The sequence below is a fragment of the Rhodnius prolixus genome, unplaced genomic scaffold (genome assembly GCF_049639745.1).
Source record: "Rhodnius prolixus isolate KJV_2025 unplaced genomic scaffold, Rpr scaffold_6, whole genome shotgun sequence".
NCBI classification, from domain to species: Eukaryota; Metazoa; Arthropoda; class Insecta; order Hemiptera; family Reduviidae; genus Rhodnius; species Rhodnius prolixus.
This window is the reverse complement of record NW_027411634.1, coordinates 12,105,993-13,259,425: the sequence shown is the minus strand read 5'-3', so window position 1 is coordinate 13,259,425 and position 1,153,433 is coordinate 12,105,993. Positions and strand designations below refer to the sequence as shown.

The following is a 1,153,433-nucleotide window of genomic DNA, read 5'->3' as shown; positions in this document are numbered from 1 at the left end:
TATTTTAGGAATAATGCCGAGCCCTGCTTGTGGCTTTCCTGCTTCGTAACACCCCTTAAGACAAATAAATTACACTGAAATGAACACAGTGTTCAGGAAATGAACACATTGATTTGCATAGTATGCATTAATCCGCTATGCTCCACAGCATCAATGATTTCATCTTTAAAGCATTTTCTTTTCAATCATTTTCTCTGCTTTCAGATTTCCATCTGTCTTCAAAAATTTGAAACATCAGATTTGTGCTGGAAAAATTTAAACATGTGAGGTTTTGTAAAGTTGATGTTGTTTGCTACGTTGACAACATCGCTAGACATATATTACGAGATTTTGGCATATTTTCACAACATAGTTGCGTAAATTTATATCATGCAGTAAAAATACATCAACGCCATTTATAAAACAAAAAAATGTATGGAAGATATCTACATTTTTTAACCAATTATTTAAAGAAAAAGAGAAAAAAACGGTCAAAGTTGGGTGTTTTTCAACGTTACGCTTTTTCGTGCAGTTTTTGACGATCAACCCTTATACAACTGTCCTATTTCATCTTAACTATAATAATAATTAATCAACAAACTTTCAAATAGATAATTAATAATCAGAAATAAATTAACGAATTGCAATAACTGATTGTAATTAAAAATAAGTGAAAGCAACAGGAGAACCGCCAGTGTTCTGCTTGAGCAAAGATCATCTAAATTTAGGACAATGTGATGAATTTAGTTACTGTAATGGAGCTCACTTATACAGTCTAAATAGTGAGTGAACGAAAATTAATGACCAATAATTTGTCGCAGTACATAATAATTGATACAAATGATTTTTTAATTAACTGTCTTGAAGAATGTTTGTATTGGTTAATTTTAGATGAAGTACGCAAGGGTCTATACACAAGATGATGTATGAACTGATTATTATGAAGAAAAAAGATAAAATATACTTTACAAAATATCTAGTTTGAAGAATATACATACAAATATTATAAAAATGTGTATAACATAAAAAAAGGTGCGGTTTATGACCTCATTTTATTCTATTCGTTCATCGACCAAAAACAAATACAGAGTAAAAAAATGAATAAATAAATGCCAAAGCAGGCACAGATATTTTTGATGAAATAAGTTTGATATTAGGGTGTGGACAAGTACATTATCCGCAAAATTATCACCTACGGAACTTTGATTTCTTCCTACTTTTTTGGTGAAAGAAGGAGTTCCGCAGGGCAGTATTTTGGGACCTATTTTATGTTTACAATTTACACGGCTGAACTTCCTTTTCATCCTAGAACAGGAACTTTGACCTTTACTGATGATACTGCTACCCTCTCTTTTCCTCTCGGGCCTATTATCGGCCACTAGATACCTTCAAGAAGGATCTGTCTTTAATGGAAAAGTGGTGCAAACAAGGGAAAAGTGAGGTTGAAGGAATGAAAATTTATTCATACCACTTTTTAAGCTTCAGCACTCTACTGGTCCTGGAGTTAATTTCAAGGCTACGTTGCTTCCTACTTCTGACAGAGTACGCTATCTTGGATATATGGACAAACTAATTTGGAATCCTCACACTAGACAGAAAAGAATGGAGACTAACAGATCATTTCATCAGGTGTACTATAACAGAGATCTAAATTTACTTTGAAATAAACTTGACTACGACTTACATGGATGATAGAATTGAAGGTTCCACTAGAGTTCCCAGTCTTTACTGAATCCCATCCTCACAATCAAAAATCCTTCGTAAAATCCCCAGTTATCCTTGTTATGCATCCAATAAAACCCTAAATAGTGATCTATCCAATCTCTTCGTATCTGATCTGATTCCGCTATCCCTGATTCCACCACTCCTAATCCTATCATCCACAATCCTCTTGAACAACAGCTTTCAAGCCTAACCTTTCCCAACGCTCCCATTAAGACGACTGAAGCGCCAGTGGTTCCAACGCCATGAAGTGACACTACTGGTTATCTTCTTCAAATTCCTCTCATGTCATTCAATTCGAGTCACTTTTACTTGTAAATTTAAAAACAAAAATTACACATTAGTAAAATAATTTTCATCTTATGCTAGTTTATTGGTTGCTTTTTCTAGACTGGTATATCGTTGCACGTATTTTGAATACAACTATTAAATCTGGCCTTCCTTTAGGACAAAAGTTGAAATATTGTAGGAAAGGGTAGCAAAAAATGCTAACAAAAAATCATACCTAAAGGAATAAGTTTCGATGGAAGATAATTTTGAGGTTTTTGAATTCAAAAACTGTTTGTATTCTTAATACAAAATGTTGATTTTTTCAGTATAAATCTAGTAAAGGAAAATTAAAAGTATTAGCTAAACCAAAATCCATCCTTATTGCAGCTCAGACGGGCCATTTTACTTTCCATAATTCAAATTAGGTTCAACGAAACGTTTATTAATTTTTGCTATTGGTGAAAAATGAACTCTATCAACAAATGTTCACCATTGAAATTTTTCCATAAACTCTGCTCCGACTGTACTATTTTTTCTTCTCGTTTAATTTCAACGAAGAAACGAACAGAACTGCATTTGCTTCAATTCAATGTTATAGAACAATTTTCAGTAATAACTGGTGTTTAAAAGTAATGCCTATTTTTCTAGGCTCGTTTTGCGACCAACTACCAAATTAGGTGCCGTGAACGGAGGCAACTAGCTAACGTACTTTATTGCAAATTAACCATTAAATAAAATCCAAGGTCTAGACCGGAAATCGAACCCAGTACCATTTCTTAGCTTTGCGGGCCTCGCCTGTAACCGCTCGGCTAACGTGGCGCCTAAAAAGAAAGGTGCCTAATATTTGCAGATTTTTTTGATATTTTATTTTCTTTCTATGTTACGTTTAGTGTATTGGTGAAATTTATTAAGTGTATACCCACACTTGTTCTGCGATAGCTGTCGTTTCTTTGAATCGATCTTTTACTGTAATAAATGTAAAATTTTCGTTATCTATTCAGTCTTATCAGTAGAGGTGAAGAAATATAAGACTGTTAAAGGAAATAGTGATGAAGAGGTATGACTGGAAGTAGAGGTGGGAGCCGAAGGAGACAATAGCGAGGACAGTACAAGCAAAGAGAGGAAAGGTGTACGCCGTGGTGTTGTCTGGTTACATTATCTCCTGGGACAGGACTCTAAGAGAGAGGAGGTGGTAAGCCCGGTTTCACCATAAATGGTCTGGTCATTCACAACTCTCTTGCCGGTTATGTTATAAACCGCACGTCCATCTATCTGCGGTCTGAGTGTGCATTTCGCATTCTCCGTCTAACAATCATCCCACACACGTACACTTCGTTTAACTCAATGAAATCTCTCTCTCTTTTTTTATTATTATTATTATAAATACATTCTCATTTAGCAAGACTAAACGAAGACAACAGTCGCAGAACCAACATCAGCAACTGCACGTCTCAGACTGTCAGTGTACAAATTAATAATTTAATATTCATCAGTCCTTTTTGAAATGTTAATTACTTCTTTCTAATAAAAAGAGAAATGTAATTGATTGCTACTATTAGTTCAGTACAGACAATCAGTTCGAAGCGGTAAGATTAAATGAAAAATTGTACACTGTTAAATCTATTTCTTTAATTTACAAATACAAATCGTACGTAAATTAGTGGGACTAAAAGATGCGTTTGTGTTAAGAAAGATTTTTGCAGATCTTTACCTCTAAACTTTTCCGCATAATGAGCTTATACCAATCTTTACTTTCGATTCTTGTCATTCTCTTGATGACCACAGGAACTACATTAACTTATTGTTGCCGGTAATATTCCGGAAGTTCAACTGTGAGTTGGTATTTAGACAACTTATCAGTCACCTTTTGAACTACATTGAGGCGTTGGGGGAATGCAGTGTTTAAATTATTGTCTTGCGTTTTTTTTTTTATATCAAAAAAGACTAAATCCTCTCTGTTTTCTTTTTATTATTATTTTATTGTAATTTTAGGCGCGTCCAAAACTTAGATGATAGCGCCCTAACCATTTTTCAGTTTACTACAAACTTCCTTAGTGTTCGTTACGTTTCAGACCACACTATCCCCAGAGTTGTTAAAAGCTATTGGCGTACAAGGAACTTAAGAAAAGTCTTAGAAAATGCTTATATTTTCTTGGACTTCAAATTAAGGCGATTATTCCGCTAAAACTAAAATGGTTCCATAAGGTAGTGAGTTAGCCTTCCTTAGGTTCTATTTCCAGACTCACGAAATGAATAAAGCTATTGTGGTTGCAAAGTCCCTACCTCGTTCTAGTTTATCTAGAGTCATGATGTGTGAAGTGCCAGCGGAACAAGATACTCCAGTGCCGGTGGTATCGCTCCTCAACACCAAGTTAAAAGCTGCTATGAAGGATAATATCTATAGGCTGGCAGCTGGATTTGAGCCGAGATCTCCCCGGCTATTATTATTTAGCTCGATATTTATAATGAATATTAATCCAAGGGAAGGGCACCAACAATTGTGTCCAATGCCCCTCTGCGTACGCAGTTGCCATCTTGAGCTGGTATGTTACGGGTACAGTAATAGATAAAATCGGATAACAACTTTAAAGGAAGGTAATTCTCAGCCAGGCACTCTTCAAATTCCAAACTATCTTGAAATGAATAAGTGTTTCCTTCTTTACTTACTTTTACATACACAAAAAAAGAGTCGTATTCGTACCCTTTATGCACAAAAGTCTCATTAAAACACAGTGTCGGTCCAGAAAAAGAGCCAGGAGCCAGATAGATGTCCTTGTACTAGATAGAATCAGCTTAAACAAAATAAAAATAAATAAAAGGAAAGCTAGCCTAGATAAATCAAACAATCGATATTGATCAATCGTTATTAATATTCTACTATATCTAAGAGTACGACTTTGCTTGCATATTGTCGTAAGTGGGAATAAGTGAATATAATTTAAGGAATTGAAAGAGAAATGGATCGACATAGTTACGATGACAGTGCCTATGATCCAATTATGTGTGCAGAGAAGGTATTTATATGAGAAATGATACGAGGTGTGGCTACTAAATAACGAGACTGATGCTGCTACAGAAGAACTATGCATGTGCCAAATCCTAACCACCGACAGCTTTGCAGCGTAAAGCCTTCTCTTTCGATTGCAGCGTCTCATGTGTTTGTAGAGAAATCTGTCTGACCGGAACCGTCGTTTGTGTAAGAGGTGTTAGTTTCGTTTTGCCGAAAACATGATACTACACATGTAGTAGAGCAATGAATTGCCGTGAAATTTCACATGAAACTGGGTAAAATCGCTACTGAAACTTATCTTTTTGTTAAAAGAAGTTTATGGCGATGAATGTTTACCACGTGCGCAAGTTTTTGAGTGGTTCAAACGTTTCCAAGATGGCCGAGAAGACGTCGGAGATGATGACCGCCCGGGTAGCCCTTCCACGTCCAAAACTGATGAAAATATCGATTATAATTAATCAACATTACTACCATGAGGTGCTTGCTCAACTCCGTGAAAGAATAAGGAAAAAAACGACCCGATTTGTAGAAGAACAAGTCATGGGTTCTCTATCAAGACAACGCGCCAACTCACACTGCATTGTCTGTCAAGAACAGTTTCTAGCCAAGTACAACATCCCAGTTTTAGGCCATCCGCCTTATTTGTTTGACCTGGCCCCATGTGACTTTTATCTGTTCCCTAAAGTTAAATCTGCATTAAAAGGAACACAATTTCAGCCCGTTGAAGCTGTGAAAGAAAAAGCGGCACGCGTCATGCAGGAGCTCATAGAAAAAGACTTCCAGCACTGTTTCGAACAATGGTAAATTCGCATGGAGCGTTGTAGTGTTAGGGGAGGAGTGTATATTGAAGGTGATAATACCTAAATATGTATAAATTTAAAATAAAATGTTTTACAGCACTATTGCTGACACCTCGTAGATCAAAGGGAGAGACTGAAGTATGGAGATTATGTTGACTTCTTCTTGATGTGTAAGCTGTAAAAACAGCATAGGTAAGCATAGATTCTGTCAGTTTCAGCGATTCATCATCCTACTTTCAGGTTTTGAACTCATCTTCAGAGAATTCTGTTTTCTTCCCTTGAACTATAACCCTCAAACATTTCTCCCAAAAGTCTTCAACTTCTGACAAACTAACCACAAATTTTCTTAAGCATATTTTCTTAAGGCGAAAGTTGTTTCTGGAGAGTTTTTCTTCATATTCTTAATTAATAGCAAGAACTACACTGACACATGTAAGGTGGATTCATTACATAAACTTAAGAGCCAATATTTAGAAAAGTCATTTCAAGAAAGGAAGTTACTTAAAAACTAATCTAAATGCGAGTATAACTAATAAATAAATCCGTTAGTAAACAAATTAAGTAACTCTGGCCAAAATAGGGAACTGTCACCTTAGGGTGTAGAACAATAATATTAATTGTACCTGAAACAACCACTACAAAGACCTGCACACCTGTTTTCTACCTGTTTTTTTATGTATATATATGTATATCGTACAGTTTTTTACCATTTTAATTTCTAATTGTATAATGTATAAATTTAAAATAAACTCTATATACTTTTTTAAATATAAAGATGTCAGTTAACGTCAATAAATTATTTTTTGTAGATAATCGATAAGTTTAGTAAATTAATTCATATTATATTTCTAAACATATCCGTTTTATTTAGATTTACTTTTAATTTATGCCAAACTACATTCTGTTATTCGTTTAAATAAAATTTATTTTAGGCAAATAAGGTATTTATATATGTTTTTTAGTTTAAATATATACAGATATCTACGTATATATTATGCATAGATAAAAGACAAATACTCTTAACTAACTCATCAAAAAATTGAAATTTGGCACAAAGTTTTCCTGTTCTGTCCTAAGGATACATTAAGAACCGGTTTTTGAAAATTCTATTCTGTTCTTGTGAATCATAAAGCTGAAGATTTTCGATAAGAGAAAATACTCTATTCACTTTATGTTTCAACAACAGAACCTGTTGCCTAAACAAAAAATAAATGGATGTTTGATTAATTCGAAGTTTGCCCGAGACATTGGTAATAAAGCAATGTGTGGTTAAAACGTTGGCTCTTTCTCCTAAATAATCTGTAATAGGTTTACATTAAATTAATGAATTTAAATTAATAATAAAATGAATTAGTTGTTTTCTCAACTAAGGTAAGAAAGGATTCCAAAAATTATTGATTATTTGAAATTATTATTCCATGAAAAGCACAATTTTAATTTTCTAAATTAAAAGCTGACCTCCGGCAAACGGTTCTACCTTCGTTATTTGACTGGGAGTAAAAACTGTGTTAAGATTCTCAGAGGAATCAGCTTCATATGGCTTCCAAGGTGTAGATGTCCTGCACAGCGATTGCATGGCTTTCCTCCATCTTGAGGTTGCTTAGAAGTTGGGCCATGTTTCCTGTAATATAGTAAATCTTCAGCTTTGGTTTCAGAGTTAATGTTTAGTCCTTGCTAAAAGTATTTTTATTTGAAGTATAAAATCTCTTTTTATCCAGCTATGGAAGCATTTACATCCACAATATCTCGATTTCATTTTTTAAAAAGATATTGAGGATTACGTATAAGGAAAAACTACCTTATTTATCACCACTCTTGCATAGAGACTTGATTGGTTTGTGATTCCACATTTTCTATACAAACAGTTTCTGATGATGCTTGAAAAAGCGAATGAATAAGGCAAAACTTGGTAGCGCAAATCTTGTTACTTTTGGAGCATTGATATGGCGACGTTTAGTCGAACGTTTTGTGAAGAAAAAATGTCCCTTTTTGTGGTTAAATGCCGGCTGCAGGTACTAAATTTTTATCTTTTATTTTTATGCGTTTTATGCGTTGTTTAAGTTATAGTAGTCGCGAGGTTATTTAACTAGTTAGGTGAGGGATTTCGTTTTAAAAACCTCCCACAGTGTGCGGAATTAAAATCAGACAATGACGTTTACACCCGTCGAACGCAGGGCAAAAACAACCAAAAGTTTACAATAGTCGTAATAGTCACTGCAAGCGACTTTTTCTGCAATCTCTGAGGGGCTTACAGATTACAGAGCAATTCTGGGCTCATTCAAAAATCTTGCACCGCTTCACTTTTGCATTGCTCTAGTTAACTAGAGATGCAAGAGCTTTTACAAGGAAGAAAAGAGCTTTGAATTCTGTGCAAAATGAAATCATGCTCGTACTGAGGTCTGAACCTCTATCTAAAAGGTAAAAACGGCATTGCACAAGGGTTGAGAGCTTCTATTTGTGTGCGTAATTCCCCAATCTCTAATGCGGAGACCAAACATGTACCAACCACTTATCATTTGGCTGACTCCCACCGCAGTTCTATTGGTAAGATAAAGGAAACATCCCACCAAATAATATTCTTATTGTATTTTATTAAAATTTCGAGTTTTTATGGTTAATGGCAATTTTATACATTATGACTAACAGGTTAATTAGAAGTGGAGTCATTTCCTCTGCTTATCGCCCCCATTGAATTAAAGACACGTAAATGAAATTTAAATTTTGTCTACAATTTTCTAGTCTGAAAGAAATTCGACCCAAACACCAAGCAATAAGAAGAAACAAGTCGCCAGTAAAAATGCTTTAAAATTTTGCATAACTTGAATCACTTATGTAATAAAGTGTTACAAAATCATTCAGGAAATTTCATGAATTCAAAATACCATTTCAAAATTTTATTGAGATCAAATAGGTTTTAGATTATTTAATAAAACTCCAAATAAAGCATTATTTAGAAAATATTGACTAAAAAGGAAAATCTTTATGGCCTCTAAAAATAATTAAATAAAAATAAAACAGCTGATTTGTGATGATAATTTTAAGCAGAAGAAGAAGGTAAGCGTTACAAATTCGTAACTCTATTTATATGTAATTTTCAACTTTTTATTAGGCATATTAACGATTTATATAATACGAGAACAGTTTAAAAACATAAACATCTTTATTCCATTAATAAAGTTGTTATTCGTTTAAAAATATTGGAAACTGAGAAAGAGGACAACATCTTCAAATTGTCGATATATAATAAAGACGACAATAAACCGGTCTAAAGACAGACCAAGACCACTTTTCAATATGTTAAATCATTATACACCTAATTCAAGACAACTGAGACAGAGATTTTGAAAGTAAATAAATAAAAATTGTCACCAATATTCTAATAATACTGTCCTAAATACATATAATATTTTGTGAATGTAGCCAGTAGCCAGAAAACTCTCCTACTAAAACTAATGTATTTTTTATGTATATATTTATATTACTTACATACATAATATCTATCTGTATATTTATACACTCAATCAGTTAATTTTTTTTCTTTTTTAATTTATTTAATTGGTTGACTGGAAATCAAAATCGAAATATTTTTTTACTTTTATTAAAATTTATTAGCCTGTCCGAATAATTTAGATCAATTTATTAATCATTTTGGATAATTAATATTCTTTCCTCCTTCAGAATAATTTAATTCATTTCAAAAATACCTTAACTGGAGACGTTAAAGTAAGATTTCTCATTAAGACAAAACTGTATTACGTTATAAGTGAATGCAAGAAAAAATCTTTCAGTCTATGCTTTAAAGAATCCTGAGGAATTACCTTGTCTTGGCATATCATTTCCAAAATTAGAACCATGGATGTCCAAATCTTTGATGGCTGTAATAAACGTAAGTAGCGAAGAAACAGGAAACTGAAATGCAATTGAGGAAATATAGAACAGCTTCTTGGAAGACTACTAGGTGGGATTTGGCTTAAACCAGGAGTTTCTTTTAGAGGGCCGACTTCAAATTAGTCTTTATTTCCTCTAAAGACTTCTTGATTAATCTGTTATTTCTTTTAATTGCCATTAAACTATTTTTATCATTTTATTTTAATGATTTTTAATTGTATTATCAAGATTTAATGAGTTCCTTTATTATTGCTAGGCAGAACTCTACAACACCCATCCAGTCTAAGAAATTATAAAAAATGAACCTAACAAGATTCTAGAGTTCAGCATCCTCGTCTAGCATCAGATAACTTCCCAGATATCTAAATCTTTCTTGGGTAATGGCATCTAAACCAGTTAGAAAGTGTTTGGAAGTTTCCTCCATCTTTCCATAGTATCATCAGGTACCATCAAGTTCCAGGCCTCTGAGTTTGTGAGAAAACCCATCACTTTAAAACCTTGATAACAGAAGCCTGAAAGTTCCCCACCCAAACGTCTCACCCTCAACGTTTCCTAGATTTCCAAGGATAGATTCCCATATCAAAGAGAACCAAACTTGCCAGGAAATTTCTAGAAAAGGAGAGAGGATCCGGTATCAAACATAAAATTCTTATTGTTGCATGCATTCATCTCCGAAAAGCTCTCTCCAAATATTATTAAATTGACTCCAAATTAAATGTTCCAAGATGGCTGTGCACATCTACAACCCAGATGACCGACTAGAATGTATAGGGAATCCCAGAAACCAGGAAGAAGAACGATTGAGATAACCTACTCTTGCTAGCAGACCTAATTTCCTCAAAGAAAAAGTATTCCGTCCCAAAAAATTGGTACCCAACAGAAAGAAAGGTAAGCTAACCAATTGGGTAGAGCACCGAAAAGCTTTACACCTCTTCCTCCAAGAAAGTGTACTTCCACTACTGCCACCTGATATTTATATTCAAAAGAAAACCTCCCAAGTATTTGTTATCTAAGAAAGGCTTACTCCAAGTTGGCTCTCGGTACCAAGGAGGAACTTTCTTCGAACCAGACATTCCAACCATTTAGGCTAACATGATCTTTGGATAGAGCTATGGCAGTGCTATAAAGAGAGAAGAGTAGCAGAGTACGATGTCTTGCTTCCTAATACCGCATACATTCTTCTGTTTCCCAAAATGTTTTGGGGATGACTTTCTTCAACTAGCAATCTTATACATTCCCTTATACATTCCGTCTCTTTAGCCTGCCCCGCGGGAAAGTTGCCTAGGATTGACGATCAAGGGGTAGAGATCGGATTAGAGATCTAAGTACGAATCCTTAAAATATTTCTGAGATTGGACTTACTCGGTCTACAGTAGGAAAGAACTATTGATACCAATGTGACTTCAAGTTTAGAAGCTAGCAGTAGATGAAGGATAATAAGTGAAAATAAACAAATAAATAGTAATTTTATGAGCTCTAAGTATTAACACAACAATCAGAAGGACTAATTTAAACAAAAACCAAAAAAAAACTACATTTAAAATAAACCCAAGAACTATAATTCTAATCAAACATGGTCTCATAAAGTTGTAGCATTAACATAAAAAAAAATATATATATTGCATTCTATGCAACAACAAAAATTACAAGCTTATATCACATGTTCAGTGTTGTAATGGCAGTGAAGGAGGAGTACAGCAATAAAAATAACAGAAGATTATTTTCCCAATGTGAACAAGAGTCACTAAATTCTAAAACGGAAAGCTAGTCAAGGATGCGTGGGTCGTAATACCGCAGCACCAAGGTACGATCCGTGTCTGCAAGATCCGCAAGCAGCTGTGCAAGTTGCCACCACAAACAACTGACCATTATATATTTCTCTTCTTCGGCGTAATCTCTACTTTTATTGTTTCTTTCTATTCGTAGAACATTGTTTTACATGTGCTTTAAACTCTACTAGAAGTGGTTTTGATTATATTAATTAGATAGGTAATTATTTAGATTTGTGAAGTGAAAAAGTTTTTAAAAGCACTTGTTTTGGAATCCACTTTCAGAATTCAAGTTAGAAATATATTTCTTTAACAAAAAAACATTACTATGAAGTTGCTTATAAATATCAGAATAAATAATGCTGTTAAGGTGCCATAAAAGAAAAGATAAACCAAATTGCAAAGCTGAATAACATGGAAAGAGGTAGAAATATTTCAAAACAGGAGTAAAAAATTCTACCATCAATTACAAAATAATTACACTGCCATTTCAATTGTTATATGATTTAAACGTTGGCGTTATGTACATTTATCCAAAATAATTACATTCTTTAATTCATCTTATACTATTGAGGAGTTCCAACAACATCACACTGTTATTTATGATTAGCCACGCAACTATTTATTTATTTATTAGTGTTTTTAAAATCAAATGAGATCGTTGATTAGAATATTTACAATGGTTATTTGTAGTTCTCAAATTATTATTGAAAGTCAGATCGTGGGATTTTAATTCATTGCATTCATTATATTGTTCCCTTTCCACTAATATTCATGCATTCTGGTATTTAGATGCGGAAGAATAAATTCAATCTTTTTACTTTCACTCTTATCCCTTCAAAACAATGAACTTAGCAGTTTTTTTTTAATTTTGGGTTTTCAACGGTAATTAAAGTTTATATATCCCTTGAATAGTTTTTGAAAAAAAATGGTTTGGGTGTCAGTCTGTTTTTAGTAGCCAGTTGACGACTCAAAAACAGATATTCAAGTGCGATCTAAAAAGAATTATTATAGCTATCTTTAGTGCCTGTGTTTTTGAATAGAAGTATGTCAGAAAGAGTATTTAAATATCTGCTGATGGTGTTCGATAAAACGAAATCATTCAACAATATCTGCAAGTCTTATGAGAAAATTTTGGGCGTCAGTTTGAGTATTGCACTAAAACGGTTTCAGTGATGACTTATTATAAATTTTTACCTCTAAGTTCCGAAGAATTCTCAAGCACGCATTCAGGAAAAACCACTAACAATCCTTGATAGAACGTTCAAGTAGCCTTAACATTACTTACCAGGACTTGATAGCCTATAGTGCCGACTGCTTTGAACCGAAAAGATTACGGCTCTGGAATAGACTAACCCCCGTCTTTGATCTCATCACATAACCTACTTGCTGCATTTGAAATTTTCGCTAAGTTTATCGGGATAAAAATAAAAAAAAACCTAGGATTGGTTCCGCATATTCTGCAGTAGTAGGGGTCGCCAAAATTTTTTGATCATGGACCCCTATATAATTTTTGCAAGCAAGACACCCAGTGGTGTCACTTCAGTAACATGCTTTGCTATACTGCTCTCACCTTATCCTTATACATACTTATCTCACGATAAGAGTAGATCACGAGGCCATCTTCTCTTCAATCTCCTTAGAGGATTACTGGTAATGTGGTGGAAGATAGGTGTTCTATGAGAGGGTTAGGATGAGCTGCTGTAGAGGAATGAAATTTGAGAAAACGAGTGTTAGCAAGATCTGTAATGAAAGGGATTTTGAGGTTATTGTGGATAGTGAGGTTAGAACGGAGCGTTAAGAAGTTTTCGAAGTATTTTTTGACTGTAATGCCTGGAGGCGTAGTGAGTTGGAACGCTTAGTCGATCCCCTATACTTCGATGCCATATGACCAAATAGATCGCAGTAACCGTAGATATAAGAGTCTTTTGTTATGTAGGTTAAGTTTCGAACGTTTTTCAAACATTCGAGGGTTGGAAAAATATCTTAATGTTGAAATTTAAATACCTTAATATTTATTAAATAATAAGTAATTATAAATTAGTAAAGTAACTACAGTATTGCTTCTTAATTAATGAGATTGGTGTGCCTGGTGTTTCTTTGCAAGATTCGCTATATTGGGTTCGAAATTGTTATTCCTTCGACCCCCTGGCTCAGATCGACCCCTACTTTTGTTAAATAGACCCCTGGGGGTCTATATAGACAACTTTGGCGACCTCTGACATAGTGACTTCTGATTTTGGCTGTCCTTGTTACCTATTCTCCTAGACTGAACAGATCCAATTCTAAATTGATTTTTTAAAATTATATATCACAGTTTATTTTCTTTCACGATGGATTGATTAAATTGGCTATCTGCTTTTTCTCTCATTCTGATCTTACAAATAAATTTTTTTTAAAAACTATTAATTTGAATATAAATAAAATTGAAATAAAACATTCTATAAAAAATGCAAATTATTCATGTATAAAGAATATAATATGAATGTATATTATTAGTGTTGGGAAGGGCGTCAGGGAAGAAATGTTTGGAATGAGAATACAGGAGACGAATGTAGTGAATGTGTGGTGCATTACGTGGGAGGACGAGTATCCGTTGGTGGATGTAAACCTGAACATTTGTATGAGTGTGTAGAGCTGCATGTCTACTCGTGGTTTTTAGTTCTCTGTTTGTGAGTTAAATCCGAGAAAGTTGTTGTTAGGCGGTTATTGAAGACTATCACACCTTGTCCGACAACAAACTGAACGTCTAATAGTCTGAGAGATTGTCTGGCTGTAGTTGTGTCCATCGAAGAGCAAACTCATTGTATCAAATGCCATGTAATATATAAGTAAGCGCGACGCTGATAGCATTAAAATGTTTTCCCGTATTTCTAATTTAAAAAAAAAGAACCTAATCACCCGTAACAGCGACAAAACAAATATTCAATTATTTTCAACATTAACAAATAAAAAATTAAACGAACTAAATTGTAAAAAAAAAGACAATAGACTATATTATTTAACTGTCGCGTTGGTGAATGTCGTCTGGCTTTATTTGCAAATATTATCTTTTAGTTCGACCAGTTTTTATCTAAGAATTTAAAGTTCGTTGTGCAATGGCGGTAAATAAGTCTTAGGCGACCCTGTTTTCATCCGCAGGAACATAACTTGCTAAGCTAGCGAAACATACCGTTTATTAGACTGTTCTACGTCCATTGATGACTATTTTTTCTGAAACCTGGATTTTAAATATGGCACTGATGGGCACAGACTGAAGTTCTGAGAGATAAAGTGCTTGAGGACGATAGATAGCCCAATAAAGAAAGAAGATTTAGGAAAAATTTAGGAGTATGAAAATTAGTACTTGGATCAGCTGTGGAAAAGAGAAATTAAGGAAGGCTGAGATGGCTGGGGAACCTACGTAGGTTCCATAATTGAGGTACGCGTAAGCTTGCTGAGACATTCTTGGGAAAAAAGTTTCATAGTTCTTTCGCCTAAGATGGCTCCAGGATGTGGTGGATGACTAGGTCAGGATTGATTGGAGAGCAAAAATGAGAAGGATTGCTGAAGATTAATTGCAATCCTCCTTGGTAGCCTCTGTTTTCCTGGACAGAATAGCCATTGAAAAGAAGAAGAGACAAGAAAGCTCTTAGCTCTTTCATTTCTGTTAGTTACTAGCATTACTACCATTATTATTATATCTATGAATTGAATTACCAGGTCTCGAAAATAATTAAGAAGCATTAAAAATAATAGTTCTCATAACTGCAGATGGCAGAAAAGTAACCCGGTTCCTCAAGAGCAAAGCTAGCTTTCCTGTTCCTCTCTGACCAGCAGAAATTGATCTTTTGGTTCGTCTTGATATAGATCTGCAAAGAATCTAAGAAGCGGATTTTTATTTATCAAAATTCAAAAACAATAGAAAAACTTTACTGTTACTCCAAACGGATCCCAATGGCTCTGATGTTGGAATCAGTTTACAAAATGAAAAAACAAAAAAAGTTGACATATTTATATGTCATTTTTGTTATATATTTGCTATTTTCTTTTCTTTCATATGATTGTTAAAACATTTGTATTTTATTTTTATGTGCAGAACCTGAACAAGGTAAAATTAGCCGAAAAATTGTTAAAATAAGAAGTATTTTAACAATTTATGATCGCTTCTCAGTAACTAATAAATATTTCTTCAAGATATTATGGTCACTAAGTTAACATTTAATTATTTATTCCTTAATTAAAACAAAGGATTTTTAAAATCTTAATTTAACTAGACAGTTTAAAAAATGAAAGCAAAAGAGATAGCTTGCTAGTTGAAGAACATGCAAAGTGATTTAATAATAACCATACATAAAAAATCACATTGGAATATAATAGGAAATTATGAAAGAGGACATCGCTAACGCCTATAAATTCAAGAATGTATGAATGAAAGAGGAAATTTTAAAAATAAATTAAAAAAAAGAATAGATAAAGAATGGTCAGGAATCAGTGAATTGTTTGAAGGGTGCAGAGAAGTATTGTGAGAATTTTGAGACAGTATTAGTTAAAGAGATATGTGATGGTAAAAATCTCTTATATTAGACAGTGTTTGTATGGGGAGATAGGAATTCAAGGTAGGGCCTCAGCGTGTTTTGTGTGGGAAGAACCAGCTATTGGGTACACATTTCAAAATAGGTCTCCCGATCTAGCGAACTACTCTTTTTAAAAGTTTTATATTGAGGCATAAATATATTTCCATCTTGGACCAAATTAATATTTTCTATTTATATAAATCAATTACAAACAATCTAAGTAGAATCGGGTAGCATTTAATTTATGTAAGTTTAGTATTACTGTCTGTAATTTTGTTCAGCTTTCTTGGAAGTCGAACTAAATAATGTACAGAACTGCCAGAAAGTGGTGCTTTCCCAAATCAGACCTAAGTAGACTGTAATACATTCGTGAGGTTCCGCAAAATACGTTTAAACAGTCAATCATTTCCTAAGGATATCATTTCTACTTTCATATACAACAACTTACCAGTAAAAAAACATTATTAGTTTTGATTTTATAAGAAGTTCGTGCTTTCTGAAGTGCCTATTTCCGTCAGCTGTAAGATTTAAATAGTTACATATTGTTGGTGTAAATTTAAAACAAAGAGATTTTGTTGGAAGAGAAATTATCCAGGAGGATTTCTTCAAGTTTTCAAGTGATTTTGTTAAGAACAACAAGAGCCGACTGTTCATGCATTTTTTCATAAAAATGTATTTATGGGGTACAGAAGAAGGTAAGTTATCTTCTAAAATACTGTTCCAGATTTAGCATAGTTATTATTTTCCCCAAATATTGGTAGCAATTTGTATTTAATGAAAAGTCTTTACTATAGGAATAAATTGTAGCATGAATATCTTATGTAAATGGGATTGACGACCTTCCATTTTATATTAATTAAATAAATTTTAATTAAATTAAAAAAGTACATATTAAAAAATAAAATCCAATAAGACAAAGTAAAAGCCTCCAAAATTTTTAAATACAAATCTATGTGATTATTGAATAATAAATTGGAATTTGTATAATTAGAGAAGACCAAATAAACAAACACCTGTCCTTTACAAATATAGTATAAAGTTCCAAAAATTTATTAATTGAGCCATGAAATTAAACTATTTCCTGGCTGTTTACCAAAACAGAAAAATAGTGGTTTAGTTTACAAATTATTTGCTTCATTAGTTATAATTCATAACTTATATCTATCAATTCTAAAAAAATTGTTGGATAAGGTAACAAAAAATCTATTTCGTCCTAGTATTTATTTAAGATTCCCATGGAGTCTCAAATATAGCTTATTTAGTTTTATTTTTTAATGAATTGAAATTTAGTGAAATAGGGAATTTTTTTCCAGATAATTTGAGAAATTGTAATAATTAGGGTAACGAATAAAATTTGCTTTAATGAGTAAAGTATTGAAAACTTTAGACAATATCTTTGGAAACGCAATAAAAAAGTAGGTTGCCGGGCAAATCTTAGCCCATTCAATTACTACTATTCAAAAGTCTGATAATTTAACATTTGCATGTATTAGAAATTTAATTTAGTTGCATAAATTTCTCATTACCAAGAATGGTGAACTACGAATAACAGCTTTAGAAAAAAAATCGATACCACAGATTGATTTTCTTTCATTTTTACAATATTTATTATTTAATTTTTACATTACAATTTTTAATTCTTTACATACTAAAACTGTTATTAGAAACAATTTGCTTTATGCTTTGAAAAGAGAGCTTATTTTTCGAAGTGCAGGCTATAAAAATTCAACGATTAATTCGTTTAAAAAAAATTAAATATTGCTTGATAAGTCTTATTTTTCTCCTTGTCTGTAAAAAAATTATTTATATATAAATCAATCGATACGATGGCTCCCCAAAGCTAAGGTGTACTGAGTACTGGGTTAAATTTGTATTTATTTCATGTGTTAATAAGTACGAATTTAAAGTACAATTATGTAAGCTATCTGCCTCTATCCATGTCACCTAATCAGTATATGACCCAAGTTACCAGTAAAAGGTGAATAAAACCCGCCAGAAATAAATAATAAATTGATAACATACTAAAAACACAATCTAGTGCCAAGAGTAGCTAAAAAAGAAGCAATGGGAATTCCTTAAGTACGGCTGTATTTCATTTATATACTATCTTTATTATTTATTTAAATTTATTCCGTCTTTTTGTGAGATAAAAGTCAGTTTCCTTAAAAGTGTTTAAACCAGGAGTGGCATGAACTGTCTTCTCTACAGTTTATAACCATCAGTTAGAGCAAAGAGCAGTTGTAGTTTTACTGATTATTTTAATTGCCCTTTGTTGTAGTTGATACATCAAATGTCTTACTTTACTAAAAAAAAATAGCATGAATAGCACAAACTAAAACAAAATGTCGTATCAATCTTGGAACGTAAACACCTACTTGAAGCGAATAAGGGCTAAACAATTAAAGGAAAAATAATAACAAAAAAAGATAAGATTCAATAATTAGATAGGAATAGTAAATAAAAGAACTCGAATAACAAACTGACCTAGAAAATACATAAACACATTAGAAAAAAAAAACAAAATGTAAAACAATCATTAAATACGGTAGTTATTAATCAATCTATCTATGTAAAAACAGTGTTGAAATAATTATATAAAATTATATACACAGTAGTATAATGCTGTATAATTATTTTGCATTTACCAATGTGTTAGTATATTATTTTTTATTTAATTTTATTTTTATAATAAAACATGTGTATTACAATAAAAATAGAAAGGCAATGAGAAAAATCAACTGGTAATTATTATCTTTATACCATTTTAGTTTTTTAAATTTCTCGTAAATTATACAAGTGATATTTGTAGGTAGCAGTTTTATTGTGTTAGAATGGATACATATACTGGTTTAAATTAAGTGAAACAGAAGTAGACCAATGTTTTATTGTAAAATTTTATTCATATAATCTTTAGGAGCCAAAAATCAAAGTGTAATAAATTTAATTTACAGTATATCTGTTCTGTATTTTGTGTGTATGAGAATGAGTTCGCATGTGTATGCGAAAGAGATCTTTTCGTACAAAAAGTATCTTTGAATGTGCACACTTGTGCTCGTTTGTCTGAGTGTTATTCGTATTGATTTTTCATGCAGGAATGTACCTGTATCCCCGCTATCTTATGATAGCATTGCAATCATAAAGAGACATAGTGAGACCAGTTGCAATTGTATGATATACAATGTACCGTTTTCTCGACAGTCATTTTTGCATAATACCTTCTCTAGTCAATTCGAGACTGTCAGACGACACATATCGCATTAGTTAAAAAAAAACGCAAGAAGCGACAGCCAGAGACCCGCAAGTTGCACGGAGAGTAACAATTAATTTTCAAGATTGTTTCCTTGTGCTGCAAATGCTTGAAAGCCTCATTAACACTGCTGAAAGCTTATCATGTAAAATCATCAAGGAAACAAACATTATAAAGGTTGAAAGTACCTAGCTGGACATGAAAATGTTTGCATCCAGCTGGAGGTAAAATAGAGGCTCCTCTTAGGAAAGGACACTTTTCCATCATTGCATTGTACATCTAACCTAAGGTTAATGTGCATTAAGGATATTCTGCAAGTGAAGACAAAATAAAACAATAACTTGAGAAAAAAAACAATTATATTTAAGAAAGTAGACAAGCTAGGTACGAAAGGAAGGCACAGCCAATAACCAAGTGCTACTATCTTGAGACAGTATTTGTAACTAATTCTCTTTACATGGCCGTCCAAGCTTTCTATCAACTGAGGATATAATTAGAAAAAATTAATTCCAATAAGTTAAACTTTGTTATCATTCACAGCTGTGAGAGAAATTGAAGCATTCGACTCAGATTTACAATAGTAAGTTTTTACCTGAAATAAACTAGTATAAGTTAGATTAAATACTTTGAATGTGGAAAAGAAATCAAAATGACAGTACTTTCCAAGTGAGCTTTAAATGGGGATTTCTTTAATTTGCCCTTCTTGTGTTGCTTAAGATCCTTAAAGCTTTTAAAGAAAAATAACTGAATGCAACGCTATAACCTATTTTTAATGAAAGAGATTAATGAAGAGGAAGAACGGTTCAGAAACACTACCCCAATTATCTCTGAGTTTTAAAGAAAATTTATTGAACTTGAAATGCCAACTTCAATTCTCTTTCAATTCAGTCATTGAATAATGTTTTAAGGTTGCTTTTTTTATTACTTACAATTTTCTAAATAATTATTCAGGATTTTTTACTGAGAGCTTGCTTAACGATTCTTCCTAGTTTGAATTTATCAGAAAGAAATAGACGTACCTTGGTTTGCTTCTAAGGAGAGTAATTTCGGGTGGCACGACCGTAAGACATTTTTTTTCTTTCAAAAAATTTTTAAATATGGGACTCAGATATATGCAGTGACTTTTTGACCTCTTGAGCCGGTGTATTAAGACTGAACAGAAGGAATGTTGATTTCAACTGCTTGCTGGGTGAAAAAGAAATATTTTCTTACAGACACATTTTCCTTTAACTGTATATGATAAACAAGAATAATTATTAGTAGTTGTCGGGTCAAGTTCTATCCGAAGTCACTCTGGACTAACAGAGTTATTTTAACTAGTGCTGAATGATAAAAATTAGGTCGCAAAAAATCAAACTGTAAAAACTAAGGTGGAAGTAGGTTTGTCTTCCAGTATGACCACAAAATTAATAACTTTTGGATCTCCACAGATACATATACTAAAGAAAACAACAACAAAACTAGCCAAGTCTAGGACAAAAGCCAGATCCCGAAGTTCAATGCAAAAAAAGTTGACTTTTAGAGGAAACTTCTAAGGATGTTGTTCATTTACCTCCAATCTAATCAGTATAACGTTTCGAAACCTTATATTCTTTCACAACCAACCTGGGTCGTGAGTGTATATTTCTGCCTTACAAATTATATACTAAAAGTGTTTGACAGGGGCACGTGTTTGTTTGAAAACGACTTCTTAAACCACAAAACCCAGTTAATGTTTCAACCAAACCAGAGTCTGAGAGATTATTTAATATAGTGACTTCCTATATTATTATTATTTACACTGTTTGAGCTATACTTAGCATTTTAGAATGGCGAAAACATTTTAACCTATCTATAGAGATTAATGTGATTAGAAAGATTGCTATCTAGAACCATGCCACCTGGTTTAAAACTTATAAAAGGGCGAGAGGCAATTAATTTTCCAACTTTTCGGCAAACCTCTTATTTCCCGAAATCTACATATTTTCTACCACCAAGGCTTGTAGAACATTTTTTACTTTAATCTCCTAAACAATACCATCATATTGAGGCACAAAATTTAAGTGTCTTCAGCCAGTTTAATTGGTAGATTCATGGCAGGTTGATTTTAAAAGTAAAGTGCTGAAAAGCAATAATCACAAATACAGTAATATTTGCATCTAAGCAAATGTAAATCTCGATTAGCAAAATATATCTTTGTTAAAATAGAAACAAAGACACAAATAAACGAGAGGTAATCAAGATTATATATTCAGGTGAAACAGTGGGAGGGTCGCCTTACCCTCTAAGAAAAAATACAATTTCTGTTTTGTGTAACACATAGACTACTAGGTCAAGGATTCGGTTCATTACTAAATTATCGAGCAATGAAGTTGCGTGAACAAACATAAATAGATCACATATTGATCGGATATTTTATTTAAATTATATCGTTTCATAAAAATAAATAATTAATTTACTGACCTAAAATACGAATCGAAGTAAGTATATTTAAAAAATATAATAATAGATCAGGGAATGCGAGTAAAATATACAAATTTGAATAAAGGGAATATCACGAACACTTTTCAGTTCGAATTAAAGAGTCAATTGTTAGGCGTTCAAGCAGAACTTAACGTACATACTCATTGAAGTGACTTCATTATTAACTTCTTCAGTCTTCTTTCTTCTCCGAAGTTTGTAAAACTGATCAAAGTTTAATATTTTAATGACAGAAGGTCATTTTAATTATATTTCTATTGAATTATTTATCAGTTAGAAAGGTTGTTACATTTGAAAGTTTTTTGATATTTATTAGAACCTGAAAATACTTTGTTTCCTCTTGAAGATCTTAGGCCTCTAAGAACTGCTGTTTATTAGTCTGAAGATCTAAGCCATAAGTCTAAATCGGTTTCAGTAGAAGATTGTACAATATCCGTACTTTGTTTGACAGTAATAGTTTGGATAGGCATTTAAGTAGTCTATTCAGAAAGTAATTATGTTTTTAGTTCAAGTTGTTTAAATACATTAAGTGTTTAATGTATTAAACAGAACTAGAAAAAAAATTAATACATTTCACTTATATGAGTAGTAACATTAATATAGAAATTAATGATTGATATTATGAGAAAATAACGTATAAAGGAACGTGTATGTGGCTACTTTCTCGCTAAAAATTTCTAGTTTTTATAGTCATTTCGTAAAATGATGACACCAATAAATATTTCGAAATTCGTTTGAGAATTCTAAAACGCAAAAACTATCAAGCTTGCGGATTTTTCAACGTATTTATAATGTTGCTCAATTGTCTACAAATTATCACATAATTAGAAGGTATTCTTTGGCTTCTTTATGAACTTTCTATGCACGATTCCAACTTTTTCAAGATATTTGCCAGTTACTTTGTTAATTAAGTTTTCTAAAGTTGAAATTACGATCCACTGTCTGGTAGTGCTAGATATTGCTGCTATTAATCACATAAATAACATGTGTGTACATAAGTCTTGGCCTGTCATTGGCCAAGTCTCTCTGGAAACCCTAGTATCTTTTTCTATCACTACCAAACTATCTAAGGATGAACTTGCGAAGGAAGAATGTACTAGATCTCCTTTTCTGTAAATTAAGATGTTGTTGAGGTCCTGACCTAACTTACAATTCATCTCAACTTACGATTCTCATCAGAGGTAATATTCATCGAGGTTTTTGTAGCTAATCAACCTTGGAACTGATCCCAAAAGTGCTGTATGGCGCTCGGTCTTACATATTCCTGGCATCTAGATTGATAACTTTGGAAAAATGGTGGACGGAGCCACGGAGGTAAGGAGGAAAGATGTGCACCTCACCACTTTACGAACAGTGCTAAAATACTCTTAAATGTCTGATTATCTGATTTATCTATTTCGCCTTTGATGATGGAGTAGAACGCTCTTCAAAGCTGAATTAAATATGTTGTGAACAAATCACCAATCTGAAAACTGAAAATAAAGAAATTTCACTAATTAAAAACTAGTTTTTACTTTAGTTTCTCACATTCCGGAAGAATGAACAACATGACTTAATAGTTTCATTTTAAATGTCACATAAGTGTCAGGACTATTGATTGAAAAAAATAATCCAAGAAAAGACGTGAAAAAAAAGAAGAAACATAAATAGAATGTAACTTATTAATAACAAAAGGTTCTATTTGTCTAAAAATAGTAAGAGTACTAGGTTGACATTTCTTCATACTGTACTTCATACGTATGCCACTCAATTAATCTATTATTTAATAGGAACTTAGTTTTGGTTTCGGATAAGTAATATTGACCATAAAAGTTTCCATGGTTAAACAAAATAAAACTTAAAAACAAGTTAGAGTTTGTTATGGTAATAGCAAGAAAGTAAACTTTTTACATTCACTTAATAATTGAGTGGATTAATAAAAGAGTGGATTTCTATAAGCTAGAGACACTGTGAGGTTATCGGACGGTTTCAAGGCAATAGAAGAGGGGCTAATGAAAGGATATCTCGGTAAGCCTAGAATAGTAGATAACAATCTTTCATAGAAATATAGAGCAATATTATTGTTCTACAAAAAAAAAGTTTAATCAATTCTAGAGTCGTAATTTTCTAAGATATCCAGACGGATGCCATACTGCATGAGTAAACATTCTGTTATATTCTTCACAAGGAAGTGATTCCCATTTATTCTCAAAGAACATAAATCATTTATAACAAAGCAAAATGACTCATTGTGGTGCGGTTCACAAATTGACAATTCACAAATAGACGTAGCAATGCTGGTTGAAATCCTCAGGGGAAAGACTGCCAAAAAAGTTTATCATTAGCACACGAGTAAGTTTACTATCTCACTATTCTAACAAGGAAAAGGTGGCCCTTTGGAACGTCTTAAACTTCTTGATGCAGTCCTAGTAAACAGGCACATCCATCGCATGAACCTGTCAACGGATAGTCTGTTCAGAAACAAAATGATATGGCACTTATTGAGTATGAAGGGCTGACAGTTCCGAGATTTCAGTGAAGAACTACTAGTGCTTCTAAGCTGTACCCAGGGACGTTATTGCAGAATACTTCTATCTAATTAAAGAGACAGGACTAGAAAGAGAGGGCAGCAGTTTGAGGGTGCTATAAACAGATCTTATATGTCGCGCTGGAGTCGCTTAATGACCCTTATAGAAGAATCTAATCTAACCTATCTTATCAGCAGTTTTTAGATCTGAGAATTCTGGTTTACAATGCTAAAAACAGATTGATTCATGTTTCTAGACAGAATTGGGAAAGTTAAGGAAAGGTAACCTTATCTTATTGCTGGAATTTCTAATAATAATGTAAACATAGATTCATTTAACATACTATTGAAAAACTAAATTTTTCTTGTATAACTTCTATGATTCAATCCTCAACCCTCATAAGTCTACCCTATTACTCTAAACAAGTTTGTGCCCTTCATAAGGGAAAATCAGTACTGAAATAAACTATACTTGAACATAAATTCGGAAAAACAATGAAAAATCCATTTGAAAATCATACAAAAAGTGATCATTTTTAACAACAATTTATTTCAGTTTTTATTTAAAAAATATTGCTCCAAAAAGGAGGTTCTATTATTGGGTAAGTATAACCTAGGTACTGTAAAACCTTCAATTGTGTTAACTAAATTTCTATAATACATATTTACATTGAAATACTGTTTAGTTTTTTAAACTCTTATTTTGTACCTAATTATTTCAAAGTCTAATGATATCGATTAAGATAGAAACATGTGTATTTGGAATGTTTATCAGATATGTTTTACAATATTATGAGAAACATGTTGATTGCATATTGGGAGACAATGAAATAAAACTTGTTCTGTTTATTGTTCTATTGTCTAGGTAACCAACCACAAGTATGGGGGAGGTATGCGCGCGCTAAAAAGAAATATACCGATTGATAGATATGGACAGAGAATGTCGCTTCGCATCAAAAATGTATATACTAGCTGTTAATGCCTTTCTATCTGACAAATTAAATTGTTGGAGCTAGCTTATCACACTTGGAAGTCTTCTGTCTGTATGAAACTCTTCAAATTTAAAGCATCATTATCATCATAAACATTTAAGCAGTATTTCCCAGGTTGGTTGGCTTTTCTACAACATAATAATAACACCAAAAGCTCTCATTTCTTTCAATGTTTTTCTTTTTATATTTTTTACATTGTGGCGTTTAAATGTTACAAAAATCTGGAACACTGATTAGGTAATTGTTCCCACAAAAGTGCCAAATATTTGAGATTGTTTTTTAGAATACTAAAACCATTTAAAACCTGGTATGAAATGCTCTAAAAATTTTTGTCATAGTGGCAGTTCCGTTACAAATATTGATTGATTGACTCTGAGGGTCAGATTGAGAGAGAGAAATACTCTAAAGTTCATCAACCAAAACCTCCAAAATAATTTTCCTTCTAAAATTTTTAAGTAACATAACGTCAAATCGAAAATATATTAAGAATTATTACCTGTATTTGTACAAAACATTTTTGTTAATTTCTTCACGAAATTCATCCTTTGGTACAAGAAGTAAGTATATTCTATGTACTTACTTGTTGTGATGAAATTCAATTTCAGAAATCTAACATTTGTGGATGGATTAAAACAAAACAAAACAAAAAAAATGGAAAAACAAAATTATATAAGGTTAATAAACTGTCTGTTCTGGGAGAAAATTTTAGTTTGGGACAAAAGCATTTAAAATTTAAATTGGCGTTCATAAGTCTATAGAGGAGCTGGTTATTAAAATGCCCAAATTCTTCACTCGCCATATACTTCAAATTATTGATATCTATAAAACAACAAACCATTTTCATTTAATGAATTAAATACCAATACTTCCATAACTTGAAACTTCTTAAGTGAGATAAAAATTAACTTATTCCAAAACATTTTCGATTCAAAATTTATTTATTTTTAAACAAATGATTAAATTAAAATTCACAGCCTCTCAAATAATAAAAATAAATAAATAAAAACTCAAACAAGATATTTTCAAAAAATAATCAACAAATTTACCAATACTTTTTAAGCTTCAATGCTTACTTTATTTCAATATTCAAACAATTTAATTTAAAATAGATTAATGTACAAAAATTTTAGTTAATTAAGCTATTTTTTAAAAATGAATATAATTTTCACATGCCCACAAATAACCTGGAACATTTAGTATGTACAAATATTTTTAGTTCCTCAAAACACCACAACCTGTACCAATTTATTTTCTGTTCCTTCTAAAATTAATGAGTTCTCTCCCTCACCATTCACTACGGTCTCTCTTTCATTTATTGGTTCTACAAACAAATGAATAAAAAAAAAATTGAATTATTTATGGCGTTAAAAGTAACAATGATTTCTAGAGATAAACTAGTGGAGAAGTTACCCAGTATTATCCTATGAAACACACTGCCCATCTAGTCACTTTTTTCATTAGAGAGGCCATCACGAAGACAGTATTTTTTAAGACAGTTTTGAAGTAAGATTTTTAACTTAGAGTATGATCATGAGATTGCGTGTTGATATGAAAATTCCCTTTATCTTGTTTTGGCGACTTAGATGATAAAAGGAACGTTAATATATTTATGTTTAGTTGGTTAAGAAACTACAAAAGGAGCGAAAATTGTGGGTCGAAGTATTTTTATTTGGGTTCTGCGAAGATTGGTTCGTTTGGTTGAAGCCTTGTGCACTGTTACATGAGTTTTAAAATTGATGTATAAATTATTCTTTTGTAGTAAAAAAAAAAAATGGTTTGGACCTATCGTTTAAGAGTTAAAATAAATGTATTTTTTTTTTCTTAAGTCTTTTGGAAGTTGCAACATTTTTTGAAATTCAAAACTGTAGTAAATGAAAACATAATTTATCTGTTTGCTTTGTTTTTATATTTATATAAAAGAGAATTTGTAATTGTATAGGTAAGTGCCAACAATTGCGATTAGTAATTAGTGATAATAGAACAGAAGCTATCCTATTTTATTGTTATATGACCAATAACGAGTTGATGATATTCCCATCATAGCTCCTTAAATTTGATTTAAGAGTAGATATCCGCGGGTGCTGATTAGTTTTTTTTTTTAGAGCAAAATCACAAAATCGAACAAGTAATAATGAATAAAAAAATCAATTTAGTGCAGAAGTTACTCAGTTCTGGAAGTCAAAATTACTTATCATTGAATAATTTGTAAATTTTTAAATAATCAAAAATACATTACGGCAATCAGGTAGGAAATTCATGTATAAAGTAAAATAACCTCCTACTTAACATGTCTATCAATCTACAAATTTAGTTAATTCGTTATCACTATTCTTATTGTCAATTCTTTCAAGATATTATTGTAACCAAAAATTGTATTTCCTATTAAAGCTTCAAATCTAATTTAACTTAAACTACTCTAATAATGATTAATTTAAAATAAAATCTTTTTTGCAGTATGGTGATATAGACAAAGGAAACTGCAAAGTTTGTTTAACTAATGAGCAATGCAGGCATGCAATATTTCCCAGAATATCAAGCAGAGCCGTCAATTGAAAAGTCAAGATGTTTTTAGTAAATCAAAGACGTAACAAGAGATATTTAAGTAAGTTATTTATTTATTTAATTTAGATATTTGAACGTCCTTTTCAGTTTTGCGAATTAACTAGTTCTGCAACCATTTTAAGGAAAGTACTGAATAGAAGGTTCAAACAAATTCTTGCTTATCTACCTTATCTATTTCAGTTGAATTTAAATTGCGATTCATTCGACGGAAAACATTATTACAATCTATTTCCTTGACAGGCTGTAAACTGAGCCAAAGAGGTTCACTATTTTGGTTCTAAGGCATTTTCTTGTGATTTACTGAATTATTTTGCTTATTAATTTCCAAAGACTGGAATACCAACCTTCATAACATATATGCAATGTTAACTCACTGCAGTTTTAAACCAGATTTAATTTTTTTATATACATATATATATATTTAGCATTATTTAACATTGTGCACAGTGTAAGTTAAACAATTGTAGCCAATATATATGTACTCCATTTGGCTCTTAAGGGAAGACGAGTAATAAAGTTGCAAACGATTCTAATCTGGAGTCAGGATGCAACAGGCAAGTAAGAAAATATTGCGTTCAAACCAACTTAAGTTTCATCTTCTTCTTTTTCAAAGAAGAAGAATGGATTCTACAATCCACTAATTGATCAAGTCTTTTAAAGGAGCTTTCACCAGTTATCCCGATCCTCTGAAACTGCTTTTCAGTCCCAGTAAAATTCTAGTAACTTCTTCAAATACATCGAATCCAACAAACTTAGGCGCCCTCTTTGCAGGTTACCTTTTGTTTATGTTTTCTTTTAAAAAGATTGCCTTGTGTTTTATTACATTTCTTCGTTGCTTATTCTCGCTAAATGGCCAGCCCATTTTAGTATTTCCATTCTAATTGTTTTAACGTCGACCAGTTCTTTAAACAGTCAGTACAGATCCCGGTTGTACATCTCCGACTGCAATTCTGGCGAACTTATTACTCCACGTCTAAGATAGTAACAAGTTCACAGTTGTACATATATTTCAAATGAAAATTAAAATGTACCAATCATTCATTTTGGTTTGTAGGCCCTTTAACAATTGAATAGGAATACTATTCAAGTATTTGTGGTCGAATAATTTAATTTTTTTTAATCTCCTAATTACCACAAAGTGGCAAAAGCCTTCGTTGTTCTAGTTATAAAGTATACAGCAATAAATAATAAAATTTATTTTTAATAACATAAAATTGTAGATAATATTATTGAATATTTGTAAGTACAGTCCTAAAAATGTATTATGACAAAGATGTATTTTTATTTATTCTATTTTCTAAAAAATACGTTGCAGCTTTTTTTATTTTATTTTTTAAAAGAAAGTTAAATGAGAAAAACTTTGAAAAACCCTTCCAAATAATCCCAAAAAGAATGTGATAAATGCTTTTCTTTTCTTTTTTAAGGTGAGACTGAAATGGAGAAAACATCAAGAAGTTCTTCAGGTGGGAGCAAAATAAATCGTGTCGGTGTAATGGAGCAGTGTAACCAGGAAGAGACCATCCAAGTGGAACCCGTTCCTGAGATTGAGACTACTCAGGTGGAAACCATCAGTGAACAATCATTTGGATCAGGTAAATATTTGTACACAGTTCAACAGGTAGTATTTATCTTTCATAAGTCACAAGTTAATTTTATGCTAACGTATATTGAACAAGTTTTATTTAATCAGTCTCGACGTAGATCTTATTGATAAACATTTTGCGTGTTTAACTCTTAGTTTTAATAGAAGTTTCTGAACGAATAGAACAGGGCTCCTGGAATAAGTAAGATCCGTGAAAGGTCTCGTTGCAAATTAAATAAATTCACGTCAATATCCAGATAATTAAATCTTTCGAAAATTTCAGAAGTTACTTCGTAAAGAATTCAGCACTCTCTTTGCCATTGTATTCTTGATAATAAAATGAACTTAAAGCAATAACCTTTATCTAATAGCCAGAGTTTTTGCTTCTAGAATTATACAAAAGAAATTAATTTTTTTCCCCCTATTACTTGACTTCTTTATCAAAATTTATCATATAGTATTCTGATATTAATCAGTTAAAATGAAAACGCTAAAGTATTTTAAATTTCTCAGCCTCCTAAATTTTGTTAGTTGTCATGTCTCAATTTACTCATAAATGATTTGGAAGCGTATTGTGTCAGATTCAAGAACATCATCGAATGTCGCATAAAACTGAAGTCCTTGGCGTATCACAATAGCGTTTCGCTACTGTGACATAGAGAAACACCTGCAGGTCTGTTAAGAAGGGAGACCTTTCTGCAATATTTTGTTAATATGTCCGTGGTGCCTTAATTATTAATCAAAAAAATAATGTAATCAAATTATTGATATGGATGGTGAAGCACGATAGACCAAAAGAAAAGAGAAAGGAGGTGAATACGGGGAAATTTCTTTTACTTGAAGAGAGGCTAAATTAAAGAGGTGACTTTAAAAACTTCAAAAGAAAGAATACCGAACACATTAATAGTTCTCTAGCGAATCCCAGTTTGCTGCAGGCCATTGTGATGAATAAACATAAATAGAAAAGAAAAATTATCTGAAGAGAAGGCTCTAAGGTTTAGCTTTAGAAACCATTAGGACGTGCCCAGGATGCGAATCGAAAGAATATTAAGAATACCCTTTTTTCAGTCAACGTTGGGGGTGCATTCGAGGAGGAGGTAAAAAAATGCCTTGGAAAAAGTGGCAGGGTTGGAGAAAGTGGAAATTGATAAGGTATTAAACAGGCTGTGTAGGCACTGTAAGAGGGTTTCCTATCATTCTCTCCGGATCCTTTCACCTCACAGAAAGAAGTGTTTGGGATATAAACAGGGCATCAAAATTGCCTGATTGAGTTGAAATCGTCAAAATTCATTATTATCAAGAAATTGTGAAAATTTCAAATTAATAAGCTGATTATTCTGTAATGTTGCAATTTTTAGGTATGATTTTGTTTACAAACTAAATGGGAGCTATTTCCAGAATTACAGATTATTTACTTGAAAAGAACATATAGCAGAAACATGAAAATATTATTATTAAGTGCAGAGAAATTTATGCAAATAATACCTCCAAATAATGAAAAGAGATTACTAGTCAAGAAAATAAGTGATATTAAAATATTGGACTTGTAGGTTCTTACCAATAATTCACTGCAAACGTAAACAAAAACTTACAAAAAAGTAAAACCTCAACAATAATGATTTAACTATTCCATCTGACTCATAAAAACAACATGCAACATTTAAAAAAGAAAAAAACGAAGAATACATAATTTAACCTGATAAAATGTGACATAAATGACAAGGTCATCGTTAAATGTTTTCTACAAAGGATAACTAGAAAACCAAATCAATAATTATTAATATATAATGTCCGTATGTTAAAAATGTCAAATCAGAGAGTGATGTTAAGGAAGAAGTATCGATATGGAAAGAACTTATCTCTCTGGCCGTTACTGGATATTAATTACAGTGCAGGTACCTTCTGTTTTTGTTTACTTTATTCTACTTATTTATTCCTGACCAAAGCATGTTTGGTTCCATTAAAGTATATTAACATTGTTAATAAATAATTTGATTGTCGTAACGTACTGAACTTAACAAGACTTACAAAACTCCTGGCTATATTAACGTTAAAAAGTAGCATTACAGAATAAATGAAGGTTGTTGTTTTTTTTTAGCCCTTCTTGGGCCGATTTGGAGTTTCCGACTCAAAACAATCGAACATAAACAAAATCCAGTCTCTAAACTTCGATAATGATCTGTGTTAACTACTTATGAAGATCTCCGCATTCTATTTATATCTGAACTCTCAAAATTTCGACCAAATTCCACCAAAACCTTTCTTTGAGCTCTAATCCTCTTTCAGTTGAATAATAGAGTTTATCACTAAATAATGGCCATGCACGGTTCTCAGTATTGTATGTACATAATCACATTTACTTATCATGCTCTTGCGCAGTAGTAAATATTCAATAAAAGCATAAAAAAACAACATAAAGAAAACACTGTTATTATTCTGCCATAAAATATGCTGTAAGATATTACACTTTAGATGAAAACAGTCCTTAAGTTTCATTTGGTCGTTTCTCTAAGATGTTCAGGTCCAATCTTGCACAAGTACATGACATTACTTCTATTTTTAGGGATTAATGGAAATATTCGGGTGTTCATTTGCTTTTTTCTAGCAATTCTTTCTTCGAAAAAGAGCTGCAAAAATGTGTAATTTAAATGATGAAGTTTTAATGTTAATTACTGTCTTTCAAGATCCAAATCTGCCACCCTAATCGGCCATTACTGAAGTATCATCCCTCTTGCAGAAGTTTACACGATTAATAATAACTTATACTGTATTGCTTAAGCATTCGGAAAAAAATTACAGATGCTTGAAATTTCATACTTCATCAGAAACTAGAAAACAAATGTTCAAATTCAGTAATAGAACTCTTACTCAATAAAAAGTGGCCAAATTACTGTAACAAAATTGGTTTAGCTAAATTATGGAAAATAGTATATTAGGCATTTTGGTATTGATACTCTTTGAGAATACAGTCATTTGTTTCTTTAATATTGGATCTGGCAATTAAAACTAAATTACCATTAAATTAAATTTTGGGAATATAAAGCAAAACAATTATAATTTTTAAATAAATCCTCTGAACTAACAACAAGGCGAATAATGTCTGATTTCAGGATTTACTTGAATTGTCAATTAATTTTCGTTCAGATTCTGATATTTTTGCTTAGTTTCAATAGATTGAAACAAATACTTTTTTATAAGTATTATTATTTGCGTTTTGAGTCGGAGATAATGCATTCAGCTCTCATAAGCAACCCAAGCGTCAATGTCGATACTACAAATTCTGCGCAGGTAAAAATCGTCTGTTCACCAACGAACCCAACCTTACCATATTTTGTAATATAAAATCATTTTTGCTCACCTAATTACTCATAAACACATTTATTTTGATTCTTTTATTCCTCTTCATTGTCCCTTTACATGTAAAGCCTTTTATATCAGATTGGCTTTACCCCCTACTTCTAATCACTATTTCTGCTGGTACAGTCTCTTCTATATACTTTAGACCTAGCATTATTATGTTTAAAGTCTTGCTCAGTATTACAAGCGAAGGCAAAACCTTTTAAGGTTTGCTCTGAGGAAAGATAGCCGTCAAACATTTAGAAAAACTACTTCTTGCTGATTAATCAGTAAAGTTGCTTAACATTTTTTAACAGCATGACGAAATTGTCAATAATTAATAATAGCCATTAGCACAAACTGATTCTCAGCAAAATTATAGTTACAAGGCAAGCGCATGTTGATAAATTGTACTATTAACCCAGTAATAAAAGTAGACCGCATAGATCTAACGCTGATCTAAACTCTTTTTTTTAATAAGGTCAATTGTTGTTTTTATAAATAAACACTATTAAACATAAATTGGACTCATTCTTCTGTGGTGTAAATACTGAAAACGTTGCAGTTTATTTGTGATTGTCACCTGTTGATAAAAGTAGTCTAGCTGTAATCTCTACTGGAATAGAGTCTCAAAATATAATCTACTTGCATATCCATGCATTGTGTTGTTTTTCTTAGTTTTCTGTTGTTTATTCTTTTATATTATTTTGTATCGTTATTTAATATAATAAACACACATTATTATTATTATTATTATTATTATTATTATTTTAAGCTACTAGCAGACCCTTTTAATGGAAGAGAGAATAGAAAAATTTTCCTTCATAACATGAGAGATTGTTTGGGATATATGCAGATTAGGTTAAATGTCTTTAGAGAAGACTGTGATCTTAGCTTTTCCACTTTTAGGATTGCTGAGATCTTGGCTCGCCTTAGGGTTTAATTTTTACCTTACCTGATACTTCTATTTTACCCTTACAGCCTATCTTCAGTGGATTGTTATATAAATAATCCATTTTCTAAGACTTGGCAATATGTATTAGACAAAATTAAACAATATTTAAGTGGTATGATACATTATTTAATTCATGAAAATAAAAGAGAAATTGATAAAGAGGTGCTGAATCGGGTGGGTGTAGCCAATAAAGCCTATGGTTTGATCAGGAATGCTGTGGTCGGTAAAAGAGAGGTCAGCAAAAAAGTGAAAATGACCGTCTTCAAGACCGTGTACTTATCTCTCCTTCAGTATGGGACAGAATCCTGGACTATGCTGGATAAGCATGCAAGCTGGGTTACAGCTGCCGAAATGAGATTTCTCCGTCAGGTCGAAGGGAAAACTAAGCGTGATAAAATTAGAAATGAAACAATAAGGAGCAGCTTAGAGGTACAACTCTTCGTAACCAAGTTGGAGAATCGACAGTTGGGGTGGTTTGGCCACGTCTGCAGGAGAAGTGGAGAGGAGAAGATTAGGTGCTTGGTGGAGGCCAAATCTGAAGGCCGCAGACCAAGATTGGGCTATTTGGATTACATCGGGCGATTGGCACAAAAGCGAGGTCGGACTAGGTCTTCTATCCAAAAATTGGCAAACAACAGGGAAGAATACATCCGTTGGCCTAAGCTATCTAAAGCTCGACGCTGGAAGGCATAAGAGCTAAGACAAAGAAGAAGAAAGAAACAAAAGAGATTTGGCTTATCGTAAGAAAAGTCAGAGCTACTTGCTGTTTCTGTTAAAAATTTGCAGCATAGCATTGTTTCTTAAATTTAAAAAGGCTTTTGGCATCTCTTACCAATAATTCTGAAATACTTCTATTGGTACAAGGTTAAAATAAATACAGGAAAATCTAAGTTCATTTTCGTTTTATTATTATTGATAGCAAAGCTTTTTCATTTATTGAATAGAGAATCTAAATTTAAAGACCTAAACCAAAAATATTTATCTATTTGATCATATTAAAACGGTGTTATTATGTGCACCTTCATTTCAGTGCAGTTCAGTTTTGGGTGTAAAACAAAGTCTTGAAACTACATAGAGGGATTTTTTTTTTTTTTTTTTTTTTTTGAGATTTATGCTGAATGCATTCAGGTTAATGCCACCAAGTTCAGGGAACTACCATAATATCTACGAAGTGTTGCACAAACTTTTGGAAACAATTTTTCATCAACAAAATATAATTATATAAATACTTACTAACACTTGTAGTAACTAGGTTTTTGTACTTTTTGCCCAGACATGGATGGTTTGTTTTTAATTATTTTAAATTGCTAATATTAGTTCAGTTTGAGATGAAAATTTTCGTTCATCTGGTTCTCTATTTAGTTTATTTCTCATTAAGTAAATATGCAAATAGTTATAAATAAAATACAATAAAAACTTGAGACCAATTCTTTTGTCAAGGACATTAACTGCATTAATATTAATTTTTGAATATTTTTAAATTTTTTTCCTCTGAAAAATATCTAAATTAATAAACAATTGCATTTCCATCATTAATAGCGCTTAATTTTTTGCTTGAAAATTTTCTATTTAAACAAAATATGCCAAAACGGAATCTGACTAAAGATTTAAGTATTCCTTAAGAAGTTGATAACCCAGATACGGTAAAAACACTCGATCAATATTTTAATTAATAAATAAGAGAGTGAAAAATTCGATAATTTGCCACTGTGCGGAATAATTGCAATACGAGGCAGTACAGTATTTTTCTTATTGTAACGTCCTCATTCCAGCAATTATTTTTCTACTTTATCCAAATTCAATTAAACATTCACAGGGAAAAACTCCGTAAACGAACTATGTCCTTGAAATTTACCTCATAAATTTAATATAAATAATTCAAATGTGTCAAGATTTGTTTTGTAATAACCAATAGATACCACCTACTTGTAGGTGTAGAATATATGTAGAAATATATATACTGAATCAGTTTAGGTGATAACGTCACATATCATTATAGATTTTTTATTACAAAATTGCACAGATATTTTTTTTTTATTTGGATTAGAAAACTGTTTTAAAATAAAAATAAACAATAAATGTATTATTAAAACTAGTTAAATGAACGTACCGTACAGTTAATGATAAAGACAATTGAGCCGTTTATTATGAAAGTGGGGCAAGTCCATTTTTGAAAAAAATGAAGATAATGGTAATTATAGATAAAACTTAGTATGATCTTTTTATCTGTAAACAATTTAGAGTCAAAAAAAATTCAGAATCCTAATATTTGGGAGATGGAAGTTTTAGCTCTTAACAATATTGTAAATATGTTTAATTTGAAAATGGTGCAAGTCCATCTTAGGTTGAAATTATTTAACCGTACAGCAAAATTTAACTCCGGTTGCTGTATGGTGAAGCAAATGTGATGGTATCTATCTTTGATATTGGTAATCGGTGATTGTACAATATTTCATAAAATTTATTATTATTTAATAATAATAAGTACATATTAATTTTGTGTTTCGATAATAACACCAACATCGAGAAATCTTAGTACTATTAGCTCTGAAAAACTGTAAATTGTATAACATTCGACTTATATTGTTGGCAATCAAGTAAGTTGTGTTGTTTTGTGCTCGGTGTACGAAAAAAGTTTCATTATTTGAAAATTAATTACGGATTGTGGTTTATATTATAAAAAGAAAAAAATGGCTGAAACCGATTATAACGGTAATTATAACTCTGATGCATCTAAAAGTGAATTTGGTAGGTAACAAAAATACTTTTCTGGGTAATAACGCCATTTCAATAAAATCCTCATTTGCAAGTAATTTTATTATGTTTGTAGAAATAAGACCCATCAGAATGAGAATCAGAATCTGAATACGAAGGCAATTCGGACCAAAATGATTCAAAAAAAGAAGAATAGTTGAACTATTGATTAGTATTTTGTTTTTATTGTTAAAAAAAGACTTGCTACGACTGAAATATTATCCATTTAAATCAACGATTACAATAATTCATTAATATTGAAAGTGAGGCAAGTCCATTTAGTGATAATATAACCTTCATTTTTCTTAGCCAGCACTATAAACACGATTGGATTATAAACTTACATTATCTAACACCACAAAATAAAAAAAATATGTCTATTAATATTCACCAATATTTTTAAATTTATTGAACGGCAAAACCTTAAATATCTCGAAATAACAAAAAATGGACTTGCCCCACTTTCAAAATAAAGGCACCTAAATATTTTTAAAATTTATGAACTTCTCATTTGGTCACAGATAATTTTATAAATGACAGGATTTTAAGACCCCCATTGTAAGGAATTATTTTAAATCAACACTTTATTTACCTAGTAAGAGATAGAAAGAAGAATTAAGCTGTAAGGTGCTCTTTTATTCAATAAGGTTTTATGTCCAATTACCGAATTCAATCCTAATAATGAACCGGGGCTGAAATCCATACTTTACTATTAGTATTTTTCAGCAAATGAAGATTTAGATTTACAAAGATCTCCAACTAAGGCTCTCACAGCTATTATGCTCATTAATACTGCACCAAACCTGCTTCTAATTAGGTTAATTTGAGATATGCTACTATATCTGCCGTCATATTTTAGTTAAGATTGGGTAGAAAGTGTCCTCAATGTTTGCTGATTAAAAGTGGTTCTGGATACGAAAATTATCATAGAATGTACCAAAGCTGATGCGTATAACGAAACAGCCTTAGATAAATGATAAAGGAACTCCATAATATGTTGGAATTATGGGAAGAAAAATTGCAAATAAGATTGATGGCCTTCGATAAAAATATATTTTAAAAAAAAAGTATTATTGAAGTTCCACGGATACCAAATTAGGTAGTTTATCGTAAACTAGCTTGAAATATGTGAATTATTATCGCTGCTGGCCGAAAAAAAAAACGTGGTATTTTGGTCTTCAAAGATTCTGATATTAATCCTCCAAATTTCGCTGATCAGACTGCCAGTCTCAGTGCAGTATCTTGGTCTTGAGTATATCACTGACATTCAACAGACTAATGCCCTTTTTTAATATCTTAAATCAAATATTCTAAACTTAACCTTAAGAAAACGAGAATAGTGTACCAAATAATGGTAAAAATTGATTCTGAAATCACGTAAAAATGGCGTTTGTTTCTAACGCTATTCAAGTTATCAGTAGCATGTCTAGACACCACCAGAGACACTTTAATGCTTTGTATTCAGTTCCACCAAACCTTTAGTGTCCCAAATAATATTTCCTGTAAAAAAAACTCTTAATCTGTCGACAGCCACTTACCTCCATCCAAGCCTCTATGTCTCCCAAAGCTTTCACTTTCAGATAATACCAACATGAAAATGATTCGAGATTTACAAGGCTAGTTTGGTTCCACAGAATGGAATCTTCTCACGAAAATCCATCAACTCTTTCGTTACCCTCAATCCCTGTATGTCCAGAGGTCCAGAAGAGAACTAAACCATCCTTTCATCAGGGCAAGATTACCCCTGACATCTGCATTCTCTCATGAGCTTAGGATAATACGATGATCGTTAAATCATGAAAAGACTTCAATATTGATTAAAATTGTAGTATTTACCCAAATGAAAAATTATAATTTTGCGAAATCTTCTTTGGAGACGGTACACATAAAGATTATTGTCAATATTTGATAATATTTTTTATTTATAGATTAAACAAATACAGGCAAAAATTTTCCAAATAAAACATGCTAAGTCAGCAATGACTAGTGATGGGCTATTTGAGCGGACTCGTTCCATTGGAACGAGTCCGATGGTGGAACGAGTTGATTCAAATCCCTATTTTTAAAAAAAGTGATTCCGCCCCGCCCCAAAAAATTTAGGCAAATAAAAATGAAAATGAGGCAGCAGAAGGTTTGGAACGATTAAACATAAGAACAAATGTCACGCAATTTATTATATTATTATATCATTAAATGTTAGCTTTCCCAGTTAATAACAAAACTATATTTCTTTAACACACATTGAGTACTATCCCTAATTTCCAATTGCTCTGATAAATATAAAATTAACAACGTAATACAAATATTAACACAAAAATAGGCTAGTCAAATATAAATTAAAGCAATGCAGTTTTGTCATTATCTAGCTTGACCACTAGAAGACTGGAGTTAACTTACTTCAAGAGTATTCAAGGTAGAGAAACGGAAATGGGTAGGAAATTATTCCATAAAAATTCTAACCCTTCAAAATTATAATTACTCATAATATTTATTAACTAAGAATTGAATATCAAGCTTTTAAAATATTATCTTATTGTTTTACAAAAAGAAAAAGCTGTGTGCTTAATCTTAAACTTAGCGCTGGACACTCTTACTCTCATCTTCATTGGCGTAAGCTTGAACGTGTACATGTCAGCTAGACGGTCAAAGTAAAACTGGGCCAAAATTTAGTATTACCTAACTGGTTTACTTAGTGTAGTATCCCTCCCACTCTATCACCTATTTCACAAACATTCATCGATTGAAAATATTTTTTAGTTAAATATTCGTTTCATTGGAATACAAAAAACATTATAACGCTTTCTTAAGATGATTTGAATTTTTAAAATTTGTTTTTGTCCATTACTCTTATAAAATACGAAGAATTTCAAATAAAATATAATATACAAACACAGAATGATCTAGTGTGCAGGTGGAGTCAGTCGTAGTTACCATGACAACGGAACCGTTAAACGACTCCGGCCCAGCTCTAGCATTTTCATTGGTTAAATCCACTGGAGTTGGTGGAGTCGAATCCGGAGTGATTTAAATCCTTTTGAAACCGGACTCGTTCCATTTTTTCGTTCACTGAATCTAGCCAATAGAAATTGCTGGAGCTGGAACCGGAGTTGTTTAACGGTTCCATTGCTATGGTAACGAGGACTGACTCCACCTGCATACTAGATCATTGTGTTTGTATATTATATTTTATTTGAAATTCTTCGTATTATATAAGAGTAATGGACAAAAACAAATTTTAAAAATTAAAATCATCTTAAGAAAGCGTTATAATGTTTTTTGTATTCAAATAAAACGAATATTTAACTAAAAATTATTTCCAATCGATGAATGTTTGTGAAATTGGTGATAGAGTGGGAGGGATACTACACTAAGTAAACCAATTAGGTAATACTAAATTTTGGCTCAGTGTTACTTTGACTGTCTCACGGTCATGTACACGGTTAAACTTACCCAATGAAGATAAGAATAAGAGTGTCCAGCGCTATGTTAAAGATTAAGCACACAGCTTTTTCTTTTCGTAAGATAATAAGATAATATTTTTAAAGCTTGATATACAAGTCCTAGTAAATAAATATTTCTTTATTTATGAGTAATTATCATTTTGCTTGAAGGGTTAGAATTTTTTTTATGGGAATAATTTCCTACCCATTTCCGTTTCTCTACCTTGGATCCTCTTGAAGCACGTTAACTCCAGTCTTCCAGTGGTCAAGCTAGATAATGACTAAACAGCATTGCTTTAATTTTTATAATTGACTAGTCTATTTTTATGTTAATTTTTGTGTTACGTTGTTAATTTTATATTTATCAGTGCAATTGGAAATTAGGGATAGTACTCAATGTGTGTTAAAGAAATATAGTTTTGTTATTAACTGGGAAAGCTAACATTTAATGATATTTTTTAATAAATTGCGTGACATTTTTACTAATGCATAGGGTAAGTACAGAGACCGGAATCGGTGAACGAGTTGTTGGAATCGATTCCAACCCTGGAACTGATTCAAATCCAACGAGTCCAAAGACGGACTCGTTCTGCCCATCACTAGCAATGACCACAGATATGATGTTTGCTTTATAGACATTGTCATGCGATGTATGTTTATACGGTAAATGTTTTTCTAATCGATTTTAACTAAAGATTCGATTTAAAGATATTTTACAAAGATTAGTACATTTTTTGTTTTTTGATGAGCGTTTATATTTTTGTAAGGTACAAACACAGTTAATGTTAATAGAAGAGAAGAATGTTGTATAAATTTTAAAAGTTACTCACATAATCATGTTAATTCATCTAAATTTTAATTGGTATACCTTAAAACTGCAAGTTATTCGTAATTTGACTTCTTTGTAATGCAAGGATTGCACAGTTTCATTTCTTCAGTGAACTTATAATTCCAATTAAGTATTTGAACCCTTGTCTAATAACTTAATACTCTTCACAGTTGTTATTATTATGTCCAGGTGTTTAATATTTTCAACTACTCAGCGTAATCATTCGGCATTTTTCAAAAAAACAAAATAGTTAAATACAGAAAAAAATGGTCACCATTGAAGCCTGTAAGTACCAAAAATAAAATCAAAAATTGTATTCATGCAACACTCGCATGATAGTTAACGCGATATCAAATTTCTAGGTATACATTGTGAACATGAAAGCTTGATTAATATATTAATATATTTATTTATTTATTTTTGTTAAACTCGATTCTCGTTAGGGGACAGATTAGCTCTATTATTGCGCGCTGAACGAATCAGTTTTGAATAAAAAAAAAGTGTGTGAATCCTTAAGTTTATATGAGACGGCACAGTTCTCTTACCCGTAGTATCGAAGTCTGTAAAGATCAGATCAGGTGATTTGCAATCAGGCCTGATCATATGTGCTGATGATTCGTTGATTCTAATCCAGTGCGAACTGTAGCGATCAAAATATAGAATTATGATTGCGACAACCCAATTTTTTTGATAAACTTGGGATTTTAATTTAAAAGAATATGCTCTAGTTTTTTTTTTTTTTCAAGTAATACCTTAATCCAGCGTTTCCCAAACTTTTTTGACCGCGGCCCGGTACGAGATTTTAAATTTTTTCGCGACCCACCTTATAAAAAACATTTATTTACAAAACAAATTTTATTTTTTAATAAAAATCAAAATTCAAGTTATTTGTTTGTTTATTTCATACACAAAAATTGCAAAATAATTATATAACAAAAACATAACTAATTAAAGACAATCCATTATCTTCATTTAAAACTTAAAGTAAATGAAGTAAATTTTGTTTTACATATTTTAACCTTAGTGCGAAGGATGATGTTGTTTTTCATCACATAGTCATTTCAAATTAGGACTTAATTTTATTCTCAAATTAGGTTCGACATCCAATCTGTTTCGATACTTATTTTTTAAGTACACCAAGGCTGAGAACGCAGTTTCACACGTATAAGTGGTGACAAAAGGCATTAAAAATTGTATCGCTTTCTCGCTTGCGCTTGGATATTCCTTTTGACAGTGCAACCAAAAATTAATTGGTGGTACAGTTTTAAACACTTTTTTTAAGATCGGTGTCGCATGAAATTTCAATTAAATTATCAACTTCTTGTTCACTAAGATTAAGCATTTCTTCCTTTTCAATATCAACAGGAGGCACTGAATGACGAATCGAAATCAGCCAATCAGAGCATCCGAATTTAAATGGTCCGGTAAAGGATTGCCACCTGCAGTACTTGAAAAAGTTTCGAAAAATATTAAATTTAGAGCAAAATATTATAGATATTTTGTGTTTTTACAATTTTTGCCACGACCCAGCTGAATTTTTCTGCGATCCGGTACCGGGTCGCGACCCACACTTTGGGAAACGCTGCCTTAATCTATTTTTACAAAGTAAAAGAACAAATAAGCTAAATTTACTATTCTAAAAAAAAATAATAATTCCTGTCTAATCCTGAAGCGCAGTATTAACTTCCACCATGCCCCTATGCTGTAATTGCTCAAACATCTCCTTGGAGAATTAAATGTACATACTTTTTGTATTCAAAATGGCCGTCCTCTAAACATATTTAACTTTATGGGGCCGAGGTGGTGGTCACAATTCCCCTCCTAAATACTTGAAAGGACAAAAAAAAGAATTAGGGCGCCGGTCAAGCAGGGCCAATATTATAAAGGAGGGGCATCATATTATCCCACTACCCTATCCATTAATCAAGACGGTCCTTCTATCGCAAAAAAAAAAAAAATCGTAATCATTTCATATGAACGTTCTAGTTAAAATAAGCTAGCGATATGGATCGATCGATACTGATCGAGAGAAATTATTGTTTGGCTAGAGGGACATGGTTAGAAAGAGTTGGCAGACAAAGAGATGAAAAGTGTTAAATACTTAAGTAAGGTTCTTTCTGTGCTGGGTGTATTGTTGTGTTGGTTTCCATATTGGTAGTTGACAGTAGTGTCACTTTGTGTACTGCCATCGATATCAACTAATAGAACTGTTCCAAAACAAATTTTATTCTAAACTTAGTTAAAAAAAAAATTAGTTGTTATAATTTTTATTTTTTTTAAAATAATGCAGTGGCAATTATAACATCTCATTACTTGTTTAATGGCTTTACGCAGGTAAACTAATTTTCTATATGTTCATATGTTTCTATATTTATAGAAATTCAGTAGATAAATAATATACAAAGAGAATTCTAAAGTATAACCAAATAGACCACATAGATAAATGCTTAGACAAAACAGAATAATAGACAGAAACTAAAGTTCCAACTGTTGCGTTACCCCTCCTCGTTTGAAACCTTCAACTCTTACATTTCGCTCATTAAACTAATACATAAAATTAATTAAAAGTATACTAAATTTAATTTTAAATTTTTTTATTTACACATATAAGCTGCAATAACATTAATCTCTGGCAAACTAAATTAAATAACTTTAGAAAAATGTATTACAATTGATTATAGTAATCGATTTTTACCAAAAAGTGCCAAATCTCGCACTTTCTATACTTAGAATTAGTTTTCGATTTTAAAAATTATCACTATTTATTTATTATCACTACGAGGGTCGTTTGAAAAGTCCGTGCAAAAATAAAAACTACTTATTTTTTTGGGGTAAACCTTTTTTATTTTTCAACATAGTCTCCTTTTAGGCTTATACACTTCGTCCAACGCTGCTCTAGTTTGTTGATCCCTTCCGAATAATAGGATTTGTCCAAGTCTGAAAAAATAGCCATTCGTTTCTGCAATCACCTCCTCGTTTGAATAAAATCTTTTTCCCGCCAGCCATTTCTTCATATTGGGGAACAAATAGTAGTCCGAGGGAGCCAAGTCTGGAGAATAGGGGGGATGTGAAACGAGTTGGAACCCTATTTCCATTAATTTTGCGACCACAACTGCTGAGGTGTGAGCTGGTGCGTTGTCGTGATGGAAAAGGACTTTTTTGTGGGCCAATCGTGGGCGTTTTTCTTGCAGCTCGGTTTTCAAACGGTCCAATAACGATGAATAATATGCACCTGTAATAGTTTTACCCTTTTCCAGATAGTCGATGAGGATTATTCCTTGCGAATCCCAAAAGACAGTCGCCATAATCTTTCCGGCCGAAGGAACGGTCTTCACCTTTTTTGGCGCAGATTCCCCCTTGGTAACCCATTGTTTAGATTGTTCTTTGGTCTCAGGAGTGTAGTGATGTATCCATGTTTCATCCACAGTGACGAAACGACGCTTAAAGTCCTGCGGATTCTTCTGGAACAGCTGCAAACCGTCCTTGCAACACTTCACACGATTTCGTTTTTGGTCAAGCGTGAGCAATCGCGGCACCCATCTTGCGGATAGCTTTGTCATGTCCAAATGTTGATGCAAAATATTATGTACCCGTTCATTCGAGATGCCCACAGCACTAGAAATCTCACGCACCTTCACTCTTCTGTCATCCATCACCATATCATGGATTTTATCAATGATTTCTGGAGTAGTAACCTCTACAGGGCGTCCAGAACGTTCAGCGTCACTTGTGCCCATATGGCCACTCCGAAAATTTTGAAACCACTTATAAACTGTTCTAATCGAAGGTGCAGAGTCACCATAATGTTTATCAAGCTTCTCTTTAGTCTCCTGAGGCGTTTTGCCTTTCATAAAGTAGTGTTTAATCAACACACGAAATTCTTTTTCGTCCATTTTTTGAAAATCACTCCACTTCCTCGATTCAAACGAATGCCAAACACAAAGAAATAGACCGATCTGGCTGAAACTTGGTGTGTGTTCTTCCAAGAGATGCTACTAACTAAAGATAACCTCGATACGCGCCAGTAGTGCTATCTCTCTGACTTTGCACGGACTTTTCAAACGACCCTCGTATAATCATACTGAAAATATTTTATCTATGTAAGTTTTTTTAGAGTTCTTGGTACTTTAAATACTCCATAAATTATAATTTCACTTCCGTACACTATTTAGGATAGCAATCATACGTCTCATTTGGTAGATCCTTAAATAAAAAGGTTAGGCCTTAATGATTTACGCTGTTTCACTGCTTCTCGGAAGAAGGGCTCAAAACTACGTCTACCATAACAAGACTGATTTACTTAAATATATACCAAAACCCTATGAGGATATAAAGCCCTTAAAATTAGCGCCAAAATCCAAGAATTTCTGTTGGAGAAAAAAAATCTCAGAAGATTTATTAAGTACCAAATCTAATTATTGCATTAAGACGTCAATTTTTGTTCGACCTAAAAGTATAAAATGAGCTATTATTTTTGACAGTGGTATAAATCCATTTTTCCATGTATGAGATATTTAAGGTTTTACATTTGAATTAATTTAAAAATATTCGTAAAACCTTAATCTATTCAAGTGATGTTATTAACACTATACATCTTTTAAATTTTATTATGAAATAATAATTATTACAATTCTTAAAAAAATAAACGATTTTTTTAGCTCCAAATGGACTTATACCACTTTCAAAAATAACAAATAACAGGAGTAAATATAAGTCCATATTTTTTTACACATTAGCTTTACTGAAATGGTTTTTTACGTAAAAAGTAATAATTAAAATGAAGACATTTAAATACACGAATAACCAAGTTTATTTTTTTTTTAATTTCAGTTATATTAAAAATATAAAAATGAAAATTACTTCGTTAAGATCTTTAAAGCAAAAAAAGATATTTTAAACTTATTTTTCTTTTACAGTTAGCATCGAGCAGCGTACAGTGAAGTAGCAATAATCAAAAATAATTGCAATAATAAAGTTGTTTTAATTATAATTATTAGAAATGGACTTATTCCACTTTCAAAAAAAATATTTTTGTGATAACATTTTATAGTCAAAATTCTTTTGTTGACTTTATAAAAAAAATCGTACTCCATTGAATGTATGATTATAAATATGGAAAGAATGTGTCTATATCTTACTGAAATCACCATTAACTCATTTTTTTTAAAAATTGGACTTAAACCACTTTCAAAAATAACAGCTCAAATGTTTCATATGATGGACCATTGGCGAGTTCACCTCGAGCAACTAGTCTTCCAATTTCAAAAAAATCTCGATTGACTCTCTTTCGTATGACTTGATATATGACGCTGATATATGTGTACACAAATATATTATGGAAGCTTGTTGCTTTGAAATTTTTTTCTTGAAAGTGGATTTTGGGATTTTTTGACACTCCTGTCGAATGTAGTATCAGTTAATTGATCCTAGTTCAACAACTAAAAGGAATATTTATTTTGCGCATTTTAAGTTTTGTTTTGCTAAGCCGTTCTTAAAACAAAAGGTACCACAGGTATACTAGTTTTAAATAATTATATTCAGAAATTAATTAGAGAAATTCACGGTATTGCTTATAGATTTATTTACATGCTAGCTGATCGATTACATTTTCTTAAACATCTGATTTTTTTAAGTAAATAGTTAGTTACCTTTAAATAACGCGTGTCTCCGTATATTTTTCAGATTTGGTACTACAAATAGAAGTACAATTCTCAACTCTCATAAATATATCTGATAATCAATCTTTTTGTCGGAAAAATATTTTAAAATAAAACTGATGAGACTGCTCATGCAGCAATCGATCTTTGATTGATTAATTGAGAGCTAATTTACGAAGAAAATCGTCAGGTTTAAGTAAATTGCACCTTGAAATTAGTAATAAGTACCGAGTATGTTACTTTAGTCATATTTGAGTACGAAGTACAATACTCAATACTTAGATATGCAATTCTAAGTAATGAGTGCTATACTTAATACCTAATCATAAATATGAAAGGAGAAGTACTGTATCTCAGTTTATTTTCTCTTATCTCTCTTATTGTAGATAATAAGAAATACTCTCACCAGGCTCTAAAAGTATATCTTTCTCCTTCAGAGTAATCTGTTTCGAAACATTTGATCAGCTCGAATGATTTAGGAGAAGTAGTAAAAAGAAAATCTCATCCACCAAAATTCAAATCGATTTGAACCCATCGATTAAAAGAGGTTATAAAAAAAGAAGTTTCAATTAGAAATCAATTTCCCTAATTCTAATACTTACCTGGAATTAAAAATGGTTAATTCCGAAAAAAAATTGTGTGGGCATATATCACCCTCTATTTGAGGTCATCGTCTCTATTCCAGAAATAGGCAGAGTTTAATTAATTATTAAGTCATCCCTCCTCTTTGGCAATCTTACTTCGTAGACCATATTTTTCATTTTACACATTGGTAACATTTTTATGATGCAATACACAAGGATGTTCTACGTAAGTTAAACTTTTTTCAAATTAAACTTTACTTAATATAGTTTAAAAATTGTAACTTACTAATATTTCCAGTCCTTATCCATCATGAAGTTAGTTAAAAAAATTAATCAATTGCAAAAAAAAAAAAAAAGCTTTACCGATAAACATATTTTGTGTAACATTTTTGTTACATTTATTTATGTGGACACCATAATAATATCGATCTTAATCTATGTAATATTAAATAAAAATTAAAATATGTAAATAATCGAAGTGAACTTGAAGCAATAATTAAGAAATTAGAAAACATTAAAAAACATCTCTCCCCTCCGTCGACTGTAGTCGATGGTCAAATGGTTGGAGATACTGGCTTCCCCGGGAAGCAGTATAGGATGTAACGAGGGAGGAGAAGGTGCCATCCGAGCACGAGGTGATTTTAAGGGACGAGATGGCGCTAATGGCCACGCTGTCGATGCGCCGGAAAAAAAAAAATTAAAAAACAAATTTAGGGTATGAAGCAGTTTGCTAAAATTGCAAATTCGAATAGAAATATGAATTCTAAAAAGATGATTTAGCATTCATATATCTGGGTGGACTAGGTGACGAAGTTCAAGTGCCTAAACGCGCATCTAACATCTAAGTGAGAGTGGTCGTGTGGATAAGTAGATTAAGCGAAGAAAGGGTGCCGCAAGTAGGTCCGGAAGGGCTTTCTCAGTAAAAGAGAAGTGTCTAGAGTACGAAGCTGTCTGTTTTTAAGTTGAAATTTCTCCCAATGCTCTTATACTCACCGGAGTCCTGGACATAGACAAACATTAAAAGTAAAATACAGGCAACTAAGATGAGGTATCTGAGGAAGACCAGAAAAGACAGGTCTATTAATTCGTATATTACGAATAATACCATAATAAGAACCAGTTTGAAGGTTCAGCTATGTAGCAGAAGAAGTAATAGAAGATATTAGGCTAAGCTGGTTTGGGCACGTTCTATGGATGAATTCCGACAGAGTGCAGTATGAAGCACCAACTGGAGTGACGGTGAGGAATTGAGGAAGAGGTAGATCGCAATGCAGGTTGGAAGAAGCACAAGAAGAAGGTAGCCTCACACCTCTAAGGCGGTAGAAGAGGTGAACAATTATGGTAACCGTTATTTTCCAGTATTAGCCATTGATGAAGGCAATTATCCTCACCGAAAATGATAAACATCCAAGGCCAATAGAAAAAAAATCAGTTTTTCTCGCAATAAACGAGTTCCAAATTTTGAAAGAAAATATCCTGGTCGCACCGGAAACCGACAAAATTTCTTGGTTTACCGCTTCAATAAGATCGATGCAGTTAAATATCAAAGTCCTCACTCACAAATATTGGACAAAAAAGTAAGGCCCCATTTACACGGAAAGTTTTATTAGAATCTCTACCTTTAGAGATAAGGTATTTTCTAATAATAAGTTAGATGTGTATAACTTAAAATACGAACATTTATTGACCGAATTAAGTGTTGAACACTGCCTTCGATTTGAATAAGGTACCAGAAAAGATGAGAACCTCGGCCTTCGAAGATTATATTTCTTCCCATTATCCTGGCTCATATCGTTTATTTACAGATGGGTCCAAAATCAACAGTAAAGTCGGAAGTGCTGTGTATGATCCGGTTCGGAACTATTTTACTATAATTAAATTGGAAGATGAGGCGTCCATCTATACAGCGGAGCTGATTGCTATTTTAACGGCTTTAAAATATACTTATTCGTTGTCGGAGAAAAAATATACCATTATTAGTGACAGCCAGAGTGCGTTGTGTAAATTATACATATACTCGTATACAACCAGTCTGCAGGAATGAATCATATTATCGCAGAGATTGGTAGAAATTATAGCCATTTTTAAAGAGAAGGGGTCTGCATTACTTTTTAGTGGGTAAGGGGTCATTGTGGTATAAATGAAAATGAAATTGCTGATAAACTTACAAAGGAAGCCACCAATAGTGGGGGAAATGGCTAATTATAAATTACTACACACTGATATCAAGTGTACAATTGCAAAAACAGCACTACAAAAATGACAGAGAGATTACAGTAATGGTAATGAAGGGAGATTCTATAAAACTATGGCAGATCAGTTACCTAGACAACCATGGTTTAAGGGGAACTGTCACTAATAAATGGGTTGTTGCGACAATAAGCAGGCTGCGAGCGGTGAGTTCACAGCATCAACAAAAGGTCCTCTCCTCTTTGCGTAATGATTGCAATGAGGAGGAGCATTTCAAACATATAATAATGATATGTCCACGTTATGCGGTAGAAAGGAAACGAATGTTTGACGACATATATAGGTATTTAGATGCACCATTTCGTTATGAAGACATAATATGCTCCACCAACATCTATGTGCTTAAGTCTATAGCAGAGCTAGCAATGAAATATGAATGTATTTAAAAGTTATAGCCGATTAGAATGAATGCAAGGAAATGATTAGAGAAGGATTACGTGATTTTAATTTCGGTTAAGCTATAAGGATGGCAGGAATATAGAGTACTGATCCATCCATTAGCTGTAGTTTATGTAAATAGTTGTATATAGTAGAGGGATGAATGGGTGAAGCGAATGTATTTATAAGTAAGAATGGAGAGTGAGTGATATTCTAGTGATAAGCACCTAGACGATGCTGGCTGTATGGCGAAAGCCAATGCCAAAATATATATATATATATTTATATATATAAAATTATTATCTACTTTTAAAATCAATTCATGAAATATTAATAATAACAAAAATTAAATAAAGTGATGCCGGTACAATAAAGTGTGGCTACATAAATGGGTGTGCTACGTTAAGGTCATACTAGCGTGTATTTAATAGATCAAAACTATAAACATGTTCAATTTATTTTCTGTTTTAAAAAATACTAAAGAGGGGTTGACAAAAAAAGAGGGTGCTTATGGGAGAATGGCCGGCGATTGGGACATACTCTAGTGGTGAATTGGTGAAGTTTTCTAAACGGTGGTGAATTGTCTATCCTCACAGTTAAGTTCAGGCTAGTAGGTCGTCCTTATTTCAGAAGACATTTCCGTACTGTTACTAAGCGTCAGTTTCTCGTGTACGTCAGTTCAAATTTCATAAAGATAATTTTGTATACTATGTGGTTAACTGTGGCATTGTTTTCTTTTAAACAATAAAATGAAGCTTTAAAAGTGAACGTTTTAGGTTTAACTGATTAAAAGTTGGAAATAAAAATTATGTATTTGTGTACTGATGTAGTGTTTATTAATTATTACGCGAAATATACATTTTTCTGACCCATAAATGGTAAAATTCGTATAAATGTTCTGCCGCTAATTCTTATGGAAAATAATTTCTTCGGCTCGCCAGTTGTTAATAAAAATCATGTCATTAGTAAGTTTATCTTAATTTTATTTAAGAGTACATTTTATAGCATTATTTAATTAAACTTATTCTAACAATAAAACACCATATTTTCATTTCTCTCTCTCTGTTTATCAAGGATAACTAAATAATTCAGCAATGAAAAAGAGAGCTTAAAAGGTGTACCTATAGATGTCGCCCACATAAAAACATATAATCCACCGCCATAGAGTATTTATTTATTTATTCAACAAAAATATCGATAAGCTCCATATATAAAACAAACAGTTGTTCATAAAATTAAATATTCAATAGCAATTTTGGTCTTATAATACAATTTTTTTTTGTTTTTGTTTTTTAATTATTTATTTGCCCTATTTTCAAAAAAAAAAATATTGCTTTCAAAAGTTTACTGTAGTTAGGATCACAATTCGCAAAGCGTTCACAATCAGCGGTGTGTGGAACAGGAATGTTCATCTCTTATGAATTTTGACAACGCGTGGTAATATAAGAAAAGTATGCCTATTTTTTCAGGCGAGCTTTACGCCCACCTACAAAAATAGATGTGCAAACGTATCTTACTATAAAATTTCCAATATCCAAGGTGTAGACCGGGAATCGAACCCAGAACCATGATCCATACACATCACCTTGAAACATTCCCTAATCATTACGCTTCTGAAGATGGTTGATGACGTGTTTTAGGTCCTATGATGGTAGCGAGTGATTGAGAGCATTTTATAAGCGATAGAAGACCAGAATAATCTCTCGAATACTGGCCAACTCTTTTAGGAACATCTCAGGTTTAATTTGAGATAGAATTTCGATCATAAATAGAAATCGTAATTTACAACTAGTCCATTTCTTAAATGTTCTTTCTCTGTTACGAACTTACCTACCTCATTTTCCGTTCAGTAGTTTCGGAGTTTAAATTCAGCCGTTTTAAGCAATTTTGATTTAGAATAAAACATTCTCTTAAACAGCGGTTCCCAATCTTTTTTCATTAGTGTACCCCTTTACCTAATTGTTTCCTTAGTGAGTACCCCTAACATATATATAAATAATCGTATTCTTGATTTTACATATTGTAACCTTAAATTAACAGCAAAACAATCTGAATATAATGTGTCTTGTAAAGAACATATACATATGATATGTTCCTATAAAAAAAATCATTTATGAATAGGTAAACATTTCAAACCAATAACTATTGCAGGGGTCGTAAATTGAAACAGCAAAGCGATAATAAAGGAGAAGTAAATTATATGCGGGCCATGTGTAATATTAGACAAAACTAAAGCACCATTTCTTCGAATATTTACATGTTCAAGAAATCATTTAATAATTTTTGATATACAAATATATTTACTTTTAAAAAAAATACTGCAGTATCGAATGAGTACTTAATTCTTGTCAATTTATATGCTATTCAGTTTTATTATAATAATTTTGTAATTAAGTTGTAGGAATCATTTATTATATAATTTTTTTCTCATTAATAATATATCTGTATAATTTTTATATCTTCCGCCATATTAACTTTTTTTTTGCGTACCCCTAAACAATCTTACGCGTATCCCAGGTTGGGAACCGCTGCTCTAAAACATCGCCACTTAAACATATACCAAATTTTGGGCAATAGTTAAATATTGCAAACGTGCTTCACATTTTGGCAACGAAGGAAGCCTAGCTCTGTTCAACAGCGCGGCATGTTAGCAGGAGACTTCAGCATCTCTTTCACGCTTTTACGAATAAGTAACAACCGCTCCTTCCAGAACATATAGTAGGAATAACTTTACTACAAAATGTCTACGATTTAAGTTATTTTAAAGACTGATTTCTTTTCTTCCGAAAACTTATTTGTAGCAATTGAATTGTGAATGTAATTGCTTAATAATAGTTACTAGTATACGAAGAATCAATCCATTTCTTCATAACAGATAATCAAATAGTTCTGATCCAAAATTACATTTAGTTTATCAATAACGTTTAACCACAACTGTAATTTAATAAAGACCATGAAATGTGTTTTTAAGGATCGTATCTAATCTATTAAGGAAACCTTTTCGCCTATTAAGTAAATGAAAATTTCATGAGCGATCTATTTGTATATTATCGATCGGCTATTGACGATGGCTATCACATTATTTAGATAAAACCGATAATTTTTGCTTAATTTTTTTTTGTTTCTAAATGAAAAAAAAAGGTCACATTGATTGCCGATAAAAATTGGACTAAATACTGCGGCTGGCACGCTAATAATTATATATACATAGTATATATAAATCGCAAATTTGATGTGTTGACCTCGCTTGTTGAATAATACTGCGAGGGTGCTTGATGATAAACATACATTTCTAAGCAATGGGTCTTTTTGAGTTATTTAAAAACAAAAACAAGAAATCTGGTATTAACCTTACAAAACGTTTTTTATCCACAATTTTTTTTTGTTAGTTAAGTTGTCTTGAAACATTTGGTGGCCTTTATTAGGAGTATCTTTAGAGCTAAAGAGAAGTGTACATTTTAACCTATTGAGAATCTGTACGATTGTTAGCCTGCGTATAAAACTTTCTCTGCCTATTGCCAACAAAACCACTTTTTATATTATAACTTGATCATCCAAGCTCACCCCTTGGGTTTATATTATTACTGCTAACCTTAAATTACCTTCCTTCCACCTCCATCTTAAAAATCAGATAGAACTCTCTTGTTTAATGTTTACCTAAAATTATTTTGCCTAATTTCCATTGTTGAAGATTGTCATGCTCTACGAAATCCTCTTTTCCAATGGTGTTTCCAAAATAAGATGATTTTGAACATAGAAAACTGTTTGCAGTAATATTCTCTCGAAAAATCAATAATATTTGTTTTATTTGCTCTATCAATAACATTCCGTTGAATAGACTAGCTATAATTAAAGATCTGGGTACCGGATTTGATGCCAAATTATCATTTAGTCTCAATGTAAACACCATTTCTAAATGAGAATACAAAAAGTTAAGATTTGTACAAAAAAATGTTACCGTAACTTCACTAATATGCATTATCTCATAACATTATATTGCTCTCTGGCTCGTCCGATTCTTTGAATACGTAATTGGTCTCTGTCAACAGTAAGTATTAAGCTAATTCATTGCCTTTTACTGTAGATCTTATTTTGATTCCTTCTTATCTTTACAATCACAGTGGCAGAGTTCTATGGCAGGCATATGGTCTTCTCATACTGGGAACTATATTAATTCTCCTGATTTACTTTTTATTTCTTAATTTCCGAGTCCCTTCCATACTAACTCTCGTAAATCGCTTATTCTATGTATGTATGCATACATAAATTGGGTATTACTTCTCTTTAAACACACTTTTATAATAACCCAAAATTTTTATCTTCAGTTGGTTTACCATAATCTTTGAATTCAAGTGTAGTTTTATGCATTAGGGAAAAGATATTCCATTAATATTCTCCATATTTCAAATAAATCGAAATAGTAAATTAATGTACAAATAATAACAACCTGAATACTGGGCAGACAGGCGAGTAGTTGTATGGCTGGGCGGTACTAGCGAAGATAATGTAACTGCATCAACCGCCACAACTACGGTGAACGACAGAGCTTGGACAGCAACGCCTCCACCTGAACCGCCCGACGATGGCATGGCGACCAATAAAGAGCGACGCGTTTCCAGGGGATCCATCCACCCCGGCGGCGCTACACCTCACATTAAGGATGCTTTTGGTAAGTAAATTGCATTACTTTTACCATTTTTTATCTCGGTAATTCCGGATAACTTGATGAAGAACAGATGTTCATAGAATAATCATACTAAAGCTGAAACAATCTAATATGTGGTCTTATCTCAATCACTTCTTCAGAAAAAATAAAGTGGTAGGTTCTTATTCAAGGTTCTTTGTCCTCTCTTTTATTCAGGATAGTTCTCCCACGTATGTTGGGCTAAGCAGCCTTCCAGTAGCAAATTCTGAATCCATAAAAAGCTAGTCCCTGTTACTCATAAAATGCTGCAAAGTAATCGCCCATTTTTTTTTAGGCAGGTTTAACGTCCAACTACCAATTAGGTCAGAAAATACAGAAGTAAAAACGTTAAATTTTTATTTTTAACCTTAAACATTTTTGAGTCCCTCTGGATCATTCCATATCAAAACAACACAGGGTCTGAACCTCACCATCTCAGATTTTCTTGAAATTTGGCACATGAGTACTATTGGTATAGACTTGGAAAAATATGAAATTTTACTGTGATATGTCAACTGGTTTATGAGTTACAGGGCTGTAAAGTTGCCATAAATGGGCTGAAAAATAGGGAACATCGTTTGTTTGGATTACTGTTGAAGCTTTCCTTATTGGTGTCTTAGACTTGGGATTGGTGTCATTCTATAGCATATACTAATGCCCTTTCCTGTGATATGCGACACCATATGGGTTAGGATAAATAAAGTTTGTTAAATTTAAATTTTAAATTTTTTAAAAAGTACATATTTTAAAATTTTAAAATTAATTCCATGAATAGCCAGCTAGTAGTGTTATGAATCACTGCGCAAAATATTAATTTGGGACGACAATGGCTTCATTGTTAAAAAAATTTAAGACTAAAGCTCCAATCCGATTAATTCAACTCTGAATTCATGTTAATACAATAATGCTAATAATAATTCCACTAATAAGTTTAAAGTAAAACATACAGTTAAGTAATATGATCTCTTTATTATTTTAAGCTTGAAAAGGCTTCATTTGTTTGGCATGCATCACTTTCTAGTAGGACATAAGTTCTTCAAGTCAGAGTCACAGGATCAATTTTTATCAAAACATCCACTACCGAGACCTAAAGAATATCAGCATTTCTTGGATACGAGAATGATTTAGAGGGTCCAGCTGGATGAAGAAAAGTTACTTTTACTTCATCAAGTTCTTCATTTTTCTCTAAAACATATCCAAGCCACTAGTTTGCTTTATAGACTACAGTGATATAACCTGATATGTCGGCTAATTTAAGTTTATCAGGACATTTTGAAACTTTCTTTTCACAAGCTTCTGAGTTCATAGAAAAGTTTTTAACCAATATTTTGGATTTACTTCTGGGAATGAAAGCACGGTATTGCTGTGTTCCTTTAATAGCCAATGCTTGAGCAAACCGATATTTTTTTTAAAAAAACACTCAGATTCAACTTAGTCTTACTGGGTTGAATATGCCAAGTCTATGATGGTGATGTTTTCTACTGTCCACTCAAAAAATTGTTGTGAAGTTTGGATTTGATTTCCATAGGGTCGTTGCAAACTGGCACGAGCTGCCAGTCTCTTTACCGAACCCCCTACTTCAACACTAGGCCCTTTGCTTTCTATAGAAATCCTTATTTAAGTGCAACACCATATTGTACAAGTTTTTGTAAAAAGTTGTACATGAAATTGAGCCAAAAAGTATTCATGTTTATTGAGCAATTATTACAACTCCCAACATCATTTACTGTTACTAACATTACAAGTTTTATAGGACTTTCAATTGAATGGAATTGATTCCATTAACAATTCCAACATCCCAATCATTGAACATGAATTTGTAATTCCGATCTTATCTTCTAATTTCCACCAAAATTAAATGTAATGGTTAACTATTCTAGGTACTAAGCGTTCCACACTTAACTGTTTCTATTACACACTTACTGGTTTTAGTTGATGACAAAGAAAAATCCAGTAACATTACAAATTATTCTTAATAAATTTCTTTTTTATAAAGACTTACAATTTTTTTTATTTTTTCTTCGCATATTCATTATTTTCTACCTCTGGCTTTTGTATTGCAACCACTCAGTTCTATTTACAAACAAAACATTCGTTTCTGCCTGGAAAACTAGCTAATATTTTCATTAGTTAAATACGGAAAAAAAAAACAATATTAATGAACAAAAACAAATATTTTTAACATCCTATTTCATTCATTTTCATAATATTTACTTACCTGCCTGAAATAAAATCATGAAGTAAATAAAATGATTAACTACAATAAACAAAAACTAATTTAGGTATTAAATCAAAATAACACAAACGTTTATGGAAAGAAAAGATTTCATTAAGCTAATTTTATAATTGGCTAAAGAGATCATTGGAATCAAGCCATATATCCCCTACTTAAAATGCATTGTTACATATTCAAACGCGTGTCAGTAACAATTTAATTAAAACAGAATTAAATTGGGTTATATAATATGTTTGTTTCACCTAAAAAATTTAAAAAAAAAATGAAAACCAGTACAATGAACAAGAAGAAATATGTCCTCCCAAAGAATAAATTTTTAGAAGTACCAAATTTGTTGGGTAAGTCTTTTAGTTTGTTCTCTGTTTGGTTTAAAAAAAAAACATGAAATAACTTAGTTTTATCTTAGGAACTGTTTCCAAAATTGCTATAATAAATATTTGGGAAGGAATTAATTTGAAGATTTGACGTTAGGATTCGCACGCAAGAGGGAGAATCCCCGATTTGAATTCAGCTGTTGGCCCTCTTTTTAATTGCTCCTTACAGCTCCGGTGATAAACAAGATTGGCTGGGAAAAACAAAAAAAGACAGGTTTAATTTGTTCCCATATATTAAGACCACGTTTGTCTTATTAGCCGTAAAGAGAAATCTATTCTCAGATTTGGTGATTGTAATGTTTTCTATCCTGATTGAAAACACCAAAAGTGTATGTCGCGATGAATGCTTTTCTTGATTATTTAATCTCTATTATTTCCAGCATATTGTTTTTATTTTACAGCTGATTCACTGTTTTCTATCCTATTCTAAAACATTAGGTAAAGATATTTATAAGATTTTTTTTTTTTATATATAAGGACCCAGAAATAATTCAAGAACTGAATGGCCAGGAACACCAATGCCTCCGGACACAATATCGATTCCAGATTACAAATCATTTGATAAATCAGATGATACCATTCAAGAAGATACTACTGGTGGTTTACCGATGGATGAAAAAAATCCGGTAATAAGATGCTAAAATTATTACTTTCTCTCATAATACTTCCACATTTTTTTTTTGCAACACTTTCAGTAACACTTTTTTTACTGTAAATCAAATTACATATTGTTATTACTTTATTCTGTTTCATCAGGATCGAGATAGTTTATTCTTTAAAGACTGCAAAAGAAGAATAGATCTAGTAATGGTTTATGAAGAAGATGATATTGAATTAGGTGTACTTACAGAAGTAGAAACCATTAGAATGGAAACCAGGCAACAATTTTTAAAGAACCTTGAAAAAGAGGGTCTAGAGTTAGAACTTGAAAAGAAACAAGTAAGTCTTAATTTGATAAAATAATTATCATTCATTTTTGCATAGCCACTTCGTTGATTTATTTTATTATACATGTTTTCTAGAATTCATTCGATCAGAAAACCTACTTCCTTAAAATCCACGTACCCTGGAAAGTACTCACAAGATATGCTGAAGTAATGAATTTGAAGATGCCCATTAAGGTATGAAATGGTGTCAGAAAAATTATACAATTGATCAGCTGTTCTGATTCTTAAATTTTTGTAATACATATGTCTTTATTTATAAAATCAATTTTAAATTTAAAAATAATGGTTAGAAATATTTACTATTCTTATACAATTGTTTCCAGACATTCAAACGCCTTTTGCGCAAAGACCTTCCTTCGTCAGGTCCTTTAATAAGGGATAATGGTGACCGCCCGGTAAACCAATACAAAAAGAAATAAATAAAAAACTACAAACAAAAAAAATAATGAAATCACTTTCAACACTTGTGAAGCTTTTTTATTCCTTTATAAGAGCATTTTTATTATTTTATTTTTTTAAAGAAAGGAATCTTCTAAATCCATTTGATCTGCTAAATTTTCTTAAAATTCCATACTCTTTTTATTATGATTAACTGCTTGTTTGTTTTCTTCTAAATTAAATTCAGTGGCGTGACAGTATTAGATAACAATGAAGTCCAGTGAGCACAAATATTTTTAATAGAGATGTGGCAGTCCTTCTAATCTTATTTGCTCATTATAATGGGTAAGACTATTTGAAAAGAGAATTTTATAATGTTTGCTAGAAAAAAAAATGGAGTCAGGAGTAAAGATTAGTCATTTCATGATTTTTAATCACTAATAATTTCTTTTACTTAATTTTTATTCACACTGTTTAATATTTGGATGTTCATTACAAGGTTCCTTACCGAAACAATCTCAAAATTGAAGAAATTATTGAGGGATATATTATAATGTTTAGGAGAGGTCACTGTTTTTAAGCTACCACAGAATTGTTCATTTACAAACGAAAAAATATAATTTTTTTCTTAAAATTATTTGAAACCAGCTTTGTGTATTGAACCTCTTTTATGAATTCTCTAATTTAACACTTATATTCAAGATATTTAACATTACTGTTAATGTTTACAGTTAATCAATTTATGACAAAACCTAAAGAAAAACACCAAACTTTATTGGAAAAACGGTTGAACCGAATCATTAATTGTTGAATTAAATGTTTTCAAGTCACGCCACTGGTTTTTTGTGAAGCACTTCTTTCTTACTTCAGTTTATTTTTCGAGTGAAACACAAGTGTACAGAGTGATAAGCATGGCACATATAGAGTGTGATCCTATGTCACCGATCCTTCGTTCAACAAATTATTCTTATCTATAAAAGTACCATTTGACGATTACGAATCGATTAACAAGGATGAATTTGTCGAAATATTTAGGATATGTCCTTTTCTTTAAGAAGTAACAAAAAGAAATGGCTCTAACAAGAATTAAAAACCCAAATTCTTTCGTTTAATTTCAATAAAATCTTCTATTTATTGAATAAGAGTGTCTTATGTTGATGTACAATAACATCATAAAGAAGGAATTTATTCTAATTTTAAAATACATAAATTTATGATGTTAGGTTTCATTAGTTGGTGTTTCTGTTGCATGGTGCAGAGGTTTTTGTCAATATCAGTGAAGGCTTGGGTAAGAATATTTATAGAGTGTTTTTAAAAAGAATTACATTTCATATTTACAAAATTTTCAGCTGAATTATTTTCGAAGTTCCAAATTAAAGTATGCATTTTAACTAGGAAGGTGAAGAGAGGATGAACGAGCCGGAACCATACTCGTTTCCATTCGCCAAGCTATTCGACTTAAATCCAAATGTAATCGCCGAAGAACCATCATTCTATACGGCTACTTTCAGTCGTGATCGTGAAGAGCAATTTGTTGTGAAAGATAGAGAAACATTTTTCACTTCAGCACAAAGATCACAAATAGCCTTTCAAATTTTACTGAGGACTAAATATGATGAAGAAAAAAAGGTACGAGATTTTATTTGGTTTTGCTCAACATATATTTTTGTTTTATTAAAATTTGGATAACGAATGTGTTAAATTAATACAGATGGGGATCAGAAGACTTTTAAATAATGGAACTTATCTGTCTGTATTTCCTCTACATGAAGGAGATTATGAAAGAGATGCTGCCAACGGCTTAGTATTTGATAGAAGGGTGAGTTTTAATTAGGAATATGTTAGCCATCTTAATTAGAAGTTCAAAATATTAATAATCAAATTGATCAAAATTCTAAGCTTAATAGAGTAGTAGAGTTCTCATATTACGGCAACATAATGGCTGAATGAAATATAACGAAACGTTATACATCTCACTATGATGCCTTTGCATTAAATTAGATTAGGAGTGAGTAAGAAAGAGACGTCACAATTCTATAAGAACCTTTTGTAGCACCCACTTGTCTTAAACAACTAAAAAAGAGCTTCATAGCATATAAATTCATCTGACAAGCCAATGCTGTAATTATGATCTCGAGATCTAAAGCGAATTGTGGATAGCTCCAGATGAAACACTGTAATATTAGCCTTCCTAGGCTAAACCTCGTTTTAAACCCCCCGGTCACAGTCCTTGCTCCTTTCAACTCCTTTCGACGTACAACACAGAGTCGCCTGCAATTGACCTAAGCTTCTCGCCTCCAAGAACAAAGAAGTAATTGTCGAGCTGTGTTTAGGTACTGATTTAGGGGAGACCCAAAGCTGGTACGTTTCTAGTCCCTCGCATAGCTTTTTGTAAGCAAGCCTTTGAATGCACCCACATGCGAGCTCTTCTCGTCCTGTTGTTCTAAAGACAGGTATAGATTTGATCAGTCATCCTTGAGCCAATCCAACTTTTTCCCCAAAGCCTTTTCTTTTTCCTTAAAAGATTTTTGCAGATATATATATATATATATATATTCTCATTTGGGCGCCACGGTAGCTGAGCGGTTAGAGGCGAGACCTGCGAAGCTAATATGTATTTTGGTACTGGGTTCGATTCCCGGTCTTAGGCCTTGGATTTTATTTAATGGTTAATAACAGAAATTTTCAGTAAAGCATGTTAGCTAGTCGCCTCCGTCTTCGAAACCTAATTGGTAGTTGGTCGTTAAGCCCCGCCTGAAAAAATAGGCGATTACTTTACTTTTACTTTTGTTTTTATATATTCTATTTTCTTCCTTTCTGTTCTTCTTTTTTACAGCTACATCCATGTACATACTAATCAACGTGCAATTGAGCCATCACATTATATCTTAAAGATATATCTATTTACTTTTTAATTATTTGTAAACAACCTCTATCTTCACTTTCGGTCGTTTAATTTTGACCCTTCCAATGGGTGATCTAAAGTATCATTCTTTTTCCTATTTCTATTAATATTTCTTATTTAATTTACTAGATTAATGACTATTTAACAGCTTTAACCTTAAAAAAAACAATACAATCTTTTAGAATATGTTTTAGAAACCTGTGCTATTACTCTTGTTTTAAATAAAATTAATTTCTTATTTTTTAGTTACTATATCTAGAATGGGCACGTCCAGGTAGATGGTATAAGAAACAACCACTTTGGTTAGTCAGAAAGTATTTTGGCGATAAAATTGCATTATATTTTGCTTGGCTTGGATTTTATACGGAAATGTTAATACCTCCAGCAATTGTTGGACTATTATGTTTCTTATATGGTCTGTCAACGATGGATTCTTCTGACAATATTCCAAGGTGAATTTGTATGCTTCTTTTTCTAATATGCTCTTTAAATTCTTTAGTACCTATCACACTTATAAAGAAATCAGTGATAATCCACACTCCCAATGTCAGTGTCCAATGTCAAATAAATTGGATATGTAAAAAAGGCTCCTATAACTGTGTACAGAATAATTTGGGAAACTAAAGTCTTTAAATGGAGTCTTAAATGTCTTTCCAGCTTTAGTAGCGTAGTTTTTAAACTGAAATTGTAATTAAATACAGATTAATGGTTATAACAAATAATAAGCTCAACTCTTCGCAATTAATACTTCTATCTACCGTTTTATTTGTTGTTGTTTTTCTGAGCTACTTTTTGCGATACAGACTACCAGAAAAATTGCCATTAAATGGTATGTTAAATATAGAAGTGTTTTTTATAATACTGAACTTTTTTTATTGTATTTCGTATCAAATTTTCGTAACTGTTTTTCAGAAGTATTGGTTTCTATTCTTTGGTCTTCACGAATAAATTATTCCGATTGCGAGAGCACACATTAGCTAATAAACGTCATTACAAAGAACCAAGATTTATATTTTATTAGTACCGCCAAGAAATCTAAGAAATAGATATGAAATGTCGGCCACAATTCTTAGCCCCTCTCTTTACTATTTCTTTGATCTTGTCTCCATTTAAAATACTAATACTTCCGTCACATTTCATATTTTCAAATAAAATTTTATAAACTTAAAATATACTCGAGCAATTTTTATGTTTCTTCTATATTTTATATGGGCATAGAGTACAACAAAACAAATAATTACTTTATCTAGCTAATGACTGTGCAGCTTAACTTTAATACAAATATCATATAATTGAAGTAACTTAATAGTTACATTTTTCTCTTTTTTTACAGTAAAGAAATATGTAATGCAAATGGACCAGGCAATATCACTTTGTGTCCGTTATGTGATAAAGTTTGTAGCTACCAGAAACTTGTTGACTCATGTGTTTTTTCAAAAATCACATATCTGTTCGATAATCCAGCTACTGTATTCTTTGCTATTTTTATGTCTTTTTGGGGTAAGATTTTTTTAACATAAAGAAGAACAACTAACCTTTTTTTTTTTAAGTCATTGTTGTTATTGGTAAGATTTTCTTTCTTAACAGCGACTACATTCCTAGAATTATGGAAAAGGCGGCAAGCGATTATAGCTTGGGAATGGGATCTTCAATATACTGAAGAAGATGAAGAAGCAAGGCCAGAATTTGAAGCAACAGTGAAAACATTTCGAACAAATCCGGTGACCAGACAAAAAGAGCCATATATGCCAGCAGGTCAAAAGGCTTGGAGAATGGTTGTTACTAGCTCAACAGTATTGTTCATGGTAAGTAGTAAGTAGCCCATTCAAGTTCTTAGCATTGAACCATTTATATTTGGGCTGCACAACATCTAATGTCTGAATACCATTAACAAAGGACAATGAAGTAAAAAAAAAAAGTTTAATCCATTATTTTGCTCTCTTCGCAGATTATGGTGGTATTAAGTGCGGTACTTGGTACAATTGTCTATCGTCTATCTGTAGTTACCTATATTTATGAAGGTGGAAATTCATTTGTTAAAAGACATGCTAAGATTTTTACTTCCATTACGGGTGCTACCCTTAATTTAATAATTATTATGATATTGACGAAGGTAAGGCAAAATCATCTTAAAGTTACTAGTATTAATAAATGGGTTTTTGAATAAAACAATTTTTTTATTTTCCAGTGCTATCATTCAATTGCTGTATGGTTAACAAATCAAGAGAATCCAAGAACTCAAATAGAGTATGAAGATTCCTACACTTTTAAGATTTATTTCTTTGAATTCATGAACTTTTATTCATCATTAATCTACATAGCTTTTTTCAAGGTAATTTACGAATACTTAAATTAAATACCTACTGTGCCAAGAATGAGAATCGAACGCAATACCACAGTGTGTGTTGGTTTTGAAGTTCTTGTTTTTTTAGCTTCTAAACTATTGTGACCCCTTTTGAATCGTAAATACCTACGTTATGCGAAGAATATTAAAAGTGAGGCCTTGAAATAAAATAGGGAAGTCGGGAAATAAGCTCTTATCGGTCACATTTACGCATAACGGGGAAGACCAGAAAATCTTGTCACAACATTGCTTTCTAGGAGTTCTTTTGAATTTTGAAGTGGATCTTAGGGTGCTGTGATGTTTTAACCTTTGGGAGCTGTACGTCTCACCCTCTTCAAAGACAATCTATAACTTAAACATATAAAATACTGAAGTCAACTGTTTTTAGGGCTATTCCGAGTCAATGTTCGTACTAATGTAGTTGCTAATACTGTAATTATATAAAGGAAAATATTTATTAATATTATCATTAGCCTTCCAATTCAATGAAAATGGAAACTTTGTACGAGATTTTCTTTTGAGTTTTTTGAATAATGCATTAAGAGAATGAGGGGTTCTATCACTCTAGATGTTTTTATCCCTAACGCTATTATTTAACCAGAACAAAAACCTGATAAATTGTACAGAAAGAAAAACAAAATCCTTATACTATAATATTAATTGATATTTCTTTTGCCACTTACAATAAGATAATATTTTATTATAGGGTAGATTCTTCAGTTATCCTGGAGACTCTGATTCTAGAAGTTCAGAATTTCTCAGAATAAAAGGGGACGTCTGTGATCCTGCTGGTTGCTTGTTTGAACTTTGTATTCAGTTGGCCATTATTATGGTTGGAAAACAGTTTTTCTATAATTTCGTAGAGCTTGGCTATCCGTAAGTGTTAATACCTTTTATGCATTAGTTTTCTCATGTTTTTCGTAAAGTGTAATAAATACTTTGTTACATTACCTACATTAACCTTAATTTTTATTTTCTTCATTCTTTGTTAATTGAAAATATTCGTATATTCCAGAGCAGTCTTGAATTGGTGGAGAAAAAGAAGTCATAGATCTTTAACGAAAGACCGTTCAAGGGAATATACAAGGTGGGAAAAAGATTACCAATTACAAGATCCTGGAAGATTAGCTTTATTTGAAGAGTATTTAGAAATGGGTAAATATTTTCAAAAAAAAAAAAGTTATGAAAATGGTTTACAGATTCTTCATCTACAAGTAAAGACCCTTAACATAAAATATCAACTGATTTACAGTTCTGCAGTATGGTTTTGTAACATTATTTGTAGCAGCATTTCCACTGGCACCTTTGTTTGCATTGTTGAATAATATCTGGGAAATTAGATTGGATGCTTTCAAAATGGTAGCACAGTCTCGTAGACCATTGGCTGAAAGAGTCGAAGATATAGGCGCATGGTATGGTATTCTTCAAGGAGTCACTTATTGTGCTGTAGTTTCGAATGTAAGCAAAATCTACTAAACTAACTCTTTTTGTTGAATTAATAAATAAAATAATATTAGTACTTTAATGTAATAATACGTATGTCATATAACAATGTTATAAAACATTGTAAAAAAGGTGCACAACTAGTCTTATTTATAAGAACCCCTTAGAAAGAACACTTCTTCTTCAAGGATCTTGGAGAACCCCAGTGAGCATCCCAACCTAACAACACAACACTCAGATTTCAAACACGCACAATCATAGGGCTTGCAAGATAGTTGATGGTTCAATTATTTGAGTTTAGCGTTCCTCAGGCACATAGATCACACTCATTTCATTCACACTTGGACATTGCGCACTTACGAAGCCTACATTTTTGTGGGCTGTTCCTATCATTTAAGAGAGCCGCAGTATATCTTTCAGGTCACAATGATTTGACTTTTTATATAGCCACCTACTGCTCTATCAATGGTGTAAGAGCATTTTACAAATTAGGTCGTTTCTTGTAGAGTAATTATGCATTACTTAAATTTTAGAACCTAATTTTATAAGTTATACAAATTATGTTATAAAAATTAATTTTATACTTTCAGGCTTTTGTAATAGCGTACACTAGTGATTATATTCCCCGAATGGTTTACAAATTGGTTTACTCTCCAACGAATGATCTTGCAGGATATATTGATTCTTCACTTTCAGGTAACAATATTCTCGTTATATTAATGCAAAATAATGTCCGTTAAACAAAATAATAATAATATTTTATTCTTTAGTATTCAATACATCACACTATTTAGACGATATGGGTGCTGATAAGGATCGTGACGATGAGTGGGAACCAGACACCTGTCAATATCGTGGTTACAGAAACGGCCCAGATCATCCGAATGATCCCTACGGGCTTTCTCCTCAGTATTGGCATGTATTTGCTGCTAGACTTGCTTTTGTCGTGGTTTTTGAGGTAAAAAAAAAATTGTTTATTGCTTTCTTTTTTGGTAAGATCAAATTCCAACTTCTTGGGAATTCAACTGAAAAATTACGCTTTGTTTCAGCACATAGTGTTTGCACTCACTGGTATTATGGCATATGCAATACCAGATGTACCGTCGGAGATCAGAACACAAATACAAAGAGAACGACTTCTATCCAAAGAGGCTAAATTTGAACATGGTATAAAGAGTAACAACAAAGAAGAAGATGAATATGATCAAATGTTAACCGCACTTCGGGATAGTCATAATACTAGTCGCTTAAGCGATGTAATCAGAAGAGGTTCGTGGGGTCGACGATTAAGTAAACAATCGGATGAGACGAGCAATACAGAAATCACTACAGATCAGCACCAAACTAGGCATAAAACAATCAATACATCAACTGTGTGGGAAGTGCCTTAACAGAATAAATAATAAAATAAACACTGAGTGCCAATTATTTCTGTAAATATATTTTTTTAGAAAAAGAAAACGAAAAACAACAGAAATGCCTTGTACTTACACTGTAAATAAGTTATTAATATAGTAAGATGGAATGAAACTAACAAATATTTAATTTGTAAGAAAGAAAAACATACGACTTTCAAGGGATTAACAGAGTAACACTGAATCCCGAACGATTTTGTCAACTCGAAAAATTTAGTACCTATAATGGCAGATATTCTAGAAAACAGTAACATGTACTTCAAATTAGGGTTCTCTTTGTCTTTTAGCGCTGTTTCCCCCCTCCCCCCACAATGTCCGCCTTCATATAATTCTGCTTTTCAAGTGTCCTTCCTAAATAAAAGTCTGTGATTATTAATTTTCTTGTTAGAGTTTAACCTTGCCTTAGATTCTCAGGTCTAATTGTTTATGTGATAAATCTTGTCAGAAAATACGGTGCATTCAAATTAGAAATATGTCCTGAAGGATTTAATTTGTGTAAAAAATTGTTTAATTACTTATTTATTTAATTTTAGCAGAAGGGGTATTTCAGTTATTTTTAAAAAAAGGAATTTTAATCCATTGGTGTAGCTTAGATTCTGTGATAAATATTAAATAGACTTTTTGTTTGGAGATCGATAAATGGAAAGTGTTATTTTCAAAGTAAATTGAAAGATTTCAATGACATTCCACAGCAAGAACTATTAAAACGATTATAAATTTCAAATTAAAACAACCTTTTCGACTAAAATATCTATTTTCTCCTGAATCTTAAGCTAATTTTATAAATCTATATGATCCACAAACAATTTTAACTTATTTCTGTATTTAATGATGTATATTATTTTAAGGAGTATTCGATAGAGTTGTTCACGCTATAAAGTGTGTTCAGAGGGCAACCAAGAACCCTAAAAAAGATGACAATGTTCACAATCCTCTAGGAAGAGAAATGCTCCTCATTCTTAAGCGTGGCCGTAATTCTAGATCTTTCTTACCTGTAAGTTTTTCGATAGTATCTCTTGCATATCCATATAACTTGAGTTTCGAACTGTTGTCGGCACTTTTTTAATGCCATGACTTTGTTTTGCATTCACTGTTTCTACAAAATTGTGTATTTTATTCGTAGGTGTACTATTCGGAATTATTTGTTTTTGTTTATGATTCCGCAATAAATTTTACTTTTTGTCAGACATATTTAAAAAAAGTTTCCGGCCTGTAAGAAAAAGTTTGGTGATTTCTCGTTTTGTGAATATACTTTAGAAATCTTACCCTACTCTTTTTTTCTATTTTTAATTATTCTTGTTTAAATATATTAAATAAGAATAAATTTAAACGTAAGTTCTGCACTTGTAAATATATTTTCTCAAATGTAAAAATCAATGTACAAAAAAGTCAATTAATTTCCAAATATTTTTGAACAGCACTAAATGTATATTTTTAGCAAATAAACAACGAAATATTATTATACAATTTTTAACAGTGGGACTTTTTGTACACTTTATTAAATTTGTAATTTATAGCATTATCTATAATCTAAATAATTTGTGAGTCGAAAAAAAAAGGAAAATTATTTTACATTTGTTCTTTAAGAGATGTATTCAACATTACTCTCTCATTCTACGTGCCTTCAAATAAATTTTCGAATTAGTTCAATTTTAATACCTTTTAACATTCTGTTGTGTAATCGAAATTCTATTTATGGAAATATTTTATTCAGTGTGACTCTTTTGATGAGTTGTTTCCTTTCAAGAATTTTAGAACATTTTTAATTCCACAGAATTAAAACAAACAAGAAAGTATTGTTTTATTTCAAATAAATTGTTTCAGAGTTTTAAAGTACTTAATGAAACAATAAATTGTTTACACGTTCTATTTTATTACAAGTTCTATGACTTTGTATGTAATAGATAAAAATACCAATATAACTATAACCATTTCTTTGGAAATCAATAATTTTTTTAAATATTTATGGAAACTGCTTAAAGTAAATGCTCTGAGTAAGTTGAAATAATTTCTTTTACTCGAAAATGATAAACAAAGAACTAATTATACCATTTCTATTTAGAGACATTTAATGTTTAATTAAACATAAAAGGAATTCTTTGTTTTCGTATAAATTTGAGTAAAATATTAATAGCAGTTGGAGAACAAAAAAAATATCTTCTATGATTAAAAAATATAAAAATTTATATATAAAGTGGCGATAAGAATGATTGCTCCGAAATTGGGAACTATTAAGTCAGGCTTTATTTGAAGTGTTAGCTGTTAAGAAATTTATTAATATGAGGAGCAACAACTTCTGGACTTTCTAAATGAATATGGTGACCTCCTTCTAAAACTAAATTTAAACAAGATTTACAATTCTCATTCATCATTTTTATGTGTTTATCTTCTTCAAGTCCAAAAGCATTAACATTAACTCCGCCAGAAGCATGAACATTCAAAACCTGACACTTTATTCTACTTGCTAATGCTAAATTATATGAAGCTGTGTTTCTTCCAAACGCATGTGCCCCCAATCTACTGTCATGAGTAAAATAATATTTACCATTGCCAATATTACTAGTTCCTCTTGAAACTAAGATTTTACAACTCTCCATATTGATACCCAAATCAAATGATTTCCTTTCTTTATCCACAAAATTTACACATTCATCAAAAGTAAAAGTGCTAAATTTATAATGATTTTCTGTGCTTAAAAAAGTATCCATAGATCTTCTGGTATCTTTTACCATTTTTTTCACAACAGCTGCTGTTCTGTATCTAGAACAATCAATGTTTATCATTTTACTAACTTCTTCTGGATAGAGAGCAGCATAAGTAAAGAGAAGACTGCTTCCGAACGAATGACCCATAAAAACTAAATCTTTATCCCAAACGTACAGATGTTTAAACAAATATCTTAACTGAATTAAATAATCACTATAGTATATTGATATGCCTTTAGGCAAATGTGAAGACTGTCCGTGTCCATTCAAATCTAGGCATAAAACACTTGGTACGTCAAGCAATGGCAATAGTTTGTCGAAGGTGGACAAATTATCAAGAAATCCATGAAGTGCAATAAGTGGTTGGCCAGTTTTCTCACCCCATCTTTTACCTGAAATAAATTAATAATAATTATGAATTATAACCTTATTTTATTTGATTCGGCTAAAAGTTTAATAAGTAGGTTTTCAAACATTTATTATATTTAAGGTTATATTTAACTTTCTTACATCCTAGCTTGTTTAATATTAAGTTACAGTAAAGTGGTTTTTAAAAGGAACTGTAAAAATTGGAATTTACAACATAGTTATAATAATAAATCACTAATCAGCTTGTAAATTCCTAATTATTAAGGCTATTTGCAGATCTTTAATTGGCTTTAATAAATACAAAAGTATTAATTAGGTACTTATAAAAAGTCTTCATTGAATACGTTAATACATAAGAGAAAACCCTTTTTGTTTTATCCCGATTAGTGTTTCCATAATTTTTTCATAACTATTTCGTTTCTATTGTAAATAAGCTATGAACTTTCTACAGTCATGGACAATAAATACATAACATTACAGAAATAATAATTATTTATTAAATAAGTAAGCATACAGCAGCCAGCTGCTGGCCCTTAGATTTTCTCGTCCTAGGAGCTTCTTACAGCTTACTGTTCGGTGATGGACCGTGTTGTCTGCAACAAGAGAACACTGTCCAGAGTCCGGCAGTGGACTGGAAAAAGCTCCGCCAATAACCTCAGATATTGACGCGCCTAATTTAAAAAAAAATTATTACATAAATTTCACAGATCATTTTTAGATCATCTCTGAGCAGATTGTTACTTCTTGTTTGTTTTGTAATATTTTAGGTAAAAAAGCCTAATATATTGCGACTTAAAAGGTACTGCAGCTCCAAACGATGGAAGTTGATTTAAATTATAGAGTAAAAAATAAAACCACAATTTGAAAATAAGGAATATATTTTTTGCGTTAGATATTATTTCAGACATGATCAGTTTCATAAACTAATAATTATTTACAATGTAAAACGTTTATATTAATTTTAGGCTAATGTTTTCCTTGAAATATGCTTAATCTTTTTTCAGATAATGCAAAGAAATTACTATTTTAATTTAAGGTACTGAGCATTACAATATGTATTCCAACTTTTTAGGGTTATGACTGAAAAGAGAAGGAAATTTAGAATTTAGTCATACCCAGTTTAGGCCGCAAATAAAGATAGTTTTTTCTTAAACATCCTGATGTACATATTCCTACAAATATCCTACAAAAACATCTCTCAATTTCTTGTTTCACAATCACACTTTAAACGTAATTATGTGACAGTAAAAGGCAAGTTACCAATAATGTTAAAACAAAATCTACAATTTTTAAAGAGAAAAAACCGAAGTGAAAGAAAAAAAGAATTAATTTAAAAAACTTGACTAGAATAATAAGACTGCAATTGAAAATGTCATGCTCTCTTTTTTTTACCGAAAAAAGTACACTATGCACAGATAATACAAATGATAATTGCTGATTACCATTTTCTCTTTAAGGGAAAGTAATCACAAGCATCAATTAAAATGTTAACCAGAACTACAAAATATTGCTTACTTTGGTACAATCATTAACTATTAAGAAACTTATTAATGTGAGGAGCGACCGCTTCCGGTGTTTCCAGATGAATATGGTGCCCACCTTCTAAAACTAAGTTCAAACAAGACTCACAATTTTCACTCATTATTTTCATATGTTTATCTTCTTCAAGTCCGTACTCCTCAGTATTTATTCCTCCGATAGCATGAATGTTCAAAACTTTACATTTGATTCTACTAGCTAATGCCTTATTATATAAAAATGTGTTCCTTCCAAAAGAATAGGCCTTAAGTCGTTTATCATGAGAAAAGTAATATTTACCATTTCCCAAGTTACAAGTTCCTCTTGACAGTAAGACTTTACAACTCTCTCGGCTTACAGGTAACCTAATAGAGTTCCTTACATTTACCATATGACTTAAACACTCTTCGAAAGTAAATCCACTTAATTCGGTTTCCTTTTCTGCCAATAAATAGTCATCTGCTGATCTTCTTGTTTCCTTTATAAATTTATTTATTTTAATGGCATTTCTGAATCTAGCGCAATCAATATTGATCATTTTACTAACTTCATCAGGATAAATGGCAGCATAAGTGAAGAGAAGAATACTACCAAAAGAATGGCCCATAAAAACTAGATCTTTATCCCACTTGTAAAGATGTTTAAGTAGATATCTTATATGAAGTAAATAGTCATTGAAATTTATTGAAATGCCCTTGGGCAAATGTGAGGACTGTCCATGACCGTGGAGGTCTAGACATAGCACACTTGGTACATCAATAACTGGAAGAAGTCTATCGAAGCTGGATAAGTTATCTAATAACCCATGGACAGCAATAACTGGTTGGCCAGTTTGTTCGCCCCATCTCTTACCTGGAATAAATTAATAATTACTGTAAATTACACTTTGTGACAGTAAAATAATGTCAAATAATATTTATCTATTAAATGTTAACTGAGTCGTAAATAAATTAAAAATTATTCTAGTAGTTTATAATTTGACAATTGTTTCTTTCTCAGAAAAACAAAAAATAGTTCTAGAAAACTCTGGTACAAAACGTACAAAAACTTCCATTTATCAAGAAGATGTTTACATGTTAAATTTCACAGATGTATTAAGTCACATACTTCTGCTATAATTTATGACAGCTTCATAGTTATAAAGAAGATTCCCCTCGATGAAAAGCACTACTCTTGTAACTCTTGTATACTTAATGTTCTGAAAAGAAATGCACAGTAATAAAAATTCAGCAAAGCAACTGTGTACCGGCCGACACTTGAAGGATGTGACAAAATATCTATGCTAGATCCACTTTGAAAACTGGTTATAGAGCTTAATATAGACCATGTATATGTTCTTCAAACTAATAGCAACATGGTATTTTTTACGTTCTTAGACGTCGTTTGCAATTTTGTCTTGAAGCTGTTTAAAAATTGCTCATAAAGAGAAAAAGAGGCGTGGTTTTAAATATTTTCTCTATTAGCTCACTATAATCATATCAATGTAGAAAACAAGTTGTGTGAAATATTTCCTTAGTAGAACGAAGAATATGTCAAGAAGATAATAGAGTTTGACTTCCAGGGTGAGCGTTCTTCTTAGTACTGTTGGATTTTCAATTAGAGCTCCCAGATTACAATAAGAAAAACTCTTTCCATCGATTCTATCCAGGAGTAGGCAGAACGTCCGATTTATCTCCTCTAGTTCACACTGAATATTTTATTCGTTGGTAGCATGAATATATGAAAATATATATACAAATTTTTACTTGAGCGTATCAATAATCTCAAATTTTATTAAACTATTCTAGAGGAATTGATATTTTCTTCTAACAGATCTATTTTATAAATTGGTTTATTGCTGAGTTATTAAGAGTAGGCGTATAGATGCTTAGACAGAATTAGAAATGGTTAGAAGGAGTGGTTTACATTGATTAATACTGTCCGTAGCAAGTTGATCGTCAAAAACTACACGAAAAAGCGTAACGTTAAAAAACACCGCCACTTTGACAATTTTTTCTCTTTTCCTGTAAAAGATATTTATTAAGAAGCAACAACCAACTATTATTCTTGCAAATCGCCTAACTTGAATAAGAATTGTATTTGATCATCTCTGAATAAGAAATGTCCTATTCCTACCTGTCACAATTAGACAACAGCTGTGTCTGTAGCACAAAGTTTTGATATTAGATTTAACTTTATCTGTTATTATTTTAGCACTAGTTGTATTTACTCATTTACCATTAGTAAAACAATAAACGACTCTCCCTATAGTGAAGAGATGTAAAATGTCTTTTTCTTTATATTTAGTTCATCAAGTATCCCATGTGTGAATGAATATCTTCTATGAACATCTTCTATTTCCTTATTCTTGGTAAAGTAAGAATCATAAGTGCTCCAATAACTATTTTGAATATCTTGTTCTGAACCAACAAGAAAGTTTTAGACAGTAAGTTCAATCAGAATTAACTTTCAAGCCATAGAGGAAACAAAATATGATTTTTATGTTGATCGCCATAAGGCAATATTAAAACTATTTTTAATTCTAATTTTATTAACAGTAATTTTTAATTTCGTATAAGTTTTATATTCAATCGATATTTGCAGAAATGTTATTGAAAAAAAGAAGCAAATAATGAGAAAAAGATGCTGGAATATAAAAAATATGCCTTCGAAAATTTATGCCAATTAAAGACCTAAGAGATTATAAAGTTGCAAATATAATATATATTATATATACATGTATATATATTTGCAGAAACTATGGTTGCTTATAAATATAAGAAACAACTAACTCTTTCAAGAAAATAAAAATCCCTATCAACTAAAAAGAAAGTTTGTAATACTGGTATATGTTGTTGATAAGACCATGTTGATTATAAGGTAAAAATGCCATCTTCAAGGTTTTAACCTTTACAAAAATTAGTTACAAAGTAAATAGCGAATAAGGTAAAGCAAGATCTTATATGACCCTCAACAAATAACTAGAACTTCTTAAGAAAATTTAAAATTTAGTTTAAACTAAAAGTTTACGAACTAATTAATACCACATACCAAACAACTGTATCATTTAATACATTCTCCAAATTACAACTACAAAAAAAAGTCAACAGTGCTGGGTAATATCGTTGACTTTATCCGTCATAGCACGCAAGAGTTTATTTATATCTTCTTTTTCTTTTTTTTTTAATTTTTATTGATGGTTTGACTGACTCAAGTCATGAATTTGTTTGGTAGCTTTCAAGATTAAAAATGTCATCAGTTTTCCGTAGTTCCGACTATTTATTTCCTTAATACTGTCTGAAGAATTAAAAAAAGTTGTACTCCTTAATTAAAAACAAAAAAAATGAATAAAAGATAAAATAAAATATCCCAATGCTGTTAGAATATTTCTCAAGTACTGAAGAAAATCGCTAAATCAATTTAAAAATCGACGATTCGCGTACTATATATCCATAAATCCATATACATTTTTATCTCCCACTCAAGTGAAGAAATCGAATACCAAATTTTTAAATATAGTAAGTTTTTTAATTATTCAGTTCACAACTTCATTAGCTATTAAGAAATTTATTAATATGAGGTGCAATGGCTTTTGGGTTTTCCAAATGTATGTGATGACTTCCTTCTAAAACTAAATCAAAAAAAGAAGGACAATACTCATTCATTACTTTTACATGTTTTTCTTCTTCATGTAAATAATCTTCATTTCTTAATCTTCCTGTACAACGAATGTTCAAAACACTGCACTTTATTCTACTAGCCAGAGCCAAATTATACGAAAATGAGTTCCTGCCCAAGGAACTGTTTCTGAAACGTCTATCGTGGGAAAAATAATATTTACCATTGCCCAAATTGCTAGTGCCTCTTATAGCTAAAAGAATACATTTTTCTTGACTAACTGGTAATTTTAAAGAATTTCTTACTTTCATCATGTGGTTAACACAATCATCAAAATTATATGCTTTTATATCAAATATTTTTTCTGTATCTAAAAAGCCATCTAATGATTTTCTAGTTTCCTTTATAAATCCAGATAATGAACTGGCATTTATATATCTTCCACAATCAATGTTGATCATTTTACTAACTTCTTCAGGATATATAGCAGCATAATTGAAGATAACACTACTACCAAATGAATGGCCCATTAAAACTAGATCTTTATCCCATTTGTAAAGGTGTTTAAGTAGATATCTGAAATGAAGAATATAATCTGCGTAATACAATGGCATGCCGTTTGGTATATGTGAAGATTGCCCATGACCATGGACCTCAAGGCATAATACACTCGGTACATCGAGTAATGGACAAAGATTATCGAAACTGGATAAATTATCTAGAAATCCATGCAGTGCTATAATTGGTTGTCCAGTTTTCTCACCCCACCTTTTGCCTGTAATAAATTGACAAAAATAATTAAACACAACCAAATAGCAAATCAAGTAGTCATTTATTAGTTAAGTAAATATAATGTTACAAGAAGAAGTAGTTTTATTTTACACTGAAAATAAAAATTTAGATATTTGGAACAGATTAATATAGTGAAAATGTAATTGAATCCCTTTAAAATCTATAATACTAAAAATGTAGTCATTGTTTTCTAACTTTTTCAGTTCAACGGATAAAACATTACAGAGCAATAAACTACTCCAGTTGGATATTATCGGAATTAATTCTTAAATTATCAAATTCAAACGAAAAATCGAAACGAAAAAAATACTTGATTTTTTTTTTAGTAACACAACATTTAGCATTTTAAGGCACTTCTTTGCACCAGATTGTAAACAGAATTTGCAGGAATTCTCAAATCAATCTGCATGTAATTTATGTTCAAAATGGGTAATTAAAGAATAAATTATACCTCAAATACTACTAATTTTGTGTATTGTTTATAAAGTCTGAGTATACTTCAACCACTTTTTCTGGAATATCCATATGGAGGTGATGATTACCATCTAATTTATGAAAATAGAAAGATTTTGCATTTTTTTCAATTATATTTAAAATATCTGGACAATATTTGATACCCCCATCAAATAGTTTGCTTTCCTTCGCTTTAACTATACACACATTACACTTAATATTTTCCGCTAATGAATGTGCTTGTGCAACGTTAATAGACGATAGATCTGGAGTTTTTAACCGACCATCTCTAGAAAATGCCACCTTACTATTGGCCACTTTAAATACTCCTCTTTCCATTAATATTTTTGCCGTACTCTCTGTCAATGAACCTTTGGTGGCCGTAACCCAAGTTCTGATGGCCTCTTCTTCAGTATAACTCTTGGCTTTCGTTGGATCACGAAACGATAATAAAATTTTTTTATCAATCAATTTACCAACTTTTTCGGCTCTTTTTAATTCATCTTTGTAAGCGTATAATAAATAATCAATTCCAAAATACGAGTGCACATCTTCAGGATATAAAGAAGAATAAATAAAACACATGGCTGATCCTCCTGAGTGACCTAATAAGGAAAGATTATCGAAGTCAAAATATTTCTTTATACGCCGAATTACCGCGGCTGAACTATAAAAACTATAAGTTTGAAAAGGCGGCAGATGAGAGGACAGTCCATGTCCAGGTATATCAACAGCTAATAATGAAAAATTTGGAGATAATTCTTTGGCAAATGGTTTCCATGTTCCAGCGTTATCAAGCCAACCATGAATGGCCACAATTGGTTGAATATCCTTGCTTCCCCACCATTTACCTGGAAGAGAATGAATCACATTTTCAAAATATTTGCTACATCCTGATTATAACACGTGAAATTTTCTCTTCTCTTGTTTGCCTGGGGATAAGCTTTCCAAAAATTGTTACCATGCACAATAATCAATAAAAATGAGCTAGTACGGTTCTACTGCTCTAGAACCAGCTGTATCAATAAAATATTGCACATTCAGTGTCCTTGAACTATTTTACATTATTATTCACTTTATATTTTATTAAAATTAGTAATCCATTTCATGTTTTTCTGTTGAAGTCTTAAGGAAATGTAACGAGTTTTTAACCTGACGTTAAAGAGTTAATTTAAAACTCTGATTCAAAAATATATTTAATACTCAGCAAAGATACATCTGTCACTCCACCAAGAAAATAAAACATTTGAAGATTCGCAATCAAATCTATGCCACTCAAAACATTCATTTTACGAATAAAGTAGTAGTAAAGTAATCGCTTATTTTTTCAAGAAGGGTTAAACATCCAAATAACAAATTGGGTGAAGTGGCATGGGACGGAAACTAATAGTTTTTACTCACAACATTTTACCAATACATAAACGCTGCTAGCAAGACTAGAATTGGTCCGAACTTATAATCACTTCACTAAACTTGCCCCTAATTTAAGGGTAGCGCCCAGAAATGTCAAGGATGTTACAATTTAGAATGAAGAAGAGAAAAATAAGTAATTTCCTATTATTTATTTATTTGAAGAAGTGTATTTAAATCAAACAACTTGCCTGCAATATATCCCCACGGAACTGGTATTCTTATTTCTTCAGCAGTTTTTGGATCAATGTTTAAACGACTGGAAAGATGGAAAGACCTTCTCGAAACGAGAGATCTCAGCAAACGTCTACTGACAGTGGCCATTTAATCGAAATTTGGTAAAGATGTAATTAATGTTCACTAATAAACAGCTAAACAACTCTTCTACCTGTAAAAGTGAAAAGTTAAAGTCGTATTTTTGCCTGTAAAATAATAAAGATAAAAAGGATTATTTATGTTAATTACTGAACGATTTATTGTCTGCATCAGGGTAAAAAATTAAAATAAAATAGATAAAAAAATCCATTAATTTCAGAACAGACAATTACCTCACAAAATGTTAATATAATATTCTTCAAGCCATAACTTACAAAATACTTCACATTTCTTTAGATTTTCCAAAAATCATCCTTAGCCAATCCTACAGATAACCCTACAGTCAGTCCTACAGATAACCCTTTGTCTTGGACTAATTATATATTTTTTAGAATTCAAATTAAATAGCTAATTACACTTTCAAAAATTATTTGGAACAGATACTAATGAAGGAATTAAATTTGCCTAAACGTCGGTAAACAAAAGTTTTCTTTTTAATATTTGTCCGCTTCCCGACACTTAAAAAAATTATTAAAAAAAAACTTTATTTTCTAAGTGCAATGGAAAATTAAAATATAAATAATATATTCAACCTATTACACTAAAAGGGAAACTAAGTACAAACATGTCCTAGCCTAGCCACTTAAAATGAAAAGGCAAACTTTTGTCAATGATTACCTTTTACACCAGTTTATACTTGTAAAAAAGTCACATTTATCATATTTACCACACTATTATCTAATCACAGTTCAAATGCACTGTCCTAATTTCAAATGTACTTTTGTATAATAATTGGTTTTAGCTAGTTTATTTATTACTTGTGTGTGCTACAAAATGCTTTTTGTTTTCTGTTTTAGATTATTTTGCATTGAGCTATCAAACGATACAAAAAATCGTAACGATTATCACAGTCATAATTATTTAAGAACTATTCATCAAATGAACTTTCTTTGCAAATGACTTTTTAGAATAACTTGAATTCAACTTAAAAAACGTGTGCACATAGATTTAAAAAATTATGACAGAGTAGTCAAGGAAGTTTTATTTATTTTATTTATTAAGTTCTAGTAAAAACCAAATATTGAATTAAGTGAAAAATTAATGTACGGAAAACAGAAATGGTTCAGAATTAGAGTAAAGAAAAAGAGTTTCTCACAACCAAAATAAACATCATAATTTTTATGTTCAATATATGCAACAAAATATTGTTTAATTAAAAAAGAACCCATTTTAAAGAAGTCTTACTATAGATTTTCTCATCCTTGGATATTCTTATAACTAATTTTTCGGTGATGGGAAATAATGTCTGTAATGAGAGAGCACTGATTGGAGGATAGCAGTGCACTGAAAAAACTCCCCATGTTAATTGAATTTTGAATAGAAACGAGTTGTACAAGAATGACTACCTACATACACCAAATTCTAAATTAAATTTTTAATTAAAAAGTCCTCAGTCAAGTTGTTTCCCTTTTACCTTCCATTAGTTGTTTCTGTTTTTCAGTTTTAGATGTTATTCTCAAGAACATTTTTTGTTACTTACTTCTGATTAATTATAGTCACTCAATCATTCCTGATGATGTTTAAGCGATTTAAAAACCTATAGAGCAACGACCTTTATGGAACTGCTTTGTCATTGATACCGTTCCTTGCCTTCTTGCATCTGTGTTGCTATCTAAAATTCCTTACATAAGCGACCTTGCATTTTCAATTGTTTAAAGAGCTGTTTTTCTTTCAATTTGACTTTTGCATTTTTCTTATCTTTTATGATCCTTTAAAAAAGATCTTAATGATCATACCAAATAGTTCGAAAGAAGACTATTGTCATCTTTAGACGAGTTAATAAATTATGATTTTGATTTAACATAGTCATGGCGATGGTCGAATATACTTATTAAGAGTCATGGTTTATTCTAGGTAAAGCGTACTAATTTAATTTAAATCTGTGACAACGCACGTAGTCTGAATCTCGATGTAACCGAAAGTTTATTGGGATAATGGCCCAATTTAGCTACTATTAGTTCTGATTCTTTATTTATATAGTATATACAGAGGAGAAACTTTAAGTAACAGTATGGCTTCTGCTAATTTGAGATTTAATACACTTACATTTCTGCAAATGAACAAATCACTCACCTTAAGTATTGATGGTTATCTACAATCCGTTTTCCGCACTAAAGAAAAGGCTAGATCAAAATAGCAAATATTTAAACAGGTTACATGGTTGGGTAAGGTTTCGTTGCTGTTATAGGGCAAGCCGCATGCTTTGAGGAACCAACACGTTTAGTGGAGTTCTTTGTTTTTGTTGCCGGTTGGTGGTTAGGGATATAAGCTGATCATGGCAGTGCTTAGTATAGTGGAAGAGACCCGAAATGGTTAATAAGATATTATGGTTTAAACATTTTGTAATGTAATTCACATATAAGTGTTCAATTTTGTGAAATCAAGTTTAAAATTATATTATACTTTGGTTGTTTCCATCATTTATGATTTCAAAATGGTCTCAACTTATAAGAATACTTACATGTTAAGATGTTTTCATCGCAAATTATTTTATGCAAAATGGCATTCTTCATTGGCTTCTGACATAATAAATAGAGAAGGAAAAAAGTTTATTGAATCCGAAAATAAGTTTGCCCATTCAATCATGGCCAATCTTCCACAGTACAAAAATTCTCTTGCTCCTGTATTTGCTGTAAAAGAAGTTCAAAGTGATAGTAACGAGAGGATATCAGTGAAAAATAACATTCCTTGGGATAAGTTACCACTTAATGAATTATGTGAAGAATTTAAAAGTATAACATTAGAAGCTAGAATGAATTCTACTCCTATAACAAATGAGTGCTACGGAAAAATGTGTACAGGAATTGCTAAACGTTGCTTAGAGATGCCCGATGAAAATTTAGTTACTCTTTTAGGATACTTACATTTTTGGCCTTATGCAGCATCACCAAAGGAAGGCAATTTTTATCTTGTATGGAAAGCTTTGGATAACGCCTGTTTGTCTAGATGGAAATCTTGGGATATTAATAAGATATTTCTATTTACTGATTTATGGTATAATTTACATTTGACCAGGCAAAGTGATTACGTTTATAGAAGCATTAAAAAGACTGCTACGAATCCATCTCGGTAAGTCGCTAGTAATCGCTTATTTAAAATAATAACTGTTTAAAATAACATTACTATTTTACAGACTTGTATCTCACCAGATAGTACAGTTACTGTTTTATTTGAATGTATTGCGCTCAACGTCCGAGGCTGTTTCAATGTATAACATTGAATATCAATTAGAAAAAATAGTGCACACATTAGCTATTGAAGAAATTGGCATTGCAGCATTGGGATTTTTCAAAACCCAAAGCGTTGTGAACAGTGATAAATTAAAGGGATACATAATAGACAGAGTTATTCAAGAGAAAGATACAATTCCAGAAGTAACATTGTCGGCTATTTTAAAGGTATTTAATCAGTGTTATCTGTATAAAAGTTCACTGCTCGTGCTTTTTATTTATTGATTTTTTTTAGATGTTACGAGCAAATCTAACCATACCATTGTGGGAACGCATACCGCCTCTGATGGACGCTTTGGAAACGCAGGTTGACAGAATGTCTTTACTGTGTACAACACATATTATTCTTCTTGGTGCTAAGTCTTTAACACTTCATGAAGGAACTTTAACCAAAGTATCTCAAAAATTATCAGTTGGAATCAAGAACGCTAGGCTTAAAGTAAGAGCATAGACCAAAAATGTAAAGATAAATTTGTAATTCGTTATTAATTTAAAGATCCATACTTATTTTACTTTTTTATTTCTAGGAAATGGAGAAAGTTTTGTACCCGTTGACATTACTAAATTTTAATCCAAATACAGATCTTTGTATATTTGAAAGAGTGGTTAATGAACTTAACGATCCAAAACGTATTGCTGAATTTGACCAGTATCCTAAATCTCTTGTAGCCTTACTTTATTATTTGACTTTGAGAGAAATTTTTGTGGAAAAGCCTATAGCTAAAATATTAGAAATGGAATACATCCGAAAAACATACGGTAAACAAAATCTTTGTTTTGAGATAATGTCACTTTTCTGAAACATAAATTATTATCTGGTGGATTTAGGAGATCAAGGATTGGTATAATTTCATTCGATTTTAAAAAACTTTATTTCATTTTGTGTTTCATAGAATTCTTCATTAAAAATTTAAGTAAATTTATAAAGAATGTATTATTTGTTTGTTTTTCATTTGATTTGCTAGATGTGTGCCGAGTTATGATGATAGTAGTTATAGATATTGATTGATTACTATGATTTGTGACGCCTGGGCAGATCCTAGGCTGTAGGAAAGTCCTTAATATGATATTTTCTCCAGTTAATTGACTGATTCAGTTAGTTTAGTGCGTGACTGAAACATAAGAGAAGTTGAAATATGTACACTAAATTGATCATTCTTCCTCAGATTATGTATGGAAGTCCGAAAACGGTCAGGGATAAAACAACATGCGTGATACGACGGTTTAAATCAAAGATACGCGGCTCTGCGGATCTAACCTCTAGTTAAGTGTTTGGTCGAGGACGAAAGCAAGAACTTCAATATTTTTATTTTCTTAACTGATAAAGTTTAGTTATTCGCGGGTTTAGAAATGGGGACCTCACGCCTATGTGCTTGCTTATAACTATTACCAAACTCCGCCCTATGGGAACTTTTTTAGTAGCACTATTAATAAAGCACAGGAACTACGCGAGGTTCGAAGGCTGTTCAAGAATTTATCATCTCTCCTAGGAGTCCCTACGGATCAGTGCCGGTGATAAACTACGATTGGCTCTTTTGAGAGATCATTTTTTATTTCGCTAGCTGACTTTTAACTTTTTTCTGCTTTAAGAGTAGTTACATTTACAGTTCTATATACCTTATATAAAAATCTTATTTTAGTAAAACTTTTTGCTGTGTAGTGGACTTGTTTCAATTTATATTTCTGATTATTGGCAGTTAATAGTAAAATTTTATTACTACAGGCAGAACAAATTTTGTGATTGGGCGTGAAATCTTAGGTATAGATACATATATTGAAGTAATGCAACCTCCGTACTCTGGCCCCAGGCTTCCTTCAGAAATTAGAAATTATTTATCCAAGGTAATTAGTTTTGTGTTCAAGCAAAAAAAAAGTTATATTTTTAATTTATATACCATGTATTTTTACTTTATATAGCATCCATATTTCAGAGGTATTCAACATTTGTACCTGATCCAAACCGAAAATTAACCAAACATACAAAATTTTATTTAGATATATATCAGATAGCTACAGAATTATTTGGAAACGATTGTGTAATGTACAAATACATTGTGCCTCATCATTCTAGACCAGGTTTTCCTTCTCTCATTTTGTAGTTTTGATTTTCGCGATAATTATCCTTAGATACACTAATTCTTAAATTAGTGAAGTATTGTTTAATAAAAAAAAATGCTGCAGATTTGGTGTTCCATTTAAATTCAGACGGCCAACCGCTTCCAATTCCTGAAGATTATAAAAAAATAGAAGATTTCACAGGACCAGTAAAATCAACTGATAAAGGAACTTGGTATTCACTTATTGCAGCCAGTCGTAATATGTTCGTTCATAATGTTCCTGTTTTAACGGGAGAGACATTATCTAAATTAAATCTTATGAAAAAGCTTGGATACAAGCCTATATTGGTAAATATCTTGTTCATATTTTTTATTTTAAATTATGATATCTTAATAAAAATATGGTTAGCTCAGAGTAAGTGTTTTGAAGCTTTGGATACCCGCTGAATGGCCAATGTTTCTTAAAAAGATGCTAATCAAATTCTCTTTAAGAGATTTGTTAATGTAGCTGTATGAGGTTGCTGCTGCAACAGCAATGGCGGGAGGATCTCACCAATTGGTGTCCAAGAGTGGTAGCTTGTATTGACTCTCGTTGTTTCTTTAAATTACTTTTAAAATAAATAGTAATGCACTTTTCATAGCAGTGCTTTTTCTAATCAGTTTTGAAAGCCATTAGGAAAGTTGATTTTACAAAAAGAAATTTTTGAAAAAAAATCATCAGTGTTTTTAGGGCAATTTTGACGTTTGGTTTTCCAGAATGAGGTCCTCCCCGGCTGTTAAGAATCGCTTCATAAAATAATTTAGAGAGCATTCAAGCTCTTTAGATAATTAATAAAGCAATGATTTGAACAAATCATGGGATCGGCATTGCAGAACTGAACGATATCAATTAGTTCTCTTCTCAGTGTTATTGTTTTCTTTTATCCTGAACGGTTTCGGATTTTCAGCTAATTTAAAAATAATAAAAAATAACCTTGAAAAATAAAAGTAAACTTGAATTAAAATAAGAAACTTGAAAAGGTAATTGTTTATAGATTTCTATTTATTATTTGTTGAAATTATATTTTATACTGTTATGTCTTGAATTTAAGGTTTCCTATCATGAGTGGCCAAGCGAAAAGCAAGAAAAACTGAATTTTTTGAAACGACTAATTTATTCTTAAAGCTGGAAGCTGGTTTTAATGTAAATAATTTTTCAGTATCATTTATGAAAATAAATAAATTTTCATTTAAATTTCATGTTTAAAATTATTTTTATTAAATTGGAGGATAGCCTTGGTAGACCATGTTATATCTTGCAGATAAAAAGCCTGATATAGTCTCAATTGAGGTTAATTTTTGTATGTATTACATTTGAAGAAATTATGATTTTCGAACTCATGTTTGATTCATCCTGTGTCGTCTGAAAAAGTATGGTGTACATAGTTTGTGATGCATCTATAGTACTTAATTTTACATTTCTTATATTTTGTGTTGAATATGAATTTTTATACATATATTCATAATACATATGTATTTATATAAACAAGTAAACTAAATACTATGTAAATACCACAGACTTATTTGAGACCTTATCATGCTTGTAATTGAAGGATTTTTTCCAATTTACCTGATTTTTTTCCAGTACATGTAAACTTCTTTTCTTTTCACTGGAGAAATAAGGAATATTAAATCTGATAGGTGGACTTGGAACTCTTGCTAGATAAGATTTAGGCACAATTGACCTCGCCCTTTAGAATCTTGAAAAGAAAACCCAGATCATATCTCCAAAATCACCTCATCGTCTTGAATATTTGAAGAAGTGCACGAATTTCTTTGGCATCTATGGCTAACCTTTCTACTCATTCGGAAGAACTTAATTAAGAAACTTATCCATATTCTCCCATAAATTCGTGATAGATTAACAAAAATCTATGCTTCGTGAGTCGCAAATCAATAAACGGGTTTACCAAATATCTGCTATTTTGATTCAAAATTTAATTTTGTGTATATGAAGCTAGCAAACTGGTCACGTTTTTTTAAATGGATATCTTTGTGGGCCAGATACGCCATTTCGCGATTTTGTGGTGTTGAATTAAGTTTAAATCCTGGTCTTGTGCTTCGGGCAAAATAGACTCTTATTTTAACGATTACTATAAAATGTATTTTTTGTAGTGTTAGTTGAAAGGAAATTTTATGATAGTTTTTGGCTTGCAGTCATAATTTTTCCATCATGGCAGAAAAAAAAAAGTTACAAGTTGATTTCTAGCATAATAGATTGTGAATATGTAATGTTAACATTTCCAGGTTGCTAAAAAATATGTATTTTTTGTCTCACAAGGTCGTTGTGTCTCCAGTTGAAAGCTTTATGCGATTCCGGAGGTCAGACCGCAAGTCAACCCTCACTTCCTCGCTAGTGTGGACTGGTAACGTAGTGTTTGTTGCTGCGGCTAACGGGGCTCTGACGGGTCGGTGTGTCTCCCCCATCGGCTTCCTTTTACCCTATCCTTTTTTCCCTTTCTTGTCTTTCCCCTTCCCGTCTTAGTCTAACCCTCCCTTCCCGTAGGGGGAAGTGGAATAGCCACTTCTTCAGGGATCCTGGCGTCCCTGCGGGTGTCCCAGCCTAACAACTTGAACATGATTTACATAAACCGTTACACTATAATACATTTACACAGTACACTTAGGCTTAGTGGTGGTATGCCTCCACTGCTAATCCTTGCTTCTATCTCTCCTTTGATCCCGTCTATCCCCATCCTTACCCTCCGGATCCCTACCCAAGCTGAGATGGGGACTCGTGTTGAGGCTGAGTGCGTACAGGGTAGTAAAACATATGTGCGGTAACGATCACCTTGGGGCACCGGGCGAAACCCCATTGTAATGTAGCCTTCCTGTGGCAGTGGGGGTCTGCCACAGGTGACCGTTGATCCTCCAACTCTCGTGGGAACAAATGAATAAAAATAAAATAATTCAAAATAAAAATTCTAAATCACCAGCTAGTGGTGTTCCTCGGGCTACTGAGGAAGGTACACCGGCTGGTTTTGTACTTATGGGCGGCATTGAGCCAGACCTTAAGATGGATGTAGCGGAAGCACAGCAAAGTGTTTCTGGAGGGAGCTGTAACGCTGACCCCCTAGAAACGAAGGCTCTTGCTAGTGTCTCGCAGAAACTTAAGGGTTTACACCTCACATCAAGGAAGCAGAGTGGTGCTCAGCGGAAGAAGCTTGCTAAGCTTAAGGCCGCTGAGGCCGGGAGGGAGTGGCTTCCTAAAAAAGACTGGAGGGAAAGGAGGAGAGAGCAGAAGTCCTCTAGTGATGTTTACCAATCTGAAGAGCAAGGAGAGGCTCCGGTCGCCACGAATGGGGCAGGCAAGGAGAAGGAGGTGGGAGTTGCCAATACTCTCTCTCCCAAAACTGGTCAGACCCCTAAGAGGCCTAGTTCGGAGGTAAGCACGGCGTATGAGAAGGCGACGGCACAAGGGAGCAAGAGAGTGAAATTCCCAAAAGAGGAGCCTATATGCTCCTTTAGAGATTCACTCTCTGCTCACAAGATGGCCATCGTTCTTGGCTCTTACCCGAACGACCTTCTTGCAATGGAGCAAGCGGATTTGCTGCAGCAGAAATTGGTTGAACAAATCTGCAGGGATAAACTCATTGATGGGATCAGACCTCAGTTTCGGAGCTGCTTCCTCTCCAGGGGTGCACTCATTGTCATTTGTGAGAATGAGGGGACACGACTCTGGCTGGAGAAAGTGGTTCCAGAGCTTAGGGTGGGTAAGGGAGCTACGCTGAAGGTGGGTGCTGCTAAGGATATATTGAAGACGGGCAAGGTCGCGATGTGGGTTTCGGGCGCCCTCAAAAACGCCTCCCCGTCTACCATTCTGGACAAACTCAACGTGCAAAACGGGGGCTTGAAGACCGCAGATTGGAGGGTAATTAATAGAAAGGTCGAACCCAAGGGACAAACCCTTGTTTTCGACCTACCGGAGCAGACCCTGAATCGGCTGAAGGGGACAAATTTTGAAGTTTTCTTGGGCCTCGAGAAAGTCAAATTCAGGGTTGTTTCAAAACCTATGGTCGGTACTACAGATTATGGCCCACCCCAAACTGCTGGAGGTTGCTTAAGGGGTTATCTGCAGCACTAACAAGCTTCATCAGAGAAAAAACATCGCTATAGTCCTCATTCAGGAACCCTGGCTGGTACGAGGGCCTGTCGCAAAACTTGGCGAAACTAAAGGTAAGATTGTTTATGATCGTAACCTGGATAATCCCAGAAGTTGTATTTTTGTTAGGGAAGATGTTACGTCTTTAATGCTGATGGAATTTTATTTCAGAGACCAGACTGCAGTAAAGGTGAAGCTACATACGGAAGAGGAGGTCAGGGAGTTTGTCGTGGCCTCGATCTGTCTTCCATACGATTCTACAGTCCTCCCTCCCTCGGAGGAGATGCAACATCTGACCATCCGGTGTAGGGAGAGAGGTGCAACTATTGATTGGGTGTGATGCGAACTTCCTTGGTATGGGGCAGCTCAGGAACCAATCAAAGAGGTAAGCAACTTCTTGACTTCATTCTTGCGAATAAATTGTATGTCATAAATGAAGGAGAAGAACCCACCTTCCATAACTCTATATGTAGGGAGGTAATTGACCCTTTGGGAACTAATTTTGTATCTACCCTTGTTAAGAATTGCAATGTATCCTGAGTCCCTTCACTTTCGGATCACATGTATGTTAGGTTTGACTGTAAGGAGGTGGTTACTTACAAAAAAAAAAAAAAAAAAACCTTAGGAAAAGGATTGGGACACGTACAGATGTGATCTCAGTCAAAACTTACCATTAGAAGAAACTTAGGGGCCCGTATAGATAAGGGCGCTGCTGAGAGGTTTCAGGGCGACATTATGGCAGCCTACAAGGCGAACTTTGCGGAGAAAGTAATGCATACGATAGAGGAAGGTAGGCTAGTGGAATAACCAGCTGATGGAGCTTCGCAAAAAAGTCCGGAAACTGTTTAATATAGCAAAAGAAGGGACTCATGTGAGGAATACCGTGAGGAATAATTTGGCCATTCGGAAGGCTAAAAGAGACTCATGGTGAAAGCTCTGTGAAGAGGTAGAGATGACCTTGTTGGGGGTATTGTATTTTATCTAAAAACCCAGGAAGTTCACTGGGAACAATCAGGAACGAGGTAGGGGATTTTATTAAATCGAGGAGAGTCTCATGAGGGTTCATTTTCTCGATTCGACGGTAATTACGACAGCATAGCACGGTGAGGATGCCCCGATACCTGATGGGAGTCGGAGGACTAGGGAGAACTAGACCGTGGCCAAAGACTGTATTACCTTCAGCAAGGTCTTTGGGTTGTGGACCATTTTAAGCCCTATAAATCCCCTGGGCCTGATGGCAGCAGGGAAAAGATATAATTGTAGAATAATAAGGGTGCCCTCAGGAGGAGGTATATCTCCGCACCTGTGGTGCTTGGTCGTTGGATGACTTACTAGAGATGCTAGACCTTCGTGGGTTCTTGGTCCCGGGCCACGCAGACGATATTTCTGTGGTGGTCAGAGGCACTCAAGTTGCTGAGCTCATGCAGGAAGCACTCAAGTTTATAGAAAATTGGTCTAGAAGGGCAGATCTCACTGTGAACCCTTCTAAAACTACTCTGGTCCCCTTTACTAGGAGAAGGGACACGGAGAGCTACAAAAATCTTTGATTTTTTGAAAAAACTCTGGTCGTGTCAGGTGAGGTTAAGTATCTGGGCGTAGTCCTAGACTCCAGACTCACTTGGAAGGCACAGGTGGAGAAAGTTACACTAAAGGCTAAACAGGCTCTTTGTGGAATTACTAGAACCTGTGGGAAGACAAGGGGTTCTTTTCCCAAAAATGACCCACTGGCTCTATACACGAACAGACATCAACCAACGGTGTGTGGATGTGGTGGAGGAAGACTGAACAACAGACGGCCATAAAGGATCTAGCCAAGGTGCAGAGGCTGGTCTGCCTGTTGATTACGGGAGCTTTTATTAGTGCCCCTACTGCCGCGCTGGAGTACTGCTGGGGCTACCTCTGCTTCAGTGTGTTATTCAGACAGAGGCAAGGGCCAGTGCATACATACTAGCGAGAAATGGACATTGGAACCTGTCCTAGGGATCACCAAGGGTGCAGTTCGTGCGGCTCTCACAGATTGGATCTGGAGAGAGCTTTAAAAGAACTGAGTAATGCTTTCTGGGTTAAGAGTGTTATGCTCTTGCTGTGTAAACAAAGAACCGAAGAGACTCTGTGCTTGGGCAGAAATCAGATTACTCTGATTACAGGTCTATTCATGGGGCATTTTAGGTTCAGGAAGCAATAGGGGCTTGTTAGCTCGAAACCATTGAGCAGATTGTGTCAGAAAGAGGAGGAACCGGCCTCTCGCTTTCTGTTAGATTGCGTTGCAACTAGTAGGGAAAGTCCTCAACCTCTTTAGTAGGGGAGGTTTTGCTTACTTGATCCAAAAAAGGGGAAGGCACTATAAGTCTTGTGGCTGTGGTGCCGTGGGGCGTAGGTCCCTCCCCTTTTCTAATTCTTTGTCACACAATAAAGAATTTAGAGCGTAGGGATAGACCAGTAATCTATATTTACTTATCAGCAAGGTTCTTATTTCATTAATATAAGTATTATCACATTAATTGAATAAATAGTTCAGGAAAAAAAGAGCATATAATGATTAAAAGAATTCTTGATAAAACTGTTTTTTTTCCTAAAGCTAAGGTAATTTTCTTATCTTTGGTGATAAGAAAATTAAAATTATAGCACCTCTTTTACAAACCAATCATGAATTTCTAATGCCTCAATTATTTCATCGAATTCATGTTGCCAACCGCAGACCCACCTATTGAGATTTTAAGGGTCCAAATTTCCCATAAAATGTATACAAGTTTTCCAATAATATGATTTAAAAATTGTAAATGTAACTTAAACTATTTACATTATTTAGGAAATTCTAGCTGTAAAGATAAAATGGTTTAACTCATCTACATCTGTAGAAACATTCGATCAATCCGTTGTCTGCAATCTAAACTTTTTTTTCTTTTTGTAGTAGATTAAATTTCTTCGTGGGGGTTGGCCAAGCTGCCTGTTCAAAATGGCGACCAAGGAATTTTTTGTGGCACCCTTAATGTACTGCACCTCTCTCCAGTCCTGCCTGTTTGATTACAAGTAAGTGCCTGGAGAGTCGTTCTTGGTAAAAGCTGGATGGCACATGTGGTTATTGCTAAACTCTCAGCCACCCACATCTTTCATAGTAATAGGTAAATACTGAATAGTGTAGTGCTGTTTTTTCTTCTCTCTGTCACACTTACAAAGGCTCCTTTTTGATTGGTCCATAAGTAATGTACTCGTATATGTTTATTCAGTCTGCAGTCGCGCTTCAAGAGGCCTAATCTCGTCCGAATGGCTTCCGGTCTTGTTATAGTAATGCCTTAAGTTTACGCGAATGTCTAGTAATAAAATTATTGGTTCTGGACTAAGGTGTTTAACCACTTACGGCTAATTGACTATTTATGCAATTCAAATATTTTGTTAGCTGCACTTCTGCATTTTCGTTTTTTCCTTCGCCGTAAATGGCTTAGGTTTAGGTCCTTTGAGGGTTTCTTGGGTGGGTGCGTGGATCTCGGACTAGGCAAACTACTTTCTCATTACGCTTTTGAACTGAAAGTCCGCGGACTCCCTCAGCTTAAAATCTCAGCAGTACAAATGCATTGCAATTAGCTCTGTCAGAAAAAAACAGTTTTCCTTAGGCTTAGCGAGAAATTATTTCCCGGGCGTCTTCTCAGACTTTCTCCAGTGAAAAAGTTCTGCATGCGCCAATTTTCCCAACTTTCAGTGATTTACAATTCAGTGGTTTTTAATTTATAATGGCTTATAATTCAGTGGTTACAATTACTAAGTCTAGTAGAAACCTTCCTTGAAAAGAAGCGTGTAGAATCGAAGGTGTTAACCAGTTAAGCATGGAATTTAGTTTTAAAAACCCCCCACAGAGTGCGGAATTAAAATCATACAATGACTGTGTATACATGCCGAACGCAGGGCAAAACAACCAAAACTTTACAACGTCGTAATAGTCACTGCAAGCACTTTTTCTGCAATCTCTGAGGCTTGAGATTACAGAGCGTTCTGTGCATTTTAAAATTTTGCACCGCTTCACGTATGCATTGCTCTAGTTAACTAGGGACGCAAGAGCTTTTACAAGGAAAAAAAGAGTTTTGAATTCTGTGCAAAATGAAATCATGCTCGTACTGAGGTCTGAACCTCTATCTAAGGTAAAAACGGCATTGCATAAGGGTTGAGAGCTTTTATTTGTGTGCGTAATTCCCAATCTCTAATGCGGAGACCAAACATGTACCAACCACTTAACATTTGGCTGACTCCCACCATCCCCCTCCGTATAAAATACTTAGCAATTCTATTGGTAAGATAAAGGAAACATTCCACAAATAATATTCATATGGTATTTTATTAAAATTTCGAGTTTTTATAGTTAATGGCAATTTTATATTTTTCGTAACGATTACACACGTCAAACGACCATAATAGAGATTTGGTTTGACGTGTATACACGTCAAACATTCGTTAACAGGTTAAATCATCATACAGTTGTTTTTTATCCAACAATAATGAAACCTTTAAGCAAATTCTTGATATTTTGCAGTCGAATCAAGATCGGCATTAAGAAATAATACAAGAACAATGATACACACAAAAAAATATATAAATAAATATCGCGCTGATTAGTCAAACATGGCATGAAGGTTTTCGCCCCTCTTTCACCTCAACTTATAAGAAACGGTTGGTCGATGGGCTTCAGCCGATTTCCAAGAAGTGTATTTACTGGACTCACCGTAAATGAACATAACATAATTTGTTTGAATAATAATTAAATCTGAAATAAAACATCACAGCATGATCATTGATAAATCATCAATGGCGTCTTCATCTTTGTACCATTTTGAATGCTCTAATTATGTAACCATAATTATTAAATTCATGACTTAGGTCCTGAATTAATTCCTAAAAAAAATCAAACTAATTCGAACAAACTAGCAATTTGTAATGCATTTCAGGCTGTTTTTATCATACATAAGACGAAGTAATCCTAAATGAACTGGAAAGAAACTAATTAGCCGTGCAATGATTAAGTGCATAAAATTTATAAATGATCGTCATTGTGAGCCTAAGATAAATGATAGTCAAGTTTACCCTGAGTTGAATGTTGATTTTTATAAATAAACATTCTGAAATTGTTATTTTAATTCAAAAATTTAAAATATTGGAACTATCTTAAATGTTTAATATTTTATTTTACTTTTCTTTCTTTAAATTACATGTATAGTATACATTTATATTTTTTATATTCAATACGTCCTTTTTTTTTATGGCAAAAAGCAGTTCTACTGTAATTTTAGAAGAAACATCAGAAGAACTGATGCAAAAGCAAAGCAAATTGGTTTCGTTGTATTCCGATGACGTATTCTGTAAATTACATTTTTACTTAAATTCTTACAATTTAATCAACCGTTTTAAAAGTTTAATATTTTATTTACGATTTTATTCTATTTCATTTTTTATAAAGTTACTCGTATATATTAAATTCCATAATAATTATCCGTTTTGCATTAAATTCTTGTCAACAATAATAATTTATCGAGATATCTGCATTTTACATTGCAACTTAATTTATTTTATAAATACTTTTTCCATTCGACATACATAAGTATACTTTAGGCCCATAGAAACTCAAATGAATTAGATTTTTAATATACTTTTTTTTTGTAAACTAATTCCAGTATTCCTTAAAACAAAACAAACAATCAAAAAATGAGGAAGATAAGAAGTAATTGTTCCTGCAAATTACTTAGTAATCAGTCTAAAAATAGTGAGTGATGATCGTAAAAGAATTGTAAAAACAGTCTGCCCCCCACAATGCCGTTCGTGATTATAGTGGGGTGGCAGAAACTTGGTGGAGTCACTTTTGTTGTAACAACTTCAGTGGAATCTTGGAATACCGTCAACCAGTAAATGTGAGTTAACTTACATGTATAATAACTTATTATGTAATCTTTAAAACGAATGGAAAAAATCTAACTACTAGTTAACATTATTTTAATTCTGGCTTTATTCAAATTAAATTAATTAATTCTTTTAATTATGATACTAGCATTTAATAAATGGGTTAATCGCCGAAATAGTATAATTTTGTTTTTATGGTTTCTTATTCAATACTTAAAAAAAATTAATTTACAAAAGAAAAGCTTCTTTTAAAAGTTAATAATTTATATGTGTATCAATTATAAATAGAACTATGGCAATTAGAGTAGCTCAGTTTACTAATATATAGAGTGCGTTTAAATAAAAATATATAATAATTAAAGAAATAATATTTCAGGGAATTCTAAATTTTTTCTTCACTCGATTCTAAGAGCAACATTGAATTATTTTTTTTAAATAAAGAAAATACTTTCGCTGGGTATTGCTGAAAAAAAACTTCTCTTCATAATGGTGTGGTGACTTAGATTCTACTTGAAGCTTTAAGGCTTCATAAATGTAACGCATTTTAAAAGAATTAGTAACCATGGAATAAAAATATAGTTAAATAACTTTTCAATCTTTAGTTAACAAAAAATTTTGTGTTTAACCCATTTTCTTCAATGAAAGTAAATTCAAGAGTATTACTTAGTGCGTTTGAAGTTTTTTTACAATTAAAAGAGAATTTTAATCGATGCACTATCGATTTGCGTATTACAGGATTTATTCCCCCCCAAAAAAATATCCAAACATTATTTTACTATTTTGAAAAGATATTCTGCAGATTGATGGGCTTAAAAAATACATCAGAGCCATGGTTCTTTAAAAGTCTGTGTTTACACCTATCGACCGGCTCTCCAAACAACTGATTAACCTATTAGATTGCTCTAGAGACCGTGGGTCTGGATTTCCAGAATTGGATGGGTATATATCCTTCTTAGTTTAATCCCCCAACTTTTAATTTGGGGTGTCATTTTTAGAATGTCAACGGAGGCGGGGAAGTCGTATAGCAGGAGGTATAACATATGATACTTCTAGGACTTTCATGTATAATCATTTATACTTTGACCTGCTGGAGCCATTCTTAGTACTTGTGAGAAATGTTCTGGAAGTGATTATCCCTGATTGACTACTTCACGCTCTATCCTGGGACCCTGGGAGGTTACTAATTATACGAGGGGAATGTACCCTAACTAGACCCTCTTGGAGAAGTTTTGTAGAGAATATTTAGGGAGAGCAATGAAAGAGAATGGTGACTTTTCCTCGAAAAAATCTAGATGGATGAAATGCCAGTTATGGAATGACACGATTAAATTGCGTTAAGCTACTCTATATAAATAAATAGGGTATATAATCAGTTAAAAGTCGTGACGTGCCTTGAAACATGTTTTGAAATTCCTTAGCATAGTTGATTTCAGGCACTGACACCATCCGTTTAGATAGAAGGAAGAACTCGTGTCTTCAACTGAACTAAAATTTGACGCCGCCACTCCTAAAACATTAACTCAGAGAAAGCACATGGGAAAGCTTGGGAAAATATTGCTAAAGATAAAATTGCAAGAAATTGATCATCTTTCATTACATTGGAAAGCAACTTAACTAGGGAAACCTTCTCCAAAATTGACTCCTTAAAGAATTAATTTTTATTGTAATATGATAAAAGTAAACACAGTAATATGTATATTCAAAGTCTACACAAATCCTAAGAGCTATTTTAAGTAACTTTAAACAAAATAAAATCCAACTGTGTGACCGGAGGACTTTCGATTAAGAAGAGTCATACCTAAGTAGCCCCTTCTTCCAAAATGAGTTCTTAATAAAATTTTTGTATTAAAAAAAGATTCAAATAACAATGTACATATACATATGCATAATTAGTGCTCTATGTTATTTTTAAAAAAATAAAAAAATTAAGCGGTTTTTGAGAAAAAATTAAGCAGAAAAATAATTTTAATTAAGTGTCACTTCGATTGAAAAATTTCGAACAAAACTTTAAATTTAAATTTTCCTGTTATTTTCGTTTTTTAGTTTCAGTGTAGTAGTATTGCTACTACTTTACTTGAATGTTTTTTTGGGGGTAAAATTAATTGCAGAAGAATAATCAATAATTGATCATTAGTATGATTCTTTTTTTAAACGCTCTTTAAGTTTTAAGCAACCGACAGGAGTTGTGGGGGTACATTACATTTAACAATTTGTAAGAAATAATATTTCCTTCTAAACTTTTAGAATCACATTAAGAAAATATATTGTGAGATAACGTGAAGTTTCATCAGTTTTACAATTGTTTCGGCCGTTTAAAGAATTGTTTACACTTTCACCCAAGTGTTTTTTCCTTCCTAATATTAGCTATGTTTATGAAACAGTGAAGGTTCTTAGGTTAGTTTTTTTTTTTACCTCTTAAAATTAACTCTAAATCTAGGTCAAGACAATATACAGTTCACGTAATATCATTATTTGTGTGTCTCTTTTCTTTAATTCATTTTTCCTTAACCTTAAAAAAAAAATGCGTTATTAGAAATCTTACCTGAAAGATGTTAGTACAGTTTTGCCTCATTTTTAGTAATAAAAATAATGAAGTCGATTAGATTTTAGAGCCATAAAGGCTGGGAAGGGATAATTATATAAGAACTTCCCGTTAAAAGCAAATAACCTTTATCCAAGAAACGAGGCGAGTCTAAACTGGTATACTACAGTTCAAGTGCTATGAAAATTTGTAAACTGACTGTCTAGATTTAGACCTAGGCGCTTGGATATCCCCGAAATGTTAATAACATAAGGGATGTAACGCTAGGAATCCACCCTAATTCGTCGATTGAGTCGATGATTCATGAAGGAATGTGTGGAACTCTTGTTTAATACCTCATGCTTCACCCAACTTTGCTGGCCAATGCGTTGGATGTACCTAAGAGATAAGAACACACACCATCCCAAGTAAATTGGAAATAAGTTCGAGAAAGAATGGATATAAGGGGTGCTAATGACCTCAGTTGTCGATGAGTCAGTAAAATATTAAATTTATTAAATACTTAACAATATACAGTCAGATACCAATGACCGATATTTGTATGAAATGCAAACCATGAAATGTAATAATCCCTTATTTTTTTTAAGTAGAATGTGTGACATTTAAATTAGTATGTGCTTTTTAATACATATTGTAGCTTGACTTTTTCACAATCAAGATGGTTCGCACACGCCACATTATTGATCAATTCTTCCACATTACGTGACCTTTTTTTGTTTTTAATACTCTTAAAAGGTTTACACTTTGATAGGTAGCAACAGAATTCCTAACTTCACCCTTCTTTGACGGCCATCAATAATACGAGCTCTCAGATTTCAAAAGAAAATTTGAAAATCTATAAATTAACATATTTTGTATTAGACTTAGATTCTATGAGTTGTAAAGGATATTAGATTAAAATAGCAGGGCGTGACCTATGCCCCACAGCACCGCAGCCAAAAGAGGCTTATTGTGCCTTGCTGTTTTTGGATTTAGTAGACGAAACCTTCCCTACTAAGAAGGTTGAGGACTTTCCCTACTAATAGCCACAACGTAGTGGGACAGCAGATGAGAGGCCGTTTCCTCCACTTCCGAGCTAATAAGCCCCCATCTTGCGCAGATGCTTCCTGAACCTACCATGCTCCTAAATACGCCTGTAATCAGAGTAAGTTCCAAGCACAGAGTCTCTTTGGCTCTCTTGTTCACATAGTCAAGACATCATTGATTTGCTGTGTTTAATCCCAGGGCACATCATCCAGTTCTTTTCATGCTCTCTCCAGATCCACCCGAACTAAATCCTTGGCAATTCTCAGGATAGGTTCCGGGCTCCATTTCTGGCCAGTTAGTCGGCTGTTTCATTCCTCTTCATCCCCTCTTCACACCCATTCCAGCTGAACTTTATGGTTGTATTCTTTCTCAAGAAAATTATTGAGAACCATTCTTGAGAAAAATCATTGTAATTAGTAATTTTGTAAAAAAGTTTTTTATTTTTCTTTTATAAATGGATTTCTTCAATACTGTACCTCGGAGGGAAAAGGCACCATGTCAATTTTTTTCGATTTTCAGATTTTGGCATCATTTTACACATTTTTTGTTGCTCTTTCTACAGGTGTAAAGCACTATGTCCTATGTTTACTATTAAGCGATTTATGTATTTTTAAAAAGCGCTATGATACTTCATTACTTAAGGGTAAAAGGCACTGCATGGACATAAATTTTTTCACAATGGAGATGAAAGTAAAATATTTTAAAATATGGGAGTTAAAGTGGCCATATCAACTATAATAATTACGGTGAGAAGTACAGGAAAGAGTATAACCGGAAAAGTGGAACAAAAAATGAATTTGGAAAAATATCTTCATTTGGCTCCCCTGTAAAATTTACTTTTTGTGACATGGTGTCTTTAATAATCATTGTTGCTAATGATTGAGTTGTTCTTTTTGATAAGATATGGTAGATTGTAAAAATAGAACCCACGTGTATTGTTCAAAATCTTCCAACCATCAAGGCTCTTCTAAACACACCCAACATTTACATCAGGCCTAAGCAAGTTATTTTTTTTTTAGCCCAAACGGCGCTTACAAATTTTGTTTGGTGTTAGCAGGGCATACAAGTGATAAATTAAAAAAAGGAAAAAAACTATTCCACTACTATTTAGTTAAATAAAAATAGTTTTAGTTTCTTTGAATAATGGATAAACAGTAATGGTGCTACTTATCAGGAAAATATCTATGATAAATTATTTTGTTCTAACTTTTTTTTAAAAACATTTAACTCAGCCATCAAAGTGACGTCATTCTAAACATTGTCAAATATTCAAGGTGAAATGACAATGACCATTGTCGCCTCATAATTATTATGAATTAGTGTTATGTAGATATTTTAAAATACAAAATTTCCTTAAAATTTAGTGTACCCAAAGTCTATCCTCTTTTAATGTAACATTATATAGTTAACGATAGTGATACATGTTTCTTCTCAGGGTCATGAAATTACATGACGTAATAAAGAAATCATCTATCACCTATTAAAACATTCGTTTTTTATAGTGGGAGGAGAATAGGCAGTGAGGAGAATAGAATTGTGAAAGTGTTGCTCTCTTAATTCACTTCTAGTTCACAAATATATTTTAAATTTAAAAATCGAACTAGCCATTTGATCTACTGACATTATTTAGATTACAAATGAGGAATGATAGAAACAGCTGATGCTAGATCTTTTTCTAGAACTACTGAGCAATATTTTTAGGCTTAGCACTGAACAAATTAAAGGCACGATTACTTTACTTTGCACAAACTTCTTGATTGTCTGAACTGAATAAATTTGGTTTGAGAAAGCAGTTTGTAGAGAATTTACAGCCTCTCTTAAATTCTCTTAGACTTAAAGGTGTCCTTTCTTCTTTTCTCACCCGAATTATCTCCCTAGGACTTCTCTAACAGGTACAGTAACCAAGTAACCCAAGTCTCATCCAAAATTTTGGGAAGGAAAAGTTTAACAATAAATGAAATGCATAGTATTTATTGCACATATTCAGTTAGGATTCAAAATTGAAGTCATTACAAAAGTAGCGCTATTCATTTTTCCTCGCTTCAGGATTATTTAAGTCATTTTCTCTTAAAAAAATAATAATAATCGTGATAATACAATTGTGATAACATTAATTGAGCTTAATTAGGTACTTAAGAATTTCGAGGTAAATGTTGTTTATAATCACCGCGAACTTGGAATTGTAATTACTTTACTAAAAAATTACTAGCTTGTATTTTGTTTCAAATATACCAAATATTTGTAGAAAAATAATTTTAATAAAGTATCAATTATATTCTTAATTATATGTTAATGTTGGACATTAAGAACTGGTAAATACGTCCCTGAAGATGGAGAAAGGTCTAAAGGTTCCGGCATTAAAGTAAATAGAATCAGAAAAGTAGATTTAACCATCATTTCAAAGTGCATAATTAAATGAGAAGTTAAGCCCAACCAAACTAGCTATAAAAGTGTAATTTTACAACTGTAGAATCCGAAAGATTAATACCAATTGTTCATTACCAATACTTAGGTTAATACTGTTAGTTAGAGAACAATTAACTCAGTGTCATTGAAAAACGCCAGTGCATAAAAGAGGAAAAACATTCGGATTCCAGGTTCAAAAACAAACTAGGAGGAATCGCCAACTAACGCAAAGCAGCTTTGTTTAAAAAAAAAATGTCGAAAAATGTAATGCTATTTTTGCATCATTTATATTAGTATTGAAAAAATCATACAGACATTGGTGGCCTATTTTTCTATTATGCTCTCTTCATAGTGCCAGGATCAAGGCGCCCATTATGTAATACTTAGTTCTTTTTTTCTCCGCAGAAGTCAGCTTGTGTATAAAATTCATCTTTATTTCTTGAATTCATTTATAATCAAGATAGATAAGAACAAGTTCTTATTATCAACTATTAGTTAAATTGTAATTAATAATTTCTTTGAAAAATAAATTACTTGAATTGAAGCACATTAACCAGGAAAATTATGTTAAATTAGGAATGATAAAAACTAAACTGACGTCATATCGGTTGACCGTTAAGCCAGTATTTTGTTTTCTTATCTTAAACAGATTGCAACATTTAATGAAATATTTCAACTTTTGAGTAGTGGAAAAGAGTTTTCTTTTCAGCTGTTCTTGGGTGAGTTCAATCCTCATTTCTTTTTTTCATTTTTATCATGAATTTAATTCTTTTGAGTCCGGGACAGCAAAACTAAGGTAAATAAATAGTTATTTCGAATAAATTTGAATAACAATCATAGCGTATATTTTGTATAGACGTGGAAATATTTTTGGATGATGTATGTAAGCTATTCGCAAAACATCTGATCTCCTTTTCGTGAATTTATTTTCTTAGAGCCAATAGTAAATTGTGCCTTCGTTGTTGGAGCCTAGATTGACTCCATTCTAATCTATTGTCAACAGTAGGTGTTGAAGATGTGATAATATTTTTGAGTTCTTCTTGTATAAAAAAATAAACTATTTGGTGATTAAAAACTGTGGCTTTGACCTTTTAAGCTACTCACTAAATTTCTCTCCGCTATTCTTGAGGCCTGCATTGCTCTCTCTTTCATTTCAATACGAACATTTCAATATTGAGTGTCATTTTATTTAATCTATTTTATTTGGATATTATTTTCTATTTATTCTCTGTAATTGAACCATTTATTATTATTATTTTTTTATATAAATACTTGTGGAGGAATTGTGGAAATAGCCCTGACAATATAAAAATTAAATTTAAATTTCATAGAAGGAAATATTTCTTTACAATTATTTCGCAATGCAAATGCCTTGGAAATTGGTATCTTTTGTAGATAAGATAAATGAATAGTTATTATAATACTTGAGTCTAGATGTGAATGACTAATTCTCATTTTAACGTCATTAAACTTTAGACAAATAGTGACATAAAACGGTTACACATTTCTTTTAATAACATGGCATATGTTCTTTAAAATTATCTGAATTGAGAAGACCATAGGCACCAATTTCAGTTACAGTCTTAATCAGATGTACAGCTCTTTTTGCGAGAATCATTTCTTAAGATAAGAATTTGTCTCAATTTAAGTACCAATTTCTCGTGCTCAGAAAAATAAGTTAATATTAGCCTTGGTCATTAACAATATGAAGTTTAACTTTACCTTTTCAATTTTAAAGCTTTTAAAAAATTGAAACTGTTAATTATATAATAAACCATTCTGTAAAGCCGTTCTTTCGATCTTAACGTAATCTCTTCTAATTTATAAGAGCATTTAAAGGGCGGGACATTAGAACCAAAAATAGCGTTACAAATGTACCAAGATTACTCAAAATCAATAATCTTATTATTAAAAGAGAAAATATAAGTAATTAAAAAGTAGCCTTAAAAAAAGAAAGTAAATAAAGTGCTTTAAATTGTTTCAACATTTTCGGTGAAATTGCGAAAACTGAAAACTTTTAAAACCTTTTACAAGGATCAACAAAATATACAATTTTCAGGCTGGCTGTACTTACTTGATGAGTACAGAGACAAATATCAGTGACCCTCTCAAAACTTACTTTTGATCCTTGGATACCTCTTCAAGGTTTGTGTACCAAGGTTAACCTGTTTCAGAATTATAAAAAGAAGTTTAGTTTAACTTTTATTTTATCTAGTTATTTACTGAAATTAAGTTTCTAGCTTTGTAATAATTTACTTCTATTTAGAGTCAGGTTTTATAACGTTTTAATTTGGAATTTTCCTTACTTGTTTAATAAAAGAGAAGTAAGTTTACAATTTATTTGTATTTTGAAGAGGTTTCTATTATAATTCTATTGCAAGGTTTTTTGTTTATTTTTATATTCATTAGCTACATCAATACTATAAAGTATAGTTAGAATATTATGCACTTGTCAGTACATGAAAAAAATACTTACGTTCTACCCTGTTTTTTTGTGTACGCTTTTTAGTTTCATATTTTCTTTATCGCACAGTTCCAACTTAAAACTTTGGGGTTCAAAAAATAAATAATGATTGCGCTTAACTGTTTTGGGGCTAGGTGGGTTAAAAACTGTCCCACCTTTTGCTTAGCTTTTGCTGCATGGTGGGATATATTTTAACCCACCTCGAAAAGTTGAAGTTATTCATACATACAGCTTAATATGTTATTTAAAGTTGTTCATTCAGTTGGCAGTGCTATGCACCAATGGTAAATGTGTAAATAAGTGAAAAAAAATTTATATTTATTATGAACTGGACCGATAGTAAAAAATGGTGGCTCCGCATAGTGTTCCATTATTTGGATGCAGCTGTTGTTAATTCATATATTGTTTATAAACAAATAGGTCCAAAACATGGAACTTAAACATTTCAAGGAACAGTGTGCTGAAGGACAGCGCTGTACTGTCTGCAAAGTTCCGCTTTGTTTTGGTAAAAAGTTGTGTTTGAATGAACATCATATAAAGCATTAGTTGCATAGTGGTATTATACAATACCAGTGTCCCACACTAAAAAAGGACTATTGAAATGGTATTAATTTTTTCTTTTCTTTTTTTCGTATTTAGAGAGTGATGATTATTTGAGAGGGATGATTACATATGTAAAATAATGGAAATGAATGTTTATTTCCATTTTTTTTTTATATATAATAAAAGACATTCTGTGCAACTAGGGCTTTTATTTTCTTTAAAATCGTGTAAATGTGTAAAAGAGTTAAGGGTTAAAAACCTTGCTTAGAAATTATTAGTAGCAAAGTATTAGTACATCAAGTATTAGTAGTACATCAAGCTTGTAAAAGAATCTTCTGTTGCCAAAAAGCGTAGAGTAATCGCTAACCTCTCATCAGGAGGAAACACACTTCTATAATGGTATCTTGTTTTCAAAAATGCTGGCTCGATATATGTATGCTAGAAGATGGATAAAAATCTTCTGGTGTTTTACAACAAAAGTTCTAGAACTTACCCGTTCAAATGTAAATAAAAGAGAACTACTATCAAATGATTTTCAATTCTTCAGAACTAGTGAAAACCCAGGTCGGCTTTTCCTTCTGTTTATTATTATTTTACTTAAGTTGATTTAAATAGAGATAAATCGCTACTAAAGCCATACTACCACCGAAGGAAACCTGTGACATGTTCTACTTTGCTTAACTTTGTACCCCAGACAACCGCCAACTCCTCGCTCTACTGCACTCTCTCCTCTAGCTTTGTTTCAATCGGAGTGGTGTTCAGAATAGCGCAGAGCGTTTGGTATGGGCTCTCCTATAAAATAAAATCACCTTATGCATTGTTGCAATTTTTTTTTGGGGGGGGCGCATCGACTGCTGAGGTCATTAGCGCCTGCAATTTCTTTGAAAAGAAATATCAACTGCCCAAGGAAAAGAATGTCAAACAAATTTGTGCTTTAATTAATAGAACAATTAAAATTGAAGCCATTCTAATTTAGATCAGATAAAATTATTACTTTTCTAATTATTTCATTACTTCCACTGTCATGTTACAATGAGAATATTACGTGTCCTAATTATTCCAATTCTCTTAATAGTCTACAAACGTCTGTTTATTCAAGACCAAAAATTTTGTTTATATTATTTATTATTTATAGGAATTTTATATACAGGGTGATCCAAGCTATATGGATAACGACTTTTTCTCAGAAACTAAGATAGCTAGAAAAAAACTAAAAAATACGTGTTCCCATAGTTTTTTGTTAAACATCCAAATTTATTATGTAAATTTTTTTCGGTGCTTCCAGAAGCGAGATACAGGCACCAACTTCATTTTTTCAAATGGGGAGGTGCGATTTTTATTTCAGAAATAGATTCCTTCATTTTTTTAAAGAAAAATTTACTCGAACAGTTTTTTTCTGTGAGCGATATTTTACAAGTTATGAATGAAAACATGATCCTTATAAGAAATTTCAAAATAATAATATTATACAGGGTGACCAGAGTTATATGCTCCACCCACTTTTTTTTTTAACGGCGGGAAATTTCGAAAAAATAAAAAACACGTATTTAATTATTTTTAGTCTAGTTTATTTTCAGTGATTGGCCCATTTTTTTAAACCCTAGTATCTCGAGATACAGCATCCAACTTTTGTTTTTCAAATGGAACGTTATATTTTTTGTTGCATATTTTTGTAGTATTTGATCTCCTAAAAACAACAACAAAAAATTTTTTTGAAATCGGTTAGGTTTTTCAAAAGTTATGGGTATTTAAAATATGAAAAACAAATTTCAGTTTACTGTCAAAATTACTTAATTTTTTTTAAAGAATCTATTCAAACTGGGCACAATCAACGGATAAGCAAGCCAAAACTCTGGACTCCCACGCTTTGCTTGTAGCAGCACTTACGGTGGCGAAGTCATGAGCTAGGCAGGCTAGAGTTATTCGACGTTCAGGTTGCTTTTTCTACAAACGTTTAGGTGGAGTTATAGGAAATCAACTAATCGGCCCATACTTCTACAGAGAGAACTTTACTGGTGCAAGGTATCCAACTTTTTTTTCAGAGACATTTTGCCAGTTCCGCTTGAAGATGTTCATCTACAACGTCGGATAGGTAAGTATTTTCAACAAGATGGTTGCCCGGCGAGAGTGGTTCGAGGTTAGCTGGGCAGAAATTTCCATTAAAAGTGCGTAAGGACTCATTGTCCCATCCAATGGCCACCTCGATCTCCGGACTTGACCCAAGTGGACTATATTTTGTGGGAATACCTAAAAAAATAAAGTGTAAAGTATCCTTAATCCCGTGGCTTCAGTCGATGATCAGAAACGTCGAATTACTCTAGCCTGCCTAGATCTTGACTTCGCTACTATAAGTGCTGCTACAAGCAAAGTGTGGGATTCCCGAGTTTTGGCTTGCCTATCCGTTGGTTGTGCCCAGTTTGAACAGATTCTTTAAAAAAAATAACGTAATTTGGACAGTAAACTGAAATTTGTTTTTCATATTTTAAATACCCATAACTTTTGAAAAACCTAACAGATTTCAAAAAAAAAACTTTTGTTGTTTTTAGGAGCTCAAATACTACAAAAACATGCAACAAAAAATATAACGTTCCATTTGAAAAATAAAAGTTGGATGCTGTATCTCGAGATACAGGGGTTTAAAAAAATGGGTCAATCACTGAAAATAAACTAGACTAAAAATTATTAAATACGTGTTTTTTATTTTTTCAAAATTTCCCGCCGTTGAAAAAAAAAGTGGGTGGAGCATATAACTTTGGTCACCCTGTATATATAAAATAAATGTGATAATATTTGCCTTTATGAATTTTCTTGATCTATATAGAGTCATATCGGATAACATTAAAAATCTTAATTTGGTATTGGTCATTTAATTAAACATTAATTTTAACCACTTAATTTAATTAAAAAAATTTATCATATTTTTAAAACATGTCTTCAGTCTGCGTAAATATTATTTCTATCAAAATCTACATATTGCTCAAGTTGGAGTTGATTAAATTTGAACTTATATCATTACTTAAAATATAATTTATACATACCATGCTAAAGTAATAAAGCTACAAAGCATTGCGTGTACAAAGCTATTAAAATGCCCTCTTTTCAAAATTATTTTACCTTATTTTTTTTTTTTTTCAGCTTTTGCTGGAAGAAATGTTGAGTATATTAAAAACATAAAAATTGATATTTAATTCAGTTACAAATGGAAATGTTTCCAAGAACACTGTAAATATCAAGTTTCTACGAATAATTCTTTCTTAAGAATTTAATAAAAACAAATACCTTGAATTTGAAACCGTCCAGAATATACCAAAACAAGCTAGCACTGGACATATAAAATCTTAGTTATTGTCCAGTATTTTTGGATGCTATCCAAATCATTTAATTTCAAACTAAAAATGCTGATGATTCATTTAAAAAAAATAAATAAATAAATATTATATAAGCTGGCTGTATGAATGCAATAATATCCTGTATGAATCATTACTATTCACCAAATATTTCCTGTCATTGCCATTTGTTGCGTGACACTGGGCGAAGAATTTATAATTAATTATAATTTAGATTCCTGCATACTAATAAATCCATCGTATGTGCTTTGTGTTACTTAATCTTAAATAAATATTGTAACACAATATAACAGATATAAAATGTATAACACAGATTACGCTAGTGCATAGTGGTTGCTTTCTAATTAAAAAAGAAATTCTCTCTGGGTTTAATGTTTCCATTTTATTATCCTAGTCCTAGAACTATTGGAACAAATGATAATAATTTTCAGGCGTAAAATAAGAATTGAAAATTTAAAATAATTTTTCCCTATAAATATGTACGATATATGTATATTTATTTTAATTGGTTAGGTTATACTGAAATTTTGTTTTGTTGAGTATTCAGAGTAGGAAGGTATCAGTTTGAATTAATGGCCTTGTTTTTCACATAAATATTTTTATAAATTTTTAAATAATAAAGAGATATGTTGTAATATTTTATCTACAATTTGACCGTGGTATCTGAAGTAGGTAATAGATAATATTGATTGCTTAACGCTTGCTGAATGCGAAACTGATATTAATGTGTGCATTACTAATCTTATCAAGTTTATTAAAAAGGTGACTAATGTAATACACAATATAAAATATAATATTAAACTAACTAATAAGTTTTTTTTTGGGGAGAAAAAAATTTAAGGCGTGTCAACATCAGAGGTTATTGGCGCCCGGAGCTTTATTTTCAGTGCACTGCTGGCCACCCGGTCAGTGAGCTGTAAGAAGCTCCTAGGAAGAGAAAATCTAAGGGCCAGCAGCTGGATTCGAACCAGGGATCTCCGCGTGGGAATCCAATGCGCTAATCGCATAGCTAATCCATTTCGTAAAAGAAGTTATTATTTTTAAATAAATTTAACACTAAACCTACCGACATTTATGTATAACTATTCCTACCGTGACCGGTCAATGGACCGGACTTTAAAATCACTTAAATTTCTTATTTTAGAATAAAGATAATAATTATTTAACATTAAACTTTATCACTGGCAAAAAGAGTGGATGAACAGATGTCATTTCAAAGTCTTACTTCTTTAGTAATTGTTAAAATACATCAGCTAAATACTAGAGTTTTTTCATTGATAATTATTTAACAATGAAAAAGCGTAGTTTCTTTTGTTTAAAAATAAATCTCGTAGATTTTACTCTTTATTGCATCATTTTTTATAGGCTTCTCAAGTGCAAATTTCCCGCATACGTATTTTTTACAGTTTAGCCAAGATTTGATACCAAATTTGTCCGGTTTATTTAGCATATACTGAGTAAATCTGCATCTTGTCTTTGTTGGGAACAAATGTCCTTGGAAGTGATATATGCTCTTGGTTAGAACAGTTTTGACTGTTCTCTACCAATTTATTCCAAAATTTAGAAATCAAAGCAAATTTATCGGTTTGTAAACGATTATTTCTTTGATCCACTCGAATAAACCTCGAAAATTTCCGTCTACACATTTCTGCTCACAGTGTTTGAGAAGAATGCTCGTCCCCATTTTTTGTTCCATAGAAAAGGGCAATATCGTACATTTTTTGCCTCATATGCACCACATGCAAACAATAATCCGATAAATGCATTATCAAATTGAGAATTCTGTTACAAAAAATAATAATAATAATAATAATAAAATAAATAAAATGAAAATATTCAGCCGGTCAAATGACCTGTCGCGGTAGTTAAGAAGGACTACAAATTTTTCTCAAAAATCAAATATTAGGAAAAGAAGTGAATATTAAAAAAAAACAATTGTATACACATTTTAGGAAAAGTCGTGAAGTTTAATGGCGGTATGATGACGCTGTAGTTAGAAAATTTAAACCAAATTTAAAAAACCATCAATTGATCGGTCGTGGTAGGTTTAGTGTTAAACAAGGAGATTTGGTTTGAAAAACTCACCAACTTTATCCTAGCTCATCGTACAAGTATACTATAAGTTCAAATTATCTTAAAATTAAAGAAAAATGTGCAAATACAAGGGTTAGGGCATGTTGTTTCGGGCTTTTTGTTTTTCTTTTAGATTTGAGGTTATCCTTAGTTTGGATGTTAACAAAAGCACCTATCTTCTCTGCCCTATGAATTTACCTCTTAAAACCTCCGAAAAAACTCTAGTATTTAGCTGATGTATTTTAACAATTACTAAAGAAGTAAGACTTACTTTAATTCTTTGAAATAAAATCTGTTCATCCACTCTTTTTGCCAGTGATAAAGTTTCTCTTTAACACCAGATCATTAGAGATGTTTTTATTAGTGATACTTTTCAATTAACAAAGTAGCTCGAAGTAGGATGCGGGGCCCGTTTTGATTTCTATTTCTCTTTTTTTCTCTTTCTTATACATCTGTGCTTAATATGTTTATGGTGAGCAAACATAATACAAAGGTAGGTTACTGCTTTGTTTACCAGCATTGTACCTTTACCATTATTGATCAATGAGATATAACATTGATAAAAATATGAAATAACATTGGTTGGGGAAAAAAAGCTGAATCTGATTCAAAATAACTTCCAACTTCATATCTTAATAATTTGAAATGCGCGTTCCATGTTATGTGGAAATCCAGCACAATTGGTTAAATCTGAATTACTTGATGTTTGGATTCGTTATGCAGATAGTATGAATCATTCATTTGTATTTTGTACGTGGATTAAAACGCCGGTAAATGTGGGTTTATTTGGGTCATGCGGAGAACGCATTGCTTACACGTGCAATGCTATAGAGTTCTCATTTAGTTTATTGTATTTTTTGATTAACTGCAGAAGCAAAGTTAGTATTAAAAAATTGTTGTAAGAATTAGATTGTAAATAGCCAGTTTAGCCCTTAATAACTATTAAAGTATTATTAACAGTTAACGTTTTGCATGTTTAGCTCACTTAATGAACTACCAGAAAGATGCACCACCACCCTATGGGCCTGCGATTCCTTCAGGGCCACCACCTCCGATGATGAACCCCGCTAGTATGAATCACTTTCATAATATTTCTATCGTTTTGCTTTATTTATTTTTTTAATCTACAAAATGTTGTTTACTGATTAGTATACAACAGATATCTACAAATAGGACCTGTTGTTAGATGATCGTGATAAACAGGGGAAGGTAAAATATTGAAGAACCATAATGAGCGCGAAAAGAAGAATTATTATAATAAAGTAAAAAAATAACAAACTGGGAACAGATTTATTTCTTATAGACTTTAAAATTACTTCTCTTTATTATCTTTTTAAATTTAATTATGAAAATAAATTTTTTAAACTAATTATAATTAATCAATAGTACATTGATTAATTATAATTATAAACATTGAAGCAGTTTAGCAGAGAATATAATTAAAAATTCAAATTATGAATATAAATATATATAAATTATTTTCTCAGCCAAGTTAATATGCGATTTGTTAATATTTTGTGTATTTAATAACCCAGCCACCACATGTGTCAATAGTCATTATAGTACTGCCGAGCATTTTTATTTTTCTATCTTAAATGTTAGTTTAACTGTGATATTTAATTTTTGAAAACACGCATTAATAAAAAAACAAAAAGGTGTACAAATGCTGAAGCCAAGCGAACTTAAAAGTCAAATTAAAGAGCTTTCCTGGTACGACGTTTTGAAAAATTCAATGATTCGGCTTTTAATGATTATGCGTTCATTAGAGGAAAAAAAACAGGTTGGTCATGAGACCATAGATGTGGCTTTACAGGTAGCTTAGCGTCATTTTTATATTATAAAGATAATTAGAAGCGGTGGACACTTCTCAAGAAGTTATAAACTTAACATGTTGACAAGAAGTACAGATGCTGATTCTGATGTTTAAACAAATAATTGAGCTTAGAAATTTAAGAAAAAGGAAAAAAAAATAATGTTAACGGTAAAGGAATTTGGAGCAGTAAAAGAATTGGCTTTTGTTCTTAATAATCATTTGCACATTTTCATATTACAATTTTTTTTACATCCAATCAATCTCAACTTCATGCCACTACTATAGTTTCGGTCCGTGGCACGCTTTTTTAGCGGATGAAAATTTAACAACTTCAGAATTAAGAGTATAGTATGTACCAAAAGTCCCATTACCTGTGTTTTGTGTTCCTGGTGATATTGGGTCGTGAAAAGAAAGCCTGATGAATCAAATTACACCCTTGAGGAACGAATCGTCATGAGTACCTGGGCTCATGAACGACCGCACACTGGGAAAACATTAAGAGGGATCAAAAATGACTTTAACGTTAGATTTAATAGGGCAACACCAACAAAACCAACAATTTTACGTTGTGAGAAGAAGCTATTTGAAACTGGTTCCTTTAAGGATAGACCGCGTTCTGGAAGACCACGAGACTCATGTGACCGTGTCAGTGAATCAGCACACTTATCTCGCCGTGCTACGCGACTGGTTTGTACCGCAATTTGGAACGTTTGGGGCTTAGTGATCGAATCTGGTTTCAACAAGATGGGGTGCTATCTCATTTCGCAATTCGTTCGAGGGAATACCTAAACGAAATGTTCAGGGACAGATGGATCGCCAGCGTTACCGGCACCTCTGAAATGGCCACCACGAAGTCTTGATCTGACATCCTGTGATAACGCGTTATGGGGATACATCAAACAAAAAGTCGCCTAGAATCGATGTCAGACAACTGAAGACCTCAAAGACGCTGTTCGGAATGCATTTGCTTCCATCACTCCAGCAATGCTGCGGCGCATTTCACATCGCTCCTGGAGGCGAATAATATTGTGCCATGAAAATGACGGTGTGCACACTTAACGCTTGGAGTAAATGATGGTTACTTGTTGCAATTTGTTTATGCTACTTAAAAGCTTCTCTCAATATATATACATACTGTTAAAAGAACACTTTGCAGGGGGTAATGGGACTTTTGGAACATAATGTACAATATTTTTTTTTTCTAACCTAAAAAATTGTATTAGGATGTAACAGCTGGCAGAATGATACCATAGAACCGGCAAACATAATGGGCTAGAAAGTTAACATTAATAATTAGTGAAAAATAAGAAATAATTTATAACATATTCGGCCATTTTTTTCACGCCTTCTAAACAAAACTTTGCATGTGAAGCTAAGAATTTATTTAAGCACGTAATACTTTCTTAAAAACAATAATTATTAATAGTTGAAAAGATTCCTGTGATGCTACATTTAACTAAACAAATAAAATTCGACAATATTTATATGCAATTGATTTAACGTATATTTGTGTATAAATAACAATTTATAGAATTAAAAAAAATAAATAAAAGCTATTAACAACTGACCAGTTTTTACCTCAGTTTGTTTAGAGAAATAATTATATTTTATTTTATTTTCAGCCATCGTAGTACCAATGACTTTTGGACCGGACTCTCAAACGTTGGTGTGCCCGTCATGCCACACTACTATAAATACTAGCATACGAAAAGAAAGTACGACCAAAACTCACCTGTTTGCATTGCTGTTGTGTATTATGTAAGTATTTGATTTTAAAAAAAATTATACAAAGTATTAAAATTCTATTTAGGTTCAAATTTTGTGTTATCCATCGCCCCTGGATGACTGGCCCAATCAGCCACTCGTGACTAGATAATGGGTAGATTATTATTATTATTATTGTTATTATTATTACTATAAAGCGTAGAGGATTATTGAGTCTAGAGAGTATTTAATTCTTTGGCATTTTGCCTTTGATTCAAGAAAGATTTTCAGACGTTAAGCTGAAATGCCTGAAAACATAGGCATTACTTTACTTTGTTCATATGAGGTGTGGCTATTAAACAACGAGACTAATGCTGCTACAGAAGAATTATACATGCGCCAAATCTTAACGACCGACAGCTGTGCAGCGTAAAGCCTTCTCTTTCGATTGCAGCGTTTCACGTGTTTGTAGAGAAATCTGTCTGACCGGAACCGTCGTTTGTGTAAGAGGTGTAAGTTTCGTTTTGCCGAAAACATGATACTACACATGTAGTAGAGCAACGAATTGTCGTGAAATTTCACATAAAATTTGGTAAAACCGCTACTGAAACTTACCTTTTATTAAAAGAAGTTTATGGCGATGAATGTTAATCATGTGCGCGAGTTTTTGATTGGTTCAAGCGTTTCCTAGATGGCCGAGAAGACGTCGAAGTTGATGACCCCTCCGGGTCGCCCTTCCACATCCAAAACGGATGAAAATATCGATTATAATTAATCAGCATTACAACCGTGAGGTGCTTGCTCAACTCCGTGAAAGAGTAAGGAAAAAACGACCCGATTTGTAGAAGATGGGTTCTCCATCAAGACAACGCGCCAGCTCACACTGCATTGTCTGTCAAGAACAGTTTCTAGCCAAGTACAACATCCCAGTTTTAGGCCATCCGCCTTATTTGTTTGACCTGGCCCCATATGACTTTAGATCTGTTCCCCAAAGTCAAATCTGCATTAAAAGGAACACGATTTCAGTCCGTTGAAGCTGTGAAAGAAAAAGCGGCACGCGTCATGCAGGAGCTGACAGAAAAAGACTTCCAGTACTGTTTCGAACAATGGTAAATTCGCATGGAGCGTTGTAGGGATAGGGGAGGGGTGTATATTGAAGGTGATAATAACTAAATATGTATAAATTTAAAATAAAATGTTTTACAGCAATAGTCTCGTTATTTAATAGCCACACCTCGTATTCAATTAAAATGAAACTATTTTATGATTGTTATTTCTGCGGGCATAGTCGTGCCAACAAAACACTTGGATATCTTTTCTACAGCAGAAGCCCACTGCTTGCCTTTAAAAAAATTATGGAGAAGCTCGTCAGTAGAGTTAGAAAAAGCGTTTAATTAAATCTCATATTGGAAGGCCTTTATATTATTTTTCCGTCGTTTGGTTACTTATTTATTTTATTTTTTTTTTAAATATTTTAAAAATTATATTCATGATATTTTTGTTTTGATTAAAACAGATTTTGCCCGCTCGTTTGCCTGCCTTACTGTATTGATTCCTGCCAGGCATCTAATCATTACTGCCCAAAATGTGGAGCTTATCTCGGCACATATGATTCCTAAATATATATATATTATACATTAAATATATTTATGTATTAAAATATATGTATAAAATAAATATTGAATTTGAAGGAGAAGAAGAAGAAAAATTCTTATTTTGTAAATAAAATATATTTTTTAGTATGTAATTTTTAAATTTTTCTTATCTGCATAAGTATAATGTTCTAAAAGGGCAGAGGGCAAATGTGGCGTATTTTATTTGTGGCTAATTTTCATCAAATGAAAAATTCATTTACGCCAAATGGATTTGTTGTTTAATGCGAGTTGGATCCAAATGGCAGAATTTCACTAACTTGACCCCGCTTTCCCAGTTGTCATTTTTCGGTGGATGATAAGGTCACCATTTTAATATTATAGCTAGTTATTCTATAAACGTCGTGAATAACAAAACAGAAAATATTCTAACATTTTCCGGAAAAGTCAATATGAATTATTTCTCAAATTCAAACAGACCATACTCACGGAATTAAGGACATCCACCTCTTTGCTTCATCTTGACGTAGTTCATCAAAAAATAAAGTTCTTAAAGATGCTTCGAGATATTAAATACACACAAATGAGCTAAATGCTTTAACTTGGCACTTTTATTCTCTAAAAAAAACACCTTTCGCCTCAAAAACAGGTAAAATGCACAAACAGCCATTGAGCAAATTACAAACTAATTCCTAAACACATAAACTCTCATGTTCTTGCCAGGACAATCAGTCTGTTGTAACATTCCTGATTAATATTAATTAATAAAATGCTTCTTTTTTGTGAAACCACTGATTACTGTTGATGGAAATAGTTTTTAATTGCCTAATAAACAAAGAAAAAAAATCATCCACATCTGTGCATAAACATGTGTTTGCTCCATCCACGCCATGAGTATAGTAGTATTTCGTTTCGTCACCACTGCTATAAATGAAAATATGGGTTATAAATGAAAACTTTGAAAAATTAAAACTTAGAAACTTTTTATAAAGAGGCTCCTAGAACTTTATGAACATTAATGAGCTTTTTTTAACAAACACCTAATCAATAATAAGCTTCGTATATATTTATATTTTATATTCTTCAGTTGTTACATACGATTTTTACCTATATAAATTGTGAAAATACTACTTATTATTGATTTTGCTATGTACTAGTCTAGCGCATCACACTGTTTAAAATTCAATTTGATTTTTGTATAAATGATTACCGATAAGATCTAGTCTTAGATGTCTTTTATAGTACCTAAGGCTAGCTCTTTTGCTGACCAGAAATGGAAAAACATTCTACTCTTAATTATGAGCTTTTTTTTCATCGCCATATGTATAATTGCTTAATAAATTTATTTTATTGTATCACTTTTTTTTTTACTTACGTTGTTTCAGCAACTTTTCACCTACATATCTATTTTTTATAATAGATTTTGCTAATTTTATGTAAGTCAAAACACCTGAAGATGGATAGATGACAAAACTGGTAGATAGCTACAAAATGAAACAAATGAGTCGTCAAATGACGAAACAAAAAAAAACGAAGCATTTATTATATTTATTACATTGGTAGTTATCTCAACAATTTATGTATGTATGTCAATATTAATATTAAAGCTACATACTCGTATATCTGCTTAAATATTACAATGAGCAAACCTTATAAAAATGAAAACTATTTAGAATATTCTAAAATCTCATGCTAAATTAAGTGGTTCTTAATTTGTGGCCTACGTTCTCTTTGTGAGTTTTTTGTGTTATTAATGCTAAGAATTGTAAGTATATTGTCAATTTCTCATAATTTGTTTATTAATGTCAATTTCACATTAATTATTTAGTGATTGTTTAATTATCGGCGGATTCTGATTGGTCCAGATGTCCTTCGATCCAATTGCGATAAATAATTCGGTACATTTAAAGTCCTTTTGAAACTGGAAGCTAGGCTCTATCACTACTTTCACTCATCATTGTAGATATGTGCGAGGTACAATGCGAAAAGGACTCTCCGAAAATGTGATACAACTCATTTTCTTAAAAAGACCAATAAAACTTACAATATTCCTCTTAAATAAGTATATTTTCGAATAAAAAAATAAAATAAAAATACTGATATAAGACAACCTTAAGAGACATACATATGTTTCTTAACATCTGCATACATTTATTTATAGTAGATTTGATAAGAAATAAAAAAATAAAATGTTGCTTCTTAAAGTAACCTAATTAGAGTTTTGTTTTTGACTGCCTCCGACGATGAACAGTATGAATCACTTTCATAATATTTCTTTCATTTTGTTTTATTTAATTATTGTAAGAAGTTGTTTATTAATAGCGTACAATATATAAATAATAGGACGATAAATAAATGATATTGATAAGAAGGGAAAAGTAAAATATTGAGAAAAATAATGACTGATACACTCATTGGCTCGGTAAAAATTTCTCTTGACATTTAGATTACAATAGTATATGCCAATTTAGGTATTGAAATCAAATTTTAGAACAGATTCACTTGAATCAAAAATATTTTATTCGAATCTTTATTAGAAATATTTGTTTTTTAATAAACCATAAATAAAGCCTTTTGTTTATTATGATCTGATGCTTTATCAGATTACTGTGTGTCACAAGTGGTCATCTCCACTACCATTAATATTATTATAATGCGTTGAAGCAGCATTGAAGGGAGTATAATAATTTTTCATTATAATGAAGCAATTTTTTGCTTCAATTTGCAATAGGTAACCAAGGTAATTCGCGATTTTTAATCATTTGACCTTATGAGATACTAAAGTTCATTGATTTTAGACAGAAGTAAAATATAAAATTTAAATTATGATACCGCATTTGCAATAATGCTGCTGAGCATTTCTATTGTTCTTTCTCAAATTGCCAGTTCAACTGTGATATTTAATATAAATCTTATACTGCATATGGCACCTGAAAAAAATAGATAAAAATCATTTACAACTGTTAAGTCACGAGTGCTCTACATTGAGTAGGACTCTTTGAAAACAAATGAGCATTATTTTAATATTTGAAAGGAAAATACTTCGGCGTATGTTTTGGCTTTCGATTATTTACTTTAAATTTTAAATATTTGCCAATTTAAATAATTTTTGTAAACTACGTATACAAATTCACTATAACACAAGTATTATAACTATGTATATTGTAAAATATGTTCCACAGTCCTGAAGATGACCTTGTCCTTAGATAAAAACAAAGCTCGATGAAATGAAAAAAATCATGACTGAAATTGGCATTATTCTTTTCTTCCTGCTGGAATAATGAATCAGTCATCAAAAGTAATGAACAGTAAAGAAGTTCACCAAGATGAAGTGATCACTTCTGATTTCCGAATTCATTTTTTGTTTACACATCTTAGTTTTGGTCAAATTGTACTGGCCACTATCTTTAACTTTGCTGAAACACTACAGTTTAGCACACCGTCGCTCTAACGCTAAGATCATGAGTTCGAATCCAGTTGCTGGGCCTTAGATTTCACCACTTGTTTGTGTAGGGATAATACTTTCCGGCCGGCTGGACACTAAAAATAGCTTCGAAAACCAATTACTTCTGTTATTAGACACGCCTTACATTAAAATAAATAAAAGAATTTCTATTTTGTTTTCAGCTAGTGTGCCACCGATTAATTTTGGACCAACCTCTCAAGCGGTGGTATGTCCATCATGCCGTCACCGTATAAATTCCAAAGTAAAAAAAAAATGTACATATAAAACGCATCTGATAGCGCTTCTGTTGTGTTTTCTGTAAGTTTTTAATTATAAAAAAGTATGCAAAGTGTTTTATAAAATTTTACATATTTAGGCTACAATTTGTTGTTATTCAACGCCCTTGGCAAGTGGCTTTTTTGGCCCTTTCAACTTTAATAAAGGGTAGATTGCTGCTTTATTTAGTCCCAGTGTATTGTGCATTTTGTATTCAACTCCAGTTGAAGTAAGTATTTAGTTTCTTTCTGCTTTCATAGTAAATACTGTAATACTTATATTACGCCTCTTAAGGAGCCGTTGAGTAAGTAAATAAATAAGTAAAAAAGAAAGTAATTGCCTATTTTTGAGTCTGGACTTTGAACTACAAAGATGTTGAGCATGGGAGGCAGAAATTCATACTTTATAATTTGTGTTTCATTATGTTTACAAAATGGGTTACGATTTATTTTGAAAAATACCATGTAACCTCTCTCGCTCACTCTGAGACGGTGAACTATGTGAAGCTGAAATCTACACAAACTGACTAATGTACCTCTAATGAAGAATAAAGGACCGAAACCATTCACAAGGGATACATGCATGTTTACATTGGATAAAATCAAAGATTTTGTAATTAATATTTTCCAACCAAGAAAAAGTTACTACACGCTGGGAATTAGGAATCTCTCATCTTCTAGTATAATTGCATAATCACATCACCACACGCTGAGTATATTTTGAGTGTTCTACTTTTGAAGTAAAGGTTATCAAATATTAAAACATTTTTGAAAAGTGTTTGGAAAATATACTTTTTAATATTTTTAGGATTTTTAAAATTATAATCATATTGTTCTTTTGATTTGCACAGATTTTGTCCAATCTTTTGCCTACCATACTGTATTGGCTCTTGCAAGGCAACTAATCATTACTGTCCACATTGTGGAGCTTATCTCGGAACTTACACTAACTAAAAAAAAAGCTAGTGAAATTTGAAAAAGAAAAGGGCCAGAGAAAGTCTTCATTACAAAAACTTTTTGATTGGGACTCTATATTTCGGTTACCATAGATGTCCTTTATCAGGCGCTTCTGAAAATTTACAATAGACTTTATGTACAATAAAAAGTTAGAAAAATAAAATTACTAAAATACTCAATTTGAGACGGATTTATTCACAGAACATAAATCTAATTGAAAACTTAAAATTATATTTAATTTTTTTTTAAAAAATAATAAATTGAGAAAATATTAGATCCTTGGAGTCGAAGAGTTGTGTATACGATATAACTTATTTTATATTATAAAGTGAAAGGTGAGGATGTTCAAATTTTAAAAACTGTAAAATGGTGAGATAGGTAAATGGAAAGCGGGTAAATTCAAAATGGCATTCACTTTTTAAGATTTACTAATTATTTATATATATTTTTTATTGAGTTTGGCAAATGTTATTGTATGTAGATGTGATGATTTATTTTTTACAGTTGTTTTAAAGTTAAGTTAAGGATAAGATAAATTTAAAATGATTAGAATATGTGGTTAAAATAAAAGTATTGTTGAAGGCATGATAGCTAGTTTAGGTAGAGCAGAGTCTTCATAATAATGTTTAGTTCATGTTGCCAAAGACCTTGACTTCAATTATTGGAAATTTTAAAAACATTATTTTAATATGGTTGTCATTTCAATTAATTACACATTTTCTACTACGATCCAGCAATTTGGAGATCACACTGTAGATTCTGTAAAGATGACATTTATTTAGCACACTTAGAATGTGTTCTTTACACCGATGCCCTGTTGAGCTATATAATTCTTTTCTTATAACCGAGGTACTTGGACCGCCGTTTCAAAATTACATGGCATCCTTTGTTACATAAAAATGTAGTCATTTCGCTTGAAGGAAAACTTTACAAATATTTTCCTGTCAGTAGGAAAAGAAAGAACACTTTCAAAGCCATGTCATGTAAAAAAGATAAATTTGGAATCGATTACTCAAAATTGCTTGATAAAAATAAGACCTAACATGTTGCTGCTTAAAACGTATTTGTAATATTATCTTACTACAGATTAATTTAAAAATATAATTCTATAGAAAATTAATGTTAACATTTGTGTTGAACATATTTTTTTTAAACAGAATCAGCTGTAAGTCCCATTACAATTATTAATTTATTGAATCATAATAAATAAATTAATTAACATTTCTATGCTGAACGAAACTATAGCAATAAAGCATCTTATGACATTGACAATTTCATCGCTAGGTGATTATGCATCTCTAAAGAGCACTTCGGAAGGTTAAATGAAATCTCCAACAGGCATGTCAAACTACTGATTTTTTTTAAAACTTTTTTTAGCTGGCTCTTTTCTTACCCTTGGTTTACACTGTTCTGTAAATCCAATTTTTGCAACGAGAAAACATCTACAAAACATTAAATTGAAAGTAGAACTTTAGTTTGTTTTGTTTATTTTTTGTCCTTCAAGGAAACATAAAATTAACTATAATGTTAATACTAAGAACTAATTTCAGATAGTATCTCACAAGTCCAGTGGTAAATGTTTCGTACAATAATTGGAATTTTTTTTACAAGCCTAAAGGCCTGATAAATGCCTGAAGGCTTTTGTGATTCACGGCCCAGCCGTGGTCACAGACACTGTGAGTAGAATATCCTTAATTTTTTTTGTACTTATGCTCATTAAAAAAATTGTGTTGCGATTTAGATAAATCTTCAGAAAGCGGGTGTTATTTAATTCTTTGTACATTGTATTTTGTACCTTGAAGAGCCTTGGCCTTCACAATCACTTTTCTCCACTGCTTTCTGTCCTGAGTCACCTGACTTCTTGTCTCACATCCAATACTTTCAGGTTCTCGAGGTTATCCACTAGAATTGTATATTTAATAATTAAGTCTTAAAGAAAAAAAAAATAAGACTTACAATACTCATTATAGATGTTTTTAAACTTTCAAGATAAAAATTAGAAAAATAGAAACATACAACTTAAACATACATGTTCTCAATCTCTTGCAGGTTTATTGTACGGTAGATATCCCCAAAGAATGGTCTGTCCATTTTGCCAGAAGGTAATCAGTACTCGACTAGAAAGAAGTATCACTACAAAAACTCACATAATTGCACTTTGTATGTGCATTACGTAAGTAACAATTTTTTAGTAAATGAAAACATTAACTACTTGTTTTGATAAACATATTTTAATATAATTTTCCCTACTTCATTCACTGAAATCAATTTTCTATTACTTTTTCCACAAAATTTTCAGAATTCCATGTGTTCCTTGCCTTCCATATTGCATTGACAGTTGTAAAGCTGTTGATCATTACTGTCCAGAATGTGGTAACTACCTTGGAACATATTCGCCGTGAACGATGACCAATAAACTTCAGCTTTTAATTTTGTACATAAAATGTTTTCTGTAATTGGAAAATTCATTCAGATTGACTAAAACTGCAACGGGCAGAAGTTATTGGCAACAATTAAATAAATTTTAACAAAAAAAAAGTTTATTAATTTCACATATATGTAAATGAGATATATATCTTTTGGGTCAATTAAGCACAAAGGATAAATTAAGACGATGTAAAAGTATAATTAGTTTTGAAAGTATAAATTTCCAACAATTATTTTTAGGGTGGCATTTTCTGGCAGACCTAAAATTGTGCTCTACTTACCCGGCTGAATATGCACACTAATCTTCTTCACTTAGTCTAAAACTTAGCCTTTAACCACCTTTATTTTGCATCTCAAGATCTTATTGCCAACTGAATTAACATAATTGAACCATTAAATCATATTTTGTGTACCTGTTTTCTAAATAATACAACTTGGTTCTTAACGTTCCTAGCCAGTCGTCTTTTTGTGTTCGTGTGTAAATTTCGTAGATTTCACCATTCAGTATATATTTAAACTGATTAACGGTCGTTGATAATGGATGAAAAGGCAAAATGTGTAAGGAATTCAACAAGCGGTATACTACGATGGACTAAATCAACGATACATTTCACATTCAAGTAATAACAAATGTTAATGCTTAATGATAATTCAAAATCAGCATGTTTTGAGATATTATTTAAAAAATATTATCGTCTTTTACAATAAAATTTCACAACAGAAGTTACTGATTTACGATACGCTGAACTTGCAGTACCCAAAAAACTAAAGTAAGTATAGTGGAGAATTGACAGCAAAAGAGAATTCTATGCTATCTAGTGACGTTTGCTACAACTACAAAAGGATTGTAGTTCCACAAATCGTCGCTAGAAAGCATGGAAATTTAGATTGTGGTATCAATTTTTAACAACTTAAACTTTTGGTTTTGTAATAAAATCGAATAAAAACTTCAAAAAAAAATTCATTTCTTCATTTTGTCAATTAGGTTTATTTGTAAACCTAATTTTTTTTTGTTTTAAATAAAATGATTAAATTTTCAAATATTACGTTTTCTTCAACTCCAACTTTTCTTCTACGAAAGTGAAACCATTACTTATTCCGATTCAAAGGGAAAGATAAATCATCATAAAAAATGTTCAAGTTAATTATGTAATACTTTGATTATGTACGTTTCACGTTAAATATTTGAATAATTTTTTTTTAAGTTGGAAGTAAATATTTAGAGCAAAGGAAAAGATTTTTAGAAATAGAGTTTAGTTTGTTTTTATATAAAATAATAGATTAGCTACGTGAACAACAGTTCCACTGGCAGAAGTGGTAGGTAGATTTCCTTGGCTTCTTTATTCTCCAGAATAGAATGGATGAGAACCGTTAATATTTACCAACTTACTGATGGTTGTAAAGAAGGGACTATAGAGGTAACCACTTTATATGAAAGCTGAGCATTACTGGACGCAATCCGGCAAAGGGTTAAAAGTCCTCATGGAGGAAAATACTGGAAATATACAAAGATGCTACATTTTTTACATGCTACAATAATTTTAACTAAACTCATATTTGTTAAGACTGCAAAAATCGTAGTATTTTATCAAGCAGTTCAAGTACGTAGCAACCAAATTAAATCATTCTGTTTTCTATTTTCTTGAAAAAAGTTTAATTTTTGTACAAAATGTGACATTCACAATTTATTAAAACAAAGTTAAATCTTGAAAATAACAATCACTCAAAAGCGATCTAATGATCGAAACAGAAATAGCAGCAACATAATTACTGGAAGATAAACATTGGCAGATATAATCACAAATGTACTGTAAAAATCGACATACTGTACGTTACATACTATACCTACCCCGTAGGGGGAAGTAGATTAGCCATTTTTTCAGGATACTTCCCTGCGAGAGTTAAAATTTTAACAGTGTAACTACAGTTAAAAATTTTAATTCAGTGTAACATCTAAGTAACTTCAGTATTAATTATTTTCATTTTAATTTGCCTTAATTTTTTGGGCGGAATCACTTTTTTTAAAAATAGGGATTTGAATCCACTCGTTCCACCATTGGATTCGTTCCAGTAGACCGAGTCCGCACAAAAATAGCCCGCCAGTATTCGAGCACTATGCAATGCATGTGCTATGTGCTTACGTCGTTAGTTGCGCATGGAAAGACCCAGTTATAATTGTTAATGTTACAATTAATAGTGATGTTGAGACATTGTAGTTCTATAGGTTACTGGGAACTAAGATTGCGGCGAGTGACGTAACATAGTATCACCAGTTTTTTTTTGTTTAATCTGTTTATGACCATCGTATGACGCTTATCAGTATCATTAACATACTAGGTTATTTCGTTGTGATATTTATCAGTTTCTAATAATCTTCCAAATTAGAAAAGTTTGCTATGAATCATTCTTTAAACAGACGAGTAAGTACTTTGTAATCGTCCATATAAATATATTTAAATTCTTCTTTAGAACAAGTTATTTCTTATCAATAAATTATCCTATTTTTTCTTTGCATATCTTTTATCTGTTTCGAATGATCTATGTCAAAGCCATTTCTTTTTTTTAAATTTGTTAATCTTTCAGTAATTTCACATCTACGTATGCTACATATACATGAATACTAACTATGTCGTCTGTACACGCTGGAAAAAGTGATAATGATTTTCGAGATGGATTCATTAATTTCACGTGTGGCTCACTAGGTGAGTTCATAGTTACTTTTTACTGCTATGTTATTAAAAACTGGGAAAAGATGAAGTTCGAAAGAACTTAATGTACTTACGATAAAGAAATTGTTGAGGTTTGGATATTGCTAACCTATCCACCTATCAGGTCTTAATTTTAGTAAAATTGATTCTTATTCCAATCGAATATCTCTTACCACTTAAAGATATTATGTTGACACGCCTATAACCTTGAGCATATTGGTTACATCAATTTCTAATTATTTTTTCTCTTAAACATTCGTATGCTTATTTCTAGAGATTTCTTTCAATTTTGCGATAAATTTGTACGTGGAGATTTATCTCATCAACTCGTGACTTTTACAGTTATAAGATTACTATTGTGATTAGTTAGGGAGACATAATAGACCTAACTAAGGTCTTCAGGCATCTTCCTTTCCTAGGGAGGCCCAATTCTTCAAAATTTAGTCGTACATATTTACTTCTTTAGTGCGTTTATCGAACTTCACGTTCATGGTTTTAATTTAGTGTTTCATTGTAGGAAACGAATGTTATGTAGCCCACTAAAACCTCATTATTTGAAATCAACATTAGTTGGTAATGAATAACGACTATCCATATCAAGAAATTGTTAATTTATTCTTTATTCTCCAGTTGTTAATAAATAAAGTACTTATTTATTTTTTACAAAATAGAAATGGGAGAATAAAACCGATAAAAAAAACCACGTGGTCTCAATTTTCTACAAAATTTCTTCCAGTTTCATCTATTGCCCTAGAAACGAAAAAATTATATAAAATTCTTGAATTAAAATTAAAAACTCTCGATAGAATATATTCTTTCGCAATCTGGAATGGACATTAGCATTACAATACTTAAAAGATCCTCTGAAGTAAAGTCTTTCTGCAGCAATTCTATTATTAATTAATTATTAATTGTAAACAGAAAATGTACTATTGGAAATAGGAAAAATATCTTTTTTATATTAATTATATTTGTTAATTAATTTGATATGTTTATTTCAACAGTTCCCTATGTATAGTGCCTCAACTTAAAGCGTTACTATTTTGTTCCTCTTTTGTATATTAGTGCATAGTAATTGGTATAATTCAAAAGAATGAAGCGTAGGCCTCCTACGATTCTAGAGCTAGACGTATTTTCAACTTATCCAAGTTATAATAATAAACCACTGTTTCAGCTTAATCAATACTATTTACTAATTTCTTGCTAATATTCATTTAACTTTAAAATTTTTGTTTTATAGGTGGAGTTGCATTAGTATATGTAGGCCAGCCGTTAGACACTGTAAAAGTGAAAATGCAGACTTTTCCTAAATTATATAGTGGGCCCTGGCATTGTTTCAAGCAAACATTACAACTGGAAGGAGTGACGAGAGGACTGTACGCAGGTACAGTTCCAGCCATCGTTGCTAACGTCGCAGAGAATTCCGTCCTATTCGCCGCGTATGGTGGTTGCCAGAAGTTGGTGGCTTATGTGACGAACACTCCGGTTAGGTTTAATTAGGATGTGATCACAATAATCGGGATTTTAATTTTATATATAAATTAATCATAGCGTTTATTCAAAGTTTAGTTTTTGTTGCATTCAATGCCTTCATCAGTTAATGTACTGATAGGTTTCATCATATTCGTTGCTTAATCTTAAAAAAAAAGAGTCGTTTGAATTACGATTCAGTTTTTGACGGAATAATCCTTGAGTGTAGCTTCATAAATAATCCAGATTATGTTTCCATTCACAAGTTTATTTATTTTTAGAAAACTTTAAAATATTCTTGAAATAATTTTTTTTTTTTTTCTTTGCAGAGAGTCGAACAATTATCGACTTTAGGCAATGCTACAGCTGGATTTTTAGCGGCCTTTTTCTCATCATTTACTCTTTGTCCAACCGAGCTTATTAAAGTACAACTTCAAGCAGCTCGCGAACTCGCATTAACAGATACTTCAGGAATTAAAACAAAGGTATCGTCTGTGATTTAATAAAAATGCTGAATTTACCTTCAAATGTATTATTTCAGTAAATAGCAATTTTTTGAGTTTTATGAAATGCCTCTTTCCTTGCTCTGTAGTTACAAAGTAAAGGCAGAATGTGTAAAGGTGGCGTTTCATCTAATGCCAAGTTTTTTGTAGTGTCTTACCGATTTAGGCAAGTTAGGTATTGAGTGTAATTCCACTTTTTGTATAATGCCTAATGCGAGAAAGAAAGTTATTATTTATTTAAAAGAAAAGAAAAATAAAGCTAAATTGTAAGCATAAATCTCCATTATAAATAAATTATACATACTGAGCACTCGATACTTAGTGCCAGTAAAAAATAAAACGTTAATATTGAAAGTAATGATGTTTTGATGAAATAGTTGTTTCTTAATTTATTTATGTGCTACTAAAATACAGTTTTTTGGATTGTCACAAAATTCAAACTTCGGCAAAAATGTTGCATAAAATTATAACCTCCTTTCAGGCTTAAACTGCTAGAAATAACTCGTTTATATTATAATAGACGCTGTAACTAGCATTTTATACATTCTGTTGAATTTTATTATATAACTAGGCAATAAAATAAATTGGCAAATATTATTCAATGTCTGGAACAAGTACAAGTAGATCAATAACATCGAATTTTTACGTCGTGGAAAATTGGTTTTAGGGCGATCTGATCGATGAATTGCGATATGTTAAATATGTAAATTAGGTTATGTGCTGGTTTTACAAGCTGGTTATTGGTAAAAATTAATTAGGCTTCAAAATTGAAAACTAAATAATTGTGTTAGAACCTCTAGAATTTCAGGAAATTCCACTATTAAAGTGTTAATATCCTATTTTTTAATTTTATTTATTTATATATTATTTTTATGTACAAGTTTTTATTACGTTTGTTTTAGTATAAAGTAAATGGTTTCACATTAACTAGGAACATATTAAAGCGTGCAGGTGTAAAAGGAATGTTCCAAGGGTTAGGTTCAACTATTGCTAGGGAGATGCCAGGTTATTTTGTCTTTTTTGGAGGCTATGAAGGAACTAAATATCTATTGGCTCCAAAAGGAGGTACCAAGGATGACTGTGGTAAGTCGTAGTTAACTGAATCTGGTTTGCTATTTCGGATACCAACTAATGTCTACAACAACTTCAAAATAATGTGGGTATCTCAAACTGTGGTACCACAATAGGCTCTCTGAATCGCAGCCTTCCTGGTCCATCGCCTGTAGAATGTAGTCTAATAAGAATTTAATGCCTATGTCCTTTTAATTCGAAGTCTGAAAATATGCACAAGTTAGAACTAGAACTTGGAAAACAGTAGTAAGACAAGGTCATGTAAATTGTCCACCTGATTTTTATAACGTCGCAGAGAATTAATATACAATATTTTTTACCTATTTTATCAATAACGCACATACATGATGTCCTAAATGAAACTTGCTTAAGCGTTGATCACATGGTTGTATCCACAATGCTGGACAATATCGGTTATTTCTTCTGTTATAACTGCTTGGCCAACTAGCTTGCTTTGACGGATAAAATAACAATAATCTCCAGGTTATTATGTAGACGTTTCGATTCTATAGGTGTTAGTAGTTGAAATTAGTAATACATACCTAATAAACTCGTTATAATGTACCACATTTTCTATACTAAAAATACCTCTAAAGGTTTTTTTAGGGGACTGATTTTTGTTTTCTTTAAAGTAGTACTCAGCCTGGAACAATTGTCTCCCAAACTTATTCCTTTGATTTTCGTCTACCAGGTAAAAAATATGAAAACTTATTGTTTTTTCATGTCTCTGCAGCTGAAGTTTTTTTTTTTCTCTACATTTGCTATTTACTTGATCTCTCATAATAAAGATATTAATGCATACGCTTTAAGAGAAGAATAATGTATAGCACTGAGGTACTTCTTTGTGTTTTGTTGAGAATTGTAATACACATAGTATGTGAAAATAAAATTTATATCTACCTATCCAAGATTATTATTTGTAATATAAAATATTCATTTCTTATTTTTTAGAATAATGTAATTGCAATTAGAAATTTACTGGCATGTTATATGGATTTTTTTTTTTAAAGGCCCCTTAGCTACTATGGCCGCAGGTGCCATAGGCGGAATAGCTTTTTGGACTTTGATTTTTCCAGCAGATGTTGTCAAATCTAGGATACAAGTATGTAATTTAGAAGGAACATTCTATTCGACAACTGTTAATATAGTTAGAAAAGAAGGTAAATTCCATTTATATATTATGTAATAATAGTAATACTGAGATTTAACGTTTATTGTTACATTAATAATTACAGGTGTAATAGCATTATACAACGGCCTAACACCTACAGTGTTAAGAACTATTCCAGCCACCGCTGTGCTCTTTCTCACATATGAAACTACAAAAAAATTGTTGCATAGACTTTTAGATTAAATAAATTTGTTAATTAATAATTTACTTAATTTTCTTTTATTCAACCTTCTAAGTACTCCTTGTTTTCTTTCTCTGTACTTTATATGTAAATCACAGCTAATTTTTTGTTGCTGAGAATGAACAGAAGACAGAGGATGCTGACAATAATGGTAGAAAAGGTTTTATACTTCAAATTTCTCATATTTTAATTTACAAAAACAAGTTAATTTATTTTTTTTAAAGAGAGAATTAACATGCACGAGTTGAATACTAAAGGAAAGAACATTAGTAATTTTAAATATTTTAATAGTGCTATTATAGATAATGGACGTTAATGGCCTCCGTTTTTTTTCAAGAAACGTTTTTCCATTAATATAATTCTTTCCCAGTACTGTAGCGTTCCAAGCAAAATTACAAGATAAATATTGTATAACGCCAATTAACTAAATTGTACGGAAATCTTCAAAATATAATTCATTCAGTAAAGAATTATTGCCAATTTAGATATTATTAATCCACTAAAAAAAATACCTGTTCGTTTGTTGAAACAGCAATGCAGGACAATATCGTGATTATTTGTTCTCTCATGAAGATAAAAATCCAAATTAGCTCTGAATGGGAGAAAATAAACAGGCTTAAAAATCAGAAAATCGAGCAACACTTGATTAATTTTTAAGTTAAGTGGTATCTTCTTGACCAAAATTGGCTTCATTGCATTAGAAATCAGTCGAAACTTACGGAAACTAAACTGATAGACAAAATCAGTTACCTGTCTACAAATGAAAGGGTTTACATTAAACAAATTAAGGCAGTAAAAGAACCAGCAAAGAAACAAGAGGATATTACTATCCGCCGAAAGCGTTATTACAACTTAGAAACACCTCAAATGGGACAAAAAGTGAAAGATACATGATTCAAATTCTGGCCTCAGACCAAGATTTCGTAAAAAGCCACTTATAAGGGTTTTATTGTATAGTATTTAGAGACCAGTTTTTGAAAAAGAATATATTGGCGAATTTTCATGCTTTTGTAAGAATGTTATTCTTAAGAGGCGTTGTATCAAATTTTTGTGGTAATGCAGACGTTAAGGGAAACGAAAATTAATCTTCTCAGAAACATTTCTTTTAATAATTTTTTATTGTACCTTAAATGATTGGCATGATTACATCAACTTTTTTTCAGTTTGTTAAATAACCCAGAGGTAAACTATTAATTCAATCACTTTTATTAATGTTAACAACTAACAGAGCCTACTCCCACAATGGCTTTAAGTGTTAAACTACAGCAGAAGGTAAAATTAAATATCAAACTAAGCCGAAGAATACCGATGATATCCGACTACATTCGGGTAGATGTACATAGTTGAAACAGATTGTGGAAGGTAACAGGCGGCTAAGGCTGGATGGGTTCTGACCCACGTAAGATCTTTGTGTTAGTGACCGATTTTCTTGGAATTACCTCACTAACACAAAGATCTTACATGGGTCAGAACCCATCCAGCCTTAGCCGCCTGTTACCTTCCACAATCTGTTTCAACTACGATTACCCGAATGTAGTCGGATATCATCGGTATTCTTCGGTTCACTTGATTTTATTTTATTTAACCTTCTACATAAGTATTACTAGTTGTAAAAAAGAAGCCATATATCAAGTAGCCCTCGTATTCGGATTACTCAGGGCATACTCCCAATTAAAAATTTATTAATATTTTATCATAATATTCTTCCAATTACTATATAATGATTATTTACTATGATTTTAATATAAATAAATCCATTCCAACCCAGATAATGCTTTTATTTCTCTTATTACGCTAAAAACAAAACTGCTGATTGTACTGTAACCAATTATTTGCTCGTAGGTTTTTCTGGTATTTTCTTCCCTAAAGAAAGTTTTCAAGACAGCTACAACGAGGAAAATTAGATTAACTAATTACTGCATTTTTAAGTGATTGACTTGAGAGAATAAGGAATAAATTGTTATTTTAGATTGTATTTAATAATTTTTTCTAAAAGCTTGATACATGATTTTTATTTTCTCTCACCATCTTAGGTAAGTGTTGCAATCATGCTAAATTTCTACAGTTTTTTACAAACAGAAATTAATGTATTAAAATCCTTACTAGTTTAGTTAAAAAAAAAAAAAATCTGGAGTGCTTTGTATCTTTTAATCTGAGCGTTCTTAAACAATACTTTGAGTATCCTACTAGGATTAAAAGTGAAGTTCTTGCGGTTTTTACGAAAGAGAGATTTCAAGTACCTAAGAGAGAGCGAGTATATGTTTCCTAGAGAATAACAACTAAGGGCCAGAACTATTCAAGTTAAATGTTTACAAATTTGTAAGACTATCGCTTTCTCTTTGTAAGTTAAATTCTTTGAAGGATCACTTAACTTGATATGTTGTGAAATCAGATTGAAATGTATCGCTAAAATCAATAAAACTTTTCAAAAAATTATGTGAAATTTCATTTTATTTAGAACAAGTAGAAAGACATAACATAACCCATTTGCTCTTTACCTGCAGCTAATGTAGTTATAAATATGTATTTCAAATGCTGTAGGTTCTAACTCTTAATTTTTAGAAAGTAATGTGAAAATTTTGTAACAAAAACACATTTGCTGAACTTTATTGCCAATTTTTTTGTATTTATAGTAGATAATGTAAAAGGTAACTTCTTGGTATAAACAAGCCATTGACTTTAAGATGCAAAATGCAAAGCACATTGGATAAACATTAAGAAATAAAATTTAGACAGAGTAGACATACATAAAACATAAAATTTTTGAGGAGACCCATTTCCTTCGCCCTGACCCGTACTTACCTCATTCGCCGTTGAACAACTACTTAGTCATTTTAGTATAGAAAAATAAAATCATGGCAAGCTTGAATGTGTTTCTCGCATCAGAAATTTCTTAAAGATGAATTTAAATATGTGATATTCCAAAAATAATTATATTTGGAAATTTAATGGGAAAATAATAAAGGTTTACTGATATCTATGTATTTCATTAATGACTAATTAATAAATAATACGATTAAATTAAACAAATACAAAATATCGGCCACAACAATCGCACTAAGAAGATAATCAATTAGAATTATATCTTTCATTATTATTGTTATAGATTATTGCACTAACATTATTAAATCAGGCGAAATTATCTAAAAAAAATATATTTACAAATATTTCTTTCTTTCTCAGATCAACGAACATGGAAATATAAATACATTTAATTATATTGCTTAGGTTAAATTTTCGTTATTTCATTCACTTTTGTGTAAGTATATTGAAATTTGATATCTCATTTATTACATCTCATCACAATACTTTTTCTGAATATAAAGTTCTTTTATCAAATCACAGCCATAACTGAATCTGTTTGAAGATATTCTTCTTTTTTTATAATCAACTCAAAAGAGTTTTATTAGAAAATTAAATCATGACGATGTAGCTTTATAATAATAGATTAATTTTATAAAACATTCAGAAGAAATCAAAATGCCTTATTAGCATATATTAACAGCTAATTTCAGCAAGAATGTAAGTTAATCAATCATTAAGTACAATCTAAGCAGTTTACATATTCTCAGATAAGAAGAATGCAATCTATTAGTGGAGAAGATTACTTTCTTTAAATTGAAATAATATTAACAATACAAGGAATACATGACTGTAACACTTTTACAAACCAAGTATTTAAAACAAATCGGCATCGTTTCAATGTTTTTACTCATTAATTTTTAGAAATACAAAACACAATCAAAGCTATTGAAGTTAAACAATTCAAGAACTATGGTCAAAATTTTACACCCTTCAAAAGAGCTTCAGAACTTTACAAATGAATAATAATAAGTGGCAATGGTAAAACCTCATAGAATTTCAGGTAGCCTTGTGTTCTACCACGTCAGCGCCCCGCCTCACTGTCTTGTAGAATGCAAGAACTGGATTTACTCCTATGTCTATAGTTTAGATAATAACTGCCAATAAAACCATATTGCAATTGCGTCATTTATCTGAGATTTTAATTAAAAACACAGACCATTTTCGCAATTGATTGCATGTAGAGTAGCCCCTAACGTTCACAGATAATACAAAGAGGGCAGTTAGATCTAAATCAACCAACTGCGGCACCTTGGTTTCACCATTCTTCGGAAGCAAAATATTGTCGAACCGTCAGTTAATTTATGCCAAACCATAGACGAAGTCACAACTCAGAATTTCTTTTCCTAACTTTTTGATGGATTTCAATTATTATTCAGGCTTACATATAGGAATTACTCCCACACCGACACCACCTTCATGTGCACACATCGCTGATACAAATGACCAAGAATCTGTATTTGGATCGTACACTTCCACAGTTGGTAAATTTGATATACCATCATAACCTCCTATTGCCCACAACTTACCCATATTAGCCACAAGAGCTACACGACTTCTCATTACGTTCATCGGGGCTACAAAACGCCATCTAAAACAATCATTTTTTTTAAAAAGATTTATCGTGAATTATTTTTATAAAGTCCATGAATAAGTCAAACTGGAAGAAACTTACTTGTCAGTCAGTGGATCATACATTTCTACCGTCTGCAAAAATGTAGCACCATCATAACCTCCACAAACAAAAAGTTTCCCATTCAGCGTGGCAACACCCAAACGACATCTTTTCGTCATCATAGGAGTGACTGAAGTCCATTGACAAGTATGTGGATCATAACGTTCCACCTGAATTACATAAAAAGTACAAAAATTAGGATTTCTTTTTCATATTGCTGAACTAAACGTTTGAATTTTTTATTCTTTAGCGATATTTTCAAGACGTAAAATTATAATGCAGCTTAAAATTAATGCAACTACTGTACATTGTACAACTTATTTTTCCTGCTTTATGTCCTACCAAAAATAATGGTAGGATGATCTAAAAGATATTAATTATAACAAAACAAATTTAAGTTTTAATAACTATGTGCCCTGTATAATTAACGCTAAAATGATAGTTCCATAAGATAAAATACTAAAGGTTACAATTCAAGCACAAAAGATTCATGGATACCATCAGAATGGATACAGATTGGTTATTGGGCACATTCAACTGCTAATATTAACATAAACAACTTTGGGATTCAATTTTCCATGAACTACAGCAACTGATTATTTTGTCTAATTTTGCATTTTTTAAATTCTTCCGAGGCTTATATTAGAGTCATTGGGTTATCGATTTTAACCTTCTTTTTTTTCAGCGTTTATAAAAATATATGATACTGTCCCAAAAATATTGGACATTTGTCAGGAGGAACACCCGTTCCTTGAGCCTCTAGAACCCAGAAAAAAAAAATCCATAAAATATCGTGACAATTGTAAGTGAAAGTGGTAATTATTTTAATTAACTGTTCTGAGGAAAAAATCTAAAATTTACTGAACATCAAATCTGGAAGAAATTTTGGAAAGTGGAATTATAATAAAGGAGTGTTTTCACATCTTAATTTTTTTCTGGATTCTTCATTTTTAATTTTTCATTGATTGTATTTTAACACTACAATAATTCCTATCATTACAGCACTATGTTCTTTATATTTTGAAGTTATCTACTTGATAAGCTTCTCTTAAAATCTTTTTCTAAAATATCTACGAATACCGTTCATGAAAGGAGCCGTTACCGAATCGAAGATAGACAGACCATCATGGCCACCAAGAGCATAAACAAATCCTTCAAAGGCTATAACACCTCCAGCACTACGATGTTTCTGCATACTAGTGATTATTGTCCAAGTATCAGTGTCCGGTTGATAACATTCTACAGTGTTCAAGGAAGAAACACCGTCATAACCTCCGCAAACGTATAAACAATCGTTCAATGCGGCCGCACCAACGGCGCTAAATTTGGAACAAAAGAAAATTTAATAATTAGTCACAAAAATATTTATATATAAAAAGAATATAATAACATAGAAGAAATTTACCTTCTCTTGCAATGCATAGGAGACACTTTACTCCACACTCTCTTGATAGGATCGAACACTTCAACCGTGGAAAGTCTCTCCGATCCGTTATAACCACCAAAAGCATACAGCCTGTTTTTTAATACAGCAACACCAACTCTTGATCGAAACATGCTCATAGATTCTGCCATTCTCCAGCGTCCTACTACTGGATCAAACACTTCCACTGTACTCACTGAGTCTCCTGCAAAGTAATCCACCATCTTTATTACCATTGCTATTAATGGGAAGTATTGCAATATGCAAAATGTCGATTTTGTGATTCCTCAAAAATACTCAACCTTTAGTGTAAAAAGAACAAAATATTTTTTTAAATAAATAAATTTAAAAAAAAATGCACATAGTTGATATTTTCTTCAAGAGCCACCTTGGGCCAAGAAGCTTTTCTACAAATTCAACCTTTATGAAAGTGATGGTAAGTTTTTATAAGGAAAAATTGATTTTAGTGGGGAATAAATAATAGGCGCTGTGAATTAACTTGGATATATTTTTTTGTACAAATTTTTAATTTCCACAAATATTGCGAACCTGGCATTAAAAGAAAACTTATGGATTGCTTAAACCAGATTTTTGTTTTTTTATTTTAATTGCAGTAGCTTCGAAGTGCCCAAAGTTAAATCTTTGAGAAATTACCTGTTTTGGTTAATCCTCCAACTGCAAATATATGACCCATAATATAATTACAACATCTTGGTCTTGTTTTAAAACTTTGCAGAAGAGGCCTCCTTTCTGGCATCAAATGATAATCTCTCGCTTCATCAACCAAATCACTACAAAAGAATAAATAAAAATTGGGTTTTCATAACAAATGAAATTTCCGTAGATAAGTCTAAATCTGACGTTTTTAAGAGTATCCCTCCTTTAAGAATGGTGTACCATCACCAAGCAAATGTTAAAGAATTCTGTAGAAATAAAACTATATGAGAGTTACAACGGAACAACTAAATAACCTCCCTCCCCCTCCCCAAAGTAAACCAAAAAGTAGTTATTTTTTAAATATTTTAAGTTACAACGAAACAACTAAATAACCTCCCTCCCCCCAAAGTAACCCAAAAAGTAAATAAAGTTATTTTTAAAATATTTTAAACAGTATATTGAAGAAATTTCAGCTTGAGAATATCTAATTATTCAGTACAATTTGCGTTTGAAGAAGCAATCTTTAGGTCCATTCGTCGTAGTCAAATTTTGGACTGACAAGAATTCGATAGAGTAGGACACTTTTTATTCAAACTCTGTATTATGTATACTCGTACATTTTGCTTTTTGTAAAAACATCACACAGTATTCTAAACTTCTAAAGTACAGGCAGTATTCTTGTACTTCTAAACGAAATCAATTTCAAAATGGTGATTTCATTAGTTTCTCTTATACAAATTAAAAGCAAATTAAAAAAGTTGTGCAAAACGTGTAATCTCTTATTAATATGCAGGAGAGCGTACTTCTAAAATGATCAAAATACACAGACTTTAATAACATTATGGTATGTGGAAAATGTGAAGTACAAGAGTTTAATTTGCATGTCTATTTTAATACCGGCATTCATGTGATGTCCGTATTAACTCCTCTGTTGCTACTCTATCTACGAGGTAATGTGGTGCCAAAAGCGGCATTCGTACTGAAGCCAATAATCTTGGAAGTTCAATTTTTCGGTTCGGTGAATCTTTTTTAACCCAATGCATAATAGCTTCGAATACCTGTAAAATACCAAAACTATTATTTGCAAATCTATCCGAAATTGAAACACAAACAAACAAACAAAATGTAAAGAACATTTCACCAACCTGTTCTTCGGAAATTACATGAAGTTCATCTCTTTTGACAATATCCAACAATTCATTCGCATTTAAATTTAAATATTCATCGGATAAAGAAACATCGTGAAAATATTGTTGTATATATTTGTCCGCAGATTCTACTAACACAGAGCATCCTAATGCATCAGCAAATTGTCTTATTCCAAGAACATTATGGGGATGAAACCTGTGCACAAAAAAAAAAATCACCAGTACTGTTCACTGAATGAGAGGGTACACAACTATTAACGTTACTGTGAAATGCAACAATTCGGTTCGTTTGGCAAACATTTTTCACGTCTGAACCTTCACATCTCTAATACTTTCGAATTCATGAATCTTATCTTTCAAGACTCTAAAACTCTTATGACAGGCAATTTTGCCTGTAACAAGAGCGAAACTATTAACATAAAAAAAATCCATCCCAATTGTTTAGCAATAATACAGAAAACATTAAAGATTATCTTCAGGAGAACGTTTCCCTAGCCCTATTGTAGGTCTTACACAAATGGCAGATGCGTAAATTAGCCGAATTAGATTCTTATCTTCCGATCAGGGCATCATGCATCATTGCAAGCATATTGGTGTGTTTCAACACGCGCATCTGTTAAACTTACAAGCAATTATCCTTGTGAAAGATAGCATGCTGTGTGTCTAATTCTACAATGAACTATAGTAATAAGTTGCAGTCTTCCCGACAGTTTTTAAGCTTCTAAGGGGCTTTAGGATTCAACAAATTTGTCACAAGTGATATAAAAACATTGAAGTATAAACAAAACAAAACAAAATGTATTTCTACCACATACCTTTTCTTCAAGAAGTCAGCACAAGCATTTCTGACTCTGGGTAATTGTAAAAAAGAAGCGCCAACCATTAAACTTTGTACATTGTTTGTATTTATTGTGACCCTACCGCTGTAAGCAAAATTTACCAACGCTTCAAGGGCCCTGAAAAATTATTAGCGTCTTAAGGAAAAATTAAAGCAATTATAACGCAATTTCAAGGGGATTTGTATTACATAGCATCAATCTCATGAATTGTAATTTCACGTTGTTTACTTTCAACCATGTCATGCATAAACATGCCGTGGAAATATGGAATGGATGCAGCGAGCACTAGTCGGTGCCCGCTAAAAGATTGATCCTCAGCCTGTGACAAAAGAGTTATTACTAAGTGTATTACACCTTAATGATAAATAAGAAAATAAAAACAAAAATAACGAACTTTTAAAGTAACGTCACAAAGTTTTCCCTGACGTCTTATCTCTTCCATAATAGAAAATCCTTGAGCAAATATATCCAGTTGCTGAAATATAACGCATTCTTCTGATTCAGCAGTTCTGCTACATGAACTACTTATATATTTAACTTTATCTCCTTCACTTGTTTCAAAACTCGCAATGGTAGGCGAATCAGCAACGAATGATTTTTCCATCACGATTCCAAAAATGTGTACAGAATTCAAGAAATTAGAGTAATAAATCAGCTTTTATAGAAAAAGGGTACTTATAGCTCCCCACATTTAATTACTCTGTATGAACCAAGAACAAATTTACTAGCCTGTTTGTACAATACAGATCGTAGTCTAGATCTAGACTCTAGTCAGCAAGGTTTAGGTTTAAGACTGTTACAGCTACACTAAAGAAATAGTAGTTGCTAATCGATATTATTAGAACTAGCAGACATTTTTAAACTTGCATACTTGTGTTTTAAATCCACATAAGATATAAAATAATAAATAGCCACATTCTCAATATTTAATAAATTAAGCGAAAACTCTAACCTTATATGCTTGTTTTAATGATTATTTTCTTTTAATGTAGAGACAACTATCACTATAGGTTCAGAAGAAAAATAATTTGGTTATCAGAATTATACTATCGATTTTTACGATTTGTTTATCTGTCAAAGAAGGTTGCTAGAGAAAAGGGTGATTAAAGAGGAAGACTAGTTAGTGTGTAACGTTACAATAAATAATTAATGGTCTCCTGACACTGTTAAACATCAATTTTAAACAAAATGTCTAAAAATCAGGATATGTGACATGTGGAATGGTTACCAGTTAAACGTCCAATCGTTTTGAAATTTCCAAGAGAAGGCAGCAGCAAGTAGGCCTAGGTTGGTGAGTTGTCAGTTCTTGTTCTTGTAGCCATCTGGTCGTAATTAGCTTGTTACTGCAATTATGGTTGATGATAATTCTAAGAAGACACTTAGCGCAATTCCATTATTAAAAACAAAAGCTGGTCCACGAGACGAAGATTTATGGGCTAAAAGGTTGAAAGAGGAATATCAATCCCTCATACAAGTAAGTAGGTCTTTAATACTAAGTATAACGAAAATAATATATATATATATATATATATATATATATTTTAAATAATGATTTTATCATTTTTTCAAGGAATACATTTTTCGTTATTACAGTTCCATCATTAATATTAATCTATACCTTATACGTTTCATATAGTACATTCTATAAAATGTTTCTTTTTAGAATAAATTACCATTTTAATTGCAGTATGTGGAGCACAATAAAAAGTCAGATAATGATTGGTTCAGGCTTGAATCAAATAAAGATGGAACAAGGTGGTTTGGTAAATGTTGGTTCATTTATAATCTTCTAAAATATGAATTTGAAGTAGAATTTGATGTAAGCATTAGAATTTTAAATAACTATTTCTAAAAACGTTTAATCAAAAGAGGGTGTAATTTTAACACACACATCTTTTTATACGTTCCAGATTCCTGTGACATTTCCACTAACTGCGCCAGAAATTGCATTGCCTGAACTTGATGGGAAAACGGCAAAAATGTACAGAGGTGGGAAAATTTGCTTATCAGATCATTTTAAGCCACTTTGGGGTAGAAATGTTCCCAAATTTGGAATAGCGCACGCTATGGCCTTGGGTGTATGTATCAATAATATTTGAAAATTGTCTATTATAATTGTTTTACTCTTATTCATTTTGATTATATTTATAGCTTGGACCGTGGTTAGCTGTGGAAGTTCCTGATCTTATTGATAAAGGAATTATAAAATATAAAGAAAAAAGTGAATCCTGATTTTCCCAAATGTAATGGCTTCATTTATAAATAAATAACTTTAAAAAAAAAAAAAAATTGTAAAAAGATATGTTTAATTTTATTTTCTGATTAAAGAATTTATTTTTGCCAGAATTTTATTATTTTTTTAGATACTATTTATCTTTTGTCATTTTGATCAATCCCTGAAAAAAAAAAGAAATCAGGTAAAAAATTTACCCTCTAATTAACATCAATACACCAATTTAATTTTTTCTTTCTCACTTACCAGTGTTAGTGAATTACGTGATGAATGGTTTTTTGTCTTGAATTTAATTTAATTGGTGACTTTTATGCATCAACTATTTTTCTGAAATAAATTTATAGTTCATAAAAATTGTTAAATTTTTGATTATGAATATAAAAACCATTCTGATGTAAAACAGACATTGCATAATTTCGGTACTCAATTTATGGCCTCAAAGGTTGAAAGAAGAATATCAATCTCTTATACAAGTAAATAGTCTTGTAACACTAAGTGAAATGACTGTGTAACGAGGATTTAGATGGAATTTAATGTTTGATTTAACGTTGTTATTCTGTTTTTTGTGTAAATTATCTGGCCAGAGCGATGAAGTGTGAATAGAATAATGGCTGCGTTTTATTCGGACTTAAAAGTTCTTCTAACTACTAAATTTAGTGTCTTATATGGGGCGGAAGCTAGTAACTATCATTAACTATAATTCCCACCAATAAAATTATTCTAGCTCATGACAATACAATAAATTACCATATAACAATAATGAAATAAATGAAGCACTTTATATAATTTTTTTCCAATGCTATTCGTCATTAGACCATTCAACAACTCGCAGCCCAATATATTTTAGCTCTTGAAGAGAGCTCGTTAGTATGTGACATAGTTAAGTGGGACAGGGCATCGCACATAAAAAGATGGTCACCTGTCATATGCCCGTCCCCGCAAAGCACACAGTTCGGGTTGTCAACTATCCCGATCCTAAATAAATGTGCCTGTAGGTAATCTGGTCCGGTAATCAAGCGAAAACGGGCCACCGCTACGCCCCGAGGCAGGTTATTTGGCAGCACATAGCCCCTCATGACAGCCCAACGTTTGCCCTCTGAATGAATGGTGTGCAGCTCCGCCGTTCTTTTTTTGGTTTTTGCCCAGCAGACTTGTTTTGTGGTTTCAAAAGGAATGGACCCTTCAGGCTGTGTCATATTTGCTGACAGCTTCCTCATTCCCGCTGAGGCCGCAATGGCTGGGGATCCATTATAAAACCACCCTCACATTTCCCTACTTTTTTTTATGTAAAGTAGTTTACATTAAACGAATTTTTCATCCCTACGGAAAGGCTGACAAACTTATTCGTACGCGAAGGAATTTTTATAAACAACTCAAAAATATTTTGGAGAAGTATGATTGTAGAGGTAGTTAATGATAATGAATGGAATGAGAACTTACTGAAGAGATTCAAGCCAATACAGAATGACCACACAAAATTATAAAAGACAGTAATCAACATTAATACACTTATTTTGGTAAGAAGTAAATATACTTACGGCGGAGGTCTTGGGGGATCGGTGTTTGGATTATAATCAGTGGGACATATTAAGCTATTCTTAGGAGGTGCATCTGTTTCTCCAAAACATTCTGTAGGGTAAACGCAATAGCAGCCTGTCAAAATAATAAAAAATCAAATTATTTGGAATGTGGTTGAAATATATTCATGGTGTTCATTTTAAGACGGCTCAAATGCATTTCATGATTAAACGGTTGATCTGAGCAAAGAACGGTAGAGGAAAATTTGTTGTCCGTCACCTATAGATTCAGAATGTGTGACTTGATCTTAGATTCAGCCCGCGCTCAAAAAGCAAGGGTTGTCTGTATTAATATTGAAATTACAACGTACTCACCCATACAATGACCTCTGTCATCTTCTACTAGCTTCCCAGGAGGTATAAAACTGACCAAAAATTAATTATTTTTATTTTATAATCAAAAGAAAATTATGAAAAGGAATTTGAAACAACTAATTTAATTAAAATTACCTGCCATTATAAATAGTAGTACCATCAAGAGGTGCTCTCGGCCCAGTATAACTTGATGGTTTACCCCAAGGAATTTCTTCTCTTTGTAGAGGTTCCCACGGTACATAAGACATTTTGTGTACCGTATTTCCATCCATGGGCGCATCAGGAGGCATGTATCTAAATATAAAGCGTATGAATTATTTATAATGCTCTTACAGAGGTAAGTACAATTAATTGCAGAATTAATAATCACCTCTTATCTGGTCTGAAAGATGCAGGTGGTTCGTAACGATTGTAATCAGGACACTTGTATGATAAAGTCATAATGCTATCACCTGTGAAAAATTTACAGTTTTAAAAACAAAATTTAGGCTTAAAAAGTGGACAAGGAACCGTTTTGTTTGGAAGCCTTTATGTTGGAGATTTATACAATTATTATCAATTTAAATATGCAGTGAAGAGAATTTTACTTTTCTTGCTATTTCGGTTTAATTAATTTTACTACCCTTGTTCGCTAGTAAAACGAGGTTTTACGATAGTTGATTTTCCATTATGAGTTTTGGCCGAAAATACTAACAATCTATGGAGTAAGAACAAGATTTTTTTAAAAATTGATCTGTATGTGTACGTGGGTTGAACTGCCTTTTCATGTGTGTGATCACAACACTAAGACGATAAAAAAGTAGAACGTTCAAATTTCGCTTCTAGTTTTTTCACTTAGTATACTGATTATATTTAGTAAAATATAATATACAAATATATTATATATAAATACAATATACTTTGTGAATTGGGGAATCCCCTGCTACCAAGCGCGTGGCTGTCACCCAAAAATCTAGCTAGTTACATCAAAAAAATAAAATATTTCCCAGCTGACCATCCTCTTTTTCCAGCCTTGGAGAGCTGGATAGAAAACCTAAACTGAGCGGCAGACTTTCTTCCCAAAATATATCTAGGGATAGTAATAAATTTAAAGCGAGCATAAATGAGTATACTTCAAAAGTTGTTGATTTCTAAAATCTAAAAAAGAAATTCCCACCGCATTTTCTTGTGTTATACATAAATGGGCAAAATTCTCTAAACGCTGCAAATACGTTGTTGAACGAATTATTATAGAATTAATTGATAAAACATACCCTCCATTGGAGACTTAGATAGTCCAATATTTGGCATTTGTTTTATTTGTCGAACATTAATAATTGGTTTGGGAGTGTAATCGTGACGAGTTGTCGTTATCTCTTGCATTGGGCCCTGACCACGAAGGTGATGGTCCCTTGGAATCAACTGCTTTGGTCGAGTTACCCCTGGCCAAGCACCATAACTCAACTAAAATAAAAATAAAAATTTTTTGTATTCAGTTTTAAACAATGTAATAAGTTCTTCTATATAATTGGTTAACTTCCTTATTACAGAGAAGAATAACTGAAAAAATGTGTCTTAAAATAAGAAAATGTGTAATTAGTACAACTTGTAAGAAGGGTTAGCAGATTAATTTGGTCAAGATAAAAGAAAGTTGCTAATAATATGGCTTTTAATACATTTTTGTCGTCTCATTAATGTAATAATTCTGAATTGTTTTACAGATTAAATCTGGAAAGATGTTTTCCTGAAATTAGTGATCGATCCATGGATTGTTTGACATATTTATAAAAGTAATAGATTACAAATTGTGTTAATTATACGAACAAGGGAGACATTAATGTATTGCTATATGTAACATATTGATATTAATATTTTGCTATAATTATAAAATCATTATAAAATTGCAACCTTATGAGTTGTCAGGCCACAAAATTCTCCTGCACTTGCCAGGTTCTCTTTAAGTGATACTTGAACCCCTCTACAACTTCTCACTGCTTTGGGGTCAAATGCTTCATATGACATGTTGTAAGTGGTATCATCAGGCATTTTAACGTCCGGTTTTTGAAATACCTTTTCAACAAAATTTAAGTAAATTTACTTGTTTCAGCAGTTCTTTTGATTAATTGCAAGGTATATTACAGACAAAATTGCTCACTTTAACTGGTTTGTATGATGGCACCTTTTCTGGTTGGACATATCTTAACCGCTATAAAATTGTGTACATTATTAAGATGTTGGGAGACTTGTTAGATTTTAATTGTTATCAAAATAATCTTACTTGGCCAGTTGAATTCATACATTGGCAGGGTAAACCGTATTTGTGCCCTGGGGGCCATCCAGCTGGCTAAAAGAGAATTTTAAATTATTACGAATAGAAATTTCTTCAACAAACTGGAATAGACTCAATACAAAGCAACCTTCATTAATAATAAGTACGAAAAGTAAGATAAGGGGAAATGTACTTCACAAGCAGTACATTACAAGGCGAGTATTAAAAACATGCTGCAGATATTTTGAATTTACAAGAAATACAGCCGGAAATCAGTAATAAAATATGTGGTTTCCACAGGGTTTGGAACTGATTTCCTAATAATACCATATTGAAACGAACAAGAATAAAATTCTTGTCCATAAGTGACAAAATGTTTGAAAGACTGTAGCGTGTATTCTACGAACGATGACAACAAACTCCAATCGGAATTAAAAGAGTGTTTGACGACTTTGTAAATAACGAAATGAAAGGTGTTTCGGGATGCAAAAATGGAAAAGCAGCTATGTACGGCAGGTACTTGGGCGTTGCAGAAAACAAAAGACTTCCGTACACATTCTTTTCTCAAGTATTTCTTTAGGAAACTTCATGGAAAAGCTCCTATTGCTTATTTTATCTATTGCCTGAACCTTATAAATTCTCTTTTAATTGACAATTGGTTTTTCCACCCATAAAGTAATTTTGCAGGATAGAATGAGTGTGTTCCCTATTTTTTTTTTTTTTTTGGCGCATCAACAGCTGAGGTTATTAGCACCCGGAGCTTTTTCCAGTGCACTGCCGGCCTCCGGACAGTGTTCTCTCGTTACAGCTGTAAGAAGCTCCTAGGAAGAGAAAATCTAAGGGTCAGCGGCTGGATTCGAACCCGGGACCTCCGCTTGGGAGTCCAGTATGCTAAACTCATAGCTAATCCCTTCCCTGTGTGTTCCCTATTACTTTCGACTTCAATTTTGTAATACAATTTCCCACTTCTTATGGTCTTTTTTATTTATTTTTTTTTTTTAAAGTGTATTACCGTTTTGTAATGCCCCTTGAGCAAATCACAATAAAGATATTAACATTTTTCACCCGCCAACGAGCATACTAATTTCCCACTTATGTCCTGCACACAATTTTCTGTTCTTTATCGATACGTGCTAAAATGTACAAACTTTACCTAGTTCGTTTTGTAATATATTTTAATTACTATCTTAAAGCAATTCTTTTAAAGATCAAAAATAATTTCTGAAATACTTTGACCAAATGTTTGAAAATTAAATATTGGTTACAAATTCATACCATAATCATATATAGTATACATAATCGACAATAATTTTTTATATCGATTAATTTTCAATGTAATGGCCAGCGGCGGAACGCTAAAGATAAAGTAATATAAAGTAACACTCGTACTCAATAATACAGTGTTGTGGACATAGTGAAGTTCGGAGATTTGAAGAATGATTTACATATGTAGCTATAAACATGTACCTTTACATTTTTATAAAAGTGCTAAATTGAATAAATATTAAAATTAATTGTACTTACCCTTATCTTCGTAACAGGCTGTATTTCAACCATTGTTGATTACACTTTTAAAATTTTAATTCTAAAATTATTTACTCTTGAAAACTTATATTTTTACTTTTCTTTTAAACCACTAGTATTCAATATATTAGGAATGAAGCAATAATGAAAATTTTCAAATTCTAATTCTGAAAGAATGGAATAGTATTGTGTTTGGCGCTAAAACAATGCTCCAATCATAAGTTCTATGTATCTATAACACTTGCTAGAAACAAAACAAAACAAAAAAAGTCAATACCTACAGCATTATTAGAAGGCAGTGTCTAATCAAATTTTTAATGAAGTAAATATGACTATTATTTTTGATAAATAAAACTAATTTAATATGGTATTGAGTGTACGTTTAATTAGCAGTGTCTTCAATTTCGTAAAATCGGAAGGTTATAAATTTTCTGGATGCTAATAAATAATAGGTGACAAGACACAACTTACGCTGTAGAATTAGAAATATGAATGTGTTGACTTCTGGTTGTCTGCTAAAAAATGCTTGTAGTAAGGATTAATTACTGCTATTGAATATAACCAAAAATTACTATGAAAACATACCAAAAACAATTTTTCAATTATTCAGGCCCAAGTATTGCTAGATGGTTTTCTGCGGGCAGAGAGGTGGAAAGTTCTCAAAGAAAAGTTAAAACTGCAATCATGATGCTGAATATGGGAGGCCCTCAATCATTAGATCAAGTAGGTGATTATCTTTTGAGGATTATGACCGACAGGGATATGATTCAATTACCTGTACAGAGGTATTTTATATTCATTTATAAGCGTCTTCAGTATAATTTATATGAAATTTCATTAATTTTGTAATTTTTTTTTAGTACTTTAGGCCCGTACATAGCTCGAAAAAGGACCCCTGAAGTACAAAAAAAATATGCTGAAATTGGTGGTGGGTCTCCTATTTTAAAATGGACACAACGACAGGTACATTACAGTATCTAGAATTAGTGATGTTCTCTTGTTTTATGAATCTTATTAGTATTTCTTAGGGATATACAAGTGGTAGAGGGAAGGCTCTAGGAACAGAGGGCTGAAGTCGGTTTTAGCTTGCAATAAGATTTAATATTTTGGTTACTGTAATTATCATGTCAAATGGATGCTACTCGATGATTCGAAATTACTTGAACTTCTATCTAGAAGCTTCAATCTATGTTAGCTAAAACAAGTTGTTTTTTTTGTGTATGGCCTTATAAAGACAAAGACATTCTGCTTTATCTGCAATCAAGTATAATTTATATGAAATTTAGATCGCTTGTATCGAGCGATTTCAAACTCTCATTGGACCTACATCCAATTGGAATTTAAGCCTCGGTAAGGGTTGCTGCTAATATAAGAATCACAAACCTGAAAAGTTTGGGTCAGAGTGAAGGCCTCAATTTTGACAATTTAGATTTAGGTTTTTCGGAGAAGAATGCTCATGCCTTCAGATTTCTATCTTACAAGTGCGAAGGAGGAGATGATCTGGTAGTGTTTATCACATGGACCCATTAAATCAACTCACAGAATATATTCAAGGAAATATCACTCCTATGTCAATGTGCGCACAGTTTTCTCATTTAAGCTCTATCTTGACTATACGAAGGAAGAAAGATATGTCCGAAATTTAACATCATACTTTGTCGTACGAGTCATTTGGTCTTGTATAAAAAGAGTACACGAAACCTGAAGTTTAACGTAGTCTTAAAAATGTTTTTAAATAGTTTTCAATAAGAACTTCATTGTCTCGCATCTTATAAGTAAATGATATGGTCCCTTCTTTCTAAGCTCACCTTTTTTCCTTGTAAGAGGATAAACAGTGCAGGTTAAATGGGGCCTGCAAGCCTTTTTAAATCTTAAAAAGATTTTAATTTTAATTAAAGATTTTAATGGAATATTTAAATTTAAAATACAGTAGTTTTGGTGTCCTGTGCTATCAGAGGAAACTTGCAGAAATCATTTTTCGCCCTTTGGCCTTTTAACGATTAATTTGGCTGTGATTAATTATGTCTCTAGGGTGAACTGTTGTGTCAAAAATTGGATAATCTTTCGCCATCAACAGCACCGCATAAACATTATGTCGCATTTCGTTATGTTAAACCATTAACTGAGGATGCTGTAGAGGCAATTGAAAAGTAATTTGATTTTATTAAATTTGATACTTATATCTTTTATCCATTTCTTGGCTGAATTTTTATAAGTTTATATATTTATTTATTTTAGAGATGGTGCTGATAGGGTGGTCCTATTTTCACAGTATCCACAGTATAGTTGTGCTACTTCTGGATCAAGTTTAAATGCAGTATATACATGTCTTTCTAAAAAGTGAATAATAATTGGTATCGTATAATTATTTAAATGAAATTAACTATATAGATTTTATTTTAAGGATATTCAGCACTCGTCGTTTTATGCCCTAAAGAACTAGAAATATGATTCAGTATGGTTTAAATTAGTGTAGAAGTACTTGTTTTTCTAAGAATTAGGTGAGTGGTGAGTTCCATTTGTCTGTACGGCTTTTTAACAATTGTTTGGAATTGAATGTTGATTTCTAAACAAATTTTATTATCTATTTACAAAATAAAAATATAGGTCAGCTTACTTATAGCTTTACATATATTGATTAAAAAATGGTATGAAATAAACAAATTAAAATCTTGTCTAGGTTTCAATGTTTCTTTAGAAAGTTCTGTCTTTTAAAAAGTGTCATATAATTGGAGTAATGAAATTAGATTCAGTCTTCCCAAGTTTATAAAGTAGTCCAGAAAAAATTCAATTTACTTCTTATTTTTTATGGAAAATGTCCTATTCGGAAGTATTCTGAAGATGCCATTAGGAAGTCAGTGCCTTTCGGAGGCACATTTTTTTACTGTAGTGTTTATAATAGTATATATATATATATATATATATATATATATATATATATATATACCTGTATATATACTTTAAGGAAGTGCTTTGATTATGGAGAATATTTCGGGAGGAGGTACATGTTGGCTGAGATCCTGTTACAAGTTGGTATTGACTGCACTTTGTTTATGACGAGTCAAATTCTGGTTAGGCGCCCTATTTGGTATTCTTTCTTGTGTCCTACAGTTAGGAGTTGGTCTGGAAGGGATGCTTGGTTTTTTTTTTACTCTGAAGGATCAAATATGGCTTTAATTCCGAGCGGTGGTAATTTCTTTAAAGTTTTTTTTTTGAAGTGTTTGGTTTGATTTGTTTTTATTGACAATGTTGAGTAGTGCCTGACATTCACTGTGTTGTATGGTTTAAATTGCGGTTATTGCATCTAGAATTCTCTAGCTGGCGACTCGGACAAATGTGAAGTGGTAATCGTCCGCACATTTCACACACTTAAGGTCTTGACGACGAAAGCTTTCCGTGTTTCCAAGCTATTAGCAGTTTATGCTTTGTGGAATGTGAGGTGTCCTTTTCGGTTTCGCAGTAACCATCATATAGTAAAGACGAGTTAACTGGAAGACAAGCTTTTCCTTTCTTCAGAACTGCAGCGCACAGAGGAGTTGCCTCTGGGGGAATCATATTTTTTTATTTATCAGTTTAGAGTGAGATAATGGGATAGTATTCTGTTAACTCTTCAAATATTTCTGTATCTGAGACTGAATAAGGTATATCCCTTATTAAGACATAATTTTTTTATTCCCTGGGTTTACAAGAATTTAGTATTTTACGCTGCTGTCTCCGTAAAGTTTTGTTAATTTTCAAAAATCTTCTGCATTTTTTTACGTTAATTGTCAGTTTATTTTTATAGAGTTGTCTCTCGACAAATGAAATCGGCACTGGAAAGTACATCTTTTACGTAGGTTATGAAAAACAAGGTAAAAAGATGTGCCGATTTGTTTTTAATTTCTAGAATGCTTTCAATGTATAATTTATTTTAAATGAACTGATTATTTTAAAGAGCAACATTGAAAGAATTTCACTAATCAAGCAATCCACAAGTTAATTCTTTAAACAGTTTAAATTAAATAAACCCTTATCTCAAGATATGAAAACATTCTTAACTATTCTTTTATTAAAGAAAAGAAGGCTTCAAAAATATTACATTTTAATTTTTTCAGAGATCGTAGTCTGAAGTCTAAATGGAGTTTAATTGATAGATGGCCTGCACATCCTTTGCTTGCAAAAACGTTTGCTGATAGAATATCTACTGAACTGAAACAATTTCCAATTGAAAAACAAAAAGATGTTGTAATTTTATTTTCCGCCCACTCTCTTCCACTGAAGGCATGTATCCACTAATAAATATTGATCAAGATGTAGGTAAATTTATAAGAATATGCTTGACTCATAAAACTGATAAATTGAATATTGGTACGTTTATTTTTTTAGGCTGTTAGTCGTGGTGATCCATATCCTAGTGAAGTAGGTTCTACAGTACAGCTGGTAATGCAAGAGCTTAATTATAGTAATCCTTATACTTTGACATGGCAGTCTAAGGTTGGTCCATTACCTTGGTTATCACCCTATACAGATGATGCTATGAAAGGTTAGAAATGTAATTATTAACTACAATCAGGTTAATTGCCTTAAGTAAATAGATTAAAGAAATATCTTTTATGCAGGTTATGTAAAACAAGGGAAAAAAAACTTTGTATTAGTGCCTATAGCTTTTGTAAACGAGCACATTGAGACTTTACACGAAATGGATATAGAATATTGTAAAGAACTTGGAGAAGAGGTATAAAATTTTTTTATTGAAGCTTATTATCAAATTTTCCGAAAAATTTATTTATATTTATTTTTGCATTATATTTCAGATTGGCGTTGAATGCGTACGACGGGCATCAGCACCAAATGATCATCCGCTATTTATATCAGCATTAGCTGATTTAGTTACGAATCACTTAAAAAGTGATCAAAAAATTAGTCCTAAATTTTTATTAAGATGTCCTCATTGTACGAATGCGCGTTGCTTAAAGGCTAAAGAGTGGTTCAGACAGTTGTGTTCATGATTAAAACATTTTAGGAACAGAAATTAAAAAAGGGTTGGGTATTTGTTTCATTATTATTAGTATTATGAAAAATTGTCAAGGTAACAGGGAAATAAGAAAGGGAAATTATTTAATTTTTTAGAAAAACTGGAATTTGCAGTTGTAGTTGACAAATTTCGGGTAAAACAGGTGTTTCTGAAAGTGTCAATAGTAACAAAACTGTAATCCAAGTTAAGTTTTTGTTATGTTTCGTTTTTGAAATATTCTTTTTTTCCATTTACTCATATACTTAAACTAAAAAGCACTTTAATTTTCAGAAAACTTCAAAACATAATGTTCTGGTAATATTTAATTTTGAAAAAAGAAAGTAAATCATATTTCAAAAATATAAATAATAATAATAATCAAGAGTAAGTAAACATAAACATTAAGATGGGTATGGCGAATTCCCTTATTGCACATCATCAATGAGCATTAATATCATTTTTGTGTTTTACTTGTTATTATGACAAAAAATATCACTGGAAGAGATGGAAAGGGTTAATTCTTTTTTATTAATTAAAAATAAGTTGATTTTAAAATTGAAATAATTAATTATATTAGTCTTTTAATTTTGTATCTTTATTTTATATAAAAAAAATAATATTTTCTTGAATTCTGTTATTATGATCGTAACAAAATTGTCATTCAGTTATTTTTGTTATAATTTGATAAAATATTGTGATTGGTTATTCAAATATTTACAACCAGAAATTTAAATATTTAAACAAATAAAAACTCTTAAATGGCAGTATTTATTTTTAAGTCTCAATTTGTAAATGTAAAGTTTTTGCAGATATCATCACATTGGTACCGCAGTGCTTCCGCAAGCCGAAGATTCTGGGATAAAACCCAGACGTATACCCTCAGCTTTTCTCTTCCTAGAAATCTTTTACAGCTCATTAGCCGGCATTGGACGGTTAGCTGACACAAACATACACTGATCAGAGGGTGACATTGGAGCGAAAAAACTCCTGTACGATTTTGGATGTTTGTGTGCCTTAAAAAAAGGTTCCTAAGATTGCTTGGCAGTTTTGTTTGCCCACACTAAGGAATTTTTTTTTCTTATTTTACGAAACTCAATTTTGTCATGCTAGCCAATTAGTTTGTCAGATAAAATTATTTGAAGAGTTCTAATTGCTAATTGTTATTAAACTAAAAAAAGATGATAATGTACGAAATGCTCCGCTTTATGGCTGATAAACTTTTCATTTCCTACAGAATTCCAGAATGACTACTTCGTGAGCAGTTAAAGTCCAATATATTACCGTATGATGATATATTGAAAAATGTATACAAAATAACACCAAAGGGAAACGTTATTTCACATTATGACAAATAATGGGAATTTACCTTCGACGTATACAATTTGTGACGCACATTGCACTTATCGACTCAGAGAAAAAATAAAGTTATTACAAGACTGGTATGATTTATCAAAACTAAACCAACTTAACTTTAGTTAGTCTCTATACATAAAAAGCGTTACAATGTTTGTTTTACTCTTCGATAAATTAGGGCCTTTCCACCAAACCTCTCTGGCTTTGACCTAAGCCTCAATTTGAAGACATGTACATCCAAATAGATTCTGTATTATGTTTGGCTCTAATTTGACAGAAAGAAGAAGGAGGAACAAAAACAGGCCTTAATATTATTCTTTAAAAGTATAAGGGAAAGAAGCAAGAAGATACCTTATCTCCAGTAGATAATTGTTAGAAGCAAATCTTTGGAAAATCAACTGCTTGATTTGCAAAAATAATTAAATTGTCTACAACAAATAGCTTTGCATTCTTACATCATCCATACCCATGGGTTGCCTATTTGTTTAGTGTAAGTTCTTCCATCACCAGAACCGTTTCCTATCAAGAAAGATTGTTTTCAATAAATAACCTGAATAGTTTTCTGAAGATTTTGAATAGGGTAAAGTAAGTGTGAAGAAATAACATTCTTTGGAGCATACCATTTATTTGTACTCGAAATATTAGTTAAACGACCTTGATATTGATTCTTTATTTTCTTATAAAAATATTCGTTAATGTTACTTACACTTATTTTACATAATATTTTTATAATAATTTTAATAACTGCAGTAGATAAAACTCCTTAAATTTCATACCTAACAAAAATAGAAATAACCTCAACTTTTTATTTATGCCGTAAAAACACGATCAAATAATAGGGTAAAAGTAAAAAAGGATGAAATAAAAATTTTAGAATTTGTTTTCCCTTGGTTGATAAAAGATTTTATTACTTCCAAAATCAGTGTTGTTAAAGGAATCAATTACTCTATCAATATACTGATTCTCTTTTTTATAATAAAAATTGATTATATGAATAGGGAAAAAGCGAATATGAGGGATATAAAAAAAAAATTCGGAAGGATATCTATTAAATTGTATTTCAAAATATTTCCAACAAATGATTATATTTATAGATCCATTAGAGGAAAAAAAAATGGAATAATGTAAATTTGAAATTGGCCCTATAATAATAAGTAACTGACTAGGACATATGTTTAAAATTGAAAGATGAAGAGCTAAACACAATAAATAATGCTCTACATTAGAAGGCGTTTGTTATATCACGTGAATGTATATCACTTTTAATAAATTTATAATTAAATTTTCTGCAGTAACAAGAACTAAAAAATGAAAATGTAAACTACAATAAAGCAATGTGTGATATGTTTACAAGCTTTTTGTTATTTTAAAAAGCTCTTAAAATAAAATAAAAGAGGAAACATAATTTGAATGCGATTTCTTTTCATACATACAATATGAGTAGGCAGGCAATGATGTTCTGATAGGAGATTAAAACACAGAAAAAGAAGAAAATATATGTACAATACAAAACACTTTTAAAATTGCAAAATAATTCAATATTTCGTATTTGTTTTTCCTAATTATATACGTTGGAATGCCCGAATTTTACATCCTTTTTTTTTTTTTAGTTTAAACATTCTTATTTACAATACAATTTTAATATAATAAAACATTTTTTTAAAAATCCTATCACACAACCTGCAGAGAAAGAGAGTAATTTAAAGAAAAAATTGTCTTTTTTTTCTTAAATTTTTGTTTTCATCTGAATTTAAATAAGAAAATAAAATAAAGGTGGGGTACTCTTGCGCTGTCATGATGTGACAGTATCCCAGGAGTTAAGAAAGGGATAGAATATTAGATTAAAACAATGCCATCAGCACCACGAGAAGAATGGACTTTTACTTTGTATGTTCTCTGTAAACGCATCGCTGAATGATTTGAATCTGGATGTAGTTCCCACTCTAGCTGATGATCTGAAATTTTGAAAAGAATAAAAGAAAAAGTACTAACAAATTACAGTAAATTTGCATAAACCCACATACATTTTACAAAGAGTATTACCGATGATAATTTTATTTTATACCATTTTAAGTTCATTGCAAAATAACGAATTTCTTATATAGAAATTTTTGGTAGAAAGAAAGTATAAAAAAATTACCCTAGCCTAAACCCTGGAAGGTTATAATATATAATTTCAATCATATCATCGTTAATCTCTATTTTTTACAAATCTGAAGTTTACACACGTTAACTTTAGCTAATTATCAAGTTAAGGATTATGAACCATAACAGATTAAAAAAAAAAAATCAGCCCGCACTATGACACTAAATCTGATTCTAAAAAGTCAGCCTTATAAGGCTAGTGGACTGATATCTAAAGCTAGAGGAACATAAAAAGCCATGCATAAGTAGAAAATGATTTTTGTAGGCAAGAAAGTGATCAATAAATCTTTGCGATTATGTTTTTAAAAAAAATTGAAAATTCATTATTTAAGAAATTAAATACTAATTAATTTTTTACATTAGCACAAAAGGCCAATAGGAAGAAGACAAAAAAATCGAAGAAATCTTTAAATAATTTAAATATCTAATAGTCAATCCAAAGTAATAGGATATACATAGTACATGATCACCAGTTTAATTATTCAGGAAACAGATAAAATTATTGGAAATAAACTATTTAATAAGGTAAAGAAATAAAATTAATCAAAACTAAGCATTTCTCGAGTAGTTAAATTATTTACCTTTTCATAATAATTGAAGGTTTTTGAACCAATTGCATAGGACTATTGCCATCTTTAAGTGCTTGGCTCAAATTTAATATTTGTCCATGCATCACGCTCATCTGCCTCTCAAATAGATGACCATCGAAACCTTTATCTTGCTATAACAAGAAAAAGGTAAAATTCCCAATAATATTTAAAATTAAATAACAATCTGTAAATATTTTATTGTGATCCTAACCTTAAACAATGTACGCAAATCATCAATAAGGTCTTCAATGAAGTTCATATCATCTATTAAAGGCAGTACAAGATCCTTTATTTCTTGACTGAATGGTATCTTGGCCTGCGGAATCCATGCCCAATGATACGGATAAGCTCGCCAAGAATCGGGATGTTTGAACGGAAAAGCAAGCCCATTGTCTATAGCTGCAATAGAAATGTCTGGCTTGTCTATGCATTCCCAGTCCTAAAAAAAATTGAACAAAATTATTGAAAAAGGTAATAAAACATGCATGTATGAAATAACTCACTCTAATATGGATCCCTACAATTTATTTTTGTAAAACAAAATTATGAACAAACTAGAAACAATAGATTTCTGAAGAAGATAGCGTAGGCAGACATTATCTTTATTTTATCATTCCCTTAAGAGTAAATTAAAAAATTCTAAACACTAAGCCGCACAATCAAGGTATCTCAGAAGATGCATTTAAGAACGCGCAAAGTGAAGCCAAGCATGAAGTGTTTCTTAAATTTCAATAAATAGCGATTTAACTTCATAAATGACCTTTATAGTTAATCCCATTCTGATGTCTTATTATTAAAAAATTAATAAAAATCAAATTATTAACTAATTTTAATAAATATGTCACTGACAGTGGTTTCCTGCATTTCTTCTTCTTTATTGTTAGCATCGCCTCCTGCAGTAGCACCGGAATTAGATCGAGGTTGATTTCTCACTACAGGTGGTGTGTATTTGATAAGCCAATTATCATTACTTCTATCAGTATTCCTCGTTATGTAGTCCAGTATGACTAACCGTTCAAATTGTCTTTGAAATTTTTCTTGTATTGATGGAGGCATTCCTTCAACTTCAAATCTTCTTAACCAATAATCTGCGTCCCTATAGCCTTCTACATACAACTGAAATGATCCTACCTAAAATAAGTTCCAACTAGTATCTAATCAACCTTGGATTTGTATCAATTGTATTCAAAAGCAAAGAATTAAATTTAGTTTACCTTGGGCCTCAATCCTAGACGATTAAAATGTTTTCCAACAGTTGGAAAATGATTGTTAACTGCATGTTTAAACTGCGATGTCCCTCTGGCAATTCGAGGGTAATAAAATGACACGCTTACTAATTTCACAATCTACAAAATAAAATAAATAAATAAATAAGCCTTATTCATTTAAAATAATTTTCACATAGATTGCCATAAAAATAACTTCCAAAAATTATTAAACATAAATGTAAGCGATGTTAGTGAAAAACAATTATAATTTTATATAAAATTAGCCATTTCTATTCAAAAAAATTCAAAAAGTCACGAATAGAGGGCCAGGTGTTCATGATTTGTGCTTCATAAATATTTCGCAAGTTTAAGCTCTATGTCAAATAGATAATGAGTAATTCTTAACTTACCGATTAATAAGGGCATAAGATTAAAATATATCAAGAACATCCACTAGTATAAATCAAACCAAAGATAAAACTGCGTATAATAAACATTAACTTCGGTGCATACCCATGTAAAAAAACAAATGGTAAATTTGAATATTTAAGAAGTCATGTGAATTGTAAATCATATTTATAGTAAAAACATAATTAAAAGGACTAGAATGTTATCTTTTTTCAGCTGTAAAATTTCATTTTTCTAGAAAGGTCTAAAAATCAAACGTTCACTCTAATTTGTCTCATACGCAAAATTCAGCAAGGAGCAATACGGATCCAATAGATAAAAATAAAGATGTATTAAGATTTTAAATGGAATAAGGAATCTGGGTCTAAATAAATCTACATTTAAAATTAAAACTTTGCAAAATAAAAAAATTCGCTCATTTCATGAATGGGTAAATGAATTTGGCGAATCAAGGTAATGAATTTGTTTGATTTCCAACATCTATTTCTTCTAAAAAAAATTATAAAAAGGGAAACTATGTGCAATATCACTAATAAATATAGTAAATATTAGAATTAAAATCAAGCCGTAGTTACATAACAAGTTATGTAATCATTGATAGAAAGACATGAAAAAATACTTTTTCAAATTTGGATTCGGAAATTGTATAATATTGCTGAACAAAAATCACAGTAGGATAACTGGGTCAGCTCTTTACACTTTATGTATGAGAATAGACTATTACGGAAATACAAACTACCAATATTGTCGATGTTATACGCACATTTTGAACTTTGTTTAGTACTGGAACTGCATAAAAATGAAGTCAACTACTCACTTTAGTTTTAGGAACTATCCTGAGGTTCAATTTTTGATCAACTAAACTCGCTCCTGCTTCAGAAAGGTATCCTTGATTCGGAATTAAGCAAGCTCTGCCAAAACAACATGGGCAACACAATTTGTGCATCCATTTGGTCCATTTTGGATTGAATCGTCCATATGGTTCTTCATCCTTTGGTTTAAATACTCCAATAATTTTCTAAAAAAGAAGAAGTATAGTAAACTAAAAGATACATCTTGTTTATTGCCACACATAGAAGAAGTAATAATACAGTTACTCACCCCTGCAGGATTTTTAACAAAATAACTACCACTTGAGCCTTGGTAAATTCGCTGAGGCAAAACACCATTATCTATAGCAAGTTCTGCTTGACGTATAACTTCTGAAAAAGCTGGATCATCTGCACAAACAGGGTTATGTCCTATAATATTCACTCTGTATGTCACATAATATATATTAATTTATCTCGCCCAACAAATGATTTACCTGGAAAATGATTGTAAGGTTGGGAAACGGATTCCATTCTGGGTAGTAATGGTTCTCGTTCTCCGTTCGCTCGACACTCTATGGTACACCCGTTGCTTGAACCAGACACAAACACCACTTCTGGAACATGAGGTGTGCTCTCCTCCACCTCGGACACCCCTGTAGAAGAAGATAGGGAAACCACTGCATTTGCACTTGCCAAATCATCTTGATTAAAATCTACTTTTAATGGTGTTTGCTCTTCTGTCATTGAATGTTAACTACATTAACTAAACATGTGTTAAGAGAGCAAAAATTTCCACGAAATATGTTTACATGTACCGATAAACTTTGTTAAATGAGCATGCCCTTTGTACCGCTAGGCAACAAACGTATTTGCAATGAAAGGAGAATTCGTAACAGCTGATGACGATGGGCAAGGGTGTGAGTCACATGCATTGCATCATACCAGCTTATACCATTTCTCTAGCTTTATTATTGTTGTTATAAATAATAATAATTAGCTACTTTGCTTAAAGCAAATTTATATGGTTAACTAAGAAGATTTAATTTTCAATGTAGATATTGATCTTACACAAAGATCCCGCGCTTTTTCAAAACGAATTCTTTATACATACCTTTTTTAATTTTGCCAACATTACTTAATTACTAATAAAAAATATCGTTTCTAGTTTTTGTATTTTCAGGATAGAGTTTTTTTTTCTTTTTCTTCCCATAACTAGTGGCCAAAGAAAAACTGTACAATTGGATAGCTCGGAGGATAAAGCTTCATGTGTAAACTGCATTAATAGAAACCAAAGTAAACATTAGTGTGTATTTTGAAAGATTTATTTATTTTTTCTACTTTCAACTATGTTTTATATTTTACTATTTTGAAGAGTAAGCTGTTAAACTGGAGCAAAAAGTAGCACATTAACATTTAAGAATAGCTGTATCTGTATTAAAAAAAAAAAAAAACTCTAACAGAAAACAAAAAACAAGAAAGATGTTAAATTGTCATCTCAGACTTGATTAAATTTGTAATTTTCCTTACCTAAGCGGGTATTTAATAGAAATGTTCAAAATAAGGATGGAACTATTGGAGCATATGTGAACTATTGAAATGAAAAATGAAACACTATTATAAAATAAATTGTAACTGTAGCCGTCTCACCTCAAGAACTTATAATAAGCTATTTCTGTACTTTTTTTTTTTTTAGATAAGTCTTAATAACTAGTTCATAATTAGGATAAGAGAAAGTTAAAGCATTGAAATGATAATGTGCCACCTGTACTCAGTGATAAACACAAGGTAACTGACGTGTACATAAAGTTAAAACATCATTGTTTCTACTATTCATGTATACTTTTACTTTTTTTTACCATCACTATAAAAATTTTTCAAATTAAAATGAAGCGCATTATATATTAAATAATGATGCGTAACAATTTATATTTATACTTTGAATGATATGTTTAGTGTATTTTAGAGTAGAATTTTAGATATTACACAATTTGAAATTTAGATCTTTTAACTAACTCCCAAAACAAAAACAAAAATCTTGTCTTCGTTTGAGGTTCTTAGAGCTCTTCTTTTGTAGAAGAAAAATTTTAAACGGCTATAAAAATTAATGAGAAATTTATACATTTTTCTAATCAGATGTTACAGCATTCACCATTACTCAGCGGCTCCTGTTATATTGCAAAATACGAAAGAACAGTAGATATCCATTATTTACTTAAAATATAAACAAAATATGTACTAGGGTAAATAAAAATATAAAAATAAAATTACATTAGGTTATAATTCTTTTTCCCGGAACACAAAAGCTTGACTGGGAAAACCACTCTTTTCTGTTTAAGAATGCCACATCTCTTCCTCCTTCAATTAGTCATTTTGAGCTATTTTCCTCTTACTCCAGTCAATATCAGGCAGAGAGCGATAAAATGTTCTGTTCTATCATCTAACTCCGAACTACATAGATTACAGTAGGTACTCTCTATCCATATTACCAAATGGTGAATCTCCAATATTGATCACACCTGCTCGAGCTCTAATAACCCACCTTTGAAGTTCCAGAGGTACATTATTATTGAGGTAATGGCGCTTCCCTAGATTGAACTGTCTATAAATAGGATATCGTTTATTCTCCTCAATGTCTGCCCTAAATTGATTTTTGAATTGTGACCGAACTGTCTCACGATTTAGCTGAAAACGCTACTCCTTTCGTTGAGATTGCTCAAGCTTAACTCCACATAATAGTAATTTATTTAAAGCCTGCACACCATCTTACATTTTTGGAGGCTACATGTGAGGTGACAATTGTCGGTAGTCCATTATCTGACATATTTAATACACGGAAAATGTGATCATGGTGCATTTAAAGAGTTTGATCAAATGTAGTAGGCAAATAATTCACCTCACAGGCGCCACGGTAGCCGAGAGGCCGTACGGGCCATTTTTATGATGTACTAAAGCAACTTTGGGTTTCACATAGATGTAATTTTATAATACTTGGTAACTCTTTTAGAGTGATTTGAGCTACCTTTCTTTCACATTGCTATTATTTTGAAAAACTTGGTATCTTTATGGCAGTAATTTTGGTCACTCTTCATAAGATTTCAAACATCTATTCATCACTTTACATACACTATTAAAGAATAATAGAAATATTTACATATTTAAAAAAGCACATTCAGTAAACAATCTAATGTTTCCAGAGACAAATATATACGCACCAGCATCAGCCTGTAATGCTCAAGATTCCCTTATCTCGAGAAAGAAGCTACATAGCTACTATTGAAATTAAATAAGTGTATTGTAATTTAAACACTGAATGAACCCCACTCAAACACGAAAGTGGAAGAAGGTCGAGAGACTGTTATCGAAGACGATTGTTTGAAAACATTAGGCTGGTTTTTTCACATAAAGACAAATTAATAATTAATGGTAATGAGAAGGAAGAGTATAGATTCTATAAGTAATGATAATTTGTAATTTATTGATAAAAATGACTATATTACTTGAAGATCAATCAAAGTAGAATATTAGCAGTTAACACAATGGTTTGAAAAAGTTTATACGAAATCTGGAGCATAACTAAATGATATGTCTCCCACAATGTTTTTTTAGTTTTTTAGAATTAGTTCCACCATTGTAAAAGCAACAACATCTTTTTACACTATAAGTGGGTCAGCTCTTACTTTTATTCAAATTAAGATTATTGCTAAATTAAGAAAATCACGGAAGTATTTGTTGCATTTGTATTTGTGAAAAAAATTTCAGATTTGAAAAGATAATTACTTCGTTTTTGGAAGAAAGCTAAATTAAAAAAGGAGTTAATTATGAACAAAAATCGCAAATGATTTTTTTTTTTAATAGCATATTTTTGCCTAATTATGGCACAACAATTGATATCAATCAATGATATCACTGGGTGACCTTTGGTGACAGCCGGCACCATTTCATAACGTGTTGGTATTCTTTCATAATAGACATCATTTCTCATCACTGGTTAGTGTGTAGAACAGGTCTTTGGAAAGATAAATATAAATAACTAAGCTAACTTTGTTCCTAATAACTTCCCTAATAATAATAATGATAAATGTTGGGAAAGGTTCATAAATTCGAGAGCAGAGTTTTACGATATCAAAGAATTTAAATAATTTGGAAAGAAATGAAAATATGGCTTCTTCCGACAATGAAACTAAAATAACTAGTTAAATTTAAATTATTTGTATAATGTCAGTTCTCAGTTCTTTACAGGCCTACTGTGGGTCCAAGTCAATAATCTCAACTTCATTATTGTAATCCTTCACTGCCAAGGTTGTCCTAATTATTATTATTATTATTTTTTATGATTTAAGGCGCGTCAACATCTAAGGTTATTGGCGCCCGGAGCTTTTTTTTCAGTGCACTGCCGGCCTCCGGACAGAGTTCTCTCGTTACAGACAACACTGTCCATCACCGGACAGTGAGCTGTAAGAAGCTCCTAGGAAGAGAAAATCTAAGGGTTAGCAGCTGGATTCGAACCCGGGACCTCCGCGTGGGAATCGAGTACGCTACCACATAGCTAATCCCTCCCCTCCTAATTATTATTATTTTTTGTCTCCATATTGCAAATGCTATCATTAATTTTTTGAAAAAAGGTTTTTTTGATTGCTCAAAGAAGTGAAACCTCCCGCCTCGTACAAGTTTTAGAATAAAGCTACAAAATTACCATAAAGGACAAAGCACTGATTCCCCACGCGGAGATCCCAGGTTCGAGCTTTACTGTCCTACACTTAGATGTTTCTCTTCCTAGTCTATTACAGCTCACTGTCAGGTGAACGGGGGGGCCCATTACCTGAGCTGTTGATGCGTCTTAATTAAAGAAATTGGCGTGATTATAATGGTTTGGCATAATTAAAGTTTTCTCTCTTTCTCAAGGCCTAAAACAGTACAACTGAGTTTTACAAATATTCGAATGAAAAATAATTAGATTTCACTTTGGCACTCACAAATGACACTGCTTCCGCAATTCATGTAATACATTTTTATTGAAATATACAGAACGAAAAATAATCGCTAAAAAAGTTATTAATTAAAGTGTAACTTCTGGTCCAAAAATTTCCGTCAAATTTTAAAGTTTACTTACATATTTAATTCTATTAACATTACACAGATGATGAGGCCATTCCAATATAAGTAAATGTCAATTTAGAATGAAGCATAATCCATGAACTGTCTAAAGAAGTATGTTTTACAATTATTTGTTATTTTTTTTTAAAGATAAGATTAAATATTAATGATTTTATGCTGCTCGTAAATAGGAAATGAAGGACAACACACTTTTCCACATAAAAACAATCTTTCTTCCTTCAAAAACTCTCATAGGAAAAAAAGCAGTTCTAAATGTTTGACACTAATGCTCATTATATTAAGTATAGTCAAGCAAAAGAGGAAGCAAATGATTGTAGGCGCCTAATAAGAAATTAGTAAACTAATTATAACCATATCTTATCAGCTTTATATAAATTTGAAGTGGACTTTTTTTTCTTTTTGTTTCATTATGAAGTTATGAAAGTGTGGTTTTATTAAATTGCCATATCGAGGATTTTTAATAGCTGATAGAGAGAGACAAGTTTGGGAGTAAAGTTAGGGCTTACTAGGCATGTCCAAATTAACAAAGTAAAACCCAATTTGATTCTCTTTCTTGTAATGATACACCAATTTGCCCCCAAAGATGTTAAATCATTGCAGCAAACGTTTCGTTGAGAATGATTTTCTGGGAAAAATTGTTAACATGCTTATGTAAGTAACAGACCGATTTTTGTTGTTTGGTTACGATTTTGATGTGCCCTTTGAGCGAGGGAAGTTGTCGCCGTTAAAAGAGTTCTGTGAATTAAAAGAAGATACCTTGAGGGTACAGAAGGTTCTTTTCCATTTTTTGGCACTTTGCTTGGATTAGATCAGCATTGATCTCCTTCCTCTGCTAAGGTACGAGGATATAATCAATCAGTAAATCATTCATTTACTAATTTCTTGCAATAACCTTTTTATTTCAGTTTTTCTTTAGCGTTCGTTCGTTGGTCTAACCGCCCCAAACTTGTGCCTGCATGGACCGGTGTATCTTTATTTCAAAAGTATCAATTTTTTTATTTTTATTTTATTGTAGATTATTTTATAGTACCAAGATTTCTTCACCTTATTTAGCAATTTAATTGAGTTAATTTTTGTTTTAAGTTTTGAATTATTATTTGATACCTGTTTTTCTCTCTGCATCTGCATCTTACACTCGCTAGCAAATGATCTCAAATTTTCGAAACTTATTTTTAGTTTTCACTAAAAATTATGCTTGGAGGGCTAGTTAGTTTTAAAATTGCATTTAAAGTCACTTTCTTTCCATGTAAGTGCATGGAACTGCAAGAACTTACTGGTAATGTTTTCTAATGAAAACGCGCTAGTAACATCACAATAAGTCTCCGGTCTGACATATAGATGGCAACACTGTTGACAAACCGTTATGATTTCTCTATAGCAGGCTACTATATTAGTAGCATCTTTCATACGATGTACTATGTCAAAATTTTAGTTAGTTTACAGGTTACAGTGGTTTTAGTGACCCCAGTATTGTAAATTTAAAAAAATGGATAAAAAAGAATTTCTTATGTTGATTAAACATTGTTTTTTGATGGGGAAAAATACTGTTGAAGCCAAACAGTGGTTTGATAAGCATTATGGAGACTCTGTGCCAAGGAAATCAACGATTATCGACTGGTATACTAAACTGAAACGCTGTCGTACAAACACCGAAAATGCTGAACGCTCTGACCGCCCAGAAAATATCTTCAAAAAAGATAAAAAAAAGTCCACAAAATAATTTTGAAAGTCCGTAAAGTGAAGTTACGTGAGATAGCTAACACCTTAAAGATATCAGAGGGTAGTGTATTTACAATTTTACACGAAAATCTGGACATGCGTAAGTTGCTTTCGAAGTGGGTGCCGCGTTTGCTCACATCGGTCCAAAAACAACAACACATCGACGATTCAGAGCGCTGTTTGGAGCTGTTCAAGCGAGATAAACAGGATTTCTTGCGTCAATATGTGACAGCAGCCGGTGAAAGTCGTTCAAAGCTATCGAAAACTCAAAAATCAGCTGGCAAGGTTATGGCATCTGTATTTTGGGACGCGCATGGTATTTTGTTCAACTATCTTCAGAAAGGTGAAACTATCAATAGCGAATATTACATGGCATTGGTGGATCGATTGAGTGCAGAAATAAAAAAAAAACGACGTCACATGCAAAAGAAAAAAGTGCTGTTTCACCCAAGACAATGCGCCATGTCGCAAGTCGATGAAAACGATGGTTAAATTTAATGAATTACATTTTGAATTGCTTCCCCACCCACCGAACACTTTAGATCTGGCCCCCAGCAACTACTGGCTTTTTGCAGACATCAAAAAGATGCTCCAGGGAAAGAAATTTTGCTCAAATGAAGAAGTGATTGCCGAAACTGAGAGAGTAAAGACAAATCGTTCTATAAAAAAGGCATCGAAAAGTTAGAGGAGCGTTGGAATGCATGTATCACTCTTGAAGGAGAGTGTGTTGACGAATAAAGTAGAATTTCTAAAAAAAAAATTTGTTTTTCTTAGCTAGACCAGAAACTTATTGAATGATATTAGTCAACCTTGATTTGAACAATTTCAACTTCCCGAATCAGTGTGGTCTTTTGAATACTTAATTGGATTTTGTTTTGTTTACTAATTATTTATTCACATTTAATAGACAAACATATAATTTTATGAATAAATTTATTATTATTGAATTGAGAAGTCTGAGTATACAAGCAGTTCAATGTAATGGAAGAATTGATCTGCCCTTCGTTCCACAGCTAAAAATACTAAAAGAAATAGTTAAAAATTCTGAAGTATAAAATAATCCTAAATTACAAACATAACAAGGACAGTTCTTTCCATCATTTGTCACAAAATACACAAATTTTTAGTGGAATAAAAACTGTCGACGGTGCTCTTCAATCTACACAATGAAACTAATCTCTATTCAGTTAAACAAACAATCAACGCCACCAAAAATAAATGATCCCTAAATCTGCCTATCTATTTGAACAACAAGAAAAACCTAGAATGGCAAAGTTAGACTGAAAGTTAGTCCCAACAATTATTAATTAAGAACTATTAGAGAATAATAGTTTTTGAAGGATATTTTAGAAAAATCCACTTTGTAACTATCTCAAGAAGAAGAAAGTAAGTAATAATAAGTATATTTTGATCCCTAACTTTTATCACTTAATCCTGAAAGTAGCTGTTCAATATTTTTTGTAGTTTAAGTAACCATCTTCAACCTGATACTATTTTTGGACTATCCGTGGAAATTAATAAATATATATTACAGTGGAGTAAATATCGGGACCTTTTCCTAAAAGTACAACTACTGACTGTAATAATAATTATTAATTATTAAATATGATAACCAAACAATCCTTTAGATCCAAGCGCTTTTGATGTATTATATACTTGTTAGTCAGCTGCAACCAATTACGCTGCATAAAATACATTATTTATTTATTTGAATAAACGGATTATAAATCCTTTTACAAAATGAGTTTATGTTATTACATGTTTTAATGCTTATTATGTTAGGACAATAATAAATGTGCTTAAAAATATATTCAAAATAGCCAATATAATTAACTAAAATCAGCAATAATAATATTCGTGTTAAAACAAATTCTAATATATAAAATTCTAATAAATATATTAATTCTAATATATAAAATATATAATTCTAATTACGAGTATTAACACTGTAAAAAAACATTATTATTTAGAAAAAAATGTCATAATTCTATAGAGAGACGGTGGATTGAATAGCAGAGTGCAGATTCGAGACTTTTACAAATTACCATCGAAAGAGTGGTACCCCAAATTAAGAAACTTTGCCATCAAATTATGCTCAATGCTCGGAAACACATTTCTTTTTAAAGAGGCTTTTAAACTGTATTACATTCAGTTAATTAAAATACAGATGTTCGTTAACTGATAAATCTTCAAAACTGCAATTAGCAAACACAAATGTTGAAATTGATATCTACTTTAATTAAGGAAATTAATTGAGAGTTAGAGTCAATGAATGTTTTGGATTATGAACATATAGGTTTCGTGACCGTAAATTGTTAAACTAAGGATTCAAGATTGGCGAGGCATCGGTCAAATAAAAAATAAACTCGTCTTTTTGCCAACGTTTTGACAAATATATTGTCTTCTTCAGGGCCTGGATATTACAAATACAAAACAATTTACAGAGTCAGTAACATAGAAAAAACAGTAAAAATAAGTAATACAAAAATAAACAGTAAAATACAATAATTATAAAGAATGATTTTCTATGTTACTGACTCTATAAATTGTTTTGTATTTGTAATATCCAGGCCCTGAAGAAGACAATATATTTGTCGAAACGTTAGCAAAAAGACGAGTTGTTGTTTTTTATTTGCCCGATTCCTCGCCAATCTTGAATACTTAGTTTTGGATTATTTTTTTGCCCGGCCCATGGATAAACACTCTTTTTTTTTATGAAGCTACTCAACTTATGCAAGGTTGGAAAGCCCTTAACTACATGATTGACAAATAATAGGCATAATAATATAAGATTTAACAACTCCTAAATGAATCGGGAAAGAATTAGAGCAATAACCATATTTTCCATTTGTAACTAGCTAGCCAGCACTCTAACAACTTCTCGGTAACACCAAATGCTTTCAGTTTAACGATATCTAAACAGAGAGAACAGAATGGAAAGCTTTGTCCAAGTTGGTAATTACTGCGTTAACCTGCAAATAGGAGTCTGAAATTCAAAATTTATTTTTGAAAATGTAAAATATATTTTAATAACTTCTGGCCTTTGGAATATTTATTCTGGATACTGTCCAGAGGCCGGCTCTGCGCTGAAAAAAGCTCCCATTACCTAGATGATGGCGCGCCTATAAGAACACTTAACTGAGTTATGAAACTATGATTAGAACTGAATTATAGAAACCAAGTTGAGGACAAAACGCTGTTAGCTTGTAGAAAAGTGGAAGGATCCAGCTGTATATTGGATAGGTCTGAGTTGCTAGAGAGTATAGAAGTTGAGTATAGACAGGGGGCGTGTGATATAAAGTAAAGTAATCGCCATTTTTTTTTTTTTCCAGGCGGGGCTTTAACGACCAACTACCAATTAGGTGTCTTGGACGGGGAGTGGAAGCTCATACTTTACTGTAAACAATTTTTTCTGACAAATAAAAAGTAGCCAAACGCGGGATTCGAACCGGGGATCTCCCACACACAAAGCCACTTTCTTGACCACTAGACCAACATCTGTCCCTTGTAATATAATACTCCATGGTATGTAATCAGGTCTTATGCCTTACACTGAGTTCTGGATCACTTTCTTATACCTACTGCTTCTGCGGATTGGCTCGGTTAGAGGGGTTTACTTAGCTCCATGACTGTTATCCTTTTTCAATGTTTGTACTAATTTCAAAACTTGTATCCAAAAATTTGTCTTTCTTTCTCTTTTCACTACTCAAGTATTGTGAAACTTTGAAAAGAATACTGAAACAAACATAAGATTATTGCAGAAAAAAATATTTTTACTTATTTTAGAACTATATAAGTAAGAAATACATAATTTTAATCTCCTATTGTATTTTTTTTACTAATTTTTATAATTGCAAATATTAACATAACATCAAAACAAAGTTTAAATTTATTTTTAATTTATATAAAGAGAAAGATTGCTTCCTAAAAATTGTATATAATGAACATTTTGATGTTTAAGGAGAAGTTCGACGAAGGATGAAAATAAATAATACAAATATCTAATAGGAAAAAAATTAAAGACATTTATCAAACAGCTATAAAAAAATTAAAAATAAATAAAAACCGATTAATAGAATGGAGAAATAAAAAATGTTTTGTTTATATTTATTTTTATCTTCTACATCAGGAATATAGTTAGATTTGAGGTGCTCATTTTTGCGGGGGTGTTGTGCGCGGCGGCGGGCATTTAGAACGGCGCGCGCGCCCGCCTCTCACAAGATAGGTACAACACACATTCGGCTAAACATTGAAATTTTGCCTTTTAGTATAGCGCCGGCTTTACAATGGTGAACAATGTACGTTGATAGTTTTTTAAACCCTAGTTTTTCGAACACGTGTTTTAAATTATTTATTAAAAAATAAATAACAAAAAACAAAATGATTATAGTGCTGAATATTATTTATTTCAAATAAATGTCAGGTTTGTATTTTGGAGTTTTTGTCTTAATAATGGATTAATTTTGACGCTTTTTGTTTTCTGTTTATGCACCTCATTTTAGATTTATTTTTTATATTTAATTCTTAATTTTGTTGCGTTCTAATTAATTTAAAATATAGTTTTTAATTTTTACATATCGGAATTTATTTTTTATAAAATATAAATAAAACTACAAACAGTTAAAAGGGGATGTCCACCTCACCAATTAGAGAATTAGCCCACTTCGTTTAGGGCGCAGATGAAGCCAAAAATGAATAAAAATTGAAGTCATTAGGATTTTGTTTTCCTTAAATTTAATGACCAGGTATTAAACTTTCAACTAACCAAAATTTATTCATGTTCAAATTTTGGTATAATAATAATGATAAAAACTGATGGCGATTGAAGAGCTAAAAATACTACCCAAATCTTCTAAGTTTTTGGTTGAAAATTGCGCTTTACTGCCTATCAGTGACATCTTGAATTATAGAATAGAAGAGTACAGTTACATGTTGACAGATTAACTCCCTGTATTTTTCATTTTCGGTTTTCCTCATTGGAAATAGTGAGAGAAAGAATTGCATAGGTTTCCGGTTTTATATATAAAACTTATATTTATATATAAAATCATTCCTTATCATTTGAAGAAAGGCAGCAATTTCTAATTGCGTTTAGTTTTCAATTTTGTTGCAAATAATAGAAATAATAACTTTTAATAAAAGTACACTGATAAATTTAAAACTAAAATAACCCGAGTATTTCCACATTTCTAACAAAAAATTGAAGATGGGTTTACGATCAACGTTTGAAATGCGTCTTAAATGAATCAACGATTACAAAGAAAAAAGGTAATAGATACTCTACTACTATGACATTGACTTCTTAGTAAAACTGATTCACCGCTAATATGTGAAACATTTTTAGCTACAGAGCAAGAACTTAGATAAAGTAGTTCTTGATTTAAAGAATGGGAGTCTATCAGTTATTTCAACACTAATATCCAAAAAGAGTTTCATGGTACAAATCCCTTCCACTGTGCCTGGGACCTTTACTGGAGAATTAATGAAGAAAACAAGAAGCAAATTCTGTCTAATTTTTCTAAAAAGAATTAAAAATGTTATGAAATCTCAGTGATATTAGCAAAGCTAAACATCATATCTTTTAAGAGTACTTGTGATCTGTAAATACAATCTATAATAAGGTGGGGGACTGTAATCTTAATTTTAATTTCTTGCTTAAAACAATTTTCATCAAAATTAACTGGAGAAATTGAAACAGCTCACGAAGAATATATCCAAAACAGCAAATATAGAAAGAAAGAAGTTACATGTCAAGTAATATTTTAAAAGAAATTTAGGTTTAAAAATAAAATGCTGCACTTCACAGTAAAGTGATCGTAAGTTTTAGTATAAACAAGAAGTTATGCTTTTTGTTAATTGAAGTTATGCTTCTTTAAAATACCTAAAATTCAATATTATTCTCTTCACAACAAAACTAGTCGTTTCTCAGCAAATCCAGACTTGATTATGATTAATAAAAAGGATCGCCTGGAGAATCAGTTTCCAAGTAATTTACTAATTTTAGCCCCTGAAAACTTATAAATTCATTAAGTTAATTTGAGACCGAAATGAAAGAATATTAGTAAAAAGCAAAATAAATGTTTGTTTACAATAATACAAAAATTAGCTTAATGATGAGGCTGCAATTATACATTACATGAGGAAGTTAGTAATCACATTCTACTTCTCACTAATTATTCACTTATTTGAAATTTATAACTGAAGGGCAGTAAAGCTTCTACAAGTAAATAAGCTGGAAATAGAAACATGAGCGGAATCATCGCCCATAGTAACTCAACAAAAGTAATATTTATTTATAGACTTCCATCGCCAAGAAAATCACGAAGCTAACGTCTCGCCTCAGAAGTGGTTTATCAGGAAGTGTCAGACATGATAGCTGATGGATTAGTAGATGACTAGATAAGAGAGGAACGATTTTTTTTTTTTCTAACTAGATTTGATTAATTCATTGACTTAATTTTTCTTAGGATGATCAAATCTTTATGAATAGTTTTGTTGGAAGCATGAAATTGGAACATTATTTGGCGAAGAATTATGGATTGGATGGTGAAGATATTGGAATGCTTGGAAAACCCATATTTCCTGACTATAATCCAAAGCAGTTTCAGTAGTGTGATTGTGTATACTTTTACTTTGTATTTTGTTGGTCAGTGGTCAGTGTTAGTTTTGATACTATAAAGTATTCCAGCAAGCAAATAATAGAAGTGTTTCTATAGTTCTTGTCGTTTAAGGCTTGTGTGTAGACTTCACTACAATTATTAAATAACAGCCCTAGGTATTTGGTCTTAGGAAGCGCAGTTTAATTTTATATAAACTGATGGAAAAGTTGAACTTCTAAGAGTGAATGTCATAGTCTGTCAATTTTTCTCTGTTTCTCTGGATATTTCTTTTATAATCACAATCGATAATTTTTTAGTTTAAAAAAGAGATCATAATTTATCTATTATAATAGGTTTGAGCCATCCATAACTTTTTTCATCATATAACAGTCATTAAAATTAAAGGCTAATTTATAGAATTATTAAATTAAAAAGAGAGGAAAAGCTTTCTTTTTTATTAAATTTCAGTTTCTTGATAATTATAAAATTTTGTAAATCTGATTTGCAGAAAGGTTGCTCTTAAATATATTTGCTGTAATAATGTTCTCTGTTGCATACGTGTATAAAAGTAAATAGAGGTAATTAGGCAACCCACAGTAGCGCATTCCACTCTCATCAAAAGCTTGGGATGCAAAAAAAAAAATAAAAGCTTTTTGCTCCGTAGCCAAAACTGCTAATTAAAATTCCTCATTTTAGAGAAGGTAAACAATTAGAGATGTCTGTAGGTGTTCAATCTAAGCTGTAACCGTAGTTGTTCCACTGGAAATGTTAGAGTAGGTGGCCATACAACAGGAAAAGAGATTTCTCGAGACCAATTACAACTCTACCGTAATGCCTAGAATCATAGATCCGAGCCTAATCGGACATTTTGCCGCATATCCTCATGAGACCATACTAGAATTACAGGGTTGTTTTAGAGAAAATTTCACACTGAGACGCGAATTTGTCGCAAATAGACTCGGAAGTATATAACACAAGAGTAACTTGTCCAGAAATAAATTCTATCTAGAATATTAGTAGATCAAACAGCAGAATATGGAGATATTTGAGCAAAAATGGTGAATGTATAAACAATGGTTAATCCAGATACAACCAAGATTGAAAAGTCTTTGATGACGGAGTCGCAATCATCTGAGAATTTATTAATGGAAATTCAAAGAGTAATTTAGTTTGAAGAGGCAAACAGATAGTTAGTCTTACTAAGAACATGTACTATAGTATGTTCTAAAGGAATATGTTTGCGGTGATGTCTGAATATGGTGTTATTCATTCATTTGTCCTAGGAAAACAGAGGTTACCAAGTCTCCTGAAATGGCTGCTAAAGCTTTACCCCACTACTGTGAATACAGATGCTAATGAATAATATTTGATGAAATGTACAACTATTGAAACATTAATACAAAATATCTTGTAGAATATAAAGCATGAATGAATGTGAACTTAGGAACTGAAATGCAATCCCTGTAGCGTAGTTTTCAATACTGTGATTTTGTTTTTTGTATTAGATATGGAATGTTCAAAATAAAATTGATGTCCGTAAATAAACGAAAAAATCTATGGAGTCACTTTAAAATAAAAAAAAAGCAAAAACTATTTTTAAAAACACTTCTGAAAGTGATAAATTGGGTATAGGCCGAATCTATTCCAATGGAATATTTTGAATTCACCTCATTTTGAAATCATACTTGACTCTCAGACATTTTAGTGTGAAGGTAGGAACTATTCTTTCTCCATTCAACCATGCTGACGCTGGAGTTCCGCAAGGCAGCACACAAGGCCCCATTCTGTACACTATCTACTCTTCAGACATACCTGTTCATCCTCAAACTACTCTTCTCACCTATGCTGACGATACTGCCATCTTATCTACTGACAAAGATCCATTAATATCTCATAGAAACCTTCAGTCTCACCTCGCCTCCTTAGAAAAATGGTTAAAAAAATGGGGCTATGATTTCAAACTGAACGAAACAAAATCTCAAAACATTACTTTCACTCTTCGACACATCACTCTTCCTCCAGTCTTTTACAATTTAATTCCTTTACCAATAGTCAACGTAGTCCGCTACCTTGGGCTTTACCTTGACAGAAGACTAACATGGAACCCCTCATAGTCGACTTAAGAGAACAGAACTCAACAGACGCTTCCGACAACTGAAAAGACTACTCGACAACAAATTAAAACTCACTCTGGACAACAAAAGACTTATATATGTAAGTATATTAAAGCCAGTCTGGGCTTATAGCATCGAACTGTGGAGGTTCAACCAAACGCTCAAATCTGCAAAGGATCCAGGTCCTTGCAGTCTAAAATTCTTCGCTCTATAGTAAACGCTCCATTCTACGTCACCAATCAAACCATTCACACTGACTTGAACATTCCTTTCGTCACACAAGTTGCAAAAACACGTTACAGAAAATTCTATCTTAACATTCAAACACATCACAATCCACTGGTACAACATCTATCTTCCAGAACATTTCCAGACAACACTTCCAGACGTCTTAAAAGACAGTGGCCTCGCGATCTCCTCTCTGATGAAGAGAGTCAGTAGAATTTAGAATGTTTTGGAGTGTTACCACTGGGTAACTTCTCCACTCTGATATGTGTGAATGTTATTTATTGTTATCATTGTTGTTTATAACGCAATGCGTTGATTGTAACTAAATAAATGATTTAAAAAAAGAAAAAGATATATTTCACATAACGAACACGTAAACCTGATTTCGTTGTAGGACTCAAAAAAAATGAAAGACGACTGAAAAATTTAATCAATATTCCAAATATTACGGATTTTCAAATTTCGTTTATAATATGCTGAAATCTCGACCTAATTCGTGATCTTTTCGACTAATTAATTAAAAAAAACAAAAAACAAAAGAACAAAAATTATAAACATTTTTCATAATGCTTGTCACTCATTTATTCCAGTTCCTTGTTCGTGAATTTCCCCTAACATATGCAAAAACTATTGAATATCATCATAAAAACTGGATTAAAATAATCTCTATTATTATTGTAACGGGAAAACTGCAAAAATATTTAACCAAATGAAACGTACTAGTTGAAGAATTATGTTTACAAACAGGAATAAATTTGTTATGGAATGCTTTGAACAGTAGATATTTGAGAGTTGTTTTTGTTTTCTAAGCAGAGAATGGTTTTGTTTTCAATCTTTCTTCAAATAGAATAAATTAGCAGGGGGGAGAAATCTAGAAAAGAATATACCCCCTCAAAAAAAAATATTTCTAAGAATATTTCATGTTCTCAATGGTGTCTTTTTTTAAAAAAATATTTTCTTTTTTTTCTGTTATTTATGAAAACATTTCCCAAAGTGAGAAATTATTTGTATTAACAGTCTTTTTTTTATTATTATTTAGATATTATTTACAGAGATATATTTGGAATATAACTATATAACTTTATGTTATGTAGTTATGTTTGATTTATAACCCTATTTAAAGACATACCAATTATGAAATTAAAAAGGAATGTGAATGTCTTTTTTCATTTAAAGTAAAGTTTGCCTTCAATTAATTTAATCTGAGAAATTTATTTATTATTATTATTATTAATTCTACGAGTTAAAACTTAATTTGCTGCTGCAAAAATTGTTAAAGAGTGCTTATAAAACGATTTTTACGAGAAATGGATTGAAAGTGAACAGAACAATTATTTATTTTTGTTTTTGTCTTTTTAAGTAAGAAATCGTACAACTATAGCGAATTTGAATTTGGCTAAATGATTTAACTTAATCAAAACTATTAACAAGACATTTTCACATTAAATTAAAGTCTTACGGTTGTGCAGTAGCCTTATTGTTGAAGCTTGCTGAAGAACAGAATTATTTGGATTTGATTGTGGATTTAAGACCAAGAAGGCTCTAGTAAAGAGAGGAATTACTTCTGTAAAAGTACATACTTAGATTTTAGTACATGGATCTGATAAACAGAATAAAAAAAAAATAATGACCTACAGAAAGCAAGCCTCTGAAAACCAGAAAGATTGATGAGAGATTGACGACAAATCAATAGAAAATTGAATATGTTGTTAGTTAATTCCCAACCACTGTTTTCAGGATCAGCCAATTTACTTTTGAAAGGATATATGATTTTACATCTCTCATGTCAAGCGATATGAGCATCGAGAAAAGAATGTTGGACGCTAATGGCTACTGGTATTGATTACATAAGCACTTTTAATAAAAACTCACTCTAAAAACAAACAAAAATAAAATTAAATTGGGAAAAACTGTTCTGCTTTCAATAATACAGGAAATTGGATAATCAATAAAATAAATAAACGATCTCATAATGCTTTTAATAGAAACATTTTTTTAGCCCTAAAAATAAGAGAATTCATGTAGAGATTCCTGAACTCAGATTTATCAACGAGAATTTCTAATATTTATCAGTTTCCATGTAAAATCCTGGAATTCACAATGAAGAAGTAACCATGCTTCAGTAGACCCAATTGTAGTCGGGTTTAGAAAAGAAGCAATGGTATAGGTATGTCAGATTAAGAAAGAAAAATGATCGATTTTTAAATTATGATTTTTTTCAAAATAATTAAAAATTTGTAATAGTTTTAGAAAGTGAATGAGAGAAGAAGAATATTTTCAAAGGATTCTAAGATTTGACAGGAGCTTATTAAGTGTAATTGTAAATACTATTATTTTAATCATTTTTTTTTCTAGCAATTTCTTTTTTGGGGTATTCTGAGAACTTTTTCCCAAATGATCATTTCGATGTAATCTGCAGTTTTATAATGCGCAATTTAGTGAGATTTAAATATGTTTTAAAGTTCCGAGTTAAGAATAATAATAAGAAGAAGCTAGCATTTTGAGAATTGTAGTTCATACCTAATTTGGTTTGGTAAGATAGAAATTCTTTGATGTACTAACCAAAGTATTCGCATTATTTCTTGTTAAAAATTATTATTTAATAATTATAATGGTATCCTTATCAATAATTACTTTTTAATTTTCTAGCTACTTATTATTTAACACACTTGAAAGATAAGAACTTTTTAATACCTAAATACAGTTATATTTATGAAATATTTATTACTTTATTAACTATTTCATTTAATAGATATAGAAATTAAATAACAAAAGTTTACGGCATGAAATTCAGCACTTAATGTCTTTACGACTTAAGTAGAAGTCAGTTAAAAAGAATCTTTATTTAAGTTAGGTTCTCTTACTCTGCCAAGCTCGTAGTAGAAGTCTTCGAGTCAACGTACATAAATCCATTGCAGCGACAGGTTTCCTTGGGATTAGATTTGTCATTTTAACAGGAGTCGCTAGAAGAACAGTAGTTCCCTAAACAAAAAACTGCGATGGATTTAGATAAAGATTTTGTTTTTTTAATTACGCTAAAAGATCATGGATTTTTTTTCAGCCTTTTGACTTCTTGCTACCTAGTACAATTTTAATCTTCTGCGATCTTCTTCTAGATATTTAAATGCAAATTCTTGCGTCCAAAGCAGGAAACGTGTAGTCAGTAAATTTAGATTGTATTTACATGTCGATTTTTCCTTTGTTTCAATAAAACAAGGTACAAATTCTCATAAAATTGGAATTTTAAAAATTTACTCTCTACTTAAATTTTAGGAACTGAAATAATACAAACTTAGGAAGATTATTTTTGATTTTTTTTTTTTTTTAATACAAATTATAAATTTAATATTATTTTTAGTTCCACAGTCCGTCTAGCGTTGTGCTGCTTTTAGCCGCACCTTAAATGTCCGCACAGAGCATTTTATTCGCAATAATCTAGGAAATCACCAACCTTAAACTGTGAATTGTTGTTTGTAGTATTCTTTCGTACCATTTCAAAGCACTATTGAACGATATTCGCCACAAAGCCTCTATGAAGCTCACCTATCGTTGCGAAGGCGTATTCCACGATACCTAAATCAAAGAATAGTTTAAAATGTAAAGTAAGGTAACTTCTAAAACCAGGCCGAACAAAGAAATTCTTGGTATACCTCTAATGAAATTATTGTTTGAATAATTAATGTAAAAAAAAATTACAAGACATTTTTAAAATAATTTAACCTTGAAATCTGGTCTCTAAATTTCTTTACATTTTTTTTTAAACATATCACGGTTAACATGGCACAGATTAATTGGGAAAATGGTAGCTAATCAGGATAATCAAACCTCAGGGATTGGTGATAAAATTAATTATGGAATCTATAGTGCCCTGATTGGACAGTATACCTTAGTATACTTGCAGTCTGGAACAAGGAATTAGATTAGCATCGTATTAATCCTATATTCCTTCGACATCAATAACTAATATACTATTAAACCCAACTTAGGGTCTAAAGATTTACCAGAAAGTTAACTTTTGATTGCTAATATTGTAATTGTTTAGAAATATGCCTCCAGGGCTAGTAAAGGAGATGGCATGTTGTGGTACTCCGTGCTTCTTGGGGTCCATGACTGACTACAGATAACTTGGAGATTACAAACTTTATAATGAAATCCTCCAATTTAGCTTATTTAAATTTGTTATCCTGGTAAACTGAGCTCTCTTGGACTACAGTGATCCATTTAGTACATTTTAGGCGCGGATGCGCCAGCATATTTTTTTTTTTTTTATGACTTCTCTCAATGAGGGTTATTTCCGCGCCCAAATTTATCTGTTCTTATCAAGTATTGCTACTTCATTTTATCTCGGCAGGCGACTAAATTTAGATTTTCAATAGGAAGACCAATTATCCATTTCAGCTACCTTTAGCTGTGACACTTTTGGATTACCTTCTCTTCTCATTGATTGCATAGCACAATCCTTCGGAGTATCCATTCATGCTTAAAGTATACTGTTATGTTGAAGCATACTTTTTGTGTTTTTGGAAACAGGATTTATGAACTGACCATCTCAAGAAATCCATTTCTGTGCTTCTCTGATTTCTTCTCTTTTGACTTGCAAGGCCCCTTACAGCTTTTTTGGCCCTTGTCAGAATCGGACAGCGTTCACTTGTTTTAGGCAACACTGTCCATCACCGAATAGAAGGAGCTGAAGAAGCTCGTAGTAAGAGGTTTTTTTTTAGTAGTAATTTTTTTAAAAATATACATTATGTGAAATATTGTAAAGTTCGTTAACTTTTTTTTTTATAACAAATTTTAAATTTTAAAAAAGTTAAATTAGATTTTCTTCTGCTCAGAAAAATCGTGGGAGTGTTCCCTTCAGTTCTAGTATGATGCAAGACTTTAAATTAAATAAAAATTTAAATTTTCAACGTGAAAATGAATCAACAACTGCTTAATATTATAATATTTAAAAAACAAACAATTGCCTAAACAAAGAAAAAGAGAATCCAATAGCAATCTTCAAACCAAGAAATTTTATTACTCATTATCATTTTAAATCTGGTTATAATTTATAAATTTCCGTGAGGTTAAAGTAAATAAACTGTTTTATTGAAACTTTCGAAGGTAATTTTACATGTTGAATGCTCTCTTACTGGAAGTAATGTACCACTTTAAGTATTTAAGTCTATCTGAAGTAATTAGGGCATTCCAATAATAATTATTTCATAGTTTCAATCCATTAATAAAGGATAGTTTGCCAACCTCATCTTTATGAAAGCATTCTATTTTACAATGAAAAGACAAAAAATCTAGAATATTATGCTGATCTTAGTTGACTAGTAATACTTTTTTAATTTATTAATATTAACAGCTAAAGTGAAGTTTTACTGGAGTTCTAAATCTATAAAAGTATAGATATTTCTGTTCGTCAAAGACAGCTAGAAATCGTAGCTCTTTCTAAACCTGTTCAGAGAAGATTATTTTGCTAGCTCCATAAATATTTATGCTACTTTCATTATTTATAAAATTAATTATATGACAACATAGTAGAAGAAGAAGGAGAAGGTAAAATGTAAAAATACAAAGGGAGTATGATGCGAAAGAGTAGACTTTGTAGGAAAAGTCAATAATAAAGCCTTTCCTCAAATTAAAAAGCGGTGCATGGTGGAAATTTATTCTTATGTCCGCAAATGTAATTTGGAGAAATAAAAGAGGAAATGTATTCAAAGACATTTACAATGCATATTTATTTAAAGAAAAATTTCTTGCTTGGAAATATTTTTACCCTTTAATTGGGTAGGTTTTTGTTTCAAATGAAAATGTAATCATAGATTACCTATCATGTCTCTTTCCATTTTTGGTTTTTGCTCTCTTGCCTTGATGAGTATGTATTATATAATTCTTCATTATGTTTTGAAACTTTCTTTTATTAATCTACGTCTAGTTAAAAGCTTGGGAATTTGTAATTCCTTCAAAGTTTGAATTGCTGTATCTCCTGTCCTATTACTATCGTTTCTACGAAATTATGTACAATTATAGTTCTCGTTTACCTCTACATGCAATTCCAGTTCCTAGCTTCATTTTTAAATGAGATTTAAGGTGATAAAGTTTGGGAGTTTTACATTGCCTTCAAATTTCGAATGGCTGTATCTCCTGTCTTTTTAGTGAAATCCTAAATACACGCATTAAGATCGGCCTGTAAGATTTACGTGAACGATTTGAGAAATTTGTATCTCACTAATTAAATACTATTCGATAATTTCAAAATTGCTATCTTTATATTATCTATCTTTATATGTGTGAATAATAATAATTTTTTTTTTCAAAAAGTTTTTGTATTTTAAATAGATATAAATATAATTTTGTAAGCGGCCCTCAGGCCACCTATTGTGTATACAAAAGACGCCATCCTGAGTATACGAGATCTAAAATTTGTTTAAAGAGAAATCAAAAGCTAAAAGAATTTACTGAGATAGGTTGATTTTAATTATGTTAAAAGCTGAAAACATTAATTTCTAAAATGAATGATTTCTAGCAAGAAGTGAGTGATTAGAGTTGTTATTTAACAGCAACATTGTTTTTAGTTATGAATCAAATTGATTGTTTGTTACTCTTTTGTCTTAGTGCCAAAAAGTCTGTGGAGTAACTTTGTTTTTTAGATTATTTGTATTATTTTATTTTTGGTAGCGTTTAATTTAATATTCTAATGTAGACTGTAGTTAATTTTGGTATTGAATCTAGGCCCTCTTCTTAAATCTGAGCACGTTTGTTGAATCCATTGTGAAGAAAATTTTATTAAGTAATAAAAATATGCCAATTGTATAAACTAATTCATTAGACTGAAAATGTATAATTCTTTAACAATTCTCATAAAGAATATATTAATAATGAAACAAAAGAGTCAATTAGTGAAACTTATTTTAGAGACAATATTTTACAGAAGTTTATACTACAATATTAAAAGGTGTTTAACCAAAAAGATAAACAGGGGCGCAACTTGAATTTTTTTCGGGTGGTGTTTTGGTTTGAGGAGTAAATCCTCTAATTTCAAAGTCAGTATTTCATTTTAGATATAACATGATCTTTTTTATTTCAAGAGATAAATCTAAAGCCTAAAGGCTACGTTATCTCTTTAAACTTTAAAATAAACAATTACATTACAATTAATGACTATAAAAATTAAATAATTACTTTGTGAGATATGAGGGCTTGCTGGGATTTTGATATCTCTAAGGGGTTTTCCGAACAGAGCTAGTTGCAATACATTTTTGTTGCTGAGTGTATAATGGAGAAGGATAGTCAATTTTAGAGCATAATTTTCTCAGACTTTCTAGCGGCTCTACAGGATACCATGTCTTGCAAGTTAATATAAGGTAGTACGAGACAGCCTGCAAGGACATCCTGATGTTATATGTCAGTGATGGCGAACCTATGACCCGCGCAAGCTTTTTCACTGGCCCACAATTGCTAGGCAACTATTTATTGGTTTACGCGGGTTGATTTAGATTGTGTGGATAATTTATATTCTATCTGTATTTTTTCCAATCACGCATTGACACAAAAGAAATTTAAATGCTACCTATAACCTTTAGTTTGATCATTACAGTTCTAAAACGCAAATGACGACAAATGTTTTTGTAGAATTTGAAAGAAAGCAAAAGTTTTCACAAAATATCAAATAAAATGTATTATTTTACTCATATTTTGTTTGTTAAACAAAAATCGACAACCCAAAGCAAATAACCATATTTAGATTTTTCTTCAGATAAAACACACTTTTGTAAGGTTTTGTTCAGTTATGTTTGTAAAACACTTCCATAGCACTTGTTTCGTCCCGTTTTACACGTTAAGCCAACTGAATTTTTTTTAAGATGTTTAGTTTTAGTAATAATAACATTCCATTTGAAGGGAAGGGATTAGCTATGAGGTTAGCATTCTGGACTCCCACGCGGAGGTCCCGGGTTCGAATCCAGCAGCTGACCCTTAGATTTTCTCTTCCTAGGAGCTTCTTACAGCTCACTGTCCGGTGATGGACAGTGTTGTCTGTAACGAGAGAACACTGTCCGGAGGCCGGCAGTGCATTGAAAAAAGCTCCGGGCGCCAATAACCTTAGACGTTGACGCGCCTTAAATCATTAAAAAAAATAAAATAAATAATAATAATAGTAATAAGGGAAGGGATTAGCTATGAGGTTAGCATAGTGGACTCCCACGCGGAGGTCCCGGGTTCGAATCCAGCAGCTGACCCTTAGATTTTCTCTTCCTAGGAGCTTCTTACAGCTCACTGTCCGGTGATGGACAGTGTTGTCTGTAAAGAGAGAACACTGTCCGGAGGCCGGCAGTGCACTGGAAAAAGCTCCGGGCGCTAATGACCTCAGCTGTTGATGCGCCAAAAAAAAAAAAAAAAAATAGTAATAATAATAACAATAATTTTGTCTTGCAGTTTCCTTTTGATGAAATTGTTTAAGTTAAAAGATGTCAAAATGTTCAATTTAATTAAGAAAAAGAAAACTAAAAGATGCTAAGTAATGAAAAAAGATTTTTATCTTATTTAAAGATAATAATATAAACATCTGAAAAGTTTATAATGGTCTAACATAAAAAAGTTTTTGTATTTTTTTCTAATAAATGAGTCAAATCATAGGATTTTTTTCTTTTTTGAAGGAAATATTTGGAGACATCCTTCAAAAAATCATTATCCTGTCTACTTATTATTGGAGTGACAAGATCCTGTTATCTTCCTTTAACTTGGTGGTGTCCGAATGGCAAATACACTTCAGACTACTCCCTTCAAACTAATAATTTTGATATGACATTTAATTTTCATTAGCATTGATTTACATTGTCATCGCTTTGACATTAATCATTGGAAATTCATTTAAACTTTCCTCAATTTTTGTCATATATAACTTGTCCGAACAAAATGAACTTTATCTCATGATAATACAAGGCAGTATGAGACAGCCTGCAAGGACATCCTGATGTTATATGTCAGTGATGGCGAACCTATGACCCGCGCAAGCTTTTTCACTGGCCCACAATTGCTAGGCAACTATTTATTGGTTTACGCGGGTTGATTTAGATTTTCTAATTGTTTGGATAATTTATATTCTATCTGTATTTTTTCCAATCACGCATTGACACAAAAGCAATTTAAATGCTATCTATAACCTTTAGTTTGATCATTACAATGAAATTCTTTACATGCAATGAAATTCTTAAGATAGGAGTACGGAGAAGTACTACTCTATTCAGTGTGCCTTAGGAAAAAAACAAACAAAATTGAATATAAAATACTCCAAAAAGTATTCTTATATAAATTTTGAGCCCTTAACATTTGGACTTAAACTTGCATCAAACTGCCTAAATAAACAGCTAGGGAACAATTTATATTCCTGCTTTGCAAACTTTAAACTGGCTTTTCTAAACAAAAAAAAAAGAAATTAGGCAACTAAAATAAAAGTATTCTAAAGACTAAAGATATAACTAGACAATAATGTCAAGTGAATAGTGCTGGAAAACATCGTCTTTTATTTGAAAATTCCGTGAAAAAAACTTTTCATGCATTAAGTACACTGTGAAAAACATTTTTCTTTTTCGTATGTAATATGTGTGAAAAATCTCTGTAAAAAGAAAAGAATCTTTTATTTGAATAATGTATATTTATCCAGAAAAATATTCTTACTAGCCGGTGGAGAGCAAACAATTCGCTGTGGAAAAAGAAAAGAAACAGATAAAAATAAATTTAGAAAGGAATGATCAAGCTAGCATTGTGCACTCAAACATTGTATTCAACATTTGAAACAATAATATTTTAACTCTTTGTTTACAAAGTGAAATAGTTTGAGTTCAGCGAGAGCAGAATCGTAACATTCTTTTAAATTTTATTTTAATAGATATTTAAAAGACTTTTTCATTTAATTTTTTCTAGACTTTTATTTTTAAACGGTACTAGTTCTGTAATGATTACGGACATGTCAATTCAAAATAATATCAAATAATATTATGTAACCATTTTTTTTTGTTTGTAACGTAATATAGAAAACAAAAGAATAAGAAAAAAACAATTTAATCATGTTACCTAATTTAAAAAATAAAATATATAGAAAATGAAATAAAATAGAAATTTACCAGACCATATTTAATAATTATGGAAGTAAACATGCTTTCTGCAACATCAATTATAGTCTAACTTCAGGTTGTTGTTTTTTTTATACAGGTAGTTAGTTAATTTCATAACCACTTTCTGCAACATCAATTATAGTCTAACTTCAGGTTGTTGTTTTTTTTATACAGGTAGTTAGTTAATTTCATAACCACTTTCTGCAACATCAATTATAGTCTAACTTCAGGTTGTTGTTTTTTTTATACAGGTAGTTAGTTAATTTCATAACCACTTTCTGCAACATCAATTATAGTCTAACTTCAGGTTGTTGTTTTTTTTATACAGGTAGTTAGTTAATTTCATAACCACTTTCTGCAACATAAATTATAGTCTAAATTCAGGTTGTTGTTTTTTTTATAAAGGTAGTTAGTTAATTTCGTAACCAAAATTTCATATTTTTAATTTCTGAGGGTTGGTTCTAAGTTAGACTAAGCACCCAACCAAACACATTCCGACCATTTTTAAGTCCTTGTTCACATTTTCATTTTCTACAACTCGCCATGCATTCTTTATTCTTTGTATTTTAATGAATTTTTGTTTGATTTAAGGGATTTTTAATATTAGATAACTTTGAACTCTTCCTTAAAATCAATTTTCATGGAAATAATTTTATGCCAAAGGGATTACTTTCTTTGATAGATACAATAAAATAGACGATACTTATCAATCACCTAAATAGTGAAAATCTTATTTGGATAAACAGGATCGTCAAACGACTTCTCAACAAACTTGAAATTTTATTAAAAAAGCAATGTTACTTAGATGGTAACACCGCAGAAATCTGAGAAACGGCATTTTAGAGTAATAAGCCAACTTCTCTCTTAGTTGTGAACTGCTTCTAACTATAAAAAAAAAAAAATAATTTAGATATATTTTTGGTTGTTAATAGACTTTTTAATGCAATTTCCTACCGCACAAAATGATTCGGAGGCCACATGCGGCCTGTGGTTTGCATAGGCCTGCCCTAAAGGGTTGGTTTAGTTGACATGGGGCTGGACTGAGGCCCAACAGAATAACTAAGAGGTGATTAAACTGTGTGAAATCGTCTTCGATTTCAAGAGAAACGGTTTCCTCTTGTAACCATTCAAAACGTTTTATGTTTTATTTATTATTAGGACACAGGAAGGTCAACGCTTGTTTTTGCTATATGTTCTTTCTCTGGTTTTCCTCTGGTAAAGGTAATAATTGGACGATGTAATTTAACCCGAAATTCTAAAATATCAGTACATCCAAAAACTCTATAAATAATATGTTATAGGATGAGAGAATGATAAGCTTACCATCATAATTTAAGTCAGGCACACTCCTGACTAGGCTGTCTTTATTACTGTTTACTTCAAGAGTGACGTTAACAATTATTATTTGTATTTTTCACATTTTCCTCGTATTCTAAGAAGCGGGACTAAAATGATTACACTCTTGGGTTTGATAGTACTACCACAACGAATGAAAGATAAATAATAAAATCAAAAGCGACAATAAAACAGTGAATTAAAATGAAAATTCATACAGGATGAAAAAAATAATAAATAAATGCAAAATAAATAAAAAATAATAAATGCCAATTTCAGTCATGAATTTTTTTTATTATTTTGCCGAGCTTCCCACCTAGGGACTAGGTCATCTTCAGGGCTTATTGTCAATATGATAATAAGATAATAATCAAACTGTCTTGTCTGCTTATGAACTCTCTTTTAAAAACTCCTTTAAAAACCAAGTTTTCCACAAAAAATTAAAATTAATGACTGAAATTAGCATTATTTTTTTCATCCTATTGGTTTATTGAATCAGTCACCAAAATGCAATAAACGAAACTTCTTACTTAATTTTATTTTTAACTTAAAGAGAAAAGAAAATGTTTCAAGAAAATGAAAAAGCCCCAGTAATTAGAAAGTTATATTAAGGTAAGAGCTTACAAAGTGTTGAGGAAAGTTAATGGTTTGCTAGTTAGTAATGGCATTGAAAGAGAAAAGCAAATTGTCATGTCGATAAGACTTTAGGTAAAGCTAGGCATTGTTACGGTTATAAAAGTCAGTAATCTTTAGACATTTCTTGGTCTTTTAAAAGCCAACTCTTCCAGAAAGAAGAAAACAAAATGAAGGGAACAATTAAACGACTTTCTATTAAAGCAATTTAGGTAATTAAATTTTTCTTGAATTAAGAATTTATATTGTACAAATAGAACATAAATATTATGATGGATCAATACAATTTTGCCATAAATAACACAGCTGATCTGAACAATAAATAATTAGTTGAGGGAAGAAACCAAGTGCATAACCAAGAGATTCGATTGCTTTAGTCCCATATATTCTCTAAAGTAAATCACGAAGCCATTTCCACTTAAGACTTCTTGGAAGATCTTGAAGAATTGTTTGGAAAGAGAGTCGACAGACTAAAGGATTCTGTAGTACACAAAAGGTGATGTGATTTTTTATTTATTACGGATTGAGGTTACGTCGGTCATTAAGGGAATATTGAGGTTATTATGAATTATTATGAATGGTTCGGTTGAATATATTGTCAGTCGTGCGGAGAATACTTAAGAGGTTGGGCGGACCGCTTGGTCCCCATAGCTCGATTCTGTAGATCCATATTATTACAATAAAGTGGTAAACTTTTGTACAAGAGACGTTTGTTCTCTAGTCTTAAACTGTTGTCTGTAATAGTCTTTTGATATGTCTGTATCGAGGGTTCATTTCTTGTCGTTTAAGTCGATTGTGAGAGTATCATGTTAGTTTTTTATCGATGAACATCCTGAGGACGATAATAGAGGTTGTGACAGAAGTTTAGTTATAATATAGAAGAATGAGTTGTGTATAATATAATCTGTCGGTAGATCAATTCAATAAAATAATACTGTTGAAGGATTCGTAACATCACAATCCCCCATAACACTTCTTAATTAATATTACCTGAGAAAAAGTTTAAATCTAAAGTGCTATTACTGATTACTGTCTAATTTGAAGTAAAACCCTTCGTAGACTTCAATAAAATTTAAATAACCTAATTCAGCTCTTCTGTTAGGTAGATATTAATGTTCTAACTCGACAATTGGTTAGATTTTTTAAACTCGTAAATATTATCATCTTACGATTTACTGAAACTGCATTATAGGTGTGCTTAACTTCTTCTCTACTAAGTACTTAGCTTAAAGAAAATTTCGTGGAAAAATGTGCCAAAAAAAAAAAATAATGGAACAAAAGTAGATTAGCGGTATAAAGTTGAAAGAAAGTCGGAACCATTTACGGAAAAAAAATTCTAAATTCTGATAGATCTATTCAATAAAGAGGCACATCCGATCAATAAATTGCATATTATATTCCCTCAAACAATTATACAGGTGATAAGGCCATAATTTACATTTAAATGGCACATTGAAGAATCACCTGCACCTATCTGGTGCCTAAAAGTGCCTGTATTCATCTTGCCGTTTCAGTCTTAAACTCAGGCTAAGAAAATGTTTACTTTCAATGATTTTTAGTTCTTTGGTTGTGCTGACCACTGACAAAGAGGTAGTTAGTTACATGCACCACTAATCATTTTAGGTAACTCTATTAATCACCATCTTTATATAAAGTTATCTTTAATCCCCAAAAATTGAAAAACAAAATTTTCTAATTATTTTTGAAGTTATATAACGCAATGAGTAATTTTATTATTAATTATCAACGTAAAGTTTCAACAATAAAAAAATAAAGTAAAATAAAAAACAAAAAACTTCCTTATCTCTTCAAAATTAATTGAACCATCGGATTTTATCATTTACAATTAACCTGTACCTAAAATTGATAAGATATGGGATGTGTTTTTGTGTGTTCATATTGTGTACATTGTTTGATCTACCGTTCAGCCGGACAGTACAAAGGGAAAAGAAAAATTATGTCGAAATAAAGATACAGGGAAATTTTTATTTAAGGAAAACGGTGTCAAACTAAAAATTCATTTTAATATTATGTTTAATAGATGTGGTAGAATGTTTGAGAAAGAAAAGTTATAAAGATAATTTTGGGTAAAATTAGAAAAGGAAAGTCAAAAGAAACTGAAAAAAAAAATGACAAACCGAAAAAGCTATTTCGGAAAAACTTAGACTTCAATTCAACTTTGAATATGGCTAGATTATTTTAGCTGAAAATTTTCAAGAAATGGAAATACCCTAGGAAACGCTTAGAAGGTTAGTCTGGGAGTTCTTGTGGCCAGGAGTGTGCAAGGTGCCAGTGTTTAAAGGATCTGGAAGAGGTTTTTGGACATATTTTGCGATTGAATAATGACCTCAAAGAAAGGGTGTTAGGATAACCTGACAATGATTGTTAAAGCAGTCCAACTTTTACATTGTACCGAAAAGCTATGGAATGTTAGTAGAAATCAGAGTAACATGAAAACGATTATTACGATGTATGTCTCGTGTAGACTGATTATTTTTACAGGTTATCGTTCAAATAATGGTCATTAAATATGAATTTCTACTTATTTCTAATGATCTTGTTTTATTTATAGTTTCAATAAAAAATTTTAAAGTAATTTCAATTTTACCCAATTGAACTCCATTTGGTACATGTATCAATATGTTTAAAGTTCTTAGTGGGCTGTCCAATATTTAATTTAGAAATATACTGTAATTTTACTCGTAATTTTTTTCTTTGATTAAAACATTAATTAAAGAATTTGAATAAAAGCATTTCCAATGCGCTATGTTGTAAACCTTTTTGGATCTCTTTAGTCCTTCCTGATAACATCCTGCCTTCAATAATTGCGGGCCAACTATGTTTCATCATTTATCCAAACCCAAAGTGAAAAGAAGAAGAGAGTTATTCGTCATGAATCACATTAAAAGAACATTTACTTCTTTCAGTCCAAGTTTTATTCAAGGCGTCTGAGTTTCTTTCATTCCAAAACACTCAATCTCTTTTTAAAGATATTCGTCAGGCTCGCCTCTCCGTTCAGCCCCTAGTCTTTTCATTGATCTGATCTGCTCACATCTTTAACTCTACCTCTATAGAAGAGGAACTGGCCATGAGGTTTATTCGGCGCTGCTATTAATGGAAGAACTACTAACGTGGTAAATCCTTTCATGTGTTACAACTTACTTGTAATTACACCTGTAGTTGTAAATTTCAATAAGTTATTCAAAATAAAAATGAATAAATAAAGTCTTAATGACAGTTAGAACATGTTTTATTTTACTAAGTAATCGCAAAATCCCATACAAATTAAATATTTATAAATATTTACCTAAAATAAAATTAATTTGTATTATTAAAAAAACATAGCGCTCAAAACACCATGGAACCTTAAATCAGAACCATGACAATATATGAAATAAAAAGGAATCTTTCATAGCCTAAACCCTAAACTGAGCGTCATTCTTCATCAGCTCTCACCTGATGTGCTGCTGCATGGTAGCCGTGGAAGTGATGGATAACATAAAACAAACAACATCTTCATCAGTCTATGAATTAAGTAAACAATCCTATATAAGGCTCAAAGCAGGGATGGGCAAAAATCAATCAAATCGCAATTGAATTAAAACAAAATTAACTTTCAATCATTATTAAAATTAAAAAATTTAAAGTACCAAAATTGGATCTATTTTGATTTAGTGAATCGTATGCTTGATTTTAATAATAATAATAATCGCTTCTCGCCTTTTTGGCTAAGATCAAAGTACCAGCTTAATCTCTGGTACGGTCTCCATATGGAGACCCAGAAGATTAAACTGATTTTTGGAAAATGACGGAGTGCTAGGAGCTTGCTCCAACTCTGTCGCGGGTTGACCCTTTATTGCAGTACCTCCGGGAACATCCCACTTTTTATTTTTAATTGTTTTAGTTAGATTAACGATTAAATTTGAAATTTATTTTACTAATTAATTGTCACGTGATTAAAAGTACGATTAATTTATCCGATTAAGTTCTGATTAAAATTAAAAAAAAAAATGTAATCAGTTACAAAAAATAACTAAAATTTATGATTAAATTGTATTTTTAAACAGTGCCCATCTCTGGTACAAAGATATAAACAATATTTATTGATGGAATAATTTTCAATAAATACAGCTAATGTTTATTACTTCATCAACAAAAAAATCAGTGTAGAGAGCAACATTCATTATCTCATTTAGATAAATATGTTTTTGAATCTTTTACTCGTATTATTATTTTAAAGTTACTGAATGCTCCATTCATTGGAATGTTATTTTATTTTTTATTGAAATCATTTGTTGTAGTTTACATTTTGCAATTACTTCCTAAATAAATTGTGACATAATCAAACTAGAATTATATTAAATATTATTTGATGGCAGTATAATATATATTGTACACTTAATACCGATTGTATGAATTCACTCAAATGTCATCCTTTTTTTTTTTTTGTAGAAAGTCTTTCTTTTTCATATAAATAATAATGATTGAAATAAATCCCGTTACAAAGAAGTGAAGAGAGGAGCAAAATAAGTTACACGAAATAAAACGAAATAATTTCTGGTTGAAAATTCAGCAGTTTTCATGTAGAATTAAATGTAATTGCCAGAAATGACTAACCAACAAATTAGTATACATTAAGTTTCTTCCTTTTTAGGGCTACCCTGTTTAGTACTTTAGAAAGCTCTGCACTATAAATCATTCCTTGATCGGCTCAATTGATGCTCGATAAAATGTTTTTGATTTCTCTTCGTAATCGGCAGAAAATAGTTACGGCAGGTGTCTCTGCTTGACGCAATAATACAAAGCAGTGTAAGCTTTAATATAAGTTCAGTGTTATCTTAGATGTGGGGACGTGCTGCCCGAATAAATGTATATAAATAGCGATACATGAGAATAGTAAGAAAACATCGATACCTGTATTTTGTTAAAAATATTTATTTAACTCTTTCGCAAACAATGTGTGGCGAGGAATGTATGCTTCTCACTGAAAATTTCGTTCTTAAAGTTCCAAGGAATGGTTTTTATAGTGTGGCAACCTAGAAAAAACAATTTGAGATTAACAAAGTATAGTTGAAACTTATTTTGGCTGTAAAGTATAGAGTAATTCTCTACTACTGTTTCAGTACTGCCTTGTATGAAGGGGTTTGAAAGCACAATTCTGCACTTTGTTGTTTATTGGTGGTTCTTGTACAGGTGAAAAACTATGTAACATTTTCTCACACTATTGTGGAAGTTTATCATTAATTGTACATATACCTCACCCTTATATATATTCTTTTTTTTTCAGTAAAATTGTTGCTAAAATTGTTAAAGAAAACTTCTCAACCTCAAGTACCATTTTACTAAATTCATTTCACATTTTTATGAGGCATCAATGACTTCTATTATTTTCTTAACTTCGTATTTACATTACACTTGCGTTATTCTATCTCTTCCATTTGGTATACTTCTCTTACTTTGAAATACTTCTCATTTTACGTTCAAGCCAGCTTAAATATAATTCCCACATTCTTTTGAGCCAACTTTAATACCGCATTACTTCTTTTTGTTTAATTCACTTCATATTACCCCTATCATTTATTGTTACATATCTTGTAAATGATATCAGAAAATATAGTTGCCCTGATAAGAAGTGTAAGCTGCCTTAAATCTACTTTGGCTCTTTGTTAGCAAGAAGTACAAAAGAAAATACATATATGAAGGAAAATGAAGAGCAACAATGGAGTGGCTGGCAGAGTAGAACGGAATCAAATTAATACAGCTATATTTAGTAATCCAAGTCTTTTACTTGATTGAACTTTTTGTAATAAACTCCCCCGTAAAAGAGATGGTTACAGTAAATGAAGGTTATATTACCCTCTTTAAGAACTGCCTCTCCATGGCCTCAAGTGAAGCGTCTGTACTTGAGGTGGTTGCTTAATCCTCTTAACGAGAGGACGTGTCTCTAACTTTAATCCTTTCTTGCTATTCAGCTGTTTTACTCCAGGGTGTACGAACAAGACCAAGGTTTCACTCTTTCCCCACCTTTTTTTTTTGTTTTAGTGTTAAAGGATGATAAGCAAACTTGGGCTCTTAATAAAATCCCTAATGAAATGATTCATCGCAAAGATATCAGGACAGTTAACCTTGGTTTTACGATAAATCTAGTCTCCTTTTGACTTACCAGCTCATCCGCACCTTTTCTAATTAATTTCATATAGAGCAAAAAATAAAAAAAAAAAATCCAGATTAAAAATATAAATTCTTAAGTCACTGGATATGTCTGTTAGCTTTATATAAATAAATCACTGAAGATTGCTTTACTTAACTTTATAGTTTGATAAACAATAAGTTGAGAAGTTATTGCGATCAAACTGAATGTTATTATTCAAGTATTGAAACTCCTGAAACAAATGAAAATATTTTTTATCATTAATTAATCAAAGAGATCTTAAGTGGTAATAGGTACGATAAAAAGTAATTTTGTTTTTCTTTATGCTATTAATAGTTTAAAATAAGTTCTAATAATTAAGAATATTTTCTGCACAATGTTTGTTTTTGTATAATTATAATTTTTTTGATAGAGTTCTTGGTGATTTTTTGTGTTAAATTTTTTTTTTTTTTGTATTTTATAACAGATTATAATTTATCTCTTTACACTCCGACCTAGATGACACACACTTGACACTTAATGAGTTGTCACAACTCAAGTGGCGAGTGAAAGTTCCTACCAATTTTACTTGCTTTCTTCATGATTTAACTACATAAATATCAAATTCCAATGCCAGAAATTAAATTGGTTTATCTAAGCCATGTTTTAAGCGTTTTTACAGAAAGATTTTCTATAGAACTTATTAGCAGTGAGGACGAGTTTATTGATTTCTTCAGTAAATATGTTCTTGTATTCAAAATATTTTGTATTAACGAACCCGGCGAGTTCTTATTAAAGATCCTGTTCTTAGGGTTAATTTGTAAAGATCTTGCCAGGAATTTAAAAAGTTCCGGGACGCTTTTAATGTACTTTTATTCACTTACCAAGATGTTAGTGAAAGTATAAAAAATAATTCTTGGAATTATGTAAAGCCATTTTTGTTGTTAAATCCTAATTCTTTTAATGTTTGCACAGACGTTTAAGACCAACCCGGGTCCATCCTCAGCAGCTGGATTCGAACCCGGGATCTCAGCGTAGGTACCTAGTACATTAACCAACTAAGTATAAAACTCTGCATCATTTTATTTTAATTTCTTAGATATGCAACAAATTTGCAATTAAAAAAGGACATAAACATTTATTTGTTGTTACTTGGCTGGGACGGTTATACAATCAGATCTATTATTGTGACATATAAAGTCTGCTGTGTCATTTCTTTGCTTGCCTCGTTTTGTATTATTTTGTATATTGCCTGTATTCACAGATAGTATATAAAAGTGTACAAACCTGCAAATGAAAGAGGGTTTATTACGAAGTTGAGTTAGGGTTCTTCAATGGAATACTTCTAAAACCAAATTACTGGCGGACGTCACCTACTCTCTGCAGAGACCATTTGTCAGTGTAGGTTTGTTCATGACATTAGGCTGGAAACCCGCAGGGAGAAAGTAAGGTCATTCACGTAGTAAAAGACATTTTAAAAACAATTTTAAAAGCTACGAATATTTTTTCTGATTTCAGACTTAAAATTTTTAATTAATAAAATTATGTATTTATTGATTTCATCCCCATAAATATGGACCAAACTAGGTTCTAGTAGAAAGTTGAATATTTTGGGCTAAGCCAGAATTATAATTGAATCTTTGAAGAGTAAATAAATAAGCGTTCAAAAATTACTAAAATAATTATTGATATAATAGAATTGATAAAAATAAATTATTGATATAATAGAATTGATAAAAATAAATTATTGATATAATAGAATTGATAAAAATAAATTATTGATAAAATAGAATTGATAAAAATAAATTATTGATATAATAGAATTGATAAAAATAAATTATTGATATAATAGAATTGATAAAAATAAATTATTGATATAATAGAATTGATAAAACTAAATTAATTTTTCTACTAGTTAAAATTATCTACCCTTGATTATCTACATTAACAGAAGCTTACCATTTGTGAATTTGGCCTAATTCTGGACAAAGATCACTCGTGTTCTGCCACTCTAATCTTAGCTAATATTCACTACTCCTTTTATACCGAATCGCCGCCTAATAAACTATCTTCCCTATTTCTCTTCCTATGGTCAGAACTCGAATCTTTGCAGGTTCGATTTCACTTTTTATCTTCGAGTCCACACAAATAGCCAGCCCTATTTCAATTAATTTTCTTGGCTAAACTGCAGAGACAGTTATGACGAATAACATTAACGATATGATGCAGCTCTGCTGATCTAACCATATTTTCAATTAAATTTCTTAAAATGCGATTGTAAAATGTCATTGACATATTTTTTTTTTTTCTATTATTTACACCTAAAGGTAAAACCATTAAAAATAAATTCTCAGAGATTTGATTTAATCTGTTTTGTTAGATGATATATTATCTGAAGAGTTTTAAATAACACAGATTTCATTAAAATGCCATGCACGAAAGTTATGTAGAAGCCTTCTTAATGACATGACAAAAACATCCATAAAGTATGCAGTTTAATCAAAGTTATACGGTTTAGAGAATTTATTAATTTTCTACTGGTTGAACTTTTCACGAAAACTTTAACATAAATATAAATAAATGGCTGCTATGTTCAACATTTTTCTCACTTTAAAAGTATATTTCTTATTAGTATTAAAATTTATGAGGTAAAACTAATGGGTGTGTTTTATTTGTTTTCATGAAATATTGTGTATTTAGTTTGGTGTTAAAACGAAGAACTATGAACAAATTTAAACTAAATTTTTATAAAAGTAACTTGAGTGCTTTCTTTGACTTCCATTATTTGAAAGATGTTTCTTATCAAGGAAAGATGTGCGAAATTGAGGGCATTAATGTGCAGCTTATTGAATGAGCTTTAGAAGCTCATGAAATTAATTTAATTGCAGATGCAGAGTTAAGTTGTAAACTATTAGCATGATGATTTGGCTGCACTTTTTGAAGCTTTGATAATTTTTGGTATAGATAATTCCTACCAAAAATACAATGACCGTGATATCGCTTTATGCACTTGAGTATCGTTATTAATAGTTCAGTAAGTGATGCAATAAAACCGAACGAAACTTCTTCTTCTTAATCATACCTCGTTCACCTTTCAGTGTCGAGGTGCCTTCACTAAAAATTTCCAACTATCCCTATCCTCAGTCAAATTTCTATTTCTTCTTCAATTCAAGTTCCTCTTTTTGAAATCCTCTCTCACTATCCCTTCCCATGTTGTGCGCGGTCTGCCCCTGCCTTATTGACCCTGCATCTTAGCCTCATAACAAAGTCTTGCTATACGGCTTGTGTCCATCCTCATTATGTGCCCAAACCATCTTAGCCTGTGTTCTCTCAGCAGCTCTTCCACCGGCCTGACATCGAGATTAGACCTTATAGCTAGAATTTCTTATTCTATCTCTCCTCGTCTTTCCCTCTATTTTTCGGAGAAAACGCATTTCGGCTGCCTGTAGCTGACTGCTGTGTTTGGAAGTTAGAGCCCACGATTCGCTGCCGTAGGTTAAAACTGGGAGATATGTATTTTTAAAAACCGTTATTTTCGGGCCCTTGGTTACTTCCCTTTTAGTAATAAACCCGTTCTTAAGGGCATTGAACATTTTACCTGCCGCAGCCATTCTTCCGTTAATTTCTCCGTGGATTCGGCCTTGTTCATTAATATTTACTTCCAAATATTTAAAATCAGCGACTTGCTCCAACATAACATTCCTGATGTTAACATTTAGCGGTCCATCTCTGCAACGGCTAATCTCCATAGTTTTAGATTTATGGACGTTATTCGTCATGTGAATTTTCCCGAAATCTTCCTTCAATATATTCATATTGCATTGTAAGTCTATTATTAATAATAATAGTTAAATTAATTTGTAAATCATCCCTCAGATGTTCTACAGCTAAAAGATTTCCTTATTGTTCGCAGACCATACATCAATTACAAGAAGTATATTATATTTTAGGATTTGAGGTTGTTCCTTTCAGTTTTAATATTAATTCATTTTCAATCATTAATTATTGCATTAATGGAGTCTTCTTCAAAGGGAATTCATATTGCCCTTCATTCGAAAGAGTGAATTGATTAAAAAAGACACTTTGAAGAACAAATTAAAATATAAATGAAAATAATAAATCCGATGGTTAACATTTCACATAATTATCCAGCATTTAACTTAACTATCAACCTTACTGTTCCACAATACCAAAATATGATCTCTACTTCCCTTCTGCAATAATTAACTTTGACTAATTTAGGACAGCATCGTTCCAATAAACTATAACTAACTTGATCTCTCTTTGGAAACTTATCCCTTATACACTGGAGCTATTGTTTCTTCCAGACAATTTGACCACTACCTAAAGGTTTCATTACTCTGTTCAACCTACACAATTTCCAATATCTTAAATAACATAATTTTTTCTGAACTATATTTATTTTCATAACTGCAGTACATGCATATGATTCTTGTAAATACATCAGTAGCATGAGAAAACTACCAAAGAAAAGCATTTCACTATTATTCTAATGAATTTAGTTTATTGAATCGATCACGCGGCCACCGGTACTTCAACCATCATGGAGTATTTCCTGGTAATGCAGTAAGTTGGGAAACTGGAGGGTTAGGATGTGAGGACATTGCAATAGATCGAGAAATCAAAAGAGAAGTTTGAATCTTTAGGTTCTTTCCGTTTTAAGCCTAGTTTGTGGATTCCAGGTTAGGCGTTTGTCAAAGTATTTAACACACAATCAGTTGTGGGCAGAAGAATCTAGTTTAGTTAAACTGGTGGAAGGTTAGTCTGCTTTAGGGAGAATCTAATGTAATTAAATTTGTTTCTAATTAATCTTCCATTTCTTTAGCCAAAGATTTAGGAATTCTATATGGGACTGAAGTGACCAAGTCTTTGTGAGCGGAAAGGATTCCCGGGTCATCGGTGAACATAAATTTTAAAATCATATTGATATAATTTTCACACTAATAATACTTCTGAGACAAGGGGTAGGTAGACTTCGGGTACCTCTTCAATAAAATGTCTTGTGTATTATATATTCTATTATAAGACATATGCAGAAAAGATAAATATGTTGATATAACTCCCAAATTGAATGGAATGATTATTTTCACTTATTCTGCAATTTTTTCGCAAATGCATCTTTGGATTTTATCTAATCTTATGACACTTTGGTCACTTCAATCCCATCTAGAATTCCTAAAATAGATCTACATACAGTAGATCTATGACTGTAATTTGAACATTTTTGTTTAAGCAGAAATGTTTCAGAGTTTGATGGAGTAGATTTAAAGTTTCACTTCAATGTAATTTTAGTCTTGCAATCTAGATAGAACTTAATTTTTTTTTTTAAATCAGAGTTGAAAAATATATTGTTAGAAGCTCAAGAATTATTATAAGATACAAGCGCGTAGATGATCGCATCAGTTTTTTCAAAATATATTTCCTAGTTTAATTATTTGTAAGGTTTGTGGCAGAGTGTTTATTTTTGGTGAGGGATCAGTTTCAAAACTTTGATCTTATCATAATATTCCTTCTACACCAGGAAGTGAATTAGTCTGATTAAAATATCAAATTTTCTTTTCTTGACCGATTTCAATCTGTTCTAATCATCAACAATAATGTTAATTTTTTTTTGTCATTGTTCCAGATAATCACTTGTGATGTGCTACTGTTGGTGGGCACTGATAGTAATGTTGATCATATCATTAGCTGGCCGGATTCAACCATTAGAAGAGATCCGTGCTGCGGTTATACTGCCAGAAGATCCTAAGTATGTTATTTCATTGCCGCGAGTGTTACCGGTATTAGAATTAGCCGCGTCCAGAGTTTCTCATCTATTACCCGGTAGAAAGATACATTTTATACCAACCGATGATAATTGTACAGCGGATTATGCACTTAAAAATGCAGTTATGGTGAAAATGTGCCCGGGTGAAAGTAAAAAATTACACGTTATTTTTGGACCAACTTGTGAATACGCTGTTGGTAAGTGAAAAATTATTATTATTCTGTTTTTTTATAGAAAATTTGTTTCCATGATTGTTCATTAATATGATGGTGGTGCTTCACTCTGCCTAAACTTTAATTATAAGAGCCGATTGAATAATTTGCATAAAGGAGGATTTCCATTAAAGCTTTCTTTAGAAATACCACCAAGCGTACTGCTGATATTCAAAAACCAAACCAACAATTTTAGTTCCCAAATTAAAGTCCTGGTTATCAGTATACCTAACAGAAAACTGGTTACCAAGAAAGTTTTAATGTTATTGTTCACCAAATACTTGTGTTTTAGTTGGTTTGATGGATAACAAAGCATTTTTTTTTTTAACTTTCTTTGATTCTATCTATCATCATTAGAGATGATTAATCAGTTAATTGATGAGAATTCGACTTACAATATTAATCCTTTTACTCATTGATCTCACTGAATCTATTTTTTTTAAGAATTTAGGCGAATATCATAATTACAGAATTGTACAAGTACAGTAAGGTACTTTATGGTCTGAAAACAGTTCCCTGAAGTGTACAATATTAATCTTTTTAAACTTCAGACAAAAACGTTACCAGCTTAAAGTTAGGTAGATTGTTGAAATTTAGAATATTATACTAATAAACATAGTAAGTTATGTTTTAGTTTCCTGCAATTGATGATTCAATTTAAGAAATAGCATTTTTCAAAAGAATATTCCAAATTAAACGACTGCAATAATATTTCTCTTAGGCTACAGAATATACTTTATTAGTTACTTATAAAGTTATTATTTTATTTAAAAATCATTTACTTAGCCAAAATTAATGTATAAAATAAATAAAGTAATGGCAAAGCCGTCTGCTTGAGTAAATTTAAGTTTATTTTTTCTTTATTTTTAAGAAATGCTATGTGTTCTCTTCTAATGAGCATACTTAACATACAGAACTTATTCCATGTTTAGTTGAATGCAGTATGTAATATGAGAAAATACTTCTTTCTAATATATATATTATTATTAATGTTGTTGAATAAAATTGTCATTTTTATAAATAATAAAATGGATTTTAAAACTATTGCCCTCGTTAATAAAATGACACCAATTTAAAAGAAAATTTAATAATACTGAAGGCAAACAAAACTAAAAGAGAACATAACTAAAAGGCATGAAATATGTTAATATGTTGTATTGTAATATTTTGTAGCGTTTTAACTTAAAACTTAAATTATTTTAAATTCATTTTCCATCATTAATAATTTGATTGCATACTTCTCCAAAAAAGTCTCGCGAGGTCAGTTTAACTTCATTGGATGTAGGTGAATTAATTAAAAAACAAAAAAAAATTAGAAACAAATAACACATAATTTAAAATAAGAAATTTATGTGATTATTTTTTTGTTAAAGAATAATTTCAAAACCATTATTGTAGGAGGATTTATTTCATTTAAAAACACTTAAATTTGTAGTTGAAGGATGGGCTTTTGGACAGTCCGGACAGTTCATTTCTTAGTCACAATGAAATCGGCTGGCAGCAATTCCACAATACTTAAATATAATTTCATTTCGAATACATAACACCGCTACCATATTTAATTTTTGGACGTTTTTTTAATCTGTTTCTTTCACCTAACGGAGACCAAGGAATTTAATTATCACCTAACAATTCCGTTATTTTGTAAGATCTTCAAAAAAATTCCTTAAATTGAAATATCTTCATTTAAAATGAAATAATTGCTTAAAGTAAATTATAATTTCTTACTTACAGTAAACATTACAAAATATCTATTACTAAGGCAATTTAATTTAATCTATTTAGAGGACAAACTAAAATAGTAAAAACGTCACGAACTAGTCCTTATGCAAGCAGCTAGGGCCGAGATACTAATAATAATAGCCTTACAATTTAGTGATTTGAGTCTACTGACAAGCTGAACATTGTAACAGAAGGCAAACCCCCCAGATAAGGTGCTAACACAGGTATTGTAGGGCATACGATGAGCAAGCGAACAAACAGTACCTTTTCATTCATATTACATAAAGTATTGATAACAGGCTGCCTTTCTCCTTTCTGGACAACCCGCTTAAATAACGGCTCAGTTATTCAAGAGCTCACATAATGTTACAATGAGGCTGACAAAAGTAGATTCTTTTTCCATTGGCGAATATCGCCAAAACATTAAATCGTGAATATAATTGAGTAGGAGAGAATTTGAAATTGCGCTCTCTTTTACAACAACTGAGGTGAAAAATCTCCTTTCCCTTATTTCAAAATTATTTATGTTATGCAAACATTCAGCTGTCTTGTAACATGTAGCGTACAGTATTGAAATCATGGTTCTTTTGGTGTAGATTAAGAACGCGTATACATTGTTCATTGAAAGAACTTTGTATTAGGTAGGTTACAATGCAAGTTGAATTAAATGTAATGTCTTAGAGTTTTGCTATTTACAGCTGTCCAAATTTTCCCTCTACTGATATTGCCTGTGAAGGCAACATTTTCGGCATGAGATTAAGATCAAGCAACACTCCTATTATACGAGATTTGAAAACAGCTTTTCTGGAAAACAATGAAAAACTCAAAACTCGGTAGTTAAGTGTTTCTATTCAACATTGGAAAGTAAATAAAGTGGCGTAAGGAGTGAAGACCTAATTATAATTTTCCCAAAATACGTATGTTATATCTTACACTTTAGTCTCAAACAATAAGAAAGTTTTCTCATTAATAACTTCATCACTTTAAACTTTCACGATAAAAATAAATTAATTAATAAAGTCATTTAAATTCTCCGTATAATCCGAGAAATATTTTTATTTTAAATGTGCTCTCTGTTGTTCGAAATAACATTCTACATGAAATTTTACAAACAAGATTTATTATCTAAACTTTAATTTCAGTTTTGCGTCCCACACAATTTTTTGTTTCCTTTTAGAAACTTTACTTTTAGGTCTGTTGATTAAACGATCTTTTTTTTTTAATCTTTTGTTGGAATTTACAAGTTTTTGAAGTTTTACTTAACAAAAATCGTGAAAATCATGAGTGGAGAAGGTACCCAGTAGGGAAGGGATTAGCTGAGTGGTTAGCGAGCTGGACTCCCACGCGGAGGTCCCGGGTTCGAATCCAGCTGCTGACCCCTTAAATTTTCTCTTCCTAGGAGCTTCTTACAGCTCACTGTCCGGTGATGGACAGTGTTGTCTGTAACGAGAGAACACTGTCCGGAGGCCGGCAGTGCACTGAAAAAAGCTCCGGGCGCCAATAACCATAGATGTTGACGCGCCTTAAATCATTAAAAAAAAAAAAAAAAAAAAAGGTACCCAGTGGTGTCACTCCAGTAACGTGCTGTGCTCTCACGATAAGAGTAGATCACGAGGCCATCTTCTCTTTAATCTCCTTAGAGGATTACTCTGGTAATGTGGAGGAAGATAGGTGTTCTATGAGAGGGTTAGGATGAGCTGCTGTAGAGGAATGAAATTTGAGAAAACGAGTTTTAGCAAGATCTGTAATGAAAGGGATTTTGAGGTCATTATGGATGTTGAGGTTATCGTACATTGAACGGAGCGTTAGGTTTTCGAAGTATTTTTGGACAGTAATATCTGGAAGCGTAGTGAGTTGGAACGCTTAATCGATCCCCATACATCGATGCCGTATGACCAAATAGGTTGCAGTAACAGTAGATATAAGAGTCTTTTGCTATATAGGTTAAGTTTAGATCGTTTGTCAAGTAGTCTAGCGAGAAGTTTTTGTAGCGGTGGTTAGTTTCTTGCCTTTTCAGTCTAAGATGAGGGATTCCATGTCAACCGTCTGTCTAGGTACAGTCCAAGGTAGCGTACTTTGTCCACAGTTGGTGCAGGAGTTTGGTTCAAGATGATAGGAGGTAGAATCATTTTTAAAAAAAATTTAATTACTTTTTCTCACTAGGTAAAATATTGCTAACATGCTAAATTATAGAAATTTAGTCCTCATTGGAAATTTCAAATACAATTTCAACTTTTCTGAAACTTTTTCGAAGCCTTTTTTTTAGAGTGGATTTTATGGATTCAAGCATTTTGAGGAGTAAAAGGGTCAGATTAAAAGTTGTTTTTTTTTTACTCAATCAAATGTACTGTTTAATGGCCTGGATTACATTAAATGTGCTTTAAACATTCTGAGTTTTTAAAAATGTATGAATTAGCACTTTGCAGTAAATGAAAGTCGTGTTATGTGGTCACATCTGGTTTTCATTTGTGTTTTGTTGACATCGGCTCTTTCCACACAGCCAACTAAAGTAATTAAATCACTTTCAATTTTTGTTCGTACACATATTTAAAATATAAAAGAGCAATTCACTGGAAACATCATTCACTTTTTTAATTAATTATAAAATTAATTTTTCTCCCAGTTAATTTACAATTGTTTTTGACAGTTCTACAAATACAGTTGCTAAATTAGTACTATAGTTGGCTGATGTTTTTCATTTAAAAAAAAAAAAAGTTAAAGAAAAGTAATTTAAGTTTATGAAAATTTCACTTTGTTTTTCTCAATTATAAACTATAGTTATTTTGTGCACAGATCTAAAAGTGTAGAAGATATAAAGGATTCAGAATTTTTTGGGTCATGAAATTCTGTAAAATTGTGGCCTTTCTATATCTCCCACTGTGAACCACGTATTGGTATGGAAATTTGTCCTCTTGTACATTTTGCTTTTCTCAATTATAAACCATAGTTATTTTGTGCACAGATCTAAAAATGTAGAAGATATAAAGGATTGAAAATTTTTTGGGTCATGAAATTCTGTAAAATTATGGCCGTTCTATATCTCCCACTGTGAACCACGTATTGGTATGGAATTTTGTTCTCTTGTACACTTTGTTTTTCTCAATTATAAACTATAGTTATTTTGTGCACAGATCTAAAAATATAGAAGATATAAAGGATTGAAAATTTTTTGGGTCATGAAATTCTGTAAAATTGTGGCCGTTCTATATCTCCCACTGTGAACTACGTATTGGTATGGAAATTTGTTCCCTTGTACACTTTGTTTTTCTCAATTATAAACCATAGTTATTTTGTGCACAGATCTAAAAATGTAGAAGATATAAAGGATTGAAAATTTTTTGGGTCATGAAATTCTGTAAAATTGTGGCCTTTCTATATCTCCCACTGTGAACCAGGTATTGGTATGGAAATTTGTCCTCTTGTACATTTTGTTTTTCTCAATTATAAACCATAGTTATTTTGTGCACAGATCTAAAAATGTAGAAGATATAAAGGATTGAAAATTTTTTGGGTCATGAAATTCTGTAAAATTATGGCCGTTCTATATCTCCCACTGTGAACCACGTATTGGTATGGAATTTTGTTCTCTTGTACACTTTGTTTTTCTCAATTATAAACTATAGTTATTTTGTGCACAGATCTAAGAATGTAGATGATATAAAGGATTGAGAATTTTTTGGGTCATGAAATTCTGCAAAATTGTGGCCTTTCTATATCTCCCACTGTGAACCACGTATTGGTATGGAAATTTGTTCTCTTGTACACTTTGTTTTTCTCAATTATAAACTATAGTTATTTTGTGCACAGATCTAAGAATGTAGATGATATAAAGGATTGAGAATTTTTTGGGTCATGAAATTCTGTAAAATTGTGGCCTTTCTATATCTCCCACTGTGAACCACGTATTGGTATGGAATTTTGTTCTCTTGTACACTTTGTTTTTCTCAATTATAAACTATAGTTATTTTGTGCACAGATCTAAGAATGTAGATGATATAAAGGATTGAGAATTTTTTGGGTCATGAAATTCTGTAAAATTGTGGCCTTTCTATATCTCTCACTGTGAACCACGTATTGGTATGGAATTTTGTTCTCATGTACACTTTGTTTTTCTCAATTATAAACTATAGTTATTTTGTGCACAGATCTAAGAATGTAGATGATATAAAGGATTGAGAATTTTTTGGGTCATGAAATTCTGTAAAATTGTGGCCTTTCTATATCTCCCACTGTGAACCACGTATTGGTATGGAAATTTGTCCTCTTGTACATTTTGTTTTTCTCAATTATAAACCATAGTTATTTTGTGCACAGATCTAAAAATGTAGAAGATATAAAGGATTGAAAATTTTTTGGGTCATGAAATTCTGTAAAATTATGGCCGTTCTATATCTCCCACTGTGAACCACGTATTGGTATGGAATTTTGTTCTCTTGTACACTTTGGTTTTCTCAATTATAAACTATAGTTATTTTGTGCACAGATCTAAAAATATAGAAGATATAAAGGATTGAAAATTTTTTGGGTCATGAAATTCTGTAAAATTGTGGCCGTTCTATATCTCCCACTGTGAACTACGTATTGGTATGGAAATTTGTCCTCTTGTACATTTTGCTTTTCTCAATTATAAACCATAGTTATTTTGTGCACAGATCTAAAAATGTAGAAGATATAAAGGATTGAAAATTTTTTGGGTCATGAAATTCTGTAAAATTATGGCCGTTCTATATCTCCCACTGTGAACCACGTATTGGTATGGAATTTTGTTCTCTTGTACACTTTGTTTTTCTCAATTATAAACTATAGTTATTTTGTGCACAGATCTAAAAATATAGAAGATATAAAGGATTGAAAATTTTTTGGGTCATGAAATTCTATAAAATTGTGGCCGTTCTATATCTCCCACTGTGAACTACGTATTGGTATGGAAATTTGTTCCCTTGTACACTTTGTTTTTCTCAATTATAAACCATAGTTATTTTGTGCACAGATCTAAAAATGTAGAAGATATAAAGGATTGAAAATTTTTTGGGTCATGAAATTCTGTAAAATTGTGGCCTTTCTATATCTCCCACTGTGAACCAGGTATTGGTATGGAAATTTGTCCTCTTGTACATTTTGTTTTTCTCAATTATAAACCATAGTTATTTTGTGCACAGATCTAAAAATGTAGAAGATATAAAGGATTGAAAATTTTTTGGGTCATGAAATTCTGTAAAATTATGGCCGTTCTATATCTCCCACTGTGAACCACGTATTGGTATGGAATTTTGTTCTCTTGTACACTTTGTTTTTCTCAATTATAAACTATAGTTATTTTGTGCACAGATCTAAGAATGTAGATGATATAAAGGATTGAGAATTTTTTGGGTCATGAAATTCTGCAAAATTGTGGCCTTTCTATATCTCCCACTGTGAACCACGTATTGGTATGGAAATTTGTTCTCTTGTACACTTTGTTTTTCTCAATTATAAACTATAGTTATTTTGTGCACAGATCTAAGAATGTAGATGATATAAAGGATTGAGAATTTTTTGGGTCATGAAATTCTGTAAAATTGTGGCCTTTCTATATCTCCCACTGTGAACCACGTATTGGTATGGAATTTTGTTCTCTTGTACACTTTGTTTTTCTCAATTATAAACTATAGTTATTTTGTGCACAGATCTAAGAATGTAGATGATATAAAGGATTGAGAATTTTTTGGGTCATGAAATTCTGTAAAATTGTGGCCTTTCTATATCTCTCACTGTGAACCACGTATTGGTATGGAATTTTGTTCTCATGTACACTTTGTTTTTCTCAATTATAAACTATAGTTATTTTGTGCACAGATCTAAGAATGTAGATGATATAAAGGATTGAGAATTTTTTGGGTCATGAAATTCTGTAAAATTGTGGCCTTTCTATATCTCCCACTGTGAACCACGTATTGGTATGGAAATTTGTCCTCTTGTACATTTTGTTTTTCTCAATTATAAACCATAGTTATTTTGTGCACAGATCTAAAAATGTAGAAGATATAAAGGATTGAAAATTTTTTGGGTCATGAAATTCTGTAAAATTATGGCCGTTCTATATCTCCCACTGTGAACCACGTATTGGTATGGAATTTTGTTCTCTTGTACACTTTGTTTTTCTCAATTATAAACTATAGTTATTTTGTGCACAGATCTAAAAATATAGAAGATATAAAGGATTGAAAATTTTTTGGGTCATGAAATTCTGTAAAATTGTGGCCGTTCTATATCTCCCACTGTGAACTACGTATTGGTATGGAAATTTGTTCCCTTGTACACTTTGTTTTTCTCAATTATAAACCATAGTTATTTTGTGCACAGATCTAAAAATGTAGAAGATATAAAGATTGAATATTTTTTGGGTCATGAAATTCTGTAAAATTGTGGCCGTTCTATATTTCCCACTGTGAACCACGTATTGGTATGGAATTTTGTTCTCTTGTACACTTTGTTTTTCTCAATTATAAACTATAGTTATTTTGTGCACAGATCTAAGAATGTAGAAGATATAAAGGATTGAGAATTTTTTGGGTCATGAAATTCTGCAAAATTGTGGCCTTTCTATATCTCCCACTGTGAACCACGTATTGGTATGGAAATTTGTTCTCTTGTACACTTTGTTTTTTTCAATTATAAACCATAGTTATTTTGTGCACAGATCTAAAAATGTAGAAGATATAAAGGATTGAAAATTTATTGGGTCATGAAATTCTGTAAAATTGTGGCCGTTCTATATCTCCCACTGTGAACCACGTATTGGTATGGAATTTTGTTCTCTTGTACACTTTGTTTTTCTCAATTATAAACTATAGTTATTTTGTGTACAGATCTAAAAATGTAGAAGATATAAAGGATTGAAAATTTTTTGGGTCATGAAATTCTGTAAAATTGTGGCCGTTCTATATCTCCCACTGTGAACCACGTATTGGTATGGAAATTTGTTCTCTTGTACACTTTGTTTTTCTCAATTATAAGCCATAGTTATTTTGTGCACAGATCTAAAAATGTAGAAGATATAAAGGATTGAAAATTTTTTGGGTCATGAAATTCTGCAAAATTATGGCCGTTCTATATCTCCCACTGTGAACCGCGTATTGGTATGGAATTTTGTTCTCTTGTACACTTTGTTTTTCTCAATTATAAACTATAGTTATTTTGTGCACAGATCTAAAAATGTAGAAGATATAAAGATTGAATATTTTTTGGGTCATGAAATTCTGTAAAATTGTGGCCGTTCTATATCTCCCACTGTGAACCACGTATTGGTATGGAATTTTGTTCTCTTGTACACTTTGTATTTCTCAATTATAAACCATAGTTATTTTGTGCACAGATCTAAAAATGTAGAAGATATAAAGGATTGAAAATTTTTTGGGTCATGAAATTCTGTAAAATTGTGGCCGTTCTATATCTCCTACTGTGAACCACGTATTGGTATGGAATTTTGTTCTCTTGTACACTTTGTTTTTCTCAATTATAAGCCATAGGTATTTTGTGCACAGATCTAAAAATATAGAAGATATAAAGGATTGAAAATTTTTTGGGTCATGAAATTCTGTAAAATTATGGCCGTTCTATATCTCCCACTGTGAACCACGTATTGGTATGGAATTTTGTTCTCTTGTACACTTTGTTTTTCTCAATTGTAAACTATAGTTATTTTGTGCACAGATCTAAGAATGTAGATGATATAAAGGATTGAGAATTTTTTGGGTCATGAAATTCTGCAAAATTGTGGCCTTTCTATATCTCCCACTGTGAACCACGTATTGGTATGGAAATTTGTTCTCTTGTACACTTTGTTTTTCTCAATTATAAACCATAGTTATTTTGTGCACAGATCTAAAAATGTAGAAGATATAAAGGATTGAAAATTTTTTGGGTCATGAAATTCTGTAAAATTGTGGCCGTTCTGTATCTCCTACTGTGAACCACGTATTGGTATGGAATTTTGTTCTCTTGTACACTTTGTTTTTCTCAATTATAAGCCATAGTTATTTTGTGCACAGATCTAAAAATATAGAAGATATAAAGGATTGAAAATTTTTTGGGTCATGAAATTCTGTAAAATTATGGCCGTTCTATATCTCCCACTGTGAACCACGTATTGGTATGGAATTTTGTTCTCTTGTACACTTTGTTTTTCTCAATTATAAACTATAGTTATTTTGTGCACAGATCTAAGAATGTAGATGATAAAAAGGATTGAGAATTGTTTGGGTCATGAAATTCTGCAAAATTATGGCCGTTCTATATCTCCCACTGTGAACCACGTATTGGTATGGAATTTTGTTCTCTTGTACACTTTGTTTTTCTCAATTATAAACTATAGTTATTTTGTGCACAGATCTAAAAATGTAGAAGATATAAAGGATTGAAAATTTTTTGGGTCATAAAATTCTGTAAAATTGTAGCCGTTCTATATCTCCCACTGTGAACCACGTATTGGTATGGAAATTTGTTCTCTTGTACACTTTGTTTTTCTCAATTATAAACTATAGTTATTTTGTGCACAGATCTAAGAATGTAGATGATATAAAGGATTGAGAATTTTTTGGGTCATGAAATTCTGTAAAATTGTGGCCTTTCTATATCTCCCACTGTGAACCACGTATTGGTATGGAAATTTGTCCTCTAGTACATTTTGTTTTTCTCAATTATAAACCATAGTTATTTTGTGCACAGATCTAAAAATGTAGAAGATATAAAGGATTGAAAATTTTTTGGGTCATGAAATTCTGTAAAATTATGGCCGTTCTATATCTCCCACTGTGAACCACGTATTGGTATGGAATTTTGTTCTCTTGTACACTTTGTTTTTCTCAATTATAAACTATAGTTATTTTGTGCACAGATCTAAGAATGTAGAAGATATAAAGGATTGAGAATTTTTTGGGTCATGAAATTCTGCAAAATTGTGGCCGTTCTATATCTCCCACTGTGAACTACGTATTGGTATGGAAATTTGTTCCCTTGTACACTTTGTTTTTCTCAATTATAAACCATAGTTATTTTGTGCACAGATCTAAAAATGTAGAAGATATAAAGGATTGAAAATTTATTGGGTCATGAAATTCTGTAAAATTGTGGCCGTTGTATATCTCCCACTGTGAACCACGTATTGGTATGGAATTTTGTTCTCTTGTACACTTTGTTTTTCTCAATTATAAACTATAGTTATTTTGTGTACAGATCTAAAAATGTAGAAGATATAAAGGATTGAAAATTTTTTGGGTCATGAAATTCTGTAAAATTGTGGCCGTTCTATATCTCCCACTGTGAACCACGTATTGGTATGGAATTTTGTTCTCTTGTACACTTTGTTTTTCTCAATTATAAACTATAGTTATTTTGTGTACAGATCTAAAAATGTAGAAGATATAAAGGATTGAAAATTTTTTGGGTCATGAAATTCTGTAAAATTGTGGCCGTTCTATATCTCCCACTGTGAACCACGTATTGGTATGGAAATTTGTTCTCTTGTACACTTTGTTTTTCTCAATTATAAGCCATAGTTATTTTGTGCACAGATCTAAAAATGTAGAAGATATAAAGGATTGAAAATTTTTTGGGTCATGAAATTCTGCAAAATTATGGCCGTTCTATATCTCCCACTGTGAACCGCGTATTGGTATGGAATTTTGTTCTCTTGTACACTTTGTTTTTCTCAATTATAAACTATAGTTATTTTGTGCACAGATCTAAGAATGTAGAAGATATAAAGGATTGAAAATTTTTTGGGTCATGAAATTCTGCAAAATTATGGCCGTTCTATATCTCCCACTGTGAACCACGTATTGGTATGGAATTTTGTTCTCTTGTACACTTTGTTTTTCTCAATTATAAACTATAGTTATTTTGTGCACAGATCTAAAAATGTAGAAGATATAAAGGATTGAAAATTTTTTGGGTCATAAAATTCTGTAAAATTGTAGCCGTTCTATATCTCCCACTGTGAACCACGTATTGGTATGGAAATTTGTTCTCTTGTACACTTTGTTTTTCTCAATTATAAACTATAGTTATTTTGTGCACAGATCTAAGAATGTAGAAGATATAAAGATTGAATATTTTTTGGGTCATGAAATTCTGTAAAATTGTGGCCGTTCTATATCTCCCACTGTGAACCACGTATTGGTATGGAATTTTGTTCTCTTGTACACTTTGTATTTCTCAATTATAAACCATAGTTATTTTGTGCACAGATCTAAAAATGTAGAAGATATAAAGGATTGAAAATTTTTTGGGTCATGAAATTCTGTAAAATTGTGGCCGTTCTATATCTCCTACTGTGAACCACGTATTGGTATGGAATTTTGTTCTCTTGTACACTTTGTTTTTCTCAATTATAAACTATAGTTATTTTGTGTACAGATCTATAAATGTAGAAGATATAAAGGATTGAAAATTTTTTGGGTCATGAAATTCTGTAAAATTGTGGCCGTTCTATATCTCCCACTGTGAACCACGTATTGGTATGGAATTTTGTTCTCTTGTACACTTTGTTTTTCTCAATTATAAACTATAGTTATTTTGTGTACAGATCTAAAAATGTAGAAGATATAAAGGATTGAAAATTTTTTGGGTCATGAAATTCTGTAAAATTGTGGCCGTTCTATATCTCCCACTGTGAACCACGTATTGGTATGGAAATTTGTTCTCTTGTACACTTTGTTTTTCTCAATTATAAGCCATAGTTATTTTGTGCACAGATCTAAAAATGTAGAAGATATAAAGGATTGAAAATTTTTTGGGTCATGAAATTCTGCAAAATTATGGCCGTTCTATATCTCCCACTGTGAACCGCGTATTGGTATGGAATTTTGTTCTCTTGTACACTTTGTTTTTCTCAATTATAAACTATAGTTATTTTGTGCACAGATCTAAGAATGTAGAAGATATAAAGGATTGAAAATTTTTTGGGTCATGAAATTCTGCAAAATTATGGCCGTTCTATATCTCCCACTGTGAACCACGTATTGGTATGGAATTTTGTTCTCTTGTACACTTTGTTTTTCTCAATTATAAACTATAGTTATTTTGTGCACAGATCTAAAAATGTAGAAGATATAAAGGATTGAAAATTTTTTGGGTCATAAAATTCTGTAAAATTGTAGCCGTTCTATATCTCCCACTGTGAACCACGTATTGGTATGGAAATTTGTTCTCTTGTACACTTTGTTTTTCTCAATTATAAACTATAGTTATTTTGTGCACAGATCTAAGAATGTAGAAGATATAAAGATTGAATATTTTTTGGGTCATGAAATTCTGTAAAATTGTGGCCGTTCTATATCTCCCACTGTGAACCACGTATTGGTATGGAATTTTGTTCTCTTGTACACTTTGTATTTCTCAATTATAAACCATAGTTATTTTGTGCACAGATCTAAAAATGTAGAAGATATAAAGGATTGAAAATTTTTTGGGTCATGAAATTCTGTAAAATTGTGGCCGTTCTATATCTCCTACTGTGAACCACGTATTGGTATGGAATTTTGTTCTCTTGTACACTTTGTTTTTCTCAATTATAAACTATAGTTATTTTGTGTACAGATCTATAAATGTAGAAGATATAAAGGATTGAAAATTTTTTGGGTCATGAAATTCTGTAAAATTGTGGCCGTTCTATATCTCCCACTGTGAACCACGTATTGGTACGGAATTTTGTTTTGTACACTTTGTTTTTCTCAATTATAAGCCATAGTTATTTTGTGCACAGATCTAAAAATATAGAAGATATAAAGGATTGAAAATTTTTTGGGTCATGAAATTCTGTAAAATTATGGCCGTTCTATATCTCCCACTGTGAACCACGTATTGGTATGGAATTTTGTTCTCTTGTACACTTTGTATTTCTCAATTATAAACCATAGTTATTTTGTGCACAGATCTAAGAATGTAGATGATATAAAGGATTGAGAATTTTTTGGGTCATGAAATTCTGTAAAATTGTGGCCGTTCTATATCTCCTACTGTGAACCACGTATTGGTATGGAATTTTGTTCTCTTGTACACTTTGTTTTTCTCAATTATAAACTATAGTTATTTTGTGTACAGATCTATAAATGTAGAAGATATAAAGGATTGAAAATTTTTTGGGTCATGAAATTCTGTAAAATTGTGGCCGTTCTATATCTCCCACTGTGAACCACGTATTGGTACGGAATTTTGTTTTGTACACTTTGTTTTTCTCAATTATAAGCCATAGTTATTTTGTGTACAGATCTAAAAATATAGAAGATATAAAGGATTGAAAATTTTTTGGGTCATGAAATTCTGTAAAATTATGGCCGTTCTATATCTCCCACTGTGAACCACGTATTGGTATGGAAATTTGTCCTCTTGTACATTTTGTTTTTCTCAATTATAAACTATAGTTATTTTGTGCACAGATCTAAAAATGTAGAAGATATAAAGGATTGAAAATTTTTTGGGTCATGAAATTCTGTAAAATTATGGCCGTTCTATATCTCCCACTGTGAACCACGTATTGGTATGGAATTTTGTTCTCTTGTACACTTTGTTTTTCTCAATTATAAACTATAGTTATTTTGTGCACAGATCTAAAAATGTAGAAGATATAAAGGATTGAAAATTTTTTGGGTCATGAAATTCTGTAAAATTGTGGCCAAATTTAATCTTCCAAAGTGATTAAAACTAAATTTGGAATTTAATTCAATCAATTAAAATTATGATTATTTAATTTTAATTTTAATCTTAATTTTTAGTTATGATTAAAAATTTTAATTGATTAAATTCCGATTAAATTAAAAGTGAATTTAATTTTAATCAACTAATTTTGGCCAATTAAATTTTTTAATTTTAATCATGATTAAAATTAAATTTCGGTTTAATTCAGTTGTTTTTTGATTGATTAAATTTTTGCCCAACTCTGATTGCAATGTATTTTTATATACATAATTTCTAAATTATTGAAACGGATGCATAAATAAATATTGAACGATCAAGAGTAGTGTTTCCGATTCCTTTGTCCATATTCGCTCTATGAGCACTACTTGAATTCGTGGTCTGCCATATCTCGCATAATAAATAAGTAATAATATTTATTTAAGAAGCTATCTTTTTTTTTTAACAAAAAAATCTAGTTAAAAATTTCAAAACTTTGTTAAATTTGTTTAGTTATATTGTTTAATTATTTTCAAATATATCAACTGTCATCCAAGCTCTTATCTTGTCACTTAACTCTTCAGAAATCGCAGTCGTAAAATTTTATTTCGATTAATTGATAATTATATATTTTTATTTGGGTGCAAAATTTTCCGGTACTTGATAAATTACGATAATAGATGTAATTACTCATTGTGGGATTAGTCATGTAATACTGGAAATCATAATAAAATCAATTCTATTTCTCTAAAAGGATTCTATCAACCACAACTTAAACTAAAAAAAAAGTACCACAACATCTCTTGTGTTCTTTTTCAAAGAGGGCTTATTGGTTGCTGAAATTGAGTTCAAAGAAAATTCCTCAACCTCAATACTCTCTTGCAACAGATTGTTAAAGTTTTTGAGGTTTCTTTGAAAATGGAAAATGAAAAGGTAGGTTTCAATACAAAGTAACCTATCAGTGTTATGTACGGTTTTCCAAAAACCTTTACAATGTTGGTAACAATTTAATGTGACTTAAATTTGAGAAGTTTAAAGTAAATTTGAGAGTTCAAACTTAGGGAATAGCAGTCAAAGAAAGTCTTTTTTTTTATTTTAAAGTTATGCTCACTCCAAACGAACTAGAATATAGAGCAAGAGCAAGAACTATTTTCTGTGGTTTTAAACAGTGTTTGGTAGTTTATTAGTATATTCTACCAGCAAATACTCATGCATACATCTGTTTAACTACAAAATATTTTTCTGTTCTCGTCTCATGAAGACATGGTACAGGTTATTGTTGCAACGGCGTGTTTTTATAATCATCTTGAAAGTAGCTCGAAATATATGTAAATAACACGTTTGTGGGTTTCTGATCTTAGGAATGATCTTTAAGTTAGTTTTGTAGGAGAAATGTGACTAAGCTTACGTAATTTTCGGGTTTGCATCCAGTAAAATGTTATCAAGATTTAAATAAGTCTCGTACAAGTTAGAATCTGAACTTTAATATAAAAGGCCTTTTCACAAGAATATTCGCTACGAGAACGTTCTGGGAACAACCATACGAATACTGTTTATTTGAATACATTTCTTACCAATGCTTTAGGCCAGTGATGGCGAACCTATGACCCGCGGATCAGACACTGACCCACGCAAGCTTTTTCACTGACCCACAATTGCTAGGCAACCATTTGTTTGTTTACGCGGGTTGATTTAGATTTTCCTAATTGTGTGGATAATTTATATTCTATCTGTATTTTTTTCAACCATGCATTGACACAAAAGCTATTTAAATGCTATCTATAACCTTTAGTTTGATCATTACAGTTCTAAAACGCAAATGACGACATTTGTAGTATTTGAAATAAAACAAAAAGTGTTTACAAAATATCAAATAAAATGTATAATTTTACTCATATTTTGTTTGTTATAAAAATCGACAACCCAAAGCAAATAACTATATTTAGAGTTTTCTTCAGATAAAACACACTTTTGTAAGGTTTTGTTCAGTTATGTTTGTAAAAAGAGACTTCCATAGCACTTGTTTCGTCCCGTTTTACCCGTTAAGCCAACTGAATTTTAAAGATGTTTAGTTTTAAAAATATTCAGTTTCAAATTTTTAAACTTAACTCTTATGCAAATGGGCATTAGTGACCCATTTAGCTAGTACTAAAAAATAAAAATTTGACCCACGTCTCAAAAAGATTCGCCATCCCTGCCTTAGGCTATATTTCGTTTGGTCTAAACGAGATTTTAGATTTATTTCTAAATTTTAATCATCAATTCAGTCTATTGTGTTGTAACATTGGGCCACAACTTGAATTAAACAGTGATTCCTGATTGAGGTAGCCATTCTAGAAAGTATAGCATAAGAGGTTAAATTTTATTGTCTATTTATAAACAGGTTAAATAGGTGTAAACAGTTTTATACTTAATTTTGTATTCACTGCTAACTAGCGCGTGCTACAATGTTTGAGTAGAAGATTGGAAGATTGTAACTTGTTTAGACATAGTGATAAAATCAATGAAGATCTGGTGCAAAGATAAAGAAGAGGTGGGGGAAGTAACAGAAATAATTCAATTAGTATCAGCTGGTGAGTATAAAATCAACAACATGTTCTGTCCAGTTCAAGAGAACTGGCCACACGGAGGAAGTTCTCTCTCTCTCTCTTATTGACTTCTTCCGGAAGTAAGGAGTTAGTTAAGGAGAGAAGTTGTTGTATATAATTCTAAAGGCACAGGAAATCCTACTAACAACTTCTTTAATTTATTTCCTGTGACCTTTTATTAGGAATCTTGATTTGCACCGTTTGTCTGTGTACATAAGTCTACGTGACTACGAGTAAAGAAATGTAGCTAATCAAATTTACTTCTTTCTAGCTTCTTTTTTATATTTATTTATCATCATTTCATGTAAACAAATCTCCATGTTTTGATCAAACAGATTCCTGTAGTTCTGTAATCAAAAGCAGATTAACTGAAGTTAACTTTCTCGGAAATTGTAAGGTTATAGTGTCGAATTTTCTTTATCGCAGACTGTTATGAGTTAAACAAAACGCCTTGCAAACTCTCCTTCTAGAATAAAGAACTATCCACAAACAAAAGATTTACAACTTAATACCAACAAACGATACTTGTGACTTGTTCATGTAACCTGTTAAAATCGTTTTAACAATTTCAGCAAGATATCAGACAAACCAGTAAAGAATAAGATCGCAATAAAATTGTAGGCGTGAATAAATAAGATTTTAATTACGCAAAACTTGTTAATGTCTGGCAAAAGAAAAGTGTATAATTTAGTTATTTTCTTTAATGAAGTCTTGCTTTGATGTTTTATATGTAGGCCACTACAGAATATTGAATTACCTTATGTGATGGGCTGTGGTTCTTCTATTCATTAAGACTTTTTTAAAGGATATTTTTATTAAATTTTATAACTAATGAACACTAAGTGCTAAAATAAAATTAAAGAAGTTCCAAGATGAAAAAATATTACTTACATTTTCTTTAAAGAAGCATGTTTTTAGTGATGTAAAAATGCCTCATAGAATAAAAATTGAACGGCTTACTCACTGCTTACAGTAGGACCTAAGCCTCGACAATAAATTTTTTACTTCCTTCGCGACCTGCGGTGTTGGGCCACTTTCTCCTCGACGGAGATACTCCATCCAGGAGTTGCTTCACCTGGTTTTGCGTATCTTTCCTAGTTACTGTTTCCCACGCTACTTCTGCACGTATACCAACCATCTCTTCATAAACTTGAGCGACTATATCCGGTTCTTATCCAATTTGGATTTCACCCCGACTATCTTTCAGAGTTATTTACTTACCCAAAGCCCCGAGGAACTTTACACTTGCGTCATGGGACACCCAGATTTCGCTACCGTACTTGAAGATCAAATTGTTTTATTTCCAGAGAGATCGAGCGAGAAAAAAAAGGGTTTTTCATAACTAGGTAATCAAAATCAACCTAGGTTGATTAAAATAATCAGCCGCCCCAAGACGTGAGATGCGAAAGAATGGAAGCGTTGATTAAACAACACCGCCATGCCGATTAGAAAGTGTCGTCGCTGCTACGCTTTTCTACTTAAAAATAAGAAACCCCTCCGATCCAAAATTTTAGAGAGTTGACCGACTTATGACAATTTGCTAAGTGTTATAATGTCGCAAAATAAAAAGGTAATTTAAGTCAATTCTTTGAAAAACTGCGTATGTTTAATACTGCAAAGTTTAAGCAATTGCCGAGTTGGATCTGTCCAGGACTTGACCACTAAGCGACTTGTATATTTGTTTAATAATGAACTATTAATAACTTTTGTTAATTACATTATTATGTAATAAAACTATTTTCAGGTAGTTTCAATTTCAGATACGACTACTGTTTAACGGAGACATTTTTAACTGATTGAAAACAAACTTAATTTGACTGAGAATTTGGGCATAGTTTAATTTAGATTAAGATAGTTAAAGGAGTCTATTAACTTTTTACTGGTCTGAAATTTCAGTTTTTCAGCATTTTTTTATTTGCAGTATTTTCTGAACTTTGAAAGTATAACTTTTTCATAAATAAATAAATATTTTAAAAACAGAATTCTCGGGATATATTTTTTTAAAAAAATAAGTGATTTTAAATACCTACCTTATTTTACTATTGGAGTAAAGTTTGATTGATTTTTTTATCAATAAATTTTGTTCTTCAAATACAGTAAAATAATTCATTTCTGGAGAAGAAGTTGTGTAAACATCAGTAGTATAAAGTAAACATCATTCTGTTTACGTTTGTAAATGTTTGTAAACTACATGTAGCAGTCGTCAGAACGAATAAACAGCTTAGATTTGGCGTGTGTTTGAGTGGGGGGGTGAGTAGTTTGCACTTTGCATGGACGATTAAACACTAATGTAAAATGTTGTACACATTTCTATCAATTGCGCTGGCCCTGATTCTAAAGTGAGAGAGTTTACTATCGTTTAAAACTAAGTCAATTTTACCAATTACAAACTTAAATCGTTGCTATATGTTTAGTATCAAAACGAATGAAATATTAGGACACACCATTTATTACAAATAGGAGGGAAAGTATGAATTATCAAAGATGGCGTAAGTTGTAATGTTAGGTTTGCTAACAAGATCTTTTTCTTAGTGGACATTGTGTATCTTTCTCTTTGTGCTTCTTACTCCTTCGATTGTGTAATCAAAAGTTATAAGTGCCGAAGTTCTAGTGGTCAGTGAAGTTCTATGGCTAAAATCTTCTCCTTGGAAGCTCAAATAGAATTATTTTAATTTTCAAGATTTGTTTGAACAAACTATCTAATTATTTAAGTACTTTTATTTAAGCTAATAAATTTGCAATCTTGATTAATCTTAACGAATACGTAATTCTAGTCTAGAATACTGCTCTTTCTAATTATTCTAATCATTTTACACTCTCTTGCCTCTTCTGACGATCCACCACGTCCATTGAATCGCTTCCTTGAGATCTGAAGATCACCATCGGATGTACTGTATTGCTACCGCAGAGTAGTATCTCTGCACCTGCTCTTCATACACCATTTAAGGTCTACAAAATTATTGTACAATTTTCCCAAATGTTGTACAAATGACAAATTGATATATATACTGGTAAAAGGTAAGAGTTTAAGCTGATATATTTCATGTAATATTTTGTATGTAATGTGAATAAAAGAACTATTACCTATCTAGTAACTATTTCTAACTAAATTAATCATGTTTGTAAATACAGAAATAGAGCGCGTAGTTTGTTAGCCAAGCAAGCTACAAACAAATAAAATCAGTAGACAGTGATAAGTTTTATTTTTATCGACCAAATACTTGAAAAACATATTATTTATAACCATATCACGTATTGTGTAGGAAATTGTAATCCATTATAAGCTTACAGCTTTTCTTTCTGCAGACAATTTAGTCGCCCACTCAACCATGTTTAGCGCTTAATGAAGCGCTCAACAACAACTTATGAAGCACAACGATGAGAGAGAGAGAGATAAACAATAAAGCGTTTTTACAAAAATAATGCTAGGAAATAAAACTGTTGTATCATTTCAGTTAAAAGTTTTCAACTCCTTGGACAATTAATAAATGGCTCAAATAATAAGAAAGAAATTAATGGATCTTTCTTCATCTTTAACTGTCAGTTTTGCATATTCTCAACCTCGCAATATTGCAATCTAACTAATTGATGATGCCTCAAGTTAGAGTTAGGGCTCACAAAATTTTATAAAAACCTCACTTTAGGGCTCTGAGAAATTCCACAAATCGGGTTTTTCTTTTATTGAAAATTTGGCATGATTGTATACTTTTTTTTTTATCTACAGGGTGTATACGGAGGAGTGGTCGAAACTTGGGGAGGTGATTCAACAGCTCAAATGTAACAAAAAATATTCTCTTCACTTTGGCCCGATTCTCAATTGTGTCCCAAGATATTTGCATTTTTAACTTTTCCGTTGATATTCGCGTTTTCCACTATAAAAACGGCTGTAACTTTTCTATCCTTTATCCTACAACAAATCTGCTTATTCCAAACGAAAGAGCATTAAATTTCCTATAAATCTGCTTGGTACAGAGCCTCAAAACGATTCTTATAGCAATGAAATTTTTACTTGAATGTCTAAAAATTTCGTTCTCGATGATTTTTGTTAAAATTTTCAACTGCATTTTCTCAATGGTTAATGAATCAAGGAATCACCTAATTGCAGAAAAAGTTGCGCATTTATTGAGCTTCAAGACCACATGGATTTTTTTGGTTTTTAATAAAACCCTACCCCGAACAGAGGGGTGTAAATGCAGAAAACTGGGATTTTGCGTAACCGACTTTTCATTACTAATTTACTCAAATGTCAAGTTTTGGAGAAGGAACAAAAAGAAAAGTAACCATTTTAGTTTTTCACAATTATTATTTAATAAAACGGAAGTGAAAAAATACAGTAGCAATAAAACGCAGTAGTCGACTGCAATTTTGTTTGTGCAACTTATTTTAATGACATAATGGAGGTTTTTTTTTTATCAAAGTTAATTAATAATAATTCAAAAATAAAATGGTTATTTTCTTTTTGTTCCTTCTCCAAAAATTGATTAGTTTTGAATTATTATTAATTAACTTTGATGAAAAAAAACTTCATTATGTCGTTAAAATATGTTGCACAAACAATTGTAGTCAAGAAACTAAAAATTTGCCACAATTCTTTCCCACTTCCTTGTTTGAATAGTTCGAACGATTTTTGTAGCAATTTTAGCTAGGCACCTCCCTATTGTACTTTTTTACTATTGTGTTTTATTACTTCTATATTTTTTATTTCCGTTTTATTAAATAATGATTGTTAAAAACTAAAATGGTGAAAATTGATATTTGAGTATCAATGGATAAAGCAAAATGAAAATTAATTTGAACTACAATAAAATCTTCATAAACGTCATTGATTCGAATTAATTATGATTCACACGTTCTGAGTTGGAAAATTAGTGGAATAGATACTTGAGAACAAGTTTTAGAGTAATTCTTGGGAATCTGAACTTCAGAATTTTAGTATTTGTTTTTGAACAGTCGAGACAAATGACTGGTACCTAAGACTAATCTAATCTAAGGTATATTTGGGTTGTACACAGTTCTGAGTGTTCAAAACACTCGAGAAAGAACAAACACTGGCGCTACACTAAGTTCCTTTCTAGTTTCCCACTTAAGTTTTATTTCGAGCGAGTAATGTTTGTTTACAAAGATGGATTCCTACCATAAATTGGTTAATTTCTTTAGCAGTCTCTCCTTACTTCTTTAACCTTGCTTTTCTCAGGAAGCGTTTGACACGTCATTGTTTTTTTTTTATTACGTTCCATTCCTTCTACTTTTCAGGTTCTTAGACAGTAAGTTCACTAAATAATGTCCAAAATGCTTATAAATAAAAAGTTTCAGTTGTACAGTTTTTACGTTGAAGAAAAACACATTTATGATGTTGTTTAATTTTTATGACTTCTATTTATTTCTAAAATTAAGAACTGGGAGTGTAAGAGAAGTTTGAGGTTAGAATGTTAAGGTCGTAGAAAAACGTTTTTAGTAAAGAGCCTTCATAGTTTTGCTCTTTTTCAGGCACATTACCATTTCTGAGCATTACTTTTATTCAATAAGCACCCATCGACAAATTGGTAGAGTCTTATGTGAGCATATTTAATCTTTTAAAGAGAATATTTGAAAAATTATATAGGAAGGTTATGTTACTTTGTTTTTCTCGTCAACCAATATAAAGGGTGATTATTTTTGATAATAATTACAATTATTGCGTTTAGATTATTTTTAATCTTCTCTATTCTCATCACAATAAGCTGTACAGGATAAAATTGCAACAATAATATTTGTTCGCATGTCAATTTTGTAACATGCAGATTATAAAAGTGCTGAATGAGTTTTGATATTACTTTTATTAAATTTCATGTACTTAAGTGAACTTGATGCATATGTTGATTTAAAGTTGTTGAAGCGACAGATTTTAAATTAAATTGTTTTATTTTTTGCGATATCACGTTCAGACATTTTGTAAAATTGATGTAGTTTTAATATTATTTGGTAGAATAGGAGAAGGTATATAATCGTATGTACAGATGTCTGATTTTGAGTCTGTATCGAGAATATCAGTTTAGAAGTCCCTTGAATCCGAAAAGAAGTAGTTTTAACGCATTAGTCTCTTTCTTTTTTGTTCTAAAGATTTTTTCGCTAACAGCTTCTGAAATTTTATTTAATGAAACATAAATGTACAACTTTTACCGATAAATTTTTTCCGAAACTTCGATAAAGGATAATTTTGAGAGAGGAGATACCCATCTCCTGCTACCCAGGTTCCTTCTAAAGCGATAACAGTTAAATATTACTCAAACATTACTCACTTACTTATTTACTTAACGGGTCAACAGCCCATTACTGGGACCCTAGGCCTCCCCAACAAGTCTGCCCCACTCCTCCATGATCCTGGGCCCTTGAGGCGCCATTTTCTGTTACCTAATTCACGGGGATCCTCCTCGACATCGTTCAGTCATCTCAGCCGTGGACGTTCTCGCGTACTTGCGCCTCCAGGCTTACCATATAACATTTTCTTTGGCAGCCTTTCACCGGGCATTCGTTCTACATGATCTAGCCATCACATTCTTCCTCTCTTGTATGCGTAACTATGTCCGATTCCCAGAACAGTTGTTTTAATTCTGGAGTTGCTTCGTGTTCGCCATTCCCTATTTCCTAACTCGAGCAGAAAACTTTCCTTTCCCAGATCCCGAGGATGCTTTCACTTTCCTTTGTCAGCACCCAGGTTTCACTGGCTTTTGTGACTGTCGGTCAGATCATAGTCTTATAGAGACTATTATTAATTTAGCTTTCGTAGATAATTGTTTAAAGCGCAGTATCTTTTGTAACGCAAATAGGCATCTATTGCCTGACGCTATTCTTGACTTGATATCTGCGCATATATAATTTTTATCTGTTACTAGTGACCCTAGGTACTTGAAGCTGGCGCAAACTGGAAAATTGTGATACTTTCTTTGTATCTGAGCATTTCTTTCTCTTTGGTTTCTCAAGGTTAGGTGTGGCTATTAAATAAGCAGACTGATGCTGCTATAGAAGAACTATGCACGCGCCAAATCCTAACGACTGATAGCTGTGCAGCGTAAAGCCTTCTCTTTCGATTGCAGCGTCTCACGTGTTTGTAGAGAAATCTGTCTGACCGAAACCGTCGTTTGTGTAAGAGGTGTTAGTTTCGTTTTGCCGAAAACATGATACTGAAATTTATCTTTTATTAAAAGAAGTTTATGGCGATGAATGATAATCACGTGCGCGAGTTTTTGAGTGGTTCAAGCGTTTCCAAGATGGCCGAGAAGACGTCGGAGATGATGACCACCCCAGGTCGCCCTTCCACGTCCAAAACGGATGAAAATATCGATTATAATTAATCAACATTACTACCGTGAGGTGCTTGCTTAACTCCGTGAAAGAGTAAGGAAAAACGGCCCGATTTGTGAAAGAACAAGTCATGGATCGTCTCCATCAAGACAACGCGCCGGCTCACACCGCATTGTCTGTCAAGACCGTTTCTAGCCAAGTACAACATCCCAGTTTTAGGCTATCCGCCTTATTCGCCTGACTTGACCCCACATAACTTTTGTCTGTTCCCTAAAGTCAAATCTGCATTTAAAAGGAACATGATTTCAGTCCGTTGAAGCTGTGAAAGAAAAAGCGGCACGTGTCATGCAGGAGCTCACAGAAAAAAGACTTCCAGCACTGTTTCGAACAATGGTAAATTCACATGGAGCATTGTAGGGATAGGGGAGTGGTGTATATTGAAGGTGATAATAACTAAATATGTATAAATTTAAAATAAAATGTTTTACAGCAATAGTCTCGTTATTTAATAGGCACATCTCGTATTTTTATTTTTTCCTCGTTGATTTCCAGTCCACATTTCATACCTGCCACCTCTAAGCTCCTAAAAAGGCTCCTCCTAGGGCCGCTTTAGATCTAGCTATGATCAAGACGTCGTCCGCAAATGTCATATGCTATGTTAGCCTATTATTAATGGTGACACCAGGGTTCATTACTCACACGGTTATGTACGGAACTATTTAACGAGAACATGCGTAATTATGCATCGTCTTATTTTCATTTATTGATAATTTTTTCATTTATGCTTAGACACTTGATACTGATTTAAAGATGCGAAGGCATTTTTCAAGTTAGGACGACAACTTGTGATTTGTCTCTATAAGTCTCTATTCTAGAATCTCTTATAATTTTCTACAAAGCGAAGTTGGATGAGAAGTAGGCAAGAATAAATAGCTTGCCTTAACCATTCATTAAATTCAGCGGAACACTTTTACCAGTTGGTTAAGTTTCAAATTATCTACAGCCTTGCCCAAGTTTGGACTTAAGTCGCCATGTTATTGAATTTTAAGTACTAGCTCAAGATCTTTTCTAAAACAACAAAAAGACAACTCTAAAGAAACAAACTTATTGCTATTATCCCAATTCTAAATGAAACTTTTTGTCTAACATTAGCCCAGACGATGTTGCTCCCAATATACGATGTTATCTGGACAACCTATCCTTCAATAAAAAAGCTGTGATGGATTGTTCCATCTTGAACGTATCTAATTTCACTAACTTTGTTATAAACATGATTAATAAGAGAATTTCAATGATTCTATAGAATTGTAATAGAACTATCGAGAAAAGTCATTACTGACTAATTAAAAGAAGATTGAGAACGATGTTTATGTATGAAGAGGACAATGTCAGTTAAATATTGAGTTAGTAATGGTAGGCTGCTGAAGATCGAACTGGTTAATCACTTCTTGATATATAGGTGTACTCGCCTAGGGATTACCAGAAGGAGACTAAGGTTGTTATTAATCATCAGGACTAGAAGGCTTAGGCTTCTATTTGTCGTTCGACTGGATTGTTAGCAAAACGGCATCTTTATATTTAGATTATTGATCAGTTTTATCAACTGGTCAAATTTACGTTCAATTAAAAAAAATCTTACAACAATTCACGCAATAACATTTTTATGAAACATAGTACTGAAAATATAATTGATTTCGATATTAAAAAGATACAAATATCAGTTGATCCAGCCATCTAAATTTCGCTACATCAGCCATTTCAATCCAAAATAACCTGCCTAAGTACATATGCTCTTTTTTAATTGTATCTCCAAACTTCCATTCAAACACAAGATTACCCATAATTGAGTAATAAAGACGTTTTCTTAATCAAATAACTGTACCTATATCAAATAAGTAATGTACCTACATTAATAATAAGTTAAATGGATGCTACAAAAGAATTATTTTGAAAATGGCCAGTACAATGTGATATCTAATAAATTCTAATTCTTCTAAAATAATCAATATTGTAACGAAGTTGACCTGGGCGGAGAAGAAAGGCCTAGATTGTTCTAGAGGTTGAACGACCAAAGTCAGTAACAGGCCGCCACTGCATAAACAAAAGGGGCGGTATCTACTTGTGGCAGAAAAGAAAGGCCTAGATTGTTCTAGAGGTTGAACGACCAAAGTCAGTAACAGGCCGCCACTGCATAAACAAAAGGGGCGGTATCTACTTGTGGCAGAAAAGAAAGGCCTAGATTGTTCTAGGGGTTAAGCGACTAAAGCCGGTAACAGGCCACCACTGTGTAGACAAAAGGGCCGGTCTTTATTGAACTAGAAAGGAAAGGGCTAGATTGTTCAAGGAGTTAGTGACCTGTGTAAAAGCCAGCTAAGAGAAAGGCCTCAGTTGGGGTGGTGGCATATGTGTTTCCCAGCCTGTGATTGACAGGTGAGAGGGAGACAGACGGAGTTGGAGAGAGACGGAGAATGGGAGGAGGCGGCTCACAGCTGAGGTGGTGGCAGTATGTTTTCTCCAGCCAATGAACATCAGGAGGGCGTGGAAACTTATGCTCAGAGAGTTGGAGGAGGGCAGTCCCAGTTGGAGGGAGGCACGCAGTTAAAAGGAGGCAGACACAGCTGGAGAAGTCAGTTTTCAATCTAGTTTTCAAGTCAGTGTTAATCGAGTTTCAATCAAGTTTTAGAGAGTTTTAGTCAAGTTCGGAGTTAGTGTTGAGAGAGTCAGTGTTGCGGAGTGCTTCAGTGGTAGCTAGTTGGGCAATTAGTCAGTTGATGAGTAGAGCTGTGTTAGTGCAGCTGAGACTAGTGCAATTCGGTGCAGTGCGGACCAGTGGTCAGTCGGGGAACAGTTTTGTGGCGTTACGAAGTGAGTAAGTAACAGTAAACTGTTGTGACTGTTGTAAATGGTGACTGTAATGAATAGCGTTAGTTGCTTGTAAATGTTAATGTGAGTAATGTTAACGTGTTAATAAATCAGGTTATTACTTACAAACTTTAGCGAGTTTTATTATTTAATCAAACCCATATTATTAAAATAACTAGTGGCAGGCACTAGTTGTGTAAGTAAAGTTTTTTTTATTTTGGGAAAAACTTTACAATATTTTTATAATAATTTAATTCAGTAATATTATTGTTATAAAATTTGAATAAAACATAAGTTTTTCGAAATTACGACGGAAGTATTGAATGAAATGTTGGGTACCATCTGATTTATGTACCTTTTGTCGTTTAATAAACCATTATACTTAACTTTTTAAACTGTAAGTTTTTGTTAAGGAGATTTTTTGTATCTTTTGGGTAGATTTTTCTTTTTTTTTGTTCTTTGATTTGAACAACTTTAAATGTATATAATGATGAATAAATATTAGGATATCTAGAACAATTAGGTTGAGTTATGCGGAGTATAGGGGATAACAAGTTTTTATTAATGCGTTCTAGATGCCCTTGCACTTAAATATTTGCCATCAATGCCATAAATTGTCCACAAACATAAACCCCATTTTCTTTTTGACGTGAATACGTCTTTAAATTTGCTATCATATGGAGGCAATCCAAAAAACTTGATAACAAAATGGGAGGATACAGGTTGGCATTATAGTTTCGAATCTATCGTCTACATCCAAAATTAAATTAGACCACTGGATAGCTAAAGGATCAAAGAATTCATTACTATAAGCGAGGACTGTGACGCATCGCGCGCGGTGGAGGGGGAAGCGCCGCCATTTTGAGATCATTTTGTTGCGTATCGAGATTTGCAATTAGTATAACTTTTAACTCAGAGAAGCTACGATGTTCGTTTAAGTTTTAATCGTCAGCTGTCGTCACAATCTATCGATTGTATATAAAACATTAGTGTAAAATGGTGACAGTGAATATAATAAAGTGTTAGAATAAAAAAATATCAAAAATATATAATGTCGGCCTATACGCGTCGAAAAGCCAAAACCAAATACAGAGATCGTATACGGTTGGAAAAAGCTTTTTTTTTTTCTTTTTTTTTTGTTTATTATTTCTTTTATTATTATTATTAGGCGGTCCCTGGGTGCTAGGTCACACCCGCCCCACGCTCACACTTCACCGTTACAAGGTTCATAAATTTAAAGGCCCACAGCAGAACACCCAAATCCCGTCAAAACAACAAATAAAATCAAACAATCGCCAAAAACAAGATAAAAAGAATAAAATATCAACAATTAACAATATAAATAGATAGATAAAATGCAACCACACACTCATAGACACCCCACACATAACCCCGCAGCCACACACACAACAACAATCCTTCAAAAACATCACTCGCCCACCACCGAGGCCATCCGCCTATCAAAGGCTGCCCGCGCAAAATCGCGGAAGGCCGTATACGCAGAAGTGTTCTCTAATAACAGGGGGAAAACGTCCCCGGCCACGCTGAACGGGAACTCCATCTTTCGCCACATAACAGAGCGCAAATCATCATATAGGTCACATCGTAAGATAACGTGCTCCGCCGTCTCCGGCTCCCCGCACGCGCAATATGGATCTGTTGCTATGCCAATTTCAAATATTTTAGCGCGCAATATACCATGCCCCGTGACCAGTCGCGCAACCGCATATGGCATATCCGTAGGAACCAGTCTTCTACCTCCGACAGCGTCGGGGACGAAGCTGAATATGGTTCTGCCCTTCGATGAAACTCGCCATCTATTCCTCCATTCTCGGTTCGGTTGGAAAGGGCTTCTCAAGAACAATCGAATGGTAATAATAAAACACCATATGACCGAGTCAAGCTATGCCGGGAACGTAAAAGAATTAATGTGGCCGAGCGGTGTCAGTACATCTGCAGCTGGGGCGGTTGAAATTATGCAAGTTGATGATGAAATCGCTTCTACATCGACAACGGACTGTATCGCACCACTGTTGGGCTCTAAATCGCGGCTCAATGAGTTTAATTTCATCAACGTCGTTAAATAAGGACAAATTTGATTTCATTCTAAATACATAAATAAAAATATTTTATATAAAAAAATATAACCCGTTACGTAAACGTATTCACGTACAACACACGGCCGTGTCCATGACACAGCCACAGTTTTTTTATTAATTACTATTATTCTAACTTTTAAAATAATCGATTATGTCGTTTTCCAGAAAATTTAAAACCACTAAGAGTTTATTTTGTAAAGTTGCGTTTCAGGTTTACAGATTTTCTTAACATTTAGATATTAGATCATTTTACTCTCAACGTCCAGTTCACTGATTCACAATTGAGCATTCAATCTTTTAAACATGGGCCAACTGAATAAGAGATTCACATATAATAATGGAAGAATGTGCAATTCTTAAAGTAATTATGTCTTCAGAAAAATGTGGCTCGCCGATGCGATGTTGATGGTATTGAGTTGAAGAGTGGTGGAAGAAGTCTATCAGTTAATTTGTAAACTTCTTGTCAAAAAAAAAAAAAAAAAACCTTACAGCGTTCTGTTTTAAAATTAATTCAATAAAATAAATTAATTACGAAGCTTCAGAAAACAGATGTCCTTGCTTCACATACTTGATAAAAGTTTCAGCAAACATCTGTACTTTGATTGCAACAGTTTTTAGAATTGATTAGATTTTCGTTCATTATTATTTTTTTTGGAAAATTATCTAATAAGTTTATCTAATGATTAAGATTGTTGATAAAAAGTATTTATGACAATTGAATTTCATAAAAACTTGTATCCATTTTCCATTAATATTTTAGTTTTTGCTTCAAGAAAAAAATAAGTAAATAAGTTTATGTACAGAACCATTGAAGCCCATTAAGTTGGTAAGTACATTCTGATACCTAAACAAATACATTAAATATAATGGTTATTAAATATTGTGGATTATGTTAGCTATGATTCGGTCAATGAAGCAACTCATTATTTCCCGCTAAAGTTCAGACAAATTTATAATCTTTCTCAGAGCTAAGGGTTAAAAAAAAACACTACTGTGTTACTACAATATTGATTAGAATAATTATCAAAAAAAGTAAATGAACAATGAACCAACTAAAATAAAAAAAATTGGACTACGGATAAACTACTTAGAAGAACATTTTGTTAATTTACGTTATTTTGTGCGTTGGCCGTGAGTTGCAGTATTTGTAAGCAAGAAAATGTAGTTCACAACCAGCTATCACAATAACATACGTAATTTTTATAAAATATACTGAAAAATAGTGTAACCATAATCCAAATTTTTTAATAATTATTCTAATAAATATTATAGTGATATAATAATAATGTAATCACGAATTTGTACAATCCATATCCTGCGTAAAATTAGAATTATTAAAATCCACAATTTTCAATATTTAATGGTCCCCAAAAGAGAAATACTGATTCTAATATGTATTAGTTATTGTCGCTTTGTTATATAATAATATTGCTCCTATAACAAAATACTGCTGGAAATCTTTAGAAGCGGCAAACTAGCCTAAATAAATAAATTTTATGGTTAGCTTGACATAGATTGATTGATGGACATTTTGCGGCAATGGCTTCAGTGGGGGGCTCCTCCGTCCCTGAACAGTACGAGGCAATCGTAAAGGGATTATATCAGAAACTTTTTTTAAAAGTATAAACATTAAGTAGCCGCCTTATTAGGCCATAAAATAAAACAACGTTTAGAGATAATGGGGAAAATTAGTATACCAATTCAACTTTTTATCGATAACTGATCACTCAAATCGAATGGAAGTGATTTCAATCAGCTTTATTTATGATTTGATTCTGCCCTACTTTCGATCTAATTAAATTAATTGAACTTTGGTTTTGATTGCATCATTTAAACTTAACCCAAATAGTCACAACCAAACATAAAACAATCAGAAGTTAACTTTTGAGTTTAACAAACCAACTTATACCAGCTACCATGTAAAAAATGTTGAAATCCAGTTAAATTGATGTAATAAAAAACAAATCTGTTAAAAACAAGTAAGTAAGACCCACTTAATTTTGTATTTCTCGTTCTTGACTTAGAAACTTTTTAACTTGACATCTCAATTTTAAGTTCAAATACCTTAATTCAAGTGCCGAAAAACTATAATAAAAATCTCTGGATATACTAGTTACATGTGTGGTAGTGCAAATGCCAGCTAATAGAAACGAGACGTTTTTGAAAAAATTAAAGAAAAATCTATTCTTATATTTTTTTTTTCCTTTTATTTAGCATTGGCTTTCGCCATACAGCCAGCATCGTCTAGGTGCTTATCACTAGAATATCACTCACTCTCCATTCTTACTTATAAATACATTCGCTTCACACATTCATCCCTCTACTATATACAACTATTTACATCAACTACAACTAATGGATGGATCAGTACCTCCTATATTCCTGCCATCCTTATAGCTTAACCGAAATTAAAATCACCGTAATCCTTCTCTAATTATTTCCTTGCATTCATTCTAATCGGCTATAACTTTTAAATACATTCATATTTCATTGCCAGCTCTGCTATAGACTTAAGCACATATATATTGGTGGAGAATATTATGTCTTCGTAGCGAAATGGTGCATCTAAATACCTGTATATGTCGTCAAACATTCGTTTTCTTTCTACCACATAACGTGGACATATCATTATCATATGTTTGAAATCCTCCTCCTCATTGCAATCTACGCAAAGAGGAGAGGACCTTTTTTTGATCCTGTGAAGATAAGATCCGCACACCGCTTGGTTCGCTCTCAGCCTGCTTATAACAACCCATTTATTAGTGACAGTTCCCCTTAAACCATGGTTGTCTAGGCAACTGATCAGCCATAGTTTTATAGAATCTCCCTTTATTACCATTACTGTAATCTGTCTGCCATTTTTGGTAGTGTTGTTTTTTCAATTGTACACTTGATATCGGTGTGGGGTAATTTATAATTAGCCATTTCCCCACTATTGATGGCTTCTTTTGCAAGTTTATCCACAATTTCATTTTCTTTTATACCACAATGACCCCTTACCCACAAAAAATTAATGTTCTTTCGAATTTGGAATTTTCTATTTTATTTGGAATTTTATACTAATTATAATGTTAAATCTAAAATCCATAATCTTAAAAAACACGTATATATCATTATTCAAGTTTTTACTTGATCCGTTTTGAGGCCTCTGAAGTTTTTAAAAAACCTTAAAAGACCTTTTTTTTAAAAAAAAATATTTGAGGCTCTCTTGAAAATGACGACTCTCTTATAAATCTGCCTCTGGTTACTCTGTAGTGGGAACTAGCATCACATCGTATCCACTACTTTTCAAAACCAAAATTTAATTATGTAAACTGTGGTATGAAAAAAGTATAAAGATGGTAAAAACAGATTTTTTTCTAACGTTACGCTTCAATAGTAACCCAGTGTAGAGTTTGTCATGTAAATCATATGGCACATATGTATAATACAGATAAATAATTAAATTCAACAACTTATTAAAAACTTTAAATTATCAGTTGTTAAATAATTTTTGTATCCCCATAAAAATATAAAATTACACACAATCATGACTACACCGAAATTTATGATGCTAACATTGCCGTACCATTTACCAAGTTAAGGATTGATACATTATTGCAATAATATTTTGAAGTAACCCAAAATTCTATCGTGTTTTCCTCCAGGTAAATAAAATTTGTAAACATTTTTTTGATCAATATCTTGTTGGTTTTGTATAAGGATTAAAAAAATTTGGTAGGATATTTCTTAAGATGATGTATGTAGTATTTATTATTTTGAATTCTTTGGTGATCGTGTTGTATTGGTGCTTAGATTTATAGAGATCAGAATCTTCTTTCAGCTTTTTAGAACTAATCTGCTTCGAAAGATTAGTAATTTAATTATAATGAATGCTGCGAACTTATCCCAAAAACGAATTCCTGATGGGAACTGCGAAATTAGATGGTTAAAAGGCATGTTTGCGTTTCATAATTTTAACCTTCGTTTCTCATAATGATTTATCATGTTTAAGTTATGCATTTTGCTTCCTTTTTCTAATTTGAATGCTCTGCTTGTAGACGTTATGTATACGTAGAGGTATTTTTAATGTAACCATGGTAATAGTCGTGGAAAGTAATTTTCTCTTATTAGAAAAATGGCAACTTTCTTTTTCTACTATTCTTAAGATTTCTAATCCCCAAATTTTCTTTAATTTTTCAACCTTTGAGTCATATTTATTTTTTATCTGTTATTGCACTGTACCATACACAAAAATGTAACCTAAAAGGGCAGCCTGCACCAAAACCTCTCCGAGAATTCCCCGTTAAAACGAGTTTTTGCAAACAAAAAAAAAATTGATAAAATTAAAAACTATAAATCTTAGTTTACGTAATACACGTACAAAGTTTACAGAAAATAGGAGCTATGAAAAAAATTACCCCCTCTCAAAAAAAAAACCTGAACGGTCCATTAAGAGGTATTTCAGGTTAATGGAATTTTGTTCTGACTCTACATTACTGAACATTAACCCTTCTTAACAGCATAGAAGAGATACATTTCATAAAAATGACTCTTTAGAGGGAATCTACCAAACCCCACTTAAGAAGTAACCATAATCAAATTTCCTGAAAAAAAATCTAATAAAAATTGTACATTTATATGGTAATCAGAACATGTACTGATTTTTAGAAGTAAAACATAAAAAAATGGTTTAAAATTGGAAATTACCTTTAGATTGATTCCGAATAGGGAATTTTCTCTCTTATAAATTCTGTTTCTGGTCCACTGGTAGTAAGTACAAGTGAGGTTATCCAGTTTTGGGAATACACGTTCAGAAAAAAATGTCTTTAAAATACGAACTTTCCTGTAGTTTTACCACAGATTTGTGATTTTTTTTCTACATTCTACTTCAAGGCAACAGGTACGACCAGTTTTGGAAGTAGAAGTTTTGAAAGAAGAATTTAAATTGAGGAATTTCCTTTAGTTTGACCATGAATAGACAATTTTCTCTCTTCAACATTCTATTTTTAGGCCACGGATAATCAGTGCAAATAAGATTGGCCAGTTTTGGAAATACAAGTTCAGAAAAAAAAAAGATTTTAAAGTAGGAATTTTCCTTTAGTTTGACCAGGAATTGTGAATGCGCCATATCACGGATCGACCCCAAATTCAATTGAAAATGAATTGGGTTTTTAGGTAAGAACAGCTAACTAAAACTTGGAATTTGATTTAAAATCTCTTGGAACACAAAAGCTCTCACTACGCATGCTCTATACAATCACCAGTCATTTGTTCTGATAAAACTAAACCTTTTGTTTGGCGCATCGACAACTATTGCCAGCGTCATTAGTGCCCTTCAGCTTTTCTGCTCCATGAACAGGATCCTAACCAGCTGGACTATCTCTAATGTTCGACCTGTTTGGCATCCGACACAATATCTTGTCCAACCAGGTGATTACACTTATTTTATTATCGCTCCGGTCGATTGGGAACGCATGTCTATTTTTTTTTTGTAATTTTAATTATTATTTGAATGAAGAAAAAAATAGCATTTCTTTACACATTCAATTATATTATGTTTAATCAGGCAACTTTTGAGGACGACACACTATGGAGTGGACAGGATGTGGTGAAACTCCTCAAACCGACGAAGAAGAACTAGAAGGCAAAATAGCCGCTATAGATTTAAGAGAATCAATGGAAAAATCTAAAGAATTTTGGGGGGATACACAATTCGATGATAAATTTGTGATTACGGCGAATTTACTAAAATGCCCACCATGTTGTGACGATCACAATATAGTGGCTGCATCACAATTAGCGCATATAGCTTGGGAATCTATGACCCAATCTGATTTGGAGGAAATAACCAAAATCAATAGAGATCTACTTTTATGCGGTGAAATTCCAACAAACTATTTAATACCAAAAATTGATCAAATACTTAAGAATACTATGGACATAAATTGCGTGAAAAATGAATTGCAAAAGGTTGATAGCGACTATCAGCAAGCGATAATATTAGTGGCTAACCAGTTATTAGTTATATTCGACGAGAACATACCACCACGTATTGTCGAGGATGATTTAGAAGTGAATCCTTCTAAAAAATCAGCGCCTCCACAAACACCATTTGAACGGCCTAACGGGAACAACGCGAAAAATACTCCCGTACACAAAGATATAAAAACACGTATTAAAGAGTTGATGGAATTAGCTTTACAAAATGGCCTCGGAGAGATTAAAGTACCGAAAGCTGCTTACGTCAATGATCGCGCAAAACTAGCAATATTAGAAAAACAGATTAAAGGACGACTGCGTTTGAAACATATTATAGAAAGTGGGGCATCCAAAACTTGCAATAAATCTGCATCAGAAGATCTCAATAAATCTTTGCACCATCAAGGTAAAGGGCCCAAAATGTTAAATTTAAGTAAACGTTTAAAAAGTGCCAAAGCTATGCGAGAGAAAATACTTTCAAAAGTTGCAAACAACATTTCTGTAGATGATCAAAGATTTGATAATAAAGAGAAATTACCAAAAGAACGACTTATCAAATCTCCTCATTTCACTAGTAATTCACAAAACAATGTTATATCACAAATCAGTGCTAGCTCTTCAAAGAGCGATGCTGTGTACAATGCGTCATCAATAAATACTGGTAAAATGTGTGAGGAAGAGATAATGGCAAATAGTAAGTATAGTCAACCAAAATTATTAGAAACTGAAAAGAATGAGGAAGAACAAGTTTTTTATAGTTTTAACGTCAATGAGCCCGCGAAGAATTTAACACAAAATTATTTACAAGAAAATAATGAATGTGATGGGAAAATTCTATTCGAAAATGAAGCCGAATTAGAAAATGTATGTGCAAGAGAACCAATTGCGAATTCAACAGCACAGAGTTCACAAGAAACTAGAACATGCCCAGAATTAAACAGTGAAAATGATACTACAAAAAATAACAGCAATTCTCTGGTTGATAAAACTGATTTAACTTTAAAAGATATAATAAAAGAAAAAAGTTACAAATCTTTGGAAGAACATAGCTTGGAAAATTTTTATCTAAAAAATATTCAAAAACATGATTTAACTTTGAAAACCATGACGGACGCTAAAGATGGTGGATTAAGTTTAAAGCAAAAATTACTTGATTTGTCTCCAAAAACCATAATAGAGTCTGCATCAGATAGTTCTGCGATACGTGATACACAAATTTATCCAACATCGCAAGAAAGATCAATCAGGATAAAAAGTGAATTAACTCTAAAAAATGTATTGGAAAATAGTAGAGAGGATTTATTGATAAAAGGTAGACAAGGAATTGTAGCCGATTCATTTGAAAAAGAAAACACGACCTGTTCATTTTTAAACAACCTTCAAAGTCCCCATGTCGATATCCAAAACAGTCAAGATGAAAATATTAAAGCTAATAAAGTGGAATCACCTTCAATACATAGTGACTCAGTGAATAAAATTCAAATTTCAGAATTCCCTGTGTACAATACAATTACCAATAATACAAATAACATTAATAAAGAGGATTTCTCAATGCGAGACGCAATAAAGACTGCAACAAATCCTGATGACATTATAAATTTACCAATAATTAAACCTAATAAGAATCTTAGTATAATTTTGCGTGAAACAATGACACAGGTGCATGCGAAAACTAACTTTATACTAACTGCACCACCGCCAACACCATTTCCAAAATCTTGCTCACAATCGTTCAATCGTTCTGATGAATTTCTGATCTCCAGTGCGAACATTAGTTCGGTTGGCAGCACCGACGGTACAGGAGAAACAATTCTGGAAAACAAAACGGATGATGCAACATTGAAGAATATGAATACCGAATGTGGATACGGTGAAACTGATGATTACGAGTGGTTAGAGAATATTAATGCAGAGAAAATTGGAGAACTAAATGATGAAACTGTTGCTGAAGAAGAGAGAGGTGGTGATGCGGACGATGAAAATGATTTCGAATTTGACTTTGATGTCGATGATCTAATCGAAAGAAATAGGTTTTTGGAAGTAGAAGAAATTAAGAGGTTCAAGAATCAAGCCAGTACTATTGAAACTATGAACGATCTGCAGTTGGAATTAGAAATGATTAACAATGAAGAGAAAAACATTAATTTTTGCCAAAATGATGGAAATGAACAAATGCACGCACAAGTTTTGATAAATGATCTGAAAAATTCTGTGGTTAATGACAAGGTGGAATGTAAATATGAACAATCGCCAATTGTTATGACTGCGGTAAATGAATTAGTAAAAAAAGAAACCGAAAAAAATGATTCTTTAACAAAAAGTCCAGAAGACTTAGATGAAAAATCTTCAAATGATAAATTAGAAGTAGAAAATGTTATTGAAGAAGCGAATAAAAATTATGAAGAAGTTGGACGTGATGAAGAAAGTATTGAGGGCGAAGACAAAGAGGAAGAAGATGAAGAATCTGATGAAGAAGAGGATGATGAAGATGAAGATGATGAAGAGTCTGAATCCACTATAGAAGATATAAGTTCTAAATCAGCGTCCGAGCTAGCGAAAAGTGAGAGTGGAGAAATACAAACCGATAGTAGAGAAGAAAGTGATCAGAGTCTTGTCAAAGAGGAGATCATGAAAACTGAGGAAACCAATGCAAAAGGGTGAGTAAAATAAATACAAATTGATCGAAAGAAAGTTACCTATAATTTCTATTCATTTACCAATCAAATTTTTGTTATTATCCACTCGCCTCTTTTTATGTATTTATTAAGTAAAATGCACTAGAAATCTTTATTCTAACAAATTAGAAAAACCTTTGCACTCAATAATTAGCCTTTACACAAAATTTAGCCCAATTCAGGCGAAAGGTGTCAGGCGATTGCACCGAAACTCCCTGGTATTAGGCTAGCATTACCCACATAATACAGGCTTATGGGAGCATTTGACATGCCCAGAAAGCCTTCATAAATGACTGGGGATGAAGCAAAGCAATAAGAAGAAGACTCTCTTGTGGGGAGAGAGAGATTATCTTGATATGCCGGCATCCTGAATGCCAAAATCAAAAAATTGCTTAAAAAGAATCATTTTTGTACGACATATCCTTTCAAAAAATGTTATTGCCTTTGATCCCCCTGAAGAAGGTAACTCTTTTACAGAGATCTTGGCGTACTGTATCTATAATAACACCAATAATATAATACCAATGTTGACAGCCCAACACTAACTGAAAAACTTCTACAAAATAAGTAACAATATGTGTTGGTATAATAAAGTAGTTTAGAGTTTCGTAACCGGTGTGTGCTACGTTACTCTTTTCACGTGCCAATTCTTGGTTAAAGGTGTTTCTTGAATTATTAAACTTAAAAAGTATTTTTATTGCCAAGAAACGGAATTAGCAGATTTCAGCATAATTTTTATTCATTGTTTCTTTTCGTGTTGAACACCTAACCGTCTTTAAGAACAGTTGTTGGAAGAGGTATTATCCTTTTTTAAAGCATTTATGGGAGGATGTATCTTGGCACCAAAAAAGTGGTTCTTCTACTGCCTACTGCTGGTTCTTCGCTCTTCCTGGGGTTTTCTTGAATAGTTACTATAGATTGAAGAGTACTGTATGTTCACTAGCAATCTTCATGAGTGGGAGACTTTAATCTTTAATGTGGTCGCTTAGTATACTTCTTTAAAAAAAAAGTTGATAAGAGTTGAAGAATTGATAAAACTGCATAAATGCTTAAAGATATATCCTTAAACTTTTGAAAATGCATGTTCTATAACAAACTGATAACATTATGGCTAGCAAAACGGAATAAGAAGTAAAATTTTGTGAATCGCTGGTGAAGAAAGATTGTAAGACATTGCAGTATTTGATCTTAGCATTTTTTTTTTAAAGATTTATCTGTCACAGAGGTTTTTATAAGGTAACCAAACAAACATCACTGAAGTACACTCACATTTATAAAACATAGCGGGAAAAAAGTAAACTAAAATGTATAAATAGCTGCACAGATGAAAGGATTATTTTTACCCCTATTTTGTTCTCTCAAATGTTATAAATTCAGGGCAAAATCCTAGTGAGAAGCGAGAAAATATTCTCTTTTGAGAATCTATGAATATGTAAAATTGAGATGTGAAATTTGATCCATATGTCTCTATCTTGCCACTGACCAACTTTACATTTTTTACTTAATCAAATTTATGTAAGAAAAAAGGGACAATATACTTGATATTTTGTTATTATCATTATTTTTGTTTTTAATTTTTATTCAGAAAAAAGGGCAGAACTTCTCGTGGCGGAAGAGGAGACAATTCATTATTGTATATAACTGTATTTCTTGGAGTTTTTACTGCCACATATTTTAGCGATTTTGGCCGACATATCTTTGGTAACGCAGTAGTCACGAGTATCAAATCTAATGCCATCAGTTGCCTAGATCGTAAGTTTTATTTCTTATTATTTATTCACTATATCTAAGACGCGACTTCATCGTTAATTGCTCGAAAATTGCCTTTGTGCATAACAGGATAAATGTTCCTACAAAGAGAACATTTTTAAGAAATAAACAGACACGGAATCTCCTCTTTCTGAATCCCGTGTACCTATTGTTGTGAGCTAATATCTCTTCCCTAATTTATCTCTAATCAAGGACGAATGAAGTTTAGTATTTTTGATCATATGACTTGAAATGTCTGTTGAGCTATACGAGGGTCGTTTGAAAAGTCCGTGCAAAGTCAGAGAGATAGCACTACTGGCGCGTATCGAGGTTATGTTTAGTTAGTAGCATCTCTTGGAAGAACACACACCAAGTTTCAGCCAGATCGGTCTATTTCTTTGTGTTTGGCATTCGTTTGAATCGAGGAAGTCGAGTGATTTTCAAAAAATGGACGAAAAAGAATTTCGTGTGTTGATTAAACACTACTTTATGAAAGGCAAAACGCCTCAGGAGACTAAAGAGAAGCTTGATAAACATTATGGTGACTCTGCACCTTCGATTAGAACAGTTTATAAGTGGTTTCAAAATTTTCGGAGTGGCCATATGGGCACAAGTGACGGTGAACGTTCTGGACGCCCTGTTGAGGTTACTAATCCAGAAATCATTGATAAAATCCATGATATGGTGATGGATGAAAGAAGAGTAAAGGTGCGTGAGATTGCTAGTGCTGTGGTCATCTCGAATGAACGGGTACATAATATTTTGCATCAACATTTGGACATGACAAAGCTATCCGCAAGATGGGTGCCGCGATTGCTCACGCTTGACCAAAAACGAAATCGTGTGAAGTGTTGCAAGGACGGTTTGCAGCTGTTCCAGAAGAATCCGCAGGACTTTAAGCGTCGTTTCGTCACTGTGGATGAAACATGGATACATCACTACACTCCTGAGACCAAAGAACAATCTAAACAATGGGTTACCAAGGGGGAATCTGCGCCAAAAAAGGCGAATACCGTTCCTTCGGCCGGAAAGATTATGGCGACTGTCTTTTGGGATTCGCAAGGAATAATCCTCATCGACTATCTGGAAAAGGGTAAAATCGTTATTGGACCGTTTGAAAACCGAGCTGCAAGAAAAACGCCCACGATTGGCCCACAAAAAAGTCCTTTTCCATCACGACAACGCACCAGCTCACACCTCAGCAGTTGTGGTCGCAAAATTAATGGAAATAGGGTTCCAACTCGTTTCACATCCCCCCTATTCTCCAGACTTGGCTCCCTCGGACTACTATTTGTTCCCCAATATGAAGAAATGGCTGGCGGGAAAAAGATTTTATTCAAACGAGGAGGTAATTGCAGAAACGAATGGCTATTTTTCAGACTTGGACAAATCCTATTATTCGGAAGGGATCAACAAACTAGAGCAGCGTTGGACGAAGTGTATAAGCCTAAAAGGAGACTATGTTGAAAAATAAAAAAGGTTTACCCCCAAAAATTAAGTAGTTTTTATTTTTGCACGGACTTTTCAAACGACCCTCGTAAAGTGAACGTTAATAGAGAAAAGTGGTAATTTTTCACCACATTATTTCATTATTCTCTGTCAATTATTGAAACTCTTTCTTATGGAAGACTAACCAGACGTTAAGGTAAAATTGAAGGGCAATATAAATGCCACAAAATAAAATGCTTCGTCTTTTTATAACAAAAAAGACAAAAGTAGATTAAAAATAAACAAAAAGGCTTACAAAGTTTGTATTGTTATCAGCCTTTTTTCTCGCTTTTCAAATGCCAAAAGATGGCTAAAAATCTTTTTGATATAAATATTTTACTTAATTCTTTTCTATTGAATTAGAACTTAGATTGGGTAGGTCTGTGTTTAGCCATCGAAGGTGTGATTTTGTTAATTTTAAATTCGAAAATTATCTTTCAACTGTTTAAATGGTTTAAAGAAATAGTTAAAAATAAAAAGCACGGGGTACACCATTTGGGTTAACTGCTAGTAACAAAAATGTGGTCTAAATTAGAAATTTTGCTAATCTTTTAATTTGTATTTTTATTGAATTCAACAAATAATGTTACTTTTTCAAGTTTGATGGCAGCACCAGCAACAAGAAAATCCAATTAGCATGTACTGATGGCAAAGCAAAAAACTCTTCCATTGAATTTTATTTAAATAATTTTGTCTGCCTTTTTACAGGCGTCATAGATGCAATGACTGCGTTAAAATTAAAGTTACAACGAAGTTAGGAGAACACATAAAAACAGCACCGTTATTGGAAAGAAAGAAATTTTATGTGGGATCCTGGATTGATTTGTCATTTTGGAATCGAAAGGTTGGAAAAGTTTAGACAAAATAAAGATGATTGAGCAATTCCACTGGGACTCCAATTAGCAAAATAAAAAAATTATTGAGGAAAATGTAAAGTTGTAAACAAGGAAATTTAAGTTTTGTTTCTTTTTTTTTTAGTCTACTATCTCAAATAGAACTAATTCTAATACAAACAGTACAACAAAATAAATTAATTTGAATCTAATTAATGGCTTAACTTTCTTAATTTTCCTTTATTTTTATGAATAAAAAGAATATAATCAAATAAAAGATGTTTTTAGAAGAGTGTATGTAAACTGCAGAAACCGAATGAGGCAGAAATTGAATGAATTATATGAGACCATCAACAAAATGTTTTATAATCATTCAATTATTACAAACTATACAACTGTATTATACCTTTATTTATACTTACAATAAAAATAAATAAATGAAGCATACATAAAAGTTAATTTATAAAACAGGTACGTTGTTAATGTAGTAGACTATATTGTAAAGCACAGTGATTGTCTAATAAATTGCTTTAATTATAGAATTATTATGAAACTGACAAAAACCAGAAACGTTATTGAATGAAAATAAATTATTAGTAAAGTAAAGTAATGCCTATTTTTTTCGGGCGTGCTTTACGTCCAACTACCAATTAGGTGTCGTGGACGGAGGCGACTATCAAACATCCTTTACTGTAAATTTCTTTTATGAACCATTAAATAAAATCCAAGGCCTAAGACCGGGAATCGAACCCAGTACCACAATACTTGTTAAGCATTGCTGGTCTCGCCTCTAACCGCTCGGCTACCGTGGCGCCTAAATGAAAGTAAATATTAATATAATAGAACAACTGGATATTGTCTAAATCATCGTTATAATTTTAAAAATCTATTTAGAAAATTTATCTTTAAAAGCAGTGAATAAATGAATAAAAATGCTTTCATTTTCATTTGTTAAACAAGATTTTTTTCTTCTTTTTTGAAATCAAAAAATATGTCTGATGCAATGTTTTAATTTAGATAATTAAATGAAGCACTAATGGAATTAAGTTAGTTTTGAATTGTATTTAATAATTGACTACAGAGAATCCTAGAGACACTTTCTCAGCATGTTTAGATGAATCTCCTAGAATTAAGCCTCTTAATTTGAAGTGGATCAAGGGTACGTTAAGTTTTTTAGAAGATTATACGACTTAACCGCATTAGATTATGCGATGTTAATTTCTTTTCAGCGGGTGAGATGCATGTTGCTAATTTGTAGTTTGAAGTATATATTTCACATTAAGAAACATTGTGTGTTTGTGCAACATTTTGAGACTATATGGTAAATAATCTAATTATACTTCGACCTTTCCTCAACAGGTGTTATACAAAACAAATACCTTATAGTTTTGTCGCAGACACTACCACATCTGGGAGGCGTTCACTATTTTGCAGATCTGTTAGTAGAGGGATTAGTTTCTATTCCATGGCGCCTACGGTCCTTGGGATTCTTCGTGGCTAACTTTCAGGCTTCCCTCAACTTGACTTCCTTCTGGCCATTTATGTAGAGTTGATGCGGATCAAAATTGTCAGCATAGAACTTTTAAGGATAGTTCACAATACAAAATTGAGATCTGTAGTTTCTAGTCGAAAACCACAATGGTAATTTCCCAAAAAGAGTTTACCGGGATTATGGAAGATTTTAGGTGAAATTAGTCGATTTTAATGTGTCGTTGGATAGTAAGTTGCAACTCGTGAGAAATTTTTTCTGGGTTGTATGCGAGTTTTTTGATGTTCCTACTACAGGTCAGGCTTCCAATTGTATAAAGTAACATCGGCCTGTTGACCACTTTGTAGAGAAGAATCAGGTTAAATGTTGAAACCTTCCTAACACTAAGCGAAGACCAAAAACTACTGAAATAAACATTTCAAAAACAAGAATGAGACATATTGTTCCTACAATAATTTTTAAATTCTTAGCGAGACAATAGCAACCCAATAGGAGTGAACTGGATAAGCCGTGGTTAACGTGGTTAGTCCAAGGGCTCAAAAATCGTCTTGTTAATTTTGTTTATTGAAGATTTTATCTAAGTTTAATGTAAAGAAAGACTTTGATTTGTCGCGGTTATTTTTTCCCCTTGATGGAATATATTTGTAAGTTTGTTTATTGCTAAAATAGATCCCTTAGTAATTCTGCGTGATGATGTGTGTAATGCTATACATTTACCCTAACGTATTGGTTTGTTTTCGTTTTATGAAAGCAAGAAAAGATCTGTACCATTACAATGAACTTCTGCAGTGAATAAATTTAAACTTTAGATCATTTGTAAAAACAACAATGAAGAAGAGATGATAATAAATAATTTGAAAGAAACATTTTCACAATAAAGGAAAGCTGATGCATGGAAACCAATGTCAGCAAAATAAACTATTAATTCGATGGACGTAAATTATTTGTGTAAACGTAATTATTGTTGCAGGAAAAAGGTTTTGAAGACCAATCTTTTGTCAGTGAAAACTTGTAAAATTTAAATTTATTGATTACAATGATACTTCCTGATTAATTTAATTTATTGATTAATTGTAGTTAGTTATTTTGCCAATAACCAAATGAAAATAAAAATTAGTAATCTCTCACGACTTTGTCTTACCTCATTATTAGCAAATTCAGAGCATTTACATTTAATAAATTTAATTTAAATCCTCAGTTGAATGCCACATTTCTTTTTTCACATAAATTCTTTCAAATCAATATCAAAACTTTTTTTTTTTATTCCAAGTCACAACTTGATTGGTATTCCTTTCAAATATCTCCGCCAGGATACAATTTCAAAAGAAAATAAGTTTTTTTATATGCATGGAATAAAGTACGCAAAATTGTTACTAATTTAACTTTTAGAATATAGTTATTTACAAAGTTATTGGTTTGGCTGAAATTAATTATAAAATTTTTTCCAACTGTATATTGTTTTGAATTTTATTAAAATATCTAATAAAGAAGATCCATTCTTTTAATAAGAAAATATTTCAACCTTCTTCCAATTAAAGAAGTTATTGTTGGAAATCTTTTAAAATCAATCCAGTCACGTTTGGAGAAAAACCATTCTTTAGCCTCTCCAAGCCTGAATTCCCACTTTCTATAACAATGATGGTGTTTCGAACAGGTAGAAGTTACTGTTTTTTGTAGAGTTAGGATTATATAGGCATATTGTGCGGTCGTATCAATGAAATGAAACACAGATTAGGGAAATCTCCATAAATCCCATAAAAATAATGAATGAAAATTAATTGCTTTAATATTGTATATAGCAAAACCGCTACTCCCAAAATATTATATTAAACTATCTTGCGGTCAATTAGGTGTATCTATTACATTAGTAAGTTATTTATCCGTTTTCTGCAATTTAATTTATGCAGGAGTATTTTGAGAAAAATATTCTTCTTTACGGCGTGACATTAGTCACAGCAGCGTGATGTTAGATAAGAATGTAATGTTACGAACAGAATTTAATGAATTCTCTAACGAATTGTAGTTAAAAGTTATTTCTATAACTGGTACAAATCGCAATGTTTTAGTAATAATAGGTAATAAGATATTGAAGGTTAAATTTTGGTGGATTTTAAACTACACAAATTTCAAACCTTTATATCTCTCTTCGTATAGTTCAGATTTCAATGAATTCTTTACTCGATTGTAGAGAAAAGTTAGCTCTATAACTGGTACAAATCGCAATGTTTTAGTAATAATAGGTAATGAGATATTGAAGGTTAAATTTTGGTGGATTTTAAACTACACAAATTTCAAACCTTTATATCTCTCTTCGTATAGTTCAGATTTCAATGAATTCTTTACTCGATTGTAGAGAAAAGTTAGCTCTATAACTGGTACAAATCGCAATGTTTTAGTAATAATAGGTAATGAGATATTGAAGGTTAAATTTTGGTGGATTTTAAACTACACAAATTTCAAACCTTTATATCTCTCTTCGTATAGTTCAGATTTCAATGAATTCTTTACTCGATTGTAGAGAAAAGTTAGCTCTATAACTGGTACAAATCGCAATGTTTTAGTAATAATAGGTAATGAGATATTGAAGGTTAAATTTTGGTGGATTTTAAACTACACAAATTTCAAACCTTTATATCTCTCTTCGTATAGTTCAGATTTCAATGAATTCTTTACTCGATTGTAGAGAAAAGTTAGCTCTATAACTGGTACAAATCGCAATGTTTTAGTAATAATAGGTAATGAGATATTGAAGGTTAAATTTTGGTGGATTTTAAACTACACAAATTTCAAACCTTTATATCTCTCTTCGTATTGTTCAGATTTCAATGAATTCTTTACTCGATTGTAGAGAAAAGTCTTCTCTATAACTGGTACAAATCGCAATGTTTTAGTAATAATAGGTAATGAGATATTGAAGGTTAAATTTTGGTGGATTTTAAACTACACAAATTTCAAACCTTTATATCTCTCTTCGTATAGTTCAGATTTCAATGAATCCTTTAATCGATTGTAAAGAAAAGTTAGCTCTATAACTGGTACAAATCGCAATGTTTTAGTGATAACAGGTAATGAGATAACGAGGTTTAAATATTGGAAGTTTTAAAAATCATTCTAATTTCAAACCTCTATATCTCTCTTCCTATTGTACAGATTTCAATGAATTCTTTGCCAAATTGTAGAGAAAAGTAAGCTCTATAACTGATATGAATTGCAATGTTTTAGTGATAATAGTTAATGAGATATCGAGGTTTAAATAATGGAAGTTTTAAAAATCATTCTAATTTCAAACCATTATATCTCTCTTCCTATTGTACATATTGTAACGAAGTTGACCTGGGCAGAGAAGAAAGGCCTAGATTGTTCTAGAGGTTGAGCGACCAAAGTCGGTAACAGGCCACCACTGTGTGAACAAAAGGGCGGTATCTACCTGTGGCAGAGAAGAAAGGCCTAGATTGTTCTAGGGGTTAAGCGACCAAAGATGGTATCAGGCCACCACTGTGTAGACAAAAAGGGCCGGTCTACCTGAACTAGAAAGGAAAGGGCTAGATTGTTCAAGGAGTTAGTGACCTGTGTAAAAGCCAGCTAAGAGAAAGGCCTCAGTTGGGGTGGTGGCATATGTGTTTCCCAGCCAGTGATTGACAGGTGAGAGTGAGACAGACGGAGTTGGAGAGAGACAGAGAATGGGAGGAGGCGGCTCACAGCTGAGGTGGTGGCAGTATGTTTTCTCCAGCCAATGAACGTCAGGAGGGCGTGGAAACTTATGCTCAGAGAGTTGGAGGAGGGCAGTCCCAGTTGGAGGGAGGCACGCAGTTAAAAGGAGGCAGACACAGCTGGAGGAGTCAGTTTCAATCAAGTTTTAATCGAGTTTTAAGGAGTTCTAAGAGTTTTACAGTCTTGTAGTTTTGAGTGAGTCTTGGAGAGACGTTAGTTTGGAGAGACACTTTGGAAGTGACAGTTTGAGAGAGTCAGTGTTGCGGAGTGCTTCAGAGATAGCTAGTCAGGCGGTTAGTCAGTTAGTGAGTAGAGCTTTGTTTGTGTAGCAGAGACTAGTGCAATTCGGTGCAGTGCGGACCAGTGGTCAGTCGGGGAACAGTTTTGTGGCGTTACGAAGTGAGTAAGTAACAGTAAACTGTTGTGACTGTTGTAAATGGTGACTGTAATGAATAGCGTTAGTTGCTTGTAAATGTTAATGTGAGTAATGTTAACGTGTTAATAAATCAGGTTATTACTTACAAATTTAGCGAGTTTTATTATTTAATCAAACCCACATATTTAATAACTAGTGGCAGGCATTAGTTGTGTAAGTAAAGTTTTTGGAAAAACTTTACAATATTTTAATGAATTCTTTGCCAAATTGTAGAGAAAAGTGAGCTCTATAACTGATATGAATTGCAAAGTTTTAGTGATAATAGTTAATGAGATATCGAGGTTTAAATATTGGAAGTTTTAAAAATCATTCTAATTTCAAACCATTATATCTCTCTTCCTATTGTACATATTTTAATGAATTCTTTGCCAAATTGTAGAGAAAAGTGAGCTCTATAACTGATATGAATTGCAAAGTTTTAGTGATAATAGTTAATGAGATATCGAGGTTTAAATATTGGAAGTTTTAAAAATCATTCTAATTTCAAACCATTATATCTCTCTTCCTATTGTACATATTTTAATGAATTCTTTGCCAAATTGTAGATAAAAGTAAGCTCTATAACGGATATTTTTAGTGATAATAGTTAATGAGATATCGAGGGTTTAAATTTTTTAGTATTCGTTCAAATTTCAAATCTTTGTACACAGTTATCACACAATGTTTGCGATTTATATTTTGTTAATTTTTTTTTTTCCATTTGATTAAACGTCACATAATATCACAGTCATCTCGTTATGAATGAAACAAAAACAATACAATATTATATTTCATTCAAGACCTGTAACTAATGAAACAAAATCCAATAAATGTAGGAATTAAAGCAAAGGCCAAACATGAACCCTTTCAAACAGTATTTTTAAAGAAATAAAAAACAAAAATCTACCTCCATGTTAGTAATTCAATAAAATAAAATAAGCATCTCTCTCACAATTTTTTTTAAATGAAAAGATTAATTAATAATATTAGTTGGATAATTGGATAAAAAGATTAATTAAAATTTAATAAAATAAGTAGAGGCAAATAATGTTTATTTCTTTAATTAAGGCGCGCCATCATCTGTGATCAAAAAAGGCCAGTAAACTTATTAAATGCTTTCGGAAAATGTGCTGTAAGAGGCTGCTAAGAAGGGGAAAAAATCTATGGGCAGCCACAAACCAGGGATCTCCAGAGCTGGAAGTCCAGAACTCACTGAGCTAATCCTGTCCCTAAATTAAACTTATTCCATTAATACCTTTTTATAAAAATAAAGGTTGGTAATCGGCTTATATTCTGTTTTGAGTTTTTACAGGAGTAATCGGTTTTTGGGTGTCCTGAATACTAATTTTTTGTTTTCCTCCAAATTGGTTCTGTTTATATGTGAGGATGTGTATATGTGTGACGTTGAAATTTTAAAAGGGAGGCTGCTATACTTTTATATTAATAAATCTTAGCGGAAAATTTACCTTAGCCCCTCTACTAATAAATATAATTCGATTAAAATTTTCAATAGATTTATTGTCGTTGAATATTTTTGAAAATTGGATCATTTTGTCAATAAAACGTTCAGTTTTTTTAATTGATTCATTTTTATGAATAAAATGAAATTATACAGTGGAAACTCAATTGAAAATAATGCACAATCACAATGCGATGAGTAAGAGAATGTGAAAATGTAAACGTGAGTTTTCTATTTAGGAACTTGGAAGAATAATTCTCCCTAATTTGATAAATTCTGAGGTTGTAACCCATTTTGCGGACATTTTCCAACTATGATTACAGTGAGTTCATTATATTATTCGACATAAATTTCTGTCCGATGCCAATTGAAATGTAATGTTTGAGTTTGCTGTGAGATTCGTTTTGAGTTTTGTTGATTCGATTGTAAACGTGTTGATTTCAATCATTTAAAACTGTACCATAATATTTCTTCCACATTTGAGAATCCAGAGGACTGAGAGTCACTGGAAAAAACTTAATTTTCCTGGTTACAAGTTAAAAATATGGAAAAGGAAAAACTCTGTTCTACAGCGTAAATCTAAGTAATTAAGCTCTGATTGTGGAAAGCTCGCGTATTATCAGCAATTAACCTCGTTTCTTAATTCCAGATGGAGAAGATGAAAGAAACTCTGTATAATAACTATCATCATTTATTCAATATTTAATGATCTCATTTATTCAAAATCTCATATAAACACTAATGATTTTCTTTTAATAAATTCTTGAAGGTTCAAACGACGAACCCTGAGAGCAAAAATTGGATGGGGAAACGACTAAAACTACCTAAAGAATAGAAAGGCAAAGAGAGATCGGATTACAGCAGGTCATATGGTTGGGGCTGTATGTTAGAAACAACAGGGATTGTTTCAATGACAGTCTGGCTCTGTTTGGTTGAATATTTCCCCCTGAAACACCATATCTGGTTAAAAAGATTAAAAACACATGGGTCAGGTCATAAACAAACTACCCATTTTTACATCTGCGCAATGAATTCTGTATTCTCTGATTTCAATCGGTGGCAGGCAACTGCTGCAAAAAAAAATAGTGTTTTTTTTTCTACTATTCCACAAGTTAGAGAAGAAATTGAGATCAGAAGATAATCGATTGGCTATTTACCTGAAATATCTTTTTTCAGGTACCTAGAGACCGAAAAAGCTTCTTTTTTTTACAAATTGGTCCATGAGTGCATAAGAAAGTGCCACTTTAATGTTTTAAATTTTTTTTTCTTCAAAAAATTACACTACGTAAGTAGCAGTAAGAAAAAGTGAGAATATCAAACCAGAAAAGTATTTTTGGTAATTTTTTTTCCCTTTCTAGCCCTAAAAAATACATCATCCAACTTCAACCCTTAAATTCTGATGTCATAATAGGTCCTAAATTTCACTATTTAATTTAATTCGTCGATTTTATTGTGCTCAGGGCTATTTATTCTTCTTTCTTCAATTTCCCCCTGGTGTTCTGATTTGTGAGGACAATCTTAATTATTATTATTATTATTTTAAATAATTAAATGGTATGTTAAGAGTATTTTAGAAATTCAATTCAATATAATAAGTTCTCTTGCCTCTAAAATGAGGCTTTGGAAAATCATTGTGATGTCAATAATGCTTTTATTTTAATAAAGATATTGGTAAAATATTTTCGAAGTACTTATTGAAGGATTTTTGATAATTTAATGAGAGCTCAGACTACCTTAACTCTAATTAAAATTCAAATCGATGGAATTCAATTGTTTATTAAAAATCCAGCTTTCTCGCATTAGAAATGAAATCGTCAACTACTTGGAGGACTTTTTTTCTGAGTCAATTGATTTCTTGTCAAAGTTTTATACATTTATTTTAGCTAAAAATTCTTTGATTAAGGAATAGAACCTTAACCTAACCTACAAGTATAATAAGAACCTTAAAATTTCTAATTGCGATAACATTTAAAGAATAGATTAAGAAAACAGTCCCTAGAAAGGGCAAGCTGTGGAAATGCCCTGTTCATGGTTGAGTCCTTTAAATAGTAGAGGGGAGTTGTTACTCTAATTGCTAGCTGGACAGTCCAGTTGGTGTCAAAAAGTCAAGAACCGACGTGGAGAGTCTGTGGTATCAAATGCAGGATATCTTCAAGGAAAAAGCAGCTGTAAGGAGGTATGTTTTGACTTAGGTTTTTTATTTTATTTTTTAACATTTAGCTTCGCTGCAAATTAGACAGTATAATTTTATTTAAAATTACTAGCTATTCTTATTTATTGCTTTTATGTACTTATTCTGGGCCTATTACATTACATTTTGGTGGAGATACATTTTTGATTAACATCATTAGATTGTCTTAAAATTGTCAAACCCTAGTTTGGTCTTATATAATTCAAATTAAAACTTTAAAACAGCATGTTTTATAATTTCAGCGCTTTATGTGAAATACAGCCACCTTTTTTGGGTCTTTCTGCGTTTTTTTTTTGTTCTTTAATCTTCTGTTATTCGAGTATGGTTGTCTTGTTGGTAGCTCATCGTCAGTTTAATTCTTTTCTGGAGTAAGACTTGAACTTCAGGAACTTCCGTTCCTTCCATTCTTTCACTAACATTAGATACTTCGAGATGACGTGTTGACTCCAGCGAACTAATAACCCTACTATGGTGCGAAGATTACTCAAATCATCTTGTTGGCATCTAATTTGGCAGCTAGTATTACCGCTATAACGTTTCGTTCGACCGTTTCTACGCACTTCTTAACTGAAACTACCACTCAGCGTCGTTTATAGTGTTCTTTCTTTCTATGTCTAGCTTCTCCTTGCATCACCTTAGGTTATAACTTTCTTCTTGCTACATCTAGCTTTTTTATGGCCTCAAAATTCATTAAACCCCGTGGATTCGACATCATTTTGTGATGACAATATACATGAATAGCTATTGTATATTAATTACAAAACCAACTGCATTAAAGACAAAATGAAGTACCTTTTATTTTAATACATGAATCACAACCTCTGTAATTTATTCTAATTTTACAAGTACAAACTTAAGTTTAAAAAAAAATTAATTACGTTAACTACAGTAAAAGAATCTGTGTTTATTCGATAATTTTTTGTTTTATTCTCATTAATCATCCTCTGCAACTAAAGCAAGGCAAAATGTTCTACTTTCTGTGCAAAACTTTTCTTTTAGCAGTCAGCTGGCGTACATAGTTTTCTTTACAGCATAAATAAAACTCGAAGAATCGGTTTAAGGCTGGAAACATAGTGGAGCGGCGAGCAAAGCGGCGCTGATAGCGAAGAGCGAAGCGGCGAAATCAAATACAAGTAAACATATGGGACCGCGCATAGTGGCGAGCAAAGCGAAGATAGAGCAACTCTATCTATTTCTAGTTTTTGTTTTTGCCGCTTCGCTCTTCGCTATCATCGCCGCTTTGCTCGCCGCTCCACTATGTTTCCAGCCTTAGGGAGATTAAAAACTTTTAATGTCTAGATAACAATCTGTTCTTTATAACTTGTTACTTAAACACATGTTTTTTGCTTTTCTTCGGTTGGATTAAAATAATTTTGTTCTAAAGAAGTGAAAAACTTATTTAAGAAAGAGTTTTAACCCTAACTTGAGTACTAGTTCAGTTATACTTCTCAATATACATTATTCTTGGGATTTTCTTGGCACAAGAAGGGAAAACTAAAAGAACTAAACTACTACTAGTTTTACTGGTATTTGAACTTTTCAAAAAGAAAATAATCGGCCATATTTTTATAAAGATAATGGTGGAACTTTTCTCTGAATCAGTTGTAGTTAATAAATTTAATTTTATTACGTATTACGCAATTTCCAATAAATCTATTGGTACAAGGAATTTTCCTCTTCAGAGTTTCAAGTAGTGGGAGAGTGAATGCAAAGTTTGAAGGAATGGCATAGTTTTCGAAAAAAAATTGCTTAAAACAGTCCCTTTTCAATAAAATGACTCCCAGTGCACCGAAACGCATCTCATTTGAAATTTTACTTTTATATGTTTCATTCCCATTAATATTATACAGTTTGATAACTGAAGGGCCTCGCTAGCCGCGCGATTAGGGATGAGAGTCGTTAGCCTAAGATATATTGTGGTACTGGGTTTGAGATAGACGTGCCACTTCAGTTTACAAAAACCATTTTTACGTAGTTTATGTAAACTTTAAACAGAAAATTTTTGTTGATTGAAATAACTCTTTATTTTTTAGTAAAAGTAAAAAAAGAGAATAACATAATAATGAAGAAATTTCAGTAACTTGAAAATATGAGGTTAGTTTAAAAACTGAAAATATCAAAATGACTTTGCTAACTTCTGAAATTGATTCATTTGATGTTAATTAGAATGATATTACACACAATTATTAATTAAGAACGCGGTTTTCCCCAACATTTCAGATTTCCATCACTTGAGGCATTATTATAATATATACCACACTCTGCAGAATTGTGTTGCAGAAATCCAATTATGTGGTTCAGTTATGTAGTCAAGAGGAACATTTATGAAAGTTATTATATTCACCTGTTAGTGACGAATTTATGAGCTAATTTCAAATTGTCAAGTGTAGATTAAGAAATAAAATGATTTAAACGCTGTTATTCCGCACTAAATTCTATTTTTTCAATCTTACACTTGTCTGAAATGTTTTAAGTATTATTTAACTTATAAATTATTTAATAACTTTTAAAGTTGAAGAAGAACTTTTCTTTTTAAAAGCATTAAAGAGGGAGGTAATGTAGTTTTTAAACCAAAAAACAAGAGAACAAATTTTTATTTTTAAAGATAAGCACGAGCGCACCAAAGCGACAAAAAGTAAAACCTAAGAAAAACAAAAATAGAGAAGTGCCATTCTTCTTGACTCCATTTTGTTAAGTTTACTTTTTTTTTAAGAAAGCTGGTTTTTAGTTTGTTTCAAAATCCACTTTCGTCCCCTTTATCATTCTGAAGCTTGTTTACCGCTTTTTATCATGGCATTGATTTATAGTATTTGTAACAAATTTTCTCCATGAAAAATGTCTTTCCATATTATCTTAAAAGCATGAAACTGAATTGAAGTAAGTCTTTATTTCTTTTTTATGATGGTACTGTGATAAAGATTTCACATTATATTTAGGTAAGTTTCAAGAAATATATTTTTCTGCAATCGGATGAAGCCTTTTTCTTTTTTCTGTTCACTGCCATTTCTCAGGAAAGGGTTCTTTCCTCTAAACATTAATAACAAGAAACCACTAATAAATTTAAATGATGCTTTCGCGTCAATCGCATTATTAGCAATTCTGTAATTATTAATAATAATGTTATGCATACTACGAGGTTACACTTAAGTGACACTGAAAAGGAAGCCAATCTCCACCTCTCCTCTAGAACTGTAAGCTTCAAGAAAGTTTAAATTCATAAATTTAAGCAGGAAAAAGTCGTGAAGTGTTCACACCAGACTCCTACTTGTTTTTAATAAAATAAATAAATAACAGATGTTCCATGATAAAAATGAAGTTGTGGTTTGAAGTTTGTAATTCATTAAATTGTAACAATTAGCTACAAGATATGAGTTCAGAATTTTGATTCAAATTTAAGATAAAAATAAAAAACTCTCCCTCATTTTCAGCTCTGTTATTAATAAAATTTATACCACAAAAATTTGGAATAAATTTCATTGTAGTTTTAACACATACCTCATGTTTTAAAATGACTACACCTTGTGATTGTTTAAAATATCTTCAAAACTGGTAATAAAATAAAAATTCACCCAATTCGGTGTTAATTATCTAAACTCAGAATTAAATTTGGACATTACTGCCTTAATTAAGGGATGAATTATGTTAGTAACTTTTGCTTGGTTGAGTAAATTTAATTATTACTTACTAGTAATTATTATTACTATCTATGTTAATGATAAACAAAGACTAATACAATATTTTATTAAATTCTACCTACGTACTTTAATACAAATTAAATTTCTAAATGTTTATTTGTATAGAGTTAATAAGTAATTTTGTTAAATTAATACTTTGCAGCCACGCCCAAACGAGGCCAAAAACAATTTTTTTTTTTTATTTCGTTAAATAAATACAATTAAATATTTCTGTACAATTTATTTGCAAAAGCTGACCTCCATATTTTTTTATTTAATTTTTTAATTAAAAGCGCAACAACGTCTAAAATCAATTCTTCTTTCAGTATACTGCCAGCTTCTCCGCAGTGTTGTGCCGTTACAGACAATACGAGAATACAATATCGTACTGTCTGATCACTGGGACAGCTTAGTATTATTATAATTAATTGAATTTTTAAAGTAAATACATACTGATTGAGTTGAATATTGATTTTGATGGTAGGTTCATTCCAATTGAATTTCAGTCATTGTGTACTAAAGTATTAAGTGACACCCAAGAGACGCATCTACATAATTAATATCGAACTTAATGACACTTCAGTCATCTAAATTGGTTCACGTATAATTTGAAACGGTTGCAATAATTCCCCAAAAAGCAGAACGGCATTTTAATGTTACATATGGAAGCCCTAAACCCCATTATCCTGCCAAATTTTATCAAAATTGGGATATGATTACAGAGTTATTATTCAATTAATGGCTAATTAGAAAAATCGACCGTAGGATTAAAAGTTTCTTTGATGAGGGGTGGAGCAGATTAATTTGAAATCAAATTGATTTATAATGGACTTGAACATTTCTGTACTTTTTCTATAATTTGTTGTTTGTTGAGGAGTTTAAAAAAATGTTTTTTAGAGTCCTGAAAAGAGTGAAGCACCAGTAAAGAAGGCACCATTTAATTAACCACAAAAATAATTTCCATTGTTATTAATTTATGAATTCTTTATTAAAAAGGTATTTGTTAAAATCTATTTTTGTCTATTTTACAGCGCTGGTTGGTAGACTGATGAAATTTTGGCAGACACCTCTTTTAACCACAGGAGCACTCACATATGACTTCACTAATCCAAAAACGGCTTCAGATTCTGAATTTCATTTACTAGTCAGATTGGGACATCTCAGCTTTAAACCAATGTCTGAATTTATTGTCACCATTTTGGAAAAGTAAGAGGGATTTCTTTTTTTATGACGTTAATTTAAATTAAAATTATGGCTAAGCTCCTAGATTAGAAATTTTGGAGAAAAAATATGTTTTTCTGCAACCATGTTGGGAAGTTCTCATTACTCAATTAAAATCAGCTGTGTAATGCCCAACTTCCCACACTAGTGGGGGGAAATTCCCATTAGTGTCACTTTCCGCACAAGTGAGTGGAAAAACTTTATTGTGCTTCCTTGATATAAGAAGTTTTGTTATTAACATAAATATTTTCTGTAAAACTCTAATAAGCTTATTTAAATTTATTTTATTTAAATAATTAAAAAACGAATATTAAAAAATAAAATAAAAATTGAAAGGAATATAGAAATAAAAATAAGACTTTAATAAATAATTAGATATTTTTAATTATAACAGTTAAAAAGGTAATAGTGTTACCTTATAGAAATTTAAAATGGATTCTAGTGATGCCTGTTTAGAAAACACTCCTCCATCAATAAAAGAAACAGCAGAAAATGTAATAAGTAATGTAAATACGTAAGTAATGTAAATAATTGTAATATAACAATAAATGTTTATAATAAATAAATTACTTTTTGTAGACTGTAAAAATGAAATTTTTAATTTTATTAGTTAATAAATGGTTGCAGAAAAAACTCTAGTGTAAAGTATTTTCCTCACACTCGGCAATTTGCACTTGCACTCGCATCGCTTCGCTCGCTCGTGCGTGCAAACCCTGCCTCGCGTGAGGAAAAGTACTACTTTCCACACTTGTTAAATAAATAACTATTGTTTTATACAAGAAATACAAGAAATTTCGGATGATACAAAACAATATTCTCTGATTTGCGACCTTGATGTTCTAGAATCGACTGCAACACTTGCTGAAACTCCTTTTCAATCTAGTTTGCCATCCTAACCCAATAACATATACCGCGACAAAACCACTGACGATCCTTCCAGTTCTTACAGACACAAAAAAATTAAACATATTCTTTAACTTTTCTCTAGCTGCAGATTTTTACCTTCCTTTTTCCCTGTATATTTTATCCTTTCCATTCTAAGCGTTCTCTAAACTGTAAATTAACATACTTCATCACAGTAGTTGTATATTAAAACTGTCCGGTAGGACAGTTGTATAAGGGTTGATCGTCAAAAACTGCACGAAAAAGCGTAACGTTGAAAAACACCCAACTTTGACAATTTTTTTCTCTTTTTCTATAAAAGATAAAATTCCCAAATTTTCTTTAAAATATAGGGCAAACCATCCTTTATAACTGTATTTTTTTTTTTTGCAACAACCCAGATTTAATAGATTTTGAGAAAAAAGTTGCTGAAAATAGGCAAAAACGGCATTTTCAGAAATTGTTGTTGTTATTCATGTTCTTGTTGTTACCTTTTTTGTAAACTGCGTGCGCCTAGACGTGTCTTTCAATTCGGAATTTTAAGTAGATGTGCCTTTTGGGGACCTCGACGCTGTACATCGAAGCCCCCTTTATATAAGGCCCCCTCCAAAATTATTATAACTAATTATAGAGAGGCGTTTAATCAACCCTTATACTTAACATTTTAAACGGTAAGTTTTTGATAAGGAGTTTTAATAATAATGTTTTATTTATTTGTCTGACAAAAGTCTTGATCTTAAAAGAATAGAGAATGTTTTCTTGGTCTTGAAAGTATTCAAACATAGTTTTGCAAGTTGAAAAATGCGACGTTTGATGGTTATCTGTTAGTTTGGAGAAGACAGAGAAAGAAAATGGAAGTCCCTATTTCTGAGAAGGTCTTCCAGGTCATTTACAGAGAATTGATTCTTGAAGGTGAACCCCTTACATCCTTCCATCAAGCAGGAGAATAGAACTTGTTTGGGGGAAGAATCCCATCCCATTTCCCCAACAGTTTTCTTATACACTACAATGTTTCGCAAACTATTTTTCACTAGTCAATATGTGAGGCTGGGAGATCTAAAAATCTTATCTCTCACCCGATCCTCGCAACATTTTATTTTCTTATTCTTTATGCAAATGAGTATTCACAAGCTATTACTTACTTATGGTGGCCATTTTTAAAATTATCTGCTTGCATATAGCATTACTTAAAATCTTTATTACTATGCAGAATGTTAGAAAATTTCTTTTTCCGTATCTTCATACTTTTTCTTTTAACTCTGTTCTCGCATTGTGGCTTTACCACAATGAATCTTAAAACTACCGGGAATAATTTTTAATGTTTTTCTACCCTGGTTCGACGGCAGAAGTATTATTATTAAATTTTACTTATTAAGGCTTACTTAAAGTGTTACAAGAATTTTAATTTCTCTTTACTTGGAGATGAAATAAGATTTAAACTCAACCGCTTTTCTTCACGCTTTGAATTCAGCTTGAATATTTAAACCCTATTAATGTTATAAAATCAACATAGGATGAAAAAATAATGCCAATTTCAGTCCTGAATTTTTTTTTTTTAAGGTAATCTTCGGGGCTGTGGAACATATTTTACAATATACATTTTTTTTTTTAATTTATTTTGTAATTTTTCAATCTGTATACAGTATACAATAAGTAAATATGAAGAGTATGATGAACTGGTGCGGGAGGAGAGCAGGAGGAGAGAAACTACCCAGTGGTAGCACTCTCTATAGGAGAGAGGAGAGATAGGAGAATAATGGCGTTTAGGCCTTCAGATTACAAGGAAGTCGCGGGGCCACTGGCGATTCAGTCGGCGAGGAGTATTAGGAATGTCAGAGGAGCCGAGAAACAGTACAAGAGGATTAGAGCTAGTCGAGAGAGCAGTATGGAACTTTTGGTTTTTCGTCTTGGCGAGTTGGTCTATGAAGGGAATGTTGAGGTCGTTGGTGAAGAGTGAGGTTAGTCACCGTAGAAAGGAGCGTCAGCTATCTGTCGGAGGAGTTTTGACTGAAATGTCCTGCACTGTCCGTATGTTTGTAGGTTTGGCTGAACCCTACAGCTCTAGTCCGTAAGTCCACATAGGTTAGAAGGATAGTGCTGCATATTAAGCGTTTGAGTTCTATGGGCAATTTGGAGCGTCGTTCAAGAAGTCTGTAAAGCAGTTTAGCACGTTTCGTCATTGCTTTGTCTTTTAAGTCTATTGTGTGGGTACAATATACATAGATAATTGTATTAGAATGATTTTATATAAGATAATGTAGTTTACAAAAAGATTTACCTTATGACAATATAATATTTTACATTGACATGAAATTCATTTATACAAAAATTGATTTTAATACAATGATTGTAACTATAATACATTTTAAAATATGTTCCACAGCCCTGAAGGTGACCTAGTTTGGCATTATTTATTCATCCTATTGGATTAATGAATCAGTCACCAAAAACAATGAACAATACTTGTAAGACGAAAGCCAAACGACCTAAATCATGGCTGAAATTGGCATTATTATTTTCTTCCTACTGGATTAATGAATCAGTCACCAAAAACAATGAACAATACTTGTAAGACGAAAGCCAAACGACCTAAATCATGACTGAAATTGGCACTATTCTTTTCTTCCTACTGGATTAATGAATCGGTCACCAAAAACAATGAACAAAATCAACATAATTATTCAGTTCAAATTAATTGAATATAATTGCTGTTTAATTAGAGATCCCATTGTGATAAAAATTATCTTTTTGGAACCCCTTTGCAACCTTCTGTAACTATTGTTTGTGAAACGAAGGAATTCTTGTGGATTATAATCTAATCCGTTCCATTTTCTTTCTTAGTTCCTAATAATAAATCAAAATCACTTCCCTTCGACTTCTTTACTGTGACTCATATCGAAATATCAATCTTTCTACGGCATATATTTCAGTCCAAAACTTTATCTTTATTTGGGGGAAAAAGAAAAATATGTATGATTCTTTTTGGTCAAGATACACTCTGACAGTACCTACTTCTTCCACCCTCTTGTTTCCACCACTTGTGCTCCTTAGACTGAAAACGATGTAAACTCTGCAATTCAGAGTGGGGTGAGGAGTGTAAGTGCTCTCTCTCATGATATATTGTAGAAGTTTTATCCGTAAGTTTTGAGCGAGGTCGAAGTCTCCAAGACGAAAAGATTGTTGGCAAAGTTGTGTTTGTTTTTGTGCACTGAAAGAAGGAGAACATTCTCATTCTTTTTTGAAGTAATTCCTGTAACAAGAGGAAATGGTAAGAATTTGCTAGGTTGTGTGGTTGTCACTTCGATGGCGCCGCATTTCAGAGGTTATGAAAAAATCAGCTCAAAGAACCTTATTCGATTATTTAGATTAAAACTACATTTAATACGTATCATATAATATCGATACAATATCATATAATATCGATACGATATCATATAATATCGATACGATATCATATAATATCGATACAATATCATATAATATCGATACGATATCATATAATATCGATACGATATCATATAATACTAAGACAAGAAACCCGCAGAAAGCACTAATTTGAAACTTGTAGAGAGAATTTCCCTCCAAAAAGATGCCTACTCCAAAATCTTTCCTAAAATAAGATTAGCTCCTCCAAATTACAAGAAAATCTCATAAAATTTTTACATGTTATTGGTATAAAGAAATAAGGTTCTGCTTCTATTTGATTATGTGAAAATTTATTAGTAAACTAAAAAACAAAATACCTACAGAATTCTAAAATTGCAGTCCATTACCTTACGATAAAATTAACGACAAAAAGATCCAGTCAAATTTTATCCGGGGCCTGCCCCCCGGGCGCCAATTAGACTCCACACTACTCTGCCTAGTTTTAGAAAGTTTTAATTGTTAAGCTTTTTCTTTCAGATTTTTCATCTTTTATTTTATTTAATATAAAATCTTTGTAAAGCCTCTTTTTTTAAAAACTTCTTCGTTTTCTCTGATCGATAAAAATCACTTCTCCATAAACTGATGAAAATAAGATAAGCTTTACTAACAATGTTGTCACATAAGATTGAGTGAATATAGGGTTTGAGAAGGAGAACAAATATTGGGGGGAATCTATATTTTTTTTAAAAACAAAAAAGTTCCCATTTAATGGGATTTTTAGTTTTTTTAAGAATAGGAAAAATCTGATTAGTTTTTTAAAGAAGATGCAAGGCAAGCAAAGGTGAATTCATGTTGACAGTGTGACGTATTTCCTTCTTAGTTATTCAACTATAATTGAAAAGACTGCTGTAAAATTTTCCTATTTTCAATTAGTCCAACGGAGAAACATTTTTTTTTTTAGGTATAACTAATTGTACCAAAAAGTTGTTAATGTTAAAACTGAAAAGAAGAAAAGGAAATTAAAAAAAAAAATCAAAAAAGTAACAATAATAACTTCACAAATTCGGAGTTTCCTGCTTTCGAATGATTAATTTCCTATTTCTATTTCAATCAAATTTCCTCTTCCGTTATTCTTCATTTTTATTTCTATCAGAACTCCTATTTTATTAATTCTGATTCTGTTTTTTTACTACTAAGAATAGCGTTTAGATTTTATTAAGTTTGTCCAAATTTTAATTATAAAAGAAAGACGCTGTCATTTTTACAATTTCTTTTTTATATTTCATTCTGTGATTTTTTCTTGGATTCATTTTCCGAATCATTCAGAAAAATAGTCTCTGTTAAACTTTAAATGGCGCTGAAGTCTAAAACGAGTAATCGTAAGAAGAAAATTTATAGTTTTAAGCACAGAAAGCATATCGTATATCCAATTTCTTTAATAATCTCCCAACAAATTAGCCCAACTGATGTAAAAAGTATGGATGATAAAGTGTGATCATAGAATAGAATAGAATAGAATAATTTTATTTGTTTTAAGGGTTCTACCCTATACAAATGGAGTTTGGTTAAATACAACATATTTTTATAAACTTAAAACGAAATTCCTCATTTTGAAGGCACTTGTTATAAAATAAAATAAATCATTTAATTTGTTAATATCGGCTACATCTAATATAGCTTGAACTTGAACATCTACATCTGAAATACTAGAGATGTATTTATTCAAGTATTTATCTCTATAAGATTGCAGCCTTAAACATTTTAATAAAAAGTGCTGTAAATCTTCTCTTTCGGGAATACTGCATATAGGGCAATTGGAGGTATCTGTTTGAAAACTGTTTCTGAAACCAGAAGAAGTGATTTGAAATGAACGAGGCTGACATAACCTCATTTGACTAATTAATTTATGCTTTATAATTGGCACCCTAAGAGACAAATATTGCTCACCCAGCGTTAGACTACTTATCTTTCTGAAGTCTGGATTGTAGTTTGAATGCAGAACAGCGTTAATGTCTAAAGAAAATTTATTATTCTGAAATTTCAGAATGCTACTGCTGAATTCATCCTTAAATTGTGACATTTCGCTAGTATTTAGCAAGCTAACTGCATCAATAGAATCCAATTTTCCTTTTAACTGAGTATACCAATTAAATTTAACCATAGATATTCTGTCAATACTGAGGGATTTTAAAATATTCAAACATATCTTTGGGAGGCGGTTAAAGTGTGATCATAAGTGCTTTTATATTCTCCAGATATTACAAACCTGACTGCTACATTTATTTTTATTGATTTCTGTAGACAGAAATGGATTTTATGTAGAATTAACAACTTCTTCGTTGTGAACGTTTTTTGTTGTTTTTCTCTCTTTGCTCGAATAATTTCAAAGGTTTAATATTCTTTTAATGATTAAAATGCTCAATTACTCCCTTTAATATCCTCAGGCTTTTAATAACTATCTATTCCTTTTAAATCTTTATCTTTTAAATAAATTTTGTATTCTATTTGTTTAGTTCTAATTTTGCGTTCGTTAAGTTTTATCGCAAATAGACTTTTTATTTTCATTTTCAAAAAATTGTAATTAGAATGTAAAAACAAAGATCGTAGATATTGGATTATTATGGATAAAATTAAAAACTCGTACTTATGCCGTTCACTTGTTTTCATATCTACAGCCAGGAAAGCATTTACAATTTTTTCCCCGAGGGTTCTTTTGAACATTAATATTACATTATTCTTTCATCATGTACAATCAGTCCCATTAGAGAGATTTTTCCGATGTTATGTATCCATAGGAAGCATTATCTCTTTAACTTATGAAATAATTATTAATAATTGACTGTAATTAATAATTAAATAATTACTTTAAACTTACTACTCTTTGAGATTATTAAATACGAGGTCTGTCAATTAAGTAATGAGACTGATTTTTTAATTTTTTTTTGTTCAAAAAGAATTACAATTCTATATTGTCACCTTCAAAATAACTTCCTTCTGAAGCCACACAGCGCTGGAGTCGTTTCTTCCACTCCTCAAAGCAGTGCTGGAACTCTGATACTGGAATAGCCTTCAGCTGGTCGGTTACGGCCGTTTGAATGTTTTCGACTGTCCCAAAATGAGTTCCCTTGAGGAGATTTTTCAACTTCGGGAAGAGAAAAAAGTCACAAGGACTCAAGTCCGGGCGAATAAAGAGGCTGAGGAGCCACAGGAATGTTTTTACTGGCCAAAAACTCGTTTTATTGAAATTGCTGTGTGACAAGGAGCATTATCGTGATGAAACACCCCACTTGTTCTTGATGTTTAGTCTCGCACGAATGACCCTTTTTCGAAGTTTTTCAAGAACCTCTCGGTAAAAGTGTTGATTGACCGTTTGACCTTGAGATAGAAACTCTTTGTGGACGATTCCGTGGATATCATCATGTATTTAATCTTCGACTTCGCCATCCTTGCTTTTTTGGGCGTTGGAGAGGTTCAAGTGTGCCACTCCATGCTCTGACGCTTGGTTTTTTGGATCGTACTCAAAACACCCAAGACTCGTCACCAGTAAATGACACGTTCCAGAAAATGGGGGTCATTTTCTCATTTTGGGACAGTTGAAAACATTCAAACGGCTGTAACCGACCAGCTGAAGGCTATTCCAGTATCGGAGTTCGAGCACTGCTACTAGGTGTGGAAGAAACGTCTCCAGCGCTGTGTGGCTTCAGAAGGAAGTTATTTTGAAAGTGACAATATAGAATTGTAATTCTTTTTGAATAAAAAAATTTAAAAAAATCAATCTCATTACTTAATTTATAGATCTCGTAGTTCTAGAAAGAGGGGTGAATCAGGGTGCTTAACAGCTTATCGGTAAGCCTAGAAAAAATGTCTTTTCAGAGCTAAATTGTAGCAAATCGTGCTGCTGAGATTATAAGTGAAAGTTCATATCAATCCTCGAGAGTCTTAGTTTCCTCAGAGATTCTGGCCGTACTCTACAGGCTCTACAATGTCGAACGACTTAATTGAATTCAAGAAAGTGTGAAACATCTTGTTTAGGACATTCAGATGAGTATTGGAACTTATTGTGTTTTGAGTGCCCCACCAGGCATTCAGGAATTAAAAGAGAAAATTTGCCAGCCCTGGGCAACCCTCCCCAAATTTAAGAAAAGTGCGTTTCAATAACACAGATTGTCTTAAAAATTAGAAAGGTGGTTGTAACAATCAGGCCTGAGGCAAAAAAAAAAGGAAGTCCATCATTATTCTTCTTGCGTTAGTTTACAACGGAATTACTCTAACCTGAAAGCCTGGAAGGCTTTTTTAGACTGTCTTAAGCCTTTTGAAAGGCATAGTAAAGGGCTTGTCAACGGATAGCCTGTGTAGCTTTGACAGTAATAAGAAGAAACGGCATTTCAAGTATTGAGTATTTCCTTGTACAGATTAAAACCTATACACGGATGGATGCGCCTATAACCTATACACGGATGGATGCGCCTATAACCTACACACACAAACCATTTTAATACAAAACCTTTTTTTATATAACTAGAGAGTTTAAAAAAGCATTTCTTGAAAAAAGTTTATTTCTAATAAAAGAGTATATTTCTCTAAGACAGGATAATGGTTTCAAAGCTTAAAATGAAAGTTTAGCTGGATGAAATCTGCTGTATTATGTAATAAACATTTTGGCCTCCATTTCCGGTCCCGGAAAACATTGTTTATTGTTACATAACGATATGAGTAAGATAGAAATAGGAATCTCATTCACTCCAATACAATTCTGTCGTCATACCCAATGGAACTTGAAAAAAAAACCTCCTGCTTCTAGCTAAGGAGGCCATCTTTACTGGAACAGGTGTGTACAGCTGCATGAAGTAGCAATGTAGGAAAAACGGGAAAGCTTTTTAGGCAATGTGGCACGATGAGAGCGGTAAGCATGGGCCGTTCGTTCAAACATACAATGCATTTGGTTGTCTAGCTGCTCATCCTTAATTCTTGCACTAACAACAATAATACATTTGTCTCGCTTTCTCTTATGTGGCTAAGTATACTTCTATCTTTTTCTACTTACAAAATGTCTTTCTTATATCGTAGTTTGTTAATGGTGTTTTTATTATTTGGTACAAAGAAAGTTTTGTAGAGTTTGGTGCTATACCCTACGTAAAATATTAAGTTGTAAAAAGTACTTTAAGTGGATTGTGTAGTACTTATGAAATATGAAGTCTAGTTCTGTTTCTCCCTTTCCCTTTAGCGTCGTCATCAATCTGTAATCTAAATCTTTTAAATATGGTTCAACTATTCTCCAGTCACTTTGGCGAGTCTCCCATTTTTTTTTCCTGCGATTTCCCTCCATTACAGGATTCTTCTGAATAATCTAAACCCCAACCTTACCCTGAAACAAGCTTCTTCTAGCGATACTCCTTAGTACTAATTCTTTTTAGTTTTCTTTACTCATTAATTTCTGTTTTCTTAAATGAAGGTTTATGTCTTCGTTCATAATCAATCTTTTGGTTGTCAACATTTTTCTTTTTTCTTGAGCAAAAAAACACCAAAACCCCAGTTTTCAAAAACATATTTTTAACCCAATTCAGCTAAATCCTGGGCCCCAAACTCGGGAAAGAACAGCCAACTGCAAGCAATGGGAAATGCGCTTTCGTGGTTATGGGAAAGACACGACAAGGTGGAATTAGTAATTTAAATAGGAAAATTTCCCTTTTAAGTTACGCCTGTAGTAGAGGAGCTGTAAGCTAGAATGAAATCTTGGCTGGTTTTGATGATTGTGGGTGTGGCTGGTTGTTCAATTCTTCTTGACACTCAGAACTCCATGCTTTCAAACAAGTAAATTTACGTCATCATTATTAAAACTTTGGTATTACTTTTACAATTCCAAAAATTTAGCTATTCATTCACGATCTTGGATCTCTTTATTTCTTTTCATGAATCCAATACCTTTGAAACTTTTTACATTTTAAATCTTATTTATTTTGCAACATTTTTTCGATTTATGAATCACTCTGGTACAATTAAATCAAAGTTCTTAAAGTAACTCTTTCCGTGTAAAGAATGTAGGGAAAAAACCAATCCCTAATTACCAATTCATGCTGCATTTCTCCAGCAATTTTTAAGATGTACAATGGTGAAGCTCTCCCAATAAATGTAGAATCTGAGAAAGACAGAAAACTATTTAGTTGATATTGTTTAGGATTAAAAATACACTAATTTTAATTGTTACAGATGGGTGTGCAATTCGTATAAAATAGGTCACAAAATTTTAATTACAACACCCAAACGACATTATTTTTTGCCTCATCGATTTTTCAACCTTCCTTCACTTTAAGAGTAATATCATTAGCATAATCTCACTATATGCAATTTTAGCAACAGCATTCTTTTTATTGAATTAGTGGTAAAACAGTTGAATTCAGTGAAATGGCAAAAATCTTGGACAATTAAAGAAATCTTATCAGTCAAGCTGTAAATCCATCAAAACCCTGAAAATTTAAAGTAAATCGTTAGATCCATTTTTGAGAAAATGGCCTCCCCACAAAAAATAATACTTTTGGTTGATTAATTTAGTTTAAAACTGCACTTTAGTACCGGCCACTGATAGTGCCTTATTGGAACGTTCTACAAGATTCTGGTTTTGATTTTTGGAGGTTTTAATTTACACAACCTAGATTGAAAGCTCGACAAAATAATAATGACCTGAAATTGGCATTATTCTTTATTCCTTACAATTTTAAGTTGACACATCACGATATTATTTATTATATAAAAGAAAAAAGAATAAAGTACTGGGGGGCTTGGTTTTGGAATGGTTTTTTTAAATTTTTTAAAATAACTAGCCGTTAGATGAAATGCCAAGCTGGCTGCACATTGGTGCAGGTAAATGATAACGAGGAATGTTTAATGTATTGGCTTTGTTTACAACTTTGTGACTTCGAGAAACTGAAAACGGATTTGATTTCTGGATTAACCAACCACTCTTTCTCGCAGGATGTTGCCCGGATATTGAATTCTAACTATAACCCATTTTACTGGAAAATATCTTCTCTGGTCTTTGTTGAGTCCTACAGCATCTTTAAATGCTCTATTATCAAAACACGAATATTTCAATCGCGAATTTGCTGTATTAAATTAATAAGCCACGGTCTTAAGCAAATAAGTAATAATATAAAAATATATAGGCTTTCTTGAAGGAGCAACGATAGGCTAGCGAGTAAAGGTTTGACCCGTAAAGCTAAAATGTATTGTGGTGCTAGCGATTCTCGGTTAATGTCGTTTTATGACATTTTATAATAGTATCGCAATAGGGTTTTGTCAGTTTTTCATTTGCAAATATGGTAGCTATCCAACTCCGCCTGAACTGTAATAGACCGCCTGATAATACAGGCATACGAGGGTCGTTTGAAAAGTCCGTGCAAAGTCAGAGAGATAGCACCACTGGCGCGTATCGAGGTTATGTTTAGTTAGTAGCATCTCTTGGAAGAACACACACACCAAGTTTCAGCCAGATCGGTCTATTTCTTTGTGTTTGGCATTCGTTTGAATCGAGGAAGTCGAGTGATTTTCAAAAAATGGACGAAAAAGAATTTCGTGTGTTGATTAAACACTACTTTATGAAAGGCAAAACGCCTCAAGGAGACTAAAGAGAAGCTTGATAAACATTATGGTGACTCTGCACCTTCGATTAGAACAGTTTATAAGTGGTTTCAAAATTTTCGGAGTGGCCATATGGGCACAAGTGACGCTGAACGTTGAGGTTACTACTCCAGAAATCATTGATAAAATCCATGATATGGTGATGGATGACAGAAGAGTGAAGGTGCGTGAGATTGCTAGTGCTGTGGGCATCTCGAATGAACGGGTACATAATATTTTGCATCAACATTTGGACATGACAAAGCTATCCGCAAGATGGGTGCCGCGATTGCTCACGCTTGACCAAAAACGAAATCGTGTGAAGTGTTGCAAGGACGGTTTGCAGCTGTTCCAAAAGAATCCGCAGGACTTTAAGCGTCGTTTCGTCACTGTGGATGAAACATGGATACATCACTACACTCCTGAGACCAAAGAACAATCTAAACAATGGGTTACCAAGGGGGAATCTGCGCCAAAAAAGGCGAAGACCGTTCCTTCGGCCGGAAAGATTATGGCGACTGTCTTTTGGGATTCGCAAGGAATAATCCTCATCGACTATCTGGAAAAGGGTAAAACTATTACAGGTGCATATTATTCATCGTTATTGGACCGTTTGAAAACCGAGCTGCAAGGAAAACGCCCACGATTGGCCCACAAAAAAGTCCTTTTCCATCACGACAACGCACCAGCTCACACCTCAGCAGTTGTGGTCGCAAAATTAATGGAAATAGGGTTCCAACTCGTTTCACATCCCCCCTATTCTCCAGACTTGGCTCCCTCGGACTACTATTTGTTCCCCAATATGAAGAAATGGCTGGCGGTAAAAAGATTTTATTCAAACGAGGAGGTAATTGCAGAAACGAATGGCTATTTTTCAGACTTGGACAAATCCTATTATTCGGAAGGGATCAACAAACTAGAGCAGCGTTGGACGAAGTGTATAAGCCTAAAAGGAGACTATGTTGAAAAATAAAAAAGGTTTACCCCAAAAAATTAAGTAGTTTTTATTTTTGCACGGACTTTTCAAACGACCCTCGTAACTTTACTTATTATGCAACTGATGTTATTGAAAAACTAACTAACAGACTCAGAAGACTCCAAAACATAAATATCCGTAATGGAAAATGTGCCAGAAAATAATTCTTACCCCATATAAAAAGATAAAAGAAAATGAAAACGTCTCTTGGGTAAACAATATTGTGACAGACCTAAAGTGATGTTCCAGCGCCATTACGAGTGGCCATAATAAGGCGTTTGATGTGACAACCTTTCGTGTTCTAAACCCAGTAAAACTTTATGGGAAGATGAAGTTCCGCTTTTTCCGGTGTCTTTGTGTGCTCTGTTTTAGTAAGATATGTGTGAGTTTGTCCAAAAAGACGTGCCACTCCCTTATGCTGGAGATGCTGCTTTTTGAAAGCAATGGTGTCGCTCGACCCAGTTTCATGCTGCTGTGCATGTCCAGAGGCTGTCTAATATTATTCTTCCCCCCCCCTTTATCACAATACCATGTACCTACAAGGAGAAGGTATGTATGTGTGTACAGGGTATAGGACGGTCAGAACGTGATTTTCATGTAATGAAAGTTGTCACATATTTTTTTTATTTTTATTTCTTTTACCAACAAAAAATCACTTTTTCTTTTTAACCTCAGTAAAGTATAACCAGAGATTTTTAGCCACTTCTTCCAAGTCGGAGATAACTAATAAAAAACTGTACCTATAATAATTTCAGAAGTATTCCCGTAAAATTACTGGCGTCTGCAGATTAAGTTACATAGAAGTCACAAAGTGTTATTTGTAAAGGTTTACTACTTGAGTAGACAACTTAATCTCAGTGATCAAAGTAAGCCTCTTCCTTAAGGGGATCCTAAATTGGTTAGATTAGTTTGCTCTTTTCCGTTTTCTTTAATTGAAACTTAATAAAATTAAGGAAGCCAAATTTTTATCGCAATAATAGAAATAAAATTAATTAAAAATCGAACTTTAAGTAACTCCTTGCAGAGGCGACTTTGGAAAATTCGATCTTTTAAAATTAAAAAGAATTTAATTGGAATTTACAACTGCAACGATTGTTGCAACGAGCAAATGTGGTACCTGATAAAAAATACGTGAAAATCACGAGTGGAGGAGGCACCCAGTGGTGTCACTCCAGTAACGGGCTTTGCTATACTGTTCTCACGATAAGAGTAGATCACGAGGTCATCTTCTCTTCAATCTCCTTAGAGGATTACTTGGTAATGTGGAGGAAGATAGGTGTTCTATGAGAGGGTTAGGATGAGCTGCTGTAGAGGAATGAAATTTGAGAAAACGAGTGTTTGCAAGATCTGTAATGAAAGGGATTTTGAGGTCATTATGGATAGTGAGGTTAGATACATACGAGGTCTCTAAATTAAGTAATGAGACTGATTTTTTAAATTTTTTTTTATTCAAAAAGAATTACAATTCTATATTGTCACCTTCAAAATAACTTCCTTTTGAAGCCACACAGCGCTGGAGACGTTTCTTCCACTCCTCATAGCAGTGTTCGAACTCCGAATGACCCTTTTTCGAAGTTTTTCAAGAACCTCTCGGTAAAAGTGTTGATTGATCGTTTGACCTTGAGGTAGAAACTCTTTGTGGACGATTCCGTGGATCGAAAAAGGGTCATTCGTGTGAGACCAAACATCAAGTGGGTGTTGCATCACGATAATGCTCCTTGTCACACAGCAATTTCAATAAACAGAGTTTTTGGCCAGTAAAAACATTCCTGTGGCTCCTCAGCCTCCTTATTCGCCTGACTTGAGTCTTTGTGACTTTTTTCTCTTTCCGAAGTTGAAAAATCACCTCAAGGGAACTCATTTTGGGACAGACGAAAACATTCAAACGACCAGCTGAAGGCTATTCCAGTATCGGAGTTCGAGCACTGCTATGAGGAGTCAGAAGGAAGTTATTTTGAAGGTGACAATATAGAATTGTAATTCTTTTTAAATAAACAAATTTTAAAAAATCAGTCTCATTACTTAATTTACAGACCTCGTATAACGGAGCGTTAAGTAGTTTTCGAAGTATTTTTGGCTTTAATGTCTGGAGGCGTAGAGAGTTGGAACGCTTAGTCGATCCCCATACTTTGATGCCTTATGACCAAATTAGGTCGCAGTAACAGTTGATATAAGAGCCTTTTGTTTTGTAGGTTGAGTTTAGATCGTTTGTCAAGTAGTCTGGCGAGAAGTTTTGTACCGTTGGTTAGTTTCTTGTCTTTTCAGTCTAGTATGGGGGATTCCATGTCAACTGTTTGTCGTAAGTGTACTTTGTTACACTAGACTAAGTTACTAAGTGTTTGTCCATGGTTGCGTACTTTGTCCACAGTTGGTATAGGAGTTCGGAAAAAGAAAAAGTAAATTTAAAATTCTAAAAACTATTGAGAATAAAAAATACTGATAGACATACTAAATTTATATTCTTTCTTGGGAAGGAAAACAAGTGTTTACTTTTTACTTACTTAACTTTCCATTTTTCTATTGGAAAATTCATTAATCCAATAATTCTTAGAAGAGTACTTATTCTGTTTCAGGTGTTTTTCTAATAGATTTTTTTTCGATTAAAGAACCAAATTGAAAAAATAAATATTAATGCAGCATTAACATCTAGTTTGAATTCTTATTGAAAACGAAGTAGAATTTGTGGTAAAAGTGAATGGAGTTTACTTCTCTTTAAAACACTTCCACAAGTGTTGAATATTAATTTTTTTCCTTGCAATCGTATCAATAATTCAAAGACAAACTCTGAAAGTGGTTGGTTATTGAATTCAGGAGTATTGGATTAACTTGAACTTTGCAATTAAGGAACAAATTAGAATTGCTTTGATTTTTTTTTGAATTTTTATTATGTTTTAAATGGATTGTTTATTGTATTAACAATGAATTGTTTCTCTGAGTGGACAATTTTGCTGTTTGTAATTACTATTATTACATTAGTAAGTTTTAAGTAATGTATTAGTGTTAAGAAATTAATTTAAAATAAGGACATTTTCAGAAACTATTTATCCCAGATTAAAGTAATTTATGATAGTTTCACTTAGATTACAGAATAAAGGTAACCAAAATTGTATGTATGTAGTTAAAAGATTTTTTTTTGGCATTGGCTTTCGCCATACAGCCAGCATCGTCTAGGTGCTTATCACTAGAATATCACTCACTCTCCATTCTTACTTATAAATACATTCGCTTCACACATTCATCCCTCTATTTACATAAACCTTACAACTAATGGATGGATCAGTACTCTATATTCCTGCTATCCTTACAGCTTAACCGAAATTAAAATCACGTAATCCTTCTGTAATCATTTTCGTGCATTCATTCTATAACTTTTAAATACATTCATATTTCATTGCTAGCTCTGCTATAGACTTAAGCACATAGATGTTGGTGGAGAATATTATGTCTTCGTAGCGAAATGGTGCATCTAAATACCTGTATATGTCGTCAAACATTCGTTTCCTTTCTACCACATAACGTGGACATATCATTATTATATGTTTGAAATCCTCCTCCTCATTGCAAATTACGCAAAGAGGATAGTTAAAAGATGTTACTAACTAATACAATCAGCAGCTCTTTTGAGCTAAAATAAATTACTGCCTTCTTAGCCAGTCTTGAGGCAGTTCCTTCGATAAAGGTTTGGCTCAATGAGCCCTAATCAAACCACAAGGGAGTAATATCTATTACCTACCTGAATATTCAAATCTTAAGTAAACGAAGGAAAATCATTCTCCTCAATCCATCCAGTTCTTGTCGGCGTATCGACAGTATCGCGGCACCCCTGCTCAATTCAATGTACACAGCTGAATAGAAATAGAAATAGAAATACGTTTATTAATGTCCTGGGACATTAGTCCCTTTTAATAAAACAAATATTTCTCCTATGAGTTGCTGCTAAATTAAAATATACAATATATATAGAGCAAAAAAAGAAAAAAGAAAACTAAAATTTCATTTCCTTTTTAAATCTATTCACAAATAAATAAATAAAAATTTTAACTGAAAAGAAAAGAATTGGACTACTGCTTACAGTTTAATTAACAATATAATAATTATATAATGATAATAATAACATTAATAACAATAATATCAATAATAATAGTAATAATGATAATAAGTAGAGGAAAAAATGACAAAATAAAAATAATAATTAGAACAAAGAAGTTATAATAATAACAGTAATAATAATAATTATTATAATTGCAAATTACAGATTTAGATAACTTTTGAGAAGGTGTTCATGTAAATGATGTTTAAAAGTAGTAACAGACTTGGCACGCAAACCAATCGAAAGAGAGTTCCATAACTTGCAAGCTTTTAAATAAAAAGAATTTTGATAGGTTGCAGTCCTAGGTGTGGGCGTGTACAACTTTGTATCCACTGGTCGATTGGTTCTCAAGTGCAACTGTTCTTTGCTACTAAATAGTGAATACAGATAATCTGGCGCTCTATTTCTAAACAGAAAATAATTAAAGGCACCTAAAATAATGGATAGAAAAAAAATTGAAAACAGAGAACATAATATTTATGAATGAAAGTAAAAAAAAAATCAACTAAACATAAAGTGAGAATACAGGTACTCAAGAGAGAACATGGATGATACCTAACACCTAATGAAAAAGTCAAAAAAAAGCCTTCATCTCTACAAATAATCGTGTTTTGTGTAATTTCTTTGATGTTCCATGAAAACAAAATAGACGCTAAATACCAGCGGCGTTGCTTTGTATCTTGTTTGATATACAGACCGAAGCTATATGCCCTTGAATCAAAAAAAGCTACTAGCAAATATATCATTATTTGGTGGAATGAAACAATACAACACACAATTTTGCAACAGGTGGCTATATGGGCTTAGTAGAAAGATTAACCCTTAATTTCTCCTGGAAGCGTTTCCCTGGCATGTATATGGAATGAGCATATGAGTTTAATGGGCATTTGGCAAAAGCAGTGCCACCAAAATACTTGGAAGAACAAAGTTTAAAGGAAGTCGTAGCCATAAAAAAAGAGGACAAATTGATTGTGTAATTGAACATTTCCAGTTGGTTATTTATATAAAAGCTTATTCAGGTACAATTGTATGTATGTAGAAGTGCCAAATTTTAACTCCAACACCATGTTTTTAACTTTTGCTTCATGCGTAAACAACTTTATAAAACATTACCGTTTATGCATAAATACCAATATATATATTAAAATTGAGCTTTATTTTTAAGTATAACAATCAATAATAAATTTGGGATTTAAAAGAAAAAGAAGTATTAGATGGAATGGTCTAGCCACTTCAAAGATATTGGCAAACCAAACCATTTTTGCTGCTTGCTTACTTTCCTCGCTCTGCCTCACAACCACCACCTCACTCTAACCCTTTTAATACCTTCAATATATTCACAGATCCTGCCAAGATTGTTTCGTAGGTGTTTAGCTGTAGAACTAGTTTTATGAATGACGAGAATTCTTACTTTGCTTATTGCATGATACAAGTGAGAAAGAAAGGTTAAATAATCTTTTGTGAATCTTTAATTAGGTTTCAAGTATTGGACTTAGCATTTAGTGCGAACAAGTTTAAACATGTAGCCCTTTTCATGAGGGACAGCTAGAGCTTATTATTTCTTCTTGACCGTTACGCCAAGGTGTTGCTACCTCTCTTTATAAGAAAAAGGTGTTGCAATCATGCACATTTCTGATTTTATTGTTTAACAGGAAATATTTGTTTGAGGTGCCTTGAGTCTGAACAAAGGTTTTTAAAAAAATTTTGTTCTGTATTTAGGTATCTACCTGAACTAAAAAAAAAAAAAAAAAAAATGAGAAACACAGAAAATTCATATCTTGTTATTTCCTGTTAGAGTCACTATAGACTAGAGCCATAAAGTTTGGGCGATTTTGATGACTAGGCCACTTAAATGAGGAATGAGAAAGCGTAAACTTATAAGCGTAATCCGGGTGGAAATTGGCTTGAAAGAAGGCGTTGGTTATAGGAATTGGAAGGTGACTAGCAATGGATTGGGATTTGTCCTTGGGTGGAGAAGAACAGGCGATAAAAAGAGCCTGGTTGTTGAAAGAGCAGAGCTGTGGAAAGGAATAAGTTATTATTATTAGTTTTTTTAATTTATTTTGTTATTTACAATCTGTATAATACACTATACAATAAGTAAATAGGGAGAATGAAGGACAGGAGGAAAGAAACTGCCCAGCGGTAGCACTTTCTACAGGATATGATTTTTAGGCCTTCAGACTGCGAGGAAGTCGCGAGGCCACTGGCGATTCAGTCGGCGAGAAGGATTGTCAGGAATGTCAGAGAAGGAGAGAGACTGTACTAAAGGATTGGAGCAAGTGGAGAGAGCAGTATGGAATTTTTGATATTTCGTCTTGGCTAATTGGTGTACGAAGGGGATGTTGAGGTCGTTGTGAAGAGTGAGGTTAGTCACCGTAGAAAGGAGCGTCAGATATCTGTCGGAGGAGTTTTGGCTGAAATGTCCTGTACTGTCTGTATGTTTTGTAGGTTTGGCTGAACCCCACAGCTCTAGTCCCGTAAGTCCACATAGGTTTGAGGATAGTACTGTATATTAAGCGTTTGAGTTCTATGGGTAATTTGGAGCGTCCTCCAAGAAGTCTGTAGAGCAGTTTCGCACGTTTTGTCATTGCTTGTCTTTTAAGTGTAGTGTGTGGGTTCCACGTGAGTCGCTTGTCTATATAGAGCCCAAGGTAGCGCACCAGATCTGTATAAGGAAGAGGATTGCTGTTGAAGAGGAATCATTCTGATTGCATCCTAGGTCCATTGGATGCAATTAGAATGAATCATGATTTTCAATAAACTTGATCTTATTTCGCAAAGTTTATAAAGAAATAAGTAAAATTATAAACTCAAAGACTACTTTGAGGATTAGAAATTAAATTATTATTATTATATTATATGCCTAGATTAAAAAATGTGTCTCATATTTTGAAAGCCTTCAAATAGTAATGGGGAAAAAATAGAAGAGAATGGGAAAGCTAAAGAATTTTAAGCTGTTTTCTAAAGTGCATTTTCATATTCCATTTTCCATCCATTATTTTTTAGATGGACTTTAAAAAGAAAATATGTTATCACACAAAAACTTTTTCTAGCGACCATTTTATTTTTAAAAAGAAGCCTTTGAACTGGAGAATTATGGAATCAATGAAAGTTGTGCGGTGGAACTCATAAAAGAAAATTGAAAAAAATAATTTTCTAATTAAATATATCTTATTTATGTATTATACATTTTCAAGAAGATCAAAAATCTTTTTGATATATTGCTCATCGATAATCGATAATTTAAAATATCTATGTTATAAATATTAAAAAGAAGAAGGTTCTACAGTTTTGTTATTAACGAGAATATTCCAACGAATATTAGTTTCTGTTGGAAAGAATAAAACTATTGTTATTTAATAAAGATGGTGAATGTATACATAATAATTTTTTGTTATAGTACAATATTATTTATGAGTAAAAAGTAGGAACCTTAATGGATTTTATCCAGAATTTGCTCTCTCTAGAAATGGCTGTGCGGATTTTCTATATTATTGAATGTCCAACGTTCATTCAGTCGTTATATTACCTTACATTTATCTGACCAAATTTAACGTCGGATTGTCTAGTTTAGCCGTGGATATTCAATAAAACAGAGTCGTAAAGATCTACGGTTAGCTTTATTTGTAGGCTTCGTAGCGAAGACTTTAATAAAAATCTGCCTGACAATTGTCTTATTGTTAAAATTTAATTTAATCCACCATCTTTTTTAGCGAGGAAGTATTAGTGGTTAGGTTATTATCAAATGGAAAGCAAATGTAGGCGGTCAAGCCCAGTGTATACGTTCCAATATTAGTAGGGATTAAATAAAACCAAGGTTCCCCATCCTGCGCTGGAATGAGGTAGGAACCATTTCCAGTATAGATATTCTTCGCGGATTCCAGCAATTTCCACTTTCTATTATTGAGTTATGCCGAGAGGTATAATTCTTGGGCTGCGGTATCAATGTTTGACGGAGATCCTAAGGTCACTGTTTGTAGGGTTAGATATCTCTCTTTACAGAATATCTGAATAAATTACTCTTAGCTTTAAGCCCAGCTTTATTTATGCTGTTAGGGTATTTGTTGTGAAATATAACCTAATTGGTTGCTATTTTTAACATTTCACAGTTGATGCTATCATTGTTATAAAATTATGTTTTCCTCCTCTCAAAAAATGACGTTTTTCTCAGCCAAATATTTCTTTTAATATTCTTTAAAATTCTTCTTTTTTTTATGATTTAAGGCGCGCCAACGTCTAAGGTTATTGGCGCCCGGAGCTTTTTTCAGTGCACTGCCGGCCTCCGAAAAGTGTTCTCTCGTTACAGACAACACTGTCCATCACCGGACAGTGAGCTGTAAGAAGCTCCTATGAAGAGAAAATCTAAGGGTCAGCTGCTGGATTCGAGCCCGGGACCTCCGCGTGGGTGTCCAGTACGCTAACAGCATAGCTAATCCCTTCCCTCCTTTTAATTATTAATGATATAAATATTTCCTTGGTTCTGCCCTTTCTTTTTCTTCCGTTCAGCGGCCTAGTCCAGGATTTCCTTAGCCATTCTTCCAATATTCCATTCTTTTTGTATGGCCGTACCATCTTAGTTTCCTTATCTTCTATCTTCTGCAGCACATTTTTTTGAAACTTCATTTTTCTCCCATTTCACCGTTTCTTACTCTGCCTTGATCTTACAAAGCCTTGCTCTTCTCCAGCAATCCGTTTCGGTGGCTAGAAGCTTTTTTCTTAAAGACTTATTCTAAGTCCAAGTCTCAGCAATTTATAGAGTATACTTTGTACCAAACTACTGTATATTGTCTTTTTGGTTAACATCATTTTAATATTATTTTATTTTATTAAATATTTAATTTGATTTAGTAATAATTTTTTTTCCTGTACTAGTAAGAAAAGGTATTGCGCACGTGTCGAATCTTCAGAATTCAGTTTTTACGGAAAATATATTCTGTTTTAGGTCCCCTGAGGAGAAAAAAAGTAGTTTTTAGAATACATATATTATAACATTTAAAGTACATTAAAAACAAGCCCTAGCCCACTAAGCTCTTTTTTTTCCTGACCTGAAAATGTTTACATTTAAAAAGATTAAAAAGGAATAGTTTCAAGAGGCCTTCAAAGAATTCTAACATTTCCAGTAGTTCCTAAAATAAACAACAGAACGGTCTACACAGTAAGCTGCTTAACCTCATGGGAACAACTTCTTGCTCACACTATATTTTGTGTGAAGTTACACGAAAGTTGTACTAAAGAGTTATTATGGTGTTGAAGAGAAAGAGTAGGATAGAACCTTCCACAGGTTCTTCAGTGTCGAAAGGTTTCTCAAAACACTAAGTTGTAATGAATAAAAATACTGTCGGTTGTTACAAATTTGGAAGTTTTTTTTTTATATATAGTATATAATTAAAACAGGAGAATTGATGGACTCATTTTTATACTGGAGTATAAAAACCAACAGAGAAGTTAAGAATCTTTAAGCAGACCAAGGCATTATACAGTTGGCCCTATAAGAGAAAGTAGGTAAGTTTGGAAGTGGCCAGGCTATTTGTAGCGCGTGGCAAATAAGAGAACATTCAAAAGACTGTTCTCCAACCTTAGTTAAAGAGTAAGTAGAACCTTGAGTGAGATGATTTGACTATCTTTGAGGCTGATTTGAAGAAATTGAACGAGAAGAGATGAAGAAGAACTGCCAAAGATTAAGAAGATTGACAGTATTGAGGAGGCCAAAGTCCTTCATGGACTGCCGAACAGTAAGAAGAAGGAATAAACTTATTGTTAAGGTTATCACAAATACTGTAAAGTATTAGCAAAATATTTACTGATGAAGCCGTATTACTCTCCCTTAATATTGCTTCTGACAGCAAGAAGTTTGCGATCATGTCAAAATTTCTTTATGTTTTCAAAAGGAATGCAGGTTTGGTTTTTCCTATTAAAGATATCTCTAATGCTTTTATTTGATAAACCTTTTGAAAAGCTCTTTCTAAAAAGTTTAATTCCCGTTAAGTAAACTTTGATATAAACTGTCGTGTGGAATGGTGAAGTCTTGAATAAAAGTTGAGTTTTTAACCTGTTTTTATCTCCTCTCGCAGTAACCAATAATTACCAATAACTAACTAACAAACTAATAATAATAAGTAATAACTTCTTAAACATGTTCTCAATTTTTAGTTTTAGTTGGACCAAATTGTTGCTGATCTATGAAAGAGATGGCGGCAAGCTGTTGTCCGGTCGTAATACATGTAAGCTGATGATGGAAACTCTGGTTGGCGTTTTGAAACTTCGAGGAATACTGTACTCAGCCTACGATCTGGAGAAAGATGGTGGCATCCCGAAAGCTGAACATCTAAGTCGAGAAATTGGCAACCATTACTCAAGTTAGTGGCAAACTTTGTGTTGAGGTGTATCGTCCATTTTATGCTGTTTAGTTTGAAAATTTGTCCACGCTTTATTTTTATTTATTTATCTTATGTCTTATGTTTCCTTTTATCTTTTATAATAATTTTTGTCCTCTGACATTTTTTGTTTTTGTTTTATTTCCTTTGCAATTGTTTTCTATTAATAGATTCAAAGATAGAAAATTTTCCTGTAAGGTTGTGATAAACGTTTGCATGCTCACCTTACTATAAGTGCCAATAATAAATTCTTGATAGGATTTTGATAACCGAAACTGCTTTTTAAATTTAAATTTCTCTACTAAACGGAAATAAATCAAAAAGTTCTCGCAGTTTGTCAAGAAATTGAAAATAAAAATAGGTACCAAAGGATCAAGAAGGGGGCAGACATTTGGAAAAAACTTTCTTGATGAAGCCAACTTGATGCAAGCTCTTCCCTCGCACCATAATTGTGGTCGCCTAATGAAAAAAAAAAGAAAAATTAAAATGGTAAGTTTTCATAAATACATTTTTATAAATTCTTTAATGACATTTTATTTTTTAAGATATTTTGACTCTATTCTTATGAATTGTTTATACATTTAGGTTATTTCTGCAAGGTATGTAAATTTTCCGTTAAAAGTAACGTAGCATGGAATAAAATTAATAATTAGAAATCCAAAATCAAGGAACAATAATTTGCCTGTGCTCTCTGAAACGTGCATCAATTTTTTTTTTTTTCTAGTAGTTTTACATTGAAACTTTCAGTTTACAGAAGATCCAGATTTTGTAGGAGATATTTTATCCAAAGCCAAATGAGGTCAGGTTGTCATCAGGCTGCCCTAAGGATGTGGTCTGCACGGGAATCAACTTTACACCAAGGAAGCCATGAATCGGACATTTTTATCTTCAGAACCTCGTCATCAATCTCCCTCTACATTCATCGGATTCACTCCCTGAAGGATGCAGAACCTTGAATGATGCCATCTAAAGAGTTTACCAGCACATATAGTTTGAAGGGCGTGTTTATATCGATTCTGGGGGTTTCATTGACTCCTTCGTTACTCTGATTTTCTACCTTCGGACTACTGTCTAATTGGATATATGATAAACTAGGTAAAAGAAATGATTCTTCATAACTTTTCTCTCTAAATTTCGCCAGATTAATATAATTTCAAGCATAGGTTCATGTGAATTGAGGCGAAATCAAGCTGAACTAAGGAACAGAATAAATAATATGCTACAACTCGTTGAAGCCGAATCAGTTTCTTTGACCGTAAGGGATTCAGAGCAACATCTCTTATATTTTTAGTGGAAAGAATAAGAATTCTTACTCGTAGTATTATTCAATACAGGTTCCATTTATAAAATTAATAATAATGAAGTTTTGTTAAGAAAACTTTTTGCTCAAAGAAAAAAACTGTTTAGATAAACTTGAATTAAAGAAAATAGAGTCTCTATTTGTGATTTGAAAATTATCTATACTTTTGCATTTGAAAAAAGAATTGATGTAAGTTTCACGTTTTAAAAACAAGAACTCCTTAAATTTGGATTTATAACGAATAACTAAGAGGACAAAATTTTGTTGTTTTTTTTTCCAGCTGTCTTAGTTTCCGAGAAAATGTAAATGTCAACATATCTAGGAACACCCTTAACGACGTTAGGTCCTTTGTGCTGTGGCAGCCATCTCGAATAATGTTTACTTGTCTCAGAAGGTCTGTGCACGTGACCGCAATGACATAGAGTATCTAACTAAGTATGTTATAATTGCATTTTATTTTTATTTATTTATTTTTCTCTAAATTTATTTGTCCAATCTTGTTTTACGAGAATGTAATAGGATGAAAGCTGTATGGCGATTCCAGATCTATTGCGTGGAACCTATGGTTTTCGTCTTCCTCATGGCAACTGAGAAATTTTAATTTACAACTGATCAAAAGAATTGTGCAGAATTTACACTATATTCGGGCATAGTTTGAGAAATTCGGAATCAAAAATGCTGATAATCATTAGAAGTCTTTGTTGCAATACGATCTCTGGCCGCTTAGAGCCAAATAGTTCTTTTCATAAACAATAAGAATAAAAGACTATAGTCATCAGAATAATCTTGTTCTTTTTGGTTCTGATTTACCCAGATCAGACGTAATTCTTGTGCGGTGTTTGATACCTGGCACATCTTTCTAGATTTTATCGTGCCCCAGCTAAAGTAACTGCAAAAGAAAAAAAGCTATTCGCAAGAAAATACCAAAATCAGGTACTGGATCAATGATGAGTGTAGTGTATGTACCATTTTTGGCCAGCATATTAACAACTTCGTTACTAATCTAATGCCAGCCAGCATGAAAGACACAGCATCCACTCAATAATCTACTTTATTATGCTGGAAAAGTCACCACAGGTACTTCTTGCATTTCCAAACAAGGGATCAGTGGTTCAATGGGACTTGGGTGTTAAGCGCAGCCTGGTTGTCTGAGAAAGTGAGAATCTTAAGGCGTCTTCTTAGAGCCTGGAAAACTACCAAGAGCACTTTAAATGAAAATCTCCGTCTTCTGGAAGCTGAAGGATCCCTCTGATCTGTAACCCAGTCGGTAGTAGTTTCAGCGTCACTTGAAAAGGAGGTTCCTTGTTGTATATCGGGATAATTTGCTCTCCAGTTATCGGTTGTATAAATTAACTGCATTAATAGGCCTGGAAAATGAGCTAATATGTCTCCAATGTCCAGAAGACGTCAGCTCGTAGGTCCTTCTAGTATCACGATTCAAACTTACAATGTGTTTGAACAGGACCTTTACTGGTGAATTAATCGACATAGAAACAATGGACAAGTAATACATGTTGGGCAATCATATTTTGTGAATTTGTTTATGTATATATACATATATAAAGTGGAAGATAATATAATGTAGATCATATTTAGACCTAATATGATGAAACTGACGAAATAGGTAAACATATCCCTAACCTCCGTTCAATATTTTACCACATGTTTATGGTTCAGAAAAGTGACACTACTGACATTTCTGTGGGATATATTATTATAATGTGAAAAAACATTGCCTCCTCCTCATTGCCAAGAAGGTTATAGGAATATTTTTTTACGTCATTCAGCTTTAAAAATTTAATAACAAAAGAAATATGTATGAGAACACACCACGTCTACGCTTACCGCAATTTACTTGATTCAATTTTGTTGTAATGGGGAATTTTGACTAATAAGACTTCAATATTATAAGTTATTAATGTAATAAAATGTGATCGGAAAGGAAGCGTGACGTCACAGCTCCTTCAGAATCAATATTGCCTTAGAAAAGGTTCATCAACTATTCAGAAAATTATTAAATACGAAAAAGCAGTTCTAATATTCTTGTTGTTCTATAATATCTGGTTCCTACTCATGGATACTTCACGATCGTTAGAATAGATAATAGAACTTCATCCCACCCTAAGAAAAGTGACACTACTGACAATTCTGTGGGATATATTATTATAATGTGAAAAAACATTGCCTCCTCCTCATTGCCAAGAAGGTTATAGGAATATTTTTTTACGTCATTCAGCTTTAAAAATTTAATAACAAAAGAAATATGTATGAGAACACACCACGTCTACGCTTACCGCAATTTACTTGATTCAATTTTGTTGTAATGGGGAATTTTGACTAATAAGACTTCAATATTATAAGTTATTAATGTAATAAAATGTGATCGGAAAGGAAGCGTGACGTCACAGCTCCTTCAGAGTCAATATTGCCTTAGAAAAGGTTCATCAACTATTCAGAAAATTATTAAATACGAAAAAGCAGTTCTAATATTCTTATTGTTCTAATCAGGTTCCTACTCATGGATACTTCACGATCGTTAGAATAGATAATAGAACTTCATCCCACCTTAAGAACCCAACCTAATGTCAACAAAATGAACGCTTCTTAATCCTCCAAAAAAAAAGTAATTCATCAAGCCATTACGGTTGATAACAAAACCATCTATGTCTAAAGGATATCATTGGTATCATTTAAAAGACATCTATTCAATAAGTGTTAATATTTTAATATGATGAAAAAATAATTGCTATTTCAGTCGTGATACATTTTTTTATATAAAGATAAATGTATCACGACTGAAATGGCAATTATTTTTTCATCATATTGAAACTATGAATCAGTCACCAAAAAGAATGAACAACATTTAGTATTTTATTTTATTTGCGAGCAATTTGAGTAGTATGGTTGGTGATTGTAAAGCCTTCCTAAATAAAAATCAAAATTGGCATTTCTTTTCTGACCACTCACACATACATCTACCCACTTCCAAAACATATCACAAAACGTTCGGTGAAAAATCAAAATAGAAAAATTGCACGATTGTAACACTTCTCTAACAATAGGCAAAGGAAAATAAAAAAAGATCGATTAAAAGGAAGACCTCCCTGGACTATCATGAATCCCACTAATTTATATCCGACTAAATGAGATATCCCAAGTGGAAAAATTAAGATAATATTAAGTACTCTCTAAGAGAGGGATCCGTTTAAGGTATACTTTTTTTTTCGTACTTAACAGCACAACTTTTTATTCATCTTCAGTCTGATAGAGTGCTCTTTCTACAACGTAACGACTTTAGAATTGAAGCTACATTTTTTAAAAAGTTTTAATAATTTGTAATAGCTCTACTGAGATTAAAACGCAACTGGTTATTGGCCAGTATTTTTTATATAATGCACCCAATATATTTTACTCTTTCTTATCGTTTCTTTCAAGTTTCACAACTACGAGGGTCGTTTGAAAAGTCCGTGCAAAGTCAGAGAGATAGCACTACTGGCGCGTATCGAGGTTATGTTTAGTTAGTAGCATCTCTTGGAAGAACACACACCAAGTTTCAGCCAGATCGGTCTATTTCTTTGTGTTTGGCATTCGTTTGAATCGAGGAAGTCGAGTGATTTTCAAGAAATGGACGAAAAAGAATTTCGTGTGTTGATTAAACACTACTTTATGAAAGGCAAAACGCCTGAGGAGACTAAAGAGAAGCTTGATAAACATTATGGTGACTCTGCACCTTCGATTAGAACAGTTTATAAGTGGTTTCAAAATTTTCGGAGTGGCCATATGGGCACAAGTGACGCTGAACGTTCTGGACGCCCTGTTGAGGTTACTACTCCAGAAATCATTGATAAAATCCATGATATGGTGATGGATGACAGAAGAGTGAAGGTGCGTGAGATTGCTAGTGCTGTGGGCATCTCGAATGAACGGGTACATAATATTTTGCATCAACATTTGGACATGACAAAGCTATCCACAAGATGGGTGCCGCGATTGCTCACGCTTGACCAAAAACGAAATCGTGTGAAGTGTTGCAAGGACGGTTTGCAGCTGTTCCAGAAGAATCCGCAGGACTTTAAGCGTCGTTTCGTCACTGTGGATGAAACATGGATACATCACTACACTCCTGAGACCAAAGAACAATCTAAACAATGGGTTACCAAGGGGGAATCTGCGCCAAAAAAGGCGAAGACCGTTCCTTCGGCCGGAAAGATTATGGCGACTGTCTTTTGGGATTCGCAAGGAATAATCCTCATCGACTATCTGGAAAAGGGTAAAACTATTACAGGTGCATATTATTCATCGTTATTGGACCGTTTGAAAACCGAGCTGCAAGAAAAACGCCCACGATTGGCCCACAAAAAAGTCCTTTTCCATCACGACAACGCACCAGCTCACACCTCAGCAGTTGTGGTCGCAAAATTAATGGAAATAGGGTTCCAACTCGTTTCACATCCCCCCTGTTCTCCAGACTTGGCTCCCTCGGACTACTATTTGTTCCCCAATATGAAGAAATGGCTGGCGGGAAAAAGATTTTATTCAAACGAGGAGGTGATTGCAGAAACGAATGGCTATTTTTCAGACTTGGACAAATCCTATTATTCGGAAGGGATCAACAAACTAGAGCAGCGTTGGACGAAGTGTATAAGCCTAAAAGGAGACTATGTTGAAAAATAAAAATGGTTTACCCCAAAAAATTAAGTAGTTTTTATTTTTGCACGGACTTTTTAAACGACCCTCGTAATTGTGACAAATAACACTGTTAGACGAAATACTATTAATAAGGTTAGCTAGCGTGAATGACAGTTAACGATTCATTGATACGACATCAAACATTATCTAAGATTTTGCGGGGACAACGATTCCACAGTCGTCTTTTGCTAGACTAAGTTCTGTTTCTAGTTCCAGATGAATGTGAATAGTGAGATGTAAAGACGCGTTTTTTTTTAATTGCCCTGAAATTTAAATCGTCTGGATATTTGAATTTAGTTTATACTTCGGAATTTTGAGAAGCGGTCAATAAATTTTTGTAAACAGATTTCTTTTATTTATACCGACATTTTGGCAAATTTATCGCCTTCTTCAGGGTGTTATAAATCTTTAGAGTTATGTACTACAGCATCATAACTGTTCAGAGTTATAGAGACCTTGACTGATTCTGTTTTTTGAAAGCTTTCCACCAATAGCTTGAAAGGCCCTGGCTTCCTCATTTTATGCTTCTCTTGCTTTCTGTTGTCGGTGCTCAAGATGCCTTACTCCCTAAGAATCTATTCCAGATGAGCACAAATATTAAATACACAGTAGCGCTGTAACTACTGTTTTATATCTCCTTTTAATGATTTTATTCAAAATCTTGTTCCAATTTGATCATTAGAATTTCTTTTTATGAGATTATAAAGTGCTTGTTGAAGTCTCAAATCTCATTTCAAAGGAAAACCAATAATTTTTTTCATACTGCGCAGGATTTTGTTGAATGTTTCAGACTAGATTTTATGAGTATATGACGAAGATCATATTAATATAAATGTTGACAATATTTATTAACTGTATAGGTAATCAGGTGATAAGTTATCTCTGGTTTGCGTGGACAGATTACAAAAATTTATAATAGACGGCTCTTTTTTTACTGGCTTTATTTTATTAATTTTTGACATTTTTAATATAAATCAAATTCTGCCCAAAAATTATCTCTAAAAAATGTATATTCTTTTTCAATAAAATTTTCCCTTAATATTAGTGACTGAAACCCAGCATGAATATTGATCTACATTGGCATAAATTTCGAAATATTGTGTTCTATAACAAATCGAAAAATAAAACTTGATCATTCAGTAATTGAGGGTTGGTTGAAAAGGTGCTGTAATGAGATTATAAATCTGGAAGAGCCGCTTTTCTGATGACGTAGGTAACTTATTGAATCACGTGGTTCCATTATCTGGGACTAAATATTTACTTAAACGTTTGCCTGTTCCATCGAATCCCCAGTCAATTAGTGAGCAGAAATGGCTGTTAATGAAGGGCGTAACTTTAACTTTCTTGCTAAGTGATGAAAACAATTCCGCCTCCTTCGTGCTTTTATTAGAACATGTTTGTAGTAATTATTAGAACAAGTAAAACAGATGAAAATGAAATAATTTTAATTGGAACATGATGAAGTTGTACTTCTCAAATATCAGCTCCATTTCTTTTCTGATTAGTTAGAGGCGAGAACCTAGTATACGTATTATATACGATTCCAGCAGTTTTAGAACGGCTGCTTTGATTCAAAGAGAGGATAAATAGCTGGGTAGATTAATAAACCATTCAATCTGATTGGGTAAAATTAATTGTTTCTATAAGGTTGATAATAGTTTAATAATAATAAACTTTAGTTATTTATTACTTGCACATAAATAAATCTATACAAATTGTAAATAGCGTAGGTTATGATTCTTGTGACTTTATTCGTTGCTAGAAAAGCGATTTTGCTTCAAGAATTAATTATTTCAAGGGGTAAGGCCCTCTATGCTTGCTGCTATACAGTTAAACTTTTTCTTTAATTATGCCGCGATTACCCTTCTCACAAGGTACTAATAGCAAGTCTCATCTTCAAATATTTTATTTTCCTTTACCTTATTTGAAAAACATTGTATACTTATTTAATAATATCATTCCAAATGTAGGTGTGGGCTAATCAGCGAGTAGGTGTTCATCGTCCAGTCTCAGGATGACGCTGAAAATTAGAAGACGGCGACCTATCACTAATCACAAAAAATGAGGTATGAATGCACATCATGTGTTTATAGTATACTTTATTTAGCAGATTATAACTTCATGGCATTTATAAAAATGTCTTTTTTTATGTATATTCTATTAGCAGTTATTAAAAATCATAAATAATAGTTGCATCAAAAATTACGAATGATGGTGCTAATGTCACTTTTATTTTATATCATCAAAATTTAAGGGCGGATCGTATTTGTCTAGCGGTCAAAATTTATAAAATAAATGAATAATTTTTAATGAAACTGTTTTAACCTTTTTAATTTTAAAGTTAGATTGAGGAATTAGGTAGGAGATACTCTGTTCTGTCCAAGAAAATATCGACCCTGGATTAATTACTACCTATCTTTGTTTAGAGTACAAGAAGACTAATGTGATTCAATGTTGTTTTATCTATGTTTAATTGGATTATATACGTAGAGTTTATTGTTTTTGTGTGATAATTACCTTTGCGTTTTCTTAATCTAGAGAAACCTACAACTTTCTCTTGTAATTCTGAATTACTAGGGTGAGAGGAGAATGGGTTTAGATCTTAGGCCAGAGTAGATTGTCCTAGACTTGGTCATTTGCTGTTATTCTTTTTGTTCGTGGTTGCTTAGAATAGCGTATAAGGTTTCTGTCCTCAATAAACAAATTTATTATAATATATTTGCAATTTTGAAGATGTTGGATAATTGTGGAATCTCTTATAGGAGCGAAGTCTTATCCAAGATCTTATATTACAATGATCATTTTTCCTGTACCACGTTTAGTAATTCACCAACATAACAAATATCACTTAGTGTAGACAATTTTTCAAAAATTTTAACTTGCTCAAATTTATAATGGCTGGGAGAAAACCCATAAATTAAATTTATTGGTTTTATTTACATTTTGAGAATGCAGTTAGTCAAGAATTAAAACAGTTACAAATAAAAATATCTCTTTACAGGCACAAAGTGTAAGCACCTGCGATCTAGCGGCGAGTTAAAAAACTAGAATAGTATTTCTTTCTCCCGCTAGGTAGCACTTGAATGTTGTATCTCCTTAAATTAATACTTAAGTTGATGGAGAAAAACTTCTCTTTATTTTTTGGAAATATTATTTCTTTCGTTTATTACTTTGATTAAACACCTAATTGGATTTTTGCAAATTCCATAGACATAATTTTTTGAAATAATTTTGACAATAAATTGTCTTTAAAATAGTTATTAAATACTTGCATTTCTGAAGAAATCAACTTCTCAATTTTCGTTTTAGATATTCTTGTTTTTAGATGCTGAGTTCTTCGTGAACCTTTCGAGGAGACTGACTAAACCTATAATTTAGATAAATTACTTACATTCAATGAACTGTTGATGAATAAATTTTGCATGTTAATATCTATTTATTAACTACAACTTGTATAAACGATCAGTATGACTAAGAACATATTAGCTAGGAATTTTATGAGGAAAAAGTTTTATTTTATGCAAGTTTTTATTAATATAATGACTCATTATGTTATTTTCCTTGAGGATAGTGGTATCGTTTTATATTTAATAACATTTTATTTCAATGGATGTCTGATTGCTAGATCTTTTAATACTAATTATGTGGGAAGGGATTTCACGTATGTTGCTACATTTAATCGCGGAGGTGCTGGGTTCGAATCCTTAGATTTTCTCTCCTAGGTGCTTCTTGCAGCTCACTGTCAGGTGATGGATAGTAGATTAAGGAAAGCAAGGTCGAAAAGCAAGGGTGCAGTTCTCATGACACATGGCACCAGTCCACGCTCAAGCAAGCAAGAACCGTTTATACAAATACGTGGAAATACTAATAGAATGAGGATATTAAAAAAAAATTCTTAAGTAGAAAATTCAGTTCAATAGATGGAACTTGTTCCGCAGAAAAGTTAGCTATCGTTGGTATTTAAACCAATTTTCAAATATGATCTTGTGAAATTTCCCGTTTTTGGGTGTACACTTAATCCAGCATGGGAAATAAGCATGGGATCCATAGTTGTGGTAATAAGGCTGTTAATGTGGCAAATTCCAATCTGCTCCAGGCTTAACGTAGCATGTGGCAAGAGCTATGTGAGGAGTTGAAGGCGAACCTGGCTCCTTCTCCGACATAGCAACTTCTAGATGCAGCATCGGCTAGCTTTTTGAAGTTTTTGAAGCTTATTTCGGTCAGAGAAGCTCTGAAACGTGTACTGCCTTCTCAGGCGACTTTGTCTGGTACTCTGATGCCCCAAGTCAGAGAAAGTAGTGGAAACTACTGACTGGTGCTACATCTAGGCTATATATCAAGTACTTATAGGTCATCAAGCAATGTCTGCTGAGGGCTGGACAATATTTGGTAGCCCCAGTAAGATTTCTTGTCTGGATGGCAGCCCGTTCAGGTTATAGGGCTGCAGATCGCTTGTTTTGCAAGGTTTCTTGTCCATTTCTAATAGAATCTGAAAACTTTTATGAATGTCTAAATGTCTTACCAGTGCATCCATTAAAGAATTATTGCATAATAAGTCGTAGGAATAGTTGTGGGGGTAACCCAAGGCCAGAGGCAGATGATAGAAGTTTTATTAACAGCCACTCAGTCTGGGCGGCCAGTTGATGGATCCTATATCTCTTCTCGGCCCATTATGGACTGAGAAAATTCCTGCATTGCGTGGACCTGACAAAAGATAGCTCCTGTGCATATTTTGTCTTGAAGAAGAGGAAACGGCGCTTGCAAGTATTGAATATTTGCGAAGGGCTAACAAATCCTCGCCTTCATACTTTGTCCCAGGGTCCCTTCATCAGACTCCTAACAGAACTGCTGGTAATGCTACAACTGGTGGGCCCTTTATAGGTTGCGGTGGCGTAGGTTTTCTGCCTAAACTCTGTAAAATTTAAACTACACTTTGACTTAAAACATTTTTCTGAAAGATTTCTTAAGCGCAGAACTAGGGAAGGAAGGTATCATCCTTTCAGATGCAATAAATAATAATAATAATTGTGTTTATTTAAAAAATAATCAATAAATATTTACAAATTCACATTATACGATACTACAAACACATCTACATGGACTGTGTCCGTTTGCGGAGTTGTTTTAACAAAAAGAATGCTCTGATTAAACTTAAAATCAAAAACAAAAAAAATTAACCTTTTACATATTTTTAAAAAAAATTTATATACAAAATAAATGATAGCATATCTACATACATATGTACAAAAGAATATAACTTCTAACAAAACAAAACAAAACATGACCCTTATTATTATGTAAAATAATAAAATGCCTTCTATTTATTTAAAACAAAAAATTAACTTTTTCTATACTTTAATGCATTTACTGCAAAAAATAAACAAATTCTGCCAATTCCGGCCATTCAAATATAACAAGAAACTATTGAAATCTAACGTTTCCATAATTAATGCTGCCTTTCTAAACCCTCGCAGAATAGGACATTCAGCAATGAAATGGTAGACGTCTTCCACAACAGCAAGATTGCATAATGAGCAATTGTGCACAAGTTCGGATTTAGTTACAGAGCCGTTCACAGATGCAATATAATGGCATATTAAGTGTTATATTGCTGCCTTGGTAAAGCAATATGTACTAGTTAATTTTGTTTATTTATTATTTTGCAACTGTAGTTAAAATATGTTACTAAAATTTCATGTCTAAAATAGGTTTGTTGAAAAGCGAATCTTTTAGATTATTTTTATTAGACTTTATAGATAAAGGCTTATCGCCTTATTTATTCAATTTTGAAATAATAGGTATTACTTTACTTTATATACATATATAACTCAATAAAACTTAAATAGGGCGTTATAATGTCGAACGGAAATACTCGCTTCTATTTATTCAGATCTCAGTAAAAGAAGTAAAAAAAAACTGTCTAAATTGAAACTGAACTCCTTGGTAAAATAAATAAAACAAATCTAAAATAAACACGTCCAACTGAGAGTGGGGTATTTCTTTGATTGATCATTGCATTTGATTCTCTTCACTTCTTTTTATTATGCAGTATTTATTTATTTTAAAGTTTCCATTAGAATTTCTATCAGTCTTAGTGTTCATTAAGCATGAAAATGAGATAGTTTTTCACTACCTTTTTCTACGAGAAAACAACCATTATGATTATTATTTTCAATTTTTAAATGACTATCCATTCTGCGCTAAGTACGTGTAAGTGTGATTATTAAATTTAATTTGTTTTAGTTTTTTATTTTGAATTAGTTAAGTATTATAGCATATTGTGATGGTTTTATATTTTCTACTTTTTACGGGAATAATTTTAGAAATGTGTTGAGATTCCTGAATAAAAGCAAAAAAAAAAAGTTTATCTCAGAGATGAGGTGTGTGATTTGACAGCATTAAAAAAACAAAAAACAAAAACGGATATCATTGAAAGTTTAGATAGAATTTTTCGACTAGAAGACGCAACAATTAGATAATAAAATCAGCTTATTACTTACTTACTTAAGGGCTATAACGGTCCATGATGGCCTCAGCCACTACAGCTCTCCACCTCTCTCTATTTCTTGCCGACGTTCACCATCTCTGCTGACCAAGGGCTTCCAAATCGTCCTGTACGTCGCTCAACCATCCTAGTCGAAGCCTACCCCTCGGTCTTTTTCCACCAGGGTGTCCAGATAGAGCTTTCCTGGGAACTCTCGTCTCCTCCATTCGGTGCAAATGTCCCAGCCATCGTAGTCTACCAGACTTTATAGTGGCATACAATATCAGGCTCACCAAACAGTTCAACGACTTCTCGATTCGTCCTGATTCTATAGCCATCTTGCAGGTCCTTACAGGTCCGAAAATCCTTCTTAATACTTTTCTTTCCCACCTACACAATCTTTGTTCGTCTGCTTTGGTTAATACCCATGCTTCCGAACCGTAGGTAACGATTGGACGCAGGGTAGTCTGGTATATTCTTATCTTTATAGCTCGGAGCGAAGCATTTCATTTTAGAAACTGGCTGAAGCGCCCAGAGACATCTATTACCGGCTGCGATTCTCTCACACAGATCTTCCCTCAGCTTATTAGAATAAATAAGTTCAGTACTGCTTTACTAAATCGTTTCTTCAGTTATTATTATTGTACTTTTTCTGTTTTGTTTTTAACGGCTTCAAAATCTGTTGCCGTTGGCCCTGACAATTAGTGCACTTTCAGCCTCCGAACAAACTGTCGCATCACTGGACAGTGAAGTGTAAGAAGAAGCATCTAGGAAGAGGAAATCTATGCAACTGAATTCGAACCCAGGTTCTCTGCGTTAGAATTCAGTATAATCCACTGAGCGAATCCCTTCCCAAATAGTTAGTATTAAAAGATCGATTATGCACTTAGTGATGCTAATTGTTTGTTGATAGTAACACTAATAATTTTAGTGAACATATTTCTAATTAAAATGCGATGTTTGAAACAAGAAAAAAGTCGCGTTTGTGTACTAAATTTTAATGATTATTTTCTGTAAACATCAATCTTTTTCTCTCTCTAAAAGCTCTACATGAAGTTTATCACATTACTTACTTACCCAAACACACATAACTCACATAACACGACATACAACAATACCTATGAAGTTTGTTTTAACCAGTAACCAAGCCCTTTTATATAGGGCCATTTTGCTTAGTGTAGTGAACGTGATGTAATTTAGTACTGGTGGTGTCAACAAGGAATCTAAACTAATCCCTCTACGGTTCTCACTTAGCCTGGGATATAGATAGCTCTTCAACGGTCGTTTGCTTTAGACTAGCTGATGTAGAATCACTTAATACATTATAACATATGGTCGCGTATTCCACTGGTGACAGTTTCAAGTTATTTATTACTTCTAATTATTTGTTCCATGAACTTCATTTATTATTTGAACATTCTTGCTTTATCCAATTTGGGTTTTATTTAACTACAGTTTCACTAACCACTTTTTCCTCTGCAAAAGAGTAAACTACCAATCGCTAAACGATTTGAATCGTAAAGCTGACTTGAGCATTTAAGAAAATCCTTAGTTTAATTCTTTTGATTGTCGAATTAAAAGAATTAGGTTACTTAGAAACGTGTAAATGAATTAAATTGAAAATTGATGATTCTCTGTTGGTAACTTAGGTTAATAGGTGAATTGAACCCGAGTCCTTTCCTTGCACAAGAAATAACTAGAAACAGCTAATCCCTGAGGACTCTCAGAGCTCTACACCTTTACTTATTCTTTGTTCTTGATCTCTTTGAGTATACTCGCATATTTAGCAAACAAGGAGTCCCCTGCGCCTGCTGCAACGAGGGAAGTAAAATTGAAACATCAGATTTAAATTTTTTTTCAAAGCATTTGTATAACATTAATATCCATTATAATTAGAATACCAAGCGCCACTGTAGCCGAGCGGTTAGAGACGAGACCTGTAAAGCTAATATGTATTGTGGTATTGGGTTCGATTCCCAGTCTAGGCCTTGGATTTTATTTAATAAAAGATAACAAGTTAATAAAAGAAATTTAGTAAAGTATGTTTGCTAATCGCCTCCGTCCACGACACCTAATTGGTAGTTGGACGTTAAGCCCCGCCTGAAAAATTAGGCGATTACTTTACTTTTTTTTAATTAGAATACTAAGCAGAAAATTGGCAATTGTAATTCGGAGTTTTTGCTTTTCTTCATACCTGGATACTGCCGGCCATTTAAGCCATACGCGTTCTTGCAATCCCAGTATAAAGAATGTTTTTTTTTTTAGGGGTAAATCCCCATCGTCAGATCTAAAAGATTCCCTAATGTTCTGGAGTCCCAAGTGCTCAGCTGCCATCACTGCAAAAAAAGAACACCAAAAGCAAATAGGGCTTTGGTTAACTGGGCTTGGACAAAGTGGGGCCATGTTCGGTCGGACGTTAAAAATCGACTTTCAGGCAAATTCGAAAGCAGGACACTTCCTTAAGCTTTCTTCAGGCACTTCTATTTTTTTACCCGCTGCTTACTGTTGTAAATGAGCTAAAGATGGTTGAGAAATTAGCTGATAATAATTCTGTTAGCCTCAAATCAATATTATTATTTATTTAAACGTTTATTGTACAACAGAAAAAGTACTTTAAAAAATGCCTTGGTCAAAGACCGTCAGGCGAGCTCTGTACAATAACAGTAGAATAGACAAAACATTTTAAGCAAAAGTTCTCTTTACAAATTAAACAATAATATTTTTTAGACTAAATTTAAATTATATGACAAATGGATTTGAGATGATTATATTGTAAATATATTACATATATTATGATTGGAGAGAGAGTTGTAATTAAATTAAATTCATTTCTCAAATTACAGGTTTTATTTATTTATTTATTTTTCTTATTTTATTTTTATTTATTTATTTTATTTTTTTAAATTTCTAATAACTGTCTATAGCCATAAGCGTGGTGCACAAATTTACTAAGTACAACCCAATTGCAACCGTTTAACAGCTCTAAACATTTTACAGAAGTTAAGTATGCGGAACCAAAAAAACGCATTCTGAACTCCGCCAAAGTAGGGCACTCCGCCATGAAATGATGAAGGTCCTCAGCTGTAGGCAGATTACAAAGCGGGCAGAAGAGCGTGCTATCGTTTAACCACGGTTTATGTCAAATCAATATAAAGTATGATATGTCTGAAGATTCTGGAATAACTAGCTTATTTTGTACTATGAGGCCGTTATTGAAGCCCCTGACTTGAATGCGTTTTCGTTCAGAATAAAAGACAATGTGCTTTAAATCTTCTTCACTCAGTATCTGAGAGAATACTTGTGTATCCCTTTAAAACCTAAGCTAACTACTTTCAGTTTGTATTAAAATTGAAGGCTCAAAGAATTGTCAAAGAGTTCTCAAATATTTCTGAACAACAGCTACTTACAACAATTATTGCTGAATATGAATTGCTGATTAAATAATATATTCAGCACAGTATAACCAGTAGATTCCTGGAAATAATGATAATCTCCTAGTTGCATCTTGCCGCTCCTCCAATGTAAATAACTATTATTATTGGTAAATGCAGTTTAATGCAAACTGCAGATCGCGCACGTACTTCCAGTAGAAACCACGCCTAGCTACGTGATCGGATGTTGTTACCAATGTTCTGGGACACACCTTACACCCAGCTTTCTTAACCTTCTCTTTTGCATTCTTATCTACTTGTAGATAGGAATGGAATCTTTGTATGGAAATTAATTAAAAAATTATTATTAATTTTATCTTCAATATTAAAGACTATTTACACACCCAGACCAAGTTGTAAAAACACTTTTTATTTCTAAAGGAACCTCAAAGAAGGATATTGTTTAGAAATTCAAAAAACTAATTCTAATTTGTAGAAAATAGAATGCGATTGATACATTTACTGTTCTAATCATTTTTGTGTTTCTATTTTCCTCTGATTAAACTCTTTTATCTTGTCTTGTGTTCTGTGGTTCGACAACTGGGAGTTATCTACTTCTTATCATGATCTAGTTTCCTGCTAGTGGCATATTTTCCGCGTCTTTTTCTTTAAACTAAAAGATCTTTCAACAGTTTGGTTAAATTTAATTTTTTTTTTTAACTTCCTCTTAAATCAAATACAGATGAAAGCAGTTGCATTTTTCCAAAAGTAGACATCAATAAATGTGTTTGAAAAGGATGACCCTATTATTTCTGTAATTGATAGCTGCTGTCAAATCTGTTAAAAATGTTCTTCATAAATCTGTAAAGATAAATTCAATTATTGGGTATACAGACGATTTATTTATTCTGACACCTGGATGGGGACACTGGAGGTATCCCCGCAAATAATGTAAATGACATTGTACCCCTTAAACTGGCAGAATATAATCAAGGGCATCCGAGATAGTAAATATTAGCCACCTTTTGAGCGTAGCGCTCCTAGAAGTACACTCCTCTCATCCAGCTCAGTTCATTACAGTCTCAGACATTCCACATTTACCAACGATATACTTTACAGGAAAGTATACTTTAGGTACTTTATTTCTTCTTAGAAGGTCATAATGGAGTTTTACAGCATCCCTCATTCACCAACTTATATTCAAAACACTTGACCAACCCAAAACCCGTCCATTAATGTGACTACAAGATTGTTTTTGTCCAAAGATATGTAAATTTTGATGGTACTTTCCATTATCATGATGAGATTTATTTCTTTTCTTTCTTTTTTTTTAAATGAACTTAATTTTATCCTTAGCGTAACATCATTTATTTTAGGACCTAAATCTTTTAGCTTCCAACTCGGTTCCAGTTCACTTCGATGGCGCCATCTTTGGTGGAAAGACTTTGGCATTTTATTCTCTCCTTAAAATAAATGGAGAGTTATTTTTGGCCCTTCCAAAAACTAAATCCATTTTGTACATTCTTTCTTTCGCAAAATGCTTTTATAAATTACCCTATACAAAACTATTTGTTCCATTTTGCTAACACATTTTATTTCCTTATATTGGCAAAGAAGGGTGACAACAATGCAGAAGTTTGGCAACTATTGCCTTATAAATTTGAGCTGTTTTTTTGGCATAGAAATATGTCCATTTTAGTTCTTTGCTGGTGGATTTGTAGATGAAATTTCTTTTAGAACATCATCGTGCATTCCATTCTTCCTGATGATTCATTTGACTCATTTCTAGCTCCATCAGCTATCATATTTGGAAATAAAGAGGAGTTGTCTTCAAAAATAAAAGCAATTCCTATTACTTCTATAAAGTAAAACAAAACAATTATGTGTTTATAACAATTATGTTATGTATTATTTCAAAACAATTTGAAGTTGAAGGTCACTGTTGTAGAGTTGCTAGGTTTCAAAATCTATCCGCAATAGTGAGGGTGAATCGAAATTACTATCTAATACTGTCGATTCTAATAATTTATTCTGAAGTAAGCAAGCTCACTAAAAGTAACCACCAAAAGTTTGCTCTGGTACTCAGGAGAGGAAAGTAAATAGGTTACTTTAGAACTCAAGTTACTACTAGCGACCCCTAGTCCTGGTTGGAATCTATCGACACTCAGCTCATGTAACATAATTTAGTGCAACCTTTTCACCTCCACCTTATTCCAACGATACACATATCTTATCGCTGAAATAAGGATATATATATATCTTTGAGCAGTTTCCTGTATTGTTTTTCCCTATTCGCACAGTATTGAATATCTTCTACTTTCTATTCGCTTACCCTGTGCGAAAGAGCTGTAGAACAACTTGAGAAAAACTGGAATACAGAGTACTGCATTACATTTGGTTTTACACTGAGTGGTGTAATTTATTTTATTATTGTTACTGTACCAAGCCCTTCCATCAAGCCCTTCTTGCGAAGGGATGACCTTCTCTGAGTTGTGGGCGAATTTACAATCACTTCACTCTTAGTTTAATTTTACCGCAAGTATTCTACGAGTTCATCGAATCTGTTTCATCTTTGTTACTAAATTTTATACTTAAGTTGTTTTATGGAAAATATTTTTATTTAAACACAAAAAAAATCACGATTTCCAAATTTATTATGTCTTCTGAAGTCATTATCAGAGAATTTTCTCACCCTATGCTGCGAGAAAGTTGAACATAGAACAGAAGTTCTATTTTTATTAGTATTTTTCCAGAGCTTTCGTCTTACATTTTTTTCATTTTATTGTAAATAGACTATTACCTGTGTCTTGATTGCATAAGAAAACAATTTCTTCACTCTATAGTGTTTTACTATTTCTCATGAATACTTTATTTTCCAGCCAAAGAGGTATTTCTTTATCCATTGATTTGGGTTTTCCTTCTTTTGTTGTCCAATATTTGATCTTCAATTCAGATTTAAAAAAGAAGAAGAAAAAAACCTTAGAACAATAAACAAAAACAAAAAATATTGGTAAAGGATATTGGACTTCTTTGTTTTTGCTTGTGTTTTAAAAGACAATTTCTATTGACCTGAAGTAAATTGGCCAGACAGGCGGAAACCACGTAAAGTGGAATCTACCCCGATATCCAATTCATTCCAATTAATATTTTTTTTATAGTTATTTCTCTTTATTTGCATTTATTTATGGTTTATTTTGCAGCTGTTTGTGTTATTCTTATATAACAGAAATTATTTTTGAACTTATTAATTACTGCGTTAGAAATTGGTTCTTTGGGATTCCCGATTAAATTCATATTATTCTTGTAGGAGTTTAATCTCTGTTTGCGTTAGTTTATATTTACTGATACTGTCACTAAACTGAAGTAAACTAACAATGTATGTTAGAACCACTGTCAGTTACTTTATAAAACTTATTTTACTTAAATTATTAGTGTTTATAGAAATTTACAATAAAGTGGGTGTGCAACCCGTATCAATCAAATTGGGTCAATAGCATAATATTAGTCAAACTTTTTTGGACTCTGATAATTGCATTCCAAATTAACACTTAACATACGATACGTGACTAACACAAATAAAACTAAATTCTGAAAGGCCCATAAAAGATTTCTGCTCAATTTAAAATACTTTACTTTTAAACACTCAATAACGCAGAACATCACTAGAAGACCATAAAGGAATTGGAGCAGGAGCGATAGTAACCTTGGCTATTAAACCAATGTCGGGTTATAGAATATATCTGCTGGAAGGTTTCCTCCAGCTAGGTCAACTCCCTCAACAATGCGCTGCAGTAATAACGCTTAAAATGAATTATTGCTTTCCTAAGAAACCAAATTTAAAGAATTTTTTTTTTTTTTTTGGCGCATCAACAGCTGAGGTTATTAGCGCCCGGAGCTTTTTCCAGTGCACTGCCGGCCTCCGGACAGTGTTCTCTCGTTACAGACAACACTGTCCATCACCGGACAGTGAGCTGTAAGAAGCTCCTAGGAAGAGAAAATCTAAGGGTCAGCTGCTGGATTCGAACCCGGGACCTCCGCGTGGGAGTCCAGTATGCTAACCTCATAGCTAATCCCTTCCCTAATTTAAAGAATAACTCAACTGTATCCACCTTCTCGTTAGATCAGTTTAAAAGACTGATTTTCTACCGAATATGTAGTATTGCTTATAGTTCATTTTCTCCTTAACAAAATCTAACCTCCTAAAATATTTGTTCAAATGAAAACGTAATGACAAGTGTTGTGCAACAAGTTGCCTGTGTCATTTGCCTTCCAGAAATTCGCCAACACTTACTGGATAGCAACACAATACTCTAGGGCTATATAACAGTCCATGGAGATCTTTCACTTTACTCATGCCGACTTCTCCATCTTTGCTAATCAAGGGTTTCCAAATTTTTCTTTGCATTCCTGTAACCATTTTAGTCGGGAGCCTGTTCTTCGTTTTGTGTCTACCAGTTTGTCCATACAAAGCTCTTTCTTGGAAAGTTTTGTTTCCATCATATGGCGTAAAATTTATAGCCATCGCAATCGCCACAGACATTACAGTTAGTGTTGTTCAAGAGCTGAGCTATTAGGCTATAAGGTTCGAGCCTTGAGCGCTCTAGCTCTCAGGGCTCAGCGGGTGGCTCGAGTCAGAGCTCGAACTGAAGCCTCAAAGAGAGCTCGGTGAGCCTCCAAGGCTCGGCTCAAAAGGCTCCAGCTTTTTTTTTTCTTGTTTTTTATACAAAGCATTTTATTTGTACTATTAATGAATTCATTTCTCGAAATAAAATCAAGTTATAGGAGCTAATGAATTTGTCAACATATTTTTGTATAAATGAATACAATAATTTTTAAAATGTTTGTTGTTCATTGATTACTCGTCGTTCCTTAAGAAGTTAAAAAGGCTTGCACTTTGTGAGCCTTCAACTCCAGGTTTGTGAGCCTCCAACTTGAGATTCACGGCTCGAGCTTCGAGGGCTATAAGGCTTGAGCTCTGAAGGCTCAAGCCGTAAAGGCTCGAGTCTAAGGTCGACTCGGTTGAGCCTTCAACTCGATTCTCAACTGAACAACACTAATTACAGTGGCTACTACATCTGCTGCAGTGTTGTACGACTTCTCTGTTCGTGCTTACAGTCCAAGTATCCACGTTTAACATTATCCTTTTCCATAGCTGCAGTACATCTTACTAAGATCGTTCTGCTAATAAATGTTTTCATGCAAGTAAATGCATTCACTTAGTTTTTACTGCTGAAAACTGCTGTCGTACTACTGAACTGCATTCACACTTAATACAATAGAAAGTATGCCTTTTCCCATGTAACAATATCATGGGTCTCTCAGAATTTTTGGGCATTGGGAGCACCTCTATCACCTTTAATCGAACCCTTTTTGTAATTAAACGTGTTAAACGGTCCAGAAATGACTTTAGACTTCTCAACAATAAATACCTAGTCAATACGATTACACTTTCCTTCTCCGCTATTTCCTTTTACTAATATTCGAAAGCGCGTCCGCAGCGTCCTTCAGCCAGCTATTGGGAAATCACCAGAACCAATTTACACGGCTATTAGCAAAAATCATATTCATCAGTCTGATCAGGATAGTTCACTTTTATAGATGAGCATCCCTCAAATATTTAACTAAGACCGCAATCACAGCCAGACATGAATCATTCTAAGGTCATTGGGTCAAAGTTCCTTAAATTTGTGCAGCAGCACTTGGAATTGGTATTGTTCTTTGGGGTTGTAATGACAACTTTTTACTAGTATCACTTCTGTAGTTCGCTGTAATGATAATTTATTTCTCATAAAACTAGTGTTTTACTGCATTATATAGATGACCTACTTTTCGTTTCATAGTAATGGTGAGTTGGCGTGGCAGTACTAGGTTCGAAATTACTTACAACTTCTCCTAACTCTATGTTCGTTCAAATTTATTTATTTTCTTTTCCAGTATCTTTCTTTTAATCTGAAAGTACAATAAAATCTGAGGCCATTGGTGCCCACAGCTTTTTCCAGTACACAGTAGCCCTCAAGGCTTTCATTAGAGACAACACTGTCCAACCTGGGACAGTGAACTGTAAGAAGCTTCTAAGAAGAAAAAAATGTAAGAACCATCAGCTGAATTCGAACCCGGGTAGTACTGACCCTTTCTAGATTAAAAAACTGACGAGAGAAATACTCCTATTCTACCTCGTAGTGTCATAAAAAGATTTTTGCAGAAAATACAAGTTTTCGATCTACACGTTTATAATGTATTCACCACTGTTGGGCAAAAATTTAATCAATTAAAAAACAATTGAATTAAACCGAAATTTAATTTTAATCACGATTAAAACTAAAAAATTTAATCGGCCAAAATTAGTTGATTAAAATTAAATTCACTTTTAATTTAATCGGAATTTAATCAATTAAAATTTTTAATCATAACTAAAAATTAAGACTACAATTAAAATTAAATAATCATAATTTTAATTGATTGAATTAAATTCCAAATTTAGTTTTAATCACTTTGGACGATTAAATTTTTTAATTTAATCAAAATTTGAGAGATTAAATTTTTAAAACCAAACATTGCCAATGGTTAAACCAGAATCGGACCAATGCATCTTTATTCCGCCTAGCTGCTGCCTCTTCTCTATCAATATTATCACCTTTTCCAAACTTGGCACCTTCATTCTACCAGTCTGGTGTCTCATCTATACCATGTTGGTGTCTCTCAAGACTTACATAGGACCACCTTACACTCACATTTAACCATGTTTACCACTCACTAGACTTAGATAGGACCACCTTACACTAACATTTAACCATGTTTACCACTCATTATACTTAGATAGGACCACCTTACACTCACATTTAACCATGTTTACCACTCACTATACTTATATAGGACCACCTTACTCTCACATTTAACCATGTTTACCACTCACTAGACTTAGATAGGACCACCTTACACTATAGTTATTTTGTGCACACATCTAAAAAGGTAGAAGATATAAAGAGTTGAAAATTTTTTGGGTCATGAAATTCTGTAAAATTATGGCCGTTCTATATCTTCCACTGTGAACCAGGTATTGATATGGAATTTTGTTCTCTTGTACACTTTGTTTTTCTCAATTACAAACTATAGTTATTTTGTGCACAGATCTAAAAAGGTAGAAGATATAAAGGGTTGAAAATTATTTGGGTCATGAAATTCTGTAAAATTATGGCCGTTCTATATCTTCCACTGTGAACCAGGTATTGATATGGATTTTTGTTCTCTTGTACACTTTGTTTTTCTCAATTATAAACTATAGTTATTTTGTGCACAGATCAATAAATGTAGAAGATTTAAAGGGTTGAAAATTTTTTGGGTCATGAAATTCTGTAAAATTATGACCGTTCTATATCTCCCACTGTGAACCACGTATTCGTATGAAATTTTGTTCTCTTGTACACTTTGTTTTTCTCAATTATAAACTATAGTTATTTTGTGCACAGATCTATAAATGTAGAAGATATAAAGGGTTGAAAATGTTTTGGGTCATGAAATTCTGTAAAATTATGGCCGTTCTTTATCTCCACTGTGAACCTCGTATTCTTATGAAATTTTGTTCTCTTGTACACTTTGTTTTTCTCAATTATAAACTATAGTTATTTTGTGCACAAATCTATAAATGTAGTAGATATAAAGGGTTGAAATTTTTTTGGGTCATGAAATTCTGTAAAATTATGGCCGTTCTATATCTTCCACTGTGAACCACGTATTGATATGGAATTTTGTTCTCTTGTACACTTTGTTTTTCTCAATTACAAACTATAGTTATTTGTGCACAGATCTATAAATGTAGAAGATTTAAAGGGTTGAAAATTTTTTGGGTCATGAAATTCTGTAAAATTATGACCGTTCTATATCTCCCACTGTGAACCACGTATTCGTATGAAATTTTGTTCTCTTGTACACTTTGTTTTTCTCAATTATAAACTATAGTTATTTTGTACACAGATCTATAAATGTAGAAGATATAAAGGGTTGAAAATTTTTTGGGTCATGAAATTCTGTAAAATTATGGCCGTTCTATATCTCCCACTGTGAACCACGTATTCGTATGAAATTTTGTTCTCTTGTACACTTTGTTTTTCTCAATTATAAACTATAGTTATTTTGTGCACAGATCTATAAATGTAGAAGATATAAAGGGTTGAAAATTTTTTGGGTCATAAATTCTGTAAAATTATGACCGTTCTATATCTCCCACTGTGAACCACGTATTCGCATGAAATTTTGTTCTCTTGTACACTTTGTTTTTCTCAATTATAAACTATAGTTATTTTGTGCACAGATCTATAAATGTAGAAGATATAAACGGTTGAAAATTTTTTGGGTCATGAAATTCTGTAAAATTATGGCCGTTCTCTATCTCCCACTGTGAACCACGTATTCGTACGAAATATTGTTCTCTTGTACACTTTGTTTTTCTCAATTATAAACTATAGTTATTTTGTGCACAGATCTAAAAAGGTAGAAGATATAAAGGGTTGAAAATTTTTTGGGTCATGAAATGCTGTAAAATTATGACCGTTCTATATCTCCCACTGTGAACCACGTATTCGTATGAAATTTTGTTCTCTTGTACACTTTGTTTTTCGCAATTATAAACTATAGTTATTTTGTGCACAGATCTATAAATGTAGAAGATATAAAGGGTTGAAAATTTTTTGGGTCATGAAATTCTGTAAAATTATGGCCGTTCTATATCTCCCACTGTGAACCACGTATTGATATGGAATTTTGTTCTCTTGTACACTTTGTTTTTCTCAATTACAAACTATAGTTATTTTGTGCACAGATCTAAAAAGGTAGAAGATATAAAGGGTTGAAAATTTTTTGTGTCATGAAATTCTGTAAAATTATGGCCGTTCTATATCTCCCACTGTGAACCACGTATTGATATGGAATTTTGTTCTCTTGTAGACTTTGTTTTTCTCAATTACAAACTATAGTTATTTTGTGCACAGATCTATAAATGTAGAAGATATAAAGGGTTGAAAATGTTTTGGGTCATGAAATTCTGTAAAATTATGGCCGTTCTTTATCTCCACTGTGAACCTCGTATTCTTATGAAATTTTGTTCTCTTGTACACTTTGTTTTTCTCAATTATAAAATATAGTTATTTTGTTTCACAAATCTATAAATGTAGTAGATATAAAGGGTTGAAATTTTTTTGGGTCATGAAATTCTGTAAAATTATGGCCGTTCTATATCTCCCACTGTGAACCACGTATTCGTATGAAATTTTGTTCTCTTGTACACTTTGTTTTTCTCAATTATAAACTATAGTTATTTTGTGCACAGATCTATAAATGTAGAAGATATAAACGGTTGAAAATTTTTTGGGTCATGTAATTCTGTAAAATTATGGCCGTTCTATATCTCCTCTGTGAACCGCGTATTCGTATGAAATTTTGTTCTCTTGTACACTTTGTTTTTCTCAATTATAAACTATAGTTATTTTGTGCAGAAATCTATAAATGTAGAAGATATAAAGGGTTGAAAATTTTTAGGGTCATGAAATTCTGTAAAATTATGGCCGTTCTCTATCTCCCACTGTGAACCACGTATTCGTACGAAATTTTGTTCTCTTGTACACTTTGTTTTTCTCAATTATAAACTATAGTTATTTTGTGCACAGATCTAAAAAGGTAGAAGATATAAAGGGTTGAAAATTTTTTGGGTCATGAAATTCTGTAAAATTATGGCCGTTCTATATCTCCCACTGTGAACCACGTATTCGTACGAAATTTTGTTCTCTTGTACACTTTGTTTTTCTCAATTATAAACTATAGTTATTTTGTGCACAGAAAATCTATAAATGTAGAAGATATAAAGGGTTGAAAATTTTTTGGGTCATGAAATTCTGTAAAATTATGGCCGTTCTATATCTCCCACTGTGAACCACGTATTGATATGGAATTTTGTTCTCTTGTACACTTTGTTTTTCTCAATTACAAACTATAGTTATTTTGTGCACAGATCTATAAATGTAGAAGATATAAACGGTTGAAAATTTTTTGGGTCATGTAATTCTGTAAAATTATGGCCGTTCTATATCTCCTCTGTGAACCGCGTATTCGTATGAAATTTTGTTCTCTTGTACACTTTGTTTTTCTCAATTATAAACTATAGTTATTTTGTGCACAAATCTATAAATGTAGAAGATATAAAGGGTTGAAAATTTTTTGGGTCATGAAATTCTGTAAAATTATGGCCGTTCTATATCTCCCACTGTGAACCACGTATTGATATGGAATTTTGTTCTCTTGTACACTTGGTTTTTCTCAATTATAAACTATAGTTATTTTGTGCACAAATCTATAAATGTAGAAGATATAAAGGGTTGAAAATTTTTTGGGTCATGAAATTCTGTAAAATTATGGCCGTTCTCTATCTCCCACTGTGAACCACGTATTCGTACGAAATTTTGTTCTCTTGTACACTTTGTTTTTCTCAATTACAAACTATAGTTATTTTGTGCACAGATCTATAAATGTAGAAGATATAAACGGTTGAAAATTTTTTGGGTCATGTAATTCTGTAAAATTATGGCCGTTCTATATCTCCTCTGTGAACCGCGTATTCGTATGAAATTTTGTTCTCTTGTACACTTTGTTTTTCTCAATTATAAACTATAGTTATTTTGTGCACAAATCTATAAATGTAGAAGATATAAAGGGTTGAAAATTTTTTGGGTCATGAAATTCTGTAAAATTATGGCCGTTCTATATCTCCCACTGTGAACCACGTATTGATATGGAATTTTGTTCTCTTGTACACTTGGTTTTTCTCAATTATAAACTATAGTTATTTTGTGCACAAATCTATAAATGTAGAAGATATAAAGGGTTGAAAATTTTTTGGGTCATGAAATTCTGTAAAATTATGGCCGTTCTCTATCTCCCACTGTGAACCACGTATTCGTACGAAATTTTGTTCTCTTGTACACTTTGTTTTTCTCAATTATAAACTATAGTTATTTTGTGCATAGATCTAAAAAGGTAGAAGATATAAAGGGTTGAAAATTTTTTGGGTCATGAAATGCTGTAAAATTATGACCGTTCTATATCTCCCACTGTGAACCACGTATTCGTATGAAATTTTGTTCTCTTGTAAACTTTGTTTTTCTCAATTATAAACTATAGTTATTTTGTGCACAGATCTATAAATGTAGAAGATATAAAGGGTTGAAAATTTTTTGGGTCATGAAATTCTGTAAAATTATGGCCGTTCTATATCTCCCACTGTGAACCACGTATTGATATGGAATTTTGTTCTCTTGTACACTTTGTTTTTCTCAATTACAAACTATAGTTATTTTGTGCACAGATCTAAAAAGGTAGAAGATATAAAGGGTTGAAAATTTTTTGGGTCATGAAATTCTGTAAAATTATGGCCGTTCTATATCTCCCACTGTGAACCACGTATTGATATGGAATTTTGTTCTCTTGTACACTTTGTTTTTCTCAATTATAAACTATAGTTATTTTGTACACAGATCTATAAATGTAGAAGATATAAAGGGTTGAAAATTTTTTGGGTCATGAAATTCTGTAAAATTATGGCCGTTCTATATCTCCACTGTGAACCTCGTATTCTTATGAAATTTTGTTATCTTGTGCACTTTGTTTTTCTCAATTATAAACTATAGTTATTTTGTGCACAGATCTATAAATGTAGAAGATTTAAAGGGTTGAAAATTTTTTGGGTCATGAAATTCTGTAAAATTATGGCCGTTCTATATCTTCCACTGTGAACCACGTATTGAAATTTAGAAACTTAGGAAAGATACGAAAACAAGAAATTGTTCCTTTTTTTTTAATTTGAATTTAATTTTAAGTTCTTGCTAAATACTGAATTTCAAATTATTTATTGTTAGTGTTCCGCGAGAGAAATATATACATATAATTGTGTTCCACGTCTATGAAAAGGTTAAGAACCACTGGTCTAGTGACTCGTGAAGAAGTCCAAGTCTGCAAAAATTAACCGTAAAGTATTTCTTGAAGGCGCTTAGAAAAAGGGCCTCGCCGAAACGTGGTTCGAACCATTGGTTGAAATGCCATAAAAGTGGATGATTAAATTAGTTTGATTAACGATTAAATCTGATGATTAAATAATTGTCATATGATTAAAATTACGTTTAAATTCGCCGATTAAATTCTGATTAAAATTAAAAATAAATTTAATCAATTAAAAAATATAATCAATTAAATTTAGAATTTAATTTTTTTTTTTTAATCATTGCCCAACTCTGGTATTCACGGTCCGGACGCCAGTAATGCACTGAGAAGGCCCAAGGACGTAGATATCTAAATTTTAAAAATATTTGATGAATAATTGATTTAGTTTATGTTATAAAAGAATGTTTTCACTTTGCACAAGTTCAGTGAAAACTGTCTGGTCTAATCTAAAAGTGCTAATATTATTGCTTATAATTTTAAGCCTCTACAATTATTATTACCCGCATAATTTCAGACAAAACATTTTATGTCGACTGTATCATACGTTTAATATGTTGTTCTTTTATTTTTCTTCATTTTTATTATTAATGCTTGTTAATCAACGATAGAAGAAGCGTTCTATTCGTGCAGATTTTTAATTAAACATTCTAAAAGTATCTTGAATAGGAAAAGGTAATTTTAATTAATTGATCTGTGTCAAATATCGAGTAGATTATATAGTGAATTATGGAATTCTTATTTAGAAGAAATATTGACCAAACAAAAAGGTTTTTTTGAGGGATTTACACACATCAATTGTAGGTGTATTATTCATTTCATTTAGGCCATTTTCAGGGCTTATGCTTGTTGACAATGATCATATTTTTTACATCGTTACATCTAAGGTTGAAGTGTCTTCTGTACTAGTTCTGTTTACGAGGGTCGTTTGAAAAGTCCGTGCAAAGTCAGAGAGATAGCACCACTGGCGCGTATCGAGGTTATGTTTAGTTAGTAGCATGTCTTGGAAGAACACACACCAAGTTTCAGCCAGATCGGTCTATTTCTTTGTGTTTGGCATTCGCTTGAATCGAGGAAGTCGAGTGATTTTCAAAAAATGGACGAAAAAGAATTTCGTGTGTTGATTAAACACTACTTTATGAAAGGCAAAACGCCTCAGGAGACTAAAGAGAAGCTTGATAAACATTATGGTGACTCTGCACCTTCGATTAGTACAGTTTATAAGTGGTTTCAAAATTTTCGGAGAGGCCATATGGGCACAAGTGACGCTGAACGTTCTGGACGCCCTGTGGAGGTTACTACTCCAGAAATCATTGATAAAATCCATGATATGGTGATGGATGACAGAAGTGTGAAGGTGCGTGAGATTGCTAGTGCTGTGGGCATCTCGAATGAACGGGTACATAATATTTTGCATCAACATTTGGACATGACAAAGCTATCCGCAAGATGGGTGCCGCGATTGCTCACGCTTGACCAAAAACGAAATCGTGTGAAGTGTTGCACGGACGGTTTACAGCTGTTCCAGAAGAATCCGCAGGACTTTAAGCGTCGTTTCGTCACTGTGGATGAAACATGGATACATCACTACACTCCTGAGACCAAAGAACAATCTAAACAATGGGTTACCAAGGGGGAATCTGCGCCAAAAAAGGCGAAGACCGTTCCTTCGGCCGGAAAGATTATGGCGACTGTCTTTTGGGATTCGCAAGGAATAATCCTGATCGACTATCTGGAAAAGGGTAAAACTATTACAGGTGCATATTATTCATCGTTATTGGACCGTTTGAAAACCGAGCTGCAAGAAAAACGCCCACGATTGGCCCACAAAAAAGTCCTTTTCCATCACGACAACGCACCAGCTCACACCTCAGCAGTTGTGGTCGCAAAATTAATGGAAATAGGGTTCCAACTCGTTTCACATCCCCCCTATTCTCCAGACTTGGCTCCCTCGGACTACTGTTTGTTCCCCAATATGAAGAAATGACTGGCGGGGAAAAGATTTTATTTAAACGAGGAGGTGATTGCAGAAACGAATGGCTATTTTTCAGACTTGGACAAATCCTATTATTCGGAAGGGATTAACAAACTAGAACAGCGTTGGACGAAGTGTATAAGCCTAAAAGGAGACTATGTTGAAAAATAAAAAAGGTTTACCCCCAAAAATTAAGTAGTTTTTATTTTTGCACGGACTTTTCAAACGACCCTCGTATATACTCTCTTGAAATTAATAATAATAATAACAATAATCCATATTTGTCCACTTAATTTCTTTCCTAAAATAATTTTAAATGGATCTAGGAGTCTATAACGTTGCTTGCATGTGTTTTAAGGCGTGGTCAACACTTGTAACGCCAGTGCAATCAAACATTCATGCTGATTCCATTATTCTCCTACGAGCGAATGCATTAGACTCCCACATGCTGTATAGTTAATTGAAGTAAATTTATTGTTTATGTTATTATTACAAATAACTAGAATATTTATTTCTTCCTAGGGCGAGTGCCTAAAGGAGTAGGATAACCTAGATATCAGATATCCTCTATCCTAATCGATAGAAAACCCATAATATTCTTCCAACTCTTACATTCAATCTTCACACGTCCCGTTTTCATAGCTTTTCATATCCTTCAAGTTAATAAAGTCGTCCCTTCGAATCACAAGTCCCTCTTAAGGAAAGGTAATGTCTTACAAACTCCATAGTCTACTCATATTACACTGTTGCCACTTGACCCTGCAAAATAATCTTTATTTTGAACGAGTATTGAGCGCACTGGTACTTGTCAGGTTACTTAGAACTCCTCTTCTAATCTTCGACGCAGTCCTTACCGTTCTATAAATATTTGTCTAGGCGCACCAGTTAAGCATGTTGCCTTCTCATATAACATTTCTTTTATTCCTAACCATTTGATTCCTGGCTCTGTGCTTACCCAATATCAAGTCGAAGAGCCCGCTTTCGCCAACTCAATATCTTTTTCATTACTCAGTTTCATGTACATGTATTTTCTCATGGCCAGTCATGTTAACTCACAGTCAGGGAAGAGTTGAAAATGTTCAAACAAAAATAAGAATAAAATAAACAACTATATCACAACTATTTTTTTTTTTATTAAACAAAATACACATCAACAAAGCTCACACTCCTCAACCAAAACCCAACCTTAACCTTCCTTCTTTTTCTTAACTATCGAAGGGATCTATCAATCGATTAGACAATATTTTTCGCCCCTTTAACATTCGGCCATCCTGCCCGCTAATTGTCCTCAATTAGCCTCGTGATGTCCCTAATGGCCTATTACTCACTATACCTCCTAGGTCGTCTCCTCTTCCGTTGGCTTCTCCTGCGATCACTCGAACCGCGGTCTTCTTCTTTCCCCTTGGCAGGCGCTTCTTGTTGTTGAGGTAAGCGCGGGGTCCCTACGTTTAACTGAGAGTTCGATTCTTCCTCAATCCCCATCGCTTCACCCGCCTTACTTTCAATGTCTGTTTCGCTCCCAGCTAGTTCTTCATCTTCTTTATTCTCTCGTCCTCCAAAGCCCTTTAGCAAGCTCACAAGAGCCACTGTTGCATAGGTGGCACCGACTTCGTTTCTCAACGACATTACACGGTACGTATCCCCTGGTAACACGGCGGTAACCACTAGAGGTCCTTTGAACTTTATCTGGAGCTTGGTTGGTTCACCCGTCGGGATAGGTGGTCTACGTAAGAACACAATGTCCCCAATATTGTACTTCACGGTGGTGTGGTGTTGGTCGTATTTTTCTCTCCAACGCTTGTGTTCTTCTTCTATTCGCCTCCTCACTTCGCACTGGAGTTCCCCTACATCTCTTCTTTCACTCTCGGACTGTTGAGTGAGAGTTCTCAAAGCACCATCTACAAAACTCGGTTTGTAACCAAACAAGGTTTGAAAGGGCGAGATCCCTGTAGTCTTCTTCATGGCATTATTCAGATGACTTTCCACTTCCTCCAACTTCTTATCCCATGTTCTCTCCTTCATCATAGAGACTTGAATTACTGGTAGTAAAGTAGCATTCACTCTCTCCACCTGGCCGTTTGCCTGTGGATGTCGCACTGATGTTAAGATATGATTAATGCCATTCGTGATGCAGTAGGTTTCAAACTGCTTGGATGTAAAGCAAGTGCCACGATCGGTGATAATCCGATCCGGCAACCCATAGTTTAACACAAACGATTTTACACTGTTCAACACTTGAGCAGCTGAGGTATCTGCCACTGGATACAATTTCGTGTACTTGGTTAAATTGTCAATTATCACCAAAATGTGTCGCTTCCCTTTAGTACTTCGTACCAACGGTCCCACATGATCTAAGTTTATCGTACTGAACGGTCGCTTTCCTGGCGTGATCGGGTGTAATTTACCTGGCTGTTTTCCTCTGGCAGTTTTATATAATACGCATTCCGGACAATTCCGAATGTGAAAACGTACATAGCGTCTCATCTTTGGGAAGAAGTATCGCTCCTTAATTTTTTGAATCGTTCTATCTATGGAGAAATGCCCAGCGAGGTCGTGGAACTTCACCACCAAACTTTTCCGCATCGCTTTCGGGACAACCCAACGATAAATTCCATCTGTCTTATCCTTTTGGTACAACATACCGTTCCTAAGGCTAAATTCTTGTACTCTTCGATTCTGTTCGGCGGATCTTTCTTCGGGTTTGGTTTTGAGATCCTCTATGAGGTCCTTTAAGTCCTTATCCCCGTACTGCATCGCCATCACATGATCTTCTTCGGAGAGCGCCAACATCACTTCCAGTCTCGACTCTATTATGGTCTCCATTACATCATCTGCCGGCTCCACCGCAGCTCTACTCAGCGCGTCTACGTGCGCCATCCTTTCACCTGGGCGATGTTTGACCTCCACATCGTACTCTTGGAGTAGGTCGAACCATCTGGCAACTTGTGAACTCTTCGTTTTATTTGCATTTAAATACACCAATGCCTGACAGTCGGTTATCACCGTTACCTTTATTCCCAACAACATGACTCTTAATCTGTCTAGACACCAGACGATGGCCATTAATTCCAGCTTGGTGGAATGGTAACGACTTTCCGCCTCACTGGTCTTTTTGCTTATGCAGTACACCAAATGCATGAGCTTGTCGTCCCCTTGCTGAAACAACATTCCTGCTAATCCACTCGCTGACGCATCCGTATGTAGTTCAGTGTACCTCTTAGGATCGTATAAGGCTAAAACTGGAGCACTAGTTATTTTCTCCTTTAACATAATAAAGGCTTGATCTTGCTCTTCTTTCCAGCTGAATTCTTCCTTCTTCTTTGTCAGCCTAGTAATCGGTTCAGCCATCCTTGCGAAATCGGGAATGAATCTCCTAAAATAGCTTACCAATCCAATGAATCGTCGCACATCGTGTACATTTCGCGGCGGGGGGTACTGTGTAACCGCCTCCATTTTCTGGATTCCAGGTCGCACACCATCACTGGATAGCAGTAATCCGAGGTATGTCACCTCTGGCATAGCGAATTGACATTTGGAGGGTTTCAACGTTAGACCTCCCTTTCTCAACGCCTCTAATATTTGACGAAGTCGCTCCTTCATGTCATCATAATCTCTCGCCGGAACTAAGAGATCGTCCATATAACAGACAGCCACTGAGTTTTTCAATGGTCCTAGAATCGCATTCATCGCCCTCGTAAACTCATAAGGCGCGTTCATGAGCCCAAATACCATCTTTTTAAATTGTCCTGTTTCATCTGGTGTGACGAAGGCCGTTTTCTCCTTCGCTTGGTCGGAGAGGGGCACCTGTAGATAACCGTGGGCCAGATCCAAAACGGTGAACATCTTGCTCCCGGCTAATCGTTCTAGAATCTCGTCTAGATGCGGCATGGGAAAAGTCTGCTTGACCGTCAGCTCGTTCAACTTGCGATAGTCCACCACAAGTCTATACTCTCCCGACTTCTTTTTTATAAGTAGTACTGGGCTTGTGAAAGCCGATTTCGTCTCCTCAGCTATTCCGTTTTCTTTCCATTCCTGAACAATTCGTTTTATTTCCTGTCTCTCACCCCAACTGGTTCTATATGGTTTACAGCATGGAGGTTGACTTCCAGGCTTCAGTTGTATGTCCATAGGGTCGCACCTCGCAGTTCCCAACTCAGTGATATCAATTGCAAAACAATCGCGGTATTCATTCAATAGAACAATTAATTCTTCTCGTTCTTCTGCAGTCAGTGTCTCGGATATATTTAGCTGCTCTTCCGTCAACGGCTTCCTTGGTTTTACTATATCTTCGCTTATCTTGTTCACCCCAACTTCTGCATTTCTGGCAATCACTTGTCCTTCCACAATCTGCTTCTCATTCTCCGAATGGTTGGTGATAGGTATTTGCAAATGGAGATTATCTACCCTGGCTTCTATAAACATGCAGCTCTTGGCAGGCACCTCTACTGGTTTTGTGGCCACTACTTGGCTGCGAATCTTCTCCTGTAATTCTATTTCTAAGAAAGGAAATCTGCCTGACTTTCCGAAGCTGACCTTGTTTCCGAGTTTCACCATTTCTACTTCGGGAGCCTCAGTCCAATTTCTACCAACAATCAGATCATATGGTTGGCATCCGTCGGCTACAATGAACAATTCCGTACCTTGAACATGAACATCATCAATAGAAAGCTTTACAACAGCTTTCCCCAAGGCGTACGACACAGAGCCTTCACCAAAGCCATAGACAGGAGCTTCACACGGCGTAATATGCACTCTGCAACGAAGCGCGGTACTCGCCCTCATTATACAAACACTGCTGCCTGTATCAATAAAAGAATCTACTTTGTAGCAATCATCAATTACAGCTTCTTTTTTATACCTTTCGACGAAATCGTTTTGTGGCATCCTGGTTAATAATGCCTTTTCTGGACAGTCAGCCTTTAAGTGCCCGATTTTCTTGCACTTGTGGCATATTTTCTCTCTTTTGGGTGAAGGGCAATCCCTAGAGATGTGTCCTACTTCTCCACAATTGTAGCACTTTGATTCGGTCTTCGTGCAATTGTTCGAAAAATGACCAGTACCGCCACATCGGTAGCATCTAATTGTTTGTGGCTTGGCCACAGCCTTATCTGTCACGGAACCCACTTTAAATGGCGGCCCATCTTTGTTCCTTCGACTTGTTCCAACACTGTCTCTAACGCTTCTCTCTTTTCTCTCACGCTCTTCCCTAACCTTAGTCAATTTCTCCAAGGCTACAAGTGACTCCAATAGCTCGTCTTCATTTTTATGCTCTTTCATGAGTAAATGATTAGCTACATCCCGAGACCATAGTCCTTCAAGCATTAATTTCTTTACTTCGGCGAATGGTAGGTCTAAGCCTGAGCATAAATATATCTTCTCATGGAAGTATTCCACTGCGGACTCATTTCGGTATTGCATTCTATCGTACATTTTCTTCCAACGATCAACTTTGTCGCATTCACGAACGAAAGTACTGTTAAATTGTCTTTCAAAATCTTTCCAGTCCTTAAACTCTCTTCTCAGGTACCAGAATTTGGCAGGTCCCGCTAGGTGAACTCTAGCAATTTCAAATTTCATACCCTCAGTCCATCCATGAATTTTACCAACGCCATTAATCGTACGCAACCAGTCTTTTGCACCGCTTGTTACCTCAGTACCCTCAAATTGAGGTATTTCTTTGTTAAGGTCTGGCATGATTTGTACGTCAGGTCTTCGCTCCACAAGTTGAGTCAGAATATTTTGCTGATTTACTAATATGCGAAGTAAATCCTTATTTTCATGCTCATCTTTTACCGTGATACAGTGCGGACAAAGCCACAACACTTCCGGACTAGCAAGTACTTTCAATTTCACCTCCGTCATGCCAGGAATACATTTACTGTGCCACCAAAGGCTACACTTTCCATCACACAATATAGATGGTTCACCCTCATCTATTTTGTTTTTACAGCCTCCACAGTTTTCCATCTTCATTTAATTATTTTTATTTATTTTTCTATTTAATTATTATTATTGTTATTATTATTATATATATATTTTTTTTTTTTTTTTTTTTTTTTCAACTATATATACCTCTAACGAATTTATAAATTTATCAACAAAAGTATCTAATTACCTGCCTGAAGATTTACTGGCACCAGAAACAATTTAACTGTAAAAGTCAATTGGTAAACACATATACATACGTAGTCAGTAATGAGTAATAAGTAATCAGTAATAAGTAATAAGTAATCCGTAATCCCACTTCTGAAATAATGTTAACTCACAGTCAGGGAAGAGTTGAAAATGTTCAAACAAAAATAAGAATAAAATAAACAACTATATCACAACTATTTTTTTTTTTATTAAACAAAATACACATCAACAAAGCTCACACTCCTCAACCAAAACCCAACCTTAACCTTCCTTCTTTTTCTTAACTATCGAAGGGATCTATCAATCGATTAGACAATATTTTTCGCCCCTTTAACAGTCAGTTTGTTAATTTTGAAAAATAAAATTAATAATTTATGGTGGGCTAAGATTAATGAACCCTCAACGGTTAGATCAGTTGAATTGTAAATTATTCTGAACAGAAGAAAAACTTTTTTAACATTGTTTTTATTTGTTCGTTAAAAATTGATAAATATGACGCTTTTCCGGTTAAAAAAATTTTCCTTGTTCATTTATTACTTCGATAATTTTTGTTTCCTCTACCAACTAAAAAAAGAGAAAAGGTCATAATATAGAATTATTCATATATTGATGTCATTAATAATGGAAATGTGAAAGATTAATTCTGTTTTTCCCCAATGTATAAGACAATAGCTGAATTTATTATTTAGATAGATTATAACGTTGGGATTTATATATCCAATATTGAAATCATCGTAATAATTTATCTTCATGTTCCTTGCAGACATTTCCTTTATTGAAGCGAAGACGTTGTTCTTTCTTTCTATTTGGATAGTTTTATTTAGCGTTTTATATTTCTATACATTACCTTAAAATAATCTTCATTGTTACCTCCTAATAGTTAAGGAAGATATTAAAAATAAATGGAGCCAAAATACACATCGAGTGATTAGTTACGGAGAATGCACCTTCTAGGAATATAACCTTCCTAGATATTCCAAATGTTATCAGTAAGGAACGGATTTTTATGTATTTAAAAATGCCAAATATTTAATTAAAATATGCATTTATTTTCGTCAATTATGTGGAAAATATGTGATTTTCTTAAAATATTTTCTGGAATATTTAAGTAAAATGGACATTTTTTTTTTATGAAAATGGATTTTTTTTGGGGGGGGCAAGTTATAATTATTTATACAAGAAAAGAACATTTTTACAATTTATAATAATTTATTAGGAACAAAATAATTTGTTTTTACAAGTTATAATGATTTATACAACAAAGAACATTTTTACTATTTATAAAAAGATGTGTTAAATTTTCAATTTTGAAAACTTCACTCTTCAAAATTGTTTGCAACCACATGAAATTTCAAATGTTGGAACGTAAAGTGACGACGATCTGGGCGTAAGATGGACTTGTAACGACTAAAATCCTTTGAAATGAGGATTTTTAAGTTTGTGGAAAGGGATATCTGCTCTAACCAAAGCCCGACACAGATCTGTACTCAGAGTAGACTTACTTGATGATGGAGATGTAAGGAAGGCTTGATAGGACGTCCTCTCTTTCTTTCTGTTTTTATTCTCTATGTGCGATCCGGTGGCAATATATTGGGTGACTTGGGAACGTTGAGAGCAAGAAACGCGCTTGTCACAAGCTGTGCAGTACAAAATGTCTCCATCACTTCGAAAAAGTTCTGCTGGAAACTCGCGAAGATATTTTGCAACCAGTTGTTTGTTTGAGGCCGATGTTCGTGGCATTTCACCCAGAAAAGAATACACTAAGTGACCGAACGGAATGAATTGGACATTTCAACGAACGAGCTGAAAGAACAGACAACGTCAGACAACTTCAAAGAACTAACAAGTGCCCGTCACTGTTTAGCAGCATTCTGTGTAAATTACAATAACCATTGTACCCACTGTGATTCACAGCCCTACAGTCTGTGGTTCACAGTTCCTGTCAACCACCTCCCAATTATGAAAATATGCCCAAAATGAAAAATATGAAAAAATATGTACATATTTTGATTAAATATGTAGAAATATTTATTTATTTTAATCAAATATGTATAAATATGCGATAACATCCAAATATGTGGAAATATGTGAAATAAAAGTAGACTCAAACGGCTTAAAAAGTGTCAGTATGAATACTTCTAGTTGAAAAACGTCTGTAAATTGCCTAGAAAAAAATATGTAAATACATACGAATCCGTTCCCTAGTTATCAGTGTTCTAAGCCCCGGGCTTTTTATTCCGCCTCAAAACCTAGTAGCCCCACAGATTATCTTGGTCATTTCCAGGGAGGGACGGGAGACAACTGATTGGAATAGTTTTTTGCTACGCTTAGTCTTAAGATAAGATAAGATAATAGATGGGACGGGACCTACGCCCCCACTGCATCGCAGCCACAAAAGACTTATTGTGCCAGCCAGGGCCGGATTTTCCTATAGGCTAACTAGGCTTCAGCCTAGGGCCTCAAGATCAAGAGAGGCCTACATTCAAATTGTTAGCAAAATTAAAATTACACTATTCTAAAGAGAGAGAGAAACATTTTAATGCAAATATTTGCATAACATATTATATTATATTAACATTTAAAATATTGATATACAGGGTGAACCAGTATACCTTCGATTGTAAAATCAGTATTTGTTTAAAATATTCCCTAACATTTTCTCAAATATTTCAGAGATATCAGAAGTAAATTTTTGAAGTGCAATTTGTAACCTTTGACTTCCTTATTTTAAGACAATCTACTTTAAAAACTGACTACTGGTCCATTTTCAATGAATTAAACAACTTGATAAACTAACACTGTTTAGGTGCTCGTGAACACGTTTTCTTGTAAAAACAAACGTAATTTCTCATACGAAGATAAAAGGAATCCTGGAAAATGATATACCGTTTGAATGCCCATTAGGCAAGGAAACTTTTACAAAAAAAGTGCCAGCACCTAGGTCGAGATAATGATCCCCATAAGGGCCTAATGAGTTTTCTTCAAAAATTTCGATTACTTTTATTTTTCCAGTATCCAGGAGGAAGATTGAGGCTGTTTGGAGAATAACTTATGCTTCGAAATGGTGTCAATTTTTAGAAAATGTATCTGTCCTTCTAACCGCGAATTTGGACTTAAACTTTCTGAGTAATAACATTTTTATTGCAAAAAATAAGTGATGATTAAAAAAAAAAAAATTATAGTGACGTCACTCAAGAACAGTGGAAAATATGAAGTTGGCCAATACGTCTTTGAACTCCACTTTAGATGTACTACACACAGTAGGCCTATGGACAATACTTACTGGTTCACCCTGTATCACAGTAGTGATGTATTTTATTATCTCTCATGTAATTTACAAACTTAAAAATGGGAGGTGAAAGGGCCTCAATAAGTGGAATAGCCTAGGGCCTCCTTTCATCTAAATCCGGACCTGGTGCCAGCCCCTTCTTAGCTCTAGTAAGCGAACCCTCTCCTCCTAAAGAGGTTGAAGACTTTCCCTACTAGTTCTTTTTGCGCTACTATCTCTTTCAGCCTCAGCGTTCCAAAGGTTTCATAGCGACGCAATCGAACAGCAGGTGAAAGGCCGTTTCCTCCTCTTCCTGACATCATAATCTGCACAATGGTTCCAAGCTAATAAGCCCACACCTTGCGCGCAGATGCTTCCTGAACCTACCGTGCCCCGTGTATAGGCCTGTAATCCAGAGTAATCTGATTTCTACCCAAGCACAGGGTCTCTTTGCTTACACAGCCAAGGCATCATAGTCTTGCTACAGTTAGTCTTAACTTCCCTCTCCTCCAAGAAAGGTATATCCTCCATTAACTAAGATTTACGAAGGCTTTCTAGGGTGTATAGCTCCAAGTAACCCTTAACTAGGAAATAGTATTTACATGGAGAGGGAACCAGTACTTTAGAAGTCCGATTCCCAGATATTCTGAGGATGGCTCCCTTCATTAGCTAGATGAAGAGATGGGAGATTGAGGATTACTGCAGTTCCGACTGAGCAACCAGCACTCATTCCGTCTGAGATGGCCTGCTCCCAGGTTGGCAAGTGATTATTACAAATATATTAAGAGTACGCCAATGTTTTAATGCAAAATTTTAGCCGTATCATTTCTATAAATTCACATTTCCAATTGGTTAACAAGATTTCGTTCAAGAATGGTATGTCAGCGAGGTTTTGATGTCATTTCTTTATATTGTGAGGCGGTTAATCCTTAACAGAAAATGCTGAAGTGCCATTTTAAAGAGGAGAAGTCCAATCTCTCAAAAAATAAAAAAATCATCTCCCCATTGAGAATGTTTCGTAGAAAAATTTTTAGAGAAAAGAGCGACAAATTTAAAATTCACCAACCAACGTACAATTTGCTCAACCAGTGGAAAATCTTTTGGAATCTAATAGAAAGTCAAATATTTTCTTAAAAATCATTTCACCTCTCCCAGGAAAAATAAATTTCTAAAGTCAAGTCCCAACTAATCAATTCCAACTTCAGATAGTAAGCCCACCAAAAAAAGTTTATTTTGCCTTAAAACTCAATTTGGTGAAGCGTAAAGTTAAAAAGCTTAATGTGAGAGTTAAATAAAAAGTTTGCATACTTTGTACGAGCCTCTTGGAATTAGCAGTACTTTAATTTGAGTAACTTTTTGCAAAAATGAGTGATGGATAAATCACAGCTTTTACTTTTTCTGTTGAATATGCTGTTACGCCGTTTTACGAGCCTTATGTTAAATTCTAAAAGCATCAAACTGTAGTCGTATTACCAGCTTTCGATTACTTGGAGGTCAGTCGAATAGAAAATTTAAAAATAAATGAAAAAAAATATTACTTTTTCTAAAAGCTTCTTTTTTTTTGTTTTTCACCAAATGATACTTTTTTAAAGCTTGCGCAGTAATTACTAGTCCCCACCGCCTGTAGTAGGATGTTGGCGCGCGCGCCACACATTCCCGCCGGCGGCGCGTGGTTAACAAGCCGGCTGCTTTCAAAACAGAGTGCCAGTCTTTGCCGGGTACTCTCACTGGCCGTGGTGAGTATGCTGGTGCATCATAAAAGGCACTCAAATAACTTATAAATTCACTTCATTGTCTCTATCTCTTTTTTTTTCTTGTTTTATTTTTTGTTTAAGTTGGTGTAATCTTCCATTTTTTTTTAAATTTATTTCAATTTTTTGAAAGTGACGCGATTTTTTTTTTTTTGGTTCCCTTTTCAGTTATTTTGTGTTGTTTGTTTTTTGTTTATCGTGAATTTTATTTTGTGTTTTTTCCATTGAAAACAATTTTTAAGGTTATATATTCATTTTGCAGAATTTTTCCCTTTTTTGTGAGTACAATTTTAATTTCAGAAAATTTTTAAGTTAGCATTAAATTTAATTTTAAACTATTAAATTAATAAACAAACACGTATGCAAATTTATAAAATAGCGGTGGTCTGAATAAAGAAATTTCTAAGCAGAAAGCTTAATTTTTTGAGTTAAAATAGAGGAGTAAATTTTAAATTGATTCTGTTTTTGTGGGTAAATTTTAGCTTGTTCACAATAAGTAGTTCTTAATAATAAGAGAGAGTAAATTATTGTACCAATCATTCTTTCCATTAATGTAAACATATATTTTTAATAATAACCCGTTATGGGTTACATGAACTGATGACCCACTTCAAAGTCCCACTAGTTGCGCTTTAAAAAGCGCTGTGATAGTTTTTGTTAAAGCTGGGCTGGCAACTGAATTATATTCTATTATATATTTAGTTGATTTTATTTATGTTGCACGACAAATTTTACTCTTTTTTCTAAGTAGAAATTGGTGTTAGCATTTTTCATAATGTTATAAAAATAGATTTTTTTATTAAATTATTTTTGTTTTGTTTTCTCAAGTTCATTTCTGATTCTTTGATTGTATTTTTTTAAAGAAACTTTTACAATAAAATAACTAAAAGTACAAGACTTGACCATTTATTTAGAACATTGACATATGTACGTGTATAGGCAGGCGCCAACGTTAGCGAGGTCAACTGAAAAAATAAGTTTTTATTTATATTATTATTAATAATAAATTATAGCTTTCAAATATCAATCTACGGATACAAATTGCTATTTAAAATTGAACTACAATGACCAATAAGTTTCGAGAATTAGAGAAACGCACCTTGAAAATAATTACATTTTTTACAGAAATCGAGGACGATGACTATACTGATAAATTCCTCTTCATTTTTGTTTTTTGCTGACGTTTTCTGCATTTATATTCTCACAACTTAAGCAAATTTTGCAATAAAATACATTAAAAAAAGCCACTCCTATTATTATTTCGCACAAGAAAAACAGAAATATGTTATAGTTATGAAAGAACACAGTCTGTAAGTGATTGGAGCCTTATCTTAAAAATAAACTGATATTGAACGCAACAGTGTGAAAGAGGTAGCATATTGTAATGTGCAATAACAGCCCTTCTTAAAAGTACTTACGTATAAAGAAAGTCATAATGGATGTATTAATGATGCTTGCAGTATTTTCTTGTAGGGTTTATTATTGTGCAAGATCGTGAAATCCAAATAATAATAATAAAGTTTTAAATGAAAATAATTTGTTATTACTTAACCATTTTTTAATTCTTATAGAATTAAGACAAAATTTTATTTAAAAAAATCAAAAAGATAGGAATGTTATTTTCTAAGCAATAATGAGGGTCAGGGAAGGGATTAGCTTAGGGATTGTGCGGTTAGCATATTGGATTTCCACGCGGTGATCCTGGGTTCGAATCCAGCCGTTGACCCTTCGATTTTCTCTTCTTAGGAACTTCTTACAGCACACTGTTGCCTATAATGAGAGAATACTGACTGGAGGTTTAGTAGTGCACTGAAAAAAAGGCTCCGGGCTAGTTATGAAAGAACACAGTCTCTAAGTGATTGGAGCCTTATCTTAAAAATAAACTGATATTGAACGCAACAGCGTGTGAAAGATAACCTCAGATGTTGACGTGCCTTAAATAATTTAAAAAATAATAATAATAAAATAAAAAGGGTCACTAAATTATAAATACTTGTACTATTTTTGCGGGGGGCCATCTTGGCTGGTTTTGGAGCACTTACCGCAGCCAGCGGTAACGCCTTTTAAGAATTAAAGATGTTTTTTACATTCTTTGAAAACATACATTTGTTAACAAGCTCCTATCAAAAGTAACAATAAAGTTCAAAGTAAAATTACTAAAGAAAATAGGAATAAGGAAATAATCATTTTTAATCAATAATTAAATTCTGCTTTGAGGATGAACCCTATACTTTCAGGCCTGTTTATCTTCTTCTCTGATATCTGAAGTTCGTTTTTGGTTTACTATTAACGTTTTTTTGGAAAGTAACACACAGTGCTAAAACGCCATATTTAGCTTCTTTTTTTTATATAGGTTGGTAACTGCATTTAATGACAGTATACTTTGTTTTAGAATCTGTTTAGGCCTAATTTTGCTGCAAAAACTTTAAACTTTAAATTAGGTAAATATACGAGGAAATTAAATAAATTTTTCTCCAAATTTACTCAAATTTAGATTTGCCCTTAAGTTATGCTTTAAAATAAATTTACTAACATTAGATTGATTATAAGTTCTTTTTAAAAAATAGTATAAAATAATTTTTTTAAAACATTATTTTGGTGTAAAGGAAAAGTGGTGAACATAATCGATGTCTAAAAAAAGAAGCGAAAATACTCGTAGTTTAAAAAAATTGCAATAAAAACGTTTTTAACCAACTTGATGTTACTTTTAACTCACTTTTTATTTCTTTGTATTAGTGAATTGTGCGAATTTATATTTTTTTGATTTGTTTTGGCATTTGTCATGAAGAATAACGATTTATTGTATTATTTGTGCTTGACGGAAATCCTTTAACGGATTTTTTTTTTTTAAATATAATTTATTTATCTTTTTAAATAATTTTTTACTTTTCCTCACTCCTATATAAATGGTTACTTTCAAAATTTGGCAAAGAATTGGCGAAAAAAGAGCCGGAGAAATAAAATAAAAATTGAGGTGAACAACTTCATTAGCAAAATGAGCCAAACAGTCCACACGGCTGATTCCTGTGCTAATTTTATTTATTTTGATTAGTAGCTGAAAATATTCAGAGGATATTCTCACAAATATTTTAATTTTAAATACGAGGGTCGTTTGAAAAGTCCGTGCAAAAATAAAAACTACTTAATTTTTTGGGGTAAACCTTTTTTATTTTTCAACATAGTCTCCTTTTAGGCTTATACACTTCGTCCAACGCTGCTCTAGTTTGTTCATCCCTTCCGAATAATAGGATTTGTCCAAGTCTGAAAAATAGCCATTCGTTTCTGCAATCACCTCCTCGTTTGAATAAAATCTTTTTCCCGCCAGCCATTTCTTCATATTGGGGAACAAATAGTAGTCCGAGAGAGCCAAGACTGGAGAATGGGGGGGATGTGAAACGAGTTGGAACCCTATTTCCATTAATTTTGCGACCACAACTGCTGAGGTGTGAGCTGGTGCGTTGTCGTGATGGAAAAGGACTTTTTTGTGGGCCAATCGTGGGCGTTTTTCTTGCAGCTCGGTTTTCAAACGGTCCAATAACGATGAATAATATGCACCTGTAATAGTTTTACCCTTTTCCAGATAGTCGATGAGGATTATTCCTTGCGAATCCCAAAAGACAGTCGCCATAATCTTTCCGGCCGAAGAAACGGTTTCGCCTTTTTTTGGCGCAGATTCCCCCTTGGTAACCCATTGTTTAGATTGTTCTTTGGTCTCAGGAGTGTAGTGATGTATCCATGTTTCATCCACAGTGACGAAACGACGCTTAAAGTCCTGCGGATTCTTCTGGAACAGCTGCAAACCGTCCTTGCAACACTTCACACGATTTCGTTTTTGGTCAAGCGTGAGCAATCGCGGCACCCATCTTGCGGATAGCTTTGTCATGTCCAAATGTTGATGCAAAATATTATGTACCCGTTCATTCGAGATGCCCACAGCACTAGCAATCTCACGCACCTTCACTCTTCTGTCATCCATCACCATATCATGGATTTTATCAATGATTTCTGGAGTAGTAACCTCAACAGGGCGTCCAGAATGTTCAGCGTCACTTGTGCCCATATGGCCACTCCGAAAATTTTGAAACCACTTATAAACTGTTCTAATCGAAGGTGCAGAGTCACCATAATGTTTATCAAGCTTCTCTTTAGTCTCCTGAGGCGTTTTGCCTTTCATAAAGTAGTGTTTAATCAACACACGAAATTCTTTTTCGTCCATTTTTTGAAAATCACTCGACTTCCTCGATTCAAACGAATGCCAAACACAAAGAAATAGACCGATCTGGCTGAAACTTGGTGTGTGTTCTTCCAAGAGATGCTACTAACTAAACATAACCTCGATACGCGCCAGTTGTGCTATCTCTCTGACTTTGCACGGACTTTTCAAACGACCCTCGTAGATTTTTAAAGATAAACCGCAGTTCTTTGATTTCTTGACATAATTTTTTATGACATTTCCAATTTTTGTTCTAATAAATACTGCTTTCCACTGATAAGAGTTTTGGTTTAATACTATATCCATTCTTTTCGTGTAAGGAAATTTATGGTTCAAGCGATCTGATTTGAAAATATTTAGTATTTTTATTGTTTGAGGAACGCTAATCAGAATCAGTCTCAAATTTGCTAATAAAAATACATCACAACAGTATTCAATTAATGACCAAATATTATGCGAAATATTTTTTTGAAATTTGATAATGGATTTTAGAGAAATATATTGTTTTGAAAGCATAGTCGTTACGGCTAAAATCGAAAAGTAACGTTGGTTTTCGCCTCATTAGAATGTTTAGTGTGGCTGATAGATATTTGATTGTATTTGGTGCTAATATAGCCAAGCACGAGCGGTTACTTTCTTTTAAATAATAATATTATTAACTGAGTCTTTGAACATTTAACTAATAACTGAAATAACTAATATTACCAAGAGTTTTCACAGTGAGCATCTTTTGGGGTTGGTGACGATGTTATAGTCTAAAACGGGGGTCCCAAAACTGCGGCCCCCTGAGGAAATTTATCCGGCCCCCGCCGCATTTCCCGGAAGGGGCATCTCTTTCATTGGCGGTCAGTGAGAGAGGAGCCACTATATGTGGCGGTGCCGCAAAGCGCTGCGGCGCACGGCTCCGAAAACAGTGTAAAATAACAGCCAGAAGTAGGAAGAAAGGCAAAGCACTATAACTAAACCGGACATTGACCATCTCATTAGCCAAAAGCAGGTCCATAGTTCCCACAGAAATACTGGGCAGTTTGTTGATTTAAATTTACTTGTTCTTTATTTGAAATATTCTATTTGTTCCCGTTTTGTTTTTTTACATTAAAATAGTTTGTTTTATAGTCTGGCCCTCCATCGGTCTGAGGGACTGTGAACTGTGGCCCTCTGTGCAAAAAGTTTGGGGACCCCTGCTCTAAAGAATGTGAGTGATAAAAAAGCTGTGTGTAAGGAGTTTTTGGATAATATAGAGAATAGAGAATTAATAATTCGATAAAGGACTTCGGATTGATTTGAAAGCGGTTTAGATTAAAATACTTGATCCGTTACAGTTCCAGTCCTTACTATAAGGCTCTCAAGTAAAGAGATATAAAACAGTCTTTATATTAGTTAGCAAGTGATGATTTAGAGTGGTCACACTTAGCAGTCTATAGAGATGTCGGAAACGTGACAAACATTTAATAGCACAATTCAACTACATCTCCTAGCTTTCTGGGTGTAGCGTGTTGAAAGGCTGTAAAAAAAATCTCTCCAATTACTTTAATTCCATAGTAACGTTTATTTTGCTCGACCTGAGCACTTACTGTTTCCACTTCCTCATTAAATGTGTTAATAGCCTTCATTATTAATATTTAAAAATATTTGCAGTCGGTGCAGTAATTGAATGATCGAAATAAAGTGGTAACTAGTTACTTTTCACTTAAATAGTAAAGTTGAGTTCAGTAGAGCATTTATATATTTGTGCAAAGTTTTTTAGTTGAGAGTTCATCTAGGTCAGTACTTTTTATGAGTATGTAATGCATGCTTACACTTGAACCATGACCACTTTTATATACGATAAAAGTGGTCTGAAGGAGTTGTGCAAATCTCTTATTATCTACTTCATTCTTTAGGATTATACAAGGTCAAGGAGGGGAAGATTTGCTCTCACATTCCAGGCCCTTTGTCTCTAAAGATGTCGATCTAGATGTCAGGAATATGTAAGGCTAACGCCATTCCCAGCTCTTGAAGTATCAGTTCCAGTGGTGAATAGTTTGAGATGCTTTAATTAACCTAGAAGTTGATGGCCCCCTCCAATTATTGATAACCTCTTAAAAAATATTTAGAGTCAAAATTAATTATTTTTTCGTGACCATTGTCTCGAATATAATAATTTTTGCATTGTTTCTGTGGTAGGAAATAAAATTAGATCAATTTGATCGGATCATAGGACAGGCTTTGTTTCCAGGTACTTTATCTAAAAGAGGCTTATTCTGCTGACCTTGTACAGGTTGAAGGGGAAAAACCTCCGTCTTTTTTCAATTAGGATTTTATTTTTGTATTTCGTCTTATCGCTACACCTGAGTGCCAGAAGTTTAATCAAAAAACTACCAATTTCATCGCTTTCAGATAGGGTTTAAGAGAAAATTCCTTCTTATCCTGTTAAGTGTGCATCGATCTACTGTAGAACACCCACCTTTACATAGAACGTTTGAGCACATAGTGCGCTATAAAAAGGCATAAGGCCTATTTGAAATCGGCGTAAGCACTTGGCCAGATCTAGGACCGGTAAGACTCTTGGAGAAGTTCCATTTGCCTTGACGAAACGTGTGGGGTGAACTAGTGTACATTGAATGCTGACCGAAAGTAATTACTTTTCTAACCTAAAAGCTGCAAGGGTCATAGTTAAAATACCTGTAACTTCGCTAAAGGCCTTTGAGTATGACCTCATCCACAGTTGGATGCCCAATGACAGCCTAAAAGCCTCCTCCATTGGCTCAAATTTTAGATAGCACGCATCCAGACTAGAAACCCACTGTAATTACAATGGTGCTCCAGCCCATTTCTCGTTCCTGGCCTCTTCTTGTCATCAGGACTTCCACCAATCTTCTCAGTTGCTAGCTTTAGAAAATCAAAAGCGGATACCCAGTCTTCTGGCATCCTTCCATCTCACCAACAGAACTTCGAACGTCCAGACTGGTCTTGTTCTAAAGGGTCGCTCTATCAGATTCGACCATTATGACCGCTTGCACTGTTTGGCGCAGCTATCATACTTTTCAACGCTGATTATCACCTTCGGTTTTTTTTTCCTGATTATAGACATATCGGTTTATGGTTTTACCACTTTACCTCAGTCTTTGTCCAAACCAAATGGCATGTATATCATTCGTAATATTTTCCTTTAAAACATCTGTTTTCGAGATGGTCGACGTCTCAAAGCCGTAATTTGACAGAACTAGATGGATCAGTTTAAATATACACTGCTCCACAAAAAAAGTGGCGCACTTTAAAAATGCGTTATTTTTTTTTCTCTGTAACTTTTTTATTCTACATTTTATTTTAGTTAGCAAATATAAGATGTATAAAGTTACGGGAGGGCTAAAATAAAAAATGATCTAAAAGAAATGAAAACCTTTAATTTAACAAAAAAGTACTTCTCGGCAAAAAATGAGTTTGAAAAAAAAATGTATTTCTTCCGATTAAAAAAAGAGAAAAAGAATTTTAGTAACGTGTATTGCTCGGCTACTGCATCCAATCTCCTCGGCATACTCCTATTAAATTTCTCACGAAATCTTGTGTTAATTCCTTCCGTATCTCCACCAGAGCACCTCGCAACTCTTCTAAGCTCCTGGGAGGATTATTTCTCCATCTTAATCGCCTACCCAGCTCATCCCAAAGATGTTCAATTGGATTTAAATCAAAATTGGCCACCTCAAAACACGAATGCTAGTATCCTGTAGATATTGAACAACACAGGCGGCAGTGTGTGGTCTGGCATTATCTTGCATAAAAATAAAATTCTCCCCAATAAATGGTGCATAGGGTATCACATATTGCTGCAAAATTTTCCTCACATACAAATCTGCATTCAAGATTGCCCTGTTGAACACGTGGAGCTCAGTCTTAGCCTCCATAGAAATCCCAGCCCACACCAGCACTGAACCACCTCAGAATGGTAGTCTACCAGAAATATTGCACGGAGCGTAGCGCTTCCCAGGCCTTCGGTAAACTCGTCGCCTCCCATCAGATGCATAGAGAGCAAAACGGGACTCGTCTAAAGAGAGAACGTTTCTCCAATCGTCCTCAGACCAGTTGCGGTGTTCCCTAGCGAACTCTAGACGGGCTCTCCGATGGTCTACGGTGAGCAATGGTCCTGTGGCTTGCTTCCTAGAGCGTGAATTCATTTCAGCAAGCCTTCTTCGTACGGTTTCGGCACTGAGTGAAACTCCACGAACAGTAAGCAGTGTTTGAGCTGTTTCAGAAGCAGTTGATGTACGATTTCTTAGAGTGTGAATTCTAATAAATCGGTCATCTAGTGCTTCTGTGGCTCTTGGTCGACCCGAACCTTGTCTGCGAGTGCAGAGGCCTGTCTCCCGGTAACGATGGATGGCTCTACGGACGGTGGTCTCAGGCAACCCTAACGTTCGTGCTGCGTACCGCTGACTCCGTCCATCCTCAACTAATGCAATAATACGAGCCACTTGCTCTGCTGTAATTGAGAGTTTGCAATGCTTTCAGCTTGAAAAAAGTCGAAACGCAACTGTAGAGGTCAATAAATTTATTTACTGTTGAGGTAAAGTTCACGTTGCTGTTTACACAAAAAGACCGAAGGGGATTAAACGAGAACTTTGGACCTTGTTTCGATTAATTGTTCCCTGACATTTTATGAAAACAATTAAAACTAATAATCTTTCCCCAAAATGTGATAAAACAAAAAATAAACGCTTTTTTCAAAGTGCGCCACTTTTTTTGTGGAGCAGTTTATTTGTAAAAAGGTCATAGCGGATCTGGAAATAAGACGACTCTTCAGGTAGGAGCGTAGTTCTACATTTGTTCGCTACATCCAAAATCCTCCTGTCAACTTCTGCAAATAAATCATTATATAAGAAGCCTAATTCTGAAAACTCGCCTACATCTCTTTGGGCCACCATCAATGTAATGGAATAAGAAATTCGTGACGTGTTGTAATAACAAATTTTCAAAAATGAGAGAAGTTGATTTTTTTAAAGTCAATTTTTGTTAAATAGTTTTTTCTTTCTTACTTCAAACAACTATTTTAACTCCTTCTACTAGTTATATCTTAATTTGACTTGTTTTAATGACTTGGACAACTGAATAAAATAAATTTAAAAATAGAAGATGTTGTTTGGTACAAACTGTTGAACTTTAAATGATTAATGAAAATGTATCTTTGGTATTACATATCAAACTTACATTTAACACTGGCCGGAAGGTGAATTTAGTGTGTAATGTTCTGCAGGTAGATGTTAGTGTCTGTTTATGTAAGTTGGGTGTTGCATGTAAATGTATACGAGTCTTGTGGCCTCGAAAAATCTTGTTCGTCCTACACTTCAACATTTGCAAGTTCTATATTTAGTGAGTTAGTAGCGTTCACACAAACTCACACCAAACCAACATAGTAATCTATCAAATCAAATAATGTTGCTTTTTAAAGCTATTGTTTTCTATCAGTCATTCTTCACATTGTTTATTTATTGTCTTTTCATGTTCAGTATTTCTTTTAATTTTGTTATTAAATTGCATTTTTGATTATTTTTTTTAGTTTTTTTGCCTTTTAAATGAGAAGAGGGGAAAAATAGGCGATAATAAGAGATAAAACAATTAATTTATTTAAAAGTTTCTGATTTAATTAAACTTGAGATTCAACTCCTTTCTATTTCTCTTCTAGACCTTCAAAATGAATTACGTATTTATTTCTTGAGTTAATGGAATAATTGAATTCCCAAATTTTCAGTAGTGAGTGTTAAGTTTCTGGAAATTGATTTGTTATGAATGAAAATTGTTAACAGTCGTTTTGAGAAAAATCACGCTGTTGAATTTCTTTCTAAACCTAAATTGATAAAAAAGAGTAATTTTTCAAAGAAAACTTACAAGAAAATCCATTCAGTGGATCCTCTAAGACAGCGTTTCCCAATGTTTTTTTTGGCTCGCGTACCACTTGGTAGTACATCATGCTAAATTGTACCACTACGTAAAAATGATTGTATTTCGTGAAATTTTGTTATTCCGAATGTGTTATTTTATTGTTATTATCTTTATTTGTATAGAGATACAATGTATCTGTTTCAAAGGAGTTCAAGTTCATGTTTACTTTATAAATTTTGTACAGTGTAAGATCATAGCTTTTTTAAAATTAAATTTAATGTTGCTTGGACAGAGCTTATTCATTACAATCAGTCTCTTTAAGCAGATCTTTACATACGAGGGTCGTTTGAAAAGTCCGTGCAAAATCAGAGAGATAGCACCACTGGCGCGTATCGAGGTTATGTTTAGTTAGTAGCATCTCTTGGAAGAACACACACCAAGTTTCAGCCAGATCGGTCTATTTCTTTGTGTTTGGCATTCGTTTGAATCGAGGAAGTCGAGTGATTTTCAAAAAATGGGCGAAAAAGAATTTCGTGTGTTGATTAAACACTACTTTATGAAAGGCAAAACGCCTCAGGAGACTAAAGAGAAGTTTGATAAACATTATGGTGACTCTGCACCTTCGATTAGAACAGTTTATAAGTGGTTTCAAAATTTTCGGAGTGGCCATATGGGCCACAAGTGACGCTGAACGTTCTGGACGCCCTGTTGAGGTTACTACTCCAGAAATCATTGATAAAATCCATGTTATGGTGATGGATGACAGAAGTGTGAAGGTGCGTGAGATTACTAGTGCTGTGGGCATCTCGAATGAACGGGTACATAATATTTTGCATCAACATTTGGTCATGACAAAGCTATCCGCAAGATGGGTGCCGCGATTGCTCACGCTTGACCAAAAACGAAATCGTGTGAAGTGTTGCAAGGACGGTTTACAGCTGTTCCAGAAGAATCCGCAGGACTTTAAGCGTCGTTTCGTCACTCGTAGTTATCATTTAAGTTCTGTCACAGGATAATTCTATTAAATTTTCTTAATCTTTTATCCATAATGATGTAGCTTTTCCTAAATTTTCATAGCCCACAAAAATACAAAAGAGAAGAAATCGTCCGAATATAATTTGATAGACACAAAATAATAGTAAAAAATAAATATTCATATTGCACATTGCTTAACTCTTTGACTCTAGATTGTAGCTAAATATTTGTTTCTATGTATATATAGATCATAGCGAAATATTACCGACACAGCACTTCCTGTGTCCTACAATTTTTTCAATAATCATAAAATTATCTGTGGGAATGAATATAATTTTAATAATTAATAAACGTAGCGGTTTTTTTCTATAATCTAGATAACTTTTTTCAGTGCTAAAGATTTCACGTGTGACAACGTTAATAGATTACATTGCTGTTGTCTATTACTAACTAGCTAGTTCTTTCATTATTTACTTAATTTCCTTAAATAATTAAAAATCTGAAAGATTAATTATTTTCTTTGTTGTGCACTGTTTTTTAAATTGTACTATCATCGCCAATTTAGCACCATAGTTGTTCTTTGGACATAATCTTTTGTATATAAGAATAAGAGCGGTGAAATAGGCTATTAATCTTACTCTAAAGGAAATTGTGCACCGAATGTAATGAGATTGGCTCAAATATCACTTTCTAGTGGAAATATAAAATGATTTTCTTGGAGCACTTCAAATTGCTCCGTTCTTTTGAATGTCCATTGTAGCTTGCTTTAGAGTTAATAATTGTTCAGAGTAAGTATAGTTGTCTGTGAAGTGTAAAAGTGAAGGATGGATCCTAGAACTTTAGCTTTACATCCGCTCAATGCCAATAGTTGCATAATATAAACTACCTCTACAGGTTATACGTGCACTACGTGATTGTTGAGTGCATTCTGAATGAGGGTTGTTAAAATACATCTCATCTCTTGCTAGTGCATTTCCTCGTTTTGACTGTATGGTAATGTAATGTCAACTATGGATCGTTGTCGTAGACGGAGGCGGGTAGCTTAGTATTTAAGATTGCTCATTTAATGCATTTAATAATATTCGAGACATAGACCGCTAAAAATTAAACCCAGTATCATAATACATTTATAGCTCTACAGACTTCGCGTCAATCTACTGTCGGCTGAATTATTTTACTCTAAATATAGGTTTATAAAGAGAACCTTGAAAAAAATTCGCAGAATTGATCTCCATGGTAACCGACAATAAGTTTACTTGCTAAATCGGTTTGAGTGAATGTGAACGAGCCCTTATTTAATGGTTTTTATTCTATTTTGAGCAGTGCTCGAACTCCGATACTGGAATAGCCTTCAGCTGGTCGGTTACAGCCGTTCGATTGTTTTTGACTGTCCCAAAATGAGTTCCCTTGAGGTGATTTTTCAATTTCGGGAAGAGAAAAAAATCACAAGGACTCAAGTCAGGGGCGAATAAGGAGGCTGAGGAGCCACAGGAATGTTTTTACTGGCCAAAAACTCTGGTTTATTGAAATTGCTGTGTGACAAGTGTAATGTACTTCATAATAAAGTAGTGTTAGTTTCCCTCTCCACTCTACATATTGTATCACCATTATCACAAAATAAAGTCAGTCGTAGTTCAGTTGTGCTTGCTCTATCACCTCTTCATATATTACAACAAGGAGCATTATCGTGATGCAACACCCACTTGTTCTTGATGTTTGGTCTCACACGAATGACCCTTTTTCGAAGTTTTGTCAAGAACCTCTCGGTTAAAGTGTTCGATTGACCGTTTGACCTTGAGGTAGAAACTCTTTGTGGACGATTCCGTGGATATCGCAAAAAACAAATCTGCTTGCCACGATGGTAAGTCGTCTAAGAGCCAATCATGCAGTCTGTAAGGCCTACATGAATAGATTGGGGCTGTGTCCTTCCCCTCTATGTGAACAATGTCAACAGAATGAAGATTTTAGGCACATTACCATGACATGTTATAAGTATTCACGGGATAGAAACATCTTTTTCAATAAAATATTAAAATATTTAGAGTGTCCTTTCAATTACGAAAGTATTATATTTTCAGATAATTTAGTAGTTCTACAAGAACTAATAACTTTTTTAGGTGTTTATAAATATAAGAATGATTAATTTATTGTTGATGTCCGTTTATATCTAGTCAAAGTTTCCTTGTAGGTTTAAGTCTAATGGGTTGGAGGAATATCGAGTACTCCACCCTTATAAAGTATTCTTATATGTGCGTATGTATGTGTGTGTGTGAGTGTTATAAAGCATATACGGTTTTGTATGAGTGTATTATATAATTTGCATGTACATATATTATTTATTACCGATATGACTGTATTTATTGCAGTGGCTGTATAGTAATAGTGTAGATTTAGAATTAGAATCCTTAGTGTGCATAATTGGTACGATTGAGTGCGAGGGGGGACCAATACCGGCCAGGGGTGGCAACTTTTGGTCGTGTAGGAATAATAAGTGGCTATGGCTTAACAGCTAATGCCAAAAAAAAAAAAAATTGCATGCATTTGATCTTCGACTTCGCTATCCTTGCGTTTTCAATCAACGAGTTTTTGGCCAGTAAAAACATTCCTGTGGCTTCTCCAGCCTCCTTATTCGCCTGACTTGAGTCCTTGTGACTTTTTTCTCTTCCCTAAGTTCAGTCGAGAACATTCAAACTGTCCAGCTGAAGGCTATTCCATTATCGGAGTTCGAGTACTGCTATAAGGAGTGGAAGAAACGTCTCCAGCGCTGTGTGGCTTCAGAAGGAAGTTATTTTGAAGGTAACAATATAAAATTGTAATTCTTTTTGAGTAAAAAAATTTAAAAAAATCAGTCTCATTACTTAATTTACAGACCTCTTATATGAACTTAATGAATAGAGATATTTTGTGAGTGGGATTCATTTTAAGCATTTCTTTTAGTCGGCCTACTTTTAAAATGGAGTCTTAAGATCAGAATTTAATAAGGGGAAAAAATGTTTAGCTCTTAAAGACCTGTCAACGGCAAGTTCCACTGAAGACGTAAATTGTAATTAAACTTTTAATAATTTTTCCTTAAATCTAATTAAAAGGCTCCTTTTTTTCCCGTCTCTCTCTGTGCATCAAGAAGTTAATTCAGCTCTTTCACCTCAATAAAAGTGGCTAATAGAAGGAAAGATATTTTGAAATTAAAACAGAACGGGAAAAACTGAGTGAGTGAAACAGGTTGATTCTTGATTAAATTCTCTGGTGGCGATTACAACGCCATCGCTGACGCCATTCACTCGAGCTTACCTCTGCATTTTCATTCATTTCATATCAGCAAGAATAAAATATTGCATTTCAAATTAAAAATAAAAACATTGTAATTACCGGAAATAATTAGGACACAGTTTTAGGTATAATATTTAAAGATTAGGTTCAAAATAAAGTTTTCAGTAGCATTGATGATGAAGGTACTTTTTAAAGAATCCTTCTGGAAGACCTAAACGTTGGGAAAACCTTTAAATCAGGAGTTTTTCCAAAATTAATTATTTCCGCATCCCCACATCAACATGTACACGAGGTTTGATGTTGGCCAGTTGGCCACAAATTCTGAAACCAATTTTTTAAAATACCAGTACAATTGAAAGCTAGCAGTGCTTTTTTGGCACCTTTAAAATTATATTATTAAACCATGCATAATGCAGATGTGGCAATAATTGGTGAAAAGTGAAACGATCTAGATCCTAATTAATTTTCATGCTAAAATTTCCATGAAAAGTTTAGGTTTTGCCTGTGTAATTGGGAAATGCGCGGATCAGGGAAATTGTTAGAATCATTATCAAGAACGTTGCGTGTAAAAGGAATAACTGTTCAGATAAAGGAATTTCGCTCAAATTTTAATCTCAATTTCCATTTTTACGTTTCCAAATTAAACCCACTCACTCTGTGTTCTAAAAACATGGTTTTTCTTTCTTCTTCTCCTGAAGAAAAGTTTTCTAAACTTTTTCCCAAAGAAAATTCAATGTGAAAATTGGTCAGGATCGCAATTTAAAAAAAAAATGAAACTACCAAAATAGATGCTTATAATCTTAGTTTTCTTTTGTCCACTGTCTTCAAGTGGTTTTGTAAAAAGAGGATATTACCTCTATCTTTCGATTATTTTTAGATAGAACAACACTTATCAAACTTTTTCTGGTGATTAAATAATCTACTTTCGTGATAGTTGGGCATTTAGAATCATAGGATTTTTTTAAGCAGATAATTAAGTATAATACAGGGTTACCCAGTGAAAATGACCTCATTTATTTCTTTAATAACAACAAAAGTATTACAGATATAAAAGTAACAAAAAAATCTTTGAAAAGTAGAAACCTGGGAGATTATTTGTGGAATATTAAATCCTTCAAATGATGACCGTTCTGGGCTTTACATTCTTCCAATCGTTTAACGAAGTTTTTGAATACTTTCTTCAGCATGGAAGCCGAAATTTTTGCGAATTCGGCTCTAATCCTCGATTTTAAATCCTCTAGATCACGGGACTTGGTTTCATAAACACGACTTTTCAAATACCCGCACAGAAAAAAATCTGGAACCGTCAAATCTGGCGAGCGAGGCGGCCAAGCGAAATCTGAAGAACGTGACAATAAACGAATTCCAAACGTTTCTTTCAACAACGCAAGTGTAAGAGCGGCGGTGTGACAAGTTGCCCCGTCTTGCTGGAACCAGATTCGATTCAAACGACGTTTGCGGCGGAGTTGGGGGATGAGGAACGAGTTTAACATCTCCCTGTACCTCTCTCCACTGACGGTACCGTCGAAAAAATACGGTCCGATAATCCCCCACGACGCTACACCGGCCCATACTGTAACTCGTTGGCTATGTAACGGTTTTTCTGGAATGAATTGGGGATTACCATTTGCCCAGTACCGAAAGTTTTGTTTATTTACCGATCCAGAGAGTTCGAAATGAGCTTCATCGCTCATTAAAAGATTATTTAAATCAATCTCACCATCGTCCAATTTCTTTAACATGTTTTCGGCGAAAAGTGATCTCTGTCGGTAATCAGTTTCTTTCAACTCTTGAGTGATCATCAACTTATATGGATTGGTGGTTCAAGTCTGAGGTTAGAATTCGACGCACAGATTCCCTTGATAACTTTAAAGAAGCTGCTTGACGGCGAGCGGAACGAGTTGGACTAATTTTTATTGCTTGGCAAACTTTTCCGATGTTTTCCGGTGTACGAACTGTTCTTTTGGCACCTGGATGAATCTTATCAGTCGTCTTGCCACTTTCACGGAAGTTTTCAACCCACCTGAGGATCGATTTTCGCGTAGGAACAGATTCATTACTTTTAACTTTGAACTGTTTACGAAACGCTCTATGAACTTTCACTACTGATTTATCTCGAAAATACGCTTCTACACAAAATGCTCGTTCTTTTGCAGTGTAACGTTCCATGATTACTAAAATGTTGATAGCAGAAATCTCCCGGGTCTCTACTAACCATAAAGCGCGCGTTCGTCCCTAAAGCAGTGTTACCACCACAGTTATTCAAAAAAGAAATGTGGTCATTTTCACTGGGTCACCCTGTATAATCAAAATTTAATTAAATATGATAAAAATGCATTAGTTTATAATAATGGTAATAATAGAAAATAATTTGTGATTAACGAAATATAGACACAATTACACTTTCATAGTTACGCTAATTTCTTTAGTGCCCTTCAGGGAAGTTAATTAAAATTAGAACATAAAGTGTTGTTTTTGTGTGTGAACTATGAAAATATTTCCGTTTGGATACAATTCGCAATTTAATTAGAATGATGAATTTCTAAATCTGTTCTCAATTTAACCTAACGCTTTTATTGGAATTCCTTGAAAATTATTTTCCTATTCACTCAAGCAATGGCGTTGAGCTAATTTTCAGTTCACAAACAATTTTCTAAAGATAAAATAGTCAACGTTAGAGATGCTTGTTTCAATTATTTTAACTGTTTCTACAATACTTGACAGCTTGAACTTCTAAACAGTTTTAAATTAATTAGAAAAGGTGCAGCACTGGAGACAAGCAACATTCTTGATTATAGTATGTCGTGGGTTTCTAACCTTGCACTTAAATTAGTACATTGATAACAACAGATTGAATAATGGAAGAAAGAATAAGAAAATTTGTTGAAATCTACGTCAAAATATAGATGGAATATATATTTTTGTACTTAATTATTTAGTAATTTACAAGCTGTACAAATATAAATATAAAATAAGTAAATAGGAGATGAATATGATGAACTGGTGCTGGAAGTGTAGGAGGAGAGAAATATTAAGTTTAATACTTAAAAAATGTTTTCTGAGTTTTATTTATAAAGGATATAATACAGGGTGTTCATTTTAAGACGGCTCAAATGCATTTCATGCTTAAACGGTTGTTCTGAGCGAAAAATGGTAGAGGAAAAATTTGTTGCCCGTCACCTCTAGTTTCAGAATATGTGACTTGATTTTAGATTCCTGCCCGCGTACGCGGTTGACGCGCGACCAAAAGTGAGGGTTCGCAGTTGACCCCCATTTTCATATACACACTTTTAAAGAGTATAAAAAGTTATGAAAGAAACCGGAAACCACAATTCGATGTCTTCAAAATTAAAGGTGCTAGGCCATTTCAAAATCTGATATTTATTAATCATATTTCAATTTTTTAACTTCTTATCAAAGAGAAAGAAGAGCACGCGATAGGTCATTTTTATGTCTTTTTTCATCCCCTTTCTACTAAAAATATCTGCCTTGCCTATCGCGTGCTCTTCTTTCTCTTTGATAACAAGTTACAAAAAATTGAAATATGATTGAAAATACCAGATTTTGAAATGGCCTAGCACCATTAATTTTGAAGATATCGAATTGCGGTCTCCGGTTTCTTTCATAACTTTTTATACTCTTTAAAACTGTGTATATGAAAATGGGGGCCAACTGCAAACCCTCACTTTTGGTCGCGCGTTAACCGCGTATGCGGGCAGGAATCTAAAATCTTGTCACATATTCTGAAACTAGAGGTGACAGGCAACAAATTTTTCCTCTACCATTTTTTGCTCAGATCAACCGTTTAAGCATGAAATGCATTTGAGCCGTCTTAAAATGAACACCCTGTATAATGACTGCTGAAAATATGAGCCACTAGGCACTTCAGAGAAACAGGAAACTATAATAGAGCAGTTAAAATAATGTTTTGCACGTTGGAATAGATGCTATTTGATATCTGAGAGTTCAATTATTCCGGAAGATCCTTAGAAGATGATTGTAGCTACCCAAGGTGATTTCTTTTGAAAGAGAAAGAGGGTAAGATTTAACTATGTATCAAAATAAGAGTATTTTTGTACATGAAAAAAGTTTGGTTATTTCTTTTTGGGACACAACTGTATGCCCGACAAAATAATGGCAGAAAGAAGATCAGTAAGAGGAACAACGCAGAAGAAGTTACTTAGCAAAAGAAAAGAAACTTCTCTCGTGAGCTTATTCACTTTAGCCCAGCTCTGCCTCACTTTTTCAAGAAACGGGAGAACTAAAAATATAAGTAACTCCAGACTTCAGCGTTGTCGTAAAACAGTAAAAGGCTTTACAGTAATACCCAAGTTAGCGTAAAGAAGAATCACCGTTACGTCTTAGTTAGAAATAAAAACTTTAGTCATCGTCAATCCATTTGTCATCGTTCGTTCTGCTCTTTAATGTGCTGCTATGTGTTTCCAAATTTACAGAATTCGGCGTATGCTACGTTGCTTCTTTCTTTTTTACCTTCATTTTCTGTTTTCACTAACCTCATCATTCGCCGTACAGTTATTGATCAGTCTTTACACAATCCTTCACCTAACCTCAATGCTTTCGTCAACAACATTATAGGTTGAATTGAACATGATAATAGGTTCAAAAAGTATGGGAGAAGATCACGAGGCGGCAGGTGACAAGGGTACGACGGTGGAGAGGATTTGAGGAGAAGGTCTTCCTAGTAGAATAAGGGTGGTGAAAGAAGAAGCTTAGCTTGAGGGACAGATTATATTAAAAATATATATGTATATCTTCCCCGGAGTAAAAAGTGATATTAAAATTTATCAACTTCTCTACTACTACAGAGAAACAACATTCTTTGCATCGTTCTTAAACGTAATCTAGACGTTTTGGAACGGGTCAGTACAATTGATTCACCTCCATTGTTGGATCAACATTAGGTCACCTGATTTAGTTTTTATTAACCCGCAGAAAATTGACCAGTTTTTATCTTGGTCAGCATTTGCATTTACTCAGGATATTCCTGGTTCAAAAAAAAAAAATAAATAAATAAAGTCGGTGATGCTCTTTCAGTATTTCAGAAAATTCTAGCAAAAATTTAAGAGTGAAAAAGCCATTTTAAACTTTTCTTCTTCATGTTTTCGTTTAGTTTTTACTCTGTATGTTATCCATGTACAGGGTGGAACCGGATAAGTGACGAAAATTTTTTTCTGTTAAACTACATTCAAAATGTAGTACAACGCCGCCTGAACGAGTGTCCTATCTCTATCTGTTAGAAAGTTATGATTTTTTCAGGTTTTTTTCGACTAAACCCGACCTTACGTCATAAAAACACTATTTCTCATCTTGTGCCTCACTTATTTACATTTTTCACCTCATTTTCGGATTCAGCATTAAATTTCCTATAATAATAGATCATTTTCGTAGTTATTTAACTTTAATCAGATTCATTTATTACAATAAGAACGTTAATTTTTTTAGGAATTTAGAATTTTCATGAATTTTCAAAAATTAGCCTCTTCGACAAAATTGGTCTTAGAGGCTGTCGAATTTCACAAAAACTGCTCCTTTTAATACTCTTTCCAATGGTATAATAATCAGTTTCAATAATAGCTGTTTTCTTTGGTCTATTACTGAGAAAGTGCTGAAAAACACGGTGTTAGCGAAGGAAGCAAAGGGGACTGGATGAAGCGTACTCGCATATCAATACTATTATTTATTAACAAAATCATTTGTTTAAGCATGTAAAATACATAATTACTTAGTAATTATTGATGTATCATGTTCTCAAAATGCCGACCTCGATTCCTGACGCATAACCGAGCGCGTTTTCGCATTGCTCCCAGTGTTGTTGAATCTTCCTCACAACGTTAGCAGAAATTTAATTTATCAACTTATCCGGTTCCACCCTGTATAGATTTATTATTGGTCAGTCGTGGAAATTTGAGCAATTTCTTAATGCATCTCGTTGGTATCTGTTAAAATCGTATCTTTTTAACTTTTTTATTATTCACAAGATAATAGGGAGTAATCGGGTCATCTCTGATAATGAATGAAAACCCTAAGCCGGTCGGGAGCAATAAAATAATGCATTCAACGACGGATGTAAGCAAATATATTAGTTTTAGTATGTAGACTTCTAAGCAAATTTAAAAATAGTTATTTTTGTTTTGTTATGTCCTGAATTGGACACGATATTAATAATTTTAGAGATTGATAAAATCTAGTGTGGAAAGATTGTCTACTGCACATCTCTCTTAATTAAAATATAATATAATTATTATTCTAAAGTTATTGGTTAATTTGCAGATAGCATAAAATTTTTAAAATATTTATTCGTTGCATAAAAAATTTCTTATATAATTATCTAGAAAATTTATAACAGGTATTAATTTTGCTTAATGAACACTAGGTTCATTATATTCTGTGAGAAATAGGAGACATTCTGGACCCACCTTTGGCAACCGTTGGCTATCTTTCGGTAACTAATTTATATCAGCTAAAAAGGTATGAACGGCTAAATTTATTGTCTACTCTTTGTGTATATATATGTTACATATGTTGGAGGTAGGGGTTCTTATAGTTCAGCTGCCAAATATTATATATACAAGACGATATATAAGAACTAACTATTTCTAACCTTACATAGTTTTTTCGTATTCATTATTTATTAGAGATATCTTCTAGTTATAAATTTCATGATATACTGGCTTTAATCAGAGACTTTGGTCCATCTCTTTTCAAAAGGAAGTTTGCAGTTTTTGGTCATACCATTTAAACTTAAACAGAAACAGTTGGTTAAAAGTTTTATTAAAGTCTGAGTGAACTCTAAGATTTTCTGAGCTTAATCAACCAACTTCATTCTTAAGTTAAATTAGTAAATGTTAGAATATTGTATGTATTAAGCTGTTATAAGCTTAGTTTGGTACAAATTTTCTGATATTATAAAAACTCATCCTTAAAGCTTTAAATTTTCTAATTTGTTTTTAAGTGTAGTTACTTTTGAATGCTTAACTTTAACTGAGGTTACTTTAAGAATATTTCAAAAACCAAAGCAGTTGCAGAATTCTCGAACGTTTATTAAAGTAAAAAGTAATTGCCTATTTTTCAGGCGAGTTTCATGTCAAACTGTCAAATTAGATGTTGTGGATGGAGACGAGTAGCAAACATAATTTACTATTAAATTTCTCATATTAATCATTAAATACATGGTCTAGACCGGGGAATCGAACCCACTAAACAAAGATACATTATCTACTTCTCTTTCGTCTTTTCAATGGCGCTACAATGGGTGCCATTTTACCTCCTGCTCGACATATCTACGCCTATATTTAACCATCAGCCTCCATTCACCTGCGTGAATCAATTATACGTCCAAGGCTGTTTTCTGTTTGTTTAATTTTTTTTTGCCTTCATCCGGGAATTTGAGTAACAGTTAGCTACGGGTTCTGTCAGTTCTTGACGGTCCTTACCCCCTAGGTTCCTTAATAAATGCTTATTACTTTTGTTTGAATCTTTTATTAGGTAAGGAAATTAATTGCGACGCCATAGTTTTTGGGTTAGAACCATGAGGTTAACCAGATTAAGGCTAATCAAAGTAATGCTGAAAATTATCGTAAATAACAAAAGTAATAATTATTCTTAATTATAACTTCCAGACTATACAGTGTTATTTACATCGGATAACAATGATAACATCTGTGCAAAAAAAGAAGGTTATCTTCTTAGGGTCACTTTTTACTTGTTTATTTTCAAAAGAATGAATCAATTTCTCTTAAATTCAATACTCTATATCAATTTTTGATTATATTTTTAATTTCTACACTATGAAGTGGTTACCCTACTAACTTGTAGTGCTTCACGCCTCACATAGAGTTGCCTATTTCCATTTCTCTTTGTTGAAAGTGGCTTTTTATTCTGTGTCTTTATCCAGCCATTCTCTCGTTTACATCATCTATCCATTCTTTTCTTGGTCTTCCTCTTTTTTTTGTTTTGTTTTGTATTTTCCATTTTGCTTACCATTGTGGCACTTCTCCATTCTCCATTCTTCTCGTACTTGGCCAAATCATTGTAGTCTCAGTTTTTTTGTGAAGAGACTAGAAGGGTTTTCTTTTATTCGTAACATGTCTCATATTTCGAAATTCTTAACTCTTTCTTTCTTTATTTTCTGACAGTATGTCTGTAAAAATCCATTTTAGTTTGGTACCAATTTCTTTCTTCTGTAACTGGCTCATTCTAGTCCAAGCCTGTAAAGCCATAGAATGAATAGATGAATCTGTCTGTTTAAAGTACCTGTACTGACACTTAAAAATCAATAACTCGTATTCGGATGAGGGTAAAGCTAGCGATTTTAGGGATGGCATTTTATTACTTACGTCAAAGTAGGCGCAACGGTAGCCGAGAGGTTAGAAGCTAGACTCGCAAAGCTAAGATGTATTGTTGATTATTGTCTACAGACCTTGGATTTTATTTAATGTTTAATATGAGAAATTTATAGTAAAGTATGTTTACTAATCGTCTCCATTCACGACACCTGATTTAGTGTAAAGCCCTCCTGAAAGAAGAGGCATTACTTTACTTTGTTTTTACTTACTTGAATTAGATACTGGGTTAAGGTTAGAAAAGATTTAATTAAAATCGCAGCCAAAATCAATCATTTACTGAATAGATTATCTTATTTGCGGGTTGAAAAAATCTAATAAGAAAAAACCCTTTCTCATTGATTGTTATTTACCAGCCTTTTGGTTACTCTTTTATCTTCTTCATCGTTCTCTGTTTCGCCCTTCAAAGGGAACAATTAATCTTATTCTCTTATATTAAGTACTGCCTTAATTTAGGACTGACTATTCCCTAATTACATAAATTCCATTTCTATCAATTTCGCTAATTTAACTTAGTTTTTGTTTTGTTTTTTAAATAACAAAAGAAGCTTTTACATTAATTTAAGTTTAAAAGATGGACGCAGATAGCACTGATGGTAATTTTACATGAATGGCAAATGGATTTTCAAAGTATTTGATTGAATGGTTGCTGTGTGTTGCGTTTTCGCGTGGGTGTATTTGTTTATCACTCTCTGAAATTAGAGTATTTCTGTTTAGTTTTTGTTATTTTTTTTTGGGCAATTTAGCTCTTGTGTTTGTTATCTTATCTCATTACAATGTTAAAGAAACAATAACCCATTTTGAATTTTTGTTTTGTTTTTTTTTATTGGTGTTAGATTTATAGTTTTTGTTTATTCATGTTTGTGTTATTATTTCCATTTGGTAGAGCATTTTCTCGCGAACTGAAAGTATGTCAATGCTCTTTGTTTAATTTCTAATGGAATTTGTTTACGTCCGTATTTTACGGTTAACTAATAAAGCAATAGTAATAACGATTTAAAAGATAAAGATAATTAGCATATCTCTTGATATTCAGCCAAAATCTGAAAATTTGAGGATTTTTTTTTGTTTTATCTGCATGTTTGCAGTCGGAATTAAGACATAAAGACTCTAATCAGGAATCCTGCAATGTTTATTTCTTTCCTTTAAACGAGTTACACCTCTATGTATCGAAGAGCATCTGCTACTAACAATACTAGATTTTAAGCGCTACATAGAGATCAGACGTTAATCTGATATGGCTACAGATTATGGGAGGATGTCTCCATTTTTGCGCTCTCGCCTTCGGTTTACATTTTTTTTTTTTTTTTGAATATAGTAATAATGAATTATTTTTGTAACGCATCCAGTTATCTTTTTCTTTTGTAGCTTACAGAAAAAATTTGACTAATGGTTGAGTGACATATCATCGTCCCTGATTGCAGTAAAATAAATAATGGGTTAAAATAGTTAACCAATCAGAATTCAAAGGTCCAGGTGTAAAATGTGGGCGGTTGTGCATTGATTGGTCAAATAGAAGGTGGGACTGTCATGGCGACCACGCCCTCAGCCATTGCAAATGGCTGCCAATATTTTTCATATGTTCAAACAATGAACGGTGTGTACTCTAAGTAGATTTTTGTTTTTTCTTTTTTGAGGATGATCAGTATTTTTATTTTTTATTTGTAGCCAAGCTTTCGACTAGGGACTTCGCCATCTTCTGAGCTTATACTACGTATTATAAATTATATATTTTACTCTACAAACTTTAAGAACCACGCTTGAATTTCAAGTTTGTAAAAAATTATAAAATCCGTGCTTTTCTGAAGTAAATAATAAACAGAGAAACAAAAAATGCATTAAATTTTCGGGCAAAAAAAAGGGAGTAAAAAATTTAAATAAATAATTACAAAACTGACGTAACAAAATGTAAACCAAAAATTGTTTGCAGAAATTTTTGTCTGGAATTTTCTTTTAAAGAAAATATGAAATGGTCCAATGGAAATTCAATGTTAAAGTTGCCTTTTTCTTTCCCTTTTCAGCTCGTTAATAATTTTCATTTTTTCACTCCTCCGATATATGTAAACACATTTTTTTTTTGCAGCACAATTACATATTTTAAAGTTTCTTGGTCCGAGGGTGACATATTTTTTAAGAATTGAAATTCTGGAAAATTCAAAACATTTTAAAAGGTTTCCTCGACATTTATCCTTAAATCAATATCTCCACTTTTGTTTTTATTAATTTTATGTAAGTTCCTGTGGGCGATCCCCTCAAAATTCGCCTCATTCATTGGTTCATATTATGCCATTTCCTTGTTCATACAGAACTTATTTCAGCTGCTAATTTCTCATTATATGCATAAGTGATAAATCAAGTGAATAGTCCAGTCAGGTGACATTGTTCATTGATTTGCATTTGTTCATTTATAGATGGTTCATTAACTGCATTTATTCATGGATTTGTTCATTGTCTCTGCTATTTGTAGATGGATTTGTTCATTGTCTTTACAATTGTTTATTGACTTACACCCAAACACAGGAGGTTGACAAAAATATGGAATCTTTCTGATCATTAAGGGGCATCAGGTGTGATTTTTGGCTATTAAAACATTTTCTGCACAGAAAACATTTCTACTATTAATAAAAGTACGCTGAAGATAGCTAGCTACATTTGCTTTAATATTCATTTTGGTATTTAAAGTGCTGAAATAACGGCTTGGAATTATTGTGATAATAAATTTTTTGAACATTTGTGATCGTAATATCAAAAAATTTAGGAATATGGTAATTTTCGTGTACCTACCACAAAGGTAACAGTTTGTTTCAATTTGAAGTTGATTTCCGGGAACTTAATGCTTTCACTAAATATCTTATGAATAAGATTGTTTCATCATAAAAAAAATTAAATAAACTGAAATACGTTTTAGTATTACTTATTATATAATGTCAGCTTCGAAGCTTATTAGAAGTAAATTCGAAGCTTAGTTCAACAATATTTCGTATTGTTCAGTTAAACTTCTCCAAAGTTCTATTGAAAAAACATCATCATAAGAAAAAGACCAATTGCTGTATTTATATTTTAACATTTCCTTTGACATACTTTGATTCCAGATAAGAAGAACCATAATGCTTCCAATTTTGGGATGAAGTGAAATCCTCTTAGGGTTTCACAATACTGCAGCTTGTTTAGATCATTATATATTATATTATATAGGAAGGAGTATATCGATTACACTAATCTGTATCGTTATATATATATAAAGATTCTTTAGGAATTAACTTGTACGATAAAAAACTTGTTAAACCAGTTTTTATCGATCTTATTATTTCTTTAAAGGTTTATATTTACATCTTTCCTTTTAATATTGTTTATTTTTTTTATGAGCGGTGACACTAATTATGTTGACCAGAAATTAAATATTTGATTTTATGTTTAAAGAAAGTCTTGATTGCAAAAGATCGAGAGAGAGATAAAGAAATCGATGTGAAACGCGCTTTCAATTTTCTCTATCTGTAGATCTTTACCTGGTTGAGACATTTCTTTTAAATCGAAATTTCGAAATATATTTTATTGATTATACTTTTTTAGCAAATAACTTTTGAAAATTAAAATAAATTTAATAAACTTTTGTATATCTTCGGCTGCGAGAAGCCAATTTTTCAAAATGCTCACCCCAATCTCGAAGTATAACAATAAAGAATAGTAATTGATTCCTCACTTTTTAATATATCCTTTAATTAAGAACGATTATTTACAAACATTTCCATTTGACATTTCGCTAGTCCGTAATAAATTACCAACTTTATGTAATATAGTGATTAAAATTAATGACTTTTCCCACTTTTAGCATCATTTTAACATTTCACGATGATATTATATTTTTTTTGTTCTTACGTTATAATGACTCGTATATTTTCATTTATTAAAGGTGTTTTATTATTATCCTTTCCGAATAATTTTTATACCTTTCTTCCACTTATTATTATTATTTATTATAAATGAGGTAACGTAGGTTTTTATCCCCGTATTTGAGTAACATAATTAACGATTAATATGGTTAAAAATAAATTTTTGTAAGTTACGTAAAGCTAAAACTTCTTAGACAAAAATAGATCATGCACATACGAGGGTCGTTTGAAAAGTCCGTGCAAAAATAAAAACTACTTAATTTTTTGGGGTAAACCTTTTTTATTTTTCAACATAGTCTCCTTTTAGGCTTATACACTTCGTCCAACGCTGCTCTAGTTTGTTGATCCCTTCCGAATAATAGGATTTGTCCAAGTCTGAAAAATAGCCATTCGTTTCTACAATCACCTCCTCGTTTGAATAAAATCTTTTTCCCGCCAGCCATTTCTTCATATTGGGGAACAAATAGTAGTCCGAGGAAGCCAAGTCTGGAGAATAGGGGGGATGTGAAACGAGTTGGAAACTCTATTTCCATTAATTTTGCGACCACAACTGCTGAGGTGTGAGCTGGTGCGTTGCGGTGATGGAAAAGGACTTTTTTTGTGGGCCAATCGTAGGCGTTTTTCTTGCAGCTCGGTTTTCAAACGGTCCAATAACGATGAATAATATGCACCTGTAATAGTTTTACCCTTTTCCAGATAGTCGATGAGGATTATTCCTTGCGAATCCCAAAAGACAGTCGCCATAATCTTTCCGGCCGAAGGAACGGTCTTCGCCTTTTTTGGCGCAGATTCCCCCTTGGTAACCCATTGTTTAGATTGTTCTTTGGTCTCAGGAGTGTAGTGATGTATCCATGTTTCATCCACAGTGACGAAACGACGCTTAAAGTCCTGCGGATTCTTCTGGAACAGCTGCAAACCGTCCTTGCAACACTTCACACGATTTCGTTTTTGGTCAAGCGTGAGCAATCGCGGCACCCATCTTGCGGATAGCTTTGTCATGTCCAAATGTTGATGCAAAATATTATGTACCTGTTCATTCGAGATGCCTACAGCACTAGCAATCTGACGCACCTTCACTCTTCTGTCATCCATCACCATATCATGGATTTTATCAATGATTTCTGGAGTAGTAACCTCAACAGGGCGTCTAGAACGTTCAGCGTCACTTGTGCCCATATGGCCACTCCGAAAATTTTGAAACCACTTATAAACTGTTCTAATCGAAGGTGCAGAGTCACCATAATGTTTATCAAGCTTCTCTTTAATCTCCTGAGGCGTTTTGCCTTTCATAAAGTAGTGTTTAATCAATACACGAAATTCTTTTTCGTCCATTTTTTGAAAATCACTCGACTTCCTCGATTCAAACGAATGCAAAACACAAAGAAATAGACCGATCTGGCTGAAACTTGGTGTGTGTTCTTCCAAGAGATGCTACTAACTAAACATAACCTCGATACGCGCCAGTGGTGCTATCTCTCTGACTTTGCACGGACTTTTCAAACGACCTTCGTACACTCGGATTATGGTAACTTAGTTTTTATATAAATTTCACTTTGATATTATAAAATAACTATTTTACTCTAGATCGGAAACATATCAATTTCCGTATCTATAAATCTCTTGAATAATACTTTTGATTTATGCTCTGGTCTCTTTTTTTTATTTTTCCGTTTCTCTTTTTCCACTTCTTGAGAGAATATATTGCATCCTGGTCCGCTTTTCAAAATTGCTTCTTTTTTTCACGTTTTATCACTTTCTGATGATTTATTGCTTTTAGTTACATTATCCCTAAATAATGGGAATAAACAATAAAAGTTTTCCATCGTTTAAACTCAGAATTAATTTAAAATAATAAACTTTACAGAATTTATTTGTCGTCATATAAATTTGGGCATATTTTTTAACAGAATAAACTTTTTTATCTTGCCGATTATCACGTCACGATGTGATACCATTGATGTGACACCATTAACTGAGTTCAGGAAGTTTAAGTTTACATTGCGTTTAAATTCAATGAGCTTTATTATTTGTTCTCTTTAATCCATATTGCATGTTTTCCATTTCCGGATTTATATGTAAACTTAAAACTAAGTTTGCAAGATATGTCTTAAGGCTTCATCAACATAGTAATTGGCTAGAGTAATCAAAAAAATATATATTTTTTATTTCCTGCTAATCATTATAATGGCTTATTATAATGATACATGATATCAAAACGTTTATTTCGTGGTCCACCAAACTTGAGAACTCATTTCACAGATATTTCATAATATTAAATCCCATTGCCTCCATGATTATTTTTTTATAAACATGGGGTTACTGTACTTTAATCTAATATCTAATCCTGTTTGGAAGCTGTATTCCATGTTTGAATTCTTTTTTTTTTTAGAATCATGATGAAAGTTAAGATACGAAGTTCACAGAAAGTCTCTTTGAGCCTTTTTATAGAATGTTGGCCAACCATTAAGTATAAAGAGGTAGTTCCGTTGCTTTAAAAGAAAAATTATAAGGAGCTGGTTGCGAGAAAATCTTTATTATCTAAAATGAAACATAAAATGGGGGATATATCTGGTTGATTGATTTGTTCCAGTACCTTATTGAGGTACTCATCCTTATTGAGGCATCCTCTTTGAGGCACCTAAGAGAAATACTAAATTTTAACTCAATGCGTTTTCTGTTTTTGAATTACGATAGATACATCATACAATCAGAAGAACTGGTAAAAACCATTTATTCGTTTTCAGAGGACCCTAAATAGGACATTTTCTGTAATAACTTAACAGAGAAAATACCGTCTCCTATTGGTAGGCTAAGAGAAAGGAAATACAGTTGCCTTCAATGTTAAGATTATTGCTGAAAAGTGACAATATTATTGAAGAAAGTGTAAAGTCACAACTCCAGTACAAATAATAAATTCTCTTCAAATAAATCATTAATCATTAAACGGCCCAACAAACGGTCTATATCATCTATCAGCAAATACCTGTGATTAATCATATATAGAGGTGCCAAGGGACCGGCTAGGATACCTACAATTAATGGTGGTGGAAATGAAAGAAAAAGTTGCCTAACACCGACAACTACCATCACACTACGACAGGATATTAGAAATCCTGATAGGGAATTACATAACCTACCGGATAATCTTTTGATGCAGAAACCATATTCAATACCTAATTTAACGAATACTGGCAAGAAATAGTAATTGATTTGGGTTTGAAGGATACTTTCTTATTCTATAGAATCTGCGTAAAAAAAGAAGCAAGCTAAGGATCTCCATTAATATTTCAAATTTTATTAGAACTGCAATTACATTTTTTTTAAATCTTTTATTGAAATCTGCAACTGCAACAATTGTTGCAACAAGTAAATGTGATAAAATATAACAATGTCGTGAATGAAGATAGGAGAAGGCACCCAGTGGCGACACTCCATTAACGTGAATAGATGCACTATACTGCTCTTATAAGGAGAGTAGATCGTGGGGCCATCTTCTCTTCAATCTCCTTGGAGGATTACCTGGTAATGTGGAAGAAGATAGGTGTTCTATGAGAGGGTTAGGATGAGCTGCTATAGAGGAATGAAATTTTAAGAAAGAGTTTTAGTAAGGTCGTTAATGAAAGGGATTTTGAGGTCATTATGGATAGGTGAGGTTAGATACTTAGAATGGAGCGTTAAGAAGTTTTCAAAGTATTTTTGACTGTACTTTTGACAAAGTAATGTCTGGAGGCGCAGAGAGTTGGAACGCTTAGTCGATCCCCAATTACAATTTAAAAAAAAACTTAGACAAAATTGCCACACTGTAATATTTTAAAATTAGGATTTATAAATTAGTTTTGCCATTATATGAAGCATTTCGTAAACAATACTTGGAAAGATGTTTTAGTAGAGACAGAGAAAAAGAAAGGACAAAATTTAATTTTGATAAACGTTATAAAAATATAAATGATAAAGAAATTAAAAAAACAAACTTAATGTGCAAAAAATGCATTGATTGCATACGGAAATTCATTAGTGCATTCGAATTCATAGATTACATAAACTGCTATCAGAGGTTAGAAAATTTGGCAGCAATACCACTAATGTTTTCTACATATCCTGGAACGCCAAAAAGAGGCCAACTATTTGAATTAGTGTAATTAGTTATAATATAACTAAACCAAGCTTTAAGATTTCCTGGGAATCATCGACTTGGGCTGATCGACAGTGCAATGAATCTTGTGACCAAACTAATGAACACATCTTCTTCAGATGCAAACTTCAGAGAGATGGAGAGAAGCTGGATGATGAAAGAAGCGATGATTATGAATAGGCTAACCAATCTTAAAAATTGAAAACCCCTTTCAAGACAGTTAGTGCTAAAAAAGAAAATAAGAATTAGATAATTGGACAGTACGAAGGATGTCGGAGACTTTGTCCTCTAACTGCGAAACTTATATATTATATTATAAACCATGTTCCATTAATAATCACCATGGAAGAAAACTAAGAGATGACGTAGCCAAGAAGAAATTGGAAGTAATATATTGAGGTCAGACAGATCTTGTTGCTCATATCCAGTGGAAGAGTATAGAGGAATGTAACACACTTCTAGCAGCCTCTGTGGAGCGTACGTGCGTATGCGCGCGCCTATCTTACTCATTCTGTGTACGCATTCTCTGTTAGTCTGGACCAAAGTAGTCTGTGGGATAAGCCTAGCTCAAACTGAGAACGAGAGACTGAGGGCGGACGGACAAAGACTATTGAGATAAAAGTACACACTCATGCACTTACTGTGCGCGTATGTCGGTGACTATGGAGCCACATTATCACAGTAAAACGCTCACTTAGTCTTTTTCTGTGACTTCTCCCAAGTTTACATATCCTTCTTTTCTTAGTACACAATATGATGCATATATGTACGGACATTCTTCGACATAAATTTCGTCCCTCATCTTGGAGACGGCGACAACAACTGCTCTAGATGATATACTAGTACACAATTGATTTGTTGTGGGCTATTTCTTTCTATTCTTCAAATGTTTTTTTTTCTTATTTCTTTTTCTTTCTTTTTAAGTCATCAATTTATAAACTTTTAAGATAATATCTAGTTCAATTTAAATAATATTAGAGAGCTCAGTTTCGACTATAGTTTGTGCCCTTAAAATGAAGTGATGGTTCCTATTGTTGGGAAGCAATGGGAATGGCTTTTCGTAAAAGACATCCCCCAAAATCTTTAAAACATTTTGTCGACAAAGTTGGATCACACGCAAGGTTTGGATGTAGTTAGTTAATTCTTTTTGCAATTCTGCAGAGCAACTATTCCTTGAACCAAATGAACGTTGTAAAAGATTAGGGTTGTTTTTTTTCCCACCAATATATAGGTAATTTGATGTATTAGGAGCCAACTGTAACTGTGATGTGAAAATACCAATATGTTGGTTTTAACCAGCCCTCATACATAATTATGTAAACAAGACCACAAAAAACAATAAATAAATACAAGGACTCCTTGTTTCTAACTCAAGATCAAGTAATCGGAATAGGAAATATAAAATTACCAGTATGTTGAAGTAAAACAATCGCGGACGGTGCTTCGTTAAATCGGAGCTTATATTGACAAAATATTGGCTACATTTAGTTCATTACCACAGCTTGACAATCATCATCCATTGAGATCATCCATACTTTAGAGGCATTCTGTCCAAGGATGGTCTTCTGAAAGAGGAATATGTACCCTATACAGCAGGTATGGCGAACCTATGACCCGCGGATCAGACACTGACCCACAATTGCTAGGTAACCATTTGTTTGTTTACGCGGGTTGATTTAGATTTTCTAATTGTGTGGATAATTTATATTCTATCTGTATTTTTTTCAATCACGCATTGACACAAAAGCAATTTAAATGCTATCTATAACCTTTTAGTTTGATCATTACAGTTCTAAAACGCAAATGACGACAAATGCTTTTGTAGTATTTGAAATAAAGCAAAAGTATTTACAAAATATCAAATAAAATGTATAATTAAAACTGTCCGGTAGGACAGTTGTATAAGGGTTGATCGTCAAAAACTGCACGAAAAAGCGTAACGTTGAAAAACACCCAACTTTGACAATTTTTTTCTCTTTTTCTATAAAAGATAAAATTCCCAAATTTTCTTTAAAATAAAGGGCAAACCCTCCTTTATAACTGTAATTTTTTTGCAACAACCCAGATCTAATAGGTTTCGAGAAAAAAGTTGCCAAAAATGAGCAAAAACCGCTTTTTCAAAAAATGTTCTTGTTCTTGTTGTTCTTGTTGTTCTTGTTGTTACCTTTTTTGTAAACAACGTAGCGCCTAAACGCGCAAACCGATTTTCATGAATGAGGTGTCATTCGATTCGGAATTTTATGTAGATGTGCCTTTTGGGGGTCTCGACGCTGTACATTAAACAAGAGAGGAGTTAGCCCCCTTAATGTAAGGCCCCCTCCAAAATTATTATTACTAATTACTCTGTAAATCTTGGCCCGATTTTGATAAAATTTGGTAGGATGATAGGGTTAGGGCTCCCCTACGTAACATTAAAGCGGCGATCAGCTCTTACACTTGCTGAGGGGAAGTATAGCAATCGTTGCAAATTATCGACACGTGAACCGATTTTCATGAATGAAGTGTCATTCCAATCGAAATTTTGTACAGATTTGCTCTTTAAAAGTCTCGACGCCGTGCCTCATAAGGAGGGGAGTTAGCCCCTGCCAAATAAGGCCCTTTCTAAAACTATTATTACCAATATTTCTATAACGCTAAATCCGATTTTGATAAAATTCAGCTCGAATAAGTGGTTAAAGCTCCTCTACGTTGCTGATGCTCTTGCACCTACTAAGAGGAAGTACTGCAATCGTTTAAATTATCAATGAGTGAACCGATTTAAATCAATGAATTGTCGTTCGATTAAAAAATCTTTGCCTCTTTGCCTTTTAGGGAGAAGTACTGCAATCGTAGTTTATTTTTCTTACTCCTCTTAAAAGGAAGTACTGAAATCGCAGTTTAATTTTGCTATTTACGTACAAATACCTTCCTATGTTATTCAAAACCTTTTTCAAAAAAATTGTTATTGAGGATGGTTTGGGGGAACGCAACTATAATCATTCTTTAAAAAGATCTCTCCAGTGGTAGTTACGGTTCCGACTTAACACCTTATCAGATTATAATGATAGAATTGCTTATTCCAAATTTTAAAAAAATCTGTAAAGAAGATATGTAACTTTGTAAAATAGACAAAAAGGAAAATCTATCCAAAAGGTACAAAAATCTCCTTAACAAAAACTTACAGTTTCAAATGTTAAGTATAAGGGTTGATTAATCGCCAAAAGGTACACAAATCAGCGTGTACCCAACATTTCATTAATACTTCATTAATAGTCAAGTAATTCTACTGCATTAATTTTCATTAATAAGTTATTTTTTAGAATTTATTAGATGTCACAGACCCTTATGCTGGCCACTTCATTTATAATATTTTTTGTTATAATTATGATAAATCACATATATATGTACATGCATGTTAAAGTAGAACAAGACAAAGTTAGAGTAGGCTACTATCTTGAATTCGTCTTACCGAAATATTCGTGAGCACAAATAACACACAGTTAATAACAAGTAGATTATTCAACAACAATTATTGATTTCTCAATTGTAATTTAATTTAGTCCCCCTAATTTTACTTATAGTAAAATGCTGGAATAATTAGCTGTCCTAAAAATATGTATATCTACATATATATGAACAAGCATGTTAAAGTAGAAAAATTCAAAGTTAGAGTAGGCTACTGTCTTGAATTCGTCTTACCGATATTACATATATACAACATTGTGGGATGAATACCTAGATTAAGAATGTAATTGAAACTATATTATTTGCGATAAAGCCAGATAATTATTACCTATTATTATAAACGTTTGACTACTACATAAAATAACAATTACTTTAATCAAAGAATGAACTTAAACCGACGATTTTTATTTAAAAATAAAAATATATAAATGAAATAAACAAAATCATTGATGTAAGTTTTTTATAAAAAAAAGTTTTGAATTTTTTAGCCTCATAATTTTTTTTTTATTTTTTGTAACGTTTTTCTTTTTAACCTGTAATTAATAGTTTGATTATTATAAATAACTAGATATTACAGTCAATCTACAGTGCTACTTGAACATATTATATTTTGTAGACGAAAATGGCCAGCATAAGGGTCTGTGACATCTAATAAATTCTAAAAAATAACTTATTAATGAAAATTAATGCAGTAGAATTACTTGACTATTAATGAAGTATTAATGAAATGTTGGGTACACGCTGATTTGTGTACCTTTTGGCGATTAATCAACCCTTATACTTAACATTTGAAACTGTAAGTTTTTGTTAAGGAGTTTTACTCATATTTTGTTTGTTAAAAAAATCGACAACCCAAGGCAAATAACCATATTTAGATTTTTCTTCAGATATAACACACTTTTGTAAGGTTTTGTTCAGTTATACAGCAGGGATGGCGAACCTATGACCCGCGGGTCAGACACTGACCCGCGCAAGCTTTTTCACTGACCCACACAATTGCTAGGCAACCATTTGTTTGTTTTCGCGGGTTGATTTAGATTTTCTAATTGTGTGGATAATTTATATTCTATCTGTATTTTTTTCAATCACGCATTGACACAAAAGCAATTTAAATGCTATCTATAACCTTTTAGTTTGATCATTACAGTTCTAAAACGCAAATGACGACAAATGCTTTTGTAGTATTTGAAATAAAGCAAAAGTATTTACAAAATATCAAATAAAATGTATAATTTTACTCATATTTTGTTTGTTAAAAAAATCGACAACCCAAGGCAAATAACCATATTTAGATTTTTCTTCAGATATAACACACTTTTGTAAGGTTTTGTTCAGTTATGTATGTTTGTAAAAAGAGACTTCCATAGCCACTTGTTTCGTCCCGTTTTACCCGTTAAGCCAACTGAATTTTAAAGATGTTTAGTTTTGAAAATATTCAGTTTAAAATTTTTAAACTTAACTCTAGTCCAAATGGACATTAGTGACCCAAGAGCTGGTACTATAAAAAAAAATAATGAACAAAATTTGACCCACATCTCAAAAAGGTTCGCCATCCCTGCTATTCAGCGTCTATGCATGAGCCAAAATGGCATAACTTCAGTTTTGTTAGGTGTATTTTTTTCCCCGATAGGTCAATACCAAATCAACTGACGTTAATATGTCGTTACGGGGACAAAACAGAGCTTGATGAAGCATCAGGTTGATGTAGTTTCCAGCTACCACAACATTCAGATTACTCTGGAGTAAAAATCTTGCTATTACGTTACTTTTCTTGCCGTTAATTGGAATAATGTCGCGCAGGCTTTACATGAGTGCTTGGAGTCCCTAGTAATAAGTTGAAGACATTTATATTCCGATGAAGAACTCCTAAACTCCTAAACTTTTGCAGTATAGTGAAGAAGTTTTTAAAAATTAGACATGAGTGGGTCTGCATTTCATTTTGAACAACAGCCAAAAGCTGATGTTATTTAATAGTTAATATGAGCAAAAGTTATGGATTATGGGTACTGCCTTCCCATAGTTTAGTTCTTTCCAGCTCTTTGTTTGGCAATATTATCACCATCTGGAGGACGACAGTACACCAAAAAAAAGGCTCCGACAGCCTTTGACTGAATTCATGTATTAAAAAATAAATAATGGCATTGTAAAGATCTAAATATACTCGTATAAGGATTTACAAACTGTTAACCAGAATCTTGCTGAAAACAAAAATTGCTTACCAGGAGTTTTGTTCCCCATAACCTCATTTACAATTTGTTCCCTGAATTGCCCATTTTCTTATTTTTCCTTTTATTAATTTTTGCTCCAAAACTTTTGCCATTAAAGTCATGTTCCTATATTGTAAAGTTATTATTCGCTACCGTGACTTTGTCTTGATTTAGCCAATTTAATTTGTACCACTACCAAGCTTTTGAGAAAATAAATTATACGTGTTTGTGAGAGTGTGCATTTGATGACTTGAGGCCAAGGTTTGGAGATTCTCGTTAAAACTTCAAGCAAGAATAATTTGCAAAGAGAATTGGCAATCATCCCATTATATTATTATATTTAGCTTATCTCACACCTTTTCTTTGGTGTGACAGGTCTAATTGGTGATTTGAGCTTGTTGTTTTGTTGTGTGTCCCATTTTGAGCACAAAAAAAAAAACTGTGGCTGTGCCATGGACACGGCCGTGTGTTGTACGTGAATACGTTTAAGTAACGGGTTATATTTTTTATAATATAATAATATTATTATTAAGCAGCGTTAAGTGTTTTTATTTTTGTTAGCTTCAATGAGCGCAGAAACCATAGGCGATCACACACATCACACTTATGTCCGAATGGATTGTTGACAAACGTCGTAGTGAAACGTGCACTAGCTGCTGCCCAATGTATCTTCATAATCGACGATCGAACACAATCTATGCCTGTACAGTCCGTTGTCGATGTAGAAGCGATTTCATCATCCACTTGCATAATTTCAACCGCCCCAGCTGCAGATGTACTGACACAGTCGTTGATCCGCTCGGTCGCATTCATTCTTTTACGTTCCCGGCACAGCTTGACTCGGTCATATGGTGTTTTATTATTTTCCATTCGATTGTTCTTGAGAAGCCCTTTCCAACCGTATACGATCTCTGTATTTAGTTTTGGCTTTTCGACGCGTATAGGCCGACATATATTTTTGATAATATATTTTTTTTTTCTAACACCTTATTATATTCACTGTCACTATTTTACACTAATGTTTTATATACAATCGATAGATTGTTACGACAGCTGACGATTAAAACTTAAATGAACATCGTAGCTTCTCCGAGTCAAAAGTTATACCATTTGCAAATCTCGATACGCAGCAAAATGATCTCAAAATGGCGGCGCTTCCCCCTCCACCGATGCGTCACAGTCCTCGCTTATCGTAATGAATTCTTTGATCCTTTAGCTATTCAATGGTCTAATTTAATTTTGGATGTAGACGATAGATTCGAAACTATAATGCCAAACTGTGTCCTCCGATTTTGTTATCATTAGGTTTTTTGGATTGCCGCCATGTGATAGCAAATTTAAAGACGTATTCACGTTAAAAGAAAGTAACGTTTATTGTTCACTTTCTTGATGTCAAACAAATTAACATATTGAGCTACATAATTAGCGTTAGTAACAAGAATATTGTATTTGATGTCTTTTAGTTGAATGGTAAAGCAGATGCTACGGAAGCTCATATTGCTAAGTTTTGTTAAAACATTGAGTTCAGAGTTCTAGCTAGTTAGAGTTGGGGACTGCACAGGGCATTGATAAATTCAAAAGTTCTCAGTAAAAGTTGGCCTTTAAGTACAATAAATATCACATTTACTGGTTGGTATACCAGAAATCTGAAAATGGTAAGTGATGGAGAATATTTTCGTATTAAATTTTATACTGAGGACAAAACATCACTGTATTCTTGATATCTCTTTGCTTCATCATAATCACAATCTCTTTGTTCTTCATAATAGATTACTATGATTCTTACCGATTCTATGTAAATATGAACAATAAATCTTAACTATTTCTCATCTTATTTATTAATCCTGATGTCGCTTTAGCTAGCATAGGTGTCCATGAACCCTTAGTAATTCCTGGTTACTTTTAAAGCTGTGACTATCACTTTTTTCTTACACTTTTCTACCTTCAGTTTTGTAATTTTTTCCTTTTTATAAATGTTTTGGGTTTAACATGGAATCTTCTTCTTTTTTTCTCTACCATCGATGGATTTCTTTGTAAGAATATCTCATTTACTTTAGCTTTGCGATGACCTTTTACCCAGAGATTATTTCTGCAGTAATTTGGTTCATGGCTGCAGGATGTGGCTTACACTCAGGTGGTTTAGTACGCAGAGCTTAATTGTGTCTAGTTAATTAACTATACATTTACGTACCCTTTTCGGTATTAATTATTTCAAAATGTACACAAAATATATATGAGGTATGGCTATTAAATAACGAGACTATTGCTATAAAACATTTTATTTTAAATTTATACATATTTAGTTATTATCACCTTCAATATACACCCCTCCCCTATCCATACAACGCTCCATGCGAATTTACCATTATTCGAAACAGTGCTGGAAGCCTTTTTCTGTGAGCTCCTGCATGACGCGTGCCGCTTTTTCTTTCACAACTTCAACGGACTGAAATCATGTTCCTTTTAATGTAGATTTGACTTTGGGGAACAGATAAAAGTCACATGGGGCCAGGTCAGGCGAATATGGCCTAAAACTGGGATGTTGTACTTGGCTAGAAACGGTCTTGACAGACAATGCAGTGTGAGCCGGCGCGTTGTCTTGATGGAGAACCCATGACTGGTTCTGCCACAAATCAGGTCGTTTTTTTCCTCACTCTTTCACGGAGTTGAGCAAGCACCTCACGGTAGTAATGTTGATTAATTATAATCGATATTTTCATCCGTTTTGGACGTGGAAGGGCGACCCGGGCGGTCATCATCTTGTCCGACGTCTTCTCGACCATCTTGGAAACGCTTGAACCACTCAAAAACTTGCGCACGTGATAAACATTCATCGCCATAAACTTCTTTTAATAGAAGATAAGTTTCAGTAGCGGTTTTACCCAGTTTCATGTGAAATTTCAGGACAATTCGTTGCTCTACTACATGTGGAGTATTTTTTTTTTCGGCAAAACGAAACTAACACCTCTTACACAAACGACGGTTTCGGTCGGACAGATTTCTCTGCAAACAGATGAGACGCTGCAATCGAAAGAGACAAGGCTTTACGCTGCACAGCTGTCGGTCGTTAGGATTTGGCGCATGCATAGTTCTTCTGTAGCAGCATCAGTCTCGTTATTTAATAGCCACACCTCGTATACGAGGTGTGTTCAAAAAATAAAGTGAATTTTCATTTTTCTTAAAAAATATTTATTTATTCATCGATTTTTATTTTGTCTCCTTCAAAGTAGTCCCCCTCAGATATAATACATATGTGCCAGCATTTTTTCCAATCCTCGGAACAGTTCTGATATGCACTTTTTGGTATGTCCTTGAGCTCTCTCAGCGATTCGGTTTTTATCTCCTCAATCGTCGCAAATCTCCGTCCTTTCATGGGTCTCTTCAATCATGGGAACAGGAAAAAGTCGCAGGGCGCCAAATCTGGTGAATACGGTGACTGAGACATGATAATGTCATTCAACAATTCCTGAGCGATGCTCATGCGACGGTTTTTTTGATCAAAATTCAGCAATTTTGGAACGAACTTCGCTACTACACGCTTCATGCCCAAAATTTCCGAAAAAAATTGCAGGACATGTGCCAACCGATATGCCGACAACCTCAGCAACTTCTCTAATTGTGATTCGACGATTCTTCTCAACATTTTCATCGGTTGTTGATGTGCTGGGGCGTCCAGGGCGAGCGTCGTCATTCACATCTTCTCGACCTTCTGTGAAAAGCTTGTACCACTTGTAAACATTTTTTTGACACAGAGTACTCTCACCGTACGCCACTCTCAACATTTCAAGTGTTTTTGAGCACTTAATTCCATTTTTTACACAAAATTTGATGCAAATTCGTTGATCCATTTTTTTCGACAGAAGAAAATCGCCGAACTCGCAAAACACTTGTCTTATTTATGCCTCTAACATACAAACTAAACATGCTATATAGCTACAACTTTGAAAATATGTTCGAGACAAGTGTACCAACATAAAAAAAAAAGACAATCGAAATTCGAATGTACGTAGCCCGCGAAATTTGAAAATTCACCTTATTTTTTGAACATACCTCGTATATATATATTTAAATGTATGTATACTAATATAAAATATATAGATATTTCGGTATTAAATTATTCAAAACTTCATGAGAATTTCAAATTTGTCGGTGATTTACAATTGAAATATTGGATTTACAGCGAAAGAAATGAAACAAGAGTAGATTTAAAAAAAAAAAAGGTAATAAAAAGAGTCGTTTTATTTATTTTTTTTTTTTTCTTAAGACTTCAAGGTCTTATCTAGAGCACTGGAATCGCGGAGGAAGGCGGGCTGCAATTAACGCGAGTGAAGAAACACAAATCTGAAACATATGTACCACTATATATACATGAAATCCAAGGCTAATGGTCCAAACCAGCTTCAGGGCTACATTGAATCTGTAAAGTATCCAATCACATATTAGGCTGTTTTTACTTTTTTGTTTGTATTAACTTACGAAACATAACCTCAGAAAAAATATAAATAAAATCAAATTTATATTATTATTATTTTTTCTTGTCAGTTTGCAGATTTTTTGTGAACTTGTCAATTTTGTAAATTCGATATTTATTGGAAATGTTCTACCGTAAACTGAGGTTACTTTTTTTTCACTTTTTTCTTTAAATTGCACTCGATGCAAAGTTCGTTGCACTTAGGCTGGAAACTTAGTGGAGCGGCGAGCAAAGCGGCGATGATAGCGAAGAGCAAAGCGGCGAAATCAAACACAAGTTAACAACATATGGGACCGCGCATAGTGGCGAGCAAAGCGAAGATAGAGCAACGCTATCTATAGAGAGTGGAGCAAAGCGTTATGACATGTTTGATTTCTTCGCTCTTATCGCGCTCAATTTGTAAAGGTTATTTTTCAAAGGTTATGGATATTGATACATTTAGTTTAGTTTGTTTAAAGAAACCTCTGTGGAACATAGTATTTGCGAAGCTACAATAGTTTTTAATAATTAATAGTTACAATTAATTAACAAGTAGTTAATGGAGAATTCAGGTAATTTTTGCTACGTTTAATTGGTTCTCAATCCCTTAATGCTAACTTTCATTTAAATACTAGGCAAAATTAAATTACATTTTCACGTCCTACTACTTCTGATCAGAACGAATTCTCCAATCCTTCTTTAGCGTCCTACTACTCCAGTTTTTCAGATGAACAACATTAATTTACGACAAATCATGGTGTAGTGATTTAATAAAATTATTGTGTTTCTTTTAATTGACTAATTTCTTTTTATCTGCATATATTTCTATTTTTTTATTTATTTTTTCCTAACCTTAAAGTAACTGCTAAGTAACTTAATGGGGTTACACAGATTTGTATTTAGTTAATTTTTCTATATTGTGCCTAACTTTTGTTGTGAGTTGTATTACTCAAAAACAATAAAATTTGATTTTGATTATAGTAAGTAATCAAATGTTGATAAGACATTCGAAAATACGAATGAAACTTGCCAGGATGTTCCCGAAGTTGTTGGTACAAGTGATGAAATTTACCAAGTTCATTTCTAAACTTATTTATGTCATGAACACTGCAGCTCCTACTACTAAGCTGCTGCTAATACCAAATTTTCATCGAAGAATTTTCATATAAAAATAGTTCCTCCAACTTGTTTTGTCAAAAGGAGAACGCGACTAAACTCGTCACTATGTGCATGCGAATCTTTGCTCGCTGCTCGTCGCTCTCTTTGATTTGAAGCAGCTATCATCGCCGCTTTGCTCGCCGCTCCACTATGTTTCCAGCCTTAGTCTCTGGCGTACTTATATAATGTTTATAAAGTACTTAATATTATATCAACACAAAATCCATTAGACTTAGAAATAAGAGCGAAATTTCCAACTTATATTTTTGGTTAAATATAAAATAAATTTTAATGGACAGAATAGCTCCGTTGAAATTTGAACTTAGGTTTTAACAAATAATGCGTTTTTTTCTGTTAATGCTCAACTTTGCTTTATGCTTTTCCTAACTTTATTTTAAAAACTCTGTTTAATTAATTTTATGCTTTAATAACTTAAAAGAAAAAGATGTGTTTTCTACAGCGGATTAGCTGCCTTCACCACAGCCCTATTTTTTTTTTAAGTCCACATGATTTAGTTATGGATTTTTCATTAGCCTCCTTTTGTTCTGTTGGTAATTTTAGATTGTCTGCCAAGACGGTAAAGCAATTTGGGCGCGTTTAGTCATTTCTTAACTTTTATCAATAAATCTTTTCACTTTAAATGGGGAGATTTTGACGGTAGCCGTTAAAAGAACGTAGTTTGGTTGATACGTTCTTTATGAAATTACTTGGATGATATTGGTCTCAACGTAGCTAAATTGCAGATATGCAAATAATTAATAAGCAACTAAGGCTGGATTAAAAAAAATAGAAAAAATAACTACGAGAACTCCACGCTTGTAGCTACGAACACCTAACACGCCACGACATTAGATTTGCAGACAATAAACAATGAAAATATGAGGACAGAGAAAGAAATAAATTAGAATAAAAATGATTTTAGCTTGTCAAAAATATCAGCTGGTTCCTGAGGACCATTTTTTTTTTTAAATAACTTAAAATATTCATTGGTATTTTTAGGTGGAGTATATATTCAGAGAGCCGTGACATACGAAGTCGTCAACTTAATGGAAGGTTTTTTTTGAGGGGTTTAATCCGCTGGGAAATCAAACAAACATTTTCGTGTCCTGTATTATTTTCTCGCGAGGAGAAATCTTTCTCTCCGTCTTTTTATTTTTTCTCATATTTTGTTTTTTTTTTTTTTGTAATAAAGATAACCATGTGCGTTTGAGTAGAAAACAATTTTTAGAATGAGAACAAGCGAGTAATCTTAGAAGTACGTATGTAGGACTCATCTCCAAGTAGTGTTCGATACGTAACAGTGTACCAAAGTGTGTAGCTTTTATTAACAAACGACAGTGCCGGGGCACGGACCAAGTGAGTGAGTAGAGAGCAGTGTGAGGTCACCTACACAGCTTTCTGGGTTATTGAATGAGCCAGTCCTCTCGTGACGTCATCTTACCTCTACCACCCAGTGTAACCACACTCAGACAGAGGAGAGTATATTATCATCCATGTCTCCGCTAGTATTGCTGCGCACGGATGCCAAAAAAACCTGACAAGTTATATTTAAAATATTCACACGCACACCTCCAAAGTATCTACTGGAGAAGGGATTAGCGAGTTATCGCTCTTTTATTTTATTTTCTTCCTTAGAATATTGTATATTCATGCAGATTCTAATATCTTTCAGCAATCATTGGAAATATATATTTTCTATAGTCAGCATCTGGAAAAATGGAATATCTCAGATTGTTCAAATTTGAATAGAATAGTGTTTTATTATAAATAAGTAAAAGGCTGCCGCCCCTTTTATTTCTAATAATTGCAAGCTTTCTTACATAAGATCCTTTAAAAAAAAACGATGGTTCGATTACAGTTGTGCGCACGCAAGGAGAAGAGTATTCAAATTATTGAACCTAGTCCGCAAAACTAATTCTCCCTTGGCCATTGTGGCTTATCGTAAAGCAATTAAAGATTATAAGATACTCTGTGTGGACAGGAAGAATGAGTACTTCGCGTCAATTCAAGTTCAATTGCAAAAGGCTAGAGATTCCAAGCAGATCTGGCAATTAATTAACCAATTCAAGCAAAGAAGTTTTATATGTGGTGCTGATATAAATATGAATGCTTGGTATGTTCATTTTCTGAGTTTGTTGGACCCCTCTACCCGGGCTCCGTTGGTCATGTACGCTGAACCCAGTATTTATTCTGACTGTCTCGACTCGCCGTTCAGTACTGATGAATTATTATTGGTATTATACAAATGTAAATCTAATAAGGCTCCAGGCTATGACGGAATAACATATGAGTTCTACAAAAATGCACCCCCCATATTTTTGGATGAACTGATCTCATTATTTAATTACATTTATGATACAGGTTCAGTCCCAAAATCCTTCAGTGAATCTTTAATTTTCCCCATTTTTAAAAAAGGTAATGTCAATGATGTATCAAATTACAGGGGCATTTCGTGTTTAAACACCATATCTAAAATATTTACAGGACTTCTCTTAAATCGATTAGAATTGTTTGTTAAAGAAAATAACTTATTAAGTGAATTCCAATTTGGATTTCGGTGCGGATACTCAGTTTTGGATAATATATTCATATTAATTAACTTAGTAAATCTGACCTTTCTTAAACCAAGACATAAACTCTACTGTTATTTTATAGATTTTAGAGCTGCCTTCGATTGTGTAAATCATCCTTCTTTAATTTACAAACTATATAACCTGGGTGTATCTTCCAAATTCATTCGAGTGCCTGTAGTGCCCAAGAAGATCTTTTTCACTTCTTGATTGATTGTCCGGTATTAACGGAGCTTCGATCTCAGTGTTTAGGGAAATCTGGTGTTACAGGTCATCACATAGTTAATCTTCTTTCTTCTCCGGATTGTGGATCCGTCATTACGTTTGCTAAACTAGCCTGGAACTACAGATTAAAGCGTCTCAATTAGTAATTTTCTTTAGTATATATATTTAGTTTATTTTCTTTGTCAGAGAAGGATTGAAAATCTTTTGGCATAACCCATTTATTATTTTTTTTATTTTTACTCTCCAAGTATCTTCGATTTTCTCATATTATAATTGTATATTATTTCTTTATTCCCCTCTCTTTTCGTTCTCATTAATATAACATTCTTAAAATATCTTAGTAATTCATTTATCTGAATGTATTTTTCATTTATTTTCTATAAGCAGTTACCCCAGCAGACGGCATTGGCCATCTTTTGTGCACTTATCACTTTTGTATTATTGTATTTATTTAAATAAAGGTTATAATAATAATAATAATAATAATAAAATTATAGCGATAAAAAAAACAAATACAACACTAATAGCACCTGTGCTATATTAATATCTACTATTACAAGAAAGAACTCTAGAATTATTCCAGATATTCTTTATTAGCGTTTTATAAAATAAACTTAGAATTGCTTACTTAGCTTGAATGATAACTATGTAAAAATCTGCTTAAAGAGACTGATTGTAATGAGTAAGCTCTATCCAAGCAACATTAAATTTAATTGGTACTTACAGGTAGTTGAATGCTTAAAAGAAATTAATTTAGAAGATTTGGGCAAAAATATAATAATCCTAAAGAAGAACTTCGTAAATTAATTAATAATTTTGAAGATAAAAATATGTTCGCAATTTTTTTATTTTTTATTTATTTATTTTTTTGGCGCATCAACAGCTGAGGTTATTAGCGCCCGGAGCTTTTTCCAGTGCACTGCCGGCCTCCGGACAGTGTTCTCTCGTTACAGACAACACTGTCCATCACCGGACAGTGAGCTGTAAGAAGCTCCTAGGAAGAGAAAATCTAAGGGTCAGCTGCTGGATTCGAACCCGGGACCTCCGCGTGGGAGTCCAGTATGCTAACCTCATAGCTAATCCCTTCCCTTTTCGCAATTTTTAATTATTTAAAAAAAAAAAAAATTTAAAACTAAGATCATACAGTTTACAAAGTGAACATGAACTCGAAGCGTTTCCCAACCTTTTTTGGCTCGCGTACCACTTGGTAGTACATCATGCTAAATTGTACCACTTCGTAAAAATGATTGTATTTCGTGAAATTTGTTATTCCGAGTGTGTTATTTTATTATTATTATCATCTTTATTTGTATAGAGATACGATGTATCTGTTACAAAGGAGTTACAAGTTCATGTTCACTTTATAAACTTTGTAAAGTGTAAGATCTTTGTTTTAAAACTTTTTTTAAATCATTAAAAATTGCGTACATATTTTTATTTTCAAAATTATTAATTAATTTACTAAGTTCTTCTTTAGGATTATCATATTTGTGCCCAAATCTTCTAAATTAATTTCTTTTAAGCATTCAACTACCTGTAAGTACCAATTAAATTTAATGATGCTTGGATAGAGCTTACTCATTACAATCAGTCTCTTTAAGCAGATTCTTACTTAGTTATCATTTAAGTTCTGTCACGTGATAATTCTGTTAAATTTTCTTTATCTTTTATCGATAATGATGTAGCTTTTCCTAAATTTTCTTAATAGAAGGGGTTTGAAATCCAATTATCATTTGAGTTTTCGGGTTTTGGAAAATACTCCATGAAAGACAATTTTAATCCTGTTAAATGTGCTATTATATTTTCTCGTATATCTTGAGACAGACCAACCTTATTACTGTACATATTAACAACTTCACTGTTATATTTTGCTATAAGGATTGGAAAAAACATTTTCTATGATATTTTGATGCTTTCATTTTTTTAAATTTTTCATTTCCGCCATTATTGCCACCTACCAGCAACTCGCGTACCACCAACGCTGGATTAGACCATGGAATATTGATTTTTGCGTGGATCAGTTTTAGGAAAGCGCGTGAGTCACCCTTTTCTTTAAAAGCTAAATCGTTTTATTACAGCTATTATGTATAATAAATGCAGTTATTTTTATTTTAATTACAATTGCTAAATTTCGAGAAAATGTAATTACGTAAATTGTTGTCAGGTAACGTCGTTTTTTAGTGTTCACTTTTTTGCTTTTTATTTCATTTCTATTATTCGGTTTATTTAGTTGAATGTGTGCTTGTTCGATTAAAGCTGATTGTTTGCTTATTTAAGAAAATTGTTCATTGTGAGGCTGAATAGAGATTGTCTGGATTAATCGACGGAAATGAATCATACAATATGTGTAGTGTTTTTGTTCAAGAGAGTTTTAAACTTAAAATCGCTTAGTCTGCCGTTGATTTGATTTTTGTTTTGCTTTTGTTTTTGCAAGTTGTGCTTTTTTTTTTAAATCGGATTAAATATTTTGATTTCCTATTGTTTGCCAAGTTTATGTATGTTTGTGACTGCTATTAAATTAATTTACTCCCAAATAAAATACGTTATAAGCTCGAAAATTAAATCTCGTGATTCACTCGTGTTAATCTAACTCTACCGAACAGTTTGACCTAGATTTTTTGGAGCACGTTTGGTCACTCCCTTGTGAATGCTTCTGACGCCAGATTCTTCAGACTTGTTCCGGCGCAAGTGGTAGTACAGTGGGTCATTCATAAATATCAAGTATTGAGCTGTGCAGACGACGGCAAGGGTCCAAATTGAAAAATTATTCTACAGAAACTGGTCGATCTATTAGTAAGAAAAGTTTGTGACTCTGGCCGCTCAAATGTGGAGAGCGAAAAGCAATTCTTATAAATGAGTGCTATTGTGGAAAGACCATAGAACATTAGAGACCGTAAAGAGAATGTTCAGTAAAGTTAAATATTAAACTGAAATTAGATAAAAGAAAATCAGGTATTCCGCATTAATTTATCAGTTCATCAGAATACATTCCAGTAGTATTTTATAAGGAAATGTATTCAAAAACCTGGAGCTATACAACAATCCTTTTTTCATAAGCTTACCATCCTCTTAGATCCCTATACATCTAAAATTTATAAGGCAATTTGCGAACGACATTAAACTTTTGACGAAGCCAGTTTAGTGGCATGTGGTTTGCGGTTGCTAACTATCCCTTACATACGTAATTGCCATTCATTTCAATATAAGATTCTATCCTGGACTCAATGAATACCTAATTGACCTCATCACATGCAGTGGGAAAAGAATTATAATTTCTAACGTGATTGGGTAGAATTTATATAAATTCTAAATTGTTAGCACTGTTTATTTTACTTAGTTTAAACAATTTATCGGATAGAACTGTAGATGATATCATTGTTGGTATTAGCGAAAGAAAGAAACTATAATGAAACAAGTAACAAACCATAAAGTAGCAATAAAACCAGCATTTTGTGGGAGGAATGAATTGGTAACGTAACCACATGATATACCACTGTTGATGTGGTAGGGAAACAAAGTCGTTTTTAACCCTCAATTTTTCTACCAGGTCCAGTTGGTGATAAACAACAGTAAAAAAACCGTCTTGGGATGGTGTTTTAGGGAGTGAATGAAACCTATAAAATTAGTATTATTTCTAAAAATATGATTTCTACATCCCTTCCATTATTTATAAAAAAAACATTGCTTTTGACATTTTCGTGAAAATTAGATGCAAATTTTCCTTCAATACTTTTAATTTCAAAAAATTATTTAATCATTAAATGTATGTTCGTTGCTTTATTTCAATTTAAAATGGAAGAGAAATTTGTTCTCTTTACTCTGTTCTGTGGAAAAATTTGTTTATAAAGTATGTTTTTGGTTACTACAATAGTAAAAGTAAAGTAATTGCCTATTTTTTCAGGCGGGGCTATACGTCCAATTACCAATTAGGTGTCTTGGACGGAGGTGACTAGCAAACATACTTTACTGTAAATTTCTCATATTAACCATTAAATAATATCCAAGGCCTAAGACCGGTGCATCGAACCCAGTACCACAATACATATTAGCTTTACAGGTCTCGCCTCTTAACCGCTCGACTACCGTGGTGCCTTACTACAATAGTTACATAAAATAAACGAGAAATTTGTTCTCTTTACTCTGTTCTGTGGAAAAGTTTGTTTGTAAAGTATGTTTTTAGTTACTACAATAGTTACATACTAAATAAATATACCTCACAATGTTGTTCACAGAAGCAGCACTAATATGTCATTCTAGCAGTGTTCTTCGTCTCGTTATTTAAACATTATTTTGTCAGGAGAAAACAGAAACAAGTAAGAGAAATAGGAGTGCAAAATTTAAAATCATATTTACTGGTTTCAAAGAGAAAAATACATATTTATTTTTGTTATAATAACCTTTACTGGGATAATGTAATGAGGTCAACTGAAAGCTAATCTTGAACGATTCTTTTTTTTGTGGATCAGTTAACCAAGATTATTTGTTACGAAATCTTTTAGTAACGTTTAGTAACAGTTATTAGTGCGTAAGTGAACGAGGCTTGTCCTGTCCAGTTCAACTTAACTATCTATCTTAGTAGTGAATTTAATTATTTATTTATTTTGTTTAAGGCAATTATTGTAATTGTAAACGTTTCCGCACAAGTTACTCGTAATATTTTTTTCCCCACGAATGTAATTATGCCTTGTCCCTCACAAGTAACCGAAATCGTTCAAATGTCTGCAGAGAATCGAGAATTTTGTGTTTAAACTATCGTGAACACATTTTAAAAACAATTAGCGAACAAATGGCTCTTAGATTTTCTCTTTCCAGGAGTTTTTCGTATTACTCACTATCTATAAATGTTAGAATACACATAGATGTTATTTGAGAATATTATCTCCTTAAAATAGAGGGGAACAGCGCAATATCTTGTGATCTCATTAAAAAACTTTTCCCTTTCTTTTGTGTAATTAGGGCAAACCATAACTATGTGTTCAAAATCCTCCGTCTCATTACATCTCCTACAAAGAGGAGAATCCAATTTACCTATTCTAAAGAAGTATCACTTACAAATACCATAGTTTGCTCGCATTCTATTTATTATGGTAACAATTCTTTTGCCAAAATAACCATCTTTTTAAACCATACTCTATGGTTAACCCGTGGTACCATGGTTTTGTAAAATAAGCCCTTATCCGAATTTTCGAATTTCCACTGCCATTTTTCCATGATTTTTCTTTTTACCCAGCCCTTTAAATCTGATGGTGGAAGAGGAAGTACTCACCAGAACTACTGGCCTCCTTAGCAAGTAAATCTACAATTACCACATTTACACAATTACAATTACAAATACCACAATGAGCTTTGCACCAACCAAAATTAATGTTCTTTCCTTGATTTTTCAGATTTAAAAGAGCTTCGGCAATGTTAATTATTAAATGATTGGCTGATGCCAACTTCCAATGATACAGGGCATCTAAGGCGCTTCTACTATCACTAAATATGGTGATATCTGTGGCATCCAAAGTATAAGAGTATACCATAGCCTGATGAATGGCGATCAGTTCGGCTGTATAAACGGAAGAATAAGCAGGCAGTTTAAACATTTTTCTTATATTGCTATTAGGATCAAAATAGGCACATCCCACCTCATTATTTAATTTGGAGCCGTCGGTCTATAAATGTTTAGAGAAAACTGTCCGGAGGCCCGGAAAGGTAGATCAACCCGCCAAAAGAATGAGCTCAATTGAATTTAAACTTTTCTCCGTTGATAACTTTTTAAAAAAATAAGGAAAAAGGAGCGAAAATTAGGGCGATTACAGCAGGCGTACTGAAGTTTCTGTCTAAAGGACACGACAGATTAAGAAATGATTCGGTACAAAGGCGAAGTTTTCTACCGACAAGATATTTTTGTCTTTGGGATTGTAGCAGAAGGCCAAAATTGTATAACTTCTGTATATGAATAATCACAGAACTTGGTCTAATTGAATTGTATCGATTTGCGTTCAATAAGCCTAATTGAACTAAATATAACTCGATACTCTACAGCTTTTACAGCAATTTTAATTAGCGAGCTGAAAGTACTGGAAAAAAAAAAATTCATTTCTGATCCCATGTTTAAGAGAGCTTCTCTATACGATTTTAGGAACAGTATTTTTATTTAATACTTGTAAAATAAATGTTTTATTTTTTAAAAAAATCAGAGCTCTATGGCTAATAACGTAAATTTCCAGTTCGTTAACCGTTAATTAAAAGTACACAAATTTTTCTGACGAACTTTAGCCTCCTACAGCATAACCAATTAGTAAGATATTTATTTTACAAATACATTTTAAAAAATTATATAGCAAAAAGTGCCTAATGGGCAAAGCAATTTAATGGAATAATGGTAAAATTCTGGTAACATAAAGTCGGTGATATGAATTATCAAAAATGATAATTTATTGACAGAAATTTCGATATAATGGTAGAGGATTCGTTTACTAGCGCGAGATAAATTGTTTCTCATAAATTCGAATCGATCTATTTAAAAAAGTAAAAGTCGAATTAATAAAAAATTACGTGGCAAATAGACGTAAAAAAAAAGTGCTTTAAGTGGCTACTATTAACTGTGGGAACTCCACTCGATTATTTAAAGCTTCGAATTCCTGTATTCTCCATTAGAGGAGATGCAGTAAACTTTTCACTTAACTTTTCACTTTGGCACCTTAAACGAAAAATCTTATCTTGCTAACCTTCTTTGGACTATTTCTTCTTTTTTGGTTTTATTAATCAGTTTTTAGTTTTAAATAACCTGGGCGGTAGATAGATAAATGAATTAAAAAAAACACAAATTTCTTTTAAGTATATAAAAACCCTGATGTAAATACTGACCCAACTTTTGCTTTTCAAATCTCTTGTTGCTAAAAATACTTGTATTTCTAAGTTTTAAGATCCCACGATCGAATCACGCGAGTAGCAACCTTAAATTAAAGTTATTAATAAAGTCTGTCCATTCTTTCCTGGCCTCTAATCATCCAATTTGGTAGTTTGAAGTTAAGCCCCGTTACTTTTTGAAGGGTGTTTGTGTTGTTACGAGGTCTGTAAATTAAGTAATGAGACTGATTTTTGTATTCAAAAAAGAATTACAATTCTATATTGTCACCTTCAAAATAACTTCCTTCTGAAGCCACACAGCGCTGGAGACGTTTCTTCCACTCCTCATAGCAGTGCTCGAACTCTGATACTGGAATAACCTTCAGCTGGTCAGTTACAGCCGTTTGAATGTTTTCGACTGTCCCAAAATGAGTTCCCTTGAGGTGATTTTTCTACTTCGGGAAGAGAATTAAAGTTACAAGGACTCAAGTCAGGCGAATAAGGAGGCTGAGGAGCCACAGAAATGTTTTTATTGGCCATAAACTCGTTTATTGAAGTTGCTGTGTGACAAGGAGCATTTCTCCAAGGCCCAAAAAAGGCAAGGATGGCGAAGTCGAAGATCAAATGCATGCTGATTTGTTTTTTTGCGATATCCACGGAATCGTCCACAAAGAGTTTCTACCTCAAGGTCAAACGGTCAATCGAACACTTTTACCGAGAGGTTCTTCGAAAAACTTCGAAAAAGGGTCCATTCGTGTGAGACCAAACATCAAGAACAAGTGGGTGTCACATCACGATAATGCTCCTTGTCACACAGCAATTTCAATAAACAAGAGTTTTTGGCCAGTAAAAACATTCCTGTGGCTTCTCAGCCTCCTTATTCGCCCGGACTTTTTTTCACTTCCCGAAGTAGAAAAATCACCTCAAGGGAACTCATTTTGGGACAGGCGAAAACATTCAAACGGCTGTAACCGACCAGCTGAAGGCTATTCCAGTATTGGAGTTCGAGCACTGCTATGAGGAGTGGAAGAAACGTCTCCAGCGTTGTGTGGCTTCAGAAGGAAGTTATTTTGAAGGTGACAATATAGAATTGTAATTCTTTTTGAATAAAAAAATTTAAAACAATCAGTCTCAGAAAAACTGAAGGGAATGTTGTTTTTTAATTCCTATCATTTTTCAACTAATTAAAAATGTCGCAAGAAATCAGTAATTTGCAATTAGTTTTCCGAGTTCCTCAAAGATTGTATAAAATTGAAGCTCAAAATGTTTCACTTGGAAGTAGTCTAATTAACGCAAGCTGCAAACATTAAAACCTCTTATTCGTTTTCAAGAATTTGCTAAACTGTTGAGACCATCTTAGCCTTTCCAAAACCTACATTTTTAGAATAGCTTTAGCTCTTGATTAATAAGGCTGCAGAATAAAATAATGAGATTGTCTTAGCTGCAAATAAGTGAATTACTTTTTAAAGTTTGGTTACCCAGATATTTTTAATAACGGTTTTTGTTTTTTGTTTTAATTATTTTTTCAGTGCACTGCCGGCCTCCGGACAGTGTTCTCTCGTTACAAACAACACTGTCCATCACCGGACAGTGAGAGTAGATAGGATTTGCCGATTCTGGCACACCTAAAATACAAAATGGCGGCCATCCCCTCCCCCCCCCCACCCCTACCCCCACCCCTCCTTATTGACCAATCATCGATTTCGACGACCACTTAGGCCACGCCCCCTACCCCCACCCCTCCCCTTTTTGACCAATCATCGAACTCGACGACCACTTAGGCCACGCCCCTACCCCCACCCCTCCCCTTTTGACCAATCATCGAACTCGACGAGGGCTTTAGGCCACGCCCCTTCCCCCACCCCACCCTTCTTAATCGACCAATCAGCGAATTCGATGACACCCCTTTTACCCCCACTCCTTCCCCCACCCTTATTAATTGACCAATCAGCGAATTCGACGACACCTCATTACCCCCACCCTAGCCCTACTCCTATTACATGACACCTACCTTTACCCCCACCACCTCTAGGTCGTCGTATTCGTTGGCCTCTTAAGCTCCTCCTACAAGATGGCGGCTCTCCTAACAGCTGTAGTACACAAGATGGCCGACCTCGTACCAGCTGATGACCACAAGATGGCGGACCTCATACCTCCACCCCCCTCGCCCATTGATAGACAGGAGGGGATTTTTTTTTTTAATTATTTTTACTTACCTGGGATTCGATCCTACAACCTTCGTACTGATAGACACGTCATCTGCACCAGTCGGCCACAGTGGTAGTCTCGCTTACTCTAGTTTTGAATGTTCTCTTATGTTTTAACTTGGAATTATTTTTTAAAAAATCTAACCCCCCTCACCAAGAATTTTTTTTTTTTTTATTTAAATTACCCCCACTATCACAAAAATATTCAACTTAAATAAAAATGGATAACCTCACTTTAGGTAATAGAAAAATTATTTACTTACCCCCTCCACCTGGCTGCTTCCGCTGCTGATGACGCGACCTACACTCACTGAAAACTAAACCCGAACTGACACTTGGACTGCGATACTAGCATTAACCCCCCACCACCACAATTACGTCACACTCTAACTAGCCAATAGAATTGCATCTTTTTTTCCAAATGATTACCTCTCTGGACAGGTCTCTGTAGCAAGCCACCCCCTTTCCCTTCCACATCTTTTATCATACCTGTTAATTTATATATATGCCAACATAGCTGAACATGCTCCAACAAGTCTGGACATGTAGCCAGCTGTTTGAACAGGCAAGTAAAAATAATGATGACTCATACCATTGTCATATCCTCAACGAACACAAACATGCTCCAACAAGTCTGGACATGTAGCCAGCTGCCTCTTTCGCTTTAACCGTTTTTTTTTTTTGTTATTATGAAGTTAAAAGTAAATTGAACTTTGAACTTTCATATATCTTATTATTTCCGTTTACCAACTATACCAACCTGTATGAACATGCTCCAACAAGTCTGGACATGTAGCCAGCTGCCTCATTCGCTTTAACCGTTTTTTTTTGTTATGTGTGATTACCTGAACATGCTCCAACAAGTCCGGACATGTAGCCAGCTGCCTCATTCGCTTTAACCGTTTTTTTTGTTATGTGTGATTACCTGAACATGCTCCAACAAGTCCGGACATGTAGCCAGCTGCCTCATTCGCTTTAACCGTTTTTTGTTATTATGAAGTTAAAAGTAAATTGAACTTTGAACTTATTAATAAAATATAAATAAGTTTTAATTAACTTTTCTTTATTTATAAGTGTATAAAGTAAAAATAAGAATGAACAAACATTAATTAAAACATTTTATTTTTATTTAACGGAAGTATACAAGTAAAATAATAACATTTATTTCACAGTATAAATTTTATTTAAATTCTATGTCATATCTTCCATTATTAAAGCCTTTGTACATTATTAACAGTTTTTTCTTTGATTGTTGGTAATCTTCCACCATTTCATCAGTTATCACTGCCGCAAATCTGCGTGGAAGGAAGATCCTCGTTGGGTAGTCCATTGTCGGGCCAATATAATGTAAATGGGCAACGATGGCATCTCCAAATTTAGTGTTGATTCTTTCGAATTGCTTCACTTCGTATGAGTATCCGGTTCTTAGATCTGATAATTTGCCAATGCCCACAGACCTTGTATTCACATCATTCAAAAAGCTTGCCAACTTAGACATCTGAAAGAAGAATATTATATGAAAGTATCACATCATTATCAAAATATTGTTTCAATAAAAAAAAAGTATTATTACTTACCTTTGAAGTATGAAGTTAACCTCTCGAGCTGTGGGCAACGAATGACGAATTACCTTACAAGCTTCACTACTCTACCGTTACGGATGTCCCCCCCCCCACTCTATGACGTCACTTATAGTTAGCCAATAGAATTGCGTGCTTGTCTTCCCTCTCTCTCTCTTGCAAGTGTCTCTCTCTCTCTCTAAGGTGAATCATACCTCCCACCTTTGATGCAGGACTCAACCTGTCCGTTAACTTTATATATGTTTCTTAGAAAAAAACAATATTTTTGAAACTGAACTTTGCCCTTATTAGCTTTTATTGCTTTATAAATAATAAAACTTTGAATGTTTTGGAGACTTAAAAACTTACTTTTTAAAAAATGTTAACACGCTTGCACAACATGTTTGAACAGGCAAGTAAAAAATAATGATGACTCATACCATTGTCATATCCTCAACGTGCACAAGCTGCAGCTTAGTTTTTTCTTTTTTTTTTTTAACTAAATAATTTTTGGATATGCGCCCCTCTTAGTTCGGCTTCCGCCTTAAGCTTCCTCACCACGTCAAGGTGGAGGTCATCGAGAAACTTTTTTTTATTTTTTTTAATAATTTTATAATAATAAAAGGAATACTTGAAAAATAAAGCAATAATTTAATTTAATACATTTATTGAAATAAAACTTTAAAAGATACATATACCTCAGAAAAATATATAAAAACTTAAAAATCAACTTCAAATACAAATAAAATATTTAACTTCTAATTAGTACATTAAAGTGAAATAAATAAGAAATGTTTTGCTATCGAATCAGTTTATTTTAATGGTTGTTGGAATTTTAGCTGCCTTGCATCAATCGCATTCATACATTGTACAGAATCTGCACAAATCCATTCATGGTTTACGGGGATTTTACACCCCGCCAGTGACCAACATTCAGGTTTGTGTGCAACTCAATGCATTCGCCAGTGACCACATTCGTTCTTCAAGGCAAAAATATTTCCGTCTCATTCCAACCAAATTTACTGTTGAGCCAGCAATTGATGGCTTTAATTCGATATTGCGTACATTTCTCTTTACAAGTATTGTGCATAATACAATGATTTCCTGCTGTTTCTAATGAATCAAGTTTTGGACAGTCATAATCTTCTAAATTAATTACACAACAACTGTACAGATTTTGTAAAAGAAATCTTTTCTTTTCATAACCCTTAACAAACACAAATTTATAATTACAATCAATAAACTTGAAAATATCTCTAATCATTTCATATTCAATATCCCCGTCATTCCACTTAATTTTATGATAATAATTTTCTAACCAATAATTGGTTCTTCTACTTTTTTCACATTGTTTATGTTGGACAGGTGGCTTGAATATCCAGTGTCTGACTGATTGAAAATTATAGTCTAATAGAGAAAGCTCTTTAACAATATAACCTCCTACACTGTCTACAAAGCACTGGAAGTCAGCTATCAGCACGCCTGTCTGAGCCATACTGAACACTGAACTAGCTCTTCAAGCCTTCTTATACCATACGACGTACAATACCTGTTAGAGGATTATATTCTGCCACCCTGTCGTGAATAATAAGGCAATAAGCAGTGGTGTTGGGCGGGAACATTTCTTTTGATTCAAATTCCAATCTAACATCTACCGGGCCACATTTGATAGATTCACACTGTTTAGAACAATCTATTACAATTAAGGGTGTTTTCTCTTTGAAATTTTGTAAAGAACTTAGAGGATACATTTGTTCTCCATAATATGACATTTGAAAGGAAGCATACATATGATATAGAATGGCAAAACGGTTAGAGGAAAAATCTACATTCAAATCGCCGTATGGGAAAGCTTTACAATTAAGATAAAGTTTTACATTTGAAATTGAACAGTGGTCAAAGTGACTAGCGTTGCTTTCCACATTATTAGCACGTCCGGTTTGAAAAGCTAGAATGATATATCGGGGCTTTTCCATTTGACTAGATGTCTTTACTGACCAGATTTGCCTCTGAGTGGCCGGCAACAAAGGGTAATCATAGAGTTCCCAACTTCTAAAACTTAGAGCAAATACCTTAGCAGATTTAAGATGACGCATAAGAGCCAATCTCTGATGTTCGTTGACTGTTACATAGGGCAGCATCCAGCAAAGCTTCACAATTTCAATTTTACACCTCTCCACCGCTTGTTCTTCATTCAATCTGTTGAATTTATAGGCATTTCCATCTTGTCTGCTTCTAACAAGTATCAATTCTTGTTTAACATTAATCACAATTTTCTGGTAATCTTCACAAAATCCCAGCAGCGATGACAGCGGAATGCATAAATTAAAACATCCTTCTGCTGAAGTGATGTTGAGAGCATCGCTTTGGGGATAGCACCAGCCCCAGTTTGTAACATACTGGCAGCCTGCCTTAAGCGAAACCAGCCCTTTAAGTGTACAAGCTATTCCTGGGTTTTTTACTCGATCTATTTCAACTCCACTTAGTTCGTATCTTATTTCATCAAATAGAAATGCAAAAGCATTATTGGTCAATTTAGATGAAACAGGAACTGCAGAGCCGTCTTCCTTTAAAAACTTGCCTTCCAAGTAGAGCAAACTTTGACTGGGTAGCGTATATAGATCTTGATGTTGTACACTAATGCGTATTTCATCGCCTGGCAGTAGTTTTGAAGAAGCATATGGGTGATGGGAATGCAATTCTATGCACTCGATTGAATTGTCAAACTGACATTTCTCTTCCAAATCTAACACTTCCATGATGATGATAGCACGTAGTAACCTGCAGCCTGAAGAAATCGAATACTGCTGTTGGTCAGCGATGTTCGCTCGGCAACTGTTCTCACTGGAATGATGCTCTTTTTCTCCGCAACTGTCCTTTTATCGCCTCTTCTAAAGTCTAAACCCATCTCCGTCTAGTGATCAAATGGCCAACTTCAGTTGTGAGCCTCTCTTTTATAAGACATCCAGCAGGAAGAGTAGACAAAGCTGACCGCAGTTGTTAGTGCCAACTTTCTGATACTGCTTCCTGTTCCATGAAATTCGACTTCCCTTTACATATCGGACAAATTCAGCAGGGGGATTGGCACCACTGCTATCGAAGAATTGAACATATTCTCCTCTCTTCTTGTAACAAACCCAGTGAGTACCACTGCCAACACTGCTATCCAAATTAAAAATGGCTCGTTCATTTTTCCAAGGTTTCTTTGGGAATTCATCAATCATGAATACTCCTCTGAAATGAGGAATTTTATTTGATTTCGCCAACTTAATTAGATCAAAATTACTTAACCGCAGGCGAGGTAGCGTATCCAGCATTCGTTTAGCTTTTCCACTCAATTTTGAAGATTTGCCACCCATCCGTCTAGGAGTGGGGATGATTCTCTTCTTTTTCTTCTTATCTTTAGCACGTCTCATGATAAACTGAATCGCTGTTAGTTGTTTCTGGCTTTATATATGAACATTTTTAACATTCTCCCAACTGTTGTGTGAATTATCTAAGCCCAACCATTTCACCAAAATTCTATCACCTTTCCGTTTAATAACCTTCTCCACTAGGTAACTGTCGGGATGTTTGGCCAGCTGCAGTTCCTCTTGATAGAAACCTCCAGCAATCATTTGCCCTTTATAATCTTTCAGATGATAGGTGATCGGTATGGTATTTTTCACTTCAGCAACTTTAAATATTTCTGTAGACCATGAAGGGCAGTAGCCTTTAGCAAATTGCGCTTTATATTTGGATATGCGTACATGATCACCAGCTTTGAACTTGGGAATGCTGGCATTTTTCAAAGTTTTCTTCGCATATACTTCACGTAACAGCTGTTCTTCTATTTCTTTTCCCCGTACTGAAGCCGGTGCCATTTTGATCGTTCTGTGTTTAGTATTATTATATTTGTTCACTAGCGATTTAATACTGGTTAACCAGTCGTACGATCCTTGGAGACTAAATTTTTTCCACATTGCCGCTTTCAGAGTACGATTGAATCTCTCCACTATTGAAGCTTTTAAGTTACTATAGGAGGAATAGTGATTTATACCGTTCACGTTCATCAGCTTGCCAAATATCTTGTTGTAAAACTCTTTTCCATTATCCGTTTGCAAATTGTTTGGCTTCCGATCGGCTAATACTTTCTCGAATGCTTGACTCACTTCCAGGGCTGTCTTATTCTTCAGAGGGATCGCCCATGCATATTTGGAGAAACAATCAATCACGGTCAACAGATATTTGTGGCCTTTATTGAATCTAGCGTAGGGTATTAGTTCCACCAAGTCGGCTTGCCATAGGTCATCCAAGCCCTTCAGAAGGACTGCTCTTCTCTTGAACACTCTTCTTGCTGGTCTGTGCAACTCGTTAACGATCTGTTCCTTAACAGAGGCCATGATGAAATGAAGCTTGCTCATGTCCACACTACGCTATTATACCTCCATCTCTCAGCTGGGCTTCAATACTTTTTATTTCCGCGCTGGCATTGTTGGTGCCAAGTAAGCTTCTTAATCGATCTACAAGCATGTTAGGATCTACATATCCAGCACCCCTTTTTGCTGAAAACAATTTTGAAATCACATTCTTGTATTTCATGTTTGTGTTCAGAACTTTAATTGGTCCGGAAGGGCTGTGCCCTTCTCTATGAGCGTTCGTCTGTTGCAGTATGCTCTTATAATTGATATAATCCGTCTTTTTCACCATAGACAAGTTTGGATTTGTCATGAATAATAACTCGAAAAGACCTGGTGTGCCGAAATAGGTATTATCACCAACAGATAGAATATCTTTGCTGATGGAGACCACTGAGTCACCAATACTAAATCTCCGGCCGTCATAAACTACACCATATATCATATCCAAGTCCTTGGTCTCATTTTTAATAAATTTTTTGATATATTTTGAGGACATGTCTCCAACTTCCTTCAAATATTTTGCTGAAATTTCCTTCCCTTCGGGCGTTTGTGCTTGTTCTCGTACCTCTTGAAGCGGGCTGGCTGCTTCAGCAGAAGCAGAAGAAGATAACTTTAGAACTTCCGGTCGCTTTGGGGTTGAAAGTTCTTCATGCCATGTTTTTGTAAATCTTGACGGCGGTGTTGTAGCCGATTCCAGCCTCAGAAATTTTAGTCTCTTTGGAGGTGGAAGGGGTGTTTCACAAGTAGCTACTTCCGGTTTAGGAGATTGTTTTAATTCAAGTGGTGGCTTTTCCTGCTTTTCCACCAATGCTTTCAATGGACTCAATAAAGGTTGATATTTCATTTTCAAATATTCATCGGTCTCTTCTCTGTTTCTCTTCAATAAATTACACTTTTCTTGAATCGCCTTTCTGGTTTCGATTATTTCACGCATTACAACGTCACTAGTTGACCCCTCCATGGCTCAATGAACAATGATCTTCAAGTACATAGTTAAGGTATTATATAGGCTTCGAAACCTTTTCGATACCTTCCCTCATTAATCTGTCTATCTTTGTCCAACACTAGAAAGCCAAATCTATTTTCTTTCCAGCACCTGTGGCAAATTTTTCTAAAAGTTTTGAATTCCATGTCGGAATTGATATGGTCATCGTAAATTCTTCTCAAATTTAATTCATCTTGCCGAAAGAGTATTAGGAAATTTGCATTTTCTCTCACTAGGTGCTTAGGAACTCTAGTATAACTTTGACTTAGATAAAATATATCAACTCCACTGTGGCGCCCCATACAAAAATAGGCTCTTACATTATCTTGCTTGTCACATGCTATATCATCGAAAATAATTATTGAATTTGGCAGGGCCTCTTTAGGTGGGGGAACTTGAGAATTGTCTTCAAATTCAAAGTACCCAATATCTTTTAAAGGTTCTAAAATTTGAGCTAGCTTCTGGTACTTGGGCTGTTGTAATGACTTTGCAAACAAATATATATTTTCATATCTCAACCCCTTTGGATCGTATATTAAGCTCAACATCAGGTTAGTTTTCCCACAATTGGACGGCCCACTTATTAAACATCTAATGGAATCTGGGAAAAGCTGACCGTGTTTGGAGCATTTCTTGGAAGAGGCCCTGTCGTCAAGATTTTGCACGGAGAGGGTGTGATGTTGCTTTATCAAGCGCATGATGGGAACTAATAAGGAACGCTCTCTCGCTTCTGTATATATATAACTAAGCTATGTACATGGCACAGGAAATCTATCTACACTGCATTCATACACCCGCCACCAACATTCACACATCCTATTTACATAAAATAAAATAACTTAAACTAAAATACCCACCACCTTTTTTTTTTTATTTATTAATTTTTTTAATTTTTTTTTATTTTAATAAACTATTAATTAGAAAAAACTTAATACTAAATACTAATAATAAATAGAAAAAAATATTTACAAAAAATAATAATATATGGAAAAAAATATTTACAAAAATACGTTTAAAAAAAAAAAATTAATAAATAAAGATTGACTAGAACAAAAAAAAAAGACCTACTCTAAACAAGGTAACCATGTACATAGTATATGAAATATATATATTTACAAAAAAATCCACAACTTTACACAGGCAAGTCCGCTATGGTAAAGTGGCCATGGGCGAGAGTATGTACACGATCGACTAGATGGCGTTTGTCGTCGTGGGGCGAAAGGGATACTTTTCTCTGTTCGACGGAAAAGAGTTTATGTTCTTTAGAAATTATTGTTCTAAACGTGGTTGTAAACTCTTTTCCCTCGAACAGGGCAGCCATATAATCATCAAAGGTGATTTTTTTATCTACGGCTGCCTTCTTTATCCCTTTCGCCCACTTCTTCTCTAGGCCGCGGATGCGTACTGCGTACATCTTTGCGCGGAGGCCCACGAATTCAGAGACAGGCTCTCCACTGGCTTCATCCTTGAACTTCCCCAACACCTTCTTATTTCTGTTGCTCTTACATGGATGTCCGTCAGGGTAGTCACTGGTGTCAAACTCGTCCATCATTGTAGTTATGTCCTCGTAAAAGTCTCTCGTCTTTACTAAGTACATGAGGCTGTCAGTGTCTGTGTATAAAAGTTTTAGTTTGTCAGGTCCGTATTTGGTCAGCATTGTACTGTAGTGAAAGTCATACATCCGGACTTTGGACAGATCAAGAATGGCCATCCCAACATAGATTGGTTTGTTCATCGTGATCTGTTCAAAGTCCAGATGTACAGCAGTCAGCGTCTCAGAGTAGATCGTCCTGTCTTTAAAAGTAGGTTTCGCTATTAGTTTCCGTATTCTACGTTCGTCGGTTACTAGTTCTATTTTTGTTCGTTTTCGTACGTCCTCCATGAATTTGCCAAATACTGCGTTGTTCATTAGTTTGTAGAAGTCTTTGTCAAAGTCGTTGGTCGCCTGTTGTCTCATTTGGGTGTTGAGGTCGATGTAGGGACGAAGCCAACGGGACTGCCTGAATCGCAGCGCTCTATGTACGCGTACCAACCGCAGACCTAAACCCATAGCCTGCCTCAAGTTGACGAAGTGAACAACGTATTTCTCCCTGTTGGTCAATGGAGCCAACAATTTCTTATTAACCTGTCCCGGAGGCACCCTATTCTCCGGGAGAAGGGGGAAATCGTTGTGCAGTTCGTGCAACTCGGCCGGATACTCAATATCGGCTTCGACAATATACCCGAAGGGACCATCTTCCTGCATATTGCCCCAGTCTAGAGTATCCGGATCTGATACCCATTCGAAAGCCCCGTAAGGAAGTGGATTTGACATTGCCCACCCGTACAAATTATTTGCATCTAGGTAGGCAATGTAGCTAGATTCCTTATGAGGATCTCGATCTGGGTACAGATAAGCATTATCAGCTTTACCATAGCGAAGACTGCACTGGCAAATGCCACCCCTAATGCCCCGCTCAACCATCAGGAGCTGGTCATAATCAGTGAGTAGATCTAATTGTACCCCTGTACACTTCAGCATAGCATCCCAAGCCAGTCCTGGGGCCGTGAAATACCAGGCAGGGTCTAGCGAATATGCTCTTATGCAAACATCTCTGAAATTTTCAAAGATGTCACATAAGAGCATTACGTCTACCTTAAGGTAGAGTTCGCTGTACCCCCCTAGGGTTCTAATTTCAAAGGCCTCCCAAACTGACTGGGCATGCTGATAGTCTTCGTCCGAGATGTGGCATTCATTAAGGGTGCTATAGAATGCCTCCTTAGGGGGTAGAACCGTCTCCCTAAGTTTCTCGAACGAATCTGTGTAGTCATAGGGGTACACTCCTTTTCTTACGACCAGATCCATCTTGTCGGCGGGGAAGAATTTGCCCGTGTCTATAAATTTATTGTTGGGCAAATTCTTGGCCAACCTATCTAAGCTAGAAGACATGAAACGGAAGGTGTCCACAAATCTGACGGTTAGAGCGCCCACTTGCTTGCTGAATGAGATGTATTTCTCTTCGCTGTTGGGGATGACGTCAATGCGACTTGAGTCATACCCCAACTGGCGAACAATAAAGTGGGCGTCATAGCCGCTCAGATTGTGGAGGAAGACGGGAAGGAAACGAGGAGTGCGGTAAAGGATATTGCAGGAATTGTGAGCAGGACCACGATACACACCAGTGATGTGATCGTGATCCGCCACTTTAGGATCGGATCTATTGAAGGGAAGATTACAGAGGTGACATTTTGGGGACCGTTTAAAGTCTTCCAGCTGAGATGGTGTCAGGGGTAGCATTGGCCGCTTAATGGAGTATACCAGAGCCACCTTCTCGGCCACCGCCTTTACGTAAGCCATAAATTTCTCTGCGGAATCTTCACCCGTATAGATGTAAGGTTCCGCAGGAAAATCGGCAGGAAGGCAGTGGCGTATGTCTTCTGCCACTTTCACATAAGTGCAGAAACTCATAGGAAGGTGGCTCTGGTAGGGAGTTGTGTATGACCGGCCCAGATTGTTTCCGTTTGTATCCATTTTTTTTAAAATTGCCTCAAAATCAGCATAAACGACGAAGGGAACCCTCATTTGGTTTTGTATTTTTGTAAAAGATATTTTTGGAGGGGTCCCATCGTCGTTACATTCTGGCAATACAATCCGGGTCGGTCTATTTACTCCACAATACTCCATATGTTCCCTCACCCGCTCGGCGATGCTTTCACCATCCATGTTGAAATGGGTAAAGCACCGCTTGCAAACGTGTACCCTTTTTCCATGCGCAGTAATTTGACTGACGACTAATCTATCAAAATCTTTAATATAAGTGTAATGACTTCGGCCATTCTCTAAAGTCAGAAGAAGGAGATCGCGATGGTCTTCCTTCTCCTGCTTTACCACTTTTAGAGGGTACACGTTTCCTTTCTCTCCAAGGGTGAAAACATTTATCGTGATGTTGTTGTACTTTTCAAATTTTTTCACCTCATGGAGAGGAGTGGGGAAGGAAATGCAGTCAAAATTGTACCTGTGCTCTATATTAGCATACTTACTAACGCGTTGTGGATTCTGTGTGATGAAGCAAGAGAGTATCGCGTACTGAAAACATCGGTCATCCGTATTTTGAACATTAATAACAGCCTTTTTGTTGGCAATGTGAGGAGGAAGGGGAATGAAGCTGGAGCCGCCGAGAGGGGTAAATTTATTTACTTTTAAGAGGACTCCGTCGAACTCTTTTAGGCACCAGCCGCTCCCCTTTAGTGTTGACTCCTCCATCTCTACTACAATCTTCTTGAAGCTCTCATTAAGAGAATCGTCTATGGAGGAGTCTTCATAAATTACTTTATTCTTAGTCTTGAAGGCGCGATCACAAGTTTCACCTTTGATGCTTTCAAAGGTCGCCTCCAAGACCAAGTTATATTTGAGGGGAGAATCGCTGTCTGCCATTACTTCCTGAAGCAGACGACGCAATGTTTCTATCTGACCTGTTAGAAATTCCATTGCGTCGACTGCCCCGGAACTTGGAAGGAAAAAAGTTCGAAGAGTCCTCCCAAAGGCTGACTCCACTTCGTACAAATGGCCTTGAGCTGCCTCAATACGAGCTCGTTTTGCCATGACTGGTGTTTCAGTACCGCAGCGACGCAAATGAGCAAGCATCGTTTTTCATGAGGAATAACTTTCTCTACAATTAGGACATCGACGAGATTGCTCATTTGCGGCGCAAGCACGTTCATGACGTTCCTTATAATCCCCCCGTAAAAACATTTTTCCACAATATTGACACTCCATCATTATTCAAATAGTGAGTAACACAAAATAATAACTACAAATATATATATATTTAAACCACGAATATTTCAAAATTACTAATAAAAATGAATAAAGAATATAAACTAGACTAAGATATTACTAAAGAAATATATACAAGAAACAGAATTAACTATATAAAATGAAATTAAAATTGAAAACTTATAAAAATGAAATACAAAGAAGTGAAGTAATAAAAAAAAACGAATATATATATATTTGTTAAAAATTAATAAAAAAAGTACTTACAGTTCAAAGAAGGCAAGACGCTGGAAAAGCTGTTGACACTAAGAACACTAAACACTGTATGACCGCAGCAGAATTCGGAGCGACTTTTATATTATCAGAAGAATCGATTATGATAATCGATTATTAGTAAAAACATGAAATGCTATTGGCTAACTATAAGTGACGTCATACCCAAGGGTGGGAGATATCAGTTAATTACTGACCAATTCAAACAGGGCAAGCTCAGACATGCAAGTTGAGCAATATTAAGCCATATACAAATTATGTGATAAATAAAGAAAAGTTAATTAAAACTTATTTATATTTTATTAATAAGTTCAAAGTTCAATTTACTTTTAACTTCATAATAACAAAAAAAAACGGTTAAAGCGAAAGAGGCAGCTGGCTACATGTCCAGACTTGTTGGAGCATGTTTGCGCTCGTTGAGTCAAAGTTTTATTATTTATAAAGCAATAAAAGCTAATAAGGGCAAAGTTCAGTTTTAAAAATATTGTTTTTCTAAGAAACATATATGAAGTTAACGGACAGGTTGAGTCCTGCATCAAAGGTGGGAGGTATGATTCACCTTAGAGAGAGAGACACTTGTAAGAGAGAGAGAGGGAAGACAAGCACGCAATTCTATTGGCTAACTAAAAAACGGTTAAAGCGAAAGAGGCAGCTGGCTACATGTCCAGACTTGTTGGAGCATGTTCAGCTAATCATACGTGTCATCCTATTGAGACTATAACGATATGTTCATACAGGTTTGTATAGTTGGTAAACGGAAATAATAAGATATATGAAAGTTCAAAGTTCAATTTACTTTTAACTTCATAATAACAAAAAAAAAAAAAAACGGTTAAAGCGAAAGAGGCAGCTGGCTACATGTCCAGACTTGTTGGAGCATGTTTGTGTTCGTTGAGGATATGACAATGGTATGAGTCATCATTATTTTTACTTGCCTGTTCAAACAGCTGGCTACATGTCCAGACTTGTTGGAGCATGTTCAGCTATGTTGGCATATATATAAATTAACAGGTATGATAAAAGATGTGGAAGGGAAAGGGGGTGGCTTGCTACAGAGACCTGTCCAGAGAGGTAATCATTTGGAAAAAAAGATGCAATTCTATTGGCTAGTTAGAGTGTGACGTAATTGTGGTGGTGGGGGGTTAATGCTAGTATCGCAGTCCAAGTGTCAGTTCGGGTTTAGTTTTCAGTGAGTGTAGGTCGCGTCATCAGCAGCGGAAGCAGCCAGGTGGAGGGGGTAAGTAAATAATTTTTTCTATTACCTAAAGTGAGGTTATCCATTTTTATTTAAGTTGAATATTTTTGTGATAGTGGGGGTAATTTAAAAAAAAAAAATTCTTGGTGAGGGGGGTTAGATTTTTTAAAAAATAATTCCAAGTTAAAACATAAGAGAACATTCAAAACTAGAGTAAGCGAGACTACCACTGTGGCCGACTGGTGCAGATGACGTGTCTACCAGTACGAAGGTTGTAGGATCGAATCCCAGGTAAGTAAAAATAATTAAAAAAAAAAAATCCCCCTCCTGTCTATCAGTGGGCGAGGGGGGTGGAGGTATGAGGTACGCCATCTTGTAGTCATCAGCTGGTACGAGGTCGGCCATCTTGTGTACTACAGCTGTTAGGAGAGCCGCCATCTTGTAGGAGGAGCTTAAGAGGCCAACGAATACGACGACCTAGAGGTGGTGGGGGTAAAGGTAGGTGTCATGTAATAGGAGTAGGGCTAGGGTGGGGGTAATGAGGTGTCGTCGAATTCGCTGATTGGTCAATTAATAAGGGTGGGGGAAGGAGTAGGGGTAAGAGGGGTGTCGTCGAATTTGCTGATTGGTCGATTAAAAGGGTGGAGTGGGGGTAGGGGCGTGGTCTAAAGCCCTCGTCGAGTTCGATGATTGGTCAAAAAGGGGAGGGGTGGGGGTAGGGGGCGTGGCCTAAGTGGTCGTCGAGTTCGATGATTGGTCAAAAAGGGGAGGGGTGGGGGTAGGGGCGTGGCCTAAGTGGTCGTCGAAATCGATGATTGGTCAATAAGGAGGGGTGGGGGAGGTGGAGGGGATGGCCGCCATTTTGTATTTTAGGTGTGCCAGAATCGGCAAATCCTATCTACTAGTGAGCTGTAAGAAGCTCCTAGGAAGAAAAAATCTAATGGTCAGCAGCTGGATTCGAACCCGGGACTTCCGCGTGGGAGTCCAGTATGCTAACCTCATAGCTAATCCCTTCCCTTAATTACTATTACTATTATTATTATTATTAAACTAAAACACGGTTGACTTTTTCCTTGCAACTTCCAGCTTTTCGTTTGAAACGAATAGAAAAATTATTATTAATTATTTAAATTATTAAATAAAAGTATTTGAATAACTCGAGAAATTACTTATCTGACTTTATCAGGTGTATTTTTTTCAAGAGAAAGGTAACATGAAGTAATGCCTGATAGCAACACTATGCAATAGTTTTTTTAAAAATATATAGTTGACTCATCTGGCTAAAAATATAAAAATGCACATCGAAGTATTCCTAGTATAAACAAAAATAATTACTTCCGTTTATGCATTTCTAGACTAGTATGATGTAATAAAGTGGATCTGTCCTGCCAAGAAGTTAAGTCAGAACAAATACAGATGTTATTTGTTTAATGTTATTTGCATTGGAACCCACCAGGTTTTTTACATTTGTTCTTGTTCAACATTACGTTGTTAAATGCAACTAAGAGTAACAAAATTTATATCTCAACTTATTAAGATGAATTTATTTCTTGCTGATTAAATTACTCAAAATAATGGTTGTGGGAAAATAAATATCTGTAATTTTCTTTAGTAAATGTTTGCTTTGCTCTTAAGTAGTTTATTTTCTTCAAATTTCATTATTATTTTTATTATTATTATTTTATTTATTTTTTGCTGCAGATTTGATACCCTTAGCGTATAAATAGTGGTGGGGAATTTTGTTTTTTTGAACCACGCCTTCAAGTAATACCTCTCGGTCATTCTTCTACTATCCACTCCAATAAAACAAATCTATCATATTAAATACGTACCATTGTTGTTTTCTTAGCAATGTCATCTAAATTACTGGAGTGAGGAAAAAGGCTTTTGATACATTTCTTCGTTGCTTCTACGTTGTTTGAGAATAGAGGTCCGAGTTTTTCTGTAGAGTGTCTTGGTTCAATCAAGCTGTTAAATCAGGCCACAGAAATGAGAATATGGAGCCTGCCTTTTCCTGCTGGACGACCATCTTCATTTCCAAACATCCCAATGTGTTGCACCACAATCTTATTTATCACTTGATCTCCCTGATTTATGTTTTGGATGCTGATATTGCTGGAAGTTTTTGCAGAATTACCGCTAGACTTCATAGGCCAGATAAAGAAAGAATAAACAGTCGGAGAATGATTGGAATGATCAAATTTCTTTTCAGTTCATTGACCGAGAAGAGGCGTATTGCATTGCATGCCTCGCATGCACACGCTCATAACATAATCGCCATTGTAATTATCGATGTAAGCAGGAGTCGATTTAATTTCTAAATTAGTAAATGATTTTTACTTGGTGTTACTGACGGTATCTAAAACCTAAACTCCACAAGACGTATTTTAGATTGATTATCCTAGAGCCTCTGTGTCCTGTAAAGTAGAGAAGCCTCTCACGCTCTGTTCGATTGCATTACATACGATTATTTTGTTATTACGATATTTCTTTGGCATCCTGATACTAGAGGAGTTCATCTCGCGTCAGACAATAATACCTTTGCCCTAAGCTCCTGTTAACTGTATTGCCTTAGGAAGCAGTTAGTGTTAATACTAGTAATTAAATAATGTATTATGCAATCTATCATGCTATAATAATATATAATGCTATCTGCTGTACTATTAGCCCTTTCTATTAGACCAATCCTAATAGTTTGCCACTTCGCCAACCAAAGCTTAGGTCAATTATACATATCTACCTCTGTAGCCTCCGCCATTTCATCCAACTCTCCAAATAACTCACGCAAAACTTTTGAATCTCAAATACCATTTATTGCTCGGTTTCCTTTTACATTTCTTGTACATTATATACCCACTGTATTCACTATATAATAAAATAATAAACTGATTTGCTTTCGTAATTAGAATTGAGAGAAGTAGCGATGGAAGCGTTTTCTTGAGATAGCCTAGGTTCTTTGTGATAACCAAGTGCATACGTTTGGATAGGCAATCAAGACTAGAAGAATTACGAGGGTCGTTTGAAAAGTCCGTGCAAAGTCAGAGAGATAGGACCACTGGCGCGTATCGAGGTTATGTTTAGTTAGTAGCATCTCTTGGAAGAACACACACCAAGTTTCAGCCAGATCGGTCTATTTCTTTGTGTTTGGCATTCGTTTGAATCGAGGAAGTAGAGTGATTTTCAAAAAATGGACGAAAAAGAATTTCGTGTGTTGATTAAACACTACTTTATGAAAGGCAAAACGCCTCAGGAGACTAAAGAGAAGCTTGATAAACATTATGGTGACTCTGTACCTTCGATTAGAACAGTTTATAAGTGGTTTCAAAATTTTCGGCAGTCGCCATATGGGCACAAGTGACGCTGAACGTTCTGGACGCCCTGTTGAGGTTACTACTCCAGAAAACATTGATAAAATCCATGATATGGTGATGGATGACAGAAGAGTGAAGGTGCGTGAGATTGCTAGTGCTGTGGGCATCTCGAATGAACGGGTACATAATATTTTGCATCAACATTTGGACATGACAAAGCTATCCGCAAGATGGGTGCCGCGATTGCTCACGCTTGACCAAAAACGAAATCGTGTGAAGTGTTGCTAGGACGGTTTGCAGCTGTTCCAGAAGAATCCGCAGGACTTTAAGCGTCGTTTCGTCACTGTGGATGAAACATGGATACATCACTACACTCCTGAGACCAAAGAACAATCTAAACAATGGGTTACCAAGGGGGAATCTGCGCCAAAAAAGGCGAAGACCGTTCCTTCGGCCGGAAAGATTATGGCGACTGTCTTTTGGGATTCGCAAGGAATAATCCTCATCGACTATCTGGAAAAGGGTAAAACTATTACAGGTGCATATTATTCATCGTTATTGGACCGTTTGAAAACCGAGCTGCAAGAAAAACGCCCACGATTGGCCCACAAAAAAGTCCTTTTCAATCACGACAACGCACCAGCTCACACCTCAGCAGTTGTGGTCGCAAAATTAATGGAAATAGGGTTCCAACTCGTTTCACATCCCCCCTGTTCTCCAGACTTGGCTCCCTCGGACTACTATTTGTTCCCCAATATGAAGAAATGGCTGGCGGGAAAAAGATTTTATTCAAACGAGGAGGTGATTGCAGAAACGAATGGCTATTTTTCAGACTTGGACAAATCCTATTATTCGGAAGGGATCAACAAACTAGAGCAGCGTTGGACGAAGTGTATAAGCCTAAAAGGAGACTATGTTGAAAAATAAAAAAGGTTTACCCCAAAAAATTAAGTAGTTTTTATTTTTGCACGGACTTTTCAAACGACCCTCGTATCATAGAAACAGACATCTTAGCAGGAGATTTTGATATTAAAATCTCTATCCCCCTGTATGGGGGCCAATAATTATGCCAGTTTTTCTAATAGATAGTGTTTAAGTCAGATTAAAAACAGTTTTTGTAATAAATTAAAACTGTCCGGTAGGACAGTTGTATAAGGGTTGACCATCAAAAACTGTACGAAAAAGCGTAACGTTGAAAAACACCCAACTTTGACAATTTTTTTCTCTTTTTCTATAAAAGATAAAATTCCCAAATTTTCTTTAAATTAAAGGGCAAATCCTCCTTTATGACTGTAATTTTTTTGCATCAACTCATATCTAATAGGTTTTGAGAAATACATTGCTGAAAATGAGCAAAAACGGCATTTTCAGAAAATGTTCTTGTTCTTGTTCTTCTTGTTGTTCTTGTTGTTCTTGTTGTTACCTTTTTTGTAAACAACGTAGCGCCTAAACGCGCGAACCGATTTTCATGAATGAGGTGTCATTCGATTTGGAATTTTATGTAGATGTGCCTTTTGGGGGTCTCGATGCTGAACATCGAATGGGAGAGGAGTTAGCCCCATGTATGTGAGACCCCCTCCAAAATTATTATTACTAATAACTCTGTAAATCTTAGCCCGATTTTGATAAAATTTGGTAGGATGATAGGGTGAGGGCTTCCCTACGTAACATTAAAGCGACGATCTGCTCTTACCCTTGTAAGGGGAAGTACAGCAATCGTTTCAAATTATCCACACGTGAACCGATTTTCATGAATGATGTGTCATTCGAATCGAAATTTTGTACAGATTTGCACTTTAAAAGCCTGGACGCTGTGCCTCATAAGGAGGGGAGTTCGCCCCACCCAAATAAGGCCCTTTCTAAAACTATTATTACCAATATTTCTATAACGCTTAGTCCGATTTTGATAAAATTCAGCTCGAATAAGTGGTTAAAGCTCCTCTGCGTGGCTGTGAAGTGCTATCATGCTCTTGCACCTACTAAGAGGAAGTACTGCAATCGTTTAAATTATCAATGAGTGAACCGATTTAAATCAATGAATTGTCGTTCGATTAAAAAATCTTTGTCTCTTTGCCTAGAAGTACTGCAATCGCAGTTTATTTTTCTTACTCCTCTTAAAGGGAAGTACTGAAATCGCAGTTTAATTTTGTTATTTACGTACAAATATCTTCCTATGTTATTCAAAACGCTTTTTTAAAAAAAAAATTGTTATAGAGGATGGCAACTATAATCATTCTTTAAAAAGATCTCTCCAGTGGTAGTTACGGTTCCGACTTAACACCTTATCAGGTTATAATGATAGAAATGCTTATTCCAAATTAAAAAAAAAATCTGTAAAGCAGATATGTAACTTTGCAAAATAGACAAAAAGGAAAATCCATCCAAAAGGTACAAAAATCTCTTTAACAAAAACTTACAGTTTAAAATGTTAAGTATAAGGGTTGATTAAACGCCAAAAGGTACACAAATCAGCAAGCACCCAACATTTCATTAATTCTTCATTAATATTTAAGTAATTTTACTGCATTAATATTCATTAATATTTTTTAGAATTTATTAGATGTCACAGACCCTTATGCTGGCCACTTCATTTATAATATTTTTTTGTTATAATTATGATCAATCACATATACGTACATGCATGTTAAAGTAGAAAAAGACAAAGTTAGAGTCGGCTACTGTCTTGAATTCATCTTACCGAAATATTCGTGAGCACAAATAATACACAGATAATAACAAGTAGATTATTCAACAATTATTGATTTCTCAATTGTAATTTAATTTAGTCCCCCTAATTTTACTTATAGTAAAATACTGGTATAATTAGCTGCCCTAAAAATATGCATATCTTATTCATTTTATATTACATATATACAACATTGTGGGATGAATACCTAGATTGAGAATGTAATTGAAGAAAACTATATTATTTGCGATAAAGCCAGATAATTATTACCTATTATTATAAACGTTTGACTACAACATAAAATAACAATTACTTTAATCGAAGAATGAACTTAAACCAACAATTTTTATTTAAAAATAAAAATAAATAAAATAAACAAAATCATTGATGTATGTTGGTGTAAGCATTTTTTAAAAAAGGTTTTGAATTCTTTAGCCTCATAATTTTTTTTATTTTTTATAACGTTTTTCTTTCTAACCTGTAATCAACAGTTTGATTATTATAAATAACTAGATATTACGTCAATCTACAGTTCTACTTGAACATATATTTTGTAGACGAAAATGGCCAGCATAAGGGTCTGTGACATCTAATAAATTCTAAAAAATATTAATGAATATTAATGCAGTAAAATTACTTAAATATTAATGAAGAATTAATGAAATGTTGGGTGCTTGCTGATTTGTGTACCTTTTGGCGTTTAATCAACCCTTATACTTAACATTTTAAACTGTAAGTTTTTGTTAAAGAGATATAAATTTATCACCCGAATACATGCTAGCTTTTGTATACTCCAATTGTGGCCCACAATTATATAGACAGTCACAAAATCTGTTTATTCCAATTGAATAAACAAAAAATCTGTTCTTCTTCTTTTATATTACAGAACGTTTTTATGGTGGACATTCAAAAGAAAGCAGCTATTCTGTCTTATTAAAATATTTTACTAAGAAACATAAAAAAATAAATCAATCCATTGATAAAAATCAAAAGTATCGTAAAAATTTTGTATTTTATATCTTGAATGTATTTTACTTAATTGTATTTACAAGATACATTTCAATGGTCTTATAAAATGAGGAAGCTACATTAAAATTCTTATTTCAGGTTCTCTTTTAATTTCATTATTGCGTCCCATTTCGTACAGATCTATAAAATTATATGTTTTTTATTGCTATCAAACGCAATAAAACAGAGGATAAACATATTAAATAATAAATAAGAAACGAATATTTGAAGTAATAAAAGCTAAAGTTTCCAGTGCTCGAATCAGCTGATTGGGATTCCTTGATAATAAATATGTTGCACAAAATAATTAGATTTTTATCTCAATTTAGTAAATTTGTACTGGATTTAAATCATTACTAAGTCAACGACTTGTAAATAGAAGTTTCAGGCTGTGAATTGTAGGCCCTATTAAACGTTACTTACATGCTCGTTGGTATGCAGGTTGTGATTGCTAGGATTTGGAATGTGTGAACCAATGGTGTTGTGGTATTGGTGTATCGGCCAGTGGTTCCTCATTTTTACAATTACAGGTACTTCAACGAGGTTGAACTCGTTGGAATGCAATCATTTCTCTTAAGATGTAAAAAAACACTAACAAAAACAAAATCATACTATACGGGATTGAATTAAAGAAGACTTAATACTTTTTTTTAAAATTAATAGAAAAAAGAGAAAAGTTTGCCTGAAGTAGAAAATACAAAGTAAAATTTTGATTTTTCTCTCACTTCTTGGAAAGAAAATGACTATAGTTATTTCGCCCATAGTTTCTCTAAAAACCTTAAACCAGGGGACCCCAAACATTTTACCTTGGAGATGTAGTTGAATTGTGCTATTAAATGTTTGTCACGTTTCCGACATCTCTGTAGACTGCTAAGTGTGACCACTCTAAATCATCACTTGCTAACTAAAGACTGTTTTATATCTCTTTACTTGAGTGTCTTATAGTACGGACTGGAATTTTAACGGAACTATCAAGTATTTTAATCTAAACCGCTTTCAAATCAATCCGAAGTCCTTTATCAAATTATTAATTCTCTATATAATACAAAAACTCGCAAACACACAGCTTTTTTATCACTCATGTTCTTTAGACCAGGGGTCCACAAACTTTTTACGCAGGGGGCCAGTTCACTGTCCCTCAGACCGTTGGAGGGCCGAACTATAAAACAAACTATTTTAAAGTAAAAAAAAAAACAAAACGGGAACAAATAGAATATTTCAAATAAAGAACAAGTAAATTTAAATGAACAAACTGCCCAGTATTTCTGTGGGAACTATGGGCCTGCTTTTGGGCTAATGAGATGGTCAATGTCCGGTTTAGTTATAGTGCTTAGCCTTTCTTCCTATTTCTGGCTGTTATTTTACACTGTTTTCGGAGCCATGACGCGTGCTTCCCGCGTCACCCGAAGTAATACTGTACATGAGCGCTTTGCGGCACCGCCACATGTAGTGTACCTCTCTCACTGACCACCAATGAAAGAGATGCTCCTTCCGGAAGTGCGGCGAGGGCCGGATAAATGTCCTCAGGGGGCCGCATTTGGCCCGCGGGCCGTAGTTTGGGCACCCCTGCCCTAAACGAATTGAGAAAAATAGAAAAGCTTTGAAAAAAAGGCAGTTTTCATGAGCTTTTTTTTTTTTTTTTAAAAAAAAAAGCTAAGTCATTATAACTTTTGAAATTTATTAATATAATATTTCTAACATTCAGACAAAGCTGGCCCTAAAACAGGCCTAATCTAGATTATGAAATTCCAAGTTTTTCTACTCTTATCACTTTTCCTTTTTTCTCTCGGTCATTCTTGTTTTAATTAACTAAGTTTTCAAACACAGATTTTCACAATAAACTTAGTTAACATTTTCCATTTAGCTGGGTCTAGGGCGTGCCAAGCACTCTGGCCGCGGCTGCCCATTAGCATCATTATTCTTAGGTTCTCAGTTTTATTCTAAATTTCAAGAAATATGTAGTATTATTAAATCCATTTTTAAAATACATAAATACATTTTTTATTCCATAAGTACTAAGGTTCAATTAATAACGCTGCGTAAAATTAGAATTCAACTTCGAGTAAAACAAATAATAGTACCTAAAGGGAAGAAATAAAAGTAAATTTAGTCCCTTACGTTTTAAATTGTCCTATTATCTCCCTTGGTACAGCCAAATCGTGAACTAGGAACAGTTGATCCTTAAATTCTCGTAAGTCCAGTCAAATTACCCTTTATATAGGTACTTATCTCTCGCAAGTGTTATTACATTTTGCTAACCGCATAAAAGTCAATTTTTTTTTAGCAATACCGAAGCGACAGAGTATAGCGCTTTTCTGGCAGATATGAAGAACCGCTGAAAGGGAAACATGCGAGCAATCTGTCAGCTAAGGAGGTTCTCAATGCAGTTTTACTGGCCAATATTACCCCTATATTAATGTAAACAGAAATTGCGTTAAAACTAATTTGATACAAAAAAAAAGAAGATAAAAATAGCTTTTTTCAAATTAATCCATTTCAGTTTCAAATCAACCTCTATTACTTCAACGCCCTGATTTGCTTTCACCGTTTTCTGGCACATCATATGTCCTCTCAAAATTGAATATAAATGCCATCTGCAGTCACAAAAAGATAAACCAACTGATGATGTTCTTCCAAACGCAGATGTTGCATTGCTTGTTGTGTTGCTACCACTTCACCAATCTGTTGCCACAAGAATTAAGAACGTAACGTAACATTAGTAGGTTTAGCTATTCAGATAGCACGATCTATTCAGAAATCACAACTTGCGGCTATTCAGAGTGCTCGTTGCTTTCTAAAATCTCAATAGATAGTAAAAAAAAATAATTTATTTAACACTGTTTTGATACAAATATGTATATGACAGTGTGATTGACCCATAATTACATTTGCAAATATAATTATTAGAGTTCCAAATAATAGTACAAAATTAAAATTAACTAAAAGCCATTCTCATAATCAAAAATTAAAATAACTTTACTGTTAACAATAGACTTGTAAATAAATTAAAAAGAAATAATAATTATATCTTAAAAAACTAAAAATTATAAATTATACATTTTTAAACGAAATTTTTATTTAGATTAAATCAAGTGATCTGTTTAATTAATACTGTAGTTAATCATTTAAATAAAAAAAAAAAAAAAATAAGGGAAGGGATTAGCTATGAGGTTAACATACTGGACTCCCACGCGGAGGTCCCGGGTTCGAATCCAGCAGCTGACCCTTAGATTTTCTCTTCCTAGGAGCTTCTTACAGCTCACTGTCCGGTGATGGACAGTGTTGTCTGTAACGAGAGAACACTGTCCGGAGGCCGGCAGTGCACTGCAAAAAGCTCCGGGCGCTAATAACCTCAGCTGTTGATGCGCAAAAAAAAAAAAAAAAAAAAATCCTAAATTTCAATAAATTAATTGTAAATAAAAACAAATAATACCAGGCTTACATTTTATGAGTGATTTCATAGTAGTAACAAATTTAAGATGGAAGATTTGCGAGGAATCGGTCAAATAAAACAACTTGTCTTTTTGCCAACGTTTCGACAAATATAATATATTGTCCTCTTCAGGGCGTGGCTATGTGGGTTGGTTGAGTTACAGAAAACTGAGTTTAGCCACCCGCATAGCCACGCCCTGAAGAGGACAATATACGAGGGTCGTTTGAAAAGTCCGTGCAGTCAGAGAGATACCACTGGCGCGTATCGAGGTTATGTTTAGTTAGTAGCATCTCTTGGAAGAACACACACCAAGTTTCAGCCAGATCGGTCTATTTCTTTGTGTTTGGCATTCGTTTGAATCGAGGAAGTCGAGTGATTTTCAAAAAATGGACGAAAAAGAATTTCGTGTGTTGATTAAACACTACTTTATGAAAGGCAAAACGCCTCAGGAGACTAAAGAGAAGCTTGATAAACATTATGGTGACTCTGCACCTTCGATTAGAACAGTTTATAAGTGGTTTCAAAATTTTCGGAGTGGCCATATGGGCACAAGTGACGCTGAACGTTCTGGACGCCCTGTTGAGGTTACTACTCCAGAAATCATTGGTAAAATCCATGATATGGTGATGGATGACAGAAGGGTGAAGGTGCGTGAGATTGATAGTGCTGTGGGCATCTCGAATGAACGGGTACATAATATTTTGCATCAACATTTGGACAGGACAAAGCTATCCGCAAGATGGGTGCCGCGATTGCTCACGCTTGACCAAAACCGAAATCGTGTGAAGTGTTGCAAGGACGGTTTGCAGCTGTTCCAGAAGAATCCGCAGGACTTTAAGCGTCGTTTCGTCACTGTGGATGAAACATCGATACATCACTTCACTCCTGAGACCAAAGAACAATCTAAACAAAGGGTTACCAAGGGGGAATCTGCGCCAAAAAAGGCGAAGACCGTTCCTTCGGCCGGAAAAATTATGGCGACTGTCTTTTGTGATTCGCAAGGAATAATCCTCATCGACTATCTGGAAAAGGGTAAAACTATTACAGGTGCATATTATTCATCGTTATTGGACCGTTTGAAAACCGAGCTGCAAGAAAAACGCCCACGATTGGCCCACAAAAAAGTCCTTTTCCATCACGACAACGCACCAGCTCACACCTCAGCAGTTGTGGTCGCAAAATTAATGGAAATAGGGTTCCAACTCGTTTCACATCCCCCCTATTCTCCAGACTTGGCTCCCTCGGACTACTATTTGTTCCCCAATATGAAGAAATGGCTGGCGGGAAAAAGATTTTATTCAAACGAGGAGGTGATTGCAGAAACGAATGGCTATTTTTCAGACTTGGACAAATCCTATTATTCGGAAGGGATCAACAAACTAGAGCAGCGTTGGATGAAGTGTATAAGCCTAAAAGGAGACTATGTTGAAAAATAAAAAAGGTTTACCCCAAAAAATTAAGTAGTTTTTATTTTTGCACGGACTTTTCAAACGACCCTCGTATTTGTCGAAACGTTGACAAAAAGACGAGTTGTTTTATTTGACCGATTCCTCGCAAATCTTCCATCCTAAGTTTAACAATTTGCGGTCACGAAAACTATATATTCGTAGTAACAAATCTTAAAGAGGAATTTACATTTACCAACTCGGGCACAAAATGTGTTCTTTGTGAGACAAAAAAGGGGACATTTAACATAAAAATGAAAACAGTCCATTAGTTCATTATTCTTACAATAAACACATTCTTCAAAATGCTTTAAAAATTAATGAGGTGCTCTGATCGGTAAATTTTTGATATATATTTCCCAGATAATCTACACTGTGCAATAAAGCGCTTAAATACAAATTGGATATCAGAAGTTAAATAACTTTGAACATAATAATCAGTTTCAAAAAAATCTAAGTAATTGTAGATTGTAGTTTATAAGTAAACAATTGATTAAAGTCCTTGCTTCTTAGATAACGCTGATAATTATTTAAAACAGAAGAAATATGTATTTACTAATTCCTTGGATGTTTCTAGATTTAAAATAGCAACCATTCCAATTTAAAAGAGAAAACTTTAAAAACGAATTTACAAAAGAAAGCATAAGAACGAATCGTTGGCGGTGAAGAACCTGCTGGCTGTAAAAATCAAAACATCTATCCTTCATTGTTAGGACATCCACACAGCCATTTAGCGGAAGAATGGAGTGAATAGAGTATGCAATTGCTATAGCTACGGGTTTAAAGAAAAAGCACAAGACATTGGAAAAGTAAAGCTGGGCTCCCCAGAACTTCTAAGTATCTTTACTTGTCCCTTAGCGCTTAGACTAGGCTTAAGTCAGACTGGCGCCTTACCTTTTTACCCCTCGCTGCGCAGAAGTAATAGATATCTAGAGGAACTCGTTCAGCTAATTCTCTGATAGCCAATCCCTCTGGACCAATTCTTTTCTTTTATTTCGTCGAATTTTTAATTTAGATTCCTCCATATTTCAGAAATGATTAAAAATATTAGGTTTTCTTGTTGATTTTTATTCGTCTTAGCAGCATGTTTTGTATTTCTACTTTTGCGTGCTTTGATGGTTAAAAATCAACTCTACGGAGCGATAAATTTTTAATAGTTATTAAAACTGTCCGGTAGGACAGTTGTATAAGGGTTGACCATCAAAAACTGCACGAAAAAGTGTAACGTTGAAAAACACCCAACTTTGACAATTTTTTTCTATTTTTCTATAAAAGATAAAATTCCCAAATTTTCTTTAAATCTTACTCCAAATTCTCCTTTATAACTATAATTTTTTTGCAACTACCCAGATCTAATAGGTTTCGAGAAAAAAGTTGCCGAAAATGAGCAAAAACGGCTTTTTCAAAAAATGTTCTTGTTCTTGTTCTTGTTCTTGTTGTTGTTACCTTTTTTGTAAACAACGTAGCGCCTAAACGCGTGAACCGATTTTCATGAATGAGGTGTCATTCGATTCGGAACTTTATGTAGATGTGCCTTTTGGGGGTCTCGGTCCTGTACATCAAATGGGAGAGGAGTTAGCCCCCTTTATGTAAGGCCCCCTCCAAAATTATTATTACTAATTACTCTGTAAATCTTGGCCCTATTTTGATAAAATTTGGTAGGATGATAGGGTTAGGGCTCCCCTACCTAACAATAAAGCGACGATCTGCTCTTACACTTGTTAAGGGGAAGTATAGCAATAGTTTCAAATTATCGACACGTGAACCGATTTTCATGAATGGAGTGTCAATCGAATCGAAATTTTGTACAGATTTGTACTTTAAAAGTCTCGACGCTATGCCTCATAAGGAGGGGAGTTTGCCCCACCCAAATAAGGCCCTTTCTAAAACTATTATTACCAATATTTCTACAAAGCTTAACCCGATTTTGATAAAATTTAGCACGAAGAAGTGATTAAAGCTCCTCTACGTGGCTGTGAAGTGCCATCATGCTCTTACACCTACTAAGAGGAAGTACTGCAATCGTTAAAATTATCAATGAGTGAACCGATTTACATCAATGAATTGTCGTTCGATTCAAAATCTTTGCCTTTTAGAAAGAAGTACTGTAATCGCAGTTTATTTTTCTTGCTCCTCTTAAAAGGAAGTACTGAAATCGCAGTTTAATTTTGCTATTTACGTACAAATACCTTCCTATTTTATATAAAAAGGCTTTCTCAAAAAAATTGTTATTGAGGATGGTTTGGGGACCGCAACTATAACCATTCTTTAAAAAGATCTCTCCAGTGGTAGTTACGGTTCCGATTTAACACCTTATCAGGTTATAATGATAGAATTGCTTATTCCAAATTTTAAAAAAATCCAATCTGTAAAGCAGATATGTAACTTTGCTAATAGACAAAAAGGAAAATCTGTCCAAAAGGTACAAAAATCTCCTTAACAAAAACTTACAGTTTAAAAAGTTAAGTATAAGGGTTGATTAAACGCCAAAAGGTACACAAATCAGCAAGTACCCAACATTTCATTAATACTTCATTGATATTATTTAAGTAATTTTACCGCATTAATTTTCATTAATATTTTTTAAGAATTTATTAGATGTCACATACCCTTATGCTGGCCAGTTCATTCATAATAGTTATAATTGTGATAAAATGTATATTATATCTTCGTATAAATAGGTACTTTATTTTAACTCTATTCCAAATTATTCTTCTGATTCTGAAGTTGTCACATATACATGCATGATAAATTAGAAAAAGACAAATTTAGAGTCGGCTACTGTTTAAATTTGAATCACGGAGGATTTAAAGCAATATTTCAGTCTTGAATTCGTCTTACCGAAATATTCGTGAGGACAAATAACACACAGTTAATAACAAGTAGATTATTCAACATTATTTATTCATTTCTCAATTATAATTTAATTTAGTTCCCCTAATTTTACTTATGGTAAAATACTGGAATAATTAGCTGTCCTAAAAATATGCATATCTTATTTATTTTATATTACATATACACAACATTGTGGGAAGAACACCTAGATTGAGAATGTAATTGAAGAAAACTATATTATTTGCGATAAAGCCAGATAATTATTACCTATTATTATAAACGTTTGACTACTTCATACAATAACAATTACTTTAATCGCAGAATGAACTTAAACCGACGATTTTTATTTAAAAATAAAAATAAATAAAATCATTGATGTAAGTTGGTGTAAGCAATTTTTAAAAAAGTTTATGAATTTTTTAGCCTCATATTTTTTTATTTTTTATAACGTTTTCTTTTTCACCAGTGATTAATAGTTTGATTATTATAGATAAATAGATATTACAGTCAATCTAAATTAAATGGTGTGCTACTTGAACAAATATTTTGTAGATGAAAATGGCCAGCATAAGGGTATGTGACATCTAATAAATTCTTAAAAAATATTAATGAAAATTAATGCGGTAAAATTACTTAAATAATATCAATGAAGTATTAATGAAATGTTGGGTACTTGCTGATTTGTGTACCTTTTGGCGTTTAATCAACCCTTATACTTAACTTTTTAAACTGTAAGTTTTTGTTAAGGAGTCTTTTAGAAAATTGAGTGAAGCAGCCATTTCTTTGTATTTGAATTCGTACGATAGAAGAATGCAGTAACTTCGCCAATTGACGAAATTTTAAAAAAAATTATGTATTTGTCTGAAAATCGAATTAAATTAGTTCCTGACACAGGCGCCACGGTAGCCGAGCGGTTAGAGGCAAGACCAGTAAAACTAATATGTATTGTGGTACTGGGTACGATTCCCGGTTTTAGGCCTTGGATTTTATTTAATGGTTAATAAAAGAAATTTACAGTAAAGTATGTTTGCTAGTCGCCTCCGTTCACGACACCTAATTGGTAGATAGACGTTAAGACCCGCCTGAAAAAATAGGCGATTACTTTACTAGTTCCTGACTCAATGGCAATTGATAAGAGTACTATAATAGGCTAATTGGGCTGATTGATCCTTCAACGCATCTGGACAGCTTTAAATAAACAAAAAAAAACACCATTTTTCAGTAAGAAATAGTTAAATAGTTCTTTAAAGAATCATTCTACTTCAAGATGGTCTTGATCTGTCCAATCCAGATATATCACTTGTGACCTAATCCAACTAAATGGGTGCTGACTTCTATTCTTGCACATCAGTCCTCTTTCTGCCCAGTCGTCTTGTTTTGTGGAGGGTTCCTGATAAATTTTGCTGACTAGTCGCTCTTCAGGTATCGTGTAGATGTGGTCATTACTATGTTTAAATAATTATTCGTTAAACTCTTGCTGTAAGACCAAGTAATTATAAATAATAAATATAATACAATTATTGTTATGTAATTAATAAATTGTTTACATTGAATAATCGGAATACGTATTTAATAACCTTAAAATAAAAAGGAGTGGAATGTCATTTATTAAATGTGTATTAGTGTCAGTTTCTTCAATATCAATTATTTATGACATTTAAAATACTTATATTAATTTGAAAATTAGCCAGATCTTGTCTTCGCGTCTTGTAAGAGATATGACATACTTGTGACTTAATTAGCTATTCAACGAGAATTCTCTGCGTGATCTCTGCCTCTATCTTTCTTTAATTAACAGCAACTTATAAATATCTCAATGCATAAATTTCAAAGGTGTACACGCAGTAGAATTTAATATTTATGTCATTTAATATGTATCACATGGTGTGAATATTTCTTTCTAATGTTATCGTGTACTCATATTTTAAATTGTTTATAATTAAAGTGTTTTTTCACTTTTATATATATATATATATATAAATTAATTAATTAATAAATTACACGTTTGCAAAAAATCATACTGGATTTGATGATTCTGATCAGTTATATTCTTATGGTAGGTGAATTCCTTTCATAACGCCGACGCTGTTTTGAGGCCTACTTTTTTGCAATTAATCACAGATTTCTGCATCAATTTTTAACATAACCCTAAGTATTGTATACCGTTCGAAAGGTGATCGTATGTAGATGTTTTTCCTGAATAGTGCACGGTTTTTTCATATGAAATGTTTTTGAGAAAAATGAAGTCAAAGTTTTTGGAAAAAATTAGAAACTTGCTATTTCTTATGTTTGGGCCACAAAGTAAAATACTTAATATTATTATTTTGGAATACAAATTAGCTTATTTAAAAGGAAATTTAACCTTCTTTCTAATGAGCTTATTAAAATAGCTGTAGCTTTAATAGTTTAAGAAATATAAACATCTTTTTGCTAAAAAGTAGTAACACCTTGAAAAAACATAAAATTAAAAATATCTATAAAACGGAGCCGAATCGAGCCATAGTTTATATGGAATTTTTTGTTGCAAATGATGCCCAGAATCGCCTCCCGAAGTTACCGTAGTCTTATGCTGAACACCCTGTATATATATTTTATTTATCCTTTTATTGAAATTTACACCTGTACCTACAGGGTAGAATAAGTAAATGAGATAAGTGTATAAATAGATAGCATGACAGACGTGAATGACGGTCATCCAGTGATGGCCGCCATTAGTCACCCAGTTGGTCATGGGGCCAACGTCGCCTCAGCCATCTTCGAGGATTGGAGGATAGCGTAGTTGAAGACAAGTTTGCTGCTAAAGGGTTGGGATGAAGTGAGAGTTTTTGGAGAAAATTTTTATATCGGATTTTGGCATGTTCGGAGATGAGTGGAATTTGGAGATCTGTATGTATTGTGTGGTTGCTGTACATGGATTGGAGCGTCTACTATGCGGCGGAGTATTTTGGATTGGAGAGTTTGCAGTCTATTGATGTTGGATTTTTTTTAGCTGTTCCGTTAAGTTCGAGTCCGTAAGTCCATATTAGTGTGAGAAGAGCTGTATAGAGTCGTCGTTTGTTCTGTAGTGAGAGTTTAGAGCGTTTGTCGAGTAGTCTGGCTAGAAGTTTGTATCGTTTGTTACAGTTCGGTACGTTTAAGTCTCGTATGAGGGTTCCAGGTAAGTCTCTTGTCTAGGTACATTCCAAGGTACCGCACATGGTCGGCTGGTGGGAGATAAATATTTAATAAGAATTTTAGAGTTACACAGATTGTTACTTTCTTTAATAGGGATTCATAAGGTTATAAACATTTCAAAATATCGTTTCTTCCAAACATGTTGGCTTGATTTACGATAAGTTTAGCGACATTACGCGCGTGTCACTTTCTTGGAAGGATTTATTTTCAGAAAAATGGTTTCAAATAAAAGTTTCAGATCTGACGGAAATGGTAACAGTACGAACATACGAATAATCGATCGAGCGGTTATTTGATCTAACACAGAGAGATTTACAAAAAAGAAAAAAATCGTCTGATTTCTCTCTATTTCACATACGTACAAGCGCCATTTTCTTAAAAAAAAAACATCTTTGTCGGGCTAAGAGGTCCCTGAAAACATGTCATTCACAGTGAAGACTCTATAAAGTGTTCCCAATCTTGGAAAATGTTTTTCTGAAGTAGTAGATTTATTTATTTACCATTTCCCAACTTTCTGCCTTAACTGTTGTTTAAAAAAAGGAAAATTAGTAAAAAAATCAACTTCTAAAGAACGTAGGTCACTTAGAATTATAATAATTGGAATGAAGGAAGCCGTTAAGAAGTATTTCACTCGCAGTTTACCAAAAGCAATAATGAACACATCAAAGGAAAAGTAATTTTCTGTGAAATAAAAAAAGGAATAATGAGAAAATTATACTTCAAGGAAAGTTCGTTACCTTCATCTTTTCCAACTGAACCTGTGGATTACTTTTGAGAGCAGTAGATAATTTGAAAATCTCAAATCACAGGAGCTTGTGATCAAAGAAGTTATTATTAATTATTGGAATAATCTCAACCGTATCCCATCTCTTCAATCGAAAATCCTACGCACCATCATTAACGCAACCTTTCTATGTAAGCTATCAAACTATCCACACTGACCTAAAAATCCTTTTTGTCCCCTTGAGCTAGCCAAATCCCGTTACCCCCAAATTTCATTCCAAACTGTCCCGTCATACAGTCCGCTCATAAACAATCTGCCCCGAACTACTCTTTTAAATGGAGGTGGTCGCTAGTGAGAGTGTCCTTTATGGGAGGCTCGACTGTATATATATACAGTTTGTATGTATATATATATATTGGAATAGTGGAGTTTTTAGCACTTTTTGTCTTCCGATTTAAATCAAGACATTAGAAGGGTCAAGGTCGGTCAATTGGCGTAGTTATTGGATATCACTAGACCATTATGGTTTGCTTGTCGCCACCTTATTATTGCATTTCCACCAATCACAACCCAAACTTCCTAACTCGCACTTGTAGGTCGAACAATAGTCTGGCGGTCTACAACCTGAGGCAAGTCTAAACTATTGAATTATTTGTATGAACTTAGTGCAAATGACGAATAACAAGTGAATTTGGGTAGCCAAATACTTGTACAATATCTGGGTGGTTGCAAAAAAATTACAGTTATGAAGGAGGGTTTGGAGTAAGATTTAAAGAAAATTTGGGAATTTTATCTTTTATAGAAAAAGAGAAAAAAATTGTCAAAGTTGGGTGTTTTTCAACGTTACGCTTTTTCGTGCAGTTTTTGATGGTCAACCCTTATACAACTGTCCTACCGGACAGTTTTAATTAAATAAATATCTAAAAACTTGTACTTTAAAAGGGAAACCTCAGAATAGTTATTTATTTAACAAGTGTGGAAAGTAGTACTTTTCCTCACGCGAGGCAGGGTTTGCACGCACGAGCGAGCGAAGCGATGCGAGTGCAAGTGCAAATTGCCGAGTGTGAGGAAAATACTTTACACTAGAGTTAAATATTATATTTTTTCCGCAACCATTTATTAACTAATAAAATTAAAAATTTCATTTTTACAGTCTACAAAAAGTAATTTATTTATTATAAACATTTATTGTTATATTACAATTAGTTACATTACTTACGTATTTACATTACTTATTACATTTTCTGCTGTTTCTTTTATTGATGGAGGAGTGTTTTCTAAACAGGAATCACTAGAATCCATTTTAAATTTCTATAAGGTAACACTATAACCTTTTTAACTGTTATAATTAAAAATATCTAATTATTTATTAAAGTATTATTTTTATTTCTATATTCCTTTCAATTTTTATTTTATTTTTTAATATTCGTTTTTTAATTATTTAAATAAAATAAATTTAAATAAGCTTATTAGAGTTTTACAGAAAATATTTATGTTAATAACAAAACTTCTTATATCAAGGAAGCACAATAAAGTTTTTCCACTCACTTGTGCGGAAAGTGACACTAATGGGAATTTCCCCCCACTAGTGTGGGAAGTTGGGCATTACACAGCTGATTTTAATTGAGTAATGAGAACTTCCCTACATGGTTGCAGAAAAGGTAATTTTTTCCAGTTGATACAGAAACCTGGAATAAATCCACAGTATTCTTAAGAAAACCATTTAAATGTTTCAAAGGCATAGACCAACTCAAATGCAATATAAAATTGCCGGGTCTGACATTATGATATCACTTCAAGGGAGGGTAAATACGTAAGAATCTCTTTTTGTCAGGTATAATTTATTGATTTGATATAATGGGCCTAATTCTCCAGGGTTTTGAATTATTAAAGTTATTCATCGCTAATAATGCAAAAAATCGTTTGATAACCTGCCGGCCGCAAGAAAAGAAACATCGTTTCCGTATGTCGTACTAGCATTGAATTTGAATTGTTTTTTACTTCTTTAAGAGGCCTGCTAGAGCCTAGCTTTAGTGATTTAATAATCGAATAGTAAATAAATTGCCTTTCGAAACCATTGTCACTAGTTTTACTGCTACAAAGTGCGTCTTCCTAATGTTGAAAATGTTTTTTACGGAGGCTGCATTGAAATTAATTGTTTTCTCCCTTTTCTACAACCAGTTAAATTCTAAATAATTACCTCCTGAAGAAATATTCTTTGTAATTTTAATAATTAAAAAAAATAATAAACATTTAAATAAAAAAAAACTGTCCTAACGTTATTCTTAATTCTGTTTTACAAAAAGTCTGTTGATTTTCTTTTCTACTTTTTAAGTTGAAATGACATCCTTTGAGAATCATTCTAGAATTTGTTCAGACTTTTCATTCCCTTGAGGTTTTTTGTTTACAAATTTCCCCTTTTAGCTTTTTGTATTTACGAAAAGTTACTTTTCGTAAGAGTTAATATTTTATTTCTTTCATCTTACTTTATTTTCTGGATGTTAATGTTACACTGAAATAAAATTTTAAAAATTTTTTACCCGTCAAATAAAAGGTTGAAATTTAATACACTTAAATCCATATTTTGTTGTTTACTGCATTACTTTTAGGTTTTGTTTCTAGATTACTCTGCAAGTTAATTGCGTTTTAAAACTGCTTCGAAAAACAAAAAATGCACCACTAATGTGGTTTCTTGAGTGAGCAAAATTATTAAGAGCTAATTGTATCCTTATTTTTGACGATACCGCAAAGCCCAGGCAAGAGATATTTTTGTCCTTCAAGAGGAAACCGATATCCTCGGGGTAGAGGAGATGATCTCATCCATCGCCAGATTAATTATCAAAGGCGGCCTAAGAACAGCCTATTTCACCTCTCTTCGGAGGCTCGACTTGTCCTTTAACGCAAACCTTGTAACGGCGTTACCTTAGTAGCTTAGTATATAAACAACTGTAGATTTTTGTGATAATCCTCGAGCACGCAACATGCGCTGGATAGCCCCATGTTCAAGTCTGTCGAAAGAATCCTCAAAGACCAGTTGCACCTACCGGCAAGAAAAATCTTCAGTAGAGAGTCAAGAACAACCTATTTCCTAGCTGCAAGATCGGTGGAAACGAAGATCCTCTGGCCACAACAGAAAAAGGCGAAGGACACCCCAGCTTTGTTGCTAGGATCTTATGAAAGTGTCTAAAACTCGACCGAAAGAAGCCAAATTGGTGCTTGGCGAACCAATCTAGTCTGACTATGGAATAAATATCGTTTGAGGAATCCACAGATCGCCAATGCCAAATCGGTGAACAAAACTTCTGAGGATGGAGGCGCTCCTCAACATCTGTAGGCGATTGCACTCTCGATTTCCACGAAGCCATAAGCACCTGGATGCCCTAGATCTCCCTCTGGAGCAATTACGCCTCCATGCATACCGCGTCGACTTTGCTTGTGCGGCAACGGTAAAGCCTGTCCTAGGCACGTTAATCAACTCCTCGTTAACATCGCACTCATCCAAAGGTTTTGCGATTGATTTGCGAAGCATTTCAGCTGGACCAAGTTGCTCATGATGTCTGTATGTGTATATATTACACACAAATTGACTGTATTCAACAAAATAAATTATTACCTGATGCGATTTATTTCAGTATCTGAAATTCAACTTAATTAATTTCAAAATTAGTGTCATCAACTCTTAAATATTCCAAAGTTTAGCGATACTCCAGTGGAGCGAGATACCTTGTTAATTGTTGATAACTATTTGTCTACAACTGGCCGTATATAATTAACTTGGATACGAGTGTTTGTAGGAGATAACGCCTAGTAGTATGTGTATAATTTCATGGCCCAAGATGGGGTTGACATCTAATTAACTAGATTACTAGGAGTTAATGTACAGAGCTCGGTTTGTAGGTTTAGGACTAAGTATTGCCTCGTTCATTCATTCTCCTCCTCCCAATCTCATTGATCGATTCTATAAAGTCTTTGGTATCATCAACCCATCTGGAAACGTTCAATTTTAATTGTGTTTACATTATTATTATATTTAGTAACTTATAAATATTGTTTTGCTTCCAGTTTTAATTATTATTAATTATTAGCATTGCCAATTGTATTTGCCTGTATTTACTTGCTTCATCATATTTGTTTAGCAACGTAATTCTTTCTTCTGTTTTCAAAGTTGTGTGGAGAAAACCAAGTTATTATTTGAAATATTCATAATAGGTTTTGTGAAGACTAAGAAATATTTTATTATGGCTGTGAAATGAATTTAGATTGTTGATTTCGTGGTACGAAAAGAAGATGAAGTGAGAGGTGATAAGTTACTCGTATTGTTAGGTAAATTAATCGATAATAACTCTAGTTAATTCGACCCCACAATCACTTTATTTTTACAATAAATATTTTACAAAAAAATACGATCTTAGAATTGTATGACGTTTTAAAATTAAATGGAATTAATATTGTAGTCGAGTAAGCAGTACTAGCGATGGGGCGATTGTTTTACTTTGTCTAAGTCAGAAAATTCAGTTGGCAATTGATTCTTTTGTAGAAAGTGTAAACATTGTCTCGTGCATGTAGTCCGAGCGTTTTTTATTGAGTCCTAAACAGAGAATTCTTAAAATCTCGTTTTAAGTTGTAAGTCTATAGAGTAGTCCAATTTATAAGAAAATCAGTTGACCTAAATTGACCTACTTTAAAGAATAATATAGGATTTGAAATTCTTCAAGGAATTTTTTTACAGCTCACCTGTTAGGTTGTGTACAGTGTTGTGTGTAACGAGAGAGCACTGTCTGAAGCCGGTAGTGCACTAATTTAGACTCTGAGCGTCGATTGCTTAAGCCACTTTGTTTATAAAAATAAAAATTAAAAAATGGAGAATGCATTGTAAATACTCACAAAATCTTTCCTTTCTAGAATTATCAAGGCCTTAATGGTGCTTTAAAAAAAGAAGCCTCTAAGGGTCGCGAAAATTTCTTGAAAACTAATTTTCTCATTTCAAATGTACAAGGGTCGTTTGAAAAGTCCGTGCAAAAATAAAAACTACTTAATTTTTTGGGGTAAACCTTTTTTATTTTTCAACATAGTCTCCTTTTAGGCTTATACACTTCGTCCAACGCTGCTCTAGTTTGTTGATCCCTTCCGAATAATAGGATTTGTCCAAGTCTGAAAAATAGCCATTCGTTTCTGCAATCACCTCCTCGTTTGAATAAAATCTTTTTCCCGCCAGCCATTTCTTCATATTGGGGAACAAATAGTAGTCCGAGGGAGCCAAGTCTGGTGAATAGGGGGGATGTGAAACGAGTTGGAACCCTATTTCCATTAATTTTGCGACCGCAACTGCTGAGGTGTGAGCTGGTGCGTTGTCGTGATGGAAAAGGACTTTTTTTGTGGGCCTATCGTGGGCGTTTTTCTTGCAGCTCGGTTTTCAAACGGTCCAATAACGATGAATAATATGCACCTGTAATAGTTTTACCCTTTTCCAGATAGTCGATGAGGATTATTCCTTGCGAATCCCAAAAGACAGTCGCCTTAATCTTTCCGGCCGAAGGAACGGTCTTCGCCTTTTTTGGCGCAGATTCCCCCTTGGTAACCCATTGTTTAGATTGTTCTTTGGTCTCAGGAGTGTAGTGTTGTATCCATGTTTCATCCAAAGTGACGAAACGACGCTTAAAGTCCTGCGGATTCTTCTGGAACAGCTGCAAACCGTCCTTGCAACACTTCACACGATTTCGTTTTTGGTCAAGCGTGAGCAATCGCGGCACCCATCTTGCGGATAGCTTTGTCAAATACAAATGTTGATGCAAAATATTATGTACCCGTTCATTCGAGATGCCCACAGCACTAGCAATCTCACGCATCTTCACTCTTCTGTCATCCATCACCATATCATGGATTTTATCAATGATTTCTGGAGTAGTAACCTCAACAGGGCGTCCAGAACGTTCAGCGTCACTTGTGCCCATATGGCCACTCCGAAAATTTTGAAACCACTTATAAACTGTTCTAATCGAAGGTGCAGAGTCACCATAATGTTTATCAAGCTTCTCTTTAGTCTCCTGAGGCGTTTTGCCTTTCATAAAGTAGTGTTTAATCAACACACGAAATTCTTTTTTCGTCCATTTTTTGAAAATCACTCTACTTCCTCGATTCAAACGAATGCCAAACACAAAGAAATAGACCGATCTGGCTGAAACTTGGTGTGTGTTCTTCCAAGAGATGCTACTAACTAAACATAACCTCGATACGCGCCAGTGGTGCTATCTCTCTGACTTTGCACGGACTTTTCAAACGACCTCGTAAATCAAAAACATATGAAATCTTTGCCCGATACAAGTTAGCGCTTTCAAAAAAATGTCATCTTAAAAAGAGGCTGCAAGAAATGACAATGAGAGAACTTTTAAATTAAATTAAATAGAATTAAAGAATTAAATTATTTTTTTCCTCTCCTAATGTTGCGGAAATGACTGTGTTGAAGGTCTGCATAATATAATAATTACGTGATCTTAAGACAGTGCAGTTTTTTTGCAAAGCATGTGTGTGAACTGCAACTAGAATAGCTGACGTCAATTGGTTAGGTCTGGGATGAATGTGGGTTAAATGGACACCACTCTGTCCATCCCTTCCTAAACTCCATACGTACGTTTCACAACCAGTAGAGAGTTGGCTGGATAGGCCACTTAGTTTTTTTTTTTTTTTGGATGAGATCATTCAAGGTTGTTTGTAATAAATAACGGATCTTTGTAAATCACTAATGGTAAACTATTTAAACAAGAATTTCTGAAACTTTAAGAGCATTCATTTCTCTTTCTCGATGCATCCGTAAAACAATTTTTTAAAAAAATCTGGTGTGAATTCTATGGATTTTTGACTAATCCATTGTTTAAACTCCGAACTGATCTCCTAGTTCTGATCCCTCTAAATCAGCGTTTCCCAACCTTTTTTTGGCACGCGTACCACTTGGTTGTACATCATGCTAAATTGTACCACTTCTTAGAAATGATTGTTCCGAGTGTTATTTTACTATTACTACCTTTTTTGTATAGAGATACAATGTATCTGTTACAAAGGAGTTCAAGTTTATGTTCACTTCATAAACTATGTAGAGTGTAAGATCTTTTTTTTTTTTTGGCGCATCAACAGCTGAGGTCATTAGCGCCCGGAGCTTTTTCCAGTGCACTGCCGGCCTCTGGACAGTGTTCTCTCGTTACAGACAACACTGTCCATCACCGGACAGTGAGCTGTAAGAAGCTCCTAGGAAGAGAAAATCTAAGGGTCAGCTGCTGGATTCGAACCCGGGACCTCCGCGTGGGAGTCCAGTATGCTAACCTCATAGCTAATCCCTTCGTGCAAATATTAACAACTTTACTGTATAATATCATTAATTAAAATAATTTATTTGTATGTACGAGTAATAATACGAATACGAATAATTTGTATTTTCTCGTAATATAGGAAAAAAAACGTTCTTATGATATTTTTATGATTTAATTTTTCTAAAATTTTTTATGTCCGCCATTATTGATTATTTTTCGCGTACCACAGGTTGGGAAACGCTGCTCTAAATAATAAACAGTTCAAAAGAACATTAGCCTTTTAACGAATCTTCTTTAAATTTTGTCGCTGGTTAGAAACGTACATACTTTTAAACAATGATAAATTAGGTTAAAATGTTCAACTCTCTTTCCTCAGTAATAAAGTTTTTCACACAAATGGAGATGAATTCTACACCAATAAGAGGTCCAAGATGAATTCTTTTTTTTATGGTTCTTTATCTGCCCCGCCCACGCAATTCATTTTATTTTTCACACTCTTTTCTTTCTATTTAGAACCACAAAAATCTAATTTATTTTAGAAAAGAAATTGAATATTAACTTTTTATTTATTTCCGTTTCCAGTTAGGTTGGCCCCACTTATTACCAAGGTTTCCATTACAACTCAACATTACAACCTGGTTAAGGCAGGTTGTAGAATTAATTACAACTTTTACTTGGCATTCTGCTTCAAACTACTTCCATTTTGTACATAGTTTGTCGTTTGCACGTGTGCTTGGAACTTTTGTAGCTGGATACGGTCAGTGTATTGAACCCGCCACACAACCTCAAAACTTTCGTACCTGCAATTAAGGCGGAAGAGTTGTTTTCTAGAGCAACTTAACTAGCTTAATGGCACCCAATTAGATAAAACGAAACCCTAGAATTTATGTAGTTGTTCGTTGTTATTATTAGCATTTTCCCCCCAAAATGGTGTTTCTTTTACCAAATTATACAATCAAATCACTTTCCCAATTCGAAGTACATCATTTATCACCTCTTTTTTAACATTTTTTCCACAGTGTTTCCCTTAAATCGAGCTTCTCCACTGTTGGGCCGGTTTTTATTTTCATAATTTAAAGAAGTAATGGAGCTCCTGCAGCTGGACTCACAAACCGAGAGGCATTTATATACCCAAAAAGCCTCCTAAGATTAGCGCAGGTACAATGTAACCTTCAATTAACTGGAGCTGTTAAAAAAGGAATAACGCCTGAGTGGGAGCTAAAGGCAATAGCTCTAGAAACCATTATTAATCGATACCCTTCACCCGGTATCCACGGTTCAGCCCTAGAAGCAAGACATAATGCGGGAGCCGGTGTGTACTCTGAAGCCTTTCAAATATCAGCACCTGTGGGGAAAGTATCCACTAATTATGATGGCGAGCTTGCCGGAATATTATTAGCCCTTGATAAAGTTAAGCGGGATCCTTGGAGCCATATTGTGGTCTTTGTTGACTCGCGTGCGGCGATTCTAGCTATAACTGGAGCGAGCTATGCAGAGTCGGCAGTCTAAGCGAAATGCAGAGCAGCGATTGAGGCTACCAATGAAAGCAATAAGACTATAGCGCTCCAATGGATTCCAGGGCACTGTGGGCTGTTTGGAAACGAGAGGGCCGATGAATTGGCTCAAAAAGAGGTGCGCAAATGGATCAACCTGAGCAACCAATCTCTATGCATGTTTTTAACAGGATAACTGCTGCCTGTCTTCGATGCTTCAGAAGTGAAGTGCAGACAAAAGGCAAAAGCGGATGGAAAACGGTAGCAAGTATTGGTTGAATCAGGTGGGCGAGTTCCACCTAATCTGACAAGAAGGGACGGCGTGGCCTGCTTCAGACTGCTCACGGGTCATGATTATTTGCAGGCCCCACCTATATCGCATTGGGTTGGCGGCGGGCCCGACCTGCACTCTGTGTGGAAGAGAGGACGTGTCCTCCGAACACCATGATGTGTGTCCTTCTATCGAGGACATAAGAAGTCTTATTTTACCGCACGATATCTAAAGAAAAAAAGCATTTGTGTACTGGGAAGCCTGACGTCGGATGGCAGAACTGCCGTGACTTACGGGTGGCGTAGATAAAAAAAAATCAAAAAATAAATTAAAGGTTTTTTTTATCAATCCATTCCTAATCACTCTAGCGAACTTTCCCGTTATACTCTGGAGGATTTATTTCTCTAAATTTTTAAGTTCTTCTTTTATCCTTCTTAGCCAGAAAGGATGGCTGACTTCCTCCCAGAAATAAATTTTTGGTGCCCGCGGGAGTTTTTTTAAATTCCTTTCTTAGTATCCTAGAACTCATCTTTTATTACCATTATATTATCATTCTTTCCCATTTTGGAGCCTTTTAAAAGTCTAAATCAAATAAATGAATTGGGTAGGTTATGCTACTGCTTCCTAAGATTTAATTAACTATAAGTAACCAAAAGGAGCCTGCGTCCATCTCCTGTCTCTAAGCCACTTTATTATTATTATTATTTGATCCCCGATTATTTCTAGAGTAGAATCGAAAGGTTCTTAAACTCACGGACAGATTTAATTAAATTTCTCTTGATTTCCAGAAGTTTCTCTGTTTTCTTGATCAGGTGTTTTGTTTACTTATTATTGATATTCAATCCGCTGTTTGAATATTCACTAGCTAATTCGTGAGCACATGAATCGGGCAGCATCAATGTCCTCAGTGATTTTTACTTATTTATTTGCAAACAATAGATTAACGTTATTTACAATTAATTACTTTAAGATTACCACATAGAAATGGAGATGCTGCTCACTTCGCTTATTAATGCATATCAGGCTTGTTAATGAAGACGGCATTCAATGTTTCCGAAAGCTATGGGTCCCCCAAGCAGGAACTTGCGTTTTGATCATGAGCTTGCTTCAAGGCTACCAGTGTGAACACTATAACCGACCTTGCGCGGAGCATGCCTTGACCGTGAACATACACGACCTTTAGGAGAACACCATGACTATGCCTTGCTTGACACAGACCTTGAGGTTAATCACAATGTATGTATGTACCTTGACCTTGAACGCGCTCATTGTTTTTAATGTGAACACTGCCTTCGCTACGGTCATGAACTTGTCTTGTCCGTCAACGGTAGTTTATCACAAGTATTAACTGTTTGCTTTGGTCTCAGAGCTGTAGTTTGATTACTTTCCCCTCTTAGAAGAACTTACTGTTGCTTGGACTTGTGCCATCATCTTCTAACCCCATGATCATCTACCGTAGCCATTTAAACGTTTCAGTCATTAGTATGAGAATAAGTTTACGCCCTTGTATGTCTCGTTCAGACCCTACTTTTGCCTCCACTTAGGACACTTTTTTCAGGACCCATAATTCGCATCAGTTTCTACCCCTCAAATCGATGACGACTGATATTGACATAATTCGAAAAAATAATCCCTACCCTGTTTTTTATTTAGATTTAAATAATTAAAAAAAGTTATGTCATCAATTAAGAATTTGGCTGAACGTAGTAATTTAGATGCAAATTATCTTTGAATTAGTAGAACCAATTTGGTAGCCACAGAGTGGTCATTACAAATGAAATGGGATGCCATTAACTGGGTCATTATCATGAAGTTTTAGATTATAAAACCATAATGACCATGTTTTATGGTTTTCATTCAATAAAATGGCCTATAAATTTCAATTTTTAAAAAAAATAAATAAAACGTGTATAAAACCCAGTGAAACTTATTGCTGAATTAGGTTCGTGTTTTTATCTATTTCGTTATCTTTTTAGTTGAATTCGTTAATAATTGAAATTGCTCCGTAATTACTTTATAATGAACTGCTCTGAATGTGAAGAACATGTTTAAGAATTGGAATTGAAAAAACCACTGTTAAGTTATAAGTCCGCATTCCGAATTATAATGGATTAGAATAGAATAAAAGAAAAATGGCTTTTACTGGTTGGAGGAAAGATGTAATGTAAAATCTTTATCGCTAATCAATGATGAAAACATCCACAAGCCCCGTAAAATAGGATCTCAAAAATGCCTAAGAAGGCACTTCATTGACGCAAGGAAGGTTTAGCCTCATTCGGAACAATCCTGCCCTACAGGAAAGTAAATTAGGAGCATTGTATACACTCCTCTGTCAAAAAAAAAAAAGCCTCTGCAGGATAGACTCAGAAAGCAAATTCACTTTCTAAGCCTTGCATGTCCGCACAGAGAATCCTAAGCCTTACCATTTAACCTACATAAAGCCTTAAGTCCTTGCGAGGCTCTATCAAGTACAGATTTACTGCCCTTCAGCCGTAGTTAAGAATCTAGAGAAGATGATGACTGTTTTTGTCATACTGTATACAGGCAGCCGATATTGCATCTCTGGCTGGAAACTAGTGCGATTGATTACTTTTGCTCTCCGTGAAAAGAACTCGAACGTTTTGGTTTCAGGATTTGATTAAGTTTAATTATTTATAACCTTCCTGAAATTCTATTCAACATTGAGGAACAGAAAAGATAACGGAAATAAATGATCTCTTTTTTTTTTTAAATTACACTCAAAGAAATGAAGTGTCTTCGCTTTAACAGAAATTACTTTGATGAGTTTAGTGCTGCACGAGAAACGAGTCAAATCTCGGACCGAGACGAGACTTGAGCAACCGAGACCGAGATCGAGACATGATATATATCTCGTCGAGAAATCTCGGTCTCGTCTCGGTTTTTCAAATATTAATTTTTAGCTACAAAATTATAAAATTGTGTTCTTTATTAATAAATAATCATTATGGGTATTGAATTAATTATTAAAAGTTACGATTTTATTATATATGTTCAATATTACTACATCTATTTGACTTCGAATTACATAAGTAAAGTAAGCAAAGTAAAGTAATCGACTATTTTTTCAGGCCGGGCTTTACGTCCAACTACCAATTAGGTGTCGCGGACGGAGGCGACTAGCAAACATACTTTACTGTAAATTTCTCATATTACCCATTAAATAAAATCCAAGGCCTAAGACCGGGAATCGAACCCAGTACCACAATACACATTAGCTTCGCAGGTCTCGCACCGCTCGGCTACCGTGGCGGCCCCCTTCGAATTACATAATTTTTACATAAATTCACTAAATTTCACTATTCATATCATTTATTCATTCAATTTCATAAATTTCACTATTAATAATCTAATACTTTGAACTTTGATATTGTTTGAATTATATTTTAGAATTTTGGAATTAGTGAATTTGAAAAAAAAGACTATCTATGCACCTAAAAAATATAGCCACAAATTTTCGTTTTTAAGATACACCTTGCCCAAGCATTGATACATAAAAGAGCTTTTACTGAGTCAGAAGTTAGAGAAGATCTTCTATTGGTCATTATCAACGCAGCTTGCGAAAATAATCTTTCCGATGGCACTGAAGTTGCACAGATACTAAAAATGTCTTTTGCCATTCTAGACAAATTTTTGAAGGAATTCTCAAGTGTTTTCCACCATTCTAAAATGTCAACGTCTACTGGTGCTTGTTCTAATTTGGTGTAATTAATTATTTCTGTCTTCCATGCTTCGGTGATATTTGCTGATTTTTGAGCAAATGGTGCAAAAATATTGATGCAGTCGTCGTCGTCAAAAGGTGAAGGTCATCAGATTCTTTATCTTCACCAACAGCCATAACTAATGGAGCGGGAAGTTTGTTGGGAGGTGTATTTTTTATTTCACGAATCGACTTGTTATAGGAGGCAGATATGTTATTTGGGTCTTTCATTTGGCGCGTTTTTAACATCTTCTTGAAATTATATAAAGATATATAACAGTAATAGTAACATATGATGCATTGAGGTGTAAGTAGTTGTCTTCTTTTACACACATTTTCATTACCAATATATAAATTAAAATAATTATTAGAAAATAGTAACATTTTTTGAAAAGATTATTAATAGCAAACCGCTTTTAATACTTAAACAAAAATTCAAAAAACCGAGATCGAGATATCTCGACGAGACCGAGACCGAGACTTGAGCGACCGAGACCGAGACGAGGCGAGACTTTATGCAGTCTCGATCTCGGTCTCGGTCTCGTGCAGCACTAGATGAGTTCGAATGAGATTTATTTGTGAACAAATGAAGTTGAAAAAAATTTTAGCGGAGTAAAATGAAGTTTTAATGCAATTAAGATTAAAAAAACATGCAATAGGATTATGATTTAATCCCAAGAGGGTGCAGTTCTCACCGTTTTCAATTCTAAAGGAAGTATAAACTAAAGGAAGATGACGTTTTCTTGTCGGAAGGACAAAAACAATTGGTAGGCTTTTTCAAGTAATTAATAAAAGTGTAGCCGGGGGGGGGGGGCTCTTGCTAAAGAATAAATAAGAGAATGAAAAACAAAATTAATTTACTGTCACTGCAATTTCTAAACAAACCTTAGTGAGAAGAAAAAGTTAATTTAATTTCTCTTTATTATTTCTAAAGCTTGGCGGAAGTTAATATAATTAAAGAAGATGGATGATCTAACGAAGTTCTTTAAGGGAAAGAATATTGGTGCGATTGAGAACGTCTTAACGCAGTTTTATCAGTGAAATTTGTCTGAAATCTACAGTTATTATCAAAAAGTGGTTAACTTCAACATTATTTTCCTTTTAACACTAAACCTACCACGACCGGTCAATTGACCGTTTCTTAAATTTGATTTAAATTTTCTAATTACAGCGTCATCATACCGCCATTAAACTTCACGACTTTTCCTAAAATATGTATACAATTGTTTTTTTAATATTCACTTCTCTTCCTAATATTTGATTTTTGAGAAAAATTTGTAGTCCGTCTTAACTACCGCGACCGGTCATTTGACCGGCTGAATATTTTCATTTTATTTACTTATTTTAATATTTTATTTTTTTTTGTAACAGAATTCTCTCGAAAACTCAATTTGATAATGCATTTATCGGATTATTGTTTGCATGTGGTGCATATGAGGCGAAAAATGTACGATATTGCCCTTTTCTATGGAACAAAAAATAGAGACGAGCATTCTTCTCCTCAAACACTGTGAGCAGAAATGTACAGACGGAAATTGTGAGGTTTATTCGATTGGATCAAAGAAATAATCGTTTAAAAACCCGATAAATTAGCTTTGATTTCTAAATTTTGGGACAAATTCGTAGAGAACAGTCGAAACTGTTATAAACAAGAGCATATATCTTTTCGAAGGACAATTTTGTTCCCAACAAATTCAAGGTGTAGATTTACTTAGTACATGCCAAATAAACCGATGTAATAAAAGGTTTTCCTTATTTGGAAAAACTTGAAAGCAGAGAACCTTCAGTTACGCTTGGGGAGTTGGTCGCTCTGAAATTAGCAGAAATGTATACAGCTCGTGGAAGAAATATAACCGTAGAAAATCTGGGAGATTCTTAACAAATAGTTTTTCAATATCCTAGACTTAGCCCCGGGATAAATCCATGGATTTTGTTTTAAAAAAAACTACCGGAAGTGAAATTTCAAGGCAAAATTTGTGTTACCATTGCAAAAGCATGGCAAATATTAGTACACGAACAAATTGTCGGAAAATAGCCAAATAAGATACTGCAAAGGCCGGAGGACTAAAAAAAAACTGTCTAAAATGTAAAAAATACATTTGCAATTGAGAAGCCTATAATTATAAAAAATGATGCAATAAAGAGTAAAATCTAAGAGATTTATTTTTAAACAAAAGAAACTACGCTTTTTCATTGTTAAATAATTATTATCTTCATTCTAAAATAAGAAATTTAAGTAATTTTAAAGTCCGGTCATTTGACCGATCACGGTAGGAATAGTTATGCATAAATGTCGGTAGGTTTAGTGTTAAAGATAGCATTTTCGATAATAAATACTTAATATATTCAATGGGATATCACTTCCGGCAAGCTAATCTTCAATCGTCTGGGTCCATAAGGTGCCCATTTTTTTTTTGAATAGAAAAAACAAATTAAACATGAATTTTTAGCAAGAAGTGTACGTCTTGTTACGAAGTGTCACCACAACTCTGTGAAGATGATCTGCATACTAACTACTTCATATAGAAAGAAAGGCTTACATAGCGTCACGTACCAACTTCTCAAAATATAGCACTAAAAAAAAGAAGGTTAAAAAACCTACCGTAACTGTTATAAGATTGTTACCAACTTAATTTTATTTTTAGTATTTGAATATTATGTAATAAAAAGGCTGTGATCTTTCTACGGCATTCATTTTACTCAGTACTGATCCATATAATGGTCCTTAAAATATATATAACAATGCCCCCTTAAGTATCTGACCTTCTGACTTTAACCCTCTAATGCATGATTTTTTTATTTCTTTTAAATTATATTTTGATATAAAACAACGAAAAAATATTTTAAAAAATATTAGTCGCTTGTAATTTTCAGGAAAGTGAAATTTATGTTATGTATCATATATGCAACATCATGTTAAAAAATTGATTTTGTTGTAAAATGAGGATGGGATTATCAAATGTAAAATTTATGGGAAAAAAAGTTTATTGGTTATGATAATAATTATAAAAACAGTTTTTGTCTTTGTTGAAACAAAAATTTAAATTGCATTTCTTGCACTTTACATAAGAATAACCCGTGCAACCAATTAATTTACATATATTTCGTTTCACATCCCATAAGGGCCAATGATCTAATCCATCTTTTCTGACGCTAGCTGGTGGTCTCGCCGATGCAGATTTTTTTCTCCTCAAAGTATCGTGCAGTGAAGGAGATGGCCTTCCTCTTTTAGGCGCCATGGATCTGCCTATTTTACACAAGGTCTCTCCAAGTTCCTTTCTGTACTCTTTTTGCGACATACATTGCGTTCGGGCAATTAACTTCCTTGCTTAGCCTGTCAAATCGTCTAATTTTATCTTTCGGTTCTATGCTATAAATTGTGGACAGAAGATGTACTAATATAGTACTAACTTCAAGCAAAATTACGGAATTGATATTATCAGACATCAGTGTACAAAGTTAGAAGACATATTTATCTCATAACATGATGTTGCCTATATGCAACACAAATGATTTTCAATTTTTGGTCTAAGCAAAAATTGTTATCAAATTTATAAAGTAATAATAGATAAATACTAACTTTCCCAAGCACAGTAAAATTTTTAAATATGTTAATTTTCAATAAAATAGGCACAAGAACGGTAATTTCTGCGCGGTCTTTACCACAGTCTACGGTCGTGTTGACTTTTTTTCACTTTTGGCTTTATATAAGCTCATTACCTTCTAGAACCGACATAAACCTTATATAAACTGACACTAGACATGTTGCGGCATATATTCATCATATTTTAATTCAAATGAAATCCAAGAGAGTTCTCCGGCACAAAGCTAAAGATTATGTAGCAGATATGCAACACGATGCACTATAGGGTTAATATGGATCCTATTTCACTAAAAAGTTACCCCACTTTTTTTGGTTTTGATGATATTTGATCTAGGAGTGAAGTCCACTTCTTTCTGCCGACTTGGCCATGTTAAATATTTTGCTGTTTGCTTTATTGAACGGAGATCTATGGTTCGAATCCAGCTGCAGGCATTTAGATTTTTCTCTTCCTAAGTGTTTACTATCCGGTGATTGGTCTCTAAAGAAAGAACACTGCCCGGAGTCCGGCAATGCACTGAAAAAATAAAAACCTCAGATGTTAACACATTCAAAAACTGTAGAAGTAAATTTAATTCATGTAATAATAATAAGTACGTTGTATGTATACTTAAATATCGTATACAGTAAAAGCTCTTTATTCGCGGGGTATATGTTCCATAAATATGCCGCGAATACAGAAACCGTGAATACGGAATGGTAATTTATATGGGATTATAGGGGATACGTTCCTAGCTGACAAAATAAAAAAAAACTAATATATAAAAAAATCAATTTAATTGAAGTTTTTGAACATTTTGATTAATTATCTTAAGGCTTAGGCAATGGTTTGAAGAATTTTGTAATTTTCTCTTGCTTGGCAGTTTTTAAAAGCTTTTATTTGCAGTCAAAGTTTGAACTTGCCACTACAACTACCATCAGGTTCTTTAAAATGAGCGTAAAGATACTTTGCCTTCTCCCGGACCATTGGACCACTCAGGGGCACCCTTTTTTTGGATGCGGTCTTCGATCCATAATGACAACGCCACTTCCATTTTTTCTATTGCTGGATCACGCTTTCATTCTGTGCGTTTACATTCTCAAAAACACCGATCGCGGCGAAGGCGGCTTATGTCAAAGTCCTCGGCGATATCATTTAACAACATACTTTAGGCAAAGTTGTAATACTAAGATCTATTTTACTTTTTTTATTAGTCCATTTGACGGCATTTACAAAGGATATTGGGTTGGATACCTATTGGAATCCTTTTATTATCATAGTGTACTTCCGCGAATATAGGAATTGGGTCGCATTTTTTTAATCCACGAATAGTGAAAACGCGAATGAAGGAAGCGCGAATAAGGAGCTTTTACTGTACAACAGAATCAATTAAAAAACTTTAACTGTTTTGCATTTAATTAATCATTTATTTGTTTAAATAATAAAAAAACTGGTATAATGCGCTGTCACCAGAGTTGCAAAGAACTTTTTAAATTATAGAAATAAAAGAAGAAGTAGGTAATGACAAACATTATTCTATTTTATTGATTCAGCAGGTGTCGCTTAATATTACATCAAGGTAATTCATTTTTTACTATCGAAATAAGTATCAAAGGTTATTTATTTATTTATTTATTTTTTTAATTTGTTTTTATATCATACGTCTACATATTGTATTTTTAATATATGAAATGTTAACCTTGCTAACATGACTTGCATTTTAATAATGTGTAATAATTATTTTGCTGGAACAGTCGATTATTACCTAGTTGTGGACCAACCTTAACTCCAAATGGGAGGTCTGTTTCTCTTGAATCTTAACATTCTCCAGAACATAGTACAAAACGCATCAAAATTCGAATTAACGCTGATGATGTAGTCTTTTACACGTCATCTTGGAGAATGGACACCATCACCAACAGACTTACTCTTGCAATAGACAGACTTACAAAATTCTGCAGCAAATGGAAAATTAACCACGACAAGACAAACGCTATACTCTTCACCAAACGCAGACCCACTTTTAACCGACAAATCAGATGTAACAACACTCTTATTCCGTGGTCTACACACGTGAAATACTTAGGGCTAACTTTGGACAACAAACTGGACTTTCACTACGCACTTACAGGACAAAGTAAAAGCAGGCAAACTGGACTACACGACTATTATTTCCTCTACTTTCACGTGACTCCAAAATGACTGTGACCAACAAACTCCTCCTCTACAATGTGGTCATTAGGCCGATGTTGCTCTACGCCTGCTCCGCCTGTAGCCTGGACTTGTAGTAGCAACATCAAGCAACTTCAGATAACCCAGAACAAATTTTTCAGACTCGCAACAGACTCTCCGCGACGCACTAGGATTGACTCACTCCACGGGACTGCGACCATTATCCCCCGTACAATCCTACATCCAAAATCGTCCGCTCAAAACTCCTTTCCATCCTAGACTGCCATCCAAATCCACTCTGCCGTGACATTGCCTCCTACAGACCCCTCTATACCATACAGGACACAAAAGAATAAAACACATCCTTCTCTAACTCTCTACACTAGCTGCAGGTTTTTCCTCACTTTTTCCCTGCATTCCAATCCTCCTCACCTAACTTTTCTCTTACTTCACTTAGTTAAGAAGGTTGAAATGTTTTATACATTTATACTTCTATATTTATTTTATGTATATATTTATTATAATAAATATTTATTCTTCTTAAAAAAAAAAAATTAGCAATTTTAGTTTCTCTCAAATCTCATCACAAATTAAGGTTACTTTTATGTAAATCTGTATAGAGTATTGATAATTGAAAGGATCTAGATGAATTGTTTTTTTTTTTGGATAAATTGATAATCGAAAAACTTAGATTTTATCTAAGATTTACAATCAAATGTTAGATCCACCATCAACTGAACGATTCCATGATATAAAAATGTTGCACAAGAATTCTTTAACTTCAATTAAAAATTATATGAAATACTCAAATAATTTTTCCGAGAAATGGTTTTCTTTTTTAGGCCTGTCACTTTTGTTGAGAAACATTTCCAAGCTTACCTTTAAGTACGATGAAAATTTCCAAATTTCAGTCAATAATTGAAAAGTTCCCTGTTTAAGCGGGATTCAATAGTAAAATTTACTAAAATGGCCACTTCTAAACTATTTTCCAACATTTTTAAGCCATAAATAAGAAAGTAATTAAAGATTAAAGTGAGTTTAAACTATATTTAATAAATTTCAATTATAATTGTGCTGACAAATAAACGAAGCTTTATTATAACTTTTCGGGATAGATTAGTTATTATATTAAAAACGCTGAAATTGTTAGTAAAGAAAAATAACTAAGGCATGATAAGCAGAGAAAAACAGAATTATCAATTAGAGAATGTAAGTTAAAATAAATAAATAAAAATCATTCCAGAGTAATAAGAAGAAAATTAAACCAAAACTTGCTGTACTAAAATGAAATATTACCACTGACCAAGGTAAATGGTTTCTTGAAGACCATTTATTTGAACCAGAGGTATAAAACTATGGCGTCTAATCCCCCAAAGGGGCAACCATTAAAAGTTTCGCAAGAATATTGTATGGTATCCAACCCAACTACAAGAACTATGCAACCCCCTCAACTATTATTATAGAAATTCTCAATCATAAATCTATCTTAAGTAGACAGATGAGCCGATTTTATGTGGAAGGAGGAGAATGCATCCAACATTCTGCAGTTTCAGTTCATTGTTAATTAAATGACAACTTTTCATAAGTTCTGGAAGTATTAATCAACACTAGATGACCTTAATGGTGGAGATATTTGATATTTATTTATACACAAACTATTTTTTTAATAATTCTTTTTTCTGTTAAAATTGTGCTACAAGCATCAAGCATTATATCCATAACCTTAGAAGTAAATATACTCCAAATCTTTAAATCTTCTTGTTACCATTCCAGCTTAAATTCAGGGCACAATTTTCCAGAAATGAAGTTCTGGTGAATTTGTCGATCGTGTGTGTGACACTCTGGATATCTCTGGAAGTTCAACAGCATTCTTCCAGCCATCTATTTCCTTATTTTGAAATCTTACTAGGCTAATAGGTATTTTCGAAGGCAACTGGGAACAATTCTTTCACCTTTCCAGTCATATTGATGCTGGAGTTCTGTCAGGCAATACAGGTCTCATTACTCTTGAGATTATCATCTTATCCTGAGATGTCTGTTTTTCTACCTATGCCGTTGATACAATCCTCTGACTAATAACCAAGAAACAGTGTAAGAAGCTCATAGAAAGTTACAACCTCACGAGACTAAATCTCAACACCTAATCTTTGCAATTCCTCCTGCCTTCTACAATCAAATTCTTTTGCCAATAGTCCACGTATTATCTACTTGGAATCTTTATCAACAAAAAATCCACTTGGAATCCGCAAAAACGACTTAATAGAACAAAACCCAACAGACGCTTACGAAGAAATGTAAGGATCGTGTGGACACCTCAAGCATTGAACTGTATCGGCTTCAACGAGAAGAGCTTCTTCAAATCCTTCTCCAAGGTCTCCTTTAAATAGAAATTTCCCTATAGAGTTTCAAAACAAGTAATGGCACGTATGCATGTTATCTGTAAGAAAATCTGTCGGAAAATTCGCAAATGGTTTTTCTATTATAAATAATAATAATAATTGAATTAAAAGATTTGGCAGAAATGATAGCAATAATTCACATTAACCTAAAAAAAACAAGAGGAAAACAAAGAATTGACCTCTCCTCATTTTTAAAAAAGAAAATAAGAAAAAGTCCATTTTTCTTTTTTGCAAAATATTGAACAAAAGATTCCGTAACCACCAAAGCCAATTATTATAAGCAACAATTCGCAGAAAATAATAATAATGTACGTATTTTTAATAAGGTATGTTTTGCAAAATAAGCAATATATTTTGCGTAATTCATGGCCAAAGATATTTCAACATTCCGTTCATTTACCTCGCTCTGGTGCGTCTATGGGAAAGATAGATAACTTGTTCTCATTTGCAATTATAATAATATTGTGCGAATTTATTTATTATTTATAAATTCCTTTTATTTTTAATTTGTTTTTTCATTTCTTTTAACTAACAGCAGTCAGAAGTAAATAAGAAAATGAAAAGCTATTTGCGTAAATCATCTTTGTACTTTTTCTCATTCCGAAATAGAGAGAATAGAAGCTAAATACCAACAGAATATTTTCTTACTTTATTATTCACTTCTAAATTGACGAAGTCTCATTTGGAATAAAATTTTCTTTGTTCTCAAAATTACACTCTTTATCTTTTTCTTCAGTTGCTTACATCGTTGAAATTCTTGTTCTTTTTTAAAATTAATAATTACATCAGTTAGTTATCGTATTTAAATGAATACGCTTCTGTTATTTTAAAATTAAACAAAAATTGAATACCACGTAATTGTAGGTGGAGGAGCCCTGGTTAACAACTATTGGTTAAAAATTATATCTGTGGGTTCCTAGATAGTTTGCTTGTTCCTCTAACTTCTTCCCAACCATGAACTTTTATGGCCCATAAAAAACAAAAACAAATTGAACTCTCAAAATCCCCAGTACTCGAATGGTTTAAATCTGGCCAATTACTATCATTTTAAATAGTTTTCTTTCTCCGCGTAATCGCGGAGAAAGGATTAGGAAGGGTTGAAAAGTTTGCCAAGTTTTAATGTTACCTTGATACCTGTTACTAGTTGGTGCAACAGTTAATTGCCTTTGATGGGCCACTTTAGGAAAGAAGCTTAACTCTTAATAGCACTCTCCTGAGATCTTCCTCTCCACAAAATGGACTTTAATGAGGTGAAGTTTCAAATGAAAGTGATGGTAGGCTTTTATGGATACGAGGTTTAAAGGGAATCATAAGACATTGCAGCAGTGATGTTTACTTCTTACTATTTAACCAAATCGTAGTTAAAAACGAAGATGCACTTTCTACGACTTTTGGGTTTTCAGTAAAGTACAGGCACTCCCAAAAGCCACAGATTCTAATTACGACCACATGCGAAAATCTTATTTTTTGATTTAAATAATTCATATATTGTGTATAATTATATAACGGAATTATAACATACAACTGCAAGATCCATATTGTTACCTCAACTCATAATTACTTTAGTTAGCTCGGCAAATCTTTAATTAACTTATAATGCAGTATAGTGTTTTAATTGATTCTCTAAACTCTTATACACGTACTATATTCAAACTGCAATCTTAAGACGTTCAAGTTCAGATAATATTTTCATTTACGAGGTGTGGCTATTAAATAACGAGACTGTTGCTATAAAACATTTCATTTTAAATTTAAACATATTTAGTTATTATCACCTTCAATATACACCCCTCCCCTATCCCTACAACGCTCCATGCGAATTTACCATCGTTCGAAACAGTGCTGGAAGTCTTTTTCTGTCAGCTCCTGCATGACGCGTGCCGCTTTTTCTTTCACAGCTTCAACGGACTGAAATCATGTTCCATTTTAATGCAGATTTGACTTTGGGGGGGACCAGGTCAGGCGAATAAGACGGATGGCCTAAAACTGGGATGTTGTATTTGGCTAGGAAACGTCTTGCGACAGACAATGCAGTGTGAGCCAGCGCGTTGTCTTGATGGAGAACCCATGACTTGTTCTTCCACAAATCGGGTCGTTTTTTCCTTACTCTTTCACGAAGTTGAGCAAGCACCTCACGGTAGTAATGTTGATTAATTATAATCGATATTCTCATCCGTTTTGGATGTGGAAGGGCGTCCCGGGCGGTCATCATCTCCGACGTCTTCTCGGCCATCTTGGAAACGCTTGAACCACTCAAAAACTTGCGCACGTGATCAACATTCATCGCCATAAACTTCTTTTAATAAAAGATAAGTTTCAGTAGTGGTTTTACCAAATATCATGTGAAACTTCACGACAATTCGTTGTTCCACTATATGTGTAGTATCATGTTTTCGGCAAAACGAAACTAACATCTCTTACACAAACGACGGTTACAGGCAGACAGATTTCTCTACAAACACGTGAGACGCTGGCAATCGAAAGAGAAGGCTTTACTCTGCACGGCTGTCGGTCGTTAGGATTTGGCGCATGCATAGTTCTTCTATAGCAGCATCAGTCTCGTTATTTAATAGCCACACCTCGTGTATAAGCCATTTTCGATCGCCAAAATGGTTGATATCGACCCACAAAGTTGGATAGTTTTCTGATTGGTGATTGAGGATAATTGGTAAACTAAAGATTTTTTATTTTAGGAAAGGTTTTGCCATAAAATTTTCATTTTAACTTGGGTATAACATGTGACACTAAGATACATCACGTTAAAGGTTTAACCCTTCTTTTTCTAAAAGAATATTAACTTTAGAGAATTCGGTTGAGCTGTGTGGAACAAACAGCGCTATCTTATTGAAGTGAGCATCTAAATATTATAGTCAACTACCTTATTAGCAAAAAAAAATTGTTAAGATTTTATTACATTTATTGCCGTTTAAGAAAACCTAGTCAGTATATAAATTCTGTGAGGGTCTGTTCATTAAATACGTTTTAAAGTCAACAGTCCACAAGTTATTGTAGCGAGACATAGTTTTGTTTATGTTCCATGTCGCTTTCCATTCGCAATTTTTTTGCCCTTTATACTGTAATTGTTACATTATCTGGTTGAATAGTTTACAGGAACCAGCATATCGTATTATCTTCTCACTCATTATGCCAATAATTAAACTGTCATAATTAATGCTTTAAAATGGTATTTCGCGTTTAATGGGGCTTGCTCACTTCTAAGTGTTTTTAGGGGTCATTTAAATCCAACAAACAACTCTTTTATTTTTTGTATTAATTATTATTATGGCGAAAAATTTGTGAGCTGTCAAAACAGCTACCAGGAAATTTTATTGAGTCATTTATCTCAAAGTAAAATAATTAAATTTAATTCAAGTGGCATTTTAAGCAAGAAAAAGTCAATAAAAAAATATATAATTTAATAGAACTTCCTTTTTTAATAGATCTAAAAAGCCGTATTAGAAAAATTGTCAACCATTTATATCTTAGGATTGTCAGTCAATGTGAGTTATACACACAGAATTTATAATGAACTTGGTGTTTGTTGCTATGGAGAAATTCAATTATTGTGTGTGCATTGTGTGACAGAAAAGAAACGTGTTCTGTACAAGAAATCGTTATGTTTACTAAATCATTCCTCATTTATGTATTTTGCGACCAAAATTTTTGTAATAAATATTGGTGTAACCTGAACAGTTAACATTATAAAATCAAAAACTAGGCACCATAAATGAAAAGTCTTCTGTAACCATCACTTTGACTTCCTCTTGTAACTATTTACAAGTTTCATAACTCCCTGAATTTTCTTCTAAATTTCCCGGACATTTGAAACATTATTTTATTCTTACTTACACAGTAAGTAATGTGTCTTTACTGTGTAAAGTTTGCAACTGCCACATTACGCTGTAATGTTACAGGAAAGCCCTACCTCATTTTCTCCTTGAGAACTGCCTTAACAAGAATTTTCCAAGATTAACGAAGAAAAAAAAAAAAGTTTCCTATTTTTCTTTATGAATGAAGCTTACAGAAAAACCAGGGAGCCATTTTGGAAATACTTGAGTAAAAGAGGTTATTCTTTTTTGGTCTTCAAACTCAATTTTAGCAGCACATTTAACCCAAATTAACTGTATACAAGATTTAGCACGGAACATTACAGAAAAATAGTATTTTATAGAAATCTACTTCATCCTTTTTCGATCAGCATTTATTGGATTACAACTCGGAAATTCCAGGTTCGAATCCAACTGCTGGCCCTTAGATTTTTTTCTTTTCTTTGAAGTGTTTACTGCTCACTCAGTTTAATTACTTCGGATTGGTGGATTATCGAGGTTAAACGACCCATTTCTCAGTTTTATATCCTCCGTTCAAAGTGTGGATGCAGGTTGAGTTTATGTTTTGGGTTGAGAATATAGAGTTGCGAGGAATATCGAGTACTCCAACCCAAACAGTATGAATGTTAGCGTGTTAAGGTATAGATGAGTCACGTTAGGTTCTTTAGTATTACGATGTGCATGTAAATTATTAGCATTTATTGGTAAGATTGTGGTAGATTAGATTCATGGGTGAACGTTTGAATTGATCGGTTTTGTTAGTTCTGTGAAAAATCAATAATTATTTATTTATTGTATAATTTTGAAAAAGTCAATGTCATCAAAGAAGATGCTCACTGCCCGGACACCGTCAGTGTTCTGAAGGCAACCGGTGCTAAATTAAAAATAAAAATAATAATTTTCGTTTTTCTTTTTGATTCAGGTCTCCATGTTGTGAAGTTTGGAAGGTCACCATGTGAAGTTACATCCCAGATCTTCAGAAATGGCCACAGAGCATTAATTGCGTGATTCTTTAAAGGTATACAGAAATTATCACCTCTTTGTTTTTAGCTTATTCCATCTTAGAAGTTTAAATTACCTTGATTTATTTACCTGATTTTTCTTGCTCTGACTTTAGTCATTTATTCTAAGTCTGTTCTCAGTTAAGATGTTTATTATTTATACAGCATCGCATGTATTTTATATGAGAGAATTTTGTCTGTAACGCATTATTTATCGAAATTCATGTAAATTAGGTGAAGGATTGGTTTCAACATATGCTTAGTTACCACAAGTTACTACGTAGTATTAAAGTAGAACTAACTATTTTCAACCACAAGAAGTAATCCTAGCTTTACTTAACGCAACCATTCCCTTGCTTTGTAAATTATGTGTCTATCTGAAGATGTAGCAGTCAGTTCCTCCCCACATACTCACTGATGTTTACCTCATGTTCTTCTCCAAACTGGGTGTAATTACTCTCAAGAGAATGTCAGATCTGTCACTACTATGAATCTAACCTTCTATTTACCTATGTTCTAAGTTTTGTCATATATTCTACATGATTTCATACATGTTGTTAAGACGTTCATTTCAACAACTCGTTACTTTTGACGTAAAACTACTAACTTAACACGGTATTTCGTTACATTTTGACTAATAAATATATTTCACGAATATGATATATTTGAAGCTAACGATATTTTAATACGAATTAATTAACGTCGAATTCCTAAATTATTTATAATCTTTACTTAAATCTTTTTTCAAAAATGAGGAAAAGATTTGGTTCAAATTTGGAATTACCAAAAATTCCAGCAGAATTCCTTATTTTAGGATTCACTCTATCTTTGTAAATTTGTATTTATTATTTTCTTCAATCGTTCTAACATCAACGGAGGCCCTACTTTTTCAGGAACATTTCTGTAGTAAGTTGTCAATTACAAATTATGTAAAATTTTGTATTTGGCAAAAAGTTGTTTCACTGAAATTTTTATTTTCATTAAACAAAAAAGTAGCAATTAGCCCTATCACTTTTGTTTTTAAAAACTTTTACTAAAAGTACTATAACTTAGAACTATAATAAAAGAGATGGTAGCCCGCTTTTTTCGTATTTCATGTAAAGTAAGAGCTTGCTATCTTAAATTTTGATATAAAAGCTCCTTAGATGTTATATCTTTAAAAAAGAAAAATTTGCGAGTGATGGTAACACCTTCTACATTAACTTCTCTTAATGTTTTTAGCTCCTTTACTCATTCAGATGAACTCGAGAGGAGCATTCAGCTGTACAGCCCAAGTAGTTAATATGTTCCTGCTATAAAACGTAGATACTTGTTGAGAGTAAACACTTGAGTATTATTTAATTTAGCTTCCCCCTTATTGATTTAGCTTTTACTTTGTTGAAAATATCAAGATATGAAAGAAAAGAGTAAATTTTTAAAAAAAATTCTGTTTTCTCGCAGCAACTAGATTTACTACGATATTGTCGAATACTTTTTAGGCCTAGTCAGAAATAAACACGCAGCAGTTCACTGAATAACAAAATATTTTCGCGAAGGATTCATCTGATACTCATCCCCTCAGAAGTCAGTACAGTCGAACCTCGCTTAACGAGCATAATTCGTTCCAGAACCTTACTCGTTACGCGAAATACTCGTTAAGCGAAACAATTTTTTTCATATAAATTAAAGTAAAAGAGGATAATTGCTAGATCAGCCACACTTACACCATTTTCTCGTTTCTCAATGATTTTACGTTTCAATTCTAACGTTATTTTAATTCTTTTCGAAGCCATTTTGTTAGAGGGATAACAAAATAAACACAATAATATTTAAACACAAATATCACTATATGGACTTCCCCTATACATACGGTGACCATTCGTACTGTTTTTGGCAGGACAGTACAGTTTTTTAAGACGCTGTCCTTCTTCTTTTTTTTTAAGCATAAATGTCCTGTTTTTTATTTATTTGTACTGTTTTTCAATGAAATTTAAATTATACTAAATGTAATTAATGAAAATATGAATATTTTTTCGAAGATTTATATATGATTTTGTTAAGATCTGATCTTCATGTTGTGAAAATTAGATATATTTGTATTTTACTTGTCGTTAGTATAGTTTTAAAGAATGTGACATTAAAACAAAATTTGTCGTAATTTTAAAAGACTGAATATTTTTTCTATTTACAAGAGTTACTATTTACATTTTGTTACTAATTAATAAGTGTATGGTGCAAGTAGTCGCTCAGTTTCGGTTGAACATGGGCCATATTATATGGCCATTGTTTTGTAATAACCGATCTCGAGTTAATAAACGTATTAATATTTTTTATAGGTTCTTTTTTGCTTCTTGTCCTGTTTTTTGATACAAAAATAATGGTCACCGTACCTATACACCACTCATTCGGTGAAGTTCGGTTTCGACTGTATCAATGCATTAGATACGTGGAGAATATGAAACGCATATGCGTAAACAGGAATGACTAATCGAAGAATGCGCAGTTTTCGATGAGTCAGCGAAAACTGTGCAGTCAGCGAAATGTCATTAGAAAACTATCGTTATGCGAAACATCGCTCGCTATAAGAATCAATTTGTTTTACTCGTTATGCGAATTACTCGTTAAGAGAGGTGCTCGTTATGCGAATTACTCGTTAAGAGAGGTGCTCGTTATGCGAATTACTCGTTAAGAGAGGTGCTCGTTATGCGAATTACTCGTTAAGAGAGGTGCTCGTTATGCGAATTACTCGTTAAGAGAGGTGCTCGTTATGCGAATTACTCGTTAAGAGAGGTGCTCGTTATGCGAGGTTCCACTGTATATGAAAACTTTTAAAGATACACCACTTTCGGAAATTCCCAATTTTTTGAATGCGTTCTCCAAAATCCTAGGAATTTTATTAAATTGTGTTAATTTATGCACAGTAGATTTTTATTGGTGATTTCACTTACTTTTTCTTTGATATTTTGAGTTAATGCCACCAAAGATAACCAACCGGTAAAATACGTTTTCATGACTAAACAGCAAATTATTAAGAGCCATTTTACTGAAATTATTTTTTACGTTTTATTTTGTTTTCTCGAAAACATCCCCAACGATTTCCTCCAAAGCTTCGTATGATCAATGCTTACTAGATCTTCAATTTTGTAGAGAATTTTTTTTTTTTGTCCAAGAAAATTTGAGAGTATGATCCAATTTACTGTATAAATTTGATCTTTTTTTTATGCAAAAAATAGTCTAAATTAGTTGCAGTCTTAACTCTGATGAGAAATGAAAATCTGAAACCAGACAAAAACAAAAAAAATTGCGTGCTGCAACGACGGCTAAAATCAACCATTATTATCAAAGCAGCGCTGACCCCAACCACATTTACTTAACTGTTCACCCACTAGGGTAAACTAGCTACCCTTTCTGTCCTTTCTTCCCTTTCTAGCTGAACAGAGTCTACTCTAACCTCTGACATTCCCTTGAGTTTAATCAATCTTAAGTTACATGTTTGTACGACAACATGGTCCCCACCCAAACATTGCCTTGGGCATGTTTGGACAATCTAGTCAAATCAATTGAATCTCTTTTGATGCAGGAAGAATGATTTTAGCTGCTGCCATATCTATTAGCTGTTTCCTAAAAATAGTTATTTATTTAACAAGTGTGGAAAGTAGTACTTTTCCTCGTGAGGAAAATACTTTACACTCGAGTTAAATATTATATTTTTTCTGAAACCATTAGATTTATTAACTAAAAAAATTCAAAATTTCATTTTTACAGTCTACAAAACTCACAAGTCCTACATCTTAAGCTTTTTATATTGACTTAAGTCTAAATTATCATTAATGTATAAGGTAGTTTTTAACATGGAATATACATACCACAATGTAGATGAATTATAAGATTCAGAAATTTCATGTAAGTAAGCTATAAGTATATTTTCTGATGTGTTTTTAACTTTTTTGTCAGTGCACCATTTCTTAAAATTATTGTAACGACTTGTATAACGATCTTTCGATTTTTTTTGGTAATAATTTACTTATTACATTTTCTGCTGTTTCTTTTATTGATGGAGGAGTGTTTTCTAAACAGGAATCACTAGAATCCATTTTAAATTTCTATAAGGTAACACTATAACCTTTTTAACTGTTATAATTAAAAATATCTGATTATTTATTAAAATATTATTTTTATTTCTATATTTCTTTCAATTTTTATTTTATTTTTTTAATATTCGTTTTTTAATTATTTAGATAAAATAAATTTAAATAAGCTTATTAAAGTTTTACAGAAAATATTTAATAACAAAACTTCTTATATCAAGGAAGCACAATAAAGTTTTACCACTCACTATTGAGGAAAGTGACACTAATGGGAATTTTTCCCCACTAGTGTGGGAAGTTGGGCATTACACAGCTGATTTTAATTGAGTAATGAGAACTTCCCTACATGGTTGCAGAAAAATGTCTTTATTTCTTTCTTAAAATTATACAATGATTCAGAATAGTAAATGGATGTAAGGTGAAGTGAGTATCAGCTTTACTTTTTAATAGAATGAATGAATGAGTGATGCTTTATTATTTCAAAAAAATTAAAAAATATAACATGGTCCACAGTCCGTCCGTCAGAGTATACACAAAATATATAAATTCCAACTAAATCTAAACCTGATAAAAGAAATATAATAATTAATATATTTATTTATTTAAATTTTTATTTGAATAAATTCTCTGCCATCACTCTGTACGAGTGATCAATTCGTATTTTGTATACAAAGCTAAATTTAATCAATTACCTCCATTTAACAAGACAAAGAATTCTTCTATAGCGACAATGAACTTATTAAAAAACTGTGATCTGTATTTACTAAAAATGGGGGCATTCGGCAATAAAATGAAATGAATTTTCCATTTTATTTAAATTACACAGTGAGCATGTTTAATTTGTTCCAGTAAAACCATTGCTTATAATTTAGGTTCAACATTTCTCCGCGTATTTTTAAAAACAATCAATATTTTGCATTCTAAGCTTAAATTTTCAAACATATAGGATACATTAAACTGCAGAGAATTAAATTGCTCATGATACTTGGGACATGTTTAGCTGTGAACAGAAATTCCTCTTTTTCATTACTTATGATTGCAGACAATAAAATTATTTGTTTCATGTTTCCATGTATTACCTGGGTAGTTGTAACCTTTTTAATAGATCACAGTATTTATCTATTTACATCATAGAAACTACTAAAAAGCCCAACATAGTTGAAACTATACAAAAGATAAATCGAGTCAATACAATAAAATTGTGATGGAATTTAGGATGGAAGATTTGCGAGGAATCGGTCAAATAAAACATTCAGCCACGCCCTGAAGAGGACAATATATTTGTCGAAACGTTGGCAGAAAGAGACGAGTTGTTTTATTTGATCGATTCCTCGCAAATCTTGAATCCTAAGTTTAACAATTTACGGTCACGAAACCTATACAGGGTGAACCTACTGTAGTTCCTAGACCTACTGTGTGTAGTACATCTAAAGTGGAGTTCAATGACGTATTGGCCCACCTCATATTTTCCACTGTTCTTGAGTGATGTAACTTTAAATTTTTTTTCTAAAATCATTACTTTTTTCCAATAAAAATGTTATTACTCAGAAAATTTGTGTGCTTGTGAACACGTTTTCTTGCAAAACAAACATAATTTCTCGTACGAAAATAAAAGGAATCCTGGAAAATGATATACCGTTTGAAAGCCCATTAAACAAGGAAACTTTTATAAAAAGTGCCAGCACCTAATAATGATCACGTAAGGGCCTAATGAGTTTTCTTAAAAATTTCGATTACTTTTATTTTTCCAGCATTCGGAGGAAGATTGGAGCTGTTTGGAGAATAACTTATGCTTCGAAGTGGTATCAATTTTTAGAAAATTTATCTGTCTTTCTAACCGTGTCATCAGAATCGAATTCGGACTAAAACTTTTTTGAGTAATAACCTTTTTATTGGAAAAAAGTAATGAATTTAGAAAAAAAAATTAAAGTGACGTCACTCAAGAACAATGGAAAATATGAAGTTGGCCAATACGTCATTGAACTCAACTTTAGACACACAGTAGGTCTATGCACAATTCTTACTGGTTCACCCTGTATATTCATATTGTGTTGGAATTTTAGGTTTCATCTTTAATATGAAATAATTGGTAAGGATTGATTTAAATCTGTACTAATTCGTGAGGTAATTTTTCCTAGATTCGCAAAAAAATACGTCCCTTTGAAATTTGCAGATTATTGGCGAGTTTAACGTTGAATTGTTTTCGAAATTCTATAGCCACTTGTTAACACCATTTATCATCACCATCATTCTCTATTCGATGGTTTTGATGCAGAAAACCTAAAAGAGGTTTTTGTTTAGAATTTGCGTGGGGGGGAAAAAAAACATAGTGAAATACTTAGTGAATCTGAACGCGTTTAATTTAATTGTTCGTTGAATTTGTTTTAAACATGCTGTCATTTACAGATAGGTACGTTCGCATGTATGTGACAACAGATAAGAGTATATGTTATAAAATGAGCGTGAGGGCAGTAGATAGGCTGTTCTTATTGACGTGTTCCTGTTATCGTGGATATCTCCTGTCCTCATATCCCCTTATATTTATTATTTGAGGCAGATTGAATGAATGATAGAATAGTCTGAAATAAATGAACAAATAAAAAAGATGGAAAAATGTGAAAACAGGGATAAAATAAAATAATACCTGGAATGAGCAGGTTTTGATTTGAAGTCTCCCTGGAGTGAGTTTGTTTAGATCAGTGTTTTGTAAACATCCCCTTAATGCGCGACAATTTGTGAACAAATATTTACAAATGATCAGCTTAAAAAATTTTAGATGGACTTCTTTGTTTCTAAATTTCACTTTATCGTACTTTATTTCTAAGATCTGTAATTTTTCTTTCCTCATTTATTTAAAATTCTGTACGATTTTACCGTTTCATTTACATTTTTTCTTTTTAAATTGTAATTTTTTGTAATTCTGCCTTAATCTAAAATTTATTTAGTCTTTTTGATGTATTTTTTAACTGCCATGACTACTTTATGACTGGTTACTTAGGATTATTTTTTAGTTTTCTTTTAATATTTTTTTGCATGGACTTCTGTGTTATTCTTGAGTGGAAGAACGAATTATTTAAAGTATTCATAATTCTTTTTAAAAAAAGTAAATAACATTTAAATTAACAGCAGGAATTGATTTTTATGGTTAGATGGAAAATTTTACCGGTTTCTGAAGAATATTTTGAAACTGTATAACTCATTTAATATCGCTCAATTTAATCAAAATGAGCATCTATAGCAACAGCATTTCTTTGTCCCTTGCTCATTCAAAAGTTCTATTTTATTATTTATTATTATTATTATTTTTTAATTTATTTGTTAAGTTACACCAGCGCTAGGTACGCTAGTAGTAACAATGACAATAACTGACACCACTACAAACTCACTAATTGAGGGGAGAAGTTGCCCAGTGATAACACTTCCTAAGTTCTTCAGGATTAGCTACTCTCTTCAGAAGAGAGAAAAATCGCGAGGCCACTGGCGTTTTTAATCGTCTGGGAGGATGATCTGGATGGTGATGAGATGATAAATGGCGCGGACATGAGGATTGCAAGTTCTGATGAAAACTTTTATAACGAGTTCGTGCAACCTGGACCTACACACGGAATTTCCAGGTCTGTGTGGATAGTTAGATTGGAAACGTAAAATGTAGCCGTTAACGATAGTGAGGAGAATTTTGGACTGAAGCGATTGAATTCGTTGAAGATTGGAGCGTTTCGTTGAATCCCATAGTTTAATACCGTACATCCAGGAGGGTTTTAGTGAAGAATATTATTATGTAAATTATGATTCAGAACCTATCATACTCATTAACAATGAGTTACTTAGGAAAGCAAGTAAGAACGTGGCTTGACGTCTTTCTTAATTAAGTTGTGATCTGCTTGCCAAACGATCGCTATATTGGACTGTTTATTTTCTAAAAAGCTGGAATCTAATCCGTGATGTTTTTAAAGAGAAAGCCCTTAAAGAAGACAAAATATGCAAAAATATTTGAAGAAGTATCAAACAAATATCGCTGGTTTTATAAAATATTTGATATAAAGAGTTTGATTTCAATTAAGTTTCCATCTCACACTAAGTAACTGTCAACAAGTGTAATTGGGATAATATCAGCTATATTATCCACCAGTTGCTGATCTAACCACATTTTTAATAATATAAATATAGAATTTGCAGATGCATACAATTCAGGCTGCGCAAATCAACTGAATGAATCACAGTTAGTGTACTCTTTGGGATGGTTAGCAAACAGAAAGAGGTAGGGTCCTGCTGTAGGCAGCTACCTGGAACTTTACTCCCAGCTGCAACGAAAATACTACCTCAATTCAGGAAGGTTAGGTTGAATCGATGTAACACTACCTTACATTATTATCTCCGTCGTCTTGTTGGGTTCGAGTTACTAATCCTGCGTAGTGTTAGTGAATATTTCGTTACAACCAAACTAATTGCCTTAAAGTTGATAGCATGATTACATTTAAGTTTTTTTTTATTTATTGTTTGCTGAGTGTTATTGTGAGCAAATGTTCTCATTCATGAAATACGTATCTTCATTATTTAATATCTTGATCGCCATATTAAGGAGCCTGCCTTAAATGGATCAGATTGTTTCAGAGACATTTTATTTCACTATTTCCACGAAGATGTTTGTACAATTTATTTAAATTGTAACAAATAATTTAAAAGGATTTTATGACCTTCAAAATGAATTAGTGGATGAATTATTATTGTATGTAAATTTTAGTTTTTAATCGGACATAAAATTAAAAACAATAGTTATTTATTTAACAAGTGTGGAAAGTAGTACTTTTCCTCACGCGAGGCAGGGTTTGCACGCACGAGCGAGCGAAGCGATGCGAGTGCAAGTGCAAATTGCCGAGTGTGAGGAAAATACTTTACACTAGAGTTAATTATTATATTTTTTCTGCAACCATTTATTAACTAAAAAAATTAAAAATTTCATTTTTACAGTCTACAAAAAGTAATTTATTTATTATAAACATTTATTGTTATATTTCAATTATTTACATTACTTACGTATTTACATTACTTATTACATTTTCTGCTGTTTCTTTTATTGATGGAGGAGTGTTTTCTAAACAGGCATCACTAGAATCCATTTTAAATTTCTATAAGGTAACACTATAACCTTTTTAACTGTTATAATTAAAAATATCTAATTATTTATTAAAGTATTATTTTTATTTCTATATTCCTTTCAATTTTTATTTTATTTTTTAATATTCGTTTTGTAATTATTTAAATAAAATAAATTTAAATAAGCTTATTAGAGTTTTACAGAAAATATTTATGTTAATAACAAAACTTCTTATATCAAGGAAGCACAATAAAGTTTTTCCACTCACTTGTGCGGAAAGTGACACTAATGGGAATTTCCCCCCACAAGTGTGGGAAGTTGGGCATTACACAGCTGATTTTAATTGAGTAATGAGAACTTCCCTACATGGTTGCAGAAAAATTTCTTAAATATATCTAATACTTAATTAGAAAAAATGAAATTAGTTGGATTAAAGAAAAATACAAAAAATTTAACCTCAACTGAAATAAAAATGAAAATTTGCATCAAAATCAATTTGCTTTGTTAAATTACTACAATTTTATTTGAAATTTGACAGATTTTTGATTGAGCCAACCACATATTTGAAGAAGAAGTAAACTCTGCTCATAAATATTTCAACCAAACTATTATTTGAATTTTCAGTCAAACATAAGATTTATTTGTCTCACATTTTTATTATTTTGTTGCAGAAATACGAGTATTTGTCACTATTTGTTTATGATTTGAGTGGTGTTTGATATTGGTTCGTAAGATCAACTCGTTCTTCACCAGTTCCAATTTGCGAAGTATGTTCAGAACTTGTGCTACATCCACCAAGTTTTTACTACCTGTTTTATCGTTACACTATTTTACACCTTTTCAAGCATCATCCCCTAAAAAAAAAACAGGATTGCCAACATATAGTTCCCAACGTGTCTTCCATTGTTGAAAAGCATTTTTATTAAGCCCCTTCTCCACTTTGGCGAAGATTTCCTTTGGGAATATATAGTTAGTTGGTGAATAGGATGGATACGCACAACGATTTGCACAGAGTATTGCGCTAGAAAACATGGGAACTCAGCGAAGCTGTGTGTCTTGGAAATTGTTGTTCTTCTATTTTCTTATATTTATAGCGGTCTGTGTCACGATGATTTTAACGATCACACAAGTACCTTGTAACAGGATAGTTGTCTGGTGTTGTATAGATCGACTTGGCCGCTGGTTCTTTGTTGATCAAGTTTTCTTTGAAACGCCTGAACCGTTATAAGAAGTCGCGAAGCCGGGGTCTCTCCTGTACGTATGCTTTGTATTTTGTTTCATTTTCCCAAGCAAAGCAATCACAGTTTGCACATTTCTGCTATTCTTCAAGTTTATTCATTTTTAGACAAATAGTTTTTCGCTGTTAGGTTCAGCCTTGGCAATTAAACAAACTATTAATGTACACTGGGAAGTGGTTAGTTAATCAACAGTATCTTGTGGATACTTGCCTGGTATCCGCAGCAACATCTGCAGATAATGCGACATATCCTAGCAGACATTGTTAGAATTCTGTATTCAATGAAACTATCCCTACAGAAGTGTCAAACTTATCTGACAGAGTTCACCAATAAAAACTGTGTGTCTTCCCAAATCATATGCCGTTTATTTTAGCAAATAATAGAGCATTGCTGGATTAGCCTTCTCTTGCATTTCTTAAGGATCTGCCATCAGCACATACTTCTGCATCCTTCTGGAAACAGAGACTAGACGAATCGATTGCAGGAATAAAACAGAGCTGACTTGTTCGAGTTACAGACTCGCAAAACGGTACACCTCTAGAGGAAAAAACGGTCGCGGCAAATTTTAGATTGTTGACAGCGCATGATTACCACTGGTCCAACTTTTCAGGATCGGCATCAGCTCCATGGGGATCCAAAAATGTGCAGCGAACAAGCACCTCGACTTATGCACCTCTCTTTGCGAAAGGGGAACTAAAAGAAAGTATTATTGCACCCCCAAAAGCCTACAGAAATTAGGAATGAATGAATCAAAGTTGGAATGATTCCACGAGCATTATCAATGAATTGATAGCTAAAACTCATACGTATTGAGTACAATTTCTGTAGTCTTTGTTTAACGTCCACATTTACGTCCTTTTCGAAGAGTCGGAAGTTAAAAATATACGATATTGTTTTTCCAGAAATAAATTACAACTTGTTTTTCCATTTCCCTATTTAAATCGAATACTTGTTCCCATGAATATTGATGACAAATCTATGTATCATTTATATGTATCGTATTTCTATTCTAACCAATCATTCATTTTCATTTTCATTCACATTTCTTGGTTTGATCCAGACCCTCTTTCATTCTCAATTTATTTCGCATTAACAGTTAGTGAAAATTTAAATATCTACAATTTTTTGGTTTTATTTTATTTTTTATATCAAATAAATTGAGTATATGTGCTCACTTCTACTAAACCCGAAAAAATCTTTTCAGTGAATGTCACTGATGCAGCTACTTTTTTTCCTTTCACTGAACCGTTTCAATTTGTCCACTTTTACCGCACACGTAATTTCCTTTTTTCCCTCTTTACTTGGGAAATCTAATTTTTGAGTTTTCGCAATTTTTCTCGGAAAATAGCTTCTTTTTTTTAAGTTTTTTTTAAACTTTCAACATTAGAACTTCTTTACTGTTGATGCATTAAACTGAGAACTATTTGTTGAAATAATCTCGGTCATCTTTGAAGCAAAAAGTATACAAAAAAGAAATAACGGATAACTGATTGTATAACATTCAGTTCATGGCAGATCTATGAAAGGGATTGTTTTATTTATGCTGTTTATTTATATAAGGGTCAAATTATTATTTTAAACGTTTATGGCGGGTGGATATTGAATACTTCAGCCATCTAGGGATTAAATTATTAAACCTAAAATTGTTATTATTAGTATTTTATTATTAGTATATGTTATTATTAGTATTGTGTAACTATCATATAATTATCAGATAAGTCTAATAATGATGTTGATTATTATTTACTTCTATTTCTAATATGATAAACAAGCAGGGAAAATTATCAAATATTTAGGTGAACCGTTTCCTTTTTAGATAAGATAATCTAAAGAGGCTACAGCAATAATTTGCATACAATTATCGTTCTAATTTAAATAATAACCAATTTAATATTCATCCAAATGTCTTATTAATCGATCTTTTTCTTAAAATTTCCTCTTCGTCTTGTGGGTATAAGCCTTAGAGTCAGAAATGAGTTTCGAATCAAATCTTTCTTCTTTTTCTATCTCTAAATATTCCGGTGACTCGAATTTCAATTTTCTTGTATTTTACAAAAAAAAAAAAAAAAAATTAATGAGCTACATGGTGCCAGGTTTGTATTTAAGTGATTTTCAAATGATCTAATGATCTACGTAGATACGAGGGTCGTTTGAAAAGTCCGTGCAAAAATAAAAACTACTTAATTTTTTGGGGTAAACCTTTTTTATTTTTCAACATAGTCTCCTTTTAGGCTTATACACTTCGTCCAACGCTGCTCTAGTTTGTTGATCCCTTCCGAATAATAGGATTTGTCCAAGTCTGAAAAATAGCCATTCGTTTCTGCAATCACCTCCTCGTTTGAATAAAATCTTTCTCCCGCCAGCCATTTCTTCATATTGGGGAACAAATAGTAGTCCGAGGGAGCCAAGTCTGGAGAATAGAGGGGATGTGAAACGAGTTGGAACCCTATTTCCATTAATTTTGCGACCACAACTGCTGAGGTGTGAGCTGGTGCGTTGTCGTGATGGAAAAGGACTTTTTTGTGGGCCAATCGTGGGCGTTTTTCTTGCAGCTCGGTTTTCAAACGGTCCAATAACGATGAATAATATGCACCTGTAATAGTTTTACACTTTTCCAGATAGTCGATGAGGATTATTGCTTGCGAATCCCAAAAGACAGTCGCCATAATCTTTCCGGCCGAAGGAACGGTCTTCGCCTTTTTTGGCGCAGATTCCCCCTTGGACTCAGGAGTGTAGTGATGTATCCATGTTTCATCCACAGTGACGAAACGACGCTTAAAGTCCTGCGGATTCTTCTGGAACAGCTGCAAACCGTCCTTGCAACACTTCACACGATTTCGTTTTTGGTCAAGCGTGAGCAATCGCGGCACCCATCTTGCGGATAGCTTTGTCATGTCCAAATGTTGATGCAAAATATTATGTACCCGTTCATTCGAGATGCCCACAGCACTAGCAATCTCACGCACCTTCACTCTTCTGTCATCCATCACCATATCATGGATTTTATCAATGATTTCTGGAGTAGTAACCTCAACAGGGCGTCCAGAACGTTCAGCGTCACTTGTGCCCATATGGCCACTCCGAAAATTTTGAAACCACTTATAAACTGTTCTAATCGAAGGTGCAGAGTCACCATAATGTTTATCAAGCTTCTCTTTAGTCTCCTGAGGCGTTTTGCCTTTCATAAAAGTAGTGTTTAATCAACACACACGAAATTCTTTTTCGTCCATTTTTTGAAAATCACTCGACTTCCTCGATTCAAACGAATGCCAAACACAAAGAAATAGACCGATTTGGCTGAAACTTGGTGTGTGTTCATCCAAGAGATGCTACTAACTAAACATAACCTCGATACGCGCCAGTAGTGCTATCTCTCTGACTTTGCACGGACTTTTCAAACGACCCTCGTATAGTGGAGGATAACAGATTTGAATATTAATACCTCCTCACACATTCAACTCTTATTGCTGGGTAGATGAGCAATGGATTAGGTGATTGGTTTATAAAAACGTTATTCTTGTATTCTTCAGTTCAGCATCCCAAATCTGGAGTAATTCTTTTTTAGTATCATTTAATGATACGAAATTGCGCGCGCACAGAATTTTGTTGAGCTACAAAAAACCTAAAATCATATGCGAAATGTTTTTAATGAGGGTAATTGTTTCTTATTTAATTCATATAACACTTTATTCATATAAATTTAAAATAATCAATTATATAACTTTCTCTTGGCGCAATTTAAGTTTTTAAAATTTTTTGTTGATTGTTTCCTTCTAAATCTTGCAAAATGTTAATCTTTCTGTAGCTTTCGTTTTTGAATTATGTTGTGTACACCAATTAGTAAAAAAAAAACCTTTTTTTTTGGGGGGGGGGGACTTAGAGGACCGCAGAACAGATATTTCTGTTTTAAGAAGAATATATAAATCGGAGGACTAGATGTCCCTTGTATAACGGCTTCACAAGATCAGGGGGATATTTTCTATGCTTGTGATCCGTGCACCGAATACTTTGCGTAGATGAGTATTTTATTTTATATTTTTATGAAAACTATCGTGTCTACCCTTTCCAATCTACTTAACTTCCTTTTACGATATTAAAATGTGCCTTGGATACGAGATTATAAAAAAGTTACTCCACTACTGTAGTAGGTTTTTTTTTCTTTTTTTAAAAAAAATTGTTTTGCTTATTTAAAATTTTATAAATCTATTTAGTTCTGGGTTGTTGCAAAAAAAAATTACAGTTATAAAGGAGTACTTGCCCTATATTTTAAAGGTAATTTGGGAATTTTATCTTTTATAGAAAAAGAGAAAAAAATTGTCAAAATTGGTTGACATTTCAACGTTACGCTTTTTCGTGCAGTTTTTGACGATCAACCCTTAGATAACATACGAGGGTCGTTTGAAAATTCCGTGCAAAGTCAGTGAGATAGCACTACTGGCGCGTATCGAGGTTATGTTTAGTTAGTAGCATCTCTTGGAAGAACACACACCAAGTTTCAGCCAGATCGGTCTATTTCTTTGTGTTTGGCATTCGTTTGAATCGAGGAAGTCGAGTGATTTTCAAAAAATGGACGAAAAAGAATTTCGTGTGTTGATTAAACACTACTTTATGAAAGGCAAAACGCCTCAGGAGACTAAAGAGAAGCTTGATAAACATTATGGTGACTCTGCACCTTCGATTAGAACAGTTTATAAGTGGTTTCAAAATTTTCGGAGTGGCCATATGGGCACAAGTGACGCTGAACGTTCTGGACGCCCTGTTGAGGTTACTACTCCAGAACATTGATAAAATCCGTGATATGGTGATGGATGACAGAAGAGTGAAGGTGCGTGAGATTGCTAGTGCTGTGGGCATCTCGAATGAACGGGTACATAATATTTTGCATCAACATTTGGACATGACAAAGCTATCCGCAAGATGGGTGCCGCGATTGCCCACGCTTCACCAAAAATGAAATCGTTTAAGGACGGTTTGCAGCTGTTCCAGAAGAAACCGCAGGACTTTAAGCGTCGTTTCGTCACTGTGGATGAAACATGGATACATCACTACACTCCTGAGACCAAAGAACAATCTAAACAATGGGTTACCAAGAGGGAATCTGCGCCAAAAAAGGCGAAGACCGTTCCTTCGGCCGGAAAGATTATGGCGACTGTCTTTTGGGATTCGCAAGGAATAATCCTCATCGACTATCTGGAAAAGTGTAAAACTATTACAGGTGCATATTATTCATCGTTATTGGACCGTTTGAAAACCGAGCTGCAAGAAAAACGCCCACGATTGGCCCACAAAAAAGTCCTTTTCCATCACCACAACGCTCAGCTCACACCTCGGCAGTTGTGGTTGCAAAATTAATGGAAATAGGGTTCCAACTCGTTTCACATCCCCCCTATTCTCCAGACTTGGCTCTCTCGGACTACTATTTGTTCCCCAATATGAAGAAATGGCTGGCGGGAAAAAGATTTTATTCAAACGAGGAGGTGATTGCAGAAACGAATGGCTATTTTTCAGTCTTGGACAAATCCTATTATTCGGAAGGGATCAACAAACTAGAGCAGCGTTGGACGAAGTGTATAAGCCTAAAAGGAGACCATGTTGAAAAATAAAAAAAGTTTACCCCAAAAAATTAAGTAGTTTTTATTTTTGCACGGACTTTTCAAACGACCCTCGTAGCATAAACTAGAAGGCTAAATTTCCATGGCTTCCGCAAAAGTTTATCCAGCTCAATAATTAAAAAAAAGGTTCATCGGTTAGAATGACATTGGAACATTTTAAATTATTTGATAATGAAAAAAAAAAAAACCTAATTGGCAAGTTTTTTAACTACCATTGCGTGTCTAAAAATGTTGTAAGAAAGAATTCGTGCATATTTCCTGTTTAGTTATAATTTTTGCACGCACATTTACCATTTGCAGTTTTCAATTGAACTCTGTGAGAAGGTTATTGCCTATTTGTTAAAAGAATAAAAAGGCAATCAAGATATTTTTCGACTAGTCTAGATCCTTTTTTATTTATTTTTGTTTTTTGGCACATTAAATTCTAGTTTATCGGCTCCTCGGTTGTAGTTCTTATTAATTTTAAAAATTATCGAACGAATAAAAACACGCTTAATATTTTCGAAACACAGTAAATTACCATATTCAACTAATAAAGTTATTAGTTGAATTATTATTATTTTTGTTTTATGTTTTTTTTTGGCGCATCAACAGCTGAGGTTATTAGCGCCCGGAGCTTTTTCCAGTGCACTGCCGGCCTCCGGACAGTGTTCTCTCGTTACAGACAACACTGTCCATCACCGGACAGTGAGCTGTAAGAAGCTCCTAGGAAGAGAAAATCTAAGGGTCAGCTGCTGGATTCGAACCCGGGACCTCCGCGTGGGAGTCCAGTATGCTAACCTCATAGCTAATCCCTTCCCTCTAAAAATTATAATTATTATTATTAATAATAAGATCTATTGTTCTTGGTTTTTTTTCTTTCTTTCATTCTTTTTTTTTTTCAGGTTTCTTTTAAATAATAGATTTCCATTTTGTGAAAGAACCATTGTGTTACACTTAACAATGACAGGTCAATATTATTTGATAAAATTGAAAGCGAACACAGTAGAAAGTTAAGTTCATTGTGTGAGTATGAGATAACGTTTTGTAGGCCTCCATGGGGCCTACCACAATGAAAAATAGGTTTCTAAAATGATAGCTGTTAAATTTAAACCATGTTCTAAATTGAGATGTTCTAAATTTATTTATGTAGATTTTTTTTTTTAAATAAGAAGTAATTACATTAAAATTAATTCATATTAATTGGTGGAAAACTTGAAATGATGATTGCGCCTATCGATTAGAGTATATTCTATTTTGACATTTACCACTGCAAGAGCAAATTCACCTGCATGAAGTATGAACATGCGTATCATCAAAGGAGTCATCATGCAGTGTGACGCTCTAATGCTATTGGCGTGTAAATTGAGGTCAGTAGACAAAATGGAGTCACCCGTCAAAGATTTTATTTTTTTGTCCAAGAGTAGTTACTGCCAAAGAAGGCAGCAAAAGCTGTTTTGAATAATAACGTAGACTTTGCCAGCTGAGAAAGATTTCAATTTGAACTACGCAGTCCGTTTGTCTAGCATCTAGCTCTTGTAATTGTCTATCTAGTTCAATATTCTTTATTTTTAAGTTGCTGGTATGATTCGTCATTAAATTAATAATTTCAAAGTGTCTTTAAAGTTTATATTATTCGTAGGTCACTATTTGATAATTATAAATTTTTGAATAAATTATCCGCTCATGTTTTCTATGTAAATACGTGGCCGTTCTAATCACGATCAAGTAATCACCCAGCCTCATTGCAAAAGGACATAAAGCCAAACCGTTATTAATGAACTTTTAATTACGAATGGACCCATTGGAGTTATTGTTAGGACATGTAAAGATGTCCGAAAGACCAGCCCGGTTTCAGGATGTGTTTTTTTAAATTATTGCTTTGTAATTTATATTAGTTTTGGTCGTATTTCAAAATACTCGTAGTTTTAAGAATTAACTTTTTGTGGGTGCGTTTGTTTTTAATGAAAGAAAAAAGTAAAGTAATCGCCCATTTTTTCAGGAGGGCTTAACGTCCAACTACCAATTAGATGTCGTGGACGGAGGCGACTAGCAAACATACTTTACTGTAAATTTCTTTTATTAACCATTAAATAAAATCCAAGGCCTAAGACCGGGAATCGAACCCAGTACAACAATACATATTAGCTTTGCAGGTTCTCGCCTCTACCGCTCGGCCACCGTGGCGCCTGTTTTTAATGAATTTGATCGATGTTCAAGATATTTCACTATCTGCTGACCAATATAGGGTGTTTGCTTGGCCTTTATTATCATCAGAAGACTCCTTCTCATTCTACCCAGGTTAAGGATAACTATTTTTTGGTCGACTTTTGCTTTTAACTTAGTCACTTCGATTACTTAAGAAAGAATAATTACTGTTCCAACAAACTGGTTGAATATCAATGAATATCTGGTGAAAGTTTGGCTGACATATTTGTTAATAATTTGTTTTTAATAAAACTTTATGAAATAGTGTTCTAATTATTTAATCTAGGTGGGTCCTTATTCGAAAATTGGAAGGATGTTAGGTCTTAGTCACGTTATCTTAGTTTTTTGGTGAGAGCTTCTCAGGATGTAATAGTTCAGGATAGGAAGAAGAATGTAGTCAAGTAATTATGTTGTCATCCCCAACTCTTAAGTTTGAACTTCAAAAGAAAATTGTGAGAATGCAGGATGGAATTTTAATAGATTCCACTTCTTCATCCCTCTCCATCTCTCATTCTTGCCGCTCAATTAGTAAAGTTTGTAATTTCTCACAATGTTGGCGACTATCCAAAGTTATTCAATAAAGAACAAGGAAAATATTTAATAAAGAACCTCCCCAGTGTTAACAGAGGCGAGAATAGTTGAAGGAAAAGAGTTTTAATTAGGTAATGTGTCTTCTTTTAGTCGCTCGGGAGATAGGGCCAGTCTATTCCATCTAATCTGGCCATTATATTCGAAAAGAAGAGCTGGAAACAACGAGGATACTCTTTCTCATTCATTGAACTATCTACGTCCAGAAAAGTGGCACTCTTCCTTCTTGAAGATTAGCGCTAACTAAGATTAGACAGAGGACTCATAAGGATGTTGCAGAAAGCGGTGTCATTTTTCATCCTGCCACATTTCCCTATCAGTTTTGAAAGTTGATCAGAAATTACTGTTTAATTTCTTTTTTTAACAGTGAATAAACATTTTTTGACTCGTAGACTGTTTTGTTTCTAAGCAGATAGCAATGACGCAATAAGAAGATATCCACGTGTCAGCCAGTATCTTGCGTTGATAATGTTGCAGTAGCATATAACTTGCCATTTCTATTAATAATGTGGAATTATTAACCATATTTATATTATAATTAATGGAAAAAGCTGATTCTAAAATTTCTTGTTCTTTCTAGCTGACTCTTGAGATTTAGGAAACAATCTTCCTAAGAAGATGTATTTTTAAAAACGACTTTAAACCAGGAACATCTGTTGGAGCCCTTTCGGGGATATTTAGATTTCCTAAAAATGGAAAGCTCTTCAAAAGCATGTACATGTTATCGTAACAGTTTAACGAGAAGATTTTTGATTGAACCAGAATAGTTGGCTTTTTGTGCTTTAATGTACAAAAAGTTATGTTTCAATACGCAACTTATATTTTCTAGCAAAAGATGTTGAATCTAGTTGGATGATTGTCGTTGATGAGGTGAAGAAGAAATCCTATCTGTAATCTTGCTATTCTTGTACTTAAAGGAACTTACAGGGGCGCTTCATTGATTGTTATTGGTGATTACAGCCAACAACACAGCTAGTTCGTCTTTTTAGGTTAGAAAAGTATTTTAAGAGCATTGAACATTCAGTAAAAATTCTAACTTTATTGGAAATTTTGTGTTACTCCAGTTTTAGGGAGTTATAATGGTTGTTTTTTTAATTAAAAGTCTCCTGTAGGACAGTTGTATGAGGGATAATTGGCTAAAACTGTAAGAAAAAGCATAACGTTAAAAAATACCTAAATTTGACAATTTTTTTCTCTTTTACTATAAAAGATACAATTTCCAAATTTTCTTTAAAATAAAAGGTGTATTCTCCTGTATAACTGTAATTTTTTTCAACAACACAAATCAAATAGATTTCGGGGAAAACGCCGAAAATGGGCAAAAAACGGAGTTTTTAGAAATGGTTCTTATTACCTTTTTTTGTAAACAACGTGACGCCTAAACGCCTAAACAGATTTTAATGAATGAGGTATCTTATAAATTTTACAAACGTTTAACGATAAAGGCTTGAGGCAAAAAAAAAAAGAAAAAGAGCCTTCAGACCTCTGCTGTGGCAACAGAGCTCTTCTTTTAAGTTCTGAGCACTGAATCATTTTCCCTAAAGTACTAACACTAAAGAACGTATTTTAGAATGAAGATCTTTGCCGAATTATTTAAGTTGAATTGAAATTATTGGATTAAATTCGACCAAGAAATGCGCTGATGTATTTTAGTCCAAAGTGTAACACGAGGAGAGGGACTGTATTTATTTGAATTAGTTAAAGCAAACTGCTGCTCTGTGGATGCTGTTAGAAGATAAAGTTTCTATCAAGAGAAGTTACTAAACATTCTGTTGCGAAATGCAGCAATGAGGTTTTAGTCCGCAAGAAATATAATTTATCCCATTTCAGATGATCCGTTTAAAATATTACTCGAAATTTTCTTGAATTAATTTGAGAGAGATCATTGGAAGTTTATCTGAATAGAAATTCTACGTCAGCCCTTTCTCGTTGAACTAGGAATTAATGTCAACATAATTTGTTAGAAGAGAAATCGAACAAAAGAATTTCCATTTTCCTTTTGTAACCATCTTTCAAAATGGACAAAATTAAATTAGAAAGAGGGTTTTTCTTGAAAGCATTTGTTTGCATTCATTCATTATTTCGTTTCTTTTGAATGACTAAGAAAAGTTTTAGGAGAAAAGAAGTAAGAATTCTTCCTGGAATAACGAAGAACCTTTTAAAAAGCTGCTGGTGGTTTTTCCTTGGTCTTTTTTTTACTGAGAAAAATATAAATTTTCCTCTCTTCTTTTCAAATTTATTTGAATGCCAGGGTCAATCATTACTCACCAAAATGAGTTAAGGACTCCAACTAACTATCACAACTTATGTACCTACTTAAGAAAACTTTCTTCAACAGTTACTAAGTTTTATCACCGCTAAAGGACGAGCTGAGTCTCAATGGCAAAGAAGTAAAACACCCTAAATCTTAGACGGTAGTAGATAAATCTTTAGTCACTTTAAGTAGCAAAATCTAACTTAACTCACAATGACAAAACACAAAACCTTATACTTTTGGACTCTTTTATTCCACACAAATCTCACCTTATATTTTTAAATCCTTATCACTAAGACTACAAAGGTCTTTCAATGCCATCACTAAGACTACAAACGTCTTTCAATGCCATCACTAAGACTACAAACGTCTTTCTATGCTCTTCGATAGACTAATCAAAAATACCTTTAATATTACTAGTGCATCATTAAAACATGTTTCATTGGACTATATAAGACTATATATTGGACTATGTATGATACCGAACATTATCGAAAACCTAGTTACCAAAAACCTTGCACTTCCAAATTTGGTATTTTTTTGTTACAAAAAAATTATATAATATAAATTAGATGATGTTTTTTAAAAAAAAATCCAGGTTTTATAGCAAAATAAGGGAAATTTCCCAAATTTTCTTGTGATTTTATCCGACATTGTTCTCTTTACTAGTTATTGGTTCTGTCTTTCTTCTTCCATCATAAGAAGTTGATGGATAAATCCCAAACCGGTCTGATTTAAGAACATGTGTGCTAAGAGTGGCATCCCTTAATCTATCATTATCATCCAATGGCGCTACAACTCATTGCTGAGTCTTGGCCTCCTCAACCAGTTTCCGGCCAGTCAGTCCTTCTCTGTGCTGCCGCTCTCCAGTTGGCGATATTCAACAACGACCTAGCATCACCTGCAACACCGTCCGTCCAGCGCAGCTTCGGCCTCCCAACTCTCCCAACTCCATGGAGGTGCTCATCCGTCACCTTCTTTGGGATGTCCTCGGCCCTCATTCTAACCACATGCCCAGCCCATTGAAGTCTAGCCAATTTCATGAATTTAACCACATCTATTCCTTTAAACATTACATACAGCTCCTGATTCGTCCGAAACCTCCGCTTTCTTTCCCACGCGTACTGGGCCGAAAATTCGCCGCAGTATTTTCCTTTCGAAGACTAGGAGGCCTCTCTCATCTGTCTTAGATGTGACCCAAGTTTCAGAGCCGTATGTCAAGACTGGGCGAATGAGGGTCTTGTACAATCGCAGCTTCGTCTGCCTTGATATTTGGTGACTTCCCAGATGGCTTCCGAAGCCCAAAGTAGCTTCTGTTTGCCGCTACAATCCTTCGCCTTATTTCAGCTGGCACGTCATTATCTTCCTTCACCAGGGAGCCCAGGTAAACGAACTCGTTCACATTTTCGAATGTGTAGCAGCCAATTTTCACCTGACTTGTGGTTGGTGTAATCCGACCTGTTACCATGTACTTGGTCTTCTTTTCATTGAGGACGAGTCCCATCCTTCTAGCTGGGCCTTCCAAAGCTAGAAACGCTTCCTCCAAGGCTCTGAATGACCTTCCTATTATGTCAATGTCGTCGGCATAGGCAAGCAGTTGAACAGATTTGTTAAATATGGTGCCATCTGTTTGAATGCACGATTCTCTAACCGCCTTTTCCAGGGCTAGGTTAAACAGGAGGTATGCTAAGGCATCATCCCTTAATCTAACCCTTAGAAAAACCAATTCAAATTTGCAATAATATCCATTTCCAAAATACTTTTAGTAATGGTTCTGCCATTTCCAAAATACTTTTAGTAATGGTTCTGCCATTTCCAAAATACTTCTAGTAATGGTTCTGCCATTTCCAAAATACTTCTAGTAATGGTTCTGCCATTTCCAAAATACTTCTAGTAATGGTTCTGCCATTTCCAAAATACTTCTAGTAATGGTTCTGCCATTTCCAAAATACTTCTAGTAATGGTTCTGCCATTTCCAAAATACTTCTAGTAATGGTTCTGCCATTTCCAAAATACTTCTAGTAATGGTTCTGCCATTTCCAAAATACTTCTAGTAATGGTTCTGCCATTTCCAAAATACTTCTAGTAATGGTTCTGCCATTTCCAAAATACTTCTAGTAATGGTTCTGCCATTTCCAAAATACTTCTAGTAATGGTTCTGCCATTTCCAAAATACTTCTAGTAATGGTTCTGCCATTTCCAAAATACTTCTAGTAATGGTTCTGCCATTTCCAAAATACTTCTAGTAATGGTTCTGCCATTTCCAAAATACTTCTAGTAATGGTTCTGCCATTTTTTTTAAACAGTACCTAGACTTCAGGATTTTCCATGCGTAATTTGTTTTTAATTTTGGCATTACAATATTTTTAAAAATTGCATATAATCACATTTGCTTGTTCAACCACTGTGTACAGCTCAAAATATTTGAGTAAATAAATAAAACCACCATTACTTTGCTCACAAAGAGAAAGTAGTGAAATTTGAAACGTTTTTTTGAGATTTGAAAAAGAGAATGCGAGTTCCACTTCATTTAATTAAATAAATGTTTTGCCTGGGTCTATCAAATACTCTGTGACAATCCTCTTTACTGAACAATAATTAAATATCTAAAATTTCAGTTAATTACTTCCAACTGTATTTTAATTTGTGATTGCATTACTTTCCAAAAAAGTTTTGTGACAAAGTATTGACTTTTTTTGGAGCACAATGTTCAAGCATAACTTAATTGTCTACTACTTGTACAGTCAGATATCAAACAATGAATTTTACTTCTCATTATAGTGATTTTCAAAAGGATAATTTTTAATAAAATTGTCTACTTTTAATTAGACCCTTTTTCTGAAATTTGTGCAAATTGAAGAATTCATTTTCGTTCCTAATTTTCAGTTTTAATTGGACCAGCTAATTTTTTTTGTTTGTTATTATTATTAAATTTTGAAGTTTGAATTTTCTTTTTTTGATAATTACTTCATCTTTTTTTATTTTGTTTGTAATTTAACTTCAATTACAGGGTCCGAGATACGAGAAATTGTTGTTCTTTTCTTATCGTTTAGAAAATTACCTAGGGTAGAAGGCAATCAACATCCACTCCTTTAACAGATCTTATTCAATTCTTGAGCTATCTAATGCTTGAATGTTTTATGTTAATTAAGACATTTCAGGAAAATTCAACGTGTAATCATTAACTTCATTTATAACTTGAATGACTTGAAAGAATCTAGGGAAAAGATTAGTTCATTGGATGGTGCATGGTAGATACCGGGTTCGACTTAAGAATTTCATTTTGGGGTATTCACAAAAATATTTTTTGGAAAATTGGTCTTCCATCAAGACTTCTAAAACAACTTTGGCCTCATGATCTCCTTTACTAGACAATTCCGATCATTAGAATCCCCTGGAGATTTCAGTACTGATTTTGCTATTCCTGTTTCCTAACGGTTACGTTATCGGCTATGAGTTAGCCGCTTTCGCAACATATAATTGTACTTTACTGTTTATCCACACTTTGATTTATCTATCTTATACAGGTAGCAATAAACACGTAAGTAATAAAAAAGAAAAGAAAACTGGTTTAGATTTTGGAATTTTGACTCGGTGCAAGTGGAAAACGGCCACAATCTTTGGACAGATTCAATCAACCTTTAAAGGCTACTTTACTGAGAACAGATTTTTGAGATTAACTCTGGAACTTTGCAACGATTTGCTCCAGCACGGACCCAACTCACTTCATCTAATAACTATTACGAGGGTCGTTTGAAAAGTCCGTGCAAAAATAAAAACTACTTAATTTTTTGGGGTAAACCTTTTTTATTTTTCAACATAGTCTTCTTTTAGGCTTATACACTTCGTCCAACGCTGCTCTAGTTTGTTGATCCCTTCCGAATAATAGGATTTGTCCAAGTCTGAAAAATAGCCATTCGTTTCTGCAATCACCTCCTCGTTTGAATAAAATATTTTTCCCGCCAGCCATTTCTTCATATTAGGGAACAAATAGTAGTCTGAGGAAGCCAAACCTGGAGAATAGGAGGGATGTGAAACGAGTTGGAACCCTATTTCCATTAATTTTGCGACCACAACTGCTGAGGTGTGAGCTGGTGCGTTGTCGTGATGGAAAAGGACTTTTTTGTGGGCCAATCGTGGGCGTTTTTCTTGCAGCTCGGTTTTCAAACGGTCGAATAACGATGAATAATATGCACCTGTAATAGTTTTACCCTTTTCCAGATAGTCGATGAGGATTATTCCTTGCGAATCCCAAAAGACAGTCGCCATAATCTTTCCGGCCGAAGGAACGGTCTTCGCCTTTTTTGGCGCAGATTTCCCCTTGGTAACCCATTGTTTAGATTGTTCTTTGGTCTCAGGAGTGTAGTGATGTATCCATGTTTCATCCACAGTGACGAAACGACGCTTAAAGTCCTGCGGATTCTTCTGGAACAGCTGCAAACCGTCCTTGCAACACTTCACACGATTTCGTTTTTGGTCAAGCGTGAACAATCGCGGCACCCATCTTGCGGATAGCTTTGTCATGTCCAAATGTTGATGCAAAATATTATGTACCCGTTCATTCGAGATGCCCACAGCACTAGCAATCTCACGCACCTTCACTCTTCTGTCATCCATCACCATATCATGGATTTTATCAATGATTTCTGGTGTAGTAACCTCAACAGGGCGTCCAGAACGTTCAGCGTCACTTGTGCCCATATGGCCACTCCGAAAATTTTGAAACCACTTATAAACTGTTCTAATCGAAGGTGCAGAGTCACCATAATGTTTATCAAGCTTCTCTTTAGTCTCCTGAGGCGTTTTGCCTTTCATAAAGTAGTGTTTAATCAACACACGAAATTCTTATTCGTCCATTTTTTGAAAATCACTCGACTTCCAAACACAAAGAAATAGACCGATCTGGCTGAAACTTGGTGTGTGTTCTTCCAAGAGATGCTACTAACTAAACATAACCTCGATACGCGCCAGTAGTGCTATCTCTCTGACTTTGCACGGACTTTTCAAACGACCCTCGTATTAGAAACATTTTATTCTAGAAAGCCTCTTGTTAAGACAGTATTAGAGTAGGAACTGATTATGTAGTTTAATGAACAATTGTTATTATAAGCAGTTTCAAAATTTCCAATTTAAAAACAAATTATTCAAGAAGAACTTTTAAGTACCAGTAGTCTATAAAAAAATAATTTTTATAATGAACTTTATTCAGTAATAATTTAAATTATTAAGTAGTAGGTATATTAGAATATAATATATAAATAAGTAAAATACTAATTTGAAGAAAATTAGTTCGGAGTGAGAGACAGTTATTGAATGAATTCTGTGATATTTAACCATTTCTTTACCAAAAATTTGATTTCAAGAATATACTTCCGTTAATAATGGCAAAGTGAGTTTATTCAAAAGTGAGTTTTATTTACGAGGGACGTTTGAAAAGTCCGTGCAAAGTCAGAGAGATAGCACTACTGGCGCGTATCGAGGTTATCTTTAGTTAGTAGCATCTCTTGGAAGAACACACACCAAGTTGCAGCCAGATCGGTCTATTTCTTTGTGTTTGGCATTCGTTTGAATCGAGGAAGTCGAGTGATTTTCAAAAAATGGACGAAAAAGAATTTCGTGTGTTGATTAAACACAACTTTATGAAAGGCAAAACGCCTCAGGAGACTAAAGAGAAGCTTGATAAACATTATGGTGACTCTGCACCTTCGATTAGAACAGTTTATAAGTGGTTTCAAAATTTTCGGAGTGGCCATATGGGCACAAGTGACGCTGAACGTTCTGGACGCCCTGTTGAGGTTACTACACCAGAAATCATTGATAAAATCCATGATATGGTGATGGATGACAGAAGAGTGAAGGTGCGTGAGATTGCTAGTGCTGTGGGCATCTCGAATAAACGAGTACATAATATTTTGCATCAATATTTCGACATGACAAAGCTATCCGCAAGAAGGGTGCCGCGATTGCTCACGCTTGACCAAAAACGAAATCGTGTGAAGTGTTGCAAGGACGGTTTGCAGCTGTTCCAGAAGAATCCGCAGGACTTTAAGCGTCGTTTCGCCACTGTGGATGAAACATGGATACATCACTACACTCCTGAGACCAAAGAACAATCTAAACAATGGGTTACCAAGGGGGAATCTGCGCCAAAAAAGGCGAAGACCGTTCCTTCGGCCGGAAAGATTATGGCGACTGTCTTTTGGGATTCGCAAGGAATAATCCTCATCGACTATCTGGAAAAGGGTAAAACTATTACAGGTGCATATTATTCATCGTTATTGGACCGTTTGAAAACCGAGCTACAAGAAAAACGCCCACGATTGGCCCACAAAAAAGTCCTTTTCTATCACGACAACGCACCAGCTCACACCTCAGCAGTTTTGGTCGCAAAATTAATGGAAATAGGGTTCCAACTCGTTTCACATCCCCCCTATTCACCAGACTTGGCTCCCTCGGACTACTATTTGTTCCCCAATATGAAGAAATGGCTGGCGGGAAAAAGATTTTATTCAAACGAGGAGGTGATTGCAGAAACGAATGGCTATTTTTCAGTGTTGGACAAATCCTATTATTCGGAAGGGATCAACAAACTAGAGCAGCGTTGGACGAAGTGTATAAGCCTAAAAGGAGACTATGTTGAAAAATAAAAAAGGTTTACCCCAAAAAATTAAGTAGTTTTTATTTTTGCACGGACTTTTCAAACGACCCTCGTAATTTATGTTTTTAATTTTTTGGTCGATTTCCCCAAACACATTTGTAACCTCGCAATTACTCTTCTCTTCACTGGTTTGTCTTTAATTAATTCTTTACTCCCACTTATTCTTTGTTATATCTCTTTGTATAGAATGTTCTACAAAACATAAAATAATTATTAAAAAAGAATTTCTCTTCGTGAATTTTGTTTTTTCTCAAGTATCACTTTTAAGATTTCTTTCTCTCCGCTACCAGTTTGCCTCAGGACGTTTTCTAATTAATCCAGAAGATCTTTTCTTTTATATTTTTTACAACGAATTTTGGTCTTCGTTTATTTATGTTGCTTTTTTGAATAAATAATTTTATTACTGTTAAAATTTGAATATTTTATAATTGTTTCATGTTTTTCAGTTAATGAAAGTAAAGAGGTAGAGTTTGTTTTATAAGAGTTCTGCAAATTGTGTTGCTCACTTTATCTTAGTAACATACTTTGAGTTTAATTGTTATTTCATGTTGTTTTATTTTACTTCTTATTGTTTCATTTGTAATTAAGAAAATGTAGTATAATTATTTTCTGCTTAGTTATTTGCGTAATTAAGAAGATGTAAAGTAGTGTTTTTTTTATATTCTCTGTTCGCACTCCCTTATTTGTTTGTTTTGTGTTTGATGTTTGCATGTTTGCACTGTAATTCTAATGCGATATTTTAATTTTAAGCCTGGCTAATCTGTCTCAGCAGGAAGCCATAAAACGGATATAATGTAACATCACTCGGTTTATCAAAAAAGTTAACCAATAGTTCAGAGCAAGCAAACTGCTTGCTGAAATCTTCAAAACCTTTCAACCATCAACATCATTACTAAAATCATTACTTTTTTCTAATAAAAATGTTATTACTCAGAAAGTTTCAGACCGAATTCGATTCTGATGACACGGTTAGAAAGACAGATAAATTTTCTAAAAATTGTTACCATTTTGAAGCATAAGTTTTTCACCAAACGGCCTCAATCTTTCTCCGGATGCTGGGAAAATAAAAGTAACCCAAATTTTTAAGAAAACTCATTAGGCCCTTACGTGATCATTATCAGACCTAGGTGCTGGCACTTTCTATAAAAGTTTTCTTGTTTAATGGGCTTTCTAATGGTATATCATTTTCCAGGATTCCTTTTATCTTCGTATGAGAAATTACGTTTTTTTTTTTACAAGAAAACGTGTTCACGAGCACTCAAGAGTGTTAGTTATCAAGTTGTTTAATTCATTGAAAACTCTTTTAGATGGACCAGTAGTCAATTTTTAAAGTAGATTGACTTAAAATAAGGAAGCCAGGGGTTACAAATTGCACTTAAAAGTGTTAAGGTTTATTCACATTTTTTTCTTTTTCAACAGTGTAGTTGTAATTGTACTTGTAACATTGTAGTTGTGTGTGAAATTGTAATTTGGAGTAAGTACATATGAATTTTGGATGAAAATATGAAGTTGGCCAATACGTCATTGAACTCCACTTTAGATGTACTACACACACTAGGCCTATGGACAATACTTACTGGTTCACCCTGTATAGTATGGGTGCACTAATAAAACTTTTCGGTAGGACAGTTGTATAAGGGTTAATCGTCCTGCTCTTACAACTACTAACTGGAAGTTTCAAATTATCGACGCGTGAACCGATTTTTTAAAGAATAAAGTGTCATTTGATGCATTATTTTATGTAGATTTGCATTCTAGCGGTCTCGACGCACATCCTTTATGAAGGGAGTTCGCCCCTCACGAGCAAGGCTTCCTATAAAACTATTAACACCAATAACTCTATAAAACTTAGCCAGATTTTGATTAAGTTTGACAGAAAGTAGTGATTAGAGCTTCTCTTGAAGTCAAAAGTGCCATTCTGCTCCTACACCTATTAAGGAGTAGTTCTACAATCTTTCAAATTATAGATGTGTGAACTTATTGTCATTTAATTCGAAATTTTGCACATAGACATGGCTTTTTGTGATCTCCATCATAGAATAGAATAGAATAGAAAAGAAATTTATTATTCTGGGACAATTGTCCCTTAAGAATAAATACAGGAACAAATAGAGGCCTTAACAGTTTGGACTGTGATTAAAAGAAAATAAATAAATAAATAAGTATTTACAAAAAGTGAAAATAAAAATAACAGCAGAAATTAAGTAAATAAATTAAAACAATTAGAAGTTCGTAGGAAGCTGAATAGAAAGGAGATAACTGATTAGACGGGATTTAAAGATAGATAGGGTAGGAGCATGGCGGACAGATGATGGTAAGGAGTTCCAGAGAGAGGTAGGGTAGCACGTATTAGGAAGGATTTGTCGAAGGATGAGGTACGGTGTGAGGGAATGTAGAGATCAGATTAGCGAGATTTAGTATTACGGGAATGGACCGAGGATTTAAACTTAAAAAGTTGGAAAATATAGGAAGGCCTTTTGAGACTGGATGACTTGAAAAAAGAAAGAAGCCAAAAAATATTGGCGGCTATAGACGGGAAAAAGCCACTTGTAACTCATCGTAGCAGTGCGAAATGCGAGAGTCTCTGGAAATGCTAAAAATAAATCTTATGAAGCAGTTCATGAGGCGCTTAAGCTTAGCTTCAATATCACCAGAAAGACTTCTTAAAGATGTGTACTTTAAGAAGGTAGTTAGCCCTTACATAAGAAGGCCCCCCTCTTAAACTATTATTAAATAATAACTCGATAAATCTTCGCCATATTTTAATAAAATTTGGCAGGAAGAAGAAGTAGCAGAGGAATTATTGCTGTCTCAGCCGAATTATTCCTAGATACCCTAATATTTATTTATCATTAGATATATTTAAAATTGTTCTAATCATGAAACAAAAAGAAAAATCTATCCAAAAGGCCTTTTGTCTTTAATCAATCCTTACACTTAACTTCTTAAACTGCAAGTTTTTTGTTAACTAGATAGAATATACATTATATTGCCTCATTATTTCAGTTTATAGATAATTCTTTCCCAAAGCTAAATGTGTGATCAGCTGATGTGCTATTTTTAAAATAATGAGACTGAATATTCACTAGTTAAATAAAATAACACAACGCCATTTCGCCATTTATAACTTTTGATTGAATAATCGTAACACTTTTTTACTGTTGCACAGAAAACAAAATTTAAAATGCATAATTTTCTCAAATCATAATAGAACCGTCATTTCTGTTTGTTTTATTTAATATAATGTTATCAAACAATAGATAAATAAGCAATTATTCATCTTTAAATAGTAATATAATTGATTCATATGAATGAAGACATCTGTTTAGAAGACAAACAACTGATGCATATACTAATTGATCAATGATTAGATCCACTCATTGATAAGATTTAATGAAGCCTCATTCTCTTTTTCCATTCATAATTAATTTCATTTATTCAGAGTGGGCTTATAATTGGTTTATTAATTCAGCTTTATTTAATACGTAATAATGAACTGTCACTGTTAAGATTGTAATATGGAATCTGTGTGTTTTTTGTTCTTTGATTCTGTCTGTCATTCTGTTTCATTCGAAATCCTGTTGACTTTTTCTGGTAAACTTTAGCATTTCATTGATGTTCTCTATAAAATAATAATTTTCAGATATCTTGAGAACACATCTACATTCCCCTCTTAAAAAATCACGGAGAATCTAAAATTTAATTTTAGATGCGTTTCTTTTCTAAGCTAGTCTCGTTTACGTATAGTTTATTTAAAATTTTATTTTTAGAAAGATAAAAGGTTGAGTAAAAGAGACAGTGTGATTTTTATCTAGTTTATCTATGAACTATTAGGAATAATTAATTACTTCCTCGTTTTAGAAGATAAATATTCTGTAATATATGGACAGCGTTGCAAAGTTTGAATCTTCTCGTTAGAGGCTGTGATTGTTTTTTTATTATATTTTGGTTTTAGATGTTTATTATTTTTAGATTTAAGATTATTAATAGCATTTCCTGTCGTTGGGCTATTAATATCTTCCTTTTAATACGAGCACACATGAATATGAAGTATTTTTAACTCTAGCTTTAGATAATTTATATAGGGTGTTCATTTTAAGACGGCTCAAATGCATTTCATGCTTAAATGGTTAATCTGAGCAAAAAATGGTAGAGGAAAAATTTGTTGTCCGTCACCTCTAGTTTCAGAATGTGTAACTTCATTTTAGATTCTTGCCCGCATATGCGGCTGAAGCGCGACCAAAAGTGAGGGTTCGCAGTTGACCCCCATTTTCATAAACACAGTTTTAAAGAGTATAATAAGTTATGAAAGAAACCGGAAACCGCAATTCGATATATTTAAAATTAAAGGTGCTAGGCCATTTCAAAATCTGGTATTTATTAATCATATTTCAGTTGTTTAACTTGTTACCAAAGAGAAAGAAGAGCACACGATAGATCATTTTTATGTATTTTTTCATCCCCTATCTACTAAAAATATTGCCAAGGCAGTAAAGCTAGTATTTTTCTTAATATCGGCAAATATAGTAGATTTCCGACTGATTTTTCTAAGAAAAATCAAATGTTAGGAGCTTAAGATGTTCTCAAGCATACACAAAATGGCTAAAAATTAATTTTACACCTGTTACAAACAAGAAGGTTTAATAATTATTTGGCAATTTTAGGAGAGTTGCGTTTAATTACCAAAAAAATTGGAAACCTCCTGACACATATTTAAGAGATCAATATCTTTCATGTAAAGGATCAAACTTATTCCTTAATTTATCAAATAATGCACTTTACTCAACTTGTGCAGCATGTACTGTGCCTTCAAAGGTACCTCCTCAGATACAGAGAGCAGTTGATAACCTCCTTACTTTAAAAACAAAAAATATGTAGAAACATCATCATTTTCGTATACAAATCTTATATACGAAATTGAATGCAAAGACTGTCACAAAAAATATATAGGCGAAACATCACAATATTTAAAAAAAAAGACTGTACCAACACTCTTACGACACAAAACTAAAAATGAACACCACAGCACTTTCCTTACATAGCACAGAAAATCATCACACTTTCGATTTCCCAAAACACAAAGATACTTAAATCAGAAAGCAACACACAAAAAAGGAAAGTGCTAGAAATGATATACATATCTAAGACAGAAAACAGTTTAAATTTCAAAACAGACACGAACAATTTAAACAACATGTACGCAAACTTACTACAAAATACTTGACAATTGGCAACACTGACTTCCACACAATCTAACACATATTACACATAGTTCAGATCACACTCAGTCCATGAACAGTCAAGACAGAAGACACACCAACCCTGTAATGTAAAAGTATTACTTTTTAAACTAGGTAAATAATTGTTGTAAATTTCGTTTTATTATACATATTCATTTTAATAGAATCATTGCTAACAAACTGTAAATATGTTCCACATCCCTGAAGATGACCTAGTCCCTAGGTCGAAAGCTCGGCAAAATAAATTTTACTCGACTGAAATGGCAATTATTTTTTCATCCTATTGAAACTATGAATCAGTCACCAAAAAGAATGAACAAGTAAAATATTACCTTTATAAAAGAGGATATTTCCAAGAAAATTTGGGAATTTATCTTTTATAGTTTTCTATAAAAATATCTCTTTTTAGAGAAAAAAATTGTCAAAGTTGGGTGTTTTTCAACGTTACGCTTTTTCGTGCCGTATTTGATGATCAACCCTTATACAACTGTCCTACCGGACAGTTTTAATGAGGAACGATATTATCAAAAAAAGGAGTCGAGATAGAAGTCGGGCTCTAATTACAGTCTCAGATATCATGTCAGGGACATTACTATTGATTTATAAGCTGCTTTTGAACAAAAATAAATAATAATAATAGTAATATAGAATTAAGAGACAAAAGACGTAAAATTTACACAATAAATTATACCAACATAGCATCAAAGTTACCAAACTAAATTTAATTCAAATATCATGTTAAGCTGAAAGCACAAAGTCACTTGAAGTATGAGTCCACTAAACAGTAGCTTGGATATCGTAGAATTTATTTTAGTCTTTAAACATTTTTGACGCAAAAGTCTTTAAAATTCTTATCGTTGTTTGTAATTGCTGTCCGCATTTATACTTTACGCCTCTTCCCCAGAATTAATAACCTTAATTGAAACAGAAAGTTAATTGTTCTTTCATCAAAGAATTCTTTTCTTTTTTTCTTGAATTTCATTTAGAAAACATACAACAGCCGTCGTTGTTCATTAAAGCGAAGAAGAAGTGGATGCTGGAATGGAAGATTCAGTAAAGTTCAGTTATCCCTTCGCCTACATTCAGCCATTGTCTTTCTATTTTGTTATTATCTTTAATTGCGTTAAACTTTACAAAATATGCGATCCATGGGTGAAGTGTGCCTTTTTTAACTATGTTAGTGATGTATTTCTTTATTTTAATTAGAAGTACTTTCATGTTAAAAGTATAAGGGCTAAACGGGAAGTTCAAAGACTAACTTTTACTTTGAGTATCATCAAAGAAGTCCCTATTCAAAGAAAGAAATTAAAAAAAAAGATAGATTTATCGATTGATTGTTGATGAGACCAAGATAGAATTAAGATTTGGCTGTCTCAGTTTCTGCTGAACTTATATCGCGACTTCTTGTTTCTGAAAGGGACAATATTGATTATTAAAGATTAACAAAAAATAAATCTACTAAATAAAAAATAAAAATTAAATAAAGCAGACCCAATAACGACAACTACTTGGAAGTTCCGTCTTCTTTCCTAATCTACTGGGTCTTTCAATATTCATTCAGTTTAGGATTTTGTTGATATCTTTTGGGCTTACAACTATGGAAAACTTTAATAAGAGGTTTGAAAATGAAAGGGCTTTCATGATCTCTAGTTTATTAAAAATGTTATTGAAGGTTATTTTATTGCTATGAATTGAAAGGAACTTGGACTGTGTGCTTCAATTGCGGGGGAGTGGTTTTATTAATAAACTTTTGCATTAACAGTGGCCATTCTGTATGATGTAATATTCTGTCATTTATTTTTATAGCTCAAGTGGAACCCACATACTCTACTGAAACGACAAGACGTGAACAGACGCTACAAGCTACTTACTAGACTACTTGACCGCAGATCCAAACTCGACTTGAATCACAAACTGACAATTTACAAGACACTATTAAGACCCCATATGGACATACGTAGCAGAAGTGTGGGGCTTAACCAAACCTTCTAATTCCAAACGCCTGCAGGCACTACAGTCTAAAATCCTGAATGCTCCAAACTACATTTCTAACCTTACCATTCACACTGACCTTCACATCCCTTTTGTCTCTGATCTAATAAAGTCTCGCTACCGCAAATTTCACAGCCTCCTTGATTTCCATCCAACAACTCTCCTCTCTTAACCTTCCAGACAATCCTCCTCGTCGTTTGAAGTGGAGCTGGCCGAGAGATCTATTGTGATTAAATCACTGTGAAAGAGTTTCACCAGTGGGTGATTGCTCTAACCATGACATTACAAGTGAACTGAACCAGTAAGATCAAATTTACTTGATGCAACATTTGTTGCAGTTGTAAATATACAAATTAAGTGAGAAAAAAAAAATTATAGTTTTTTGTAGCTGGATTCAAACCCATGATTTTCGCGTCGTAATCCAGTATTAGCTAACCACACAGCCATGGTTTTTAATCTTAACGTGGTTTTGTGTTTTGTGTTTTGTGATTTCAATTTCGGTGTCATGAGCTTATGCATGAAGAATAAGAATAATTTATTTTAATTTTATTTTTTTGAATAAGTCTCAATGTATGTTGCTACAAAATAAAATCTATGCCCTACATAATCATTGCTATCTGATTTCTAATGTTATCTAATCTACAATTCTAGCTATTTTAAATATCTTTTTAAAGATTTAGACTAAACGGACAATGACGAACACTGTTACACAAATAGGCTCTCCTGTGGTTACAGTTTGCCATGGAGGAACTTATCGCCCCCTCTTCACCACTAAACCTGTGTGACGTATCTGGTGTCACTCACTCTGTATCTCATATTTCTAAAGATTCTATTTATATACAAGCGATTAGTTTTACAAATTTTAATCAATATTATTCTAGCTTTTTTATTTAAAGTTCTAATTTAGTTAAAACAATTTCTTAGGCCATTTTAATCATCTATCTTTGCATCTACAACAATTTTGTGGAATACCAACTGATTACTGACAAATTTTTAACACATTCTTTAAAGTTCTATGTAAGTTTCAAGTTACAGGACGCTTAACAGATATCCGCTTGAAGTACTGCAAGGCTTTTTCCGATTTTGAATCTCACCTAAAATATCCATTTTGATAGTTCCTGAGTCGAAAAAGTAGTTTCCACAAATTGACTATGATTGTAACCATTTTTTCCTTCTTAATAGTAACTTTTCCTAAATGTGTCGTGTATCTTTTCAATCATTTTGTGATAATTTCAAATATAATTTTAAAATGGTTGGCTCATACATTCCTATTTAAAGAACATGGTGTTCCTTATGATGAGCTAATGAAACCTCCACATGTACATAGTTCTTTACTTATAACTTGTGTGCTGCCGAGATTAAAGGGCGAGGAATTATTAATTCCAAGGTCGTAATTTTCTCGGATAGTCAGGCTGCTCTACGGGCAATTAGTTCCTACCAGGTCAACTCAAGGCTGGTTTGGGACTGTCTGGGTGCCCTGAAGGAAATTAGTGACCAAAATAAGGTCTTTCTGGTCTGGGTACCTGGTCATTCAGGACATAAAGGAAACGAAGCGGCAGATTTATTGGCCCGGGAAGGCTCTGCGGGACGCTTCGTTGGCCCGGAGCCCTGTTTTGGGGTTCCGAAGTGTGTTAAGGCTGCGACCATTAACTTATTGGGTGCAGAGTAGGTCTCAGGAGTGGTGGCTTGCCACCACTGGGCAGAGACAGGCGAAGGAGTTTATTAAAGGCTATTCGCCGAGGCTGACTGCAAAATTAATCCGTCAAGGCCGTGGGGCTATAAGGATGATTGTAGGCCTATTAACTGGCCACTGTAGGCTCAGGAAACACATGCATCGCATGGGCCTGGCAGATGATAGCCTATGTAGGTTCTGTCAGGAAGAGGAGGAAACGGCACTGCACGTGTTGTGTCAGTGTGAGGGGCTCGTGTGGCTAAGGATGTTACTTCTCGGGGAGGAAAAGCCAAGGCCTGTGAGCTTTACCCAAGAGTCGCTCTCCAGCATTAAGAGTCTGATTAAAAGGACAGGTCTGGAGGGTGAGCTTTAAAGTGAGGGGAGCCACAATAGATCCAAAGGGGTCGCAGTGGCGTAGGCCTTGAGGCCGCCCTAGTCTAATCTAATCTAATCTAATCTACTTATAACTTGGGAGGATTTTCTTGACGAATTTTGTTGATATTTATTGCCAATTTGTTGAACTACAACTGTTGTTTGAATAAGTTTTTCATGCTCCATGAACAATCTTCTTTGGCAAGAATTCAGTATGATTTTAATGTATGGAGTACGTGGAAAATTCATGTGTTACTACTTTGAAAATAAACGTCAGAAAAAGTTGGAGATTGTTTCTTTACTCCCAGATATCTAGTAATATTTATAAAAAGATTTAGATGAAATTCCAGATCCGGTTTTTGTTTGTCAATATTAAACTAAAATCCACATTTCCTGTCCATTTAATCATTAAGTTTCTTTGATAGCAAATGTTTGTGTTACTTCTCTCTTCTAAAAAAATATCATCTAAAATTCTGGAAAGGGTTTTCTTTTTTGAAAGAAAATAAAGAAAAAAGCCAACAAAATTACCCAATAACAGAACAGTATTAATAAAAGTTATATTTTAGTACTTTTGATTCCATTTTTTGGTTTTTTTAATATATTCGCCTTCTTTATTTGTATTGAACACAAATATGAAGATGTTTTTGCTCTTTTCACCGGCGATATAATGTTGAATCTGCATAAATAAGAAAGTAGTTCTTGTCTTGGTGACCCAAAACTTTTTCAGGAATCCTGTAGCCGTGGAACAATTTTTAAAGAAATATTTCTTTGTTCTTCTTTATTGATTTAACTAAGAATATTAAAGTTTATATTCCCTGAAAAGATTTTTGGTACTACATTTTTTTTTTAGTTTTATTTTAATTTTGTTTTCGCTAGTAAATTTTGGAGATCGTTACGAAATAAACTTCTATTTTGCTAAAGTTTCAACAAAGTTTTTATATATTTTTTTGAGTGGTTGTTATTTGTTTATTATAGAAACGATGTAGCTGAAATCGTAATTGTTTTAGCTTGCGTCTTCAACTGTAGCAGTTAAGATATATTCAGCTCTCACATCGGTTCTAACTAAACTCTGAAGAAGATACTCCATCGAAACTTTAGCTGAAAAAGTTCTTTAAGAAATAGAATTCCTTAAGATCAATATTCTTGGCAAACATAACTTAAATACAACATTCTTTGTTCTTACCAATCTAAACTTCTAATTACTTTTTATGATTGACTAGCAGAGAGTCTAAAGTTGTAAATTCACTTGTTAAATTATTAATATTGTCGCAAAATCTTTGGTTGCTTTTTTCTAAAAAACTACACAAATTCTTTTGACGATTCATGATGGCGTTTCAAACATTTCTGATGTCGTTGCAGGTGTTGTTCATCGTGCGGATCGTGACTTCCAACATGAAGTCACAGAGGGTGAAAATTTTCGGAAATTCTACAGCATCCAGTTTCTAATCTCAATTTATCTAAGTGATCCTATTTTTTAAAAAAACAAAATGTAGACGTGCCTACTAACGATTTCTTAATCTGCCGAAGCGGTTTGTGTCAACCCACTGGCAGCAATATCTTCGCCAATACTGGACTCGATAGTTTACTGAGGATTACACGATTTTGTCAATCGATAAGTACGATACATTAAAAAAAAAAGCCTCTTTTTATGTTCTGAACAGGAGGCGGGTGTTAGTCTAGTGTTCATGAGCGGCTTTGTGATTGGAAGGTCCCCAGTTCGAATCCTGCGTATGACTAGTTTTTATTTGATAGAAAAAATTGTTTATAGTAAAGTATGAGCTTCCGCCCTCCGCCCACGACACCTAATTGGTAGTTGTACGTTAAGCCCCGCCTGAATAAAATAGGCGATTACTTTATATTCTGAACAGGAGTTTAGCTTCACTAGAACTTGCTAGAAATTCATTTTCTATTCACTATTCTTTGCTCATTATTTCAAGGAAGTAAAATTTTAACTAAATTTGATTTTAAAATGGCTAATAAGGACCACGATTCCTTAAAAATAATTCTTTCAAAAAGGATATATAGTCGTATTTTTTTTTGGATAGACCGCTTTCATTTGGACCATTCGAGTATTTACAAACGTTCGTTCAACCGAGAGAAATCTCGCTAAGCCATTCGAGTACTATTCCCGCTGTTCTGCAGGGACTCTAAAACTGTCTCCAGAGAACGAACTCCTCCTGTACAAGGTAGTGGTTAGGGCCTATGTTACTTTATGCTTGTCCCTCCTGGAGTCTGGACATGTCGATCCAATATCTCCTCGCTACAGATCATACAAAATAAATTCCTCAGGCTTCCAACAACTTCCCCCCGCTACACCCGTATTATAGACTTACACTCTAACACCAACATGGACTATGTAGAACACTACATCAAGTACCTCGCTACTGGTTTCTTCAGTAAGTGAGAATCAAGTCACAACCACCTGTGCAGGCTAATAGGGGACTATAGTTTGGACACGGTGCACAGGCCCAGGAGAGTTAAGGACTTCCTGAAGTAAAATTTTCCTTAGAGGCTGAGGGTTTTCTTTTGTTTTTTTCCCCTCAGTACTTACTGTACTATATTCTGTAACAATTTATGTAATTAGCTGGAGGTTACAGTATTTATACTGGAACTCCGATGTACATATGTATATACTTTCAATTGTTAAATAAAATGTTCCTTCTTCTTCCAAATAAGGAAATCTCGCTAAATACGAGGGTTGGCTGAAAAGTAATTCACACACGCTAGGAGAGGGGGAAAGAAAAGAGTCATCAAGTTCGGACAGAAAGTATATTAAAGTGCAATTCTTAAGCTTCACAATTATGTACTACTTTTCAATGTAGTCACCATTAACGCTAATACATTTCTCCTAACGTAAAACAAGTTTGTCCATTCCGTCACTGAAGAATTCTTTTGACTTTACTTGAATCCAGGACTTGACAGCTGCCTTCTCCTCATCGTCTGAGGAGTAGTGATTACCCTTGAGGTCTCTCTTGAGTAGAGGAAACAAATAAAAATCGCAGGAGCCAAGATCTGGGGAATAAGGAGGGTGTGGAATTGGTTCAAACTTCAGTTTTTCCAGAGCCTCAGCAGTTTCGCCGCGCGAGGTGTAAGGACGCGAGCGTTGTCATGTTACAAGATTACTGATGCCAAGCTGCCCTCTAACACGACAATCTTAACGTCGGAGGTTTCTTAAGAGTCTGTACGTACCGAGAAGAATTTACCGTTGCCCCTGGGTTCCAGAAAATCGGTCACATAAACTTGGTGAGCATCCCAAAACACAGACAGAAGAATTTTTTTTTTTCTGTTGCGGACGGTTGTGTTTTGAACTTTTACGGCCAAGGAGAAGACGCATGTCGATATTCAGTGCTCTGCCTTTTCTCTTCTGGGTTGTTATGATGGACCCATGATTCATCGCCTCAAAAGAAAGTCGATAACAGCACGCTGTTTACCTCGCAGTGACATAGCACCAGTACATGTGTCCATACTTTGGCTTCTAAAAATACACTGGCTGAACGCAGCGAGTTCAAACTGCGCATACTTAATAAGGGGAAAATGTGTCTTCCAAATGCCATCACGCGCGCTTTTTGAAGCTCTTCGTTCGCGATCTGCAAGCATGTGTGCATTACTTTTTAGCCAACCCTCCTATTTTGAGGTTTTACTAACGTAGGTTCTTTTCCAGGTTGCGCAATTAAATTTATTTTTGATTAGGTTCGAAATATTAAAGTTGCAGGATATGTTGATATAGATATTTCTAATAAAAGAGGTGCAGAGCGGAAGTAAAAATGAGAAAGGAATTAAAGTAGCTATAGATTGAAGAGCGTTATTGTGGCCATGCAACAGGTGGCAATTGGCAACTTCCTAATAGATCTTTCTTTCTCACAGCATCCACCAGTCTCTCTTTCTCTGGCTCTCTTTTCCATTTTACTTTAAATAATTCATCGTAAAGTCCTCTTTATGTGTTTATTTCATGTTTATTAAAACCTCGCAGAATATAATCAGGAAGATTGAATCAATTCCATCTCTTCTACACCGCCTTCTCTCTACTATTTTACAGCTTGTAATTTATGTAATTGCCTTTAGTTTGTTTTTTATAAGCTGAGCGCAATGAAGCAAACAGTTAAAGAGGAATGATTGGAGGTCAATGGACGCATCATTTGTTACTTTAATAACTCTTCTTAATAAAACTTAACATCTGTTCTATTTCAAAACCTAGCGTTCAATTTTATTTTCTCTCTTTCTGATTGTTTTTTTTTTAAATTTCTGATTGCGGTTTTTTTATTTAATAATTTATTGTTTTTTTGGTTAGAGATTTATGTTATAAAAATATTATAATAAATCGATACTACGGAAATTGCATACGCTAATCTCGAAATTTATTGCTACTAGCCAATTACTAGGTGTAGACTTAGCCAATTTATGCGGCCGTTTGGATAGTTTATGAGTTTCTTATTTTATTAGTTTTTGCCCATTTTAAGGAATGAAACCAATTTATCGATTTAAGATTGCCTTTTATGTTTATTAACGTAGGATGTAAGTTTTTATTTAATATAATATAATAATAATAATAAGTCTTTATTAAAAGGTTTTAGATAATTATTAACTTTGAAATACAAATACAAAAGCACAGACAGACATATTCATGGTCTTTAGACCGTCTGAAGAGTCGTCAAACACCAAAAAAATTTATAATTAGCAACTCAGGCTTCAAAAAACACTTTATATAAATAAATAAATAAAAAAATAAACTCGTACTTCTTGCTAAGGAGAAAAAACTATAAAAAGCACAAAAGAAAGAGATACAATGAAGCACTTACTCCATATGCAATAATGTAAAGAACAATAATAACAAAGAGGTGAGAAATAAACATAAATAAAAACTTGTAAGAAGACACCCCTAAATAAAGTAAATAAATGAAAAACAAATAAAACCACGAAGTTTGTACTTAATCGACATTACATATTTTAAATACAATAATAATTATTGCAAATTTAGAACTTAATTAATAGTTAAACTCCGATATTAGGAGGGATCTATATTGGCAAGCTTCTTTGCAAAATTTGATCAGACTTAGCCAATCCTTCCCATCCAAATATTCAATAAATTCATCAAAATTTAGACTGCGTTTTTTAAAAAATTTTAGGCGGAACTCAATCAGAATAGGTCATATTGCTCTATTTCCTTTTTCGAATCGATTTAATTGCAACTATTTTTTTTTTTGTCTTTTTGTGTAACTTTTTTAATATTTTTACACGGAAATGGCGGAAGATAGAAAGAAGAATTAGTGCAATTTACCAAACTATGTGTTCTCCTCCATCTTCTACAGATTTGCTATGAACCAGACGTAAATGGCAAATCCTAATTCATATTTTCTTATAGTTTTGTTATAAGAACATCTGTTCGATGGCTTTTGAATATATTGATAATATTGTCATTAGATCAGCACTTATTCGAAATTTGCTAATTTTTTCTCGCAGTACCCAGTAGTGGCGTTGTGATATCTGCGATAGGTTTTATACTAAGGATTTCATTATCTAAACTATAGTAAAATGGCCAAGAATTGGTGGATTTAGTTGGTTAAGAATGACAAAAATATAAATTCCACTAACTGATCCACATAGTTCCTTCTAATTTTATAGCAGTTCAGGATAGGCCAGGGGTTGGCAACCTATTTTAAGTAGAGAGCCATTTCTCCTTAAATAATTTTAATAATTCTTACTAAGAGCCGCAAGGATGATAGTGTAAATAACTCTGCAGATCATTTGTATTTGCAAATTATTATTTTATGATATTCAATAACCTTTAAAGGTTTTATATATTTATTCTCACATATTGCAAAGTAAATAGACAAATAAATAATAACTAAACCTGTGTTTGAATGAAAATGGCGGCAGTCCTATATAATTACGTACAGTATTTTAATATAATTCTATTCAATTTCAAACCTATCTCATTTAAAATTATTTTTGAAAAATATCTTTACTTTAATAAATGAAATTTTCCTTTTTTTACAATAAAATTGAAATATACAATTTATTTTGGACCGGCTGAAGAGCCACAAATAATTCATTATTTATGAATTAATTAAATTATTAAGAAGATACGGAGGTAGGACAATTTATTACGTCCAAGAAGGAGTACGACGTAGCAATAAAGTTTTGGAAACCAGAAGGTTACACCGACATATTGTAATGATATATCAATGCCATTGCTGCTTGTTATTTTAGCAAATTAAGTACGAAATTGCTTTTTCTGCTTTTTTAATTATTGCTACTTCGGTAAACCTTATGTTACTTTAAGCTTACAACTTTTAAGTTTCTGCAATAAATTATAGGAAGTTTGAACTTTAATATAAAAGTTTGTACCGCCAAACAGTCAATTTTAGTAATGCCCAGATGTAACTGAGGGCCATTAGTTATATTATTTCTGGAAAAGTTATGATTTTCTTTTCTTTTTTTTGACTTCTTGTTGTTTTGTAGCACTCTTGATCTGCGGAGGATTCGAGTGACAAAACTAAAAGCGAAAAACATTTACGATTACAGTCTTTTACTTGCGAACACACTATCCCTTATCAAATAGTTCAGCACATAGGTTATATATCATGATTGATGTGTCTTCTTGAACTGTTCTTTGGCCCATTCACGCCCTACTGGTCCTCCTCACTGCCTATTTACTGCATCCCTTCGCTCCGCCCCCTATAAACCCTCAGTATGTGATGTAATTCTCTCCCATCAATCATCCAGTAACCAAACTTTAAACAATATACACAATTTGTTTTAATAAATATTAATAAGACAGATGATTTATTTTTCTTTTTCTTCTTTTTATCGTAATCTCTTAGGCCCAGTTTTTTGGCAGTCTTACGATCCGCCTAGAAAAGGCCTTTGCAAATTTTTTAATCCTTACTAGTCAGTCGTGAAAAAATTGTATTCCCCTTTAAGAAAAATAATTTCTTAGTAGAGGAAGGTTTCAGCGAGGCTATAAGTATCTTTTCCTGGATAGAAATATTTCTCCAGGTAAATTAACGCCATTTAACTACGGTACCACCCTTTCCACCCCTCCATTCTTGAGAAGAAGGTTTGGGGATCAGCAGATTGTTAGTACTAGGGTAAAACACCGAATTGGCTTCCAGTTCATCTAGTTTTCTACTTTTCTGTATTTATCACCTTCTTTTATGGCCAGGGCTAAAGTAAACATAAAGGGTAGCCTTCATTTGGGAAATGAAAGGTAAAATACAAGGAAAAACACCGAATTGGCTTCCAGTTCATCTAGTTTTCTACTTTTCTGTATTTATCACCTTCTTTTATGGCCAGGGCTAAAATAAACATAAAGGGTAGCCTTCATTTGGGAAATGGAAGGTGAAATACAAGGGAAAAAAGCCGAATTGGCTTCCAGTTCATCTAGTTTTCTACTTTTCTGTATTTATCACCTTCTTTTATGGCCAGGGCTAAAATAAACATAAAGGGTAGCCTTCATTTGGGAAATGAAAGGTAAAATACAAGGGAAAATCACCGAATTGGCTTCCAGTTCATCTAGTTTTCTACTTTTCTGTATTTATCACCTTCTTTTATGGCCAGGGCTGAAATAATCATAGAGGGTTGCCTTTATTTGGGAAATGAAAGGTAAAATACAAGGGAAAAACACCGAATTGGCTTCCAGTTCATCTAGTTTTCTACTTTTCTTTACTTATCACCTTCTTTTATGGCCAGGGCTAAAATAAACATAAAGGGTTGCCTTCATTTGGGAAATGAAAGATCAAATACAAGGGAAAAACACCGAATTGGCTTCCAGTTCATCTAGTTTTCTACTTTTCTTTACTTATCACCTTCTTTTATGGCCAGGGCTAAAATAAACATAAAGGGTTGCCTTCATTTGGGAAATGAAAAGTAAAATACAAGGGTAAAACACCGAATTGGCTTCCAGTTCATCTAGATTTCTACTTTTTCGTCTCTGTCACCAGCATTCATGGCCAGGGCTAAAATAAACATAAAGGGTTGCCTTCATTTGGGAAATGAAAGATAAAATACAAGGGTAAACCACCGAATTGGCTTCCAGTTCATCTAGATTTCTACTTTTCTGTATTTATCACCTTCTTTTATGGCCAGAGCTAAAATAAACATAAAGGGTAGCCTTCATTTAGAAAATGGAAGGTAAAATACAAGGAAAAATAAGCCGAATTGGCTTCAGTTCGTCTAGATTTCTAGTTTTCCTGCCTCTGTCAACTACTTTTACTGCCTAAGCTAAAATAAACATAAAGGGTAGCCTTCGTTTGAAAAAGAAAAGATAAAATACAAGGGAAAAACACCGAATTGGCTTCCAGTTCTTTGGGTCCAGATTCTTGAGAAGAAGGTTTGTAGATCAGCAGATTGTTAGTACTAGGGACAAGAAACCGAATTGGCTTCCAGTTCGACTACTTTTCTACTTTTTCTGTCTCTGTTACATGCTTTTATGGCCAAGGCTAAAATAAACATAAAGGGTAGCCTTCATTTGGGAAATGAAAGGTAATTGCACTATTTTTCAGTTTACTATTTTCATAAAAAGAACAAAGTGTTTTCGAAATTTGTCTCTTTACTTTTCTTGCAAAATCTGGTATTGAATAGCCAATCATTTCTACCTTGAACAGTTTTGGTGTTAAAACTTTATAGTAGGAAGGTAATGTTATTGAAATTTATTTTAAACAGTCTATAGATTGCTTTTATAATTATTATAGCGCATCAGCTGTCAAGGTTATTAGCGTTTTACTTCATTACACTAACCAATCTACTGCATATCCTACATCACGGGTGAAATGGTAACCTATTCACCTCGTCCTTATCCTTATTAAACTATAAATGTCTTAGTAAATAAATTTATAGGCATCACTATAACAAGAGATTTTGTACATTCTTATTTCTTTCAAATATTCATTTGGTACATCGATTTCATCACCTTTGAGGATCTCTTTCTCATTTCTAATAGCGCATTACATTCGTCGAAGAAATGCTGGACTATTTTTGTAGATAATTCGCATTTTAGACAAACTGGTTTCCGTTTCGCTAGTTTAGATTTGGTCTTCTGTACCTAAGCAGTGTTTCCATGCGATTCCTCTCGTTTGCCCATCTTTTAGTTGTTTTTAGTGCACTTTTTAGTGTACTTTAGTACGCCAGTTGTTAATAAATTTTTATTTTACTTAAATTTGATTCCACTGCCTTCGGGTTGCACAGGCTTGGTCTAAAACCTAAACCAACCTTTTCAACTTAAGAAAAATGATTGAGTTAGTTATTGCTTAACTTACTAAAAAGTGAAAATTCAAAAATTATTTCTATATCAAGTGTTTATGTAGCATTTTAGTAAAACTGTTATCTAAAAAAAAATTATATCTAAAAACCAGTCCTGTTCGAAATAGCAATTATAAAATTCCAATAAAAACATGTTCTATTGACCTATTTTACGTAATTGTTAATTGTTCGCTAATAAAACATTTTAAAAAAAATTGTTAGCGAAACTTCTTAGAATACATATTCTCAGAGATTTTTAAACTACGTCATATAATTATAAAATGCTATTAATAATGACCATCGTATTCAATGCACCAAAACAATCATGATGTTGTGAAATCAATTTGCTTTGTGGTTAGATCTGTTGATTTTTCACTTGGTGATCCCGATTCTAGTTACCTACTCTCCTAGATTTGCTTTTTCCTGAAAGATTTTATTTACTGGCTTTTTGAATAATATTCTCTGTAACTAGTGAACACAGTCCTGGAGGCCGTACAGCACCCTGAAATAGACTCTGGCTGCCAATGATTGTAGAGATAGATCTGCTGTTACATTAGGTGTCTCTTGTAATGGATTGGTTTAGTAAAATAGTGGTGATGAACATGTAATTGGGAGGTCACCAGTTAGAATTACGTGCATATCTAAATCTGTTCTTGTTAGAATAATATTAAACATGTCTGCTTCCAATCCACGTTTAAAAATTAAATAATCCCTTTTTTTCCAACGAACTTTATCTATTAGGTTTAATTAAGTCATTTTACCGCCCTTTAATTATTAAAAATGCACTGTCAATGTAAACAACTCTAGTATTTTTTTTCATTAAATAGTTATTTATTTAACAAGTGTGGAAAGTAGTACTTTTCCTCACGCGAGGCAGGGTTTGCACGCACGAGCGAGCGAAGCGAGGCGAGTGCAAGTGCAAATTGCCGAGTGTGAGGAAAATACTTTACATTCGAGTTAAATACTGTATTTTTTCTGCAACCATTAGATTTATTAACTAAAAAAAATTAAAAATTTCATTTTTACAGTCTACAAAAAGTAATTTATTTATTATAAACATTTATTGTTATATTACAATTATTTACATTACTTATTATATTACATTTTCTGCTGTTTCTTTTTTTGATGGAGGAGTGTTTTCTAAACAGGAATCACTAGAATCCATTTTAAATTTCTATAAGGTAACACTATAACCTTTTCAACTGTTATAATTAAAAATATCTAATTATTTATTAAAGTATTAGTTTTATTTCTATATTCCTTTCAATTTTTATTTTATTTTTTAATATTCGTTTTTTAATTATTTAGTTATGTTAAATAAGCTTATTAAAGTTTTACAGAAAATATTTATGTTAATAACAAAACTTCTTATATCAAGGAAGCACAATAAAGTTTTTCCACTCACTAGTGAGGAAAGTGACACTAATGGGAATTTTTCCCCACTAGTGTGGGAAGTTGGGCATTACACAGCTGATTTTAATTGTGTAATGAGAACTTCCCTACATGGTTGCAGAAAAATGTTTTTTTTTCGAAATACATTGCTGCCTATTTAGGTAACCAAGTGTGTGGGAAATACGATATTATTATAATTTTGTTTTGTAAGTTTCATTAGGTCAACATCTATGTGAAAACGAACACATGGTCTCCAAAAATTTGCAATCGATCGCCCAAAATATGTTATTAAATTGTTTCGACTATCTTTTGCACAAATTAAAATTTAAAAACAAAAATAATAAAATAAGGTCAAAAAAACACAAGTTTTTAATGGATTTGTTTTTGTTTTTTCCCCATAATTACTACACTTGTTTCTGAAAACACCAATTGCATTCAATGAAATTAAATTGATTCATATCTAAGTAATTAATTCCATCAGCAAGACTAAATGGAATGTGAATAATTTTGCAAATGGGTTTTTAGTGGAGATTAGGATTCAAGATCTTCCTTTGCTGTGTCTAAATGTTTGCCTGAAGGTACTTTTGTGGTTTTCACGTTGTACGTAGCGATGAAATAGATCATTCATCCAAACTTCCATGTATCTTCTTCATTCTATGGGTGCGTTCCACTTGGCGACCACAACGACCAAAACATACTTTCAGGCGTTCCACTTGGCGACCGCGGTCGTTGTGGTCGTGGCGAAAACGTCACTAATGACGTCATTATTTTCGCCCACACAACGACCACAACGCCCCATCTATAGAGCTGGGTCGAAGTGGGCGTTCAGAGTTGGCGCAATTTTTAAAACAAAATATGGCGACCGAAAAAATTATCTCATGTAAATGAAAGTATTATTTCATGTAAATAATAGAATGTGTTTCTCGAAAGTCTCCAAAAAATAAATAAATAAATAATTACTTATCCCTTTACACACTAAATCACTGAATAACACAAAATCATTTACCTGAAATAACTTTTAAATTCTTCATTTGAATAAAGATCAATTACTCTGATAGCTAATAATACGTGGCCTAAGTTTTCGCTTTTTATCATTGCGATTTTGTAAAATTACATTCCACTCTAATCGGAACTAGATAAAGAACTTTCTAAAGCATTATTAATAAATATCCAACTGTTGCCACAAAAGACATTTTAATTTTATTTAAACGTAAATTTTATAAATACTCCACTAAAATGTAATATAAAAAATTGAATTATATATATTCTTTTAATATAAGTCAACTTTACCAATAATTAATAAAGTTTATTATAACTGCTTATACATGGGGTTTAAATTAAAAAATAACCTCTTCAAGCTTCTAACTTATTTTCGAGGCCGCCATATGCAATGTTTACATGAACGGTTAAAACGCCCACAGTCCGTTCCACTTGGGTTTTCGATCGCAACGCTCACAAGCAAGTGGAACGGCCAAAATCGCGGTCGTGGTCGTGGTCGTTGTGGTCGCCAAGTGGAACGCACCCTATGTAACATGTTTTAAAGCTATCTTAGCACTAAACATTGCAATAATATTTTTGTTATTAAATTTTAAGAATTCTATCAAAAATTTGTATAACGATTAAGTAAAAAGTGTCTGGCTCTCTTTTACTATTTAGGAAAGTATATTTTCCTATTTTCGATTTTTCACTGGCTATATCCGTATCCATTTTGAGTTCCACTATATCCAAAAACCCTTTTTTTAAAAAGGATTTTGATTGGTTCTTAAACATTGAACACCAATCATACACTACCTAGTTGTTTTTTTTTTATCTTCTAGGACAAATCGATTCAGACAAGATGTTCGTTCATCTATACGTAGAAGCTGTTTTTGCATTATTGCAATTTGTGGTCTTACAGATTCTATTTTTGTAGTTGGCTCTTCTTATAATACATGCGCGTTCATTGGTGGAAAGAAATTCTGCGCACATTTATGTATTTACTATTTACTTTTTTACGCTTGTTAATTTGGTTGTACATTACATGTGGCAGCATGTGTATTCATTTGTCACCTTGTAAATGTTTGTTATACGGGTTTGAAATTGTAAAAGCAAATGTAAAATGGTTTATGGTCATACGTACATTGCTGTATGCAATCTACGAGTATTATTTGTTGATTTTCATTATTGTAAGTGCGATGTTATTCTTCTGTAAGTGTAAAAGAAATAGGTGTGGTCACTTACACGAACGACTTTATCTTGCACAAGTGACTTAGTCAAAATTCCTTCAATAAAAATCAATCACGGAAAGACCAGTACGCTGAAGGACCAATTTTGTTGGAAGGTTTATCTGTTCGTTTTTTTCTGTTTCGAAACAAACTCATGTGGTCTCTAATTGAAGAGCTTGGTGCAAAAAGGAGTTATCTACATTTTTTTCAGAAAATATGTTTAGTGGCGCCCCCTATTGTATGTATGTTCAATTCCACATCTTTTGGTGCATAAACGAGTCTTTATGCAGACTCTTTTATTATTACTTATTCTCTAACCTAGGTTAGATTTGGAGCAAAAATGAGTTTTCTATCTAACCTAACTTTCTTTTGCTCCAAACAGAAAAGATGACGCAATCAATAAACGAAAAAGTTTTTATTAGGTTTATTTAATGTTTATATTTGGTAGATATTTTTTTTTTTTTTTTTTTTTTTGGCGCATCAACAGCTGAGGTCATTAGCGCCCGGAGCTTTTTCCAGTGCACTGCCGGCCTCCGGACAGTGTTCTCTCGTTACAGACAACACTGTCCATCACCGGACAGTGAGCTGTAAGAAGCTCCTAGGAAGAGAAAATCTAAGGGTCAGCTGCTGGATTCGAACCCGGGACCTCCGCGTGGGAGTCCAGTATGCTAACCTCATAGCTAATCCCTTCCCTTGGTAGATATTATTATTTTACTTTTTGACAGGCATAATAATATATCTATCATTCGCTTCGACAAGACACAAAATGCCACTTAAAAGCTCAAAAACAAGAAATCTGTGGACTAAAGTACAGTAAGACCCCGCTTAACGCGGGGGATACGTTCCATCAAAGTAGAGCGTAATGCGAAACAGCGCTAAACGAGGCTATCTTAATATGTTTCTACTAACTATATAACATGAACTATTTCTTCGACGTCTTCCACATTTACCTCATCTAAACCGGTTTGTTTCGCTAATTCCACTATTTCTTCCACAATTTCGGGGAATCCCCGTAGTGCTGCGAGCAATTTCTGGGAATCCCCGGTTTGAAATAAAAGAGCGCTAAACCGAAACAGCGCTAAACGAAACAGCGTTAAGCGGGGTCTTACTTTACTTAATATGTACTAAAGTTTTACTGAAAATTATGATTTTGGTGCAAAAAAAGAGTTAGCTGCAAAATAACTTTTGATTATAGCAAGCATAAAAAATGCCCTAGAAAGTTCAAATTGAGCCCCAAATGACCCCCATCACAATATATTAACTAATCCTTACAGCAGACACAACATAAGGAATATATCTTAAAGCATATTTAGTTTTTGGTCCCTACTAAAAATTTAAAAAAAATGTAGATAACCCCTTTTTGCGCCAAGTGCTTCAATTACGATTGAGTAATTAAAAATTTAGCAAATAAAAAAGATATTCAATTTTTTAGAATACCAGCAGTATAATTATAGGCTAACCTACCTTAAGTTTTATTAGGTTAATCACCCAGAACAAAATTATCGCCAAATATTTTGCTACACTTACACAATGATTATATAACCATTTGATATTTGTAAAATGTGCAATTTAAAATCACACCAATGATGTAAACCATATTTTTTTTGTTTTGATGACCTACATTTCAATCTCCCCCCTCAAATATGACAGTTATTTAGGTAACGATGATTCAGAGAAATGGAATAAAACAAATCTCAAATCCTAATTGTTATTCAGAAATTTAACTGTATGTCGTTAAAACCAGTGTACTAGCATTAGTCAAAGTACTGAAATACTGTTGTGCAATAGCAATGTTGGTTAATAATGGGCTATGCCGTCATTTTAAATTTGTCATTTTTAATGGCTTTTTCCATTTTCTTGAATGCATTTGGTTGGTTCATGTTAAGTGGCAAACATACGAGGGTCGTTTGAAAAGTCCGTGCAAAAATAAAAACTACTTAATTTTTTGGGGTAAACCTTTTTTATTTTTCAACATAGTCTCCTTTTAGGCTTATACACTTCGTCCAACGCTGCTCTAGTTTGTTGATCCCTTCCGAATAATAGGATTTGTCCAAGTCTGAAAAATAGCCATTCCTTTCTGCAATCACCTCCTCGTTTGAATAAAATCTTTTTCCCGCCAGCCATTTCTTCATATTGGGGAACAAATAGTAGTCCGAGGGAGCCAAGTCTGGAGAATAGGGGGGGATGTGAAACGAGTTGGAACCCTATTTCCATTAATTTTGCGACCACAACTGCTAAGGTGTGAGCTGGTGCGTTGTCGTGATGGAAAAGGACTTTTTTGTGGGCCAATCGTGGGCGTTTTTCTTGCAGCTCGGTTTTCAAACGGTCCAATAACGATGAATAATATGCACCTGTAATAGTTTTACCCTTTTCCAGATAGTCGATGAGGATTATTCCTTGCGAATCCCAAAAGACAGTCGCCATAATCTTTCCGGCCGAAGGAACGGTCTTCGCCTTTTTTGGCGCAGATTCCCCCTTGGAACCCATTGTTTAGATTGTTCTTTGGTCTCAGGAGTGTAGTGATGTATCCATGTTTCATCCACAGTGACGAAACGACGCTTAAAGTCCTGCGGATTCTTCTGGAACAGCTGCAAACCGTCCTTGCAACACTTCACACGATTTCGTTTTTGGTCAAGCGTGAGAAAATCACTCGACTTCCTCGATTCAAACGAATGCCAAACACAAAGAAATAGACCGATCTGGCTGAAACTTGGTGTGTGTTCTTCCAAGAGATGCTACTAACTAAACATAACCTCGATACGCGCCAGTGGTGCTATCTCTCTGACTTTGCACGGACTTTTCAAACGACCCTCGTATGTGCCATTGAATAAATAAAGAGGATTTTTATGTGTTTAATAGTGCATTGAGATTTATTTTAGTTTTTCTACTTATTTGAATTTCATTTAATGGTCTGGCGAATATATTGGGAAAATACTTCTGCCCTTGGAACAACTAAAAAGTGGCGGAAAAAAGGTTTGGAGTGGTGTCTGTGGATTTTCGTAGCTTCTCCGAGTCAAAAGTTATACTAATTGCAAATCTCGATACGCAGCAAAATGATCTCAAAATGGCGGCGCTTCCCCCTCTACCGCGCGCGATGCGTCACAGTCCTCGCTTATCGTAATGAATTCTTTGATCCTTTAGCTATCCAGTAGTCTAATTTAATTTTGGATGTAGACGATAGATTCGAAACTATAATGCCAAACTGTATCCCCCGATTTTGTTATCATTAGGTTTTTTGGATTGCCTCCATATGATAGCAAATTTAAAGACGTATTCACTTCAAAAAAACTAAAAACAAAAATCAAATCTATCCGTCTTCTACTGTTTCAAACTAATATCACAAAGCTTCCTATATCTCTATCTATCGGCCTACGTGTTCAATTTTTAACGATGATTAATGCACATATTTATCTGTTATGCATATCAAGGTTGAGTCAACAAAATGTCTCGTTTAACTTTGCCAAGGTCAAAATAAATATTATTTATATACATTATTTTTTTTTACTTTTAAATTTCATGTGCCATTATACGCAAGGACAGCTTTTAAAGTTTAAATATCAATCTTTTTTGATGCAATCACTTTTTTTTATCTTGTAAGTTCATAGATATGAAATGACGATTATATTTCATTGAATTTGAATCCCATGGGAAACTGTCCCTTAAGTTAGCTCACAGTGAATTTAAACTTATCACTTTTTCAGACAAATTTACAGGGTGTAAACAATTTGTTTAGTGCACTACTTCTTTGTTGAAACATTTAATCAGAATGGTCACAATTAGGCAAAATCAATAGTCGATTAACTCCAACTGTTGGTCAATTACGACAAATTGTTCCAACAGAAAAGGAAAATGATGAATTGGTTGGCTACTAATTGTCACTGGTGAATGGAAACCCAATATTAATGAGAGTTTGCATTTTTTGTTTGTTATTATTTAGGATTTAGGAATGCGTTTGTTTACTTTGTAAACTGAAAGCGTTGTAAACTGTTGCGTTTTCTTTTCTTAGACTATAACGATTAACAAGCGACTGCTTAGATTCTGCCATGATTGATCATAATAAACACAAAGGAATCGGATAAGCTGAGAGGATCTATAGCTAGTCGTAGATATCCCAGGTTCGAATCCAGCTGTCAGCTTCTTAGATTTTCTTTTTTTTTTGGCCATCTGAACGCGCTGATTAGCCATGAATACGGTGTGGGAGTATATTTATCAACCTGTAGCTGTCTAATTAATTATATTATGATTTGTTTATTTTTGATATGGTTTACTATTGCCTCAAGTGTTATCAGGTTAGCTTTTGTCAATATCTGTTGTAAATTAGTTGTAGTTTCAACTTATTGTCCAAGATGGCTTTCCAAAGAATGTCCCGCCGGTCTTTACTTCTTTGGGGGCATGCTAAAATTAAGTGGTTGGAATCAGCTTCTGCTTCCTCCCCACATGTGCACTGCTTATCTGGGAGAACCCCAATGCGGAATAGATGGCTTCGAGTTCGGTTATGGTTCAATCTTAATCGGACTATAGCTGTGTAGAATGTTCTATTTTCAATTATGGTTATGGTTTTTTCGAGCGTTGTTGATAGATGATTTTTGGTGAATATCGAGGTGCGCTCTTAAATAAAAACAACTTTTTGGCTTTATACCAACGTTTCGGTAATTTTTACTACCTTCTTCAGGGTCTGTACAAAAGGAATATTACACTAATATAGATAAAATTGAAAACCCAAAAAAGAAAATAAACAATAAAAATATTTTTAAAACATGAAATTAAATAGATAGATAAATACAATAAATATAATATAAATACAATTTGGAAAACAGTAGGGCTGGAAAAACCTAAGGTATGCGGTGAGTAATTTGTTAAGTTACTGTTTGAAGAATGTTATAGTAGAAATTTGAAAGATTGTTCGTGTCTGTCCTAAAGTTGATGGATTTTTGTTGTTTTTTAATGTGTATCATTTCTAATATGTTCCGTTTGTTTCTGTTGGTGTTAGTTGCAAGTATGGAAGTGTTGTCAAAGTCAAATTCGTGTTGTAAGTCTAGATGGTGTTTGGTGAGAGCTGATACGGTATCATTAGGTTTTTTTAGATTTGCAGTCGTGTTGGTGTTGGTATAGTCTCTTGTTTAGATATTGTGATGTTTGTCCAACTTATGTGGCTTCACAATTTTTGCAGTTGATTTTATAAATTACATCTGAACATAACAATTTTGGTGTAGGGTCTTTTAGTTTTGTGAATAAGGTATGTAAGGTGTTGGTGTTCTTAAACGCTGTCGAAATATTATGTTTTTTGAATATTAATGATATTTTTTCTGAATGACCGTGGATAAAAGGTATGGAAATATACTTTGGTGGTTGTGAACTGGAATGTGAGATAGAATGTTGTAAGGAAGTGTCAATGTCAGACCCTGAAGAAGGTAGTAAAAATTAGCGAAACGTTGGTATAAAGCAAAAAGTTGTTTTTATTGATGACCGCACTTCGATATTCCCAAAAATCATGTTCTATTTTCACTTAACGTGCCATACCAGGGTTTGACTGGAATAGAGGGCTGTATGGCGGAGTAAAATTTCGCTTTAACGGTTTTGCTTCTATCGTATTCCTCTTGCCATAGCGAATAGTTAGTTCGACGGACTAGATTTTTGATATCGCCTGCTAAATAATAGCTCTGAGTAGGCTATTCCCGAAGTAATAGCATCTTTCGCCAAGGCGTCCACCACTTCATTGCCACCAATACTGGCATGACCCTTAATCCAAATGATCCTTATTTTACTTTGGAAATCAGTAGAAAGGAGCATCTTTTGGATCTCTAATATGATGGTCGAATATGATGGACTGTTAGTAGGATGGACGCAGCTTTGTTACCACAGCCATGTTTTCGGTAAATATCAGTATATCTTTTCCCATAAATGCGCAAGACTTTGCTTATATTTGATGACTTCTTTAACCGCTATAAGTTCCGCACTGTAGCTGGAAGCAAATTCTTTAAGGCGAAACTGCAAAGATTTGTTGTCCATTTGGTCATTGGCGCACCCTACACCCATCGTATTTTTCGAGCCGTCTGTGAAAATCCATCTGGAACTCGGGAATAATTTGTCAACTTTTTCAAATAATAGAGCAGCATTCATCTCGTCTGGGACGTTTCGATTGAATTGATTGAAGTTCGTATAGCAGAATTTGTTCGGATTGATGGCCAATTTGTAATCGTTCATGTGATAAGGAAGTTTTTTGATTGTTAACGTCTTATATTAAACATGAGCTTGAGTATAGATAATGTAATGAAGGCGAGCTAGAATTTAAAAGAAGTTTAGAATGAATTGTTCGAAGATTTGTAGTAACTTCCTTCATTAAATATGGCGCTAGTTTACTTTTCTAGCTGCAAAATCGAATATAATTTATTCTTTCTGGATAAAAATCAATAAAAACTTTCTTGAATGATTCGAGAGAGTTGAAAATCTCTACGCTTCCTTCCCCCACTCTAAACGCTAAACAATATTTGCCCAATATTTCTGTAAAAATGAGATTGAGAGTAAATATTGTAGGCAAACAGAGCTACCAACCTCTCTCAACAAGAGGGGAAGAAATGATTGAAAAATTGTTTATCTTTTCTTTAGTTGAAATCGATTTTGGAATCAAATAAGTTACCATGAATTAATTTTTCGTAAGTTGGAAAATTAAAAAAAGAAAATTAAAAAAAGAAAATTAAGAGAAAGAAAAGTGAATCCTTCGCCGTTAAAATATTATGAATTATATCCTAAGACGCATTTTTTCTCCAGCCCACAAAAAACAGATATAGAAAGGTTACTCATTCTTGGCACTCATAGTTGGGCAAAGCATTGGATTTTCGGTTTTAAAGCTCCACAAATTTTGAAGATCGATTGCAGCAGCAATTCTGCTTGGTGCGTAACAAATATGGCTACTTCTGAAAGATTTTTTTTTTTATAATTTAACTTTTTGATTGGACATCTTGAATGTTATCGAATTCCACAATTCATTGATAACTGAAAAAGCCCTTTTTGTCACATCCTTTTTAGGTACTTATTTAAAATATCAGATTTGAACTTAACGCGATTTCTCGTTATTTGTAAAGCTGGATAAAACGCTCGTTAGATTAGATTGGACTAGGGCGGCCTCAGGGCCTACGCCACTGCGACCCCTTTTGGGTCTATTGTGGCTCCCCTAACTTTAAAGCTCACCCTCCAGACCTGTCCTTTTAATTAGACTCTTAATGCTGGAGAGCGACTCTTGGGTAAAGCTCACAGGCCTTGGTTTTTCCTCCCCGAGAAGTAACATCCTTAGCCAAACAAGCCCCTCACACTGGCACAACACGTGCAGTGCTGTTTCCTCCTCTTCCTGACAGAACCTACAGAGGCTATCATCTGCCAGGCCCATGCGATGCATGTGTTTTCTGAGTCTGCAGTGGCCAGTTAATAGACCTACAATCATCCTGATAGCCCCACGGCCTTGGCGGATTAATTCTGCAGTCAGCCTCGGCGAATAGCCTTTAATAAACTCCTTCGCCTGTCTCTGTCCAGTGGTGGCAGACCACCACTCCTGAGACCTACTCTGCACCCATAAGTTAATGGTCGCAGTCTTAATACACTTCGGAACCCCAAAACAGGGCTCCGGGCCAACGAAGTATCTCGCAGAGCCTTCCCGGGCCAATAAATCTGCCGCTTCGTTACCCTTATGTCCTGAATGACCAGGTACCCAGACCAGAAAGACCTTATTTTGGTCACTAATTTCCTTCAGGGCACCCAGACAGTCCCAAACCAGTTTTGAATTAACCTGATAGGAACTAATTGCCCGTAGAGCAGCCTGAGTATCCGAGAAAATTACGACTTTAGAATTAATAATTCCTCGCCCTTCAATCTCGGTAGCACAGAACCTAATTGCAGCCAGCTCAGCCTGAAAAACTGTAGCTAGCTTCCCTAGGCTAACCGAAAAGCTACATTTTTGCAATTCTATATTTTTGTCACCTTCAAAACAACTTCCTTCTGAAGCCACACAGCGCTGGAGACGTTTCTTCCACTCCTCATAGCAGTGCTCGAACTCCCATACTGGAATAGCCTTCAGCTGGTCGGTTACAGCCGTTTGAATGTTTACGGCTGTCCCAAAATGAGTTCCCTTGAGGTGATTTTTTTCAACTTCGGGAAGAGAAAAAAGTCACAAGGACTCAAGTCAGGCGAATAAGGAGGCTGAGGAGCCACAGGAATGTTTTTACTAGCCAAAAACTCTGTTTATTGAAATTGCTGTGTGACAAGGAGCATTATCGTGATGCAACACCCACTTGTTCTTGGATGTTTGGTCTCACACGAATGACCCTTTTTCGAAGTTTTTCGAAGAACCTCTCGGTAAAAGTGTTGACTGACCGTTTGACCTTGAGGTAGAAACTCTTTGTGGACGATTCCGTGGATATCGAACAAAAAAATCATGTGAACGTGTTACCCAATCTTTGTATGGTGCAAATGTTTTCTTTATAGATTTTTAGATGATAATGGGCTAAAGATGGCTTTAAAATAACAAAATATTTTTGACTGAAAGTCACTCTTTTATAACCGAATAAATACTTTAAACTTCTAAGGCGCCACGGTAGCTGTGAGGTTAGAGGCGAGTCCTGTTAAATGGATTGTGATATTGGATTCGATTCCTGGTCTAGTCCTTGGTTTTTATTTAATGTTTAATATGAGGACATTGTAGTAAAGTATGTTTGCTAGTCGTCTCCGTCTGTGACACCTCATTAAGTATTTGAACGTAAAGCCTGCCTCAAAAAATAGGCGATTACTTTACTTTACATTCAAACTTCTATTATAAATATATAAATATTTTTAAGAATATTTATTGTTTAAATTAGTTTAAGAAACCATCACTCATATTGGAGAATTATATGCTAAAATTGTCATCGCTATTACGAGGAAATATTGCCAATGCAGAAGTGGAACCCTTCCTTGCATTAAATGTGGGGTCTTAGGCGCTTCTTGGTAGTATGTTCATTGTTGGTTAATATCTCGTAGTTAATAGCAGTGCAGTAGCTCACAATGTGGTTGTTACTACAAGTTAGTTGGAGATTCTGTTTTCAGCACATATAATTTCTCCCACTTTGTATGGAGAACTGTTATTTGCCATTTCAGATTGATTTACGTCATAAGAGGAACATTTAACTTTGTTGTACATTTCAATCTTCAACAAAGATTCGTTTTTTGTTTATAAGTAAAGCTGCACAGAAGATGAACTTAACGTAACAAAGTTGGTTCAGTTAACATTACTGGTAGGTTACTAAACGACTAATTTGTAAATTTAGTAATACGTGTTTCACCATCTTTTTTTGTTGCAAAATAATTGCGAGACTTCTTTTAGAATTGAAAACGCAATAATTCTGCCATGTAAATTGTTGTCGCGAAAGTTTATTGATTTAATGAGCATCCACTTTAATTGGTAATTATAAAATTTTTAAACAAAGTATGTGTAAAACTCATCGACTATCTTTAACTGCTGTTCTCACGTTTCTAATTTATAAATGTAATTTAAATTTGGAATGGTTGTATCATATTTAATTCTTACTCGACATTAAGTTCTAAAGCTGTATCATGTTTTGCGAAGTTTCAGAAATCTGTGCCTTCCTAGAAGTTGCAAATAATCCTGGAAATAGTCAAAATTCACCCTTCGTAGATAGAATTCACTAAAAACGGATCAACATTAAGCGTTGACAAAAAATACAGGAAATTTAATGTCATTTTATTTTTTGTTTTAATTCAAAATTACGTTAAAACAAGGAAAAAAGAAAAATCAATTCTAATTGATCGATTTTGATCAAAACCTTAGTACGGCGCCTCCTGGTGTAACCTAGATCAGATTCCACGAGGGTTGACCTTTAAGCGTACGTCCTAGCACCACCCAGAGGATCTATTGTGGCATTCACTAATTAAAGAACTCCCTCCTGCCCAGTCTGTTCTTCTAGACTTAGAAGTTTGGTAGGGGCTACTGGGCCATTAATATTATTATTGTGACAAGGAGCGGGTCCTATATCCCAAAGCGCCTGTACAGTCAAGAGGCTTATTGTACCATCCCCTGGATAATTCCTAGTAGGTAATTCCTCCCCATCTTAGGATCCAGGATCATACTTTTAATTATTTTATGTTTATTTATTAAATAATTTGTGAAGCATAAGCCTTAAAAATTAAAAGTAATCGCCTATTTTTTCAAGGGGAGCTTAACGTCTAACTACCAATTAGGAGTCGTGGACGGAGGCGACTAGCAAATATACTTTACAGTAAATTTCTTTTATTAACTATTAAATAAAATCCAAGGCCTAAGACCGGGAATCGAACCCAGAGCCACAATGCACATTAGCTTTACAGTATTTTTTTTGTACTAAAATTATTTAAATAAAATAATCTTAAAATAAAGATGATTAAAATTAAAATAAAATCAAAATCATATTTGTTAGTAGAAAATAATAATAGAGGGAAGGGATTAGCTATGAGGTTAGCATACTGGACTCCCACACGGAGGTCCCGGGTTCGAATCCAGCAGCTGACCCTTAGATTTTCTCTTCCTAGGAGCTTCTTACAGCTCACTGTCCGGTGTTGGACAGTGTTGTCTGTAACGAGAGAACACTGTCCGGAGGCCAGCAGTGCACCACTGAAAAAAGCTCCGGGCGCCAATAACCTGAGATGTTGACGCGCCTTAAATCATAAAAAAAATAATAATAATAAAGCAATCTATATATATAAAAATGAATGTGTGTCTGTTTGTACTCGATAGATTCAAAAACCATACATCCAATCGCCGTGAAAATTTGGGAAATTATTAGGTATATCCCCGGGAAGGTTTTTGGAATTTTTTTAAAAATCAGAGTTGGGGTTCTAGGTGCTCCCGAACAAATATCCCAAAAATATCAAAATAACATTTAATTAGTAATATTTGTTAAAAGTGTAACCATGAAAAACAGTTTTTTGCAATTATTAATACGAGAATAAATTATACCGAAGATGGTGGAAAATCCATTAAACTAAAAGTACTCAACAATACTATTGACGTTGATAATCGTTGGGTAGTACCATATTCTCCATTACTACTAAAAACGTATAACGCACACATAAATGTTGGGTACTGCAATTCAGTGAAAGCTATAAAATATATTTGCAAATATGTGAACAAAGGAAGCGATATGGCAGTGTTTGGAGTGGAAAATACAACTGCATCTAACGATGAAGTCACCCAATATCAACTGGGACGCTTCATAAGTAGCAATGAGGCTGTATGGCGTATTACCTGTGCATCATTTTCCATTCATGAACGATATTCAACGGTTGTTCATTTAGCAGTACATCTTGAAAATGGACAGCGTGTGTATTTTACATCAGAAAATGTACGTGCAAGAGCAATGTCACCACCGCCAACAACATTAACTGAATTTTTCACATTATGTAGAAATGCTACCTTTGCAAGGACACTACTGTACTCTGAAGTAGGGGTAATTTTATTGTTAATTTTCATTTCGATGTATTGTATACATTTGGTCATTAATAAATTATGTTTGAGGTATCAAAACTGCCTTTTTGTTCAAACACAGCAACGTGTGAACGGGTACAGCTAGTAATTTATAAAAATAATAAACATTCTTCTTAAAGTAATGAATTCAAAATTTAAATTTGCTTGATTACTCTCGAGAATAATAATTTTCGCTCTTGAAAAAGAGCCGTTTCTTGACCCAAACTAGCCCTTCACAATGGCATAAAACGTGCCAGTGCTGTTTCATCTACATTCTGACAAGTGCCTACACCATGCTGTCTTCCACCAAGCCCATGCGAAGCATGTGTTTATTCAATCTACAAAAGGCCAGTGAAAAAGACTTACTGTGTATCAAATAGACCGGTCTGGCTTTACTAGATTAAGTATGGGGGCTTTGCAGCTTCTAATAAACCTTCTCGACTTTCTTTCGCCTACAGAATTTTAACTCCTGAGACTTGTTATGCACCATTCTTTCGTATTATTAAAGAAAAGATATTGTGCATTGCAATTTTCTGCCGCTTTTGAATTTCAATGGATACATGCAAGCCCCTTTTGTATTCTGTGAACTTAGAAACGTATATTTCACAGGCGCACAAAACATATTTTCGAGAATTGAGAGGATAAGATTAAGTATTTAGAAATGCTGCTTTTCAGGATTTGGTTTCTAGCTTTTATCAATTAAAATTAATAATTCAATTAACGTTAACAAATTGGAAAATGATTTTCCTATGGCAAGTTTTGATAGTTATTTTTGGTTTTATTAAGGAGCTATTCTCAACATGTCTTACAGTATGAGTTTGTTTACAACTGTTTCCATCATTCTATTTTGATAACTAGAATTTCTAAAAAAACCTTAGAAAACTTATCATGTTTTAATATTTGTACATAAAACTGTACACGTGCTTTTTTGAACACCCTTGCTAATATAACTGGCTGCTATAAAGCAACTGTTCGGTATTAAACCTGTTCTTATAAATAAATACAAAATTAAATAAATAGTTGATTTTTTTTAAATAGATTTTTTCTAGTGTTTATTGAAATTTAAAAGTTAAATAGACATATTGAATACTACTTTATAATTTATTACAAGATTTTGTTAATAAATTCATGTTTTATGAGGTTTAAAAATATTATAATTTTACTATAATATTTTATAGATCGACAAAGTTTAACAACAAAATTTTATTTATTTTTTAAGATTTTTACTGCTTTTAAAAAATCCTGCAATTCGTATGCTTCTCAGAGTGAGAGAGAATTAATTTGAAATATCTTAAGAACAGGTCACGTTTTTAATTTAATTTAAATAATTTGAAAGCAAATAAATCTTATTATTTGCTTATAACGAATACATTTCTTTTAAAATACAAATATCAGCCATTTTATGAATTTGCATGTGTTCAACTTTGTTGTTGTTTTTGAAGTGTAAGAGCAAATAGCTCTTACTGAATTAGGTGAAGTTATGAGATCGCGACAAATTTCTGGTTCCCAGTATTAACCGGTTGTGTGTGGTGCTCTTGTTCCAAAAAATAAATTTTTTAATGATTGGTCTGTTGTATATGGGTACGTAGAGGGTGTGTTCTGATATATTAAAAAAAAAAAAACAAAGTACCTACGTAATATTTGTAATTTGATTGCTTGCATTAAAACTATTGGATTTGTAAGCGAATATTTTAATCGCTTTAAATTATATGAATTACTAGCTGTACCCGTTCACACGTTGCTGTGTTTGAACAAAAAAGGCAGTTTTGATACCTCAAACATAATTTATTAATGACCAAATGTATACAATACATCGAAATGAAAATTAACAATAAAATTACCCCTACTTCAGAGTACAGTAGTGTCCTTGCAAAGGTATCATTTCTACATAATGTGAAAAATTCAGTTAATGTTGTTGGCGTTGGTGACATTGCTCTTGCCACGTACATTTTCTGATGTAAAATACACACGCTGTCCATTTTCAAGATGTACAGCTAAATGAACAACCGTTGAATATCGTTCATGAATGGAAAATGATGTACAGGTAATACGCCATACAGCCTCATTGCTACTTATGAAGCGTCCCCAGTTGATATTGGGTGACTTCATCGTTAGATGCAGTTGTATTTTCCACTCCAAACACTGCCATATCGCTTCCTTTGTTCACATATTTGCAAATATATTTTATAGCTTTCACTGAATTGCAGTACCCAACATTTATGTGTGCGTTATACGTTTTTAGTAGTAATGGAGAATATGGTACTACCCAACGATTATCAACGTCAATAGTATTGTTGAGTACTTTTAGTTTAATGGATTTTCCACCATCTTCGGTATAATTTATTCTCGTATTAATAATTGCAAAAAACTGTTTTTCATGGTTTTCATGGTTACACTTTTAACAAATATTACTAATTAAATGTTATTTTGATATTTTTGGGATATTTATTCGAGTGCACCTAGAGCCCCAACTCTGATTTAAAAAAAAAATTGCAAAAACCTTCCCGGGGATATACCTAATAATTTCCCAAATTTTCACGGCGATTGGATGTATGGTTTTTGAATCTATCGAGTACAAACAGACACATATTCATTTTTATATATATAGATTAAATAATTGTAATAATACGGACATATGATATAACATACATACATATGTATGATATATTGAATGTAAAAAATTATTGAAGCTAGAGGTTTTTGTTTTATATTTATATAGCGTTGTGTTCTTTTGACTTCCTTAATCCATGTTTGAGAAAGAAATAAAATAATAAGAATCCATTGTGGTTGTCGTTCTTTCTCTTTAGTGAATCCTTCAGATTATTCATTAAACGAGTTTGAGCACCATTGATATAATCAAATTAGTGAATTTGTAAATCTAAATAAATTGTTTCTATTGCTAGGACGATCTAGAATATAAGGCCAATCAACACTTTTACCGAGAGGTTCTTCGAAAAATTTCGAAAAAGGGTCATTCGTGTGAGACCAAACATCAAGAACAAGTGGGTGTCACATCACGATGATGCTCCTTGTCACAACAGTAATTTCAATAAACCAGAGTTTTTGGCCAGTAAAAAACATTCCTGTGGCTCCTCAGCCTCCTTATTCGCCCCTGACTTGAGTCTTTGTGACTTTTTTTCTCTTCCCGAAGTTGAAAAAAATCACCTGAAGGGAGCTCATTTTGGGACAGTCGTTCCAACGGCTGTAACCGACCAGCTGTAGGCTATTCCAGTATCGGAGTTCGAGCACTGCTATGAGGAGTGGAAGAAACGTCTCCAGCGTTGTGTGGCTTCAGAAGGAAGTTATTTTGAAGGTGACAATATAGAATTGTAATTCTTTTTGAATAAAAAAATTTAAAAAAATCAGTCTCATTACTTAATTTACAGACCTCGTATCTGTCCCCCTATAAAGAGTATATCCTGAGTAAATCGAACTGAAAGTCTTGTTTTATAAATAGAAAAGTGCATAAAAATATTGAAAATAAAACAAATTCAAAAAGCAAAATTAAAAAGAATATAAAGGTGGCACCATAAATAAGCCGAGATTCTAATCTGGGCCAGCAATTACAAATGTTACACGGCTAGTGGCTAGTTGTATTTATTCCCACATTTAATGAACTTGTTAAATTTAAATAACAACAAATCATGTTGGAACTTATTTTTATCTCTATAAGTTAGATTGTAAATGGTAGCTATAATTTGTTTTTGTCTTTTATAGAAATGCCATCGGAATTATTAAATAAAGTGCATCGTTGGAAATAATTTTAAAATAAACATGTGATTTGTAGATTTTAATATTTCATTTTATTTGTTTTTTAAAGGGAAAAGCAATGAATTAATTACAGCTGATTTAAATCATTTATATAATTAACTAAGTAAACCACATTCAGCGTTAATAAATTGATAATTCCTGAACAGGTTCTCCAGTTTTAAAAGCTGAGAGCCATTAAGATAAACACCGTTTTATTATTCTAATTTATTTATTTTTTACTTCTGATTTTCCTTTATTTCCTTATTTGAATAAATATTTTATTTTTTCGTTTAAATTTCCGTCTGTATAAGAAAAATTATCTAATAATTTTTGTTATTTTTAGTTTTATTACAGTCGACTCTCGATAAATCGAAATCCAAGGGACTACTAGAAAAATTCGAATTATCGAGATTTCGAATTATCAAGAAAGGGAAAAAAATTCGAATTATTAAGAGTTATTATTATGTATATATGTATGTACATAGGTATATTGAAAATACCTATGAGCTTACCTAAGTTTTAGACATACTCGTATATAGCCTCAAGTAACAAAGTAAAAATAATGAAAACGACAAAAAAGAGCAAAAAAATTACATATGTATTAACATTTCATTAAATAATAATATACATATGTACCTAATTAAAAAAATGAAGAATAGTTTTTTGTTACAATGTGGCTTGACTTAGTCAAGTGACTTAGAATTGTAGAAAGCGTTGATGGTGGAATATTGAAAGTTTTGGCGATATGTTTTTCTTTTCGAACCACTTTCCACGGCCGCGATAATGTTTTCTTGGTCGGACACAGTACGGGAGACGTACGTACTTCCCATTGTGTCAAACTAAGAAAGAGAATTGGAAAGTTAAGCTGGGCTGAGAGGAGGGAAACATTACGCAGGAAAAGGACAATAAGCGGAAAATGAGAAGTAAACATTACCAGAGAAAATTCGAATTATAAAGAGGGGAAGCGGCCTCGTTCGAATTATAGAGCGTTTTCTCCCCCTGTTGTTAAGAAAAGGATTTCGAGTTATCGAGCGTATCGAAATACGCTGCATTTTTTCGATTTACCGAAGTTAACAGCTGTAGAGTTCGAATTATCGGAAAATTCGAATTATCGAGTTTCGAATTATCGATAGTCGACTGTATATACTGATGGACAAAATTAGCGCACCACTCAGTTTTTGTTTAGTTAAAATTAAATAAATTATCTTCCGCTTTTGTTTTTGACGTATCACTTGTCTAAAGCGATTTAGGGAGACAAGAGGTCATTCAAGAAGAATGTACAGCAGCGAGAGACGATAGTTACATCCGGCACCTGGCTTTTCGAAACATTAGTTTAACGGGAAATGAGATAAAAAGTCTCATAAGGCAAGTCCGAAATGTTTCCACCTCCAGCAGGACTGTTAGAAGAAGACTTAATGAAAGTAACCTTAGAGCCCGACATTCTGCTCGTGGTCCTCTCCTTACCACAGTTCACAAAATGACCAGGCTTCAGTTTGCACGTGAACATGTGAATTGGACTTAAGACAACTGGAAGAGAGTTCTCTTTACAGATGAGATGAGAATAGGCCTAAATTCTTCAGATGGCCTTAGTTACAAATGGCTTATTTTTTCAGCCAACAATATTTTGAAAGTCCAAAATTTGCACAAATTGGAAATAATAAAAAAAATAAGGGTGGTGCGTTAATTTTGTCCATCAGTGTATTTTATTACTGTTTAAAACAAGATGTGTTTCCTTGGAGTAATTTTTTGTATTGAATAATGAGTTCTAATTAGAAGATAATAATCTGATAGGAAATCTTTACTTTGAGTATTTTGGTGCTTCGATAGCCGAGCGTTTAGAGGCACGGACCCGCAATGCATAGAAGTAGTGTGGTAACGGGTTCGTCCTCATTTAGGCTGCAGATACAAACCGAAGCACTACACAGAAGTAAATCTGCCCTCAGTTTTTTGTTCAGAGTGTTTCAACGTTTATGTTCATTTATTTATTTTTAAGCAGTACTTAAGTTCCTACTTAATTTATCTAATATTATTTTAAAGGCTACTATAATAGCAAATCCTCTACCCAAACCTCCTCATGTCAACCTTGCCTTCTACGCTGGTGACGTGGCCTTTTACACGTCATCTTGGAGAATGGATACCATCACCAACAAACTTACTCTTTCAGCAAATGGAAAATTAAAATTAACCAAGACAAGACAAACGCTATACTCTTCACCAAACGCAGAACCACTTTTAACCGACAAATCAGATGTAATAACACTCTCATTTCGTGGTCTACCCACGTTAAGTACTTAGGGCTAACTTTAGACAACAAACTGACTTTCACTACGCACTTACAGGACAAAGTAAACGCAGGCAAACTGGACTACACGACTATTATCTCCTCTTCTCTCACGTGACTCCAAGGTGACTGTGACTAACAAACTACTCTTCTACAAAGTAGGCATTAGGCCGATGTTGCTCTACGCCTGCTCCGCCTGTAGCCTGGACTTGTAGTAGTAACATCAAGAAACAGACTCTCCACGACGCACCATTACCACGAGACTGCGTTCATTACTCCCGTACACTCCTATATCCAAAATCAGTCTGCTCAAACTCCTTTCCATCCTAGACTGCCATCCCAATCTACTCTGCCACGACATAACCTCCTACAGATCCTTCTACCACATACAGACACAGAAGACTAAAACATATCCTACTCTAACTCTCTACACTAGCTGCAGGTTTTTCCTCCTTTATTCCAATCCTCCTCACCTAACTTTTCTCTTACTTCACTTAGTTAAGAAGGTTGAAATGTATTATATAGTACATTTATACTTCTATATTTATTTTATGTATATATTTATTATAATAAATATTTATTCTATTTTATTCTATAAGTTTTATTAATGTTTTCTATTTTATTAATAGTGGCCACTCTAAGAACATTACTGCAACTGATGATTCCATTGAATACGAATGCGTAATGCCTAAAGATATGTATTATATTTGTGCCTCTTTTATTCTCAGAAATATTATTTGCATATTGTTTGCCTTTGTTGCGGTTATTAGCGATTTAACAAAAATCCGCTGAAGTTAGGTGTTGTCCATTTCAAAGTTTGCAATTAACTTGAGCGGATTATTTTGTGCACTCTTCGTAACTTTGCTTCTGATTGAATGTTTTTAAGTGTAGCTAAGAAAGTTAGACAAGAACACTTCCAACTAAATGAAACTTTGAAAATGGTAGTATAAAATAGAATGGTATATTACTTTTTGATCGTTTGAGGAATTGGTCAAATGTAATTGGCATAGAATCGCTGTTTGCCCATGCTGACACTGTTGTCGTTTATGCTGACACTAATTTTAAATATTTATTCTTAATTTCTCTTGTTTTAATTAAACCAATTTTTTTTTCTTCTAGGTATGGGATGCTGGCACAAAAAAATAACATTCGTAACAAAGTATAAAATTTAAGTAAGTGATAATTTTGTTTGTATCAGTAAGGCGCTTCTTTTTAATGAAAATGTTATTTTAAAAGATTTGTTTACTGTTTTTAATATCTTTCAGACAGACTACTTTTTAATTTAATAACATTTAAGAAACTTTGATAATAATTTTTTTATTATTATTTTTATTCCAAGTAGTTATAACCTTCTGTAGTATGTTATAATGGCGCTCGGTAACAACTCGTTTCAAAGTTCGTGCTAAAACTCTTTATTGTGCGTGACCTCGGTTACAGTGCTTTGACAAGAATCTCATATTAAATGTTTTACTTGAGACAAGCAAATTATCCAGGTGAGTGGGCCCATCTGCCCTCAGGCTCCATTTTAATATTAGCCATAGAATCTTCTTTTCTTTTTCTTCTTCTTTATTCAAATGACTGAAACTTGAGCGTTCAATTTTTCTAATTCATTTCAAGTTTTTCAATGGACTTAGGATTTGAATAGCAGAATATTTTTATAATCTCGGCTTCCACTCAAGAATATGGCGCAGTATGATAATCACTCTTGTTTTCTCAAATTCATTCTACTTTAGAGTGGTTATTTTGGCGCTTATTACACTACTCTTGTTCCTAAATTAAATTGGATATTCCGTTCTGCTTGGAAGCGTCTGCTATCTCTTCTGGTTATGATCCGTTTTGCTTGAAGTTATTAGCTTTGAAAACCAAAGCTGTGGAAACGATCTTATTTTTAGAGCATTTATTCGCATAGCTCTTTATTATTCATTCGTGTAATGAATTGCATGTGTGTTTGTTCCGCCATTTCCGATTGGTTTTCTTTGATTTTTATGGCGAGTTTCATTATATTTTCGTTCGTGTGTGATGCTTCCATTTTATAACCCTTTGTTTGTTTTGGGGTTTTGTAAGGTGCGCAACAACAAGGGTCCTTTGCACCTAAACTATACTGTAGAATAGACACTTTACTACACAGCCTAACCTACACCTAGTCAATCTATAACCCTTTATTACTAGAGTAAGATTTGAGAATTTAAATTAATAAAAACAAAAATAATTTTTTTTCAACTACAACAAATGTTGCATCAAGTAAATTTGATGGTACTGGTTAAATTCACATGAAAGTCATGATAAGAGTAATCACCCATTGGTGAAACTCTTTCTCGGTGGATATTCACATCAATAGGTCTCTAGGCCACTTCCGCTTCAAGCGACGAGGAGGATTGTCTGGAAGGTGTGGCGAGGAGAGTTGTTGGACAAGAGGATTAGGATGGAGAGCAAGGAGGCTGTGAAAGTTGCGGTAGCGAGACTTTATTAGTTCGGTGACAAAAGGGATGTGAAGGTCAGTGTGTATGGTAAGGTTAGAAATGTAGTATGGAGCATTCAGGATTTTAGACTGTAGTGTCTGCAGGCGTTTGGAGTTAGAGGGTTTGGTTGAGCCCTACACTTCTGCTCCGTATGTCCATATGGGTCTTAACAGTGTCTTGTAGATTGTCAGCTTGTAAATTCAAGTCGAGTTAAGATCTGCGGTCAAGTAGTCTAGTAAGTAGCGTCTGTTCACGTCTTGTCGTTTCAGTCGAGTATGCGGGTTCCACGTGAGTCTCTTGTCAATGTACAGTCCTAAGTATCGTACTATGTCAGCTGGAGGAATCGTTACACCGTTCAGTCGAACTGGTGGAAATGTAAATGCAAATTAAATTCTTTCAAAGGCGACCTATTCTTCGATCCGTTTACCTAAACCTCACTCCTCTTCCCACAACAGATTGTGTTAAATACCTAGGACTCTTCATAGACCAACGCCTAAACCTGGAATCCACATACTAGACTTAAAAGGAAAGCACTATACAGACTACACAAACTTCTCTCTAGGACTTCTTAACGATCTAAACTTTCACTAAACAATAAACGACTTATCTACACTATGATACTGAAACCAGGCTGGACTTACGGAATGGAACTTTGGGGCTCAGCCAAAGCTTCCAATGTCTACAAAATCCAATCTTTTCATTCAAAAAAACACTCCATCGTAACGCTAATGGTCCTTACTTTGTTTCTAAGTGTACCTTTGCGCTGATATCTTCTTGATCCCTTGAAGCTAAAAGATCCTTCCAAGATCCACACCTCAAATTATTCACAATCTAACCCTCTGGTTTCCTAACTCTCTCCATTACCAGGAAATCCTCCCAAATGGTCGAAAAAATCTTCTTAATGAAGTAAATGCTAGTGTATAAATGTGAAAAGCTCTCCTTCTTTGGGGATTTCACCATTGGGTGAATTCTCCTTTCATGCTATTCACAAATTTATTCATATGCATCATGTTGTAACTGCAGAAATGCACGGGAGTTGTGAAAATAATTAAAGTGAAACAAAAATCAGGTTATGCAAATTACTTTATTTACATTGTTGTATTTTAAAAAATCTTTTAACATTGTTTTCCGAACACTTTGATCTCTAATTAAAAGTGCTACATCTATTTTTAAAGGGTACTTACTATCCTAAATAAAAGTTTTACATCCTTCAAAACTTGAGAACTATTAGCCTCATATTGTTTGCTGTAACAGTATTTAGTGTCAGGATTGGTGTATGAGGAACAAGATTGTAAACTGAACATTATGAAAACAGTTTTTATTTAATTTACCAAATCAGTGATCTCTTTTCATTCTGGAATGGTCCAGTCCATCTTTCTTGCTTTTTCCACCCGGGACCTCCGCGTGGGAGTCCAGTACGCTAACCGCATAGCTAATCCCTTCCATATTCTATTCTATACATATATCAGGCGGGGCTTAACGTCCAACTACCATTTACTAGGTGTCGTGGACGGAGGCGACTAGCAAACATATTTTACTGTAAATTTCTTTTATTAACCATTAAAAAAAATCCAAAGCTGGGAATCGAACCCAGTACCACAATGCATATTAGCTTTGCAGGTCTCCGTATTTTATTATTATTCTTGTTATTATTATTATTATTATTGCTTTTACTTAGTTTCAGAACTCAGTACAGTTTAAAGGTTATTTGAGAAATATCTAAAAGAGTTAATAACTTTCTTAACTCTCTTAATAAAGATCATCAGGCATACCAGACAGCAGCTCCTCATTGACAATTTGGACCGGAACTCCAATACTTTGCCCATGGTTCAACATTATACCAAGACCTCGAGAGCGAAAGCAATTATCTGCTGGTAAGCCCAACAATTCAAATTGTCAGTAATTATTGTCGATAGAGCTTGCGAAAACGCGAAGGGATTTGAGGCTCCCATAGGCTTTTATCTCAAAATGCGAATGAACTCCCACAAAAATGCCTCATCAGTTTGCCACTCCCATTGCAAAATCAGAGAATTTCACCAACCTATAATTATTGACCGAATATCTGGCCAGTACCAGAACGAGGAACGAGTTACAGTGCCACTTAAATAATTGTTGAACTTATAATTATTATTTCGTAAATCATTTTAAAAACAAAGATTATAGAAAAGAAGAAAACTTTTTCTGTATAATATAGTGAATAATAACTTTATGGCCAATTTCTTTTTTAGTGACTGCGAACGGTAATAATAACGGAAGGTAATATAACGTAGGATGATAATATAACCGTCTATTGCCACGTGTGTTATTCTTCTTTATTCCGGTGCATATTAGCCGGGCGTCCCGAAGTGGCTCAAGGACGACCTGCAGCTGGAGAGGAAATAGCGCGCGGTAGGGTCGTCAACTCGACAGTTATTGGATGTTGAGTTCATGCAAGGGTGACTGGCTCCGAACTCCTAACGTTAGACTGCTCCTATTTCATCTACTTCATACCTTTTTACGCCTTATTTTTCCACTTTTATGAAAGGTAAAGTTAAAGGTTGACGTCCGTATATAGTTCTTTACAGTACATATATGGAGCTTTAAAAGTTTAAATTTAATTTTAAACAATTGGGAAACGTCTGTACGCATTTTTCATGATGCTTTTGCCGCTGTTTTCACTTTGAATTTACCTCGAATTTACACCAAATGTGGGCTTAAAAAGTAAAATATTATGCACCTTTTTTGTAAAATATAAAATAAAGTTACACGCTAGAAACTTTCACATTTTGAATATAACTCTGAAGTAAATTATTTCAATTTTTTATGAATGGATAAAAATTAAAGAAAATTTAGGGATAAGGGATGAACGAAAAATGCGAATTTTTGAGATCATAGTACCTTACCCCTGAAATTGGAGGCCCTGTGCATTGGTATTCAGATCTTTTCCGGTCTTAAACCAAGGCAAATTCTATGCTCAGCGAATATCGAGGGGATTTTAAGGCCAATAACTTAGCTTGCTTATTATCTAGATAGTTCTGGACTACCTGAAACTATTCAATTTCATAGTAGTAAAACTTTTCACAACGAACTTCTCCGAACGTTGGACTTGACCTGTACAGGTGACATAAAATACAGGTCATGAGAATAGAACAGAAAAAACTGCCTGTAAAATTTTAATTTAGCTGAGAGATCTAAATAACAATTTTCCCCGGACAGAAATTCATCCTGTTTATGGCAAGACGTTTAAATTTCCTGCCAAAATTCCGTAAAGAAATATAATGTATAGAGATCTTTTAGTGTGCACAAGTGTTAATGGACATCTTTCCTCAATTGTTTCCGTCTCATATCGGAAGTCATTGTTGGCTCCTTATCGAGAATCACTCCTAGATAGTTAGAGAATGGATAACAAAGGCAGCAGTTGACTCCTAATACTGCTGTGACGATACAGCTCCGAGCATGGTGAACAGAATAGTCTCAGTTTCTAATGGTTTTAAAATCTTCCAACTGTTACAGAATCCTTAGGTGCTGAATATCATCTTTGTGAAACAGTTTACTGTTGTATGTAATTACTTTATTTTATTTATTTAATTGCCGTGCACTCCAATCACACCAAAATCTTCTCGAGCCTTGGATGCAAAAGTGGAGAATCAAAGTGGATGAATTGAAATCTAAATACATAGTATTCACTCTAAACAAGAAAACTCTCCCTCCTCTCTCCTTCCACAATACTGTAAAGTTTTTTCCCAAAAAAAAAACTTTACTTACACAACTAGTGCCTGCCACTAGTTATTAAATATGTGGGTTTGATTAAATAATAAAACTCGCTAAAGTTGTAAGTAATAACCTGATTTATTAACACATTACCTTTACTCACATTAACATTTACTATCAACTAACGCTATTCATTACAGTCACCATTTACAACAGTCACAACAGTTTACTGTTACTTACTCACTACGTAACGCCACAAAACTGTTCCCCGACTGACCCCTGGTCCGCACTGCACCGAATTGCACTAGTCTCAGCTACACTAACACCGCTCTACTCATCAACTGACTAATTGCCCAACTAGCTACCACTGAAGCACTCCGCAACACTGACTCTCCAAGACTAACTCATAAACTTGACTAATAACTATAAACTCTAATAACTCCTTAAAACTTGCTTAAAAACTCGATTGAAAACTGACTCCTCCAGCTGTGTCGGCCTCCTTTTAACTGCGTGCCTCCCTCCAACTGGGACTGCCCTCCTCCAACCCTCTGAGCATAAGTTTCCACGCCCTCCTGATGTTCATTGGCTGGAGAAAACATACTGCCACCACCTCAGCTGTGAGCCGCCTCCTCCCATTCTCCGTCTCTCTCCAACTCCGTCTGTCTCCCTCTCACCTGTCAATCACAGGCTGGGAAACACATATGCCACCACCTCAACTGAGGCCTTTCTCTTAGCTGGCTTTTACCCAGGTCACTAACTCCTTGAACAATCTAGCCCTTTCCTTTCTAGTTCAATAAAGACCGGCCCTTTTGTCTACACAGTGGTGGCCTGTTACCGGCTTTAGTCGCTTAACCCCTAGAACAATCTAGGCCTTTCTTTTCTGCCACAAGTAGATACCGCCCTTTTGTTCACACAGTAATGGCCTGTTACCGACTTTGGTCGCTCAACCCCTAGAACAATCTAGGCCTTTCTTCTCTGCCCAGGTCAACTTCGTTACACTGCCCCCCTCTTAGAACTGTTCGTCCCGAACAGAAGTCTCCTTCGTGACGTGCGGCAGCAATTGGTCCAAGTGCACCACCTTCATCTTGGATCTGGGCGTAGGTTGGATCTCGAACACCAGGTCGTTGAGCAGTGAGACAGTGGTGTAAGATCCTACCCAGCAACTTAGGAGGTTTTCCCTTTTTGCGGACACGCTTGTACGACCACACTTTCTCACCTCTCTGGAAAGTTCTTCCAATGACCCGCCTGTCACACGATGTCCTCGTCCGGTCGCTGTCCAGTCTCCTCCTGCCGCGCACCCCTCCACGTACAGCTCTCAACTTACGGCGAAGTTTCGCAGCACAGCTATCCACGTCCGTCTCTTCAGCTTCCAGGCTGCCAAATGCAAGGTCACCGGTTAGTCGACGCTCTCTGCCAAGCACAACGCTAGCAAGCATTCGCTTTGTGGTCTCTTGAGCTGCCGATTGGTACACCATCATTATGGGAGGTGTATGTTTATCCCAAATCTCCTGATGATCTTTCTTCAAAGTCCTCTGATGGCCTCCTAGGGTCCTGTAGCTTCGCTCCCCCATGCCGTCAGAGTGAGGGTATAGCGGCGTCGACCTTGTCCTCCTGACGCCGAGGATCTTGTAGACCTTCGTTGCTGCAGCTGCCGTTGACGCGTCCTGATCTGCCAAGACGTGTGCCTCTGCCCACTTACTGACGTGGTCCATCGCAACCAGATTGCAGCGCATTCTTCTTCTGTAATCAGGAGAAGGTCCTGCCATATCGCTGGCTATCCTTTTGAGCGGTAACCCAATCTTGTCCTGCCTCAGGGCGCCATTGGTTTCTCGGCTGGTTCCCTTTCTCGCTACCCACTCGGTGCACCGACTAGCCCAGTCTACACCGTTCTCGTGGTAGCCTACCAAAGAGAACCGCCGCCTCTGCTTGGCCCTTGCCCTCTTCACTGCAAACTGGATCCCGGTGTTACCTCTGTGGATGTCCGATAGCCCTTCTTCCCTTTTCGATCCTGGCAGGAGTACTTTATCTCCCTCTTCTTTCCTCGCTGTCCTCGCTTCAAGGCTCTCTTCCACAACTGGTATAACAAAAGTTCCCTTACCTTGCTCTTTCTCTTCCTGTCCGCTGCAGTTTTCTATGCTTTCTTCTTCCCTTGCAGCTTCCTGAACTTCTACACAGCTACGTCTCCCTTTATCCTGGTCACCTTTTAAGTCTGACCTGCTGTCTGTATCATCCTGGCTGCCTTCGTCTTCTTCTTGGATGTTGTTTGTTTCTGTTACGCCCTCAATTTCTTCTGGCATCTCGTTTACTTCCCTTTTTATTTTCCTTATTATTTCTTCTTTCATCTCAATTTGGCCTTTTCTAATGTTTTTCACTTTTTCTATCATCTCTAACTGGCCCTGCTTCAGGTTTTCATTCATCTCCTTCATCAGTGCTATTAACTCCTCCATGCTGGGCATCTTAGTACTCACGGGCATATAATACTCGTCAGTTCTCTACAACTTTCCGGCAATTCACCCGAACTAATAAAATCAGCACTTACTCGTCTAGCGGTTTTACTATATCCCACTTCTGACACCAATGTAAAGTTTTTCTCCAAATAAAAAACTTTACTTACACAACTAGTGCCTGCCACTAGTTATTAAATATGTGGGTTTGATTAAATAATAAAACTCGCTAAAGTTGTAAGTAATAACCTGATTTATTAACACATTACCTTTACTCACATTAACATTTACTATCAACTAACGCTATTCATTACAGTCACCATTTACAACAGTCACAACAGTTTACTGTTACTTACTCACTACGTAACGCCACAAAACTGTTCCCCGACTGACCCCTGGTCCGCACTGCACCGAATTGCACTAGTCTCAGCTACACTAACACCGCTCTACTCATCAACTGACTAATTGCCCAACTAGCTACCACTGAAGCACTCCGCAACACTGACTCTCCAAGACTAACTCATAAACTTGACTAATAACTATAAACTCTAATAACTCCTTAAAACTTGCTTAAAAACTCGATTGAAAACTGACTCCTCCAGCTGTGTCGGCCTCCTTTTAACTGCGTGCCTCCCTCCAACTGGGACTGCCCTCCTCCAACCCTCTGAGCATAAGTTTCCACGCCCTCCTGATGTTCATTGGCTGGAGAAAACATACTGCCACCACCTCAGCTGTGAGCCGCCTCCTCCCATTCTCCGTCTCTCTCCAACTCCGTCTGTCTCCCTCTCACCTGTCAATCACAGGCTGGGAAACACATATGCCACCACCCCAACTGAGGCCTTTCTCTTAGCTGGCTTTTACCCAGGTCACTAACTCCTTGAACAATCTAGCCCTTTCCTTTCTAGTTCAATAAAGACCGGCCCTTTTGTCTACACAGTGGTGGCCTGTTACCGGCTTTAGTCGCTTAACCCCTAGAACAATCTAGGCCTTTCTTTTCTGCCACAAGTAGATACCGCCCTTTTGTTCACACAGTAATGGCCTGTTACCGACTTTGGTCGCTCAACCCCTAGAACAATCTAGGCCTTTCTTCTCTGCCCAGGTCAACTTCGTTACAATACTTCTATACCAATTACTAACCAAGTAAGATATCTCGGACTACATCTTCACAAACGACTGACGTGGAACCCTCACACGAGACTCAAACGAACTGACCTCAATCTAAGGTATAAAATGATCGCTAATTACCGCTCTACTTGCCCCAATAAGGTCGTACGGAATACAGCTCTACGGAAGTGCTAAAAAATCGAACATCAACCTACTTCAGACCTTACAATCAAAAATTCTAAGAACAATAGTTAATGCTCCCTTCTACATCTCCAATCATACTATACACTCTGATCTAAATATTCCTCTCGTCTCTGAAATAGCCCCAATCTCGCTACACAAAACTCTAATCAAATCTACACAGTCACTACAACCCTCTGATCCACAACATGTCTACCACAACACTTCCTTCAAATCCACATCGCAGACTAAAGCGGCGGTGGCCACGCGATTATCTCAACATATAACGCCGACCTCCTAGGATGGTTGCTGTGTAAGCTTGCCAATCTGGCGAACTAACAGCTTCCATCACTGGATGGTCGTCGTTCATTCCAATCACGCCCTTGGTGCACATGCATGTGCGCGGATATGTATGGATATACATGTGCGTGCATGTGTATTTGCGCCATCCCTTATCACTCATCTCTTTTGCTTATTGTACTAGATACAGTTACAAAATAAATAAATAAAAATTCAACTAGAGCTTCGGGAATTTGATTTACAAATATGATTTAATAGTTTGTAACTATATTTTTTATTATAGTTCTTTAAAAAAAATTATTTATGCATTAAACACGAGCAAGTTTATCTAACTAAGAAGCTAGTCAGTTTCGCCCCATAGAGAGCGCTGTTCACTGTATATATCTACATCTTATAAAGGCTACATGTAAATACAGGGCTGGCAATAAACCTTGAAATTTAGCAGCCGGGCTGAAATTAACAATTAGTCTGTATTTTCATCTTCAGTACGCGCAGTGTTTTGCGGTTAAAGGGCTGGATTTTCCCCTTCTTCTTCTCTATAACCCTTAATATCTCGTATTCCTTTCACATCCTTCTGTAAACATTCATTAAAAACACACATCTCTTGGTAATTAACATTTTTGAATAAGAGATTTTGAATTAAATTTAAATTTTAACTTTTTTGAATCTTCTGTTGAAAGAAGTATTATTACATTCATTTTTCGATAGATTACTCTGTCATATGGTGGAGGTTGTAGTTCACGCGTTGCCTAAGCCAGGGCCAACTTAACGCCTCAATTTGTATCTCTTATACCACCTGTCCCCTAAAACCGGAAACCGTAATTCGATATCTTTAAAATTAAAGGTGCTAGGCCATTTCAAAATATGGTATTTATTAATCATATTTCAATTTTTTTAACTTGTTATCAAAGAGAAAGAAGAGCACGCGATAGGTCATTTTGATGTATTTTTTCATCCCCTTTCTACTGAAAATTACTGCCAAGGCAGTAAAGCTAGTATTTTTCTTAATATTGGGAAATAAGTAGTTTTCCGAGTGATTTTTTTGTAGAAAAATCAAATGTTAAGAGCTTTAGATGTTCTCAAGCATACACAAAATGGCTAAAAATTAATTTTACATCTGTTACAAACAAGAAAGTTTCTTAATTATTTGGTAATTTTGGGAGAGTTGCGTTTAATTACCAAAAAAATTGGAAACCTGCTGCCACACATTTAAGTGATCAATATCTTTCATTTAAAGAATCAAACTTATTGCTTAATTTATCAAATAATGCACTTTACTCAACTTGTGTACTGTACCTTCAAAGGTGCATCCTCAGATCTGGAGAGCAGTTGATAACCTCCTGGCTAATCTGGCATGCGAGTTAGAGGATGCAGAGGATGGACGATCCTCTTCACATCCGTCCAATTTGTAGTCAAATTGTTTGCTTTAAAGATATTTATTACTTTTTAGATTTTTTCTTTTTTGTGTCGTCATAAATATTAAGCAAGAGTGTGGGTAAACTAAAGCTGCGCTTTGTTCACTTTATTTTTTTGGAGGGAAAAGCAAGTAGAATGTAATAACTTTTAATAAAGTGAACGGCTTTGTTAGCGTACCCTTTTCTTCGTCATTCAGTTCGCCTCCGCTGTTCACATAGACTAGAAATTGAGGTCTCACTTAAGCTGATAGGGCTATCATCACAGTGACGTCCTCCGCTCTCAACCCTTTCGTGTTAAGCCTCCCTTTTTTTTGCTTCTATACAATATATATATATTTTTTGTTGTTGTGACGGCCCCTTACACAAAAAAAAAACTTCTTTTATATTATACGTATGATTTATACCGTGGATAAGGATCCAGAATGGAGCTCATCCAGTTGCCCATATTTCTTATTTAAGAACTGCTCATCCTCCCGACCCCATAAGCCGTCTGCTGGTTTTCCAACATCTGCCACAACATAAACTACCAGTTCTTTTTTCATATGTCCCGGTAAGAATGAAAGTGGCGTAAGTCCATTTTGAGCAGTTTTGAGATAAAACGAGTTTTGTGTTTTACATTGTTTTTGTTTTTATTATTATTACATAGAATCAAATTTTTTTGGTGCATCTTATTCAGTACTCTAGGATACAGTAATAGATCTGTGAATTCTTTTCTGATTGTTGTTCTAAATTAAAAATTGAATTTTTTAAAACATTTTATTTAAATTAGGATATTTTTTAACAAATCAGATATATTTTTACACAAAACGCTGATGTTCATGTGGGAATTCAATTAAATTTAGGAAAATTAAGTGAAGTATAAATTATCTAAACGAAATTAACATTGCCAATAGTGTTTACAAGTGAGAACTCACTTGTTGCTTTTTTACATCTATAAATAAATATATAAATTTCCACGGGTTCCATAATTGCAACCATATCTATTACTTCATGTTGCCTGACATTTATGTCTGTTCTATTCTTCTTTGAACCCAAACTTTTTAGGAAAATATCAATGAAATGTAGCCTTAGAATTGACTACATGATAAGAACTTGTTTGAAATATTTTAAAATCAATGCGAAAGTCTATTCCCTGAAATGAACTCTATTGAAAAATAGTTTTAAACAAAATTATAGTCCTTTCATGGTTAATGTACTAAGAGAAAATGTGTTGTAGAGAATTTCTTTCTTTCATTCTTTTTCGAGAAATAATGAGAATAACTTCAGGAAGTGCTTCTCGAGAAATCCCCCACTTCTCTAAATACTGTTTTCTTTCTCAGTCGTTTTTAATTGCCTTAAAGAATGATCTGAAATGTGGCGAGATGTGATAAATGGCGGACAAAGAGGTTTAGAGTGAAATTGTAAGTTTTGATAAAAGTGTTTACAATCACTACTGTGCAACCTCTGACTTACGAACAGAATTTCTAAATCTGTTTTTGATGATTTGATAGAAATTGAAAATAAGATATTTTTGTTGGTGCGTTGAATTTCTGACTTAAGAAATTGAATTCGTTTGGATTAAACCGTTTCGTAGAACCCCACTGTACATCCAGGTTGGTTTTAGTATTGAAATGAATACACATTCGTTTCCAATTAAGTGAGAGATCAGATTAAGTCGTTTGCGTTGATTAGTTCCAATCCGTTTGCCTTGTGCGCGGGGCTTCTAGCTCGAATCTTTGGTCTAAATACAGCCAGGAGTAATAGAAATTGAGGAAGAGTGATGCGGCGGATAATGGAAGCAATGTTTTGAGATTTAGTTTCGTCTAACTTCATTTTCACTTTTTTGAACCATTTCTCAGGAGGGTGGAGATGGAATGCAAGGTTTTTGAGTGCCATTACTAGTCAGGTGAAAAGTTAAAATAGGTCAGTGGGACAGTTTCTGGATAGCTTGGTATGTATGTCTGTTATACATATATATTGCATAAAGGATAAGTTCTAGAGAATAAACGGTCAGAGATATCATGATAAGAAAGTAAGTGAATGGTAATTGAGTTTCAAGAGATGATGCTATGTTCTGTGAGAGCTAAAGGTCATTAGAATTTTTCAGAGAACCGTTCAGAAAGAAGATAGATGAGCGGGAAAAAGCCGTAAATTGCGAGTCCCGAATGGAATAGCGCAAGACGAATAGCGAAGAATACCTCCTGAATCTACAAGTAGGTGGCCAGTTGTTAGGAGTGGAAGACGATCGTTTGCAATTTCTGAAGAACTTAATGTTTCAGTAATTTGTATATTGATTCAACATTATTTTAATTTGTTAAGGAGTATATACATATAAATAATTAAAGTGATAGCAACATGCAATAATGTTAAGGAAGAAGAATCTACTGTATATTTGTTCGAATGTTTTGTCAAAAGATGATTAAAAACCTTAAAAGAAATGACAACAAAATACAAAATTTGTCGAGAAAGTCTTCCAAAAATGGTGCAATTATCTCAACTTTCTCGTCAATCTTGTTACCATGGAGATTGCGGAGTATATTTTATCACGGTTGTTACAATACTGTTACCATGATTACGGTGTATCAGATCGACGTAGGAGAATAAAATACATCCACCAGCATGCTGAAAACAACTTACTTCAATCAACTTCTACGATTAGCTGTGTAAAATTTGTCTTTGTCACTTATATTTTAGAAATTAATATTGAAGTCTGTAATATTACTTATTCGTCCATTATAGTCAAAAAAACATAGAAGAAAACGAATAACATTATTGTGATTTATTAAAACATAATTTATCTGTGAAGTCTTGCGCATTTACTTTGAATTTTTCTTTTAAACAATTTTGACGTGAATACGTCTTTAAATTTGCTATCATATGGAGGCAATCCAAAAAACCTAATGATAACAAAATCGGGGGATACAGTTTGGCATTATAGTTTCGAATCTATCGTCTACATCCAAAATTAAATTAGACCACTGGATAGCTAAAGGATCAACGATAAGCGAGGACTGAGACGCATCGCGCGCGGTGGAGGGGGAAGCGCCGCCATTTTGAGATCATTTTACTGCGTATCGAGATTTGCAATTAGTATAACTTTTGACTCGGAGTAGCTACGATGTTCGTTTAAGTTTTAATCGTCAGCTGTTGTCACAATCTATCGATTGTGTATAAAACATTAGTGTAAAATAGTGACAGTGAATATAATAAGGTGTTAGAATAAAAAAATATCAAAAATATACAATGTCGGCCAATACGCGTCGAAAAGCCAAAACCAAATACAGAGATCGTATTCGGTTGGAAAGGGCTTCTCAAGAACAATCTAATGGTAATAATATGACTGAGTCAAGCTGTGCCGAGAACGAGCGGATCAACGAAGGTGTCAGTACATCTGCAGCTGGGGCGGTTGAAATCATGCAAGTGGATGATGAAATCGCTTCTACATCGGCAACGGACTGTATAGGCATAGATTGTGTTCAATAGTCGATTATGAAGACACATTGTTTCATCCTAAATACATAAATAAAAATATTTTATATAAAAAATGTAACCCGTTACGTAAACGTATTCACGAACAACACACGGCCGTGTCCATGACACAGCCACATTTTTTTTTTTTAAACTATTGTAAACTATAAATTTTTCATCCAAAATTTATGTGTGACTAATACGAGGGTCGTTTGAAAAGTCCGTGCAAAAATAAAAACTACTTAATTTTTTGGGGTAAACCTTTTTTATTTTTCAACATAGTCTCCTTTTAGGCTTATACACTTCGTCCAACGCTGCTCTAGTTTGTTGAACCCTTCCGAATAATAGGATTTGTCCAAGTCTGAAAAATAGCCATTCGTTTCTGCAATCACCTCCTCGTTTGAATAAAATCTTTTTCCCGCCAGCCATTTCTTCATATTGGGGAACAAATAGTAGTCCGAGGGAGCCAAGTCTGGAGAATAGGGGGGATATAAAACGAGCTGGAACCCTATTTCCATTAATTTTGCGACCACAACTGCTGAGGTGTGAGCTGGTGCGTTGTCGTGATGGAAAAGAACTTTTTTGTGGGCCAATCGTGGGCGTTTTTCTTGCAGCTCGGTTTTCAAACGGTCCAATAACGATGAATAATATGCACCTGTAATAGTTTTACCCTTTACCAAATAGTCGATGAGGATTATTCCTTGCGAATCCCAAAAGACAGTCGCCATAATCTTTCCGGCCGAAGGAACGGTCTTCGCCTTTTTTGGCGCAGATTTCCCCTTGGTAACCCATTGTTTAGATTGTTCTTTGGTCTCAGGAGTGTAGTGATGTATCCATGTTTCATCCACAGTGACGAAACGACGCTTAAAGTCCTGCGGATTCTTCTGGAACAGCTGCAAACCGTCCTTGCAACACTTCACACGATTTCGGTTTTGGTCAAGCGTGAGCAATCGCGGCACCCATCTTGCGGATAGCTTTGTCATGTCCAAATGTTGATGCAAAATATTATGTACCCGTTCATCCGAGATGCCCACAGCACTAGCAATCTCACGCACCTTCACTCTTCTGTCATCCATCACCATATCATGGATTTTATCAATGATATCTGGAGTAGTAACCTCAACAGTCTTCCAGAACGTTCAGCGTCACTTGTGCCCATATGGCCACTCCGAAAATTTTGAAACCACTTATAAACTGTTATAATCGAAGGTGCAGAGTCACCATAATGTTTATCAAGCTTCTCTTTAGTCTCCTGAGGCGTTTTGCCTTTCATAAAGTAGTGTTTAATCAACACACGAAATTCTTTTTCGTCCATTTTTTGAAAATCCCTCGACTTCCAAACACAAAGAAATAGACCGATCTGGCTGAAACTTGGTGTGTGTTCTTCCAAGAGATGCTACTAACTAAACATAACCTCGATACGCGCCAGTGGAGCTATCTCTCTGACTTTGCCTGGACTTTTCAAACGACCCTCGTAATTAGGATTATTTTTTACCCCGGCGCATCGAAAAACTTGGTCATTAGGCCGTCTTATCGTCTAAAACTTCTTGTGCTGTGATGACACCTCTTCTCTTACTAGGTCCTTTACGGCTTCCATTGGGAAGTAGTCAGGAGCCGAGGATAACTGGAGCTTATCGTCGTTCTTCTGCGTTTTGGCCATCGAATCTAGTCGACGGAGTGAAGAGGAGCTGGCATCCTGGCACCATCCTATCTTGTTCTAATCACCACCCTACCTTCAATTCAAATTAATATCGACTCTATATCAATAATTTCTAACCTGCAATCACATGTTCATGTACATGAGCGTTTATTTTCATTATTACTCATATTCATTAAACATGAAAGGCTAATCGCTTGAAAAAAAATAACCAATCCACTTTTTGAAATTAATTCCTGCAAACCTCTCTATTTGATTTACTAGTAATAGGGGGTGAAGTACTTCTATTAAATTTCCCTCGGCCTTCCTGATAAAAGCCTGCCCTAAAATACAACTCGCATCTAGATTAACAAAATTATGACTATTTTTTCCAATCGAGCAATGTTTCAACCAAAATTTCCGTTCGTTTAACGTGGGTGGAGGTGGTTAGCAACATTTTGTAAACAAACATATATCAGTACAGTTTGTTTGGGTTACATTTGTTCGGGTAATCGAATTCATTTTCGCTCAATTGGCTGTTATAGCTATCGAAAGCATCTAAAATTGGACTATAAATGTTATTCCCCGCATATATCAGTGACAATAATTTGCAATTTCGTATTCATTTTTGCTGTCTATTTCATTATTACGCTATCTATTATTAACACACTCTTATATTCTTCATTTTAAAATAAACTTGACGACTGAATGAAAAAAACGGTTTTTCTTGTTTAAGAACTGCAACTACATTGAGCAATAAAATATTTATTCAAAAAGGTGTTGATTTAGAGCTGACTTAAGGAAAAATAAATATGAAATTCCACATGACTGCCAGATAACGCTAAAAATTTCGTCACAATAACAATGTTTTTAAGAATCTAAAAGATCTTTCATAGAAACAATTTACAAACAGCTCGTATTTTGAATTTTAATTAGATAAAGAAATAAAAAAACTGCAGCATGACGACCTGAATCCTTGAACTCAAGTTTTTCTTTTTAAACAGAATAAAAAAAAAGTGCATAGCTACTGTTTGCACATAGATATTGGCCAAAAAAGTGCATAGCTACTGTTTGCACATAGATATTGGCCTAAAAAAGTGCATAGCTACTGTTTGCACATAGATATTGGCCAAAAAAGTGCATAGCTACTGTTTGCACATAGATATTGGCCTAAAAAAGTGCATAGCTACTGTTTGCACATAGATATTGGCCAAAAAAGTGCATAGCTACTGTTTGCACATAGCTATTGGCCTAAAAAAGTGCATAGCTACTGTTTGCACATAGATATTGGCCTAAAAAAGTGCATAGCTACTGTTTGCACATAGATATTGGCCTAAAAAAGTGCATAGCTACTGTTTGCACATAGATATTGGCCAAAAAAGTGCATAGCTACTGTTTGCACATAGATATTGGCCTAAAAAAGTGCATAGCTACTGTTTGCACATAGATATTGGCCTAAAAAAGTGCATAGCTACTGTTTGCACATAGATATTGGCCTAAAAAAGTGCATAGCTACTGTTTGCACATAGATATTGGCCTAAAAAAGTGCATAGCTACTGTTTGCACATAGATATTGGCCAAAAAAGTGCATAGCTACTGTTTGCACATAGATATTGGCCTAAAAAAGTGCATAGCTATTGTTTGCACATAGATATTGGCCAAAAAAGTGCATAGCTACTGTTTGCACATAGATATTGGCCAAAAAAGTGCATAGCTACTGTTTGCACATAGATATTGGCCTAAAAAAGTGCATAGCTACTGTTTGCACATAGATATTGGCCAAAAAAGTGCATAGCTACTGTTTGCACACAGATATTGGCCTAAAAAGTGCATAGCTACTGTTTGCACATAGATATTGGCCTAAAAAGTGCATAGCTACTGTTTGCACACAGATATTGGCCTAAAAAGTGCATAGCTACTGTTTGCACATAGATATTGGCCTAAAAAAGTGCATAGCTACTGTTTGCACATAGATATTGGCCTAAAAAAGTGCATAGCTACTGTTTGCACATAGATATTGGCCAAAAAAGTGCATAGCTACTGTTTGCACATAGATATTGGCCTAAAAAAGTGCATAGCTACTGTTTGCACATAGATATTGGCCTAAAAAAGTGCATAGCTACTGTTTGCACATAGATATTGGCCTAAAAAAGTGCATAGCTACTGTTTGCACATAGATATTGGCCTAAAAAAGTGCATAGCTACTGTTTGCACATAGATATTGGCCTAAAAAAGTGCATAGCTACTGTTTGCACATAGATATTGGCCAAAAAAGTGCATAGCTACTGTTTGCACATAGATATTGGCCTAAAAAAGTGCATAGCTATTGTTTGCACATAGATATTGGCCAAAAAAGTGCATAGCTACTGTTTGCACATAGATATTGGCCAAAAAAGTGCATAGCTACTGTTTGCACATAGATATTGGCCTAAAAAAGTGCATAGCTACTGTTTGCACATAGATATTGGCCAAAAAAGTGCATAGCTACTGTTTGCACACAGATATTGGCCTAAAAAGTGCATAGCTACTGTTTGCACATAGATATTGGCCTAAAAAGTGCATAGCTACTGTTTGCACACAGATATTGGCCTAAAAAGTGCATAGCTACTGTTTGCACATAGATATTGGCCTAAAAAGTGCATAGCTACTGTTTGCACATAGATATTGGCCTAAAAAGTGCATAGCTACTGTTTGCACATAGATATTGGCCTAAAAAGTGCATAGCTACTGTTTGCACATAGATATTGGCCTAAAAAGTGCATAGCTACTGTTTGCACATAGATATTGGCCAAAAAAAGACCTATGTCTTTTCGCTATTTCACAGTGAAGGAATACATAGTTCTTACTGCTACTATTAGTTCAAGGCAAGAAGTTCGCAACTCAATTAAATAAATCTCAAAATCATTTTACAAATATTGGTATTTTACTTAAAATTCTCTGAAAGGGTTTATATTTTGCTTCCTCCATTAATACAAGTGTTTAATACTCTGTTGTTCGACGCAACATAGTTCTATTTAGATGAAGGATATTGGTTGACCAGGATTCTTTTGCTTGAATTAGATGAAGTGCCAGTTTTTTCTTGAGGAATCTTCAAAAAGATAATTTGGTTTCAGGCGGTTGATTGATTTGCTTGAGGTAAATGCTGAAGTATTATATTAGAATTGATTAAATTTTTTTGAAAGAAATAAAAAGTAATATAAACTAACAGGCGTTACTCCCAAACTTTCGGCCCTAAATCTCTTTTCCAATTAACCATATTTGAATCGTTTCCTATTTCGTTGGAGACTTTCAATTTGTTTACATTTTGACTTGGCCTATATCTTCTCCAATTGCTTGAGCACTTTGTATCTTCAGTAGAAGATAGGAACACCCATTCTCTCTGCTAGCCACATACATAACCACATAAGTCGTAAAAAAGTTCTGAGCGCCTTAAGTCTATTTGTCGCTCTGTCTAGCGCTTCATTAGTTTGCTAGAACTTGGTTGAATTTATCTTATTCTGTTCCATTGCTTTTACTTTTTGTCCTTCTTCCTTTTTCTCCATCTTTAGGAGTATTTACTCCTTCTTACAAATTGAAGAAGATTTTTTTTCATTAGTTTGTCTGAGAAATGGTTCATGTTCCTTTCATAAAATTAGTGATTTTTAGAAATAGGTCCTTTTACTGTGCAAGAATTACCAGAAGACTTAACTAACAGAATAGCTAATCAATGTACAGCGTCGAGACCCCCCAAAAGGCACATCTACATAAAATTCCGAAACGAATGACACCTCATTCATGAAAATCGGTTCCGGGTTTAGGCGCTACGTTGTTTACAAAAAAAAGGCAACAACAAGAACAAAACCAATTTTTGAAAAAGCCGTTTTTGCACATTTTCAGCAACTTTTTTCTCGTAATCTATTAGATCTAGGTTGTTACAAAAAAAATTACAGTTATAAAGGAGGATTTGCCCTACATTGTAAAGAAAATTTGGGAATTTTATCTTTTATAAGAAAAAGATAAAAAAAATTGTCAAAGTTGAGTGTTTTTCAACGTTACGCTTTTTCGTGCAGTTTTTGACGATCAACCCTTATACAACTGTCCTACCGGACAGTTTTAATTAATAAAACTGTTTGAGCGCAATTTAAATTTCATACTATACTGATTATCGATAGTTTATTGCAATTTTCTCGAAAAGATTCTAATGATTTACTTTAAATTTTGCCCTCAAGTTGTAAATTTGCCTGATAGATTATTGTGCATTCTTTCACTGACAGCATTGGAAACACAAAACTGGACAGCCTTATAACGCAAGTGCAGTTCCTTACTCACGAGGAATTAAACTACCAGAGATTCGACGACATGTATGAAGGTTCACACCTTCAGATGATAGCAATAATTCCTGCTGATACATCTTTGAGGTACTCTAATCTCAGGACGTTGCTTTATGCTTTATGTGTATTGTAAGGATATTAGGAGCGCCAGTATTTTGGATGTTGTTATTATGGAATAGCTGCAAGACCTTCAGTATCCCTAAAAGAAGGTTCCTAGGAGGTCTGTAAATTAAGTAATGAAACTGATTTTTTTAAATTTTTTTTATTCAAAAAGAATTACAATTCTATATTGTCACCTTCAAAATAACTTCCTTCTGAAGCCACACAGCGCTGGAGACGTTTCTTCCACTCCTCATAGCAGTGCTCGAACTCCGGTACTGGAATAGCCTTCAGCTGGTCGGTTACAGCCGTTTGAATGTTTTCTACTGTCCCAAAATGAGTTCCCTTGAGTTGATTTTTCATCTTCGGGAAGAGAAAAAAGTCACAAGGACTCAAGTCCGGGCGAATAAGGAGGCTGAGGAGCCACAGGAATGTTTTTACTAGCCAAAAACCCGTTTATTGAAATTGCTGTGTGAGAAGGAGCATTATCGTGATGCAGCACCCACTTGTTCTTGGATGTTTGGTCTCACACGAATGACCCTTTTTCGAAGTTTTTCGAAGAACCTCTCGGTAAAAGTGACCGTTTGTTGCATCACGATTCGCCTGACTTGAATCCTTGTGACTTTTTTTTCTTCCCGAAGTTGAAAAAATCACCTCAAGGGAACTCATTTTCCCTCAGTGCGAATGAATAATTTTTATCCTAAATAACCTAACAATGAGAAGTAAAATGTCGATAAGAAATATGAATAATTAATACATCTTATAGTTCTTTTGTTTATCTATTTTTATTTTATTTATTTTTAAATGAGTCAGCTGTTTGCTTATGATTCACGCACGTATTCTAATATAACTTTATTTTCTATAATTCATCATCTCCCACATTTTAAATTGGGCAGTGATTATTCATTTCATATTGGTTAAAAAATGTAGCTTTAAAAGGTAAATTTGAATTTTAAAAGGATATTAAACTATTAAGGGAATTACTGCTTTGAGTGAATCATTGGCTTGTATTTTATTTTGCTCTCAGGAATTTCCTTTGGCAATATTTATCCTTTACTAGAGCTTCAAAATTGGGTTCTTTCTATATCATCTTTTTAATTTTACCTGGTTAAAAAAAAAAAAAAACGGCATTGGTGAACAAATATCAAAGCATTCTAATTGATTTTACTATATTCATTTGGCCTCCGCATTTCATCTTAAAATGGTGATGAATTGAAGATGAACCGTGGGAGGGATTCCAGGTGGGGCAGATCAAATCATTACTTTTTTTTTTAAATAACTTCTTCTTATCTTTCAACTGATACTTGAAACCAACTTTATTAAAGAACTAAAGAACCTAAGATTTAGGTTTTTAAAACAGAGGGCTGGGAATATTAATTAAGCAGGATAATGATTCTTTCTTTTGTAAATGTAAGACGTGAAATTGTTTTTTAAGGTTTAATCATGGAAGTAGATTTAGGCAGTTTATTTAATACAATTAACGAGCATTCTAAAGGTTCTACGAGAAACTTAATATTTTGTATTAAATTTTATTATTATAATGATGGATCAACTGCTACCACTGAAAGTAAGTAAAGTAAAGTAATCGCCTATTTTTTCAGGCGGGGCTTAACGTCCAACTACCATTTACTAAGTGTCGTGGACGGAGGCGACTAGCTAACGTACTTTACTATTTCTCATTTAAACATTAAATAAAATCCAAGGCCAAGACCGGGAATCGAACCCAGTACCACAATGCATATTAGCTTTGCAGGTCTCGCCTCTTAACCCGCTCGGCTACCGTGGCGCCTACCACTGAATGCGGATTATCCGTTTTCTTGTTTTCTTTGATCAGTTTATTATTTTTACAATGAATTATAAAGTATCTCCTTTCTGATTTATATTCAATTCGTTTTTGTACTTTACTTACAACACTGAAGGTTTTGGTTTTGAATCATTTTATATTATGCAAACGTCATTTCACTTATTTCTGCCACAATAAAGCAAAAACATTATATCTGTTTTAGTTATTGAATTGCTGGTGAACCATCATACAGAACAAACGGGTGAGAGGCTTAGAAGTAACCTTAAATAAGGAACCTTCTTGTTGTTGTTGTAGATCTGCAGAAAGGCCACTAGAAGCTTGAGATTTTAATGGAGGCATGCTCAAGAAGTTATGAATCCTGAAGCTACGCTCGTTGTTTTTAATTCGTACGCCCCGAAGCATCTTGAAATATGCCTCTGTGATATGGATACCGTACTGCAGAAGACTAGATGGCTAGATCCAGTCCTGTTTCACCAAGAAGTTTCTCTATAATAAGTTCATTCTTAATACCCTTGACTAATGAAGATTGATGGTGGACTTTGATGGCAGACTCGTCTTTTTTCTTTCCTTTTCGCCATCCCGTCCGCAGATTGGTACGCCAGTGTTTTGTTTTTGTAGTCCCGTTTTGTCGCACCACCATTCTTCGGTACATAAACGTTATTTCTAGGATATGCGGAGATGAAGAATGATCCTATACTTCGCAATGCCGATTTCCATAGATCCGTCTTGTTTAAAATTACTCAATTTGTAGTAATAAATCTTAAGTATTATTATTATTGGTATTATTTTGATTGGGTAATTTTTTGTAGTATTGTTATAACTTCATCGATTTTGATGCACTGCCGAATATCGATACAATGTTTAGATAAATAAACATAAAACAGTTTTAATTTTTTTTTTTTTTAGATTTTACGCGGCGGTATGGGACCCACGCCCCACGGCACTGCAGCCACCAAAAGGCTTATTGTGCCTTCCCTCTAAGTCTAGTAGATGAAACCTTGAAACCTCCCCTTCTAAGAAGGTTGAGGGCTTTCCCTACCAGTTCCTTCTGCGCTACAATCTTCTCTGGTCTCAAGGTACCAAAGAAGTCTCTCAATTGCAAAGCAATCGAATAACAGGTGAGAGGCCGTTTCTTCCTCTTCCAGACCACAATCTGCACAACGGTTCCGAGCTAATAAGCCGTACCTTGTGCAGGTGCTTCCTGAACCTACCGTGCCCTGTGAATAGGCCTGTAATCAGAGTGATCTGATTCCTGCCCAAACCTAGAGTCACTTTGGTTCTTTGTTTGCACAACAAGGGCATAACCCTCTTGCTGTGTTTGACCCCAGGAAGCATCACCCAGTACTTTTCATGTTCTCTCCAGATCCATTAAAAATGTTTACGTGAAAACAAAAAAGAGAATAAAAAATTGTTAGCTTGTTTCCATTCTGGGTTTTCAATTTAAACATTTTACATGTTAGGTTCGACTGTGTTGCAATTGAGGGGTTAAAAACTTTTACATAGTGGCTGTTATATCTAGACTGTTGAATACTTGTATTATCCAAATTAAGTCAAATACTCTCGGTACAACTTTAATATTTCTGGGATTTTCTTTTTTAAATTAAAGGCATCTTCAATATACGAGGGTCGTTTGAAAAGTCCGTGCAAAAGTAAAAACTACTTAATTTTTTGGGGTAAACCTTTTTTATTTTTCAACATAGTCTCCTTTTAGGCTTATACACTTCGTCCAACGCTGCTCTAGTTTGTTGATCCCTTCCGAATAATAGGATTTGTCCAAGTCTGAAAAATAGCCATTCGTTTCTGCAATCACCTCCTCGTTTGAATAAAATATTTTTCCCGCCAGCCATTTCTTCATATTGGGGAACAAATAGTAGTCCGAGGGAGCCAAGTCTGGAGAATAGGGGGGATGTGAAACGAGTTGGAACCCTATTTCCATTAATTTTGCGACCACAACTGCTGAGGTGTGAGCTGGTGCGTTGTCGTGATGGAAAAGGACTTTTTTGTGGGCCAACCGTGGGCGTTTTTCTTGCAGCTCGGTTTTCAAACGGTCCAATAACGATGAATAATATGCACCTGTAATAGTTTTACTCTTTTCCAGATAGTCGATGAGGATTATTCCTTGCGAATCCCAAAAGACAGTCGCTATAATCTTTCCTGCCGAAGGAACGGTCTTCGCCTTTTTTTTTGGCGCAGATTCCCCCTTGGTAACCCATTGTTTAGATTGTTCTTTGGTCTCAGGAGTGTAGTGATGTATCCATGTTTCATTCACAGTGACGAAACGACGCTTAAAGTCCTGCGGATTCTTCTGGAACAGCTGCAAACCGTCCTTGCAACACTTCACACGATTTGAAAATCACTCGACTTCCTCGATTCAAACGATTGCCAAACACAAAGAAATAGACCGATCTGGCTGAAACTTGGTGTGTGTTCTTCCAAGAGATGCTACTAACTAAACATAACCTCGATACGCGCCAGTAGTGCTATCTCTCTGACTTTGCACGGACTTTTCAAACGACCCTCGTATACTATAGCAGATCGGTTAATTAGTTGCAGGAGATCTTTTAACTGGACTGCCCTACTTAGGACTTCTTAACCGAAAGGATTGCTGTAAAATAGTGCCAACTTCGTTTGATTATTTAAGATTTATGTAATTAATAATTTTTTATATCTATGCAAAACACTAGTTTTGATGATGTATCTATTTTACCAGTTGCTTTGAATGTTTATTTTTGTCAAATAGAAGGAAGACAATTTTTTTGGCGAGTCAATCAAGACAATCAATAATCTAATAAAGAACGGGTCAGACTGGGCCAGATATAGTCCAATCTTTTTATAACCACCGCCCACTTTTGTAAGTTAATTGGATGGTTAAGATTTTCTTACCGCCTACCACATTCTGCACTAACTCAATTCAGGACAATCGCAAAGTATTTTTTTTTTTTAATTCTTGGGCTGGAGGTTAGGTTTTTTAATGAAACGCAGAAAATTTCATTTTTATGCTGCTTTTTTTGCATTTCCTGAAAGGTGAAAAACAAAATCAATATGGAGATTGTTAAGTCTCTGTAATCAGTATCCATGAGACAGATGCTGAAAAAAGGAAATATTTTAAAGCTGGTGTAATTTTCGTAAAGAACTAACTGATGACCCTCCTTTTCACAATATCTGCTTTTTTCAGAGAAAATATGATTGACAACTCTAAAGCCTGATTCTGCAAGAGATTATAAGATACGGTGAAGTTTTCACAAAATTGAATATCATTTTCCTCATAGACGGATATAAAGCTGGCAATTTTCTTATTCAGCCACAGGTGTTCATGTCCACCATTGTTAAAAGTTTAGACAAAACCTTTAAACGTCAAACATGAAATTTTGATTGGTTGCCCTAACTTTAGGAACTAAATGACGAAACAACTTCTTGGCAATTTTGATTGATTAAACGACACACTTATTTTATGCTTAATTAATATTCTTCAGTATTTTAGTAATCAATGTTTCCGTTGAAGAAGGTTCGGGCTTCTTTTAAAATGTAGTTGAGAATCAATCATCTTATAATCGCGTTTCTTTCTGTATTTTCGTAAAGCTTAATTTATTTCCATTTTTATCCAGGGAGAAACTCGGTAAGTCTGTATTGATTGTTGTCAAAGTACCGTCAAGTCCGTAAAACTCCATAAAAACTTACTCCTGTGTAATATTCAACCATAGCATTTTATAAACTTTATTTTATTGAACCAAATCATGATTAGAAATTTCAGCTCATAATGTCATGATTATCGTCAACATGAAGTTTTTCTTGCCTCTTATGAAAGTTTTTGTTTTTTAAACTTAGGATGGAAGATTGGCGAGGAATCGGTCAAATAAAACAACTCCGTCTCTTTGCCAACGTTTCGACAAATATATTGTCCTCTTCAGGGCCTGGATATTACAAATACAAAACAATTTACAGAGTCAGTAACATAGAAAAAACAGTAAAAATCAGTAATACAAAAATAAACAGTAAAATACACTAAATTCTTTATAATTATTGAAACTTACGTGGCTATGCGGGTTGGTTGAGTTACAGAAACTAAGAGCGAGAAATGGAGAAGCAGGTATATATATACAGATATAGCGGGACTTACACGGGAATTTTGGTAATTACAATTGGACAGATACAACAGACTAATTACAACAAAAGAGTAAATACAATAAATATTGGGAAATTTCTTTAAACAACAAAAACCGTTAAACACAAAACACAGGAGAAACCAAATAACCCTTATGCACTAAATAACAAATAACCAAAAGATTTGAAGTAAATTTAAGAAAACCCAGCAATAATTATGTACAATATTTGGATATCTATTTATTTTTTAATGACAAAATTGGAGCAGTTGGCCAAATTCGACGTGTCTGTCCTAAAATTAACTGTGTTGTTCTGTTTTACTATGTGGCACATTTCAAGAAAATTTCGCTTATACTGGTATATTTGTCGAAACGTTGGCAAAAAGACGAGTTGTTTTATTTGACCGATTCCTCGCAAATCTTCCATCCTATGTTTAACAATTTGCGGTCACGAAAACTATATATTCGTTTTTGTTTTTGTTGGTGCTAACGAAGTTTTGCAGGCATATTGATGAATTAGTTTCTTCATTTGGTATATACTGATGTTATTAATAACAAAGATTAGTAATTAGCTCATATATAATTATTGTATAAATTATTACAAAATATCTGGCCATGTCCTTTGGTTGAGCCTTGCCCAATTGAGAGAACAATAGAAGTATAATGGGCGTGGATATAATTTGGGCTCATTAAAGATTTTCACTTCGTAGTATTGACGGGATTATTAATTTTTTTTCCCAATAATATTTTTATTTACTGCAAACGCTTCTAATTCTTTCTATGTTAGCTACTATTTACGTACAGAGTGTGCGCAGTCAGAGTTTGGGGTTCCAATAGAATTCAAACGGATTTTTTTTATTTTTCGTCCGCTGTCCAATCAGAAATCAAACAAACTGAATTTGTGATCGATCAGAACAGTCAGAGTACTTAATATAGGCTTGTTCCAACAAGAAATTTGCGATTAATTTGCCAATTAATTGGTTCCATTTAGGCTGGAAATATAGTGGAGCGGCGAGCAAAGCGGGGCGATGATAGTTCCTTCAAATCAAAGAGACCGACGAGCAACGAGCAAAGAGTCGCACGCACATAGTGACGAGTTTTTAGTCGCGTTTCTCCTTTTGACGAGACATGATGGAGGAATTATTTCTATACGAAAATTCTCCCCTGAAAATTTGGTATTTACAGCAGCTTAGCAGTTGGAGCTGCAGTGTTCATGATATAAACAGGACTAGACATGAACTCGGTGATTTCTATCATCACTTGTACCAAAAACTTCGGGAGCATCCTGGCAAGTTTCATGCGTATTTTCGAATGTCTATTTCAACATTTGATTACATACTAACCAGTGTTGAAGGCATGTTAATCAAGAATAGGACGAATTTCAATGTTAACCATATTAATCCAGTCCCATTTCTTACCAAACACAAATCGGTCGTGATCTAGAAGATCCTTTTGGTCTCACAGAGGTTTCTTTTTTTTAAAAAAAACTACAACAATGAATGCCTAGAAAATTGAGCGCGATGAGAGCGAAGAAATCAAACATGTCATAACGCTTTGCTCAACTCTCTATAGATAGCGTTGCTCTATCTTCGCTTTGCTCTCCACTATGCGCGGTCCTATATGTTAACTTGTGTTTGTTTTCGCGGCTTTGCTCTTCGCTATCATCGCCGCTTTGCTCGCCGCACCACTATGTTTCCAGCCTTAGATCCGTTTAGTAGGGCTAACGATTATTCGCTGCTTATGCAGCCAGAGTTTTGTGTTCCCATTAATCGTAGACAGATTTCCAACTTTTCGTTGATTGTGTTATCAGAAACCAAACCGTATTTAAAGTAGTTTTTGATCAATTAGAGCTATTAGATAGCCTTAATCATGTGCTAATATTTTTGGTCATCCACAGTAGACCATTCCAATTGTTTGCTGTAGGAAAGTTTCAAAAAAATTGCTTTAAATTCAGAATCCAAATTCGAATAGAACTCAAACCAGTCAAACGTGGTTTTGTCCTCTTTCATTAAACTAAATAAATCACAAATCAATTTGCAGCTGATCTCGTATTATCTGGCCGGCAAAATTTAACGTATCCCTGACTATTATTCCATTAATAATTAATCAAATTAGTGTAGAGATTTACAGAAAGTGTAATGCGAGTTGAAATCTCTATACTAAACTGATTAGTCTATATCTAAAAATGGATGTAGGTCCGAAACCTGTCAGGGATACAATAAAACCCGCGTGTTACAACGAATTATCCCAGCACTGCAGACTTAATCACATTTTCAGAAATTACCTCTGATTTGCTACAAGATACTCGAAGTATTAAAATGCAAAGTGACATTTTTTTTTCTAATTTATTTATTTTATTTTTTTTATGACGTAAGACTGCCGGTTTATATTATATCATCGTGACATTCTATGACGTAATGGAAGGTGAATTCAGAAGTACATCGTACAGATTTTTACCTAACATGACAGGCAAATGTTTGTGCCTTGTGTAATATTACACTGTTCGAAGTTCTGCCCTTAAAACTACCACCTGCGTATTTTACTATTTTTTTTTGACAATAATTTGATTCGGAGTTTTCTATTTGATAAAGAGTTTTTTCACTTTGGATACATAAAAATTTATGATTTTGAAATATTTTCTTGGATAACATGATTTTTCTGGTTAAGTTTTTAGGATTTTATTGAGATGATAATGATCATGTTTCTAATTTGATGGTAATTTGTATAAATTCCTCTTCACCACCTGATTAGATTAGATTAGATTAGACTAGGGCGGCCTCAATGCCTACGCCACTGCGACCCCTTTGGATCTATTGTGGCTCCCCTCACTCTAAAGCTCACCCTCCAGACCTGTTCTTTTAATCACTCTTAATGCTGGAAAGTGACTCTTGGGTAAAGCTCACAGGCCTTGGTTTTTCCTCCCCGAGAAATAAACATCCTTAGCCACACGAGCCCCTCATACTGACACAATACGTGCAGTGCCGTTTCCTCCTCTTCCTGACAGAACCTACAGAGGCTATGATGGGCTGCCAGGCCCATGCAATACATGTGTTTTCTGAGCCTGCAGTGGCCAGTTAATAGGCCTACAATCATCCTTATAGCCCCACGGCCTTGACGGTTTAATTCTGCAGTCAGCCTCGGCGAATAGCCTTTAATAAACTCCTTCGCCTGACTCTGCCCAGTGATGGCAAGGCACCACTCCTGAGACCAACTCTGCACCCATAAGTTAATGGTCGCAGCCTTATCACACTTCGGAACCCCAAAACAGGGCTCCGGGCCATCGAAGCGTCCCGCAGAGCCTTCCCGGGCCAATAAATCGGCCGCTTCGTTTCCCTTATGTCCTGAATGACCAGGTACCCAGATCAGAAAGACCTTACGATATTTTGGTCGCTAATTTCCTTCAGGGCACCCAGACAGTCCCAAACCAGCCTTGAGTTGACCTGTTGGGAACTAATTGCCCGTAGAGCAGCCTGACTATCTAAGACTTTCAATTTTCTCGTAGAAGTGGGACACTCTAAAAGTGTGGACCACAAGTGGAATCATTTTGCTCCCAAGGAATAAAACTCATCAGACCTGTATGATTCAAGAGCACCAGAGCAGAAGTGAATAACTACGAGTACTTCAACTCCACTAGTTCGGCTACAAATTATCGGTGTCTTGTATTAGAAACTGTTTGCGAACATCCTGCAGGGCAAATTTCTTACGAAGATTGTCTCATCCTTTGAAGAGGTTTCTTTATGAGGTATCGCACTGTGTTTTATGAAGGCAGTGATCTTATTTTGAACTGAATATTTTGTAAATATTCTGACTGAAATGAAATTACCAATGAATTTTCAAGTCGTTGTATTTAATCAGGATCATTCTATATTTTGTTCCAGCCTTTCATAATTGTTCACAATTTCAGAAAGTTTTTTGCAAATTCATTTAAAAATTTATCTTTCATAAAACAGACGTTGTGATAAATTTCTAAACTTAAAAAAATATTAGCCACCATTACAGTATAACTTATTTGGTAGTTTGGCGGTAAGTGAACAATGTAAAGACTGGCAAGGGTCTAAAGAATTCCCTTCTATTTTTTTTTAACCCTTTGGCAACCATTTAATATTAACAACGACCAAACAACCTTTAACTTGTTCTATAAACTTTATAATGAGATTTTTAATATTATTTTGTGATATAAAGGTTAATAAATAAAATCTAGCGATGTCTGCTTTAACTAAAAAGTTTCATCTTTTAAATAAATTCGATAGAAATTATGAAAATCTTTCATCCGTAAGCGCGGTTTTGTAAGTTTTCTCAATTTTCGTGATAATAGATTCCTAGCTTCATAATTCTAGCCATTCTAAACACCGTTAGGAGGCGATATGCATGGTTATAAATAAACACACGAACATTTATCAGCACATCCCTAGTTCTTGACTTGTATACATATATGTTAACTGCTACATTTATTCTGGTTAAATTTGGACATAGAAAGTTATAGTTGTATGAGGATAAGAATGTAATGACTAATGAAGTTCAGGCGTAAGAATGGATTTCATGTCATTTTAAGTAACAATACTTTGCAATTGTATAGAAGTATATGGTATTTTTACTAATTGAAGTACAGAAATCTGCAGTCACTTCTCTCCTCATTAGAACAGTGGTTCAAGAGATGGGCTATTAAACCAAGTCTCAAAATATCACCTTCACTCTTCGTCGCATTACTCTTCCTCCAGTCATCTATAACCTAACACCTCTACCAGTAGTAAACGTTGCCCGCTACCTCGGGCTTTACTTAGGCCCGAAGACTTTCTTGGAACCCCCACACTAGACTTAAAAGAACAGAACTGAATAGACGCTAGCGACTACTTAAAAGACTCTTAGACGACAGATCAAAACTCTCTCTGGACAACAAAAGACTAATTTATACTTCTATTTTAAAACCCATCTGGGCGTATGGAATAGAGCTGTGGGGGTTCAACCAAACGCTCCAATCTCCAAAGGATTCAATCTCTACAGTCTAAAATACTTCGAACTATTGTACACTCTCCTTTTTATGTCTCCAACCTGGACTATACACACTGACCTTAACATTCCTTTTGTCACACGAGTTGCTAAAACAAGATACAGAAAACTCCACTTTAGCCTGCAATCTCATATAAATCCTCTAGCTCACAAAATCTTTCTTCTAGAACTCTTCCTGACAACCCGACAAGACGCTTCGTGATCTCCTCTCAAGTGAAGAGAGCGACTAATAGCCTAATGTTTTGGAGTGCCACCACTGGGTAACTTCTCCACTCGTATATCTCTGTAATTCATAGTTCTGTTATAACTGTTACTTATAGCGCCAACGCGCTGATTGTAGCAAAAATAAACGCAAAAAATAAAATTAATTGACGTAATTTATTGAGTGAGGTGTGATTGGATGAAACGAAAATTCTTAAATTTAGTTTTAGTTATAGGATTGACTTTAGTACGGTCATGAAATAATTGTCTGAATTTGGAATTATTGAACGAATCAATTCGTAGGTTTTAAAAGTTGCCTATAAAAAAATAGATTAATCTTATGAGTTGTATTCGTAGTAAATTCCGCCAGGGTGTTTATGACCAGGCCGGATATTTGGCAAAGAGGATCGTGCTTTGATCTTCAGCTTTCTCATGCCATTCTAATGGATCCACCGCTGATTGGGGCTAATTAGACACGAAACAAAAGTCAAGTCGATGCAGAAAAAAGAATAATATGAAACAATAGGCTGAGCCACGGACTCGCATACCGACAGACTTCTATGTAAAATAGGCGTGTTAAGTTTCAAAATGTTGAACGGGGCATGATTAATCTGCTGACCCATCTTTTCAGGATTGCGCGTTGTACTCCCTTGTGTCCAGCCGGAAGTAATGATGGACAGCGAGCACCTCAACCTCCGCTGAAGAGGAAAACGGCCAGCAGATATTGGATTGCAATAGGAATGTTCTCAATTTGTGCGCAACACAACCAAAAAAAAAATTAATATTTTTCCAACCTTTAATAGTTGCATAAATGTACGATTATATTCGTTCTTTAATTTTTAGAAATATATAAGTTAACCTCATTTTTAGAGAAATCTTTTCGATTTTACTTTAAGACAAACTGATATTGTTATCGGTTAATTACATCAGCAATCGGTAAATAGCGTGTAAGGGTGGTGTCCATTTTAATTGCACCATAGGGTTTATTTCAGTGTAAGGGCAACATTATTCTGAGCACGCTAAGTTCACATCTTATGCTGGCCGTTTTCTGATTTTCTTTTGCTTACTTTACAAAATCACCTTACTTTACAGTTTCTATTAATTTCAAAAATTTATATTTACTTAATTATGAAAAGAATTCTAACGATTTTTTCTAAACTTAATATACTATACTTCTTTTTTTTTAATCTTTTATTGAAATTTACCACTGCAAGGGTTTTTGCAACAAGCAAATATGGTACCTGATTAAAAAAATACGTGAATATCACGAGTGGAGAAGGCACCCAATGGTGTCACTCCAGTAACGTGCTCTTGCTATACTGCTCTCACGATAAGAGTAGATCACGAGGCCATCTTCTCTTCAATCTCCTTAGAGGATTACTTGGTAATGTGGAGGAAGATAGGTGTTCTATGAGAGGGTTAGGATGAGCTGCTGTAGAGGAATCAAAATTTGAGAAAACGAGTGTTAGCAAGATCTGTAATGAAATGGATAGTGAGGTTTAGATACATAGAACGGAGCGTTAAGAAGTTTTCGAAGTATTTTTGGACTGTAATGCCTGGAGGCGTAGAGAGTTGGAACGTTTAGTCGATCCCCATACTTCGATGCCGTATGAATCAAATAGGTCGCAGTAACAGTAGATATAAGAGTCTTTTTTTATATAGGCTAAGTTTCGAACGTTTGTCAAGTAGTCTGGCGAGAAGTTTTGTAGCATTGGTTAGTTTCTTGTCTTTTCAGTCTAGTATGGGGATTTCATGTCAACCGTTTGTCTAGGTACAGTCCAAGGTAGCGTACTTTGTCCACAGTTGGTGCAGGAGTTTGGTTCAAGATGATGGGAGGAAGGATTTTCCGTCTGACAGTATACTATATACTTAACTGGTATTTTTGTTCTTTAAAAATATGTTTTAAAAAACTTATAATTTTTACTTATTATTATTATTATTATTATTTTTCGCATCAACAGCTGAGGTCATTAGCGCCCGGAGCTTTTTCCAGTGCACTGCTGGCCTCCGGACAGTGTTCTCTCGTTACAGACAACACTGTCCATCACCGGACAGTGAGCTGTAAGAAGCTCCTAGGAAGAGAAAATCTAAGGGTCAGCTGCTGGATTCGAACCCGGGACCTCCGCGTGGCAGTCCAGTATGCTAACCTCATAGCTAATCCCTTCCCTTATTATTATTATTTACATCAAACTACCAAATTAGGTATCGTGGAGGAAGGCGACTAGCTAACATACTTTACTATAATATTTCTTATATTAACCATTAAATAAAATCCAAGGCCTAGACTGGGAATCGACCCACCAACCAACAATACATTTTAGCTTTGCGGGTCTAGCCTATAACCGCTCGGCTACCGGGGCGCTTTGAATTTTAATATATACATATTTATCTAGCTATTGAAATTATATACTAGCATGTATGCTTGTATGTGTATGTATATAATTTAAATAGGTAAATGCATAATTATATAGCACTTAATGTATTCCTTATGTGAAAGGTGTAAATTTCTTAAATCGTGATTCATAATTATGTTTTACGTCATCATGTACAGCTGGATGTGACATAACTATATTTACATACATAAATGGTAGGTGTTTGTGAGTGCGCTTGTGCGCAAGCGAAAGAAAAGGAAACTGACATAGATCTTAAGGGATGTGAGAGAAAGATTGATCCATTGAAGTCGAAATTAATCGTAGAACAAAGAGCATTGGTGCTCTAGTTTTTAGCACGTTATTATACCTGTGATTTCACTGTTAACAACTAACCTAATTTTTTACATAATTTTTGTTTTTTTTACTTAGACTCTAAATTTTTTTGCAATAATGTCGTTTAATATATTTAGTTTATGAAACATGAAATATGTACTCATACATACGAGGTGTGGCTATTAAATAACGAGACTATTGCTACAAAACATTTTATTTTAAATTTATACATATTTAGTTATTATCACCTTCAATATAGACCCCTCTCCTATCCATACAACGCTTCAATGGCGAATTTACCATTGTTCGAAACAGTGCTGGAAGTGTTTTTCTGTGAGCTCCTGCATGACGCGTGCCGCTTTTTCTTTCGCAGCTTCAACGGACTGAAATCGTGTTCCTTTTAATGCAGATTTGACTTTGGGGAACAGATAAAAGTCACATGGGGCCAGGTCAGGCGAATAAGGCGGATGGCCTAAAACTGGGATGTTTGTACTTGGATAGAAACGTCTTGTGACAGACAATGCAGTGTGAGCCCGGCACGTTGTCTTGGTAGAGAACCCCGTGACTTGTTCTTTCACAAATCGGGTCGTTTTTTTCCTTACTCTTTCACCGGAGTTGAGCAAGCACCTCACGGTAGTAATGTTGATTGATTATAATCGATATTTTCATCCGTCTTGGACGTGGAAGGGCGACCCGGGCGGTCATCATCTCCGACGTCTTCTCGGCTATCTGGGAAACGCTTGAACCACTCAAAAACTCACGCACTTGATAAACATTCATCGCCATAAACTTCTTTTAATAAAGGATAAGTTTCAGTAGCGGTTTTATCAAGTTTTGATGTGAAATTTCACGACAATTCGTTGCTACACTACATGTGTAGTGCCATGTTTTCGGCAAAACGAAAATAACACCTCTAGCACACAAACGACGGTTCCTGTCAGACAGATTTCTCTACAAACACGTGAGACGCTGCAATCGAAAGAGAAGGCTTTTACGCTGCACAGTTGTCGGTCGTTCGGATTTGGCGCATGCATAGTTCTTCTGTAGCAGCATCAGTCTCGTTATTTAATAGCCACACTTCGTATATGCATTTTATAATTATTGCATTACATACCATAAATAAGGATCGATCTCGGAAGAATGTGAAGAATTAAGAATGTATGAATACTTTCTGTATTATATATATCTTTTTTAATATCCTGTTTAGATTCCACTCCAAATATTATTGAGTTACAATCTCTAGACATAGTTTTTTTTTATATTTTATTAAAAATATTCCTGTTTGTTTTCTATCTCTTAGTGTCGGTAGAAAACTTTATTCATTCGTTTAGATTTGTGCAAGTATCTAAGGTTTTTCTACAGCTATTTTGTGCCTTCATCAGTTCATGGGGTGAAAAAAAGTTTAATTTGAATGAGAAACAAGTTTTCAACCTTAGAAATCCAGTAGGAGAAGACCCAGGGTGCCATTTATTAAAAAATTAAATCAACCTCTATTGATATATTTTCAGTAATTTATTTATAAGAGATCGGTTGTTTAATTAGTAAAGTTCTCATTATTTTATTAATCAGATTATGGTGTTTTCATAATCCCGTTCAGGTTGGCGAATTAAGCTTCGCCTCTGTGGGCTTTGCTTAAAGTTTAAGCATGCAATGTTCATTTCCATTACTTGATGAATAAATTACTTAACTTACATTTTTTTCTCCTAAATTATAATTAACCTTCAGTTTTAACCCTTTTTTTGCCAGATAAAAATACGACAATATGGTACCTCTTAGTCACTTTAATAGATCGATACGGTGATTTTAGAAGATCTAGGAAATTTTGATCGATTAGTATTGAGAAAGAAGGTTGACATATTGTTAACGGAAAAGTCAGTGAGTATTTTTTACTCAGATTTTCTTGGAAAGCTCACTTTCCCAATAAGACACTTTTCTTTGTTTTCCTCGTAGTCCTAATATAGAGGTCGCAGGATAACATCCTAATCTTTTCCTCCATTCATTCCTATCTCGAGCTTCCTTTTTCCTGTGTTTTTTACTCTCTTAATTATTCAACATCTTTGTCCTTGTTCCTGTGCTTTGCTGTTCCTCTCCAGCTTAGCCTAACAACTTCTATCTATTCTACACTCGTCCTCCTCTATATGTTCAAAACTTCTCAAGCCTACTTATGTAATTTTGGCTCGTATGTCCCGTCCTCTAACCGCACGCCTGATGTAATCATTTCTGTATTACATTCTCTGCCTCCATTTGTGATTCCAAACGTCATCTGAGCATTTTCATTTCGGCTGCTTTCAACCATTTTCTTCTTCCCCTTGTAATAGTCCATTATTCAGCTTCTTATTATGCTGCTGATCTTCTTTTTGGTAATAGACTATGCTCGCCCCAGTATGACATAGTCTCCTCATTCTCGCCTTCATCTCTTTCCTTGTCTCTCAGCTACTTACTTCCTTCTCCACTGGTCTCTATCTCTTCTCAGATAGTCTAGTTATACAGCGCTGCCCACAGGTAACCTTTCTCCGTCGCCATCCTTATTGTTAGCACAGCCTTTTCCCCCATAACTAACCCTTTAATCTTATAAAGACTTTTACTTTAATTATTGCTTAAGCATCACATATTTGTGGACTCCCAGAGCTTTCCGATCTCTTCTTAGACGTAACTCGGTCTATCACCAAACATATTCTCTGGCTAAGAAGAAATACGAGGTTGAGTTTATGGCTTACGATTGGTCGTCCCTATACCCCTTTCACATTATTTTTGATTATTATTAAATCAGGTATTATTTTGGATAAAGAATTTTAAATATTATTATTTTCTGATGAATTTCTTTCATTTATTTAGTTTCTATGGTTCTTAATTGAATCATAAATCATTAATTACTTGTCAGTTTTATATTCATGCATTTTATCTCATTCGTTTCAGCATTTACCACATTATGTTTATTTATCATATTTTTATTAAGACAACTCCAAGCACAACTTTCACATCTTCATACTTTTGGTCGGCTAAAATTTATTTTTGTTTCAACCATTACCATTTTGGTATTTAATTGCACTGCCGTTCTAATCCTGTACTAGTACTCTCTAAATTTATTCTATTCAAGCTTAATAAAAGACATAAATAAGTTTTAATTGCTTTTTTTAAAAAGGGAAACGACTAAATTAAGGAAAGTTTGCGATAGTAATTCGATACTCTATAGCAGAGCCAGTGCAAGTGGTTGTAATTGATACCTTCTGGACTCGTTGTTTTCTTTTATTTTATTTCTGTAAAGTGGAGATAAAACGCCATTCACTCGCCAGAATCACTTCCATTCATGTCTTTCTATGTACGATTAAATTTAACAATTTGATATAACTGAAAAGTTTTGTAATTTAAAACCTTGTCTGATTGCATCAAATTGATGTTTCAACGGTGAAAGGAGAAAGCTTTTCAATTTAAATAGATTTTACATTGATCCATACACAAGGCATCAAACTATCTTTGATTAAATGTTTGCTCTCTTAATGCTAGAGTTTAGCATTTAATTGTTAAACTTAACCGGTACATTAATCTAAAATGTTTGTTATTTTTGTTCACTATGCAATACTGAACTAATTTAAATTTTTTTCCCCTGATTTTTTTTTTTAAATCTTTTATTGTAATTTACCACTGCAACAGTTGTTGCAACATGCAAATATGGTGAAAGAGAAAAGAAATAACAGGAAATCATGATTGGAGAAGGCACCCAGTGGTGTCACTCCAGTAACTTGCTCAGCTACACTGCTCTCACGATGAGAGAAGATCACGAGGCCATCTCTTCAATCTCCTTAGAGGATTACCTGGTAATGTGGAGGAAGATAGGTGTTCTATGAGAGGGTTAGGATGAGCTGCTGTATAGGAATGAAATTTGAAGAAACGAGTGTTAGCAAGATCTGTAATGAAAGGGATTTTGAGATCATTGTGGATGGTGAGATTAGATACATAGAACGGAGCATTAAGAAGTTTTCGAAGTATTTTTGACTGTAATGTCTGGAGACGTAGTGAGTTGGAACGCTTAGTCGATCCCGATACTTCGATGCCTTATGACCAAATGGGTCGCAGTAACATTAGATATAAGAGTCTTTTGTTGTCTAGGTTAAGTTTCGATCGTTTGTCAAGTAGTCTGGCGAGAAGTTTGTAGCGCTGGTTAGTTTCTTGTCTTTTCAGTCTAGTATGGGGATTCCATGTCAACCGTTTGTCTAGGTTCAGTCCAAGGTAGCGTACTTTGTCCACAGTTGGTATAGGAGTTTGGTTCAAGATGACAGGAGGTAGGTTTTTCCGTCTGAGAGTAAATACTATAAACTTTGACTTCGAAACGTTGGTTTTGATTCTCCATTTGAAAAGCCAGTCCTGTAAGTGGTTGATGTGTGTTTGTAGAGTTCGTGTAGCGATAAGAGGATCGGAATGTGGAGATATGATAGCAGTATCGTCAGCAAAGGTGGAGAGGATTGTATTTGGATGTTGAGGTATGTCTGCTGTATACAAGGAGTAAAGAATAGGACCTAGGACACTGCCCTGAGGAACACCAGCTCGAGCTAGTGTTAGGATATCAGAGTCTGCTGCTCCACAGTTGACTCTGAAATACCGATCTTTTAGGTAAGATTTGAGGATGAGGTAGTAAGTATGAGGAAGAATCTCCCTCAGCTTAAACAGTAGTCCCTCGTGCCACACCCTGTCGAACGCCTGAGCGACGTCAAGGAAAACACTCGGGCAATACTGCTTTCGCTCGAGTTTCCCCTGATTAAATTGGAAAAAGAGCTCAGTTTAGAGAAGCTTACGATCTATTCCTCAAAAGGAATTGAAGAAAAAATAAACTATTCCCTTGATTAAATTGGAAAAAGAGCTCTGGTTAGAATAACTTATGATCTATTCCTCAAAAGGAATTGAAGAAAAAATAAACTATTCCCTTGATTAAATTGGAAAAAGAGCTCTGGTTAGAATAACTTATGATCTATTCCTCAAAAGGAATTGAAGAAAAAATAAACTATTCCCTTGATTAAATTGGAAAAAGAGCTCTGGTTAGAATAACTTATGATCTATTCCTCAAAAGGAATTGAAGAAAAAATAAACTATTCCCTTGATTAAATTGGAAAAAGAGCTCTGGTTAGAATAACTTATGATCTATTCCTCAAAAGGAATTGAAGAAAAAATAAACTATTCCCTTGATTAAATTGGAAAAAGAGCTCTGGTTAGAATAACTTATGATCTATTCCTCAAAAGGAATTGAAGAAAAAATAAACTATTCCCTTGATTAAATTGGAAAAAGAGCTCTGGTTAGAATAACTTATGATCTATTCCTCAAAAGGAATTGAAGAAAAAATAAACTATTCCCTTGATTAAATTGGAAAAAGAGCTCTGGTTAGAATAACTTATGATCTATTCCTCAAAAGGAATTGAAGAAAAAATAAACTATTCCCTTGATTAAATTGGAAAAAGAGCTCTGGTTAGAATAACTTATGATCTATTCCTCAAAAGGAATTGAAGAAAAAATAAACTATTCCCTTGATTAAATTGGAAAAAGAGCTCTGCTTAGAATAACTTATGATCTATTCCTCAAAAATAATGAAAGGAAAAAATCACACTGAATAATTGTAAGGATTTAAATTTTTCACATTAATATTCTATCAAAAACTTCAAGTCAATTATTATCTTTGTTCGAGAAAATTTTAAATATAATAATCAAATAATGGAAATTTGTTTCAACTACTGATTTTTCCACAATTTCTGCAAAGATGTTTTGCTACAGAAACATTGCAGAGTTGCTCGCTCAGCTACGATGAACTCGTTCGTTGCTTGATTCAATGCAAATAAATGAAATTCGAAATCCTAAAAAGCCATCTTACAGATGCTGTAGGTAAGTCATTACTTTAAGACGATACTCTGTATTTAGATTTTTTTTTTTCGAATTGCCAATTAAATAAGAATCAAAGGAAGAAGCGAATTTTTTTCAGGGCAGAGCATCATCGCAATTACTTTGTAGTGAATTCTTTTGTGAGCTGTAGATATTTGGCAAAAATTGAGCTAATTCGAATAAAAAGTATTTGATTAATAGGTAACAGTTTTTAGGTGACTTAGTTTTCGCTTTTTAAAACCACCACTTCGCTAGAATAAATCTTTTCATTATGAACAACTCTTTTTTTCTATTTTTATATCATCTTACTGCTCGTTAGCGTGTCCTAGTCCAAGACTGCTTGGTACGGAATGATGTATATGTGGGCGCGCGAGTTAGTTTGCATAATTTGGCTCGGTTATAAGGCCTCACCCACTTTGAGAATGGTTGCTATAAAAGCGACCACCGGCTCTGGTGAGAGATGTTTGTCTCAATTCATCGCACAGCCATCTGAGAACGGGGCTGCCCTATTATAAAGCATACTTTTCCTAACCAAACAGAATTGCCTAGACCGTGCCATTTAGTTAGTTGGCTCTTCTAGCCCAGCTATTATCAAGCTATGCAAGCGCTGAAAGCACCGTCCTGTTTTGCGGTGGCTATTTCTCTCAAACAGCTTGCTTGTTGTTGGTTAGTGGTTGGACTAACAATTTACAACCAAACAAACAGTTATCTCATTGGTTGGCAATATTCCAGCGTATACAGGATGCCTTTACACTCTTACCACATTCATAAATGAATGGGCTCTCTTAAATCTGAAATTTGTAAACAAAATTGAATCTGTTACCTCGAATTTCTCTTCTGAACGTAGAAAATGATGAATGAAAGTCGTTTAAATCTCTATTCGAAATCCAGAGGAAAAATAAATAATTAATTAAAAGAATTTTAAATGAAAATAAAATTGAGTAATTTTTTTTATTTCTTAAGTTTTATTTGTTTGGGTTTTTTGATCATTTATCTATTTTACTCTTTTGGGCATTGCCTTCATAATCACATTACGAGTATTTATGCTTTTAGGTATTACTGAGTTTTGCTTAATTTATAATAATTATTAAGTACAGCTACTCTTCCTAGAAGGAAGGTAATAACCTTCCTTTAATAAAACACCAGTGGCCTCGCGATTTTCTATCCTCTGAAGAGAGTAATTAATCCTGGAGATGACTTAGGGAATGTTACCCCTGGGTAACTTCTCCCTTCAGTTACTGAGCGGGTAATAGTGTCAATTATTGTCATGGCCAACGAATAGTGTATTACACTACATTACACTATTGTGTCAACAAAGTTTTTTCGCTCAGAATTTTTATTACAGAATTGAGAGAAAGTCTTATTGTTTCTCCATTGTCTCAAGGAAATTGACCTATTAGTTCTTATATTAAGGCGCATCAACACCTGAGATACGAGGTGTGGCTATTAAATAACGAGACTGATGCTGTAAAACATTTTATTTTAAATTTATACATATTTAGGTATTATCACCTTCAATATACACACAGTGTATATTGAAACAGTGCTGGAAGACTTTTTCTGTGAGTTCCTGCATGACGCGTGCCGCTTTTTCTTTCACAGCTTCAACTGGACTGAAATCGTGTTCCTTTTAATGAAGATTTCATTTTAGGGAACAGATAAAAGTGACGTGGGGCCAGGTCAGGCGAATAAGGCGGATGGCCTAAAACTGAGATGTTGTACTTGGCTAGAAACGTCTTGACAGACAATGCAGTTGTGAGCCGGCGCGTTGTCTTGATGGAGAACCCATGACTTGTTCTTCCACAAATTGGGTCATTTTTTCCTTACTCTTTCACGGAGTTAAGGAAGCACCTCACGGTAGTAATGTTGATATTTTCATCCGTTTTGGACGTGAAAGGGCGACCTGGGCGGTCATCATCTCCGACGTCTTCTCGGCTATCTTGGTGATGACTAACGCTTGAACCTCTCAAAAACTCGCGCACGTGATAAACATTCATTGCCATAAACTTCTTTTAATTAAAGATAAGTTTCAGTAGCTGTTTTACCCAGTTTCATGAGATATTTTACGACAATTCTTTGCTCTACTACATGTGTAGTATCATGTTTTCGGCAAAACGAAACTGACACCTCTTACACAAACGACGGTTCCGGTCAGACAGATTTCTCTACAAACACGTAAGACGCTGGCAATCGAAAGAGAAGGCTTTACGCTGCACAGCAGTCGAACGTTAGTATTTGGCGCATGCATAGTTCTTCTGTAGCAGCATCAGTCTCGTTATTTAATAGCCACACCTCGTATTATCGCCAATTACTTGTAAGAGACTCTTCTTGAAAAGAAAATCTTAGTAGAGATAAAGGGTTTCCAACTCGGTCACCCGCAATTGGGGCCCAATGTACACTAACCGTTGAGATAATCTCTTCTATACCTGTATTTATTAAATACAATTTTCACTTTTCTTTCTATTAATAAAACAAAAAATTGAATTTTCCAGGGCGTTTCCTTTGTGCTCTTGGGTGTGGGGAATTTTATTGGAAGCCGGATCTGTTAAAGTGAGTACTGATTTTTATAATTTTATTTTATTCAAATTTAATATTAAGATTAAGTTATTTTTATAAAAAATCTTTTAATGTTAAACCTTTTATCCTTGAATTTGAATCGAAACAAAATTGGCAAACATTTAATCCAGAATTTCCTTTTCATTTCTTTAAATTTTCTCTCTTGTCAGTTAAATATTTCATTACGGTTTTAATTTCTTACTGCATTGCCTGGAAATACTACAAGACTGAAGCGTAAATGGCCACGCGATCTTCTAAATGAAGTAAGTGCCAGTAGGCAATAGTGAACTGTACCTCTTTAGGAGTTTCACCAATGGTTGAATTCTCCCCTCATGCTGTTCATGTACGTATCTATTACCATGTTGTATGTATCAGCTTCATTATTGCAGAAATATACTGCATTTGTGAAAGTTAATAAAATAAAATAAATAAAAAATGGTTTAATGCTAGTAATGATGTCATAGATTGTTACAGGATGTCCTTGTGAATAAGAGGCAAAAATTCGAGGTGATAAAGGAATTGAATTAGTTCAAGATGATAGTGAATCCTAATATCCTAGTAATTGTAAAGTCACCTCTGCAATAGATTTCCCGCGACTGAATAGTTTTTCTACCTTTCTAGAATTTCCCATAAAATTCGAGAACTCTGAACTTCTTATACGAGGGTCGTTTGAAAAGTCCGTGCAAAGTCAGAGAGATAGCACTACTGGCGCGTATCGAGGTTATGTTTAGTTAGTAGCATCTCTTGGAAGAACACACACCAAGTTTCAGCCAGATCGGTCTATTTCTTTGTGTTTGGCATTCGTTTGAATCGAGGAAGACGAGTGATTTTCAAATCGTGTGAAGTGTTGCAAGGACGGTTTGCAGCTGTTCCAGAAGAATCCGCAGGACTTTAAGCGTAGTTTCGTCACTGTGGATGAAACATGGATACGTCACTACACTCCTGAGACCAAAGAACAATCTAAACAATGGGTTACCAAGGGGGAATCTGCGCTAAAAAAAGGCGAAGACCGTTCTTTCGGCCGGAAAGATTATGGCGACTGTCTTTTGGGATTCGCAAGGAATAACCCTCATCGACTATCTGGAAAAGGGTAAAACTATTACAGGTGCATATTATTCATCGTTATTGGACCGTTTGAAAACCGAGCTGCAAGAAAAACGCCCACGATTGGCCCACAGAAAAGTCCTTTTCCATCACGACAACGCACCAGCTCACACCTCAGCAGTTGTGGTCGCAAAATTAATGGAAATAGGGTTCCAACTCGTTTCACATCCCCCCTATTCTCCAGACTTGGCTCCCTCGGACTACTATTTGTTCCCCAATATGAAGAAATGGCTGGCGGGAAAAAGATTTTATTCAAACGAGGAGGTGATTGCAGAAACGAATGGCTATTTTTCAGACTTGGACAAATCCTATTATTCGGAAGGGATCAACAAACTAGAGCAGCGTTGGACGAAGTGTATAAGCCTAAAAGGAGACTATGTTGAAAAATAAAAAAGGTTTACCCCCAAAAATTAAGTCGTTTTTATTTTTGCACGGACTTTTCAAACGACCCTCGTATACTCAGAGCTGCCCTTTTATTTCAATCATTCTTCTTCCCATGGTGCTACAGTCCTATGGTAGGACCTGGACCACATTCAAGAGAGAGTGCCACTCTTCCCTGTCCTCGGCTTTGAGGCGCCATCTTCTAACACCCACCTTTCGCAGATCTCTTTCTACATCATCCAACCATCTTATCCTGGGACGGACCTCTACGTCTTGCCCCCCCCCCCGGGTGTCCATATAGTACTTTTTTAGGAACTCAGTGATGGGGCCTGCCCTTTTTTTGATACCATGAAACTATGTCCGGGTTCTCCGTATAGTTTCTTCGAGTTCTTCGTTCTTTCGGAGCCTCCATTCACTCCATCAATGTTCACCGGGGGCCGTAGATTTTTCGCAACACCACTTTTCGCGCACCCATATCCTCCAGCATATTCTCACATTCTTGTGTCCATTGCCCAAGTCTCGCTACCGTACATCACTACCTGCCTTATTATTGTTTTATAAATAATAATTTTCACCGGACGTGACAAATTCTTAAACTGCAAAACCTTTTGTAACGCATATAAGCACCTGTTTCCTGCAGTTATTCTTCCTTTTATTTCAGCGGTTATGTCACAATTTGCTGTCAATTCAATCATTATGATATAAAAATGCTTAATTTAAGGCAATTCTGTGAATTATTGAGTTACGCTTAATTAACTAAGCTCGCTTCTTTTAAAAGTGTCTTTTTCAGCGTAATGTATAGATTTACTAAGTGCAAAATGTTGGTAAATATCTTTTGAACAAATTTCCCGTCACATATTTGAAATTCATAGAACTTCCTAAATGATCTTTTATTGTCCCAAGTAGTTATTTTTTTATGTAAATTTATTCTATGTTCGTAAAGTTTGAAAATAAAGACAAATTTGTTATCATTTCTATGGAAAATAATAGCTATAATAATAATAATAATAATAATGAAACTATCATTTCTTTCACATTCAGAACCTACTAGTTAGGATCGTAGAATTCCACTGCAGAGGAAAGAGTTTAAAGTGCGAACGAAATAGAACTGTTCCGTATGGTTCAAGGATGACAGGCGGCTACTTTTCTTGCGTTCTATGTAGCACCCAAGAGAATTTGAAGGAGTTTATTTGAGAAGCAGGAGGTCTCCAGAAAAGCGCGTTGCTGTCCCAAGTACTCCCACACATTTATTTCAACAGTACTTTATATTCAAGTCGTCCATCCTACACCGGAACGTTTTTTTTTCCTTCCCATATACATTTACACGTCAGTAGAGAGTATCGTAATACAGAATTGCTTCTAGTTCCCTACGTTAAAAAATAACCACCTTAATAAAAAACCCATAATTCTTTCAAGTCGTTACGTATTAATCGTTGGTTAGTTTGGAGAATTCATAAGTTAATATTCTTGTAAGCTTTGCAGTAAGAAACAGTTATGCTTAAAACCGAAAACAGTTTTTCTCGTCGGTTTTACAAGTTGGAAGTTTTTATACCGGCATTTTTTTACTTGCTGCATTACTTTTATTACCATTTTTATTATTATGAAAAAACCGAATGATAGTCATTAATTTTACAGCGCCGACTTGCTATAAGCGCCACCTAGTCATGGGGCTAAATTTAAAAAAAGTGTAGACGTTGCCGGATCTCTCTATCTTAGCCTTAAATTCTGTTATCAAGATATCGACTTTGTTCAGACATCTTTCTTAGAATATAAAAGGTTATCTTTTGCGTGCAATTGAGTCGTACGCCATTTTAAAATCAACGTTTAGTTGTATTTTTTTAAAATTTTTTCGTAGTACGACTTCCATTAATGACGTGAACCGTTGTAAACCTTCCGTACTGAAACCGCATAGGTCAGCGTTTCCCAAACTTTTTTGACCGCGGCCCGGTACGAGATTTTAAATTTTTTCGCAACCCACCTTATAAAAAAAACATTTATTTACAAAACAAATTTTATTTTTTAATAAAAATCAAAATTCAAGTTATTTGTTTTTGTTTATTTCATACACAAAAATTGCAAAATAATTATATAACAAAAACATAAGTAATTAGAGACAATCCATTATCTTCATTTAAAACTTAAAGTAAATTTTGTTTTACATATTTTGACCTTAGTGCGAAGGATGATGTTGTTTTTCATCACATAGTAATTTCAAATTAGGACTTAATTTTATTCTCAAATTAGGTTCGACGTCCAATCTTTTCGATACTTACTTTTTAAGTACACCAAGGCTGAGAACGCAGTTTCACACTTATAAGTGGTGACAAAAGGCATTAAAGATTGTATCGCTTTTTCGCTTACGCTTGGATATTCCTTTTGACAGCGAGTCAAAAATTAATTAGTGGTACAGTTTCAAACACTTTTTTAAGATCGGTGTCGCATGAAATTTCAATGAAATTATCAACTTCTTGTTCACTAAGATTAAGCATTTCTTCCTTTTCAATATCAACAGAAGGCACTGAATGGCGAATCAAAATCAGCCAATCAGAGCATCCGCATTTAAACGGTCCGGTAGGAAACGGTGGTTAAGGGATTGCCACCTGCAGTACTTGAAAAAGTTTCGAAAAATATTTAATTTAGAGCAAAATGTTATAGATTTTTTTGTGTTTTTACAATTTTTGCCACCACCCAGCTGAATTTTTCTGCGATCCGGTGCCGGGTCGCGACCCACACTTTGGGAAACGCTGACATTGGTAATTGCCGAGCCTCCTCAGTGCAGGATTGCAGAAATATTAAATTCCCTTAATGAAATGCCATGGTAATTTCAATATTTCACTCTGCAGACCTTCTAGTAAAATTTTAGGTATCTTAGAGTCACGGTTCAGTTTTTTTGGCATTTCCCTTTTGTAAACATACTGTTAATATAATATCGTAACCTCATTGGCATTCTTCTGCTTTGCTTTAACATTTCATCAGATTCGATTTACTCTCCCTTAAGATTTCTTTGTACTCAGCACTGTGCCGAAGTTATCGCTTGAAAATAATCCAACTTCAAGCAACTTCGCGTTTCCTTGGATTTTCTATTCATTTAGGAGGTCTTTGATTTTTTTTAATCGATTCTAATGCAAGCTGTATGTACATTCAGTTTAACTGAATGAAAAACGATTGTACGTTTCCCCTATTTCCATGGTTTATTAATATTCTCTGTACTTCATTTTGTGCGTAGGAATATGACCTTTAAAAATCTAAATATCTACATCCTACGTACCATTAACTGGGATTTGGTTAGCGGACAAAAATATATATTTACAGGTTAATGAATACCTGTGTGCTTTATAATTGGGAACTTTGTTAATTGCTTTCGTTAATAATTGTACTATTGGCCCATACAAAGAGAAATAAGGTTCAAAGTAGATGACTTTTGTTGGTTCAATTTTTAATTAACGTTTGTGTTTCATTGCTGACAAATTTAAAATAAAGATTCGTTTTTATTTATATTTTCTGGCTAGGTATAATTTTTCTTGATATAAATTCATCCTTTATTTCTCTGGTTAGTAGTGTTGTAATGTGTGCTTTTATTTTAGTAAAGGTTCAATAAGTGTGAAGCTTTCCTAAGGAACAGAGCGCTTCTGCTCAATATCCTAGTTAGCCATTCTGGATAGTTGTAGGGTAAAGTAGGGTGAGATGGCCACCATTTTATTTGGAGGGTGCCTGCAAATTTTTGGTAAGGGCTAGGCTTACTTTATTATTATTTTTGGAAACCTCATACGCTCACAAACATAAGACAAGGAACAAATTTCAGAAAAAAATGCTAAGGGAAACATTTTTTTATTCTTACAAACAAAAGAAATAGCAATTGGCCATCTATCCCCACTGGGTTGGGAGAGATGGCCACGTATTGTAAATGAAATTGCACTAGTAAAACGTAAAAATAACAGAAAGAAATGAATGGTTACTTAATATTTACTTATTTTTCTTCTTTTTAAATGCGCTTTTACAACAATTTTGGCAAGCGTATGCAAAAGAAGAGCAATTTTCGTGGAACCACTTCCAGCATATTATGCATTCCAACCAATCTTTTTCTTCTGGTCTTGTTGTAGCTTTCCCCATATCCTGTACATTCAGTTTCATCGATTTCTAAAACGGCATCACTTTCCTCTTCAAATTCGATTCCTGTCTCATCGGAACTTGGGGAAAGTGAGCGTTTTCTTTTTCGGACAATCCTTTCTTTCAGAATTGTCTTTTTGGGGATGGTATTTCTTATTGGTTTGGATTTCTTTGCAACTCTGTTTTTCACAACAGCAATGTGCTCGAGAGAAGTTAATAAAGTGACAACAGATTTGGCTCGTTTTCTTGCAGAGACGACTGTTTGGGTGTGGGGTTAATACGATCTCAAATTTTCTTCAGTATAATTTCCGGCGGTTAGTGTTTTGTCTTATATGCTGAGTTGGCATTTTTCTGCAGTGAATTGGAAACTGAGCCAAACTATAACAGAAAAAAAGTAAAAATAATTGGCCATCTATCCCTACTGTTTAATGGCCATCTGTCCCGAATTCAATAGAGAGATGGCCAACATGATAAACATAACTCAACGCGTACTTTTTGACAGTTTTAGAAGTTAGGATTCATTAATGTATACTGTACTTTCCTAATATGTAGAAAACCACACTAAATTTCGACAAATGCATTCGCTGCAGCATGCAATATGCAACTATCATAAAAATTTTTGTTGAGACGATAACGTTTTTATTCTCTGAGTTAATTAATAAACACTTTGACGCAGACCAAAATGAACTCACTGTAGTCAGACATAAAGGTTCATCACTGGAGAGGTCACGCAGCGCCGTCTGACGACATTTCGGTAAAATTTCGGCTGTTGGCCATCTCTCCCGTTTGGCCATCTCACCCGACTTTACCCTATAATTCGCTTTTACTTTATTCTCAAACCGGCAACAACCACTTCTTGAAGTCGATTAGGTTTTCTTGGTGTACCAAACGACTTCAAAAGCTGCAGAAATAGAATGAAGAAGACTAATGGAAGATTCAAGTTAGTCTTAAGTGAGTGAGGCGACTGTTATCGCGTGTTGACGAAAAAACAGGGCGTTTCAATGGCAAATCCATGAATCGCTTTTAACTTCTGAAACGGGTGGAATTTACCTCTCAATCAAACCATTCCTGTCTTGATTACTTTTAGCTTTATTTGGGTTTTTGTAAACTTTAGGTGGTATTATTTTTATACTTTCTCATTAGCCACAAACTAGCTGTACTCCTTGCAAATCATTCGCTTATAGTGTACATATATCTATGTTCTTTTGTGCATATTTTACTGCTTTCTTTCCTTTTTTTTACAAACGAAACCAAAATTCTAACTGCAACCTAGTCTTTTATTAGAAAATTTAAGGCACCCAAGAAAAGAAAATGTAAAGTATCTCTGTCCTCACAGAATCTGGCACTTCGAGGCCGATCCATCATGCTACAACTGAGCTTAATTCTTTCCATGGCAGGTTTCTTGGAAAATTTTCCCGAAGGGGAGAGAGGAAGAGATAAAACAAATGGAACTTCTTCAGGCACTACATAAAATTGGTCATCTAGTTTTCTGGAGATGAGCGTTCACTTCATTTTCTGGGATTCAATATCATTAAATTTTAGCAGGATCTAAAAAATCTTAAGAAAATTTGTGACCTCAACTTTTAAGTCTCAGTTAAGTTTCTGTTTTTGGAAAAGTTTTAGATAAAAAATAAATCAACGATCAGTAATATCGCAGGAAGATATCAATATAACATTGATCAATATTTAATATTAAACCTATATCAACTAATTTACGTTAAACACGATCACATAAATTATGTATTTCTTCTCTGACTAAATTAACATTTTGGTAATAGATTAACTTTGAACTTTGTAATATTAATTATAATAATAACAATATTAATTATATGCAAGTTTAAATTAATTATTGAGGAGAACACAGTCGAAAGTTTATTATAGGTTTTTAAGTTTTATTTTGTTATTCTATCTTTGTTTAGTCTTTTTTCTTAAATTGTTTAAAATTGTTTTTGACTTGACAAAAGATCTTTGTATTCCATGCTGTTTGTGGAAAGATAGGTGGTTGTAACATAAACAAAGCTATTGTTTACGTTCATGCGAACAATTAACGCTTTACTTCACACAATCAAATATTAAATTTATACATCACAATAATGTACTTTATTAAATTTCAAATTTAAATGCAAACACAGAACTAGAATTTGGTGTAAACACTCACACTTACTTCTAAAGCTTAAATTTACAAATTCTCTTCCAATTCCGAACATCTGAGTCCAATTTAATACAGTCGACTCTCGATAATTCGAATTTTTCGATCATTCAAACTCTACAGTTTGCTAACTTCGGTAAATCGAAAAAATTCAGTGTATTTAGATGCGCTCGATAACTCGAAATCCTTTTCTTAACAACAGGGGGAGGAGAAGGCTCTATAATTCGAACGAGGCCACCTTCCCCTCTTTATAATTCGAATTTTCCCTAGTAATGTTTACTTCTCATTTTCCACTTATTGTTCATTTCCTGCGTAATGTTTCCCTCCTTTCAGCCCAGTTTAACTTTCCGATTCTCTTTCTTAGTTTGTCACGATGGGAAGTACGTCTCCCTTACTGTGTCCGACAAAGAAAACAGTATCGCAGCCGTGAAAAGTTGAAAAAGATATCGCCAAAACTTCAATATTCCACCATCAACGCTTTCTACAATTCTAAGTCACTTGACTAAGTCAAGCCACATTGTAACAAAAAACTGTTCTTCATTTTTTTAATTAGGTACATATGTATATTATTATTTATTGAAATGTTAATACATATGTAATTTTTTTGCTCTTTTTTGTCGTTTTCATTATTTTTACTTTTTTACTTGAGGCTATACATGTCTAAAACTTAGGTAAGCTCATACGTATTTTCAATAAATACGTATAAATAATGGCAGTGTAACAGAATGTGCCCGAATATTTGGCGTTTCAAGAGGTAATGTCTCAAAAGTAATGACTGCTTTTGAAAGAGAAGGGAAAACGTCCTCAGCCAAGCACAGGTCTGGTCGAAAGTCGAAGTTGTCTGAGAGAGACCGTCGGACTCTAAAGCGAATTGTTAGAGCTGATCGCAAGACCACAGCTCCTAAAATCACTATTGAGCTCAATAGAAATGTACAGAACTCAGTTTCCACAAAAGTATTTTGATGATTTTTCAAGGTGTTTCCATTTTTTTTGTCCACCCCCTGTATATACATAATAAAAACTCTTAATAATTCGAATTTTTTTCCCCCTTCTTGATAATTCGAAGTCTCGATAATTCGAATTTTTCTTGTAGTCCCTTGGATTTCGATTTATCGAGAGTCGACTGTACTTGATTAAGTATTAAGTTCGAATAAAGTATAAAGCTCATAGAACTATACATTATACTGAACCTTTTTTTCTAAAACTGGAACTAAAACTAATTTTAATCGAACGTTTATACTACATATAAGTAAAAACAATGTTTTGTATACTAATCAAAACGGATATTTTTAATGAAAACTTAAAAAAAACTAACAGCTGGCCAAGCCAGTTGATAAGAGTGAAGTAACTGCTTCTAGGATTTTCCAGAAAGGTCCTGACGGCATTAATCTCGTGAAATTCAAATTAAATTTCTGCACCATATAAAGGAATAGAGGCAGAATTACCAGCTTAATGATTATTTTTGCACCGCCTGTTGGTTATACGAGGGTCGTTTGAAAAGTCCGTGCAAAAATAAAAACTACTTAATTTTTTGGGGTAAACCTTTTTTTATTTTTCAATATAGTCTCCTTTTAGGCTTATACACTTCGTCCAACGCTGCTCTAGTTTGTTGATCCCTTCTGAATAATATGATTTGTCCAAGTCTGAAAAATAGCCATTCGTTTCTGCAATCACCTCCTCGTTTGAATAAAATCTTTTTCCCGCCAGCCATTTCTTCATATTGGGGAAGAAATAGTAGTCCGAGGGAGCCAAGTCTGGAGAATAGGGGGGATGTGAAACGAGTTGGAACCCTATTTCCATTAATTTTGCGACCACAACTGCTGAGGTGTGAGCTGGTGCGTTGTCGTGATGGAAAAGGACTTTTTTGTGGGCCAATCGTGGGCGTTTTTCTTGCAGCTCGGTTTTCAAACGGTCCAATAACGATGAATAATATGCACCTGTAATAGTTTTACTCTTTTCCAGATAGTCGATGAGGATTATTCCTTGCGAATCCCAAAAGACAGTCGCCATAATCTTTCCGGCCGAAGGAACGGTCTTCGCCTTTTTTGGCGCAGATTCCCCCTTGGTAACCCATTGTTTAGATTGTTCTTTGGTCTCAGGAGTGTAGTGATGTATCCATGTTTCATCCACAGTGACGAAACGACGCTTAAAGTCCTGCGGATTCTTCTGGAACAGCTGCAAACCGTCCTTGCAACACTTCACACGATTTCGTTTTTGGTCAAGCGTGAGCAATCGCGGCACCCATCTTGCGGATAGCTTTGTCATGTCCAAATGTTGATGCAAAATATTATGTACCCTTTCATTCGAAATGCCCACAGCACTAGCAATCTCACGCACCTTCACTCTTCTGTCATCCATCACCATATCATGGATTTTATCAATGATTTCTGGAGTAGTAACCTCAACAGGGCGTCCAGAACGTTCAGCGTTACTTCTGCCCATATGGCCACTCCGAAAATTTTTAAACCACTTATAAACTGTTCTAATCGAAGGTGGAGAGTCACCATAATGTTTATCAAACTTCTCTTTAGTCTCCTGAGGCGTTTTGCCTTTCATAAAGTAGTGTTTAATCAACACACGAAATTCTTTTTCGTCCATTTTTTGAAAATCACTCGACTTCCTCGATTCAAACGAATGCCAAACACAAAGAAATAGACCGATCTGGCTGAAACTTGGTGTGTGTTCTTCCAAGAGATGCTACTAACTAAAAATACCTTGATACACGCCAGTGGTGCTATCTCTCTGACTTTGCACGGACTTTTCAAACGACCCACGTAGAAGAGATGATGATAATACCTAATAATTTTTATTATTATATTTTTTTATTTTATCTACTTTATTTTTTACTTCCGTTTTATTCAATAATAATTGTTAAAAACTAAAATGGTTACTTTTCTTTATGTTCCTTCTCCAAAAATTGACATTTGAGTAAATTAGTAGTGAAAAGTCGGTTACGCAAAATCCCAGTTTTCTATATTTACACCCCTCTGTTCGGGGTAGGGTTTTATTGAAAACCAAAATAATCCATATGATCACCTAAAATGCGCAACTTTTTCTGAAATTATGTGACTCCTTGATTCATTAATCATTGAAAAAATACAGTTGAAAATTTTAACAAAAATCATCGAGAACGAATTTTTTAGACATTAAAGTAAAACTTTCATTGTTATAAGAATCGTTTTGAGGCTCTGGATTGAGCATATTTATAGGAAATTTAATGCTCTTTCGTTTGGAATAAGCAGATTTGTTGTAGGATAAAGGATAGAAAAGTTACGGCCGTTTTTATGGTGGAAAACGTGAATATTGACGGAAAAGTTAAAAATGCAAATATCTTGGGACACTATTGAGAATCGGGCCAAAGTGAAGAGAATATTTTTTGTTGCATTTGAGCTGCTGAATCACCTCCCGAAGTTTCGACCACTCCTCCGTATACACCCTGTATGCCAAATCAGCGTAATATGCTTAAAACATTGTTGCATTTAAATTAAATGATAAAAATTGCGATAAAAAATATTTAGCTGCAAACCTGCTTGTGGTTCTTCGCTATTGTAATTGTAAATTCTGAAAATATTGTTTCAAAATTTTACATTTACCAAAATATTGATTGATTTTTTTTTCTTAGATGAAAATGATTGATTTTTAGTTACAGTAACTAACGGTGACCGCGCTGGTGTAAAATGTATAATAACTATGCAGGTCCGGGAGCGTTTTAATTGTTGCTGCACTGTTTATTCGCCGGCACGTTAACCACCTAAAATAGCCCTAACAAGGTAACTGTAAACCCTGTGCATGTCTGCATTTATGCAGCAATTGAAAATTGTTAGTGCCCAACAAACTATACGATAAACCTTTGAGAGCTTATAATTTACAATATTCATGGTATTTTCTTCAGGGTTCTGGTTCTTGGAAGTAATAGATCTCTACCGAGTTCGGCTGCCTTTCTGGGATAATCCACCTAAATGGGCTAAGATAACCTAACGTTTTGTTTGCGCATAATTTGTCTCCAGAAGCAGGTGCATAGTGATCGCAATAAATTAGCTCTACCTTTATTATCACTGCCAACATTATTATTTAGTAAGTGAAGCGTAAAGGCTCAATTACTCGTAATTACTAAAACTAACTAAATTATTAAAAATTGGTGCGTTACAACGGAGATTAAAGTTTGCTAGATTCGAAACCTTGTTTTAAGCTTTGTGTATTGTTGTACTAGTCTTACTGCCTTTTTCGACATAATTTTACTGGGTCTTCTCACTTAACTTTTGAGTGCCAAAACTTGTCTTCGCCAATTCTTCGTTGAGTACAGCGTGCAAAAAAAAAAAAAAAGCAATCCTAGATTCCTGATTTTAAAGAGTTGTTCCTGAAGGAAGCAGTCTTAATTATCAATGGTTTAGTGGCCGTAAAATATTAAATTAAGGATTCAAATTGGCGAGGAATTGGTCCAAATAAAAAAACAACAGCTCGTCTTTTTGCCAACGTTTCGACAAATATATTGCCTTCTTCAGGGCGTGGCTATGCGGGTTGTTTGAGTTACAGAATACTGTAATTTATCTGTCAAGAGATTTCTGTAACTCAACCAACCCGCATTGCCAGAGTTGTTGTTTTTATTTGGACCGATTCCTGGCCAATTTGAATCCTTATAATTTAATAGTGATTAAGCAAAGATAACTGCTCATACAACTCTTCTACATCGACAAAATGACTAGGCAGCGTTTATCTCTCTTTAATAATTTAAAGGATTTAGATGTTAAATAAGACAAGCTTTGTAAAAATATAAAACACGTTTAACCCAATAATTACGATACTGATATTTATTTTAAAATGAAAGTGATATTTTACAGTCAGAGCTTTTGATATTTTCATCCGAGACATTTTAATGGCTAAATTCATGTCCTAGGTATGTTTTCATGAATTGCTGCAATCTCACGAGCAAAAATTTTAATTTAAAAATCATAATCTATTAATTTTGCACTTTTTGATCGGGAGATTTGCGCTTTCGAAATTATTCGTAAAAAAATAATAGTAGTACAAAAAAGCTTGCGGTTAAAGTTTTAAATTCTGCCCTTGCGTGTAGATTGTAGATTATGATACCCACTCAAACCTATAAACTAATCTATATATATATATATATATATATATATATATATATATATAAGTCACAGGAGACCCAGATTTTATTTTAGCGTGATCGCTAGATGATGTTGCGTGTTTAGTTGACTTAATCTACGCTCATGTTATTTATTCCGTGGAAAAATATTCCTTCCCAAAACAGCGCCCCCTAACTTAACTATTGACTGAAGTTATTTACATTCAATGGCATTTGTCTAAGGTCAGCCTAGGTCGCAGTACAACAAGCACTTTCTGAGAAAATAGGAGATTTCAATACTATTAAGACAGACAAAGAGCTGAATTCATTGGTTTAAGAATGGAGGTTGTCATATCAATTGGTTAGCTAAGAAAACTATAATTACTGTATGCATTTTTCTGTATGAATATATGTATACATATATCAATTGCATCTAAAAAATGCTTATTTAAAAAGAAAAATATGGAAATATGAGCTTCTGCATCTCTCACTTCTCAATTAAATACCCTTCGTTTTCGTGCATTTTGATTTAATTCTCTTGAACGAAAGAGCCGTCAAAGCAAGCAAGAAATGAAATTATTCCAGCGCCTCTTTTTACATGGAAATATATTTATTACTTTTAACATCATTTTTTTTTTTAAAGTTTAAAAGTTAATATATTCTTACACGATTCGAAATATAACTAACCAACTATATTTTACTGAAAAATATTTTTTATTTACGTCTGCTCACGAATATATATGTACATATTTGAAAAGAACCGTATTCTATTTGATATTCTTTGCAATATACTTCGGTGTCGTATAACTTTAACTACTTATTATACTGCTTGAAGACTATTATAGATCGCGAATAAAATCTATGGAGAAGATTGATAATATCTGAGTGGGTATTGTTTATTCTTTTTAGGACCGACCAGTTGTAATATTGCTTAAAAAAAATAATAAATACTTCGTGCTGAACAAATATACTTTAAACGATATTTATTATTAGAACTTAAGATTCTCGAGACACCGTTGGCAAGAGAGGCGCCATTTTAAATCTCGGAAATAAAAATCGAAAAAGATATTTCCGACAAAATTTGAAAAAAAAAGTGAACTTTTTTTTTTAGGTAAGTGCTATTTTTGGTTGTGGAATTCTAGTCGCTAACATTCCAGTAAGATCCTTGGACGCAGGATTGTAGGGACGCCTTGGTTTTGGTGATGGAAATCTTGAGGAATGAAACTAATCAACGGTCTGGTACAATTTCTATAGCACTGCAGCCCGTCCTCTTTGTCGGAACATCTTTTCTGATTTCCTGATGATGGCTCCTTTTGTCCTCTTCTCTCTCTGTATGGTAAAAGAGGGATGAGATTTGAGGATTACTACAATCCCGACTTTTTAGGAAAGGTCTTCTTACCGGCCCCGTTGGACTCTTATGAACATTTAGTTGCCTGGGGCAACCTTGAGGTTATAGAAATCGGATTTTGTTCTCTGCTAACGAAATGCCAGCATGCCACATTTACTCTCCGGCGGGGCTCCAGTCCACCTGTCCCTTTTCAACAGCAATCCTCTTCCTTGTACAGATCTGGGTGCGCTACCTTGGCCTCTGCATAGACAAACGACTCACGGTGGAACCCACACACTAGACTTAAAAGACAAGCAATGACGAAACGTGCTAAACGGCTTTACAGACTACCTTGGACGACGCTCCAAATCACCCTTAGAACTCAATCGTTTAACATACAACACTATCTTTCAAACCTATGTGGACTTACGGACTAGAGCTGTGGGGTTCAGCCAAACCTACAAACGTACGGACAGTACAGGACATTTCAGTCAAAACTACTGCCGACAGATAGCTGGCGCTCCTTTCTACGGTGACTGACCTCACTCTTCACAACGACCTCAACATTCCCTTCATAGACCAACTCGCTAAGACTAAATACCAAAAATTCCATACTACTCTCTCGACTAGCTCTAATCCTCTTGTACTGTCTCTCGCTTCCTCTGGCATCCCTAACAATACTCCTCGCCGACTGAATCGCCAGTAGATAAATTAAAAAAAAAAAAAAAATTCTCTGCTAATTCCGTATAAGCTTTTAGCTGATTTTTAGATTTGTCGCAGTAACTAGATTTATATTCTGGCACAAAACACGATGGCGTTTACAACAACACAAAAAATGAAACAAAATTTAAAACATATATTTGATAAAACTAACGCTAAACTAAATATTGAGATATTTGTTCGTTATTTACGGTAGGACAGTCACGAAATTTGAAAATAATTCCACAGCCTTCGTTCTTGGTAATTTTACTTTATTCTTTATACCAATAGTAATAAATAAATTATTTCCGCATTTGTCTTTGCACGCGTTGTACATCACAAATAACATTAGCTATTAATAAAAAGACATTTATTTGTAAATAAAATAATTGACTGGATAGTATATTTTTGTCGCCAACTTTCCAGAGCTCATCTGGACAAAGTTTCACTTAGAGTCTGTAAATTAATTTTGGTACCGTGGAACGTGAAGAATGGCACAAGCCTAGCAGTTTGTTTTAACATTGTGCCCCAAAAGGAACTTTTTTTGGGCACTTCGAAATTATTATTTGTTTCTGAGGATTTATAAATAATGAATTTCCCTTCCATCATCTTTGTATTTTGGTTGGAAAGTGATTTTGCTTTTGGCTTAACATTGAATCTAGAAGTTACCCTGGGCAGTTTCAATATAGGTCCCTTTCGTTTGAAAGTGTTTGCACAGAAATTGTGCTGTTCAGTTTTGCGCACTCTTATATTTTTCATTGTTTGTCTTCTCCTCTCATCCTGGGATGTCCCATCAGTTGAAACTTTCATATTATTCCTCAAAATAACCTGTTCGAATTTATAACCGCTTTCGGTTCCATATTTCAATGGAATTTGTCTATTTTCAATATAACAATTGTTATTATTTGCTTTTATACAGATATTTGCATTATTATTTTCATTTACTAACGAAGAACTTCGTTTATATTCAGGACCTGCGTATATTCTGATGCTGCTGGTATTATTTTTGCAAGGCACTGTACTACTCTTTATTATATTGCTGGTAACTTTTTTATCACTGACATTTGTCTCACTTTCTACTGCTAAAGAAAATTTTTGTAAATTTTCTTCTACACATCGCTTTTCCATTTCCATTTCTTTGGAGGAAAGAGAGCCATTTTCATACCTTTTTTTCATTAAATTTCCTTCTTCTTCCATTGAAAGACTGTTTTCTTCCATCGTACTTTCTGAAGTTGGTGATGTCCGATCTGATTCTTGCGTGGTAGCGCTTCCACTATTGTCAGCACCCATCTCACTTTTCACACTTTTAAAGTCTAAATTATTTCTCTTCATATATTCTTGTTCCATGCTTTCTATAGCAAATTTCAACATTATCTCAAAACCACTATTTGTCCTCGGCGTGGTTCTCGCTTCAGCATTCCTCATGGTATCACCCTCGTCTGAATGCATTTTTGAAATCCTATTGCCAGAATGTTTTACTTTAATTAACACCAACTTGTCGATATTGCTGAGCAGTGTTTCATGCAGTTTTTCCTCTGGATAACTTTTTTCTGGCAGTTCTCTTTGAAATATATCGTCTCCATGGGTTTCAACATCCAAAACTGATTCCAGTATGATCTCGTTCCCGGACACACAGCTGAAAAAGGAAGCGTTCTCTTTTTGCTTCATCCTGCTGCTAGTTTTGCTGATAATCTGAAGTTTATTGCTGACTTTGCTATTAAGTCCAGCACTAATATGTGGAAATAGATAGTTGGATTGCTTGAATTTTTCTACTTTTTTGTGTATTTTTTTCATTTTCTTTTGGTTTTCCGAATCAGTTTTGGTAAAACCTTCAAAGATATCTTCTTTTAATTGAAATCTTTTTCCGAACTTAGAAAAACTTCGAAATTTTTTATCTAATGGAAAAACAGGTATTCCTTTTATAACCTTTACTGGGCCCAATGCGCGCTTTTCAGAATCGCAGCGGTATTTCTTAAAGTCCAAAGGAACACTTACACAGATACTATCTAAAGATTTTAATTCTGTATCGGTATTGCTACAAATTAGTTTTAATTCTATTTCACTTTCTACCTTAGTTTTAGAATAATCTGATTTGTGCTCCAATAATTGCTGCACTTTATTGGCTCGTTGTTTAATTTCACCAAAATCTCGTTCCTCATCTTCGTAACAAGAAGGAAAAGATGAATCGCTGGGGGCGTAGCACAATCCTTTATTTTGGCTGAAACACCACTGCTCACTCTGTTCTTTATCGAAACCTCCATTTTGAGCTCCAAATACTAAGTAGTGTCTGCTTTCGATTAAATCTTCTTTAACACTGTCTCCATCTGCGCTTAGCGATCTATTTCTAGATAATTCTCTTTTCACCCTCTTGAGCGATCTCCTGACACCTTTTCTTCGTCCTTTGAATTTAGAATAGAATTTTTTTGGATTAGTTTTGCTAGTTAATGGTACTTTCAAATGAGAAGTATTCGTGCACAAACTTTTTGCCGTCTTCTGTCCACAGCTCTTGCTTTTTTTAAGTTTTCTAGGTGGAAGAGAACAGAGCGAAGGCGAGAACACACATCTACGCACTCTCTTAGCTACGGAACAAGAAATAGGTTGGGAGTTGACATAGCTGTTAATGGTTGGCAGTAAAAATTCACTTGGATTGCTTATTGATTCGATAAATGTAGTTTTAGAAATATCTGAAGTTGCATCAATTTGCTGTTGTTCATGCAAATATTTCACAAAATTATTACTTGGCACTTTGCTTCTTCCATTGCAAACGCCAAAAGTATTGGGCTTTATAAGCCTCTCTACATTTATTTCCTTATCTGCTATTGCTGTTTCGGTATCACTTTTCTGGATTTCATCTTCCTGTAAAGTTTCATAGATTTCCGTGTCTGTTTCTTCTGCAGAATGTTTGTTCACTTCAACATTGTCCTTTATAAAATCAGAATTGATTGTCTCGAATAAAGTTGCATTCTTCATGTCACAGCCAACGCACTTTTCTTTAAGAAATTCAAAATCTTTTTTAGAAAGTTCACTTAAAATTGGTGTTGCTATACTGCCGAAGTAGTGCTCACCAAGGTTCATCAAGTAAAACTGTCTATTATGAGGAGCTACTCTAAATCCAGAAGATTTAGAACACTGACTTCTGGAATCACTTTCTCGACTAATTTGATCCATACTTGCCGCAATAGATCCGCTTTTTTTACCGCAGCTGAACTTATCTAAAGTTCTATTCGAGTAATTCGTAGTTATCATCGGACAATTGAAATTATCCACACATGTCTCATTTAGATAATGAAGTATTTGCTCGTCAACATTACAGTTCTTAATAGGATTCTTTTCATTTTCATTGACGTAAGTTTCCATCTTTTGATTTAAATCTTTGAAAAAAGTTGACTGCCTCATATTCTTAGGAATGCATTTTAATAATTCAAATTCTTTAAATGGAACGCTTTGCTCACTACTAGTGCTGGAAGAACATTCGTCTAGAGATGCCCTTTTTAATTCTTTATCAAAAAAATGTTTTATCAAAAATCTATTCCATAACTTAGTGAAATCCCTAGATTTTATTAAATAACTTTTATAATCCCGATTGTCACTGAATTCACCCAGGAATTGTTTGTACACTATCAGCAAATCGGCCTTTTCTTCTGAATTGAGAAGCCTACTTGCCATCTGCAACTTTTTATCCTTTTAAAAAAAAATTTACACATTCAATTGTAATTTAATGATTTTATACATTTTTGCCATAGATACCTATGACGTTAAAAATAAATTTTCTGCCAAATAATCACACTTGACGATGACATTTTCGTTTCCAATGTTACCGTGTAAGCGTATGTTTCAAATTCTGTTACAAATAATTAAAACTTTATTTATTCTAGTCTATGACGATATACGAGGGTCGTTTGAAAAGTCCGTGCAAAAATAAAAACTACTTAATTTTTTGGGGTAAACCTTTTTTATTATTCAACATAGTCTCCTTTTAGGCTTATACGCTTCGTCCAACGCTGCTCTAGTTTGTTGATCCCTTCCGAATAATAGGATTTGTCCAAGTCTGAAAAATAGCCATTCGTTTCTGCAATCACCTCCTCGTTTGAATAAAATCTTTTTCCCGCCAGCCATTTCTTCATATTGGGGAACAAATAGTAGTCCGAGGGAGCCAAGTCTGGAGAATAGGGGGGATGTGAAACGAGTTGGAACCCTATTTCCATTAATTTTGCGACCACAACTGCTGAGGTGTGAGCTGGTGCGTTGTCGTGATGGAAAAGGACTTTTTTGTGGGCCAATCGTGGGCATTTTTCTTGCAGCTCGGTTTTCAAACGGTCCAATAACGATGAATAATATGCACCTGTAATAGTTTTACCCTTTTCCAGATAGTCGATGAGGATTATTCCTTGCGAATCCCAAAAGACAGTCGCCATAATCTTTCCGGCCGAAGGAACGGTCTTCGCCTTTTTTGGCGCAGATTCCCCCTTGGTAACCCATTGTTTAGATTGTTCTTTGGTCTCAGGAGTGTAGTGATGTATCCATGTTTCAACCACGGTGACAAAACGACGCTTAAAGTCCTGCGGATTCTTCTGGAACAGCTGCAAACCGTCCTTGCAACACTACACACGATTTCGTTTTTGGTCAAGCGTGAGCAATCGCGGCACCCATCTTGCGGATAGCTTTGTCATGTCCGAATGTTGATGCAAAATATTATGTACCCGTTCATTCGAGATGCCCACAGCACTAGCAATCTCACGCACCTTCACTCTTCAGTCATCCATCACCATATCATGGATTTTATCAATGATTTCTGGAGTAGTAACCTCAACAGGGCGTCCAGAACGTTCAGCGTTACTTCTGCCCATATGGCCACTCCGAAAATTTTTAAACCACTTATAAACTGTTCTAATCGAAGGTGGAGAGTCACCATAATGTTTATCAAGCTTCTCTTTAGTCTCCTGAGGCGTTTTGCCTTTCATAAAGTAGTGTTTAATCAACACACGAAATTCTTTTTCGTCCATTTTTTGAAAATCACTCGACTTCCTCGATTCAAACGAATGCCAAACACAAAGAAATAGACCGATCTGGCTGAAACTTGGTGTGTGTTCTTCCAAGAGATGCTACTAACTAAACATAACCTCGATACGCGCCAGTGGTGCTATCTCTCTGACTTTGCACGGACTTTTCAAACGACCCTCGTAGAGGTAGTTATTGCAGGTGGAAACGTTCTCAGCAAATTGAATTTATTTGTTATTCTATCCGTGCGACCATTTCTGATTGGTGCTGTTTGTACAGGGCCGGGTCTTCAAGACCTGACCAAATATTCACACCCTTCAACGTTGGAATACTTATTTTCTGATATAGTACAATAATAGTTTTAAATAAACATACATTACTATCCGGCCATGTTGTTTATTCTCTGTTAAGATATTTCATTGTTTTTTTTATCTTTCGTGAAATTTTTAAAACCATAATTTCAAAGGAATTTGTGATTACGTTCACACCAGTTTTACGTCACAATCAGTTTACAAAAACTTGAGGTCCCTATTGGTGGAATCCTGAAAGATGGAAAAGATGATTTGCAATTAATGTAGGGAAACCTCACAGATGATCTGTTAGGGCCCTAAGAGTTGAAAAATAAATTGAATGATACAGCTGCTATTGAAATCCGATGACGAGGCTGCGGATTATATTTATATTAGTTCACCCCCTTAATCTGAAGTAAGATACGAGTACATGCAAACGCACGCTATCAACGAGCTCGTGTGCTCCAGATTTAAAAGTCCAGCTATATCAGCAATTCATTTTTTTTTTTTTTTTATTATTAAAAGAAAGAATCTGTCCAGTTTTTACAGCGAGGGGTCTCCCAGTAATACCATTATTATTGTATTGTGCCTACTGACTTTACTTCCATTACTTTCTTTGGGATTGTACTTTAGTTATGTCTGTAGCTATAATATAATAGTTTTAGAGAGGGCCTGACCAGCGTGGGGCAAACTCACCTACTAAAGATACACAGCGTCCTATAAAAATGCAAATCTACTTAACTTTTTGAACCAAATTGAACACTTCATTGAAGAAAATAGGTGCACGAAACGATAATTTTAAATGATTGCAAAACTTTCCCTTAATGAGTGTAAGAGCAGAACGTCGCCCTAACCCTTTCACCCAGCCAATTTTTATCAAAATCGGGCTAAGATTTTAAGAGTTATTAGTAATAATTTATTTTGAAGAGGGCCTCACATACATGGGGCTAACTCCTCTCCCATTAGATGTACAGCGTCGAGACCCCCATAAGGCACATCTACATAAAATCCCGATTCGAATAACACCTCATTCATGAAAATCGGTTCACGCGTTTAGGCGCTACGTTGTTTACCAAAAAAATGGTAACAAGAAGAACATTTTCTGAAGAAGCTGTTTTTCCCCCTATTTTCGGCAACTTTTTTTCTCGAAATTTATCATATCTGTGTTATAGCGAAAAAATTTACAGTTATAAAGGAGGATTTGCCCTATATTTTAAAGAAAATTTGGGAATTTTATGTTTTACAGAAAAAGAGAAAAAAATTGTCAAAGTTGGGGTGTTTTTCAACGTTACGGTTTTTCTTGCAGTTTTTTGACGATCAACTCTTATTACAACTGCCCTACCGGACAGTTTTAATTATCTGTTCGAGTTAATTACTTTAACCACCTTTGTTCATTGCTTCTCTAAAAACTCTCATATCAACACTGCGAAAAGTACATTAATTCTATTGTTCATTTTATTATTATTATAATTTTTTTTTTACATATTTTTCGGTACTTAGCCATTTGATAACAACAAGCAGTTTTCATGTACAGTTGCTCTTACAGTTTGTTACACCATGCTCTGTTAGTTTTACTGGCAAAATTGATCTGGCCAATGAGATGTGGTGTGTCCTAGTTCTGGATTAGGTTGATGTTAACTCTACGATATTTGGCCATTACTCGGAAGCCTCTATCTTCTTTTAAGATGTCATCCGCATCCCGCCTGACAGTCAAAATTTAATTCCAAAAAATAGCATGCTTTCATCTACGAATTTTCTAATTCGGTGATTGAATATCCATCACGAAAAACACTGAGATAACCCCTCAAAAATTAGGAAAAACAGAATCGATTCATAGCAAGTATCAGCCTGAAAAACTGATAGATATAAATAGATAGCCACAAATATTAATTCAATTATAATAAATTGTTCCATTCATAGAGACCAAATATTAATAATCTTTTAAAACGCAGAACAGCGACAGTGGCTTTAATAACTTTTTAAGACATCTTTTAATTTATTTTTAACCCCGCCAAGAGCGATCAAAATGCGAGTTAGATGTGGGGAAAAATAAATATCCATCACAATTTTTTCTTTATGGAAATTAATGTTTTGCTTTCTGTTAATTTTTCCTTTTGATCTGTGTCAAAAAAAAACAGGAACTTTAAAGGTTGAAGGCAAAGCAAAAGTAACGAAAGTGACCCACGCAAAATAATTTAAAGAGAAAATTTGAAGCAGCGATGAAAGATTAATTTTAGGTTTTGCTGTCTCCTTTTGACCCCGCATTATTCTAATTTTTACGCGAAAAATTCTCATTTATTTCTTTTTTTCACAGTGTGGGGGTACCTTTAAAAAAAATTTGCGGGAGAAAAAAGGTGAAAATTACAAAATTTATGCAGAAAGATAGACCGCGTTCTACCCATAAGTAACACATCACAAGGAAGCTTAAAATCCACTTCATCCTCAGGACTGGACTTAACAAAGGTTTTCTTGTTCACAAAATAAACGGAATAGATCTTCACCTGTGCTATGATTAAAGAAATCGCCTATTTTTTCATGCACGTCTATTCAGTTATCTCTTTTCTATTCCATCTACCAATTAGAATAGAATAGAAAAGAAATTTATTATTCTGGGACAATTGTCCCCTAAGAATAAATACAGGAACAAATAGAGGCCTTAATAGTTTGGTCTGTGATTAAACAGAAAATAAATAAATAAATAGGTATTTACAAAAAAGTGAAAATAAAAATAACAGCAGAAATTAAGTAAATAAATTAAAACAATTAGAATTTCGGTCCTCCTAGCTTCAGCTTCCTAGCTGAATAGAAAGGAGATAACTGAATAGACGGGATTTAAAGATAGAAAGGGTAGGAGCATGGCGGACAGATGAAGGCAAGGAGTTCCAGAGAGAGGTAGCACGTATAAGGAAGGATTTGTCAAAGGATGAGTTACGGTGAGAGGGAATGTAGAGATCGGATGAGCGAGATCTGGTATTACGGGAATGTATCGAGGATTTAACCTTAAGGAGTTGAAAAATATAGGAAGGCCTTTGAGACTGGATGGCTTGAAAAAGGAAAGAAGCCAAAAGATATTGGCGGCGATAGACAGGAAAAAGCCACTTCAACTCATCGTAGCAGTGGCGAAATGCGGGAGTCTCTGTGGAATGCTGAAAATAAATCTTATGAAGCAGTTCATGAGTCGCTTGAGCTTTGCTTCGAGATCACCAAAATGACCGGCCATACCACTAAGCAACCATAGTCGAAATGGGGGAATATAAGAGAGGAAACTAGGAGTTGCCGGCTCTTAATTGGGAAAAAGGTGTCAGGGAACTATTTAAACTGCTTTAGGATGTGGATGGAACGATGAGAGATTTGGGAAACATGGTTTTTCCATGATAGGTTTTGATCGAAAGTGATACCAAGGTTTTTCACAGAGGAACAATATTTTATTGGGGTATTGTAAAGGAAAAGATTAGGAAGAGGAGCCAATGATTTAAGGAGTGGGTTAGTGCCAATAACAATAGCTTTGGTCTTCTCTACATTCAGGGTAAGCTTATTGTTCGTTGCCCATGCTGAGATATTGTTAAGGTCTTCTTGAAGCTTAAACATTAGGTGTCATGGACGGGAGCGGAAGCTCATACTTTACTGTAAAAAAAAAATTTTCTAGCAAAAAAAAAGTATTCATTCGAACTGGAGATCTCCCACTTACAAAGCCACGCTCTTGATCACTATACCCAACACCCGCCCAACTGCCTATGCAATGATTATATCAAGTTTAAAGTTTTGATTGATGGAGTCGTTTTCAAAAAAGCCTCAAAAAACTTGAAAATCTATTCAGTAAAAAAGTAGCACAGTTAAGGTTGACTGATTTTGTTCAAAACATTATTGATGGGTTCCCTTGGTGATGCCTTAACCAAAATATCGTAGATGAAATGTTCAGCGTTTTTCTCATTTTGAGTTTTGGTTACACAAACACACACACACACAACAATAGTCAAAGAGAAATCACTCAAATTGTCTTTAGAACATGAATTTCCTGGGTGAACTCAAAAAAAGAGTTGGTAGTCAAATTCCCAATTACACTACTCCCTCTTGGTGAAGTAACGATGTAGCAAAATACTAACTACTTCTGTTTCAAATACTATATAGTAATTGTCACTAATTTATTGCACGTTTTCCTTTCAAATCCAAATTACAAATTGGTCCGATACTAACCAGGGCCCTGCATTATCTTGAAAACGAACTCAATCTATTACGATAACTTCATGTCCATTATATGTCATCAAGTGATATTATGGGAGTAATTTAGGGCGTTTACTGTCTTCCCTCTCTTGTCTCCTTGAATTTGCTCTTTCTTATCTCTTTTTGCTAATGCTAATTCTCGTGAATTACGTGATTGAAAGCCCCTTGAATGTTTTCTTTCAAAGCTTTTACCCTTATTTAAACTAAGAAATTTTTAAATAAAGTAAAATTTAATCCAAAAATAAGGAAAAATATTGGTAAATTTAAGGATTTATTGCTAATGTTTTTTAATAATTAAAAGATTTTTTCGTCAATCAAAATGGAGACTTCGTTGTATTTGTTCTGGGTTGTTTTGGCTTGTGGTGAACGTCTGGTTTCTCTAATTTCTTACCCAGGGGGCATATGATTAAACTACTATCAATTCACTACCTATTTCTGATCTTATGTTTTGTAAGTTTAGTAAAGAACTTTATATTAAAACAGTTTAAATTTTGAAATGATTTCGGTTATATTTGAAGTGACAACCTCTGCCATCTCAATTCGACCTCCACCTGGAGAACCCTGATTAAAACTGTCCGGTAGGACAGTTGTATAAGGGTTGACCATCAAAAACTGCACGAAAAAGCGTAACGTTGAAAAACACCCAACTTTGACAATTTTTTTCTCTTTTTCTATAAAAGATAAAATTCCCAAATTTTCTTTAAATCTTACTCCAAACCCTCCTTTATAACTGTAATTTTTTTTGCAACCACCCAGATCTAATAGGTTTCGAGAAAAAAGTTGCCGAAAATGAGCAAAAACGGCTTTTTCAAAAAATGTTCTTGTTCTTGTTCTTCTTCTTGTTGTTGTTGTTCTTGTTACCTTTTTTGTAAACAACGTAGCGCCTAAACGCGTGAACCGATTTTCATGAATGAGGTGTCATTCGATTCGGAATTTTATGTAGATGTGCCTTTTGGGGGTCTCGATGCTGAACATCGAATGGGAGAGGAGTTAGCCCCCTTTATGTAAGGCCCCCTCCAAAATTATTATAACTAATTACTCTGTAAATCTTGGCCCGATTTTGATAAAATTTGGTAGGGTGATAGGGTTAGGGCTCCCCTACGTAACATTAAAGCGACGATCAGCTCTAACACTTTTTAAGGGGAAGTATAGCAATCGTTGCAAATTATCGACACGTGAACCGATTTTCATGAATGAAGTGTCATTCGAATCGAAATTTTGTACAGATTTGCACTTTAAAAGTCTCGACACCGTGCCTCATAAGGAGGGGAGTTTGCCCCACCCAAATAAGACCCTTTCTAAAACTATTATTACCAATATTTCTATAACGCTTAGTCCGATTTTGATAAAATTCAGCCCGAATAAGTGGTTAAAGCTCCTCTACGTGGCTGTGAAGTGCCATCTTGCTCTTACACCTACTAAGAGGAAGTACTGCAATCGTTTAAATTATCAATGAGTGAACCGATTTAAATCAATGAATTGTCGTTCGATTAAAAAATCTTTCCTCTTTGCCTTTTAGGGAGAAGTACTGCAATCGTAGTTTATTTTTCTTACTCCTCTTAAAAGGAAGTACTGAAATCGCAGTTTAATTTTGCTATTTACGTACAAATACCTTCCTATGTTATTCAAAACGCTTTTTCAAAAAAATTGTTATTGAGGATGGTTTGGGGGAACGCAACTATAATCATTCTATAAAAAGATCTCTCCAGTGGTAGTTACGGTTCCGACTTAACACCTTATCAGATTATAATGATAGAATTGCTTATTCCAAATTTTAAAAAAATCTGTAAAGAAGATATGTAACTTTGTAAAATAGACAAAAAGGAAAATCTATCCAAAAGGTACAAAAATCTCCTTAACAAAAACTTACAGTTTAAAATGTTAAGTATAAGGGTTGATTAAACGCCAAAAGGTACACAAATCAGCGAGTACCCAACATTTCATTAATACTTCATTCAAGTGTTGGAGTAGTTGGATTAATGCAGTTCTAATTGATTTTTTTTTTAATCACATCAGAGGATTTATTAATCAAAATTTGTCTAGCTCTAGGCTAAGGGATAATTTTAATTTACCGAATTTTGGATGGATCATTTTAATTTTCGGACTTATTACTGTTACTGTGTTCTATTAGATTGTAAAATAATTGTTCTTGCATAAAATTAATTCCAAGACAATTTCACATAAGATTTTACCTGTTAACAGAAATCTGAATACAGTTTCCATCAGTCTTATCGTCTAGGAACTGGGACATGTTTGGGGGGTTGATTGTATAGAAGGGTGTGTTGAAGTGATTCCAGAAATACTCCTTACAGTGAGACAAGGAATAAACCCATCTGGTCTATTAAGTTCGCCATCTACCACACAATGGATCTCTTCCATTTGTCGTCAGTTCCTCCTCCTCACCACTCTGTTTCTAGAAGCTGGAAATGATTTTCTTCTTCTACTTCTACTTCAAGAATATTCCTTCTCTCTCAGTTGTGTGTGTGTGAGTGTGATTTACAACAATAGAGGTACTAAATCGTCAGTTATTACTATATTTTTTTATATATTTTATCCTCTATTTATTTATTTATATTTTTTTGTAGTGCGGGGGAAATTGAAAGATTAATAAATTTTCCGTGGAACATTTGACAAAGACTCTGGTCCACAGAGCGTGCTTCTGTAAACCTTCTTCCCCGAAGGAAACCAAGCTGATCAGTACCAGCTTGCTGAAAGTTTCAGGACCCATGTAAGGAGTTCATCGTCTTACCTTGCCATTCCATTAACCATCTCATTTTGATTCCACCTACATACTGTAGCATCTTCAGAAGAAGAGAGATTGTATTATCACGGCCAAAGTCCTTGAGTTTGCTAAGGTATTTCCACACTATTCTTGAGACTAATATATTATAATTTACATTAAACTCTCATTATTGCCTGGGAATTCCAAAGGTTACAAACAATTAGCCCATTTGCTCTTTATATATTTGATTGCATTGCCTATTGAAGCCAGCGAAACAGTTAAATGTTGGTAAATGTTATATGTGTTAGCTGCTTTTGACTAAAAAAAAGAAAGTGTTATAAATAGACTGTAAATGAGCAAGTTTTTAATGATTTTAACACATTGCCGAACGCACGAGTTGGAACTGAATATAAGCATTTGTTACGGGCGACAACTAGTGCAGTTCTCAAATACAGACCATAATTACGCATTAATGAACAAGAAATAAACTAGTGATAAGTTAATTCATTTATTTTAATTCAAATGACATAAAATTTAGTATTTCTGTAAAATAAGGATTCAAGATTGGCGAGGAATTGGTCAAATAAAAACAACTCGCCTTTTTGCCAACGTTTCGACAAATATATTGTCTTCTTCAGGGCGTGGCTATGCGTGTTGGTTGAGTTTTATTTGACCGATTCCTCACCAATCTTGAATCCTTAGTTTAATAATAATGTATTCATTTTTGTAAAGTGTGACATCTTTCGAAATGTTTAAGTTTGTGCAATCGTACTCCACAACTTTTACAAATATAGCGAGTAAATCCAGTTTTTTTTTAATTAGAAGAACAGACTCTACATTGTCTGTGAGGATATTTTTTCTTGCCGCCAGTATTTTACTAAACGGGCAGATTTTCCCGAGTGGTCGGCAATGTGTTAAGAGTCTGCATAGAAGTAATCAACATTTATAGTTTGTTTAGATAAAATTAACTGAATTTAATAATATCTGTAAATAAGCTTAAACATTTCTGCGCTGGAGTATTCTTGGAAGTCTCACAGGCCTTTGACCGAGTATGGCACAAGGGTTTGCTATGGAAGCTTAAGGGTATTCTACCAAGCACATACTATCTTATACTCAAATCCTATCTCTCCGACCGATTCTTCCTAGTAACTCAAGGCTCTTCTCGATCATCTATTTTTCCCGTCCTTGCTGGTGTACCACAAGGTAGCGTCTTAGCTCCTCTTCTCTACACAATCTTTACAGCCGACTTACCTTCAAATCCCAGCACCTCCATATACACCTTCGCTGACGACACTGCCATTCTCTCCACACATACTGATCCTGTCTTCGCTATCCGCTCTCTACAATCTCACCTTCACTCACTAGAACCCTGGCTACAAAAATGGCGAATAAAAATCAACCCAAACAAATCCAAAAAAAAAATGTCTTCACACTCAAACGAACAACTCTTGGACCTGTCTTCTTATATAACACTCCTATCCCACCAGCCGACCATGTGCGGTACCTTGGACTGTACCTAGACAAAAGACTAACTTGGAACCCTCATACGAGACTTAAACGGGCTGAATTACACAAACGATACAAACTCCTTGCTAGACTACTGGACAAACGCTCAAAACTAACATTACAGAACAAGCGTCGACTGTACACTTCCCTTCTTGCTCCAATATGGACTTACGGACTTGAACTTTACGGGACAGCTAAACGATCTAACATCAACAGATTACAAACACTCCAATCTAAAATAATCCGCCGCATTGTAAACGCTCCCTTTTATGTCAGTAACCACTCCATACACACAGACCTCAACATTCCATTTATACCAGAACTTGCCAAAACCCGCTACAACACATTCCACCAAAAACTATCATTTCACCCTAATCCTTTAGCTGCAAACCTATTCTCAACCACACTTCCCTCCAACCCCCGAAGACGGCTGAGGCGCCGTTGGCCCCGTGACCAACTGGTAGACTAATGATGGTCATCACTGGATGATCATCATTCATGATTGCCATTTTTATTGTACGCACAGCATATTTACTTATTGTACTGCACGAGTGCAGGTGTAAATTTCAAATAAAAGATATAAAAAAAAAAAAAATAAGGGACAAACAATTAAGAGTAGAACATTTAGTCAGTCAACATCGAATACAGTCTCATCAGTCACTTTGAAATATTACAGATATATTTAAATAAAAATAACTTTGATAATCCCTTCATTTTTGGCCCTTTTTCTTCGGAAAAGTTTGTAGTTCTGTTGGCTAAAATTCACTGCCGAGTTTGTATTCATTTTAAAATCATTAAAACTTTTTTAAAAAATAAAAGTTGGTGAAGTTTGTCTTAACTTTGTCATATACTTAGTCTAAGCCATGGCCTTGCCTTCCTAAGTCTTTGCCTAGGTTAAAGTTCAATAACGCAGAATTGTTAGCCGCGGAACGGGGAAAGTGCTGCTCATCGGATGGCACAAGACTTTACCTGGTGTTAGGTGTCAAAAGCAAAGCAGGTGAAAGTTAATGGAGCTCACATTCTAGTTGACTTATTGACACTAGAATTTAAATTACAAGTTTGAAGAGTCCTTTTTTTTTAATATCAGCTGGGTAAATATTGTACATTAATAAGTAAACGCAAAAAATGTTTCTCGCTTCACATCATTACAGGTCGGCTGTTACAACACTTCTTTTATTTTTCCCTGAATAAAATTGTTAGATTTTCAGGAATTCTAAACTATATCACCTTGAAGAAAACTAGGAATAATCCATACTATAATAATACAATTGATTGGACAAACCATACTCTCTACAAGAAACTGATAATGGATGAATAAACGAAACCGGTCAATATAAATATAAATATATACGAGGTGTGGCTATTAAATAACGAGACTATTGCTATAAAACATTTTATTTTAAATTTATACATATTTAGTTATTATCACCTTCAATATACACACCTCCCCTATCCCTACAACGCTCCATGCGAATTTACCATTGTTCGAAACAGTGCTGGAAGCCTTTTTCTGTGAGCTCCTGCATGACGCGTGCCGCTTTTTCTTTCACAGCTTCAACGGACTGAAATCGTGATCCTTTTAATGCAGATTTGACTTTGGGGAACAGATAAAAGTCACATAGGGCCAGGTCAGGCGAATATGGCCTAAAACTGGGATGTTGTACTTGGCTAGAAACGTCTTCTGACAGACAATGCAGTGTGAGCTGTGCACGTTGTCTTGATGAAGAACCCATGACTTGTTCTTCCACAAATCGGGTCGTTTTTTCCTTACTCTTTCACGGAGTTGAGCAAGCACTTCACGGTAGTAATGTTGATTAATTATAATCGATATTTTCATCCGTTTTGGACGTGGAAGGGCAACCTGGGCGGTCATCATCTTCGACGTAATTTGTACTTGGAAAATTATAAATAAAGTAAGGGCTTTTCTGTCGACGACTTCCAATTTGGTAGAAGGACATTATGCTTCGCTTGAAACAAAAAAAAAAAGAAACTATTTTACTTCCTTAGTAGGTTACTCAGGTTTCAAATACTTAAATGTTAAGTATTTTCATGTTTAATTTCTTCGTTGTACTTCAAAGTACCGCATGGAATTAATATAACAATAAAACCAGCTTCCCTCCATGAGTCCAAGGCATATTTTTCGACGTACCATAATCCGTTTTATTAATTAAGAACTTCAGAATTGTCTCATTTTATTTTGACAAGTCTCATACAGGAAGTGTGATCTACCTCTAAACTTTGTATTTCCTGTTGCAATCAAGTCAAAGTTAATTAAAGTTTTAATTGACTAGTTTAGTTGTAATGATCCGTCTACGGGAAGGTTGTCTACGTCAATACAATTTTACATCTTTAGCCACTTTAAATTCAATAATTAACTATCTAGTTTTTGTTAACAATAATTTTCACTAACTTTTGCTCAAAACACCACTGAGAATTTTTAAAAGCACAAAATAAATTATTAATTGTTTAAATATCTTTTGCCTTTGGTGCCTTGATATTATTTTATATATATATTTCAAATTAGTGTGTTGTATTACGGGACAAGACAATAGAATTAATTCACAATTGGAGAACGTAAAGCTTATCAGCTTTCTACGCTCGAATGAACTTGTTGAATGCAATTATATTGAATGTAATGTGGGTTTAATTTTATTTAAGTCAGAAAAAAATTTTTGTTGTTAATAATTGTTGCCTTTTTCCCCGACAAACTCTCTCATTTTATAATTCTTTTATCTTTTTTGTTGCTAATTTTATTAAATTTACTGTTTTAAAAGGAGTATTTAATAATGAACATTGAAGTTGCAGATTTATTTAAATCATGTACGTATTCAGTTGTTGCAAGTTGGGCGTATTGTACCACCCGGGGGCATATCTTTTCACGATGAACTATGCATTTCTTGTCTTGATTGGTCGGATTTGTTTTATATCAAAATTTGTATTTGTATCATTAAAAATTAGGTGACACAGGTGCGCTTTTTGGCCAGAATAATTTTTAGCTACAATTATCATAGAGGCAATGTTTTTTACAGTTCTCTGACCATGTATTCCCCTATCAAACTTTTACTAATCGTTTTTTTTATCTATAGTTAGCGGTAAACTTGAACCTTGCCAAAAATATTACACCAATAACCTCCAATAGTATTTTAATTATGTAATTTTATAATTTTCTTTTATCTCATCCAATTTTATAACTAATCTATCCATAAAACTAGTTTCTATTGTTGGATTAGCATTTTCTTTCGATCTCCTTCATCCAAACTATTCTTCTCTTTATCACTTTTCATTTTTAAAGATCTCCTCTCGTTTCTCGAGTATTATTCCTCCGATTCCTTTTCTTTCTTACAATCTGATTTTGACGCTCCTTCTTTTACGCTGGCTTATGATTAGCGAGATCTAATTCTTCAAGGAGTATTACTGGAATATCTTTGAATCTACGAGTGAACTTATTCTTATTGTTTTGCCGCGATCTCAGAGGGACAATTAAAGAATCGCGACTAGCAGAATCACAAATAAAACTTTTATTGATATGTTACACACAAACTGAGAACATTTATATACAGGCTAACTTCTAGTAACGTACAATACTCATAATCATCGACTAATCTGACTGCTCTTTGACTAAACTTTTACTAATCTCTATATTCATAATTGCATGTCCTTATATATTAATTACAGTTTACATTGAGTATCGCATAGATACCAATAATCTTAAATAATTCATATTCCCATAGATCTAACTTATTGTTACATATTTACATTGATAGCTTTGCAATAGATATCGTATCTTCAAGAGAAAGGTACATTCTCTTTTATTTTCGGCGAAAGGCAGGGTGACGTCATAACTGACCCTCTTTTTCGTACTTTCATTGTGGTTTTCCAGTTAAAAATAAAGTAGTTTTTATTATAAAATCCAATTTTTATTGCGAACATCAGTGTGTCTTCTGGTCCATCCAACGGGAAATGCTTTCATATTCATTTAATCTTATGTATCAACCACTGTTCGTTCGAAATAACTTATTCAACAGAAACTTGAAAGGGTTCACATTCATCTTACCTTGTTCATCACTCTGTAATCCTAATTTTGATCATTCATTTCTTACGCTTTACGTTTAAAAGAGAAATAAAAAGATGTTTTCTCTAATCCTCTGACGCTTTTGGTAAAAAGTAGCTAAGGATTGCTTAATATGTGTTCCTACGCCATTCCTGAAGGAATAGTAGGTATTTTAATACTCTATTCAATAGACATCGTCAAATTCTTCCTCTTCCAAAATATGGAAGTTTTCTTTTACAACTCCACAACCACAACATCCACAAATATGCCCCGAGTTTAAGTTCAAAAAGTGTAGTCAAAGAAGTTTTACGTGCTTGTAATGAATAAAACTGTCTTCAAAAGACCAAAGGATTGAAGTATCCTTTAAGCTATTGAAATTTTATGAAATAATTATAATTTTCTTATTATTATTATTTGAATTCTTGTAGAAAAGGAACTCTAGAAGCAAAATTGGTTGAAGATTGCTTATTATAAAAGTCTACTTAACTCATAAAAGGCGAAGTATTGTGAATATCCGATTCAATTGGGTCAGAATTCAACCATTAAAAATGTTTTTCATTTAATAATGTTGCCACAAAGAATTTTCTATTACCAGTTCAGTTTATTTACTAAATTAAAGCAAATAAATAAATGTCTGCCAATTTTCGCTTTCGCTTGATTCGTTTTGAGCTTGAATGAGCCTTTTTCTGACAAAACAGAAAAAAATTTCTGACATTCTTGTGATTCTCCAATGTTTGAAATATGTTGGACAAAAAACAATTGGAAGTCAGAAGAAGTTTTTTAATTAAATTCCTAAAGTCATCTCTTTGCAAACTTTTTTTTTTTACTTTATTGCTTTAACATTATTTGATTGTTAACTTTTATAAATGAGAAGACTAAAATTATTGTTTTATTGTTACAGTGATGTCCGGGGGATGTTTAAGATAGGAGGGCTATTGCTACTCCTAATCATTCTGGTGATGGCCGGGGATAATGGCGTGATGGTGAGAGCGGCCATGCTCCTAAACAGGACTGTTCGCTTCACTGTGATCGCCCCGGATGATCCCGGCCATCCCCAGTCTTTGAGGATCATTCTGCCAATAATAAAACTAGCAGTCAGAAATATATCCGATCCTAAACAAGGAATATTGCCTGGATGGACCATTAACATTACAGCGTTTGATTCTGAATGTTCATCAACTTACGGACCGTTGGCTGCTATTGAGGTTAAGGATCGCACAGGTTAGTGAAAATTTCTTTTACAATGATTGCCAATAATAATGGTAATACTTAACAACTACAACAGTTAGCACATAGAAATGTTTGGATGTAGGAGCACAAAGGCAGACAAGTTCTTGCTAAACGATTGTACTAAAGTGGGGCGATTTGCTTGAGTGCTCTACAAATAACCATAAAGTCGAATAACCATTTCATTTCTTAAGTTTATTTTAAATGTGTATGAATACAGGCCCCACGGTAGCCGTGCGGTTAGAGACGAGACCTGCAAAGCTAATTATGTATTGTGGTACTTGGGTTCGATTTTCGGTCTTAGGCCTTGGATTTTATTTAATGTTTAATATGAGAACTTTGTAGTAAAGTACGTTTGCTAATATCGCCTCTGAGCTTGATACCTAATTGGTAGTTGGACGTAAAGCTCGCCTGAAACAGTACGCATTACTTTTCTTTTTTTCAAATTGAACCATAGGCTTTTAAAGTTAAGTTTATTCTTTCTAGAATTTTTTGTAGAATGTACCATTTTGTAGAAATTGCCAGTCTTAATTTGCATTTGCATTTAAAAATTTGATCTTCTATTTACACCTTCGCTGATGACACTGCCATTCTCTCGTCACACTCTAACCCTATCTTTGGCGTATAAAAATTAACCCAACTAAGTCTAAATACATAGTCTTCACACTCAAACGTCAAACTCGCACCACCTGTCTTCTTACATCATACCACCTATCCCACCAGCCGACCATGTGCGGTACCTTGGAATGTACCTAGACAAGAGACTTACCTAGAACCCCCCCATACGAGACTTAAACGTACCGAACTAAACAAACAATACAAACTTCTAACCAGACTACTCGACAAACGTTCAAAACTCTCACTACAGAACAAACGACGACTCTATACAGCTCTTCTCACACCAATATGGACTTACGGACTTGAACTTTACGGAACAGCTAAAAAAATCCAACACTCTAATCCAAAATACTCCGCCGCATAGTAGACGCTCCATTCTATGTTAGCAACCACACAATCCATACAGATCTCCAAATTCCACTCATCTCCGAACTTGCCAAAATTCGATATAAAAATTTTCATCAAAAACTCTCATTTCATCCCAACCCTTTAGCTGCAAACTTGTCTTCAACTACGCTACCCTCCAATCCTCGAAGACGGCTGAGGCGCCGTTGGCCCCATGACCAACTGGATGACCGTCATTCACGTCTGACACGTTATTGATACACACTTATCACATTTACCTATTGTACCCTGTAGGTACAGGTGTAAATTTCAATAAAAGGATAAATAAAAAAAAAATATCCAAAAGGATCAAAAGTAGTGAACAGCAATCTATTTCTATTGTTATGATTCAGTGTCGCAAAGAGATAGAGGGTTTTCGGCTCCACGGTTTGATAGCCTTTTCTTTCCCCTGGTAATTGGTATTTAAAGCAGACGTTCACCATTCCTGAAGTAAACAATAAAAGTGAACACAGGCGTATTCAAGGGGTATTCATTGTTTGCTAACATATTACACTTTATGTTGTATACCTCTAAATGTTTAATACCTTATTCAAGGTGACTGTGCAAAAATTCATCTCCAGAAAATGTTCTTAAATACCTAAATAATAGAAAAGTAGATAAAATTGTCTAGATAAAGACGAAATAGAAAATGAACTTCCACGTGTGATGCTTATTGTATGAGTAAGGATGATAGGGTTTAACATTGTAGTTCGGCCGAGGTAGTTGTAGGTGGGAGCTTGTTGATAGTCTGCAGATGAACGTGCTAGGATTGGAGGGTGACCATTGTAGAATGTTGGTGACTTGTGTTCAGGAATGAAAGACTTGTTATAGGAATTCCAAACTATTGTATTAAACAGAAACTACTGCTTGGCATTTCTTTCTTTTTATAATTATTATATATTTTTTTAATTAAATTTTACAATATTGGAGAATTTATGGGTAACTTAGCTGAAATGGAATGATTATATTAAATGTGATTCTTTAGAGACGAGTTCAACAATATTAAAATAATAATTCGTTGAATAAGCTGAAGATTTCTCCATTCTTTTTGTCTCAGCTGAGTTTTATGCGCTGTTATTTTGTTCGTCCAAGGTTGATCCATGGTCTAAATTTCGTCTCCAGGCGTGTATTAAATTCTTGACTTTTGGTTATTTTTTGTGGGTTCCATATAGTCGTCTTGATACTTTTATTGAGGTTAGTATTTCCCCTTTCTTTCAAGGGGAAAAAATCTGTTAAGATTGCTTAAATTTAGTTCTATTTTCTTCTAATTACCTCTGAAGTTAAATTTTCTTCCTATCTGAAGAGACTCAAATGGAAACCAAATACTCGACTGAAACTACAAGACATGAACAGACGCTACAAGCTACTTACTAAACTACTTGACCGCAGATCCAAACTCGACTTGAATCACAAACTGACAATCTATAAGACCCTGTTAAGACCCATATGGACATACGGAGCAGAAGTGTAGGGCTCAACCAAACCCTCTAACTCGAAACGCCTGCAGACACTAGAGTATATAATCCTACGGAAAATCCTGAATGCTCCATACTACATTTCTAACCTTACCATACACACTGACCTTCACATCCCTTTTGTCACCGATCTAATGAAGACTCGCTACTGCAACTTTGCAAAAGCCTCCTAGCTCTCCATCCTAATCCTCTCGTCCAGCAACTTTCCTCTCCTCACCTTCCAGACAGTCCTCCTCGTCGCTTGAAGCGGAAGTGGCCTAGGGACCTACTGTGGTGAGTGCAATCCCCTGAGAAAGAGTTCCACCAATGGGTGGTTGCTCTTACATGACATTCATGAGAACTTAACCAGTTTCATCAAATTTACTTGATGCAACATTTGTTGTAGGTGTAAATATGAAAAATAAAGTGAAAAAAAAAAATCTAATTGCAGAGAGATGGCTGCAACCAGGGTCTATTTATTTATTACCTATCATGTAATTACCAAGAGGTGAATGGTTTATATCAGTGCTTTCTAACCTATGCGGCTACGGTAGAAGTGTGCCGTGGCAAAATATAAAAAAAAATTATAAAATTATAATGGCGTTGCATTAAAATTAATTGTAAGTTAAAATAGTATAACCTCATATTCCTATAATGAAATAAAACATAAAATGATGCATGTGCATGTATGCACTGAATTCGAGAATGCAGGACAACGAATCAAACATAATCTCTGTTACTGACAAACTCATTTCGTCAGAAACTTCGGAATGTGGTCACATGAAATAGATGCAACTAATTCAGTAGCTGCTGAACTTGATCCTGGTGCAATTGTGTTAAATGACATAGTTATTGAAGATTTATCACAGTTGGTTGAGAAGTTGCAACACTACTTTCCAAGTCTAACTCTTTTTTGACAATGATTGTGGATCAGGAATCCATTTCATATCCAAGTTGATATGTCTGGCCTACAATTAATGGAAAAGGAACAGCTTATTGACGTTGCAGCTTACACTGGAAGCGATTGAAGTTTCTGGAAATGAATTTAGTAGAGTTCTGGATTATGGTTGAAAAAGAATACACATTGATAGGTAGTAAGGCAGTCGGAATACTGCTTCCTTTCAGCATTACTTACCTGGGTTAGAAGGCATTCTCAGCAATGACACTGATCAAAACGAAACACAGGGTGTGCTTGTCAACTGAGGTTAACGCTCAAATTGAAACACTTTCACGGTCCTTGCAAAGCCAGCCGGTCGCATTAACGCACTGACTGGTAACTTGATTAGTAACTGTTAACTAAATTAGTAAAATATGTCCATAGCTTTCGTTCTTCTTTATTGACTGTTTAGTTTGTGTAACTTTAATCTCATTTAGAGGTCTTTTTAATCACTTTCTTTTAGTTACTGATTTACAATTTTACATGAATTACAAGCACTTCTTGACATCAATAATGGGCATTAAAATAAAGAATTTCTTTGTCATAAGATTCATTGCTACTAGTATACATGTAGTTAACTGTATTGACAGAGAACGGTATAGCGACGGGTGAATGATTGGGTTTGTTATTAATGTTACAGCCTGCCACGAAAACTTGTATTTTTGTAGGATTGTAATAGGTGTTGTTATTACAGCACTAGTTGAGAGCATAATACGTCATTTTAAAATGAAATGGGAGAATTTCAGTTCCAGTGTGCCGTTTACTGTTTGGTATCTCGCTAATGTGCCATGACCGGAAAAGGTTTGGGAAGCACTGGTTTATACGAACGATGATTTTTTTTAAAAAAAAAGGACTTCGAGGACTTGTTTAGACGTCTCCTGGTCCTTTTTTTAAAAAAAAGGACCAGGGTTTTTCTTAGCCAGTAGAGAAAGTCATATACCAACATAGACAGATAACAGACGAGGTTGCAAACCCTCAAAATCCTGGCAAAAATCTCCCTTAGGGGACACTTATACCAGTCAATCCTTTTATACTCCTCTTCTTCAGTGAATGTTGCCATCAAACCTGGCAAACTCACTCACACACTTCAAGTTCAAGCAAATAATAGTGTTCTCTACCCACATTGCTTTGCTGTTCTGCTGATAATCCCTAAGGATTAGCCGTAGATATTAAATTTAGTTCAAAATCATGTCTTGTTATCCGCTAAGTTTATTTATCTTAAGTTTCCTTTATCCTAGATTTGTTAACTAATTAAGCTTGGATTCAGTAAATTATTTACCCAAATTTGTTGAGCGTTATAGAGCGGAAGATACATCACTAGCAATGCCAGCCCGGTTATTGATTGGTTACAGTGAAGGATACCCAAGCTCCGTAGACAAATGAAGCTAATTGCACTATGTAAGTGAATGCCAAGGATTCACCTTACAAAATCCCTTTCCTTCTCTCTTTGATTATGGATGGAAAATACGAAACCGATCGTAAAGTTTCATACAAACCAGATATAATAGATTTCAGCTATGACGAATGAAATCTTTGAGATTGTCTAGCTTTGCAAATCCAATCACTAATAAATATTTTGGCCAAGTACAGTTTTTTTTCCAAGTACTCTTACTAACAACTTATGGTAACCTTGCTGAAGGTCTTTTCCCAAACAGATACCTGAAATAGCAGATCTAAACCCAACATCTAAAGAACCTTTCTCTTTAAATTAGAGAAGATTATGCCCAATAATTTTAAATTATACCTATTAGTTTTTTGTTTTAATAATTGATTTTTCACATGTTTGATGGTACCAGTTTCTTTCCAGTCAAATTTTGATAGATAATAGAATTCATAAAACGAAATCATAAAAACTCAACTTGATGTTAAACCCCAAAAAAGAATCAGACACATTTGTTTTTCTCTCTTAACAACTCTAACGACTTAAGCCACCATTGCTGTTAGAGCGAGTTGGATCATTCACCGTTTAGGAATTCGAGCTACTGTCAGTTGGTTCTCAATTAAGTTGTAGAAGAAGTTTTTAACAACTCACCAAAAAAAAAAGAAGGTAAATTGGATGCAGAGGATTTATACTGCTTTTACAAACAGAGACAGTGCCGAAGAATGCAAAACTCAGGAAGAAGAGTTTTGTAAAGGCAATATTAACCAAAAGCCTTTCAGTGAGATTGTCGCTAAGATCGGCCACGTTTTCGAATAAATAGACGCTAGTTGTTTATTCTACTTAAATTTTTATCTCGTTTCTGTTATCAGTTGCGTGAACTTGAAATCCAATTCCAGCGGCCGAAAGGGTTAACATTTTCATCTGCATTATCCAGTCGTTGTAACCCTCAACTTTATTCTGAGAAAATTTATTTCATTATGATAAAATAATAATCCATTTGACCGCACCTTTTACACAATAGTAAGAAGGCACTAACAGAACTTCCAAGTCGATTAAAATTTATGAACTAGGGCTACAGATACAAATATTCCAGTATTTGCTCTTTGTGAGGTATTATTTTTTATTCATGTATAATGAATCATTAGTAATAATATATTTCCATTTTAGAAAAATGATTTAATAATATAATGCGTTTACACGGTGTGATTATACTAGTTTATCTTCCACCCATAGCTGACTTAACTCCAAGATTGAAATATTTTAAATGTAAAGTTATTTCTATGTTTAACCCAATATGCTTGTTCAGCTTTTGGAAGGTTGTTGTTTTAAGACAAAAGTGGTCTCCATATATACGTACAATATAAACATAATCTATCGAGTAGTTTTCCAGATATTTGAAGTTAAAGATTTCACTGTTTCAAACGAAACCAAAATTTAACTCTAAATATCTCGTTTCCTACTCAACAGATTTTTACAGAATTTTACACGGTTATAGACAAAAGTGGTCTCCATATACACGTGCAATATAAACAAAATCTATCGAGTAGTTTTCCAGATATTTGAAGTTAAATATTTCACTGTTTCAAACGATACCAAAATTTAACTCTAAATATCTCGTTTCCTACTCGACAGATTTTTATGGAATTTTAGACAGTAATAGATAAAAGTGGTCTCCATATACAGGTACAATATAAACAAAATCTATCGAGTAGTTTTCCAGATATTTGAAGTTAAATATTTCACTGTTTCAAACGATACCAAAATTTAACTCTAAATATCTCGTTTCCTACTCGACAGATTTTTATGGAATTTTATACAGTTATAGATAAAAGTGGTCTCCATATACAGGTACAATATAAACAAAATCTATCGAGTAGTTTTTCAGATATTTGATGTTAAAGATTTCACTGTTTCAAACGAAACCAAAATTTACCTATAAATATCTCGTTTCCTACTCGACAGATTTTTATGGAATTTTAGACATTTATAGACAAAAGTGGTCTCCATATACACGTGCAATATAAACATAATCTATCGAGTAGTTTTCCAGATATTTGAAGTTAAATATTTCACTGTTTCAAACGATACCAAAATTTAACTCTAATTATCTCGTTTCCTACTCGACAGATTTTTATGGAATTTTATACAGTTATAGATAAAAGTGGTCTCCATATACAGGTACAATATAAACAAAATCTATCGAGTAGTTTTTCAGATATTTGATGTTAAAGATTTCACTGTTTCAAACGAAACCAAAATTTACCTATAAATATCTCGTTTCCTACTCGACAGATTTTTATGGAATTTTAGACATTTATAGACAAAAGTGGTCTCCATATACACGTGCAATATAAACATAATCTATCGAGTAGTTTTCCAGATATTTGAAGTTAAAGATTTCACTGTTTCAAACGATACCAAAATTTAACTCTAAATATCTCGTTTCCTACTCGACAGATTTTTATGGAATTTTAGACATTTATAGACAAAAGTGGTCTCCATATACACGTGCAATATAAACATAATCTATCGAGTAGTTTTTCAGATATTTGATGTTAAATATTTCACTGTTTCAAACGAAACCAAAATTTACCTATAAATATCTCGTTTCCTACTCGACAGATTTTTATGGAATTTTAGACATTTATAGACAAAAGTGGTCTCCATATACAGGTACAATATAAACATAATCTATTGAGTAGTTTTCCAGATATTTGAAGTTAAAGATTTCACTGTTTCAAACGATACTAAAATTTAACTCTAAATATCTCGTTTCCTACTCGACAGATTTTTATGGAATTTTATACAGTTATAGATAAAAGTGGTCTCCATATACAGGTACAATATAAACAGAATCTATCGAGTAGTTTTTCAGATATTTGATGTTAAAGATTTCACTGTTTCAAACGAAACCAAAATTTACCTATAAATATCTCGTTTCCTACTCGACAGATTTTTATGGAATTTTAGACATTTATAGACAAAAGTGGTCTCCATATACACGTGCAATATAAACATAATCTATTGAGTAGTTTTCCAGATATTTGAAGTTAAAGATTTCACTGTTTCAAACGATACTAAAATTTAACTCTAAATATCTCGTTTCTTACTCGACAGATTTTTATGGAATTTTAGACAGTTATAGATAAAAGTGGTCTCCATATACAGGTACAATATAAACAAAATCTATCGAGTAGTTTTCCAGATATTTGAAGTTAAATATTTCACTGTTTCAAACGATACCAAAATTTAACTCTAAATATCTCGTTTCCTACTCGACAGATTTTTATGGAATTTTAGACAGTTATAGATAAAAGTGGTCTCCATATACAGGTACAATATAAACAAAATCTATCGAGTAGTTTTCCAGATATTTGAAGTTAAAGATTTCACTGTTTCAAACGATACCAAAATTTAACTCTAAATATCTCGTTTCCTACTCGACAGATTTTTATGGAATTTTAGACAGTTATAGATAAAAGTGGTCTCCATATACAGGTACAATATAAACAAAATCTATCGAGTAGTTTTCCAGATATTTGAAGTTAAAGATTTCACTGTTTCAAACGATACCAAAATTTAACTCTAAATATCTCGTTTCCTACTCGACAGATTTTTATGGAATTTTAGACAGTTATAGATAAAAGTGGTCTCCATATACAGGTACAATATAAACAAAATCTATCGAGTAGTTTTCCAGATATTTGAAGTTAAAGATTTCACTGTTTCAAACGATACCAAAATTTAACTCTAAATATCTCGTTTCCTACTCGACAGATTTTTATGGAATTTTAGACAGTTATAGATAAAAGTGGTCTCCATATACAGGTACAATATAAACAAAATCTATCGAGTAGTTTTCCAGATATTTGAAGTTAAATATTTCACTGTTTCAAACGATACCAAAATTTAACTCTAAATATCTCGTTTCCTACTCGACAGATTTTTATGGAATTTTAGACAGTTATAGATAAAAGTGGTCTCCATATACAGGTACAATATAAACAAAATCTATCGAGTAGTTTTCCAGATATTTGAAGTTAAAGATTTCACTGTTTCAAACGATACCAAAATTTAACTCTAAATATCTCGTTTCCTACTCGACAGATTTTTATGGAATTTTAGACAGTTATAGATAAAAGTGGTCTCCATATACAGGTACAATATAAACAAAATCTATCGAGTAGTTTTCCAGATATTTGAAGTTAAAGATTTCACTGTTTCAAACGATACCAAAATTTAACTCTAAATATCTCGTTTCCTACTCGACAGATTTTTATGGAATTTTAGACAGTTATAGATAAAAGTGGTCTCCATATACAGGTACAATATAAACAAAATCTATCGAGTAGTTTTCCAGATATTTGAAGTTAAAGATTTCACTGTTTCAAACGATACCAAAATTTAACTCTAAATATCTCGTTTCCTACTCGACAGATTTTTATGGAATTTTAGACAGTTATAGATAAAAGTGGTCTCCAAATACAGGTACAATATAAACAAAATCTATCGAGTAGTTTTCCAGATATTTGAAGTTAAAGATTTCACTGTTTCAAACGATACCAAAATTTAACTCTAAATATCTCGTTTCCTACTCGACAGATTTTTATGGAATTTTAGACAGTTATAGATAAAAGTGGTCTCCAAATACAGGTACAATATAAACAAAATCTATCGAGTAGTTTTCCAGATATTTGAAGTTAAAGATTTCACTGTTTCAAACGATACCAAAATTTAACTCTAAATATCTCGTTTCCTACTCGACAGATTTTTATGGAATTTTAGACAGTTATAGATAAAAGTGGTCTCCATATACAGGTACAATATAAACAAAATCTATCGAGTAGTTTTCCAGATATTTGAAGTTAAAGATTTCACTGTTTCAAACGATACCAAAATTTAACTCTAAATATCTCGTTTCCTACTCGACAGATTTTTATGGAATTTTAGACAGTTATAGATAAAAGTGGTCTCCAAATACAGGTACAATATAAACAAAATCTATCGAGTAGTTTTCCAGATATTTGAAGTTAAAGATTTCACTGTTTCAAACGATACCAAAATTTAACTCTAAATATCTCGTTTCCTACTCGACAGATTTTTATGGAATTTTAGACATTTATAGACAAAAGTGGTTATTATAAACCAAAATTTAATAATAAACAAAAACACTATGTTTTGCCAACTTTTCTGCAAATTTATTAGTTTCCTCGATAATTGATTCCCTGATATAAATTTTTGCAATCACTAAAAGCTAATATAAATTCATTAATTGGAGAGTCAGTTGCTGCTACCTGTTCAAATAAAGAGGTTCCATGTTGTTGGCTCTTTGAAATTAACTTCTTAAATCACGGCTTCAGTAAAATGGTTTTTATTTCGTTCTAACAGAAACTATAGTAGGGAAACCTTACAGCGGTTTTCTTTGAAACGTTCTTTTAGTGTTTTTCAAGACTTTTTCTTACACTAGAAAGGGCACAGTTTATTGGGCACTCATGCAGTACTTTTTGTGCTAGAAAGAAAAGCTTCCTTAAGCTTGCTTTCTTTCATTAAGTTGAACAAGATTAAATAAATTGGCCAATTATTGTGAAGAAAAAAGGAAATAATTTGTATTTGTTTTGAGCTCATTTTTCATATCTTTATCCGCTCTGTATTCGCCCTGCCTGTAACTGCTTAATACTTCTATTGTCTGATCGTAACAAAAACGTATTTTTTTTTTTTTTAATATAGCTCTCAGACTGTCTGACCTCGAATTTAAATTAGTACCTTTATCTCTGTTCAGAGAGCAGAATTCTTTTGTGATTGGTTAGAAGCTGAATGTTAGAACAAGACGTTGAACTGCGTCGTGTCTTTTTAAAATTTTTATTTTTGTTTTCCATTCATCTCAAGTCGGTGTATACTCTAGTTATTCTCTTAGTATAAATGTTTTATTTTAATTTTTATGATTTATTTCATTTATGACAGGCCAATTTACAAAATACTTTTTATTTTTTTTTAAGAAAATACTCTTTAGGTATTATATTGTATAATAATAAATCACTGTAACTCAAAATTAGTGAAATATCATTCTCTTTTAATTAAATAAAGTAATATACTTAGTACTCAATATACTAGTCGAAACGTCTCCTTTATTTAAGTTCTATCCTTCCTCGTAGTACGTATTCATACTCCGTAACTAAGAAATACCTTTCAGCCAGTAACTATCCTAGACATTCAGCTAGAAACGATGCAGCCTTTTCTCTATGTATTTTAAAAACTGATCTAGTTCATTAATCGTGAGAGAAAAAGTGCATGCTTCCTGCTGCATTCGCTGTCCATGCTTTGTTCTCTGTTAAAGATGATACTGCTAATCATTGGGTGGAGTACTGTAGGAACTTCTAGGACTAGATCAAAAACTTAAGTGATATTACAATAATATTCTTAATGGGGAGCGGTTAACGGAACTGGATTCTTACGCAGAATTTACGGTTTCAATCCAATGATTTGCGGTGATGGACATTGTTGTCTGTAACAAAGAATAATTGTTCGGGTGGCCGGTAGAGCGCCAAATAAAGCTGCGGGTGGCTATGACTATTCCACAACCTCCTAGTTCCAAACGTTTGTTGAGTAGTTCAAAAAAGTCTGTGTTTTATTCAAATTATTTAGCATATTTGTGAATTAACTAAAGAATAACGTAGCACACAGTCCTAAACTCGTTAAACGAAAATCTTTTCTTTTGGAATTGGTACCTAACACTCATTTAACATCATACACCAATTTCTTCTTTTTATTGTATTTTATTGTTTATAATGTAAATTATATATTTTTATAATTAAACAAGTTAATTATTAAATTACACTTTGCCAACAATCGTACTGGATTTGATGATTCTAATCAATTATATTCTTATGGTAGGTGAATTCCTTTCATAATGCCGACGCTGTTTTGAGGCCTACTTTTTTGCTATTAATCACAGATTTCTGCATCAATTTTTAAAATAATCCCTATGCATACCTTTCGAAAGGTGATTGTATATAGATGTTTTTCCTGAATAGTGCACGGTTTTTTCATATAAAATGTTTTTGAGAAAAATGAAGTCAAAGTTTTTGGAAAAAATTAGAAACTTGCTATTTCTTATGTTTGGGCCACAAAGTAAAATACTTAATATTATTATTTTGAAATATAAATTAGCTTATTTAAAAGGAGATTTAACCTTCTTTCTAATGAGCTTATTAAAATAGCTGTAGCTTTAATAGTTTGAGAGATATAGACAACTTTTTGCTAAAAAGTAGTAACACCTTGAAAAAACATAAAATTAAAAATATCTACAAAACGGAGCAGAATCGAGCTATAGTTTATATTGAATTTTTTGTTGCAAATGATGCCCAGAATCGCCTCCCGAAGTTACGGTAGTCTTATGCTGAACACCCTGTATAATATAAATATAATACAATGTAAGACAACGTAAAATAATATACATATAATACGTAGATACAATAAAATATATAGTAATATAATACATTATACAATATATACACTAAATATACATATTTCATAAATACACTTAATTCATTTTTTTGATAGTTAACATAATCATTATGTTAATTAATTAATAATAATTAATAATTATTAACCAATAAACCTAGAAAAATTCGCTTTTGTATATTTGTATTTATAATTATTATACATACAAATATTCAAAAGCAAAATTTTCTAGGATTAATGGTTAATAATTTTGCAGTGAAATACTGTGAATGAATTTTTTAAAAAACCTCGTAACAATCTCAGCTTACTAAAGTGCTGTGTTCGGGTGGCCATCTACCTCCTTCTAAATAGTAATATTTTCCTAATTAGTGGAGACCGCTTTTGTTCCCTGATTCACATTCTGAAACAGAATGTGGTCCGAAGACTGAACAGTTTCACTGCCGCAAGAACAAGCGGGAGAACGAAGTAGTTGCAGCTTTAAACAGATATTCACTGAATGCACCGTGTCCGGTTACGTACTGTGTTTATAATCTTATCGGATTTGTAGTGCAGTGCTTACAATCTTAAGTATTTTCTTGTAACAGCAGCTTTTGGGCAGTTTCTCCCATAATTGTTCCCCACAAATTTTAGAGTGTTTTCCTCGTAGTACTTTCTTTAGTAAGAAAGATGTTTTAGTGGTCATGAAGCGAGGATTTTGTAAGTGGGAGATCTCCGGCACGAATCCCACGTATAGTTACTTTTTATTTGTTAGAAAAAATGTTAATACTAAAGTATGTGCTTCCGCTCCCGTCTAGTGCAACCTAATCTAGTAGTTGGACTTCAAGCCATGCCTTAAAATATCGTAAAAGTTTTTAATTTTGTCCTATGAATTTTAAAACATAGCTTCCATTCTAAACTTTTCTGCAGAAAATGGAACTTTATATGAATTACCGAATATCCTAATTCTTCCATGAAACTTATAACTCTTACACTACACTATAAATTTTAACGTTATAAAACATTTATCATGTTGCCCTTGTTTTCCCATTTTTCCATGCAGTAATCAACACTTATCTCTCCAGGCTGGCCATATTTTCTAGCAGTTTTCTCTTACAATGAAATCACAATGAATGTTCAGTAGTGCACAAGTCTTGTCAGCTCTTTCCAATCTGACGAAAGATGGCAGTTCTACTGTTATTTTGTTCCCCTTTAACAAAAACACCAGCTGTGGTTCTCCAGTGTATTTCTTCCAAAACAGCTGGTGTAAAATTGCCTTCTTTGCCAGGTCATTAATTTTACATTAGCTAATTTGAGACATGTTCATGCTTTATTTATTTTATTTTTATTTGTTTTCATAACTCCAATAAACAAAGATGTTTGAACAAAAAACTTTATAGAACTCGTGTAGTATAACATCATAATGCCATGTTATGTTAGGCTGTGTTCTTCTATAAGATCTCATTTGCTTTCCTAATGATCACAAAAAAATATTACGGCATAACATCCGTCGATTCTTCCGCGTTATTGGAGAAAGTAAAGTTACCTTTTACTGCTGGTATCTTCTGTTGAAGGGAGTTTCTGGAATCATGTGAAATTATTGACTAAAGAGATTGTAGCTGAACTATCAAAGAAACTTGTTATTTTGTCACCGACTTTTTTACTTCTTTTTTACAAAAATGTTGATAATCTAAATTGCTTTTAAAATGTTCTCTGTTTTATTGTAGTACATAAGAAAATAAGTGGAAATTGTTTTTCCTAAATTACTTTAATTTGCTAAAGCTAAATGAAGACAATTCAAGTAGGAGAATGCTATTTACTTATCAAGTGGTATGTACTCCAATTTAGCTGTGTGAACGGGCGCGTGCGCGTATGTATGCAGCTTTTCATCTAAAATGTGCCAGAGGATAAGGATGTTCCTCTCTGTAAAGTCTTTAGTTCGCTGACTCAAAACTTGTCTTGAACATCTTTCTTTGGAAGAAATACTTCTTATTTCCCCGTCTAAATATGAAATGTTATTAAATTCAGTTATATAAATGAAAAAAAAATGTTCGTATATTTAAAAAATAGTGAAAAAGTTTTCTGGAAACTAATAAATTTTGTTTCCATCGCTGGCTGTTTAACGAAGCGCCAATGAAAAATAATAATAATAATTAATGTAATCTTCAATTTAACCAAATATTTGCTACCGAAGTTCGAGCTTTGTTGCACTTGTTTAAATTCGATTGCATGTGCAATTTATTTGCACTTATTTAAGAGTCCCATAATCTTATCTTAAAATTAAATAAAAATACATTCATATTTTATATATATTCATGTTTTCCCCGTTTAACTTAGTGCTTGAAGAATGTGAATTAGTTCGATTGGTGCTTAATTTCGCAGTATTGAACAATTATCTTGTTGCACTAAAATTTCTGTAAAACAAAGGACACAAAGTTGTTTTTTATAAACTTCAAATAGTGATTAAGGAAAACTGGTACTAGATTAGATTAGCACTACGCCACTGCGACCCCTTTGGGTCTCCCCTCACTTTAAAGCTCGCCCTCCAGACCCGTCCGTTTAATCAGACTCTTAATTTTGGAGAGTGACTCCTGGGTAAAGCTGTCGGGCTTTGGTTTTTCCTCCCCGGAGAAGTAACATCCTTAGCTAGACAAGCCCCTCACACTGACACAACAAGTGCAGTGCCGTTTCTTCTTCTTCTTCCTGGCAGAACTTACAAAGGCTATCATCTGCCAGGCACATGCAATGCATGTGTTTTCTGAGCCTGCAGTGGCCAGTTAATAGGCCTACAATTATCCTTATATAGAGGCGCCACGGTAGCCGAGCGGTTAGAGGCGAGACCTGCGAAGCTAATATGTATTGTGGTACTGGGATTTTATTTAATGGTTAATAAAAGAAATTTACAGTAAAGTATGTTTGCTAGTCGCCTCCGTCCACGACACCTAATTGGTAGTTGGACGTTAAGCCCCGCCTGAAAAAATAGGCGATTACTTTACTTTTTTACTTTACAATTGACGGATTAATTCTGCGGCCAGCCTCGGCGAATAGCCTCTAATGAACTCCTTCGCCTGTCTCTGTCCAGTGGTGGCGAGCCACCACCACTCCTGAGACCTACTCTGCACCCACAAATTAATGGCCGCAGACTTAACACACTTCGAAACCCCAATATAGGGCTCCGGACCAACGAAGTGTCCCACAGAGCCTTCCTGGGACCAATAAATCTGCCACTTCGTTTCCCTTATATCCTGAATGACCAGGTACCCAAACCAGAAAGACCTTATTTTGGTCACTAATTTCCTTCAGGGCACCCAGACAGTCCCAAACCAGCCTTGTGTTGACCTGGTAGGAACTAATAGCTCCTAGAGTAGCCTGACTATCCGAGAAAATCACTACCTTAGAATCAATAATTCCTCGCCCGTTAATCTCGGCAGCACAGAACCTAATTGCAGCTAGCTCAGCCTGAAAAACTGTAGCTAGTGTTCCTAGGCTAGCCAAAAAGCTACATTTCGGCTTCGCCCCGTACACTTATTACAAGAGTAATGGTTAATCCCAAACATTGATTTACAATCATCACAACTATATGAAAACAGCATCTGAAATGATTATTGTAAACAGAAAGCAAATGTTTAACTTGGAAAATACATTATAAATTCTATCTGCTTGTTTTCTTCATATTAAAATTTAGAATGAATGTTTTTTAAAGGAAATTACTGGGTCTCTTTTCCTTAGACCTACTGAAATTTTGAATAAATTTCTTTCTCTGTATTTATGTAAAGCATTTTTCTGTTTGAATAAGTAATAAGGCGAAAAACACGGCCTACATCTTTGTTATTATTGTAATAGCATTTGTCTAAATTATAAAAGAATGGGTAAAAACTGTCCCCTTGTGAGAGGCAAATTTTTGGACGGTTTTTTATTCTCTCTCTCTTTAGAAACGTCTGAATAATTTGTATTTTATATTCTTATTTAACCTAAAGAAAATGTGGTATATACCAGAACTGTTTGGAAATATATTTTGGGAGAAAAGTTTTAAAGATGACGGTGAGAAAATGAGGGAAACCTACTGGCTGTCGTTGCAATATTATTTATTTTTTGAATTTGAAAAAGATATTTTACTTCAGTATTTAATAAATATCTGTATACTTTTCTTGTTTCAGTCAAGAAATGTTTTCAGTTCAATTACGATAAAACCTTCGTAATTATATTTTTATGTTTGGAATTCAATTTATTAGTTCTGTAGAAGGTTCCCTTCTCACGTTTTAAATTATTATATTAGCTATTAACCAAAAGATATTGAAGGCATCAAATATCTGATAATAAATTGTTTTTTCCAGCAATACTCAGAGTTTTAATAAATGGGGTATGACAGTTTCTTTTATTAGATTTAAACTTTTAAGCATTCCCTCTGCCTTCGGCACAATTATTCTTCACCGATCTAATTTTACGATAAATCTACCTTGACTTCAGGCAGATCGTTGTCATTGAAAATGGAAGGCCAACGTCATACTCACCTGTTTGAACATTTTTTAAACTAGAAAAATAGATTACAGGAGACTAGATAATTTAATTTATTTTTCCTACTTTTATTATTTTCTTATAAATATTGATCAGATGTTTTATCTTTTATAAATTTATCGCGATTTTGTTCGCCAGTTTTCAGGGAGAGTTCTTCTGAGCCTAAACGTTCTAGAGGAGAGTTCAGTTTCGAAATTCTGAATTATGATGGCAATGTTTCCAGTGCATAGGTATCAAGGATTGTTTCTGGATTGGTGGGAATGTCTCGAGGTAAAAAATAGCTGTGGAACAACAGCAAGATTTTGAAAAATTGATGCTGTAGTGGAACCGAAACCACCGAAACTAGAAGGAGCTGAATAATCTCTGCAAATTGCACTCCCACTCTAGTTAACTGTAGGGGTAGTGAACCCCCCACAACTCATCCACTCTAGCGTAGGGGTAGTGAAACCCCACAACTCATCCACTCTAGCGTAGGGGTAGTGAAACCCCACCACTCATCCACTCTAGCCAGAGAGAGAGAGACAGCCCCCTTGGCACACAGAGAGGGGAGGCTCGGTGAATGTATATAAGAACGAGAGGAAAGTCAAAGAGGATTCTGTTCGAAGATTCGGTTCAAAGTCTTACACTTGAGTTGTACACATCGTTTAGCCACGTCAGTCAGTCTGTTCTGTTCTTGTAGTGTAAAGTATACAGTCCTTGGCAGTCAGTCATATAAATATATAAAATCTTATACCGATACTAAAGTGTTATTTATCCATCAACGTCAACAACCAACATCTACAACCAACAACTCCTCAAATATCATTACATTAACCATTTACGTTTCTTTAGTCTTCATGTTAGATTAGATTAGACTAGGGCGGCCTCAAAGCCTACGCCACTGCGACCCCTTTGGATCTATTGTGGCTCCCCTCACTCTAAAGCTCACCCTCCAGACCTGTCCTTTTAATCAGACTCTTAATGCTGGAGAGCGACTCTTGGGTAAAGCTCACAGGCCTTGGTTTTTCCTCCCCGAGAAGTAACATCCTTAGCCACACGAGCCCCTCACACTGACACAACACGTGCAGTGCCGTTTCTTTCCTCTTCCTGACAGAACCTACAGAGGCTATCTTCTGCCAGGCCCATGCGATGCATGTGTTTTCTGGGGCCTGCAGTGGCCAGTTAATAGGCCTACAATCTAGTCTTCATGTTACTTTGGATTAAAACAAAAATAATAAAACCTCATGGAACAAAACAAGGGAAACCATGATAATTTATACCTTGTTTTGTTCAGGTTTCCTTTCCGGTATTTCTCACCTTACAATTTATTCAAGTCAGTGATTACTTGTTTCTATTTTTTCCTTTTTTAAATCCTTATTGTTGGAATAGCACGCACGATCTTATCATTCTGCAAGTTAACGCGAATGGTAAACAAAGGATCAGGGGAACATCACGTACTGTGAGTTAAGCCGGTGCTACGTTACTACCTAGGAGGAAAACTCCCCTACACTCGTTAAGCTTTATGATAAAGCCCTACAGATAAAGCACTCCGAAGGTGAAGGATTTATTTTTCTTCCTAGGCGCTATATTATTATAAACTTTTCGAACTTTATTTTTTTCTTAAACAAATGAATATGTTTAATATGTACACTGAATTTAAAAACACTTTTATTCATACGAACAAAAAAAAGATTTTATTTTCTTTTAGTTCATCTTCTATAAAATGACTGCAGTGTTACCATCAAAACTCCAAATACTGCCAGCAATCTCATATTAGCTGCCATCTTAATCATGGATGCTCAACCTTTTATCTGTCATTTTTCCCCTGTTATTTCTTTACCATTCTCTTAAACCAAAACTAGTCCTGTGCTTGAAAAGTTAAGTTTCTTTTTCCAGCTTTTCTACGTTGTTCTCTTTGTTTTGTAAGGCACTTTGAATTTTTGACCAGCGTGATGGGCCAGCCTCTTTACAGTTTTTAGCTGTTGAGAGACAACACTGTTTATTAACTGCAGGGAGAGAAAATCAAAGTGAAGGCCATCATTTTGTCCAGTGTCACAGCGTTTTGAAGGGTCTTTTCTGAACTAATGATTTCCAAAATCAGTTTATTTAATTTATTCTTGTTTGTAAATTCTTAGATCCACGTTTACAGCCAGTTATTTAGATCTTTTACAATAGATACCCTTAGTAGAGTTTAAAATGGAAAATAAAGACAAAATTGAACTAATCTTAGTTATACTTTTTCTTAAAGTATTATACAGGGTGTTCATTTTAAGAAGGCTCAAATGTATTTCATGCTTAAACGGTTAATCTGAGAAAAAAATGGTAGAGGAAAACTTTGTTGCCTGTCACCTCTAGTTTCAGAATATGTGACTTGATTTGAGATTCCTGCCCGCATCCGCGGCTGACGCGCGACCGAAAGTGTGGGTTCACAGTTGACCCCCATTTTCATATACACAGTTTTAAAGTGTGTAACAAGTTATAAAAGAAACCGGAAACCGCGATTCGATATCTTTAAAATTAAAGGTGCTAGGCCATTTCCAAATCTGGTATTTACTAATCATATTTCAATTTTTTAACTTGTTATCAAAGAGAAAGAAGAGCACGCGATAGGTCATTTTTATGTATTTTTTCATCCTCTTTCTACTGAAAATATTGCCAAGGCAGTAAAGCTAGTATTTTTCTTAATATCGGGAAATAAGTAGTTTTCCGAGTGATTTTCTAAGAAATAATCAAATGTTAAGAGCTTTAGATGTTCTCAAGCATACACAAAATGGCTAAAAAATAATTTTACATCTGTTACAAACTAGGTTTATTAATTATTAGGTAATTTTGGGAGAGTTGCGTTTAATTACCAAAAAAATTGGAAACCTCCTGCCACATATTTAAGTGATCAATATCTTTCACGTAAAGAATCAAACTTATTCCTTAATTTATCAAATAATGCACTTTACTCAACTTGTGCAGCATGTACTGTGCCTTCAATTTTTAGCCAGGAGGTTATCAACTGCTCTCTGTATCTGAGGAGGCACCTTTGTCAACTGCGAACCCTCATTTTTGGTCGCGCGTCAGCCGCGTATGCGGGCAGGAATCTCAAATCAAGTCCCATATTCTGAAACTAGAAGTGATAGGCAACAAATTTTTTCTCTACCATTTTTTGCTCAGATTACCCGTTTAAGCATGAAATGCATTTGAGCCGTCTTAAAATGAACACCCTGTATAAAAAGATTGCTAAACACAAAGGAAAAACCTTTTCTTCTGTTTCTGCAAAAACTGTATCACAATTTTCCGAAAGAATTTCACCGAATTTCAAATCAAAGAAATAAAAGTATAAATTTCTGACAAAGAAAAAGAATCTTTTTTTAATAATGATAAATAAAAATAAAGATAAGTTTTATAAATACTCCTAAAGTGTGTCCCATATACCACTATGAATATATAAAATCATTAATAAACTTAAGTTAAGGAGATGTTTAGTTTAATTTGCTCTAGTATAACTTGTACATTAAACTTATGCCGCAAACTAATAATTTATACAGCGTATTTAGTGTAAAGAGATTACTCGTGTTCCTTAATCTTAATTAATAATTAAATTAAATTTTGTCTGCAGATTAATCCTAGGAAATAACTTGACTTCAAAACAGGAGATCGAACATTGATTTCAATATTTACAGATTGTTTTTAAACTTTTGTAAAATGGTGATTTTTAAAATTTAATTTTTATATTGGTTTTATGTAATTATTATAAATTAGTACAAACATTCCTTCCGTTAATAGGAACATTATTAGAGTATGTATTAGAAGTGAGAGTTCTTTCTGAACGATAGCCGTTGAAATAAAGAGTATCGTTTCAGTAACAATTGATTAGCTTATTTAGTCATTGTTTTGTTAACATTTTTGAAAATAATTTAACGCTGTTTTCTTGAATATTGTTTTTCAGTCGCTAGCTGAAAAATTTGGAAAACTTTTCGAGTAATATATCCCGTTGAAAAGCTTGACGATAATTGAAACGAAAATAATTGATGTGATCGTTCTTAGTGATGAATAAGGAACGGATTTTTATGTATTTAAAAATGCCAAATATTTAATTAAAATATGCATTTATTTTCGTCAATTATGTGGAAAATATGTGATTTTCTTAAAATATTTTCTGGAATATTTAAGTAAAATGGACATTTTTTTTATGAAAATGGATTTTTTTTTTTTTTTTTTTTGGCAAGTTATAATTATTTATACAAGGAAAGAACATTTTTACAATTTATAATAATTTATTAGGAACAAAATAATTTGTTTTTACAAGTTATAATGATTTATACAACAAAGAACATTTTTACTATTTATAAAAAGATGTGTTAAATTTTCAATTTTGAAAACTTCACTCTTCGAAATTGTTTGCAACCACATGAAATTTCAAATGTTGGAACGTAAAGTGACGACGATCTGGGCGTAAGATGGACTTGTAACGACTAAAAGATCGTTCAACATCTACAGATGTTATAGGTGCCTTGCTGAAAGAAGTTATCTCGTTGGTTGTAAAGGGTACACGATGTTCTGAGGTGACTTCTGTTCCACTGATAATATCAGAAATCTGGCAGATGGTCTCCCACCCTTTGTTCTTGCTCAGTACTTCTACCAGTTTTGATCTGATCAGATCTCCCTTACTTCCAGGTATTCCTTCCACCTTTTCGATGACTTTTTTAACGTTGGGCACGTTTTCTGTCAGTCGAACATTTTGGGACTCAAGTTGGGTAATGGCTTGTGCAAGAAATACGCAATTGTCAGAAATGAATGCAAGGTCGTTCCTTAAATTAGGTTTCTCGAATAAAGACTTGGCTGTATTTATCGCTACTGCTTCGTCTTCGAGATGTGAAAGGACATTCTTGATTTTATTGTAGTTTTCATAGTAATACTGAGCTGCTTCCAGCCAAGTACCCCATCTTGTCAATATTGGTTCTGGTGGAAGGCACAAGTCTGGATAGAGATCTTTTAGCATTTTAATGCGACTTGGTGCTTTTAAGAACACTTTTTTAACCGAGGAGATTAAGGAACCTACGTCACTAAACAAAGATCGGACAGTTTATGCTACTCGATGCAAGGCATGAGCAATACACGTCACATGAATTATCTTAGGATAAAATACCTGAATAGATTGCCCAGCCTTGACCATGTTGGGGGCAGCATCAGAGAGAAACAAAAGAACTTTTTCGTTCAAAACTCCACTGGGCCATAGGACATGCATTGAGGCATCGAAGAATCGTGAAATGGTGGAATGATTGCATTTTTCGAGAACCTCACAGTTCAAAAGGAATGGCTTTGAATCCACATCAGCATCACTGTCAAGTTTTCCAATAACTGCATTGGCAATATACCTGCCCTCAACGCCAGTGGTTTCATCAATTGACACCCAAATCGGTCCATCTTTGATATGTTCTCGAATTTCGGTTAGTGTATCTTTATAGATATCTTCCAGGTAGTTTTTCCGCAGAGTGCTCTCATCAGGCATTTTTTTCCCAATATAGGTCTCTAAGAATCCTTTGAAATGAGGATTTTTAAGTTTGTGGAAAGGGATATCTGCTCTAACCAAAGCCCGACACAGATCTGTACTCAGAGTAGACTTACTTGATGATGGAGATGTAAGGATGGCTTGATAGGACGTCCTCTCTTTCTTTCTGTTTTTATTCTCTATGTGCGATCCGATGGCAATATGTTGAGTGACTTGGGAACGTTGAGAGCAAGAAACGCGCTTGTCACAAGCTGTGCAGTACAAAATGTCTCCATCACTTCGAAAAAGTTCTGCTGGAAACTCGCGAAGATATTTAGCAACCAGTTGTTTGTTTGAGGCCGATGTTCGTGGCATTTCACCCAAAAAAGAATACACTAAGTGACCGAACGAAATGAATTGGACACTTCAACGAACGAGCTGAAAGAACAGACAACGTCAGACAACTTCAAAGAACTAACAAGTGCCCGTCACTGTTTAGCAGCATTCTATGTAAATTACAATAACCATTGTACCCACTGTAGTTCACAGTTCCTGTCAACCACCTCCCAATTATGAAAATATGCCCAAAATGAAAAATATGAAAAAATATGTACATATTTTGATTAAATATGTAGAAATATTTATTTATTTTAATCAAATATGTATAAATATGCGATAACATCCAAATATGTGGAAATATGTGAAATAAAAGTAGACTCAAACGGCTTAAAAAGTGTCAGTATGAATACTTCTTGTTAAAAAACGTCTGAAAATTGCCTAGAAAAAAATATGTAAATACATACGAATCCGTTCCCTAGTGATGAATTAAATGAAAATAGCTATTTAGAAGAAAGAATCTTATTTTCTTCGTGCCTTTTCCAAAACTCTTGATCGAAAAATGAACTCCATCCGCTTTTGGTATTGCTCTCTCGTTTCTTTTATAATGTTCATTAAGTTAGCATAAGCCTTCATAACACTAAATCGTCTTAATTTTGAGTTCCGACCACATGAAAATACAACTCCGGTACAGTTACTTATCTGTCGTTTAGAATAACAAACGAAACTGGCTATCAGGGCCAGGAAATGTTTTCTCGTATTTCACATCCTCCTGCTGTTAAGTTCAAACCAGGCAAATGGAAATCTCTTTTCTAAAAATTTTGTGAAATGGATATGTGATTTGCTTGTTGCAGTTGAGTACTGTCAATTAGTTTGGCTCGGCCGAATACTAATTATTAAATGTGAACCAATGACAAGTATAATTAGATGTTTTTTTATAACACTGAGAAATAATTAATTTTGTTTTAAGATTAATACCAGCTATTTACAGCCACAAAATACGAGAACCAGATAGATAATTATAACTGCTAGTGAAAATGATGTAACAGTGCGGTTAACGATTGATTTTTAGAATTTTTTGCTGACTAAAATCCTCTTATTTTATAAATGGGTGCTCACTGTTCTGTTAGTGTGGTTTACCACTGAAGAAAAACCAACCTCACAAAAGTTGTGGTTAATCTTATTTGTTTTTACCTCAATTAACTGCACCAAAACTAGAGCCACTTGTGAATTTATAATTATTACGTTATTTTCAAGTTCTGAATTCTTATTTCAAATTCTCAGTTTTTCGTCTTGATGCTGGCTGACAAAGGTTACACAAAAAATTAGCCTAATATAAAGTTTATTAACTTATAAATTTTTGTAATGGATTATAAATCACTAAATTTATTATTTTCAATTTGACTGGGTATGCAGTGAGACTCCTAACTTTACTCAAGCGACTAAAATGTTAATTAGGCGACTTTTATTCTCATAATTTGCGGCGAGCTTTTGCCCCATTAGTCGCAAAATAGTCTTCAGAATTATGGGGAAATTTTGACTTATCCAACATTACTTAATCATGTTTTAATAATTCCATGACTAACTCCACAATGTGCTCTTCTCACTTAGAAAACATTAAAGCATAAGTTAAGCGGATTATTGCGTGGGTTTGCTCTTGTATACTATGGTGTTACAATTAAGTAGTCGTAGGCAAACTTTACCATATTCATCAAGGTTTACATCTACAATTATAATGTACCAGCGTACGCAGTTGTTACAACATGTGATGATGAGGAAGTGGCTATAAAGTAAATGTTGTGTTTTGGCACGACGCCTTTTGTGGTATGCGCTTGGATTGGATGTCTGTTTGTACATGTATTCTAAAGTAATAAAGTACAGAATTTCGTAACGTAAAGATGCTAACTAACTAACCTCAACAAATATGAAACTTGATCTCCTCAAAATGCTCAAAAATATTCAACACAATAGAGCTTTCTGGTGAACAATACTCAAAAATTGCCCCGTAATACGATAATTAATCCCAAAAATCTTTAATTTAATTACTAATACGTAGCAACTCTCATATAAACAATTTAAGTTGAAGGACAGAATGATATAATCTCTAAAAATGAAATTGGCCATTTCAAATAAAATGGTTAATGTTTTTCAAAACCAATTTTGGAAGAGGTCACATACTTAAAATTATCAAAAAATACGGATCACATTTATTTCCCTGGACCAATATGATAATTTATGGGCGTGATTAATGATTTATCTAAAACAAGCCAAGCACTACGTAAATAATACGTAAATTAATTTATTGCTTTTTTATTGGACCAGCCTCTTCGACCATTAGGATTGATGTTAAATGTGTTTTTCTTTTTCTTTTTATTACTTTGAAGCTTCTCTGAAGAATTAGAATGGATTTTGAACTGAACTGATGTGACGTAATACCTTGTTCTTTTGTTTAACAAGATTTTTTTATGAACAAGAATAAAAAATACATAAAAAAATGGCTGCTGAGTTGAAGGTAACATTTGTTAGGGGGAAACTGTTTTCACAATAACTATAAAATCTTTGAAGGTTTATCTTTGGATAAAACAATTATCTTTGAAGTCTTCGCTTCGAATTGAGAATAAATTACTTGAACGCATTTATTTTATCGAATCTGTTTGTGAGATAATCAGTGAACCGAGAAAGAAATCAGAATGGCAAGATAAGATTCGCTAAAAACAGGTTCAGTAGATTAAAGACATTAGCTATTTGCTTTACGTAAATTACTCTTTTCTGAAGTTATTTTGTTTGCAAAATATTGGCGTATCTATTCTAAAAACCATTTAAGACAGTGGAAATTGCCTCCTAATTTCACTACAATGCTGCTTATTCTGTATTTACTAATTAATATTATGCTAGATTCATGATGGTGCATAAAGGATCGATATATTTGGTAATGTAAGCAGTAAAAACCTGTCTCCTAATTTCTCTTGTTTGCTGCTGTTTCTCTATTTGATAGTTAATAGAAAGGTCAATGCAAGATTTTAGATGTTAGGTCGATATATTTTAAAAAACAAGAAGTAAAAACCATTGGAAATAGTGGAAATGGTTCCCTAATTTCACTGTGATACTGCTGTTCAAGAATGTAATAGCTAATATTAAAGCCAATGCTAGATTGTACATGTTGGGTCGATCTATTTTGAGAAACAAGAAGTAAAAAACCATTGGAAAATGAAGAAATAGTTCCCTAATTTTACTGTGATACTGCTGTTTCGATATGTAGTAGCTTATATTAAAGCCAATGATACTTTGTACATGTTGGGTCGATCTACTTTTAAAAACAAGAAATAAAAACCATTGGAAATAGTCTGCTAATTTCAATGTAATGCTGCTGTTTCTGTATTTGATAGTTAATAATAAGGCCAATGATACTTTGTACATGTTGTGGTCGATCTATTTTGAGAAACAAGAAGTAAAAACCATTGGAAAATGAAGAAATAGTTCCCTAATTTTACTGTGATACTGTTGTTCAAGAATGTAATAACTAATATTAAAGTCAATGCTGGATTGTACATGTTGGGTCGATTTATTTTGAGAAACAAGAAGTAAAAAACCATTGGAAATAGTGGAAATAGTTCCCTAATTTTACTGTGATACTGTTGTTCAAGAATGTAATAACTAATATTAAAGTCAATGCTGGATTGTTCATGTTGGGTCGATTTATTTTGAGAAACAAGAAGTAAAACACCATTGGAAAATGAAGAAATAGTTCCCTAATTTTACTGTGATACTGCTGTTCAAGAATGTAATAGCTAATATTAAAGCTAATGCTAGATTGTACATGTTGGGTCGATCTATTTTGAGAAACAAGAAGTGAAAACCATTGGAAATAGTGGAAATAGTTCCCTAATTTTACTGTGATACTGCTGTTCAAGAATGTAATAGCTAATATCAAAGCCAATGCTAGATTGTACATGTTGGGTCGATTTATTTTGAGAAACAAGCAGTGAAAACCATTGGAAATAGTGGAAATAGTTCCCTAATTTTACTGTGATACTGCTGTTCAAGAATGTAATAGCTAATATCAAAGCCAATGCTAGATTGTACATGTTGGGTCGATTTATTTTGAGAAACAAGAAGTGAAAACCATTGGAAATAGTGGAAATGGTTCCCTAATTTTACTGTGATACTGCTGTTCAAGAATGTAATAGCTAATATCAAAGCCAATGCTAGATTGTACATGTTGGGTCGATTTATTTTGAGAAACAAGCAGTGAAAACCATTGGAAATAGTGGAAATAGTTCCCTAATTTCACTGTGATACTGCTGTTCAAGAATGTAATAGCTAATATTAAAGCCAATGCTAGATTGTACATGTTGGGTCGATTTATTTTGAGAAACAAGAAGTAAAAAACCATTGGAAAATGAAGAAATAGTTCCCTAATTTTACTGTGATACTGCTGTTTCGATATGTAGTAGCTTATATTAAAGCCAATGATACTTTGTACATGTTGGGTCGATCTACTTTTAAAAACAAGAAATAAAAACCATTGGAAATAGTCTGCTAATTTCAATGTAATGCTGCTGTTTCTGTATTTGATAGTTAATAATAAGGCCAATGATACTTTGTACATGTTGTGGTCGATCTATTTTGAGAAACAAGAAGTAAAAACCATTGGAAAATGAAGAAATAGTTCCCTAATTTTACTGTGATACTGTTGTTCAAGAATGTAATAACTAATATTAAAGTCAATGCTGGATTGTACATGTTGGGTCGATTTATTTTGAGAAACAAGAAGTAAAAAACCATTGGAAATAGTGGAAATAGTTCCCTAATTTTACTGTGATACTGTTGTTCAAGAATGTAATAACTAATATTAAAGTCAATGCTGGATTGTTCATGTTGGGTCGATTTATTTTGAGAAACAAGAAGTAAAACACCATTGGAAAATGAAGAAATAGTTCCCTAATTTTACTGTGATACTGCTGTTCAAGAATGTAATAGCTAATATTAAAGCTAATGCTAGATTGTACATGTTGGGTCGATCTATTTTGAGAAACAAGAAGTGAAAACCATTGGAAATAGTGGAAATAGTTCCCTAATTTTACTGTGATACTGCTGTTCAAGAATGTAATAGCTAATATCAAAGCCAATGCTAGATTGTACATGTTGGGTCGATTTATTTTGAGAAACAAGCAGTGAAAACCATTGGAAATAGTGGAAATAGTTCCCTAATTTTACTGTGATACTGCTGTTCAAGAATGTAATAGCTAATATCAAAGCCAATGCTAGATTGTACATGTTGGGTCGATTTATTTTGAGAAACAAGAAGTGAAAACCATTGGAAATAGTGGAAATGGTTCCCTAATTTTACTGTGATACTGCTGTTCAAGAATGTAATAGCTAATATCAAAGCCAATGCTAGATTGTACATGTTGGGTCGATTTATTTTGAGAAACAAGAAGTGAAAACCATTGGAAATAGTGGAAATGGTTCCCTAATTTTACTGTGATACTGCTGTTCAAGAATGTAATAGCTAATATCAAAGCCAATGCTAGATTGTACATGTTGGGTCGATTTATTTTGAGAAACAAGAAGTGAAAACCATTGGAAATAGTGGAAATGGTTCCCTAATTTTACTGTGATACTGCTGTTCAAGAATGTAATAGCTAATATCAAAGCCAATGCTAGATTGTACATGTTGGGTCGATTTATTTTGAGAAACAAGAAGTGAAAACCATTGGAAGTAGTGGAAATGGTTCCCTAATTTTACTGTGATACTGCTGTTCAAGAATGTAATAGCTAATATCAAAGCCAATGCTAGATTGTACATGTTGGGTCGATTTATTTTGAGAAACAAGAAGTGAAAACCATTGGAAATAGTGGAAATAGTTCCCTAATTTTACTGTGATACTGCTGTTCAAGAATGTAATAGCTAATATCAAAGCCAATGCTAGATTGTACATGTTGGGTCGATTTATTTTGAGAAACAAGAAGTGAAAACCATTGGAAATAGTGGAAATGGTTCCCTAATTTTACTGTGATACTGCTGTTCAAGAATGTAATAGCTAATATCAAAGCCAATGCTAGATTGTACATGTTGGGTCGATTTATTTTGAGAAACAAGAAGTGAAAACCATTGGAAATAGTGGAAATGGTTCCCTAATTTTACTGTGATACTGCTGTTCAAGAATGTAATAGCTAATATCAAAGCCAATGCTAGATTGTACATGTTGGGTCGATTTATTTTGAGAAACAAGAAGTGAAAACCATTGGAAATAGTGGAAATGGTTCCCTAATTTTACTGTGATACTGCTGTTCAAGAATGTAATAGCTAATATCAAAGCCAATGCTAGATTGTACATGTTGGGTCGATTTATTTTGAGAAACAAGAAGTGAAAACCATTGGAAATAGTGGAAATAGTTCCCTAATTTTACTGTGATACTGCTGTTCAAGAATGTAATAGCTAATATCAAAGCCAATGCTAGATTGTACATGTTGGGTCGATTTATTTTGAGAAACAAGAAGTGAAAACCATTGGAAATAGTGGAAATGGTTCCCTAATTTTACTGTGATACTGCTGTTCAAGAATGTAATAGCTAATATCAAAGCCAATGCTAGATTGTACATGTTGGGTCGATTTATTTTGAGAAACAAGAAGTGAAAACCATTGGAAATAGTGGAAATAGTTCCCTAATTTTACTGTGATACTGCTGTTCAAGAATGTAATAGCTAATATCAAAGCCAATGCTAGATTGTACATGTTGGGTCGATTTATTTTGAGAAACAAGAAGTGAAAACCATTGGAAATAGTGGAAATGGTTCCCTAATTTTACTGTGATACTGCTGTTCAAGAATGTAATAGCTAATATCAAAGCCAATGCTAGATTGTACATGTTGGGTCGATTTATTTTGAGAAACAAGAACTGAAAACCATTGGAAATAGTGGAAATAGTTCCCTAATTTTACTGTGATACTGCTGTTCAAGAATGTAATAGCTAATATCAAAGCCAATGCTAGATTGTACATGTTGGGTCGATTTATTTTGAGAAACAAGAAGTGAAAACCATTTGAAAAAGAACCATCCGGACAGTTTTAATCATCAGATTAGTCTGGGCAAATGAGATAACATCAGAGAGGCATGAGAGCATGTATAAGCAATTTCTATAGCCACACACACTAGCACAACAAGAATTACGATTGCGAGAGATTGTTAATAAGAAGCGATTATCTACTTATTTATTTTTTTGTCGACACGATGACATCAACCCGTTATAGTCTAATTAACACATATTTTAATAATTGAGAACTATGTTTTTCAAAGGGTATAGAAAATATTAATGGCATAAATATTACATACTCATGTAGAACCTTGACTTTCAAAACACCCACTCGCAGATATTTAACGCTGTTTAGTGTTTTCTGCCCAGATGAGCTTGTAATAGCGTTGTTTCCAGAGAATAATGATGTCATACACTCAGAATATAATTACCATCCCAGCTTGTTTTTTTAAGTGGTACGGAATACATTGGCTTGGCATTCTGACGATGTTCTCTTTTTGTAGATCAGACTGATCGGCTTCTTTAATCTCTTCTGTACGCGTCAGAGTTGTTCTTTCTTTTCAATGACGTCCTTTCAATTGGATCTTCTACACGCTAGATACTTACGCGAACACTTTTAACTGTCCCGACATGTAAATATTTTAAAAAGAACTTGGTACAGTTTAATTTTGGTTTCTATATTAGTAGATAGATAGATAGAAAACATACTTTATTGTTATTATCATATTTACAAAGGAAAAAAATTACACATTTGAATTGTATGAATACTGACATGAATAACAATCGTTTGTCAGGAAATTGTGGCTGACATTTTAAAGGAAAAAAAATTTTCAAAGCTCATAATACTATAAAAAATAGATAAATAAATACAAATCTTTACCATTTAAGAAATGAGAATCGGGCTCTAAAGAAAAGATGATAATAATAATAATAATCAAAGCTACATCCAAGACATGGGTTGGTAATAATATTTAATAATTGAAATTCGCTACTAGAAACATTCTATATAACATAGATTCTTTAATATAGGCCAGGGGTGGCCAACAAGTCGATCGCAAGGCCAGTTTTGGTCGATCGTCTATAGCTCGCAATGTCTGGGGTAGAATTCCGTCTACCATGGACTTTAAAGCGATTGTAGAAGTTACTGTTAGAAGACATATTGTTAATAATTATCCATGTTCTTTTAATTCCCCAGGATGTGAGTTTTTTGGCCCTTTAAATAATTATTATTGTTGATGAGCCGTATAGCTATATTTCAGTACGAGGTGAACTCAGCGAGCTATTGATAGATTAGCAAAAAGTAAGTCATATTATTCTTTCATAATAAATTTTCCTGGCCCAAAAAAAAACCCGAAAGTGAAATATTGAAATCAAATTATCAGCCATACTGCGCATTTTTATAACAACTTTTTCATATTTACGAACAAATAGTACAACAACTTATACATTGCAGTTGATTAAAAAAATTAAATTGCATTTTAAGTTAGTAAAAAGCCATCTTGGAAAAGTGTCGGAAAATAGAATTTTTTAGGTACCGCATGTACGGGGAATGCTGCCACCAAAAGTTTGGTCTGGAAATTTATTTTCTTCGTGAGCCTGTATCTCGAAAACTTAATAAGTGATTTAAAAAAACAATATATTTTACTTATCAACCCATACCTCGCTGGAATGCACCTTATACTGAAACAATATATAAACATAGTATGCAATTCACACCCCTTCTTCACCCTTAGACTACGCCTATGACAACAAGTTGATCGCGACACACTTTTAAGGTAAAAAGTAGATCTTATATACAGAAAAGTTGGCCACCCCTGATATAGGCAATTAATGCCTTCTATATTAGTTATGAGTTAGAAAATATTATATTTCGTCGCATCAATTTTAATTTGGAGTTTTAATTTATCCAAATAATACCTTAAAGTAACTTAAAATGTTCACTAAAGGATGGATATTTTAGTTTAGAGACTGGTCTTATCAACTATCAATATAAATTTTGATATGCATTGAATATTGGATAGACCTGGGAAGACAGCAGGAGTTTAGGACTTAGAAATAACAAATACGCCGAAGTTGCTTTACTGTTAGTAAAGGTGGATCTTCAAGTGGCGATAGATAAGCTCCACTGATCGGCCCAAAGTTTATTGGTTTATTAGTAGTTTATTAGGAATCAGGATATCTTTGGAAGTTTCCCCCACATAAAATCGTCATTTAGAAAGTCAACATATACGAGGTGTGGCTATTAAATAACGAGACTATTGCTGTAAAACATTTTATTTTAAATTTATACATATTTAGTTATTATCACCTTCAATATACATCTCTCCCCTATCCCTACAACGCTCCATGCGGATTTACCATTGTTCGAAACAGTGCTGGAAGTCTTTTTCTGTGAGCTCCTGCGGTGGCGCGTGCTGCTTTTTCTTTCACAGCTTCAACGGACTGAAAACGTGTTCCTTTTTAATGCAGATTTGACTTTGGGGAACAGATAAAAGTGACATAGGGGCCAGGTCAGGCGAATAAAGCGGATGGCCTAAAACTGGGATGTTGTACTTGGCTAGAAACGTCACACAATGCAGTGTGAGCTGGCGCGTTGTCTTGATGGAGAACCCCATGACTTGTTCTTCCACAGATCGGGCCGTTTTTTCCTTACTCTCCCACGGAGTTGAGCAAGCACCTCACGGTAGTAATGTTGATTAATTATAATCGATTTTTTTCATCCGTTTTGGACCTGGAAGGGTGATCCGAGCGGTCATCATCTCCGAAGTCTTCTCGGCCATCTTGGAAACGCTTGAATCACTTAAAAACTCGCGCACGTGATTAATATTCATCGCCATAAACTTCTTTTAATAAAAGATAAGTTTCAGTAGCGGTTTCACCAAATTTCATGTGAAATTTCACGACAATTCGTTACTCTACTACATGTGTAGTATCATGTTTTCGGCAAAACGAAACTAACAACTCTTACACAAAACGACGGTTTCGGTCAGACAGATTTCTCTACAAACACGTGAGACGCTGCAATCGAAAGAGAGAAGGCTTTACGGAGCACAGCTGTCGGTCGTTAGGATTTGGCGCATGCATAGTTCTTCTGTAGCAGCATCAGTCTCTTTTTTTAATAGCTACACCTCGAATTCAAGAAGAATCAAAGAGAATTGTGGTTGAAATATTGGGAAACTAAAATCTGTTAAGGCAGTTCATTTCATATATTTTACCCCAAAAACTTTTCCATTAAATCAACTTAGTTAAATTTTGGACGTTAACCAATCATCACTCTCCTTGTAAATTGTTAGGATTTCCCGTTTTTCCATTAGAAATTAAGATGTAATTACCAACAACACCTTCCACAATAAAATAAAATAGAGGGAAAGTAAAATGATATCATTCTTCCTTTATGACGCAATAAAAGAAAGAGGAGATGGCCCTATCATTTTACCTTTGTTACTGACTTTTATTACCCTAATAAGGGTAATATTTCCTTATTTTTTTGTTTAAATATATCCATTAAAGGGGCCATCAAGCTGACTCCATTATTTAGCAAATTTTAGTGAAAATAATAAGTACCCAAATAAAGCAGTTTTTGGTTGTAATTAACTTTGTTAATTTTAAAACCATGATCAAACGTTTATTTTAAGGTATTTTTAGGATAATAATTACCGAGACTTTTCTCGCATTGAAGTCAAAACTAGTTACAGCCAAAAACTGAATAATTGTAGGCCTCTTACAACTTTCTCTTTAAATGTAATAACAGACATTACTAAACTAAAAGAGTTTTGTTAATGCTATTCAACATTCTGATATTAATTTATATTTCATCTGTGATTAAAGTTCTGTAACTTTTAGAAAGTAATAATTTTAAACAGATCTTTGACTTTGAACTTAAATTTATAATTATAATGGATTATAAGTAAAAAGCAGTTAATTTTATTTCAATAAAATGGTTTACTTCAAAGCCGCTTACCCTTGCTTGGATATTACTGCAAATTAGCTGGATTCCTCTCTTGGAAGACGCATCGGCGTTGATTAAATGGTGATTTAGTTGATTTAACTTTCTCATTTAACTTATTATTTAAAATCCAAGTCTTAGTTAAGGAATTATAGGCTTAAACTCAGTATCGTAATTCATCTTACTATTTGTGTTTATTAAACTTTGTCGCTATGCTATTTTTTGATCTTAATTTTTTATTTCCTTACTTGTCCGACAGATACTTCCGAGTGCAAATAGGATCTTCTTTCTCCCCACTTAAACATATCGACGCTGGAGTTCCATAGGGCAGCATTCTGGGTCCTATTCTCTACTCCATTTACACTTCAAGACATACCAACAGATCCTAACACCACACTTCTCACATACGCAGACGACACCGCCTTACTGTCTACTAATCATGATCCTGTAATAGCTCACAGAAAACTGCAATCACATCTTTCCTCATTAGAGCAATGGTTCAAGAGATTGGCTATAAAGCTTAATGAAACTAAGTCGCAAAACATCACCTTCACTCTTAGTCGCATTACTCTTCCTCCAGTCTTCTACACCCTAATTTTAATAATAATACCAGTAGTAAACGTTGCCCGCTACCTTGGGCTTTACTTAGACCGAAGATTTTCTTGGAACCCCCGCACTAGACTTGAAAGAACAGAACTAAACAGACGCTATCGACTACTTAAAAGACTCTCAGACGAAAGATCAAAACTCTCTCTGGACATCAAAAGACTGATTTATACTTCTATTTTGAAACCCATCTGGGCTTATAGAATAGAGCTGTGGGGTTCACCCAAACGCTCCAATCTCCAAAGGATTCAATCGCTACAATCTAAAATACTTCGAACTATCGTAAACGCTCCATTTTATGTCTCCAACCTGACTATACACACTGACCTTAACATGTCCTTTTCTGACAACCCGGGCAAGACGCTTTAAGAGACAGTGGCCTTGTGATCTCTTCTCAAGTGAAGAGGGTGACTAACCATAATGTTTTGAAGTGTTACCACTGGGTAACTTCTCCACCTTATCATTTATTACTCTATTGTATCATTGTTACTTACGAGTATACGATGCACCTGTAATAGTTTTACCCTTTTCCAGATAGTCGATGAGGATTATTCCTTGCGAATCCCAAAAGACAGTCGCCATAATCTTTCCGGCCGAAGGAACGGTCTTCGCCTTTTTTGGCGCAGATTCCCCCTTGGTAACCCATTGTTTAGATTGTTCCTTGGTCTCAGGAGTGTAGTGATGTATCCATGTTTCATCCACAATGACGAAACGACGCTTAAAGTCCTGCGGATTCTTCTGGAACAGCTGCAACCCGTCCTTGCAACACTTCACACGATTTCGTTTTTGGTCAAAGTGCAGAGTCACCATAATGTTTATCAAGCTTCTCTTTAGTCTCTTGAGGCGTTTTGCCTTTCATAAAGTAGTGTTTAATCAACACACGAAATTCTTTTTCGTCCATTTTTTGAAAATCACTTGACTTCCTCGATTCAAACGAATGCCAAACACAAAGAAATAGACCGATCTGGCTGAAACTTGGTGTGTGTGTTCTTCCAAGAGATGCTACTAACTAAACATAACCTCGATACGCGCCAGTGGTGCTATCTCTCTGACTTAGCACGGACTTTTTAAACGACCCTCGTAGCGCTAAGGCGCTGAATGTAGCACAATAAACGCAAAAAAAAATTATTTTGGTGCCTTATTTCCCTTAATTGCTAACTAAAACACTACTAGCGTTTATATCATACTTTTGAACTTATAGGAATCGTTACGTAGTTCATTTCCTTTCATAAATATTAGCCAAACTTTTACCAGACCTCCACTTTCAATTAATATTACGTCAAAAAATTAAATTCTAATCCAAATTGTGTTTATTGCCGCTACGACCAACTAAACCGTTAAAAATGTAATAGAAATCGTTTGTGTTCACACCTATTTCTGTTTTATTTAAAATGCAGAAGCTCCAAAACATTATAACTGCGTTCAGTTGATTATTCTAACAAAAAAAAAAATAAAAAAAAGTTGTAATTTAATTCTAAAATCTTTTCTCGTTTTGTTTATTGTTCTAGATGCTTTTCTTGGCCCAGTTTGTGATTATGTAATAGCACCAGTTTGTAGATATTCCGGAGAATGGAAGATTCCAGTATTAACAGCAGGTGGTCAGGCTGATTTGTTTGTCTTTAAACAAGACTATAAGACATTAACCAGACTAATGGGATCGTACAGGTGAGTGAAATTCTTTTTTAAATCTCAATGTATTACTTTAATTTTAAGTACTGTAGTTCTAATTCTACTTAATTACATTCACGTAGGCAAATTCTAATTTATAAATCCTGTTCTGGACGTTCCACTTCCTCTCTCACTACCACCTTTACTCCTGCAGACGTTAAATACACTATCAAGAAACTTCCATCTAGAAAGTCTCCAGGATACGACCTCATCACCTTTGAAATTCTCCGCCACCTACGTAAAAAAAGTTATCACCTTCTTCACCAACTAAATATCTAAAATTCCTTACTGCTCTCTCTACTAGCTTTAATCCTCTTGTACAGTCTCTCACCTCCTCTGACATCCCTAACAATCCTCCTCGCCGACTGAATCGCCAGTGGCCCCGCGACTTCCTTACTGTCTGAAGAACTAAACGTCATTATTCTCCTATCTCTCCTCTCTCCTCCTCACACTCTCCTCCTCACATTCTCCTCTCTCCTCCTCACACTCTCCTCCTCACATTCTCCTCTCTCCTATAGAGAGTGCTACCGCTGGGTAGTTTCTCTCCTCCTGCTCTTCCCGCACCAATTCATCTTATTTACATTCCATTTACTTATTGTATATACGAGGGTCGATTGAAAAGTCCGTGCAAAGTCAGAGAGATAGCACCACTGGTGCGTATCGAGGTTATGTTTAGTTAGTAGCATCTCTTGGAAGAACAAACACCAAGTTTCAGCCAGATCGGTCTATTTCTTTGTGTTTGGCATTCGTTTCAATCGAGGAAGTCGAGTGATTTTCAAAAAATGGACGAAAAAGAATTTCGTGTGTTGATTAAACACTACTTTATGAAAGGCAAAACGCCTCAGGAGACTAAAGAGAAGCTTGATAAACATTATGGTGACTCTGCACCTTCGATTAGAACAGTTTATAAGTGGTTTCAAAATTTTCGGAGTGGCCATATGGGCACAAGTGACGCTGAACGTTCTGGACGCCCTGTTGAGGTTACTACTCCAGAAATCATTGATAAAATCCATGATATGGTGATGGATGACAGAAGAGTGAAGGTGCGTGAGATTGCTAGTGCTGTGGGCATCTCGAATGAACGGGTACATAATATTTTGCATCAACATTTGGACATGACAAAGCTATCCGCAAGATGGGTGCCGCGATTGCTCACGCTTGACCAAAAACGAAATCGTGTGGTGTTGCAAGGACGGTTTGCAGCTGTTCCAGAAGAATCCGCAGGACTTTAAACGTCGTTTCGTCACTGTGGATGAAACATGGATACATCACTACACTCCTGAGACCAAAGAACAATCTAAACAATGGGTTACCAAAGGGGGAATCTGCGCCAAAAAAGGCGAAGACCGTTCCTTCGGCCGGAAAGATTATGGCGACTGTCTTTTGGGATTCGCAATGAATAATCCTCATCGACTATCTGGAAAAGGGTAAAACTATTACAGGTGCATATTATTCATCGTTATTGGACCATTTGAAAACCGAGCTGCAAGAAAAACGCCCACGATTGGCCCACAAAAAAGTCCTTTTCCATCACGACAACGCACCAGCTCACACCTCAGCAGTTGTGGTCGCAAAATTAATGGAAATATGGTTCCAACTCGTTTCACATCCCCCCTATTCTCCAGACTTGGCTCCCTCGGACTACTATTTGTTCCCCAATATGAAGAAATGGCTGGCGGGAAAAAGATTTTATTCAAACGAGGAGGTGATTGCAGAAACGAATGGCTATTTTTCAGACTTGGACAAATCCTATTATTCGGAAGGGATCAACAAACTAGAGCAGCGTTGGACGAAGTGTATAAGCGTAAAAGGAGACTATGTTGAAAAATAAAAAAGGTTTACCCCAAAAAATTAAGTAGTTTTTTTTTTGCACGGACTTTTCAAACGACACTCGTATTTATAGAGATTGTAAATTACAAAATATTTTTTAAAACAAATTATAAATCCTAAATGAATATTTTCAGACCACATATCTGTAACTTCAATTGCTCTCATTTCTCCTCCTCTTTCCGTTGGTTCATCCTCGAGACATGCCCTCGAGCATGCCTTGCCCCTGTATATTGTAACACTATCAATCAATTACTAACAAACAATTCCTTAAAATAGTGACCTTCCATCTTCGCAATATTATCTGCATTTCCGTTCTCCTCCTTTATTCGGCCTTCACCTTTTTATAAAACATTTGATTTTCTCTTGACTCCTTTTCTATAAATTTCCCCAAATATCTTTTACACAGATCCTTTTGCCTTTCTACATTTTTCTCTTCCTGCGTCCGCCATTATCGCGTTCTCTTACCTTCCCATTAATTTTTCTATTCTTTCTATATTTTTGTAAAAAATTATTTAGCTATTTCTTTTCCAGCATATATCCCTGACTTTTACATATTAGAAACTATTTCCTGATGCTTTAAAGAAAAAAGCAACGTTGGTACATTATTTATTATAATTATTTTTTTTCCCCCCCCCATTTTTCTTTTATCTATTACATTTCACTTAGCTCTGATGAGAGATTTACTTCAATTACGTTGGTTAATGAATAAAAACATTAACATTCATGTCTGGTGTTCGTGCTTTTAAAAAAACCATTATATTTCAATTAACTGTATGAAATAACCATGCTAATTATTTCAGTTTTTCAACGCTGGTTTTGACTTATAGACCGCACATGTAGAATTTAGAATTTGTTTAAATATATATTCACATGTTTATTAATTTTATTAATAATTAAAAAAAAAAACGCCACTGCTTTATATCTAGTTACCAGTTTAGATCAATTAATGTTCTCATTTTTGTTCTTAATTCTATACTTTAGGTTTATTATTTATACTTTAATTTAAAGTATGCCAGCATTTCAGGTCATTTTCAATGGAAAGAACATTCAATTAATTGGCCGCCTTTTCTAGATGTGTTACTTAAATTAAACTAAAGTTCGCCTCACTTTTTTTGAGACCAAAATACAAAAGCACGAAACCTTCCATTGAACAGCATAACTGACTTTCCTTGGACTTCATACCTGCTTAACAAAATTCTAAATAAATAAGCTACCAATAAATAACACAAACAAAATAACAAATTATCCAACAGGTAGGAACATGTTATCTGGACTGCACGATTAGATCAGATCGAACTAAAAAAAAAAATATTTCGTACAGAAAATCAAGTAAAGAACCCGACTCTGTAGAAATTGATCGCTCACTAGTAAACCATTTGGTGAAAGGAAAAACAAAAATAACAGCAAAGAAAATGCTGTTATGGCTTTCTACGCTACAACATGTAACGAAACTAAGGATTCAACATCAACAACCCTAGGGATTGTGTGCAAAATATTATAACCTTTTAATCGAAATTCAATCAAAACTCCACTTGGATTATGTAATCCTCTCTTTATTATATCTGCCATCGATGATATTATCCGTATCCTTCGGCCAAAAAAACTCGGATTTAAAAAAAATGACGACCAACAAAACGCTAATAGAATCTAGAAGAAATCATCTTTAAAATAATTAATGTCATAAACATTAGCGCTAAATCTTATTTTAAATAAAAATAATACCAGAAGCAGTTTATTTCTTGTGTGAATTTAAACTAATTTAAAGATTTTAAAGACGCCATAAGTAACAATGACAATAACTGACACCACTACAGACTCACTAATTGAGGGGAGAAGTTACCCAGAGATAACTCTTCCTACGTCGTCTCCAGGGTTAGCTAATCACTTCAGAAGAGAGAAAATCGCGAGGCCACTGACGTTTTAATCATCTGGGAGGATGATCTGGATAATGATGAGATGATAAATGGCGGACAAGAGGATTGGAATAAGAGTGCAAGTTCTGATGAAAACTTTTATAGCGAGTTCGTGCAACCTGACCAACAAATGGAATTTCCAGGTCTCTGTGGATGATTAGATTTGAAACGTAAAATGGAGCGTTACCGATAGTGAGGAGAATTTTGGACTGAAGCGATTGAATTCGTTGAAGATTGGAGCGTTTCGTTGAACCCCACAGCTCAATACCGTATGTTCAGGCGGGTTTTAGTATAGAATTGTAAATCAGTCGTTTGTTATTAAGTGAAAGTTTTGAACGTTGGTCTAGTAGTCTTTTAAGTAGTCCATTACGTCTGTTAACTTCAGTTCGTTTAAGACGTGTGTGAAGAATTTAAAGATAAAAGAAACAAAATTAATCCACAAAAATGATTAATTGAACAAACTGAATGATTCTGTAAAGTTTTAACATGTCGAAGTTTAACTTGCTAACAGATCTTAATTGCTAAACATTCTCATTAATAGAAGCACCTCAGTAACTTAGTTAGCTTTAACTCCAGCTTGTCATGTTTTAAAAAATTTTTAAGAGTGGAATTCATTCAATAAATATTTTATTAGTTTGTTGTGAAAAGATAAAATTTATTTTTTAAGCAATGAGATTGAGATACGCTGGTTATTTTTCATTTTGGACCATCAACAGAGTGTGATACTGCAGTTATTTATTCATTTTTAATCAAAATGATCAACTATAGCCCGGCCAAAGAATTGTAATTACTCTGATGTCCTTAGAATTTAATCTTTCTTTTTTTAATTAGTTCACAATATAATTTTGGCAACTACATGATTTGTTCAAGCCTTAAAGTGAAGATTAATTAATAATTGAGAGTTACCCATAAAGTAATTACTTTAAACTTCTGACTCTTAGTGGATTTCGGACTGCTCCAAAACGGAAGATAGGAGAGCCGGTGTGAACGGCGCTAACCTGATATGTGAGTCTCGGTAAGCCCCTGAAAAGTGGATTTTCAGACCGAGCTAGTTGTAATTCATTTGTTCTTCTGAGATCACAAGAGAAAGGTTAATCATTCTCAGTAGTCGTAATTTTCTTAGATATCCAAGTGGTTCTACTAGGGGCTCCACTGGTGGTTAAGACTGAGAAGATTTTCAAGAAAGGGTGAGACTATCTGGATGGATGATCTGATCAGTATTAGTGCATATTGTCTGATAGTCCAGGCGTTCTAGACAAAAATAATAAGGAAAAGGCTATCTGAGCCATTTACCGCGAAAAGAGAAGTTGGAATAATACACGAACAATACGTTGGAATAGCACAGTAACAATGTAGCCATCGTTGGGTGAAAAACCTGAGAACAGAGGCAAATAAGTTCATCAGCTACTCTACTTTACCACGGCATTACTCCCAAAAAGGCTGTGAAGCTGGGAGGATCGCCGGCTTGTTGAAGGGCTGAAGCAGACTGAGTTAATAACTGAAATACACATAACTCTCAAGCCTTTCAACGGCTAGCCTGCCGTAGATTTGAAGGAAAGAAGAAGACACGGCATCAAACGAATATTTCAAATAAACTGCAATAAAAACGAGCCTTCAAGTTTCCCCACATGTCTCATACGTCTAATCAAACAGACAGGGATGTGTTCCATCTTGAGATTCAACCCCACAGCATCAAATCTTAATGTAAACTTACGTCCAACATTATTATTATTATTATTATTATTATTTTTATAGTGCGAACTTAAATGGATTCTTGTTTCTATGCAGATGTTAGAAGAGTTAAGCCATTTTACCTTCAATAGAATTGGAATTTAGTAAAAAATGTACCCAAAAACTTTACAATTCTTCTAGTAAATTATTAGAAAACTTTAATTGTTGTTTTTTTAAAATTTTATTATAGTGTAAAAAGCATATTTATATACATTCGGATAAGGACTTCCATGGGTATCTGTGATCAGCATTATTTATTTAATTTTCATGATGAAAAAACATAAAAGAACTTTATTAATATTTGTTAAAAATTGCTCGATACATGTTCATGAAAGTTATAAATTCAACCACAAAGTGAGAGCCCAAGAATTGCACAGCATCATTTGGAGAATTAGTTTAGAAACGAAGTTGTCTCTTAAGTGAATCAAATCATAATGAACTCTCTTATGGATTTTATAACTTTCGAATTCTCTATTCGTTTCACTTGGATAACTTAATTGCAAGTTTCAGAGATTTTATTAGCGAGATTCGGTTCGGTGTATGAAGTAAAGTTATTTTATTTTCTACTGATCACCAATCATCTACAGATATACTACCTAATCTTATGGTCCGAGAAAATTAGTGAATCAAACTGCCAAGACAGCTTGCAACAAACTTGCAAATCTTGCAAAAATGCAACTGCTGTACATTTCCTGTATGCAGATATGATGCAAGTATGCACCTTATTTTGAATTGGTGGCAGTTACCTGAACTTCTGCGGCGAGAGTATAATCTGCAACCATTCTTACATTGCGTTCTTTTGATTTTTGAGAAGATGAGTCCTACAATAATTAAGATGACTTCCTTGAAGACATAATTTTCCGATTTCCTATACTATCTTCCGTGCAGAGTTCGTTGATGTTCAACCTTGACTTATACAGGGTGACAGGGAGACGGCGGGAAATTTCGAAAAAATTAAAAGCACGTATTTACTCATTTTTAGTCTAGTTTATGTTCAGTGATTGACCCATTTTTTTAAACCCTTATATCTCGAGATACAGCATCCAACTTTGTTTTTTCAAATGGAACGTTATATTTTTTGTTGCATATTTTTGTAGTATTTGATCTCTTAAAAACAACAACAAAAATTTTTTTGAAATCGGTTAGGTTTTTCAAAAGTTATGGTAATTTAAAATATGAAAAACAAATTTTAGTTTATTGTTAAAATTACGTTACTTTTTTAAAGAATCTGTTCAAACTGGGCACCATCAACGGATAGGCAAGCCAAAACTCTGGACTCCCACGCTTTGCTTGTAGCAGCAGCACTTATGGCGGCGAAGTCAAGATCTAGAAAGATCTTCAAGATCTAGAGTTATTTGACGTTCCAGAACTTCGACTGAAGCCACGGGATTAAGGTTACTGTACACTTTATTTTATTGGATGGCCCCACAAAAAAAATAGTCCATTGGGATTAAATTCGGAGATCGAGGTGGCCATTGGTTCGGCCAATGAGTTCCTAAGCTCTTTTCATGGAAATTCTCCTGTCCAGGTAACGTCGAACAACTTTCGCATTATGTGCCGGGCTTCTTTGAAAATACACGTCTAGCAAAATGTCTCTTAAAAAAAGTTAAGATACCTTGCACCAGTTAAGTCCTCTCTGTAGAAGTATGGGCCCGATTAGTTGATTTCCTAAAACTCCACACCAAACGTTTGTAGAAAAAACAACCTGAACGTCGAATAATTCTAACCTGGCTAGATCTGGACTTTGTCACCGTAAGTGCTGCTACAAAGAGCTTGGGAGTCCTAAGCTTTGACTTGCCTAGCCCAGTTTGAACAGATTCTTTAAAAAAAATAACGTAATTTTGACAATAAACTGAAATTTGTTTTTCATATTTTAAATTACCATAACTTTTGAAAAACCTAACAGATTAAACAATTTTTTTGTTTTGTTTTTACGAGCTCAAATCCTCATCAACAAAAGTTGGATGCTGTATAACCCCTAGTTACGGGGGTTTGAAAAAATGGGTCAATCACTGAAAATAAACTAGACTGAAAATGATTAAATATGTGTTTATTTTATTTTTTCGAAATTTCCCGCGGTTTAAAAAAAAAGTGGGTGGAGCATATAACTCTGGTCACCCTGTATACGTCATTTAACTTGCCTGATTCGATTGGTCGCATTTTCATTTATTTTATTTAATCTTTGTGCCAGCCTTCATCAAGAAATCAGTATTTCTCTTCCTTTTAATAATAATCTTTTTCATTTTTTGTTCACAGGTTTGTGAGTAAGGCACTGCAAACAATACTGGCCCATTTCGGCTGGTCAGTGGTTGGTCTGTTATATTTCAATTATGGACTATTATCAAATAAGGGTCATTCAGAGTGTCATTTCATGTTAGGACCAGTGTTTAAAGCATTTGGTCAATCTTCGGCGCATAAGAGCTTCAACGAATCAGCAACAGTCGCCGATCACAGGAAGAACTTGGAATACGTCTCTAAGTCTTCCAGAAGTGAGTTAGTAGGTTTATTTATGGTTTTTCAAAAATATTAACAGTTGTTTTAAATATTGTGCACACGTTTCAGTATTTCTATTTCCACCACTTTTCCATTGCAAAAAAATTAAATGAGAATTTGAAATTCTTAAATTAACACCATTAAAAATAAAATTGAAGGTAATTCATTGACCCTTAATGTACTTTAAGGCCCGACCTAACGATTACTATATCTAGTAAACATGTAGGCCACTTCCGTTAATAATGACAGATGGACTATTTGAGCCTAAATAGTTTTTCCCTTGGACTATCTGGAGGTCACAAAAGAATATATAAATTGGATATGGAATCAAGTATTAGAAGTCTAAGTGTTCAAAGATCTGTAAGTATACTGCTTTTAATTGTCAGATACCTACTTCAAAAAAAATATTCGATAAAATCAATGCATGGAATATTGGCTCCATTGGAATATCATCATGAAATTTTTGTCAAATTAAATTACTAGTCTTTCATTTAAATCTTTAGGAAGCCCAAAGTTACTAAGGTAAGTTAGGTCTCAATTAAAGTTCTGCTTAGTTGATGACTATGGAAAGATTGGTAATAAGGTTATGGTAATAAAATCATTTAAGGTAAAACTATAATAATTCTCCCAGATAAATATCTGTCGTGATTGAGAGAGGATAACCGAAATATTTTCAGTAACTTTAAGCATCTTTTAAACTTAGAAGGATTAAAATTATATTTTTCTGCAACCATGTAGGAATGTTCTCATTACTCAATTAAAATCAGCTGTGTAATGCCCAACTTTACCTCACTAGTGGGGAAAAATTCCCATTAGTGTCACTTTCCTCACTAGTGAGTGAACAAACTTTATTGTGCTTCCTTGATATAAGAAGTTTTGTTATTAAATATTTTCTGTAAAACTTTAATAAGCATATTTAACGTAACTAAATAATTAAAAAACGAATATTAAAAAAATAAAATAAAAATTGAAAGGAATATACGAGAGTCGTTTGAAAAGTCCGTGCAAAAATAAAAACTACTTAATTTTTTGGGGTAAACCTTTTTTATTTTTCAACATAGTCTCCTTTAAGACTTATACACTTCGTCCAAAGCTGCTCTAGTTTGTTGATCCCTTCCGAATAATAGGATTTGTCCAAGTCTGAAAAATAGCCATTCGTTTCTGCAATCATCTCCTCGTTTGAATAAAATCTTTTTCCCGCCAGCCATTTCTTCATATTGGGGAACAAATAGTAGTCCGAGGGAGCCAAGTCTGGAGAATAGGGGGGATGTGAAACGAGTTAGAACCCTATTTCCATTAATTTTGCGACCACAACTGCTGAGGTGTGAGCTGGTGCGTTGTCGTGATGGAAAAGGACTTTTTTGTGGGCCAATCATGGGCGTTTTTCTTGCAGCTCGGTTTTCAAACGGTCCAATAACGATGAATAATATGCACCTGTAATAGTTTTACTCTTTTCCAGATAGTCGATGAGGATTATTCCTTGCGAATCCCAAAAGACAGTCGCCATAATCTTTCCGGCCGAAGGAACGGTCTTCGCCTTTTTTTGGCGCAGATTCCCCCTTGGTAACCCATTGTTTAGATTGTTCTTTGGTCTCAGGAGTGTAGTGATGTATCCATGTTTCATCCACAGTGACGAAACGACGCTTAAAGTCCTGCGGATTCTTCTGGAACAGCTGCAAACCGTCCTTGCAACACTTCACACGATTTCGTTTTTGGTCAAGCGTGAGCAATCGCGGCACCCATCTTGCGGATAGCTTTGTCATGTCCAAATGTTGATGCAAAATATTATGTACCCGTTCATTCGAGATGCCCACAGCACTAGCAATCTCACGCACCTTAACTCTTCTGTCATCCATCACCATACCATGGATTTTATCAATGATTTCTGGAGTAGTAACCTCAACAGGACATCCAGAACGTTCAGCGTCACTTGTGCCCATATGGCCACTCCGAAAATTTTGAAACCACTTATAAACTGTTCTAATCGAAGGTGCAGAGTTACCATTGTTTATCAAGCTTCTCTTTAGTCTCCTGAGGCGTTTTGCCTTTCGTAAAGTAGTGTTTAATCAACACACGAAATTCTTTTTCGTCCGTTTTTTGAAAATCACTCGACTTCCTCGATTCAAACGAATGCCAAACACAAAGAAATAGACCGATCTGGTTGAAACTTGGAGTGTGTTCTTCCAAGAGATGCTACTAACTAAACATAACCTCGATACGCGCCAGTAGTGCTATCTCTCTGACTTTGCACGGACTTTTCAAACGACCCTCGTAGAAATAAAAATAATATTTTAATAAATAATTAGATATTTTTAATTATAATAGTTAAAAAAGTTATAGTGTTACCTTATAGAAATTTAAAATGGATTCTAGTGATTCCTGTTTAGTTTTTTTCAAGTTAATAACCCTAATGGTTGCAGAAAAAATATAATATTTAACTCGAGTGTCAAGTATTTTCCACACTTGTTAAATAAATAACTATTTTTTGAATGCTGTGAGCAAAATCAAGGTAAAATTAAATTTAGTTAATAAGAATCATAAAATTAATATTATTATTGGCACTTCGGTAATGTGCATGTTTTAGTTGGTTTTTTTCTTTTTAATTTTTGTTGCTTTCAGCTGTTATTTTCATTTGTAAAATATGCTTAATTTTTTTTGTATTTTTGTTTTGTTTGGAAAAACCGCAAACATATTGGTTGTGTCTATTGTTGTTTTTGTAGTTGTTTGAAATATTATCACTGTACGTAATCTTGAATTATATTCAATGTTATTTCCATATTCCATTAATTTTGTTCCTATTTTTGGTTTAGGACTCTACGCCAGGCTATTCGCGAAAGAATTTTCTCATTCATCTTATTATTTTTATGTGCAATTACGTATTTAATGAACATTATTTTGAGTCTTTCCTCGATAAAATGGTAAAAAAAATTGCTTCACTTTTAACTCTTAGTTTTTTTTTAACATGCTCAATTTAGCAATCACATCCAGCACCTATTACTTCTTATACGAGGAAAGTCCGTGCAAAGTCAGAGAGATAGCACTACTGGCGCGTATCGAGGTTATGTTTAGTTAGTTGCATCTCTTGGAAGAACACACACCAAGTTTCAGCCAGATCGGTCTATTTCTTTGTGTTTGGCATTCGTTTGAATCGATGAAGTCGAGTGATTTTCAAAAAATGGACGAAAAAGAATTTCGTGTGTTGATTAAACACTACTTTATGAAAGGCAAAACGCCTCTGGAGACTAAAGAGAAGCTTGATAATCATGGTGACTCTGCACCTTCGATTAGAACAGTTTATAAGTGGTTTCAAAATTTTCGGAGTGGCCATATGGGCACAAGTGACGCTGAACGTTCTGGACGCCCTGTTGAGGTTACTACTCCAGAAATCATTGATAAAATCCATGATATGGTGATGGATGACAGAAGAGTGAAGGTGCGTGAGATTGCTAGTGCTGTGGGCATCTCGAATGAACGGGTACATAATATTTTGCATCAACATTTGGACATGACAAAGCTATCCGCAAGATGGGTGCCGCGATTGCTCACGCTTGACCAAAAACGAAATCGTGTGAAGTGTTGCAAGGACGGTTTGCAGCTGTTCCAGAAGAATCCGCAGGACTTTAAGCGTCGTTTCGTCACTGTGGATGAAACATGGATACATCACTACACTCCTGAGACCAAAGAACAATCTAAACAATGTGTTACCAAGGGGGAATCTGCGCCAAAAAAGGCGAAGACCGTTCCTTCGGCCGGAAAGATTATGGCGACTGTCTTTTGGGATTCGCAAGGAATAATCCTCATCGACTATCTGGAAAAGGGTAAAACTATTATTCACCGTTATTGGACCGTTTGAAAACCGAGCTGCAAGAAAAACGCCCACGATTGGCCCACAAAAAGTCCTTTTCCATCACGACAACGCTCAGCTCACACCTCAGCAGTTGTGGTCGCAAAATTAATGGAAATAGGGTTCCAACTCGTTTCACATCCCCCTTATTCTCCAGACTTGGCTCCCTCGGACTACTATTTGTTCCCCAATATGAAGAAATGGCTGGCGGGAAAAAGATTTTATTCAAACGAGGAGGTGATTGCAGAAACGAATGGCTATTTTTCAGACTTGGACAAATCCTATTATTCGGAAGGGATCAACAAACTAGAGCAGCGTTGGACGAAGTGTATAAGCCTAAAAGGAGACTATGTTGAAAAATAAAAAAGGTTTACCCCAAAAAATTAAGTAGTCTTTATTTTTGCACGGACTTTTCAAACGACCCACGTATGTACCATTAGTCCCAGAATATTGTAGTCAAGTTTACGCTTTCGCTTGATAAGATACGCTGCAATAATCTGCGAGTAGGTTGAGGAGGTTGGCTCATTTCCAGTTTCAACTTTGGAACAGAGATTCTGGGAGAAATCAAATAAATCTTTACTAGAAATGAAGAAGTACTCTTCTTTATAATGTGCTTTTTGTTCTTGGTAATGGTTTAGAAAGATGTAAATATTTTCATAGTTCCTATTCTGTCTAAATCTCCTCTGTGTAACCTTCCTAGATAGTTCACATTTAGTTTACTAGTCAGGTTGTCTTAAAATCAGGCACTGTGAGCCTCTTGTCGACTAAAGTATGACGTTAAAGTAGAAATTATTGTAATAAAAACAGTACTTAAACTTCTCAATACTATTTTTACTGAAAAAATAGTTTAAAGACACACGCAGCATCGCTTCTTTAGCTTAGGCTTTCGAAGTTATAACTCATACAACCTCCTAAACTCCTAGTTTTTGAGTCATATTTAGTTCTTACTAACATTATGAAGTTTTTAAAATCATACATTACGCTGATCTGTCACCCATTCAGGTAAGTTTGTCTAAACCCTTACACGAGAATTGCTACACAATAATTTCTTCTAGTAGCTTCTCGGCCTTTTGGCTAAGATCAAAGTGTAGAATCTGTTCTTATCAGCTTAATCTCTGGGTACGGCCTCCAATAACGTAGCTTGGTTATTATCTAGGTAGTTCTGGACTACCTGAACTATTCAATTTCATAGCAGTAAAACTTTACATAACAAAGTTCTCCGAACGTTGGACTTATCTTTACAGGTAAAATAAAATACAGGTCATGACAATAGAATAGAAGAAACTTCCTGTAACATTTTAATTTAGCAGAGAGATCTAAATAACAATTTTCCTCCGAAAGACATTCATCCTGTTAATGGCAAGATGTTTCAATTTCCTGCCAAGATTCCTTAAAGAAATATAATGTATAGAGATCTTTTAGTGTGCACAAGTGTTAATGGCCATCTTTCCTCAATTGTTTCCGTCTCATATCGGAAGTCATTGTTGGCTCCTTATCGAGAATCACTCCCAGATAGTTGAGAATGGTAGGGTGCCACGGTAGCCGAGCGGGTTAAGAGACGCGAGACCTGCAAAGCTAATATGCATTGGTGGTACTGGGTTCGATTCCCGGTCTCAAGGCCTTGGATTTTATTTAATGGTTAATATGAGAAATAGTAAAGTACGTTTGCTAGTCGTCTCTGGCCACGACACCTATTGGTAGTTGGACGTTAAGCCCCGCCTGAAAAAATAGGCAATTACTTTATTTTTTAATTTCTTCTAGAAAGATAATATAAGTAAAGTGAAATTACATACTGTGTCTATTTAAGAAATTTTAAGAGAATTATGGGAGCCAAATGCGAGAAAATCTCAAAAGTTGCAGCAATGCATCAAGTAAGATGCACTTCCTATTAGAGAAATTAACTTTGAACTTGAAATTTTATCAACGTATGTACCCTCCTTCTCAGAACACATGAGATGGGACAATATGTTTCTCAAAAGAGGGATTCTAACCACGTCCAGAAAGAAATTTAGTCAAATTTTCTGATTACAAATATATTCCTTATTTCGTAAAAGGAAGTAAGATTACGGATTGACAGGACATTGGCCAAGTTAAAACTGATTATTACGTCAACAACTGCTGAGTTACATAGAATTACTTCGCTGGTATCACTGATTCAGTTGTTGTCCATATTCTTGATTAACTTATTCAACTGATTCAGGCAGGTTCTTGGGACTGATTCTCCGTGTTTTTGGAGTGTTCTCCCATTTCATATTAAAGTTATTTTGCAAGTCACGCTTCTAGTACGTGGTGAAGAGATTTAGGTCGGTCACTTTACAAAAGGTACGGTGGTTAAAACGGCCTTTACAGGACCACCATTTTCAGGTCGAACTAGTGCTTTAACCGTCAGGACAAGCTGATTCACTATAGGCTGCTAATAGGGGCTTATTTAAGCTTTAATTAAAGGCGGATTTCTGGCAAGCTGTGTATTGAATGATTTAATCTAATAGATCCTTAAAATGGTTTACAATTAAAAGGTATCCGCAGAGCCGTACAATCTGTCATATAGGACCACATGGCGACCAAGATACAGGTTATAATCAGTTTGGTGAAGAGATTTCGACTTCCACTACTTGCGAGATGATTCGCTGAGTCAGTGAAGTCGAAATCTCTTCACCAAACTGATTATTCCATCTCTGATGATAGATTAAAATTCCGGAACCGGTCAGGGATATATTCAAATATGCTTTGACGAATAAAATCAAAGATTATGGATTTTGTCGATTTAAGTTTCGGCATAAAATTGATTTGTGTTATTGATTTAGCGTAACCAAAGATAGTAACTTACACACGATGTAAATCAAGTTCCTAATATTTACTGAATCCTAGAAATGTTGCCTCACTCTTGTTTACCAATCGGACACACCTACAATAATAGCTACAAACAACATATTTGGATAACATTAATGGAGATAATGGCTAGAATTGGCATCCATGTCATGTAACTGTTCTATCTTCCAGTTCAATTGTCTTCAATGTTCACTGGATAATAATAACATGGTTTTGGGTCTCGTCATTCTATGAATTATTTTTCAACATCATTATTCATTATCCGACTTTTGGTGAACACTGGAGTTTTTAGGCCCAAAAATGGATTTTTTTTAGATTGTTATATTTTTTTTTATCTATTGCCGAAATAAGTAATATTGATTTCATACTAGAATTTGATGATTAACTACATTTTGTTAATATCTTTGAATTTAGCCCAGCTTGGCGAATTGATAGTTTTAGTTTGACATTATTTGTTACAGACATAATATTTAATTTGATTTGTTGTTTCCAGATCGTTTCTATCAATATGCTCCAGATAATTTTGCTGGATGTTTTTCTTCTGTTATAACTATATTAATATATTATCTATAATTGTCCCTTAAAGGCTATTTAGCCCTTCTTAACTGTTTTAATTTAAATTCAACCCATGTTTCACATTAATTACATAATTTTGTTTTTGAACATTAAATGCCAATTTCGCAGCCTAATTTATTTTTATTTTTTAATATTTTTGTAACATGAAGCAATTAAGTAGTTTAGAGAACAATAAATACATAATACTTCTCCCAATTAAAAAAAAAAAAACTATCCGTAAGCGCGCGAAGGCACCCGCACCCAGAAGCGGAAAACGCGAGAGTTTTAGAGAGGGTTAATCTCTAGTGCCCTAAGTGCGTAAGCCCCGCCACCTCGAAAAGGTTGGACACCAAGTGGGGTCAAGGCCTGAAGGGCCAGGGCCATAAAGAGGGCAAACAAAAGACACCGAGTAGCGAAATAGCTCCAATATTTAAAACAAATTACAGTAATCTCATACAAACACTAAATATCGAATTCCTACTCGACAATAGAGATAAAACATCTTACGTTTCAAAAATAATATTTAATGCCAATTATGAAAAACACTCAGATTACTACACTCTGTACACAGACGGTTCTAAATTAGATGGTCGTACTGGAGCTGCGTTTTATGATCCTCAATTAGAATATGGGGCTAAATTCAAACTTGCACCACAATGTACGGTATACAGCGCGGAACTGTACGCTATAAAAGAGGCATTGAGGTATATCAACACACTTAACCACAAAAAAAACCGTAATTTACACAGACAGCAATAGTTCATTACAGAAATTGCAAAATTTTAAATTTTCTATAAATAATTCTCATTTACTGGTGGAAATTCTAGAGTTGAACAGAGAAATAGTAGCCGCAGATAGGATGGTGAAGTTTGTCTGGATCAGAAGTCATGTTGGAATAGTGCTTAATGAGAAGGTGGACGATCTGGCTAGGGAAGCCACAGTGGATGGACAGACTACAGACTACAGACTTACTAACGAGGACGTTAACACATTGAGCCGACAAAGAGCGGTGGCGAGTTGGAGTCAATTATACGCAAACGAAAAAGGTGCTTTCTACAAAAAATATAATCCGGTCGCAGGCCAGAGAAAACCCTGGTTTAGAAATTTAGAGAACTCTAATAAAAGATTTATAAGCAGTATGTGCCGGTTGCGTTCGAACCAAGCTATTTGCGGTGAGTATTTATATAAAATTGGGAAGGTGAATAATGACTTGTGCGATAGATGCCATGAGGTGGATAGCGCTGAGCACATCATCATGGAGTGTGCGAAGCATGACATACAAAGAAAAGAGCTTTTCAACTGCCTTGAAAAGGAGCTAACTTCCCCTTATAATTATATGTGCATTTTGAGCAGAAATAATGTAAAGATATATGAAATATTATATGGTTTTATGGTAGAGGCAGGCATTAAAGTTTAACAGATTTTAGGCACTAATGAATTATAAAAACATAAAGGTTTAAAACTAAATTTCTGTTATTTATGTACAAATAAATGATATGCTGGCTGTATGGTGCTACCGATGCCAAGAAAGAAAGGGGGGGGGGAAAAAGACACCGAGATAACCCTGCAGATGGAAGATGGAGAAAAACTGATGTTGAAGAGAAGTGTAACGTAAAGGATACAGAAAGGCGGTTGTTGCTACTTCTTCCTGCCGATGAACGTGATGCCCAGTAGCATGGAAGGAACAGAAATGAGAACACACTGAAGGTTATAGAATGCGAGGCTACAGAAGTTAAGTTTGGCGGGAACCAGAAACGCGGGAAAAAGCATGGCGGGAAAGTTAAAAGAGCCGCCAAGTAGAGCTGTGTACGACTGAACACTATCCTTAATTATATCTTCAGTTTTAAGGTTTTGTTTTTATTTTCACTTTTTATGACATCATTCTGTTCAAATTGTAACTGTAACAGTCTTCATTTCCACCATAAATACTTCCACAATGTTCTTTGAAATGGATGCTCTTCCTTTTTCCAACTTACATGTATCTCCAATCTCCATAACTTTAATCTTAAAAAGAAATAAATATATACCTAAATGAGTTCCCTTTGCATTAAGTACGTACTTAAGTGACAAAACAAACAAACCTTTACAATAATTTTAAACAGTCTGCCTCCACACAGGAATCATTTCAGGAGTGGATTTGTTGGGAGTACTGAAGTTTATAAAGCTCTTAAAAGCTGGTTATAAACTCTTGTGTAAAATTTGTTTTATGTTTAGTGTAAATGAGCTTTATTTACTTTTTAGTGAAACTTGCTTTTAGTTTATTTTAACGCGAGAAATGCTTTAAGGGAAACCCTTTAGTTTTAACACCTTGAAGGTAAACTAATTACTCCTTAATAAGGGAAAATGGTTTAATGAAATTAACTAATTTGATGAACCGGATAGCGAAATATTTAATTCAAAATTAGGTTGATAAAGTTGGGGAAAATTTTGCAGCCGATTAAATAGTGACTTAAACTATAAACTATGTTTAAATGTTTAATGTTACTTCAAAGTTTGTTGTGATAGGCAAAGGTTACTTGTTCCTATCTAATTAATTATTGATAATATTGAAGTTGTGACACAAGTTTAGATAGCGGTACTTGTTGTCGATTTGGGTCCTTTGTGGCGGTGATTTCTGCTTTGATATTCTAATTTGCGTGCCGTGGATTTCAATTTGTATGGGTTAGAGTGTAGAAACCCCATCAGCTTTTCGGAACGAAATCTTTAAAAATTCCTGCCTAATCCAGATTCAAAAGTATGTTCAGTATAAATGGTTACGGAGCGAAAATGTTGGCAAAGGATTGTTTGGTTTTGGGTAAAGGTTGGAACTCGTGGTGGAGTTGTTTAAAGACTTGTTCATTACAAGTTTTTGGGCACTATCTGAGGTAGGGGACGATATTAGAGTTTTAGAAGGTAAACTAGATGTAATACGGAGATGGTAAAGTTATTTTGGAGTATGTTAAGGTACGAATATTTCGTCAATTGCTCCCATTAATTTTTATAGTCAAATTTTAAACATTTTCCTAAGTTGTTCAGTAAGTTTTTTTTTTTTGACCGAATCTGGAGCAAGGTAAAGAACGGTAGTACAATCTGCCGTCTACCCAAAATTAAAATTACACTATTCTAAAAACAGTGAACACTAAAACACTGAACTGAAAATAAGGAGAAATTCTACGCATATGACTAATAAACAAACATAAAAAGTTATATTGGTTAAGGATTAAAACAAACTTAAAGATGGGAGGTGAAAGGGCCTCATAAGTGGAATAGCCTAGGGCCTCTTTTCTTTTAAATCCGGCCCTGCGGTCTACTGCATACATGTCAAATCATCTATTCTAAAAAATTTGCAATTCTTTTCAATTAGTCGGATATTTTCCCCAGTCTTGGTATTGTAGAGTTGTTATTTGAGTTCTATGATATTACGTAAAAGCTCTTTAGAGGGAAGAACACTGCTGTATTCCCTAGGAAACCTGCCGCAGTTATTGGTTTCCCTTAGAAATAGTTTCATAAACTGAAATGGCAGGCGTTTGGTTGGAGCAATTATTGAGATGAGATTGGCGAAAAGCTGTAAAAAGACCTAAAGTAATATAAAAAACGGTTTACCAACTTCAGACCTTCGCCTAAACAATTTTATCTCAATTCGGTGCCTGCAAAATCCAATTTTGGAAATCCAATCCGTTTGCAATGTTTGCATTTTGAAAGAAATAAGAGTAAATGGCTTGGTAAATGAACGCTAAGATTAAGTATATTTGCTTACTAAAATCTGTTCAGAATCTTTGTTTAAAGTAGTTGCAATACTAGAAGAGTGTGTTAATTAAACAGAAGAATCTAACTAATGGAAACAAATTACTAGCAATTTCCACCATTACAATTTTACAAGCTAGAAAAACTGCTCTCCACGGTTTTAAGATTATTTGAATAGTCTAATTATACTGGTTACTAATTAAAGACCTACCTGTTTAAGGTATTGGAGAGCAAAAGAACATTTAAAAAGAAATCATCCAGAATTGGAGCAACTTGTTTATCCATTATTTTAAAAAACCTAATAAAACCCTCAATCATATTCCAGAGTCACTGTAATATGATATCATCCTACTCTATTTTCTTATTTTGGAACTGAAGTTTCTTGTATGAGGGGCACTATTTATATTTTGAGCCTAATAATAAAAAAAAACAGTAATTTGTCATTGAAAATGACTTTATTGTTTTTCAAAATATTCTCCTTTATGATCTATACACTTCTGCATGCGTTCGAACCACTTGTCAAAGCATTTTTCCCATTCCGCTTGAGACACCTCCAAAACATGATTTTTGAATGCATCAACGGCTTCTTCTGCCGACGAAAATCGTTGTCCACGTAATTTATTCTTGACGTTCAGAAACAAAAAGAAGTCATTTGGTGCCAAATCAGGACTGTACAGCGGATGACCCATTAATTAGATTTTTTGAGTGCTCAAATAGTCGGATTTTAGACGAGATATGTGACAGCTAGCATTGTCTTAATGAAGAATGATTCGACGGCGCTTGTTTGTTTTCCTTATTTCATCGAGAAGACTTCCGGCGAACAAATGGTTGTGTACCATTCAGAATTGACCGTTCTACGTTCCTCTAAAGGCACTGTTGCCACATGACCAGTTTTTCCGAAAAAAACTTGGCGACCATTTGTTTCGAAGTGCTTCGAGCGCGAACAACTTTTGTAGGATTTTTGGTTCATCTTGAAACACCCATACAGTCGACTGCTGTTTAATTTCCGGCTCATACGCATATATCCATGATTCGTCACCTGTTACAATCTTATACACGTCTTTTGAAGCACCGCCACTTTGTATTTCTTAAGTGTATTTCACAATCATTTTCAGACTGAGCCTGTACCTAATAGCCACTAACTAACCTCTCGACCACATTATTTTAGTAATAATTCATGATGGGTGTTACGAGAAAATCATGGTTTATATCCATAAATCATGGTGCTTGATTAAAGATCTTGAATGTTTAGCATACCTCCTAAGCTTAAATGACATAAAACCATTTTACTTATCTTTTCTAGATTGAATCTAAAATAGCTGCTGCAATTAATTTGATTTATACTACATTTTGTGGGTGAGCTATCATATCATTTTGCTGAAAAATGTTTCCATTTTCAATCATAATAGTTTTTTTGAAAAAAATTATTTTTATGATTTTTCTAGAATGTTCCCAAGACGCCATAATGTAACGAACGCATCCTAAGAGCGTGAAATAAAAAAATATCCAGAGAATGTGTACGCCAATATTCTCTGAACTATTCCCATCAAATAGAAAAAGGTTAAAAAAAAATTATAAAATGGCTTGAGGTGTCAGTTTGAGAAAGAGCCAGAAATCCTAATTTGAGAAACAAACATTACAAAGACTATGATGTATTTGTTTTTCCCTTACTTCCATTTGCTTTGTAGACGATTTCTTCTGTTTAATCGATTAAATAGACGACAGAGCCAACCTGCCTCTTTAACACCTTACAGCGCTCACATAAAATCTGGTCTGTAGTGTACAGCATCGCCTTAAAACCACCAAATCATCCAATACCCAACCATTTTCTGATTTTTCCCCTGCTCCATTCCATAGTAAACTCATTTTTCTTGCCACCAAGAAACAATCACATTAACGGTGTTCCTAACTAAAAGAATAAGATTAAACAACGTCTATCTTTTAAGTAGCCAAGTGAATTAGGTAATAAAACAGTCAATAAAGAATGGCACAGGTTTAAGTTAGTTGTGTACAGCAGCTTGAGTGGGGTGACTAATATCGTCGTCCACTTTACGCCACATGTGTTATGATCGTATATCACGCGATAGTTGGAACAGTTGGATAGCTAGAAGAGCGAGTAGGTGATACTGAGTCCAGTCGTGACCATGTCTACAGAAAGGTTAAAGTGTACACATTTCCTAAACACTAAAAATAAACTATTTTCCTTCCTTCTGCACGTATTAATTTTATTTCCACTTAAAGTTTACTATCAAATTAAAAAGTAGCGATGACGGAAAAGAATTGTTTTAAATGTTAGCACACTGTTGGGTTTAAATTTTACTTAATTTTAAAGTGTCCATTGTGAACAAATTTTGTCAGTTTTTGAGCCGAATTATTTTGGATTTTCACGTACATAACATATATTACTTCCGTTATTAAAAAGAGTAGAATAAAATATATAAAAAGTTTTACTGGCTAGTCACATTAAATTGCTAAGAATCAATAATTACGAGGGTCGTTTGCGTGCAAAAATAAAAACTACTTAATTTTTGGGGGTAAACCTTTTTTATTTTTCAACATAGTCTCCTTTTAGGCTTATACACTTCGTCCAACGCTGCTCTAGTTTGTTGATCCCTTCCGAATAATAGGATTTGTCCAAGTCTGAAAAATAGCCATTCGTTTCTGCAATCACCTCCTCTTTGAATAAAATCTTTTTCCCGCCAGCCATTTCTTCATATTGGGGAACAAATAGTAATCCGAGGGAGCCAAGTCTGGAGAATAGGGGGGATGTGAAACGAGTTGGAACCCTATTTCCATTAATTTTGCGACCACAACTGCTGAGGTGTGAGCTGGTGCGTTGTCGTGATGGAAAAGGATTTTTTTGTGGGCCAATCGTGGGCGTTTTTCTTGCAGCTCGGTTTTCAAACGGTCCAATAACGATGAATAATATGCACCTGCAATAGTTTTACCCGTTTCCAGATAGTCGATGAGGATTATTCCTTGCGAATCCCAAAAGACAGTCGCCATAATCTTTCCAGCCGAAGGAACGGTCTTTGCCTTTTTTGGCGCAGATTCCCCCTTGGTAACCCATTGTTTAGATTGTTCTTTGGTCTCAGGAGTGTAGTGATGTATCCATGTTTCATCCACAGTGACGAAACGACGCTTAAAGTCCTGCGGATTCTTCTGGAACAGCTGCAAACCGTCCTTGCAACACTTCACACGATTTCGTTTTTGGTCAAGCGTGAGCTATCGCGGCACCCATCTTGCGGATAGCTTTGTCATGTCCAAATGTTGATGCAAAATATTATGTACCCGTTCATTCGAGATGCCCACAGCACTAGCAATCTCACGCACCTTCACTCTTCTGTCATCCATCACCATATCATGGATTTTATCAATGATTTCTGGAGTAGTAACCTCAACAGGGCGTCCAGAACGTTCAGCGTCACTTGTGCCCATATGGCCACTCCGAAAATTTTGAAACCACTTATAAACTGTTCTAATCGAAGGTGCAGAGTCACCATAATGTTTATCAAGCTTCTCTTAAGTCTCCTGAGGCGTTTTGCCTTTCATAAAGTAGTGTTTAATCAACACACGAAATTCTTTTCCGTCCATTTTTTGAAAATCACTCGACTTCCTCCATTCAAACGAATGCCAAACACAAAGAAATAGACCGATCTGGCTGACATGGTGTGTGTTCTTCCAAGAGATCAGAGTTGGGCAAAAATTTAATCAATTAAAAAACAATTGATTTAAACCGAAATTTAATTTTAATCAGGATTTAAATTAAAAAATTTAATCGGCCAAAATTAGTTGATTAAAATTAAATTCACTTTTAATTTAATCGGAATTTAATCAATTAAAATTTTTAATCATAACTAAAAATTAGGATTAAAATTAAAATTAAATCATCACAATTTTAATTGATTGAATTAAATTCCAAATTTAGTTTTAATCACTTTGGACGATTAAATTTTTAATTTAATCAAAAGAGAGATTAATTTTTTAAAACCAAACATTGCCAACGGTTAAACCAGAATCGGACCAATGCATCATTATTCCGCCTAGCTAGTGCCTCTTCTCTATCAATATTATCACTTTTCCCAAACTTGGCATCTTCATTCTACCAGTCTGGTGACTCATCTATACCATGTTAGTGACTCTCAAGACTTATATAGGACCACCTTACACTCACATTTAACCATGTTTACCACTCACTAGACTTAGATAGGACCACCTTACACTCACATTTAACTATCTTAACCACTCACTAGACTTAGATAGGACCACCTTACACTCACATTTCACCATGTTTACCACTCACTAGACATAGATAAGACCACCTTACACTCACATTTCACAATGTTTACCACTCACTAGACTTAGATAGGTCCACCTTACACTCACATTTCACCATGTTTACCACTCACTAGACTTAGATAGGACCACCTTACACTCACATTTAACTATCTTAACCACTCACTAGACTTAGATAGGACCACCTTACACTCACATTTCACCATGTCTTCAACTAAAATTATAGATCGGTGCACAAAATAACTATAGTTTATAATTGAGAAAAACAAAATGTAAAAGAGAAAAAATTCCATACCAATACGTGGTTCACAGTGGGAGATATAGAACGGCCATAATTTTACAGAATTTCATGACCCAAACAATTTTCAACCCTATATATCTTCTACATTTATAGATCTGTGCACAAAATAACTATAGTTTTTAATTGAGAAAAACAAAGTGAATAAGAGATAAAAATTCCATACCAATACGTGGTTCACAGTAGGAGATATAGAACGGCCATAATTTTACAGAATTTCATGACCCAAAAAATTTTCAACCCTTCATATCTTCTACATTTATAGATCTGTGCACAAAAAAACTATAGTTTTTAATTGAGAAAAACAAAGTGTATAAGAGAAAAAAATTCCATACCAATTCGTGGTTCACAGTGAGAGATATAGAACGACCATAATTTTACAGAATTTCATGACCCAAAAAATTTTCAACCCTTTATATCTTCTACATTTATAGATCTGTACACAAAATAACTATAGTTTTTAATTGAGAAAAATAAAGTGTACAAGAGAACAAAATTCTATACCAATTCGTGATTCACAGTGGGAGTTATAAAACGGCCATAATTTTACAGAATTTCATGACCCAAAAAATTTTCAACCCTTTATATCTTCTACATTTATAGATCTCTGCAAAAAAAAACTATAGTTTTTAATTGAGAAAAACAAAGTGTACAAGAGAACAAAATTGCATACCAATTCGTGGTTCACAGTGGTTGATGTAGAACGGCCATAATTTTACAGAATTTCATGACCCAAACAATTTTCAACACTTTATATCTTCTACATTTATAGATCTGCGAACAAAATAACTATAGTTTTTAATTGAGAAAAACAAAGTGTACAAGAGAACAAAATTCCATACCAATTCGTGGTTCACAGTGGGAGATGTAGAACGGCCATAATTTTACAGAATTTCATGACCCAAACAATTTTCAACACTTTATATCTTCTACATTTATAGATCTGCGAACAAAATAACTATAGTTTTTAATTGAGAAAAACAAAGTGTATAAGAGAAAAAAAATCCATACCAATAATTGGTTCACAGTGGGAGATATAGAACGGCCACAATTTTACAGAATTTCATGACCCAAACAATTTTCAACCCTTTATATCTTCTACATTTATAGATCTGTGCACAAAATAACTATAGTTTTTAATTGAGAAAAACAAAGTGAATAAGAGATAAAAATTCCATACCAATACGTGGTTCACAGTAGGAGATATAGAACGGCCATAATTTTACAGAATTTCATGACCCAAAAAATTTTCAATCCTTTATATCTTATACATTTATAGATCTGTGCACGAAACAACTATAGTTTTTAATTGAGAAAAACAAAGTGTATAAGAGAACAAAAATCTATACCAATACGTGGTTCACAGTGGGAGATATAGAACGGCCATAATTTTACTGAATTTCATGACCCAAAAAATTTTCAACCCTTTATATCTTCTACATTTATAGATCTCTGCAAAAAAAACTATAGTTTTTAATTGAGAAAAACAAAGTGTACAAGAGAACAAAATTCCATACCAATTCGTGGTTCACAGTGGGAGATATAGAACGGCCATAATTTTACAGAATTTCATGACCCAAAAAATTTTCAACCCTTTATATCTTCTACATTTATAGATCTGTGCACGAAACAACTATAGTTTTTAATTGAGAAAAACAAAGTGTATAAGAGAACAAAAATCTATACCAATACGTGGTTCACAGTGGGAGATATAGAACGGCCATAATTTTACTGAATTTCATGACCCAAACAATTGTCAACTTTTTATATCTTCTACATTTATAGATCTGTGCACAAAATAACTATAGTTTTTAATTGAGAAAAACAAAGTGTATAAGAGAAAAAAATTCCATACCAATACGTGGTTCACAGTGGGAGATATAGAACGGCCACAATTTTACAGAATTTCATGACCCAAAAAATTTTCAACCCTTTATATCTTCTACATTTATAGATCTGTGCACAAAATAACTATAGCTTTTAATTGAGGAAAACAAATTGTACGTGAGAACAAAATTCCATACCAATTCGTTGTTCACAGTGGGAGATATAAAACGGCCATAATTTTACAGAATTTCATGACCCAAAACATTTTCAACCCTTTATATCTTCTACATTTATAGATCTGCGCACAAAATAACTATAATTTTTAATTGAGAAAAACAAAGTGTACAAGAGGGCAAAATTCCATACCAATTCGTGGTTCACAGTGGGAGATTTAGAACGGCCATAATTTTAAAGAATTTCATGACCCAAAAAATTTTCAACCCTTTATATCTTCTACATTTATAGATCTGTGCACAAAATAACTATAGTTTTTAATTGAAAAAAACAAAGTGTATAAGAGACAAAAATTCCTTAATAATACGTGGTTCACAGTGGGAGATAAAGAACAGCCATAATTTTACAGAATTTCATGACCCAAAAAATTTTCAACCCTTTATATCTTATACATTTATAGCTCTGTGCACAAAATAACTATAGTTTATAATTGAGAAAAACAAAGTGTATAAGATAACAAAATTCCATACCAATACGTGGTTCACAGTGGGAGATATAGAACGGCCATAATTTTACAGAATTTCAAGACCCAAAAAGTTTTCAACCCTTTATATCTTATACATTTATAGATCTGAGCACAAAATAACTATAGTTTATAATTGAGAAAAACAAATTGTATAAGAGAACAAAATTCCATACCAATACGTGGTTCACAGTGGGAGATATAGAACGGCCATAATTTTACAGAATTTCATGACCCAAAAAATTTTAAACCGTTTATATCTTCTACACTTATAGATCTGTGGACAAAATAACTATAGTTTTTAATTGAGAAAAACAAAGTGTAAAAGAGAACGGAATTCCATACCAATTCGTGGTTCACAGTGGGAGATATAGAACGGCCATAATTTTACAGAATTTCATGACCCAAAAAATTTTCAACCCTTTATATCTTCTACATTTATAGATCTGTGCACGAAACAACTATAGTTTTTAATTGAGAAAAACAAAGTGTATAAGAGAACAAAAATCTATACCAATACGTGGTTCACAGTGGGAGATATAGAACGGCCATAATTTTACTGAATTTCATGACCCAAACAATTGTCAACTTTTTATATCTTCTACATTTATAGATCTGTGCACAAAATAACTATAGTTTTTAATTGAGAAAAACAAAGTGTATAAGAGAAAAAAATTCCATACCAATACGTGGTTCACAGTGGGAGATATAGAACGGCCATAATTTTACAGAATTTCATGAACCAAAAAATTTTCAACCCTTTATATCTTCTACATTTATAGATCTGTGCACAAAATAACTATAGTTTATAATTGAGAAAAACAAAGTGTATAAGAGAACAAAAATCTATACCAATACGTGGTTCACAGTGGGAGATATAGAACGGCCATAATTTTACAGAATTTCATGACCCAAACAATTTTCAACCTTTTATATCTTCTACATTTATAGATCTGTGCACAAAATAACTATAGTTTTTAATTGAGAAAAACAAAGTGTATAAGATAAAAAAAAATCCATACCAATACGTGGTTCACAGTGGGAGTATAGAACGGCCATAATTTTACAGAATTTCATGACCCAAAAATTTTTCAACCCTTTGTATCTTCTACATTTGTAGATCTGTGCACAAAATAACTATAGTTTTTAATTGAGAAAAACAATGTGTACGAGAGAACAAAATTCCATACCAATTCGTGGTTCATAGTGGGAGATATAGAACGGCCATAATTTATAGAATTTCATGACCCAAAAAATTTTCAACCGTTTATATCTTCTATATTTATAGATGTGCGCACAATATAACTATAGTTTTTAATTGTGAAAAACAAAGTGTACAAGAGAACAAAATTCCATACCAATTCGTGGTTCACAGTGGGAGATATAGAACGGCCATAATTTTACAGAATTTCATGACCCAAACAATTTTCAACCCTTTATATCTTCTACATTTATAGATCTGTGCACAAAATAACTATAGTTTTTAATTGAGAAAAACAAAGTGAATAAGAGATAAAAATTCCATACCAATACGTGGTTCACAGTAGGAGATATAGAACGGCCATAATTTTACAGAATTTCATGACCCAAAAAATTTTCAACCCTTCATATCTTCTACATTTATAGATCTGTGCACAAAAAAACTATAGTTTTTAATTGAGAAAAACAAAGTGTATAAGAGAAAAAAATTCCATACCAATTCGTGGTTCACAGTGAGAGATATAGAACGACCATAATTTTACAGAATTTCATGACCCAAAAAATTTTCAACCCTTTATATCTTCTACATTTATAGATCTGTACACAAAATAACTATAGTTTTTAATTGAGAAAAATAAAGTGTACAAGAGAACAAAATTCTATACCAATTCGTGATTCACAGTGGGAGTTATAAAACGGCCATAATTTTACAGAATTTCATGACCCAAAAAATTTTCAACCCTTTATATCTTCTACATTTATAGATCTCTGCAAAAAAAAACTATAGTTTTTAATTGAGAAAAACAAAGTGTACAAGAGAACAAAATTGCATACCAATTCGTGGTTCACAGTGCTTGATGTAGAACGGCCATAATTTTACAGAATTTCATGACCCAAACAATTTTCAACACTTTATATCTTCTACATTTATAGATCTGCGAACAAAATAACTATAGTTTTTAATTGAGAAAAACAAAGTGTATAAGAGAAAAAAAATCCATACCAATACTTGGTACACAGTGGGAGATATAGAACGGCCATAATTTTACAGAATTTCATGACCCAAAAAATTTTCAACCCTTTATATCTTCTACATTTATAGATCTGTGCACAAAATAACTATAGTTTCTAATTGAGAAAAACAAAGTGTATAAGAGATAAAAATTCCTTAATAATACGTGGTTCACAGTGGGAGATAAAGAACAGCCATAATTTTACAGAATTTCATGACCCAAAAAATTTTCAATCCTTTATATCTTATACATTTATAGATCTGTGCACGAAACAACTATAGTTTTTAATTGAGAAAAACAAAGTGTATAAGAGAACAAAAATCTATACCAATACGTGGTTCACAGTGGGAGATATAGAACGGCCATAATTTTACTGAATTTCATGACCCAAAAAATTTTCAACCCTTTATATCTTCTACATTTATAGATCTCTGCAAAAAAAAACTATAGTTTTTAATTGAGAAAAACAAAGTGTACAAGAGAACAAAATTCCATACCAATTCGTGGTTCACAGTGGGAGATGTAGAACGGCCATAATTTTACAGAATTTCATGACCCAAACAATTTTCAACACTTTATATCTTCTACATTTATAGATCTGCGAACAAAATAACTATAGTTTTTAATTGAGAAAAACAAAGTGTATAAGAGAAAAAAAATCCATACCAATAATTGGTTCACAGTGGGAGATATAGAACGGCCACAATTTTACAGAATTTCATGACCCAAACAATTTTCAACCCTTTATATCTTCTACATTTATAGATCTGTGCACAAAATAACTATAGTTTTTAATTGAGAAAAACAAAGTGAATAAGAGATAAAAATTCCATACCAATACGTGGTTCACAGTAGGAGATATAGAACGGCCATAATTTTACAGAATTTCATGACCCAAAAAATTTTCAACCCTTCATATCTTCTACATTTATAGATCTGTGCACAAAAAAACTATAGTTTTTAATTGAGAAAAACAAAGTGTATAAGAGAAAAAAATTCCATACCAATTCGTGGTTCACAGTGAGAGATATAGAACGACCATAATTTTACAGAATTTCATGACCCAAAAAATTTTCAACCCTTTATATCTTCTACATTTATAGATCTGTACACAAAATAACTATAGTTTTTAATTGAGAAAAATAAAGTGTACAAGAGAACAAAATTCTATACCAATTCGTGGTTCACAGTGGGAGTTATAAAACGGCCATAATTTTACAGAATTTCATGACCCAAAAAATTTTCAACCCTTTATATCTTCTACATTTATAGATCTCTGCAAAAAAAAACTATAGTTTTTAATTGAGAAAAACAAAGTGTACAAGAGAACAAAATTCCATACCAATTCGTGGTTCACAGTGGGAGATGTAGAACGGCCATAATTTTACAGAATTTCATGACCCAAACAATTTTCAACACTTTATATCTTCTACATTTATAGATCTGCGAACAAAATAACTATAGTTTTTAATTGAGAAAAACAAAGTGTATAAGAGAAAAAAAATCCATACCAATACTTGGTTCACAGTGGGAGATATAGAACGGCCATAATTTTACAGAATTTCATGACCCAAAAAATTTTCAACCCTTTATATCTTCTACATTTATAGATCTGTGCACAAAATAACTATAGTTTCTAATTGAGAAAAACAAAGTGTATAAGAGATAAAAATTCCTTAATAATACGTGGTTCACAGTGGGAGATAAAGAACAGCCATAATTTTACAGAATTTCATGACCCAAAAAATTTTCAATCCTTTATATCTTATACATTTATAGATCTGTGCACGAAACAACTATAGTTTTTAATTGAGAAAAACAAAGTGTATAAGAGAACAAAAATCTATACCAATACGTGGTCCACAGTGGGAGATATAGAACGGCCATAATTTTACTGAATTTCATGACCCAAAAAATTTTCAACCCTTTATATCTTCTACATTTATAGATCTCTGCAAAAAAAACTATAGTTTTTAATTGAGAAAAACAAAGTGTACAAGAGAACAAAATTCCATACCAATTCGTGGTTCACAGTGGGAGATGTAGAACGGCCATAATTTTACAGAATTTCATGACCCAAAAAATTTTCAATCCTTTATATCTTATACATTTATAGATCTGTGCACAAAATAACTATAGTTTATAATTGAGAAAAACAAAGTGTATAAGAGAACAAAATTCCATACCAATACGTGGTTCACAGTGGGAGATATAGAACGGCCATAATTTTACAGAATTTCATGACCCAAAAAATTTTCAACCGTTTATATCTTCTACATTTATAGATCTGTGCACAAAACAACTATAGTTTTTAATTGAGAAAAACAAAGTGTACGAGAGAACAAAATTCTATACCAATACGTGGTTCACAGTGGGAGATATAGAACGGCCATAATTTTACAGAATTTTATGACCCAAAAAATTTTCAACCGTTTATATCTTCGACATTTATAGATCTGTGCACAAAACAACTATAGTTTTTAATTGAGAAAAACAAAGTGTACGAGAGAACAAAATTCTATACCAATTCGTGGTTCACAGTGGGAGATATAGAACGGCCATAATTTTACAGAATTTCATAACCCAAAAAATTTTCAACCCTTTATATCTTCTACATTTATAGATCTGTGGACAAAATAACTATAGTTTTTAATTGAGAAAAACAAAGTGTACAAGAGAACGAAATTCCATACCAATTCGTGGTTCACAGTGGGAGATATAGAACGGCCATAATTTTACAGAATTTCATGACCCAAAAAATTTTCAACCCTTTATATCTTCTACATTTATAGATCTGTGCACGAAACAACTATAGTTTTTAATTGAGAAAAACAAAGTGTATAAGAGAAAAAAATTCCATACCAATACGTGGTTCACAGTGGGAGATATAGAACGGCCATAATTTTACAGAATTTCATGACCCAAAAAATTTTCAACCCTTTATATCTTCTACATTTATAGATCTGTGCACAAAATAACTATAGCTTTTAATTGAGGAAAACAAATTGTACGTGAGAACAAAATTCCATACCAATTCGTTGTTCACAGTGGGAGATATAAAACGGCCATAATTTTACAGAATTTCATGACCCAAAACATTTTCAACCCTTTATATCTTCTACATTTATAGATCTGCGCACAAAATAACTATAATTTTTAATTGAGAAAAACAAAGTGTACAAGAGGGCAAAATTCCATACCAATTCGTGGTTCACAGTGGGAGATATAGAACGGCCATAATTTTAAAGAATTTCATGACCCAAAAAATTTTCAACCCTTTATATCTTCTACATTTATAGATCTGTGCACAAAATAACTATAGTTTCTAATTGAGAAAAACAAAGTGTATAAGAGATAAAAATTCCTTAATAATACGTGGTTCACAGTGGGAGATAAAGAACAGCCATAATTTTACAGAATTTCATGACCCAAAAAATTTTCAATCCTTTATATCTTATACATTTATAGATCTGTGCACGAAACAACTATAGTTTTTAATTGAGAAAAACAAAGTGTATAAGAGAACAAAAATCTATACCAATACGTGGTTCACAGTGGGAGATATAGAACGGCCATAATTTTACTGAATTTCATGACCCAAAAAATTTTCAACCCTTTATATCTTCTACATTTATAGATCTCTGCAAAAAAAACTATAGTTTTTAATTGAGAAAAACAAAGTGTACAAGAGAACAAAATTCCATACCAATTCGTGGTTCACAGTGGGAGATGTAGAACGGCCATAATTTTACAGAATTTCATGACCCAAAAAATTTTCAATCCTTTATATCTTATACATTTATAGATCTGTGCACAAAATAACTATAGTTTATAATTGAGAAAAACAAAGTGTATAAGAGAACAAAATTCCATACCAATACGTGGTTCACAGTGGGAGATATAGAACGGCCATAATTTTACAGAATTTCATGACCCAAAAAATTTTCAACCGTTTATATCTTCTACATTTATAGATCTGTGCACAAAACAACTATAGTTTTTAATTGAGAAAAACAAAGTGTACGAGAGAACAAAATTCTATACCAATACGTGGTTCACAGTGGGAGATATAGAACGGCCATAATTTTACAGAATTTTATGACCCAAAAAATTTTCAACCGTTTATATCTTCGACATTTATAGATCTGTGCACAAAACAACTATAGTTTTTAATTGAGAAAAACAAAGTGTACGAGAGAACAAAATTCTATACCAATTCGTGGTTCACAGTGGGAGATATAGAACGGCCATAATTTTACAGAATTTCATAACCCAAAAAATTTTCAACCCTTTATATCTTCTACATTTATAGATCTGTGGACAAAATAACTATAGTTTTTAATTGAGAAAAACAAAGTGTACAAGAGAACGAAATTCCATACCAATTCGTGGTTCACAGTGGGAGATATAGAACGGCCATAATTTTACAGAATTTCATGACCCAAAAAATTTTCAACCCTTTATATCTTCTACATTTATAGATCTGTGCACGAAACAACTATAGTTTTTAATTGAGAAAAACAAAGTGTATAAGAGAACAAAAATCTATACCAATACGTGGTTCACAGTGGGAGATATAGAACGGCCATAATTTTACTGAATTTCATGACCCAAACAATTGTCAACTTTTTATATCTTCTACATTTATAGATCTGTGCACAAAATAACTATAGTTTTTAATTGAGAAAAACAAAGTGTATAAGAGAAAAAAATTCCATACCAATACGTGGTTCACAGTGGGAGATATAGAACGGCCACAATTTTACAGAATTTCATGACCCAAAAAATTTTCAACCCTTTATATCTTCTACATTTATAGATCTGTGCACAAAATAACTATAGCTTTTAATTGAGGAAAACAAATTGTACGTGAGAACAAAATTCCATACCAATTCGTTGTTCACAGTGGGAGATATAAAACGGCCATAATTTTACAGAATTTCATGACCCAAAACATTTTCAACCCTTTATATCTTCTACATTTATAGATCTGCGCACAAAATAACTATAATTTTTAATTGAGAAAAACAAAGTGTACAAGAGGGCAAAATTCCATACCAATTCGTGGTTCACAGTGGGAGATTTAGAACGGCCATAATTTTAAAGAATTTCATGACCCAAAAAATTTTCAACCCTTTATATCTTCTACATTTATAGATCTGTGCACAAAATAACTATAGTTTTTAATTGAAAAAAACAAAGTGTATAAGAGACAAAAATTCCTTAATAATACGTGGTTCACAGTGGGAGATAAAGAACAGCCATAATTTTACAGAATTTCATGACCCAAAAAATTTTCAACCCTTTATATCTTATACATTTATAGCTCTGTGCACAAAATAACTATAGTTTATAATTGAGAAAAACAAAGTGTATAAGATAACAAAATTCCATACCAATACGTGGTTCACAGTGGGAGATATAGAACGGCCATAATTTTACAGAATTTCAAGACCCAAAAAGTTTTCAACCCTTTATATCTTATACATTTATAGATCTGAGCACAAAATAACTATAGTTTATAATTGAGAAAAACAAATTGTATAAGAGAACAAAATTCCATACCAATACGTGGTTCACAGTGGGAGATATAGAACGGCCATAATTTTACAGAATTTCATGACCCAAAAAATTTTAAACCGTTTATATCTTCTACACTTATAGATCTGTGGACAAAATAACTATAGTTTTTAATTGAGAAAAACAAAGTGTACAAGAGAACGGAATTCCATACCAATTCGTGGTTCACAGTGGGAGATATAGAACGGCCATAATTTTACAGAATTTCATGACCCAAAAAATTTTCAACCCTTTATATCTTCTACATTTATAGATCTGTGCACGAAACAACTATAGTTTTTAATTGAGAAAAACAAAGTGTATAAGAGAACAAAAATCTATACCAATACGTGGTTCACAGTGGGAGATATAGAACGGCCATAATTTTACTGAATTTCATGACCCAAACAATTGTCAACTTTTTATATCTTCTACATTTATAGATCTGTGCACAAAATAACTATAGTTTTTAATTGAGAAAAACAAAGTGTATAAGAGAAAAAAATTCCATACCAATACGTGGTTCACAGTGGGAGATATAGAACGGCCATAATTTTACAGAATTTCATGAACCAAAAAATTTTCAACCCTTTATATCTTCTACATTTATAGATCTGTGCACAAAATAACTATAGTTTATAATTGAGAAAAACAAAGTGTATAAGAGAACAAAAATCTATACCAATACGTGGTTCACAGTGGGAGATATAGAACGGCCATAATTTTACAGAATTTCATGACCCAAACAATTTTCAACCTTTTATATCTTCTACATTTATAGATCTGTGCACAAAATAACTATAGTTTTTAATTGAGAAAAACAAAGTGTATAAGATAAAAAAAAATCCATACCAATACGTGGTTCACAGTGGGAGTATAGAACGGCCATAATTTTACAGAATTTCATGACCCAAAAATTTTTCAACCCTTTGTATCTTCTACATTTGTAGATCTGTGCACAAAATAACTATAGTTTTTAATTGAGAAAAACAATGTGTACGAGAGAACAAAATTCCATACCAATTCGTGGTTCATAGTGGGAGATATAGAACGGCCATAATTTATAGAATTTCATGACCCAAAAAATTTTCAACCGTTTATATCTTCTACATTTATAGATGTGCGCACAATATAACTATAGTTTTTAATTGTGAAAAACAAAGTGTACAAGAGAACAAAATTCCATACCAATTCGTGGTTCACAGTGGGAGATATAGAACGGCCATAATTTTACAGAATTTCATGACCCAAACAATTTTCAACCCTTTATATCTTCTACATTTATAGATCTGTGCACAAAATAACTATAGTTTTTAATTGAGAAAAACAAAGTGAATAAGAGATAAAAATTCCATACCAATACGTGGTTCACAGTAGGAGATATAGAACGGCCATAATTTTACAGAATTTCATGACCCAAAAAATTTTCAACCCTTCATATCTTCTACATTTATAGATCTGTGCACAAAAAAACTATAGTTTTTAATTGAGAAAAACAAAGTGTATAAGAGAAAAAAATTCCATACCAATTCGTGGTTCACAGTGAGAGATATAGAACGACCATAATTTTACAGAATTTCATGACCCAAAAAATTTTCAACCCTTTATATCTTCTACATTTATAGATCTGTACACAAAATAACTATAGTTTTTAATTGAGAAAAATAAAGTGTACAAGAGAACAAAATTCTATACCAATTCGTGATTCACAGTGGGAGTTATAAAACGGCCATAATTTTACAGAATTTCATGACCCAAAAAATTTTCAACCCTTTATATCTTCTACATTTATAGATCTCTGCAAAAAAAAACTATAGTTTTTAATTGAGAAAAACAAAGTGTACAAGAGAACAAAATTGCATACCAATTCGTGGTTCACAGTGCTTGATGTAGAACGGCCATAATTTTACAGAATTTCATGACCCAAACAATTTTCAACACTTTATATCTTCTACATTTATAGATCTGCGAACAAAATAACTATAGTTTTTAATTGAGAAAAACAAAGTGTATAAGAGAAAAAAAATCCATACCAATACTTGGTACACAGTGGGAGATATAGAACGGCCATAATTTTACAGAATTTCATGACCCAAAAAATTTTCAACCCTTTATATCTTCTACATTTATAGATCTGTGCACAAAATAACTATAGTTTCTAATTGAGAAAAACAAAGTGTATAAGAGATAAAAATTCCTTAATAATACGTGGTTCACAGTGGGAGATAAAGAACAGCCATAATTTTACAGAATTTCATGACCCAAAAAATTTTCAATCCTTTATATCTTATACATTTATAGATCTGTGCACGAAACAACTATAGTTTTTAATTGAGAAAAACAAAGTGTATAAGAGAACAAAAATCTATACCAATACGTGGTTCACAGTGGGAGATATAGAACGGCCATAATTTTACTGAATTTCATGACCCAAAAAATTTTCAACCCTTTATATCTTCTACATTTATAGATCTCTGCAAAAAAAAACTATAGTTTTTAATTGAGAAAAACAAAGTGTACAAGAGAACAAAATTCCATACCAATTCGTGGTTCACAGTGGGAGATGTAGAACGGCCATAATTTTACAGAATTTCATGACCCAAACAATTTTCAACACTTTATATCTTCTACATTTATAGATCTGCGAACAAAATAACTATAGTTTTTAATTGAGAAAAACAAAGTGTATAAGAGAAAAAAAATCCATACCAATAATTGGTTCACAGTGGGAGATATAGAACGGCCACAATTTTACAGAATTTCATGACCCAAACAATTTTCAACCCTTTATATCTTCTACATTTATAGATCTGTGCACAAAATAACTATAGTTTTTAATTGAGAAAAACAAAGTGAATAAGAGATAAAAATTCCATACCAATACGTGGTTCACAGTAGGAGATATAGAACGGCCATAATTTTACAGAATTTCATGACCCAAAAAATTTTCAACCCTTCATATCTTCTACATTTATAGATCTGTGCACAAAAAAACTATAGTTTTTAATTGAGAAAAACAAAGTGTATAAGAGAAAAAAATTCCATACCAATTCGTGGTTCACAGTGAGAGATATAGAACGACCATAATTTTACAGAATTTCATGACCCAAAAAATTTTCAACCCTTTATATCTTCTACATTTATAGATCTGTACACAAAATAACTATAGTTTTTAATTGAGAAAAATAAAGTGTACAAGAGAACAAAATTCTATACCAATTCGTGGTTCACAGTGGGAGTTATAAAACGGCCATAATTTTACAGAATTTCATGACCCAAAAAATTTTCAACCCTTTATATCTTCTACATTTATAGATCTCTGCAAAAAAAAACTATAGTTTTTAATTGAGAAAAACAAAGTGTACAAGAGAACAAAATTCCATACCAATTCGTGGTTCACAGTGGGAGATGTAGAACGGCCATAATTTTACAGAATTTCATGACCCAAACAATTTTCAACACTTTATATCTTCTACATTTATAGATCTGCGAACAAAATAACTATAGTTTTTAATTGAGAAAAACAAAGTGTATAAGAGAAAAAAAATCCATACCAATACTTGGTTCACAGTGGGAGATATAGAACGGCCATAATTTTACAGAATTTCATGACCCAAAAAATTTTCAACCCTTTATATCTTCTACATTTATAGATCTGTGCACAAAATAACTATAGTTTCTAATTGAGAAAAACAAAGTGTATAAGAGATAAAAATTCCTTAATAATACGTGGTTCACAGTGGGAGATAAAGAACAGCCATAATTTTACAGAATTTCATGACCCAAAAAATTTTCAATCCTTTATATCTTATACATTTATAGATCTGTGCACGAAACAACTATAGTTTTTAATTGAGAAAAACAAAGTGTATAAGAGAACAAAAATCTATACCAATACGTGGTCCACAGTGGGAGATATAGAACGGCCATAATTTTACTGAATTTCATGACCCAAAAAATTTTCAACCCTTTATATCTTCTACATTTATAGATCTCTGCAAAAAAAACTATAGTTTTTAATTGAGAAAAACAAAGTGTACAAGAGAACAAAATTCCATACCAATTCGTGGTTCACAGTGGGAGATGTAGAACGGCCATAATTTTACAGAATTTCATGACCCAAAAAATTTTCAATCCTTTATATCTTATACATTTATAGATCTGTGCACAAAATAACTATAGTTTATAATTGAGAAAAACAAAGTGTATAAGAGAACAAAATTCCATACCAATACGTGGTTCACAGTGGGAGATATAGAACGGCCATAATTTTACAGAATTTCATGACCCAAAAAATTTTCAACCGTTTATATCTTCTACATTTATAGATCTGTGCACAAAACAACTATAGTTTTTAATTGAGAAAAACAAAGTGTACGAGAGAACAAAATTCTATACCAATACGTGGTTCACAGTGGGAGATATAGAACGGCCATAATTTTACAGAATTTTATGACCCAAAAAATTTTCAACCGTTTATATCTTCGACATTTATAGATCTGTGCACAAAACAACTATAGTTTTTAATTGAGAAAAACAAAGTGTACGAGAGAACAAAATTCTATACCAATTCGTGGTTCACAGTGGGAGATATAGAACGGCCATAATTTTACAGAATTTCATAACCCAAAAAATTTTCAACCCTTTATATCTTCTACATTTATAGATCTGTGGACAAAATAACTATAGTTTTTAATTGAGAAAAACAAAGTGTACAAGAGAACGAAATTCCATACCAATTCGTGGTTCACAGTGGGAGATATAGAACGGCCATAATTTTACAGAATTTCATGACCCAAAAAATTTTCAACCCTTTATATCTTCTACATTTATAGATCTGTGCACGAAACAACTATAGTTTTTAATTGAGAAAAACAAAGTGTATAAGAGAAAAAAATTCCATACCAATACGTGGTTCACAGTGGGAGATATAGAACGGCCATAATTTTACAGAATTTCATGACCCAAAAAATTTTCAACCCTTTATATCTTCTACATTTATAGATCTGTGCACAAAATAACTATAGCTTTTAATTGAGGAAAACAAATTGTACGTGAGAACAAAATTCCATACCAATTCGTTGTTCACAGTGGGAGATATAAAACGGCCATAATTTTACAGAATTTCATGACCCAAAACATTTTCAACCCTTTATATCTTCTACATTTATAGATCTGCGCACAAAATAACTATAATTTTTAATTGAGAAAAACAAAGTGTACAAGAGGGCAAAATTCCATACCAATTCGTGGTTCACAGTGGGAGATATAGAACGGCCATAATTTTAAAGAATTTCATGACCCAAAAAATTTTCAACCCTTTATATCTTCTACATTTATAGATCTGTGCACAAAATAACTATAGTTTTTAATTGAAAAAAACAAAGTGTATAAGAGACAAAAATTCCTTAATAATACGTGGTTCACAGTGGGAGATAAAGAACAGCCATAATTTTACAGAATTTCATGACCCAAAAAATTTTCAACCCTTTATATCTTATACATTTATAGCTCTGTGCACAAAATAACTATAGTTTATAATTGAGAAAAACAAAGTGTATAAGAGAACAAAATTCCATACCAATACGTGGTTCACAGTGGGAGATATAGAACGGCCATAATTTTACAGAATTTCAAGACCCAAAAAATTTTCAACCCTTTATATCTTATACATTTATAGATCTGAGCACAAAATAACTATAGTTTATAATTGAGAAAAACAAATTGTATAAGAGAACAAAATTCCATACCAATACGTGGTTCACAGTGGGAGATATAGAACGGCCATAATTTTACAGAATTTCATGACCCAAAAAATTTTCAACCCTTTATATCTTCTACATTTATAGATCTGTGCACGAAACAACTATAGTTTTTAATTGAGAAAAACAAAGTGTATAAGAGAACAAAAATCTATACCAATACGTGGTTCACAGTGGGAGATATAGAACGGCCATAATTTTACTGAATTTCATGACCCAAACAATTGTCAACTTTTTATATCTTCTACATTTATAGATCTGTGCACAAAATAACTATAGTTTTTAATTGAGAAAAACAAAGTGTATAAGAGAAAAAAATTCCATACCAATACGTGGTTCACAGTGGGAGATATAGAACGGCCATAATTTTACAGAATTTCATGAACCAAAAAATTTTCAACCCTTTATATCTTCTACATTTATAGATCTGTGCACAAAATAACTATAGTTTATAATTGAGAAAAACAAAGTGTATAAGAGAACAAAAATCTATACCAATACGTGGTTCACAGTGGGAGATATAGAACGGCCATAATTTTACAGAATTTCATGACCCAAACAATTTTCAACCTTTTATATCTTCTACATTTATAGATCTGTGCACAAAATAACTATAGTTTTTAATTGAGAAAAACAAAGTGTATAAGATAAAAAAAAATCCATACCAATACGTGGTTCACAGTGGGAGTATAGAACGGCCATAATTTTACAGAATTTCATGACCCAAAAATTTTTCAACCCTTTGTATCTTCTACATTTATAGATCTGTGCACAAAATAACTATAGTTTTTAATTGAGAAAAACAAAGTGTACAAGAGAACAAAATTCCATACTAATACGTGGTTCACAGTGGGAGATAAAGAACAGCCATAATTTTACAGAATTTCATGACCCAAAAAATTTTCAACCCATTATATCTTCTACATTTGTAGATCTGTGCACAAAATAACTATAGTTTTTAATTGAGAAAAACAATGTGTACGAGAGAACAAAATTCCATACCAATTCGTGGTTCATAGTGGGAGATATAGAACGGCCATAATTTATAGAATTTCATGACCCAAAAAATTTTCAACCGTTTATATCTTCTACATTTATAGATGTGCGCACAATATAACTATAGTTTTTAATTGTGAAAAACAAAGTGTACAAGAGAACAAAATTCCATACCAATTCGTGGTTCACAGTGGGAGATATAGAACGGCCATAATTTTACAGAATTTCATGACCCAAAAAATTTTCAACCCTTTATATCTTCTACATTTATAGATCTGTGCACAAAATAACTATAGTTTTTAATTGAGAAAAACAAAGTGTATAAGAGATAAAAATTCCTTAATAATACGTGGTTCACAGTGGGAGATAAAGAACAGCCATAATTTTACAGAATTTCATGACCCAAAAAATTTTCAACCCTTTATATCTAATACATTTATAGATCTGTGCACAAAATAACTATAGTTTATAATTGAGAAAAACAAATTGTATAAGAGAACAAAATTCCATACAAATACGTGGTACACAGTGGGAGATATAGAACGGCCATAATTTTACAGAATTTCATGACCCAAACCATTTTCAACCCTTTATATCTTCTACATTTATAGATCTGTGCACAAAATGACTATAGTTTTTAATTGAGAAAAACAAAGTGTACGAGAGAACAAAATTCCTTAATAATACGTGGTTCACAGTGGGAGATAAAGAACAGCCATAATTTTACAGAATTTCATGACCCAAAAAATTTTCAACCCTTTATATCTTATACATTTATAGATCTGTGCACAAAATAACTATAGTTTATAATTGAGAAAAACAAATTGTATAAGAGAACAAAATTCCATACCAATACGTGGTTCACAGTGGGAGATATAGAACGGCCATAATTTTACAGAATTTCATGACCCAAACAATTTTCAACCCTTTATATCTTCTACATTTATAGATCTGTGCACAAAATAACTATAGTTTTTAATTGAGAAAAACAAAGTGTATAAGATAAAAAAAATTCATACCAATACGTGGTTCACAGTGGGAGTATAGAACGGCCATAATTTTACAGAATTTCATGACCCAAAAATTTTTCAACCCTTTATATCTTCTACATTTATAGATCTGTGCACAAATTAACTATAGTTTTTAATTGAGAAAAACAAAGTGTATAAGAGAAAAAAATTCCATACCAATACGTGGTTCACTGTGGGAGATATAGAACTGCCATAATTTTACAGAATTTCATGACCCAAAAATTTTTTAACCCTTTATATCGTCTACCTTTTTAGATCTGTGCACAAAATAACTATAGTTTTTAATTGAGAAAAACAAAGTGTATAAGGGAACAAAATTTCATACCAATACGTGGTTCACAATGGGAGATATAGAACGGCCATAATTTTACAGAATTTCATGACCCAAACAATTTTCAACCCTTTATATCTTCTACATTTATAGATCTGTGCACAAAATAACTGTAGTTTGTAATTGAGAAAAACAATGTGTACAAGAGAACAAAATTCTAAATTTCAATACATTTAAAATTGAATTTTCGCGGAACACTTGGACCATATTCGCGGAACACCGGTTAAGAACCGCTGGCCTAGAGACTCGTGAAGAAGTCCAAGTCTACAAAAATTAACTGAAAAGTTTTTTATTGAAGACGCTTAGAAAACGGCCTCGCCAAAACGTGGTTCGAACCATTGGTTGAAAAGCCATAAAAGTGGATGATTAAATTAGTTTGATTAACGATTGAAATTGAACTAATTCGGTGATTAAAATTAATGTTTAATTTAATTCTTAGAGTTAATCATAATTTTTTTAGTTTGATTAACGATTAAATCTGAAATTTAATTGATTAAATAATTGTCATATGATTAAAATTACGATTAAATTCTGATTAAAATTAAAAATAAATTCAATCAATTAAAAAATTTAATGAATTAAATTTATAATTTAATTTTTTTTTTAATCAGTGCCCAATTCTGCAAGAGATGCTACTAACTAATCATAACCTCGATACGCGCCAGTGGTGCTATCTCTCTGACTTTGCACGAATTTGAGCAGAATTGAAAGTAGATATTCAAGAAAGTGGATAATGTCGCAAACGAATTAACTAATTTAGACTATGCTCACTATTAGAACTTAAATAGCAGGCAGTTTTCAAAAACTGATATCAAAAGTAGTACTAGATAAATAGATTGACGAGAAATCGTTAGTAATGATTGATGGATGAAGACTGGATCTCAGAGCGGTTACCAATGAGCATATTGATTAGTATGGTGTTCAATGAGCATGAATATCTCCTCAAAAATTTTTGGTTTTATCAAAACCGAATAAACAAAATCTAAATAAATAAAAAGCTTTATTTAAATTTGAAAGTGCTAAGTGAAAGGAAGGGGTTGAAAGTTATATTCAAAAACCGCAATTGTCCAAGTATCGACAAGCGAAGCATTTTTTAATCTAAAGTTTGTGAAGAAAATTCTTTTAAAAAAAATCGTAGGATATAAAAACAATTAAATGTATGAAAATAATTAAATAGAACATTAGAATAGTAAAGTCTTAATCATATTATGTTTTTTGTGTTTTCTGTACAATATACCAAGCTGTATGGATAACGACTTTTTCTCGGAAACTAAGATAGCCAGAAAAAAAACTAAAAAATACGTGTTCCCTTAGTTTTTTGTTAGAAATCCAAATTTACTTTGTAATTTTTTTTCGGTGCTTCCAGAAACGAGATACTGGCACCAACTTCATTTTTTCAAATGGGAAGGTGCGGTTTTTATTTCAGAAATAGATTCCTCTATTTTTTTTAAGAAAAATTTACTTGAACAGTTTTTTTCTGTGAGCGACATTTTACAAGTTATGAATGAAAACATGATTCTTATAAGAAATTTCAAAATGATAATATTATAACGGTTTTTTGATTCAATAAGAAGAAAAGTACTATTTTATTATAAATTTTACTCCTCATTAATATTACAGATCATGCTCGAACTGGTCTCCACCATTAGAGATACATAGACATGCTCTTTCTTGCCAATTGTCCCTTACTGCCAAAGAAATAGATTCGGCTTTAACCGAGTTACAGGCATCTATTATTCTCTGCTTTACAGTTCATCTACAGATGCAATTCCGGCTAGATTCTAAAACACCCAGATTCAGAAAGGCTTTTAGACAAACAGAAGTAAGAAAAGAAAGAAAAAAGTTATAAATAATCACCTTGTTTTTCAGGTATCCCCAAAGGAAATAGTCCATAGGTGTCAAATCCGGTGAACAGGTGGATACTGAATTACATCTTTACATGCCTGATGGTGTTGTATGGATGGTGCCTGTATCTCGCTGGAAGCACCGAAAAAAATTTACAAATTAAATTTGGATTTCTAACAAAAGAACTAAGGGAACACGTATTTTTTAGTTTTTTTTCTAGCTATCTTAGTTTCCGAGAAAAAGTTGTTATCCATATTGTAAGCGCGTGAGGCTTACACCCTGATGCGGAGAGGGGAAGATGACGTAAACGTAATTTAAATCGATACGTGCTCGGGGGGGGGGGATAAATAAATACAAAGAAAATATTTAGTAATGAAAATGTTCAAGAAAACACTTACCTTTAACGCACCGGAAGCGAGCGCACACAGCATCCGCCAGGCGGTGAAGGATCTCTAATTAAGCGGTAGAAGGGAATAGGAACTATTAAAGAGCTTCGGTAAACAAGTGTGTAAAGATGTGTGTGTGTAATGTGTAGCTGAGCTCCTAGAAGCGTAAGGAATATTGGGGTTCAAGCCCAAAGAGGCGTATTGGAATTGGAGGTGAGGTAAGCGGAAGAGGGAAGGGTAATAGTGCACCAAGTGCACTAGATGCGGATGAGGAAGAAGTAATAGTACAATCAATGCACTAGATGTGGATGAAGCGAAGTGCTAGATATCAGCGGAAGTGTCTCTTAGCAGGCTGAGATGCAGTAAGAAGTACACCAGCAGGCAGACTCGAGTGACGTAGGGCCGGAAGCAGCCGATGATGAAGCGTTGCGGAAGTACGAAAAGCTGTACTTGAAGCGTTGGTCCAGCGGACGCGTACTATATCTGATGCAGAGCAGGGCCAGACGTCGACTCGTTATGAAGCGGTATGGAATTGAGGAACACTAACTTATTTGCCCAGAGTCAGCGGCGTACTGAACTACAGCAGACGGAAAAACCCCACGGTTAAGAGAGGATAGAGAAGGGGAAGGTTGAAACCATGGGAACTGAGAACTAAACAAAACTACAAAATAGCAGAAAAGTAAGATTTGGCGGCGACACCAAAGGAAAACATTAACGAAAAATAACACGTACTACGAGAATTGGAATAAGGAGAGAGAGAGAGAAATAGAAAAAGGCGAGATGGAGAACTGTCAAACGGTACCGCCGAGAAAGGACGGTACGCGGCTTAACACATATAGCTTGGGACACCCTGTATACTGAGATGAAGTTAAAACTTATTTTCTTATTTTTTTGGATTTTCAGAGATCGCAATTAAAATGAGCAATAACAGATGTGAGGCAATTAAACCAGAAGGGATCTGCTTGTTTTACTGTAATAAAAACAACAATAATAACAATAGTAACGAAAAAAATAAAACGCTTGTTGGGAGAGATGAAATGAAATACTGTGATGAATGTTAGACAGATTTCACTGTGACCCTGCAGCGGTCCCAGATGAAGACAATAAACTATGGACAAGCCAACCGGCTAGCATTGCCTCGAATTTGATTTAATTACACTGTCAGAAATGTATAGCTAATATCCACGAAAATACGTTTACATTTTTGCAGCAGTTTAGAGGCATGACGATGGAAGATTTAAAGTTTTATGCGATCAATAGATTTTAATAAAACGCTATCCATCACGCTTCTTGTATTTCACATTATTCTGTTAGAATGGCATTTTGAAGGAGTACGGTTTACACGTTATTTGCTGCTGTGATTTTTGACGTGAATACGTCTTTAAATTTGCTGTCATATGGAGGCAATCCAAAAAACTTAATGATAACAAAATCGGGGGATACAGTTTGGCATTATAGTTTCGAATCTATCGTCTACATCCAAAATTAAATTAAACCACTGGATAGCTAAAGGATCAAAGAATTCATTACGATAAGCGAGGACTGTGATGCATCGCGCGCGGTGGAGGGGAAAGCGCCGCCATTTTAAGATCATTTTGCTGCGTATCGAGAGTATAACTTTTGACTCGGAGAAGCAACGATGTTCGTTGTAAGTTTTAATCGTCAGCTGTCGTCACAATCTATCGATTGTATATAAAACATTAGTGTAAAATAGTTACAATGAATATAATAAGGTGTTAGAATAAAAAAATATTATCAAAAGTATATAATGTCGGCCTTTACGCGTCGAAAAGCCAAAACCAAATACAGAGATCGTATACGGTTGGAAAGGGCTTCTCAAGAACAATCGAATGGTAATAATAAAACACCATATGATCGAGTCAAGCTGTGCCGGGAACGTAAAAGAATGAATGCGGCCGAGCGGATCAACGACGGTGTCAGTACATCTGCAGCTGGGGCGGTTGAAATTATGCAAGTGGATGATGAAATCGATTCTACATCGACAACGGACTGTATAGGCATAGATTGTGTTCAATCGTCTATTATGAAGACACATTGTTTCATCCTAAATACATAAATAAAAATATTTTATATAAAAAATATAACCCGTTACATAAACGTATTCACGTACAACACACGGCCGGGTCCATGACGCAGCCACAGTTTTTTTTTTACTGATTTCGTTTTGGTTCAGTATCAGTATATGAAAATGATCTAAAACTGAGGAGTTGTAACTATAGAAACACGGCCAATTTTTTGTATTTTTTCTTAAAGGGAAACTTCAGAAGATATGCAAGAAAGAAAAACCAAGATGACCTTTTTAGATTCAGCTCTACTGACGGCGAATACTCTTACCGCTCAAGAAAAAGTTCTGGTTAAAAGTTAGCCACATTTCGCTCAAAAAATAAATATATAAATAAAAATACAACGTAATTTATGAGCTGCTCTCTAAAAATTCACAAAGCATACAGCATCAATTTATGCAATATTTAAGTCGAACACCAACTGTTAAGTATTTTTAGTTTCACGGTAATTGTTTTAACTTTGTGATTAAAACTGTTTTTATTTGGGTAATTAATGAAAACGCTATAGAATATACGAGCATAAAGTCAAGACACTATTGTGTCCTTATTCCTTGAAGAGGATTGAAAATAGAAAATTCAGCTTATTTCTTTTATTTATTCTAGCGAGAGTAATTCTAATTGGACTCCATTATTGTATTATGCATAATTTCTGTTACAAACTCATTAAATATTATTCTATTTAGGTAATATGGCGGAAAGGAAAACTAACATAAATTAACCTAATAATAATAGCTTATCATAACAATATATGGCCTAAGCATAATTTTAACCAAACATAATATTAATAATATTGACTCTTTTGGTTCATTAAGGACCTTTCAGTTCGTACTGGATTTACTTTTCAACTTCTTCCAAACAGATCCTAAATTTAACATATTTAAATAACTAAACTATTCAATAATAAAATTAAAAAATAATAAACCTAGCTTTTTATTAAATAATACTTACAGGGTACAATAAGTAAATGTGATGAATGTATGTACATATACAGATAACGTGGCAGACCTGAATGACGGTCATCCAGTGATGGCCGCCATTAGTCAGCCAGTTGGTCACGGGGCCAACGGCGCCTCAGCCGTCTTCGAGGATTGGAGGGTAGCGTAGTTGAAGACAAGTTTGCAGCTAGAGGGTTGGGATGAAATGAGAGTTTTTTGATGAAAATTTTTGTATCGGATTTTGGCAAGTTCGGAGATGAGTGGAATTTGGAGATCTGGATATATTGTGTGGTTGCTGTACGTAGATTGGAGCGTCTACTATGCAGCGGAGTATTTTGGATTAGAGTGTTTGCAGTCTATTGATGTTGGATTTTTTTAGCTGTTCCGTAAAGTTCGGAGTCCGTAAGTCCATATTGGTGTGAGAAGAGCAGTATAGAGTCGTCATTTGTTCTGTAGTGAGAGTTTTGAGCTTTTATCAAGTAGTCTGGCTAGAAGTTTGTATCGTTCGTTTAGTTCTGTACGTTTAAGTCTCGTATGGGGGTTCCAGGTAAGTCTCTTGTCTAGGTACATTCCAAGGTACCGCACATGGTCGGCTGGTGGGATAGGTGTATGATGTAAGAAGACAGGTGATGGAGTTTGTCGTTTGAGTGTGAAGACTATGTGTTTAGACTTAGTTGGGTTAATTTTTATACGCCAGTTTTCTAACCAAGGTTCTATTGAGTGAAGGTGGGACTGTAGTGAGCGTACTGCGAGGATAGGGTCAGAGTGTGTTGAGAGAATGGCAGTGTCGTCAACGAAGGTATAAATAGAAGTATTAAGGTTAGAAGGAATTTAAATTTTAAGAGTTAAATATTTAAGTGAGTTGCTAATTAAACGTATTGGTGTAATTTAATTCAAATCTACACTCGTCACTCTCATAAATCTCTAACTTAACTGAAAAAAGAAGTTTATCTATTGGCGATTCGAAGTATTCCCACATGGCAGCGAAACCATAACGCTCTTTCTGCAGAGTATTTCAGGAAGAGGAGGGAAACTACCACTCACATCCGTTTTGCGTTATAATTTGTAGGTTGTAATGTTATATTTTCAACATTTTGAATCTGCAAATCATTTCGAAAAACACATTAGCGAGTTTTTTTACTGGTACAAGATTTTGTTTGGCTCTTTTATAAAAACCAAGAGAGGCTTTCAGGAGTGGAAAAAACAAGAGGACATATTAAGACTGCATTGGCAGGAGAACAGCATCCAAAGAGGTGCCATGCTTTGAATCTAGAATCCTAAGCCCTACTTAAAAATAATGCAGCGATCTCTTGAGAGTTCTTATTAAGGTTGGACGAAAATTATCATTCAGTACGTACCAAAGTAAAAGTACTTCTTCGTCTGTCTATAAAAGAAGTTACCCGCCAACTTTTCTAGTTTATATGATAATTTAAAGATAGTGTACTTACTCTTAAATAAACTTTTATGTACAATACCTTGGCTAGTTAGTTTTGTAATTTGATTTTTTAAAATATCTATTCAAAAAAAAGAGATACTTTAAGAACTGAAATTGTACAAATCAGTCAATTTGAATTGTTATAAAACACTTCAATAATTAATTCAGAGTAAATTTTTATTATTTTGACGAAAGAAACAACCGAAAATATTTAATTTACAATTACTTTTAATTAATTCATATTTACAGAAAATCTTAAATATTTTAAAAGTTTGTTAAATAAATTTTATAATTAAAAACAATCTTTTTCTATTTGAATATTCATGAAGTTATTTAATGTTAACTTGGCTTAAAAACTTTAGAACTTTATATCGGATTTTTTTATTAGCAATCTGCTTTAATTAAATTCAAGTGTATTTTATTACGATATTAATTAGTAAGACTTACTGTATGACGTATTAATTACTTTTTATTAAATAAATAAATAAATAAATAAGCCATTTATTGAGCTATACAACTTTATTTTGAGCTTTTTAACTTTATTAGTAAACTTTTTATTAGTAAAATATATATATTCCTAATGAACTTTGTAGGAAATATTACTCATTATTTGATAAGTTTTTAAGAACACAGTTTTTAATTTTGGAAATGTCTGCATTGATGGATAATATCTTGGATTTTCGCCCTTGCGCTCCTTATTTGCGCTCTTGTTTTTCTAATTTCTGGCCACATTCAGATTTTCATGTATCATCAGAGATTGATTTTATCAGTTAGGTGTAGAAAATAGGACTTCACTAAGTTTCTTTCTGACTCCTGCACTTTCTTGACGTCTGATTTAGTTCATCGTCCTTCCCTCATTTAATACTGGTAGCTTTCCAGGAAACGGTAGGACCCTCCAATTACGCCACCGCTTTCAGCACTTCTCGGATGTTCTTAAGATTAAAAGGTGAACAAAGATCTTTTAGCTCTTCTGGAGTAAGTGAGTTATAATATCTTGTTATATATCTTGGAGCCGAAAGTGAGTTGTAATCTATAAGTGTACTATGCATCTAAGGCTGGAAACATAGTGGAGCGGCGATGATAGCGAAGAGCAAAGCGGCGAAAACAGTTTGTTAACATTTGGGACCGCGCATAGTGGGGAGCAAAGCGAAGATAGAGCAACGCTACCAAGAGGGAGAGTAGAGCAACGCGTTGTGTGACATGTTTGATTTCTTCGCTCTCATCGCGCTCAATTTTCTGGGCATTTATTGGTGTAGTTTTTTTTAAAAAGAAACCTCTGTGAGACCAAAAGGATCCTCTACATCACAACCGATTTGGGTTGAATAAGAAATGGGACAGGATTGATGGGGTTAACATTGAAATTCGTCCTATTCTTGATTAACCTGCCTTCAATACTGGTTAGTATGTAATCAAATGTTGCAATAGACATTAGAAAATACGCATGAAACTTGCCAGGATGCTCTCGAAGTTGTTGGTACAAGTGATGGAATTCACCATATTCATGTCTAGTCCTGTTTATATCATGAACACTGCAGCTCCTGCTTCTAAGCTGCTGTAAATACCAAATTTTCGAGTAAGAATTTTCATATAGAAATAATTCCTCCATCATGTCTCGTCGAAAGGAGAACGCGACTAAACTCGTCGGTCTCTTTGATCTGAAGCAACTATTATCGCCGCTTTGCTCGCCGCTCAACTATGTTTCCAGCCTTAGAGTAGAGGTAATTCTAAGACTGACTGGATCTCTCTTCAGTCTTATCTTTGTTGAGAGTATTTTAATTTGTTGGATTGAGTAAAGTTAGTCTTATTCTATTTAGTTAAATGAAGCCAATAAAAACTTCAATAAGTAAGCAATACGTTCTTCAGTACTTTTCAATTATTTTGGATTCAATTCAATTCTCTTTTGTCACCACAATTTTTGAGACATTTCTGTTTCTTTTCTCTTTCTAATTGATGTCTTCTTTTTGTCTCCAGTTGTGTCCTTGAAACTAGTTTCCTCTCAGATTGTTCTGCCCATATTTAGGTCAGTTTTTTTGGATTGTGGCATGACTAATAATAGTCGTTTTGGTGTAGTCACTTGGAAAATATACCATCTGGTTCGTAAGAGTGATTGCCTCTTGAGTTTATTTCATAGTTAGACAAACTTTTCATAGTTCGATCGAGCATTTGGTTATGAATAGTACTCATCTTTGTATTTGATGACGCAGACTTCATCAAATATGGAAGTCTCTTTGAAAAGGTTTCTGGTTAGATTATTACTAAAGGGCACGTTTTGTGGTGAATGTAAACAAAAAGAAAAAAGATTTACTGTATCCAATCTGATTTATTTCTACTGTGGATGGAATCTTTAAACTTCCTCAGTACTGGCTGAGATGGTAAACAATTTCCAATAACTGTGTAGACCTGCTGAATAGTAAAGCGTCCGTAGCCTCGCTATACGATGAAGGAAGTGTGAAGAATTTTGTTCGTTACCAGTACACCTGTTTCCATTAGACGGTACACGTGTACCACGTGTAAAGGGAGAAAAAAGTAAAGAGAATTTCTGCTTTCAGGTTTTTTTTAAATTTATGTTTCATCAGCAGCTGTGGAGGAGATCTCTGCCCGAGCAAATTTTGTTATGAAATTTAACTTAAACCTAAAATTTGAGTCTCTTCTTACAGCATTTGTTCTTTTATTTATTTAATATATTGTAACCGATCTTCCATATTATAAATGGTAAATTTGTCACTTCGTAAAAATAAAGAAGATACGCATTCAAACCCATCTTTTTGAGAAAATTGAATCATTTAATCAATTCTTTTTTCATTTTTCTTTTTTAAATGATTGTTTATCTTTGAATGTTCTAGTTGTGGTGGTATGCGCCGATCCGCTAGTGGTCAGAGAGATACTATTGGTGGCCGAAGAATTGAACATGATCGACAGCGGAGAATATGTTTTCTTTAATATTGAACTCTTTAACAGGTATGTTTGTCTGATTGACTAAAATTTGGAGGCATTTAATTTTATTGTTAAATAAATATTTGGCATTAGAGCTAATAAGAAATTCTACCACAAGGAGGCGATTAAAGAAATACGAGGCCTGTAAATTAAGTAATGAGACTGATTTTTTAAAAAAATTTTATTCAAAAAGAATTACAATTCTTTATTGTCACCTTCAAAATAACTTCCTTCTGAAGCCACACAGCGCTGGAGACGTTTCTTCCACTCCTCATAGCAGTGCTCGAACTCCGATACTGGAATAGCCTTCAGCTGAACAGTTTGAATGTTTTCGACTGTCCCAAAATGAGTTCCCTTGAGGTGATTTTTCAACTTCGGGAAGAGAAAAAAGTCACAAGGACTCAAGTCAGGCGAATAAGGAGGCTGAGGAGCCACAGGAATGTTTTTACTGGCCAAAAACTCCGTTTATTGTAATTGCTGTGTGACAAGGAGCATCATCGTGATGTAACACCCACTTGTTCTTGATGTTTGTTCACACACGAATGACCCTTTTTCGAAGTTTTTCAAGAACCTCTCGGTAAAAGTGTTGATTCACCGTTTGAGCTTGAGGTAGAAACTCTTTGTGGACGATTACGTGGATATCGAAAAAACAAATCAGCATGCATTTGCCGCTTCGACTTCGCCATCCTTGCTTTTTTGGGCCTTGGAGAGGTTGAAGTGTGCCATGCTCCATGCTCTGGCGCTTGGTTTCTGGGTCGTACTCAAAACACCCAGGACTCGTCACCAGTAATGACACGTGTCAAGAAAATGAGGGGCATTTTCAATTGAATCCAAAAAATCAAGGCACCTTTCCAACATTCAAACGGCTGTAACCGACCAGCTGAAGGCTATTCCAGTATCGAAGTTCGAGCACTGCTATGAGGAGTGGAAGAAACGTCTCCAGCGCTGTGTGGCTTCAGAAGAAAGTTATTTTGAAGGTGACAATATAGAATTGCAATTCTTTTTGAATAAAAACATTTTAAAAAATCAGTCTCATTACTTAATTTACAGACCTCGTTTATTACCAAAGCTTATTGTCGCTGATAAATTGCAATAGCTCATCCATACCCACTTTTTAATGAAAGGATTTCCAATAAACGTTCAGCTTAGTTTGGTGTAAACTAAATTACATCAGCGCAATTTAAGCCAATACCTGGAGCAAACACTTCATACCAGTGGACAGTTTCTTGTTTAGTTTCCAAGATACTATCCTGCACTAAATGTGTAAGCTATTAACATTAAACACAGTCCCTTAGCTTATATGGACTTCTCATTACATTAATGTTATGTTAGACTGGCTTAACTTTGATGGAAAAATAAGTTAACCTCCCATAAAAAACCAAAAAATAAAAACAGTGTTAAAGACTGTAACTTAACAGATGGTACAGAATCATTTTTTGGACTTCCTGTACATTATCTTTCTCTGAACACGTCCAACCAGTGATCTAAACCTCTTAAGGAATTCCTCCACTTAGGAGGAGACATCTTCGGGCACAATTTCTTGAATTATACGATAGAATCACTTACATATATTTTTTTTATATAGCTGGCGAATTTCTATATAAAGAAGTAGTATAAAGTTAAAAGTTGATAAAAAAAATGGATCTTATGAATTATTAATAAATAAAAGTTTTACGCTTTGATCTTTTAATAGGGTAATGGAGATTAGAGAGTTTGATAAATATTTGCTTATTGCTTTGCTGTAAACTGAGCCGCAGTTTGCTTAGCAGCTGCTCCTTAGGTTAGCTTTCGTATTTTCTAAGCTCTTTTCTTTTTTAAGACTAAGTTTGTTCAAACAGAAATAAAAAGGTTACGCAAAGATGTTTTCTACTATAACTGCACCAAAAATAATATATAAAGCCAAACAAGTCTGTCTTTCTTGCTCAAGAGTGGTATAACCACTAAGTAAGAATTGAGGAAGAATCGTAAGAAACCTGTTACCATTTTGCTGTCTTTCTTGTCTTTCTCTAATGCAGCGTTTTCCCAACCATTTTTGGCTCGCGAACCACTTGGTAGTACAATCATTGCTAAATTGTACCACTTCGTAAAAATGATTGTATTTAAAAATGAGTGTGTTATTTTATTATTATCATCTTTATTTGTATAGAGATACAATGTATCTGTTGCAAAGGTGTTCCAAGTTCATGTTCACTTTATAAACTTTGTAAAGTGTAAGATCTTAGTTTTAAAACTTAAAGTGTAATTGTTTTAAAACAATTAAAAATTGCGTACATATTTTTCTCTTCAAAAATATTAATTAATTTACAAAGTTCTTCTTTAGGATTATTATACTTGTGACCGAATCTTCTAAATTAATTTCTTTTAAGCATTCAACTACCTGTAAGTACCAATTAAATTTAATGTCGCTTGGATAGAGCTTACTCATTGTCATTACAGTCTCTTTAAGCAGATTTTTACTTAGTTATATTTAAGTTCTGTCACATGATAATTCTATTAATTTTCTTTATCTTTTATTGATAATGATGTAGCTTTTCCTAAATTTTCTTTATAGAAGGGGTTTGAAATACAATTATCATTCGTGTTTTCGGGTTTTGGATCCAGTTAAATGTGCTATTTATATTTTCTCGTATATCTTGAGAGAGACTAAACTTATTACTTATTACTAAGGAACGGATTTTTATGTATTTAAAAAGGCCAAATATTTAATTAAAATATGCATTTATTTTCGTCAATTATGTGGAAAATATGTGATTTTTCTTAAAATATTTTCTGGAATATTTAAGTAAAATGGACATTCCTTCCACCTTTTCGATGACTTTTTTTAACGTTGGACACGTTTTCTGTCAGTCGAACATTTTGGGACTCAAGTTGGGTAATGGCTTGTGCAAGAAATACGCAATTGTCAGAAATGAATGGAAGGTCGTTCCTTAAATTAGGTTTCTCGAATAAAGACTTGGCTGTATTTATCGCTACTGCTTTGTCTTCGAGATGTGAAAGGACATTCTTGATTTTATTGTAGTTTTCATAGTAATACTGAGCTGTTTACTGTTAATACTGAGCAACCAGTTGTTTGTTTGAGGCCGATTTTCGTGGCATTTCACCCAAAAAAGAATACAACTAAGTGACCGAACGAAATGAATTGGTCACTTCAACGAACGAGCTGAAAGAACAGACAACGTCAAAGAACTAACAAGTGCCCGTCACTGTTTAAGCAGCATTCTGTGTAAATTACAATAACCATTGTACCCACTGTGATTCACAGCCCTACAGTTCCTGTCAACCACCTCCCAATTATGAAAATATGCCCAAAATGAAAAATATGAAAAAATATGTACATATTTTGATTAAATATGTAGAAATATTTATTTATTTTAATCAAATATGTATAAATATGCGATAACATCCAAATATGTGGAAATATGTGAAATAAAAGTAGACTCAAACGGCTTAAAAAGTATCAGTATGAATACTTCTAGTTGAAAAACGTCTGTAAATTGCCTAGAAAAAAATATGTAAATACATACGAATCCGTTCCCTACTTATTAATGTATAATATTATTAATTATAATAATTTGTATGTATTATAGGAAAAAACGTTTCTATATTTTTATGCTTAAATTTTTTTAAAAATATTTTATGTCCGCCATTATTCATTATTTTTCGCGTACCACCAACTAGCAACTCGCGTACCACCAGTGGCACGCGTACCTCAGGTTGGGAAACGCTGCTGTAATGCAAGGTTCTTGCATTTTGCTCGTCCAATTCTCTGGGTGTCTATGGATGCATTCAGTTTTTTTTTCCCCCATAATCCGAAGGTCATAATTACCTTGTATTTTCTCATAGTATATCAAGCATTTGTTTTTACAAAAAAAGATATAGAGGGTGTATTTGTTCTTAACTTGGACAAATAGTTGTAGGAATCATAGTGCAAAGTTTAGGATTAAAGGAAATTGTACGTTTCTATGGTAACGGAAGTGTTTCTTCATATCGATCGTTGTTGGATACAGCATAAAGTTTTTTTTTAATTTAATTTGTTAACAGTGAATAAATTAGAATATTCATGGAATAGGTTAAATTGAATATTTATGTAAAAATGATTGCACTGAAATAATTACAAAACAAATAAAAAAAAAGGTATTTTAATAAAAACTAGTCTATTACATTGCCTAGCGGCGGCTAATGTAATATCCCTAACTTTAGCCGGGATTTACGAGAAGTGGAAGGGAGGAAAATAACGCTTCGTCACCTAATGGGCGACCGATTATGTAAATTAACTAAATACTGGCGTAACTCACGCCCTCAGGCGTGGGTGTGGGGTTGTAGTAGTTAGCAGCATCGCTGCTTGTATCTGTTTTGTGGGCGAATGTGGTGTTTTTTAGGTGGACTTTTAGCAGTGTTACAGCAAAGGGGGCCGCACTAGTCTGGCAATGTCTGACCGTCTTTTATAATGCAATTACACTAATGTGCAGTTAATAATGTTATTGTGGCTTATTATTAACCAAATAATAATAATTACTATTATTATTATCATCGGAATTTGCTCCCTTTAATGGAAGCTTCTCACCAAATGCACTGTGCCCAACATCACAGCTTTTGTTATAATGAGAATGTTTTGACTTTTGAGGCCACACTGTTACTGAGTATATAGCCGATAGCGGTTTATGATTATCGTTGGTCATTGCGCTATGGAACTATCTTCCCTCCGTGTAGAGGTTATGAACCCCTCAGTCTCTGCAAAAAGGCCAATGACTTCGTTAACTTTGTTATGATGGATTATTTGATCCGTTTGGCCCTTTTATACCGTTAATTGAATCATTTCTGGCAAGTTGCCGTCCATTTTTCCTGCTGATGATAACCTCTGTCCTGAGGAGTAGCTCTGAGCTTCAAATTAAAACGTAACGTGTGATCATCGTCTAGTCTCAGTGTCGACGGCTAGGAATGTTCGGAACACTGAGAAAGTTTCCATCGTGAAGGCAGAAGTTTCCTTCAAAAGAATTGCTTGAAGCCCGGATTGGATTTATGGTAGCACTTTTCAAAGATGAAATCAATTACGCGCTGTACCCAAACAGACAAAGATCTGTTCGAAAAAAATGGAATTTCTCGCTGCACTTGAAATTGCAGAATGCCAAGATTTAAGTTGAACGGAAAACGCTTAGTTAGTTCTGCAGGAATTTTAAAATTTTGTTTAAAAATATTAGCGTACATAAAAGTTACTTATACTCGTACTTAATATGGACATATTTCTTGTCTAATCTATTTCCAAAAATGTAAAAAATTCACTGACATCTTACATTTTTTTTTAATATAAGCAGTAAATTTTCCTTAATTTTCTTTCTTATCTCTCCTACATATACGTCAGTTTTTTGTTTTTCTTTTAACAGCCCTAATGGAAAAAGCCAGTGGAGGGAAAAATGAAAAACTGAATAAATTACATGCATCCAATTTTATGTTCCTAAATTAGAATTCATTTTTTTGCCCACGGAAAAACTCTTTTACTTGGATATTCTCTCTAGAGTTAGTAATTACATATCATAATTATTATACACACTATGATGTGGAAAACTTTTCTGGTAATTATAGCAAAAGAATTTTAAAGGAAAAGTCAAAAATTTTTTATTTTCTGGTTTGGTTAAGCAGAATTTAATGTATAAAAATATAAAAAATCTGCCAAAAATTAGTCTTTTCTGTAAGTTTGTTAGATTTTTCTCGCAAATGATTTCAACGATTGACGTTAATGATCGTACACAACATGTTCTGTGATTTAATTAAAAACTTTTTATCAGAAAATGTTGTTTTAGGAGAGGATTCTCAGGAAAACATCATGTTCATGAAATGTTCTCTGAAAAGTGGCCCTTCGGAGCTGGTATCAATACTAAGTAATATAAAAAGTGTTTGGAATTTAGTCCTTTATACACATATCTTTGTGTGTAAATAACTTTTCTTTCTCCGAGTTCACCTCTGAGAATCTTCTACCCTAGTCTGAGTAACAAACCATGTTTTATCTGATGTTATTGCTAATGTCTACTGATAAGATTTTCTAGTTCTTTTTGTCAGTGAAAGAAATCATTTCTATTTTCACCTATCCTTACTTCCGATAAAAGGAAATATTTACGCGCAGATTTTGAATCTCCTAAGTAACTACTCGTTTTGATACTACTTCGAAGTACAATGGTATGTGCTCTCACTTTGTTTGTGGGTTGGTGATTGGTTGATAAGAAATTAAAGTGCGGAAAAAATTGTAGAAAATTCAAAATTGTTTCGCTTACGTGCTAGCAGGGATTAAATATTTATAAGATTTAAGTCAGAATCGATTCAACTTAACTGAATCGATTTTTTTAGTTGTTTTTCCCCTTGCTATTGATGAAACATGTTGCAAATCGATAACGAATAAAATGTTCTCCCGAAATGTCAAACTGAATTGATTTAGTAAAGTGCAATTTTTATTGCTTTTAGCATAAAATGTCACTTAGCAAAACAATGCAGTACAGAAAGCGAATTAACTCAAATATTCTAAATTTAGACGAAATTTGACTGTTAAGATTCGGCAAAATAAATTCATGCGCCATTAAAGACAATTTTTTATTATTCTAGTTTATTACATTTATGTTATAGAAAGGAATTGGCAATCTAAATTTTATTTTGTACGAGGGTCGTTTGAAAAGTCCGTGCAAAGTCAGAGAGATAGCACCACTGGCGCGTATCGAGGTTATGTTTAGTTAGTAGCATCTCTTGGAAGAACACACACCAAGTTTCAGCCAGATCGGTCTATTACTTTGTGTTTGGCATTCGTTTGAATCGAGGAAGTCGAGTGATTTTCAAAAAATGGACGAAAAAGAATTTCGTGTTTTGATTAAACACTACTTTATGATAGGCAAAACGCCTCAGGAGACTGAAGAGAAGCTTGATAAACATTATGGTGACTCTGCACCTTCGATTAGAACAGTTTATAAGTGGTTTCAAAATTTTCGGAGTGGCCATATGGGCACAAGTGACGCTGAACGTTCTGGACGCCCTGTTGAGGTTACTACTCCAGAAATCATTGATAAAATCCATGATATGGTGATGGATGACAGAAGAGTGAAGGTGCGTGAGATTGCTAGCGCTGTGGGCATCTCGAATGAACGGGTACATAATATTTTGCATCAACATTTGGACATGACAAAGCTATCCGCAAGATGGGTGCCGCGATTGCTCACGCTTGACCAAAAACGAAATCGTGTGAAGTGTTGCAAGGACGGTTTGCAGCTGTTCCAGAAGAATCCGCAGGACTTTAAGCGTCGTTTCGTCACTGTGGATGAAACATGGATACATCACTACACTCCTGAGACCAAAGAACAATCTAAACAATGGGTTACCAAGGGGGAATCTGCGCCAAAAAAAGGCGAAGACCGTTCCTTCGGCCGGAAAGATTATGGCGACTGTCTTTTGCGATTCGCAAGGAATAATCCTCATCGACTATCTGGAAAAGGGTAAAACTATTACAGGTGCATATTATTCATCGTTATTGGACCGTTTGAAAACCGAGCTGCAAGAAAAACGCCCACGATTGGCCCACAAAAAAGTCCTTTTCCATCACGACAACGCACCAGCTCATACCTCAGCAGTTGTGGTCGCAAAATTAATGGAAATAGGGTTCCAACTCGTTTCACATCCCCCCTATTCTCCAGACTTGGCTCCCTCGGACTACTATTTGTTCCCCAATATGAAGAAATGGCTGGCGGGAAAAAGATTTTATTCAAACGAGGAGGTGATTACAGAAACGAATGGCTATTTTTCAGACTTGGACAAATCCTATTATTCGGAAGGGATCAACAAACTAGAGCAGCTTTGGACGAAGTGTATAAGCCTAAAAGGAGACTATGTTGAAAAATAAAAAAGGTTTACCCCAAAAAATTAAGTAGTTTTTATTTTTGCACGGACTTTTCAAACGACCCTCGTAGATCCTTTAAATGAACTGAATTTTAAGAATACGAAAATAAATTGAACGAACTATTTAGGGTGAACCATAAATATTAAAATAAATAAAACGAACAAGAACTTTTTGCAAAAAGTAACCCCCAAAAAACTAGCGAGGCAAAGCTGACGTAGGTTTTATAGAGAAAAGAGAAACCAACAGACGGTAATTAAAAACAAAAATCATCTTTACTGTGACCAAATTCAAAATAAATTTGGTGTATTCGATTTGAGATAGAAGAGAAATATTATCTGTAATCTCCTTCAGCATCCTACGTTTATACGTATAGCTCCATTAATCTGATTACATTCAAAAGCTTTCCCATTTTGCTCTCCGCCAGGTTTTGTTAATCAGGATACAAGGTCAATAAAAGAAAGCTATCTCCTTTACAATCCAATAATCATAAGAAAATGAATTAATGTTGCTCTCTTTGGCCCTTAAATTGTCCTTCATTTTCAAGAATCATCCTGCTGTCTGTAATTGTTCACTTTCTTGTAAGAAAGATTCCTTTTTATCTCTCTACAGCTTTGTGATTCTTATAAGATGATTAGATCCCTGAGTGCTAATTATTGTAATATTGTTACTTTACAACATTACACGTTTATGTTCAGGTCGGTTTAATGTTTAAGCTTTGGTTTCTCTTTTTAACTTTATGGTATTTAGCCACGTTAGACTACAATTTTGATAAACAAAGAAATAATGGAATATCTGTCTTCCTATTTCAAACAAAACCAGTTCTTTTCTGTAGAACAGTAAATCATCTATAGCAGGTCACGCCCTACAACATGTTTTGAACTTAACACGAGCCAAAGCTCACGATTTCGTGATCTTTTTTTTTTTTTTGAGGTGGTTGAAACACTTCACCGCTCTATTTACCCAAGAATGGTCACAAGTTAGATCAAAGTCCTAGGATATTGCAAACCTCTTCCTCAACGTGCCATGGATTTTTTTTCCCCCAGTATCGTATTGTTTTAACGAATATCCTTCCTGAAATGATACTATTAATAAGTTACGTATCAGAGATAAACAAAGAACAAGAACAATGGACTTTTCATATTTAAACAATTATTCCGCACGAGATATTAAAGAAATACTCTGCAATCAAGATAACATTTGAATACCAGCTTATGTCTGATTTTAACAAACTAGAGCGGCTTTTCTTGGGCAGAGAACTGTCTAGGCCAGTGGTCTTCAACCTTAGGGATCCCTGGAAAGGGGTTCCGCAAGTGATCACTATTTGCTCAGCCAAAAACGCACGTAAATTGGAAATCATCTATACAAGGTACTTTTCATGTAGGAACGAGGTAGAGGACTGTCTTACTAAAATATTAGATTAATATAATATTTAAGTAAAAATTACAATATTAATGTATATTGTATATAAAAAAGGCAGTTGATTGTAAAAAATAAATATAAATAAATATTTTATTGATAATGTATTGAAATTCGGTAAAAGTCACGTGCTTCAAATACTCTAATCAAGACGCATTACTTATTATAAAATTTAAAAGTTAATTATTCATAAAATGTATTCTAGAAAATAAATAAAATAAAACCTGATTCGCTACCTCCACTATACAATAGTCTTATTAAGATGTTCGTATTAAGATTAAATAAAGATACAAGAATAATTTTGTGAATTTGAGTAGAAAAAATGCTTTAATAAACTATTTTATCTGCTACTTAAACATGAGGTTCCTTCAAGAAAGACCATGAGCTCAAAAAGTGCCTAAAAGTGATGAAAGGTTGTAGATCCCAGTCTATACAATTCCTACGGTTTCTAATAACCCCTCTAAACTATTTAAACCAATAAAAACACAATTGGTATTTTAGTTCCGAATTATTAAACATTCCTTGCTGGTTATACACATTTCTAAGACAGTTTTTTGGAAGTTACATTTCGTAGTATATAGCCTTCATAAAATCTACTAAGTCTTTGTTTATAATAACTCCATCAAAATATAGAATACTAAACAAAAATCTTAGCCCTAAAGATGAAGTAAATATAGTTCGAAACGTTGGCGTGAAATGAAATGTATATTCTTCTTCTTTCGCTTCGACATAATTAAAAAGAGTACAGTACATGAATTCTCTGGAGTAGGTCCCGATTTTAGTGAAATTAGGATGTAATTATCACTTTTTAGAAATAATAGTGCATGCTGGGGCAAAAAAAATTGAGTAATTTCTTATAAGTATTTGTTTATTAAGTTGTAGTAAGCTCGAATAAGCGCAGTAATTGCCTTTCACGAATGAGCCACGATACTAGCGCTGTTCACTAAGAGGAATCTGACTTTAAAATAGAAATTAACTCTATGATAGGTAGACTAAACCCGCATAACTTGTATGTCATGCGTGTTAAACGCACTCCTGTAACTTTTTAGATTTTCGTTTTAACCCTCAAACCACAAGATGAATTTTCCTGACACGAACACTAAGGTAGGGTCGGATCCGACCCGATACTATATTTTCTTACTTAGAGTGAAAAACTCAAATATAACTCAAAATAACACATTTATTTCTATATAAAATGTATAATTTTTTTAATAAATTGTATAAATTTATGGCACAATTAACTTAGAATAGACTAAGACATGAAGAAATGAACTTGAAAAAGGAACCTTGTCTCAATAAAAATAAAACAGTTTACAAAAAGCTTGAGTGAAAATTAAAGTAAAATAGTTGTGTGGTAACAAAATTATCACATTGTTAAGGAAAAAAATCATTTGATTGTTCGCCATTATCAGTGGGAACAAGTAGGACATATTTTTCAATCGTAAGGAGTAATTCCTTTGGAAAACGCTCGTTTTTCAGTATTTTTTCTGCAAGAGGATGCGTCAAGGCAAACGCAAGGTTCTTGAGAAACGTCGAACGTGCATCTCCAGAGTAACTTTCTTCATTTTTGTTCCACTTGTGCAGGACAAAACGTATAACGTTAATACCAAGGTCGGGTCGGATCCGACCTAGAATCTGACTTACTGAAACAGATTAAAACCTAGAGAGCGGAGAGACACTTACTGAATCGGCGGAAACAGTGTGGTCTCTTCCTAAGGACTCACAGAAAGGGTATACCGAGTTTAATCGCTAAGAGTTAATTGTGGAGGGAACAATGGAAATATGTTTTCGTCTCGGGTCGGATCCGACCCGCATCTTGTGGTTTGAGGGTTAAATTAATTTTATTTAAATTTATTATTTTTACTTGATCTTCCTTTGCATATTAGAACTATCGTTTAGACCTTCGCTAATGATACTTCTATCCTCTCTTTTCATCCTGCACCAATGTCGGTAAATAAAGTACCTTTATCGATCTTCTGAATTTTAGCGAGCGGAAAGTTTTAACTCGCTGGTATAACCTGCACGAACACATTCAAAGATCATTATCTAGTTGAAATACCAGGTTTAGTTTATTACGTTTTTTGTTATTGTTAAATATTTTGTTTATTGTTATGGCAAATATAGAACAATTACAAATGAAAAAAGGAATAATATGTGATAAGAATAAACGATCTTCTCAGTACTTGATTTCTCTAAACCTTAAGATCTCGTTTTGAAACATAAAAAGTTGCATAATAGAATGCAGAAAGAAATATCTACATTGCAATTTCTTATATGCAAATATTTTTCTCATTTATTTTAAAAAATGGAGTCCCCTGATATTCATAAATATACAAGAGCTCTACAATGAAGGATAATAAATGTTAACGAGCACCGACATTGGCGCTTTGTAAGCCTTTAAGTATCTTTTGATGATGGTAAAAAAGAATTACTAAGAAGGGTATTAAATTTGTAATCAAGAATGATGGAAAATGGATCAGCTAGTATTTGTACTCTTAGTTTAGAACCATGAATAATTGCCTTGATAAATAATGGAATATTGGTGCCACAACCGTTTGGACTTTCGACTAATTCTGGTGTAATAACATCAACTGGTATAAGCGACAGTGACAAACAGTATTTTTTGAGGCATTTTTAGAATTTGAACATATTGGATTTTCTGGATGCAGTCTTAACTGGGATTCTCGCAACCTAGTTACGAGGGTCGTTTGAAAAGTGCGTGCAAAAATAAAAACTACTTAATTTTTTAGGGTAAACCTTTTTTTATTTTTCAACATAGTTTCCTTTTAGGCTTATACACCTCGTCCAACGCTGCTCTAGTTTGTTGATCCCTTCCGAATAATAGGATTTGTCCAAGTCTGAAAAATAGCCATTCGTTTCTGCAATCACCTCCTCGTTTGAATAAAATCTATTTTCCGCCAGCCATTTCTTCATATTGGGGAACAAATAGTAGTCCGAGGGAGCCAAGTCTGGAGAATAGGGGGGATGTGAAACGAGTTGGAACCCTATTTCCATTAATTTTGCGACCACAACTGCTGAGCTGTGAGCTGGTGCGTTGTCGTGATGGAAAAGGACATTTTTGTGGGCCAATCGTGGGCGTTTTTCTTGCAGCTCGGTTTTCAAACGATCCAATAACGATGAATAATATGCACCTGTAATAGTTTTACCCTTTTCCAGATAGTCGATGAGGATTATTCCTTGCGAATCCCAAAAGACAGTCGCCATAATCTTTCCGGCCGAAGGAACGGTTTTCGCCTTTTTTGGCGCAGATTCCCCCTTGGTAACCCATTGTTTAGATTGTTCTTTGGTCTCAGGAGTGTAGTGATGTATCCATGTTTCATGCACAGTGACGAAACGACGCTTAAAGTCCTGCGGATTCTTCTGGAACAGCTGCAAACCGTCCTTGCAACACTTCACACGATTTCGTTTTTGGTCAAGCGTGAGCAATCGAGGCACCCATCTTGCGGATAGCTTTGTCATGTCCAAATGTTAATGCAAAATATTATGTACCCGTTCATTCGAGATGCCCACAGCACTAGCAATCTCACGCACCTTCACTCTTCTGTCATCCATCACCATATCATGGATTTTATCAATGATTTCTGGAGTAGTAACCTCAACAGGGCGTGCAGAACGTTCAGTGTCACTTGTGCCCATATGGCCACTCCGAAAATTTTGAAACCACTTATAAACTGTTCTAATCGAAGGTGCAGAGTCACCATAATGTTTATCAAGCTTCTCTTTAGTCTCCTGAGGCGTTTTGCCTTTCATAAAGTAGTGTTTAATCAACACACGAAATTCTTTTTCGTCCATTTTTTGAAAATCACTCGACTTCCTCGATTCAAACGAATGCCAAACACAAAGAAATAGACCGATCTGGCTGAAACTTGGTGTGTGTTCTTCTAAGAGATGCTACTAACTAAACATAACCTCGATACGCGCCAGTGGTGCTATCTCTCTGACTTTGCACGGACTTTTCAAACGACCCTCGTATCTTATTCATCGATGGTAAACTTATTGAAAGAAATCGTTTTGTAATATTACAAATCGATGCCTCCTTTCTCATTATTGTTTAAATTATTATTTAAATGTTTAAAATTAAGTTTTGTGACTTAATAGTATCGAGGATTTGGTCCAAAAAACCATAATGCTTATTTTTTTTCGCTTTCATTTGATGTCTTCTTCAGGGAATTATTGAGAGAATTGGTAGAAAATTATAATGAATCTTCCAATAATGGACACATAGATGAGGTACCTGATTCTCATTTATTTAGCACCATTTGCAGATGGTTTGCCATGTGTTTGAAGGTTTTGTTGTTGTACTATTTAATCTCTCTATTTCATTTGTATCCAGCTACTAAATTTCAATCAATGTGGCATGTGTTAAATTAGAATTCAGAATCATTGGATGTAATCGATCAAATCTTCTACTGGTTCATCATTTTGGTTGAATTGTTATAATTGACACAAATTTAATGCTTGACGCTTTTTAAGTCGGTCTTAAATAAATATTCTGTCTATAAATAAATGTTCTGCCATTTATATACAGATTTTTCTCCCTCCAGGGACAATTTGGTAAATTCTTTCTGAAAAAGAAATAAAATAGCGTGAAATATAATAGTCATAAGCTTGGGGGTGGTTGTAAAGAAGTGCTTGTCGACAATCATTCTCACTGAAGTGGACAGAACAGCAGAGCATTTTGTTACAAAATTTATGTTCAGAGTTCTTCATTCATTCAAATGCTAATATTATTCAAATGTTTGTTGGATTTCTATTCCTCTTAAAAAAAAATAAAATAAAATAAAGAAATAAAAAGTTCTCTTCAGTAAGGAAGGAAATATTCGCGAAGATTTTCAATTGTAAGAAAATAAACATGAAAATCTTGAGAGTATTTTCCGATATAACTCTTCTATATTTTCATATTTATAAAATTGTGAATTAAATATTACTTTGATCAGTAGATGCAAGTTGTTTCTCAAGAACATACAGTTCAACTCAATTCCCGAACTTGTGATATCATGAAGAACTTAGTTTAGGAAGCTCTCAGTATAATAACTCGATACCCAACCGGCAAAAACTTCTCCAGTGACATTTAGGACCGATTTTGTGACTTGATGGATCAGAAAACCGGTTCAGGGCAGTAATCTCCGTTTTTTTCAATTGTTAATCCATTCATTTTTGGTGGTTTTAGAAAAATGAAAAACAATATCATCCGTCCATCCTTGACCTTTATAAAGAAGGGCTAAACTCTTTTGACGGGTTCGTATGTAGAGGATAGAAGAAGAACGTTTGGCTGCCTAGAAGTTATTTAATAACTCCAAACTTTTCTTCCATATTTTGTTGGGGCACCATTGTTGCCTTATGTGAAATGAAAGGTTTTCTTACATGGTATGAAACCTTTCATTTAGGATCGTCTCATAACCTTCTTCAAAATTTAGTCTTCTAAGTAAGACTTCTATTCAAAGTAACTTGAGTAGGTTATTCAGAATGCCAGCTCATGTGTTAACATTAAAACGATAATTAAACCTCGACAAATCCAAATAGAGCTGGGAATTACCCACGTTTAAAGAAATTTACAGTCATCAATTAGATTTTTTGGAATTACTGTAGAAGCTGGACTATACCATCGATTCAGGCAGAAAATATAGTTCGACATCGACTAAATCCACGCAAAGTTGCACAAATTACAAAACCTAAAATCAGCGATAGACTTATCCAAATATTCTATCCTAATAAATTAACTATAATTTTTATTTTTATAAATTATTGTAGCAGAAATAATTATGTGAAATATTGTTGATCATGGTGGGATGTCCCTCAATTTTAGATACGACTTACGATTGTAAAACTATTGCCGATAACTGTGATGACATTCTAAGCAAATGGGCTAATCACTTACAAAGTAAAGACATTGAAAGGATGCTTAATTCGAGATATAATAACAGTTATAGATTGATGGCTTCATTTATTGATGGCGAACAATACCTTAAATACAATTGCAATCTCAAATATATTAGAATTGTCGCCCAATTAAGATTGTCAAATAAAACTCTTGTAAGATTGTATATTGATGGGAAGTCTCACATAATTAATGCGGAGGAAATATGTGAAATGTGTAATTGTAATGAATATGAGTCCCTTTCACATGTACTTTTTAGATGCCCGTATTATAGATTATCTAGAGACCAATTCCTACAAACATACATTGATAAAAATATCAGCGAGGAAGAAAATTCAGTAAATTTATTAATTATTAATGATTTGAACAAACTGAAATCTATAGCGTTCTTTATGCTGGCTGTTATTAAAAGAAGAGATTTTGCGTTAAATTTATTTTAAGTTATTTTATCTTACTTAATTTATGTTTCCTTAAAATGTTTACTTTAATTTATATGGAGCTATTTATTTATTAACTTGCTTATCTTTAATTAATTTGTTTTCAAAAGGAGTTTATTATTTAACTAACTATTCTCATTTTCATTTATTTCTTTTATTTGTAATGATGTACGAAGCTGACTCTCTGTGATATGTAATATTGCATAAATACAGTACGTATTATTATTGTTATTGTTATTGTTAATCATTTAAAAAGATTTTTTATTAGGTTCTATTTATTGTAACTTTTCTTTTTTATCTTCAGATAATTATTAAACTGTAATTTAACAATAATTGTTTAAAAATTTCTTAAAGTTCTAAATATTATAGTCGTATTTTTCTCAGAGTCACTTTCCCAAATATAATGCTGGCGTAACACATCTGCCACTCCTTTTAGATATGAAACTTTCGTAAATATAGAACATCCGTTCGTTGTGGTGAGTTAAGATAGTTTTGATAGTACTATGGACAAAGTGAGGAATAGTGATGGTACAAAAATCTATCTTTACTTGAAAAGTAATTTACATAAACAAAATTTAGCCTAATGTTTTTGACGTTTTATATTCATTTACAATGGATTTAACTTTTCCGTCTTGATGGTAAAAGCAAGGAATATATTAGATTTCTTCAATGTATCTTGTATAATAAGATCTTTTGTACAGAGCATGGCATAATTTCAGAAATACTGGAAGTCAACGGATGACTTTTCTTCTTCGCAAGTCCAGCATCAAATTTTTGAAAAGAAGCTTTTACTGCTTCTTCACTTATTCTAATACCGGTAGAAGGTTAAAACTTAAACTGACATTCCTAAATATCTTTATGAATGTAATGTACGAGTATGAATATTGTGAATGAAGATAAATCTATATATTTCTTCATATATTTTCAGGAGAATAGATTTGTTTAAGAATATAAGAATTGTTGTTAGTTACAATCGTTCTGCTAGATTTAGATTAGAAAACAGGACGAGACCTATGCACCACGGCACCGCAGCCACAAGAGGCTTACTGTGCCTTCCCCTTTAGGTCTAATAGATGAAACCTCCCCTTCTAAAAAAGGTTGAGGACTTTCCCTATCAGTTCCTTCTGCGCTACAATCTCCTTTGGCCTTAAAGTTCCAAAGATATCGTGACACAGTCTCTCGATTGCAACGCAGGTGAGAGGCCGTTTCCTCCTCTTTCTGGCCGCAGTCTACTTCCTGAACCTACCGTGCCCTGTGAAAAGGCCTGTAACCAGAGTAATCTGATTGCAGCCCAAGCCCATAGTCTTTTCGGTTTGGTTCTTTGTTTACATAGCAAGGGCATGACACTCTTGCTGTGTTTTACGCCAGGAAGCATCACCAAGTTCTTTTCATGTTCTCTCCAGATCCAATCTCTGAGAGCCGCACGAACTGCACCAAGGGTGCAGTCCCCAGGACTGGTTTCGGGCCAATGAAAGAAGTACTAGCTCCATTCCTGGCCAGTTGATCTGCTAATTCATTCCTCTTGATCCCCACATGGCCCGGCACCCACTCAAGTCGAACTTTATTCTTTATTGTACTGAGCCAGTTGTTCTAGGGCCTTTCTACATTCCCAAACCAGGAAAGAGGTAGTTCTGAAGGAAGAGAGGAGGGCCTTCAGTGCTGCTTGACTGTCCGAAAAAATGCAAATCTCCCTATTTCTAAGATTCATTCGCAGATTTTCCTCAGCGCAAGTTTTAATAGCGAACACCTCGGTCTGAAAGACGGTGGCGTATCTCCCATGAGCTCTCTCAATGAGTATCTCAGGTTTAACTCCATACACTCCAGCTCCGGTCCCATCGTTCTGCTAACTGTGTGATCGAACTAGAAACACGCACAGTTTACTGAGATAAGAAAAAGAAATCCCTTTTTGAGGAGAGAGAACTTTTGTCAATGCTACCAGGACTGCAGAAATCTTGACAGTCAAAGAAGTAACTCTTATCGCTTTGATAATGAATGTTTACAATAGAAGCAAATCTATCAGGTAGAACACTGTAAAATTGTGATTTAGTTCAAGAAGTAATTTATTGTATAAAACATTATTCTCTTTTTTAAAAGTCCATTTCATACTTCACAATTAAATTGTAAATCTAAAAATTTGTAACATTGGCTAACATTTTTTTAAAACTAAAGAATGTTAAATAACGTAAAAATGGGAAAAGTGTGACGTTAAATTGCCAGGATCTAATGTTGAACCATTGAAAGGTATTGTGTGTAAAACGACCCCACTGGTAATATAAGTAATGTTCCTTTACTTTTACTACCTGTTTTAATGTGAACTTACTGCGCCTGCAGCTACCAGATCTAGATGCCACAAAACTCTGAGGTTTTATTACTTTATACAACATTTATTAGAATGTGTTTATTTTTTATTTTTTTAATAAATTTTTAAACTAAAATATTCTATTCTTGTTCATTGTTTTTGAAAGAATATTTTAGTTTATATCAACATTAATTTTCATTGCTATTTGATGTTCCTAATATTGATATTTGACGTTGGAAACTGCCATGAAAACTTCTTATTTTCTAATCCATATGATTTCCCTCTCTTCTGAATCTTGGGCAACTTAATTTTCACATTATCGTCATTAATTTTTATTTTATTTTTCTTTATTATTTATTTATTTATCTTATTTTAGAACTTCCAAGCACGCCATTGACTTAATCTCCAGCGAATGAATAAAATTTCAGAGGTTTTTCCATCCTGCAGTTTTACGTACTTTTTCTTGGGCTTAAGAGAAGGACCCGAGCTTCAGCTAGTGTACTTTTCTCCTTCGTTATTTTTTTATTATTTTTTTTGCCAGATATTCTTACAGTTTAGTAATTCCAAATCTTCCTCGATATCCTGCAATCATTTCAGTTGAGAACTACACTGTACATTTTCCCCATCAGATTTTTACTAATAATGTCCTTTTTTTGGCATCTCTAAGCTCTCTCTCGTTTATCCATAGCGATTAATTTTTAAATGACTTCACGATATCCGGTTCACTAAATAGGTCAGCCATTATTTCTCGGTTCTTCAAAGTTTTATTGACATCCTGCTATCTGTAATGTCCAAAAATTTTTCCTATCTCCATACTTTCCCACTTGCTTGACGACTGAAGACAATTCAATTGACAGCCAACCGTAAATAATACGATTGACCGCAATATTTATACCGCGGATTCTAACTTTTACTGCTAGGAGGCACTTATTTCCCAAAAACTTGTTAAACCGGCCGGAAATAATATACTCTTCTAAATAATATGATTATTTTTATTATCAGAGGCTTAAACCGTTCTTAAATATTTAAAATGCTGTGCACCTATAAAGCATTACACCGGAATATTCTCTCTATGACGTGACCATAACCTTTTTTTTTATTGTTTATTTTTTCCAAATCCACGTTAACTCATTCTGCACTCTTGCGAATACATCCTCATCATCTTTTGCATCCTTACCACTTGATAATAATCTCCCAATTACCATTTTCTGGATAATATTGGTGACACTGGGTCCCTCCAGCTCAAGGCCACATTGATTTGGAACTTAGTTGAAAAATCAGCATTTTAACACTTCATGTTACCAATTTGCTCAAAGTAGCAAAATTTCTTATTCCAAATTGAGAATATTTCAAACTTTAAAAAAAAAAAAAAAAAAAATTCTAATTAATACTTTGAATAACCTAGCGCAATTATTTTTCGTTAATTCACTAAATAGAGTTGTTAAAACGCTGTTGTGCATATTTAAGAAGGCTGTAATTTTATCTTGTGTTTCGTTATATTTTACGAGTTTTTTACGTAGTCATGATAATTGCTATATTAGTGATGTTATTCGCCCGTCTCTCTAACCTTAATATCCTCCATTTTATATAATGCTGTGGCGCCATCCAATTAGAATTAGTTTTCTTTTTTTAGTTAATTTATTTTCACACAATCACTTCAATTATCAAGGAAAAAGGTATGACGAGAATAAAAATAAAGATTAAGCTTTAGTCCTATAATTGAATGCAGACAATGAGTTTGGGGAGTCGCTAAATTCTGATTTCCATCTCTTTTGTTCCTTCTTCAAATGTACTCCTCGGATCTTTCTAACTGTTATATCTTCTTTTTATTAAAAAGATTTTTATTCGATCATTAGATAATTAGTTTGTTTATTTTATTTCTACCATTTTCTTGCAGAAGACTCTATCAACCTTTTCATCAGGTCATTTCGATAAATTTTCAATCTAACATGGTGTTAATTAGTAGTTTAGACTTGTATTGAACCCTGGAGTTGTTAACTCCTCCTAAGTACTTTATTTGTCTTTCAAGGAACAACATCAAGCTCAAGAAACGATTGCCTAATGTAAACGTTATCCATGATATGGTGATGGATGACAGAAGAGTGAAGGTGCGTGAGATTGCTAGTGCTGTGGGCATCTCGAATGAACGGGTACATAATATTTTGCATCAACATTTGGACATGACAAAGCTATCCGCAAGATGGGTGCCGCGATTGCTCACGCTTGAACAAAAACGAAATCGTGTGAAGTGTTGCAAGGACGGTTTACAGCTGTTCCAGAAGAATCCGCAGGACTTTATGCGTCGTTTCGTCACTGTGGATGAAACATGGATATATCACTACACTCCTGAGACCAAAGAACAATCTAAACAATGTGTTACCAAGGGGGAATCTGCGCCAAAAAAGGCGAAGACCGTTCCATCGGCCGGAAAGATTATGGCGACTGTCTTTTGGGATTCGCAAGGAATAATCCTCATCGATTATCTGGAAAAGGGTAAAACTACTACAGGTGCATATTATTCATCGTTATTGGACCGTTTGAAAACCGAGCTGCAAGAAAAACGCCCACGATTGGCCCACAAAAAAGTTCTTTTCCATCACGACAACGCACCAGCTCACACCTCAGCAGTTGTGGTCGCAAAATTAATGGAAATAGGGTTCCAACTCGTTTCACATCCCCCCTATTCTCCAGACTTGGCTCCCTCGGACTACTATTTGTTCCCCAATATGAAGAAATGGCTGGCGGGAAAAAGATTTTATTCAAACGAGGAGGTGATTGCAGAAACGAATGGCTATTTTTCAGACTTGGACAAATCCTATTATTCGGAAGGGATCAAAAAACTAGAGCAGCGTTGGACGAAGTGTATAAGCCTAAAAGGAGACTATGTTGAAAAATAAAAAAGGTTTACCCCCAAAAATTAAGTAGTTTTTATTTTTGCACGGACTTTTCAAACGACCCTCGTATTAACGTGGTTTGGTTAAACTGACTGGCTAGATCTATTTTTATTCCATGTAAAAGTGTACTTAGCTGCACAACTATCAAAATTTCAAAGACACCTCAAAAAATCCCTTTTTTTCAACCCTTAAGTACGGTTTAAAGGAATTTTTTTTAGGCATAGCCTTATACTAGTTAACGAAAAAATGAGGTTGCTTTTTATAGTCACAGAGATTTGTTCAAAAGTTCCTATTTTTCAGCTATTTTTAGCTTTTTACCATTCTTTTTAAAAAATAAAATTTTCTACAAAACGATACCTTGACTATAGATTTTTATTGGTATTCTAAAAACACAAAAAAATGTTTCTTCTAGCACAAATTTAAAATTTGTTTAAAAGAAAATATAATTTCAAATTAAAGACGTTTTCTTTTTTTTTTCTTTTAAATGCAGACAAACATTGCGTTATGAAGAGCGTTAATACTTTTTTTGCCACAAATAAGACAAAAAAAAAATATTAACATATGTTAATATGATCCAAAGAGGGTTTGAATAACCTGTATTGAATAATAATATATTATTCGTAGAGGTATTAAATAGTCTCTATATCTTTAGATATGAATAGAAAGCGTACCAAGATTTCATATTCCTCCTTATCGACTGAGTGTCGGACGATACAAGAGAAGATAATATGGAATCAATTTCCGCTTGAGACTCCACCAAAACCTTACAAACAGGTAATTGGAATATCAGCCATCCCGACGTGAACAGAAAACGTTCAAGTAAAAACGAAACACAAGTATCAAGGGAGCCGCTAATGGCCAAAGAAGTCGAAAATTTTATATTATTTAATTCTTGGTTAAAAGCACAAAAAAAATTGATGACGTGATGGAAATTTAAGTGATCCTAGTAAATGTGGATATTGTGAATGGAGCGCTGATGAGCAATAACATTAAGTGAATCCTTGTATTTCATTTAAGATTATGTATAGCTTCCAATTGATTACCTCAATGTTACCACTATCATTAGACGTTAAACTCTCGCTTAAAGAGTTTTCTACACTCTTTTGAAGAAAATATCTCTATTGAGACTATTGTAAAGAGTCTTCATTGAAGATAATCTCACAAGATAACAAATAAATGGGTTTCTAAAGACAACAACTAGTTATCTGATTTCCCCAAATGAAGATGCCTTTTCTAAATTGTGTACAAAAAAACTCCTTGGTTTTTCGACAATATTTACTTTTTCTTTCCTATTGGTGATTTCTATCTTTACTATTTGATTTATTTAATGCATTTATTTGATCTTTTTTCCAGCACACTGACGCGCACGCCTTGGCACGTGCCAAACGATACAGAAGAACGAAACAATCGAGCAAAAAAAGCGTATACAGCATTGTTGACAATCACGGCAAAAACTCCGGATTCTCCAGCGTATTTGAACTTTTCTAATGAGGTTTGCAAATTATTACTCATATTATTATTTTTTTAGTAGATGTAAACTCTCTTTTCAGAATGGTTTTATTCCTTTAGACTTATCTTTAGTGCGTGTGTAATTACTTAATATCATAAATTTAGGGGATCTTTATCCTGTTTCTTGTTGCAAAATAAGTGATTTAATTATATGGATTCAGTACTAAAATCAGTATATACGAATCATTTATAAAGTTTGTTGATAGACAATTGGTTGGACTTATTTTGTCACTGGTTATAACCACACTAAGTAACTCAACCGGGAAAACAACTATGTATTTGTTAGCATTATATGAGAGATGGTGAATTTTTAGCGAGTTGAGACTGTTAGAATGTCTGAAACTAATTCAGCTCCTTTTCCACCATAGTATTAGTAACTTTAATTATTATCATTATAAAGCTGGACAAAATTAAAAAGCTTGAAGCCCATGTAAAGTTGCCTGCATCTCAAAAGGTGTGGCTATTAAATAACGAGACTATTGCTGTAAAACATTTTATTTTAAATTTATACATATTTAGTTATTATCACCTTCAATATACACCCCTCCCCTATCCCTACAACGCTCCATGCGAATTTACCATTGTTCGAAACAGTGCTGGAAGTCTTTTTCTGTCAGCTCCTGCATGACGCGTGACGCTTTTTCTTTTAACAGCTTCAACTGGACTGAAATCTTGTTCTTAATAATGCAGATTGGTCTTTGGGGAACAGACAAACGTCATATGGGGCCAGGTCAGGCGAATAAGGCCGGATGGCCTAAAACTGGGATGTTGTTCTTGGCTAGAAACGTCTAGTGACAGACAATGCGGTATGAGCAGGCGCGTTGTCTTGATGGAGAACCCCGTGACTTGTTCTCCCACAAATCGGGTTGTTTTTTCCTTACTCTTTCACGGAGTTAAGCAAGTACCTCACGGTAGTAATGTTGATTAATTATAATCGATATTTTCATCCGTTTTGGACGTGGAAGGGCGACCCGGGCGGTCATCATCTCCGACATCCTCTCGGCCATCTTGGAAACGCTTGAACCAATCAAAAACTCGCGCAAGTGATAAACATTCATCGCCATAATCTTCTTTTAATAAAAGATAAGTTTCAGTACACAGTTTTACCAAGTTTCATGTGAAATTTCAGGACAATTCGTTGCTCTACTACATGTGTAGTATCATGTTATCGGCAAAACGAAACTAACACCTCTTACACAAATGACGGTTCCGGTCAGACAGGATTTCTCTACAGGCACGTGAGACGCTGCAATCGAAAGAGAAGGCTTTACGCTGCACAGCTGTCGATCGTTGGGATTTGGCGCTTGCGTAGTTCTTCTATAACAGCATCAGTCTCGTTATTTAATAGCCACACCTCGTACTTGCCAGCTTGGAAACCTATTTTATATCAAAACATGTTAATAATGTACATATTTGATTTTAATTGGATAGAAAAATTAGAATCGAATAAGTTGGAGTTTAGATAAATTCACTTCTTTAAGGATGTAACTTTTAGACTGCTACAATAGAATGGTTTTAGTTGTAGCTAACGATATCGTGCTCTTATCCCGAAGCCTTGACAAGTTTAATTGCACTATATGGTCTTCACAGAGGTTAAATATCCTCGTGACAAGAGAAGATTATGTTGTCCATTCTCTAGACTTGATTACTGCCTCCAAAATAAACTTAAGAGGATTTACTTTTCCATTGTTTTCAATGCTTTGCGTTCTTTTTTGTATTTATTTATAATTATTGTTATTGCCATGGACTCTGTTTTCTGTTTATGTTCTCTTAACTGGTGAGAAGGAGTAATTGTTGTTGTTTGTTCTTTTTAAAGTATTAATTCTTTAGACTAATCTGAGAAGAGCCGCCTCTGGAGAGATTGAAAATTCGAAACTGTTTGGACTAGGAATCTCGAAGCGTGCTAACATTATTAAAAATCAACGAATGGTAATTTTAGTTTTAAAAAGCTGAAACTTCTTTTTACTAATTTTCAAAAGGTCTTAAGCTAGGATGTCCGTTACTTCCGCGATACGCGTAAGATCTGTAGCGAATTAATGGGTGAGTAAGTAACAAAAATTTAGTTGCTTTCGAGTCTTTGAAAGCAATAACCTCCTAGTTAAGAGTTCAAAAGTAATTACATTTATCAAATACTTAATTAAAATTATATATATGTAAATTGGAAACCGTCCAGGTAAGGTATTAACCATGAATACACCGTATGAGCTAGGCTTGCTGGTGTCTTGTGTGTAAACCTGAAGATTTGAAGGGTAAAGTCAGGCGAGTGGTTTCTAAAGGAGGCAATATGAGGCAGTGCTAGATGTAATGACAGAGAAAGTAATGCAACGATAGGGGCTGGCTCGGGAAGTTTGGGCGACAAATTAATTGAACTACAGTTTACCCTGCCTAGGTTTGCTGTTTAGTCAGTCAGCGAGAGGAAGGTAAATTTACAGTTGGCGAGAGAGAATGATGGAGCAAAGAGAAGCGAGAGAAGAGAGCAATCCATCCGTCCAATAGCAGCAGCCGCTCATACACTTCTCACAAACACACGCTAACCACAGCCTACATTATGGATATCCCATAGTCGCTACTCACAAACATCGTTTGTGATCATTGAGGCAAAAGCGGCCCTTGTTACCCTAACCTGCCTTGTTAGAGGTGTCAAACCTGAACCTCCCTAAAATTATACACTTTTACCATCATCTCGTACAGTGAATGATCTCTTTCGTTGACAGCTTCCATTAATATTTCATCTAAAAACGCTTAGCCCTTTCTAGTATATATCAATTTTAATTTTATTCTTTTAACAAAAATAAATAAAGAACAAAAACCTTTTATCATAAAAGTCATTGCTATTCTTTTCTTTCACAATATGGAAGAGGACATTTTGACGTACACAAATTAAATTATTTACTTTTGTTTCAAACTTTTATTGTGTGAAGTTATGTTGAAAACGAAACGCTGTTGTTTTTAGTAATATATCTCTTTTTTATTTTGAAGTTAGTTGATTTTGGATTTGCTAAGTTAACAGAGTCAGTCGGGTAGTAAAAAGCAGGCGTTTAGTCTATTGGCGTTTGCAAATGAAGCAGCTGAAAGAAAAAAGAAGATTGGACTAAGTTTCTGGAGCAAATAACCAGAATTTGTCCCTAAAAAATGTCTTAGAGCTACGTGGTATCTCATTAATAGTAAACAGGGTAAAGTCGGGTGAGATGGCCAATCGGGTGAGATGGCCAACAGCCGAAATTTAACCGAAATGTCGTCCGACGGCGCTGCGTAACCTCTGAAGTGATGAACCTTCATGTCTGACTACAGTGAGTTTATTTTGGTCTGCGTCGAAGCGTTATTAATTAACTAAGAGAATAAAAACATTATCGTCTCAACAAAAAATTTTATGATAGTTACATACTGCGTGCTGCAGCGAATGTATACGAGGGTCGTTTGAAAAGTCCGTGCAAAGTCAAAGAGATAGCAGTACTTGCGCGTATCGAGGTTATGTTTAGTTAGTAGCATCACTTGGAAGAACACACACCAAGTTTCAGCCAGATCGGTCTATTTCTTTGTGTTTGGCATTCGTTTGAATTGAGGAAGTCGAGTGATTTTCAAAAAATGGACGAAAAAGAATTTCGTGTGTTGATTAAACACTACTTTATGAAAGGCAAAACGCCTCAGGAGACTAAAGAGAAGCTTGATAAACATTATGGTGACTCTGCACCTTCGATTAGAACAGTTTATAAGTGGTTTCCAAATTTTCGGAGTGGCCATATGGGCACAAGTGACGCTGAACGTTCTGGACGCCCTGTTGAGGTTACTACTCCAGAAATCATTGATAAAATCCATGATATGGTGATGGATGACAGAAGAGTGAAGGTGCGTGAGATTGCTAGTGCTGCGGGCATCTCGAATGAACGGGTACATAATATTTTGCATCAACATTTGGACATGACAAAGCTATCCGCAAGATGGGTGCCGCGATTGCTCACGCTTGACCAAAAACGAAATCGTGTAAGGACGGTTTGCAGCTGTTCCAGAAGAATCCGCAGGACTTTAAGCGTCGTTTCGTCACTGTGGATGAAACATTGATACATCACTACACTCCTGAGACCAAAGTACAATCTAAACAATGGGTTACCAAGGGGGAATCTGCGCCAAAAATGGCGAAGACCGTTCCTTCGGCCGGAACGACTGCCTTTTGGGATTCGCAAGGAATAATCCTCATCGACTATCTGGAAAAGGGTAAAACTATTACAGGTGCATATTATTCATCGTTATTGGACCGTTTGAAAACCGAGCTGCAAGAAAAACGGCCACGATTGGCCCACAAAAAAGTCCTTTTCCATCACGACAACGCACCAGCTCACACCTCAGCAGTTGTGGTCGCAAAATTAATGGAAATAGGGTTCCAACTCGTTTCACATCCCCCCTATTCTCCAGACTTGGCTCCCTCGGACTACTATTTGTTCCCCAATATGAAGAAATGGCTGGCGGGAAAAAGATTTTATTCAAACGAGGAGGTGATTTGCAGAAACGAATGGCTATTTTTCAGACTTGGACGAATCCTATTATTCGGTAGGGATCAACAAACTAGAGCAGCGTTGGACGAAGTGTATAAGCCTAAAAGGAGACTATGTTGAAAAATAAAAAAGGTTTACCCCTAAAAATTAAGTAGTTTTTATTTTTGCACGGACTTTTCAAACGACCCTCGTATGTCGAAATTTTAGTGTTGTTTTTTACATATTAGGAAAGTACAGTATACATTAATGAATCCTAACTTCTAAAACTGTCAAAAATTACGCGTTGAGTTATGTTTATCATGTTGGCCATCTCTCTCTAGCATTCGGGACAGATGGCCATCAAACAGTAGGGATAGATGGCCAATTATTTTTACTTTTTTTCTGTTATAGTTTGGCTCAGTTTCCAATTTACTGCAGAAAAATGCCAACTCAGCATAAAAGACAGAACACTAACCGCCGGAAATTATACTGAAGAAAAATTTGAGATCGTATTAACCCCACACCCAAACTGTCGTCTCTGCAAGAAAACGAGCCAAGTCTGTTGCCACTTTATTAACTTCACTCGAGCACATTGCTGTTGTGAAAAACAGAGTTGCAAAGAAATCAAAACCAACAAGAAATACCATCCCCAAAGAGACAATTCTGAAAAAAAGGATTGCCCAAAAAATAAAACGCTCTCCTACCCCAAGTTCCTATGGGACAGGAATCGAATTTGAAGAGGAAAGTGATGACGTTTTAGAAATCGATGAAACTGAATGTACAGGATATGGGGAAAGCTACAACAAGACCAGAAGAAAAAGATTGGTTGGAATGCATAATATGCCGGAAGTGGTTCCACGAAAATTGCTCTTCTTTTGCATACGCTTGCCAAAATTGTTGTAAAAGCGCATTTAAAAAGAAGGATAATAAGTAAATATTAAGTAACCATTCATTTCTTTCTGCTATTTTTACGTTTTACTAGCGCAATTTCATTTACAATATGTGGCCATCTCTCCCAACCCAGTGGGGATAGATGGCCAATTGCTATTTTTTTTTTTGTAAGAACAAAAAAATGTTTCCCTTAGCATTTTTTCTGAAATTTTTTCCTTATCTTATGTTTGTGAGCGTATGAGGTTACCAAAAATAATAATAAAGTAAGCCTAGCCCTTACCAAAAATTTGCAGGCACCCTCCAAATAAAATGGTGGCCATCTCACCCTACTTTACCCTACATAACATCGGCATCGCTGCTTCTCCTTATTTCTGCGAGTGGTTATGAATGTTTTTTTGAGTATTTAGCACCTCACTAAACCCTCACTCTAGTGGGGACAGGTTCAGAGAGGTCTTCTTCTATGGCTGCTTCCAATGTAGTTGATGAGCCCTATCATTCCCTCTAAGTCCACACCTACGCCTAAACCTCTGAAAGTCACTTACCGCTTCAAAGTCTGAAGCCTTAACTTTGCACGTCATTCTCCATCAGCTCCTATAGACAGTACTGCTGCGCACTTGTATTCATTCTTCAGCAGAGTTTCCTTTTAGCCGCCTTCTACCGATAGGTAGGGAATACTATAGTAGGTTTGATTCTCTCCTGGGTCTCAATTTGGTCGGTATCACTTAAACCAACATGAACGCGTTAATAATGTATACGACAATCTCTTTCACACTGTAAGAAGTAATGATTTTTGGGGAATGAATTTCTTTCTTTGGCATTGGCTTCCGCCATGCAGCCAGCATCGTCTAGGTGCTTATAACTAGAATATCACTCACTCTCCATTCTTACTTATAAATACATTCGCTTCACTCATTCAACCCTCTACTATATACATCTACTTACAACTAATGGATGGATCAGTACTCTATATTCCTGCCATCCTTATAGCTTAACCGAAATTAAAATCACGTAATCCTTCTGTAATCATTTTCTTGCATTCATTCTAATCGGCTATAACTTTTAAATACATTCATATTTCATTGCTAGCTCTGCTATAGACTTAAGCACATATATGTTGGTGGAGAATATTATGTCTTCGTAGCGAAATGGTGCATCTAAATACCTGTATATGTCGTCAAACATTCGTTTCCTTTCTACCACATAACGTGGACATATCATTATTATATGTGTGAAATCCTCCTCCTCATTACAATCCAGGCAAGGAGGAGAGAGGACCTTTTCTTGATCCTGTGTAGATACGATCCGCACACAGCGTGGTTCACTCTCAGCCTGCTTATTGTCGTAACAACCCATTTATTAGTGACAGTTCCCCCTAAAACCATGGTTGTCTAGGTAACTGATCTGCCATAATTTTATAGAATCTCCCTTTATTACCATTATACCTTCTTCAGGGTATTGTAAAATTTGTGGAGTTTAATGTTAACCTACATCATTATAACTGTTGATCAAACTTGGAAAAAAAAGTCTCCTCTTTACTTAGTAGTCATGTAAATCAGATCAAGAAGGACTAAAGCTTGCCAGATTAATACTGTACCTAACAACCTTTATTTTATGATGCGAGGGTTATCAGTTGAAACCCTTAAAAGAATAATCCGAATTCTCTCCAAGAAGAGTGTACTAGTCAGTGGACAACACCTTTTTCTTGTTATGAATTACTAGAACACTATATAGCACATGGTAATTGCAAGAACGTTACAGAATACCAAATGATGATACAGTGGTTTGATTATTATTAACAACACAAAACAAGCTCTTGTACTAGTGGAACAAGCTTTAACTTGTTGACTAGTGGAGCTTAACTTGTTGAATAACTCTTCACGGTCCCTGCTATACGGCCGTCAAGGGAGAAAAGTAACACTGTAGTCGATTGAACAATGCCTGTCACACGCACAATCCCTTGAAATACAAGCTTCAGTGAGCTTGTTATATAATACATTAAATCTGAAGTTAAATAGGATTATATATTATATGAATGTCATTTACAGAAATATTAATTTCCATTATGTTGAACAACTGAAAGGAAATGGCAGCTGACATTAATTGAAGAGGAGGAGTACAGGTTGGCGCTGATTAATTTACTCTCGGTAGCGATTTAAATGAAGTTTAAAACTTCAAACTTGTTTATGAAAGTTGAGAAAATTTCTATAATAATCTTATTACGTGTTTTATATTTTCCCTTCTCAAATAACGCGAGTAATGCAGCGTAAATAAATGTCGGTAACACAACTATTTCAATAGTCTAAGGCAGCTTTTCCCAACCTTTTTTGGCTCGCATACCACTTGGTATTGCATCATCACTTCGTAAAAATGTTTGTATTTCGTGAAATTTGTTATTCCTAGTGTGTTATTTTGCTATTATTATTACCTCTATTTGTATAGTGATACAATGTTACAATGGAGTTCAAGTTCATGTTCACCTCATAAACTTTGTAAGATCTTAGTTTTAAAACTTTTTTTAAATAATTAAAAATTGCGTACATATTTTTCTATTCAAAACTAAGTTCTTCTTTAGGATTATTATTATTATTATTTTTTTTTTATGATTTAAGGCGCATCAACATCCAAGGTTATTGGCGCCCTGAGCTTTTTTCAGTGCACTGCCGGCCTCCGGACAGTGTTCTCTCGTTGCAGACAACACTGTCTATCACCGGACAGTGAGCTGTAAGAAGCTCCTAGGAAGAGAAAATCTAAGGGTCAGCAGCTGGATTCGAACCCGGGACCTCCGCGTGGGAGTCCAGTATGCTAACCTCGTAGTATTTAGGATTATTATATTTGTATATGGAGTGGGATTTTAAAACTTTCTTATACTTGGCAGCTGATAAACAATTAATGTTTCCGGCTTGTTCTTATTAAACATTAAACAATGATCTTTGGGTTTGATTGTATAAATTACATTAGTGATTTTAAATTTAATAACTTAAGGGCCACCCAATCTTATTTCAAAAAGAATTCTTATAACTTGAAAAGAAATGAATTTAACTAAATATTGTTGACAGTTTTGTTATTATGCAAATATTCAGCAATAAAAGTAAGAAAAGAAAGATATATTTTTAAATTTATTGATTTTTTGTCTTATAATTTTTTTGTTTGACTTTCAGATAAAAGCTTTAGCAAAAGAATCCCATAATTTCACATTTGGCCCAGATCCTGTTTCAACCTTCGTCACAGCTTTCTACGATGCAGTCTTATTATACGCGCATGCTTTAAATGAAACTTTAGCTTTCGGTCATAATGCATCCATTGGTGAGGAAATTACTAGAAGAATGTGGAATCGGACTTTAGAAGGTATATTATTAGTAATAATTATTAAAAAATTAATAATTATAATGAGAAATTTTTCATTAATTATCTGTTTGATTTTATTCTTTCCATACTGGATGAAATCTAAATTTACAGGAATAGCTGGCCCGTTCACTGTGGACGCAAACGGTGATCGGATTACAGACTATTCGCTGATGGATATGGATCCAGAGACTAATACCTTCAAGGTAAATGTTCTTTTCTTTTTTCTTTTTGTTAAAAAATTAAAAGATTCAATATCCGTTCATGTTGTTATTTCTAGCGAGTGCGTTGCCCAGGAATACCGATATTTGAACAAAATTTATTTCAATTAATGGTATCATTAAAACAAAATTTAATGAGTAACTGAAGAAGATTCTTTAATTAATTTTACTTAAATTATTTTTTTCCCCCGTAACAGGTTGCTTACTTCATTCATTCGTACATCAATAATTCATTTATATTCCTGTCCTAGCTCCCTCAATGCGTTCAGGCTGCCTTCTTCTATCTTCCTTCACCTCTATACGAGGTGTGGCTATTAAATAACGAGACTATTGCTGTAAAACATTTTATTTTAAATATATACATATTTAGTTATTATCACCTTCAATAGACACCCCTCTCCTTTATCCCTACAACGCTCCATGCGAATTTACCATTGTTCGAAACAGTGCTGGAAGTCTTTTTCTGTCAGCTCCTGCATGACGCGTGCCGCTTTTTCTTTCACAGCTTCAACGGACTGAAATCGGTGTTCCTTTTAATGCAGATTTGACTTTGGGGAACAGATAAAAGTCATATGGGGTCAGGTCAGGCGAATATGGCCTAAAACTGGGATGTTGTACTTGGCTAGGAAACGTCTTGACAATGACAATGCAGTGTGAGCCGGCGCGTTGTCTTGATGGAGGAGAACCTGTGACTGGTTTTTCCACAAATCGAGTCGTTTTTTCCTTACTCTTTCACGGAGTTAAGCAAGCACCTCACGGTAGTTAATTATAATCGATATTTTCATCCGTTTTGAATGTGGAAGGGTGACCCGGGCGGTCATCATCTCCGACGTGTTCTCGGCCATCTTGGAAACGCTTGAACCACTCAAAAACTCGCACACGTGATTAACACTCTTCGCCTTAAACTTCTTTTAATAAAAGATAAGTTTCAGTAGCTGTTTTACCCAGTTTCATGTGAAATTTCACGAAATTCGTTGCTCTACTACATGTGTAGTATCATGTTTTCGGCAAAACGAAATTAACACCTCTCACACAAACGACGGTTCCGCGGTCAGACAGATTTCTCTGCAAACACGTGAGACGCTGCAATCGTAAGAGAAGGCTTTACGCTGCACAGCTGTCGGTAGTTAGGATTTGGCGCATGCATAGTTCTTCTGTAGCAGCATCAGTCTCGTTATTTAATTGCCACAACTCGTATTCATCTGCCTGTGACTTGCGATGTTACCAGGTGCAATCCTCAGACTTCGTCCAATAACCCTTAGCTTAGGTTCCCTTTTATAGTTTCAAGTCTAGCTTTTTATTAGTGAATTAAGGTTCGATTGATTTGTGGCAAAACATCTATTAAATTTAATACTACTTATTGTACTAACACATATTACATAGTCATAAGGTAATACGTCACATGTCCCTAGCATCTTGAATTTAGAGCTGTGTCTAAAATCCTGAACAAAGTTTGAACAACAATGAAGCAGCCTTACCACTGAAATAGGTCTTAAGCGATATGCCGAATTAATCCATCATAATTTAAAGAACCGTTTAATGCTGGACATTATCGGCAAATTCAGACCCTTTGGAATAGATTTTTCACCACCTAAAGATCTATTGCGTTTTCATAAACCAATATGTTTGTCGCTGTATTATTTGTAAAGAATGAATATACAGGGTGTCCCAAGCTATATCGATAACGACTTTTTCTCGGAAACTAAGATAGCTAGAAAAAAAACTAAAAAATACGTGTTCCCTTAGTTTTTTGTTAGAAATCCAAATTTAATTTGTAAATATTTTTCGGTGCTTCCAGAAGCGAGATACAGGCACCAACTTCATTTTTTCAAATGGGAAGGTGCGGTTTTTATTTCAGAAATAGATTCCTCTATTTTTTTTAAGAAAAATTTACTCGAACGGTTTTTTTCTGTGAGCGATATTTTACAAGTTAATGAAAACATGAGAAGAAAAGTTCTATTTTATTATAAATTTTACTCCTCATTTATATTAGAGATCATGCTCGAAATGGCCTCCACCATTAGAGCTGCATAGACATGCTCTTTCCTGCCAATGGTCCCTTACAGCCAAAGAAATAGATTCGGCTTTAACCGAGTTACAGGCATCTATTATTCTCTGCTTTAGTTCATCTACAGATGCAATTCCGGCTTGATTCTGATACACCTAGATTTAGAAATGCTTTTAGGTAAGCAGAAATAAGGAAAGAAAGAAAAAAGTTATGAATAATCACCTTGTTTTTCAGGTATCCCCAAAGGAAATAGTCCATAGGTGTCCAATCCGGTGAACGTGATGGTCACTGAATCGCCCCCCGTGTCGATATAACATGCCCATCAAATTGCCTATCGATCAAATCTCCTTAAATGCCGGATGGTGTTATATCGACTCGAGGGGCGATTCTGCTATACTGAAAAATACTATTCCAATTTTTTTTACTAATTTTTCCCCCATGATATTTGATAATAAATTATAGAATAATGCAATAAAAATTGATATCGTAAAAATGCCCAAAATAAACATTATATTTCCGGTTTCATACTTCTAATGTAATGCAGAATCAAAACAGTTAATGAAATATTTTTTTGAAGTAAAAGAAAGTAAAATCTAGATCATTTAAATAAAGTAACTCTTACATTTATTACTTCATTTACGTAAAAATTCAGTCGCATTAAAATTAATTATAAATTCTCTTTAATGTGCAAAAACTGTGCACCGAAATTAAGCCCAACAAGATCTATTTTGATGAAATTTCCTTCTTTAAAACAAATTATTTCAAAAAGCGGTAATTTAGCGGTTTATTATTATTAAAACCGCTAATGAACTCAGCTGAAAACGCTCCTTATTCATAATTAAAAAGCGGAAACTAGTTAAAACAACTCCGAACACTTTTACAGCGTTTTACACTGTTTAGGTGCTTGTTTATGGTTATTTAATTCTATAGGATTCCTTTTTTAGGCTGTATAGATTTCTGTAGTCTTGGTTGGTTGAAAGTGTGTAAAGACTAAATAGAAAACGTAAATGAACCATGTTTTTTAATTTATGAGTATAAGTTATGAGTGTTTGTTTGAACAATCAACCGAATGTTTGTGAGCCAATGTTCTTCTTAATATTTTAATATATTAATGTTCTAACTATAAGTTCGTTAGACTTTTGAAATATTCAGTTCAGTTTAGAGTATCAGAATTCAGACGGCTGTGACTTATTCTGAAGTCATTCTAAAGTTTGGTACGGTCTCCGATACTCATTTGAAATTTAACAGTAATCACACAAAATATTTATAGAAAACAAGTTGTACTAGAAAAAAGAAATTACTGTTGAATATCAAAGATATTCTTTTGATTACAATTTCATTCAACTGCTAGCTGGAGCGGCGAATTCCAGCTGACTGGAACTTGTCACATAATCAGCTAGAAACTACCTAGGCACTTCCAGTTTTCATTACGAGTTCTCTTCTTTGCTAGCCTACGAGGGTCGTTTGAAAAGTCCGTGCAAAAATAAAAACTACTTAATTTTTTGGGGTAAACCTTTTTTATTTTTCAACATAGTCTCCTTTTAGGCTTATACACTTTGTCCAACGCTGCTCTAGTTTGTTGATCCCTTCCGAATAATAGGATTTGTCCAAGTCTGAAAAATAGCCATTCGTTTCTGCAATCACCTCCTCATTTGAATAAAATCTTTTTCCCGCCAGCCATTTCTTCATATTGGGGAACAAATAGTAGTCCGTGGGAGCCAAGTCTGGAGAATAGGGGGGATATGAAACGAGTTGGAACCCTATTTCCATTAATTTTGCGACCACAACTGCTGAGGTGTGAGCTGGTGCGTTGTCGTGATGGAAAAGGACTTTTTTGTGGGCCAATCGTGGGCGTTTTTCTTGCAGCTCGGTTTTTCAAACGGTCCAATAACGATGAATAATATGCACCTGAAATAGTTTTACCCTTTTCCAGAGAGTCGATGAGGATTATTCCTTGCGAATCCCAAAAGACAGACGCCATAATCTTTCCGGCCGAAGGAACGGTCTTCGCCTTTTTTTGGCGCAGATTTCCCCCTTGGTAACCCATTGTGTTTAGATTGTTCTTTGGTCTCAGGAGTGCAGTGATGTATCCATGTTTCATCCACAGTGACGAAACGACGCTTAAAGTCCTGCGGATTCTTCTGGAACAGCTGCAAACCGTCCTTGCAACACTTCACACGATTTCGTTTTTGGTCAAGCGTGAGCAATCGCGGCACCCATCTTGCGGATAGCTTTGTCATGTCCAAATGTTGATGCAAAATATTATGTACCCGTTCATTCGAGATGCCCACAGCACTAGCAATCTCACGCACCTTCACTCTTCTGTCATCCATCACCATATCACTCCGAAAATTTTGAAACCACTTATAAACTGTTCTAATCGAAGGTGCAGAGTCACCATAATGTTTATCAAGCTTCTCTTTAGTCTCCTGAGGCGTTTTGCCTTTCATAAAGTAGTGTTTAATCAACACACGAAATTCTTTTTCATCCATTTTTTGAAAATCACTCGACTTCCTCGATTCAAACGAATGCCAAACACAAAGAAATAGACCGATCTGGCTGAAACTTGGTGTGTGTTCTTCCAAGAGATGCTACTAACTAAACATAACCTCGATACGCGCCAGTAGTGCTATCTCTCTGACTTTGCACGGACTTTTCAAACGACCCTCGTACTTTACTTTTTGTCACCGATACGTTTCGCTCTATTGTTCAACTTTAAGACAATTTTATCTATTCGTGATCGGTTTTAAATATTAATTTTCCACCAGAAATACACATGTTGGAAGGACCTATGACTGCAAAAAATATTATTTGAGAAATATATTTGAAATAACAATAATCATCACATCAGTTTAATGCACCCAGTATGCAAGACTTCTTGATCTATGAATACGGTAAGAATATCTTGCCTGGGTGTTGGTCTAGTGGTCAAGAGCGTGGCTTTGTAAGTGGGAGATCCCCAGTTCGAATCCCGCGTATACAGTCATTCAAAATACTTAATGCAGTATAATAATTTTTTAAATAAAATGTAGTCATACGCGGGATTCGAACTGAGGATCTCCCACTTACAAAGCCACGCTCATGACCACTAGACCAACACCCGTCCATCCTTGGCAAGTTATTCTTACCGTAATGTCAAGAAGTCTTGCATACGGCATACATTGGCATGATGCGATGGTTGCTTTTATTTGATGATAAAACAAATTTATCCTGATTCTCCCACATTACTCTACATTCTTTAAAATCTTCAATTATTTTTATTTTTGTTCTTAGCGTCACAAATAACATTTCTTGCAGTCATAAGAGCTCCCAAGACGTGTATTTCTGATGGAAAATTAATATTGAAAACCGATTACGGATAGATAAAATTGTAACTTTGATCTTAAATATCTCGACAAATATTGGAGATATCGAAACGAGGTCAACATCATTTTTCACAATTTTTTATATTGTTTTCATAATCATTGTCAAAACCAGTGGTCCTTATAAAACCCCAATCGGGTTTTTGCCCCGTAATTCTGCCAAAAATGAAGGTACAGCATCGGGGGTGGTAAATTTGAAAACTAAACCAAAAATAACATATAGTTTACTTCGTGGGTTTTTTTGGAATTCCGCTTTCTTAAAAAGTTATTAGCGATTGGTGCGTTTTAGATGGATCACCCTGTATTATTTCAATTTTTATATAATTATTTAAATGGAATTTGTGCTTTAAATTTGAATAATGAATGTTATAATTTAGTTTGAATGGTTCTCTACTCTCAAATGAACCTTTAGGATCGATGCTAACGTCAGCTCTTTCCCAAATAACTGTTCTGGAATTTCCCCAGCAGAAGGTTTACTGAAAGAGTAATAAATCTCATCATAGGAGAAGTACAAACTGAACTCAAAGAAACTTTTAGATCCTTTCAAGAAAATCTCACACAAAAAAAGAAACCATCAGCAATAGGGACGCTAATGATGACCCTACAGTCGCTGCAAAAGGAAGGAAAAAAAATCCGTAAAAGGGTCAATTCTTACGCATGACATATTTTGATTGGAACCTAATTAAGTTTTGCTGAACTCACTGAGACCAATTTTTGTAAAAAGTCACTTTTATTTTCGGATTGGATATCAATACGTGTATTACAGAAGCTCATAATGTAATTGCAGCACTTCTTCTTACCAGGAGTAAGAATTTTGCTTTGCTGTGAATCGCAGTATCACCATCATTATAATCTACTTTTAGTACAAATACTGATTGAAGTTTTAAATCAACACATCTTTTTTATGTGCCATAACAATTAAGTGTTTTTGGTCTTTTAACTAAGATAAATGATTTTGAAGAAATATTCATTTATTTTTTAATAATAAGATGGAGAAATTTAAATAAATAATTAGCACAAAAAGGAAAACTTTTACTTAACCAGATAGATAATTAATACTCAAGACTTGTGAATAAAACTGATAATTAATTTTCAAACAATAATTAAAATATAAAATTGCTGCTTGTAACTTGAAATAATATTTAATAAGGTACCAAAGTTGTTATAAGATAAAGTTTATGATTGAACTGTATAATTATAAAACTTAACCAGTACCTTAAACTGATTGTTCGTTTACATTCTTATATATAATTTTAGTCCATTACAATTTAAGAACTTTTCGTTATTTAAAAAAATTCAATTTGAATACTATCTGTAATCAACTAGCCTTTAATAAATTCAGATCAGCACGAAATGTCTGCGACAGAACGAGACTTAACCTTCTCCAGAGGTAAATCTGCCCCGATACTTGAAGTATCCCTTTTATTTCCCAACTAATACTCTTAGGAAACCATCGTCGTCCTACGTAGCCTCCCTTTTCTGTTTTTTTTGGGAGATAAACCAAACTCAAAGTATTAAACTCTTAATATTTATTTTCAGAAAGGCCTTGACTTTTAAAATAAAATAAATGCATATCCATACCCATTTCTTCGAAGTTTCACTAACTTTATCACCCTTCATTTTTTTTTAATCATCTTGTAAAAGAAATTTTTTCATGATGTCGAAAACTAGATGGGACACCCATCGTCTCTGATTGTAGTAATTGCCTAATTTTTTTTCCAGGCATGCTTTACGTCCAACTATTACCAATTAGGTGTCGTAGACGGAGGCGACTAGCAAACATACTTTACTGTAAACTGCTTTTATTAACCATTAAATAAAATCCCAAGGCCTAGAGACCGGGAAACGAACCCACTAAACCAACAATACATTTTAGCTTTACAGGTCTCGTCTCTGATTGATTTAGCCACTTTGCCAGGTCATCCGCTATTTTAATTGTTCTTTATCCTGTCATGTCAAGCTATCTATGAAGAATTTCACATTGCTCTTCTAGCGAATGCGGATGAGTTTTTTTGTTATTGCTATATTCTTCCACAAATTTGGAGTTCCAAGGTTTCTTTAATGTTTTCTCAAATCTTTGAACGTAGTCTGAATGTTTAATGTTTATTAAAACAAAAAACAAAACATAGTATTATTAATTTAGGTCCGCATCAATATTATTTCATAATTTTAAATATTGAATTTAAAGGTTTTCAACAACATTTTACATAAAAATTTTAAATTTCACTCAGAAAGGCCTTCTATTATTTAAATTAATTCATATTTATCTCGTTGTGATTAATAAATATGAACACGAATTAAATATTCCTTTGGTAATCTGTATGGGAAATGCCCAAAATAAAAAATTAGCACAACAAGTTTGTTACGATGAATTAGACTGCTGTAAAAAATAAATTCTAATGAAAATATGGTTGTATCTTGAATAACCTTCTCGAATAAATACCAGTTAGTTTTGATTTTATCTTGAACGTAAGTGATTGCCTTTTCAAAAGGAACAAGTGAAGAGTGGCTTTAGATTATAGCAGAAAAATATTATATTATTGACTGTATATATTTTCAGATAGTTGGACATTACATTGGTACGGAGAAAAAGTTTGTAGAGGTGCCCGGAATGAAAATACATTGGGCTGGAGGCAGACTCGAACCTCCTCCGGACAACCCAGTCTGTGGATATGACTATTCTTTATGCAAGAGTAAGTACCATGTCTTTCCTAAAAAATTGGGACTAATTATATTTATTTATTGAAAAATATAACTCTGTACTATTTGCTGGATTATGGAATCCATAAGAAACGATCAGTACTGCAAGTTGACCATTTCTGCCACTTTTTTCTTCTTTTTTTTATCACGCCATCTTTTGCTTAAACAAAAAAAAGCTTTGGGGCCCCAAAGCTGTGGAACCTGAGACTGAATCAGTTCTCTTTCTCTGGTCCGTATTTGTTTACGACTCGAAAGTATTTTCTTTGCATCAGATATCAAAGTGGATATCAAAATAAAATAAAAAGAAGAAAAATGACTATGATGTTAAGTGAGTGTTAGGTACCAATTTCGAAAGAAAGGATTTTCGTTTAACGAGTTTAGATCTGTGTGTTGTTCTTTTTATTTTATTTTATTATTTTTGAATTTTATATGGATTGAATACGAAGGATGGCCATTTTATCGTTCGACCAGGTGATTGCGAGGCCATCGGCGCCTCAGTCTACGAGGAGGATTTGAAGGGGAGGTTAGTGCAGGACAGGTTGCTGATTAAGCGGTTATATAGTGTAGGTAAAGTTTGGAGTGAAATTTGATGCAGCAGGACTGGGGCAAGGTCAGAAACAAATGGAATTCGCAGGGTCGGTGTGGATGGTAGAAGGGTGCACCAGTTATGGTTCGAAGGATTTTTGGAATGGAGGGTTTGGATTCTGTTTAAGTTCGAACGCTTAGCTGTTCCGTACAGTACAAGTCCGTAGGTCCAGCTGGGTGCGAGTGTGTACAGTAGTTTCTTGTTTGTGAGAGTCAGTTAATTATTCGATTTAAGAAGACATTTTCGGTTATCCGTCCGTTCAAGATACAGAATTGCAAAACCTTTTATACCTTCGTTTGAATGAGAAATTTCGTCAACGGTAAATTTTTTAATAAGTAATAAATACCACTTTGTAATAAAAGCCCTTTGGCTGTCACGTTTCTAGTAACTATAGTTACCGGTATCGTATTAGGTACTCTACTTTTACTATTAAATTAATTTTGCATCAGCTAGTCGAAAAGATTTTGCCGCTGGGTGATTCTGAGTAATTACTTTAAGTAAGGCAATCTTCAGGTCAATCAATCATATACGGAGAAAGCACTCGAGTTTCTATTGAGCATGCACAGATCTGATAGATGTGCCTGGAAAACCAGCTTCTACATTGTTAGATTCAGAACATCTGACGGAAGTTGTTAAAGTGATTCTTGCACCAAGGCTAGAAAATCGAGACTGTGTTGTGATTTAGACAACCTATTTAACCACAACCACACCACCTTTTAACAGCTTCCCAGAAGCCCTCGGTTATGCTTCACTTATGCTTATCAACTTACGTTTCTCATTTGCCATTTGCCGACTTAGAGTGTGTAAAAATTCTTCTTTAAAACTATCAATTTTTATTTGCTATGTAACACCAAAAAGTAAGATACACCTAACTTTGTGTAACTTTCTATTAGATACCTAATTGAAATAGCACTTTATTTTCTTCTACTTACTGTGTATCCTGTATTTCTTTGTTACAGCGATGCCGGTGTATGCAATCCTCAGTATTGTTTTAAGTTCCATAGTAGTGCTGTTGGCCATAGCTTCCGTATTTATTTACAGGTAAGTAAATAAATGTATCAATTTTCTTGTATTACATACATATTATTCTTTTTTATGTATTATTTCTTCACCTAACAAAAAAAAATGAAGGTAAATATTTCCGCTATTACTGACACTCCTGCGAGCGCGTCATTTTAGAGAGAGACAGTGATAGCGAAAAAAGAAAAGGCAATATAAGAAGACAGTATGTTACGAGTACTTGACTTGTATAGCGTACAGCATGCTTTTTGGATGGTAAATGTGCGGAAGATTAGATTGTAGTGACGTTGTCTAGAGCAACTTTGTGAATTTCATATAATATCACTCAACTGAGTAGGAACCTCATATTGTATTCCTAGTGCTCCTTTATTTCAATCCAAAACTTTATGAAGTGGCTAGAATTCTTTTTAGGTGCTTTGGTTTTCAATATTACTGTACATATTAAACTATTATCACGAGTAGCACAATTTGCAAAATGTATTAATTTACAAAACACAAGTAGATGCAATGTGTAAGGCAAAGCACTTCAGAAATATCTTCATCAGCATCAAGTATTCAGCTACATGAAGCCCTAAGAGCTTAAAAAACCTTGGTTACATCATGATTTGTGCATGACTAGTATTCGAACGGTAATTAACTATTACATTTTTAATGGTTTTTAATAAGTTTTCTTTTTTTCAAATATTAACGATTCGGGCGTCAATGAACTCAGAATATATTGACAGACCTCAGATGCTGACAAAATATATCCCTGTTGGAGATGAAACAGTAGGTGGATTGGATCTTGTTGAGAAGATAACATAACCTGTTGATCAGTTTATGTGATATTATGCGGTCAATTTAGGGTAGAAGTGGGGGTATCCACTTGGGGGCATTTAAAGATTACTCAAAGAATTGGGAACGCAAGGAAAGCTATAAAAATACTATCGATGCTATGGAACAAGGACTACCTCAAAAGGAAACTAGAAAAAGACTTTTACTTTCCAGAAGAATATCCCAAGAATGTCTATTTTTTAATTTATTTTGTAATTTACAATCTGTATACGTGCATCGTATACAATAAGTAAATATGGAGAGAGTGATGAACTGGTGCGGGAGGAGAGAAACTACCCAGCGGTAGCACACTCTATAGGAGAGAGGAGAATTTGAAGAGGAGAGATAGGAATGTAAAGGCGTTTAGGCTTTCAGACTGTAAGGAAGTCGCGGGGCCACTGGCGATTCAGTCGTCGGGGAGTATTAGGAATGCCAGAGGAGGCGAGAGACAGTACAAGAGGATTTGAGCAAGTAGAGAGAGCAGTATGGAATTTTTGGTATTTAGTCTTGGCGAGTTGGTCTGTGAAGGGAATGTTGAGGTCGTTGTGAAGAGTGAGGTTAGTCACCGTAGAAAGGTGCGTCAGCTATCTGTCGGAGGAGATTTGACTGAAATGTTTTTGTACTGTCCGTACGATTGTAGGTTTGGCTGAACCCCACAGCTCTAGTCCACATTGGTTTGAGGATAGTACTGTATATCAAGCGTTTCAGTTCAATGGGTAATTTGGAGCGTCGTCCAAGAAGTCTGTAAAGCAGTTTCGCACGTTTTGCGTCATTGCTTGTCTTTTAAGTCTAGTGTATGGGTTCCAAGTAAGTCGTTTGTCTATGTAGAGCCCAAGGTAGCGCACCAGATCTGTACAAGTAAGAGGATTGCTGTGTTGAAGAGGACAGGTGGACAGGAGCTCCACCGGAGAGTAAACGTGGCATGCAAACATTTCTGTGAGTTCATTTGAATCCGCCACTTCTTGGCCCTAGTGTGCCTGTAACTTGTATGAAGCTGTTGTAGGATGTGTACTTGTAGCTAGTATGGCTATGTCGTCTGCATATGTACAGAGTAGTGTAGAGAGTACAGGTATGTCTGATGTGTATACTGTATAGAGAACGGGGCCAAATATACTCCCCTGCGGCACTCCCGCCCCCCACTGTCGAGAAAGAAAAAGAATGTCTATAGAGATAGAACTGGACTGATAAGATTAGAGATTGCAAGGATAAGAGAAGTGATGGAAATAGGAGAATTAGTGAAGAAGAAATTGAGCTTTTACGGTCACTTAAGGAAGATGGAGCTGACTACATAGCAGAATAAGATTTATGAATGGGTGCCATTGGGAAGAAGGAAGGGAGTAAGACAGCGGCAGTTATCGTAGAATGGAATCCTAGAGAAAATGGCGGGTCCAGGCTTAATGGATGGAGATTGGCATGGTTAGGAGAAGTGCCTTAGCCAGAACGACAACTCTTACGAGAAGGAATAACCCAATGTAAAGAGAGAAGACATAGGGAAGTCATTATCATTGTAATCATTCAAAAACTTAAGTTTATTATTCTCCTTAACTGTTGAAAACTCTATTCAGAGTTCTACCGGAATACTCAGATTTTATTTCAGAGGGAAACTCTTTAAAGTTTCTAAATTGTTTATTAAACTGTTATATAACGTCTAAAACTTTTAGAGTGTTTTCGCATGGTAAATTATTAACAGCATTTGTTAAATGTTAACCGCAGTTCGTGGTTTTTGGTTTCACTTGAAGCATATTTTCAACGTACTTGGTAACTTCTAAGATTTACTTTCAACTTGTGTATGCAATTTTTCACCACGGGTAATATACACCATTCATAAACAGGAGAGTAACAAATTATTGGAAAGTTTTAAGCAGTATAAAACAAAAGATTTGTTGTTTAACTTGGAAAACAAACGACTCTTTTTAAACTTAACGATTTGTTTTTAATCGTTAATCCTCTCATACTAGATATAAAATACAGCCACTTAGGAACAACCATAAATTTCATTCCTTGGGATTTTCTTTTCTTTTTTCCATTTCAAAATGGAAATTGTAAAATGTTGGTCCTTTGTTTTTCTCTTGTTTTGAGCAAACACTACTTTTCCGGCTTCAGTTTGTTTCTTATTTTAAAAATAATTTTTGCTCCAAGCATCATATATCAGTCGTTCCTCCTTTTTTCTGTTTCTCTTCAAAATTTCTTTCTTTTTATTAACTAAATATTTTTGAAATTTTCTGATAAATTTCATTGTTGAATTTCTGAAACTGAAAATGGAGAACAATTCACTGAAGTTAGTTCTGAACTTTCAGTTCTTAAGAAGACACACCAACTTTAGCATAACAATGTAAAAATATTATATTATATTGCCAATTATATTACCTGAAGATAACCTACTCCCTATGTTGAAAGCTCAGCAAAATATTAAAGAATAAATACTGAAGTTTACATTATTCTTTATTCGATAATAAATTATTTTTGTTATAAAGCAATCCTAACAAAATTAGAAGATACGGTCTCATATAGTTTGAAATCTGCATCTTAATCTTAATGAAGTAGCGCAGGATACATGCAATACCTCTTTGACGAAAGAAACTTTAAATTAGACCAAAGTAAAGGTCTAATCCGTGGTGAAATTGCAAACATTGTTTACAATGAATTTCTGATATTAACCATTAAATCCTAGGCATGATCCGGAAAACAAACCAAGTTCCACAATACTTCTTAGCTTTGCGTGCCTCTAATCGCTCGTGTACCACCTTCTAGTTAGTTATATGCAATCTATTCTTCAATGAGGTAACATCATCATTGAACTACTATTATTATCCGCTGTCAACAGTGGGGGTAACAACGTTTATACCGATAAGAAAAAATTGAAATAACTATTTTCATCATAATTTTTATTATTGACGCCATCAACTTTCTGGGACATTAGCGCTCATTTTTTTTTTTTTTACCACGCGGAGGGTCCTGTTCGTTAAGGAACTGCAGCTAAAGTTGCTTATTGTACCATTATGTGAAATGCTTGGTAATGATAGGAAGGAACAATTAAAAATCTCCCTTTTTTCCAGGGCCTTACCTTCAAGTACTCGTAGTTGCTGCGATATGTTGTACTCTGCTTTCAGAGAGTACGTTTCAGAAAAATAGCATTAATAAAAGGCAAAAAAAACAAAGTCTAAAAATTGTTATTTTTATTTTGGTATTTTAAAAGTTATGTAGCTGTAGCAATGTTGGACTGTTAGCTAGGAGATCATTGGAATCTGACAAGATGCACATTATTTTTGGATGAAAACTACCCTTTTTTTTAATCTGAATTTTTAAGATTTATTTTTATTTATCTACTGCTGTCTACAAAACCATTGCGGCTTATAATCAGGGTTAGCGATGAATCGAGCTAATTCGGTAGTAATTCGATAAATCTTTATATACAGGGTGTCCCAAGCTATATGGATAACGACTTTTTCTCGGAAACTAAGATAGCTAGAAAAAAACTAAAAAATACGTGTTCCCTTAGTTTTTTGTTAGAAATCCAAATTTAATTTGTAAATTTTTTTCGGTGCTTCCAGAAGCGAGATACAGGCACCAACTTCATTTTTTCAAATGAGAAGGTGCGGTTTTTATTTCAGAAATAGATTCCTCTATTTTTTTAAAGAAAAATTTACTTGAACGGTTTTTTTCTGTGAGCGATATTTTAGAAGTTAGGAATGAAAACATGATTCTTATAAGAAATGATAAAATGATAATATTATAACGGTTTTTTGATAGAATAAGAAGAAAAGTACTATTTTATTATAAATTTTACTCCTCATTAATATTACAAATCATGCTCGAAATGGCCTCCACCATTAGAAATGCATAGACATGCTCTTTCCTGCCAATTGCCCCTTACTGCCAAAGAAATAGATTCGGCTTTAACCGACTTAAAGGTATCTATTATTCTCTGCTTTAGTTCATCTACAGATGCCATCCCGACTTGATTCTGATACACCTAGATTTAGAAATGCTTTTAGGTAAGCAGAAATAAGGAAAGAAAGAAAAAAGTTATGAATAATCACCTTGTTTTTCAGGTATCCCCAGAGGAAATAGTCCATAGGTGTCAAGCCCGGTGAGAGAGGTGGCTACTGAATCGCCATATAACACGCCCATCAAATTGTCTATCGAAATATCTCTTTACATGCCTGATGGTGTTATATCGACACGGGGGGCGATTCACTAGCCACCTCTCTCACCGGGCTTGACACCTATGGACTATTTCCTTTGGAGATACCTGAAAAACAAGGTGATTATTCATAACTTTTTTCTTTCTTTCCTTATTTCTGCTTACCTAAAAGCATTTCTAAATCTAGGTGTATCAGAATCAAGTCGGGATGGCATCTGTAGATGAACTAAAGCAGAGAATAATAGATACCTGTAAGTCGGTTAAAGCCGAATCTATTTCTTTGGCAGTAAGGGACAATTGGCAGGAAAGAGCATGTCTATGCATCTCTAATGGTGGAGGCCAATTCGAGCATGATCTGTAATATTAATGAGGAGTAAAATTTATAATAAAATAGTACTTTTCTTCTTATTCAATCAAAAAACCGTTATAATATTATCATTTTGTCATTTCTTATAAGAATCATGTTTTCATTCATAACTTCTAAAATATCACTCACAGAAAAAAACCGTTCAAGTAAATTTTTCTTTAAAAAAATAGAGGAATCTATTTCTGAAATAAAAACCGCACCTTCCCATTTGAAAAAATGAAGTTGGTGCCTGTACCTCGCTTCTGGAAGCACCGAAAAAAATTTACAAAGTAAATTTGGATTCCTAACAAATAACTAAGGGAACACGTATTTTTTAGTTATTTTCTAGCTATCTTAGTTTCCGAGAAAAAGTCGTTATCCATATAGCTTGGGACACCCTGTATACTCGTACGAGTATATTGAGAAGACAGGACCATTCGCCATTACCTACTCCGAAATTATTTCATCTTCTTTCCTTTAAGAGTGGCTTTGTTTACCATTCGTACATTTCTTTTGCTTTTGTTCTAAAGAATACCTGAGTCAAATTTGATTGGAATCAACGCAGTGATATAGGAACCTGATTACACATTTTTTTTGATACGATGACCTGCATAATAGCGTGTAATAAGTTCTAAGTAATGTAATAATGAATATTCGGTATCTATACGAAGCTTACAGGTTGAGATAAGGATTTACTTACTTGTGAATTAGTAATTGAATTATTTACGGTTGTTTTCATTCACTTAAAGATTAAATTGAATACAATATAACATTAAAATTCACAATATTTAAAAAACCTAAATATGTGCGTAGGATGTAAGCTGAAAATTGAAATATAAAATAGGGTATGATTTACTGGTGGGTGGAAGCACGTGTAAAATATATGACCTACTCCAACATAGCAACACTAAAACGCCCACTCTGAACATTTAGGCTTGCTATTGTTAGGGTGTATTAACTGTTTGAAAATATACTTCCCTTCTGAAAACTGTAGTACTGAAAACTATTGTGTTATATTTTTAGACAGAAAGATAGTAATAGTATTTTTTTTTTTACCACTGATGAATACTTTTTTAGCATAGACTTAACTAGTTATCATCTAAAGCGTCGTTACAAAATAACAAATCTTTCGACTGCACAATAACATCTACTCCCGGATTTCGTCAACTTTTATTTGGCCAATCGTCTATGCAATCTGATTGCTAATAATATTGGTTATTTTAATAACATTAACGTTTTACTAATACAAGGTTTAATCTATTGCATGGCAACGATGGGGAATGTACAAAGAGCAGAGGGCTCGAGAAGGAGAAAAACTTTTCCTTTAAAAACATTAAAACTATACTTTTTTCCAAACATAGGGAAGCGTTCGGTTGATGGGGCTTTTCTTTCCTAATATTGACCGATTATGATCTACTGCACCAGATAGAAGTTGCAGACAGTTTCCCTGTTGTCCGTTAGGCAATCGAATAAATTTTTATGGGAGAAAATTAATTTCATTGCCCCAAATTTAGTGTATCCCTCAGGGTAGAAACTCGAAATGAGAATGGAGTAGTATATACGATGGTTCCAGACAGGATAAAAGCCGAACTGGAGCTGGATGTTTGTTACAAAGAAAGGTTAGTGGCTCCTTGTGAGGAAGGTTATTGAAAGGCTTCAGAATTCAGGCTACGACCAAAGCTATGAGCAAGCATAAAAGGGATGATGACACGAATCAATGGCCTTGCCAAAAGAAGGCCCATTTTACTTTCGCTATGCCACATCGTTGAAGTAACGAAAACATTTTGTGGCATTGTTAAATGAGAAATTGAAAATTTCAGTATTAGTTGCACTTAAACGTTGTATAATAATTTATTTTCAACATTCTCTTCTTTCAACAACTTTTCATTCGTCACTCCTTAATTCCACTCAGTTCTGGATCTTCTACTATTCACTTTTGTTTGGATTTCTCGTGTGCAGTTCCCTCTTCAGCCATCCTAAACAAATGCCCGAATCCATTTTTATTGTTTCACAAGCTTCAATGTTGGTTTTTTGTCTCTTATATCTTCTGTTACCCACATTTCTTATTTTATCTTTACATTGCATCTTTTCCTAAAGTTTATTTTAATGGATGGTTATCTTTTGCTTCATTTTCTTGTGTATTAAAATCCATATCTCTGCACTATTTCTGTACAGTACGGTTTCTTAATTTAATGCCAAGATATATTTTAAATGTTTAGAAACATTCAGCATCCTCTATTAATTGTACTTGTAGATTCAGTAATTTGCGATCCTACTCTCTCTTAAGAAATCTTAGTATTTTACTTTCAATGCATTTGTTTTGATGCGAATCTTTTAGAACATGCAGAGCGCAAGCCTCGCGAACCACTTTTACAACTACCAAATCATATTTCAATCACTCTTCACATTAAATTGGCTATTAATCATTTGATACAAATCAAAATTTTCGTGTAATTGATTGTGTACAACTCCTTGTTTGGAACGAGGCGAATTCAGCTCGACTGACTTAATACTGCACAGTACTTTGTCCAAGAAACAACTTTCATGTTATTACATTTTTTTTAGAAGTGTAAGACCATCAACAAACCACTAATCTGTTAATAGTCAATTCAAGCAAGTAATTAGTAAACAGCATTGAGTTATGACAATGATCCACACCTATACTGTTAATGCAACTGTTGCATCATCTATTCCACTTGAATTCGTTTGCATATCATCAAACCTTAGGAAAACTCTAGTGGGCATTAACTATAATATATACGAGGGTCGTTTGAAAAGTCCGTGCAAAGTCAGAGAGATAGCACTACTGGCGCGTATCGAGGTTATGTTTAGTTAGTAGCATCTCTTGGAAGAACACACACCCAGTTTCAGCCAGATCGGTCAATTTTTTTGTGTTTGGCATTCGTTTGAATCGAGGAAGTCGAGTGATTTTCAAAAAATGGACGAAAAAGAATTTCGTGTGTTGATTAAACACTATTTTATGAAAGGCAAAACGCCTCAGGAGACTAAAGAGAAGCTTGATAAACATTATGGTGACTCTGCACCTTCGATTAGAACAGTTTATAAGTGGTTTCAAAATTTTCGGAGTGGCCATATGGGCACAAGTGACGCTGAACGTTCTGGACGCCCTGTTCGAGGTTACTACTCCAGAAATCATTGATAAAATCCATGATATGGTGATGGATGACAGAAGAGTGAAGGTGCGTGAGATTGCTAGTGCTGTGGGCATCTCGAATGAACGGGTACATAATATTTTGCATCAACATTTGGACATGACAAAGCTATCCGCAAGATGGGTGCCGCGATTGCTCACGCTTGACCAAAAACGAAATCGTGTGAAGTGTTGCAAGGACGGTTTGCAGCTGTTCCAGAAGAATCCGCAGGACTTTAAGCGTCGTTTCGTCACTGTGGATGAAACATGGATACATTACTACACTCCTGCGGGGGAATCTGCGCCAAAAAAGGCGAAGACCGTTCCTTCGGCCGGAAAGATTATGGCGACTGTCTTTTGGGATTCGCAAGGAATAATCCTCATCGACTATCTGGAAAAAGGTAAAACTATTACAGGTGCATATTATTCATCGTTATTGGACCGTTTGAAAACCGAGCTGCAAGAAAAACGCCCACGATTGGCCCACAAAAAAGTCCTTTTCCATCACGACAACGCACCAGCTCACACCTCAGCAGTTGTGGTCGCAAAATTAATGGAAATAGGGTTCCAACTCGTTTCACATCCCCCCTATTTTCCAGACTTGGCTCCCTCGGACTACTATTTGTTCCCCAATATGAAGAAATGGCTGGCGGGAAAAAGATTTTATTCAAACGAGGAGGTGATTGCAGAAACGAATGGCTATTTTTCAGACTTGGACAAATCCTATTATTCGGAAGGGATCAACTAACTAGAGCAGCGTTGGACGAAGTGTATAAGCCTGAAAGGATACTATGTTGAAAAATAAAAAAGGTTTACCCCAAAAAATTAAGTAGTTTTTATTTTTGCACGGACTTTTCAAACGACCCTCGTACAATCACTGAAAGCGCGCTGACCGGCTATACGTGTTGACTTTTTTGTAGTAATAATTAAATGCCTAGATTATATGTTAGATTATATTAATTTTTTTTAGTGTTGAAATTGAAAATACATTTTAAAAAAAACACTGGTTGGCTGATTGTAGTATCCGTTAAATTTCAGGTTGCGGTGTTCGAGCCATCCGGTATCGCCAATACGGCAACCCCACCGCACTTAGCCACACCTTTGGAATGCAACAACGCATACAAAAAAAAAAAAATCTATTTTAAACTTAAATTTTTCAATTATAGAAAAAATGTAGTTCTATATACTAATATAATCAATTTAAAAATCAAATACTTCATTTATATATGTAGTCTTAGATTGAAAGTACAAATATATTAGTACCTTAAAAAAAGTTATTACAAAATAAAACTTTTTTGTTTAAAATATTCATTTTTACTTTTCTCTTAATTGGAACGAAGTAAAAACATTGTTCCTTTAATGGAACCATCAACTTCCATTAACCATTTTATTAAATCTTGATGAACTCATCTTTGCTTTTATTGCTGTCCTTTTTATTATTTATTTCGAGTTTTATTTTGTTATTATTGAACTAAATTAATTATAACAATTCTCTGTTCTATTTTTATAAAAAATAAATATTTATATTCAAAGATATGTGCGTCAATTTCAACACTAAAAAAAATTATCTTTCTCTGAAAAATTATGGAAAAAGTTCACAGTGAATTTTTTTTTTCAACTTAGGTCATTAAATATGTATATTTCATTTTTATTTTTATACTGTTTTTAATTTCAAATTGAAGACTTTTTTTTTAATCTATAAATTAGGATTTAGCTAAGTTGAATTATTTGTAAAATAAAATAAATAAATAAATATATTATCCAGAAATATCAATGTTGCAATTATTCTTTCAATTACTTTTCTAAAGCGAAATTATATTTTAAATAATTCTGCTACATTAATATAAATTATTATTTATTTTTTAGTAATATAATTAATGTTTATATTTGCATTAATTTTGAAGAATTTAAAGGATAAAATAATTAAAAATTCAATTATTTAAAAGAATTGCAAATACTGGGCTCCAGTTTGTAGTTTTAACCGCTAGATCGCTGTAGTGTTAGTGTTTTTAGAATACACTGAACAAATTGCATATTTTATTACTAAAGTTGCAACTATATCAAACCAAGTCAGGTTAGTAAATGCAAATTGATGACTATTCACTGTAATATTTTCCTTAAATTTAATTCGGGAGTGAAATTGGGGGGATTGATCCGTCAGTTCCCTTACTATCCAGAATAAAATTTAAATTTAAATTATTGACTTTATTTTTTCAAATCTTCTAGTTTATTGCTGCTGTGAATTGCACCATTCTGCAAATAAGCTCTGTGCGAGTTGAATGGTATTGGTTGTGTATAGGATTACGATTTCATAACTTTTACTGATTTTGGCATGTACAATTAAATCTGTGATCCCCTAGTTCTTTCCAAATTCTTGTGAGTTCAGATCAGCTAAGATGAATATCAAATTTAGCAACTTTTTGTTTGTCTGTTTATTAAAAATTGGTAGCGATTTTTGGGTTCAGGTACACCAAGCATGATCTCCATTTTATCTTCTTAAATTGGCAAGCCGGTTTAAGGGGATTATTTGCGAATATTCAGGATGGAGCAGTGGCAGCCATTACCAGTTGCAGGACTTGGTTGCATGATTGGATGTTTTAAACTGCAGGTTCTCAGTGTGACCTACCTCGTATTTTGTTGACTGTCTTCTTTTATTTTTAGCAGAAGCATTGCCTAGGTTGTCCTGGTGACACGTATATTTTCTTTAATTAGTTTCTTAATTTCCTTTGGTTAATTACCTGTAGTACATATAGCCTCTTCCTGGCGGAAGACATTGATGTAGATTCATTATCCGTCGAGCTACCTAAGACTGTGTCATCGCTGTAGCCCATCCCATTAAACAAAAAAAAAGAGTTAAAGAGAGGAGAAACTTAAGAGAATTTAATAGAATAATTATATGTGAGGTCCACTGTTTAATACAATATGAATTAAATTGTTCATATAACCAAAGTAATTATAATTATAATACAATTATTTAAACCAGCGTTTCCCAACCTTTTTTGGCTCGCGTACCACTTGGTAGTACATCATTCTAAATTGTACCACTTCGTAAAAATGATTGTATTTCGTGAAATTTGTTATTCCGAGTGTGTTATTTTATTGTAAACTTTGTAAAATATAAGATCTTAGTTTTAACACTTTTTTTAAACAATTAAAAATTGCGTACATATTTTTCTCTTCAAAGTTATTGATTAATTTACAAAGTTCTTCTTTAGGATTATTATATTTATGCCCAAATCTTCTAAATTAATATCTTTTAAGCATTCAACTACCTGTAAGTACCAATTAAATTTAATGTTGCTTGGATAGAGCTTACTCATTACAATCCAGTCTCTTTAAGCAGATTTTTACTTAGTTATATTTAAGTTCTGTCACATGATAATTCTATTAACTTTTCTTTATCTTTTATCAATAATGATGTAGCTTTCCCTAAATTTTCTTTATAGAAGGGGTTTGAAATCCAATTATCATTTGTGTTTTCGGGTTTTGGAAAATACTCCATGAAACACAATTTTAATCCTGTCAAAAGTGCTATTATATTTTCTCGTATATCTTGAGGCAGACCTTATTACTGTACATTTTAACAACTTTACTGTATAATATTATTAATTAAAATAATTGTTATGTATTATAGGAAAAAACGTGTCTTTGATATTTTTATGCTTTAATTTTTGTTTAAATTTTTTAATTTCCGCCATTATTGATTATTTTTCGCGTACCTCAGGTTGGAGAAACGCTGACTTACAGCAATAAGATACCAACTTGAAGAGCGTATTTCGTTTGTGCACTACGCAACTTTTCGCTAATCAATTTCTCAGGTTTTGTGGTTACACTGAATTTTTATTTTTAAATTTAAAAACTTTGAAATGCTGTAAATTCTGTCAAAGAATTGAATTTAGAAACTTTAGATAGGCAAAATTGTGGAGAAATTTATCATGACACGCGTCGTCAAAAACATAAAAAAAAAGTGAGTTTCAAAATTAAAGTAGCTCTAAAACGAATTCGACAGAACAATAGACAGACTTATTGTGAATTCAAAGAATCAATTTAGCTAATTGTTTTTATGTTATTTTATCAATTGTGAAGTTCACAATTTGTTATGTTTAGTATTTTTATTGGCCTTCAGCTATTCAATACTAATTTCAAATTTAATCTTTTTCTTTCAATATGTTTTTTTGGCCACTTTCTCAAGAGTAAACAGCGAAGATGAAGGTAGGAAGTCAAGAATAAGTGACGCAGAAGGACTGGGATGAAAAGTAAAAGGAAATCACATCACTTTACAGCTTCTAACTTGTTTTCCCACCAAAAACATTTCCTCACTCAAGACTGTAAACACAAAATAGGTTTTCTCCAATTAATTGTGACCTACTTTTCTATCTTAAGTTTTCCATCCCACAATACTTTATTCAGACTTTTATCTCAAACTTCTACATTCTCTAAAGGCTTGATAAACAGTAAGCTCTTGCCAGTATTTAAATCTAATGTGGCAAATTTAAATATAAATCACATCTAAAGCATTTATTATAATGTGTTGGAACTTAGTTAAACTTGCAAGATTTTTAACTTAAAAGCTTCAGCGACGCCTTTAAGATAGTCAGAAAGAATTTGTGAAAACTGGATAGAAGTGGTTATCCGGATAGGATTATGTGGATAATATTATTAGAGGAGAGAATTCGTTAGGTGATTCCTTAGATTGTTTTGAAAATTGAGTAGATTTCTGTAACATTGATACAGGCAATTCTAAGCTCATGATAGAAAGTTCGATTGGGAGAGCTTAATAAGATTTTTCGATTTGATTCAGCCAATGTTTGGTCCGACTGTATACAATAAATTATTGCTAGGTCTGGCAAATTATCACTGATCCTTATTGATCAAATGTTCTGCAAACAATTTTTTGGTCAAAGTAAGGGTCGACTTAGTTTACTATTAGACTTAAAATAGTTAGTGTTTTCTATTTAATTCTTGAATATGGTTCCACTTTGATCGCTAATCTTAGTACGAGGGTTGGATGAAAAGTAATGCACACGTGGTTGCCGAGCGCGAACGAAGAGCAGCTTCAAAAAGCGCGCGACGGGGCATTTGGAAGTCACATTTTCCCTTATTACGTAGCCGCAGTTTGAACTCGCTGCGTTCAGCCAGTGTATTTTTAGACGCCGAAGTATGGACTCGTGTACTGATGTTATGTCACTGCGTGATTAACAGCGTGCTGTTATCGACTTTCTTTTGAATATTGTGACAGGGGATGAATCATGGGTCCAACATTACGACCCAGAAGAGAAAAGGCAGAGCACTGAATATCGACATGCGTCTTCTCCTCGGCCGTAAAAGTTCGAAACACAACCGTCCGCTAAAAAAAATTTCTTCTGACTGTGTTTTGGGATGCTCACCAAGTTTATGTGACCGATTTTCCTGGAACCAGGAGCAACGGTAAATTCTTCTCGCTACTTACAGGCTCTAAGAAACCTCCAACGTTGAGATTGTCGTGTTAGAGGGCAGCTTGGCACCAATAATCTTGCAACATGACAACGCTCGCACTCACACCTCGCGCGGCAAAACTGCAGAGACTCTGGAAAACCTGAAGTTTGAACCAATTCCTCCACACCCTCCTTATTCCCCCCTGGATCTTGGCCCCAGCAATTTTTATTTGTTTCCTCTACTCAAGAGAGACCTCAAGGGTAATCACTACTCCTCAGACGATGAGGTGAAGGCAGCTGTCAATTCCTGGATTCAAGAATTCTTCAGTGATGGAATGGAAAAACTTGTTTCACGTTGGGAGAAATGTATTAGCGTTAATGGTGACTTCATTGAAAAGTAATACATAATTGTGAAGCTCAAGAATTGCACTTTAATATACTTTCTGTCCGAACTTGATGGACGTGGATATTTTGTTACAGTTTATGTGTAGGTGGTAGTCATCGTACATTGAAAGTCACTTCTACGCATTTTTTAGATTTGAGTTGTAATTCCCCATTTTTGACATGAAGCTTTAATGGTAGTAATAAAGTTTCAGTTCTTTTTTGTAGCGTTTAGATTAATTATGTTTGAAATTATTTTTTACTTGAACTGTAGATGTCTTACTTGCCCCATGATAATCTGTAAACAGCCAGATCTCTTATTTTTATTTTGTAGCCCAGGAGATTACCTAAATATAATTGGGAACGTTGTTTTTTATTAAATTCTTTTTTTCTTTAAACATTAAACTTTCTTCGTTAGCCGCAAACTTCTAACTTCATGCCTTTTTCCGTTGCTATACCGACGTTTTAAATTTAAAAATAAAATAATTGATATCCAAACAATTCCTGGTAAAGCACGACAAACACACAAATAATAATAAGCACAAACTATAATGCTCTCTCCTAAACTGTTTACAAAAAAGAGCAATCCATTTGTTGCATCAAAAAAACAACTTTGTACTTTTCTTATTTGTGAAGATGATGAGAAGGATGGATCAGCAATATTTAACACAGGTTTTTTTTCCATCTTAAAAGTAAGATGTTGGTAGAATGAAGGAATAACTAATGGTTGTGAATTTGCTAACGCAAACACTTTGGTAAATTAACTGTATTTATTTTTTACCTCCATGAATTTGTTTTCTTTGCCATTTTATGTACAGTTTTCTTTTCATATACATATTTAACATCGATATCAGCGATACCTATCGGAGATTTCTTTTACCATATATCACGTAGAATATCAACAAAAAATGAAAGCACGCTGTTCCTTACATTGTGACAGATAAAAGTTTGTATAGGAGTAACCTTTTGTCAACTGCCCAGATTTGGATCATTTTTCTAAATTTTGTAAAGAAAATAAATGTATTTATATAACATAAATCTTAATCTGTCATCTCTGTTTAGTTTACTTTATTTAAATGAGAAATTTGTTGAAAATATTTTTGTAAAAAATGAAAGTAGCTGGCTCTTCTTTTTTGTTTTTTCTTTGTCGCGAATCCATCATTTGTTGGATCAACTCTTGACATGTTGTCTAAAATATGATCTTCCCTCTCTTCAGCTTCTTATGCCTGGCTTTCTCTTAACTGTCATTTCTTCGTTTTAGTAAAATATTAACAAGCTGTATTTAGAAATGTTTAATGTCATCGTAAAGTAAAAATGTGTTTTAGAAATATCGCTTCCTTATATCCATTTTGTTTTTTGTTTAAAGCAATGTAGAAACACAAAGTTCAAAGTTCTTTTGGCCCAAGGCATGCTGCAGATAAAGGGATTCTTCAAATTTTGTACAACTAGAATTTTTACGGATTACTATTTAATGATTATTAATCTCATATCAGAAATAGTTGATATTGAATTGTAATAGAGTTCTTCTTGTGCATAAAGTACGATGCAATAAATAAGTCTGTAATGAAGATATTCTTTCTCTTCCCAGTGAGTCTCTTACAGTTGTCTGACCAGTAATGGAGAGTTCTCTCTGTAACGAGAGAATACTTTCCGGGTACCAAAGACTTCAGATGTTTTAGGAGCGCTTTGGTAATAATGAAGCAATTAAATGTTCTCAGTAACTGGGAAATCATTTTCGTGGAGCAACTTGTATTTTCTTTGCTGTAGTCATTTTTCACGTGGTTGTAACTCTGAAACTTGTAACCGTAAAAAAAATATGAACATCGCAAGCAACGATACACTTCACAAGTAATCGACGAATGAACTTTACGGAGCATTTAGTAAAATTTTTATTTAAAAATGGTCCCCTCAATGCGCACTGTAGCAGTTTTCTATTAATCGTTTCACATTATTTCAGCCCATTTTCTCCCTAACCAAAGCCCCACCAAATATGTATTAATTGCAATTTACTTTGCTTTACTTACTTTGGCCCTACAGTCCTTGGGCGCTTTGGCCTCCTTATGTAGATGCTTTCAACCTGTCCAATTCTTTTCCCTGCCTGAATGAATCATTTCAGCCTTATTCAATCAATTCAACAAATCTAACTGAAATCTCTGTGACCAAAGTAACCTTTGCTGCCCTCGTTGTATCTTCTCATCTGCATGTCCTTTCAGATCCAATTTACAAGTTAATATAACCCACACTATTCTGTAGTATAATAGTATGATAATAGCCATTTATCAAATAAAATAAAGTAAAAAAAATAAAATTAAATAATATGTTCTTACACCAGGATACTAGCAACTCTACTTCATTATAACCTTACATTAAGGGCCATTAGAAGCAAACAGATGTTAGCGAAGGAGGAGATACAGTTATCTCTTTGTTCTCTGCTACCATAGTGCGCCATTTATGTTGTCAGGCTTAGAAGATAAATAGGCTGTTAGGCTTGTTTTACTGGAAGTGGGTTTTCTTCGCTCACTTAAACGAGCATAATTGAGGGTAAATGAATTTCGGAGATGCAACTTCCATGGTCCAAGCCAGCATTATACCTTCTTAGTAGATCTTCTGCTAAATGTGGCTCCATTTATAAAGAATTTCCCGATTCCACTTCATTATGTCTACTAACTTAGGGATGATAGTTAACATTTATTAATGATACGAGTATAACCCAAATAAAGTTAGTTCATGAAGGAGTGGTTTCAAATAGCATTGATCCATTTCTGACAACGGATCTATTTAAGGCCCTAATCTCTATTTATCACCTTCATCTCAAACAGTTACATCCATAAAATTCAATTATTCAATTACATAATTATTGCAAAATACAGGGTGTATGCGGAGAAGTTGGTCGAAACTTCGGGTGGTGATTCAGCAGCTCAAATGCAACAAAAAAATATTCTATTCACTTTGGCCCGATTCTCAATAGTTTCCAAGATATTTGCATTTTTAACTTTTCCGTCGATATTCGCGTTTTTCACCATAAAAACGGGCCGTAACTTTTCTATCTTTTATCTTACAACAAATCTGTTGAAAGAGCATTAAATTTCCTATAAATATGCTCAATACAGAGCCTCAAAACGTTTCTTATAACAATGAAATTTTTATTTTAATGTCTAAAAAATTTGTTCTCGATGATTTTTGTTAAAATTTTCAACTGCATTTTTTTCAATGATTAATGAATCAAGGAGTCACATAATTTCAGAAAAAGTTGCGCATTTATTGAGCTTTAAGATCATATGGATTTTTTGCTTTTCAATAAAACCCTACCCCGAACAGAGGGGTGTAAATGCAGAAAACTGGGATTTTGCGTAATCGACTTTTCACTACTAATTTACTCAAATGTCATTTTTTGGAGAAGGAACAAAAAGTAACCATTTTAGTTTTTAACCATTATTATTTAATAAAAAGGAAGTAAAAAATAAAGTATCCAGTTCTGGATGAATTTAATTGTGTCGATTGTTCCAATTAGTTGTGCCAAAGTGAAGCACAAGATAGACTTCATTATCTCTCAACCCCTTTTGTCCACAGGCGCATCATTCCTTTTCGGCCATCTTTTCACTACTCCGATCGATTGGTGAATGCCATTGGTTTCCGCTCCAAATATTTGCCTTTATTATATTTTTTAGATGTCCAAAGAGTTGGCCATTAATTTTTCCAAACGGTTACCTTAAAGTGTAATCGGTAATAGTAAAAATTCAAAACAAAATAAAACTGAAGACCAAAACAAAAAAGACAAAAATTTAGCTAGCTTAGATTAAACATGATTTTATTAAAGGTGAATTAATCCAGGCTCAAAACGGATCACACAATTCTGAAAAGCAAAGATTTGAAATTAAGGGGGGTCCCTTAACTTTTGCGAATTGCTACACTTCGCAGCTGCGACCAGATTTATCTACTAAACAGCAAATTTAAAAATTGTCTGTAGTTAGGGTTTACCGATTTGGCCAGTGGTTTTCCCGCTTAGTGGGTATGGTCCCGGCGTCCCGGTTAATACATCATTTTGTCCCGATTATCTAATAAAAATAGAAAAATGCTATATTCATCAAACTAATAACATAAATTACAGAATAAATTTTTCACTCAGTTAGGTACGTCTTCAACCGGACAAAGGATATTTATTTATTTCAACCATTTCAACGAATCTCTTATTTCCATCAATGAAAAATGGGTTGAAAGAGATAAACAACTGAAAGGTTAGTGCACTGATTCCAATGTGGAGTTCTAGGGTTCGAATCAAGGTGCCTGTCCTTATTTTTCCTTCTTGAAACTTCTTACACCTCATGGTCCAGTAAGAGCACTGATCTCAGATGTGGATGCGTTTCTGATTTTAAAAAGGTAGTAATTTGTTGCTAGAAAAAATAAATTAATAAAGTCAAAGCTACCAAATCAGTAAACAAACGATCTGAGAGAATATAAGATAGAAGATTTGTTATTTTACTGCATTATTGGCACCTTAAAATAATGATGAGAATTTGGCAAAATAACAAAATTTCATAAACAGGAAATTTATCATTAATTCCTTTCAAAACCATTCGTCTCTGTTGTTCTCAATGACCCTAACTTGCACCATCCAAATGGTACAAATCATCAGTGCTGGCTAATGGCCAACTTAAAATAAATTTCACTAATCCAGAATCCAGAAAAATGATCTGAACTACATTAATTATCTTTTCGTACTGTTGAATAAAAGTTGATGATAGCAGTGTGAAAATAATAAAACGAATTCACTGCTATTTGTGTGCAAACGCTAAAAAAAAGTCACAGAAAATGTTTAATAAATCAATTTATGAATCAAATAAATAAAACCCACGTTACTTGTTGTTTTGAAACTAACTCTTTGAGGTTAGTTTCGGAATTCCAACTATCATTAATCTGCTTCATTCAACAGTTTAATGTGGACACAGTATCTGTCTTCTAAACTTACTACTCTACGAATATATAGGTTTCGTGACCGTAGATTGTTAAACTAAGGATTCAAGATTGGCGAGGAATCGGTCAAATAAAAAACAAACTCGTCTCTTTGCCAACGTTTCGACAAATATATTGTCCTCTTCAGGGCGTGGATATTACAAATACAAAACAATTTAGAGAATCAGTAACATAGAAAATCAGTAAAATATCAGTTAAAAAAAGGCTTGGTTTACTGTAAACAGTTTTCTGTAACTCAACCAACCAGCATAGCCACGCCCTGAAGAGGGCAATATATTTGTCGAAACGTTGGCAAAAAGACGAGTTTGTTTTTTATCTTGAATCCTTTGTTTTACTACTCTACCCACTTTTATGGATAAAAAAATCCGCAAAAGTCAGAATTAACGATAACAAACGTGTTTTTATGGCCAATGAAATCCATAATCAACGGAACTATAAAATATTTATCTATTTAAGTGATTTTACCTCTTCCTCATTATCACTTTAATTTAAAGATTGACCAATTATGAACCAGATAAAGTATTACAATTAGGCTTTGATTGTGAGCTACCTCAAAGAGTTAGTTTCAAAACAACAAGTAACGTGGGTTTTATTTATTTGATTCATAAATTGATTTATTAAACATTTTCTGTGACTTTTTTTAGCGTTTGCACATAAATAGCAGTGAATTCGTTTTATTATTTTCACACTGCTATCATTGTTATTAGGCTTCAATTGTTTCCGTTTCTTTGAGTTTCATCAGCAATAATTGGATTTCAGCTCAGGGATATTGTCAGTACTGTCATTAAATCACTTCTGATTTCACTTTATTATCAATATGTTACTGTTATAACCTTTACTTTTATTTTTTTGGATGAATTTTAATCATTTTATGAGTAAAGTTTTTAAAAAAGAAGTGATATTGAAGTAACGTCATAAATAAAATATTCCAGTTCGCTTGTTGCAAGTACATTAAAACTTTATTGCTGTAGAAGAAGTATGTACATAGAATTCCCTATACTTTATATATGTTTGCAGATATTATGTGACAAACTTCTAAGTTCTAAGTTATAAAAAGATCGTTCATAAAAAATTTGTTTTAGATGCATTTTGTGAAAGATATTATTTCCAAAATTACTTACTGTTTTTTCTTTTTCTTTTTAAATAAAATATTTCAACTTTTTCTTACTGATTACGAGGGTCGTTTGAAAAGTCCGTGCAAAGTCAGAGAGATAGCACTACTGGCGCGAATCGAGGTTATGTTTAGTTATTAGCATCTCTTAGAAGAACCCACACCAAGTTTCAGCCAGATCGGTCTATTTCTTTGTGTTTGGCATTCGTTTGAATCGAGGAAGTCGAGTGATTTTCAAAAAATGGACGAAAAAGAATTTCGTGTGTTGATTAAACACTACTTTATGAAAGGCAAAACGCCTCAGGAGACTAAAGAGAAGCTTGATAAACATTATGGTGACTCTGCACCATCGATTAGAACAGTTTATAAGTGGTTTCAAAATTTTCGGAGTGGCCATATGGGCACAAGTGACGCTGAACGTTCTGAACGCCCTGTTGAGGTTACTACTCCAGAAATCATTGATAAAATCCATGATATGGTGGTGGATGACAGAAGAGTGAAGGTGCGTGAGATTGCTAGTGCTGTGGGCATCTCGAATGAACGGGTACATAATATTTTGCATCAACATTTGGACATGACAAAGCTATACGCAAGATGGGTGCCACGATTGCTCACGCTTGACCAAAAACGAAATCGTGTGAAGTGTTGCAAGGACGGTTTGCAGCTGTTCCAGAAGAATCCGCAGGACTTTAAGCGTCGTTTCGTCACTGTGCATGAAACATGGATACATCACTACACTCCTTAGACCAAAGAACAATCTAAACAATGGGTTACCAAGGGGGAATCTGCGCCAAAAAAAGGCGAAAACCGTTCCTTCGGCCGGAAAGATTATGGCGACTGTCTTTTGGGATTCGCAAGGAATAATCCTCATCGACTATCTGGAAAAGGGTAAAACTATTACAGGTGCATATTATTCATCGTTATTGGACCGTTTGAAAACCGAGCTGCAAGAAAAACGCCCACGATTGGCCCACAAAAAAGTCCTTTTCCATCACGACAACGCACCAGCTCACACCTCAGCAGTTGTGGTCGCAAAATTAATGGAAATAGGGTTCCAACTCGTTTCACATCCCCCCTATTCTCCAGACTTGGCTCCCTCAGACTACTATTTGTTCCCCAATATGAAGAAATGGCTGGCGGAAAAAATATTTTATTCAAACGAGGAGGTGATTGCAGAAACGAATGGCTATTTTTCAGACTTGGACAAATCCTATTATTCGGAAGGGATCAACAAACTAGAGCAGCGTTGGACGAAGTGTATAAGCCTAAAAGGAGACTATGTTGAAAAATAAAAAAGGTTTACCCCAAAAAATTAAGTAGTTTTTATTTTTGCACGGACTTTTCAAACAACCCTCGTACATTTACCATTATTTGTACTTGAGTTACTTCATTATAATATTTATTGCTTAATTATTAATTGTCTTATGAAGCCAATTTACACAACACTGTTGTAGCCAGACTATACTCCTCAAATTTAGAAATATCCCTTTAAATATCTCGGATGATCAAAATTATCTTTTACTTTCTCTACCATTTCTAGTAACTAGCATATTGTTTCAACTTAGAACATGCAGTAATTTCTCTATTAAAATCGTTCACAAAGCAATAGCCTATTTAATAAATCCTAACCAGCTCTGCACTCTTTGCAATCTCCATGAAAATGAAGATTTATTTCATTTATTCATTATCTGTCCGATTTATACATTAAAATATCTATTCCAATTATCTATTGCAAGCTCTATTAGCAGAGAGGAACTATTTAATTTACTGTCACTGTGATCGAAATCCGACTGTCTTAATATTTACAATTTTACCATAAACGTAAACGTGAATGTTGCGCACATCCATGCTTAATGATTGTTGTAAGTTATAATGTACCGTTATAATTAAGTTATAATTTAATTTAGAAGTTTATCTCTCATTTAGTATGATTATTTTTACATTATGTGATTTATTATTTTTTGTTCTATTCAATTTGTATCTTTTAATATTTGTTTCTAAAACGTTTTGTTTATGTAACTCCTTCTGTACACCTGTCTGGTTAATACAGAATAAAAAAAAATTATTAATTGTCTATGAAGGTGAATCTTCGGCCAGTGAGTGACTCTGCTAAAGAATTATCTTTTTTTTTTTTTTGCTCCATTTTGGACTTAGCTATCGAATTTTGATCCAAGCGTTTATGTGTAGCGGTAAATTAATAACGTTCGGGACATCTCTAACGTAGCATAAACCATCTCTCTAAAATCATAAAAGTATTGTAATAATTATCAGATGGTAAAAACACATTTCTGAAAAATAAGAGAATTATCAGTATAAATTGTACATAGCCACTGCCAGCTTTGTGGCTAATATAAAAGTCCAAATCTTTGATAATTACTTTCTGAATTGTTAGAACGAGCAACATTTGTTATCATTGGAAGGATTAAAAATGGAGATTTATGGTTCTGTCTCAGAAAAATAATAAAAAGAATGGAGGAGAAATTATATATATATATAAATAATCGATTCATTTAAGCGAAGAAGATGATTGGATGATGGAAGGAAACAAGATTTACTCCACACCCTTACCAGCTGGTGAATATAATTTAATGTAAAAATCAAATCATCCGAACAACTCTATTTGAGGAAAGCACATCTGTCCATCCACCCAGAAAACTGATTGGCACTGTTGAATGAATAACTGTTCGCGATCTTTAATCTATTTTTAATTCACCCCTTTTCTTAATTTAAATGTTCAATTATTACTGAAATAATCTGCTTCTAAGCGGAACTTTTAATCACTAAAATTAGTAATTGAAAGTGATTTTCCACTTCTTCTGATTGTTGAATTTTTGTAGCACTCCTCCATCCGTTTTATGAAACCTAGAAAGATAAGAGTGAAGAACAATACTGATAACCGTGGTTGGTAGTAAAAATATATGGTTGTCATATCTCCTAGACAGATGGTATTCTTACTTCCTGGAGGACAACCCGCTTATCTTTGCCCCCTTCTACAAACGGACATTCTAGTTCCGCCATGGCTTTTCCAGTGAACATGTGAAGCTTTAGGGAAATGGAAAACATTACAAGTTCAGAGGTATAATTATAATCTTAAATACGTAAAAAGTAAAAACATCAATAAGCACGAAGTGTGATTCAGTGGGGGAGTTGAATTGATTATTGTTGAACTCTAAAATGATTAGGGATGATGGTTAAGACAAGCTTCTTTCTCTTTTCTCCAAAATTGGAAAAATCTTAATCAATCCTTCAGCTTTATATTATGCATTTTTTTCCCAATTTTCTTTTTGCGTTTTAAATATGGTATTATTACCTCTTATTTACCTCACTCAGCACTTATTACCTCATACTCAGCTCTTATCTCTCTGACAGATTCTTTCAAGTTCTCCAAGGCACTACTCACTCTTCCATCCATCCTGTCCTTGCTGGTGTACCACAGGGAAATGTCTTAGCTCCTCTACTTTACACAATCTACACTGCCGACTTACCTTCTAACCTCTATTTACACCTTCGTTGACGACACTGCCATTCTCTCCACACACACTGACCCTATCCTCGCAGTACGCTCACTACAGTCCCACCTTCATTCAATAGAACCTTGGTTAGAAAACTGGCGTATAAAAATTAACCCAACTAAGTCTAAATAACTTAGTCTTCACACTCAAAAGACAAACTCCATCACCTGTCTTCTTACATCATACACCTATCCCACCAGCCGACCATGTGCGGTACCTTGGAAAGTACCTAGACAAGAGCCTTACCTGTAACCCCCATATGAGACTTAAACGTACCGAACTTCTAGCCAGATTACTCGACAAACGCTCAAAATTCTCACTACAGAACAAACGACTACTCTATACAGTTCTTCTCACACCAATATGGACTTACGGTCTCGAACTTTACGGAACAGCTAAAAAAAATTCCAACATCAATAGACTGCAAACACTCCAATCCAAAATACTCCGCCGCATAGTAGACGCTCCATTCTATGTTAGCAACCACACACAATCCATACAGATCTCCAAATTCCACTCGTCTCCGAACATGCCAAAATTCGATATAAAAATTTTCATCAAAAAACTCTCACTTCATCCCAACCCTTTAGCTGCAAACTTGTCTTCAACTACGCTATCCTCCAATCCTCGAAGACGGCTGAGGCACCGTTGGCCCCGTGACCAACTGGGTGACTAATGACGGCCATCAATGGATGACCGTCATTCACGTCAGCGACGTTACTTACGTATATATACATTTATCTCATTTACTTATTGTACCCTGTAGGTTCAGGTGTAAATTTCAATAAAAGGATATAAAAAAACATATAAATATATGGTTTTCTCCTTTCTTTTTTTGATAAAAACAAATCTGATTATCTTTGGTTTGATAGAGGAGCGGCACTGTTCAAAGAAACAAAATAATAATTACTGTAATTCCAGGAGTTTTCCAATTGAACTCCATACAATAATCCTGCTTAATGAATAACCATTAGTTTTTCCAGATATTTTCACATTAATCCGCATTTTTCTGACTTAACAAACGATTTACGTGCTTTTAAAAACATACTGCAAAAGCTCTGATTCACTTTTCTTCATCAAAGAGATTTGCTAGGAAGTTAGAAATGATAAGTTTCAGGTTATTTCAGTTGAATATTACTAGGCTTGTAGACTTATTTTATAAAAGAAAATAAAATTACCTTATAATCTTTACTCTCATTTAGTCTTTTAATCTTGATAAGGAATAAAATTTAAACGTTTTATCTTATTATTATTTGGAATGAAATAGCTACAGCTTAGTGAGTTTCAATTCAACATTATTGTACTCAATCAACTTGTTTCTTTAACAACAGAGATAGAAAGATTAAAATCCTATTCTCGTATTGAGTAAAAAGTTTGATGTAACTTAACTGCAAATGTCGCTCTTTTGATAAGATACTTCCAAGCTAGCCATTAACTTCTTTTTTGATAATTGTTTCTTTTTGATAGAGTCTTTCTTTTGTTTTAGAATATAAAAGTTAGTTAAGAAAATGCTTAAAGTTAGTTCTTGTTCTGCTACTTTGTTCTGGTACCTAAATCTTGAATTCTCTTTTTTTACTTTTCATGAACTCGAACTCATGAAGTAGATCATTTTTATTATAAGTATTTTATTGCCATTCTTAAATAGTTTTTTTTGTCTTTATCTTTTATTACAATATATTTTTTTATATTACTTTTAATCACTTTATTTGCATTATACTCTATAAAAATCTTTTCAGTCCCTTTTTCTGTAATAAACGATTCGATATACAGGGTGATCCATTTAAAACGCACCAATCGCTAATAACTTTTTAGGAAAGCGGAATTTCGAAAAAACTCACGAAGTAAACTATATGTTTGTTTGGGTCTAGTTTTCAAATTTTCCACCCTCGATGCTGTATCTTTATTTTTGGCGGAGTTATGGCCAAAAACCCGATTGGGGTTTCAAAAGGAATTATTATTTTTTCACTTTGCGTCACAAACGACATTTTTTGGCAGAGGATCTCTCAAAACGTGTATTTCTGGAGGAAAATTAATATCGAAAACCGTTCACGAATAGATCAAATTGTAATTTTGTTCTTAAATATCTCGACTAATATTAGGGATATCGAAACGGGGTTAACGTCATTTTTCACAGTTTTTTATGTAGTTTTCATAATCATGGTCCTTATCGGGTTTTTGGCATGTTGCTTTAAGTATTGTGAATGACTGCACCCGCGGGATTCGAACTGGGGATCTCCCACTTACAAAGCCACGCACTTGACCACTAGACCAACACCCGCCCATCCCTAGCAAGATATTCTTACCTTAATCATAGCTCAAGAAGTCTTGCGTAAGGCGTACGTTAAAATGATGTGATGGTTACTTTAATTTGATGATAAAACAAATTTATCCTGATTCTCTTATTACCATTACATTCTCTACACTCTTCAATAATTATTATTATTTTTGTTCTTTGCGTCACCAATAACATTCTTTGCAGTCTAAGGACCTCCCAAAACGTGTATTTCTGGTGGAAAATTGATATTGAAAACCGATTACGAATAGATAAAATTGTAACTTTGATCTTAAATATCTCAACTAATATTAGGGATATCGAAACGGGGTTAACGTCATTTTTTACAGTTTTTTATGTAGTTTTCATAATCATTGTCAAAACCAGTGGTCCTTATGAAACTCCAATCGGGTTATTAGCCGTAACTCAGCCAAAAATGAAGATACAGCATCTGGGGTGGAAAATTTGAAAACTAGACCAAAAAAAAAAAATATAGTTTACTTCGTGAGTTTTTTCGAAATTCCGCTTTCCTAAAAAGTTATTAGAGATTGGTGCGTTTTAAATGGATCACCCTGTGTATGAACAATGTTTTAATTTTATAATAATTAATAATTATTCTTTCTCGTTTAAACTTTTCCAAAATCGTGATCTGCGAACAATAATATCAAAATAAGCTATACACCAAATTGGCTGAATATGTAAGTTAGAAAGATTGCTGCTCTGTATTTTAAGAAAATTCATTGCTTTTTTTATTAAATTCTAAGCTGAGCAATTAACAGATTGGAAAGATCAATTATAGAATAGTTTCTATGCGCAAGGTAAAAGAAGAATAATTACGATATTGATTATAATGATTCTCTACGGGTAGAGATGAGCTTGCGGAACTACCAGCAAATGGAAACATCAAAAACTTATAGAACGTCAATTTTTATTTCATTCTTTGCTCCAGCAAGAATAATGATTTTTTTAAAATAAATGATTCCCATGTCAGAGATGAGAATATGCTGTTCTGATGCAGAGAAAATGATTGGTTGAATAAAAAAGTCGCTGCTGGAGCAGGAGATTGTTGGATGCATCAAGTACGAAATATGAGACTGTTGCAGATGGAGGCCAAGCAATGAGTGGGCAGCATGAGTGGTATTACTGTGAGATATATCTGTGAAACCCTAATGAGACAGGCACTTAGCTAGACTGGCACCTGCAACGCCTCTCTCATGAGTATATACGCTTGGGTAGCAATGGTTCCCTTTCATGTCTACACATATATATGTGTGTGTACCTTATCGTTATTATTGCTATCTTATTTTAATACTTTTTTTTAAAAAAGTAAATATGTATAATTGAGTAGGTAACAGTGAAATAAAGTAAAATAACCTTCAATAACGGCTCTAGGACTTAATAACTGATTATAGGCCAGTGGTAACAGAAAAATTGCAATCAATCTGCATATACTCATGATGCAGAATTTTTTTTTAAGAATGAGTAAGATTGGACCATGTATTCAATAACTCGTAACATCACATCGCGATGGGTATCCATGTATGATGAAGTATCCAGTAGGGTCAAGAATAAATTTTCCTTCTCTAGAGAATATTTTGTTGCAATTCGTTTTTACAATGTGTGGTATTTATTAGTGATAACATATATCAGGGAAGGGATTAGCTATGTGATTAGTGTATTGGTTTTTCAAGTGGTGATGCTGGGTTTGAATCCAGATGGTGGCCCTTAGATTTCACTCTTAATAGGAGCATCTTACAGCTTACTGTCCGGTTATGGATCGAAAGTGCAAACTATGGAGGCAACCGTGATGGGTTACCTACCATTCCTTCGAGGAACAAATCTACTTCCCCATTATAGACGAAGGTTTTAGAGATTTTGCCGACATAAACACTAGCTAAATCTTCCTGATCACAGAAATTCAACAGCACACTATTGTAATGATAAATGCACCGGCATTGCACTGAAAAAAGCTCCGAGTGCTAATAATTTCAGATATTGATGCGTCTTAAATTAAAAAAAAAAAAATGTAGCTGTGTCATGCACACGGCCGTGTGTTGTTCGTGAATACGTTTACGTAACGGGTTATATTGTTTATATAAAATATTTTTATTTATGTATTTAGGATGAAACAATGTGTCTTCATAATCGACAATCGAACACAATCTATGGTCGATGTAGAAGCGATTTCATCAACCACTTGCATAATTTCAACCTCCCCAGCTGCAGAGTACTGACACCGACGTTGATCCGCTCGGCCGCATTCATTCTTTTACGTTCCTAGGCACAGCTTGACTCGGTCATATGGTTCTTGAGAAGCCCTTTCCAACCGTATACGATCTCTGTATTTGGTTTTGGCTTTTCGATGCGTATAGGCCGACATTATATATTTTTGATAATATTTTTTTATTCTAACACCTTATTATATTCATTGTAACTATTTTACACTAATGATTTATATACAACGATAGATTGTGACGACAGCTGACGATTAAAATTTAAACGAACATCGTAGCTTCTCCGAGTAAAAAGTTATACTAATTGCAAATCTCGATACGCAGCAAAATGATCTCAAAAATGGCGGCGCTTTCTCCTCCACCGCGCGCGATGCGTCACAGTCCTCGCTTATCGTAATGAATTCTTTGATCCTTTAGCTATCCAGTGGTCTAATTTAATTTTGGATGTAGACTATAGATTCGAAACTATAATGCCAAACTGTATCCCCCGATTTTGTTATCATTAGGTTTTTTGGATTGCCTCCATATGATAGCAAATTTAAAGACGTATTCACGTCAAAAAATAACAATCAGCCGTCGAGTTCAGTTATACTCCCCAAATTGATTATTTAGATCTCATAAATAATAAAGTCAGCTGTACTTCGTAGGCTACTGCACTTATTGTATACCACTAGCAAGGTGAAATAGCATCAAAAGAGCACACCATTTCTGCGGTCAAGGTGCCGAAGGTAATAGACAAACTTTCAACAATCAGAATTGTTCTTACTTTGCTAACAAGCTCTTTATTTATTACCCAAAGTTTGGTTACCCCAAATTGGGTAACCAAAGCAAAACGCTAAGGGCTCAATAGTAGTGAGGCTTGAAAACAGTGCAGGCTAAGTTTTTGAGACTAATTGTCCTGAGGTCAGGGTTTGTAATCCCCTATCCCATTGTTCTAAGAACTATTCTCGGCTAAAGGTCTTGGATTTTATTGGCGTATTAATTATGGACATTTTTGTTGTAAACAATGTTAGTTATCTACCCAGGGCAGCGCTAACTAAAGGTAAGAAAAATTCTTCCGAACTGTGGATATTCCTTTAATTTTGTTAAAACTAATGAATTATTAAATCGAAATTACGATTTCCCTTCATAAGGACTAGTTCTCTTGGATTTCTAAATATGTCACTTTTTCTTTTGTATAATAATCCATCTCTTATCTAATTGAAGTGTCCCCTGTTCTGGAATAAATATGCAAAGAATAAAATATGATACGACACTAATAAGATGAGTGTACTATAATGATGCCCTTAGTGCTTATTTCATGGAAATTGTGATTCTAAGCTTCATAAAAGTAGAAAATCCATTTATTTTTTAAATTTTTTTAGCGCTATTATACCTTCGCCATATTTATTTATTTGAAAGCACTACTTTCCTTCAAAGGAAAATGAAAATTCTATTCAATTGAATAAAAATGTTCTCGAATTTCGGCAATATATGTTATTTTCTTCTTCACTTCTGCGATTAGGCAACACGCCTGTTGCGTCTTCACAATATTTTATTTATTAATTTTATTTTATTATCATCTTTTTATTTTTATTTATTTACTTATTTTTTTTCATCTCCATCTTTTCAATGGTCGTCCTAAGTTAACACTAAGTTGTCCTCTAGGTCTGTATTTATTGACCATTACAGGTCAACTCTTGTAGTTGACATTCGGTTAAGATGCTCCCTCCATCTATCTCCATATATCCAATTCCTGCCGTATGTCAACATCCCGTACCCTCGTCTCTTTTTGTGCAACCCTGCATCTCTGCAGTTTGTAGGTTACTTTTTTTTTTTTTATCTCTAGCTCTGGTAACCTAAGATTCGCTTCCGTAAGTGAGCAGAGGCACAGCCCTAGTTTTGTAAAATTTTAGTTTTTGTTTCCGGTCTCGTTTTATTTTTAAGTGTCCTGTTTATTGCACCCTCAGATAGCTTGAAAATTATTTATTTTATTTTGTATATCGTTATTTGGATGTAGGCTAACCTTTACAACCCAAATAATTGAAATACGAGACCTGTTCCAGTGGCCTCATCATCTACAATATTACTATTTTAGAACGAAGTGGGCGCTTTCCATGGTGGGCCATAACTTTTGTCTTTGTAACTGATATATTTAAATTATACTCTCTGCCTAGTTGATGTAGTTTATACACTGAGCGATGTAAATCTTCCTCATTCTTCTGTAATATTATTACATCGTCTGCATAGAGTAAGATGTTTAGATTGCTCTTTCTGTTCAATTGGATACCTGAACTAACTTCTTTTTTTTACTTAAATTTTACTTTTAAGGAAAGTACTGTTGTTGCAACCCAATTTACAGTTTTATCCAAAAAAAATGTTTAATAATGTACTCTGATGTTGAAAAGGAATTCAATCATAGGCAGTAACTCGCTCCTCCGGTAATAGACTGCGAAGGAGTTATTTTTTATAAATTCGTTCTCCGTTGTCATATCGTACCCTCAAAAAATATGGCCATATTGAAAACAGTTAACCTACATAATTAATCACTGGGATGAGGCATGTGCTGCAGGAGTTGGTGGGAATAATTTGTGCATGTACGTTTTAGTCGTGAACAGTAGCTGGTCCTTCAAAGAAAAAAAAGAGATCCCCAGATCAGAGTTTAAAAGTAATGGGAGAGACCTCCCTTTTCAGTCTAAACTTTGGTAGCGAATATTAGTCTGGTCCTGCTACATTGCTGCCTGTGGAATTGCTGGGAATAATTAAAAAGGCGTAATGTTCTCCTGCCCAATTTTTTATGTCAAAATTGTTTAATGTGTTATGTACGAGGGTCGTTTGAAAAGTCCGTGCAAAAATAAAAACTACTTAATTTTTTAGGGTAAACCTTTTTTATTTTTCAACATAGTCTCCTTTTAGGCTTATACACTTCGTCCAACGCTGCTCTAGTTTGTTGATCCCTTCCGAATAATAGGATTTGTCCAAGTCTGAAAAATAGCCATTCGTTTCTGCAATCACCTCCTCGTTTGAATAAAATCTTTTTCCGCCAGCCATTTCTTCATATTGGGGAACAAATAGTAGTTCGAGGGAGCCAAGTCTGAAGATAGGGGGGATGTGAAACGAGTTGGAACCCTATTTCCATTAATTTTGCGACCACAACTGCTGAGGTGTGAGCTGGTGCGTTGTCGTGATGGAAAAGGACTTTTTTGTGGGCCAATCGTGGGCGTTTCTCTTGCAGCTCGGTTTTCAAACGGTCCAATAACCATGAATAATATGCACCTGTAATAGTTTTACCTTTTTCCAGATAGTCGATGAGGATTATTCCTTACGAATCCCAAAAGACAGTCGCCATAATCTTTCCGGCCGAAGGAACGGTCTTCGCCTTTTTTGGCGCAGATTCCCCCTTGGTAACCCATTGTTTAGATTGTTCTTTGGTCTCAGGAGTGTAGTGATGTATCCATGTTTCATCCACAGTGACGAAACGACGCTTAAAGTCCTGCGGATTCTTCTGGAACAGCTGCAAACCGTCCTTGCAACACTTCACACGATTTCGTTTTTGGTCAAGCGTGAACAATCGCGGCACCCATCTTGCGGATAGCTTTGTCATGTCCAAATGTTGATGCAAAATATTATGTACCCGTTCATTCGAGATGCCAACAGCACTAGCAATCTCACGCACCTTCACTCTTCTGTCATCCATCACCATATCATGGATTTTATCAATGATTTCTGGAGTAGTAACCTCAACAGGGCGTCCAGAACGTTCAGCGCCACTTGTGCCCATATGGCCACTCCGATAATTTTGAAACCACTTATAAACTGTTCTAATCGAAGGTGCAGAGTCACCATAATGTTTATCAAGCTTCTCTTTAGTCTTCTGAGGCGTTTTGCCTTTCATAAAGTAGTGTTTAATCAACACACGAAATTCTTTTTCGTCCATTTTTTGAAAATCACTTGACTTCCTCGATTCAAACGAATGCCAAATACAAAGAAATAGACCGATCTGGCTGAAACTTGGTGTGTGTTCTTCCAAGAGATGCTATTAACTAAACGTAACCTCGATACGCGCCAGTTGTGCTATCTCTCTGCACTTTGCACGGACTTTTCAAACGACCCTCGTATTTCAACAACTAGGAACATACAAAACACAAATAACATAAATAAAGAACAAAAAATTCGTGAATAGAATTCTTTTTATAGACTTTCATAAATCACTTAATGGAAGACATTTACTCTTACTATATTTTGAGATGTTTCGGGTTAAACTACACACAAAAACCCTTGGGCCTTCGAGTGTTAAAATGGTTTTAATTCTCAATCGTGCAACAGTATAATCATCAATAAACTTGATGGTTATTTTCTCACGCGCTGTTCACTACGTAACGTTTTAATCTGCAAATCTTTTAAATGAAGATAAACTTAAAGCCTAAAGGTAAATAGGGGTAGGTAATGCTCTTTCGGATCCCTATGTAAACAACATTAGTTGTACCATTATTAACAATAATCAAATGTAAAGTTCTTAATTGAGCTTAGGGGAAGATTATGAATATATATTGTTATTTAAAAAGCATGAAAATAATTTACATGATAATGCGTAAATGGAGGAAATTTTAAGCAAATATGATCAATTTAAACTAGTTGGATTAGTTACGTTCTTTTCGAAGGCATAATCTGTTCATTAAGATACTACTAATGACGTCGGCGCTGCTGCCGTCATTGATAAGATGGGGTATTAGTAAGCTCTAGAATTAATTAATTGATTAATCAACATTATATCCACCCACCTCTGGGTGTTTACATCTAGCCATCACTAGCTGAAAACTTCTCATTACAATTATGTCTATTAGCTGATTACAATTATAATATTATTTTATTGTAATTATACTGAATCTAAATGGCAGAGGGAGGTGACAAGCCGCCTTTGGGCACTAGTTTCTATTTAATGCTATCTAGGCTTAGGATAAAAAGGAACTAAAGACGGATCGGGCAAAAGGAGTTAATTTGACTCCTTTTGAATTTCGAATAAAAGGGAAATTACTCCTAAAACCACATCCAAACAGAGGCGATGCTTTACTGAAACTTTTAATGATGTATTCTTTGCCCGTGCAAGAATTCCATGATTCCCATCGAGTTTTAAAGGATTAGTCTGCAAGGAGAGGAATAATTAACAGTCCAGATGCTGTATTCTGATAAACTTGGTTGGCTGTTGATTCAGTTTTTTTTTGGAAAGAACAGCGCCTAATGAATCCTTTGGCGGGTTCACAGTCAATAAAACTAAGTGGGTGCTCTAAAGAATGGAAGCAAAAATGGCATTGCCAACTTGTTTTATTTTTTGCTCGTATATAATCAAGGATTCGAACAAACTACGAAGTATAAAGTAATCTGAAGTATGCCAGAACCACTCTGGGAGACCTACTTTAGGTCGAATATCCCGAACCCGGGTCTGTACCACATAAGATTAAAAGCGTTCCAAACATCTCGTTATGAAAAGACAGCCTAGGGCTCCTCCACCGCCAATTTATACGTAACAATGATCCTGAACTCATTACTTCCCCCAAACAATTCGCCATAAGATGGATGCAAGGTTTCCTTCTTCGTTTCACCAGCTCTCACAACAAGGATCAGGGCCCGTGAACCTTACTTTATCAAGATTCACTTCTTAAATCACAATATCCAGTAACAGAACCAAATCAGGTGGCTAAGAGAGTTCTGTGAGTGACATAGCATTTCGCTAAGTTCTGTTGGCCGGCCGTGAATCACATTTAGTACTGTAGACAGCCAAAAGAGCTGCATGCTTGCATCAAACTACAGAATTTTGTATTTATTTATTTACCTTGTAAGAAAAGTTTTCTATCTTTGACCGTCATAAGAAATCCCATTACCATTTTATTCACTTTGTTTATAAGAAAGTTTCTTCAGAATTGTTTCCCCTATCTCGTTCTATCTCTTTTTTTTCCTTCTCACTCATTTTTAAATTAACTGGCTTGCCCTCCATAGTTTATTTAACAAACAATTCTTTACAAAGTTTTTATTAATCCATTTCTTCATTTTCTATTTTTTAATTACAAGTATTTAAAAATGGAAATGCTTCTCCTAAAGTAATGGAATCCTACATTTATTTTTCTTTTTTAATTAATTTTTTATAATAATAAAGAAAAAACCTATTGGTAGAAGTAAGATGTTAATTCAGTGTTCTTCAAGTATGGCGCTTTGAAGGCATTCTGGGAAGTGCTGGAATTGGTCGATGGTGAGGGTTATCCTGCTGTCCAAAAGAACCTTCAAATGAAATGCTACTTAAGAAAATGCCGTCTGGAATCCACAAAATTAAATAAGAAATGTTTTTCTTCTTATTTTGTACGTTTCCTATTTTCGTCTCGGCATTCCATTTTTTTTTTCCCCATTTAGTAATCGCCCGCTCTTTTAATATTATCCAGTCGAATTTTTTCTTAACTTTTTTTTTTAATTCTAAAAGTGTCTGGTACCAGATTACGCTTTTCATATAATCTACCTGCACAAACAGGACAAAAACTGCAATTGTCAAGTTATTGCAAATGTCACGTCTAACGCTGTTACATTGGTTTATAGTCAAACAGTCGACATTGAAAACGGAAAAACAGACATTGAGTAATGATAGGCTTAAATTAATAAATTAATATTCACAAGAAGGAAACTGTATCTGGATGATTTAGTGCAGAGTAGAAAACTAATATATGAACATCTTCTAAATGTCCTTATTATCTCCTTAGGATTCAAGATTGGCGAGGAATCGGTCAAATAAAAAACAAACTCGTCTTCTTGCCAACTTTTCGACAAATACTTACGATATATTGTCCTCTTCAGGGTCTGGATATTATAAATACACAAATACAAACAATTTAGAGAATCAGTAACATAGAAAATCAGTAAAAAAAAAAGTATAAAAAAGATAAAGTAAAATACAATAAATTCTTTATATTTATTGAAAACTTACGTGGCTACACGGGTTGGTTGAGTTACAGAAACTAAGAGCCAGAACTGGAAAACAGGGATATATATATATACAGATATAGCGGGAATTTTGGTTAATATGACAATGGGACATATAATATGTATTGTGGTACTTGGTTCGATTCCCGGTCTTTTAGGCCTTGGATTTAATTTAATGATTACAGTAAAGTATGTTTGCTAGTCGCCTCTGTGCACGACACCTAATTGGTAGTTGGACGTTAAACCCCGCCTGAAAAAGTAGGCGATTACTTTTTTTAAAAAAAGGGAATAAGTAAATATTAAACAACACCCCTGACTTTATGTACGAAAACGAAAGAAAAATATGCATTAATTATATAAATTTGGATCGATATAAAAAGTTATACAGAAAAAATGCACACCTATGTTGTGATTGGAGAGCCAAATCACTCAACATCAGAAAGATTTTCAATGAACTAAAATGACAATGTTACCTTTTGCCTTGGAAAGTGAACACTAGAAGTCAATGTAGAGCCAAAGAGCTACCCTTATCAGGAGGAGGAGTATTTATGGTTTGTTTTAGTCATGTTTCAGGAACAAGATAATTAATTAGCCCTAATTTAAACAAGTTACTTGAAGGTAAGTTAAAGGAAAGCACGTCCTTCCGACCTGAAGAGCTCCCCTACTTCGGTGCCCGTCCTTTCAGTACAAGATACTCTACAAAGTCTGTCCACTGACAGTATCTGTACATCCTCTCTTCACAGGCTATCGTCTGATTGGCCAAACTATCTTACTATTTCAACATATTTCTGGTCAGAGGGAAGGTACGACTTCTGTAGCTAATTGATGTTGATGAAAACTGTCTTCTGAGATTCTTTAATTATTACTCCTAATTTATTGTTAATTTAATTTTGTTCTCAATTAATTTATAAGAATGATAAGTACCTTCAGTTTCATCAAAACAAAATACGTATTCAATTGATTTACACGAGGCTTATGTGCGTAACTAATGATTATTTGTTAACCAGACATCTTTCCTTACATATTCTTCTTTTCTCGCTGTTTAAGTGGTAAAATTATAAAGGCCTAATATCTATAGAATTTCGGAATGAATTAGAGAAATCTTAATAATAAAGTAAGCTCCAATCAAAGTGAGAAAGTAAAAACTTAGTAGCAGAAGGAATAATTTCTAATGACCTGTTGAACAAAGATGGTAGCTTTGCAGTCAGGCACTTAGAAATCATACGCCTGTTGCCAATGCAAGTAGAGAACATAATACTTGCAAGGATCGGGGACCTCTTCACTTAAGCTGAGTGTTTTCACCTGCTGCTATCTATTGGATAGCTTTTTCAACTGTGTGTTAATAATTATTCCAGCTGTTGCGTCTACAATTCTGATGTGTGTTAAAAGTAATAAAATATGGGTCAAGTTATGGACACTTTAAGTACATTTCATTTCTTTGCTTAAATATAATGTAAAATGAAATGAATGCACAATGTGGACAAGTTTTTTTGGAAAAAATGCATTCCAAATTTCAGCCTTGGCACATTTCAAGCAATCTTTTCGCTGGAGTTGAGAAGTTTTAAACTGACTAGACTTCATGAAATCAGAAATAATACATCGTCCTTAATATTTGCATCTCATAATGCCAAAGCAATGCCCAAATCAAGATTTGTAAAACAACCATAAAAAATGCCAAAGAAACTTAATTCTATATAAAAACCTTATTCATATTAAACGTAAATTTATTGGTACTGCATGATGAGGTGTAATGGAAGATGTTTGGAACTCCATCTAAAAGAAAAGAGATAGAAAAAATAACAGATTTCTGAAGAGCAACTTCATTACGAGTATTAAGTAATAATTATGAATCAATTATTGTCCCTTAAAGATAACCTACCTCCGCTCTAAAATTCATCTCTGTGGGTAAACTACGCGTATTAAGTTGGGGTAGAGTACTGCTGGATAAAAAGATAGTTTCAGAATCTTGTCAAGTTTTCAGCAGGGCTTTTCCAAATCTACATATAAGATATAAGGAAGACCTAGTCTGTAAAAATCATCATTGCACTAGTAAATGGTTATCTGCGATTAAAATTACTCTTTTTCTTTCAATTTATGTCGGGATTCCGTCTTTTTCCAGTGTCTTTAGTACTTGTGAAATAAAGACAACCCAGTCTGTAACAATGAGCCCTGTTCTAGTAAATGGTTATTTACAATTAAAATGACTCTTTTTCTGTCAATTTATGTCGGGATTCTGACTTTATCCAGTGTTTATTGAACTTATGTTATGAAATAAGGACAGCCTAGTCTGTAATATTAAGCCCTGTTCTCTTGTAATTGGTTATTTACAATTAAAATGACTCTTTTTCTGTCAATTTATGTCGGGATTCCGTCTTTTTCCAGTGTTTATTGAACTTATGTTGTGAAATAAAGACAACCCAGTCTGTAACAATAAGCCCTGTTCTTGTAAATGGTTATTTACAATTAAAATGACTCTTTTTCTGTCAATTTATGTCAGGATTCTAACTTTTTCCAGTGCTTATTGAACTTATGTTGTAAAATAAGGACAGCCTAGCCTGTAACAACCATCATTGCAGTAGTAAATGATTATCTAAGATTAAAATTACTCTTTTTAGCCTAAAGATAGGGATTAAGGCGATGATTTTTGGCTCGCTGGTAATATTTCCCCTCTATTGATTATTCCAGACCATGGAAGGTGGATGTTTCATTTCCACTGTTATTGGCCGTGTTATTAAATCATAAAATAGTTTATTGCTTTATCTAAGCGCTGTATTCTGATAAATATTTTCAAATAAAACATTTTGACTAACCTTGTTACCTTTATCACCTGTCTGGTTACAAATTACGCATTATTCTTTACACGTAGCAAGTGGAATAGTGTGGAAAAGTAGGTGTTACCCTTCACTGACACAACAGTTTCTCCGGTCCATTTGCTGTGTCTTCTTGGCTTCCCCTGTAACTGGGTACGGAAGGAGTTGCTGTATAGATTGGATTCACACCCTTCGCCCTACTCACCATAGCTCTTGCCATCCAATGGCGGCAGTTCAATTCCATGGCCGGAATTTTTTTTTTTTTAACTTATTTCCTGGTCTAGTTTAGTGCTATCTGCTCTATTTGTAAAGTAATATGTAACCCGGGATATTTCGTACCTCCAGTTTATTCAAGCCCCTGGATATGTTGTATTTTTTTTAATTTGGAAAATTAGAATCCCAAATATGTATTATTACAATACGTATTCTAGAAACAGAATACAACAGATGTATTTCATAATGAAATTGGATTGAAGTAAGATCCACGGGTCTAAGAGTATGTGAATACATAAATATCAGGCTTATTGTTGGAAAAATAGTTTTGAATGTATGTCTTTGACCTTATAACAATTAGCAGGAAGGAATAACTAAGAAACTCATCAATCTCTTAGGAAAACATCAATTTTTTTTGTAGATCTTGACACTTTGTAGTGATTAATCAATTACTTTACCATTATTATTAGAAAATATAATCATTTTCACGAATAATGGAAAATTACCAGATAAACAACAACGATTGAGACTTAGGATTAACCTTGAACTTTGGATATCAAGAAAATGGTGCTAATATTTCATAAAGTTTCCAATCGATCGAATAATTTGCAAAGATTATATGTCGTCTAAATTACTTGTTTGTTATGTTGTTTTTGGAAAGGAAGACACAGTTTTATATTTAGGATTTTGCACTTTAATTTTTCTAATCAAATTTTATGCAATTGATAAAAATTGTTATCATAAATTTTTGAACCTTAATAATTGTCTTGTTTTTGCTGCGATTTTTTTGAACTCTTTGCAAAACCAAGCATGGAACGATATAACCAGCGTGGGTCTGAATGTAGTTGGACCACAGGTGTCCCTACGAAGTAGACCTTCATTTTCCTCTCAACTTACAGCCTTTTAAAATAAACATCTACTATTACCTTGATCGGTACTAAGGTCGGACTAATTTTATTTGGATTGGAGCCGTTAAGGAATCAATTCCCAAAACTCTCTGTGCTGGGTAAAGACTCAGCTAATATTTACTTGTTTTCACATGACATAAATTCATTCCTAAGATTTATTGTTTCTGATTTTATTTAAGATTTTTTCTTTTTCAGGCATTACAAACTTGAAGCCGAAATAGCTTCTATGACGTGGAGAATATATTCCAGTGATATCGGTCATATTTTACAACGTGCTAAGTTTCGTGGCAGTATGCACTCTTTGGTTAGAAGAGGAAGTCAACAGGTAATCAAATATTATTATTTATCATAAGTATTATATATTTAGTTTTTAATTCAAAGTGCGTCAACATCTGTAAGTTTCCAACAAAGTTATACATATAGCAACTCTCTCTAGAAGCTGAAATAAAAGTAAATTGAATTCCATCTGGAAGTAAGATATTCCTGTAGAATTACATCCAAAACCATTACAGATTCAGCACTAAATTTTTAGCTTTGATATTTTCCTTATTAAATGTGTCTTATGCTATATAAATATCATGGTTGATAATCCTTACAAGTAAATAATATTAAAAACCTAATTTGCAGACAATTTTCTCTGATGATGGCGTCAGTTTGTTTGGTGAAATGAGGGGTCAGATGTTTGTTCCTACCGCCGTTTATAAGGTAAGTCTCCAGTAACAAAATGAACCAATAAAGTTATAATGTTTTATCAGGATATAGAAAAGTTTTCTAAATTTATTTCCTGTTAAAAAAAATCTCTCAGTTTCAAGAAGTTTATCATTGTTTATTAACGCTAATCTTCTAAGGGAATAATAGTTGTACACTTGCTTGGAATCAACTGTTGCTCTAAGAATTTCAAAGTTGTGAATTAGTGGTTTAATGTTGCTCTTAAAATTTCATTGATTATGTAATGTATATAATGAGAAATTTCTGAATGTAAGAACATGTCATGATCCGCAGATTTGTCGTTTCATGCGTGGGTCGGAAATGTTAAAAATATTTTTCTCCTCATTTCTAGTTACAGCCCAAATTGTAGATCTCGATGAATGGCTTTATTCTGCCTCTGTTAACCTAGACTGACAACACTTCCATAATTAACGACTGTACAACGACTTCTTCTTGATACTTTTAATTTAATTTAATTTTTTTTTTTTTTTTTGGCGCATCGACGACTATGGCCATTAGCGCCTTTTAATTTTATTATCTGCTACTTATTTTCAATATTGTTGAATTTCTGTAAAGTTTCATCGAAGCAAAACTGCAATCGGTATCTTTTAATTGTTTTTAAGACTAGTTGAATAGTAAATCAATATCAGTGTCTTCTTCTTCTACACTGTCTAATGCTCTTGTGCCTTTCAGCGTCGAGCTTTAGATAACTTAGGCCTTTAACCAACGGATGTATTCTTCTCTGTTATTTGTCAATTTTTGGATAGAAGACCTAGTCTGACCTCGCTTTTGTGCCAATCGCCCGATGTTATCCAAATAGCCCAATCTTGGTCTGTCTCTTGGTCTACGGCCTTCTGATTTGGCCTCCATCAAGCACCTAATCTTCTCCTCTCTACTTCTGCCGCAGACGTGGCCAAACCACCCCAACTGCCGGATTCTCCAACTTGGTTACGAAGGGTTGTACCTCTAAGCCGTTCCTTATTGTTTCATTTCTAATTTTATCACGCTTAGTTTTCCCTTCGACCCGGCGGAGAAATATCATTTCGGCAGCTGTAACCCGAGACTTGCATGCTTATCCAGCATAGTCCACGATTCTGCCCCATACTGAAGAAGAGGTAAGTAGACGGTCTTGAAGACGGTCATTTTCACTTTTTTGCTGACCTCTCTTTTACCGACCACAGTATTCCTGATCAGACCGTAGGCTTTATTGGCCACACCCACCCGATTCAGCACCTCTTTATCAATTCTGCCATCCCGGCTATACAAGACTCTACTCTAAGGTACCTAAACTCCTCTACCTGTTCCATGAATGCCCCTTCAGTGAAGGGGCAATATCAGTGTCAAAAACTTTAATTGAAAGTTACCCCCCACTAAATAATGTGCAAAACATACCCTAATTTATGCTAAAACCATTATTATTACCCTCGAACTCATCTCTCTGTCCGTTTTCCCCCAAGGAGAATGTGAAATGAGACATACAAGAGTTTACAACGGAAACAATTTAGATTGAAGTTAAATTGTGTGAGACGTTTTAGTAATTATCACAGAAACGGTAGTGCTTATTCTAATTAATGATTTAATTATTTTGATTGTAAATGTTAGTCTTTAAAGACGGGATTCGAACATGTTAACGATCACATCCTACTTGTTATTTCAGGTAATGGGTACCTTGTTCCTGGTAGGTGTGGCAGATTTTACGTTAACGAATTTACCGTTGTATACCATTACCTTAAACACATTTCCATTGTAATTACAAATGCGCAACTTATTTTATTTCTGGTTATTTTATTATAATTAGTGTTTTGATTTCATCATTGCTTTAGATATTTGTGCAACCAGAAGTGTAATAACAATGGAAATTACTTCCTTTTCAGCAGCTAGGTTATTTTTACAAAAAGAAAATAAACTTATTTCTTATTATTCTACGCAAAATTCATTTTCGTGCAAGATAATCATAAGAATACAGGAGCGCATGAAGTTTGATGCAGGGATATCAAAAGGAGTTAAATGCATGAAGGGAGTTAAATTAAGTTAAATCTATTGCGGTGTAGATTTATTTCACCCTGGGGAATGTTTTTAGGGAGTCGTAAGATATTGTCCTTTAGATAGCGTTCAATGTTAACAGTGATATATGAAGATTAATTAGTAATTGCCTCTGGGAATAAGCAAATCATTTGCACAAGTCAACTTGCTCAACACTGTTAGGATCCTTGAAGTTGTATTACAACATGGAGTGTTCCCTATTCCCGAGATGCTGTAGCCAAAAATGTTGTGTTGTTAAAGATCTTTCAAGAGGCACCCTATTGCGCTGAAATTTTATTATGATTGTGGTGAAATTTTAAAACAAAATGGACTTGCTAAATAAAAATTAAAAAAATTAAAATTCGAATTTTGCTCATAGTTTTGCAAAGAGTTATTCCAGAATAAATAATCATAAATACAGTTAGAGCTCTTACTATATAAAAATTTTTTGTTTACTTCGAATTGATCTGAAACTGAGAGGATCACGATATCCAATAATGTAGAAAGATCCTATTTTAATATAATATCTTCTGACGATACACGTATAATGTAAAGCATCTATCAAGACATGAAGGAAAAGTCTTTTGGCTTCATCGGGCAGAAATACTGTCAAGTTAACTCAACTTGAACGAATCAGATGCTACAATTTTAACTTATCCAGTGTATTCTCTCCTCCACAAATAATTCTCTTCTGTTTGGAAGAAATATGTTCCCAGAATATTAAAAATTAATTATTTCTAATGCGAAAGCACGTCTATATTAATGCGATTCATTGCGACATTTTCATCTGGCTCTATTTACTGAAAGAATTTTTTCCCCCATCTAATTTTCTTAGGCCCTCACTTCTTCTAATTGGTAACCATCATCTTGTGGTGGGCTTACCTAACTAAAATTGGCAGATTTAAATGATTACTCTTCCAGAAACAAGCAAGAATGCCACTATTTCCCAATCGGATCTTATGTCCGTAACAAAATCAAAATAGTTCTAAAACAAAATAGTACTGCAATTACTAGAAACACGTGCGATAAAACTAACAATATCTTAACTATGGATTAGATAAACAGGAGAGGTTAGAAGAAACACCAACATTAGATGTTACAATACCAAAAATTGCATTGTAGTGCAATTATAATTGTAAATAAGCATAAGCCCTGAAGATAACCTACTCCCTGTCTTAAAATTATTACTGAAATTGGCAATATTCTTTTTCTTCCTTTTTTGATATGGAACTAAATATTGGAGAAAAAAATAATAATAGTTATGTTTTTAAAGAAAATATTTACTAAATAATGCACAACTTTTAGAGAATTACCACTATTTAATTTCAATGTTCTAATATTGTTTATTATTTCCAGGGCAATCAAGTGGCAATAAAAACAATTAATAAATCTAGGATTGATCTCACACGACCACTACTGTTAGAATTAAAACGAGTAAGTTATATATAATTATTTTATTAAAAGTACGCGTCTCTCCTGAATACAAATTAACCCTGTTATCTTATGAAAGCCATCTTATGGCTTTCATGCTACTCTTTACAATATGTGTATTTTATGAATACATAATTTTCACATTCCCAACACTTGCTACATTTACTAATACATAAAGTAGCTTGAAAGCTTCAACTTTTATATACATACGTTCCACTAAAATATATATTCATATCAGAAATAGATGTTGGATAAAAAAATCGCTATTTTTTTTAATCCAATAGATTCTCAAATCACTATTTTGCAACACTCGTGTTTAATAAAAATAAAGATGAATGCAACAGATAAGTGAATCTTACATTTATTGTAATTCTTACAAAAGTGGATACTTTCCTTGTATTAGAATCAATTGGATTTAGTACTTATACTTATTTGTATTGTTTAAAAACGAACGTTCAAAGTATAAGTATTAAAGAAAAAGGTGAAAATTGATAAAACAGTGTTCGCTGTGTCCGTTCATGATGACTACTCTAAGCTAAACCACCTTAGAAGTCTGCCTAAAATTGTATGCAACTTACATTGCTGCATTTAAAAGAAAATTCATTATTGCCAGCATATTGAACTTCTTATCAATAACATTTTATTATGTGGGCAAATGCTAATTTTATGGGAAGTAGGAGTTCTTGGGATGTAGTTTAGATGTGGATGTGCTTATAATCTCCATGATCCCTAAAAACAAAAACAAAAACTTCAACATATTATAAATTTAATATAAAAATATTTTTGTTGGAAATATAACTTCGTAAATATTCCTACGTAACTTGTAATAATTAAATAGTTCAGTTGAAAACGTTCTACGTTTTAGGTAATGTGGCAGATCAGATCAACGAAGTAGTGGAGTTGGTTAGTAACTAAGTGAGGAGGAAAGTGGAGTTCTAATCCCTCGACGAACATCTCTCTCCAAATCCATTCCTAAATATAAAGCCTTTTTTTGTCCCATTTCTTTCACTTATATGAGTTTTGGAAGGCAAAAAGTGGTGGTTGAACATAAATCCTCTTTGAATTGAAGTTGAATTGAGGATTTTTCTTTCTTTTAAAGAAATAAAAAGTACTGAAATACATGCGAGGCTCGGAATGATATGTACAATGTGATATTTTTAAATTACCAGCTTTGTTCACGGCTTCCTTAATTCAAAGTAATTTGTAGTCTACTTCATTTAGCGGTGTCTTCATTTCTATTAAGAGTTTACATCATCAAATAAAATTTTATTAGCTATGAAATTTTTATTAAATTAATAATAAACTCTGGGAGTTATTTACGATAATGCGATGTTTTAGTTAAATTAGAACAAGCTATTAAATCTTTTAACAACTCATATAGTGTACAAATTACAGCCTTTCAGTATATTGTTCAGTAAAATGTTTGTTTATCCTTGGCCTATTTATTTGCAAGAATATAGTTGTGCTTATAATTCTGGGTTTGATAATACTCTGAGAAAATTGTAGAGAATTTATTTCTCCGCAAGTAAAAACTCCCTAGTGTAAAAACTTTATTTCCCAATAAATAAATTTGTTTACTGTTAATTTTTTTTTTTTTTTTTTTTTTTTGCGCATCAACAGCTGAGGTTATTAGCGCCCGGAGCTTTTTCCAGTGCACTGCCGGCCTCCGGACAGTGTTCTCTCGTTACAGACAACACTGTCCATCACCGGACAGTGAGCTGTAAGAAGCTCCTAGGTAGAGAAAATCTAAGGGTCTGTTAATTATTTATTATAATATTTCATTTAAAGAAATTAAACCGCCTTAAAACCTCTAATTTTAGGTAATGAATATAGTTTAGAGTTTTACATGAACATTTGAAAAAAGAATCTCCTTCAAGAACCTTTAAAAATATGTATCAAAGGAATTAACTCAGTCGGAGATCCCGGACCTGCCGACTCTTGGATTTTCTCTTGAAGTTCCTTACAGCTCACCGTCCGGTACTAGACAGTCTTTTCATACCGAGAAAATACTGCCTGCAGGTCGCGCAGGGCGTTTTTGAAACAAGTTACCCTGTGCGAATGCTTTAGAAACTTCCAACTGTGCAGAATCATGTTTGTTTGACATAGAGGAGTGTGCACAGTGGGTTCTTGATTAAACTAAGATTGCATCAAGCTTTTTGAGACCCCCCAATGAATTCACTTAGTGATAAGCCCTCTTACTGGACGATTTTTCTTGTTGTAGGTCTTCCATAAAAGTGGAATTATTAAGGAATTTGCTTGTCATTAAGTTCTAAATTATTTCTCAAATCATACAATCTAGGCAATAGAATGGTGTAAGGTAATGTTCAATCACTATTCTGGGTGAATATCCAATGCCCCTATTTCACTAAATTAACTTTAGTTTATAGTATGTCAGTAAATACGTTCGCTGCTCTGAAGAATGAAACCACCTACCTTCACGAACTTGAAAGTTACAAGTGAGAACTGAATCTATAAAGCAGCCCTAATGGCATATTTACCATCAGCAGCAGCGTGGTTGTTTTTTTTTAGTTTTAACTCTTTCTCAAGCTTTGCCTCTCTCCTCCCCAAGTTCGCCATTTCCTGATATCCATCCAAATACTTTTTCCCACAAAGGTTTAAACTACCTCGCACCATAGGCTAGCGTCCAACTGCGAAGACTTAGGAAATATGAAAATAGTCTTGAGTTAAGAAAACAATTATACATTTCATGTGTCCATTTCCCTAAATTTATATAACTTTAGCCTTGTTTAAACAAAAAGAAGTGGCAACACTTTTCCATTTAATTATTTTAGAGTAAATTCGATTTAGAAAACAAGTTTTTCCTTTACTTAAAAAGGAAAAAAATAATTAATTAACCCACATCACAGTTGATGATAAAAAGTAATTACACGTAATTGGCAATTAAAGTGGAGGAAAAAAGCTTTTAAGGACTCCTATTAAACCGGACAACCTTTTCTCAAATTTTTTTTGTTCTCTAACAGTGTAATTGTGGTCCATTATCGGTGAAAAGTTTTTAACGAATTATTTTAAAATTTAATTATTTTCTAATTTGGATATAGGCAGCGGTGAATCTCCTTGTACAAGTATAATTGTACCACAGTCAATTGTGGTCAAACCAGTGTTTGTAACCAGTGCGTTTGAAAAGAATCTTATCTGAGGTTCCTTCTGAGAGTTTATTAGATTACCACCTAGAAGAGGAAGTTTTGGGACTAGGCAACACTTAAAAATTAGGTTTTCTCTCAAGTATACCTATAACCGATATACTCGGATGATCTGTGACTCGGAAAACCGTCTATAACGATTTAAAGGAGTTTTTCTTTGTGCGGGAAACCCATCAAATCGAAAATTCATTTATATTCATGAGCCATACAAATCTGTTGCGACCACTCACACGAAATTCTCTTACTACTAATCTCAAGGTCATAACTAACAATTTCTGAACATTTAAGTTGTATTTAACGTTTATCACTGTAAAAGGAATCTAACCATCCTCTCTTTTAAAAGTAACCTTAATCGATATTTTCAGAAGAAAAAAAAAATTAAGTAAAATACAGTGTGTTTAGTAACGAGAGAACACTCTCCTGAGTCTGTCAAGTCATGAAGAAGTCTGCTTTAAAAGTGATGTCCACCTTTTTCTCAACTTCCGTCTTAAAAGAGACCCTTTCTCGGCCTCATCTTTGATTGGAGAGCTCTAGTTAATTCCCTTTGGTATTTTTTTGGAAGAATCAATCTCGCTAAATGAGTTTCCAAAAAAGTAAAAATAACTTGCATTTTAATGAACGGTGCAAAATCAAAATATAAAATTTTAGGCAAATTAGATACCATAACAATTTGGTAATTATTAAATGAAAAAAATATTTGAACCTTATTCTTAAAAATTTAATTTTTATGGGGAAAACTAGTGCCCGGATTTGAGGAAAAATGTTATTATTTTTTTTAATGATGAAAATATCAAGATATAAAATTTACTAGAGCAGGTATAAGTGTAAAACAGAAAAGATTAGCCATTTAAGATGAAATAGATTTTCATCTGACAAAACGTTGGATTTTACTCAATGGTGATCACCTGATAAAAACCAAACTTCAATAAGCTGCTAGCTTAGCCTTAAGCAATTTTAAGTAGTTTTACTAGCTACTGTTTGTTATAATAATAAAGCATCTATCTGCACATATCTATCAAGGATAAAATAAATTTATTAAAACTTGTATACTCCCAGCTGTATTTAATTACTCTTTATATTTTCATTTCAATACTTTATATACTAAGAAAATGACAAGAAATCTAATTGTTATTAATGTTTTGTTTGTTTGTTTTCAGATGAAGGATCTGCATCACGATCATTTAGTTAGATTTTATGGTGCTTGCATCGATCCACCAAATTGCTGTGTGTTGACTGAATACTGTAATAAAGGTTCATTACAAGATATTTTGGAAAATGAACAATTTAAATTGGATTGGATGTTCAGATATAGTTTAATGCACGACATTGTTAAGGTAATTATTTATCTCTAAATTATGTTTATTTTACTTCATTCAAAATTATTTATTTGATTATATTATTTTATAAATGAATGGTTGGGAGTACAGAGAATCTTTCTGTTCTGCGTCATCGACGTAATTAACATAGAAAAGAATATTTTAATTATTCGTTCTCTTATAACTGTTAATATTACTGTTTTGAGTGTGCAATAATTGTTTTTATATTATTATTATTTGTGGCATCTTTTTTGTTACAACCGAGTATTTGGAGTTTTCTATAAAAATTAGTAATTTTATTACAAGATTCAATTTTGAAAAACGTTCCTTTATTTATTTATTTATTTTTTGCTCATTTTAGGGCATGGCATTCCTGCACCACTCTGACATCAAATCGCACGGTAGTTTAAAGTCATCTAATTGTGTGGTGGATTCAAGGTTTGTCCTCAAAATTGCTGACTTTGGTTTGAGATCTCTAAGGGAATCTTCAGGCTCATTAGAAGATAGTGATTCTTACGCATATTGGAGAAGTAAGTATTAAAAAATGATGATGCTTGCAACCTATTCTCCCCTGCAAACTGGGATTTTTGTCCTAGACTCAGAGTTGGATGATGTATTTTTAGTTGAATAACATATTGGACTGTGATGGTGAGGCTCTACTCCACGCTTGTCAAAAGTAACACGCTAAGTTATCTTTTACGGGTTTTACCCAAGTTCGATCTCCATCACGTTTCGCTTGCGCAGCCAAGATGCTGCCCGAAAGCAATGAATTTAGAATTACTTGGTTTCCAGTGAATTTAAATTGATATTTTGAATTTGTGTTTATCAACGTAATCCTTAATTCTGAAATTCACTTATTATTTCACTCATATTTGAAGATATTTGTAAAAAAAAAATACTTCGTAAGAGAGTAATTTATGTACGAGGTGTGTTCAAAAAGTAACGGGAATTTTTAAATTTCGCGGGTTTGGAGAGTCTGATTGTAAAATTTTTTTTTTTATTATGTTGGTACACATGCCCCTGAAGTACGATAAAATTTTCAGTAATATTCATTGTTTACTTCTTAAGTGGCAGCCGTTAAGGTTAGACGTGTTTTTCGAGCTTGGCGATTTTTGTTTGTTAAAAAAAATGGATCAAAGAATTTGTATTAAATTTTGCGTAAAAATTGAAATAAAGTGTGTGAAATGTTAATAAAGGCATATGGTGAGTCTGCTATGAGTAAAACAAGGATTTACGAGTGGTATAAGCGTTTCCAAGATGGCCGCGAAAACGTTGAAGATGACGAACGACCTGGACGTCCAAGCACATCAACAACCGATGAAAACGTGAAAAAAGTGAAAGAAATGGTTATGAACGATCGCCGAATCACAATCAGAGAAGTCGCTGATGATGTTGCCATATCAATTGGCTCATGCCATGAAATTTTTTCGGATGTTTTGGGTATGAAACGTGTGGCAGCAAAATTTGTTCCAAAATTGTTGAATTTCGAACAAAAACAGCGGAGAATGGAAGTTGCTCAAGAGTCACTCAATGAAGTTCGACAACGATGCGGATCTACTGAAACGTGTTATAACAGGTGACGAAACATGGGTTTACGGATATGATGTCGAAACTAAGGCTCAATCGTCCCAGTGGAGGCATTCTGGATCGCCAAGACCGAAAAAGGCTCGACAAGTGCGGTCGAATGTGAAGGTTATGCTCACTGTGTTCTTCGATTTTAATGGCATAGTGCATCATGAATTCTTGCCACAAGGTCAAACAATCAATAAGGAGTACTACCTACAAGTTCAACGCCGTTTGCGTGAAGCAATCCGAAAAAAACGCCCGGATTTGTGGCAAAACAATTCATGGATTTTGCACCACGATAATGCACCTGCTCACACTTCATTGCTTGTTCGTGAATTTTTGGCCAAAAACAAAACTTTAACGATGCCCCAGCCTCCATATTCGCCAGACATGGCTCCATGTGACTTTTTTCTATTTCCAAACATAAAGAGAACATTAAAAGGCCGTCGTTTTACAAGCATAGATGACATTAAAAGCGAATCGCTGAAAGAGCTGAAAGCTATCACAAAGATCGAGTTTCAGAAGTGTTTCGAGGATTGGAAAAAGCGCTGGCACAAGTGTATTGTATGCGAAGGGGACTACTTTGAAGGCGACAATATTAATGTAGATGAATAAATAAATATTTTTTTCAAAAAACGAAAATTCCCGTTACTTTTTGAACATACCTCGTATTTACGAGCTGAAGGCCTTCTCAAGAAAGTAAAAATAATACATTCGTGTTGGAAGTGTCATCCATGGAGAAATTAAACAGCTGGTTCATCATCGTCCCCGTAACTTTTTTTCTTCTTGTAAAAAATAACTTTCTTTCCAATGAATCACTAAAATTTTAGTGTGTGTTTAATTTACTTACAAGATAATTGGAAAGGCAGATATAAAATAATACAATAAACCAATATACTTGTTAGATGTTATTGCAATTAAAACTATAGAAATTATACTCAATAGACTGCTCAGATTTAATTACCATTAGTGCCCCAATTGTAGTAAACAATAATATAGAAACTGTAAACATCCAAAATACGAGTTTGCAGCTAATGATAATACCATAAAACTTTTAGATTAAATAGGATTTTGCAGCAATCGGGAATTACTCGGATCATTTTCATCACTTGGCCAATCACAGTTTATAGATAAATTACATCTCTAATCTACTATTGGCAGAAATAAATGGTTCAGATAATTAATAACCCCATTTTAATTTCTATTTTGTGGGGCCTTGGGTTTTATTCGAATTGAACAGTAAATGTTTTATCATTACTGATAGTTTGGTTATTGTTTGTTTGCATACGCTAGTATACCTAATACTATATACTTAATGTATGAGTAACTGTTAATTTAGAATCATTTGAAATTATAATCGTACAGTGTTGAATCGGTAGAACTGTTAACATAAAGTTAAAAGGCTTTTTTTCTCTTAAATAAAACAAAAATTTCATTTTAGAAGGTACTCAGTATCCGCATTGGCGAATATACGCACATATTTATGCAGAGGGAGTGGCTGTAAAACCAAATATCTATTAAAAGTAAGAGGTTTCTTCACTATAACTGTTATTACATAACAGTTATATTACCGAACTGTTTATAGCGATGTCCTATTGGTCTTTGTAACATAAGTACTAAATAACTATCTAACTACTTTTACGGAGAATCTTAGAGATATCTGTGTAAATGTTAGCATGTGTCTTCCACAGGGATGCCATGATGCTGGAAAAAGTTACACCATTAGTAGATATCGCTATATGTTAAGAAGCAATCTTAGGATGGAAGATTTGCGAGGAATCGGTCAGATAAAACAACTCGTCTTTTTGCCAACGTTTCGACAAATATATTGTCCTCTTCAGGGCGTAGCTATGCGGGTTGGTTGAGTTACAGAAACTGTCTCCATCCTAAATTTAACAATTTGCGGTCACGAAAACTATATATTCATATTAAGAAGCAATTATTATGTAGTTTAGGCCACCCCCCAAAAATGTTATTCTATTGCACTATATAAAATGAAATAAATATAATTCAATTCCTCTGACATCGAAAGTAAGAAGTAGAACTAAAACTGAAAATTGATTCAAAAGAATTTTAAGATATTCCTAAAGAAGTAGTGTCCATTACAGAGAGCAGTAACCCTCTGAGAGTATAAATTGTTTTCACCAACAAATTCATACATTTTCTCATCAGAAAAATTTGGGACTAAATGGTGGAAATCTGCTTAGGTGAACCTTCACATAACTCTGTCATCAACATAGTTCAAAGTTTTCTACTAATATCGGATAGTTAGCAAACGTTTGTTCTCGGTCACAATTAATGGAATGTACTCCATCCTAAACTGCAAAATGCACTCTATAGAAAAAGGTAGTGTTAACTCAGCTCTCTTCTAATAAACGTGGTAGGTCAATGTTGCTGTTCCATTTTGTAATTCTTTTTTTCTAATTCTATTACTGTCCATTTAGTCCCCTATATTTCTGATGAGAAAATGTGTGAATTTGTTGGTGAAGATGACTTTATGCAGCTCGTAAAAAAATCAGGCAATCACTTCATGAATCTACCCACATTCCAGTAAGAAAATTAGGAAATGTTATTCAACAGTGAATACCTTCCATAATGGAGTAAAGCATCCTCAAGAAGCTGGTAGATTTGTAAAAAGTTCAGATAAAGTCCATTCTTCCCAAAGAGGGGAAGGCTAGTCCATAAGTTCTGATAAAAACAAAGTGAAAGACACGAAAAACAGCAGTTTATCGAAACTGAGAGAATTAAAACAAAAAATATTCGAGCAGTTGGTTTATTGCAAGCTTTCTTCCTTCGATTGGATTGCGTAAACTCATTACCTTCTTTGCATGTTACTGAGAAGATGCATTGGAGATGAACGTCTAGACATCATGCTAGCAATTAGTGGATATAAGAAAAACGAACTAACACCGTTAAATCATCGTTGTAAAAGATAAAGCGGCTGAAAATATCATAAGGATATTTCTTCAAAAAGCATCATTCTCATTTACATATAATTTTTTTTTGTTTAAATATTTGTAATATGTCGACTATCTGGACATGAGCAGATGGCTGAAAATAATTGAGACTATTGCTATATTCAATTTTAACCATCTCTTGCTATTTACCAACGTGCAGTTTTAATTTTATTAACTCACTCTCATTACAAAATCTTACTGTTGCTGTTCCATTTTGTTATTTTTTTTCGAATTCTATTACAGTCCATATTTAATTTTCCAATTATTATTAAAGTTATTAATTAAATTTTTATTGTTTCTCAAAGGATTGTTGTGGACAGCGCCAGAATTGTTACGTTTAGGACCTCACGCACCTCCTGAAGGTACCCAGAAAGGTGACGTTTATTCATTTGCTATTATCGTACATGAAATTATATCAAGACAAGGACCTTGGGGAAAACTAGGTCAAATTTCACAACAACCTCGAGGTATTTATTTATTTTTTTTAAATTCAATTTTTCTTGGTTTGTGAAATCCACAAATGTACATGTGAATATTATTACCTCACAATTTGGCAATGCAGTATAAAAGAAGTTCTGTTAAAGATAAAATAAAATAGTAATAATATCTTTGTCACTGCTACTCTCATTAGAATATTTTTAGCGAAGCAATAGCAAAGATTTTAAAGTAGAATATACTTCCAAGTTAGGAAAAAGATATCCCGTGTGGTGACTACTGCTGTTTGCGGCCCACTAGGTAACTACCACTTTCATTTACTGCCACTAGAATTCTCTTCGATGTTCAATCAAACAAGCTGGTTTATAATAATGTGTGAAGTAGCAATTGAAAATTTGAAATAGAGTTATTTTTTGAAAATAATTTATTATAATTATGCACATAAAAAAGTTTTCAAATATGTTATTGTTGTCTGAAATTATTGATCGTTAATGATACTTTTCTAAGTGTAAGAGTCTTCTGTAAACGATACTTATACTATAGGGAAAGGAGTTATAAAAGTAAGTTATACACTTGGTAAATACTCCAGTTCATTATGTAAACATTTATAATCTAAATACAACGTTCAAAAGTTCACAACAGTGGAGTTTAGAGTTTGTACTTTAAAGCGTTAGTTGTATACATTTCATATTTAATTTTGAACATAATTTGCTTTGGCTGTGAAAAGTTATATTTATTGCATTTTTTTTTTAAATTTAAAGTTGGGCTTTTTCGGGATCGAATCCTTGATTGAATGAAGCCTCGTTTTGTTAGATAGAACTTAATAAAAATTCGATTCAGTCCCGGATACAATAATATTACAGAGTTTACACCGTATATTAGGGTGTAATACTATTTTGATTTGGTAAATTTGCGCTTCATCTCACTTAAGCTAGTCTTCGCTTCTTTGGGAGAGTTAGGAAAGGCGAGGCCCATAGAATGTTACCGGGAAAATGTGATCTGTTGGATTCCTACAGCCAGTAAGTTTATTGGTCATTCCGTCTGTTCATATCGTTAGCTTTTATGTTGTAATAACTGTTTGCGGTCCAAATAAAAAGAGTTACTGAAAAGAAAATTATTCATTTGTTTGTTAAAGATTATACAGATTGTAGAAGAAAATTTAAGAGAGACTTATAAAGCTAACTGCTTCTTTCTTCATCGCTGCATAAGGACTAAAATTCAAGTTTATATTGAGGAAAAAAGTGATGTTACAACAAAAACGTACACGTAATCATTTCTTTTATGAAGCTTGTCAGGAAATTAATACGTCTCTTACAAAAACCATTTCCCTATTGTCTTTCTGGTAGAAAATTATTATTTTGTGATGTTCGCTATATAGGAGCGTCTTTTATGAAAAATTGTATTGTGTTATAATTTGAAAGCATCTCGACTTTTCCTGCAAAATGAAATAAATAATCTACTGAAAAGCGGTAATTATTTGGTTGGCTAAAAGTTCATTAATGCAATCTTAGTTATTATTAACCTATTTATTATTATTTAATATTATAATAAATTATTGAAAAAAAAATTGATAAAAATTACAGCTTTTTAAGTGAGACTGAATACATAAAGATTGAAAGACAAACTACTGGCTGCAGTTTGATTTAGATTTCCAACAGAAACAAAATCTTAGAACATTAGAGGCTGAGATTTCAATCGTTTGTGATTAGATCCAGAAAGGCAGCATTATTGAAGCCACATGATTTGTTTAAATACTTACCACACTTTTTCTTACCATAATTCTTGAATTTGAATTTTTTGTTCTGAATTATTATTATTTATTTATCTATTCATTCAATAACTTACGATGTGGAGTCATTCTCTTGAATTTAGTCATATCATCGGTAAATCAGGTAATTTGGTACTTTAAATTTCGAATGCTTATCGATTGACATAATAAATTTATCAATTGTTGTATTATTAAATTAATCTCGGATCTTGCGACTAGGAACCGAGCCAATTCAGTACATTCAGTTCAAAAGTAAAAAACTTCTTCCGTTCTACAATTTGCGAATATTAAGCTGGTTAACGATAATTTTTCATTCTCTGATTCGGAACATTATTAAATTTAAATTAAATTAAATGTTAAATGTTAAATTATTTAAAAACTGTTCACAAAAAATGTGGACATGAGTTTCAGTTGAAATCAATCAGGATGATGGATCGCTGTTGCCAAATAGTTCGCCTTATTTAAGCTGCTGTTCTTCATTTAAAATATTTTCGATTATCTTCTCTTTTTTTTGCTACATTTACTGCATCCGCAAATTCGCTCCACTTTTAAAGTTTTCTTTATAATATACTTTAATACTCTCCTCATGAAAACTTCTCCTAGTTAAGTAAGTTAAAGTTTCCTTTACATTTTTAGGTTTTTTAAGAGTAAAAGTTTTAAAAATTCTAACTTTTAAACTAAATGTACTTAGTTCTGGCTTCTAGCATATAAAAGTACTTTAAAGTTAAATGATGAAGATAATTTGCAATTATTAATGCTAACTAAATGGCAATATCTTTCGAATTATTATTTTTTTAAAATGATAACAAAAAAGCTTTAAAAAAAATTAAATTGAATTAAGATTAATTTTAAAATTTAAAAAAAAAGAGACTGTTTTATGAATCAAGTCAAAATTTATATCTACAACTGTTATAACTGCACCTACTGATAAAAAAAAAAATAACTTCTTTGGAATATAGATTATCCAAGAGATAAAACATAGATGAAATAATGTTTTAACGTATAATATGTTTTGCAATTTCTAATTTATGCAAATAGTGCTGTGGGAAAAAGACTTAAGTGACGAGTTTACGGTTTTGTTCTTGGCTAAATAACCTAGGGTTGACATTGAGGTTGGTCCTGGGTGTTTATTAGGTCTTTTCTGGTTCCTTAATCAAGGCACATTCAGTGCTCATCTTCACTTAAACGTTTTTTTACTACTCTTATTGAGTGCCCAAAATCTCTTGAGGCTAAGGTGGTGATGGCTTCATCGCATCACTGGGACGTTCATCTGCTAAGATAATGTTCAATTGAAATCTTCATACCAATTCTTACTTACTTGAACTAAATAACGTTCTTGCAATTGATATATGCATGATATCTTGCTTTATGATATCAATAAACAGTGAAAAGTGTTTGGCAGATGGTGAGGAAATTTGGGAGCTATTGAAAGAACTAAGTTGAGGAAGAGCAGAGGTGTCACAGAGGAAAGTCCTCGGAATAGAAAGGAAAACGTACTGGCTAAATAGCGAGGGAAGAAATCTAATGTTAATTATCTTTAATTGTCCTGAATTAAAACATGGCGATAACATAAATTTAATTCCAATTTTTACAGACATACTACTACACGATTTCTCTACAATCTTAAAATAGTAAATTTTAATATTCTATGTATCATATTTCTTTTAATGATCCAAAAAATTGAAAAATCCTTATTAATATATAGTTACGTATAAAAATAAATGTACTGTATATGTGTATAAAAGAAAAAAAGTTTTGAACATAAAAAATAGTGTCTGAATTGTGTAGCTTACTTTTTAATGCCATTTTAAAAGTTGTTTTATTTTATTTTTTAATAAGGCTTTTATAAAACTTGAATGTCACTGAGGAATTTCTTTATTACTTTTTCTTGCCGTTTTTAAGAGGACGTGTTTCTACTGTAACGAATGTTAAGGAACAAAGTCTACTGAAATTCTCATTTCCAGTTTCTCTGAAGGATCTTCACTTTTTCTTTCTCGTTAAGATGAAAATAAATAATCCGAATAGTGCAGGAAATGTTTTCAAGATACTAGTACTTCATTCATATATTCTTATTCCTTGAATTTTAATGATGTCACTTTTTTTTATTTTAATTAAGTAAAAATCCAACGGTCAGGTTAATTATATTAGTTAATTGTACACTTCGAGCGTTATGGTTTTTAAAGTATTTGTTAAAATTCTCATAGATATGAATGCTAACTAGAAATAATTTCCAATCATCTCACAGATAAAAGCCATTAAAATGAGCCTGTTTAGATTGGCATGCTTTTCTTTTTCTAATTTACAATAGGCTTATGGAACAGAGCTGTGGGGTTCAACCAAACGCTCCAATCTCCGAAAGGATTCAATCGCTACAATCTAAAATACTTCCAACTATTGTACACGCTCCATTTTATGTCTCCAACCTGACTATACACACTGACCTTAACATGTCCTTTTGTCACACACAAGTCGCTGAAAACACGATACAGAAAACTCCACTTCAACCTGCAATCTCATATAAATCCTCTAGCTCAAAATCTTTCTTCAAGAACTCCGAACAAGACGTCATAAGAGACATTGGCCTCGTGATCTTCTCTCAAGTGAAGAGATCAACTAATAGCCTAATATTTTGGTGTTACCACTGCGGTAACTTCACCACTCGTATACCTCTGTAATTCATAGTTTCTGTTATCACTGTTACTTATAGCGCCAACGCGCTGATAAATACAATTTTTAGCCGTAAATTCTTTATTAGTGAATTATACCTCTTATTACAATCCATGAGTGGACTGTTGATGTTGATGTGGTAGGACTTCTTTCCGATTTGCCATTTATTGATATAATTTTCCTTTTTGTTGGATAAAATCTAACAATGATAAATAATTATTGCTCTTTATGGACATGTTGAAAATCGCTTTACTGACGCCATTTAAGATCATTAACCTTATTTTTAATATGTGCAGGATATAGGAATGATCTACAGTACCCGTGAAATAATTCATTGGCCATAAGCTAGATTGATTAAATCATGGAATATCCTAAATTGGGAACAAACCGTTTGTAGGCTGATTGTAGTGTACCTATATTTAGGATTAGTATAAAAATAGTTTGTTGTATGTACTCTTATTTATTTTTGTAACGCTTTAAGAGGTTCCTCTTCAGGAATTTGGTGGAAAAAAAGGGTTTAAAGTTGAAGGATAATTTTATAATAACACTGTTAATGATTAGAGCATCACTTAATAAACTTAAGAGTGATGAATATGATTAATATGATTTACCAAGCTGATGATTACATAAAACTAAATAAACTAACTAAATGTAGTTAGTAGAATTATCATATTTAAACAAGTTTAGAGATTAGAGGCTAGTTGGTAGCTGATCGGAGAACATGTAAACAAGTTGAAAGAAACTGACTGCTGCAAACTTACGACTGTCAAATTGTTTACTTAGATTGATGACTAGACAAATGGTACAACTCATCCGCAAGAGTTTAGAAGATTTAAAACTTGAAGATTTACACTAAGGTAAATTCTATCTTGCGCTTCGATAACCAGCATTAATTAATTTTAACCTCTCCGCCAACGATCAGCAGAAAGGTAATTACTGTAGAGAACAGAAATCCCTTTCATAGTTGAACTATTAATCGATTAACGTAATAATCTTTCCGCTCGATCCGCTGAATTAACTTATATGCTTTTCAGTAGTGGTGGGAGAGGTTCGTTCCTTAAAAACCGATATAACTTGACGTTGATTTACTTCAGCATTTCCCTCAGGAATGTAATCAGCTCAAGCGCTTCGTGATCCGAATTCCTATGTGAAGATCCCCGGTTTGAGGCCAGCTAAGTGCTCTTTGTTTTTATATTTTTTTCTAGGAACTTCTTACTGCAGAAGGTTATGCACCTTATACCACAATTCTTAGGACTTTACTACGATTTTGGTGGAGTGATGAATGTAAAGTGAAATCGTTGTTAGTCCTTAAAGCATGCTCCTTAGATCGATTTTGGCAAGGGTCTTTAAGGAAGTTAATTTATTATTCATGCTAAGGTCAACTAATAATTTGATTTGTGTTCAACTAATCCAAAATGTAATTTATAACAGTTTGCTCTAGTTGAGTGTAAGAAGGGTTCTTCACATTTAATATTACTGCGAGTTCGCTGCCGGCTTGTCAAGGATAAGGGCTGCTAGACCTCCTCCAATGTGAACAGCAGATTTGCTTAGCATTCTAACTTGACGACTAGATAAGACTTGCTAATAGCTAAGATTCTACTCCCAGTTTAGGTGTTGACGGGTTAGGACTGAATCACACACATTTTTCCATTAACATCTTTCTAATAACCAATAAAATTGGAGGTTACTAGCAAGGACCAAACAGGATATTTCCTCTTTGCAGTTCCATTCTCATATAGAATAGAATAGAATATTAGATGGGACGGGACCTACGCCCCACGGCACCGCAGCCACAGAAGACTTATTTTGCCAGCCCCTTCTTAGTTCTAGTAAGCGAACCCTCCCCTCCTAAAGAGGTTGAGGACTTTCCCTACTAGTTCTTTTTGCGCTACTATCTCCTTCGGCCTCAGCTTTCCAAAGGTTTTATAGCGCAAACGCTCGATTGCATCTAACAGCAGGTAAGAGGCCGTTTCCTCCTCTTCCTGACATAATCTTCACAACGGCTCCGAGCACATGCTTCCTGAACCTACCTTGCCCCGTGAATAGGCCTGTAATCAGAGTAATCTGATTTCTACCCAAGCACAGGGGGTCTCTTTGGTTCTTCGCTTACACAGCCAAGGCATAATGGTCTTGCTGTGTTTAACCCCAGGACACTTCACCCAGTTCTTTTTGTGCTCCCTCCAGATCCAATCTCTGAGAGCCGCACGAACCGAACCCCTGGTGATCCCCAGGACAGGCTCCGGACCGATGAAAGGAGTGTTAGATCCATTCCTGGCCAGATGATAGCTTTCTCATTCCCTTCAATACCCACATGACCCGGCACCCATTCTAGCCGAACTCTAACCGAGCCAGTAGTTCTAGGGCCTTCCAGCATTCCCAAACCAGGGAAGAGGTCATTCTGAAGGATACAAGAGTTTTCAGTGCAGCCTGGCTGTCCGAAAAGATGCAGATCTCCCTATTTCTAGGTTTTCCTCAGCACATATTTTAATCGCAATTCTCATATTACCACTACAAAAAATCTGTCGCTAATGACTGTAATATCAACTTTGCTTTTTGTAGCAAAATCTGGTGTCCTATCTACTACATTCATGGTCTCCAAGGGAGAAGGTGCACAATAGTAAACCCTCTTTCGTCACAGCCATGGATCATTCTAAAAAAAAGTCAAAACAGAGGGTAGCGAGGAATGCAATACTCTTTTGCCGACTCCTTGTTTACAGACTCCGAAATGTAGTGATCGTGTTTTGATCCATAATGTTTGTGAATTCCAAGGAGATGAAATGGATTTTCGATCACCTGGCCTGGTAATATTAAGAATTAAGAAACTTATATTAGATTTACAATTTTGAAGGAAGACATAAAATAATTGATGACTATGTGTCTTTTTTTAACAAGTTTTGAACTAAATTTCAAGACGTTATTGGAAAAGTTTTTTGGTATTTTCCTCCATTATGAAGTGATAATGTCAACAACAGATGTTGAGAGCTTGATAATAAATAAATAATACAAAAAAACAATATTTGAACTGTTACAGTTTTTTTTTAGGGAAGCTTGGAGAAGCTAAAAGTGGATTAACTTTTGAAGCACTAATGTCTGACCTTTTACCCGAAGAGGTCAGAAGTGTACGCGCGGCATGTGGCCGATGGATGGTAGAAACTAAAGTTGAGTCAAACACCACCATATTTACTACTACCACCTGTTTAGCTTTACTAGAAGAGCCACCGCCCTGACCTCGGAGGCGGCCATCGAACGTGGCCTCTGCCACTAAACCACCTCCCAATCATAAATCCAACAGTTCTATATCAGTGTACGAATTATAAGCCACTCACTCGCCAATGCTACACACTACATAGAACCATATTGGGGGTTAGAGGTAGTTAATATTTTGAACAGAGGCGGCACTGGAAGTTGTGATCATGAACAAGCCACCCGCCAGAGTTCTCCTCGCCACCACCCACACCTCCCTGCTGAGAAGCAGAGAGTGGCTCTAACTGAAGCCAGTGGAATAGTCACCTCAGTGCTATGGACCAGAGCGGTGGTGTCAGTTCTTCCGCCGCCCCTGGCAGTGGAGGCGGTGCTGGAAGCGGTGGATTGGCACTTTCACCAAGGAGGCCACACTGTACCCTAAATTGTGAAGCTTGTTCACAGATTTTAGAAGGCATATACAAACATCACAGTGAGTTATTCCAGTTATTCTTTCTATAACTTGCTTTGGAATTTTATTTCGACGTAGAAAATCTTTTCTCTATATTTATACATTAAATTTTATTTTGATATCATTTATTTATATATTAGAGTAATCAGAAATAATAAAATACTCTCCCGATATAGGCCAACGGAAGTTAACATAGTTCTAGTTGACAAACTACCGTTGAAGCAAATCTATTCAAAGGAGCTGTAGAAGTTATTCTGGATAATAATGTCTTTTTTTCCCCAAAATTATTAAATCATAATTAAGAATTATTATTTCATAATTACTTCTCAATCTCTTATTCTAGAATGGCTGGCATTCCAAACATCCGTTTGCTCAGAAACTTTTTTAAATCAAAAGTAATTAGGCTTTTATATTTTACTTTATCTTTTCATTTTATATTTTATTTAGTATTTTTACTTTAATCGCCTAACAGGGTTATTGGCGCTCAATGGTTAGCGTACTGGATTCCCCCCCCCCCGGGACCAGCTTATCTGGAGATGGACAGTATTGTTTGTAATGAGAGAACTCTGAATAAACACAGGGTGTCAATAACCTCAATGTTGGACTGGCCAAAAACAAAATGCGCTTTTTTTGAAAGTTCTAAAGAAACTGCTGCAAAAAATAAAGTCCTAATTATCTGAAAAATAGAATATATTACTTCCGGATGTTAAGAATTTGAACGGAAATCTTGTTAGATCTTTTAGTGATGAATCCCAAACAGAATGTCGCGTAACTAATACAGACCAACTTCTATTAGGAAATTTACAATATATTGCAAGTCCTACATTGTGCATACAATGCTGTTGCATTCAAATGCAATTTTTTTATGCAGTAGAATGTTGAAATAACTAAAATAAAGGATCTCTGTTTTTTTTTTTAATTTCTATCCATCTCCCTTTAAAAAAATGTTATTAACATTTTTCAACTATTCTATGTCCATAATCCAAGAGTGTTGAGCTTCTTCAAATAACCCTCTTAGATTGACCCAGATAATCTCCCAAGTGAGCGAAAAGTAGATGTCGATTAGCTAGCTGCGAGTCAGGAAGAGAGTCCCCAAACATTCCAAAGAAGGCAGCATCTCCAAGGGATGGAATAGCTGATTGGACGCTGGGCCAAATGAAGTGAGAATGTGGATGTAGAGCCGTTAAGTTAGGGTGGGTCAACAACTACCTTCCCACATTTATTTTTGAACATGGATATTCCAGGTCGCATCTATTGGATTTATAAACTTATATGGCCACACTGTTGTTAGTACAGTGGAGTCCCAGCATCAAGTTATGATTATAGGGTACTTCGGGCAAAGAAAGGTGTCCAGGATCTTTTTTAAGGGAAAGATCAATAAGAGATAAACTTTCCCATGAGACTGACCTGGAATAACTTGATGAGCTGGCTAGCGTTCCAAAAATGAGGATATTTTTGGTGGTAGATTTATTTGGGATCGTCCTTCTAGATCCAAATCTTCTGCGAGCAAATTTTAGGTTTAAACCTTCTACAAAAAAAATAAATAAATAAATAAGTTTTATTGGAATTGCTTTGATAAAATAACGTCAACATTCTCCTGGACCCTGAAAAATCAGTATTATTACCATATTGATACTTCCTTCCAGGTAGCTTAAATAAATAGAAATACAACATGAAAGACTTCGATTTAAAATGGTGTCCAGCGCTCTTTTAAAAGAAAAAAGAAGCTGCATGTCCGCCTTTCAGAACGTTTATTTGCTCTCTTTTTTTTAAAAAAAATGTTGAGCTTTGATTAAATTGCCAGTTGGTGTAAAGTGCGGAATCTGTAAGCGGACGTGGAAAATAATTTACATATCCGGGTTATACGTGATATTTTTTTTTTATTTCTATCGTATCAGCAAAACAGTTTAGTTTTTAATAAATTATTGTTACTTGATTTCTGCTACTTGCAAAAAAGAAATACTGCATTTATTGCAAATAATCTGAATTTAATTTGAAAATGTTCTGGTAGAGTGGGTACAAGGACTTTGCAAGCCTATTGTATTTTCCAAAGTAGTTATGCGGGAATAAAGCACATACTTGATTAAATAACCTAACTTAAGTTCAAGTTCATGTGCTTAGCTAAGATAAAATCCTGGATTTGGGCAAGTAATTTATAATAATATACTTTATTTACTTGGTTTTACATAAGAACCTTAACGTGATCTTATCATTAACATATATTTTAATGCTTTATTCACCTTCTTGACATAAAATTCTTGTTATGCTGACATTTTAAACTGCTTATATATGTGACCTCATTCAGTTTAAACAATATTATGAACACTTGTCAATTTAGTTTTAGCACTTACTGATTTGGATTAAACTTTATCACATTTCAGTTACTTGAGGTCGACCTTTATTTAAACAGATCCATAATTTTAATACAAGATATGGAAATAATTGCTCAATTTTGAACATATCTTTTATATCCATAAAATGAACAATACTGTAAACTAAACAGCTTGTTTACCCAATGCACACTAAGAGCAGAAACCCAGAATACAGAACTGTTAATTATTGTACGATTTGCAGCCGACTTAACAAATAACCAGCTGTATCTTTAGAATAATTATTTAAAATTCATGAAATCCTTAATGCGGTTTGAAATTGGCTTCAAAACTAGCTTTAGTTCGTAGAGATTTTGATTCTGATTTATTTAAAGAGCATTGGTGAAGTAATAATAATAATAATAATAATACGGAAAAGGGAAATATAGTTGCTTGAAAGATCCGGTTTATTTTGCTGTTTTTGTTTTTTTCACTTTATTAGCCATATTTACAACTGCAACAAATGTTGCATCAAGTAAATTTGATGAAACTGGTTAAATTCACATGAATGTCATGTAAGAGCAACCACCCATTGATGGAACTCTTTCTTAGTGGATATTACACTCACATCAGTAGGTCCCTAGGCCACCTCCGCTTCAAGCGACGAGGAGGATTGTCTGGAAGGTGAGGAGAGGAGAGCTGTTGAACAAGAGGATTAGGATGGAGAGCTAGGAGGCTGTGAAAGTTGCGGTAGCGAGACTTTATTAGGTCAGAGACAAAAGGGATGTGAAGGTCAGTGTGTGTATGGTAAGGTTAGAAATGTAGTATGGAGCATTCAGGATTTTCCGTAGGATTTTAGACTGTAGTGTCTGCAGGCGTTTGGAGTTAGAAGGTTTGGTTGAGCCCCACACTTCTGCTACGTATGTCCATATGGGTCTTAACCGTGTTTTGTAAATTGTCAGTTTGTGATTCAAGTCGAGTTTGGATCTGCGGTCAAGTAGTCTACTAAGTAGCTTGTAGCGTCTGTTGCACGTCTTGTCGTTTCAGTCGAGTATGTGGGTTCCACGTGAGTCTCTTATCAATGTACAGACCCTAAGTATCGTACTACGTCAGCTAGAGGAATCGTTACACCGTTCGGTTGAACTGGTGGGCTCGCAGATTTTCGTGAAGTAAACGTAATGTGTACTGATTTTTGCTCATTTTGCTATCAGTAAAGTTTCGAGTGGACCATCGAGGAACCGTTTTAGAAAGTCTTTCTCTGGACACCATCCAATCGCCGTAGAAGAGTCTTAAATAAAGGGTTCTCCACTCCAGCCCTGTGCTGTAGAGTTTCCTCAAATTCTAGAAGTTCCACTCTTGTAGATTAGCCAATAAAAGCAACTGAGTACGATTTGATTTGTCCTTCATTCAATATTTTCGATTTTCTTTTGTTGATTCCCAGCTTTGCATCCATGTGTCATCACCGGTTGAAAACTATTGTTTGGCAGGAAGCTTTTTATTTCCTAATATTGACAAAACAGTTTTTGGCATAGCTTTTATTTCTGTGTAAAAATGATCTACGATGATTACCTGATATTAGTAAGCCCTAAAGGTATGATTTTTCAAGTTTTGATTAAAATAAATTTATTTAGTTGTACTACTTGTTCCTCCAATATAACCATCATTTAGTTGTGGATTATTAAACAGAATTGTCAAACGCCACAAAATTGGCGTTCTAGCATTCTTTGTAAGTTCGCACAGTAATTTCATGTGCCATTTTATTTTTGACTAATTACACCTACGACATTAAGAACAATAATTATCTAAAGTACATTCCTTGTACAAGATAAGATAAGATAAGATAATAGATGGGACGGGACCTACGCCCCACGGCACCGCAGCCACAGAAGACTTATTGTGCCAGCCCCTTCTTAGTTCTAGTAAGCGAACCCTCCCCTCCTAAAGAGGTTGAGGACTTTCGCTACTAGTTCTTTTTGCGCTACTATCTCCTTCAGCCTCAGCGTTCCAAAGGTTTCATAGCGCAGTCGCTCGATTGCATCGTACAACAGGTGAGAGGCCGTTTCCTCCTCTTCCTGACATAATCAGCACAATGGTTCCGAGCTAATAAGCCCCCACCTTGCGCAGATGTTTCCTGAACCTACCGTGCACCGTGAATAGGCCTGTGATCAGAGTTATCTGATTTCTACCCAAGCACAACAAGTCTCTTCGACTCTTTGCTTACACAGCCAAGACATCATGGCCTTGCTGTGTTTAACCCTAGGACACATCACCCAGTTCTTTTCATGCTCCCTCCAGATCTAATCTCTGAGAGCCGCACGAACTGAACTCCTGGTGATCCCCAGGACAGGCTCCGGACCGATGAAAGGAGTGTTAGATCCATTCCTGGCCAGATGATCAGCTTTCTCGTTCACTTCAATGACCCGGCACCCATTCCAACCGAACTTTGTTCTGCCGTGCCAGTAGTTCTAGGACCTTCCTACATTCCCAAACCAGGGAAAAGGTCATTCTGAAGGATACAAGAGCCTTCAGTGCAGCCTGGCTGTCCGTAAAGATACGAATCTCCCTATTTCTAGTTATCCATCCGCAGGTTTTCCTCAGCACATATTTTAATAGCAAAAACCTCGGCCTGGAAGACTGTGGCGTATCTCCCAAGAGATCTCTCACTGCGTACCTCGCGTTTAACCCCATACACTCCAGACCCAGTCTCATACTGCTTGTACAAAGAAATTAGTCATTTAATTTCCATTTAAGCAATGGAAGACTTAAAGTAAGTGTTTTGCTCCAGATTTATATTGACGAAAAGTTTATTGTTTTAATTAATAGTTAAGTTAGGCCAGAAAATAGTTGGGTTAGGTCATTATTTTAAGAAGAACTGGAGGCAAAACAGAACATCAACTAAAAGCAGAATAAAATAAAATTAAAGTTAGGTCATGGAGATTAGAACAGAAAACAGAAAAACAAACATTTATAACATAATTATCAAACCGGCCATATTTAATTTGGTTAAAAACTTTTACTAGGTTGTATTTTTAATTTAACCGTGGTGATTATGGAAAGTGGGTTAGATCTTCCCACTTCCGTCCGACCATCTCCCAACTTGTTGGTTGTCTCGTTTCATATCACTGTCTCGCTCTGCTTCCGTGCACTATGTCCTGGGGTTGGACTGAGACAGAACGATGTCAAAAAAGAAGAGTAGTAGCAGATGGTTAGAGCTAGGGGATCTGTGAATCCTTAATACTCCGTTCATACTTTATTAGAATTAATAACTGCTATTATTTAGTAAAAATGGACAGCAAACATTTCTTAACAGTAATCAGTTCTAATTTCTATGCGAAACATTCAGTTATGATTAATCATGGTGTCCTATTTCGAAAACAGAAAAAAGCGTTTATTTATCTTTTAAGCAATTTATGCGCAAGTTTTTCGCATATTTCAGTTCTAATTTTTGGTAAAGTACATGGTATTTGCTAACTGTACTTTTATACTGCACAGCTGACTTACTAGATTCGTAACTAAATACACTTTTAAAAGCAAAGCTTTCTAGATCTCCATTATCTTCAGTCTCACTGTGGCGATCCAGTTCGCCGATCTTGGTGCATTATCTTGTGGTTATCACTGACTTTCAATCGACCGAGATCTTCCCTTAATATCTGGCCAGTACTTTACTAAGCTTCTGTACCAAATAAAAGGATACACAATCACAACCGGATACTAATGATGTTCGTCTCCAATGATATCGAGAGGTGTCCAGCCTCTGTAGCTTACCCAGTTATCACCACCACTAAAACTCCTGGATCTTTTATTCTGGAAGCATTATTCAGATGCAGAGTTATGCTTGAATAGAACTGAATGCAGTTCTTTAGATTTTAAGTTGTTCTCAAAATCAAACTTCGTCTAAGCTTCCATGGTCTTTAATCTAAGCCTAAATAAGTTAATAAAACGCCAGCAAACAAATTACTTGAACTTAAAAGTCTTTTTCTAGAATTTTTGTTAATGTAAATTCTGTGTAAAAGCGTACAATACTATTCTCAAACCTATGTGGACTTACAGGACTAGAGCTGTGGGGTTCAGCTAAACCTACAAACGTACGGACAGTACAAAACATTTCAGTAAAAACTCCTTCGACAGATAGCTGACGCTCCTTTCTACGGTGACTAACCTCACTCTTCACAACGACCTCAACATTCCCTTCATAGATCAACTCGCCAAGACTAAATACCAAAAATTCCATACTGCTCTCTCGACTAGCTCTAATCCTTTTGTACAGTCTCTCGCTTCCTCTGACATCCCTAATACTCCTCGCCGACTGAATCGCCAGTGGCCCCAGCGACTTCCTTGTAGGCTGAAGGCATTCTTAGTGCATTGACGGCCTCCATAAATTGTACTTTAACCCTAAATCCAGGCTAGCTTGACGCGAACCCGGGTTCTGCATGTGGCAGTCTTATTCACGTGTCTAATCTCTTCGATTTCTTACAGTATTAATTTTAGAACCGAGGGGTTGGATAGTATAATTTTAGTTGTTAGTGCCATTTCAATAAACTACACTCTAATATCGTAGTTGAGGTTGATGTAGCTTATTATGAAATGGCAAATGGTAGATATTGTGGCTGAGTTTATGCTAGCTTTCACGTGAGCCATTTTAAAATGAAAAATTAAAACAGGTAAATAATAGATAAATGTATAAATTTACTAAATAAGATCCAATTCAAGATAATTACCATACCCCATATTGATTTTATTTTGCTTCCATAACTAAGATTATAGCCATTAAATTAATTTTTATCTTATGTCAAATATTGGCATTCCATCAACTTATAGCTGCAGCGAAGCCATTGCTAAAATTAGAAGTAAGATAAGATAAGATAAGATAGTAGATGGGACGGGACCTATGCCCCAAGGTACCGTAGCCACAGAAGACTTATTGTGCCAGTCCCTTCTTAGTTCTAGTAGGCGAACCCTCCCCTCCTAAAGAGGTCAAGGACTTTCCCTACTAGTTCTTTTTGCGCTACTATCTCCTTCGGCCTCAACGTTCCAAAGGTTTCATAGCGCAAACGTTCGATTGCAACGCAATCGAACAACAGGTGAGAGGCCGTTTCCTCCTCTTCCTGACATAATCTGCACAACGGCTCCGAACTGATAAGCCCCACCTTGCGCAGATGCTTCTTGAACCGACCGTGCCCCGTGAATAGGCCTGTAATCAGAGTAATCTGATTTCTGCCCAAACACAGGGTCTCTTTGGATCTTTGCTTACACAGCCAAGGCATCAAGGTCTTGCTGTGTTTAACCCCAGGACACATCACCCAGTTCTTTTCGTGCTCCCTCCAGATCCAATCTCTGAGAGCCGCGCGAACCGAACCCCTGGTGATCCCCAGGACAGGCTCTGGACCGATGAAAGGAGTGCTAGCCCCATTCCTGGCCAGATAATCAGCTTTTTCATTCCCTTCAATACCCACATGACCCGGCACCCATTCCAACCGAACTTTGTTGTGCCGCGCCAGTAGTTCTAGGGCCTTCCTGCATTCCCAGACCAGGGAAGAGGTGATTCTGAAGGATACGAGAGCCTTCAGTGCAGCCTGGCTGTCCGAAAAGATACGAATCTCCCTATTTCTAGGTTCCATCCGCAGGTTTTCCTCAGCGCATAAATTAGAAGTAATTCACTTTCATTCAAGTGTTTACATCCGAGAGCACGCTTCTTTTTTTTCTCTACTTAAACAAAAAAATGACTGGCTGTCTGAGACGGTTGAATTCAGTTAATATTACGTTCAGCACTGCGGATCCCACCATATGTTTGTACCTATTTAAATTTTCATTAAAATAAAATGAAACTTAGTTACTTCACTCGCAAAACTTTGATGATATCCAAAGCTAACTTAGGTTTAAGCTTTGTGCAATTTTCTCATAAAACTGTCCTGTACTTGGGCGTCATAATTACCAGGCACACACTTGTAATGCACACAAGGGTCATCTAAATTAGAATTCTCATTATAAAGCCTGGGTTAGAAAATTTGCTAGAGATACTAGAGAAAAGAAATTTAGTTGGTTTTTTCCATAATTAACAAACTTCGTTAAGTGTGGCTCAGGTGTGAACGCACAATTTAAATATTTGATAGTATGAACTCTCACTAACCTGGTCATATTCACAGAACGCTTGACTCATCTTGTTGTGTTAATAATTTAGAAGTGAATGAACATTGGCTAAACCCGTCCTTTATTGGATATAATCAACTCCCTTGTGGTTATAATAAATAGTTAATTTCGGTTATAACACCTTTTATGTCCATTAATTTTTTTTTTATTATTATTATGAAATATGGCTACTAGGCTTTTTGCATTCTGGTGTTCAAAATGTTTTGAAATTTTTTCAATGTTCCTTCATTTCTCTCCAAAATTGATGTTCGTCTCCCAGTTTCAAATTTACTTACTGGAAATATAACCTAAGTTTGGAATAGTTATTTATTTAACAAGTGTGGAAAGTAGTACTTTTCCTCACGCGAGGCAGGGTTTGCACGCACGAGCGAGCGAAGCGATGCGAGTGCAAGTGCAAATTGCCGAGTGTGAGGAAAATACTTTACACTAGAGTTAAATATTATATTTTTTCTGCAACCATTTATTAACTAATAAAATTAAAAATTTCATTTTTACAGTCTACAAAAAGTAATTTATTTATTATAAACATTTATTGTTATATTACAATTATTTACATTACTTATTACATTTTCTGCTGTTTCTTTTAATGATGGAGGAGTGTTTTCTAAACAGGCATCACTAGAATCCATTTTAAATTTCTATAAGGTAACACTATAACCTTTTTAACTGTTATAATTAAAAATATCTAATTATTTATTAAAGTATTATTTTTATTTCTATATTCCTTTCAATTTTTATTTTATTTTTTAATATTCGTTTTTTAATTATTTAAATAAAATAAATTTAAATAAGCTTATTAGAGTTTTACAGAAAATATTTATGTTAATAACAAAACTTCTTATATCAAGGAAGCACAATAAAGTTTTTCCACTCACTTGTGCGGAAAGTGACACTAATGGGAATTTCCCCCCACTAGTGTGGGAAGTTGGGCATTACACAGCTGATTTTAATTGAGTAATGAGAACTTCCCTACATGGTTGCAGAAAAAGTAATTTTATTACCTGAATAAAAAGAAAAACTCAAAATGATTTAATTGAATTATATTTTCTAGTAGACAAATAGTTTTAATGTTTATTTTTTTCTCTTGGAAGTGATTGTTAAATCTTCATTTCCTTATAGTTAAGTCTTTAAATATTCTATGCACTTGATAAATTCTTCAAGACTTCTTTGAATTTAGTTTCATTCATGAAATATTTAATCTTGTAATCTCTTAACTCTCATAGTTAAATAATTAACTAGATTCATTTATTCTTTTATCTTTTAGCATGCCATTTGGAAATTGAAAATTAAAGAGCCATCTTAAAATAATTTAGGTGGAGGTTTAAATTGAAGAAACTGCTTTATTAGTTACTACGTATTCTTAAAAACAGTAATAATGGTTGGCCATTTCTAGGCGGTGGCATTTAAATAAACAGGGAAAAATAAAGGGTATATCAAAGGAGTGTAAAATATGATTGATTCTATTTTTATAGCTTTCCACTTCTTTGCAGATAATGCGATTGATATACTGGCTAGATTTAGTGGAAGATCCACAGTTAATGTGTCTGAACGAATCTGTACACATCTGGTTTATATATGCTTGAAGCTCGTTGGCTAAACGATGTTCACTGTAGCGTATCTTAAGTGAAGCCCACCAGCTTATGAAATTAATTATGGATAATTTCTATTTGGATTGTGAAAAGAGTTCTTCTACTTTGTAATAGTATTCTTTCTCAGTTTCTCCTAATTCCAGCCACCTAGAATACACCGCTGTCTTACTATAAATCTAATTATAATTGCATTATCTCTGGGAGATAGTCTTTCTTCCTTCGTAGCAACCTAATGGTCCATACCTAAAGGGAACCATTATCCTAATTTTCTCATTTTCCACAAAAGTCTCGCTATAAAAACTTAGACTTGCTGTTAAGCGTATTTCTTGCTATCTTTTTTTGTTTTTCTTAAATCTGTTTATTGTTACTATTTTATGAGATTTATTTTTCAGTAATTTGTTTTCAAGTATTACTGTTGCCTAATAAGCTCCCTTATATTTTAACGCCGGAAGTGATAACAAAGAAACTGTTTTGGTATAAAGATTATCTCGATCTGTGTAAGAAACAAGGCATAGCCCACATCAAATACATTTCAGCAAATAAAATCAAATTGTCTAATAATTAATTGATGTTAAAAATAAAATCAGAATTTAGAGATAGTCTGATAGGGAAAGAAAATGGCGCTAAATACCATTTCTATTTACAGAGAATTGGATTTAGGGGAAAACGGATATATTCATGATAAAGACAGTGTGAAGTTTATTAATATAATAATGAAGCTGAGAGGTTTAACTTAAATTTTACGAGTAAATGGGGACGAAAATGGACACTATTGTGCTCTCTGTAATCTTGGATTTTACAGGAGTTCAGGGTACAGCACTTGGGAAATAGAAAACTCCAGAAAAGTGAAATTATTCTTTATTTGAATTGGGAACAGACAAAAGTCATATGGGTTCAGGTCAGGCGAATAAGGCGGATGGCCTAAAACTGGGATGTTGTACTTGGCTAGAAACAACTTGACAAACAATGCAATGTGAGCCGGCGCGTTGTCTTGATGGAGAACCCCGTGACTTGTTCTTCCACAAATCGGGTCGTTTTTTTTTTTTCCTTACACTTTTACGGAGTTGAGCAAGCAGTTCATGGTAGTAATGTTGATTAATTATAATCGATATTTTCATCCGTTTTGGACGTGGAAGGGCGGACCCGGGTGGTCATCATCTCCAACGTCTTCTCGGCCATCTTGGAAACGCTTGAACCACTCAAAAACTTGCGCAAGTGAATAACATTCATCGCCATAAACTTCTTTTAATAAAAGATAAGTTTCAGTAGCGGTTTTACCAAGTTTTGATGTGAAATTTCACGACAATTCGTTGCTCTACTACATGTGTAGTATCATGTTTTCGGCAAAACGAAACTAACACCTCTTACACAAACGACGGTTCCGGTCAGACAGATTTCTCTACAAACACGTGAGACGCTGCAATCGAAAGAGAAGGCTTTACGCTGCACAGCTGTTGGTTGTTAGGATTTGGCGCATGCATCTCTTCTGTAGCAGCATCAGTCTCGTTATTTAATAGCCACACCTGGTATTTATATAAATTATATAAACTATTGACATTATTATTACCATTTAATATATCAATATATTCCTGCCATTCCAATCTCTTTTTCCCAAAAAACCGTAACCTGAATTCATTAAGAACAGAGCATACTGATATAAAATGGTAGGTATCCTCGTTCACATTCATTTTACAGAGGGAGCACATAAAGATTCTGCCTCTTTTCCACGGTCTATTTCCGTGTAACATTAATTGAGCTCATATTTTTTCCCCCTAATTCAACGTCATCATAGGCCAGCCTTCTTCCATCCTTTACTGACGAACACTGTCTACTACCGGACAGGGATCTGTAAGGAGTTCCTAGAAAGAGAAAATTAAGGGCCAGTATACGAAGGTCGTTAGAAAAGTCCGTGCAAATATAAAAACTATTTAATTTTTTGGGGTAAACCTTTTCTATTTTTCAACATAGTCTCCTTTTAGGCTTATAGACTTCGTCCAACGCTGCTCTAGTTTGTTGATCCCTTCCGAATAATAGGATTTGTCCAAGTCTGAAAAATAGCCATTCGTTTCTGCAATCACCTCCTCGTTTGAATAAAATCTTTTTCTCGCCAGCCATTTCTTCATATTGGGGAACAAATAGTAGTCCGAGGGAGCCAAGTCTGAAGAATAGGGGGGATGTGAAACGAGTTGGAACCCTATTTCCATTAATTTTGCGACCACAATTGCTGAGGTGTGAGCTGGTGCGTTGTCGTGATGGAAAAGGACTTTTTTGTGGGCCAATCGTGGGCGTTTTTCTTGCAGCTCGGTTTTCAAACGGTCCAATAACGATGAATAATATGCACCTGTAATAGTTTTACCCTTTTCTAGATAGTCGATGAGGATTATTCCTTGCGAATCCCAAAAGACAGTCGCCATAATCTTTCCGGCCGAAGGAACGGTCTTCGCCTTTTTTGGCGCAGATTCCCCCCTTGGTAACCCATTGTTTAGATTGTTCTTTGGTCTCAGGAGTGTAGTGATGTATCCATGTTTCATCCACAGTGACGAAACGACGCTTAAAGTCCTGCGGATTCTTCTGGAACAGCTGCAAACCGTCCTTGCAACACTTCACACGATTTCGTTTTTGGTCAAGCGTGAGCAATCGCGGCACCCATCTTGTGGATAGCTTTGTCATGTCCAAATGTTGATGCAAAATATTATGTACCCGTTCATTCGAGATGCCCACAGCACTAGCAATCTCACGCACCTTCACTCTTCTGTCATACATCACCATATAATGGATTTTATCAATGATTTCTGGAGTAGTAACCTCAACAGGGCGTCCAGAACGTTCAGCGTCACTTGTGCCCATATGGCCACTCTGAAAATTTTGAAACCACTTATAAACTGTTCTAATCGAAGATGAAGAGTCACCATAATGTTTATCAAGCTTCTCTTTAGTCTCCTGAGGCGTTTTGCCTATCATAAAGTAGTGTTTAATCAACACACGAAATTCTTTTTCGTCCATTTTTTGAAAATCACTCGATTTCCTCGATTCAAACGAATGCCAAACACAAAGAAATAGACCGATCTGGCTGAAACTTGGTATGTGTTCTTCCAAGAGATGCTACTAACTAAACATAACCTCGATACGCGCCAGTAGTGCTATTTCTCTGACTTTGCACGGACTTTTCAAACGACCCTCGTATGTATTCGAACCCGGGTTCTCCGCGAGGGAACCCAGATGTCTTGAATTAATTTCTGAAGAATTTAGAATAGCCGCATTCAATAATAATTATTTTATAAATGAAATCTGACTCGTTTTCATCATGTTTATTATTAATTTGATGGATGTGAAAATGAAATGGTGTACATCGATAATTGTTGCTCCGATAAATATTTCGTTTTTATAGAATTAGACAAAAAACAAACAGTTGTGACAGAGTGTGGCTAATTTGATGGTGATTCAGTGAATAGATTTCAAGCTATAATTTTATTAACCATTTATTTGGTAAATAACTGGATGAACGACCGAATAGACGTTTCATAATATCCTACATAACGCAGGTTTCATCTAATTACAATCACGAAGTTCCAATTAATTTTTTGGCCATCTTTACACGTTAAATTTAAATAAAACATAAAGGTGATGCAAATTTTAGGCCTCGCAAGTGCTTGAAATGACGATTAGTTCCAGAATGAAGCGCAGGAAACCTAATTAATATTTAAAAGAATAAAAAAAAACAATAAATAACTCAATAAATCTGTGACAGAAAACCGGTGAATTGATTGCAATTTGAGCGAGTAAAAAGTGGCGAAAAGAGCACGTGGAGGCTGCGCTTATTGGTCCAGAAATGTTGGTAGAGATAATAAGATAGGCCCGTGTTATTGAGTTGGGCCAGGACCCGGTTACCAACCACCTGCCACATCGTCATCTCATTCAGTTGCCTACATCGCCGCCATACTAGTATGAATTTCATGCGGCCAACACCCACGCAATATCTGTTTTTTCGCACGGCAGTGTTCCACTCTACAATACCTACTGCGGAATGGCCCCCCCGCAGAATATATTAGTCAAAATTAATTATAACCATTAGAAAATATTTCTGAAATGTATTTCCACCGTGGGTGTTTTCCGGTAATGGTTATGCGTAAAGTCTTTTGAAAATGTCTTTATTCTTACGATTCATTGGGCATTCTTCTTCTGCGGCCATTATCAAAAACAAATGCTCCTCCTGATTTAAGTTTCTGGCAACTCACTTGAAAACCATTTCTAATTTATTTATTTCAATTTTTACACTGAATTTTTTTTCTATTGGCTTAAAACAATCGAACGAATTTTGATTGAAAATATTATATTCTCGATCGATCTAGTTAAGATTCTTAAAAATAACAAACTCCCTTTTCTTTTAAGCCACGCCCAAACAGGTACTAAGGCTATTGACATAAGTACCAATTAATGATCAGTATGAGCTAAAAATCATAATGATAATAGTGTATCCATTAATCCCTTTTGCAATCACTTCTTGTTTTTGAATTTACGTTGAAATCTTGGTCCAATCAAGCCTTAATTATACATTATGGTGACTCTGCACCTTCGATTAGAACAGTTTATAAGTGGTTTCAAAATTTTCGGAGTGGCCATATGGGCACAAGTGACGCTGAACGTTCTGGACGCCCTGTTGAGGTTACTACTCCAGAAATCATTGATAAAATCCATGATATGGTGATGGATGACAGAAGAGTGAAGGTGCGTGAGATTGCTAGTGCTGTGGGCATCTCGAATGAACGGGTACATAATATTTTGCATCAACATTTGGACATGACAAAGCTATCCGCAAGATGAGTGCCGCGATTGTTCACGCTTGACCAAAATCGAAATCGTGTGAAGTGTTGCAAGGACGGTTTGCAGCTGTTCCAGAAGAATCCGCAGGACTTTATGCGTCGTTTCGTCACTGTGGATGAAACATGGATAAATCACTACACTCCTGAGACCAAAGAACAATCTAAACAATGGGTTACCAAGGGGGAATCTGCGCCAAAAAAGGTGAAGACCATTCCTTCGGCCGGAAAGATTATGGCGACTGTCTTTTGGGATTCGCAAGGAATAATCCTCATCGACTATCTGGAAAAGGGTAAAACTATTACAGGTGCATATTATTCATCGTTATTGGACCGTTTGAAAACCGAGCTGCAAGAAAAACGCCCACGATTGGCCCACAAAAAAGTCTTTTTCCATCACGACAACGCACCAGCTCACACCTCAGCAGTTGTGGTCGCAAAATGTTCCCCAATATGAAGAAATGGCTGGCGGGAAAAAGATTTTATTCAAACGAGGAGGTGATTGCAGAAACGAATGGCTATTTTTCAGACTTGGACAAATCCTATTATTCGGAAGGAATCAACAAACTAGAGCAGCGTTCGACGAAGTGTATAAGCCTAAAAAGAGACTATGTTGAAAAATAAAAAAGGTTTACCCCAAAAAATTAAGTAGTTTTTATTTTTGTACGGACTTTTCAAACGACCCTCGTAACCACTAAGCCTAAGCCTTGAAGTATTCATTTGCAAGAATCCTTTTACTTTTTTGGGATGTATTATTATTATTATTATTATTACTTTATTATAATTATTGTTAATTATTTTCTGTTCATTTTGTGAGCTTACACATAACTCCCATTTTGCCAGAGCCAGTATGCTAATTTTGAGATTAGGCAAAAAATCAGTTATTCTTCTCAGGGCTACATCAAGTTAAAAGTTCAAAATGGTACGCTAGGGAATTGAAGATGGACAAGAATCGTTTAAGATCTAGAAATTTAATGCTCCCTTGTGGCATTTAAAGAGACGTGAAAGTTAATAGTATATAACGTAAAAGAACAATGATTTCTGTGTTGGTAACTTCTTTGCTATGCTCATAGAATTTTAAGTATTGAACATCTTGTTTTACCAGTAAATTACCTTATTGCGTATATTTAATTTTTATTTAAAGAAGATAGGATTTCCATTACTTATCTTTCTTTACTCTTTTGGGAAAAAGAGGTAATTGCTAAACATTGGAGAACCGAGAACTTATTTTGTTTAAATTAACATTATGTAGGCATGATCATTTGATACTCATAAAGATATTAAAAAGAAATTAGTTGATAAAGATTGCAGTTGATCTAATGATGCTTCATGTGACTCCGTGATATGAACAGAATTTGATTATTTTCAACGTTAATCTTTTATTTGACGGAAATTTATCTATCTGCTTAGAAATTACTGTAACCTCCTGTTTAGGAATAAACCTTCGAAAAGCTACCGGACCTCCTGTTTAGGAATAAACCTTCGAAAAGCTACCGGACCTCCTGTTTAGGAATAAACCTTCGAAAAGCTACCGGACCTCCTGTTTAGGAATAAACCTTCGAAAAGCTACCGGACCTCCTGTTTAGGAATAAACCTTCGAAAAGCTACCGGACCTCCTGTTTAGGAATAAACCTTCGAAAAGCTACCGGACCTCCTGTTTAGGAATAAACCTTCGAAAAGCTACCGGACCTCCTGTTTAGGAATAAACCTTCGAAAAGCTACCGGACCTCCTGTTTAGGAATAAACCTTCGAAAAGCTACCGGACCTCCTGTTTAGGAATAAACCTTCGAAAAGCTACCGGACCTCCTGTTTAGGAATAAACTTTCGAAAAGCTACCGGACCTCCTGTTTAGGAATAAACCTTCGAAAAGCTACCGGACCTCCTGTTTAGGAATAAACCTTCGAAAAGCTACCGGACCTCCTGTTTAGGAATAAACCTTCGAAAAGCTACCGGACCTCCTGTTTAGGAATAAACCTTCGAAAAACTACCGGACCTCCTGTTTAGGAATAAACCTTCGAAAAGCTACCGGACCTCCTGTTTAGGAATAAACCTTCGAAAAGCTACCGGACCTCCTGTTTAGGAATAAACCTTCGAAAAGCTACCGGACCTCCTGTTTAGGAATAAACCTTCGACAAGCTACCGGACCTCCTGTTTAGGAATAAACCTTCGACAAGCTACCGGACCTCCTGTTTAGGAATAAACCTTCGAAAAGCTACCGGACCTCCTGTTTAGGAATAAACCTTCGAAAAGCTACCGGACCTCCTGTTTAGGAATAAACCTTCGAAAAGCTACCGGACCTCCTGTTTAGGAATAAACCTTCGAAAAGCTACCGGACCTCCTGTTTAGGAATAAACCTTCGAAAAGCTACCGGACCTCCTGTTTAGGAATAAACCTTCGAAAAGCTACCGGACCTCCTGTTTAGGAATAAACCTTCGAAAAGCTACCGGACCTCCTGTTTAGGAATAAACCTTCGAAAAGCTACCGGACCTCCTGTTTAGGAATAAACCTTCGAAAAGCTACCGGACCTCCTGTTTAGGAATAAACTTTCGAAAAGCTACCGGACCTCCTGTTTAGGAATAAACCTTCGAAAAGCTACCGGACCTCCTGTTTAGGAATAAACTTTCGAAAAGCTACCGGACCTCCTGTTTAGGAATAAACCTTCGAAAAGCTACCGGACCTCCTGTTTAGGAATAAACTTTCGAAAAGCTACCGGACCTCCTGTTTAGGAATAAACCTTCGAAAAGCTACCGGACCTCCTGTTTAGGAATAAACTTTCGAAAAGCTACCGGACCTCCTGTTTAGGAATAAACTTTCGAAAAGCTACCGGACCTCCTGTTTAGGAATAAACCTTCGAAAAGCTACCGGACCTCCTGTTTAGGAATAAACCTTCGAAAAGCTACCGGACCTCCTGTTTAGGAATAAACCTTCGAAAAGCTACCGGACCTCCTGTTTAGGAATAAACTTTCGAAAAGCTACCGGACCTCCTGTTTAGGAATAAACCTTCGAAAAGCTACCGGACCTCCTGTTTAGGAATAAACTTTCGAAAAGCTACCGGACCTCCTGTTTAGGAATAAACCTTCGAAAAGCTACCGAACCTCCTGTTTAGGAATAAACCTTCGAAAAGCTACCGGACCTCCTGTTTAGGAATAAACCTTCGAAAAGCTACCGAACCTCCTGTTTAGGAATAAACCTTCGAAAAGCTACCGGACCTCCTGTTTAGGAATAAACCTTCGAAAAGCTACCGAACCTCCTGTTTAGGAATAAACCTTCGAAAAGCTACCGGACCTCCTGTTTAGGAATAAACCTTCGAAAAGCTACCGGACCTCCTGTTTAGGAATAAACCTTCGAAAAGCTACCGGACCTCCTGTTTAGGAATAAACCTTCGAAAAGCTACCGGACCTCCTGTTTAGGAATAAACTTTCGAAAAGCTACCGGACCTCCTGTTTAGGAATAAACCTTCGAAAAGCTACCGGACCTCCTGTTTAGGAATAAACTTTCGAAAAGCTACCGGACCTCCTGTTTAGGAATAAACCTTCGAAAAGCTACCGAACCTCCTGTTTAGGAATAAACCTTCGAAAAGCTACCGGACCTCCTGTTTAGGAATAAACCTTCGAAAAGCTACCGAACCTCCTGTTTAGGAATAAACCTTCGAAAAGCTACCGGACCTCCTGTTTAGGAATAAACCTTCGAAAAGCTACCGAACCTCCTGTTTAGGAATAAACCTTCGAAAAGCTACCGGACCTCCTGTTTAGGAATAAACCTTCGAAAAGCTACCGGACCTCCTGTTTAGGAATAAACCTTCGAAAAGCTACCGGACCTCCTGTTTAGGAATAAACCTTCGAAAAGCTACCGGACAAAGTTCAGAAAAACTTTTTTCTAATTAAAACAAAAATCATAAACTTTAACTGATATTATAAACTACCACCAATCTGTATTAAAGTTGAAAATAATTTTGGATTTAGGACTTGACCCTTTTTTCTAAAATTAAGCCTACTTGACTTAAGCTTGTACAGGAAATGATGGCTTCAACTTGGTTGGAAGTGATTACCGTTCGTTGAGCCTGATTAGAAGGCACTGACCGGAAATTAGCCATGCAGACATTGAACACCGTCTCTGTCTCTCTCTACCTTTCTACAAATTACGGCTTAGTGTCAAAAGTAAAATCTAAAGTTTTCAAAAGTTTGGTGCAAAAACCTTGGAATAACTACTATTTCCATTACAAGACATGACTTTTTTTATCTTTCTGCTTCCTTTGAACACTCAAAAAGTTTTATTAAATTGAAGAAATTGAAATTGAGTTCCGTTAAGACAGTGTATTCGTCTCCAAATAACATAAGTACATGTTGTTAGGTTATAATGTTCTTTAACAAAATGCTTTTATCTGTAAGTTTGGAATGTTTTGACAGCGAAATTAATATAGAAGAGTGTGCTAACATGTTTATGAAAATATACATATAATATGCATGTCAAAAAACAAGAGCTTAATTTTATTTTACTTCTAGTGAATTCTGTATTAATAATCTGAAATACAGCCTGCCATTATTTAAGCCAGCGTTTCCCAACCTTTTTTGGCTACCGTACCACTTGGTAGTACATCATGCTAAATTATACCACTTCGTAAAAATTATGGCATTTCTTGAAATTTGTTATTCCGAGAGTTCTATTTTATTATTATCATCTTTATTTGTATAGAGACACAATGTATCTGTTACAAAGGAGTTTCATGTTCGTGTTCACTTTATGAACTTTGTAAAGTGTAAGATCTTAGCTTTACATTGTTTTAAATAATTAAAAATTGCGTACATATTTTTCTCTACAAAATTAATAATTAATTAAGTTCTTCTTTAGGATTATTATATTTTCGCCCAAATCTTAAAGGCACTAAGCTCAAAGGCAGACTAACCTTATTACTGTACATATTAACAACTTTACTGTATAATATTATTAATTAAAATAATTTTTATGTATTATAGGAAAAAACGTTTCTACGATATTTTTATGATTTAATTGTTTATGTCCGCCATTATTGATTATTTTTTGCGTACCACCAACCAGCAACTCGCGTACCATCAGTGGTACGCGTACCACAGGTTGGGAAACGCTGATTTAAGCTATTAAGCTAATGTAATATAATTTGTAACACAATATTTGTAAATTTCGTAGAGGTGAAGAATTTTTAGCATCAATCTCCCGCAATCAATCTGTCAAATTTGTAAAACTCCATAAATTGAATTTAAATCATTTCTTCTCTTCTGATCTAAGATTTCCCTAATCGCTCAAGTGGTTTTGCTGTAATCTAGTGAGCCATTTTGTATGTTAACATTTACATTCACTGTACTCTCAGAGATTTTAATTTTTTTTTTTTTTTTCTAAAAAAGTGTTCCTAAAATAAATGGTCCAGTGTAAACAATAGGTTTCCTTTTAGGAGTAAGTTCATTGTTATGTCCTGATCGCTAAGGATGGAACAAAAAACAAACATTGTGGGTCAGTTCGTGACCTGGGAATAAACATTAAGCCCCTCGTGATGGAATACTAACTTATTCTGTTCGCTTAGAAAAATAAAATAAGGTTATATTTTTCTTGATTGCCTTGACAAAAAACACTTCTTTTACCTACCTATATTTGTATGATTATTCCTGTTGCTATTTTTAAAAGGGGTTATTTTAGTGGGCGAAGCAAAAAATTAAAAAAAATGTTTCCTTAGTATACATTTAACTCTTTGAAACCAAAACAAAGATGGGCTAAAAGTGAAGGAGAGACTTTTGTTAAATATTAAATGATTTGAATGGATTGCGTGTTTCTAGTTAAGCCTGGGTACAACTTTAATGCACAACTTTGGTTATTTAACTGCCCTTGAACGTAAAGAATGCATCAGACCTACATACTTTTTACACTTAGGTAATGTGCATTCTTTTCTGACTTCATAAAATTGGGTTATTATTTTGGGCACTCAATTTCGTGAGTACATTCCACAATGCTAATGATAATAAGTGAACAAAAACAGGAAGTTAAATCTTGAAATATTTAAATTATTTCACTGTACTCAGAAAACATTTCATTAATAATTTTTTTGTTCGTTGAAACAGATTTAATTATTTACAATTTATCGAGAATTTACGACTACAAAAATACGCATGTAAACCTAAGTAATTTTAAATTGGTATAACCAGAACATTATGTCAGTTTACCATCACTGGGATGTATCAAATTAAGATGATGAAAATGATATTTTCAAGGCTTTAAAGGTTCTTTACACGAGGAAGGGATGAAAACGTTTTCTGGAGAGAAACATTTAAAAGTTATCACCAGTAAAGCAATTTTCTTGTTGCTGCAAGAAAAAAAAGAAGATAGAAATAGCTTGTGAAAACGGAAACACACCATTTTTGGCCTCTCTTTACAGAGCCAGCAGGAGTATCCTTTCCTTTTTTACCAAGGGCTCCATCCTTGGGTCGAAGTACACACTTGCCCTGTAAGCCAATCTCTACCAATCTACATCTTTGCAACTAAATCTCTTACCAATCTTTCTCGAATCTACAGTATTCGACGCACAATCCTCGTTCTTGCTCTTCCAACTAATCACCATTCGATCTTATTACTTTTATTATTATTCTAATATTCTCTTAGCTCGAGCTAAGAGAATGGTGTTAACCGATTAACACTAGAACTGTACTTTAATATAATCATCGCCTGGACTGGTTGACTTTATCAGTGGATGTGAATCACAGACCTCATCCAAGTCTATCCTCCTCATATGGTTCCACTTCGTCACTGCTTTTAGTAGTTTCTTTCTTAGTCGTGGTGCTCTCTTTCTCTTTTGGTTTCTGCTAGGTATTTTTTTTTGGTAGTTGTGGAACCAGATTTTTAGCCTTCAACTTCTTCTAGCTTATCCTCTTCTTGTCTACCATTTTGTACCCTTTAATTCCTTTTTTTCGGTTCCTCTTTATCTTCTTAGTTCGTCTTTGAGTTCATTCCTGCAACTTTTACCGTTTTCGATCGCCTGGAATGACCAAATTCTTCATGTTCACTAATAAATGTGAACAACGATATCCACCTCATTTGGCCTCACTTCGTTCTCAAAATTCTATCTGTGCTAAATTTCGAGGTGTGGCTATTAAATAACGAGACTGATGCTGCTACAGAAGAACTATGCATGTGCCAAATCCTAACGACCGACAGCTGTGCAGCGTAAAGCCTTCTGTTTCGATTGCAGGCGTCTCGCGTGTTTGTACAGAAATCTGTCTGACCGGAACCGTCATTTATATAAGTGGTGTTAGTTTCGTTTTGCCGAAAACATGATACTACACTTGTAGTAGAGCAACGAATGGTCGTGAAACTTCACATGAAACTGGGTAATGCAGCTATTTAAACTTATCTTTTATTAAAAGAAGTTTATGACGATGAATGTTTATCACGTACGCGAGTTTTTGAGTGGTTCAAGCGTTTCCAAGATGGCCGAGAAGACGTCGGAGATGATGACCGCCCAGGGGCGCCCTTCCACGACCAAAACGGATGAAAATATCGATTAGGTATTAATCAACATTACTACCGTGAGGTGCTTGCTCAACTCCATGAAATAGTAAGGAAAAAAACGACCCGATTTGTGGAAGAACAAGTCATGGGTTCTCCATCAAGACAACGCGCCGGCTCACATGCATTGTCTGTCACAAGACGTTTCTAGCCAAGTACAACATCCCAGTTTTTGGCCAACCGCCTTATTCGCCTGACCTGGTCCCATGTGACTTTTATCTAGACTTCCAGCACTGTTTCAAACAATGGTAAATTCGTATGGAGCGTTGTAGTGATAGGGGAGGGGTGTATATTGAAGGTGATAATAACCAAATATGTATAAATTTAAAATAAAATGTTTTACAGCAATAGTCTCGTCATTTAATAGCCACACCTCGTATATAACTCCCTTCCAACAGCACTATTTAAAAAATAAATAAAATAAAATAATTACAAGGGAAAAAACTGAGTCAGTGTCTCGGCCATCGAGTTCTCATCTTCTTAAGGGATCCAGATGTGGAGTAAGCAAAAAATGTTTTTCTTTTTTTTCTGGATTTAATAAGTGAAGTGAGCAAAAGTAGAGACGGCTGTAAAGTAAGAAACATGTTGCAAATCTTGGTAATTCTATGAAGGATTTTTAGATTGGAGAGTAGCGTTCTGGAGTTATACTTAGGCAGTGCGTTGTTAAGACTTTCTTTTCCGTAAGTCTACAAACTTTAAAGTAGGTAAGAGTATTTGTTGCCGAGAGAAAGTCAGAAAATGTTGTCCTTTGGTGAAAAAGAGGAGTAGAGGAACCACCTCTTGGTAGTTTCTGTCGCATAAGTTTGTTATTGTCGGTTCCAGGTCACTCTTTCTGTATAGATACGAGTTCCTACTTGCAAACTTTATTAACAGAAAGAAGAAATTTGTCATTAACAGTTCCTGGTGGACATTATAGAGATGTTTGAAAGAGGAGTGAAGTCTAAAACTTAAAGTGAGTTGTGAAATCACTTTTTCGCTAAGATAAATTTTACATTTTAGAGTATTGTTCATCTTTTTTCTTTTTTGGTGGCTGATTCCTTAATCCAGAACGAAGAAAGAAGAATGCCAATTTCAGTCATTATTTTTTTCTTACACTTCTTAATCCACGACATCTGCTCATTAGAGGTCGTAAAGACTGGTCGAAAAAAAAAGAGTATTAAGTTAATTCTCTTCCTCTTTGTATCATATTTTATCTTCGACTGTTAACGAGCCACGACAGCCAAGATGGTTAGAGGGGAGGCCCTTTCGCAAAGCTAAAAAGTATTGTGTTTTCTGGTTCGATTCCTTTGATTTTACCTAATGGTTCACATGAGAAATATGTAGTTATTGCTTGCTACTTCTCCTCCGTGATACCTAATTTGGTGTTGAAGTCGTTAAAACCAGCCAGAATTAATTTTTCTACTTTTAAAAAGTTTAAAAAAAAAAGAAATATACCGTTCATATTTTTCGGAATCAGTTTTCTAATAAACATGAAAGTTTATCGTATAAATAAGTTACTTTTTCAAGTTCAGAGCAAATCAGAATTGAATGTTGCATCCTGACAACTTAGGATGCTGGTATACTGTCATTTTATTGATTCTTTAGCAATAATCTGAAAATGCCGTTTTTTCTCAAAATCTACTTGATCTGGGTTGTTACAAAAAATTACAGTTATTAAGGAGGATTTTCCCTATATTTTAAAGAAAATTTGGGAATTTTACCGTTTATAGTAAAAGAGAAAAAAATTGTCAAAGTTGGGTGTTTTTCAACGTTACGCTTTTTTCGTGCACCTTTTTGACGATCAACCCGGACAGTTTTGATGAATGAATGAAATCAATCTTTATACTTTTACTTTTTGGATAAAACGTGTGTAGCTTTGCCAATTTCTTTGGATTACAAACAAACTTTACTAATAAATTTCACTCTATCGACCTGGGAGGTTTTTAAGCAGAGTTCTTTTAATGTAATTGGCCTAATAATAAATATTATATTTTTATCGCTTCAGTATCTTTGCTTTTATTTAATTAACATGCAATCTTTACTAATACCATTTTCAGCCCGCTTATTTGGCTCTTAAACTAAGTGTTTTTGTGTAAATGTATTATATATTTTAATGGAATTATTATACATCGTATTTAGTTGATTTAAATCATTACATTTTTTTTATGGATTTGCACTGAAATGAAGCTGAGAAAAGATCCGACAGTAACAAAATGGCGTTCAGAAACGAGAATAATGACCTTATTCTCTGTTTTCATCATGTTCTTCTCTTAAACCGGCTTCTTGAAGCTTTTAGAGTTTTTATTTAATTAACAAGTCAATTAGGTCGTTTGTTTTTTACCAACCATATTAATTGGAATAAAATACAAATATATATCCAATTAACTCTTTCAATTTCAGTTCTATTTGACATCAACGTGAAAAATTAATGGATTGTGCCCAGAGCTGTCTAATTGTTACTTCATTTTCCAGTTTTTGAAGTATAGCAATTGCATCACAATTCAAAATTCGGTCACATGTGTTAGTATGAGAGAAATTGCTGGACCCCTTTTTGATCGTCAAAAACTGCACGAAAAAGCGTAATGTTGAAAAACATCCAACTTTGACAATTTTTTTCTCCTTTTCTATAAAAGATAAAATTCCCAAATTTTCTTTAAAATAAAGGGCAAACCCTCCTTTATAACTGTAATTTTTTGCAACAACCCAGATTAAGTAGATTTTGAGAAAAAAGTTACCGAAAATCAGCAAAAACGGCTTTTTCAAAAAAATGTTCTTGTTCTTGTTGTTGTTACCTTTTTTGTAAACAACGTAGCGCCTAAACGCGCCGACCGATTTTTGAAAATGAAGAGTCATACGATTTGGAATTTTATGTAGATGTGCCTTTTGGGGGTCTCGACGCTGTACATCAAATGGGGGAGGAGTTAGCCCCATATATGTGAGGCCCCTTCTCAACATTATTATTATTAATAACTCTGTAAATGTTAACCCGATTTTGGTAAAATTTGGTAGGATGATAGGGTTAGGGCTCCCCTAAGAAACATTAAAGCGGCGATCAGCTCTTACACTTGTTAAGGGAAAGTATAGCGATCGTTTCAAATTATCGACACGTGAACCGATTTTCATGAATGAAGTGTCATTCGAATCGAAATTTTGTACAGATTTGCACTTTAAAAGTCTCTACGCTATGCCTCATTAGGAGGGAAGTTTGCCCCACCCAAGTAAGGCCCTTTCTAAAACTATTATTTCCAATATTTCTATAACGCTTAGTCTGATTTTGATAAAATTCAGCTCGAAGAAGTGGTTAAAGCTCCTCTACGTGGCTGTGAAGTGCCATCATGCTCTTACACCTACTAAGAGGAGGTACTGCAATCGTTAAAATTATCAATGAGTGAACCGATTTACATCAATGAATTGTCGTTCGATTAAAAAATCTTTGCCTCTTTGCCTAGAAGTACTGCAATCGCAGTTTATTTTTCTTACTCCTCTTAAAAGGAAGTACTGAAATCGCAGTTTAATTTTGCTATTTACGTACAAATACCTTACTATTTTATTCAAAACGCTTTTTCAAAGGGTCTGTGACATCTAATAAATTCTAAAAAATATTAATGAATATTAATGCAGTAAAATTACTTAGATATTAATGAAGAATTAATGAAATGTTGGGTGCTTGCTGATTTGTGTACCTTTTGGCGTTTAATCAACCCTTATACTTAACATTTTAAACTGTAAGTTTTTGTTAAGGAGATATATGCTGTAACGCAAATAAATACACCCAAATACACATCCAAACAATTAATGCATAAATATCTGGACGGTATTAAAGTCTGTACTTAGCGCTGCCTAATGCTCCTATTGACCCATCTTGCTACTATTGGGACGTGAATAATTTATTGCGATTGTGGTTAGCTAAAGTTTGCGTGTGGGGGCTCGCCTTGAACCAAACCAAAGGTTCACCTATCAACAACCCTACCAGACCCTGGTGGCTGAGAAAGTAACCACAGGATCTTAAGATCCCAGAAGGGCCTGTTCTTGTTACAGGAAAACTGACTATAACTGAGGGCAGTTTTTTGTTCTGTTGACATTAATGTATTATTTTTCTTATCATTTTGAATACAATAACCTTGATTTCTGTGACACAATCTGAAGATAGCATCATTCAGAACCTTCTAATATAGTTATTGACCTACTTTTGGAAAAAGCCAATACATAAACTGTCCTATTTATCCTGTATTGCTAACTGAAGAATATTTTTCAGTTCACAGTCCTTTCTTTTTGAGATTTGTTCTCTATTTCTTTCTTTTTCATTATTTTTGTAGCGTTTTAATAGCCTCTGTTGTATTCTTTTCTGTCGCATCACTTATGTTCTCGGCTAACAGCATGAAAGTAGCGAAAAATTTAAGACTAGATAGTTTTTAAACTGACGAATTTTACGTATCTGTGAATGAATTTTGTGCGTTATTAGAATGAACGATAATGGACGCTGTTCCTGCATTTTTGGATTTATGATTTCGACTGCAGTTTTAAAAACTAAATTTATTTTTTTCCTTTGTTTCAACTTCAGAGTACATATTCTGAGTGTTACGTTGCATTTAGCATGATATTACTCAATTATTTCACCAGTTTTGTGACTTGATTTAATTTATTTTTTATTACAGTTTTCATAGAATCCTTTTCTAGTTAATCTTTGAATGCAACCAATAATAGTTGACCGTTTATCGGCGGAATTCATACTAATCCTTATATAGGCGTTCAATTTTTGTATTCTATTAATTTCGGATACTCCCTTCGCAGATAATGGACTGCGTTTTTCAAAAAATTTTGTAACAACTTTTTTTCCTCGACTGATGAACATATTTCCAAGTCAAGATTAGAAAACTTACTGTCGGCTCCATTTGTATGGAGGATTTGCCCCCCGGGTGAGACTCCATGATATGTTTACTCTTCGATTGCATTAGACTATCATTACTTCAGACATCTAGGTGTAGTGTATAGGAGGATAAAGGTACCAAGATGACAGACTAGTGGGTTTGATGAGCGCGTAGATCTCTTGCAACTTTTAATTCCTACTTAATTTTTAACAATTTCGAAAAGAAAAGTTCTTGGGATGAAGAGGTCTTGGTCACAGAGTTAAGTTGGTCACATGAGAAAAGGGGCATTAACAGTTTATTGTTCTCTGTTCTTTGTTTAGATGGATTAGATTCCATGGGAATTAGAAGGTTTCAGAATCCTGTATTACTACAGACAGCTTTTGTCCTTGTGCTTTGTTAAGTAAATCAATCGTTAGTCGAGCTTCTTCCAAGTAGCATTGAAGTCCTTTGTTTGTTTAGGTCCTGTCTTCTTTTCAGGCTTGTTAAAAATGCAAGATAGGACTCATAGGGTTTCATGTAAGTCATTTGGCGATGAGTAACCATAAGTAGTGTACGTGGTCAGCAGTTAGAAGTGAAAAAATTCATTCAGAGAAGGGTGGTGTAGTCCGTCTTAGTGTGAAAACAGCGTCTTAGAGTAGTATTGATGGTATTGGCTTTTGGTTTATTTGCCTCATGAATACGTTAGTGCGGATTTGTAGCGAACTACGAACGATCCGATCGGTAGTTGGATGTTAAAGCGTCTGTCGAAAATAGGCATTACTTTATTTCTCTTCTTTTTTATTTTATTTTATTTATTTTTGCTTTAAACAAAAATGATTTTTCTTGTTTAAAATAACTTGAACCTAGATGGAAACTGGGACATATCCTGGTCATGCATTTAATTCGTAAATATTTATATTTATTTTTTATATCTTTGGATATTATACAGGGTGTTCATTTTAAGACGGCTCGAATACATTTCATGCTTAAACGGTTGATCTGAGCGAAAAATGGTAGAGGAAAAATTTGTTGCCCGTCACCTCTAGTTTCAGAATATGTGACTTGATATTGGATTCCTGCCCGCATTCGCGGCTGACGCGCGACCAAAAGTAAGGATTCGCAGTTGACCCCCATTTTCATGTACAGAGTTTTAAAGAGTATAAAAAGTTATGAATGAAACCGGAAACCGCAATTAGATATCTTCAAAATTAAAGGTGCTAGGCCATTTCAAAATTTCGTTCTTATTAATCATATTTCAATTTTTTAACTTGTTATCAAAGAGAAAGAAGAGCACGCGATAGGTCATTTTTATGTATTTTTTCATCTCCTTTCTTCTAAAAATATTTCCAAGTCAGTAAAGCTAGTATTTTTCTTAATATCGGGAAATAAATCGTTTTCCGAGTGATTTTTCGAAGAAAAATCAAATGTTAAGCGCTTTAGATGTTCTCAAGCATAAACAAAATGGCTAAAAATTAATTTTACATCTGTTACAAACAAGAAGGTTTCATAATTATTTGGTAATTTTGGTAGAGTTGCGTTTAATTATCAAAAAAATTGGAAACCTCCTGCCAGATATTTAAGTGATCAATATCATTCATGTAAAGGATAAAACTTATTCCTTAATTTATCAAATAATACACTTTACTCAACTTGTGAAGCATGTACTGTGCTTTCCCAGACACAGAGAGCAGTTGATAACCTTCTGGCTAATCTGGCTTGCGAGCCAGAGGAGGCACCTTTGAAGGCACGGTATTAATTTGATAAATTAAGGAATAAGTTTGATCCTTTACATGAAAGTTATTGATCACTTAAATATGTGGCAGGAGGTTTCCAATTTTTTTAATAATTAGCTTAAATAAGATTTTTAGCTGTCTTAAGTTGCTTTTTATAGAAACGGTCTAAGTTTCAATACAAATATAACTTGTAAAATGTATTGCAATAATACTGAAATTAAAGAAATTTGGTATTTGGTATTTTGAAAATGATTAATGAATGAATGAGATATTGGTGAAAAAGAGAGACACTGGTATCTAAAAATTCTTTTTTGCTCAAAATAAATGAATAGCCCAGTTCTTTTCTCCGTGTTAATTGATGATGTGTATCGTTAGTACCAAAAACTCTGGGAGAATGAGTTTGCATGAATTTAATTGTTATTGGTCCATTCTCGGATGAAAAGCAAATTGTAATTAACATCTCTTTCTACAGATACTTTTTATGTAAACGCCTCTTTTAGGCTATTGTAGAATGCCTCAAACAAACAATAAACTTGTTGAACAAAAACGTGCCTAGATTGTCCAACTTTGCCCATCTTTCCTTTTCTTTACTGTATCTTTAGTTATCCCTCTTCTATATATAAGTTTGTTATCTATCTTTTGTGTCCTTTTAAAAAGATAGTACTTTATCAAATTTGTTGGCCTTTAGTAGTTTGACAAAGTGTGGGTGAATTCTTTTTTTATAAACTGAAAGAAAATAGCTTTCATTTACTTTTTTCTTTTTTTGTTTGCAAAGTCGTATTAACTCGAGCTAGCTTTTTTATTTACTCTAATTAAGGTTACGAGGGTCGTTTGAAAAGTCCGTGCGAAGTCAGAGAGATAGCACCACTGGCGCGTATCGAGGTTATGTTTAGTTAGTAGCATCTCTTGGAAGAACACACACCAAGTTTCAGCCAGATCGGTCTATTTCTTTGTGTTTGGCATTCGTTTGAATCGAGGAAGTCGAGTGATTTTCAAAAAATGGACGAAAAAGAATTTCGTGTGTTGATTAAACACTACTTTATGAAAGGCAAAACGCCTGAGGAGACTAAAGAGAAGCTTGATAAACATTATGGTGACTCTGCACCTTCGATTAGAACAGTTTATAAGTGGTTTCAAAATTTTCGGAGTGGCCATATGGGCACAAGTGACGCTGAACGTTCTGGACGCCCTGTTGAGGTTACTACTCCAGAAATCATTGATAAAATCCATGATATGGTGATGGATGACAGAAGAGTGAAGGTGCGTGAGATTGCTAGTGCTGTGGGCATCTCGAATGAACGGGTACATAATATTTTGCATCAACATTTGGACATGACAAAGCTATCCGCAAGATGGGTGCCGCGATTGCTCACGCTTGACCAAAAACGAAATCGTGTGAAGTGTTGCAAGGACGGTTTGCAGCTGTTCCAGAAGAATCCGCAGGACTTTAAGCGTCGTTTCGTCACTGTGGATGAAACATGGATACATCACTACACTCCTGAGACCAAAAAACAATCTAAACAATCGGTTACCAAGGGGGAATCTGCGCCAAAAAAGGCGAATACCGTTCCTTCGGCCGGAAAGATTATGGCGACTGTCTTTTGGGATTCGCAAGGAATAATCCTCATCGACTATCTGGAAAAGGGTAAAACTATTACAGGTGCATATTATTCATCGTTATTGGACCGTTTGAAAACCGAGCTGCAAGAAAAACGCCCACGATTGGCCCACAAAAAAGTCCTTTTCCATCACGACAACGAACCAGCTCACACCTCAGCAGTTGTGATCGCAAAATTAATGGAAATAGGGTTCCAACTCGTTTCACATCCCCCCTATTCTCCAGACTTGGCTCCCTCGGACTACTATTTGTTCCCCAATATGAAGAAATGGCTGGCGGGAAAAAGATTTTATTCAAACGAGGAGGTGATTGCAGAAACGAATGGCTATTTTTCAGACTTGGACAAATCCTATTATTCGGAAGGGATCAACAAACTAGAGCAGCGTTGGACGAAGTGTATAAGCCTAAAAGGAGACTATGTCGAAAAATAAAAAAGGTTTACCCCAAAAAATTAAGTAGTTTTTATTTTTGCACGGACTTTTCAAACGACCCTCGTATAACCTTCTTATTTTTTGCTTTAATGAAAGCAAGCTATTATTTCCCGATAAAATTCCTTGATGAAATAATTAATTCTTTATAATGTCCTAGTTTAGGGAAGTGTTTAGATCTTTGGCAAGGATCGTGGAGGTTGGAGTTTGTATCCAGCTGATGATGGCCAATAGATTTTCTCTTATAATTGTTTACAGCTCACTATCCTGTAAATGAAATGGGCGAAAAAAAAAACCTTACACATTGTAAGAAGGTTTTATGCACACAGAAAAGGTGTCTTATTGGTTAAGGTCTTGCAAAGGTTAAATAAATTTCTATGTTCGTCTTTTGTGGGGAGGTTTGCCTTCGAAAATAGTTATGCTATTTTAGTTTCCGTCTAGAAGAACAACCTATCTGGTAAAGCTTAGAGGCTGTTCTGAGACAAGAGAGCCTGCTCTGGAGGCCTACATGGTACTCTGAGAAACCTCTGATAGACATGATGAGATTGATTATTGATGCCTGTCTAGACATCAGCGTGTCTTAAAACTTTCTTTTAATTCCTGGTTATATTGTCGTAAACTTCCACCAGTAATTGATTCATGTATCAGAAGATGTGCTATCGGACTACGGAAATTGCTGCTTTAAGTTTTGAGTTTTAACCAGTTAAGCGCGTTTGAAGTGTATACACGTCAAACCAAATCTCTATTACGGTGCGTACGACGTGTATACTTGTTGGGAAAAATATAAAATTGCCATTAACTATAAAAACTCGAAATTTTAATAAAATACAATAAGAATATTATTTGGGGGGGGGGGTTGTTTCCTTTATCTTACCAATAGAACTGCGGTTGGAGTCAGCCAAATGATAAGTGGTTGGTACATGCATTAGAGATTGGGAATTAGGCACACAAATAAAAGCTCTCAACCCTCGTGCAATGCCGTTTATACCTTAAATAGATATTCAGACCTCAGTACGAGCATGATTTAATTTTGCACAGAATTCAAAGCTCTTTTCTACCTTGTAAAAGCTCTTGCGTCCCCTAGTTAACTAGAGCAATGCATACGTGAAGCGGTGCAAGATTTTTGAATGAGCACAGAATGCTCTGTAATCTGTAAGCCCCCAGAGATTGCAGAAAAAGTCGCTTGCAGTGACTATTACTACTATTGTAAACTTTTGGTTGTTTTGCCGCTGCATTCGACGTGTATCTCCTTAACAAAAACTTACAGTTTTAAAAGTTAAGTATAAGGGTTGATTAAACGCCAAAAGGTACACAAATCAGCAGTTCCCAACATTTCATTAATACTTCATTGATATAATTTAAGTAATTTTACTGCATTAACTTTTCCTTCACATTTTTTAGAATTTATTAGATGTCACAGACCCTTATGCTGGCCATTTTCGTCTACAAAATATTTACTCAAGTAGCACACCATTTAACTTAGATTGACTGTAATATCTATTTATCTATAATAATCAAACTATTAATCACAGGTGAAAAAGAAAACGTTATAAAAAATATAAAAAAAATAAGAGGCTAAAAAATTCATAAACTTTTTTTACATCAATAATTTTATGCATTTATTTTTATTTTTAAATAAAAATCATTGGTTTAAGTTCATTCTTCGATTAAAGTAATTGTTATTTTATGTTGTAGTCAAACGTTTGTAATAATAAGTAATAAATAATCTGGCTTTATCGCAAATAATATAGTTTTCTTCAATTACATTCTCAATCTAGGTGTTCTTCCCACAATGTTATATATATGTAATATAAAATAAAGAAAATAAAGATATGCATATTTTTAGGACAGCTAATTATTCCAGTATTTTACCATAAGTAAAATTAGGGGGACTAAATTAAATTACAATTGAGAAATGAGTAAATATTGTTGAATAATCTACTTGTTATTAAATGTATGTTATTTGTGCTCACGAATATTTCGGTAAGACGAATTTAAGACTGAAATATTGTTTTGAATCCTCCGTGATTGAAATTTAAAAAGTGGCCGACTCTAACTTTGTTTTTTTCTACTTTAACATGCATGTATATGTGACTACTCAGAATAATTCATCACTCATTTTATCATAATTATAATAAAAAAATATTATGAATGAACTGGCCAGCATAAGGGTCTGTGACATCTAATAAATTCTAAAAAATGTGAAGGAAAAGTTAATGCAGTAAAATTACTTAAATTATATCAATGAAGTATTAATGAAATGTTGGGAACTGCTGATTTGTGTACCTTTTGGCGTTTAATCAACCCTTATACTTAACTTTTAAAACTGTAAGTTTTTGTTAAGGAGATTTTTGTACCTTTTGGATAGATTTTCCTTTTTGTCTATTTGCAAAGTTACGTCTGCTTTACAGATTTTTTAAAATTTGGAATAAGGTATTCTATCATTATAACCTGATAAGGTGTTAAATCGGAACCGTAACTACCACTGGAGAGATCTTTTTAAAGAATGATTATAGTTACGGTCCCCAAACCATCCTCAATAACCATTTTTTTGAGAAAGCGTTTTGAATAAAATAGGAAGGTATTTGTACGTAAATAGCAAAATTAAACTGCGATTTCAGTACTTCCTTTTAAGAGGAGCAAGAAAAATAAACTGCGATTACAGTACTTCTCCCTAAAAGGCAAAGATTTTGAATCGAACGACAATTCATTGATGTAAATCGGTTCACTCATTGATAATTTTAACGATTGCAGTACTTCCTCTTAGTAGGTGTAAGAGCATGATGGCACTTCACAGCCACATAGAGGAGCTTTAATCACTTCTTCGTGCTAAATTTTATCAAAATCGGACTAAGCTTTGTAGAAATATTGGTAATAATAGTTTCAGAAAGGGCCTTATTTGGGTGGGGCGAACTCCCCTCCTTATGAGGCATAGCGTCGAGACTTTTAAAGTACAAATCTGTACAAAATTTCGATTCGAATGACACTTCATTCATGAAAATCGGTTCACGTGTCGATAATTTGAAACGATTGCTATACTTCCCCTTAACAAGTGTAAGAGCAGATCGTCGCTTTATTGTTAGGTAGGGGAGCCCTAACCCTATCATCCTACCAAATTTTATCAAAATCGGGCCAAGATTTACAGAGTAATTAGTAATAATAATTTTGGAGGGGGCCTTACATAAAGGGGGCTAACTCCTCTCCCATTCAATGTACAGGGCCGAGACCCCCAAAAGGCACATCTACATAAAATTCCGAATCGAATGACACCTCATTCATGAAAATCGGTTCACGCGTTTAGGCGCTACGTTGTTTACAAAAAAGGTAACAACAACAAGAAGAAGAAGAAGAACAACAAGAACAAGAACAACAACAATTTTTGAAAAAGCCGTTTTTGCTCATTTTCAGCAACTTTTTTCTCAAAACCTATTAGATCTGGGTTGTTGCAAAAAATTACAGTCATAATGGAGGATTTGCCCTTTATTTTAAAGAAAATTTGGGAATTTTATCTTTTATAGAAAAAGAGAAAAAAATTGTCAAAGTTGGGTGTTTTTCAACGTTACGCTTTTTCGTGCAGTTTTTGATGGTCAACCCTTATACAACTGTCCTACCGGACAGTTTTAATACACGTCATTGTCTGATTTTAATTCCGCACACTGTGGGGATGTTTTTTTCCAACTAAATTCCACGCTTAACTGGTTAAAAGAAGTAACCACATCTTCAGTTAAATAACTATATCTTTTCAGCTTCTGCGCGTTAGTAGCACTGTAATGATTTGCTCCAGCTATTAGATTACATCTACTTGAACTGGAAACTACAACTAGGTGGTTTGAACTCTAAGATTACTTGAAACAAACAATGAATAGAAATCCATTTACCCAGACGAACTGCGCTTGAGATTGGTACCTTATTTCACTTACAAAAGACTTACTAATTGCTGAGAATCGCCCATCCCGGCATCTCATCAAAATTTGGGAGTTTTTCTTCTTCAAACTACACGACGGGCTTCTTTTTTATTTAGGCGATTCCTGTATCTCCATTTCGTGGCAGATTATATGTACAGAGTTTTAATCACCGATTACTTTATATTCGGTCTCACCATATAATAGTATTTTTTAAAAAACTATTTGGTTAGTAATTGGTGTTAAACGTATTCCCTGAAACTTAAATTTGTAATCGCGAGTGTTCAAGTTATATACAAGAAAATAGGTATACAAGTAATGTTGCTTTTTAAAGAAATCTATAACTTTTCCCTTTATAATTTTTTAATTCCTTAAGTAAATTGTTATTCTTTCCAGAGAACAAGCTGGAATAATACCAGTATCTTAACAGTTTTTGAAAAGAAAACCGATACCATGAAAGACAGTGCTCCAAGATTTCCACCTGTTAGGATGTTTCATAACTTAGGGAAAACGTTTTTTTCCAGCAGAGAAAAAGTTAATTGAATCCAGTAACTGAGGAGCTCGCTCTTTCTTCTTCCCTTATCTTGTAAATATATAATTTTTGTTTTCTTTGTCCAATTCCAGGGCAAGATTTTTTTTTTATTTACAGTTTATTTATTAAATCTGTTCTTAGGTTAACTTCCTTTACAAAAGGATTAAGCTTTCTCATGTAAGAACCCCTTAAAACTAACAGTAAGTTCTTCTAAGCCAAGGTTACTAAAACATCTCAGACTTTGTCTTAAAGTATTTTTTTTTAAATAGTTTATTTAGTTACAATCAACCCATTTAAAACAAATTATAAAAATTAATTTAAATAAAGTTAATGCAAGAATAAAAATTAGGATTAATAAAAGACCTGATACTTGGTGAAATTACGTTTTTTCTGCAACCATGTAGGGAAGTTCTCATTACTCAATTAAAATCAGCTGTGTAATGCCCAACTTCCCACACTAGTGGGGGGAAATTCCCATTAGTGTCACTTTCCGCACAAGTGAGTGGAAAAACTTTATTGTGCTTCCTTGATATAAGAAGTTTTGTTATTAACATAAATATTTTCTGTAAAACTCTAATAAGCTTATTTAAATTTATTTTATTTAAATAATTAAAAAACGAATATTAAAAAATAAAATAAAAATTGAAAGGAATATAGAAATAAAAATAATACTTTAATAAATAATTAGATATTTTTAATTATAACAGTTAAAAAGGTTATAGTGTTACCTTATAGAAATTTAAAATGGATTCTAGTGATGCCTGTTTAGAAAACACTCCTCCATCAATAAAAGAAACAGCAGAAAATGTAATAAGTAATGTAAATACGTAAGTAATGTAAATAATTGTAATATAACAATAAATGTTTATAATAAATAAATTACTTTTTGTAGACTGTAAAAATGAAATTTTTAATTTTATTAGTTAATAAATGGTTGCAGAAAAAATTTAATATTTAACTCTAGTGTAAAGTATTTTCCTCACACTCGGCAATTTGCACTTGCACTCGCATCGCTTCGCTCGCTCGTGCGTGCAAACCCTGCCTCGCGTGAGGAAAAGTACTACTTTCCACACTTGTTAAATAAATAACTATTTATTTTGTTTTTTGCAACAGCTTCCATGATTGAAACAAGTTTTTGGTTGCTAGATCTTTAAAAAAAAAAAAAGTATAATTCAGAAATATAACTTTTCTTTTCATCTCATGTTTTTTATTATCTTCAGTTTGCCATCGTGAAATAATTATTTCAAAAAAAGACAAAGAAAGATAATGAAATAAAGAAATAATTGTGTCAGTAATTGTCACGATCTTGTCATTATATCCTAAGATAAATAGAGTTCTTTTTTTTTGCCTTTTATTTTAGATATATAACCCAAATCATCTGGGCATTAACAAAGTAGATATTCTATTATGTAACTGACATTTCTATCTAGTTACCCCAGAGCCCTGTTATGACGTTATTCCCCATGGCTTATATCTATAGATTAATTTCATTTGACACTCTTCGCGTAGATGTAATAAACGGCGAAGTTGTAAAAAGAAAAAAATAATTACCTAATTTCTGATTGGGATGAATTACAATTGAAAATAGAGAATTTAGTTTTTCATTTTCATTTGCATTATGTTAAATTATATGCTAACTATAGTTGGTTAGCACTCGAATTGGTGTTTCAAGCAGAAATGGTTTCTTTAATTTCCACTCCTGAGAATAGGTGCGCGCTATTACCTTTCTCATGGCTGGTCTTTTCAGAAGTTGTTTTGAATTTAAAAGGGAAGGACCATACCAGAAAGGGTACTTAAAAGAGAAGGTTAACCAGTCCATTATAACTGATGAACTAGTGTGATGGGTTTCTTCATTTTACTAATTAAACCTTCATTAACATTATATAAGTTCAGGACTGGACATTCTTTTTTTAAAAGTTGGACAAACTATTGTACTACCGCCTTGCCAAGAGTAACAAATTTACTTTTATTTCTAACTATTTGCAGAAAACATTTTTTAAAGCGAATAGTTGGCAATTGCCGCCCTCTTTCAAAATGCCCTTTCTGTACATTATGTCCCCGTTTACACCTGTATTATTGTTATAAGTTCACACTAAAATACCCAAGTTGGAAGAATGCCAGTAACACCAAAAGTGAGATAGTGCACAAGTTTTTTCTATTTTTCCTTTAATTTTCTAAGGATTCGCCCAAACGTTTATTTATTATAGGTTTCGTGACCGTAAATTATTCAATTAAGGATTCAAGATTGGCGAGGAATCGGTCCAAATAAAAACAACTCATCTTTTTGCCAACGTTTCGACAAATATATTGTCCTCTTCAGGGCCTGGATATTACAAATACAAAACAATTTACAGAGTCAGTAACATAGAAAATCAGTAAAAAAATCAGTAATATAAAAATAAATAAAATAATATACAATAAATTTTTTATAATTATTGAAAACTTGCGTGTCTATGCGGGTTGGTTGAGTTACAGAAACTAAGAGCCAGAAGTGGAGAACAGGTGTATATACGTATATACAGATATAGCGGGACTTACATGGGAATTTTGGTAATGACAATGGGACAGATACAATAGACTAGTCACAATGTTCAATTTTGACAAAAGATTAAATAAAATAGATATTGGGAAATTTCTTTTAATCCAAAAAACAAACCGGAAAAACCAAAAACCCTTATGAACTAATTACCATAAGAACCAGATGATTAGAAGCAAATTGAAAAAACACAGCAATAATTTTGTACTAAAGTTAGATATCTTTTTATTTTTTAATGAGAAAATTGTAGCTACAGGCTTAATTCGACGTCTCTGTTCTAAAGTTTCTAAAGACGAGTTGTTCTTTTTATTTGACCGATTCCTCGCCAATTTTGAATCCTTAATTTATTTATTTATTTGAAATTTGAATTATGTTTTACCCGACTCTTTGAATCGAAACTTGTTTTGGAGTAATATGTTTTTGAGGTGGGTTCTTCGGAGAGGAGACGACACTGTTCCTTTGACATTTTCATTTGTTTTTTTTTATAAAGAAGTAGATGACATGGAACTATTTCAACACAAAGGTCAAGTTGGGAGTAAAAAAAAAAAACCCGGCTCTTCGAACATGAACCAAATCCAGAACTGGGTATGTGATTTAAAGAAAGGAAGCATTTTCATAGTTACGTAAAATTTGAATAAGTTACGAGGGTCGTTTGAAAAGTCCGTGCAAAGTCAGAGAGATAGCACTACTGGCGCGTATCGAGGTTATGTTTAGTTAGTAGCATCTCTTGGAAGAACACACACCAAGTTTCAGCCAGATCGGTCTATTTCTTTGTGTTTGGCATTCGTTTGAATCGAGGAAGTCGAGTGATTTTCAAAAAATGGACGAAAAAGAATTTCGTGTGTTGATTAAACACTACTTTAAGAAAGGCAAAACGCCTCAGGAGACTAAAGAGAAGCTTGATAAACATTATGGTAACTCTGCACCTTCGATTAGAACAGTTTATAAGTGGTTTCAAAATTTTCGGAGTGGCCATATGGGCACAAGTGACGCTGAACGTTCTGGACGCCCTGTTGAGGTTACTACTCCAGAAATCATTGTTAAAATCCATGATATGGTGATGGATGACAGAAGAGTGAAGGTGCGTGAGATTGCTAGTGCAGTGGGCATCTCGAATGAACGGGTACATAATATTTTGCATCAACATTTGGACATGACAAAGCTATCCGCAAGATGGGTGCCGCGATTGCTCACGCTTGACCAAAAACGAAATCGTGTGAAGTGTTGCAAGGACGGTTTGCAGCTGTTCCAGAAGAATCCGCAGGACTTTAAGCGTCGTTTCGTCACTGTGGATGAAACATGGGTACTTACATCACTACACTCCTGAGACCAAAGAACAATCTAAACAATGGGTTACCAAGGGGGAATCTGCGCCAAAAAAGGCGAAGCCAGTTCCTTCGGCCGGAAAGATTATGGCGACTGTCTTTTGGGATTCGCAAGGAATAATCCTCATCGACTATCTGGAAAAGGGAAAAACTATTACAGGTGCATATTATTCATCGTTATTGGACCGTTTGAAAACCGAGCTGCAAGAAAAACGCCCACAATTGGCCCATAAAAAAGTCCTTTTCCATCACGACAACGCACCAGCTCACACCTCAGCAGTTTTGGTCGCAAAATTAATGGAAATAGGGTTCCAACTAGTTTCACATCCCCCCTATTCTCCAGACTTGGCTCCCTCGGACTACTATTTGTTCCCCAATATGAAGAAATGGCTGGCGGGAAAAAGATTTTATTCAAACGAGGAGGTGATTGCAGAAACGAATGGCTATTTTTCAGACTTGGACAAATCCTATTATTCGGAAGGGATCAACAAACTAGAGCAGCGTTGGACGAAGTGTATAAGCCTAAAAGGAGACTTATGTTGAAAAATAAAAAAGGTTTACCCCAAAAAATTAAGTAGTTTTTATTTTTGCACGGACTTTTCAAACGACCCTCGTACTTTCGCATTTATAGAATGTATGGCTTTCTCTATTTTGATAACTGAGATAAAGAAGATCTTTGCGAGTCGCAACATTTTAGCATAAATATTCTTTTTTTAAAATAAAAATATATGAGGATTTCAAACTCCATTGCTTTCAACGCTGTTCCAAGCTCACCTTACCCCACTCTTCCTTTGCCGCACTTCAGAAAGTTTAAATTCAATTATTTAACTTCACCGTGATTCAGTTTCAAATTTTTCGTTATCTGTCACAATAATAATAATAAAATAAGAGGCAAAAAGTTGATTTCCTAAAAAGTTTACGCCTTCTTTCTTACTAATATTTCCTTCCCTTCAAAATTATTTAATGTAAAATACAAAAGGTTGACAATCTTCGATTTTATCTTTTTCATTTATTTAATTCTTTTTTTTTTCTCAACTTTTACTTAAATTAATGGCATTTTGAGAACGAACAATTTGCATTCATTTTCTAAAACGTTTTACCACACTTGTTCCTTTACTTGTTTTGATTGAATGGTGAAAAATTCTTCTAGTTTTTTTGCCACTCTTATTGTGAAATAAGGATTCAAGATTGGCGAGGAATCGGTCCAAATAAAAACAACTCGTCTTTTTGCCAACCTTTCGACAAATATATTGTCCTCTTCAGGGCCTGGATATTACAAATACAAAACAATTTACAGACTCAGTAACATAGAAAATCAGAAATACTCGTATAAAAATAAAACACAATAAATTTTTTATAATTATTGAAACTAAAGCCAAGGCTCTTAGCCTTAAGCACAAGACGTGTTGAAATAGTTCCATGACATCTACTTCTTTATAAAAAAAAACAAATGAAAATGTTAAAGGAACAGTGTCGTCTCATCTCCGAAGAACCCACCTCAAAAACATATTACTCCAAAACAAGTTTCGATCCAAAGAGTCGGGTAAAACATAATTCAAATTTCAAATAAATAAATTAAGGATTCAAAATTGGGTCAAATAAAAACAACAACTCCTCTTTAGAAACTTTAGAACAGAGACGTCGAATTTAGCCAATTGCTACAATTTTATCATTAAAAAATAAAAAAGATATCTAACTTCTATACATAATTATTGCTGTGTTTTTTCAATTTGCTTCTAATTATCTGGTTCTTATGGTATTTAGTTCATAAGGGTTTTTGGTTTTTCCGGTTTGTTTTTTGGATTAAAAGAAATTTCCCAATATCTATTTTATTTAATCTTTTGTCAAAATTGAACATTGTAATTAGTCTATTGTATCTGTCCCATTTTCATTACCAAAATTCCCGTGTAAGTCCCGCTATATCTGTATATATTTACTTGTTCTCCAGTTCTGGCTCTTAGTTTCTGTAACTCAACCAACCCGCATAGCCACGTAAGTTCTCAATAATTATAAAGAATTTATCGTATTTTACTTTTTTATTTTTATTTAATTTATTTATTTATTATTATTATTTATTTTTTTTATTACTGATATTTTACTGATTTTCTATGTTACTGATTCTCTAAATTGTTTGTATTTGAGTATTTGTAATATCCAGGCCCTGAAGAAGACAATATATTTGTCGAAACGTTGGCAAAAAAGACTAGTTGTTTTTATTTGGACCGATTCCTCGCCAATCTTGAATCCTTAGTTTAATAATTTACGGTCACAAAACCTATATATTCATTAATGTGATATGTTTACTTGATTACGATCCCTGAAGTCTCAACTAATGCTAATTCAAATGATCAAATTCTACAAAATATTTATTATTTACAATAGTATTACAAGCAAGTAAGTAGACGGAGGGTAAATAGAATAGTATAAACATTCAAATGCACGAAATTTGGGTAATCAAGGATAAATTCATCACATAGGGTAACATTTTTAAATAAAATCGATGTGTATTCCGGAAAATTCATTAAACCATTTCTTAGCAAAGGAAAATGAAAATAACTTCATTGTCTAGTAACCTTACCACAAAGTTTGAAATACTGGCAGCAAAGGTTTTGTAGATAATGGTGGTGAAAAAAAATGAATGTTATATGAAAAGCAGTGGACATTGGGAATATCTAGTTAGCGCTAGTGACGGTGGAAAATTTAATAATGTGAGAAAGCTGGTTTGCAGGATGTAAGAGCAAAGAAAAATGGCAGCTCAGATCTGTACTCAAAGCAGATAGAAAGGGGATTTTCTCCTGCAGCCTTAACTAACCTACCTGTTCACAAGGAGCAGAGGGGACGTGTCCAGCAGAGTCACTCTCTTGGCTTATTAAAATTACAAGACATAGAAGTAGTTATCAGCTGGCACAGAAATTCCAACTAAATAAATGATTTGTACGTGAGGGAAATATTAAATTATTATCTACCGCGATGATAATTTGCTCCAAACTTAAATGTAAAAGCTTCACTTTTATATTTTATCAAAATAATGTTTGATTTTTCTTTATTTTCACAACTGCAGTATACGAGGGTCGTTTGAAAAGTCCGTGCAAAGTCAAAGAGATAGCACCACTGGCGCGTATCGAGGTTATGTTTAGTTAGTAGCATCTCTTGGAAGAACACACACCAAGTTTCAGCCAGATCGGTCTATTTCTTTGTGTTTGGCATTCGTTTGAATCGAAGAAGTCGAGTGATTTTCAAAAAATGGACGAAAAAGAATTTCGTGCGTTGATTAAACACTACTTTATGAAAGGCAAAACGCCTCAGGAGACTAAAGAGAAGCTTGATAAACATTATGGTGACTCTGCACCTTCGATTAGAACAGTTTATAAGTGGTTCCAAAATTTTCGGAGTGGCCATATGGGCACAAGTGACGCTGAACGTTCTGGACGCCCTGTTGTGGTTACTACTCCAGAAATCATTGATAAAATCCATGATATGGTGATGGATGACAGAAGAGTGAAGGTGCGTGAGATTGCTAGTGCTGTGGGCATCTCGAATGAACGGGTACATAATATTTTGCATCAACATTTGGACATGCTATCCACAAGATGGGTGCCGCGATTGCTCACGCTTGACCAAAAACGAAATCGTGTGAAGTGTTGCAAGGTCGGTTTGCAGCTGTTCCAGAAGAATCCGCAGGACTTTAAGCGTCGTTTCGTCACTGTGGATGAAACATGGATACTTACATCACTACACTCCTGAGACCAAAGAACAATCTAAACAATGGGTTACCAAGGGGGAATCTGCGCCAAAAAAGGCGAAGACCGTTCCTTCGGCTGGAAAGATTATGGCGACTGTCTTTTGGGATTCGCAAGGAATAATCCTCATCTACTATCTGGAAAAGGGTAAAACTATTACAGGTGCATATTATTCATCGTTATTGGACCGTTTGAAAACCGAGCTGCAAGAAAAACGCCCACGATTGGCCCACAAAAAAGTCCTTTTCCATCACGACAACGCACCAGCTCACACCTCAGCAGTTGTGGTCGCAAAATTAATGGAAATAGGGTTCCAACTCGTTTCACATCCCCCCTATTCTCCAGACTTGGCTCCCTCGGACTACTATTTGTTTCCCAATATGAAGAAATGGCTGGCGGGAAAAAGATTTTAATCAAACGAGGAGGTGATTGCAGAAACGAATGGCTATTTTTCAGACTTGGACAAATCCTATTATTCGGAAGGGATCAACAAACTAGAGCGGCGTTGGACGAAGTGTATAAGCCTAAAAGGAGACTATGTTGAAAAATAAAAAAGGTTTACCCCAAAAAATTAAGTAGTTTTTATTTTTGCACGGACTTTTCAAACGACCCTCGTATTTCTGTCCTATTGCTAAGTAAAATAATCGTCAATTTTTTTAGGCAGGGCTTAACCACCAACTTCCAAATTAGATGACTGTACTGAATATCTATGGACCATAGAGATTGGCTTTCAAATCGACTAAACTTGCATTAGTACTGGTCGATTTGATTGATCAACAAAATTAGCATGATTACCTCTCTACCATGTAAACTAAACCAACCCAACTTCCCGAGGGATTTGATTACATATTCGGACGCTATGTAAATATAATACATTAAAGACTAATATTAAATTATCTGGTTTCATGTTAACTGATTACGAGATTATTTACTAAAATAGTACATAATCATTTTAAGATAGAAATAGTAGGCTTTCCCTAGGGAATATAAAACACCAAATTTAATCAACTTCACTATCTAGCTGAAACCAAAAACAGGTTTCAATTCAAAACAAAATAAATTGTTTACTATTATTTATTTAAAGGGAAGCAACAAGCTCCCAGCTGTTCCGAATTCAACCGTCCATTACGTTATTAAAAAGGCGCCACAGTAGTCGAATGGTTAAAGGCGATGCCTACAAAGCTATGATGTATTCATTCCTATTGGCTATGATTCCCGATCTAGGCTTGGATTATATTTAATGATTGATAAAAGAATTTGCAGTAAAGTAAGTATGCTTGTCGCCTTCGTCCGTGACACATAATTTGGTAGTTGGCAAAAAATAGGCACTACTTCATTTTCCTTTTTATGGCTATCAAAAAAAAAAAAGATCAAATAGGGTACAGAATATGAGTTTTGACCTTGACCTAATCGAATAGACGTACACCAATCTGGTCGAAATGGAGAACAACTCTAATAAGAAACAAGACAAACGTTCTCTCCAAGACTGTTCCGACCCAAGATCTTTAACCTAATTTACCTACAACATCTAAACAATCAGTCATATTATCTAAAAGTATGACTTTCTCTCTCAGTTTATGAGAAAGTCATAATTCCTACTTTTTTTTGAGTTTCAATAATGTCCAGTAAGGGTTGTTGTGTCTTAAAAAGAGAAAGGTACTTATAAAAAAGAACAGAAACATATTTCTGACAGCCCTAGACAGACTCCTAGAGAGTATCTGATACCACTTCAAGAGCTCATCCTCAAGAATAATTGCTGCCCACTCTAGAAGCGATACAATAATGTCATATTCGTAATTAGTAATGGCTTTAAGGCTCATGAATTGCCCGAAATTGTCCAACCATTCCCACATGACCTGGCATCAAAACACAAAAAAGTTCATCAACAACATAATTCTTCCGATCTCACAGAACATTTTAGGAGTTCAGTCTGACTATCCGAAGAGGTTCAAATCCTTTTTCCAATCAATTGCCAATACGTAATATATCAAATAATAGTATAAAACTCGCCATGGTAAACTTTGGTATATTTTCCAAAAGACACTTCAATCGCAAAGTAAACCGCAGCTCTGGGAGTTCCAAATTTAGTGGAACCATTTATTGAATACCCTAGGTAATGAAAAGAATTTAAACCAACAGAATACATTTTCAGACCATCATAACCTGACGTTTATTTCTTATTTATGGCAGATTATTTAACTATTGCTTTCGACTTTCGGTTAGCATTAGTTATTCAATGTCATTTTTTTCTTCTTCTAATTTCTCAAATTACGCAGTGCTTGGTCATTGTTGTGCTAGTAGCCATCTTCATGCACTCTAACCTCTGATCAGTGTTTTCTAATTGTGAACCAATACTGCCTATTACCGAACAGTGATCTGTTATGTGTCCTAGAAAGGGTTGCACACAAGAATCGAACACGGTAACTAAATGTTCTGAGACCAGAACTCTTCCTCTGCCTTAATGCCCTTTTGTTAGTTTATCATAAAATAAATCCATTCTTGTTGATGCTAAAAGAAGTTTGAAACCATTGCGATAAGTATAAATAATTGTTCAGGTTGGTTGCACGATGATACAAAATCCCAAATTGCTTTAATTTCTGCAAAGCCTATGTGACTGGCTATTCTAGTGTTAAGGGTTGTGCAAAAGTTACTACTTATAAAAAGATATGTCCCACCTTGTTACAAAACTCTGAAGAAGTTGCTAATTCACTTTGGCTGTTGGTATTGGGCCTTCAAGGAGATTGTAGGCTTCAGCAACATTGTAGAGCAACGTCTGAGCATTCTTTTACCTCTATGCTATGCTACGGACAACCTGACACCAGAAAAGTATAGTTCTACCTTTTATTATTTGATCTACAGACTTGCAACATTCTCCTGGGGGGTAGTCTTCGTTCTTCAGCCTGGTCACTTCGCTTTATAAGTAAATCAAAACAGCTCTCCATGAAATGATCCTTAGATAACCAATTTTTTAAATATTACATCCTTTTTCGCTCAGCTAGGAATCTTTTAGTTTTTTTTTGTCGGCAGGACCCTTGTTCCGATTGCAAGTGTATATCTATTCCAATTGTTCCTCTCTTAACTTAAATTTCGCTCCTACTGGGCCCCTATCAGAAACAAATTCGAATCCACGTTTAACAAAGATGAAAACCCTGGGTAATTTTTGTTTCATGAAAGTGAACTTAAAGTAGTAATTAAGTTGATGTCAATGTCTTGAGATAAGTATTGTATAGACGAATGCAGAAGTAGTATGCCTGCTATTTTAATGCACTTACAACTATGTATTCATAACTATCTTCAAAGCCTCTTATTATAGTTTACTTTGGAGTAAACTAAGTCAATAGTAAGGGATACTTTAGATTCTAATCCATAGTATAAGCTCGTATCGTCTCAGTTTCAAAACTGCAGTAAATCCCAACGATTTGTTTGTTTCATGTGAATAGTAAATTAATTTTGATATAACCAAAAGTTGGTGAGTAAATGAACTACAATATTGATTTATATACTTTTGATTAAACTCATTATAAAACTTAATAAAGTTAATAAAATGGCTAATTATGCTCTGTAACTCGCCTAATTATATAGTGTAACTTGAACGAAATAGGCAGGTTTTGAATTAATGTTTGACTGCTCTTAATAAACAGGCTAGTTTCCCTTTGCACTTCCATAAATTAATTTGTACATATTAATTGGAATTTATCCAGGGCTTAAGGTCATTTTAAACCCCACAAACTATATCCGGACCTATTGTATATACAGTCTGTTTCCCATTTTAACAATAAAATTGTTCAAATTTAGTCGTAAAGCAGGAAGTCAGTAAATTGTAGTGTAGATTCGTTTTAAAATTGAAACATAAAAATTTAACAAGTTTTTGTATCAAAAACTTATTGGCTGCTGCATAATCATGTGGATTACATCTGACGTAGAAACTTCTAATGAAGAATACTTCCTTCTCGAATATATGATCAGAGGCAAAAAAGAAAGCTTTTTTATTAATAAAAAAAAATTGAAATTAGGGAGACTCTGAAAAAAAATATCCAGTAGAATTTGGGGAATAGCTCTAAAGCAGAAATATATATAAAAAAGGGGACTAGTCTCTACAGTGGGTTTTACGAGGTGTGGCTATTAAATAACGAGACTGATGCTGCTACAGAAAACTATGCATGCGCCAAATCCTAACCACCGACAGCTGGCATCGTAAAGCATTCTCTTTCGATTGCAGCGTCTCACGTGTTTGTAGAGAAATCTGTCTGACCGGAACCGTCGTTTGTGTAAGAGGTGTTAGTTTCGTTTTGCCGAAAACATGATATTACACAAGTAGTACAGCAACGAATTGTCGTGAAATTTCACATGATACTTGGTAAAACCGCTTCTAAAACTTATCTTTTATTAAAAGAAGTTTATGGCGATGAATGTTTATCACGTGCGCGAGTTTTTGAGTGGTTCAAGCGTTTCCAAGATGGCCAAGAAGACGTCGGAGATGACGATCGCCCGGGTCGCCCTTCCACGTCCAAATCGGATGAAAATATCGATTATAATTAATCAACAATACTACCGTGAGGTGCTTGCTCAACTCCGTGAAAGAGTAAGGAAAAAACGACCCGATTTGTGGAAGACCAAGTCAAGGGGTTCTCCATCAAGACAACGCGCTGGCTCATACTGCATTGTATGTCAAGACGTTTCTAGCCAAGTACAACATCCCAGTTTTAGGCCATCCTCCTTATTCGCCTGACCTGGCCCCATATGACATTTATCAGTTCCCCAAAGTGAAATCTGCATTAAAAGGAACACGATTTCAGTCCGTTGAAGATGTGAAAGAAAAAGCGGCACGCCTCATGCAGGAGCTGACAGAAAAAGACTTCCAGCACTGTTTCGAACAATGGTAAATTCGCATGGAGCGTTGTAGGGATAGAGGAGGGGTGTATATTGAAGGTGATAATAACTAAATATGTATAAATTTAAAATAAAATGTTTTACAGCAATAGTCTCGTTATTTAATAGCCACACCTCATAAGCGTTCCCTGACAGTAATTTCTGAAAAATGTCCACTTATCAAATGCATAAAGTTTAAACTAAATGAAATGCAATGACAGCTGCTGCAAAAGTAGTTTTTTAAGACCAGTTTGATGCACCTAGAATAAATGGTGTGGTTGGGGGAAGTTATTTGAGTTTATTGGTCATTAAAAATGGTATTTAAATGTAATAAAGAATTCATAATCAGATAAATAACAAAAAAATCCAAATATCCAAATGAATATTTTCATAATGTACTACGGCTGAGAAAATTTTGATCAAAATATTGGAAATACAATGAAGTTTTACAATGTTGCAAGGAAATTCTTTGTTGAATGCCTAAAGGTACGTCTTTTTCCATTTTTCTTTGTATCGTTATGGTGTAATAAGTAGTGTGAACGACAAGGAAATTTATAATAGAATGGCAATCTGGCTTCCACGTTCGGGCAAAAGGCAGCCATTTTTAGAAAAACTGCCTCTGACATTTCTTCTCTAATTTGTTTTTCCTTTCTCTCTGCCTTCTTTTGAAGTATTAGATTTCCTGTTTCATCGTTATATTTCAATTTGAAGACAAATTTCTTTTTTTCTTTATCTTCTTCTTTTATTTTTTATTTTCTGTTTTCAGTTATACTTTTTAGGCAAACTCATATTTTACTGCAATACTATTTAGTTATACGAGGGTCGTTTGAAAAGTCCGTGCAAAAATAAAAACTACTTAATTTTTAGGGGTAAACCTTTTTTATTTTTCAACATAGTCTCCTTTTAGGCTTATACACTTCGTCCAACGCTGCTCTAGTTTGTTGATCCTTTCCGAATAATAGGATTTGTCCAAGTCTGAAAAATAGCCATTCGTTTCTGCAATCACCTCCTCGTTTGAATAAAATCTTTTTCCCGCCAGCCATTTCTTCATATTGGGGAACAAATAGTAATCCGAGGGTGATCCACAGTGACGAAACGACGCTTAAAGTCCTGCGGATTCTTCTGGAACAGCTGCAAACCGTCCTTGCAACACTTCACACGATTTCGTTTTTGGTCAAGCGTGAGCAATCGCGGCACCCATCTTGCGGATAGCTTTGTCATGTCCAAATGTTATTGCAAAATATTATGTACCCGTTCATTCGAGATGCCCACAGCACTAGCAATCTCACGCACCTTCACTCTTCTGTCATCCATCACCATATCATGGATTTTATCAATGATCTCTGGAGTAGTAACCTCAACAGGGCGTCCAGAACGTTCAGCGTCACTTGTGCCCATATGGCCACTCCGAAAATTTTGAAACCACTTATAAACTGTTCTAATCGATGGTGCAGAGTCACCATAATGTTTATCAAGCTTCTCTTTAGTCTCCTGAGGCGTTTTGCCTTTCTTAAAGTAGTGTTTAATCAACACACGAAATTCTTTTTCGTCCATTTTTTGAAAATCACTCGACTTCCTCGGTTCAAACGAATGCCAAACACAAAGAAATAGACCGATCTGCTGAAACTTGGTGTGTGTTCTTCCAAGAGATGCTACTAACTAAACATAACCTCGATACGCGCCAGTAGTGCTATCTCTCTGACTGCACGGACTTTTCAAACGACCCTCGTATTTATTGCAAGAATGAAGCAATTACTTCGTAACTTCTTTATGGTTATATTTATTTTCTTTTATTTCCCCAAATTTTTGAGGTTATTTCATTTGGTAACAAAGGCGTTACCTTTCCGTATATCTTTCTGGTGATTATCTGCGTTTGGAAAAGAAACCCCGTATTCTAACTAACATTTTCTCAGATCTTGGTTTGAATAAATGGTATTCTGGCCCTTTCTCAATTTGGTTGCTCTTACCTAGATTAACTCTTTTTGCAGAATCGGCTATAAAATAAACTGCCCAATTTTTAAAAGCAGCGTCGGCAATTATAATGCCGGACTTCTTTAAGGCGATTGTATCCTCAATTGAAGAGCTTGGTGCAAAAAGGAGTTATCTACATTTGTTTCAGAAAATGTGTTTAGTGGCGGCCCCCTATTGTATGTTCAATTCCTACATCTTTTGGTGCATAAACGAGTCTTTATGCAGACTCGTTTATTATTATTTATTCTCTAACCTAGGTTAGATTAGGAGCAAAAATGAGTTTTCTACTGCAGATAACTATCTTTTGCTCCAACCAGAAAAGATGACACAATCAATCAAATATGATTTAATGTTTATATTAGATAGATATTATTATTTTTCTTTTTGACAGGCATAATAATATATCTAACATTCGCTTCGACAAGACACAAAATGCCACTTAAAAGCTCAAAAACTAGAAATCAGTTGACTAAAGTACTTAATATGTACTCAAGTTTTACTGAAAATTATGATTTTGGTGCAATAAAAGAATAACTTTTGCTTATAGCAAGCTTAAAAAATGCCCTAGAAAGTTCAAATTGAGCCCCAAATGACCCCATCACAATATATTAACTAATCCTTACAGCAGACACAACATAAGGAATACATCTTGAAGCATATTTAGTTTTTTGTCTCTACTAAAAATTTTAAAAAACTCTAGATAGGTAACTCCTTTTTGTACCAAGCTCTTCAATTACAATATACTTAATAATTTTTCTTCAAACAAGTCAATATTATTAAATAAATTAGAAACTTTCCCTTCTTGAACTTCCGTCTAAATAAGAACTTGAATACATCGTTGCAATTTTACTAGCAGAATTACTACAAAGTGCAGTAATGTCAGTTTTTTCACAAGTTGATTTTGCATTCAACTATCAAACTAAATGTCGTGATCAGAATCGGCTAACAAGCAAGCATTCTTTACTGTAATTGCTTATATTGCATTAAATAAAATCCAAGGCCAAGGCCAATGAATCCGAACCATTCAACCCGAATGCAATGTACCTCTATACATCGAGCTTTGCGTTCCTGTCCTTTCAACAACTAAAATGGTATCTTGTCTTGCAATTTACATCATTAAATAATTAGAAAGAATCCGTGCTAAAAGGCGCTTCTATTGCGGGGGGGATAGTAGTTTTAACTTTTTCAGTTTTTTAGACTAAATCAATAATACAAAATTTAAGTTTTAGAAAGGCTATAAACGCGTTAGCAATGTTACAAATGGTTTGTGTTTATCTTTAATAAGTTCTGATTTTTGTTTTTAGGTATTTTTTTCAATATTTGTCTCTTTCTTAGGCTGTAATCATAAAAGTATGCAAAATAAATCAGAGACTAGCTAAATCAGTTAATAATTTAATTTAAATAAACTAATATTAAGTTTTAAATGAAATTCCTAAAATACACAATCATTTAATATTTATTAAATTGTATTTCTAAATCAAATATTTGTATTAACCTTTTGCGGAATCATTTTAACAGAAAATTAAATACCTAATTCTAAACTTTCTGAGCTGTAACTCTAATAAAGCTAACCGTGTTTTTAAGTAAACATCAGGAAACTGAACACTCTATTCTCAACACTCGCTTCTAGAACTATACTCTTGTATTAAAACTTTCATTTTTCGTTTGAAAACATTCTAATTATTTGCTCATATCTCAAACTTGTTTTATACTGTTGTGGTTTTAGAACACTGATTTTGAAAATACCTAATATTTAGCGATGTATAGCATCTTTTAAGTTCAGTTCTTTTTTAGTTAGGAAGACATTAGTGTGTATGGCAAAAATTAGCAACATAATTAAGTTGGAGATTAAAGACGATGGATACAGGTAGCTTGGCGTGGTTTTTAATGAATATTGGAGTGTTTTGTCTAAGTTGACGTCACTGTTTTTACATTATTTTAGCAATTAGTTGATGACGAAGAAGCGAACCATATGACTTTGTTAATGTAAAGATTGTTGCAGCCCATTAGCTAAATGAAGAGCTTTAGCAAAATTTATCCTAGCTTTTTTACCTACTTACATGAATCGGTAATGTAATATCTTTGAAGTTCTTTTGAAGTCACATTAGGATTGACTGTTAATTTCTCTTTTTTCTGGATATTTTCTGCTATTGATGCAAATTGGATAAGTTAACCTTAACAAAGAAGAACCTTTTTTTTTTTTTGATCGAGGCAATTATTCCATTACAGATTTACAATTTTGTAAAAGTTCGATTATGGAGATTGCTAATTGGATAAGCAGCTATTGTAGCGAAGTTAGGTTTTCATTACTAGAGTGCTCTGTAATCAAAGAATACTGCCTAATGGCCGGCAGTGGCTATGTAGGGAAGAGGATCAAAGATGATTTGATTATCTTTTTTTTTTAAAAAAAAAAAAAAAGCTGTTATCTATAACGAAGGCTAAATAATGAACTGAAAATAAGTCTTAATCGAATTAAAAGTTTACTTTAGTTTTTTGGTTTAGCCAAACAAGTTGTCTTTTTTTTGTTAATGCCAAGGTTAAAAAGAAGAGATCGAATGAGAATCGAGCATAGTCGCTAACTCCCTGGTGATGTTCCTGCCCACATAGTCCAGTCCACATTAACCCTTGTCACCTAATAGTCTTCTCTGTCAAATTAACCTTGTACACTACCCCTCCTTTAGTGCTAGTTGTGCCAAGTTTACCAGCTGACAAGTGTCCATTATATTGGTCTCTTGTGTATTCACTGTTACCAAATATACGAGTACTATCACCATTGTATTGACATTTGAAAAAAACGTAAAAGTAAAATAAAAATGAAATTGAGATAATATTTACGGTGATTCAAATTTCTAAATATATTTGTACGTATGTGTGATGATCGGCTAGGATTTGTCTAGACAAAAGGGGGCTCTTTGAGGCGACTATGTGGGGAATTTGATAATAGCAGAGATTATTCAAAAAAACTATAGTCTTTTCTGTAACGAAGACTAAATAATTAACAAGTTCTAGTTACGTGCACCGACAATCAGGTCTTTAGTCTTTTTTCCTGGCCTTATCTTTTTTTTATTTTTATTTTTGAAGTAGCAAATGTCTTAACGTAATTATTAAATTCAAAATCTATTATTTCTATATTATTGGACAACATCTATGTTCTGTATTCTTTAGAATTTTTCTATAATCTATACAATTAATGTGCTCACTTTCATTCGGCCCTGTAATTATTATAGAATTACAGTTTTAGCCTTTAGTTTCTCAGAATCGCATTTATTTTAGAATATTTTAACGAAGTTGACCTGAGCAGAGAAGAAAGGCCTAGATTGTTCTGGGAGTTGGCTGACCAAAGTCTATAACGGTCCACCACTGTGTAAAGCCAGGCTTTACCTGAGCTGGAAAAGAAAGGGGCTAGATTGTTCGAGGAGTTTAGTGACAGTAGCCTATAATGGTCCACCACTGTGTAAAAGCCAGCTAAGGGAGCGGCCCCAGTTGGGTTGGTGGCAGTATGTGTTTTCCTAGTCAGTGAGTGGCAGGTGGGAGTGAGACAGAAAATAATACGTAAGTGTGGGGAGTCGCAGTTGGAATGAAGAAAAGACAGAGTTGCAGTCAGTCTCGGTTGGAAAGAGTCAGGAGTTCTGCAGAGTTAGCGAGTTGGGCTGTTAGCCAGTTAGTCGTCGATGGGCCGGCTAGTTAGACACAGAGTTTTAGAGAGGCAGTTTTGGAAGTGATAAGGAGACTATGTTGAAAAATAAAAAAGGTTTACCCCAAAAAATTAAGTAGTTTTTATTTTTGCACGGACTTTTCAAACGACCCTCGTAGTGAGTAAGTAACAGTAAACTGTTGTGACTGTTGTAAATGGTGACTTTAATGAATAGCGTTAGTTGCTAGTAAATGTTAATGTTAGTAAAGGTAATGTGTTAATAAATCAGGTTACTACTTACAACTTTAGCGAGTTTTATTACTCTTATCGAACCCACATATTTTTTTTTTTTTTTTTTTTTTTTTTTTTTTTTTGCCGGCGCATCGACGTCTATGGCCATTAGCGCCCACCACACATTATCTCTTTTCTTATTCAATGGCCACTAGAGCTGGGATGGTACCTATTGGCCTATCGGGCTACCACATACATATCTTGCATAGCAAGGCAAGGTGGAGCCTAGGCTATCGGATATCGGACCGCGCTCCCCTCTTACATCATCGAACTGGTCGACGAGGGGGAATGCGGTTTCGCCGATGGTACCATCCCTTAATTCTTAAACTCACATTTGGTCAAGAATCAATCTATTAAAGTAAATTATTTGGGTTTAGCTTCAACTAAACATATATACTATATAATCACGATGCCTTATCCGCTTCAAGTATATAGTCTATCGTAAGGAGGCTATTTCCGTAGAATCTAACTCGAGTGTGCAGTACTTTTAACAAATGTTCCTGCACACTCTAAAAGTGGGACCTAATCCTAAATGAATTTAAACCTAAGGGGGGTTGAAATACTTTTATAAATTTCTTTCAACCCCGGATTAAAAGCCTAAATCTAACATTCGTACCAACATTCTCGCAATAAATACACTTATACTGATAAAATCATTCACACCAATAAATACATTCATGCCAATAAATACACTCACGCTAATAAATACATTCATGCCAATAAATACATTCACGCCAATAAATACACTCACGCTATTAAACACAACATACTACTCAGTCATACAAGGGGAAAGTACTCGATATTCCTTTCCCCTTTAAAATTTCTAAACTAAACTAACCTAATCTATACCTAAATTTTATTATAATAATTTATGTTTTTCAAGAAATCAAATAGCCTCCTTACATAAGGAGAACCCTCTCGAAGAATTGCGCGTTTGTCATGTGGCAGGCCTGCTGATTCCCTCTGAATTCGCAGTGCCTGACACCCTTCCAACACGTGCGACACTGTCAGCCTTTCTCGGCATCGCGGGCACCTCGGCCTTCTTTCGGCAATGAGGAGGTACCCATGTGTCACACGTGTATGTCCAATCCTTAGCCTCGTTAAAATTACCGATTCATGCCGCGGGTAGTTCTCGACTTTGGCATTTCGCACACATGGCTTAAATTCTTTAAGTTTTTCAGATACATTATCCCACTGACTTTGCCACTTTTTATTAATAATATTTTTCATATACATTTGTAAGTCAGTGGGTCGAACAAGGATGGTATGATTAGTGTCTATAGAGGCTGCTTGTTTTGCAGCCTCGTCCGCCCTTTCGTTGCCAGACACGCCAATATGGCCCGGCACCCAGGCGAATACCACCTTTAGACCATGTGCGCTTAACTCAGACAATAAATAGTATATTTTTATGACCATTGGGTCTGTCGAGAATCTATCCCGGAGAGCTATTATTGCACTTAGGGAATCTGTTAATATTAATGCTTTGGTGCAATAATTTTCTTTGATGAACTCTATGGCCTGGCAAATAGCATAAATCTCAGCCGTGTACACGGTTGCACAGTGCGGGAGTGTCCAACTGAGGGTGACTCCCTCCGTGTACAAGGCACTTCCAACTCCGTCGTTTACCTTCGACCCGTCTGTGAAGATCGGTCGGAAATCGTTATAAAAGTTTAAAAGTTCCAAAAGTCTTTGTCTGTAAACGACGTGCGAACCCACATATTATTAAATTAACTAGTGGCAGTCACTAGTTGTAGTTGTAAAGTTATTAGTAAAAGGACAAAAACTTTACAATATGTTACCGCGATCAACCTTCAAATTTGGTGATAAACAAGAGGAGAGATTGAACAAAAATAATAATAACCTTTACAGCTAATTTAGTGATTTTGCTGATAATCGATAATAATGAAATGTCCTAAGTTTCTAAACACATAAAACATCTATCAAACTTGTCACTAAAAAAGAAAAGAAAAAACTGCTGACTAAATTCAGGAAATTACTAAAAGCGTATTAGAGATTATTTTTGTGGAAATGAAAAAAGTTTCGTATATCACATCAAGAATATAAAGTTTGCTGTGTTATTGATGTGTCCGGTCAGTGAATATAAGAATGAAGAATTTAAAATAATAATAAAGTTATGAAGGGATTAGCGCTTTATGGTTAGGTTGCTTTAGATTTTTGTCATCTTTGGAACCTTTTTACAGATCCAGTGGTGATAGAAGTTCCGGTCACAAGGTGACTTTCAGATGTTGAGTTGCCTTTTATAAAGAAATTAATAAAATCAAATGAATCATAAATACTGCAAAACTACCGAATTGAAGTGAATACGTCTTTAAATTTGCTATCATATGGAGGCAACCCAAAAAAACCTAATGATAACAAAATCGGGGGATACAGTTTGGCATTATAGTTTCGAATCTATCGTCTACATCCAAAATTAAATTAGACAACTGGATAGCTAAAGGATCAAAGAATTCATTACGATAAGCGAGGACTGCGATGCATCGCGCGCGATGAAGGGGGAAGCACCGCCATTTTGAGATCATTTTGCTGCGAATCGAGATTTGCAATTAATATAACTTTTGACTCGGAGAGGCTACGTCGTTCGTTTAAGTTTTAATCGTCAGCTGTCGTCACAATCTATAGATTGTATTAAGAAAACATTAGTGTAAAATAGTGACAGTGAATATAATAAGGTGTTAGAATAAAAAAATATTATCAAAAATATATAATGTCGGCCTATACGCGTCGAAAAGCCAAAATCAAATACTGAGATCGTATACGGTTGGAAAGGACTTCTCAAGAACCATCGAATGGTAATAATAAAACACCATATGACCGAGTCAAGGTGTGCCTAGGAACGTAAAAGAATGAATGCGGCCGAGCGGATCAACGACGGTGTCAGTACATCTGCAGCTAGGGCGGTTGAAATTATGCAAGTGGTTGATGAAATCGCTTCTACATCGACCATAGATTGTGTTCGATCGTCGATTTTTTTCCTTGATTTCATCCTAAATACATAAATAAAAATATTTTATATAAACAATATAACCCGTTACGTAAACGTATTCACGAACAACACACGGCCGTGTCCATGATACAGCCACAGTTTATTTTTAAAGCAAAATTTGTGCTTCCAAAACTATTATTATAGAAAACCATTTAAGTAATTACCACATTTAAGAAATGCTTTGTGCTGTGAAGAGTATGCAAAACAATTTGCTGTAGATATTTCATGTTTTTATTGAAAAAAAAGGAAGAGATAAAGTTTAGTAATAAATTGTTCAGTGAAATATTTTACTAGTAATTCATCTCCAGTATTTGATAGATTATTAAATATATATATACATTAATTGACGTCATTACAAAAGCGGGAATAAAGATCGATATGGCCTGCTCCATTTTCTTCAAAATGCCAGACATTCTTGGAAAAACACTACCTTCTTGTGCGCCAGGCTATCTTGGATGCTCTCAAGTACTCGTTAGGGGATGAAATTACCCAGGAAGGGTTTGTTCTTAACTTGCCAACCCAACGGGGAGAGAGCCAAGATTCTGCAGCGGAACAGGGGAGAACACTCCACTTGAAGTAAGAGTTGGAACTGCTAACTCACGCATGAGCAGTTTGCTTTTATTAATTTTTCTTTATATTTTAGGAATTTCCTAATTTATAATAAGTTATAAAGTTTTTACTTTCTTTTAAAGAAAGAAAATACAGAGTGCGATCTTCTTTTTTTTTACAAACAAATGTGGAATCGCTGTTGCTTTCAAATTCGATATTTCGAATCGGCGCTACCGGGAGATGCGGATAAAATTAGCCCTTCATTTATTTTTTTAAATAAGTTGAGTCAAGATGAGAGAATTCCCTATTTATTATTTATTTATTTTTTGAATGATTTAAGGCGCGTCAACATCTAAGGTTATTGGCGCCCGGAGCTTTTTTCAGTGCACTGCCGGTCTCTCGTTACAGACAATACTGTCCATCACCGGACAGTGAGCTGTAAGAAGCTCCTAGGACAGTGGTTTCCAACCTTTTTGTACCTGCGCCCCCCTTTAAAAAAAAATTGTTGCGCCCCCTTCATTTTTCTAACAAGCTAATTTCATAAATACTCAACTGATATTATAATTATCGGGTATGACATATGATATTACGTAATATTATAATTATAATTTATTTAATGGGCTACAAAATAATATACAATATTATGTAAATTGTATATGAAAAAAAAATGCTTCTGTTTACTGAAGTTTGGCGCGAGTAAGCACGAGAATACCCGGGATGTTCCGAGTGCTTGTCTCGCTCCGCCGGCGCTCGGCTCCAAACGCGATAGCGAGATGTTTTCGTTCCAGCAAGAGTATGGATGGATGTTTTAGCATTTGTACCCGAAAAATTCGCGGCGAGGATTGAGGATTACGTATACCTATTTTGCTGATTCATTTTTTTGACACCTATTCGACTTTTTTGGTTTGTATTCGAAAATGATATTTTGGAAACAGCTGCATGCCCCCCTTGCAACCGTCTCGCGCCCACCTAGGGGGGCGCGCCCCACAGGTTGGAAACCACTGTCCTAGGAAGAGAAAATCTATGGGTCAGCAGCTAGATTCGAACCCGGGACCTCCGCTTGGGAGTCCAGTACACTAACCGCATAGCTAATCCCTTCCCTGCAGAATTCCCTATTGTACAAAAATAAGGGTTTCTTTGGCGATCTCTTCGATAAAATCCCGACCAAAAAGGGAGTTTCTTGAAAATTAGAAACTGGTAAAAGTTGAAATTAAACCTCTTTTAATTATGTTATTTCAACATTATGAGAATGTACTGTTATAATTAACACAGCTTTTATGAAATGGCTACCGGCAATTTAGAATCGGCTAGTTGACAACCAGTGTGCTCCTCTCAATAAATTTCGCATTCTATTATTATTGGTTGCTTTTTTCTTTTTTAGCTTCGCTTTCCATTGATCTTCTTAACGCTGCGACAGGAAATTAGACATAATATATTTTTTTACTTATTGCTTTTTAAGACAGCTTATGAAATACTCTTATATTTATGGAAAGAGCATCCAACCACCGTGCTTTGTGAATGATTACGAAGGAGTAGAAAAAATGAAGAATTGTGTTCTTTTTAAGGAAGACTGGTTAGGAGGAGAACAGATTGTGCAAAGGGTTTCTCTATGGACGGACAGGTGGAGTTCACGTAAGAAGGGAGTCCTGGCTTCTGTTGGCTAGACAATCTCCAAGAAGACAATCTCTACATCAATGTATATTTGCCGGTGGTGAACGAAGATTGTTCCCTTCTTCCTGTTGGAAGAAGCTTGTAGACGAGGCCTGGATGGGGTCCTTTAGGATTGTTGGGGCCATAGATAGATAGCTAGATAGATACAACCATCCGACTATTATGCAAAAGACCAGATTATAGAGAAATCTGTTCTTGACAGATACCGGTGACCACGAAATGGTTCACAAGAAAGTTGATTTGATACAGGATGATTGTCGGCCAATACAGTTACTCTAAACTGACCACCCTTTGCGCCCTAGAATATTACGGCTTACACTATTAAGGAACTATTACAGTAGGACAACTATAGCAAAAACTTTTGTGCTAGTCTTTCGATAAATGATATTTTAAACAATATATTACATTAAATGTCTTAAAAAATGTAATGTATTTGTACTTGGCAATGACGTCTCCTGCAATGTCATAATTTTCTAGTACTATTTGGTAGGTTTACGTTATTTTTCTAGTGTATTATTTTTTTTTCTAAAGTAGTATTTCATGGCCCGTTTAATGCTAACAACAAGCACCTCTTTAAATCTGAACAAATTAGAGATAATGTTTATGTTGTTAAAAAGGTTCAGTTAAACCAGAAATTCGAAAGATGAAGATTTCAGTCAATATCCTAAGATATTTGCCTAATTTCACGTTCCCTCACGAAGCATGAACTCTTTAAGAAGTATCTTGAGATCCAGGCATAGGTAACTAGATGAAAGGACTTTCACAAAGCGGAGAGAAAATTATAAACGACAGTACTGGGAAGTCTCAAATATAAGAGCTGTAATAAACTTTAACTTGAGCATGTATTGTTGTAAAAAAAATAGGCTAAGATGGTAGGAGACTTCCGCCTCTCCTGGCCAGGGCAGCGAATAAAACAGAAGGATAGTGAACAAGACGGCGTAAGCGATGATGGCTTTTCCAAAAGGAAAAGTTCTTGGAAAAACTAACTAAGGAGTTCCCCTTTAATCCAGTTAATTTTTAATTTTCCTTTTTCGTTTCGATAACTTTGAGAAGTGTTTTTTAATTTACCATATATTTCTGGCAAAAATACTGAAGCTACTAGGTTAGTATTGTTGATTTTTCATAAGTAATATGATGCTCGAAGAAATATTACAGTAAGAGAAGTTAATTCAAATTTCTTTGTTTTATAGTTTATTTGATAGTTCCGTTTTTATAAACTACCAATTTCAATTAATGAAACATTTAAAATGTTCAAAGTGTGATACATCTACCGAAGGGTTATTGGTAGTAGATTAGGGATTTATGGAATATATTTAAACTGGTATTGTTTCCTTCTTGAAGCAGGTTAGGAGAGTCAAAATTGATTTTTCGTGGACTTTGTTTAGAGATAGTATGAAAAGTTAGAGTATTTTTGGTAGCAAAAATTAGATTCGAAACACAGTTAAACTCTAAAGATCAGTCGAAAGAAATCTTATCTCAAAGTTTCAGTTCTGCTGGACAAAGTCCTTAAAAGAATCGTTAACTTCGGTCCAGATTCATTTGTTTTAATCCTTCCTAAAAATAAATTATTTGTTAAATATCTCTACTCCGTTTTATTAATCCTATACTAAAAGTGTTGGAAAAACCTCCATTACTGGTGCTTTACCATTTCTTTCATTGAACGATGTCTTTTAAAGTAAATCTTTTATTAGAAATCACTTAAAATTGATATTGATAATAAAATAATCTTAAAATTTCTGACAGAAATGGATGCGACTGAAGTAGAAGACTCAAATGATAAAAATTTACTTTTTGTGGCTGATTCTTCTTGCTGCAGTCGGAAAAGGTAACCTTTGAAGTACTTCAAAGCAATCATATGCACTATGCTAAACAGTGTCTCAAAAGACTTCTTGAATACTCTGATTTAAAAAGAAATAAGAGATGAATCTAATTAAATTTAATCTAAGTAACATTATGCAAGCTCCAAAATTTCTATAAAGTCACATAGAAAAGGTTTAATAAAATAAAATTCCTAAAATTGAAGTTGTCTCATATTCTTTGTGGGTTATTGAGGGTAATTGTAAATTTAAGATGGATAAAAATACTTTTAGATGCCTTACTTTCATGTAAAATTATTGACTGATTTTACTCTTTCTAACTCTTTAAACTGAATTAAATTACACGATTTTTATCTTTAGAAAGATTTGTAAAAAATTATGAAAGAACATAGTTTGTACTTTTTTAAAAAAAAGAAAAAATATCGCTTTTATAATTTAAAAATAAGAGAAAACTACTCGAAAAGTTCTGTTATTTTTTTCCGGTCGTATTAACAATTATTTCGCTAACTTTAGTAGTCGATTTCCTTAACCATATCGATCCATCGATCCAACTTAACGATTCCGATATTTAATTTCACAGGAATTGGAAAACTAGTTTTTTATTTCAAGGAAAGGAAAATAATAAATACAGGGTGTCCCAAGCTATATGGATAACGACTTTTTCTCGGAAACTAAGATAGCTAGAAAAAAACTAAAAAATACGTGTTCCCTTAGTTTTTTGTTAGAAATCCAAATTTAATTTGTAAATTTTTTTCGGTGCTTCCAGAAGCGAGATACAGGCACCAACTTCATTTTTTCAAATGGGGAGGTGCGGTTTTTATTTCAGAAATAGATTCCTCTATTTTTTTAAAGAAAAATTTACTAGAACGGTTTTTTTCTGTGAGCGATATTTTAGAAGTTATGAATGAAAACATGATTCTTATAAGAAATTTCAAAATGATAATATTATAATGGTTTTTTGATTAAATAAGAAGAAAAGTACTATTTTATTATAAATTTTACTCATTAATATTACAGATCATGCTCGAACTGGCCTCCACCATTAGAGATACCATTAGAGATGCTCTTTCCTGCCAATTGTCCCTTACTGCCAAAGAAGTAGATTCGAATTTAACCGAGTTACAGGCATCTATTACTCTCTGCTTTAGTTCATCTACAGATGCAATTCCGACTTGATTCTGATACACCTACATATAACTCGCCCATCAAATTTCCTATCTAAATATCACTTTACATGCCTAATGGTGTTATATCGACACGCAGGGCGATTCAATGTCCACCTTTCTCACCGGATTTGACACCTATGGACTATTTCCTTCGGGGATACCTGAAAAACAAGGTGATTATTCATAACTTTTTTCTTTCTTTCCTTATTTCTGCTTATCTAAAAGCATTTCTAAATCTAGGTGTAAAAAAAACCGTTATAATATTATCATTATGACATTTCTTATAAGAATCATGTTTTCATCCATAACTTGTAAAATATCGCTCACAGAAAAAAACCGTTCGAGTAAATTTTTCTTTTAAAAAATAGAGGAATCTATTTCTGAAATAAAAACCGCACCTCCTATTTTAAAAAAATGAAGTTGGTGCCTGTATCTCGCTTCTGGAAGCACCGAAAAAAATTTACAAATTTAATTTGGATTCCTAACAAAAAACTAAGGGAACACGTATTTTTTAGTTTTTTTCTAGCTATCTTAGTTTCCGAGAAAAAGTCGTTATTTATATACCTTGGGACACCCTGTATAATAAATCTATGGGTAACAAAAGTTTAAAAAACTAATTTATTGAACATGTTGAAAGCAATATCTTTTTGTTCATATTGATGGAAGACTAAAAGATACAATATTATAAAAGATAAAATATTACAAAAAGTGTTAGTCTTAACTCCAAATATATAACATTAAGGAAATTAAAGTTTTAATAAAAATGAAGAGTCTAAATAAAAAGATTTGTGACAATAAAAACTGTGAGAATTCTTGCGAGAGATTTGTTCTCGTGTTTCACAGCAGATTTATTTCTATCATTTGGTTTGTTACGTACACTGTTACTCGATGTGTGTTGACAAAATGGGAAATTGGATTTTATTTTTTCTATTTTCGTAGGTAACAACAATAACAACAATAACAACAATAGTTCAATGAAAGGTTGGTGCTCGCAACAGAAAGATAGAAAAAGTAATAAGGCAGGATTAATAATGGGAAAGTTGATGAAAGAAGCGGGTTCTACTCCCTGTTGAAAAGAGTATGGGGTATGGACTGTGAATAGGGTGTAGCCGGCCCTTCCTTGGGCGCTTCTAATGAAACTGGACGGAATTGTCTTTCCCTACTGTGCAAGTCCTGCCCTGCTTCTTCACTGGCTGAAAATTTAGGCGACATGAGAGAGAGGACAGACTGTGCAGGTCTGGCGGAAGGGACAACCAACTCCGGAAGTTGAAGAGCTGGCAGTCAGTGCTGCTAGGCTTCCCTATGCCCAGCGCCAATGTCATCATCCACACCACCTTATCATCAACATCCTCCTTCGCTTACAAAACTCTCACCTTGCGCCGAGAGCCGAAGCCCCTACCAATGATCATTGTTCAAAGTACTTCTTGTTATTTTACTCACGAGATTGTCAAACATGTATCTTATCATGACGGTTCAGAGTTTTCTTTTGCCTTATTCTCCGTTCGGATTTTAAGTTTTTTCTCCTTCAAATTGGGTCTTCACTGCACAATAATTTCTTCATTACAACTGTGAATTAGAAACAATTATATCAGTCTATGAACATTGCAGTACGAAAGGAGAAGATACAAGAAATTGTGATTAACATGAAGATAAGCAGTTAACTTGTGAGGTAAATAACAAAAGATCATACCTCAATATAAATCGCATAAATCTAGCTAATATAAGACAAGTGTTAAATCTATGTTTAATGTATAAAATATAGGAGAAAGCAAACGTCTAGCGGATGTTTTCTCGCGAGTTGTTGGGTGTTACTCTTGCCTGTGAGAAAGGGACTCTTAAGCGACTCAATTCTGATGTTCATCCACCAAAATCGGTTCCCTAAAGGTAGGACATGACGATGAATGTGTACAACTGTTTTACCACTATGAAATGGTATAATAGGCGCCACGGTAGCCGAGTGGTTATAGGCGAGACCTGCGAAGCTAATATGTATTGTGGTACTGGGTTCGATTCTCGGTCTTAGGCCTTGGATTTAATTTAATGGTTAATCAAAAAAATTTACAGTAAAGTATGTTTGCTAGTCACCTCCGTCCACGACACCTAATTTGGTAGTTTGGACGTAAAGCTGGCCTGAAAAAATAAGCAATTACTTTACTTTAAATGAGGGCGCCACGGTAGCCGAGCGGTTAGAGGCGAGACCTGCGAAGCTAATATGTATTGTGGTACTGGGTTCGATTCCTGGTCTTAGGCCTTGGATTTTATTTAATGGTTAATAAAAGAAATTTACAGTAAAGTATGTTTGCTAGTCACCTCCGTCCACGACATCTAATTTGGAGTTTGGACGTAAAGCTGGCCTGAAAAAAATAGGAGATTACTTTACTTACTTACTTTACTTTAAATGATATAATTCAACCCTCTACCATTGTTTGATGGTCGAAAATGAAAACAGATTCCTCTAGTTCCTCGTTATTGCTTTGAGTAGTGGCTTAATCCTCAGCTTGCATTGTATTTCGATCCAGATCAGTCTTCTTTCCATTTATAACCAAAGCTAAATTTACCATTTAGTTACTGTTTGCTCGGTGTACTTTCTATTTAAATAAAACAGTAAAGTTAGGTAGTGTAACTTATACGGGCGAACCATATCCTCCGCCATTATGTTTTGACAACTCTAATAAAGTGGAATTTTCGCTAGCCCTGAGGCACTACGACAAATTTGTCATGTTCTCACGCCTTCCAATGTTTAAAAGTAAATTAACTTCCATGAATTTTCCTCAACCACGTGAATTCTACTTGAATTGTTTCAACCACTTCTGCTACACAAGTGAATGTTTTGTTTAAATAATGATATTGTCGTTTGCTTCAAATCAACCCTTTGCCTACGTATGAGAAAAAAATTGAAGACTAAGATTTATATTTTACTTGAACGTAGATCTAAAGACATCAGATAAGAAGTATTGATTGTGGTCAATATCTAGAAGTCTATTTGATCTACGTTGTTACACACAAAAAATTACAGTTATAAAGGAGGGTTTGCCCTATATTATAAAGAAAATTTGGGAATTTTATCTTTTATTGAAAAAGAGAGAAAAAATTGTCAAAGTTGGATGTTTTTCAACGTTACACTTTTTCGTGCAGTTTTTGACGATCAGCCCTTATATAGCAGTTTTAAGTTCCTAACAATCTATTAAAGTTTACTTTTACTTTACTAAATTTCAGTAAAATATTTGTAATGATGATTTAAATTTTGTCACAGGGTTTCATTAATTACGGGAAAGATGAGTTTAATGAAACATAAAATCAGCGATATCGTCCATTATTGAGAGTCAAACCAAGTTTAAATTTGATTTATTTATTTAGTTTTTCCCGTTTGCCTTCTCCTAATAAATGCGCGGACTTGTGTTACCCACCATCATTGATTAGCCAGCCGGCTATCTACTTCCATGCGTCTAAATTAAAAAAAAAAATATTGAATTTCTCATCAGTTTTAATTGTGGTTACCTTTCATTTAGTTTCTTTATTTTTTTTAATGAATCAAGATGGTTTTGCCATATGTTACTTGATACTAATTTCAGTAAGTTTACACTATTCGCGAAATAATTAAAATGATCTAAAATTACTTTAAAAAAAATAAAATGAAATCACTCAATAAGGGATATTTCGGTTTTTCCTCGTTTTTGAAGTAACACAACACTGAAATAATTCAATTAAGCAAGAAGAATAAATGATTATTAAACGAAAAAAATTGCACTCTAAATTTGCCTACGTTTAGCAGTGATCTCGATATCTTGGTATAGTTACAATCTAATTGATCCAGATTTAACTGAAAACTTGACCCAGATGAAATCTTCTTTTTGTAAATGAACCCAATTAATGTAACTGTTCCTCATTTTCTTCAGGTAGTTCTTGTATGGTCTCCTTTAAATCTCTTATCTTTTTCTTTAGAAGAATGGTTTTCAACAGTATAAGTTATTTCTCTGTGTTCTTTCTTCCTTAGAAGATAGAAAGAAGAAAATCACCCAAAAATGAGTAATTGTGAATAACTTGAATATTTCTGTTACATCCCTCATTATTCTACTTTTTGTCTTTGCTAACCAACAAATAGCTAGAAAAAGTATTAAATATATCTGAAGGGGTATAGACCTTTGGGGGTCGAAGAATTAATAATAATTATAATATTTTATAGTTATCATAATAATGGAAGAAGGCGCTAATGAATGCTATTATCGTTGCGCCTGGGAATAAAATGAGTGTAAAGTTCTTTGGCTAGTGTACTGGATTCCCTCCTGAGATCCCTGGTTCTTATCCAGCTGCCGGCTCTTACTAAATTTCTTTTCCTAGCAGCTTCTTACAGCTCTCAGGTACTAGACCAGAGATGGCGAACTTTTTTTGAGACGTGGGTCAAATTTTGTTCATTTTTTTTTTTTTTTAATACTTGCTCTTGTTGGGTCACCCATTTGCACAAGAGTTAAGTTTAAAAATGTTAAACTGAATATTTTCAAAACTAAACGTCTTTAAAATTCAGTTGACTTAACGGGTAAAACGGGACGAAACAAGTGCTATAGAAGTCTCTTTTTACAAACATAACTGAACAAAACCTTACAAAAGTGTGTTTTATCTGAAGAAAAATCTAAATATGGTTATTTGCTTTGGGTTGTCGATTTTTTTAACAAACAAAATATGAGTAAAATTATACATTTTATTTGATACTTTGTAAACACATTTGCTTTATTTCAAATACTACAAAAGCATTTCTCGTCATTTGCGTTTTAGAACTGTAATGATCAAACTAAAGGTTATAGATAGCATTTAAATTTCTTTTTTCTGCAACCATGTAGGGAAGTTCTCATTACTCAATTAAAATCAGCTGTGTAATGCCCAACTTCCCACACTAGTGGGGGGAAATTCCCATTAGTGTCACTTTCCGCACAAGTGAGTGGAAAAACTTTATTGTGCTTCCTTGATATAAGAAGTTTTGTTATTAACATAAATATTTTCTGTAAAACTCTAATAAGCTTATTTAAATTTATTTTATTTAAATAATTAAAAAACGAATATTAAAAAATAAAATAAAAATTGAAAGGAATATAGAAATAAAAATAATACTTTAATAAATAATTAGATATTTTTAATTATAACAGTTAAAAAGGTTATAGTGTTACCTTATAGAAATTTAAAATGGATTCTAGTGATTCCTGTTTAGAAAACACTCCTCCATCAATAAAAGAAACAGCAGAAAATGTAATAAGTAATGTAAATACGTAAGTAATGTAAATAATTGTAATATAACAATAAATGTTTATAATAAATAAATTACTTTTTGTAGACTGTAAAAATGAAATTTTTAATTTTATTAGTTAATAAATGGTTGCAGAAAAAATATAATATTTAACTCTAGTGTAAAGTATTTTCCTCACACTCGGCAATTTTCACTTGCAAACCCTGCCTCGCGTGAGGAAAAGTACTACTTTCCACACTTGTTAAATAAATAACTATTGTTGTCAATGCGTGATTGAAAAAAAATACAGATAGAATATAAATTATCGCACACAATTAGAAAATCTAAATCAACCCGCGTAAACAAACAAATGGTTGCCTAGCAATTGTGGGTCAGTAAAAAGCTTGCTTGTCAGTGTCTGACCCGCGAGTCATAGGTTCACCATCACTGTATTAGACAGTGTTGTCCATAATGAGAGAACACTGTTCGAAGACCGGTAGAGTACTGATAACAAATCATCTCAGATGTTAACTTTCTTTGAAAAAAGGACCCTTATAAATGCCTCTTTATATTGTTTTTACAACAAAGGAAAGAAAGGATATTAGGATATCAATTTTTCACAAGCTTTTTTTTATGGGAATACCAATGGCATTTAGGGGTGATGCTACTTTTATCCAGTTCGCTAAAAATATTTTTGACTAAAAATACTCCTTTCCCGTCCATAATTGCGATTTTATTTATTTTTTTATTATTATTGAAAAAGTCGAATAAAAAATATAAAAAAGTACAAATTGGTTAGAAAGAACGTTGTATTTTAACAGATGGAACAGCGAAGTTAATACCCTGTTGAAATGGTTGTTTAAGGGTCTATACTTAGTTCAGTAAAACATTTCAGAATTCAGAGTATGAATTATTTTTTGTTTGCCCTAAATATAGCCTAATTGTTTTTCCTTTCAGAGAAAGTAAAGTAGGTTTCATTCTTTTTTTTGTATTAGTATTTTTGAGTTTTTATTTACTTTATAATGAAATATTAAATCCGCTCCTACATTTGTTACCAACTTCTTATTACGCATAACGACCTTAATGTTGTAATATTATTTCCAACTTTTTTTTTCTCTCTAAGCGGATTTTTCATATTTTAGAAACTTCAGCGTAAATATTAATAATAAATGAACAGAATACGAGGGTCGTTTGAAAAGTCCGTGCAAAGTCAGAGAGATAGCACCACTGGCGCGTATCGAGGTTATGTTTAGTTAGTAGCATCTCTTGGAAGAACACACACCAAGTTTCAGCCAGATCGGTCTGTTTCTTTGTGTTTGGCATTCGTTTGAATCGAGGAAGTCGAGTGATTTTCAAAAAATGGACGAAAAAGAATTTCGTGTGTTGATTAAACACTACTTTATGAAAGGCAAAACGCCTCAGGAGACTAAAGAGAAGCTTGATAAACATTATGGTGACTCTGCACCTTCGATTAGAACAGTTTATAAGTGGTTTCAAAATTTTCGGAGTGGCCATATGGGCACAAGTGACGCTGAACGTTCTGGACGCCCTGTTGAGGTTACTACACCAGAAATCATTGATAAAATCCATGATATGGTGATGGATGACAGAAGAGTGAAGGTGCGTGAGATTACTAGTGCTGTGGGCATCTCGAATGAACGGGTACATAATATTTTGCATCAACATTTGGACATGACAAAGCTATCCGCAAGATGGGTGCCGCGATTGCTCACGCTTGACCAAAAACGAAATCGTGTAAAGTGTTGCAAGGACGGTTTGCAGCTGTTCCAGAAGAATCCGCAGGACTTTAAGCGTCGTTTCGTCACTGTGGATGAAACATGGATACTTACATCACTACACTCCTGAGACCAAAGAACAATCTGAACAATGGGTTACCAAGGGGGAATTTGCGCCAAAAAAGGCGAAGACCGTTCTTTCGGCCGGAAAGATTATGGCGACTGTCTTTTGGGATTCGCAAGGAATAATCCTCATCGACTATCTGGAAAAGGGTAAAACTATTACAGGTGCATATTATTCATCGTTATTGGACCGTTTGAAAACCGAGTTGCAAGAAAAACGCCCACGATTGGCCCACAAAAAAGTCCTTTTCCATCACGACAACGCACCAGCTCACACCTCAGCAGTTGTGGTCGCAAAATTAATGGAAATAGGGTTCCAACTCGTTTCACATCCTCCCTATTCTCCAGACTTGGCTCCCTCGGACTACTATTTGTTCCCCAATATGAAGAAATGGCTGGCGGGAAAAAGATTTTATTCAAACGAGGAGGTGATTGCAGAAACGAATGGCTATTTTTCAGACTTGGACAAATCCTATTATTCGGAAGGGATCAAAAAACTAGAGCAGCGTTGGACGAAGTGTATAAGCCTAAAAGGAGACTATGTTGAAAAATAAAAAAGGTTTACCCCCAAAAATTAAGTAGTTTTTATTTTTGCACGGACTTTTCAAACGACCCTCGTACATTTTTAGCCTGCAAAGCTCTTCTGCACCAATGGCAAAGATATTCTCAATAATGACTAGCATATTGACTGAAAAAATTGAAACAGATTTAGCTCTTTCAACTGAATTTTTCCATGCAATTAAATTTTTTTTTTCTAAAATTGTATGCTGATATAAAGCAATAACTTCTTAATATAAAATTAACATGTTTTGTGCAAAGTAGAGTAACGTTTTTTTTTTAATAAAGACAATTACCTTTAATATTCTTGGCCCATAATTACAATTACAGTACAACGTCGATTAACCGGCCTTCGGTTAACCAGGATTCGGATTAACCGGGATCATGTTGAGTCATCATTAGAACACCTGGAGATCGGCGCCGAAACAAAAGTTAATTTTCGGTGGCGACAGGAAAATTTTTTTGTCTTCCGATGTAACATAATTGTAGACGTGGCAGCAACTCTTTTATACCTGATTTTCTTGAAGGGTTATTATGTATGTACGAGTAAGATTAAGATTGCTTTAGACGGGCGGTTCCACCAGAGAGGGGAAGGAACGCAGGCAATCCAAAATGCCCATTGTTCCTCGCCCACCCCTCATCTCATGAGGCTTTAGAACAACAGATCCGGCTAAAGGTTGCCAGATGCTAATATAATAAACTAATAAAGCAGTAACAGGACACTAGGGAGCATGGCGACTCAAACGCACAGTGCACTGAATAAACCTAGAGAGTTCGTTAAGATTACCAGATGCCACAATCTCCGGTAGGGAAACATTTAACCCCCCCGAAGACGAGAAATCTAGTTTTAGAATAAACGGGGCACACCTCAACAAAGTGCCGCACAGTTTCATCGGACTCACCCTAGGCAGCACAATTTGGCGACTGGATAAGGCCGCATTTTGAAAAAATGATAAGCTAAATTCGCATGTCCACTCAAACACCTGAACCAACTGGCGGATCCGGGACCTGCTAAAACCAACCATATCCGGTTTTTGACAGGCCAAGGATTTCCTTAGCCTGGCGGCAGTCAGTTCGGGATCTCCACCGTTTCCGATGTTCTTTCAAAATGCCACTGCTCCACCTCTGTTCTACAACGCCGGATAGGATACAGGGATAATGGGCTGAGGAGTCATTGTTATCAACGCAGCTCCTTCAATACAGCGTATGAGGCGTTATTTTCTATTTTGAACTAAATCTCGAAATTGTGCCGGTTTGTGGTATCAAAAAAAAAATTATGGGCAACGTTTTCTATACCATAGTGAATCTTAGTATCTTATGATGATACTTTTCAGTTTCAGGAACATTTTTCAAGAACAAAGGCAAATCTACAAATTTTAATGTTTATTCATTAAATATGTGTCTTCTTGCTCTTTAGAAAAATGGGATATCTTGTTATATCAGTGTTCACACGGATGAAAAATATACCGAACTTGTGAAGTATTTGTATGGAGGTACTCCGCTGTATGTAAATTGGAATTATATATGACCGAAGTTTGGGTGTATATATAAATATATATATATGGATTGATGGAGAACAAGATCAGATATGATATGAAAGTAGAAAAAAAAAATTCATAGTTAGTGATTTAAAGAAATGTGCGCGTATGCACATGAATAGACACGCTGCTGAGTTAGGGATAAAGGTTTAAATATTCGTTTCACAGAGAAATATACTCTCTGTACAAAGGAGGACTGTAAATGGTTAAAGATATTCTATTTAGAGCTTACAACTAGGCTATTTCTCTTTTTGGTTGGAACATCTGCAGGCTAGAGGGAAACGGAGAGAGTTTGCTTCAGTTGCAAGACAGAACGGATTTACTGCCTGACAACTGGGGAGGTAGCCTAGCTAGTCGGTGAAATAGCTAGGCTGCGTGTTAGCTACAAGTTTACATTTACCAACATTTATCCTGCTCTAGAAGCATACAAAACTAAACATGTCACCCAATGGAGGACCCCTGCCAGCCGTCTGGTTTTGTGTTTGACGTTGGCTGCTGTATAATCCTCTCTAGCTCTTATTTTTTTTAAAAAAATAATGGATGTCCATTCTCACATCCATTCACCCAACCATCCGAAGGTCAGTCTAAGTATCTAAGCTGCATTTTTACTCTGGCCAGACCTGGAATTCAGGTCTCACTCGACATTTTTCATGATCACCATTTTGTATGTTTTAAGGCAAAACAGGATGTTAAAATTTATTCCTTATAAATTCCTTACTTTACTTAGACCCGAAGACTTTCTTTGGAACCTCCACCCTAGACTTAAAAGAACAGAACTAAACAGACGCTATCGACAACTTTAAAGACTCTTAGACGATAGATCTCTCTAGACAACATAAGACTGATTTATACTTCTGTTTTAAAATCCATCTGGGCATATAGAATAGAGCTGTAGGATTCAACCAAACGCTCCAATCTCCAAAGGATTCAATCTATTCAATTCCAAATACTTAGAAATATTGTAAACGCTCAAGTTTATGTCTTCAACCTAACTATAAGAGGTGTGGCTACGAGACTATTGCTATAAAACATTTTATTTTAAATTTATACATATTTAGTTATTATCACCTTCAATATACACCCCTCCCCTATCTCTACAACGCTCCAAGCGAATTCACCATTGTTCGAAACAGTGCTGGAAGTCTTTCTGTGAGCTCCTGCATGACGCGTGACGCTTTTTCTTTCACAGCTTCAACGGACTGAAATCGTGTTCCTTTTAATGCAGATTTGACTTTGGGGAACAGATAAAAGTCATATGCGGTCAGGTCAGGCGAATAAGGCGGATGGCCTAAAACTGGGATGATGTACTTGGCTAGAAACGCCTTGACAGACAATGCTGTGTGAGCTGGCGCGTTGTCTTTGGTGGAGAACCCGTGACTTGTTCTTCAACAAATCGGGTCGTTTTTTTCCTTACTCTATCACGGAGTTAAGCAAGCACCTCACGGTAGTAATGTTGATTAATTATAATCGATATTTTCATCCGTTTTGGACGTGGAAGGGCGACCTGGGCGGTCATCATCTCCGACGACTTCTCGGCCATCTTGGAAACGCTTGAACCACTCAAAAACTCGCGCACATGATAAATATTCATCGCCATAAACTTCTTTTAATAAAAGATAAGTTTCAGTAGCGGTTTTACCAAGTATCATGTGAAATTTCACGACAATTGGTTGCTCTACTACATGTGTAGTATCATGTTTTCGGCAAAACGAAACTAACACCTCTTACACAAACGACGGTTCCGGTCAGACAGATTTCTCTCCAAACACGTAAGACACTGCAATCGAAAGAGAAGGCTTTACGCTGCACAGCTGTCGGTCAATAGGATTTGGCGCATGCATAGTTCTTCTGTAGCAGCATCAGTCTCGTTATTTAATAGCCACACCTCGTATACACTGACCTTAACATTCCTTTTATCATCCAAGCCGCTGAAAACACGATACAGAAAACTTCATTTTAACCTGCAATCACAGGCAAATCCTCTAGTTCAACAAAAATCTTTCTTCCAAGAAATCATCCTGATAACCCGGACAAGACGTCTTAAAAGACAGTGGCCTCATGATCTCCTCTCAAGTGAAGAAAGTGACTAATAGTCCTAATGTTTTGGAGTTTAACCACTGGGTAACTTCTCCACTCATTTGTATCTACCATTTACTTCTATCAATGCTACTTATAGCGTCAACGCGCTGATAGTAGCACAGATAAACGCAACAAAAAAATAAATTAATTAAAATCTTTCTCCTCAAAAAAAAGAATTATAAAATTTAAATTATCATTGAATATTCTAATCAGGTTTTCTCCATAGTCCTATTAACGTCCATTTTGATTAAATATCTACTGAATATCTATTAAGCTTACATCTGCAGAAACCAAATTGTCTACGGATCTTTTCCTTTAAATGACAGTTTTACAAGCATATAGTACGGGCACTTAATTAAATTCTCATAAGCTAGAATGCTTCGTAAAGTACTAAGCTCTGGGATTGTAATGTCAGATTGCGGCTGAATTTCTAAACACTTCGTATATTTTATTTACAGTAGATTAACTGAAGTTTTTCTTTTTAGCATTGGTTACATATTAAGTATTTTGCCAATAATGCCCAATTTTGTAATTTATTAGGAGATTGTATCATTAATCAGTTGACAAATGCCTACAAATGTTTTTTTGTTAGATTTTGGTCTGTTCGTTATTTTTTTTTTTTTTTATTCTGTATGAAATGACTTCCTTTTTCTCAGTAATAAGATAGAATTGAACATGGTTGGGGCCGTATTCCCTAGGCAGTGCTGCCGAGTGACATGCTAGGGTCTCTTGTATGTTTGGTAAAGGGTAATCCCTCTTATACTTCACATCCCATCGTAGAGGGTAGCTGCTCATCAACACCCTTTGTGTCAGAGACTTGTTTAGCATTGCCTTATCACATTTTTTGAGTTACATTACCTTTCGGAAGCTATATGTTTAGCGTAAAAATGTCTTCATTTTGTCTTTTCTGTTTATTACATTTTTGTTGTTGATGTTGCATTTCATGAATTTGCTTAAAACTAATAACAATTGGAGAATAACTCTTTATGTCAAAGCTCTGCATGGCACTGGACAAAATATATTGGTCAATTTTGCCTACCTTGTTATTAATTATTGTTATTTAGACCGGTTAGATTTCCTCTTAAATTGTGTAAGTAAAAAACAATTAAAATCTGTAGCTTTGTTCACAAAAAGGTGTATAATAATAAAAGAAGAAATCCAACGTTGGCTGTAAATCGACTCGAAATTAACTACTGTATCGATATAGTGTGATATATCGATAATTAATAACTAATTAAAGTAATTTGTTTGTATATTAGAAGTAATTTGTTCATTTGTGGTTTGTTTGTATTTTGTGTGTAAGCGGATGAGTGAATACTGTAATTTAGGCTAGAGTCCAGCTTATATAAAAATTGTATTTTTAAAAAAAACAAATAAATGTATTAATATATATTATACGAGGGGGTACCCAAAAATAACCGGAATTGCGTTGCCGCGCATGGAGCTTATGTAGTACGCATTTCTGTCGCTAGACGTGTATAGCGCAATTCCTTGCCAGTTCAGTCCTGCCTGTGTTGTCTGCCTGGCTTGTTCTGTTCATCTGCAGTGATTGTTTTTACCAGCGCTGTTTTGTTCTTTTTTCGTTTTTTATGATGGCAAGTTTAAGTGAACAACGTGCAGCTCTGAAATTTTGTTTTCTACTCGGCAAAAATGCTGCTGAAAGTGTTTTAATGTTGAAAACAGCTTACAAAGATGACGCTATGGGAAAAACTCAAGTATACGAGTGGTTTACTCGGTTTAAAAATGGCGACATGTCGATTGATGACAAACCTCGTTCTGGACGTCCATCAACTGCCCGAATCGACGAAAATGTTGAAAAAATTCGAGAGCTGGTGTTCACAGACCGTCGACAGACAATTGATCAACTGTCAGAGAGTAGTGGGTTATCTTGGAGCTCGGTTCAGCGAATTTTAACGGAAGATTTGGGGATGAAAAGGGTTGCTGCCAAGTTTGTTCCTCGAGTTCTGATTGACAATCAAAAAGAACATCGAGTTGAAACATGTCGTGCTTTGAAACAACAGCTTGAAACTGATCCAGACTTTCTGTCAAAGGTCATTACTGGTGATGAGTGATGGTGCTATGGTTATGACCCAGAAACAAAGCAACAGTCGAGCCAATGGAAGACGTCATCTTCACCCCGACCAAAAAACTGTCGTCAAGTCAAGTCAAACATCAAAACAATGCTGATTTGCTTTTTTGATGCCAAAGGCGTAGTCCATTCAGAGTTTGCCCCCCAGGTCAGACCGTCAATCAAACCTTGTATTTGGAAGTTTTGAAAAGATTGCGCAATAGTGTTCGCCAAAAAAGACCCGATTTGTGGCAAACAGGAGACTGGTTCTTCCACCACGACAATGCACCTGCACACACAGCCATCTCTGTTACACAGTTTTTGGCTAAAAATGGCATGGTTCCGCTGCCCCACGCACCTTACTCGCCTGACCTGGCTCCGTGCGACTTTTTCTTATTTCCACGCATGAAAAAGGGCATGAAAGGTCACCGATTTGGCAACATTGAAGAGGTCAAGAAAAAAACGAAGAAGGAGCTGTCAGCCATTTCTAAAGATGACTCCAAAAAATGTTTCGAACAGTGGAAGCACCGGTGGGACAAATGTATTAGTTGTAATGGAGAGTATTTTGAAGGGGATAAGGTTGTTCTGTAAAAAATTTGTAAATAAATAGCTTTTAAAAAATAATTCCGGTTTTTTTTGGGTACCCCCTCGTATAGTGGTGTTGGGGGTTCACTTTGCACCCAAAGGTCTGCGACTTAGCCACAGTCTAACTGTGGCTGTGTAAATTGAGAAAGATTATGTGTATTACCTGATTTCTACATCATTTACGTGTTCGGTGTGTGTAGAGTGCATGATTTATTCATCGCCATTCATCCTCAAAATGGCATCCAGCCACATCTCTCCCTGGAAGACTTTGCCATGTCTAAGAAGGAGAGTTGGCTACCACTAAGGCAGAAATCGTCTTAGAAGTCTTACCAGCTAAAGCAGCCTTTCTGTTGCTCTTTTTGTGGTATACTTATGTTAAATTTTTTTGTGGACATTAATCTCCATTTTCCTAGAAGTATGTATGGGAGTACTTCGAGGAAATAAAAGCAGTGCTTATCATTAGGCATTAAGGCAATATCTCAATGCAAATGATTGCTTTTATGACTTTTGGATGGGAACTGCATCAAAAATTGAAGGCAAAATGCGCAAAAATTCATGTAAAATGCGTTTGGGAGTGTTGCCGATAAAGGGTCGAAGTTACCCTTTGTTAGTTAATGGTTTTGTTATAGTGTCTACGTTTATTATTAGCGTGATGTAAATTCTTAGCACGTAGCCTACTTAGTGCACTGGGCTCTAATACAGTGTTCTCTCGTTGCAGACAGAACTATCCATCGAAGAACAGTGAGTTAGAGGTTCCTATAGAGAGCAAATCTAGAATAGGATTTGATCCCGATTTAGTTGTCCATTGCGTAACCAACTGGACTACTTTTCGATAAACGAATGGATTTGTTTTCTTCTTTGAAAACCGTCGTTTAATTCAAACTGAATGGTGTATGTTCACCTGTTAGCCAAAAAGCGTAAGCAATAGTGCATCTTTACTGAAATACCTCTCAGTTTTCTAATTACCTCGTAAACATTTTTCATATATACACAAAATTTTCATTTGCAGTTCTTTCACTTTCATTTTAATCATTTTCCATTAAAAACCAAAGAAATTTAGAGCTCGAACTGTATTTTAGTTGTCTACTCATATGAAGTAATAAATATGTTAAAATTAGATGTATTCGATCTTTAGAATTATTCCTCGAAAATCGATATTAGAGAACACTCAAAGAGAATGTTAAAAGTTTTTATCTCTAAATTTCTCTTTCAGTAATGACGATGCTTGATTGATGGGCTGTCCAAAGGCAAACAATGAGTCAAATTCAAGTTAGGCTTTCCCATTTTCTTTATTCTGGATATGTTTGCCTATGACTATAATACTCTCAGCCTCACCCTCAGACAGAAGTGAAGTCCTTAATCATGGGGTACAAGGTTTTCTTGCATTACGTTCAAATAAATATCACTTCAAGTGAAAAAGTCTAAATGACGGTCCCAGATAATTTCAAAAATATTTTAATTAAATTTCAACAGTTTAAACATATTGTAACGAAGTTGACCTGGGCGGAGATGAAAGGCCTAGATTGTTCTAGAGGTTGAACGACCAAAGTCAGTAACAGGCCGCCACTGCATAAACAAAAGGGCGGTATCTACCTGTGGCAGAGAAGAAAGGCCTAGATTGTTCTAGGGGTTAAGCGACCAAAGTCGGTATCAGGCCACCACTATGTAGACAAAAGGGCCGGTCTCTACCTGAACTAGAAAGGAAAGGGCTAGATTGTTCAAGGAGTTAGTGACCTGTGTAAAAGCCAGCTAAGAGAAAGGCCTCAGTTGGGGTGGTGGCATATGTGTTTTCCCAGCCAGTGATTGACAGATAGGAGCGAGACAGAGAGTAGGAGGAGGGCGGCCCCAGCTGAGATGGTGGCAGTATGTTTTCTCCAGCCAATGAACGTCAGGAGGGCGTGGAAACTTATGCTCAGAGAGTTGGAGGAGGGCAGTCCCAGTTGGAGGGGCACATGCAGTTAAAAGGAGTTCTTAACGAGTTGTTAAACAGTTTTTAATCGAGTTCTAAGAGTTTTACAGTCTTGTAGTAGTACAGTCAGTGAGTTTTGGAGTTAGTCTTGGAGAGTCAGTGTTGTGGAATGCTTCAGTGGTAGCTAGTTGGGCAATTAGTTAGTTGATGAGTAGAGCTGTGTTAGTGCAGCTGAGACTAGTGCAATTCGGTGCAGTGCGTACCATGGGTCAGTCGTGGAACAGTTTTGTGGCGTTACGAAGTGAGTAAGTAACAGTAAACTGTTGTGACTGTTGTAAATGGTGACTGTAATGAATAGCGTTAGTTGCTAGTAAATGTTAATGTTAGTTAATGTTAATGTGTTAATAAATCAGGTTATTACTTACAAACTTTAGCGAGTTTTATTATTTAATGAAACCCACATATTATTAAAATAACTAGTGGCAGGCACTAGTTGTGTAAGTAAAGTTTTTGGAAAAACTTTACAATATTTACTTTCTCAGTGACTCTACTAAATTAAATTTACAAGGATCAAGTTTTGAAATGTTTTTTTGAACCGAATTTGGAAAAACATATTAGTGATTTAGATGAAGAAATCACGTGTTTCAAATCATTTACATAGCTTTCTCTTCAAAATTTTCGTGGCTCTCGTGCATTTTATTTCAAATTCCGAATTTGAAAGCTTTTAATTCGAACCAACTTTGTCCAAATCTGTAAACATTCCATTAAAATGACCCTTTAGAAGAACCTTTCCCTTGCCTCCTCTTCAGAATGCCTCTTAAAACCCCTCCTCCGAATATTTCCTTGAAAAGTCATTCCAAAAAAAATCTACTTTACCTTTCAGTATGATATTTTTACGAAGTTAATAGGGAATTGTAGGATGCATTGTAGAGAGATGTCTACTTAAATTAAGGTCTCCTTGTCTCCACTTCTTAGGTACATATTTTCTGAAGGTTTCATACTTGGAAGTATCAAGGCAACAATAACGCTATCTGCGTTGTATGGTATTACTTGGACGGTTGGGCAGCAGCCAGCCCTATTGACTGTAAAGGGATAAGTGCATATTGGGTAGAACTATAGGAAAAATTCCTTTATTATAGCTGGAAATTCTTCACTATCGAGTATTTTTTTATGAATATGGTTTTTCCTTGACACTTTTTGATGATTTTTCTTAATCATTTTACCTCTTCTTGAGTTCGAAACCTCTTTAGATTTAGTTGCGCTAAAAATAAGTTCCACCAATGTGAGTAAACACTTACAGAAATTTTTCTTAAACTTATCATTTTTACTGAATCAAATATTTAGTTTCACAACTGTAGGAGCTCACGTGATAAAATGATTCTATCGGAAGAAACGTGAAGTTTCACTTCCCAAGAAAAACGCTAGAATCAATGTATTTTTTATGCATGTTTCGAACCTAACCTAACTTACATTTTGTTCATGTTCAAATAAAATCATTTAGGAGTGTCAAAAAAAAAAAAGTTTACGCGTGTTTCTATGGACCGACGTTTTCCATTTCAAAAATTTGGGCTACTCATTTAACATTCATAAATATTATACAGGTGTTAAGGGAAGTACCATCTAAAGAAACTGCAACTTTAGGAGAGCTCAACTTGAACTTCGCTGCCTAAGAATCCCATTTAAATGAAGTATCCTTTTCTAGGATAATGTTATAAATTCAATTGATAGGGCTACAAATATGTATTAATATGTTTCTTAAACTTTAAGAATATCATTGAAACAATTTTCAATGCAGCAGTAATCTTTAGTTGTAATCATGGTATAAGAAAAATAGTACATATATCAAATAGTATGAGATAAAAGGTTAAAGGTTAGAGCACTGGATCTCGTGTGTGAATCCAGCTGTAGCCCTTAGATTTCCTGTTTCTAGAGCATCCACAGGTGATGGATATTGTTCTTTGCAAGGAGATAACGCTGCCCTGAGGTATAAATTTTAGCCCTGCTATAGATTTCGTAGGTGAGATCCAAAATTCAATTATTTGCTGTTCATTGTACCTGATATTTCCCAATTTTCACTCGTTTTTGAAGTTGTCTTTTTTCAAATTCGAGCCGCCTAATATGTATATTCTGGCTCTGCTATTTATATCAAAGGTGATAGCCAAAATGTAATCATTTTCTGTTCATTATAGCTAATATTTCCCAATTTTCACTCGTTTTTGAAGTTGTTTTTCCAAATTCCAGCCACCTAACATGTATATTTCAGCACTGCTATTGATATTGCAAAAAAATTACATCTGTAAAGGAGGGTTTGCCCTTTATTTTAAAGAAAATTTGGGAATATTATCTTTTGTAGAAAAAGAGAAAAAAATTGTCAAAGTTGGGTGTTTTTCAACGTTACGCTTTTTCGTGCACTTTTTGTCGATCAACCCTTATACAACTGTCCTACCGGACAGTTTTAATCAGTTGTGGTCGTCCAATAAATACTATGTTGCTATTTTTAAACACTACGTCTTAGCTGGATACCACCTACTTTTCGTTCAGTGTTTGTATAAATTACCTAAACTATATTCAGTGTTGTTAATTGTGGAGGCGATTCTTATATAAGTATTTTATATTTTATCAAACTGCTTAATACATGAAAACACGAGCAGCAGCTCATCTAGCTCGTCGATAGGATTTCGTATCGAATTTATTTAACTTTTATTATGCTATAAAATTTTATTTTATTGAGTATGTGATTGATGTTAACAGTTTTAGTTTCATTTTTTATTATTCTTACTTCAAAAAGATAAAACTGGCTATAAATTGTAAAGTTCTAGGATATTGCTATTTACTATCAGCGGTTGGCAGGATAACCAGGTTAAAATGCCATTTGCAAGTAAACTTTATATCCCTCCATAATGACCTTAATAAATGTGTCTATGTTCGCAGAGAGGGTAGCGGCCCCACTATTAACCACCTTGTGTGGCTCCATAAAAATCTTCTCAGTAGCCCCGGGCCGCCACCAAGGGAGTATTAGTTAATTAATTTTGGCCTTGCAGCATGTCCTCTCCTATCTATTCTATTTTCATTGTAAGTTAGAAGCAGCAAGGAGAATATCTACTATACACTCAAGCCACAAAAACCTGTTCGATAAACTTCACTTTTTTTGTGTGCCCTTGGATATGATCTGATTTTGTTTCGCTCAATTCATTAGATGAAGTTTTAAAAATTGAAATATTAGTATTCTGCTTCCTGTAAATAAATAAGTACGTTGTCCTTATTCCTGAGGCAATTTTTCTCCTCAAGGAAATAACTGTTAATATTCATGAGAGAAGTTTTAAAAAGGAGGAAAGTTCTAGTGAATATTCTTGCATCGCCTTCCTTCACAGGCCATTATCCTGCTTCCCCTGGTATAGGCTCTCTCCTGGCAAAAATCCTTCCTCGTCTAATAATTTTCTTTACTTTTATCTATAATTTAATGCCTAAATTTTTTTTTTAAGTTTTAAATTGTACGAGGGTTGTTTGAAAAGTCCGTGCAAAGTCAGAGAGATAGCACCACTGGCGCCTATCGAGGTTATGTTTAGTTAGTAGCATCTCTTGGAAGAACACACACCAAGTTTCAGCCAGATCGGTCTATTTCTTTGTGTTTGGCATTCGTTTGAATCGAGGAAGTCGAGTGATTTTCAAAAAATGGACGAAAAAGAATTTCGTGTGTTGATCAAACACTACTTTATGAAAGGCAAAACGCCTCAGGAGACTAAAGAGAAGCTTGATAAACATTATGGTGACTCTGCACCTTCGATTAGAACAGTTTATAAGTGGTTTCAAAATTTTCGGAGTGGCCATATGGGCACAAGTGACGCTGAACGTTCTGGATGCCCTGTTGAGGTTACTACTCCAGAAATCATTGATAAAATCCATGATATGGTGATGGATGACAGAAGAGTGAAGGTGCGTGAGATTGCTAGTGCTGTGGGCATCTCGAATGAACGGGTACATAATATTTTGCATCAACATTTGGACATGACAAAGCTATCCGCAAGATGGGTGCCGCGATTGCTCAAGCTTGACCAAAAACGAAATCGTTTGAAGTGTTGCAAGGACGGTTTGCAGCTGTTCCAGAAGAATCCGCAGGACTTTAAGCGTCGTTTCGTCACTGTGGATGAAACATGGATACATCACTACACTCCTGAGACCAAAGAACAATCTAAACAATGGGTTACCAAGGGGGAATCTGCGCCAAAAAAGGCGAAGACCGTTCCTTCGGCCGGAAAGATTATGGCGACTGTCTTTTGGGATTCGCAAGGAATAATCCTCATCGACTATCTGGAAAAGGGTAAAACTATTACAGGTGCATATTATTCATCGTTATTGGACCGTTTGAAAACCGAGCTGCAAGAAAAACGCCCACGATTGGCCCACAAAAGTCCTTTTCCATCACGACAACGCACCAGCTCACACCTCAGCAGTTGAGGTCGCAAAATTAATGGAAATAGGGTTCCAACTCGTTTCACATCCCCCCTATTCTCCAGACTTGGCTCCCTCGGACTACTATTTGTTCCCCAATATGAAGAAATGGCTGGCGGGAAAAAGATTTTATTCAAACGAGGAGGTGATTGCAGAAACGAGTGGCTATTTTTCAGACTTGGACAAATCCTATTATTCGGAAGGGATCAACAAACTAGAGCAGCGTTGGACGAAGTGTATAAGCCTAAAAGGAGACTATGTTGAAAAATAAAAAAGGTTTACCCCAAAAAATTAAGTAGTTTTTATTTTTGCACGGACTTTTCAAACGACCCTCGTACTTTTATTCCACAAAGATGCTATTATAAATAAGATAATAAACCTAGTACTGTATCTTGTTCTAGTTTAAATTGAAATTATATACTACAATTTACTGTTACCATTATCAACAGTGTACAGAATAGTTCTATTACAAAATTGAATTTACGCTAAAGGTAAATTTAAACCGCAAAAATACACATATTTGTTTTATATGGTAAACATAATATCCGCTAGCAAACATAGAAAAGGGGATTCGCCTATAATAATTAATAATTTAGAACACGGTAGCTCTAGAAATAATTATTAGTAAATATTTATTGAATAGAAAATTTAAGCTTACATAAAATAAAATTAAGAGTTTAAGCAATTTAAAAGACTGTAGCGAGGGCAGCCCTTTTTTCACATGTAACGGGAGCTTCTTTGTTTGTCCCGAGAAAATTAAATAAATGATACCAAACGTTTTTTTGTGAGCCACAAAAAGCCAGACACATCATTTATTCAATTCCGTTTTGTGTACTAGCATTGAGACCATAATATCGGTCAACACGCCCACGAAGAGTATCTAATTTCTTTGATTAATTGAAGGATGTCTGCAGATGTCTGGCAAGTATCCTTTTTCTTTTTTTAACCATCTTATGACTTATTCAAAATAATTTTCAAGAATAATCTTCTGATTCATGAATTTTGTTCTACTTCTTGTGCTGTATTCAATCTAAACGGCAGAGAATTATTTTCTAGCTAACGATAGCTTTTCCTGCTTTAGAGGTCTGCATGAAATTGTCCCCAGATTAAAGAATTTTAATAAAATTCTCATCTAAAACTATGGTCTAATCATCTGTATGGAAGTAAGACCTTTGTAGAGACATGTTTCGCATCTTACACATACTTTACCTGACAGTCTATTTTCCCTAGAATGTGTGCCAAAAGATTCCATAACAGTTTTAAACATAAAAGAGGATGAAACTATTTTAACAGAATTCTAGATGCTGAAAGTAGAATTGTCTCATCTCTCTTGCTTCCTTGTAAGTTATGGAATTAACAAAACTCCTTATATTATGGTTCCACGATTTAGCAACCTCAGTGCAGAACAAATTAAAGCATATATTTCATTAAGATTTGCAATGGTCACTACCTACCATCACAAACTGCCACACATTCTTTGCCAAAATTAACCTAAACTTCAATCGTCACAAGTGTTATTTTAAGGTAAACACATTCTAGTATCAAAGCTTTACATTTAAAATTTAGCTAGACAATATTCATGAATCAAATATTTAAAAAAAGTATAGGTAAGTATTCTTTTTTGTTTGCAAATATCAATAATATCTAGACAATTTTCTGTTTAGAAAAAATCCATTTTGCTTAAATAGGTACTGCAGCCTGAAACCTCCTTTTGTATATACGATACAGGGTATATACGGAGGAGTGGTCGAAACTTCGGAAGGTGATTCAGCAGCTCAAATGCAACAAAAAATATTATCTTCACTTTGGCCCGATTCTCAATAGAAATAGAAAAGAAATTTATTATTCTGGGACAATTGTCCCTAAGAATAAATACAGGAACAAATAGAGGCCTTAACAGTTTGGCCTGTGATTAAACAGAAAATAAATAAATAAATAAGTATTTACAAAAGTGAAAATATAATAAGTGAAAATGAAAGTAAAAATAAAATAATAAAACAGCAGAAATTAAGGAAATAAATTAAAACAATTAGAATTTCGGAGGAAGCTGAATAGAAAGTAGATAACTGAATAGACGGGATTTAAAGATGGATAGGGTAGGAGCATGGCGGACAGATGAAGGCAAGGAGTTCCAGAGAGAGGTAGCACGTATTAGGAAGGACTTGTCAAAGGATGAGGTACGGTGAGAGGGAATATAGAGATCAGATGAGCGAGATCTAGTGTTACGGGAATGGATGGAGGATTTAAACTTAAGGAGTTGAAAAATATAGGAAGGCCTTTGAGACTGGATGACTTGAAAAAGGAAAGAAGCCAAAAGATATTGGCGGCGATAGACAGATAAAAGCCAATAGTGTCCAAGATATTTGCATTTTTAACTTATTCATAAATCATTGAAAAAATGCAGTTGAAAATTTTAACAAAAATTATGGAGAACGAATATCTTAGACATTAAAGTTATAATTGTTATAAGAAACGTTTTGAGGCTCTGGATTGAGCATATTTATAGGAAATTTAATGCTCTTTCGTTTGGAATAAGCAGATTTGGTGTAGGATAAAGGATAGAAAAGTTACGGCCCGTTTTTATGGTGGAAAAGGCGAATATCGACGGAAAAGTTAAAAATGCAAATATCTTGGACACTATTGAGAATCGGGCCAAAGTGAAGAGAATATTTTTTTGTTGCATTTGAGCTGCTGAATCACCTCCCGAAGTTTCGACCACTCCTCCGTATACACCTTGTACGTATATTTGTACAACTGTTTTTAAATTGTAAATAAACTTTTCAATTTCAATTTTGCTTAATACGGCAATTGATTCTAATCAATCGATCTCAGCCACGAATTATCCAAATTTTTATTATTTCAAAGAAGTCTTTGCCTTACAATCCTTGTCAAGAATACTAACTCGATTTTACCATTTACAATTGATTGTTGTTCAAATTGAATGTTCAGCCAGGATCTTTCTAGCTTTCATTATTGCTCCATTTGCTTTATTTTTTTCTTCTACTTTTTTTAATTCCACGTTCAGTTTGTTAAATTCCCTTCAGAATCTGTTCTGACATATTCCTCAAAAGGTGGTCAGTATCGTACGGGTCATTGAAATCGTCGTAGGTTTGCATTGATAATATTGAATATTCTCTCAAAATAAATCCTATTTGGCATTGACATTATCTAGACATGTTTCGTTAGTTCATCCTTCAATTGAATAGAATAGTGAAGTAGCACAAATTTTAGCGCTACAATGCAAAAATTAGTTATGAAAATGTGTCTCCCGCTATTGTCAAAGTCTCCTATCTCTCTCATTTTGCGTGCAAGTGCATACAATTAAGTCCAGAATCCTTTATTGCATTCCAGGCTCTTGAAAATTTTTTCACTACTATTGATTTTGTGAAGGGGAGCAGCTGTAAAAGTGGTTGATTTATGCTAATATTTTAATACATAATTCATTATTTTAATATGCAAATTAGGGGAAAGTATGCATTTAGTTGGTAAAAAAAGTCTGTGTATTCAGTTGATTGCATTAATAATATTCAATTAGTTATAAAATTTTGTTTTACATTTTTAATCAAATTTTATTCATTAAATTGAGTCCATTTTAATTGCATTAATTTATTCTATGGTTTTTCCCCTTTTAATAATTTACATATATAATATGGTCTGTTTATAAATAAATAATATGCTTATTGATATTCATTTTTTCAATTTGACTGTGGCAAATCAAAATAAATGTAGCCTAATTTAATATGCACAAAAGTAGTTGCGTATTTTTTAGGCTAAACTAACTATCAAAGTAAGTTATTTGTGGTCAGGGACGAGAGCTCATATCTTACTATTTACATTTTGCCATTACTTATTATTTGGAATTTAGCATTTATGTAGAATTTTTTCTCTTTTATTAAAGAGAAAACTATTAAATATTATAAATATATTTTTTTCTATAATTACAATTTGCTGAAACATAATTTACAACCCAAGGAGACTATTACCTGCTGTAATTCTTACCTTGTGAAGTTAAGGGATTTCTTTACAGATGTAATGGGGACACAGTTTAACTTTTCACATGGTTAGATTCATACTAAGGTAAGTGGGGGGAAGATGCCACAGTTAACACTTATTTCCGTTTTGTAGGAAACTGGGTTATCGAAAAACAACACCAAATGTATCAACGTCCAGGTTGTTTTTTACTCTTTAATTATACGAGTATATTAGTATATTAGATTAATTGCAAAACCATTAAAAATGCATTTGAATGAAATTTGTAAAAACTGGCATCTTCCCCATCATGTGGGGAAGATGCCAGTTGGTGCGGGGAAGATGCAACAATATCTTAAGATATAAATTGAGAAAGAAAAAATTACAAATTTAATGTTAGGTAAACAGCAAAATATTCTCATTAAACACTGAGGGGAAGGAACACCGAACAAAAGACATTTTTTGTTTAATTTTTAACATTTTTTGCAATGCAAATTGTCTTTGCTGCAAATTTCATGTAGCCATCTCTTGCATGTTATGCATTGAAGCCAATCGCATTTTGGGCCCTTCCTATCATAAAAATATCCTTTACATTCATTACAAAAATCATCGTCCTCCTCTTCAATGTCACCCTCACCACTGGTCATTACCAAATTATCGGGAGCGGAGGATGCTGAAGATGAACTGCCCTTCCTTTTCTTTTTCTGCAGAACTTTTCCCCCCATTTTGTCGGCAGAGTAGCCTTTCTTCTCAACACCTCCCGTTTCTCCACTGTCGTAAGGACTTCAGCAGTTTGTTTCTTTCTTCGAGTTTGCTTGGGTTTCTGAAATCTGGGGATAGGGGACTAATTTCTTCAAAAGAAGTGATGGCACCGCTGCTGCTTGTTGAAGCTATTGCCAGAGGTGCGTTAACTTCTTGTGTGGCATTCAAATTTTCTTTCATATTGTCAGAAATGGTATAAGCATGTTCTGGAATTTTTTTGCGGATCGTATGGATAAATTTCGCATGCAGAAAATCCCACGGTGCCATTTCCAACAGTAGCTGCCCTATTCCACGCGGCGCTCAGCAAAGACCCAAATTGAAGTCTGGTGATTCTGCGTCCCGGGTTAGAATGGATCCAGTTGTTAAGGGCCTGCTGCCAAAAAGTTTTGTCTTTGATTTCTATTCCCTATAACATGATATTAGTTAGTTTTTCCTTATTTAATAGTTTTTAATGCTGGGTCAATATGACCCGAGGTGACGGATTATGGCACTTCACATAAGGCTCAAGGGTTAATAATATTAATGTATTATACAAAAACTATATTTCGTGTGCCAGTAATTGTTTTATATTATAAAATATATCATTATAATGTAATTATGAATGAGAATCAATATGAAATTGAAACACTTCAATAGGTGACATCTTACCCCAAGCACTGGAGGAAGATGCCACATAGGTTTATTTTTGTACTAAGGCTTCAATCATGTTGTTTCAAGCTAACACGTACTCACCAAGATGTACACGACACGAATATCACGGAATTATTACGTTTAATCTAGTCAATCCATCACCAAACCTTAAGTATCGACAACGAAATATTATAACATGGGTACTCACCAAGTTCAAAGAGTTGAATTTTCAGTTTAACGACGATTAAACTAGATATAAATAGAAATACGAGTACTCACTAGCACTGTATTCACAGTTGTTTACTACCGACTTTAACGTAGGAATCGCTGTCATCCAGTTGTAGATATGCGAAATCTGACGATACTTGCATCTTCCCCCAACTGGCATCTTCCCCCCACTTACCTTATATATTAAATGTATAACAGAAGATAATAATAGATATCAGAAGAACGTAATGTGATAGGAGCTCATTGAAGAATCACCTTAGTGAACTATAAAAGATTAGGGGTTGATAATGCATCAACATATTAGAATGTATTTGTGTAATGGAATGGCCGCCGTCGATTTTTCAACCAAATACCCATGGAGCTTCACCCGAAAATTCCATCGTTCCGATCATCAGTCAGTAGATAAGTTTCAGTAGCGGTTTTACCAAGTTTCATGTGAAATTTCACGACAATTCGTTGCTCTACTACATCTGTAGTGCCATGTTTTCGGCAAAACGAAACTAACACCTCTTACACAAACGACAGTACCGGTCAGACAGATTTCTCTACAGACAAGTGATAGTATTTGGCGCATGCATAGTTCTTCTGTAGCAGCATCAGTCTCTTTATTAAATAGCCTCACCTCGTACTCCTAACGGCCATCAAAAGGTGTTCGAAAGAGTTATTTTCTGAATAGAAAACCACTTTTCATCAAGACTAATTAAAAATATATTTAAATAACTAAACAGCATAAATGTATGTACTTAAATATAAGGTATTTTTTTTTTTAACTCTGATTCAACTACGTTTTATTTGTTCATTTAACTGATTATTTAGCTTTACATTTCTTTTTTAGTCAAAATGTGTTTGTACAGTAAAGCTTCTTACTTTACTTTAAATCCTTCATTTTCTTTATTGTCATTCCTTGGTTCCATAATATCGGTCTGTTACATTCAGTAAAATAAATAACTAAGACTAGCTCTTCGTGCCAGTGTTTACTTAAGCTAGATCAATTATTTTATCGCACAAAATTATCTTTATAACGAATAATTGTTTTTTTAATAATTACGAAGTATCATTTTCTTTATTTTAGCTTAAAATAAGGAGCAATAAAATGCATTAGTAAAAAAGTACGTACTATAGGTGCCTAGCTAAAATTGCTACAAAAATCGTTCGAACTATTCAAACAAGGAAGTGGGAAAGAATTGTGGCAAATTTTTAGTTTCTTGACTACAATTGTTTGTGCAACATATTTTAACGACATAATGGAGGTTTTTTTCATCAAAGTTAATTAATAATAATTCAAAACTAATCGATTTTTGGAGAAGGAACAAAAAGAAAATAACCATTTTATTTTTGAATTATTATTAATTAACTTTGATAAAAAAAAACTCCATTATGTCATTAAAATAAGTTTCACAAACAATTGTAGTCAACGACTGCGTTTTATTGCTACTTTATTTTTTACTTCCGTTTTATTAAATAATAATTGTGAAAAACTAAAATGGTTACTTTTCTTTTTGTTCCTTCTCCGAAAATTGACATTTGTGTAAATTAGTAGTGAAAAGTCGGTCACGCAAAATCCCAGTTTTCTGCATTTACACCCCTCTATGCGGGGTAGGGATTTATTAAAAAACCAAAAAAAAAATCCATATGATCTTGAAGCTCAATAAATGCGCAACTTTTTTCTGAAATAAGGCTCTGATAGTAAAAAGAAACACACTAATACACCAGGGTTAATAATCATATTTTTTTGCAACCGTGTGTGACTGATAATTTTCTAATATTATTTAGTAATTTCTTAATTTTTGGTATTTCCCTTGTTTCTGTTGATATTACAAGAGCATGATTACCTCTTTTTCATTGTTTCGTGCGCTCTGTTATAAAACAGATATTATGGAACCAAAGAAATGTGATACAATCAGTATAAATGATGTGTTTACTATAAAATAAGAAGGTCTACTTCACAAAAAAAATTTTAATAAAAAATAAAATTCTTTAAAATTGCTGACGAGAACATTCGCTACTAAAACTATTTATTTTAGTAAATACAGAAGATTCAAGGAGGCTGTCTCCTGTATAAGTTGGGAAAGCTGGGTTAAGAAAATAGGCGTAGAAAGGGTAGAAGTAATGTCAGGAAAATATGGCTGGAAATAGAGCAATCAGTATTTCAATCTAAGTCTCATTACGTTGATGTAACATCTCCCAGTCTTGCACACTACACTCCTAGAAGGAAAAGGCGGTCTCTATCTCTTGGCAGTGTCTTATTTCTCAGTTTGTCGGTATGTATTTATACTCTACACAAATTTCTTGCAAGAAAATTACTGAAACTTACATAGTATAGTCCTGACACAGATATGTGGGTTAGATGTCATCATTGAAACATAGTTTTTCACCTCTTTATTATTTATTTTCTGATTGAATTAGGTAATTACGACGGAAATTCCAAGCGTATTTACAAAAATTTATAATTGGTTTCCATTTGCGATAACCATTTAGATATGTTATTAGCTGCTCTTTTGTGAGACTCTCATTTTCAAATAAGCGAATGCGAAACTCTTTAAGTGCAGGACATTCAGCGAAAAAAAGATCAAGTATTCTCTGGCAAGGACATACGAGGGTCGTTTGAAAAGTCCGTGCAAAAATAAAAACTACTAAATTTTTTGGGGCAAACCTTTTTTATTTTTCAACATAGTCTCCTTTTAGGCTTATACACTTCGTCCAACGCTGCTCTAGTTTGTTGATCCCTTCCGAATAATAGGATTTGTCCAAGTCTGAAAAATAGCCATTCGTTTCTGCAATCACCTCCTCGTTTGAATAAAATCTTTTTCCCGCCAGCCATTTCTTCATATTAGGAAACAAATAGTAGTCCGAGGGAGCCAAGTCTGGAGAATAGGGAGGATGTGAAACGAGTTGGAACCCTATTTCCATTAATTTTGCGACCACACTGCTGAGGTGTGAGCTGGTGCGTTGTCGTGATGGAAAAGGACTTTTTTGTGGGCCAATCGTGGGCGTTTTTCTTGCAGCTCGGTTTTAAAACGGTCCAATAACGATGAATAATATGCACCTGTAATAGTTTTACCCTTTTCCAGATAGTCGATGAGGATTATTCCTTGCGAATCCCAAAAGACAGTCGCCATAATCTTTCCGGTCGAAGGAACGGTCTTCGCCTTTTTTAGCGCAGATTCCCCCTTAGTAACCCATTGTTTAGATTGTTCTTTGGTCTCAGGAGTGTAGTGATGTATCCATGTTTCATCCACAGTGACGAAACGACGCTTAAAGTCCTGCGAATTCTTCTGGAACAGCTGCAAACCGTCCTTGCAACACTTCACACGATTTCGTTTTTGGTCAAGCGTGAGCAATCTCGGCACCCATCTTGCGGATAGCTTTGTCATGTCCAAATGTTGATGCAAAATATTTTGTACCCGTTCATTCGAGATGCCCACAGCACTAGCAATTTCACACACCTTCACTCTTCTGTCATCCATCACCATATCATGGATTTTATCAATGATTTCTGGAGTAGTAACCTCAACAGGGCGTCCAGAACGTTCAGCGTCACTTGTGCCCATATGGCCACTCCGAAAATTTTGAAACCACTTATAAACTGTTCTAATCGAAGGTGCAGAGTCACCATAATGTTTATCAAGCTTCTCTTTAGTCTCCTGAGGCGTTTTGCCTTTCATAAAGTAGTGTTTAATAAACACACGAAATTCTTTTTCGTCCATTTTTTGAAAATCACTCGACTTCCTCGATTCAAACGAATGCCAAACACAAAGAAATAAACCGATCTGGCTGAAACTTGGTGTGTGTTCTTCCAAGAGATGCTACTAACTAAACATAACCTCGATACGCGCCAGTGGTGCTATCTCTCTGACTTTGCACGGACTTTTCAAACGACCCTCGTATCGCACAAAGAACAGAGGGAACCTTCATTATCTCTAAATAAATCTATAGTTAAGATACATATGTTCGCCTCTCGCTTTCATAACCCAGGAGATTTGATCTAGAGAGTACTCATTATTTATAAACTTATTTTCTCCTAAATCATAGCTCAGCTCCTTGTACTGTCTTCCAGAAGAGGAGTTTCTAGCATTAATAACAAAATTCTGCTTAAAGTTATACTGCAATTGATCACAAAATTTTATGAAATCTACAGTTTAATTTACATTCTAAATCAAAATTAGCTAAATTAAAATCGGGATCATATTTCTGGAAAAGTATTTTCAAATTTTTTACCCAAGACAAGTTTCTATTAATCAATCATTCGACAGTATTTTGGGATATCTACGATTTTCAATTTTTGCTATTTTCCTAATATATTTAAAATGCAGTCTAAGTGTGTGTAAAAAAGCAAGATTCTTTATCTTTCTTATATCCTGTTGCGTTTAACTAGGTCAAGTTCATTATCTCTTTCTGTCCTGCTTATTTTTCATCCTTAATTATTATTTGATGGTGGTATTCAATTTTTATTGTCTTTATACGATTCAAATGCAATAAATTACCAGTGCATATTACTGTTCCATTTAACTGTTATTTTTATTTTTATAGCCTTGTAATAAACCCAGATTAATTCTAAGTGCTAGATATTAACTACCGGATAGAATTATATTAAAAATAAATAATATTAATTATCTTTCTTTTTATATTCCTAATGCTTGTAGACAATTATAGCATTTTTAGTATCTAAACATCAGTACTGAAGACACACCACCAACCTTAGATTTTAAAAATGTTACAAATACAAGTACTATACGAGGTGTGGCTATTAAATAACGAGACTATTGCTGTAAAACATTTTATTTTAAATTTATACATATTTAGTTATTTATCACCTTCAATATACACCACTCCCCTACCCCTACAACGCTCCATGCGAATTAACCATTGTTCGAAACCATGCTGGAAGTCTTTTTCTGTGAGCTCCTTCATGAAGCGTGCCGCTTTTACTTTCACAGCTTCAGCGGACTGAAATCGTGTTCCTTTTTAATGCAGATTTGACTTTGGGGAACAAATAAAAGTCACATGGGGCCAGGTTAGGTGAATAAGGCTGGAAACATAGTGGAGCGGCGAGCAAAGCGGCGATGATAGTTGCTTTAGATCAAAGAGAGCGTCGAGCAAAGTGGTGCATGCACATAGTGACGAGTTTAGACACGTTTCTCCTTTTGACAAAACAAGATGGAGGAACCATTTCTATATGAAAATTCTTCCTTGAAAATTTGGTATTTGCAGTAGCTTAGAAGCAGGAGCTGCAGTGTTCATGATATAAATAAGTCTAGAAATGAACTTGGTGAATTTCATCAATTGTATCAACAACTTCGGGAGCATCCTGGCAAGTTTCGTGCGTATTTTCAAATGTCTTGATTACATTCTAGCCAGTGTTGAAGGCAAGTTAAACAAGAGTTAGACTAATTTCAATGTTAACCCCATTAATCCTGTTGAGCGCCTAGCAGTTACTTTAAGGTAAGAAAAAATAAATACAGTCCTGTGAAAAAGTATAAACTCACTAGAAAAAATTGAAATATTTTTAAATCTGTACAACATTCGTAAACAAACTATTATTAAAAATGTATTTCATATTAAAACAATGTTAGAAAGCACTCAAAGGTCGCGTTGCATCAACAGTAACAAAACATGTATCATGTAAACATATCTTATTTACGCTGGGGCTGCGAGTAAATATAATCTCAATGTTTTGATCAAGGTTTATTTTTAACTTAATTTCATGTTTCACTCCTTTTGGTCCCACAGAGGTTTCTTTAAAAAAATTAAACCAATAAATATATCAATATCCATAACCTACGAGCAATAACCTTTACAAATTGAGCGCGATGAGAGCGAAGAAATCAAACATGTCACAACGCGTTCCTCTACTCTCTATAGATAGCGTTGCTCTATCTTTGCTTTGCTTCCCACTATGCGGGGTCCCATATGTTAACTTGTGTTTGTTTTCGCCGCTTTGCTCGCCGCTCCACTATGTTTCCAGCCTAAAGCCGATGGCCTAATACTCATAATTCTCGTGAATATAAAACTCGTAATTGTCTACAAGCATTAGCTCTGAAGATAACCTAGTTCCTTTAGGTTGAAAGCTTGGCAAAAAATAATACAAAAACAATTTTTTACTGAAATTGGTAAATAATATTGTAAAATAGTTTTTATAAATTAAAAATAAATTATTTATGAGCCTTAGAAAGACACTAATAAGCTTTGGAGACATAAAGGAGAGAGCCTTTATTAAGGATTTATTAATATATAATAGAGAATAAAGAGTGAAATAATCCCAGCTAGCTAGGAGTCTATTATATAGCAGAAGCTCAATAAGAACTTGAAGGCTGTGAACCATCTTCTCTCAATAGCTCTTTTATAGTTGAACAGGAGCCCCCCAGTAAATCTCTTTTTCAAATTAATAAGTAATTTTCTAAATTCTTCTGAATTTCCTCCGTTAGTGTAACTAATTTCAGTGTATCTTTTTCATTTTCTTAGCATTTCACACCGAATCCATCTGTGGTTATTTTTAAGAATCATGATTAGCATAGATGACTTTGTTCTTCATTTACTACAATTATTATTTTTATTTAAGGTGATTATTTAATATTATTGCGGTCCAAAAAGTCTACTACATCAAATAAATCAGTATACTTACTATCTCTTAAAAATATTTATACTTATTTAAAACATTGAAAAATATACTTTACAGTTATTTTTGCTAGTTATCAATAAATGAAATGATTATTTTGTTTAATGTACTCCGTTCTATGTGTCTAACCTCACTATCCATAATGACCTCAAAATTCCTTTCATTACAGTTCTTGCTAACACTCGTTTTCCCAAATTTCATTCCTCTACAGCAGCTCATCCTAACCCTCTCATAGAACACCTATCTTCCTCCACATTACCAGAGTAATCCTCTAAGGAGGTTGAAGAGAAGATGGCCTCGTGTTCTACTCTTATCGTGAGAGCAAAGCACGTTACTGGAGGGGCAACACTGGGTGCCTTCTCCACTCATGATTTTCTTTTATTTCTTTTTTCTTTCACCATATTTGCTTGATGCAACAACTGTGCAGTGGTAAATTACAATAAAAGATTAAAAAAAAAAAAAAAAATGTACATTTACTGAACTATGAACTTGTTTTACTTTTCTTCCCTTTAAAAATGGATAATGTGCATTCAAAAATACGAGAAATCAAAAATAATATAAATAGTTTTTCTCATCTGCATCTATCAATTCTGAAAGTCCAAATCAAAGTATAGCCGAGGCGGACATTATTCCGCTTCAAATTACCATTGATTTTGATACTTTATCCTCACGATTATTTTATCGGCCCTCTTCGGGAAATGGTTGTCACAAAAGGAAAAGAAAATGTAGGAAAGATTTGGAAAAGGAAGTGGCCTCTTCTTTATATCTCTCTAGCGACTTACAAAAGAAGTTGGGTTACGCTGTACCTAAGGGCATTCTAGTTCCAGCAATCTAATTACAATTCTAGTTTAGCACTGGTACGCTTGTCACTTCGAAAGACAGTCGGCACGTCGTTTGAATTCTTTCAACTTTTAGGGAATGGTCTATTTTTCTCTATTATTTATATTTAACCATTTCTATTAGGCCGAAATAGTGACTTTTTCCTGTGATTTTATAGCTAATCACTCTAGTAGAACTGCTTAACGATTGAAGATAACATCATACAGGTTCTACATGCTACAGTCTTCCTCTTTGATAGCTACTCATCAAAATTTAAAGATTCCATTAGTATCAGGAGCTTTCAAACCAATTTCACCTACATTATCTTTAATCCTAAAACCTACTGAGTTAATTTGTTAACCTCCTCCATTTCAACTAATTCTCCAAGACGACTGATCCTTCATTATTGCACGCATCTTTACTAGTTGCCACTAAAGGTGATTCAAAAACCTCCTTGTCACTTAATTGTACACAACACATTTACTTTGTTAAACCTACTGTTTATTTGTAAGTACTTTCATCAGTTGTGAGTAGACATTTTTATTCTTAATAATGGAATAATTCTGGGGAATAAAGTAATGTATGTATGTATATTTATTGCTTTTAGAAATACATAGCAAAGAGTTGAAGTATTCATTTTACACAAAGACATTTTACATAAAAGATAAGAAAAAAATACAAATAAAAGAAATACATGAAACTTCAAGGAAAAAAAGATACCAATAGGTACTCGGACGTGTCATGGACACGGACGTGTGTTGTACGTGAATACGTTTACGTAACGGGTTATATTTTTTATATAAAATATTTTTATTCATATATTAGCTTCAATGAGCGCAGAAACCATAGACGATCACACACATCACACTTATGTCCGAATGGATTGTTGACAAACGTCGTAGTGAAACGTGCACTAGTTGCTGCCCAATGTGTCTTCATAATTGACGATCGAACACAATCCTTTGTCGATGTAGAAGCGATTTCATCATCCATTTGCATTATTTCAACCGCCCCAGCTGCAGATGTACTGACACCGTCGTTGATCCGCTCGGCCGCATTCATTCTTTTACGTTTCCGGCACAGCTTGATTCGGTCATATGGTGTTTTATTATTACCATTCGATTGTTCTTGAGAAGCCCTTTCTAACCATATACGATCTCTGTATTTGGTTTAGGCTTTTCGTCGCGTATAGGCCGACATTATATATTTTTGGTAATATTTTTTTACACTAACACCTTATTATATTCACTGTCACTATTTTATACCAATGTTTTATATACAATCGATAGATTGTGACGACAGCTGACGATTAAAACTTAAACGAATATCGTAGCTTCTCCGAGTCAAAATGAATTCTTTGATCCTTTGGCTATCCAGTGGTCTAATTTAATTTTGGATGTAGACGATAGATTGGAAACTATAATGCCAAACTGTATCCCCCGATTTTGTTATCATTAGGTTTTTTGGATTGCCTCCATATGATAGCAAATTTAAAGACGTATTCACGTCAAAAATAAGATAATAATAATAAGACAATAACATAACTTTGACCTAATTTATAAGAAAATCTCTTAATTTTAATTATTTAAGTGCATATAAATAAATATCATGAACATTTTGAATAGTATCAATAGTAAGTAAACAACTAATTCTTTCCGCAGAACTGTTGGGATTAAAATATTTCAATAAATATATTTTCCTATAGCAATATAAACTGGGGCATTCCAATGAAAAATGCATCAATTTATACATCAAATATATATTTCACCTAAATTAAATCAATTCTTGTCGGGAATTTTGAACTGGCTAACCTGATTTGAGCTATAACTTTAACTTTGTTGAAGTGAACATTAAATCTGGTATATTCTTTACCTAGACCAAATTTACTAACATTTCTATAAAAACAATTAAATGAGGAATTAATAGCGGACTCGACATCTAAACTTAAACATTGTGATTTGTCACAGTTTCTACTAAATGATTATTATTACTCTTAATTATTGTTAAAATTTTGATTTTCCCACATGTAGTTTTGACCAATTTGTATTAGTAATTCTCTCATATCATATGCCCAATTATACGGGATAGATTTGATGTCTATCAATCTGCAAAGCCTTTCAAAACATAATCTGGGGGAGTTTATCATCAGCCATTGTCAATAACCCATAATAATAACCTACACCTGCATAACCTACACCACCAACCCATATACTAAAGTAATGTAATCTTTTATATATTTTCACTCAGTGATTAAAAGTTAATAGTGACTTATTGAGCCGAAATTGCATTGTTTAGAAGCGAGGACCTCTTTTATCGTTTGCTTTAATGTAAGTATATTTTAATGTAGCTAGTTTTTGAGTTTTTAGATAAACACTTCCTTCTCTAGAATAAAATGCTTGTGTTTACTTTTAATGATCATTTATTAAAACCTTTTAAGCAGTATAAATTATGGTGCGTAGCAGGAAGCTGTGGTTTAAATAAGTCATGAACCAAGTTATTCCAGTTCCACTTAATTTCCTGTTTTTATACAGTCTCACAGGCTTTTAATTGTGTTCTTTCATATTTATTTTAATTAGGATTTCCTGTCAGAATGTCTACTTTAATAGTATTATTATTATTAAGGTAAATAGTTTTTATGTTTAATAGGATTCTTTTCGTTTTGATCCCGTTACTTTTTTCACTCATAGAAAACGTGTCTAATTTTAATGATCAGTTTTCGCTGGTTTAGTTAATTTAAAAAAGTGGTCTATACAAATTAGTATGTGTACGTCTTTACTTGTAATTGTTTGTGTATTGTCCGCATAACACAAAAATAGAAATAAGTATTTGGTAGTTTGGTTCAGTAACTGGAACAGTGAACATCGTAAAAAAGTAGCTCTTCAGTTTTTAATCAATTATGCAGTTGTTATTATGAGTTGAAATGTAAAAATTTCCAGAATTATTTCTTACAATTAGTAGTTTATTTGTGAGAAGTTTTACGAAAATTTATTGAACTGTTTCTGCGAAAAATGTGAGTGAATATTGATTAATTTATTAAAAATTCATACGAGATTTTCTAGATCAGTGTGTAGAAATAAAGAATATTGGGTGATAACAAGACCTCTTTTATAATACAATTATTTGGTAAAATCAGTTTTATAAAATTGCCAATTTTAGCTCAAATTATGAGTGTCAAAAAACAAAATCCAGATTGAGGAAAGTGATTTGTGGGTGATTGGTTGGCACCAGATTGTTCTTCCTATTTTTGAAATAACAAAAATACCTGTTACTCTACAGTAAGGTTATAGAGTCTATCCAAGTTCCAAGATATATAAACAAAAGTCGATACTTGGATCCATAAATTCTAATATCAAGGAACAGTACACCTCGAAGTTGTTCCGTCTGCACTAAATAAATTCTTCAGACATCAATAATTCGATTTGTAGGATCGTAAATTACAATCGTTGATTTAGTCTCCATCTTGAATAAAACTATTATGAATCATCAAATTATAACTTATTAGTTATATCAGTCTTTTTTATAACTATGAAAGTAACTTTCATCCGTGTGAAAATGTTCATTGTTTAATTAAATTTTTTTTTTTTAAAAAAAGTACAATTTTTTTTTTAATTACGTTTCTTCTTTTCATGTGAAGCTGTCCTAATGCTTATTTGAATAAGTTGGGCTGATTACTTTTTCTTTAATGGTTGAAAAGATCAAACAAAAGGATCCTTTGACTTCTTAAAATTTTTGTAGAATCCTTAATTTTATTCTATTTTTGCTTTTCAAAGAACTGTTTTTTTTATTTTTGAGGGGGGGAATTTCCTTTCTTTTCCATTTATATATAACTGTTGTATATATTGTATAGAGACTGTTGAAATAAAAAGGTTTTGTACATAAAGAAGAAATTATAGCTTTAATGGTGTCGCCATGATGGAAAACTTGGATAAAAAATTCTTGTCTTTTCCAACGCTTCATAGGCAATCATTCAGTTCTAGCAAAAGCAAGAAGGCAACACTGTCAACCCGCTGGAGCAGATGTTTTGACAGATCGAATGATATTACGATGGGTCTATTCACTCTGAATATATATATATATATATATATATATATTCAGCTACCCCGTTCACTCGCAGCCAACAGCTTCCATTTTACTATAATTCCAACATCAACCGTCAAGTGCTTGCCTTGCCTTTCATATAAACCCTACGACATCCTGTTAAAAAAGAACTTAGAGAGAGAAAACGTTTCCTCACTTTTCTTTCTCGTTGAATGCTTACGTTGACACCTCATCTTCAGGCCGCACTTGTTGGGTCTTCTTTTAATGGGCCGCTAAAAACCTTTACAGGCCCTTGTGTCTCGTTAACACGCGCTGACCTAGATATCTTGGGCTAAGATGAGGCCAATAACCTTTTCTTGTCATTTTCCTTGAATCTCTTTTAGCTCACAATTTACTTTTTTTTAGTAGTAGCCAAAATTTATTTAGAAATAATCATATTGCTCATTCATAAGGTAACTTTGTTGATTGTTCATTAATTCCAAGTCTAAAAAAAATAAATTCTTGTAGATCAAGAATGTATTATTGATTTGGTAGCTCTTAGAATTGTACCTACAAAGAAAAGAGATAAGAAGACTACAACACGAGATGAACTCGGTGTGGAATATCTATTCCAACATTTTGTCACATTTAGAGTACCCAAGTTAAAGCACTTAATAAAACAAATATTATCACCAGAGGGCCTCGTATCTGTTCTCTCCTTAACGCTAACTTAGCTCCCTCGCCATATTTACCGAACTGAACTTTTGTGGAAGTTATATAACCTAAAATGGATAAGAGAGAAGTAATGCTCGTTCCACTGATTCCATCTTTAGCTTTTTGTTACGTAATAAAATATTTAATCAACAGAAGAGTACATATTAGGATCCTGTTTTAATATTAAACATGTATTTTGCTAATATAAACAAAAGCCCTAATTGACAGTTTGTCTTAAGACAACGTTTAAAAATGTTGTCTTAATGACCAATGTGAGTCTTTTACTCCGCCAAATTTATGCTAGAGAACCTAAAATGTTTTCTCCTTTAACAGTGTTCTGCTTCATTTCAATGCATCGTATGAGAGTCATATACTTGAAGAAAGTGCAGGCAAGAAATGGCTAAGGACTCCTCCATCGCCTTTGTCCATGGCACATGTTTTGGTCCTGCTTCTTCAGATGTTTTTCTTTGCATATCTTCATTATAGAAGACCGCAGCCTATTTTTTTTTTGCTTCAGACTGATGACATGCATCAACATCTTTATTTGGTTCATAAGGTCGAAAATGGTTTTTGCCTGCACCTTCTAGGGCAGCGTTTTTCAGATCAGTGCACTCTTAGGATTAACGATAAGTTAAATTTATATTGCTAAGGACTGCCAGGAAGGCGTATTTATTTTTAAAGATGTTGAAAGTCAATCAATTTACACAGATTACGATAAGAAACTATAAGTTTTTAAAATTCAGTAACTTAATTTCGCGATTTTATTTTTTAAATAATTCTTACAGTGAAATTTGCCACAAGCACAAAGGCTTGCACTTTACAACTAAATCCTCTCAGATCTTCTGTTTACATAATGTTCTGTCTATTGTTTAATGAAATAAAGAATATACTTTTTTTTCAGTGCACAATTCATTCCACAATAGTAATAATAAACAAAAGAACTGAAAAAAATTTACAAATTAAATTTGGATTTCTAACAAAAGAACTAAGGGAACACGTATTTTTTTAGTTTTTTTCTAGCTATCTTAGTTTCCGAGAAAAAGTCGTTATCCATATAGCTTGGGACAGACACCCTGTATATATCTATAGCTATTTACTACCATGATTACTTGACAGATTCGCAAGACAGATGATGCATATCATTAATTTCAGTAGTTGTTTTTTTAGATCTTTGAGAGTAAGTGTAGACCCCATTCAGTCACCTGAACACCTTATTGAACCAAGGTATTGTGTTGGATGCCAAACAATCGGATTATCTTAGAGTTATTCCTAGTCTAAGAACCAATTGACTTTTTGTAAAAACTCATCAATTGTTGTTTAATGAGGTACTTTAGAGACAGTATTTATCCACTTGAAGACTTCAATAGTATTTATTACTGGTCTTTGTTAGTGCTGCACGAGACCGAGACGAGGCGAGACTTTATGCAGTCTCGATCTCGGTCTCGGCCTAGTCGAGATATCTCGGTCTCGGTTTTTTTTGAATTTTTGTTTAAGTATTAAAAGCGGTTTGCTATTAATAATCTTTTCAAAAAATGTTATTATTTTCTAATAATTATTTTAATTTATATACCTATTGGTAATGAAAATGTGTGTAAAAGAAGACAACTACTTACACTTCAATGCATCATATATTACTATTACTGTTATATATCTTTATATAATTTCAAAAAGATGTTAAAAACGCGCCAAATGAAAGACCCAAATAACATATCTGCCTGCTATAACAAGTCGATTCGTGAAATAAAAAATACAGCTCCCAACAAACTTCCCGCTCCATTAGTTATGGCTGTTGGTGAAGATAAAGAATCTCATGATTCACCTTTTGACGACGACGACGACTGCATCAATATTTTTGCACCATTTGCTCAAAAAATCAGCAAATATCACCGAAGCATGGAAGACAGAAATAATTAATTACACCAAATTAGACCAAGCACCAGTAGACGTTGACATTTTAGAATGGTGGAAAACACTTGAGAATTCCTTCAAAAATTTGTCTAGAATGGCGAAAGATATTTTTAGTATCGGAAAGATTATTTTCGCAAGCTGCGATGATAATGACCAATAGAAGATCTTCTCTAACTTCTGACTCAGTAAAAGCTCTTTTATGTATCAATGCTTGGGCAAAGTGTATCTTAAAAACGAAAATTTGTGGCAATATTTTTTAGGTGCATAGATAGTCTTTTTTTTCAAATTCATTAATTCCAAAATTCTAAAATATAATTCAAATAATATCTAAGCAAAGTATTAGATATTAGTGAAATAGTGAAATTTATGAAATTAAATAAATGAATGATATGAATAGTGAAATTTAGTGAATTTATGTAAAAATTAGGTAATTCGAAGGGGGCCGTCACGGTAGCCGAGCGGTGCGAGACCTGCGAAGCTAATGTGTATTGTGGTACTGGGTTCGATTCCCGGTCTTAGGCCTTGGATTTTATTTAATGGTTAATATGAGAAATTTACAGTAAAGTATGTTTGCTAGTCGCCTCCGTCCGCGACACATAATTGGTAGTTGGACTTAAAACCCCGCCTGAAAAAATAGGCGATTACTTTACTTTGCTTACTTTACTTATGTAATTCGAAGTCAAATACGAGGGTTGTTTGAAAAGTCCGTGCAAAAATAAAAACTACTCAATTTTTTGGGGTAAACCTTTTTTATTTTTCAACATAGTCTCCTTTTAGGCTTATACACTTCGTCCAACGCTGCTCTAGTTTGTTGATCCCTTCCGAATAATAGGATTTGTCCAAGTCTGAAAAATAGCCATTCGTTTCTGCAATCACCTCCTCGTTTGAATAAAATCTTTTTCCCGCCAGCCATTTCTTCATATTGGGGAACAAATAGTAGTCCGAGGGAGCCAAGTCTGGAGAATAGGGGGGGATGTGAAACGAGTTGGAACCCTATTTCCATTAATTTTGCGACCACAACTGCTGAGGTGTGAGCTGGTGCGTTGTCGTGATGGAAAAGGACTTTTTTGTGGGCCAATCGTGGGCGTTTTTCTTGCAGCTCGGTTTTCAAACGGTCCAATAACGATGAATAATATGCACCTGTAATAGTTTTACCTTTTTCCAGATAGTCGATGAGGATTATTCCTTGCGAATCCCAAAAGACAGTCGCCATAATCTTTCCGGCCGAAGGAACGGTCTTTGCCTTTTTTTTTTGGCGCAGATTCCCCCTTGGTAACCCATTGTTTAGATTGTTCTTTGGTCTCAGGAGTGTAGTGATGTATCCATGTTTCATCCACAGTGACGAAACGACGCTTAAAGTCCTGCGGATTCTTCTGGAACAGCTGCAAACCGTCCTTGCAACACTTCACACGATTTCGTTTTTGGTCAAGCGTGAGCAATCGCGGCACCCATCTTGCGGATAGCTTTGTCATGTCCAAATGTTGATGCAAAATATTATGTACCCGTTCATTCGAGATGCCCACAGCACTAGCAATCTCACGCACCTTCACTCTTCTGTCATCCATCACCATATCATGGATTTTATGAATGATTTCTGGAGTAGTAACCTCAGCAGGGCGTCCAGAACGTTCAGCGTCACTTGTGCCCATATGGCCACTCAGGAAAATTTGGAAACCACTTATAAACTGTTCTAATCGAAGGTGCAGAGTCACCATAATGTTTATCAAGCTTCTCTTTAGTCTCCTGAGGCGTTTTGCCTTTCATAAAGTAGTGTTTAATCAATACACGAAATTCTTTTTCGTCCATTTTTTGAAAATCACTCGACTTCCTCGATTCAAACGAATGCCAAACACAAAGAAATAGGCCGATCTGGCTGAAACTTGGTGTGTGTTCTTGCAAGAGATGCTACTAACTAAACATAACCTCGATACGCGCCAGTAGTGCTATCTCTCTGACTTTGCACGGACTTTTCAAACGACCCTCGTAGATGTAGTAATATTGAACATATATATTAAAATCGTATCTTTTAATAATTAATTCAATACCCGTAATGATTATTTATTAATAAAGAACACAATTTTATAAGTTTGTAGCTACAAATTAATATTTGAAAAACCATGATATATATCTCGTCGAGAAATCTCGGTCTCGGTCTCGGTTGCTGAAGTCTCGTCTCGGTCTCGGTCTAGATTTGTCTCGTTTCTCGTGCAGCACTAGTCTTTGTATTATACTATTTCCCACTATAATTATCCTACTATTTTTAGAAAAATTAAATGATGTCATTGAGATTATAAAAAAAGGTAATGATTTTGACTTTGTTGAAGTTAATGTTTAATTTGTTGAACTATAATAAGGAAATCTTTTGAAAATTTATTTTGACTAATCTTTCTGCTTATTAATTCTGCTTCTCTTTCAAGATTATTGATACTGGTATATTATACACTGATATTTATTTTTTAATCCTTTCTATAGAAATTATTTTTTCAAATGTTTATTTTATTTATTTATTTATTGTATCATGTTTTACTCCGCTTATCCGGGTATTAAAATAAACAAGAACTGAAATGAATGCTAGCATTTGTCAACAAGATTAAACCTTATTTAAAAAGAAAAATGGTACTTTTTTTCATTCGTTATAATCAAAGAGGATTAATTTTTGCCTGAAATAAGATTAAATTTTATTGATTACAGATTTCTCTTACAAAAATAATAATTTTTATTAAAATAAAAGGTTTTTTCCTTCCACTTCTTTTGCTAAAAATACCATAAAACGATACCTTCAATTATAAATCGCTTTAGGTATTGTAATCTTGTAGATGTATTATACGTGGGTCGTTTGAAAAGTCCGTGCAAAGTCAGAGAGATAGCACTACTGGCGCTTATCGAGGTTATGTTTAGTTAGTAGCATCTCTTGGAAGAACACACGCCAAGTTTCAGCCAGATCGGTCTATTTCTTTGTGTTTGGCATTCGTTTGAATCGAGGAAGTGGAGTGATTTTCAAAAAATGGACGAAAAAGAATTTCGTGTGTTGATTAAACACTACTTTAAGAAAGGCAAAACGCCTCAGGAGACTAAAGAGAAGCTTGATAAACATTATGGTGACTCTGCAACTTCAATTAGAACAGTTTATAAGTGGTTTCAAAATTTTCGGAGTGGCCATATGGGCACAAGTGACGCTGAACGTTCTGGACGCCCTGTTGAGGTTACTACTCCAGAAATCATTGATAAAATCCATGATATGGTGATGGATGACAGAAGAGTGAAGGTGCGTGAGATTGCTAGTGCTGTGGGCATCTCGAATGAACGGGTACATAATATTTTGCATCAACATTTGGACATGACAAAGCCATCCGCAAGATGGGTGCCGCGATTGCTCACGCTTGACCAAAAACGAAATCGTGTGAAGTGTTGCAAGGACGGTTTGCAGCTGTTCCAGAAGAATCCGCAGGACTTTAAGCGTCGTTTCATCACTGTGGATGAAACATGGATACATCACTACACTCCTGAGACCAAAGAACAATCTAAACAATGGGTTACCAAGGGGGAATCTGCGCCAAAAAAGGCGAAGACCGTTCCTTCGGCCGGAAAGATTATGGCGACTGTCTTTTGGGATTCGCAAGGAATAATCCTCATCGACTATCTGGAAAAGGGTAAAACTATTACAGGTGCATATTATTCATCGTTATTGAACCGTTTGAAAACCGAGCTGCAAGAAAAACGCCCACGATTGGCCCACAAAAAAGTCCTTTTCCATCACGACAACGCACCAGCTCACACCTCAGCAGTTGTGGTCGCAAAATTGATGTAAATAGGGTTCCAACTCGTTTCACATCCCCCCTATTCTCCAGACTTGGCTCCCTCGGACTACTATTTGTTCCCCAATATGAAGAAATGGCTGGCGGGAAAAAGATTTTATTCAAACGAGGAGGTAATTGCAGAAACGAATGGCTATTTTTCAGACTTGGACAAATCCTATTATTCGGATGGGATCAACAAACTAGAGCAGCGTTGGACGAAGTGTATAAGCCTAAAAGGAGACTATGTTGAAAAATAAAAAAGGTTTACCCCAAAAAATTAAGTAGTTTTTATTTTTGCACGGGCTTTTCAAACGACCCAAATATCCGTTTATACCATAGTTTCCTTACTAACAGAAAAAATGGTTTTTACTTATTGACATTTGTGTGCACGTTTATTAATCTAACGTAACTTTTTTTTTATTTATTTAGTTACAATCAGCGCAATTTGCGTTATAAGCAACAATGATGACAATAATCACATAGAGTGGAGAAGTTACCCAGCGGTAACACTCCAATAACATTCTAAATTCTACTGACTCTCGTCATCAGAGAGGAGATCCCGAGGCCACTGTCTTTTAAGTGTTGTCTGGGAAATGTTCTGGAAGATAGATGTTGTACAAGTGGATTGTGATGTGATTGAAGGTTAAGATGGAATTTTCTGTATCGTGTTTTTGCCACTTGTGTGACGAAAGGAATGTTCAAGTCTGTGTGAGTGGTTTGATTGGTGACGTAAAAAGGACTCCTCTGGCTCGCAAGCCAGGTTAGCCAGGAGTTTATCAACTGCTCTCTGTAACTTAGGAGGCACCTTTGAAGGCACAGTACATGCTTCACAAGTTGAGTAAAGTGCATTATTTGATAAATTAAGGAATAAGTTTGATCCTTTACATGAAAGATATTGATCACTTAAATATGTGGCAGGAGGTTTCCAATTTTTTTTGGTAATTAAACGCTACTCTTCCAAAATTGCCAAATAATTATTAAACCTTCTTGTTTGTAACAGATGTAAAATTAATTTTTAGCCATTTTATGTATGCTTGAGAACATCTAAAGCTCTTAATATTTGATTTTTCTTAGAAAAATCACTCGGAAAACGACTTATTTTCCGATATTAAAAAAAATACTAGCTTCACTGCCTTGGTAATATTTTTAATAGAAAGGGGATGAAAAAATACAGAAAAATGACCTATCGCGTGCTCTTCTTTCTCTTTGATAACTAGTTAAAAAATTGAAAAGTGATTAATAAATAGCAGATTTTGAAATGACCTAGCACCTTTAATTTTGAAGATATCGAATTGCGGTTTCCGGTTTCATTCATAACTCTTTGTACTTTTTAAAAATGTGTATATGAAAATGGGGGTCAACTGCGAACCCTCACTTTTGGTCGCGCTTCAGCCGCATATGCAGGCAGGAATCTAAAATCAAGTCACAAATTCTGAAACTAGATGTGACCGGCAACAAATTTTTCCTCTACCATTTTTTGCTCAGATCAACCGTTTAAGCATGAAATGCTTTTGTGCTGTCTTAAAATGAACACCCTGTGTACAGAAAATATCCATCCTCCAATACATATGGGTCATTCAAGATTTTGAAGCTGAAAACTAGCACTGAACCTATCATCCCTAGTGTAGTTGTAAAATGAAAACCGGTGGAACCTCTGCTTCTAATCAAATCGCTTGCAACATTCATGGAGTTCCAGAAAAGTAATAATCTGAGATTCAAAAATTTAATCTCTCCGGCCAGCTTAATGGAAAACACAACTCTATCCGCAGCTGTACGTATAATCCGCCTTGTTTTTAATTTACAAATGGTTAACCATAAAGAATCTAATGTTAAACGCAAAAAAAAGACGCTTCGCTGTTTTTAAATAATTACTTGCTTAACAATAATAATGTGGTAATAACCAAGTTTATTGCTGGTTATAAAAATATATATATATATATATATATATATATATATATATATATATATTCAACCATTAACTCGAGATTAAATGAAATGTTTTATCATCATCTTAACCTGGTTTTTATTATGAGAAGATAATTATTTTACTAACACAATGCCTTTTCTATCTTCCCACTTCAAATGAAATCTTAGTTTTCTTTTTTTCATTTCCTTTGTTTTCTTGCTGTTAACAAAAACCTGTTTGGTTAAAAACTTCTAGACTAATAATAAAAAATGTAACAAAGAATATGAATTTCTCTTTCTTGCTAACCTTGAAGTGGTTGATGCAAAATTATCGTATTTATCAAAAGAGAGGAAGTTTTCTTAAATCTAATATGTTGTTGAGGAATTAATTTCTATTTGTACCACTTTACTTTCTTTGTCATTTTCTTATTCAAATAACTTTAGCGTACCGTGCCCTCGGATTTACTATAAGCCCGTAGCACCTGCGGGGATGTTAGTGCAGGCTTGTTTAGTGCCTTGCTTTGCTAAGTCAAACCCTGTTGATTTCATTCATTGCAGTATCCATATGCTTTTTTGTTTTCCTTACCGGTGAACAGTTTCGAACTTTTCGCCCATCATTCAGGGTTTGATAAGACTTGGAACTATGTTTCCGTACCACAATACAATTGTTATTTCGAAGTGTAGTGTAGTAAATCAAGTGCAATCAGCAATATTAACCATCACTTGCAGAATATTTTTAACCTGTAAATTGTTTCACACTGCCTGAACTAGACAATTTTCCACTCATTTTATAAATAGTTATTTATTTAACAAGTGTGGAAAGTAGTACTTTTCCTCACGCGAGGCAGGGTTTGCACGCACGAGCGAGCGAAGCGAGGCGAGTGCAAGTGCAAATTGCCGAGTGTGAGGAAAATACTTTACACTCGAGTTAAATATTATATATTTTTTCTGCAACCATTAGATTTATTAACTAAAAAAATTAAAAATTTCATTTTTACAGTCTACAAAAAGTAATTTATTTATTATAAACATTTATTGTTATATTACAATTATTTACATTACTTACGTATTTACATTACTTATTACATTTTCTGCTGTTTCTTTTATTGATGGAGGAGTGTTTTCTAAACAGGCATCACTAGAATCCATTTTAAATTTCTATAAGGTAACACTATAACCTTTTTAACTGTTATAATTAAAAATATCTAATTATTTATTAAAGTATTATTTTTATTTCTATATTCCTTTCAATTTTTATTTTATTTTTTTAATATTCGTTTTTTAATTATTTAGATAAAATAAATTTAAATAAGCTTATTAAAAGGGAAGGGATTAGCTATGAGGTTAGCATACTGGACTCCCACGCGGAGGTCCCGGGTTCGAATCCAGCAGCTGACCCTTAGATTTTCTCTTCTTAGGAGCTTCTTACAGCTCACTGTCCGGTGATGGACAGTGTTGTCTGTAACGAGAGAACTCTGTCCGGAGGCCGGCAGTGCACTGAAAAAAAAGCTCCGGGCGCTAATAACCTCAGCTGTTGATGCGCCAAAAAAAAAAAAAAAAAAAAAAAAAAAAATAAGCTTATTAAAGTTTTACAGAAAATATTTATGTTAATAACAAAACTTCTTGTATCAAGGAAGCACAATAAAGTTTTTCCACTCACTAGTGAGGAAAGTGACACTAATGGGAATTTTTCCCCACTAGTGAGGTAAAGTTGGGCATTACACAGCTGATTTTAATTGAGTAATGAGAACATTCCTACATGGTTGCAGAAAAAAAGTAATATACATTGACAGTCACGTCACACAATAAACAGTGATCTACATACTTAGTATCAAGTCTAAGCAGTGATGCATGAACTGTTTGATTGTGCAATCACGTGTGGGTGAGAATGCAGTGTTTGGAAAATAAAAAAAATCAACTTTATTTTATTAAATGATCTTTGATTAAAATTCTTGGGACCCAATATTGGATGCATTTATTCAAAATTTGAACATTTTTAGAAGGACTTTACTTAAATTCAGTCTAATATTCTGCTATCAGGAAGATAACCTTAACAGCTAATAACGATAACCACATTGTTCCTTTTATTTTCAAAGAACCATTTATACTTAGCTCGTATTTTGGAACTGCAACTATTGCATTTACTTACAAAATTATTGTTAGTAACAATTTAAATGATTTACATAATTAACACTTAAAATGAATAATGTTTGTGGGTAGTTAGAGACAATGATGGTGATAATGTCACTTCCTCTGCACTAAATGCATTTAGTTAATCTGGTCAAATGAAATTATACTATTATTTATACATGTGGCTACATTGTGCAGTTTGAAGGAATTAGGGGCTTCTATTGTTTAATTTCACTGAACAGAAACAACTGAAATTTATACCTTTACAAAATTAAAGAAAATTATTCGACTGTGAACCAGTTTAACTGTAACTATAGTTTTGTTAAAATCCTTCACACATTTGTGATGTATATAATAATTATTTATCTGCACAAATGTTTTAGAAAATGTGTATTTCTCACTTTAGAAATTATCTTCAGGCATTTAATAAATATTTTATTTTAAATTTAGTTAACATTTTTGTCTATATTTTGTCTGTACAGGGTGGACCAGTAAGTATTGTCCATAGGCCTAGTGTGTGTAGTACATCTAAAGTGGAGTTCAATGACGTATTGGCCAACTTCATATTTTCCACTGTTCTTGAGTGACGTCACTTTAATTTTTTTTAAAAAATCATTACTTTTTTCCAATAAAAATGTTATTACTCAAGAAAGTTTTAGTCCGAATTCGATTTTGATGACACGGTTAGAAAGACAGATAAAGTTTCTAAAGATTGATACCATTTCGAAGCATAAGTTATTCTCCAAACAGCCTCAATCTTCCTCCGAATGCTGGAAAAATAAAAGTATTCGAAATTTTTAAGAAAACTCATTAGGCCCTTACGTGATCATTATTAGACCTAGGTGCTGCCACTTTTTATAAAAGTTTCCTTGTTTAATGGGCTTTCTAACGGTATATCATTTTCCAGGATTCCTTTTATCTTCGTACGAGAAAATTACATTTGTTTTGCAAGAAAACGTGTTCTCGAGCAGACAACAGTGTTAGTTTATCAAGTTTATTAATTCATTGAAAACTCTTTTAGATGGGCCAGTAGACAATTTTTAAAGTAGACTGTCTTAAATTAAGGAAGTCAAAGGTTACAAATTGCACTTTAAACATTTACTTCTGATCTCTCTGAAATATTTGAGAAAATGTTAGGGAATATCAACATATTTCTGAAATAGCAACATGAAATAACTATTTTTCACTATTTCACACACAACTACACTGTTAAAAAAGAAAAGAATGTGAATTAACCTTAACAACCCTTTTTTTGCCTTTTTTTTGTGCAATAAGACTATCTTCTTAAAAAATTGACTACTGGTCCATCATAATGAATTAAACAACTGGATAACTAACACTCTTGAGTGCTCGTAAACACGTTTTCTTGCAAAACGAACGTAATTTCTCATACGAACATAAAAGGAATCCTGGAAAATGATATACCGTTTGAAAGCCCATTAAACAAGGAAACTTTTATAAAAAGTGCCAGCACCTAGGTCTGATAATGATCACGTAAGGGCTAAATGAGTTTTCTTAAAAATTTCGATTACTTTTATTTTTCCAGCATTCGGTGGAAGATTGAGGCTGTTTGGAGAATATCTTATGCTTCGAAATGGTATCAATTTTTAGAAAATTTATCTGTCTTTCTAACCGTATCATCAGAATCGAATTCGAAATAAAACTTTCTGAGTAATAACCTTTTTATTGGAAAAAAGTAACGATTTTTTTAAAAAAAATTAAAGTGACGTCACTCAAGAACGGTGGAAATTATGAAGTTGGCCAATACGTCATTGAACTCCACTTTAGTTGTACTACACACAGTAGGCCTATTGGACAATACTACTGGTTCACCCTGTATAGTTAAATAAAATAAATGAAGGCATTTTTAGGTTGATGGTAAAACATTCTGTCAAGTTTACAGCTGTGCATGAAGTTACAATGTTTTTTTGTAAATGCCTGGCTAAATAAAATTGTCTTTGTTACAACATGCATACAATACCATGAAAGTATGGTGACAAAAACAGTGGCGATTATGCTGTATTTGGAGTTTTGCATAATAATTCAGTCTGACTGTGCAGACATTTAGGTGGTGGTGTAGTGAAGTGTGAAGTGGAAAGTATAGAAGATGTGAGAGATATGCTTTTGTATTTGTCAGGTACGTGTGGTTTTATACCAGTGGTATACATAAAATTGTATTTTCTAAAGTTCTCATTCGTACGCACGCTCTCCTCATTTAGCTTTATCTAGTTATCGATCCAAATAGTTTGCAACACTTTGGTGTTGTGGTACAGCGTTTATATTGGGGGAGAACAATATGTGCGTCTAAAGTACGTGGTGCGTACAAGTAGAATGCGGATATGTTTATTGTGTGAATAAAACACACAGCACGTAGCGTGACATAGAAGTTGTAACTAGTGAAGAGCAATTACAGTCAGCTAGACTCGTAAACTCCACCCTTCGACCCCCTTACAACTTTTACAATCTCCTCCTCTACCATTGCAAACAATTGGCATTCCAAACCGTCCTTAATATATACATATATACTAATGAATTTACAATTTACATGCTGGCGAAGGAATTAGGATACAGGCATTTTGCTGAGTTAACTGTTTCTCATTGCATGCCCGAGCAGAGAATGTTAGTGAGGTTAGTTATTCTGCGTAACAGGTTGAGGCACTGGTAAATACCATTTTCATTACTCAAATAACTCTGGTTAGTGGTAATTATTTTATACAACTAAACCATTCACTTCATTTGCTAAAAGGGTCGTAAAACAATACATTCTTTTAACCATAAATCGTTTAAAGGTTGTTATATTCTTTCTCCAATAAAACAAAACATTGAGATCGCGCAGATCACATCGTAACTCAAATGTTCGGATTATGAAGTAATTTTGTGGGTTACAACCTTGAGAATATTGTTAATAATTATTTACTTATAATAAATTTAAGAGAGAAAAAAATGCTTGAATTTACCGTTGGCCCGAAATAAGAATTCGTAAAAAATAAAGCAGCAACTTATCGCTCATTGGTTGCATACAGTAGCTACGCACTAAGAATATAAACATTTTAATGCCGAAGTAAACTTTGCATCGAATTATCATGTGTTTACTTAAAATAATTAAAATAGCATCAACATGACAGTGGTTTTTTGGTAATCACAAATGATAGAAGTACTTCCCAAATAAATTGCTACTTTGTCCTGCTATTTTGAGGAAATCTAACTTGAAAGAATGATGGTAGTACTGTTTGTAAAAACAAAAGCACGCCTTGTATTCAACTATTTTCACCGAGCTTTTAAATTCAGTACCATTGGATGATGCCTGACCCTTTGACCTTATTGCAGCAGCACTTTCGAATATAACGTGGCGCTGTTTGTCGGCGTTTTTATGAAGATTAAATTTTTATTTTCCAAGGAAGTTACTTTTAAATTGGTAACATGAAATGCATTTTCGCATTGTAAGTTATTAAAATGCAAATAGGCTGTTATCGCTGCAGTTTACGGATGCAATAAGTGCATGCTCTGCTGAACTACAGATAATTGTCTAAAATTGAATATAAATTGGATTTTTTATTTATTAATTTAAGGAGAACTTCACTTATTTTGTTTAACTTTATTCATCAAGTTCTGTACAATATAGTTGAAAGATTTTGTTAAAAAGCATATTTTTTATATTTATATAAAAAAAATATAATTAAAAATGAATTTCCCGGTCCCCTTATAATTTCCCTTTGGTAAATTCTTTCATCCAAACTCGTATTTCTTTTATTGCATTTATATTGTAGTACAAAATGACTGTTTCGCTTTGACTATCTGCCAGTACTTCGCAAAAAATAAAAAGCATCTATTTCATTTTCATATAAATGAGTTTTTTATTCATAATAATGGGAATAGACTTTTCTAAAGAGTTACTTCTATTATATCAAATCCGTTCAGCGTAAAATTGGATTAAATAGTTCCATCTGGATGTTTTAGAATGTTTCAAATTTCAATAATCTCTTCACTGCAATCTTCAGAATGTAATTCAGTTTTCCGAGTCTTCATTTATTTTGATATTCTGTATTCATTGAACGGGTAGAAAAAGAGAGATACAATTGAAATCATATTCTTCGATTCTACAAACTATTTATATTTGAAATTATTCTCGTACAAAAGTAGCCCTCCTAAGAGCTAAGTTTTAAAACACATAATTTTTGTAGAAAATTGATAATTTTCGTAACAGTAATACCGCTTTCAGCTTTGATTTAAACAGGATACGACTATTTAGTCTTGAGGCTATTTAGTCTTTTTACAAAATTCAGGTTTTCTCTATTTTTGGGATCTGTATCTTGGAATATGTTTTTTTATGATTCCCTGTAGCTTTGGCAAGGATGTGTGTCTTCTTCAGTTGCTCTTTTATGATACTGAGATGAACTGTGTGCGAATGATGTTTTGTACTCAGTTGATGTTATAATAAGAACTCTTCCATAAGGTTATAAGGCCTCCATCACTGCCATCTTCGAGTTTTGATGATTGGTTGAGTCCCTACTAGAGTTAGACGTTTAATTTGATTCAATTTTTGAAGGAAGGCATCACCTATTAAAAGAAGTAGGCGAAAAACATTCAATTGTTCCCTGACCACTGTTCATAAGAATCATCGTCTTATAAGAATTATCTAGCCAAGATGCTGTATAATCGGAGCACTAAGTGGTATTACTGAAAGCAGATCGGACATGGCTCAGACTACCACTGCTTTATTTCAAAATTGGAGAGTTCATCTAAACTTACCGGACACAACAATGTTGAAAAGGGAAAGAAAACACTATAACCTCCCCGAATACTATGAGGTTAAAACTTTAGGAAGTGGTTATCACATCAATCCTGCCGGCTTTCTCAAGTCTTCAAAGGGATTCCCCCAGGGAGCCTAGGTTGGTTTACCAGGTAAACGTGGTGGAATAACCCTTTTTGAAGGAAGGGATCTTCCGCTAAAGTGTGGTTATCCCATTTAGTCGGCTCTTCGGAACTAATGGACTTTCTTAGGCCTGTTAAATTGAATTTAATATTAAACTGTAATCAGCCTTAGATCATACGAGTACCCAAGCGAATGGTTAAGTCCGGTTTTCTAAGGCTACGATCGAAAACATAAGCAGACTTTCTTCCGGTCCACTCCTGCAATGTTATGGTAAATATGGCCTACTAACATGGCAAAGTATACTTCAAATTTCCATTCTAATAGTCATATCTATTATTTAGTTAATATAACGCAAAGAAAATTATTTCTTTTTTTGCGTTTATTGAGCTACTTACAATCAGCGCAGTAGCGCTATAAGTAACAATGATAACAGTGAACAGTAGAAGTAAATGAGTGGAGAATTTACCCAACTTCTCTCCAAAACATTATATGGTTAGTCACTCTCTTCACTTGAGAGGAGATCACGAGGCCACTGCCTTTTAAGACGTCTTGTCCGGGTTAACAGAAAGAGTTCTAAAAGAAAGATTTTGTGAACTAGAGGATTTATATGAGATTGCAGATTGAAGTGGAGTTTCCTGTATCTGTTTTCAGCGACTTGGGTGACAAAAGGAATGTTAAGGTCAGTGTGTATAGTCAGGTTGGAGACATAAAATGGAGCGTTTACAATAGTTCGAAGTATTTTAGATTGTAGAGACTGAATCCTTTGGAGATTGGAGTGTTTGGTTGAACCCCACAGCTCTGTTCCATACGTCCAGATGGGTTTTAAAATAGAAGTATAAATCAGTCTTTTGTTGTCCAAAGAGAGTTTTGATCTGTCGTCTAAGTAGTCGATAGCGTCTGTTTAGTTCTGTTCTTTTAAGTCTTGTGTGTTCCAAGAAAGTCTTCGGGTCTAAGTAAAGCCCAAGGTAGCGGGCAACGTTCACTAATGGTAGAGATGTTAGGTTATAGAAGACTGGAGGAAGAGTAATGCGCCGAAGAGTGAAAGGTGATGTTTTGCGACTTAGTTTCATTAAGCTTTATAGCCCATCTCTTGAACTACTGTTCTAATGAGGAGAGATGTGACTGCAGATTTCTCTGAACAAGTACAGGATCATGGTTGGTGGACAGTAAGGCGGTGTCATCTGCGTATGTGAGAAGTGTAGTGTTAGGATGAGTTGGTATGTCTGAAGTGTAAATGGAGTAGAAAATAGGACCCAGAATGCTGCCCTGTGGAACTCCAGCGTCGATATGTTCAAGTGGGGAGAAATAAGATCCTCAAAATTATTTCTTATGAATATAAACGAAATTTTTTCAGCCATTAGATGTTTAACTGCCAGCTTGGTCTTCAAGTATCTTTTGTAATGTAAAAATAAATAGAAGTAATTAATTGCACAATTAGTGACGTATATAAGAATCAAGCAGCGATAGATAAAGAGGCGAAAGAAAAGGTAGGGAGTGTAAAAGAAAATGGAGAAGACCTGCAGAGCCTAAGACGATTGGTGCAACCAAATCTGTTATCACGTACCCAACGGACGTTCTCAGACCGACTTTTCGTATTCCCCACCAGTATGCTGAGTAATGGGCTCTCGTTATCTGAATATTAAACAGCTCCACAACGACTTTACTACTAGTGCTGCTGCTCTTTGTATTACGGCTAAAAACTGGAATACATATTTGATATTCGAGAAGATGCTTTAACTTTTTAGTATCGGCTATTTCTGTTCTTATTCCTGAACAAAAACAGTCTACTTGGGATAGTTACAAGTTTTTGAAGTTATACTTAATAGATAATTAATTGTATTTTTCAAATTTTGCGTTAAGTACGAGGGAATCAAGTAATAAAATGCTCTTTAGATGAAGCGTCTTTAAAATCTCTTGAGAACTGCTGAGTTTATGAAAAACTATTTCTTAACCAAAAAGTTATTGCTGAAAATTGAAAACCTCACAATTTATGCATCTGTTCAGGTTCAAATTGTAACAAAAATTTCCTAAATATTTAGTCTGCATGCTGAAGAATCCTAAAATTTAATTACAAAATACTTATTCGGGTACATTTACTGACTGAATTACGATTAGAAAACGATTGAATAAGTGCAGCTGGTGAATGGCAGGGAATGCAGAGATTGACGCTTCAGCAGTTCACGTCGCAACGTGCAATCATACTTTCATACTCAACAACCCTGAAATTACGAAATATCATAGAGATGATACTCATCGTTAAGAATATTAATTCAATTAAAAATATACAGTGTATTAAATGTTCTCCTTCATTACCCAAACACGTGAAGGTTTTTTTGTTTTTAATTATCCAATTCCACATTTTCTAGAAAAGGCTACTTATTTCGAGACTCGGAATTCTATTTACCCTATAGTCACCCCAACTTACCTTTGGAAAGAATACGAGATTGCAAAACGCCTTGGATTGGGCTAGAGAAGTGCTTGGAATGATGGCGAAAAGCAGTCTGGGATATCTTGCTTCCTAGCAATGTCTCCTCACTAAACGATCTTCCCAGGTATCCTGAAAAGTAACTCCTTTGTCCATTCTCAGCTAGGAAAGAGGCTAAGCAATGTCCCTCTTCTTCACTCAACCATCTTCCCAGATACCCTGAACAGTCACTCTTTGCCGATTCCCAGCAAGGTAACAGACTAATACAACCCAGCAATGAGACAAGCCCTCATACTCTCTTTGTTGATACACTACTGCTGTTATCCAGGAGGCCACCTCAAACGTGTTGGACGTGTTCAGAGAAAGATAATGTACAGGAAGTCCAAAAAATGATTCTGTACCATCTGTTAAGTTACAGTCTTTAACATTGTTTTTATTTTTTTGTTTTTTTTATGGGAGGTTAACTTATTTTTCCATCAAAGTTAAGCCAGTCTAACATAACATTAATGTGATGAGAAGTCCATATAAGCTAAGGGACTGTGTTTAATGTTAATAGCTAACACATTTAGTGCAGGATAGTATCCTGGAAATTAAACAAAAAACTGTCCACTGGTATGAAGTGTTTGCTCCAGGTATTGGTTTAAATTGCGCTGATGTAATTTAGTTTACACCAAACTAAGCTGAACGTTTGTTGGAGAAATGGCTTTCATTAAAAAGTGGGTATGAATGAGCTATTGAAATTTATCAGCGACAATAAGCTTTGAGAATAAACGAGGTCTGTAAATTAAGTAATGAAACTGATTTTTTTAAATTTTTTTTATTCAAAAAGAATTACAATTCTATATTGTCACCTTCAAAATAACTTCCTTCTGAAGCTACACAGCGCTGGAGTCGTTTCTTCCACTCCTCATAGCAGTACTCGAACTCCGATACTGGAATAGCCTTCAGCTGGTCGGTTACAGCCGTTTGAATGTTTTTGACTGTCCCAAAATGAGTTCTCTTGAGGTGATTTTTCAACTTCGGGAAGAGAAAAAAAGTCACAAGGACTGAAGTCAGGCGAATAAGGAGGCTGAGGAGCCACAGGAATGTTTTTACTGGCCAAAAACTCGTTTATTGAAATTACTGCGTGACAAGGAGCATTATCGTGATGCAACACCCACTTGTACTTGATATTTGGTCTCACACGAATGACCCACGAAACCCAAAGAGTTTCTACTTCAAGGTCAAACGGTCAATCAACACTTTTACCGAGAGGTTCTTGACAAAACTTCGAAAAAGGGTCATTCGTGTGAGACCAAACATCAAGAACTAGTGGGTGTTGCATCACGATAATGTTCCTTGTCACACAGCAATTTCAATAAACCAGAGTTTTTGGCCAGTAAAAACATTCCTGTGACTCCTCAGCCTCCTTATTCGCCTGACTTGTGTCCTTGTGACTTTTTTCTCTCTTTCCGAAGTTGAAAAATCACCTCAAGGGACAGTCGAAAACATTCAAACGGCTGTAGCCGACCAGCTGAAGGCTATTCCAGTATCGGAGTTCGAGCACTGCTATGAGGAGTGGAAGAAATGTCTCTAGTGCGGTATGGCTTCTGAAGGAAGTTATTTTGAAGGTGACAATATAGAATTGTAATTCTTTTTGAATACATTTTTTTAAAAAATCGGTCTCATTACTTAATTTACAGACCTCGTATCATAGCTTTCTGTCAGTTTCCATATACAAGACACTTGTGCTACAAGCTTACATTTTGAAGTAAAATAAAAAATGCATTCTACTCACAAATTATATGGTAAAGTAAGACATACTGTAGTGATTTTGATTTCAAATATTATCTTCGAGTTTTTGAGTTTTAATACGAGTGAATACTGAAATCAATAGAAACTACCGCAATCTTTTCTTTAATATATAGTAAATTGCTCACTCCTTCTTTTTATATGAAGTACTTTATAATGATTGCGGTTCGCCAGAAGGAAACCTCGCCCAAGAACTTTCTAGAGAAAAATAACTGAAAAGACGCATTTTAGAAATTGAATTGAATAATGGTTGGCAAAGAAATTGGAATAAAAGTTGGGTAGAAAAGTAAAAGTAGGAAAAGAGAATGCACATCCAGCCTTTGAGAAAGCGGAATAACTGTCTAGAGATAAAGAAGAGAAAAGAGGCTTTAAAAAGAGGGAAATGCGCGTTTCCTGTGATAACTGGTCATATTCTCTATCTCTTTCTCTTTCAGCAAATAATAAATCATCCATTGCACTTGATAAAGCTGCAACCTGACTTGTTTGTCATATTCTTTTCTTTTTTTTTTCTTATTGTAACCAAGATTCTGTTAATATACCATGATGGTTGATTGATGGATTCAGTGACCACTGCAGATATCATGGCTTCAAGTTCTCTCTATTTATTTACTTATTTTTCAAGCAGATTCTTATAGGAGCCTGCAAAAAAAACACGCAGTACCCTTAATTGCAGATGTTTTTTGGTAGACCAAAGACCAAAATTGACATAAACTTATAGCGTGTTTTTCTTTTTATGTTCTTTAATAATCTTAATTATTAAAATACTGTAATAAAATTTTTGTAGCTTTGAAGATTAATATTTCTGAAATGTCGCCATGAAAACAGTGTTTCTATTTCAAGATTTTCCCAAATAATTATAATTCCATGATAATTAATAATTAATTAGCTCTTTCCTCAATATTAATTATATAATATACGCCCACCATTTTGGTTTTCTGACTTTTAATTTCAATATTTTCAAATAAAAGTTCAAATTACAATCCCTGATGAGGCTCTTAAATAATTGCCTTGACCTGGTGTTAAACTGGTTGGTATTTTAGAAGTTATTTATTATATTTAATAATTTTTGTTGTCCCTCAGTTTCATTGTTTTATATAAATTGTTATTTGACAATATCGTATTACATTGAAATACTCTCCAAATTAAATATTTCAAAATAATCAGGAATTTTGGATATATAATCTTTTAACAAATTCAATTTATAATGGACATACCGTTAATTTAATTACATTTATTGTATTTTAAATTGAAAAATTTAAAATTTATTTAGTTCTATTAGATTTTGGTAAATTATTTGAATGTTGCAAACAAACAATAATGTTAGGGTGGTAGACCTTTCCCACCCTAGTTCTTTGTTTTTATTTAAGGGAAACTCTTACATAAGATTCTAAATATAATTCTGTGATGAAGATCGTATTCTATTTCAGAATCATTACGCCACTAAAGTATTATTTATTATTAGAGTGAATTCACAAGAATTATTTGAAGGGCAGGAAGAATAAAAAAGAAATTGTCATTTGATAATAATAATTTACTAATATTTTTATTCTCTTTGCAAATTGATTGTATTAGATTATTTTAGTTTTATTCCAACTATAACCCTTTTTACAGGAAAATATCTTCTCTGGACTTTGTTGAGTCCTGTAGCAACTTTAAATGCTCTATTATCAAAACACGAATAATTAGATTAGATTAGATTAAATTTGGGTGGCCTCAAGGCCTGCGCCACCGCGACCTCTATGGATCTATTGTGGCTCCCCGACTTTAGTGCTCACCCTCCAGACCCGTCCGTTTAATCAGACTCTTAATTCTGGAGAGTGGCTCCTGGGTAAAGCTCTCAGGCCTTGGTTTTTCCTCCCCGAGAAGTAACATCCTTAGCCATACGAGCCCCTCACACTGACACAACACGTGTAGTGCCGTTTCTTCCTCTTCCTGACAGAACCTACAAAGGCTATCATCTGCCAGGCCCATGCGATGCATGTGCTTTCTGAGCCTGCAGTGGCCCGTTAATAGGCCTACAATTATCCTTATAGCCCCACGGCCTTGACGGATTAATTCTGCGGTCAGCCTCGGCAAGTCACAGCTACCTGTCGCAGCCCAGTGGTAGCAAGCCACCACTCCTGAGCCTTACTCTGCACCCATGCATTGATGGCCGCAGACTTAACACATTTCGAAACCCCAAAGCAGGGCTCCGGGCCAACCAAGTGTCCCGCAGAGCCTTCCCGGGCCAATAAATCTGCCACTTCGTTCCCCTTGTGTCCTGAATGTCCAGGTACCCAAACTAGAAAGACCATATTCTGGTCACTAATTTCCTTCAGGGCACCCAGACAGTCCCAAACCAGCCTTGAATTGACCTGGTAGGAACTAATTGCCCGTAGAGCAGCCTGACTATCCGAGAAAATTACGACCTTAGAGTTAATAATTCTTCGCCCTTTAATCTCGGTAGCACAAAACACGAATAATACTTCAATTGCGAATTTGCTGTATTAAATTATTAAGATTATTCAACAACAGAAATAGTTATGTGCTTGGACAGCTCTAAAAGTTGTTCGATATGTAATTCCGGTGAAAGTGATGGCTTAAATCACTTCTTTATAGGTTGTCCCTTGTTGGCAAACCTGAGAGAAAGATTTCTGCGGGATTATATCCAAAATTGTAGCGAACCTCTTGTGGAGCTTGCTACAAGTATCAAGTTTAATGCAATTAAATGATATTTATTATTTCGTGGATGGGGCATTTAAAGTGAGAAATTTAATTTTTAGATTAACAAGGAGCACATCTAATATTCACTCACTCACATTTATTAATATATAAAAGAAATGAAATGAATGGTTTCAAAATTTTCCTGAGTGGCCATATGGGCACAAGTGACGCTGAACGTTCTGGACGCCCTGTTGAGGTTACTACTCCAGAAATCATTGATAAAATCCATGATATGGTGATGGATGACAGAAGAGTGAAGGTGCGTGAGATTGCTAGTGCTGTGGGCATCTCGAATGAACGGGTACATAATATTTTGCATCAACATTTGGACATGACAAAGCTATCCGCAAGATGGGTGCCGCGATTGCTCACGCTTGACCAAAAACGAAATCGTGTGAAGTGTTGCAAGGACGGTTTGCAGCTGTTCCAGAAGAATCCGCAAGACTTTAAGCGTCGTCTCGTCACTGTGGATGAAACATGGATACATCACTACACTCCTGAGACCAAAGAACAATCTAAACAATGGGTTACCAAGGGGGAATCTGCGCCAAAAAAAAAAGGCGAAGACCGTTCCTTCGGCCGGAAAGATTATGGCGACTGTCTTTTGGGATTCGCAAGGAATAATCCTCATCGACTATCTGGAAAAGGGTAAAACTATTACAGGTGCATATTATTCATCGTTATTGGACCGTTTGAAAACCGAGCTGCAAGAAAAACGCCCACGATTGGCCCACAAAAAAGTCCTTTTCCATCACGACCACGCACCAGCTCACACCTCAGCAGTTGTGGTCGCAAAATTAATGGAAATAGGGTTCCAACTCGTTTTACATCCCCCCCATTCTCCAGTCTTGGCTCTCTCGGACTACTATTTGTTCCCCAATATGAAGAAATGGCTGGTGGGAAAAAGATTTTATTCAAACGAGGAGGTGATTGCAGAAACGAATGGCTATTTTTCAGACTTGGACAAATCCTATTATTCGGAAGGGATCAACAAACTAGAGCAGCGTTGGACGAAGTGTATAAGCCTAAAAGGAGGCTATGTTGAAAAATAAAAAAGGTTTACCCCAAAAAATTAAGTAGTTTTTATTTTTGCACGGACTTTTCAAACGACCCTCGTAAGTGCTTTATTTATTTTGTACTTCATTTTTATGTGTTTTATCCTTTGTATTTCTGTCTGATTTAAGTTATAATAATAATAATAATAATGTACAAACCTCTTTGTATAGTCCACGGTCTCAAGCAAATAATAATAATAATTTTAGTTTTTACTATAGATTGCATTTGATCAATAGTTTAATTTAATATTGCTAAAAGCGTAGAAATTGGTTATTTAAAAATTTCATTTCGAAATCAGAAATGATAAACGTTTAACTAGAAATAGAATTATGTACTTTTCAAGATAAATTGTAGTTTTATGGACTCGTATTTACAAACACTAATTTAAATATTTAAGAAATTTTCTAGCTCATTTTTGGCTATTAATTTTAGTTTTCTTTCACAGGGTGAGTATTTAAACTTAGCCCTGTTCTGTGGGCAAATTTACCGCAAAATGTTTTTCTAACCAGTTTAATTTCCTTTGTGGCAACCCCAATACAAGTGAGCCATTTACTTTATTAAAGTTATCATCAGTGAAAGCAACTGTATTACTCTTCAATCTTCTCATCATTGTTAAAAAAAACTGTGGCTGCGTCATGGACACGGCCGTGTGTTGTACGTGAATACGTTTACGTAACGGGTTATATTTTTTATATAAAATATTTTTATTTATGTATTTAGGATGAAATCAAGGAAACAAATCGGACGATCGAACACAATCTATGCCTATACAGTCCGTTGTCGATGTAGAAGCGATTTCATCATCCACTTCCATAATTTCAACCGCCCTAGCTGCAGATGTACTGACACCGTCGTTGATCCGCTCGGCCGCATTCATTCTTTTACGTTCCCGGCATAGCTTGACTCGGTCATATGGTGTTTTATTACCATTCGATTGTTCTTGAGAAGCCCTTTCCAACCGTATACGATCTCTGTATTTGGTTTTGGCTTTTCGACGCGTATAGGCTGATAGTATATATTTTTGATAATATTTTTTTATTCTAACACCTTATTATATTCATTGTCACTACTTTACACCAATGTTTTATATACAATCGATAGATTGTGACAACAGCTGACGATTAAAACTTAACCGAACATCTTAGCTTCTCCGAGTCAAAAGTTATACTAATTGCAAATCTCGATACGCAGCAAAATGATCCCAAAATGGGGGCGCTTCCCCCTCCACCGCGCGCGATGCGCCACAGTCCTCGCTTATCGTAATGAATTCTTTGATCCTTTAGCTATCTAGTAGTCTAATTTAATTTTGGATGTAGACTATAGATTCGAAACTATAATGCCAAACTGTATCCCCCGATTTTGTTATCATTAGGTTTTTTTGGATTGCCTCCATATGATAGCAAATTTAAAGACGTATTCACGTCAAAAAGCTGGCAACTCCCAGAACTGTGATGATGAACAATAAAATAAAATAAATTAATTTTGTTCAAATCAAATGTTTGTAATAAATGCTGGATGGTTGAACTGTAATTAATGTAATGACGTCTAAAGCAGTTGATTTTAATGACTGCTTTAATTGTTGAAATTGTGACTGTATATGCTTGAAAATGTCTAAACAACTTCAGTTTAATTTTATACCCCCATTTTCACGCCCAGTTTAACACCAGTTAACTACAATTATTACTGGCCAAAAAATTCAATCTTCTTTAGTACATATTCACGTTATTTAGCTACAAAATGGACAAATAGCACGAATTTAGTTATTACGCAAATGTTTTGCATTTAAAATTAATTAATTTTTCATCTGATACCGTGAGTTGAGTTCTTCATTCTTTTTTTTGCTTTTATTTTCTTTAGTTTGTTTTTTCTTCTCCAGTAACCCCTCCTCACTGCACCCCCAGGCTTGGGCTGTCGGTTTCCTCAAAGATTCGTAGTTTAATCTCCGGTCTTGTTGATATCTTTTAGCTTTTATATAGAATTCTTTTTCATTCAATTTTCCTTTTCCATATTTAAAAAAGGAAAAGTAAACATGTAAAGATAATTGAAATTACCTGGGCTTGTTTATTTTATTTTTTTATTTACAATAATTTAAAGAAAAAAGAGTGGATACGACTGTGGTAAGTTACTCAGGGAAATCACTTATTTCTGTAATTCTTCCATTTTATTTTCTGTTACTGTAAAAAGTTGTTGTTCGAACAGATTTTTCACTTTTTGCTTTAAGTTTAAATGTAATCTTTCAATCATTTCTTCTTCGTCTTCTTCTTCTTTTTATATTCATATCTTTCTCTTTACCACCAAGGCTCTTGAAATAGCAAGCAACCACAATTTGACCAAAGATGTTTTTTGAATTTTTTTAAAAATTTATCTGTTAAGTTACACCAGCGCTGGATGCAGCTATTAGTAACAATGACAATAACTGACACCACTACAAACTCACTAATTGAGGGGAGAAGTTACCCATGAGATAACTCTCCCTAAGTCGTCTCCAGGATTAGCTACTCTCTTCGGAAGAGAGAAAATCGCGAGACCACTGGCGTTTTTAATCGCCTGGGAGGATGATCTGGAAGGTGATGAGACGTGATAAATGGCGCGGACAAGAGGATTGGAATGAGAATTGCAAGTACTGATGAAAACATTTTATAGCGAGTTCGTGCCAATCTGGACCTACAAACGGAATTTCCAGGTCTGTGTGGATGGTTAGATTTGAATCGCAAAAATGGAGCCGTTAACTATAGTGCGGAGAATTTTAGACTGAAGAGATTGAATTCGTTGAAGATTGGAGCGTTTTGTTGAACCCGCACAGTTCAATACCGTGCAGTCCAGAGGCGGATTTTAGCATAGAATTGTAAATCAGTTGTTTGTTATTAAGTGAAAGTTTTGAACGTTGGTCTAGTAGTCTTTTAAGTAGTCGATAATGACTGTTAACTTCAGTTCGTTTAAGTCGTGTGTGCGAGTTCCAAGTCCAGTCTTTTGTCTAAATAAAGCCCAAGATAACGGACACAACATTGGCAGGAGGAATTGGAATTGAGTCATCGAAGATGAGGAAGAGTGATGCGGCGGAGAGTAAAAGTAATATTTTGAGATTTTGACATTTTAAGTGAAAAGAGATGAGTTTGAAGGTTTCTGTGTAAAGTTACCGGATCAATGTGAGGAGAAAGTATAGCTGTATCATCTGCATAAGTTAGAAGGACAGTTTCAGGATGGATTGGTATGTCTGCTGTGTATATAACATATAGGATAGGTCCTAAGATGCTTCCTTGAGGAACACCCGTCAATACAATAGCTGAATACGATGTACCGATTTGAATTTGAAAATAGCGTTCTGACAAATAGGACTTTTGAAAATTAAATGAGAAATTCATTTCCATATTGAAAGATTTGAATCAATAAATTATTGTTTTAACAAAAATGAAAAAAAATAATAATGGAAAGTATTTTGATTACAAGCCAAACAAATCTTTATGTAATCGTCCCAAAATTAATGGTAGAAATGTTAGTTGAGTTATAAATGAAGAATGGTTTTGGCAGGCCAGTAGAGTGCACATATAACAGCAGAGTAAGTTTAGGGATCGATCTTTGCCTCATATTCACGGTATATGGCGAGGTTTCGCTCCAACGGCCCAGTCGCCTAGTCCCATAACGGGGACGGCCTAGTCGCCCAAACCCACACAATGGCACATTCCTCGTCTTCACACCTTCCTTCTCTTCTCTTTCTGCTGCTGCTGCTGCTGCGTCTTCTACAACTTTCATAACATTCTCCCTTTTCAGCTTTCCTTTGATTAAATAATGTAATAAACTAGAAGATTGTTTTTACTAAACTTTTGTTTTGCCACCGTTAAGAACATATACATTCGACTAATATTGTTTTGACTTTCCACCATTTTGAACCATCCGTTTGTTTATTAAGCATTACATACTGTTATAGCTTTTAGTTCTAAATTTTCCGTAAAATTAGCTTTAGTTTTCTTCTTCTGTATCTTTCTGTACAAAATATTAGCTCCCTTTCTCAACTGTCGGTCTTAAGACAACTATGGCTTTACTACATTCGTTGCTATTTACACTTTGCATGCAATTCAATTAAATTCAAGCAATCATATATTCGAAAAAAAAGTGATGAAATATCTTTTATAGAATTATAACTCTTTTTATCAGACAATCAGTTTTGCCAGTATCATATTGCAGAGTTCCTCTGCTAAAACCTTTACCTGAAGTCCAGCCTTGAATTGATTGAATTACTTCTCTCCCTTTGGAGAGAGACAAAAAAAAAAAAAAATTCCCGTTTTCTCTACTTTAAATAACTATTTATGATTATTATTAAATCAATTCATATTACGATGCCAAAGAAATTGACAAGTGAACATTTATTTTTTAATTCTACAATTTTAAATCAGGCTGAATTAGTTATTAAAACAACTGTTTTGTTTTAAACGATTCTTGTTACTTAGAATTTGTTCTAGTAAGGTAGCGTTTCCCAACCTGTGGTACGCGTACCACGGTGGTACGCGAGTTGCCCGTTGGAGGTACGCGAAAAATAATCAATAATGGCGGACATAAATAATATAAAAAAATTAAATCATAAAAATATCATAGAAACGATTTTTTCCTATAATACATACGAATTATTTTAATTAATAATATTATATAGTAAAGTTGTTAATATGTACAGTAATAAGGTTAATCTATCTGGAGATATACGAGAAAATATAAAATAGCACATTTAACTGGATTAAAATTGTCTTTCTTGGAGTATTTTCCAAAACCCGAAAGCACAAATGATAATTGGATTTCAAACCCCTTCTATAAAGAAAATTTAGGAAAAGCCACAACATTATCAATAAAAGATAAAGAAAATTTAACAGAATTATCATGTGACAGTACTTAAATGATATAAAAATCTGCTTAAAGAGACTGATTGTAATGCCAAGCCACATTAAATTTAATTTAAATAAAGTTTTGAAACTAAGATCTTACACTTTACATAGTTTATGAAGTGAACATAAACTTGAACTCCTTTGTAACAGATACATTGTATCTCTATACAAATAAAGATAGTTATAGTAAAATAACACACTCGGAATAACAAAGTTTGCGAAATACAATCATTTTTACGAAGTGGTACAATTTAGCAAGATTATACTAACAAGTAGTACGCGAGCCAAAAATGGTTGGGAAACGCTGTAGTAAGAAGTTAGTTTTAACTTTTTACGTGGACTGCAATGTGATGTTTTTAAAGAAAGATTTTGCTGTCTAATTGAAGTAGACACTACAATCACGTTATGCAGTAGAAAGGAAACGAATGTTTGACGACATACAGGTATTTATAGATGCACCATTTCGCTACGAAGACATAATATTCTCCACCAACATCTATGAGTTTAAATCTGTAGCAGAGCTACCAAAGAAGTATGAATGTATTTAAAAGTTGTAGCCAATTAGAATGAATGGAAGAAAATGATTAGAGAAGGATTACGTGATTTTAATTTCGGTTAAGCTATAAGGCTGGCAGGAATATAGAGTACTGATCTATCCATTAGTTGTAGTATATGTAAATAGTTGTATGTATAAGGGTTGATCATCAAAAACTGCACGAAAAAGCGTAACGTTGAAAAACTCCCAACTTTGACAATTTTTTTCTCTTTTTCTATAAAAGATAAAATTCCCAAATTTTCTTTAAAATGTCGGGCAAATCCTCCTTTACAACTGTAATTTTTTTGCAACAACATAGATATAATAGATTTCGAGAAAAAAGTTGCCAAAAATGAGCAAAAACGGCTTTTTCAAAAAATGTTCTTGTTCTTGTTGTTGTTGTTGTTCTTCTTCTTGTTACCTTTTTTGTAAACTGCGTACCGCCTAAACGCGTGAACCGATTTTCATGAATGAGGTGTGATTCGATTCGGAATTTTTTGTAGATGTGCCTTTTGGGGGTCTCGACGCTGTACATCGAATGGGAGAGGAGTTAGCCCCCTTTATGTAAGGCCCCCTCCAAAATTATTATTTCTAATTTCTCTGTAAATCTTGGCCCGATTTTGATAAAATTTGGTAGGATCATAGGGTTATGGCTTCCCTACGTAACATTAAAACGACTTTCTGCTCTTACACTTGTTAAGAGGAAGTATAGCAATCGTTTCAAATGATCGAGACGTGAACCGATTTTCATGAATGAAGTGTCATTCGAATCGAAATTTTGTTCAGACTTGTATTTTAAAAGTCTCGACGCTATGCCTCATAAGGAGGGGAGTTTGCCCCACCCAAATAATAGACAAAAAGAAAAATCTATCCAAAAGGTACAAAAATCTCCTTAACAAAAACTTACAGTTTAAAATGTTAAGTATAAGGGTTGATTAAACGCCAAAATGCACACATTTGATGATTTGTGTGCATTTTGGCGTTTAATCAACCCTTATACTTAACCTTTTAAACTGTAAGTTTTTGTTAAGGTGATATAGTAGAGGGATGAATGAGTGAAGCGAATGTATTTGTAAGTAAGAATGGAGAGTGAGTGATATTCTAGTGATAAGCACCTAGACGATGCTGGCTGTATGGCGAAAGCCAATGCCAAAAAAAAGGCAAAAAAAGACACTACAATTAGACAACAAGACTAAAATCTTTTCTCTGACGTCAAAGTGATTAAAATACATGTTATGAATATGTTGGGAGATGCCTTAATATGAAGGAAATACTTTTAAAATTTTGGTGTTAAGGCCAAAAGTCAATACTTTGCTGTTCTGTCGGTTAACTGTTTAGAACATTAGTTTTCCAACAATCTTTCTTGAAGAAAGATTACTTTTTTCTTAATAACCGAGTGAAATAAAACAAGATTCGGTTGCGATATCTATTTAATTTTAGTTTTCAATAAAAGTCACTGTGGCTTTAACCTATAATCAATATTCGGGTTTACAATTTATAGTATAATTCATTAAGAACAGTTTTCTTATTTTTTGAGTGTAATTTAAACCTGAACAAAAGGTTTAGATGAGTGAAGCGAACAAAAGACTAAAAGATTTTAGTCTTGTTGTCTAATTGTAGTGTCTTTTTTTGCCTTTTTTTTGGCATTGACTTCCGCCATACAGCCAGCATCGTCTAGGTGCTTATCACTAGAATATCACTCACTCTCCATTCTTACTTATAAATACATTCGCTTCACTCATTCATCCCTCTACTATATCACCTTAAAAACAACACCTGTTAAACTAAAACCTGAAAAACAACAAAATGATGCTCATGGTCGGAACTGATGGACGACTTTGCGGACGAAAATGATAACGGAACATCTATTACAGTTTTTCAGTTTAAAAAAATAACAATTTGATAGGCCCGTTAGGCGCCTCGTTTGTCTATTGATTGCAGGAAATTGCCGAAGACGCTAACTAGCTAGCTTTGGTATTTTCAAAATTAATCAAACATTAATTTATCAAAGAACTGCGCATGCACAAAAAAAGTTGGAAAAACTAGGAGCCTTTGGTGTTGTTTGTCAACTTCAGGCTTTGTTATAGAGCTCGTAATTCCAAGTGACTAATTAAAAAATTGTTCTTCCCAAAAAATATTTTGGGTAGACTCACCTTTGGAGGTTTTGTTCGTGGCTAAGCCACCGAATATAGGGAATGCCTATTTTTTGTCTACTTTCTACTTACCAGATGGCTGTAAACGCAGGCGAATAGAAAACGTGCCTTACTTATTTGAATAAAATGAATTACACATGAAAGAAAACCCATGGTCAAGACCAGCGAATCTAACTCATTACCAAAATATATTTGAGCCTGGCAATCCAATCCTCTTAACAAACCCTAGTGTTGTACCTGTAAATGTATGCGAAACAAATTGTGGGTCAAGAAAGAGCACATCTTATCAAGCACTCCCTTAGGGAAAATCGTGGAAATCCACTTCTACAGAGCCCTTTCTAATTTTTTTACTCCTCTAACTCACCCTCACTTAGATTCCCTCTCCATTTCTCTGAATTCTGTAAGCCTGCTCGTTCTGTCATACCGTCTTCGGCTGCCATCAACAATGGAAATTTCCTTTTTCCACTAACTTTTCCTTCTTCCTTTTCCAATTTCACACGGGTTACACCGAACTATCCCACATTCTAGTTTGTTTCTAAAATCCTCCCACAGCATTTCGTCCTAAGTACGTCTGAGTTTTTTCTCTTCAAATCGCTAATGCCAAGAAATCTGAAATCGCAATAGTATTGGGGTATCCATCGGAATCTTGGGTCATCCACCCTGCAGTAAACCCCAGAAAATCCTACCTTCAGACAGCCTTTTCTCTTGAACAAAATCACTCTTGAAATTTTTACTATTTTAATCACTCCTGGCTCCTTTTAAATCTCTCGCCAAAATTGCATACAGTATCAAACTGCAACTGGTCTTTAGATGGATAGACTGGGGCTAGTTCTAGACGTTAATAGTAGTAATAAAACTGTAAAAGTAAGGAGATATTGATCTCAAGAGATATTCAAGTGCCTTGCCACGCCTTAGTAGCTCCTGCAAGCCTCTGATATCCTCTAGTTTCTTGGCCACGATGTTGCTGGGCCATTCTCTTAGTTCGCTACCACAGATGTGTAAACTATTCTACTTGTACCAATTGGGTAGTCAACTGTCTCTTGAGTATCCTCATCAAACGGGCTCTCAGAACCTCGATTTTTTTACTTATTTTTACTATAAGACCGACCATCTTCTTAGCGGTTCTAGTTTAGGAAGGCCTTCAATTGCTACTAACCACGATGCATTTTTTCTTTGCGTAGATTTATTGAATTCTTAAAATATTATAGCTTTCATAGTGAAGTAAAGTAAAGTGATGCCTATTTTTTCAGGCGGGGCTTAACGTCCAACTATCAATTAGGTGTCGTGGACGGAGGCGACTAGCAAACATACTTTACTGTAAATTTCTTTTATTAACTATTAAATAAAATCCAAGGCCTAAGACCGGGAATCAAACCCAGTACCACAATACATATTAGCTTCGCAGGTCTCGCCTCCAACCGTGGCGCCCACAGCTTTCATAGTTTTTGTATTGAGCTGATGGAAGTTACAACTAGTCGCATCCATATTTTAGCGTTGGTAATTTTGAAATAACTACCCAGGTTATCCCATTAATTCAGTTCCTCTTGATATTTATAAGCACGAGGTACAGACTAGTTTGAGTACAATTAGTGAAGATAAATGTTGGTTAAATGCTTGCAAATTAGTGTGATCTAGCATAAATGCATTATTAAGAAGGGTATGGCCATTCCTTCGAAGAGGAGTATACTAAAGGAAGAACAGCATCGCCACAAGGAAGATTTCCCATCCATGGATTACGTTCAAGTATGAAGGGGCTTGGTTTAAAACAAGCTGGCTGGACAAAGGGTTGATGTTGAGGATTTAGTTGGAGAATATCCTACAGTATCCATGGTTACCGGGTCATCCATGCCCTTCTCCGTTTCCCTTGCTTGACCATTGCTATCTCCTCATTCTCTCTCTCTTCGTGTACTGTCGCGCTGGTGTGGGTGTGTTTATGATGATGACCAGCTGTTTCATTTCTTGTCTTCTTTCTGTACACTTCCATAATCTTTGGTGATTAAAACGAATTACGCAAGAAAACAAAAACAAAATTGACAGAATCATTCGTGAAATAATCTCCTTTTTCAATTTTAAGCCTCAAGTTCTTTCATTTTTTTTAAAAAACATTATTATTTCGCAATTTCAAATGCATATTTTCAAAACTAACCTCACTGCTATCTACCCACTAATTAGAGAAAATAATTGAACGAACCCATGAATATTAGGGTGGGCTCCATGGATTCAAGGTTAAAAAGAGAATAAAATGATTTGTTACAGAAAATAGACGAAATAAATAATTGTATCAAACCATGTGAAGTGTAAATACGAGGGTCGTTTGAAAAGTCCGTGCAAAAATAAAAACTACTTAATTTTTTGGGGTAAACCTTTTTTATTTTTCAACATAGTCTCCTTTTAGGCTTATACACTTCGTCCAACGCTGCTCTAGTTTGTTGATCCCTTCCGAATAATAGGATTTGTCCAAATCTGAAAAATAGCCATTCGTTTCTGCAATCACCTCCTCGTTTGAATAAAATCTTTTTCCCGCCAGCCATTTCTTCATATTGGGGAACAAATAGTAGTCCGAGGGAACCAAGTCTGGAGAATAGGGGGGATGTGAAACGAGTTGGAACCCTATTTCCATTAATTTTGCGACCACAACTGCTGAGGTGTGAGCTGGTGCGTTGTCGTGATGGAAAAGGACTTTTTTGTGGGCCAATCGTGGGCGTTTTTCTTGCAGCTCGGTTTTCAAACGGTCCAATAACGATGAATAATATGCACCTGTAATAGTTTTACCCTTTTCCAGATAGTCGATCAGGATTATTCCTTGCGAATCCCAAAAGACAGTCGCCATAATCTTTCCGGCCGAAGGAACGGTCTTCGCCTTTTTTGGCGCAGATTCCCCCTTGGTAACCCATTGTTTAGATTGTTCTTTGGTCTCTGGAGTGTAGTGATGTATCCATGTTTCATCCACAGTGACGAAACGACGCTTAAAGTCCTGCGGATTCTTCTGGAACAGCTGCAAACCGTCCTTGCAACACTTCACACGATTTCGTTTTTGGTCAAGCGTGAGCAATCGCGGCACCCATCTTGCGGATAGCTTTGTCATGTCCAAATGTTGATGCAAAATATTATGTACCCGTTCATTCGAGATGCCCACAGTAGTAGCAATCTCACGCACCTTCACTCTTCTGTCATCCATCACCATATCATGGATTTTATCAATGATTTCTGGAGTAGTAACCTCAACAGGGCGTCCAGAACGTTCAGCGTCACTTGTGCCCATATGGCCACTCCGAAAATTTTGAAACCACTTATAAACTGTTCTAATCGAAGGTGCAGAGTCACCATAATGTTTATCCAGCTTCTCTTTAGTCTCCTGAGGCGTTTTGCCTTTCATAAAGTAGTGTTTAATCAACATACGAAATTCTTTTTCGTCCATTTTTTGAAAATCACTCGACTTCCTCGATTCAAACGAATGCCAAACACAAAGAAATAGACCGATCTGGCTGAAACTTGGTGTGTGTTCTTCCAAGAGATGCTACTAACTAAACATAACCTAGATACGCGCCAGTAGTGCTATCTCTCTGACTTTGCACTGACTTTTCAAACGACCCTCGTAGGTTATTGTTCTTCTAGTTCACACCCATATTTCTGTCCATTAAATGGTGTCCACGTGGAAACTAGGTCAACTCCTGAAGGAAAAGAGTTTTTATACAGCTTCTAATGTTTTCCTTCTACACTTTTACTTAAGGAAATGGTAATTTTTCTTCTTATATTATTTTAGTTTTTTTTTTTTTTGTTCCTTAATGAAAGGAAATTTGAGGGAAAATTACTTTCATTATAATTTATTTTTATTTTTTTAAATTATGGTTTCTTTTCTAAATACTCGTATCATCAAACTGTTATATTCCTGCCTCAAACAACTGTAAGTTTTTTAGGCCTAATTGTGGTATAATGTATCAAAACGTAGGCATAATTTGCAGAGAATTCAGACCAGATATCTAATTCTGTTTACAAAATAAATATATACTATATTAATAAATGTAAATAATGCCTTGTGGTTAATTTATAATAATAAAATAGTGAATAATAACAGAGAGGTTATTATATGTATGTAGTTTGTAATTAATGCTATTTAAACAATAATAATAGTTATAAATATAATAATTGATAATTATTAAATTAACGTGAAATAGAATAATTTTAAGCTCTCTTTACTTGATTTTCAAGCATGATTCGAAACCAAACTGATTTTTAAAAGAATTGTTAAATAAAATAGATTTTGCCGAGATAATTTTTGTTGAGGATTGGGTTCATTTAAAAACTATCATACCCCAAATTTTAGACAGATACCAGAACTACTTAACTGCAATAGACCAAAATTAATTATTCAATTCCACTTTTAGCATACATAACCTGACATTTCAACCTTACCTAGCTCTCAACTAAAATGTCTCCTACACCAGATTAATAGCACAACTCCGCACTTCTAGTAAATACTTTATTAAAATTACTGACCAAAATACTGTACATAATATTAATCCACAGATTCAGTGTAAGCTTTGCAAATTAAATGAAATCGAATACTTGTACCATATTTTTCTCAAATGCCCCATGTATCAGCCAATCAGAGAATTTTATAACTTCAACAACGAGGAGAACTGGAAGGACAAGTTGCTAAACCCTAAAACTGTATCTGTTCTAAAATTAATTTGTACGTATGTGAGTAATGTACTCAAATTAAGAACCTTAATAATTTATAGAACAACATAATTACTGAGAATTAAAATAATAATAATAAATATTTAGTAAGAACATTTTAAACTTTGGGTAGTAAAAATCAATGAAACGAATTGTACGCATTAACATTTACTCTTCATTCGAGATTAGAACTGTTCCTTCTACAACATACCGTTATCTCATCATAAAGACACCCTATCGTGGACTTGACTTATAAAAATGGCTAACTTGGAAATTCGTTGAAAACTAGATACTTTTATGACAAACGTTTACTCGACAAAACGATCTAATCCAGAAATGACCAAGTATTTTATTAAAAACTTTATTAAAGCCTTAATAAAACTTATTTGGATTTGCGAACCATAACTTCAGGTTATGGATTCGTTTGTTATTAGGATTATACAAAACATAACAGAAACAAAAACTTTTACATGTCATCATGCCCCAATGCCCCTACCATGTCGAACAATACTACACACTCAGGAAGAGACCTGTTACAACCATGTTTACGAACAGATTTTCCCGACAAACTTGCCGCACTAACAAGCTCTTCTTCTTCGTGACCATCCCCTGGGAATCCTCGCACATGTTTGAACAGGCACTGGCCTGAAAACCTCCTGTCAAAGGGAGATAGCACTGGTCACTTTGGCCCTAAAGTAATTTCAAGAATAAATGTATAAAAGCGAATTCACTCATAGCATACATTAATTTACAGATAAAATAACTAAAAATAAATGTAAAAAACAGAAATTATGGTTTCTGAAATTTTCAACTTTTTGAGTTAGTTAAATGATTAATAAATATTAATTTTCCGGGTGAGGAATTCCATTAAAAGTTAAATTTAATTAGTTTTTCCAAAATTTAAATTGAAATGAACTTTTTTCCAAGGAACAAAATAGACATTATAAAGTTTCTTATCATTTAAAACAACATATTATAAAACTCTGAAATTCCTGCAGTTGTCTGATGTGTACATCAGAGTTCCTTTTAATTATTATTACTTCTGTCCCATTTCCTCCACTGCATTAATGGATAAATATTTCCTCGCTTTTATTTCCCTTACTAAGACATCCAACATATATTTCTTTACCCTATAGTTATCAGTAAGCGATTAGGTATAAGATGGTATAGTCATCTTTTTTGCATAAAATCCAGAAGGCTTTTCTTTTCTGGCTTCCATCCAAGAGATCCTCCAATGGCATCTGCAATTTCCGGGCTAAGAAATATATCGCTATTTCCTTGATCTCAGGTTCATTCGAATGGATACGCACCTTCGCTAAATGAAGCGCACAAAGCTTCTTTTTTTTTCAGCCATTTCATAAAATGGTTCAGTATGTTGCTCTCTGCTGAATGCCTGAATCTTTGAATCGAATTTTGTATGCAGATGGGAATTGCTGCATTAAGAAACTTATAGAAAAAAATATATTTGATGTACTCAGAAAGACATTCGATTAATTGCTATAAAACATTTTATTTTAAATTTATACAATATTTAGTTATTATCACCTTCAATACACACCCCTCCCCTATCCCTACAACGCTCCATGCGAATTTACCATTGTTCGAAACAGTGCTGGAAGTCTTTTTCTGTCAGCTCCTGCATGACGCGTGCCGCTTTTTCTTTCACAGCTTCAACGGACTGAAATCGGTGTTCCTTTTAATGCAGATTTGACTCTGGGGAACAGATAAAAGTCATATGGGGAGCTAGGTCAGGCGAATATGGCCTAAAACTGGGATGTTGTACTTGGCTAGAAACGTCTTGTGACAGACAATACAGTGTGAGCCGGCGCGTTATCTTGTTGGAGAACCCCGTGACTTGTTCTTCCACAAATCGGATCGTTTTTTCCTTACTCTTTTTGACGGAGTTGAGCAAGCACCTCACTGTAGTAATGTTGATTAATTATAATCGATATTTTCGACCCGTTTTGGACGTGGAAGGGCGACCCGGGTCGGTCATCATCTCCGACGTCTTCTCGGCCATCTTGGAAACGTTTGAACCACTCAAAAACTGGCGCACGTGATAAACATTCATTGCCATAAACTTCTTTTAATAAAAGATAAGTTTCAGTAGCGGTTTTACCAAGTATCATGTGAAATTTCACGACAATTCGTTACTCTACTACATGTGTAGTATCATGTTTTCGGCAAAACGAAACTAACACCTCTTACACAAACGACGGTTCCGGTCAGACAGATTTCTCTACAACCACGTGAGACGCTGCAATTGCAGCTACTGCATCTTACTGTCATTCCTCACATAACCATCCTACCGGACAGTTTTCAACCATTCCAGAACAAGTAAATCAACCATAGTTTAAAGATTTTTTAGTAGTGCTGTTTTCGAAAAAAACCTTAACTATCCTTTTGTCAAAAAGTTTGAATAAACAAGGTGGAAAAAAAAGACAAATTACTTTTCAGTAGTTTTGTCGAAAATATGGCCCAATTTGTTTATTTTCAAAAAGGCATTACTTTAAAAATTAATTAAAATAATGTGTAGTAGAGATTGTCACGTCGTATTGGAGCTTTATCATTAATAACAAATATTGAGCTTCACAAAATTTAATCTAAAAAAAATGAATAATTCAATGTTTTATTAATTAATTTTAACATTTTCTGATTTAAACTATCAATCATTGGTAATCTCTCTTCGTTTATTTCGTACTACTGATGGGAGGGGAAAAAAAATGAAAAAATTTAATGTTAATATTTAAGTAAAAAATAATTAAATAATAAGTTTATTTAAAAAAGAGAAAACGGTCGCCCTTCTATAAATCCTTGCTAAGGAGAAAAATGATGAAGGGATTTTCGACTTCTCTAAAATATAAAGCTGAAAAAATAAAGATAAAAAGTCTCAGGTATAAATATTTACTTTATGAATTTATAAAAAATGTGCTTTTTTAAGTATTAAGAGCGAAAGTAAATATTGATTTTTCTTATATTCATTAAAACTGTATTATAAAATTGGCATTTACTACATAAAATATGAAATTTGATTTACACAAAACGTAGGCTTCTTAATAATAAATTATAATAATAACAGTCTTTATTTATATTTTAATTACATTTGTTTTTCAATATTGAAAATTTAATTCAACAAGACTTACTCATGGTCATTGACCGTCTGAGGGGTCGTTGTATTTTATATTAGTAACTAAAAAACAAAAACATAAAATAATTGTACTGAAATATGATAAAGAAATAGAAACAAAACACCCTAATGAATAACCAAAACAAAGTAAAATAAATGTAATACTCGTAAAATATAAACAAAATAATTGTCTTAATAATTAAATTCTGACACTACCAGGGTCGTTTGAAAAGTCCGTGCAAAAATAAAAACTACTTAATTTTTTGGGGTAAACCTTTTTTATTTTTCAACATAGTCTCCTTTTAGGCTTATACACTTCGTCCAACGCTGCTCTAGTTTGTTGATCCCTTCCGAATAATAGGATTTGTCCAAGTCTGAAAAATAGCCATTCGTTTCTGCAATCACCTCCTCGTTTCAATAAAATCATTTTCCCGCCAGCCATTTCTTCATATTGGGGAACAAATAGTAGTCCGAGGGAGCCAAGTCTGGAGAATAGGGGGGATGTGAAACGAGTTGGAACCCTATTTCCTTCCATTAATTTTGCGACCACAACTGCTGAGGTGTGAGCTGGTGCGTTGTCGTGATGGAAAAGGACTTTTTTGTGGGCCAATCGTGGGCGTTTTTCTTGCAGCTCGGTTTTCAAACGGTCCAATAACTATGAATAATATGCACCTGTAATAGTTTTACCCTTTTCCAGATAGTCGATGAGGATTATTCCTAGCGAATCCCAAATGACAGTCGCCCTAATCTTTCCGGCTGAAGGAACGGTCTTCGCCTTTTTTGGCGCAGATTCCCCCTTGGTAACCCATTGTTTAGATTATTCTTTGGTCTCAGGAGTGTAGTGATGTATCCATATTTCATCCACAGTGACGAAACGACGCTTAAAGTCCTGCGGATTCTTCTGGAACAGCTGCAAACCGTCCTTGGTCACATTTCGTTTTTGGTCAAGCGTGAGCAATCGCGGCACCCATCTTGCGGATAGCTTTGTCATGTCCAAATGTTGATGCAAAATATTATGTACCCGTTCATTCGAGATGCCCACAGCACTAGCAATCTCACGCACCTTCACTCTTCTGTCATCCATCACCATATCATGGATTTTATCAATGATTTCTGGAGTAGTAACCTCGAACAGGGCGTCCAGAACGTTCAGCGTCACTTGTGCCCATATGGCCACTCCGAAAATTTTGAAACCACTTATAAACTGTTCTAATCGAAGATGCAGAGTCACCATAATGTTTATCAAGCTTCTCTTTAGTCTCCTGAGGCGTTTTGCCTTTCATAAAGTAGTGTTTAATCAACACACGAAATTCTTTTTCGTCCATTTTTTGAAAATCACTCGACTTCCTCGATTCAAACGAATGCCAAACACAAAGAAATAGACCGATCTGGCTGAAACTTGGTGTGTGTTCTTCCAAGAGATGCTACTAACTAAACATAACCTCGATACGCGCCAGTGGTGCTATCTCTCTGACTTTGCACGGACTTTTCAAACGACCCTCGTAAAAAGAACCTTACTTCCACGCGTGAATTCAATAATTTATAAGACCAATCCAATCTTTACCATCCAAATATGTAATAAATTGGGCATGGTCTAATGTTTTCTTATTTAAAAATTTTATTCTAAATTCAGACAAAATGGAGCAGGAAGCTACAAAATGATAAACATCTTCAATCTCATTTTTGTTGCATAACGATTGGTTGGCATATTAGCCAACCAATATGGTTAGCCGGCAGATTGCCGTAAACAAATTTAAAGACCTGTCTGTAACTGTTTGAATCAAGTATATCTTCCTGCTGTTCCAACATTCCAACGTAGGCTTCTTGTTATTTCATTAATTTGATTTCACTTTTGCTATTTTGAATTGGTTTTCATCCCAAAAATAATTCTATTTTCCTAAAGAAATATTTCAAATAATAGGTAAGAAAAAAATTATGAGAGAATTTTAAAGAAAATTGTTTGTGCCATTTCTTTGGGGGAAAAAAAAACTTCTCTAAAATCGCAGTTTTGGCTGACGTTAATCAACCAAAATCTCAGCTTAGAATGTGCGGTATATTGCTAACCTTGGGCTTTTCTCTTGACTTTTCACGATTTTGATAATTATCAAGAAACACTTGCCTCAGTATCCTGTGGGAATCCAATCATGTTGGAAAAGCCTTGTAGTCCTAAGTTTTATATTTTATGGAAGAGCACGCGCATGTTGTGGCATCGCCAATTTTGTCCACCTTTGATCTACCAACTTGATGAGTTAAAAATATTACTAATCTACTTACATATTTTACTAGCAATTTTTTTTGCAAAATTTTACTCGCTATAAACCATTATTGAATTTGTTACGTAAATAGTGCAGCGTTTCAAACAAACAAAGGAAGGTTTGATTATTCTTTTGCATGGCCTAAATTTCTATTTTTTCTCTCTTTTTCCAGTCACTATAATTGAATTATGTTTTTCTTTTTGTCTTTGACATGTTCTGCCAAGCCAAAATTGAATTTTCCCTATCACTTTATTGTCTACCCGTTCTCTGCTTGAATGTTTAGAGAGCAGTGAAAATTCCAGTTGCACAATACGCTGTTTGCTCTACAAAAAACAATGTGGAGTATAGTGAGAGAGAGTGTAATTTTGTAATATTGTTAAAATGTACAAAAATATGTTCTATGGCACATAGAACAAAAATATGTTCAAAAATATGATCAGTGTAAAAACTGATCTAAAGCTAAGCGAGTAAAAATAGGAACGCCATTTCCACAATTTTTTGAAGCAAAACTGGCGGTTAATTGACCAGAATTAATCTAATCAGCACTTTGAAGCACAAAAAAAAATGTTAAATGTAAAACTGTCAGAGCGATAAACATTTAATTTTTACACATTTAACAACAAGTGATGCAGAAACTAAAAAGCAAATTGTAAGCATTCTTAGGATAATAAGCTTGGAATTTATTCGCATCAATGTAATAGCATTGCAAAATAAATTAGTGGACAGTTTTTGATCTAGGGAATAAAAACTAAACGCGGTCTTAACTTCCTAGTTTCTTTTTGGGTAACTGTTAATGCGTCGGTACGCCTTACAGTGAAATCGGTAATTTTATTAACTCATTAAGTGTGACTTAAAATTTATAGTCCCTGAAGACTCGGAAAAAAAACTCAAGGAATACAATTTCATCCTTAAGGTTACAATCAAGCCTAAGGTTACAATTTCATCCTTAAGGTTACAATCAAGCCTAAGGTTACAATTTCATCCTTAAGGTTACAATCAAGCCTAAGGTTACAATTTCATCCTTAAGGTTACAATCAAGCCTAAGGTTACAATTTCATCCTTAAGGTTACTTCGTAGTAAACCTCACAAACTGCGCCACTTAATGATACACAGGAAATCAGTTTAAGATAATTATTACAAAAATGAAACTTCCTTCTTCATATTCTGAGAAAGTGAGAAAAGAAAAAAAAAAATGGCCGTTTATTGAGTCACAAGAAATTGATCGACTAACTTGATAAAGTGGATTTCCGGTAGACCGACTTTAATGGAAAAAGTCCACGTTGTATACCAGGTCAACCGGATAACTGAATTAAAGTTCAGAATTCAATAAATACCTGGAACATGCAAATGTTTATTATTATTATTATTGTTTCCTTCTTCATTAATTTTTAATTGTAGATTTTAGAAGAAAACAGAACAATATTTCATTTCTAAATAACAAATATGTGATATATTTTTACAAATAAATGTATTGTTAAAAGACATTTAATAATTGCTGCTGTAAATGGCAGTAGGCTAAATTATCCTTCCTTTAATTGGTATATAAAAATGTCACATCAATGAAAAGGGCAAAAAGAGAGAATGTTAATTAAAATGGTGGACTAATGACATCATCAAAACTACTGCAATAGTGTATACATGTATATTTTTGTGTGCCCTACTTTCCATGTAAAACAATACACATTACTTCCAAAACACTTCTACCTTCTCTCATACATCTTCCTTTTTTTCGAACATAACTAACCGCGAATAGTAACCTGGAGGTGACGTATAATATCTGACGATTACAACGAAGAAAACTTATTGATGAACCTAAAATAATATATAACGAGAAGGCAGGCGAGCGGTTAGAGGCGAGACCTGCAAAGCTAATACGCATTGTGGTACTGGGTTCGATTCCCGGTCTTAGGCCTTGGATTTTATTTAATGGTTAATAAAAGAAATTTACAGTAAAGTATGTTTGCTAGTCGCCTCCTGATCCATGACACCTAATTTGGTAGTTGGACGTTAAGCCCCACCTGGAAAAAATATGCGATTACTTCACTATATGACGAAAAGGGTCTAAGGAAGTCGAAATATATTCAAAGCGAACTCTTGAACTATTGTACTTAATTTATTTTGATTTACTCCAGAAATAGGATAACTATTCATCTGCGCTAAATAAGTAAAGTCATCGTGGGAATCTTACGTTAAATTTTCCTCTGCGAAGTCTAAAATCAACAGCAATGACATAGTAAACGGTTGGAACGGCACATACCTAGGCTAACCATACGTCCCGACGTTTGTTTTGACCGGAATTCTCCGTTTTTGAATGTACGTTCCCGGCTTAACCAAAATCTTTAGTGCCAATTACACTCGCTGAACGATAAACGCAAAATTTCATTAAGTAAAAATTATAGAATACATTTTCAGTCATTCGATGAAAGAATATTCTCAAAATGAATAACGAGATAACGTCCGAAGAATGAGGCTGATAGGCTGCATGAACAGTAAAAAAAAAGCTTTATAGAGCTCAAACTCAACTGTAAACTTAAGTTGTATTAACAATAAACAGTTAACAATTCAGAAGTTTTTAGTGATAAATAGAGGCAATCAAATTGTAAGTTATTCTCACTTTTAGTAAGAACAAAATACCCTTAATTTTCTCAGCAGATCATTAAATGAAGTGCCATCTTAATTATAAAATTTGCTAATTATAATTACACAGTATTTTTGAATAAATAATCCAGTGAATGTCGACAGCATTTTTAAGAACGAGAATTAAAGAAAATAGGGAAGCGTAAAAACTTGACGAGGAAAAAGAAAGACAATAAAATGTTTAACACAAATGGACTTGAAACCACAAGTGATTTACAAATTAATTTTTTTAACCCTTTCCAGCTCGATGATGCCATATGGCATCACTAGTTTAAAATGTATTATTTCTTGCTTAATTTTGACCAAATAATACAATTGGCATCATTTTAGTTTTCTTTCATGCCTGTTGGGGCAGCACAAGTCGTAATTTTTACATAATTCTTGCCCGCGAAAATATAATATGGTTTTATTTCATTGTTGTCAACCACCAGAAAATCGTCTTCATTACAGTTGTATTTGTGAATTTTTTTTTTGCATTTTTTAAAGCTTTTTTGTTTCTTAATTATTTGTTTTTGTAGAAACTAAGTGTTATTTATCTTGAATTAGGTATGTTTCAATTTATTTAACTTATATTATTTGTATAATCGAAATTTTAAAAATGAGTCCATATGGACTCTTTGAGCAAAACTTGACTATTAACCATTCTATTTTTTTTTATTACATAGGGTATATTCTGACCTGTTTTTTTTTTAACATGGAGCGCATGTATACACCCGAAGAAGCTATAAAGATTATATTAGACGGTAATTGGTCAGATGTTGACTTAGAATCTTCAGATTCTGAAGATGAACAAATTGGGGAAGTTGATGCCAACGCGAATTTACCCCCAAAAACAGACTCTAATTATACCACTTTACCAAATGAAGATGAGTTTTTTACTGAGGATGAAAGATCAGCTAGTTCGGAAAATATTTCAGGAAACCCTTCCAATAATTTGCAGGATCCTGTTTTACCAACCCCTGAAGCAAAAAGGAAACCTCCAAAATTATTACGCGGGAACAACATTAGTTGGGTACCAGTTAGGGATGATTTTCACTTGAATTGTACTAATTTTTCTTTCAATAAAAAACACAATATCACTTATGGATGTGACAAGCCCATAAATTATTTTCAACTCTTTTGTTCGAATGAAATTTTAAAAAATTTTGTGGAGCAATCTAATTTATATTCTGCTCAAAAGACTGCCCAATCTATTGGCACCACAATTAATGAAATAAAAAAAATTTTTGGGTATAAACATCATGAGCGGAATTGTAAAAATGCCAAGCTATAGAATGTATTGGGCCAGAGATACCAGGTATCCTTGCGGATGCAATGAGCAGAAATCGTTTTGACAAACTTCGCACATTTTTCCATGTGAATGACAATACAAACTTTATCTCTGATCCAAATCACCCTAATTACAATAAATTGTACAAAATTCAACCATTCCTAGATGGAATAAATAAAGTTTCAATTATTTTCATTCTTGCTAACTGGTGCCCAATGATGCCATATGGAATCATTTTCCAAAAAATGTTCAAAACATTCAAAATGGAAAAAAATATTTGATTTGTTCATTTTAAGCATTATTTATTGCAGTAAAAAAAGTTTTTTTCTCTCTCTCTCTGTATAATAATTCGGACCGGAAAGGGTTAAACCTAAATAGAAATGTTAAACGTATTCACTTTCATGCACTCACCGATCTAAAAGAAAAGAAAAACTTTGCGCTCCACTTACACAGCATCCAGAATGAGATTTATCTCAGCACTTTGCTATGCTGTATGTACAAAAGTGCCCACCACTTAAAGTAAAAGATTCTCACAAAACAAAAGATCAGCTCAAAATGCATGGATCGTTTTTCACCACTCACTTCACAAACAAGCGTGATTGTACCACATCTTTGATCTAAACAATTCAGCCATCTTTTACACATCTAACACCTCCTCGGTGAAGCCTACTCTTTCACTAGCTGCCCTACTCCATTAACTAACAGAACGGCGAAGACTCCCCCACTCTTTCAGAAAGATCCTATGTATGTATGTATACACAATACAGAACCTACCTCATTGTCTAACAATTTCTTTGAAAACCAGGTATTTTATTTTTATGTAATAATAATTTACTTCACATTTTAAATTCTCTCCACTCTTCTTTAAGAAATTTAGTACCTCTAATTCAAAACAACCTAGGTCGAAATTTTGGAGATGAAATAAAAAAAGAAAAACTAACAACTTTATTAAAATGTTATCATGGTTTGAAATTAGAATGATTTTTATAACTTCCATTATTTAAACCTCGATATCTCATTAACTATTATCACTAAAACATTGCAATTCATATCAGTTATAGAGCTTACCTTTCTCTACAATTTGGCAAAGAATTCATTAGAATCTGAACAATAGAAAGAGAGATATAGAGGTTTGAAATTACAATAGAATGATTTTTATAACTTCCATTATTTAAACCTCGATATCTCATTAACTATTATCACTAAAACATTACAATTCATATCAGTTATAGAGCTTACCTTTCTCTACAATTTGGCAAAGAATTCATTAGAATCTGAACAATAGGAAGAGAGATATAGAGGTTTGAAATTACAATAGAATGATTTTTATAACTTCCATTATTTAAACCTCGATATCTCATTAACTATTATCACTAAAACATTGCAATTCATATCAGTTATAGAGCAGACTTTTCTCTACAATTTGGCAAAGAATTCATTAGAATCTGAACAATAGGAAGAGAGATATAGAGGTTTGAAATTACAATAGAATGATTTTTAAAACTTCCAATATTCAAACCTCGATATCTTATTAACTATTATCACTAAAACATTGCAATTCATATCAGTTATAGAGCAGACTTTTCTCTACAACTGGATACAGAATTCATTAAAACTGAACAAAAGCAAGAGAGATATACCATTTGTTGTGCCTTCACAAGAAAACTTGCTCACTCTCCAAAAATTTGTCTTTTCTTTTGAACTAAAATTCCCTTTCACCTTCTAAAAAAAAATACCACTATCTTACAGAAATATTCAGTCTACTAAAAATTGGGTGTATTTTTAATAACCTTCCCCTTTTTAATAACCTTTACTTTTTCTACTATGACGTAACAATAATGTTTTGTCCAAATTTGAATAAAGTAATTTTCTCAACAAGTCGTTAGTAACTTCACTGACATTAACTTCCGTAAAAAGTTATTAGGTAAAGTAGATAACTGGGTCAACTGAACGTTCAGTTACCCATTATCCTTAAGTTAATTTACAAGATTTTTGAAAGAGTGGGGAAAATTGTACAAACTAGTTGGTTAGAAACGGAAATACTAGTACAGCTCCAATTTGGTATAGGGTTCAATAAAGCGTAGGAGAGAGAGCCCTCTATTTCCAGGTTCAAGTACTTAAATTGGGGCTTGGAGAGTCAATACACACACCCGCCTCCAACAGTACGAGTATTTCACACCAACCATCTCTTTTAGTTTATACGGTAGGTCCACTGCTTTTGGTTTCTGTAGTGGACGTGCATTCAGAGGAGGACCCACTGTGCGTGCGCGTGTGTCTGTGGCTGTGTGGGTCTGGCCGGCATAACACCCACGTTATACTTAGAAGGCGCCCCCCAACTTGTAACAGGAGACTAGAATTAAGGAGAGTGTCGCCTCTTTTTACAACAAGGTGAACCATAGAGAGAAACATTCTTCTTGCTCTCCTCTTGCCGTCCCATTGGCAGCTTCTTCCTGTTCTTCGTCATCATGGCCATCTCCAGCGCTCGTTAACGTGGAAGATCGAATGGATAGTAGAGGGACCATAACTTTTTCACCCTACTTCACCTCGGCTTGTTAGAATATAAATGAGCAGGGTTTTTGCTAAATATAAATTATATATTATATAAAAATAATGCTTTGAAAATATTTACTTATCATCGCTGTCATTGACTCAATTTCTAAAAAAAATTTACAGCAGCTACAAAAATAATATAAATGTCAGATTTACAAATGTACTTTTTGGATCAATAATTATTAATGTTTTCATGTAAATCACTTTAACATACAAAACAATTTTTTGCATAATTGCAATTAATTTTTAGTTTGCATCATATTGTGTGTTTTGTTTTAGCGTTCTAACTAGCGCAGTTATTCTCGAAACTTTTCTGTTCCTGGATCATTTCGATAAGCTGCCAAATATCACAGCTTATCGCTTTTCTAGAATTATCTTCTCAAGGTTCTCAAAAATTCAATTTCTGACCTCCAAGCAATTCGTATACCCCAGTTTAAGAAAACATGTACATGTTTAAACAAATCTCGTGTTGTTTGTTTCCTTTGATTATTGTTTTATTATTTTAGTTTTGATCTACCAGCTAGAAGACACATCTAATATAATATAGATAACTTGAGCAAAAGCCATACTCGAAAGCTTTTGAAGAATAAAAATTAATGCTACGAACCTGAGAAAACTTTATATAAAAAAAATATAAAACTAAACTTATAACAGTTCGACATTACGTAACAAATAAAAGGATACGTTGGCAAGTTGCCTGGGTGTCCGGACCATTGAAAGTAACACTGAGATTAATGGTGTTACATTTTCAAATATTTCTAGTTCATGAAATATTTAATTTATATTACAAATATATATTTCCGAACAATTTGTTTCTATGCACTGCCAGTTAGATAAACAGAACTAAATATAATATTGAACTCCTTAACAAAAACTTACAGTTTAAAATGTTAAGTATAAGGATTGATTAAACGCCAAAAGGTGTCGGTAATTTGAAATGATTTCTATACTTCCCCTTAACAAGTGTAAGAGCAGATCGTCGCTTTAATGTTACGTAGGGGAGCCCTAACCCTATCATCCTTCCAAATTTTATCAAAATCGGTCCAAGATTTACAGAGTAATTAGTAATAATAATTTTGGAGGGGGCCTTACAAAAAGGGGGTTAACTCCTCTCCCATTCAATGTACAGCGTCGAGACCCCCAAAAGGCACATCTACATAAAATTCCGAATCGAATGACACCTCATTCATGAAAATCGGTTCGCGCGTTTAGGCGCTACGCAGTTTACAAAAAAGGTAACAACAACAAGAACAAGAACAATTTCTGAAAATGCCGTTTTTGCTCATTTTTGGCAACTTTTTTCTCGAAACCTATTAGATCTGGGAGGTTGCAAAAAAATTACAGCTATAAAGGAGGGTTTGCCCTATATTTTAAAGAAAATTTGTGAATTTTATCTTTTATAGAAAAAGAGAAAAAAATTGTCAAAGTTGGGTGTTTTTCAACGTTACGCTTTTTCGTGCAGTTTTTGACGATCAACCCTTATACAACTGTCCTACCGGACAAATAACGTTACTACAAAAATTTTGCCTTTTTCTGGAAGATCTTGACTAGACGCTTCTGCAATTTATGAAGTGTCCAAACATTCTGTTCATCGTATATAAGGCCTTGTTAAAGGTTTCAGTTGTTGACACGCATCGACTGAGACAAAAACTTATTAAATAATTGTAAATAATACGAGCGATTTGTGGAGTACTTTGAAGAAAGTACGGCATTTATTGAGAACAAGGATCTGGTAATCTTTCTTCAGATCAATGATCATAAAATGGGTCATTTAATAAATCTTTTTTCTTCTACTATGGTTTGCAAATACTAAAAAATTATGATTATTTCTGTATATGACGCGGCACCAGAGTTAAGTTAGGGTTTTACAAAATTTTGACACGCCAAGCTCAAAAGGTAAGCCATCACTAGTTTAAAATCATTCTTGCGGAAAACCTTAATGCAATCAAATAAAGGAAATGTTCCCATAATTCTTAATTTACAAAGATAGTAAAAGTTCTTCTTTGGACTTTTTTGAGATCCGGGTTGGGTATCAGCAACAACAATAATGTCATTCACAGTCAAAATTCTGATCAAATCCTTCCACATCCTGCAACCATTTTGAACGAGATCAGAAGAAGCTACTTGCATTGACAGCTGGTCTGACGTAACGAAATGTTTTTTTGATATGAAGACATTCACTTCACCACATAAAGTATACTTTGTAAATTTAGAAGATTCCAAAAATAAACATATTTCCTCTTGTATGGTACTAACTTGAATTATTTTTGGCGCCTATAACAATATTTAATTCTGTATAGATTAGGTCATACTCTCAAAGTGTATATCATGCCTTCCACTTCTTATGAAACGTTTTTTCTGTACTGATCACTTTTTGGTTAGTCCTAAGGTAAGGTTACCAGATTTTTTACCTGAAATCCGGGGACACCTGGCAGCTCCATGTATACAGATGATCTAATCGTTAATGTTGTCGTCCACTGATAAGATTTAAGTTTTTCAAATTCCTTTTATTAAAGAATCAATTAAGACACCCTTACTTTTTTTTTGTTTTCTTGCCAGACATTTCTCACAATACAGAAACAACGTCAACTGCGTGTTCTTTATCACTTTACTGTAACGGCTACAGTCAAATAATGCTAAACCGAAAATGTACAATGTTGCGTCAGAAAATTGAAAAGTCTTGAGCATTATTCACCCGCCATCTAGTGACAAAACATATGAACTATTAAGTCATATTTTTGTCACTAGGTGGTGACTATTTACACACTACTTACCTGCTACTTAATGACTTTCGGACTGAGGGACATTGATGTCGAAAGGGGGACAGTGAGGGAGAAATGTAAAAAATTCGGGGACATTCCAGGGATACTTTTCAATCGGGGACAGAAGTAAGAATTCAGGGACTGTCCCCGGGAAACGGGGGACGTCTGGTAACCTTATCCTAAGGGAACCAATTTAAATTTCCATTTCAGAATCCAGTTATATTAAAGTAATTAGCCAGAGGACAGATTACCAAGAATGTGTTTATCGCGTCTTGTACAGGTTGAAAACAATTTCAATTTACCATTTAATTGGTACTCATACTTAAAGTACAATTTATGTTTAATTGGACATCAGTATTTATTAATTGAGGATGTTGATACTATTAAAAATAACAAATTTAATGTCTTGTTTTCTTTCAGAAATTATTTATTCAGTAAAGATGTTGAGTTTATCTTAAATTCTTCATTTAACCCTCATTTTAGATGTTTATCTAGTTTTGACCCTCAAGGTCAATTTGCATTTTAATTCTAATATCGAAAAAATACGAATTTTTTGTCAACTGCGTTTATGTAATTATAAAAAGAATTTTAGGATAATTCACGGTCATGACAGATATCAATTTTTTCCTTTAGCTTTTTGTAAATTGCGCAATAACGATAAAAAAGATGATCTTTTACATTTCCTATATGATTGTAAAGTTTTGGATAATTTAAGAGCTAAATTCTTAAGTAAATATTTATTAACTGCTTATCCACAAACAGACTTACTGATGTCTAATGATTATAAACAAATAAACGATATATTTTGTTATCTATCTGCAGGTTTAAAGTTACGTAGAAATTTGTATGATTGAGAGACATCACTTCTTTTTGTTTTATTTTTATTCTTCCTTTCTATCATTGTCGTTCTGTTTATTTACAAAGAATAAGAAAAAGAGAGGGAAGGGAGGAAGAAAGGAGAAATTCTTCTCTCTCGTTATTAATCAATTTATTTATTTATTTTTTTTCTCAGCTGATTCTGTTTTCACCCACTTAATTGTTTTTAAGAGTATATATAGATATAAGAGCTCTTTTACTCAGTTTCACTCTTATTTTCACAGATGTTGTTTTGTTTGTTCTTAACTTTATGATCTTATTTTTATTTATATAATTATTTTGATTTTTGTAACCAACTCCTGCTACAGAATGTATTTTCTAAAGCAATAAAAATATTATTATTATTAAAGTAATTAACAGAAAAAAAACTGAGTTTGTGAAACGTTAGATAACTGGAAAATATCGCAATAAATTTCTTTGGTGAGTCAGTTAGATTTTTGAGGCAAGGGATTTTATTTTTCGAACACAGCATCTCTGAGTTTATCTTGGAGTGACAATTGCTGCAATATTCATCTATTACTTTTATTTGAAAACATTCTTTCAATAGCTGATGGTTACGCTACAACGCAATAATAATCTGGTCTTGATTTTTCTAGTGTGACACTCAATTGGATCGCAACCAATTTGCTTTATTTGAGGAAAGCAAATATTGGAATAAAAATTGTAAAAAAAAATATTCTAGTTTTTAGAAAAGAATTATAATGCTTCTGATATTCTAAAAACAAACGAAAAAATTAGGTTTACTGTTTAAACAAACTGAGATAACATACTCATTCATTCATACAATTTAGATGATTTGCAGTTTACTAGAGACGAAACATCTCTTCAGTTTTGTTTTTTTCTCTTTTAATTCTGTGTGAAACACGGCTGACTATGTAAATAAGAAAATAATTAGAACGTACGCATTTTTAAAGGATTAATAATTTATGGAAGTTTACCTTTGCTGGTTGGTTTGTATTCAAATATTCCCAGCTCCCCTTTTTTTAGAAAAACAAAACAAGACGTGAGCATGTGAAATTTAAAATAGGAAACATCCTAGAATATTCTAAAGATTACACTTGGGAAAAATGGGTAAATAGTCTGGGAATTGAGGAAAAATTCTATATATGTACTTTGATATTAGGAAAACGTGCCATTAGTGGAAAAAGCCATTCCATTGACTATGAATGTTGGTGGAAACTGTTTTTATTTAACATGTCCATATCAATTCCGGTGGGATTTTTCCCCCCAAATTTTCCTTGGTTTAGACTTGAGAGGAAAATATCTTTGAAGGTAGTTGTTTTCTTTTTTTTTATCCTTTTCTAGTAAAGGAAACAGAAAGTTCTAGGGTTTAACTAGATACGCTGGTGGGAATTATGAAATCTTTATATCCGCTGTACAAAACTTTTTCATTTTGTTATCTTTCTCTGCGATCAGATCCTATATTCTTTTATTTGTTTTTACTTCAAGAAATTACCATTCTACTGGTAGCCCTGCATGAATTTTTACAAACTCATTTCTATTCTTTTGAAACTTTAATTAACTTTATTTTACTTAAAACTATCCTCTATTCTCTATTCTGTATAATTTGGCATATGAAATGAGAGAATTACTTATCCAATTAGGTCAAAAGTACATGTGGGAGAATCAATATTTAACTTAAATCAATATAATTAAGAGTAATATTAATTCATTTAGTAGAAACTATGACAAATCACTGTCAAATCAAGTTTAGATCTGCAGTCCGCTATTAATTCCTCATTTAATTATTTTTATAGAAATGTAAGTACATTTGGTCTAAACCAGGGGTCGACAACCCGGCGGCTCTTTTATCCAAATTGTGTGACTCTTCAGCCTGTCCAAAATATATTGTATACGAAGTGTGTTCAAAAAGTAACGGGAATTTTCGTTTTTTGAAAAAAATATTTATTTATTCATCTACATTAATATTGTCGCCTTCAAAGTAGTCCCCTTCGCATACAATACACTTGTGCCAGCGCTTTTTCCAATCCTCGAAACACTTCTGAAACTCGATCTTTGTGATAGCTTTCAGCTCTTTCAGCGATTCGCTTTTAATGTCATCTATGCTTGTAAAACGACGGCCTTTTAATGTTCTCTTTATGTTTGGAAATAGAAAAAAGTCACATGGAGCCATGTCTGGCGAATATGGAGGCTGGGGCATCGTTAAAGTTTTGTTTTTGGCCAAAAATTCACGAACAAGCAATGAAGTGTGAGCAGGTGCATTATCGTGGTGCAAAATCCATGAATTGTTTTGCCACAAATCCGGGCGTTTTTTTCGGATTGCTTCACGCAAACGGCGTTGAACTTGTAGGTAGTACTCCTTATTGATTGTTTGACCTTGTGGCAAGAATTCATGATGCACTATGCCATTAAAATCGAAGAACACAGTGAGCATAACCTTCACATTCGACCGCACTTGTCGAGCCTTTTTCGGTCTTGGCGATCCAGAATGCCTCCACTGGGACGATTGAGCCTTAGTTTCGACATCATATCCGTAAACCCATGTTTCGTCACCTGTTATAACACGTTTCAGTAGATCCGCATCGTTGTCGACTTCATTGAGTGACTCTTGAGCAACTTCCATTCTCCGCTGTTTTTTTTCGAAATTCAACAATTTTGGAACAAATTTTGCTGCCACACGTTTCATACCCAAAACATCCGAAAAAATTTCATGGCATGAGCCAATTGATATGGCAACATCATCAGCGACTTCTCTGATTGTGATTCGGCGATCGTTCATAACCATTTCTTTCACTTTTTTCACGTTTTTATCGGTTGTTGATGTGCTTGGACGTCCAGGTCGTTCGTCATCTTCAACGTTTTCGCGGCCATCTTGGAAACGCTTATACCACTCGTAAATCCTTGTTTTACTCATAGCAGACTCACCATATGCCTTTATTAACATTTCACACACTTTATTTCATTTTTTACGCAAAATTTAATACAAATTCTTTGATCCATTTTTTTTTAACAAACAAAAATCGCCAAGCTCGAAAAACACGTCTAACCTTAACGGCTGCCACTTAAGAAGTAAACAATGAATATTACTGAAAATTTTATCGTACTTCAGGGGCATGTGTACCAACATAATATAAAAAAAAAAATTACAATCAGACTCTCCAAACCCGCGAAATTTAAAAATTCCCGTTACTTTTTGAACACACCTCGTATTTTAATTTTATTAAAACAAATGAAAAGTTCATTTATTAAAGTAAAGATATTTTTTCAAAAAATGATTTTAAATGTGATAAGTTTGAAATTGAATAGAATTATATTAAAACAAATACGTAATTATAAAAGATTGCCGCCTTTTCATTCAAACACAGGTTTAGTTATTATTTATTTGTTTATTTACTTTGCAATATGTGAAAATGAATAAATAAAACATGTAAATGTTATTGAATATCATAAAGTAATAATTAGTGTATGCAAATGGCCTACAGAGTTTTTTTTCACCATCAACCGCTGCGGCTCTTGGTTAAGATTTTTTTAGAATTATTTAAGGAGAAAATGGCTCTCTACTTGAAATTGGTTGCCGACCCCCTGGTCTAGGTGAGAAATATACCAGTTTTAATGTTCATTTTAACAATATCGAAAGTTATAGCTCAAATCAGGTTAGCTAGTTCAGAATTCCCTACAAAAATTTGTTTAATTTAGGTTGAAATAAGTATTTGATTTATAAATAAATTTCGTATTTGTTGTAAATTGCTGCTACCTGATTTTGTTACTCATTTTGTATTGGAATGCTCCAGCTTCCATTGTTGTAGGAAATTATATTTATTGAAATATTTTAATCTCAACAGTTCTGAGGAAAGAATTAGTTGTTTACTTACTATTGATGCTATTCAAAATGTTCATGATATTTATTTATATGTACTTAAATCATTAAAATTAAGAGATTTTCTAACAAATAAGGTTATGTTATTGTCTTATTGTCTATTATTTTTTCTTTAAGTTCCATGTATATTTCTTTTATTTGTATTTTATCTTTTCTTTTTTGTGTAAAATGAGTCCTCCTAACTTGATGTATTTCTGAATGCAATAAATATACTTACATACATACTTAAAACTATCCAAAAATAATTCTCGAGGAAAATGACTCGAGTAGAGAATTAATTGGCTTACTTTCTAAAGTTGTTTAACATAATTTTAATGGAAATTGGTCCAGCTCTTTTATTAGCGAATTCCTCATAAAAGCTTAGAACCTGTTCAGAAAACTGTACAAGTAAATTCTTCATATTTGAAAGCTTTAAGCTACGCTCCTTAAGATCGCTTTATACAATAAAGTTGATGGAAAAATAAACTGTTCGGAAGGAGGCCTTTGGTGGCAAACTGAAGGTTACATCAAAATGTTCAATACTTGTAAAAACACAGCCTGTTTGCTCGCCTTTCAACTTAAATATTTCAACTAGGCTGATGCAATAATGACAACAAAGGTGTAGTAAAAGGAAGTAGGCTTATTGCCTGGGCTACACCCAGGCTCATCGATATTCTATCACTATTTAGGAGATGTTTGAAAGCTGTGCTTATCCATTTATCGCTTCCTTGCACATCTCTTCCTTTGAACTTCTTAACAATTCCACTCCGTAGCGTCGTTTTATTGGCAGCCTAACCTGTTTTCCTTCCTCCTGTTGATTCAATGTGAGCCAACTTCTCCAAATCACATTCAAAGCAACGTTGAGACTACTTTCTGGCAATAGCATGAAAAATAATCCTTGCTTCATTCCTAATATTAAAACTGTCCGGTAGGACAGTTGTATAAGGGTTGACCATCAAAAACTGCACGAAAAAGTGTAACGTTGAAAAACACCCAACTTTGACAATTTTTTTCTATTTTTCTATAAAAGATAAAATTCCCAAATTCTCTTTATAATATAGGGCAAATCCTCCTTTATAACTGTAATTTTTTTGCAACCACCCAGATCTAATAGGTTTCGAGAAAAAAGTTGCCGAAAATGAGCAAAAACGGCTTTTTCAAAAAATGTTCTTGTTCTTCTTCTTCTTCTTCTTCTTCTTCTTCTTGTTGTTCTTGTTACCTTTTTTGTAAACAACGTAGCGCCTAAACGCGTGAACCGATTTTCATGAATGAGGTGTCGTTCGATTCGGAATTTTATGTAGATGTGCCTTTTGGGGGTCTCGGCCCTGTACATCGAATGGGAGAGGAGTTAGCCCCCTTTATGTAAGGCCCCCTTCAAAATTATTATTACTAATTACTCTGTAAATCTTAGCCCGATTTTGATAAAATTTGGTAGGATGATGGGGTTAGGGCTCCCCTATGTAACATTAAAGCGACGATCTGCTCTTACACTAGTTAAGGGGAAGTATAGCAATCGTTTCAAATTATCGACACGTGAACTGATTTTCATGAATGAAGTGTCATTCGAATCAAAATTTTGTACAGATTTGCACTTTAAAAGTCTCGTCGCTATGCCTCATATGGAGGGGAGTTTGCCCCACCCAAGTAAGGCCGTTTCTAAAACTATTATTACCAATATTTCTATAACGCTTTGTCCGATTTTGATAAAATTTAGCACGAAGGAGTGAATAAAGCTCCTCTACATGGCTGTGAAGTGCCATCATGCTCTTACACCTACTAAGAGGAAGTACTGCAATCGTTAAAATTATCAATGGGTGAACCTATTTACATTAATGAATTGTCGTTCGATTCAAAATCTTTGCCTCTTTGCCTTTTAGGGAGAAGTACTGCAATCGCCCGTTTATCTTTCTTACTCCTCTTAAAAGGAAGTTCTGAAATCGCAGTTTAAACTTGCTTTTTACGTACAAATACCTTCCTATTTTATATAAAAAGGCTTTCTCAAAAAAGTTGTTATTTAGGATGGTTTGGGGACCGCAACTATAATCATTCTTTAAAAAGATCTCTCCAGTGGTAGTTACGGTTCCTACTTAACACCTTATCAGGTTATAATGATAGAATTGCTTATTCCAAATTTAAAAAAAACAGTAAAGCAGATATGTAACTTAGCAAAATAGACAAAAATGAAAATCTATCCAAAAGGTACAAAAATCTCCTTAACAAAAACTTACAGTTTAAAAAGTTAAGTATAAGGGTTGATTAAACCCCAAAAGGTACACAAATCAGCAAGTACCCAACATTTCATTCAAGCTTAGTTGATATAATTTAAGTAATTTTGCTGCATTAACTTTTCCTTCACATTTTTTAGAATTTATTAGATGTCACAGACCCTTATGCTGGCCATATTTATCTACAAAATATTTGTTCAAGTAGCACTGTAGATTGACTTTAATATCTATTAATCTATAATAATCAAACTATTAATTACAGGTTAAAAAGAAAGCGGTATAAAAAATAAAAAAAATTACGAGGCTACAAAATTTAAAAACTTTTTTAAAAAAATGCTTACACCAACATACATCAATGATTTTGTTTATTTTATTTTTAATAAAAATCGTCTGTTTAAGTTCATTCTTCGATTAAAGTAATTGTTATTTTATGTAGTAGTCAAACGTTTATAATAATAGGTAATAATTATCTGGCTTTATCGCAAATAATATAGTTTTCTTCAATTACACTCTCAATGTAGCTGTTCTTCTCACAATGTTATATATATGTTATGTAATATAAAATAAATAAGTATTGCATACTTTTAGGACAGCTAATTATTCCAGTATTTTACTATAAGTAAAATTAAATTACAATTGAGAAATGAATAATTGTTGTTGAATAATCTACTTGTTATTAACTGTGTGTTATTTGTGCTCACGAATATTTCGGTAAGACGAATTCAAGTCTGAAATATTGTTTTAAATCCTCCGTGATTCAAATTTAAACAGTAGCCGACTCTAACTTTGTCTTTTTCTACTTTAACATGCATGTATAAGATGTGACAACTTCAGAATAAAGGGCATATTAAAGATAAATCAGAAGAATAATTTGGAATAGAGTTAAAATAAATTACCTATTTAAAAACGAAGATATAATATACATTTTATCATAATTATAACCAAATAATATTATGAACGAACTGGCCAGCATAAGGGTCTGTGACATCTAATAAATTCTAAAAAATGTGAAGGAAAAGTTAATGCAGCAAAATTACTTAAATTATATCAACTAAGCTTGAATGAAATGTTGGGTACTTGCTGATTTGTGTACCTTTTGGGGTTTAATCAACCCTTATACTTAACTTTTTAAACTGTAAGTTTTTGTTAAGGAGATTATTAAAGAGATATACGTTCAAATATGATTGACGTAAGAATTCCTCACAGTATCCCTCTCCTCTATCAGTCTATTCATCATCTTACCACGATTAGTAAACAAATCGCAGATTAATTCAGACTTAAATGAATAATAGAAGAAGCCTTTTTAATTTTCTTATTAGTTCCTACTAGCGTGGTCCTCGAAGCAGCTGATATAAACATAATATTTACGTATACAAGATGTTAAGTTCAGCATATTGCAAATTTACAAGAGTCGCAGCATATTTAAGTAGGAAATATTTTGTAAGTTAGTTTAAATAACCTTTTCAAAATCTATTGGTATTGTCTTTTTTCTTTTATTCAAACCATTTACAAATAGCACAGCTTTCAGCTTTTTAACGTCAATCATTGTCTTCACTAACTTTTGACTATAAACACAGGTGACAAAATATTGGATGGAATCAATACGTTAATGTTTATAATAATGAAATATTACTGAGCAGACTCAGTTTATAGATGTTTCGAATGAAAGAACTCTAGACTGGAAAATCAACTTTGCAAATTAGTTTAGATAAACTACGAATAACTTGTTAGTTTAGTTTATATGTTTATCCTTAACAAAAACTTACAGTTTTAAAAGTTAAGTATAAGGGTTGATTAAACGCCAAAAGGTACACAAATCAGCAGTTCCCAACATTTCATTAATACTTCATTGATATAATTTAAGTAATTTTACTGCATTAACTTTTCCTTCACATTTTTTAGAATTTATTAGATGTCACAGACCCTTATGCTGGCCATTTTCGTCTACAAAATATTTACTCAAGTAGCACACCATTTAACTTAGATTGACTGTAATATCTATTTATCTATAATAATCAAACTATTAATCACAGGTGAAAAAGAAAACGTTATAAAAAATATAAAAAAAATAAGAGGCTAAAAAATTCATAAACTTTTTTTACATCAATGATTTTATGCATTTATTTTTATTTTTAAATAAAAATCATTGGTTTAAGTTCATTCTTCGATTAAAGTAATTGTTATTTTATGTTGTAGTCAAACGTTTGTAATAATAAGTAATAAATAATCTGGCTTTATCGCAAATAATATAGTTTTCTTCAATTACATTCTCAATCTAGGTGTTCTTCCCACAATGTTATATATATGTAATATAAAATAAAGAAAATAAAGATATGCATATTTTTAGGACAGCTAATTATTCCAGTATTTTACCATAAGTAAAATTAGGGGGACTAAATTAAATTACAATTGAGAAATGAGTAAATATTGTTGAATAATCTACTTGTTATTAACTGTATGTTATTTGTGCTCACGAATATTTCGGTAAGACGAATTTAAGACTGAAATATTGTTTTGAATCCTCCGTGATTGAAATTTAAAAAGTGGCCGACTCTAACTTTGTTTTTTTCTACTTTAACATGCATGTATATGTGACTACTCAGAATAATTCATCACTCATTTTATCATAATTATAATAAAAAAATATTATGAATGAACTGGCCAGCATAAGGGTCTGTGACATCTAATAAATTCTAAAAAATGTGAAGGAAAAGTTAATGCAGTAAAATTACTTAAATTATATCAATGAAGTATTAATGAAATGTTGGGAACTGCTGATTTGTGTACCTTTTGGCGTTTAATCAACCCTTATACTTAACTTTTAAAACTGTAAGTTTTTGTTAAGGAGATTTTTGTACCTTTTGGATAGATTTTCCTTTTTGTCTATTTGCAAAGTTACGTCTGCTTTACAGATTTTTTAAAATTTGGAATAAGCTATTCTATCATTATAACCTGATAAGGTGTTAAATCGGAACCGTAACTACCACTGGAGAGATCTTTTTAAAGAATGATTATAGTTGCGGTCCCCAAACCATCCTCAATAACCATTTTTTTGAGAAAGCGTTTTGAATAAAATAGGAAGGTATTTGTACGTAAAAAGCAAGTTTAAACTGCGATTTCAGAACTTCCTTTTAAGAGGAGTAAGAAAGATAAACGGGCGATTGCAGTACTTCTCCCTAAAAGGCAAAGATTTTGAATCGAACGACAATTCATTGATGTAAATCGGTTCACTCATTGATAATTTTAACGATCGCAGTACTTCCTCTTAGTAGGTGTAAGAGCATGATGGCACCTCACAGCCACGTAGAGGAGCTTTAATCACTTCTTCGTGCTAAATTTTATCAAAATCGGACTAAGCTTTGTAGAAATATTGGTAATAATAGTTTTAGAAAGGGCCTTATTTGGGTGGGGCAAACTCCCCTCCTTATGAGGCACGGCGTCGAGACTTTTAAAGTGCAAATCTGTACAAAATTTCGATTCGAATGACACTTCATTCATGAAAATCGGTTCACGTGTCGATAATTTGAAACGATTGCTATACTTCCCCTTAACAAGTGTAAGAGCAGATCGTCGCTTTATTGTTACGTAGGGGAGCCCTAACCCTATCATCCTACCAAATTTTATCAAAATCGGGCCAAGATTTACAGAGTAATTAGTAATAATAATTTTGGAGGGGGCCTTACATAAAGGGGGCTAACTCCTCTCCCATTCGATGTACAGGGCCGAGACCCCCAAAAGGCACATCTACATAAAATTCCGAATCGAACGACACCTCATTCATGAAAATCGGTTCACGCGTTTAGGCGCTACGTTGTTTACAAAAAAGGTAACAAGAACAACAACAACAACAACAACAACAAGAAGAAGAAGAAGAAGAACAAGAACAAGAACATTTTTTGAAAAAGCCGTTTTTGCTCATTTTCGGCAACTTTTTTCTCGAAACCTATTAGATCTGGGTGGTTGCAAAAAAATTACAGTTATAAAGGAGGATTTGCCCTATATTATAAAGAAAATTTGGGAATTTTATCTTTTATAGAAAAATAGAAAAAAATTGTCAAAGTTGGGTGTTTTTCAACGTTACACTTTTTCGTGCAGTTTTTGATGGTCAACCCTTATACAACTGTCCTACCGGACAGTTTTAATTTGGTTATTATCACCTTCAATATACACCCCTGCAACGCTCCATGCCTATTTACCATTGTTCGAAACAGTGCTGGAAGTCTTTTTATGTGAGCTCCTGCATGACGCGTGCCGCTTTTTCTTTCACAGCTTCAACGGACTGAAATCGTGTTCCTTTTAATGCAGATTTGACTTTGGGGGAACAGACAAAAGTCATATGGGGAGCCAGGTCAGGCGAATAAGGCGGATGGCCTAAATCTGGGATGTTGTACTTGGCTAGAAACGTCTTGGACATACAATGCAGTATGAGCCAGCGCGTTGTCTTGATGGAGAACCCCTTGACTTGGTCTTCCACAAATCGGGTCGTTTTTTCCTTACTCTTTCACGGAGTTGAGCAAGCCCCTCATGGTAGTAATGTTGATTGATTATAATCGATATTTTCATCCGTTTTAGATGTGGAAGGGCGATCCGGAGGGGTCATCATCTGCGACGTCTTCTCGGCCATCTTAGAAACGCTTGAACCACTCAAAAACTTGTGCACGTGTTAAACATTCATCGCTATAAACTTCTTTTAATAAAAGATAAGTTCAGTAGCGGTTTTTTCACAGTTTCATGTGAAATTTCACGACAATTCGTTGCTCTACTACATGTGTAGTATCATGTTTTCGGCAAAACGAAACTAACACCTCTAGCACACAAACGACGGTTCCACGGTCAGACAGATTTCTCTACAAACACGTGAAATGCTGCCCAATCGAAAGAGAAGGCTTTACGCTGAACAGCTGTCGGTCGTTAGGATTTGGCGCATGCATAGTTCTTCTGTAGCAGCATCAGTCTCGTTATTTAATAGCCACACCTCGTAATTACAGTTTTTCTATAAAACTTAGTTTTATATTTTGCGCTGGTCGCTACTATTTGGTCATGGTGTTGAATTATTGTGTTTACACCTAACGATTAGACCAATATCTTTTAGTTAATTCGAAAGTGATGGCGTAACAATTATATAAATCAATTTTCTGTATTTATTAAGTGAATGAAAATAAAATCTCTTCGCGTTTTAAGGAGAGAATTAGTCCCATGTTGAAAAAAAGAAGGTAATTATGGCCTGAAAGGACACTGAAATTATGGCCTCCTTTCATCGAGAAAGATGTAGGAGATATTGTTGTTATTGGATTATCATTTAAATTTTCAGCGAAATAACAGGAAATGAAAGTGACAGAGAAGAAACATATATTTTAAAGGGATTGAACAATGCGGATGGAAAAACAAAATAACCAACTTAATAAGAAAAAAAACAGTAGCCAGGAAATAAGTGAAGTGTTAACACACGATGTGGAAAAAAAAGAAAATCTAAAATGAAATAGAAAAGCAAAAACTTGTTATGTGAAGAGAAGGGAACAGAAAGATGTGAGGACAAATCGGCAGTTTCCCAATAATATATGAAGCTAGAGTGAGGTCGGGTTGGTTTGTTGGTCATATTTGGCCGATCTAGTTACTAACTGCGGCCTCTCCCATCTTTATTGGTTGGTAAAACAGACGAACGCCCACCACAGAATAGATTTCTCTTTTCTACCACAACCACCCTTCTCGTCATACACACGAGAACTCAGAATAAAGACATTCCTTCTTCAATATTTCATCAACAACGCCATTTGAAGTGAGTGTACAAGCGAATTGTGTACGTTTGAATGCTTTTCACTTTTATCCTACTATAATATTTTTTCTTTCTCTTGTTTGTCCTCATTGGGTCAGACATTTTTCTCATTCAGTAAATTATTCTATTAAAAATTGAATACATAAAAGGGTCTAAAAATGTATTTGAAGTAACAATAAGTTCATTTATTAAATTAAAACTGTTTCTAATTAAACAGTAACAATGTAAACATAATTTATGCTTTTGTTAAACAGAACAACTTTCGGGAGGTCAACCTTTATTCAAAAGTATTACTTTTAATTTGCGAATATTAAATTTATTAACGTCAAGGCAGCAGTAGCATTATTTAACTAAGTGAAATGCAGTAACTTTTTCTGGAGCAACTTCTACAATCGCAACGGACAATAAAAATTTTGATAGGATTATTAATATTATATTAGCTAAAAATATTTTTTTAAAGTATCATGGATGATTCCTCATTGAGAAGCACACACTTGCAAGAAAATTTAAAGTTAAATTTAAAATTCTGCTGAACATAAAAGCTAAAATGTTATTGAGATGTTAGTAGAGGGAAAATGGCGGTTCTGGCGCACCTAAGCAAAACCTTGAACCAAAAAAATTTCAACACTCAATATCTTCTCAACTAATGAATCTGTACTCAAGAAAACGACATCATACTATTCAATAAAATAAAGTGGGTAAGAACACAAAATTTCATACGAATAATCTGTTGTTTTCTTTGGGAACTATAAGGGCCCGATTTCACACCAAAACCATGACCCAAAAAAATTTCAACTCTCAATATCTTCTCAAGTAATGGATCTGTACTCGAAAAAACTATAGCATACTACTCAGTAAAACAGAGTGTGTAAGAGCACAAAATTTCAAACGAATAATCTGTTGTTTTCTATGGGAACTATAAGGGCCCAATTTCACACCAAAACCATGACCCAAAAAAATTTCAACTCACAATATCTTCTGAACTAATAGATCTGTACTGAAGAAAACTATAGCATACTACTCAGTAAAACAGAGTGTGTAAGAGCACAAAATTTCATACGAATAATCTGTTGTTTTCTTTGGGAACAATAAGTGCCTAATTTCACACCAAAACCATGACCCAAAAAAATTTCAACTCTCAATATCTTCTGAACTAATAGATCTGTACTCAAGAAAACTATAGCATACTACTCAGTAAAACAGAGTGTGTAAGAGCACAAAATTTCATACGAATAATCTGTTGTTTTCTTTGGGAACTATAAGTGCCTAATTTCACACCAAAACCATGACCCAAAAAAATTTCAACTCTCAATATCTTCTGAACTAATAGATCTGTACTCAAGAAAACTATAGCATACTACTCAGTAAAACAGAGTGTGCACGAGCACAAAATTTCATACGAATAATCTGTTGTTTTCTTTGGGAACTATAAGTGCCTAATTTCACACCAAAACCATGACCCAAAAAAATTTCAACTCTCAATATCTTCTGAACTAATAGATCTGTACTCAAGAAAACTATAGCATACTACTCAGTAAAACAGAGTGTGTAAGAGCACAAAATTTCATACGAATAATCTGTTGTTTTCTTTGGGAACTATAAGTGCCTAATTTCACACCAAAACCATGACCCAAAAAAATTTCAACTCTCAATATCTTCTGAACTAATAGATCTGTACTCAAGAAAACTATAGCATACTACTCAGTAAAACAGAGTGTGTAAGAGCACAAAATTTCATACGAATAATCTGTTGTTTTCTTTGGGAACTATAAGTGCCTAATTTCACACCAAAACCATGACCCAAAAAAATTTCAACTCGCAATATCTTCTGAACTAATAGATCTGTACTCAAGAAAACTATAGCATACTACTCAGTAAAACAGAGTGTGTAAGAGCACAAAATTTCATACGAATAATCTGTTGTTTTCTTTGGGAACTATAAGTGCCTAATTTCACACCAAAACCATGACCCAAAAAAATTTCAACTCTCAATATCTTCTGAACTAATAGATCTGTACTCAAGAAAACTATAGCATACTACTCAGTAAAACAGAGTGTGTAAGAGCACAAAATTTCATACGAATAATCTGTTGTTTTCTTTGGGAACTATAAGTGCCTAATTTCACACCAAAACCATGACCCAAAAAAATTTCAACTCTCAATATCTTCTGAACTAATAGATCTGTACTCAAGAAAACTATAGCATACTACTAAGTAAAACAGAGTGTGTAAGAGCACAAAATTTCATACGTATAATCTGTTGTTTTCTTTGGGAACTATAAGCGCCTAATTTCACACCAAAACCATGACCCAAAAAAATTTCAACTCTCAATATCTTCTGAACTAATAGATCTGTACTCAAGAAAACTATAGCATACTACTCAGTAAAACAGAGTGTGTAAGAGCACAAAATTTCATACGAATAATCTGTTGTTTTCTTTGGGAACTATAAGTGCCTAATTTCACACCAAAACCATGACCCAAAAAAATTTCAACTCGCAATAACTTCTGAACTAATAGATCTGTACTCAAGAAAACTATAGCATACTACTCAGTAAAACAGAGTGTGTAAGAGCACAAAATTTCATACGAATAATCTGTTGCTTTCTTTGGGAACTATAAGGGCCCAATTTCACACCAAAACCATGACCCAAAAAAATTTCAACTCTCAATATCTTCTGAACTAATAGATCTGTACTCAAGAAAACTATAGCATACTACTCAGTAAAACAGAGTGTGTAAGAGCACAAAATTTCATACGAATAATCTGATGTTTTCTTTGGGAACTATAAGTGCCTAATTTCACACCAAAACCATGACCCAAAAAAAATTCAACTCTCAATATCTTCTGAACTAATAGATCTGTACTCAAGAAAACTATAGCATACTACTCAGTAAAACAGAGTGTGCACGAGCACAAAATTTCATACGAATAATCTGTTGTTTTCTTTGGGAACTATAAGGGCCCAATTTCACACCAAAACCATGACCCAAAAAAATTTCAACTCTCAATATCTTCTGAACTAATAGATCTGTACTCAAGAAAACTATAGCATACTACTCAGTAAAACAGAGTGTGTAAGAGCACAAAATTTCATACGAATAATCTGTTGTTTTCTTTGGGAACTATAAGTGCCTAATTTCACACCAAAACCATGACCCAAAAAAATTTCAACTCTCAATATCTTCTGAACTAATAGATCTGTACTCAAGAAAACTATAGCATACTACTCAGTAAAACAGAATGTGTAAGAGCACAAAATTTCATACGAATAATCTGTTGTTTTCTTTGGGAACTATAAGTGCCTAATTTCACACCAAAACCATGACCCAAAAAAATTTCAACTCTCAATATCTTCTGAACTAATAGATCTGTACTCAAGAAAACTATAGCATACTACTAAGTAAAACAGAAAGTGTAAGAGCACAAAATTTCATACGAATAATCTGTTGTTTTCTTTGGGAACTATAAGTGCCTAATTTCACACCAAAACCATGACCCAAAAAAATTTCAACTCTCAATATCTTCTGAACTAAAAGATCTGTTCTCAAGAAAACTATAGCATACTACTCAGTAAAACAGAGTGTGTAAGAGCACAAAATTTCATACGAATAATCTGTTGTTTTCTTTGGGAACTATAAGTGCCTAATTTCACACCAAAACCATGACCCAAAAAAATTTCAACTCGCAATATCTTCTGAACTAATAGATCTGTACTCAAGAAAACTATAGCATACTACTCAGTAAAACAGAGTGTGTAAGAGCACAAAATTTCATACGAATAATCTGTTGCTTTCTTTGGGAACTATAAGGGCCCAATTTCACACCAAAACCATGACCCAAAAAAATTTCAACTCTCAGTATCTTCTGAACTAATAGATCTGTACTCAAGAAAACTATAGCATACTACTCAGTAAAACAGAGTGTGTAAGAGCACAAAATTACATACGAATAATCTGATGTTTTCTTTGGGAACTATAAGTGCCTAATTTCACACCAAAACCATGACCCAAAAAAAATTCAACTCTCAATATCTTCTGAACTAATAGATCTGTACTCAAGAAAACTATAGCATACTACTCAGTAAAACAGAGTGTGCACGAGCACAAAATTTCATACGAATAATCTGTTGTTTTCTTTGGGAACTATAAGGGCCCAATTTCACACCAAAACCATGACCCAAAAAAATTTCAACTCTCAATATCTTCTGAACTAATAGATCTGTACTCAAGAAAACTATAGCATACTACTCAGTAAAACAGAGTGTGTAAGAGCACAAAATTTCATACGAATAATCTGTTGTTTTCTTTGGGAACTATAAGTGCCTAATTTCACACCAAAACCATGACCCAAAAAAATTTCAACTCTCAATATCTTCTGAACTAATAGATCTGTACTCAAGAAAACTATAGCATACTACTCAGTAAAACAGAGTGTGTAAGAGCACAAAATTTCATACGAATAATCTGTTGTTTTCTTTGGGAACTATAAGTGCCTAATTTCACACCAAAACCATGACCCAAAAAAATTTCAACTCTCAATATCTTCTGAACTAATAGATCTGTACTCAAGAAAACTATAGCATACTACTAAGTAAAACAGAGTGTGTAAGAGCACAAAATTTCATACGTATAATCTGTTGTTTTCTTTGGGAACTATAAGCGCCTAATTTCACACCAAAACCATGACCCAAAAAAATTTCAACTCTCAATATCTTCTGAACTAATAGATCTGTACTCAAGAAAACTATAGCATACTACTCAGTAAAACAGAGTGTGTAAGAGCACAAAATTTCATACGAATAATCTGTTGTTTTCTTTGGGAACTATAAGTGCCTAATTTCACACCAAAACCATGACCCAAAAAAATTTCAACTCGCAATAACTTCTGAACTAATAGATCTGTACTCAAGAAAACTATAGCATACTACTCAGTAAAACAGAGTGTGTAAGAGCACAAAATTTCATACGAATAATCTGTTGCTTTCTTTGGGAACTATAAGGGCCCAATTTCACACCAAAACCATGACCCAAAAAAATTTCAACTCTCAATATCTTCTGAACTAATAGATCTGTACTCAAGAAAACTATAGCATACTACTCAGTAAAACAGAGTGTGTAAGAGCACAAAATTTCATACGAATAATCTGATGTTTTCTTTGGGAACTATAAGTGCCTAATTTCACACCAAAACCATGACCCAAAAAAAATTCAACTCTCAATATCTTCTGAACTAATAGATCTGTACTCAAGAAAACTATAGCATACTACTCAGTAAAACAGAGTGTGCACGAGCACAAAATTTCATACGAATAATCTGTTGTTTTCTTTGGGAACTATAAGGGCCCAATTTCACACCAAAACCATGACCCAAAAAAATTTCAACTCTCAATATCTTCTGAACTAATAGATCTGTACTCAAGAAAACTATAGCATACTACTCAGTAAAACAGAGTGTGTAAGAGCACAAAATTTCATACGAATAATCTGTTGTTTTCTTTGGGAACTATAAGTGCCTAATTTCACACCAAAACCATGACCCAAAAAAATTTCAACTCTCAATATCTTCTGAACTAATAGATCTGTACTCAAGAAAACTATAGCATACTACTCAGTAAAACAGAGTGTGTAAGAGCACAAAATTTCATACGAATAATCTGTTGTTTTCTTTGGGAACTATAAGTGCCTAATTTCACACCAAAACCATGACCCAAAAAAATTTCAACTCTCAATATCTTCTGAACTAATAGATCTGTACTCAAGAAAACTATAGCATACTACTAAGTAAAACAGAGTGTGTAAGAGCACAAAATTTCATACGAATAATCTGTTGTTTTCTTTGGGAACTATAAGTGTCTAATTTCACACCAAAACCATGACCCAAAAAAATTTCAACTCTCAATATCTTCTGAACTAATAGATCTGTACTCAAGAAAACTATAGCATACTACTAAGTAAAACAGAGTGTGCTCGAGCACAAAATTTCATACGAATAATCTGTTGTTTTCTTTGGGAACTATAAGGGCCCAATTTCACACCAAAACCATGACCCAAAAAAATTTCAACTCTCAATATCTTCTGAACTAATAGATCTGTACTCAAGAAAACTATAGCATACTACTCAGTAAAACAGAGTGTGTAAGAGCACAAAATTTCATACGAATAATCTGTTGTTTTCTTTGGGAACTATAAGTGCCTAATTTCACACCAAAACCATGACCCAAAAAAATTTCAACTCTCAATATCTTCTTAACTAATAGATCTGTACTCAAAAAAACTATAGCATACTACTCAGTAAAACAGAGTGTGTAAGAGCACAAAATTTCATACGAATAATCTGTTGTTTTCTTTGGGAACTATAAGGGCCCAATTTCACACCAAAACCATGACCCAAAAAAATTTCAACTCTCAATATCTTCTGAACTAATAGATCTGTACTCAAGAAAACTATAGCATACTGCTCAGTAAAACAGAGTGTGTAAGAGCACAAAATTTCATACGAATAATCTGTTGTTTTCTTTGGGAACTATAAGGGCCCAATTTCACACCAAAACCATGACCCAAAAAAATTTCAACTCTCAATATCTTCTGAACTAATAGATCTGTACTCAAGAAAACTATAGCATACTACTCAGTAAAACAGAGTGTGTAAGAGCACAAAATTTCATACGAATAATCTGTTGTTTTCTTTGGGAACTATAAGTGCCTAATTTCACACCAAAACCATGACCCAAAAAAATTTCAACTCTCAATATCTTCTGAACTAATAGATCTGTACTCAAGAAAACTATAGCATACTACTAAGTAAAACAGAGTGTGTAAGAGCACAAAATTTCATACGAATAATCTGTTGTTTTCTTTGGGAACTATAAGTGTCTAATTTCACACCAAAACCATGACCCAAAAAAATTTCAACTCTCAATATCTTCTGAACTAATAGATCTGTACTCAAGAAAACTATAGCATACTACTCAGTAAAACAGAGTGTGTAAGAGCACAAAATTTCATACGAATAATCTGTTGTTTTCTTTGGGAACTATAAGTGCCTAATTTCACACCAAAACCATGACCCAAAAAAATTTCAACTCTCAATATCTTCTGAACTAATAGATCTGTACTCAAGAAAACTATAGCATACTACTCAGTAAAACAGAGTGTGTAAGAGCACAAAATTTCATACGAATAATCTGTTGTTTTCTTTGGGAACTATAAGGGCCCAATTTCACACAAAAACCATGACCCAAAAAAATTTCAACTCTCAATATCTTCTGAACTAATAGATCTGTACTCAAGAAAACTATAGCATACTACTCAGTAAAACAGAGTGTGTAAGAGCACAAAATTTCATACGAATAATCTGTTGTTTTTTTTGGGAACTAAAAGTGCCTAATTTCACACCAAAACCATGACCCAAAAAAATTTCAACTCTCAATATCTTCTGAACTAATAGATCTGTACTCAAGAAAACTATAGCATACTACTCAGTAAAACAGAGTGTGTAAGAGCACATAATTTCATACGAATAATCTGTTGTTTTCTTTGGGAACTATAAGTGCCTAATTTCACACCAAAACCATGACCCAAAAAAATTTCAACTCTCAATATCTTCTGAACTAATAGATCTGTACTCAAGAAAACTATAGCATTCTACTCAGTAAAACAGAGTGTGTAAGAGCACAAAATTTCATACGAATAATCTGTTGTTTTCTTTGGGAACTATAAGTGCCTAATTTCACACCAAAACCATGACCCAAAAAAATTTCAACTCTCAATATCTTCTGAACTAATAGATCTGTACTCAAGAAAACTATAGCATACTACTCAGTAAAACAGAGTGTGCACGAGCACAAAATTTCATACGAATAATCTGTTGTTTTCTTTGGGAACTATAAGTGCCTAATTTCACACCAAAACCATGACCCAAAAAAATTTCAACTCTCAATATCTTCTGAACTAATAGATCTGTACTCAAGAAAACTATAGCATACTACTCAGTAAAACAGAGTGTGTAAGAGCACAAAATTTCATACGAATAATCTGTTGTTTTCTTTGGGAACTATAAGTGCCTAATTTCACACCAAAACCATGACTCAAAAAAATTTCAACTCTCAATATCTTCTGAACTAATAGATCTGTACTCAAGAAAACTATAGCATACTACTCAGTAAAACAGAGTGTGTAAGAGCACAAAATTTCATACGAATAATCTGTTGTTTTCTTTGGGAACTATAAGTGCCTAATTTCACACCAAAACCATGACCCAAAAAAATTTCAACTCTCAATATCTTCTGAACTAATAGATCTGTACTCAAGAAAACTATAGCATACTACTCAGTAAAACAGAGTGTGTAAGAGCACAAAATTTCATACGAATAATCTGTGGTTTTCTTTGGGAACTATAAGTGCCTAATTTCACACCAAAACCATGACCCAAAAAAATTTCAACTCTCAATATCTTCTGAACTAATAGATCTGTACTCAAGAAAACTATAGCATACTACTCAGTAAAACAGAGTGTGTACGAGCACAAAATTTCATACGAATAATCTGTTGTTTTTTTTGGGAACTATAAGGGCCCAATTTCACACCAAAACCATGACCCAAAAAAATTTCAACTCTCAATATCTTCTGAACTAATAGATCTGTACTCAAGAAAACTATAGCATACTACTCAGTAAAACAGAGTGTGTAAGAGCACAAAATTTCATACGAATAATCTGTTGCTTTCTTTGGGAACTATAAGGGCCCAATTTCACACCAAAACCATGACCCAAAAAAATTTCAACTCTCAATATCTTCTGAACTAATAGATCTGTACTCAAGAAAACTATAGCATACTACTCAGTAAAACAGAGTGTGTAAGAGCACAAAATTTCATACGAATAATCTGTTGTTTTCTTTGGGAACTATAAGTGCCTAATTTCACACCAAAACCATGACCCAAAAAAATTTCAACTCTCAATATCTTCTGAACTAATAGATCTGTACTCAAGAAAACTATAGCATACTACTCAGTAAAACAGAGTGCGTAAGAGCACAAAATTTCATACGAATAATCTGTTGTTTTCTTTGGGAACTATAAGGGCCCAATTTCACACCAAAACCATGACCCAAAAAAATTTTAACTCTCAATATCTTCTGAACTAATAGATCTGTACTCAAGAAAACTATACCATACTACTCAGTAAAACAGAGTGTGTAAGAGCACAAAATTTCATACGAATAATCTGTTGTTTTCTTTGGGAACTATAAGTGCCTAATTTCACACCAAAACCATGACCCAAAAAAATTTCAACTCTCAATATCTTCTGAACTAATAGATCTGTACTCAAGAAAACTATAGCATACTACTCAGTAAAACAGAGTGTGTAAGAGCACAAAATTTCATACGAATAATCTGTTGTTTTCTTTGGGAACTATAAGGGCCCAATTTCACACAAAAACCATGACCCAAAAAAATTTCAACTCTCAATATCTTCTGAACTAATAGATCTGTACTCAAGAAAACTATAGCATACTACTCAGTAAAACAGAGTGTGTAAGAGCACAAAATTTCATACGAATAATCTGTTGTTTTCTTTGGGAACTATAAGTGCGTAATTTCACACCAAAACCATGACCCAAAAAAATTTCAACTCTCAATATCTTCTGAACTAATAGATCTGTACTCAAGAAAACTATAGCATACTACTCAGTAAAACAGAGTGTGTAAGAGCACAAAATTTCATACGAATAATCTGTTGTTTTCTTTGGGAACTATAAGTGCCTAATTTCACACCAAAACCATGACCCAAAAAAATTTCAACTCTCAATATCTTCTGAACTAATAGATCTGTACTCAAGAAAACTATAGCATACTACTCAGTAAAACAGAGTGTGTAAGAGCACAAAATTTCATACGAATAATCTGTTGTTTTCTTTGGGAACTATAAGTGTCTAATTTCACACCAAAACCATGACCCAAAAAAATTTCAACTCTCAATATCTTCTGAACTAATAGATCTGTACTCAAGAAAACTATAGCATACTACTCAGTAAAACAGAGTGTGTAAGAGCACAAAATTTCATACGAATAATCTGTTGTTTTCTTTGGGAACTATAAGGGCCCAATTTCACACAAAAACCATGACCCAAAAAAATTTCAACTCTCAATATCTTCTGAACTAATAGATCTGTACTCAAGAAAACTATAGCATACTACTCAGTAAAACAGAGTGTGTAAGAGCACAAAATTTCATACGAATAATCTGTTGTTTTCTTTGGGAACTATAAGTGCCTAATTTCACACCAAAACCATGACCCAAAAAAATTTCAACTCTCAATATCTTCTGAACTAATAGATCTGTACTCAAGAAAACTATAGCATACTACTCAGTAAAACAGAGTGTGTAAGAGCACATAATTTCATACGAATAATCTGTTGTTTTCTTTGGGAACTATAAGTGCCTAATTTCACACCAAAACCATGACCCAAAAAAATTTCAACTCTCAATATCTTCTGAACTAATAGATCTGTACTCAAGAAAACTATAGCATTCTACTCAGTAAAACAGAGTGTGTAAGAGCACAAAATTTCATACGAATAATCTGTTGTTTTCTTTGGGAACTATAAGTGCCTAATTTCACACCAAAACCATGACCCAAAAAAATTTCAACTCTCAATATCTTCTGAACTAATAGATCTGTACTCAAGAAAACTATAGCATACTACTCAGTAAAACAGAGTGTGCACGAGCACAAAATTTCATACGAATAATCTGTTGTTTTCTTTGGGAACTATAAGTGCCTAATTTCACACCAAAACCATGACCCAAAAAAATTTCAACTCTCAATATCTTCTGAACTAATAGATCTGTACTCAAGAAAACTATAGCATACTACTCAGTAAAACAGAGTGTGTAAGAGCACAAAATTTCATACGAATAATCTGTTGTTTTCTTTGGGAACTATAAGTGCCTAATTTCACACCAAAACCATGACCCAAAAAAATTTCAACTCTCAGTATCTTCTGAACTAATAGATCTGTACTCAAGAAAACTATAGCATACTACTCAGTAAAACAGAGTGTGTAAGAGCACAAAATTTCATACGAATAATCTGTTGATTTCTTTGGGAACTATAAGTGCCTAATTTCACACCAAAACCATGACCCAAAAAAATTTCAACTCTCAATATCTTCTGAACTAATAGATCTGTACTCAAGAAAACTATAGCATACTACTCAGTAAAACAGAGTGTGTAAGAGCACAAAATTTCATACGAATAATCTGTTGTTTTCTTTGGGAACTATAAGTGCCTAATTTCACACCAAAACCATGACCCAAAAAAATTTCAACTCTCAATATCTTCTGAACTAATAGATCTGTACTCAAGAAAACTATAGCATACTACTCAGTAAAACAGAGTGTGTAAGAGCACAAAATTTCATACGAATAATCTGTTGTTTTTTTTGGGAACTATAAGGGCCCAATTTCACACCAAAACCATGACCCAAAAAAATTTCAACTCTCAATATCTTCTGAACTAATAGATCTGTACTCAAGAAAACTATAGCATACTACTCAGTAAAACAGAGTGTGTAAGAGCACAAAATTTCATACGAATAATCTGTTGCTTTCTTTGGGAACTATAAGGGCCCAATTTCACACCAAAACCATGACCCAAAAAAATTTCAACTCTCAATATCTTCTGAACTAATAGATCTGTACTCATGAAAACTATAGCATACTACTCAGTAAAACAGAGTGTGTAAGAGCACAAAATTTCATACGAATAATCTGTTGTTTTCTTTGGGAACTATAAGTGCCTAATTTCACACCAAAACCATGACCCAAAAAAATTTCAACTCTCAATATCTTCTGAACTAATAGATCTGTACTCAAGAAAACTATAGCATACTACTCAGTAAAACAGAGTGCGTAAGAGCACAAAATTTCATACGAATAATCTGTTGTTTTCTTTGGGAACTATAAGGGCCCAATTTCACACAAAAACCATGACCCAAAAAAATTTCAACTCTCAATATCTTCTGAACTAATAGATCTGTACTCAAGAAAACTATAGCATACTACTCAGTAAAACAGAGTGTGTAAGAGCACAAAATTTCATACGAATAATCTGTTGTTTTCTTTGGGAACTATAAGTGCGTAATTTCACACCAAAACCATGACCCAAAAAAATTTCAACTCTCAATATCTTCTGAACTAATAGATCTGTACTCAAGAAAACTATAGCATACTACTCAGTAAAATAGAGTGTGTAAGAGCACAAAATTTCATACGAATAATCTGTTGTTTTCTTTGGGAACTATAAGTGCCTAATTTCACACCAAAACCATGACCCAAAAAAATTTCAACTCTCAATATCTTCTGAACTAATAGATCTGTACTCAAGAAAACTATAGCATACTACTCAGTAAAACAGAGTGTGTAAGAGCACAAAATTTCATACGAATAATCTGTTGTTTTCTTTGGGAACTATAAGTGTCTAATTTCACACCAAAACCATGACCCAAAAAAATTTCAACTCTCAATATCTTCTGAACTAATAGATCTGTACTCAAGAAAACTATAGCATACTACTCAGTAAAACAGAGTGTGTAAGAGCACAAAATTTCATACGAATAATCTGTTGTTTTCTTTGGGAACTATAAGTGCGTAATTTCACACCAAAACCATGACCCGAAAAAATTTCAACTCTCAATATCTTCTGAACTAATAGATCTGTACTCAAGAAAACTATAGCATACTACTCAGTAAAACAGAGTGTGTAAGAGCACAAAATTTCATACGAATAATCTGTTGTTTTCTTTGGGAACTATAAGTGCCTAATTTCACACCAAAACCATGACCCAAAAAAATTTCAACTCTCAATATCTTCTGAACTAATAGATCTGTACTCAAGAAAACTATAGCATACTACTCAGTAAAACAGAGTGTGTAAGAGCACAAAATTTCATACGAATAATCTGTTGTTTTCTTTGGGAACTATAAGTGTCTAATTTCACACCAAAACCATGACCCAAAAAAATTTCAACTCTCAATATCTTCTGAACTAATAGATCTGTACTCAAGAAAACTATAGCATACTACTCAGTAAAACAGAGTGTGTAAGAGCACAAAATTTCATACGAATAATCTGTTGTTTTCTTTGGGAACTATAAGGGCCCAATTTCACACAAAAACCATGACCCAAAAAAATTTCAACTCTCAATATCTTCTGAACTAATAGATCTGTACTCAAGAAAACTATAGCATACTACTCAGTAAAACAGAGTGTGTAAGAGCACAAAATTTCATACGAATAATCTGTTGTTTTCTTTGGGAACTATAAGTGCCTAATTTCACACCAAAACCATGACCCAAAAAAATTTCAACTCTCAATATCTTCTGAACTAATAGATCTGTACTCAAGAAAACTATAGCATACTACTCAGTAAAACAGAGTGTGTAAGAGCACAAAATTTCATACGAATAATCTGTTGTTTTCTTTGGGAACTATAAGTGCCTAATTTCACACCAAAACCATGACCCAAAAAAATTTCAACTCTCAATATCTTCTGAACTAATAGATCTGTACTCAAGAAAACTATAGCATACTACTCAGTAAAACAGAGTGTGTAAGAGCACAAAATTTCATACGAATAATCTGTTGTTTTCTTTGGGAACTATAAGTGCCTAATTTCACACCAAAACCATGACCCAAAAAAATTTCAACTCTCAATATCTTCTGAACTAATAGATCTGTACTCAAGAAAACTATAGCATATAACTTATAACTCAGTAAAGTGTAGTATATAAGGGAACAAAATTTCATGCTAATAATGTGTTGTTAACTGCGGGAGATAGTTGTAGGTCAAGGAACATCAATTAGTAAAGCTGCTAAAAGTAGCACCCAGTCGCTCGAGTTACCCTACTGTACAAAGTGGAAGGTAAATCTACAGTCAGCAGACGAATGGAGCCAAGTACAGTACTCTCCTCTGCGGAAGAGGATTTTTTTTTTAGTTTTGTTGTTCACGTCCGTTGCCAGAACTGGGATTCCCATCACTAAAAGCCACTGATGAGTGTGTGGCAACTTATTATAAAACTAGACATACCGAACCCTTTCAATAAGAACCTACCAGGTAGATCTTGGTAGAAAGCATTCCGGAACCGCCATCCTATCATTGCAAGAAGGATAAGCGAACTGTTTCTTGAGTCAAAGTAACCAATACTAGTTTGAACGTTTTGTATAATCAGTAATTGAATGATGCAGATGCCCTAGAAGGTTTGAACGAAATTAAAACTCTCCTGTAGGATAGTTGTATAAGGGTTGATCGTCAATAATTGCATGAAAAAGCGTAATGTTTAAAAATATTACATTATTTATGTAGGCCAACTTAAAAACCGATTGTTATTAATTATGAATAAGGCTGATTTTTTTTGTTAAAAATCTAAGTGGAACAGTGATTTAGGTATTTTGAATTTTTTTGGTCGTTTCAGGAATATACTTGTTGTCAATCACTGGTCCCACCCCATGTCAAACACTGGTACCACCGAAAATTCGGTATGTCAATCACCGGGACATTGAAATACTTAAAAAAAAGTAATAATTTTTGGTTGACATAAAAATCGAATTTACTGCATATGTACATAATACAATCTAATGGAGCGGCACAATTGTACCAACCAACACCTGGAGCCAAAATAACGGAAGATATTCTAAACGAAACTCGAATTTTTTCTTAAGCTCTAAATTACCGGTCCCTTCACCATATTTGTTTTGTGTGAGTGCTTTTTTAAACTCATTTTTCGAAAAAAAATAAGCATACTGAGATCTGAGTATACAGTATCCTTAATCCCGTGGCTTCAGTCGATGATCTGAAACGTCGAATAACTCTAGCCTGCCTAGATCTTGACTTCGCCTCCATAAGTGCTGCTACAAGCAAAGCGTGGGAGTCCAGAGTTTGGGCTTGCCTATCCGTTGATTGTGCCCATTTTGAACAGATTCATTAAGAAAAATAACGTAATTTTGACAGTAAACTGAAATTTGTTTTTCATATTTTAAATTACCATAACTTTTGAAAAACCTAACCGATTTCAAAAAATTTTTTTTGTTTTTTTTAGGAGCTCAAACACTATAAAAATATGCAAAAAAAAATTATAACGTTCCATTTGAAAAACAAAAGTTGGATGCTGTATCTCGAGATACAGGGGTTTAAAAAAATGGGTCAATCACTGAAATTTCCCGCCGTTTAAAAAAAAAGTGGGTGGAGCATATAACTCTGGTCACCCTGTATATATACATAGCATCCGAAGTGATCTCAATTTCAACCCATCCTAAAAATAGTATGCACAGTAAATAATAATTTTATTTCTTTTTTAAATTTAAGAAGCTCCTAGAAAGAAAAAATCTAAGAGCCAGCAGCTGGATTCGAACCCTGGATCTCCGCATTGGAATCCAGTGTATGTAAACTAGAGGCTAATCTCTACCCAAACATGTTTTGTATGAATACAAAATTTATGCCGTATTAGTATTTTTCTGCAACCATGTAGGGAAGTTCTCATTACTCAATTAAAATCAGCTGTGTAATGCCCAACTTCCCACACTAGTGGGGGGAAATTCCCATTAGTGTCACTTTCCGCACAAGTGAGTGGAAAAACTTTATTGTGCTTCCTTGATATAAGAAGTTTTGTTATTAACATAAATATTTTCTGTAAAACTCTAATAAGCTTATTTAAATTTATCTTATTTAAATAATTAAAAAACGAATATTAAAAAATAAAATAAAAATTGAAAGGAATATAGAAATAAAAATAATACTTTAATAAATAATTAGATATTTTTAATTATAACAGTTAAAAAGGTTATAGTGTTACCTTATAGAAATTTAAAATGGATTCTAGTGATGCCTGTTTAGAAAACACTCCTCCATCAATAAAAGAAACAGCAGAAAATGTAATAAGTAATGTAAATACGTAAGTAATGTAAATAATTGTAATATAATAATAAATGTTTATAATAAATAAATTACTTTTTGTAGACTGTAAAAATGAAATTTTTAATTTTATTAGTTAATAAATGGTTGCAGAAAAAATATAATATTTAACTCTAGTGTAAAGTATTTTCCACACTTGTTAAATAAATAACTATTTCTTCAAAGATCTTGTCTTCTGAAATACCCAAAGCTTCATAACAAATTCAGCACTCTGGTACCTCCTACATTTACACAATAAGTAACTCCTCAAATGTACCTACTCCTATATTTTTTTCAATAAATCATCACTATTCCACTTTGAATAGAAATTGTGTTAATGAAGGAAATGCAATAGATCCTACGCTGCAATAGATTTGACTTTGAAGACCAGTTTTAAAGTTCTACATCTTTTGAAATTTTCTTATTTTTTTTTTTTTTGTTTTTGTTTTTGATTTCCAGAACTAATGTGGTAGCATAATGTGCCCCTTCAAACTTAAACTGATTGTCAAAATTCTGACATTGAGTAAAGACAGATCTTTATAACTCTTGCACCTTGCCAAATTGAAATTTTGGTAGTGAACTTCACAATGTTATTTGCTAAATTTTTAAATACATTTGCTGTAACATCTCTTATTTTATTTTGTTTACAGAAATAGTCGAAAGTGTGAAAAACTGCAGCGGTGCCAAATGTTTACGTCCTTCTACGGCCGAGCTCTGTTGTGATGAAGAGGTATCAGCATTAATGAAACGTTGTTGGGCTGAAGATCCTGCAGACAGACCTGATTTTAATACCTTAAAAGCGACCATCAGAAAATTAAACAAGTTAGTTATCATTTAAGAATTTACCATTATTATATTATATTTGCAATCATTATTCAATAGTAATTCAACTTAAATATTAAAAGAATGTCAACGTCTATGTGGCTGGGAAACCAATTTGCTGAATATAATGAAGATATTTTACATTTTTAATGCTAATATTAAAGTTTGGGTGCGTAATATTTAAAATTGCCCTAGGATAGATGAGTACACGATAATGTTATATTCGCCATTAATGTATTACATATTGTTAATAACTCACCATTTAGTTAACTTTCCAAGTTCAAGAAACTTTGACTGCGTAAGTGAAAACATGTTTGAAAAAAATATAATAGATAGCACGATGCGATATTAACTTGTGTATTAGATGCCTGATGTAAAATATTATTCTTACCTGCATCACAAAAGATAACAAGAAAATATAATTTTCCGGCGTGCAGTTACCTAGACACTGCTAGCAGTACTACCGCACTCTCTATACTTATCAGATACCTGTTTTTCCTACAGGAATATTATGGCCGTTTCAAAACCATTGTCGGCAAAGCTGCGCAAAATTATCGTTCACATACGGTAATATCGATTCTAAAACTTCACTCAACCACCTTCTTGTTTAGTTCTTAACTGTACTTATAACCTTCTCTGCTGCTATATTAGCATGTTCTATTTATATAACTACTACTACAAATCAGTATCAAATTATTTTCATTTCAAGTTGAGCTACATTCACATCTGAAGTACCAATATAAATTACAAAATCAGTATTAATATCCAACTTGAAGTATTTAACGATCCTTAAAGAGTTTTGCTTTAGAGTTTTAGTAAAGATGGTAGTTAGTTTGAGTTGAAATTTCTTGGAGTAGAGTGCTCTTGTAAATTACTGAATGAAATTTTGAGTAGTTTTGTAAAGTAAATAAGCTGACAGAGAGTTGGGTTTAGTTAAGTGTTTGTGTTTGGACGAAGTTGAACTCACTGGATGACTCGGCAAGTTAGTTTCACTCTAGGACTTGTTAGGCTCTATGCATAAGAAAGAAGGTTGCATAAGAAAATTGTTAATATTTCTAGTGGTTGTAGTAAAAAAAGGAAGGAAAAAAATTGAGAACTTTTTATGCGGAATTCAGGGTATTTTTTATATTTACACATTCTGTTAATCACTTCATTTATTGTGTTAATTTATTGATTATCAATTATGGAGTTCCAGTTCTGTAACATATTTCTTATTCTTAAAGTTGATATAAAATAGAGCAACCCTCTATTTTCATTCCAGAATGAATCTAAGAATGGCTCATTAGTGAATATGCATGAATAAATGTTAATATTTCTATGAGAATTAATAATAATCATTTAATAAGAATTAATAGTAATTCCAGAGAAACTACTTTTTTCTTTTTTTTTAATTGTGGAATATTTTCTTGCATTCACCAATATTATGGGAAAAAAGTTGCAAAATTACAAAATCCTCTTGGCTTTAAAGTTTACAAAAGGTCGGCTGTAGAACAAGAACTTCATGAAATAATGAATAATAATAATAATAATCATCATGGTAAAAATTTTGAAGTTACCTGCAAGGCAAACTAGTACATCGATCCTTCATTTCTACAGGCTCTTTTTTTCTCCCTCTCTCTCTTCATTAGGGATTTACTGGTTGTTGGTACAAATTAGACTTAATGAAAACAGGAGATTGCCGTTGCCATATCAACCTAAAGGTCAAAGATTGTTTCATGTTATTAACTCTTCCCCTTGTTTGTTATTTCTTTCACCTTTAAAGGAAAAGTAAAAAAAAAATAATAATAATACAACTTTAATATTAATAATAATACTCTTGTCGGTAAGTTGCAGTTTTATGTTTGCATTATAATTTATGAAAGTTCATCAGTTCGGTTACCACTGATGCAAATCCGATTTTTTGAGTGCTCAAATAGTCCGTTGTTAGACGAGATATGTGACAGCTGGCATTTTTTTGATGAAGAATGATCCGACGGCGCTTGTTTGTTTTCCTTATTTCATCGAAGACTTCCGGCAAACAAATGGTTGTGTTACCATTCAGAATTGACCGTTCTACGTTTCTCTAAAGGCACTGTTGCCACATGACCAGTTTTTCCGAAAAAACAGGCGACCATTTGTTTCGAAGTGCTTCGAGCGCGAACAACTTTTGTTGGATTTTGTTCATCTTGAAACACCCATACAGTCGACTGCTGTTTAGATTCCTGCTCATACGCATATATCCATGATTTGTCGTCACCTGTTACAATCTTATACACGTCTTCTGAAACACCGCCATTGTATTTCTTAAGCAATTGTTTGCACCAATCGACACGAGCATCTATTTGAGATTTTGCCAGATTATGTGGGATCCAACGAGAACAATCCTTTTTCACTGCTAAATGATCATGCAATATTTTATATATGCTGGTGGAACTAATGCCTAAGGTTGCCTCAATCTCACAGTATGTCACATGACGATCTTGCATTATTAGTTTTTACACAGCATCAATGTTTTCTGACACAACAACTGATTTTGGACGACCTTCACGACTTTCTTCGGTGAGCGAACGACGACCACGATTGAATTCATTATACCAGCGTTTCACAGTGGCAAAGGATGGGGCTTTATTGCCAAAAGTGGAAGTAAGTTGATCGATGCACTCCTGTCTTGATAATCCACGTCGAAAGTCGTAATAAATCATTGCACGAAAATTTTCACGAGTTAATTCCATTTTTTCGCTGAGACACAATTTTCAAGTGACTGTAAACAACACAACTCACGCTCAAATAACAAAACGTTGTGAAGAAGGTTATGGTCAAAATTGTCAAACTTTCAAGTGGAAACGTCAGATAGCACTTAACAACACTCAGTGTTGCCAAGGCTCAAAATTAGAGCTCTCATGAGCTAATCAAATTGGAGACCATTAAAGAGCCGATTGATTTCATTCTTCCAATAAAAATGACCTTTTTGATGGTGACGAGGCAGCAATATTTAAATTTAAGAAAATAATATTATTATTATCTTTATTTCGTTTTCATGTGAAGTTCCATTGTGCCCATAAATAAATAAATAAATAATGGTTATATTCACGAGAGAGTAAGAGGTTGGTCGTTTTAGTTTTAGATGTAAATTAAATGGGTATACGTATGTGGAAAATGCCACCTAATAAATTTATAAGTAAGAATAGTGAGTGGAAAACAAAACAAAAAAATTGATGCAAAACATATATAAGACTGTCTTGACAAAAGAGGAGTCATTTCATATGAAATATGGGCCAAGTATGGAGATATGATATTCCTTCAGTTGATATGGGAGTTTGGTGAGAGAGGTTATGTGTTATGTCACAGGACTAGGAAAGTGTTGACAGCGTCGAGGCTGGATAGAAATATAATCCTCCTTTCATCTTAGTTCAATATAATCTTCTATAGTTTTTGGATCCTCTAGAGAAAAACAGTTCCAGTTAAGTGTAAACATTATTGCTTTATTACTAAACTAGTTTACAGTTTTTTTTTTTATTATTGTTATTATTTTTATTAGCAGATGGGACTTTGTAGCCACGTGGATACCCGGAAAAAGAAACTGAACAGCAAGGTTGCCTTGTAATATCAGCACGTTTCTTGAAGATAGTAGCCAATGGTCACGCCACTTGGGAATTATACTTGTACATGTGATAGTCACACGTGTACTCTCTTTTACTATTTTTATTCTTTTGATGATTTACGTTTATTCCCAGAAAGATTGCAGAAAGGAAACTTTGTAATCATTTTTCTTCTTTTGAAAACTTTTATTTTATTACATTTTTTCTTGTTTTATTTTGTAGAGCTGGAAATGTAAATATTAGTTAGGTATTGAAACCAAGACTGGAAACGTTCAGTTTTGTTTATTTAAGGAATATATATTGATAGAATAATACAAACAAGTAACTTCTTAAAAAAAACTCCATGCAAATGTCGCTTTGTATTGAATTCACTGAAGAAAAAGTCTTGCCAAATGAAAGTTGGTAAATAATTGCTAATTCTTTTTACTGCATAAATACTGTTTCTCACTACTCTTGCATTTCTCTTAAGGTTCCACTTAAGAAGCTCCCATGAATCCTGTAAAACGATATATTTCAAAAAAAAATGTAAATATAAGTTTTAGATTTGATAAAGTAAGTGGAATGTTTGAAGAAATTAGAGTAAAACATGAAAACCTTATATTAGTAACTATTATTCACTAGTAGTCAGTCACTGTTGAGTTACTAAAGAGTGACTGTTCAACATGCTGAATTGCTAACTGCACAGCTTTCTGATCAGTCTGAAGTAAATGTAGAAGTCTTTAATAAGATTAAAGGAAAAACAAAGTCATACATAGCATGTTATCAAGGAAAATACAAGGAAAAAGAGCTGAAAAAAGGGGCTGGCGATTAAACACCATCAATCTACAGTGATTAATTAACATATTTTCAAGGAAATTAACTAAAAGTGTCTCACTGCTAAGAACGATTCCCAATCATTCGAGCTAGTCCCAAGTTAATTGGGATTCTGATTCTTCTCGAACCAAAAATCACAGGCTTTGCCTTTTCTTGACATTTATATACTTTTATTCTAGGTGGACCTTCACTGGCTTGCTCTTTGTCGTCAGGATTATTGTTGGATTAATGAATCATATCTCCTTGCCGCCACTATTCAAGACAATAATGTCTGAGTATCTTGACGATATGAATGTTCCCCAAAAAGTGTTAACTCTTATTTAGCACTAAAGAACCTTATAACCTTAATATCGTATAACAGTGGGAAAGATAATACCTAAGGTTAATCTTCTGTTATTTTATCTCAACCTCCCAAAATTTCAATTTAATGTTTGTAAGATAAGAGTTTTTGTTTTGTTATATTACAATATTTAATTTTATTTTTGTGTGCAACAGCATTAATTACTATAATTAATTTAATTATTATTTTAAGCTAATACTCCAAGTTAACCTAAGTATTGCTATTTAATGACATAGATAGAGGTCTGCTATCGGATTGCAAGCACATGATATATGATTTAATCTTCAGATTTATCGTCATTGTGCCCCATGCTTCAATAAATTATTATATTCTAAGGTACAGGAATATTTCTACTCCATGTATACGACATAAACTCTTAATACCTCTATCTTTGTACTTATAGTTAAATTTCATTTTTATTTTTGGCAAAATTATTAATTTTTTAAATTATTTTATTTTTATAGAGTGAAACAACAACTAGTAATAGCTTAGCTTTGAGGAATTCGCCTCTAACTGCTCGGATATCTCCTCTACGTGTTTCTTCTTTAATTTGTTTACATTGAACAGTGGAAGACAGTGAAAAGAATAAGGAAACTATAAATCTTTCATTATCGATTCTAATAAAAATGTTCACCATTTGAAAATAAAATTGAGAGAATAATAAATAAAATAGAATAATAAATGACGTGAAAAAAGGTTTTCAACCTTGAATTACTATTACTCAGTTTACTGCTTTTGGGAGAAGGATTTTGTAATTTTCTCTACGGAGCTTTTGGGATGTAAGGGCGGAACTATGTTCTGCTCTGCAATATGAAGGACATGTAAAGAACAATGTACTAGCAGCATAACAACCCAGCTGTTCTGGGTTGAAAAAGGGCCTTTGTAGGAATACTAAATAGGTTATGGGATAAAATTTGTTGGGCAGCTCGTTGAGGAACAGACTGGCTTTAAGTTAAATCTTATCTTGAAGTACTGGACATTTATGTTAGCGTTAGTTTTCGCTTGTTTTATCCTTACCATATGCATGTAAATATTTCTCTTCTGTTCTACTACCAGACAAACAAAATATGTTTAATGTTTTTCCTTCCTTTTATGTACTTATATTGTATCTTTTATTTATTACTATAGATTAAATGGCTCTACAATCTGCAGAATTCATTTCGTAGTATACATAATGCATTATTAGAATAATTATTTTTTAAATACATTCTTATGATGTGAAAGCTCACAAAACTCTTTCTTATTGCCGAGAAAGATTGTATGTGATTTTATTCTTGCTTTCTAAAAATTTCTGATGTACATTCAAATAGATAAATAATGCTTTGAACATTTTTAGAGTCTATTATTACAATAATTCTTCGACTTCTTCCTCAAAGGAACTTGGCTCCTTCACAAACCACACTCTTCCAAGTCCTTACATCCAGATTCCTAACATCATCTTTAACATCGTCCAGCCCCTTAATGCTAAACCTTCTCCTTCTTCTAGGCCCTGCTGGGGTACACATCCAGCATTTTATTAGGAATAATTAAGTTGTATATTATTTAGGGTCTTAGACATTTTAATTTTCTCAATTTGTATTAATCCGACCAGATACTATTCCTTCTGTCTCTTTCTTATGTCACAATTTTTCCTTTCTTTATTCTTTTGTTCACCAACAATCACTCATCCTCTTTCGTTAGCAACTCAAGTCTCACTGGCAACCATGTGGAACCGCAGTCTCAATACAGTTTTTAGCTCACAGAAATTTAAACACTTTCTTCAAGGTCTAGAAGCACTTATTTGGCAGCCGTATCGTGTCTGAGGCTTTTATTAAATCCGACTTTTCGAATCTGAAACCTCTACAAAATTTTTCGTGAAAATTTGGTATTTGGTCCTAAGCACCTAAGACTTTTCATTTGTAAACATTCATCCTAGGGATGGAATCCTTTCGTTATCTACGGTTCTGCATGGTGTCTAAAGCTGTGCTGCCCATGAAGCTGCTCCTTCCCAAGTGACTGCCGTAATCAGGCATCTTTTGCGTTGAAATAAAATAAATTTATAATGTTTCTACAGCACTTTTTAAATCATCTGAACGGCCTTCTCTTTGAATGTCTTCAAAGTTAAAAAAAGTTTCACATTTTTTTTTTTTCACAAAGGAGTGTTGAGTGAATGTCAGTGTATTGTGAGAATGTGTAACGGCGGAAAAATTGCTCTACCTACATCTCACCATCAAGGTGAAATGTGAATGTGCGAGTTGGCAATATAATGGCGGAGCAGCTGCGGAATGGAGACGAGGTAGAGAATTGAAAGCAAGCATTCACTGCCGTCTCCTATTTAGCTTGTAAGCGTAACTTCCACTTAACGTAGTTCACTTACTGTTCAGGCATAGCTGGTGGTTTTGGCTGGTTACTGAACGGATAGGGTGTTGTCAAAGGATAACTTCCTTTCTACACACATAACGTCACGCTCGATGTTCATGCTACCAGATAGTTAATATCTGCTTATTAAGATAATGACCTTTACCTACAATATTAATACAATGAATGTAAACATGGTTTTACACGCACACACTAGTATATCTTCTTAAACAATATGATAATACACACGTTTATATGCATATACATATAAACTCTCTTGTAATATGATCCATTCAACATAACTGGATTATCGATCCAATGTTCAAACATATAATACATGTTAGTGTGAGTAAATGACTGCATGTGTGTTTGGCGATCAAGTAATCAACATATACCTTAATAATATTCATTTCTCACTCAATCACAGATTCCAACGTTTACATATTTATTAAGTACTTGTTAATCAATGATAGCATGACATGTGTATGCACATTAATTAGTTGCTCGAATTCTAGTATAAAATTAACTTCTGATAAATGTTTTTCATTTAATTATAGTATTAAAAAGGAAGTATAGATTACTCTTTCGAGTTTATTTTACTGAAATCCTCAGAATTTTAACTGAGTCCCCAGAACCTATAAATTTTCTTTTAATTAATCGTAATACAGTAACCAAAATATCCGCTAGATGGCATAGGCTGTACTAGTTGGCTGTATTTTGGTTACAACTAAACTAAAGAAAAAATCCACTTTGTAAATGATTTTTCCCACTTACTGTATGAAAATAAATAAAGTAGAGACCCTTCTGCAATATTTTATTTCATTCACACCAACACAGTGAGACTAAAGCCAAATAAAACATTTGCTTCGACTTATGGAGGAACTTCGTTAAAATGTCTTCGAATAATTTCAATATATCTAGTTTGCACTCAATGATAATTCATTAACTAAAGTCTGATAAAGGTAAATACAACATTTGAGGAATCTAGCAGAAATTATAGAGTTAATCTATAGATTTACCAAGACGTTATGCTAAGTTGTCATGGAAATTCAATTTTATAGATGTACGAGGGTCGTTTGAAAAGTCCGTGCAAAAATAAAAACTACTTAATTTTTGGGGGTAAACCTTTTTTATTTTTCAACATAGTCTCCTTTTAGGCTTATACACTTCGTCAAACGCTGCTCTAGTTTGTTGATCCCTTCCGAATAATAGGATTTGTCCAAGTCTGAAAAATAGCCATTCGTTTCTGCAATCACCTCCTCGTTTGAATAAAATCTTTTTCCCGCCAGCCATTTCTTCATATTGGGGAACAAATAGTAGTCCGAGGGAGCCAAGTCTGGAGAATAGGGGGGATGTGAAACGAGTTGGAACCCTATTTCCATTAATTTTGCGACCACAACTGCTGAGGTGTGAGCTGGTGCGTTGTCGTGATGGAAAAGGACTTTTTTGTGGGCCAATCGTGGGCGTTTTTCTTGCAGCTCGGTTTTCAAACGGTCCAATAACGATGAATAATATGCACCTGTAATAGTTTTACCCTTTTCCAGATAGTCGATAAGGATTATTCCTTGCGAATCTCAAAAGACAGTCGCCATAATCTTTCCGGCCGAAGGAACGGTCTTCGCCTTTTTTGGCGCATATTCCCCCTTGGTAACCCATTGTTTAGATTGTTCTTTGTTCTCAGGAGTGTAGTGATGTATCCCTGTTTCATCCACAGTGACAAAACGACGCTTAAAGTCCTGCGGATTCTTCTGGAACAGCTGCAAACCGTCCTTGCAACACTTCACACGATTTCGTTTTTGGTCAAGCGTGAGCAATCGCAGCACCCATCTTGCGGATAGCTTTGTCATGTCCAAATGTTGATGCAAAATATTATGTACCCGTTCATTCGAGATGCCCACAGCACTAGCAATCTCACGCACCTTCACTCTTCTGTCATCCATCACCATATCATGGATTTTATCAATGATTTCTGGAGTAGTAACCTCAACAGGGCGTCCAGAACGTTCAGCGTCACTTGTGCTCATATGGCCACTCCGAAAATTTTGAAACCACTTATAAACTGTTCTAATCGAAGGTGCAGAGTCACCATAATGTTTATCAAGCTTCTCTTTAGTCTCCTGAGGCGTTTTGCCTTTCATAAAGTAGTGTTTAATCAACACCCGAAATTCTTTTTCGTCCATTTTTTGAAAATCACTCGACTTCCAAACACAAAGAAATAGACCGATCTGGCTGAAACTTGGTGTGTGTTCTTCCAAGAGATGCTACTAACTAAACATAACCTCGATACGCGCCAGTGGTGCTATCTCTCTGACTTTGCACGGACTTTTCAAACGACCCTCGTATGTATTTTAAGAAAACTTAATTTTGCATTCTAATATCCAGGTTGCTGCCTCCAATTGAAGGAGTAAAAATGGTAAGTTGTTCCAAAAAAACTGATACCTCCTATTATAGATAATCATGGTGGAACAAAAGAGGGATAGAAAACGTATAAGTAAATGTATTCAAAGTTGTTTTGCAAGTAAAAAATCGTAACACATGGTAACCTATATTAAAGTGGCGGTGCGTTATGGCGATATATTTCATTAATATCTTGCCAAGAGATATTGGGTCACTGGCCGCCGCATCTACCTGTAATATATTTCCATTATATTCACTACAATTTAATGTAGTATTTGGTTACTTTTATTTTTCATAAAATACTACGATGATAACTCATTTATTTTAAAGGTATATACAGTTTTTTATTAAAATGAAACCACTCCAATTAAAGCATTGAATTAAAAACAAAATGCACCTTTCCTTTAAAAAAAAAAAAAAAAATTAAAAAGAGGTTGTGAGATATTCTGCATATTCTCACTAATTATGGATTTATCTATTCTTCCTAAAGACCACTTCAACATCATAATTAGAGAAAAGGGTACTTGGAAAGCGCTGTAGCAATTTAGATGTGGAGATTAAGGCTGTAAGCTCAGCTGCACTGAAACTGGAGGCCGGGTAGGCTAAAGTAGACTTCTTAATAGACACCCGGCCATTTTTGCCCGATGTTCCTCCGGCCTTCTAGATCTTTCAATTCACGAGTTAATAGGGTTAAAAGAAAAAAAAAAAAAGAAGAAGGTGAGCTTGTTAATTGCCAGAGGATGGACAGTTATCTATTAGTGGGTTCTCAGTCACTGTAATGTGAAAGGGAACAAGTTGGCTGGTAGACTGACGAAGGAAGTAAACAGCTTTCTGCAACCCCTCCTGAGCAACCTGTTTACCTTACTTCAATCTAAAACCGAGATATAGGGAAGAGAAATGGACGCTCGGAGATGGAAAAGCAGAAGAGAAATTGTGAGGGACCTTTCTGATAGTGATGGTGGCAAACACTCTTTTACGATGGTACTTCATCGCCAACCATCACGCAGAGTGTTTACCATCTCAGGAAATCTCGGTGTGTAAGGATAACCTTCTATATACCTTCTGCGCGAACTTGGTAAGCCCATGACAAGCAAAAATCTCGACTATTTGTCCAAAATTGTCAGTGATCAGTGATTATGGATAATTCAGGCGATGATAAATGGCACCGGAAATGTTTCAGTCTGAAGACGTTAAATCCAAAAAGATGGACATCATTTTCTTACAATTAGTTTTAAATTTCTCTTCAACTAGGATTTTTAGCTTGTTTTTCTCTTTTTTTGAAAAATGTTAAAAATGGTTGTCCTCTTATATTTTAGTAACATTTTTAATTAACTTACTCAAAATGTCTTCTCAAAGTTTTGGAACATATTATTTTAGTTTCGGCTTAACTTCTTCTACTACCATACACTTGTAGCTCCAACAACTAGGACTACTGACTTGAAAGTTAAGAAAGTACAATTATTCCGTGTGGAGAACCATTTAAGACGATGAGCAAAACAAAACTAAAAGTTGTTTATGGTTTTTTTTTTAATAAATGAAAAATGTAAGTCTTAAACATTATCTAAACGTTACGTATATTTGACACCAGAAGAGTGAGACCAATGGATGTTGTTTAGGAAAGAAGACAGAAGCTACTAACGTTCTTGAAGTTGATGACATAGTGTCTCAAGTGCATTATTAAAGAGATGCAAAGAAAAAGCATAGACAAAGAATGGACATATCACTTTTGGGATATTTTTTCGATTATGCCTTCTAAATTTCTCTACAAGTTTTAATTAGATTAAAAGCTTTTATTTGAATTAAATCCTGGATAAATTCTTTTTGGGCGTTTTAAGGTGTAGAAAATAAATGCATTGTTTCAGAATATCGATTTCACACAAGGTTATTTTTCTTCTTTTTTTTTTAACAAATGAATAAGCTTTAAATTTCCAGTGCGACAGAAATGATAAAGGGAGATGAATTGAGATAAATGGAAGGTTTTATATATGAAGAGAAAGATTTTTACTTCCAAGCTGTTAATAATTGAAAATTGCACCCAAGTTTAGTAGGTCAAATGGGCTTCTGGAGGTCATCGGGTGACATTTGCAATCGAGTGCACCATGTTGTTACTCTTCTAGACAATACAACAGATAGTATGGTCCACCACACTGCCCTCTATCCAATTCTAAAATGGATGCGCCAATGAGATGTTGTAAATTGTAATGTATGTTGTCACCAGGATTCAGGCTTTGCAGCCATGGAGTTGCCAACATTCTCCGTCGCCATTTACACAATCAGAGAAAACAGTTCCAAATAAATACACTTCACTCCAGTATTTTTTCTTTTTACGCAAACTTTTTATTCTTGTCACAACAATCTACCATTAAAAGTTGAATTATATTATTCATTTATTAGTTAACATTGTTTACTTTTAATTTATTTTTGATTAATTTTAACCATTTAAAAAAGACCAAAGTTTAATGTTGATACAGTATTGACTAAACTGAAATCCGAGTGTTTTTTAAAAGTTTTGACGTAATGAAACTTTACTTAATTTTGATGTGGTACTTGACATCCTTCAACTTTAGCCGAGCATTTCTTCAAGCACTCTCAGAACTTTATATCAATCCTCCAGACCTCTTAGAAACTCCTCCGTTCAACAGCTTCCTTTAGCCTACCAACCTGGAGATTAAGTGTTTGTTGGTAGCAAATCTTGGAATCTACTTTTCATTTACCTTACTGTTCTTCGATTTATCAAGAACAGTCCTATTTCTGCTTTTGACCGTTCCCTCCATCATCCAAGGCTCCCTCGACTTCCTAATATTTTAAATACTTTTCTTTTTGTTTTCTTTAAAAGATTCTAGCAGCCAAACTGAACCAGACTTCTTATAACTTAAATAGAAAGTTGTTTTAAAGTATTATTTTTATTTTAGGAGAATTTAAGCTTTCTCAACTTTCATATCAACAATCCTTTTCAATGACAGAAGTGAACTTCTGTAACAAGTAACTAGCAAACGGTCATTATAAAGTTTGAAACAAATTAGAAATTTAAATTTAAAGAAACAAGAAATAGTCCAAAATCATTTTTGTTTGATTAATTTCATCTTTAGTATCTTGAGTCATTTTCAGACTTCTTGGTCGGAAATGTCAACTTAGACGCATTATTATTTTAACCTTATACCATCATTGGAATGAAAATGGAAAACGTCCAAGATATTATGTAAAAGGGGAGTTTATAAAAGGTCTCAACTTATTTAGTGACTTATCGTCAAAAAGGCTTGGAAACCTTGATTCATTTTTTAATCAAGTTAACATTCTTTCCGCGGGCTCTCCTTAATTACGGATTAGAAACGTGATGGTATATAAAATATTTACAGAAATTTGTGAATGAACAATTTTATGAGTAGATGAAGTTCTTCAGGGCTCAGATCTCAGTCCAATCATATTCACTTATCTACCCTCTCGACATTCTCCACTTTCAAATACCACATTACTTGCAACTAACTTAGACGATACCCTACTTTGAAGACATCACCAGCTCCCCGAAGCAATAGAAAATACTCAAATAGATTTAGACAATATAACAGACTGGTTTCTCAAATGAAGATTACATATAAACTTTAAAAAAAAAAAACTTACACAAGATGCCAAAATCTTTGTTCTCCAAACAACGCACTTTAACAGCGATAAGTAAAATGAAATACCATAACCAGGGCTGCTAAAATATGTTTTTTACAATTTGACATAAACTTATCTGGACTCCACACACATAACAAGCAAGTTGATACTATCTACAGTGACTCCCATTAATATTGGGACACCTATTACAAAATGATTTAAAAGGAAAATGAAAACAACATACAAAAGTTTGGATTAATTTTTTTTTTTAAATTACATTAGCAACATATGTAGAAATTATATATAAGTATAAATCGATGAAATTCCAAACTGTTAGGTAGCACTTTTTGAAAAAGTGTAAAATAAGGCTCTCAAAAATATTGGGACACCAGAAGTGCTAGAGTTTAAATGTTCAATATTTAAAATCTCCTACTATTTAATATTTGGTTGGTAATAATTTAATAATTGCTTTTTGACTTACAATAGCCCTCAAACGATCAGGCATAGGTGAAACAAGTTTTTGGGTAATTCAGGTGGTGTTCTTTTCCTATTCTTCCAGGAAACATCGTTTTAATTAATTTTTGTTAGATATTATTCGTTTTTCTTAAAGCACTGGCTAAATATTGCCATAAATGTTCAATGGGATTAAGATCTGGTGACTGCGGAGAGGTTTGGAATATTTTTGGGCAATTGTATAACAGTCACTGGCGTATCACCCAAGCCGTAGGTTTGGGGTCGTTATCTTGGTAGAATTTAGAAGACCCTAAAATACCAAATGTTTGGGAACTTTTTTCAAATTATATTTTAATATATTACTATAAACCATTTTGTACATCATTCCATCAATAAACACTAATTCTCCAAATCCTGATGCGGACATCTAGCCCCAAACCAGAACTGACCCACCTCCACCTGGAGGTGCAGCTTTAAAACCCTTTAAAGTTGGCTGTAAATTCTTCTTTTCGAGTTCAGCATTCGCTTTCCTCCAGACCATAACCCTTCCATCTGACTGGAAAACATTAAATTTTGATTCATCGCTAGAGTATATCATTCCAAAAGTCACTATTTACATTGAAATATTTTTCGGCAAATTTCACTCTCTTAACACGATTTATCTTACTGACAAAAGGATTCTTCCTGGCTATTCTACCATGATAGTCGAGTTTTCTTAGCACTCTCCGAACTGTTTCTGCTCCTTTTTTGCTCTCTGAACATGTCAAAAATTTCACATAGAAGTTTTGGAGCACTAAGTCGGTGATCTTTTTTAATTCTTTTAATATATAACGCTGCTCTCTCTCAAAGAGCAGTTGAGGACGGCCTTTTTGTGGGGTTGAAACAATTCTTTTTTCTTTTTGGTAACGCTGAATGATGTTCCACGCAGTAGATGTTTTAGGTCCGATCAGTTTTTCTGTCTCTCTAACACTTTTTTTATTGTCTTTGTGCAAAGAAATTATATTTCTTTGTTCAATCGTTGTATTTGTATTTTTGCGCGACATGTTACACCTGGCTTGATTTATATAAACTAATTTAATTATTAATTTCATATTGAATATATGCTTAAGGTATATATTTACAAATTGTATAAATATTCGGGCAAAACCTTGGACAAACTATAAATTATAATAGTGTCCCAATATTTATGAGAGGTAGAATTTGCTCTTATTATTATATATATTTTTTTTAATCTACCAAAACATTTTTATGTACTTATTTAAATAGTTTTTATTTAATTAATAGTAATTATAAAATGAAATGAATTTATAAAAATTTGAATAAATGGGTGCCACTTTTAATTTTCGTCAATTTTTAACTTCTGTATGTACTGTCCCAATATTAATGGGAGTCACTGTATGTAGGTTAGTGTACTTCTTCAGAAAGATCGAATACTCAGCTTTTGGAAAATTGAAATGAATACCGCCTTCCTTTTTTTTTTATTTTATTTTAAACCAGCAATGAGACCGTGTATGAATAAATACCATAGGGTTTGATTGAAATGTATAAACTGACGAAGCTGTTTTGGCTAGTGGTGATTATGGTTATCGAACGACTGCTGTGAAGTGTAGATAAGTCGATTATATCTCCTCAGTTCAAGGTGGCAGTCGGGGAAGGATAAAGGGATATTCAAAATTCGAATACTATTTTTTACAAATAGATGATCATGATGATCATGATGATCATGATGATCATAGATGATTTCATTTTTCAGCACACATACATACTCGTATGTAGATGATCAAGCGGTTTGTTATTAGTTGAAATGGATGGAAGGTTCGAAGTGAAGAGTGAATACAGGTTAAAAAGAGTCTTTTTTAATTTTTTAAAAACAGAGACTTGGCCCCGAGCAATCATGTGACTTACGTTGCAATCGTACTACTACGTAATAATAGTTTTGATCACATTTATTTCTTAAAAAGATTTGAGAAACGTTTTTGCTTTGTACCTCTTTACAATCAAAGAGATCATCTTATTCACCTTTTAATCGCTTTTAATTAATAGAGTTAACCACAACAGTAGCCGTTCCTTTCTCCAATAATAACCTTCTAAACAAAAAATCTTTATTTCAAAATTAAATGTGTGGAAATCAAAGATACGCCATTTATAAACCAAATAGAAGGCAAGGAAAAGGGTGATGGGGTGACTCTAATTGAGTTATTTGCTTACTTAAGTGGACAAATTCGCCTGTGTCTGTTAACATGCTTCAGCTCCAATAATCAATGTGTACAGTCTGCATAAATCATCCAACTGGCACTTATATTTCACACATTTTTTTTACAACTGACTTTAATATTCGACACCTTTTTTAAAACTTTATTAGTCTAGTTAATTATTATTCAGGTTTTTGTTTTATTTTTCTAATTTTAAACATGTTTTTTTCTTAATGAATAGACCAAGTTTAGCGATGGCCACCACTTTACTTCTATGGAATTTTTTAGTCTATTCCTTTATATGAATCTCATGGCTTTTAGGACTAGCGTAAATTGGACAATTTTACTTCCCACCCGACCAAACAAAAGTCCAGTAATCAAGAAAAAACACAAATGTTTTTATATATTTTTAGAAAAACTAAATATTTTGTGAATACTTCAAACTTTTAAAACTATAATTAATTTTTAGCAGTATTCCTAGGGTTAGACATTAAAAGTTTTAGTATCCTTCATTAAAGGAACTACTGTAGAGTCAAGTTTAGTTTGGCTAATTGTAAAGTTCTTCTTTTGGAATTTAAACAGTACGAAAAACATTCTGGCTCTAATAACTTATTACTCCATTAGCTATCCAGAGAGTTTATAAAACAGTTTCTGCCCGTCTCACCACTTCCCACTGAAATTAAGGAAATTATTAAACCTGATCAGCAAATCCTTTTTCAGTTTAAAAGAAGATAATTCACTGGGAAAATAAATTACAAATTAAATATCATGGATAAATCTAAAATAAAAAATACTAAATATAGTCGCGATTTAAGTACGAATAGACAGACAAGAGAAAGGGAATTTTACGATTTAGGATCAATGATGATCCTAGGATGCTGATGGACCAGTAAATGTGGCTTTTCTGGGATTTCAGCTGACTAGATGTGGGGTAATTTGATGTCGTGACTAGTTAGGCTTGCTACAAATAATATTTAATCTAGCATAATTTATGTATTTCCAGTATTCTCTTCTTTGTGCATTTAAGGATAAGAATTCGATGGTTTACTTCAAATGAGATCTTTTTAATGAAACAGCCGTAGATTTCTAAACAGCTAATTCTTAGTCTTTTTTTGACGCAATTGTACACTTTTAATTGTTAGGTTAACAACTGTTGGGCTACAGGAGTCAGCAGTGTCCTGCCATTTATAAAAAGATGCAGCGTTCGTCCCATATTCTTTTTTAATACTAGCCGTCACCTTTTATTCTACAATCGACCAGTCGTTCTACCCTAATGTTCAACCGTTTTCAACCGCATAGTTCAGCAGTAGCTATAAAGTTAGTTTATAAAGGTAATATCCCTCGCATTTTAAAGGTTAATGCTAATAATTAAACTATAATAATTGAATTTAATTATTAACCTATAATAACCGTTTTGTACTCCTAATTTATAATAAATAATTATAATAATATAATAAATATTACTACTTCTAGGTGGCTGCATTTATGCAACAACACCCTCGCAACAACAGCTAATGCCTATTATACAAATACAACGTACTTTGGTGTTACAAAAGGGAAAAACTGATTTGTCATTGCCTTTTTTGGAACCAAAAGTTAAAAATATAGAAATTAAAACATCCATTAGGAATATAAAAATGAAATAAAACTGTAATTCATTGTTGGGTTGGTTGATCCACCTTACTTTATTTTTAATTCGAAAGTAAAGTTGAGGGAATACACTTTCGATGAAATACATTATTTAATTACTCTCGAAATTTTGCATTTGTGCGTTTACCATGATCCACGTCTATATCGTTGTGATCTAGATCCGAATCTATGGAAATCCAACCGTCTTCTACGCCTTCTTTTAGAGAATAAAAAACGTGCCAATTCTATAGATATTCGTTTTATATGCAAAAAATTACAAAAATCTTGACGACCACAATTACCTGTATTTTGTTTATTACAGCATGCGTTATTAAAATCTGTAACCGGACTTAATTCTGCATAAATTGGTTTACCACCAAACCAACGATTATTTAGATCATCAACAGCACGTTTAGCGTCACATTCACGTTTAAATTTTATGTAGACATTACCATTTAGATGTTTTCCAATATTATCGCACACTTTCATCGTATCAATTTCCCCATATTTCTCTTCACATTCGATGTACACATCTTCGTAGAAATTTTCAAAATGTTCTTGTGCTTCTTGTTCTTCCACAGGATTTGCATAGTACCTGACACCGTCTGTAGTGAGTTCTATAAGTTTTGGGTCGATGTACATATTTTTTAACAGTACTGTCTGACTGAACAAAGGTCGATGGTGGACCCTGGAACATTCTTCTCCATGACGACAGGCGCCCACTTTGTAGAAAAATGAACAGTTGACTGGGTCAAATTCTGTGCCGAAAATAAGTGCCCTGTAAGCTGCCATATTTTGTTTCTTGCTTTTTTTTTTTTAATTTTAAATTTCTATCGTTGAGCTGAATAATCTTTAACGTTGGAATTACCTTTTGTCGAAAAAACGAGAGTCATTTTAATAAAAAATAATTATTAATAATATTCATTGTGCTTGTAGATATAGGCAGTTTATTTATGATATTAAAAAAGAAAACATAGTTTTCCTCGATTATTCGGTAGTTTTTCATTAAATAAGTACATTTCCATGAAAATGTACAAATATTTTTAAAAACATATGTTTGTAGGATGTCAATGATGTAGAAAATAATTAAATAAAAATCGGGAGCGAAGTAAGTGAGCTGCGATGAAAGTAGAAAGTAGAAGACATGGATTAAGATAGAATTTAGGATTTTAAAACTATTCCAGAAATTAACTAGTTGAATATTCACCTTGTAGTATCATTTAATGATTAGGCATTGGGGTAATACAAATTTATCTATAAAAACAAATGTAATTGACAATGCTTATACGTATAAATTCTTGTTAAATTAAGGTTTCGATTTAATTTAGAAATTTAGTCAGGATTAAAATACTTCTTTTTAGCAGGAATAAACATCATGAAGAACGAACTGACTTGCTAGTATTTAGTGTCAAGATAAATTCGATCTTAACAGTAATATCAGCACCACTTTTTCGAAAAGTAATTTCAAAATTATAAAAACATGTAATATCTTTTCTGGATTATGTTTATTGCATATAAAGATTTGGTATCAGTATCCTGTAAATTACAGTTCCTTCTTTAGAGATCATTCTCCACTTTGTTCTTGGATCTTGATGACCCCCCTGGCTTGAATCCTGTCCTCCATTTGATACGTTCTCGTTAGGTTAGGTGTAATATTGGTTGCCAATCTACTATTAGTTTCGTTCATTCCTGAATTTCGGCCAAATTATAATGTTCCTAGAAAACTTTAAGTAGTTCGCACAGTCTTCTGTTGAATTTGGAACTTTTCTAAGTTGCACTGGGAATCTGTGAAGTTTGATATCTGCAACTCACCCTTCATCGTACCTGTTATCTGAAAATAAAACTGAAGGAATGCCGATTGGTAAACATAATATACCTCAGTAGCGCTTGATGGTGCTTTGGAACGTAAAGTCATCCAGTCTCAAAGGCCTTCCTATATTTTTCAACTCCTTAAGTTTAAATCCTCCATCCATTCCCGTAACACTGGATCTCGCTCATCTGATCTCTATATTCCCTCTCACCGTACCTCATCCTTTGACAAGTCCTTCCTAATACGTGCTACCTCTCTCTGGAACTCCTTGCCTTCATCTGTCCGCCATGCTCCTACCCTATCCATCTTTAAATCCCGTCTATTCAGTTAACTACTTTCTATTCAGCTTCCTCCGAAATTCTAATTGTTTTAATTTATTTCCTTAATTTCTGCTGTTTTATTATTTTATTTTTACTTTCATTTTCACTTATTATATTTTCACTTTTGTAAATACTTATTTATTTATTTAATTTCTGTTTAATCACAGGCCAAACTGTTAAGGCCTCTATTTGTTCCTGTATTTATTCTTAGGGGACAATTGTCCCAGAATAATAAATTTCTTTTCTATTTCTATTCCTATTTCTAAAATTGTCCATTTGCTGTACATATCGGACTTCAATGATGTAACAATGAAATGTAAAAGGTTAATTTATAACATAAATATGATATTTAATCTCTTCAATATTTCTAGACAATTATCTAGCTTAACATTAGATAAATATCAATTATTATTATTATTTTGGAATCTTTGTTGAAATTTACAACTTCTACAATTGTCGCCACAAGTAATTTGATACTTGTTAACACAATGTCAGAATTATTTGAGTGGTGTCACCTCCATCATAAACGTATACGTGCTCTCTTGATTAGAGTAGATCGTGAAGTCATTATCTCTTCATTCTCAAAATTCGTTTTAGGGCAGTTGTTAGGTAGTGGTCTTTGTAAAGTTAAATTTCTGTAGAATATACGGTTACATACTACATAATTTTGGTAAGAATTAGATATATTTGTGAATAAATCAAACTATGTTAGAGGTTAAAGGAAACTTTTTGAGAAACAATGTTGAAAATCTTTTAAATTTTGAAAAAGCTAGGATTGTTGACGCCAGGTTAATTTCCCTTACTGTAGAAAAATTTCCTAACAAGTTTTTTTGTTTAAAGCCAATTAATTATTGTTGAATGAACTAACATAAAATTTTACAATATTGCTTGAAATGTGTTAATTTTAGTGTTATCGCCAAATCCCTTCCATTTATCAAGTTTATATTAAAGAGTTATGGTTATACGGGAAGAAAGCATCTCAGCTAAAAACTTTGTACACCTGACCTCTAAGCGATCATTACTATAGTAAACATGACAACAGCTAGAGTTCAGGGCCTTGTTAAAACCAACCGCGTAACTGTGGTGTTATGCAATAAACTTTTAAAGCAATGTGTAGTTATATATTTATACAATCTCCACGGGATTGTATTTTGTACTTTTCCCCTTCCTTAAACTAACAAATCCATTAACTAATAACAACCACTACTACGCCCAACAGAAGGGTAGAAGGCGTTCAGAAACTGGGTCATGTTATCAGTAGCACCCCAGTACATTCCTCTTCTCGTTACATAACAATCGAGAAGTACTCTCTCCAGTCTGCTCTCACCTATGTAGACGTTTGCTCATCACCTACGCCATAGTTCAATATAATATCTGTCTGGCTTTATACAATAGAAATCTTGGGTTTTGTAGGATATCATTAGCGCATGTCATTATTGCTTTTGAGTTTCTCCTCAATAATTTAAATTCTAATTTAAAAAGAAAAAAAGTATCTTTCTCTTTACTGAGTGTAAAATATACAAGTGTTCAGTGGCTATGAACTTCTACCCTTTTTATTATCAATAGATCTAGCCATATTTCCTGAATGTTGGGGCAATTATTCTGTAAAATGAATACCACCAAGTTTCGTGCCAATCAAAACATAATATAAAAAAAGAATTCAGGGATAATACGCCCTGCTTAAAGCTATTTTGTTGAGATTTTGCTGAATTTGTAGTTAAAGAATGTGGCTTCAATCATTTTGCTTAGTACAGGGTGGGGCAAAAGGTATGAACCGGTTTTAAAGGGATGTAAAACAAAAACAATTCAACTTACAGAAATTATGTTTATATTGTATAATTCAGTACAGAATCTAGTTTTTTACATTAAGTTTGAAAGATGATATCACACGTAGGTGGCGGCCGTCAGCCGCGATGCACTCTTGAAGGCGAATTCTGAAGTTTTTAACCGCTCTTCTGCACATTTCGATGGGTATTGCCGTAACTTCCTCTCTGATTCTGTCCTTTATGGGGGTACATAAACGAAAAAGTTTTTAAACATCGTCCACATACCCAGGAAGAACATAAGGACAGAATCAGAGAGGAAGTTACAGCAATACCCAACGAAATGTGCAGAAGAGCGGTTAAAAACTTCAGAATTCGCCTTCAAGAGTGCACCGCGGCTGACGGCCACCACCTACATGATATCATCTTTCAAACTTAATGTAAAAAACTAGATTCTGTACTGAATTAAACAATATAAACATAATTTCTGTAAGTTGAATTGTTTTTGTTTTACATCCCTTTAAAACCGGTTCATACCTTTTGCCCCACCCTGTACTAAAGCAGAACAGTAAGAATGACTTGTTCAAATTGTTAAATGCTATTGAAATTTGTCTTCTTACAGTGTAATTTTACTAAGAATCCAAGATTTTATTAAAATCTGCAAATTAGAATTGTAAGGGAAAATAGATGGCGATTTTGTACTTCTAAAAGGGTATTCAACTAATTTTATTAAAAATTTAATTCGTAGATATTATTAAAAGATGTTAGTAAGGTTAGTAAAACGCTTTGAGTTCAAATGGTTTTATTCCTGATTTATTAACAAAACGATTATTTTTAATTCCTTCGTCATACTAAAATTACAAAAAAACAAATTAATGAAGTAAAGCATTGAGAACTCACGTTAAGGTTTTGATAGCAAAGATGGTATTTCTTCATATTAAAGAATTCACGAAGTAGAGCTACATTGTAGATTATAGATTGAAAAGTAAGAGATTTAATTCAAGTCCAATCCATTGTAGTAGTCTCGAAATATTATTGTTGCTCCCTGAATTGTAAGTATTTGGTGCATTGAATGTGTGTAGGTGAAATGATGAGCTTAAGTTTGCTTAAGTGGTTTTGGTAAAAAGCATTAACGGCTAACAGTAACCACCCACTGCAAGCACTTTGTGAATTTTCTTTAGGAGAGTGTAAATTAAGTTTGTTATTAAGGCTTGGTTATCCAAAGTGTTGCCAAAAGCCATGAATAAGTGACTAATCCACTTTGTTCTGTTTATTAAGTCATGCTTCTCATTTTGTAAACGTGATAATAAAATCTGAAATTCATAATACTGTTGTTTTGTACACAAAACTAAAATGAAAACTTTGTTAAAATTTAATGATGTTTCTCATTGAATTAGAAAATTAAATGATATATCTAAATCGAATTCAGGGAATCGATTAGTAAATACCATCAAAAGGGGGGGCAGGAAGTTTCTATGGGATTCGATTGTCTGCCAGAAAGTAGAGGCACCGATATTATTTTCATTCTTCAGCGAAATACTGAGTATTATTGGTTAAGCATATTTTACATCTTGATTACATAGATTTGATTAATTGTCTCTCAAGCTCAATCTAGAAATAAATTGTTCGAAAAAGGACTGGTGGATTGTCTGCGAAGCCTTTAGCTCGCCATTTTGCTGGTTTCTATTATTGCTATAATAATTTAACAGCAGCAAGATTTGGAATGCTACCCTTGGTTTTAGAGAAACATTATCTTCCTCACAGATCTAGCCCATAAAACGCAATCCGGGCTCCAACTTTATTAAGAAAAAAACACCTGGATTTAAAATGTTTAAAGAGAAAGTTATAATTTCTCTAATAATTAGATTTCCAGACGCATTATTCTTTTATTTGTAGCTATGGCGAAGATGTCCCTTCTGTCTGAAAAAGGATCTACGCTAACGGTATTTCGGAGTCAAGCGAGAGCTACCAATGATTAGGGCTTTAGCCTGGATCTGAGCGTTGATCACATCCTAGAAGTTCTCTCCGTGACTCTGAATAAAAACCCTCTTGAAAATGAACAAAACGATCACTTTTGTCGCCTGCAATGCAACTGCTCAAAGCAAAGTTAACCAACCATAGAACAAATTTTAGCCTCTTGGTAATCAAATGTTTCGAAGCAAAATTAATTGAATTTTATGTGGTTAAATGTGTAACTGCAGTACTTTATTAACAACGCAAAATCTCTCCTTAAATTGAAATGTTAAGGGATTTATTCATAAAAAGGAAAACGAAGGAAATCATTCAGAAGGAAGACAAGTAGTAGTTTAATGGAGCGAGACAACATCTCTAGTTAAGGATGAGAAGGATTTCGCTTCAGTGAGAGTCCTTTTTAGGTGAACAAATAAACCAAAGACAGACAGATGGCTGCTGCCAAGAGAGGAAGCGACTAATTTGTTACTAAAATTTACCTAAACATCCGCCATGGTTTTCCTATCCAATGCCTTTGATTATTGGATTTAGATATTTCAATTCTATAAATCAGCCCCGACTGCTAACATTACCTGGTTTATTCATGTGGCAATAACTAACCATCAATTTGCATCTTTACAAAGATAGAAGATTGGATCATTCTCACAGTTAGACAAAATAGTTCTAAACTTTTTACTAAATAATGTAAATTGTTTTCGAGTGCAAATGTTTTAAATTTACTGAAACAGTAAATTTCTTTGGTTTGAGCAAGAAAAGTATCGCGTGCTTTTTTTGGATCTCCTTAATGGAGTCACGTGAAAGAGCTGGGCTTAGAAGGATAATAGGAGGAGACCCGGTATTCCTCCTCTAAACGAACTCATTTAAGGAAGATTGGGTTGTCTAGAGAGTAACCAGGTGTTGGTGAAGGATAAACAATGAGATGGAACTTATTTAACAAAAAACAAATTGCCAACAGAAAATGCTGTAAAATTATCAAAGTAGGTTACCCTTATATTACCTTGCTTTTTTTTTTTTTTCTTTGCCAGGTTAGCATAATTTCAGCATCCTATTTAATGTAGTCTTCATGCGCAGAGTGTCTCAAAATCTCATTGGTGTTTGGAGAAGTTATAATAAGTGGGAAAGTTTTATGATCCGCCAGAATGGTGAGTGAACGATGGCACAGTCTAGACTTACCCTTCAGAATTGATTAAATTATTCTGATATAATCTACTGGGTGTTGTCAAGTTGGGGTATTTCGATGCGGCTGGTGGACAAATCTTTTCGCATTTCTTGCAGAAATATGATTTACTATTACTTCTTAACTTCCTATCTTACATTCTAATTTATTGCTTGCCAAATTGTTTATTTTTTTTCACTTTCTCCTTAAAAGAAATATTGTCAAAACAAATTTTCTTATTTTCTCTACAAAAGTGAAAATAAAAAATTAAATTTTTTGTTTTGTTTTTTGTTATTTTGAGGGGCAGCCATTTTTAAAAATTACGTATAAAAAATGTCGGGGCCGAGCAGAACCTGGTGGGAACTAACATTTCATAAAAACTAATAAAATAAAACAATTATGGAGCCTAAAACAGAAAAGCAGTTCCAGATTAATGGCCCTGTTACCCATTCACTTCAGCCAAAAGACAAAAAGACTTATTGGAAGCATACTCCTTTTAGTTCCTATTTGGATTAAACTTCTCTTTCTAAGATCCTAGGATTATCCATCTTATCCCGCACGTTACAGAAGAACTACTTGCTCCTGGTGGGCATCCAGTTCCTTAGAGGCTCAATTTTCGTACACGAATAGCCCAAAAACTTTTGATTTGACCTCATAAAAGACAGTAATGTTTAAGAATAAAAGATGTCTATGTGAGGAATGGGGGGCTGTTTTGCTTGGATACCCACACCTCTTTAAGGTATTAATGAGAGTAATAGATCAAATTTGGTTATTCAAGTTACGAGACTTAAGGTAGATTTCAATACAAGTTGCTGCATGCTATTAATTACTACATCCCTTTATTTATTTAATCAGTTTTGTAAATATAACTCTGCACTTGATGTGCATTTAATTTAGCAGAATTTGTTCTGTACTACACTATTCCACTATCTTTCGTAAACCTCATTTTGTCCACTGCATCAAGTAAAATAATTAATTGATTTAAAATTCTGTCCATTTAATTACAAAAAAAAAAAAAAACATATTTTTAACATGTTTATTTCTTTTCTCTATATTAATAATTAATTCTTATTTCCTTTGAATTAATAAAGTGTTTAAGTTGTTATACAATTAATGTTTTGAAACTATATTTACGAAATACACAATAAAATAATATTAACAATAAATGGAGTTGTACATTATTATCATTAATATTATTTTTAAATTAAGTGTACAAGGTGTGGCTATTAAATAACGAGACTGATGCTGCTACAAAAGAACTATGCATGTGCCAAATCCTAAACGACCGACAGCTGTGCAGCGTAAAGCCTTCTCTTTCGATTGCAGTGTCTCAAGTGTTTTTAGAGAAATCTGTCTGACCGGAACCGTCGTTTGTGTGCTAGAGATGTTAGTTTCGTTTTGCCGAAAACATGATACTACACATGTAGTAGAACAACGAATTGTCGTGAAATTTCACATCAAAACTTGATAAAACCGCTGCTGAAACTTATCTTTTATTAAAATAAGTTTATGGCGATGAATGTTAATCACGTGCGCGAGTTTTTGTGTGGTTCAAGCGTTTCCAAGATGGCCGAGAAGACGTCGGAGATGATGACCGCCCGGGACGCCCTTCCACGTCCAAAACGGGTCGAAAATATCGATTATAATTGATCAACATTACTACAGTGAGGTGCTTGCTCAACTCCGTGAAAGAGTAAGGCAAAAAAACGACCCGATTTGTGGAAGAACAAGTCACGGGGTTCTTCGCCAGCTCACACTGCATTTACTGTCAAGTAAGTTACAACATCCCAGTTTTTAGGCTATCCGCCTTATTCGCCTGACCTGGCCCCATGTGAATTTTATCTGTTCCCCAAAATCAAATCTGCATTAAAAGGAACACGATACAAGTCCGTTGAAGCTGTGAAAGAAAAAGCGGCACGCGTCATGCAGGAGCTCCCAGAAAAAGACTTCCAGCACGGTTTCGAACGATGGTACGTAAATTCGCATGGAGCGTTGTAGGGGTGTATATTGAAGGTGATAAAAACCAAATATGTATAGGTAAATTTAAAATAGAATGTTTTACAAAAATAGTCTCGTTATTTAACAGCTACACCTCGTAAGACATTTCTAAATCAGTTAAATGTGTAAATTAATTGAGAGGGTAAAATTAGAAATGGAAAGGGACCAGAAAATGAATTAGATAGAGTAATTAGAAAAAAATACAGTTTTAAAATATGAAAAATAAATATTGCAACTTACTAATATAACAATGGGTTGCAGTTTTATATTTTAAGATCTATTTAAACAATTTACTTCATTGCGGAAACGTTCTGCTTTCCAGAATGTTTAAAGTTTTATTAAAACTGTCCGGTAGGACAGTTGTATAAGGGTTGACCATCAAAAACTGCACGAAAAAGTGTAACGTTGAAAAACACCCAACTTTGACAATTTTTTTCTATTTTTCTATAAAAGATAAAATTCCCAAATTTTCTTTATAATATATGGCAAATCCTCCTTTATAACTGTAATTTTTTTGCAACAACCCAGATCTAATAGGTTTCGAGAAAAAAGTTGCCGAAAATGAGCAAAAACGGCTTTTTCAAAAAATGTTCTTGTTCTTGTTCTTCTTCTTCTTCTTCTTGTTGTTGTTCTTGTTACCTTTATTGTAAACAACGTAGCGCCTAAACGCGTGAACCGATTTTCATGAATGAGGTGTCATTCGATTCGGAATTTTATGTAGATGTGCCTTTTGGGGGTCTCGGCCCTGTACATCGAATGGGAGAGGAGTTAGCCCCCTTTATGTAAGGCCCCCTCCAAAATTATTATTACTAATTACTCTGTAAATCTTGGCCCGATTTTGATAAAATTTGGTAGGATGATAGGGTTAGGGCTCCCCTACCTAACAATAAAGCGACGATCTGCTCTTACACTTGTTAAGGGGAAGTATAGCAATCGTTTCAAATTATCGACACGTGAACCGATTTTCATGAATGAAGTGTCATTCGAATCGAAATTTTGTACAGATTTGTACTTTAAAAGTCTCGACGCTATGCCTCATAAGGAGGGGAGTTCGCCCCACCCAAATAAGGCCCTTTCTAAAACTATTATTACCAATATTTCTACAAAGCTTAGTCCGATTTTGATAAAATTTAGCTCAAATAAGTGGTTAAAGCTCCTCTACGTGGCTGTGAAGTGCCATCATGCTCTTACACCTACTAAGAGGAAGTACTGCAATCGTTAAAATTATCAATGAGTGAACCGATTTACATCAATGAATTGTCGTTCGATTCAAAATCTTTGCCTTTTAGGGAGAAGTACTGTAATCGCAGTTTATTTTTCTTGCTCCTCTTAAAAGGAAGTACTGAAATCGCAGTTTAATTTCGCTATTTACGTACAAATACCTTCCTATTTTATTCAAAACACTTTCTCAAAAAAATGGTTATTGAGGATGGTTTGGGGACCGCAACTATAATCATTCTTTAAAAAGATCTCTCCAGTGGTAGTTACGGTTCCGATTTAACACCTTATCAGGTTATAATGATAGAATAGCTTATTCCAAATTTTAAAAAATCTGTAAAGCAGACGTAACTTTGCAAATAGACAAAAAGGAAAATCTATCCAAAAGGTACAAAAATCTCCTTAACAAAAACTTACAGTTTTAAAAGTTAAGTATAAGGGTTGATTAAACGCCAAAAGGTACACAAATCAGCAGTTCCCAACATTTCATTAATACTTCATTGATATAATTTAAGTAATTTTACTGCATTAACTTTTCCTTCACATTTTTTAGAATTTATTAATGTCACAGACCCTTATGCTGGCCAGTTCATTCATAATATTTTTTTATTATAATTATGATAAAATGAGTGATGAATTATTCTGAGTAGTCACATATACATGCATGTTAAAGTAGAAAAAAACAAAGTTAGAGTCGGCCACTTTTTAAATTTCAATCACGGAGGATTCAAAACAATATTTCAGTCTTAAATTCGTCTTACCGAAATATTCGTGAGCACAAATAACATACATTTAATAACAAGTAGATTATTCAACAATATTTACTCATTTCTCAATTGTAATTTAATTTAGTCCCCCTAATTTTACTTATGGTAAAATACTGGAATAATTAGCTGTCCTAAAAATATGCATATCTTTATTTTCTTTATTTTATATTACATATATATAACATTGTGGGAAGAACACCTAGATTGAGAATGTAATTGAAGAAAACTATATTATTTGCGATAAAGCCAGATTATTTATTACTTATTATTACAAACGTTTGACTACAACATAAAATAACAATTACTTTAATCGAAGAATGAACTTAAACCAATGATTTTTATTTAAAAATAAAAATAAATGCATAAAATTATTGATGTAAAAAAAGTTTATGAATTTTTTAGCCTCTTATTTTTTTTTATATTTTTTATAACGTTTTCTTTTTCACCTGTGATTAATAGTTTGATTATTATAGATAAATAGATATTACAGTCAATCTAAGTTAAATGGTGTGCTACTTGAGTAAATATTTTGTAGACGAAAATGGCCAGCATAAGGGTCTGTGACATCTAATAAATTCTAAAAAATGTGAAGGAAAAGTTAATGCAGTAAAATTACTTAAATTATATCAATGAAGTATTAATGAAATGTTGGGAACTGCTGATTTGTGTACCTTTTGGCGTTTAATCAACCCTTATACTTAACTTTTAAAACTGTAAGTTTTTGTTAAGGAGATTAAGGGATTATGTTTTTCACAATTGTTATTTTTTATCTTTTCATTAAACTAGATTTTTTACTTAATCATTTAAACGCAAATAAATTTACATACATGTAATTAAATGATTGAGAGAGCCATAAAGAAAATTAAAATTTGAATAATTAATAATTTTAATAAAACGGTGGATATTGAAGCTTTAGAATATTAAATTTTAGTAGTCACTTGTGGTCGGACGAGGAGAAGTTTCATGAAGTGGATGGAACGCGTTAGTGTTCCTGGAGGAGATGCTGCATATCTTTGTAAGAGAGTGTGAGTGCTAGGAGATTGGAAGGAGGTACTCGGGGGTAAAGTAGAAGAAGAGGTTTGACTGGTATGTGCTGTTGGTATCTAAACAAGGCGATCAATCTTACACAGCCAAGTAGCGTCACACTCTTCCCACTGGTTCCTTGTTAGCTCCCCATTGGAGGCGGCATCCTCCAGACGTCTTGTTCACTTCTCCGGACAACTGGCGGACTGCTCTCCTCCTAAATGGTCTAGTAAACCCTCTAACTTCAAGTCTCCACTTCTCTTGTTGAACTCTTGGTGAGCGCACTGCCACTACTCAGTTACCATGACAACCTACAGCTTACTTCTTAATAACAATACACACTTCTTGCTGATGTCGAACTGCAGTGGAGCCGTTACAACAATAACTGTGTTATTGTTATTGCTCAGCTTATAGTTAAGAGCTTTCCGGGCAACAGCTTCAAAGTAGTGGCGTTTTTTCCAATATATGTTTCTTCACAGCTTCTTTTTTAAGCTGGGCAGCTCTATTGTTATCCCAAGCTAAAAGCTTCTTTCTAATGTTTTCCGCCAATTTAACAGCAGCAGAGGATTGCAATCCTTTCATTATAAGTCTACGACTAGTAACAAAAATGGGCTAAGTAATGAACTAATTCTTCAGAAATCTTGACGTTCTTGCATATTTTAAACCTTTATATCCTAAGCGTTCCGTATATTATGTAATGAAGGTTGTAATGTAAATTGTACATTGGTACTTCATGTTTGTAATTAAATTGTACACATCTAATAATTAAGTTGATTTATCAATCTATCTATCAATCAATAATTAAATGGATATATATATCATAAAGTTCTGTTTTTATTTATATACTTTTGAACACAGAAAAAGTTTTTACTTATACCAGCACTTTCATTTGTTTATCTTGTTAACAAAACTTGTTTTGTTCTTTGTTGAAATTAAACATTTATTAGGAATAAATTTGAAATACTTTAGATAGTCTCAGACTTTTAGAATTAAGTAGACAGTAGAAACTTAAGAAAGTGGTAAGTTTGTGCTTTGAATAATTTAGCTAAAGAGATTTTTACATTTACCTATAGCTGCTAGAAGTTTTCAGTTTGTTTCAATGTTCGATTCTCTTTAAAAACAAAGAAACAAAACAAAAACAAAAAAATAGGTTTTCGGTGATATTTTTTGTTATTGCATGGATAAAAAAAATTTTTTTATCGTTTTTCAAAGTCTACGTAGAGATTAACTATACGAGGGTCGTTTGAAAAGTCCGTGCAAAGTCAGAGAGATAGCACCACTGGCGCGTATCGAGGTTATGTTTAGTTAGTAGCATCTCTTGGAAGAACACACACCAAGTTTCAGCCAGATCGGTCTAGTTCTTTGTGTTTGGCATTCGTTTGAATCGAGAAAGTCGAGTGATTTTCAAAAAATGGACGAAAAAGAATTTCGTGTGTTGATTAAACACTACTTTATGAAAGGCAAAACGCCTGAGGAGACTAAAGAGAAGCTTGATAAACATTATGGTGACTCTGCACCTTCGATTAGAACAGTTTATAAGTGGTTTCAAAATTTTCGGAGTGGCCATATGGGCACAAGTGACGCTGAACGTTCTGGACGCCCTTTTGAGGTTACTACTCCAGAAATCATTGATAAAATCCATGATATGGTGATGGATGACAGAAGAGTGAAGGTGCGTGAGATTGCTAGTGCTGTGGGCATCTTGAATGAACGGGTACATAATATTTTGCATCAAAATTTGGACATGACAAAGCTATCCGCAAGATGGGTGCCGCGATTGCTCACGCTTGACCAAAAACGAAATCGCATGAAGTGTTGCAAGGACGGTTTGCAGCTGTTCCAGAAGAATCCGCAGGACTTTAAGCGTCGTTTCGTCACTGTGGATGAAACATGGATACATCACTACACTCCTGAGACCAAAGAACAATCTAAACAATGGGTTACCAAGGGGGAATCTGCGCCAAAATTCGCCTTTTTGGAATAGGGTAAAACTATTACAGGTGCATATTATTCATCGTTATTGGACCGTTTGAAAACCGAGCTGCAAGAAAAACGCTCACGATTGGCCCACAAAAAAGTCCTTTTCCATCACGACAACGCACCAGCTCACACCTCAGCAGTTGTGGTCGCAAAATTAATGGAAATAGGGTTCCAACTCGTTTCACATCCCCCCTATTCTCCAGACTTGGCTCCCTTGGACTACTATTTGTTCCCCAATATGAAGAAATGGCTGGCGGGAAAAAGATTTTATTCAAACGAGGAGGTGATTGCAGAAACAAATGGCTATTTTTCAGACTTGGACAAATCCTATTATTCGGAAGGGATCAACAAACTAGAGCAGCGTTTGACGAAGTGTATAAGCCTAAAAGGAGACTATGTTGAAAAATAAAAAAGGTTTACCCCCAAAAATTAAGTAGTTTTTATTTTTGCACGGACTTTTCAAACGACCCTCGTACATCTATAAAATTGAATTTCCATGACAACTTAGCATAACGTCTTAGTAAATCTGAAGATTAACTCTATAATTTCTGCTAGATTCCTCAAATGTTGTATTTACCTTTATCAGACTTTAGTTAATGAATTATCATTGAGTGCAAACTAGATATATTGAAATTATTGGAAGACATTTTAATGAAGTTCCCCCATAAGTCGAAGCAAATGTTTTATTTGGCTTTAGTCTCACTGTGTTGGTGTGAATGAAATAAAATATTGCAGAAGGGTCTCTACTTTATTTATTTTCATACAGTAAGTGGGAAAAATCATTTACAAAGTGGATTTGAACTAAAGTCGATTCAAGTTAAAAGTAATATAAACAAATTATTGTTAATAACAAAACCGAAAATTTAATTCATTTTTTTTTTTTTTTTGAGATATTTCAGTAAGAGAGTTTGCTACACACATTGTTATAGGATAGGCCTGGGTATTTAGAGTACTTTATTGTATCTTTGAAGTAGAGGACTGAAAGAGAATGTCAGGTGAAATGAGTAGGAACATGGAATTTGAAAAGAGAAAGACGATTGAGACAGTCGGACCATGTTATTGAAGATTTTAAGTAGAAAAATTGCAGCATCTTCTTTACATCAAGAAAAAACAATTTGGAAAGTAGGGAAGAACAGTGTGATTCTTCTAAGTTCTAAGACTTAAAGTATAGGACATCCCTGATCTATATTTCAATATATAAATAAAAAAAAAAAACGGGAACAAATAAAATATTTCAAATAAAGAACTAAGTAAATTTAAATCAACAAACTGCCAATAACTGCCCAGTATTTCTGTGGGAATTATGGGCCTGCTTTTGGCTAATGAGATGGTCAATGTCCGGTTTAGTTATAGTGCTTTGCCTTTCTTCCTACTTCTGGCTGTTATTTTACACTGTTTTCGGAGCCGTGACGCGTCCGTCCCGCGTCATCGGAAGTAGAAATAGAAATAGAAAAGAAATTTATTATTCTGGGACAATTGTCCCCTAAGAATAAATACAGGAACAAATAGAGGCCTTAACAGTTTGGACTGTGATTAAACAGAAAATAAATAAATAAATAAGTATTTACAAAAGTGAAAATATAATAAGTGAAAATGAAAGTAAAAATAAAATAATAAAACAGCAGAAATTAAGGAAATAAATTAAAACAATTAGAATTTCGGAGGAAGCTGAATAGAAAGGAGATAACTGAATAGACGGGATTTAAAGATGGATAGGGTAGGAGCATGGCGGACAGATGAAGGCAAGGAGTTCCAGAGAGAGGTAGCACGTATTAGGAAGGACTTGTCAAAGGATGAGGTACGGTGAGAGGGAATATAGAGATCAGATGAGCGAGATCTAGTGTTACGGGAATGGATGGAGGATTTAAACTTAAGGAGTTGAAAAATATATAAGGAGTTGAAGTAGTACTGTACATGAGAGACGCAGCACTTTGCGGCACCGCCACATACGAGGGTCGTTTGAAAAGTCCGTGCAAAAATAAAAACTACTTAATTTTTTGGGGTAAACCTTTTTTATTTTTCAACATAGTCTCCTTTTAGGCTTACACACTTCGTCCAACGCTACTCTAGTTTGTTGATCCCTTCCGAATAATAGGATTTGTCCAAGTCTGAAAAATAGCCATTCGTTTCTGCAATCACCTCCTCGTTTGAAAAAATCTTTTTCCCGCCAGCCATTTCTTCATATTGGGGAACAAATAGTAGTCCGAGGGAGCCAAGTCTGGAGAATGGGGGGGATGTGAAACGAGTTGGAACCCTATTTCCATTAATTTTGCGACCACAACTGCTGAGGTGTGAGCTGGTGCGTTGTCGTGATGGAAAAGGACTTTTTTGTGGGCCAATCGTGGGCGTTTTTCTTGCAGCTCGGTTTTCAAACGGTCCAATAACGATGAATAATATGCACCTGTAATAGTTTTACCCTTTTCCAGATAGTCAATGAGGATTATTCCTTGCGAATCCCAAAAGACAGTCGCCATAATCTTTCCGGCCGAAGGAACGGTCTTCGCCTTTTTTGGCGCAGATTCCCCCTTGGTCTCAGGAGTGTAGTGATGTATCCATGTTTCATGCACAGTGACGAAACGACGCTTAAAGTCCTGCGGATTCTTCTGGAACAGCTGCAAACCGTCCTTGCAACACTTCACACGATTTGAAAATCACTCGACTTCCTCGATTCAAACGAATGCCAAACACAAAGAAATAGACCGATCTGGCTGAAACTTGGTGTGTGTTCTTCCAAGAGATGCTACTAACTAAACATAACCTTGATACGCGCCAGTGGTGCTATCTCTCTGACTTTGCACGGACTTTTCAAACGACCCTCGTATAGTGGCTCCTCTCACTGTCCACCAATCAAAGAGATGCCCCTTCCGGAAGTGTGGCGAAGGCCGGATAAATGTCCTCAGGGTCTGCGAAGAAACCGTACTCCAATTGACTTGTATTTTACTGCATTATCTTTTTTCTCAAAATAGTTACCATATCTTCCCTTATTTTATCATCACATCGAAACTAGTTGTTCTGATAAAACAACAAATAAATAAATAACCCACACCGTTCCGTTCAAAAATATTTGAAATTCCCAAATCTTTTTTTGCATGGTTCATTTCAATTGAAACTGCCTCTATATTCTTCAAGCGGTAAAGATTTTTTAAATAAATTTAAAAATGAAATGAAATTCTGGTTTTGTGTGTACTTTAAAAAAGGAAATGGGTATTATTTATTGTTGTTTTATCACGTTTGAAAAACTGTGTACACATTTCCCAAGATAAGGGATAAAGTAGAGGAATCAGAGTTTTCCTAAAGAAAAGAATAAATAAATAAAATATGCTCACACTTGTATTCTATTTTTCCATCTGAGAAAGTGGGACAATAAATAAAGTATAAATGTAAAATGTGGGATACATCGTCGGCATGACTTGTAAGTATTTCTCAGCGCGTACATAACTTACTGGATAAACTCTTAGCGTTCCTTTGTAGTCCTCAGTGGAAGCCAGATGGGAAAACTTTTTTCTTCAATTTTTTTTTGGGCATTTATTTCATTTACAGTACTAATTCTTCAAATCTATTTAATTATTAAACCCTTCCGTGGAACAAGTATTAAAATATAAATAATAATAAAGTGCAGGGAAGGGATTAGCTATGAGGTTAGCATACTGGACTCCCACGCGGAGGTCCCGGGTTCGAATCCAGCAGCTGACCCTTAGATTTTCTCTTCCTAGGAGCTACTTACAGCTCACTGTCCGGTGATGTACAGTGTTGTCTGTAACGAGAGAACACTGTCCGGAGGCCGGCAGTGCACTGAAAAAAGCTCCGGGCGCCAATAACCTAAGATGTTGACGCGCCCTAAATCATAAATAATAATAATAATAATAAAGTGCATTCATTGATTAAGGAATCTTAAGTTGAAGAGTGTTCATTGCATCCAAATTGGTAGCTTAACATTTCATCTAACTGCTCAAATTGCTACAAGCATAGAGCACAATAACATCTACACTACACTGCTGAATATTCTAGACCAGCGTTTCCCAACCTGTGGTACGCAAGTTGCTGGTTGGTGGTAAGCGAAAAATAATCAGTAATGGCGGACATTAAAAAATTAAATCATAAAAATACCAGAGAAACGTTTTTTCCGATAATACATAAACATTATTTTAATTAATCATATTATACAGTAAAGTTGTTAATATTTTACAGTAAATAAGGTTAGTCTGTCTCAAGATATATGATAAAATATAATAGTACAGTTAACAAGGATAAAATTGTCTTTCATGGAGTATTTTCCCAAAACCCGAAAACACAAATGATAATTGTATTTCAAACCGCCTTCTATAAAGAAAATTTAGGAAAAGCTACATCATTATCAATAAAAGATAAAGAAAATTTAATAGAATTATCATGTGACAGAACTTAAATGTTAACTATGTAAAGATCTGCTTAAAGAGACTGATTGTAATGAGTAAGCTCCTATACAAGCAACATTAAATTTAATTGTTACTTACAGGTAGTTGAATGCTTAAAAGAAATTAATTTAGAAGATTTGGGCACAAATATAATAATGCTAAAGAAGAACTTCGTTAAATAATTAATAATTTTGAATAGAAAAATATGAACGCAATTTTTAATTATTTAAACAAAGTGTTAAAAGTAAGATCTTATAGTCTACAAAGTTTATAAAGTGAACATGAACTCCTTTGTAACAGATACATTCTATCTCTGTAGAAATAAAGATAATAATAGTAATAAAATAACAAATTTCACGAAATACAATCATTTTTACGAAGTGTTAGCATGATGTACTTCCAAGTGGTAAGCGAGCCAAAAAAGGTTGGGAAACGCTGTTCTAGTCTTAAAAAAAAAAAAAAAAAAAAAACAAGTTTATAAATTAGATGTAAGAAGATAATTGTAAATCACTTCATTCTTTCAGATTTCTTATAAATCCATTTTCAATATTTAATGGCTTACATCCATTTTCATTAATACTAAATTTGTACTTAGTTTTTTCAATTTTGCAGAATCTAGTTTCAGAAAGCCAAATAAATATCTTTGCCTATCCCCCACTGATTGGTTTTTATTGATCTGGACCACGATTGAAAATCCCGCTGGTTTTTATTCTGCTTTGATCTTACAAAAGGATTTAATTTTGCCATTCCAGTGATAAATGTCACTAGATAGCTTTATTACTAATAAAAGGATTAATATTGATTATTGCTTGCCATCTAGACTATTTGACATTCGATTGTCTGAAAGTCGGCCACAAATACAAAGACTCTTTCTCGCTATATATTTCTTTGTGCAACTTCTTTGTATTGAAGTTGTAATCATATAAATCCAATAATTTGTGTCTCTCCATTTTGTCATTCAGGATAAACTGATATTACTCATTACTAGGGAACGGATTCGTATGTATTTACATATTTTTTTCTAGGCAATTTACAGACGTTTTTCAACTAGAAGTATTCATACTGACACTTTTTAAGCCGTTTGAGTCTACTTTTATTTCACATATTTCCACATATTTGGATGTTATCGCATATTTATACATATTTGATTAAAATAAATAAATATTTCTACATATTTAATCAAAATATGTACATATTTTTTCATATTTTTCATTTTGGGCATATTTTCATAAATGGGAGGTGGTTGACAGGAACTGTGAACCACAGACTGTAGGGCTGTGAATCACAGTGGGTACAATGGTTATTGTAATTTACACAGAATGCTGCTAAACAGTGACGGGCACTCGTTACTTCTTTGAAGTTGTCTGACGTTGTCTGTTCTTTCAGCTCGTTCGTTGAAGTGTCCAATTCATTTCGTTCGGTCACTTAGTGTATTCTTTTTTGGGTGAAATGCGACGAACATCAGCCTCAAACAAACAACTGGTTGCTAAATATCTTCGCGAGTTTCCAGCAGAACTTTTTCGAAGTGATGGAGACATTTTGTACTGTACAGCTTGTGACAAGCGCGTTTCTTGCTCTCAACGTTCCCAAGTCACCCAACATATTGCCACCGAATCGCACATAGAGAATAAAAACAGAAAGAAAGAGAGGACGTCCTATCAAGCCTTCCTTACATCTCCATCATCAAGTAAGTCTACTCTCCGTACAGATCTGTGTCGGGCTTTGGTTAGAGCAGATATCCCTTTCCACAAACTTAAAAATCCTCATTTCAAAGGATTCTTAGAGACCTATATTGGGAAAAAAATGCCTGACGAGAGCACTCTGCGGAAAAACTACCTGGAAGATATCTATAAAGATACACTAACCAAAATTCGAGAACATATCAAAGACGGACCGACTTGGGTGTCAATTGATGAAACCACTGACGTTGAGGGCAGGTATATTGCCAATGCAGTTATTGGAAAACTTGACAGTGATGCTGATGTGGATTCAAAGCCATTCCTTTTGAACGGTGAGGTTCTCGAAAAATGCAATCATTCCACCATTTCACGATTCTTCGATGCCTCAATGCATATCCTATGGCCCAGTGGAGTTTTGAACGAAAAAGTTCTTTTGTTTCTCTCTGATGCTGCCCCCAACATGGTCAAGACTGGGCAATCTATTCAGGTATTTTATCCTAAGATAATTCATGTGACGTGTATTGCTCATGCCTTGCATCGAATAGCAGAAACTGTCCGATCTTTGTTCAGTGACGTAGATTCCTTAATCTCCTCGGTTAAAAAAGTGTTCTTAAAAGCACCAAGTCGCATTAAAATGCTAAAAGATCTCTATACAGACTTGTGCCTTCCACCAGAACCAATATTGACAAGATGGGGTACTTGGCTGGAAGCAGCTCAGTATTACTATGAAAACTACAATAAAATCAAGAATGTCCTTTCACATCTCGAAGACGAAGCAGTAGCGATAAATACAGCCGAGTCTTTATTCGAGAAACCTAATTTAAGGAACGACCTTGCATTCATTTCTGACAATTGCGTATAAATCATTATAACTTGTAAAAACAAATTATTTTGTTCCTAATAAATTATTATAAATTGTAAAAATGTTCTTTTCTTGTATAAATAATTGTAACTTGCCCCCCCCAAAAAAAATTCCATTTTTATAAAAAAAAAAAAAATGCCCATTTTACTTAAATATTCCAGAAAATATTTTAAGAAAATCACATATTTTCCACATAATTGACGAAAATAAATGCATATTTTAATTAAATATTTGGCATTTTTAAATACATAAAAATCCGTTCCTTACTCATTACCATGATTGGGAGACATCAAAAGTAATTTTTATTTTATTTTTCTTAACATAGATCTTGGGTTTTATATTTTTAATGTTTCTTTAGTTCTATTTTCCCTTTATTTACTGCAACGGAAGGTAAGCAGTAGTTAGTAGTCAGGCCTTAAGCTATAACTAAGTGCAACAAAGACGGATATAACAAGACTGGCTGGATTTGCCTGTCTGGAGAGACCTCTTCAATTACTACCACTGTCTGTTATATGAAGGTTATACATATAACCTTCTTTCTTTTCTATTCTGTAAAAGAAAATATTATTATTATTGCGCTTTTAAAAAATATTGATATAGTTATATTTTAAACAATTGGTGTGAAAAATTCTTACATGACTTCAATTCTCATGGCTATGAGAAACAAATTTCTACAAACTTCGAACTTCAAAACACATTTAATTCTGTTGATATTTACTCTACGCAACAAATGGAGATGAAAATGGAAATGAGTATTTCTTCAATAAAACATGAAAGTCCAAAGCCGGTCAATAATATAATAAACCTGTTTGCTACGATTGATAAGATCAGAGATTGTGTATATATTTTTGCTGGTACGTTGTTTCAAACGCTTTGTATTTTAAAAATCAAGCCCATGTTGACAATAAAATAAAAACGTTCTGGACTACTCCTAGGATTGCACTTGGGCAAGGAGGAAATTAACTACAATATAAATATATAGCTACATTTCAAATTTTGAAGAATATTAATGATTTAGAATCTTTAGAATTTCTCTAATTGTTGTGTTTCTCAGCAGATTTTTCTGTAACAATTGATTTTTAAATTTTAAGGTGATCAAGCTTGCCTCCGTTTCTCTGCGGGTTAGCATATTTTTTGATTTGTTACAATTAATGTTTTTGTTCATTTAATAATTAACAAAAAAATTCTTATTGTCCTGGCAAGTAAAGTGTTACTTCAAGTTGGCAGGTGTGTATAGGAAAATTGGGTTATACGCAAATGTTTTGTTTCACATTACACGTAGAGTAGCTATGTTATGTATATATAATGTTTAAATGCGGTTTAAAATAAGCCGTTATTATTATTCACAATCTCCTGTTAAATATTCATCAAGTTTTAAACTGTTGTTTCTTCGAGGGAGGGCTTAACAACAAACAACACTCTATCTACTCTTATCAGCACACAACAATAACACGAATATAATAGAGGAGCTTGGATGTTGTTTGTATAGAAGTTTGTTCACCAAAACTGTAATATTAAATTCCTCTCAGAGCTCATTGTGTTACCTTCCTGTACCCTTACTGTTATGTTATACCTCCTTTTTACACACATTTCTCGCACCTTCAGTAGCATAATTATTACTGGGATTATCTCTACACTCCATCCTCGCCACCGATGATGTTCAGAGATAATACAAATGAACAATTCTTAGGTGCTTTTAATGTTTCGATTTTTTTTTTTACCTCAAATTTTAAAAATGTCAGTTTTACTTTTTTGTAGAGCAAAACGCTCCTATATTCTATCATTTTCCGGTATCTCTCATTAATAAGAAGTGTACAGAGTTTAGTTTATAGAGAAAGAAACTAGCTTAGATTAGATAAATAGTTACTGGAATGTTGTCTTGAGAATTGGTAATAAAATACATCTTTTCTTTCCTGGTTCGAAGAGTAAAAAAGAAAAAGTTAATAATTCTAAAGGCAGAAAGAATATTTTGCTAATAGCACCAGAGTACAATGGATATGTATAAAAATAACCTGCAAGCCTTTTTCCATACAGCAGCTGTGGAACTGTGGAAAACTCAATTACGTTTTAAGAGCAGGATTCCAAAGAGGAACACCATTTCTCTTTGTTGGAGTATTTTCACAAAAAGGGTGCCAAAGTAAGTGGCACTCCTCTCATAACAATTAAGTGAAAAATTTTCTATATATAGAAGTTTGAAAGCAGGAAAAAGCGCTGAGGGTTGACTGAGAACGGCGACATAAATGGAAATGACAGCGTACATCTGGTAAGACTCAAGACTACAGAGGACACCCTGTCTTGATGATATAGCTTGGAGCACTTATCATTAAATGTTAATACCGTTATTCACTCTTTCTTTCACTCTCTATCAGACTTAGTTATAATTAATATCAACTTGTTCTTTTGTTACAAGATTAGAGTTAATTGGATTATAATCTATCTGCTGTAGTACCAAATGCTCTCTTGATTTTGTCTTAAATAATTAGCGATAAAAAGCAGCCTTCCAAATCTTTTTTTAGATTGTTTGATCCTTCTTCTTGATGGTAAACACCAGTGTTCCAGATCTGACAAGGTAGTAAACAAATGACATTAACTCGCTCGAAGAAAAGCTTTTCCGAGCTTTCCTTGCTTTTACTTCCACTTGCTGGTGTACATATATGTAAAAATCTGGAAAAACAGATTCTCATTTTGTTTTTAAAAGCATTCGTACAATGGCAGTGGCATTCCTACAATTTCGTCTCTTTTTTTTTTTTAATTTCCTGGCAATGGCTTTTCACATGATGTTTAATGAAAAAGTTGAAATGCTCGAAATAGATTTTAATTCGAATGAACAGTCTCTAAAGGAAAATCTGTCGTAAATCTCATCTTTTAAATTCTTCTTTATAATTTTTGGATAATTTTATGATATGATTGCGCAGATTTTTTGATTGCATTTATAATACTTCACTTCAATAATTTATTTATTTATTATTTGCAATTAGGGCCTTGCCCAATATAAAGAATTTTGGGTACAATAATACAAAAGTATACAAAAATAATAGCGTTGCAATAGTATAACAAAATATGCAATTTGGAACTGTTATTAGATTAGTAAATATTACAAAAAAAAAAAAAAATGATTTTAGTTTGAAACAAAATAATGTGTAGTTATGGGTAGAATTTCGGAGAGCGTGTGACAGAGACAGGGCCAAAGCTTGAGATAGGTAAAAGAGAAAATAATGGTATGACTTTATTACATGTTATAAACTGGACAGTTAAAAATGGTAAAGAATTTCTTTAATATTTTTACAAAATGGGCATAAATTTAGTGGTTACAAATAGTTATTACCAGCCTTACCAGAAAATTTAAAAATATGCTTGCCTTGAGTCTAACTTGAAAAATAAAGCGCTTTAAATAAAAGTTGATTTTAGAATTGTGACAGGTTTCCGGAACTGTAGTTTCTATATAGAGGATCATATTCAGAAGCACGCAACTTTTCAAGCTCGAAATTATAATGGTAAAGCTGGTGGAAGGACAAAACTCACTGTAAACTGTCCTTAAATATTTCGAGGATCAAAAATGCTCAATATGTTCACTCTATTAATTTCTTTTAAAAAATAAAACGACTTGAGAAACCCAGTTACATTTGGAGTTGTTTGTTAAATCATCTGAAGAGAAAGACAATTGTCTTTCGAAACATAATTTAGGAAAGAGATTTTCATTCATCGAAAGCAATTTTAAAACCCAATTTAAGGCAAGTTTTAGCATTATCAGTTTTAACATGTGAAATATCATAATCCAGCCTTATCATTTAAGATGGTACAGATTTATTAAGGTGGAAGCATCTTTTAAAAAACTGTAAATTTTTACTTTAAATTATGTTGGAGACCTCGCACTTTAATAATAATATTTTTCTTTTGTTCTGTTGCAGGGACAATGAAAGCAACAATATATTAGATAATTTACTATCACGAATGGAACAATATGCTAATAACCTGGAATCTCTAGTTGAAGAGAGAACGGCTGATTATCTTGAAGAAAAAAGAAAATGTGAAGAGTTACTGTATCAATTATTACCTAAGTAAGTTACAGAATTTGTTAGAACATACTTTACTATTAACTTTTTTCCAATTAGTAAAAGTGGCTTCAGGTGGGATTCGAATAGGGTTCTTCCATTTTCTAATCTGCCCTCATCACCATTACACATACGAGGGGGTACCCAAAAAAAACCGGAATTATATTTTAAAAGCTATTTATTTACAAATTTTTCACAGAACAACCTTATCCCCTTCAAAATACTCTCCATTACAACTAATACATTTGTCCCACCGGTGCTTCCACTGTTCGAAACATTTTTTGTAGTCATCTTTAGAAATGGCTGACAGCTCCTTCTTCGTTTTTTTCTTGACCTCTTCAATGTTGTCAAATCGGTGACCTTTCATGCCCTTTTTCATGCGTGGAAATAAGAAAAAGTCGCACGGAGCCAGGTCAGGCGAGTAAGGTGCGTGGAGCAGCGGAACCATGCCATTTTTAGCCAAAAACTGTGTAACAGAGATGGCTGTGTGCAGGTGCATTGTCGTGGTGGAAGAACCAGTCTCCTGTTTGCCACAAATCGGGTCTTTTTTGGCGAACACTATTGCGCAATCTTTTCAAAACTTCCAAATACAAGGTTTGATTGACGGTCTGACCTGGGGGGACAAACTCTGAATGGACTACGCCTTTGGCATCAAAAAAGCAAATCAGCATTGTTTTGATGTTTGACTTGACTTGACGACATTTTTTTGGTCGGGGGTGAAGATGACGTCTTCCATTGGCTCGACTGTTGCTTTGTTTCTGGGTCATAACCATAGCACCATGACTCATCACCAGTAATGACCTTTGACAGAAAGTCTGGATCAGTTTCAAGCTGTTGTTTCAAAGCACGACATGTTTCAACTCGATGTTCTTTTTGATTGTCAGTCAGAACTCGAGGAACAAACTTGGCAGCAACCCTTTTCATCCCCAAATCTTCCGTTAAAATTCGCTGAACCGAGCTCCAAGATAACCCACTACTCTCTGACAGTTGATCAATTGTCTGTCGACGGTCTGTGAACACCAGCTCTCGAATTTTTTCAACATTTTCGTCGATTCGGGCAGTTGATGGACGTCCAGAACGAGGTTTGTCATCAATCGACATGTCGCCATTTTTAAACCGAGTAAACCACTCGTATACTTGAGTTTTTCCCATAGCGTCATCTTTGTAAGCTGTTTTCAACATTAAAACACTTTCAGCAACATTTTTGCCGAGTAGAAAACAAAATTTCAGAGCTGCACGTTGTTCACTTAAACTTGCCATCATAAAAAACGAAAAAAGAACAAAACAGCGCTGGTAAAAACAATCACTGCAGATGAACAGAACAAGCCAGGCAGACAACACAGGCAGGACTGAACTGGCAAGGAATTGCGCTATACACGTCTAGCGGCAGAAATGCGTACTACATAAGCTCCATGCGCGGCAACGCAATTCCGGTTATTTTTGGGTACCCCCTCGTATGATTTCACAATAGTTCTTTTAGATCGCTGCATTTTATTTGCAAATACTTTTTGCAACTTACTCTGAAGGAAACCACAATTACTTAAATCTCTTTAAATTTGACACTATTAGGTTATTCACTCTGGAAAAATCTACAATTGATTCATCACTTTTTATAAAGTCAAATTTATTTTTGAAAATGCAGGAGTAAATAATCCCATAGTTTACTATAAACTGTGGCGTTTCAACACCAAATAGTAGCCTCACACTTCTTTTAGTTCTTCATCAGATGTTCCAGCAAACATTGTGACTAAGAAAGTAATTTTTAAGTGGTTTTTCTTGATTTTAATTAATATATTTGCAGAAGTTAAAAGTTATTAGTTTAATTTAAAAAAAAAAGATTGTAAATCAACTAAGAAAAAATATGGAAAGTATGGAATGGTTACCATCATGATTACATGCCCTGGAATTTATTATTATTATTATTTTTTTTTTTTTATGATTAAAGGCGCGTCAACATCTAAGGTTATTGGCGCCCGGAGCTTTTTTCAGTGCACTGCCGGCCTCGAACAGTGTTCTCTCGTTACAGACAACTCTGTCCATCACCGGGCAGTGAGCTGTAAGAAGCTCCTAGGAAGAGAAAATCTAAGGGTCAGCAGCTGGATTCGAACCCGGGACCTCCGCGTGGGAGTCCAGTATGCTAACCTCATAGCTAATCCCTTCCCTTATTTTTTTTTTTTTTTTTTTTTTTTTTTTTTTTTTTTTTTTTTTTTTTTTTTTTTTTTTTTGGCGCATCAACAGCTGAGGTTATTAGCGCCCGGAGCTTTTTCCAGTGCACTGCCGGTCTCCGGACAGTGTTCTCTCGTTACAGACAACACTGTCCATCACCGGACAGTGAGCTGTAAGAAGCTCCTAGGAAGAGAAAATCTAAGGGTCAGCTGCTGGATTCGAACCCGGGACCTCCGCGTGGGAGTCCAGTATGCTAACCTCATAGCTAATCCCTTCCCTCCCTTCCCTTATTATTATTATTTTAATATAAATATAATGGATAATCCCAAATTTTTGGGAAGTTTTGTTGAAGATTATATCCAATTATTTTAAGAGTAAACAATTCAAAAAAAAAAATTAATCATCATTTATATTTTCTTCCTTTGAGTTTTCAATTATACTGATAATAAAGTAAATAAAAAAAAATTCTGCGTATGGTTTAAGCTCTTGTTTAATTTCATTTGTTTGCTTGTATCACAGTGAAACCAAATAATGTTTGAATAAAACTTCTTTTTTATTTACAGGTCCGTAGCCAGCCAGCTAATATTGGGTCAATCTGTAGTTGCTGAAACATATGACAGTGTGACAATCTATTTCAGTGATATTGTTGGCTTTACATCGCTAAGCGCTGAAAGTCAACCTTTACAAGTTGTTGAACTACTTAATGATCTCTATACATGTTTTGATTCCATCATTGAAAATTTTGATGTTTACAAGGTAGTTGCCTAAAACATTTCTGTGTATTTTACTTACTGTAGTTTTAGTCATTACAACGAGGTATCTCAAAAACTGTCTGCATTTTAACTCTGACTTTCTTGTCCACCATTTCGATCAATACAACTTTTCTAGAAATGTTTTCATATAATTAGTAAAGGTGCTCATTTAACCCAACTGGCAATGAATAGGCTGATTTTGCAAAAAGTCAGTTACTGATGGAGTGGGTGAGTGATTATGTCTAAATATGTCAACCAAAAAAAAAAATATCTGTTCCTACTACCCAAGAAAAAGCTGATAGAACGTCTTTAAAAAGTAATTTAAAGGTTATTTATTTATCTAAAAGAAGTTAGCAGAGGATTATGATAGCTGGCACATCTATGCTCATTTATAATCTGACAAAAATCTTTCTCCGATTGAGAAACGAATTCATCATTGCGGAAAATTAGAAACGATAGAACAGGTGTCCATAATGTTCAGTGTAAATGTACAAAAGGCAGATAATGTGAAAATAATTGCAACTTTCTTTGACTCAAACAAAAAATTAGAAATATGTAATACTGTTTCTATTCTCTGCCAAAAAGTAGAGATTTTGTTCGTAACATAGAGTATTTAAAAATATATCATTTAGTATCCAATAACTGTAATTGGTTTGCATTTTGCGAAATTGTCAAGCCATTTCTTGGTGCTAATGCATACAATAACTTACTGTAGTTTTGTCTGTGTATCAGAAGCATAATATAAAATAATTTTAAGTTCTAATTGGTAAAACTTAGAATATTATACAATCTAAATACATATTTATCAAGATTTCTTTACATGTTACTTATGCTGTTAGCCGATAGTTTCTTAATGCAACTGATTTTAATTATTATTAAAGTAATTGTGACCTCATGGCTACAACCTAGTGGAATGGAACTCATTTTCTCTTTACGGTTTCTCCATTTCTTGAAAAGTTTTTGTATTCTTTGGAATGGTAAAAATAAGTGTGAAAGCTGTAAAGTGTATCGATTTGTCTAAAAAGATATATATTTGCCATTTTTTACTCTTTTTTTTCTTTAACATTGTGCAGAAAAAAATAGAATTATAGAAACCTATTATTTTTATGATATCGTTATTTGTATTTATTTATTTATGTTTTTCAGGTGGAAACTATAGGCGATGCATATATGGTTGTATCAGGTTTACCTGTAAGAAATGGTTTAAATCATGCTAGAGAAATTGCTAGAATGTCTCTAGCTCTTCTTACTGCTGTACAATCATTTACCATAAGACATCGACCATGGGACCAGCTCAAACTTAGGATAGGCATGCATTCAGGTTTGGAATCTTTCTTACAGTGTTTTCCTTAGAGATAAAATTTCATTACCTACGTTTAAAATGACATCCTATTTAAAAAGGAGTTTTTGTCTTTTTTTTTTTAAATGCGCATGATTATAATCTAATCAGTCATTAGCTTTGCTGGACTTACTTCTCGGTTATTGGGCATTTCTTCCAGCAAAACATTTTCCTGCATATCTCCCATATATGATCAATAATAATACACTCTTGCTATAAGACGAAATCTTTATAAGCAATAAATAAAATTACAATAATATTCTTCAAAGAAAAACGATCGATATAGTGGTCTTCATTTCCAATTCATTGTCTGACATAAATAGTTTTCTAAATAAGAGTGAAGGCCCAAAATCTAGTAGTAATGTAATCGATCTTATTATTAATTATTAATCGTGAAAGGGAACGGATGAGAACATACATATTCAATGCAAATTGGTCCATTATTAAGGGATCTTATTATAGGTTTAAAAATTTGTGTCTATAGTATAATTAGATAGTATTTATAGTTGGTTATAAAATTAACTTGTATTGTCCTGCAGGACCTTGTGTGGCCGGCGTCGTAGGATTGAAAATGCCAAGGTACTGTCTTTTTGGCGATACAGTTAACACTTCTTCCAGAATGGAATCCAATGGAGAAGGTTAGTAGCATCTAATTTGAAAATAAATAAAAAATAATGACCAAAGTGGCATGAATTAGCATAGTCTTTATTAATTAGCGGTTAATGTTTTAATTTTTAGCACTGAAAATTCATGTATCTCCATACACCAAAGAAGTTCTAGATACCTTTGGAACGTTTGAATTAGAATTAAGAGGAGAAGTTGAGATGAAGGTAAAGAAATATTTTTATTAATTCAAAAAAGTTTAATTAATAATTTGATTAACTTTAAAGTTATTTTTGCAAATTAAAGTACTGGAAAGTACTCTTGCTATTTGATAGCTTCAAGTATACTGTCCTAGTCAGACATGAAAGATGTTCCGAAAATTCTTGACTGCGGCTTTTTTTCAATCAATTACAAATTTAACTTTTAAGGAGATATTTACTAAATTTACTTTCAATAGCAGCATTTAAATCTTATCTAGCGACTGAAACAATTCAGATTTTAAGAATTTTTAATGATTTAGATAGAGCGCATGTAGTGCGTCCAGTGTTTGATTTGAACACACTTTACTTTTATTTTCCCAATAAAAGGCAAAAATAAAAATGAAATTGAAGTGTGTACTTTTTTTTTTATATCACTTTATTGAAATTATGTAAATATAATTGAACAGGGCAAAGGCAAGATGACTACTTACTGGTTGTTGGGTGAGAAAACAACGAGTAGTGCAACTGAAGGCGAGCGAACCGAAAATTTAAGTTCCGTACCAATAGTCCCAGCAATATACTCGCCGGTAGTCACAACTCGGTATCTACCACCAGCAACTACGCAACAATCACAGACTACAACAAATAATAATGTACCAACAACAGTGAGTTCTTCTGCAACTGTGGCAACAATAGTACAACCTAATAGCAATAGTATAGCGAATGTAAAACCAACATCAAATAACAGTCCTGTAAATCACAACAATGTTACATCATCTACACCACTTCTGCAAGGAGATTCAACATAAGATGTTTCTTTAGGAAACTCCTTTCCCCAAGAAGAGAAAGAGGGAGAAAGTCGTTTTCTCTCGAAATTTCAAGCAGCGTTCCTAGCCGGTCATACAGGGCCCATTAAAATTAACACATTATATATACACATATATGTATTGATGATATATATATGTATCATAAGTGAAAAATGTCTCTTTGTATCACACACACACAAAAATAAAATTGAAGAAGAAAAACTGTCGACTACTTCACGCTATAATAGAGTAACATATATTGTAAATACATTTCTAAATAATTAATAATTTTAAAAAATTAGGAGAAATAAAAATATAGAAGATATTATTTTGCCTATTTAACCACTTATGTAAATACCAATTTAGGATATCAAAATATAATATTGTATAAATTATTGTTTAGCGACAAAAAATAAAATTAAACCCAAAAGACCAAATAGTTATTGTTTTTGTCTTCGAATTTACTGCGTGAATGTTTAATATAAGCGAAACCGGGTATGAATGAAACGTTTATTTTCTTACTTAAAAATGTTTCTTTTCTTCGTTTTTTAGTCAAATGTACGATTTTTAATTTATATATTTAAAAAGAGAAAACTAAATAATAAATATTTTAGTAATGTACTTAAGAATTATATAGACAGTTTAAATGATCTCAAAAAAAGTATGCTTTCCAGAATATGATCCCGCTAAATCATTGTTTAGCAAAAAAAATAATTCAATTTGTATCTTTCAACTATTTATGTCAAATGTATAGGTGATATTTCTGTCAAAAATAAATAAATAAATAAACTGTGAACATTTTAAGCGAAAATATTCTAGGAGAGACTGATTCGTGGGAAGAATATACTCTTGTTTTACTTAAAAATTTGTTACGGACGTACATTTTGCAACAAAAATTATGGAAAAACAGGCTGATCAAAGTTGTTTTTAATAAATCAGATTAGAAATAAATCAGATAAACAGAAACATTGCTACCAACGATGGAATGACTTTGCTGATTTAGAAGCAAAACACAAAATTCATAAAAATGCAGTAGTTTCCTTAATTTAGAAAAACTTTTTTTATATTTAGAAAAAAAGCTACAGAACTACATCTAAGAACTTCACAGCAACTACTTCAATGCAGCTTTTCTGTAGTGATCAAGCTCTATACTCATATCTTTTTTTTTTCTTTTCTTTTTTTAAATTGTTGCAAAATAAAATCTTTTTTTTATGCTAAACGTAAGGTAAAACCTAAAGTTAAGGGCGAGTTTGTATACACAAATTAATGTCATGAAGCAGTCAAATTTACTGTAAACTTAAATTGTGACTTCTTGTGGTTTGTGCTTCAGATAGTTTTATACACGAAATTTGGAAGTGAACATAATATTAACTTTCTGCAGATCTTTAAATAGAATGGCAGTGTTAAGCACGATGCAACCCCAACACAAATGTTAAAATCTCCAGAAGTCACTACTTCTCTTAATTGAGAAACCCTCGTTACTATTTAGTAATGTTGATTTGGGTTAACCCTTCTTAGTTTCTGAATAAAAGTAACGAAAATGTAAAAATTGGCATAGCATTTATGGAAATCAGATGTTCCCAATCAAAAAACTAACAATGGTAGTAATATAGTTGCTGAATTCCAGCACTTATGAAATACCTTTCAGTCTGAATAATACGCTTTCGATTTTCCATCTAAGAATATCCATCCGAAAACTCTACAATTTATCGCCTTGTATTATTTCTTGCATTGTACAAAAAAAAATTTTTTTATTATTATGTTTTTTAAAATCTGATGTTTTATACTCCCGTACAACCTTCGTGGCAATTTATTGCTACATGCAAAAAAAATTAACGTTCAAATATAATGAATTATTCGCGTAATTTTAAATACCATAACTGAACTTGTTCAAAATAAGATAGAGGTAAATCTTTATTTTGCCATTCCTCAAAAGAAGAAGCTTACTGTATGTATATCTTAGAAATGAAATGCCCACCCTCCTTCTGTGGTTTCTTGTACAAGGAGCATTTTTACCGAATTGTTCCCCGTTAAAAAGAAAAAAAAAAAATCCCATGCTACTAAAGTTGGTGAAAAAAATGAATCTTCCCCTAGTTTATAAATAACATTCTGTTGTAGATGAAAACTTTGTATTATATGCGTAATCGGTAACTTTATATTTCAGTATTAACGAGGGAAAAACTATATATTTATTATATATGTAATTATAAAATTTGTTTGAAATCATGAATGTCGATTTGTGTCTTCCTAGTTAAGAATAAAATGTGACCACATGTGCAAAAAATAAAAGAAGAAAAAAAGAATACCATTTGTTTAATCTCTCTTTTTCGCTGTATCTTCAACAAGTGAATATAAAAAGGATAAAACTCTAAATGTTACAAAATTCCTATTTATAAATTTAATGAGAAGTGAAATCTTATTTAAGTTTTATAATTTTAAGATTTCAATGTTGATATAAAAATAGTTTATTAAAATTACAAAACAAAAGAAACAAAATTTAATAATTAGTTAATAAATTTGTTATTTCTATAAGAAGTATTATGTAAATAAATGAATAACAAAAGAAAAAAAAACCCGTATATTTTGGTATGCTTTTAATTTTTCTGTAACCTTTTTTATTACATCCTTGTTTAAATTTTCGTTTTAGTACTTTTTCGTTTTGAGACCAAAATTTTGTGAACAAAAAAAAAATTCTAAAAAATGGAGTTAGATTTCGGTTAACTAGAATCGGCTAGCTTTGCCGTTCATCAGCATAATAATGTCGTAAAAGAAAATTCTAGTTAATTTGTAATTATTGAGATATTTTGTTACACCCATAAGCTAGCCATTTCACAAAAACATTGATATATACAACATAGATAAGTTAGTGCTAGATAAAACTCTTCCAATTTGGGAGAGGTAACAGTCCAGTAAGAGTTTTTGTTCTTTCATTTTCTCCTTATATCTATCTTATTAGGAAACTTTGTAGTTTACAATCTATCAGTTTCTGGACAATTGTGTTAGTACAGAAAAAACTATTCGGGAAGCACCAATGCACAACTTCAGATAGTTGAAAAACCTTAATTTAAGATTTAAGATGTCTATCCAAAGTAAATATTTCAAAGTTATTAATTATTAATTCTGATTATATAAAGAAAATAAATAATAAATAACCTATTTGGTTCGTTACTAATCTTAAGACTATTTGGATAGAATTATTCGTGCTTTACTGTCTTACCGTAATTGAAGGCTGAATGGATTTGTAATCCTTAAGAAGTTAGCACCTTATTATCTTCAGCTCAGCCTACACCAATATCCGTCAGAGCTGACTGGCTACTATTATTTAATCTTCTCCAGTGATTCTTGGTACACCATGTCTCACTTCTCGTTATGCCGAAATGAGTTAACTTATGTGAATTGTTTTTTAATAAACTTTGCCTATCTATAGATTTTGATGCACTCTTAACAGTTTTGAAGATGAACGACAATTGGTTTTGTTTTCATTAGCAACAAAATTTGTATTCATTGAGACGGCAGTGAAATTCCAAAGATTCTGCGAGACAAAAAAGGAAATGATTCAGATCAATCAATAATCCAACTTCATTCCACACTTATTTATATAATTAGAAAAGGTGAGCAGACATTCAGTACTAGCAGGCCCGCACTTATTATTCTAAATGAAATGCATCTACGTAATGTTTCTCTTGGAAGGTTTTATTCAATGAAGTGAAATAATATACTTTTTGATAAAATTTTGTGAATTATTTAACTTTACTTCCTAACTTAATTTTGTTATTTTTTATTTTTATTTTTTACAAACAGACTTTCATTATTGCCGAAAATTAAATACCAAGTCCCAGCGTTCTCATACGAAGGTAGCCCTTAACCCTTAACGCGAACACAACGAGTTATATCATATTAATTTTATCAATCATTGCTTAAAGAATGAGTTTCATTTTAAAAAAATCTAAAATTAGGACATAATTGGTAACGAATACTAAAAGTAAACTTCATGAGAATACCTCCTATAATATCCCATACCAAAATGCGTAGGCAAACTGAGAGAAGTTTTAACACTATCAGTGGTAAAGTACGATTCTACATTCTTACTCTGCTAACCAGCACAACAAATTACATTCCAATAGCTAAGAAAACGCTAACATTTTGCCCCAACACCAATTGGTTTTCAAGAAAAACGCGGCCAAGAGTACAGAAATCTCTGGTCTTGGTTAATCAATCAATAATAATCCTAAAAGGCTTTTAAATATTGATATAATTGTAAAGTAAAAGCAACAACCCCATAAACCCTTAAAACAGGATCATAAAAAAATAAACAACCATAAATACATTAAAATTTATTTCTAGAAGAATAAGGCAGCTAAAAAGCAGTATTACAACGTAAAGAATATGCTATAACAGAAAAGTATATATATATTTTTTTATTTTATTTCAACTCCCAACTGTTATATTCTTTATTATTTTTATTTCTACATTATGTATAGATATATATATATCTTATAAAACACATCACATTGCACTTTCTTAGGCTTCAATTAAATCATCACTAATCAAAGAATCTTATAAACTTTTTCTGTGTAATCAAATAATAACAAATAATATAATTTGTACCATTATCATTTAACTCCAATCATCCGTTGCCCAAAAATCATCATAATATCACTCTAGTATTTTTTACTTCTTTCATTAACAATACAACCAAAAAAAAATTTTTCTCTCACTGTTTATCAAAAAATGAACTAAAAACAAATCTAACTATTGTATGTTGTTATATTTATAGAACAGTAACCTATGAACGTATGTACATCATCAAGTTGGAAACAAAAACAAATAAAAGCAAGATGACAAAAAGGCACTACAGATCACGGAGGGCGTTTTAAAACAGTTTTAATATTTAAATCGATAACTATCCTATTATTAATTTCACTTTTCTGTAAATAAAATTAATTTCTGTAAAATTTACCAGAAAAAAAAGGGTAAAAATGCCATCTTTACATTATATTCTTTCTTATTCGAATTATTATTATTTTTTTCTTTAACACTACAAATAAAGTGATGGTTAAGTAAAATAAAAAAGAAGAAGTCATTTTAATGGGTGAAAGACTAATATTTTATATATTTTTTTTAATAAAGGTGTAAAATTTTTATGGAATTAAGATTTATTCTAACACTAAAATTCTGAAGAAAATTAAAACGCATAACATAATAAACAAAAACATCAAAATTTAATTTTTTGGCCATGTAACATCACATATTTATGTATAATAATTATAACAAGCACATTCAAACAATCAACATCTTCTATAATTTCACCATTACAACAGCCTAAAATTTGTGAATAATGTAATATTTAGTAAAAAAAATGAAAATTTGGACAATCTTAGGTCCAAACTAAGTAAATCATGACTGGAAAAAAAAAGTGGAGATTTTAATCCAGATATGTCCAGCACAGCTACTAATTTTTGGTCATCACTAAAACTATTATATAATACAAATTATTATTAGAAGGATTATTGTAGGCGCGAGATCTGAGCATAACATGTGACTATTATCTCTCACTGAATAAAAAGCAGCATCTTCAGAGTGACTGTGAAACGTGATACCAATTTCAGGCAGGGTTTAACGTCCAACTACCAATTAGGTGTCGTGGACCGAATGGCAAATGTACTTTACTATTTCTCATTTAACCATTAAATAAAATCCAAGGCCAAGACCGGGAATCGAACCCAGTACCCACAATATCAGTATCCACAATATGCATATTAGCTTTGCAGGTCTTGCCTCTTAACCCGCTCGGCTACCGTGGCGCCTGATACCAATTTCTAATAAACTTATTAAACATTTCTAAATGAAACTTACGGATAACAAATAATTTTTTTTACTTTAGAATGTATACTATTAAGCAAGTCATCGCTGGGTAGTTGCCTTTTAAGAGTTCAAGTCATTGTGTGGGCGCTGGCTTTAAGCTAACACATAAATAGCAAAAATAATAATAACGAAGGATGAATTTAACTGCTTTTTCCAGATGAAGAAGAAGATCTATTCACTGCATAAGTTCGGCAGGCAGAAAAAACTTTATGAACTGCTTCGTCAAACAAATCATATTAAAGAAAAAAAAATAAATCTTTAATCGAAATCGCACATTATATATTAAGGTCATTCAAAAGTTCAGTTATTTAGCAAGGGGTACCAACTCTTTAACATAATAAGTTGAATTTATTCCACCAATAAAAACAAAAAACAAATCTCACGACATTTTAATGGATTAAAGGAAGAACATAACTAAAGTCTAAAATTCATTGTCAAACAACAATTATAGGTTATTAACAAAAACTGATTTATGTGTTAAGTATCAATTAAAAGAAACAAACAAATAAGCCTACGTTCTTAGCAAAACGATAATTGAAGTTATGCCCATTTGTAAAAGCAATCGCATTAGATGGGAGAAGTAATACTACGTGGGAGGACAAAATCCTATTCCTTTCGGGAATGAATGCACCAATCTCCCAAAGAATCATTCAAATAATTAAGAACAATTATTGGATAACTATCATTTAGTGTTTAAGGTACTTATTTAGGCTTTACTTAAGTTTGGAACTTACAATCTGTAGTAGCTGAACATAGGGGAAGGTAATTTTTATTAGCTAGGCCTACTTTGGCCTGGTACCATCTTCCACACAGTTTAATGACTTACAACTACCACAGAAGAATGTTAATTAATTTGACTGTTATTCACACACTAAAATTCTATTACCATTAAAAATATATCTACTTAAAAAAATAAGCAGCTCCTTCTCGTGGTATCTGGGCCTAGGATTATCCATACAAAAAAAAAAAAAACTCATAGGCATCGTAACAAATTAATAACACAAAAATAATATTGAACTAAAATTTAGCTTAGTATTTAAGTCAAGACAAACAAGCGGTAAAAAGGTGAAGAATGGAATAATTTTTATAAAGTCTAATGGAAGTATCAAGAATTTGATTCAATCTAATAACTACTTTCAATTATTAAAATTGTATCACTACTTTCTTTATATATATATTTTTTTTAATGAAGATTAAATAATGGCACCATATTTTCTTGTTTATATTTGTATTTAAATTTACTATATTATATATTTTTGTTTTAAGGTTAAGGCAATTCTAAGGCTAAACTTTTTGAAGGAGAGAAAAATATAGTAAATAAAATTTTTATCTCTTTTTAATCTATAGAAATGCTTTGATTGATATTTAAACTAATTTCACTGATACTATTTAATATTTAAATTTAAACTTTACTTAAATTCTTTTATAAGTGCATAAAAAAATTTAAACAAATAAATGGAGGACATTATCGTGAAGTAAATATACTTTTAAATGATTTTTTTTAAAAATATATATGATTTTGTAATAAATTATTCAAGAAGACGATTCTTACCATCAATATACATGCTATCTTTTCGTAATTAAAAAAGAAAAAAAAAATCATAATTTTAAATGGCACATTTGTTTTTCATCAGTGATTTTTCTTTATATTGCATCATTGTTTAAAGAAATTATATCCTGAGTTGTTACTAAACTAAAAAATAAAAATAAAGTAAAAAAACATCACTGGAAAACGACAGAACAAAAATATAAAAAATAAACATTTAAAAAAAGACCTCTACTCTTCTCTTGATTTGTAGAATGTTAGTTCTTTCTTCTTCTTGTTTTTTAAAATAAATTATACTAATTAATTTGTTTTACTTGTACGGTGTCATAAATTCTTGAAAATCAATATTATCCTCAATGCTAGTGAAATCACCGCCGCAAAATAGCTCCAAATCGCCGGCCGACATGAAACTACAAACAGAACAAAAAGACACAACATGTCAATATTCAGATAATGCATTCTCTATTTTATTTTATTTTTTATAAAAAAAAAAAAAATGGTGAAGCAAGTATTTTTACAAATTAAAAGAAATAAACTAAAAGTTAAATTAACCATTAAGGTAAATATATAATTAAAAAATAAATCAATGCATCACCAGAAAAATAAATAAATAAAATAAAAATTTAGGAGTAAAAAAAAAAAAAACAAGATCTGCTATTGACTATGTTGTGCCTCACATGTTTGCAGTCCAAAAGCCAAAAATAAATATAAGTAAAAATTAAAATGTAAAGAAATAAAATCAGATAAAAAAACCATACTCAACAAAAGTGTAATAAGACAATTTGAACATAATGTATGCTAAACATTTGCTTTATTAAAAAAATAAATGCTTCTAACTTTTGACTTTTTCAATTTTTTCCCTAGTAATAATCTTCCAATAAATAAAGAAATTAAAATATATAAGAAAAGCAGAAAAAAAAAATGAAGGGTACACAACAAAGTCAATAACACATTAGGTTTTTTTTTTTTTTAATTTTTAACATTTAATACAATGAAATATTAATTTTCTTTTTAAAATTTTCACAATCATTTTCAATATATAAATATTTTTTCATTACAAAAAAAAAAAAAACTTCAGAACGGTTTAAAATTGAAGTTTATAATTTTGCAATTTTACATATTTTTTTTTTTTTTTGATTGCACATCAAACAATTTATTTAGATTTAATTTTTGAAACATTAAAAGAATTTTAAAAAAGTACACACTCAACATTTTATTTATTTTTTCAAGTTATTTCCTTTTTTTTTCTTCTTCTTTTTAAAGCAAGTTTGTTTTTATTTTATTACATTTAAACATTAAATTTCACTATTTATTTTTTTTTTCCATAAACATTTGATACTAATGAAAAACATTTATTTTATATTTACTGAAGTTCTTTTTATTTTTTACTTAAAAGAAAAAAAAAAATAGATCAATACGGCAAAGAAGTTTCAGTATTTTAGGTTACAGAAGAAGGTTATTATATTCCAACAGTTTAACTTTTATAAAGCCTTCAGAAAAAGAAAAGTGTACAAGAATAATGAAAAATAATTAACAACAAACAATAAAACCGTATAAAGATATTTACTACAAAGATACAGATAAATTGATTATTCAACGCCTTTATAATGAAATCATCCGTAAAGAGCAGTCTTTGTAGTTTTTGTAATTTTATTTATATTCATTGTTTTTGCTTTCAAAAATAAGAACAATTGTTTTATCAATTCAATGTTTAAAAAAAAAAAAAAAACATTCTAAAAATGTCTGAAATTTTAAAAATTTCATCTACTTACTTTTAAATGAGAAACTTTTTATTCCGTTTTCCTAAATCTCTTACCAAGTACGGCAACATTGCATCATTTTTTTAAAAGTAGGTGCCCCTTTTTTATACCGAAAGGTATATATAAAGAGTTTAAATCTTTCAACTTGATCTGAATTACTACAGATATCAAACTAACATTGTAAGGAGTGGTACATAACAAAACGTGCATGGACTTGGGAGAAAAAGAAGTGGATAAGAAAAAAGACATTTGTCCTGACTATTAAAGAGAAATTTTATTTACAAGCAGGTATGAAGATTAGGGCTGTTAGTGGTTTGTCATAAAAACACACACAAATTAAGACCTACTAAAAAAATGAAAATAAGCTCACAAATAAGTTTAAGAAAAATATTGAAGATAAAAATGAAGAGCCCATGAGGTATTTAGAAATATCACCTTTTTGAAAAGCTTAAAATCTTTTTAAAATTTGGAGAGATAACTATATTATGACTTATTTTTTTGAGATATCGTATTAATGAAATATGAGATAGTAAACAAAATAAGCACAAAATAAATTTTGAACAAGGTAAAATTTACTGTGGTAGATGTTTAAACAGAGATCAATTTTAATTAAACTTGAAACTTTATATTAGTTTTATTAAACTTTAAATTTTATATTAGTTTAATTAAACTTTAATCAAGCAGAGTTTCAGTTTAATGATATGTATGTGAATAATTATGGAATATGGCCAAAACGTCAAACATATATAAAACGAATTTTAAATAAAGGCATTTTGAAAACTGCATTGTTGAGACAGGCTTCTGAAGAAAATAGTCTTCCAAACATTTTAAAGTTTTAAATCTTTTAGTTCTAAATCAAGGAAAACAAAAACAAAAACAAAAATTGAAATAGTGTATTTTGAATTATTCTTATAGAATAATCTAATATAACAAAAAGTCTTATCTCTGAAAGCAAGGTTACAAATATTTAATATTATCTTTGCCACTAAAAATAATAACCCTGTTTAAGAAAATATGGCAAAAAGGATCACGTTTTTTTTGTTTGTTTTCATTTATAATATATGTATACGTAAGTACGGTCCCATTATTATTTTTTTTTTCCTTGCATCTAAATCACTAAAGGTTAACTTCTTACCCTCTTAAAATAATTTTTAATTTTGAGCACTTAATTACATTTTTAAAAAATCTATAATATATAATATTGGTATAAAAATATGAATATTTTTTTTTCATAATATATATATATTGTTTATTTTTATTATTGTTATTTTTCAAATAAAATTTAACATGGATGGACTATTATCCCCCAGTTAACAGTAAACAAGTTTTGGATTACTCAAAAAAATAAAATAAAATAATATAATATAAAAAACAAATCAGACAACTCTATTCTTTTTATTTTATTTTTTATTTTTTAATCATCTTTGGTAAAAATTAGGCTACTTAAGTTTAGGCCATTGAATAATACGTAGTTATTAAAAATGCATAAACCAAAAAGTGTTGTTAATCAAAACCATAAAATATCCTCCTTTGGTATTATTATATATAAGTAACAGTGATACAAATCAAAATTAAAACTTTTTAGATCTATAAGCCTTTTGTTTTTAAAGAAGTTTTAATAACAGCGATACATAGAAAGACTGGGTACAATATTATCTAAAAATTTGTTTTACGTTTGTGTTCACATTAAAAATTTGTTTTTTTGCGCTTCTCTTTATTATTGTAGTCCACATGAACATGTAACACGAATATAATTTAATAAACATTTAAACTACATTTATTAATATTTCATATTATTTGTTTTTTTTTTTAATGGAGGGGCTCATTCCATAACACCCCCCAAGGATTATGCTTCTTTATTCTAAAGATGGGTGTAAATATGGAAAATCTTCAAGTTTTCGTTTTAATAAAAATAGTGCTTAAAAGTTTTTTGTTTTTTTTATTTGAATATGTAAACAACACAGCCAATCCGGTTTCTTATCTCAAAAATATATAGTTTTGGTTTAATATTTTTCTGGATTATTTACTAAATTTTCTTGCAGTGAGCCGCACATAAATGCCTGGGCGCTTTTTTTTTTTTTAAGAAAAACGTAAAGTCAACTGCTACTAAATCAGTCGCTGATCCAAGGGTTTAGAAGCAAAATATCTCTGCTTTAAAGTCAAATGAAATTACCAAAACAGAGAAAAATTACGATTCTAAATAAGTTTTAATTTTTATACTTTTAATGTTTTCATTATGTTTAAAATTAATATTTTTTTTATAATTAATTTGTGGTTGTTGGAATCGGTGGTAAAAAAAGTTATATTTATTTTCGTACGTTTCGACAAATGTTTCTGCCTCATTAAGGGCTTTTAATTAGAGATAAATGCCTTTCACCATAAATGATTAATTAATAATATAGCCTAGAAAAAGAAAGTAACCGTTACCAAAAATTAGGCAAAGTTTAATTTCTCTCAAACCTATTCTCAACAATTTAACATTAATTACAACATATTACACGGCCCACAAATGCATTTCTTGTATATTTTAGCTTTAAATTTTGTTTATAAGGTTCAATAAGAATGATTCTAGTGATGGACGCCATTATTATTATTATTATTGTTTTTCAAAGCGTATTGGCGCCATTATCTGCCCCATTCTTAAACTTATAAATCATTCAAAAATATTTTTATCTAAATAAAAAATGCCATCAATATAGCACTGTTTTCTAATTCATAATTAGATAAAACATTATTAAAACTTTTCACGAATCTGGACTGATCCTGTCCGATAGAATACTCTTAATATACATCTTACTTCACACTGAGTACCTTGTACTTCATATCTGAGAATCTCGTTAACAATCTTCCCTCTGCGAATTTTAAAAATTACAATTTCTGATAAAAATCCAACAAAATCCCTTGGACATATACAGAACTTTGGATTACGCTCTCAATTTCAGCGTATTCCTAGAAACAATCACTTCAAGATTCCACATTAACATAAAACTGCAACAAAACGCTTCTTGGTTTACAAATGATTAAACTAACCAACAACACTTTATCCCTTCCTATACTTTGCTTAGCTACCCAAACTTCTTCAAAACTTCATCAAGGTCATAAATTATTACTATACTTTCGGTATAATAGTAATTGAGACGTATTACTAGTATCATTCTTGAAAAACCTTAGGCAAAAAATACATAACTATTTTTGTTTAAATTATGAATTTCCCAACAAGATTTCCTTTCAACTAGTGCACATTCATTTTTTTGTATTCTTCATATAAGCTATTTGATTTCAGGCTGATTATGCAAGCGTACATACATTTTTCTTAATAGCACTAACTTGAATTGGTTCACTGCAAGTCCTTTTAAATCCAAAAAAAATTGTTGGTAGTAAACAAATGAGAGAAATTAGAAATCACCCGCTATTATTATAAAATGATAAGGCATTTTGAAATAAGCCAAAATATTCAATTCTAGGCCAATAAAAATCTATAGGACAGTCATTTTTCACTTTTTATTCTAGAATTGACACTTTTAACAAGTGAGAAGCAACACTTCGCACTCTAAAAAAAGCAGCCTAATTCTTGAAGCATCAGAAGTGTACTATCTTTAGATAATTAGTTTATTTCAATATCACTTATCATTCCTGTTTTTCTATTAAAAAAAAATATTTTTTTTTAATATGAACTATAAAAACACTTAGTTCATTAAAAAAAAAATAAAATAAACCTGATATATGAGCTTCACGAAATTAAAAATATTAGAATTCATTTACTAAGTGAACGCCACTCAAGTTTTAAACACACTTCTAAATGCAAATTACCAGGAATAAAAAATAATCACATCAAAATATGGCAACAGGCAAATAAAATATACAAATTTTTAAGAATTACATTACTTTAAACGAATAAATGTAATAATAATTAAAAAAAAGAAAAGGTAAATTATAATAAGAGATCCATAATCGCAAAAATATTATAATACTTTTTTAAAAATTGTATACCTGGCAAAGCTTGAGGCTTCATTTATAAACTGTGGCAATTAAAATGCAAAATTTTTAATGAAGTTGTTCGTTCAATAAATTTTGAAATATCATAAGCAATATTTACTTCAATCAAAACCATTTAATACCAGAAAACAATAATAAGAAGCTAATATACGTAAATAGATTAGCGCAGCAAATAATGATGGTACAACGAGTAGTTTTAAAACATTTTTGGAATAGGGTTCATCCTATTTATTTGCTAAAATTTACTAGCTCAATTTACTGCAATAGATGTGTGTGAAAGATTTAAATGAAAAACCAGGAATATGGCAGACAAATTATAGAAGAAAAAGCCCACTTTTGAAAGGAATCAATTAGAAAAAACTTTCGTAAAGGAAAACGCCGGATAAAGAGGTTTTGGTTTTTATTACTGTGTTTTACAAAAACGATAAACAAAGTAAAACATTATACACAGTATAAAGCACCCAATAGTTACAGAAAGTAACATAAAATGAGACAATCAAATATTTTTCTGTCAATACAATATCGCTTCGTGGTTAACCACACACAGAGTAACCATATTATACACTTGACAAGAATCATTAGTCTAACGCTATTACGGTGGATCCAAATACCCGGAGTTAGATCTCTTCGCAGTACTTCCCTGAATGTAGCAATGAAAAAATGGATACTTTCATCATAGATTTGGGATTTGTTTATACTTAGGTCGATTTCCTAACCTATAAAGATGGTTTAGTTTACAGCTGTAAAACACTGCCATATAAATCTTTGGAAGATTAAAAGAATTACGAAGGGCAAATTATTTTCTTAAAATAAGAAGGATATTAAAAGATTTGAATCAGAATTATCTAAGTAAAACAGCGCCGCAAATTAGGCACTTTTTTTTAACGAACAACTTCCAAACATTGCTTAATTGCGCTTCTATCCATCCTCCAGCGTTTTTTTGCACAGCCTCTATTATATTCATAAGCTTTACTTGGTATAGATTTTATTGCAAATAAAGAGGAATGTAATTGCATTAAAAACAAATAAAATGTAGTGTGAAAATGGTTTAAACTAAAGTACAAATATTTTGTGCCCAATTATTCTCATAAACTACGATATATATTTCATTTATATAATCTATATAAACATTTAACATTTTTTACATAAAGTGAACAAGATTTTTTTCTCTTTTTTTAAAAAAATTTACTTATTCAATTCGCTACTTTTAAATATATGAAATTATTTATTTCATAAAATATTCCTATCTTAACAAGTAGAAGAGAATTATTTAACTTCTAACAAATTTTTAATAAAAACGTTCATTTATAATGAACAATTTTAGTATTTTTTTTTTATAAATTATATATCACCCATTAAAGCTTGACACGGATAAACATTGAAAAAAAAAACTGACTAAAAAATAACGTAGCGTCAAATTAATAGAAACGAAATATCTCTGTCGTTTGTATCAAATATGTTCTGCCATAATGCCGCTATCAGCAACTTTATTTTTAACAATAATAGTAGCTTTTTATCATTTTCCTTAATACAATTATAAAATAAATTTTTATCAAGGAATTACTTTGATATTAACTACTTAATTCTTCTTTTTACAGGGAAATAAAAAAAATTAGCAAAGAATTTGTTTGAGCCCCTTTGGGTGGAATGATTTTAGTTTCATCATATAAAGAAATAATGAAAATAATATATCAAACAAAAACCAACAGACGCACCCTTCCTTTTTTTCTCTAAAAACATACCAAAAAACAAGCAAAGTAGGTTACACTAGACAACTAAAATTCACAACATGTTCAGCGATATTAAGGTAAATAAATCGCCTTTATAAATTTGTATACATACACACATACACATGCACACATGAATTTATATAAGCTATTCTTAATTAATTTAAAATAATTAATAACAAAAGAAATAGGGCTGTACTCATTTATAACAGTAATTTAAATAAGAGAATCACTGACTGAACGGAATGAACTTTTACAATATTTTTTAAAACAAGATTTCAAATTCAGTAAAACTATTACTTTTCAGTGAATAGACTTCACATAAAATAAAAATGCCTTAATGGAGTAGGTACATTGCTTCTAATAGAACAAAAAAAACTTCTTTACTCGCTAGTAAATTCAAAACATTTATATAGTATACTTTTCTTTGCCATAATGGATGCATGTTCCAATAGAAATCTAAAGGATAAAATATACAAGTGATGAATAAATCGAAGTACCCTGTTAATTATGAACTTATTAGGCTAAGCGTTAAATTGTGATTACTTTGGCAGATTCTATAATTCGATTTTATAGAATTGTATAGACGTGTCAAAAAAAAAAAACTTGGAACAAAAAAAAGTATATAAATGTATACTTTTCTTTGCCATAATGGATGCATGTTCGAATAGAAATCTAAAGGATAAAATATACAAGTGATGAATAAATCGAAGTACCCTGTTAATTATGAACTTATTAGGCTGAGCGTTAAATTGTGATTACTTTGGCAGATTCTATAATTCGATTTTATAGAATTGTATAGACGTGTCAAAGAAAACTTGGAACAAATAATACTTGCTTAACGTGAAGTTTTTTTCTCATTTATCTTGCTATAGATTGGTAATAATTACTATTAATGCACTTTTGATTTGGATATTCTCACTAAAGAAACGAAATACAGTTATGATTTTTGATATTACGGCTAAAGCTGTAAGAATAGGAAAACATTTTTATTCGATACGAGAAAATTGCTACACCATTAAATAATTCTCATAAAAAAGAAAACCAGCTTTTCAAATGCTTATGTATATCACAAAATAAATGTTTTATTAAGAATTTATGGGAATATATGAATTAATTAAAAAATAAGAAAATACATTTATTAAAGAAAAAAAAATAAAAATAAAAATTAGGATGATTTATCATGTGGGGATTGATATAAATTCTAAATTAAGGTTTAAAATACCCAAACATATCAAAAAAAAAGAAAAAAAAATGAGTAACAGTGACTAGAATTTGCAAGTAAGATCCCTCATTACATCGCCGGTTTAACGCGCCTCCACCCTAATTCTATAAATTCTTTTTTTTCGTTTTAAAAAGGAAGCGATTTCATATACCCTTACATTTAAAATTCAATAAATCGCAAAAAATTTTAACTCCTGTGCGCCGTGCCACAGTGAATTTGATTTCAAAACAATCTTACATTCGATTCTGTAAAAGATGATTAAACAAGATCAATAATAAAAATCTTCTTTTTTGTTTTGTTCTTTCCTATAACGAAATTTTCAAATTTTATTTTTAATAGTCTTATTGTAATGGAGAAATGATAAGTGATTAGAACAAAATTTGTTCACGAAACTGTTCTAACATCAATAGTACAGTCAAGCTATTGAGAACTGCTTGCTGAACTAATGAGAGCGACATCTAACTAATGAATGTAAAGAAAAAATGTACACTCAACATGATCTTATTGCAGTTTCAATTAATTAGTAACTTTAAATTAGAGTAAATCAATTTAATGAGCCAGATTGGATGTCGTGAATAAATAATTTTAAGAGCTGAATAAAAAATAGAAATTTTTAGTCACAATTTCTGAACACTGATCCACGTAGACAAATTAAAAAAAAAATATATATAAAAATTCTAATTTCGTTAAGTTCATTTCTAAATAGAAATAAATCCCTGTATTTAAAATATCAATTAAAAAAAAATTAGAAAACCTCGTAACAAAAATAACTCAAATCAGAACATATAATATTCTGCCATTTGGAACTTCGACTAAAATACGCTTTATATTACCCATCAACAATTCTTTGATCGAAAAGATTGCGTCACGTTTAAGAATGCGAGAGAAATACATAAGAACATGCATCTAATATAGCAGATTAGAAAAGGTAGATAGATACTAGCACTGCTCATGAATAATAATAATAATAATAATTTGTTTCAAAATTTTTGGTTTTTCTTTGTTAATGAAAACACTTTTAGAAAAAAGATGAATAAATTTTGAAAAAAGGAAGTTTTACAAAATAAAAAATGCAATTTTGAACTGGATTTTGCACTAGCAAATATTTCACTATTATCTATTATTATTATTTTTATGTGTGTGAGTATTTTTATTCAGTCAACAATTATTTAAAAAGTGCTTTTTAAAACATGAATAATATTTTAATTATAGTTGGTGATTCCCCTTCACTTGAAAATACTGATGCGTTACTTCACTTAGTCTCGTGGTTTCTACTTAATGTGTAACATCTGCTTGGTTTTCAGTGTTACTATTAACTTTATAGTTGTTCCAGCACTGAATGATAGCTGTTAAAACAAATGTTACTGACAAATCTTAACAATAAAAATATACAAAAAATAAAAATAATACGAAACAAACGAAAAGTAAAAACAAAATGGCTACCTGAAGCAAAATAATGTAAAAATCAATTTAAAAAAAAATTAAAAAAAGTGAAAATTACTGTTTTTAAAAAGGAGGAATTTTTATATGTATGTTATGGTATACCTGCAAAATGGAGAAAAGAGTCCATTATAACCAGTAAAAGAGTACTATTACCCAAATAACCTAAACATAAATGTGTCAATAAAGGGCCCTCTTTAAACAAGAGAATGTGTTCATATGCTGAACTTTTATTTAATCTCTTCGAATTACATTTTAGCTCTTAGCAAAATTATTTTTATTTAGCATATTTTATTTTTATTGTCACTTAGCTGTTCAGTTTGTACTTTTACTTCCATTTTAATGCATACAGGTATGTTCCACAACCATCAGAAAACTTTTGTTCTTATAGGCAGGCTCTGAATTCAGCAACACTTTATACAACCGCAATTGTTTCAGCAACACTTTATACAACCGCAATTGTTTCAGCAACACTTTATACAACCGCAATTGTTTCAGCAACACTTTATACAACCGCAATTGTTTCAGCAACACTTTATACAACCGCAATTGTTTCAGCAATATTAAATTATAATTTACTATTGTTGATGCTTGAAGAAATCCATACTATAGTGCAGAATTCCCTTAATAGCTGTCCTTTTAATCTGGACAACAAGGTTATCTCAAGCTTTTATCCTTCTTTTTCTAAAGCGCTGTCCATAAACAAAGAACCGTCATTTCTTTTACAGATACCGTAATTTATCTTGACACATCATTTATTTTTTTCATCTATGTCATTAGTGGTTTCGGTACATTTATAATGCGGAATGGAAATTCTTGCGCACTTTAATAAATAAATTTTGTTACTTCACTTAAAACATTATGACAAAATTGACTTTAATAATCAAAAACAAAAATAATATAAAGGGAACAGATTAGTTAAATGATTAGCGTACTGGATTTCCACCTGAGTCCAAATCCAGCTGCTGACCCTTTTTCTCCTCCAGGAGCTCCTTTATTCAGTAACGAGAGAACACTTCTAAAGGCTTACAATGCACTGAGAAAAGCCCCGGACGCCAATAACTTCAGATGTTAACGCGCCTAATACCATATACATTTATGTATATAATCTTCCGACATTAATGCAAGAGAAAAGTAGAAGTGCTTTCTCTATTATAATTTGTAATCTTCAATTCATTCTTCCTTCTCTATTTAACTGGCCTGGTAAACGCTTCCTTGGCTCCATTTCCCGAAGTTGTTCGAGTTCTTCCTCTTGATCTTCCGCCACTGGATGCAAGAAACAGAGCGAGATTCCAAGAAGCAGAACTCTGTCTGCTTAGAGATGCAAAATTTGACCAAAACATCTCAGTTGTTTTCTTTTCTTCTTTTTCTGGAACTGATTCAAAGATCATATTCCTGATCTATCTTTTCGATTCTATCTCTCTACTTTCTTAAACAACTTATTTCTAATGTCTGAATTTGACTTAGTGGTTCTTTGTAAAGGTACATAACTCGGCAACATATCAAGAGTCCGCATAAATATAGATTGTAAACTCCAAAAGAATTTTACTTGAAGTTTTTAAGTTTCCCACTTTTGCCTTCATTCTTTCTATAGTCTCTAGTCCAACCTTCCATTCTTTGTCTAGATGCGCCCTTATCTATTAGCTTGATATATTGCCAATTTCCTCCTGCCAATCGTATCACTATCTTCTCCTGTACGAGCATAATTTCAAAATATATGGGAATTCGCTAATAGAACGTCATCCTCGTCAAGGATAAGCAGGAAAAGGGCTAAAGCAGGCAATAGGTTTCAAAAGATGAAGGGATTCCTCACAAGGCATCAGAAATTCGGAGGTCTCCTTCAATCCTGGGGATTATATACTCGTTCTTGTCTCAGAACCAGGATATATGTTGACTCCTGCTGAGAGATGGTACCTCCAACTTGTGATAGATATTGCAATTATATCATTTAGTCATGTGGTGTTTACCAGGTGTTGGAGAAGAAAATGTCCTTCCTATAACCTTCCAACATCTAACAATAATATCATAGTCAGGTATGGCTTGCCTTAAGTTAACACCGGCAGGAAAATATAACATTCTTTTGAACAATGAGCAAGCGACTCCACCGCAAAATAAATATATGTCTAAAAATGAGCTACTCCTTAATAGAGAAAATTTATTATTTCGCTTCCAACATTAGGAAGCAAGTCCCAAGGTAACTCTCTCCACTTCTCATTTTCGGAGAATCATGAGTTTAATCACCGGTATCATAATAATGCGAGCATTTTCGAGAATGTTTTAACTAGTTTTCTAAACACTTATTTTACTTACTTATTCTAAATAAAATACTCAAAAATATACCCAAAATTAATGTGTATAGTAAATGAGAAAATGATTAGAAATGGTCTTTTCGAAGTTACATATTGTAAAAATAGATCAACACAATAATATTTATTTACCCGTTCATATTTTCGCCAACAACAGAATTAGCATCAGGTGATTGCGGTTGGAACATTGCCTGCGGTGTTGGCGGTAAACTGCTACCTCCAGCAAAACCACGAATCTGCGTCACCAACATGGGTTTTACGTAGCCATTTGTATTTGGTTGGGCATCTGAAAAATTTCCAATACTTACAATTTCAACTCCTTTTTTTTGCAATTTATAAAGGTTATTTTTTTGTACTTTTCCTTTAAGAGATACTACCTTACAACAATTAGATACTAACTAACATTTAGCCTGTTGGCTGACATTTCTAACCTGGATGGAATCTTCAGGGCTATGTTTTTATTACCTCGAAGAAGTCCCCAAAATCATGGACGAAACGTCATAAGAGCATTTTTATTAATCAACGAATGAAAAAAATAAAATAATAAATACTATTTTTTGAGGAACAATAGCTAAAATTATGAACATACCAGTGAAAGGTGTGTAATATTTGCTAAAGGCTTGTTGTTTGCAAATATCTGGATAGAGGTAAACAAGATGTTGCAAATCAGATATTCTATCGGCTAAACTTCTGATTGCGAAATCTTTACTGGTGAATGGTTGCAGCATAAATACTTCTGAATGCTCTGAAAAAGAAGAAAACCAAAACGAGTCAGAATAATGGAAAACATCAAAGTCGGATTTTTTGGAATTCAGAGTGACAAGATTTTTTGAATATTTATAAAGGATTTGAACCATCCTTTACCACGATAATTGTGGGCAATGCTCATACAAGATCATTTCAAGCAAAATATTTATATTATAAAATGTTACAATTATAATGTTTACGATTTGTAGTATTAAGTCAAAAATGAGAACTTGATGTCTGACTCTAAAAAAACTGCATTTACAATTCACAAAAATAACTAAGAGCGGATAACATCCGAGCACAAGGGAGCACCAGCTTTTTGTTGCTAAAAATGTTTAGTAGCGTTTTAAAGAAAAATATTTATTCAAGTTTTCATAAGTGATTAGCCAAAAATTCTTGTAAAGTCCTTACTTAAATTGAATCGAAAGTTAAGCCCAAAGCATATATTATTCGTAAAAACCTTAAATTCTAAAACAATCAGACTCTTTAATCAAGATATAGAAGGTGCAGTCACTTCAATGTAGTACATTTGATTGTACAATAATTATGAGTTGATACAGGAAGATTCTGGAACAGGAAATAACTAAAATTGTCTTTCTTCCTAAGGCACAGATATCAAATACAGAGAAGTGTATTTTTTTGTTGCTGATTTCATTGGAATATATGAATTAATCTGTTCTAGGAAAATATAGTTAGGAATTAAATTATGTACTTACCATTCGAATTTCCTAAGTCAGCATATTACAATCAACAAAAAATACCTCAGAAAACACGAACAATATTAATTCTAATGGTTTAATGACTGAAGCTAGTAATTAATATGTTTGGGATATTATCTTAACTGGATATGCCCTTATTTGTGATGTACACAGAAAATACTTCTTCTTTTGTACAGCAACACAAGCCAAGACAAGGGTATGCGATGCATGTGTTAACTTAGATTGCAATGTCTCGACAAAGATCCTATGTTCGTCCAAGTGGCGTCCCAGTCTAGGAGTAATATACGAGGGGCACTATTTATATTTTGAGCCAAATAATAAAAAAACAGTAATTTGTCATTGAAAATGGCTTTATTGTTTTTCAAAATATTCTCCTTTATGATCTATACACTTCTGCATGCGTTCGAACCACTTGTCAAAGCATTTTTTCCACTCCGCTTGAATGCATCAACGGCTTCTTCTACAGACGAAAATCGTTGTCCACGTAATATATTCTTGACGTTCGGAAACAAAAAGAAGTCATTTTGTGCCAAATCAGGACTGTACGGCGGATGACCCATTAATTCGATTTTCTGAGTGCTCAAATAGTCGGTTGTTAGACGAGATGTGTGACAGCTGGTATTGCCTTGATGAAGAATGATCCGACCGCGCTTGTTTGTTTTCCTTATTTCATCGAAGACTTCCGGCAAACAAATGGTTGTGTATCATTCAGAATTGACCGTTCTACGTTCTTCTAAAGGCACTGTTGCCACATGACCAGTTTTCCGAAAAAACAGGCGACCATTTGTTTCGAAGTGCTTCGAGCGCGAACAACTTTTGTTGGTTTTGGTTCATCTTGAAACACCCATACAGTCGACTGCTGTTTAGTTTCCGGCTCATACGCATATATCCATGATTCGTCGTCACCTGTTACAATCTTACACACGTCTTTTGAAGCACCGCCATTGTATTTCTTAAGCATTTGTTAACACCAATCGACACGAGCATCTTTTTTGAGATTTTGTCAGATTATGTGGGATCCAACGAGAACAAACCTTTTTCACGGCTAAATGATCATGCAATATTTTATATATGCTGGTGGAACTAATGCCTAAGGTTGCCTCAATCTCACAGTATGTCACATGATGATCTTGCATTATTAGTTTTTGCACAGCATCAATGTTTTCTGACACAACTGATTTTGGACGACCTTCACGACTTTCGTCGGTGAGCGAACGACGACCACGATTGAATTCGTTATACCAGCATTTCACAGTGGCAAAGGATCGCCAAAAGTGGAAGTAAGTTGATCGATGCACTCCTGTCTTGATAATCCACGTCGAAAGTTGTAATAAATCATTGCACGAAAATTTTCACGAGTTAATTCCATTTTTTCGCTGAGACCCAATTTTCAAGTGACTGTAAACAACACAAATCGCGTTCAAATAACAAAACGTTCTGAAGAAGGTTATGGTCAAAAATGTCAAACTTTCAAATGGAAACGTCAGATAGCACTTGACAACACTCAGTGTTGCCAAGGCTCAAAATATAAGTAGTGCCCCTCTTAATAGTAAAGTTATGCAACTTGTTTCAGCAGGAACTTTTTCGCCTATCTCTGATCTAAGGTTTTCTTTTCTGTGACAATTTCAGTATCTAGCCTTCTTTTTGGGTTACAACCAATACAACTCCTAACAGCTGTATCTACAACGAACGAGAAAGAGAGAAAGGCTCAGAATAAAATGAGAGGAAGGAGCCTAAGTAAGCGATGAGGGAAAAAAGGAACGGAATGGAGCAGAAGAAACAAGCAAATCCAAAAATCAACGAACTCTCAACGCTGCATTGAAGGGACAAATAGGGAACGCGATGATGAAATGAATTATGCATTTTTAGTGAATATTAGCTACGAAGTGTTAAAGCTAATTTACCTGGAATGTATTATTCCTAACTTAATTTTATTAACTTAAAGAATAATTTACTAAAATTTCCACGCTTATTAATCTGGACAAAATTCATTTCCAATCCAACATTGTTATATGTACATATGTTCTGATATATATAAATTGTGATTTAGAAAAAATAAAATAGATATGAAAAAAAGATATACGAGGTGTGTTCAAAAAGTAACGGGAATTTTTAAATTTCGCGGGTTTGGAGAGTCTGATTGTAATTTTTTTTTTTTATTATGTTGGTACACATGCCCCTGAAGTACGATAAAATTTTCAGTAATATTCATTGTTTACTTCTTAAGTGGCAGCCGTTAAGGTTAGACGTGTTTTTCGAGCTTGGCGATTTTTGTTTGTTAAAAAAAATGGATCAAAGAATTTGTATTAAATTTTGCGTAAAAAATGAAATAAAGTGTGTGAAATGTTAATAAAGGCATATGGTGAGTCTGCTATGAGTAAAACAAGGATTTACGAGTGGTATAAGCGTTTCCAAGATGGCCGCGAAAACGTTGAAGATGACGAACGACCTGGACGTCCAAGCACATCAACAACCGATGAAAACGTGAAAAAAGTGAAAGAAATGGTTATGAACGATCGCCGAATCACAATCAGAGAAGTCGCTGATGATGTTGCCATATCAATTGGCTCATGCCATGAAATTTTTTCGGATGTTTTGGGTATGAAACGTGTGGCAGCAAAATTTGTTCCAAAATTGTTGAATTTCGAACAAAAACAGCGGAGAATGGAAGTTGTTCAAGAGTCACTCAATGAAGTCGACAACGATGCGGATCTACTGAAACGTGTTATAACAGGTGACGAAACATGGGTTTACGGATATGATGTCGAAACTAAGGCTCAATCGTCCCAGTGGAGGCATTCTGGATCGCCAAGACCGAAAAAGGCTCGACAAGTGCGGTCGAATGTGAAGGTTATGCTCATTGTGTTCTTCGATTTTAATGGCATAGTGCATCATGAATTCTTGCCACAAGGTCAAACAATCAATAAGGAGTACTACCTACAAGTTCAACGCCGTTTGCGTGAAGCAATCCGAAAAAACGCCCGGATTTGTGGCAAAACAATTCATGGATTTTGCACCACGATAATGCACCTGCTCACACTTCATTGCTTGTTCGTGAATTTTTGGCCAAAAACAAAACTTTAACGATGCCCCAGCCTCCATATTCGCCAGACATGGCTCCATGTGACTTTTTTCTATTTCCAAACATAAAGAGAACATTAAAAGGCCGTCGTTTTACAAGCATAGATGACATTAAAAGCGAATCGCTGAAAGAGCTGAAAGCTATCACAAAGATCGAGTTTCAGAAGTGTTTCGAGGATTGGAAAAAGCGCTGGCACAAGTGTATTGTATGCGAAGGGGACTACTTTGAAGGCGACAATATTAATGTAGATGAATAAATAAATATTTTTTTCAAAAAACGAAAATTCCCGTTACTTTTTGAACACACCTCGTACACTTAAAACAAAAATAATCTTACTTGAATCTTCAGAGCACCCAATCCAAGCTATAGTTACACCTCCAAGTTCTGAATCAGAAAATCTAAGAAGGAAAGTACCATTTGCGCATGTTGAAAGCATTTCTTCTGCTTGTTTCTTCCTCACAAATCCAAGTATACACCTAATTCAGTTAAAAATAAGTTAAAAGTTAATTAATTTTCCAGATTTATTATATGATTATGAATTTGATGAGATTTATTAATTCAGATATGTATTTATTTTTACTCACCCATCTACCCATGGTCCTTTTAAGTGTTCTCTCGTTAATTTCATTACAGCATAAAACCATTCCCAGAAGGTGAAACTTCTCTCAGGTAATGGTTCCTTACAAAATTGTGACCAACTCAGCATCATGTTCGAATAATCTGATATATTGTTATTAGATCTGAACATAAAATAAAAAAATTGTTAAAGTAATTTCAACGGCCTCCTCATTTATTATCTATTTCTATGAAACTTATTTAAATAGGAGATCTTCCTTCATACAGGGATAAAGTTAAGGGTGAATGAGTGAAGAGATTTTAAAGTAAACATATAGTTAGGAGGAAAAGCAGTTATTTGTTTTCAATAAATTAAATTTCTCTAGAGTAACATAGACCTGAAAATAACAGACCTGGGAGCCGTAACATCATACTGGCCGGCAAATACTTATTAAATACCTAAACCTTAGCTTAATAGGCACAATATTGTTTAAAATGAAACTTTACCAGATCCTATAGATATCTAGATTTATTGTAGAGACTACCATACACACTGTTTGCCTCTATAAAATCATTTACCAGAGAAAAATTATCTATGATGACTATACGGACATTTATAGTACTTATTTACTGCTACAATTTTGCGGAATTCTCGTTTTCTAAATCAATTTTTAAAAGAGATAAAACGTGATAAAAGTTGCGAAGCTTTACACATTTCCTACATACTTCGAATTGCTTGCTGTAACTCCTATCCACTTACACACTGCAAAAATAAGGACAATTAGAGTATTAATCTACCTCTTCAATTGTGCAGAATTCCTACTTTCTAGCTGTATTTATGAAGGAGATATAAGGGGATGAATTTAGGGACTTTACAATTCCTTCATATTTCTAACTGCTGAATCTCCAGTCCTATTAGTGTAACAACAAAGAAAATATGGACAATTACAGTTCTATAGTCTACCTCTAAAATTGTTCCGAATTCCAATATTGTAACTCAATTTTTGAAGGAGATATGAGCTGATAAAGTTCAGGAGTTTTGCATTACCCTTATATTTCGAATAGCTGTATCTCTTGCCCCATTAGTGAGAATACTTCCGAAATTATGTACGATTACAGTACTCGTTTACCTCTACAATTGTGGATAATTGCAGTTTCCCAGCAGTATTTTTGTATGAGATATGAGGGGATAAAGTTCAGGAGTTTTGCATTTCCCTTATATTTCGAATAGCTGTATCTCTTGCCCCATTAGTGAGAATACTTCCGAAATTATGTACGATTACAGTACTCGTTTACCTCTACAATAGTACATAGTTGCATATTCCTAGCAGTATTTTTGTAGGAGACATAAGGTGATAAATTTTGGGAGATTTGTATTTCATTTATTTTTCGAATTGCTGAATCTCATGTTCTAAAAGTGTATCTCTGCGAAAATACAGACAATTGGAATACTAATCTACCTTTACAATTATGCAGAATTCTATAGCTGTAAAATCAGCTTCATTGGGCAAATAACTGTGTCCACTTAATAAAAATTTAAGCTCAATTGATTCTGCTATTTATACCTTCACTCTGAATTAATTTCAGTAAACTTAAAATAGCTTTTATATTCCTACTCTGACCTGAACACGAATCTGAATACATTATAATTTTTAGAAAATCCCTTGCATATAATTTAATGTGTTAAGTAAAACGATGACACTTCTTGCGAATTCCGCGATTCTTGCGTTATAGACCAAACATACATGTAGCTCTCGTTAGTCGTTAATTCATGACAACCAAGATTATATACAGATAAGTTTCTCATGTAATAAGCGCTGATATGGAGAGTTTTGGAAATTGTAATGTTTTGTCTAAATCAAAACTAAACACATACATTCCGTCTGAAGGCTGTTAATCAACCAATAGCCATAGTATTACGAGCCATTCCTGTATTTCACAGGAATTAATTTGTAGTTTTTCAGTGTTGCAAGCAAATATCAAAAGAAGAAGGATAATTTGGTTATTATTTCAAACTTTATGTAAAAAAATATTGCTAAAAAGTGGACTTATTCACAATGGCTTCTGATATTAGTATATTATATATTTGGAAGCTAGAAAAGAATGGGCTGTCAGTTCTATAAAAAACGAAGTAACGAGTAAACGCTTCAATAACTAAGAAGAATATGATGTATTCCATCACAAGTTACAAAAAAAAAAAAAAAAAACAGAAAATATCAAATAATGGACTTAACCTTTTTGGTTTCTGCGCGATTCATATAATAAGAAAAAAAATCACCTGAATGCCTTATCAGCTAGAAATCTAAGGCTGTCTTCTGACAATAAACGACCAGTTTGGGAACAGAATTTGATATTTAATGCCTCTGCTACAAATGGCCATTGAACTTTATCTGGTACAGCGAAAGGTACTCGACCACCTTCAGCAAAAGCATTATCCCAGGTTACCGTGGCCCAAGCATGTGGTTCTTGGTTGCCGTGCACAATAACCACTACGGGAAGAGACAAAGTCCAAACCTGTTGGCAATAGATAACTTAAGAACAGAATTCTTAATTCAATAAGTTCAACTTTTAATTATAAAAATTAATTTCCAAACCTGAAACATCAGTTCGCCTCCACCAACCGAAAACTGAGATGAAAAGAGAAGTGAAAATTTTTCATCCATTACTGATTCGGTGCCCTTTTTTTCAGCTCTTTTGATTTTCTTAAGTTGCATGTTCCTAAAAAAATTCAAAATGAACTTTATTAAGGAAAACTAAAATATACTTCACCAAGGATATGTTTTAAAGGTTATGTTACCTAAAACTGGCTGCCAATTGCCTCGTAGCTGCATGATATTCCATTATGCCAGTATTGTTTAAAATCTCGCCACTTGCTTCGCCTTTTACAAGTTTCTCATTCTTCAAAAGTGCATTTGCCTGCGCCTCACTAATAATGGATACCTTTACTTGCGGTGGTGACATATGTACGTTCAATTTACCGCCAACTAAAAGTCTTACCGTAGCAGTAAATCTAGTATTTGTTTTCATTACTTGTGGCGGTTGTTTTTCAATTACAAATGTGCTAAAAAATTAAATAATAAAATAGTTATCTATTAGGAGTTACATTATTATTTTGTCTTACTTCCCGAGAAATAATGAGCATGTATCAAATTTCAGTTTTCTCTCGGAATACAAATTTAACGGAAAATAAAAAATATTGTATTATCTGAATGTGCCAGTGAAGGGAATGTTTACCTGGTGACCAAGCTAGACAATAGCTGAGTAATCTGCGCGTTTAACTGTGGCAAAATATCCGCCACGCCTTGGTTATCCAAAGGAAGTTTATTTTTTAGTCTCTCTGCACCTTTTATTTGCTGTCTATTAAGCCAATTAATTTCTGCCAAATTTTCGCACCTAATAAGATCAATGTTAGAACAAAAATAGAAATTCCAAATAATGCTGAAACCTAATTATTGAAACATTACCATTCTTGTATAGTATCTAAATTATTGTTGAATTTGGCTCCATTTCCAGCTAGTTGTTGATCCCTTTTCCATTTAATTAATTCTTCATCTAATATTCTACCTTGTACGGTAACAATTAGACCAAGTGTTACTTTCAATTTTTCTGTCAATGAAATTCGTTGTTGCATTAAACCGGTGACCTATGAATTAAAATTATTATTATTTTATACATTTTCGTATTCAGGCGGAGGCAAGGGCCAGTGAGTACAGAATGGCGAGCAATGGGCAATGGAGGCGTATCAGCTCCTTCATTGGCCATATGAGTATTTCAGATAAGGACGACCCTGGGCCGGTTATTGACATGGCAGGGGACAATATCTGTCTTAAATACAGTTTCGAGACTCCATTTCAGGTATGTATTAATTCAGGAAGACTGAATGGAGGGTGAACTGGATGGGACCAGTACCGGAAGGGAGGCATTTGGTTTACCGATGGCTCCAAGATGGACTGTGGGACTGGGTCTGGAGTGTATGGGGTTAAACCCGAGGTATTCATTAAGAGATCTCTTGGGAGATAAGCCACAGTCTTCCAGGCCAAGGTTTTTGCTATTAAAATATGTGCTGAAGAAAACCTGCGGATGGAACCTAGAAATAGGGAGATTCGTATTTTTTTGGACAGCCAGGCTGCACTGAAGGCTCTTGTATCCTTCAGAATGACCTCTTCCCTGGTTTGGGAATGCAGGAAGGCCCTGGAACTAACGGCGCGGCACAACAAAGTTCGGCTGGAATGGGTCGGGCTGGGTCATGTAGGGATTGAAGGTAATGAGAAAGCTGATCATCTGGCCAGAAATGGATCTAACACTCCTTTCATCAGTCCGGAGCCTGTCCAGGGGATTACCAGGGATTCAGTTCGTACGGCTCTCAGAGATTGGATCTGGAGGGAGCACGAAAAGAATTGGGTGATGTGTCCTGCGGTTAAACACAGCAAGACTATGATGCCTTGGCTGTGTAAGCAAAGAACCAAAGAGACCCTGTGCTTGGGTAGAAATCAGATTACTCTGATTACAGGCCTATTCACGGGGCACGGTAGGTTCAGGAAGCATCTGCGCAAGGTGGGGCTTATTAGCTCGGAACCATAGTGCTGATTATGTCAGGAAGAGGAGGATACGGCCTCTCACCTGCTGTTCGATGCAATCGAGCGTTTGCGCTATACGGTGCCGTGGGGCGTCCCATCCCATCTATTATCTTAATCTTAATCTTACACATTTTCAACTTATATGTGTGAAATAATTTATGAAATTAATGACCCACTTTTTGACTCAACATTTGTTCCATCATTTCTTTTTGTCTTCGTAATTTTTTATCTAGATCAATATTTGTCTGGTTCTGTGGCTGATTTTGGAGATGCGAAATATGTGCTAAAAAAAAATAGTTAATTAGAATAAATAAATAAAAAATGAATCGATAGTAAGAGAAAATTTTTATGAATTTAAGAATACTAATAGGGAAAATAAATACCATTAATTTTTGTACACTCATGGTATTGAAGAGCAAAAGATTCCTGTTCTTGCTCCATTCGACGAAGATCTTCTGCTGTTTCATCTGTTCGGCTACGCATTATATCCAACTGTTGGGTAATTTCTGCCGCAGCTGAGCTCATTGCTGGACCAAAATCCATACCAGCCTTCAAAAAAATTATGTTAATAATTAATTTAATTACATTCATGGGTTATCACTTAAGGCATAAATGGTAGCATCAGATTAGTATAAAATACGAGTAATACAGTTATGATTTCTGGCGATAGGAGTGATATAATATCCTATGGTTTTAATAATGTGTGTGGTTAATTTTATAGAACTACAAAATCTTTTTGTAAGTAAAAGAAATGTTGATATAAGATGGGTATTGCACTGACAAGGGTTGAATCGTCAAAAAACACATCTTGTTATTCGAATCTCATCTGGGCTCTTTTCAGTGTTTTAAAAGGGACAATAAGCTATAGAGAGTTATAAAGGAACCTTTTCCTAGTTTTACTCGTTATTGTACTTTATTTAAGTTACACATATTATTTATATTTACGTTATTTTATCAGATTTTTAATAGAATCCTTTTGTTGTTATATGGAGAATAGCTAAATTAAAAAGTTTGTCAAATCATTCTACAAATGTAATATTTATGCAATGAAATATTTATTCTTGGTTCTAACAGTGTTTAGCTTTTTGTTCAAAAACTGCAGCTTTTCTGTGAGGTAAAATCGCCTTTACTTATTAAAATAGATCCTTGATTTGCAATTGCTATTAGGTTAACCATAATGACAGGGCTTGTCTCAAACTTTGCAGTTCAATTACTTACTAAGTCCTAAAGAACATCACCTTGTTGTCAGAGCCAACTAACCGACACGATCTTTATTTATGTAAGCTTTACAGTTTGAATTTAACCAAAAGGCTAAGATACTACATTTGTAGCAAAATAATAAAACCAAAGAAAAAAAAAAAATCCATTACTTACATTTTCTGCCTGTTGTACCAATTTGAGTTCGGTGCTCAAGCAATGCTTGATGATTCGAAGCAAACTTAATGGATTGTTACCATAACGTTGCTGCAAAAAAAAACAAAAAACATCAAAATATGTACGTTAATAAAAAAACTTTAAAAAATTACAGACTTTTTATAAGTATTTAATAATATAATCACAATATATATCAATTGATTGGTTAGTTAATAATCTTGAAAGTAAAAATAAAAAAACTAAATAGTAAGTTGAAAGATGTCATGTTTGGCGACCACCGATACCACAAATCATTACCACCTAATGATTTGATGTATAATAAATTATATCGACATCTATGTATTAGAATATTTATCCGTAAGTGAAATTACAAAACATAAAAAAATAAAATAGGGGAAGTATGTTAAGTTGGATGGCGAGAAATGTATTGAATTCTGCAAAATGATAGATAGTATAAGAGAAGGTATAAGTATAAGAAAATTTTATCCATTTTTTCACTAAAGAAGGTCTCACTCTTAGTGAGGTGAAAGTTCAAAATAGGGAAAGAATATATTTGGTTCACATGTAATTGATTGCATCATGTTACAAACAAAAAAATTACTTGGAAATTATTGGCAGCTTCAACCAAATTCATTTTTGTTATAAAATGCTGGTCAGCTGGCAAACTGCTTGCTCTAACTTGAAGCTCATGAGTCAAAGAATCCAAAAGACTAGCGGCGTACTGTTCATGCTGAGGATTTTCGGGATCTATTTCCGTCCTAAAATTGAATTTTATAAAATCAGTTTGCATTTCATTTACTTCATCAATTCCAACAAAGTAAGTTGAAAAATGATTTATACCATAATATTTTTTGTTCAATCCAGCTTGCAAGAAAATGTCGTACTTCAAGGGGAAAATGTTCCCCATAGACGGCTTTAACCTGTTGCAAGGCATCTCCTTCCAACTGCTGTGCTTTGGTCCAGAGTGACATGGAGCACACCTAGATCAGAAAACGTGGGTCCAATATAGCTCTTGACTTTGTTTTAAAATCGTTCATCAAGATGTGTGAAAGTTACAAAAAATAATAATAATACTAATAAACCGTACGAAGTCAGTAGAATCACAAAAATGTGGAACTTTACAAGTAGCATAGAATAAGGATCGCCGTTTTCATCAAAATTAGAGCATACATAACATTTGTTAGAAAATACATACCTGATCGGACCAATTATAAGTTGACTGGTTAAAAGAAAAATAGTAGGGTTATATCTATGAAAAACTATAACAGGAAACTGTACCAAACTAATCCACAAATAATGATAAACTCCACACAAAAATGGCGCAAGGTCTTACTGCGCAAGTAGTACTTCTGAATGGATCCCCCAATCAGTAGCAAAATGAGCTATAGCTGCACTGTCTGCTTCGGTCGGTCATGTGTTTTATAAATCTTGGGTGCCTGTACAATTTATTTTTTAATTTTGTTTAAAAAAAATGGAGCTTTACTGCGAATTAATTCCATTAACAATATTCTATTTTTTATTAATCAATTATCAATTAGTTATTGCAGATATGGCAATTACATAAACCCAATTGAAGATATTTAATAATAACCCTCTGTAAAAAAAAAAATTAATATAATTTTATTATTTCTTAAATAAAAATTAGCAATTATTGTTATACTAAACTTACAAAAAAATATATTTTAAACTTAATCGTTATGTTCGTTGGTTGGTACCATTTACTTGTCTTGAAAATCTGTCAGTCAAAAATTTGAGGTTATTTTAAACATGTGCTAGTGTCATAATGTTTGAATTAATTGATAATTTAGAAGTGTTTTTAAACGGTGAATGTGTTTCAGTGTTGTCTGAAAAAAAGTTAAAGTTTTATAGAGTCCACCGAAATCATCATCATGGAGATTACACCTGCATTATATCAAAAAATCTCATAAATACGGATATGTTTAGTAAGGTAAGCATGCTGTCAATTAAATGTAACTTAAAACGCCTGATTTTTTTTTTAATGATTTCAAAATATCATAAATTTTGAAATCTTTGTAGTTAATGGAAAGACTCATTACGGAAAAAAAGCCTTTATGGAAGAATTATCTTAAATTTTCCTTAATTGAAGGAAGAGCAAGTATTTTCCTTGACAGAACCCTTTGCTTTGCTAATGGAATAAAAATCGTTCAAGAGTTAGGACAAAATTTCGGATCTAATAAAGTAACTGAAGAGGTAATTTTGATCTAATATATTTTAGAGTAAAATGTATAGTTTTTCTACCTTTTATTAACTTCCATGTGAAGTGACAGCATATTGAAATTAAAAATCACATGCGATTTAAATTTTTAAGATTATTTCTGCTAAGTGTTCATCAAGTGTGGTGATGTTTTCGATTAGCTAATGTAATTGTTTTTCTGAATTCTTAAATACCTATACATGATTCAAATGTAATTTTCTCTTATCTATTATTTTTTTGAATTCATATTGGAATCCTATCTAGGATTTCAAAATTAACGAAAATCGCTGTCATAATAAGGCCGGTTTCCAAAGATTTGTTTATTTATTTTTTTTAATGATTTGTGAAATATCCTTCGCAGCTAAAGATTGAAAATTTTGGTCATTAGCTGTTTGGATATCATTTCAAACACTATTCACTGAGTTGTTATATGTTTTCCGTTTAAATAAATTAAGAATTAATAGTACTACCTTTCAAGTCAGATCGTTGGCTTCCGTTAGTTTCTAGTAGAATCTCTTTAATTAAACACAAGCTTTTCACACTTTATCACCGTCATTTGAAGATAATTTCAAACGGCTTATTTCTAGAAATAATTTTTCATTTTAATAGCAATATTTATACAACAGATAGAAATCGAATTAATATTGGATTTATCACTCTAGTGACTGAACTTTATCTCAGTTTTTTATTTTATTTTTTAAACAAAAATTTGTAATACAGTCCTTTTACTGTTCCTAAAGTAGTCATTTGATTCAGAGTTTTAGTCATACCTTTGTTCTCAGATAATGTATCATGTCTTTCTTGTTATTAACAGGGAATAGAATTTTCTTTGTAGTCACTCCTTGTTTATAAATATATATAAAAAAAAAAATTCAGTTGCTGTCATAACATTTTTAATATTTTCAGTGAAATTCTACTTTTATTAACGCAGTTTTTATTTAGAATAATAATAACAACAAAAATTTGTATTACCCCGTAGATTTTCTCTTCCTATACTGCTCACTGTCCGGTGATGGACAGTGTAACTAGAGAACACTGTTCGTAGGCCGGCAGTGCTCTGAAAAAAGTTCCGGTTGCCAATAACTTCAGTAGTTGACGCGCCTCAAATACAAAACAAAAAATATGTATTGCTTCCAAATAATTGTAGGATTTTTTTAAAAATACACTTAAGAAGACATATTTTTCTTCAAATGATGTTAAAATATATCAGAACAAATAAAACCCGGAGTTGTTTCTTGGCCCTAAATTACAGTAATAATTTTTTTGTTTTCGCAAAGGTTTATTAGACGTTCTATTATCAGGATCTCTTAATTCTTTGACGGTACTTATTTAGAACATAGCTTTGTCTTATGTGCTTGAGTTTAGATGTAAGTTAATGATTGATTTTTGTATTTTTAGCTTTTTGGCACCAACTCTATTAAAATAAAGTTATATTTAATTTTAAACTGTCCAATTCACTGCTTTTAGAGAAAATGTTTCTGTGGGTTATTTAATTAAGAAATACAGAAGCTATCATTATTTTCTTCTAAATTGGATTTAAAGAAAAATTTAACAAAAAAACATAATTTAGACTTCATACCATGTATATCTTTTTAAAGCATGTCTCGTAGATATCTAGTTTTTTCCTTTTTTTTTTAGATTTTCAGCGTATCATTAGATAATTCTTTTGATCTGAACAGTATAACATTTTTGAGAGGAAAAATAGTTTGTGACATTTTACAACAATTGATAAAAATTTCTGGTGGTACAGTATTTGAAACTGAAGGTAGCGCATTGTTAGATGTAAATCCAAATAATAAGATAAAAATCACAACTAAAGATGTACCTCGAAATAAAGTTAAACGAGATATTACCATAAAAATTGGAGCCATTTTAACTAGTGATTGTTCAGTCGAGGAAAATTTCACCATAGAAAAATATTACAAGTATGACTAATGCTTTTTTTTTACGTTATGAATTAAACATATAATTTGTGAATCGCAATTGATATTAATTTTCTGCATCATTATTAACTGCAGTATCAGAACTGAGGAAATAAGTGATATGTGCGATCATAAATTGGAAATTAATAGCGCAACAAATAATAAAGAAGATTTAGTTACAGCTACGATATTTTTTGATTTGATACAATCTAATATTCATAAGACCATGACTTTACACTTGGGAAATCATAAACCAGACATGAAAACCTCTTGTAAAGGTTGGTTTTTCACTTATAAAATTATAATTAATTTTAGTCAGTTTTTGTTGAAACATTTCAGTTTATTTTGATTTTTTTTAAAGTTATTTATTGACGTATAATTACTGTAAATTGAAAATGTTTTTGTTTTCTTTCTTCACTATAAATAATCATTGCTGTTTCTTCCCACTCGATGACTAATCCTACAGAGATGACTCAAACTTGAGTTTAGATAGCTAAAAAAACTGTCTTTTAATATTAATTTACGAAGAGTCTTGTTCTAAATACATTATTTCAAATTTGATGTAAAATTTTATTTGTTAATAATTGTCTTCACTTCATTAGGTGCCTTATTTGTTATGTACAACTACGTAAGGTTAGTGTCATTGATTGCTAAATTTGAAAATTTGGTATTGTCCAAAAAATATCAGCCATTACCCTCAGTTGATGAAGTAGATTTTTCATTGCTTTCTCAAGAAGTAAGTTTTTTTTCTATCATAATTATTTTTAACCATAAAAGTTATCGATTTCTTTTCCATATCGATTATAGTAATTATTCTTGTATTTTTTTTCCATCAGGCTGAGTGGAATTTAATGTATGATTACGTCCTTTATTGGCCTACTATCGTTAAACAATCATTAAATTATTTAGAAGAGGGGCAACCTAAACTACACACCATTTTTAGATTTTTAATGCATTTTTCTTCTGAATTCAGTATTTATTATCATCGTACGAGAATTTTAACAGTCAGTTTACAAAACAAATTATTCAAAATAGTATTAAGTTTCAGTTTTGTTTATGTTTAAATAGAGCATTAAAAAAAAAGAAGTATTTTTGATCGTTTATGTAAATTACAGAAAGGCCTTCTGCTTTATTTCAGGATTCAAGGCCTCATCTTATGTCAGTGCTCTTTGCCAGAATTCATTTTTTAAAGGCAGTTGCCCAAGTATTCAAAAATGCTTTAAATCTTATAAAATTACGACCGCTTAGTAAAATGTAATTAAGGTACATGTTTTTACATCTACTACTTATTTTTATATTATTTTATAGTAATTTTTTAATTAATAAGAAAATAATATTAATTTAAAAAAAATGTTAAACATGTTGGAAAAGAAGTTATAATTTTTGGTGACGAAATAATCCGATTCTAAATTAATATTGCCCCCTCTTATAAGCGAAGCATGTTCCGCAGGACTACAACATACAACTCGGCTCACTCCTCACAGCTGTTTGTTTTGTTTGGTTGCAAGGCATGAGATTCACGTGACTATCCTGGTACTGGGCTCCAGTTGTACAAGGATTTTCATTGGCCAGCCATCAGTAGTTAAGGCTATCTCCGCCAATGAGCGAGCTCGATAGTATAGTGGTTGCAGGGACCCCGCTCACTACGCGTTTGACATCAATAAATGCAGCAGTGAGTTTGGAGGGCGCGGACTACTGCAAGCTAAAGCCCATTTCGTTTATATAAAACTAATTATCTTAAAAAACAAAATACCTGTGCGTTTTATCTTTTAAGTTATTATCGGAGACAATGAGTATTGCTGCGTTATTAAGAGCGGCCGAGTACTTGGAAAGACGTGAAAGAGGTGAGGAGAAGTGTTTAGTGGTTTGGTGTTTTTGTACTAGTTGTTTCCACGTCAACATGGCTGACTACTTGTCATTTCTAGTGAAGTCAGCTGATTTTTTAAATTTAACTTACTTTATTTTCAGAGGCCGAACATGGTTATGCCTCTACTCTTCCACCTGATGATCTCAGAAATGTGATTAAAAGGCCAAAGACAAAAAAATCTCAGGGAAGCAGGTGTGTACGTGTTCATAAACATGTAGGATGAGCCTAATGAGTACACTTGAAATATTATCAGAATATTAACAAATCTCTAAAGAATAAGTAGATTTTTTTGATAATTTCCTAAAAAATCTACTAATAAGATTTTACATAACCTAAACGTTTTTGTTCTAGAACCACACACAATGAGCTCGAAAAAAATAGGTATGTCTTTTTTTTTTTGTTTTTCTTTCGTTAACTTTAAAAACAAAAGTAGAAAACAATAAACTTTCATTTTTAATTTGTTTTTGTAGTTATTAAGTATAAGTTGTTTAAATCAAAATAATGCAAGGCCATAAAAATTTAGAAGAGGTTATCTGCTGTTTGTATTCTACAGTAGAGCTATTTGTGAGACATAAGCATGAACGATTGCCAGCTGGCTCAATCGGCCTGACTGAAAAACTACTAATTTCTCATATCAAAAAATACCCTTTTTTTTTAAATGAGGGAAAAAAAAATCTGTTTGAAGGCAGGGTTTTAATGTATACTAATTTGATTATTTTTCAAATCTTTTAGTGACCCCCTCCATAAAAAATGTCCGTTTATATGAATTTGTTTGTTTTTTTTTCTTTTAACTTACAATTTTAAGGATAAAAAGTTACGGATTTAAAATTTGAATTATTAATCTAGGTTATCATTTTTTTTTTTTTGTGTACAATTGAATCAATTAGTTGTTTACTTTTTTGCTATGATATTGAGGTTGTAAATTAACAATGTTTAAAATTTATTGAGTAACAATAGTACTTAAGAATCTGAACTTTCTCTTTTCACGTAGCTTTTTGTTAAAGAAGGAAATATTGATGATGTTGATCCTTTTATATATATATATATTTTTTTAAATCCCCGAAATTATGCAATATATCCGAACAGCATGTCGCTAATTATCGTATATTAACAAAATATAGTTAATGGTTAAGGGTAGGCAGAATCGAACAAAGAACTTTTATAAAAACCAAACTGTGGATGTATTTGTTAGATGGTAGCAATTCTTTTAAATCCCATTCTTTAGTAATAGTGTAAAGGAACAAATCCTAGTAATTTATGCTTAGTTGTACTGACTAAAGCCAATAATTTCTTTGTGTTAATAATCGTTTTTAGTTCGTGTTATTTTTAATAGAAACCATTTATTTGCAATTTTTTATTTCTCTGATGATAAGAAGTATAAACTTTTTTGCTTTTTTAATTTGTTTTGATCCTCTTTTCTGCCAGAATAATTAGAAGTGCTAAAATTAGGTACGAACTGATGTGAATGCCATTGATTTAAGTTTTTTAATTAGATATGTACTTTACTAAATTTATTTTTCAACGTGTAACCTTGTATGTAATTGTATCACCTGAAGGTAGTAATCCTTGAAGCCCAACCTTCTTTTTAACATCTACACCATTAAAAAAAGAAAGCAAATCGCAAAAGATTTTTAGTCAAAACAAAAAAATTGTCATTTGCCAGTGAGCAGTACCTTTTGACAGATCTATAAGTTCATAACTTATAAATATGTTATAAGAAATCATTTTATAATTAATTAAATTATTTTGTTTTTCTCTAAATTCGTTCAAAAAAAAAAATACAAGTATACAAAAATAATGTATTAAAGTTACAGTTTAATGCGGAAATTTGACTTTTCCTTAGTATTTGGCTTAAAAATCTTGTATTACAAAACAGATTAGGTAATTAAAAAAAAAGTAAACGTACCAGTTTCTTATTTTTATTCATTAGACCTTGATTTTTTATTAACCTTCAACTTCAGATTTAATTTTAAATTCTCTATAAAAATACAAAGCTTATAATTATAAATATAGTTAATATGGACTCTTGTGGAAGGTTATTTAAAGTTAGTGCTAACATGGTTTTGTTGAAGTCAGCTGAGAGCAGTAGTTAGTAGTAGTAAAACTGTGTTGCCAAGGCTTGTGAAGGCTGCGCACGGTGTGGCAACGTGGGCAACACATGTTTTCTATCCTCAGTCCTCTATACTTATTTTGCATTTTATTAATGGTAAAGCTTTTTTAGTAAATATATATATTTTTTTTTTTTTTGCATAGAAAGTTTTGAGATTATTCTCACAATATTAAACTCTCCTATAAAGTAAAGATAAAGCTTCCTGCTGATGGAGGAGAATGGATATCCTAAGTGCCTACTCGTTTGATCACTAGTATTATTCTATAAATAATTCTTTTTAAAACGTAAAGTTGAAGAGAAATTATAGAATTGATTTTATCCTTACTAAAACCTTAAAATATAATATTTTGCTACTCAATAAAAATTCCGTTTATATTTTATCTTACATATTGTAGCCTTAAATCCCCGTTTGGACTAAATATTACAATCGTCCACTTATTACATAAGAAATAAATGTATGAAAACAAACTCAAATCTGTTCCCTCTAGCTAGCTTTTAGCAGTGCTGAAATAATATAAAAGCATGGGATACACTTCGCGCATGAGGCCTAGGAAGAGGGGTCGTTTCAGGATTGAGTGGGGGTTTGCAGAGGGGTATTGATCCCCTGAGGTTGCTCTGAGGTCAAGGTCACAGATGTATCCAAATTTATCATTATATGTACATTTTAATGGATATTATTTCTCTTTTCGCTGTTCTGATTCCTATTTTTTCTGATTTCCAACTACCTTTTTTGAGTATCTTCTTATTCAAGTAAAAAAAAAAAAAGCTAAGGTTCAACGACAGTTTTGTGTTTTAAAACATTTATGTAATGTTTGTGTATTCTAACTATTGGTCGTGTTGCCCCACACTGGTTTGGTGGTAAACAACGGGGTAATGCTCCTTTACTCCCACTTTCTCGATTTGTAAACTTGTTAACTAAGATTTATTTTTTATTTTACTGTTTATAAAAGCTACTTTAATGTTTATTGTTGCTTCCTAAAAATAAAAAAACTTCTAGATCTTCACACCTAAGTTAGAGTTTTTTTTTTTACATAAACCTAAATTCTCAAAACAACTGTTAGACTGATTAAATTTGTAACTGATTGAGAATTATTTTAGAATAACAGATGGCTCAAGTTAAATGTTTATCAACGTAGATTGTATAATTTTTATTATTCTACAATGTAGCCTTGATTTTACCTCGGTTAATCAGGAATGTCAGGATTTTTCAATTACAGCTTATAAAGTTATTAGATTATTTAATTCGAAATTAAATTTAAAAAATCAATTATTAGTTTTTGTTTTTCTACAAAAGTTAGGCTTACATCTACAGATTTCAGTTAAATAATTAGTATTTGGCTTCTTATTTTCAGAAGTTTATGCAGCTTAAACAAAATATCTACTGCAAACAATTTACTTTTACAAATTTGCCAATTTTTTTCTTTAAAACAGTATTGTTGAAACTAAATTAGATTCAAAAATGTTAACCAATGGATCTTATAAGTGGCCATAGAAAATCCTACTTAAAATCAATTTTCTGCCAAAAATTAGAAACAAAAATCATAAGTATTTACCTAAATGGAATAAAATACAGTAAAAACAAACATACATTTTCACTTAATTGAAAGGCTTCCTTGACTTTCAGAGTATTAGCAATATTAGCAGTTGTTGGAGTATAATAATTTCAAATAAAAGTTTTAAATTTATAATACATAAAATTTTACTGTCAGAATAAAACTTTTAAAAATGGTGGGCACTGTTTTTTAGGAAGTATTAGAGGGAAAGAAGTAAAGTAGTAGGGGGATTTTGATTGCTAATTTTCTGTTAGAATCAAACAGAACGATCTAGTCATCTAGTGTAACTACAAGTAAAGTTATAACCTTTTTGTTTGTTATTGTTCACTTACTTAACAATTACATTTTTAAACAACTTTTTTATTTCCGGATTTACGAAGTAAATTCTGCATTGAAACTTATTCTAGATCGTGATCCGATCTCCTCTGAAGAGTGATTCAGATTTAAGTCTAGGCATTTCCTTTTCTGCACGATCCTAAGTTATTACAAAAATGGATTTTTACGGTTATTAAAGGCCCAGAAAAAAGAAACATCTTAAATAAGAGCTTTTAGTTCGCTTTGTTTTTAGTTTCTTACCTTTCTGTAACACTTATTTATTTAAAAATGAAATAAAATAAAAAGGCCTTAGGAATGTAATTTTAGAGGCAATGGATGTTAATATTTTAGTAAACTTTTGTGTACTGCATATAATTTACAGCAGGAAGAGTAGCAATAACAAAAATTGGAGCCCCCGGGCACATTTTATAGAATAAGATTTCTATAATAGTATTAAAAATATTTAAATAGCCATGTAATTTTTGGAAAAAAATAAAATTATTTTTAAAAAAAATTGTAAAAGAAACCATTTTAAAAGTAACCTACTTAATTTCACAACAGATATGGCAAGAAACAACATTCAGATTGTAACTGAAAATTAAGAAAATTCTTACTGGACCATTCTATCTGTTTATATAATTTTGTTCCATCCATTGTTGGTGAAGTGGCAGATGTAAATGCACGGTTCATAGAAGCGAAGGAGTTTTATCATGAATTTCAAAGAAGAAGTATTTATTTAGAGAAAGACAATTAGGCTATTTGACATTTTTTTAGGAGAAAATTGATTGCGATAGCTGAGATAACAAATTTTTATCCGTGATTTTTTTAAAAATTAGCTAGGTTAATTTTGGCTATTTTATCATCAGCTGTCTTTTTCTTAAATTTCTATGCGCAATACTGTGGGCAATTCTCGTGGAGAGGTTAAGTTAGGTTACATTTTTCTGTAAAATACGGTTACATACTGTATAATGCTTGAAAAATATGACTCAAATATACTGAGTCGGAGTTGGGATTCAAGTTGTGAATTAGCCTTGATAGTAGCAACAGATAGATTACTGTAAAAGAAAATAAATTTGTTCGAGTTTAGGTACTTATTTTTTAGTCATTGGCTGCTAAATATGAGAAAGATGCAATTTTGATGATATTAGTTGATTCAGGTTTTATGTTTTTTAATGAATGCTTTTATAAAAAATTTGTTTTACTTCTTTTTCTAGGAGGGCGCATCTAAGGAATTGTTTGGAGAAACTGAAAGAAATGGTACCATTGGGAGGTGATTCATCCCGACATACAACCCTTGGACTTCTTACTAAAGCCAAGCGCTTTATTAAGGTATTTATGTTATTATTTAAAATAAATTTAAAATTCCCTGTATTAATAACAAAAACAACATTTTGTCGATAATGTCATAAAAGTTCTGTAAATGATTGACGTTGAACTGTCTATTTAAGACAAGTACTGCACTAAAACTGTCCGGTAGGTCGACAAAAGCTGCACGAAAATGCGTAATGTTGAAAAATACCTTTGAGATAATTTATAATTATTTTTGTTTTCTAAAACCTTTATTGTAAAGAAAAACAATGGGGGCTAATTGACATTTTTGAGGAAAAAATTGAGTGCAATAACTGAGATAACGCATTTCTATGAGTGATTTTTAAAAATTAGCTAGATTAATTTTGGCTATAATGATTAATGTATAGTACAAAAGCTTTTTCTTTCGTTCCCAGTTTTATAAATTTAAATGTAATAAATGAAATGCTCCTGATAATATTATTATAAAGATAATAATCTTTACTTTTATTTTATTAAAATTATTAAATAATATTTGATTATATTGTTAAATATTTTTACCAAGAAAATTATTCATTTGCTTTTGTTTATTTTTGACTGCTATCTGCAAATTACTGATGCTATATCTATAACATACCTACTATGATTCATATTTAAGAACCATTTTGTTTGCGGTAATGCTTAAAAGTTAATCTACTATAAGTTTAGTGTGGATTTACACTTATCTTTGATATTCATGATTAATAAAAAATCTAAACAGGTTTTTAATGCTTTGGTCAAGTTCTTAGTATCTTTGAATATCAAAAATTAATATTAACAATGTTCTCTATTCATAAATTCATCAATAATCGTTTCCTTAATTTTCATCTTAAATTACTTTTACTGTCTTAACCTTACCATTGTTTCCATTGTGAATCTTAATAATTTTCAGGGCATCTAAAAAGACATTTATAATAAAATTAAGCTTTTGATTAAATGCGACTTTTTAAAGTCGTTAATAAGTTTCAGTATTTCCGAGCGACTGTAGAACAATGATTGTCTACATTGACTAATTTACGACTAAGGCAGCTAATTTTAAGATTTAGCACCATATTTTGCTATACTTCTCTAAAAGAATTTAATCCATTGCTTTTTCACATCGCCCAATATAACTTTGCAAATTATTATTTACATTTTATAATCTTTGTTAAAAAATTAGAGCTTGGAACAACAAGAACGAAGAGCTGCTATGCAGAAGGACAACCTAGAAAGGGATAACAGATTCCTCAGGCGAAGGCTTGACTGGTTGTACGGTTCTCAGCATAACAGCAAAAGGCGCTCAATTTCTGAGTGTTCTGCGTCAACGGTGTCGTCCAACCACTCAAGTTCTGCCTCTTCATTTCCTTTATCTTCACCGTCCTCCATTTCTGAATCTGGTAAGCTGTTGATTTTATGTATTCGAAAATTGTTTTACGTTATTTATTGATCTAATAGTGTTTTCATTTTTAATTATGGTAATTTTTTTTCGTGTACGGAACTTACTTTGATACTTATTTTTAAGTCTGTCGCCTTCATTTTCTCATCTACCCTTTTCACTTTTAACGACTAACACTGAGCTGGCTTACGGTACCTGCACAAGAAATCAGGATGCAGTTTTTTGGGCTTTTAATTGCCCTCATTTATTTCTAAATTTTGCTTGTATGTTTTAACAAGAAAGTAACCTAATTTCATGACTTGTTAGTCCTAATTACATCTTTTAATTAAAGTAAAGTAGTAAAGTAAAGTAATCGCCAATTTTTTCAGGCGGGGCTTAACGTCCAACTACCAATTAGGTGTCGTGGACGGAGGCTACTAGCAAACATACTCCACTGTAAATTTCTTTTAACTATTAACCATTAAATAAAATCCAAGGCCTAAGACCGGGAATCGAACCCAGTACCACAATACATATTAGCTTCGCAGGTCTCGTCTTTAACCGCTCGGCTACCGTGGCGCCTAACATCTTTTAATTATTTATATTAATTTTAGTACTGCAACTAAGAACATATATAACATCTTAGAAAAATCTAATATCAATTCTTAGCTGTTTACTTTTATTTTTAAAATAAATTAAGGTAGACCAGCCTTACATAAACTTACTCTTTTAGCAAAGTAAAGTAGTAAAGTAATCGCCTATTTTTTCAGGCGGGGCTTAACGTCCAACTACCAATTAGGTGTCGTGGACAGAGGCGACTAGCAAACGTACTTTACTATTTCTCATTTAACCATTAAATAAAATCCAAGGCCAAGACCGGGAATCGAACCCAGTACCACAATGCATATTAGCTTTGCAGGTCTCGCCTCTTAACCCGCTCGGCTACCGTGGCGCCTAACGTTTTTATATTAAACCTTTTAGCGAGATTAGTCGGTAAAGAGACATCTCCTTAAGAGGAAAAACCAAATTGGGGCAACACGTAATTAAAGTATTGTATTAAATTAAGTATTAAGGGATTAAAAGTAAGGTAGTCAAAAACATTATGTAATTGACCTTTCATAATGTGTTGACTGTAGTAAACAAATATATATATTTTTTTTAATGAACCATTTTCAAAATTAAAAATACATTTATTCATAACTTTGTTTAGTAACATCCCGTAAATTCTGTCTGAACCGTTAAAACAAGTTATTACTTAACAATAACAGAAAACAAGTTTAAACTTAAATTTCCATTCATGGTTACATTGAAATCAGGTAAATTTTTTTAACGAATTAAGCTGTATTTTTTTTTTTTTTGCAATTTCTTATGTAATAATTGCTTAAGCTTTAGGAATTTACTGTTTATTTTGTTTTGTAGCCATTTTGGTTTTCAATCTTTTTATTCAATTTTTTACCTAGGCCTTTTTCAGATATTCCGTACTTATTTTTTTGGGGGGTTCTTTGCCAAAAACTTGTTTAAGTTTAGTTTCTTTTATTAAAAAAAACTTATTACTTTAAATTTAAACAAATATGTAACGAAAATTTTATAATACAATTTTCATAATAATTTATTATATTAGTTGCAGTCAAATTCATAGCAGATAGAGAATAATGATTTTCTTAGGAAATGGTTGTTTACTTTCAAGTTTCTATTTTTAAGATCAGATGAGATCATTTCTTTATAAATAAAAAAAGGTAGCACTTAAGAAGATGGTTTACTTTTACTTAAATCAATATCTTTCATTATAAAATTTCATAGTCTTTTTCCTTAATTTCTACTTTAAGGGAATTATGAGAAAAATAACTATATTAAATGAGATTGCCAAAGCTGCTTTAAGAAACTAAACATTTTAATCAAAAGTGCTTAGTATTTTTTACTCATTTTCGATTTTAAAAACGTTTTTATTATCTATTTATTTTCTCTTTTACTAAATTCAGTTCTTTTTTAAAACATTTTCCTGGACCACACATACTCGCCTGTAGTGATCATTTTGGGTTTTAGCGAACCCAGATTACTACACAATCCCCATAACATTACGGTATACGAGGGTCGTTTGAAAAGTCTGTGCAAAAATAAAAACTACTTAATTTTGGGGGGTAAACCTTTTTTATTTTTCAACATAGTCTCCTTTTAGGCTTATACACTTCGTCCAACGCTGCTCTAGTTTGTTGATCCCTTCCGAATAATAGGATTTGTCCAAGTCTGAAAAATAGCCATTCGTTTCTGCAATCACCTCCTCGTTTGAATAAAATCTTTTTCCCGCCAGCCATTTCTTCATATTGGGGAACAAATAGTAGTCTGAGGGAGCCAAGTCTGGAGAATAGGGGGGGATGTGAAACGAGTTGGAACCCTATTTCCATTAATTTTGCGACCACAACTGCTGAGGTATGAGCTGGTGCGTTGTCGTGATGGAAAAGGACTTTTTTGTGGGCCAATTGTGGGCGTTTTTCTTACAGCTCGCTTTTCAAACGGTCCAATAACGATGAATAATATGCACCTGTAATAGTTTTACCCTTTTCCAGATAGTCGATGAGGATTATTCCTTGCGAATCCCAAAAGACAGTCGCCATAATCTTTCCGGCCGAAGGAACGGTCTTCGCCTTTTTTTGGCGCAGATTCCCCCTTGGTAACCCATTGTTTAGATTGTTCTTTGGTCTCAGGAGTGTAGTGATGTATCCATGTTTCATCCACAGTGACGAAACGACGCTTAAAGTCCTGCGGATTCTTCTGGAACAGCTGCAAACCGTCCTTGCAACACTTCACACGATTTCGTTTTTGGTCAAGCGTGAGCAATCGCGGCACCCATCTTGCGGATAGCTTTGTCATGTCCAAATGTTGATGCAAAATATTATGTACCCGTTCATTCGAGATGCCCACAGCACTAGCAATCTCATGCACCTTCACTCTTCTGTCATCCATCACCATATCATGGATTTTATCAATGATTTCTGGAGTAGTAACCTCAACAGGGCGTCCAGAACGTTCAGCGTCACTTGTGCCCATATGGCCACTCCGAAAATTTTGAAACCACTTATAAAGTGTTCTAATCGAAGGTGCAGAGTCACCATAATGTTTATCAAGCTTCTCTTTAGTCTCCTGAGGCGTTTTGCCTTTCATAAAGTAGTGTTTAATCAACACACGAAATTCTTTTTCGTCCATTTTTTGAAAATCACTCGACTTCCTCGATTCAAACGAATGCCAAACACAAAGAAATAGACCGATCTGGCTGAAACTTGGTGTGTGTTCTTCCAAGAGATGCTACTAACTAAACATAACGTCGATACGCGCCAGTAGTGCTATCTCTCTGACTTTGCACGGACTTTTCAAACGACCCTCGTATGTTCCACCGTGCCGTTATTATATATATTATTAATTTTAGCAGTCACTTCTGTGGATTCATGCCCAGATCATCATTCACTTTTGTGTATTTCTCAACCTTTCTCACAGGTTGCAAATTTTTCAAGTGCAATTTATTTTTTCTTGAAATAAAATTTACTTCACAATAACATATAGTTATAAATACGAATTTAATAAAATTGAAATTAACATTTATAAAGGTTGTTTAAAGCTGTTTTAAAAGAATTACGATCTTGGAATCTCCCAATAATGTGCAAAAAGTGATAAAAAATATTTGTGTGTTCGGTTAAGTTATTAGCTGCTGTGATATTTTGGTTCATTATATCAAATTTATATTCAATTAGGCGGGGTTGCTCTAGTGGTCATGAGCGTGGCTTTGTAAGTGGTAGTCCCCAGTTCGAATCCCGTGTAGGACTAGTTTTTATTTGATAGAAAAAATTGTTTATAGTAAAGTATGTTTGCTAGTCACGTCCGTCCGCGACACCTAATTGGTAGTTGGATGTTTAGCCCCGCCTGAAAAAAATAGGCGATTACTTTACTTACTTATATTCATTTGATTGATTTTTTATTTTCTGTTATGACGTGAGCAGGGTGTCGTAATTCTCTAGGCTACACCGCTTTATTAGTGCTAATACTATATTAATATACAAAATAGATCCACAGTTAGATAGCGGGTTATGTCAGTTACGAAAGAAAGAGGACCTAGTACATATTCTAACTGAATACCCATTTTATGAACCCAGACACTGTCAATTCGGCGCATATAATTTATAAATACAGTCGAACCTCTCAATAATTGACACTTACGGGGGAAAGCAAAGTGGCCGCTGTTTGAAGGTGGACGTTAGAAGGAGGTAGGCAAGTTTCATAATGAAAAAATATGGGTATTTTTTTTCCCAAACATCTATTTAAAAATTGTTTATTATTAATAGATTTATAACCGTACATAATTGCATAATTATTTAGCTATATGATATGCATCAAGTTTTTCTTAATTATCCAAACAATTTATCAAAAAAACTACATATTATTGACTTAATTAATAATTTTTATAATAATCACATTTATCCATAACAATAATAATTATCAACATACTATCATCTATTATTAGAAAAATAGAACAAACCTTTCGGCAAGTTGACGATGGCTCGATTTGGTGTTTGCAAAATCTTCCAACACATTTATTTTCTCTTCTAGAGTTAACCACTTTCGTTTGAGAGACATATCGGAAATAATAATATTGTTCGTCCAAAGTAATATTGAAAAATGATTAAAATGGTACAAGATGTATGGAGCTTATATAGAAAACTTTAGGAAAAAACCAGAAAAAAAAACAAAAACTTGAGAGGGGATAATTCTTTTTATCATCGCGTCAAACAAACTTTTAATAAATAAGGTGGTCGTTGGTGGCAGGTGAAACATTTAATCCGTTCCCCCAAAATCAAAATGTCCGCGGTCGCTATGTAGAGTGGACTGTTAGACGGAGGTACTTTTAGGGGTAAAAACGAGGAAATCCATAAACTGCCCCGTAAATGGAGGTGGTCGCTAGTGGAGAGTGTCCTTTATGGGAGGCTCGACTGTATATAACTTGCATTTTGAAATTCAGATGTTTTCTTTCAGAAAAATTATGAATAGTTCTACAAATAATTTTGGATATGTATTTCTCTTTCACCATTTGTTAGTTTGTCAGTGTATGTAATGAATTTGTACCTAAATACTATCATGCTCCTTTGTATGGAGTCGACCCCACAATAAATAAATTAAATTGAAATCGAATTGAATTGATTTTTTGTTTTTCTTTTTTTTTTTTTTAGATGAGGTTGATGTTATAGGATATACAAGCAATCAGAGTGATAGCGATGATCACAGCTCTATACAATCAATGTCTAGCGATAGTGGCGTGGCAATGTCTACTTCACGTCTCTCATTGGCGGATATGCATTATACATCATCGGCAGCAGCGGCTGCAGCAGCTTTATCCCAGCAGCAATCACCACAACAGCTCCATCTATAGGTACCATAAAAAAACAAATTGATGATACAACCATCATTCTGGATTCCTAAATCAACATCTTGGATAGGAAACCATCATCGGGTACTCTTCAAGGTAAATAAATCATTTTTTATTTAGTGAAAAAAATGAAACTCTTGTACCTTACTCTCATTTTGCGAATCCCTTCATTTTAAAATAAAAATAAAAATTAATCTTAAACATATTCCTTCAACAACTTTATATCAACAAAATAATTACCATTGAGCAATAACATTGCAGTTTCGTGATACTATCTACTCCCTCAAAAAAAAATTAATATTAAAAAATAAAAGGTTAGGCCTAAAAGTGCATGAAGAGATTTTTTTAAATTAGGGCCGTTTCGTCGAAAAAGTAAGAAATAATATGTATGGAAAAAAAAAAACTCATAAAAGTCATTTTTAAAAGTTTAGTTATGGGTTGTAACTGTGTTGTTGTATCGTACATATCTGTTAATAATTAGAAAACAAAATAAAAAAAATAAATAAATACATGTTTGTGTCCTAGTATTTAAAAAGAAAGGTGTAGGTGTATTAGAGTTCTAAAATAAAATCTTAATAAAACTTAAAAAACCGTTTTAAATTTGCCCTATTTACTCTTCTTTTGTTGCAAATAAAACCCAAAACAATATGAGCACATTCCATTTAATTAAATTATAAAAAATATTATATATATGTATACACATTTTCGTCATCTGTTCATCTAAATTTTTGTCTTAGTTCTATAAAGAAAAATCTTTCAAAAATAAATTGAATATTATCTACATCTTTCTTTTTTCAATACATAAAAAAAAAAAATAATAAAATAAAATTGAAAAACACAAAAAAAATAAAAAATAAAATAAAGTAGGTAGGCATTTAGTGCGTTTATCGCTCAATAATTTTTATCAGCATAAGATTTAAATTGTTCATTAATTCCTGTCCCACAAAAGTAAGCAAAAAATTATATATAATTTAAAAATAAATAAAATGAAAAATCCGGAAACAAAAAAAAAAAATGATTTTAGTCCGAAAAAAGTTTAATAGTTATATTAATAAAACTCAAAACTGTTTTTCTGTAAATAGTTATGTTGTACCTGTATAATAAAAGTTTCATTAAAAAAAAAAAAAAAAAAAGAAGAAGTAAATATTAATAGAGACATACTCAAAATAATTGAGTTATATTTTAACATATTTGTGGAATAAAAATGCAACAAAAAAAAAAAAAAAAAAGTAACGTGGACGAAGTATTTTTGTCTTGATTCAAATATATACATAAAATTTAAGAGAATCATCTGTTAACAAGAAGCCATTATTATTATTTTGTAATAATTTTTTTTTGAAATGAAAAAACTTTTTTTGAAAAGAATTCGCTTCTTCAAAATTCACGTTAAAATGAGAGAGAGTGAAAAAAAATAATATTTTTTAAATTATTTTAGTTTATTTCTTTGTTATTTGCATAGTTTATTGATAGTTTATATATCTGGTTAGTATTTTAACCAAAATTTTGTTTCTATTTGCAATAAAATAAATGGGCATAAAATAAAGTGTCCATATGAAACAAAATGGAAATGTCATTAAAAATTATATATGTATATGTGTATCTATCTAATTTCTGATGGGAAATTCAATTTGAATATATTAAAAATGTACTTGCGTTTTAATTTTCTTTAAAAACAAAATATTTAACGGTTTCATATATAAATTTTTACGCTAAAAAAGCAATTTTCATTTATTTGGGGGGCATTTCTTAGAGAATCAGTAAAAGAAAAATAATACAGTATTAATTTATATATGTATATATTTTTTTAATGATTTGGACTGAGGCCATCTGTAGTAGCTAGATTTAGTTTTGTCAACAATTTAATTATTTTGGATTTTTTTTATTTTTTGTAAAGCTTTTTGAAAATGGCAGCATTTTCCAAACTTCTCTGTGCAGTTATAACTGTTCCAAAATAATATTGTTTTTAATATTTCAGTGATCTTTTTCATATGTGTTATTTTAGGAGTTTGGGATACAACTACCTGGCTTTAGAGTTTCCTTTTCTACGATCCTGTACTTATAAGTAACTTCTCGATGATTACCATGTTCTCTGTAACGAAAGAAAACTTTATAGAAGTTATTGTGAAGCCTGTAGTTCACTGAATATATATATATATATATATATATATACGTGATTTACTATGAAATATGAAGAAGGGTTATTTGTGCACCAGCTCGTCGACACGTTAAATTCAACACCCTGTTGGTATAATCTCGCGCATACCACAAGCCTCACCATGACAGATAATATAGATTATTTAGCTCAGTGAGAGGTAATATGGATTATTTACCTCAATGAGAGATAATATGGATTATTTCCCTCATTGAGAGGTAATATGGATTATTTACCTCAGTGAGAGATAATATGGATTATTTACCTCATTGAGAGGTAATATGGATTATTTACCTCAGTGAGAGGTAATATGGATTACCCTAGTGAGAAAAAACCTGCAATTCCTTGCCGTTGAAACCTTGTAAATGCTGAGTTTTCTAACAATCATATACTCAATGTTAATTGCCCACAAATTAAAATGATTAAACCTTGTAGACACCTTAAAAATTAAATTTAATCCAACTGTATCGCTTTTTTAGAATAAGAACCTGTACCTATCCTCCCGATTTGTACGGGAATATTAGTTGTATCAAAGCCATTGGTAACTTAGGAGTTCATTCTTCACTTGAGTTTTATCTTGGACAAATTCTTACTGTCAGTTTCAGAATAAGGTCCTCAAATTCTTGTCCATCTCAACTAGATCAATAATCCTCCGATGGTGAACTTAATTCTGTCGTGCCCGAGGGATTTTTGGATTTAATTTCAGGGATAAGACGTTGGTTCAGTTAAATAATTTAACATATATTTGCACCATTTGTAAAACTGACATCGTTTTTTTTTTTTTTTAAGATAGATCAATCTCTAGTATTTTAGAATGCAAAATGTAAATCTATGTGAGGGACTAATTCAGTTAATGACTGTTTGGGGTACCTGTAAATTAGTAATTCCCTTGCTGTAATAAAGAAAACTGCAGCTCCAATTATAAGTGCTGATTATTCTGCTAGGAATGCTGAACAAGTCAGTGTTAGTTGTTTATTTAGAACTTGCTATAAACCAGCGTTCTTGAATATTTTATTGTCTTCAGTCTCTGGTGTGTTTCCCTCACTCATAAAAGACATCATTTACATTGATCTTTTTGATAAACCTTTTGTATCTTGTCAATCAAAAGCTAACATTATTTGCACACATTCAGGAAATTTAACTGTTTTTTTTAATTCTATGCCCTCATATAATTTTTTTAGTCTCGTTGAGATCGGTATAAGACTGAAAAATTTAGTTTGGAAAATACTGCTATTGCTTGCTTATTTTCTCCTCCTCCCAACTATAGTTTAGATGCCTAACTTTTCTTTTTTACCTTTTCTAGACCATAAAAATTTTTTAGTTATCTTTTTAGTAATTTTGTTGTATTTATTTGCTGTTAAAAGAATGCAGTCAAAAAAATGAAAAGGGCCAAAAATAATTTCTTGCTGTTTTGATCTCATACGAAGGTAAAGTAAAATATAAAAACTTTTGCCCCATAACAACCACCGATATTTGTTTTATATATATATATATAAAAAAAACATAATATGCTTGCGAATACCAAAATTTCTATTATTCATATTTTTCTTGTGAAATAGGATTACACAGTTATTTTGCCCATCTTAAAAAATAGGTGCTGTTTTTAATTATTATTATTATTTTATAGTAATTGGCACTGAGAAATATAGTACAAAAACAAAAATAATAAGCAAGAAAAATATTATATACGTGAAAATGTAAAAATTTTTTAATTCATCACTTCTTTTATTATTTTTTTCAAAAACAAAAAACAAAAGTTCAGTTTCGAATCAAGTAGTTTCTTTCTAAATTAGTTATGATTAGTTAAAAAAAAAGTGTGCATTAAACATTTTTTAAATAGCTAAGAGAAATAATAATTTGTAAATTTAGTTACCTAATTATGTAAGCGCGGTAATATTTTTATTTTTAACATTTTATTATTATTATTATTATTATGAGATTATTCAATATAGTTTTTACTACGTCTTGAAAGCAATTTTATTGCTTTCTTTCACATCTAGAAAGTGTAGAAATTGTTGGAAATAGTTATAGCTGCAAGTTTTTAATTTCAAAAATGAAGTGATCGGATTACAGATGGCAGAAAATAAAGTATCTTTGAAAATTTTAAACCTCATGAGAGTATTAAAAGTGTTTGCTTATTACAACCCCAATGTAAATAATAATAATAATAATAATAATAATAATAATAAAATGCAGAATAATAATCACAAAATATTATTTTTATATCTTTACAATTTTTAGCAATTTATTTTCTATTTCTTGTGTTCCCCCCCCCCCTACTTAATTTTAGAAACTAAGGCATGAATAAAAGATATTGTCTTTAATTAGTAATCTGTTTTGAAACCGTTCATTTAGTAAACAAACACAAAAAAAATAACCACATTAATTTTTAAAAGGACCCAAAAATTTGTAACAAAAATCTTGAATTCGTTTTATTTTATAGAATCGGATTGTTTGAGGCTAACAAATTACTACAGATTACACTTGCGTTTAGCTTCAAAAATTAATGTAGGATTGTTGATTATTTTTTTTCCTTCAAAAATTTTAATATTGTTTTTTGTCTATCGACCAAGCGAGATAAGTCATTATTAAATGTTTGTAGAAACAGCCGAGTTCTTGTTATTGAGTTTTATTAATTTTTATGCCTCACATATCTTTCTATAAAATATTTTCTGCTTAAAAATAATCATTATTTGGTGCATTCTATTTTTTTAAAAAAAAATTGAATCCGTATAACCTATAAAAATCTGGTAGGTTTCTCTTGAGTGATAATATTTTGCATAAATCTTTACATAATAACGAGGAATTTATTAGTTTCAATTCATTTGGAAAGTCCAAAAAAAAAACCTTCAAAAATTCTTTGCCGATAGACAAAAATGCAATTATTAAATAACAATAGCCAAATTTTGTTAAAGCCACATTTTTAGAAAGTTCTGTAAAGAAATTAATGTTTAATACTCTGTATAGTGTGATTTATTTTCAAGATATTTTATACATTATTCACTTTAAAGAAATATAAAACGAAATTTATTCTATTTAAAGGAAGTTAATAATCACATTTTTTTGCATTTTTTATAACCTAAAAGTATGTTTGCTTGAAAAACTGATTCTCTAAATGGAAAATGTTTAGTAGTTCAATGAAATTGTAATTCTCATTATTATTATTACTGAGGTTTTATTTATTTCATTTGCAACATTAATTATTATTTATTTAAAATCGTGTTTTTTTCTTTTTTTTCAAATTCATTTAACAGCCAACATTCAACTGCTATCATGCCACAAAAACACAATATATGATTTACGAAAGTCATACCTAACTTTTCGATAGATGTATTTTTAAAGGATATTATAAACAAAACATCAGTCACCTGAATGAAGTTTAGAATTTTATTAATTACTTGAAGGAGAACTTACTGAACTAGGTTATAATCCTGGCGAAAGTTTATAGCCGTCAACCTTGTTTTCTTTAATAAATAACATTTTGATACGTGCAGTAAACCACCGGATCAGTTTTGTAAAAAAAATGTTTCTTTACCAGTTATTTCATTTGGGCAGTGACAGAGGAACTCGGTAACTTTCATGCGTCATAATTCAAGATGTCCACTTATTTACCTTTCCTTGTGATTCTAAACTGTAGGAATAAGTTTACAAGCGGCCAGGTTATTATTAGCTAATTTTATTTAATTAACATCATTTTCAGTCATTATAGAGTACGAGTATTTGCCTATTTCACAATGTGAAATTATGACAGTTTTGAAGTTGAAATAAGCTTACATCAGGGCGCGCAAGATGAACATTTTAAAATTGAATCTTAAAAACCATGAGGTTAGCTTATCTCTTAGCACTAAATATTTTTGTTTTTTAATTGTACTTCCAGAAAATAAATAAAAGTAAAATTAAATTTTATGAACGCGATTCAGCACTTGTGAACATTTTTCCTCTTTAATATCATATTAGATTATTATTAAAATTAATATTGGTCACCATCTATCAGTAAATTTGTTCATTATGTCGTATTATTTTAAAGAAAATAGTGTACCGGTCCCTTTTTCAATTCTTGATTAAAGAAAGTTCATTGAACTACTAAAAATGGGAAAAAAAAGAATATTTTATTACGGGGAATAAATAAAATTTAAAATATAAAAGCGATTTATAATTTCGTTTTTTTTATCTGTTATAATTATTATTTTATTTCGCCGAAATAGTTTTTTAAAAATTACTTTGGCAAAATGTTAAATATATATATAACTTATCTTCTATAAATTTCTATCTAGCCAGAGTTATACACGATTCTATTTATTTACATCACGTTCTTATGTGATAATAATTTTTCCCCAGTGGTGAGTTCCATTTCGTCCAAAAACAAAAATATATATTTATATAATTTGCAATCCCTTCATTTAATTTTGTATAAAATAAATATAAGAAAAAATAAAATAAGTAAAAAATAATAATTGTAACTGTGTTGTACGTACTAAATGTGTAGTTGATAACTTTAAGTTGCTTTTTACATCCAGTGTTCAAGTACCAAATCTTTTAAAATTTATTATTGATTCAAAAAAAAAAAAATATATATATATATACAAATTAAAGGAGAAAATTAAAAGAAAAAAATTGATAAAAGTACAAAAAAAAGAAAAAAAAAAAGCGTAAACAAAATTAACTACTTTTAAACTATTTTATCTAGCAGCTAATTTTATTAGATTGGACAGTGAAGTAAAAATAAGATTTAAAAAGTTGATGTAATTCAATGTTTAAAAAATAAAAACCTTATTTCGTTAAAATTGATCTTTTATGGACTTTTTACTAATTTAGTATGTATAACTTTAGTTATTTAATGATATATTTTGATATAAATCATAAAAAAAAATAAATACCTTTCAAGTGTCAAATTTTGTGTATGCCACACACACAAAAAAATTAAATTGTAAATAAATTATTTAAAAAAAAGAAATGATAACAGAAAATCACATTTATATAATAAGATGTCAGTATATTTACTAAAAAAGAAGAATAAAAAGAAATTTATGTGAACAAAAAAATGTTATCGCCTTATTTTTTATTTGATAAAAAAAATCACAATAGAAAGTAAATATATATATATATCTATACAAATTAAATATATTTATTTATCGGGCATTCATCCTTCGGAATCAATATTTTAGTTTATAAGAATTTATTATAGTTACAAATAAAATTAAATATGTACATTTAAAACAAAAGCAAAAATGTGTATAATGAAAGAAAACAAGGGGAAAAAAAGTTACAAGTTTTCTTTTTTGAGGGTTGATCAAGTAAGCCGTGTAATTGTTAATTTTTTTTTTTTTTTCTTTTAAGAGCTCACAATTTTTTTTTTCTTAATCTACATTTTTGTCTGGGTTTGTCCCTGGTGACTAAATAGACCTACAAGATACCTACCACAGTTTACAACTTTCACCATGGCCATCTGAAATGTTTTTTTCTTATTTAACCTTAACACAAGTGAACAGTATCATTTAGACACTGCCAGCTTGTAGTTGGTTCAACAACTGCCTTAATAATATTTGAATTCCTTTGAATTCACGAAAAGCATGCGTAATCCAGTAAACAATTATAATAACAACTATACTTTTATCTGTGTAAGAGGCGTAAAATAAATGTATATTAATACAGTCTTTCATAGATTTTGTATTTGCAACATTGCCTAAAACATTTATTACAAAGTATGGATAGATTATAATGGGGAACCATCACGCGCATTTTTAATATTTTCTACGAATTCAAAGAGTATATATCGACTTTCTTTCAATTAATACAGAAATTCCAGTTAGCAATTGTTTATTTACCAAAAAAGGTCCAGAAAGTTGAGGTTCAAAATTCTTTTTACTAAATTATAATCATCTACAAAATTTGAGTACTTACGAGAATTTAAAAAAAAATAATAAAACTATGCTGCACTCTCTGATTAGCCTCAAAATTTTATGTACTATATTTTCGAATATTTAAGACTTTTTATTATTTAAGTATTATTATATATATATATATTTTTTTTTGGTATATTTGTAGAAAAAGTTGAAAATATATGTATAATTATAATTTAAGTGTGCAATTTAAAATGAAAAGAAAATTGATTACTCAAAAGTTAGTCTTTTTTCGCAGCATTATTCCATGACAGATTAATTCATATTTAATTTCTTCTTTTCCGTTAATTTTACTATAATTTATCTGTTAATATATATATTTTTTTTTTTAATTTCTAAGCCCTGTTTCTTGTGTAAGTCAAAAAAAAAAATTTAAAAAAAAAAGCAAGATAAAATTAGTGAAAATAAAAAATATTAGGGGCGCTAAAAAGAAGTGTATTTCTAGGATTAAGTGTTTTTTAATGAAACACCATAATAATTTTTCTGAACTATTTTTGCACAAATTTATTTATTTTTTAGTCAAAACGTAAATTAAAAAAAAAAAAAAAGTATATACAGGGAGGGGCCCGCCGGCATTGTTGGTTTTTCTTTCTTTTTGCTTTTTCCTTTATTCACAGTGCATTCTATGTTAATAAATGTAAATTACGCCATGTCAAATTTAAATTTGGAAAAATTAAAACAAAAACAATTATTATTTTTCAAGGAAAGTAAGTTTGAATACAAAAAAAAAAAAGGCACTTACAATAAATTAAGTAAAAATAACAAAACAATGTGAATATTTGAAATAGTACATTAATAATCATTATTACAATATTGATTAGTTTGGGAATATATTTCCTGACTAATAAATATATATATAAAAAAAATTACTTTATATACATAATATAAATATGGATTATATATAGAACTAAAATAAATGAAAACCAAAATTGTGAAGGAAATCTTTTTTCAATTGAATGTTCATACATATATATTTATAGAGTTATATATATAAATTGTTTTTTAGATGTAACACTCGTACCATTTGTTGTGTGTAACTGGACAAACAGAATGAACTCCCCCTTGTATATATTTGCTCGACCCATTCCAAACTTGTAAAAAAAAAATAATAATAAGATAACTATATAATATATATCGTGTAAATTAAAAAACTAAAAAAATTCTTAATGTGATGCTTTTTATTTCTGGCCTATCCTTAAATTAATTAATTCCAGCTGTTAGTTCAGGAATGTTATTATAACCTTCCTCTTAAAATTTTTGTTTCTAAACCAATTAAATGAATAATGATAAATAATTGGTAAAGTCTAAGTTGAGTGATTTAGCGAGTGATATAACAATAATTTTGGGAATTTACTATTTGCTATATATTTAGATCGATAAATTAAAAAGTTCGTTTTTTTCAAATTGCTGCATACCTTATTTATTTTCAATTAAGTTTTTTTGTTAGATGCACTTCGCACCTAATACTTTCAATGATTTTGCCGTTTCCTTCAGATTAACTTTTTGCAGTCAAAAAATCAATTTGATTACTGGCAAAGTGCTACCAGGAGTATTGAATCATAGTTTCAAAACTGAAGTCATTCGTTCTGAACTTGAGTTATCAAAAACTGTATTCTGATGGAAATTGACTTGATACAATTAAACAAAAATTAATCTGAAACTCCTAAAACAGAATTATGGTTATTTACTTCATAAATAGTCAATCAAATGAAGGGTGTATCTTCTACTGATTAATGAGGAATGTTTAACTCCTGGTCTATCTGAACACAGGTAAAAAAAAAAATATATATATCCTTTAGCAAGGTTGCATCATGTTGGGCTGAGTTAGAATTAACTGGTGTGTCTACAAAATCCAAATATTGCTCTTAGTAAGAAGTATGTTAAGCATTTTCTAAGAATGTTTATTTGGACGATTTGGGGCTGACAAAATACGTAAGATTGAGTTTGCATAGCAAAGGCGCTCGCCAACATTATTAAAATAAGTAAATGGAATGAAAGAATCATGCAAAGTTGACTTGCAATGAAGTACTTCCCTGAGGTATAATAACATGGCAAAAAAAATAAAAATGTCATTTCCAAATCGAAAGGTGATATGGTAAAGGTAAAAGTAGTTGGTAACATTTGACATTGTCCATTCTTGCATTTATTAATAAGTTAATTGAATTTTTAACAAAAATATTTTTAATATGGCGAATGCACTATTTTGTGGGTGCTTTAGTTCAAAAGATCTCCGCTAGATACCATGGTGATGCACTTATTGTTCTTTGGCCTGTAAGGGGACTACTAGAAAATTATATTTTATTCAATAAAATTCAGATATTTACATAAAATTACTTTAATGTGTATCTTAAGCATTTTTAAAATTACATCGTATACATTAAAATAAAAAGTATAATATTCGCTCAACACTGTAAATTATGTGTTAAAATGTGGTTAGGTCCACAGTGCTGTAAATTATATGTATATATTTTTTAAAATGTTATTAAAAAACAACTAATTTGCTATAAGTTCAATTCGATCTTAGTAATCTAACCCTGCAGAATAAGTATGATTCACCAAATCAAGGTACTTCTGAGTAATCGGGGTATTTTTGGGCTTTTCTTTCAAGGGCAATTTAGCGGAGTGACTTATCACCTATTAATATTATTAATTATTAATGTTATTATTATTAAATTATTATTAGTAATGAGATAAATTAAAATGAGAATGGGCACAGGAATCCCCTAAATAATTAGTAGCGTTCATGAGCTGAACTGTCGTGGGCTTCGTTTTAAATTACTTACAGCATCACAGTAAACAGTTTGATATAACCGGGAATTCATCGTATATACCTTATACTTATTCCCAGGTTCAAACAAAAAAAAAAAAGAATTCTTTGGTGCTAGTAACTGACAATACTTTTATCAATCAGAAGAACTTGTACTTTGTATTTCTGAGTATCCCTTACAAGGTGCTTCGTTCCTTGTAAAAAAAAAGAGTGGTTTCAAGTTCCCAGTTTTAACACAAGTAGATAAGTAAAGTTTAACAGAAATCTGTGTTACATTATTAATTATATTGGAGAACTTATTTTGAGTTAAAGAAAAGAATAATTCATAATGATTCACCGAATCCCGAAGATTTTATTCAAATCATTACTTTAAAATTCGCAGATCTCTGGGCCAATTGGAATGTTGGAATCTGACGAGTAAGTTATTTGAACGTAATATAATTTATTAAATTATACAGTATAGAATGTGGTAATTTTATGGAATGGAGATACAGAACTATTGGGAATAACCTGACGTTGCGGATTTACAAGTTGAAAACGTGGAAGTTTAGAATAAAAACAAAATGTATCATATAAATGTTGCGAAAGAAATTCAAGCATTTCAGACATGGTCTTCTTACTGCATACTCTCACCATTTAGATCTTCATGGTCTCCTTTAGTTAAATTTTATTTGAAGTAATCAAACGATGTTTGGCCTTGGATTTTATTTAATGGTAAATATGAGAACTTAGTTGTATAATATATTCGCTATTCCCTTCCTTCCACGACAAATTTGGAAGGTGAACGTAAAGCCAGTCAGAAAAAGTAGGAGTTACTTTAATTTATTATCTAACTATTCAATAATTACCTTTTTTCTCCGCTGTTTTTAAATTAATTATAAAGCAAAACAGAAAACCCATGTACTTTTCTATTTTATTGGTTATCTTCTTTTCACTGTCTTAAGCCACAATTTGTTTAACTTATACAAAAAAGAGAATTCTTTCAAGGTATAGAAACACACTCTGCTCATGGTTCACATTTCTTCAACGAATAACATACGGGCACGTAGTTTTATTCTTCAAGTATTTCACAACCACATACAGTTCTAAATGAACATAAAAAGGACGCAAAGAAAATCCCAATTTAAATCTCAACGGCTAAACCAATTATAGTTGAAAAAGGACTCACGCAAAAAGTCCAGAGCAATAAAAGTATTTACGTCTAAATTCGGCAGTCTAACACAGTTTCGAACCATGTCTTTTTTGTTTGGTTATTTGATGTCGAGCGAAACCTTTTGTCCCGCCATTGTGAAGTAATGAAAAAAAATACTGCCTTAGGTTCAAAAAGAAAAATGACGTAGATGAGAACATTGTTTAGAGGGCCATACAGTGGGTGCCCTAAGACAGAAGCAAGAATGGCATTTTAGCTCAACTTAAAGGTATAAGTATATACCTTGTAAAATGATGTAAAAAAAGAAAAACATGATACATTAGAATGTGAGCTTACACAACGAAGCTGCGACTAGTGACTCATACGCGCTGCTATAAACGAGCATGGATGATAGAATTAAATATTTCATTTTTCTGCTAGCTATCGGAGCTTCAAAATGGACGTAGAAAAAATAATTAGTGCTATCTTTACTCATTCTTTTTTGTTGTTTACTTTTAAACAATATTTTGCTTTTTAAATCGTGCTTACATTTATTTTTATGTGTATTTATTTGTTGTTTTTTTTCTCAATAAAACCATTACTTACCTAAGAGTATCACTGGTTTTTCTTCTATGGTTATAGGATTTCCACGACAATTTTTCCGTCACGTTTTCTTAATTTTGACCTTATTTTTTCTAAAATATAGTCGAATGTGGGTGGACCCATCCTCACATATTCAAAAAAACGATCCGGATAATTTCTAAGTTACTTATATAAATGGTGAAATTCACCCAAAGTACTTCGTTTTTTTTATTTATGGGATGTACATGATATTTTCTAAAGCATTTTTTTTTTTAAAATATACCATTTTGTTGCTTCTTCACTACTCGACATGTTGCATGTATCACAGCTCTTCAAGAGTGCAATGATAATTCCAAGACTAAAGATTATTGGAACCGTTTTTGAACGATAAAACACAATTAGGTGCTATAGGTTTTTGCAAACGTCAGTTTTTAGGTTCCTGTTTATTTTTCGTTTATTTCTTTTTACCTGAAGGGTAATTAATTTACTCTCCGATAATTTTCAAATATCATTTTTTCGGCAAGGCATCCCCATGATTATCAAAACTTTTACTCAATTTAATACTGAAAATAAATTTTAAAAATAATAAATAAAAAGATGATTGTTAAATTAACAGAAAAAGGTTAAATTAACCCTTAGCCTCTTACCGTTATATGATGACAAAAAGATGGTGTGTCTTTGATGTTGCATACATTTATTTGTCCCTTTGATTACTTAAAGCCAAAGAGAGTATATATGGAGATTTGTATTTCCAGATGACCGACAATATATCCAATATTTGCCCGAGGGTTGTGAATATCTGAATGTACAAATAGAACGGTGCACACTGGAAAAGACTAGGGAAAAAAAATTGAGTAAAGATTGAAACACAAAGTAATTCGTAGCTTCACAGGATTGTGTATATGTTTACAGAAGTTCATGTGTTTTTTTTCTCTCTCTCTATTTTTCCCTCTCTTTTATCTTTTTACTGAGAATTTGTACGTCATCAGCAGCATGTAGGTTATAAAAATGGGGGAGGAGGATAGTTCACAGGACCATCATTTTTCTATATATACTGGTCAGATGGATTACTCCAGCATCATTTTCGAAATGGATAGGTAAGTGTTAACAACCAAGTTTATATTCATTTACCTAAATGATATTCTTTTCTTTTTCTTTTTTTTGGATATGATTGTGTGATATTGTTACTTGTTTCTAAGACATCAGATTTACAAAAACGCTCTTATCGTTCTTGCGATAGCTTTCTCCTAGATCTCAAGCGATTTTTCTTCCAACACTATGATATTTCTTACGCTTTCATGTTGCCTAAGAAATCTTAGTAGATTGGTTGAACTAACAGCTAAGCTGCGTTGGTTAATTGAAAACTTCAGCCAAGAATTTAGAAAACTTTACCCCTAGGTGAAGGTGCTGCGGCCAGAGGAGGCTTTTTTTACAGATACTGTGTGGGTACTGCAGGATAAACATCCTTTTCTCTTTTTATGGGATAGGTTTCCTACCAGTTTTTGACATATTTTCTACTTCGGATTCAAACTGCCTAAGTTATCACTACTAATATCGGCAATACTGTTTCCTTTTTCTATAAATAAGCATTAAGATGGATTTAGGAGCTTTTTTTTGTCTATGATTTCAACAATTACTACATCGTTTTCTTTATTTATCTGTGGAGTTTTGTTTTTACTTTGTTGGAGTTTGGGCAGCTGAAAAAGAGTTTACTTGGTCGCAAGATATTCAACCAGATTTGTATGATCAGGGTTAAGATTGTAGTGCTAAAATTATATATATACATATATATATATTTTTTTTTTCACTTTGTCACATTTACACCTACAACAAATGTTGCATCAAGTTATGATGAAAATGGTTAAATTTTCACATGAAAGACATGTAAGAGTCGCCACCCATTGATGGAACTCTTTCACAGTGGATATTACACTCACATCAGTAGGTCCCTAGGCCACCTCCGCTTCAAGCGACAAGGAGGATTGTCTGGAAGGTGAGGAGAGGAGAGTTGTTGTACAAGAGGATTAGGATGGAGAGCTAGAAGGCTGTGAAAGTTGCTGTTGCGAGACTTTATTAGATCGGTGACACAAGGGATGTGAAGGTCAGTGTGAATGGTAAGGTTAGAAATGTAGTATGGAGCATTCAGGATTTTACGTAGGATTTTAGACTGTAGCGTCTGCAGGCGTTTGGAGTTACGAGGGTTTGGTTGAGCCCCACACTTCTGCTCCGTATGTTCATATGGGTCTTAACAGTGGCTTGTAAATTGTCAGTTTTTGATTCAAGTCAAGTTTTGATCAGGTAGTCTAGTAAGTAGCTTGTAGCGTCTGTTCACGTCTTATCGTTTCAGTCGAGTATGTGGGTTCCAGGTGAGTCTCTTGTCAAAAAATGATATATTTAAATTCGTAATGCTATAAAAACAATTATTTACTCAGAATTAATTATCAGTAATCGATCTGATGATGTGAAAAACTGGCTTTTAGGGTTAACAATTTTCAAGTGAACTAACTGCGCAATTCTCCATTTCATTGTGCTTTTTTAACTGCTGCTAATCTTTCTTATTTCATTATCTAAGTAATTTCTTTTCAGTAAATTGTGGGATAATCCTAACTTAGGCATTAGAGTCGCCAAATACATGAACTTTCGATGAGAGATGCCCGCTACTTAACCATCATAGGAGCAACATCTTCGATATATCAAACTTCACTCACATTTTTTTTTTTTGTAATCATTTGGATGAATGAGAAAAAAAAATTGTAATGAAATTGAGGGACAAATAAACCGTATTAATTTTGAAAATACCCAAAAACTTTTTGGTATCTTTTAGGAGTAAAACAGTTCGAAGGCTCTCCACTGTTGCTCTCGTTTATCTTATCTTTATAAACATCTTCTTAGTGGAAGCTCAGGTAATTTTTAATCATTTCCGGGTGATTTTGCTGACTTAAATGAACAATTTCTAGTTATTGCATTTATTTGCAGGTAACATTTTCACGTGATTGGAACGCTGGAAAGAGAAGCAATAACATTCCTGATTGTGCGATTGCTATTAAATCAGCAGCAGCTATCTGTCAAATGCTTTTGGTAAATATAGCATATTGTCTTAAATCATTGTGTGCAGGATTTGGCAATGCATCTACTTAGGTAGAAGGTGTCTTTCTACATTCTCTAGGTCTTAATGTTTATCTGGACTAACGTCCTTAAAATAGAAATTTATTTACAGGCGATTTCTATTCCCAGTTTTAAGTGCAGGCATAATAAAAGGCAATATCTTTTTTAAGACAGTCACTTGACTGAAACAGAATAAAAGAAAATCAGTGGGTTAGTTCTACTAGATTCAAGGAAGGACAGATTTAGTAGGTCGTCACTTGCAGATCGGAATGGTGGAATCCTATACGAACTAAGAATCAACCTCTGTAAACTCGTATAATCTCTTAATAGGAGTATTTTAATAGGGGACATCAAACAATCGAACCGCTTTCCATAGAGGGTCTTATAAGAGAGCAGTAATAACTTTTGATTATGTAATGGCCTGTAAAATTCTTGATTTTCGCCAGATAAAACCTAACAGGCAGGTATACCTTATAACAAATAAAATAATTAAAATTGACTGCCCTCAAATCGTTAATTAATTGTAATTGCCATAATAACTTTGAATGGATAGAACATAATATTGTTTTGGCAGATTAAAAGAAGGTTAAGTTCTGCTAACATTTCTATGAGCTCCTAAATTTATTTTTAATGAAAAATAAAATTTATATTCATATTTAAGTAGTAGGCTTCATTCTGAAGCTAATTTTTAAGAGGGAAAGAAAACATGAGCAATCCTTCTCAAAAGAAGTAGAGAATATCACATGATCCCTAGAATTAGAAGCAGAAATTATATCTAAGAAAGCCAAACATTTAAGTATAAATTATTGCTCTTAAAATTTCTATAAATTCATGAGGTCCAGTATAAGATAGGAAGATGGTTACCAAAATTTACTCTTACATGTTATTGACAATTTCACTGCTTAACAAAGCTATTCCCTTCTTTTACAGAATGAGTTAAGAGCAATAGCAACTTGTGAGATGCATTCCTTAACATCACAAAGGCTAAATGAAGATGTAGAAAATTCGCAAGATGTGTTTGGATCGCAGCACAATGGGTGAAATTTTAGGAATTTTAGAAGAAAACAAAAAATTATTAATGTAAATTATTTGCAACTAGAATGACCGTATCCTGAATTGTTATTTAAATGTGGACATAATTAAAATGATTTCAACTCTTTAATTTTTATTTAAATTTACCTTAAATTTTTTTTTTTATGGATCTTAAAGGTTTACATAAATAAATAAGCCATTTATTGAGCTATACATACACAAATACAATATGTGAATACACAAATAAATTAGCTCAAATCAGCCGACAGGGCTGAGGTTTACATAGTTTGTAAAAATAAAAGTTTAATTTGCTTTCTACAATCTTGGTAAAAAGTAAGTTATACTTAAAAGGAAATATTTTCTTTTAAGATTCCGAAAGTCTGTCTACGAATTTAATTTTTAGTCTTAGTAGACTGTCGAAACCATTTTAGAGTATGCATCTTATCCTACAGATTCGTTTGACCCAGTTAAGTAAGTTTTTATTTGATCACAAGAGCCAAACAAGTTAAACTGGAACACTCGATCTTTATTTAATCGCTTTCATTTTCATTTTTGAAACGAAGTAAATTTGAGAGGCAAATATCTTCACTCAGTTGTAATTATTTTTTTTAAACATCAGCATCGTTTCCAGAAGGTTATAGCAGTGAGTAGGTATTCTGTGGAGGCGTAAGTTCTTTTAGTGATGAATAAGAGTCCAAAGATCTGGTTTTTGATAGGATTGATAAGCTATTTCTCTTCTTACTGATAAAATCTGCAAAGGGAAATTAAAGTCAAAGGGCAATCTGAAGTCAGGAATACACTAGACTCCACCAATCAATTGGTTGAAATAATTTTGACTATCAATTCGTAGATCAGCCTGGCTGATCGAAAAGTTGAGGAAACCACTTACTTAAGTCTTGTCTCAGAGCAAGTATTAACTGCGAAGATTTCAGCGTGGACTAATTTTACCATCTAAAAAAAAGGTTACATTTAAGACTGATCTACTAATGCAATGAAGTTTACAGACGCAATGCAATAAAGTGAATCTGCTCATTCAAGGCTCAATTATCATTAATTTTTTAAGTTTTATTATAAATAAATATAAACAATGTAGCACAAACTACAAAAAAATATGATTGAATAATAATTTAAATACCATTTGTAAAGGAGTTTCTAAATTTTTCCGCTAGATGTCATACTGTACACGTTTCATCTCAATAAAAAATCCATTCTAAGATTTTCAATCTTTTCTCGATTTTAGTAAAATTTATGTATGATAGCTCGTTCAACAGCCAACTTCATGTTATGAAACTGTAATCTTATCTTAAGGATGTCACCAAAATGCGTTAACTTCGTACAGAGGTTCAGACCCAGTGGTATACCCTTATGAATACGACATTAATACCTACTTAGCGACTTTAAGCACCAAAAGTCCCCTTCCTACATATAACTTCTATCTTCTAACACTATTCAAATATAAATTCAAGTATAATAATGCGGTTTTCAATAAATGGTTTGAAGCTGCTTTTAGTTCTTCTTCTAGTTCTTAAAGAACGTGACTTTGCATCCCAAATCTTTGATTAGGATCTAATATAGTTAGAAATCGTAATCAAATAATGTTTTTTACCTTCTATTATGCTAGTATGCGAAAGGCGAAACAATTTATCCAATAAACAATAAAAATTATAGACTAGCGCTATCAGTCAACATATATAAGGCAATTTAACTTATTAATTGGTAGTAAAATATATTAACTACCTCCAAAATGTTGTAACTGTACCCCATTCTTAAAGGGTTTCTCTATCTTGAGAAAATGTCAAATGAAAGAAATGCAACGTCACTTTGCACTTCATGAGCGAAATTATGATTAAGAAGCATTACATCCTCAATATTGCCTTCACTGGATTCTAGTGTTTAAATCAGATTTTTATATTTCTTTTCAAGTTGTACTTCTTGTTTATTGACATATAAGAACCAAAAAAATAAAATAAAAACAAGACAAGACAAACATATTATAGAAATGTAAATGTTGTTTCGTATTTTGTAGAAGTTTTGAAATGTGATTGTATGGTAGAAGAATATTTCTATCGAATGTAACCTATATGTAATATATCACACCAAAATATGCCAAGTAAAAAGTACAACCCAATATTTCCATAATGATATATAGTGTTCTGTTGTTGAGTCAGTCTGAATATTCTCAATTTGGGTATATTTCTTTGTTTGTTTTTTTTGTTTCTGGTATATCTCATAATACAATTCTTTTTCGTTGTATACAACTTTGTTGAAGAATATCTTTGTTAGATATTATTGTTTTTGTTATAAATCAATACTGTTTTATTAATAATAAATCATGATTTCTTCTCTAAACATACATGCGGCAAAAAAAAAATTAGTTATTAGTTATTAATGATTATACCTCTTAGGCGCCACGGTAGCCGAGCGGGTTAAGAGGCGAGTCCTGCAAAGCTAATATGCAATGTGGTACTGGGTTCGATTCCCGGTCTTGGCCTTGGATTTTATTTAATGGTTAAATGAGAAATAGTAAAGTACGTTTGCTATTCGCCTCCGTCCACGACACCTAGTAAATGGTAGTTGGACGTTAAGCCCCGCCTGAAAAAATAGGCGATTACTACTTATTACTGATTATACCTCTTAAATATTATTGCATTATTTTTTACTTTAAACTCAAGTTTTTGCAAATAGTAAAGCATAAGTAATAAGCATTATTTAGAGGAGGAGATAAAATCTTTTATATGTACTATTTGGGCGTTGCTGAATAACGCAAACAAGTAGATTAAGTTTTGTGTTAAATCTTAATAAATATATGATAGCGAGACCCTAACACACGTTAATGGCGTGTTATTGAAATCTTGTGTTGAAAAACTTGTGTTTACTACTTTCATTCATCATAACAATCTAAGTATTCTCTGAACTTCAAATTTGTATTAAGTATTGATTGGCTTCACTGCAATAAAAGTTGTTTTGTTTCGCTAAAATTACTTTTAAGTCAGTTTGCAGAACGGACTTCACTACAAACTAGGCAACTCTTTACATGCAAAGAATACTAATTTCAAATCAGAACATTTGAAATTAAAGTAAATAGAACCCCGTTTGGCACTCGACCCAGAGTTGGAGTTTACTTAGGATTCAGATCTCAGTCCATCCATGTCTACAATCACGACATACCCAAATGGAGCAGGACTCCTCAAGCATGACCCAGAAATTAAGAGAAGCCTAGATAATTTCTACTCAACTCTATCTGGACTCCACAGAATCCACAATCTATGTCATCTCAATTTGGTTTTCTTATTTGTTTTTTTAAGATAATAGTAAGTATCTACTTATGTAACATGTATAATATATTTTTTAAATTTTTTTTATTCAAAAAGAATTACAATTCTATATTGTCACCTTCAAAATAACTTCCTTCTGATGCCACACAGCGCAGAAGGCGTTTCTTCCACTCCTCATAGCAGTGCTCGAACTCCGACCCTTTTTCGAAGTTTTTCAAGGACCTCTAGGTAAAAGTGTTGATTGACCTTTTGACCTTGAGGTAGAAACTCTTTGTGGACGAGACCAAACATCAAGAACAAGTGCACAAAGCTCCTTGTCACACAGCAATTTCAATAAACGGGAGTTTTTGGCCAGTAAAAACATTCCTGTGGCTCCTCAGCCTCCTTATTCGCCTGACTTGAGCCCTTGTGACTTTTTTCTCTTCCCGAAGTTGGAAAAATCACCTCAAGGGAACTCATTTTGGGGACAGTCGAAAACATTCAAACGGCTATAATCGACCAGCTGATTGGCTATTCTAGTATCGGAGTTCGAGCACTGCTATGAGGAGTGGAAGAAACGTCTCCAGCGCTGTGTGGCATCAGAAGGAAGTTATTTTGAAGGTGACAATATAGAATTGTAATTCTTTTTGAATAAAAAAAAAATAAAAAATCAGTCTCATTACTTAATTTACAGACCTCGTAATCCTTAATGGAAAAGAGGAAGTAAGGGAACTCCGATTTACAAAATTATCATTATAAATAAAGTTTTTTATTTATAATCTTATATAATATAATAACCAATATAATCTTATTTTGTGATTTTGAATGATAATTGAAACATTCCATATAAGTCTATAGATTCAAAAAATCTGGTTAATCTATCTTATTTCAACTTTTGTGAAGGTCAAACAAAAAACAGTAAAATGGTGCAAATATCTCAGTTGGTGAAAATAGAGAATATGGAGTTAGTAGCACCTCAATTGAAGAATAGTTGCAGCTATTACTTTTGAGCCCCAATGGTGACTGGTGGTAGATATAACCAGCACCATCTTTATAGGTGATGGATTGAGATGGATTTGTGGGCCAATCAAGCACTACCGATCTCTTGCTATTAGCCTCTATCGTCCTCTATTTCTCTCACTATTGTTGTCTATTGTCAACCAAGGGTTGTTACAATAGACCGCTATTGTGGTCACTTCTAGATAGCTGTCTTTAATGGGAAAAAATCTCAGTAGAAAGTTAGACAGCCACAATAGATTGGCGATTGAAAACGAGTATTACTCGTCATGGCCACTTAGATTACACAATCACTTCCTAAACTCCTTATTTTCTCTCTTTCTTTACCAAGTATACCTCTTTTTATATGCGTGCTATTTATTTAGAAGTGTGCATTACACTTTCTTTAATAAGTCCATCTAATTAGATCCAATTGAATCAGTGATTTCTACTTTTTCTTACTCTTCTAAATAAGTATTGCGTTCATGTAGTTTTTCAATTTAGGATTTTAGCCAAAAAAATACACTTTTTTAGAGTACCTGAAACAGAAACATTTTGGGAAATCAGAATTAGACTGTCAACTCAAAAATAGAAGACTATAGAATCAGAATATACGAGAACTGGTCTGTAAATTAAGTAATGAGACTGATTTTTTAAAAAAAATTTATTCAAAAAGAATTACAATTCTATATTGTCACCTTCAAAATAACTTCCTTCTGAAGCCACACAGCGCTGGAGACGTTTCTTCCACTCCTCATAGCAGTGCTCGAACTCCGATACTGGAATAGCCTTCAGCTACGAATGACCCTTTTTCGAAGTTTTGTCACGAACCTCTCGGTAAAAGTGTTGATTGACCGTTTGCCCGTGAGGTAGAAACTCTTTGCGGACGAAAAAGGGTCATTCGTGTGAGACCAAACATCAAGTACAAGTGGGGTGTTAAATCACGATAATGCTCCTTGTCACACAGCAATTACAATAAACGGAGTTTTTGGCCAGTAATAAACATTCCTGTGGCTTCTCAGCCTCCTTATTCGCCCGGACTTGAGCCCTTGTGACTTTTTTCTCTTCCCGAAGTTGGGAAGATCACCTCAAGGGAACTCATTTTGGGGACAGTCGAAAACATTCAAACGGCTGTAACCGACCAGCTGAAGGCTATTCCAGTATCTGAGTTCGACTGCTATGAGGAGTGGAGGAAACGTCTCCAGCGCTATTTGACTTCAAAAGGAAGTTATTTTGAAGGTGATAATATAGAATAGTAATTCTTTTTGAATAAAAAAATCAGTCTCATTACTTAATTTACAGACCTCGTATCTAACAAGATCAAATTGAACGGTCATTGTCACTTATTTCAGTGTCAAAATCTCTTCATGAACTACTTAGTGCTACGTTCTAAATCATACAAAATAAAATGCAAGTGTCAGGAAATTAAATTTGATCTGATTAGATTGTAGGAAGATTGGTCAAGAAAGAACTACGTTTGGAAATCTGTTGTTCACTGTACATGTATTGCTATCGATTTAATATGATCTTGCTCTTAAGCTTAACAGCATTTTTATAATCAAATTACTTTGAACCACAGTAACTATTAAATATCCATATAGGCGGTTAATCTTGTGAGGGAACATTTATACGTATAATAACAGCTTCATACTTTGCTGCTAGAGAGGGATGACAGAGAGATAGGACAAAAATGATCAATCAATAATAAGTTGACAAGAGTTGATGGATCACCATATGAAGACTGTACAATGCCATATCTTTTGGCTTGTCGTTTAGCAAAACCGCTAGGACACATGCTGCACTATATGGGCTGCAACTTGGTCATATTCTGCCCGCTGTTACAACGACAACAACAAAAACTCAATTACAATACCTATTATACAAGGATTGGTATTTAGGAAAACGTATGGTATTTGGGATTGTGCCTATTACAATACCAAATGACCTTTGTATCAGAAGACTATATCGTACCCAAACTGTACACTGCAACTTTAGGGGATTCACTGTCTGTGTGATGAAAAATTGTAAATTGATTGACTGGCCCTCTCACCCTGATATATCGTTCACAAAAAAAATCGTTAAATATTAGTATGCAGATTTGATCACAGAGAGGTTAAAAAGTGTAACTTATTATTTTTGTATTACCTAAATAATATTTTTTATTCTATATAAAAATTCCCAAATTTTAATTTACTGGGTATTTTTAACGTTAGTGCCTGATGGTCTGACGCATGTTGTAGGACAGCGTTTCCCAACCTTTTTTTGGCTCGCGTACCACTGTGGTAGTACATCATGCTAAATTGTACCACTTCGTAAAAATGATTGTATTTCGTGAAAATTGTAATTCCGAGTGTATTATTATTGTCTCTATTTGTATAGAGATACAATGTATCTGTTGCAAAGGAGTTCCAAGTTCATGTTCACTTTATAAACTGTAAGATCTTAGTTTTAAAACTTTTTTAAATAATTAAAAATTGCGTACATATTTTTCTCTTCAAAATTATTAATTAATTTACAAAGTTCTTCTTTTAAGATTATTATATTTGTGCCCAAATATTCTAAATTAAGTTCTTTTAAACATTCAACTACCTGTAAGTACCAATTAAATTTAATGTTGCTTGGATAGAGCTTACTCATTACAATCAGTCTCTTTAGGCAGATTTTTACTTACTCATTTTTCTTTTATTGATAATGATATAGCTTTTCCTAAATTTTCTTTACAGAAGGGGTTTGAAATCCAGTTAACATTTGTGTTTTCGGGTTTTGGGAAAATACTCCATGAAAGACAATTTTAATCCAGTTAAATGTGCCATTATATTTTCTCGTATATCTATATCTTGAGATGGACTAACCTTATTACTGGTACATATTAACATTTTTATTGCATAATATTATTAATTAAAATAATGTATTATCGGAAAAGAAACGTTTCTCTGTTATTTTTATGATTCAATTTTTAATGTCCGCCATTACAGATTATTTTTCGCGTACCACCAACCAGCAACTCGCTTACCACAGGTTGGGAAACGCTGTTCTAACCTAACCACTAACACCAGTGGTTCCCAAACTTTTTTGACCCATGGAACCCTTTTTATAGTCAAAACTTGCCCACGGACCCCCAAGTGAAAAAGCTACATAAATGCATAGTATAGAAATTACAAATTAAAAAAAAAGCATTTTGTTGAAGAAGTATTTATTGAAATTATAACTTTTGTTTAAAAATAAAATTAATAATTTGGATGAACGTGATGAGATGTTATGAGTGTATTTATATCCGGCTCAATGTTTGTGAGTAGCAACCGCAAATCCCACGAGTAATCTTTGGTTCAGGTCTGCATGAAGAGCCGTTAAGTGTTCCGACAGTGAGCAAGCAAATCTTCATCTCTATTTTCGCAATTTCGAAAGATTTGGAAACTGAGAACATTCTCCTCTTCCCAAGTTTTGTATTTACAGAAAACGTTTTGCAACAAACGAGGATATTACGCTTTTAGTTTTGATTAAATTTAATTGGTCACCTTGTTAGTTTCTAATTTCCATAATAATAAAAATGGATCACAGTTTTATTATTTTATATTGAACCTTGCGCGGGCCCCCTGACGTTGTTCAGGGACCCCCAAATCAATTTTAATTTTCCACGGACCCCCTGAATGATACCGGAGACCCCTGGGGGTCCGTAGGGACTACTTTGGGAACCACTGATCTATACGAACATTTTCACTACTACCAACTTTGTAAGTTGGCCTTTTTAAGTACTATTTCCAATACCTAGCCCCTCCACCAACTAAATAAATAAATTAAAAAAACAAACAGAATTTAAAAAGAAAATATATTAAATAAAATTACACAATCTTATTGGAGCAAATTATCTGCCTTAATTATAATATTATAGTAGATCTTCTTCATGGCAGCTGACATTGTTAAAGATCAGTAAAAAGGGGGACAGTCCATGAATTTGTTCCCGCTCATCGACTGGCTGAAGGAGAGGGTTAAAACTGTATTGTGCAGGACGTATTGTAGATAGTACAGAAGGAGAATCATGAACTATTATATACATATATAATACAGTAGCTGCAGAAGTATTCATTTTGATAAAGTGATATATATATACAGAACATTGGTGTAACGATTTTTAATGCCTGATATATATTCTCATTCATATTTAAATCAGTTACAAAATCTCCATTATGAATGATACTATAAAAATTCCCTTTTGTTGAAGAAGGGTTGTCCTTTTCTATCTCTTTTTTTTTATGAATTTAAAAGGGAGAGATCGATGTACAAAAAAAAGTTATGAGATAGAAAATTAATTGTTTCTTTTTACAAACTGTATCCCTTTGCTGTAAACTGCGGTATCTGCGATGACTACTTCCAGGTCTGTCTCAACTTCAGACCCTGGGAATTCAATACTACCATCATGTTATGATTGCCTTCGGGACAAATGTTTTCCCTTTATATGTTTGCAAGGTCTCTCTCAGTTGATTGTTCTAGTAACTCTACACTCGCATATCCCCTTTTTTTGGTACAATAATACCAATAGTACACAAGTCTTATTGAAGTGTAAGAACTACTCTAAACGGGAAAGTCTCTCCCTTTATTATTATTGGTTCTTTTTGTTGTGATTCTTTATTATCTTAAGAATTGCTTCTACGATTTAGTAAAACATACACAAACACCCTTTGACCGTATAACAGAATATAGACAATAAACCAAAAACAAAAACCTGTCCTAAATTATTAACTCCATTTCCAACTTCTTCATTTAATCCTCCATATTTCCACGAAAAATTTAAGGAAAAGCATATTAATGAAACTCCCCAATGGTTCCGTAAAAAACGGTAAGTTTGAAATTCAAGCAATACAGTAAAAGCAAAGTAAAGTGATCGCCTATTTTTTCCGGCGAAGCTCACACTTTACTGTAAACATTTTTTTCTAACCAATAAAAAGTAGTCCTTATTTCTAAGAATATGGGAAGGTAAAAGAATCCCTAAAGGGTGCGTTCCATTAAGCGTTCACAACAATCAAAACATACCTTCAGGCGTTCCACTTGGCGACCGCGGTCGTTGTGGTCGTGGCGAAAACGTCACTAATGACGTCACTATTTTTGCTCACGCGAAGCTCACAACGCCCCACCTTAAGAGCTGGGTCGAAGTGGGCGTTCAGAAATATGGCGCAATTTTTAAAACAAAAGATGGCGACCGAAAAAATTATCTCATGTAAATGAAAGTATTATTTCATGTAAATAATAGAATGTGTTTCTCGAAAGTCTACCAAAAAATAAATAAATAATTACTTATCCCTTTACACACTAAATCACTGAATAACACAAAATCATTTACCTGAAATAACTTTTAAATTCTTCATCTGAATAAAGATCAATTACACTGATAGCTAATAATACGTGGCCTAAGTTTTCGCTTTTCACCATTGCGATTTTGTAAAATTGCATTCCACTCTTCATCGGAACTAGATAAAGAACTTTCTAAAGCATTATTAATAAATATCCAACTGTTGCCTCAAAAGACATTTTAATTTTATTTAAACGTAAATTTTATAAATTCTTCACAAAAATGTAATATAAAAAATTGAATTATATATATATTTTTAATATAAGTCAACTTTACCAATAATTAATAAAGTTTATTATAACTGCTTATAAACGGGTTTAAAATTAAAAAAATAACCTCTTCAAGCTTCTAACTTATTTTCGGGGTCGCCATTTGTAAAGTTTACATGAACGGTTAAAACGCCCCACAGACCATTCCACTTGGGTTTTCGATTGTAACGTTCATAAGCAAGTGGAACAGGCAAAACCGCGGTCGTGAGCGTGGTCGTTGTAATCGCTTAGTGGAACGCACCCAAAGAGTGGGAATATAATGTGATTATCCCCATACATACAAAAGGTAATGCAAGTGAATGTAAAAACTACCGACCTATATGCCTATATTCTATCGTATATAAATAAGATGTATAACCGAATATTGGAGCGCAAATTATGCCAGCTAGTTGAGAAAGATATGGAAGAAGAACAAGCGGCTTATAGACCAGGGAGATAAACTCAAGATCATATTTTCTCCCTGAGGATGATCTTTGAAAAGGCCTGGGATAAAGGTAAAGATTTGTACCTAGCATTTTTGGATTTAGAAGCAGCTTTTGATTCGATACCAAGAGAAGAATTATGGAATACATTGAGAACCAAGAAAGTCCCTACAAACTTATTGAAGGCCATAAAGTCAATATACCAGGAACCCAAGGCAGTTGTACGACTGAACGGGGAAGTATCGGGTCCATTTAATTTAGAGAGAGGTGTGAAGCAGGGTTACAGCTTAAGTCCTCTGCTTTTCAATCTTTTCATGGACGAGATACATAAAGAGTATAAAAGAAGAACACCCCAAGTAAAGGTAGATAACTGGAGAATGAGGCCGATATATGCTCAATCGTTTCTCTACGCGGAAGATGTAGTACTGTGAGCGAGTTCCAAAAAGAGCTTCTGCAGCATTCAGTAGCTGAATGGAATGAAGTGCTCAAATGGAAAGGAATGGCGCTGAACGTGAGTAAAAGCAAGGTAATGCACGTTGAAAGGACACAGGAATCAATCCGAGTGGAGTGTAAAGGGGCATTCATGGAACAGGTAGAGGAGTCTTGTTTAGCCGGGATGGCAGGATTGATCAAGAGGTGCTGAATCGTGTGGGTGTGGCCAATAAAGCCCTACGGTCTTATCAGGAATACTGTGGTCGGTAAAAGAGAGGTCAACAAAAAGGTGAAAATGTCCGTCTTCAAGACCGTCTACTTACCTCTTCTTCAGTATGGGACAGAATCGTGGACTATGCTGGATAAGCATGCAAGCCGGGTTACAGCTGCCGAAGTGAGACTTCTCCGCCGGGTCGAAGGGAAAACTAAGCGTGATAAAATTAGAAATGAAACAATAAGGAGCAGCTTAGAGGTACAATCCTTCGTAACCAAGTTGGAGAATCGACAGTTGGGGTGGTTTGGCCACGTCTGCAGGAGAAGAGAAGAGGAGAAGATTAGGTGCTTGATGGAGGCCAAATCAGAAGGCCGTAGACCAAGAGACAAACCAAGATCGAACATCGAACGATTGGCACAAAAGTGAGGTCAGACTAGGTCTTCTGGCGAATAACAGAGAAGAGTACATCCGTTGGTTAAAGGCCTAAGCTATCAAAAGCTCGACGCTGAAAGGCATAAGAACGAAGACAAAGAAGAAGATAAAAAGTAGTCATACTCCGGATTCGAACTGGGGATCTCCCACTTACAAAGCCACGCTCTTGACCACTAGACCAAGTAATACAATATAACAAGAAAGTTATTTGGAATAAGTAAGAAAATGTTGTTTTTCCCTCACTTTCATTCCCACACATAAGAAAGGGCACTAATTGAAGTAAATGATTAGTATTATTACTTAATTATTTTATTTTGTGTTATCAGCAAAAACCACGGCTGAATTGACTTCTAGCTCGTTTTATTACAAGCAAATTCTCACAAAATTTACTTCTTTCAGGGCCATCAGTAAGTAACTTCTTTTATTTTTGAAATTGTTACTTCTTTTAGACTTCAAAGATTACACAAGTTTTTCAGCAAATTATTTCCCTTACAAGTTATTACTTATAAAACATTTAAACGGAATATGATAGGTGGGAACTCAGTCGAAAATTGAAGGTTTTTGGAATCGTATCGAAAAAGTTTTAATCGATATAAATCCTCGCACAATCAATTCGTATCTGCGCACTTTCGGGGATAATATTCTTTAACTTAATTGTTTTATTTTATTATTATTATATAGAGAAATATAATCTGATGTAATGTAGCTATTTAAATAAGTAAAACTTGTTTGTAATTTCAATAAAGCGCTCTTAACCACATGAACTTATAAATCACAAAAACACATAAATTTAAAATAATTTAAAATGGCGCAATAAAAACTATTATTATTTCAAGTATATCTTTTACTGTAAATATAGCGTAGATTTGATTTATTATGGCTAGGCAATCAATAGATATAGGTCCTTTTCTACCTAGCTTATACAAATAGATAAATAGGACAGATGGACTTTATATGACGCTTTAGGTGTGAGCCGGCAATTAGATAAAATTAGGGTATATTATTGGTTGGTGTAAGTAGAAGACACACCTGGAAGTGTACAAACTAGCCAGGTAAAACTGTTCCAATATGTCACCCAATCCATTCTAGTGTAGAACTAGTTACACGCTTATCCTGACAAACTGAAAAGATTTTTTCTTTCTAACCAGCTGTTGACTTCTTCCAGTATCTTCCTACCTTATTTGTCCAAAAAATCATATTGAAGTTAGAGGCTCACAATGCATCTTTTCATGCAAACTTTACCATCTGTTAAACTCCTGTATCAATTTCTTCATCCGTCCTAAAAGATGACGCTTTAGGATATTATCAAGGTATCTAGACATTTTTTCTATTATATCACTTCGTTTTAATTTCTCTTATTCTTGGAGCTTTAGTAATCCAGACAGATCCAGACATTTAACCGGAAATAATAAATATTCTTGTGCCAAAATAATAATGATAAGTGAAAGAATAACGAAAAAACGACCCGATTTGTGGAAGACCAAGTCACGGGGTTCTCCATCAAGACAACGCACCAGCTCACACTGCATTGTCTATCAAGACGACGTTTCTAGCCAAGTACAACTTCCCAGTTTTAGGCCATCCGCCTTATTCGCCTGACCTAGCCCCATGTGACTTTTATCTGTTCCATAAAGTCAAATCTGCATTAAAAGGGAACACGATTTCAGTCCGTTGAAGCTGTGAAAGAAAAAGCGGCACGCGTCATGCAGGAGCTCAGAGAAAAAGACTTCCAGCACTGTTTCGAACAATGGTAAATTCGCATGGAGCGTTGTAGGGATAGGGGAGGGGTGTATATTGAAGGTGATAATAACTAAATATGTATAAATTTAAAATAAAATGTTTTACAGCAATAGTCTCGTTATTTAATAGCCACATCTCGTACGTACATGCATGTATTTCCCACACGCTCATCATTTTTACTTGTTTCACTATTTATTCTGTTGCAAAATAAAATTATAATAATGAAATCACAATCAAAAAATTAATAACTTTGTTTTTTGAAAGTAACTTAGAATTCCCTCTCACACTTCGGCCATTTTTTTTGTAGTGAAGCAGCAAACTCTAAAAAGATAAAACTTTGAATTTCAAAAGTAATAATTGTTTATGGTTATTTCATGGCTTAAGCTACAATACCTAGATAACAGATGTGCTACAATTCAACCCGATAGAAAAACCCTACCTCGCATCCAATTCTGTCGAACTAAATTTCACTCAGGTTACTTTAAAACCTACCAGCCCGGTTACATAAAGTATCTTTTCAGATCCAAAGTCAAGATTTTAAAGTCGTTCTTCTGATTCACGGCAAAGAGATTCAGTTTTGCTCTACACTAAGCGCGTATTCCTCGAGACAACAAGTAAAAACGTTTTTTTGAACCTCATGTGAATTTTGATAACTAGATAACAGTGTTACCCTTTCATTCTCACTACATTGAAATTTCGGCATTACTTTTCATTTTGAAGGCAGCCCAACACAAAAGCAACAAAAACCAATGAAAATCAATAAGCGGAGAAACCGTGCTTGCTTGGCCAGACCTATGACCATTCTATGCCTTCAAGTGGAGGCCCAAAAACCAAAGCTAGCTACAAATTGGTACTTCGAGATCTTGGAGCACCTATGTGAGGTTCTTCTACGTTCACGAGCTCAAGATTTCGCATTGATGAGAATGGAATCCCCCACTAATATCATGTTTCTGGGAGATTGTTTCACCCTTCCTCCTCATAGTCCTCACAAATAACAGCTACAAACTGTCCGAATGTTACCACTTTCCAAGCCAACTAGAGAGGATAAAATAACTTACAAATTTATAAAACAATTCATCGGTATACGAAGGTCGTTTGAAAAGTCCGTGCAAAAATAAAAAATACTTAATTTTTTGGGGTAAACCTTTTTTATTTTTCAACATAGTCTCCTTTTAGGCTTATACACTTCGTCCAACGCTGCTCTAGTATGTTGATCCCTTTCGAATAATAGGATTTGTCCAAGTCTGAAAAATAGCCATTCGTTTCTGCAATCACCTCCAAGTTTGAATAAAATCTTTTTCCCGCCAGCCATTTCTTCATATTGGGGAACAAATAGTAGTCCGAGGGAGCCAAGTCTGGAGAATAGGGAGGATGTGAAACGAGTTGGAACCCTATTTCCATTAATTTTGCGACCACAACTGCTGAGGTGTGAGCTGGTGCGTTGTCGTGATGGAAAAGGACTTTTTTGTGTGCCAATCGTGGGCGTTTTTCTTGCAGCTCGGTTTTCAAACGGTCCAATAACGATGAATAATATGCACCTGTAATAGTTTTACCCTTTTCCAGATAGTCGATGAGGATTATTCCTTGCGAATCCCAAAAGACAGTCGCCATAATCTTTCCGGCCGAAGGAACGGTCTTCGCCTTTTTTGGCGCAGATTCCCCCTTGGTAACCCATTGTTTAGATTGTTCTTTGGTCTCAGGAGTGTAGTGATGTATCCATGTTTCATCCACAGTGACGAAACGACGCTTAAAGTCCTGCGGATTCTTCTGGAACAGCTGCAAACCGTCCTTGCAACACTTCACACGATTTCGTTTTTGGTCAAGCGTGAGCAATCGCGGCACCCATCTTGCGGATAGCTTTGTCATGTCCAAATGTTGATGCAAAATATTATGTACCCGTTCATTCGAGATGCCCACAGCACTAGCAATCTCACGCACCTTCACTCTTCTGTCATCCATCACCATATCATGGATTTTATCTATGATTTCTGGAGTAGTAACCTCAGCAGGGCGTCCAGAACGTTCAGCGTCACTTGTGCCCATATGGCCACTCCGAAAATTTTGAAACCACTTATAAACTGTTCTAATCGAAGGTGCAGAGTCACCATAATGTTTATCAAGCTTCTCTTTAGTCTCCTGAGGCGTTTTGCCTTTCATAAAGTAGTGTTTAATCAACACACGAAATTCTTTTTCGTCCATTTTTTGAAAATCACTCGACTTCCTCGATTCAAACGAATGCCAAACACAAAGAAATAGACCGATCTGGCTGAAACTTGGTGTGTGTTCTTCCAAGAGATGCTACTAACTAAACATAACCTCGATACGCGCCAGTGGTGCTATCTCTCTGACTTTGCACGGACTTTTCAAACGACCCTCGTATTCTGTAAGAAGAACAAATAATTGATTCTCCATCAGAATAAAAATCGAGTGTGTGACATATTCAATAATTCAATCTGAACGTATGATAATCCATGGATCTCAGTTTCATTTTTTATGCCATATTCAGAGTTCTAATAGTGGAGCATGGTAAGTCCTGGATAGGATAAAAAATCCACAAACAAAAACAAAAAACCTAATCACCCTTACACACATTTATCCAAAACTCGTAGATTTCTCGTAGCCCAAACGAACGTAGAAGAATTTTTTTAAACCAGGATAAATGTTTTTCTTTTTTTTTTAACCCATTGTATGGATGACGAAAAATTAACCTGGTTGTGTCCCAGAAGCGAACTAATGGAGGCAGTATGGAAATTCGGTGACCAGACCATTGACCAGACGGCTTTTCCATCTCGGAAAAAATCACAGTATCCTGGCGCGTCCAAAAGCAGTTTATTTAAGCCGAAAACCATCTCTCCAGTTATATTTCCTCTATTTTGATGGTCTGATGGAGTACGGGAATGCATTAGTTTACAATTGAATACACTCTGATTGGCGTCCTATGCTAATGTATTTTATTTTTATTTTGCCGTTTATATTTAAACATTGAATTAGAAATCCTTGGGCAAATTGAAAATAATGTAAAAGATTTTATTTTTTTGGCTTTTTTTGGCATTGGCTTTCGCCATACAGCCAGCATCGTCTAGGTGCTTATCACTAGAATATCACTCACTCTACATTCTTACTTATAAATACATTCGCTTCACACATTCATCCCTCTACTATACAGGGTGAACCAGTAAGTATTGTCCATAGACCTACTGTGTGTAGTACATCTAAAGTGGAGTTCAATGACGTATTGGCCAACTTCATATTTTACACCGTTCTTGAGTGACGTCACTTTAAAGTTTTTTTCTAAAATCATTACTTTTTTCCAATAAAAATGTTATTACTCAAGAAAGTTTTAGTCCGAATTCGATTCTGATGACACGGTTAGAAAGACAGATAAATTTTCTAAAAATTGATACCATTTCAAAACATAAGTTATTCTCCAAACAGCCTAAATCTTCCTCCGAATACTGGAAAAATAAAAGTAATAGACATTTTTGAAGAAAACTCATTAGGCCCTTACGTGATCATTATCAGACCTAGGTGCTGGCACTTTTTATAAAATTTTCCTTGTTTAATGTGGGCTTTCAAACGGTATATCATTTTCCAGGATTCCTTTTATGTTCGTATGAGAAATTACGTTTGTTTTACAAGAAAACGTGTTTACGAGCACTCAAGAATGTTAGTTATCAAGTTGTTTAATTCATTGAAAACTCTTTTAGATGGACCAGTAGTCAATTTTAATGTAGACTGTCCTTAAATTAGGAAGTCAAAAGTTACAAATTGCACTAAAAAAAAAAAATCTAAATTCTTAAATATTTGAGAAAATGTTAGGAAATATTTTAAACAAGTGCTATTTTTATAAAAAAAAAAATCATATAGTTTGTATTTACTCCAAATTACAATTTCACACACAATACACTGTTGAAAAAAGAAAAAAAATGTAAATAAGCCTTAACCACCCTTTGAACCCTCTAACAGATAATCGTTGTATCTGAATTAGGTATTAACCGTACAACTGGTGCCTTACAAATAAACTTCACTTATCTGTTACCTTGGTTTCAAAATTTTCTATTGTACCATAACACTGTTGAGTGCTCGTGAACACGTTTTCTTGTAAAACAAACGTAATTTCTCATACGAACATAAAAGGAATCCTGGAAAATGATATACCGTTTGAAAGCCCATTAAACAAGGAAACTTTTATAAAAAGTGCCAGCACCTAGGTCTGATAATGTTCACATTAGGGCCGAATGAGTTTTCTTGAAAATTTCGATTACTATTATTTTTCCAGCATCCGGTGGAAGATTGAGGCTGTTTGGAGAATAACTTATGCTTCGAAATGGTATCAATTTTTAGAAAATTTATCTGTCTTTCTAACCGTGCCATCAAAATCGAATTCGGACTAAAACTTTGCTGAGTAATAACATTTTTATTGGAAAAAAGTAATGATTTTAGAAAAAAACTTTAAAGTGACGTCACTCAAGAACAGAGGAAAATATGAAGTTAGCCTATACGTCATTGAACTCCACTTTAGATGTACTACACACAGTAGGCCTATGGATAATACTTACTGGTTCACCCTTTATACAACTATTTACAGAAACCTTACAACTAATGGATGGATCAGTACTCTGTGCTCCTGTCATCCTTATAGCTTAACCGAAATTAAAATCACCGTAATCCTTTTCTAATCATTTTCTTGCATTCATTCTAATCGGCTATAACTTTTAAATACATTCATATTTCATTGCTAGCTCTGCTATAGACTTAAGCACATAGATGTTGGTGGGGAATATTATGTCTTCGTAGCGAAATGGTGCATCTAAATACCTGTATATGTCGTCAAACATTCGTTTCCTTTCTACCAAATAACGTGGACATATCATTATTATATGTTTGAAATCCTCCTCCTCATTGCAAAGTGAAACAAAATTTCCCAACTTTTTCAAGCATATCTTTATGCGTTTTTTGTTGAGATGATTTTTGAATCATAACCACTTGTTGTGATGAAACATAACTACTTCTAGCAAGTATATTTCTTCTTCTATAAATTAATTTTCATATTACCTACAACAAAAATTTTAGAATTTAAATCTTCATTGTAATTGATTTTGAATCGAAAGAATGAAAAATTTGACAACAGAATTTTAGTGAATTCTTCAATTGTAGGTCTCCATTTTTTGAAGGCAAGTATGTGCTGAAGCCCATTTTTTGAAGAAGTTAATTACCTCTACAAATTCAGCGATTACTTGTCAAAAAAAATTCAATTGTGGTAGTCCGGTAACTGGAGGTAGTGTCCACTATTGGAAATCCAAAATAAACCTGGTTGGATCCATTTCGGCTAAAGAATTCCTTTAGTACAGGAATTTTACAAAAGAAATCGTTGAAATCCACAATCAAGACTCACTATTGACTAATATTAAAAAATCAAAAATCACGTATCGCATCTGAGGTAACAATAAAGAAGCAATGATTCAAAAGTAAAAATTCCTTTTCAATTCTGTGTCTAGTAATATAACTGTTTCAATTAATTATAATTAATTTGAAAATCAAAGTATCTTTAAAATAATTTGATAATATCATATATCCACCAGGTGTATGGCTGGTTACCAAGAAGAAAGACATTAAGGCAGGTATGTGCATATTGCAGAGTTAAAAACTAAACTGGGAGTCATCGAGTACATTGGGTAAGATTATAGCGTTCAGGCGTATACAAGAAGTGTTAAGATTTAGAACAGTAATCGTACAGTGTCGCCTAGTATGGGAAGTTAGTGGAAGATGTAGTTTTGGCAAAGATAAGGGCAAATGGAAAGAGGTCCTACTTAGATGTAAGTGAACCAAGGATTCTCTTTAACCATACAAGAACATCTTGGCTGACTATTTCTTTAGATAAAGGCGGCCTAATGATCCTGATACTCTCTAGTTTTTATCAAAATTCTTTTTCTTTCTGTTTCCTTAACAATACGCGACGCTCCTTATTGCTTCTAAATGTATCTTGAGATTTAAACCATTGATACATTAAAGGAATTTGCCACAGACCAAAAACTTTCTTTAAACAATATCTTAAACACTCGCATGTCTACCTCATCACCATTTTCAAGGTTAAAAGTACACCGTTTCTTCAAATTTCTTAGTTAGTTAGTTCACTTCAATAAAGGATCACATAACTTTTGGTCACCTCTTATGGCGTCTTTACAGTTAACATTACTGGATTTATGTAAAAAATGTTAAAAATAATTAAACAGCTAGAAAAATTTAAATCATTTCGTAATGATATTCCTTGAAACGATATTCAGATTCTTTAAAGGAAAGAGTTACGAGGATCGTTTGAAAGTCCGTGCAAAGTCAGAGAGATAGCACTACTGGCGCGTATCGAGGTTATGTTTAGTTAGTAGCATCTCTTGGAAGAACACACACCAAGTTTCAGCCAGATCGGTCTATTTCTTTGTGTTTGGCATTCGTTTGAATCGAGGAAGTCGAGTGATTTTCAAAAAATGGACGAAAAAGAATTTCGTGTGTTCATTAAACACTACTTTATGAAAGGCAAAACGCCTCAGGAGACTAAAGAGAAGCTACATAAACATTATGGTGACTCTGCACCTTCGATTAGAACAGTTTATAAGTGGTTTCCAAATTTTCGGAGTGGCCATATGGGCACTGAACGTTCTGGACGCCCTGTTGAGGTTACTACTCCAGAAATCATTGATAAAATCCATGATATGGTGATGGATGACAGAAGAGTGGAAGGTGCGTGAGATTGCTAGTGCTGTGGGCATCTCGAATGAACGGGTACATAATATTTTGCATCAACATTTGGACATGACAAAGCTATCCGCAAGATGGGTGCCGCGATTGCTCACGCTTGACCAAAAACGAAATCGTGTGAAGTGTTGCAAGGACAGTTTGCAGCTGTTCCAGAAGAATCCGCAGGACTTTAAGCGTCGTTTCGTCACTGTGGATGAAACATGGATACATCACTACACTCCTGAGACCAAAGAACAATCTAAACAATGGGTTACCATGGGGGAATCTGCGCCAAAAAAGGCGAAGACCGTTCCTTCGGCCGGAAAGATTATGGCGACTGTCTTTTGGGATTCGCAAGGAATAATCCTCATCGACTATCTGGAAAAGGGTAAAACTATTACAGGTGCATATTATTCATCGTTATTGGACCGTTTGAAAACCGAGCTGCAAGAAAAACGCCCACGATTGGCCCACAAAAAAGTCCTTTTCCATCACGACAACGCACCAGCTCACACCTCAGCAGTTGTGGTCGCAAAATTAATGGAAATAGGGTTCCAACTCGTTTCACATCCCCCCTATTCTCCAGACTTGGCTCCCTCGGACTACTATTTGTTCCCCAATATGAAGAAATGGCTGGCGGGAAAAAGATTTTATTCAAACGAGGAGGTGATTGCAGAAACGAATGGCTATTTTTCAGACTTGGACAAATCCTATTATTCGGAAAGGATCAACAAACTAGAGCAGCGTTGGACGAAGTGTATAAGCCTAAAAGGAGACTATGTTGAAAAATAAAAAAGGTTTACCCCAAAAAATTAAGTAGTTTTTATTTTTGCACGGACTTTTTAAACGACTCTCGTACTTTTAAGATGGATCAAAACTTGTGCAAAAACTAGTGGCCTATGACAAAGCAAGTAAATCAATCAAAGAAGTCAAAAATTGACCAGAACGAATAGTCAGTGACAAAGATCCTAGTTAAAGCTTTCTAAAGCTGAAATTAACAACTATCTGGACCAATTGGCAAAGATAGTTTAACCAGAATCCTATAGGAAATATTCTTAAATTTATCAACACCAGACTTTTAAGTTAACTGCCCTGGTTTTGGAGATCATATTTTTAATAAGAAGAACGGTTAGAATTATCTGTAGGTTAAGAACAAAGTATGGTTTGTGCCAAAATTATTTTAATAAAACTGTTATAACTACTTCCAATAAATTGTAGTGAACGGGTTAGTTATGAAGTTCTAAAGTACATCACTGAGATATGTGTAAAAAAATGAAAGGAATTGTCAGCTAGAGAAAATATGTTCTTAGTTTCAACTTCCTTAACAATTAACCAGATAATTATTGGACATCTTTTTGTTGGAAATCAAAAGATATAAAAATCATCAATACAATAATGGAACTAATAGTATAGGTGAAATTATGACGGCCTAATTACATCTGTGGAAACTAGATAATGTATCCCAGTAAGTCTAAAGTTGGCTAGCAATTGATTATCACCTAACAGCTGGATAATAAAATAATTCACCTACCTTGGAGATTTGGTTTTAAAGCATTCTTGACAAATTAAAACCATTTAGGTTGTGACATTCTTGTCGTAGGCTAGCCAAATATTAATCCTCAGCCTCTTGCAATAGATAACATCTCTAACTTCTCCTTCAATCGTCAAATCGAGTTACTACGTCCCATAATTATATGTGATATTTGGATTGGAAATTCAAAACAGACTTTCTGTTAAACTTATAACCTATTGTGACCAAGTTACTGTACTATTTATAACCAACGAAATGAGGTTTTATTTAGGTTATAGGCTGTTTTTGGACGGTTTTTGTCACATATTTTTTTTTAAATAGTCCTACGCAGAAAATACTTTAAATGTTTTAGGCTGGAAACATAGTGGAGCGGCGGGCAAAGCGGCGATGATAGCTACTTCGGATCAAAGAGAGCGACGAGCAGCGAGCAAAGATTCGCATGCACATAGTGACGAGTTTAGACCCGTTTCTCCTTTCGACGAAACAAGATGGAGGAACTATTTTTATATGAAAATTCTTCGTTGAAACTTTGGTATTTGCAGCAGCTTAGTAGTAGGAGCTGCAGTGTACATGACATAAATAAGTCTAGAAATGAACTTGGTGAATATGAGTTAGGCACAATATAGAAAAATTAACTATGTAGGTTATTAACTAAATACAAATCTGTGTAACCCCATTAATCCTAGCAGTTACTTTAAGATAAGAAAATCAAAATAAATAAAAATAAAATAGAAATATATGCAGATAAAAAGAAATTAGTCAATTAAAAAAACACAATAATTTTATTAAATCACTACACCATGATTTGTCGTAAATTAATGTTGTTCATCTGAAAAACTGGAGTAGTACGACGCTACAGAAGAAGGATTGGAGAATTCGTCCTGATCAGAAGTAGTAGGACGTGAAAATGTAATTTAATTTTGCCTAGTATTTAGATGAAAGTTAGCATTAAGGGATTGAGAACCAAATTAAATGTAGCAAAAATTACCTGAATTCTCCATTAACTACTAATTGTTAATTAATTTAAACTATTAATTATTAAAAACTATAGTAGCTTCACAAATACTATGGCCCCACAGAGGTTTCTTTAAACAAACTAAACCAATAATGTATCAATATCCATAACCTTTGAAAAATAACCTTTACAAATTGAGCGCGATGAGAGCGAAGAAATCAAACATGTCATAACGCTTCGCTCTACTCTCTAGAGATAGCGTTGCTCTATCTTCGCTTTAGGCTGGAAACATAGTGGAGCGGCGAGCAAAGCGGCGATGATAGCGAAGAGCGAAGCGGCGAAATCAAACACAAGTAAACATATGGGACCGCGCATAGTGGCGAGCAAAGCGAAGATAGAGCAACTCTATCTATTTCTAGTTTTTGTTTTTGCCGCTTTGCTCTTCGCTATCATCGCCGCTTTGCGCGCCGCTCCACTATGTTTCCAGCCTTAGGGTACGTTCACAACGGAGCTGTGAGCATAGATGATAGCGGAGATGATAGCAGTGATGCATCAGCGCTTATAGAATAACCTAGTACATTCTTATGTGAGCGTGCACAACGAAGCTTCGACTAGTGACTCATACTCGCTGGTATAAACGAGCATAGATGATAGAATTGAATTTTTCATTTTTCTGCTAGCTGAACTCCAGTATCGGAGCTTCAAAATGGACGTCGAAAAATTATTTAGTGCTGTCTTTACTCATTATTTTTGGTTATTATTTTATTATTTACTTTTAAACAATATTTTGTTTTTTAAATCGTGCTTACATTTATTTTTATGTGTATTTATTTGTTTTTCCTCAATATAACCTTACCTCAGAGTTATCACTAGTTTTTCTTCTATAGTTATAGGATTTCCATGACAATTTTTCCTACGTTTTCTTAATTTTGACCTTATTTTTTCTAAAATTTAGTCAAATGTGGTTGGACCCATCCTCACATATTCAAAAAAACGATCCGGATAATTTCAAAGTTCCTTATATAAATAGTGAAATTCGCCCAAAGTACTTCGTTTTTTTATTTATGGTATGTACATGATATTTTCTACATCTTTTTTTTTTTAAATATACCATTTCGTTGCTGGTGAACATAAAAACTCTTCTTCACTACTCGACATGTTGCATGTATCACAGCTCCGTTGTGCACACTAATCAGCGATTATATTTTACTCTATCAGTTATCATCTCTGCTATCATCTATACTCACAGCTCCGTTGTGAACGTTCCCTTACTCGCCACTATGCGCGGTCCCATATGTTTACTTGTGTTTGATTTCGCCGCTTTGCTCTTCGCTATCATCGCCGCTTTGCTCGCCGCTCCACTATGTTTCCAGCCTTATTGTTCTTTAAATAGAAAGAGCTTCATATTACCAATTTTTCCCACGAAGTAGCTTTGCTGTTAGACAAGTTATTAGTTAGAGAACTAGGTTTACTTTTTTCAAATAGCGAGTTTTAATTTCATTACTACGTCGAGTATTTTTGTTAGATCAGCATAGTGTTACACTTAATTCAACAGTCGTTTTTATTGCAATGAACTTTCATAATACTGACGCTAATTATCATCTAGTAAAAATTCTTTTTTCCTTCAAAGTAGGAAGAAAATATAGTTAAAACTGTATTATTGTCGTGTGCTGGAGTTAGCAGTGTGACTATTCGCTTTAGATTTGTTTACTACTATATTCTTTCAATTATTTTATCAGATTCCTATAGATTTTATAACTATTCTTCAAGACTTCAAGCCCACCATATTCTTCAAGAACTAACTTGACTTATACTCTAGCAAGCTAGAATTAATTAGCATAATTCTAGGCAAAGCTTCTACAATTTGTACAAAACGTTTGCCCAATGGTTATTTAGTTATTTTCTGCCTCACCCATGCAGGTAGAAATAGAGATTTGCTTTCTAATACACTGTTGGAATTTCAAAGGACAAATTACATACACCATTGGTTCTATGAATTTGTCCTTCCAATCGTTTCTTCAGGTAAAAAAAATACTTGTACCTTTGTTGCAGTTGTAAATACATGTCTTATGTACAAAGCCAAGTACTTGGTACGATTAGAATTAGTAGGAAAGGAGAAAAATAGTACATTTTTTTTCATTGAATATAAGTTTTTCTGTGAACATGTTTTGCGATTCGCTAACCAATACCATTTATGGCTTTTTCTTCCTCTTGTATTTAATCAATCTCTCTTTCTTCCGTTAAACATTGTATTTTATTCATTTCCATCATTTAGATCTCCTTAATATATTTTCTAATTAGTTTCGAATTTTATTATTATTTTGTTTTCTTTCCAGTTATTTTTATTAAATTCCAAAACAAATTTTTTGTTTTGATAGAAATATCTTGTTAATGTAGTTAGTTGAAAATATTTGTTGAATTTTTCAACAGAGTTTAAATCTTACCAACTGCTCAAGATTAATATATTTTTTACCTTAGATTATCAGAATAAATTTATTTATTTAGGAGTCCCAATTGCTTCATCTGCTAAATTTATAAAGGCCACTGAGTACTTTCTGGGGAAAAATATGGCTGCCACTCAATCTGCCCTAGCTCTTTTAAAATCTAAAAGCGATTATTGGGAAACCAAATGTAAACTTTATGAAGCAATTTTTGAAAGTGTTCTTCTTGTATTTGGCAGAGCATGCAGATATTCGGATAAAATTGAGAAGGGTCAATTGAGATTTTTTTAAATTACTGCTACATTTACCTAGAAGTACTCCCAACCATAAAGTTAGAATGCCATTAAGAAATATTGACTTTTTCTAAAGGAAAACTCCTAGGTTATACAAAATGAAAATTTGAACAGATACTAAAAACTAGCGTAAATAGTTCCAAATTTAATAATGAATCACATTGTAATCAAGATAGTATTATATTTGTTTTGTAAAGAATTGCCTTTCACTGACTGTAACCTAAATAAAGGCTTAAGAACAGTAAAATAAATTGAATTTAAAATGAAAAATAGAATTTTATTAATCAGTGTCGTATAATGGGCTAGTGGTGAGAGGTGAGTGGAAGCGAAAATTTGTGTAAATTGGATGGTGTGTTGGTAAAGTGTTAACAAAAAAATGGAAATAATGTAGGGTCGAAGAGAGAGAGAGAGCAAATGATGAATAAAGATGCAGAATGAGGCGGCAGGCCTGTTCGGTAGAGTGGTGTTGGCTGCCCTGGCCGGGTGAGGTTCCACAGGAGGGACATGAGAGGCGTAAAGCTGGAGGCGCGGTAATATAAAGCGAGATTTGCGCTTGAATAAGAAGGAGAAATAGACAAATCACCGCTTCCAGACCGTGTTTACATTTTCTATTAATAATAAAGTGGCATATTTTTCATTGTCTCGTTTTCTCTCCTTGCCGACGAAATCTTTGCCTGTATTCCGCACGTACTATTGTGGCGGGCTAAGGAGGGGCCGTTACCTCCGGTGTATGGGGTGCGTATATTTGAAGAACGGAGATGATGGGAAGGGTTTAGTAATGGTTGGGATCAGATGTAGAGATAGGGCGGCTCGTTTATCAGAGACCCAGTTTTGTGTACTGTATGATGATGACTAGGGTAGAACAAGGAGATGGGGATCTGTTTTGCTGTAGAGGAACAGAGCGGCTCCTACGAGGAGGCCCTGGGATACGCTTACCAATATCAAAATAGAGAAATGAAGGAACAAGTACACGGACAGAAGGTACGGGACTGGTTGTAAAAGTGAAGCACAAATACACAACACCAAGGTGTGGAAATTTTGTATAAATCTGACTGATGGGATATCATCACCCAGAGGCTGTCGGCACTGAAGAAGAGGAAGTAGGAGGTGATACTGCACGCGTTTTCAGCCACCACTTCCTGTACACTCTGTGGGGCCCAGAAACAAATTCCTCAGCATCCATCGAATAAGACAGACATTTTATATGCTAATAACTGGGAAGCCCATCCGACTGGAGCAGGAAATGGGACCTTTTAACAAATATAAAAGGAGAAAATTAGCAGGTAGAGCACCATAGTAATTCTGTGAGTGCAATTCAAACATATAGCAACCTCATAACCAAGGCCGAAGTCCACCATTATACTTATCTTTGTAGAGTTGCTTGGTTATTAACTTCTCTTAATCTACAACAGCTAGAGAAAGCAATGCACAAGGTGTGGCTATTAAATAACGAGACTATTGCTGTAAAACATTTTATTTTATATTTATACGCATACAAAACAGTGCTGGAAGTATTTTTCTGTGAGCTCCTGCATGACGCGTACCGCTTTTTCTTTCACAGCTTCAACGGACTGAAATCGTATTCCTTTTAATGCAGATTTCACTTTGGGGAACAGATAATAGTCACATGGGGCCAGGTCAGGCGAATAAGGCGGATGGCCTAAAACTAGGATGTTGTACTTGGCTAGAAACGTCGTCTTGACAGACAATGCAGTGTGAGCTGGCGCGCTGTCTTGATGGAGAACCCCGTGACTAGCTCTTCCACAAATCGGGTAGTTTTTTCCTTACTCTTTCAGCAGGAGTTGAGCAAGTACCTCACGTTAGTAATGTTGATTAATTATAATCGATATTTTCATCCGTTTTGGTCGTGGAAGGGCGACCCCGGCGGTCATCATCTCCGACGTCTTCTCGGCCATCTTGGAAACGCTAAAAAGCACCAAAAACTCGCGCACGTGATTAACATTCAATGCCATAAACTTCTTTTAATAGAAGATAAGTTTCAGTAGCGGTTTTACCCAGTTTCATGTGAAATTTCACGACAATTCGTTGCTCTACTACATGTGTAGTATCATGTTTTCGGCAAAACGAAACTAACACCTCTTACACAAACGATGGTTCCGGTCGGACAGATTTCTCTACTAACACGTGAGACGCTGCAATCGAAAGAGAAGGCTTTACGCTGCACAGCTGTCGGTCGTTAGGATTTGGCGCATGCATAGTTCTTCTGTAGAGGAGATTATCGGGCGGTACAGAGTAAGAAGAAAGAAATACACATATGTGAGAATTAATGAAGTATTTTTGTTGTGTTTATTTTGTGTGAAATATAAAGAAACGTTGCATTTGTGCATTTTCCATATAGTTCCCCATACATTTTCTATATCTAACAATTTGGTTGAAGTACTATAAAAAAATATGTACATCTAGGAGCTAAATAGACCTACTACTGGTATAATATGTTATCAAATAGATAATGTAGGTAATTACAAATAGCCATTTGAGTATAATTTACAACTAACCCATATAAATGGAGCACAATAGTTTATACGATAACATTATATGAGAAGACATGATTATATTGTGCACCATAGGCTAGCCGATCCCTTTAAGGAAGGGGTACTAAGGCTATACGGCTATGTTATTGTTATGACAGATTTGTGTGGGGTATGTCCCCGAACAATCCCCCAATTGAAAGTCTTCATCGTTAATTATAATAACTGATCATGTTATATAGCCAAGGCATATATCGTTCTCTACATCATGTTTAATCATGATATGTGGAGTTTAGGTTATGTTTGCGTTATATGGAAGCGTTTTGGTTTGGAGGTGGAAGTAGAAATTCTAGAGCCGACATACTGGAGATATATTCAGCTACTAATGTGATTGTTCTCCTATTTCATTAACTAACATTCACTTACATATGTATGTATATCCTGTGTGTTAGTGTGTATAGTGGTCTCCATTGTAGCGAACGCCATTTCTATTTCCACTGTTAAGAAAGTAAAGTCTGTAGCTTTGGTACCCTATCTACATGAAGCTGTTAAAGGTGGTGGTAACTGGAACTGAAATTCAGTAGCTTAGGTTTAAAGTGAGGGGAAAGAATGAAGAAGCACATTAGCACGATGAATAAATCCACAACTACTTGGTATCTTCAAACGTATGATAAAAGTGTTAGTGAGCCTGGAAATGGCTCAAGTAGTGGCAGGCTTGTGCCGGCTCCAAGTTACACCCAAAACATTAGGAGAAAGTTAAAAGCTCAGGGTTTTTAGACAAACACGAGTATGTTAGACAGTAAACACATTAACCCTTTTTTAACTATCTAGTAAAATGTCCAGGCTAGTTCGCTCTTTCTCCGCTCTCCATTCTGGAGCGCTCTAATTCGTTTAAAACTTGCCTTCCCCACATGACACTAAACTGGTTAATGGAGCTGACACTGATTAAGTACACCTACTAAAACAAATGAATAGCTCCAGGCATTTTCCAAGAGTTCCTTTATCATTAATTATGTTACATTTCATCTAACTTTTAACTAATTATCAAGCCCTAATTTTCTAATTGGAAATCAGAAAAAAAAAAGCCTTGCATTTACTTTATAAAATAATGTAAAGGCAGTTCCATTCAAGAATCTTTTTCTTTCAAAATTTCTGCCTTACATGTTGTTATATCACACTAAATTTAGTCACTTGTGCCAAACAAAGAAGCTTTTAGAAATTGATTACCTCTCTGTTTCCTCACCCTCTCTTTCTGTAACATCTCTCAAATTATAAAAATGCTACTCCTCTGGGATATCCGACAGGAACGTTACAATTAAAAGAACTTCTTTTAAGAGAAAGAACAACTATCGTTTAAAAGAACAAACTACTGCAAAGATAATTAACTTTTTTTTATTTTTGTTTAACCTTTACCATTTTATATGAACAGCTATACTGTCTATTGTATTTCTAGTTATCCGTCATTTTTCTTAAAATGTGTCGCAACATTTTGAATTATTTTTAAACAAGTTTTGATGAAGAATTGACAGCATTACAGTCACCAACTCTTACATATAATTGTAAGTACGAGGGTCGTTTGAAAAGTCCGTGCAAAAATAAAAACTACTTAATTTTTGGGGATAAACCTTTTTTATTTTTCAACATAGTCTCCTTTTAGGCTTATACACTTCGTCCAACGCTGCTCTAGTTTGTTGATCCCTTCCTTCTTTTTCCCGCCAGTCATTTCTTCATATTGGGGAACAAATAGTAGTCCGAGGGAGTCAAGTCTGGAGAATAGGGGGGATGTGAAACGAGTTGGAACCCTATTTCCATTAATTTTGCGACCACAACTACTGAGGTGTGAGCTGGTGCGTTGTCGTGATGAAAAAGGACTTGTGGGCCAATCGTGGGCGTTTTTCTTGCAGCTCGGTTTTCAAACGGTCCAATAACGATGAATAATATGCACCTGTAATAGTTTTACCCTTTTCCAGATAGTCAATAAGGTTAATTTCTTGCGAATCCCAAAAGACAGTCGCCATAATCTTTCCGGCCGAAGGAACGGTCTTCGCCTTTTTTGGCGCAGATTCCCCCTTGGTAACCCATTGTTTAGATTGTTCTTTGGTCTCAGGAGTGTAGTGATGTATCCATGTTTCATCCACAGTGACGAAACGATGCTTAAAGTCCTGCGGATTCTTCTGGAACAGCTGCAAACCGTCCTTGCAACACTTCACACGATTTCATTTTTGGTCAAGCGTGAGCAATCGCGGCACCCATCTTGCGGATAGCTTTGTCATGTCCAAATGTTGATGCAAAATATTATGTACCCGTTCATTCGAGATGCCCACAGCACTAGCAATCTCACGCACCTTCACTCTTCTGTCATCCATCACCATATCATGGATTTTATCAATGATTTCTGGAGTAGTAACCTCAACAGGGCGTCCAGAACGTTCAGCGTCACTTGTGCCCATATGGCCACTCCGAAAATTTTGAAACCACTTATAAACTGTTCTAATCGAAGGTGCAGAGTCACCATAATGTTTATGAAGCTTCTCTTTAGTCTCATCAGGCGTTTTGCCTTTCATAAAGTAGTGTTTAATCAACACACGAAATTCTTTTTCGTCCATTTTTTGAAAATCACTCGACTTCCTCGATTCAAACGAATGCCAAACACAAAGAAATAGTCCGATCTGGCTGAAACTTGGTGTGTGTTCTTCCAAGAGATGCTACTAACTAAACATAACCTCGATACGCGCCAGTGGTGCTATCTCTCTGACTTTGCACGGACTTTTTAAACGACCTTCGTACATCATATAATTAATTGGTATTTTGGAAAATAAGACTCGCCTAAAACATATCGATAATGGTGCTTCTATGTACAAATAAAAGGCGTCTACTGCTTCATTTTTTGTGTATTATGAAACAAATTTCGTTAAAGATATTTATGTATTAATTAAATGGTTATTTATGCATCGTGTGTTTAAGTATGTGTTCTACATTTGTATAATTCCTTTGTACAGGTCCTAAAATTACTGAAACGTTCATAAAAAAATGTTACGATTTTAATAATTGCTCTTTAAAAGCAAAATATTTTTTTATCTTTAATTGAAACAAATAAATAGCCACTTCCTGCTAAATTTTGTTAGTTTTGGAATCATTTTTGAAATGTTAAAAACATTATTTTTATAAACTAATTTTTAATTTTACTCGGGATGAAAGGTTATCCGGTTAAGTATTCTAGGTGTTTATTTGTGTTTTTTAATGAAGGAATATTTGCAGAAAAATATTCATTATTGTCTCAATCCATCGTAGCATTTTACTAGACTTTGTTAAACAACCTTATTTAACAAAAAGCGTGTTAAAAATGAATCATTGCGACGTCAACAATTCAACGTATTTAGCAACAATCAGATCTTCGTTGGCTTTCTATTTAGTAGGTGAGAATTAAGCACGATTTTTTTTTTTTGACAAAATGGTTATAGACCAGTATTTCATTTAAAGAACCAAACATCATTGGCCACCGCTTTCCTATAAGCTAGGCACTCTGCGAGCCAAACAAACTACTAACAAGTAATGGTAGGGTACTTGAATATGGCGTTAATATCATGGAAATGGTATTAGCTCGTCCGGGTCCAGGATGAGGTCAGTGTTTAAACACGGGCCAATGAGCAGGTATCAGCTTATAATTAAAATGCACTGCAGTCAAGGGGATTCTGAACGAGAGAACCAACAACATCTCCTCTTTATGTATATATATATATATTTTGGGGTTATTGAAATGAGCTGGTCCGCTTCAGCATTCCAGGTTTGCTCTTTCGTTTCTGTGCATATATATATATATATATATATGTTTAACCCCTACCTCTATTAACTGAATATCAAAACAGCATCTCCCACTCTGCAGGATCCACACTTTATATATGTACCCCCAATATCGCCTCACCTCATAGGCAACATTGGATCCCCTCCAAAGCTTAAAACCCCAAAGTGATCTATTTAGATCAAGCGACTAATTGGATATATACGGTGCATTTATTGTCAATAAGGGATTTACTGGTCGTAATCATCAATACAAAATTGAATTATACTTCATAATTGAACTTATATACAATTAAAATTTCGGGTTAACTGCTTTTAATATAAAATATGGTTAGATATGAGTCGTGTAGAGGGGGAAGAGTGAGGTTATTTTGTATAATTTTATTGGCGCTCAATAATTCGTTGTGGATGTATGAATAAAATTAGTATTTCGGTTTCCCAATACATTTCGTTCTATTAGAAATGAAGGTTTAGTTCAAAAAATAATAAAAATTAATCATTAATGTAATTAAATACTAGAAGTTTTTCAATAAAGGGAGGCATCTTTACTTATTTAGGTTCTAATACAGCGGAGATGCGGGCACATTTGAACAGGGGACACCTTTGAACAATATTTAAAACATTTGTGATTGGTAATTTCCTCCATATTTTGGTAGTAGACCTGTTGTATAATTGGCAGAGTTTCCCTTCGTTTTCATTGTTTGGTAAAGTCCAGAATTGAGGAATGTTATATTTTGTATGTTGGAAGTAAAATTTTTAGTTGCAGTTTTGGAAGTGTATTGTGAAGATTGTAGGTGGACAAGGTGTAAGTATTGTTAGATCATATTACCATTTGGAATTCGTATTTTTAAACCTAGTATTTACAAAAGTCTATTTGCTTGCAAAAACTGTTGGATATTATATTTTCTTTTATGGAAGGAGAGGGAGCACATTTCAACATCACATTTAAAATGTGCCGCCCTATCGACCTGCAAGTTTGTGACTTTTTCTTTTTGTTTAATCGCAGAGAAGAGGAAAGTGGTCCGAACCTACATTAAGAAGCGCCCTAAACCCGTCACACTTCGGGTACAACATCCCGAACTGAGTCATTCTTGATTTTTGAACTAGATTTCAGTGGTTTAAAAGAGAAAGTAATGTAGTGGTCGAGAGAAATAACTGATAGAAGATAGATTCTGAGTAAAGTAATATCATTTTTTTCTATTTTATATTGTGTTCAAAGCTACACCCACCAGTGGGACAGATATTAACCGATATAGATCTGTTCAGAAGACTTGAAATTTGTAGAAAACAGAATAAAAAGGTTCAATAATACGATTCTGTGCACTCTGTAACAGAAAATGTAAATTCTGTTCAAATGTGCTCCCCTCTCCGCTACTTGATTAAATTTTGTTCTACTCATTCTTATCAGCTGACGATTCATACAGTTTCGCTTGACCCAGCAATACTATGCAATGTACGTTAAGGTTTTATAGCTTCAGTTTAGTCTTCTTTTGGATATAATTCATTATCCTAAACACCAAACCATGATGAAATTCATAAAGTTGAACCGGTAAAATGGCCAACATTAAAAATTCTGTAATCTAATTCTCTACTTTACAGCTGTGCGAATTCAGGCGAGGATCGTAAAGTTAATAAGTATTGTGGTTGTGGGTTTGATTTCCGGTCTAGACCTTGGATTTTTATTTAATGGTTAATATGATAAATTTGTAGAAAAGTATTTTTGCTGGTTGTCGCTGTCCACGAAACCTAATCAGTTGTTGAACGTTAAGCCCTTCTGAAATAATAGGCATTGCTATGTCGTGTAACTGATCAAACTTGATTCTTTTTTTTTACAACATACCAACATTTTAGTTGTGTAACAAGTTAATGTCTGTGGTAAAGGGCGGCAAAAGTTTTCTACTTTTACATGGCCAAAGCCTCAGAATTTCTATAATGAAACACCACGGCTCATTTAGCAAGAATTAAACGATGCTCCATTATTGTAGTGAGAAATGTTTTAGTTCTGGTATACAATAAGAAGTGAATTCGTGACTAGCCCGTCAATGGTCACATTGGGGGACAAATGGCCAGTAAAAAGTGGGGGGATAGGGGAACCGCTACCATTGGTACGACGATTGGGACAATGTGATGTACAGGGAGGAGGAATCCTTCAACAAAAAGAAGAAGAAATGCTGTCCGTTATAATTTTCTCTTCTCTTTCGTGTTCAATCTTCAGGTGCATTTCTAGCCAGGGCTGTTGCTTACATTCATTGCCGGCCCCATTCACCACACTGTCCACCTATACAATTCAACACTATATGAATGAAACACTGTTCATCTTCATCGACGACTTCCGGCCCACATTTCTCATTCACCTTCATGAATGGATGACGATAAAAAGAACTGGTCTCAAACCGTCCTATTATTGTTAGAACGAACACTTTTATAATAGAGTTCTTCTCATCAGTTACACTAGACAAAAATTGAGTATATGATGGAAGGACAAAAAAAAAAAATAATGGAATTAAATAAATAGGTGGACTTTGATTGACAACTTTAGGTAATCATGAACAACTACGCCAATCTTTAGAAGCGCGGAATGCAAAACTGAGATTGTAGAAGTAGTGGTATTTAGTTCGATCCCCGGTTTAGATTAATGTTTTTAATGAAACATCAAGGAAAACTTTAGCATTTATAGAAGCAAAAAGCAGAATCAACGGCTAAAAAAAGCATTTTTTGCAAAACAAATTATTCTTGCTCGAACCTCTTAAGAACTAGAAAGGATTTTGGCGTACCTGCAGCAGCAGCAAAAACGCCAGCTCTCACAGGACTCTTTGGACTAGAAAGGTGATTGGTTTATGCTAGACCAGGGGTCAATTTTTTACACAGGGGGCCAGTTCGCTATCCCTAAGACTGTTGGAGGGCCGGACTATAAAACAAACTATTTTAAAGTAAAAAAAAAACAAAACGAGAACAAATAGAATATTTCAAATAAAGAACAAGTAAATTTAAATCAACATCTGCCCAGACATTTCTGTGGGAACTATGGGCCTGCTTTTGGCTAATGAGATGGTCAATGTCCGGTTTAGTTATAGTGCTTTGCCTTTCTTCCTACTTCTGGCTGTTACTCCACACTGTTTTCGTAGCTGTGACGCGTGCGTCCCGCGTCATCGGAAGTAGTACTGTGCATGAGCGACGCCGTGCTTTGCGGCACGGCCGCATACGGTTCTCCAAGTGCACAAGATGCGGTTGCGGATGTGCTCCTCTCACTGACCACCAATGTAAAAGGTGCCTCTTCTGGAAGTGCGGCGGGGCCGGATAAATGGCGTCAGGGGGCCGCATGTGACCCGCGGGCCGTAGTTTGGGGACCCCTGTGCTAGGCCTTAGTACGATAACAAAATTGTACCATACGCAAACTGTACTCTTTATCGACGCCTCCTTATTTGTACCAATTCCGGGGACAAGCACAAATATCTTCTATTAAGTTATCAACACCGCCATCTAAAGCTAAGTACAAAGTCAACTTTTTGAAGTGTACATCACTAATGGCCTAATGTACATCACTTGAAGGGCGCAGAAACAGGAAACAGATAAAGATCAGTATTTTTTTCCCCGTTATTATACACTTTTTTAATTGAATTTTCAGAGTTAAATGACAAGAAAATACGATGAATGTAATTTCATCAGAACCTAATATTACATATTTATCCATTATTGTGTCAAACATTTTTGACACAAATCGACCTTTGAAAAAATTCAGATCTAGAGTTAATATGAAAATTACTAAGGGTTAACATTTTATTTTAACTTCTCTTTATCCGCACACAACGTTTAGATATCTAATGAAACCTTATTAGTTACTAAAGCGTCTTTCAAAACGAAAATTCACCAACAAAGAACCACACACTACTGAAACTTATTTAAATTTATGGTCTTGTATAGGCATGAGCCAAGCATTCCATATATGTATCTACCTTCTCAAATCATTGCAATCCAAAATTCTTTGCCAAATAACTATGACTCTGTATTATGGATCCCAATAGAACAATCCATAATTATCTTACCATTCATTAAAGTCTTAATTGGAGGATCCAGAGGCCGATGCTTTCGGCAACCTTAAGTGGTTGCTGGTCTCTCATTTCGGTCGCACAGATTGTGGCTACATTTACATTCCTATCTCTTTTTATTAACATCCAGTTCTACAATCTAATTAGACATTTTAATCTGCATTTATAAGCTGCCCAAAAAAAAATGTTTAAAATTTAGGTTTTTTGAGCATGAACTTTTAAAGTTGAAATAAAATAATAACTTTTCTTAAAGTAGAATAACGTATTGTTGAAAGTTAGTTTTGGCGGCCTTTATCAAACAATCCATTCAGTGTTAAGTCTGAATGGCCCCACAAGTTGTGTAATGGCCTTTACCGTTTATTTCTTATTGTACATCAAGAAGTAAAAATCTGTACTGTCAGTGCCTTCACGGTTTATTATCCTTTCTTTTCTCTGCTTTTAATTGACTGTAAATTGACAATTTTACCTTGAATACAAGCTTCTGAGATATTGCTTATATGTTTGTTAAGTTAGGTTACATATTTTGTAAGTTCTGTAATAATTTCGTCTTCGCGTTTTTTACCTCTCCTAAAGTTTAGAATAGTCAAAAGATATACAAGTATAAAACATATGTGTGTATTTTGGAAAAGTTATTGAAGTAAGAATTTAACCGAGGCAATTTATTTATACATTACGATCCGGAATACTTCACTGTACGAGGTGTGGCTATTAAATAACGCGACTTATGCTGCTACAGAAGAACTATGCATGCGACAAATCCTAACGACCGACAGCTGTGCAGCGTAAAGCCTTCTCTTTCGATTGCCAGCGTCTCACGTGTTTGTAGAGAAATCAGTCTGACCGGTACCGTCGATTGTGTAAGAGGTGTTAGTTTCGTTTTGCCGAAAACATGGCACTACACAAGTAGTAGAGCAACGAATTGTCGTGAAATTTCACATGAAATTGGGTAAAACCGCTACTGAAACTTATCTTTTATTAAAAGAAGTTTATGGCGATGAATGTTTATCACGGTGCGCAAGTTTTTGAGTGGTTCAAGCGTTTCCAAGATGGCCGAGAAGACGTCGGAGATGATGACCGCCCGGGTCGCCCTTCCACGTCCAAAACGGATAAAAATATCGATTATAATTAATCAACATTACTACCGTGAGGTACTTGCTTAACTCCGTGTAAGAGTAAGGAAAAAATGACCCGATTTGTGGAAGAACAAGTCTTGGGTTCTCCATCAAGACAACGCGCCGGCTCACACTTATTTGTCTGTCAAGACGTTTCTAGCCAAGTACAACATCCCAGTTTTAGGCCATCCACCTAATTCGCCTGACCTGACCCCATATGACTTTTGTCTGTTCCCTAAAGTAAAATCTACATTAAAAGGAACACGATTTCAGTCCGTTGAAGTTGTGAAAGAAAAAGCGGTACGCGTCATGCAGGAGCTGACAGAAAAAGACTTCCAGCACTGTTTCGAACAATGGTAAATTCGCATGGAGCGTTGTAGGGTTAGGGGAGGGGTGTATATTGAAGGTGATAATAACTAAATATGTATAAATTTAAAATAAAATGTTTTACAGCAATGGTGTCGTTATTTAATAGCCACACTTCGTAGACTAAAAGAGCACCAACGACATCATTCAAATGGCAATGATTTCTAAAGATCTTTAGGAATTGATGAAACCTACTCGATAACTTTCTCCTACTTTGAAAGAGAAAATAAATAGTGTTGAGTTTTCGCAATTATTGTGAGCACCAGACCTTTAGTAACCGATTTTTCATATACAATATACATATATATATATTTTTTTAACATTAAAATAAACAAGCAATATTTGCTGATTTTCACAAACTCCACAATAAACAAGCAATATTTGCTGATTTTTACAAACTCCACAATAAACAAGCAATATTTGCTGATTTTCACAAACTCCACAATAAACAAGCAATATTTGCTGATTTTTACAAACTCCACAATAAACAAGCAATATTTGCTGATTTTCACAAACTCCACAATAAACAAACTTTTGAAAGAATAATTTCTAGCAGAGAATAGTGAAAAAAACTAATAACATCCTGCCTGAGTTTTGGCAAGAGTAACACAATAGTTTGTAAGTCAACTTACCTTCCTGTAAACCTTCTCCCTTCTTTTTGTATGAGTAGGCGGAGGCAGGAATTAAGGTTTTATAATATTGACTCTTCCTTTTTTTTTGACACCTTGTATATTTAGTGAGTGCATTGAGAAAGGCTTAGTGCAGTATATAATGCACAGGTCACCATCTACGTGAATAACACACACATATACCCTACTTCTTTGTAGAGCTTGGAGTACAATACAGCAGTAAGATGGACTGTTATAACAAAAGCTCGACAGAATACACTAGCCTAGCTTTATGACCTAGCCTTGCTAGACTGCCTGGCACCTAGGAAATTCTCCCACCTTAAAGAATGTACCTCATGCTCCTTTACTGTTATTCACAATAGTCAATGTACACCGGGATATATACTCCTCTCTTTGCTCTGACTTGCTTTAAAAACTGAATGCTAACTTTGTATTCTATTTGGCTCACTATTCCATTCTCACCTGTGTACAGTCTGGCCAACAAAAACTTCTACGGAAATAATAATCATTAAAAGGACAGGATGTACACCTAATTCTATTTTGAAAGTCAACCTATTAAACTATTTTATTTTATTTATTTTGTTAATAGACAATAGTTTTTAATGACCACTTTTACGTTTATTGAAATACGATATACACTAAATATTTGACGTAAATTATTTCACATTAAATGCTTTGAACTTTTATTTTTCATTTTTTTCTTGTAATTTATTTCAAAAGTTACATCACCGCTAGCTGCACTATTATAGAGACAGTAGCAGACATGAGGGAAGAGATTAGCTATGCGGTTAGCGTATTGAATTCCCACGCGGAGGTCCCGGGTTCGAATCCAGCTGCTGACCCTTAGATTTTCTCTTCCTAGGAGCTTCTTACAGCTCACTGTCCGGTGATGGATAGTGTTGTCTGTAACGAGAGAACATTGTCCGGAGGCCGGCAATGCACCGAAAAAAGCTCCGGGCGCCAATAACCTTAGATGTTTGCGCGCCTTAAATCATTAAAAAAAATAACAGTTATGACTGAGAGGAGAAGTTACCCAGTAGTAACACTTCTTAAGTCGTCTTCAGAAGAGAGAAAATCGAGAGGCCACTGGCTTTTTAATCGCCTAGGATGATCTGGAAGATGATAGAATGGCGGACAAGAGGATTAGAATGAGGGTGTAAGTTCTGATGAAAGTTTCTAGTACCGGCACTGCACGTGTTGTGTCAGTGTGAGGGGCTCATATGGCTAAGGATGTTACTTCTCGGGGAGGAAAAACCAAGGCCTGAGAGCTTTACCCAGTAGCCACTCTCCAGAATTAAGAGTCTGATTAAACGGACGGGTCTGGAGGGTGAGCTCTAAAGCCGGGGAGCCACAATAGATCCATAGGGGTCGCGGTGGCGCAGGCCTTGAGGCCACCCTAATTTAATCTAATCTAATCTAGTACCGAGTTCCAGCAACTTGATTTTTTCAAACGGAATTTCTAAGTCTGGGTGGATGATTTGAAACATAAAATGGAGCGTTAATGATCGTGCGAAGAATTTTGGACTGAAGAGATTGCATTCTGTGATGATTGGAGCGTTTCATTGAACCCTATAGTTCAATAACAGTAGGTGCGTTTTAGGACAGAAGTGCATATCAATCGTTTGTTAGTAAGTGAAAGATTAGATCAGTGATTCTCAACCACTGTCCCGCGGCACTTTTGCGTGCCGCGATAGTTTTGAAGTGTGCCGCCAAATTTTAGAAATGCATACAATAAAAATTGTATAGATTTTCTCTTCCTAGGAGCTTCTTACAGCTCACTGTCCGGTGATGGACAGTGTTGTCTGTAACGAGAGAACACTGTCCGGAGGCCGGCAGTGCACTTTAAAAAGCTCCGGGCGCCAATAACCATAGATGTTGACGCGCCTTAAATCATGAAAAAAAAAAAATTGTATATTTAATGTAGAAGACGATATGAAAGTAGCATTATCATTTATTGGACCAAATATAAACGAAATTATCAAAAAACATCAAGCTCAAATTTCTCATTAAAAGTATTCTTATTATTAACTTGTAATTAATACCTTAATAAACATATACTGTTGTTTTTGTAGTACATATTAGTTTATATTGAAAATAAACAAACTATTTTACACAGTGTATTTATGGATAAGTAAAATACTAATCTTATTGTTATCGTACCGCCCAATTTTGAAATAGTTAAAAGTGTGCCATGACAAAAAAATGTTGAGAATCACTGGATTAGATCGTTGGTTTAGTAGTCTTTTTAGTGGAGTATAACTCTTGTTTAAAATCTGTTCAGTTAGTCCAAGAATTGTGTGCGGGTTCCAATTCAAACATTTTAACTTAATGCGTTAATTTAACCATCGCTGAGAAGAAGCGCAACTAAGCGCATTCAGTTGAAGTTTTACTAAGTTAAGGGCACTCCCAGATCTTCTGTATGGATCGGATAACTCCCTGAAGGCAAATCAAGACAGCGGAGATTCGTTTCCTATGGTTAATAGCGTATTCATACGTCTGGATTCCTGGAGAAGTGAAGTTGAAAAAATGGTTAGGTGCGCATTGGTTCTAAATCGTCTCTTGGTACATTTTTGTTTTTGTTTTGTTCGGAAGTGTTTAAATTAGAGAGGTTAAAGACCGGAAACCCTGTCTAAGATTCATACTTGTTTCACAATAAGGTCACCGTTTAGAGCGGTAATATCAAACAGATTCAGTACGCATATAATTAACCACAAAAACGAATTTCAGCAAATTAAAACTAAGTGTTAGTTAAAAGACGATTAGAAAGGAAGTAAACCGGTTGTTTACAAACTGGAATCAGCCCCCCACACATCCTTCCTGTGGCGTCAAAACATTAGGTACTCGATTGACTAGAGCAGTATGATCTACACGCTTACCAGACATCCGTCCAATGATAGTGTTATTTAGCCGGGCCGGCAGTGTAATCTTCAGGACAACAACAACAAGCTGTGACGGCGTGCTGTTCAGAATGACTGGCCACTAGGCACTGTTAGCATGCTACACACGTGTCTGCCACGTGGCCACTACATCAGACTACAATCACTTTAATTTTGTACAACATAACATAATATAGATCCAAAACCCTCCCATTTAACGTATAACACTTCAACTCTTATGAGATTTTAGGGCAGCAATATATATATATATCAGATTTCAGTGTGTTTACAATGAGGTTTCTTACTAAAACACTAATCTCCACGTGTACGATTAGGCGCCACGCTATAGAATCCCTTTTATACTAACAAACAGCTACGCCCTATACCACACCATATCACATTGTACAGTCAAATACGATTGTTCTCCCTAAGTTATCTGCATGCAAATGTAAAGCGGGTACCACCATCATATATGCTGTGACTTATCTCCTCCACAAAGAGTATATCTTTTTTTTTTTCTTGGCTCTAACCATCTCCAAAGACTTACGATTTGAATCATTTTAAAAGCTACCAGGATTTTCTTGGATTATATGGATATGATGAGGAGGAGGATGATGAAGCAATACTCTCTTAGTATCTATGGAGATTGAAGCTTTATTTACATTTTTACATAAATATGTTTAAATTATACTTTTTTCACTTGCAGAACAATTGTAGCATCCAGGAACCTCGAAAAAATAACAATTATTATCATTATTATATGAATTTGTAAATATAGAAAGTCAATTGCAAGACCAAATAATAGTTTTTTAAAGCAAAATTTTAAAAAGAATATGATAATCTCGGATTAAGGTTATAAAGGGAGAGCACAATGGCAGAAGTCTCCGATTTTATGCATGGATAACTTTTGTTTTTTGCTTATTCTAAATTGAAAAATGTAAGACCTGAACATTGAAGAAAATATTTTATAGATTATTGTTTACCTTTTTTATTTAGGTGGCAGATTCATTAATCCAAAACGAACAAAGATTATGACTGAAATGGATAAATAATTTTATTATTATTTTTTAATTCGCACGCTAAAAGTAGGAAAATAGTTATTTATTTAACAAGTGTGGAAAGTAGTACTTTTCCTCACGCGAGGCAGGGTTTGCACGCACGAGCAAGCGAAGCGAGGCGAGTGCAAGTGCAAATGGCCGAGTGTGAGGAAGATACTTGACACTCGAGTTAAATATTATATTTTTTCTGCAACCATTAGATTTATTAACTAAAAAAATTAAAAATTTCATTTTTACAGTCTACAAAAAGTAATTTATTTATTATAAACATTTATTGTTATATTACAATTATTTACATTACTTACGTATTTACATTACTTATTACATTTTCTGCTGTTTCTTTTATTGATGGAGGAGTGTTTTCTAAACAGGAATCACTAGAATCCATTTTAAATTTCTATAAGGTAACACTATAACCTTTTTAACTGTTACAATTAAAAATATCTAATTATTTATTAAAGTATTATTTTTATTTCTATATTCCTTTCAATTTTTATTTTATTTTTTAATATTCGTTTTTTAATTATTTAAATAAAATAAATTTAAATAAGCTTATTAGAGTTTTACAGAAAATATTTATGTTAATAACAAAACTTCTTATATCAAGGAAGCACAATAAAGTTTTTCCACTCACTTGTGCGGAAAGTGACACTAATGGGAATTTCCCCCCACTAGTGTGGGAAGTTGGACATTACACAGCTGATTTTAATTGAGTAATGAGAACTTCCCTACATGGTTGCAGAAAAATTATTTTAATTAATGATTTAATACAAGAAGTGAATGTCATGGCTCAAGATTATTTATTGATATTGTTTCCGTACTTGGACATGTTTTCTGTATCGTAAATTATTTTTCTTTAAAAAATCACCGCATAACTTTCATCGAGAAAAGGCCGGCTGTAGAATTCTGCTCTCTTATATATAAGAGAAAGCTAGAAAGATAGATTATATGAATGCTTCACTTGCCAAATCGATTAACTCCACTTTCTGAATTTTATTAAATTTTAATCTCTGAACACTATTGATTCCTAACTGTACAATAATCAAAACTAATTTCGCTGATAATAATTATTAACACTGAATAATGAATAATTTATTTCAGAAGCCAATCTGATCAACTCCATACTCTAATGTAAATTGTAAACAAAATTTAGTTAAATCACTTTATACTACGCAATTGACCGACTTCTTAAACAACTATTAAACATGATTATTATAAAAATTTAAGGGCAAATCGACATGACGGGAGCTCAAATACATCGAACGAAGAAGACATCATTTATAATGCTGAAGAATCAATTTAAACTAAGTAATAATACTTGCAGTATTTGTAACAGAACAGTTATTACTAATTTTTGCTAAAATCTTTAATAAAAAATTGTATATACTGAAGTTTTCCTGTAATAGAAATATACTTCTTTTAAAATTGTCGTAATAATAACGATATATTCCGTCTTATACTTTTAATATGTCGTTAGATAAAAGATACATCTGCAGCAATACAGTCTACATCGTTTATTTGAATCTGTTGTTTAACCAGGAACTTATTATTTACTTTTTACATTTACAAATTCTACATAATGGTAATAGTTGCTATTTTTTTCGAGGTTCCTAACTGATGACGAATTTAATTGGCTATAAACAGAGAGAATTTTTTCTCTTTTTTTTGAATTTGAGGAGCACCAAAACAAAAGCTTGGCTTTCAAGCTTAACTACTACTCGTTTTTCATTAGTAACGTTCTAAAATATTTTGCTTCTCTTTTAAAAATACCTTTAATTGTCAAAGCTAAATTAATTAAAAGAAAAAGTTATAAAATAGGCCATTTAAAATGATTCACATTAAAACAAAAACAATTCACCATATCTTAGTTAATACCAATCTATGGTCGAAGATAGAGATTTAGTCTCTATATTTGTGTATATACATAAGACAATACCAATTACTAGATACCATCTTATGCAGACACTTAGAGCTCATTATAACGCCATTAAACTAGAACTAAGTGGCGGTGGATGGTTGTATAATATTATGTAATTGCATATCCTCTCGCCCACCGATATGTTCTACAACAGGCACAGATTTCCATACCAATATCCTTGAGACAATACCAGGACAATACCCCCAGACCAACTAACCAACTCCGAGGGCAGGTATTAACCACCTAAGTGACATAATAATTGTGATTTACAATAACATAATAAACTTTAATTTATTATTAATTAATAATAATAATATTATTATTAATTGCGTATATAAATGATATTTATTGCGTTTGATAACAATTAAATTTGAATATTGGATTAGATATTTGGGATAATTATTAGCTTGTAGACTACAGATTTAAGATATATATACAATTATTGTTTACACTCCTGGATTATCTGCCAATCTACTCCTTACGCTCGTAAGAAAATTAACTATCAAAATGTCCAACGATTTTTACGCGAAAGAAGAGAGAATCGTTATTGAGTTGATTTTCAATTTTAGTATTCCATCCATTTTTTAAGTCTTCTGGATTTCTTTTTTTTTAAATTAGTTGATATATATCCTAGACCACCTTAACTCAAAAACGTATACTTTTTGTAAATCCCACGGCTTGGGTGGAACATTAATTTTTTAAAAAAAATACTTTTTCAAGACAACTTTTTGAAATTAAAAAAAGAAGAAAGTATCCAGGTTATTATCAGCTTTGTTTTATTTCAATTTTTGATAATATCAAGCAAATGACAGCGGTGGGCTGCACAATTTATAGCTGATCTAGATGAAATAGTGTTCATTTTAAAGAAAATCCTTAACCCCACGTCCAAAAAATTAGATAAACAAAAAACGATAAATGAATTTGTATAGTTTGTTATTATTAATGAGCTTTATAAGGCTTACACTTTCAATTAACAGCCATTAAAATTCGAAAAAAGAGGGCGTGGCTTAGGCGTGGTCGGCTAAAACAGTTTCAGCTTCTGATTGGCCCCATAATTTACGCCTCTAACTTTGCATTATGATTGGGTAATAATTTAACTCTAATTATTTCATGAAAAAATGTGGTTTAGATTTTTGTTTTAACCAATTTTGCGTCTGTAGGTATTTGATAAATTATATGATTATACTATAAAAATATTCTATTAGAAAAATAAGTATTCAATTGCCGTCTTACTTATCCGTAATGGACCAAGAAGATTAGATAGATTTGTATGATTTTAAGGTAGAAGAACTTTAATGGTTTGAGAAAAATATTTGTTTAGAAGAGGACAGAAGAATAAGTCCACCATCTTGGGCAGTTAATATCCATTCGGGGCAAAAAAGAACGTTTCGTTGAAATGAAAGTATTGGGGAAACATCCTTAATTATACCACCAGATAGCTAGGACCTAATCTTCTGAAATCCTAAGAGTTCTTTTAAGAAAGATGACTTTGCTGTGTAAAAAAGCAATTATACAAGTGCATCTTAGTTACCTTAAATATTCTCCTCATTTTGCTTTAGAAATGTTACACAAATTCCGCATTGTAACAGAAATTAGTCAACTGTAATATAAGACTGGAATAAAAGAAAACTTATCCGTTTTTTCTCTTATTGTTACCAGACTTTTTCACCAAGTTTGTAACAAATTCTGTTAGAAAGGAGCATTTCCAGCTGCTACTTCAACAGATCTAACGTGATCTGATTAACTGTTGGACAAGCGTACATTTGAAATGCTGCTTACAATACCTTGTCCAATCTTTTTTCTTGATTTTTACCCACTTTTACGCTCATTTAATCTTCTCTTACAATTTCCCTACAGCTTTCTTTTCTATTGAATATTTGAACCTTCTCACTTGTAAACTTGTTAAAGCATGAGAATTGGTACCTCCCAAGTTTATAAAGAAAAAACAACTTATTGAGGGATTACTCTTTATTTAGAGAGGAAGGTCTCTTGTAGGCTAACTTAGAAGTTAGGTCTTTTCACAAAATAGTAAGATGAGATTATCTGATTTTGGTATTTAACTTTTTTTCTTTGAATCCTAGTAGAATAACCGCTGTAAAAATTGAAAAAACACTTTTACGCCGACAGCTTTGGTATTTTGTTTACATTGTGACAACTTCAAATAACATTCATTGAGCATAGAAGAGCCTGTATAGGTTAAGTGTTATCTATAAGTAAGAACTTTGTGGCCCAAGAACTCAAATCAAAAACATTATCCACAGTTTACCTCCCAATGAAATTACATTTTTAGAGAATACATGACGCTGCTAATTTATCTCATTACTGTACTGTACGTTCGAAACTTAACCTACATAACAAAAGACTCTTATATCTACTGTTACTGCGACCTATTTGGTCATAAGGCATCGAAGTATGGGGATCGACTAAACGTTCCAACTCACTACGCCTCCAGATATTACAGTCAAAAATTACTTCGAAAACTTCTTAACGCTCCGTTCTATGTATCTAACCTTAATGACCTCAAAATCCCTTTCATTACAGATCTTGCTAACACTCTTTTCTTCAAATTTCATTCCTCTACAGCAGCTCATCCTAACCCTCTCGTAGAACACCTAACTTCCTCCATATTACCAGGTAATCCTCTAAGGAGATTGAAGAGAAGATGGTCTCGTGATCTTCTCTTATCGTGAGAGCACGTTACTGGAGTGACACCACTGGGTGCCTTCTCCACTCGTGATTTCCTGTTATTTCTTTTCTCTTTCGCCATATTCGCATGTTGCAACAACTGTTGCAGTGGTAAATTACAATAAAAGATTTAAAAAAAACTACTATATTTACGGGAGATTTTTTAAAAATAATTATTAATGTAAGTACCAAAATTAAGCTCACTAATATTTTATACAAATAATTAATGTACCAAAAAAAAGTTAAGGAGCTATCACTGGTATAATATATTTACCTAATTTGAAATTAGAAGTTGGTAAGTGTTTCCATTTTCATGTTTTGCAGAACACTGGGAAATTGAAAGATGGACACATTATTGTGCAATAATTAAAACTGTCCGGTAGGACAGTTGTATAAGGGTTGATCATCAAAAACTGCACGAAAAAGTGTAACGTTGAAAAACACCCAACTTTGACAATTTTTTTCTCTTTTTTCTATAAAAGATAAAATTCCCAAATTTTCTTTAAATTATAGGGCAAGTCCTCCTTTATAACTGTAATTTTTTTGTCAAAACCCAGATTTAATATATTACGAGAAAAAAGTTACTGAAAATGAGCAAAAACGGCATTTTCAAAAATTGGTCTTGTTCTTGTTGTTGTTGTTACCTTTTTTGTAAACTGCGTAGCGCCTAAACGCGTGAACCGATTTTCATGAATGAGGTATCATTCGAGTCGGAATGTTATGTAGATGTGCCTTTTGGGGGTCTCGATGCTGTACATCGAATAGGAGAGGAGTTAGCTCCATTTAAGTTAGGCCCCTTCCAAAATTATGAATTACTAATAACTCAGTAAATCTCAGCTCGATTTGGATAAAATTTGGCAGGATGAAAGGGTTAGGGCTCCCCTACATAACATTCTGCGTTCTGCTCTTACACCTATTTAGGGGAAGTTGGTAATCGTTTCAAATTATCGACGCGTGAACCGATTTTCATGAATGTAGTATCGTTTAATTTGAAATTTTATATAGACATATGTTGTCGGTCTCGACGCTGAACAACGGAAAAGACAAGTATGTATGCCCAAAAACTATTAATACTATTTGCTGTGTAAATCTTTACCCGATTTTGATAAAGTTTGCCAGGAAGAAGTGGTTAGAGCTTCTCAACGTGACTTTAATGTTCCATACTGCTCTTACGCTCCTAAGGGAAGTACATTAATTGTTCAAATTATCGACGCTCCAACTGATAATAATGTATTGTTGTTATTATTGTTATTATATTCGATATTTTAAGTAGATTTGCCTTTTAGTTTTACAATTTAACCTTTCAACATACAAATCTGTTTGAGGTCCCTCGAGCCCGCAAAAGTTGTAACTGATATAAAGCTTTAATTTCTGACTTTGCAAGGATTCCTTCGAAAACTGCTATTACGATTATTTTTAGGTTATTGAACTAATTTTGCATAGCTTTTATTCGAATATTTTTCCAGGAAAATTGTTAAGGGTATTTCTTAAAAAAAATGGGTATTTTTTTTTGGGTACCTTTTGTCGTTTAATCAACCCTTATACTTAACTTTTTAAACTGGTAAGTTTTTGTTAAGGATACTATAATGAAAAAGTAACTCTGTAAAATTTTCTAACCATTTATATTAGAAAAGAGGCAACATTTATTCAATTTTACTGAACCATTTTTTTTGTAATTTAGTTCCTACGTACTATGTACCTTTAAAAAGGACGCTTAATTTTGATCCTATTTTCATGTTCTGGTTTTAGAAGTTTTTGAAGTGACTTCATGCTTGCAGGTGGCTATTAACTTTAAGTCAAATGATCTAAAATATCAGCATTGGTAGTTGTTTTAATAAGAAGAAAATTAACATAAACAACAAAGGCTGGCTGAAAAATGGGCATATCAGAGAGAACTGTTTAACAGTAACAAAATAAAATTTTCTTTATTGAATTAAACAATGAAAACATATAAATGGAAATTGTAATATTATTAAATTACAATGATATCTTATTAAACCAAAAGGATATTTTTGTTGCCGCCATGATAGAAATCTAAAAAAAGGAGAGAATAAAAGATACAAATTTTATGCTCCTTTCATTTAACCAAATCTGTCAGAGACAAAATTGAACCACTAAGGAGAATCGCTTGTGGACACAAGAAGTAGACAACCAACAGGAAACTGAGAAGAACGAGAGATGTGCTTCCAATTCAAGTGGTTACAGTTATAATGATATTCAGATTCTTGCAATTGGTTTAAGAAAAAGAAAAAAAAATCACTGGCTTGGTTTGAGGATGTTGTTGTGGTAATGGAGTTTAGGAGGCGTACACTCAGGCGTATAGAGTTTTCTTCTTTTTCCACCAGTAGGAGCGGGGGCTGGTTAAAAGAATTTTCAATTTTCTTTTATCCCTTAACCACCAAGCTTTCACCATACTGCCTCCAGCTTAGCCTACTCTTCTCCAAGACATTTCCTCGTCCAGTCCCCTTGGAGGTCCCACTTGAATTTAACTACCTACCCTCTTTTAAAGTCCTTCTTTCCCCGTAATCCTTTCAACTTTCTACCCCCCAAAAAAAGAAGAAGAAGAAGAAGGTTTTCACTAAGTAAGAAGATCATAACATTCCAAGGATGCTGCATGGTAGAAAAAGCAAGCTTATTTTTTCATTCAGCAAACATACCAATTTTAGAGATTTGTTATAACCGTTATTTATCTTGGAAAGCAATCCTACAGTATTTTCTATGTTTATCTAACTATTGGTTTTTGATTACATTAATTTATTCATTAATTGATATTATGTCTATTGTAAAGCATTTGACATCATTTAACATTTTCCGTTTCTTTTTACTAATTTCTTACGTAGATTTACATTGTAGATTGCACGTTGAATTCTAAACTGTTTCTTCAGAGATCATTTTTTACATAATGTAAACTATTTACATAAACCTTACAGCTAATGGATGGATCAGTACTCTATATTCCTGTCATCCATATAGCTTAACCGAAATTAAAATCACCGTAATCCTTCTCTTATCATTTTCTTGCATTCATTCTTATCGGCTATTTAAATACATTCATATTTCTTTGCTAGCTCTGCTATAGACCTAAGCACATATATGTTGCTGGAGAATATTATGTCTTCGTAGCGAAATGGTGCATCTAAATACCTGTATATATCGTCAAACATTCGTTTCCTTTCTACCACATAACGTGGACATATCCATTATTATATGTTTGAAATCCTCCTCCTCATTGCAATCTACGCAAAGAGGAGAGGACCTTTTTGATGATCCTGTGTAGATACGATCCGCACACCGCGTGGTTCGCTCTCAGTCTGCTTATTGTCGTAGCAACCCATTTATTAGTGACAGTTTCCTTAAACCATGTTTGCCTAGGTAACTGATCAGTCATAGTTTTATAGAATCTCCCTTTATTACCATTACTGTAATCTGTCTGCCATTTTTGTAGTGCTGCAAATAGTATATATTATTTTATTTTATATTGAAAATAAACAAACTATTTTACACAGTGTATTATGGATAAGTAAAATACTTTTAAACTTATCTTATTGTTAGTGTACCGCCAAATTTTGAAATTGTTAAAAGTGTGCCGTGACAAAAAAAAAAAGGTTGAGATTTACTGGGCTAGAGAATATAACTACCACACTTAAATGTTTCAGTTAATCGCTACAGTTGCTGACTGAAGTACAGCCAATTCAATAAGTCAACTTGTGGAAGACCAGTTCTCTGCGAAAAAACTAGATAAATAGATAAATGTTTCAATTAAAAAGTTGTTGATCTAAAAATAACTTGAAGCTGTTTTCAATTAAATCACATGAAACTGAAGAATCAGTTTTTCGAAAAATGTATAAAGAAACACAAAGAACACTTTGTAAAACAAAAAAATTCTGAAGACCCCAAAACGGATATTTCTGGCGAAATCTGCACGATCACAATACTTACACTTATTGGGAGTAAGAGAAGAAGTAAAATGAAATATAATTTCGTAGAAAATCCGAAAGAGGATTGATTGTTCATTATCTTTTTCTAACTATGGGGAATAATAAGTACACATTGTGCAATCACATATCATAAGGTACTTAAGGATTCTTTACAATCAATAAGGCGAGTTAATAAACACTCTATTTGTGTTTAAGCATGCGTACCATGTTGTAACATAATAAATTATTGTTAAAAAGAAATCTGTAGATAGAATTCTAGATAATGTTTACAGCTACTGTCTGATATATACGAGTATATCTCTCTTTCACCGACACAATGATACTCTGATTATAACTGCTAATGATGCCGCCAAAAGAGTCTTTGAGTCTTTCCTTTAATACCAAAGCTCGTTAAGAAGACATTGAAAGCTTAAGCAGTCTCGGTTGGATAGCATAAAGCGAGGATATTAATCTCGTCTCCTTCTCTAGCTACTTTTAGTACCTGCTTGTTGGTAGAATTATCTAAATGGAAGAAGGGTGATAACAGTCAAGTCCAATCCTAACTAAAACTGACCATTAAACTAAGAAAATATTGATCATCATGGCTGCAATGGTGCTTTTTGTTTAGTTATATTCTCTTAGATTTATTGTTAGGCAGCTTATTTTTTTTCAGCTAGCTGGTTGTCAATGATAGAAAAGATTCATTTCATGAAGCCCACGGTTCTCTTTACGGTTAGGCGAACCTTTTTCTTCTTTTTAAAATATACATATGTAAAATGCGGGGGTGAGTTGGTTTCCTCCGCGTGGTGCCCCTGGATACTGCTTAGGCAGGAACTGAACGACCAACAGTATGTTTCAACCTGAGGGCTCATAGGGGCCGTCTCAGGAAGTAGTGCATTAGAACACATTTATGCTCGAAGAAACAAAAAAGTTAGCCTGTTGCCTTAGGTGGCAGCACCATCATCAGGATCGGAGGTTTCGGACCAATAACCCGCTCCTCTTAAACTTTATTATTACAAGAAACAAGAACGAAATAGTCGGAATGCCCCCACACTGCTGACGCGGTAGAAGGGGAATAGATTATGATGATGATGTAAAAAGCAAAGGTATTGCTTACAAAATATTAGATCTTTAGTTTTGCGTTAATTATAACATTCAGACTGAGTGTATGAATACTTATTTTGCATACAATAAATTATTTTTCTGCTTTTTAATCAATTCTTTATGTTTATAAAAGAAAATGAGAGCATTAAATTCATTGTTACTATCTTCGATTTCAGTGCTGAAGAAATAGTCATCCTAGAGACAAAAGTTCATTAGGGTACGTTCACAACGGAGCTGTGAGCATAGTGATGCATGAGCGCTTATAGAATAACCTAGTACATTCTTGTGTGAGCGTGCACAACGAAGCTTCGACTAGTGACTCATACGCGCTGCTATAAACGAGCATGGATGATAGATTTGAATTTTTCATTTTTCTGCTAGCTGAACTCCAGTATCGGAGCTTCAAAATGGACGTCGAAAAATTATTTAGTGCAGTCTTTACTCATTATTTTATTATTTACTTTTAAACAATATTTTGTTTTTTAAATCGTGCTTACATTTATTTTTATGTGTATTTATTTGTTGTTTTTTTTTCAATAAAATCATTACTTACCTAAGAGTAATCACTGGTTTTTCTTCTATGGTTATAGGATTTCCATGACAATTTTTCCAAAGTTTTCTTAATTTTGACCTTATTTTTTCTAAAATATAGTCGAATGTGGACCCATCCTCACATACTCAAAAAAACGATCCGGATAATTTCTAAGTTCCTTATATAAATGGTGAAATTCACCCAAAGTACTTCGTTTTTTATTTATGGGATGTACATGATATTTTCTAAAGCGTTTTTTCTTTAAAATATACCATTTCGTTGCTGCTGAACATAAAAACTCTTCTTCACTACTCGGACATGTTGCATGTATCACAGCTCTGTTGTGCACACTAATCAGCGATTATATTTTACTCTATCAGTTATCATCTATACTCACAGCTCCGTTGTAAACGTACCCTTAGATAAAGTAAGAAAACTTAGTGTACTGTGAATACATTTTTGACCCACTGTACGAGCTAGCGTTGTTGCTACGTCTAAATTACAGTATTTGCTATTCTCTTTGAAATTAACTATGTATTTAGTTTTTTTTTAAACAAAAATAAGTAACACATTCAGCTGATTGAAGCAACCCGAAGCTGGCTAATAATTTTAATTACACTCTGGTCTCTACCTTCAAAGCGAATAAATCTTTCGCCTTTTTCGAAAGATAAATGTATTGTACATAAGGAAGTTCCAAGAATAGTGGAAAATCCATTTTATAAAGTGCTAAATCCAGATGAGTGATTTTCTTTTAACGTGGAATTTATATCAACACATTTAACCCTTCTTAATTTTGTTTTTATAAACTAATAAGGCCTTTTTTTGGGTAGAAATCTCTTTCAATATTTTCTTGGCAACTGGAACCAAGCAATAAACTTGTCAGTACATTAAGACTAATCGCGTAAGTTCTAACGCCACTTTGTTTCCAAAATAGTTCCTAGTAAAAAAAAAATAAAGTTCTGAAAATTAATGGGTCTATTGTGAAGATTTATTGAACTACTTGGGGGTAAAAACTATTTTTTTTGCTTTGTTTTTGGGGAATATTAAGCGAAAGAAAGTTCTACTACACCACTCTGGTGTTTTGGGTTTGATAATTAAAATTAATAGTGAATGGGTTTGTTAGCCCCAGTAGTAGAGAGCTTGCCAGTAGTCTGGTTAGGCTAATCTCATTTAAAGAAGTTATCCTCCAAAGTAAGATAATTTAGTTACGAGTTTTTTTTTGGATGGGGGGAAAAAGCGGTCTCAAAGAGGGAAAATACATTTGGTGGCGTAAGAAAAACCACACGACTACAGAAAACAAAAAGTCTAGGGTTTTGTCAAAATAACCTCTCACTGAAGTAACTTCCTATAATGTATTTTAGTTAGACTTACATTTTCACATGAGGAATACATGTTTATGTATTTCTAAAAAAAAAAGGGAAAAATTATGAAGCAACTAACAGGCATAATTTTCTTTCATGAGAATGAGTGAAAAGTAATGTTTCCCACACAGAACATGTAATGCCGAAAAACAACTCAAGGCTATATGTTTACTTTTAATATGCATAAGTAGTTTTAGAAAAAGGCACAGCTATTTATTCTCTTGGACTAACTGGAGGATAAACGTTTTTTTAAGTAGAATTTATTATCTTTAAATAACTAAAATGTTTTGGGAGATTAGACTAGCCTGTAACGCATTCTATCAACTTTTTTACCAAACTACTACGCTTCTTACAATTTTCTTAATAGCTATGAAACTGGTTTTGTAGTTCAAATAAAATAAAGGAAGAAATTAGTATCTACTTTGCTCACACTCTTGTAAATTTCATTTACTAATATTCACTCTAAGTTTCAAATCCTTAAATTTTCTACAATCTTCGATTTGTAAAGAAGTCCTACGAGGGTCGTTTGAAAAGTCCGTGCAAAGTCAGAGAGATACCACCACTGGCGCGTATCGAGGTTATGTTTAGTTAGTAGCATCTCTTGGAAGAACACACACCAAATTTCAGCCAGATCGGTCTATTTCTTTGTGTTTGGCATTCGTTAGAATCGAGGAAGTCGAGTGATTTTCAAAAAATGGATGAAAAAGAATTTCGTGTGTTGATTAAACACTACTTTATGAAAGGCAAAACGTCTCAGGAGACTAAAGAGAAGCTTGATAAACATTATGGTGACTCTGCACCTTCGATTAGAACAGTTTATAAGTGGTTTCAAAATTTTCGGAGTGGCCATATGGTCACAAGTGACGCTGAACGTTCTGGACGCCCTGTTGAGGTTACTACTCTAGAAATCATTGATAAAATCCATGATATGGTGATGGATGACAGAAGAGTGAAGGTGCGTGAGATTGCTAGTGCTGTGGGCATCTCGAATGAACGGATACATAATATTTTGCATCAACATTTGGACATGACAAAGCTATCCGCAAGATGGGTGCCGCGATTGCTCACGCTTGACCAAAAACGAAATCGTGTGAAGTGTTGCAAGGACGGTTTGCAGCTGTTCCAGAAGAATCCGCAGGACTTTAAGCGTCGTTTCGTCACTGTGGATGAAACATGGATACATCACTACACTCCTGAGACCAAAGAACAATCTAAACAATGGGCTACCAAGGGGAAATCTGCACCAAAAAAGGCGAAGACCGTTCCTTCGGCCGGAAAGATTATGGCGACTGTCTTTTGGGATTCGCAAGGAATAAGCCTCATCGACTATCTGGAAAAGGGTAAAACTATTACAGGTGCATATTATTCATCGTTATTGGACCGTTTGAAAACCGAGCTGCAAGAAAAACGCCCACGATTGGCCCACAAAAAAAGTCCTTTTCCATCACGACAACGCACCAGCTCACACCTCAGCAGTTGTGGTCGCAAAATTAATGGAAATAGGGTTCCAACTCGTTTCACATCCCCCCTATTCACCAGACTTGGCTCCCTCGGACTACTATTTGTTCCCCAATATGAAGAAATGGCTGGCGGGAAAAAGATTTTATTCAAACGAGGAGGTGATTGCAGAAACGAATGGCTATTTTTCAGACTTGGACAAATCCTATTATTCGGAAGGGATCAACAAACTAGAGCATGTTGGACGAAGTGTATAAGCCTAAAAGGAGACTATGTTGAAAAATAAAAAAGGTTTACCCCCAAAAATTAAGTAGTTTTTATTTTTGCACGGACTTTTCAAACGACCCTCGTACATCCTTAAAAAAAGGCTCAATGAAACTTTACAATGAAATCTTATTCATGCCCGAGAACTGGCCTTAAAGTAAATTCCCTCCTAGACGAAGTAAAAGTCCTAAATCTATGTAAATTTGATCCACATACTTCGTTTAATGATGTATCATATAATTAACAGTCGAACCTCTCAATAACGGACACTGGCGGGGGAAAGCAAAGTGGCCGCTGTTTGGAGGTAGTCGTTAGAAGGAGGTACGCAAGTTTCATAATGAAAAAATATGGGTTTTTTTTTCCCAAACATATATTTAAAAATTGTTTATTATTAATAGATTTAAAAAAGTACATAATTGCATAATTATTTAGCTATATGATATTCATCAAGTTTTTCTTAATTATCCAAAAAAAAATTATCAAAAAACTACATATTATTGACTTAATTAATAATTTTTATAATAATCATCACATTTATTCATAACAATAATAATTTACGGTAAAATTATAGTCAAACTATCATCTATTATTAGAATAAATAGAACAAACCTTTCGGCAAGTTGACGATGGCTCGATTTGGCTTTTGCAAAATCTTCCAACACATTTATTTTCTCTTCTAGAGTTAACCACTTTCGTTTGAGGGACATATCGGAAAAAATAATATTGTTCGTCCAAAGTTATATTGAAATGGTACAAGATGTATGGAGCTTATATAGGAAACTTTAGGAAAAACCAGAAAAAAAAAAAACAAAAACTTGAGAGGGGATAATTATTTTGATCACCGCGTCAAACGAACTTTTAATAATAAGGTGGTCGTTGGTGGGAGGTGAAACATATAATCTGTTCCCCAAAATCAATGTCCGCGGTTGCTATGTAGAGTGTCCGTTAAACGGAGGTTCTTTTATATAGAACGTGTATAGGGGTAAAACGGGGAAATCCAAAAACTGCCCCATAAATGGAGGTGGTCGCTAGTGAGAGTGCCCTTTATGGGAGGCTCGACTGTATATCAAATTTTAGGTTTTATACAGGTTTGATGGATGAATTCAAACCTAATTTTCAATTTTTGGATACTCCTTTTAATAAAACTCTCGATCCTCACTTATTAAGTAATGTTACACTTTATTAACACATAATTTCATTTTCAAATTATTTACAGGTTATGTACAAATGATGTATACATAATAGGCGTACTACCCGATTATTTTACACGATAAATGTAAATAGAAGGGATTTGTAAATGTTGAATATAATCTTATAATGCGATCTAATCTAAATTTATATTACTATTAATTAATATAATACATAGAATGGTATCAATTAACACGATCACATTATTCTAACCATGGTTATCGGTGGAGAAGGGCAAAGGAATGATATCCTATAGTCAGGCTGCAATGTCTATTCGGGTTCTCCAGTATAACTACAGCCAACAGTAAGGGTTATATTCCTATGTAAGTTAACATATAGCACAGTTGATATAGTACAGGGAGCTCTCTACGTAGATGAGTTACATATGTTCTATCTTCCCCACTTCTGTGAGATCTCTAGTACAGTTCTGGTATATACCTGGATGACATACAGGGCATACCCAACCGAGTCCTAACATCTACGTGCCAGTGGTATTATGAATTTAGAGACTTGGAGAGAGGGTAATACTAATATGTTTACCATTCCATAGATGTCGCGTCAGCCAGAGTTTATTAAGCAACCAAACTAGACATCATATTTCATTCAATCTTTTGATATTTTATTGGCATTTTTTCTATATTTTTTAATTTAACAACTATTAATAATATGATGTCACTCTGTACAAGGCATTCCGCCTTAATGGCAAATAAATAATAATATAAAGAACATCGATTGCGAATGTAATTTACACTTCGTTGATGTTACTTCTCTGATATTACAAATCCCTGACTAGTTTAGGATTCCATCCTGTATTAGAGGTAGATAGTTCTATTTAGTGCAGTGCTTCCAAACCTTTTTCTGGTCATAGCAGATTAGTCAGATACCAAACAGTAAACGGCACACTGGAACTGAAATGCTCCCATTTCATTTTAAAATGACGTACTAAGCTCTCAACTAGTGCTGTAATAACAACACTATTACAATCCTACAAAAATACAAGTTCTCGTGGCAGACTGTAACATTAATAACAGACCCAATCATTCACCCATCGCTATACCGTTCTCTGTCAATACAAATAACTACATGTATACAGTAGCAATGAATCTTAAAGACAAAGAAATTCTTTATTTTAATGCCATTATTGATGTTAAGAAGAGCCTGTTATTCATGTAAATCAGTAACTAAAAGAATGTGATTAAAAGCTCCTCTAAATGAGATTAAAGTTACAACAACTAAACAGTCAATAAAGAAGAACGAAAGCTATGACATATTTTACCAATTTAGTTAGCAGTTACTAATCAAGTTACCAGTCAGTGCGTTAATGCGACCGGCTGGCTTTGCAAGGACCGTGAAAGTGTTTCAATTTGAGCGTTAACTTCAGTTGACAAGCACACCCTGTGTTTCGTTTTGATCAGTGTCATTGCTGAGAATGCCTTCTAACCCAGGTAAGTAGTGCTTAAGCAGTATTCCGACTGCCTTACTACCTATCAATGTGTATTCTTTTTCCAACCACAATCCAGAACTCTACTAAATTCATTTCTAAGAAACTTCAATAGCAGTGTACTGCCAGCTGCAACCACAGTAAGCTGTTCCTTTTCCATTAATTGTAGGCCAGACATATCAACTTGGATATGAAATGGGTTTCTGATCCAATCTTTGTCAAAAAAAGAGTTAGACTTGGAAAGTAGTGTTGCAACTTCTCATCCAACTGTGATAAATGTTCAATAACTATGTCATGTAGCACAACTGCACCAGGATCAACTTCAGCAGCTACTGAATTAGTTGCTTCTATTTCATGTGACCATATTCCAAAGTTTCTGACGAAATGAGTTTGTCAGTAACAGAGAGTATGTTTGATTCGTTGTCCTGCATACTTGAATTCAGTGCATGTAGTTATACAATGCATACAATTCAGGAATATGAAGTTATATTATTTTAACTTATAATTAATTTTAATGCAATGCAATTATGCTTTTATAATTTTTTTTAATATTTTTTGCCACGGCACACTTCTACCTTAGCAGCGACGCATAGGTTGGGAAGCACTGGTTTAGTGTAGAGAATTCAGCTTCACTTTTGTTTCCATTAGCAACCGATAAACATGCATGCTACAGCGCAAATAAAAACAATTTTAGCGTATGAAGGCGTAAACATTAATAATAATACGATGGTAAATGTGTATTCAAATACCATATTTTTGATAGAAAGCGAATGAAAATCACTTCCACCGTTAATCACCAGTCAAAACTTTAAAAATATGAAAGTTCACCAGTCTAATGAAATTTTCGTAATCATTCAATTCAATAAAAGGATAGCGGACATGCTTTTAGTAATCATTTTCACTTCTTTTTTATCTCCTGAAGTTGCAAGTACCGAAGGAAAGAGGAACCAAATCAAATATAATCTGTAAATATTACTTTCTCACGTACTGGTTGTAAAGTGGAAACAGAAAAGTTACGACCAACCCAATAAAGATGAGAGCTTAAAAAAAAAGAAATATATATATATAAATAAGTGGATAGGAGGATCTTACTGGTGCTTATGAGGAAAATGGCGAAGTTCGAGCTAGAAAAAGGGGGATACTTTATTTGGTGTTTGGAACTCTTAGGGGTAGACTAAGTCCCAAGAGCCTCGTAATAAGGAAACTGCTTTGACGATGTCAACAAGAGCTGTAACTGAATCTTAAAAGAGATGGATACTTCCTTATAACATTAACTAATTACGTATGAACATCATTTTGCTTTAAAAGTTGGCTTCGTTTTATAACCAAAGATTGGTTTCGGGTGTTCTTTAGTTTATCAAGGTAATAAATGAAATAAAAGCAAATAAAGTATAATGTTTGGCTAATTATAATGACTTTTCCATTGTACAAATCAAAGAATTATTTTCACTCATCAAGTATACTCCTCATTTTAGACAATCAGATAACACACAGTTAACCTTTTCTAAAACTTGAGCCGCCAACAATTCGATGCTTTTTTCTAATAGTTAATTTGGACGGCAAATTCAGTTTTCAACTCCTCCGTATTTGTGAATGTTTTATCTCGTAAAAAAAAGGTCGGCCTTGGCTGGATGCAGGATCAGTTGCTGAGGATAAATGACAAAGGATGCAGGCCTAAATTCGCAGTAGTCTTTCGTGAAATTAGGTACCTCTATGTTTTAACTTGGTTTTTGTTCGATGTCAATGAATGTTCTTCTGCACAATACCATAACTATTGTGTAAAATTAGTGCTAGATTATCTTTATTGAACTGGAGTTCATAAGACAAGGTTACAATCGATTTGATGGAATAGGTTTTTCATAATATCAAGAAACTTCATTTTGCTCAGAGGCTAGGCCTCAATCCTGCCGCTACTCAGGGGACCCTGCTTATACTGTGTTCCATTCCCTTTTTTTAGAGACGAGTACTTCTCTTGCAAAGCTAGCCACTAGCGACCAATTAGTTCTGCAAGAGAGCATCGCCTCCACCAACACCTCAGGAGTCAACCGCCCTACCATCGACTCCAAATCTCTTCGGAGGCGACCCCACCTTTCACACCAAAAAAGGTGTGGTAGGTGTCGTCTCTCACTGCTGCAATCCTCTTGTGCCTCCTTACCCATCCTCTTGAGGTATGCTCTGAAAAGGCCATGCCCACTCAAGAGTTGGGTAAGGTAGAAGTCTACTTCTCCGAACGACCGCCTAATCCAGATGCTTATATCTTTAATGAGCCTGGCGGTTCCTCGTCCCAGGCAGCCTGCCATTCCAGGACGGTTCATGTTAACTTCCGGCCTCCTCTCGTAAAGCCTCTTCCGCTCTCCAGCTAAGAGGGCAATAGGGATAACCCCAGCAATCACCATGATTGCAGGCTCGGATACAGTGCGGTATGTCGAGGTAATCCGCAGTGCACCGAGCCTCTGGACCCTGGCTAGCCTTTTCCTATACGCCTTTTTATTATTTAGAGCATCCACCCACACCTCCGCCCCATAAAGGAGTGTAGAGTGGATGACGCTCATCAGGACTCGTCGGGTGCTTGCTCGCGGGCCTCCTACATTGGCCATCAGTCTCCCCAGCAGCGCGACATTCTTCGCAGCCTTGTCCGCGGCCTACTGAATATAATAATAATATTCGAATCGAGCAGCTGACCCTTAGATTTTCTCTTTCTAGGAGCTTCATACAGCTCACTGTCCGGTGATGGATAGTGTTGTCTGTAACGAGAGAACACTGTCCGGAGGCCGGCAGTGCACTGGAAAAAGCTCCGGGCGCTAATAACCTCAGCTGTTGATGCGCCAAAAAAAAAAAAAAATAAATAAAAATAATAATAATAATTGTATTTATTCAAGAAGTTACAAACGTAAGAAAAACAAAATATTTATCCTAACTATAAGCAAAATAATCTAACATTTCTTTGATTCAAAACAAAACACACTTCGAGCATGGACTTAGTCTCCGTCTGCCGACTTGACTCTAATTTATTTATTAACCATACTAAATTTACAAATATATGAATAAATATATAATAAAACAACTTCGGAACTAAACATATTTCAGTATTAAAAATTAAAATGATTTATTAAAAATTGTCTATAACTGCAAGCGGATATTGTGTACTTATACAGCTTGCACCAATCAAGGCCATTCAAATAAAGAATAATTTCACTTTTCTTGAGTTTTCTATTTCCTAAGTACTGTACCCGGAACTCCTGTAAAATCGGGACATTCCCCAATAAAATGGATGATATCTTCCACCGCTCAAAGATTACAGAGAGAACAATAAAGGCCTATTTTCATCCCTGTTTACACTATAATTTAAATTAAACAGTGCACCTCTCAGCTTCATTATTATATTAATAAACTTCACACTGTCTTTATCATGAATATATCCGTTTTCCCCTAAATCCAATTCTCTGTAAATAGAAATGGTATTTAGCGCCATTTTCTTTCCCTATCAGACTATCTCTAAATTCTGATTTTATTTTTAACATCAATTAATTATTATACAATTTGATTTTATTTGCTGAAATGTATTTGATGTGGGCTATGCCTTGTTTCTTACACAGATCGAGATAATCTTTATACCAAAGTAATTTCTTTTTTATCACTTCCTGCGCTAACCAATAAAAACAAAGCCTAATAGAATTTATTAGAAGCATATTTAAAATAAGCAAGATAATACAGTATTTTAATTAATAAGAATATGATAGGCATCTCGTAAAGATGATTGCAATGGCATTGTCATCGCTATTTACAGCTGAATTACAGCAGCTGACCGTGACAATCGTGACCGAGCTACCGTGACGCCCTCCTGCTATAATACACTAAGCCTGTACGTCTCCTTCTGTTCTGATTCGTACTAAGTACTCAGTTAGGTTTTGGTTTAACTAGAATTGGCGGTCCAAACTTATATTCAAGGGGGTCGTTTCTGTCAAGAGGGAGAGACAGAAAGAGACAGGCTGAGAATATACGCGAGCAATCACAACTAGGGAGTTGAAATCATGCCCAGATAGAGGGGGAACTGCAGCACTAACATTCTAGGATTATATTCAATTAGTAGGAGATTAATATGTGTTACTGGCAGAGTAAGGGACTGCCGCCTGTAGGTTGTGTCACGCCGAACAGGGAGAGGAGCCTCTTGCTATAATTGTGATGGATAGATTATGATTGCTCTGCTATCTCTCTGACAACCCTGCACTTCTCCCCTAATTTCTGTATCACTATTCCTTATATGCTGCAAACATGTGCAGCTAGTAAAGCACTCTTTTAATAACAAGTAAATCTAGTTTAATAGTTTGGATAAATTAAAACAGTAACAAATCTTATGATTGGTTTATAGATGGAACAACAAATAATAGTTCCTTGTCTAGAAGGGCAGGGTTTTGTCTTTAAGCATCTTTCTTTCTTCTAGCCGAGAGGCTCTACTTATATTTTGAGCCTTGACAACACTGAGTGTTGTCAGGTGCTATCTGACGTTTCCACTTGAAAGTTTAGATATTTTTGACCATAACCTTTTTCAGAACGTTTTGTTATTTGAGCGCGATTTGTGTTGTTTACAGTCACTTGAAAAATTGTGTCTCAGCGAAAAAATGGAATTAACTCGTGGAAATTTTCGTGCAATGATTTATTACGTCATTCGACGTGCATTATAAAGACAGGAGTGCATCGATCAACTTACTTCCACTTTTGGCGATAAAGCACCATCCTTTGCCACTGTGAAACGCTGGTATAACGAATTCAATCGTGGTCGTCGTTCACTCACCGACGAAAGTCGTGAAGCTCGTCCAAAATCGGTTGTTGTTTCAGAAAACATTGATGCTGTGCAAAAACTAATAATGCAAGATCGCCATGTGACATACACTGTAAGATTGAGGCAACCTTAGGAATTAGTTCCACCAGCATATATAAAATATTGCATGATCCTTTAGCCGTGGAAAAGGTTTGTTCTCGTTGGATCCCACATAATCAATCTCAAAAAGATGCTCGTGTCGATTGGTGCAAACAAATGCTTAAGAAATACAATGGCGGTGCTTCAAAAGACGGATATTTTACCAGCGTCAAGACACAGCAGTAATACCATTCTCGGTTGAAGGCGTGCCAGTGTTTTCTAAAATAATTGTTTAAACAGAAACGAACATTCTCATTGTTAAGCCATGAAAATAGTAAAAAAATACATGATTTCATTTTTTGTCCCTTTTCGAGTTGACTGGACTTTATGTTTCAGTCTTATTGGAAGGGATTTCCAAGTACGATTTTTTATTGCCTTTTTTTTGGCATTGGCTTTCGCCATACAGCCAGCATCATCTAGGTGCTTATCACTAGAATATCACTAACTCTCCATTCTTACTTATATTGTAAATACATTCGCTTCACTCATTCATCCCTCTACTATATACATCTATCAAAGTGCGATCCTCAACATCATGTAATAACTTGCGTTAATTATTTCTGGTTAGGCTTTATCCACAAAAGGGTTCAGAACCCATAAAAGGAATTTCAGATATCTGCAGCCTAATTCTCTTCAATGCCAATCAGCTCCAAAATAGGGTTTCTGTACTATTTCTGTACAGGTCATTGAATCTTTTGAGGTGTTTTACAAACCATCACAGAGCTGATAACCTTAAAATTCAGCGCCTTGACTAGCGGAAAGAATGGCAGTCACCCTTTTAGTCTAAGCTGAATAATTATTATTACTCGAATTACCTTCTGGAAGTTGCTAGCAAACTTTCCCGTGAGTTCCGTTTTTCTTAGCCAGTCGTAGTGATCCATCTAGAAGAGACCCATTCTTGTATCTTACAGTTGCCAGTTTGGGAGGTTTACCAAAGGCTTACCATAGTGGGGTGGATACGCTGCTCCATTCCCTCATCGTACTCATGGACTGCAAAACCCTTCCGATGGGTCCATGGGTGTTTTGTAAAGTTGCTCATAAATTCTGCTTTTTTTGCTCATAAAAGTTTATGGAATCTTAGTTTTTATTAACACCTATATAAAAGTTAGTTATTTATTTTTTTTACAGCGAGCTCAATCGTCAATTCTCCAGGACAATTCTTGAACTGATTTGTAAAATAATTTGGTTTTTCTAATATACGAGTAGGAGAGAGACGGCACAATTGAAGAGAATTTACATTTTCTGTTACAGGGTGCACAGAATCGTATTATTACCTAATCGTACCTAACCTAACCTTTTTATTTTGTTTTCTACAACTTTCAAGTCTTCTTAACAGATCTATATCAATAAACAATTATTACTTAATCTGTATTTTTTTAATTTAAAAATGTGTCAAATGTTAATATCTGCCCCACTGGTGGGGTAGCTTTGAACACAATATAAAATAGAAAGAAATGATATTACTTTACTCTGAATCTACCTTTTTATCAGTTATTTCTCTCACTACTACATTACTTTCTCTTTTAAACCACTGAAATCTAGTTCAAAAAATCAAGAATGACTCAGTTCGGGATGTTGTAACCGAAGTGTAATGGTTTTAGGGAAGTTTGAACAAAATATTCGGTTTGTTGCGCTTCTTAATGTAGGTTCGGACCCACTTTCCCCTTCTCTGCGATTAAACAAAAAAAAAGTCACAAACTTGCAGGTCGGTGGGGCACATTTTAACTGTGATGTTGAAATGTGCCCCCTCACCTTCCATAAAAGAAAATATAATATCCAACACTTTTTGCAAGCAAATAGACTTTTGTAAATACTAGATTTAAAAATACGAATTCCAAATGTTATATGAACTAACAATACTTATACCTTGTCCACTACAATCTTCACAATACACTTCCAAAGCTGCAACAAAAATTTTTACTTCCACCTTGCAAAATATAACATTTCTCAATTCTGGACTTTATAGACAATGAAAACGAAGGGGAACTCTGTCAATTATACAACAGGTCTACCACAACAGATGGAGTAAATTACCAATCATAAATGTTTTAAATATTTGGCGAGAAATGAAAACTGTTGAAAGGTGCCCGCCCCCTTTCCCTTTGCAATGATAGATATTTTTGGGGGTTTTAAATACATTTCTAGTAAAGAACGTAATTGGCGATTAGGGCCTTTTTTCAGTGCACAATCCTCCTCAGACATTTGCTATAAGAGAATCCTTGGAGGATATGCAGAGAAGCGACAGACTTAACCTCAGCAACTCTCCGTGGGATTTCAGTGCTCTAACCATTGAACTAATTCCTTCCGTAATAAATAATGAGCTTCAAATGAAAGTATAAAAATAATAGTACCAGCTGTGATTTGAAAAAAAATGTTCACGGTGTTTCTATCAATATTTAAATGGTCATACCAGTGGGTAGGTAGGAAGAGCTGTAAAAGGAAGGAAAAAATGGCATATTTGCTGAGAACATTAATCTCCTTCCGGGGGAAGTAATCTGTTTGGAGCATTAGCAAGTCTGATGGTGCTTTATTAAAAATATCTGCGACCAAGGGGGTAGTCGCTGGCTCCCCTCTGCGCTAAGCAAGGGACAACTTTCTGTAAGAAAAATGACTCTCCTACTTCAACAACGTTGAGGAAGGGGGAAAAAAGAGAAAAGAAACACATCTTTCAACCTTAATTTCCAATAGCAAATCTCATCCCTTGCTTTTTCCAGATTTCCATAAAAATTGATCAGATTCAATGAAGACAACTTTTAAAAGAACCACTTCTTTTTTACCTTCCCTTATTATTATTAAAGAAAACAGAAAAACTTAAAGGAAAGAAGAAATTTTACCATCATCTATCTTTAATTTTAGGTCTTGCAACTTCTTTTATTATAATACATTATTTTATACTCGTAGACTTAAAAGAACAGAACTGAACAGACGCTATCGACTACTTAAAAGACTCTTAGAAGATAGATCAAAACTCTCTCTGGACAACAAAAGACTGATTTATACTTCTATTTTGAAACCCATCTGGGCGAATAGAATAGAGCTGTGGGGTTCAACCAAACGCACAAATCTCCAAAGGATTCAATCTAAAATACTTCGAACTATTGTAAACGCTCCATTTTATGTCTCCAACCTGCCTATACACACTGACCTTAATATGCCTTTTGTAACTCAAGTCGCTAAAACACGATACAGAAAACTTCACTTCAGCCTGCAATCTCGTACAAAATCCACTAGCTCACAAAATCTTTCTTCAAGAACTCTTCTTGATAACCCGGACAAGACGCCTTAAGAAACTGGCCTCGTGATCTCCTTTCAAGTGAAGAGAGTGACTAACAGTCTAATGTTTTGGGAGTGTTACCACTGGGTAACTTCTCTACCCGTTTGTATCTACCATTCACTTCTATCATTGTTATGAAACTGATAAGTAGGGAACGGATTCGTATGTATTTACATATTTTTTTCTAGGCAATTTACAGACGTTTTTCAACTAGAAGTATTCATACTGACACTTTTTAAGCCGTTTGAGTCTACTTTTATTTCACATATTTCCACATATTTGGATGTTATCGCATATTTATACATATTTGATTAAAATAAACAAATATTTCTACATATTTAATCAAAATATGTACATATTTTTTCATATTTTTCATTTTGGGCATATTTTCATAATTGGGAGGTGGTTGACAGGAACTGTGAACCACAGACTGTAGGGCTGTGAATCACAGTGGGTACAATGGTTATTGTAATTTACACAGAATGCTGCTAAACAGTGACGGGCACTTGTTAGTTCTTTGAAGTTGTCTGACGTTGTCTGTTCTTTCAGCTCGTTCGTTGAAGTGTCCAATTCATTTCGTTCGGTCACTTAGTGTATTCTTTTTTGGGTGAAATGCCACGAACATCGGCCTCAAACAAACAACTGGTTGCTAAATATCTTCGCGAGTTTCCAGCAGAACTTTTTCGAAGTGATGGAGACATTTTGTACTGCACAGCTTGTGACAAGCGCGTTTCTTGCTCTCAACGTTCCCAAGTCACCCAACATATTGCCACCGGATCGCACATAGAGAATAAAAACAGAAAGAAAGAGAGGACGTCCTATCAAGCCTTCCTTACATCTCCATCATCAAGTAAGTCTACTCTGAGTACAGATCTGTGTCGGGCTTTGGTTAGAGCAGATATCCCTTTCCACAAACTTAAAAATCCTCATTTCAAAGGATTTTAGTTGTTACAAGTCCATCTTACGCCCAGATCGTCGTCCCTTTACGTTCCAACATTTGAAATTTCATGTGGTTGCAAACAATTTCGAAGAGTGAAGTTTTCAAAATTGAAAATTTAACACATCTTTTTATAAATAGTAAAAATGTTCTTTGTTGTATAAATCATTATAACTTGTAAAAACAAATTATTTTGTTCCTAATAAATTATTATAAATTGTAAAAATGTTCTTTTCTTTTATAAATAATTATAACTTGCCCCCCCCAAAAAAAATTCAATTTTCATAAAAAAAAATGTCCATTTTACTTAAATATTCCAGAAAATATTTTAAGAAAATCACATATTTTCCACATAATTGACGAAAATAAATGCATATTTTAATTAAATATTTGGCATTTTTAAATACATAAAAATCCGTTCCTTACTGATAAGTATTATTATGGTTCTTGAATAAAAGTTTCCTTAGTTAAATTTACTACATCAAACTTTTGTTTTCCTTGTTACAGATAAGTATTGAGCCAACTATGTGCGCAGATTGATTGTAGAGCTAACTGTTGCGAATATTATCATTTGCTGCATGATTTTCGCATGTTAAAAACAAAATCTTGAATTTAAAATTGTAAAAAATATTATTGAAAAAATGAATAGCAAGAATGATTGCCTCTGCACCATTATTTTGAAACGTAATAAGTTTTCCGTTCAAGAACAGATACATTAACAAGTTCTCCTCTGTATGGTTACTTTGAGGTCTCAGATGTGTGAAGGATGAAGGACTCATGAGGGTAACACTTACTAAACAGAATCTCTTATCATTATTACCAGCGGTATATACCAGCGGCCCAACTTATTCACATGAGACCGAATGAGGAGATCACATCCTAATCCTTAAGTTATCCTAAAACCAGATGAGGCACAACCTAGTTCCCTGTTAAAATCCCATAGAAAATACTCTTTAATATCCTTTATCCAAGTTTGATTTATAATAACTGATAATGATGGAACAGAACGCTGCTGAGAATATTAATATTAATGCTTTAGGTTGGCCACCATGTAAAGGGCGGAATATAATTTTATCTCCTCACTAGACAGTAGTTACTGACTACGATTTATTTCAGTCAGTTGAGCTTGCGATATGTTACATATGTGTTTTTATTTTATAATTTGGTTTTAAAACAAAAAGAAATTGTTGCTTGGAACATTGCTATGCTTGCAACTTTTTTAAAAAAGTTGGTTTTCTCTTACTGTACTTAGTAAGATAATAAAAAATTTTTGCATAATGTTACTGGTAGAGGAACTAATAGAAGGTAATTGAATGCTGAATGGATCTCATAAAAACTGGCATCGTCAGCTTAATATAAGTCAAATATTTAACCTGTTTACCATTATATTTAAAGTTTATGTTCTAAATAGCAAATGGTGGAACAGAAGAATACTAGAGGATAATTTTACATCTTATGTGGCTTATATTTCCATATCAAGTGTACATTTAGCAATACAGAAAAATGGGCAATAAATGTTCGCTTATAGAAGGGAGCGTACATTACAAAATAGCCGACTTGAGAAAAATATTAGAAATAAGAGTATCGAACAAAGAATAGTTTATCCAGAGCTTATCCTTCTAGGGGCGCGGGAAATATAGACAGGTTGAAGTAATAGCAGTTAAAGGGGTAACATTATGTCACAATATCAGTATGAATATGGCATTATCAAAGCTAGTGGTTCATCCCAAACCCCGGCCATATATAGCGAGCTATCTTTAACTCTGTTCGCTATCTCCATCTTATTTATTTTTATAACCATTCAAACCAAACATGTCTGTATCAAGTTGCTTTTTATTGCTACTTTCCCTTCTGGTACAGCCCGTCCAACCAACGGCTATATTCCAAAACGGTGCACCAATACGGCTTTTTACTATTATCTCCGTTTCCTACCATTCGTTCGTAGGATGTTACACTCAATGTTCTTTAAGTCTGTTCCACGTTTTTAAATCTATAGTAACTTTCTTTTTTTTATATATATATATAGTATAACTGTACCATTTATGTCTTTTTTAACCACCTTTATTCTACACAAATACCAGGGACTCTTGCTTTAAGCACTGTGGTTTAGTTATCGACAGTTTTTACTTTGTCTCTCTACATTAACCAAGAATAAGTAAATCAATATTTTAAAAAATGTGGTTAGGTTCATGAACGTCGCCAGTGTAAACAGATTGGAACAGCTAGCGGATTGCCCTCAGCCCTCGACAAATTAATAATGAAATTCAAATAAAAGAAACATGGAGAACTTACGAAAGAAATACATTTATAATATCTAGGTGGCACCAAAAATCTTTTTATTTTGCAGGAAGTTAACAGTGGTTGTGTTATGTACGATTAAATTCCCATTTACGAATCTACCTGTACGAAAAAACACTCCTTTGCTCTGCCTTATCTAACCTACATTCCTAAAAACTGCACTATCCATGAGAAGTGAAGTTAAGGTTGCAGCTTTCACAGTTTATTAACTGCAGTTGTAAATGATTTGGTGTTGCATGTACGTAGATGCCATCTCAATTCATTCTTGTTGTTGAGTTTGTTGGTTTCTAGAGTACGTAGATGCCATCTCAATTCATTCTTGTTGTTGAGTTTGTTGGTTTCTAGAGTACGTAGATGCCGTCACAATTCATTCTTGTTGTTGAGTTTGTTGGTTTCTAGAATACGTAGATGCCATCTCAATTCATTCTTGTTGTTGAGTTTGTTGGTTTCTAGAGTACGTAGATGCCGTCACAATTCATTCTTGTTGTTGAGTTTGTTGGTTTCTAGAGTACGTAGATGCCATCTCAATTCATTCTTGTTGTTGAGTTTGTTGGTTTCTAGAGTACGTAGATGCCGTCTCAATTCATTCTTGTTGTTGAGTTTGTTGGTTTCTAGAGTACGTAGATGCCATCTCAATTCATTCTTGTTGTTGAGTTTGTTGGTTTCTAGATGCCATCCAAATGTTTTGATATTTAGGAAGTTACTGTGTCTTTAACGGGCCACTCGCAGTTACCTGTTTTAATTCCTTGCAGGGCATTGTGTTGTTATCGGCCTCATATCAGATCTGTAGGAATTGTGAAGAGGAAGAGGCTACCCCTCTTTGATCCCTGAGATCTCGGATTGTGAGATTAGGTTCCAGGTATCTCGTCAGATTGCTATATTTTAGAGCTTCCGCATTAGATTATCAACCGAATCATCCATTATTGCTCGGATTAAATATTTCCCTGCGCTGAATTTCGAATCATCTGTTCAATTATAAGTCATTTTTTAAATAATTTTTGGGAAACCAGTTCTCATTTCAGGCAATCCCTACTATTAAAATCGCAAAATGGCGGATCTTCCTTAGCCCAAAGCTAAGCAGTTTTGGGCTTTTCCTTCTTTTCCTTAAAATCATTCAACAAATCTACCTTATTTTCTATTTCTCTTAAACATAAATAAGATAAAACAATAAACATAGCCACAATTGAATAGATAATTTAACATCAATTTTTATTCCATTATCCGATAATTTATCAAATACCTATAGAAGAAAAATTAGTCAAAGAAATCTAAACTATATTTTTCAATGAAATGATTAGGGCTAAATAATTAACAAATCAGAGTGCAGGGATAAAGATGTTATATATGGGAGGATAAATTGGCCAATCAAAAGCTGGAACTTTCACGGCTACCACCACTAAAACCATGCCCTCTAGATTTAGATAGCAATGGCTACTGCATGTTACAACACGTGCCAGTTTATAAGTTCATATTTATAGATTGAAGCTACAAAAAAGTCATATTTACGAGGGACGTTTGAAAAGTCCGTGCAAAGTCAGAGAGATAGCACTACTGGCGCGTATCGAGGTTATGTTTAGTTAGTAGCATCTCTTGGAAGAACACACACCAAGTTTCAGCCAGATCGGTCTATTTCTTTGTGTTTGGCATTCGTTTGAATCGAGGAAGTCGAGTGATTTTCAAAATGGACGAAAAAGAATTTCGTGTGTTGATTAAACACTACTTTATGAAAGGCAAAACGCCTCAGGAGACTAAAGAGAAGCTTGATAAACATTATGGTGACTCTGCACCTTCGATTAGAACAGTTTATAAGTGGTTTCAAAATTTTCGGAGTGGCCATATGGGCACAAGTGACGCTGAACGTTCTGGACGCCCTGTTGAGGTTACTACTCCAGAAATCATTGATAAAATCCATGATATGGTGATGGATGACAGAAGAGTGAAGGTGCGTGAGATTGCTAGTGCTGTGGGCATCTCGAATGAACGGGTACATAATATTTTGCATCAATATTTGGACATGACAAAGCTATCCGCAAGATGGGTGCCGCGATTGCTCACGCTTGACCAAAAAACGAAATCGTGTGAAGTGTTGCAAGGACGGTTTGCAGCTGTTCCAGAAGAATCCGCAGGACTTTAAGCGTCGTTTCGTCACTGTGGATGAAACATGGATACATCACTACACTCCTGAGACCAAAGAACAATCTAAACAATGGGTTACCAAGGGGGGAATCTGCGCCAAAAAAGGTGAAGACCGTTCCTTCGGCCGGAAAGTTATGGCGACTGTCTTTTGGGATTCGCAAGGAATAATCCTCATCGACTATCTGGAAAAGGGTAAAACTATTACAGGTGCATATTATTCATCGTTATTGGACCGTTTGAAAACCGAGCTGCAAGAAAAACGCCCACGATTGGCACACAAAAAAGTCCTTTTCCATCACGACAACGCACCAGCTCACACCTCAGCAGTTGTGGTCGCAAAATTAATGGAAATAGGGTTCCAACTCGTTTCACATCCCCCCTATTCTCCAGACTTGGCTCCCTCGGACTACTATTTGTTCCCCAATATGAAGAAATGGCTGGCGGGAAAAAGATTTTATTCAAACGGAGGAGGTGATTGCAGAAACGAATGGCTATTTTTCAGACTTGGACAAATCCTATTATTCGGAAGGGATCAACAAACTAGAGCAGCGTTGGACGAAGTGTATAAGCCTAAAAGGAGACTATGTTGAAAAATAAAAAAGGTTTACCCCAAAAAATTAAGTAGTTTTTATTTTTGCACGGACTTTTCAAACGACCCTCGTATTAACTCTGTTTCAAGAAACGTTATCAAATTATATGACAGTAAACAATACGCGTTACAGAAATTTCAACATTGCAAATAAGTACATTTTCACTTTAATGGCGTAGAATCAAAGGAATGAAAAATATCCTGAGGGTACAGTAGCGCGCGATAAATGGATCAGAGAATGGAAAAAATAGAAATAATTGAAATTTTAGTGAAGAATCATTCATTTCACTCTTCTACCTAATAATAATAAAGTATGTCTAATGCTCGTTTATTCTAATACATTTAGATTTATTCATCCGAAATGTATAGATTTTTTAAAATCTCATTTCAATAAGATTTCATTTCAATTTCATTCCTCACAGAAAGTGATTTTACTATATTGAATGTGATATGAAAGTTAGAGGATGTTTAAAGGAAGCAAAAGTAGAGAAGAGTAACGTAAAGAGGGTGAACGCAGAGAAAGGATAAAACTGAATTGAAATCACTATAATATGACAAGACAAGAAGCACTAACTTTTTCAACTTGAAAGATGTGATAAGGCGATGAAAAAAATAAATAACATAATTCTCCTCGTTCTCCCTCAAACATGACTTCGCTTCTCTAACACTCGTTCTTTCTGGTCCCGCTTCACTGAGTCCTCTTTCTAAGCAAGGAAAAAAATTCACTTTATGATTCCAATCTATTTTATTTCCATATAGAAATAGAAATCTAAAGATAGTCGGTCATGGAATGATTATTGTGCCAGTAATTTGATAAGCACCCTTCTAATTTTATCTATGATAAATTCTATTTTGTTTTACGCATTATTTCATAAGTTTTATGAGTATTATTAAGAAACAGACTACTAAATACTATTTCTGCAATCAAATTTTTGGTAAGCGATTACTTAAAGCATTGTCTTAGACCAGACTAACTCACAATAGTATTAGATAAGAGCTTCAATTTGTTGGTATAAATGGGATATAAGACCAAACGAATAAAAAACTGAAGTTATTGTGTTTACTTGCAAAAGAATTTCCATTAATACAATTTAATAAAGTTAATGGCTATTTGGAAAAGGTATGTGATGTACCTTGGGTTACTGCTTGGGTCCCAAGCTAACATTTACTAATCATAGACTGCAATAGATAGTTAGATCTTACCTGCCATCTTTTTTCCCTCTTCTGAACAGAAACTCTCAAACTTAATAGTCTCAATAAGAAATCATAACTACATATAATTGAATGTAGCTCCTGTAGAGTCAAAATATTTGTGCTACCAACTATTAAAAACTGGATCCTTTCCCAGGTGGACACCGTATTGATCATACGAACGCTAGATGTTGTAAGACAGGGGAGTCAAGCTCAATTAAAACACGGGCCATTTGGTGCCATAGGCAAGATTCACGTGGGCCACATCACATTTGCAAATTTGATTTGATAGTTATGCTTCATAACATCACAACCCAGAATGCTTTAGAAATGTAGACGAACTGGAAGCCAATTCGGTGGTTTTCCTTGTATTTTACCTTAAATTTTCCAAATAAAGGCTACCCTTTATGTTTATTTTAGCCCTGGCCATAAAAGTAGGCGATAGAGATTGAAAAAGTAGAAATCTAGACGAACTGGAAGCCAATTCAGTGGTTTTCCTTGTATTTTACCTTAAATTTTCCAAATAAAGGCTACCCTTTATGTTTATTTTAGCCCTGGCCATAAAAGTAGGCGATAGAGATTGAAAAAGTAGAAATCTAGACGAACTGGAAGCCAATTCAGTGGTTTTCCTTGTATTTTACCTTAAATCTTCCAAATAAAGGCTACCCTTTTTTGTTTATTTTAGCCCTGGCCGTCAAAGTAGGTGACAGAGGCAGTAAAAATAGAAATCTAGTCGAACTGGAGGTCAATTCGGTGATTTTCCCTTGTATTTTACCTTACATTTTCCAATTGAAGGCTACCCTTTATGTTTATTTTAGCCCTGGCCGTCAAAGTAGGTGACAGAGGCAGTAAAAATAGAAATCTAGTCGAACTGGAAGTCAATTCGGTGATTTTCCCTTGTATTTTACCTTACATTTTCCAGTTGAAGGCTACCCTTTATGTTTATTTTAGCCCTGGCCGTCAAAGTAGGTGACAGAGGCAGTAAAAATAGAAATCTAGTCGAACTGGAAGTCAATTCGGTGATTTTCCCTTGTATTTTACCTTACATTTTCCAATTGAAGGCTACCCTTTATGTTTATTTTAGCCCTGGCCGTCAAAGTAGGTGACAGAGGCAGTAAAAATAGAAATCTAGTCGAACTGGAAGTCAATTCGGTGATTTTCCCTTGTATTTTACCTTACATTTTCCAGTTGAAGGCTACCCTTTATGTTTATTTTAGCCCTGGCCGTCAAAGTAGGTGACAGAGGCAGTAAAAATAGAAATCTAGTCGAACTGGAAGTCAATTCGGTGATTTTCCCTTGTATTTTACCTTACATTTTCCAATTGAAGGCTACCCTTTATGTTTATTTTAGCCCTGGCCGTCAAAGTAGGTGACAGAGGCAGTAAAAATAGAAATCTAGTCGAACTGGAAGTCAATTCGGTGATTTTCCCTTGTATTTTACCTTACATTTTCCAGTTGAAGGCTACCCTTTATGTTTATTTTAGCCCTGGCCGTCAAAGTAGGTGACAGAGGCAGTAAAAATAGAAATCTAGTCGAACTGGAAGTCAATTCGGTGATTTTCCCTTGTATTTTACCTTACATTTTCCAGTTGAAGGCTACCCTTTATGTTTATTTTAGCCCTGGCCGTCAAAGTAGGTGACAGAGGCAGTAAAAATAGAAATCTAGTCGAACTGGAAGTCAATTCGGTGATTTTCCCTTGTATTTTACCTTACATTTTCCAATTGAAGGCTACCCTTTATGTTTATTTTAGCCCTGGCCGTCAAAGTAGGTGACAGAGGCAGTAAAAATAGAAATCTAGTCGAACTGGAAGTCAATTCGGTGATTTTCCCTTGTATTTTACCTTACATTTTCCAGTTGAAGGCTACCCTTTATGTTTATTTTAGCCCTGGCCGTCAAAGTAGGTGACAGAGGCAGTAAAAATAGAAATCTAGTCGAACTGGAAGTCAATTCGGTGATTTTCCCTTGTATTTTACCTTACATTTTCCAGTTGAAGGCTACCCTTTATGTTTATTTTAGCCCTGGCCGTCAAAGTAGGTGACAGAGGCAGTAAAAATAGAAATCTAGTCGAACTGGAAGTCAATTCGGTGATTTTCCCTTGTATTTTACCTTACATTTTCCAATTGAAGGCTACCCTTTATGTTTATTTTAGCCCTGGCCGTCAAAGTAGGTGACAGAGGCAGTAAAAATAGAAATCTAGTCGAACTGGAAGTCAATTCGGTGATTTTCCCTTGTATTTTACCTTACATTTTCCAGTTGAAGGCTACCCTTTATGTTTATTTTAGCCCTGGCCGTCAAAGTAGGTGACAGAGGCAGTAAAAATAGAAATCTAGTCGAACTGGAAGTCAATTCGGTGATTTTCCCTTGTATTTTACCTTACATTTTCCAATTGAAGGCTACCCTTTATGTTTATTTTAGCCCTGGCCGTCAAAGTAGGTGACAGAGGCAGTAAAAATAGAAATCTAGTCGAACTGGAAGTCAATTCGGTGATTTTCCCTTGTATTTTACCTTACATTTTCCAGTTGAAGGCTACCCTTTATGTTTATTTTAGCCCTGGCCGTCAAAGTAGGTGACAGAGGCAGTAAAAATAGAAATCTAGTCGAACTGGAAGTCAATTCGGTGATTTTCCCTTGTATTTTACCTTAAATCTTCCAAATAAAGGCTACCCTTTTTTGTTTATTTTAGCCCTGGCCGTCAAAGTAGGTGACAGAGGCAGTAAAAATAGAAATCTAGTCGAACTGGAAGTCAATTCGGTGATTTTCCCTTGTATTTTACCTTACATTTTCCAGTTGAAGGCTACCCTTTATGTATATTTCAGCCCTGGCCGTAAAATTAGGTGACAGAGACAGAAAAAGTAGAAATCTAGACGAACTGAAAGTCAATTCGGTGTTTTTTCTTGTACTTTTCCTTATATTTTCCAAATGAAGGCTACCCTTTATGTTTATTTTACCTTTGGTCATAAAAGAAGGTGACAGAGACAGGAGAAGATGGGAATTTCGCGATTTGTGAGGCTGTGAAAAAAGGTTTTTACATAAGATTTATTATAACTTCAGTGTATTGGCTAACTTTCCTCTTTTAATTTTAGCCCTTTAATCATACTGAACTAAAGAAATAATAATAAACAAATATGGAACATTTTTTTTGTTGAAAGTTTAGGTCATTCAAGAACCAATATGGGGGAAATTTAGTTTTTTGGACATCCTAAATTGTAATCCAAGTTCACTTTAATATGTTAATCTTGTGTTATTCTAGTTTCTTTTTCATACTAAGTACCCATGAGGGTAACATTGGGCTCCATATGGCGTCATAAAGCCACATCGTCAAGACCCACATGCACTACACCCTCGCAAACATTCAATAACAGAGCTTTATTATTATTATTATTATTATATCTACCGCATCTTATTAACTGGCTAAGTCAAATTTTTTTGGAGTTTTTTTCTAGACAACAGTTCCAACTTGGAGCTGCTAGTTGGTGATAAAATCAAATTTACTCAAATTTCAAAAGAATTGGGTTGCCCGGAAAATAATGCAGGATTTTATATTTTCTTTAAAATACCCCTCCAAATAGTAAACTGTTTATGTTTGTTGGACTTTTCACTTTTATAAATGTAAACACTTATTATTCCTCTTTCAAACAAAAATGTTTGTTTACCTCTGTAACATTTTGCTACTTGGAAATAATTCAGTCTTTACTAAGATGTCAATGCGAGATTTTCGCATAATTTTGTTTTAGGAGTTCAAACTCGGCCGGAACGGGGCCCAAACGGCCAGAAATATCAACAATGTCTGGGGCGAAGGCAGTATAAGTGAGAGTGCACTGTTCAACGGTGGTTCCAGATATTTCGGGAGGGAGACTTGAGCCTTGAAGACAAAGAACGGCCGTGGAAGAAGTTCTGCCCTTGATGACGATGTTCTCCGAGCTTTGGTGGTAGAAAATCCCAGAACAACTGTTCGAGAATTGGCAGGGAAACTCGAAGTCAGCAAATCTCAAGACGATTGGGAAGGTGAAAAAGCTTGAAAGTTGGGTTCCTCACACATTAAACGACCGCCCAAAAAAAAAAAATCAGCGATATGAAATTTGTGCTGCACTTCTTTGCCCAAAACAACAGCAATCCTTTTCTGTCCAGAATTGTTGCTTGCGATGAAAAGTGGATCCTCTACGACAACAGCAGGACGCTCTGGTCAGTGGCTTGACAAAGGAGAAGCAGCACGACATTTTCCAAAGCCCCTAAATTATCAAAAAAAAAAGGTGATGGTTACTGTTTGGTGGGCTTCATTTGGTCTGATTCATTACAGCTTCTTGAATCCTGGCGTCATCATCAATTTTGTATCGTATTATAACGAAATTGACGTAATGCATCAGAAATTGGCAATAATGAAGCCATCTTTAGTCAATCGAAAGGAAACAATTTATTTTTTGGTACCTCTTTTAATCAATATTTACTTTATTTTACGTTTCTTTGCGATTATCTTAGCAGATAAACATATGTGATTAATTATTATATAGCTGTACATGTCTTTAACAGAACAGAACCAATGAAATATGTAAATTTAGTTAAATGCGGTGTATTTATTTATCTATTTAATAATAAATTAAGTAAATTAATCTGCAAAAAATAAGAAAATTATTAATACGTTATAAGAGAAAGACATGTTAGTGTTTTATTCTCTTTTTCTCTTGTTATCATGGAAATTTAAACTAAAGTAAAATAAAATTCCCTTAAATTATTTAAAAAAAGGAAATGGTTGAAATTTTCGTCCATTAACTGTTTCTTTTTCTTCAGCAAAAACAAAGAATGGCGCAAGATAATGGACATGTAGAGTAAATATAATATTTCCTCTTTAAAACCACAGGGATAATGGTTACACAAGAGATGTACGAAATGGATGGTTTCTTTTTTTGGGGGGTGGTTGGGAAAAACAGAAAAGGAAGCTTTTTAGGAGGAAGAAGGAGAAAAAGACAGTGCTGGCAATGTAACATGGTGTATGTATTTATATACATGTGCGAGTGTATATATACGTAGTAGTGATATAGTATACCATTAGGTTGGCACAACTTTTCAGTAAATGTTTATTATCCTTCTGGTTTGAAGAGAATAGTATATATATATATATATGTATAACATCTGTATAAAGTGTTAGCATGTATGTTCGTAGTTCGCATTTAGTGGTTTTTCCGTTGTTTTTCCACAGAAATTCTATAGCGAGAGATTGAGAACACAAACTATGGTGAACTCGAAAACAGGCCATATTATTTTCCATAAATTTATTAAGTGACCTATCTTATGTCACATTTATATACAGCACTTTTCGCCTCTTAAGTGTTCATTCCTAGAAAATTGTGACCACTTAACTTTTTCATTGCCCATTGCCAGAGATCTTTTTGTAATGGCGGACTATTCGTGAAATATTATTTTAAACAGTAAGACATTGCCAAATATCTACAGTGTTCATATTTCTGTCAAAAAAATAAAAAGAAATAAATAAGAATAAGAAATATTTAATACAGAAAACGATTTTACCCTTCGCAATATTTGGCACACAAAGCCCCAAAAAAACTGAAATTCCTATTATTAGATATAATTGCAAAAGTTAGTGTAAACATTATTATATATCCTTTAAGAATGCCAGTATACTTAACATTTTTAAATTAATCTGAATTTCCATTACTGATTTACAAAAATAGTTTTAAAGAAATGGAGAATTAAAATTAATGAAAGCAAATGTAATTACATTACATTCTCCCTAAGGCGAACTATCCGTCCACCCTTTACCTAAACCTCACTCCTCTTCCTACAACAGATGGTGTTCAGTATCTAGGACTCTTCATGGACAAACGCCTAACCTGGGAATCCACATACTAGACTCAAACGGTAAGAACTTCAAACTTCTCTCTAGACTTCTAGACAAGCGATCTAAACTCTCACTACAGAATAAACGACTTATCTATACAATGATACTGAAACCTACCTGGACTTACGGGAATGGAACTTTGGGGGCTCAGCCAAAGCTTCCAATATCTACAAGAATCCAATTCTTCCAGTCAAAAACACTCCGTAGAATTGCTAATGCTCCTTACTTTGTTTCTAGTCATACTTTGCACCGAGATTTCCTTGTTCCTTATGTTTCAGAAGCTGTATGAGTCCCGTTGCATTAAATTCCATACTTCAATTACCTCACATCCTAATCCATTAGTGCCCCAACTTACTACTCTACCAGGAAATCCTCCCAGGCGGTTGAAGCGCAGATGGCCACGCGATCTTCTAAATGAAGTAAGTGCCAGTCGACAGTAGAGAACTGTACCTCTTTGGGAGTTTTACCAATGGGTGAATTCTCACCTCATGCTGTTCATGTACGTATCTATTACCATGTTGTGTGTATCAGCTTCACTTGTTGCAGAATTATACTGTAGTTGTGAAAAAAAAAGGAAAAAGTAAAATAAAAAATTGTAATAACAGTAACACCAAGGTAGCCAAGCGTTAGAGGCCTGCAAAGCTAATGGTGCATTTTGGTACAGAGTACCACATTCTCCCTGTAGGCCTTGAATTTTATAGTATAATGGTAAATAAAAGAATTTTGTAGTAAAGAACTTTGACATCATCCCTTTATTGATACTTAATTTGGTTACTAAACATGACCCAACATGTCTGCGTCAAAATTTGTTACAAATGTGGGCGTTTTCAATATGCTGAAAATTGAAAACAAATCTTGTACCAATAGTTAACTAACTTCACTTTAAACATTCAACAAAGTTGAAATACCCAAGTGTTAACTAATTATGATAAAAAGCGAAGAAAGAAAAATAGTCCCAAGTTTAAGAAAGACTTTAAAACAAGTTATAAAAGAAGTGAAAAGAGTTTAAAATGTATAATGAATGTTTTCACCAGAAGAAATTGTTTAACAGTGGGTGTAAAATTGTGATTAAAGTGTTTAGAACTGAAATGTCGTATTTTACATTACGACTGAAAATGATTTCCCTCGCGAGGAGAAATGAAGGCTCTAGAGTTGTAGGGAATAAAAGTACAAAAAAAAGGGTTATAACCTTCTTAATGTTTAATAAAATTAAAATAGGGTTCAACTTTAATCTATTTAATTATATAACCCCTTAAAACCCTTTTTTTTACTCATTCCCAATTTTTGTTTGATGTAATCATTTCAACTGTTATTTTCATTTTGCTTTTAAACATGCTTTTTATGATGATTAAAATTGTCTGCTTTTTAATTGATAACTGTTTTACATTCCTTCTTATTATCATACTTTAATGATGTAAAATTGTGTTGCGTGAATCAATTTTTGTATAAATTATGATACTGGAGGTTGGTCTGCGCATGTGCATTATTAAAAAACGAAAATTATAGAATTCTAATTTAAAATTTAATTAACAAGAAGTGGGCGCCAATAATCTTAGATGTTGACGCGCCTTAAATCATTAAAAAAAAAAAAAAAAAAAAAAATTAACAAGAAGTAATTTTTGCAAATAATATAATGATTTTTTTCTATGAACGGCTTATAGACAAAATTTGATCCTTCAAAAACGTTTAGGGCTTCTAAGAGCATCTATCATGCTTAATGTAACTAAGATCTTAGAAGTTCAAGCAAAAACTTTGATGGAAAATTGACATAGTTCATTCACAGACATTCTAATTCAATCGAAGATGTCTTTTATTCTTAAGATCTTAGATGGTAAATGTTCTTTCTCTCGAAGGATAGAACGAGAGTTTGAGAAAAAAAATAAATGAAAGACAGATAAATCAATGTTTCAGTAATATCTTTATTAATCCTTATCAGAATTTTGCTCTGAATACTCATCCTGTTCCATCTAACAAGGACCAAAACTCTGTCCATCAACCGTACCATGGAATAATTAGGCCGACGTTTTTCTAACGAAATGCACGAAAACCAAGTTCAGGATTGAGTAGAGGCGCCCTTAATTTGGCCCTTCATCCATTAGCTAGATTTAAAGCACAATCAAGAAGTTTACTTGCTCCCTTTCCTTCGACGTATGACCTTAACATTAAGTTGGAAGTTTGTAGAGACAAGAATTTACTGTGTACAGCATATATATTTCGTAAATTAGGAAATCCTAACATCAATTAACATTATTTCTTGCTAACTTACGAAAAACGTTTTGAAACTTGGTGAAAATATTGGCAGAATTTTGTTTCAGCATTTTTTCGAGTTTCAAAGTTCTGTTGAGGACCCAGGAAGATCTAGCGAATCACCCAAAGATTGAAGCCGATGCATTGAGTCATATTGAAGTTAAGAAGTGCCTACATGTCCCGAAAGTTCAAAGCCCCAAGAACGGGACTTAGCAAATACGTAACTTTTTGCGTTATTTTCCATTATTTCATGCAGGACCGTTGAAAAATAGTTCAAACGGAATTTTACTCTCTATTGAAGTAATAATGGGAAAATACTCAATCATATTACCTCCTTGAGCTAAGGAAGATTACTTAGAGCATTGCTTCTTGAGGAAGAGGATCTGAACAGGATTGGAACTAGCTTCGGAACCCCTTAGAAAGTATACCCCATGAGACTGCTTCCCTAGGGGAATTTGGAAAACCTATTTTCTTGTAAATATTTGCAGGATTTCGTTATAGCTCTTTTTCAGTAATCGAAGATTATTTAATGAATGCCGCAGAATACTGGCTAGCATGCTAAGATGACTTTCATGATAAACCATTTTTTGAATCACAGCCAATGATTCCCAACTTCGTTTTCAACTTCTTCTGATAAGTCTTGTAATAAAAAGGAGAAGTTAAGAATCACCATTAGTAAAAGAGAAAGATTTTCTCATCTGTATAAATATTAAAAGGATTATTTTAATACATTACTTGATTTTTTTCAGTGTTTGGTAAATGGAAATTCATCTCTTGTCCCTTATAACAGAATTTGTTCCAGAAATTACTTCATTTCAACTGATTCGGTTCGGAAAGTGCGTTTACATTGTCCTACAAAGAATATTAAGATGCTCTTGTATATTCAAGCAATAATAATAAATTGTTATGACGATGAGTTGCCAGCTGGTTCCATTTCTTCCGTCTCATCTAATTATACTTAATTAAAGTGTGCTCACTTAGAAGCGGCCATCGTTGAAATTTTGTCCTCTTAACTCTTAACTTTGGATAAGTTGGGTAATTTCCACTAGACCGCACACCTGTCTTGTCTCTAGAGAGTACTTCTCTACCACCAACATCTTTTCACTTAATATTAAGTTTAGATGGTTTTACAGATTAAACTAACTTTTAACACAATATTGTCTCACAATCTTCATAATTAAACGATAAAGTTGATTATTTGTTCAATAAGTAGATGACAATGCGGTTAGCTTATTGGATTGCCACGCATAGAATCCCGGGTTCGAATCCAGCTGCTGGCCCTTAGATTTTATCTTCCTAGAATCTTCTTACAGATTTCTGTCTGGTGATGAACAGTGTTTGTAACAAGAGATTAGATTAGTGTCAGCTAGGGCGGTCTCAAGGCCTACACCACTGCGACCCATTTGGATCTATTGTGGCTCCCAGAACTCTAGAGCTCGCCCTCCAGATTCGTCCGTTTAATCAGACTCTTAATCCTTGGGTAAAGCTCACAGGCCTTGGTTTTTTTCCTCCCCGAGAAGTAAAATCCTTAGCCATACAAGCCCCTCACACTGACACAACACGTGCAGTGCCGTTTCCACTTCTTCCTGACAGAACCTACAGTGGCTATCATTTGCCAGGCCCATGCGATGCATGTGTTTTCTGAGCCTACAGTGGCCGATTAATAGACCTACAATTATCCTGATAGCCCCACGGCCTTGACGGATTAATTCTGCAGTCAGCCTCGGCGAATTATACTCTAATAAACTCCTTCGCCTGTCACCACACCTGAGACCTACTCTGCACCCATAGGTTAATGGTCGCAGTCTTAACACACTTCGAAACCCCAAAACAGGGCTCCGGGCCAACGAAGTTTCCCGCAGAGCCTTCCCTGGCCAATAAATCTGCCGCTTCGTTTCCCTTATATCCTGAATGACCAGGTACCCAAACCAGAAAGACCTTATTTTGGTCACTAATTTCCTTCAGGGCTCCCAGACAGTCCCAAACCAGCCTTGAATTGACCTGGTAGGAACTAATAGCTCGTAGAGAAAATTACTGTCTTAGAATTAATAATTCCTCGCCCTTTAATCTCGGCAGCACAGAACCTAATTGCAGCTAGCTCAGCCTGAAAAACTGTAGCTAGTTTCCCTAGGCTAACCGAAAAGCTAAATTAAGGATTCAAAATTGGCGAGGAATCGGTCAAATAAAAACAACAATTCATCAACTTTTATTTGAACGATTCCTCGCCAATTTTGAATCCTTAATTGAATAATTTACGGTCACGAAACCTATATATTCAAAAAGCTAAATTTCGGCTTTGCCCCTTACACTCCCGCTCCTAAAAAGAGATTACTGTCCGGAGGAAGGCAGTGCACTGAAAAAAAGCTCCGGGTGCCAATAACCTCAGTTGTTGACGCGCCTTAAATCTTTAAAAGAAAAACTAGCAGTATGTATGCCGTTCTTCCTGGATTGTCGCATTATCAAAGCAGTCGCACCCAACAAGCTAGCTCTGTAGAATTTGTGGTTTGATCTTAGTCTATAGTTAGCAAATTTTCTTTCCTTCGGTAAGAATTACAATTGCATTTTACCTATCAAAAGGATATTAATTTATTCAAATTACCTGTCTTGGTAGGTGGATTCGTAGTAGCAAATTACATATTTTTGAAAGAAAGATTTTTGTTGTAGATTTCCTTCAGCTACAGATTAAGTGTCTAATCATTTAATGGATCATAATTAATTAAATGCGGAGAAAAAATGTATCGCGAGTAATTAACTTTTTTTTGGAGGGTGGAACTGCAAACAAAGAAAAGATTTCTCTAAAATGAGCGCGTACACAACCCCAGAAGGCGGGAGCTGATATAATTTATATTTAATGCTTTATAACTGCGGTACTATTTCCCTGGCGAGGTTTTGGGGGCAGTCGGCTGGCTTTGGGGTTGTGCTGAAATATTTATAAGTAGAAAGCTTTCCAGCGCTGGACAGGCTGCTATTTCTCTTTCTCCAACAAGGATGATGGATGATTTTCAGTAGTTTTTTCGCACTCATCAAAAAGTTGGTGTGGTGGCTTTTTTTTTTAAAGCTGAACGCGGAGCTGGACAGCCCATGTCCTGGGTGTCCGGGGATGGCTCTTTTATCCCGAATAACCACCATGATATAGTTTTCCTTCTAGCTCGCCTAATCCTAATTTCTCTTTCCTCACTCACTCAGAAAATAACCATTCATACGTACACGACTGCAGGAGGTACACATATACGGTACCATGAAAAATGCAATTTGGTTAGCAACGCACGTTTGCTTTTTATGCAAATGTCGGTGTCAGATCAATTCTAAATGTTCGAGCAAAAGGCTTTCATGAGATAGAGAGGGGGTTCTGGTAGCGGATTACGAAGGCAGTGAAGTAGGGTTTTTTGTTTTTGTTTTGCATGTCCATTTGTTGGTTTCCGCCATCGCCAGTTTGGTCGCATTTTCCTGCCATCCCATACACACAAACGAAATGGACACACTTTTCCTATCGGCCACTTACACCAAAAAAAAATGCGTCTCTATGCCGGGTCCAACTCTGTCCACTCGTTCTACTTTCAGAGTATTGTCCCAATAAAATGAGTCCTCTATTTCCCATCCTCTTCACCGTCAAAATCTCTCGTCCTCTGCTCCTTCCAAAAAAAAAAGAAAAAACCTGAGCTTTACCCTCCTTTCACCACTTCACTCACCACCGGGTGCATCCTCTCTCTCTTCACTCCAATCATATCCAACCCCATATACACGCCTATCATCATTTTTCCACTCATATTACACTCATCATATACATGAAAGTGTGCTCTGAGAAGGGACCAGCAATGGCTTCACAACAATTATATTATTTTTGATGCTGGACGTTTGAACGACCATTGAATTACGAATATCCATCGCTTATGGGTGATATCCATGGGTATTAATGTCATATACACGACCATTTTTTTAGTTTGTTCTGTTTTCATACACGAACACGCGGACTATAAAAACAATTTTCAATAAAGACAGTAAAAGCAATAAAAAAATCATGCAATATTGTAAATAATGTATGGTGTATAATACTCGTTCTAATAACCAAATCAATTCTTCGTTTTATATCGTTGGTTCAGAGTTATACTCTTTTTTCTTTTTTTATTGCTGTGAAATTTATTACTTTCAATTGGAGACTGCGAAAAAGTCCAGATGTTCTCTGCTGGCAAACATAGTCGGCTATCTTATTCTAACTATCGCTAGTTATAAAGTTATCTATTGGTCTAGCATTCATACTCACATCTCTAAATTGCGAAACAATATTTATCTGTTCTCTCTTTTTGTTTATCTCACATACACAATGCCAGTTTGCCCATTTGACGTAACGTAGGGCTAATATTAATAAAGTGGTAAACGGGGGAATGGATGGATCATTGTGATGGATTCATTGATATTTTTGAAGTTCAAGTTTGCAAATTACGAGGGTCGTTTGAAAAGTCCGTGCAAAGTCAGAGAGATAGCACTACTGGCGCGTATCGAGGTTATGTTTAGTTAGTAGCATCTCTTGGAAGAACACACACCAAGTTTCAGCCAGATCGGTCTATTTCTTTGTGTTTGGCATTCGTTTGAATCGAGGAAGTCGAGTGATTTTCAAATCGTGTGAAGTGTTGCAAGGACGGTTTGCAGCTGTTTCAGAAGAATCCGCAGGACTTTAAGCGTCGTTTCGTCACTGTGGATGAAACATGGATACATCACTACACTCCTTAGACCAAAGAACAATCTAAACAATGGGTTACCAAGGGGGAATCTGCGCCAAAAAAAGGCGACGACCGTTCCTTCGGCCGGAAAGATTATGGCGACTGTCTTTTGGGATTCGCAAGGAATAATCCTCATCGACTATCTGGAAAAGGGTAAAACTATTACAGGTGCATATTATTCATCGTTATTGGACCGTTTGAAAACCGAGCTGCTAGAAAAACGCCCACGATTGGCCCACAAAAAAGTCCTTTTCCATCACGACAACGCACCAGCTAACACCTCAGCAGTTGTGGCCGCAAAATTAATGGAAATAACTCGTTTCACATACCCCCCTATTCTCCAGACTTGGCTCCCTCGGACTACTATTTGTTCCCCAATATGAAGAAATGGCTGGCGGGAAAAAGATTTTATTCAAACGAGGAGGTGATTGCAGAAACGAATGGCTATTTTTCAGACTTGGACAAATCCTATTATTCGGAAGGGATCAACAAAAACTAGAGCAGCGTTGGACGGAGTGTATAAGCCTAAAAGGAGACTATGTTGAAAAATAAAAAAGGTTTACCCCAAAAAATTAAGTAGTTTTTATTTTTGCACGGACTTTTCAAACGACCCTCGTATGTTTACAGTGCATCTGTTCTGGAATTTTTATAATTTCCAAAATTTGTTAGAAGAGAACTACTTAAGACAATTATCAACATTGTGCTTCATTTTTTTTTTAGAAATTTTGGGATTTTAGAAACTCACAAAAAATGAATCATTTTAAATTTTGGTTACTGGAAATTATAAAACTTTTAATGGAATTGATCGTGACCTATTTTGGAAATTAATATAATTTTTCTGCTTTATTTAAATTCAACAAAGAATCGAACTTGTCCGGGCTGTTCAGATAAATGAAGCTTCAGAAGGATTTTTCAGTTTCTTTCTTTCTTTTTGTCAAATTTTCCTTAAAAATCCAAATTAGAAAACTTCAATGTGCTCAAAATTCAGCATACATTCATGGATATAACTGTTAATATGGAGAAAAATATTTTTGGGGGCATGATGTTCTTTCCGTTTACATCTTCGTAGTTTTCATTCTTTTTATCTCACAGACTCTTGTTCTAAAATCTAAATGTTTATCGAGAACTCAATTTAACTAATCTAGTTGTACCCAAACTCAGCAAGATTATCAACGATTGTTTGCTGTAGCTCGTAGTAAATTTTAGAATTCTCTTCTATTATCGTACAATTGTTTTCAGTGGCTTACATTTTTTAAGAAAGCTTTTTCATTCAAATCCAATTCCAACTCTATTTGTATAGAGATACAATGTATCTGTAACAAAGGAGTTCAAGTTCATGTTTACTTTATAAACTTTGTAAAGTGTAAGATCTTAGTTTTAAAACTTTTTTTAAATAATTAAAAATTGCGTACATATTTTTCTCTTCAAAATTATTAATTAATTTACAAATAACTTGTAAAGAAATGAATTTATCTAAATATTGTTGACCAACAAATTTATAATATATTTTGAGAATTCCCAAAATATATTGAACACACTTTGATTTACTTTATTTAAATCAGTTAAATGCAAATATTCCCTGTACCTTTCTAAAATTATTGAAATATTTGGTTTGTAATGCAAGCATTCTAATTTTTCATTCACTGAATTGCCGTAACAATTCTACTTCATTCTCATTACAAGTACAATGGTCTGAAGGTTATCTGTAACGTTTGCTTATCTTTCCTAAGTGAGACATACTCGTAATATTCCTAAAAAATTAACTTGTTCTGTTTGTTTATTCTTTAAAAGTAAAAAATTCCTTCGTCAATTAGTGAGTTGCCAGCAAATAATATAATTAATCTGGCAACAACACGCAGCTAGTTGATGATGATTTTTGTTTGTAAAATTTAAAGTGATTGATCAATGATTGTAAATGAATTCAGCGGTGTGGGAGGACAGAAGAAGCGGGGGTGGATATGAGAGCAAGAGGGATATAGGAGATATAAATGTAGGGGAAATAGGGAGGAATTACTTGGAAATGAGAAAGGATCGTCAATCAAAATATAGTGTCGTTCAATTTAATCAAATGTCCCGGCCATTTGCACCCTTCGCTGAGGAACTCCTATGTTAGTCAACTAGTCAGCCGTTTGTCAGTCGTTTTCAATTCATTCGATTATTGTTTGTTTTCTTGTTGATCAGTAATTTGTTATCTTCACGTTTTTTGACAGGAATATCTATTATATTCCTCTTTTTTTTCTACTTTATGACGGCGCCTTCTACTAAATATTTATTTGTTTCATGAACTAATAATTTATTTTGTTTGTTCAAATTAGTAATAATTAGAATTTAACAAATATTTTATATTCGTTGCTTTTTATAGGTATTTATTTTCAGACTGATCTTCAGGCATCCATTGGTTTCACACTAATGGTGGAATCTAGAGTAAAGCATTTAACTAATGATAAAATAGGAGCGAGTGTTCGTCTAGTGCAGGAATAGCGAACCTTTTTGAGATGTGGGTCAAATTTTGTTCATTTTTTGTTTAGTACTAGCTCTTGGGTCACTAATGCCCATTTGCACAAGAGTTAAGTTTAAAAATTTTAAACTGAATATTTTCAAAACTAAACATCTTTAAAATTCAGTTGGCTTAACGGGTAAAACGGGACGAAACAAGTGCTATGGAAGTCTCTTTTTACTAACATAACTGAACAAAACCTTAACAAAAAGTGTTTTATCTGAAGAAAAATCTAAATATGGTTATTTGCTTTGGGTTGTCGATTTTTTTAACAAACAAAATATGAGTAAAATTATACATTTTATTTGATATTTTGTTTAACTCTTTTGTTTTATTTCAAATACTACAAAAGCAATTGTCGTCATTTGCGTTTTAGAACTGTAATGATCAAACTAAAGATTATAGATAGCATTTAAATTGCTTTTGTTTCAAGGCGTGATTGAAAAAAAAAAATACAGATAGAATATAAATTATCCACACAATTAGAAAATCTAAATCAACCCGCGTAAACAAACAAATGGTTGCCTAGCAATTGTGGGTCAGTGAAAAAGCTTGCGCGGGCGGGTCATAGGTTCGCCAGCACTAGTCTAGTGGTTATGAAGCCTGGATTTGTGAGTGGGAGATCGAAACACGGGTCTAGCTACTTTTTGTTAGAAAAAAAAATTTAATAGTAAATTGACAGCAGAACATTAAGCCCCATTTGAAAAGAATAGTCGATTACTTTACATTTTGTCGTAAAACAATCTGGCCCTAGGCGTACACCTGATTGAAACGATATCTACTCGTACTTACCATAAGAATCTCATTCCGCTGAAACAATTTTACCATTTTTTTGAACTTACTTTAGTTAGAGCTTGCCCAGGTAAGAGAGGAAAAAAAGATGAGTTCAAGAAAATGGAAATTAGGGCCACCTACTCGCTGTGCATTGTGGGTAACGCTAAATAGTCCGTACGGTTAGATAAGTTCATTCCGAGATTTGGGCAAATAGCCTTGAAGATTTCTCTGATAATAAAGATTCTTCAGATTGGGGTTGCTATATCTGGGGTAGGTAATTTGAAAATAAATAAACATCTACAAAAAAGCTAGAAGTAACTCCCAGTTATCTCAATACGAAGTAACATTAAGAAAGAATTCTTAGATCAGGGTATGCCATTAATTTTACGGATAGCTTGGCTAAATGGTTGCGCATTGGACTTCTTCTTCCAACATATTTGAGATATAATGCTTTAATGGTGAAGATACGCGAAGTAGGTGGATATAGTGGAGGCAGAGCAGCCATGTGGTTCGAATTCTGGCGTGCTCTGACGTTAGATTCCTCTTCTCAGCCTTTACAACTCACCGTACAATGATGGTCTCTTTGCTCTTTAACGAATGAACATCCGGTGGCAGGCAGTACTCTGAGGCAACTCGGACGCCATAATCACGCCATGATAGGTAGGCACCTACCTATTGTATTTTATTACTATTGTGTTTTATTGCTACTGCATTTTTTACTTCCGTTTTATTAAATAATAATTGTTTAAAACTAAAATGGTTACTTTTCTTTTTGTTCCTTCTCCCAAAAATTGACATACGAGTAAATTAATAATTTGATATCAGTGAAAAAGTCGATCACGAAACTTCCCAGTTTTCTGCATTTACACCCTACCTGTTCGGGGTAGGGTTTTATTAAAAACCAAAACATCCATATGCTCTTGAAGCTCAATAAATACAAAGTTTTCCTATAATTGGGTGCCTCCTAGATTCATTAATCATTGAAAAAATACAGTTTAAAATTTTAAACAGAAATCATCGAGAAACGTTTTGAGGTTCCGGGTTAAGCAAATTTATAGGAAATTTAATGCACTTTCGTTTGGAATAAGCAGATTTGTTGTAGAATAAAAGATAGAAAAGTTACGACCCGTTTTTGTGGTGAAAATCGCGAATATCGACGGAAAAGTTAAAAATGCAAATATCTTGGACACTATTGAGAATCGGGCCATAGTGAATAGAATATTTTTTGTTGCATTTGAGCTGCTGAATCACCTCCCGAAGTTTCGACCTCTCCTCCGTGTACACCCTGCATATAGTAGTGTAATTTATCAGAATGATGAATCAAAATTTGCCTACTAGTAGAGAAGCTGAGAACAATATTAAATTTATGGCAATAAAACAAATGTATAAGATTTAGGTTAGAGCAGTAGCTGATATGTATAGATAATAAATTGTCTCGAGATTTAGACATTGTGAAAGAAAGTGTGAGACATCATTCCGTACAGCTCTAGTTCCGCAAGCACTCAGTTCTGAACCCCATCCTGCTAAATTGGTTAAGGACGGTGAATGTAACACTCAAACCATGAACGTTTTACTGTCATAAAAGTGTGCACCCTTTTTATACATGATTGCATAACTCGGTATATACTCGGATGGAAGCGTTTTGTAACCTTGTTATAAACCTTTACTCTTCATCAATTCCCTTTGACTCCCACTTTATAAATAAACATACACAGGCACACTTAGAATAGAAATATAGCGTATTTATAGAGTTTTATACATTGTGTAGAAGGGAGGCCCTGTATAGTATTGTAGGGTCATTCCTATGATATGAAACTTATTCCATTACTACTGCACACAGACATAGACTTCTAATTAAATAGATCATAATGTTTTCTCTACCAGTTATCGCCTTTCTCCCTCCGACATGCTACTTCTTCGACAACCACTATTGTCCTGAACTCCCTACGGTGCCATTAATACTACATTGCCATAACTATTCCAGATATCATACAGAATTCTTTTGCAAGTTGTTTAACATCCACGGGAAGACGATTTTACATCTTTACAAGATTAAGAGAAAAATTAAAATTATAGAATTTTAGTGTAAATCAGACATAATAGGCTTACCTATGGACATCTCTTAATTGGCAAAAGAAAGCCGAAGTGGAGGCTAAGATATCTCAAGCAAGCTTGACTCATGGCTTTCGAGTGACCTAATCGAGAGTTCCTCGTCTTCAAAGTACCTTTTTTTCTACTTAAAGAATATTGATCTATTTTTGCTAGATTTAGATTAAGAGTTTACATTCGTACATTCGACTAGAGGTTTAGTTAGTACGAATGGAGTCTATTTGAATGTATTTATTTTGTATAATGTGTACGTAATTTAGGTTGTGTACAAAACATGAAAGTATTTAATGACCCAAATGCATTAAATTAGCAAATATATTTGTACGAATGTTTAGGTTAGAATTTTACCTGTGGATTTAAGGAATATTTATTTAAGAAAGTACTTTTGTACTTCGTCTCTCAAAAAGTACAGTTCTATATTCAGAGTAAGAAGGATAAATAATCCTGTACTTCAAGTCTTAACCCTTTTATATTAATTTTAATATCCTTAAATAGTCTTTAAGTTTCTTGGGACAAATTGTTTTATAAAATTTCAAAACTTTTTTTTAAACTAAGTCTACCGATGTCCATATAAGTTGTTTCCTCACCTCCAGGAGCGCCAACTTTGGGAACCTATGATCTTAACCCTTAAGGGGCACCACGGTAGCCGAGCGGTTAGAGGCGAGACCTGCGAAGCTAATATGTATTGTAGTACTGGGTTCGATTCCCGGTCTTAGGCCTTGGATTTTATTTAATGGTTAATAAAAGAAATTTACAGTAAAGTATGTTTGCTAGTCGCCTCCGTCCACGACACCTAATTGGTAGTTGGACGTAAAGCCCCGCCTAAAGAAATAGGCGATTACTGTTTCTTTTTACTTTTGATCTTAATCCTTAAAATTCTTGTATTCTCTCTGTCTTCCTCGGCGCTGCAGTCCTGAAAGGACAAGGGCCTCCTCAATCAAGGCTCTCCATTGAGATCTATCATGAGCCTTTAATCGCCATCATCGCATATCCATTTTCCTTAAATCCCCTTCGACGTCATCAAGCCATCTCAGTCTTGGCTTACCTCTTCTTCTGACGCCTCCAGGGGCTTCCATATAAAAGGTGCTTAGGGATTCTATTATCCACTATCTTCTCCACATGTCCTAAACAACTTAATTTTTTTTTTTAAAAAACCCTTAAAATAGTGACTAAAAAAATAAAATAAAATAAATCCCCAAACGAGAACCTCAACTATAAACCTTATAACCCTGATGGTCAGGGAGAATGTTCCCTCTGTAATTATAGGGTTCAAGTGGATACTTTCCACTTAGTAGCGGTCTGCCCTAAACTCGCCTCTTATCGCCTAGAAGTTTTTGGCGAAAGATTTCTCTCATTTGACTTTTTTATAACTCTCTTAAATGGCCCAAACTGGACTAATCTGATGAAATATGTAGTTGGTGCTTGGAAGTACAGGAGGATGCTCAATAGTGAATACAGCTGCTGTTGATGTAAAATGATGGTCTGATCTTTGAAAACCTGAGTTTCATAATTTCTAATTATTCATTATTTCTGATTTTATTTTTGACGTTTAATTTAATTTTTTTCTAATTTCCCAGTAAAGTCAGCATTATTTTAGAGTATTTTTTTTTTTTTTTTTTTTTTTTTTTTAGCGCATCAACAGCTGAGGTTATTAGCGCTCGGAGCTTTTTTCAGTGCACTGCCGGCCTCCGGACAGTGTTCTCTCGTTACAGACAACACTGTCCATCACCGAACAGTGAGCTGTAAGAAGCTCCTAGGAAGAGAAAATCTAAGGGTTAGCAGCTGGATTCGAACCCGGGACCTCCGCGTGGGAATCGAGTATGCTAACCACATAGCTAATCCCTCCCCTTTTTAGAGAGTATTGTTTTGTAAACTATTTATTTATTTATAATTTAGGATATTGAATTCTGAATGACCTGCTGATTTGTTGATTATTTATTATTATTATTATTAATATTGTTATTATTAGGTATTCTTTGGCTATTAATTCATTTTTTAAAATTATTTTTTTTCTCTAGTATAAAGAAAAAGAAAAGAAAAGGAAGTGGTCTGTTTATTTCATATTCACAACAACACAAAACTATTTATAATTATTAAAAGTGTATAATTTTATTTTATTTATATTCAAAACCATAAATTAAAATGTATTATGTATTTTGAGTTTTTCAATAAAACTTTATTATTATTAAATCCCCAAACGAGATCTCAGTAGAAGAGTATACAAGTAAAAAAGAAGGACCTATAAAAGTGTTTGGAGGCGGTTAGTTTGGTGTAGAAAAAGCAGTTTTCTGCCGCCTATTTATAGCACAGCATACTATTGTATAGAAAGGGCATTAAATGCAGACGTAATCTAGACAAATGGTTATAAGGGAGATGTCATCAAGAGGGAGTGTTCTTATAACAAATGATACACTGTCACGTGATCTAATCACACACACGCTCACACACACACATATATATTATGTTTTGGAGTATATGTACGTATTGCTATCTTGTACATACACATGTTTGTACATGTATTTGTGTGTAGTAGATATGTTTGTTGAAGCAACCCACGAAAACGCACTTCTGTTACCAATCTTTTATCCTTGTACACATCCAGCCAGCGTTAATGTTGTTTTAATTTATACACTAAACTCATCATTTTATCGGGTCGCATAAAAATAAAAGAAAGCCTGACACAAATATCTCATCTTCCATGTTTTCAAAACTAAATGCTCATGTTCTCAAATAATTTTTAATTTGAGTAGATCTCTAGTATATAAAGTTGTAGAATCATAATTATTTAGACCATGAATTACAAGAGAAAGGATGTTCGGCAATGGTCAGAGAAAGAAGTATTTTTTTTGCATAAAACTGTTTATAGGTCTTGCCATCTGAAGCTCCTTAGGGGTTGAAGAGCAACGGGATAACAGTAAAAATCACAGAATCGTTAAGATAATATTCAAAGTATATATATAAATAATTGTATTCATTACCTCATTGTTACAACTGTACAAAACATTGCAATTCATGTCAGTTATAAAGCAAACTATTCTCCATATTTTGGTACTGAATTCATTGAAATCAGAACTATACAAAGAGAGATATAAACGTTTGAAATTTAAATGAAAACGAAATGCACCAAACTTCAACCTCTTATATCTCAATACCTATTTGCAATAGAACATTGCAATTTATGTCAGTTATAGAGCAAACTATTCTCCATATTTTGGTACTGAATTCATTGAAATCAGAACTATACAAAGAGAGATATAAACGTTTGAAATTTGAACGAAAACAAAATGCACCAAACTTCAACCTCATATCTCAATACCTATTTGCAATAGAACATTGCAATTTATGTCAGTTATAGAGCAAACTATTCTCCATATTTTGGTACTGAATTCATTGAAATCTGATCTATACAAAGAGAGATTTGAAGGTTTAAAATTTGATTGAAAACGACAAGCAACAAACTTCAACCTCTTATATCTCATTAACCTACCTACAAATGTAGGTTTCTGCATAGAATTAAGTGAATGTCATATAGGTGTTCATAAAAGACTTTTACTTGTAAGTAATTAATGATAAATAAGAAAACAATGTAATTAATTACTTTTGTGGTAGAAGAATTAGGTGAAGGACTAAATTAGGTGAAGTAGGGAGGTGGAAATAATATGGATAGAAGATAAATGGAATAGAGATGATGGATAGAGATGCTGCTAGCTGCTTGTGCGAGATAGATAAAGAGGTAAAGGCGAGGAATATACAGTATGTGCGGGGAGGAGAGTGGGAGAGGATATTTGCAATTACTTTGTCATCATAATTATTTAGAGATTATGTTTTGTTGTATAGTGAAAGAGCTAGCGGCAGTGCGAGGATGATGCTAAAAGAGAAGCGACACCGTATGTTGGAATGGTATAGTGCGCGAGGGGAGCGGTACAGAAACCGAGTGCGCTTTATTACGCAATTCATTTTCTATAGTCCACTATAGTCATTACGAACTATACTTGGCCTTATGGAAGGCCCAACCCCGGACTGGCTTAGCCCACACCAACTTCTAGGCTTCTTTAGTATCCACCACCACCCGCTTTGGCGGTGTTCGAATGGTCTGAAGAGTCTATGCTATCTCCTATACACCCCTCTATATACTCTGTCCAGTACGCTGACCGGATATGTGAACTGGAAGATACTTAAAGTTAATACGACCAGCAAATTATCATTTCAACTTTTATCGAATCTTTTTCATTTTTATTATACATTGATTACATTTTATTTTTGTAAATTGTGAATAGAAAATATTGGGTGGTCTGGAAAATAATGAGGGATTTTATCTTTTCTTTAAAATACCCTTCCAAATAGTAAACTATTTATGTTTGTTGGACTTTTGACTTTTATAAATGTAAACACTTATTAATCCTCTTTCAAACAAAAATGGTTGTTTACCTCTGTAACATTTCGCTACTTGGAAATAATTCAGTCTTTCCTAAGATGTCAAAGCGTGATTTTCGCATAATTTTGTTTTACGAGTTCCAACTCGGCCACAACGGGGCCCAAACGGCCAGAAATATCAACGATGTCTAGGGCGAAGGCAGTTATAAGTGAGTGCACTGTTCCAGAGATTTCGAGAGGGAGACTTGAGCCTTGAAGACAAAGAAGGCCGTGGAAGAAATTCAGCCCTTGATGACGATGTTCTCCAAGCTTTGGTGGAAGAAAATCCCAGAACAACTGTTCGAGAACTGGCAGGGAAACTCGAAGTCAGCATATCAACTGGTCGATGACCAACTCAAGGCGATTGGGAAGGTGAAAAAGCTTGAAAGTTGGGTTCCTCCACACATTAAACTACCGCCAAAAAAAGATCAGCGGTAAGAAATTTGTGCTACACTTCTTTGCCCAAAACAACAGCGATCCTTTTCTGTTCAGAATTATGACTAGCGATGAAAAGTGGATCCTCTAAGACAACAGCAGACGCTCTGGACAGCGACCTGACAAAGGAGAAGAAGCACGACATTTTCCAAAGCCTCCCAAATCATAAAAAAAAAAAATGATGGTTACTCTTTGGTGGGCTTTAACATATTTGGTCTGATTTATTACAGCTTCTTGAATCCTGGCGAAACCATCAATGCCGAATCGTATTGTAACCAAATTGATGTAATGCATCAAGAAATTGGCAATAATGAAGCCATCTTTACTCAATCGAAAGGGGCCCATTCTGTTGCATGAGAACGCTCGGCCACTTTATCTCACGTTTGACTTCCCGAAAATTGTTGGAGCTTGGCTATGAGACTCTGCCACACCCGCCCTACTCACCGGACCTCTCGCCTACTGATTACCATTTTTTTTTTAGCCACCTGGACCGCCATTTACAAAATAAAAAATTTATTGACCAAAGAACATTAGAAAATGCGTTTTCTGAATTTATAAATTCTAAGGATTCCAAATTCTGCACAGAGGGTATGGTAAAGTTACCCACACGTTGGCAGAAATGTATAGAAAGTAATGGAGACTATTTTGATTAATAAAAACAAAATGATTAATTTTTAATTTTTTCCTTTTAAAACCATAATCCTGCATTATTTTACGGACAACCCAAAATTTTGTGTTTTTTTTTTATTGTAAGCACAAAGAAAATTGTAATTCTTCGTTTGATTTTACAAAAAACTATGTCCCAATTATGATCAATTACATATTAATATTGTGAATATGATTTTATATTACACAAAAAAGGGAGGCCACATTGCATTCACAGTATTAAGGAAGAAGAGTTGAAGTTTTGTTGAACAGAATGTACCCTGGAGTCAGACGGGTGTTATTATATTAATATCTCTCCGGTTAGTAGAAAAGGGTTGGTTGGAGGCGGTGTAAGAAGTGAAGGGTGAGGCCGCTAAACTTGCAAGTGGTTATAATATTACTTATTGCATGTTTCACCCTTAATAACGGCTAAATGTATAATCTAATAAGTACAAAAAGGGGTTAACTTTATACTAATACTTTGTAGATAACCCTCTCTCCATTTATTTTGGATATAATTAAAAAAACAAACATCCATAACAACTTATCTGGATTAACGTGTTTTCCAGGACTCTGTACTTTCCTAGTTAATCCATTATGTCCCAAATCATTTCTTTGTCGATTTAAAAAAATAAAATTAAATTCATCCATTTGATTATTCTTTATGCAGTGATGATAAAATTAATCTGATTTTACAAGAAATTCCCCCAAATTAAGAAGAACCTTTGCCGAACACTCAAGTTTTTGAATTTAAGGCGCATCCAATATCTAAGGGCATTAATGTCTAAAGCCTTTCCAGTGCAATCTGTTTGTCTGTGTTCTCCTGTTGAATCATCTGATAGAGTCTTTTAGAAATAGAAATCTGAGTGTACCAGCGGGTTTTAGGGTTCGCTCTGGCAAACTTCTAGAAGATATCTTCAGGAAAAACACCCATAATACTTTTCGCCCTGTCTTTAAATTGAAACTAAGAAGCCTGAACGTTCAAGAACTTGAACTTGAACCCATCCTTACTGGACTTCCCTTCATAAACTCAGTGCACATCCTCATGGCTAATTCCTACCATTTTTACTTACTTTATACTCTACTTAAAAAGAAGGTAGCGACATTACCTAAATTAATTTTCACTTAAACTGTTTCGAAACTCACCAACTAATTCATAACTGCCCCCTATATTACAAGGATAATTGTAGTAATTGAAAAGGGCGACCTCATTTCCAAAACAATTTGTCCTTTTAGATCCTTTAATTTACATTTTGAACAATCTCCTATTATAAAGGCCAATCTTGGTTGACATTTACCTTCCCTTCCACACCATTAGATTCACTAACCTGCAGTTGGTTTTGTTATTAGAGTTTCCAGTAGTATATTAGGGAAAAGGAATGTTACGAAGGGCTACTATCCAAGTTTTAAGAGGGCAAAGGAGTAGGGCTCATTCTCTCACCGCTTGGTAGTTGAGAAGCTAATTATAAATGTAGATGGGAATTATAATTTAAGTCGGTCTTTCCGCTGGTTAATCCAAAACTCCCTTTGGGGAATATAATATATATACAGAGAACATAGGGTAAAGTAGGATTGTATAGTTAGTAGGATTTATCCCTTATGTCCAGGACAATTATGTGTAACATGGAGGATGTGTGGCATTTACCATTACGGTCTCCGTCTAAAGATTAGGGAGAGGACTGTATCTAGGCTGGGAATAAGTGTGATTGTTTAATATGCTAAACTGGAACAAGACTTGTTCCTATACGCGATGTTAATTAATAACAAAAGTTTGAGTTTAAGAGGATCTTTTGCTTGTTAGGATGCTAACATAATTTCCTTTTGTAATAATCGTTTTCCGGTTTCCCTGCTGATAGCTCTTCCTTCATCCTTCAAAGTCTGGAATAATGATCAAAGAGTGGTGCCGACTTGAATGAATATTGTGGTAGTGGCAAGGCGATATCCAATGCTAGCGGGCAGTAAAGAGACACCCAAATCGGTAATTAAGGCTTTCTTGAAAAAAGCAAAAGCTCACCAAGTAGTGAGCGTATCGCAAAAGGCTTTTTCTACCAAATTTTGGGTATATCCAGCATTTTAAATGACTCAGAGAAAAGTGAATCTTGAAAACTGGTTAAAAATGGGACCGCACATATTCTGTGCGGAGAGAATCAAGTGACCAACGGATCAAGTCAAAAATAAATTAACGAATTGGGTACAAGTTAACAATGTACAATTTATTTTTTTAAACAAGAAAGGGGTCTCTAAGAAATGAGTTTCTCAAATTTTTTATTTTAGGTGTATCGTATTGCACTGTTGATCAGTCCATCTTGGTATTCGGATAGAACCTTGTAAAGTCGAAATCGAATCAAAATTAAAACAAAATCGAAGGACTGGCAGCTAGTTTTAAACCTAGGTTGTGGACTATTTTGGTGATCGAAATCTTCAATCCGCAATTGCTGGAACTCAAGCAAGAAAATTGTCCAAAATTTCTTCCCTAACTTGTCACAATGGTTTTGAAAAAGAAATGGGAAACGATAAAGAATAAGCTAAAAAACAATAGGACATTCTTTAACAGAAAAGAAAAGCCTTTTACATCACGTTGAAAAAATAAAACATTTGGAAAAACCGTTTTTAGACTACACAAGTCAAAAACCAGTAAAACTCATACCAATTGCCTCATCAACAAAGCGTAGTCTCAATTCAACTCGTCACAATTATTATCACTAAGAAGTCCAGCAGTTGTATCTCTGAACTCCAAAAATTTGGCACTTAATGTTTGGAGATTCGGGCAAACTTCTAAAAGATATCTTCAGGTAAAACACCCATAATATTCTTCGCCCTGTCTTTAAACTGAAACTAAAAAGTCTGAACGTTCAAGAACTATATCTAAGGCTGACACTTAACGCAGCTTTCTGCACTTGCAACTTGCGCACGTGCTTTCTACGGTTTGTGACCATAATGATGTAAAAACATTCGTGGTGATAGTAAGTTACTTTTAGTAAAAGATTATGTTAATAAAAGAGCTTTTATAATTTCAACGTTCAAAAGCCCATATTTTGTGATCAAATAATTCAGAATTGTTATTCATTTTATTCTATCTAAAGCGATATTCTCGTCTATGTAATATAAAAGAACAAATTGATCTTTTAGAGGGAAGAATGCTGTACTTCCGGAGTGGTTAACTGACAAGAGGTATTTCTGGGCACTACTGTCTCCAGATTTCTCTTCTTCGTCTTCCAACAAGAGACGGACGGACAAAACTAAACAAAAAAAAATATACCCATTTTACTGGAGTCCAGATAAAGATTGGTCAGCTGTGGAATGGGCAGACTCTCTTGAGAAGAAGGAAGACCACAATGTAATTGATAAGAATCAATCGTCCTTTTACAGCATGTGCGGATGTTTTAGAGATGATAGTGGTGGTTTCCTACTTACATTCTTCTGCTACCATGACAACACCCTTTGGTTTATCGGTCAGCCTGGATTAACCGTGCCTCTGCATTTTCTCTATTCCCTACTTCTTCCTTTTTTACACCCCCCGCCGGGCTCTATTGGGAATAAGATCATTGTTTCCATTTCTCTCTCGCTTTGTCCACGCTAGATTCGTTTGGTTCCCTCCTCCGTACAAGAAAAACAGGAGTTTCACTTAACTTTTAACGATCCGTACAAACTATATCTTCTTGTCTGTCTATCAGGTCTGAATGCTTCACACAGTTCAGAACTCATGATACAAAATCTTTATCTAATCGTATTGACGTCTATTATTATCATTCATAATTTTCACAACGAATAGTTTTAATTTAGCCATCTTTGACTCTTACATTTCTTGAGATAAAGTTCCTAGACTTAAAAAAAGTAACCAAGTACCAATACAGAAAATATTTGTCAGATGGAGCTCATCCTAGATAGACATGTAGTCATCTTTTTATAGCTCTCGATTCGGCAAAAATGGGAAAAATAGTTTGCAGACCAGAAATTGAATGTTAAATCTACATAATTTTATAAAATTAGTTTTTTTTTAAAAATTCTTATCACTGCTTTTTTATAAGCCTGTTAAGTGATTATAATATTGTTTTGGAAGCGCAAAAATAACAACGAATCTATCTCTCTGTTTGACTTTTACAGCTGGCATAGTTGAAAAATTATTTCCACATAATTAGGGAGTTGAAAAGAAAAGATCAAAGGTTTTATAGCTATAAACTCGTTACCAAAATTTGTCATCACCAGAGTGACATCAGTATTTAATTCGTTCAGCTTCTTTTTGAGAGGATCTAGTGAGCACGATCTTTTAGTTTCCAAAGAAAAACTATTGTTATTCCATAGATTATTTTAAATGGATCTTCATTTTTAGGGTAATAATTGTTACAGTTTCCAACCAACGCTATTAAATGTTAATTTATTATATTGAAGATCACTTCCTAATTGTTATCAACAGCATTTAAGAATTCTCTCAAAAGTGGAACCATTTCTAACACTTTCTGTTGTAAGAAGCAACTGAGTCAAAAAGCCAGCTCCTGGTATGCAAGCGTTTAATGTAGGAAGGA

At 33.6% G+C, this 1,153,433-nt stretch overlaps 20 protein-coding genes, 7 long non-coding RNA genes and 2 pseudogenes across 65 annotated transcripts; 17 read left to right on the top strand and 12 right to left on the bottom strand.

The window, feature by feature from the left end:
- Nucleotides 1-24,945: 24,945 nt before the first annotated feature.
- Nucleotides 24,946-30,982, bottom strand: LOC141461037 (uncharacterized). Its single transcript, XR_012462481.1, has 3 exons — nt 30,902-30,982; nt 26,035-26,520; nt 24,946-25,327 (listed from the first exon to the last, which is right to left on the bottom strand). It is a non-coding gene; the product is annotated as an uncharacterized lncRNA (long non-coding RNA).
- On the top strand, nt 25,175-66,546 carry LOC141461030 (anoctamin-4-like). 9 transcript variants are annotated; one of them, XM_074141647.1, is made up of 22 exons: nt 25,175-25,313; nt 27,654-27,801; nt 29,186-29,353; nt 53,989-54,195; nt 57,298-57,446; nt 57,577-57,759; nt 57,843-57,941; nt 58,091-58,162; nt 59,404-59,433; nt 59,541-59,774; nt 59,857-59,964; nt 61,297-61,502; nt 62,384-62,550; nt 62,638-62,855; nt 62,999-63,163; nt 63,239-63,382; nt 64,101-64,270; nt 64,410-64,549; nt 64,647-64,852; nt 65,428-65,533; nt 65,608-65,795; nt 65,887-66,546. In XM_074141647.1, exons 2-22 carry the CDS (start codon nt 27,762-27,764, stop codon nt 66,226-66,228), a joined length of 3,342 nt encoding a protein of 1,113 aa, XP_073997748.1. In that variant the 5' UTR covers nt 25,175-25,313; nt 27,654-27,761; the 3' UTR covers nt 66,229-66,546. The 9 variants fall into 9 exon arrangements, with proteins under 9 accessions (XP_073997748.1, XP_073997752.1, XP_073997749.1 ...); XM_074141648.1 differs by lacking the exon at nt 25,175-25,313 and adding an exon at nt 26,448-26,702; XM_074141650.1 differs by lacking the exon at nt 25,175-25,313 and adding an exon at nt 27,426-27,444.
- Nucleotides 31,759-38,167, bottom strand: LOC141461038 (uncharacterized). Its single transcript, XR_012462482.1, has 2 exons — nt 37,927-38,167; nt 31,759-31,970 (listed from the first exon to the last, which is right to left on the bottom strand). It is a non-coding gene; the product is annotated as an uncharacterized lncRNA (long non-coding RNA).
- Nucleotides 66,547-68,028: 1,482 nt separating the features above from the next.
- Nucleotides 68,029-74,009, bottom strand: LOC141461034 (probable serine hydrolase). Of its 2 annotated transcripts, none has more exons than XM_074141669.1 (2): nt 73,875-74,008; nt 68,029-69,349 (listed from the first exon to the last, which is right to left on the bottom strand). In XM_074141669.1, exons 1-2 carry the CDS (start codon nt 73,888-73,890, stop codon nt 68,508-68,510), a joined length of 858 nt encoding a protein of 285 aa, XP_073997770.1. In that variant the 5' UTR covers nt 73,891-74,008; the 3' UTR covers nt 68,029-68,507. The 2 variants fall into 2 exon arrangements, with proteins under 2 accessions (XP_073997770.1, XP_073997771.1); XM_074141670.1 differs by lacking the exon at nt 68,029-69,349 and adding an exon at nt 70,187-71,696 and having other exon boundaries at nt 73,875-74,009.
- A 308-nt stretch (nt 74,010-74,317) lies between these two features.
- Nucleotides 74,318-79,684, bottom strand: LOC141461033 (probable serine hydrolase). 5 transcript variants are annotated; one of them, XM_074141664.1, is made up of 3 exons: nt 79,545-79,684; nt 77,281-77,484; nt 74,318-75,209 (listed from the first exon to the last, which is right to left on the bottom strand). In XM_074141664.1, exons 2-3 carry the CDS (start codon nt 77,418-77,420, stop codon nt 74,375-74,377), a joined length of 975 nt encoding a protein of 324 aa, XP_073997765.1. In that variant the 5' UTR covers nt 77,421-77,484; nt 79,545-79,684; the 3' UTR covers nt 74,318-74,374. The 5 variants fall into 5 exon arrangements, with proteins under 5 accessions (XP_073997765.1, XP_073997764.1, XP_073997768.1 ...); XM_074141663.1 differs by lacking the exon at nt 74,318-75,209 and adding an exon at nt 75,255-76,537 and having other exon boundaries at nt 77,288-77,484; XM_074141667.1 differs by lacking the exons at nt 74,318-75,209; nt 79,545-79,684 and adding exons at nt 75,255-76,537; nt 78,952-79,083 and having other exon boundaries at nt 77,288-77,484.
- A 221-nt stretch (nt 79,685-79,905) lies between these two features.
- On the top strand, nt 79,906-84,309 carry LOC141461031 (FAST kinase domain-containing protein 5, mitochondrial-like). 2 transcript variants are annotated; one of them, XM_074141659.1, is made up of 8 exons: nt 79,906-80,540; nt 80,605-80,869; nt 80,937-81,140; nt 81,229-81,460; nt 82,425-82,543; nt 82,633-82,777; nt 82,907-83,106; nt 83,850-84,309. In XM_074141659.1, exons 1-8 carry the CDS (start codon nt 79,906-79,908, stop codon nt 83,919-83,921), a joined length of 1,872 nt encoding a protein of 623 aa, XP_073997760.1. In that variant the 3' UTR covers nt 83,922-84,309. The 2 variants fall into 2 exon arrangements, with proteins under 2 accessions (XP_073997760.1, XP_073997759.1); XM_074141658.1 differs by having other exon boundaries at nt 82,883-83,106.
- A 769-nt stretch (nt 84,310-85,078) lies between these two features.
- Nucleotides 85,079-113,644, top strand: LOC141461032 (lipopolysaccharide-induced tumor necrosis factor-alpha factor-like). 5 transcript variants are annotated; one of them, XM_074141661.1, is made up of 5 exons: nt 86,013-86,973; nt 87,071-87,284; nt 108,161-108,250; nt 110,616-110,751; nt 112,214-113,644. In XM_074141661.1, exons 2-5 carry the CDS (start codon nt 87,239-87,241, stop codon nt 112,314-112,316), a joined length of 375 nt encoding a protein of 124 aa, XP_073997762.1. In that variant the 5' UTR covers nt 86,013-86,973; nt 87,071-87,238; the 3' UTR covers nt 112,317-113,644. The 5 variants fall into 5 exon arrangements, 2 of the variants coding, with proteins under 2 accessions (XP_073997762.1, XP_073997763.1); XR_012462479.1 differs by lacking the exons at nt 108,161-108,250; nt 110,616-110,751; nt 112,214-113,644 and adding exons at nt 89,811-89,929; nt 92,557-92,790 and having other exon boundaries at nt 85,079-86,973; XR_012462478.1 differs by lacking the exons at nt 108,161-108,250; nt 110,616-110,751; nt 112,214-113,644 and adding exons at nt 89,811-90,021; nt 92,557-92,790 and having other exon boundaries at nt 85,079-86,973.
- A 420-nt stretch (nt 113,645-114,064) lies between these two features.
- On the top strand, nt 114,065-117,145 carry LOC141461035 (uncharacterized). Of its 2 annotated transcripts, none has more exons than XM_074141672.1 (3): nt 114,065-114,539; nt 115,917-116,052; nt 116,861-117,145. In XM_074141672.1, exons 1-3 carry the CDS (start codon nt 114,533-114,535, stop codon nt 116,961-116,963), a joined length of 246 nt encoding a protein of 81 aa, XP_073997773.1. In that variant the 5' UTR covers nt 114,065-114,532; the 3' UTR covers nt 116,964-117,145. The 2 variants fall into 2 exon arrangements, with proteins under 2 accessions (XP_073997773.1, XP_073997772.1); XM_074141671.1 differs by lacking the exon at nt 114,065-114,539 and adding an exon at nt 114,802-115,337.
- A 1,002-nt stretch (nt 117,146-118,147) lies between these two features.
- On the top strand, nt 118,148-119,496 carry LOC141461036 (lipopolysaccharide-induced tumor necrosis factor-alpha factor homolog). The gene is made up of 4 exons (XM_074141673.1): nt 118,148-118,304; nt 118,517-118,642; nt 119,016-119,139; nt 119,266-119,496. The coding sequence occupies exons 2-4, from the start codon at nt 118,594-118,596 to the stop codon at nt 119,366-119,368; spliced, it is 276 nt and encodes a 91-aa protein (XP_073997774.1). The 5' UTR covers nt 118,148-118,304; nt 118,517-118,593; the 3' UTR covers nt 119,369-119,496.
- Nucleotides 119,497-121,498: 2,002 nt separating this feature from the next.
- On the top strand, nt 121,499-126,523 carry LOC141461218 (mitochondrial ornithine transporter 1). Its single transcript, XM_074142019.1, has 7 exons — nt 121,499-121,813; nt 121,977-122,095; nt 123,342-123,586; nt 123,901-124,056; nt 124,977-125,157; nt 126,156-126,305; nt 126,381-126,523. The coding sequence occupies exons 2-7, from the start codon at nt 122,020-122,022 to the stop codon at nt 126,497-126,499; spliced, it is 927 nt and encodes a 308-aa protein (XP_073998120.1). The 5' UTR covers nt 121,499-121,813; nt 121,977-122,019; the 3' UTR covers nt 126,500-126,523.
- A 2,958-nt stretch (nt 126,524-129,481) lies between these two features.
- KLHL18 (Kelch like family member 18) lies at nt 129,482-135,914 on the bottom strand. Its single transcript, XM_074142011.1, has 10 exons — nt 135,496-135,914; nt 135,290-135,420; nt 135,078-135,218; nt 134,260-134,458; nt 134,012-134,172; nt 133,112-133,248; nt 132,440-132,662; nt 132,137-132,353; nt 131,035-131,204; nt 129,482-130,950 (listed from the first exon to the last, which is right to left on the bottom strand). Exons 1-10 carry the CDS (start codon nt 135,703-135,705, stop codon nt 130,731-130,733), a joined length of 1,809 nt encoding a protein of 602 aa, XP_073998112.1. The 5' UTR covers nt 135,706-135,914; the 3' UTR covers nt 129,482-130,730.
- A 241-nt stretch (nt 135,915-136,155) lies between these two features.
- Ufc1 (Ubiquitin-fold modifier conjugating enzyme 1) lies at nt 136,156-137,447 on the top strand. Its single transcript, XM_074142020.1, has 4 exons — nt 136,156-136,575; nt 136,789-136,920; nt 137,012-137,179; nt 137,253-137,447. Exons 1-4 carry the CDS (start codon nt 136,453-136,455, stop codon nt 137,331-137,333), a joined length of 504 nt encoding a protein of 167 aa, XP_073998121.1. The 5' UTR covers nt 136,156-136,452; the 3' UTR covers nt 137,334-137,447.
- LOC141461217 (stabilizer of axonemal microtubules 1) lies at nt 137,391-143,141 on the bottom strand. Of its 2 annotated transcripts, XR_012462682.1 has the most exons (11): nt 142,999-143,141; nt 141,484-141,549; nt 141,361-141,411; nt 141,114-141,275; nt 140,480-140,669; nt 139,597-139,678; nt 139,362-139,520; nt 139,227-139,276; nt 138,873-138,987; nt 137,581-137,661; nt 137,391-137,497 (listed from the first exon to the last, which is right to left on the bottom strand). XR_012462682.1 is itself a non-coding variant. In XM_074142018.1 (9 exons), exons 1-9 carry the CDS (start codon nt 143,029-143,031, stop codon nt 138,869-138,871), a joined length of 912 nt encoding a protein of 303 aa, XP_073998119.1. In that variant the 5' UTR covers nt 143,032-143,141. The 2 variants fall into 2 exon arrangements, 1 of the variants encoding a protein (XP_073998119.1); XM_074142018.1 differs by lacking the exons at nt 137,391-137,497; nt 137,581-137,661 and having other exon boundaries at nt 138,869-138,987.
- Nucleotides 143,142-143,181: 40 nt separating this feature from the next.
- On the top strand, nt 143,182-150,139 carry FeCH (ferrochelatase, mitochondrial). 4 transcript variants are annotated; one of them, XM_074142015.1, is made up of 10 exons: nt 143,392-143,529; nt 143,609-143,783; nt 143,859-143,961; nt 145,030-145,148; nt 145,237-145,338; nt 147,093-147,258; nt 147,364-147,520; nt 147,597-147,712; nt 147,792-148,019; nt 148,108-148,487. In XM_074142015.1, the coding sequence occupies exons 1-9, from the start codon at nt 143,487-143,489 to the stop codon at nt 147,984-147,986; spliced, it is 1,176 nt and encodes a 391-aa protein (XP_073998116.1). In that variant the 5' UTR covers nt 143,392-143,486; the 3' UTR covers nt 147,987-148,019; nt 148,108-148,487. The 4 variants fall into 4 exon arrangements, with proteins under 4 accessions (XP_073998118.1, XP_073998117.1, XP_073998116.1 ...); XM_074142017.1 differs by lacking the exon at nt 143,392-143,529 and adding an exon at nt 143,182-143,320 and having other exon boundaries at nt 147,792-150,139; XM_074142016.1 differs by having other exon boundaries at nt 143,316-143,450; nt 147,792-150,139.
- Nucleotides 150,140-150,383: 244 nt separating this feature from the next.
- Nucleotides 150,384-155,404, bottom strand: Pi4KIIalpha (phosphatidylinositol 4-kinase II alpha). Its single transcript, XM_074142013.1, has 8 exons — nt 155,002-155,404; nt 154,797-154,915; nt 154,513-154,713; nt 153,294-153,425; nt 152,929-153,210; nt 152,291-152,518; nt 152,071-152,210; nt 150,384-151,299 (listed from the first exon to the last, which is right to left on the bottom strand). Exons 1-8 carry the CDS (start codon nt 155,249-155,251, stop codon nt 151,200-151,202), a joined length of 1,452 nt encoding a protein of 483 aa, XP_073998114.1. The 5' UTR covers nt 155,252-155,404; the 3' UTR covers nt 150,384-151,199.
- Nucleotides 153,441-162,093, top strand: LOC141461220 (uncharacterized). Of its 4 annotated transcripts, none has more exons than XR_012462686.1 (4): nt 153,441-154,148; nt 155,673-155,800; nt 157,702-157,930; nt 159,645-162,093. It is a non-coding gene; the product is annotated as an uncharacterized lncRNA (long non-coding RNA). The 4 variants fall into 4 exon arrangements; XR_012462684.1 differs by lacking the exon at nt 159,645-162,093 and adding an exon at nt 156,201-156,292 and having other exon boundaries at nt 157,702-159,401; XR_012462683.1 differs by lacking the exon at nt 159,645-162,093 and having other exon boundaries at nt 157,702-159,401.
- A 3,521-nt stretch (nt 162,094-165,614) lies between these two features.
- On the top strand, nt 165,615-224,512 carry LOC141460030 (uncharacterized). The gene is made up of 3 exons (XM_074139643.1): nt 165,615-165,764; nt 194,131-194,468; nt 223,898-224,512. Exons 2-3 carry the CDS (start codon nt 194,144-194,146, stop codon nt 223,927-223,929), a joined length of 357 nt encoding a protein of 118 aa, XP_073995744.1. The 5' UTR covers nt 165,615-165,764; nt 194,131-194,143; the 3' UTR covers nt 223,930-224,512.
- LOC141461527 (U2 spliceosomal RNA) lies at nt 186,062-186,240 on the top strand (annotated as a pseudogene).
- On the top strand, nt 224,375-236,604 carry LOC141460025 (uncharacterized). Of its 5 annotated transcripts, XM_074139633.1 has the most exons (5): nt 227,122-227,333; nt 228,679-228,843; nt 229,235-232,304; nt 233,908-234,074; nt 236,268-236,604. In XM_074139633.1, the coding sequence occupies exons 3-5, from the start codon at nt 229,258-229,260 to the stop codon at nt 236,315-236,317; spliced, it is 3,264 nt and encodes a 1,087-aa protein (XP_073995734.1). In that variant the 5' UTR covers nt 227,122-227,333; nt 228,679-228,843; nt 229,235-229,257; the 3' UTR covers nt 236,318-236,604. The 5 variants fall into 5 exon arrangements, with proteins under 5 accessions (XP_073995735.1, XP_073995737.1, XP_073995734.1 ...); XM_074139634.1 differs by lacking the exons at nt 227,122-227,333; nt 228,679-228,843 and adding an exon at nt 224,375-224,512; XM_074139636.1 differs by lacking the exons at nt 227,122-227,333; nt 228,679-228,843 and adding an exon at nt 225,524-225,665.
- Nucleotides 236,605-275,405: 38,801 nt separating this feature from the next.
- Nucleotides 275,406-992,338, top strand: LOC141460024 (atrial natriuretic peptide receptor 1). Of its 5 annotated transcripts, XM_074139630.1 has the most exons (27): nt 275,406-275,592; nt 281,817-281,912; nt 426,072-426,167; nt 494,594-494,646; nt 536,731-536,788; nt 570,334-570,653; nt 606,278-606,434; nt 614,168-614,400; nt 657,894-658,008; nt 680,153-680,291; nt 688,827-689,013; nt 689,125-689,216; nt 697,162-697,294; nt 698,847-698,928; nt 738,325-738,454; nt 738,757-738,834; nt 742,216-742,293; nt 746,609-746,785; nt 747,129-747,297; nt 751,596-751,757; nt 938,556-938,727; nt 980,913-981,062; nt 983,786-983,978; nt 985,121-985,295; nt 985,853-985,951; nt 986,052-986,143; nt 986,584-992,338. In XM_074139630.1, the coding sequence occupies exons 6-27, from the start codon at nt 570,347-570,349 to the stop codon at nt 986,923-986,925; spliced, it is 3,462 nt and encodes a 1,153-aa protein (XP_073995731.1). In that variant the 5' UTR covers nt 275,406-275,592; nt 281,817-281,912; nt 426,072-426,167; nt 494,594-494,646; nt 536,731-536,788; nt 570,334-570,346; the 3' UTR covers nt 986,926-992,338. The 5 variants fall into 5 exon arrangements, with proteins under 5 accessions (XP_073995731.1, XP_073995732.1, XP_073995730.1 ...); XM_074139631.1 differs by lacking the exons at nt 275,406-275,592; nt 281,817-281,912 and adding an exon at nt 314,709-314,794; XM_074139628.1 differs by lacking the exons at nt 275,406-275,592; nt 281,817-281,912 and adding an exon at nt 314,748-315,087.
- LOC141460033 (uncharacterized) lies at nt 291,468-292,860 on the bottom strand. The gene is made up of 2 exons (XR_012461688.1): nt 292,502-292,860; nt 291,468-291,559 (listed from the first exon to the last, which is right to left on the bottom strand). It is a non-coding gene; the product is annotated as an uncharacterized lncRNA (long non-coding RNA).
- Nucleotides 619,303-619,485, top strand: LOC141461528 (U2 spliceosomal RNA; annotated as a pseudogene).
- LOC141460031 (uncharacterized) lies at nt 939,656-952,065 on the bottom strand. Of its 2 annotated transcripts, XR_012461685.1 has the most exons (4): nt 951,811-952,065; nt 942,625-942,801; nt 940,284-940,421; nt 939,656-940,210 (listed from the first exon to the last, which is right to left on the bottom strand). It is a non-coding gene; the product is annotated as an uncharacterized lncRNA (long non-coding RNA). The 2 variants fall into 2 exon arrangements; XR_012461686.1 differs by lacking the exons at nt 939,656-940,210; nt 940,284-940,421 and adding an exon at nt 942,393-942,529 and having other exon boundaries at nt 951,811-952,044.
- Nucleotides 942,029-945,812, top strand: LOC141460032 (uncharacterized). The gene is made up of 3 exons (XR_012461687.1): nt 942,029-942,166; nt 942,248-942,463; nt 943,923-945,812. It is a non-coding gene; the product is annotated as an uncharacterized lncRNA (long non-coding RNA).
- LOC141460847 (splicing factor U2af 38 kDa subunit-like) lies at nt 956,089-957,086 on the bottom strand. The gene has a single exon (XM_074141248.1). The coding sequence runs from the start codon at nt 956,853-956,855 to the stop codon at nt 956,208-956,210; it is 648 nt and encodes a 215-aa protein (XP_073997349.1). The 5' UTR covers nt 956,856-957,086; the 3' UTR covers nt 956,089-956,207.
- Nucleotides 991,244-1,019,264, bottom strand: Stat92E (Signal transducer and transcription activator Stat92E). Of its 2 annotated transcripts, none has more exons than XM_074139637.1 (16): nt 1,019,037-1,019,264; nt 1,018,682-1,018,821; nt 1,018,443-1,018,599; nt 1,017,842-1,017,931; nt 1,016,851-1,017,016; nt 1,016,644-1,016,750; nt 1,015,355-1,015,533; nt 1,015,125-1,015,283; nt 1,014,688-1,014,951; nt 1,014,485-1,014,608; nt 1,014,169-1,014,404; nt 1,011,920-1,012,075; nt 1,011,672-1,011,811; nt 1,007,377-1,007,532; nt 1,006,920-1,007,073; nt 991,244-994,743 (listed from the first exon to the last, which is right to left on the bottom strand). In XM_074139637.1, exons 2-16 carry the CDS (start codon nt 1,018,810-1,018,812, stop codon nt 994,644-994,646), a joined length of 2,319 nt encoding a protein of 772 aa, XP_073995738.1. In that variant the 5' UTR covers nt 1,018,813-1,018,821; nt 1,019,037-1,019,264; the 3' UTR covers nt 991,244-994,643. The 2 variants fall into 2 exon arrangements, with proteins under 2 accessions (XP_073995738.1, XP_073995739.1); XM_074139638.1 differs by lacking the exon at nt 991,244-994,743 and adding an exon at nt 996,973-1,004,387.
- A 205-nt stretch (nt 1,019,265-1,019,469) lies between these two features.
- Nucleotides 1,019,470-1,042,170, top strand: LOC141460028 (max-interacting protein 1-like). 3 transcript variants are annotated; one of them, XR_012461683.1, is made up of 10 exons: nt 1,019,470-1,019,789; nt 1,019,879-1,020,052; nt 1,021,695-1,021,981; nt 1,022,075-1,022,256; nt 1,022,581-1,022,714; nt 1,022,815-1,022,982; nt 1,023,117-1,023,241; nt 1,023,947-1,024,037; nt 1,024,197-1,024,226; nt 1,029,038-1,029,152. XR_012461683.1 is itself a non-coding variant. In XM_074139640.1 (6 exons), exons 1-6 carry the CDS (start codon nt 1,023,768-1,023,770, stop codon nt 1,035,914-1,035,916), a joined length of 708 nt encoding a protein of 235 aa, XP_073995741.1. In that variant the 5' UTR covers nt 1,023,530-1,023,767; the 3' UTR covers nt 1,035,917-1,042,170. The 3 variants fall into 3 exon arrangements, 1 of the variants encoding a protein (XP_073995741.1); XR_012461684.1 differs by lacking the exon at nt 1,019,879-1,020,052; XM_074139640.1 differs by lacking the exons at nt 1,019,470-1,019,789; nt 1,019,879-1,020,052; nt 1,021,695-1,021,981; ... (2 more) ...; nt 1,022,815-1,022,982; nt 1,023,117-1,023,241 and adding exons at nt 1,023,530-1,023,822; nt 1,030,309-1,030,525; nt 1,035,717-1,042,170.
- A 6,948-nt stretch (nt 1,042,171-1,049,118) lies between these two features.
- LOC141460029 (uncharacterized) lies at nt 1,049,119-1,052,710 on the top strand. Its single transcript, XM_074139641.1, has 4 exons — nt 1,049,119-1,049,540; nt 1,051,268-1,051,346; nt 1,051,420-1,051,521; nt 1,052,479-1,052,710. The coding sequence occupies exons 1-4, from the start codon at nt 1,049,452-1,049,454 to the stop codon at nt 1,052,587-1,052,589; spliced, it is 381 nt and encodes a 126-aa protein (XP_073995742.1). The 5' UTR covers nt 1,049,119-1,049,451; the 3' UTR covers nt 1,052,590-1,052,710.
- Nucleotides 1,052,711-1,132,722: 80,012 nt separating this feature from the next.
- On the bottom strand, nt 1,132,723-1,136,142 carry LOC141460171 (uncharacterized). Its single transcript, XR_012461760.1, has 3 exons — nt 1,135,919-1,136,142; nt 1,134,055-1,134,171; nt 1,132,723-1,133,958 (listed from the first exon to the last, which is right to left on the bottom strand). It is a non-coding gene; the product is annotated as an uncharacterized lncRNA (long non-coding RNA).
- Nucleotides 1,136,143-1,153,433: the final 17,291 nt, after the last annotated feature.

Excerpts from the sequence above, each read along its gene's own strand:
- LOC141461030 (XM_074141647.1), top strand. The coding sequence starts at position 27,762 with ATGTTTTTAGTAAATCAAAGACGTAACAAGAGATATTTAA. Across the intron at positions 57,447-57,576 it reads CGATGGATGAAAAAAATCCG|GATCGAGATAGTTTATTCTT; the intron begins GTAATAAGATGC and ends CTGTTTCATCAG. Across the intron at positions 59,434-59,540 it reads CAATATCAGTGAAGGCTTGG|GAAGGTGAAGAGAGGATGAA; the intron begins GTAAGAATATTT and ends CATTTTAACTAG.
- LOC141461033 (XM_074141664.1), bottom strand. The coding sequence starts at position 77,420 with ATGGCCACTGTCAGTAGACGTTTGCTGAGATCTCTCGTTTCGAGAAGG. Across the intron at positions 75,210-77,280 it reads GGATATATTGCAGGCAAGTT|GTGGGGTGAGAAAACTGGAC; the intron begins GTTTGATTTAAA and ends TACAGGCAAAAG.
- LOC141461031 (XM_074141658.1), top strand. The coding sequence starts at position 79,906 with ATGGTCTCAACTTATAAGAATACTTACATGTTAAGATGTTTTCATCGC. Across the intron at positions 80,870-80,936 it reads CATTGTCGGCTATTTTAAAG|ATGTTACGAGCAAATCTAAC; the intron begins GTATTTAATCAG and ends GATTTTTTTTAG. Across the intron at positions 82,544-82,632 it reads TTAGAAATTATTTATCCAAG|AGGTATTCAACATTTGTACC; the intron begins GTAATTAGTTTT and ends TCCATATTTCAG.
- LOC141461032 (XM_074141661.1), top strand. The coding sequence starts at position 87,239 with ATGCGAACTTCCTTGGTATGGGGCAGCTCAGGAACCAATCAAAGAG. Across the intron at positions 108,251-110,615 it reads TCCGATGATGAACCCCGCTA|CCATCGTAGTACCAATGACT; the intron begins GTATGAATCACT and ends TTTTATTTTCAG. Across the intron at positions 110,752-112,213 it reads GCATTGCTGTTGTGTATTAT|ATTTTGCCCGCTCGTTTGCC; the intron begins GTAAGTATTTGA and ends TGATTAAAACAG.
- LOC141461035 (XM_074141671.1), top strand. The coding sequence starts at position 115,298 with ATGAGCATTATTTTAATATTTGAAAGGAAAATACTTCGGC. Across the intron at positions 115,338-115,916 it reads TGAAAGGAAAATACTTCGGC|CTAGTGTGCCACCGATTAAT; the intron begins GTATGTTTTGGC and ends TTTTGTTTTCAG. Across the intron at positions 116,053-116,860 it reads GCGCTTCTGTTGTGTTTTCT|ATTTTGTCCAATCTTTTGCC; the intron begins GTAAGTTTTTAA and ends TGATTTGCACAG.
- LOC141461036 (XM_074141673.1), top strand. The coding sequence starts at position 118,594 with ATGCCTGAAGGCTTTTGTGATTCACGGCCCAGCCGTGGTCACAGACAC. Across the intron at positions 118,643-119,015 it reads CAGCCGTGGTCACAGACACT|GTTTATTGTACGGTAGATAT; the intron begins GTGAGTAGAATA and ends AATCTCTTGCAG. Across the intron at positions 119,140-119,265 it reads GCACTTTGTATGTGCATTAC|AATTCCATGTGTTCCTTGCC; the intron begins GTAAGTAACAAT and ends CAAAATTTTCAG.
- LOC141461218 (XM_074142019.1), top strand. The coding sequence starts at position 122,020 with ATGTCGTCTGTACACGCTGGAAAAAGTGATAATGATTTTCGAGATGGA. Across the intron at positions 122,096-123,341 it reads TTTCACGTGTGGCTCACTAG|GTGGAGTTGCATTAGTATAT; the intron begins GTGAGTTCATAG and ends TTTGTTTTATAG. Across the intron at positions 124,057-124,976 it reads CTTCAGGAATTAAAACAAAG|TATAAAGTAAATGGTTTCAC; the intron begins GTATCGTCTGTG and ends CGTTTGTTTTAG.
- KLHL18 (XM_074142011.1), bottom strand. The coding sequence starts at position 135,705 with ATGGAAAAATCATTCGTTGCTGATTCGCCTACCATTGCGAGTTTTGAA. Across the intron at positions 135,421-135,495 it reads TTTGTGACGTTACTTTAAAA|GCTGAGGATCAATCTTTTAG; the intron begins GTTCGTTATTTT and ends CTTTTGTCACAG. Across the intron at positions 131,205-132,136 it reads GTCTGTCTATCTTCGATTCG|GTGGAACGTTATGATCCACA; the intron begins GTAACGGCTCCT and ends TATGTAATTCAG.
- Ufc1 (XM_074142020.1), top strand. The coding sequence starts at position 136,453 with ATGGTTGATGATAATTCTAAGAAGACACTTAGCGCAATTCCATTATTA. Across the intron at positions 136,576-136,788 it reads AATATCAATCCCTCATACAA|TATGTGGAGCACAATAAAAA; the intron begins GTAAGTAGGTCT and ends TTTTAATTGCAG. Across the intron at positions 136,921-137,011 it reads AATTTGAAGTAGAATTTGAT|ATTCCTGTGACATTTCCACT; the intron begins GTAAGCATTAGA and ends TATACGTTCCAG.
- LOC141461217 (XM_074142018.1), bottom strand. The coding sequence starts at position 143,031 with ATGGTTGAAATACAGCCTGTTACGAAGATAAGG. Across the intron at positions 139,521-139,596 it reads TCTTTCAGACCAGATAAGAG|ATACATGCCTCCTGATGCGC; the intron begins GTGATTATTAAT and ends CTTTATATTTAG. Across the intron at positions 139,277-139,361 it reads ACTACTATTTATAATGGCAG|TTTTATACCTCCTGGGAAGC; the intron begins GTAATTTTAATT and ends ATTTTTGGTCAG.
- FeCH (XM_074142014.1), top strand. The coding sequence starts at position 143,487 with ATGAATGTGTTGACTTCTGGTTGTCTGCTAAAAAATGCTTGTA. Across the intron at positions 143,530-143,608 it reads TCTGCTAAAAAATGCTTGTA|GCCCAAGTATTGCTAGATGG; the intron begins GTAAGGATTAAT and ends TCAATTATTCAG. Across the intron at positions 145,149-145,236 it reads GCTGTAGAGGCAATTGAAAA|AGATGGTGCTGATAGGGTGG; the intron begins GTAATTTGATTT and ends TATTTATTTTAG.
- Pi4KIIalpha (XM_074142013.1), bottom strand. The coding sequence starts at position 155,251 with ATGACAGAAGAGCAAACACCATTAAAAGTAGATTTTAATCAAGATGAT. Across the intron at positions 153,426-154,512 it reads GGATAGTTCCTAAAACTAAA|ATTGTGAAATTAGTAAGCGT; the intron begins GTGAGTAGTTGA and ends TTTATTTTGTAG. Across the intron at positions 152,211-152,290 it reads ATTTGCGTACATTGTTTAAG|CAAGATAAAGGTTTCGATGG; the intron begins GTTAGGATCACA and ends TTCTTGTTATAG.
- LOC141460030 (XM_074139643.1), top strand. The coding sequence starts at position 194,144 with ATGTGCTACTGTTGGTGGGCACTGATAGTAATGTTGATCATATCATTA. Across the intron at positions 194,469-223,897 it reads AACTTGTGAATACGCTGTTG|GTTTACAGATTTTCTTAACA; the intron begins GTAAGTGAAAAA and ends GTTGCGTTTCAG.
- LOC141460025 (XM_074139634.1), top strand. The coding sequence starts at position 229,258 with ATGGAGTGGACAGGATGTGGTGAAACTCCTCAAACCGACGAAGAAGAA. Across the intron at positions 232,305-233,907 it reads GAGGAAACCAATGCAAAAGG|AAAAAAGGGCAGAACTTCTC; the intron begins GTGAGTAAAATA and ends ATTTTTATTCAG. Across the intron at positions 234,075-236,267 it reads TGCCATCAGTTGCCTAGATC|GCGTCATAGATGCAATGACT; the intron begins GTAAGTTTTATT and ends GCCTTTTTACAG.
- LOC141460024 (XM_074139630.1), top strand. The coding sequence starts at position 570,347 with ATGTTTAAGATAGGAGGGCTATTGCTACTCCTAATCATTCTGGTGATG. Across the intron at positions 981,063-983,785 it reads CTGTATCAATTATTACCTAA|GTCCGTAGCCAGCCAGCTAA; the intron begins GTAAGTTACAGA and ends TTTTATTTACAG. Across the intron at positions 983,979-985,120 it reads AAAATTTTGATGTTTACAAG|GTGGAAACTATAGGCGATGC; the intron begins GTAGTTGCCTAA and ends TATGTTTTTCAG.
- LOC141460847 (XM_074141248.1), bottom strand. The coding sequence starts at position 956,855 with ATGGCAGCTTACAGGGCACTTATTTTCGGCACAGAATTTGACCCAGTC.
- Stat92E (XM_074139637.1), bottom strand. The coding sequence starts at position 1,018,812 with ATGTCACTCTGGACCAAAGCACAGCAGTTGGAAGGAGATGCCTTGCAA. Across the intron at positions 1,015,284-1,015,354 it reads TTAGATACTATACAAGAATG|GTGCGAAAATTTGGCAGAAA; the intron begins GTAATGTTTCAA and ends TGATCTTATTAG. Across the intron at positions 1,014,609-1,014,687 it reads CAATTGGCAGCCAGTTTTAG|GAACATGCAACTTAAGAAAA; the intron begins GTAACATAACCT and ends GAATTTTTTTAG.
- LOC141460028 (XM_074139640.1), top strand. The coding sequence starts at position 1,023,768 with ATGAGTATTGCTGCGTTATTAAGAGCGGCCGAGTACTTGGAAAGACGT. Across the intron at positions 1,024,038-1,024,196 it reads AAAAAATCTCAGGGAAGCAG|AACCACACACAATGAGCTCG; the intron begins GTGTGTACGTGT and ends TTTTTGTTCTAG. Across the intron at positions 1,030,526-1,035,716 it reads GTCCTCCATTTCTGAATCTG|ATGAGGTTGATGTTATAGGA; the intron begins GTAAGCTGTTGA and ends TTTTTTTTTTAG.
- LOC141460029 (XM_074139641.1), top strand. The coding sequence starts at position 1,049,452 with ATGGGGGAGGAGGATAGTTCACAGGACCATCATTTTTCTATATATACT. Across the intron at positions 1,051,347-1,051,419 it reads TCTTCTTAGTGGAAGCTCAG|GTAACATTTTCACGTGATTG; the intron begins GTAATTTTTAAT and ends ATTTATTTGCAG. Across the intron at positions 1,051,522-1,052,478 it reads CTATCTGTCAAATGCTTTTG|AATGAGTTAAGAGCAATAGC; the intron begins GTAAATATAGCA and ends CTTCTTTTACAG.